General features: G+C 43.7%; 2 protein-coding genes, 3 non-coding genes and 2 pseudogenes across 6 annotated transcripts in view; 3 read left to right on the top strand and 4 right to left on the bottom strand.

The window, feature by feature from the left end:
- LOC126162670 (G-protein coupled receptor Mth2-like) overlaps positions 1-100,478 on the top strand; it is a 138,087-nt gene extending 37,609 nt beyond the window's left edge. Inside the window, exons 2-7 of one of the 2 annotated variants that reach the window (XM_049919330.1) lie at positions 53,481-53,695; positions 61,582-61,767; positions 77,252-77,330; positions 83,426-83,616; positions 92,934-93,069; positions 98,907-100,478. In XM_049919330.1, the coding sequence (XP_049775287.1) occupies positions 53,481-53,695; positions 61,582-61,767; positions 77,252-77,330; positions 83,426-83,616; positions 92,934-93,069; positions 98,907-99,168 (1,069 nt within the window). In that variant the 3' untranslated portion in view covers positions 99,169-100,478. Of the gene's footprint in view, positions 1-53,480; positions 53,708-61,581; positions 61,768-77,251; positions 77,331-83,425; positions 83,617-92,933; positions 93,070-98,906 lie in introns of both variants that reach the window. The other variant, XM_049919323.1, reaches the window with a different exon arrangement.
- Trnas-cga (transfer RNA serine (anticodon CGA)) lies at positions 80,513-80,587 on the top strand. The gene has a single exon. It is a non-coding gene; the product is annotated as a tRNA-Ser (tRNA).
- On the bottom strand, positions 84,107-84,181 carry Trnas-cga (transfer RNA serine (anticodon CGA)). The gene has a single exon. It is a non-coding gene; the product is annotated as a tRNA-Ser (tRNA).
- Positions 100,479-266,715: 166,237 nt separating the features above from the next.
- On the top strand, positions 266,716-266,787 carry Trnap-cgg (transfer RNA proline (anticodon CGG)). Its single transcript has one exon. It is a non-coding gene; the product is annotated as a tRNA-Pro (tRNA).
- Positions 266,788-288,280: 21,493 nt separating this feature from the next.
- Positions 288,281-288,398, bottom strand: LOC126103981 (5S ribosomal RNA; annotated as a pseudogene).
- Positions 288,399-306,958: 18,560 nt separating this feature from the next.
- LOC126115533 (pneumococcal serine-rich repeat protein-like) lies at positions 306,959-850,232 on the bottom strand. Its single transcript, XM_049915031.1, has 11 exons — positions 849,101-850,232; positions 356,269-356,648; positions 352,969-353,153; positions 348,545-348,814; positions 344,074-344,305; positions 328,143-328,462; positions 326,096-326,218; positions 323,210-323,692; positions 320,544-320,618; positions 310,517-310,684; positions 306,959-309,407 (listed from the first exon to the last, which is right to left on the bottom strand). Exons 1-11 carry the CDS (start codon positions 849,679-849,681, stop codon positions 309,366-309,368), a joined length of 2,859 nt encoding a protein of 952 aa, XP_049770988.1. The 5' UTR covers positions 849,682-850,232; the 3' UTR covers positions 306,959-309,365.
- LOC126104932 (5S ribosomal RNA) lies at positions 504,395-504,512 on the bottom strand (annotated as a pseudogene).
- Positions 850,233-1,153,433: the final 303,201 nt, after the last annotated feature.

Raw genomic sequence — 1,153,433 nt, 5'->3', positions numbered from 1 at the left:
TAGTATAGTCAGCAGGGGCACTTCAAATGTAGTGTGTGGACAGATAGGTGTTAATGTAGATCTTACTGGGAGCGTACTAGAGATCAGTCACTGCAGTCACACTACCCTCTGTGTCCTCGGTGGCTCAGACGGACAGTCTGCCATGTAAACAGGAGATCTCAGGTTCTAGTCCCAGTCGGGGCACACATTTTCAATTGTTCCCGTTGCTATTTATCAACGCCTCTAAGCAGCTGAAGGTCTGATTTCATTGTAATTTCACTCTTTGACAGCTGCAAGAAAGAACAGATACCATCTTCATATCATATAAGCTGGCACTTGTTGGCGGAGGAAATCTTGCCTACCCTTCTCAACAACTAAAACAAGAGTCCCCCCAGGGGGTCCACAACTCTTTTGTGCATTAGCACGGGACCCCGATCTAATGTAGCCCTCCTTCCTTTCTGGGCTGCATACTTTCCTTTTCCGCATCCTTCCCTATCCCCCATCTTCGCCCCCCCCCCCACCCCTCACCTCTGGCTCTTTCCTTCCCCACTCCACCTCTGGGAGTATGGTTTGTGCCTACGTCCGGAGACGAACGCTCGTAAATGTGACGCATTCTTCGCCTCCTCTGCTTGTATGTCTTCATCCTTCCTTTGTCCTTCTCTTTTCCTTACCTCTTCTCTTTACCCTTACCTCCTCTGCGGCGTTTGAGACCTCTTCTTTCCTTTCCCTTTCTTTGTTTCTCCCTTTCTCTTTCTTCCTCCCTGTGCGTGTCTGAAGGCCGACCCACGCATTTTCGTGCGTAGCCGGTGACGGGGTAACGCGTAAATCCGGGCCCCGGGTAGACAAGTGGGACACGAACGTATCCCCTGGTAACGGCCAGGCCCAGGGAGGGGTGATTACCCGAGCTGATACCTTCCGAAAGTGCCGACTGGTCCCTCCGTCCGTTTGTAGGGAGGTGTGACCTGAGGTGTGAACAATCACCTAAGGTGGGAGTGCACTCAGAGGGGGCCCCCACAAGGGAGGAGCGCGACATCGGAGACGCCGGTAATCATGGGGATTCTTCCGCAATGGTTTCCTCATCTTACACTGTCTGCTCACAAGCGTAAGTTCACTGAGTCTCAGCCACAGACAGTTCTTCCACCGTTGCCACAGTTCCTTGTTGTTTCTCGGTCTGACGAAGGTCATGACTTCTCCACGGTCAACCCTTTCATTATTCAGAAAGGTGTCGACGCAAATGCAGGTCCTGTAAAGTCTTGTTCCAGATTACGGAATGGCACCTTGTTGTTAGAAACAGTCAATGCCCTCCAGGCACAAAAATTGCTGCGTAATTCACTGCTCCACACCTTCCCTGTCTGGGTTGAAGCACACCGCACTTTAAATTCCTCACGTGAAGTCGTTTATACACGCTCCCTCGACGGATTGTCTGACGAAATTCAGCACTACCTGTCTGACCAGGGCGTAACTGCTGTTCATAGAGTTATGAAAAGGGTTGACACGAACATCGTTCCAACCTGTACTGTCTTCTTGACATTTAACAGAGTTCAACTCCCATCGAAAATAAAAGCGGGCTATGAGATAATTTCCGTTCGCCCCTACGTCCCAAACCCTACGCGTTGCTATCGGTGCCAGCGGTTCAATCACACCAGCGAGTCCTGTTCCAACCCGGTCAAATGTGTTACGTGTGGCAAGGATGCCCATGAGGGTGCTTGTCCACCTCCATCCCCTCGTTGCATCAACTCTATGGGTGACTATGCTGCTTCCTCTCGAGATTGCCCCATTTTTAAAGACGAAAAGCTCATTCAAGAAATCAGAGTGACGGAAAAGGTGTCGACCTTTGCTGCTCGAAAATTATTCGCAAGTCGAAAACCCACTGTGCCTCAGACAGGAAAATACAGCACTGTCCTTGCCGCTCCTCGGCCAACAAAGGAGGCGGCCATGCAGACTTGTGATCTCACCTTTAGTGACATGGTTGTCAGATCGGCCAGCGCAAAGATCGCCCGTTCAACCTCCCCATTTTTGCCTGCTCAATCTATGGCTCACCCTTCATCGGATTCTGTTAAATATTGATCCCAAAAGTCAGACACCCAGACTTCCAAAAAAGAGCATACGCGTGAAGATTTTTTACGTACCCCAACTTCACAACCATCGGTTTCTCCTTCATCTAAACATCTTGTTTCCAAGAAAGCTAATAAGAAACCCAGTTCCTCCCCTTCTCCGCCACGGCGTGTATCATCTACAGCACCACCTGGCGGTAACCGCCCTCGGCCGTCTTCTGCGTCGCCGAGGCGCACTGCTGGCGGCCGATCAACCGGCCGATCGCTGGTGGCAGGAGCTGCTCCTGAACAACCTATGGATCAGGATCTTTTGCCATCGGCTCAGTGCCGTTCCACGCTGTCGGTCGCAAGCTCTGAGCAGTCGTTGAGTTGACGGCAACCTTGGTCACATTCTTCAATTTCCTGTCCACCCTATGTCCATTATCCATTGGAATATCCGCGGCATTCGAGCCAATCGGGATGAATTGACGACCCTCCTACGATCCTACTCGCCGGTCATCTTCTGTCTTCAGGAATCAAAGCTGCGTCCCCACGACCGCTTTGTCTTCCCCCATTTTCAGTCAGTCCGATTTGATCTTCACTCTGTTGAAGGCACTCCAGCACACAGAGGACTCGTGATTCTTCTCCATAATACTTTCCATTATCACCCAATCCCCTTAAACACTTCCTTCCAAGCAGTCGCTGTCCGTCTTTCCCTTTCTGGATACACCTTCTCTCTTTGTACTGTATACATTCCATCGTCCACATCAATGGCACGAGCTGATCTCCTTCATCTTCTTGGTCAGCTTCCACCCCCCTATTTGCTGGTTGGGGACTTCAATGCCCACCACCCGCTTTGGGGATCTCCACATCCATGTCCGTGTGGCTCACTATTTCTAGACGTCTTCCACCAAGCGGATCTTGTTTGCCTCAACACTGGGGACCCTACATTTTTGTCTGCCTCCACGACAAATTTCTCTCATTTGGACCTTTCGGTCGTTACTGTTCAGCTAGCTCGGCGCTTCGAATGGTTCGCCCTTGCTGATACACACTCGAGTGACCACTTTCCATGTGTCCTTCGATTGCAGCCACAACTGCCGTATATGCGCCCGAAACGCTGGAAGTTTGCCCAAGCCGATTGGACACTTTTTTCGTCTCTAGCAACATTCGATGACCGTCACTTTCCTAGCGTCGACGATGAGGTCACTCATATTACAGACGTTATTCTTACAGCTGCGGAACGTTCAATACCGCGCACCTCCGAATTGCCCCGCCGCCCCCCAGTTCCTTGGTGAAACGAGGCTCAAATGGCTCTGAGCACTATGGGACTTAAAATCTATGGTCATCAGTCCCCTAGAACTTAGAACTACTTAAACCTAACTAACCTAAGGACAGCACACAACACCCAGCCATCACGAGGCAGAGAAAATCCCTGACCCCGCCGGGAATCGAACCCGGGAACCCGGGTGGAACGAGGCATGCCGTGACGGAATACGTGAGCGGCGACGTGCTCTTCGCGTTTTCCGCCACCATCCTACTTTGGCCAACTGTATCCGCTATAAGCAGTCCCGTGCGCGATGCCGTCGCGTCATCCGCGATAGCAAGAAGGCAAGCTGGAAATTCTTTATTAGCTCATTTAACAGCTTCACTCCCTCCTCGGAAGTTTGGAGTCGGATTCGACGGTTATCTGGCTCGCCTAGTTTCTCCCCGGTCTCTGGGCTCACTGTCGCGCATGATACGTTAGTGGACCCCGTCGCAATTTCTAACTCATTGGGTCAACACTTTGCTGAGATTTCGAGCTCTTCAAATTACCCGCCAGCGTTTCTCCCGCAGAACCGAGCAGCGGAAGTGCAACCTCTTGCTTTCTCCTCTCAAAATCGCGAAAGCTATAATACTGTTTTCTCCATGCGGGAACTCCAACATGCACTCTCTTCTTCTCGCTCCTCCGCCCCAGGACCGGATGGTATCCACATATAATGTTGCTGCATTTATCAACCCATAGCCTGCGTTGCCTCCTTCGCCTTTATAATCGAATTTGGACCGACAGTACTTTTCCCAGACGATGGCGGGAAGCTATCGTCGTTCCTGTTCCGAAACCTGGAAAGGACCAACATCTCCCCTCTAGCTATCGCCCCATTTCTCTCACGAGTAGTGTATGTAAGGTTTTGGAGCGTATGGTGAATTGCCGTTTAGCTTGGTGGCTGGAGACCCACAGTCTTTTAACACCTGCCCAATGCGGTTTCCGAAAGCATCATTCTGCAGTTGACCATCTTGTTGCTCTCTCCACTTAAATCATGAACAATTTTCTCCGGAAACGCCAAACAGTAACAACATTTTTTGATCTAGAGAGAGCATATGACACCTGTTGGAGGACAGGCATCCTTCGCACACTGTTCTCTTGGGGCTTTAGAGGTCGGCTGCCACTATTTATTCGCGAATTTATGGCAGAGCGCACATTTAGGGTGCGGGTGAACACTACTCTCTCCCGTACTTTCTCCCAAGAAAACGGGGTACCCCAGGGCTCCGTGCTGTTATACTGTTTGCCATTGCCATAAATCCAATTATGGACTGTCTCCTTCCCGATGTCTCAGGCTCCCTCTTTGTGGACGATTTTGCGATCTACTACAACTCTCAACGGACCAGCCTTCTCGAACGACGTCTTCAAGGATGTCTCGATCGCCTCCACTCTTGTAGCATCGAAACCGGCTTCCACTTTTCTCCCAGTAAGAGTGTTAATTTTTGGCGTCGTCAGGAGTTTTTTCCACCCTCCTTACGTCTAGGACCTGTCGACCTTCAGTTTTCGGACGTGGCTAAATTCTTGGGTCTTATGTTTGACAGAAAACTGTGCTGGTCCTCCCACGTTTCCTATCTTTCGGCTCGCTGTCTGCGATCCCTCAACACCCTCCGTGTCCTGAATGGCACCTCCTGGGGAGCGGACCGAGTGGTCCTTCTCCGCCTCTATCGCGCCTTAGTGCGCTCGAAATTGGACTATGGAAGCATAGTTTACTCCTCTGCTCGGCCGTCTATTCTTCGGCGTCTCGACTCTATCCACCACCGTGGATTACGTTTAGTGTCTGGAGCTTTTTACACCAGCCCTGTGGAAAGCCTTTATGCTGAGACTGCTGAACCTCCGCTGTCCAATCGACGAGCAGTCCTTCTGAGTCGTTATGCTAGCCATCTGTCTTGCATGCCTGCTAATCCGGCCCATGACATTTTTTCGACGCCTCCTTGGATGTGGGGTATGCAGGCCGCCCTTCCTCCCTACTACCACCGGGAGTCCGCTTCCGTCAACTGCTCCATTCTCTTTCCTTCCGCTTTTCTAAAACCTTCTTGACAACTTGGGGAACAGCACCGCCTTGGCTCCGTCCCCGGATCTGCCTGCTCCGCGACCTTTGTCAATTTCCCAAGGATGGTACCCCTTCACTTGTTTATCGTTGGGAATTTGCTGCTCTATGTGCACAAATGAAGGAAGCCACATTTATTTACAATGATGGCTCGAAAACATCGTTAGGTGTAGGGAGTGCCTATATTGTTGGCGACACCCCAAATCGATTTCGGCTTCCCGACCAGTGTTTGGTTTATACTGCGGAGCTTTACGCTGTTCTCCAGGCTGTCCAATACATCCGCCGCCATCAGCGGATACAGTATGTCATCTGTTCAGATTCTCTCAGCTCTCTCCTCAGTCTCCACGCTCTCTACCCTGTCCACCCTCTGGTCCACCGGATTCAGGACTGCCTGCGCTTGCTCCACTTGGGGGGCGTCTCGGTGGCGTTCCTCTGGCTCCCAGGACACGTTGGTATCTGTGGAAATGAGGCGGCCGATATAGCGGCCAAAGCTGCAGTCTCTCTTCTTCGGCCAGCTCTTCGATCGATTCCCTTCGCCGAGCTACGGAGTGTTTTATGTCGTCGTGTTGTTCTTTTATGGCACGCACATTGGTCGGCACCATAATAAATTGCGGGACGTGAAAGCTCTTCCTTGTGCTTGGACCTCTTCCTCCCGAACGCGTCGTCGGGAGGACGTAATTTTAACTAGACTCCGGATAGGGCACTGTCTCTTTAGCCATCGACATCTTTTAAGCGGCGATCCTTCCCCACTCTGTCCCCACTGCTCTCAGCTGTGGACGGTAAGACACCTTTTAATTGAGTGCCCCTATCTTACTCAGTTACGCGCCCGTCTACAGCTGCCGCCTGATATATCGTCCATTTTAGCAGATGACACGCGCTCGACCGACCGCGTTCTCGAGTTTATTAGTGCCAGTGAGATGACGTCAGTCATTTGAAGCTCTTTTTGGGGACAACCAACCCCTTTCTGTAGTGAATTTTTAAGCTTTCCTTCTGCTTTTAGTTTCTCCAATTTTTTGAGTTTCGTTCCCATTGCTGCTGGTTTCCATTTTCGTTTTTTACCGTTTCCTAAGTCACAGGCCGGGCGCTAATGACCATAGCAGTTTTGCGCCACAAAAAAACAAAACAAAAAAAACTAAAACAGAGAAACTAGAAGCTCTTTGCAAGTATCAGTGCATGGTATCTCCTACTGCATCTCTCATGCATGTGTACTCCCTTTCCATAACGCATAGTTCGTTATCTTCTGATGTAGAAAACTCACTTTCTGGATATACACAATTTTAATAATTAATCTAAGAGGTTCGTGGCTGTTCATCTACCATGAATGCTAACGAAGCCGACAGTGTTTTCTCCTGGTTTTTTAAACACGCAGATTGTGTGGCACACAGTATAGAATATTTTCATACGTCTACTTCAGAGAATAATACGAAGGTGTGTAGAAACGTGTCTTAGAGACAAGTATCAGATTCGATCAGAGATTCCAATCTGTAGTAGGGCATCCATTAAGCATTGTGTAGCCGAACTGAGAAGCTACTCGCATAAACAAACATGATAAGCCGATGTGGAGGAAGGAAAGTTAGTCAAACATGCCGCCGACGCGCAGACCATGAGAGACAAACCGAAGTGCTGGCGTATTCCTGTAATCCGGGCGACTGTGAAGCCATTGTGTGGAAGAGATCTGTGGCACATCTGCAGATTCGGCGGTTGCGTGAGCTCAGAAGCGCCCGCGAAGCCTCCGTCGAGTTATGGACTCAACCAAGACTGCAGTGCACAGAATTTCGGCAAGACGTCGATTCAGAAGTTAGAGAAGACGAACCTTACAAACTGTAGCAGCCTCAGTGCCTTCATTAGTATTTCGTGACCGCCGTCACTCACAGTGGAAGAAAAAAATCGCAGGAGCGGTCCTCGTTAAGAGCATCTAGGGCACATCGATGATGAAGGCGGCGTCAAACAAATGTTAGGGTTGACTAACAACCAAACAACAGTGACAGTGTGATTCAACGCCTCTTGTTTCACTTTCTCGCCCGAGAAATGAGACATGGACATAAAACAATTTTGGTCATTTGTTTCGAAATACAGTAGCTTAAATTCTTTCAGATCAACTAGTGGACGAACATCAAATTTACTTCCTCTTTCCCAGTAACAGGAAACTTGCAAGTTATCTGGTGAGTTTCCCTCCAGTGAAATGTATCAATGTCCGCAGGTCATTAATAAGAATTCATTTTATTTCAATAAGAGTGATAAAAAGATTTTAAAACTGTCTGTAGACCGTTATCACAAGTTGGCGACTGATGTAACTTATAATTTATCGTGCAGATATTTCGTTCTTGTAAAACATGCCTGTGGCAGATAATTCGGGACTTACCTATGTAACAGCGATGGGTAAAATCACCTAAAAGTTGCTACTTGCTTAGCTAACGTGTAGGCAGAACTTCATTCCAATGCGTGTTGCACACAGAGTAATGCTAAACTTGCAACCAACCCTTGCTCTGTATATTCCACATTTAACACAGACGTGTGAGACCCCAAACACATCTAAAATAATAGAAGATACAGAAGGATTTAGGAAAGAAATTGAGAAAGTTCTCAGAAGTTTGGAGGCTTCGTCGATTTTACATATTTAATCGAGACGGATTGTGCCATGTGCAATCAAAAGTCCTGTGACCATGAGCCATCTAAAATATTTTAAGCAACACTCCCAGAACGACTAACGAATCTGAGATGTGTACACCGTGATTTGCCTTAGTGTTTTGCTGTACTGTGGAATATTGCAGAACGAACAAAAATTTAGAACAATTTGATAAAAGACGTTAGTTACGAAAATAAGAGTGTTAGAAAAAATTGTCACAAACTCAAGTGCACGAGAACAATGGATGGTGGATGCTGCTACTCGTTCCAGGCTTTTCCAAGATTCGTTAAAATCACTGCAAAAGAGATATTTCAGTACTGTATGGTTACAGAAAGGAGAAATGCTTGATTTTGATCAATCAAGCAGTTTTTTTTAAATTTCGTACAATATTAGCGAGGTAGTGTTGAATACAGTAAGCATGTTTAAATGGATGCAGGTTGAAATAGTTACGCAGAGATGAAGAGGCTTGCAATGATAGACCACTATGGAGAGCTGTGATAAAGTGGAATAAACAGCTGCAGCATAGGCTGTGTAGTGGTAGAGGGTGGAAGTCGTGGGTCCGCAAATATGTACACATTCATTTTTCCTGGCCTTTATCCTGTATCTTCATGGGGTCGGCATGTCAATTATTGGATTTGGCAGTGTTAGTGGTATAGCGTGACTCGATGCCTTTTCTGTAGCTTCCTCACGCTCCAAACCTCCTGGACAGAACTTGTGTATCCCGTGATCCTTTGTGAAATTGCGCAAAAGTTTCGTAAATGTTTGTGGACTGCGTAACTGAGGCAGGACATGGGAACAAGCGTGGAATTCGTCCAGTCAGATATGTGGAGACTGCCTGGACACCACATCTAGGCTGGGCAGCACACTGGCCTTTGTTAACTCACTAGGCGGATTCGATCTGGGGTCAACGAGCCTTCACAAATCCTACAAATGGGAGTACTGATGCATGCAGCTACCTGGATAGATGCCAAATATATGTAGATAACAATTTCATTACACAAGACAATAATTACCAGATACCTAGTATTAAGACAGATGAAAGATGCCTAGTATTAAGAAACAATCTGTTACACATACACTACTGGCTATTAAATTTGCTACACCACGAAGATGACGTGCTACAGATGCGAATTTTAACCGACAGGAAGAAGATGCTGTGATATGCAAATTATTAGCTTTTCAGAGCATTCACATAAGGTTGGCGCCGGTGGCGACACCTACAACGTGCTGACATGAGGAAAGTTTCCAACCGATTTCTCATATACAAACAGCAGTTCACCGGCGTTGCCTGGTGAAACGTTGTTGTGATGCCTCGTGTAAGAAGGAGAAATGCGTACCATCACGTTTCCGACTTTGATAAAGGTGGGATTGTAGCCTATCGCGATTGCGGTTTATCGTACCGCGACATTGCTGCTCGCGTTGGTCGAGATCCAATGACTGTTAGCAGAAAATGGAATCGGTGGGTTCAGGAGGGTAATACGGAATGCCGTGCTGGATCCCAACGGCCTCGTATCACTAGCAGTTTAGATGACAGGCATCTTATCCGCATGGCTGTAAAGGATCGTGCAGCCACGTCTCGATCGCTGGGGCAACAGATGGGGACGTTTGCAAGACGACAACCATCTGCACGAACAGTTCGACGACGTTTGCAGCAGCATGGACTATCAGCTCTGAGATCATGGCTGCTGTTACCCTTGACGCTGCATCACAGACAGGAGCGCCTGCGATGGTGTACTCACCGACGAACCCGGGCGCACGAATGGCAAAACGTCATTTTTTCGGATGAATCCATGTTCTGTTTACAGCATCATGATGGTCGCATCCGTGTTTGGCGACATCACGGTGAACGCACATTGGAAGCGTATCACCCGGCGTGATGGTATGGTGTGCCATTGGTTACCCGTCTGTCACCTGTTGTTTGCATTGACAGCACTTCGAACAGTGGGCGTTACATTTCAGATAGGTTACGACCCGTGGCTCTACCCTTCATTCGATCCCTGCGAAACCCTAAATTTCAGCAGGATAATTCACTTTCTGGATACAGAAAATGTTCGACTGTTACCCTGGCCAGCACATTCTCCAGATCTCTCACCAACTGAAAACGACTCGTCAATGGTGGCCGACCAACTGGCTCGTCACAATACGCCAGTCACTACTCTTGCTGAACTGTGCTATCGTGTTGAAGCTGCATGGGCAGCTGTACCTGTACACGCCATCCAAGCTGTGTTTGACTCAATGCCCAGTCGTATCAAGGCCGTTATTACGGCCAGAGATGGTTGTTCTGGGTACTGATTTCTCAGCATCTATGCACCCAAATTGCGTGAAAATGTAATCACATGTCAGTTCCAGTATAATGTATTTGTTCAATGAATCATCTGCATTTCTTCTTAGTGTAACAATTCTAATGGCTACTAGTGTATAAAGGTGTGTGTGGGAGTGGGTGCATGTTCAGCATCTCCTTCGAAATCCTTGGATGGATTTCAACCAAAATTGGAACGTGTGTGCATCAGTACTGTATGGCCGGCCGAAGTGGCCATGCTGTTCTAGGCGCTGCAGTCTGGAACCGCGAGACCGCTACAGTCGCAGGTTCGAATCTTCCCTCGGTCATGGATGTGTGTGATTTCCTTAGGTTAGTTAAGTTTAATTAGTTCTAAGTTCTAGGGGACTAATGACCTCAGAAGTTGAGTCCCATAGTGCTCAGAGCCATTTGAACCAAGTACTGTAGGGTTTATAATCTCCTAACTCCAATAGGAGCAGAGTTATGTGCAAAACTTCCCTCCCCCCTCCCCCCTCTAGCGTTCCTGACAAATAGGCTGCCCTGCATACAAGTATATTGTCTAACAGCATTGGCCTGCACAGTCAAACTGCTTTGCAGGGCAGCCGAATGTGTAGGGGCAAAAACGGTTCTCTGGGTCCCAACATGTAGGATGACCTGCATGACAGGTGTGTTGCTGTAGTACGAGGTGTATTAAAGTTCTAAGGCCGGTTTTTTTCTAATTAACTACTCACCCGAAATCGATGAAACTGGCATTACTTCTCGATGTACACATTTTTCACAACGCTGTCGCCATGATTCCATGGCAGCGGCGAAGGCTTCTTTAGGAGTCTGTTTTGACCACTGGAAAATCACTGAGGCAATAGCAGCATCGCTGGTGAATGTGCGGCCACGGAGAGTGTCTTTCATTGTTGAAAAAAGCCAAAAGTCACTAGGAGCCAGGTCAGGTGAGTAGGGAGCATGAGGAATCACTTCAAAGTTATCACGAAGAAGCTGTTGCGTAACATTAGCTCGATGTGTGGGTGCGTTGTCTTGGTGAAACAGCACACGCGCAGCTCTTCCAGGACGTTTTTGTTGCAGTGCAGAAAGGAATTTGTTCTTCAAAACATTTTCGTAGGATGCACCTGTTACCGTAGTGCCCTTTGGAACGCAATGGGTAAGGATTACGCCCTCGCTGTCCCAGAACATGGACACCCACTCAGCACTGGCGGTTACCCGAAATTTTTTTGGTGGCGGTGAATCTGTGTGCTTCCATTGAGCTGACTGGCGCTTTGTTTCTGGATTGAAAAATGGCATCCACGTCTCATCCATTGTCACAACCGACGAAAAGAAAGTCCCATTCATGCTGTCGTTGCGCGTCAACATTGCTTGTCAACATGCCACACAGGCAGCCATGTGGTCGTCCGTCAGCATTCGTGGTACCCACCTGGATGACACTTTTCGCATTTTCAGGTCGTCATGCAGGATTGTGTGCACAGAACCGACAGAAATGCCAACTCTGGAGGCGATCTGTTCAACAGTCATTCGACGATCCCCCAAAACCATTCTTTCCACTTTCTCGATCATGTCGTCAGACCGGCTTGTGCGAGCCCGAGGTTGTTTCGGTTTGTTGTCACACGATGTTCTGCCTTCATTGAACTGTCGCACCCACGAACACACTTTCGAAACACTCATAACTCCATCACCACATGTCTCCTTCAACTGTCGATGAATTTCAGTTGGTTTCACACCACGCAAATTCAGAAAACGAATGATTGCACACTGTTCAAGTAAGGAAAACGTCGCCATTTTAAGTATTTAAAACAGTTCTCATTCTCGCCGCTGGCGGTAAAATTCCATCTGCCGTACGGTGCTGCCATCTCTGGGACGTATTGACAATGAACGCGGCCTCATTTTAAAACAATGCGCATGTTTCTATCTCTTTCCAGTCTGGAGAAAAAAAATCAGAGGCCTTAGAACTTGAATGCACCTCGTAGTAGTTTTGGGCTGCTTTATTGAACTGTACTGTGGGGGTCACACATGCTGACGAACATGGCTGGGAATAGGTTGAGACAGAGGTGGGGATAGACAAAGAGGGGAGGAGGGGAAATGGAGACTGGTGGGAGATCCAGAGATGTAGAGGAAAGTGAACAGGTGGAAAAGGAAGAGGGGGAAATGGAGTTGGAAAGGTAGCACAGGAGGAGGGTATGGTCAGTAGGAGAGGGGAAGAAGATAAGATTAGAGGGAGGGGTTGGAGGTAATGGACAAAGAGGGGAAGACGAGATGAAGACAGAGAGAGAGAGAGAGAGAGAGAGAGAGAGAGAGAGAGAGAGAGAGAGAGAGAGAGAGAGTGGAAGGAAGAGACAGAGGTGGGATGATGTAAACAGAGGGAGGAATAGATGGACACAGAGAGAGAGGTGAAGAAGGTGTGTTTAATATTTTAGTCACACACACATGTAGGCGAAGGCACAGGATTCCACACGGTCTACACAAGAACGAAACCGTAAGAATAAGGTGTGTGCTCAAGTTAAATTTCAAGCAAAGAAATATTTAAAAAGAAAGACAAATGGAAGTAATGTGTTGAGTAATATCAACAGGAAACCGGCATTACACTGCCTATATACTGCAGTAAGTGCATTAAGGTATATAACATTCCATGTGCACTGTAGGACGACTCAGACAACTAAACTGAACTTCAGTAATGCAGAGCAGTGTTTCACCTGGCGGTTAAAGTAAAAATCCCAGAGTACAGCGCACAGGCACTGACCCAGCACTATCTGGAGGCACCACGAACCAGACCGACCGGCACCCTTCCGCCGGCACAGCTGTGTGCAGTCAGCGCCGCTGCCCCTGTGTTGTGTTCCCAACTGGACAGCCACCGCACTGCACAATTCCTCGGAAGGGAAGACGATGGCAATAATAGAGGTGATCAAATTCTTACGGCTTTCGTGCTTAGACATAAAAGTTCGTACGTGAATCTCAGAAGTACAATCGTTAGTTAACGCCCAAGGTTGTCACTGAAGCGTCGTTGCATAACTCACTATCAGAATCGTCTTATCGTACTGCAAGACATCCCGTCATGACAGATAGATATGGTCCGCTCTTCTATTTACAATACAAACTACGTAACGCCACCATTCCGTTGCTTCTAAAAACTAGTTGCAATAGCTTTGGTAAGTTATTTCTCGCCTATGTCTGAATATTATGGTGAAGTTCGGCAGTTCACTCGTAGTCAAACATGTAAGATGCCTCGAGAATTGGAAATCAACTCAAACTATGGACTGAGCGTGTAATTAGACCCACAGACTACGTAAATTGTGCGCAATGTAGCACCTTATGACTTCCGAAGTATGTGCCTATGCTCTTGAAAAAAGGGTTCATACAGTTCTTCCCGACGTATAGACTCCATTGAAACTTCGGGGCCGGCCGCAGTGGCCGAGCGGTTCTAGGTGCTTCAGTCTGGAACTGCGCGACCGCTACGGTCGCAGGTTCGAATCCTGCCTCGGGGATGGATGTGTGTGATGTCCTTAGGTTAGTTAGGTTTCAGTAGTTCTCAGTTCTATGGGACTGATGACCTAAGATGTTAAGTCCCATAGTGCTCAGAGCCATTTGAACCATTTTTTGAAATTTCGGGAGAACAGCCGGATATCGGTGGCATCGGTCAGATTGCCCGGCATTATCGAATTGCGGTAGATCGACAAGTGATCAGTATTGACGTTCAAACCGACATCATTTTGCGTCGGGAAGAAACTGGATAAATGTGCACGCATAGAGTACTTCAGCAAGCAAAATCGTGGAAGGAACTATAATACAGGATGAAGAGTGGAGGTGTTGGAAGGGTTGGGTGGACTCCAATCACTTAGGAGCAGTGGAAGTGTCGGTTAGTGCCATTGTCGGTCGTAAATATTGCTTGGTCCAACGAGCAACGCGGAGGTATCGTATACCTCCTAGTAACGTTATTGCTGACTGGAAATAGATTCTGTCATGGGTGGAGAAGTTCCATGCGTGGGGCAGTGTTGTGCAAAAGTGAGCAAGAGCACAGAAAATATCGAGCGGTTAAGAAAGACGATTTCGCAGCCTGAGTGTTCTCGTCCCAAAGCATGCGTCCGCCCCAGTGCTTTCTAATCTCAGTGTGTGTCAGATTCTCCACGGATCTTGACTCCTATCCATAAAAGATGGTCACAGTTCAAGAACTGCCACAACGGAACTGGCAAAATCGATTGTAAGCATATGGAACTTTGATTCAAAATTTGCCTCAAGAAGCATGTCTTTTGTTGAGTGACAACGCGTTCTTAAAGATTTCCAGATGTGTTAACAAGCATAATATGCGTTATTTGAGTGGTGAGAAACCTCGTATAATTCACGAGAGGCCTCTACACAATGAAAAATTAACACGCTGGTATGCAATCAGTTGTGTAGGCATCATTGAGAGTTCGAAGCATCAATTCTGAGTAATACGTAAACTTGATGAAACAACTTTTTTGAACCAAAACTTCAACAAATGTATCTGGGACTAGCGTTTCAGCAAGATGGAGCCACGACCCACACTGCTAGAAATTCCAGTATTGTTTGAAGGGAAATCTTTCCCGATTGTTTAATCTCCCGGTACGGTGACACTCCGTAGCCCGCGCGCTCGCCGGGTTTAACTCCGTGCGATTACTTTCTATTGGTCTGCCTAAAGAGTGATGTGTATAAACATTGACCCAGGTCCCTATGAACCTTGGAGCATGCAATACGCGTTGAAGTAGGCCACAATCAGAAACCGATGATCTGCAAAATTACGCAGAAGTCGAGAAACAGATTGCAGTAGTCCTTTAACAATGACAGATATCACTTACAAGACCTGTTCTTCAAAACCTCATGAAACTAGCTCGTAGTTGTGCCCTAGTGAAGAGTTTTTAGCAAACAGAACACAGCATGTTGTTCTCAATGGAGAGACGTCTAGAGACGTTAAAGTAAACTCTGGCGTGCCACAGGGAGTGTTATGGGACCATTGCTTTTCACAATATATAAAAATGACCTAGTAGATAGTGTCCGAAGTTCCATGCGGCTTTTCGCGGATGATGCTGTAGTATACAGAGAAGTTGCAGCATTAGAAAACTGCAGCGAAATGCAGGAAGATCTGCACCGGATAGACAGTTGGTGCAGGGAGTGACAACCGAGCCTTAACATAGACAAATGCATTGTATTGCGAATACCTAGAAAGAACGATCCTTTAATATATGACAGCAGAACAACCACTCGTAGCAGTTAGTTCTGTAAACTATCTAGGAGTGTGCGTACGGAACGATTTGAAGTGGAATGATCACATAAAATTAATTGTTGGTAAGGCGGGTGCCAGGTTCAGATTCATTGGGAGAGTCCTTAGAAAATGTAGTCCATCAAGAAAGGAGGTGGCTTACAAAACACTAGTTCGACCTATGCTTGAGTATTGCTCACCAGTGTGGGATCCGTACCAGGTCGGGTTGACAGAGGAGATAGAGAAGATCCAAGGAAGAGCGGCGCGTTTAGTCACAGGGTTATTTGGTAACCGTGACAGCGTTACGGAGATGTTTAGCAAACTGAAGTGGCAGACTGCAAGAGAGGCGCTCTGCATCGCGGTGTAGCTTGCGCGCCAGGTTTCTAGAGGGTGCGTTTCTGGTGAGAGGCACCCACATGCCTTGCTCATATTGTGCCATCAAGCAGTCAGGCCTGCGAGATGAGCGGTCTGCCAAGCGAGTGGATTTATTCTTATTTATCGCAAAACATAAATGACTCATTATGAGATCTAGTACTCGCAATTAAGTTACAAATTATTCTCATGTTTGAATATTACGCAACGGAAACGGATCACGCACATCTGACTATTAGGAATTTACACAACTCTGATTGATCACTACGCTCTGGCAATACCACATTTTCTTTCTTACCCAACGGCTTTGATCAACACGTGGCCATCGCACTGCATGTGAATGGCGCACACATTATAAACTCTGGATATCGTGACTACACACTATTCGAAGAACATGGCCACCAATCTTTTGTTTTCACTATCTTTTTTTATTCTGATAAATTCTATTATTCTATTATTACATTTTTATACAATAATTACACATGAGAAACTCCTCCCAGTGGGCATGGTTTTACATTGGTGATTCTCTATCTTATGGTCTCGTAATTATCTAACGATACAGTGCACTTTCTGGATAGGATGGTGGATCTTTTGGTATATCTCACCCTTCGACTCTCACACCCATCATCACAAAAATTTACTCCAGACCGAGCGGTACAAAAAGAAACATGCATAACCCACTGCCTCTGAACCTATCTTGCTACTCTCCCATGCAAACCACACATACTTATATTACATGAAATAGATCACACTGGCAACATACAATACATCGCAAAGAATAGTCACAACGTTAGAATCACATAACTTTCAGCTTTCCCACTTCAATCAGCATTCATCCCAGTTTCACACGACACTGTCCCCCGTAACTTTTCTTTCTACTACGAACTCTGGAGGATATATGCACGTCTTCCTGTGCAATGCAAGCTGAGTGGTGTTGCTGGATAGACGGCTGACTCACCTTGCTTCACTCTGAGTATTAGAGTTTGAATCCAGCGTCACACGGAAACATAACACACAAAGTAATATTAAGAACATATTCGTCATACACGCGAGTCCTCAACTGATACCATGGACGAGTACTTCTCTTTATCCTTCGTCTCATACACAGATTGAGACTCACACAGTACTCACCACGTGGAAGTACTCGTCTCTAATTTCAAGTCCTGCACACGCCATTTCTTCAATATTTCCAACTTATAGTACACACCTCAGTAATTCAGCTTAACTTTAGCACTCGCAAGTATTCCAACTTAGTACTAGCACTCGCAAGTATTCCAGCTTACTGATACACGTGGTTTCATTGTGACCGTTGGTCTCTTCTGAAGATTACTACGATCCCCTTAATATTACCTGCCTGTCATTTAATTCTCCCCCCAAAAGTACCTGAAATAGAGAAATAATTATTCCAAACTACTCTTAAGTATTTCACATGCATACCATTTTCTCCACTCTTTTGTCTTTACGGAGCACACCTGAGACAGGTCTTACCAACACAAGAACCAGCGCCAGAGTGCTGAAACATGGCCGTTCTTCAGGTCATCTCGCACCTCTGCCGAAGTGGGGGAGCACCTTGCTACCGTATTGGTCAGCCACATTTCAGGCGCTCAAAGCTCAGGTAAATTTCATCTCTTTGGTTCCACCAAAGGACGGTCTCAAAGATGATCATATATTGCACATTCACTATCTGCAGTTAGCAGACGACCATACATTCATTCATTTCACAGATCTCACTGAACTGGATGTAGGGATTTATTTTGTGGGAGTGCACATGTGATCAATTAAATAAATAGTCATTCTTTCCTGCACTGGTATCCGGCTTTGGTGTATTAAGTAAAACTGAGTTGTTATTACAAAAATATGTTGTTCTGACAAGAATAACGTAGAATGTTGTACCTATTTTCAATATCGGGCGGTACTGTACCCTTTCACTGGATGAGGTATCGAATATATTGCTTCCCCCTACTTATACCTCCCAAGGAGATCACAAATGTAAAATTAGAGAGATTACAGCTCGCATGGAGGCTTTTTGGCAGTCGTTCTTCCCGCGAACCATAGGCGACTGGAACAGGAAAGGGAGGTAATGAGTGGCACGTAAAGTGCCCTCCGTCACACACCGTTGGGTGACTTGCGGAGTATAAATGTAGATGTAGAAGACAAATATAATTTTGTTCTACAATTCTTTTTTTTTTTTTTTTTTTTTTTTTTTTAAGTTTGGGATACCTCCTGCCCGACGCTGCGCAACTGGCGCGCCACCGCTTTGCATTCTAGCAGGTCCTCCCAACGTAGGAGGCAGCCATTTTGTCATATTCACCTCGCAAGAACGTTCTGCAGCTCGCATATCGCGTGATTTAGTCATTGCACGAAATGTTCCGCACATATCCCCACGATAACAGTAAAATAGCTGCTCGGACGTGTGACCACACAGTGCCCTCTAGCTGGGATGGAGGTGAAAGCGACCACCGCGAGAAAACATTCGGGCCCACCACACGCAACCTGGCGTACGGAGAAATGAAACGGAATGGTGCTCGGCGCGCCGTGGCACGACTGTCGGCTGGCCGCCGCGTGAGTGCAGCTACGTCACGCAGACCGGGCAGCGGAGGTCACTACAAGCGGCCTTGACAGCGTGGCAAGGCGCTCGCGCGCACACACATTCGCTCATTCATTCATTACTCAACTCGGATGGCTGGCGCGGCAGCTGTAGCCTGACATTACCGTAACCTGCCTGTCACAGCGCGCCGCATACGTCATCGATCGCTCGTGTGTCGACAGTAGCTGAGAAACAGGGCGAGTACGAGTGTAATGTTGCGGGTTGCATACCTTAGAAATCAAGGCGCCGGTGTTAAGTCAGTGCTGTATTGCCTCCTATCTTCCCTCTGTAGTTCAGGCGATTGAAGAGTCCGAGGAGGGTGGAGCTGCGATCGCTTCCTCCTCGGCGACTCGTTCTCCCTTACCGAAGCGTGCAGTGTCGTAAGGCAAGTCGTGACTTTGTGCGGAAGCTGACTGCACGTTGTTACTGCAAATTAACACTGGCGGGGTAAAGTGACCGATTGTCGGGATGACATTGCTTCTAACGAAGCTGTTTTGTGATGCTAGGAGAGTGTAAGGCAAAAATTAAATGATGCAATGCTTAAAACTGCAAATACGCTCCATTGCAGGAAGCTTGATGTCCAGAAAAGGTTCGATGCTGTAGTCCGCTTTCCAGACGAACATGCAAAATACGTGCAATGCAAACAAAATGGTTGTGGTCTTGTTTATTCCACCTCCATGAGAGAACATATGTGCTCCGTTAGTTGGATAAAGGGTGTAGGGATCGATGTTATTGTTCTGTCCCTTGGGTTTAAGAGCCAATAGTGAGTTGTGCAGCTTATCATTCGTTTTTGTAGCTTTTTCGAAGACTCATGAAAATTATTAAAATTTATTTTAGTAATTAATCACCATTTAGAGAACATATTTCATCCTAATTCCTGCCTATTTGTACTGTCGTCGCACTCGGTAGAGTGTGTGTGTGTGTGTGTGTGTGTGTGTGTGTGTGTGTGTGTGTGTGTGTGTGTGTGTCAGTTAGTCAGTGCAATTGTTAGACTTCAACGAATAGAGAGTAAATATTTCAGTTTACTACAATGTTCGAAAATATCTATGTAGGGTGTCCCAGGCCTGTTGCAGCAAACTTACAGGTGTTGTAGAAGGTGTCTTTAGGGACAAATAGACGATAGGAACCCGTGTCCAAAACCGTCATCCACTAAGGCAACAGAGCATCGCATTCATGGGAGACAGGGCCTGTCGAAGCCGCAGCTATCTGCATCTTCTCCACTGGCGATCTCTGAGTAACAAACAAAATAGTGAGACATTCCGCCTACGGTCCGTCAGAGTACGGAGTCCCGTTTGCTACGGAAGGGAGGCATAGTAGCAGGCGCCGATGCCTACAACTTCGACGCTATGTAGCATTTTGGATGACGGTTCCAAAGACTGCTTCCTATCCTCGATTTGCTCCTCAAGACACCCTCTACAACACGTCGGCCTTTTGTTGCAACATTTCTGGGACACCCTGTATATAATCAGTACGATATTCACCGCTAACCGATCATTGTATTGATACACAATAACTGTCGCGTCCAAAGGTTGCTAATATAATGGCAGTGCCATGAGTTCTTTGTTACACTTGCAAACTCATGTACGCGCTCGCTTTTTTACACTCTGTAGAGTCTACGCGTTCTCGACAAGACTTACACGACGAGTTTATGGTTAAATGGCCGGTGTCGGAGACTGGCGAGTTAAAATTAAGTATAAGGAGCTAATTACTGACCTCTAGTGCGGGCTTGGCCAAAACACAGGAAGAGAGTCGACACTTATATCCTCCGTTGTAAAAGAAATGCGGCGGGCAGACAGTATTGCAGGCACCCGTTGTTAAGAAGAAAGCATTTTTCGGAAGAAAAGGCTTTGAACAGGGCAAATTTCTGCCTGTAACTGATTCACAAGTTCCTTCGTGTGACGCAGAACTCGCGCACGATAGACTGATACTCGGACGAAACACATTTCCGTGCAGAACGCTGGTGATTCCATCCCATTGTTCTGAATGCTCGGCCGCCTAAATTGACTGTCACCTGCTGATCTGTGCGCTTCTGTCTTTCTTCTTGCTATCTTTCCACTTCGTAGCATGGTACAGCAGTCTTCACACACCATAGGTGCAGGGAAAGTTCCTCATAATGAGACATCTGTGATTGTATGCAATCCCATTAAATCTTGCCGGAAAAGGTAAACGGGGCGAAAATCCCCATTCAAAACTATGCTTGAGAGTGTTGCAGGAACCACTAGCTATTCCAGTTGCTCAACAAACAGAATACAGCAGACCTAAAATTATTTAACGAGGCTTCACTCCTTGCAGAGGCTGCGGAAGATGGAGAGAATGTTCTTTACTGTAACTCGGAGATAAACTACTGTGTGAGATCGTTTTCACAAGACACAGAATTTAGCCAGCGAATTACTTTAACTTTTTAAACATATTACGGATATAGACGGAATTACTCTATTCATGGTATGTTTCACTAGTTAAAATTTTTCAGATACTTTTTTGAGACACCGTGCTTTCTGTAGGTTTGAATGTTGTGACATTTTAGTTAATTTAATCCGTAAATGAGCCAGTATTATAAAATAGCTACTTCGTTATAGGGAAAGTTCCCACAAGAAATGAAAGCTGCCACCTGGACAGCCCACACTGGTGACAAGAAATCAAACCACTGGTTTGAGGAAATAGTGTCTGGTTGAAAGGGGTTCTCTCCTATCTTTGTATACAGTCATAAATTTCCAGAGCTGTCATAAATACGATATACGACTTGTGGCTATAAACTAACGGAACTATTGCTGTAAAATATTTTATTTCAAAAACATTTGTATTTAGTTGTCATCGTCAAATACTCCCCTCTATCCCTATAACGTTCCATGCAAATTTTCCGTTCATGGAAAAAGTGCTGGAAATCTTGCTCTGTGAGACCTTTGATGACATGTGCTGCTTTTTATTTCAGTCCTTTTAATGAAGATTTACCCTCGGGGAATAGATCAGTCACGGGGTGATATGTCAGGTGAACATGGTGGCTGGTCGAGCATTAGGACGCTGCACTTAGAGACCTCTTCACAGACAATATGGTATGAGCTAGTGCACTGTCTTCATCCAGAACTCCCCCCCCCCTCACCCCATGACTTGTTCTCCCACACTTTGGGTTGTTCTTAACTTATTTTCTCATGGAGTTGAGCAAGTCTAAAGAGAGTAATGCTGCCTCCAGGGACACAGCCGTGTGGTCTAGGGCGCCTTCTCACGGTCCATGCGGCTTCCCCCGTCGGAGGTTATCCCTCCCTCGGTCCCTCGGGCATGGGTATGCGTGTGTTGTCCATAGCTTAAGTTAAAGCTAGATTAAGTAGTGTGTAGGCTTAGAGATCGATGTCCTCAGCAGTTTGGTCCCATGAGACCTTACGACAAATTTCCAAAATTTCAGGAACACAGCGAAGATAAATTCCATGAATATCGAAAAAAAATTATCATCGCTTTAAATCTTGATTTGTTCGTTCGAGCTTCCTTAGTTCTCAGTGAAGTTGGCACCTTCCAATGCATTGATTGGCTCTTAGTTTCTGGATCGTAAGTGAAAAAAGATTGTCACATGTTATCACTCTTTCCATGAAATTACGATCGTTTTCAGTGGTATTTATAGTGTCAGTACAAACATTTTCAGGAGCTCCTTTTTGTTCGATCATGAGAATTTTCGGCATCAGTTTGGCACACAATCCTCTCGTATAAAATTTGCCATATATTCTTTGTTAATTCTTAATGTTTTAGCAATCGATATAATACTTAACTGACGGTCAGATCGAATCAGTTACCTACTTTTTCCATATTTTCATCCGTTTTTGATGTTGAAAGGCGTCCCGGGCGAGAGTCATAAACATCTTAACCACCCTGGAAACGGTTGAACCAAAACCTCGAGTGCGTGATACAGTCTTCGCCCTACATTATTTTTTTTTTTTTTTTTTTTTTTTGTGAAAGATATATTTCAATGGTAGTTTTTCGAAGTTTTAATGTGAAACTTAACGACCTCCTATTATTACACTTACCATTTTTTTTCAGGCGAAACAAAATAACAGCTCTTACACAAACGAGACACGTCCAGACCGATGTGTCTACAGACACCAGAGATGGCGCATTCAACTGAAAAGGGTTCACGCTTCAGCTGTTGCACGTTCATCTTCGGCGCCTGCGTACTTACTCTGTGATAGCATCAACCCCGTTATTTTATAGTCACACCCCGTACACCATGTTTGCTTTTGTACTAAAGGCTTGTTCTGCTATTCTTGAACAACAAGACGGTCATCTGTGCACGCTCTGAGCCGGCCGCTGTGATTGAGCTGTTCTAGTCGCTTTAGTTCGGAACCGTGCTGCTGCTGCTACCGTCGCAGGTTCGACTCCTGTCTCGGGCATGGATGTGCGTGATGTCCTTAGGTTGGTTAGGTTTTAGTAGTTCCAAGTCTAGGGGACTGATGACCTTAGATGTTAAGTCCCATAGTGCTTAGAGCCATTTGTACGCTCTGTACCATGCCTTTCCTGCATATAGCAGTACGCTGAAGTTGCTTTAGGACTTGAGTTTGCAGGTCATTAGTTACTACTCTACTTCGTTCCAGCATTTAAAAAAATGTCTGCTGTTGTGGATGCGAAAATAATATAGGAAACAAAGCAAAACGCCAGTCGATGTTCCTGGAGAGTGAAAGTGAAACATTATGTGTAAACTGGAAAGTGGGTCACTGTGTGGGCGGGAAAAATCCGCATCGCTCACGCTGTCTGCCAGTTAGGCTGTAAGCAAACTGACAGCCGTGATTACCAGACCGCGGCGTAAGGTCTCTTCGTCTCAGAGCATCTGGGTCATTGATTTAGAATGCTGTTGTTCTCACAATCATTTCACGATGAGTTTTGGAAACGTTGCTTAGCAAATGGAATTCCCAGTACTAATCTCTTGCACGCGTGAAAGTTGTAAAAGGGATGTGGTGGCGTCGTGAGTGATTTCTCAGGAGTGAATGCTAGTTTTAAATGTATGTGGGCAATCAATACAACGCAACCACTAAGATATTAAATAAAATCTTCTCGGCTTCCTGGCGCATCAGTATGGAAATTGTCGGCGACGTCAGGAAGGTACTCTCTTTCCAACTTCTATCGAAGTGCTGGAATCATCTGCGGCGGAGAACATTTTAAACACCGCAACTGCCTCTCTGTAATCATTCAGCCGCAGCCCCGAGTTCACGCGCTTAGTAGCTCACCAAAATATTCTCGCATTCGGAGGAGAAAGTCGGTGACCGAAATTTCGAGAAAGGTCGCGAGGTAACGAAAAAAACTTTGTTTTAATTGTTGCCACCACACTTCACGCATAATATCCGCGGCATTCTCTCCCCTATTTCAGGAGATACAAAACGAGCTGCTGTTCTTTGAACTCCTTCTACACTACTGGCCAATAAAATTGCTACACCACGAAGATGACGTGCTACAGACGTGAAATTTAGCCGACTGGAAGAAGATGCTGTGATATGCAAATGATTAGCTTTTCAGAGCATTCACACAAGGTTGGCGCCGGTGACGACACCTACAACGTGCTGTCGAAAGGAAAGTTTCCAACCGATTTCTCATACACAAGCAGCAGTTGACCGGAGTTGCCTGGTGAAACGTTGTTGTGATGCCTCGTGTAAGAAGGAGAAATGCGTACCATCACGTTTTCGACTTTGATAAAGGTCGGATTGTAGCCTATCGCGAGTGCGGTTTATCGTATCGCGATATTGTTGCTCGCGTTTGTCGAGATCCAATGACGGTTAGCAGAATATGGAATCGGTGGGTTCAGGAGGGTAATACGGAACGCCGTGCTGGATCCCAACGGCCTCGTGTCACTAGCAGTCGAGATGACAGGCATCGTATCCGCACGGCTGTAACGGATCGTGCAGCCACGGCTCGATCCCTGAGGCAACAGACGGGGACGTTTGCGAGACAACCATCTGCACGAACAGTTCGACGGCATTTGCAGCAGCATGGACTATCAGCTCGGAGACGATGGCTGCGGTAACCCTTGACGCTGCATCACAGACAGGAGCGCCTGCGATGGTGTACTCAACGACGAACCTGGGTGCACGAATGGCAAAACGTCATTTTTTCGGATGAATCCAGGTTCTGTTTACAGCATCGTGATGGTCGCATCCGTGTTTGGCTACATCGCGGTGAACACACATTGGAAGCGGGTACTCGTCATCGCCATACTGGCGTATCACCCGGCGTGATGGTATGGGGTGCCATTGGTTACACGTCTCGGTCACCTCTTGTCCGCATTGACAGCACTTTGAACAATGGACGTTACATTTCAGATGTGTTACGACCCGTGGCTCTCCCCTTCATTTCAACCCTGCGAAACCCTACAGTTCAGCAGGATAATGCACGACCGCATGTTACAGGTCCTGTACGGGCCTTTCTGGATACAGAAAATGTTCGACTGCTGCCCTGGCTAGCACATTCTCTAGATCTCTCACCAATTGAAAACGTCTGGTCAATGGTGACCGAGCAACTGGTTCGTGACAATACGCCAGTCACTACTCTTGATGAACTGTGGTATCGTGTTGAAGGTGCATGGGCAGCTGTACCTGTACACGCCATCCAAGCTCTGTTTGACACAATACCCAGGCGTATGAAGGCCGTTATTACGGCCAGAGGCGGTTGTTCTGGATACTGATTTCTTTGCACCCAAATTGCGAGCAAATGTAATCACATGTCAGTTCTAGTATAATATATTTGCCCAATGAATACCCATTTATCATCTGCATTTCTTCTTGGTGTAGCAATTTTAATGGCCAGTAGTGTATATACACCGTCGATCCTACCTAGCAAGGATACCATACCGCCCAGCAATACTCCAGTACAGGATGGACAGGTGTAGTGAAGTCGATCCCTTAAGTGGGTTTGCCTTTTAGTACTTCTCCAGAAACCACTCGCTGTGCAGAGGAGACATCTTTTCAAAATCTCAAGTGGCCGTCAGTTAAGCTGTACTCAGCCACTACATGTTCCTTCGTGGCTGAGACTTGAGTGTATATATTCGGTGCGGCGTATGAAGACGGAACACTCTGTCCTCCCAACGTATGACTTGCCGTATTCGCAAGACGTTAGATAAACTCGAGATGTTAGAAGGTTTGTTTTTGTAAAATGTCAGAAGAGGCGCGATTTCTTTTTTGTTTACAGGTCTGTCTACGGGTCCTGTCAAACCAGTCAGCACCGACATACCACCATATCATCCTCTGCCAATGGCGTCATTCGCACGACTAGGGAGGGGCATGTGGTCTCCCCGTGCTAGTCATCTTCACAGATTTTGGAGCCGCTACTTCTCATTTAAATAGCTGCACATTTGGCATCATGAGGCTGAGTGCACGCCGTTCAGTTAACCCCACCAAGGAAATGTCCCTGCCAGGTGAAGGGAATCTTATCTGGGTCCTCAGCAAAGCAGTAAGATACTCTGGCCACTGAACTATGGAGGTGGGCTTCTTTGTTCAGAGCTCGACCGATTCTTAAGGTGCAAAGTAGATTCTGTGATCTTTGTTTGCTATTGTTTATACGTCTCGGTGCACTCACGTCTTTCTTGATATTTGCCGTACTGTAGCCACAGGAATATTTTTTTTCCCCCAAACGATCCAGCTCTACCGGTAAGTTGTCCTCTTTGCGGGTAACCTTCGGCCTGTGCATCAGCGACGTCAGACAAGAAAATAGCTGTCCTAGGTGATCGCTGTTAGTGTGCACCGTATGAATGGGTTTTCTGTGTACCCTGCGTACCAGACTTCCGTCAGGATTCTTCTGCACGTGGACATCCAAAAACGGGAGTGGGTTGTTCCTTCCCAATTCCACCGTGTATGGGTGTTTCTATGAATGTTATTCAAGCGGCCAAGAAATTTGTCGCGTTTGACTACGATGTAGTCACATCACGAACATAACACCTACACAGCTGTAGTCGTTAGCAGCCGTTTTGCTCTATTCACAGCTGTTTCCCCAAATTCTTCCTGGAAGATGTTACTGGATAGATACGCCGCGAGAACGTTAATTTGTGTAACATTTGGATTAGCTTGTAGGTGCGATTCCGTCAGATTGTCTTAAACATACTTAATTTCTTAACTAAACAGCTTTAAAGCACATTTCTACATTCAGACCAAATGAATTTTCTTTTGTTGGTGATTGGATTTCTGAAATCCCGAAGTGTAGATATTTCCATGAAAAGATATGTCAAAAATGCGCCAAGTACCTTAATCTCTCTCATCCACAAAAAACTAATAAACTCAGAAACATTAAATCTGGAACAAACGGAAACAGTCTAGTGTTTGGTCTCGTAGACAGCGTAATTATTAGACAGTCACAGGCTTATATTGAACAAGGACGGGGAAGCAATTCATCCGCTGAGTGTTAAACGGAACGATTGTGGCATTCAGACGCGTCAAGGATCGCGGAAAACCTTAATTCGGCCGGGAATATGAACAAAGCTTCTCCCAAATATGAGACCAGGATCGCGAACATTCCATCGCTTCGCTCGATATTAGATTTGCAGCTGTCAACCAACGGCTCCCCGAGGTGCTTTGTAGATTCAGCTACTGTTTCCTTTCCTCTGTACTGGCTCCAGCTACAATAGTCGAGAGCTTTTCACAAGCAGACGCGTTTCGTTTCACATCTGTCTACAGGCCTTTATGCTTAGTTTTACATTTACCGTACTGAGTGTCATCGCCTTTTCGTGTACGTTCTCTAACAACAGTTTTTGTAATTGTAGTGCTAAATTTGATGTTCGCTTGTTTCTATAAAAACTGCACGATCCAGACAACTTTCAGGCAGACGTGGTTGGGCAGTTGAATATCATGACATGATCTTTACTCTGATTACTATTTGAAAATTTAAATTAGAGTAAGGTAAATTACGACGTACAAACTTAAAGCTTAATGTTCTTGCTATTTCTTCGTGATTTTACAACGTTTAATTATTCTGAGCCACTTGTATGAATAACAGGAGTTCAGATGGAAACCCAGATCTAAGCAAAGAAGGGAAAACAGAAAGGTGGAAGGAGTATATAAAGGGTCTATACAGGGGCGATGTTCTTGAGGACAATATTATGGAAATGGAAGAGGATGTAGATGAGGATGAAATAGGAGATATGATACTGCGTGAGGAGTTTGACAGAGCACTGAAAGACCTGAGTCGAAACAAGGCCCCGGGAGTAGACAACATTCCATCAGAACTACTGACGGCCTTGGGAGAGCCAGTCCTGACAAAACTCTACCATCTGGCGAGCAAAATGTATGAGACAGGTGAAATACCCTCAGACTTAAAGATGAAAATAATACTTCCAATCCCAAAGAAAGCAGGTGTTGACAGATGTGAAAATTACCCAACTATCAGTTTAATAAGTCACAGCTGCAAAATACTAACACGAATTCTTTACAGACGAATGGAAAAACTGGTAGAAGCCGACCTCGGCGAAGATCAGTTTGGATTCCGCAGAAATGTTGGAACACGTGAGGCAATACTGACCCTACGACTTATCTTAGAAGCTAGATTAAGGAAAGGCAAACCTACGTTTCTAGCATTTGTAGACTTGGAGAAGACTTTTGACAATGTTGACTGGAATACTCTCTTTCAAATTCTGAAGGTGGCAGGGGTAAAATACAGGGAGCGAAAGGCTATTTACAATTTGTATAGAAACCAAATGGCAGTTATAAGAGTCGAGGAACATGAAAGGGAAGCAGTGGTTGGGAAGGGAGTGAGACGGGTTGTAGCCTCTCCCCGATGTTATTCAATCTTCATACTGAGCAAGCAGTAAAGGAAACAAAAGAAAAATTCGGAGTAGGTATTAAAATCCACGGAGAAGAAATAAAAACTTTGAGGTTCGCCGATGACATTGTAATTCTGTCAGAGACTGCAAAGGACTTGGAAGAGCAGTTGAACGGGATGGACAGTGTCTTGAAAGGAGGATGTAAGATGAACATCAACAGAAGCAAAAGCAAAAAGAGGATAATGGAATGTAGTCGAATCACGTCGGGTGATGCTGAGGGTATTAGATTAGGAAATGAGACACTTAAAGTAGTAAAGGAGTTGTGCTTTTTGGGGAGCAAAATAACTGATGATGGTCGAAGTAGAGAGGATATAAAACGTAGACTGGCAGTGGCAAGGAAAGCGTTTCTGAAGAAGAGAAATTTAACATCGAGTATGGATTTAAGTGTCAGGAAGTCGTTTCTGAAAGTATTTGTATGGAGTGTAGCCATGTATGGAAGTGAAACATGGACGATAAATAGTTTGGACAGGAACAGAATAGAAGCTTTCGAAATGTGGTGCTACAGAAGAATGCTGAAGATTAGATGGGTAGATTACATAACTAATGAGGAGGTATTTAATGGAATTGGGGAGATGAGTTTGTCGCACAACTTGACAAGAAGAAGAGACCGGTTGGTAGGACATGTTCTGAGGAATCAAGGGATCGCCAATTTAGTATTGGAGGGCAGCGTGGAGGGTAAAATCGTAGAGGGAGACCAAGAGATGAATACACTAAGCAGATTCAGAAGGATGCAGGTTGCAGTGGGTACTGGGAGTTGAAGAAGCTTCCAGAGGATAGAGTAGTGTGGAGAGCTGCATCAAACCAGTCTCAGGACTGAAGACCACAACAACAACAATTATTCTGGTGGTTACGCAGTGTCAGGATTGCTTGATACGTTTTATTTGAATAACCGGTTTCCACACTATACAGGTCATTCTTAGATCTACACACCTATTACACGGTCCAGTAACATTAATGTGACCAACGTTTATTTTAGGCGTCAACGTGCAATAACCACTCACAGACGGCAGGTGGCAGCACTAGGAGTGGAGGTATACATTTGCGTGCCGTCGTGGTTAAAGTATACTGTACATGGCACAATGGCGCTATCCAAAACAGGAGCTGAAGCAACTGTGGAGACCCACGGACCGTAGGTGATAGTGATGAAGGATGGCTGCGGAGACGTGTTCGGGCGAATAAACGTGAAAGTGCTGAGCGACTTACCACCCACATGAACAAAGGGGCTACCAACAATGTGTCCTCAAACACCGTCCAGCTAACGTTGCTGTGTACAGGCCTCTGCGGCAGGTGCCTGGTCCATGCACGAATGCTGATTGTGGTTCATTGGCTACGAAGGCTGGAATTTGCACGCCAGTGCCGCAAATGGACGTCCGCTGAGTGGCGATAGGTGTCCTTTCCAGATGAATCACGCTTTACGCTCAATCGGAGAGATGGGTGCTGTATACAGCCCTGCAACAATTGTCAGAAGGATCGAGAATGGAGGAGAGAACGTTGTAAGATTGCAAGAACTGCCCCTTACATGAAGTCATTAAAGACCACCTAACGTTGAGCGAACAGTAGGACTGAACAAAAATGACTGACAAGGCACAATACATCTCGTAGAGGGTATAGTATGGACGTATTGAAATAAGTAATGTCGATTGATGGTTTTAAAGTAATTCACACGATATGAAAACTTTGTGGAAATGCATCGATTTACTGGAGGCTAGTTTATCCCAGGGAAGTATTCAGAGTTGACTGTGGCCAGCTGGGGAGGGCGAAGGGAAGTGACAATAGGCAGCTTAGGGCAGCTCAGGCTCTGAGAAAGCGGTAACGGGGCGCGGCCTACAGCTGCCTTAAGATGAGTGACAGTGGGTGGTTGACCCTGACCCCATGCTGGTGTACCGGGAAGCAGACAGAGAACTTGTACGCCTGTTGATAAATGTCCGTCGTCCCGTTTTCAGCGAAACATGCGAGAAAGCCGCGCAAAGCTACGGTGGAGTGATCAACAGAGGCCAAAATATGCGTGTTCGTGACTACAGCAACTTCACGCTGAATTCACAGTCCGCAGGGTCTGAAGTAAATCAGGTGAAGAGCGACAGAATGAACTATGCCGGCCTCCGATGGGAATGTAGGACCAAAGAATTTGAAGTACTCTCCTGGGAGTCAGAATTCCGGAAAAATTGGTGTTTTGAGCAGACGCTAACCTTGATGGGTGGCTTGGGAGGAGCTAAATAGCAGAAGTTGAGAGGAAGGGATATTTTGTGGGAAGTTGTTCACTTCCCAGAGCAGGCATTGGTTGGCGCTGGGAAGTGACGCATAATTAACGCGACTTGCGCTGCAATTGGCGTAAGTGATTTTGCTGGAGGGGAAACACAGGCAAAGAGCGGACTGGGAGAAGTCTTCGTAGTTTCTTCCATTCCCAGCTTCCCTAGAGTGCGGATGTGGCGTTCTTTACTCAGCTTGCCTGAGAGAGAGTGAGCATCTGTGCAGTTTAGGACTTAGCAAATCGAACGATTGAGCTTGGAGATAGAAAGTTTTGGTTCAGCTATGTACAGAGCAAGATAGCTAGGAGTGAATAGACGAGCGCAGCCTTGCAGCACCACGAGGCCGGCCACGCTGAATTCGGTGGTATTGCGCCCGCTCCACCTTGAATTAAGCAACTGATTAATTTGTTGGATCACGTCAGAAAAGTTTCCACGAGGGTTTCATGGGCCGTGTATTGGGAATTCTTCTCGCACTTCACATTACGCCTGGGTCAGTCGATGGGAATCAATTTTGATTTATCACGCTTTACTCCACGTAAACGCAATTTATTACCACTGCCTGTTAGGAGAGTCATGTAATGTGATGATTGAAGGTCGGGAGTTAAAATAAATTTGTGCTAATCGACTGCATCTGTTTTCAATCAAGTAGTTGAAATCCCAAGTCATTTTCTTAATTAATTTTATGTTCAACAGGTGCATCTGGTGTTCAATAGCTGAATATAAAATCAATGTGCACCCCTTTTAATTAAAAGTGATAAATTCCGAATCAGTTAATGTCAACACTGCCACCGCAGTTGAATCAGGAGTCACAGGGCCTTATTACTTTCCTTGCCTTATCTGATATTGCGACAGTTTTGCACTCTGTTGATCTGTTAGTCAATTATCTGGGGTGAACACAGGCCAAAACCAGGTAAGTGAGGGGTGGGGTGTTACAGCGTTATGGTCTGGGGGAATGGTTTCAAGGCATTCCCTGAGTGGTCTCGCCATTCTGGGAGACACAATGGATAATACTAGTACGAATTTATCATTGGGGACCATGCACAATCCTACAAGCAGTTATTTTTCCTCAGCATATTGGCGTCTACCAGCAGGATAATGCAATGTCACGCAGCTCAGTGTACGTCAGTGGCTCGAAGAGTACCAAGATAAGTTTACTGAACTCTTATGGCCACCAGCAGACTTTACTACGTTATAAACTGCTCTGCATATGGGGACAGCCTTCTTCCCCACCCATGAGATTTCCTGCTGATTTTTCGTCAGGGCGCTGATGACCGTGATGTAGAGCGCCCCCTCAACCCAAGTCGTCATCATCATCTTCTGGCCGCCAGACCCTTCCAGATTTAAACCCAGTCGAGAATTTGTGGGACCACATCAGTCGGGCTGTTTGCGCCATGGACTCCCAACTGCGAAACCTAGCGCTGCTGACCACAGCACTGGAGTCTGCACAGATCCACGTCCCTCTCGGTACCTTCCAGAAACTCACTGGCACTCGTCTTACGTGCCGGAGCTGCAAAAGATGTTTGTTCAGGCTTTTTGCACTTGGTCATATTGTAACTGGACCGTGAACTACGAAGCGCAGTTTCTCAGGGGCTAGAGGATTTGCAGAAAACTTCCTAGTTACACTGCTACTTGTTCTGCCTGTTATGCGTACTGCAGTTAGTTGCCCTCTGGTAGGTCTTCTAAATCTTAACGTCCTTAAATCTACTGAAGTCATGGTAATTCCTCTGCCACTCACGTTAACCCAGACATTTCCAGCTGGACACACTGGATGCTGCCGCATTTGGAAAGAGAGAACCGAGAAATCGACCCCAGTCAACGTCGTTTTCTGACGTCGAAAATCTCAAGTATTCTTCTTGACTGCATCTAGTGCTTCCATGCACCACAGCTCATTTGTGTCGAATAACTCAGAGATGAAAAGTGAATAGATGATACGTAATCATAAACGTTTTTGGGTTTTTACAACCCTTTGAAACGATAGTCTACGTCTTTGTTGAATAACTGCACAAAGTTTAACTAAACTAGTCTTACGAGCTGGCACGCTCAAAATAATCATGACGACGGTTATTTATTATCCAGCTTAAACCCGCCGAAATCCGAGCGCGCATGGCATTGAGTGGCGCGCCAGATGAATTAAGCTCTCTGAGCACTATGGGGCTTAACATCTGAGGTCATCAGTCCCCTAGAACTTAGAACTACTTAAACCTAACTAACCTCAGGACATCACACACATCCATGCCCGAGGCAGGATTCGAACCTGCGACCGTAGCGGTCGCGCGGTTCCAGACTGAAGCGCCTAGAACCGCTCGGCCACTCTGGCCGGCTATGAATTAAGCGACTACGGCACCACGGACTAGCTAGGAAACGTTCATCTACGAATCCGAGATAATTCTCGGCACTGCTACATTTATACAGCTTCCCTGATAACGGCTGCCAGTCCTGGAATGACCCGTGTGATCCTGCAATGACCCGTGTGACAGGATCAAATTTATCATTACTCCATTACTAATGATAAATGCTGTATAGCAATATGAGAGCACTCAAAAAAGATAGACCAAATCACTACACTGAACGGACACAGCTACAGTAAATACGCCACGCCGGCCGAAGTGGCCGAGCGGTTCTAGGCGCTACAGTCTGGAACCGCACGACCACTACGGTCGCAGGTTCGAATCCTGCCTCTGGCATGGATGTGTGTGATGTCCTTAGGTTAGTTAGGTTTAAGTAGTTCTAAGTCTAGGGGACTGACAACTTCAGATGTTGAGTCCCATAGTGCTTAGAGCCATCTGAACCATTTTGAATAAAATATATTTGCCCTGCTGACAATGGTTTGTGAGTTACCTAGAGATGCAAAAGTGATTAGGCACTTGTTTCGATATTACCGGAATGAAACTGCACACATTTGGATAATATGTTCAGTTTAATTATTCACGCCGCGGTTGCGGTTTGTGTGGAGAAATTTGTCTTGTACGGGACTTTACTTAATCAATAAAACACTATATTTGGAACCAAAGAACATTTAATAATGTTTTACAATGTTTATAACAATGCTTTTCTGTATGTTTAACAATAAATAAGAAACCTGACTGATGATGGCGATATTGTCCCTAAAAAGAGTTCGGGCAAGGCCAACGGACAATTCCAACAATAAACAATTGCTACATTTTGTGATCTGTCATTAATTCTTGTCACGTAGATCCTTTACAGTGTGATAGGATCGCTATTATTTTCTATGTTCGTAAATTATCTGGCGGACAGAATGGGCCACAATCATTGTCTGCTGCTGATGCGGTGGCGAGGTTGAATGACTGTAGGATACAAGATGACTTACAGAAAATTTCTAGTTGTGAGGAATGGCAGCTAGCTCTAAATGTGGAAAACTGTTAAGTTAATGCAGAAGAGTAGAAAAAACAAACCCGTAATATTCGGATACAGTATTAGTAGTGTCCTGCTCGACGTAGTCACGGCGCTTAAATATCTGGGTGTGACATTGCAAAGAGATTTGAAATGGAGTACGTGAGGACTGTGGTAGGGAAACCGAATTGGAATAATTTTAAGAAAGTATGGTTCATCTGTAAAAGAGACAGCATATAAGACGCTAGTGTAACATTTTCTAAGTACTGCCCGAGTGTTTGGAGTCCGCACCAGATCACATTAAAGGACGACATCGAAGCAGATCACAGGTGGGCTGCTAGATTTGCTATTAACAGGTTCTTACAACGTCCAGTTATTATGGAGGTGCTTCGGGAACTCATATGGTAAGCCATGGAGGGAACACAACTAAGAAACTTTTGAGAACCGACCGCAGAATGATTCTACTGCCACAACGTACATTTCGCGTGAGGACCACAAAGATGACTTAGGAGAAATTAGGGACTCATCCGGAGACAGACAGAATACAGTCGCTTTACCTTCGCTCTTTGGAAGTGGAACTGGAAAGTGAAAAAACTAACAGTGCCACCGGGTACCCTCCACCACGCAGCGTACGGTTTTGCGGAGTATCGATGTAAACGTACAGTCAGCTCGTAACGCCGCAACACTGGGAAGGCTAGTCACGCCTCGGGACGAGCACGTGTGTTAAACGGAGAAATAAAACCCTTACGGTTTTTGTTGTTGTGGTCTTCAGTCCAGAGACTGGTTTGATACAGCTCTCCATGATACTCTATCCTGTACGAGCTTCTTCATCTACCAGTACCTACTGCAACCTACATCCTTCTGAATCTGCTTAGTGTATTCACTTGGTCTCCCTGTACGATTTTTACCCTCCACACTGCCCTCCAGTACTAAATTGATGCTCCCTTGATGCCTCAGAATATGCCCTACCAACTGATTCCTTCTTCTAGTCAAGTTGCGCCACAATTTTATCTTCTCTCCAATTCTATTAAATACCTCCTCATTAGTTATGTGATCTACCCATCTAATCTTCAGCATTCTTCTGTAGCATCACATTTCGAAAGCTTCTATTCTCTTCTTGTCCAAGCTATTTATCGTCCATGTTTCACTTCCATACATGGCTACACTCCATACAAATACTTTCAGAAACAACTTCCTGACACTTAAATCTATACTCGATGTTAACAAATTTCTCTTCTTCAGAAACGCTTTCCTTGCCATTGCAAGTCTTCATTTTATATCCTCTCTACTTCGACCATCGTCATTTATTTTGCTCCCCAAATAGCAAAACTCATTTACTTCTTTAAAGGTCTCATTTCCTAATGTAATTCCCGCAGCATCACTCGATTTAATTCGACTACATTCCATTATCCTCGTTTTGCTTTTCTTGATCATCTTATATCCTCCTTTCAAGACACTGTCCATTCCGTTCAGCTGCTCTTCCAGGTCCTTTGCTGTCTCTGACAGAATTAGAATGTCATCGGCGAACCTCAGTTTTTATTTCTTCTCCATGGATTTTAATTCCTGCTCCAAATTTTTCATTTGTCTCCTTCACTGCTTGCTCAAACCCTTACGGTGTATTGATAATTTTTACTTTTGGACTTCTAATTACAGCCAGATGAAACACAATTTTGGTGCCATGCGCGTTTCACCTTTATTCTTCGCAAGACATCTTCAGCGACAGGTTTCGTGCATGTTAATCTACACATTGTTTTTGTCCCATTCCAGCGCTCTTATTCTTTTTATAACCGATCTCGAACTTTTTTTTTTTTTCAAAGTTCACAGCACTAGGAACTAAACACCTGATTTTCAAAACTGAAGATGTAGAACATCGACGTAACCCGGCGCTGAAGATTGCTTGGAAAGTGTAAAGGCGAAACGTGTATGTCACCAAAATTGTTTCATGTGGTTGTTATCAGAGGATGCAAAAGTAAAAATTATCAACATACCGTAATATTATACGCAACTGCGGACGACAGGACTACAAAAGTTGGAGATGCATATAAAAACCTGAGAATTAAAAACAAACCCGCATTGTACAGTCTGGACCTATTTTCAACGGCTGACTTCTGATGAACTTAAAACGTCATCAGCTTTATTTCGAAGTTCCCGAAACTTGAAGTGCAAATTTACCCCGAATAAAAATTGAGACGAGAGACTAATAGATTTGTCAAACTTAGGAACGATATGCTGGAATCTGAATTCGGGTGCGGTCATTTTGAGAGGATTTGATTATTTGCTGAAGACTGCGGGAACCGTTAAATTCGTACACAAGTTCAAACGGCCCTTATTCCTGGAGGCGGCACAGTGCTACAGGAACAGCTGTATTTAGGGGGTTGGAGCGAAGGCAAGATGGGACAGCTGGGTGGATGAAAGACAGTGTCTGTTGTTAAGTCCCAGCAGGCAGCCTTTGACCACTGCCCGTCCCAGCTCTTGGTACTAGCCTTGTTCTGTGGAGTCGGAAGCACACCCGTGTGCGGACCTTCAGAATCCATGAAACTTCAGAGTGCAGCTTCCCAGTCTGTCCGCCAGTCTGTCTTATCAACGGTTGCAGCAAGACTACTCCAACAAGCACACGATATACTCACAAGGGAACATCCCCATCGCACCCCCCTCAGATTTAGTTATAAGTTGGCACAATGGATAGGCCTTGAAAAACTGAACACAGGTCAATCGAGAAAACAGGAAGAAGTTGTGTGGAACTATGAAAAAATAAGCAAAATATACAAACTGGGTCGTCCATGCGTAATATAGGCAATATTAAGGGCAATGTGAGGCGAGGTGCGCCGTGGTCCCGTGGTTAGCGTGAACAGCTGCGGAACGAGAGGTCTTTGCTTCAAATCTGCCCTCCACTGAAAATTTTGCTTTCTTTATTTTCGCAAAGTTATGATCTGTCCGTTCGTTCATTGACGTCTCTGTTCACTGTAATAAGTTTAGTGTCTGTGTTTTGCGACCGCACCGCAAAACCGTGTGATTAGTTGACGAAAGGACGTGCCTCTCCAATGGGAACCGAAAACATTTGACCGCAAGGTCATAGGTCAACCGATTCCTCCACAGGAAAACACATCTGATATTTTGTATACGACACTGTTTACAGCATGTGCGTCACATGACAGGAATATGTTGTCGACCCGCCTAACTAGTACACTTGGCGAATTGGTGAAAAGTTTCTTCTACCTTGCCCGATTTAGGTTTTCTTGTAGATGTAATAATACTCCAAAAAAAGTGATAAAAACATAAGTTTTTCACATAAACTAAAAATAAAAAGTTAAAATTCTCGGTCGAGGGAAGATTTGAACCAAGGACCTCTCGTTCGGCAGCTGTTCACGCTAACCATGGGACCACGGAGCTCCTCGTATCACATTGCCCTTAATATTGCCTATCTTACGCATGGACGACTCAGTTTGTATATTTTGCTTATTTTTTCATAGTTCCACACAACTTCTTCCTGTTTTCTCGATCGATCTGTGTTAAGTTTTTCAAGGCCTAGCCACTGTGCCAACTTATAACTAAATCTGAGGGGGGTGCGATGGGGATGTTCCCTTGTCAGGGCATTAGTCACGATGAGTCATAAATGTTTGTCTCCCTACTGCTTTGAACAGGAGGTAGGGATGGCGATCGCATAAAGGCGCCACTGTTTATATTCGTCGCGCGTGAATATATCGATCTTTATCTGCGAGACGACATCCTCCATCATGTGGCCAGCTGTTACCGCAACCACCCCCCTTTCGTCACCTCTATCGCTACGTCATGGGTTCAGCCGTATGCGACTTTTTGGGATTATCACGGGAATTTAATTCCCCCGTGCACTCCAGATATCTCTGAAAATTGGAAATTTGTGGCAAGGTTCCAAGGGATCAAACTGCTGAGACACCCATGCCCGAGGGAGGACTCGAATCTCCGACGAGGGGGAGCCGTGCGAACCGTTCCAAGGCACCTCGCACCGCACGGCTACCCCGAGCGGCAGTGATCTCTGGAATTCTTCGATAATTATGTACATTGATTCCTGCATTCGTTGATTATTCTGTGTGTCAATAGTTTGACTGGTCAGTGATGGCTGCTCTTGGCTGTGTATTCGCAAATTCTAAAAGAATTCTGTTCATGAAGGCCTATCTATTTGAGTTGCATACCAGGTGCACTTTGCTCATTCTCCTAATTATTTACGATCCCCTGCAGTTACGAGCGATGTTGATTGCCTTCCACGGTAAGTTACAGCTCCATTAAAATTCCTGGCAGTTCGCCAACGTCCGGCCGAGAGCCAGGTGCTACTGTCTGAGAACTGTGCCGAGTCATTAAGCGCGGAGACGCGGTGCTTAAGAACACAGCAGGGAGTTAAGCGTTTCCTAATACGCTGCTGAAGAAGCACGTATGGTTGGCCGATTGGAGAAATAGATGTGGAGAGGATTAATGTAGCACTCCGGGCAATACTATCGTGTCGGACTAAACAGGCTTTCGCTTACTAATCGCGCACGCACGCGAAATGTATCAGCCCTCATTTTCTTCCTTCCTGCCTGCCATCAACGTCATAGTGCGTACCACTGAGTGACACAGTCAGGTTCTCTAAAAATCTGCTTCGAGGAACACCGTTGCTAAACAGTAGTTGATTTGGAAAACTCCTATATCAACGTTGAACCCTTGCGACGTACACTGTCTAACCAAAAGTATCCGAACACCCATATGTAATGCAGAACTGACCACTAGATGTCAAGAGAGGTGGACCCGCCAGTATAAAAAGGGGCTTATTGTCTCGTCAGTGGAGAAGCAATAAAAACAGAAGGGGTCCGTCAGGAGTGCTCATTGACTTCGAACGTGGACTACACAGTGGATGTCTCCTGGGTAACAAGTCCATCAGGGCCATATCAACATTTCTAAGGCTGCTGTTAATGTTACTGTGAAGTGGAAACGTGAAGAAACAACATATTACGTACTGACTGGTGCAGAATGTCGAGCATTGCGGACATTGGTTGTAAAAAATCACAATAAATCAGCGGGAGGAATCATTTGAGAGTTCCAACAATCTATAGCACAAAGACACTGTCTGGGGCGTCAATGACGTACAATAGTCGACCAGTTTCTCCTAAGCCACATATTCCTGCAATCTACGCTAAGCGACGCTTCAGTTGGTGTGAAGAGCGAAGCCATTGCACAGTGCGCGACTGGAAACGAATGAACTGGAGCGATGAATCACACTGCACCCAATGACAATCCGATGCGTGGTTTGGCAGATGCCTCGAGAACGTTACCTGCCTTCGTGTGTAGCGCCAATAGTGAACTATAATGTTACATTACGGAGGTTCAAATGGCTCTGCGCACTATGGGACTTAACATCTGAGGTCATCAGTCTCCTAGAACTTATAACTACTTAAACCTAACTAACCTAAGGACATCACACACATCCATGCCCGAGGCAGCATTCGAACCTGCGACCGTAGCGGTCGAGCGAATCCACATTGAAGCACCTAGAACTGCTCGGCCACAGCGGCCGGAATTTCGGAAGTGTTTTTCGTGCTCAGGGAGTAGCCATTAATGTGCTTAAAAGATAAATTTTACAGTACTGTTCTAGTACAGTACAGGAAGAGTTAGAAGACGATGACTGTGTCCAGAGAATGCAACGTATCATAATGCAGCAGCTGTGAGGCAGTTATTTCAGGACAATAACTGTCCTGAACGGGCCTGTCCACAGTCCGGACCTGAACCCAAGTGAGCACCTTTAGAATTAGTTAAAACGTAGACACCAGCAGCCAACATAGCTACCTTTTCGGTTTCGGCTCTTGAGGAAGAATGGGCTGTCATTCCTTCAGAGATACAGGACCCTCATCGAAATGCCCCCAGCACTGTTCTAGCCGTCATAAAGGCGAATATTGAGACACTTCATGTTAATACTCATATATAAACTTAGGCGCGGTCTGGACTAAGACGTATGTATGCGGCAGGAGTCAACAGCGCCAGGAGCGCTTCCATGTTCAGATGTTCTGAAGCAACGTGAATACACAGCGTGACCTAAAAGACTTCATTTAGTTGTAACTCATACTAAAAGCTAACGTCATATTGTTTACGAAGGGTAGAAGTAACTTTATTAGCCGTATTTCGTCCATATTGGAGGGTTTACAGTGTAGGGGATGTTACAGAGCTTTTCGAAGATTTGAAAGTGCGGATTATCAAATACGAAGTAGAATGGTTAAATATGAATAGTGATAGCGGGATAAATTTAATGTCCATTCTGTCGGTTGAGGACATTATAGGTACTGTCAACTCTGTTGTCTCAACCGCTGAGAGCCAAGAAAATCCTTCTACATGTTTAACTAATATTGTCTGAAACAAAACGAGCGACTTGTGCAATCTTTTGAGCAACATAGCCTGGCAACTGATTGTCAAATTAATAATATAGTATATCTACTAAAACTGCCAAGACTGCCCTTGTTGAACTACAGCAAATATAAGGACGTTACTGGAAGTATCAGAAGCTCCAAACAAATTACTAACGTATTTATATATCGTGTTGTTTAGGAATCATTAAAGTTTAAATGTTTACGATGCATGTAACCATTCGCAGACATGTAAACACGAACGATACACCATCAAATGTGTCATAACCTCAATTACATGATGAACTAGCTTTCTGTGCAATATGCAGAAAAACAAACCGATAAATCATTTACAATTGTGATCAAACTGTGATAAAATAGAATTCGACGAGCGCGCGCGCGCGCGCACACACACAGTCAGCATGTTGACATTGTAGTAAGGCTTAAGATGTAATAATTATGTGAATATGATTTGTCATGTTCGAAAAAAATTAAGAAATGAGCTTTGAGTGTGCTACTTCCACAGCAACGAGTAGAATATTGATATGTATTTCACTAGCGTCTGGGATTTTCTTTCGAAACAGAAGTAAAATTATAAATTTAAAGGGCAAAGTATAGACATTAGTTTTGGAGTAAGGGGTATCGTTGGGGGAGTGAAGATGGGCTCCTGCTCGAGCGTTGGAACAGCGGAAGTTCTTTTAAACGAGTGTCAGTGGAACTTCGAAAACCTTGCAAAGTGTTGAAAGTTTTACTTGTCGTACAAACTCCGACATTCGTTAGTGTTCGGAAATTTCATTCGATGCTCTGCTTACTTTGCTCTGGACTATGCATTGATTCATTTACCCACTGCAGGTTTACTCACAAATTTTATGAATATAGACAGAAGTGGCGAGTGAAAATGTGTACGAAGGCGTGCCAGGGTAATACGTGCAGCTATGCCAAGGTGGCTTAGTGGCTAACGTACCTGCATAGTAAGCAGGTTCAAAATGGCTCTGAGCACTATGGGACTCAACTGCTGTGGTCATAAGTCCCCTAGAACTTAGAACTACTTAAACCTAACTAACCTAAGGACAGCACACAACACCCAGCCATCACGAGGCAGAGAAAATCCCTGACCCCGCCGGGAATCGAACCCGGGAACCCGGGCGTGGGAAGCGAGAACGCTACCGCACGACCACGAGATGCGGGCATAGTAAGCAGGAGACCCGGATTCGATCCCCGGCCTTGGTACAAATTTACGCTCGCCGCTTCAGTCTATATACATGAAATCATATGTGTATGAGACTAATAAAGTCTCCGAAATTGTCAGTTCCGTACTTAAAAACGTATGGCCACCTTTTTGTACTTGTTTCCTCCGATTCTTTACTTGCAAGTAAAGTTAAAAGTTGGTAGCTTATTATCCTTCGGGATACTACACCTCACTTAATTTGCAACAGTTTTTCTGTAATGTATTTGAAAACTTTTTGCCCACTTCTATCAAATTTCGCTGATCAATATACTGAGCCACATCGACGCATAATTATTTGGGCGAAAAGGCAGCAGCACATAACTGATCCTTCGATGTAATCGAGCCACAATTATTGTAGGTTGTGCACTTCCCCAATCTATACAGGTTGCTACTGATAGAGCCACAGTGAACACGCAGTTGCTTCACTTGTCAGAAAGTAGCCAGTGAGTTCACACGCCTTCCAGGAGGGACATTTTTAACTACGTCCAAGGCGAGGGTGAAGATAGTGTTTTCCCCTCCAATCAGTGGAAAATTTTCAGTGAGTGAAAGGAAATAATTGGCGGGCATAGCCGAGAATGGCGTGAGCGTCGTCCCCGTCGCACAGAGCAAGCGCACCGCGGAGCGAATTCGGCAGCGAAAGGGTTAAACATCACGGTATGCTGTTAAGATGACTGCTGTAGTAAAGAGTGTGGACCAAAGAATTATTAAACATTGCTGAATTAAGTAGGTTTAAGAGAAAACTCTGACAACTGTCGGTGATACCTGTATTCCACTGGTGACTGAACGTCAACGGAAGAAATATAACGGTAAGATTAGAATTTCTGGCCTTTCACGAGGGTGAGTCAAATGAAAACCTTAAATACTTTTTTAAATATTATTGTGCAGAAGTGGTACAAACCTGTATAACTTTTCAACATAATCTCCCCCCGCTCAAGTCTTCCAGCGCTTACAAAGTGCATAAATTCCTTTAGAAAAAAATTATTTTGATAGTCCGCGCAAGCACTCACGCACCGCGTGGCGTACCTCTTCATCAGAACGGAACTTCTTTCCTCCCATAGCGTCTTTGAGTGCTCCAAACATATGGAAATCACTTGGGGCAAGGTCTGGTGAATATGGTGGATGAGGAAGGCACTCAAAATGCAGGTCCGTGATTGTTGCAACTGTTGTACGGGCAGTGTGGGGCCTTGCATTGTCGTGTTGGAAAAGGACACCTGCTGACAGCAATCCACGTCGCTTTGATTTGATTGCAGGCCGCAGATGATTTTTTAGGAGATCTGTGTGTGATGCACTGGTGACAGTGGTCCCTGTAGGCGTGTAATGCTCTAAAATGACACACCTTTTTCGTCCCAAAAGAGTGTCAGCATAACCTTCCCTGCTGATGGTTCTGTTCGAAACTTCTTTGGTTTTGGTGATAAGGAATGGCGCCATTCCTTGCTCGCTCTCTTCGTTCCCGGTTGGTGGAAGTGAACCCAGACTTCGTCCCCAGTAACGATTCTTGCAAGGACGCCATCACTTTCCTGTTCAAAGCGCCGAAAAAGTTCTTCACAAGCATCAACATGTCGTTCTCTCATTTCAGGAGTCAGCTGCCGTGGCACCCATCTTGCAGACACTTTGTGAAACTGGAGCACATCATGCACAATGTGGTGTGCTGACCCATGACTAATCTGTAAATATGCTGCAAGGTCATTCAGTGTAACTTGGTGGTTTTCCTTCACTATGGCTTCAACTGCTGCAATGTTCTGTGGAGTCACAACTCGTTATGCCTGACCTGGACGAGGAGCATCTTCCACTGAAGTCACACCATTTGCGAACTTCCTACTCCATTCGTAGACTTGCTGCTGTGACTAATATGCATCACCGTACTGAAGCTTCATTCGTCGATGAATTCCAATAGGTTTCACACCTTCACTACGCAAAATCCGAATAACAGAACTCTGTTCTTTCCTGGTGCAAGTCGCAAGTGGGGCGGCCATCTTTATAGTGATACTGCGAAGGTACGTGTGCATCTGCACTATGCTGCCACCTACAGGCCATTCTGCACGCTGTTTGTAGCACACTTACCAACTTACAGGATAACGGCGCGAAGTTTCGATTTGTTATTAGAGATTTAGGGTTTTCATTTGACTCACCCTCGTATTTGAGCTATGGTTGAGCACGTTCATATAAATCTAAATTTTAGGGAAAGAATAGTTTTTGTAATTGGTCTTCCGTCTGAAGAAGCTGAAATCATCGCAGTGTACGGTGACGCCCGCATCTCGTGGTCGTGCGGTAGCGTTCTCGCTTCCCACGCCCGGGTTCCCGGGTTCGATTCCCGGCGGGGTCAGGGATTTTCTCTGCCTCGTGATGGCTGGGTGTTGTGTGCTGTCCTTAGGTTAGTTAGGTTTAAGTAGTTCTAAGTTCTAGGGGACTGATGACCATAGATGTTAAGTCCCATAGTGCTCAGAGCCATTTTTTTTTTTGTACGGTGACGCTGTGCCTCTGCTGCAGAAGCGGGCCGCTGGACGAATCGCGGCGCGGCGCGGTGTGGTCCTGGTCCGGCCTTGGCGCGACGCCAGTTCGCCGTTAATTTGAGCCGCCAGGGTCCATACACTTAACAGCTGTTTGTACGCCGGCGCGATAAACACGCCTGCGGCTCCAGGCTAAACGCCGCAGAAGGGCGTGCCGTCTGGTTCCATTCTTATCGCGGCTTTACTACTCTCGCTGCGCAATCGTAGATAAACCTCGCTGCGTCACGCCTCTCAGTTTTGTACTGAGGAAAAAGCACGGAGCCGGAAAACCTGTTTGTGATTCATCTTCACACCTTAAGCTCCAGCGGCATTAATTAGAGCACTCGAATGCTTGTAGGCTAATGTGATAACTGGTCAAAAATACCCTGCTAAACCAGCCAACTGTCTCTCCGATCTTTCCTTGCAAAAGGAATGTCCCTCCCTTCTTTGGAACGGCGTCATTCAGGAGATTTGCTCCTTACATGTCCCTCTGCAGCGTCTGTGAATTCGCAGCTGGAGCTTTTATACAATAGAATGATGATCAACATGGCGTTTGTAACAGTTGGGTGGAGTGAGAATCGTGCGGAGGAGAAATATGTTGACATTAATGTGGAGCCAAGAGGACTCTATGTAGTTAACTGCGTTAATAGTTGTCGGCTTTGCCAACTCTCAAACGAATTGTCTCGTCCCAGCCTAACCCATAACTCTGCCTAAGCTGCAGATCAGTTTGTCACGACAACAAATTATTTTGCTTCCACATTCGTTGGTTTCACAAACTTACACTACGTGCAAAACGCCGCTTATCAGGGCAGGAGCACTGACTCCATAGAAGTGTCACTCCGAGCAAGAACAAATATTCCAGTCTTTCCCCTGCCCCTCCCCGCCCCAACTGATACATGCTCCCATGAGTTCGTTGTACACTACTTCTTTACCTTCATTACTCTTCACGGTATCTGTATCTAATCAGTTCTTGCTCAGAATTCTCTTTTTCCTTTCTAGCGCCACACTATAATGGTACTGTGATGGAAATAATGCTGTACGCGGTATGTGTCTGCCACTTGCGTAAACCTTGTTCCGTGAGTTCATGTATTTGTTGCTAATCTGCTTGGTACTTACATAAACAGTTCCGAGAAACACCTGCCGAAGCTCATTCCGGCTAGTCTACTGGACTAATGGATGTTCATGCGATACGTGGGTTCGTGCGGTACTTGGGTTCGACACCAGTATGACTCAGTTCCTTGCCTCGTAAGCTAAGGCTCTCCACAGAACAACCCCATTAAGTACGAGTGGCTGACGAACTATTACATCACGAAGCATTCCTAGCCGGTAAGAATGTCACTAACGCCTTTTAACACTTTGCCTTGCCGCGCGGTATTAGCCGAGTGGTGTAGGGCGCTGCAGTCTTGGACTGTGCGGCTGGTCCCGGCGGAGGTTCGAGTCCTCCCTCGGGCATGGGTGTGTGTGTGTGTGTGTGTGTGTGTGTGTGTGTGTGTGTGTGTGTGTGTGTGTGTGTGTTTGTCCTTAGGATAATTTAGGTTAAGTAGTGTGTAAGCTTAGGGATTATGAACTTCGCAGTTAAGTTCCATAAGATTTCACACAACACTTTGCCTTACTTTGATGAGACTGACTCGTTACAATTTTGTACCAAAAAAGAGTATCGAGTCAGATCCGTTCGAAAAAATGCAGGTCAAACTTCAGCATCGCGAAATACACCAGCGGGAACGGAAGTCGAGCCAAACGTAAACATCGCGAGTCCAACTCGTGAGGCAGAACTAGTCAGATAAAACCGCAGTTTAGTTCTTTCCATTACACCGTGAGAATTCGTCACAATTCATTAAATCTACGTTGCAAAGCAAGTGTGTTATAGTGGTTTTGTACTTCGGTTTGTGAAGAAAACATAATATTAAGAAAAGGAATATTTACATGGACGTAGTGACGAAGAGTCCTGTGATAGCAACGTGATTGTATAAAATAGCAAGGGTGCAAAACTTTTAATTATACAAGACGACAATGAAGAAGAAAATTAAATACCTAAATCACCAGCATCAAGGATCTGGCAGGAAGCAAAAAAATGTCATTTTGAAGTATTCTGTGACTCGTGGCATAAAAGCAACTCTTTCAAATCATTTGAGTGAACATCTAGGATTATTAGAATTATTTTCTGTTATGTTGACAAAGTTTGGGAAATACTTGTTGGAAACAAATCTATTCACGCGTCAAATAATAGACAACGAATGCAAAAAATCGGAAAGTGTACGACACTTGGTACCTAGTTACTTTAGACAAAATGAAGGCCTACTGCGCGTCTTGATGGTTCAAGTCAGAAAACCAAATATCCAAATGTATTATTCTAAAAGACCAATAGTAAAAACTCCAGTATTAAAAAAGGTAATCCCTTCTAAAAGGTTCAAAGAAATTTGGAGATTTTACATTTTTTGCTATAATGAAACTACTGGCAGTACTGACCGAGACATTCGTGGCGTGTGTATGATATTAACGAAACACTAGTGTAGAGATGGTTGAACACACAGTTCAGAGAAACAATGATCAGTTCCTCAAAAGATACACAAAAATTTTATTATATGTGGAATACGGCTCCGTCCAATACGTACACCATTCATACATCAATACACGGCCGAAGAAAGGGAACATTTTGATTACCGAATAAAACAATGATGATTTTAAGAAATGTCATATTACCGGACTCCAAAAAACGTGGAAGAACTTTACTGAGTGAGACACCTATTACACCCAAAGCGCAATATTGGGCCTATTTCCAAAACATATCGATCCGACGCCTAAGAGAAAGATTTGCAGTGTTTGTGGCTTTACATCTACCATAATACTTGCGAAACTTCCGTGCCAAGCAGTACTACGAACATTAAGGGTTGTCTGCACTCACCTATGACAAGTTCGTTCAAGGAGACCGTTTTTTCTTGCAGTTGAACATTTTTATAATATTTGCTTTCAGGAGTCGATTTATTTGTCGTATGTTGGTTCTAAAGAAGTCACACCTGAAAACACCCAAGATGATTATAATTTCAATTAACGTATTGATTACATTATAAACTTAAATATTTGGTATTGTATGAAATATTCTGTTAAAATATATAGATATATGAAAAGGAACAAGAACTATTGTTGACACTCACAAGAGCAACATCGCGTGAAATAAGTGTGTAGATAGCTACGATACAAGTAACCGCATGTCGGCTTGTATTTAGATTGCCTTGCGCATCACACTGTCCCGTTTAGCATGATTCGTCTCTAGCCCCTTGAGCTCGGATTTCGTCGAACTAAGAGTAAAAGATAAAGCAACGAGTTAAGAGAAGCACTCATCAATGCGAAGGTTGATTTTCGAACACCACATTGCTCTTTTTCGAACACCACATTGCTCTTTTTCGAACACCACATTGCTCTTTTTCGAACACCACATTGCTCTTTTTCGAACACCACATTGCTCTTTTTCGAACACCACATTGCTCTTTTTCGAACACCACATTGCTCTTTTTCGAACACCACATTGCTCTTTTTCGAACACCACATTGCTCTTTTTCGAACACCACATTGCTCTTTTTCGAACACCACATTGCTCTTTTTCGAACACCACATTGCTCTTTTTCGAATGTTCCTATTCTACATTTGCGTGTCTCCGACCTGAGAATAATCTCATGCAGCCAATTATAAGAAACTACAGAACAGTGTTGAATCCAATGCGGTCCACTTCATTTTTTAGACCTAAATTATCAAAAAAGTGAAGCTTAGGCGATGAGGTCAAATGTATTATTGATTCAAAGAGTTTACTTCGTTGTTTACACGAGGAACCATCAAGTTACAGTACTGAAAAAATTATGACTAAAAAAATACTGCAGTTCATTCAACCATTAATGCAGACGCCTATCAAGTAACAAGACACTCTTGGATACTTCTACTGCAGCATCAAATTCAAACTGACTGTTCAAATTCTCACAATATATGTATTCCGTTCCATGAAGCTAAGATAAAAATAGGATTGTCTAAAGAAATAAGAGCAATATGCAATAGTTTTCTAAGAGATGAGATCTCTTTCCAACAAAACATACAATGTAAGGGTTCTGCAATGTGTCACACCATGCCACTCTTCAGCCTCCACGCCTGATCCCCATGTCCCAGTACACCTGGAACAAAACTTCTGTAGATAACGTGCGACACTAATAATAGATATAAGGTGGACGCTGTAAGAACGATCAGACGGTTGACAGCGTTAGGTTGATAGCGTTAGAAGAGCATTTACCAACAAATTCGATAATTAAGGTTAGTGGGTCATATACAAACCAAAATTCGTATCAGTGATGAGGATCATCCATGATAGACCTATACTACATTTCATTGTTACATAAGAAGGCAGTAAATAACTGTAAGGATGAAGCTACAGGATATGAATAGCATGCTGCTGTGTCGCAGGTCGAATTATGGATCTCAAATGTACAGACACAAATGACGTCCGTATCCTCATACGCGAATAATGCACATAATGAAAATTGTTTATACACTGATGTGAAAAGTCGTGGGATAACTATATGCACATACACAGGTGGCGGCAGTAACGCGCACACGAGGTAAAAAAGACAGTGTTGTGGGAGATCTGTCATTTGAATTCAGGGGATTCATGTGAAACGGTTTCCTAAGCGATTATGGCCTCATGACGGGAATAAAGACTCCCAATGCGGAATGGAAGTTGGATCTAGACGCGTAGGACATTTCACTTCGTAAATCGTTAGGAAATTCAATATTGCGAGATCTGCAGCGTGTTCAGTGCGCTGAGAGTACCAAATTTCAGGCATAACCTCTCACCATGGACAACGCAGTGGCTGACAGCCATAACGAAGGAGAACAGCTGCGTTTGCGTAGAGTTGTTACTGCTGAAAGACAAGCAACGTGAAATAACCGCAGAAATCTGTGTGGGACGTATGACGAATGTATCCGTTAGAACACTGCGGCGAAATCTGGCGTTAATGGGCTATAGCACCATACGACCGACGCGAGTGCCTTTGCTAACAGCCTGACATTGCATACCGCTCCTTTCCTGATCTCGTGACCATGTCGGTTGGACCCATAGACGACTGGAAAACAGTGACCTGGTCAGAGGAGTCCAGACTCCAGTTGGCAAGAGCTGATGGTAGAGTTCCTATGTGGCGCAGACCCAACGAAGCCATGGACCCAGGTTGTCGACAAGGCACTGTGCTAGTTTGTGGTGGCTCCATAATGGAATGGGCTGCTTTTACATAGAATGGACTGGCTCCCTGGTCCAACTGAACGTATCATTGACTGGAAATGGTTATTTCCGCCTACTTAGAGACCATTTGCAGCCACCCAATGTTCCGGAACAATGATGCCATTTTACTGGGCCACAGTTGTTCGCGTTTGAAGAACGTTCTGGACGATTAGAGTTCACAATTTGGCCACCCAGATCGCCTGACATGAATCCACTCGAACATTTGTTGAACATAATCTGGAAGTCTGTTCGTGCAAAAAATCGCGCACCGGCAATACTTTCGCAATTATGGACGGCTGCAGCGTCAGCATGGGTCACTATTTCTGCAGAGGACTTCCAACGACCTGAGTCCTTGCCAAGTCGAGTTGTGCTGTACTACGCCGGGCAATCGGATGTCCGTCACGATATTAGGAGGTATCCCATGACTTCTGTCACCTCACTGTATTGTTTATATTTGAAGTGTGTGTGTGTGTGTGTGTGTGTGTGTGTGTGTGTGTGTGTGTGTGTGTGTGTGTGTGTGTGAAGCGCGTCGTATCACTGTGCTATATCGTCCAATTCTGCTCACAATGCCACGTGCACCGGATTGCAATATTTGCAGTTGGTTGTTCAGTTCAGTTCAGGTCGGGGACGCACACTTCAGACTCTCCCTAGAGTGAAGTAAAATAACTGCACCGCTCACGTCATCCATTGTTTGAAACTGTGATACAGCTTTGACCCATTCCTCCGTCTGCAACCACCATAACCTTGTAATTAAATGACTTGACATGCTTCCGATGGTAACTTCAAATCTTTTAATCTGAACTCTCTCTCTCTCTGTTAGTGACTACCTTCAATTAGGCTCATTTAGAGGACTGCCATGCAGCGGACAAACCCGAAATGTTGTCACGTCTTCCTGCATTTCCTTGGGTTGTTCAGGGCGACGTTCCAACTGGGAACCGGCCTATCAGTATTCTGCTAGAATTGGCGGTTATCACTGAAACAACAGGTTTTAGTTTATATCGGTTTTTTCATTTTAACCTGTGTTAAAACTGCTAATAAAAACAGTTTCTGAAATAACGTATTTGCAGTTCTTCCTTCCAATTATTTCCTGTAATAGACGTAGAAATTGAACAAAGATTGAAAAGTTTTGAGTCACTCACGTTCAACGTACATAAAATCTAAATAGTAAATTAAATAGGCAAATCAAAGGCAACTTAGTCCTCCACCGTTCGCTGCTTTTCACGAAAGTAGTAAGTGGTTGAACACTGCAAAAAGTCAGCAGTATTCTGATTTTTGTAATGCCAAACTAAAATTTTTTATCTCCGATATTACGTCTTAACTCATGTAATAAGACATATTCCACGTACGTGCACTTTCTTACAGATCTGAAGATAGCAGCAAAATCAGTCGAAACCCGTTGTCTTAAATGAGCAAGTATTCCATGCTATCTAGGCTGTTGAATGTTTAACTACACTACTGGCCATTAAAATTGCTGCACCACGAAGATGACGTGCTACAGACGCGAAATTTAGCCGACAGGAAGCAGATGCTGAGATTCGCAAATGATTAGCGTTTCAGAGCATTCACACAAGGTTGGCGCCGGTGGCGACACCTACAACGTGCTGACATGAGGAAAGTTTCCAACCGATTTCTGATACACAAACATCAGTTGACCGGTGTTGCCTGGTGAAACGTTGTGATGCCTCATGTAAGCAGGAGAAATGCGTGCCATCACGTTTCCGACTTTGATGAAGGTCGGATTGTTGCCTATCGCGATTGCGGTTTATCGTATCGCGACATTGCTGCTCGCGTTGGTCGAGATCCAATGACTGTTAGCTGAATATGGAATCGGTGGATTCAGGAGGGTAATACGGAACGGCGTGCTGGATCCCAACGGCCTCGTATCACTAGCAGTCGAGATAACGGGCAGCTTATCCGCATGGCTGTAACGGATCGTGTAGCCACGTCTCGATCCCTAAGTCAACAGATGGGGACGTTTGCAAGACAACAACCATCTGCACGAACAGTTCGACGACGTTTGCAGCAGCATGGACTATCAGCTCGAAGACCGTGGCTCCGGCTACCCTTGACGCTGCATCACACACAGGAGCACCTGCGATGGTGTACTCAACGATGAACCTGGGTGCACGAATGGCAAAACGTCATTTTTTCGGATGAATCCAGGTTCTGTTTACAGCATCATGATGGTAGCATCCGTGTTTGGCGACATGCTGGTGAACGCACACTGGAAGCTTGTATTCGTCATCGCCATACTGGCTTGTCACCCGGCGTGATGGTATGGGATACCATTGGTTACACGTCTCGGTCACCTCTTGTTCGCTTGACGTCACTTGTAATAGTGGACGTTACATTTAAAGTGTGTTACGACCCGTGGCTCTACCCTCCATTCGAACCCTGCGAAACCCTACATTTCAGCAGGATAATGCACGACCACATGTTGCTGGTCCTGTACGGGCCTTTCTGGATACAGAAAATGTTCGACTGCTGCCCTGGCCAGCACATTCTCCAGATCTTCCACCAATTGAAAACGTCTCGTCAATGGTGGCCGAGCAATTGGATCGTCACAATACGCCAGCCACTACTCTTGATGAACTGTGGTATCGTGTTGAAACTGCATGGGCAGCTGTACCTGTACACGCCATCCAAGCTCTGTTTGACTCAATGCCCAGGCGTATCAAGGCCGTTATTACGGCCAGAGGTGGCTGTTCTGGGTACTGATTTCTCAGGACCTATGCACCCCAATTGCGTGAAAATGTAATCACATGTCAGTTCTAGTTATAATATACACTCCTGGAAATGGAAAAAAGAACACATTGACACCGGTGTGTCAGACCCACCATACTTGCTCCGGACACTGCGAGAGGGCTGTACAGGCAATGATCACACGCACGGCACAGCGGACACACCAGGAACCGCGGTGTTGGCCGTCGAATGGCGCTAGCTGCGCAGCATTTGTGCACCGCCGCCGTCAGTGTCAGCCAGTTTGCCGTGGCATACGGAGCTCCATCGCAGTCTTTAACACTGGTAGCATGCCGCGACAGCGTGGACGTGAACCGTATGTGCAGTTGACGGACTTTGAGCGAGGGCGTATAGTGGGCATGCGGGAGGCCGGGTGGACGTACCGCCGAATTGCTCAACACGTGGGGCGTGAGGTCTCCACAGTACATCGATGTTGTCGCCAGTGGTCGGCGGAAGGTGCACGTGCCCGTCGACCTGGGACCGGACCGTAGCGACGCACGGATGCACGCCAAGACCGTAGGATCCTACGCAGTGCCGTAGGGGACCGCACCGCCACTTCCCAGCAAATTAGGGACACTGTTGCTCCTGGGGTATCGGCGAGGACCATTCGCAACAGTCTCCATGAAGCTGGGCTACGGTCCCGCACACCGTTAGGCCGTCTTCCGCTCACGCCCCAACATCGTGCAGCCCGCCTCCAGTGGTGTCGCGACAGGCGTGAATGGAGGGACGAATGGAGACGTGTCGTCTTCAGCGATGAGAGTCGCTTCTGCCTTGGTGCCAATGATGGTCGTATGCGTGTTTGGCGCCGTGCAGGTGAGCGCCACAATCAGGACTGCATACGACCGAGGCACACAGGGCCAACACCCGGCATCATGGTGTGGGGAGCGATCTCCTACACTGGCCGTACACCACTGGTGATCGTCGAGGGGACACTGAATAGTGCATGGTACATCCAAACCGTCATCGAACCCATCGTTCTACCATTCCTAGACCGTCAAGGGAACTTGCTGTTCCAACAGGACAATGCACGTCCGCATGTATCCCGTGCCACCCAACATGCTCTAGAAGGTGTAAGTCAACTACCCTGGCCAGCAAGATCTCCGGATCTGTCCCCCATTGAGCATGTTTGGGACTGGATGAAGTGTCGTCTCACGCGGTCTGCACGTCCAGCACGAACGCTGGTCCAACTGAGGCGCCAGGTGGAAATGGCACGGCAAGCCGTTCCACAGGACTACATCCAGCATCTCTACGATCGTCTCCATGGGAGAATAGCAGCCTGCATTGCTGCGAAAGGTGGATATACACTGTACTAGTGCCGACATTGTGCATGCTCTGTTGCCTGTGTCTATGTGCCTGTGGTTCTGTCAGTGTGATCATGTGATGTATCTGACCCCAGGAATGTGTCAATAAAGTTTCCCCTTCCTGGGACAATGAATTCACGGTGTTCTTATTTCAATTTCCAGGAGTGTATTTGTGCAATGAATACCCGTTTATCATCTGCATTTCTTCTTGGTGTAACAATTTTAATGAACAGTAGTGTACTTACAGCTACTCGCTCGGTTCTTAGAGTCGATCTGCTCAGCGACTGAGTGACGTGACGTGACGTGAGGCTGGCGGTTGCAGGTTCGCGCTGGACGTGGACGAGGACTACCGGCTGTTCGCGAACGGCACCCTGCAGCTGTGGGACGGCGAGCGCCTGGGCCCGGACGACTTCTGCGTGGACGCCTACTGGTCGCCGGAGCGCGGGCTCGCCGTGGCGCTGCCGCTCATCTGCTTCAGCCCCGAGGACGACGTGAGCGCGGGCGAGCACACCGTCCGCTACGTGCTGTACCCTATCGGTAAGAGCGCAGGTCGGTCTCAGGTACTGTGGCGCGGCGCCGCCGGCCGCTTCCTAGGGCTGCGTCTCTCCTGCTGCTGACTAGTGCCGGCGCCCTAGTGGCTAGACTAGACTACCTGGTCGGTGAGTAGAGGCGAGACTTCGCCGTCTCTCTAGGGGATTTCGCTGTCTCACTTCTTTCCGAACACTTTCACTTCTGTTCCAACGTCTTCCTTTCCTTTGTCAAAGATCTTAACCACTTCAAAAATTTACATCAGTTTTAAACGTCTTACTTTACAATTTTTCATATTTTCAGCTGCTTGTAACTGTACTTTTTCTCCTTCACTGCTAATATTTACTATGACATAAAACTGAACTCACAATTCACTTATAAACGTTACCTAAATACTTACTATCATCAATAAAAAATGTCTGTAACTTTCTCAGAATATCCTGTTAAATTCATAATCATAAACCAGTTCGACAACTTGGTGATACGGCCTCATTCAGTCTCCGTGCAACATATGGTCCCTGCAAGTTCTACTATTTCTTCGGATCTTGAGCTTCCCGTTGCCAGTTCAGTCCAGCTGTCTTCTTTAAGTCTGTCCAATCTGGCTGGTGGTCTTCTCATTGGTCTTTTTTGGTAAATTGGTCTCCAGTCAAGTAGTTTTTTTGATCACCTATCTCTTCTCAGAGTGCCATGCCATACCATACCATGCTATGCCAGCCGACTGCCACTTCAAGGTATTCACTCTTTCTAATACTGAAATTCACTGACCTTCGTTGTCTGCCTGATATGGACTACTTTCTTTTTGTCCTTTCTTTCTGTTTTTCTTTCTCTGCCTTTCTCTGCCTTTCTCTGCCTTTCTCTGCCTTTCTCTGCCTTTCTCTGCCTTTCTCTGCCTTTCTCTGCCTTTCTCTGCCTTTCTCTGCCTTTCTCTGCCTTTCTCTGCCTTTCTCTGCCTTTCTCTGCCTTTCTCTGCCTTTCTCTGCCTTTCTCTGCCTTTCTCTGCCTTTCTCTGCCTTTCTCTGCCTTTCTCTGCCTTTCTATGCCTTTCTCTGCCTTTCTATGCCTTTCTATGCCTTTCTATGCCTTTCTATGCCTTTCTATGCCTTTCTATGCCTTTCTATGCCTTTCTATGCCTTTCTCTGCCTTTCTCTGCCTTTCTCTGCCTTTCTCTGCCTTTCTATCCTCTTTGGGCTACTACCTTCGACCATACATACTAGCAGACTGGCCTTGCTGTGCAGAAGCTATAGGGCTGGTGTGGCTCCAACATAAACAACGTGACTGTTGGCAAAACGTGGCGGGATTTCAAATCAGCTGTCTGCCATCCTATGTTTGTATCGTATTTTACCCACATTTCTCAGTTGACTGCCAAACGCTTCCAACAAAAATTACTTTTTTATTTGCGAAAAATTGTCAGAACTACATTTGACCTGGATTTGTTCACAATACCATTTATAAAATCTAACAAATACGTCGAACGCCCCTCTGGTGGGCAGCGGAACGAAATTACTATAAACTATCAATTAAAGTAAAATGTCGTTAAAATTCTTTTAAACAGTAAGAGTGGGTTCGTGTCAAAACTTTAAACATTGGATTCGCCGCGTTTTCAGCTCTAGTCACTTATAAAAGAAAATGGGATATGGGAATTATGTCAACTATAGGTGCCAAAATTGTCGACTTTAGGAGCAGGTCCATTTTAGAGTATCAATTGTAGGTGCACTTCAGAGGTTCAGTTCCTACTATTTTTACAAAAGTGTAAACTATCAGTTTAAAAAAAATATTTTAGATGAAAGGTGAGACTTTGAAGTTTCAGAAAATAATTTTGGAGCCTACATTTATTTAATAGTATTAGAAGGTAGAAAAAATTCCCTTCATGTGTTGACTACAGGTGCCCTTACCTTATTGTAATCTCACTTGTATATACAAAAAGGCGCATATGTCCAGATGGCCAAAGGTTTTTCCGTTTCAGGGCCTGTATCCAAAGCTGCCTTCGGTTTTCATCCTTACGGAGCCTATGAGTAGGAACGAGAAACAGTTATACTTACTTCTGTAACCGAATTATCACAGATACTTTCCAAAATGTAATATGAGTCTGACTTTACAGGCATCACTTTCAACACTTTAATTTACGTCATACTCTATTTCAAGTGTAAAAAACGTATGTCACTTCAGCAGATTTCAATAAACGCGCACTATAATAGAAACACTTACACGTGAAATGTAATGCCATTTCCCCCGACAAAACGCTGAGTACAGGCATAAGCGCAACAGGAAACAACCATGTTTTGCCAACATTCACGTGACTTTAGCCCAGAGATGTTGGAGCCTCGAAAATGACGTCAGGGCCAGTCTATTATATTTATGGTCGAAGGCTACTACTAGTTTCCTGAGGATCAACTCATTAAATGTCAATGTCCATAGCCATAAGCTATTACTAGCAGTATACATTGGTCAAAAACTGTTTCCTTCCGTTCGACCGACATCTTGGCCCTCAAACCTGAGGATTGTCTATAAACTTGCGAGCCTAACCTAAAACGTCAAAATATAATAAATATAATTGTTATTTATTTCCCCTAAAGTGCCTAACTATAGTTCGAAAATCACAGGTATCAGGTGGTTACAAAGTGCAGCTACTCATAGAGTTCCAGTGTTAGCAAATAAACTTCGTAGATACTCTAATTCGTTAATGCGAAACATATTTACACGGGAAAAAGTTAGTTCTAATTTTGACCACCAGGTACAAACCTGGCGCTGTGAATGCAAGAAAGACATGTAATTCAAATGGCTCTAAGCACTATGGGACTGAGGTCATCAGTCCCCTAGACTTACAACTACTTAAACCTATGTAAAGGTTTTTTTAAATTACCGCTACCAGTGACAAACTTTGTCAATTATTGTACTACTTATTTATTTAGCGACATGCTTAGACGGAATACCTCATCTTCAGGCTAAATGGCATTACAAAAACAACTTCACAATAAGGTCACACTGATGTTACATAGTCTTTCCGTAAATACTGAGGTCATCTTTGTTCTTCTGAGGATTAAGAACAGGACGTAGGCACAAAAGGTCAAAGTGAGAAAGGCATAATGTTGGTTTTATTATTAACTGCCACTCACAGAGTCTGTCCAATATGAGCACCGAAGACATGGACAAGATGCTGTACAGCGCCATGTTTGCACCTGGTGGCAAAAATTGGAACTATTTTTTCCGGTGTAAATCGTCTCCACATTAAAGCTTTACCATATCTACGAAGGTTTCCTGCCATACAGCCAACACTGGACCTCCGTGAGAAGCTGCACTTTAATTACATCTGGTGTCTTCAAAAGCCAAAATTTTGAAAATGAGTGCAGGGGCTCCGTGTTGCAACCTCTTAATTCCACACTTCTATAATATATGTTACAAAACGGCCGCCGGTATGATGAAAATATAAATCATCTAATTCTATACATATTTTATCTTTGAAATATTCAAAGTTTAAGTAAGTAAATATTGAAACGTGAACACTGTGTAAAACAGCTCTTACCTCCAGTATTTAAAGAGGTTCCAATCTCAGCTTATACTAACATATTTTATTAATTGATTAGTTGTAACAGAAAATAGTAATTTGTCGGGGGTAACAGAAGTTAGTAAATAGTAATCAACAAATTTATGTTATGAATAACTGTTTAACCCACAGTATTTAACACTAATCTTTTCAATTGTGATTTCATTTCATTTGTAAGTACTGTAAACATGTCTACATTCTACATTGAAACTTGTTCTAAATCAATATTTGTCTCTGGTATAATTGGTATATCTTCTACTGCAATAATAGTATATAAATCTTTAATAGACTAAAGATTTTGTCAAGTAGATTCACAAATTGAAGTAAATGATAAATAAGTAAAATAATATGATGCTGATTTAGATTTGTTGCAGTAGTAGATAGAAAACAAAGCTGTTGATTGGCATCTGTCTTCTAAAAGAACAGAAGGTTGAAGATAAACAAAGACAGTGTAAGAACTATTGTTAACGAACGTTCGCACATGTTGAGGATACCCAATAATGCGCGGTCACGATGTAGGTAATAGTGATTATTTCGAAGCCCAGTAAACGTATTTAGTTTGCAACTCTTTTTACTCTTATTTACTGAGACCATTCGCCGAAGTTGTACGTTGTTACACGGTAATTAACACAGAAGGCATTAAGAAAAAACAGTCAATACGAATTTCAAACTGTCCCACTTGACATTTAAAACACTGATCCCAGTACTATACACAACGATATTTTAGAAGAGTTCCTATAGGTTTGGTCTTGGAGAATGTCTGGCTAACGTATGTGTGGAGCAGGTTATTCGCGGTATGGGGGTTCCTTTCATGTTAGAGGGTTCCCCCCTTGTTGTGCTTGAGAATTCACTAAATGTAGGAGGAAATTAACGCACATTACACCATTGTGCACTGCATAAAGCAAAGTAGCAGTTCGGAGATGATGATTTGAATGTATCGCCATGGCAGTACACTGTCATAAAGTATCATCTGTGAAGGAATGGTTTGTGGAGGATCCTGATATAAACTGGCATACCCAGAGTCCCGACATGAACCCAGTTGGAAACCTTTGGGTTGCGTTACAACGTAAACATTTCTCCAAACCCCAGCGTCGAGTATCACTGCTTTCACTGGTTTCGACACTTGAAGTATAGGCTGCTGTTCCTCCAGACATACCTCGTTGAAAATGTCCCTTGCAGGTTTCTCATCATAAAAAAGGGAATGGTGGAAATCCTGACATTAGTGTCTAACAATAGGTGTCAGGACACTCCTGACCACATAGTACAATGCGTCCATAAATTATCTTTATAACTTAAGATTTTATACTTTCGAAATTATACTAGATATTAACGAATGGTTTTTAACATGTGTTAACTCAGTTTTGTTTCCTCATATACGCATCAGTGTATGCACCCACAGTGGTATGGACAACGTCTACTCGGAATTCCATTTTTCTCCACGTACTATTCAAGATCTCCACGGTGACATGTTCAAATAAATTGAGAATGTGTACCTTTCCGAAACCCTGCCTCTAACCTTACTTCTGTATACCAGATTCTTTGCAAAACACCACAGGAAGAAGTCTTAGTGCTGTGAGGTCAGGGATTGTGGCGGCCATCGAATTGGACTGTCTCGTCCAATCCATCTGTTCGGAAACATTTCATCTAGAAACTGACTGACATTTAGGGACCTGTGGGGGTAGTGCCCCATCTTACTGCAATATGATTAGAGATAGGAGTTCCAATTGTGGCACAGCAAACTCTTGTAAGATGTCCAGGTAAACATCACCGTCGACGGTAGTCTCGATGAAAAAGAATGGATCAATGACACAATTGCGCATCAGTGCGCACCAAATATTGACCTTGGGACTCTCTATTTCCATTTCACGCGTAAAGTAAGAATGCTGCGAACACCATATACGAACTTCATGACTATTGTTTGCCGGACACATGAAACGTTGCCTCATCGGTCAAATAAATCTTTTCCGAAAAGTTATTGTTTGCGTCAATCTTGCCTAGCATATACACTGCCAACAGTTCGCGTTGAGGTTTGTCAAAGAGCTTTAACGCCTTAAGCAGATGATCGTTGTAGGGATGTAGCCGTAGCGTCTTACGCAGGGAACTGTGCACTGTTGACGGTCTCATTTCTAACTCTTTAGCCGCCGTGCGCACAGATTTTGTCGGACTCCTTGCAAACGCCTGCCACCCCTTATCCACGTTGGCGTCCGAAACAGATGGGCGACCCGCACCATCTTTATGGAGAAAACTACCTGTTTCCATAAATGAGGTATGCCAAGCCCGAATAGCTGTGGGGACCTGATTTTTCTCCTGTGGCCTCCATATTTTTACCAGATTTAAAACTTAAATTTTGCGTCAAAATTACGTGACCTGGACCGTAAGAAAAACTTTCTCATCAAATGTTGAAAACTAATTGTTAATATATATTATAGTTTCAAAGTTATTCACTCTAAAGATATTTTTTTGAAATCCTCTATATAGGAGAGTAGGGTAAGGAAGGCCATACTTGCTTCCTAACTACTAGCAAGAGGTAAAGCAGTCGAAGCTCAGAGCTCTTTTCTAAACTCTTTGTGCAGTTGTCCGTTAATGACCGTAGTTGTTGGTATCTCAGAAAGCTAAATCTACATGGATACTCTGCAAATCAGAGGGTTCATCGGACCACCTTCAAAAAAATGGCTCTGAGCACTATGGGACTTAACATCTGAGATCATCAGTCCCCCAGAACTTAGAACTACCTAAAACTAACTAACCTAAGGACATCACACACATCCATGCCCGAGGCAGTATTCGAACCTGCGACCGTGGCAGTCGCCCGGTTCCGGACTGAAGCGCCTAGAACCGCTCGGCCACTTCGGCCAGCAGGACCACCTTCGCAATAATTCTCTATTATTCCAATCTCTTACAGCGCGCAGAAAAAACGAATACCTATATCTTTCAGTGCGAGCTCTGATTTCGCTTATTTTGTTACGGCGATCGTTTCTCCCTATGTAGGTCGGCGTCAACAAAATATTTTCGCATTCTGTGGAGAAAGTTGGTGAGAGAAACTTCGTGAGAAGATTCCGCCGCGAAGAAAAACGCCTTTGTTTTAATGATGTCCACCCCAAATCCTGTATAATGTCAGTGACACTCTCCCCACTATTTCGCGATAATACGAAACGTGCTGACCTCCTTTGAACTTTCTCGATGTGCTCCGTCAGTCCTATCTGATGAGGATCCCACACCGCGCAGTTGTATTCTGAAAGAGGACGGACAAACGTAGTGAGGTAGTCTCTCTAGTAGATCTGTTACATTTTCTAAATGTCCTGCCAATACATCGCAGTCTTTGGTTAGCCTTCCCCACAACATTTACTGTGTGTTTCTTTCAACTTAAGTCGTTCGTAACTATAATTCCTAGGTATTTAGTTGAATATGCGGCCTTTAGAGTTGACTTACTTATCGTGTAACCGAAGTTTAATGGATTCCTTTTAGCACTCATGTGGATGACGTCAGACTTTTCGTTATTTATGGTGAATTGCCAATTTTCGCACTATACAGATATCTTTTCTAAATAGTTTCGCAATTTGTTTTGATCTTCTGATGAGTTTTCTAGTCGATAAACGACAGCGCATCTGCAAACAACCTAATACGGCTTGTCTTCTAAATCGTTTATATAGGTGAGGAACAGCGGAGGGCCTATAACACTACCTTGTGGAACACCAGAAATCACTTCAGTCTTACTCGATGAGTTTCCATCAGTTACTATGAACCCCGCTGACAGGAAATCGCGAACCCAGTCGCATAATTGAAGCTATATTCCATAAGCACGCAATTTCACTACAAGCCGCCTGTGTGGTACAGTGTCGAAAGCCTTGTGGAAGTCTAGAAATAAGGAATCAATTTGAAATCCCTTGTCAATAGCACTCAACACTTCGTGTGAGTAAAAAGCTAGTTGCGTTTAACATGTACGACGTTTTCTAAATCCGTGTGGAGTGTGTGTCAATAGACATGTTCGTTCGCGGTAGCTCATAATGTTCTAGCGCAGTATATGATCCAAAATCCTGGTGCATATTGAAGTTAATGATATGAGCTTTTAATATGGATCACTCCTGGTACCTTTCTTGAATATCGGTGTGACGTGTGCAACTTTCATGTATTTGGGTACGCATCTTCCGTCAAGCGAACGGTATAGAGCTATTGTATCAATACTCTGAAAGGAACCTAAGTGGTGTATAGTTTGGACCGGAAGACTTGCTTTTGTCGAGTGATTTAAGTTGCTTCACTACTTCGAGGATATCTACTTCTACGTGACATGTTGGCAGCTGTTCTTGACTCGAATTCTGACTCAGCTCCTGAAGGAACGTGGTCCCTTCTGCCGCAGGCCTGCTGGTGTCGGTGCCGTTCCTGGTGGCGACGGCGTGGGTGTACCTGTGGTTCCCGGAGCTGCGCGACCTGCACGGCAAGTCGCTGGCCAGCCACGCGCTCTGCCTGGCCGTCGCCTACGTCGCACTGTCCATCACGCAGCTGGCCGGAGACCGCATAGTCACCGGCGCCTGCATCGCTTTCGGTGAGTCCTCTGCTCGCCTCAGCGCGTTTGTACCGAGACCAGGCAGCTTCCTTCAAACAGCCGTTAACAACCAGACTGATCTCTGGCCGCCAGAGATGAGAAATGAGCACCGTAAACTCGCTTTAAATTTGCCTGAGGGTCCCGTGAGTTCCTCTCTCCACTCACGACCTCCATAGTCTCGGAGAGACTCGACTCGTCAGTCTCTGCCGCTGCCCATTGAACGGGAAACTCGTCACTTGAGTGTGTTGTCGGATACAAGTGATATACAGGGTGAAAAGTATTTAAACCGACAAACTCTGGGAGGTTGTAGGGGACATCAAAACAAATATTTTTTCCTAATGTCATTTTTTCCTACGAGGAGTATTTAAACCGGTAGAGGAAGATTTCTCTAGCGGCAAATCAGTTAAACCAACAAACACGTTTCCATTTTTTTTATGACCAAGAGACAACACATTAACACAACCCAATTTCAATTACAGTAGATTTTCAAAAATGCCTCCATTGACACGTAAACAAAGGTTACACCGTCGGATCATGTTCTGTCTGACATGGGCAAAAACCCCAGGAGTATCCCGAATTGTTCCTGCTGCTGCTACTATCCGGGCAACCAGATCCTCTTCTGGTGCAACAGGAGTTGCGTAAACAAGGTTCCGCATCTCTCCCCACACAAATTCCAGAGGGGACATATCTGGGGATCGAGCAGGCCATGATACAGGACCAACTCTGCCAATCCACGTTTCTGGGAACCGTCGGTCCAGGAATCGACGCACACGGCGACTGAAATGTGCCGGCGCCCCGTCATGTTGGAACCACATGCTTTATCTTGTAGGGAGCGGGATGTGTTCCAGCAAATCTGGCAATCCTCTGGCGAGAAAATTGTAGTAGTGCCTGCCATTTAATGGCCTAGGTAGCAGATACGGCCCAATTAAACAGTCCCCAACAACACCGACCCATACATTAACGAAGAACCGCACTTGATGAGCGCTAGTAACTGTGGCATATGGGTTATCCTCACTCCAAACATGCGAATTGTGCATGTTGAAGACTCCATCACGCCCGAAAGTTGCTTCATCGGTAAACAATACAGAGGATGGAAATGTAGGATGAATTTCACACTGTTCCAGGTACCACTGCGAAAACTGTGCTCTGGGTGGATAATCAGCTGGTTCCAGGTTGTGGACACACTGTAAGTGAAATGGACGTAACAACTGCTCTCGAAAGACTGTTCTTACATTCCTCTGATTCGTCCCCATGTTACGTGCAATTGCACGAGTGCTGATTGAAGGATCCTGCTCCACAAGCTGCAAGACAGCTTCCTCAAACTGCAGCGTTCTGACCGTGCGACGGCGTCCCTGTCCAGGTAATCTGCTAAATGACCTGGTCTCACGCAGACGTTGGTACACATCAGCAAAGGTCGTATGATGCAGGATACGGTGATTAGGATATTGTTGTTGATAAACCCGCTGTGCAGCTCGTCCGTTGTGGTGCGCTACGTAACACACACCAACCATACCAGTGTACTCACTCCAGGTGTATCGCTCCATTAGTAAACAGACACAAGGCACTACTACACTGGTGGACAGCAGTTGCCTACAACTGAAGAGCGTAATACGGCCTCTGACAACTGAAGAGCGTAATACGGCATCGACCGGTTTAAATAATCCTCGTAGGAAAAAATGACATTAGGGAAAAATATTTGTTTTGATGTCCCCTACAACCTCCCAGAGTTTGTCGGTTTAAATACTTTTCACCCTGTACATGGGATGGGTAATAAGTAGTGGCAACAACGCTATGATTCATACCAGACGTCACTGAGAGACGTTCACTGTATAACATGCCCTCAGCGTAACAGTCATCCTAAATCTCGATTACCTCCCTTCATAGAGATGAAAGATGTCGTACACCGTCAGAGCATCCAACTCGGTATCTTGGGGGGACTGCGCTGTGGCGCTGTACCTGTCTTCTCTTGTGTTGTAGCTAGTGCCACAAAAAGCTGCCTCCATTTTGGCAAACAAGTCGTAATCACACAGACTCATATCGGATGAATCCGGTGGATGTTTCGGGATCTCTAATCCCCGCGTACGCAGGAATTCCTGCACGTGCTTCGTCGTGTGGCATCGTGCTTTGTCATGAAGGATGATGGGATGCAGTGCCAGAAGGAAACATTGTTGTGCGCTCCGACCACATGCCACTTCAAACTTCATCCACGCAAGTTGTGTTTCTTAAACATACCGGTAGTGCCCTGGAACTGGTCTTGCGCACTTTGACAGTACACGCAGAGGCTGACTCAAATACAGCCGTCGCCACTTACTGCACGACTTAAACAGTTCTTCTGTCAGATGCAGACAGCACGAGAGCTGTGCGACGTTTATAAGAAGCCCCTACCGCGTTCCTGTATGTATGTGAAGGCTAATCTCAGGAACTGCTGTACGGATTTTGATAGGGTTTTCACTAATAGACTCCTACACGAGGAAGATTCCGTCAAACAGCATTCCTTGGCGTTTTGACTTAATGGCGAGTCGCAGATACTGCAAAGTGTCTTCATAGCGCTGCGCATTCCACAGTCGAAGAACTCGACGAATAGAGGACCCTGCAGTCGAAGGAGTTTATCATGACTTACCGGAACTTAGGCGAACAGCTCTGGATTTCTTTGGTGGGGGTAATGTGATACGTTTCAACTGTTGGCTTTGCCCTTTGCCCTCTGTCCTTGGGCTGTCGGGGTGCTGTCGGACGGAATCATCCTGCTGCACGATAACCCACGCCCTCATGCTGCCAATCAGACGAAAGCTACGCTTCAGCGACTTGGTGTCCTGAAGATAAACAGACACGGACGTCGGTTTCAGTCGTACGAGGAAGTGTAAAAATGGGAGCGGTTGTGGATCCGTCAGCGGTCGACCGTTTTCTATGGAGCAGGAACTGGTCGTCTCGTCTACCAGTGGCAAAAACGCCTTAATGCGTATGGCGATTGCTTTTCAATGAATCCAATCCATGGTCCCGCTGCCGCCATCATAAAAGCGAAGAGTGGTCAGTCACGCGTTATATTAGCGTCCACTAATAGATGCCTGGATAATTCAGACCACGTAGTGTATCTACGAATTAGGCCGAACTGAAGACCGAAAACAATTTATTCATTATTTGCTTTCCACGACGCCAACACAAAATGTCTCCCAATTAATATGGAACGTAAATACATAAACTGAATTATGTCCGTTACGGACGCTTCCTCATACTGTGTGAAAACTTCGATTTAATAAAATGATGAAACTTAGTAGACTAATATTGAAAATAAATGGTAAAAAGTAAGGTACCACTTAATATCATCAACACAGATCCCAGAAGTAGCAGGAGGGTGTCAGGAAGGCCAACTTTAGTGTCAACACAGTGAGGTGGCGCAGTTGTAAAGACATTATCCTTTTTCCTCCCTTTGCTTTTTCCTCCCTTTGCTTTTTCCTCCCTTTGCTTTTTCCTCCCTTTGCTTTTTCCTGTGTCAATGGAAAACGATTTATGTAGTATCCACAAAATATTTTACAGGGGCAGTTGGAAATAATAAGTCCAGCCCATAACCTCTACCGAAAACGTATCAGGTTTTCCATTTTTCCCCCCTCTTGTATTCCCAGTAGCCTACGCTCGCAGCGTTATTAGGTTCTAAGGAAGACATATGTAGCACTTCAGCTAGCTGGACATTGGTGGTGATCTTAAGTCTGAGTAAACTGAAAGGTTGTTACTGAACCAGTTAAGGATATAACACATACAAATGTAAATTAAAAGTATACCTGACGCGAAATTTCGTCATAATTAAATAACGAACTCTGAACTGCAGTATTAGTTTCCTTTGAAGGGCTTCGATCTATAGATCGCTGTTAAATCGATAAAGTTGCTTTCAATCCCTTAATGCTCTGCACTTAAATTTATCGTGAAGGAATTACTACTCACAGTAGTACGAACTATAGTCGCTCGGTCTACACACTTAAGACGTCGGTGCTTATGAAACACTGTTTATCACTTTCTTCAGAAGGTCACGTCCAAGTTTATTTGCCATTGTTCTCTCAGCGTATGTCATATCTATACTGCTCCCGCTGTCATGCAAGGGGAAAAGAGTACTGTATAAATTCTACCGTGTTACTTTGAAGTCTCTTATAAATTTCCTTTCTTACTCATACTGCCATCTTCTTAAACTGTTGTTTCCCATTAAATCTGAATGATGGGCATCATTCAGACGTGTGCTACCTTTCTGCCAGATTTTTACACCATTCCATGGTTAAAAGCAGCACTGGACAGGGGACATACTTTATACATTATTTGCGGTCGTTTCTATTAGACATTAGCACTCTCTCTTCTGCCCAAATCAGAATAATAGTTTAATGGTCTAACAAAAAGAAAACAATTTGCCTAGGTGAGAAGTGGGCGTCTCAGGGAAGGTTATTTAAGGTCAGGTTGGACAAGTTAACTACCTGTGCCGTTATCTCTGACCCAACTTACTACCATGGTTAATCCTTGTCTATAGCTACGCCTACATTTGGGACCAACGACTCCCAAACACATCTGTGTTCCAATAATTATCTCCCGTTATTTGGATAAAGAAATATAATCATATCGTAGAGAGCTCAGAGGTAAACGTAATGTCACAAAAAAGTAGGCTAAGGTTTAAAACAGCAAAGCAACGGAACGAAATTTTTACAGAATAAGGATATGGAAGCCAAAGATCTAAAACTGTCAATTACCACAGGGTTAAGGAGCCCTGTGATGATTTTATTTTTGTTAAACCTTAGTGGATGGAGAGGGCTTAGAGAACAAACCTGTTCCTGCACTGAATGAAGAAATTTAAAATAAATCTTAATTGCAGCACATGCTTTGAACGACAGTGGACTCGATTAGGTCTAGCAGGAATTTCTATTATATTCAACCAGCATGTGGAAAAGTCATAGCATCTTTCAAGCAATGCGTCGGCTGGGCCTCATGGTAAATGGCTTACGCTTATGCTTATCCTCCCTCTCTCTCTCACCCCTTTCTTCTGAAACGTGGTGGTGTAACAAAATTTATTAGTAATTTTGTCAGCAAATGAAAACAAGAAAGTGGAAGAAGTTTATAGTTATCAGTTTTCGCTAAAGTCCTGAGCTAAATTTAATGCCTCTTCTCAGTGTGTAGAAGAGATACTGCAACTGATACTGGTCGCAATACATTGGGTAGGCGGTTTCAACATCAGCTGTCTCCTCAGTTCTGTTACAGAGAATAAAGTCACATATCTACCCAGAGTTTGTCCTTCCCATCCCATTCTACACTCATCCATAAAAATAGGCTACACTGTTAAAGCCATCATTCATAGGTGTGGAAGCCATGATCGTTGGATCCAATGGACGTAACACTAACAAACATCCACTAACATCTTACTTTTTGGCAAAGTTCATACGTTGCTGGGACTCTGCATTGTCCTTAAAGCCACACGGTAGTGTGTTTGTATGAAAAGTCAATAGCTTTCCATCCTTCGCTGAAATCTCGAGTAATATTTTTCTAAGAAAGCGTAGACCAGTGATTCGGTCTTCCAATGACGTCAGTCCATGTCTTCCCTTTATCCATTTGTTAGTGTTTTGGTTCTAATGACTTGGTTTACCTAAAGAAAAATCAAAAGTTTAAGGAAAATTGTCAACTAAATTTCATCTGTTGCTTTTAGTGTTGCTTCCGTGACGATCAAATCCTGGACTACTTAATAGTTGTTTTTAGTGTTTGTCTTGTTACGTATTGATATTTTCAGGTAAACAGTGTTTGCTGTTACTATGTTCTGAGCGTTCTTTTTAAACCTAATATTCAAGATTGAATGACAGTTCAAAAATGCAGGATCTTCCGATTATTACCGTGCTGTCTTTGCTCATTTTAATCGGAACCCAGAGAGATCTTCAGCTGAAGTAATGCAGTGTTTCCAGAAAGAAGATAGAAGTCTACACTTCCTCTTCTTTGGCGTAGAGACCATTAGACACGATGCGCTGGTTCAATGCTTTCTTTGGGGAATCGTGGCATTTGCCAGTGGGTAATTTACATTAGCTAGTTTTGCTGATATTTCCGTAGAATGGACAGATCTGAACGCCACTCCAGCCGAATACGGGTTGACAGTATTAACTAATGCGTCTCCTTGATTCTCCTGTTGTTCAATTGCAGCTAAAATCGTGACTGGGAGAGCAGGATTCCAGATGTTTTTTTATATCAGTTCCCTTTGAGAATATTTTTTCGTTCCTTGCCGCTTCGAGACCTCACTAACAGATAAAAGCGCGCACTATCTGTCACAAGTAGACTCCTTTGAGTAGCAGGAGAGAAGTGTGTCTTCTGACGGATTGTTGTGTAGCGACCTAGATGTGCGCTACGCAATAGACCCGCTTTTGCTGACAATTCTGTCATGCCTCTCAAATCTAATCTCCATCTTTTTGTTTCGGTTGACCATGGCACCAAAAGATACTGTTTCCGCTTCACATCAGTGGATACTCACTACCAACAACTTTTAGTCTAATGTCAATGAGTCTGCCACCCAAAGACAGTCAATTTTACTGAAGCGTAACCTACCTACCCTGAAACGGAATTCGATGATGTGCTGAAGTTACATAGCATTACGCTAATTTACGTTCACTATACAGTGAGATTGTAAAGCTGAGTAACTTGACTTTTCTGAGATATCAGAGAGACTTCAGTATTAATATAGGTATACATATTAATTATTTAGAAATGAGACTGCGCTATCCAACCTCCTAGCAAATCGGAGCCACCGGCAGCTTATCCTTTGTACTCAGATTTTGTGCATCGTTTAGTTTATTGGTATTCGAGTATAAGTGAATGCATCTGATTATTTAGCAGTTTTTAATAGTGCTATTTATTTTTACTCTAAGAAGATACGCATTTTTCGTTGATTCGTGTTAAGTGAGTTAATTTTCCTGGGGTAGGGTTACATTTCCCGTGGTTCAAACAGTAACTGATTAAAGGTGAAGAGCGACTGCGTCCGTTGTGTGCGGATGCAGGAGAAATTGGCCAACGCCCGTAAACAGCTGGAAGCTGTGTTGGCCAAAGTCGACAGGCTTCAGACTGGCGACCTGGGCTACAGTGGCGTTGGGGCAGCCGTGGCGAATGCATTGGCACCCCAGCAGCTTATACAGCCGCCTTGGTTCCTCGCTGCTGTTGCGTCTTCAGACTGACACATCCGGACCAGCCGACACTTACCCGATGGTGACTGGCGAACTATGGTAGATTGCGAATCTCAAGGAGAAAGTAGGTACCGGCCCACAGCTGTCCCCTTAAGTCTTACAAACAGGACAGAGGTATTCCCCGCCGCTGAAAGTATGTCTGAGCCATTATAGGACGCCTCAGCCGATGGGGCTGCGACCGATCTTCGTGAGAGAGGTTCGGACAACCGCAGAGGGTGGGACAGCTCGTCATTTGGAGCTTCAGTGTTAGGCGAACAATGGAGCTGCTCAGTAAAACACGGGAAGATCGGTAAAGGAACCCAGTATCCACTCTGCTTGCCAGGGGGTCTCGTCCGAGATGTGGACATGACTCTGCCGGCAGCGATTGAGTGCACTAGGTGCACTTGGGTGCAAATCGTGGCTCGCGTAGGCACGAATGACGCCTGCCGCCTGGGTTCAGAGGCCCTTCCCGATCCGTACAGGCGGCTGACGGATTTGGTGAAGGCAGTTACACTCACATGGTGGAAGCAGAGCTATCGTTTTGCAGCCTCGTTCCCAGAACCGACCGTGGTCATCTGGTTTCGAGCAGTGAAAAGTCTAAACTAGACGCTCAGACGATTCTGCGACGGTATCGGACGTAAATTTTAGGGTTCCCATTAATAAGCCAGGTGTGCACTACACGCAGGAAGACCTCCTAGTAGCGTATTGCGTGAGGCGTGCACGTCTGAGTTTTTTCGGATAGAGAAATACCTCCACAGGTCCGAAAAGATGCCCTCCGAGTCCACAGTAGCATTCATCACAGCAGATCGAAGAAAGTAAATATTAACATAGTATTAATTTACTACAGAAGCGTCTGTGTAAAGGTACCGGAGCTAATCTCGCTTACAAACGGTAAGTACTAGAGACGGAAAGCTGGCTGAAAGTACATGTCAGTAGCAGTGAAATTCTAAATTCCCACTGAAAAATATATCGCAAAGACAGGTTGAATGCTGGTGGTGGCGTGTTTATAGGCATAAAAAATAAGATAGCATATTAGTAAGATTGGTACAGCTTCCGAATGTGTGAAAAAAAGTGTTCAAGACGGATCAAATATCTCACCGGAGGCTTTTATAGACACTCTGCCTCCGCAACAGTAGTGGCGGAATAGTTTAGCGGAAACTGGGAGAACATTTCGCGCAAATTTCCTTGTAATGTTAGTTTTAGGTGGAGATGTTATCGTACCAGCTATTGAAGAGTGGTAGGGACAGAGACTCAGGAGATATTGTTCTAAGTGCTTTATCTGAAAATTATCTTCAGCACTTAGTTACGGAATGGATTCGTGAAGACAACTGCTTAAACTTGCTAGTGACAAACTCCAACTTCCGTCTCAGTTCACGTTGGACAGGGAATCAGCGATCACAAGGCCGTTACAGCATCACTGAATACGGTTGTAAACAGTAACACAAAGAAAGGCAGGTAGATGTTTCTGCTTAGCAAGAGCGACAAGAAACAATTACAGATTACATGAGCGGACAGCGCGAAAATTTCATCTCCAGCACTACAAACGTTGAGTATCAATGAACAAAGTTAAAGATCATTGTACAATACCATTTAGATAGGTATGTTCCGACCAAAATTGTGAGGGCTGGAAAGTAGCCGCCGTGGTTAGACAGCCATGTTAGGAAACTGTTTCGAAAACGGCCTCACTGCAAATTCAAATGTAGCTAAAGCCTCATAAACAAACAGAAGTTAAACGAATTCAAAATTGGCGTAGGGAGAGCCATGAGTGAAGCGTTAAATAAATTAAAGGTAAAATTCTGTCTACTGACTTGATAGAAAATGCAAAGAACTTTTCATCTTACGTTAAATCAATAAGCGGATCGAAGCCATCTATCCAGACACGGATCGTAATGGCAGTGAAACGGAGGACGACACAGAAAAGGCCAAAACAGTAAACGTATTTTTCCAGAACTGTTTCCCAGAGGGAGATTGCATTGAAGTACCTCCTTTAAATCGTCGCACCAATGACAAAACAAGTGACATCCAAATAGTTGATCATAGGATAAGAAAGCAGCTGTAATCGCTCAACAAATGGAAGGCGGCTGGACCTCACGAGATACCACTTATGTGCTGCAGAGTATGCGGAAGAACTAGCCTCTCTTCTAGCAGCATTGTACCATAGGTCCTTGGGGGAGCGAAGTGTTCCTGATTGGAAAAAAAGCGAAGTTCACCCCTGTTTCCGAGAAGGGTCGTCGAACAAAACTATAGACCTAAATATCTGATGTCGGTCTAATGTATAATTCTCTAACATATTTTATACTCGTGTACTACGACATCTCTGGAGGTCGAAAATCTCATTAGGAACCAACAGGGGTTCCGAAAACAACGCTCGTGGAAACCCAAACCGCTCTTCTCGTCAAAGTGGTCTGGAAAGCAACACATACTGGCACCCAGATAGATGCTGTGTTCCTTGTCCTCCGGGAGACATTAGATACAGTTCCGCACTGCCGCATAATGAACAAATTGCGAGCGAACGGAATATCAGAACCATTTTGTGATTGAAGAGTTCCTAGCAAGCAGAACATAGAAAATCATTCTGAACAGAGAAAAGTATTCAGACGCAAGAACAACGTCGGGGGTGTCCGTGGGGAATATTACAAGACCATTACTTTTCACAGTGTAAGAGAGTTGTAACTTAAATAGTGGCAACTATTTATTCACAACTAAAAAAAGAGAGTTAAATGTTGCATCTGTTAATGTCCTTCAAAGTAGTCACCAGTGTTGTATACAATCCGTTGCCTGCGATGTGGTAGGCGTAGTATACCGTTAGCAGAGTTTGTTCTGTTGATGGTACGAATGGAGCGGTCTACTGCCTGTCGAATCTCTGGAACAGTTTTGAAGCGAATGGCACGAAGTGGTTCCTTCATCTTAAGAATCAAATCAAAGTCGCAAGGACTTAAGTCCGGGGAGAATGGTGGATGATACAGTACTTCCCAGTCCCATCGACCGAAAGAAAATGGCTCTGAGCATTATGGGACTTAACATCCGAGGTCATCAGTCCCCTAGAACTTAGAACTACTTAAACCTAACTAACCTAAGGACATCACACACATCGACCGAACAGAGCAACCACAGCTTGCGCTGTATGCGCCCGCGCATTGTCGTGCAAAATGATGGGTGGGTTGCGCAGAAAGTGTCGCCACTTCTTTCGCAAAGCTGTTCGCAGGTGATGCTCCAAAAACGAACAGTAATACCGTGCATTGACAGTCTGCCGTGGAGGAATCTAATGCGTTAGGATAACACCATCACAGTCGCGCAGGAGAATCACCATAACTTTAGACCGCTCGATTCGCACCAGCAACAGAACAGGTTCTACTAACGGTTTACTACGCCTTCCACATCGCTGGCATCGGGTTCTACACAACGCTGGTGACTACTTCGAAGGACAGTAATAGATGCAAACATGTAACTCTTTTGTATCGGTGGTGAATAAATAGTTGCCACTATTTAAGTTCCAACCCTCGTCTATAAATGACCTAGGCTCCGCTGCAGATGAAAATTTGATGGTGCGTTTCTTATTATTTAGCGATATTGGCCTCATAATTGTTGGGAAGTTTCTTCTTTTTTTGTAGTCGGAGGGGGGGGGGGGAGAGTGGTTTCAGTTCGAAGTGGTCCGGGTACTGTGTTACACTCACATATAGTGACGTGCTTTTGTAAGGGTAGATAGATGTAGTGTGTTTGCCTAGATGTTTATCCTGATCTTACCAACTTAACTGGATTCATGTTAGGCCTTTCTTTGTTAGTAATAAGTTGCATGAGGGCGCCGGGATGAAAAGCTGTTTCTGTGGTTCCCGAGTACCTTGCTGTGTGCTCCGATGGGACTTTAATTCCTCAGTTAGGATAGAGGTAGGCATTACTTTAGCTGTTTTTCTTGTGTTCTGTGTCTGTTCTGCAAATTGAGCTGAGTATAGGTGGTGGGTGGTAATCGGTCAGACGGGAAAGGGAAGCCTGACTTCTTCTGTAGTCCTATCTTAGGGACATAGACTGTGTACCGGGAGCTATTAAATTCTAGTTTCCGTTCACTTCCATTCCTCGCCCTTATGCTGAGCAAACAACACACTCATGACGCGCTCACAACGGTTACCTACTTGAAGTAGAGGAAGCAGACGGCAAGTGTCTCCAGCTGGACGTTACAGAGGACCACTCGAAGACTCCACACTGCTGCTGACTTCCACTGCATTGCCACTTGTCCAGACGAATCTAAGACAAACTGTGGTTCTAGACAAGACAGTCTTCGTTCGAGGAAAAGACTGTTCAGTCGATAGTGCGCATTAATGTGCTGTTGGTACAGTAATCTCCAGCACTGTAGGCGTCCTTTAAGAAGGAATTTTTCAAAATTCCAACCCTAAGGGGGTGAAATGGGGGATGAGGCATTGTTTCGAAAAACTGTTGCTATTCAGGCAATTTTGAAGCTAGACCTACTATATTGGTATTCTGTTTCTCGGTCAGAAATAAAGAAATAAGTGACTAAGAATTTTTGAAAATTTAGTCCTATGGGGCTAAACAGTGGGTGAAAGCTTTTTTGAAAATAATTACTAAAATCTACTAAATGATTTTTAAGTCTACATCTATGACAACTGGTATTGGACTTCTCGGTTAGAAATTTTAAAAAAGTACGTGTTTCTGGAAATTCAGCCCCTTAGTGAGTGCAATAGGGTATGAAAATTTTTGAGAAAGTATTGTTACATTAAAAAAATTAAAAGCTAAATTTCGGAGGATTAGATTTCTCTCCTCAGTTAGATATAAAGAGATGATTGCTAGGGGATGAAAGTTGCTATGGAAATGACTCCACAAGACCGCAACAGGCATGATTAACAAAAACTTTGGACTCCAGCTACCAGAATCGCTTTTTGGTCAGAAGTACATTCGAAAAAGTCCTTGCTTACATGGGTTAGCGTGAAACACTTAGGTGTTCCAGTTCGTGAACAACATAAAAATTACATTAAATAAAAACAAAAATCACCGCAGCCCATACAGTCTATGAGTGAAACAGCGGGCGCTAATCTAGTTAGTATAAATGTAAGTGGGCAGGAAAGTGTTACTTTAATTCTACTCAGTACAAAGCGTACGGCGCACGCTCGAGAATACTGCGACTACACAAAATGAGTGAATAACATAAACAGAAAAGACCAATTATTAAACAGGACACACCAGTATAAATGTAAAAAATATCCGGCTCTACACCTTCACTCAAAATGAAGTGTAATGTCTTTACGGGTCCTCCAGTCTTCTACCCTACATAAGTCCTTCCTCCCACCCGTAAAATAACTACAGAGAATGCCACTGACACCTCACCTTCCGCTACGTAGAATCCGCTTTCCATTACCCCAGGGAGAGCACCCAGCCTTTCTCCTCGTACTGCTTACTCAGTGTCTCTATAGAGTCTCGCCGCACTCTCCACTCGCCGCCCACACCATCAGATAGAGAGAGAGAGAGAGAGAGAGAGAGAGAGAGAGAGAGAGAGAGAGAGATATGACGATAGTAGCAGTGGGAGCAAGACAGAGAAGAGACAGTGGAAATGAATGAGATGCGAGTGAACATACATTGGCATGAGGAGGGGGGGGGGGTGCTGCTGGGGCCCATAGACTGGCGAACTTTAGCACGAAAATATTTGCCCACTTTCCCCATCCCTATGACAATGTGCTGAAGTTTCCCGGTCTAGAGGTCAAAAACACTAGCAGAGTATCCGCGAAGACATGTGTGGAGAGGCTAAAGAGAGAGGCAGCAGAATGTAAGCGAGATAGACAGTGGAATGGGAGAGAGAAACAATGAGATAAAACAATGCCATTGGGACACACAGTGAAAGTGGCAGAGGAAGAGACTTTGGTAAGGAAGAGCGAGAGAAAGTGATAAAGACAACTGGAGAAACACAGGAGAAAATGCAATGGGAGAAAAAGGAGACACTAGAGACACTTACAGACAATGCAGGGAGAGGGATATGCTGAATATGCAAGCTTCACTAGACTGGGTAAAACTATTTAGAACGTTCTGTGTTAAGAGAGTGAATATGTTCACATGCCAAAAATCTTTGGGGAGGAAGGCGAAATGAGGATTGAGGTGACTGGTTCCCCATTTCTCTGCCAGTGCTACAAAGAGAAACACATTCACCTTTCTGTGCTCAGACAGGAGCGTTTTTCAGCATTTCACAAACACCCTGAGTTTCAGGAGCCGTCAAGGCCCCGTAACTACTCCAGGCATCGCATAGGATCCATCGCTAGCATTACCGTGCATGGCTTACCTTGGCTGTGCGTGGCTTTCCCTGGACTGTTATACTCGTACATTAGCGCGTGGGTAATTCTGCCTTCCCGTTTCACAACACCGTTCCACGATACACACAGGTCACACTCGCTCTATCCTTGGCGACCAATAGCACGGTAGATACTATTGTCCCTGCGGCGGAGGTGCGGCTGCCATCTCCATAGCAGGTTTCCCCCATTGGCCTTCAACCGAAGGCTTATATTTACTGAATTGAAACGCGCCATCCGATTAAGCCCTCGCTAAATGAACTACCACATTTGTTTCTCCTCATTTTATACAGACAGCGTGTAATGGCATTTCAATGATATCGCCGGTATACTCTCGCCGAGAACGGGTTTGGTGACACACAGCCTCTTCCATCCACGTTGGCCCCTCTGTTGGAGGGTGGCCAGGATTACCACTGTGAGAACATGAACATCTGATGACCCTTATCTCTAGAGTCAAAGATAAGCGCATCCACGCCCGCTCTCCCCACTCCCAATCATTTCTGCGAATAGCGTGAGAGAACTGCAAAGGGAATCTATTACAGCAGGTCACACACAAACAAACAAAATAGGACGGTGTCAACAAAATCTGGTTCTTCAACTATTAGAGGCCCCAGCGACAAAAACCGAGAAATGATAGGTTTCTTGCAGATCATTTAACTTCAGTACAGTGATCCCAGTCTTCTAAAGTATCGTGTTGGCCTTTTGTAACTATACCAAGGGTAGCGAAATTTATTTTGGACAAAGCATATTTGTGCCATCAGCTACAAAAGTTCGCGTTTATTCTCTACCGGTTTCGATTTTCAATGACATGTATCAGTTATTAAGTATGGAGTAATCACCAAATGTGCACTTCATTAACTGTGCCAAGGCATAGCTTGTTTATGTGCGCTGTGTTAACTGCATATGTTCTACTTTTGTGTGTCTCATATATGGAGGAAATGTATGGTTGATCCATTGATGTACAATGTTTCCCTCTTTGAAGATGACTGTAGCAAATGCTTTTTCCATATTATTTAACTACGGTAGACAATCACCTACGGAAAGCTCTGTTAAAAAAGTTTGGCTTATAATGTGCCAGATTAGAGTCAGGCCTGTCCAGCAGTTTCTGAATGTGTTTCTGTTCTCGCAATTTCAGAGCAAAGGTAACTTCGGTCAGCAATATTTACTTTCTGGTGCCATCCAACATGAAAATTTAGCCTAAGATGGTAAAATAAAATTGTGTGTTCATTCTCTAAGTACCGTTCTGAGCAGTTCACAGAGTTGGTACGAAGCGTTACACAGTGATAGCAACAATTATCGAACACTTTCAAATATTGGAGATTTGTGTTGCATATATTCCTGTATGAGGTCAGCTGATTGACATTACGTACGAGACGTTCTTCACAGGCAAAAATCAAAGCACGGGGCGCCAGGTGCTGGCGATGCCGACACAGCAGTTTCCTGACCTTTGTTCCCACGAGCTGACGATCGTGTGTGTTGACGCAGTCAGACAAAAATGGGTGTAATAATCTGCGGCAAGATAATCATGTGTGTGTTGGACGTGTCATTTAAAATCTCTTCAATGGATAAATTCAACGAATATATTTCATAAGTGTCCTATTCAGTGCACAACATACTATGTACATCAATACTAGCGAGGACTGATTTCCACATTCCAAAAATACTTGGGAAGCTGCGTTACAAGATACTGAAACGAGCTAATGGACTGAATTTGATGAATCAAAGGCCTACCTGTGACTAAAACAAATTCTATAATACATTAACTACAATTTACCTTTGAAAGTGGTCTAGCGGTTCTAGGCGTGCAGTCCGGAACCGCGCGACTGCTACGGTCGCAGGTTCGAATCTTGCTTCGGGCATGGATGTGTGTGACGTCCTTAGGTTAGTTAGGTTTAAGTAGTTCTAAGTTCTAGGGGACTGATGACCACAGATGTTAAGTCCCATAGTGCTCAGAGCCATTTGAACCATTACCTTTGAAATTAAAAGTACCTCGTTGTTACGACAACCTGACTAATTCTGTTTCCTCTCTGATTTTTGCAGCGTTCCTGATCCAGTTCTCGTTTCTGGCCAGCTTCAGTTGGCTCACCATCCTCGCCTTAGACACCACGTGGCACGTGATGTAAGTATCTGCTCTAAAAAGTACGTAATACACACATGCATCTCGTACATAACCACAATTATTAGAAGTAAACGTTTCACTTATGGCGAAAGCTTGAGCCAGCCTTACGGGCCTGGCTTCAGTTTGTCCACGGCAAGCCCCTTTCTCGTGTCAGTCTGTTTTGCCAGCACTTTTGGGTTTTGGTCTCTGCAAATGAAAGGCTTTCCTTTGACCGCAACCTAGGTAGGTGATTAAAGCACCTTAGTCCATTGGCGTTCAACTCTGAGGCAAACGGCTCGAGTTCTGCAGGTGGAATAAAATAATCACAACCAGCATTTAATCCAAATGAGGAAGAGAGATGATTTGTTTTCCTAATCACCAGACAATGGAGCATTTTGGAAGCCGATGTATCTGTCGAATGTGTGTCGCTGCCGGATTTCCTCTGCTCCCTTCCATTAATTTTCATGATCAATTGAAGCACCGCAAATGTGTAGCTACACCGGCAGTCAGCAGTCCTTCAAAGGTAATACACTAGAGGAATCAATTACAGCTTAGATGAAGCCTGAAAAAATGCAGATCAGTCAGGATTTTGCTAAGAGAAAAAATCTAATACATTTGGCATGCTCAGTAATTATGATATAATATAATTTTAATATAACTTTCGTTTTTCATATCGGAGATTTGTTATGATTCATCAGGCTTATCACTGGTTTGATGCGGCCCGCTACGAATTCCTCTCTTCTCCCAACATTTTCACCTAAAGTGCACATGCAAACTACATCCTGAGTTGTTTGCTGAATGTATTACAATCTGTATTCCTCTACAGATTTTATCCTGTAAAACTCCCTCGAGAACCACAGAAGTTATTCCCATATGTCTTAACAAATGTCCTATCATCCTGTCCCATCCTCCTCCCCGATTATCATTACATCTAATTTTCAACGTGCTTCTGTAGCACATCATCTCTAATGTTTCAGTTCTCTTCTGTTTGTTTTCCAAGAGTCCAGATATTTACAAAAGGATTGTAATGATCTAGAGTATACTGGAATATATCAACTTGAGTTTTGAAATATTTTCATTTCATTTATCACAAAGGATTTTAACGCTTTTAAAATATTCACTAGAGTTGTAGGTGTCGGGTAGGGTGCGACTGATAACGAAGAGTGCACTACGAGAAATTTTGTGTAATTAAAATTGACCAACAGTACAGAGGATAACCCGCTTTTAAGAAGTACATACGGCACCGTGACATTAGTGAATTCATAATAATTATTGCCAAGAGGGTCTTGTACTGGTCAGTCAGCGAGATTGAATGTGCCGTTAAAATGGGTCTTTACGTGCTCAAACAGTACCACGTAGCCACTTGACTGTAAATGAGTTGATTATCAAATACGAAAAAAAGGTTGTGCACGCTGAGTGATTGCGTAGCCGAAACAAATTAAAAATACACGAAAAATGCTGTTGACAAAACTCTCAGATAACGGAGATTAACTTCTTAAAATATATGCTCTATGCTTAAACATAAATCGGGGCGTGTTATTAAAATAGGCAAATGAGATATACAATTATTTGCTACGTGCACAAATGGCTTTTGCTTTCCATCACGTTTTCTTAGAATAACTTTAGCAAGATTTCTCTAATTACTATAATAATTTTTTAAACTTGTGCCTTGAAATTTGTTTTTTAACTATAGGCTTCATCTGTTATCGAACTGACTAAATTACCCACACTCCCTAAAACATTTCTGATTTACGATTGAAATATTGGTGTTATAATTTTGGCTGTATCTAATTCTCTCAAAAGAAATATTCGTTGCAGACGAACGGGGAATTGTTCTACTACGTCAGTCGTAACATAATTAAGAAAGTATGTCTAGAGACAGTTCGATGCAGCATCTTACAGAATAGCAGCTGTAGTGCTGTCTAGCGGGAAAACTGAGCAGTTTGATTCGCATCTAACCTTACATCGCTGGGAGTCTAGTCGCTGACGTTACAAGGCTGTTTGCACGCGGTTATTTTGTAATTCTGAGAGACTAACACGCGTGACAAAGCAACACAGGTAGCAAACAACAAGCTACAAAAAGGTGAGCAGTCAGCGCTTTTTTCTGCTTTCCGGCAGCTGTTTCCACTAGAGCAGCCTGCGACAGATACAGCTGTAAAAGGCTTAAGGTTAAGGTACAGTATAGTGCGCTACATTTATTTATGGAATAAGCAATGAGTAGGACGTAACCAGCATGCTTAATAACTGCAAAAAATATTGAACGCGTGCCCAGGATTTTAGTTTTCGTTGCTGCCGAAACGAACTACAACACGATACTTCACTTCATCCGTGGGCTGCGCCATTTTCTTTTGGTTAGTCTAGCGGCGTGCCAGGGCACTGTAGCACCGGGTTTCACACAGACGTGGACCTGCAACAAAAAATACAAAGGTTTGAGAAGTCTCGATCACAATAAAATATTCACAGTGGTTATCGGCTTCGGTCTGAATGTGACCATCTTCAGACTATTTGCACCACGATGGTAAGCGGTGGCGGTGAACGGAGCGGGTGTTATTACTCCGCATACTCAGCTGCAGTTTACGTTCTTAGAGTAACAACACCTGACCGAAACCGTTAACTTTTGTAAATAAAGGTTTTTCGCGGTCGAAACCGTTTCTTAATTAATTTTTAAAATAATTTTAGCCAACCGCAGTTCTTCGCCTGAAATGTTCTCAAGAACTATAAAGGAGATCAGTTACGTATCTTAATTTTTCTGACGTGACAATTATTAGAACAGGACATTGCCACTGAGGGTTGTCGTACCATCGGGTGATCTGTCTGTCAGGTGATAGCACTGCATCCACTTACTGTTTCTCTATCGTATAGAAGCCATATTTCAATCAGAAGATTAAGTAGCAATTTTGTTTCGGACCTAATCTATTTATAGGTGTGCTGTTATTTATCTCGGCAAAGGTCCCGAGTTCGAGTCTCGGTCCGACACACAGTTTTAATCTGCCAGGAAGTTTCATGTCAGCGCACACTCCGCTGCAGAGTGAAAATCTCATTCTGGAAACATCCCCCAGGCTGTTGCTAAGCCATGTCTCCGCAATATCCTTTCTTTCAGGAGTGCTAGTTCTGCAAGGTTCGCAGGAGAGCTTCTGTAAAGTCTGGAAGGTAGGAGACAAGGTACTGGCAGAAGTAAAGCTGTGAGGACGTGGCGTGAGTCGTGCTTGGGTAGCTCAGTTGGTAGAGCGATTGCCCGCGAAAGGCAAAGGTCCCGAGTTCGAGTCTCGGTCCGGCACACAGCTTTAATCTGCCAGGAAGTTTCATATCAGCGCACACTCCGCTGCAGAGTGAAAATCCTTTCAGACTTATTGGTAAGATGGGCCAGTGGATAGCCCGTTAAAAACTGAACTCAGTTTAAGCATGAAAACAGGCATGTGGTGAGCTGAACTGTGAAAAAATAAGCAAAATGGAAACGGTGAACGGCCCAAGCTCAAGATGTGCAACAGCGACAGAAGTTTAATAGCCTCGGCGACATGGTTATGTGGTCACGGTGTCGGATTGACGGGCGGGAGGGAGATCCGTGTAAAATCTCCTTCGTCCCCCCCCCCCTTCTTTTTTTTTTTTTTTTTTTTTTTTTTGTTTCACGAAATTATGAGCTGTCTACATCTACACTGATACTCTGAGAATCACATTTAAGTTCCTGGCAGAGGGTTCATCAAACCACCTTCACAATTCTCTGTTATTCCAATCTCGTATAGCGCGCGGAAAGAACGAACATCTATATCTTTCCGTACGAGCTCTGATTTCCCTTATTTTATCTTGGTCATCGTTCCTCCCTATGTAGCTCGGTGTCAACAAAATATTTTCGCATTCGGAGGAGAAAAGTCGGTGATTGGAATTTCGTGAGAAGATTCCGTCTTAACGAAAAACGCCTTTCTTTTAACGATATCCAGCCCAAATCCTGTATCATTTCTGTGAGACTCGCTCCCATATTTCGCAATAATAAAAAACGTGCTGCCCTTCTTTGAACTTTTTCGATGTACTCCATCAGTTCTATCTGGTAACGATCCCACACCGCGCAGCAGTATCCTAAAAGAGGACGGACAAGCGTAGTGTAGGCAGTCTCCTTAGTAGGTGTGTTAACATTTTCTAAATCTCCTGCCAATAAAACGCAGTCTTTGGTTAGCCTTCCCCACAACGTTTTGAATGTGCTCCTTCCAATTTAAATTGTTCATAATTGTAATACCTAGGTATTTAGTTGAATTTACGGCTTTTTGATTAAACTGATTTATCGTGTAACCGAAGTTTAACGAATTCCTTCCGCTCATTGATTTGTCTGTTCGCTATATTCAAGTTTGTGTCTATGTCGTGGTGTAACGTCCGTTTGCAACACTGAGGTGTAGGAAAGGGACCTCCAGACGTACGAAACTCCTACTTGTTCTTCACAGGTACCACATTTAATAACTCTTGCGTCCCGTTTTGGAAATTCTCCCTAGAATTCATTTGTTGTAACATAGTTCAGACCCGCTTATTTGTTTTCATTTCTGTGAGAGGACTATGCAGCATGTTACCTGCTCTCACTATCACATTTGCTTGCGACGGTAATATTTTCTTACCGAATGACCCATATTCTGTAAGAAAGTTATAATATGACAACTGCCAATACTACAGAACAACAGGCGCGTCAATGACTGGATGGAAAGTCCATAAGGATGTAGGTTGCAGTAGATACTGGGAGATGAAGAAGCTTGCACAGGATAGAGTAGCATGGAGAGCTGCATCAAACCAGTCTCAAGACTGAAGACCACAACAACAACAATTAATATGTATCGGTACGAGGAAGGTTTGATCATGGATCTATCGCTTTGCACTCCAACATTGTTATAACACAACCGTGACGCCATGGCAGTTCAACTATACTCAGTGTTGCACATTTTGAGCTTCGACCGTTCACTGTTTCTATTCTGCTTCGTTTTTCACAGTTCAGTACACCATCTTCCTGTTTCCTTGCTTGGTCTGTGTTGCTTTATTGATGGGCTATATAATTGGCCATTTTACTACTAAATCTGAGGGGGCTGCGACGGGAATTTCCCCTGTAAGAAGTGAAGTGTTGCATGAACTTCAACTTCAGAGAACTAAATGATTTCATTATGTGAGTACCAGCATTTTGTACCCTAAAGCTGAAGGATTAGTATGGAGAACTGCAGTAGCTCTTGAACGTAACTTCCTGGGTACTCACTCCGCACAATGGCTTTGTTTGTGGCTGTAGCGCTGAAAGAAGGCAATCCCAGTGAAGTACTGAGGAGAGACTTGTTCCTCACTCCAAGAGCGACAACGGAAAGGTGCCTCTCCACGCCAGACGTGAAGGGGTATATCTTTTGGTCTCTTCCATTACTCCTTCAGCTCAAGGCATCAGAAATATCGTCTGCCAATCAGCATTGCTCTTCTAAAACGGGAGAATGACGTTTCGTTTAAGGCGACCAATCCGGAAATCTGTAGTATCGGCATTTGGCGTTTGCTGTCTCCCTGTGAAAATCTCTGAAACTGTGTGCTATGTGTAAAGAATGCGTAGGTTGGACGCTCCCACACAATGTAGCGTAATTTGCTTTTAAGCCGAACATGGGGTCATTCCCCCTTTCACTCGGGCACGCGCTGTCTGCTCCACAGGCGGCCGAGTTTGACTCGTCCTCTGAAGGAACCGGCCTCCCAGTGTGTGGTCTGCCTCTCTCGAACTAAAAGCTCCTGTGACCGTCGTGTCTGGAATGTATGTGTGCACGCCAGCCTCGAGTATTTCAAACCCGGTGCGCACTTTTTATTTGCATATCGTTTACATGAATTCATACAACATTGACTTTATCTTATCGAGTTCGGGTTCGAATGAAGCGTCTTGATGTGCGGAATATGATTGTGAGGGCGGAATATGTAAGCAATGAAGGTCAGGAGACCACGACATCTTTCACTCACTCCACACAATGGCTTTGTCTCAGTCTGTAGCGCTGAAAGAATGCAATCACTGGGATCGAAACTTTGTAAGAAGACTGTAGAAGAAGCAGTGTCATGTTGCGAGTACCCAGAGAAGTTTAACTGCGAGTTGGAGCGATTGTGTGAACCTCCAGCCTTGCCCTCTTGTGCAGGAGCGTGAAGAACAGCCGGCAGTACCCGCGAGAGGACGCGGACCAGCGGCGCGTCTTCATCGGCTACTCGGTGTTCGCGTGGTTCTTCCCGCTGCTGTGCCTCGTCATCACACTGCTCGCAGACATCCGGCCCAGCGTGCCGCCATCTTTCCTGAAGCCCAACCTCGGCACCAGCAGCTGCTGGTTCAGCAGTGAGTACACCACATACGCTAACCTATCTCACCCAGGCAGTAACAATGACAACTCAAAAATGCCATACATGACAAAAATCTACTTAAAGAATTCCACAATACTTACATTGAAGAAGTATAGGCGTCCTTTGAATTTCAAGTAAGCAGTTTCCCTTGTAACCTATAAAACAGTAAAATGGACATGTAGTTCTACTCTCGTCGAATGTCGAGTGTTACCAGGTAATTATTAATTCTTTGAGTTGTTACTGTTGCTGATTTTTCTAAACTATTTTGTTTGTTACGACCTTTAGTGTAACACTTCTGCCACTTTTTCACACTAAATAACTTTTTTTTTACTTACTGTAATATAATACGACATTCGAATCCCCTCCACGTAAAACTAAGTACTTCAGTTACAAACAATGAAAACCAATACGAAATTTCCAGAATGAGATTTTCACTCTGCAGCGGAGTGTGCGCTGATATGAAACTTCCTGGCAGATTAAAACTGTGTCCCGGACCGAGACTCGAACTCGGGACCTTTGCCTTTCGCGGGCAAGTGCTCTACCAACTGAGCTACCCAAGCACGATTCACGCCCCCGTCCGCACAGCTTTACTGGCGGAAGTAAAGCTTTGAGGACAGGGCGTGAGTCGTGTTTGGGTAGCTCAGTTGGTAGAGCACTTGCCCGCGAAAGACAAAGGTCCCGAGTTCGAGTCTCGGTCCGGCACACAGTTTCAATCTGCCAACAAGAAATTGTTATATTAGAAAATACGAAAGGCCAAATTGTAACATATAAAAATTTATACAATTTAATAAGGAATACCAATCAGGTAAAATTTAAGGAACACAGTTTACGAAAACGGAAACATAAATGGGCTTCTATAACGTAGGAATATTATTTTCGTCGATAAAGGGACTCAATGTGAACGTCCTTTGTAACAGAAATTTCCATTTGTTTTCCTGTATGTTGCAGCTTACCAAATTTCGTAATATTTACAGCAGCTGTGCTGTAATCGTCAAAACGGTGCCTGTTCCTTCACACAACTACGCATACATGTCTGAAGAATGTTGCAATGGCCAGCCGGAGTAGCCGAGCGGTTCTAGGCGCTACAGTCCGGAACCGCGCGACCGCTACGGTCGCAGGTTCGAATCCTGCCTCGGGAATGGATGTGTGTGTTGTCCTTACGTTAGTTAGGTTTAAGTAGTTCTGAGTTCTAGGGGACTGATAACCTCAGCAGTTAAGTCCCATAGTGCTCAGAGCCATTGGATGCTACAATATAAGATACACTGTATAAACACTGACGTTGTCATAATCAATTATATTAAAAATTACGTTCGACTTATCCCACACATGAAAGGTTTGACAACTTAGAATGTGTCGCTCTTATTGAGTGTCCCATGCACACCTGCCAAAAATAAGTGACGCTGTTTTACCGCGGCGAAGCGTGATGTACGATGCAACAAACCTGACACAACTGCGCTGAAGTGGACAATTTTGGAGATAGAGATGGGACTTTTTTGTTCACACTGGGGCACCTGAAACGTATTTTTCAGTGACAAAAAGTAAAAATTGCAATTTCCTACTCTTGTCACTTTCTTTGCCGACGTGCGATACGTTATTTTGTACTGTGGGCAAGCACAGCCAAATTTTCACAATTTGAATGAAATGACAGGCAGTGCCAGTAAGGCTTTAATTCAAAGTCACGACCATTTACGTATCAGTTGAAGACACATCCTCAGGTGATCTGTACAAAACTTAAAAATTTTTCGTAATTTTTTTTTCTTTATTGACAGTGGTCTGAAGAATAAAGCGATATTTCGAAATAGTAATGCTCGAAAAGTAGTCCGAGGTTCTATTCCACAGTTCATAGCGGAAAGCTACTGCCTTAGAGCCACTCCAATCATTCACGTGAAGTTACAAAAACATAGCACAATAAGTGATCGTCCATAGTTGAAATTGATCTTGTTTAGGCGTGTTACTAGCCGACAGCTTTTTTGTCTACATGGTCTGTATCCAGGTTTTATTTCTTTAGGCTCTACGCGATCACCTTCATTTTAATTCTGGATTACCGCCTTTAGTGCGCTATGGTTACAACTTGACGTGAATGATGGGGAGTGGCTGTAAGGCAGTTCCCTCTTCGCTATGAGTTGTTAATTAGAATCTCTGTGAATATTTCTCAGGTATTGCTATACGATATTATTTTTCAGTACCCCTTTATTCTTCAGTCCATTGCTTATAATTCTTTGTAAAATACTTTTTTTCCGTTGATTTCTGTACAGATTACTAAAGCGAAACCAGTCGTGACTTTGAATAAAAATATTTTACACCCAGTGCGGATAATTTCATTCAAAATAACCTAATACACTGCTCAATATAACATTACTTGTAAAGGGAATTCAATAGTAAACATCACGTTACACTAGTATTATGCTTTCCTATTATAGAAGAATTACAAAAGAGTGTGTGTGTGTGTGTGTGTCTGTGTCTGTCTGTCTGTCTGTGTGTGTGTGTGTGTGTGTGTGTGTGTGTGTGTGTGTGTGTGTGTGTGTTATATCGTGCTGAATGCAAGGTAAAAAGGCATAGTTTCATCAAGACTTGCAAATGATACACTAACGAGGAGAGATGATGACGACAAAATCCTTTACAGACAAAGTAAACAGCAAAAGATCGTCCAATCCCATTTAAACTAACATGGCCAAATACACTGCCTGGCAAATATCTAAAGCATACACAGGAAGAAACTAAAGAAACCTTCCCGGGTCGAGAGGGTATGTGATATTCCAGTGATTGCAATCTCGAGTCTCATTTACAAACGACTAGGCAGTATAAGCCCACTTGCCCAGTTGGAAGGGGTTTCAAAGCCGTTGCCTCCACTCGTGAGGCAGGCTGGCCCACAACTGTACTAATTGCTCCTTGATATACTGGACACTGGCACTGCGACAGGGTTTACATCCAAGCTGGTCCCATCCACGTTCTATCGGAGGCAGATCTGGCGATCTTTCTGCCCACAGGAAAACCACATGATACAGAAACGTGCCACGTGTAGACCACCATTGTTCTGTTAAAAAGTGGCAAAAACTTTCCAGTCACATGAGGACGCACGATGTCCGTGATGCATCGCCATCGAAGTTTCCCCATTTCCTATCAACCTTGATCTGAGGTCATACCTGATGTTTCCCCACGCCATGACACCAGCAGTAACACAGCTGTGCTTCTCCAAAACATTATCAAGTATGAGACCTCTTACCAGGTCGCCGCCATATTCTCCGATGATGGTCACCCAGTGCAGAACTGCGCTTCATCGCTGAACACAGTATCACGCCATTCGTCAACAGTCCCTGCTTCGCGATAACGGAACCACTTCAAATGTAGTCCTTTCTGTTCTGGCGTTACTGGCGACCCATCTGTGGGACGCTAATTCACTAGTTTCTGTACGTTTATCCTTCTGACTGAAGTTTGAAGGACTTCGGCTGTTCACTTATGTAAGAAAATGGAACAACCTTCATTCACCCATTCTGTGTTACTTATTACAGTGAAGAGCCAAAGAATCTGGTACATCTGCCTAATATCGTGTAGGGCCCCCGCGAGCATGCAGAAGTTCCGAAGCACCACGTCGCATGGACTCGACTAATGTCTGAAGTAGTGCTGGAGGGAAATGACACAAGAATCCTGCAGGGCTGCCCATAAATCCTTAAAGAGTAAGAGGAGTGGAGATCTCTTCCGAACACCACGTTGCAAGGCATCCCAGATATGCTGAATAATGTTCATGTCTGGGGAGTGTTCAAACTCAGAAGTGTGTTCCTGGAGCCACTCTACAATTCTGGACGTAGGGGATGTTGCATTGTCGTGCTGGAATTGCCAAAGTCCGTCGGCATGCACAGTGTACATAAATGGATGCACGTGATCAGACAGGATGTTTACGTACGTGTCACCTGTCAATCTAGATGTATAAAGAATTCCATATCACTCCAACAGCACACTCCACACACCATTACAGAGCCTCCACCATCTTGAACAGTGCCTTGCTGATATTCAGGGTCCATGGATTCATGGGGTTCTCTCTATACCCGTACACTTCCATCCACTCGATACAATTTGAAACTAGATTCGTCCGACCAGGCAACATGTTTCGTCATCAACAGTCCAATGTCGGTGTAGACAGGCCCAGGAGAGGAGTAAGCTTTGTGCCTTGCAATAATCAAGGGTACACGAGTGGGCCTTCGGCTCCGAAAACTCTTATCGATGTTCCGTTGAATGGTTCGCACGCTGACACTTATTGATGGCCCAGCATTGAAATCTGTAGCAGTTTTCGGAAGGGTTGCACTTCTGTCACATTGAAAGATTCTCTTCAGTCGTCGTTGGTTCCGCTCTTGCAGGATCTTTTTCTGGCCGCAGCGATTTCAGAGACTTGATGTTTTACCGGATTCCTGATATTCACTGTACACTCGTGAAATGGTCATACGGGAAATCCCCACTTCATCGCTACTTCGGAGATGGTAACCTGCCATTGTAGCAGCAGTAACCGATCTAACGACTGTGCCAGACTCTTGTTGTCTTATATAGGTGTTACCGACCGCAGCGCCGCATTCTGCCTGTTTTCATATCTGTATTTCAATTCGCAAGTCTATACCAGTTTCTTTGGCGCTTCAGTGTATATAGCTACCAGTTTCGGTGATTCAGTACACCATCTTCAGACTTTAACTAACGCTGAGGGAGTGAACACCAATCATATACATGATGCCATCAGTGGTCAAAATCTATGAACTGGTTTTCAACAGCTATGTTGCATCTGCAACCAACTACCAACTAACACACTAGTCCGGCTGCTGTTAGCCTCAGGAATGACACAGAACACTGGCGGGAGTATTATTTGTTCTCCGATGACAAGCGCAGATGGGAAGGGGTTACAATGTGCTTCTTTTGCACAATACGGAGATCCTCCCTTGAGACGTGGTCGACTGGAAGAACCCTTGACGACGACGACGACGACGACGACGACGACTGGGCCTGCCTTCACGTTCCCATACAGTCAAACCTTGGACCATTGTCACATCCGAATGCTCCACCTATCTGAATACAACACGATTCGACCGGCCAGCCAAATGGAGACCCACGATCAAGTACCCTTCAAACTGTCAGTATTGATACCGGTGTCTCATACCAGTAGGCGGCGTCTGTGTCTCTCAGTGATCACTCGACATCTCATGCTGTTCACGACCCCTTGTCTACTCTAAGGGCCAGGTAACAAACCTAAAACACACTGGTGGCCGTTTTAAGTGTCGCAATGAATTGCAACTTCAATCATTTCCATATCCGCCAATGGTGTGCACGTGTACGGATTTACTTGGGCAGGCAACCATGTCTTTCGCACTCTTCATTTTTTTGTCGGGCAGTGTAGTATCTAGAACACAGCCAGGTTGGATTTCCTACGACCGGTTATCCCCTCTGTACTATGTCATCGGTGATAACACAGCTATGGATGGTCTACCTGCATGTTATCGGTGTTTGAACACTACTTCAGCTGTGTATTCAGCCTTGTAGAGATAACTCGGCTCCAAAAAGGGCTGCTAACTCCCGCGACTTGATAGGCTGAACGAAGAGCTTCCAGTAAATCACGCAAAGAACTCCTCCTGCGTAGTCGCCATCATCCAAGATTGCCGTCCAGCTATCTGAACTGTAACCAATGAAAGAAATTGTGTGACGGATGCAATCTTCTGCTGCTGTAATTACGAGTCTCTTTCACAAATTACTTAATCTATATCCTGCTTCAAAAGAGATCTTTATTCCATAGATCAAGCCTTCGAGTCAGAATTAATGAACAGAAATAGTGTACATAATTGCATTTATATTAAAATACTTTCTAGCGAATTAAGAAATTAAGAAACAAAGATTCACCTACAAGACTATCTGACAGCCGGCCGGTGTGGACGAGCGGTTCTAGGCGCTTCAGTCTGGAACCGCGTGGCCGCTACGGTCGCAGGTTGTAATCCCGCCTCGGACATAGATGTGTGTGATGTCCTTAGGTTAGTTAGATTTAAGTAGTTCTAAGTTCTAGGGGACTGATGACCTCAGATGTTAAGTCGCATAGTGCTCAGAGCCATTTGAACCACTACCTGACAATAAAAGTGACGGCTGGTCCCGGCGGAGGTTAAGCATAGGAACTGATGACCTTAGCAGTCAAGTCGCATAAGATTTTTAAAAAAAAGAAAAGTCAAGCACACAGAGGACGCGGTCGGATGTCAATATAACTTCGTACAAGTACATATCAACGTCGGGTATGTAAATGATTGAACGTTGCAATTGTCCGTGACACGTAAAACGTCCGCCAGATGGCATTAATGGTGCTTGTGTTTTAAGTTGTTACGAATCCTGGTAGATTATAAAAAGGACGTGAACAGCGCTAAGTTTTGAAGGCTACAAAGATACTGCATACTCGTGTGAGACAGCGTTATTGGCACATAACAGTCTGATAAAGGCCTTCTTGTGGGTCTCAATTTGGCCAGCTAGTCGCTTCATGCAATATCGAGATGTGTAGAGCTGTTACTGTGGCCACATGCTGGAGTACATGGTAACGTGAGGGTAGGCATACTCGTCTTAAAGGTTCTGGTCGACCACTTTGAACTACCATCAGAAGGGAGGTTCGTCCCATTGTGCGCCAAGCACGTCGTAACCTTTTTATATCTGAGCTTTCAATCAGTGTCATCCTGTACCACTGATCTGAATTTAAGGGTGTGTGTAAAATGGTGCCGGCCGGAGTGGCCGCGCGGTTAAAGGCGCTACAGTCTGGAACCGCACGACCGCTACGGTCGCAGGTTCGAATCCTGCCTCGGGCATGGATGTGTGTGATGTCCTTAGGTTAGTTAGGTTTAAGTAGTTCTAAGTTCTAGGGGACTTATGACCACAGCAGTTGAGTCCCATAGTGCTCAGAGCCATTTGAACCATTTTTTTGTAAAATGGCGTTAACACAAGACAATCGGCTGCGTTTAGAGTGGTTCTGTGGTCGGGAAGCATGGACTGTTGATTAATGGCGTCGTATTGCATTCGGCGATGAAACGCGGATTTGCATTATCCCCGAAGTCCATCGTCGGCGACCCCATGGGGTGGGGGGTGGGGGGGGGGGGGCAAATAAAAGTGGCCCGGATAAGAGAGTTCCAGGGTACAAAGAAACACAGGAGAGGAAAGGAATACAGTGCTAATCTGACTATAGCAGATGTTAAAAGTGAACCACCCTTCATATCTTGGCACTTTCGTCGCCAGTCAGGAAGTTGCTAAATGCGGATCGAAGCTGGACTGATGGAATTGCTGCAATGTCATTGGAAATGGTCTGCTGCAGTTCTTGAAGACTGAGGGTTGTTGCGATACAACTCAGTCTTGAGGGATCCCCACACAGTGATCGCACACTGACAGGTCTGGTGACCCGGTGGCCAGCTAGCCCGCGAACAGACTGACTTCTGCTAACAATTGTCAGGCGGGAAAATTCTGTGAATGTGCTCAAAGGATTGGCCAGCTGTATGGGCACTTGCCCCATCATATTGGAAGTAACTGTAGGTCGTTTGCTCCTCCGTTAATGCTACCACAAGTCGTATCCACTCATCCAGTACACTTTCATTTGCCCAACCCTGTATGGTCGTAGCTTTTTATAAGATCCCAGTGTTTCATTGTTTTGGACAGCCAGATCTGGGTGGGGGAGTCATCAGGCATGACTTCAGGTCTCGGCTGGTAGCGATTGAAGGAATTTGGACAGCTCACAGTGCATCAAGGACATCCTGCGTCCCCAAGTTACCCTCATGCAACAGTATCATGGTCTAATTTTTCAACAGAACAGTGTTCGTCCACACATACCACGTGTCTCTGTCTGTATGATGTTGAGGCAGTCCTAGCAAGATCCCCAGAACTGTCACCAACTGAACAAGTTTGGAGCCAGCTCTACCGACAACCTCGCCCCAGTGTCAGTATCCACGATGTCAAACACCAGTTACAACATTTGTGGGTCAGCTTGCTTCCGGAGAGGATACGACGACTTAGACATCCTTCCCAGCCAGATCAGTGCCTGCATCCGGGCCACAGGGGGTGCAACGTCATACTGATAAGCGGGCTCATACTGCCAAGTTATTTGTTATTTTGGTACGATTTTGAACTCTCTGAAATAACATCACACGCCCTCTCAACCCGGGAAGTTTCATTTCGTTTCCTCCTCCCGTTCTTGGTGCTTCACTTCTCTTTGTCAAACAGTGCACTAGGAACAAAGTCGGTGCTGCAACGAGCATTTTCGTTGTAGTTGGCTAAACAATCGTGATAACACTCGCCGACGCTTCCATCATAACCACAACGAATAACAGGAATAAAGAGCACTTAGGTCTCTTCCCAAATCAGACCCGAAACAAACCAAACAAGAAAAATTAGTACTGTAACAAACTAACACGAATGCATACATGCTTTATCATCCCTCTCGACAATTCTTTTCGAGTTTCTCTTTTTATCCTTCTCATTCCATAACAATCCTTCACATAGTCTTCTCATCTGTTGAGAATTCTTTGTTTCCTTCTGTTTCAGTATCAATCGTCAATTAGTTCAAATACATAATTAAGTTACGTGCAATACTGTTTCTGAAAGGAGCAGCAATGTCAATGTCTGCGTGTTGACATGTTTAGTAACCTTGTCACGTAAAATGAACATGTCCATTATTTGTAATAAGACATTTCCTAACCAGTACCCAAATCAAAAAATAGGTTGAGTAGGACTTACACCCGCTTTTTAGAAAAGATATTGCATGACTAACATCGCCTTTCTAAAATAATCAGAAGAGAGCAGAACATAATAAACAGGAGAAACGGTGAAGTACAGAGACAGTGGAGGAAAACGTAGGTCACTCCATGTCGTGGATCAGAAGATACACAAGGGACAAGCTGGCCATTCAGTTGTTTCTTACTACTTGGTTCTCAGCTCCGCTATAGTTACTCCAGTTGTGGTAATATGCTGCAATGATAAGAATTTTAAGAAACCGTTCCACCTCGGAGAATTATGCCAAAATCAGTCTGACTACATGATACGTCAACCATATGCCTGAGGATACAACTTCGGTTCAGACAATGCGTGTTAATATTTTCAACGTGAAAGCAAATGCAGACACATACAGCTTGCACGCAAAAGCTCCTTGCAAGATTTCTTTTCTCCTTAATACCTATCAGAGCGTCGACACTACACAGTGCCAACATGATCTGGACCTGCGCTATTACGAAAGTGGCTTACTTTTCTATGCTAGTAAGAGGAAACGAGAGACTTACGTAAAACCCGTATAGGCAACGTTTCAGATGATATTTCTGTGCTATGTTCCAGGTAAGGACGCAGCGCTGAACTATTTCTACGGACCAATCGGCTTCCTGTTCATGATGAACATCGGGATGTTCGCGCTGAGCATATACAGGATATGCACGTACCCACCAGTCTTCAGAAACAGGTCGCCCACAGAGAGGTGAGTATCTTTCAGAGGCATCCGCATTTTAAATATTTGTCGTGACTGCACCTAGTCTGGATAGATAGTTTGAACTCTCTGGTATATATACCTCGTTTCTGGATCTTGCTTTTATGAGTTAATCGTATGGCTTTGGGTTTTTTCTGTTGTAGTATGACACCTATATGAAGCTAACGCGGAAGCATTACAGAATGAGATATCTGTGTCAGTTGTGTGAACGTTGTGTATCGTAATGACTGCTGTCAAATTAACTTTTCAATATGCACAGAATAAGATCCGTAATATTCGCTACTGTCTTGTATGGCCATACGTTATGTACAGCTATTGTTTCCAGTGCCATAACAGCAGTGTCTCTTAGGCATACTACCTCTGCTGAACACAAAAGTGCAAGAACAGAACTTCTAGACTTTGTCGCCAACAGTCGCGACCACTGGGTCAATAACAGGTTTTATTCGTATTTAGCGGTCTGAGTTCGTAAAGTATCCATTTTGGAATACAAACAATATATCCTAAGATCGATCCTCATTACAAAGTAATTCATCAATTTAGGAGCGAAGCATTTAGTTGAATAGAATATATCACTTGGCATGTTCGCACAAGGACTATGGTGCACCAGTTCAGTACCTTAAAAATAGCATCAGTATAGAGTGGGATTTCTATGTAGCTGGACGTCAGAAGTACACACAGCGATATGCTATAGCGACAGAGGTTGTGTAGGTAAGCTCCATAGGAAGTGAATGGCACAGTTGATACTTGCACATTAGGGGGCTAAAGAAAAAGGTGCAGAGGGGGCTACAAACAGAGCCAGCAGAAACATTGCTTCCTACAGCGTTTTATTAGTGGGCTTGCAGGATTAACCATACATTCAGTATCAGCATAAGGATATTGTTACTAGTTGACTCAATTAGACACTGTGGGGGGGGGGGGGGGGGAGAATTGTAGTCGGATCACATGGCCTGTTCGCGCAAATGTCAATAAAAAACAGTGATCTGCAAATAAGGAGACAGGCGCATAATGTATTCTGCACAGAGGGGAGACAAAATATTTCGCTCTCCTCCCCCTCCCGCTAAGAGGGTAAAATAGCGCGTGAAAGTTTTTTGAAGAAAATAAATAATTATTATAGACCTACTACGGCATTTTTAAAGCTACATCTATGGAAATTGGTATTTGACTTCTCGGTCATAAATTAAAAAAAGCGTCTGTCAGTGGTTTTGGAAATTCCTCCCCCTAAGGGATTGAAATAGGGCATGAAAAGTTTTATGGAATTATTCATTGTGAAAGCTTTTTTTAAAACTAAACATTTGAAAATTTGTATTTGGCATCTGTTAGAAATAAAAAACACGTGTTTCACTGTTTTGGAAATTCAGCCCCCAAGGGGATGAAATACGGGAAGAAAATTTTAGGTAAGTATTTTGTAACATTTTAAAAAAATGTTAAATACATAGGAGATGAATCTATGGAAATAGCACCACAGCAACGCAAAAGGTGTGATTAACAAAAACTTTGGACTCCAGATACCACAGTCACTTTTGAGTCAGAAGTACATTCGGTAAAGACCATCCTTTAGAAGCCTTAATTAATTTGAAGATTTTAGAATGTGATGGAATTTGTGAACTAAATGTCACCACGACCAACTGACTTCACCAGAATTCCGTATAAAAAGAAATAGCTCATTAATACATTAATTTTTCAGTAGGTCTAATATATATTAATCGTCTTCTTTTTGCCAGAACTCCCAGAAACTTTCAGAGGGTATTTTGGTATAGCAGTCCCACGGTTTCCGACGAATCGTTGCAGAGTAATAATATAATTAAGATTTATTCGGTTTATCGCAATCACCCTTGTTTCTGTGAAAATATCTTCAGAACAGTGAAAAAGGCTGTAATACGCAATCACCAGAACATAAAACCAGACACACAGTAATGCAAAAGCACTGTGACGTGGTTGTCGTTAAGTGCGGCAACAGCTCATCGTAGTCACCCTGTCTCCTCCATAGCATTCAGTGAACCAACAGAGGCGGTGCATATCGGCCAACGCATAATCAGTAAACCTATCCAAGGTAGTGCTGTGTGTCACCGTCAACGCACAGGTAATACTGCCGGGAAGCAAAACCCTAGACAGAACCGAGCCGTACTGAATGGAAACGTGAGGGCAACGAGTTCTACAGGAAATATTGGTCAAAATTAGAAAGAAAAATTTCTACATTCATATGTCAGGAAACCAATACCTTCGCGATAAAGGCCGCTTTATTCGTTACGAGTTATCTGTAGTATTTCGTTGCTGTAGGCAGGATTCACAAGAGGTAGCATAGTGAATTACCACAATACGCAGTTGTGGTCAGCTGCATATCCTCGAAAACGTGGTCAGGACCGCTTCAATATCAGTATGTAAGGGACAGTCAAATTAAAGAGACAGATGGAAAAAAGTAACTAACCGGTTTATTATTTCAAAAGTGACCTCCATAACTGCTAATACACGTATCCCACTGTAAGACAAGACAAGACAAGACATTGATTATCTTGAATGAAATTTTCAATTTGCAGCGAAGTGTGAGCTCATATGAAACTTCCTGGCAGATTAAAACTGTGTGTCCGACCGAGAGTCGAACTCGAGATCTGTGGCACTAGCAGGCAGGTACAGGTAGAGCACTTGCCCCCGAAAGTCGAAGGTCCCGTACACAGTTTCAAACTGCCAGTAAGTTTCATATGAGCTCACACTCCGCTGCAAATTGAAAATTTCGTTCAGGATAATCAATGTCTTCATGGATTGTACCCTGTCGTGCACCTCTAAGGGCGAAGCGAATCGACAGCCTGCTACTCATTGTCTGTCTGGAAGGCGGCGCAACAATTAACGCACAGCGATACATACTTTCCAAAAATTAAATCACGTCATAAAGTCTAAACGCACAGGAATGTTGAAGGGCAGCATCACTCTGCTGCAGGATAATTCCCGCCCATATGTTGCCAAGGTTGTTTTGACTAAGCTGCACAAGTTTCGCTGAAAAGCCCTTAAACATCCATCATACAATCCCATTCTCTCCCCATGCGATTTCCATATTTTTGGAGCACTGCAGAACTGATTCGTGGCCGTCGATTTGCTTCACACGTAGAGGTGCACGCCCTCGTACAATCATGATTCCGTAGACAACTGCAAACATTTATCCATGAACTTCTGAGGTCATCACTCCCCTAGAACTTAGAACTACTTAAACCTAAGGACATCACACACATCCAAGCCCGAAGCAGGATTCGAACCTGCGACCGTAGCGCAGTTAAATAAATGTCTTAACAATATGGCGATTACTTTTGAAATAATAAATTGTTTACTTTCAACTTGCCTCGTTTTCATTTCACTAGCGCTTACATAGGCAGGAGCCGTCAGTGACACTCGTAGACCCATACACTTTACAAAGCGGGTTAGCAGGTGCTGTGTGTCACTCACTTCCGCGAGACGAATTTACAGCGGTATTGAGGAACGTTTCCTTTGCAGAAAGACGACTGCGATTAATGGGCAACAGGGCACCACCGAGTTTTCAGCGGATGGTGCGGCAACCTCACGCCAATGTTTCATGAGACGATGAGTTCAAGAGGGTCTGGCAGCATGGCCTACTCTTCTCGTTCACCAGACCTAAATCATTTGGATTTTTTGCTTTGGGGGCATTTAAAGGCATTTGTGTCCACCCAACCCCTCGGCATGGTGCAGACGTTGGACGAGCATGTGTCCCGGTCCGTGTGGAGCTTTACTGTGAAGGGCTGAAGGTCATGTCAAGATGTGTCGTAACTACATCCAGCATTGCCTACAATACTTGCCACTACGTAAGACAGAGTGGAATGAGATGGCATATTGACCCGTATCTCAACAGGTATTGATTTCCAGGCATTCTGTTACAGGATTTTTCTTCTAGTTTTGACCAGTACTACCTCCTGTTAGAGGTGGCTCTTTCTAAAGATATGTAATCTAGAAAAACTCAGTGTTGTAGTTAATGTAATACTTCTCATTTTTGCTTCATACCACCCGTAATGAACACTGCAATGACTAAATACCTTCGCCATACTTGAAATAACACGAATTGAGTGTTCTATACGCACACCAAAGGGCACAGACGCGGGAGAAGGATGACACTGTCTGGTACTACATATAGTTCATAGCGCATCGCCCCTCCACCCGCCCCCTTACGTAAACACTAATGTAAATAACTGGCTGATTAACCCAGTCGCTGCCGGCCGGAGTGGCCGCGCGGTTAAAGGCGCTACAGTCTGGAACCGCACGACCGCTATGGTCGCAGGTTCGAATCCTGCCCCGGGCATGGATGTGTGTGATGTCCTTAGGTTAGTTAGGTTTAAGTAGTTCTAAGTTCTAGGGGACTTATGACCACAGCAGTTGAGTCCCATAGTGCTCAGAGCCATTTGAACCATTTTAACCCAGTCGCTATTTCGTGTGGGGGCTACACAGTGACGCATCGCGTAGTTAATGAGGCTGAACGGCAGTGTTCTTTGTAAGCGAGTTTATAGGGGGATTTGTAGCTAAATGAATGGAGGAAATGGTTTTAAACTGCTACATAATATAATTTAGTCATTAATTGCATTTAAGGACATAATTGCATACAATCTTACTATGAAGATAAGCAGATGTGGTTGGAACAAGGGTCGGGACACATAATAGGCAAACTGACCTTAAACTAGAATTAATGACTAGTGCTACCCAATCTAACGTAGAAAGGTTAGTGTGTCTCGAAATGAGATAAAACTTAAAAGTAAATCAGTCTAATGTCCAACTCCTAGATGAATCTGATCAAAATGCATCGAACAAACTGTATTTGAAATAGTCATTAGCAAATGCAAGGCTGAATGTGGGTTCCAAACTGGAATAAGTGAAGCTTATTGAGAGTGCTTGTCCAGCAAAATTCCCTAAATCCTAATTCCTGCTGGTTCGGTCTCACATTGTCTGTTGAGATACGGAAGCGTGAGATGGCTGCAACCTGCAAAGTATTATGCCGCCCAGGGATCACGGCAGTAGACAGCTACAGCAGGTTTCGCGGAGCGGCGCTTCTCGGACGAGGTCAGCAAAACGAGTCATCGTTGATTCTCGACGGATTCGCATCTGGAGGGCACGTGGAACACGGTTTCGGGACCCAAACATTGTGGAAAGAGACCGATATCGAGGAGGATCCCTACTGGTGTGGGGAGAGATAATATTGACCACTCGAGCACGTCTCCATGAAATTGTACGCGTGAATCAGCAAGATTTAACAGTTGTCAGCTACCATGATCTTGCGTGGTTGTTGCGAGGTGCTGTGCGCCCAGACTTCTTATTGATGGAAGTTAATACTCGACCTCATAGAGTATAGGTGGTTATATTTTTGGAAACGGAAGGTATTGCACTCATGTCGTGGCCTGCTCGCTCTCCCGATTTGAATCCCGTAGAGCGTGTCTGGGATGCACTAGGGAGACGGGTTGCATCACGTCAGCCTCCAAGAACCACTTTCCAAGGCTTATGAGCAGCTCTGCACGAAGAATGGACGTTATTGCCTCAACGTGAGATTGATGACATCATTCACGGCAAGTCCCGTCGTTGTCAGACTTGTAATGGTGCCAGAGGTGCTCACACTCCATACTGAGTACATTAACCAGTTGTCAGAATGTGCGTGCAAATCTGTTGTGTTGGAAACACACAACATTTTTGTCTAGTGTTATGCATGTTGCAGTTGATTACGTTCTGTATCCTTTACAATTTTTCCACTTTACTATCGCCTATTTATACTGTTTTGTGGCAAAATAAACGCACCTTCGCAAAATTTCCTTTTGTTGCTTCAATTTTGGAGGACGTATCTGTGGCAGGGTGCGCATGATCCTGACGCTGTTCGTGTCGATGGGCATCAGCTGGACGATGGAGCTGGTGTCGTGGGCGCTGGGCGGCCCCGTGTACGCGTGGGCGCTGCCGGACATCATAAACATCCTGCAGGGTGTCATCCTCTTCGTCATCTTCGTGCTGGAGCCCAGCGTCAAGCAGATCGTCTTCGCTGGCGCCGGCGGCGACGTCTCCAACGGCCGGCCGCTCGTGCCTCGCTCGCTAGACTCGTCGCGGCTGCAGCCCGTCTGAGGGGAATCCCCGTGGGCAGCTGCCTACTCCATTCTCCCCTCTCCACGACGCGACGACCGTCGTGGTTGGCTGGTGGACTACCTGTTCCCAGCTCCAGCTGGAAGAGCTTCGTGTGGTATCACCTGCGCTGCTAGGACAGCTACATCGATAGCTCGATCTACAAACTGTTACCTTACAAAAGTATTCATCTCATGTAGTCACATGTAACTTCAACAGACGGTTTCAAGGTGATCATATTCATACGGACAAACCGGTGTTCCAGTCTGTTTCGTGTTATTTTGAAGTTCCATTTCAAGGCATAGGAAGTTAGACCTACTTTCTAACTATTCTAGAAGTGTACGTATATAAACAGAGCGGCCGCAGAAACAAACCATTTATGTTTCAAATTTTTGACAGGGTTTTGCGCTTCCTTCGTAATAAGTGTTGTGGGCTTTAATTTTGAGAACCTGAAGTGCGTAGAACAGTTCACTGTCTTGAAGACAGTGCTATTCACCTTGGGTTACGTTGCCAAAGAAGTATTTCTCCAATTATTTGGAAGCTGTATTTGCTAGTGACAACAAGAATGCATTTCTGAAATGATATTGTGCTATGAAATACCGATATTTTCAGATTTTGTGTGTGTGTGTGTGTGTGTGTGTGTGTGTGTGTGTGTGTGTGTCTAGGATTTATTAATTTATTTTTCAATAAATGTTCGAATGTCATGCCTCGTGTCTGGTGTAGAACAGTGTCGTGGTTGTTTCTTTGTACCTGTCGTTTCACGTTACTCCAACAGTGTGAATACAAATGCCGGAAGTACGTAGCGTAAAACTGGTTTCGTCTCGGGAAGTCCTTCCCTAAATGCAGCGGTAGTACGAAATCTGATGTGCGCACCAGTTACTGTGTCAACAGCATAAATACAATTATTCCTAGGTTATCTCTTCATTACACATCACACCCACGTGAAGACAGTATTGTACGTCGCTTCGCTAGAGTTAAGTTACTTGTAATGAGCGTGTCTAAAACAGGTTTCCACGATTTGAGAGCCATAACATCTTGACACTGTTCTCACACATGACTGAGTATATACATATGTAATTTATACAAAATAAAGCAGAATGCCAAATCAGACTTCTCATGAAGTTAACATGCATTTGTAAATTATTTGTTTGTATGTGTCTAAAAGTTAGTGGTACGTATCATATTACTTTCTAAAATTTACAAACATTTAATGAAAAAATTCCAAAAGTGAATCATATTTGCTAAGCCACTCTCTACAGATGTTACTGCAGGAGTTAGTTCCTTTTTGTAAATATTTTATACAGTTAACTCAAATTTATTACAATGTACATTTTATAAACAAAATATATTCCAAAACACATCCAAAAGAATCCTCTCTCAACGTTATTCCCCCTACCTCGTTCCTAAGTTCGTGTCCGCTGGAAGAAGAATACAGCTATTACATTATCCACAAGCTGCAGAAGAAATAAATGTGGAAGACGTATCAACAAACTCAGCGCTATGCTGTGACGATAAGATTTAATTAGTCTCAAATATGACATTAGAGGTAAGTAATTAGCGTAGAATAGACTTTTGCAGGGAGAATGAAGCTCAAATTTTATGAGTCGCCTGATAACACTTGTTTAGAAACTCCGTAGCCCATTTCATGCAAATAGCTGAAAATGGTGAAAGAATGTTCAGGTTCCAAAGCGTACGAAATACAAATATGAGGATCCGTCTTCAGATCAAATAAGCAGCATCTACTTTAATATGCATACTCAAAAGCTGACTGAAGTGAAGAAATAAAGTGTTAATTTTCGCAAACAGACGAGATGTTCAGATTCATAAATTGAAATGGATGCGATTTATGTCACCCCCCCACCCCTCCCATGTCCTTAGAGCTATTTTAATTATTGTTCCAGACTGCTGAACGTAATCCAACAATAAGATTTACAGGCTTTGAAACATTACACACAAGAATGTGGGTAAGAGAGAAATACGCCTGTTATTAAGCTACATATGTACCAGTTTCACGTACATGTCTCAGTGCCTGGCCCGAGTCGAATACCAATTATACTCGTACACTTAATTACTGAATGTATGATACATTAAAAGCTATACTCTCTCACCTGTCGCCAGCAAATAGATTTTATTGTTGTGGTCAGCTACTTGGCATCTCGTTGCAGAGGAGTCTGCCAACGAATGACTCAGTGGACGAAGATGCAGGCGGCCATCTCGGATGCCTGTGAAATGAATAAATCACTGGATCAGCGATGATCAACATCACACAGTTCATCTTCACTTATGTGTATAGCCCATTCAATTTTAGTCTTTCCTCTTACGTACTTTTGGGACATCAGTCCTCTCGTTTTGTGCCATTCGCCATCAGGAAAGTCATTCACCATATAACACTACCGTCTGCTACTACTATACCATAACCTCAAAGCTGAAGGCACTTCGTATAATGAAACTATTCTTTTTCAAGTAATTATAGTATGAAGAAGCACAACAGTGTTACCCTCTGAGAGGAATTTTGTTATGTTGACCGTGTTGTACCTAACGGAGGTGGCTTATCGGAAGTGAAAGTCAGAATTACGTAAATATTTAAACAGTAATTAACAATTTTTCACCTTACTTAAGCAGTAATTAACAATATTTTACCTATCTACACAGTTCAAAGAATAAAGAAAACGGTCGCCAGCCTAATTAGGCAAGAGAATGATTGACATTCTTGTTCAAGAAAATAAGTATGAGTAACTTTAACGGACAAACACAACCTATACTGTGCCACACGAGAGTGCAATGAACTCTGGCACGTGAATACAATATGTTCACGTTAAGATTGGAGTTGACAGAGTAGAACTAATTATTTGCATAAATATAACAAATAACAATACACACTATTACTTTCAGGGCTTATTCAAACTGAATGGTCTTTATAACATTACTATTAATATTCACTGTAGACTCATAAATTGGACATAAGTTCAGTATTACTTTTCACACATTTTCCTAGCTGACATAAAATTGTAAATGTAGTTCACTGCAAAATTATGAACTGATCAGATGTTAAGTCTCTCAACTAAATACTATTCTATTTAGAATGAAAGTTAATTGGAATTCACTAACAGGTTACTTCTCACTGTCTTTTGAATAAAGAAATTGTTTTCAAAAATGGTGGTTTTTCTATTGATTGTTATTTATCACGAGCATAAAGGATAACATGTGGATCCTATTACACTATTAATATGCTCTTTCAATACCCAAAAGAAACAGGTGCTTAGCAAGCATGAGTGTATACTTTCCACTTTTACTACAGTGAGACACAAAATTAACATATTTGTAAGATACTGACTCACCTTTTGCGATTTACAACAGGAAGCAATGTGATCATTTACTAAGCAAAACTTTATAAGCCCTAGTTTTAAGAACTTTTAATTTTGAAGTTGGCAACAAAATATTAATAAGCAGTCTTAATAGGAAAATTATTTTCAGCAAGCATAATTTACTTTAACTCACTCTCTCGCCACTTTAACTTTCTTTTTACTATGTTAAAGAGGCATTAATTAGTTAAAACACTGGGCTTTAATGTTCTTTCAGTAAGGACACTCGGTAATCACTTTACTTCAAACGGAGAGGAACCTGAGAGGTGTTATGATAAGGAAAAAAAATCGAGGTAGGTACATAAATTAAGTTATAAATTACCTTGTATTTGAGCACACTAACACATCCAATAAGCTGATTCTTCACTGTACATTACTGTAGTGTTCCATTACAGTGATTGCGTAATGTGGAAGCAATTGCATGTTGCTAGGTAAATTTGCTGGTAGAATTGCTGGACTCGTTCATTTCTTGGTGGCGATGATAGACATCAATTCCAGAATAGCTCCAGTTCTTTATCCATCCATCCGAGGCATTGGAAAGTGGCACGGAAAGCCTCTCTCGGCACCAACACAATATGCAGCTTTTACATGAGCAATTGACAGTTTGGTAGCTCGTCCTTTTCTACCTAGGCCAACCACAATTTGCGCGCGCTACACAGTTCCGTTCCTGAGGGGAACCACAACACCTTTTACATACAAAATAACTAAGAACCCTAAGTGAAGTTCAGCAGTTTATGTAACAGCAAACAAACATTTTAAATAAAACATAACCTTTGCGCATATTAACAACATTCCTATAAAAAATTATTTAAACAATGATTCATCCTCAAAGATAACCGAAGAGATTATGTAAGAAAGACAAAACATATCCTTTGCTCATATTGTACATATTACAGAGATTACACTCCTTACACTCTAAAAGACATCAAAGTTTTTTACAAAAAAAGGAGTATACAATTTTGTGTTACCGATTCAATGAAACATTTACAGAAGCTCAATGATGTAACATTAAATAAAACAAAGGCAAACTTAATCAGGAGAGCATTAGAGCTATGGTGTTACAACCAATCATGGAAGCTGTTTCTAGTCGTCCAAACTTGTCATTTTCTCTCAGTGCAGAGTCTCTTCTACCCCCTTGGTTTGTTAGATTTCATGTGAGTATCAACAAGACTTTCGTGATTTCCCATGCGTCGTGTAGTTTCTCCTACAATGTTTAAATTGGCTATTTTGCAAGTGGAAACGTTAGCTGACTTCTATATTTGGAAATGCACGTATATTTTGGGTCAGAAACAAAGCACTGGCAGGCTGAAGACTTCCAATTTCTACTAGTTCAGAAGCAGAGAGTCCAGCAATCAATTGATTTACCGACAACAAATATATTGTATTCATTTTAACTTCGTCGATTTATAAATGAGGGTGCAGAATGTGGATGAAACAAGTATCGCTAGGAACATCAGAGTGACTATTTTTGACCCTCACTTTGGGTGCTTATAGTTATCTTTCCTTCCTCAGGAGTTGCAGGTAACACTCGCAGTGCACTGGGAATTGCTTTATCATACTATAAAAGAGTTAGAGAAGCAATACTAGTTGTCTTGGACTCTTTAATTCGTGGTTTAAGAAAACAAATACAAAAACTAAATATCATTCATATTTTTTCCATTTTGAAAACAAGTTCTCAAAGGAAATTTTCATTCTAAAGTTTAGTTAGGTGCTATTGTTGAGGGGTGGTGGTGGTGGATGATGGATTGGGGACGTGACGCACTGAATGCACTCAGTGATACTGGTTATAGAATGGTTGGGAGCCACTGCTGTAGCCGCAGCCCGTCTCAAAGAATCTGTAGTACCCCAAGTGTGAAGCATGACAAGGTAACGAGAGAGAGCTGTGAAATAAATGCAGGCGCTACACATGCCTTGCTACCCTATCCTCCATGTATTTTCAGGATGTCTCACACTGACCAAAGAGCTTCCGCAATTCGATGCATGACTTTCGGTACGAGCGCTCACGTCTATAACTCTCCCTCATGCTACTGAGTTAATTGATGCTGTGGCCGGGCGAAGAACGGTCACACTACCACTTTACATTGACAGAAACAGCGCCACACAATTAATACCTGTGAGTTTAACCTCGTTTATGTCCAGCTTCGCTTCAGGCAATAATGCCGGTAGAGGCACACAGCTGACAAAGCAGCCCTCTGACTGGGCTAGCTGGCACCCTACAGCGTTTGCTCTTCTGATATCTGCTCGCACTTACAGCAGTTTGAACGTCACGAAGGATGCCGTAAATGTTGCCGGTGGCCGTGGTTTCAGTAGTTACTGCTAAAAGAACAATGGTAGGTGATTTTTATGGTTACCTGGTCGCTGGATTTATGGAAGCTCTGTTAAAAGGTCCCGCACAAAGAGGAGGGATCAGTTTAATCCACTCCCATTTGTGTCTTTAAGTTGTTCAGTTGCTTTGATAAATCATTTACTATAATTACTGTTAACTCTTAACTTGAAGCAGACGGAATATTCCAGACATGAGGATCAGTCGAAATATCGCTACTGACACATTTTACACTTCATGTCAAGTTTATCATCGTCACGAAATACCTTCTCAGAGCAGCAACATTTTTCATATGCCCCAAGTAGCTGTTGCAAGTTAGAAACATATACTCGTATTTCGTCAAACATCACAGACTCAAATCAATATTAAATTAGTAAAACTGTATTTGGCTGTTGTAACAAATTTCAAGCAGATATTATTTCACTGACACTCCTAACTTTCCATGATTGTTGTCGCAAACATAAAACATAACAAACGCAAATGACTACTTCAAGAGCCGAAAATCAGTTACACCGAGCCCGGCCGGAGTGGTCGAGCGGTTCTAGGCGCTACAGTCTGGAACCGCGCGACCGCTACGGTCGCAGGTCCGAATCCTGCCTCGGGCATGGGTGTGTGTGTGTGTGTGTGTGTGTGTGTGTGTGTGTGTGTGTGTGTGTGTGTGTGTGTGTGTGTGTGTGTAGGTTAGTTAGTTTTAAGTAGTTCTAAGTTCTGGGGGACTGATGACCTCAGCAGTTAAGTCCCATAGCGCTCAGAGCAATTTGAATTTAGTTATACCGAACAGTTCGTAAGGACAATCATAGTCGGCAAAATTAACTGTCAACGTATCAGTAAAAAATCAAACTAGCTAAAAAAAAGTCAGTGTACTGAAAACAAGTAGGTTGTAAGGTGTGGCAAGGGATGTCATATGACGAGAAAATTGTAATTCACTGTTGGAAGTCTGTAATTTCATATACACAGTAACGCACTGATGCGGATGCTCCGTAAGTTCTATTTGTCTGAAGACCTCAGAATAAAATGGTTGAGAATTAGGCAGCATTAATGCGATTATTACCCCATAATGGCGGGTATGGTTCCTGTGTGAGACGGAGTCAGGTCAGATAACCAGTAACTTTCTCTGGACAAGAGCACGTCCTACTCGCGAGATCTGAAGGGTGGGTAAGTAGGCACCAGTTTAACGCCCCCTGTTGACAACTGTCATCAGAGATAGAGCACAGACTGTGATACACTGATTGAGAAGTAAATCCTCTGTGATGTTTCTGAAGGAAGCAATACACTATTTGCTTTAACTGGTAGGAGGAATCCTCGTAACAGTTAAATCTGGATGGCCGAACGAGGGCTCAAACTCAGGTACCTCCAAACTCGATTCCACTGTGCTGGTCCTTGCACCATCTTGTCATAATGTCAATTCTACATTTACATGGATACTCTGAAGATCACACTTCAGTGTGTGGCAGAGAATATATAGAACCACCTTCACAATAATTATCTATTATTCCAATCTCGAACAGTGCGCTAAGGAAACGAACACACATCTTTCCGTGGAGCTCTGATTTTTCCTCATTTTACTATTATGATCGTTTCTACCTATATAGTTCAGCGTCAAAAAAAAAAATATTCGCATTCGGAGAAGAAAGTAGGCGATTGAAATTTCGTGACAAGATTCCGCCGAAACGAAAAACGTCTTTGATTTAATTACGTCCAACTCAATCCAGTCTCATGTCAGTGATACTCTCTCCCCTGTTTTGCGATAGTACAAAACGTACTGCTCTTCCTTGAACTTTCTCAATGTACTCCGTTAATCCTACCTGGTAAGGACCCCACACCGCGCAACGGTACGCTAAAAGAGGACGGACAAGCGTAGCGCACGCCGTCTCTTTGATAGATCTGTTGCATCTTCTAAGTGTTCTGTCAATAAAGCGCAGTCTTTGATTTGCATTTATCACAACATTTTCTATGTATTCTTTCCAATTTCAGTTGTTCGTAACTGTAGTTCCTAGGTGTTTAGTTGAACTTACGGGTTTTTAATGTGACATTTATCGTGTACCCGAAGTCTAACGGATTCCTTTTAGCACACAAGTGGATGACTTCACACTTTTCATTATTTGGAGCCAATTGTCAATTTTTGCACTATGCAAATAACTACTTCAAGAACCGAAAATCAGTTACACCGAACAGTTCGTAAGGACAATCATAGTCGGCAAAATTTACTATCAACGTATCAGTAAAAAATTAAATTAGCTAAAAAAGTCAGTGTACTGTGTTTGACAGATGTTGGAGAAATCTGATGAAAACAAATAGGTTGCAAGGTTTGTAAATCATTTTGCAATTTGTTTTGATCTGATGAGTTTACTGCACTATAAACGACACCATGGTCTGCAAGAGGGCTGCTCAGACTGTCTCCTAAATTGTTAGATAAGAAAAAGCAGAAGGCCTATAACACTACCTTGGGAAACGGCCAAAAACACTCCTGTTTCACTCGACGTTTTTCCGTCAGTTATTACGCAGTGTGACCTCTCTGATAGGAAGTCACCAATCCATTCACATAATCATAACATCAAGCTACTTCCGTGGTACAGTATCAAAAACCTTCCGCAAATCTAGAAATGCCGAATAAAATTGAAATCCCTTCGTGTGGGTAAAGACCTAGGTGTGTTTCACAAGAACGGTGTTTTCTAAATCCCTGTTGACCGTGTGTCAGTACACCGTTATCTTCTCAGATAATTCATAATGTTCTAACACAAAATTTTGCTGCATATCGACGTTATTGATACGGGTCTGTAATTTAGTGAATTACGCCTACTACGTTTCTTGAATATTGGTGTGACCAGCGCATCTTTCGTTCATTTTTGGAGGATTTTGAGGTCACAATACTCAATCTCGTTCACTAATCCCTGCATCCGTTTTGATGCTCGTTATAGTCCTTGGGTACGGATCTTTCGTCGAGCGAGCGAGCATATGATTAAGTATGGACCTATTGCATCAGCATACTCTGTACGGAACCTAACTGGTATACGGTCTGGACCGTAAGACATGATTTTATTAAGTGATTGAAGTTGCTTTTCTACTCTTAGGATATCTACTTCTAACTTACTCATGGTGGTAGCTGTTCTTAATTCGAATTCTGGAATATATACTTCGTCTTCCTTGGTGAAGGAATTCAGGAAGGCTGTGTTTACTAACTGTCCTTTGGCAGCACTGTTGTCGGTAGTATTTACATTGCTATCGCGCAGAGAAGGCATTGTGTCTTGCTGTTAGCGTACTTTACTTACGACAAGAATCTCACTGGATTTTCTGCTACGTTTCGAGACAGCCCGTTTAAATTTGGCATACTTTTTCATTGTTTCTGCGACAGTGTTCTGACCTGTTTTGTGTACCAAGGGTGATCAGCTCCGTCATTTGTTAATTTATTTGGTATAAATCTCTCAATTGCTGTCAATACTACTACTTTGAATTAAAACCACATCTGGTCTACTTTTACACTGTTGATCTGGAATGAGTGGAGATTGTCTCTCAGGAAGGCGTGAAGTAAATTTACATCTGCTTTTTTGAATAGGTACGTTTTTCGTTCGTTTTTGGAGGTTCTGGAAGTTACAGTATACAGTATCGCTACGACAACCCTGTTTTCACCAATCCCTTTAACCGTTTTGATGTTTGTTATTGGTTTGGGATTGTTTGTTTCTAAGAGGTCAAGTGTGTTTCCACAACCTTCTACTTTTCGCGTGGGCTCATGAACTAACTGCTCCAAATAATTTTCAGAGAATCCGTTTAGCAGAATTTCGGATGACGTTTGATGTGTACCTCCATATTTAAACATTATTTTCGCCAAATATCAAGGGTTAGTCAGTCCCACCAACTATAATTTCATGAATCGGGTACGCGTCTGAAATTACACTAAAGTTTTATTTGAACCTTTCAGCAATTGTATCATCTGAGTTGGAAGTCTGTAAAAGGATCCATTTATCATTTTCTTCCGGCTGCCAAGAATGACCTCTGCCCATACTAATTCACAGGAACTATCTACTTCAGTTTCGCTACAAGATAAACTGCTTCTAACAGTAACAAACACGCCACCGCCAACTGTATTTAGAGTATCCTCTCGGAACACCGTTAGGTTCTTTGCAAAAGTTTCGGCTGAACTTATCTCCTGTTTTAGCCAGCTTTCAGTGCCTATAACGATTTGAGCATCAGTGGCTTCTATTAGCGTTTGGAGCTCTGGTACTTTCGCAAGACAGCTACAACTTACTACCGATAGTTTCCGGGCTTACATTCTTACTGTGTTCGACCTGCAGCCTTTGAGACTGAAGCCCTTTTCGTGTTTCCCCGAGACCCTCTAACCGCAAAAACCGCCCAGTCCACGCCACACAGCCCCTGCTACCCGTATAGCCGCCTCCTGCGTGTAATGGACCCCTGACCTACTCAGTGGAACCCGAAACCCAACCACACTATGGCGCAAGCTGCGAAATCTCCAGCCTACACGCTCGCAGAACCGTCTGAACCTCTGATTCAGACCCTCCACTCGGCGCTGTACCAAGGGCCTACAATCGGTCCTGTCGACTATGTTGCAGATGGTGAGTTCTACAGTCATCTCGCAAGCAAGACTGGCAGCCTTTACCACTTCTGTTAGCCACTCGAAACCAGAGAGAATATCTTCCGATCCAAAGCGACACACATCATTGCTACCGACGTGAGTAGCCACCTGCAGTTGGCTGCACCCTGTGCTCTTCATGGCATCCGGAAGGACTCGTTCCACGTCCGGAGTGACTCCACCCGGAACGTAAACGAAGTGTACATTGGCTTTCTTCCCCTCTTTGACAGCTCATGTTCCTAAGAGACCCCACAACGCGCCTAACATTGGAGTTCCCAACTACCAATAATCCCATCGTCTGTGATTGCCCAGATCTTGCAGATTGAGAAGTTTCCTCTGAAACCGGAAAAGCGACCGCATCTGGTTGAGGGACAGTGTCAGGCACAGCATCTGGACCTGATTGTCAGACTAACTCGGGAGGCTTTACGTGCGGGCCCCCTGCGTCCCGAGGCCACCTCTCACTCGATCACGGGTGAGTGGTCAACCTCAGTGCGAGCAGGAACTGACCTGCAGACCGATGCGGACCTATCGGCAGACTCACCTTTGGATCCCCACGGCCGGACCACAACAGTGATGCCCATCCACTGCAGCTTCAAGCTGTATAAGCGAATCCATCACAGCCTGAAGGTGAGAGCGAAGTGTCACCAACTGGGCCCGCATCCGCACACAGCAGTCACAGTCCCTACCCACACTAGAGACGTAGAAAACTAGACTCCGTAGACAAAGAAGGACAATCGACACGCGCTACGGAACACTACAGTAGACACTGAGGAAAACGCAATAACTGTGTCTAATAAATTAGTTTAACAAGAAGAGATTCAAAAACTGAGCTACCGGTGCACTCAGGCAAGATCAAATACTTCGCTGATGATTAGAAACTTGTAAATTCTGCCGAAATTTTTACAAAGGTACAGACGGTGTTTAGAAAGGATAGATTGCATGCAACCGGTGGTGGAGTGTTCGTCGCTCTTAGTAGTAGTTTATCCTGTAGTGAAGTAGAAGTGGATAGTTCCTGTGAATTATTATGGGTGGAGGTTACACTCAACAACCGAGCTAGGTTAATAATTGGCTCCTTTTACCGACCTCCCGATTCAGCAGCATTAGTGGCAGAACAACTGAGAGAAAATTTGGAATACATTTCACATAAATTTTCTCAGCATGTTATAGTCTTAGGTGGAGATCTCAATTTACCAGATATAGACTGGGACACTCAGATGTTTAGGACGGGTGGTAGGGACAGAGCATCGAGTGACATTATACCGAGTGCACTATTCGAAAATTACCTCGAGCAATTAAACAGAGAACCGACTCGTGGAGATAACATCTTGGACCTACTGATAACAAACAGACCCGAACTTTTCGACTCTGTAAGTGCAGAACAGGGAATCAGTGATCATAAGGCCGTTGCAGCATCCCTGAATATGGAAGTAAATAGGAATATAAAAAAAGGGAGGAAGGTTTATCTGTTTATAAAGAGTAATAGAAGGCAGATTTCAGACTACCTAACAGATCAAAACGAAAATTTCTGTTCCGACACTGACAATGTTGAGTGTTTATGGAAAAAGTTCAAGGCAATCGTAAAATGCGTTTTAGACAGGTACGTGCCGAGTAAAACTGTGAGGGACGGGAAAAACCCACCGTGGTACAACAACAAAGTTAGGAAACTACTTCGAAAGCAAAGAGAGCTTCACTCCAAGTTTAAACGCAGCCAAAACCTCTCAGACAAACAGAAGCTAAACGATGTCAAAGTTAGCGTAAGGAGGGCTATGCGTGAAGCGTTCAGTGAAGTCGAAAGTAAAATTCTATGTACCGACTTGACAGAAAATCCTAGGAAGTTCTGGTCTTACGTTGAATCAGTAAGTGGATCGAAACAGCATATCCAGACACTACGGGATGATGAAGGCATTGAAACAGAGGATGACACGCGTAAAGCTGAAATACTAAACACCTTTTTCCAAAGCTGTTTCACAGAGGAAGACCGCACTGCAGCTCCTTCTCTAAATCCTCGCACAAACTAAAAAATGGCTGACATCGAAATAAGTGTCCAAGGAATAGAAAAGCAACTGGAATCACTCAACAGAGGAAAGCCCACTGGACCTGACGGGATATCAATTCGATTCTACACAGAGTACGCGAAAGAACTTACCCCCCTTCTAACAGCCGTGTACCGCAAGTCTCTAGAGGAACGGAAGGTTCCAAATGATTGGAAAAGAGCACAGGTAGTCCCAGTCTTCAAGAAGGGTCGTCGAGCAGATGCGCAAAACTATAGACCTATACCTCTGACGTCGATCTGTTGTAGAATTTTAGAACATGTTTTTTGCTCGAGTATCATGTCGTTTTTGGAAACCCAGAATCTACTATGTAGGAATCAACATGGATTCTGGAAACAGTGATCGTGTGAGACCCAACTCGCTTTATTTGTTCATGAGACCCAGAAAATATTAGATACAGGCTCCCAGGTAGATGCTATTTTCCTTGACTTCGGGAAGGCGTTCGATACAGTTCCGCACTGTCGCCTGATAAACAAAGTAAGAGCCTACGGAATATCAGACCAGCTGTGTGGCTGGATTGAAGAGTTTTTAGCAAAGAGAACACAGCATGTTGTTATCAATGGTGAGACGTCTACAGACGTTAAAGTAACATCTGGCGTGCCACAGGGGAGTGTTATGGGACCATTGCTTTTCACAATATATATAAATGACCTAGTAGATAGTGTCGGAAGTTCCATGCGGCTTTTCGCGGATGATGCTGTAATATACAGAGAAGTTGCAGCATTAGAAAATTGTAGCGAAATGCAGGAAGATCTGCAGCGGATAGGTACTTGGTGCAGGGAGTGGCAACTGACCCTTAACATAGACAAATGTAATGTATTGCGAATACATAGAAAGAAGGATCCTTTATTGTATGATTATATGATAGCAGAACAAACACTGGTAGCAGTTACTTCTGTAAAATATCTGGGAGTTTGCGTGCGGAACGATTTGAAGTGGAATGATCATATAAAATTAATTGTTGGTAAGGCGGGTACCAGGTTGAGATTCATTGGGAGAGTCCTTAGAAAATGTAGTCCATCAACAAAGGAGGTGGCTTACAAAACACTCGTTCGACCTATACTTGAGTATTGTTCATCAGTGTGGGATCCGTACCAGATCGGGTTGACGGAGGAGATAGAGAAGATCCAAAGAAGAGCGGTGCGTTTCGTCACAGGGTTATTTGGTAACCGTGATAGCGTTACGGAGATGTTTAACAAACTCAAGTGGCAGACTCTGCAAGAGAGGCGCTCTGCATCGCGGTGTAGCTTGCTCGCCAGGTTTCGAGAGGGTGCGTTTCTGGATGAGGTATCGAATATATTGCTTCCCCCTACTTATACCTACCGAGGAGATCACGAATGTAAAATTAGAGAGATTGGAGCGCGCACGGGGGCTTTCGGACAGTCGTTCTTCCCGCGAACCATACGCGACTGGAACAGGAAGGGGAGGTAATGACAGTGGCACGTAAAGTGCCCTCCGCCGCACACCGTTTGGTGGCTTGTGGAGTGTAAATGTAGTAATGTGTCACAAAACCGACGCAAACGAGAGCCTGAGAACTGTGTCTATTAAATATTGTATTAACATGCAGAAACTTTAGAAACTAAACCACACTATGTGAACAAAAGTATCCGGACACCTGGCTATTAATGACCTAAAAGTTCGTGGCGCTCTCCATCGGTAATGCTGGAATTCAATATGGTGTTGGCCCACCTTTAGCCTTGATGACAGCTTCCATTCTCGCAGCCATACGTTCAATCAGGTGCTGGAAGGTTTCTTGGGAAATGGCAACCCATTATTAATGGAGTGCTGCTCTGAGGAGAGGTATCGATGTCTGTCGGTGAGGCCTGGCACGAAGTCGGCGTTCGAAAACATCCTAAAGGTGTTCTATAGGATTCAGGTCAGGACTGTGTGCAGGTCAGTCCAATACAGGGATGTCATTGTCGTGTAACCACTCCGCCGCTGGCCGTGCGTTATGAACAGGTGCTCGACCGTGTTGAAAAATGCAGTCGCCAAATTGCTAAACAGTGGGAAGCAAGAAGGTGCTTAAAACATCAGTGTAGGCCTATGCTGAGATAGTGCCATGCAAAACAACAAGGGGTGCAAGCTCCCTTCATGAAAAACACGATCACGTCATAACACCAGCGCCTCCGAATTTTAGTGTTGACACTACACACGCTGGTAGATGACGTTCACCGGGCATTCGCCATACCCACACCCTGCCATCGGATCGCCACATTATGTAGCGTGATTCGTCACTCCACACAACTTTTTTCCACTGTTCAATCATGGCGGTACCATTGATCCTTACGTTTTTTGGAAGTGAGGCACCTTCATATGTGCAGTTACACAGATTACAACACGAGTAAATTGATTGTTTGGAGTTAAGGAGGGAGAAGGTAGGGAGGCATTAAATAAATTACAGGATAGTGCAACTAGGTAGAAGTTCGTAGTAAATTATTGTCTGCATCATCCTTGCAGGGTGACAGGATGGATTTGAATGACGGACCGGAGGAGGAGGCTAAGCAAGTACAAGCAGAGCAGGTAGAGGTGTCGAAACTCTAAGGTAGAATGCGAAAAATCCAATTCACTACGTTACCTCAGCTGTAACAGGAATATTGAGTAATCGTATGTTTTCTGCAGTTTCCGTACCGGATACTGTAAAATGTTCATACTAAGCAGTATCGCTAAGCGCGCAGAGAGTTTTTTGGGTGCGGAATGTGGAGTTTTTTTGTGGTTGTTCTAGCTGGCACGGGCAAGCTGTACTAAGTGTAGCGAATGCTTTAGTTGGGAAGGCTACTGACAGGAGATTTCTTGTGTTGTCGCTGTGTTTGCCTGCTTACTTGTCAGATCCTGTTGTTTATGTTATATGGGCGCGGCAGGGCTGTTTAAACGGTTACAGCCAAGGACGGCAAGGGAAAGCCAGACATAAGACTTATCTTAGGGGAATGTTATTTCCACTCGTTTTTATTAGTGACTCGGTGGCAGGGAAGGTTTTAGTTCTTGTTGAGTTTTTACATTTGTTTTAATTATAATTGCAGTGAATCTTCGACAGTGGTTACGCCCTCTTGTGAAGAGGGAGGAGGGGGAGGCGACCGTTTTCCGTGGGGGAGGGGGGAGTATGTGCCGTGAAAGCGGAAATTCGTGGCACAGCTCTCTTCTCACTAGCCCAACCACCATTCTAGTGCAAAGGTGGTGTCGGGTGCAACTAATAGGTCAGTTAGTTCATACACGTTTTGAGGGGGGACTGTGTGACATGACAAATGCTCGGTTATTTTGAAAGTCGTCCTGAGACATCGAAGAGTAGTTAATTTGTTAATGGAGGAACTAGATGTTTTGAAAGCCCTTACTTACGTCTGCCTACTCCCCAAGTATTAACTGCCGCTGCTCCCCTTCACCTTCGAAGTTGTTGGGACAACTCTGTCACATTGCGACCCAGGACTTACTTTCAAATGGACGCTTCAGACGTCAGCTCTTGCTTGTGCAAACACATGGCTCTTGGCACATCCATAGTGGCCACACCTAAAACACATCAAAACAAAGCAAGTCACAGTTTTAACGAGCTAATGTTAAGACTATGGGCACTACAAAAGCACAACGCACAACTATGGTCTGCTAAAATTTGTAGTGTATGGTTTGGGCAGAGTGGTGTTTCGTCTGGCGGATGTGTGACCGTGGGCTGCTTTTGAAATAACTTTAATCATCAACCACATATTCCAACATACAGGTTCAAATTACATCAATAAATTGTCCTCCACAATTTAATATTAAACTAAATAATTTTCTGCGCAAGAATGCTTAAAATTGGCACAACAAGGAAATAACAATGCATAAACTAATCCTTCATAGATTTAAATATTTTTAAACAATAATCTTACCCTGCCCAAATGACAACCAAGTGGTCACAAACCAAGAAAAAGATATCACAATATCAGCCTGTATTAACTTTAGAAATAACATTGTATAACCAAAATGATAAACTGCCACAGACAAGAAGTACTTTTGCAGTGGGACACCCTTTCCTAACATAACCTTTTTTTATAGAAGTAGCCGATACCAGGATTAATCCCGAATCTGGTATAGGTGAACATTCTCGGCTGTTTCACTGAAAGGATTTCATTTGATTTTGTATATGATATATTAATTTCAGGCTAAAATGTATAAAAAGAAATTAATTTCTTAGTCCTCTGTACGTACAGTTAAAATTACTCTTCTTTTAGAGATATTTGAAATTATTAAATATGTGGCTATTTAAAATATATATTATTAATTGCTCAATCTGGCGCTGGTTGTTAAATTTGTTCAAATGGCTCTGAGCACTATGGGACTTAACATCTTAGGTCATCAGTCCCCTAGAACTTAGAACTACTTAAACCTAACTAACCTAAGGACATCATACACATCCATGCCCGAGGCAGGATTAGAACCTGCGACCGGTTAAATTTGTTTCTGGATTCATTTACAAAATAATGATATAACTTGGTGATGATTCTTCCTTTGTCAAGATTGTTTGTAAACTAATTTCCTTTGTAAACTCTTTGGAATTTTGTGAGTACCGCAGAAAGTAATAGTAGTGAGCATGCCTCTGATGGACACAGACGTATTTATATGATCGACGTATTTATATGATATTAAGTGAAAATTATAAGAACGGTGTGATATTTAGTAATATGACAAAGAATAAAATTCAAGAAATACGAGTATACAGACAAATCTTCATCAGTTATTTAGTCATCAGGAACCACAACGTTAAATGAAAATTTCAGCCGAAAGAACGTACCCCTAGATGGCAGACTTGGAGCCAACGACAAGAAGTAATGAAGATAAGTAAAAAGTTTTTGTTTTGTACATCTTACGCCCCACGAAGCTTTCAAAACTTGTGCAGAGACAGAGAATTTTAATAGTGATGTGTGGGAGGGTAAGATTACACATTCTACTAGCATCGACCTCCACTGACTACCCAACAAATACTACGAAGAGCACAACTACACAACTACATAAAGCAACATCTTACACAGCTCAGTCACCATTTTCGAAACCTGCCACATGATAACTCACTCTGCTAAAACCCATTAACCCACTCCCCCACCCCCAAGAATGTATGTGGACACATTAACACAATACTTAATGGTCTGCATAATTACTCAGTAACTAATCTCACCAACGTTCCTTATCTCTGGTTGTAGGCTGTCGTCTTCTTCTGGACACCGGGAAAAGGCAGCATTTACTCTTCCGCATCGACCATTTCGATTGTGCAAACATGCTGCCTGGTTCAATATTGCTCATATTCTAGTCTATCTCTAGCCCTTGCTCATTTGCTGACTATCAACAAACTCCCTTTCTCCGTTCTACTGTGTGGGGCTGACCAGCACGACCAGGGTCAGCCAAGTGATAGAGAGAACTTCGGTTGTTGCACAAATGCCTCGACTGCAGCAAAGCACCACAGATTGTCAGTCGTTTTAACAGTCGCCGTGGTGCTGGCCTCCAGATGATGCTGGTTTTTTTTTTCATTCTGTAATGCACATCCTTCCATTCTGAAGTGCCGACATAGGAAGCCTTGGAGTGGTGCTGTTGCAGTTTGTGTACCACCAAACACGTCCTCTGGTATGAGAACTGTGCCTCACCCACACATACGCACCCCTCTAGGCTACAGAGAAGAGGGCCGCACCATGAAAACAAAATTGTAACAAATTGTCCCATACAATGTCAATGGGTGTCAGCTATTACATCTCAAATAGTGTCCCAAGCATCAAACGAAGTTGTACCAAATTTCCTCATACATCATCACTGTTACATGGAATTGTAACACGACGTCACGAGCTATGCCCCTTTTACTATGATGTCTTCATAACGTCATGGGTGCTTCACCACATTACATCACAATCAAAGATAGTGGCTGCGTGGCTGTTTCATTTTAATGGCTGATTGAATACGGTGCAGCGATCAGCTGTTTCGTTTTAATGGCTAGTTTAATGCCATTGCGACTGTTGTGACTTGGCAAGACAGCCAAGCCACAATGACTGGTAGCCGAAAGGCACGCGTTAAGCTCACGCAGGCTGGCGTGAGGTCTGGAACAGTTAAAGAAGTTGAGTCTAGTAAAAAGTACGGAGATTTTGGTATACTTAACTTTAATCCATAATTGGTGAACATCGGTCTGACGGTACATGCATCACAAGATAAATAGCAAATGATAATGGCGCCTTGCTAGGTCGTAGCAAATGACGTAGCTGAAGGCTATGCTAACTATCAAAAAAATGGTTCAAATGGCTCTGAGCACTATGGGACTCAACTGATGCGGTCATAAGTCCCCTAGAACTTAGAACTACTTAAACCTAACTAACCTAAGGACATCACACACATCCATGCCCGAGGCAGGATTCGAACCTGCGACCGTAGCGGTCGTGCGGTTCCAGACTGTAGCGCCTTTAACCGCTCGACCACTCCGGCCGGCTGCTAACTATCGTCTCGGCAAATGAGAGCGTATTTTGTCAGTGAACCATCGCTATCAAAGTCGGCTGTAAAACTGGGGCGAGTGCTAGGAAGTGTCTCTAGACCTGCCGTGTGGCGGCGCTCGGTCTGCAATCACTGATAGTGGCGACACGCGGGTCCGTCGTATACTAGCGGACCGCGGCTGATTTAAAGGCTACCACCTAGCAAGTGTGGTGTCTGGCGGTGACACCACAGCGACGTCATGGATTCCACAATCTCGGAGGTCAAAATCATTATTCACGTGTGATAGCAAGATGATGTCGTAGTAAAAGGGGTGTTGAATGTGATGAATGCGTAGGGTTCTGACCTGCGCAAGACATCACAAATCTAATTAAGCATTTTGCTTCTTGTAGCAGAACTTTCCAGAACAAGTCTCAACTCGTTTAGTCGATAACAAATGGGGATATTTGTTACAATTTTGTGTAGCAGTGATGATATATAGGGTTATTTACTGCAGTTTTGTTATATGCTTGGTATACCATTTGAGATCCACCAGCTGACACCCACTGACGATATAAGGTTCAATTCGTTAAAATTTTCTGTAACATGACGATATATGTGCCAGCTTGTTACAGTTTTCTTTGATGCTTTTCTGCAACCAAATATCAAATGAGGGAAGTCCAGTGTCTGACACACACTGCCAAGTTATGGCGTATACATTGTCAGTGCACTACTTCGACCTAGTAGTTGACACTCGCTGTCAGGTTATGGTACATGCACTAGTAGTGGTTCAAAAAATGGTTCAAATGGCTCTGAGCACTATGGGACTCAACATCTTAGGTCATAAGTCCCCTAGAACTTAGAACTACTTAAACCCAACTAACCTAAGGACATCACACACACCCATGCCCGAGGCAGGATTCGAACCTGCGACCGTAGCAGTCCCGCGGTACTAGTAGTGGTAGTCACCATCACTGACACAACGGCAGTCATCATATCACCTTACGATCACTGCCCTGCTGTAATATAATGACATATGGGGTAATCTGCTACAATTCTGCATAACGATGGTGATGTTTGAGATTACGTTACAATTTTTTTCTGTTTTGTAGCAATGTATGGGATAATTAGATACAATTTTGATGTAACTTATCTACGTTTGGGACAATCTGTTATAATTTCGCTGCCTCTTGGCGAAGTATAGTGCAGTTTAACATAATTTTGTTGTTATCTGTCGATGTATGGGGAAATTTGTTACAATTCTGCTGTAAAATGGTACTGTATGGGGCGAAGTGTCATGTAGTCTCCTCTGTGCAGTAGCATAAGCTAGCATTCGCAGTAGAAGAGGACAAACATTTTGTACTCCAAGGTGAAGTTAAAATCCTAGCATGGAATGGCTATAACATATGGGTGACTTGGAAAAGTAGATGAAAGTGGGTAGTTGAAAACACAGCAACCCACTACTGTTCACTATGTCATTTCATCAAAGTGTCATGTAGTTTTCACTGTGTAACAGCATAAGTCAGTCCTTGACAATCGCATATTACGAAAATATGCAGTTTGAGTGATACAATTCATTAACGATCACGTCAAAACGCGTCACTTTTAGTGTAATTTGTTGTGCTAAGCTGTCAGAAAAATGTAATGTCGGAGGATAAACATGCTACCACAGGTATTTCCAAGATCAAAAGTAGCAATGACACTGTATTAGTCACTCAAAAACATCCATTACATTTTTCCAGTGTAGAGCACGTTGCACTAATTTCTTCCCCTATAAAATGGTGCTTTGTGAGGTGAAATGGTTCAAATAGCTTTGAGCACCATGGGACCTAACATCTGAGGTCATCAGTCCCCTAGACTTAGAACTACTTAAACCTGACTATCCTGCCCGAGGCAGGATTCGAACCTGCGACCATATCAGTCGCGCGGTTCCAGACTGAAGCTCCTAGAACCGCTCGGCCACAGCGGCCGGCTTGTCAGGTGAAGCATTACTGATAATCTTCTAAAATCATCAGTTAATGAAATTTGATCTTTGTGCCACTAGTAATATAGGTTTAAGCAGACATAAGATTGAAATGTCATTGTCTTCGCTTCAGTGCGCAACCGCGCTGCTGCTACGGTCGCAGGTTCGAATCCTGCCTCAGGCATGGATGTGTGTGATGTCCTTAGGTTAGTAAGGTTTAAGTATTTCTAAGTCTAGGGGACTGATGATCTCAGATGTTAAGTCCCTTAGTGCTTAGAGCCATTTGAACCATTTTTTGCCATTATCTACACATATTTTGGTAAATATTACCGTTTTAGACATGGAATATAATTGTGGGATTTACTTTGAGAGTCCACAATCGTGTTCTGGGAGTGAGGTCAGATGTGCAAATATCATTATGATACTTGACATAAAAAACTGGATGTTATCTTATTTCCCGTAAAATAGTGCTTGGTTGCGTATGGTTTTTAGCATAGTCTCATTTAGACGTAGGATGAAATGTCAACTGCCTACTGAGCTTGTTGGTTTAGCCGAGCGCGTGTGTTTTGTACAGTTATAGAACAATTTAGTTCTGAGAACACTTTTGTTTACAGATAGATTCTGCCTTGAGCAGATGTATCTTTTTCTTCTTTCTACCCAGAAATGTTTCACTGAAGTCACAGCGTCACCAGTGGTATTTTATTTTCTTTCTACTGAATAACAAGAAAATTGCTCTTCACTATCTGTAACATAAAAATTTCAGTTTTTAGGAATATGTATTTACGACTTTGGTAGCGGACACATTTTGAGCTATAGTTCTTTTTCTTTGAACAGCAACCACAGAGAACTAAATGTAAAAAGTTATTTACATGGGGTAATTCTATGTGAAAGCTAGCATGTGTGTGTGTGTGTGTGTGTGTGTGTGTGTGTGTGTGTGTGTGTGTGTGTGTGTACTTACGTATTTTTGAAAATACGTAATACAGACTATTTGGATGCGGAAATAATTAGGACCATTCTGCCTTCATCAAGAGATAGCACTAAGCTCGTGACAACTACTGCTTAACCTATAAATTAGAGTAGATGCAGATTGAACATGACGCTGGCATTTACTTCCTAATAAACTCATTAGAAGATTAAAACCAATTGCAAAATGTTTTAGACAACAAATCTCAATGGTGCAAAAAGTTACAGCTGGCTGTCAATAATGGAAATGTAAGGTCATCCATTTGAGTACTTACATTTGGTTACACGATAAACCACATGAATCTGAAGGCTGTCAATTAAACTAAATAGGATTACAATTAAAAACAACTTAAATTCGAACTATAACATAGAAAATTTTGTGGGGAAAGCGAACCAAAGACAGTGTTTCATTGGTAAAACACTTAGAAGGAGCAACAGACCCACTAAAGCGACTGCCTACATTACGCTTGTCCATACTCTTCTGGAGTTGGACAGCAAAGCGTCCTAACCAGGTAGGATTTATGGAGGACATCGAAAAAGTTCAAAGGAGGAAAGCTCGTTTTGTACTGTAGTGAAATATGGGAGAGAGTGTGTTGGGTATGATACGCGAGTTGGGGCGAAATCTTTTCACGAAATTTCAATCAACAACTTTCTCCTTCGAATGCGAAAATATTTTGTTCATGACCACCTTCATAGGGAGGAATGATCATAATACTAAAGTAAGAGAATACAGAGGTCGCACGAAAATATTTAAGTGTTCGTTTTTCCCGCACGCTATTCTAGAACAGAATGGTAGATAAATAGTCTAAAGGTGGTTCGATACACTCTTGTCTAGTCACTTAAGTATGAATTGCAGAGTAGTCATGCTGACACAGATGTAGAGTAGCGCCAAGTTACACCAAAACTGTCATCATCTTTAAGTACGAGGGTGAGTCAATAACTAAGTCGCAAACGCCAGAATACCACATATTGTTTTAAATTTCGCGTCTACACATATCCAGAAGATGGCAGCACGCAGAAGGAAGCCGATACACAGTATTCCACGGCCAATAATTAACGATCTACAGTCAGACCAAGGTGACAAGTGTGCTATGATGATGCACCTGACTACAGTAACACGATGTTTGTGAGCAGAGGGACTGTCCAGGACCACATCAGACGCTAAATTCGTCAAATACACTCCTGGAAATTGAAATAAGAACACCGTGAATTCATTGTCCCAGGAAGGGGAAACTTTATTGACACATTCCTGGGGTCAGATACATCACATGATCACACTGACAGAACCACAGGCACATAGACACAGGCAACAGAGCATGCACAATGTCGGCACTAGTACAGTGTATATCCACCTTTCGCAGCAATGCAGGCTGCTATTCTCCCATGGAGACGATCGTAGAGATGCTGGATGTAGTCCTGTGGAACGGCTTGCCATGCCATTTCCACCTGGCGCCTCAGTTGGACCAGCGTTCGTGTTGGACGTGCAGACCGCGTGAGACGACGCTTCATCCAGTCCCAAACATGCTCAATGGGGGACAGATCCGGAGATCTTGCTGGCCAGGGTAGTTGACTTACACCTTCTAGAGCACGTTGGGTGGCACGGGATACATGAGGACGTGCATTGTCCTGTTGGAACAGCAAGTTCCCTTGCCGGTCTAGGAATGGTAGAACGATGGGTTCGATGACGGTTTGGATGTACCGTGCACTATTCAGTGTCCCCTCGACGATCACCAGTGGTGTACGGCCAGTGTAGGAGATCGCTCCCCACACCATGATGCCGGGTGTTGGCCCTGTGTGCCTCGGTCGTATGCAGTCCTGATTGTGGCGCTCACCTGCACGGCGCCAAACACGCATACGACCATCATTGGCACCAAGGCAGAAGCGACTCTCATCGCTGAAGATGACACGTCTCCATTCGTCCCTCCATTCACGCCTGTCGCGACACCACTGGAGGCGGGCTGCACGATGTTGGGGCGTGAGCGGAAGACGGCCTAACGGTGTGCGGGACCGTAGCCCAGCTTCATGGAGACGGTTGCGAATGGTCCTCGCCGATACCCCAGGAGCAACAGTGTCCCTAATTTGCTGGGAAGTGGCGGTGCGGTCCCCTACGGCACTGCGTAGGATCCTACGGTCTTGGCGTGCATCCGTGCGTCGCTGCGGTCCGGTCCCAGGTCGACGGGCACGTGCACCTTCCGCCGACCACTGGCGACAACATCGATGTACTGTGGAGACCTCACGCCCCACGTGTTGAGCAATTCGGCGGTACGTCCACCCGGCCTCCCGCATGCCCACTATACGCCCTCGATCAAAGTCGGTCAACTGCACATACGGTTCACGTCCACGCTGTCGCGGCATGCTACCAGTGTTAAAGACTGCGATGGAGCAACGCATGCCACGGCAAACTGGCTGACACTGACGGCGGCGGTGCACAAATGCTGCGCAGCTAGCGCCATTCGACGGCCAACACCGCGGTTCCTGGTGTGTCCGCTGTGCCGTGCGTGTGATCATTGCTTGTACAGCCCTCTCGCAGTGTCCGGAGCAAGTATGGTGGGTCTGACACACCGGTGTCAATGTGTTCTTTTTTCCATTTCCAGGAGTGTATATGGTTATAACTGTATTTCATGGAAATTTGTATTCGACTGGGTACACTAATTCAGCAAGGGACAAATAAGTCACAAACAAGGTCCGTCCTGGCCTCCCCAGTGATGGTACATTGTTTCCACGTCTAGGGATATTTTGCTACTCACCCTCCTCCCTCAAGAACACATCAGTCCTGTGAATTGCAACAATTCCAGAATCAAACTTTTTACAGCCCAAGAGGTCACTGTCACAAGACTGCTATAGGCTTTTAACGCCTTATCGGACGACGGGTAAGTTAACAAGTGGAGTGAGCTGAAAAGGAAAATAAATTTCAGCCTTGTGCAAGCGGCTCTGACGTGTCTCTCCCGGTTTGCTACTTATTTATTGACTGACCCTAGTATTTTTGATAAATAATCGAATACTTCTGAACATGGCGCACAATTCATATTGTTTGGAGACTTTAGAACGTCACCAAGATGGCGACTATGTACCGACTAGCCCGTTTGATTTTAATGGCTGTAAAAGTATTAGACTGTGATTGGCTATTTCGCTTTAATGGCCGGTATATTACTGCCATGACGTCGTGGCAAGTGGGCGTGGCTTGCGACGTCATGGAGATGGCATCATGGAAAAGGGGCATGGCTTGTGATGTCATGGACTTGTTCGCCTGGCGTCAAAAATGTCAACAAATTCCGCCAAATTCAATATAGCCATTCTACTGTCAATGTTTGCTCCTTAAGTTATCATTTATATCTTATGTTGTTGTTATTTTTGTGGGAGGAGACCAAACAGCGAGGTATCAGTCTGAGCGGATTGCGGAAGGACAGGAAAGGAAGTCGGCCGTGCCCATCCAAAGGAACCATCCCGGCATTAGCCTGGAACGATTTAGGGAAATCACGGAAAACCTAAAACAAGATGGCCGGACGCGGGATTGAACCGTCGTCCTCCCGAATGCGACTCCAGTGTGCTTACCACTGCGCCGCCTCGCGCGGTCATTTGTATCTACCCGCCACCATACTGAGGTGTTCGTTTCATTATAATGATGTTATGCATTGTCTATCTCACCTGTGAGTGAAGGATTGGATTTTATCTTTTACTCTTCTTGCTTTGGGAATAATCCTTCGCAGGCCATGGTTTCCATTACCCAGATCACTAATAAAAGTCCCATGACAACCACTGAAAGCTTGTTTGTGGAGATCACATCAAACATGCGTACATCTCTGGTTGTGCATCTTGACTGTTGGGACAACCTGACAAGATATTTCGACAACAGTTGAACTGCAACATTCGTCTGCGCTCTTGTAACTGTATTAGCAGGTGAATATAGCAAATGCTTCAAATGGCTCTAGCACTATGGTACTTAACATCTGAGGTCATCAGTCCCCTAGAACTTAGAACTACTTAAACCTAACTAACCTAAGGACATCACACACATCCATGCCCGAGGCAGGATTCGAACCTGCGACTGTAGCAGTCGCGCGGTTCCGGACTGAAGCGCCTAGAACCGCTCGGCCACCTGGTCCGGCTATAGAAAATGTGAGAAAATAGAAAGTACAGACTTGAATAAGACATTGATAATAGCTATGTTTGTACACTCCTGGAAATTGAAATAAGAACACCGTGAATTCATTGTCCCAGGAAGGGGAAACTTTATTGACACATTCCTGGAGTCAGATACATCACATGATCACACTGACAGAACCACAGGCACATAGACACAGGCAACAGAGCATGCACAATGTCGGCACTAGTACAGTGTATATCCACCTTTCGCAGCAATGCAGGCTGCTATTCTCCCATGGAGACGATCGTAGAGATGCTGGATGTAGTCCTGTGGAACGGCTTGCCATGCCATTTCCACCTGGCGCCTCAGTTGGACCAGCGTTCGTGCTGGACGTGCAGACCGCGTGAGACGACGCTTCATCCAGTCCCAAACATGCTCAATGGGGGACAGATCCGGAGATCTTGCTGGCCAGGGTAGTTGACTTACACCTTCTAGAGCACGTTGGGTGGCACGGGATACATGCGGACGTGCATTGTCCTGTTGGAACAGCAAGTTCCCTTGCCGGTCTAGGAATGGTAGAACGATGGATTCGATGACGGTTTGGACGTACCGTGCACTATTCAGTGTCCCCTCGACGATCACCAGTGGTGTACGGCCAGTGTAGGAGATCGCTCCCCACACCATGATGCCGGGTGTTGGCCCTGTGTGCCTCGGTCGTATGCAGTCCTGATTGTGGCGCTCACCTGCACGGCGCCAAACACGCATACGACCATCATTGGCACCAAGGCAGAAGCGACTCTCATCGCTGAAGACGACACGTCTCCATTCGTCCCTCCATTCACGCCTGTCGCGACACCACTGGAGGCGGGCTGCACGATGTCGGGGCGTGAGCGGAAGACGGCCTAACGGTGTGCGGGACCGTAGCCCAGCTTCATGGAGACGGTTGCGAATGGTCCTCGCCGATACCCCAGGAGCAACAGTGTCCCTAATTTGCTGGGAAGTGGCGGTGCGGTCCCCTACGGCACTGCGTAGGATCCTACGGTCTTGGCGTGCATCCGTGCGTCGCTGCGGTCCGGTCCCAGGTCGACGGGCACGTGCACCTTCCGCCGACCACTGGCGACAACATCGATGTACTGTGGAGACCTCACGCCCCACGTGTTGAGCTATTCGGCGGTACGTCCACCCGGCCTCCCGCATGCCCACTATACGCCCTCGCTCAAAGTCCGTCAACTGCACATACGGTTCACGTCCACGCTGTCGCGGCATGCTACCAGTGTTAAATACTGCGATGGAGCTCCGTATGCCACGGCAAACTGGCTGACACTGACGGCGGCGGTGCACAAATGCTGCGCAGCTAGCGCCATTCGACGGCCAACACCGCGGTTCCTGGTGTGTCCGCTGTGCCGTGCGTGTGATCATTGCTTGTACAGCCCTCTCGCAGTGTCCGGAGCAAGTATGGTGGGTCTGACACACCGGTGTCAATGTGTTCTTTTTTCCATTTCCAGGAGTGTATTTAAGGGCTTTGATAGCTGATGGGCGAAGTTTCAGAACACACAAGCGAGCATGTAATTTTATCTCTTTTCCAGGGAGAACTAAACACAAAATATGTTTTTCTAAATACTCTCGCAGGAATGTGATTCAATTAATCAATTTAGATGTAAAGCGTGGTTCTGTGAAGACAGTCGCTGGTTTTTGTGATATTACTGTATTGTGGGAAGAAAGCAACATGGATATGATTGAAAGTCAACCTCTCAGCCTCCACCCCGTCACATTCTCCCACCACTTCTGAGTAAAAGGAACTTTCCTTACTTTTCGAATACATTTTTAATATGTTTACATTCACGGAATTATTTATCTTCTAATATATCATGTTCAGTAGACAAGGTCACCAGCTGATTCTGAGAATTCTGTGAACCAGCGAATGGAACAACTGTGGAAAACACTTACTGCAGAAATCTGTCCATAACAGTATACTGTTGCTATAGAGATTTATCTGCTGTCCATCCTGCCTCATTAGCGTCATTGGACGCTCATGACGTCAGAGTAATGGAATTTGATCGTATTTTAAGTTACGTGGAGTGGCGGTCTTCAAAGAAGTTGTGGTTTCGGTGAAAGATACAAGATAAACATAGGTTCAGAGGACCCGGCGTCAGTAACTTACACCTAGAACCAAGAACAGATAAGATTAAATGGTGATCTGCAGACTTATACACTTGCTGCACTGATACCGGGTTCCCTGCGGTATGTTTGTTCTACGTCACACCGCATTCCTTTAGCTACGGTTTTAGATGGCTTCGGCAGTGAAGCACTGATTCGTAACTGCTGGCACACTAGCGGACAGCCCACATCCAATGGTGTAACATAACAAGCTATTCAAGAGAGGAATAGGCGGCAAGTTATGTATAGCTATGAGATCATGTCCTGTGTCTTTATCAGTGGCAATGTTAAAATCGATGAAAGCTGAATCCACCAATAAAGTATCTCAGTTAGCGAGATATAGGGAACGCTCCAGACATTGTCATACGGGGCGCAACAACTGCTATGTGGTATACCTTAGCGTGTGTTGACAAACCACTGAAAGGTACAGAATACATGAGTCAGTTTCAGTAAGATTCTTCTAGCTATGTGGTCGCGTCTTGATTTGATAAAACTTAAGATGTTTCGGCTCTTATTGCAGGTAGCTGTTATCAGAGTAGCTACTTGGTAATTGTTGCTGTTATATATTTACTATTGTTTTCCTATCCCTCCAGTTAAAGTGACTGAGCGTTCTGACGTTGACAGGACAACAGGTCAAGGGGCAGGAGTATCAAGTGTTATTGCTAGGAATATTTGTTTCTTATGGAAACTTTTAAAGAGATGGTGCTGCTCTCCGCTCCGATATACCCTAAATACTGATTCATCTACATCTACATCTACATTTCTACTCCGCAAGCCACCCAACGGTGTGTGGCGGAGGGCACTTTACGTGCCACTGTCATTATCTCCCTTTCCTGTTCCAGTCGCGTATGGTTCGCGGGAAGAACGACTGTCTGAAAGCCTCTGTGCGCGCTCTAATCTCTCTAATTTTACATTCGTGATCTCCTCGGGAGGTATAAGTAGGGGGAAGCAATATATTCGATACCTCATCCAGAAACGCACCCTCTCGAAACCTGGCGAGCAAGCTACACCGCGATGCAGAGCGCCTCTCTTGCAGAGTCTGCCACTTGAGTTTGTTAAACATCTCCGTAACGCTATCACGGTTACCAAATAACCCTGTGACGAAACGCGCCGCTCTTCTTTGGATCTTCTCTATCTCCTCCGTCAACCCGATCTGGTACGGATCCCACACTGATGAGCAATACTCAAGTATAGGTCGAACGAGTGTATGCAGACGACACATTCGTCATTTTATCATATGGAGAAAACGAATTTCACCGTTTTCATCTTCGCCTAAACCAGCACCAGCACAAAAAACTTTTCATGGTGGAAAGCGCAAAAGATTGAGTATTTTTCTGGACATGGAAATTTTTAGGATTGATGGTGGGGAGGTTGTACGTAGTGTATTCGAAAAGCCGACAAATAGGGGCAGTTACCTGAACGCAATGTCTTATCACTACCTAAATCAGAAGAAGTCAGTGATTAATATATTTATCTTGAGATAGCACCAGATCAATGATACTGATAGCGGAGGGGTCGAACTTCGCAAGTTGTGAATCACTTGCAAGGCAAATGGTATGAAGAAAGGTATAGGAACAATAGGCGAGGTCGAGCGGCCATAAAGAAGAGCCACAGAAAATCCCCCCGCCCCCCTGTACCATATTTACGAGGCGTTAGTGATAGCCTAGACAAGTTTCTCCAACGATGAGTATTCAAACCAATTTAATTTATTATAGCAACAAAAAAAATAAAAAGGAGAAACCATCCGGCTTTCTTTAAAGACGTCGTAGATAAGCTTCACATGCCAATAGTATACGAACTAAACTATGATAGTAGACTGGTCTTTACTCCCCCCAGGGGCTCAGCATTCATTTGCTGGGTACGGGCTTGGCGACCCCGGGGTCCTGAGCTGGGGACTGGTCAGCGCCGCCAGTCTCCTGTCACAGTAACCCCCGGACATGCTTCAGCGACCACCGTATGGCGCGGCGGTGGAATGTTGTGTGCTGCGGGGAATGGTAATCTTGGCTTGACCGCCTGGATTGCGAGGAAGGCCAACCTCTATAAAAACCCCTCAATCTTCCGGTGTGCCCCGCGCCTATGAGATGCATGGCTGTTGAGGTGGAACAGTCGCAAGCGGGCAACCTCTGGGGCACCTGCCACACCCCAGTTGTAACAGGCTTACTCAGGCACGCGGGGCTCTGTCTGAGCGGACCTTTAGTTCCCTAGCTGCTCGTGGGACCGCAATGGACCCTTCGACCTCTACATTTCCCCCTACCAGTGGCTTGGGTGGGCCACTGGTAGGAAAACACACCCCATCGAAGAAGCGTCTTCGTGCTGCGAGTCCTCCTGCGCCTAGTGTTGATCGAGATTTATCAGACTGTCGTACAGAGCACATGCTGATAATCAGAATGTGTTTTTGATTATTAAACGGAAGGAGGGTAGCTTTGAGAGGGTTTCTCACTTTTACATCCACAAGGGTCTTGAGGGAATTGCAGGAACACTTAAATCTGTGAAGCGACTGCGCAATGGGACTCTGTTAGTTGAGACATCTAGTTCCCGTCAAGTCACTTCTCTTCGGAAAGCAACCTGTCTCGGTGAGTACGCTATCGAGACCGAGCTCCACTCCACTCTGAACTACAGTAAGGGTGTTGTGACATGTAGGGACTTGGTGGATATCCCCACAGACGAGTTAAAATCTGAATGGGCTAATGAAGGTATTGTTGACGTGCAGCATATTATGAAACGAGTCGATGGGAACCTAGTCAAATCCGACTCGTTTATTCTCACGTTCAGTTGCCCACGACTCCCAGAGCATGTTAAAGCGGGGTTCTTACGTTTGCCAGTAAGGCCATATTTCCCCAACCCAATGCGCTGTTTTAAATGTCAGCGCTTTGGGCATACTACGTTCGGGTGCAATGGGATAGCCACTTGTGGTAAATGTGGTCAGCCTGCCCATGAAGGAGCCGATTGTTCATCGCCTGTGAAGTGCGTGAATTGCTCTGGGAGTCACCCTGTCTGGAGCCGGGTCTGCCGCGTCTATCTCGACGAACGGAAGATCCAGGAGATCAAAACATCTAAGCGCATCCCCTATGGTGAGGCCAGGAAGCTCTTTAAGGCCCTGCAACCTCCTGTGTTTACGACATCTTTCGCTTGCGCTCTGAAAAAACCGGTACAAATGGCCACTGTTGCTACGCAAACGGAGGTTGCTAGTGTTAGCACTAACACCTGCGTTTGCCAGTGCACTTGTGCTGCTGCGGTTGTTTTGAAACCTGCGGCTCTCCCCGCAACGTCGGACAAGGCCGTGGTTGCTGACATTGGGGTACTTCCTGCCTCTTCCCATATGGCGCCTTCTGCCCAGGCGGGTACAGCTCCACCTGCTGCCAAGGCTCTGCCTTCTAAGCCCCCCAAGACAAAGACGCCGAAGGTGAAGGTTTTGCCACCTGAGGAGACTGGTCAGGGTCAGTCCGATGACGAGGCCATCGTACTGTCTGACATCTCCCGTGGGTCGTCATCGGAGCTGATGGACATTGATGTCGACCGGGGGCGATCTTCTCGCCCCAGGAATAAATCTCCGGCCAGTACGGGCTCTCCTCCAAAACACAAAGGCAGGGTGAAAGTTCAGCCACCCTGATCACTGGCTCCCATATTACAGTGGAACCTGAATGGGTTCAGGACGCATGTGACCGAATTACAACTTCTTGTACGAGATTGCCCTTTGTGCTTATGTCACCAAGAGACACATTTTCAGGCCACTGATGCCCCTTCTTTACGGGGCTATACCGTATATCGGAAAGATGATCTGACGGGGGAAAGGGCAAAGGGTGGTGTTGCGGTTTTTGTCCGTGACATGCACCCCTCATGCGAGCTCCCTCTCGTTACAGACTTGCAAGCAGTTGCAGTTGACCTTCTTGTGGGTCGGAGGCTCACAGTCTGTTCACTTTACTTACCACCTCGGGATGCGATAGACTCTGAGGCTCTCACGGACCTTATTAGCCAACTCCCCCGCCCATTTCTTCTTCTGGGGGACTTCAATGCTCATAATGTCTTATGGGGCTCTTCGACTACTTGCCCCAGGGGTCGCATTCTGGAAAACCTCATGATGTCTGAAGAACTGTGCAGCCTCAACTCTGGTGCTCCCACTCATTTCTGTACTGCTTCTGGGTCGTCATCGGCTATTGACCTTTCCTTTTGCTCTCCAGCACTCGTGGATTCTGCTCTGTGGGAGGTTGCTGCAGACCTCCATTCTAGTGACCACTTCCCCCTTTGGATTCGCCTCCTGGCTGAGGCTATGGCATTACCAGTGCCGCCCCGATGGCACCTCTGCAGAGCTGACTGGACACTTTTCAGCCAACTGGTTGTTTTGGAACACTGTGCCAGCGTCCACGAATGGGTAGACCATGTTACAGCCGTGATCTCCCATGCTGCTGAATTGTCAATCCCACGGTCATCCGGTCATCCCAAGAGGCGTCCTGTCCCTTGGTGGACCACTGAGTGCCGCTCAGCCATCCGAGCCCGCCGTGCAGCTCTGCGCCGCTTCAAGTGCCGTCCCTCAGCTGACAATCTTGCGGCCTTTCGGGTGGCAAGGGCCAAAGCGCGGCGAGTGATTAAAGAGAGCAAACGACGGTCATGGCAATCGTTCTTGAACTCCATCTCCCGTTCCACTAATTCTACGAAAGTATGGGAAGCCATCAGGAGGATTTCCGGGAAACTCGGCCAGCTCCCTATCACGGCATTGCTGCATCAGGGAAGTCTCCTCACGGCGCCGAGAGACATCGCCCAGACACTGGCCATGCATTTTGCGGAATCTACCGCTACTGTTTACTGTGATCCAGTTTTCTGCCGCTACCGCACTGCCATCGAGAGGGGTCACTTGGACTTCCGGTCTCCAAATTCTGAACCCTACAACTGCCCCTTCACAATGTGGGAACTGGATTCGGCACTGTCTGTGGCTCATGATACTGCGCCTGGCCATGATCTAATCCGGTACAGCATGTTGCAGCACTTGTTACTGCCTTCCAAGGAAGTTCTCCTGAATTTTTTTTAATATGATATGGTTATCTGGCACGTTCCCTGACTCGTGGAGGGAGGCGATTTTGATTCCCCTCCTCAAACCGGGGAAGGACCGAACGCATCCCAGTAGTTATCGAAGTATTGCTTTGACGAGCTGTGTTGGGAAGACGTTAGAACGCATGGTCAACCGTCGCCTGGTTTGGCTGCTGGAAACCAGGCAGCTCCTTAGCCCCTCGCAGTGTGGCTTTCGGAGATGTCGTTCCACTATAGACAACTTGACCCTGCTTGAGGCGGCCATCCAGCAGGCCTTCCTACGTAACCAGCATTGACTCGGTGTCTTCTTTGACATTCATAAGGCGTATGACACTGCTTGGCGCCGCCATATCCTCAATCAACTCCATGAGTGGGGTTTTCGTGGCCGTCTCCCCATCTTCATTCGGTCCTTTCTTTCTCACCGCCTCTTTCGATATAGGGTTGGTAATGTGCTATCTGATTTGTATGTGCAGGAGAATGGTGTTCCTCAGGGAAGCGTTTTAAGTGTCACCCTCTTTGCCGTCGCCATTAACAGTATCACGTCCACTATCCGGACTCCTGCCCAATGCTCCTTGTTTGTTGACGATTTTGCTGTTTTCTGTTCTTCCTCCAGTCTTGTCACTGCTAGTCGGCAGTTGCAGCTTACGATACAGCGATTAGAGGCATGGACTGCGAAGACGGGTTTTACCTTTTCTGCAGACAAATGTGTGTGCGTTCATTTTAATCGTTCTCGACGTCTTTTTACCTCCCCTGAATTGCGTCTGAGTGACACCATTCTTCCTTTTAGAGACACTGTGAGGTTCCTGGGCCTCACTTTTGATTCCAAGTTGTCGTGGTTGCCTCACCTTAAAGACCTCAAGGTTCGGGCCTGAAGGCACTGAATATTTTGAAGTGTCTGAGCCATCGGTCCTAGGGAGCAGATCGGGCGCGTCTGCTGCAGTTCTATAGGGCTTTCGTCCGATCGCGTCTTGACTATGGTTGCACCGTGTATGGGTCTGCACGGCCTTCGTATCTGAAGATTCTTGATGCAGTACACCATGAGGGTATCACGCTGGCCACTGGTGCCTTCCGTACCAGTCCCATCCCCAGCCTGTGTGCTGAGGCAGGGGAACCGCCGCTCGCCATCCGGCGGAAACTCCTCATGGTGCGACGGGTGTGTCAATTCCTTGCCTGTCCTACCTCACCTGCGTACCCTTCCGTTGCCCGACCGCCTATGGAACGTCTGTTTTCCAGTCGTTCCAGGGCAACGAGACCATTTGGGATTCGTGCCAAGCATTTGCTTGAGTCCCTTGGTGTGGAGCGTGTGGCCCCCCAACGCCAAGGTTTTACTCGCCTGCCTCCCTGGTTGCTCCAGAGGCCCAGCGTCCTTTTAGACTTGTCGTAGTACCGGAGGAGCTGCACTCCTGCGATTGTTTTTATCTCCTTATTTTATGATATTTTAAACCAGCATCCCGACCATGTACCAGTATTTACGGATGGCTCTAAACAGGGGGTCTCTGTTGGTTGTGCTGTTGTTTTCCCTGATCGAGTCGTCAAGTTACGGCTTCCTGCGGCGTTTACCATCTTTGATGCCGAATTGTTTGCGATCTTGCGGGCATTGGAGCAGCTGAGGTGTGTTCCCCGTCTTAAGTTTCTCATCTGTTCTGAATCCCTGAGTGCCCTTCAGACCATGCAACACTTGTACCCAGCAGATACGGTCGTCCAGAACATCCATGATGCCCTCCTCCACCTGCAACGGCAAGGGAAGGAGGTTTCCTTCTGCTGGGTGCCGGGGCACGTGGGTATTAGGGGAAACGAACTGGCGGATGTGGCTGCCAAAGATGCATGTTCCCTCCCTCACGTTGTTGAATGTGCCGTCCCCCTCCATGCTGTTACCTCCCTCCTGCGTTTTCGCGTTGTGCGTCAGTGGGAAGAGGAGTGGCTGGCAGTCGGTGAAAATAAGCTGCGTCTGGTCAAGGCTACCACGCGTCCATGGCGTACGTCCTACCAGTCATGCAGGCGGGATGAGGTTCTCCTCACTCGCCTCCGCATCGGGCACAGGCCCTTAACGCATGGTTTTTTACTCCGGCGGGAGGACCCCCCAATCTGCAGTTCTTGTGGCGTCCAGATTACTGTCCGCCACATTTTACTTGACTGTCTTTTATTCTCTGACCAGAGGGTGGTGGTTTCTTTGCCACCGGATTTGCCCTCTATTTTACAAGATGACGCAACGACTGTAGTTAAGGTCTTACGGTTTTGTGTCCTGTCCAATTTGTTGCCTCGGATTTTAGGGAGAGGGTTTTAATGTGCTGCTGGGTGACTGGCTCACCCAGGTTTTAGGTAAGAGGTCAGCCAGTCACGATGACCTCCTTGTCTCCAATCGGTTTCTGTTCTCTTTTCCTTGTGTTTCCTTTCCTTTTTAGTGTGTCCCTACTCCTCTTGTTTTGCCTCTGTTTGTGAGGATTTGGAACTGCGTCCGGTCTGTGTCTTTTAGTCGTTCTCCTTGTTCGCTGTTTGTCTTAGTCCCTTCACTGCAAGTGTTCTTGTTTTTATGCGTTTGGGCGCTGATGACCCCGCTGTTTAGCGCCCGTAACCCTCAAACACACACCTGGTCTTTACTGACCATTCGCAACGCCGTATCAACAGACTTACTGTGAAGTACAAGCGGTATACTCCGCATGTTCAGCATATGAAATCAGAGCTATTGACAAGTCTAGTGGTTCATACAATTTAAACAAGTGTGTGCAGCAGCTTACCACTAAAAGAAAAGCCAGGGAAGTTCTCGAGATGACAAAGTCAGCATTCAACATAAACCGCAAGGAGGGTTACGGCCGCTTCTCACTAGAATGTGGCATCACAGCATACAGCAACAGCAGTAGAAAGCGTTTTCTGTGGTGACATGGCGGCTCGCAGAATTGTCGTTCACACGTGGAAGTGACAGATGCTAGTGATAGCCAATGACGGATAAACATTAAAGGTATGAGTGGGGACCCAAGAAATATGTGACGCATTTAATTAATTATACCTTGAATGTGTATACAAGAGAGACGAAGTTACGTGAAAACATGCCATCTTCCACATATTTCATTATTCATGTTTCCTTATTTCACCGTAAACAAATTTGATGAATTAGCATTCATGATTGTTCCCTGTTTCATTATGTAGTCAACAATGCTTAGAAAACCGATCGCCCCAAAACAAAAACCTGCTATGCGTCTCATAACAGCTTTCAGTACTGAAATTTGCAGTACCTAACTGCAGTTTTCTATAATGACAGGCATTTATTTATAACTGAAGATGCCCGACAGTAGATGCTCAGTATTTGCTACATTAAGATCACATATTTCAAACACAATCAGTGAATTAGTACCACAATACTCAACTCCATCTTTTAAACTTCCATTACTATTTTCATAGCCAACATAAACATCAAGTCAACAGCCACCACAGTGATACATTTTATATGCCCCCAAACCGAGGATAATCACAAGATTGAAAGACAGTACAATGAGATAAAGGAAATTATTCAGATAGTTAGGGGAAACAATAATTTAAAATGTGATGAGGGACTGGAATACGGCGCTAGCAAAAGGCAGAGGAGAGAAAATAGTATGAGAACATAGGCTCCCTGCAAGGTGTGAAACAGACAGCCACCAGGTAAAATTTTGCACAGAACATAATTTAATCATTGCTTGAAAGAAAGCTGCATATGTGAAATAGACCTGGAGACACTGGTAGGATAGAGATTAATTATTTAATCGTAAGACAGAGTTCCCGAAACTAGATTTTAAATTGTAAGACATTTCCTGGTGGAGATCCAGACTGACGATGATTTATTAAAACTTCCTGGCAGATTCATTCTGATAATTTATTGGTTATGAACAGCAGATTCCAGCTAAAGAGATAGCAATAAGGTAGCAAATTAAGGAGATGAGACCTGGATAAATTAAGACCAAGAGGTTGCTGATCATTATCAGCATAAGAAAGCAGCAAATGAATTAGCTAAAGGAAATACAAATGCCTAAAAAGTGAAATTAACAGAAGGTGCGAAATGTAAACTGAGAACGGCTAGAGGAAAAATTCAAGGCTGTAGAACCATGCATGGAAAAGATGGGTGCCACATACAGGAAACTAAAACTAAAAACTTCTTTAGAGCAAAGAGAAACAGCCGTATGACTATCAAGAGCTCAGACGGCTAGCAAAATCTAAATGAAGAAGAGAAGGATGGAAATTGGACAGAATATGTGGAGGACAAGGGTGTGAGAGCTACGCAAACGAAATTGAACAAAATGTGAAATGTCTGAACACACGAGGCAGTACTGATCCTTTGACTTTTCGTAGAACGTAGAGTGAAGAAAGGCAAATCTAAGTTTATAGTATTTGTAGATTAGATGCGGACTCTGGCCACAATTTATTGGTTAGGAACTGCAAATTAAAACTAAAGAAACTGCAAAAGGCAGGACTTTAAGGAGATGGGACCTGGATAAACTGAAAGAACCAGAGGTTGTAAAGGGTTTCATAGGGAGCATTAGGGAACGATCAACAAGAGCAGGGAAAAGGAAAACAGTAGAAGAAGAACGGGTAGCTTTGAGAGATAAAATAGTGGAGGCAGCAGAGAATCAAGTACGTGAAAAGACGAGGGCTAGTAGAAATCCTTGGGTAACACAAGAGATACTTAATTTAATCGATGGAAAGCGGAAGGAGTATATAGTGGGTCTGTACAAGGGAGATGTACTCGAGGGCAATATTATGGGAAGAGAAGAGGACGTAGAGGAAGATGAGAAGGGAAATAAGATACTGCGTGAAGAATTTGACAACGCACTGAAAGAATAAATCGTAGCAAGCCTTGGGAGAGCCAGCCATGACAAGACTCTTCCATCTGGTGAGTAAGATGTAGGAGACAGGCGAAATACCCACAGACTTCAAGAAGAATATAATAATCCCAATTTCAAAGAAAGGTGCTGACAGATGTTAAATTACCGAACTAACAGTTTAATAATCACTGCTGCAAAATACTAACACGAATGTTTTATAGAAGAATGTAAAACTGGTAGAGTCCGATCTCGAGGAGGACAAGTTTGGATTCTGGAGAAATGTAGTAACACGCGGGCCAATACTGACCCTACGACTTCTCATAGGGGACAGATTAATGAAAGAAAAACCTATGTTTATAGCATTTGTAGACTTAGAGAAACCTTTTGGCAATGTTGACTGGAATACTCTCTTTCAAATTCTGAAGGTGGCATGGGTAAATTACAAGAAGCTATTTACAATTTGTACAGAAACCAGATGGCAGTTATAAGAGGCGTGGGGCACGAACGAGAAGCAGTGGTTGAGAAGGGATTGGGACAGGGTAGTAGCCTATCCCTGATATTATTCAATCTGTATATTGAGCAAGCAGTAAAGGAAACAACAGAAAAATTTGGAATAGGCGTCAAAGTTCACGGAGAAGAAATAAAAACTTTGAGGTTTGCCGGTGACATTGTAATTCTGTCTGAGACAGCAAAGGACTTGGAAGAGCAGTTAAACGGAATGGAGAGTATCTTGAAAGGAGGATATAAGATGAACAGCAATAAAAGCAAATCTTGAAAGGAGGATATAAGATGAACAGCAATAAAAGCAAATCGAGGATAATGGAATGTAGTCAAATTAAATCAGATGATGCAGAGGGAATTAGATTAGGAAATGAGACACTTAAAGTAGTAAATGAGTTTTGCTATTTGGGAAGCAAAATAATGGATGATGGTCGAAGTACAGAGGATATAAAATGTAGATGGCCATGGATAGAAAAGCATTTCTGAAGAAGAGAAATTTGTCAACATCAGTATAGATTTAAGTGTCAGGAAGTCCTCTCGTATTTGTATGGAGTGTGGCCACGTATGGAAGTGAAACATGGACGATAAACAGTTTAGGCAAGAAGAGAATGGAAGCTTTTGAAATGTGGTGCTACAGAAGAATCCTGAAGACTAGATTTGTAGATCTCGTAACTAATGAGGAGATACTGGACAGAATTGGGGGAAACAGATATTTGTGGCACAACCTGAGTAGAAGAAGGGATCGGTTAATAGGACACATTCTGAAGCACTGTCACCAAATTAGTACCGGAGGAAAGCGTGGGAGGGGGGGGAGGAAATTGTCGCGGAAGGAGACCAAGAGATGAATGCAATAATCGGATTCAGAGAGATGCAGGTTGTAGTAGTTACTCGAAGAGGATTGCACAGGATAGATTAGCATGGAGAGATGCATCAAGCCAATCTGTGGACTGAAGAGCACAACTACAATAACAACAGATTTAGGCAACGTTTCCGATGCTCTTGAATGGAATACACCCTTTGAAACTCTGAAAGCAGCCGGGATAAAACACAGGGACATAAGACCAACTACAGTTTGTACAGAAACGAGACTGCACCTAGAAGAGTTGAAGGACTTTAAAGGAAACAGTTACTGAGAAGGCAGAAATAGAGGAGATATAGAATGCAAACTAGCAACAGCAAGAGAAGCATTTCTCCAAAAGGAGAATTTGTTAACATGGAACGTTAATTTAAGTGTTAGGGGGGTTTTTCCGAAGATATTCGAAGTGCCTGAAAGTATTTGTCTCAAGTGTAACCTTGTACAGAAGTGAAATGTGAACAGTAAAACAGTTCAGTGAAGGAGCGAATAGAAGTTTTGCAAATGTGGTGCTACAGAAAAATGCTGAAGATTAGATGGGTAGATCATGCAGTTAATGAAAAAGTACTGAACCAAACTGAGGAGAAAAGGAATTTATTGTAGCACTTGACTAAAAGAAGGGATTCGTTGACAGGAAGTGGGAGGCATAAATTAATAATTGTAGAGGGAGAGACCAAGACTTGACTACAGTAAGCAGATTCAAATTAATATAGGCTGCAGTTATTCTACAGAGACGAAGGGGCTTGCACCGGATGGACTAGTGTAGAGAGATGCATCAAATGAACCTTTGTGCTGAAGAACACAACAAATAAATGGTGAAGTGATTATATGTAGTTATAAAACATTTTAAAGATTTTAAATAAGCAACAGTTATCAATGCAGACTGAAATAATTTTTAAAAATGTGGCTACAGTGCAACTACATCTGGATACGTAGCAGTAGGTCGCACTTAAACTCAGTAGCACATACAGGACATTGCAGATATCAATGTGTGACCACTGGATTCTTCTTTGACGAGATAATCTAAGCTATTAAAAAAGAACATCGTTCAGTCAAAAGAACCGATAGTTACTTCCATATGGCGGTGAATTAAAAAGTTTTGAGTATTAATCACACGACAAAATATGTTCCTCTTTGTGTGCTATCATTTGCAGAAAACTTCGTTTCAGCATCTTGAACCAGTTACGAAATATGACGGTTGTTACGACAAGATTGTTCCCAGCGGATGGGAACCCTTTTTGGCGCACCCCACATAACCGGTCTGTCGGATAAAAAAATCAATTCTCGTAAATTAAAAGAGCTATCATTCTGATCTCAAATTTAAATACAATTTCGATATATTGGCTGCATTTTATACGCTACAATTTATGACTTAAAATGAAGTACACGCAAAGTCTATGCAATTCCTTTTTATCTCTGCAAACACTTTAAAATTTCGTGTAGTGTTTTCATTACTTTCTTGCACTACAATATCTATGACATAAAACGAAAAAGAAATTCAGTCCTTTATCGAGCAAAGAAGTGAAACAATCAAATTTGTCCACGAAGTAGTTTCGTTAAAGTCGTATGATATGCATTTAATAGTGCACGTCGCACCGGGGCCGGTGCTTGGGCGACAGTGGCTGTGGCTGGATCGTCTACACCCAGCGTCATGCTCAGCCCTTTCTGTGATTGGCGCCATGTAAGTGCGGCCTGTCACGCTGCAACAGAAGGGGTCCGACTTGTACAAACCGCAACGTTGAGCCTGCCATGACAACCACTGAAGGCATTTCCGTGGCAACCGTGCCACTGCCGCGTAGCTTGCCACGCGGCAAATCTCAAGTGAGAACCAGGTCTTGATGTTGCTGCTGTCTTGGTTACTGGTTACCACAGGCAGGAGTGCCGTCAGACCGCTTTCGCCGCTCGTGGTAGCCGTGCGGTTTGAGGGGCCTTGTCATGGATCGCGCAGCTCCCCCCCGCCTCACCCCCCACCCCGTCGGAGGTTCGAGTCCTCCCTCGGGCATCGGTGTGTGTGTGTGTTGTCCTTAGTGTAAGGTAGTTTAATTTAGATTAAGTAGCGTGTAAGCCTAGGGACCGATGACAAAAATGATTCAAATGGCTCTGAGCACTATGGGACTCAACTGCTGAGGTCATAAGTCCCCTAGAACTTAGAACTACTTAAACCTAACTAACCTAAGGACATCACACATCCATGCCCGAGGCAGGATTCGAACCTGCGACCGTAGCGGTCACGCGGTTCGAGACTGTAGCGCCTAGAACCGCACGGCCACTCCGGTCGGCTCGGCGGACCGATGACCTCAGCAGTTTGGTCCGATAGGAACTTACCACAAATTTCCAAATTTCCGGACCACGTTAGTGGCGCTCTCAACCTCTCGCTGTGAACCCCACACTGCAGGCAACAGGAGGCGCTGACAGATCTCAGGCGACGCTAGCTAACAAAAAAAAATGGCTCTGAGCACTATGGGACTCAACTGCTGTGGTCATAAGTCCCCTAGAACTTAGAACTACTTAAACCTAACTAACCTAAGGACAGCACACAACACCCAGCCATCACGAGGCAGAGAAAATCCCTGACCCCGCCGGGAATCGAACCCGGGAACCCGAGCGTGGGAAGCGAGAACGCTACCGCACGACCACGAGATGCGGGCGCTAGCTAACATTTGAGCAGCAATGTGTCAAGTAGACAGTTACCATCGGACTCGCGCATGACAACCAATAAAAATTCCCAGCAAATATTCCCTGCAATAATGTACTGATACTCCTCCCCCATGGTCCTATCGTTCAATAAATTTAAAGTATGCTAGGACCCGCAGTCACTCTCAACCAGAGGGACAGGAGCGTAGTGGTATATCATACACACTGCTGACCACTACAATTTCAACACTGGAAAATGTATCAAACATCGTAATTTTACTTATTGTGTGTAGGAAGACTACTTAATTCATGACTGGGGTTATATAGGGAGCAAGTTTGGTACACAGAGCTGCCACATCTGGCAACGACAGTGGCTCTAACACATTCGAGTACCGAGTCAGTATTAGCTTAAATGGCAAATACGGCTACGTCATTCGTCCTAATCTACATACATATTCAGCTGCCCACCATAGAATGCATGGCCGAGGGTACCATTTACTAGTCATTTCCTTTCCTGTTTTACTCGTAAAGCCTTCTTACGATCCCTAATTTCTCCCATCTTTTTGTCGTGGTCATTATGCGAAATGTACGTTGGTGTCAGTAGAATCTTTCTGCAATCGTCCTCAAATGGTTGTGGGCTTTCAAATAAAAACGATGGAATTACGTGGTGTCCCTCAACTACGCACCCACAGACTCAGAGTTGAAATATTAAAAGTTTTGGCTGGTTTCGTTGTCTAGAGGCTGGGATATGCAGTTGCCGCGTTACAAGCCAAATACTGCTGAGTCTACATTATACGGTATGAATACACGCATGAATAGAATGGTCGCAGGTTCCTATCACTCGGTAATTGCAAATTAATATAGAAATTTATAAATGAAAGATTACAATTAAGTAAAATCTGCAGGTACTATTTTAACGACTTTTAAGATGAGCACAATAGTAGAATTACTTTTGAGAATTCAGTAGATTTCTGCAAAACACTTATTGGTGTCGATGGTCCAGCAATTAAATAAAATATAAGTTGAATAACAGGGAAATAATACATTCCTACTGCACGTAATTAGTTATGAACAACAAGATAGCTCGCGAGATATTCACTTCTAAAGGCACACTATGTCTTCACTGTAGAAACCACGGAAATGTCAAGTGCACAAGTAGGCACTCCGAAGTATTTCTATCTGCCGCGACCACACGCAAACCGCTCCGACTGTGCGTCCGTCGCCGTACTGGTCAGTAGCCTAATGTCCCTGTGCTTTCTAAAACACAGTAAATATTTAACCAATTTCTTCGTGAATAGTATATATCGGATATAAACAAAGACATAGATGAATAAATATATTTATAAGCATGCTGCTACCGTTTTTTCGTGTAACTGTGGAGTACTTATCGCCTGAGGCGATCGATAGTAGTCGGCCACTTTGACCTCCATTAACTCATGTACTATTCAAGTTACATGCCTGTAATTCATACCAATTTAGGTTTACACTAATACCTTTCTAAAGACACGGCGATCGACAAAATCGGATGAAGCGTTTATATTTTAGAAATTCGTTGCTGGGTGTCACTTGTATAATTTACCGTCAGATACTAAACTTTAAACTAATAAAGATATTGAGAATCTGATTACACCATCAGAATCGTCATGCAAATAATAGTAATGTACATGTTTCTTTTTGAGGTATCATGATTCATCTGGCTACTATTAATTTGTATACGACCTGTGAGTCCGCCATCTTTGGCCCTCCCGGCGCACAGCGTCATCAAGGAATTCCCAGACACGTGCTCGATGGACCATGCTTTGGGGCTCCCCTCATTGCTGAGCTAACGTTTGGCACCACGTGGTCGCTGCCGGGCCGCGTCTTTGACCAGCGCCCTGTGCGGCCGCCCCAACTCCGAACATATATTTCCTGGTCGCCACAACTCGCCCGTTACCTCACATGCTGGTTTTCTAAATTGCCACAATAGTTCCTCGCGAAAAGAGCGTCATGTCCCCTCCAGGAATTCCCATTCGAGCTTATGAAAGATCTCTGTTATACTCTGTTGTTGAACCTAACGGTAACAAATCTAGCAGCAGGTTTCTAAATTGCTTCAATGCCTTCCTTAATCCGGCCTGTTGGAGATCCCAAACACTCGAGGAGTTCTCAAGAATGGATCGCACTAGCGTTCTGTAAGTCGCCTCCTTTATCGATGAGCTACATTTTCCCAATAATCTCTGAATAAAACAAAATAAAACAAAGTCGAGCATTCGTCTTCTCCACTACTAACCTGACGTGCTCATTCCATTTCCCATCGCTTTGCAACATTACTCAACGTAACAGTGTCAAGCAGCACCTTAGTAACTCTGTAGCCGAAGGGAATAGACAAAAAAACGGGGTGACCATAAAATGGAGATAAAAAACTGTTAAAACTGTTTAAAAGTAGCACACACAAAAGGCCACACACTGCGACAATTAAAAGAACACAAGGCACATAACTGGAGCATAAAAGGTATCGATGGATGGTGTAGCACATAACAAACACTGACGGCGAACCTCAAGGCAGTACACAATTAAAATCACACCTCTTGACGCACAGGAGAAACAGCACTAAACACAACACTGATGTGACACACTGACGATGATCAAAACAGAGGATCTGCCAGGCGCAAGGAGATGAGGGAGACTGGAAGAAGGGAGGGAGGGGAAGAGATGGGGGAGATGAGTGGGGGGCGCGCTGAAGAGGGCCAGGTAGGGAGGGATGTGGGAAGGAAAGAGGCAAGTAAGGGGTGCAGGATCTCAGGGGGGGGGGGGGGGGGGGAAGGAGGAAAATCCGCTCTTGGAGAAGGAGGGAAGAGGAAAAAAGGGGGCCCTGGGGGGGGGGGGGGGGGAACAAGACCAGGTTATAATTGGAAGGAAGGGTAGATGTCATGGCGAAGTTCGTCATCTGGGAGGGGGAGGGGTTGGAAATTGTCCTGATGAAGGAGATGGAGGGTGTGGAGGTGGAGAGAGGGCGAAAACGTCCTCCGTTCCGCACTATATAGCGTACTGTAAGTATTCTGCGCATGCGTCGGAAACTTGATAGTTGAACCACACTGCCCGCCGTCAGCGCCCTCGCTGGTGGAATAGCGGAACTCAGTCGCCCTCTGCGTTGCTGTTTGCCACGGCCGTCGACGCACTCTGTCGTCTTCGATTTGAGCAAATCGTGGAGATGATGGGATTCCATGCACTGTCCAGCTGGTAGCCGCTGTCACGGTTTAACAGATTTTCCGCCAGTCGTATTTCTACGGATTCTTTAATAATAATTCTTTAATAATAATGGAGTCCCAGAAAGACGTTGCTGTGGGACAGCAACGTCTTTCTGGGACTCCATTATTAAAGAATCCGTAGAAATACGGCTGGCGGAAAATCTGTTAAACCGTGACAGCGGCTACCAGCTGGACACAGCAACGTCTTTCTGGGACTCCATTATTAAAGAATCCGTAGAAATACAACTGGCGGAAAATCTGTTAAACCGTGACAGCGGCTACCAGCTGGACAGTGCATGGAATCCCATCATCTCCACGATTTGCTCAAATCGAAGACGACAGAGTGCGTCGACGGCCGTGGCAAACAGCAACGCAGAGAGCGACAAGTTCCGCTATTCCACCAGCGAGGGCGCTGACGGCGGGCAGTGTGGTTCAACTATCAAGTTTCCGACGCATGCGCAGAATACTTACAGTACGCTATATAGTGCGGAACGGAGGACGTTTTCGCACGCCTCGTGTTCTGTGTGTGCCGTCGTTTTGTGCTTCAGTGATTCAGTATTGTTCGTTTTGTGCCCCCACGTTCACGTGTGACAATTCTCTGCGGCTAAAGAGCGGCGTCGTATGCTGCTGCATGGCCTGCCTGTAATACAGGTTTCAAAATAACAATAAAGAAAAAAAAAGACGTTTTCGCCAGTCTGCGACGGCTCACCTGAAGATGACTGGCAGGTGCCCAGTTGAAATATCGTGCGAAGTATTGAACGACGACCGGCTGCAAGCACGAAATTTGTTTGGACATGTTTAAATCAGCTTGTATACTCCTATAGTCAGTCAAAGACAATACATTCGCGTACACCATAGCGACTTCAATAAACAGCCTAAAATTGCTGCTCACCCTGTCAGGATAGGTCATTTATGTATGCAGAGAATGTTGCCGGTCACATCACGCTTCCCTGAGGCACTCCTAGTGATACCCTTGCGTCTGGTGAACGTATTGCGTTCTATTACTTGAAAAGTCTTCGAGCCGCTCACATATCTGGGAACCTTACCGTATGCTCAGACCTTCGTCAAAAATCTGCGATGAGGCAAAGTGCCAAATGCTTTCAGAAAGTCTAAGAATGTATAATCAGCATCTTGCCCTCCATACATGGTTCGTAGGATATCATGCGAGACAAGGTTCAAATGGCTCTGAGCACTATGGGACTCAACATCTTAGGTCATAAGTCCCCTAGAACTTAGAACTACTTAAACTTAACTAACCTAAGGACATCACACACACCCATGCCCGAGGCAGGATTCGAACCTGCGACCGTAGCAGTCCCGCGGTTCCGGACTGCAGCGCCAGAACCGCTAGACCACCGCGCCCGGCTGCGAGATAAGAGCAAGCTGAGTTTCGCACGAGCAATGCTTTCGAAATCCGTACTGATTTGTGCTCAGAAACTTTTTTCTGTCAGGGAAATTTATTATATTCGAACTCAGAAAGTGTTCGAGAGTTCTGCAACAAACCATTGTTACGGATATTGGTCCGTTCTTTTACATTTCTTATGTACAGGTGTCACCTGCGCTTTTTTTCCAGTCAGTTGGCACTTAGCGCTGGGCGAGAGATTCGCTGTAAATGCAAGCTGAATAAGGGGAGTGTGCGGCATAGTACTGTCTTTAAAACAGAACTATGATTCCATGTGCGCCTGGTCGTTTCATTTGCTGTCAACTGTTTCATTTGTTTCTCTGCACCAGCGAACTTATTGCTATATCGTCGATAATGGAGTATGTGCGGCTGTCAAACGACGGCTTGTTTGCACGATTCTCCTGCGTCAAGGCTGCTTCAACTCGATACCAGAATTAATACATCGTAATGGCAAGCGGTGGTTTTCCAGCCTCCCAGTTACTCACGTCCAGGTGATCTCACTGGGTGAGAGATCTTCAGAATGTGGGGTGGTCAGGGCAACAGTGAAACATCCTCTGTTTGGAGAAAGAACATTCTGCACAATTCGAGCGAATGATTTGGCCACCCAGATTTGGGTTAAGGACCTGTCAATCAAGAGGATGGATTATCCCCAGGGATTCATAATCCTCTTAGCAGAACAACAGGTTAAGGACCTGTCAAGCAAAGGAAAGCAATAGGTTTGCCCCTGAATGTAGGAAGCCTGCACTAACAAAATGCCCTCAAACATACTTTGCCCTAGTACTGCCACCTACAGTCTTGTTACAGTTTTGCTGGACAGTGATGCGTAAAGGTGCATGATGTAAAGCGCCATGGCGAGGGCACCTGTTTCGGACAGGAGGGTTGTAGCAGCCTAGTGGATGTTGCAAGACAACTTCAACATCGCCACATTTTAAGAAGAGATTCGCAACCATTCCCCCGTCCCTCCCCATTTGTTATGTCGACCGAACTGTCATGAATGCAGTGATCTCTTAGATCTCTCTGGTTTATCACAATAGCTTTCCCCTAACGATATCTTCAGTGTTGAGCTTAAAATTAGCATCCAGCTAAACGGCATACCATCCGTAACTCTGTAATCAAATCAAATGGCTCTGAGCACTATGGGACTCAACATCTTAGGTCATAAGTCCCCTAGAACTTAGAACTACTTAAACCTAACTAACCTAAGGACAACACACACCCATGCCCGAGGCAGGATTCGAACCTGCGACCGCAGCAGTCCCGCGGTTCGTAACTCTGTAAAATCTTGTCGCTACTCGCTAGTATTTTATGCAGTTCAACACAGTAACGTCAGCTCACAGGTTTGTCCACAGCATCCAATACTATTTTACTCACAATTACAAACACACGCTGTAGACACTGACAGATGGTGCATTAGTCTCATATTCCCCAATACGTCTATTTGTTCAGTAAGATGCTGAAAACGCGTATTATCCTCTATGTGCCAGTCTCATTCTTAGGTTGTCTAAAGAAAAGTATTGGCGGCATCCATCCTTTTGTAACGATTGTTCTTGTGTCAATATTCAAGTTCCTGGTTCTAATACAAGCATATTCTAATGATAACTTACACTATGTGATCCACAGCATCCGGATACCCCTAAAAACATACGTTTTTCATATTAGGTGCATCGTGCTGCCACCTACTCCCATGTACTCTATATCAGCGACCTCAGTAGCCATTAGACATAGTGAAAGATCTGAATGGGGCTCTCTGCGGAACTCACGGATTTCGAACGTGGTCAGGTAATTGGGTGTCACTTGTGTCATACGTCTGTACGCGAGATTACCACACTCCTAAACATCCCTAGGTCCTCTGTTTCCGATGTGACAGTGAAGTGGAAACGTGAAGGGATATTTACAGCACAGGCGCTGGGTCTTGACAATATGCCCTTTTTCAAATACACTTACTTCATTCGGATCCCCATTTGAGGCCCGTATCGCAGCATCAGAGGTTTCACATTTGTATCTACCATAAACATAATGACTCCAGAAGTAGTTTTAGAAGGTGCAAAGTGTGTGATTTGGTGGATAAGTGATAAATTGACAGACTGCAAAACCAGAGGACTTCTTTCGCTTTTGCCTCTGTCAAAGATTGTTGATGTGCAAAAAGGCCAGCTGCACCGTGGTTTTGAATCGACGTTAAAGTATAAGCCCCCTCTAACTGGCTCGTTCAGAGGTCGGAGGAAGGCAACACAGCATACCACCTCCAACAGCGCCACGTCAATACAGCACTGTGGTGCTCAAAACAATCTTCGGATTGATGACTGCTTTACTTAACAAGACTGTAACTTGGTTTTACCTGTAACCTCAGATATAAACAAACGTATCAGTAAGTCACGTGGATGCTGCATCCGTGTATTTGAGAACGTAGGAGTGTTTGTGTTATGGATATTAGGGTGGAAAAACCAGCCTCAGATTACAGAATTAATTTAAGTTCCCCACCTAATAATGATTCGTAAACAGACAACTAGGAAAACGTGATAGCTAAACGAAATTTTATATTGTAAAAGGCAGCTGCAGTTTTCGAAGTGTAGTCAAAAAAACTTTGTACTAATGAAGACCTAAATGTATTACGTAAGTTTAAGGTGGCTGGAAGTCTGAAACGCGTCCTTACATAAAATAAAGCTGCACAGAAGAGTGTCTGGTTGCCGTATTTCTTCAAGTAATTCATTGCACATCCGAAGAGCTTAACTACCATTCATCTTGTGGCAATACCGACACCAGATCCTATTGGCAGTGGCTGATTAGGGAAGAGGATAGACACGCAACCAAGGTCCCAACAATTTATTTAAAAAAACAAAAATTTTCGTTCTTTGAAACACAGTAACCGTTGTAGAATAACAGAACATTATTATATATTTAGCAGAATTAATTACAAAAAACAAGAGACTGCTGAAATTAAACAAATTATATTTTTATGGTGATCATTTACCAGAAATTATATTTTAATAAAAAGGAGCAATGTAAATCAACCATATACAAGTAATAATGTTAAGATATTATTAATCGGGCAGGTCGGTTAGAAAATTTAAAAAGGGAAATGGATAGGTTAAAGTTAGATATAGTGGGAATTAATGAAGTTCGGTGGCAGGAGGAACAAGACTTTTGGTCAGGCGAATACAGGGTTATAAATACAAAGTCAAATAGAGGTAATGCAGGAGTAGGTTTAATAATGAATAAAAAAATAGGAATGCGGGTAAGCTACTACAAACAGCATAGTGAACGCATTATTGTGGCCAAGATAGACACAAAGCCCACGCCTACTACATTAGTACAAGTTTATATGCCAACTAGCTCCGCAGATGGCGAAGAAATTGAAGAAATGTATGACGAAATAAAAGAAATTATTCAGATAGTGAAGGGAGACGAAAATTTAATAGTCATGGGTGACTGGAATACGGTAGTAGGAAAACGGAGAGAAAGAAACGTAGTAGGTGAATATGGATTGGGGCTAAGAAATGAAAGAGGAAGCCGCCTGGTAGAATTTTGCACAGAGCACAACTTAATCATAGCTAACACTTGGTTCAAGAATCATAAAAGAAGATTGTATACATGGAAGAAGCCTGGAGATACTGACAGATTTCAGATAGATTATATAATGCTAAGACAGAGATTTAGGAACCAGGTTTTAAATTGTACGACATTTCCAGGGGAAGATGTGAACTCTGACCACAGTCTATTGGTTTTGAACTGTAGATTAAAACTGAAGAAACTGCAAAAAGGTGGGAATTTAAGGAGATGGGACCTGGATAAACTGACTAAACCAGAGGTTGCGCAGAGTTTCAGGGAGAGCGTAAGGCAACAAATGGCAGAAATGGGGGAAAGAAATACAGTAGAAGAAGAATGGGTAGCTTTGAGGGATGAAGTAGTGAAGGTAGCAGACGATCAAGTAGGTAAAAAGACGAGGGCTAGTAGAAATCCTTGGGTAACAGAAGAAATATTGAATTTAATTGATGAAAGGAGAAAATATAAAAATGCAGTAAATGAAGCAGGCAAAAAGGAATACAAACGTCTCAAAAATGAGATCGACAGGAAGTGCAAAATGGCTAAGCAGGGATGGCTAGAGGATACACGTAAGGATGTAGAGGCTTATCTCACTAGGGGTAAGATAGATACTGCCTACAGGAAAATTAAAGAGACCTTTGGAGAAAAGAGAACGACTTGTATGAATATCAAGAGCTCAGAAGGTGGTGGTGGTGGCGGTTAGTGTTTAACGTCCCGTCGACAACGAGGTCATTAGAGACGGAGCGCAAGCTTGTGTTAGGGAAGGATTGGGAAGGAAATCGGCCGCGCCCTTTCAAAGGAACCATCCCGGCATTTGCCTGAAACGATTTAGGGAAATCACGGAAAACCTAAATCAGGATGGCCGGAGACGGGATTGAACCGTCGTCCTCCCGAATGCGAGTCGAGTGTGCTAACCACTGCGCCACCTCGCTCGGTAGCTCAGAAGGAAACCCAGTTCTAAGCAAAGAAGGGAAAGCAGAAAGTTGGAAGGAGTATATAGAGGGTCTATACAAGAGCGATGTACTTGAGGACAATATAATGGAAATGGAACAGGAGGTAGATGAAGATGAAATGGGAGATATGATACTGCGTGAAGAGTTTGACAGAACACTGAAAGACCTGAGTCGAAACAAGGCCCCGGGAGTAGACAACATTCCAATAGAACTACTGCCGGCCTTGGGAGAGCCAGTCCTGACAAAACTCTACCATCTGGTGAGCAAGATGTATGAGACAGGGGAAATTCCCCCATACTTCAAGAAGAATATAATGATTCCAATCCCAAAGAAATCAGGTGTTGACAGATGTGAAAATTACCGAACTATCAGTTTAATAAGTCACGGCTGCAAAATACTAACGCGAATTCTTTACAGACGAATGGAAAAACTAGTAGATGCCGACCTAGGGGAAGATCAGTTTGGTAGAAATATTGGAACACGTGAGGCAATACTGACCCTACGACTTATCTTAGAAGCTAGATTAAGGAAAGGCAAACCTACGTTTCTATCATTTGTAGACTTAGAGAAAGCTTTTGACAATGTTGACTGGAATACTCTCTTTCAAATTCTGAAGGTGGTAGGGGTAAAATATAGGGAGCGAAAGGCTATTTACAATTTGTACAGAAACCAAATGGCAGTTATAAGAGTTGAGAGGCATGAAAGGGAAGCAGTGGTTGGGAAGGGAGTGAGACGGGGTTGTAGCCTCTCCCCGATGTTATTCAATCTGTATATTGAGAAAGCAGTGAAGGAAACAACAGAAAAACTCGGAGTAGGTATTAAAATCCATGGAGAAAAAATAAAAACTTTGAGGTTCGCCGATGACATTGTAATTCAGTCAGAGACAGCAAAGGACTTGGAAGAGCAGTTGAACGGAATGGATAGCGTCTTGAAAGGAGGATATAAGATGAACATCAACAAAAGCAAAACGAGGATAATGGAATGTAGTCGAATTAAGTCGGGTGATGTTGAGGGTATTAGGTTAGGAAATGAGACACTTAAAGTAGTAAAGGAGTTTTGCTATTGGGGGAGCAAAATAACTGATGATGGTCGAAGTACAGAGGATATAAAATGTAGACTGGCAATGGGAAGGAAAGCGTTTCTGAAGAAGAGAAATTTGTTAACATCGAGTATAGATTTAAGTGTCAGGGAGTCGTTTCTGAAAGTATTTGTATGGAGTGTAGCCATGTATGGAAGTGAAACATGGACAATAAATAGTTTAGACAAGAACAGAATAGAAGCTTTCGAAATGTGGTGCTACAGAAGAATGCTGAAGATTAGATGGGTAGAGCACATAACTAATGCGGAGGTGTTGAATAGGATTGGGGAGAAGAGAAGTTTGTGGCACAACTTGACTAGAAGAAGGGATCGGTTGGTAGGACATGCTCTGAGACATCGAGGGATCACCAATTTAGTATTGGAGGGCAGCGTGGAGGGTAAAAATCGTAGAGGAAGACCAAGAGATGAATATACAAAGCAGATTCAGAAGGATGTAGGTTGCAGTAGGTACTGGGAGATGAAGCAGCTTGCACGGGATAGAGTAACATGGAGAGCTGCATCAGACCAGTCTCAGGACTGAAGACCAATGCTGACCAGAGTCTTATTATCATCTCTTAATTGAAACTCAAACTCTCCAAAGGAATCAAGAACACACTAGTTACATTACAACACATAAGAGGGTTAACTGTATTAATAACAATTCCATAGTATCAGTCCCTCTAACAGAAATTACTCCGAATTCACTTTGGAAGCTTTGCAGGCTGGGATCTATTACTTTCCAACAAGGGATCAAGTTCATGGCCTTGCACTTTAAACATATTAACAAGATTGTTTTCTTAAGTGCTGAAGTTTCCCTAAAATGTAAGTACTGGGATGTTATAATTAAACTGTAGCTGCCCACAGGGGTCCAGTGTGGGCAGAGAAGCTCGGTAGACATTCTAATACGTTAATTACGCTGTAAAAAGAAATAGTTCCAATTTTGGCCACCAGGTGCAAATCTGGCGCTGTCAATGAAAGAAAAACAGATAGAAATGTTTTCATGTGTAATGGATTAGGTAAGGGACGTATCCAGGAAACCATACTTAGCACTCACGCTCTTCCAGGCATCTATCATACTGCTTCCACCCGCAAGAGCCCGCCGGTGTGGCCGTGCGGTTGAAGGCACTTCAGTCTGGAACCGCGTGACCGCTACGGTCGCAGGTTCGAATCCTGCCTCGGGCATGGATGTGTGTGATGTCCTTAGGTTAGTTAGGTTTAATTAGTTCTAAGTTCTATGCGACTGATGACCTCAGAAGTTGAGTCGCATAGTGCTCAGAGCCATTTTTTGAACCACCCGCAAGAACTCACACTCAGTGCCACACACTCACTTCAGAAACGCAGGCCACTCATATACTCGACTACCCAGCCGCCGCAGTCAAGAATGTGAAACGTCCCCTTAGAAAAATTAGTGAATTACTGTGCTGATAAATCTCTTACGTTATTTGATTTTCAAACAGCTGAGCCGAACTGAACGTACTCAGACATTTCTCTCTCTATTTATTCTGATCAACACTAAACTGACACACAATATTTTTAGCGCAACGCAATCTGACTTTCAATAATCCCTACAAAAGAATGGCCCTGACTAACATTAACCTATACCTTTCACGAATCACTTACCTCACAAAAATCTTCGTTACTCGAACTACTGCAATACAGCGAGCGCCACTACTGCCAGCTAAATAAAAGATTCTAACTACTGAAGGCACTAACTACATATATATGCTATCCAATATTACAAATTTACTCTTTCTGATGGACACACGTCCAGATCGTCCGCTCTCAACATTCTGCCATCTCTCTCCCCACATCCACCACTGCTGGCGGTTCACCTCCAACTCCACAACGCTACGCGCTGTTCACATCTAACTGCCCAACACTACAACGGCGAATATTCCAACAATGCCAACCAGCCACAGACTGCACACAGCACAGCCAGTGATTTTCATACAGAGCGCTAGGTAACGTTACCAACATAAAATCATAAACAGCCTACTTACAACTGTCAACTAGAGATGGGCAAACTGAAACACGTAATTGTTTCGAAACAAATGAAACAGTACAATGTAATGTTCCGACACGTTGTTTCGAAACAGTGAAACAGTTTGTGTTTTGTATTCTAATAAAGCTACACATTTTATCATCTTGAATGTCTACTGTGTAAGAATGTCCATATAAACACAAATGAGGTGCGAGTGCGCTAATCATGTCGCAGAAAGTATGAAACTACCACTTAGGCGTCTTGGCAGTTTCGTATTTCCTGCAGCAAATGCGCTGCTTTCGTGTCGCGTGACTTTAAATACTTTTCAGTTGGCTGAGGACAGCCATAGCTGAAGACAGAAGAACAACCACGAACGGAACTGGAGGTGGGAGCAAACTGCAGAAACACACATTCCGTTAGTATGGGTAATATACCCATCCTGCTAATTTCCATCCACACAAAGGGAATCATTGTGGATAATAGGCACAGTGACTATAGACTCACAAATAACGCCAAATAATTCGAATAAATAACAAAATATAACAGAATTTTTTTTGTCTTTCAAGGTGTTTCGAAACGTTACTATAAATTCACCATGCTTCCCAGCCCTTCCCGTACACCATTACACTATCAGTGATTTGTCAAACAGATTGCTTGCAATTATACCTACATAAAATTTATGTATATGTCTAATAACTGTCACTCTACGCCTTTTTTTTATTCAAAATGTTGTAGGCTTACTTGCGTTTCTTAATATGATTACTGTACATGAACGGAGAGGCGTATGTTATAAAAAAAGTGTAATTTAACTGAATGATTTTCACATATTTATTATTTTGAATGTGAATAGTATGCGTTGTTTTATTGTTTGGTTAGTGTTTATAAAGCAGATGTTACGCCATTTCGAAACAGGACAGTCAGCTAGAAACGAAGCTTTATTTCCGGATATCTTAAGCTTCATGTTATTGCTTGTCAAAAAGATTTCGACACTCTTGAAAGAGGTTCATGAAGTGGTATGTTGTGTTTCAGTACCTGTGCCGAGCCCGAATCTCGTCCGACACAGAGTGGAATGAAACATCACTGTTTCGATACAATTAGTCCGTTCCAGGCACAGGTGGACTGAAACAGCCTTATTTTGAAACAACGATACAGTTTCTGTGTCTGGCTTGAGATCGAATCTGGTCCGAGACAGGGGCGGAATGAAACACCACTGTTTCGAAGCAGTGAACCACAACCGTTCCGAAACACTGAAACAATTCCACATATCGATACACTGTATCGAAACATAGAAACAGTGGCCAAGTCTACTGTCAACAGTACAGTAAGACTGCCAGGAAGTAACTCCTTTCCAGCACGAACAATTATCCCTCTGTGCCATGCAGACACTTCCAAAACATATTCGTTTTACAGACAGCTACATCTCGAAAAATAGAATTTGGAAAGAGAGACATAGGTTGTTGTTGTTGTAGTCTTCAGTCCACAGACTGGTTTGATGCAGCTCTCCATACTACTCTATCCTGTGCAAGCTTCTTCATCTCCGAGTAACTACCGCAACCTCCATCCTTTCACTCTGCTTAGTGTATTCATCTCTTGGTCTGCCTCTGCGATTTTTACCCTCCATGATTCTCTCCAATACTAAATTGGTGATCCCTTGGTGCCTCAGAACGTGTCCTATCAACCGGTCTCTTCTTTTAGTCAGGTTGTGCCACAATTTCCTGCCGACCGGGGTGGCCGTGCGGTTCTAAGCACGTCAGTTTGGAGCCGCGTGACCGATACGGTCGCAGGTTCGAATCCTGCCTCGGGCATGGATGTGTGTGATGTCCTTAGGTTAGTTAGGTTTAAGTAGTTCTAAGTTCTAGGGGACTGATGACCTCAGTAGTTAAGTCCCATAGTGCTCAGAGCCATTTGAACCATTTTTAACCACAATTTCCTCTTCTCCAAAAAATGTTCAAAAGTGTGTGAAGTCTTATGGGACTTAACTGCTAAGGTCATCAGTCCCTAAGCACACCCTTGTCCGATGGAGGGCTCGAACCTGCGCCGCGACCAGCCGCACAGTCCATGACTGCAGCGCTTTAGACCGCTTGGCTAATCCTGCGGGGCTCCTCTTCTCCCCAATTCTATTTAGTACCTCCACATCAGTTACGTGATCTACCCATCTAATCTTCAGCATTCTTCTGTAGCACCATATTTCGAAAGCTGATATTCTCTTCTTGTCTAAACTATTTATCGTCCATGTTTCACTTCCACATACGTGGCTACACTCCATACAAATACTTTCAGAAAAGACTAATGACACTTAAATCTATACTCGATGTTAAAAAATTTCTCTCCTTCAGAAACGCTTTCCTTTCCGTAACCAGTCTACATTTTATATCCTCTATCATCAGTTTTTTTTTTTTTTTTTTTTTGCTCCCCAAAGAGTAAACCTCATCTACTACTTTGTCTCATTTTCTTATCTAAATCCCTGAGCATCACCTGACTTTATTCGACTACATCCCATTGTCTTCATTTTGCTTTTGTTGCTGTTCATCTTATATCCTCCTTTCAAGACTGCCCATTCCGTTTAACTGCTGATCCAGGTCCTTTTCTGCCTCTGACAGAGACATAGGTACAAGGAAGGTAGCTTCGAAGAAACCATGGATAACATAAGAAATATTTCAATTGATTGACGAAAGAAGGAGATACAAAAATGTGCAGAGAAATTCAGGAATACAGAAATAAAAGTCACTTAGGAATGAAATAAATAGGAATTAGGGGAAATCTAAGGCGAAATGGCTGCATGAAAAACGTGAAGAAATCGAAAAACAAACGATTGTCAGAAGAACTGACTGAGCACATACAAAAGTCAAAACAACCTTCGTTGAAACTGAAAGCAAGGGAAAAGAACATTTAAGAGTGCTATGGGAATTCCACTGTTAATGCAGAGGAAAGGATGGGTAGGTGGAAAGAGCGTATTGAGGGCCTCTGTGAGAGGGAGGACTTGTCTGATCACGTGACAGAAGAAGAAACAGGAGTCGATATAGAAGAGGTAGGGGATCCAGTTTTAGAATCAGAATCTAAAAGAACTTTGGAACACTTAACCTCGAATAAGGCAGAAGCGACAGATAACATTACATCAGATTTTCTAAAATCACTGGGGGAGATCACAACAAAGCAACTATTCGCGATGGTATGTAGAATGTTTGAGTTTAGCGATATACCATCGGACTTTCGGAAAAACATCATCCAATCAATTCCGCAGACTGCAAGAGCCAACGAGCACGAGAATTATCTCACAATCAGCTTAATAGCTCATGCATCCAAGTTGGTGGCAAGAATAATATATAGGAGGATGCAAGAGAAAAATGAGGCTGTGTTAGATGGCGATCAGTTTGGCTTTAGGAAAGGTGAAGGCACCAGAGATGCAGTTCTGACGTTGCAGTTGATAATGGAAGCAGGACTAAAGAAAAACCAAGGCACGTTCATAGGATCAATGGTGTCAAATGGTGCAAGGTGTACGAAATTCTGAGATATACAGCGGTAAGCTATAGGGAAAGACGGGTATATCTAGAAGAACCAGGAGGAAACAATAACAGCGTAAGACCAAAATCGAAGTGCTCGGATTGAAAAGGGTATGTACAGAATATGGATTGACAGTAAATCGAGGAAAGGTAAAAGTAATGAGAAGTAGCAGAAATGAGAACAGCGAGGAACTTAACATCATAATTACTGATCACGAAGTTGATTAAGTTAAAGGATTCTGCTACCTAGGCAGGAAAATAACCCACGACAGATGGAGCAAGGAGGACATAAAAAGCCGACTAGCTCTGAGAAGAATGACATTCCTTGCCAAGACGAATCTACTAGTGTCAAACATAGGCCTTATTTGAAGAATGAACTTCTGAGAAAGTAGCCTGGAGCACAGCATTGTATGGTAGTGGTGATGATGTTTGGTTTGTGGGGCGCTCAACTGCGTGGTTATCAGCGCCCGTACAATTTCCCAACCTTTGCTCAGCCCAATTTCGCCACTTTCCTGGATGATGATGAAATGATGAGGACAACACAAACACCCAGTCATCTCGAGGCAGGTGAAAATCCCTGACCCCGCCGGGAATCGAACCTGGGACCCCGTGCTCGGGAAGCGAGAACGCTACCACGAGACCACAAGCGGCGGACATTGTATGGTAGTGAAGAGACTAACGAAGTAAACCTTTCTGTTTATTTTTTGTTTCTCTCTCCCGTCTACGAATGGCGTAACCGGTACTGACAAGGAGCCCTTACGGTCCCGGAAATTCAGTTTGGAATGAGACTTCGCAGGTTAGCTGCATAACTCACAGGCGTCCACCTATAAAAATTGTGAAGCACACTAGGCAGAATATTATGAGAAAAAGGGCTCTAAAGTTTTGCGTTCAGCTCATATATCGGTCAATTTACATGCTATGGCAGCACAGCGAAATGGCTGTGCCTGTAGCAGACTCGCTTGCTATGTGGGCGATCTAGGTTCGATTCTACCTTTGGGCACATTTTCATTTTGTTTTTCTAGTTGTTTTAAAAATTATAAAAAATTTTAAATCAAGTTAATGACGTAAAATATTATCAGTTCTATCATAAAGAATTTTATTTATGACACGTCAGTTACAGCTAATTAACATAAAATGTGAATTAGAATTAGCATTTTCTTTTTAAACTGTTTAATAATTCAAATGCATTTTAATGGAGGTAAACTAAATCTTTAATTATTATTTTTATTAAAATTTCATCACAAATTTGACTATATTGCAAGCTGTGGAGAGGTTAAAAATTTTTGTTGTAAATTTGACGAACTGGCTTCTTCATAGAAGAATAGAGTAGAGTATAGCTGTTGCCATGTTATACATACAAATAGGTAGATGGTCGGAAAGTGTCAAGACCGCCACGGAACTAATCGACCAGCGGTTATTACATGCTGTAGTACGATACATACAATTTTACTCACCCTTATTCGCCCAGAAACTCGAAGTAACGTGCCTGTTCGTTCTTGACTTTCGGAGAGATTGGAGCGTTCTCTACTGTGAAATATTATCGGAATTTTTAAAGCACTGTGAATAAAAATGTCTTTTAATGAAGATATCCCGAGAGTATCGGAAGCTGCAGACTAAATCAGTCAAGATTCATTACAAAGCGAAATGACGACGGTGTGATTAAAAGGAGCGGTTTTTCATTACGAAAGTTTGCTTGGTGAAAATAACTTGACTACATCGGAATCTTCTACGTCAATTTCTCATGAAACAATGCAGTGAGTGAAGAAATTTAAGAACCTTCTGTGGACTTGCTGGCTGAAAAAATACTTGTCACTAACGATGAACTTGTTCGTGAAAACGAAAACTGTGACAACTGTGACGAAGTGCCATTAAAGACGTCTAAGACCGGAGGATAAAAAGCAGAGAGGATGACCATCTTTCATTGGAACACAAAATTAAAGTTTTTAATTCTTTCTGAAGAAGAAAAATTTGTTAACATCGAGTATAGATTTAAATGTCAGGAAGTCGTTTCTGAAAGTATTTGTATGGAGTGTAGCCATGTATGGAAGTGAAAAGTGGACGATAGATAGTTTAGACAAGAAGAGAATAGAAGCTTTCGAAATGTGGTGCTACAGAAGAATGCTGAAGATTAGATAGGTAGATCACATAACTAATGAGGAGGTATTGAATAGAATTGGGGAGAAGAGGAGCTTGTGGCACAACTTGACTAGAAGAAGGGATCGGTTGGTAGGGCATGCTCTGAGAAATCGAGGGATCACCAATTTAGTATTGGAGGGCAGCGTGGAGGGTAAAAATCGTAGAGGGAGACCAAGCGATGAATACACTAAGCAGATTCAGAAGGATGTAGGCTGCAGTAGGTACTGGGAGATGAAGAAGCTTGCACAGGATAGAGTAGCGTGGAGAGCTGCATCAAACCACAACAACAACAACATAGTTTAATCCAGGGGCGGGCAAACGTTGCACGCGGCTCATGAGCGCACAGCGCTGCACGTGTGCTGCTCGCGTGCAATCGTCGACTGGGGCAGTGGCGACAGCCGGCTGGTTGCGGCAGTGTAGTGCCAGGCTAAGCTGCGGACGTTGATGCGTAGCGACCACTACGTAGTGAACGTTGTATTTCAAGAACCGGAAAATGCAGAGTGAAACAAGGAAACGGAGAAGTGGAGATTTGCTATCTTTTAAAAAGTAATGGGAGAATCATTTTTTCTTTGTGCAAAAATGTGAAAATTTGAAATGTTTAATATTTGGCAGTATTCTCGCTGGTCAGCGGAAGTTTGGTATTGAAGGCCATTATAACAATTTTCAGAAGGACGAGTACAATTTATTGTCGGATTCTGAGCGGATGGGGAAATTGACTGAGCTTAAGAAGAGCGATCTGACGATACTAGATGAATCTGTCATAGTTGCTGTTGTCACGAGAGATCTGCGACTTCCTTTCCCCATGTGTCTCATTTAACTGATTTAACATTTTATGGACCACTGTTTTCAGTTTTTCAGGACGACAACAATAATAGCCCAGCGGTACGTACAGTTATAAGATTGCGCTTAATATAGCGAGAGCTGGAAAACCATTTGCTGAATTAGTAAGTGTCCGTTAAGAGCAAACATCAGAGATGAAAATTTAAGTAACTGTTTGCATTTGTCTGTATGTAGAAATTTTGTTCCACTCCACCTGTGATAATTAAACAAAACGTATCGTAGGTAATAGGTACTCTTTCAAAACACGACATCTTTCAAGCACTCCTACTAACCTTATTTTGTTCCACTCCACCTGTGATAATTAAATAAAACGTATCGTAGGTAATAGGTACTTTTTAAAACCACGATATCTTTCAAGTACTCCTACTAATCGTATTCCTTCATTCAATAAAGCAAGCTAGGAAACAAAATGCATTGCACAGGAAGGAGCGGACAGAAGGTATGGTGGGGAGGGAAGATAAGCGGGTGGCCAGCTTGCCCCTGTGTGCACGCAGAACACCTGTTAACTGCACGCTTGCAAGTGCACCGCACACGTGCAGGATTCCTGCCCTCCCCTGGTTTAATCGATAATATGTTAGGTAATTAACTGTATTTAAACGTTGTTATCATTTTTAAAACAATTAAAAGAACAAAACAAAAAGTTATCCGAAGGTAGGACCGAATGAGGATCGCCGCGGATCAGGCGATCCCGCTGCAGACACAGTATGTGCTGCGCGTAAAAATGTAGAGTTGGTTTCCTCGGAATCTTCCGCCTAGTGCGCTTGACAATTTCCACTAACCTGCGAAGTCTCATCCCGAACTGAATTTCTAGGACCGTGAGGTCCTCTTACGAGAGAGTGCGAGTCTCTGTGGGCTGCACATCACGCTGTATGAGCGCGGCCAGTGTATCGAGCACCGCGCAGCCACCCGGCTGCCTGGATTTTCCCGGCGGTCGTTCGCCGCTTCCCAGAAACAGCCAACGCGGGCTGGCCCCGTCCCACCTTGGCCCCATTCCTGCAGCGCGCCTGCCGCCACTCGTGCTATCCAGCTATGGTTACGAGGCTCGATCTAGGCCAGTGCGACGTGATTCACCTCTGACCGTAGCAATCAGTCTTGCACACTGGTTAAGTCTTCGCCAGCAGTTAGCAGCAACGCTTGTGCACTGATGATTGCGAAAGAAACATTTCGGGAGCGCCGTCTCCATCGTTACAACACAAACTGTCATAAGACCTTCCACTTCATATGCCTCAGCAAATACTCCTTTTAAGCAATTATATGTGTGCGGGGCGTCTGTTCTGTTTTATATGTGCGAAACAGAAGACAGCAACTGAATCCACGGATGTGATACATTATATGTAAATTAAAGGGGGAGAGGGGAGTTAACCCCCCTGCCTGGTAAGCAGGAGATCCCAGGTTCGAATCCCGGTTCACTACACACCAGTACATATTTTCATTCGTCGTCGCTGATTCCGTGTAATGTACCAATGCAGCTGACACCAGTGATCCCCTCACTTTCCTTCCTTTCTTCCCCTCTGCTCCTTCAATTTACATATAAAATACTCCATTTATTAACTGACAACTGTTTCGGCTCAGCGATTGTAGCTCGTTTGAGTGATGCTTACAAAACACAAGTACTGGACATTGTAACTACATATTCTGTTTCACAGACATCTAAAGGTGGTTATGAGGACACAAGGGCATAACGTCGTGACAGATCGTGCAATAAATTCCCAAGACGAAGCACGTTGGCATGCAAAGCAGACAAATAAGCTGAATGTGGATTGAATCAGTGTGCTGGATCGACGATGGCAGCAGTGGTACCCCTGAGAGCCTGAGAATGGTTCTCAAGTTTTTTCTCACACCACTCTAGCCAGTCCAAACAAATCCCCGTCTTGACGTCAGGAGCCTAACGCACAAAACAGTAAAAAACTTACACCATTAGCAGAATACACTTCAGGCAAATTTTGCACTGTTGCGATAAGAAAAGCGACTCGATACATACACAGCTATAACCGTGTAGTGAAAGGTTTACAAGACAAACTCAGTGGATACTAACAATAAAACTGCAGAACTGGAGTATAAGCAAGTTACAAATAACGACAAAACATGCGTGGAGAAATCCACGCAAGCCGTTGAACATATCAGCTCCTTATTTAGAACTTTTATCTGTCTGCCAATCAGTCTATGCGAGCACAAATCGCATAAAAATTGCAAACTGGGAATCTGTACGTAACGTATTTGAAGATGGGAAATGGCTCTGAGCACTATGGGACTTAACTTCTGAGGTCACCAGTCACCTAGAACTTAGAACTACTTAAACCTAACTAACCTAAGGACATCACACACATCCATGCCCGAGGCAGGATTCGAACCTGCGACTGTAGCGGTCGCACGATTCCAGACTGTAGCGCCTAGAACCGCTCGGCCACCGCTGCCGGCTGAAGATGGGAGGCAGTTACATGTAGCTGGGGAACTGCAACGCTATGTGAAGATAATGTGAATACTTTGTACATACCGGAGAGAATGCTGATGGGCCTGTTTGTTTTGTCTGGTGAGTCTCTTTTATTATGGAGTTAAGCGTTTACAGTATTATTCAGCTTTTCGGGAATTTTTTCCTCCACATATACTCCGTGAATAATTTTTCATATTCCGTTGGTGTTACATTTCCCCAAGCCTCACATCCCAGTTTTTTTCCTTTATTTTTAATCCACTAGAAGCTTCATACACTTCATGTGGCATTAATTCTCGAATTCCATTATTTTCATCCTTAACAATCTTCTTTCAGATTCATATTTTGGATTTTATAAACATCTAAAGAAATCTTCAACTTCTTAGACACATTGTCTGTGTTGTTAGTTATTGTGACATCTACGAACAGATGAAATGTAATGTCCATCCAACACAACCAATCATTTTCTCTTTTCACACTCTTATTGTTTTCATACGTTTCTCTTAACGAAATTACGTTCCCACACCTTCCCGAAAATATTTACGAATATTTCAGTCTAATTCATCATATTTTATTATTCTCTTGTTGTCAGCTGTTTGAAACTCTCGCCTTCTCTTTAACAGTTGTCTCGTATCATCTGAAATTATTTTTGCTTTGCTTACGTCATAGATGCAATAATTTTTGGTACTTCCGTAAGCACGTGATCAGGTGCCCCTTTCGACTATGTCTCTATAGTCATCATTTTCTAAGATACTGAATTGTTTCTTAATTTATCCTCCCATACAAAGCATCTGTTACAGAAATTCTCCTAATTTATGATTCTCACTCCTTCCTGATGTGTTTTTCTTTCTAGCTTTATATCCACCTTTTTTCTCCGTCCTTTGAGTCCATAGACACTTGAACTTCTAAAATGGTGTAGGCTCAACGCATCCTACAAAATTCTTCACTGTTTGATAAAATGCGGTCACTTTCATTGTTAACTTCATTTAGTTTTTGCCAATGTCAAATTCGTTTTACTTCTTCTGGGAGAATGTATCAAGGAAAAATATATTTTTCTTCTGACCTCTGTCTTTTCTGGTGTTGTTGTTGTGGTCTTCAGTCCCAAGACTGGTTTGATGCTGCTCTCCACGCTATTCTATCCTATGGAAGCCTCTTCATCTCCCGATAACTACTGCAACCTCCATCACTTTGAATCTGCTTACTGTATTCATCTCCTGGTCTCTCTCTAAAACTTAACCCCACCCCCCCACCCCCTCATTTCCCTCAAATATTAAATTGATGGTCACTTGAAATCTCCGATTGAGTCCTAGCAAGCGATCCCTTCTTCTAGTCAGCTTGTGCCACGAACTTCTTTTCTCCCCAGTTCTATTCAGCACCTTCTCATTAGTTATGTGATTAACCCCTCTAATCTTGAACATACTTCTCTAGCATCACTTTTTGAAAAAGCTTCTGTTCTCTTCTTGTCTAATGTGTTTATCATTCATGTTTCATATCCATACGCGGTTACACTCCATACATATACTTTTTGAAGAAACTTCCTAACATTTAAATTTATATTTTACGTTACCTGATTTCCTTCTTCAGAAACACTCTTCTTACCATTGCCAGTCTGCATTTTATATCCTCTCCACTTCAGCCGTCATCAGTTACTTTGCTGTCCAAATAACAAAACTAATCTGCTACTTAAAGTGTCTCGTTTCCTAATCTGGTTCCCTCAGCATTACCTGATTTAATTCGACTATGTTCCATTATCTTTGTTTTTCTTTTGTTGATCTTCATCTTTTATCGTCCTTTAAAGACACTGCTCTTCCAAGTCCTTTGCTGTATCTGACAGAATTATAAGGTTTTATTTCTTATTTATTTCTTATAAGGTTTTTATTTCTTCTCCCTGAGCTTTAATCCCTTCTCCAAATTTTTCTTTGGTTTCCTTTTCTGCTTGCTTGATGTACAGACTGAACAGCATCGGGGATAAGCTAAAATCCTGTCTCAACCACTGCTTGCTTTTTATTCCCCTCTCTTCTGATTTCTGTACAAGTTGTATATAGCCTTTCTCTCCCTGTAATTTACATCTGCTATCTCGACAAATATCGAAGAGGGTATACCAGTCAACATTGTCAACAGCTCTCTCTACGTTATAAACGTAGGTTCGTCTCTCCTTAACCTATCTTCTAAGGTAAGTCGTAGGGTCAGTATTGCCTCGCGTGTGCCCAGATTAATAAAACTTAAATTAAATTTTCTGCCCGCACTATTTCTGTACAGTAGAATATATCTTCTGATTTGAACTGTAGTTCTTTTTCCTTATTTCGGATTCTGAAAGTCTGCACAAGTTACAGTTCATAAATCAAAACTAGTGAAAACATTTAGATTTCTAAGATCTTTTTTATTGTTTATTAGTCTCAGGTCGTATATATAGCTGGGCGTGCTATATGGCTTAAAGCTATTTTCTGAGTTCTCCCAGCCCACAAATCGCAATATTCTTTCGCCGAGTCAAAACAATGATGTTTCAGAAATTCACTCGTGTCACTAATTCTTCCGAAAACCCTATCCATCTTATGATATTATAGCTAGCCAGTTTTGCGAGACATGTGAACATTGCTAAAAAGTGGTGGAGGTACAGGGACTGGACAAAAATATGGGAACACTGCGAGAAATGCGTGCTTGAACGTACTGTAGAAGCAGATGCTGGCTAAGCCAGCAGGTTGCACTACGTATTTGACCACGAACGGAAGCTGTCCAATGTCTTCAATAAGTTACAAGTGTCGATTGTGGTCAGAGCAGTGTTGTGTGTAGTTGTGAGCGCATTTTGTTGAAGATAAGTGACTTGGAACGTGGGCCAACAGTTGATGCTCCTATGGTGGATGGCTCCGGAATCGAGGTAGCCGAGATATTTAGTGTTTTAAGAGGCACTGTATCCAAAATTTATACCTCGTACAGGGAAAGCGGAAACACATCATATGCTAAGTCACATTACGGACGAAAGAGTGTGTACAGTAATCGTGACAAACGATCATTGAAGAGGATTGTGACAAAAAAGAAGAGGACGACAGCTGTAAGCGTCACTGCAGGACTAAATGCCGCATTCGTGAACCCTCTCAGCACCAAAATAACACGAAGAGATCTTCGTAAGTAGGTAACTGAAGGGCGTGCTGGAATTGCAAAACCACACATCAGTGATGCAAATGCCCGTAACAGGGATACGTGGTGCCAGAGCCAGAAAACCTGAACTATGGAACAATGGAACAAAATCATTTGATCGAATGAGTCTTGTTTCACACTGTTTCCAACTTCTGGCTGAATTTACACCCCAAGAGTGAAACATGGTGGGGGTTCGGTGATTAATTGGGCAGTCACAAGTGTTATCCGTGGGCCCCATGGTTCCACTGCATGTTTGCGCTACTGCTAAGGATTACGTGTCCACTTTGGCTGAACAGGGTCATCCCATGGCATACTGTTTGTTCTTCAATGGTGATTGTTCCAAGACAGCAATGGCCCTATACACACACTTCGCGCCATTGAGAACAGGTTTTGTAGGTAGGAGGATGTATTGTCGCATCCCCTTGTAACGACTGATGTTGAATGCTACTTAAGTTTCTTCTGCCTGGTCCATTGATGAATGAATGCGAAGTTTTCATGCTTCACAAAATTTATTCACATTAACTGACATCCGAAATGCACACTCGTCATGTAAACAAAACACGGAAAGACTTCACTGATCTATTTGACTTTCAAAAGTTACTTCAAAGCTGACTCCTCGCAGCATCGCTGCATCGCTTCATATAGAATTTTAACAATAACTTCCAAAAAAAGCATTATTAATTTTGTACAATTTTGATCTTACATTTAAAATTTACAAAACGTCCAGAAACTGATGTTACACCCGAATAAGGTACAAAATACAATATTCAGTGACAATCTTTTATAGTAATATCCTTAGTTTTTCATAAGAAAATCATTCTGAACTTAAATTATAATAATGTCTCTCGTATTATTTTAGTTTCGTAATTAATTACTGTTTGGATTTGGTTACTGATATTCAGTGGTAGTACAGAGCTCGTGCTTATCTGATTACATACATAAAATGCACAAATAAGGCCTCAAATTCTGGAAATTGGAAAACTGTGAGATGTAAACAATTGGAGAGTTAATTAGAAATGTAATTACAAAGAATATTAATTGCAGAGGGAGGCATAAAAATAAATAACAAATGAAAATACATCGCTTGCTAATAACTTTCAAGCTGTTTCTTAAGATAGTGAGGTCTTCTGTTACTGGATTTTTAGATTACCATTTTGTTAATTAGAAGCATTGATTTTTCATGCTAACATCTCTGCAGTCTCTAGTTATTTATTGCTAAGGACTTATTACTTCAATTTCTTGATTAGTTAATTAATTTGGTATATGTACATAATTTTATCAATGAAAACAATCCACCGATAATTACGACAACGCACGTCCTTCCAGAACATTCCACACGCCTTCGCAATGAATATCAAGTTTTGTATCAAAAAGGACAGAATGATATATGTAAAGACACACATACAAGGCCTTAGGAAGCACTGAATTGACCGATAACTGTCCGCATGCATATAAAAAAAGGCGGTATCAGATATTTCATATGAATTTTGGGGAAGGGTGTATCGTTATACCATGACCACCAGTTATCAGGTCTCAGTATTACTGAACCTTTCTGAACTACTTTGGAGAGAAGGTGTCGTCGCTACCCACCTCCATCACTGCTACCTAAACTTCAAAATGGTTCAAATGGCTCTGAGCACTATGGGACTCAACATCTTAGGTCATAAGTCCCCTAGAACTTAGAACTACTTAAACCTAACTAACCTAAGAACATCACACACGCATGCCCGAGGCAGGATTCGAACCTGCGACCGTAGCAGTCCCGCGGTTCCGGACTGCAGCGCCAGAACCGCACGGCCACCGCGGCCGGCACCTAAACTTCCAAATATTTTGCAGGAAGAATAGTATAAGATTTTCTTGAAAATCACGCAGGACGTATTATTACCCAATCTGAGATGATTGGAAGCTGATTTGAATGCGAACAGGTTTCCTACTCCCTAGTTGTTCATTTTAACTGAAAACATAAATCCCCGAAAAATACACTTCGGATCAAAAACAGTTATAATTCCAACTTGTTTCTCTCGGAAGGGGACATCCAATGATACCACACTCGGTCCTTCACCCCACCCCACGCGTGGGTGGCGGGGGGCAACTTTGAAATCTTCAATGGAAACCCTCGTTTTTATTGCAGACTACTATCCTTCGGCAAAATCTACATACGTTTCGTGTGAACCATTTTCTTCGTTTCTCCACAGACAGCTCTGTAATCGAACAAATAGAAATGAGTACACAATCGTAATTTACGACATGTCAATCAATGGCCCTTGAATATCCAATGGCACGTGGGGCCCCACCTCCGTGCTGTGATTCCTCGTGATCGTAGCTCGAGGCGAACGCTACTCTACTTTTCCCATTATAATAAATGTTGAAATGCAGTACTGCCAACTTCAATACTTAGTGATCCACTTTTCAAATCACCGTACACAGTAGAGAAGCATATCTGAGGGAATGTCGGTGCCGCACGGGATTAGCCGAGCGGTCTAGGGCGCTGCAGTCATGGACTGTGCGGCTGGTCCCGGCGGAGGTTCGAGTCCTCCCTCGGGCATGGGTGTGTGTGTTTGTCCTTAGGATAATTTAGGTTAAGTAGTGTGTAAGCTTATGGACTGATGACCTTAGCAGTTAAGTCCCATAAGATTTCACACATATTTGAACATTATTGGAATGTCGGTACAGGCGTTCCTGATGCAGTCGACCATGTCTTAATGGTCTGTTGGCACTTGCTGGCACACCTTATCTTTTAAAAAACTCTGCAGAAAGAAATCTAGGGGCGTCAAATCTGGTGACCTGGAGAGTCAATAGGGCCACCGCTGCCGATCCACCGACCAGTATAACAACGGTCTAATATCTACCGCGCTTCAGTTGCATAATGTGCTGGGCAACCATCATACTGTGTAAGTAGGCTGTTTATGTTTTCTTTATGTAAGTAGGCTGTTTATGTTTTCTTTAATGTAAGTAGGCTGTTTATGTTTTCTTTATGCAAGTAGGCTGTTTATGTTTTCTTATTGGCAACGTTACATAGCGCTCTATATGAAAATCACTGGCTGTGCTGTGTGCAGTCTGTGGCTAGTTTGCATTGTTGTCTGTACCAATATTCTTCAAAACTTCGACTGACTCTGTTGTGGGTTTGCTCTGTTGTGACCCATTACCTGTCTGCATGTCAAGAGTCAGCACTGTCTTTCCGTTGGAAGGACAACACTACTTCTTCACGACTGCATGGATATCCACTACTTCCGTGTGCATTGTCTTTTACTGCTCAGACTTTGAGAAAACAAACTGCAGGTTTACTCTTATGATGAATGATCAGGACTGTCTTTATGGACTGTGAGAAAATTTTAGCTTTTGACCAACATTGTATCAATAAGTGTGTGCATTGGATATCTTTGTTAGTGTAATTATAAAAAATTTTATCAAATCATTATTGGCCACTGGCCAAAAAAATTTGTAAAATTTTTTGTGGGGAGCATGGGGGCTATGTAAGTAGGCTGTTTAGATTTTTATATTGGTAACGCCGCCGCCACGTAGCGCTCTCTGTATGAAAATCACTGGCTGTGCTGTGTGCAGTCTGTGGCTAGTTTGCATTGTTGTCTGCCATTGTAGAGGGGCAGCTGGATGTTAACAGCGCGTAGCGTTGCGCAGTTGGAGGTGAACCGCCAGCAGTGGTGGATGTGAGGAGAGAGATGGCGGAGTTTTGAAATTACATATATTATGACTTTTGATGATATTAAGGTAAATACAGTGTTTGTTCTCTATTAAAATCTTTCATTTGCTAACTATCCCTATCAGTAGTTAGTGCCTTCAGTAGTTTGAATCTTTTATTTAGCTGGCAGTAGTGGCGCTCGCCGTATTGCAGTAGTTCGAGTAACGGAGATTTTTGTGAGGTAAGTGATTTGTGAAAGGTATAGGTTAATGTTAGTCAGGGCCATTCTTTTGCAGGGATCTTTGATAGTCAGATTGCGTTGCGCTAAATAATATTGTGTGTCAGGTTAAGCACAGTCGTGTAGAAATTTTCCTAAGGGGACGTTTCAACTGGAACAACATACGTTGTCGTACGTCCAGGTAAACATCCTTTAGTAGTACCGGTACTTTCTGATCCAAAAATGTTCGACGTTTGCGTCCATTCAATGTGCTGTCGATAAAATACGCAATAATGAGTTTGTTCCCCATGATGCCACACCATACGTTAACTGACTAAGCACGTTGATGGTCAGCTTACCGCTACCAGTTGGGTTGTCTACATTCCGGTAACGAGTGTTATGCCGGCTAATGCTATCATGACTTGTGACTCATCGGAAAACAGCACCTCTGCAAAGGACGAGGAGGTCGTTTGCATTTGTTGACGTGCCCAATCACAAAATACTACCCTGTTATGGAAATCGGCGCCATGAAGTTCTTGATGCAGTGATAAGTGGTATGGATGATACTTAGGACGATACAGTACTGTCACAATACTGCCTGCGGGCATATCGGCATCGCAGTGTAATTGCCGGGCGCTTATCCGTGGATGTGGTGCACTGCCGCTCATACAACTATTTCATTAGCTTCTCCCGTAACACATTTGCTTCGTTTCCTTTTGCCGGTCTGTACGCTGCCATCAGATCTAAAGGCGTTCACAACCTTGTAAAAAAACGAACGAGGTGGAGCGTTTTCTGGAAAACGATAGACATACAAGGCAACAGCAGTCTCAGCATTTCTGCTACAGTCTCTGTAAATGAGGATCATTTCAATTTTTTCCTCTGTGGTTGCAACATTCATCGTCCACTTGCACATCTGCTCTCCAAATGATAGGTAGGTGTGAAGGAAATAAACACTGCGCAAGTGTTGTAATGTTTAGAGCCGCTATCTGCTACGCAAGTGTTGTAATGTTTGGAGCCGCTATCTGCTCTACATCTGTACGATACGTGAGCTCCGGCCGCAGTGTTCTCCAATATGGTACGTCGTAGTTCGCTACACTGCCGCTGTGGCGCGTAGAGTAGCCCCTGTTCGATATGTCGGAGGAATACAACGTTGCGAATGGCGTTTCCAATCAGAAGTTACGAAATACTGGCCTGTCCTACCCCTACCCTCGCAGCGTGAATGTGGGGTCCCGTGTGCCACTGGATGCTCAAGGGCCATTGATTAGCATGTCGTAAATTACGATTGTGTACCCATTTCTATACCTCTGATTACTGCGCCATTTGTTGCGAAACGAAGAAAATACTTCAGACTGAAAGTACACAGATTTTGCCGTAGAATCGTAAACTGCAATAAAAAACGGGGGTTCCCACTGAAAACTTCAAAGTTGCCCCCCGCCACCCATGCGCAGGGTGTGGTGGCGTGTCGAGTGTGGTATCATTGGATGTGCCCCTCAGAGACAAACAAATTGGGACTATACTTTCTTTTAATACGATGTGTAATTTTCGAGACATTTCAATGTCTTCAGTTCAAACACCAAACACAACACCAAAAACAACACACTACAATGCCTAACATACAGGGCGTCCTTTTGACATATTAGGCACTGTAGTTGGTTGTTTTCGGTCCACCCGCTGTTTGCACGCATTAGGCCATTGTGCTTCTAAATCTCAGAGCCTCGTATCAATACAAGCGCTTCGTGTGTCAATCACGTGCTAGCAGGAATCTCAGGACAATGTGTGTCGTAAATTGTTTAGTCGAACACACTTCGACTCTATAAGCTGGCTGCGGTGCGAGTTGATGAACAACCCATTCACATTTGAAGGGCTTATTTCAATAGTGGTACAAGTCCATTTTTGTTCATTCTGAGATACAGAGTCCAAAAGTTAAATGAGCCCTGATAAATCTGCAGTTGAGATACCAGAAATATTCAAGTATATGTACGTGAATATTTCTGGTATCTCAACTGCAGTATTTTCAGCGCTCATTTAACTTTAGGAATCTGTATCTCAGAATGAACAAAAATGGACTTGCATCACTACTGAAATAAACCCTTCATTTCTTTTGCATAAACATCTTACTGAACATTGTGATATAGTCAGAGCTGCTTCGTGTAATGATGAAATTAAGAGCTTTCCGTCCAGATCTTAGTAGACCAGTTATTAGTCGTTATCGCTAATGAAGAAACTTACAAAAGTATAACAGCAATAGACTAACTATCAGCAAATTTTATTCCATCGCAGGACCAAGTACGTCACCTTAAGCAACACGGGTAAAACACGGTAAACCGAAATATCGATAGGTAGCTGAAGATTTTAACTTTATTCCTTCGGTATATTATTTGTGTGCTTTAAGTATCAAGGCACCTCGCTCGGGTTTAAATCATACTAAATCATTAGTACGAGACTGAATGTTAGTGCGGTGTCCAACCTAAGAGGACTCGTCTGTTGTTTTGTGACAAGAATATCTTTTCTTTTTTCTAGAGGAAAATGTTCACTCGTTTAATTAACAACTACATTCATGAGCAAAATGGTAGAAGTCTATTAATGTAGATTACCCCTTCCCTGTGTTATGGTTTTTACCCACACTTAGTAAAATATGTGATGCAGTGATCATAGTATGGACTTTAGAACTGACGGCTCAGAGTCACACACACACACACACACACACACACACACACACATCACGTTTGTGGCTTTCGCCAAACGTTATTCTGGAGTTAGCATACCGCGTCCGCTTTCTTTCCGCCGGAACCTCTCCGAACTGCCACAGGGGTACTGCTGCTTTGGACTTGTGACGGTCGGGAAGGGCAATGTGGGTCTGGAGAGTGAGGTGCATGGCAGCGTTGCAGAGGAATCCATGAAGTGGACTCGTACATTACGGCCTGTTTACAGGGAGTTGAATAATGAAATCGCGAGTATTTCTTGTAAAGGATGATTTTTGACTAAGTTTTATGTTCATTATGACATCAGCTATGTAAACAGTTCAAGAGTTTAAAATATCGCCTATTATTACGGAGAGTTCGATTTTTGTTCGTTTTAGTTAAGACTTTCGTCGAGATGACCCTCCGTTTGGGCAGTAAAGTGATTGCTGCGGTACTACTATAAAACTTTGCAACCGCTAGAGATTTACTCAAGATACCGATCCAATGCTAACTAATTAAGGAGATCTAATACTCACGTCTCCGGTAAACGACTCAGCTACATAAAGAGGCAAGATTGTAATTTATAAAGTGAATGTGTGTGACAGACATAATAGGGCTAATTAACTGATGTTTTCAAAATACTGTAGTTTCAGAAGTATTCTGCAGCTTAACTCTGGAATTATTCTTATTTCAAAATTTCCCCTCGAGGTTAGTGTATGATTTTGACCGAAAATTTAACAGTGTCGCTTTTGTTAGGGGCCGGCCGGGGTGGCCGAGCGGTTCTAGGCGCTACAGTCTGGAACCGCGCGACCGCTACGGTCGCAGGTTCGAATCCTGCCACGGGCATGAGTGTGTGTGATGTCCTTAGGTTAGTTAGGTTTAAGTAGTTTTAAGTTCTAGGGGACTGATGACCTCAGCAGTTAAGTCCCATAGTGCTCAGAGCCATTTTTTGCTAGGGTTCACATTGTAGCGTCTCTGTTTTATACCGTCTCCAATGCAGCAACAAATCATATCGATATCTTAATTTTAAACAGATTTTACCTCCGGCGATAAAGTAGCGCAAAGATGCACGTTACTGTCTACGCAGCCGTTCGGTCTAGGCGCCTTCCCACGGTTCGCGCGGCTTCCCCCGTCGGAGGTTCGAGTCCTCCCTCGGCATGGATGTGTCTGTTGTCCTTGGCATAAGTTAAAGTTAGATTGAGTAGTGTGTAAGCCTAGGGACCGATGACCTCAGCGTCTTGGTCCCAAAGGAACTTACCACCAACATTCTCTATGCATTCTTTTGTCTCCCTCTTTTCGAAGACGGAGACAAAGCCACAGAAGTTGCGTCCGTCTTTATCAGATATCTGCCATTAAAGTGCAGCTTAATTATACTTACTATAATACGGCGTATTTAACATCACCATAAGACAAGCAGCGTATTTAAATGCAAGCGTATACTCAGAGTAATCTTATGAACCCAGAAAAATAAAAACATGGAGGTAATTTGAAAACTTCCTCTGCTTGTTATTAATAGACAATAACTTTTTGTTCTCAGAACTGTATTCATGTAGGACAAACGAAATATTTTGTTGTTATACGTTTCCCAGATCCACATAGGAGGCTACACCGTACACAACTATACAATTTATGTGAGACAAATAAGGCACATAAAACATTAAAAGAATCCAAACTAATAACAAACAAACAAGAAGAAAATCTAAGGAGTGCTATAGTCATCATAGTTAGGATAAACTCAGTCTCCGAAGGTGATCTACTAAATGTCTAAATCATGATGACATGTTGTAGTGAATACTGGTGCGAAGCTTCCATTAACTATCTCAATCATTCCATCCAACAGAGGTTAGACCTTCGCCGTTGCTAATAAACAATTACTTGGACAAATTGTAATCTTAGAAAACTATTACCAAGACTTCAGTAACACAAAAAAATGTTTTTGCTGTTACATTCTTCAGTCCCAAGACCGATTTAGTGCTGCTCTCCATGCATCTGAGTCCTGTGCAAGCCTCTTCATCTCCCAATAACTACTGCAGTCCACATCCTTCTGAATCTGCTTGCTATATTCATTTCTTGGTCTCCCTCCACGATTTTTACACCCTACACTTCCCTCCAACGTTAAACTAATGATCCTTTGATGTCTCCGAATGTGTCCTCCTTCTAATCAGGTTGCAGTACAAATTTATTTTCTCCCCAGTACTGTTCATTAATTCCCAATAGTTACATCATCTATCCATCTAATCTTAAGCATTCTTCCGTAGAATCACATTTCAAAAGCTTCTACTTTCCTCGTGACTACACTGTTTATCGTCCATATTTCACTTCCATACGTGGCTACACTCCATGCAAATAGTTTCAGGAGAAACTTCCTAAGATTTAAATCTATATTCGATGTTAACAGATTTCTCTTCTTCACAAACACTTTTCTTGCCATTGCCAGTCTACATTTTATATCCTCTCCACTTCGGCCATCATCAGTTATTTTGATGTCCAAATTAAAAAATTCACCTGCTACTTTAATTGTCTCGTTTTCTATTCTGATTCCCTCAGCATCGTCTGATTTAATTCGACTACGTTCTATTATCCTTGTTTTTCTTTTGTTGACATTCTTCTTATGCCTTCGTTTCAACATACTGCTCTTCCAAGTCCTTTGCTATCTCTGTCAGAATAACAATGCCATCGACAAACCTCAAAGTCTTTATTTCCTCTCCTTCAACTTCAATTCCTACTCTAAATTTTTGTTTGGTTTCCTTTACTGCTTGCTTGATTGCACAGACCAGACTGAACAATATCAGGGATAAGCTACAATCCTGTCTCACTCACTGCTCAATCACTGCTTCCTTTCCATGCCCCTCAACTCTTATAACAACCGTCTGGTTTCTGTACAAGTTGTTAATAGTCTTCTACTCCCTGTAATTTATCCCTGCTACCTTCACAAATTTCGAAGAGGGTATTACAATCAACATTGTCAACAGCTCTCTCTATATCTACAAATGCTATATACGTAGACAGTATTCCAGTCAACATCGTCAAAAGCTTTCTACAAGTTGCAAATGCTTTCCTTAACCTATCTTCTAAGATAAGTCGTAGGGTCGGTAATGCCTCGTGTGTTCTCACAATTCTCCCCAGGTCAGCGTCTACCAGTCTTTCCATTCTTCTGTAAAAAATTCGTGACAGTATTTTGCAACCATGACTTATTAAACTGACAGTTACATAATTTTGACACCTGTTAACAACTGCAATTGGAATTATTACATTCTTCTTGAAATCTGAGAGTACTTCGTCTCTTTCATGCATATGCACACAAGATAGAAAAGTTTTGTCATGACTGGATCTCCCAAGCCTGTCAGTAGTTTTGACGGAATATCATCTACCCCTGGGGCCTTGTTTCGTCTTAGATCTTTCAGAGCTCTGTCAGATTCTTCTCGCAGTATCAAATGTCCCTTCTCATCTTCATCTACGTACACTTCCCTTTCTATATTATTGCCTTAAAGGTCGTCTCCCTTGTATAAACCCTCTATATAAACCATTCAGCATTCCTTTCTTTGTTTAGGTCTGGTTTTCCTCCTGAGCTCTTGATATTCAAACAGCTGTTTCTCTTTTCCCCAAAGGCCTCTTTAATTTTCCTGTAGGCAGCATCTATCATTCCCCTAGTGACTCATTCTTCTAAATCCTTACATTGGTCCTCTAGCCATTCCTGTTTAGCCATTTTGCGCTTCCTATCAATGTCATTTTTTAGACGTTTGTATTCTCTTTCAGTAGTTAAACATAAACTTCCCTGTGCTTTCGATGGCTTTTACTTGGTCTTGTCTTTTTATCTATTTCATCCTCTATTACTTGCATTATTTCATCTCTGAAAGCTGCCCATCCGTCTTCTACTGTGTTCCTTGCCCCAGTTCTAGCCAATCGTTGCCAATGATCCCTCTGAAATTCTCAACATCTTCTGGTTCTTTCAACTCATCCAGGTTCTTTACTTTCAATCTACAGTTCATAACCAATAAATTGTGGTCAGAGCTCCCATGTGCCTCTGGAAATTTCTTACAATTTAAAATCGGGTTCCGACGTCTGTCTTATCATCTGAAACCTTCCGGTTTCTCCATGCCGTTTCGACGTATACTACCGTCTTTCATGATTCTTAAACCAAGTGTTAGCGATGACTAAATTATGCTCTGTACGAAATTCTACCAAATGGCTCCTTCTTTCATTCCTTTCCCTTAGTCCATATTCACCTACTATTTTTCTTTCTGTTCCTTTTCCTGTCACTGAATTTCAGTCCCCCATCACAATTAAATTTCGTGTCCCTTAACCATCTGAATCATTTCTTCTGTCTCATCGCCAGTCTGAGTGGCCGAGCGGTTCTAGGCGCTACAGTCTGGAACCACGCGACCGCTACGGTCGCAGGTTCGAATTCTGCCTCGGGCATGGATGTGTGTGATGTCCTTAGGTTAGTTAGGTTTAAGTAGTTCTAAGTTCTAGAGGATGATGACCTCAGAAGTTAAGTCCCATAGTGCTCAGAGCCATTTGAATCATTTTTCTATCTCATCATACAGTTCTTTAATCTCTTCATTGTCTACAGAGGTAGGCGGCATATTTTTATTTATTCGCGTCAGAAGCATCACCAAATTTCATATTATGGTATGCAGAACATTCACACATAAAATATACACAGAGAACAACATAGAATTGTAGATATTAAACTATATAAAGATTATATTACATTAGATGTAAAAATAGGAAACACATGTGATTTGAAGCTAGAGCTAAACATATCTTGCCCACAAACGGCCGACGTCAATTGCATTTGACTTTGCTGCCACAAGGATGATATATAAATTTGTACTACTGTGATGGACGTGGGCTTCATATCTATCTTGCTTCGATAAAGCGTTCACTCTGCTGTTCATAGTAGCTTATCAACATTCCTATTTTCTTACTCATTATTAAAACCGTTCCTGCATTACTCCTATTTGATTTTGTATTTATAACGCTGTATTTAGCTGGCCAAAACTCCTGTTCATACTGTCATCGAACTTCACTAATTCCCACTGTATCTAACTTCAACCTCTCCATTTTCCATTCTAAATTTTCTAACCTACCTGCCCGATTAAGGGATCTAACCCTCGACACATCGATCTGTAGGATGCCAGTTTTGTTTTCTCTGATGACGACATCCTCCTGAGTAGTCCCCTCCCAGAGCCCCAAAAGAAGGACCATTTCACCCTCGGAATATTTTACCTAATAGGATGCCACCAACATTTCACCATGTAGTAGACCTGCATGTACTCGGATAAAATTATGGCTGTAGTCCCCATGCTTTCAGCCGTTTGATATACGAGCAATGCAAGGCCTTCTGATTATGGTACAAAGTCAGATCGTTGCCCCTGCAACTACCGAAAAGTCCGCTGCCCCTCTTCGGCAACCACACTTTTGTCTGGCGTCTCAACAGCTGGTTTCACGTACGATACTACTATCTGTTTCGCTAAGGCGCGAAAGCCACCCCACTAACTTCAAGGTCCATGGTTCACAGGGTGGTACGCAATATAGTATCACCAAGAAAACAACTGTTTCACTTACTCGAATTCTAAAGAGTCATTTTACCAGTCAGCGTTTGAGGTGGATTTGAATTGTCAGACAATTGGATGGGTATATGCCAGGATGTATTTAAGGATCAGTAAGAATGTTAAAAGCTATGTTGCTATGGGAGACATAATATGTGAATTAGGACGGCTGGACAGATTTCTTAGTGATGTGTGTCTCGTACGTGTGGTGCACTGCAGCTTGCAAACACTGAAGTTTGTCATGTCATATACGAGTACAAGGTGACTTAAACTGTCCAGTAAAGTGCCCTTTATTCTCTTTATTACTGGAATAGTGTCAATCATGTTCCCATTTTCAGCAAAATCTTTTATATACCGCTTTTTTTTAGGACATGCTAAAGACATTTGCTAAAAACATTCAGCTAATTCTTTAACCGTATCAGTCAGCATGTAATTGATGAACTACATGACTATTCAAATACCTTCGTCACGTAGTAAAAAAATAGTACGTAAGATGTCACTGAAGACACAGATGTGCATTTTATTAATCCGGCAATAAAACGCCAAACCAGTTTTAAAAAAGTAAAGGTGGGCAGGGGTCCATTTATGGATTGCATTGGTTGACTATTGAATCCGTGTGTTGAGATTGTCTGGAGCAGATGTAAGGTATAAAGTGTGGTGGAGGAGATAGAGAGCTTTCATAATCCGTTAAGATGTTTGATGGGGAAGGTACCCAGCGAAGCGAAAAGTGTGACACTTTAAGATTTTATTTCATTTGTAGAATTCTGGATGGGAGAAGAAAAAGCTGCATTGGAGAGAGCAGAACAGTATTCAGTTTGAGTTTATAGGTAAGCGGAGTGCGAAGGAGCGTAATTCGCATGTTCGATCTCTTAGTAGTTTCAGTCTACCGCCAGTTTATCGTTGGGCCGTTAGTACGCGAAGTTTGCTGTCATTGGGACAGGGAGCTTATTGTTAGTGTTTGAAACATTATAGAAACTTGCTAGCGTCCAACGTGCTCATTGTCGGCGCTAATGCCGGCCCTGCTAGCAAGGGCAAAGCTGTCTGAACGTGGTATGCGACTTTCTACAGGATGAGCGTCGTTGAACTCTACCTCAGACAGATTAGTGCGACAAGTACTCGAAAGAATTTCAGCGATGTGTCAACAACTTCACTATCGGACAAGGTTATCTTTTCGCCAGAGAGGACAGATTCGCGGTAAGGCTGCTTGATCCGTGCAGCTGCTATGCTTAGTAGGCACTTTGTATCGTAGTCAGTTTTATTCCCCAGTCGCTCACGCAGCCATTCACTGTGTGCTGAGCCCTTTTCTCTATCTTCAAATTTCTTAAGATGTCTCGAGCTCTGAGCATTATTCTTTTCCAAGATGTCTCCAGAACGATTTGAAACATCAGCACATAGAACTAAAGAGCCACCTAGGTAAACAACTGGACTGAACTGAAATAATACAGTATTAAGAAAGTACACTTTTCAAGATACTTCCATTACTATTTCCATGTCGTGTTGCAGTGAATTACTTCAAGATCCTGTAGATGAGTTGACAGTTTGACAGCGAACGGAGTAATCTGTACAGTGCAAGTTTTTGTATCGGCTCATGCAGCTAAAGTGATAACAAATATGAAAGGAAAGCACGGTAGACTAAGTAGTTGACCAAGTTGTGAAGGAAACCAAGGAGAAATATAGAAATGGAATGAATGTCAGAGAGGAAAAATAAAAAGTTTGATGTTTGCCGATGACGTCGCAATTCTGTCGGAGACGAAGAAGACTTAGACGAGCAGTTGAATGAAACACACAGTCTTTTGAATAGAAACAAAAGTAAAACGAAGATAAAACTGAGTCGAATTAAATCAGGCAAGAGAATTAAATTTGGAAATGAGACACTAAAAGTAATAGATAAGTTTTGCTATTTGAGCAGCAAAATAACTGATGATGGTGGAAACAGAGAAGATGTAAAAGGCAGACTGGTTTTTCTGAAAAAAAGGGAAATTTGTTAAAATCGAATACAAATTTAAATGTCAGGACGCTATTCTGAATGTACGAAGGTGAGTCAATAAATAAGTCGTAAACACTAGAATACCGAACCGCTGGCTATGAAGACAACATTCTGGCGCATATAACTAACTAAAGACCAGAGAATTAGCGGAAAGCACAGGCGTCTGCCTTCTATGACGAGGGTATTGGAAAGTTCTACAACGCTGCGACAAATGTCTTAAGTCGCAGCAGCGACAATGTACAGAAGTAGCAGGAACGTGTAACTAACGGTAGCAAATAAAACATTTTTGATTTTCACAGTGGTTTCCACTTCGCGACCGATCAGACCTTACTTTCCGAATAGCCATCGTACATTTTTTCCATTTCTACGACATTTCGCTACACCAGGATACATCGGTCTTGTGGGTTGCAGACTTTTAATACCTTTTCGGACGATATGATAAGTGTTTAAGTTTACAAGGGGAGTATTCTGAAAACGAGAATAAATTTCAGACTGGTTCACGCGGCTCTGAAGTTCTATCCCAGTTTGCGACTTATTTATTGACTCACCCTAGTACTGTATTTGGCTGGAATGCAGCCTTGTAAGGGAGTGAAACTTGACGATAAACACTTCTGACAAGAACAGAATAAAAGCTTTCGAGATGCAGCGTAGCTGGAGAACGCTGAAAATTAGAGAAGTAGATCGATTAACCAATCAGGTTGTACTGAATCGAACTGGGAAAAAGAAAAATTTATGGCACAGCCGGACTAAAAGAAGGGACCGGTTGACAGGACGCTTCAATGAGGCATCAAGGAATTAGTCTGGTAACGGAGGTAGGTGTGTGTGGAGGGGGGATGGGGGAGGGGGTTTAAAACTGTAGAGGGAGACCAAGGATTGTCCACTGTAAGCAAGTTTAACTGGATGTAAGTTACAGAAGTTGTGCAGAGATTATGAGACTTGCTCGGGACATGCTAACATGCATAACTGCAGCCCTCCAGTTTTCGTACTGAAGACTGCAGTTGGGACTACAATAATTAAAATTTCCATCTCTACTTTGCCAATCACATTTTATTCATTCATACATTAATGTGCACAGATGAAGCGTGGGGAGAGTGACTTGTACGTGAGCTGACATTTACGTAATTTTAAATGCATGATCGTTGTGTGGTGGATACGAAGGGAACATTTGTAGTTTCTACGCCGAAACAGAGATCTTGAAATCGTTGAAATACACTTTTCCGAGATGTAAGGCGTTTTGCTTCAAGTTCTGTCATTTAATAGTTTTCAACATTTCTATTACGCTTGCTCGCTAATCAAAGAAGCCTGTGACCACACGCACAATGTCTGATTAAAGAAAAACATCGGAGCACTTCAGAGGCGCGCTGCCAGATTTCTTACGGTAGGTTCGATAAGCACGCGAGTATTACGGAAATGCACCGTGAACTCAACTGGGAATCCTTTTCTTGAAGAACTATTGTAGTCCAGTCAACGAAGGAAAATGATGGAAAAATTGTGTAGGCGCAAATTTTTGTACAGTGGCAGGAATTCATTACCGGTGGAATGTGAGCTTGGGAAGGAATTTAAAGGTGTTTTTTTTTCATATTTTTGTTGAACACCACGAAAAACACGGCTTGTAGCGAATATATTTCCCAGTACAAAATTAAACAATATAGCATTGCTAGAAAGAAAGGTACTGTTTGCTGGTTGCAGAGCACCATATATACGAGATACCTCTCACTAAACAGAGCGAGGTGGCGCAGTGGTTAACACACTGGACTCACTTTCTGGAGGACGACGGTTCAGACCCGTAAGTGGTCATCCTGATTTCGGTTTTCCGTGATTTCTCTCAATCGCTCCAGAAAAATGTGGGGATGTTTTCTTTCAAAGGGCACGGCCGACTTCATTCCTTATCCTTCCCTAATCCAATGGGACCGATCACCTCACTGTTTTGTCTCTTACCCCCAGATCAACCAACCAATCTGTCACTAAGAAATCTTCCCAACTGTCCACATTCACACATTCTGCCTCCCTTAACAACAGGATTTTTAACATTATTACTGATCCTTAATTGCTTCCGGCATATATACATCAAAATTGTCTGACAACACAGATCCGCCACCACTCTGTTCATAGCATACTACGAATAAACTGATGAGCGTACCCATGAGCAGCTTCCAATCACCAGTTGTAGCAAATTTATTCATGGAATACCTCGAGGACAAAGCACTGGACACCACCGAACTGAAACCTGTTTGTTTCTTTCGGTATGTCGACGGCACTTTCATCATCTGGTCACATGCACCCGAAGAACTACGGAAATTCTTAGAAGATCTGATTCCATATATGAGAACGTCCTACCATGGAAACAGAAAAAGATGGCAAACTTCCTTTTCTCGACATCCTAGTTCAGAGCAGCTCCGACGGTTCGCTTAGCCACGGTGTATACCGTAAACCAACACATACGTATTTATAGTTCCTTCCCTCCAGCTGCCACCATCAGAATGATGACCCAGAGGTACGGATAACATCACGGCCCCACACCTTGTGAAGTCCTCTATTAGTAACTAACAAATACGGAGGTGACAGTTGATCTTTTGAGATGGTCACCACGTTGCTGTGGGCGTGGAGAGCCTCCACTCTTTAAAAAAAAAAAAAAAAGAATCTAAGACCATCCCGCACAGAAGAACAGCGACTCAACAGTTTAGGGCATAGGGTATACTCAATTTCACACGAGCGGAGTAATGATAGAGTTGCGGTACGTGAAATCCGTCTTCCACGAAAGTGCGGACGCAACGACAGATTCGGACGGCCCTAAGACGCAAGGATCCCAAAAACGACACAGACGCCTAAAACATGGAAGACGACGATTAGAAGACCGCTTTCATACCGTTTTCTGGCACTGTAACGTCAAAAATTGGCAGGCTACTGTGAAGACACCACATAACGCCAGTTTTCTGCCCACCAGCCAAAATACACTAACGGAAAAAAAATCGCATCACTATGTAGGGGTTGTGCGACACAAACGAAAATTGGTAGGCGTGTTTCAACATCTCAGAAATGATGTCTGTTCAGATTTCGCGCCAGTCGCATAAGAGTGCCGCTAGTACTGCCACTGTGAGGAAGCAAATCAGTTTTGCTTTAAATACAGGCTGTAACGGTGGTGAGCGTTAGTTACCTTTGAGACTGGACGTGGTTGGTTAATGATAGTCAAGAATGCCTTGAAGGCGACAAAAATGTCATTATCAATACCTCACTGAGTTTGAACGAAGTAGTGTAATAGGGCTACAGGAAGCTGGATGTTCCTTCTGCGATACGAACTGCATTCAAGTTCTAAGGCCTCCGATTTTTTTTCTCCGGACTGGAAAGAGATAGAAACATGCGCATTGTTTTAAAATGAGGCCGCGTTCATTGTCAATACGTCCCAGAGATGGCAGCACCGTACGGCAGATGAATTTTACCGCCAGTGGCGAGAATGAGAACTGTTTTAAATACTTAAAATGGCGACGTTTTCCTTACTTGAACAGCGTGCAATCATCCGTTTTCTGAATTTGCGTGGTGTGAAACCAATTGAAATTCATCGACAGTTGAAGGAGACATGTGGTGATGGAGTTATGGATGTGTCGAAAGTGCGTTCGTGGGTGCGACAGTTTAATGACGGCAGAGCATTGTATGACAACAAACCGAAACAACCTCGGGCTCGCACGAGCCGGTCTGACGACATGATCGAGAAAGTGGAGAGAATTGTTTTGGGGGATCGCCGAATGACTGTTGAACAGATCGCCTCCAGAGTTGGCATTTCTGTGGGTTCTGTGCACACAATCCTGCATGACGACCTGAAAATGCGAGAAGTGTCATCCAGTTGGGTGCCACGAATGCTGACGGAGGACCACATGACTGTCCGTGTGGCATGTTGCCAAGCAATGTTGATGCGCAACGACAGCATGAATGGCACTTTCTTTTCGTCGGTTGTGACAATGGATGAGACGTGGATGCCATTTTTCAATCCAGAAACAAAGCGCCAGTCAGCTCAATGGAAGCACACAGATTCACCGCCACCAAAAAAATTTCGGGTAACCGCCAGTGCTGAAAAAATGATGGTGTCCATGTTCTGGGACAGCGAGGGTGTAATCCTTACCCATTGCGTTCAAAAGGGCACTACGGTAACAGGTGCATCCTACGAAAATGTTTTGAAGAACAAATTCCTTCCTGCACTGCAACAAAAACGTCCGGGAAGGGCTGTGCGTGTGCTGTTTCACCAAGACAACGCACCCGCACATCGAGCTAACGTTACGCAACAGTTTCTTCGTGATAACAACTTTGAAGTGATTCCTCATGCTCCCTACTCACCTGACCTAGCTGCTAGTGACTTTTGGCTTTTTCCAACAATGAAAGACACTCTCCGTGGCCGCACATTCACCAGCCGTGCTGCTATTGCCTCAGCGATTTTCCAGTGGTCCAAACAGACTCCTAAAGAAGACTTCGCCGCTGCCATGGAATCATGGCGTCAGCGTTGTGAAAAATGTGTACGTCTGCAGGGCGATTGCGTCGAGAAGTAACGCCAGTTTCATCGATTTCGGGTGAGTAGTTAATTAGAAAAAAAATCGGAGGCCTTAGAACTTGAATGCACCTCGTACTGCAGAATGTAGCCGTGTACTTGACTGTTGGCAGTCAGAGTCACGAGAATGTAAGGTCGCAAGAAGACCGGGCTTCGGACGGCCATATGGTACTACATCTACATTTATACTCCGCAAGCCACCCAACGGTGTGTGGCGGAGGGCACTTTACGTACCACTGTCATTACCTCCCTTTCCCGTTTCAGTCGCGTACGGTTCGCGGGAAGAACGACTGCTGGAAAGCCTCTGTCCGCGCTCGAATCTCTCTAATTTTACATTCGTGATCTCCTCGGGAGTTAGCAGTAGGTGGAAGGAATATATTCAATACCTCATCCAGAAACGCACCCTCTCGAAACCTGGACAGCAAGCTACACCGCGCCTCTCTTGCAGAGTCTGCCACTTGAGTTTGCTAAACATCTCCGTAACGCTATCACGCTTACCAAATAACCCTGTGACAAAACGCGCCGCTCTTCTTTGGATCTTCTCTATCTCCTCCGTCAACCCGACCTGGTACGGATCCCACACTGATGAGTAACACTCGAGTATAGATCGGACGAGTGTTTTGTAAGCCACCTCCTTTGTTGATGGACTACATTTTTTAAGGACTCTCCCAATGAATCTCAACCTGCTACTTCAAATCGTTCCGCACCCATACTCCCAGATATTTTACAGAAGTAACTGCTACCAGTATTTGTTCCACTATCATATGATCATACAATAAAGGATCCTCCTTTCTATGTATTCGCAATACATTACATTTGTCTATGTTAAGGATCAGTTGCCACTCCCTGCACCAAGTGCCTATCCGCTGCAGATCTTCCTGCATTTCGCTACAATTTTCTAATGCTGCAACTTCTCTGTATACTACAGCATCATCCACGAAAAGCTCCATGGAACTTCTGACACTATCTAGTAAGTAATTTATATATATATTGTGATATTGTGAAGAGCAATCGTCCCATAACACTCCCCTGTGGCACGCCAGAGGTTACTTTAACGTCTGTAGACGTCTCACCATTGAGAACAACATGCTGTGTTCTGTTTGCTAAAAACTCTTCGATCCAGCCACACAGCTGGTCTGATATTCCGTAGGCTCTTACTTTGTTTATCAGGCGAAAGTGCAGAACTGTATCGAACGCCTTCCGGAAGTCAAGGAAAGAAGCATCTACCTGGGAGCCTATATCTAATATTTTGTGGGTCTCATGAACAAATAAAGCGAGTTGGGTCTCACACGATCGCTGTTTCCGGAATCCATGTTGATTCCTACAGAGCAGATTCTGGGTTTCCAGAAACGACATGATACGTGATCAAAAAACATGTTTTAAAATTCTACAACAGATCGACGTCAGAGATATAGGTCTATAGTTTTGCGCATCTGCTCGACGACCCTTCTTGAAGACTGGGACTACCTGTGCTCTTTTGCAATCATTTGGAACCTTCCGTTCCTCTAGAGACTTGCGGTACACGGCTGTTAGAAGCGGGGCATGTTCTTTCGCGTACTCTGTGTAGAATCGAATTGGTATCGATGTCAGCCATTTTTTCGTTTGTGCGAGGATTTAGAGAAGTGTAACGCCAGAAATGCATATCCTCCTATTTCCATCTATTGTACCATAAATTTGTTTTCCTTATTTTTGTTACCTGAATATATGACATTTCTGTGTCTTTACATATTGTAATTGTTTTACTATTTGTATATATATATTTATGCATTTATGTCGATGTATAATTGGTTTGTTTCGTAAATATTATTTGTATTTTTACGCTGGGTCTTGCCTAGGGAAAACTGCTATCAAACGATTACATCGATAGGTCGTGTGAAGAATCAAAGTGTATAGGATCTTTGGTAGTGTTAACTGTGTCGCGTGGAGCGCGGGCAGAGAGGGAGTCTGGCTGGGGTGGTTCAGTGGAGCAGGTGTGTTGTGTGAAGCTCCCGCGAGTTGCCGCGCTTTCGGGGTTTGGCAGAATGTAATTGCGCCCGACTTGCGATGATAGTTTCTGACATGGTGTCGCGGACGGGAAGCATTAGCTGGCGCACATCAAGAGCCCGTTTCGTCTGGTGACCGTGTCGAGAAGAAGGCGCGCCAACATCCAGCTTCAGCAAAAGCGACGGCCGACAATGAGTGACTGTTGCCACCTCCTCGATCGACGGCTTCAAACCTTCAATCAGCCAACAAGGAAGACTGGAAGCACGGAAAGTTTTAGAACTGTATGGCAGACCTCAGCTTTTCAAACTTTTAAGATTGTTGCATCACAAAATTACAGCAACTTTGCATGAACGTTTGTTGCTCATTGTCCCAATTGCATTACCAAGCAGGGTCCCTTCCTTTTCCGGAATGAACCCGAGTGTCGTTGAAATTCAAACGCCAGCATCATTCGATTTCACTGCTTTAATTTCAAAGTTCAGTTAAGGTATTCATAGCTGGCTACAATATTCAGATTACACAAGCACAAATTAAGAGTGCGAGTTTTGTTACCGTATTTTAGCTTACCTGTGACTGCAGCTCAGCATGGTACTTACTAAATTTTACTACTGTTAACTGTTCAGAATCATTTAATTCAAGTTCAAAGTTAAATCCCTTATTTCTAAATTGCGTAGATTCAAGTAGCTTTTGAAATGATTGTTGAGGTAGTCCAAGAGTAACTGTATTTTACTGAATTTCGATGTGCTTCAGAAAGAAAGCTCACTATAACTTCAGTCACTAAATTAATTTTCGATTTTCCTGTTTTATTAATTCTTTTGCTAAATTAAGTCAGATTGTAGCAAAATTTATTACTTCTGACAAACTTTCAGTTTTCACACTGCACGTGTCAACCTGCAGTTGCCACGCTTCTAGTGCTAATTATATGTGTAATAACCTTTCTTTTTCAGTTACTATAGTAATTGTCCTTAGGACTGGCGACTGTAATTTCCCCCAAATCTCAAATATCTAATTACCGCTAGTTAATTGTTAACGCAACGGCCGCACATTTACTTTCTTTATTAACTTTACCCCTTTTCAAAATTAATTTCCACCTGTTTCATTAGCATTTTTCCTTTCATTTAGATGTAACCCTTTCCTCCCTCTTTACCGACAGATTAACTTCGGTGACGATTGCTTTTCCCAAATTTCCATTAGGTACACGCGGTTTAATTTTTCACTGTCATTAAGGTCGATAAGTGAGGAGGAGGTTAGAGAAGGAACTGCAATGCGGTCTTCCTCTGTGTAACAGCTTTGGAAAAATGTGTTTAGTATTTCAGCTTTACACGTGTCTTCCTCTGTTTCAATGCCATCATCATCCTGGAGTGCCCGAATATGCTGTTTCGAGCCACTTACTGATTTAAGGTAAGACCAGAACTTCCTAGGATTTTCTGTCAAGTCGGTACATAGAATTTTACTTTCTAATTACCGAACAATCAGTTTAATAAGCCACAGCTGCAAAATACTAACACGAATTCTTTACAGACGAATGGAAAAACTAGTAGAAGCCGATCTCGGGGAAGATCAGTTTGGATTCCGTAGAAATACTGGAACACGTGAGGCAATACTGACCTTACGACTTATCTTAGAAGAAAGATTAAGGAAAGGCAAACCTACGTTCCTAGCATTTGTAGACTTAGAGAAAGCTTTTGACAATGTTGACTGGAATACTCTCTTTCAAATTCTAAAGGTGGCAGGGGTAAAATACAGGGAGCGAAAGGCTATTTACAATTTGTACAGAAACCAGATGGCAGTTATAAGAGTCGAGGGACATGAAAGGGAAGCAGTGGTTGGGAAGGGAGTGAGACAGGGTTGTAGCCTCTCCCCGATGTTATTCAATCTGTATATTGAGCAAGCAGTAAAGGAAACAAAAGAGAAATTTGGAGCAGGTATTAAAATCCATGGAGAAGAAATAAAAACCTTGAGGTTTGCCGATGACATTGTAATTCTGTCAGAGACAGCAAAGGACCTGGAAGAGCAGTTGAACGGAATGGACAGTGTCTTGAAAGGAGGATATAAGATGAACATCAACAAAAGCAAAACGAGGATAATGGAATGTAGTCGAATTAAGTCGGGTGATGCTGAGGGAATTAGATTAGGAAATGAGACACTTAAAGTAGTAAAGGAGTTTTGCTATTTGGGGAGCAAAATAACTGATGATGGTCGAAGTAGAGAGGATATAAAATGTAGACTGGCAATGGCAAGGAAAGCGTTTCTGAAGAAGAGAAATTTGTTAACATCGAGTATAGATTTAAGTGTCAGGAAGTCATTTCTGAAAGTATTTGTATGGAGTGTAGCCATGTATGGAAGTGAAACATGGACGGTAAATAGTTTGGACAAGAAGAGAATAGAAGCCTTCGAAATGTGGTGCTACGGAAGAATGCTGAAGATTAGATGGGTAGATCACATAACTAATGAGGAAGTATTGAATAGGATTGGGGAGAAGAGAAGTTTGTGGCACAACTTGACCAGAAGAAGGGATCGGTTGGTAGGACATGTTCTGAGGCATCAAGGGATCACCAATTTAATATTGGAGGGCAGCGTGGAGGGTAAAAATCGTAGGGGGAGACCAAGAGATGAATACACTAAGCAGATTCAGAAGGATGTAGGTTGCAGTAGGTACTGGGAGATGAAGAAGCTTGCACAGGATAGAGTAGCATGGAGAGCTGCATCAAACCAGTCTCAGGACTGAAGACCACAACAACAACAACAATTCACTGAACGCTTCACGCATAGCCCTCCTTATGCTAACTTTGACATCGTTTAGCTTCTCTTTGTCTGAGAGGTTTTGGCTGCATTTAACTACAGAGAGCGAAGGCCATCATGTTCGGCATATAGCTCTGGCGCATCGTACTGCGTCTGCCGAAGCAATCTGAGCAGCAGTTGTCACCACAGTGACACAATGAACTTTTACAAACAGGTTACTTCAAGGAAAGCTCCGAGCAAGGTGCCTTGTAGCGTGCGTTCCATTGAGCCCAAAGCACCGCATTTGTGATTTCAGTGATGTCAAGCGAGAGCCCAGTGGAGAGCAGGGTGGAGGGCTGTTGTGTTTCCAGATGAAAGATGGTTCTGCCTCGGTGACAGTGATGCCCCTGTGTTGGTTGGGGGACTGCAACCAACCTGTCTGAATGCTAGACACACTGGGCCTACACCTGGTCAAGGTTGCGATTTCGTATGAACGCAGGAGCACCCTGACTGGAAATTTGTACGTCAACCTGATGATTTGACCTGCTGACATTCATGAACAGCTTCCCTCGGGATGCTTTCCAACAGGATAACACTCGCCCACATATCGCTGTTGGAACCCAACATGCTCTACAGAGTGTCGGCATGTTGCCTTGGCCTGCTGGATCTCCAAATTTGTCTCCAATCGAGCTCGTATGGGAAATCATCAGACAACAACTCTGGCGTCATCCACAATCAGCATTAACCGTCCCTGAATTGACCGACCGAGTGCAACAAGCATGGAACTCCATCTCACAAACTGGCATCCGTCACCTGTGCAACACAACGCACATTTGTATAACTGCATTCAATATTCTAGCGGTGTCACCGGTTATTAATGTATCAGCATTTCACATCTGCAACGACTTATCTCGCACTTACATTAACCACTGATCTTGCGATGTTAATCACTTAAGTATGTTACCTAGACAAATGTATTCCCGAAATTTCATTACTCCACGTTAATTATTTTTTAGTGTTGCGATTTTTTCCATCAGGGTACGAGCCTTATTAGGGACAGTGAAAGACGACCTGTGTCTCAAAAAAAACGAAGATGTACCAAGTTCCATGTGAATGTGGAGAAATTTATAATGGACAAACTATCGGCACAATCGAGGATCGATGTACAGAACATGAGCGCCAGACTCGCTTACTGCAGCCGAATAAGTCTGCAATAGCGGAACACTGCACTGAAAATGGGCTTAAAATGAATTACCAGCAAACGAAAGTCCTGGCTGCCACCAATAAATATTGGGATTCTTTTTTTTTCAAAGAAGCACCTGAAATCCGTGTGTCTGGTAATAATTTAATCAACAGGGACACGGGCTTCCAACCGAGCAAGGCATGGGAACTAATACTTAGCTACATCAAAGCAGAACGATACATCCGGTTGCGAGGTACGTCAGGGACGGAGGGCGGCAGGCAACTGAGACTCTCCCCCCCCCCCCCCCTCTCACCACCACCACGGCAACTGCACTTCCCCCTACCGCCGAGTACAGCGCGGTCAACGAAGCCTGAACTCTAGGACGGCAAGCCTAAATACCGCCAGCACGCAGCAGACACATCATTCGAACAGCGCCACCTGATGATGGCGGAAACATCGTGGACCTCTGACGATTGGCTCCGGCAGTACACGCGAGAACCTTGGAACCAGCATATACGCCTGAAAAGCTTCAGATCGTATAATATTTCTATTCTTGCAAACTGTACAGACGTTCTCCTGTATTGCTCGCTTTGTTGGACTAGCATAATTCTAAAGGAAACGATTTAATAAAGAATACAGCTACACTAAGATAGATATTGTTTCCCTGTCAAGTCTTCTATATATGCAACATATAGGATGACCACAAAGTCCCATTACCCCCTATCGTACGCCCACATATTCACAGACGGTCGCATTGTAATAACGTGGATTCATGGCAGAGGACAACTTTTATGTGTGACCATTTTTATAATTTATTCCAGAATCTGTGTGCACATCATCGATTTCATATCAGTATGATTCTCCTCCACGTACAATGTGAAAGTGCAGTTCGAACAGCAGCCGTAAGTTCGTCCACTGTGTCGTAAAGTGTGGCAGCAGCTTTGTGTTTAATAAACTCGCATAACGTATCTTCTCAAAATGAAAAGTCAGGACTTTGGGGTGGCCACTTCAAAGGTGCAGGCAAATTGACAGAATCACCTGCAACCCATTTATCAGGAAATATCTCATTGTAATGTTGTGTTTCACAGGAACGATGTTTTCTAAACCCATGTTGACTGTGTGTCAACAGACCGTTTCCTTCGAGGTAATACATAATGTTCGAACACAATGTATGTTCTAAAATCCTCCCGCATATCGACGTTAACGATATGGGTCTGTAACTTCGTTGATTACTCCTACCACCTTTCTTGAATATTGGTGTGACCTGCGCAACCTTCCAGTCTTTGGGTACGGATCTTTCGTCGAGTGAACGGTTGTATATGATTGTTAAGTATGGAGCTAATGCATCAACATACTCCGAAAGGAACCTCATTTGTATACAGTCTGGACCAGAAGACTTCCTTTTATTAAGTGATTTGAGTTGCAACACTACTCCGACCCTAAATAACGAAAAGTGTGAGGTCATCCACATGAGTGCTAAAAGGAACTCGTTAAGCTTCGGTTACACAAAAATCAGTCTAGTCTAAAAGCCGTAAATTCAACTAAATGCCTAGATATTACAATTACCAACAACTTAAATTGGAAAGAACACATAGAAAATGTTTTGGGGAAGGCTAACCAAAGGCTGCGTTTTATTGGCAGGACACTTAGAAAATGTAACAGATCTACTAAGGAGACTGCCTACACTACGCTTGTCCGTCCTGTTTTAGAATACTGCTGCGCGGTGTGGGATCCTTACCAGATAGTACTGACGGAGTACATCGAAAAAGTTCAAAGAAAGGCACCACGTTTTGTATTATCGCGAAATATGGGAGAGAGTGTCACAGTAATGATACAGGATTTGGGCTGGGAATAATTAAAAGAAAGGCGTATTTCGTTGCGACGGAATCTTCTCACGAAATTCCAATCAACAGCTTTCTCCTCCGAATGTGAAAATATTTTGTTGACACCGACCTACATAGGGAGGAACGATCACCACGATAAAATAAGGGAAATCAGAGCTCGTACGGAAAGATATAAGTGTTTAGTCTTTCCGCGCGCTATACGAGATTCGAATAATAGAGAATTGTGAAGGGGGTTCGATGAACCCTCTGCCAAGGACTTAAATGTGATTTGCAGAGTATCCATGTAGATGTAGATGTAGATGTAGAATATTCTCTAGTGGCAATAGCACCATAGGCTGGTGCTGCATCCTACTGGAACCATACATGGCCGAGCAGTCGCCGGTCTTACAGACGCAAAATAAACCAATCGCGAAACAAGTTGAGAAACGCAATGTGATTCACAGCACCGTCAAAGAAATCTACCACATGGGTTGTAGAATTGCAGCCGAGATGATAGCATGTTGCGGGTTGCACTGCGGTACATTACACACCTCCCACGGCACCCCGTGCGTCGGTTGCGGGAGGACAACTTTGAAATCTTCAATAGGAACTTTGGAGAGAAGGGTGTGTCGGCGCTATCCGCCTTCATCATCGCTATCTGAACTTGCCAGTAATTTTTTTTTTTACATGAAAATGGTATAAGATTCTGTTGAAAACCACATCCATTCTGAGACGACTGGAAGCGCTCTTGAATGCCAACAGATTTGCTACTCTACAGGGTGTTCATTTTAACTAAGGTTATAATACCTCAAAAACTACACGTGGATCAAAAAAAGTAATCATTCCCACTTTTTTTGTCTCGGAGGCGGACATCTAATAATACCACACTCGACCTCGTTTTTTATTACAGATTACTATTCTACGGTAGAATTTACATATGTTTTGTCTGAAGCAATTTCTTCGTTTCGTCACAGATGGCGCTGTAATCGAACAAATAGAAATGGCTACACGATCGTAATTTAAGACACGCTATTCAATGCCCTCGAATATCCACTGACACGTGGGAGCCCACCCCTATACTGCGAGGGTAGAACAGGCCAGTATTTCATAACTTCTAATTGGAAACCACATTCACAACGTTGTCCTCCATGGTGAGTGTTCATCGGAGGTGAGGGTACCGTCTGGAGTGCCCCAGGGAAGTGTGGTAGGTCCGCTGTTGTTTTCTATCTACATAAATTATCTTTTGGATAGGGTGGATAACAATGTGCGGCTATTTGCTGATGATGCTGTGGTGTATGGGAAGCTGTCGTCGTTGAGTGACTGTAGGAGGATACAAGATGACTTGGACAGGATTTGTGATTGGTGTAAAGAATGGCAGCTACCTCTAATATAGATAAATGTAAATTAATGCAGATGAATAGGAAAAAGAATCCTGTAATATTTGAATACTCCATTAGTAGTGTAGCGCTTGACACAGTCACGTTGATTAAATATTTGGGCGTAACATTGCAGAGCGATATGAAGTGGGACAAGCATGTAATGGCAGTTGTGGGGAAGGCGGATGGTCGTCTTCGGTTCATTGGTAGAATTTTGGGAAGATATGGTTCTTCTGAAAAGGAGACCGCTTATAGAACGCTGGTGCGACCTATTCTTGAGTACTGCTCGAGCGTTTGGGATCCCTATCAGGTCAGATTGAGGGAGGACATAGAAGCAATTCAGAGGCGGGCTGCTAGATTTGTTACTGGTAGGTTTGATCATCACGCGAGTGTTACGGAAATGCTTCAGGAACTCGGGTGGGAGTCTCTAGAAGAAAGGAGGCGTTCTTTTCGTGAATCGCTACTGAGGAAATTTAGAGAACCAGCATGTGAGGCTGACTGCAGTACAATTTTACTGCCGCCAACTTACATTTCGCGGAAAGACCACAGAGATAAGATAAGAGAGATTAGGGCTCGTACAGAGGCATATAGGCAGTCATTTTTCCCTCGTTCTGTTTGGGAGTGGAACAGGGAGAGAAGATGCTAGTTGTGGTACGAGGGACCCTCCGCCATGCACCGTATGGTGGTTTGCGGAGTATGGATGTAGATGTAGATGTCGATGTATTCCTCAGCTATAGTGAAGAGACAACTACTCGAGGCGGCACTGTGGGCGTGGCTCAAGGCGAACGCTACTCTACTTTGCCAGAAACACTTCTGCCCTTGAAGGACTTTGTGAAGACGTCGAGTTTTGTGTCCTTCCTTTTATAAGAGGTTGCTGTGTTAATAGATGATTTCAAGTTGCAGTACAAAATACGCTACTGGCCATTACAAATGCTACACCAAGAAGAAATGCAGATGATAAACGGGTATTCATTGGACATATATATTACACTAGAACTGACATGTGATTACATTTTCACGCAATCGTGGTGCATAGGTCCTGAGAAATCAGTACCCAGAACGACCAACTGTGGCCGCAATAACGGCCTTGATACGTCTGGGCATTATGTCAAACAGAGCTTGGATGGCGTGTACAGTTACAGCTGCCCATGCAGCTTCAACACGATACCACAGTTCAAGAGTAGTGACTGGCGTATTGTGACGAGCCAGTTGGCCGGCCACCATTGACCAGACGTTTTCAATTGGTGAGAGATCTGGAGAATGTGCTGGCCAGGGCAGCAGTCGAACATTTTCTGTATCCAGAAAGGCCCATACAGGACCTGCAATATGCGGTCGTGCATTATCCTGCTGAAATGTAGGGTTTAACCGAGCGAGGTGGCGCAGTGGTTAGCACACTGGACTCGCATTCGGGAGGACGACGGTTCAATCCCGCGTCCGGCCATCCTGATATAGGTTTTCCGTGATTTCCCTAAATCGCTCCAGGCAATTGCCGGGATGGTTCCTTTGAAAGGGCACGGCCGACTTCCTTCCCCGTTCTTCCCTAATGCGACGAGACCGATGACCTCGCAGTTTGGTCTCTCCCCCCAGAACAACCCAACCCAACCCAAACAAATGTAGGGTTTCGCAGGGATTGAATGAAGGATAGAGCCACGGGTCGTAACACATAAGAAATGTAACGTCCACTGTTCAAAGTGCCGTCAATGCGAACAAGAGGTGACAGACGTGTAACCAATGGCACCCCATACCATCACGCCGGGTGATATGCCAGTATGAGGATGACGAATATACGCTTCCATTGAGCGTTCACCGCGATGTCGTCAAACACGGATGCGATCATCATGATGCTGTAAACAGAACCTGGATTCATCCGAAAAAAATGACGTTTTGCCATTCGTGCACCCAGGTTCGTCGTTGAGTACACCATCGCACGCGCTCCTGTCCTTGATGTAGCGTCGTGGGTAACCGCAGCCATGGTCTCCGAGCTGATAGTCCATGCTGCTGCAAACGTCGTCGAACTGTCCGTGCAGATGGTTGTTGTCCTGCTAACGTCCCCATCTGTTGACTCAGGGGTCGAGACGTGGCTGCACGATCCGTTACAGCCATGCGGATAAGATGCCTCTCATCTCGAGTGCTAGTGATACGAGGCCCTTGGGATCCAGCACGGCGTTCCGTATTACCCTCGTGAACCCACCGATTCCATATTGTGCTAACAGTCATTGGATCTCGACCACTGCGAGCAGCACTGTCGCGATACGATAAACCGCAATCGCGATAGGCTACAATCCGACGTTTATCAAAGTAGGAAACGTGATGGTACGCATTTCTCCTCCTTACACGAGGCATCACAACAACGTTTCACCAGGCAACGCCGGTCAACTGCTGTTTGTGTATGAGAAATCGGTTGGAAACTTTCCTCATTTCAGCACGTTGTAGGTGTCGCCACCGGTTCCATCCTTGTGTGAATGCTCTGAAAAGCTAATCATTTGCATATCACAACATCTTCTTCCTGTCGGTTAAATTTCGCGTCTGTAGCACGTCATGTTCGTGATGTAGCAATTTTAATGGCCAGTTGTGTACCTTGCTAACTCCACAAATTCACAATGATTTTCGTACCAAAAACAGCTGAAAGATAGTTCGTGATCACCTGAAATTACAAGCACAAAGTTTACTAGCGTGTTACAAGATCCGCAGGAAGCGTCATCCCGTACGGCTGTAGGACGGCGTCGGCGAGGAAGTGGACCGCACGGAGAAGCGTGGGCACGACTACAGTGCGAAGCAGAGCGGGGCGTCGCGGCTTATCTCGGCGAGTTCCGTCAGATGCACTACGAGGGTAGCCGGCTCCTGGCCCGGAACTGCGAGAGCAACTCAACTGCGCTGTACTTACCCTAGAACTGGCCTGCTGGAGGCTGTGTACCCAGCTTACGTACCCAGCAGGCGTGAGCCGTGCTGGCCCCGGCTTATGTGTTGGTTTAAACCTTGACTGTTACTCTGCGTTTGGTTTGCCGCGGTTATTGCAGTTATGCGTGGTTCTTCCTCTTTCTACGTATGGCAGCAGTGGTATGTATCGATATTCGCACCTTGTACTATCTTTGGTCTGGTGCTTATAGTTTCCGGCTAGCCGATGTGCGGCAGTCTGTCGGTTGCTGTGGATCAGCCAGGAAATCTCCTCGCGGTGCAGTGGGCCGGGCCTCCTGGCGATCTCTACGCAGAGTCGGAGTGTGTGGGAGCTGTTCCGATTGCTACGAGGTTCGTGGCTCACCGACCCAGGACACCAAAGTTGAGTGGTGATTTAATTACCGAAGTCAGTCTGTTCACATTGTGCCGTTGGTCTTCATGGTTGGTTGTTGGGGGTATTTCCGTAAGAAAGAGCGAGTGTTCGAGTTGGCGAAACTTTGGCCACCATCCGGTGGAGTTTAACTGTATTTTGGTTATTTGAAGTCCAAGTGCACCAGCGGGATTTTCTGCCTTGTGGCCGTTAGCGTTCCGGTTACCCGCCCTGGCCGCTGACGTAAAATTCAGGCAGTGACCTTTCCTCACCGTGTTGTCGCTGTCCAACACGTGTGTGGAGCTTTGACAGCTTATGCATACTTGGTTGTGGGCGTCTACGCCTTTTACGTTTTGGCTTTGGAGTTCCTTGAGTACTGGTCGGAAGGGAAGCATGTCGTCTTGTCTGTGGGTCCGTTGACTATCTCTTGGTTGGGTTGCCGGCGGATCGGATATAGTTGGGCCGACTACCTGTCTCCCCTAAGCGAACCTTAATATTTCAAGTGCAGACCGACCCCTGGAAACTTCTGAGCGCCGCTGGCTGTACTGCCTTTTCTTATTGGTGTTTTATTTTGCATTTTAATGGCTCATAGCCGATGGTTTGAATTTGTATGCTTTTAGTTGGGTTAAATAATGGGCCTTCGGCCGTTTTGAAATTGAAAGTTCCTGACTTGTCAAGTCTTGCATTGTCTGGGCGTTCAACCTCATTTAAAATATTTTTGGATAAAGCTGTGGGCTTTCTGCCTCTTGAAAATTTATTGCAGTTGTGTTTTTCAACCATGGGCCTTCAGCCGTCTTAAAATTAAAATTCCTTACTTGTTAAATCTGACATTGTTTGGGCCTTCAGCCTCATTTAAAAAAAGTTATTTAAGGATAAAGCCTTGGGTTCTCTGCCTTGTAAAAATTTATTGTAGTTGTGTTTTGAATCATGAGCCTTCAGCCGTTTTAAAAATTAAGGAGGTTGTGCCCTTGAGCCATAAGATTGTGTGACATATTCAGACGATAGTTAAGGTCGGAAATTTGCGCTGTAATGTTTGGGCAACTAAATAAAGATATATGTGTTAGAGTGTAACTGACAGCCGCTCATTTTTGGCCCCTTTTGACAATTCCAAGTACCTGTTCTGTCCTGCGGATTTAACCACGCGTTTCACGGCGGAAGTACATTTGCTACCACTTGATGTGCGGACGGCGTCTGTTCTGTGACAGCAGCGCCACCGGTTTTCCGGCGCGCTCTGCTGGTGCCCCCTGGCGGTGGCTGTAACAAACAGCGTATAAACATACTGTTCGTATATACCACGGCGTCGTGATATGTGATGCCCCATCTTGTAGGAAAGGGATATGCAATCACTGGAAGAAAGGCACTTGTGGATGGCGGTTAGACAAGCACGCATGACAGAGGTGTCGGACTGGCAGCGGACATACGAGGCCCACTGCCAATATTCAGGATGATCAGCTCGTTAACGCTACCGCTTTCGTGGCCTGCGGCCGGCCGACAGAACAGACACCACACATTCATATAACTGATTCACCTCAGTGGTCAATGAAGCCAAAACCTTCAGTGCGGATGCACATTTACGTTCGGTCTCCAGCGGCAATCTAAAATTAGCGAGTATGGAGGACATGGACGGAGACAGTGGATGGCTGGCGTTAGTTGGAAATGTCAGTCGTCCACAGAGCGCACCGATACAGTGCGCGCGTTTGCTATAAACGCTGTGTCTGAGAGGCGCAATGGTTAAGACACCTGCCCAGTAATTAGGAGATCCCGGGTTCGAGTCTTGGTCCGGCACACTGTTTCACTTGTATCCACTGATTCTTAGCAGACCCCGATGCAGCTGATATCATTTCCTTCCCCTTAACTTTCCTTTCTCCCCCCCCCCCCCCCACCCTCCAGTTTATAAAATACAGTACAGTTTGTCGCATCAGTTATTTCTAACATCCATAACATAAACACTTAAAAAGAAAAGGAAATTAATCATATTAAACGACGCGGTGCTGCAACTACTTCCCTCACATTGCTCAAATGTTTCTGACAGACACTTAGGTTGGTTCAAATGGCTCTGAGCACTATGGGACTTAACATCTGATCAGTCCCCTAGACTTAGAACTACTTAAACCTAACTAACCTAAGGACATCACACACACCCATGCCCGAGGCAGGATTCGAACCTGCGCCCGTAGCAGCAGCGTGGTTCCGGACTGAAGCTCCTAGAACCGTCGGCCACAACGGCCGGCCAGACACTTAGGAAATTGTTCATTAACTCCTCAGCTCTCTCTGAGAAATGGCAGCAATTCCTTGACGAATGTTCGCTTTAAGTTCATCTGAAGTGTATGGATTTGATTTGTACACTTCCTCTTTTAATGCCTCTCAAACGTAAAAGTCGCAGGGGGTTAAATAGGAGGAACGAGGAAGCCATATCTTGATCCATATATTGTTAGTGATAATCCTATCTTTAAACACGTCATGAATTTCCTGTAATGAGAAGTTGGCTGTATCCGCCGTCGCAGATTAAATGTGAAACCGCCTCTTAATTTGGCCAGGAAGGGAAACGGTGACGGGCTAGACCAGTGGAGAATTGGCACAGTTCATTCACTGGTACAACATACAAATTTTTTTTGCGTAGACTGAATTACATTAAACAAGATATAATTTAATTGAACAACAATTACTTCTAATACTGAACAATAGTCAGTGATTCATATATAACTCGCACCACACAGTCTCTTTTCGCAAGACCTTAAGATAAAAAGACTAATGATACAAACTCCAAGCCAAATTTAAACAGCCATAAAAATTACCAAAACTTCTTCAGTAGAAGACACTATAAAAAATTTAATAAAATTGAACCGATTACTGCCAAAAAATTCTTATACTAAAATATAAAGTGACCAAAGAAGGAGAACAAATGATTTAAAACCTCAAAACAGACATGGTAGCAAGGTTTACGGGGTTCCATAATAATATTCAAATAATTAAACAATGACCGTTTGGATCTCAACTACTAATAAAATGCATAAATAGCTTAAAGAAGCAATAACGTTGTACAAAAGGAGTCTCTTTTAATTGTTGTTGTTGTGATCTTCAGTCCAGAGACTGGTTTGATGCAGCTCTCCATGTTACTCTATCCTGTGCAAGCTTCTTCATCTCGCAGTACCTATTGCAACCTACATACTTCTGAATCTGTTTAGTGTATTCATCTCTTGGCCCCCTCTACGATTTTACCCTCCACGCTGCCCTCCAATACTAAATTGGTGATCCCTTGATGCCTCAGAATATGCCCTACCAAGAGATCCCTTCTTCTAGTCAAGTTGTACCACAAACTCCTCTTCTCTCCAATTCTATTCAGGACCTCCTCATTAGTTATGTGGATCTACCCATCTAATCTTCAACATTCTTCTGTAGCACCACATTTCAAAAGCTTCTATTCTCTTCTTGTCTAAACTATTTGTCGTCCACGTTTCACTTCCATACATGGCTACACTTTATACAAATACTTTCAGAAATGACTTCCTGACACTTAAGTCTATACTCGATGTTAACAAATTTCTCTTCTTCAGAAATGCTTTCCTTGCCATTGCCAGCCTACATTTTATATCCTCTCTACTTCGACCATCATCAGTTATTTTATTCACCAAATAGCAAAACTCCTTTACTACTTTAAGCGTCTCATTTCCTAATCTAATTTCCACAGCATCACCCGATTTAATTCGACTACATTCCATTATCCTCTTTCAATCAACAAATAGAATGACAGAATTGCTCCAAAATTTCAACTCAACTTTTAACAGCACCATTAAAGGCCACAGCAGCGCTTGGAAGAAATGACACTGCAGAAGAGGGACAGCGCGAGCGAGTTTTCGCTGCCAAAGGTTTGTGCACATAATCTCACAAACAGGCGACTTTATAAGCCGACTGAGCCCAGAATGAGTGGGCCTGAGAAGGAACCGTATCAGCACCGACGCCAGGGCACAAGCAGTCTTAAACAAATTTCCTGCAACAGAAATAAATTCCAATAACTGCAAGCTCAAGTCACAACCAAGATTATGATAATCATTACGCTGCCAATAGTTAACGCACTTTCTTACGGAGCGATACTCGAGATGTAAGACACCAGTTACAGTTGGTTTAAGAAAATTTCAGAATTATTTATACCATATCCTGGTGGAATAAATGATTAAGCCATCCCCAAGCCAATTGCCTTAAATTCTACGACTTATGGGCACGTGCGCAGTCCAGACCAAGCTCAGAACGGACATTGTGTCCTAAAAAAACTAAAATTTTCATATAATCAAAAAAAACACACGGTATACAAGACCTGCAGTAGAAAAAGCGGTATATTAGTCTCAATGAATAAGACACAGTGTACCCAGGTACAGAAAGACGGTTAATGTTTCGCCAAACAACAATTACGAATTGAGCACAGCATTTATCCAGAAAGGTTCAAATAAAACACAAGTCACACGATTCCTAACACTAACCTCAATAACATTCGCACAACATAAAAGTCCACTTTCACACCAGGAAAAGACAATCTGTGATAATATTAAACATCCACCAACACCGTGCGCCAGAACTAATACCAGCTGATAGTTATTCGCCTCAAGGAAGGTGAGAATTAATAACAGGCAGTTAGAAGCACTTAAACACACATAAATACTACACTGTCAAGTAAAACAATTAGCTGGCCGCGGCGGCCGAGCGGTTCTAGGCACTTCAGTCCGGATGCGCGCGACCGCTACGGTCGCATGTTCGAATCCTGCCTCGGGCATGGATGTGTGTGATGTCCTTAGGTTAGTTAGGTTTAAGTAGTTCTAAGTTCTAGAGGACTGATGACCTCATAAGTCCCATAGTGCTCACAGCAATTTGAACCATTATTCAAAATTTATATCCTTTTCACCTTCCAATATACACATCATATTCATCCATGCTGCCCTTTACTATATTCTTCACCTAACAGATACAATCACAAGTCAACGTAGCACTACTGAATACGTCCATTACCAACCACACTTCAACTAGAAATCAGATTGTACAGAGGTAAAGACTGTGCCACGAAAAGACTAAAAATTGTTTAACAGTAACTTAACTTGCTCACTCTCTGATGTGCACATCGATGACATACAAGAACCAAATGACATGACCACCTTACACAGTTGCAAAGAGCGTTTCTTCCCATTGTAAAATTGTTGGTTTTGGTAGGGACGGTTTCTGAAACCTTAGAGTGAAAGGGTGTTGAATATTTCTCATTGGTTTTCCTGAGCCTACGTGCTCATTACCATTTGTTCCTCCATAGTGTAAACGAGCGGTGCCCAAGAAATTGGCTCGCGAGCCGTATCCAGGCACGAGTGCCTCAGAGCTCAGCCTGGCTGACACATTTTCCCCACGGACTCGCCAAGCTGTCCGAGTGTGTCGAGGGTTTAATTCTTTGGCGTGCTGAAGACATGTAATCTTTATCTGGTGCAGACTGTTGGCATACGGGCAGAAGCAGACAATTTCCCAGATTTTCACACTCAGGTTGCCACGTAATCGTAACTTCTTTAGTTTCATAATCGAAATAAGTTTTTTCACACACACACGTATATTGATCGAAATATTTTAGCACTTCCGCAACCTCATTATGGAGACGTGGAAACAATATAGACTTCAAGGATAGATTTAACGTCAAAAGGATTTGTCTTTGAAATGGCAATTACCTTGTAGATCAATCAATTACATCTGCACATGCACAAGTGCGCTTTCAACTGAAACGGCAAACGGTCTCGAAAATAGATGTAAGGTTTTGATGTTGTTCAGCAACAGTCATACAATTATTTTTAAATGAACACGCAATCATTTGATTCTATTGTTGTTTATTTAATTACGACCCAGGTTTCGGCCTTTTATGCCACTTTCTAGTGACTGAGTTTGTCATTGACATATATTGCAGGACATCAAGCTCAAAATAGGCCATAAATTAAGAAAAAGATGATGATTTTACATCTGAAGTTTCATGGGGAGCGAATATTTTTCTTAATTTGCGGCAAATTTTGAGCTTAAAGTCCTGCAATATATGTTCGCGACAAACTCAACAACTTGAAAATGGCATAAAAGGCCGAATCCTGAGACGTAATTAAATAAACAATACAGTCAAATGGCGGCGTGTTCATTTAAAAAAAGATGTAAGATTAGCAGTATCCTCAAAACGTTTAGGAAACTATCCCTATAATTCTGTCAAGGTCACAATGAATTCTTCACACTTCGTGTTTTCTTTAACGCCAGTGAGCTTAGGAAACGGCACCGTGTTTATCAGAACGTGTCCCTTCTACAACGCGATTTTCTTTTTAAACGGTTTCCCCGTCGAATCATAAATTTGTTTTCCACCTTGCAATATCTTAATGTGGACAGTGTCCAGTCTAGTGCACTTAAATACGAGATCTGCAATCCATTCCAGATGTTCTAATTTTCATTCCTGTACTCCTTTTTCCTTAATAAATTCAACAATATCGAATTTTAAATCGAAAAATCGTTCCAGGCATGCCCCTTGACTTAACCAACGAACTTTGCAGTAATATATAAAGCCTCCACACTCTCCGTTGAATTACATCGAAAACTGTTGCAACTGAGAGTGGAATAATGATCGCAACTTCAGAAATATTACCATTCGTACAAACAATTTCTTAACGCGCTCTACGCCTGAAAATTTAGGACCTATTCTTCTTGATGTACAGAATAATGAATCCTGTCTGTTGACAAATGCAATTTTTTGCTCTCTGATTGCCAACTAAATCTTTAAATTATTTTGCATGGTATTATAATGTCATTTCATAGCAAATTTGCAGTACCGATGGCTTAAGCAACTGCATAATATGTACTGAGAATTTTCATCCCTCTATTATGTCATTCCCATTTATTTTTAAAGGCTTGTGATAATAGATCGATAGCCAGACAGGCTCTTTTTAAGTAAACAGAGACTGGACATGTGAATGTCATTCATACCACGAACGAACGTCGACGGGTAAATAGCGCTGACACCAAGATCCTGCCGAACTGAAGAGAGGTGTGCCGACCGAAAAATGCGGCGCTGCAGTGCTCAATGAAATGTCCCACTGTTCCGGGTACTTCAGAGAAAGATCGATTAAAGCCAAGACAGGTCCGCACACTTTGTACGCGTGAAGTCTGGCACGTCGTGGCCGGCTTTAGTGTAAAAGGGCTCATCACCATCGACTTAGATGTATAGCAGCACCTCCAACAATAAGAAACAACCACTCATTAACATCTGTGTAATCCATGGGAGGTAACTGGGCTTTCTCATTACTCTATAAATTATTATTAAATATCTCGGTGGAATTTTAGAGATATGTGCGACAGCTTATCCGCTATTTACTCTAACAGGAGCACTAGTAAAGAACTTCCTGTGAGCCTGAGAGAGAAGAGAAATTGGCGGACTGGAGTATATTCAGATGGCTCAGTGGTAAAATGAGTTGCCTGGGAGAAGCAGGTCAGATTTCTACTCCATGTTTGAACAAAATTTTAATCGGTCAGAAAGTTCCACTACAGAATACACTTGTTGCAAAGGTTCACTATGACAGCTCGAATACAACACAGACTGTGCGATTGTGCGCCTGATAGCTTCGGAAGCAAAACATCAGTTTTGACAATAACATTGATTCATACCGGAAAAGTACACAAAAACTATAATAATGACAAGGTTCTCCTTTTCTTACTCGAAACCATACAAAAGACATTAATTTAGAAATTAAAATGCTAAAAATGTTCATGCCAAATTTAGTATGAAGGAAATATTAATTTCAGATAACATTATGATCAACGGTCCACAACGGTAAATCTTCGTTGGATAAACTCTTAGTTACACTAGCAGCGAGTTAAATAATTTTAAAGAACGTGTAGTATGCGATTCACTCGTGGAACGATCCGTACCCAAAAACTAGAAAGTTGCGTAAGTCACACCAATACCCAAGAAAGGAAATAGAAATAATCGCCGGGTGGAGTGGCCAAGCGGTTCTAGGCGCTAGTGTGGAGCCGCGCGGCCGCTACGGTCGCAGGTTCGAATCCTGCCTCGGGCATGGATGTGTGTGATGTCCTTAGGTTAGTTAGGTTTAAGTAGTTCTAAGTTCTAGGGGACTGATGACCTCAGAAGTTAAGACCCATAGTGCTCAGAGCCATTTGAACCATTTTTTGAGAAATAATGCGCTGAATTACAGACCCATACCACTAACGTCGATGTGCAGTAAGAGTTCGGAACATATACTGTGCTCGAACATTATGAATCACCGCGAAGAAAAGGATTTATTGACAAACAGCCAGGACAGATTCAGGAAATATCGTTCTTACGAAACACAACTAGCTCTTTATTCTCACGAAGTAATGAGTGCTACCGACAGGGGACATCAAATTGATTCCATATTTTTGGATTTCCACAATGCTTTTGACACCTTCCCGATAAGCGACTTCTAATTAAATTGCGTGCCTATATGATACCAATCACATGTGTGACTGGATTCATGATTTTCTCTCAGAAAGGACACATTCGTAATAATTGACAGAAACTCATTTAGTAAAACAGAAGTAATATCTGGCGTTCCCCGTGGAAGTGTTATAGATCCTCCGTTGTTCCTGACCTACATAAACGATTCAGGAGACAATTTGGGCAACCCTCTTAGATTGTTTGCAGATGATGGTGTCATTTGCCGTCATGTAATGTCATCAAGTGATCAAAACGAATTACAGAGTTATTTAAACAAGGTATCTGTATGGTGCAAAAAATGGCAGTTAACTCTAAGCCATGAAAAGTGTGAAGTCATCCACATGATCACTAAAAAGAATCCGCTAAGTTAGTTACACGATAAATCACACAAATCTAAAGGCTGTAAATTCAACTAAATACTTAGGGATTACAACTGCGAATAACTTAAATTGGAACCAACTCGTGGATAATGGTGTGGGGAAAGCAAACCAGAGACTGCGATTTATTGGCAGAACGCTTAGAAAATGTAACAGGTTTGCTAAAGAGACTGCTTACACTAAGATCGTCCGCCCTCTTCTAGAGTATTTTTGTACAGTGCGGGAACGGCATGAGATAGGATTGACGGGTGACATCAAAAAAGTTCAAAGAAGGACAGCTCATTTTGCAGTATGGCGAAGTAAGTGAGAGTGCCATGGATATGCTACGTGGATTGGGGTGGCAGTCATTGAAGCAAAGGCGTCTTGTGCTGCGGCTGGACCTCCACATGAAATTTCAGTCACCAACTTTCTCCTCAGAGGGAGAAAATATTTTGTTAGCATCCACTTGCAGAGGGAAAAATGATCATCATAATAAAATAAGAGAAATCAGTGCTCGCACGGAAAGATTTAAGTGCTCGTTTTTCCTGCGCGCTAGTTGAGAGTGGAAAAATAAAGAAATAGCTTAAAAGTGATCCGATGAACGCCCTGCCAGGCACTTAATTGTGAGTTGCAGAGTAATCACGTACGTGTAGATGTAGTTATCCGTCTGTGCTGAAAATTAAAGTGATGAATGGACCTGCATAGTAACACAAAATACTTGGCTGTAAGAAGGTTTTGAAGTGATTATGGTTCAAATGGCTCTGAGTACTATGGGACTTAACTTCTGAGGTCATCAGTCCCCTAGAAATTAGAACTACTTAAACCTAACTAACCTAAGGACATCACACACATCCATGCCCGAGGCAGGATTCGAACCTGCGACCGTAGCGGTCTCGCGGTTCCAGATTGTAGCGCCTAGAACCGCTCGGCGACCTCGGCCGGCCGAAGTGATTATGAAGTTGTATGAACAGTGACGTATTGTCTTGAATTTTGACTTGACTTTTAGCGAAATATTGTCTTTTGGAAAGTGTGTTCAAGGGAATTCTATATACCAAGTAGCTTACGTCTGAAGCGGTAGAGCATTTTGTGTTAATTAGTGATACAATTACAGATGCGAGTAATATTGTTTGTTTATTGCTTTTCTGTCAAGCAGAACGTAGGATACATAGGCTTTGGGAGGCTCGCGGTAATCGATGAGCATTCGTGTACCGTTTCTGCGAAATAAACACAATCTTTATTTACAAATTAAAAAAGATGTCGTTCATTGTCAGCGGCCCATTTAGGTAAATGTTGTTTTTTTTTGCGTTAGAGAATACGTAACTCAGAGATTTGGCTAATACTGAAGCACCTAAGAAACTGGTATAGGCATGCCTATTCAAATACAGAGGTATGTAAACAGGCAGAATACGGTGCTGCGGTCCACAACGCCTATATAAGACGACAAGTGTCCGGCGCAATTGTTAGATCGGTTACTGTTGCTACAATGGCTACAATATTTAAGTGAGTTTGGACGTGGTGTTACAGTCGGCGCACGAGCGGTGGGACACAGCATGTCCGAGGTGGCGATGAAGTAGGGATTTTCCCGTAGGACCATTTCCCGAGTGTACACTGAATACTAAGAATCCGGTAAAAGATCAAATCTCCGACGCCGACGCCGGCTGAAAAAAGATCCTGCTAGAACAGGACCAACGACTACTGAAGAGAATCCGTTCAAGGTAACAGAAGTGCAACCCTTACGAAAATTTCTGCAGATTTCAATGCTGGGACATCAACAAGTGTCAGCGTGCGAACCATTCAACGAAACATCATCGATATAGGCTTTCGGAGCCAAAGGCACACTCGTGTACCATTGTTGACTGCATGACACAAAGCTTTACGCCTCACCTGGACCCGTCAACACCGACATTGGACTGTTGATGACTGGAAACACGTTGCATGGTCGAACGAGTCTCGTTTCAAATTGTTATTAGGCGGATGGATGCGTACGGGTATGGAGACAGCCTCATGAATCCATGGACCCTGCATGTAAGCAGGGGACTGTTCAAGTTGGTGGAGGCTCTGTAATGGTGTGGGGAGTGTGCAGTTGGAGTGGTATGGGACCCCTGATCCCACGGGGGCCCTACATGATATTAGGGAGCTGTACCAGTTTATTTGGTTGTTCAGTGTATAAAGAATGGAATAAAAAAGGCTTTAAGTCATATGCAGCCAGTCAGACATGAAATTCGAAAAAATGAAATGAAGTCAAAGTTTAGATCGAAAAATAAATCATTATCTGTGAAATAAGTGTCATCTAGAGATAAAGTAAATGACTATCAGTGACATGGCAAAAGAGAAAAAGGAAGAGGTACACTTTAACGAAAGTGTGACGATGTTAAGACATTTACACCCTAAAGGAAATAATTTTATATTTAGTAACGTATTACATTCTAGAGCTAACTGGCCAGTATTTCTTTTTCTCTCTTTTTTTTAATTTTGCCCTTGCATTAAAATTGCCTTTGTAAGTCCCTAAGATATTTTTTCTATTTCAGCTGACTTAAGCGAGCGAAATAGAAGCTAACCTAATAGGCAGAATATGTGTTACTCATGCTAGTTTGATATCTTGACAAATAAAGCTGATGATATTTCAAAGGTTGTTGTCCACAGGAATCTACTGGATAGGAACTAAGTTCGTCTGGTAGAATGTTTTGAACACGAAAGTAGTGTTGAGATTTACGCTCATGTATCGCTTTTCCTGCTGCTTAAGCAATGTGTGACTAATTTGGTTAGGACGTAAATTTGTTATTAAAATAGTGTCTTTTCATACCAAAGTCTTCATATTTTCGTACATTTTCAGCATACTTGCCACACGAATATTATGACGCATGACTATAGCAGTATTTGCGTCACTCGTCTTTCCACCCCAAGACGGATGAGACAGATTGTTAGCGAGCGATGACTCACAATTGCGAAACAGCTGCTGCCTTCGGAGTACCCCTAGTTAACACTTCCAACACCAGCGGCGTCACACCAAGTGAAGACAAATGAGCGAGACGGCTATGTAAAACAAACTATTCTCCATCGCGGACAGCCAGGAATGTAACAGCTTGAGTCAGATGCGGTTCCATGAATACTGGACTCAATCGGTGCCAGAAAAGAGATAACGCCAAACGGCGGGTTTAACGTTTCGTCAGAGACTCGGCGATGAGGTCATCAGAGATCTGCTGAGCTGTGGAATTTGGATGTGTGGGGGTTAGAGGGGCGGCGGGGAAAAGGGGTGGGAGAAAATCCACCACCTCCTTTCAAAGCAACCGTCATCATCTCCGCAAGCAGTGGGTGCCCTATAACATTGTTAGTAATTCCCTTTCCAGTTCCACTCGCAAACGTTGCGAGGGAAATACTACTGCTTCCATGCTAGCCCTAATTTCTCATTCATTGCCCTCACGGTAATTACACGAAATGTACGTTGACAGCAATAGAATCGTTCTGCAGTCAGCCGCAAATGACGGTTCTCTAATTTTTTTCAGTACAGTAGTACCTCGTGAAAAGAACGTCTTCCTTCTAGGAATTCCCATTAGAGGTCGCGGAGCATCTCCGTAATACTCGCTAGATGATCGAACCAATCGATAAAATTAGTAGCATGTCTCTAAATTGCCTCGATGTCTTCCTTCAATACGACCTGATGGGATACCAAAAACTCAAGCAGTACTCAAGAATGTGTCACACGAGTCTCCTTTATAGACGAACTATAATTTCTAGAATTCTCCCAATAAACTGAAGACCATTCCCAGCAATCGAGCTCCTGTGCTCGTTTAATTTCACATCGTTTCACATCGTCACGCACAGATATCAGTTGGTTATAATTAAAGTGCTGGTACTCACGGAGACTCAGTGAGGGTTGTAATTATCGTACGGCAGCGAAATTTGTTTGATATGCTAATGCGCTAATGCGGAACCGACTTACTCTGGAAAAAAAATTAGTTCCAGCTTTCGACACCGCGGCCAAATCTGGCGCTGTACGAAATCTCATCGACATCTCCAGTGCTCATATTGAACAAATTATGTATGCGGCGATTAATAATCAAATCAACATTTTGCCTTTCTCACTTGTTTGACCTTTTCGGCCTGTGACCCGTTCCTGATCCTTTACATATAACGTTCCTAATCCATTGCACATGGAAACATTTCCACTCGTCTTTGTTGCATTCACAGTACCAGATTCGCACCTGGTAGCCAAAATTGGAACTATTTTTTTTCCAGCGTAAATCGGTTCCGCATTAAGCTTCAGAATGTCTACCAAATTTCGCTGCCAAACGTTAATTTCAACGTTCACAGGACCTCTGTGGATAGCCGCACTTTAATTACAATTCCCCATATCTAAAGGCGGTGACTGTCAAACAGAACTCCACTATCGCTATATTCGAACATAACAGCATTATTTTTCGTACTCGTCTGCAGTAACTTACATTTCTCTACATTTAGAGCAAGTTACCATTCATCACACCAAACAGAAATTATAAGTCTTCTCACACAGTCCTAAAGTCACTGGACGACGACACTTTCCTGTATCCTATAGCGTTATCAGCATTCAGACACAGATTGCTGCTGACTCTATCCGTCAGATCTTTTATTATTATTATTCACATATGATCCCAATAGGACCACGCGAGGTATAATCCATCAATGTCACTTTTGATGGTTGGCCTTCCTTTGTGTCCAAATTTGTTTCATCCTTTCAGTATGAAGTCTCTTTCATCAGACCATGGTGTTCCAGTCCGTTTTCTAACTTCCCTCTGACCAACTTTCCAAGCAAATGTCTTTTTCCTGAATGTCTTTCTATCTGTAACGTCTGCCTGAGTCATACCGCCTACTTTAAGATCATTCTTAATCGAAGCGATCTATTTAATTGGCTCAGTTTTGGCCTTACATCTATTTTTGTAGAATTCTACTATTTCCTTTGTCAACCTAGTGGGTGCCATTCTTTTAATGTCCCCATAAAATTTAAGTCTTCAGTTTTCCATGTTACAATGTATGTCTGTGTATTCTGCTATTTCCTTATTACTTTCACCCTGTAAGTTTCTCGATTAGTAATTTTGGGGCCTAATATTTTCCTACTAATCTTTCTTTCTTTTGAATTTCTTCAGTATCCCTCTTTCTATTTAAAATTAAAGTTTCTGCTCCATAAAGACATTCAAGTTTGATTACAGGGCTTTAATGCCTAAGTTTACTGAATTTAGAAGACGACTTTCTATAATAAACATTTTGTGTTAATCTGAATGCAGGCGCCATTTTTTGGCAGCGGTCTTCGTTTGCCGCTTTTTCCAGACCTTTTACTTTCATGATTTCTCCCAAGTATTTAAACTGAGAAACCCATTTTATTTTTACATATTTTGTGTTCAAAAACTTTCGTGCATGTTTGTTGCACACCATATATTCTGTTTTTTCGAATGTTATTTGTAACCCTTCTTTTTCCGCAACTTCATTCAGAATTTCAATTTATTTTGGAGCTGTGATATATCCCTAGTTAAAATTGCCAGATCATCTGCAAAGTCGAGGCATCTACTCTAAAATTACTTCTGTCTGATTGATTGATTGATCTATATTTTGACTCGACTTTTGCTCTCGCCATTCTGTAATTACCTTTTCCAAAACACAGTTAAACACTAATGGAGAGACATCGTCTCCCTGTCTAACACCAGTCTTTATATCAAATGGCTCAGAAATTTCTCTCACGAATTTAACTTTAGAGCTAGTGTCAATTAACGTTTCCTTAATCAGTGTCAGAGTTTTATTATCTAGCCCTTGCTCCTTTAAAATTTGGGAAAGAGATTCGCAGTCAACTGAGTCAAGGCCTTTTTAAAATACATACAATATTGTTACCAGAAATACTTTGGTGCGTGAGGATTAGTTTTAATTGAAGGATTTGTTCCAGACAAGATTTGTCGGGCAAAAGCCTGCTCGGTATTCACCAATTTAGGTTCTAACGGTTCTTGTGTTCAATCAAATAAACAATGCGAGAGAACTCTGTATCTGACCGGGAGAAGATAGATTCCTCGATAATTATTAACAGTGGTTCTACCGCCATTTTTATGTAATGGATGAATTAGGGCAGTTTCCAGGCCTCAGGTATTTTCTCAGATTGCCAGTCCTATTACACTACTGGCCATTAAAATTGCTACATTAAGAAGATGACGTGCTACGGACGCGAAATTTAACCAACAGTAAGAAGATGCTGTCATATGCAAATGATTAGCTTTTCAGAGCACCCACACAAGGTTGGCACCGGTGGCGACACCTACAACGTGCTGACATGAGGAAAGTTTCCAACCGATTTCTCATACACAAACAGCAGTTGACCGGCGTTGCCTGGTGAAACGTTGCTGTGATGCCTCGTGTAAGGAGGAGCAATGCGTACCATCACGTTTCCGACTTTGATAAAGGTCAAATGATAGCCTATCTCGATTGCAGTTTGTCGTATCGTGACATTGCTGCTCGCGTTGGTCGAGATCCAATGGCTATTAGCAGAACATGGAATCGGTGGGTTCAGGAGGATAATACGGAACGCCGTGCTGGATCCCAATGGCCTCGTATCACTAGCAGTCGATAGCAGTCGAGATGACAGGCATCTTATCCGCATGGCTGGAACGGATCGTGCAGCCACATCTCGATCCCTGAATCAACAGATGGGGACGTTTGCAAGACAATAACCATCTGTACGAATAGTTCGACGACGTTTGCAGCAGCATGGACTATCAGCTCGGAGACCATGGCTGCGGTTACTCTTGGCGCTGCATCACGGACATGACCGCCTGCGATGGTGTACTCAACGACGAACCTGGGTGCACGAATGGCAAAACGTCATGAATCCAGGTTCTGTTTACAGCATCATGATGGTCGCATCCGTGTTTGGCGACATCGCGGTGAACGCACATTGGAAGCGTGTATTCGTCATCGCCATACTGGTGTATCATCCGGCGTGATGGTATGGGGTGCCACTGGTTACACGTTTCGGTCACCTCTTGTTCACATTGACGGCACTTTGAACAGTGGACGTTACATTTCAGATGTGGTACGACCCGTGGCTCTACCCTTCATTTACAGTCTGGAACCGCGTGACCGCTACGGTCGCAGGTTCGAATCCTGCCTCGGGCATGGATGTGTGTGATATCCTTAGGTTAGTTAGGTTTAAGTAGTTCTAAGTTCTAGGGGACTGATCAGCTCTTCATTTCAGCAGGATAATGCACGACCACATGTTGCAGGTCCTGTACGGGCCTTACTGGTTACAAAAAATGTTCGACTGCTGCCCTGGCCAGCACTTTCTCCAGATCTCTCACCAAATGAAAACGTCTGGTCAATGGTGGCCGAGCAACTGGCTCGTCGCAATACGCCAGTCACTACTCTTGATGATCTGTGGTATCGTGTTGAAGCTACATGGGCAGCTGTACCTGTACACGCCATCCAAGCTCTGTTTGACTCAATGCCCAGGCGTATCAAGGCCGTTATTACGGCCAGAGGTGGTTGTTCTGGGTACTGATTTCTCAGGATCTATGTACCCAAATTGCGTGAAAATGTAATCACATGTCAGTTCTAGTATAATATATTTGTCCAATGAATACCCGTTTATCATCTGCATTTCTTTTTGATGTAGCAATTCTAATGGCCAGTAGTGTAGTTGAGCGATCTTTTGTATAGTGCTAGGGCCAGATGATTCTGTTCTGCAATTATACCGTCTTCTCTGGAAGTTTTATTGTTTGTAAGTCTCTTAATTTGTTTAATTATTTCGATTTCGTTAGTTTCTTTTGAGTAAGGGCTGTTGTTATTGGTTTGCTGTGGTTGGAATTTATTCGCTGATTCTGGACAGTTTATTAGTTTTTTAAAATAATTAGCGAGTGCCTTACAATTTTCCTGGTTGCTAAGAGCCAAACCCGCATTTTTATTTTAGAAGCAAAGATTTTGAGGTTGGTAACCAGTTAGTTTTGTTTTGAATGTTTTATAAAAGTTTCTTGAATTTTTCTTTTGGAATGCCTTTCCGATGTCTAAAAGTTGGACACTTTTGTAGTTTCTTTTAGTCTGTTGGAAATTTAGATGTTTCTTCTCTTACAGTTAAAAATGTATTGTACGTATTTTCAGTTTTGTTACTATTCCAATTTTGAATGCCTCATGCCTAGACTTAACTGTTGTTTTACAATTCGCTTTCCATCAAGGGTGAAATCGTTTATGTATATAAAGAACAACAGCGGTCCTATCACACTTCCTTGGGCCCTTCTGACCGTACTCCTGTCTTTGGTCATCACTCGCCGTCCAGGACAGCATGCTGGGTTCCATTACTTACGAAGTTTACAAGCCACTCACATAACTGAGAACCTACTCTGTGTGCTCATACCTCCGCTGTGTCAAACAAGCGCCTTCCGGAAATCTAGGAATGTAGAATCTGCCTACTTCCTTTCATCGTGGCTCGCAGGATGATGTGAGAGAAAAGGGCAAGCAGGGTTTCGTGCGATAGATGCTTTCTAAATCTGTGCTAATGTACAGACAGAAGCTTTTGTTTCTCAAGGAAATTTGTTATAATCGAACTTAGAATATGTTAAAGAATTCCGAAGTAACCCGATATTAAGGAAACTGGCCTGTAATTTTGCGCGTCCCTTCTTTTACCTTTCTTATATACAGGAGTCACCAGTACTTTTTTCCGGTCTACGTTTATACCTACCCCTACATCTACATTTGTACTCCTTGTGAAATGAACGACAGAGGGTATTTCCCACTGTCCCAGTTATAAGGGATGTTCCCCCGTTCCATTCACGTGTCGAGCGCGTTCAGGACGATTGTTTAAAAACCTCCGTGCTTGTTGTAATTAATCTAATCTTGTCCTCAAGATTCCTACGTGTGCGATACATACGGGGTTGTAGTACATTCTCAGAGTCATCACTTAAAGCCGGATCTTGAACCTTTGTAAGTAGGCTTTCTCGGGATAGTTTGCGTCTATCTTTAACAGTGTGCCAGTTCAGTTTCTTCAGCGTCTCTGTAACACTCTCCCATTAGTCAAACATACCTCTGATCATTCGAGCTGCCTTCTCTTTAGATGTTCAATATACCCTGTTAGTCCTGTCTGATATGTGTCCAACACACTTGAGCAATATTCTCCGTTGAAACATTACGGTTGGGCGACAGATTCGCGATAAATGCAAGCTAAGTAAGAGGCTACTGCCGAAGAGTATTAGGAACATCACGGGGATAGGATGGGTACCTAACCACTGTCTTGCCGCATACGAGACTAGTGACGTAGCAGTGCGCCACCTCGTCAGTGTGACTGCAAAGAGAAACAGAATGGCATTCGTTACAGGGAAATAAACGAGGGATTTGTTAGTGTGATTTTGTGTACGTTTATTTAATAAACTCTTACAGTCACTCTCTTTCACACTTAGCAGTAACTTCAGTCGTGATCACAAAAAAGGTTTCGAGCCACGTTGCCGCTACAAAATCTTTTCGAATTTCTAGCCGCGCCACTTCGCACAATTTCTGTGATGTTTCGAAAAGAATCTGTCTCTCTGTCTTGTGGCGAAGCTGCTATATTCTGTATCTGTCACCTTAACGTGTCGGTCACAAAAGTGCTGAACACGGGTGTTCAGAAATAAACATGGAATTCTAAGGACAGTGAAATCGGAACTGGGTGACTTTGAGGCCAATTGTGGTGTATGCACTGAAGCACTTCAGTTATGTGGAAAAACCAGTGATGCAATATGCATTTCCTGACACAATAACATTTAGATGCTTGCATTACCGTTTTACACTGTGTCAAAAGATCATCTTCAGATCAAAGTGCAACATGGTAATTTTAGCATCGTTGAGGACCATGCGGCATGATAATGTATACTATGTACATACCTACTATAGCCTCTAATAAATATGGTTGTGTCAGAAAATAAAAATTGCTTTAGCGCAACTGAAATCACTTGATTCCTCACTCAGAACACTTTCTCAGAGTTGTTGGCGGTGTTGGCACAACGTTTTGAACAGTAGACATTAAAATTTTAGCTATTCCACAGTGTTTTCAAGTGACACACAGAGACCGTGAGAGATACACAATGTAAGACAAAAAAACACCGACGTACCATTATCAGAATTACCCGAATGGTGTAGGAATAAAGCTGTACGGTATCTCAAGCTATGGTCAAATTACCTGTGAAAATCCCATAAAAATTCGTCTTGCAAGTTTGGAGAAGCGTGTTCAAACAAGTGGACACGACAATTTTACATATTTACTATTAATATAGATAAAGACGCGTTTCGAAGCGACTCTACCTCATCAGGTTTCCGAATATTTACACGGGGCTTACCGTCATGAGCAGGTGAAGCAGCCGTACTTGAAGGATGTCACGTTGTATAAACATAAAAATGTACAGCAGTTGAAATACCTGCGTATTGCGGTAATCTTCATCTCTGGTGGTGCATCGCGGAACTCTTTGGTTTTCAGTACACATACACTGTCAACAAACGTAAGTATGAAAACAATAAAACATTGAAAATAAACTTTTCATGCTACCAAAGAGATTCCTAAAGTAGATCTACCGAATGGATACGATTCATTGTAGAAACAAAATTACTGTCAAAGGCTACAATTTTCTTCCCGCTACGAGAAATTATTTATATCACAATGAAATGAGGTCAGGTCGCTGTTTTGGGACAAGTTGATCTTTGTGGGAACAAATGAAGACAATATGAGACAAGAAATTATCATGGGTTGGATATTTTAGGCCAAAGGGTCTTGGAAGTATTGAGAACTCTGAGGTCTGTGATTTCGTTAAGTATGTGATTTGGTTGCGCAATTTTGTTCCTAAAAGTTTCTATGACGTCCTGTTTTCGGCTTTCGTTTTGTATATGTAGGATACAGTTAACACTTTATAGCAAATGGTCAGTTACTGCTAATTTATTTATTAAAGGACATGATATTCACCGTTGACTGTAGAAATTATTTATTTCGCTATTGAAATTTCGGCTTTGAGGCCATTTTCAAGTGATACTGCAAAAGATTTCGCTTTAGCACATGTCAGAATTTAAAATACTCCGACATGTATATATGTTATCGTCAAAAATAAGCCTTTTTACTGTAGAAACACAGTAACATCAGACGAGTGCGAAGCTCTGTACATCGGAAAGTAAATTACGTGAAATGGTACCAGTCTTAACATTATTCATGTAAATCGCTATAAATCAGTGTCCTAGCACACAGCTTACATGTGAACTATGGCCGCTGTGTTTTTAGCGATATCTGACGTTCCCCAAGGAAGTGTTGTAGGACCTCTGCTGTCCCTAATCTATATAAATGACTTTGGAGACAATTTGAGCAGCCATCTTATGTCTTTAGCAGATGATGCTTTATTTACCGTCTAGTAAATTCATCAGAAGTTCAAAATCAAATGCAATATGATTTCGATAAAACATTTCTATGATGCGAAAGTGGCAATTGATCCTAAATAACGAAAAGCGTGAGGTCACCCACATGAGTACTCAAAGGAATCCGTAAAGTTCCGGTTACACGATAAATCACACATATCTAAAGCCTGTGATTTCAGCTAAATACTTAGGGATTACAACTACGAATAATTTAAATTGGAATGATCACTAGATAAGGTTGTATGCAAGACAAACCAAAGACTTTTTTATTGCCAGAACAGTTAGAAGATGCAACAGGTTTACCAAAGAGACTGCCTACATTACGCTTGTCCCTCGTGTGATAGAATACTACAATGCAATACGGGATCATTGCCAGGTTGGATTGACGGTGGACATCGAAAAAGTTCAAAGAAGGGCATCTGGTCTTGTGTTATCGCGAAGTATGGGAGAGAGTGTTACGGATGTTATGCTAATTGGAGTGGCAATCATTAAAACTAAGGTCTTTTTCATTGCGGTGAGATCTTTTCACGAAATTTCAATTTCCAGCGGTCTTCCCCGAATGATAATGCGTTTTGTTGACACCCACCTTCACAGGAGTAATGATCATTGTAATAAAATAAGACAAATCATAGCTCGGGCAAATAGATTTAAGTGTTGGTTTTTACCTCGCGCTGTTACAGAGTGGAACAGCAGAGAAATCGTGTGAAAGTGGTTCGATGAACCCTCTGCCAGATACTTAAGTGTTAATTGCAGAGCAAAAAATAAAAAAGTAAGTAATGAATCCATCATAAGCTTAATAGGACAACGAATTCATTAACTCAACAAACGTAAGAGTGAAACGGGAGCACTGCCCCATTCTGCAACAATAAACAAGATCCTCGCGGGCGAAGAGGGAACACCGGCGATAAAGATAACCCGATGTGAAGACATCCACTGTTTACCTACGATAACAATAAAGTAAACAAGCTGTACGTACAGGTTTTAGTCGCAACTGACAGATGTCGCTGTTGCATAGTATCAAGTGCGTGTTGCCGATTCATGAAAATCGCACTTTCGCGAAAGGTACTTTACAACTTCAGAGCATTATAATATCGTAACTGAGCAAGATATGCCAGAAGTTTTTGCTGTTATGATTCACAAAAATTAGAAAAATTGCGTATACGGTTAAAATATGTGCTTCCTTAGCGGCGCACAGTGAAGTATTTGTATCTAAATCCTGGCCAAAATTCTTTAAGTACTTTTTTAAAGTTTAAATCACTGCTATTGACTTTTATCATACTTTTAATAGTAAATCGTCCTGTTTTACTTTAATTATACGTAAATATATTTATTTACTTTATATATATATATATATATATGATTCTTCAGAACTAAAGTCTCTGTCGTATTCTTCAGGTTCTTCTTGTTTATCTCTCTCTCCTTGTTCATCATTAGGGCAGCCATCAGACTTGTCTGGAAGAAGAAGTTGTAAGGTCTCGCTACAATAAGGTTTGCTTCTTTTTACTGACCGTTTTCTAGAGCATCTTATGTAAGGATCGCTGCTAAGAAGTAGCCTGTTTAAAACATTTCTGTTGCAATGTTCTCTACTGCACTTTCTAGAGTAATTTGTGCGGTATAGTCGAAAGTGTTTATTTCTAGCTTCAGCAGCTTCTTCTGAGAGCTGACCAATTGGTACTATCGCCTCTTTAATTACATGGCCCCATGAATCAGAAGTTTATGCGTTGTTGGTGTCATGGGGTCCAACTGTAAAGTTCGACATACTGTTTTGGTGTTTCACATGCATATGCTTGGAATTTGCTCTCATCAATGTGAAACCCACTAGTCACTGCTTCCAATATTACTTTCAACTTTTTAATTAGTTGTGAATCTACTCCAGTAATTTTTGAGACAGTTTCTGGATCTGAAAAGAAGCGGTGTTTCCGTCATTCGTATTCCCAAAGCCTGCCTTTGGAACATCAACTTGTAGTGCTAATTCTTCTTTCAGTTTTCTTTGAATGTTTTTCTTTGTGGTTAATACAATACTTTTATCTTCTTCACTTCTTGCTTGCCACTTTCGAATTGGAAGTCTGTATGATAAGTGAAGTATTGTCTCAAATAATCGTATGCGGGTGTGCAAATTCGACAAACCAAACTTCAAAGTATCACGTTTTCCCGGTAAGCTTTTATCTGCGTTATTTAAATCTTTTGAAGTGAGCCCACAGATATAGCACCTCATTGTTGATGTAGTGCCTGTTGCAGCATTGCAGATTTTTCCGTCGACCATTGTCAGTAACCAGTCATCCATTAATTGCTACTTCTGTTTTGTTCAAAATATTTATTTGTTCCTGTATGTATGTTATTTCTTCGTTTGTAACGTCTGATGTTTAATTCAGAAAGCGGATGCGGAATGGTCTACATAATCTGTTGGAGGAAGTGTTTGGGTTTTGCAACAATGTTCTCTTTTTTTCCATTAACATTGGTAAATAATTTAATGGATGCAAAGGAACTCTGAAATATATTAGCATCACTGTCACTTCAATTTTGAAATTTTTGTTTCAATTGTGACTGCTGAGAGCCATCATAACCCCATTTTGATATTAACTCGAAGCTTTTCTTCTAAATCTATGGCCTGCAACACTTCTTCTAAATACCTGCACAATCTTAATGTGGTGTGATCTAACAATCCATCAAACTTTACTTCTGCTGACGTTTCAGTTACAGTAATTGAGTCTTCTTTAGGATAGAATTGAGTTTTCTCTTTCCTTAGTAATGAAGAGAATATGTATACAGCCGTGTTTGCACTATAGAAGATTTCATATTGCTTCCTTGTCAGCTCTGCATTAATAAAAATTGCCATTGCTTCCTGAGGAGTATGTTTTATTATCTTCTTCTCTTCAGACGTTGAAAACTTTTGCTTTATTTTTGTTGCCCTTGTTGGAGTTTCTGTTCTTTTTTTAATCATATCAGCCACATCAGGGTTTCCAGCAGTTCTGTGACTCATAGATGCAGCAAACGTCAGCTCTTCATGAGTTGAATACTGTCGTAGGACTTCAGTTTTGCTCCTTTCACTTGACGCACTGAAATCGTTTTGAGAGCGGCCTGGGCCTGCAGCAGTGAAAGAACACACAGCTACTCTTTCTTTTATTGCCAACCAATCACGATTCTTCTTCAGGAACCTCTCCTCTTTTCTGTTTGCACGCATCCGTTTCTTTTTAAAATTAGTTTTGAAATACCGGAGTGAACGACTGAGTGGAGTTAGCTTCTGGGCACTTCGTTATATCAGCGACTCTGTTTTCCATAAACTGAAGTTTCTCAGCAATTGATCTGCTGGAAATTCCTTAACGAGGTGAAATAAAGCGAGTCTCGAAAATTGTTTTTCCATTTTCAAAGGTTGAAAAACGAAACAATGCTAACCTGCAAAACATAAGGAAAATATTTTGCACAAAGGGTTCTGTTATAATAAGCACACAACACATAGATAATTTTGAAAATATTAAGAATGTGTTAACTTACCAAAGCTTACACACCAAAAAAAAAAACACAGAAACGCTCGTATTAAATCCGTTTCTCAATGGCAGCCGTCACAGCACACACAACAGTAACGTAATGGCAGTAAAATTAGAAAAGAATCTCTTCTACAGCTCTAAAGATAGTAATATTTAATGCTTTCTACGTTGTCATCAGTTATGCAGATTAAATGTTTAATAGTAAGCTCATTTTTAACATGAACACACGTGTAAGTACGGGGAAAATAAGGAAGTTTCGTGGCATTTAAAAAATTATAAATAAAAATGACGCAAGTTTGCGCAGTTTATTATTTCTGAAATGGGCTCGCAATGCTACACCAATTGCGATGGTAATTTAGAAATGGCTTGACAAGACGTGACACACTTTTAGAAACGCTTGATAAGTGGAAGACGGTCCAAACTCTTGTTTAACTGAAATCTGAAATGTTGTTGTAAGGTTGTTTGTTGTTGTTGTGGTCTTCAGTCCTGAGATTGGTTTGATGCAGCTCTCCATGCTACTCTATCCTGTGCAAGCTTCTTCATCTCCCAGTATCTACTGCAACCTACATCCTTCTGAATCTGCTTAGTGTATTAATCTCTTGGTCTCCCCCTACGATTTTTACCCTCCACACTGCCCTCCAATGCTAAATTTGTGATCCCTTGATGCCTCAAAACATGTCCTACCAACCGATCCCTTCTTCTAGTCAAGTTGTGCCACAAACTTCTCTTCTCCCCAATCCTATTCAATACCTCCTCATTAGTTACGTGATCTACCCACCTTATCTTCAGCATTCTTCTGTAGCACCACATTTCGAAAGCTTCTATTCTCTTCTTGTCCAAACTAGTTATCGTCCATGTTTCACTTCCATACATGGCTACACTCCATACAAATACTTTCAGAAACGACTTCCTGACACCTAAATCTATACTCGATGTTAACAAATTCCTCTTCTTGAGAAACGCTTTCCTTGCCATTGCCAGTCTACATTTTATATCCTCTCTACTTCGACCATCATCGGTTATTTTACTCCCTAAATAGCAAAACTCCTTTACTACTTTAAGTGTCTCATTTCCTAATCTAATTCCCTCAGCATCACCCGACTTAATTTGACTACATTCCATTATCCTCGTTTTGCTTTTGTTGATGTTCATCTTATATCCTCCTTTCAAGACACTGTCCATTCCGTTCAACTGCTCTTCCAAGTCCTTTGCTGTCTGTGACAGAATTACAATGTCATCGGCGAACCTCAAAGTTTTTACTTCTTCTCCATGAATTTTAATACCTACTCCGAATTTTTCTTTTGTTTCCTTTACTGCTTGCTTAATATACAGATTGAATAACATCGGGGAGAGGCTACAACCCTGCCTTACTCCTTTCCCAACCACTGCTTCCCTTTCATGCCCCTCGACTCTTATAACTGCCATCTGGTTTCTGTACAAACTGTAAATAGCCTTTCGCTCCCTGTATTTTACCCCTGCCACCTTCAGAATTTGAAAGAGAGTATTCCAGTTAACATTGTCAAAAGCTTTCTCTAAGTCTACAAATGCTAGAAACGTAGGTTTGCCTTTTCTTAATCTTTCTTCTAAGATAAGTCGTAAGGTCAGTATTGCCTCACGTGTTCCAACATTTCTACGGAATCCAAACTGATCTTCCCCGAGGTCGGCTTCTACCAGTTTTTCCATTCGTCTGTAAAGAATTCGCGTTAGTATTTTGCAGCTGTGACTTATTAAACTGATAGTTCGGTAATTTTCACATCTGTCAACACCTGCTTTCTTTGGGATTGGAATTATTATATTCTTCTTGAAGTCTGAGGGTATTTCGCCTGTCTCATACATCGTGCTCACCAGATGGTAGAGTTTTGTCATGACTGGCTCTCCCGAGGCCATCAGTAGTTCAAATGGAATGTTGTCTACTCCCGGGGCCTTGTTTCGACTCAGGTCTTTCAGTGCTCTGTCAAACTCTTCACGCAGTATCTTATCTCCCATTTCATCTTCATCTACATCCTCTTCCATTTCCATAATATTGTCCTCAAGTACATCGCCCTTGTATAGACCCTCTATATACTCCTTCCACCTTTCTGCCTTCCCTTCTTTGCTTAGAACTGGGTTGCCATCTGAGCTCTTGATATTCATACAAGTGGTTCTCTTCTCTCCAAAGGTCTCTTTAATTTTCCTGTAGGCAGTATCTATCTTACCCCTAGTGAGACAAGCCTCTACATCCTTACATTTGTCCTCTAGCCATCCCTGCTTAGCCATTTTGCACTTCCTGTCGATATCATTTTTGAGACGTCTGTATTCCTTTTTGCCTGCTTCATTTACTGCATTTGTAAGATTATGATAAAAGTATTTAAATTAATACATAAGTTTAAAAAGAAGCTGTTACCTTCCTGCAACACGCAAACCTGTTTCAAATTCGAACCCTCATTTAGTAAAGTCGCAAAAAATTGAGATTCAAACTGATAACTCAAGAAAAAAGAAACGAGTCGTCTGGCAGAAGAAGCCGATATTCAAACAAGGCTAGGAGCTCCTAGATATGTGTCAGGCTCCTGAAAATTTATCCATCGACCCAATAATTACTCAGTTATTACAAAATACATTTCCTATTATTTTTGGGCAACCTTAAATTTTTGCCTTTTTGGCCAGGATTTCGGGGCAAATACTCCACTGTGCGGCGTCCACATTTGTATTCGAGCTTCATGCAAACTCGATCCGATTTACCTGCATCAAAAGCGAAAGTGGTTCAGTTATTCGGGTTTTCAAATCTCTTACGTCATTCACAGGCGTTTGAAACATGCTGGGTTGGTAGCCCTGCACAAGGTCGCACGTACGGATACAGAGCTCTCGTGAAAGATAAGTTATTTAGGTTGTAATTAATTGTAGTTGAACACTTTTAACTAATTAAATACGTTCTTTAGTGTACTCTTCAAGCTCACCATTATAAGTTTTTCTCTTATTTGCGTATTGTTCCAGTAATCGCGAAAAGTTCGTTTTGTTTATATTTCGCGGCTTTGCCTTACTTTCCGAGTGTGCACACTCAGCGTTATACCGCAATCTTAAGTGCATTTTGTAATAGCTTACTTACATATTAGTTTTCAAAACATATTTAATGTCCTTTTGCATCTGTATTTAATATATTATCGTCATCACTTAGTAAATCTCTTTAACTAATTTCCAAACTACCATGGATACTAAGTGTGTGAGCTGCAGTAGGAAAGTTAGTTCAGGGGTTTTGTGCAGCTGTTGTGACAGGTGGTTTCGTTGGGGAAATTGTAGCGGCGAGGGAATTGGGGAAGCAAACGAGACTCTTCCATTCTCTTGCAGGGTTTGGTCAAGAGACAGGATTATAGCTGAACAGGAGGAGAAAATTAGAGCCCTTCAGGCTGATTTGGACAGAGCGAGGGAGGAACTGAAGAGGTTAAGGGAGGAGGAGGGCAAACAGCGGTGGGAAGTGGTAGCTGGGAACAGGGGCCACAGAAAGAGGACAGTGTCTGACAGTTTCCCAATTGGCACAACCAACAGATTTGCCTTGCTACCACAGTTAAGTAAGGAAGAGGCTCCAGTAGAAGTAGATGTAGTTAAGATGCAACAAAATTTCACTAGGAAACCAACTCTTTCAAAAAAAGTAGAAAGTAAGAGGAAAGTTCTGTTGCTAGGTAGCAGCCATGGAACAGGTGTGGGCCAGATTTTGCAGGAAAAATTAGATGACAGGTACCAGGTCACAAATTTTTTCAAGCCAAGTGCAAGTCTTAGCCAAGTGGTAGAGGATATAGGTTCCTTGTGCAAGGGATTCGCAAAGCAGGATCATGTGATGTTAGTGGGTGGAGTGGGAAACAGTATTGATAGGGATCAGGGCTACAGCATTGAGTGTGACCTGGTGAAAATAGCCTCAGCAACGACCCATACCAATGTTGGGCTGTTGCCTGCTTTCGTGCGGCATGATCAGCCCCAGTTGAACCACTCTGTCAGGAGGGTAAATATGGAGTTGGATCAGTTGCGTAGGGCAGCCACTCTGTCAGACATTGGATTGGTTCCTGTCGAGGCTATTGATAGGGGGGATTTCACAAGGCATGGCCTACATCTCAATAGGAAAGGGAAGGGTAAACTGGCAGGGTTATTAGCAAAATCTAAAAGGAGGGGGAGGCACTAGTACTCATGGATGTACCTCTTTTTAGGCTAATATCAGTGTCCAATGAGAAGTTCAGGCAGGCAGGTGCTAAAGAGGTCCAAAACTCACAAAATTCTAACAACAGGAAAGTAAATAATAATGTTATAATGTTACCATATTTAACCAAAATATTGGTGGATTAAAGAAAACAGTAGATTCTCAGAAAAGTAAAGTAAAAAATAATGTTACCATTTTTCACCAAAATATTCCAGGATTGAAGAATAAAGTAGATGAGCTCTTGGTTTGTTTAGATGACATTGAATCTAATAATGTAATAGATATACTATGCCTGTCTGAGCATCACATTGTGTCTGATATGGAAAAGGTAAATATCAGTGGTTATAAACTAGCTGCACATATGAGTAGAGAGAATAAGGTGGGAGGAGGAGTTGCCACATATGTCAAAAGTTATCACTGTGTAGAAAGCTTAGATACAAAAAAGTTTTGTCTAGAGCAACATATAGAAGCATGTGCCTGTCAACCTAAACTGAAGGAGGGCTCTTTTATAATTGTAACAGTGTATAGGTCCCCTTCAGGAAACTCTCATTTATTCCTGGAAAACTTGGATGCCTTGTTTTGCTATCTGTCAGATAGGGAAAAACAAATTATTATTTGTGGGGACTTCAATGTTGACTCATTGAAAGAGTGTAATAGGAAGAATGACCTGGAAGTCTTGCTCGGTTCTTTCAATTTGACATCTGTCATTAATTTTCCTACTTGGGTAGTAAAGAACAGCAGCACATTGATAGATAACACTTTTATAGACCAAGATAGGTTTAAAAACATAAATTCTTGTCCTGTTGAGAATGGGCTTTCTGATCATGATGCTCAGCTAGTTACGGTATATGACATAACTCCATTCAGTAATTCAAAACTACTCTCCAAAGTTGTGCATTCAATTAATGAGTCTACAATTAGAAACTTCAGAGAAAATCTTCAGCAGTTCAGCAGTTTGACTGGGATGCGGTGTACAAGGAACCCGATGCTAATTTAAAATATAACTTATTTCATGATACACTTGTAAGAGAATTTGAAAACTGTTTCCCCAAGAAAGTAGTTAAATCTAATTATAAGAAACTATGCAAAAAACCTTGGCTTACTAAAGGAATAAGAATATCTTGTAACCACAAAAGGGAATTGTATCTAACAACAAGAAAGAGTAATGACCCAGAAAGAGCCAAATATTATAAAAACTACTGTGCTACATTAAGAAAGGTTATTAAAAATTCCAGAAGCATGTGCATCATGACTGAGATTAATACCTCTGATAACAAAATCAAAACAATTTGGAATATTATTACAAGGGAGACAGGGCAACCAAGAGTACAGGATGACAGCATCACCATCAAAGCGAATGGAAACTTGATAAACAACAAGCCGGAAGTCGAAAACATTTTGAATAATCATTTTTTTAAATGTTGTAGAGAAAATAGGATCTAAATGTTCGTTAGAAGAAGCAAGGAAGTTAATGGAAGAGGCCATACCCACACCATTGGATACAATTGAAATTCCACCCACCTCTCCATCTGAAATTAGGAAGATAATAAACTCTCTCAAGAATAAAAGCTCACATGGGATTGATGGCATTTCCAGCAGGATAATAAAAGCTTGTTCCCAAGAAATAAATGGGATTCTTAGCCACATATGTAATAGCTCTCTGAAGCACGGTATTTTCCCAGATAGACTGAAGTATGCCATTGTTATACCACTGCATAAAAAAGGGGATACGTCTGATGTCAACAGCTACTGCCCAATCTCTCTTCTGACTGCCTTATCCAAAATTCTTGAAAAAGTAATGTATTGTAGATTAGCTTCACACCTTTGTAAGTTTTAACAAAATGTCATTTGGTTTCCAGAAGGGTTTTTCAACGGAAAATGCATTATATATTTTCACTAATGAAATATTAAATGCTCTGAGTAACCGGAAGTCACCCATTGGGATTTTTTGTGATCTATCAAAGGCTTTTGATTGTGTAAATCATGGAATACTTCTAGATAAGCTCAAGTATTGTGGTATGAATCGGACAGTGCTCATATAGTTTAAATCATACCTAACTGGAAGAGTGCAGAAAGTCGAAATAAACAGTTCACATAATATGCAAAAAACTGGTGATTTCTCAAACTGGGGAACAATCAAGAATGGGGTGCCACAAGGTTCGGTCTTGGGTCCTCTGCTATTCTTAATATACACTCCTGGAAATTGAAATAAGAACACCGTGAATTCATTGTCCCAGGAAGGGGAAACTTTATTGACACATTCCTGGGGTCAGATACATCACATGATCACACTGACAGAACCACAGGCACATAGACACAGGCAACAGAGCATGCACAATGTCGGCACTAGTACAGTGTATATCCACCTTTCGCAGCAATGCAGGCTGCTATTCTCCCATGGAGACGATCGTAGAGATGCTGGATGTAGTCCTGTGGAACGGCTTGCCATGCCATTTCCACCTGGCGCCTCAGTTGGACCAGCGTTCGTGCTGGACGTGCAGACCGCGTGAGACGACGCTTCATCCAGTCCCAAACATGCTCAATGGGGGACAGATCCGGAGATTTTGCTGGCCAGGGTAGTTGACTTACACCTTCTAGAGCACGTTGGGTGGCACGGGATACATGCGGACGTGCATTGTCCTGTTGGAACAGCAAGTTCCCTTGCCGGTCTAGGAATGGTAGAACGATGGGTTCGATGACGGTTTGGATGTACCGTGCACTATTCAGTGTCCCCTCGACGATCACCAGTGGTGTACGGCCAGTGTAGGAGATCGCTCCCCACACCATGATGCCGGGTGTTGGCCCTGTGTGCCTCGGTCGTATGCAGTCCTGATTGTGGCGCTCACCTGCACGGCGCCAAACACGCATACGACCATCATTGGCACCAAGGCAGAAGCGACTCTCATCGCTGAAGACGACACGTCTCCATTCGTCCCTCCATTCACGCCTGTCGCGACACCACTGGAGGCGGGCTGCACGATGTTGGGGCGTAAGCGGAAGATGGCCTAACGGTGTGCGGGACCGTAGCCCAGCTTCATGGAGACGGTTGCGAATGGTCCTCGCCGATACCCCAGGAGCAACAGTGTCCCTAATTTGCTGGGAAGTGGCGGTGCGGTCCCCTACGACACTGCGTAGGATCCTACGGTCTTGGCGTGCATCCGTGCGTCGCTGCGGTCCGGTCCCAGGTCGACGGGAACGTGCACCTTCCGCCGACCACTGGCGACAATATCGATGTACTGTGGAGACCTCACGCCCCACGTGTTGAGCAATTCGGCGGTACGTCCACCCGGCCTCCCGCATGCCCACTATACGCCCTCGCTCAAAGTCCGTCAACTGCACATATGGTTCACGTCCACGCTGTCGCGGCATGCTACCAGTGTTAAAGACTGCGATGGAGCTCCGTATGCCACGGCAAACTGGCTGACACTGACGGCGGCGGTGCACAAATGCTGCGCAGCTAGCGCCATTCGACGGCCAACACCGCGGTTCCTGGTGTGTCCGCTGTGCCGTGCGTGTGATCATTGCTTGTACAGCCCTCTCGCAGTGTCCGGAGCAAGTATGGTGGGTCTGACACACCGGTGTCAATGTGTTCTTTTTTCCATTTCCAGGGGTGTATATTAATGAGTTGCCATTCTATATTCACGAAGAGGCAAAGCTGGTACGTTTTGCCGATGATACAAGTATAGCTATCACACCCGACTGGTGAAATTGTAAACGATGTTCTTCAAAAAATCATTAAGTGGTTCTCTGCAAATGAGCTCTCATTAAACTTTGACAAAACACAGTATATACAGTTCCACACAGTAAATGGAATGACCCCATTAATAAATATAGACTTCGATCAGAAATCGGTAGCTAAGGTAGAATATTCAAAATTTCTAGGTGTATGCATTGATGAGGGGTTGAACTGGAAAAAACACACTGAGGATCTGCTGAAATGTTTGAGTTCAGCTACTTATGCTATTAGGGTCATTGCAAATTTTGGCGATATACATCTGAGTAAATTAGCTTACCATGCCTATTTTCATTCTCTGCTTTCGTATGGCATCATATTCTAGGGTAACTCATCATTGAGTAAAAGAGTGTTCATTGCACAAAAGCGTGCAATGAGAATAATTGCTGGAGCTCATCCAAGATCATCCTGCAGACACTTATTTAAAGAGCTAGAAATCTTCACTGTAGCCTCACAATATATATATTCACTTATGAAATTTATTATTAACAATCCGAACGAATTCAAAAGTAATAGCAGTGTACATGGCTACAACACTAGGAGAAAGGATGATCTTCACTACTCAAGATTAAATCTAACTTTGGCTCAGAAGGGGGTAAATTATGCTGCCACAAAAGTCTTTGGTCACTTACCTAATAGCATCAAAAGTCTGACAGATAGCCATATAGCATTTAAAAGGAAATTAAAAGAATTTCTTAATGGTAACTCCTTCTACTCATTAGATGAATTTTTGGATATAGTAAGTGGGTATTTTCCCAACCTTCAAAAAAAATTAAATTAAAAATATTGAGTGTCATGTAATATTTTGTCTAATGTAATATCTTGTATAGACACCTTTTATTAACCTGACACGTTCCACATCATTATGAAGTGTCGTATTCATGATCTATGGAACAAGTACTAATCTAATCTAATCATTTGATCCTGGGGAACCAACACATGGAAAAGTCCGAGGACGTAACACCGAGTGACCTAGGGCACCAGGGAATAGTGGTACCTCTGCCAGCTCAACATTCTGCATATACCTAGTGCAGAAAATCTCGTACAGTCTTGGCCCAATGTGAGGGTTCACAGTCACGTTAAAAAAATGGCTTTTATTTGGCGGCCAGATTATTGTGGGAGAACGTGCAGCTGAACTGTAACATGACAATTTATAGAATACATTTTTTTACTGAAAAAAAATTAGATATGCAGAATGAAGCAACGAATGAAAATTTGTACCAAGACTGGGATTAGAATTCAGGTCTTCTGCTCACTAGGCAAACAAATGCGCTACCACTACGCCACTCTGACACAGTGGCTGTGCACAACTGCACGGGCTGCCCTTGCGTGCCTCCCTGCTCAATCCAGATTCCCACTCGTGCCTCAGCCCACTTGCTGTTCTCCCTAAACTCTAACAGCATTGCAGAACCTCTCCAGTCGTACTGCAGAAGCACCTCAGCATCGAGCGAAAAGGGTATCCTGCCTAACATGCAGTCATAGGTTCTTTAATCAAATGAAACTACACTCCTGGAAATGGAAAAAAGAACACCATACTTGCTCCGGACACTGCGAGAGGGCTGTACAAGCAATGATCACACGCACGGCACAGCGGACACACCAGGAACCGCGGTGTTGGCCGTCGAATGGCGCTAGCTGCGCAGCATTTGTGCACCGCCGCCGTCAGTGTCAGCCAGTTTGCCGTGGCATACGGAGCTCCATCGCAGTCTTTAACACTGGTAGCATGCCGCGACAGCGTGGACGTGAACCGTATGTGCAGTTGACGGACTTTGAGCGAGGGCGTATAGTGGACATGCGGGAGGCCGGGTGGACGTACCGCCGAATTGCTCAACACGTGGGGCGTGAGGTCTCCACAGTACATCGATGTTGTCGCCAGTGGTCGGCGGAAGGTGCACGTGCCCGTCGACCTGGGACCGGACCGCAGCGACGCACGGATGCACGCCGAGACCGTAGGATCCTACGCAGTGCCGTAGGGGACCGCACCGCCACTTCCCAGCAAATTAGGGACACTGTTGCTCCTGGGGTATCGGCGAGGACCATTCGCAACCGTCTCCATGAAGCTGGGCTACGGTCCCGCACACCGTTAGGCCGTCTTCCGCTCACGCCCCAACATCGTGCAGCCCGCCTCCAGTGGTGTCGCGACAGCCGTGAATGGAGGGACGAATGGAGACGTGTCGTCTTCAGCGATGAGAGTCGCTTCTGCCTTGGTGCCAATGATATTCGTATGCGTGTTTGGCGCCGTGCAGGTGAGCGCCACAATCAGGACTGCATACGACCGAGGCACACAGGGCCAACACCCGGCATCATGGTGTGGGGAGCGATCTCCTACACTGGCCGTACACGACTGGTGATCGTCGAGGGGACACTGAATAGTGCACGGTACATCCAAACCGTCATCGAACCCATCGTTCTACCATTCCTAGACCGGCAAGGGAACTTGCTGTTCCAATAGGAGAATGCACGTCCGCATGTATCCCGTGCCACCCAACGTGCTCTAGAAGGTGTAAGTCAACTACCCTGGCCAGCAAGATCTCCGGATCTGTCCCCCATTGAGCATGTTTGGGACTGGATGAAGCGTCGTCTCACGCGGCCTGCACGTCCAGCACGAACGCTGGTCCAACTGAGGCGCCAGGTGGAAATGGCATGGCAAGCCGTTCCACAGGACTACATCCAGCATCTCTACGATCGTCTCCATGGGAGAATAGCAGCCTGCATTGCTGCGAAAGGTGGATATACACTGTACTAGTGCCGACATTGTGCATGCTCTGTTGCCTGTGTCTATGTGCCTGTGGTTCTGTCAGTGTGATCATGTGATGTATCTGACCCCAGGAATGTGTCAATAAAGTTTCCCCTTCCTGGGACAATGAATTCACGGTGTTCTTATTTCAATTTCCAGGAGTGTATGTGGTTCCAGAAACCAGAGACCTTTTAGTGGGAATACCAAGGAGACAGAAGAGGCATGAATGGGAATCTGGATTGAAAAGGGAGGCGTGTTAGGGCAGCCTGTGCAGTTGATTAAAAGATAAAGGGCCAGAAATACCATTAACCGACAAAAAACACAATGTGTTAACCTAGGAGCTTTCACTTACCATTTCCAGTACAGTGCGCAGATTGTTTGTGTCTCAGACACGAGCTTTGTGTTTGATTACCAACCCCACACACTAAAATCAAATTCGTCGTATAATACCAAGTTGTGTAGAAAATCTTTGTTCTTCTTTGAAAGCAACCCTTAAGCTTTCTGTGTTAACTTCACTTGTCCTTGGTGGGTCAGAAGGATGCTTCACATTCACAATGCCTGCCTTCGTGACAGTTTCCTTAACAGTATCCCTTGTGCTAAGTTCTTGATATTACCTTGAACATGGCTGTCGTAAGTTGCAATAAATCACCTCTCAAATGGTTGGTAGGGCTAAACCGCTACAGAGACAGTCGCTAAACTGGAATAAAGCCTCATTCCAAACAAAAGGACGTTGTCTAAAACTGTGATATCCGTGTCAACGAAATTCTTCAACCTCTGAGATTCTGTGACACAACTAACATATTATATGTTCAATGAAATTATGGAGATGTAGCCCGTACAACAATTTTCCTCTGCTGATGTCTCGGATGCGAACGGTCCAGCCATCTTCTGAGCCTCAAGTCGTTTTAGTTTGTCGCAAAACCAACGGCACTTTGGGACTTAGAGTCTACTAAAAGTCAACAAAGACGGATCTGTGTCAGCAAGCATATAAGGGTGTTAGAAAGTATTTGTCTACTGTGGTTTAATTGTATGCCGTAAATGATTCTCCTTGTGATGTTCTCGTATTGTAGCTCTCAAAATCTTATAGGTGACTCAGGGATGTCTCAGTTCACATTACAGAATGAAACACAGAAACATTGGAACAGCGTTTATTTATCGTGAAAAAATGTTACGCAAATTCAGGACGTTTTGTTGACATGCGCATTCAACAGCGCATTTGGTCCAAGAACAGCACGATTTATAACGTTCGTTTCTCGGTGATGTTACAGCACAGAATTACTTCCTAGGGGGTTGTCTAAAAGACAAAATTGTCAGTGATGCACCTAAATCACTCCACGATCTTTCTACCGCAATTTTCAAAGAGATTCGTGCAGTCGAAAATGATGTCTTCAGAAAGTCATCTTGGCATTCAGCTCATGGTTCTACATACTCATTGCCCAAAAGGGAAAGCACTTCGAACATCTTCTGTAACAAATTTCAGGTTACCTGCTATAGCTTAAATATAATAACGAGCATCTGTCACCCCATATTATGTAGTAGTAGACGAACTTTCTAACACCTATTTTGCGCCACCCTGTAGCTGTCATTATCTATCGTAGACAAGTGGTTTCCTCAGTACACTTTACCATAGGACGCATACTATTGAGGACGAAACCATCTATATAACGAATCTGAACGTGTTTGAAAATAATAGTTATCCCTTACACACAATACGCAACGGTCTACGTTCCAAACCGAAGATGAGCATCGCGTGTCAAGAGGCAGAAGAGGAAAGGTTAAGTGAGTCTTTCTTCTAAAATAGTTCAGATCAGCTCAAAGCGTAAAGTGAACTTTATCTTTCGTCCAACAGCAAAGAGGATGGCATAATGCTGCGTAATGCATGTGTCTACAAGATCCCCATTCGTGTAAACTTCGTATTCCAAACAAACGACAAGAACACTTAAAGAACGTTATGTGAACGTTGACGTTACACACGTCTGCTACAGACGGACAGATAGCGTGTGGCTGAGCACTTTACTGAGGAAGTACAGTGCATACACTATGAAAACGTCATGATTACAACGTCTACGTCATCATGCTGGACCACAGTATTTGAGGAAGCTGCAGAAAGCCGTCTGACGAAAGATTTACTTAATCGCGATGACGGCTTTAACTTGGACAAAATGTGCAAACTACCACTTGAAATAGTCATCTCCAAACGACAACGAAACAACACGCCTGTTGGTAACGCCTAGTGTTTACAAAATAGAACATGTGACGCGGTGGTCGTTATACAGGAGAGCCGGTAGTTTTATATCTTTGCCACCCAAGTGACACATCTACGGCTGCGATGGTCTGTGTCCACATGCGCAATAGCGCGAGAGATGTGTTTATTAGGACGGAAGGGCTGCACCGACGTTGCAGCAGCTCAGAAAATGGATGGACGGTTCTCAGCCCAAATGTCAGTAGAAGAGACTTATTGGATCGGCGGCATACCCGTAATTTTATTGAACAAGCAGTGCGTCGTGAAAACATAAAATTCACATATTCAATAGCCTTAGCTGCGCCAAGACACGGGAAGACATCTTTTTATGAGCTCTTCAGTGTTCCTGCCCGCCTACCCCGCCGTGAGTTACGCGAACATTCGGCCGAGTATTCGCACACGATTTACAGTAAAAAGGGAGCATCACGCAGACGACTCCTGCAGAATGTCGGTTATACTGTAAACCTGCCTAGCGCGTAGTGCGGGCTGCATAATCACGGCTAGTGCTTGAACTGCCCGAATGTAGGTACAAGTAATCTCGTAGTACGCGATAGTTACGTTCCGCGGAATCCCTCCGGATACCGAATTTGCATTAATCAATAGTCGTTTTATATGTAATACAGTATATGGGGTTTATTCACAGGTTAAGTTGAAAATAGCAAAGTTTCTTAATATTTTTACAAAAGTAATGATTATCATCTTTCCGAAACGCATTTAATGCAAAATTTGTAAGCTTAAAAATTTAACATTGAAACAATTAACAATGCACTAAAATTATTATAACATCTCCAATGAATTGCTAGAGCCTGCTCTACTCACAACCCTTTGTGACCTAGGAGTTTGAGAGCAGTGGATCAGAAGAGGTTTAAACGTGCAATCCTGTGCAGCATTTCCTCTAAAAAGAAGGGTGCAATGGCCCTTGGCAGCCTTAAATCCCGGTGTTGTTTTTTCTTAAATAGAAATGAACGTGCAGCTGGGCATCCATTTGCAAAATAAGTCCGTTTCATCAAGTTGAAAACCTACCTCGCAGTATAGCCTTCTTCCGTCACCATTTCTTTAAAACTCTTTTTAATTTCCTCTGCTCCAACTTTATCTGCTGCAGGTGCCTCTTCTGTCATTTTAATGTTGCGAAAGCCAAAACGATGCCTGAAGCGTTCAAACCAACCTAAGCTGTCGTTACATCTACCTACAAGTTCTTGGCTTTAGCTTGAAATGGAGCTCCAGAGAGAGGCATGTGATCTCTGCTAAGGTGCTCCCACGGCTTACCATTTTTTTCCATTCTTTGCATCGCCTGCCAGTGAGAATTGGTCACTTTAGTCACACTTAAGTCAGCTGAACATTGGGCAGTTTTTTTCTAATTTTTTCAGCATTATCACGAACAGGTCCCACATGGGATTAAGAAGTCGCAAAGGATGCTGAATATCAACAATACGCTCACCTTTCTCACAGCGCTCAAAAACTTCTCTTTGTTTCTAATGAATACAACCTTGTACGCGTTTCTTTCCCTCGACAGGCACACTTTCTTCCCTTGTACCTGACATTTCAAATAAAGACCGTGCCAAGGACAACTTCACAGCTCAACTTGTAACACCTAAAATGCAGGATGCATGGCACCTGCTACCGATATATAACTTTTTTAATTTTATGTAAATATTTGAAATTTAAATGGTTTCGTTTAATAAGCAGAGACATTGCTTCACTGTATGTGTACATTTAGGTAGAAGTTTGTTGGCGTTTCGTTGTATTTATCTGTGTTTTACGGTGAAACTTATAAGCTCTGGGAAAAAGCCAAAGGCATTGTTATTTGCATCGACTAGCAACGATAGTAGCAGCGCTTGTGCGTTGTAAAATCTTTGGGTGGGGAGTTGCTGCGTAGAGCGCGCAGAAAGAGGGGGAGACGGGTTCCAGCAATTGTAGTGTGCGGAAGTGTGGGGTTAACTCTCTCGCAGTAGAGAGTACCATTTTCGGCTGCATCATGTACGCGCGCCGGCAAGATGTCTAGAGCAGGAGTACGGACAGTGGACGGGCGGAAGAGCTGAATTAATCACGATTTCCCGTTCCTATAACTAGCCGTGGCTCCATAATATGCTACCGTCTTCAACAATAGCAGCAGTTCCAACAACACAGTTTCGTCGTCGGCTTCGATTTCGTCGTATGGACAGCACTGAATTAAGACTGTTCATTGGTAGAAAGTATTAACAGCTAATCCAGCAGCTCAGCTGAATATGATTTGATTGATAAGATTTATTTAAATAATAATCAGTCAAACGCAGAGCAATTGTGTCCTCATTGCCCCCAGACATTGTTACCAAGCAGGATCCTTGTTCCTTTTTTCCTGATATGCTAACTGAGTGTCACAAGAAACAAATTGAATAGTTACAGACAGTTTACTAATGAATAATTTCTCTTTTAAGAAGTAAAGAGTGCTTGCTTTTTTCTAGATTTCTTTGATGACGTTATTCTGAGATCACTGTCAGTCATTGTTCACGAAACGAAGTTCAGTACTGGTTCAAATGCCTTTGAGCACTATGGGACTAAACTTCTGAGGTCATCATTCTCCCAGAACTTAGAACTACATAAAACTAACTAACCTAAGAACATCACACACATCCATGCCCGGGGCAGGATTCGAACCTGCGACCGTAGCGGTCGTGCGATTCCAGAGTGTGGCGCCTAGAACCGCTCGGTCACTCCGGCCGGCGAAGTTCAGTACTAACATACAGTTTAACTGCATCTTTTCAAATCATAACGTAAGAGTGACTTCTCAGTTTTCTTTATCATTACATACTGGCGGCTACACGGGTATCGGAGGCTGTGGGGCGTGGACTGGGCGGTTTTTTAGGTTAGAAGGCCTCGGGAAAGTACGGGGTGGGCTGCATTCTCAAAGGGTGCATGGCAAATACAGGACGTGCTTGCATCAAGGAACAGGCGGAATTGTAGTTGTAAATTATTGTAGTTGTGCTGGGAAAGTCCCTGAGCTTCAAGCGCTAATAGAAAGCACAGAAGCTGAAATCGTTATAGGTACAGAAAGCTGGCTAAAGCCTGAAATAAGTTCTGCAGAAATTTTTGCTAAGTCTCAGGCGGTGTTCAGGAAAGATAGATTAGGCAGAATTGGTGGTGGAGTGTTTGTGTCTGTCAGTAGTGGTTTATCTTATAGTGAAGTCGAAGTAGATACTCCGTGCAAATTGGTATGGGTGGAGGTTATACTTAACAGCCGAACAAAGTTAATAATTGGCTCCTTCTACCGACCCCCAGACTCTGATGATATAGTTGCTGAACAGTTCAGAGAAAATTTGAGTCTCGTAACAAATAAATACCCCACTCATACGGTTATAGTTGGTGGGGACTTCAACTTTCCCTCAATATGTTGACAAAAATACTTGTTCAAAACCGGTGGTAGGCAGAAAACATCTTCCGAGATTGTCCTAAATGCTTTCTCCGAAAATTATTTCGAGCAGTTAGTCCACGAACCCACGCGAATTGTAAATGGTTGCCAAAACACACTTGACCTCTTAGCCACAAACAATCCAGTGCTAATAGAGAGCATCATGACTGATACAGGGATTAGTGATCACGAGGTCGTTGTAGCTAGGCTCAATACCGTTTCTTCCAAATCCACCAGAAACAAACGCAAAATAATTTTATTTAGAAAAAGCGGATAAAGTGTCACTCGCAGTGCCGATGGTACAGTTACCGACGACTGTGCCGCTAAAGCGGAGTTATTGAACGCAGTTTTCCGAAATTCCTTCACCAGGGAAGACGAATGGAATATTCCAGAATTTGAAACACGAACAGCTGCTAGCATGAGTTTCTTAGAAGTAGATACCTTAGGGGTTGCGAAGCAACTCAAATCGCTTGATACGGGCAAGTCTTCAGGTCCAGATTGTATACCAATTAGGTTCCTTTCAGATGACGCTGATACAATAGCTCCCTACTAAGCAATCATATACAACCGCTCGCTCACCGATAGATCTGTACCTACAGATTGGAAAATTGCGCAGGTCGCACCAGTGTTTAAGAAGGGTAGTAGGAGTAATCCATCGAACTACAGGCCTATATCATTGACGTCGGTTTGCAGTAGGGTTTTGGAGCATATACTGTATTCAAACATTATGAATCACCTCGAATGGAACGATCTATTGTTACGCAATCAGCATGGTTTCAGAAAACATCGTTCTTGTGCAACGCATCTAGCTCTTTATTCGCACGAAGTAATGGCCGCTATCGACAGGGGATCTCAAGTTGATTCCGTATTTCTTGATTTCCGGAAAGCTTTTGACACCGTTCCTCACAAGCGACTTCTAATCAAGCTGCGGGCCGATGGGGTATCGTCTCAGTTGTGCGACTGGATTCGTGATTTCCTGTCAGGAAGGTCGCAGTTCGTAGTAATAGACGGCAAATCATCGAGTAAAACTCAAGTGATATCAGGTGTTCCCCAGGGAAGCGTCCTGGGACCTCTGCTGTTCCTGATCTATATAAATGACCTGGGTGACAATCTGAGCAGTTCTCTTAGGTTGTTCGCAGATGATGCTGTAATTTACCGTCTAGTAAGGTCATCTGAAGACCAGTATCAGTTGCAAAGAAATTTAGAAAAGATTGCTGTATGGTGTGGCAGGTGGCAGTTGACGTTAAATAACAAAAAATGTGAGGTGATCAACATGAGTTCCAAAAGAAATCCGTTGGAATTCGATTACTCGATAAATAGTACAATTCTCAAGGCTGTCAATTCAACTAAGTACAAGGGTGTTAAAAATACGAACAACTTCAGTTGGAAAGACCACATAGATAATATTGTGGGGAAGGCGAGCCAAAGGTTGCGTTTCATTGGCAGGACACTTAGAAGATGCAACAAGTCCACTAAAGAGACAGCTTACACTACACTCGTTCGTCCTCTGTTAGAATATTGCTGCGCGGTGTGGGATCCTTACCAGGTGGGATTGACGGAGGACATCGAAAGGGTGCAAAAAAGGGCAGCTCGTTTTATATTATCACGTAATAGGGAAGAGAGTGTGGCAGATATGATACGCGAGTTGCGATGGAAGTCATTAAAGCAAAGACGTTTTTCGTCGCGGTGAGATCTATTTACGAAATTACAGTCAGCAACTTTCTCTTCCGAATGCGAAAATATTTTGTTGAGCCCAACCTACATAGGTAGGAATGATCATCAAAATAAAATAAGAGAAATCAGAGCTCGAACAGAAAGGTTTAGGTGTTCGTTTTTCCCGCGCGCTGTTCTGGAGTGGAATGGTAGGGAGATAGTATGATTGTGGTTCGATGAACCCTCTGCCAAGCACTTAAATGTGAATTGCAGAGTAGTCATGTAGATGTAGAAAATTTGTGTCAAAAAGAAACGTGGCAACCTGTAGTTGCCACGTCAGTGTTTAATAATACATGTTTTTCTTTCCCATCATCTTGTACATGATTTTGGATGTAAATTGCCCTAGTGGGCTGGCGACCGTTAATTACTTCCCTTTCGTTCATTAGTGTAACTTTTGGATTCATGACCAGAGGTACCCCTTCCTGTCCAGTGTTGTTCGTGATTGAATGCACAAAATAACTCTCATTTTCCAAATTATAGCCCTGTTCGGTTTAATTACTTATATTTTTAGTAGACTTTCCATCAGAAGAGTCGGTTGTACACTTCCCTCCTGCTTATCGGTATCACTTCTTCGGGAAAGATAGCCTTAGGCATACGCACTATCCACGTTCATATTTTATGTCGCAAGCAGGATAGGCCGATTAGTAAGAGGGAGGTTACAAACTGACCTGAACTGACGATTCACGTCTTGACAAAAATGACACGAGATGCGCGTTGAGATGCACTAACGCATTATTACTTCTACATTCTGTTAACAGATGACAGAGATCCAGATCTAAAATCGCGTATATACGAAAGCGTGGACAACGAATCCGTGTATAACGAGTTCTCCCTGTATGTGCAATGATCATCGATATTTACAAAACATAACTCTGGGTGTTTAAGTCACCTATGTTTTAGTATCGATACGAGAGTATTTGAAACACTCTAACATCGATATTAAAGACAAAATATCGACCAATGAAGTACACAAAAAGGAACTATCAATAATTATTTCGTCGTTTAAATGAATCTTTTCCTGAATACATAACAATGTTAGTGCATGGTTAAAGGAGCAGAAACAGAATATGGAAGAAAGTTATATATCATGTTTTCTCACACGTTCAGTTTGGTTGCAAAACAGATTCTATTAAAAAGACTGGTTTAAATAAAGTACAGTGGCAAGAGATGAGACAAGAAAGGAATAAGACATTAAATTAATTCACGAAGAAGTCACAAGATGGAAGTCGACGTTTTACTTCCTCATTCCAAAAAGTTTCAAGACTGGATTAATAAAAATACGGAAAAGTTAAGAGGGTGCTTTTAATGCTTCAGGTGTCCTACTTACTCTCCTCTACTTGCGTACAATGCACAGAACTTTCTTACAGTTATGTGAAACTCTCAGGAAAGTAGCTTTCTGGCAGATTAAACCTGTGTACGAGACCAGAATTCGAGCCTGGTACCCCTGCCTTTCGCGGGCGAGTGCTCTACCGTCCAAGGTGCCTCAGCACGACTCACGACTCGTCCTCAGAGAGTTTTAGAAAAGTCCTTCTTTGGGGTGTTATTCAACGCGAACTTCACACTGGCTAGAATATCGGCTATCTCGGCAAAGCGTTGACACTTTATGCGGTTTCGTTTTGTGGTAGGTTCGTATTTAAACACCAAGTCTAGTCATCCGTGATGATTTTTTTGAGAAAATAATTGTTCGCGTTTTGCATTTCAGTCAATTCACAGCAAGCACACTCGTTGCTTTTGTGCGAGAATCAAAGTGTTTGGGACAAACTTTTTGTGGACTTTTCTCTTCTTCAAAACATTCTGGAGAATTTCATTTAGAGATGCATTTTCAACTTCTCGCGGCGTAATGAATAATCCATTAAATTTCGGGCATGCAGCCGCGCAAATAAAATTTCCTTTACTGATATTTCGGCCGAGTATCGTCCGGCCATCCTCAGAGTGAGTCACAAGACTGACGACAAGATGCCAAGCGCGGCCTGACGCCGCGAGAAGTTGAAAATGCACATCAAGTACCTCTTCGGGGAGGAGATGGGTTCATGGGTCCATAGTTTGGACAAATTAAGACACCAGAGAGCAAGACTATTGAGCTCCTTGAGTTCCTTACTGAAGTGCCGCGACCATGGAGTTGTTCCAAAATTTGCAAGGTTGGTTCACTTTGTTAAGAACGCTGCAGTGAATAGAATTTTACATAGGGCTGCTATGTAAAATTCTATTCACTGCAGCGTTCTTAACAAAGTGAACCAACCTTGCAAATTTTGGAACAACTCCATGGTCGCGGTACTTCAGTAAGAAACTCAAGGAGCTCAATAGTCTTGCTCTCTGGTGTCTTAATTTGTCCAAACTATGGACCCATGAACCCATCTCCTCCCCGAAGAGGTACTTGATGTGCATTTTCAACTTCTCGCGGCGTCAGGCCGCGCTTGGCATCTTGTCGTCAGTCTTGTGACTCACTCTGAGGATGGCCGGACGATACTCGGCCGAAATATCAGTAGAGGAAATTTTATTTGCACGGCTGCATGTCAGAGAAAGAATTCGTTTTATTCGTCGGAAGTTGGACATTGTTTCTGAACGGCTGTATCATCTGCATCTGAAGGTAGCAGCTGTTTTATCTCCTGACTCCTGGGACTGGATCGATGGCACGACATGGGCTAAGTCTGACTGGGTTCGCGAAGTGGCCACAAAAAGACAGGTTACCAAGTACAGCTGATTGGACCAGCCTTCTCAAGTGGACTCTGTTATTCGACGCCCTGTCGTAAATTTGACGGGTAAGGATTTGGACGAAGCTACGTTCTCTGTCTTAAGTAAAGGGCTAAATTTTGCCCCTACTTCAAAGACTTTGCCGATATCATCTTTCATCAGTGCCATTGAAGAAGCTGTCCGACCACTATCAGAGGAGTCTGCGGAAGCAATCAGACGAGAAACCTGTCAAGCAATCACGAAGCATCGCCCACAAAGAAGCAATGTTTCCAAGAAAGAAAGACGTGCGATACGAAATCTGCGTGAGGATACTGATACAGTCGTCCTACGTGCTGATAAAGGTAATGCCACCGTCCTTTTGCCTCAGGAAGTCTACAAGGAAAAGATATGTGGTCTACTTAGTTCTGGTGTATACCGGAAGATAAACAAAGATCCTACTAACAAGGTGACAATAAGGACTGTTGCCTTGCTGAACGCTTCATCACTAACGAAGGAAGTCATAAGAAGTTTAAAAGTACGAGGTGCAGTACCACCGAGATTTTATGGCCTTCCTAACGTTCACAAGATGGGTAAGGATGAGCGTCTAGAGGACTTGTCTATGAGACCTATAACGAGCACTATTGGTTCACCAACAAATTTTTCTGTCAAATATTTAGCTTCCTTATTAAAACCATTGGTAGGAAAATGTAGTCACCACATTCGTAATTCTATGGATTTTATTCAGAGACTTAGCAATGTCAGGCTAAATAGTACGGATGTGCTTGTTAGTTTTGACGTGGTTATCATTATACACCAAGGTACCTTTAAAGGACTCTTTATCTCTTATCAGCCAAAATATTGATAAGAACATTACGGCCTTATTTGAACATGTGCTTTTATCATCTTATTTTCAGTTTAATGGTGAATTTTATGAGCAAATTGATGGTGTTGCCATGGGAAGCCCCCTCTCCCCTCAGGTAGCTACTTTATTCATGGAAGACTTCGAGGACAAGGCACTGGACTCAGCAAGTTTTAAACCTACGGACTTCTGGAGGTACGTGGACGACACATTCGTGGTATGGCCCCATGGTATGGATTAATTACATCGATTTCTTGAGCATTTGAATTCCATCCATGCTAGCATTAAATTTACTATGGAAATAGAAAAAGACGGCTGCCTCCCCTTTTTGGATGTTGTCGTTCGCCGTAAAAGTGATGGAACATAAGGACATGCCGTATATCGGATATCAACGCACATTAAGGTGATCTTCCGGCCCCCCACGAAGATTGCAGCATTACTCGGCTCTGTGAAGGACGATGTACTGCTTCGTAAAGCGGGTGTGTATCAGATTCCTTGCGGAAATTGTGACCAGTCATACATAGGTCAAACAACACGCACCGTTCATGAGAGGTGTGTGGAGCATCGAATATTGTGTTGTGTTGTGGTCTTCAGTCCTGAGACTGGTTTGATGCAGCTCTCCATGCTACTCTATCCTGTGCAAGCTTCTTCATCTCCCAGTACCTACTGCAACCTACATCCTTCAGAATCTGCTTAGTGTATTCATCTCTTGGTCTCCCCCTACGATTTTTACCCTCGACGCTGCCCTCCAATACTAAATTGGTGATCCCTTGATGCCTCAGAACATGTCCTACCAACCAATCCCTTCTTCTGGTCAAGTTGTGCCACAAACTTCTCTTCTCCCCAATCGAAGATACACACGCTTATTACAACCAGACAAGTCAGCTGTGGCCGAACATTGTATTGATACGGGTCATTCCATGAATTGCAGTGATGTGAAGATTTTAACATCCACCTCTTCCTTTTGGGAATCTGTATTCAAGGAAGCTATAGAAATTCGATCAGTTAACAATTTAATAAACAGAGATAATGGTTTTAATTTGGACAAAGCATGGAATCCGGCTCTTGGAGTAACTAGACTGCAGAGAAGTCGTCATGGTGTCACCGCCGCCGATCATACATCGATAAGCGAATCGAATGTCTATACGCCTTCGCCACAGGCGGCGCATGTGTACGCGTGTGTGTCTGCCGCCGACCACCATCTGCGACCCGCATGCGCAGTACCGCCGCGGTGGAGCATATAAGGCCGCGCTTGGCACCTTGTCGTCAGTCTTGTGACTCGCTCTGAGGATGGCCGGACGGTACGCGGCCGAAATATCAATGAAGGAAATTTTATTTGCGCTGCTGCATTCCCGAAATTTAATGGATTATTCATTTAGAGATGTTGTTCCATTGCAACTTGTGACACAACAACGTTGATGACACATAACGGTCACGCCTCCTCTATCTAACATTGCCCGCTCACAACTGACTGGTCGAAAGCACATCTGTTGCTTACAGTAGTTGGAGCTGCCGCCCTAGTTACTGCACTGACGTCGCTTATACTTTTCGGATGACCAGTGAATATGATTGAAAGTTTTTTGCAGCTGCGTCCAGTGATTAACATTACTACTTACCACGTCAGTGCACCATCCATACTAACAGCTCCAGATATTGTACATGTCACATTTTTATGATATTCTGCTGCCCTTACGTGGCTACGTGCAAAATTTGCATAGAAAAATACGTTTCAAGCAGTAAAGTAATTGCAGTGATTAGCATGCTGAATATCGAAATATCTGGTAAGCAGACTGTTGGAGAGGTTCTGAAGAGTAACAGCAGAATAGAAATCAAAAAGCGATTGCTACTAGCTGAATATGTAACGTATTGGCCACATCAGTCTCTTGGTCACTTCATGCTCTTCCAAGATTCTTTAGCATTTTCGAAAGCAATAAAAACGATCGAGGATTTGTTTGGTGCTTTGAAGTGACTATCAGTTAAAATACATTTGATTTATGTAGTGAAAATTATAAGACAGCACGAGAAAAAAATACTTTGCGAACTCGAACAGGAACGCACCTATCACAACAGTTTCGTTACTGTCTGAAAGATAGCCTTGTAAGACTTAAAAAAGCTCCATTAGAAGTATGGATTCATATCATTGGTACCACCTATTCAAAGCTACAAGAAATTGTACTTAAATGTTTGCGCTGTATAGCAACATCACCAATTTTTGAAAGATTTTTCTCAAAGCCGGTTATGTTCCGTGTCAAAATGCAATAGATTGAAGGGGATATTTCTCTCATAAATGTTATTTTTATAATCTGTAGACAAAAAGTTGCTGCATTGTTGATTAAAAATATTATACTAGACATATTTGTATCTTGCTTTTTATGCCATTCCGTAAATTTATCATTTAACGTCGAAGTTAAAAACATCGATGTTTCAAAGGTCGATTATTAAAGCCATCGCTGTTTGGACGTCGGTGATGAAATCGAAATCAGCATCGGTGATTTGCCAACCATACATGCCTAACTGAACACTAGCTGCCTGTATGCTGTGGAAACTGATAACTGGTTTCTAAGTAACAAAGCGCAGGGTGTGGGCAAAAATATGGAAGCACCACAGACACAATACATTACCATGCTTAATAGGGTGTACCAAACACGTTGGAATTCAAAAGACCTCCTAGCTATCTCGGCATGCATAAATACAGACCCTGTGGGGTTTTCGATGGAATCTTATAACGTTCTTCCTGCAAAGTAGTGGAAAGTTGAGGCAACGGTGACTGAGATGGTTAACGATCACGCATCCTTAGTTCCAAAATAGACCTCAGAGGCTCAGTAATATCGAGATTTGATGACTGTGGTGGCCACAGGAGATGCGAAAATTCATCTTCGTGGTCACAAAGCAGTCCTGGAGAAATGAACTGTTGTCTTCAAACACAGCATGACATTAGGGGGACAAATATTGTACCATGGGATCGCCCTGACCGTCCAAAATGGTCACATGATCCTTGCCAGTAATGAGATCTTGCAGACTAACCATGAGGCTTGTGAAATACCACGACATGGCTACCTAAATCGTCACCGATTGTACACCACGTTTCATTCTTCGGACGTAACCTCGGTCAAAAGTTGGAAAAAGTGTGAAACAAGACTATCGAGTAAATGACTTTCTTCCACTCTTCCATAGTCCAGGATTTATGGCTTCGGCATCACTTTTTCCTATTACAAGCATTTACATCACTGATCTGTGGTTTTGGGATTTCCATTCACCCTGCAGTTCAACGCACATTGAGCTTCCTTCGTAGCGTTTTGGTGCTGACACGGATCGCGGATCCGACGTTCAATTCTGCAGCGACATTTGCAGCTATCGTCCTCTTATTATTTATCACGACCCTCTCCAATGACCGTTTGTCACGATCACTCAAAAGACACTTACGTCCTCGTTGAGGCTTAGCGGATGATGTTTTTCCACTTTCTCCGTATGTGGTTTAAGTCTTCGATATGGTGGCTCTTGAAATACCGAACACTTCGGCTACCTTCGTTACAGAAACTCCGACCATAAGAGCACCAACAATTTTCCCACGAAATTACAATGAAATGAACACCCTTAGCTGCTTACAGGCGTTGACATACGTCAACGGGGACAGATGAAAATGTGTGCCCCGCCCGGGACTCGAACCCGGGATCTCCTGCTTACATGGCAGACGCTCTATCCATCTGAGCCACCGAGAACACAGAGGATAGCGCGACTGCAGGGATTTCTCTCCGGCACGCCTCCCGCGAAACCCACATTCTCAACGTATTGTCCCGCACTACATTCGTAGTGCCCCCGCCCATTATGCTCATTACTCGCGGCGCGTTGCCGATTCCCGTAAGAGTTCGGGCACTGTTTGTGCATTCGCACAGAAGAAGATGGTCAAGTGGCCGGTGAGCCTTAACTATATATATACTAAGATGATATCTGTTCCTTCGGACATGTCCGAAAGAACAGATACCATCGGTGACCATGCAGCTCGTTAGAATGAAATTACAATGAAATGAACACCCTTAGCTGCTTACAGGCGTTGACAATGAAACTGCCCACGTTCTAAGACACTTATCCCAGATGTAATGCACTTACATTTACGCAGGACATTTTTCTGACCAATACTGACACTTGCAAAGTATTGAGGACGTTGGACAGGTGCCGTTCGTGACCAGGTACAACAGTACAACCTGCAGGTTTGGGTAGCACCTACATTTACGTTTAAGCACGAACTTCTCGCTGTGTTTCCATTTTTTGACCATTTCCTGCACCACAGGCCATAACGTACAAAGATATGCGATTATACCACGATACTTCGAGTATAGAAATTGTGTTTAAGGTCTTATGTTTTATGATGAGTACTGTGCGGTGAGACCAGTTTTAAAAACTGCAGAAAAATGTTACCGTTACGGTCGGTAGCCCATACTTGTTGTTATTGGCGGTTCTGTGACAAATGATTTAAGCGGCACAACCGCATAGCTGACAAATTTGGTGACATTATCTGTTCCGTGTCAATAAAATATGCACGACAGTAAGCCGAGTGGGTAGCGAAGAAACTATACGACCAGTCGTCAACTCGCTTCTAACATTCTGCTTGGTGTCTGTTTGTTCTATATCGTGTCTCCCTACCACTTTCGCGCAACGACGTTCTGAGCGTGTTTTTAAGGGAACTGACTAGTTTGAACCTGGGACCTGTTGCTGGTAAGGAAACGCCAGACCACACACGATATGTAAAGTTCAGAAGAGTTCAGTGAGACTAGCGATGATATAACCAAATACTTAATGATTTCAGCGTCAGCTCCACTGCACTCCCTGTAAAAGAATCTTAATACTAACTAAATTTAGTGGAAGGGGTTCAAGGCTTTCCTATTTTTAGTTAGCTGGTAAAATAACGTCGAAAAAGCAGTTAAGTTTACCATTGGAAATTTTAATCTACTCACAAAACATTGTTTATAAATTGCACTATTGATAAAAGGAAATGATTTAATACAGGATGATAAAAACCAACTGCGTTCAACAAAAATGTGAACGAATATTCCCTGAGTGGGTTTCCAAGTTCTACAGTGGATCGAAGGATGACCTATGCCATATCACATCTATAATCTAGGTTTAAATTAAGTTTCACAAGAGAGGAAACTATCAAAATGGTCTACAGTGACCCTCAATTATCTTTAATTACTTATCTAACTTGTCGTAAATTACAGTGGCCGATGTGGCTTCTCAATAATTATATAACAGAAAAATCATCGCGTTTCAAATTTTAACTTATGTAGCAAATGTGAATACCATGAGCTTTAATTGACGATCGACACTAGTATTACGCAAAAAGGGGGTGTAACAGATGAGACTTCTGCAGTTCTGAGTGAAGCTTTATGCGCTGTTATGCGGCATCACGTGCGTTCATTACCTTGTCGGTGTTCGTCAGGGGGCGGCGGTCGGCACAGCTCCGCTCATCTCGCCGTCCTGGAAGCAACTCTCTCCTAACATCTCCTTACTACAATTTACCGAAGTTGGTTTAAAAAACTATCTGGCTGTGTTTTCATCTGACCAATCAGGGTCTCAATGTTACCTTAAGCTCTGCCTACAAAAATTCTGTCTATCCAATGAGAAACGTTATACTTTTCGTAGTGGGGCAATGTTTTTAGTTTGCAACGTAACAGAGACGCGAAAAAGTCTCACGCTAAAACTTGCAGCTGGTGTGGTCCTTTTAGTGTTATCGTAAGATCTATACTGTTCTTCTGGAGGGCTCTATCTTTTAACATGGGCTGGGGGGTGGTCCTGACGTAACAGAGATGCGAAAAAGTCTCACGCTAAAACTTGCGGCTGGGGTGGCCCTTTTAGTGTTATCGTAAGATCTATACTGTTCTTCTGGAGGGCTCTAGCTTTTAACATGGGCTGCGGGTGGTCCTAGCGGTTAGCTGGCGACGTGGGTGTCCGTCCCTTATCGTAGGGCCTTCTAGCTTAACACGGTTCTGCTCTCGGCTACTGTTCTCGTTTCTCCCCTCGGAACTGCGTCTGTCTCACGGTGGGAAGGTATGACATGCATTTAGGCATTCTTGTGTTAGTCTGTGGTATTCCATTTGCTCACTCGTTACTCGTATTACTTTGATTAATTTAATGTCACGATTTATTCGGAGCTATGTGACATACTAATGGATTTGCTTATCATGTCAGGGTTTTCATGGAAGGTGTTATATTTACCTGACACCTTACTCGCTGTTTGGATAAACCTGTAGCTGTAGAGCTGACTATAATGTGAGCGAGCACCCTCCTCAGTATGAGAGAGATGTACTCCAAAAACTGTTCCCGGTGGAATGTCAACAAATATTTGTCTTAACCTTTCTCCTTTTTCCTCTCGTAGAACCTCTACTTCTCGTTTATTTGCGAAAGGAGTAATCTACGAATTCAGAAGCGGAAGTAAGACCATATTCTTTCTCTGTCGTACGCTCCTAAGATACCAAAGATAGCAGTGTGTCAACATATTACGTACGGTAGTGCGATGAAATCACAGATAAAGCGTTCCGAAATGCCTTCACAAAAGAAGACGAAATAAATATTCCAGAATTCGAATCAAGAACAACTGCCAACATGAGTAACGTAGAAGTAAATATCCTCGGAGCAGTGAAGCAACTTAAATCACTTCACAGGTCTAGCGGTTCTAGGCGCTCAGTCCGGAACCGCGCAGCACCCAGACCCGGCAGTAGCTGGAGCGGGATTCGGATATAGATAGATAGATAGTCCGGAACCGCGAGGCTGCTACAGTCGCAGGTTCGAATCCTGCCTCGGGCATGGATGTGTGTGATGTCCTTAGGTTAGTTAGGTTTAAGTAGTTCTAAGTTCTAGGGGACTGATGACCACAGATGTTAAGTCCCATAGTGCTCAGAGCCATTTGAACCATTTTTGAAATCACTTCATGAAAGCAAGTCTTCTGGTCCAGACTGTATACCAGTTCGGTTTCTTTCATAGTATGCTGATGAAATAGTACTATACTTAACAATGATATACAGCCGTTCGCTCGACGACAGATCCGTACCCAAAGACTGAAAAGTTGCACTGGTCACACCAATATTCAAGAAAGATAGTAGGAGTAATCCACTAAATCACAGGCCCATATCATTAACTCGATATGAAGCAGGATTTTGGAACATATATTGTGTTCAAACAATGTGAATTACCTGGAAGAAAACAGTCTATTGACACACAGTCGACATGGATTTAGAAAACATCGTTCTTGTGAAACACAACTAGCTCTTTACTCGCATGAAGTGTTGAGTGCCATTGACAAGGGATGTCAGATTCATTCCGTTTTTCTGGATTTCCCGAAGGCTTTTGACACTGTACCACACAAGCGGCTTGTAATGAAATTGCGTTCTTATGGAATATCGTCTCATTTATGTGACTGGATTCGTGATTTGCTGTCAGAGAGGTCACAGTTCGTAGTAACTGACAGGAAGTCATCGAGTAAAATAGAAGTGATTTCTGGCGTTTCCCAAGGTAGTGTTATAGGCCCTTTTCTTTTCCTTATCTATATAAAAGATTTCGGAGACAATCTGAGCAGCCGTCTTAGGTTGTTTGCAGGTGACGCTGTCGTTTATCGACTAATAAAGTCATCAGAAAATCAAAACAAATTGCAAACCGATTTAGAAAAGATATCTGTATGGCGCGAAAATTGGCAGTTGACCCTAAATAACGAAAAGTGTGAGCTCATCCACATGAGTGCTAAAAGGAATCCGTTAAACTTCGGTTACAAGATAAATCAGTCAAATCTAAAGGCCATAAAATCAACTAAATACCTAGGAATTAGAATTACGAAGAACTTCAATTGGAAGGAACTCATAGAAAATGTTTTGTGGAAGGCTAGCCAAAGACTGCGCTTTATTGGCAGGACACTTAGAAAACGTAACAGATCTACTAAGGAGACTGCCCACACAACGCTTGTCTGTTCTCTTTTAGAATACTGTTGCGCGATGTGGATCCTTACCAGATAGGATTGACACAGTACTTCGAAAAAGTTCAGAGAAGGGCAGCACCTTCTGTATTATCGCGAAATGGGGGAGAGAGTGTCACTGAAATGATACAGGATTTGAGGTGGATATAATTGAAACACATGCGTTTTTCGTTGCGGTGGAAACTTCTCACGAAATTCCAATCACCAACTTTCTTCTCTGAATGCGAAAATATTTTGTTGATTCCGACCTACGTAGGGAGAAACGATCACCATGATAAAATAAGGCAAATCAGAACTCGTGCGGAAAGGTAAATTTTTCGAATTCAGAATAACGAACTGGACCAATTGTACAGCAACGTAGCACTCCGCAATCTACTACGACATCAGGGGCAGGAGAAATTCTGTACTGACCTGTGCACAGAACCCAACGACAGCGTTGATCTGAGTTCCATTCCAGGAGTTGCCTTGCCCACCTTCTAGATCCATGGTGCCGAGAGGTTTCTAGTGTCATTCGTAATGAACGCCCAAAAGTGAAACTAACTGTGTCAAGACGGTTGAGTACTGTATAGATCTACATAGCAACACGCGTTATGTTGCATTCTCTTCGCTGTACCTAAGAGTCGTAACTTGTAGTTACCGTTCATCAGATAGTGTTGCTGATCTTGGGCGACCACAACAAGGCGGACCTTCAATCTTTTGTGTATCAGTATAGCGTCTGAATGTTCGAATGGAGTCTCTGTGGTGTACACCAATTCGGCGGACAGTTTCCCGTGCCGACAACACTTCTTGCCGTATGATGACAGTGATAGCACGGTCTAGGCTTGAAACGACCACCGGGCTATGTTGTTAGACTGATTAGTGCACTCAACCCGTACAATCCGGTTCACGATTGGATTTACATAAATGATCTAGGTGATAATCTGAGCAGCCCCCTTAGATTGCTTGCAGATGACGCTGTAATTTACCGTCTAGTAAAATCATCAGACGATCAATTCCAATTACAAAATGATCTAGAGAGAATTTCTGTATGGTGCGAAAAGTGGCAACTGGCACTAAACAAAGAAAAGTGCGAGGTCATTCACATGTGTACTAAAAGAAATGCGATAAATTTTGGGTTGCGATAAATCGCACAAATCTAAGGGCTGTCGATTCGACTAAATACCTAGGATTACAATTACGAGCAACTTAAACTGGAAAGACCACATAGATAATATTGTGGGGAAGGCGAAACAAAGACTGCGCATTGTTGGCGGACCACTTAGAAGATGCGACAAACCCATTAAAGTGACAGCCTACATTACACTTGTCCGTCCTCTGCTGGAATACTGCTGCGCAGTGTGGGATCCTTACCAGTTAGGTTTTGACGGAGGACATGGAAAAAGTGCAAAGAAGGGCAGCTCGTTTCGTGTTATCGCACAATAGGGGTGAGAGTGTCACTGATATGATACGCGAGTTGGGGTGGCAGTCACTGAAACAATGGTGGTTTTCTTAGCGGCGATATCTATTTACGAAATTTCAATCAACAACTTTCTCTTCCGAATGCGAAAATATTTCGTTGACACCCACCTACGTAGGGAGAAATGATCATCATAATAAAATAAGAGAAATCAGAGCTCGAACGGAAAGATTTAGGTGTTTCTTTTTCCCACGCGCCATTTTAGAGTAGTATGAAAATGGTTCGATGAACCCTCTGCCAGGCATCTGAGTGAGAGTTGCAGAGTAACCATGTAGATGTAGATACAGAGCATTTTATCGAACAGTGTACGCTTTCACAGCCAGCTTTTGCGTCCTTGCTGAATTTCGTTTAATGAGGTTTCGGGCGTGATCCAAGCCCTGTCTCTGTGATTTCGTCTCCTAATGCTGGGGATGTCAGCAGAGTCTATAAAGACTCAGGCAGCAATTTCAAAGTCAAACAATTTCGGTTTTCTGAGCTGATTTAAGTTTTAAACTACTATCTGACTCTTTATACACAGTCCAATTACATTAATAAGAGCACCACCTATGTCTGACATTAAGACTCTGCCGTCCGGCGACACCACAGTGGTGTCTTGCGCGAAATAGCGGTCAACGGCGGGCGACACCACAGTGGTGTCGTGAGCATAGTGTCGCTCAGTGGCCGGCGACGGCACTTGAGTATCTTTTGCATTCTGTTGGTATTTTGTTTAGGTGACAATAAGTTACACACGTCAACAAGTTTTTGTTTTTATAAGTACTTGTGCCCTTTTATCATGGCAGACGAAAGAGACGATACGATTATTTACGATGAATACGCGGAGCAAAACTTGGAGAGTGCCACTACATCACGTACGTCTCATCATGATCCGGCTGACAGACTTTCCGGTCACATGAAACAACACCAACTTATAGGCGTACGTATTTCCGAAATGAATAAACGAAAACGAAGAAACTGCCATGTATGTTCCAAAACCAAAACAAAAAAAGAGTTGTGGAGTTGTGGAGTTGCGTTACATCTTGAAGACTTGTTGCATATCATATGAAAGAGAAATACAGGGCTATTACAAATGATTGAAGCGATTTCATAAATTCACTGTAGCTCCATTCATTGACATATGGTCACGACACACTACAGATACGTAGAAAAACTCATAAAGTTTTGTCCGGCTGAAGCCGCACTTCAGGTTTCTGCTGCCAGAGCGCTCGAGAGCGCAGTGAGACAAAATGGCGACAGGAGCCGAGAAAGCGTATGTCGCGCTTGAAATGCACTCACATCAGTCAGTCATAACAGTGCAACGACACTTCAGGACGAAGTTCAACACTAACTCCATTCGGCGATGGTATGCGCAGTTTAAAGCTTCTGGATGCCTTTGTAAGGGGAAATCAACGGGTCGACCTGCAGTGAGCGAAGAAACGGTTGAACGCGTGCGGGCAAGTTTCACGAGTAGCCCGCGGAAGTCGACGAATGAAGCAAGCAGGGAGCTAAACGTACCACAGCCGACGGTTTGGAAAATCTTACGGAAAAGGCTAAGGCAGAAGCCTTACCGTTTACAATTGCTACAAGCCCTGACACCCGATGACAAAATCAAACGTTTTGAATTTTCGGCGCGGTTGCAACAGCTCATGGAAGAGGATGTGTTCAGTGTGAAACTTGTTTTCAGTGATGAAGCAACATTTTTTCTTAATGGTGAAGTGAACAGACACAATGTGCGAATCTGGGCGGCAGAGAATCCTCACGCATTCGTGCAGCAAATTCGCAATTCACCAAAAGTTAACGTGTTTTGTGCAATCTCACGGTTTAAAGTTTACGGCCCCTTTTTCTTCTGCAAAGAAAACGTTACAGGACACGTGTATCTGGACATGCTGGAAAATTGGCTCATGCCACAACTGGAGACCGACAGCGCCGACTTCATCTTTCAACAGGATGGTGCTCCACCGCACTTCCATCATGATGTTCGGCATTTCTTAAACAGGAGATTGGAAAACCGATGGATCGGTCGTGGTGGAGATCATGATCAGCAATTCATGTCATGGCCTCCACGCTCTCCCGACTTAACTCCATGCGATTTCTTTCTGTGGGGTTATGTGAAAGATTCAGTGTTTAAACCTCCTCTATCAAGAAACGTGCCAGAACTGCGAGCTCGCATCAACGATGCTTTCGAACTCATTGACGGGGACATGCTGCGCCGAGTGTGGGAGGAACTTGATTATCGGCTTGATGTCTGCCGAATCACTAAAGGGGCACATATCGAACATTTGTGAATGCCTAAAAAAACTTTTTGAGTTTTTGTATGTGTGTGCAAAGCATTGTGAAAATATCTCAAATAATAAAGTTATTGTAGAGCTGTGAAATCGCTTCAATCATTTGTAATAACCCTGTATTAAGTACCAAAGGCAATGCAAATAAACAAATCTATGAAAGAAACATATTTTGTATTTATTTACGTATGTATATCTTCGAAATTTCATGAAAGTAGGGGAACAGGGTTGAGAACTTATGAGAACAATGAGATTAGTAAAACGTAATAATTTATAATCTCTAGGTAATGCTGCCGGCGCGAAGCGAATAAATTTGTACGATACGTGCGGACGGCAAAGTGTTAACATGCAAGGACCACTCACAGACGCCAGGTGAGAGGATTAGCAGTGGCGGGTATATAAAGCATGTCGGGAAGAGTTGATGCGAGAAACAGCGCAGCTGTAGTCGTATTGAGGAAACAGAGCGAATTGCCTGACGTCCAACGAGGCATGATTGTTGCTCTCGGATCAAGGGTGGAAGTATTTCCGAAATGGCTAAGTTTGCAAAATGTTCACGGGCCGCCGTGCATGCCAAAACGACGCTACCCAGAACCGGCGCCGGGGCAACCGTGGTGACAGGGGTGACTGACAGCTGCGGAGATGTGTACGGGGGAACAGATGTGCAACTGTTCAGCAACTGACCATCCAGATAAACCAAGTGGCTACCAACAGTGTCTCCTCAACGGCCATCCATCGAACACTGATGCTTCCGGCACTGCTCAGCACGCGCCTGGTACGTGGTACTATGTTGACTGCTGTTTATCGGCGACGAAGGCTGGAATCTGAACATCAGTACCACAACTGAACGTGTGCTGAGTGGGGCCAGGTGGCCTTTTCAGATGAATCACGTTTTATGCTCCATAGGACAGATGGCCGTTGGCGTGTACACCGTGAAACAAACAAGGAAGTTGCGTTATGATCTGATGAACGTTTTCGTGGCATTCCCTGGGTAATCTCGTCATACTGGAAGGTGCAATGGAGCAACACAAGTAGGCATCTACCCTTGGGAACCTTGTGCATCCCTGCATGTAGTTGCTTGTTTCATCGACACGATGGCCCGCTTTGCAGTGAAATCATCTTGAACGACGCACTCGAGGTGGTCCATATCTTTAACATACTGGCAGATGACTGATCTATTTCGTATAATTTGCTTTGCGGAGAGTAGCATTCATAGAGCTTTCAATACACATCCGAGCAGTGGGATTAAAAATGGTGAGAAATAAAATAAAAATTTAGTTACTAAACAACTGTTACAACTCCCCGAGCTCAGGGGTTGTAATATGTCAGAACGACCGAGAGGTACAGTTTGAGAGAGAGGGGTGACTCACATCGCGGCGTGCAGAGAAACACCGCCAAGTGTGTAATTAACTTTATTGCATCGAAGGTACACAGCCAGCGTTTCGCCTGATCCCGGTGTAGACCAGTGGCTTAGCGTGGTTGTAAAGTTTGGGGAGACTCTGTAGTTAGTAGAGGGAGACAAAATAATACAATAAACAATAATTTAAACAAATGAAACAAAATGCAAGAAATAAAACAACAACAACTACTACTACTGCTACTACTACTGCTACTACTACCACCACCACCACCACCACCGCCACTAATAATAGTAATAATAATAATAACTAACATGTTCAAGAAACGATGACAAATTTGTAGAACTCGAGCAGCAAGAGAAGAAGAACTTATATTTTCTTGTACACAAGTGCAATGCGCCTGTCTTTTATTTCCACGAATAAGTCTGTAACTCGGTCTACAAAGATGTGATCACTGGATAGCTCTGCAAGTAGTGTCTTTTCTATTGCTAACATGCTCAAATACGACAGCCGGATGTTGGACATCGAATTCCTTAAATCAGGGCTTCCCAACGTATGGTCCGCGGACCCCTTAAGGGTTCGTCGGCTCTTTCTAGGGGGTCCGCGGCCACCTTTCACCGAATCCTGTAAAATAATGAATAAAATTATTGAATAAAAATGTGAACAAATTCATCACTTCTTTTCGTGTGAAAAACATGTGTACTTTTACTTCAGGTCGTATTCCCAAGCAGCCTTTGCGATTGCTAAATGAGAACGTTTACACAGTTTAGTGCCTGAGAATGCGGCTTTTCTGATCGATTGTTTCGCGACAATACGGGGGTCGATTGTGCGCCGGCTCACGGCGCTAGATGCGCTGAAACCTTTTACGCATGAGCGGAGCGAGCTTTGTCGACCAATCACAGCGCTCGCTGGCACGTATGCGGCCCGAGGCATCATTAAATGTTAAACTTGCTTTGTTAGTGCACTACCTATTTCATAAGTCGATTTTTGACCTTCAAGTTTTATCATTCATCTCTAAACCAAAGACTATTGATACTTCGGGGAGGGGGGGGGGGTCATTGGGAACATGGCACTTACATTAAGAAGCTTTCAGTTCCCATGGCTTTAGCTCTGAAATTTAAAAGTTACTGTGCTCTTGACTGACTAGGGGTCCGCCATGGATTTTCGACTGAAGAAGGGGTCCGCCGGCTGAAAAGGTTGGGAAGCCCTGCCTTAAATATTTCTTCAATCGTTTGAGAATACTCATGCTTCGTTCACTGCTTGCTGTAGTTGCGGGTAGGGTCAAAACCAATCGGAGGAACTTCGTTGTTTCTTCATAAACGGAGTCTAAATCATTGTTGACAATCTACTTTAAGAGGATTCTTGGAGATAAGTGTTTTTTCTCATCAGTGTATATGTTACACAGTTCATTTTCAAGTTGTTCTTGTTTGAAAAAAGGGTACTGTTCTAATAATTGAAGCAGTTTCAACTCTGGGAATTCTTTTTGATAGTTCGGTAAACACTTTTCGTTCAAAAGTTCAACAAACTGAATTTGGCGAAAGTGTTGAAACCTTCTTTCCATTTGAACAATTTGCAAATCCAGCATCTCGTAAGTTAGTGCCCTGAGAGATGTCTTTTGACTGTCACAGAATGATAAGCTGCCATTCAAACACAAGCTGCATTTAATGCATTCATCAACGAATATTTCCGTTCTTAATTGTCGTAAGTTTCTCAAAACAGTTCTTACTTTGTCGTGGCAAGCACTTATACTGACAGATTTTGACTGAAGAACATTAAAGAGATGATCAACATAAACAAAGCACCCTCGGTAGAAGCAAAGCAAGTAGACAAACGTAGGATCATCCACCCGTCGTTTCATTCCCACAGCACAGCTCAAAGATTCTCAGTCCAACTGAGAGTCTATATCATCAAATATATAATTAAAAACACCATATAGCCCTGAGAAATGACTACATGTTGTTGAAACTGCCCTGGAACGAAAGTTCCACCGAGTGTTGCTTGCATGTGGCAGTTTAAATCCTTTCTCAGTTAGCAATACAGTTCGTTTTGATGATTTGCTGAAAAACGAATGGAATGCAGGAAGATCACTTACAAACATGCGTACTTGTCGCATGCTTTTGGAGGCATGTAACAGTACCAAATTCAGTTGGTGTGCGTAACAATAAATAAACAGCGCATAGGAAAAAACTGCTTCACCAGTTGTTGTAGTCCTCTTTCTCTGCCCGCCATTACTGAAGCGCCATCGTATGTTTGACTAACCACTTTTCCTTCCACATTCCATTCTTTCAATACTGCGTGAACATCCGGTGCCTGTGATTGTATCTCCAGCCATTCATCACACTACAGACGCTGCGCGCCGTTCGTGCGTGGGTCAGCGCTAATGCCAATATCTGCTGCGTCAGCGTCCGGTCTCCCAGCCTTGCTACAGCTAAGTGGCGGCCGCGTGTGTTGGCTGCGTCCGTAGCTCGGGACACGGGTGACTGATCCCTCGAGCGCAACTCGTGGACCCTACGTAGAGCGCCGAAGGAAAACAGCCAGCCGCCGTCGCTGTAGTGAGCCTTAGCAGTTCCGACCGTCCATCCAGGGCAGCTCGGTCAGCGGCCGCAGACTGCTCTGCACCACGGAGGCCGCGAGGCCGCGAGTTCGCGTCCCGGTCACGCCAGTCGGCCGGACGATGTCACCCAGACAGCGGAGGCTAGCAGCCCCCCACTCCTCCCGCCGGTGCAGCCCCAAGATGCGGCCCGCCCTCCCACAGCTATGGCGCGTCTGTGCAGCAGAGGTTGGTGGTAATTTCAGTGGTGATATTCATCACCAGAGGTCATTGTTTTTATTAAAAATGAAACTCCTCCAGCTGTACTTAAGATTTCATATTCATTTGGCTACTAGTTTCGACGCTGCGTCAACGCCATCTTCAGAAACTAGTTACTGCCCGCCATCCGTGTGGAGCACGTCTTGGTCTCACCGCGGACTTCTAGTACTCAGCCATACACAACTGATATCATCATAGTGTACGGGCCTGAAGATGGCGTTGACGCAACGTCGAAACTAGTAGCCAAATAAATATGATGAAACATCCCCTTAGAAAAATTAGTGAATTACTGTGCTGATAAACCTCTTACGTTATTTGATTTTCAAACAGCTGAGCAGAACTGAACGTACTCAGACATTTCTCTCTTTACTTATTCTGATCAACACTAAACTGACACACAATATTTTTAGCGCAACGCAATCTGACTTTCATCAATCCCTACAAAAGAATGGCCCTCACTAACAATAACCTATATCTTTCATGAATCACTTACCTCAAAAACATCTTCGTTGCTCGAACTACTGCATTACAGCGAGCGCCAATACTGCCAGCTAAATAACGGATTCTAACTACTGAAGGCACTAACTACTGATAGGGATAGTTAGCAAATGAAAGATTTTGATAGAGAACAAACAATGCATTTACCTCAATAACATTCAAAAGTCATCGTATATATTTAAGGAGATGTGTGGAAGTGGTGCGAGGATCACCCAAAAGTATACAGGGTGTTACAAAAAGGTACGGCCAAACTTTCAGGAAACATTCCTCGCACACAAATAAAGAAAAGATGTTATGTGGACATGTGTCCGGAAACTCTTAATTTCCATGTTAGAGCTCATTTTAGTTTCGTCAGTATGTACTGTACTTCCTCGATTCATGTGTGGGCTGACGAGAATCCGCACGCAATTGTGCAATTACGTCATCAACACAGATTTTCTGTGAACGTTTGGGTAGGCATTGTTGGTGATGTCTTGATTGGGCCCCATGTTCTTCCACCTACGCTCAATGGAGCACGTTATCATGATTTCATACGGGATACTCTACCTGTGCTGCTAGAACATGTGCCTTTACAAGTACGTGGTTCATGCACGACGGAGCTCCTGCACACTTCAGTCGAAGTGTTCGTATGCTTCTCAAAAACAGATTCGGTGACCGATGGATTGGTAGAGGCGGACCAATTCCATGGCCTCCACGCTCTCCTGACCTCAACCCTCTTGACTTTCATTTATTGGGGCATTTGAAAGCTCTTGTCTACGCAACCCCGGTACCAAATGTAGAGACTCTTCGTGCTCGTATTGTGGACGGCTGTGATACAATACGCCATTCTCCAGGGCTGCATCAGCGCATCAGGGATTCCATGCGACGGAGGGTGGATGCATGTATCCTCGCTAACGGAGGACATTTTGAACATTCCCTGTAACAAAGTGTTTGAAGTCACGCTGGTACGTTCTGTTGCTGTGTGTTTCCATTCCATGATTAATGTGATTTGAAGAGAAGTAATAAAATGAGCTCTAACATGGAACGTAAGCGTTTCCGGACACACGTCCACATAACATATTTTCTTTCTTTGTGTGTGAGGAATGTTTCCTGAAAGTTTGGCCGTACCTTTTTGTAACACCCTGCATAGAAGACTTGATTGGGAAACATATATATATATATCAGTTCATGATATACAGTATTACAAATTTACTCTTTCTAATGGACACACCTCCAGGTCGTCCGTTCTCAAAATTCTGCCATCTCTCCCCTCACATCCACCACTGCTGGCGGCTCACCTCCAACTGCGCGCTGTTCACATCCAACTGCCCAACACTACAATAGCAAAAATTCTAACAATGCAAACCAGCCACAGACTGCACACAGCACAGTCAGTGATTTTCATACCGAGCGCTACGTGGCGTTATCAACATAAAAACCTAAACAGCCTACTTACAATGGAAACTTAAGTACAGCTTTCATTTTTAATAAAAATTATACCAGCTGATGTCCCACTATTATCCAATTTAAATATGGATGTACGAAGAGAGGTCACTGTGCTTGGCTTGATACTTAAACAATCGTCATTCTCTTGTAGACATGGACAGAATGACTACACAACTGCCCTATTTGAGCCTCCGGACTTGCTTATTTATACGTCTTTTCCCTACGCCTCTGGTGTAGTTCCTCTGGGAGGGAGGGGGGGGGGGGCGGAGACAAGTGGAGCGTTCTTTAATACTAGGGTGAGTCAAATGAAAACCTTAAATATTTTTTAAATATTATTTATTGTGCAGAAGTGGTACAACGGTGTATCACTTTTCAACATAATGTCCCCACGCTCAATGCAACTCCTCCGGCGCTTACAAAGTGCATAAATTCCTTTAGAAAAAAATTATTTTGATAGTCCGCGCAAGCAGTCATGCACCGCGTGGCGTAGCTCTTCATCAGAACGGAACTTCTTTCCTGCCATTGCGTCTTTGAGTGGTTCAAACATATGGAAATCACTTGGGGCAAGGTCTGGTGAGTACGGTGGATGATGAAGACCTCAAAATGCAGGTCTGTGATGGTTTCAACTGTTGTACGGGCAGTGTGGGGCCTTGTATTGTCATGTTGCAAAAGGACACCTGCTGACAGCAATCCACATCGCTTTGATTTGATTGCAGGCCGCAGATGATATTTTAGGAGATCTGTGCATGATGCACTGGTGACAGTGGTCCCTCTAGGCATGTAATGCTCCAAAATGACGCCTTTTTCGTCCCAAAAGAGGGTCAGCATAACCTTCCCTGCTGATGGTTCTGTTCGAAACTTCTTTGGTTTTGGTGGTGAGGAATGGTGCCATTCCTCGCTCGCTCTCTTCGTTTCCGGTTGGTGGAAGCGAACCCAGATTTCGTCCCCAGTAACGATACTTGAAAGGAAGCCATCACCTTCTCGTTCAAAGCGCCGAAGAAGTTCTTGACAAGCATCAACACGTCGTTCTCTCATTTCAGGAGTCAGCAGCCATGGCACCCATCTTGCAGACACTTTGCGACACTGGAGCACATCATGCACAATGTGGTGTGCTGACCCATGACTAATCTGTAAACATGCTGCAATGTCATTCAGTGTCACTCGGCAGTTTTCCTTTACTATGGCTCCAACTGCTGCAATGTTCTGTGGAGTCACAACTCGTTGTGCCTGACCTGGACGAGGAGCATCTTCCACTGAAGTCACACCATTTGCGAACTTCCTACTCTATTCGTAGACTTGCAGCTGTGACAAACATGCATCAACATACTGAACCTTATTTTATGTTATGTTATGTTATGTTAACCGGGGACCTACAAACGACGGAGAGGCTCCGTCCCCGCCGCAGCCGCAGTGGTCCACAATCCCACGACGACTACCGCAGTCCACTTCACCCCTCCGCTGCCACACACCGAACCCAGGGTTATTGTGCAGTTCGGCCTCCGGAGGACCCCCCAGGGAACGTCTCACACCAGACGAGTGTAACCTCTATGTTTGCGTGGTAGAGTAATGGTGGTGTACGCGTACGTGGAGAACTTGTTTGCGCAGCAATCGCCGACATAGCGTAACTGAGTCGGAATAAGAGGAACCAGCCCGCATTTGCCGAGGCAGATGGAAAACCGCCTAAAAACCATCCACAGACTGGCCGGCTCGCCGGACCTCGCCACAAATCCGCCGGGCGGATTCGTGCCGGGGACCGGCGCTCCTTCCCGCCCGGAAAACCGTGCGTTAGACCGCACGGCCAACCGGGCGGGCACTGAACCTACGTTCGTCGACGAATTTCAATAGGTTTCGCACCTTCACTACGCAAAAATCGAATAACAGAACGCTGTTCTTCCCTGGTGCAAGTCGCAAGTGGGGCGGCCATCTTTATACTGATACTGCAACGGTATTTGTGCATCTGCACTATGCTGCCACCTACAGGCCATTCTGCACGCTGTTTGTAGCACGCTTACCAACTAACAGGATAACGGCGCGAAATTTCGATTTGTTAATACAAATTTAAGGTTTTCACCTGACTCACCCTCGTAATTACAACGTCAGCTTTCCTCAGCCCGCTCCGGCCCCTACACACAGGACACTAGGCACTGTTGTAACTGCAACATATGAGTTCTTCACAGCACATCAGTGCCCTGTGCTGCCCTAATTACTTCACACTTGTATACATCGCCCGCCGGACTGTGCCTTCTCGTCTGAGAGTGGTGTCTGAAACCTGCCTCGCAGAATCGTTTGCAAAATACCAACATTGCCCCCGCCTACCATCCGACGTGTCAATCCGTCCTTTAATTACTACCTTCCAGTCATAGCTGCTCAAAATTTATAAGAATTCCCCAAATCCTCGCCTGAACATATTCGCGGCGCAGCACAATAAGATAGAAATACGATGCGAGCGACATACGCAGTTTCCAACACAACGCAGAAGAAATCACACAGTACATATTCAGAGCGTTCGCTTCACGTTCTCTGTGTTGCAGAAGAACCACAACGCTGGAGGCAGGCCCCGTTCCCCACAAATGTTCCAGCCCGTTCCTTGGACCTAGGCAGGAGACGAATCGGCTTTACCTGAACTAGACGAGATAGAAGAGGTCTCGAAGAGAAATCCGAAAAGTAGTTGCGTCATTCAGAGCTTCAAACAGGTGTGTCACAGAGATGTGCCCAGACTCCCTTTACACAACAGACGTGCGTTAGCGACGAATGTAAAATTTGCTGAAGGTTCTCTACAGCCAGAACAAGTCACAGCAAGCTAAGCCAATGGCCTGTATCGAAATCAAAACGACAAACAGACAGAAAGCCGACATTTCGGAAAGCAGAACAAATCCAGAAGAGATTACCTCACCTCGTACGAGCGAGAATCTTCCATCGTAAAATCAGCAGCATGACCTCAGCGAGGAGAAGACATCACGTCATTGCACAGCAAAGCTTGACATAGTAATAGAGAATAAAACTTCCACAAGAACACCTATCAGCCTGCTGAAATGGTGGAAAAGCAACAAACTGAAGCCGTGAAAGCTGTTCTTACGAAACACGGGGGTTGCGAAGATCGCTGATTACCACAGAAAAATAGGCTACATTCGGTCATCGCCGGCCCGACATAGCGTCACTGCCTCAAACCAGTAATAATAAATACTGAGCTTGCGATATTTTGTCAAAACTTTGAAGTATAGGAAGGTCTTGATAGCTCAATTATTTACGAAGCATTACGCGTTCCAAAATTTCATCATCAGACCGAAGCTGTGGAGTAAAGTTTACAAGAAAATTAACGACAGAAAATACGTACATAATAACATTAAATATGCAAGGTAGTATTCCAAATACAGAAACTTCAGTAAGTATCGTACTTACATTTAAATCAAACTTTAGTTCAAATGGTTCAAATGGCTCTGAGCACTATGGGACTTAACATCTGAGGTCATCAGTCCGCTAGAACTTAGAACTACTTAAACCTAACTAACCTATGGACATAACAGACATCCGTGCCCGAGGCAGGATTCGAACCTGCGACCGTAGCAGTCGCGCGGTTCCGGACTGAAGCGCCTAGAACCGCTCGGCCACCGCGGCCGGCTCAAACTTTAGTAAAAAGCTAACGAAAGTAAGCACGTAGACCGAATATAATACAGGTCTCATCTCATATAGGCATATATGACCGCGCCGTTGTCTGTTCGAAGAAAACCAGGGCCGAACTGACTGTGTAGATTAAGCTGCCAAACGGACGGTGGCGATTAACGTATGAAAGAAGTAACGAAGACCAGTAGATGGCGCTAGCATTTATAATAAAAACAAAGTCAACTGTACATTGCGATTAATTACTTGTCAGAACATCGTAAGCAACTCGACAAAGATAAATCTGTGCTGCTTTTACAGAGGAGAAACTCATGTATTGACAGCATTAAATGTGTGTCTTTAGGTAGCGTCGTGAATAATGTTACAGAGATAGCCGTTAGTCAATAATCAAAACAGAAGACACATTTTCAACCAATAACTGGTGTGGTAAAATATAAACATAAAACTGTTATAGATCATAAATCAAAAATAAAGTTTTGTAACAATAAGTTTACAACCGTCACTAAATAAAATGTTACACAAGTATCATGAAATGTAGTGATATTACAATAGTCGAACATGCAATAAAAGACATACGACAGAATCATTTAGGAGAGCCTAGATTAGTGACGACAAAATAAAAAAAATAGAAGGCATTTTTGCAGTTAAAAAAAACTTAATAGTACAGTAGTGTATCGTATAATAGCGCAATTGTTACCAGTTTACAATCATCACAAAATGAAATGTTACAAGAGTATGACCAACTGCAGTCATATTGCGATGGTTGAACAAATAATGGACGACGTACAATATAACCATTTAGCTAAGTCTAGATGAGCAGCAACAATTTGTAATAATAGGAGCTAATATTATAATTTTCTTTTCTCTCTATGTCTTTTTCTATTTTTCTTTGTTTCATATTAAAAAGCGTAAAGGTATAACATCAGAATGTACGACAGCCTAGCTTGAAGTAGATGCGTGAGGACACCCAAAAAACATCTTGGTATAATGTTGTTAAGGATGTAGAGTCAGGATCATATACTGACAAAAACTGATGCCTACGCAATCGTAAGGCTGAAATATGAAATATTGGTCATACTATTCGGAATTAATGGATTCCGTTTGGACATGTTGTTATACGGAATGTAATGCGAACCTGTGTAACAGTATGTAAATGCAGAACTGTACATAACAAAATAAGCCCTTTGAAATGGTATGGAAACCCAAACGTTCAACTTTCTTAAGGTTAACCACAATTTAATGTACATATAATGTAACTGTATTTAAGGCATGAAGTTAAATTTATTGTGCCCGAAATGTGGAACTCATTGCGAGCTAGCGTGCGCAACGCATGAAGTAATAATGTTCGCGAAATGCAAAGTAACGATGCACATCGCAGCGTCTGTAATTAAAGGAGCTACACAGCGGGGCAGGTACCTTGTGGTGGCGGCCTACGAGTTTTTGTCTGAATACATCAGCTACAACGGGTGATGCCCTGCAACCTTTCGCCAAGATGATGCATTTGTGTACGAATGTGGATTTGTTGGAAATCCTAAGACACCCTTTCAGTAACTGACAAATTGTAGACACCCCCAGCCCGTTATCACTATCAAATCGAATCATCACTTCAATTGTTGAACTAAATCCACAATAGAAACACACAAATTTGCAAGACATCGTCGCATATAGCCTCACCCACAGTACTTGGTCTTCGGAAACCGTAAGCATCTTATGAAACTTCAATGAGTTTTTGGTTGTGAGTGTGTACCACATCAGCCTTTAAGTCTAATATATCTGAGTTCAGTGCTTAGTTAAGCAGTCATCTGATATGGGTACGTCTTCCCTCATTTGCAGGGGCATGCCTTTTCTATCCTTCGTGTGCGAGGACGTGCTGAAAAGTAAAGCCTCCGAATTTTTTTTATGTGAAAACTCTTCAAGATTTTTAAATAAAACAGATATTCTACAGCTCCATTCTTTACGTCTACGCATTTATTTCTCCACATAGTAGGCCTGGCGAATAACACATTTCTCCCGACGAGAGACCAGTTTGTTGATACCGTCACTGTAGAATGTTTGACACTGTTGACGGAGCCACAAACTCACCTCTGCTCGCTCCGCTTCATCATTATCAAAGTGAAGTGCTCGAAGGTGTTCTTCAGGATTTGGAAACGGATGAAAATCGAATGGGGCCAAGTCGGGACTGTACGTAGGAAGACCGATGACAGTCAACCCAAGGCGTCGGCTTGTTGCAGACGCCGCTGCGCTCGTGTGTGGTCTGGCATTCTCATGTTGAACGAGAGGTGCTCCGTGTGTGAACTAACTCGTCGAATTCGAAACTCGATTATAGCACGCACACCGCAATGTTACACTCAACAATTCGGAGCCCTCTAGCGGCAGATGGCTGCAAATACGTAGATATGAAGAATAAAGATGTAGAATGTTAATGACGTTTGTTCCATTTAAAAAGCTTTGAGAATTTTCACATAAAAAATTCGCCGGCCTTGCTTTGCAGCACGCCCTCGTCGTCTTTTTGATATGAAAACTGTTGTCTTTAACTGCCACCTGACCATAGCAAGCACCTTCACCTTATTACTGCCTGCCTTCGTCCACATTAATACCTGAGCTAGGCGCAATCTGTAATGTGCGCGTAGAGATCATGTAGTGGCCTGGAGAAGACCTTAGTCATAGATATCCCGGTCGAAAGAAACAGCCGTGAATCAGTAGGAGGAACTTGAGGTGCGTCTCAGCAGAAGAAACAACTTCTTCTCCTTCTTCACTTCAAGATTTAGGCGATTTGCCCGTTCCGACTTCACAACACATACCGACTTTTTTGTCTGTCTTCCATGGTCTCTTTTTCCTGAGGTCTCGTACTTGCTTACAATGACTGGAATTCTGTCTTATTCAACATGTTTCAGATGTTACCTCCATTTTTTTCACTTCGTCGCTTAAGTTAAATAGTCCTAATTCTTACCGAATATTCTTCGTTTTTTATAAGAGCCCCTCTTGAGCGAAATTTGACAGATCTTAATCTCATTTCGGCCGATGGTATTCTCCAATCCAAGGTTCACTGCCACAAAGCAAGAATGGCACAGCCAAGGTCTGTAAAACTTTAATTTTGTCTCTTTCCTCTTCATGTTCTTTAAGGCTTTGTTTCTGGTTCCACTGAAATTTATCGATTTTAGTTTGTACATCATTATCGTTATTTAAGCTGATATCACACCCTAAATATGTAAAACCAGTGCCTCGTCTTTAATGACAATGTTTGATTGGACTGAGTGTTTTCCATAATGAGGCATAACTTTGGTTTGGTGGATATTTTCAGATTGTAGCTTTGTCTTCCTAGTTCACACAGTCCATACACCGAATGTTGTAAGTTTGCTTCTTTATTCTATGTAAGGCTACATAATCTACGTATAGCATAGTGTTCATATGCTAGCTTCTTTTTTGTTGTATACCTTCAGGTACTTCATCCTTCCACTTTCTTATCAGAACCTCAAGACAGATGTTAAAGAATGTCGCTGACGAACTACATCCTTGCTAGATGCCTTGGTTTATTATTATCTCTTCTGTTTTCGAGTTGCCTGCATTTATGACTATTTTAAAAACTTTGTGTACGTTTTAGAACTGTATTTAAAATATGTATAGCGAATCCTCTTTCTTCCTTAGCCGTAATCCTTTTCAGAAGAATTACATGTGACCAAATAAAAAGGACAAATTTCCTATTCCAAAAGTCCACTGTTGATTAAAGAATATAGTAACGAACTTACCCGTATCTCCCTGTTGTGCCTCCTCAGAGTACGTGTTGTGTCCTTGGACTATTCGGTTTCAAAAAAGCAGTTGGGAAAGAGTCAAGAGTCAAGCACTTTCTGTTTTCAGATTCTACGTGGAGTGAATATTTAGGTAGAATTCAGCACTTGCAAATATTCATTACACTGATCTGCAGTGTGATGCCTAGCAGCTGGAGGATACATCGATAAGCGCAACCAGTATGAAACGAAAGGCAGCAGTGTTGGCAATTGGGGTAACGGGCGCTCTCTCTTCTTGGCCCTGCGTCACGCTCTGTAGCACACGGATACGGCGTATCTCGCAGAGGAGGGTTACTGTAGCGTGGCACAATCCTGTGTATTCAATTAACATGAATTCGTTAGTGTGGCTCGTTGGTCTAGGGGTATGATTCTCGCTTCGGGTGCGAGAGGTCCCGGGTTCAAATCCCGGACGAGCCCAAATAATTTTGTTGCGCTGCAATCAATGACACATTACAGGAGATGGAATATTGTTGACTCGACTGTCAAGTAACTAGTGGACTAATGGTAAAATCAACGAGAATATTGACTGAGCGGGATTCTCGGTGCAACGTTTCGTTTTGTGTGTGATGTATTGTATTCTCTGAAACGATATTATGACCAGATTCGTTTTCCCTTTCATTTGCAAAGCGAACTTGGTGATCACGAAGTCCAGTAACATTCTTGTTTCGTTTTATAAATAGTATCAGTACAATTGTAATTCTCTTAAATGCTATTCATTAAATTAAATTATGGTCTTCGTGCTCTCTGTTGTTGTTCTTATTAGTGCCAAAAAAACCTGGGAAGCATACATGAACTCGACAGTGTACATTCACTTGCGTATTCAATTTTCTATTCTAATACTAGCATTATGTTTATCGCAGTGCATATTCGTTTTTCCTCTTTCATTTAACGCTAGTAGTAACTTAACTTACCACCCTTTTCTCTCGTTGTTCTGTTGTCGTTGTTGTCTTCAATCGGAAGAGGGCTTTGATGCAGCTATCCATGCTAGTATACCCTATGCGAGCCTCATCTTGTATAACTACTGCAACTTATATCCACTTACTTAATCATTCCCTTGTCTCCCTCTACAATTTTTGTCCTCTCCCCTCCCCATACACTGTCCCCCAACGCCACGGGCCTCCCACCGTCATCAGATTAACTATTCCTTGACGCCTCGTGACCTAAAGCTTCTTCTAGTCCAGTTGTATAGTAAATCTCTTTTTTTCTTCCAGCTCTATGCAGTACCTATTCGATCTACCTGTAGTTGTAAAACTACCGTACGCTACCATAGACTACCATCATTAAGCGTAGACTACGGTCTGTTAAGGTCGTGCCCGCGCGACGTAGTCATACGCTCGCTCAAATCAGCAGACAAACTACGTTTCTACACCTGTTAACTCGTAACTAGGCGTGTCCGTACAAACGAAAATAAAATCTTCTACTGGGATCCGCTGTTATGGAATCTTACTGTTATTAGTAATGATGGGAAGTCCATGGGCCTACTTATAACTTGTTACGGCTGTAATGGCGTACAATAAAATAAAGTCATGCTAAAATGATTATCACTTGCATAAGGTCCAACTTCCAGCATGTAATGAGTACTGCTAAGCAGAAGAGACTAAATGCTATCGAGTATTGATCTTAAATTAAATTTTGCTGTAGTACTGTTATTCAGTATGACTTCATAATAGCAGATTCCAGTGGAAGAGGCAGTTCTTGTTAGTAGTTACACGCCCAGTTGCGAGTTAACAGGTTTAGAAACGCATTTTGTCTGCTAAGCTGAGCGAGCGACTTCAGGACTACCTTCATGACGGACGCGCCGCGGCCTGTCTTTCTAGTGGGCCTCGTGCCCGCGTTACCAAGGGATTGGGTGTGTTGCATACTATCGGGCGTTACCTCATAACGATCGCTTTCTGTACGTACGCGATCAGTATATTACTAGGTTTCCCTAGAAATCGGAAACATTGAACTGTCTAGAAACTGAGTAAGGGTATCCGAAGGGCCGGATAATCTACGGAACATTTTTGTTCTACATACTTATCCTCCTGTCTGTTACTTAAGAATAAATGGAATCTATAGCAAAACTGAAATTATCAGTGTTTAAGTCAGGGTTTATTTGAAAAGTGTTCATTTGTGACGAGAAACAGAAGGATGTTGTAGTAAAAATAAAGTAAACACTGCAGATTTATGATATAACGCTAGAAAACGCAGCACAATGGCAAAATTTTAAAAAACGCAAAACAAATATATATCAAACATCGCTTCAGCACTTCGTGAAACTTACATAAAACATGTTTCTGTTATTCATAAACAACTTTCGAATTTACCAATAATAACAGTCAACGCTTACCTGTGGTCACGATGAAGAACGTCCTGTTGAGTACAAAATAACAATAGTTATACAGGGTGTATGATAAACAATGGCGTAAACGTATACAGTTTAAAGTACACGATACTAGAAGCAAAAAAGTCTCAGTAAACATAGGGTCGAAAATGCATACCTTACAGCTATGATCAATTTTTCATCTTTGATACTGTGAAGCAAATCTCTTCTACTGTAAGTTCTTTGCTTTCCATATTTTGGGAACTGGTAGTATGGACCAAAACAAGAACAAAAAATCCAGTAAAGATGTGCTCCATATTGCATTCCTTAAGATCTATGAGCACTCGTTCATCTTTGCTACTTGCACAACTCTTCTAATGATCAAGTGCTCGTAATATTTAAGGTATGCGTTTTAGAGCACATGTTAGCTGGACATATTTTTCTTATTTTTTCCCAAAATATGGAAAGCAAAGAATTTGCAGTAGAAGAGATTTGTTTCACAATATCGAAGATGAAAAATTGCTCGTAGCTCTTAAGGAATGCTGAGACTTTTTTGCTTCTAATATCATGTACTTTCGACTGTACGCTTTTACGCCATTAATTATCATACACCCTGTGACAGTCACGGTCGAAAAAATGTCAAAATGGCTTCAAATCTATTTATATTTCGTTTCCTACCAGTTATACCAATACTACTGGCGATCCTATCATTTACTACGTCAGGTAAGTAGTTGCCAAACTACCGAACCGTAATTTTGGTAGAGCGCAGCTGTAGACCTACCCTTCTAATCTTCGGTAATACTCATTTCTAAAGCTTCCCTTCTCCTCTTATGTGTTTATCGTGCATGTTTCACTTCCATATAAGGCTACACCTCAGACAAATACCTTCAGAAAACGCTTTCTAACACTTAAATATATATGGGTCAGTCAAATGGAATCGAGACGGGTGGGAAAAATTAAGGAAACTCTAATATTTCAAAAGCAATCACCTTGATTGTTACCTTGATTGTTAATACATTTATCTCACTGTGAGACAAGACGGTCAATTTTTTGTTGTGTTGATCACACCTAAGCCAGCCAGATACCAAGAGGGACAAATTCCAACAATCAGGAATACATAAACTTGAATGTCAAAGTTGTGATGCAATATACATAGGCATGACATGCAGGAATTTTGAAACACGATACAAAGAACATATCATATGTTGAAAGTATGAAACAAACCATTCCACATTTGCAGAACATTTAAAACACCATAACCATCATCCTACAAACATGGAACAAAAAATGAAAATAATGACAATAAGCAACCATGACAAACATCTTATACAAACGCAAGAAAACTTCCACATCCAGAAAGATATAGCAGAAAACAAACATGTGATAAATGAACAAACACACATCAGCACAGGCTCCCTACTACACTTAATAAAGGAAATGATAAGATAAAACAAAAAAATCTTCCCCCTTCACCTTCTGGACACACACACACACACACACACACACACACAGCCCACAAAAAAAAAATTGTATCACACCAAAACAAACACACACACACACACACACACACACACACACACACACACACACAAATGCATACACGAAGAGATCACAGATATTTCAATAATTACACTCGAAAGTTTGGCAATAACATTCGATCTTTGGCAAAAACATTTGACAGTCGGCAACAGAAACCAAAACATTACATTGAAACAAGCGTTCAGTTCATAGTGCTGTGGAATGTGGGGAAAAAACCGCAAATTGGCATTCATAAGAAGAAGAACAACACCAAAAATCCAACAGGAGCGTAATATGTAAGAAATTGTCCACGCAATCTGTAAGTACAGTTCGAAACATTACTACTTAATAGGAAATACCAACCACCAGAACTGTTTATAACCTACAGCTACAGTGACAAAAATGTAAATTAATAGCAAACATATGTACATATTCCAGGTCACTGATGATGCCTTGCAGAAAATAAAGGCGAAACGCGTTTGGCACTAAAATTGTGTTTTATTCAGTTGCTGTTAGACGGTCCATAAGTAAAAAGTATCAGTATACCGAATAAGACGGTCAATGCCTTCACGGAAGCGTTTGCGGTTGTTTAGGGGACTATGATTGTTTGTGGCCACCTCTTCGTCCGAAGTAAGCCGACGGCCACAAATGTCTTTCTTCACGGCTCCAGAAATATGTGAATCGCATGGAACTGTATGGAGGATGTGCAAGGGTTTCCCAGCGGAACATCTGCAGCATAGTCGAAACAACCTTCGTAATATGTGAGCAGGCATTATCCTGCAACAGAATGAGGCACTTCTCAACCCGCTGCTCGTTGTCTCACTGGAACACGGCACCGCAATTAACGCACAGCGGTACGCGGACACTGCAAAACTCAAGCACGCCATCAAATCCAAACGCCCAGGAATGTTGACGGACGGCATCTTTCTGATGCAGGCTATTTCCCAAATTTTTGGAAACCTTAAGAGGGACATTCGTGGCCGTCGATTTACTTCAGCCGAAGAGTTGTACGCCTGGGTGCAATCATGTTTCCATATGCAGCTGCGAACATTTTTCCATAGAGGCATTTACCGTCCTTTCTTACAGCAAGGTATTTAATGGATTAACAGTTATGGCGATGACTTTTGAAACAATAAACAGTTTACTCTTTTCGCCTGTCCCGTTTTCATACGACTTCTACACATGACAAGCGACTCGCTCCAGCTTCGCACGGCTCGCAAAAAGTACGTATGGCAAGGCGAGACGCTCGTAGCGGTAGTCCGGCGCTCGTGGTCGTGTGGTAGCGTTCTCGCTCCCCACTCCCGGGTTCGATTCCCGGCGGGGTCAGGGATTTTCTCTGCCTTGTGATGACTGGGTGTTGTGTGATGTCCTTAGGTTACTTAGGTTTAAGTAGTTCTACGTTCTAGGGGACTGATGACCATAATGTTAAGTCCCATAGTGCTCAGAGCCATTTGAACCATTTTTTTTCGTAGTGGTAACATACTATATACACAAAGGTTCCTAGGGGAATGAGTCGGTCTATTAGTGTAAGCTGGACGATTTTAATTTATAATACATATATATGTGAACAAATATCTCTTTTTGCAATGTTGTTCTTGTTATTGCTAGTCTGCATTTATATCCCCGGCAATTGTTAGCTGTTTTACAGATTTCCTGATCTAATTCCCTCAGCATCAGCTGATTTAATTCGACTACATTCCATTATCCTTGTTTTACATCTGGAAATTTTGGAAATTTGTGATAAGGTTCTATGGGACCAAACTGCTGAGATCATCGGTCCCTAGTCTTACACACTAATTAATGTAACTTAAACTAACTTACGCTAAAGACAACAAACACACCAATGCCCGAGGGAGGACTCGAACCTCCGACGGTGGAGGCCATGCGAACCGTTAGAAGACGCCTTAGATCGCGCGGCTACCCCGAGCGGCCAGTTTTACACCTGGTAACCTCATTCCAAGGCATTATCTATTCCGTGTAACTGATCTTCCAAGTCCACTGTCGTCACTGAGAGAAATCTTGTGTCATCGGCAAGCCTTAAAATTCTTATTTCTTCTTCCTGAACTTAATTCCATTTCTAACTTCTCCTCTATTTCCGTATCTGAGTGCTTCTATGTGCAAATCCAATAACATGGCGAACAGGCTACAAGACTGTCTCACGTCCATGTCCTTCCACTCCTATAATTTCAGTCTGGTTTCTGTACAAGTTGGCGGTAAACTTCCGCACTCTGTATTTTATCACTGATAACCTCAAAATATCAGTGTATTCTAGTCAAGTGTGTTCGTACCCTTATGTATTCACAAATTCTATTTCGTTTCTTGCAGTGCGCCAGTCTTCTTCCTTTTCCTGGCCTCGTCCGGTGTCTTCAAGGCGATGACATGTTAATCTGGATCTGGCAGTTGTTAAGAGGATGGCCGCATTTCCTTACTCTCGCCACCCCTTCCTCCCTGGGAAGGAATCTGGGCACCCTATCTGTCAACGACTAGTATTGACCCGTGTGAAAATGTGAGAACGTTTTCGAAATGTTTGCGAATCGTGTAACTGAGGCGGGACGTGGGTAGCAGCCACCTACTCGGATGAGGGAAACCGCCTAAAAATCATATCGAGGCTTGCCAACACACAGACCCCCGTCGCTAATCCGCCAGACGGATTAAATCCGGGACCAACGCGCCTCCCCGAACCCCGGAATCAGCGTGCTAACGTGCTTAGCTACCCGGGCGCGTCCTTGCAGTACGCGAGTACTTTACAATATTATGAGTAAAGTAATAGTAAATATAATTTTCACGTCACATTAACTTTAATGTCAAAAAAAATGAAGAAGAAAGATTAGGATCCAGCCGACGACGAAGTCATTAGACACGGAGCAGAAACATAGACAGGATGAGGAACGAGAACGGAAATCGCCCGTCTCCTTCTCGAAACACCGTAGCACCAGTGTCAATAATCAATTTGGGGAAACCATGAAAAATCTAAATCTGTATCATGAAACGTGTGTTTGAATCCACCGCTCGAATATGTGTGTCCATTTTCTTAACCACTGGTATACCTCGAACGGCTAGTATCTGAAAAGAAAGAAGTACTACCTAAAACGCTTCTATAGTATAGCATGCAATCGCGAAAGCAGAACAGCATGTAAAATGGATAGGTACACGTCTGAAGAATAACAGCGCAGTGCCCTAAACTAAAGCGTCATAGGCAACCCGCTACGCATTTACGAGGGGTAACTAGGACCGTTGATATTTAAAAATACTGGAAATTCGATATATCGATATTTTATAAAAGTGTCATTACCGTCCCTCATACATCGAAAACAAATATTGGTATATCTATACATGGAATGAATAAATGTCGACGTACTAGCCTATAAAAATATCTTCTGCACATTGTAAATATACGGCCTGTTTTAGAGCTGTATACTGAAGAATTGATTTATTATGAGATATTCTGTATATCAACAATCTAGCAGCCCGCTTATCCCCCTTGGAGCAAGAACTGCAAGGAAAACGGTGCACGTTCACGCTTGGCGATAACCACTTTCCTACAATGGTAACTGCATGTAAGTGGCAGAGTAAAAGGAGTCCGATGGACCCGTCGTTCGGTTTCATCAAATATCGGATTTGTCCAGAACACCGACTTCCCTGTTTTTCTAATTTCTACGTACAATGCTCCAAATGCTGTCAATTGGGGGAGACCCGGCTACCTTGCTGGCCAAGGTAGGGTCTGGCAATCACGAAGACGAGCAGTAGAAACTCTCATTTCTTGCTGAAATACAAGCCCAGGATGGTTTTTTATGAACAACAAAGCGGGGTGTAGAATATCGTCGACGTACCACAAAAGGATCCTGCGATGATACATGACTGAAATATACAGTATATAGTTTTATGAATACAGCTGTTGAAAGTATTAAATATAAAACTGAATGAAAAGTCCAATAGTCCGCTGTAGCTGTATTTATTCAAGTCGATTATAGACTTACACAATCGGTTTCGCAACTTTGAAGTTGCATCTTCTGGTGTATACAGGGTCGTCCGTTGATAGCGACCTGGCCAAATACACTCCTGGAAACTGAAATAAGAACACATTGACACCGGTGTGTCAGACCCACCATACTTGCTCCGGACACTGCGAGAGGGCTGTACAAGCAATGATCACACGCACGGCACAGCGGACACACCACGAACCGCGGTGTTGGCCGTCGAATGGCGCTAGCTGCGCAGCATTTGTGCACCGCCGCCGTCAGTGTCAGCCAGTTTGCCGTGGCATACGGAGCTCCATCGCAGTCTTTAACACTGGTAGCATGCCGCGACAGCGTGGACGTGAACCGTATGTGCAGCTGACGGACTTTGAGCGAGGGCGTATAGTGGGCATGCGGGAGGCCGGGTGGACGTACCGCCGAATTGCTCAACACGTGGGGCGTGAGGTCTCCACAGTACATCGATGTTGTCGCCAGTGGTCGGCGGAAGGTGCACGTGCCCGTCGACCTGGGACCGGACCGCAGCGACGCACGGATGCACGCCAAGACCGTAGGATCCTACGCAGTGCCGTAGGGGACCGCACCGCCACTTCCCAGCAAATTAGGGACACTGTTGCTCCTGGGGTATCGGCGAGGACCATTCGCAACCGTCTCCATGAAGCTGGGCTACGGTCCCGCACACCGTTAGGCCGTCTTCCGCTCACGCCCCAACATCGTGCTGCCCGCCTCCAGTGGTGTCGCGACAGGCGTGAATGGAGGGACGAATGGAGACGTGTCGTCTTCAGCGATGAGAGTCGCTTCTGCCTTGGTGCCAATGATGGTCGTATGCGTGTTTGGCGCCGCGCAGGTGAGCGCCACAATCACGACTGCATACGACCGAGGCACACAGGGCCAACACCCGGCATAATGGTGTGGGGAGCGATCTCCTACACTGGCCGTACACCACTGGTGATCGTCGAGGGGACACTGAATAGTGCACGGTACATCCAAACCGTCATCGAACCCATCGTTCTACCATTCCTAGACCGGCAAGGGAACTTGCTGTTCCAACAGGACAATGCACGTCCGCATGTATCCCGTGCCACCCAACGTGCTCTAGAAGGTGTAAGTCAACTACCCTGGCCAGCAAGATCTCCGGATCTGTCCCCCATTGAGCATGTTTGGGACTGGATGAAGCGTCGTCTCACGCGGTCTGCACGTCCAGCACGAACGCTGGTCCAACTGAGGCGCCAGGTGGAAATGGCATGGCAAGCCGTTCCACAGGACTACATCCAGCATCTCTACGATCGTCTCCATGGGAGAATAGCAGCCTGCATTGCTGCAAAAGGTGGATATACACTGTACTAGTGCCGACATTGTGCATGCTCTGTTGCCCGTGTCTATGTGCCTGTGGTTCTGTCAGTGTGATCATGTGATGTATCTGACCCCAGGAATGTGTCAATAAAGTTTCCCCTTCCTGGGACAATGAATTCACGGTGTTCTTATTTCAATTACCAGGAGTGTATCTCACGAAATAAGCGTCAAACGAAAAAACTACAAAGAACGAAACTTGTCTAGCTTGAAGGTGGAAACCAGATGGTGCTATGGTTGGCCTGCTAGATAGCGCTGCCATAGGTCAAACGGATATCAACTGCGTTTTTTTTAAATAGGAAACCCCACTTTTATTACATATTCGTGTAGTACGTAAAGAAATACGAATGTTTTAGTTGGACCACTTTTTTCGCTTTGTGACAGATGGCGCTGTAATAGTCACAAACGTAAAGAACGTGGTATCACGTAACATTCCGCCAGTGCGGACGGTATTTGCTTCGTGATACATTACCCGTGTTAAAATGGATCGTTTACCAATTGCGGAAAAGGTCGATATCGTGTTGATGTATGGCTGTTATGATCAAAATGCCCAACGCGCGTGTGCTATGTATGCTGCTCGATATCCTGGACGACATCATCCAAGTTTCCGGACCGTTCGCCGGATAGTTACGTTATTTAAGGAAACAGGAAGTGTTCGCCGTATGTGAAACGTCAACCACGACCTGCAACAAATGATGATGCCCAAGTAAGTGTTTTAGCTACTGTCGCGGCTAATCCGCACATCAGTAGCAGACAAATTGCGCGAGAATCTGGAATCTCAAAAACGTCGGTGTTGAGAACGCTACATCAACATCGATTGCACCCGCACCATATTTCTATGCACCAGGAAATGCATGGCGACGACTTTGAACGTCGTGTACAGTTCTGCCACTGGGCACAAGAGAAATTACGGGACGATGACAGATTTTTTGCACGCGTGCTATTTAACGACGGAGCGTCATTCACCAACAGCGGTAACGTAAACCGGTATAATATGCACTACTGGGCAACGGAAAATCCACGATGGCTGCGACAAGTGGAACATCAGCGACCTTGGCGGATTAATGTATGGTGCGGCATTATGGGAGGAAGGACAATTGGCCCCCATTTCCGGGACATAGCTCGCGTGCGGTTGAAGCGGTATTGAATAGCATACTTCATGACAGTTGGATTGGTCGTCGAAGCATCATGGCCCGCAAGTTCATCGGATCTGACGTCCCCGGATTTCTTTCTGTGGGGCAAGTTGAAGGATATTTGCTATCGTGATCAACCGACAACGTCTGACAACATGCGCCAGCGCATTGTCAATGCATGTGCGATCATTACGGAAAGCGAGCTACTCGTTGTTGAGAGAAATGTCGTTACACACAAATGCATTGAGGTTGACGGACATCATTTTGAGCATTTATTGCATTCATGTAGTATTTACTGGTAATCACGCTGTAACAGCATGCGTTCTCAGAAATGATAGGTTCACAAAGGTACATGTAGCACATTGGAACAACCGAAATAAAATGTTCAAACGTACCTACGTTCTGTGTTTTAATTTAAAAAACCTACCTGTTACCAACTGTTCGTCTAAAATTGTGAGCCATACGTTTGTGACTATTACAGCGCCATCTATCACAAAACGAAAAAAGCGGCCCAACTAAAACATTCGTATTTCTTTACGTACTACACGAATATGTAATAAAAAATGGGGTTCCTATTTAAAAAAAACGCAGTTGATATTCGTTTGACCTATGGCAACGCCATCTACCGGGCCAAACATAGCGCCATCTGGTTTCCCCTTTCAAGCTAGACAAGTTTCGTTCTTTGTAGTTTTTTCGTTTGACGCTTATTTCGTGAGATATTTGGCCCGGTCACGATCAACGGACCACCCCGTATAACTGCTATGTCATATGCTGTGGGGAGTAGATACAGAATGCAGTAAAGTAACAGTTGACGTGGCTATGCAAAGTTCTCAGCCCTCAAATGATAATAAAATTTTAAAAAAATAAAAATAAAAAAAAAGCCATCGCCAATTATGACTGTCATGTCCGTGTTAAAATCACGAACTGTCTTCACTTTGCCGTTTAAAATATGTTCTTGTCGGCCTATATCAAGCAACAGGGAGAGCCCCTTATAGATGTTATCCAGGGAAGTACTGGGCCCAATAGCCGACACGCTCATGTGTAGCTGACAAAATAAGCTACGAGCGTCCAGTGTCTTGTCGAAGCGTGTGCTGTGGCTGCCATCCGGGTACTGAGACGGTGACAGAGATTGAGCTCAATTTCCGTCACTGTCTCGCCGAGCGAGGTGGCGCAGTGGTTAGCACACTGGACTCGCATTCTGGAGAATAACTGTTCAAACACGCGGCCATCTTGATTTATTTTTAACGTGATTTCCCTAGTTCGCTTCAGGCAAATGCCGGGATGGTTCCTTTCATAGGGCACGGCAGATTTCCTTCGTTATCCTTTCCTAATTCGATGGGACCGATGACATCGCTGTTTGTGTCCCCCCCCCCCCCCCCAAATCAACCAACCAGTCACCGTCTCACTGGTATACGACTGCGTGTTCTGTGTGTTAGAGCGCTATCTACCTGCAATCGTTAACAGCAAACTTCCCTATCCCACAGCCAGCAGAGCACTACCAATGCACGTGTGATGAATCATGTCCACCAAACTGTTGGAAACTGTTGGAAAACCTGTTTCGGCTCCACCGTCCTCTAGGTGAACGAAGATGTATGTGAAGTACTCCATTTCCCTGCCAAATCTTGGTCATAAGTCGAGTCTTCAGCTTCACACCTGTAGTGATTCTAAGTCAGTAATAGGGGTTTGTGAGGTACTGCAATCAGTGTGTATGCGTTTGCTTGACAGGTGATGTATGTGAAAGAGACTGTGTTCTGTTCACGGAGTTAACGCACTATGGCGTGTAAATTCACATGTCAAGCGCCGCTGCTACGCATTTGCCCATTTCCTCATAAGACGTTGTTTCGTGCAACCGTAATCGTATGTGGACAGTGAGTGTTACACACCTCCGAAAAGCTACGTATTTAGCACATGTATAAAAAAGAATCTGTTTCTTTTATTTTCCTCTGCTGTAGAAGGTAGTAGTTCTATCGTCCTAAAATTTCTCGGATGGAATGGAAACCCTTGCATGGTGAATGTATGTCCAGTGTTGGAAATATGTTTCCTGCATTGGAGTATTAACAGCATTGCATTCCACACGAGTAATACGTTAGAGACCATACTGCTTTAACGTTATAGCATATTTGAGTGCAGAACCGTGTAGCCTTAGGTGTGTGTGTTTATGATATACAATCATTTCTCTCTTTCCAGTACCTTCTTGGTATGGAATCCAAACATTATAACAATACTACAGAACTGATAGCACAAGTGATTTACGTAAAATGTTTGAAAACGCCTTCGTTCTGGAGCTCCATAATGTATAAAACGTATGTTTCTTCTTCTTCTCAGCCGTTTGTTATATCATCACAATACTCTCAAATTTATCAGGCTCCTATCTACTATACACCAATAAGGAGTGCTAACCTCCTCGGCATGCGTGTATCTAGAGAGATCGTGTGTAATTTGATGGGTGACATGAGTAAGATTGGTACGGAACAGTCTTCACAGAATGGCAGTTAAGTACTGGAATGAAAATATCGGTTCAGCATCAGTCGGTTGTGCCAGTTTGCTTTCCGAAAGCAAAATATCAAAATGTACTGTTTACGTGGAACTCAGCTTGTTCTTTTCCTTCATGAGATGTCAAATGTAGTATGTGTAGGGCCCTTCTACTTCTGGTCAGTTCCAAATTAGATCGGAGATAACGCTGCAGGGATGGTTGGTTAAAGACAGTTATAAGATGCATACGGAGACATTCTAGAGTTTTGCTCAGGATCCAATAATGGTTTGTGAGTCCTATGCACTTAACGAGAATTGGGTTATTGTAACAAAATCTTACCGAATTTATGAAGTGTTTTGGCTAAGAAATGAAGTTTTTGCACCTCCTCGCTGCTGATGGCTATTTCGTACACTAAAAAAGTAGTATTTGTGCTATGTGATGTAGGCAGTGTAACACAATTCACCATATGTGAATGGAGGACGGTGTGGTTTAGCTATGATACATAAATTGGGAATTATGCTGCAATATCACTGGCTGATAACATCACGTGGTCGACGAGATGGGATGTTTTGTTGACGTGACAAGTCGTCGAGTACGGTGGTTTGGAACTCGAGTACTTGGATGAAATGCGTTTAAATTACGGAAAACCCAGCAAAAATACGATAACTGATGGAAATATGTAAAACTGAGGTTGTTGTTGTTGTGGTCTTCAGTCCTGAGACTGCTTTGATGCAGCTCTCCATGCTACTCTATCCTGTGCAAGCTTCTTCATCTCCCAGTACCTACTGCAACCTACATCCTTCTGAATCTGCTTAGGGTATTCATCTCTTGGTCTCCCCCTACGATTTTTACCCTCCACGCTGCCCTCCAATACTAAATTGGTGATCCCTTGATGCCTCAGAACATGTCCTACCAACCGATCCCTTCTTCTGGTCAAGTTGTGCCACAAACTTCTCTTCTCCCCAATCCTATTCAATACTTCCTCATTAGTTATGTGATCTACCCATCTAATCTTCAGCATTCTTCTGTAGCACCACATTTCGAAAGCTTCTATTCTCTTCTTGTCCAAACTATTTACCGTCCATGTTTCGCTTCCATACATGGCTACACTCCATACAAATACTTTCAGAAATGACTTCCTGACACTTAAATCTATACTCGATGTTAACAAATTCCTCTTCTACAGAAACGCTTTCCTTGCCATTGCCAGTCTACATTTTATATCCTCTATACTTCGACCATCATCAGTTATTTTGCTCCCCAAATAGCAAAACTCCTTTACTACTTTAAGTGTCTCATTTCCTAATCTAATACCCTCAACATCACTCGACTTAATTCGACTACATTCCATTATCCTCGTTTTGCTTTTGTTGATGTTCATCTTATATCCTCCCTTCCAGACACCATCCATTCCGTTCAAATGCTCTTCCAAGTCCTTTGCTGTCTCTGACAGAATTACAATGTCATCGGCGAACCTCAAAGTTTTGATTTCTTCTCCGTGGATTTTAATACCTACTCCGAATTTTTCTTTTGTTTCCTTTACTGCTTGCTCAATATAACGATTGAATAACATCGGGGAGAGGCTACAACCCTGTCTTACTCCCTTCCCAAACACTGCTTCCCTTTCATGTCCCTCGACTCTTATAACTGCCATCTGGTTTCTGTACAAATTGTAAATAGTCTTTCGCTCCCTGTATTTTACCCCTGCCACCTTTAGAATTTGAAAGAGAGTAGTCCAGTCAACATTGTCGAAAGCTTTCTCTGAGTCTACAAATGCTAGGAACGTAGGTTTGCCTTTCCTTAATCTTTCTTCTAAGATAAGTCGTAAGTTCAGTATTGCCTCACGTGCTCCAGTATTTCTACGGAATCCAAACTGATCTTCCCCGAGGTCGGCTTCTACTAGTTTTTCCATTCGTCTGTAAAGAATTCGTGTTAGTATTTTGCAGCTGTGGCTTATTAAACTGATTGTTCGGTAATTTTCACATCTGTCAACACCTGCTTTCTTTGGGATTGGAATTATTATATTTTTCTTGAAGTCTGAGGGAATGTCGCCTGTTTCATACATCTTGCTCACCAGATGGTAGAGTTATGTCAGGACTGGCTCTCCCAAGGCCGTCAGTAGTTCCAATGGAATGTTGTCTACTCCGGGGGCCTTGTTTTGTCTCAGGTCTTTCAGTGCTCTGTCAAACTCTTCACGCAGTATCGTATCTCCCATTTCATCTTCATCTACATCCTCTTCCATTTCCATAATATTGTCCTCAAATACATCGCCCTTGTATAGACCCTCTATATACTCCTTCCACCTTTCTGCTTTCCCTTCTTTGTTTAGAACTGGTTTTCCATCTGAGCTCTTGATGTTCATACAAGTGGTTCTCTTATCTCCAAAGGTCTCTTTAATTTTCCTGTAGGCAGTATCTATCTTACCCCTAGGGAGATAAGCCTCTACATCCTTACATTTGTCCTCTAGCCATCCCTGCTTAGCCATTTTGCACTTCCTGTCGATCTCATTTTTGAGACGTTTGTATTCCTTTTTGCCTGCTTCATTTACTGCATTTTTATATTTTCTCCTTTCATCAATTAAATTCAATATTTCATCTGTTACCCAAGGATTTCTACTAGCCCTCGTCTTTTTACCTACTTGATCCTCTGCTGCCTTCAATACTTCATCCCTCAAAGCTACCCTTTCTTCTTCTACTGTATTTCTTTCCCCCATTCCTGTCAATTGTTCCCTTATGCTCTCCCTGAAACTCTGTACAACCTCTGGTTCTTTCAGTTTATCCAGGTCCCATCTCCTTAAATTCCCATATTTTTGCAGTTTCTTCAGTTTTAATCTACAGGTCATAACCAACAGATTGTGGTCAGAGTCCACATCTGCCCCTGGAAATGTCTTACAATTTAAAACCTGGTTCCTAGATCTCTGTCTTACCATTATATAATCTATCTGATACCTTTTAGTATCTCCAGGGTTCTTCCATGTATACAACCTTCTATCATGATTCTTAAACCAAGTGTTAGCTATGATTAAGTTGTGCTCTGTGCAAAATTCTACCAGGCGGCTCCCTCTTTCATTTCTTAGCCCCAATCCATATTCACCTACTACGTTTCCTTCTCTCCCTTTTCCTACACTCGAATTCCAGTCACCCATGACTATTAAATTTTCATCTCCCTTCACTATCTGAATAATTTCTTTTATTTCATCATACATTTCTTCAATTTCTTCGTCATCTGCAGAGCTAGTTGGCATATAAACTTGTACTACTGTAGTAGGTGTGGGCTTCGTATCTATCTTGGCCACAATAATATGTTCACTATGCTGTTTGTTGTAGCTTACCCGCATTCCTATTTTCCTATTCATTATTAAACCTACTCCTGCATTACCCCTATTTGACTTTGTGTTGTAGTCACCTGACCAGAAGTCTTGTTCCTCCTGCCACCGAACTTCACTAATTCCCACTATATCTAACTTTAACCTATCCATTTCCCTTTTTAAATTTTCTAACCTACCTGCCCGATTAAGGGATCTGACATTCCACGCTCCGATCCGTAGAACGCCAGTTTTCTTTCTCCTGATAACGACATCCTCTTGAGTAGTCCCCGCCCGGAGATCCGAAAGGGGGACTATTTTACCTCCGGAATATTTTACCCAAGAGGACGCCATCATCATTTAATCATACAGTAAAGCTGCATGCCTTCGGGAAAAATTACGGCCGTAGTTTCCCCTTGCTTTCAGCCGTTCGCAGTACCAGCACAGCAAGGCCGTTTTGGTTATTGTTACAAGGCCAGATCAGTCAATCATCCAGACTGTTGCCCTTGCAACTACTGAAAAGGCTGCTGCCCCTCTTCAGGAACCACACGTTTGTCTGGCATCTCAACAGATACCCCTCCTTTGTGGTTGTACATACGGTACGGCTATCTGTATCGCTGAGGCACGCAAGCCTCCCCACCAACGGCAAGGTCCATGGTTCATGGGGGGAAACTGAGGTAAGTACGACAAAAATTTGGATGAATGTTGGTACTTACATGTTCGCCTGAGAGTATGAAAATCATTCCATTCCTCCACCCGTGCGACTGACGCATACAATCTGTGCTCTATGGGCTTAAGTCCTGCAGAATACCCCCTTGTTTCGCATGTGATTATGCATTGTAACGCAGAAAAATCAAACACATTGCACAAAAATTTGGAGACCTTGCTGACCGCCACCTAGGACACCAAAACAGTGATCATATACCTGGGTGCACCAACACGAAAAATCAATGAATGCCCTCACACTCATCGGAAATGGAACACTGCGACATCTGCTACCCCATCATAGAGGAACTTGAGTTCAAATACAAATGTCATCGCCTTCGAAGAGCTGCTTAGATACGCTCCATAATGCTGCCAGCTCTTCCACTTGCGCAGACCGGGGTGGCCGAGTTGTTCTAGGCGCTACAGTCTGGAACCGCGCGACCGCTACGGTCGTAGGTTCGAATCCTGCCTCGGGCATGGATGTGTGTGATGTCCTTCGGTTAGTTAGGTTTAAGTAGTTCTACGTTCTAGGGGACTGATGACCTCAGATGTTAAGTCCCATAGTGCTCAGAGCCATCTGAACTTTCAGAAACGACTTCCTGACACTTAAATCAATATTCGATGTTAACAAATTTCTCTTCTTCCGAAACGCTTTCCTTGCCATTGCCAGTCTACATTTTATTTCCTCTCTACTTCGACCATCATCAGTTATTTTGCTCCCCAAAAAGCAAAATTCCTTTACTACTTTAAGTGTCTCATTTCCTATTCTAATTCCTTCAGCATCATCCGACTTCATTCGACTACATTCCATTATCCTCGTGTTTGCTTTTGTTGATGTTCATCTTGCACCCTCCTTTCAAGACACTGTCCATTCCGTTCAACTGCTCTTGCAAGTAATTTGCTGTCTCTGAAAGAATTACAATGTCATTGGCGAACCTCAAAGTTTTTATTTCTTCTCCGAGGATTTTAATACCTACTCCGAATTTTTCTTTTGTTTCCTTTACTGCTTGCTCAATATACAGATTGAATAACATCGGAGACCCTGTCTCACTCCCTTCCCAACCACTGCTTCCCTTTCATGCCCCTCGAGTCTTATAACTGCCATCTGGCTTCTGTACAAATTGTAAATAGCCTTTCGCTCCCTGTATTTTACTCCTCCCACCTTTAGAATTTGAAAGAGAGTATTCCAGTCAACATTGTCAAAAGCTTTCTCTAAGTCTACAAATGCTAAAAATGTAGTTTTGCCTTTCCTTAATCTTTCTTCTAAGATAAGTCGTAGGGTCAGTATTGCCTCACGCGTTCTAACATTTCTACGGAATCCAAACTGATCTTCCCCGAGGTCGGCGTCTACCAGTTTTTCCATTCGTCTGTAAAGAATTCGCGTTAGTATTTTGCAGCTGTGACTTATTAAACTGATAGTTCGGTAATTTTCACATCTGTCAACACCTGCTTTCTTTGGGATTGGAATTATTATATTTTTCTTGAAGTCTGAGGGAATGTCGCCTGTCTCATACATCTTGCGCACCATATGGTAGAGTTTTGTCAGGACTGGCTCTCCCAAGGCTGGCCATAGTTATAATGGAATGTTGTCTACTCCCGGGGCATTGTTTCGACTTAGGTCTTTCAGTGCTCTGTCAAACTCTTCACGCAGTATCATATCTCCCATTTCATCTTCATCTACCTCCTTTTCCATTTCCATTATATTGTCCTCAAGAACATCGCCCCTGTATAGACCCTCTATATACTCCTTCCACCTTTCTGCTTTCCCTTCTTTGCTTAGAACTTGGTTCCCATCTGAGCTCTTGATATTCATGCAAGTGGTTCTCTTTTCTCCAAAGGTCTCTTTAATTTTCCTGTAGGCAGTATCTATCTTACCACTCGTGAGATAAGTCTCTACATCCTTACATTTGTCCTCTAACCATCCCTGCTTAGCCATTTTGCACTTCCTGTCGATCTCATTTTTGAGACGTTTGTATTCCTTTTTGCCTGCTTCAATTACGGCATTTTTGTATTTTCTCCTTTCATTAATTAAATTCAGTATCTCTTCTGTTACCCAAGGATTTCTACGAGCTCTCGTCTTTTTACCTACTTGATCCTCTGCTGCCTTCACTATTTCATTCCTCAAAACTACCCATTCTTTTTCTACTGTATTTCTTTCCCCCATTCCTGTGAATTGTTCCCTTATGCTCTCCCTGAAACTCTGTACAACCTCTGGTTCTTTCAGTTTATCCAGGTCCCATCTCCTTAAATTCCCACATTTTTGCAGTTTCTTCAGTTTTAATCTACAGTTCATAACCAATAGATTGTGGTCAGAGTCCACATCTGCCCCTGGAAATGTCTTACAATTTAAAATTTGGTTCCTAAATCTCTGTCTTACCATTATACACTCCTGGAAATTGAAATAAGAACACCGTGAATTCATTGTCCCAGGAAGGGGAAACTTTATTGACACATTCCTGGGGTCAGATACATCACATGATCACACTGACAGAACCACAGGCACATAGACACAGGCAACAGAGCATGCACAATGTCGGCACTAGTACAGTGTATATCCACCTTTTGCAGCAATGCAGGCTGCTATTCTCCCATGGAGACGATCGTAGAGATGCTGGATGTAGTCCTGTGGAACGGCTTGCCATGCCATTTCCACCTGGCGCCTCAGTTGGACCAGCGTTCGTGCTGGACGTGCAGACCGCGTGAGACGACGCTTCATCCAGTCCCAAACATGCTCAATGGGGGACAGATCCGGAGATCTTGCTGCCCAGGATAGTTGACTTACACCTTCTAGAGCACGTTGGGTGGCACGGGATACATGCGGACGTGCATTGTCCTGTTGGAACAGCAAGTTCCCTTGCCGGTCTAGGAATGGTAGAACGATGGGTTCGATGACGGTTTGGATGTACCGTGCACTATTCAGTGTCCCCTCGACGATCACCAGTGGTGTACGGCCAGTGTAGGAGATCGCTCCCCACACCATGATGCCGGGTGTTGGCCCTGTGTGCCTCGGTCGTATGCAGTCCTGATTGTGGCGCTCACCTGCACGGCGCCAAACACGCATACGACCATCATTGGCACCAAGGCAGAAGCGACTCTCATCGCTGAAGACGACACGTCTCCATTCGTCCCTCCATTCACGCCTGTCGCGACACCACTGGAGGCGGGCTGCACGATGTTGGGGCGTGAGCGGAAGACGGCCTAACGGTGTGCGGGACCATAGCCCAGCTTCATGGAGACGGTTGCGAATGGTCCTCGCCGATACCCCAGGAGCAACAGTGTCCCTAATTTGCTGGGAAGTGGCGGTGCGGTCCCCTACGGCACTGCGTAGGATCCTACGGTCTTGGCGTGCATCCGTGCGTCGCTGCGGTCCGGTCCCAGGTCGACGGGCACGTGCACCTTCCGCCGACCACTGGCAACAACATCGATGTACTGTGGAGACCTCACGCCCCACGTGTTGAGCAATTCGGCGGTACGTCCACCCGGCCTCCCGCATGCCCACTATACGCCCTCGCTCAAAGTCCGTCAGCTGCACATACGGTTCACGTCCACGCTGTCGCGGCATGCTACCAGTGTTAAAGACTGCGATGGAGCTCCGTATGCCACGGCAAACTGGCTGACACTGACGGCGGCGGTGCACAAATGCTGCGCAGCTAGCGCCATTCGACGGCCAACACCGCGGTTCGTGGTGTGTCCGCTGTGCCGTGCGTGTGATCATTGCTTGTACAGCCCTCTCGCAGTGTCCGGAGCAAGTATGGTGGGTCTGACACACCGGTGTCAATGTGTTCTTTTTTCCATTTCCAGGAGTGTATAATCTATCTGAAACCTTCTAGTATGTCCAGGGTTCTTCCATGTATACAACCATCTTTCATGATTCTTGAACCAAGTGTTAGCTATGATTAAGTTATGCTCTGTGAAAAATTCTACCAGGCGGCTTCCTCTTTCATTTCTTAGCCCCAATCCATATTCACCTACTACGTTTCCTTCTCTCCCTTTTCCTACACTCGAATTCCAGTCACCCATGACTATTAAATTTTCGTCTCCCTTCACTATCTGAATAATTTCTTTTATTTCATCATACATTTCTTCAATTTCTTCGTCATCTGCAGAGCTAGTTGGCATATAAACTTGTACTACTGTAGTAGGTGTGGGCTTCGTATCTATCTTGGCCACAATAATGCGTTCACTATGCTGTTTGTAGTAGCTTACCCGCATTCCTATTTTCCTATTCATTATTAAACCTACTCCTGCATTACCCCTATTTGACTTTGTGTTGTAGTCACCTGACCAGAAGTCTTGTTCCTCCTGCCACCGAACTTCACTAATTCCCACTATATCTAACTTTAACCTATCCATTTCCCTTTTTAAATTTTCTAACCTACCTGCCCGATTAAGGGATCTGACATTCCACGCTCCGATGCGTAGAATGCCAGTTTTCTTTCTCCTGATAACGACGTCCTCTTGAGTTGTCCCCGCCCGGAGATCCGAATGGGAGACTATTTTACTTCCGGAATATTTTACCCAAGAGGACGCCATCAACATTTAATCATACAGTAAAGCTGCATGCCCTCGGGAAAAATTACGGCTGTAGTTTCCCCTTGCTTTCAGCCGTTCGCCACAACAGCAAGGCCGTTTTGGTTAGTGTTACAGGGCCAGATCAGTCAATCATCCAGACTGTTGCCCCTGCAACTACTGAAAAGGCTGCTGCCCCTCTTCAGGAACCACACGTTTGTCTGGCCTCTCAATAGATACCCCTCCGTTGTGGTTGCACCTACGCTACGGCTATCTGTATCGTTGAGGCACGCAAGCCTCCCCACCAACGGCAAGGTCCATGGTTCATCGGGGTGGGGGGGGGGGGGGGGGGGTTGTAGGTCTTATGCTTCTGAATTTCTTTGTGCGGCCCAGGTATATTCTACATGGTTGTGAATTTCCTCCTATATGTTCTCCTCCATCGGAACAGGACTTGGAAGGTCCAATGGTACCGACCAGCCGCCGTGTCATCCTCATCCGACAGGCGTCACTTGATGTGGATATGGAGGGGCAGCGGTCAGCACACCACTCTCCCGACCGTATGTCAGTTTACGAGGCTGGAGCTGCTTCTTCTCAGTCAAGCAGCTCCTCAGTTTGCTTCACAAGGGCTGAGTGCCCCCCACTTGCCAACAGTACTTGGCAGACTGGGTGGTCACCTACCCCAGTGCTATCCCAGCCCGACAGCGCTTAACTTTGGTGATCTGATGGGAACCAGTGTTACCACTGCGGCAAGGCCATTGGCCTCCCATACTATTTTTCTCATTGTGATAGCTCTTCACTTAGTCAGTGACAGGTGGATGATTAGACGGTCTTCTAATTAAAAGAACAGTGCTGTCGGAACGTGTTGGGATTTTGAGAGAATTTGAAGGGGTCTGTGACTTGGTGGGGGACATATCTTATTGTCGAAATCAGGTGGATTCAAATGCTATACATCGAAGACTGGAAGGTTCGTGAAAATATAGCAGATAAGCGATACGCTGACGAAAAGGGACTTCACAGGTCAGCTCTATACCACTTCTTCTAAGTGTCGTGGGCAAACATATTACAACCTCCCGCATATGTCTCATGAAGCGACTGCAATGAGATAATTAGGAGCTAATACGAAGATTTTTACCAGGAGACAATCATCAGCAGAAGTTCCACCTATTGATTTCTAGATAAATAAGAGACAATTTTCTTCCATGAGTTCTGTGTGCCTATAAAGGGATGGAGTAACATCTTAATAGGTGGACAAAATTTACATTTACATCTATATGCATACTTCGTAAGCCATCATATGGTATGTGGCGAAGGGTACCCTCTACCGCTATTAGTCATTTCCTTTCCTGTTCCGCTCACAAATAGAGCGAGAGGAAAAAGACTATCTATATGCCTCCATATGAGCGCTGTTTCTTGCATCCTCTCTTTGTTGTCCTTATGCAAAATGTGTGTTTTTTGGCATTTTATGCAGTCAGCATAAAATGTCGATTCTTAATATCGTTCCTTGAAAAGAACAAAAGAACATTATCTTGCCTCTGGGGATTCACATTTGAGCTACCTGGCAAGTGAAATCCGACTGCAGAAAAAAATTATTGACCATGCAAAGTGACTCTCATGATCAATTTAATTAATTAGTTAATCAATTTGATATCAATAACGGCTGCCAGGCGTGTCTTGCAAAATGACTCGTACAAAAGGGGGAATCAACATTTCGTGTGAGAAATTCGAGGTGTATGAACAATAATATCCCAGCCTCGGATTTGGTAAAGCGTATTTTTTAAACTAGGAAGACTATGTTGGCAGTGGACTTGCAGTTAGAACTATACGTCCAAACCGTACCTGCTTGTCTCGTAGTGTCTGCAGCCAGTGGTCGACCGGAAGCTGCAGCTTAGTAGCCACTAGAGAGAGACTGGAGGGGGTTTCCTAGGTATCTAGGTATCAAATATCAAGGGACATAGACTTCTGCTCTGTAGTCACTGGACTGTCTAGGTGCTGACGATTGAGGCGCCCACTGGTTGGGTGAATAGGCAAATACTGCGCAGTATGCGTCTAGTTGACTTTGTGATCGTGTGGGTTACGGGTAACGCATGGATAGGGTACTTGTGTTCTCAAATGTCCATACATATATGGCGAGTGTTTTGAAATTTAATTACGAGGGTTACCCAGAAAGTAATGCACCGAACTTTTTTCTTCAAGAAATCTTTATTTAACATAATGATAATTACACACATGAAAGAATGGTGTTCTATCTACACACCCTATTTTTCTATGTAATCTCCATCCCATTTTATGGCCTTCCTCCAGTGCGAAACAAGGGCACGTATGCCCTGTCGGTACCAAACCTTGCCGTGATGGGCGGCGCCAGTGCTTCACTGTGTGGATCACCTCCCCATCGTCCTCAAAATGTCTTCCACGAATCCTTTAATGCGCATCCTTTAATGCGTCCGTCCTGGCTGCAACATGTCTGGTATCCCCGACTTCTGCAAATCGTGGAGCTCCGCTGTACCGCCTTCTGATGACCTTACCCTCCGCTCCCAGTGACTAACTGTGCCTCTGTCGACAGCAGATGCTCCATAGACTTTGCACAAGCGTTTGAATATTCACCCCAGTTTCTTTCTCTGCAGTGAGAAATTCAATGATGACACGTTGCTTGTAACATACATCACCTACAGATGCCATTTTGAAACTGTCTTGCAGCTACACTATCTGACAGAAGTGAGCCGGCCGGGGTGGCCGAGCGGTTCTAGGCGCTACAGTCTGGAACCGCACCATCGTGACGGTCGCAGGTTCGAATCCTGCCTCGGGCATGGATGTGTGTGATGTCCTTAGGTTAGTTAGGTTTAAGTAGGTCTAAGTTCTAGGGGACTGATTACCTCAGAAGTTAAGTCTCATAGTGCTCAGAGCCATTTGAACCTTTCGTTTGTTTTGTTTTGTTTGTTTTTTGACAGAAGTAACGGAAACTTGGCGTGCTCACTCAGGAAATTGCAAATAGTACATACGTAACGTTTCACATTCGTAGCATTGTTTCCGAGCGAGTAAAAAATGCGGTGCAACCCTCGTACTCTATTTGCTTTCGCTTGTCTATACATGTGGTGATGGACCACGACACTCTTTGCGATGTGATCAGCAGTCAGTAGTTCCCACTGTAAGAGGTCCATGACTAAGGAATCTATTGCTAGCGCACTCGAGCAGATGTAATTTCGATGGATTGCTCACGCACTGCCTGCGATATGTAAGCTATAAGAGAATCTCAGACCAGACAGCAGTGTTGGCTGCAGTAAGAGCACTGTCTGTAGGAGTAAGTAGTAGCTGGCAGTCGTGTGTATGGAGTTGGCTGGGCCGGTCGTGGAGAGCAATGGCGGGCCTGAGCGATGTAGTATAAGATAAAAACAGCCGCGCGCATATGTAGTTTGTTAAGTTAAATTTGTACTCTTGTTATATCAAGTCCCGTGTAAATGTTTCAAAAAATCTTTTAATAATAATCGTTTTTATATAATTAACTTTTTGACAATCATTCATCTGAATTTAAAGAACCTGCTAATTTCTCCAATCCATTGTCATCCCGATTATCGTCAAGAAAAATCAGTTGTTTCTTTATATACATGACAAATTTAGTGGCCAGCACTGCACTGGGTGTGCCAGAAAAATTTCTTATAGGAGCAGATATATATGCGTTATCCGGCAACTTCATTGACGTAAGAATTTTCAATTTATTCAGTATGATCTTTCAGGGCCACGACGCAGCACTGCTGACGTCCAAATTTACCAGTTTAGATTCACAGATAGTTAATTATTGAAAGGTTACATATGAGTCACATTTTTTATTAGTAGGTTAGTCACGTTATTATTGCGAGGTTACGGAATAATAAACTGTTGCTAGGTTACGCTGAATGTGAATGCTATATACATATTTTTTATCTGCTGGGAGGTTACACTGAATGTCAATGATATACATATATTTTTATCTGTGGGGAGGTTACACCACCAATGTCGCTTGGGGTACTGAGAACGCTCGCTAATTGTCCAGAAGCCTGTGCACAAAGATTAGATTAGATTAGATTAGATTAGATTAGATTAGATTAGTTTTTCGTTCCATAGATCTATGCTGAGGAGATCCTCGTGGATGTGGAACATGTCAACTTTTTTTTTTAGCTGAAATAACAATACTAATAGTATGCATATATACATCATTTGTTTCTATTAAAAAATTCGTCTATGGAGTAGAAGGAGTTGGCCGCTAGTAAGTCTTTCAGGCTCCTTTTAAATTGATCTTTATTTGTAACAAAATTTTTTATGTTTGCTGGCAAATTATTGAAGATGAGTGTTCCTGAGTAGTGGACCCCTTTTTGAACTAAAGTAAGTGCTTTTAAGTCTTTGTGCAGATCATTTTTGTTCCTGGTATTGTATGTATGAACTGAGCTGTTTGTTGGAAACGAGATATATTATTTAGGACAAATTTCATTAAGGAGTAAATATACTGAGAGGCAGTGGTTGGTATACCCAGTTCTTTGAAGACGTTTCTACATGACGTCCGTGAATTTACTCCACAAATAATACGTATTACACGCTTTTGGACTCTGAAAACTTTTGTTTGACTTGAAGAGTTACCCCAAAATATTATACCGTATGACATTATGGAATGAAAGTAGGCAAAGTATGCAAGCTTTTTCATTTTTATGTCGCCTATGTCTGCTAACACTCGAATTGCAAATATAGATTTGTTAAGGCGTTTCTGCAGTTCTGTGGTGTGCTCCTCCCAACTGAATTTATTATCAAGTTGTAATCCCAGGAATTTAAGACTGTCAACCTCTTCTATCTGCTCTTCTTCATACTTTATGCATATGCTGGGTTCTTACAGGTTCTGAATTGCATGTAGTGAGTCTTTTCAAAGTTTAATGTCAATGAGTTGGCTTTAAACCATTTATTAATATCTATGAAAATATCATTAGCAGATCTTTCTAGAACTACACTCGATATACTATTTATTGCAATACTTGTGTCATCTGCAAACAAAACGAACTCTGCTTCTGGCAGTGTAACTGATGAGAGATCATTAATGTACACAAGAAAAAGCAATGGCCCTAGGATGGATCCTTGTGGGACACCACAAGTAATTTCTTCCCATTCTGATGATGACTGATGACCTAATTCACTAGTCCCTTGTACTGACACCCTTTGTTTCCTATTAGCTAGGTATAACTTGAACCATTTTGCAGCACTGCCCGTGACACCATAGAATTCTAATTTATTTAAAAGGATGTTGTGGTTCACATGCTGTGGGAAGCTGATGTGTTGTCACAACTGTCCCAACGAAGTGCAGTAAGGGAGTTATTTCTCTGGCGCCATGCTTCTGCCCAGAGCTGTTAGCAAGTGCTTGTTTCACAAAGTCTGTTTGTGGTACATGTGTTAGGTGCGGGTTTTCATTATCTTTGTAGGATGTTTAGGTCTTTACTACGGAAACTTTTTGTGGATGTTATTCTCTCTGTAATAGAAGCAGAACATCACATCTGATGTTTGTGGCATCGAAAAGCTACTGATTCATACCACCTCTAACCTCTCGGCGCAACGGCCACAAATGGTTGCTGTTACTTAATGCTTTGTTCGAGGATTAGCACAGCTTTTTGTCTGAGTACCACAGGAGCCAGCTCTGTTTGCCGGCCTATCTCCCGACCTGTGAGTCCAGGAATACGCAAGGTGGCCAACGTGGCTGCGGTGCCCTGCACATCTGCCCTGCGGTCAGTCTGAAGTCACAATCGTAAGGTTTTTTTTCGCCAGATATGGGTTGTGGTGGGGAGGAGGGTACTTGTATTCTTAAACATCAATGCATACAAGATGTCAGATATACACTCCTGGAAATTGAAATAAGAACACCGTGAATTCATTGTCCCAGGAAGGGGAAACTTTATTGACACATTCCTGGGGTCAGATACATCACATGATCACACTGACAGAACCACAGGCACATAGACACAGGCAACAGAGCATGCACAATGTCGGCACTAGTACAGTGTATATCCACCTTTCGCAGCAATGCAGGCTGCTATTCTCCCATGGAGACGATCGTAGAGATGCTGGATGTAGTCCTGTGGAACGGCTTGCCATGCCATTTCCACCTGGCGCCTCAGTTGGACCAGCGTTCGTGCTGGACGTGCAGACCGCGTGAGACGACGCTTCATCCAGTCCCAAACATGCTCAATGGGGGACAGATCCGGAGATCTTGCTGGCCAGGGTAGTTGACTTACACCTTCTAGAGCACGTTGGGTGGCACGGGATACATGCGGACGTGCATTGTCCTGTTGGAACAGCAAGTTCCCTTGCCGGTCTAGGAATGGTAGAACGATGGGTTCGATGAAGGTTTGGATGTACCGTGCACTATTCAGTGTCCCCTCGACGATCACCAGTGGTGTACGGCCAGTGTAGGAGATCGCTCCCCACACCATGATGCCGGGTGTTGGCCCTGTGTGCCTCGGTCGTATGCAGTCCTGATTGTGGCGCTCACCTGCACGGCGCCAAACACGCATACGACCATCATTGGCACCAAGGCAGAAGCGACTCTCATCGCTGAAGACGACACGTCTCCAGTCGTCCCTCCATTCACGCCTGTCGCGACACCACTGGAGGCGGGCTGCACGATGTTGGGGCGTGAGCGGAAGACGGCCTAACGGTGTGCGGGACCGTAGCCAAGCTTCATGGAGACGGTTGCGAATGGTCCTCGCCGATACCCCAGGAGCAACAGTGTCCCTAATTTGCTGGGAAGTGGCGGTGCGGTCCCCTACGGCACTGCGTAGGATCCTACGGTCTTGGCGTGCATCCGTGCGTCGCTGCGGTCCGGTCCCAGGTCGACGGGCACGTGCACCTTCCGCCGACCACTGGCGACAACATCGATGTACTGTGGAGACCTCACACCCCACGTGTTGAGCAATTCGGCGGTACGTCCACCCGGCCTCCCGCATGCCCACTATACGCCCTCGCTCAAAGTCCGTCAACTGCACATACGGTTCACGTCCACGCTGTCGCGGCATGCTACCAGTGTTAAAGACTGCGATGGAGCTCCGTATGCCACGGCAAACTGGCTGACACTGACGGCGGCGGTGCACAAATGCTGCGCAGCTAGCGCCATTCGACGGCCAACACCGCGGTTCCTGGTGTGTGCGCTGTGCCGTGCGTGTGCTCATTGCTTGTACAGCCCCCTCGCAGTGTCCGGAGCAAGTGTGGTGGGTCTGACACACCGGTGTCAATGTGTTCTTTTTTCCATTTCCAGGAGTGTATGAAGAGTGATTTTCCCATAGAGTGCAATATTCTACGCAGTCAATCAATTTCACTAGGTATGTCCCATCAAATATGCAAGCGATCGTCACAAGTGTCTCAATATTTGCGACCAGCCAGTGGGTTGTGGGATCGCTACAGTAAGGATTTTGACCTAACTGCACCAGTATCTATCTACAGAATTCTCATATGAGTGGAGGTATTGCAATTGAGTTATTTCCCACCAGGGAGGAGCCTTGGCTCCTGAAAACTGATAAAATAAAGAAATATACACCAATATATTATTGACATTGATTTAAATTTTGTGTTGCGAGACCCTTCCTCTCCAGCACAGAGTGAGTCTTTTCCCCATTAATTTCCAGTTGGGAGAGGAGAGGAGTGAAACTGGGGAGGGGATGGGAGGGAAGAAGTGGGAGATTTCCCAGGTGAGGTAAGAGTGGTTCAGAACTGAATAAGTGTCCCTTTTCCCAGTGGTGTGGGAGAGATGGAGGGGAAGGTGTGTGGGATTGGGGGTTTTACGGAAGGGCAGATTATTCCCAAGGCTCATAAATCAACCCCCAGGAGTGACAGAAGGGGGCATGTCCTGGCTGGGGAAAACACGTGACGTTATCAGTGGAGGTGGTAATTAATTGTTCAACATAATTAATCAGCATTATTAATTTGGTATCAATTTGATATCAAAAGTATGCCACAATGCACTTTACCTTACTACTGCTGGTAAGTCAGTTAAAGTTTTATTAATCCTTCAAATTATAGGTTGTCTCAATTGTAAGGGTTTATTCATTAATATAGTTATTTTATGAATAGGTCCTTGATTAACGTTAGTAATTTTGACCACCCACACTGGCTATGTGAGCTGCTGCATTACCAACCGGTGAGCAGTCCTGGTTGGCACTTGGTTTTCAAATTATAGGCGTCATAGGAAGATTCCAAACGAAAACAGAATTATAGGAAGAAAAGTAAGTGCAAATGAAAAAATCAATACGATGGTGAAAATGAGGTTAAAAATTTAAAATACATTGAAAAGAATTAACTAGATAAAACTAACAATCAAAGATTTTTGATTAGATATAGAAATTAAAAATTCGATGTGTTTCACGAGATTGGAACCTACGATCTTCTGGAGGATTGGTAGTTACACTAACCACTGTGCTAGGCCATTGCACTGTGTTTAGGTGTCATATTCATGCCTGGTGACCCAGTCGCAATGATGAGTTGCAGCAGCCTTCTAAAATTTGGTTCCACTCAATATTGTGAAATGCTTCCTGATATAAGCCAGCCTTTGTGATTATAATAATTATATAAGTGACGCTGAAATACGTTTTGTGTGGAAGGATCCAGTAGAATTTGGTAAGTGTTGCGTATGAAACGTTTGTATTTTGTTAAAATCGTATAGGATTTGGAATCCAAACACATCAAGAAAGAAAGCTGGTCTAGAATTTGGGAGTGAATTTACTAATTGAATTTAGCAATGCCGAACGGCTTTGGCTTGACGTTGAGCGCTCTAATTGGAAGAACTCCAACACGTAAAGTGTCAACTATCAAATAATTTTAATTGGACTATAGTAGCAAGTCCTTTTTTAAATATTCAAAAATGGGTCAAATGGCTCTGAGCACTATGGGACTTAACATCTATGGTCATCAGTCCCCTAGAACTTAGAACTTCTTAAACCTAACTAACCTAAGGACAGCACACAACACCCAGTCATCACGAGGCAGAGAAAATCCCTGACCCCGCCGGGAATCGAACCCGGGAACCCGGGCGTGTTTAAATATTCATCTAAAAATATTTTTGATGGCTGATCGCATGGACACGTGTTGTTTCTGTAACTTTATCTTTCATTTGTCTGTATTATGAGCTGCAAACCTGAGACGCGCTGAGCGTCGGCAAAAATATTCGAAAATGCGTCCTGGGCAGAGTAAAAAGCGAGCGCCTCACTCTCTCTCTCTCTCTCTCTCTCTCTCTCTCTCTCTCCCCTACGAATTTCTTCCGTGGGCCGCACTGAAACAAATTGCGGCGGATTAGGCCGCGCGCCGCCGGTTGCCTACCCCTTCACTAAGCTATGGTGGTCACATACAAAGTCATTAAGTGACACTTGGTTAAAACAAATCGTAACAAGAGTGACATGTTTGAGATAAATCTTTAGTCACAACTGCGTACTGCATGCTATCAAAACACGCAAGTTATAATATCGAAACAAAATCCAACATGCGCGTCTCCAGAGAAGTCTACTGCCATCGCGTTTCGTTCCAGCATCACGTTTTATGGAAGACATGTCATCTTGAGAATACTTCCCAACAACATTCGGTTAAAGGCAGCTTCTCCGCCGCCCCCATAGGACCCACAATTCACCTCCTGCACCTACAAGAGCTGAATTCACGAGCGTTAAAGTACTACACTAAATTCGAATCACATTGACTATTCACGCCAACTTGTTTCGCATGTGCATAAGAGCACAACTTACAAGTCCGCTGCATTTTGCGAAGTGTCATAGTTCTGATAGCCTACGTTATCTGGCTGGCCGCAGCAGAATCTGAGAGAAGTCGTGCATGGTATATCTCGTACAGATCAGGAACAGGGCCTTGCGACAGCCAGTCAGAAACGTTACCTCGAATTTTCAGTTAGCGTGGCTAGGCGGAAGCAACACTTTGGGCTAATATTTTGTACAGTGTGGACGCTGGCTGCAACTCCATCATGCCATTTACACATCTGGCATAAATCATGCTAGATGCTTTTGGCGTAAACCGTGCGACCCACGAACGCTTCACTTACGTTTATTGCAGGACGTATTGTTTTTCAAGTAACGTTCACACGGAGTAAATTATCGCTTGGCGTGTTTCTTCAAGTTGAAATATATCCCAGCATTCCTTTGTGATCGGTTCAGAAACATGGTCCCAACTGGATCACGAAATACAGTTGTGCTTTACACATCCGTGAGTGTTCGTGGCATTCCATTCAGTCTCTCTCTCTCTCTCTCTCTCTCTCTCTCTCTCTCTCTCACACACACACACACACACACACACACACACACACACACACACACACGTTTAGTAAGCAGATTGATTTGGTTGTTAGTTCTTGCTCGTATTGTAAAACTAGGTATTTGATGGCTTTTGTGCAATGCCTGAGACGATTTTTAATCGTTCATTCATGGTTGCCTATCCTATAATTAAAAGTTCTTGAATATTAGATCATCATTGCAAAAGAATCAGTACTCGTCTTTTTATTATTTTGAAAAGTCCCTTTGTTTGAGCATGAAACCATGTGACTTCGCATAGTCACAACTAGTACTGGCTTTCTCATGATATTTAGTCCCATTTAACGGCTCTGTTTCAAGAAGAAAGGCACTCGTTTTGTACCTCCATGCTACCTAACATTTTCAGCTCCACAGTAAGAATAGGTGTTACAGTATGTTGATGCACACAGTTACGCTAGCAGCAACGCCTTCATTTTAGTCGATAAGCATTAGAGTTTGAAGTTCATTTTCTTAGTTCACAACTTGACTTTGAATGGGGATAGGAACAGAAATGCGGTACACTATTTGCTGTGAATTATTTTCAAATCCCTCAGATGAAAAAACAGAGAAAATCCTTTGGTAAATTTACATTCTAGTTGTTCACTATTAAAAATATGGTAGGTTGCAGGATTCAGCCAAAAAAGCAACAGAATTGCCGATTTATTTTTGTCTGAATTGTTTACCATTTCTTATTTGAAAAAGCTTAATTCATTACAAGGAACAGCCACAGTTCCATTGTTGACAGGTTTCATTTTTTTTCCAAACACAACATAAATTGCACAAACTCACCTTTCAATAGGTATTCTGATAGAATCATAAAACAGAGTGTCTTACTGAACAACCAATAAGCGAACAAGGTGGTCAGTACCTTATGGGAAACCTCATTGTATCTGTTTGCTGTAATACAACATAAGAAATTTCATGTTTATTTCAATACTAGCAACTCTCTTTTCAATAATTGTCGAAGAATAATTTCTTTAAGAAAGTACTGAACAGAAAAAAAATAACATAAAAACCATAGCTTCTGACATATCGCTATAGACAGAAAGATCCATGTACGAGGGTTGGAACTTTAATAGTGGCAACTATTTATTTACAGCTCTTACAAAATAAATACGTGTTTCAAAGTTTTACTGACCTACGAAGTAGTCACCAGCATTGTGTAAATCCCATTGCCAGCGAAATGTAGTGTGAGGAGTGCTATGCGAGAGGTGTTCAATGAATTCGAAAGTAAAGTTCTATGTACTGACTTGGCAGAAAATCCTAAGAAATTTTGATCTTATGTCAAAGCGGTAGGTGGATCAAAACAAAATGTCCAGACACTCTGTGACCAAAATAGTACTGAAACAGAGGATGACAGACTAAAGGCTGAAATACTAAATGTCTTTTTCCAATGCTGTTTCACAGAGGAAGACTGCGCTGTAGTTCCTTCTCTAGATTGTCGCACAAATGACAGATATCGAATTAGATGAAGAGGGACAGAAAAACAATTAAAATCGCTCAAAAGAGCAAAGGCTGCTGGACCTGATGGGATACCAGTTCAATTTTACACAGAATATGCGAAGGAACTTGCCCCCCTTCTTGCAGCGGTGTACCGTAGGTCTCTAGAAGAGCATAGCAATCCAAACGATTGGAAAAGGACGCAGGTCATCCACATTTTCAAGAAAGGACGTGGAACAAGTTTGCAGAATTATAGACCTATATCTCTAACGTCGATCAGTTGTAGAATTTTGGAGCATGTGTTATGTTCAAGTATAATGACTTTCCTGGGGACTAGAAATCTACTCTGTAGGAATCAGCATGGGTTTCGAAAAAGACGATCATGTGAAACCCAGCTCGTGCTATTCGTCCAAGAGACCCAGAGGGCCATAGACACAAGTTTCCAGTAGATGCTGTGTTTCTTGACTTCGGAAAGGCGTTTGATACAGTTCCCCACAGTCGTTTAATGAACAAAGTAAGAGCATATGGACTATCATACCAATTGTGTGATTGGAATGAAGAGTTCCTAGATAACAGAACACAGCATGTCATTCTCAATGGAGAGAAGTCTTCCGTAGTAAGAGTAATTTTAGATGTGCCACAGGGGAGTGTCTTAGGACTGTTGCTATTCACAATATACATAAATGACCTTCTGGATAACATCGGAAGCTCACTGAGGCTTTTTGCAGATGATGCTGTAGTATATCGAGAGGTTGTAACAATGGAAAATTGTACTGAAATGCAGGAGGATCTGCAACGAATTGACGCATGGTGCAGGGAATGGCAACTGAATCTCAATGTAGACAAGTGTAATGTGCTGCGAATACATAGAAAGAAAGATCCTTTATCATTTAGCTACAATATAGCAGGTCAGCAACTGGAAGCAGTTAATTCCAGAAATTATCTGGGAGTAGGCATTAGGAGTGATTTAAAATGGAATGACCATATAAAATCAATTGTTGGTAAAGCAGATGCCAGACAGATTCATTGGAAGAATCTTAAGGAAATGCAATCTGAAAACAAAGAAAGTAGGTTACAGTACACTTGTTCACCCACTGCTTGCATACTGCTCACTGGTGTGGGATCCATACCAGATAGGGTTGATAGAAGAGAGAGAGAAGATCCAACGGAGAGCAGCGCGCTTCATTACAGGATCATTTAGTAATTGCGAAAGTGTTACAGAGATGATAGATAAACTCCAGTGGAATACTCTGCAAGAGAGATGCTCAGTAGCTCGGTATGGGCTTTTGTGAAGTTTCGAGAACATACCTTCACTGAGGAGTCAAGTAGTATATTGCTCCCTCCTACATGTATCTTGCGAAGAGACCATGAGGATAAAATCAGAGAGATTAGAACCCACAAAGAGGCATACCAACAATCTTTCTTTCCACGAACAATAAAAGACTGGAATAGAAGGAGAACCGATAGAGGTACTCAAAGTACCCTCTGCCACACACCGTCAGGTGGCTTGCGGAGTATGGACGTAGATGTAGATGTAGATGTGGAAGTCATAGGATACTCTTAGCAGTGCCAGTTGTGTTGACAATTGAGCGGCGCAGTCTAATGCCAGACAAATTTGCAGCAGTTCTGAAGCGAGTGCCGTGAAGTGTTTCCTTCAGTTTAGAAATCGAGTTGAACTCACGAGGACTTAAGTCAGGGGAGTGCAGTAGGTGGTATAGCACTTAGCAGCCCCATCAGTCAAACAAATCAGTAGCAGCTTGCACTGTACGTGCTTGAGCGTTGTCCTCCAAAATGATGGTGAGGTCCTGCAGAAAGTGTCATCACTTCTGCCTCTAAGCTGGTTGTAGGTTGTGTTCCAAAAATGAACAGCATAGAGATAGAAGTGATGACACTTTCTGCAGGACCTGACCATCATTTTGCAGGACAATGCTGAAGCACGTACATTGCAAGCTGTTACTGATTTGTTTGACTGATGGGGCTGCTAAGTGCTATACAACCTACGGCACTCTCCGAACTTAAGCCCTCATGAGTTCAGTGGCATGCAATAATGATAGAGGAGTTACAGCATTGTCCAAGAGGGCAGTCAGGGTATGACTGGCCAGGATAGAACAAATCAGTCTGAGCATATGCACAATACCATTGTTCTTAGCCAGACAAAAGGGACTAGGCTGTCCGATGGGTCTCATGGAATCCAGACTGCATTTCCAGCAAGCAGGTTTTCATTGGATTCACTCCATTTATGACAACTTGGTTGTAGTGACAAGTTGTTACTAGCAGGGGAAGCTCACAGAGGACAGACATTTAACTTTAAGGACGTGGGTCATTAATCGACTGGACTGAATGTGACAGGATCAACATTTCATCTATTAGCCACTGAACTTATCACAAATACAGTTGTATTGGGTAGATCTACCTTTGGAATTATTCCCAGCATGAAACAGAACATTTCTAAATCAAACTATAACCTAACCTCATCCATTCCCTCAATCAATTCACTGTCATGCAGGAAGGATGCATTTCAGCCGAGCAGTTTATGCAACCTGTAGAGCACTTAAAAGGATGACAACATATGGCAGCAATTTTGAGTGGCGCAATATTAACTGCCACAGTGGCTCTAACTCTGCTGTGAGCAGCTTCTATTCTTCTGAGGAAGAGAGCTGACTGTCAGAATAAACAAATAGTCAAGATTCTAGCAGACTGAATCTCTAGAGCATGAGAGCGAGCAAAAGAGAGAGAGAGAGAGGGAGAGAGAGAGAGAGAGAGAGAGAGAGAGAGAGAGAGAGAGAGAGAGAGAGATATGCAGTATCTAACTCCCGTGTGCAAGCTGCCAGTTGTTTTGGTCATAAATTTTCTCTACATTTTGTGCAAACATATATTATAACACAAAACTGGTCTTCATGTCAATCCAAGGGATTAGGTTTTATTCATAGAGAGCATTAATGTAATGTACAGCTGTCAGCACGTGGAATGCTGGATGATTCTACTGCTGTCATAATTTGATAAAGTTGGTGCAATGTTGTAAGGCAGGTTACCTCACTGAAACAGTGGTATTGCACAGACTCGTGCAGCAAGGGGCATGTTAGACTTCCACACTAGCAATGACAATTGTGTTTTAGGATACATTGTAATGGGATACCCTTTTCTAGCACAATCTTTTTTTTTATATAGAAGTACCCAATACCAAAATTAATCTCGAATCTGGTATAGGTGAACACACTCCCCTGTTTTCCTGAAAGAATTTCATTTGATTTCGTATATGATGCATTATATTTCATGCTAAAATGTATAAAAAGCAATAAAGCTGTTACAATCGATACAGCTAAAAGTATTCTTCTTGTAGAAATATTTGAAATTACAAAATATCTGGCATACTTAAAATTCATATTATTAATTGCACAATCTCATGTTAGTTATTAAATTTATTTCTGGATCATTTATAAAATAATGATATAACATGATGATGATTCTTCTTTTGTCAAGGAAGTTTGTAAACACATTTGCTTTGTAAACTCTTTGGAATGTTGTCAGTACTGCAGAATGTTAGTAGTAGTGGGTATGCCTCTGATGGAGACAGACATATGTTTTTTTTTTATGATCAACACTAACAATGTAATTTGGAATATTAAGCGGAAATTGTAAAGATTGTGTGATATTGAAAATTGTGACAAAGAATAAAATTCAAGAAATATACAGGCAAATTTATATCAGTTATTTAGTCATCAGGAACCCAAAACGTCAAATCAAAATTTCAGCCTCAAGAATGTACCCCTAGACGCAAGAAATGGAGCCAACAAGAAGAGTAAATGAAGATAAGTAAAGTTTTTCTTTTTTATATCTTACTCCTCACAAAGCTTTCAAAACCTGTGCAGAGACATAGAATTTTAATAGTGATGTGTGGGAGGGTAAGATTACAACATGACAAGTAATGACATATATGCACAATAAGCATGCCACTGTCGACTATAAGTACCGGACATTTTGTAACAAAATTATTCTCAATCCTTCAGCTCAGTCAGTATGGCAGGACTGTGGCAGGTATGGACCTGCCAGCAGAAATCACCAATTCAGGGCTACAGCAGGGAAACAGCTCTACATACTAATTCCCTCTCGCACTTTGTGGCATGATGCAGCCAGTCATCTCAGGTGAACTTTAGCAATACGACTGACTCCTGCCAAGGGGGCAGTGGATCACACCCTGTGCACATCTTCCACCATTGCTGGACAGGCTCCTCATCACATTGGGCACCCTCTGCTGTGATGCTGCCAAGCGCCCCCTGCAGCAATAGCAGATAAAGCATCATCTCGCATACACACCACTGGCATGGGAGCCGTATGGCCAGCTTATGTAACAAGGCCACCAGTGCACATCATCATGGCTCATTCAAGCAGCATACGACCCCATCAGAACTGTGGCCAATTGGCCAATGACCAGGTGTGTTATGCAATGCAGATGCTCCAATAATGAGCTCATTACCTTTGCAGCAGGCATCTTCTCTGTAGCCTTCCAGGTTCCCAACCTCCCTCCACCATCGGCTCGCACCATCCTGGCTCATAGCCGCCCATCCTTACATTTGGGGTGCTATATTACTAACTGCAAGTCTCACACTGAAGTTCAATTACTTTATAATGAGTAGCCATTATTAATATTAACTCACTTCTCAATGCTGGCCTTGAATAAATTCATCACTATAGATTGAGTGCACCATTCCAGCATCCAGTTTCTAACTGATAGGACATGCCCATGCACACACACACACACACGCAAATGCCACTCCCTCTCACACACACACACACACACACACACACACACACACACACACACACACACGAGTACAGTCTGCTGTGTGTGTGTGTGTGTGTGTGTGTGTGTGTGTGTGTGTGTGTGTGTTTTTTCTATCTCCAACGAAGCCTTGTTGGCCGAAAGCTCATTTTCTGACAGTCTTTTTGTTGTGCCTATGTGTGACTCAGCATCTCCACTACGAACTGTTTGTAATATTGTTACTTTCCATCCTGGATTTTCCATTGTTGAATTTTGACGGGCAAATACACTGTTTGATATGAATAATTTAGAAGATGCAGCAATGTTTCAAAAAAGATTGCCAGTGAGTAAGTCATAGTAACCAATTGAGAGCTGGTAAGACTAATTTGGGGGCCAACAATGACGAAATTATAGGCATCATAAACGCAAAACTACAAAATCATCTATGACTTCAATTTGAAAATTTTATCAGAAAGAACAAAAACTTTTCTGGAGCTCAAACACAATTGTAAGATAGAAAGAAGGGACATAAAGATAAACTTCTGGGGACAGAAGGGACTTACATGCTTTTGGGAAATTGCTGTAGGGCATATCATTCACTTCATGTGAAAAACATTAGGAGAGCACTGTTCCTTTACATACAGTACAGATACTATAACTGTTACCACACTATTCATGGTTAACGGGCACATTGTATCACTCCTACTCATTGCAGATTCTTGTTTGAAATGTGTTTCAATATTTTCAACTAATTTAAACAAGTGTTCTCCCAACACTCATGGAGTGAAACTGTCTTTTCTATTCTGACCAAGATTCATTGCTCTATGCTTAACAATTATAAGAGTAGAAGCTTGAAAGCTGGTGAACTTAGATGAACTTTAACTGTGTCTATGCAACATCCATCCACACATAAAATTCATCACTAATATGAATTCCAGTAAAGATGACTGACACTCTGTTATTTAAGGGAGAGGGCTTGGAAGAAAGGACAGGAAGGTGGTGGTGAAGAGGGAGAGAGCAAGGGAAGAGAGTAAGAGGGAATGATGGAAAGAATGGATAGAAAGAGAGAGAGAGAGAGAGAGAGAGAGAGAGAGAGAGAGAGAGAGATTACTCACATGGTACCTTCCTGTGTATGCCAACATATTTATGGGCCATCTGGAAGAATCCTTCCTTCCCAGTCAACAGATAAAACTCTTGTCTGGTTCACATTCATTGATGACATTTTCTTTATCTGGACTCATGGCAAGGACAACCTTTGCTCCTTCCTCCACAACCATAACACGTATTCCCAAATCTGCTTCATCCAGTCCTTCTCAACTGTGTGACCCACTTTTCTAGATGTTTATCTCCACCTCTCAGATGGACCCACAAATACGTTTGTTTATATCAAGAGCACCAACCACCAATAGCACCTCCACTCTCACAGCTTTTACCCATTCCATGTCGAAAAGTCTCTTCCGTGCAGCCTCACCACCCATGCACGCCACATGTGCACTGGAAAGTAAAATTGTTGACATGTACCCATAACATACAGTAATATCCAGCCTATACATGAACAGATCTCCTGTGCCATCTTCTCCTCTGACACCAGCAACCCTGTTAACCAGCAAAGGACCAGCAATCCTCTGATCTCCCATTATCACCCTGGCACTGAAATGCTCAACCACATCCTTCACCAGGTCTTTTGACTACCTCTTGTTGAGCCTCAAGGCAAGAGAGATGAGGGATATCTACCCAAAATCATATCCAGCCATGCTCTACACTGAAGCGATAAAATTCATAGGATATGTCCTAATATCATGTTGGACTTCCTTTTGCCTGATGTAGTGTAGCAGCTCTACATGGCATGGACTTAAGAAATCGTGCAGAAATACTGAGGCATACTGCCAGTATAGTCATCCATAATTTTGAAAGTGTTGCTCGTGCAGCAGTTTGTGCATGAACTGACCTCTCCATTATGTTCTATAAATGTTTGATGGGTGACCAAATCATTCACTCATGTTGTGCGCAATGTTCTTCAAAATAATCACCAACAATTGTGACCTGGTGACATGTTACATGTCATCCATAAAAATTCCATGGTTGTTTGGGAAAGTGAAGTCCATGAATGCCTGCAAATGGTCTCCAAATAGCTGAATACAACCATTTCCAGTCAATGGTTGGGTAAGTTGGACCATAGCACCCAGTGCATTCCATGTAAAAACAGCCAACACCATTATGGAGCCACCACCACCCTGCACAGTTCTTTGTTGACAACTTGAATCCATGGCTTTGTGGGGTCTGTGACACACTTCCCCGCACGCACACACAAAAACTGCCTCACACTACCCTCCTAACTGCTCCATGCCTCGTATGTCCTTCCCCATCCCAGACAACTGCTTTCAAGAATTAATATTCAATCATCAGTCTCCGGCTTTCCTTCTTAGCTGCACTAAGTAAATCAAGACTTTACTCACACTTTAATTGTATTTCGATAATTGATGATATTTCATAAAATGTTTGCAACAAAATGCTGATCGAATAAATGTTCCTTCACAGGCATACTAATTACTCATCCCATTTTCCTTTGAGAACAATTAATATTTCATTAACACTCAAGAAAAAACTACTGCTTGAAGATATGTTCCAAAAGGAAGAAAAGCAATAAGGGGAGGGATAACTATGATAAAGAATTTATTGTGCAACATACCCTCTGTGATGCTTTCATAAAGCCAAAAACACCACTAAGACAGCATTGAGTGTAAACAGCTGACTACGTTGTTAAGTAATCCCCTCCTCCCTTAAAAAACTACTGCTGTTATTTTGATATCCAGGTAAAATTAAGAAATAAAAAAGAAACCATAAAGTTAAAAAAAACTAATTTAATAACACAGAAAGTTGCAGTACACATTCAAGAGATTAAGTCATTTAATGCTTCCATACCAATACAAGAAAGAGAAACACTTCCATGGCAGTTGTATCATTCAATCTAGTCCAGCAAAAAATCAACCATTCAGTAACAATTCTAATATCACAGCACAGTTTCTTACTTTACACAAAATGACTATGCTTCTTCTGATCATTTGTTGTTTCTTGCTATAACTTACTTACTCTATTACAATGTGTAATGGTAACAAAATAACTCTGCTTCTACACAGATCACACTGTCAGCAAATACTTCAAGCAAAACTTGCAGTGGGCACTTCATGCCTGTGATTCAATACGCCACGCACACTAACTAAAATTACAAACATTTTCATCTTACATCCACGTCTCATAAAATCAGACGCTTTCCTCTGAAAATGTATTATGGTAGTGTGCAAATAGCACATTTTTTTAAAAAGAAAAATTGTACAAGGTACTCTTTAGGTAGTCAACTCAAAAATATTTTGGGTCAATTCTGTATTATAAATGTCACTGCATGATTTTTATGTACTCCACAACCATTCAGCTCTTTGGAATTGAATACTTAAAGTGTTACATGATATTAGAAGTAAATAACTAATGGTGACAGGGTTATGTATATTAGCAAGCCTCTGTCCCTACTCTGTTTTGTTGACAAATGGATAGCTGACTATCACACTTGATCGCATGCAGAGAAAAAAAGTTTTTGCTCTCTGACTAGACGGTTTTTGGAATAGTTAGGATTAATTTGAAAGTAAGATGCAAAGATGATGAACATATGAAGCTAAATTAGTGTTATTTCTCGGAATTTAAATTAAAACTTTAAATACGGCAAGCTGCACTACTGAATTAACTGAGGCAGTCTCACACAAGAAAATGAAATGAAGGTCACATTGTGCATCACACTGTCCTTTGCTGCAAAAATAAACTTTTATTAGTTTATTGCTTTTTGCTCTGTGTAGTAGTGTTAAGAAAGTTTAAGCCTACTGACAATAATCTGGGCAGCATCCCCAGTTATGCCAAAAAACCATTTAGTGGCTTTACACAACAAAAGCATCAAAAGACAAATAGTGAAACTTTTAATGGGAGGGAAAAAAATCACTTATCTTTATCTTGAAGATGAGTACTAGTCAGACAAATTCATGCATTTTAGCACTTGTTCCATTAATAATACAGATATACCAATTGTGATTAAGTAAATAAGAAAAAACAATGAAAACATGAAGAATATCTCACAATTCTTTTTCCCAAGGAAAGGAAATTTGATTCTGGACTTGTGATTTCAAAAACCTCCCTACAAGAATATCACCCATTCTTCAGAACACCCATTCTTCAGAAGCAGTGTCAGTGACAACATAAAATTAACAAACAATGGTATTCACACTTGTTCCCCCAGTAAAGAATACATTACAGACAACACACACAACTCTGCTGCCAGATACAACCGTCTCATCTGCTTGGCTGAACAGCAGCACATTTTGCTTATTTGTAACATTTTTCTTATAAGCTATTACTAACAATTTGCTGTTTACTGTAACATAACATTACTTTCCACAAGTATTTAGCATGAGCAAAATACTAGACACAAAATTTATTAACAGAGAAATATTAATCCATAAAGCCCACAAACCCCTCAAGGAGAATGAAAGATACAAATAAATATGACTACTGAGCACGTGTTCATAACAATTGTCATCTGCAACTCTTGTTTGCAAAACAAGTAGTAGAATAATCGTGTAACACCCTTTTCACAATTAACTTCCAAAATAAAGTGCTCAATGCAAGTTTTGTTAAGATACTGAATGGAGCCACTAAACAATACAATAAAATGATATTTGGTATCTTAAAACTGGGGTAAACTGACAGCATACTGTTTAAAAAATATGGATAACACGAGAATGAAGGAGTAATTCCTATTGAATGTTTATAAATAAATTACTTAGAATAAAACAAGAGAAACAGCACACATTTGAACTTTGGATCAGAAAGGTACAAGGATAACATAGTATCAGTTGGCACTTATGTTTAGAGAAGACTTGCACGCACACTATCTCAGCAGTACTCTTCTCGCAGTTCCATACAACAAACTTGGACAAAAACACCACCAATATCATCATCCTGCAACCAACTGGTAGATACAATAAACACTTCCAGTACAACATGCCTGAATTAGCAGTTCCACATATACGTCAATGTTCAAAGCACAATCTTCACAAACAGACCCTTCAAAATATGGTCTTCAATAAATACACTTTACTTCATTCACCAAATTCATTTATTCAAAGTTGAAAACTGTTCCTGTTTCACAAGAAGCTGTATTACACAAGTCCTGGAATGACGACAGAAAATTATCAGTTATTCTCTTTTAGCCAGAGCAGACTTCAGAATGTTCATCCCATGCTGCAACCTGTAACAAAGACACAAAAAAAAAAAAGTTTTATATATATAACTGCATTTTATTATACAAATACTATCAGTATTACAAATTACATGTACAACTACATTTTTTCTTGAACCCTCAAACTAACAAGAAAACAGGTGAAGAGTGGAGAGGAATGTGGATGAAGAGAGAAGGTGAAGTTTTATGTGCACATAATTTGCTGTACAATGAAAAGTATTCTGAAGAAAGTAGCTTCATACTAAAGGGATTCATTGTATGGAGTGTAGCCATGTATGGAAGTGAAATATGGATGATAAATAGTTTGGACAAGAAGAGAACAGAAGCTTTCGAAATGTAGTGCTACAGAAGAATGCTGAAGATTAGATGGGTAGATCACATAACTAATGAAGTATTGAATACGAGTGGGGAGAAGTTTGTGGCACAACTTGACTAGAAGAAGGGATCGGTTGGTAGGACATGTTCTGAGGCATCAAGGGATCACCAGTTTAGTATTGGAGGGCAGCGTGGAGGGTAAAAATCATAGAGGGAGACCACGAGATGAATACACTAAGCAGATTCAGAAGGATGTTGGTTGCAGTAGGTACTGGGAGATGATGAAGCTTGCACAGGATAGAGTAGCATGGAGAGCTGCATTAAACCAGTCTCATGACTGAAGACCACAACAACAAGAACAATCAAAGCTGCAGTATTTTTATGAAGAAATATATCAGCATAACAGTATATGTTGCTGCATCATAAATGTAACTTTTCATAACAACCAAAACCGAAAGATAAAGAATGACATTATGACTGTTTCTTCTGGTGGGGTGTCATTTGACTGCTCACATAGTGTGTCAGGTGATGATGCAGACACATCATTTCCAAAGTCTTCTGACAATTATCTATTGAAGACTAGGGAGTTTAAGGATCAAGAAAAGGTCTACAGACCATACATTTCGTATAATCAACATCACAGTATAAGTTGAGAAGGATAATAAAGAGAATTAGTTTCACGTTACAGACATGCAAGTCATGTTTTTGGAGGAAATCTACCAGACTACAAGGCAAACTTAAACAAATCGGCAAGAAATCCCATTTGTAAATATAAGTTATTTGCTGAAAAAGACTTAACATACCTGGCAGTCACGACTGCAATACCACTGATTACCACAGCCAGCACACACAAACTGAGCTGCCATCTGGTGGCAGCCTTGACATTCTGGTACATCATCTACACTTTCTGCTTCTCCTTCGCCTTCATCTATGACAAGGCGGTCCCTGTCTGTGCTGTCATCTAACTCCTCCTGCAAAAAGAAAAGAAAATTTATTTTAATAATCTCTGTGGTTATACTAGTTTTGAGCAATGCTTCCAACTACTTACATACTTTTTCCTCATACTTTTCTTACAAACACACAATACTCAATTACAACATGCTTCATAAAACCAATTAGCCGCTTTGTTTTTGATTCAAGAGCAGTTCTCCCCCCGCCCCCCAAACAAACATGGCCCTGGAAGGCTATTGCTTTTTTGATACAACCTCTCTTCCTTGAAATTCTCTACACTGTCTACAACTGTAACTTCAATATAAACTTTCTAGACTTTCCTTTAAGCATTTTCTTCTTTTTTCAGCATTTATGAATCACATTTCAATGCAATATCAGGCTTTTCCACATGTTCCCTTCTCCCAAGTTTATGGAAAAACAAATATGCCTCATGCCTGTCAAAAGCTGTTCACCCCTTACATTTTCCAAATCACTTAAGGTACAGTAATTCTGTTTTTCCCCAGTTAATGAGGAAATCCTCTTTTTCCATTTTTCCATATTTGCAGCCATTTTCCTCAGTTGCTTCTCTTATTATGTTTACTTGGTTGACCACAGCAACTATTCTCTTCAGTAAATGAATTTCTACTCATTGTTTGCAACCAAACCTGTTTCACCTAACTATGTTGAATATCTTTAGTCATCTCGAAAGGAATTCAAGAGATAATCACAGCTGATGTAACATTTGTCTCTTGAATTTCATTATAGACCATTGCAGATGTATAACATAATTAGGCAAAATGTTTCTTTAAATGTGTTAACAACAATTCGCTTCCAAAATAAATTCAATAGTCACTCTTATAAATTGAAATATATTCATTTCTACTGCTTGTCTCTAAGAAACTAATTCAACCACATTTCTCTGCCAAAAAATTTGTCACAAACACCCGCATAATATCATTTACACTGCCTGACAAAAGTAGTGAAGCACCCAGAAGAAACAGGTGGATGGCAATGTAACTTCATACGCTTCTCTCTGACAGGCAGAACAGCTTCCAGAGTGCATTGGTGTTGTTCATGTTTAGTGTTGTCATCTAGCTTCATACTGTATTTAGTGACACGAACAGTATCAGATGTTGACTGACCACTGAAGGACATAGTGATGCCGTGTAGTTGTGTGATGCAGTGGTATCAGCAATGATGTTTGAAATGAGCCTCACAGTTTGAAATAGGCCTCATGGTGGGTCTTTATTTGGCAGGCTGGTCGAATCCTGCAATATCCAGATTTGTGGTGCATTTGGATGTGACAGTAGCCCGATGTTGGGCTGCATGTACGGGCAGCCAACTCTTAGCCAAGGTTCCTGTTGACCATGTCTGACCACCACAAGGGAGGATCACTACATTGTGCATCAAGCATATCGTAACTCTTTCACATCTGCATTCGCCATCCAAGAACAAGTAATGTACTCAACTCACCATTGATCAGAGACTGTCAGCAGCCAGACTATGGAATTACTGTCCCATGTGTAGGCTGCCATTAAGACAACACAAATGGCTGCATTTGGAGTGGTGCCGTACGTGGAAAGCATGGACTGCTGATGAATGGTGTCACATTGTGTTCAACAATGAATCACTGTTCTGCACTACTCTGCATGACCAATGTTGGAAAGTATGGTGATGACCTGGGGAGAGATCTCATTCTTCCAGTGTTTTGGAGATGCACAACACTGTTACTCCTCGTGTCATGATGTGTGGAGCCATTAGGTGAAACAGGTATTAATTCAGGGAATTCTGACACACAGCAGTGCCACACGAAGATCCTGCATTGTCAGGTATTACCCTGTATGTGACTATACTGTGGTGCCATTTTTCAATATAACAATGCTCGTCCATAGGCAGCACATGTATCTATGAAGTGTATGCTTGATATTGAGGTTGTTCCTTGTCAGCAATATGTACAGATCTGTCACCGACAGAATGTGTGAAACCAGCTCCGCCCCAGTGTCAGTGTCAGGATACTGAGCGCCAGTTACAACAGATATGGACCAGCTTCCCTCAGGATATGATACAACAGCTTTATGAAACACTTCCCAACTGCCTCAATGAATACAAACAGGCCAGTGATGAAGCACCATCATACTGATAAGCATGTTCATACTGTGAAGTTCTGTGCAAATTAGACTCAATTTTGTAGTCACTGAAATAACATCATATACCCTCTCAAAACTGTGAGGCCTCATTTCTTCCTCCTCTTCTGGGTGCCTTACTTTTTGTCAGGCAATGTATGTACTCAGGTCTTCAAAATACCCATTGTGTACTGCAACACATATAGGACTTTTGGATAGAAAGAAAGCTTCCTTTGATAACAATGAACAACAACATAATATTTTAATCCATCTTGGGTCATTGGGTCTAGGCCATTAACTTCTACCTTGAGAGATTATGCCAGGTAAAAAAAGGTCCAGCTGTGAACATGTAGGCAAACTTACAATGGCAACATGTCCAACCAAGTAAGCAGGAAACAGCTGAATCTGTACTTTTCAAGTCCGTGAGTGAGGTGTCAACTGTGCTACCACCACATACCTCTACATATTTCAAGTGGTACTTCCTCTAGGAGAACTAGTAGCACTTTGGTAAGAACCTGACCAAATTTGTTACTCATTAATTTTTCTTTAATTAAATAAGTATTAGTTAATAATCTCCAGTAATTCTACACCAAAGGATCACACACTGCTGCCTCAGCCCGATACTGCACACATCTTATATTCTGCTTTCCTTTTTTTAATGTCGCTTGACTGTTAATATAGGAGACTCAGAATAAAGAACCTATTATCATGATATTGCATCAGAACCCAGTGACAGAATTTCTTGTGTCTTCTTTCACTCCATGATACAGATGGAAGCCACTGCACACCCTATGTAAACACTAATGGATTTGTTCATTTCAGACACACACAATTTCCATAGAGCTTAACTGTGGGTTATAAGTAACATCTCTTTCCCCATCTCTGTTTATTGCAGGTTTGTCTCTTATCCTCTTCACAGCATGCCTGTGCCTCTCCAGTGAATGTTTTGCACACTCACTGAATCCTCTTTGTTGTTGGGCACCATCTTTCAGGAGACCTTTGTGTTTACAACTCAACTGTTTTCTTTGTATTCCCTGTGCATTCTTTGTGAACAAGTGTAATATTTAATAACCCTGGTTAATAAAACATGATTTCCATTGTAAACATCATTTCACACACATGAAATAAACATTTTTTGTGGTATGAAATCATGAACTTCTGCACAAGAGACACTGATGTTCCAATCTTAAGTTCTGAATATAGTGAATTCTGCTAAACTACTTATTAGATTTCAGAGAATGGAACACCACTGAAATCATCTCCAAATCTACAATACCAGCAGAAGAAATTACTACAGATGTGAGTGAAATAGTGAAGTTGGTGTCAGTACCTATACTGATGAGACAGGAGACCGTATGCTATTTAGTGCAGACATTCTTATAGATCTGGGTAAAAAGATAATTAGGATATCTTAAATGGTTCTTGAAATATATGAGGTTAACAACTTAGCTGAACACCCTTTATGTGAAGTATATTTCAGAAGAAGGCCTTTTGACCAAAAGGACAAATGTATAGCAGTCTTTTTTGTTGTGCCTGCCTGTGACTCTGTCTCCTCTATATGGCGAGTGGCAATCTATCCTTTTCATAATATTGTCATTATCCCATGCTAGATTTTCTATCACCGATTTAGAAATAGAATCAAGAATCAGATGTGGCAACCTTAACCAAAAAATATTGTTAGGAAACAAAAATATGGTGAACAAGTAGAAAGGAGTAAAATAATAAAACAGAATTTCAACTTCTGCAAAGGTATACATGTAGAGGAAGTACAGTCAATAAATTGCAGAAATTGCGGTGATTACTTGTGCAAATAAAGATGTGTCATTACTATGAATGTACTATATAAGGAATACTAACTGTATTTCCTTGCCATGTCTCTGGTATATAAAGTCAAAAATTATGTGATTTTCAGTAGGCCACTTGGGGGCTCTATTACAGCTGCCGCCATTGCTTTTTCAACATTGCTGGATTGTGCAGTTCCAGTTGCCCATCTCCTCATCCTGTAGACAGATGCCAGATGCTACTGCTGTTGGTCACTCTGTTACCCTGAAGCAATAGCATGACTCAATGGGATTCCACATACGGCTGCAGATTGCCGTTGGTAGCTTAGCTGATGCTGGAGCCATCTCACTATCTCAGTAACCTTGTTCCACCCATGCCCTCACAGCAGTGTCCATGAGGGCTGCACTCTCTGTAGTGCATTCCAGACAGGGCATGCTCACTGTGCATGCCCTGCTGCAGGCAGCCTGTGGTGCCATTCTGTCATCCTATAAACAGCCGAGATCAAAATGTTAATAACAACTTTAACTGGGACAGCACTACAACCTTAGTGGTGCAAGTAAATGTGCTCTTGATGCCAAAAAGTAACAGAGAGAAATAGGCTGAGTCATCCACCATCTAACAAAATCAGCATCACTACTGATGTCCTTCAGTCATCAACATCAATATACTCTCTGGTAGCATACATTATTCTGTGACAAAGATATCGCCATGACATAATTCGGCCAACTAAATAAAGTACCTAATGAAATCTCCCAACAGTGACAACAGAGCTTGAGACTGAATACAAATATGTGTTGTCACAGCCTAAATTCAAATCTCACATGGCAAGAACTCTGAAATATTTATTCAAGAATGTTAATGTAAAAAAACTAGCATGTTATTGCACTTTAAACCAAGTTTTGAACTTTTTGAATTATTCACTGAAAGATGAAGAAAACCTTAAGAAATAGAACAATGTAAGGGTATCTTCCAGTGTACAGCAGAGGGTACATTATGTAACACTGTCACTTCCCCTCTTTCCTGTTCCAGTCATGAAAGGTTTGTGGGAAGAACAATTTTGTTAAGTCTCCATGTAAGCTTAAATCTCTCTAATTTTATCTGCATGGTCTTTTCATGAAATACACATAGCAGGAAGAAATACAGTGGTTAACTCTTCTAGGGATCTATGCACTCCGTTTCAACAATAACCAACACCGTGATGTAGAAGCCTCTCCACAGCACTTGCCAATGGAGTTAGTTGGGGATCTCTGTGGTACTTTCACACATACTAAATGAATCTAAGTAAAAGCACTGCTCTTCTTTGGATCTTCTCTATTTGCTATATCAATCCTATATGGCACAAATACCAGACTGAAGAGCAATATTCTAGTACTGGTCCAAAGAAGATTTTATAAGCAATTTCCTTTGTTGGTGCACTATAGTTTCAGAGTATTCTTCAAATGAATAGCAGTCTGGCATTTGCCTTACCTGTGATTAGTTTTATGTAGTCATTCCACTTTAAATCACTCCATGGGCATACTCCTAGACATTTTATGTACACAACTGCTTCCACCGATTGTTGAGCACCCATTTAATCATACCATAATGATTGCTTCTGCCTATTTATGTGCAGTAGGTAACCCCCCACAAAGAATCAACGGCCAATCCCTGCACCAAGCGCAATGATCTACAAGTCTACCTGCATTTCACAACACTATTGTAGAGTTGCGACTTCTCTGTTTACAACAGCATTACACACAAAAAGCCTCATGAAACATTAACCTTGGGGTCATTCATATATATATTGTGAAAAGTAATGGTACTAGAACGCTCCTTTGGGTTGATATTTCCTGTGTGTGGAGGATGACATGCTGCATTCTGTTTGCTAGAAACTCTTCAAGCCAATCACACAGGTGGACTGATATTCTGTACACACTTATTTTGTTCATTAGGTAGCAGTGCAGAAGCGTTTTGAATATCTTGCAGAAGTCAAGAAATGTGGCACCAACCTGGGCACAAGTAACCACTGCTTTCTGGGTCTCTTGGATGAAAAGAGTGAGCTGGGTTTCACAGGCTTGTTTTTGGAATCCATTTTGATTGCTACAGAAGAGATTTTCAGTCTTCAGAAATGTCATAATACACTGGTATGAACCATGTTCCAAATTCTATAACAGACCTATGTCAGAGATGAAGGCCTACATTTTTGTGCTGCTTTTCAAATACCCTTCTTGAAAACTGAAACGACCTGGACTTTTTTCCGATCACTAGGAATGCTTCCCTTCTCCACTGACCTATGGTATACTGCTGCTAGACGAAGAGTAAGTTATTTTGCATACTGTGTGTACAACTGTACTGGCGTCCTGTTAGGTCCAGTAATGGGTAGAGCATGTAGATGGTTTTGTCAATCTCTTTCTTCTCTAGCATATAGTCTTTTTAAGAGAGTTTCCCATCTAAAATCACTCCACAATATTTTTTTGTTTTGAGCCCATTCAATTTCATGATTGAGTAATGTCAGTTTGGTGTACAGTATAGGTCTCGGTAGTATGAAGAGGTTGGCTTTTGTTTTGGTGGCATTTACTTTTATTTTGTTTTCTGCTAACCATGGTTCTGTGATGTCAACTTCCCCCTGTAGATGTTTTAAAGTTTTATCAAGGCACACATTAGATGTGAGTAAAATGGTATCATCGGCAAACTGTGCTAGTCAGGTGTGGGGCAATAATGGAACATTGTTTAGAAAGAGAATAGAATGTAAGATAATGAGGAACCATTCCTTATAGGCGGTATATGGTTTCTGACTGGTTTCTGACAATTTGCACGAAGAATCTTCTGTCTGGCAGGTAGCTGTCCAGTGGTTTGATGTAACAGTTTGGATAGTCCGTCGAGGCATGCAGTTTGACACTGACTTTATCCTGCAATACTTTGTCAAATGCTCTTGCTACATCAAGAAAGATGGTGTGGCCACATAGTGAATACATAACACATGATACGATTGCACTAAGTCATAAAAGTTGTAATTCAACTGATAATATTTCTTTAAATGCAAATTCTTCTGTTCATATGACATTGTTATCTATTAATGGTGGTCAAATCCTTGGCAACAGTTCTGTATCTCATACTTTAAATGATATGGAAGGTAGGCTCATGAGGCAATGATTACTTGGATCTCTGCTCAATTCTGGAATTTCATGATTTTTCACGTTCTTCATACAATCAAGAAGTAGGTGTTCAGGAAGCAGCTATTAAACATTCTTGTGCAATAGGACCATCCGTTTTTGTTGCAGATGTTTCAACTATTCATTTGTTATAGAATCAGATCCCTGTGCTGAGTCTGTGCTCGACTTCCCATGGAGTTCCTATTCTGGATAAGGTATGTGCAAACATTTTAGATGAGGAGAAATAAAAGCCATAAGAAATGGTAATTATTAACTTTGGATTAACAACCTTCGTTCAACCGTTTCCTAACAAGCTGTTAGTGAAGTACAGCAGCAACCACACAGAAGTTGGTCATTAGCCATTTCCTGTCCCTCCTTTTACATCTTTATCTTGGAAAACTTGTGGAAGCTAGGATTAAGCTGTACTTTTAAAATTTTGTAAACCAGCCATGTTCAAGTTGTTTTTGTTGTTCACTGAGTTGGGTAGTTGATTCTCTTCTATCACAACTCACATAATTGCCTGGATGATGAAAGGGAGAAGACTGCCACCTAATGAATAAAGGATAATTTCAGTCTAATTAAAGTTTAAAGTCATTTTTAAGTAACATCATGAACTGCTAATAAACACACCTTTATTAAACACTTCTAACGAATCTTTTCAGTCACCATCAGGACAGTTCTATGTCATCTGCAGCACTGGTTAGTAAGCCTTTTTAAGAGGGTGATTAATATTTTGTCCACTGAGATCACCACCACCACCACCACCATCATCATGTAGTCTGTTCTCCAAAATGAAAACCATAAATGAATGATTCATTTTTCACAATGATCTCATAGAAATTCTACAAAAATACATAAGGGTGAGACGAAGTTTAGCAGTGGAGTATGAACAGTTATTTCAGTACTTTTACTCAACACTATATCTGTAACTTTAACAAGTACATTTCTCTGTTGCCTGAATGGCATTTTTTGGCACAGTTTCGAAGCACTTCACAAAGTCCTTCACATAAGTAAAACTGGAACCAACACAACTTTATGTTGAGAATCTGTATGAGAAGAAAGTTGTCAAGTCAGTAACAGGTCTTGGGATTGTGCCATGTTTAACAGCTGGAGTCTTTTCATTCAGACTCCTTTCAGGATTTGGTTAAACTGTGTTTTGTGACAAGCCTTTGTACTTGTCTCCAATTAATTACTGTTACATTTATGCTACCAATATGCAGAACAGTGCTGGCATGAGTACATTTTTCAGTGTCTGTTACACCAACAGCCAGTACAGTGAAATCAAAGATCTGTTTGGGTGTCTTACAGGGACAAAAAGTAGTAAACTCTGAAATAATGAGTTAAATTCAGTAAACAGCAAGAGCCAGGCATGTATGTGTGAACCTCTGACATCTTTTGAATACAGTATTAACAGGAGTCCAGATTCCTGTTGCTGTTATGTTTCACACCATGTTCTGCAAGAAGATACTGCACACTGCCACAGTAAACTGCTGACAATGAGAGTAGTAGATTTATCACTACTGACAGGCTAGCGTTGGTCCATATAGAACACTGAATGAATAAAACATGTGATTGAACATATAAACACCAGGCTCATAAAATTTACAGGTTATATGTCATCCAAAACTCATCAATTCTGTTGAAAGTATGGGCTACAAGCTAAGAGGGTAGGTTATGAGTCTGTCTTCAATAACTAAGATAGTAAGAGCTGTGTCCATGATGTTCAAAGTTCAGCATTCAAAACCCCATCCAACACACAGTTTTAGTGTCACGAAGTTTCAGAGCAACAAAAATCCTCTTATGGAGTGAAAGATATGCTCTAGTTATAATACTAGGGTTCCCACACATTTTTGGCAGCCCTGGACATCGACAGCAGCTTCCTGTAATATTAGTTGAAGTTTATAGATCGTTTAAGAAGAATACTTGACAAATAAAACTGTTTTGCTTTTCAAGTGCTATTGTTAAGAAAGACTCAAAGATAAATGCGCATTTTTATTGGAAAATAACTGAATTATTGTCATCATTTTTCATGTCTAGCCAGGCTCCCTCTTACAATGTTTTGACTGGAAACCTTCCAGCGATTATAAAATGGTGTAAATAATAGTCTTTTATGTTTGAAAGCATGGCTATTTATTCCTCGAGATGCCAAAAACAACTGACTCTCAGATACGTTGCGAAGTTGGCATATGCATCACACACAATATAAATGGCATAACAGCACTAGTCTGAACCTTTCTTCAGTACCATTTACCCTGAAGCCAGCCATGCTTCCTGAAACTTTTTCATATGTGTTACAAGAAAGTTATTAATTGTGGATTCCTGCAACATTAATCCAATGCCCAGTACCAAGTAGTAATTTTAGCCTGTACAAAATAGTTTGTCTATAGTTTATACAGTTACTTCCCTGCTTGCATATTGTCGATAATTCCAGTCTATGTGTATATATCCTCAATTCGAGACCTACCACACGAAGAAATGATTTGAATCCATGGATGGACTGTTACAAAATACTTCAAGACTTTTAGAAATTTCGTATCAAACAGCTCATGGTTTACTACTTTTGCTCTGTCAACCACTCTTCCTCATATTTAGCATTCTCTGCAAATTCTTCCAATAAAAAAATTACCTAATTTAAAAAAAAAATAGTTAGCAGTTATCTGAAAATTGCCAAAATTGTCCAGTTTCTACTGCATGGAACACAAAGTAGATCCGGTACTATGAGTTTTGATAGTATATAAACTGCAGTTACTAGCTTGGTATCACATACTGGTAATCATTGTCAGGCTGCACATGCAGTTTCTCTTTATGATACAGAAAGACAAGCAGATTTTTCTCAAAAAAGGAAAGAAAAAGTAAATACTTACATAGACAACAACTTCTTCTTTAGCTTTGGTTGCTGAGTTGGCAGAGACAGGGGTTATAGTAATCTCGTTGCGTGTCTGTAAATGCAAATTGTTTGCTATAGCTGTCAATGAAATTTATTTCTAAATGATATTAAAGGTAATCAATGACAAATTAAATGTTATGAATTCCACGTGTCATGTTACTTCATACAAGTAGCGTGCAGCATGTAACAGGCATGCAGAAGAATTTAAATGTCAATAATATATCTTACGGTTCTAAATGAAAATAGGATGGGATACTACCATTTGCATTACATACAGTAGTGAAAGATTATTAAAAAATTGAGAGCAACTACAAGATTTCCATTATCTGCATTCCAATAGCTTACCAACTTTGTCTACAATTACAGCAATTTTCCACACTACAAGCTGCATACAGCTAGACAGGGTTAGAAGATGAAAAGAAAAAAAAGGGACAGAACCATACATACAATGCATCTTCTCAAATGCAAATGTTCATAGACACCACTTTTTATATTTTCATCAGAAATAACTATTCACAATACAGGTTATCCTGAAGCTGAAAAGGACAGCAATTTTTTTCAAAAAGTGCCTCTGCAAAAAATGCAGTACTGGTGCTATCATTGGAGAAACTGCTATCAAAGAAACCTTGTACACGAATCTCTCTCTCTTCCGTATGGACAATAAACATATTAGAAGAGCTTATAAGAAGAATATCACCGATTACTCTGATATGCGAGGCTTTGTTCCTTTTTAAACTGTTATTCATACATATGATAGCTAAGCTCTCCGCATAGAGTTTTTAGAGAAATCTGAAAATATTGAACAGAAAAGATTTTTCCACGGTATGCCACACAGTACTGACTTTAGTGTATTGGATGCCATAAACTGATCACCTTACTCTCACAAATAAAAGCTCGCTAACACACGTTGCATGAAATAAGCATTTTCAGTAATACTGATACTTATTTACTCAGCATACGCAACTTCATTCACGTGTGTGCTGTTCAGTTGAGAATGTCATACCTGTCACATGTGCCAAGACTCAACTATTGCTCCGTAATTAATGATCAAACTATACACAACTTTTTGTGGAAAGTGGGGAGCAAAATTTCCTATTTCCACTACATTATTTTATACTACATTTTTAAAAATAAAATCTGAACTCAAAATCAAAATCTTACTACAGCAGACTACTAACTTGTTGCAGAGAAGTGCCACTTTTTTACTGCTGCAGGTCTTTATTTAATTTAACTTCAAATTATCATTCCACTCTGAATTCACACATCATGAATGAATGAATGTATTCACTAATCTTCTAGTGAATACAGATACGTTCACTTGCCAACTAAGCATGTTATTCAACAACTATTTTAAATCTACATTTCTGATAGGATGGTACTGTAACATTAACTTCAACTTTTCTCAGATTAAAAAAAGAATTATGTATTGAAACTTCACTTTCATTTTATATTAATTTCTCATTAGTTTAATAACTGCTTTTGAACCTTAACAATGGTGTATGGCATTTACTTTAGCAATATTTTTGTTATAACAAGTTGTGTGTGTTCAGTTTATTTGAAAATTGTGTTAGTGCAAAGAAAAAGAACTGTTAAAAGCTATAAATATACATTAGCATCCAATAGTACGCTCAGACACTAGCTACATGGCATTTGGTGTGAGACGATGTTAATGCTCTGATAACAATCAGCTGAATCAATAAAAATCAGCCTCATCATTGCTATCACCCATGTACTTGTTTTTAATTTTCAATGGCTTGACTTGTCATTACTTGTACAAAAATTGTTGCCACGTTCACACATCATTTTTTATTGGTTCATTTCAGAATGTATGGTAGGTAGTAAGTTTCCCTACTAACAAGTTACAACATGCACTGAGAAGATTAATTATGCCCACATACCTATGTTGAAACTGGCTACTTTGCCTTGGAAACCAATTACAAGAATTATCGCAATTTTTCTTAAAAAATAAATAAAAAGAAGAAAGTGGAAAGGAAACAATGTTGTCATTACACAATGTATGGCAGCAAGATGTTGTTTGAACACCATAGCAACTAATACTATAACAATTAAAGTATGTTTCTTATCCTAGTGTTATTTCATTTGCAAAAAAACTCAGTATAGTTTACTTCAATCTCTGTCTCCCAACAATTTCAAACACTTTTTTTTTATGGAGAAGAAAATAGTCCCATTATTTTAGCCCATTCTGTAGCCGTTTTCTTTCTATCGCTCAGGTTTTCTCAGTGTGGTTAATTAATGGCATACTTCTGGATACCCAGCAGAGTAGTTTCCAAATCGGCTGAACACACAGAAGTATAACATTGACATAGGTTTTTTGTTACTTTTTTTTCTTTTTACAGTGGGCATTTCTCATTCATACACATTTATCAAAGCAAATGATGTGTGACTTGAGTGACAATAAGGAATCCTATGGATATCATCACACAACTCCACATTTGAGGGTACCAAACTGAGAGAACAGCAATAAAGAATATCACTGATCCTGTCACACCACTTTACTACAATTTGGTCCACATACGTCTGAACCAAATGCCATCTGCTCGTTTTTGTTTCAGTCAGTAGCGTTCACAACCAACACTGCTTTTGGACGTAAGGACAGACAGTAAGAAACAATTTTCCAAGCACCTTGTTGGTGGAAAGCAAGTCTGCAATGGAGACAGAACTTGCTCCAGCAGTGACAGGGGCAGTGGAAGGCAGACGAGGCCCTGGATGTCTCTCAGGAGCTGTCAGAAGACGCGCCAGTGTGGGCGAGAAGGCGGTGGGTGTTCCCGTAGAGGACGAGGCGCGTGCCTGTCCGCTGAGGATGCCGTGCAGCAGGGACGCTGCCTGGCGCGACTGTCCTCGGCCGGGAGACGGAGGTGCCTGAGCGGGTGCGGGGGCAGCAGGAGGTGGGGAAGCCGATGGTGGCGGTGCACTGGGAGCCACTGGATGCAGTGTCACTTCAGGGAAGGGAGCACCTGCACTACTACCCGCTCCCCCACGTGCTGCTGCCCCCACACTTTCAGAATGCTCTTGGCTCAGCCGGGCAAACTGCATCAGCACGTCCTTGAAGCTGATGCCCGGCTGGTCACTGCGACCGGAGTCGGCACTTGAAGGCCTCGATACCTCCTGTGGATGGTGCACAGCTAATTACATTAAGGTGCAGCAGTGCTAGGAAATGTACTGTGCTTTAAGTAAATTTCTGAGGACTTATTCCTTCAAGATTAAATCATCAATCAGAAACTAGTGAATCTGTTTCCTAACTTTAAGAATCTTATTCTACTGTGTCAAGACAAAATGTCTTAGATCAAAACAAGATCTCATGCCCCCGAAAAAATTTTAAAGAAAAATCTCTAATCCCTAGAGAGATAGATGAAGGTATTTTGATCTCTGGCCCTCTTTGCACTTCTTTCAGGGAGTTAAATTTTTGATAAAAAGCTATTTCAGTGGAACTGAGAAGTTCTTGTCTTCTCAGAGTAGAATCTGATAGTCCCTCAAGAGGAAATGTTTCTACTGGAGATTTAATCAGGTGAACCAAATACATCAAAAACATTTTAACTGCCCTCATTCCTACCAATTTTACTGTGAACTGTGACCTCAAAATGAAGCAGAATTTGTATGACTGGAGAGGTACGAAAATAGCTACCAGAAATCTGCACCTCATCAAGGTCTATAATGATATTTTTCTCTTTCCTTCCTTTCCTTATATAAAAATTCCAACAACAAAATGAGTTTCTTACTGTAACTGCAGCAAACTGTGAAACAGAATGCTCAAAATCTGTTGACACATAATTGCAATATTTGATTTCAAGTACCTAAGCTCTAAGTAACTCAGGAGAAAATATTACTTTATTGTTTCTAAACAAATCACGTTTCTTGACCCCTCTTTGGATTGTGGGCCTTTTCAAAGACCTACATTCGTTCCTGACTATCTGTCCACTACAAATATTACTTTATCTGGTCTGTAGTACAAAGTTCTTGCATATCCACTTGCAATTGTTCTTAATTCAAGTTCATCTGATTATTTTTATACTCACCTTTACAAAAGAAATAACTTAGTAGTTTTATCGCAACCCTGTACCAGTATATTCACATTAAATTATGTAATATTTGAATTACACATTGTGATTCAAAAATCAATGCTGATAATCATCAGAGGAATGTTGAACATTGTTTTCATGTATTTAGTAGCCTATCACCTATAACCACCATTTGTGTCTGCTGCTTCCAAGTCTCATCTCTTGACTGTCACCTCTCTCTCCCAGAAACACAGTCATGGAGCAATGTAAAATATCTGATTACTTGTATTTATCACTTATTTTGATTCCCAAATGTAAATTTGGTGACAAATTTGTCCTTATCCACCTATGATCTAAGAGAAAGCATAGATTTTTTAATCTTATTTCATGTTGAGAACTACACTAATGCTTGTCACACGCTTAAAATGGGTAACATCAAGTGACATACAAGGTACAATTTGATTTGTGTGTGTAATTTAGAAATTAAATTAAATGATGTGAAACACATTTGTCAGCCGTCACTGCAAATCAAAGTTGATCTGCTGTATATAAACTGAAAATAAAAATAACGAATACTGTGTGATAAACATAAAAATATATCTGCAAAATTGAAGCACCAGTTATAAAACAGGTATGGTAAAGGATAATAAATTGTACTGCATAATATCTTCTTAGCTGGACAGATCATAACATTCTACATATAAAAGACACACAACCATGTTATGCCTGTCTGAAGCTTAAAAAATCTGATAACTAGTCATTACAACTAAAAGACTTACACAATTCTGAGACTTTCCTTCAAAAACAGGCTTTTCCCTGTATTTAGTATGCAATTAAAAACTGTGTATTAAAAATGCAGGGACCAACACCTCCTTCTACAATGATAGCCAAATTATTAGTAAAATTAACTTCACTCAAGAAACTAGTCAATTTATGCTACTGCTACCACCACCAACTCTACAGCAAAATCCACATGCCAAACCCAGCAACTCTGAAAGACTGAGGAAGTATATTAAGTTCTATGATGACCACTGAAAGGTTCAATAACATCACTGAATTATGTAAGTGAAAGAACAGAATTCCCATGCACATTCAATAAGTAATTTTCTGTTGGCCCCACGATTCTTTGACAAGCACTTTCCCTCAAACACTCTTACATTTACTCACTCAATGACTTGTTCACTTTCAAACTTTGCAACACTCAAGATAATCAAATGCACGTATTACCTGCAATGTAGTAACACTTAACTGGTCTCTAGCCCAAATGTTCTTGCAGCAGACATTACATTGCAATACTGCCAGACTCTTATGGAGTAAATGTGGTCTGTCTGCCATATACAATTAATGCACAACTTTGTATTACACTCATGAAATTATTTTACAATTAAAAAAAAAAGTGTGCCGATATGGGAGTACTGTTAATTAAGTAATCTTTGTCCTTACTTCCTATATTAAAATTAAGTACATAAGAAAAAGCTGATAGCTGGTTTTATTTAATTAGCTCCAAGCATACCTGAGGAGGGAAGGCAATATCTCCAACTTCGGCAGGCCCTGGCCGCATTTGAGAACCGGAACCCAAAGCAATAGAGGCCATGCTAAGAACACCACCTGAACCACTCACACGAGTTGACTGCAGCTGCAAATGTGTTCCATTTCTTTTTAATGGCTAATGTTAGCTTTAAACTATGGTTAATTTATTGGATATTATGTGACACACTGAATCATGGTGGAATCTTTTAATTAGTTGATAAAATGGAAATTATAAAGAAAAGGAAAATAAGATGGGGAAAATATGAAATATTTACAAGTGATTTTACTCATGCGGAATCAAACTATGGCTAGCCTATCAGAAATGTAAAAACATCAACTGTTTCGAATAACCCAATCCATTAGAACAAATTGTTAATGCCACAGGAAATTAACTGTGAACACACAGGATGAGAAAGAAATGATCAACTCTGGATTCTTAATTCTTGACCCATCTTAAATAGATAATCTGAGTGCCACAACATTCCTAAATCATCATTCTTATCAGCCATCTGTAGGAAAAGTAATTAGTGTGATTGACATACTGCGAACAAAGAGACAATGCTTTAAACTATTCTTTGTCAGACCTAATAAAATACTGTAATATGTATTGTGAATATTAAAACAACAATGGACCACGGATGTCATAGAACTGTTATGGAAGCAATGAAATCCATTAACTCTTTAACTGCTCTGGACGTGTTAACGTGCGTGCCTTTGCACCTGTCCCTGTGTGCTCTGAACGTGTTTACGTGTGCCACCAGTCCTTCTACCTGGTACTCTGAACGTGTCTACGTGTAGACACTGGTGGCGCATGTAAAGACATTCAGAGCACACAGGGACAGGTACAAAGGCATGCACGTTAACACGTCCAGAGCAGTTAAAGGGTTAAATCTCAAATGTTCAACACAAAATTTAATTGTTTTGCATGGTGGAACCGTGATACAAGTGATTCCGATACACAATGGAGCTCCATTTCTACTACCTATCAGCTGACACTTTTTTCATGCAATGCTTTTCAAATAATATAGTCAACATAAGTTCCTTTAAATCCTGGACAAATTCAGTCAGCAATCATCACAGACTGAATACAGACTTTTGTCTTGAATGTTAAGATTGAAAAGGACTGTTGGGAACAAAGCACACTGATCTGCAAAGCCACAACTCAGAAACCACTGACCATGTTACCAAATTCTAAGTAACTGAAGCACACTTTCCTAAAGCAGGAACTGTTATGAACTACCTCAAGTTAAACAAAGTTACATAAAGTCACTGGATCAGCTCCCTCTACAACGTGCATATTCATTTCAAGTAAGTTATATAGAAGCAAAATTCTACCAAACATATCAACACGAAAATTTTGGTGCTCTACGTCTTTGATCTTGCACTCATAAATCAAAGTCAGAGAAATTATGAAATGCCTGCACAACAAAATAATTTTTTTATTCAAAAATACTAAACATAATGAGTGAAATATTCTCATGCATTAATCTTCATGCTTGAGATATACTTTGAAGGTGAAGTCACAAAAACAATTATTTCTCATTTAGTCAGTACTGACAGAGCTGGGAGGAAAAAAAACCACACACACACCAGTTCCACTAAATTTCAGCTAAACAGCCATAAAATGAATGTGAAAAGTAGAGTAAAATAGTATGACAGAAAAAAAGAGTAATTAAACAAAGAACTTCTTTCTATAAGAGCTTGAAAAATTTGTTTGGACATTACAAAACAAATACTGAGGAACGCAGAATTAGTGGCAACTAATACAAAATTACCTTGCCATGACTAGAGGCGAAGCAGGGTATTTGTCATATTTTGGTAAGGTTACAAGACATTTCTACACCATCAGAACTTATTTTCTCACTCATGCCAAGCACACACACCAGTGGATGCTGCGAAAAAAATGTCTTACAAATACTGAGTCTGTACCTTTAGTTTTCAAAAGCCTTTACACCATCAGTGTGGCCTACTTTAGCCATGATGTTACCTTACTGTTTTGTTATAATCAAGCTGATTCAGAAGCTACCAACCTGCATTCCAGCAGCTTCCTGCATACGTGTTGGTGATGCTGCACCACGGAGGCGTCTGCCTCGGCGTGGTACATCACCTGGATTCTTTGAGCGATAGTCTGCAATAATTGAACGTACATCCAGAATTGGTCCCTTACGGCCTTCACCGATAACAGTGTTCTGCTGCTGCTGTTGCTGTTGGCCATGTGGAGGTGATGAATTGCAACCTGTTGGCTTTGGAAGCAGTGGCCGACTACTGCTTGTTGCATTTCTACGTTCACGGGGACTTTGCCCATTTACTGGGCTTGATGAAACAACTGGTACCATCATTAATGGATTTCCTGCAACACAAGAGAGAAAGATCACATAATAAATCTCTTCCATAAAATGAATCTTACTGATATTCTTTCGAGTGAAGAGTTAGTGTTGTACACTCCTGGAAATGGAAAAAAGAACACATTGACACTGGTGTGTCAGACCCACCATACTTGCTCCGGACACTGCGAGAGGGCTGTACAAGCAATGCTCACACGCACAGCACAGCGGACACACCAGGAACCGCGGTGTTGGCCGTCGAATGGCGCTAGCTGCGCAGCATTTGTGCACCGCCGCCGTCAGTGTCAGCCAGTTTGCCGTGGCATACGGAGCTCCATCGCAGTCTTTAACACTGGTAGCATGCCGCGACAGCGTGGACGTGAACCGTATGTGCAGTTGACGGACTTTGAGCGAGGGCATATAGTGGGCATGCGGGAGGCCGGGTGGACGTACCGCCGAATTGCTCAACACGTGGGGCGTGAGGTCTCCACAGTACATCGATGTTGTCGCCAGTGGTCGGCGGAAGGTGCACGTGCCCGTCGACCTGGGACCGGACCGCAGCGACGCACGGATGCACGCCAAGACCGTAGGATCCTACGCAGTGCCGTAGGGGACCGCACCGCCACTTCCCAGCAAATTAGGGACACTGTTGCTCCTGGGGTATCGGCAAGGACCATTCGCAACCGTCTCCATGAAGCTGGGCTACGGTCCCGCACCCCGTTAGGCCGTCTTCCGCTCACGCCCCAACATCGTGCAGCCCGCCTCCAGTGGTGTCGCGACAGGCGTGAATGGAGGGACGAATGGAGACGTGTCGTCTTCAGCGATGAGAGTCGCTTCTGCCTTGGTGCCAATGATGGTCGTATGCGTGTTTGGCGCCGTGCAGGTGAGCGCCACAATCAGGACTGCACACGACCGAGGCACACAGGGCCAACACCCGGCATCATGGTGTGGGGAGCGATCTCCTACACTGGCCGTACACCACTGGTGATCGTCGAGGGGACACTGAATAGTGCACGGTACATCCAAACCGTCATCGAACCCATTGTTCTACCATTCCTAGACCGGCAAGGGAACTTGCTGTTCCAACAGGACAATGCAAGTCCGCATGTATCCCGTGCCACCCAACGTGCTCTAGAAGGTGTAAGTCAACTACCCTGGCCAGCAAGATCTCCGGATCTGTCCCCCATTGAGCATGTTTGGGACTGGATGAAGCGTCGTCTCACGCGGTCTGCACGTCCAGCACGAACGCTGGTCCATCTGAGGCGCCAGGTGGAAATGGCATGGCAAGCCGCTCCACAGGACTACATCCAGCATCTCTACGATCGTCTCCATGGGAGAATAGCAGCCTGCATTGCTGCGAAAGGTGGATATACACTGTACTAATGCCGACATTGTGCATGCTCTGTTGCCTGTGTCTATGTGCCTGTGGTTCTGTCAGTGTGATCATGTGATGTATCTGATCCCAGGAATGTGTCAATAAAGTTTCCCCTTCCTGGGACAATGAATTCACGGTGTTCTTATTTCAATTTCCAGGAGTGTATTAAATTTATCAAAGCAGACAGGAAGTCTCATGTACTATGCTTGAATCATCTCTTACAGAAATGTGTGGGGTACAGTTCTTGGGCAAGATAAACAGAGTGCAAAGGGGATTACAAAGAAAGGGCTTGTGGTGGCATCACGGAATGTCTCCACAAGAATGAGAGCAAAGATATTGCTGACTATACAATCAAATCGTTGCTTCAGCTGGAATGGTTACATTGTTGTTTATTCTCTTGCTTATTTTTTTCATGCAGGAGTGAATAAATGTTATCATTTATTAATTAATTTAACGGTGAGGAAGCTAATCTATCAACACGTTTCCTATATTGGTGACCCCCTCTCCCCCCAAAAACAAAACAAAAATTGCAAACGTATACTATCACACGCAATGGATGACAGAGATAAGCACTGGAAACTGGGATCAAGCCGGAGCAGAACTCACCTATCAACACTGGATGACCAGCTACAACTATCAATTCACTGACAAAAGAAACAAAAGATGAGAACTCACAAGATGTGAATATGTTATGCTGTACACACAAATGTTAGCTTCCCACATACTGCCCAATCCAACCATAGCTCTGGTTCTAACAAGCTGACTGTATATTTCAAAAGCATAGGGCATCCAATAACATTGATAAATTTAATATAGTGGTTTTACATATGGTCTTAGAAGTGGCAGAAGAAATAAAAGAAACTTTGTCACAGCCAAGTTACGCTGCACAGAGGGAAACTCTCATACAGTGTTAGTGTCACCAGAGCTGCAATTACAAACAGTTTTCGCAGATGATAATCTGGGCGACAAGTACCCTTCCAGCCAACATCTGCAGCTTCACTGTGGTACAGACAGACTTACCATTGCAAATCTCAGCAAAAAGGTAGACACTGTTGCAAACAATGTAGGTGAAATTTCCACACATACAAAAATCCACCACAAGGGTAAAGTGGAATTCAGAGGACATAGCCCATGAGCTTTAGTGCAAAAACATATGCTTATCCGCAAAAGTGAAAAATGCCTTTGCTGGGCAGGGCAATACTTCAGAAATGGACAAAGGAATTTACATGCAGACCATATATTCTCGAAGATGTCTCATAAAGCGAGCCTGGAGGAATTCCGACAGAGTCGTTATAAAGTGGAAGGAAGAGGGATGTAGGAAAAGGACTGACAACATTTAGGAAATGGGAAGAGTTCCTTTTCATTAATGTTTGTGTGTGTTTTCTCCCTCTGCTGTTTGATGCAGGGAAATACATTGCATGCTGTATTACATTTAAGTGCCAAAACACTGCTAAATCATTAGGTTGTCCAGCAACAGAAAGTGAAGTAGGAGAGAGTGAGGCAGACTGGATATGAACTACATCTTGTGGTGATTTTTACTCTCAAATGCCAGCATGGACTAAAAGTCTTGCAGTCTGAAGAAGAATTTGCTGCTTTTCATGGAAAGAGTATGCAAACAAAATACAATCAAAAAGTCTCAGTGCTCTATTTTGAAACAAAAGTAGCCTGAGACTCATGACACAGTTTTTACTCTTTATGAAAGAATGAGAACATTTATAAGGATTCAGTATCTGAATCAAGATGCAAACAATGAAGGAAAGTCCCACAAGGAGGAAGCAGCTGTGGACTACATCTTCATCCAGTAAATGACTATAGAAATCTGAAACGTGCTTCATTAACATCTACAGAAATCTGAAAGTGCTTCATTAACATCTGTTTCATCATAAAATGAGCAAGATATTTTTCATCTTAATTAACATTTATTTAATCCTAATGCATAATACATCTATCATGCCACTTTATTTGATTTGTCCAACCGTGTACTGAACAAAACCGAAAATAAAATGAATGAGTAAAATGCCACAGCACCTGTGGTGTGGCACATTTGCCATATAATCACACTGCTGCATTGCATTACACAGCGTCACCTTAATATCAAGGGGCTCCAGTGATTAGCAAGATTTTTGTCAGAATGCCTCCCCAATTTTAGTGTTCTCCATTTCAGTAGAGCAGCATGTCCAACACCTGCAGCAGCTTTTTCACTGCCTACAAGAGTATGTCATGATTATTAATAAAAATAAATATGAATTGGGAAAGCACGAGGTTAAATTCCAAGGATACTTCGTCTCGCAGTAGAACCTGTCACCACCACCCAAGCAAGTTGAAGCAGTATAACAGATGCCCCTTCCAACAACTGACAAGGGGCTCTGCAGATTCCTCGGAGTGTAGAATTATTATTGACATCACCTGCTTGACTTACTTGCCACCCAAAACACCCAATGGCATTATTCAAAATACTACAAGAAATCATAATATACTCTAGAGTCCAGAGGCTGTAGCAGCTTTCCATGACCTAAGGAAACATCTGTAATAAGCAATGCCAAACTGTAGTGAGCACAGCTCTTGAACAAAAAGTGAATGGCACGTGGCAGCCACTCACATTCTTTTGTAATAACTTAAAACATCAGCAGCAAAAGTGGACTGCTATTGATCAAGAATTGCTTGCTACCCACTTAACTGGGAAATATTTCCAGCACTCTGTCAAGTAGTGATACTTCATAATTTCTATGGGCCAGAAGCCACTACCAGATATCTTTCAGCAAGAGAGTCCAATCAGACCAACTATATCGCACAGTCTACAGCTGATATGGGTCCCACAACAGGAGAAAACAATCTTGTCACATATTTCCTATCCCAGAACTGTGCCAGTTTAATCACCAAATTAAGCGGGCATACTCTTGCACTGTCTTATATAGGAGCAGCAAACAGCATTGTGGCTCATATTTGTCAGTTTGGAGTGTGCAGGACAGATGTGCAATGTAGCAAAGGGGAGGCAGTGGCCCTACATACCAGAACAATATCGCTGTGAGGTTTTCAACAACCTGCGCAACCTAACCAAACCAGCAAAACCAGCAAAACCAGCAATCCCAGCCACAGCCACAGCCAAGATCGTATCTGACAAATTCATATGACCCAGGGTGAAACCTTATTGCACATGGATACTTACATGCCTGTTATATCAGTGTAGTAAGATCAGTAGGCATGTGTTTGCACTGATCACTCACTTTCCATAACAATCAGCAAGATTTTCACATATACATGTGGTCATAATGGGCCTGCTTCCATGCTGTTCAGGACAACTGTATTTACTCACAATCAGTCGTCATTTTACCAGGTGGCTGTAAGTCATCCAAACCCACGACATATCTGCCAAGACAGTCAAGACAGCGTTAGTGCACTCATGGTTCTGATGGTTTGGCATTACACTAAACAAAACCACAGGATGTGAAAGGAAATCTGAAAGCCAGCTTTTCCATGAACTTTAACTACTGTTTGGCTGCAGCCACCTCCACACTACAAGCTACTGTCCTGCTAGCAACTGGGTGGCAGAAAGGTTCCACCACATGCTCAAAAATGCCCTAATGTGTGGCCCCTCATTGTGGTCCAAAGTACTGCCTCCGATCATGCTAGGATTGAGACTGACAGGGAAGGAGGAAATACCATACTCTCCTGCACAATTATTCTATGACTAGCAACTGTGAGTTTCAGGAGAGTTAATCACTCCAGCTTCCCCATAGCTGGTTGCTCCTGAGCTATGTACACAGTTTGTGCAACAACTCAAAGCTAGAATGAAGAATGTTCAGCCTATCAACCCTGTCAGACATGGAGACTGGATGGTGTTTGAGCATAAAGATGCATAGAAGACAACCCTCGTGTGGCTCAGGGATGGTGCACTGTACCCCCTACTCATTTTCCAATACTATAGACCCTAGAGGGTAGTCTCAAGAGAAAGCCACAATTTCAGAATTAAGAACAGCGAACAGGAGACAGATTCAATAGAGTGGCTCAAACCACAGTCTATGAGTGAGTGCCCATGCCTTACTTAGCCTATGACATCACACTCCAACATGGAGGCTGACACTTCTGCAGACAATCTCACTAGCCCTGCACCAGTAGAGGACACCAAAGTGATACCCACAGAACAAGAGTAGCCCATAATTGTGTCAGCCATCTCCATGAGAACTGGCGGCCAAGTCAAGTTCAAGTTTAAGTTCCTCAATACAGCAGGCAATCGTTTTCAAAACCAGGGGGGCTGATGTGGCACCATCACAGACCAACTTCGGCACGAATGAGCACACTTCACTGATTATAAAACAGAACCATTGCATTCAGAACCATTGACATAGTTACACTGTTTGTTCTCTTTCCTACTGCTTCTCATGCAAAAGTGAATGTATGTTATCAGTTATTAACTCTGCTTATTTATGAGAAAATTATCTACCATACCAACTTTTCCACAGACTCAACAAAATGATCATAACAACATGATAAATTAAAGACATGAAAATATAAATATAAATGGCCAGTCAATTAATTAAACATCAAGGAACGTCAATACCACTAAAACTTCTAGAAGTGAGTAAGATCAAGGATATTCTAAAAATTAAGATTTTTACATATGTGCAGTATTTATGGGTTAACTCAGTAACCCAGTAGCACTGTTAACAGTTCCAAGCCCTGACACAGAAAGTGGGTTGGCAAGTCAAGACACTCCAGAAATATTTATTTATTTATTTCCAATTCTAATGATTCTGGTTGTATCAAGGGTGAACAATTACTACAAACCAGAAATCTAGCTTTATAAGCAGTATGGCACAATGAAAACAAATTATTACCAAAAGCGCCACATAATGAGGAATCCAATATCACGAAAATCCAAGCATTTTGAATTCCTAAAGAATCTCAAAAGCTTCTTAAAAACTTTTAACTCATCAGTACAAGGCAGTAAGATTAAATAAATGAAGCTCTTCAAGAAAATAAAGCTCTAGTACTAGCACTGCTATGTACTGTACTCCCTTTAAATGCAATGATTCTCCCCTCCCCCACCTCCCAAAAAATCGGTCTTCTGAGTGGTTCAGTGCAGTGTGCCAACCTTTTCATCCCTAAGTAGCATTTGCACCCAATTATATGTTGGACATATTCCAATCTCTGTCTTTTAGTACAGGTTTTACACTCTACAGCTCCCTCTAGCATCATCAAAATCATTTCCTGGTGTCTTAACACATGACCTATCATCCCTTCTTCTGGTTTGTCCTTTGCATGTGTTCCTTTCTTTGCCGATTCTGAAGAGAATTGGCAAATTCTCTATCAGTTCACCTACACTGCCTGAAAAAAAAAGTGTGAAGCGTCCAGAAGACATGGTCAATATAACTTTATACACACATACACCATCAGCAGGTGTGAAAACTATTAGAGATGCAATTCCCTGCAACAGGTATAACAGCCATCCGAGTGCATTAGTACTATACCAGACCTCATAGGATATATAAGACGCATGAACAGTATCAGCTGTTGAGTAACACTCGTGTGACTAGTGTCATCGACACCTGGTAGAGTTTGAAAGAGGCGTAACTGAGGGTCTCCATTGGCCAGCTGGTCAAATCACGCAATATTCAGATTTGTGAGGCACCCAGATGTGACAGTGGCCCAATACTGGACTGCTTGGTAATGTGAGGGCAGGGATAAATGTCATTGCAACAGTTACCCACCTTCTGTTCAACAGTAAAGATAAGATTTTAGAACAGAGCGGAATTTATAGAATTTCCTGTAATCTGTGTGCAAATTATATGAAGGTCAATCAGGTAGGGCTATAACTACTAGACTGACTGACAGTATGAACAGGGTTGCCACAAGTTTCCCCATGTGAAATTCCCTGATGTTTCCCCGATTTCCACACAAGTTTTAGGATTTCTTCCAGACAAATTTTGACATCTCAATGGTAAGTTACGACGTACGCTGACAATCTGTCTTTGCAGTTATGGTACAAGAAACAATAGTGCAAATGAGGAAATATCTAAAAAAAAACCTTGCAAGCAAATAGTATTCCCTGATGTGAGCAAAAATCTTAAGTACTAACATCAACATCTTTTGATATGAACAGTTTTTAGACGGAGAAAGCAAGCCAAATGGTAGATGTCTTTCATTAATACCACTGATATTATTTTATTTCAATAAAACCAAACACATCTAGGGAAAAAAACACACATTTTTCTTGGAGTTGCAAGACAGATTTAAAATACCTTCACTGATTTCAGAAATAACCTCAGAAAAAGTAAGCCTGTTGAAAGAAGAGTATGAGGCAGGGAATAATTGTATAAACCAACACTGCACCTGACCACCAATAAAATGCTGGTCTACTCTGTTCTTTATTGTCAGTTATTACCCACTGTATTATATCTATTATTTTACAGGTATTGCGTGATTTTCCTTTCGAGAAATATATGGGCACATAATGTACAAACTGCCAGTGACTGACACAATTTTCTTCTTCTTATCATCCATACTTTCTAACATATAAAGTGCTTTTGAAGTGCCAAATGTGCTAGAACAAATAACATGTCTATAAAATGCCACACTGTACTACATATGTATGGTGGGACAGTTGCAATTCCTGAAATCCATCACTCATGGCCTCTGGCCTGCCGAGGAGCACCGCAGTCCTGGATCCATGGAATTACTATGAAAATCTGCTGCATTACACCATACACAGACAGACCTGGCCTGTGGCACGTCGGTGAGACTAGATCTGACGGGCATGGTCTGTTCCTTAATAGGAACCGAATGGCTTCAGATCGGCAGGCCAGATTCATTACGGATACCTGCAAAAACGGTCTGTTGTTTTAGAATGTTGCGGAAATTCACTTGTGTGGCCAGCTACTCACGAGCCACAGACAGCGTCTCGATGAAATGAGACCATGGGCATCAATCCATGCAACAGATAACCTGTTCAAATACTCTGAGAATCAATAATAATGAGGATAGGTAGCAACTCACCATAAAGGTGATTGCTGAGCAGACAGGCATGTATATAAGACAATCATTCTCTCTCCACTAAATTTTCGGCCATAGCTTTTGTCAGAAAAAGAGAGTGCACACACATTCCCACAATCACTCAGACAGAACTCTTTCACACATGACTACAGTCCAAGGCCACTGCATCTACAGTGTCCAAGAATCAGATCCAAACAAGTTGCTCCTCATGCCTCCCGTCGGCAGCTGCTATGCTAGCGACAAGAAGTGGTGACAGCACTGACTGCAAGCTGAGGGGAGTGCTAGGAAGGGGAGAAGCAGTAGTAATGAGGGAGTAGGGAAGCGGTGCACATACTCGGCTGCACCCAGCCAGCAACGATGCAAGACACCTCAGTAAACAAACCATTTCATCTACTGAGACAAAAATGAGATTTTTCCAGTTTTTTCTCATATTTCCCTGATGTGTTTGAAATTCCCTAATATTCCATGATTTCCCTTATTTCCCGAACCTGTAGCAACCCTGATGAAATGAGTTGGAGACAGAGAAAGAAAGATTCCACATTTGCTGAACATGCTCTGAAAGAAAGTAATTCTTATGCTGTGAAATGTGATGTCCTCCATAAAGGAAATAAAGGGAGAAAACTAGCATTACTTGGAATTCTGGCTATTAATACATCCTGATCTGGTTCTTAATGAACAAACACAGTTCCATAATTCACCTTTAATAAAGTAGCCACCATTAGTTAATAAGCTTGTTATAACTGCTCCATACCCACATTCCATATATATCTTTCGTCCACTCTCTTTATTCAGTCTATTCATCACATTCACGAGTTTGTCCTTGCCAGTACTCACTTGCACAACATTTCTATATTATACACTCACATAGTTTTAATACTTGAATATATTGTAATATAAGATTCATTTGTTCTGTGTCTCTCTAGGTATTACACCATGTCGTGTTTTGTATCTCTAATATGTATAGAATGCCACATACCGTTGCAAAGTGTTCTTTTATACAGCTATGAACTCTCGCTGAAGTTGTGTGGAATACCTATTTAGCATTAAGTTATCCGATAAAGGCCTAAAAAGCCAAACGCCAGTTCACGACAAACTAATAAATACTATTGTGGCATGTTAATATGTTGCATTCATGTTATTAAGAGTCTCAGAAACTACTACGTCAGATTAAGGCCAATGTTGTAGACTAACAGACTTCTCTTGGCCAGGAATGCTCTCTTTTCCAGTGCTGTTTACATCCGCTTTGTTTTACTTGTCATCTGTTATTTTGTTTCCAATGTAAAATTTTAGTATAAAATGTATATTGCTTTTGAAGAGCAAAGCCCAAAAATGAGTCAGTTTCACACTACACAGCCATGAATGACAGACTGTTCACCAACCATGCATTGCATAAAACTAAACACACCTTAATTAATGCCTACACTCCAACAAATGATGAAAATCAGAAGGACCTGGAAAACACTGACAAATGCTGACCTTAAAACATCATGCGAAGATTCAACTGTTTGATTGTAATATAAGAGTTGTATTGGAAGAGAAGAACAGATACAAAGTTAAGCTCCAACGAAGATGTGCAATAGCACTTTGAGTTATGTGATAGTCATAACCTTCTATCACTCAAGCACTTTAATCATCTGGCCACAAGTCAAACAACATGGCAGTCACCAAACTCAATAACAGGAGTTCTCCAAATAGATTGTCTTGTTATATCTCAAGGGCAACAAAATCTGCAAGTAAATGTCAGAATCAAAAATGGTATATGGACTGACTGACCAAAATGTTTCAGTTCAGGTCTATCTCTCTTTACCAGAATTATGGAAGCTTACTTGTAAAGAAGCAATAAATTTTTATATAACACCATAATAAATATATGGTAGAAAAAAAATGCCAGAGGACTGAAAATTAACCTTGCTCAACAAAATGGTCAAGAGTACATCAAATAATAATTCTGAAAATATGTTGATTTACATGCCTGTATCTATGTATATTTTATAAAGATACACAGTTCCATCATGTGTCCTGTGTTACGTAACATGCCTACAGAAATGGGGATAACAATTAACAGTAACAATTTGTGAGGGTAACTTTGACCAACACCATGTCCAAAATAAAATTCTAAACATGTTACTCTAAACTGACTAGAATCAAAACAGGGCTCTGACAGCAGGATGGACCTTCATCTATCTTACTCCATTACACATTTGGAAGAATAATATATACAAAAACCGTGCAAAACACCTATAACTTCAGTACCAGCTTAAACCACCATGGACATCCCCAGTGGTTTAAATAAAAAAAGCAAGCACACATTAACTCTAGCATCTTGTGCTATGAAACACAGCCATAATGTTATAAGATTTTGAAATAGTAAGAGAACAATTAATGTGCTGAAAGTTCCCACACAAACAGGATTTCACAGATAGATTCGATAAAAGAAAGAGGAGGAGAAGAAAAAGAAAGCAAACCAAAGATCGCGGCCAATATAACCAAGTCAAATGTCAGACAGAACAAGAAAATGTGTTAGCATCTGGGCAAATGGACTGAAGCCAAAAAGGAGAGGCAGAAAAATGGCAATTGCTTTACAAACCATGTGAAATATTTAAAAACTGGCTTTCTGATAAATACCAGTATTCATCAGTACAACTGTGTCTTCAAACCAGTGCATCTAAGTGTCTCATTCCCTCTGCAAAATGTTTGATTAATCATAATGAAGAACGAAAAAAATCTTGCACAATATACTGGGCCCACATTACTAATGAAAATGGGATCCACACAAAAATTTAACAATAAGCATACAATCTGCAATAGGCAAAATTACAGTATAGTGCATAAACGCTAAGTTAATCTTTATGGCCACATACAAAGAAATGAACAATTTCACATGGGAGAAGGATGGATGCAGTATCTCCGACTCAATTGTTTCAAGTTTTTTAAGTTGTTACTTTCAATGTGTGAAAACACAATCTCTCTTGGTTCTCTTTTCCCTATTATTTCCTAATTATTATTATTATTATTATTATCTTTGACTTTTTTTTTCTCAGACTTAAATCTGGTTAAAAATGGAACGTGACGCGGACCTCGGTCAAGCGTGACTTCCTTGTAACTGTATGGTATATGTTATATTGCATTTAGGAACTTTCGGGTAATTGAACATGTATCAATAATTACAGATTTTTGTAGTTGTATATATATGTTTGGATGTAGCTGTATTGCATTGATGTACTGGTGGATATTGTGAGGTATGACTCCTGTAGTTGATAGTATAATTGGGATAATGTCGACTTTATCCTGATGCCACATGTCCTTGACTTCCTCAGCCAGTTGGATGTATTTTTCAATTTTTTCTCCTGTTTTCTTCTGTATATTTGTTGTGTTGGGTATGGATATTTCAATTAGTTGTGTTAATTTCTTCTTTTTATTGGTGAGTATGATGTCAGGCTTGTTATGTGGTGTTGTTTTATCTGTTATAATGGTTCTGTTCCAGTATAGTTTGTATTCATCATTCTCCAGTACATTTTGTGGTGCATACTTGTATGTGGGAACGTGTTGTTTTATTAGTTTATGTTTTATGGCAAGTTGTTGATGTATTATTTTTGCTACATTGTCATGTCTTCTGGGGTATTCTGTATTTGCTAGTATTGTACATCCGCTTGTGATGTGATCTACTGTTTCTATTTGTTGTTTGCAAAGTCTGCATTTATCTGTTGTGGTATTGGGATCTTTAATAATATGCTTGCTGTAATATCTGGTGTTTATTGTTTGATCCTGTATTGCGATCATGAATCCTTCCGTCTCACTGTATATATTGCCGTTTCTTAGCCATGTGTTGGATGCGTCTTGATCTATGTGTGGCTGTGTTAGATGATACGGGTGCTTGCCGTGTAGTGTTTTCTTTTTCCAATTTACTTTCTTTGTATCTGTTGATGTTATGTGATCTAAAGGGTTGTAGAAGTGGTTATGAAATTGCAATGGTGTAGCTGATGTATTTATATGAGTGATTGCTTTGTGTATTTTGCTAGTTTCTGCTCGTTCTAGAAAGAATTTTCTTAAATTGTCTACCTGTCCATAATGTAGGTTTTTTATATCTATAAATCCCCTTCCACCTTCCTTTCTGCTTAATGTGAATCTTTCTGTTGCTGAATGTATGTGATGTATTCTATATTTGTGGCATTGTGATCGTGTAAGTGTATTGAGTGCTTCTAGGTCTGTGTCACTCCATTTCACTACTCCAAATGAGTAGGTCAATACTGGTATAGCATAAGTATTTATAGCTTTTGTCTTGTTTATTGCTGTCAATTCTGTTTTCAGTATTTTTGTTAGTTTTTGTCTATATTTTTCTTTTAGTTCTTCTTTAATATTTGTATGATCTATTCCTATTTTTTGTCTGTATCCTAGGTATTTATAGGCATCTGTTTTTTCCATCGCTTCTATGCAGTCGCTGTGGTTATCCAATATGTAGTCTTCTTGTTTAGTGTGTTTGCCCTTGACTATGCTATTTTTCTTACATTTGTCTGTTCCAAAAGCCATATTTATATCATTGCTGAATACTTCTGTTATCTTTAGTAATTGGTTGAGTTGTTGATTTGTTGCTGCCAGTAGTTTTAGATCATCCATGTATAGCAAATGTGTGATTTTGTGTGGGTATGTTCCAGTAATATTGTATCCATAATTTGTATTATTTAGCATGTTGGATAGTGGGTTCAGAGCAAGACAGAACCAGAAAGGACTTAATGAGTCTCCTTGGTATATTCCACGCTTAATCTGTATTGGCTGTGATGTGATGTTATCTGAATTTGTTTGGATATTAAGTGTGGTTTTCCAGTTTTTCATTACTGTGTTTAGAAACTGTATCAATTTAGGATCTACTTTGTATATTTCCAATATCTGTAGTAACCATGAGTGGGGTACACTATCAAAGGCTTTTTGGTAATCAATGTATGCGTAGTGTAGGGACCTTTGTTTAGTTTTCGCTTGATATGTCACCTCTGTATCTATTATCAGTTGCTCTTTACATCCTCGTGCTCCTTTGCAGCAGCCTTTTTGTTCTTCATTTATAATTTTGTTCTGTGTTGTATGTGTCATTAATTTCTGTGTGATGACTGAAGTTAATATTTTGTATATTGTTGGTAGGCATGTTATGGGGCGATATTTAGCTGGGTTTGCTGTGTCTGCTTGATCTTTAGGTTTCAGATAGGTTATTCCATGTGCAAGTGTATCAGGGAATGTGTATGGGTCTGCAATGTAACTGTTAAATAATTTAGTTAGATGTGAATGTGTTGAGGTGAACTTCTTTAGCCAGTAATTTGCTATTTTATCATTTCCAGGGGCTTTCCAATTGTGTGTAGAATTAATTGCTCGGGTGACTTCATGTTGCAAAATTATCACTTCAGGCATTTGTGGTATCATCTTGTATGTGTCTGTTTCTGCTTGTATCCACCGTGCATGCCTGTTATGTTGTACCGGGTTTGACCATATGCTGCTCCAGAAGAGTTCCATGTCTGTTATGTTCGGTGGATTGTCTATTTTAATGTGTGTGTTATCCATTGTTTGGTAAAATCTCTTTTGGTTTGTGTTGAATGTTTGGTTTTGTTTCCTTCTATTTTCACTTTTTTTGTATCTTCTAAGTCGTTTGGCCAATGCTTGCAATTTCTGCTTTTTTTCATCTAATTGCTCTGTTGCTTCTTGTTGTGAGATTTTACCTAACCTTTTTCGTTTTTTGTCTGATATTTCATTTCTTATAAATTGTGTTAGCTGTCCGATGTCTTTTCTCAGTTTTTCTATTCTGATCTGTAGCCTGTGTTGCCATGCTGGTTTTGTGGGTTTCTTCTGTGTGTTGGTTTGTTCTGATCTCTGCCTAGTGTGTATATTTAGTGTAGTGAGTGCTCCTATATAAACCAGTAGTTGTAACTCTTCCATAGTTGTGTTTTCATTTATTTTGTTGTGTATGATTGTGTTGATAGTTTTTATTGTTGTTTCGACTTGTGTGTTATTTGGCGGTCTATGCAGGAATGGTCTAATGTCTGTATTTGTGTCTTTGTATTCTATATATGTCAGCTGAAATTTCTCTTCTATGTCTAACACATGTGTCTCTTCGTGTTCTATTTGTGCTTGTTCTGGTGGCTGTCTTAAGATTTCGTTTTCCTCTGATTGTTTAATTGATGCGTGTTGGTCTTTGTTTGTTTGCTCTGGGATGTTTGAGTCCATTACTGTGTTTTCTTCGTCTTCTGATTGCACATTATTTTGTTCCAGTATTTGTTGTACTTGTTGTTTGATGTTTTCTAATTCTGACTGGGGTATCCTGTTATTTTTTATTATTACACGGATCTGATCAGCTAGCCGTTGTTCTGTTAAAAATTTTAATTCCGGGTATCTGGTAATAAATGTTGTGTATACTTGTGATCTGTATCCAGTTGTGTTGGTTCCTAGGTTTGTTGCTTGGTAATAACAGAACATGAGGTGTCGATTGACTTCATCTGACCATCTCATCCTCTGTCTTTGTTTTCCTTCTAGGGTGGTTGCAGGAAGCATATCCTGCAAAACACCTCTATTTGGATTTAAATCATTTTCCAGTTGGCTAGCAGTGTCGTTACCATTGTGGGCGGGCATAGGGTTCAAGCGTCGTCCCCGACCATGACGGCGCTTGTCCGAGGCTTCTTTAGTTCTGTCCTGAACCAAGTAATCACACTAAAAGGGGGGTTAGCCCTATTAGTGGTTTGTTCTTTTCGTCGCCTTTTACGACTGGCAGAACATACCGGAGGCCTATTCTTCTCCCGGGCCTCCACGGGGTTTATTATTATTATTATTATTATTATTATTATTATTATTATTATTATTATTATTATTATTATTATGTTATCATCCTTCCTTTGATAATTTTCTCTCTTCACATTTTCTAACCCATCTTGATCTCCTTTCCACTTTCACTGGATTACAGGAAATTTTATCTGCTTCCTCTCCAAAGCTGTTCCATTTTGTTTTCCTTTTTGGGCTAAATATCCATTTCTATTACCAACAAAAATTAATATGATAGTGAGAAGGAAAACATAACTGGTCGAAACTATGATTCTTATTAGTTACAAAACCAATACTTTTGAATACTTTAAGTAAACTGTATAAATGTCTTTCCAGACAACAGATTACACTTTAAAGAAAGCCATAATGTAGAAATGAAAGTCCTACTCTCTATAATGTGGCACTATTATTGCTGCAAGCTGAAACTTCACAACCTGTGTACTCCATCTTCTAGCCTTCTAAATGTTTTATTCAATATACCTTTGGAAACAGAGCCAGTAGCTGCTGACTGTTGATTCTGTGCTCGTCTTGAGCCTCGTCCACTATTGCCCCTGCCAGCAGTTCTTGGTGGGCTACCCGATGAGCTGCAGCGACTGGGTGGTGAAGACGTGCCACGCATCATGTTTTCGTCCACTGGCAGATTGGACATGTCAGTATCCACTGCTGCTGGACCGCAGTTCTCAGGACTAACTCCAGCTTCAATCATCAGCACCTTTGGAGAGAAAAAAAGTAAACCTCAGAATGAGACAATCTGATTAGCATGTGTTCTATAAAAATCATATATGCAATTAAACATATGAAAACCGAGCTGTGGAAGGTGGATCCTGTGTTTTTCCCCTAAATTCGAAAGTAAAAGACAGAAAAGTGCCCTCAAAATACTAAAGTATTTTGAAAGTGAACAAAACTAACTCCTATATGTAAATTTTCCAACATTACATGCAACAATATACTGCTTAATGATAGCAAATGTCAAAATCTGAATATATAGATGACTGTGGCAAACAATACTATTGAAAAATCAGTAGTAATTATTCTCATGATATTTCGAGGCAACAGAAACAGTTAAGTATTACTTCACTCACATTGAATGGGTGTCAAATGCATGTAATATTCCAAATGACTGAATCAGCTGACGTGAAATGGAACAGTTAGTTTTCTTAATTTTCATCACTAAAACAACTACTTTTATGAACCTCCAGCACAATGCAGGAAGAATGGCCAGCAACTTACTTTTATTAATACTATCTGTAATTCTGTCACAGTTACAATGAGAAATCTCCTTTATTTGCTGTAACTAGTTTCAGACATGACATCCATTATCGATCACCTTCATAGAAAGTATTGAAACCTACTACAACCTGTACATTCACAAACAGCCACAATCATGAGCGCCATATATAAAATCATCTACAACAAATTACCAGTGCTACTTGCCACAGCAAATGTGTAACTTCATGTGTCAGTTTTCCTGATGCTGTGTGGCAAGAAGCACTAATATGTTTAGATGATTTTGTACATGTTGCTCAAAACTGCCAATTGCAGTTATCTGCAAATATACTGGTTGTAGTATGTTTCAACACTTGCAATGAAAGTGATGGTTTGCTAATGGGACATTGTGTCCAAAACTAGTCCCTGCAAATTTTGTTTAAAGGAAATCAAGTGACATATACAGCTTTTCCATGAACCAAGATAAATAACTGAGGTGAAAATAATGAACAAAAATAGAAATCTGTTCTCAGCAGAGAAATGATTGAGGCCAAATTTTTAATAATCTATAAACAAAGCTAAAATACAGTTAAATCCCTTACTTCAAAACATGATTTTCAACACCATATATTACCCAATCGTAATCACAAGAGATCATCCACTGCAAAAGACTTGAGGTTTCCTGCACAGGAATACTCAGCAGGGTCAAACTTGCATGAAATTAAAACCTAATTTGATAACATTGTCAGAAGCCCTAGCAATATTTTTACTTTCTTAAGGGGTCAGCAAAATTTACTGCTGTGTGTTTCATGAATATCCAATTCAGTTTGGATCTTTCTCTTTCTAGAATCACAGATACATGCACTTGTGAGTTCATCCTCCAAGTTTCTCACATGTGCCACCTTTCATCTGATGACCAAATGAAAAACTGAAGTGCTCCCAAAAATTCTTTCTATGGAGTTACAGGGTATATATGCGGACGGGGGAGGGGGCAGGGGGGGGGGGGGGGGGGGGCGAGACAATGCGTTCTGGAAAGATCACTGATGTGCAGCACAGCAACATACAGAATTTATATAAACATAAATTCCCCAAATACAGTACAGCATGGTAGCTTCCAAAGCACTGAAATCAAGACTGCGAGACACTTACATCAGCCTACCACAGCTCATGCCACATGATCTTGTCAGCCAATGACAGCAGCTGTTAAGGACATAGGAACACATGGTGTATTCAGCCAATAGCAACCTAACAGTTAAGTAGTATGAACACACAAATACGTAATGTTAAAGGTTTAAATTAATATAAACACAGTATAGCTATAAGGGAAGCAAGCTTTCACAATTTTTCAAAAATTTTTTGCTGCTTTTTTTTCTGAGGGTGCACTTAGTCAGGATCCTACGAGCATGGTTTAAACTGCAGCAGCTGAATATTTCTGACAAGCAGTGCATCTAACGCTTCATTGGTTACCTGGCTGAATACATGTTCTGTCAAGCACTTTGTCTCCTTCATAGGAAAAACAAATTATGTCTGAAACTACTGAAGAATTCACTTCACACTTTTTGTTTTAGGACAATTATAGTTTTTGCCATTGACACTACGTAATATGTAATCTATGAAAGAACTTAAACTAATAAGAAAATCTAATCTTGAAACTTCATCTCTTTTTTTAACAAGTGTTACCCTTTAAGATATATCAATGGTTGGTCTCCTGGCCTCAAATTTTTCTACGTGGCTGGTCCTTAGTTTTAAGTTTTGACTTAAGGAATTCATCATACATTCTCCCACATAGCATAACTCATCTCATGTAAAAGGAAATTTACTTTGAAAGCAATGTTTCTCAAACCACCATCCACAGTATTTTCCCAAGACCTGCTAGAAATGTAAAGAGCTGTGATGTCACGCTCACTGAAATGAGGCACACGAGAAAGATGCCTCAGAAGTAGTTTGTTGTTTACGAAGTATTACATAGCCTTTGACACATTTTGCTCTCGGCAGATGCTTGTATGTGTACTGTGTTTTGCTGTTTTAAATGGTGCATTTTCTTTGCAACTAAAATTTTATTCTAGTGTTACTTTCTCGTTTATGTTTTACTGCTAATTTTAAAAATGTACCTGAGAAGTCAGCCAATGAAAAATTCCTGAAATTCTAAAAGATTCCCATGTTTTTCCCAGAATTCTCCCAGATGAAAAAATTCCCAGGTTTTTCCCAGATTTGTCAGTTGCCCCGGGGTGTACACATCCTGAAGTCATGCTCAAGTATACCTTTTGGAGCACCATTAAAATGCTTTATTACCTTAGCCTGTAATGTGTGTCTGTGGCAAAGACTTGCTATGCAGCTCTATCAAATAAGTAACACTCAGAAATTTTAGAAGGCCACATATTTTTTCCACACATGTCCTGTAGAATTTAGTCTTTAGAGTAGTAACTGGCAGACGCAGGTGACCCATTTTTGTGAAACACTGTGGGGACCTATGAATGCACTTTTATATACTCCAATACAGTTATCATTTGGAATCACAACATATTCAAAAACACACATTTTTTTCCAAAATTCCTGATCTCAAAACCTGTTCTTTTAAGAAGTCTCTGTTTACAATCTGTAGCAACAATGAGTCCTTGCAGACAATTTGAAATTTCATCCTCAGTTTTCACAAATTTGAAAAAATTCCATTTTGTTCTGATTCCTGTATGCAGTCACAAGACAATTTCAAAATTCTTTGATCTTTTCACACGCTTGCATGATCACGAGTGCAAGATTTTTAAGATATTTCACTGAAAACAAGATTTAAAAACCTGTCAATCACCACAATTACTAAGACCTCATGATTTTTAAAAATAAAATTTTCAATAAAGTCACTTTCTACAATTGGAGACCAAGACAAATCATAGAGAAAATAACCGAAAACATCAAACAATTGTTTCTCTCACCGCCATATAAGAAGTTGGTAAATTTGAGTAACTTTTTGGCAATGTGGGCAGGAAACATAGAAATAATTAATGGCCAAAATTATCACAGTAACTTTCAAGTATTGCATGCCCACAATCTCCTGAAGGACCTCTACAGAACAATAGAAACGTGTTTCTCAAGACTGTGATTCATGTTGGTCCTACTGATCAGTAACAAAATTATCTTTTTCTGTCGTCATTCAGCAAGATTCAATAAAATACTCAACAAATGAATAACTGAGAGATAGTTTCATAAGTTTCACAGGTATCTCTAAAGATAAAGAAAAAAAAGCATTCACTGCTGTCATCATATTACACATTAATTCTTAAAAACAGCCTTTCAAACCAAAACACGTGTATCAAAAGTAGTGTGCTCTGCAACTGGTAAATGCAGTTCTATCAAAATATCCCTTAATAAAACAGGTGATAATAAATAGATGGGAATGTAAGGAGGGATGAGATTGAAATGATATCCAAAACATTAGAAAAACTGATACCCTGTTGAACTGAACTGAGTTTACTTCAAACTATGGCAACACTGCCCCTGAATACTTTCTCAGTTTAGACAGACTAGTACACCAAGGTAACTGCATGAAGCCGCTCATTTAGTAACCAAGTAATGCCAATACTTTGATCTCTAACAACTCACCTACCAAAGGATATTGTCAACAGTCTGTAATCACTTCACTGGTATTTCAGAACTGTTCTCAACATACAGAGAAAAATCAATCCCAACATATAGATAAAAATATTAATCATCGAAAGATAACCACACAACCAAAAAAATGTGACAACATTACCTGCCTACGGCGCTGTAGCCTCACAAGTGATTCCTCTTTAAGTTTCTTCAAACGTAAAATGCTGTTCCACTCATGTTCCTTGGCACGTGCCAATGCCGCCAGAGCACCAATCTCACGTCTCAACCGCTCTGCAAGCTGTCTCAGTTCTATGTCCTCATTGCTGCCACCATGGCCTCCACCACCACTGCCCCCAGCAACTGCGCTCACAGCCTCTCTTAGTGACCGCTCTCGTTCCCACTCTTCCTCCTCTTCAAGCTCCTCCACCTCAACCTAAAGAATAAAAGAACAGTAGTGCATGTTGGAATATCAACAATATTATGGAAAGGCTAAGTTGCTACTCAATTTAAAGATGAAACATTGAGCCGCATACAGATAAAAAAAAGTAAATAAATAAATAAACAACTTATGTGTGAGCTTTCAGTGAAAGCATTCTTCAGAGAAGACACACACAAACACACACACACACACACACACACACACACACACACACACACACACACACACACAAACACACAAACACACACACAGCACTCTTTCTGGCTGCCATGGCAACCTCATTCTGGTGGCTAGGGCAATTCATACTGCATTCTGGCCATAGTGGCTGAAGATCACATTCATGTGTGGGTGAAGTGTGCCTACTTGTGCGAATGTGTGTATATGTATTCATTTCTGAAGAAGGCTTTCACCAAAAGCTCGTATGCAACAATCTTTTCATTGCGCCTGTATGCAACGCAATGTGTCATCTTTACAGTGAGTAGCAGTCCTTTCCACAATTTAAAAAATAAATAAAAGATGCAAAGAAGAATCATACAGTACATTTTCTATGTGAAACACACATCGATAATATGAAAAAACTTAAGAGAAAAAGCTATATTTCACAGCTTCCAGTTATCACAATCATCATCATCATTATTATTATTACCAAATAGAGGCAGAAAAAACAATGCAGTGGATAAAATAGGATAGACAACTTAATTTTAGCTCAAGTTTTCAATATTCAGGATGAATAAGCTGCCACTACCACTGTTGCTTTATACAGCCTGCAATGTTATATATGGCCTCCAAACACAATGCGTGAGATTTTCATATTCTCTTGCAAACACCATGCAAACCATTAGTCCTACAGAAAAAAATGAACAGAAACTCTTTTGTAGGAAATTTAATATAGTTCAATTTTGTATTGGGTTACGTTTTTGATAGAGGCTGTAGTTTTTGAGTTATTAAAGCAAAACTTACAAAAGTGACCATCCCATCAAAAGCACCCCGACTCTGACACTCGGCACTGACCAGTCAGAATTTCTGGTATGCTGTTCATGGTACTCCCTCCTACCACTGTACAAAATTTTGCGACTGCATAAATAATTTCCCTCATTCAACCTTTTTTGGTCATCACTGACTAGCCATATTGTGCCACCAGCTTAGTCAAGCACTTACGAACTGTAAGACTGAAGAAAATGAAAATTTACCTAACAATTTTCGTACAATGGTAGAGGAGAGAGCCCAAATCGTCATACTAGAGATTCTGACGTGAGGAATAAGTGTGTTTGAAAGCCACCTTTGTATGTGTTTCTTGAATGACTCTAGAACAATGACCTCCTGCAAAAACGTATTCCAGTACAATATTTAACTACATTCAATTTCCAGAAGGTCTGTTCATTTTTTCTGTAGGACTAATAATCTGCAATTGTGGGTTGCATAAAGCAACAATGGTAGGGACAGTTGAATCACCTGTGCATCTGGTAATATGAATGGATTTTTCTAAATTCCTTGCCATTAAATAAATTTAATACACATTTGGTAGAAAGTTGGAATACACACACCAAATAAAGTTTTGCATTGCCCCAGTTCCCAGAACTCGGGAAGACAGACATTGACTGGATATTGTATCACTGACACAGCCCCTTTGACTGTTCAGAGATGTCACTAAAACCACTCAAAGATGTAAGATGTACACAACCAAGCATGAGCAGCGCCTATTAGATGGAGTGGGTCCGACAGCGTATCAGTTCCAGTCATTCTACCTAGGAGGAGGTACCCGGCTTGTGTTGTCTGTAGTTCAACCAAGCCTAGACGCTCAACACCGCAGTTTGACCACATCCACATAGTTATTTTGTGCCAGGAAGTGCTCTCAACAAGGTAAGTGTCCAGGCATCTCTGGGTGAACCAAAGCGGTGTTGTTTGGACATGGAGGAGATACAGAAAGACAGGAACTGTCTATGACATGCCTCGCTCAGGCCGCTCAAGGGCTACTACTGCAGTGGATGACCGCTACCTATGGGTTATGGCTCAGAGGAGCACTGACGGCAACGCCACATGTTCAATAATGCTTTTTGTGCAGCCACAAGATGTCATGTTACGTCTCAAACAGTGTGCAATAGGCTGATTGATGTGCAACTTCACTCCTGACGTTCATGGCGAGGTCCCCCTTTGCAATGATGACACCACTCAGCGCAGTACAGATGGGCCAAACAACATGCCAAATGGACTGCTCAGGATTGGCATCACTTTCTCTTCACCAATGAGTATCGCATATGCCTTCAACCAGACAACCACTGGAGACATGTTTGGAGGCAACCTGGTCAGGCTGAATGCCTTAGACACACTGTCCAGCGAGTGCAACAAGGTGGAGGTTCAAATGTCTTTAAGCACTATGGGACTTAACATCTGAGGTCATCAGTCGCCTAGACTTAGATCCACTTAAACCTAACTAACCTAAGGACAGCACACACATCCTCGCCCGAGGCAGGATTCGAACCTGCGACCGTAGCAGCAGTGTGGTTCTGGACTGAAGCACATAGAACCAATCGGTCACAGCGGCCGGCCAAGATGGAGGTTCCCTGCTGTTTTGGGGTGGCATTATGTGGGGCTGACATACACCGCTGGTGGTCACGGATGGCGCGGTAATGACTGTATGATACATGAATGTCATCCTCCGACTGATAGTGCAAACACATCGGCAGTATATTGGCAAGACATTCGTCTTCATGGACGACAATTCGTCCCCCCATCGTGCACATCTTGTGAATGACTTCCTTCAGGATAAAGACATTGCTCAACTAGAGTGGCCAGCAGGTTCTCCAGATATGAACCCTATAGAACATGCCTGGGATAGATTGAAAAGGGCTGTTTATGGACGACGTGTCCCACTAACCACTCTGAGGGATCTACGCCGGATCGCCGTTGAGGAGTGGGACAATCTGGACAAACAGAGCCTTGATGAACTTGTGGATAGTATGCCAAGATGAATACAGGCATGCATCAGTGGAAGAGGACATGCTACTGGGTATTAGAGGTACCAGTGTGTACAGCAATCTGGACCACAATCTCGGCAGGTCTTGCTGTATGGTGATACAACATGCAATGTGTGGTTTTCATGAGCAATAAAAAGGGCGGAAATAATGTTTAAGTTGATCTCTATTCCAATTTCCTGTAGAGGTTCCAGAACTCTCGCAACTGAGGTGATGCAAACCCCCCCCCCCCTTTTTTTAATGTGTGTGTACATTATCTTGAAGCTATTACCTCCTCCTGTTAATGATTTTAACTTTCGTTTAATGACTGTTACAAATCTTATTGAACACTCAAGACAACTGATCTCTTACTTCTAACAGCCTAAGAAGTTCAAATTAATATTGTAACAATATTTCTCAAGGGTTAAGCAGGACTGCTATAAATGATTCATCCACTTTCCCCAATATTACATGCATAAATATGACTGATCCATAAATGGCACTGTAAACTCATCAAGTTTGCAATTTGCCGTTAGCAAATCTTTTACAAGATTCTCTCTGGTCACACAACACGCATCCAAACAGTAATAAAGTTCATACCATACCTTACATAGCAGCATCCTGTTAATGGTCCTCTCAGAAGCACTGATGCATACTCTTAGCTGTTCCAATGATGTTGGCAGTGGGGGTTATGTAACAATGGTCTATAACGTACTCATAAGGGAGAAAGTGACGAAGACTTAGGTAAGGTGACCTGAGCGGCCAAGTGAACAGTTCCACATCATCTTCACAATTATATCCAAACCAGTCAAGCACAAGATCAATCAATCATCATTTACGTAGCAACGATCATCAGTGCACCTATGTCGTGGTGCCCCTTGTTGGAAGATGTAATTTTTGGAATTAGCAGTCAGTTGTGGAAACAACCACAGCCGCAACCTATCAAGCTAAGAGGAACCCGTCACAGTTTTCTCACATAAGAGAAACAGCCCATATAGCTTTGTCGTCATTTTGTCAAGGCACTGCACTCTTAATGTTGACTGGTGGCCACAGTGCAAACTTCACGCATTTGCGGTTCTATTCTTGCAGAAATTATATTTGTACTTTTAATACTTCAGGAAAGATATAACTCTGAAGATGAATGAACCATTTATAGTAGCCCTGCATTATTAGCTGAATACCAGTGCAGAGACTCACCTCTGGCATCCGCGGTTTCTTACGATCACTGCTGTCACTATCACTACTAGGTCTCTTGCGAGATGCTGCTGGACTTTCAGGCTGCTTGACAGATACTGTCTCAACAATTTTCTCCATGCCTGCATTTTCATCATCTAGTTCCTCCTTAAGCTCTTGCTTTAATTCCACCGGTTTTGCAGTGTTTTCTGAAACAAGAAAATAATTATGACATTTTGTAGAAAAGATAAACAAACTGATTTTGGGTTTCTAGAACCCATACAGATTACAAATAATCATTTACTTTAAGATCTTTCTCTTACAACCAGGGAAGCTAATGACACAAGTAACTACTGAAGCAAGATCAGTCCTTACAAAATCTGAAGTGAAGGGTTAATCCCCCCCCTAGACGGGAAAATTGTTCTGTCTCCAATATTAAGTCAGTCTCCTTAACAACTCTCATCAGCTATTACAATATGATGGAATGATTAATGACAATAAGGTGTTGAGGCACAGCATGCAGAATTCCAAACTTTGTCACAAATCAGGAAGAGGTAGTGGGAACCCCCCCCCCCTTTTTTTTATTTGTGGACAGAAACCCCAAATTTCCCTCTTACTAATTGTTCTACGATAACAAAATGATGAATCCTGTCTGCTGGTACTGGTGACACCAATGAAATATTCTACTACTGCCTGAACAGTGTCTAATCACTGATGCAGTAACAGGATACATACCTCCTATTTCCACCTAAAATGTTCCTAGTGGTCTCTTATTTAGCACAAGATTTTATGAAAAAAAATCTAAAATAAAAGTTTTTATACCATATGAAGTCCCTGAATTAAAAAGTATTATTGAATTTAAGAAGTTCTGTTTTATAATGAATATAGAAATAATAATTATGCAAAACTAAAAACATATGTCATTATAAATCAAAATGAAACTAATTGTCAATTGCTGCATATGAAATTAATTTTAAGCTGTTAATTTGCCTATATTTGGAATCATAAATCTTACACAATGAAAATTGTTTCCGGATTAATAAGTAAATAAATAAAATATTCCTTAAAGGAGAACTAAATGATGAAGTTTTATAGAAGGAGAGATCATCTTGGTCAAGTTCTTCAATGAAAGGACAGGTACTAGGAACACACAAAATTGTTAGTGGGTAATGTACTAAGCAACTGGAGGGAAGTCATATGTTCACCCTCAGAACTAAGAAAATACTAATATAATGTGAGAGTCAAAATACAGCAAGTGTTATAAGGACAGTGCATAAGTTTGTAGTGTTTTTGTTTTGCATGTTGGTAGTCTGGGTGCTACGGGTTTAGTTATCGATTGTCATTGTTTATTCATAGTTCACCTTTGATATTTGATTCTACATAATGTCATCTAGTCATTTGGAGATAGTGTGTGGAGTTGTGGACGCTAGAAAATGGAGTGTCAAGTCGAGAAATCTGAACATTTCCAACATATTCTTCCGTTTGAATTCAGTATAGGGGTGACAGCAGGCGAGGCATCCAGAAACATTCACGCCACGTATGGGTATCATGCCATTTAACAAAGCATGGCAAGGAAATGGTTTTCTTCTTTCAAGAAGAGTTACTTGGAAATTCGTGACTCTCCACATTGAGAAAGACCTCCAAGGTTTGATGAAGATGATTTAAATGCATTAATCCACATCACGGTGGAACAGCGATGGTGTGTTGTACTACAGACTGTTTCCCCCAAGATGTAACCACCACTACTGACATTTATTGTCAAAGTCTGCAACGTCTCGGAGATGCAATCCAAGGACAATGACCAGGAAGACTGCATGAAGTGGATCTGTGCCACAGTAACACCTGCCCACATTCTGCTACACTGACAAGAAGTTTGGTTGGGAAGTCATTTGGGACATCCACCTTATTGACCTGATATTGTGCACTCAGATTTTCACCTCTTCCACACAGTATCCAACAACCTTCAATGAACTTCCACATGAAAATATGCTTCCAACATGGTGCGATGTGTTCTTCGTCTCAAAATCACTTGATTTCTACTGTCGCGGGAACGAAAAGTTATCCCAGCATTGGCAGACTGTTGTACGTCGTGAAGGAGACTATATTAGTGATGACTACAGTCTGTTATGTGTATCTGCTTTGTTTATTAAAACTTGCGGAAAAAATGCTAAAAAGTTCAAGAGATTTATTTAGAATAGAACAATACATATCCCAAAATCTAAAAATAAATTTATGTGAAATACTTATTATTTATTTTATAGGGGACACAGTAATCACCAAATGGCTACAAATTTACCTTGAACATCATTTGCACACTAGTTTTGGAAATTTATATTTCCATTATTGATGCTGTATGAGCAAGTGGTATGACTTCATGATACATGTAAGTACCACTGCTATAAATTCTTGACAAAACTCACTCCATCCTGTGGTCAGTGCTCATCTCAGTCATAGCATGGGGTGGGTTTTATCAAGTATTTATAGTATTGGCTCTTATACGTGATGTGAAGTCATTCTGACAAATCGAGCATGCTTTGATAACGAGAATATAAATTTCTAAAATTGGTCTGAGACTAAAGTTGAAAGACAAACTGTATCTAATGAATGGAGCTTCTTACCTTACAAAATGTGTTATATGGATTATACAGCTATGGAGCAAAGGCAAGCATCTACAATCAGGTACAGGATAAAAGAACTGCTATAATTTTCTACAGCATAGTTCCCAACTATTCTGTCAGGTAAAGCTGTAGCCATTATTGGATTATTATCTTATCTGTCGAAATGTCTCCATTGTATTGATCATAAAATAAATGCCAAACAATTTTTGTGGTCTTCTGGGCAGTGGCAACTACTCACTTGTTTTAAGAGTGGATAGTGGGAATGAAGATTAGGGAGTTAACATCCTGTCGCTGACAATGTCTTTAGACGTGGAGTAAAAATCTAGCTGGTAAGAGAATTGGTCACACATTTTTCAAAGGAATCATCCTGGTGTCCACTACGAGAAATCTTCAGAAAGTGTAAATCTGTACGACCATTTGAAAATTGGCAACCCACTGCCCCAAATCCCCAGTCCACTACTCTAACTATACTGTCATCTGACTGGCTGTGCAGAAGGGCTAATTTAAGTGAAAGGGGGCTGAGAAAGTGAAGAGGAGGAAGGTAGAGTTATGAATGAGTAAACTGGAAATATATGACAATTATAATGCATAAAATTTTGTGTCATACTACAAAATGTTATTGCTGTAAAGGCAAAGTGGCAAAAACATAATACTACTGAACTTGTTACATGACTCGGGAAAAAAAGAATAAGTTACTGTCCCATACCTGAACTGCTGTTGCTGCTGCAGTTATTGATGGCGGCCGAGATGGAGGCAGCAATGCCACCGCTGGCAGTGGTGGCGGCAGCAGCGGTGGCAGTGCTGGTGCTGGTGGTAGTGGTGTTGGTGATAGAGTTGGTAAGAGCTGTGGTGTTTCTGGCAGTGGTGGGCACACTGTTGCTGTTTTTAGCAGTCTTGGTGTCAATAGTTATCCTTGCAGTAGGAGAGGCAACAGTGCTATTGACAATCGAAGCCTTTCTGTCTGCTCCAATTACAAGGTCAATAGCTTCATCAGATGCAGCTGAGGCTGCTGCGTTCTCTGAGATGACTGCTCCTGCAGCTGTCTCCAGCTTGCACTCCTCATCCATGACGTGCATCTTGTTGAGGCTGCAACAAAAAAAAACAAAAAAAACTTCTTGTTATATTTGTTTCATTGCTGCAAACTGCACTAACAAACACAAAGTGAGAGAGAGGGGAGAGTTGGAAAAGAAGAGAAAGATCATCACTTTTTCTAAATTCACTATCTCTTCTTGAAAGTAATTCAAATAGAAAGTAAGTCTGATATCATTGAATGATAACTATGGATATTATTCTTATAAAGAACTTATGAAAAACTGAAAGCTGAACAATCAGCTGGGATTTAAAAACAGCCCCTCTCGTATCAGTGTCCCATCAATGTCTTTACTCCTGCAGCATGTTGTATCTGTTTTGTGTGGTTATCTAACGAGTATGTGTGATGTGTAATATTACTTTGGGTATGGAAGTGAAATTAAACTACAAAGTGAAATTAAACTACAAAGTGAAATTAAACTACAAAGTGAAACCCAGTTTGTCAGCAAATAGGGAAAACCACACTAATAGCACCAAAACTGAGCTGTCAGTTGATTCAATCACCATCAACAGTGTCACTTGTGATTCTTAATATTTGTCTGGTGACACACACAAGGTATGCCTTCAGGTGAGCATCCAGGTTTACTATTCCACTCTTGTGAGCAATGTTTCAATGTCAGAAGTACTTTTCCGAACCAGCTGCTGTGAATGAAGGTCTACAATGTGTTCTTTGCCAAACTTTCACTCCATGAGAGACTATGGAGTATCCTCCTCTGATCAGACTGTTTTTTTGAGATGTAGAGTTCATTTTAAAGCATGATTAAAACATTATTTTTCCATGTATCATTATCTGTATTTCCATTTATTTGCTTTCAAGGTTCTGTGAAATCATGAGCCAGAGGTACTTCATTATTCAGTGAGTTAGCACATAGTTTACAGGATGTCAGTTATAAAATTTATAAACAAAATAAATTGAAGAATCAATAAAATACCAAAAATACACAGAAAGTATGCAAAAAATTACACATTACAGAGAAAAATTCTCAACAACCATGAGGAGCTCCTGTACAGAGTAGGAGTGAGCCACAAGGAAACATTTCAACTTAGATTTGAAGGCTTGGGGTTTACCACTTTCTCTCTCTCTCTCTCTCTCTCTCTCTCTCTCTCTCTCTCTCTCTCTTTTTTTTTTTTTTTTTGCAATTATTCTGGATGCCTATTGAAAATGTAACCTTCTGAATAGAACACATCTTTCCGTACAATGCTTAAGGAAGTGTAATCCAAGTGGAAATTTTTTTCTAACAACTGCTTGCTGAATGAATGTTGTAGTTTCTTCTGAATAAGTCAATATTGTCAACAACAAATCCTACGTACACGAATGGCAGGGTTAGAAGTCCGAGACACCTGAACAATGACCTACATGAAGTTCATGAACTGGCATGGCATATCTACCTGACTGTCATTTCCTAGCCTAAGAATATACTTTGCAAGTGCACAGAGTTGTCCCAGAATACAATACTGTAGGATAGGGGTTTCCAACCGTGCACTGTGGTTCCCAGGAGTATCACAGACTTGCACTAGGCACACTGTGGTTGTTTCATAAGAATAATAGCTATTTGTTATCTGAATAAAGGAGCAATGTGTGTATCAGGAGTGATATCTAGCATTTCGGTGCAGAACTGTTGTTGCTATGACAGTGAGGTAGATTGCAGTATAGTACTATGGAAGAAAATGTTGGATGGTTAACATGTACATTACATTTCTCTCGCTCTTCACATGGGTTTAGAAGAAAATAAATTTCAACTGAGCAAATAACTGAAGTCTGTGTATGTGGATCTAACTGAACTCTGATTATCTTCTGAATTTCCAGAAGCGGCGATCAAAATGAAGATGCAAGTTCATTCTTCCCAATAGTTTTGTTGCACGAAGAAGACGTAGAAACATTAAATGTTGATTAAAATATGTTATGTAAATGGTTGATAAAGAAATAGCTACAATCATTCATTTTTTCCAAAAGTCAAGTTTATTTACCCCACACTAAGTCAAATGTCATGTGCATTTACATTGCATTCCACATTTTTCACAATAATGTTTGTTTCATCTGCAAGGAGAATTTTTTAAAATCATCATTCATGTTTAGTGACATAACTGATAACCACTGCCTGACAATAAGAAGTGAAGCACCAAGAAACAGAGGAGGAAACAAAATGTAACTTCACAGGTTGAGAAGGTTTGCAACGTTATTGCAGTGATTACAAAATCGAGCCAAACTGCCAAAGAACTTGACAGTACGGTATTCCTCCTCCTTTGGCCTGTATTCATACATTGATTTGGTTGGGACCTGTGCCAAAGTCATTGCATGCTCTATTGTAATTCACCTTTGATATCTCAGATATTGGCACCGAGACGGAATTGATGTCCAAGCTAGACCTACACTTGCACTATTGGGGACAGATCTGGTGTACTGCTGGCCACAGGAGCACCACAATAACTGTTCACAGAGGCACATTCCATGTGTGCATGAGCAATGAACTATTAAAAAATGCACCACGATAAATGAGAACACAGGTTATCAGTAAGGTACTGACATGCCACTTTCCACAATTACTACCAGCCGTAACCTGCAGTCATACCTGATGCCATGCCATGCCCCCCTACCACCCCCCCCCCACCATACTGCCAGGAGTTAACACCACTGCTCCTCACTAAGGTGAGACATTGGGGAAGAGTCATCCCTCTCCTGAGGGCACCACCATGCGCTCTGATGACAGTCATACGGAGTAGTGCCAAAATGTGATGCTATTCATCACCAGCCCATGCTTCCTAAACACAGCCATTTGTATTGTAGTGTGGTGTTACTGGCTGCCTGTGCAACAATATGGTAAGTCCGTCTTCTGGCTACTGTTACTCTCCGACCAATGGTGCAGGATGATACATAATGTTGTAGGGAATATGTTACTTGCTCTCAGACAACAATCAAAAACGTGAAAGTTCTACGATCTGTTCAGCGCACAGTACAGCGAACCTCCCTCGTTACGTTCTGGCTTGGTCAATTGGAATCTTGGCAACAGTATCACAGCTCCTTCGTTCCCGTGCAATCCGGCCAAATAGAGACCCACAATGCGGCCCCTTTCAAACACTGTCGGAAGCTGATAATGCTGCTTTCTGTGAGTATGCAGCAACTCCGTGCCTTTCGCAGTAACCACTCACGCTCTGGCACAGTCTGTGCCGCCTCATTTACCCTACCACAACGGATAACAACACTAAAAATGAACAATACTAATGCCCTCTTGCAGGTATTCTACCTGTCACGGAGCATTGCAATTCTAGTTGTTCACATACCTGCTGACGGTGTGAACACATGCTAAATTACGTTGACATCTGGGTGCTTCACTTCTTTTGTCAGGCAGTGAAGAAAATTTGTGAATCCAGAACAAATCCCTGTTGAACTCCCACTTTAAAAGACCCCATTAGATTCTACCTCTACAGCTACATCTACACCTATATGGATACTCTGCAAATCACACTTAAGAGCCTGGCAGACAGATCACGGAACCACCTTCAGAATAATTCTCTATTATTCCACTCTCAGACAGTGCACAGAAAAAAACTAACACCTGTATCTTTCCCTGCGAGCTCCGATTTCCCTATTTTATTATAATGATTGTTTCTCCCTATGTAGGTCAGCATCAACAAAATATTTTCACATTCGGAGGAGAAAGCTGGCTACTGAATTTTTGAGACAAGATCCCGCTGCAAAGAGAAATGCCTTTATTTTAATGATGTCCACCCCCAATCCTGTATCAGCGACATTCTCACCCCTTTTCCTCGATAATACAAAACTTGCTGCCCTTCTTTGAGCTTTCTCGGTGTAATCTTCCCAATCTGATGACACTGGATAGCTACCTTCTGCTTCATTTTTTCCAGGTTTGAAGGGAACCATTTCTGAGCTTCTTCCCTAATCCCACGATGTTCCAACTTATGCAAAAGTACCACATGGTGCACACAATCACATGCTTTCGTTAAATATACATGTACCTACAGTCTTCAAACTTTTTCTGTGGCTAATCGTTTCCTGGAGCCAAATTGTGAGTCTAACAGTAAGTTATATGTACTGAGATGGGCCACTACTCCATTTCTCATAAAAAATCCCAACACTTAAATAAAATGGCGGGTAATTGCCTACATTATCTCTTCTATTAGTTCACTCTGTTTAGTCGACTCTAATTCAAGACATATAAGAAACTAGAGAAGTGACTCCCGGGTCTGGCAGAGCCGCCCACAGTGAAAGTGGAGGGGTCTGCGGCAGCTCTGCTCGCCAAGGTCGGGCACGCTGCGGACTCGCGACCCACTTTCGCGGCGTGTGAGCGGCCAGGCGCGCGCCACGTGGGACCGGCCTTGACCCGCTCTGGCCACGAGCCGTGCTCGCGTCGCTGAGGAACCCGGTTCGAGCTCCGCGCGGGCCGCTGCCCGGCCTATGTTTACAATACCGATCTCTTACTCTGAATAAGCGGGGTCCAAATACCCGTGCGACTATCGTTCCTTAGTTTTCCTAGATATTTTAAGACCCGCGCCGCAATTGTTTCTTAAACAAGGATATTTTTATTAGTAATACGCATTCTTCGCTCACAATATTTTATTTTTCTGTGAATTCCAAGATGTTTTGGATCTTTAACTCCGTTCCCAAGTACTACATTGACGTTTTTGGGCGCTGTATGTACCGGGTGATCAAAAAGTCAGTATAAATTTGAAATCTTAGTAAACCACGGAATAATGTAGATAGAGAGGTAAAAATTGATACACATGCTTCGAATGGCATGGGGTTTTATTAGAAACAAAAAAAAAAAAGAAGTTCACAAAATGTCCGACAGATGGCGCGCGAAAGATCTCTTGCGCGTCGTTTGTTGATGATCGTGTGCTCAGCCGCCACTTTCGTCATGCTTGGGCTCCCACGTCTCCAGACCTCAGTCCGTGCGATTATTGGCTTTGGGGTTACCTGAAGTCGCAAGTGTATCGCGATCGACCGACATCTCTAGGGATGCTGAAAGACAAAATCCGACGCCAATGCCTCACAATAACTCCGGACATGCTTTTCAGTGCTGTTCACAACATTATTCCTCGACTACAGCTATTGTTGAGGAATGATGGTGGACATATTGAGCATTTCCTATAAAGATCATCATCTTTGCTTTGTCTTACTTTGTTATGCTAATTATTGCTATTCTGATCAGATGAAGCGCCATCTGTCGGACATTTTTTGAACTTTTGTATTTTTTTGGTTCTAATAAAACCCCATGTCTCTATCTTCATTATTCCGTGATTTATTCAGTTTTCAAATTTGTACTGACTTTTTGATCACCCGGTATTTCCATTTAACACCAATTCTGAAAACGAAGTAAATGTACCGCCCAAATCTCCAATGTAGTCCTCGGGAAAAGGTGTTTTTCTCCGAAATGTGTTACACGTATCCAGAACAATAAAATCTTAAGATCGAATATAGCGTATTACTAGTTAAAAATACACCTAATCTAGAAGCTACAGTCACTGACAGCTCATGGCGAAGAGTCTGTTAATAACTTATTTTAACAGGAGGGAAAGTCAAGCTGAAAATGTATCGAAGTACACGCCTGCGCATAGACTTTTTATACGTTATCATCCCTCATTCTTTTATTTCTTCGCTACGATCTAGCTGCAGAGCAGTATTTCCATTTCCTGAAAGCTACTGCAGAAAACACGCAGCAAAAATGTTTCATGTTTTATGCGCACTCATAAAAATACACTATACCATCGAAAGTATGCATGGCTTCGTACGTCGACTAGTTATTAGATGTTAAATAACAAATGCATCAGGGACATTTCAACCCTTCTAAAGCTGCCCAAGTTGACTGCTGGTGATGGGATTGTGAAGCGCAAACAACTGCTAAACCAAGACCAAACAGACTTCCTTTATTGGGGGAGCACCGCTAACGTTGGTTGTAAAAAATCGCTTAAAATAAGCGAAGGAATCACTCGTGGGTTCCACAGTGGTACCAGCAGTCCAGTTAACACCTAGACTGTGCGCAGGGAGTTAAGAGTCGGGTACAGTAGTCCAGCAGCTCGTCGTAAGCCACACATTTCTGTAGTGAGTGCTAAGTGATGCCTGAGGTGGCGTAAACAGCGACGCCACTGGGCAGTGGATGGTTGGAAACGAGTTATTTGGAGTGATGGCTCACACTATACTCTGTGGCAATCCGATGGAAGGGTTTGGGTTTGGCGAATGCCTGGAGCCTGGAGAACACTACCTGCCATGATGTGTTGTGCCAACAGCCAAGCGGTAAGAGGTGGAGTTACGAGGGGCGTTTGAAAAGTCCGTGCAAAGTCCGAGAGATGGCACCACCAGCGCGATATCGAGGTCATGTTTAGTTAGTAGCATCTTTGGAAAGAACGCACACCAAGTTTCAGACATATTGGTCTATTTCTTTGTGGTTGGCATTCGTGTGAATCAAGGAAGTCGAGTGATTGTCAAAAAATGGACGAAGAAGACTTTCGTCTGGTGATCAAACATTACTTAATGAAAGGCAAAACGCCGAAGGCAATTACAGAGAAGCTTGATAATCATTACGGTGAATCTGCATCTTCGATAGAAGAGTTTATAAGTGGTTCCAAAATTGTCGGAGTGGCGCCATATGGGCACAAGTGACGCTGAACGTTCTGCACGCCCTGTGGAGGTTACGACTCCAGAAATCATTGATAAAATCCATGATATGATGATGGATGACAGAAGAGTTAAGGTGCGTGAGATTGCTAGTGCTGTGGGCATCTCGAATGAACGGTTACATAATATTTTGCATAAACGTTTGGACATGAGAAAGGTATCCGCAAGATGGGTTCCGCGATTGCTCGCGCTTGACCAAAAACGGAATCGTGTGAAGTGTTGCAAGGATGGATTGCAGCGTCGTTTCGGCACGTCACTGTCGATGAAACATGGATACATTACTATACTCCTGAGACCAAACAACAATCTGAACGATGGGTTACCAAGGGAGAATCTGCACCAAGAAAGGCTAAACCATTCCTTCGACCGAAAAGGTTATGGCGACTGTCTTTTGGGATTCGCAAGGGATAATCCTCATCGACTATCTGGAAAAGTGTCAAGTGGTTCAAATGGCTCTGAGCACTATGGGACTTAACATCTATGGTCATCAGTCCCCTAGAACTTAGAACTACTTAAACCTAACTAACCTAAGGACAGCACACAACACCCAGTCATCACGAGGCAAAGAAAATCCCTGACCCCGCCGGGAATCGAACCCGGGAACCCGGGCTTGGGAAGCGAGAACGCTACCGCACGACCAAGAGCTGCGGACGAAAAGTGTCAAACTGTTACAGGTGCATATTATTCATCGTTACTGGACCGTTTGAAAACAGAGCTGCAGAGAAAAACGCCGGCGAATGGACCGCAGAAAAGTCCTTTTCCATCATGACAATGCACCAGCACACACCTCAGCAGTTGTTGTCGCAAAATTAGAGGAAATAGGATTCCAACTCGTTTCACATCCTCCCTATTCTCCAGACTTGCTCCCTTGGACTACTATTTGTTCCCCAATTTGAAGAAATGGCTGGCGGGACAAAGATTTTATTCAAACGAGGAGCTGATTGCAGCAACTAATAGCTATTTTTCAGACTTTGACGATTCCTATTATTCGGAAGGGATCAACAAATTAGAACAGCGTTGGACGAAGTGCATAAGTCTGGAAAGGAGAGTATGTCGAAAAATAAAGAAGGTTTAAACCACACACGTTAGTTATTTTTATTTTTGCGCGGACTTTCAAACGCTCCTCGTACAATATGGGCGTGCTTTTCGCGGTTGCCTTACTGCAATTAAGAAAACGCTAATTGTGGAAGGATATGAATACATTTAATGCATTGCGTTCTGCGAATAGTATAGGAAAAGCTCGGAGATGACCACAGTATCAGCTTGAGAATACACGCTATCATAAAGCAGCATCTGTGAGACAGTGGTTTGCGACAATAACATCCCTTAATTTTTGTTAGCCCGCCCAGAATCCCGATTTATTGTAACGCCTCTGGGTGAGTTAGAGCGTACGTCGACTTCGCTCCAGACTCAAGCGTCCAATATCACGACCTTCCTCCCTGGTTTCGGCTTTTGAGGAAAAGTGGACCGCCGTTCCCCCACAGACATTCAGACACCTCGCAGGAAGTGTCCCCAGCAGAGTTCAAGCCGACATAATGGCGAAGGTTGTAGAGATCCATATAGATTCGATCAGGTAGTGTACTGAGTTCCATAGGCGGTTGTCGGTACCGTGTCTTACACATGTAGACTGCGTCCTCAGTCACTGCCAATAGACTACAGTCATGTTGGCTGACATCGGGACTGCTGGGGAGTGAGCTCGTTTTACAAATCCAATGTAAGAGCTCTTTGGCAAATTTCGCCTTATTGACCAATCTGGAAAAAAATTACAGTCTATGTCCCATCTACATTGCGGTCACCACAGACGGAACAGTATCTCAATTCGATAAAGCTGTACGGATTTCTGGACTAACCTTACAGTCTTCCTGAACTGACCTAGGAAACATAAGGAGATTTTGACGCAGAATGGTCGGGCGGGGAGTTGAAACCCGCTCCTCTCGCGTGAACAGGAGTGCACTGCACATTGAAACGATTCATTTTTGCTGAAAACTTGATTGCTGGTTACGTAGTTGCCAAACCGCCTGAAAGGATACGTTCGTCAAAATTCCCTTACTTAAATATCAATAGTTATTTCCGTTATGAAATGCTATCGGCGAGGAATGAAGAAGAGTAGTGACTTATATTCAGTCGTTTCTCTCTCTTTTTACACTGTTCCTCCTTACGTCTCCTGGTGTCCTAGCAGCGACAGCTCACAACTGACAGGCTAAAGCACAGAGAATTTATCAATCATTTTCAACATTTGTTTCATTCGATTAGTTTCCTAATTAAATAGGGTACTACAGGCTCTCTCACCTCATCTTACTTACTGCATTATCCATTGTTTCTGTAAATAACGGAAAATGGAAAGTGGGATTTAACCAAATGCTTCATGTGTAATGACTAGTATCCTTCGAATGCGTTCCCATATAGATGGTTACGGTGGAAATCCGTGCTTCTCAGAGAGCAGTATGAAGTACAGCACTAAACGCACAGAGCTGTACTTGTACTGTTCTCTGAGAAGCACGAATTTCCACCGTAACCATCTATAGGTCCATGCAAAACCAAAAACATTTATCACGGTCTAACGTTGAGATCGTCGGAGACTCATCACTTGCTCCGACGAACGTAACTGTGAAAAACACTTCCTAGCCGTACTGAACGAAGCATCTCAATATTTACCTGGAGCAATTCTGGAGAGCCACAGAAGATCTAAATTCCAATGGACGGGCAGGAACTTCGGTCCCGTTCCCCTCCAGATACAATGCTAGTATTGAGTAGCGCAGGCATTCACCAGCTGTTATCAGTATGAACGATCAATCAAGTCTCCGACGGATCACTTGTGCCCTTGGCCGAATTCTGCCCGAGCAAGGGTAAGGCTGTTACGCAACTGGCTCGATGGGAACGCATTCGAAGGATACTAGTCATTACACATGAAGCATTTGGTTAAGTCCTACCCTCCATTTTCAGTTATTTACAGAAACACTGAATAATTCAGTAAGTAAGATACTCGGCATATCCATAAGATCCGTTCTATTCCAGTCTTAAAAGTTCCTACAACAGCAAAATAATTGGTTAAAGCAGTACTTCAGGTAATCTTAGTGGTGGAAAGAGCACCTCACGTTAATTAAGGACAATCTTCAAAGAATTCCATATTACAGTGCAGTAATGCTCCAAAAGTGATATGTGGCCGAGGTCTCAAGCTGAGGTGAGATGAGGCTCTGACGCTCGATTATGAGAGATCCAGTTCGGGTCAAGGGAGAAAATAAATTTTCGTTTCTAGACCTTGGGCAGATAAAAGGAGGAGGGAGAGGAGATTAGTGTTTAACGTCCCGTCGACAACGAGGTCATTAGAGACGGAGCACAAGCTCAGGGAAGGGAAGGATGGGGAAGGAAATCGGCCGTGCCCTTTCAAAGGAACCATCCCGGCATTTGCCTGAAGCGATTTAGGGAAATCACGGAAAACCTAAATCAGGATGGCCGGAGACGGGATTGAACCGTCGTCCTCCCGAATGCGAGTCCAGTGTGCTAACCACTGCGCCACCTCGCTCGGTAGGCAGATAAAAGAGACTACCAGAAGGTGCAACATTGTGGTGGCTTATGCATAGCCTCTCCACCATCCTACAGAACGGTGATGATGGTCCGTATGTTGGATGAAGAAGTCATCACGGGACGCTCTTCGGGAAGGAGGGGCATGGTACGTGGCAGAACATAGTTTCACCCTGCCCCTTCATCCCAATACAAACTCATCTACAATACAAACACCACGTGGCTCTGAGATGATGATGGAGACGCATTCCATTGAAACGTTGCTACGAGACGACGATGCTACTCGGCTGACAACCCGTGAAGAATTCATATATGAAATTCGCCGAGAAAGCCTGCACTCGCATGTAAGTCGTTTCTACATTACCAAAAAAATTCTCTATACACCGTGCGCATTGCCGACTCGTATGACGCCTTCACAAGAGCAAACGAAGGTTAGGATTTAACATCCGCCGTCGAAGAGTCCACTGGAGACTGAGCACAATCGCAAATTGGAGAAGGAAATCGACGAATTCCTTTCTAAAGAACCATTCCGCATTCGTCGAAGCGATTTCCCTAAATCACGGGATACTTAAATCAGGATCATTTGAAGATAATCTTAAGCGTTGTCATCCCAAACATAACTCCGCTCGGTGTACAAAAATCAGTCACAATCCAGATTTGCCATAATTTCTTGGAGCGCAAACGTATCCGTGAACTCTTAGTAGTACAGCAACGAAACAACTCGAACAGCAAATCGTCTGCGACAAGAGTCCCCGTGCAACGAATAGCTGTTCCGGATAGTTCGCAGCGCTGCGTATCGAGTTGCATAACCGTTTGTGTTGAGTGAAGGACGACCTGATGGCACGCATTCGCCGTGCTCTCACGGAAAGACGTAAGAAGCGGCGCTGTCTGGGTCATCGAGAGCAGGGTTTGAGGACGAGAGCAGATGCGTCGCGCTTCAGATACTCGGCGAGTGGCGGCGCAAGGACGGCGTGTCCTCGTCCCGAGGTCCCAGCCCGAAGCGCCAGCCAATGGGAACGCAGCGCCCGCCGAGTTGGGGCTCGCCGGACTACGCTGCGAACGCTTTAACCCCAAAAATATCAACGCATTTTCACTCGGCGGACGTCCGGTTGAGGTACTGGCGTGAAAATTGCAGTCTTCGTCGCCGAAAAACAGGAGCCAGCACGGTTGCACGAACGAGGCGCCTGCTGCGGAGCCCCATACGCAGCAACATTCGCTGAACGGTCGTTGAGGAAAGGTAGCCCCTTGGTTCATCTGGACGATCAGTTGCTCAACATTTGCACGTCTATTCAACCATAGACGCCTCCGCAACCGTCGTTCATACCTGTCACCTATGGTCAGTGATGCATAACATTTGCCGGCCGGTGTGAGCGAGCGGTTCTAGGCGCTTCAGTCTGAAACCGCGCGACCGCTACGGTCGCAGGTTCGAATCCTGCCTCCGACGTGGGCGTGTGTGATGTCCTTAGCTTAGTCAGGTTAAGTAGTATTAAGTTCTAGGGGACTGATTACCTCAGATGTTAAGTCGCATAGTGCTCAGTCTTTTGAAGCACTTCTGAAGAATTATTGGGAAAACATTAATCAGAATAGCCGCGGAGGAACATGGATCCTGCTTCCGTTTTCTGTACTCGGCGAAACTCCCACGGCATCTTCGCAGGCAACGCATCGCTGGTAACACACAAACACAAACAAACACACACTTTTAAGTTTCAACTAATAAGACAGTTGTCTCGGCGCCTGTCATTTTGCCACGCGCGTATACTTTAATCACGGTGGCACGCGAACAGTTTACAAACTTCGCCGTTTCCGAAATGCTTCCAACCCCGGCCCGAAAGCCAATGGTAAATCCGTTTTGGACGTCAAAGTGAAAACGACTGTATTGTCCGCCCCCCCCCCCCCCCCCCATCTCCCACCGGGCACGCTTTGTATTGTATGCCTTCCACTGCTAGTCTGTGAGTGGTTATTGCACACTACGACGAACATAGGCGGTGGTCACATTACTGTGACTGCACCGTGTATTATCTTCTCGGTCTGTATGGAACCAATATGCAAGGACATGAAGGTTACTCCCACATTCTGCCTTCGAAACTACTTATTGGAATTCTCTAAATAGGGTGTCAAGTCCTAATTGCAGAGATTTAAGGCACTCTTTTTTTCCTCTCTCTCTTTCGGGAAGCAAACAATTTTGTAAATCATTATTGCTACCTTGTTGCCGTGTACTTGTTGCTCTGGCGGTATTCCTCTACTATCTTCCTATTTCAGGCAAGTTGCAGTAATGTTTGAGGCTTTGTCACATTGCCTACAAACAGAGACCTCCATGTAAGAATCCTTTACTGAAAGCATTGGCCATTCCATTCTACAACGATGTCCACTGGACCACCTTAAGTTTCCAATACAAATAACGAAAATTAATCATCAAAGTTCGAAGGTGCCCTTGGACCATGCCATACCAAAGCTGGCATGATTCTAGAATTTCAAGACGGCTGAAGCTCACCGACGACATTTTGAATCTACGAGTATCCTGACTGACAAAATTTTTGCATGGACAAAAGAAGGTCTAAGTGTGTAAAAATAAAAACAAAACTATTACTACTACACGTCGACATTTCCTACACCGGAAATAGTTCCATGAAGAGGATGATGAGACTCAGAACGAGATATCACTTCTCCGGAACTGGATGGGAGGCTGACGTAGTGATTCCACGAAAAATGGCTACATTTACTTCAGCGAGTTCCACGAAGATACTGCTGACTGATATAGTGAACGTTCATCTCCCCCCTCCCAAACACACTTGCTCATAAATTACAATGCAGAAAGACTACGATGTTTTACTATCAACTGATAGCTGCACACTAATTCTGTCGCGTAAATTGTGGAAGATGGGAAGATCTGGGAAGATGTAAAGTCATTAACCTCCAGCGCTATTGAGGTCAGCGTGACTTTGGCTAACAGAGCACACAACTGGGTTCTCAAGTTTCATTGTATAGGTACAAATCTTTTGCTTTTGCCCCTACGTTGAGCTTAATTTTATTAGAATTATCTTCAGCAGCTGTCAAATGACATGACTGCGGCAGAATTCGGTTTTTACCGTGTCTATCAAACAAATTGTATTCTAGTCCCTCGTAACACATTCATTTACGAACAAGTAGCATACTAGTGTTAACGTTTATTTTATGCTCTACAATCAGTTTTTACTCCTTTGCGAAAGTTTTTTATTGCCTTCAATTGCAAAAATCTTCTGTCTAAACTGCCAAGAATTTCAAATAACTCACGAAAAACTAAATTTATTTCGTGGTACTCTGAATGGTTACTCTCCACCCATATTAATTCCCTTGTAAAGTTGCACAATAGTGTTTGGTAAAAAAAGATGGCAGATGTTAGCACAATTTCGTGGCACATAAATTTAGAAAATCTTCTGTAAAGAGCATTTTCTCCTGATCAGTGCTTGTTGCGTGTCAAATTTGCAAAAAATTGCTCTTTTCCCCCTCTTCATACTGTTTTATTTATCCACCTTGCGGAACAATAACGACTATTTCGTTTTTAACATTTATATAAAAACAGGTGAGCGGGACTGTTAGGCAATAACACGTTAATTTAGTTATTACAGTCGGCTTCGTCAATCACGCATATACAGTATCTCATTAGCACTATATTCGTAGTCATTTGATTTCAGCCTTTCGATCTGTTTGTAGTACGCAAAGAACGACTGGTCATCGACAGTGTGATCGGTTTCAACGCATTGGGTGACACTTGAAAGTGAGGAATGAATGAACGTCTCTTAACTGACTTCATAGGCATTTTAGGCGGTAATTCGTTTGTTATACGCTGCACGTATGTCAGCATGGGCCTGGATAAGTCAGTATTTTTAGAACTATTTCGATGGTAGGCAACGTAAACCTCGTAACCCCATTTTATTAAATTTTACAGGAGAAGCAAATCCGGTTTCTTCAGAAATAATATAAAGTGATACAGATAAAGTTGCTACAAGTGTAACTACATAGGAGAAGCCTAGTTACTAACTAATTAGTGAAATCCATGCACTTTCAGATTCATCTTTGATAATGGAATTACTGTAATTAAGAGTTATGAGGTTTTTATTGCCTACCATCGATTTATGTTTCCCAAACAGATTTCGCTATAAATGTCTGTCTGCGAGTGATTCCAAAAGTTTTGCGTGGGTACAACCTTCAATTCGTTGCCCCGTATAAAAATCAAGTAACTAGTTATGTAATTGCTCCTAAGGGAGTTTGGAGACCTTCCTTCGTCGGCTACATTGTAAAACACGAAATTTCACATTACTCTCGGGGAACGTCTATTCACCTCTGTCGGTCTTTCTGGTTACTCAGCACCAACCTGAAGCAAATTCCAGTTTAATCACGCGACTATCTGACAGTAGTTTTCCACTGTTTACTGCACTTACCACTGTCGGCGTCACGAGTGAAGTAACACCACTGACATTGGGTTGGTACGTTCTGATAGTGCGTCTTCTCTGGCCAACAGAAAATTCCGTCGCTGCCGTGTTAGCGGATTATTCCTCTGTTGCCCTCCTGTACGCGTCACCAGCTGTAGTCCCGCTACGTGTAGCGCAGTCTCCACGCTTCGCCTTCAATGAGGTTCCCCATCAAATGCGATGACGTAATCGGGCCTTCATTCTTTTTCCAAACTTGAACTCACGGCCATAATAAACGCATAAAGATTGACACGAACGACCGTTTTATCAACCAAGGGTCGATGGTCCTCATCACTTTTTCAAGGTTTCTTAAAGAATGCCAAGAGTAGCTAGTTCTACAAAGACAGGGCTACTTGTAATCGGAAAGTGCGAAAATATGCTATTTCTACGACCAAGTCATCGCCTTGGAATCAGTAAAGTATCACACAACCAAATATTGTCAGAGCGTGGACTTCTATGTCCCCTATCATATTCCAAGAATCCCATTAGTAACATCCTGTTGAAAGAGTTCTGGGTGAGTTTGCCCTATGATGGGGTGGAACTCCAGGTAAATTTGTTACCCGCGACTTTAACACGGCTATCTGCATTAGAAAGCGCCCCCCCCCCCCCCCCCCCCACACACACACACACCTTTTTCACGTTCAACGCAATCATGCAAGCCAGTCACACACACACAAACGGCCAATGGTTATACGCAAAGCCGACAGAAGCGAAACTGACTTTTACACTGCTTAATAATGTAAACAATCGCTTACTTTCCTACCAATACAAATATACTTTGGTTCTTGAGTGTGCGATGGCAAGCTTTTCTAGTGTGCTAATTTTCGTGGAGTGTGATGCAACACTTACTACAGAATGGAATTTCCTTTCTCGAGAACTACTAGTTATTGCAGCAAAATGAAACGAGACATAAAATGTGAAACGCAGTTCTGAGTACGCAAGATCTGTGACGATATACTGTCTCCTGAAATATGTATGAAGACCGAAACGGAAATTTAAAAAACAGCAACAACAACAACAGCCACGCCCAACATCCGTTAATAGAAAGTTTTGTACAAATGAGATGAACAGAAAGAGTCAATGCCCCACACTTTATATCGTGGTATTAATTTGGATGGTGGGAACAGCTTTTAAGATTAACGCTACAACGCAATCGGAACACAAGACAGACAGAGCCAAGGTTGGTTTGGGGAAGGAGACCAAACAGCGAGGTCATCGGTCTCATCGGATTAGGGAAGGATTGGGAAGGAAGTCGGCCGTGCCCTTTGAAAGGAACCATCCCGGCATTTGCCTGGAGCGATTTAGGGAAATCACGGAAAACCTAAATCAGAATGGCCGGACGCGGGAGACAGAGCCAAACTGAAGACAATAGCAACAAAACTAAGAGTTGCAGATAATTATGTAAACTACAGTAATTTCTCCTTGGCCTGTTATGCGTGCCAGGGAGGTGAATTAGAATTTGTCTTATCTCTTTCTACGAACGAACTGAGGATGCTTCCATCGAACTGTCTGCTGAGCACGCATTCCAAGGCTTTCGGTCCGCAATCACCACATTTTAGGCTAGAGTGTTTCTCTCACGAGCGGTTTATCAACGGAAATGCTAAGGACGCATACGCTGATCTCTCCTTCAGTCATATAGCAGCTTCAATCATGGACAATGCAATCTAGTATCCAGTGTGTCCTTGCTCAATTGCTGCATCGTCTGAACCAAGTGGGCAATTCCTTTTAAACGAATTCTTGTCTTCCTTAGCCCGGGCAATTCATATACAGTGGCCAAAACCACTTAACATTGATGCTGTGAGAATCGCTCAAGCGATTTGCAGAAAATATCTTTTGTGTACCATATATCAGGGCTTCTTCCTTACCCACTGACGGTTAAGCTGTTATATACATCTGCGAGTGCTGTTATTAATCTAATTTTATTTTTATTGGCTCTAAGGGACTGACAGGTAGGAGGAAAAAGAATATTCGCAGGTTTCGCGCTGAATATAGCTCCGTAGAGCGTTATACAGTAAGTAGGTTCCGAAAGATACAAGTGTACTTCCTTCGAATATCTCCCAGCCGAATTTTTCACCTTCTGCGTTACACTGGCTCCGAAAGTAAACAATTATTAGCCCTTCTTTGGATGCACTCGATGGCTTCCTTAGTCCCATTTTGCACGACTTCCACAAACTTTAACGGCAAAGGCCATAATTCCAGTATAGGTCGTACAAATATTTTTCAAGCAATTTCTTTGGTATAACAACCACAGTTTCCCAATTCCCTTCCACATAACCGCATACTTAACAGGGAGCTTCCAAAATTCGCTCTCATATCCCGTGCATGACAATATATTTTCAGTTACAGTATGACGTACTACGAGATCCTTACGTATGAGAGTTAGGGCACAGAAGTGGAGGGATGAGGAGAACGGGGCAACGTTCGTGCAAGTGGTGGCGAACAAACCGGCACAGCTCTGTAATTGCACAACAGAATACGAACGTGCAGTCTGCCAGTGGGGACACTGCTCCACAGCTTCTTATGAAACAGGAAAACTTAAAAAATATACTGTAGTTGGAGTGACTAACGATGGCAGTCGAGTTTTGTATCGTTATGGGCACCTACGTCACGCATTCTCCGACAGTCAATGAGTGTTCAGCAACGTTCTGAGCGCTGTTCTGGGAATGTGCGAGTATTAAACAGGAGAACTATTTTACTGAATTTTTATTCCATTTGTTGCGAGTCATCGTGGCTGATGGAACTGGTAAGCGACGAATTCTAAGCAAGCAAGTGAGACACACAATTTGCATCAATCGCAAAGCACGTGTATGTGTGTACCGTAACTGTCGCCTGGAACAGACGGCAATGCAATCTCCGTCCGTTTCTCGACCAGCGTGATCCGCCATCGTTCGTGGAGCCGACTATAGGCAAGAAAAACTGACAGGCTCCACAGGATAATATATTGCCGTTTGCTTATTAGAAAGACAAGTGTCTCACGGTTCATAATGTGCTAAGACTACAGTATCGGCAGCAAATCGAATGTTATGTATCTGCTTAGCATTAATTTTTATCCTTTTGGTGCTGCTTTTCATTATTTGCATTTCTGTAAGTAAATTAAATAAATAAGGGGAGGGACGACAGGCTTGTCGAACGCCTCTTCTTATAACAACCTCTTTCTTAGGGGCACTGATACGTTATTTCTGCCCTCTGATTTTTGTACAGATCGAAAATCAATCTTTCACCTCTCGAGTTTATTCCCATTTTATTCAGTTTATTAAACATTATCTTCCAGTCCACTCTATCAAGAGCCTAATTCCAACTTCGACGTGAGTGTTAAAACTTGGTGTGAAAAATGTCTTCGTTTTGTACAGAAGAAAGTCCATCGGTCCCACATTTGTCGATAAGCGTTAAAATCAATTAAGGTAACGTTGTCCCCCGCAGATGGTTTTTGTCGCCTTCCACGATCTTCCGACCTGTTATAAAATGTGTATTTCTGTAGTGTTGATGGCAGTGGCGCTGCGTTGTGTTGATGTATGTGTTATGAATTACTGCCAACGAAGGGAAGGGAGGGAGGGCGGGGGTGAAAACCTGCACCGGCACATATCTCAGTCCAAACCAACAACTTTTTGACTTTTTCGTCCTACGAATAAATTACCGCCGACGACACCAGAAGGACTTGGAACGTACAACAAGGAACTGGCGCAGTCCGAAGACTGGTTTGATGCCGCTCACCGCGTTAGTTTGTCCTATGTAAGCCCATTCATCTCCGCATTACTAGTGGAACCTACATTCATTTCAATCTGCTTACATTATTCAAGCCTTGGTCTCCCTTACAACTTTCACCCTCACACTTACTTCCATTACTGGATTGATGAATCCCGGATGCCTCAGGATGTGTCCTGTTAACAATCACCTTCTCTCATCAAGTTCTTTCATTTTTTTCCTCCGATTCGATTCAGTAACTTCTCATTAGTTAGTCTACCTATTTAGTTTTCCAACAATCTTTTCAGGCCCATATTTCGAGAGCTATTTTCTTCTTGCATGAACTGCTCATGTCCACGTTTCGCTTATACGTATAAGACTACACTCCAAACAAATACCTTGAAAACAGATTTCATGTCCTCTTTACTTTGGCCATGATAAGTAATTTTGTTGGCCAAACGGTACAACTCCTCTACAGCTTTTAGTGCCCCATTTCCTAATCTAATGCTAGCAACATCAGTTGATTTAATTCGACCACATTCCATTACCCTTGGTTTACTTTTGTTGATATTCATCTTATATTCTCTTTTCAAGACATTGTGCATTCCTTTCAGTTACTGTTCCAAGTCCTTTATTGTCTCTGATAGAATTATGTCATGGGCAAATCGCAAAGTTTTTATTTCTGCTCCCAAAACTTTAGTTCCCCTTCCAGATCGTATAGTATAATATCAGCGAGAGCCTACAACATGGCTCGTTCCCTTCTGAACCACTGTTTCCTTTTCATGCCCATCGACTTCTGTGACTGTGCCCTGTTTACTGCACACGTTGTAGATAACTTTCCGTCCCCTGTAAAAACCGAAATTTGTGCTGAGTTCCTATTAGACTAAACTGCTGAGGTCATAGGTCCCTTGGCTTACACACTACTTAAATTATCTTACGCTGAGGACAACACACACAAACCCGTGCCCGGGGGAGGACTCTAACCTCCGACAAGGGGTGCCGCGCGGTTTTTGCTCCCTGTGTTTTACCCCTGCTGCCTCCAGAGTTTCAATGAATGTATTCCACACAACACAGTTACAAGCTTTCTCTGAATACATAAATGCTACATACTTTCTTCAGTGTATCTTCTCTAGTGAGATCAGTATGACCTCAAATGTTTCTACATGTCTTCGGAACCCAAACCGATCTACCCAGAGGTCGGCTTCAACTATCTTTTGTCCTCCTTCGGTAAATATTCACGACGAATTATTTTTGCAACATCAAGTTGTCAACCGCCCAACTGACATGAGTGTAGGGAGAACAGCGTTTAATATTCCATCGACGACGACGACGTCAAGAGTACAAGCTCAGACAAGGGAAATAAACTGGCCGTTTCCTATTTGCGAGAACCATCCCCAACATTTGCATTAAATGCTTTAGGGAACTACGAAAAAACCTAAATCAGGATGGTAAGATGGGGCTTTGAACCGACGTACTAACCAGCGTTACCAGCCTCAGGTACAAACACCGGTCTGCAGTTTGCTGGAAACCCAATTCTGACATCTCTACTCTCATACTGCGGAACCAGAGGAACTACAAAATAACTACACGGGGAAAAAATCTTACTTGGGTGGAAATCTAAGAACACATGCAGACGACAGAAACCCTGATATGAATTACGGCTGCCATAACAGACGACTTGGTTCTGCATACGCATTGGATAAGAGCGACTTACGACAGCTGTCATACATTGTTTCAGTATTCCGATTTGTTTCCTTCGCGATAACGTCAGAATGGCCAATGAATTCTGATCTACGTGTGTAATCCTATTTCAGTCGTGGCAAAAACGTATTACGGTAGATCGGCCTCTGTACCACGTCTTGTTCCTCAGTGAGATAACAACCCCTTCCCGTCAGTATGTGTAATTTTCCATGGTGCGCGAGCCTATCACCCACAGAGATTGACAAAAAGCGCTGTTTGGCGGATACACTTTTTGTGTTTCTGGCGGATGCGAGGGGTGAACGTGCACATGGCCGCGTCATGACCCGCTTGAGCAGGCTGACCGTGAACCCTGTTCAGAGGCAACGTCGTCCGTCTTTTGCATGCCTCAGCGAGTAGCTAGTTAACCGCAGCTCCGCCTGTCTTAAGCGATACATCTTAATAACGCCAAACGTGTCCGTTTTCAAAACCCATTACTTGCGTACGACTTCCAAGCACGTTTAACCACGTACATGGGGCATTTCCAGTGTAAATTTGTCTAGAAACATTCAATTAAATATGTTCTGGGTGTTCAAAAAATCGGCGTATGTACGATGGCGAATCAGAAAGTCTTTGCCCCCTGTTTTTTTTTTTTTTTTAGCCAAATTGCACCTGCAAATGCGATGTCAACATATCCAGTCCCAGCAGTGGACCTTACTTGGACCCGCGCAGCCTTATTTCCTGGTAGCTCCGCTGCACGGCGCTGCTTTCAATTATAAGACTGCTGTTGTGCTTCACATGTGCACAGCATACGAGCAACGAAGATTCGTTTCATTAGATTGTGCATCAGTTCGTGGCGTTTTTTCGTAAGTTTAATAAATAAGACAGATACACATAGCAGGGAATTTAGTCATCAGTAATATATTCTCCTTCACTCATTACAACACCAGCCAGCGCTAGGGTAACTTTTCTATTTCGCGACTGTAGAAATTACGTAGTTTAGAGGCGAAGCTATTTTCGGAGCGGTTTTTCATGGGAAATCAAGTTCCTTGAAGGTTTTTGGGTAAATCTGGTGCAAAGGGTGGAAGATCGGGTGAGTAAGGTACGTGCGGAAAGACTTCCTAACCCCCTCCTGTATAGTGTTTTAGTTAGTTTAGCAGAATGCGAGCTGGAGTAGCGTTACTTCACGCAGTCTTCCTGGTCGTCGTTCTTGGACAGCGTCTGCAAGACGTCTCAGATGGCTCTGAGCACTATGGGACTTAACAGCTATGGTCATCAGTCCCCTAGAACTTAGAACTACTTAAACCTAACTAACCTAAGGACAGCACACAGTCATCACGAGGCAGAGAAAATCCCTGACCCCGCCGGGAATCGAACCCGGGAACCCGGGCGTGGGAAGCGAGAACGCTACCGCACGACCACGAGCTGCGGACTACGTCTCAGATGTTATCAATAAACGTCATCGGTGGTGGTTACACATCGGGGAAGCAATTTGTAGTACACCATATCGTCACTCCACTAGATGCATAGTATTATATTTTGTGAATGCGCGCAGGTCTTTGTATTGGGAGTTGACGCTTTGTTTGGGCGCAACCATTCCTTCCTCTTCCAAATGTTAGCACAAAGACAACATTTCATGTCACCAGTAAGGATATACTATAAATTGTCGGTTTTCTTCAAGATCAAATTGATGACATCAAGCAGACGCACATATTGCCACCGGCTGATTTTTGTGATTTTGGCTTCGAGCATGCGGTACCCACTTACCCGATTTTTGAACTTTCCCCACTGCAAGCAATCGTCGCACGACGGGGGAATGATAACAGCTCACCATATTTCCCAGTTCTCGAGTACACTGACGTAGATCATTGTGTATTAATGTGCTTAAACGATCCTCATCAAACTCCAAACGTCTTCCTGAATGTCAAAACAATCCTCCTTAAAACGAGAAAACCATTTTCTTGCCATGCTCTGTCCAATGGGATTATCCCCCTACACGGCGCAAATTTTCTGGCTGCCTGAGATGCTGTAACCCCTCCAGTGAATTCAGAAGAGTATGACGTACATGTTCCGATTTCTCCACTCGGCACTTCATTTCTGGCGTCCACTCACTATCTCCAAATGACAATATGTAAACTCCAACAGCAACAGTGAACTACAAATAAAAAATGACAAATAGATAAATCCACAGCAACTGGAGTACCAACATGCAAAACAAAGCGCTACGAACTTATGCACCAACCAAGTACCAAGGAGCAAGGGTGAACGCCCATCGAAACCCATAGGGCAATGCAGCCCACGTACAGGGAAAACTGTCTCGCTTTGAGAACTGAGAGATGGTAGCGTTTTTGAGTCCGTAGAAGGCCTTGAATCGATGGGCGTTCGCCCTTGCTCCGTAGTATTAGGTTGGTGCGTAACTTCGTGGTTCAAATGGCTCTGAGCACTATGGGACTTAACTTCTAAGGTCATCAGTCCCCTAGAACATAGAACTACTTAAACCTAACTAACCTAAGGACATCACACACATCCATGCCGAAGGCAGGATTCGAACCTGCGACCGTAGCGGTCGCGCGGTTCCAGACTGTAGCGCCTAGAACCGCTCGGCCACTTCGGCCGGCCGTAACTTCGTAGCGATTTGTTTTGCACGTTGGTACTCCGGCTGCTATGGGTTTATTTATCGATTGTCATTTTCTATTTGTAGTTTAGGGTTGCTCTTTGATTTTACATATTTTTTTCATTTGGAGATAGTGAGTGGAACTGTGGACGATAGAAATGGAGTGCCAAGTGGAGAAATTTGAACATTTCCGACATACTGTTCTGTTTGAGTTCAATACACGGATGACAGCAGCGGCGGTAGCCAGAAACATTTGCGCCATGTATGGGGATATTGCCACTGGATAGGGCACGGCAAGAAAATAAATGGTTTTCTCGTTTCGCGTGACAATGTGCGTTTGGGGACGCCGCGTTCGCCGCTGACTGACGACAACCATCAATGCCAACAGTTATTGTTCCACACAGTCACACACTCTGCGGGCTACCATTTGGAGGAGGCGCCGAGTGATTCTCTATGTTGACATTGAGATTATCCTCCACGACAATGCGAGGTCACATATGGCAATCAAAACTACCGACAAGCTCTGGTCATTTCACTTGGAGAATCTGAACCACCACCACATAGTCCAGACTTCGCCCCTAGCGATCTCCACTGCTGCGCTCAAATCCCCCATGGCGGAGAGGTCGGTCCTGAGGGCAGAACTGGACGAGATGCGTCGCCAAGTGGCACAATTGAGGGACGCATCTCGCACGACACCTGAAGAGGCGCCGACCCCGAACAGTACTGGGGTAGACGCGGGAACACAGGCTGCTGGGGAGGAGGTCATGGAGTCGGGGGACACCCGCCGAATGCAAGAAGACGACCGTATCAGCCTCTGCACATACGCAGACCGCGGAGGAGACGGCCCTCCCCAACATGAACTGCGTGACGAGGGAGGTACTCAGCAATATCGCAGACTCCCTACGAGATTGCAGCTATGCACACCGTGGAAATCCACACCCTTTCACAAAAACCGATATTCCTCCTTTCCTACACAAACCCTATACATTCCACTGGTGATGGGAAACGCTAAACCAGGAGATTAAAGGGAGGGCAATCGTCCGGCGTGCGGATCTGGAGCTAATCAATCGCTAACCGATCTTCACCGACGCGGACTGGAGGTACGTAACGGAGGAAACCGTCCTGTACATCAAACAGAACTCGCCGCCTGTGGACTACCCGCGTCTGACCAAAACAGAGTTCGGACAGCCAGGAAACAAGAACAAGAAGAAGCCGTCAGACACATCTGGCAGTTTCTTTTGTTCCAGACAACCCAGAGGCCCATCCCGACCCAGAGATACGAACAATTCGGTCAGTCAGGAATAGAGGAGGAACAGCTTAAACTCCTATGATTCCGGCCAAGGTTAAGGCCCGTCCATTTAGCGTCAGTCCTAGCGATCTCCACATTTTCGGTGCGCTGAAGAAGCTCGTGGCAGGAAGGATGCACGTGCAATGATGAAGCAAAGATTGCATGGACCCGCTCTCAGTCCGACGACTTCTAGCACAGGGCATCCCAAAATACAGTGCTGCAATAGGAAAAACGTCTGAACCGGTGTGGTGATTCCTTGGAAAAATAGTGTAAGGTATGCAGAACATTTGCAATAACCTGTACGTCCCTTATTTTGGCTAATGAAGAATAGGGACAAAGACTTTTTGATTCGTCCCGTATTATTTTAAATCAAATCAAAATCGAATTATTCACTTCAAATACTTTACCTAAGTTAGTAGACGCTGCATCTAAGTTTACAATGGAGGTACGTAAATTAAAGACTACAGCAAGCGGTCAGTTCGAATAACATTTATTTATTTAAGTCGCTTGTGAATTATGAAATGTATTTGACAATTACGAATACGATATTGTCTTTTGTGTCAAATCCTTAACATATTATAGCTCTTAATTAGCAGATTATGATAGCATCTTAATTTTTTAATCTGGTCAGTAACTCTATGTAATATTGAAAATCAAATTTTTGTTGCCCCTGGAAGGCGTTAGATAGCGAACTGCAGCAGTGACCAGGTTCAAATGGCTCTGAGCACTATGGGACTTAACTTCCAAGGTCATCAGTCCCCTACAACTTAGAACTACTTAAACCTAACTAACCTAAGGACATCACACACATCCATGCCCGAGGCAGGATTCGAACCTGCGACCGTAGCGGTCGCGCGGTTCCAGACTGTAGCGCCTTTAACCGCTTGGCCACCCCGGCCGGCGCAGTGACCAGGTGTCCATTCATCGAGTTAGCCGTTTACTAAGTGATATAGATATTACCTCCAATTTTTACAGGTGATGCTCGCTTCGACCCGAGAATCCTGGCAAAATATTTGAAGTTGTTTCCCTTAAAAAGATCCTGAATGGTATTTGAAGAAATGAGTGTATGCTACAGAAGTACTAATTGAAACTGTCTGTTAAAGTACTCGCTGTTAACGACAAATGAAGTTGTATTCACAAATACAAATAATGCAAAGTGCCCTTGGGCCATTCGTTGCTTTTCAAAGGTAGTCGAGGGTACTGATAGATCTGTCAACATAAAACTATTTTAATTTGCTGTTAAAATTGCTTTACATACATACCAGAGATCTTATATTAGCTGGTGACGGATCGAACTGTTTTAAAGCACAGTTTCTTGAACCACATAATTTTGTCTTCTGTTTCGATCATTTGATTTTAGTGTCCATACGCAAAGGCGTGATTATTTGTTTTTCGACCAATAGAAAACAGTTCCACTGACTTTCGGTGATTTTTTCTTTTGTAGTCATGTTCACACGCCTTTCCTGTTAGAAAAATGCGTCATGTTCGTCGGCTAGAAAAATCTTTAGCGGAAACTAGCAGCACTACACATCTCTACAGGTCGCATCAGAATGTTCTTCGGTACCGCGTTAGCTGAGCCACTGACACGTAGTTTGCGAATAAAAACTTCAAAATACTGCCAAGCCCCTGCTAATCTTAAGTTACGGTTTCGTCATTCGCACACAATCACACTCGCACGTAAGAGCCAGGTTCGTGTCCACTTTGCTGTATTTCACGTCACATTTTAACCATTATTCCGTAAATTTTTCACATCTATTCAGAGCTCCTTACATCCATATCCTAAGACGACCACGGCTGTGATCCGAACTGACATTTTATAGACTTCACAAAGTAATTCTTTAGCAGACAAAATATGCCGATCGTAGTGACTTCTTATTGGCTGATACACAAACAGCCACTACGATATTGTATTGTATTGTATGTTAACCGGGTACCCAGAAACGACGGAGATGCTCCGTCCCCGCAGCAGCCGCAGTGATCCACAACCCCCAGGACGACTACCGCAGTCCACTTCACCCCTCCGCCGCCCCACACCGAACCCAGGGTAATTGTGCGGTTCGGGCCCCGGTGGACCCCCCCCCCCCCCCAGAGAACGTCTCACCCCACACGAGTGTAACCTCTACGTTTGCGTGGTAGAGTAATGGTGGTGTACGCGTACGCGGAGAACTTGTTTGCGCAGCAATCGCCGACATAGTGTAACTAAGGCGGAATAAGGGGAACCAGCCCGCATTCGCCGAGGCAGATGGAAAACCGCCTAAAAACCATCCACAGACTGGCCGGTTCACCGGACCTCGACACAAATCCGCCGGGGACCAGGTGCTTCTTCCCGCCCGGAAAGCCGTGCGCTAGACCGCACGGCCAACTGGGCGGACCAGTAGGATATTAGTATTAAACCGCGCAATCCTGCGTCTTTATCACTGACCAATCACAGCTTAAAACCTTTTATGAACAATTTACTAAACGGACAAATTTAGAAAACCGCAACTATAAAAATAATTCCCTCTTTAAATAACAGAATTACCATAAAAAGTTTCTCGTTTCCCCAATCCTATAAACTGGTTAGTAGCAGTTTACAATTTCCCCCGAATATGATTCATTCTCTCTGTACACAGTTCTCCGTTAATAGACATAACATTCATTTAATATATTTTTTCCATTCAAATCAACATACACATTAATAAACAAATTGCCAATAATTAATGACAGTCGCAATAATCACAATATATCAGCTTTATTTCCAAAATGTTTCAACTACGTATTATTTCATAGTCTGTAGCCGGCCGGAGTGGCCGAGCGGTTCTAGGCACAACAGTCTGGTTCGAATCCTGCCTCGGGCAAGGATGTGTGTGATGTCCTTAGGTTAGTTAGGTTTAAGTAGTTCTAAGTTCTAGGGGACTGATGACCTCAGAAGTTAAGTCCCATAGTGCTCAGAGCCGTTTGAATCATTTTGAACCATAGTCTGTAAGATGCTGACAGATTTCCGCCACAGTCGTAACTAATTGCAACTACCTACTTGATCAGAGAGCATCTATCATGGGATAACCATGACTCATTGTATCTACCTGCTCGCTCCTCTCTCTATGTTACATAGGCGCGACGCAAGGCGCTTCGTCTCACAGAGAAGAGTGTATAAAAGAAATCTGGACAATCACAAACCGGGAACGAAGGAAAGCACAAACTAGAAAAATTTGATGAATCTAAAAAGGAGTGAGCCAATGCGCGAGGTAACGCTGGAAGCACGCGCTAGGCTTTGCTCGAAGCTCGCTTAGCGGCCACCCTAGGCGAGGCTATCAGGCGTCGCCGAGTAGCAGTAGGGCTTCGCGAGAACTGGCCTTGGGCGTCCCTTCCACAGATAACGGTATTTACATAGTCCCCCCGTGGACGCCGTTCCTTTACTCAGGGTGTGCGCCGAACGTAAAACAAAGTCGCTTGCGCCAATGGTTCGCGGAACAGTGCTGAAACTCAAGTAGGCATTGTGCGCATTTCCACGAGTGGAAGTATTGGCTAACTGTGAAATGTGTAGAGTAACTCCAGGACAACATACAGATAGATAGCACTGTCCTCTTAACCGCTTAGAAATTTCGGTACCTGCCACAATTAAGAATCACGTTCTTCACCAAGCTCTGGATGTATCACACGCCCAATTCAAGGATAACGTAAACCGGATGCTCATAAAGCCACCACATCGCGTCACGGTTTCGGCGAGTGACAAATATCCGCGAACGTGTGCGAGCTGTCAAATGAACTTTACCTGTCGTGTAATACTACTGAGATAATGGTAACGTAAGACAAATACACTAACATTTTCTTTACTATATCTTCTGACCGCGTAGCAGACACAGCAATGGTGAACATCAGTAGATGATCCGGATTCGGTTCAGAAAATTAATGAAACGCGTAGTGACAGATCGAAAAATTAGAGAAGCGGAAACGAACAAACATCTGAGGTCATCAGTCCCCTAGACTTAGAACTACTTAAACCTAACTAACCTAAGGACATCACACACATCCAGGCCCAAGGCACGATTCGAACCTGCGAGCGTAGCAGCCGCGTGGTTCCGGACTGAAGCGCCTAGAACCGCTCTACACGGCGGCCGGCTGTTCATACACATTTTTGTTTACTAGAGAGTGCTGATAAGTAATGCCGCCATATTTTTTATTCTGTTCTCAATAGCGGTTAAGGTATATTATATGTCATGGATATTACACGGTCGACTTTCCGCTTCGCTGAACTTCTGCCGTTATATAGCTCCAAACTGTAGCGTGCAACATGGCAGTGCGTAACGGTATCTGAAGTATGTGAGCGAGGAACAGCGAGCTGAAATCGAGTTTATAACCGCAAACTACGTGTCACACATGGAGTACCCTCTTTCAGCATGACAATGCAGCACCACACACGAGCGCTGCGGACTTCTGCAACAGTCCGACGCCCTGCGCTCACTGTTACCGATCATCCCCAACACAGTCCCAACATGGTCCCATCCGATTTTCACCTGCTTCCAAAAATTAAAGAACACCTTCGAGAACTTCGTTACGGTGATAATGCAGTGGTACAAGCAGAGGTTAGGTTATGCGGCTACTTCCACAAAGCCAAACATTCTTGTAGCGACGGTATCAACAAACTGGTCTCTTGTTGGAAGAAATACGTTCCTCGCCAGGACGATTAGGTTGAGAACTAAATATGTAAACATGAAAATAGAGAAGTACAATGTCAATCAAGTTTGTTTTATTTCTAAGGCTTTGAGAGTTTTGACGTAAAAAAAAAATTCGGAGGCATTGCGTTTCAGCACGCCCCCTACAAGTGTCTTCGCTCGTAGACATTCCTGATTACTCTGAATATTCAGGAGGTCTGACGCTCGTCGAACTGCAGCAGGTAACAATCCATGTACACAAAGGTACTTGTAAAGTTTTACCACTTCTATTATATTCCCCCCCCCCCCCACAATCATTGCTTTCCGCAACCAATTATAAAGCCATTTTTCTTAATAGAGTTCTCTGTTAGATGGGCAGCTTCTCAGCCCACGCCTCAAGGTTACAGGATTTTTGTATCCTATAGGAAATTGTAGTCCTTTTAGAGAACGCGCCAAAGTCACATGGGTTCAGAGCTGGGACACAGCGAAGTGGATCATGAACTTCACTACGTATCGCAGTTTATACCAATATATTAGAATAAAATCATGCTGTAAGGACCAATAGTCGGGAATCCATCTAGGACGGAAAATTTGAAGATTCCTCTTTCATTTGGGGCTCTCTTCTGTGACTTTTGCAGAAAACGCTTAAATACTTCATTTACGGTGAAATAAACTGTCAACATTTTCTTCGTAGGTTATCGGAAAGTCTAAACTGAGGCAGAAACACTAGCTACAAAAACCCACGCTTGGTTCTTTTATTTTTTATATTTTATACCACACGACGACATGAGCATTTCACGAAGTTCATAGTTTTGAGACTTGGCTGAAACCTAATAGGAACAACGCTATTCAAGCAGCGAATACACTGCTTTCGAATGTGTGTTAGCATTTCTTTATGCTACGATATACAAGTCATCTGCTCCTCTGTCAAGGAACGTGGTTTTTCGGGGGCGATCAAAACGTTCCCGCCTAAGAGCGTTGCTACGGCGCATATGCAACGCAGCGAGACTCCGATGCTGTATGCATCGACATGTAGTGTAGCGTTCAGTGTGGCATTCGTATCTTTCCGGCGTGCGTGCACTACACTATGTGATCAAAAGTATCCAGACACCTGGCTGAAAATGACTTACAAGTTCGTGGCCCCCTCCGTCGGTAATGCTGGAATTCAATACGGTGTTGGCCCACCCTTAGCCTTGATGACAGCTTCCACTCTTGCAGGGATACGTTCAATCAGGTGCTGGAAGGTTTCTTGGGGAATGGCAGCCCATTCTTCACGGAGGGCTGCACTGAGGAGAGGTATCTATGTCGGTCGGTGAGGCCTGGCTCAAAGTTGACGTTCCAAGACATCCCAAAGGTGTTCTATAGGATTCAGGTCAGGACTCTGTGCAGGCCAGTCCATTACAGGGATGTTATTGTCGTGTAACCACTCCGCCACAGGCCGTGCACTATGAACAGGTGCTCGATCGTGTTGAAAGATGCCATCACCATCCCCGAATTGCTCTTCAACAGTGGGAAGCAAGCTGCTGCTTAAAACGTCAATGTAGGCCTGTGCTGTGATAGTGCCACGCAAAACAACAACGGGTGCAAGCCCCCTCCATGAAAATCACGACCACACCGTAACGCCACCGCCTCCGAATTTTACTGTTGGCACTACACACGCTGGCAGATGACGTTCACTGGGCATTCGTCATACCCTCAGCCCGTCATCGGATCGCCACATTGTGCACCGCGACTCGTCACTCCACACAACATTTTTCCACTGTTCAATCGTCCAATGTTTACGCTCCTTGCACCAAGCGAGGTGTCGTTTGGCATTTACCGGCGTGATGTGTTGCTTGTGAGCAGCCGCTCGACCATGAAATCCAACTTTTCCCACCTCCCGCCTGTCATAGTACTTGCAGTGAATCCTGCCTTGACTTAGCTCCAGGAGCCATTTTGTGGATCCTGATGCGGTTTGGAATTCCTGTGTGATGGTCTGGATAGATGTTTGCCTATTAGACATGACGAATCTCTTCAACCGTCGGCGGTCTCTGTCAGTCAACAGACCAAGTCGGCCTGTATGCTTTCGTGCTGCACGTGTTCCTTCGCGCTTCCACTTCACTATCACATCGGAAACAGTGGACCCAGGGATGTTTACGAGCGTGGAAATCACGCGAACAGACGTATGACAAATGACACCCAATCACCTGACTACGTTCGTAGTCCGTGAGTTCCGCGGAGCGCCCCAATCTGCTCTCACACGATCTCTAATGACTACTGAGTACGCTAATATGGAGTACCTGGCAGTAGGTGGCACAAAATGCACTAATATGAAAAAAAACTTAGGTTTTTGGGGGTGTCCGGATACTTTTGATCACATAGTATAAAATGCGGAGACGGGAACTATGGCGGCGTTATCATCAACTGCGTCCAAACAGGACCAATTTGTTTTTTATTCTTTTTTGGCTGACGAAGGATAAACACGGGTAGACATCCACCGGAGAACGGCCAATGTGAATGGGGCAGCACGTCCTTCGGAAACCACCGTTGTGGAATGGTGCGCTGAGGGGTGCTACTGTTTCATGATAACACACGTCCCCATATCGCATACTTCGTAAAGCGGAAGTGACGCCAACGTAAGTGGAAGACATTCAAGCACCCATCTCTTCCCATGCGATTATGATGCCTTCGGCCACTTAAAGGAGTACCTGAAGGGTCGACGATGCCTGTCTGACAAGGATGTACGGCAGGCAGTTACGGACTTATCCCGCAGCAGGGTATAGGGTTTCACCAAACGGGCATTTTCAACCTGGTGCGTCGGTGGGATGATTACCTCAATGCTCTCGGAGATTTGGCCTGATTGGCACACCGATTCTGGACTGTATGGGCTTCGAACGGAAACTTTCTGATCGCTCCTTGTATCTGCCATCTTGCAGAATTGTGTGGACGGTGCGTCCAAAGACCATGTGATTCTATCACTGACATTTACGGACGAAGACTTACTTTCCGTACTGAACATCTCTATATTGTGCAGCCTAAAATACTGTTAAGACATACACTGAACTTGGTAGATGTGGTAGATTTATGCTGGTTTTCTCGAATTACTGATCCCCTGCATCCATCAAGAGAATCACAGAATTGGTCGCTGATCTTTTTCAATACTTCGTACTAAAAAAAGCGTTCACCAACGAAATAATGAGATAACAATACCAATTCGTATGGCACGTTATACACCTGTTCGTCTCGTGGTTCCGACACACTGTAAGGCTGTGAAGATGTTACCCCAATAGTCAAATTCTGGAGTACAGGAGAGAACTACCGACTTTATGTCCCCTTCAATTGCCTCGAATTTTTTTTTTTTTTTTTTTTTTTTGTATTCTCTCTAAAGTTCAGATTGCGAAAACAGTCAAAATGCAGCCCAAGAAACAAGAAGTTCCCAAAAAATGGTTCAAATGGCTCTGAGCACTATGGGACTTGACATCTGAGGTCATCAGTCCCCTAGAACTTGGAACTACTTAAACCTAACTAATCTAAGGACATCACACACATCCATGCACGAGGCAGGATTCGAACCTGCGACCGTAGCGGTCGCGCGGTTCCAGACTGAAGCGCCTAGAACCGCTCGGCCACACCGGCCGGCCAAGTAGTTTCCAAATGACCCACTTAATCAAGCAAACTACGTTAGGGCAACTGTAAGAGTAATGAACAAATGTTTCACGTCCTTATTTCCTCTAATCGTTCATGAAACAGTCGCTAGGCTATGACAGGCTGTTATACTGAACTGTAACGAGTGCAAACTTAGCATGCCTTTCCTAAAGTGAATAGCCAGAAACTAGAAAAAGTTTTAATATTTTCAAAACATCTAAGCGATTATCCAGGAACCCAGAACCAATTGCAGGTTTCCTATCTATTTTTCGTTATTTCCCGTAATTATTGATCGATTTTAAAATTTTAAAAAAAACGTCCTAATCTGCTCAGTATGATGCATAATTTTATGTTAAAAGTTTAACACAATGAGGCAAATACTTTAGTCAGAATCTGTTTATACGTCTTGAGGCACCGTAATTTGCGGCGCGCAAATATCTGAACTTTATACATACAACATGTACTTGAGAATGGAGCGCTTAGCTACTTGTAACAAACTTTATGCGTTATTTCAAACCTGTTTCTCGCTTACAAGCTTGAAGTCAAGCATTAAACACATTCACTCCTTTATAAAGTAATCAAAAGTTCTGTGTGCTACAGCTTTCTTTCTGGGTATCTTCCAGTGCAGTTTTGGCCACAGGTTTTTTAGAACAGGACTGTTTCTGGCAGATTTTTATCTGGAGGAATTGTGACCTACATTATTTTAACACTCCAAAATTCACTCAGTACACCAGTTTTAGAGACAGTTTCTGTGATATTGGGCATGCTATTTGGAGCAGTGTGGCTGTTGTGGAGTTGCTGTTAAGATCTTTGACATCAACTAGAAGTAGTTTGAAACTGTTAAATATGGAGGTTCGATTCTTTAATCAGTCGGGTGCTTATTGGTTGGTACTAAATTACTAAACGCATCAAAGTGTGAGAGATATGTACAAAATCAAGGATTCGAGAGTGAAATTTCAGCCACTCCGTTTATTCCCCTTCGTTGTAGTGGCGAAACGTGAAAATCATGTCGCCGTTGGAAAGACTTCCTGAAGCACAACTTGTTGAGCTTTCTCGAAGTCCAAAAGGATTCTACACTATAGAAGCCAAGCGCCCAAACTTCTGCACACGGAGCTAACGTCATTTGAAGGCGTAACCTTAAGAACGCATAAACTATTTAAAAGAATGCGTAGCCTTGAGAATTTAAAAAAAAAAACGTCACTCGATATCACCAGTTCTAAAAACGTTGACTTCTTATTTAAATCCCGTGGTGAAGATTCGAAATGCTTCCCGATAGTTCGAAACTGAAAAATGTATGGTAATCTATATTTTGGGGTGGCTTCGCCTCGGAGACTTTAACCACAATCAGGGCTTGGCCTGTCTGTCTTTCCTACCACGTTAGTTAGATGGTAATAAATTTAAAAGTTAATGAAGTAACAGTTAATTCCCGTCCCTAGATAACGGGGGAGGGGGAGGGAGGGAGGGATCGAACGAATTATTTTATTTCTGTTTTCAAACGGTGACAGTTCGTTTCCGCGCCTTAGTCCTATTCAAACTGACACCTACTCGGCCGCCACTGTAAGACCTAGAAACTCTTCCTTAACACGAACAACGTTGAAAATTGTGAAAATCTCACTTATTTGAGCAACTTTATTCTCTACTTTCTCAGGCACGTAATGTTGTTTATCACTTATTACGCGATACTGCAATAAATTGACGTTTCAATAGGAAATGCCTTACAACGGTCTTCTGATTAGCACTACCCCTATCGGTGTTTCATCATCTCTCCCGTTCCATACACCGTAATTTCATTCAGTCAACATTTCTAGAAAGAGGACATCTGTAACGAAACCCAAGGAGACATTTCATTAGAACAATTTCTCTGACGTCTAACACCAGAAAGAAAAGTATCTGGCATATTGTGTTCCGAGAAACTAAAATGGAAATTCTAACAATTACCCAGACCATGAATTCTAGCTAAAATAACGTCTCCGTCGGATTTAAATGTTTATCGAACAATGTCTTTTTTTTTGTGTTATTGTTTTAGGGCGCAAAACTGCTAAGGTCATTAGCGCCCGGTCTATGACTTAGGAAACAGTAAAAAAACAAAAACGGAAACTAGCAGCAATGGGAACGAAAGTCATAAAATTGGAGAAACTAAAATCAGAAGGAAGGCTTAAAAATTCACTACAGAAGGGGGTTGGTTGTCCCAAAAAAAACTTCAAATGACTGACGACATTTCACTGGCACGAATGAACTCTAGAACGCGATCGGCCGATCGCGTGTCATCTGCTAAAATTGACGATATATCAGGCGACAGCTGTAGACGGGCGCGTAACGGAGTAAAATAGGGGCACTCAATTAAAAGGTGTCTTACCGTCCACAACTGAGAGCAGTGGGGACAGAGTGGGGGAGGATCGCCGCTTAAAAGATGTCTATGGCTAAAAAGACAGTGTCCTATCCGGAGTCTAGTTAAAATTACCTCCTCCCGACGACGCGTTCGGGAGGAAGAGGTCCAAGTACAAGGAAGAGTTTTCACGTCCCGCAATTTATTTTGGGGAAGTGTCGACCAGTGCGCGTGCCATAAATGAACAACACGACGACATAAAACGCGCCGTAGATAGGCGACGGGAATCGATGGAATAGCTGGCCGAAGAAGAGAGACTGCAGCCTTGGCTGCAATATCGGCCGCCTCATTTCCGCAGATACCAACGTGTCCCGGGAGCCAGAGGAACGCCACCGAGACGCCCCCCAGGTGGAGCAAGCGCAGACAGTCCTGAATCCGGTGGACCAGAGGGTGCACAGGGTAAAGAGCTTGGAGACTGAGGAGAGAGCTGAGAGAGTCGGAGCAGATAACGTACTGTATCCGCTGATGGCGGCGGATGTAGTGGACAGCCCGGAGAACAGCGTAAAGCTCCGCAGTATAGACCGAACACTGGTCGGGAAGCCGAAAGTGATTTGGGGTGTCGCCAACAACATAGGCACTCCCTACACCTAACGATGTTTTCGAGCAATCGGTGTAAATAAATGTGGCTTCCGTCATTTGTGCACATAGAGCAGCAAATGCCCGACGATAAACAAGTGAAGGGGTACCATCCTTGGGAAATCGACAAAGGTCACGGAGCAGGCAGATCCGGGGAAGGAGCCAAGGCGGTGCTGTACCCCAAGTTGTCAAGAAGGTTGTAGGAAAGCGGAAGGAAAGAGAATGGAGCAGTTGACGGAAGCGGACTCCCGGTGGTAGTAGGGAGGAGGGGCGGCCTGCATACCCTACATCAAAGGAGGCGTCGAAAAATATGTCATGGGCTGGATTAGCATGCATGGAAGACAGATGGCTGATCGAACAATGTCTGCTGAGCAATTAACGGTAACAATCAATGCTGTATCGAGGATAATCCGTGAAGACTCGTCACTGTCGGTTACTTCTACTGTTCCGTTTCAGCGGTGCTCGCCGGCTGCAATTAATCTATTCCATGCGGTCGCAGGTTCGAATCCTGCCTCGGGCATGGATGTCTGATGTCCTTAGGTTAGTTAGGTTTAGCTAGTTCTAAGTTCTAGGGGACTGATGACCTCAGAAGTTAAGTCCCATCGCGCTCAGAGCCACTTTAACCATTTTTAATCTATTCTAGGTCACACTACAGTACAAGACGTACCGTTTGTACGAAACACATCTATCTTGTGATTTATTTTGTCACATGGCTCGAGATGTCTCCTGCAATTCTCTGCTAAGAAAAACGTCCCTATTTGACTAAAGCTCGAAAATTCAGAAGGACAGCACGTATATATGGAGAGAAAGCCACACTAAACCCAGACGCATTTTCCATAATGCGAATTACTAGAGGGAGGTGTACTTTGTGCCCACCCCAGAAAAGGACATAATCCGTTAATTGTTGTTGACTTGTATTAATAATATAGTTTTAATGAGTACTGATGTGTAAGTATGGTCGGGAACCTGAAAATATCTTAAAACACACTATTAGCAATAACGTGTAATAAAAAGCTGGAGGTGCTTTGTGAACACCACCAAAAAATTTTAAAAAGGCGAATTTCATTTATTGCTGCTGACTTATACGCACAATTCTCTTTACAAAAAGATACTTATGCGTAACTCATGTCCAGAACCTGAAAATATTCACTACGGCATACATTGTGGAAACCGACGTGTTAACGCTTCACTTTTTCAGTTAAACTTAACCGAAAAATTTAAGAAAATTTATAGAATCTGGTAGAAGAATAAAAAAAAGGTGGGCATAAAGTAACCCCCCCCCCCCCCCCCCTGTTATTGCGAGGGTCAAACACACGTGACTTAAAGAAGCAAACGATCCTGGCGGAACATCCATTGTACGCTGCACAGAAAAGTGTAACATTTTAAGACGACTGCGTGATTACCGTCAAGAAAGAAATCGACGTAAGATAAAAATGTAGCATTGCTACCGTGACTACAACCGAAACAATATTACACAAAGCAAGCATGCACACAAAGACAATCATCGCGATAAGCTAGTGGTAACGCACAAGAAATTACAGCGTGACAAAAATTTCTCGCTTCAAAGGAAAAATGATAAATGCGCTCCCCTCATGCCGACGAGTGGTTTGGACTCCCATGTGCTTTACTGTAGGCATGGTTCTATTGGAGGTGATATGCCTCAGTCATTCTCCGATCTTTAAACTAACTTAAACAGCCATTTTTAAGGGAGGAAGGGAGGGGGGCAGTGAAACAACACACATTAAGGCTCTATGTAATTACTGCAAGGAAACGAAATGACATAAAATATGTCCATTCATTACTACTGTTATTACTAGAATAGTGTTCCAATGTTCTCACATTGATCTCACTAGATAACTTGCGAGCAAGTTCATTTTTAATGTGTATCAGAAAATCACAGGGCCAGGCAACAAAAGTAACAACGCTTACAAGAAGTAAGAAAAGGTAAGAGACCCGTAGTTCATCTTTGATAGTACAAATTACCAGTAATTTGCTATGGCTCAGACAACAGGGGGAAAAAACGAACTATGTCTGGCAGTGTAACCTTTCAAGAGGAAACGAAGACGAGTCGGAAATTCAAGTTTCTTCGCGGTGTCTCTTTGTCCACTTTCTTCTTACTGTTTAGCGTTGCTTCCCTGTGTCCCCTTGTTATACGATGAGAGGACGTTTACCTGCTGTGTTTACACCGTTGAGGATGCATATGGAAATAAGGTGCACGGAGGGGGAAGCTAACGTTTTACAGCAGAGCATCCGACGCTGAGGATTCATTCTGGCGTCTACGCTTTGTTCTTATTTGAACGCCAGTTTCAGTAGGGTTGAAGATGGCAACGGCACAATCTTATCCAAGACAGCACTGTGGTGCTAGCGTAATGCGTCTTACAGCCTAAAGTAAAGTAGGAGGCGACAGGAAGAAGTAGTAAACTTAAATAAAAGGAGTAGAGGCATGACAACTGTAAGAACACTTACAACATTTTGCATTCATTTTCGCAACAGTCGGTAGTCGTTCTCTTTGCGAAGCCCAGAACTACTCTAACAATTATGAAAGTTTTATAGAAAATCAGCAATGTCAGTACCTACCAGTTTAATCAATGCTATCAGCTTATATGCTTTCTTTCCTTGTTTGTCTGTCCTGGTAAGCCACTGCTATCAGCAAAAGAAGGTTAGTGGTCCAACGCTACTATCACGACCAAATTTCGTTGACCCTCCTCCACTTAAAACCCACGTTTACAGAACAAAATCAGTTTCATAGTCGACAACGGTTAAGATACAATTGTGAAGAACAGTTTTAAAGACAGCTTATGATGAGTCGCAGATGAGCTGGAAACATTCTACGAAAGGTTAGTGAGCGTGTTCAAGGGAGTTACAGATTCTTTAACACTATTCCAGAATTTAGGACCTCCGGGATCGAACGATCATAATGAGAGATTTCTGAGGAGTGTCGTTAGATTTGACCAGAGAGTTACAGATGCTCTGTTAACTGTGGAAGAGAAGCAAATCCTTTTTCAACATACGGCGCTATAAATGCTTACAGATAAGGCAGGTGTCCTAATAGGCTACCAGTTTTTAAAGAAAAACTGGTCCATGGAATATGAGTTGTCCAGGAGAAATGATTTTAGGTTATATTTGAAACTTAGTGTTCTGTATGCCAGTTATTTTATGCGATTGGGAAAATTTTGAACTCCTTCCTGAGCCACTGACAGCTTTAATAATGGGAATAAACAGCCATTTTTTCCTTTAATTTTTTAGGTCTCGACATCACTATTCCTCTCAAATTGTGATGAGTTATTTAGAATGAATTTTATAATCGAATGTGTGTGTTGTGACGGTGCAGTTAAAATGCGTAACTCCTTGAAGTTCTTACACAACGACCGGAGGTGAACACATCATTCTTACAGCTCTCTTTTTTTGCAATCAACAGTTCCTTTGTAAGCGATGAGTTACCCGAGAAAATTATTCCACGAGGTATTATTGAATGGAAATATGACAAATATGCCAGGAGGTTGATTCGTTTTCATATGCAGTTATAACTAGCTGAACCTAACTGTTTGAGATACTGAATAACATGTTTCTTCAAATTTAAGTCAGTGTGTACACTCAAAAATTTGGGGTATCCTACTGCTTACCAACTTTTGTTCACGTGCTATATCAATTGTTGGTATGATTGTTGTACAGAACTGAACGTGGCGCGTTTCATTTAGGGAAAATCCATTTTCATAGAATCACTCAATAATTCTTTGATAAGCATCATTAACACACTATTCTGTAGATTTCTCTTTAAAGGTATTATTATAACACGAGTATCATATGCAAAAAGCATCACTTCTGTCTGTTTAATGTTACGTGAAAGGTTGTTCACGTACTCGTACATACGAAACAGGATTGGACCCAGAACTGAACCCAGTGACTAAAATTTTCTGTCTCTCCAACAATGTTTGAATTATTCAGAACACCTTTTAGCATTCTGATTGTTAAGATGTGCGCAACGCCGTGGTCCATAAAACTTGGTTTGCTCTGAGCGTAACGTAATCTATACAATAAACCGCACTGGAAAGTTCGCAAAAAATAACTTCAGTATTTATACGTATGTAAATAATATCGCGAATAGCAGCTGTTGATGAAAGTTTTCCTTTACAACGCTTACGACAGATACATCTTTGACTGCTGAGTTACCATCCCCAAAAAATACTTTGTATATACAGGATTGCATGGTCCAAAACACTGCTGTTTCATAGTAACTGACGCATTCGCAGAGACCGTGCGCTTTATGCTACAGTCCTTTCATGGTCGAAGGAGCGAAAACACTAAGATATAAATACCCGGCCACTGCTCGTCCTTGACTAAAAAGTCCGTCTATTCTACAATTAGAAACGGAGAACGATTAGCTGGAACGTACAGGCAGAATGCAAATTAATCCTACATTCACAAGCGAAGCCTTGTGAATTCGCTATAGAAGTCCACATTTTCAAAGAAGTAACACGAAAGTAGATTACGGCTTAGAATAAAACACAAAGGAGTCGAGAAGCTGAAAAAAGCAGCCATGCACACGGATGAACACCTCTCCTGCAAATTATATGGCTCATTTAAGATCCAGTAAAATAAAGAAGCAAACGTGTCCCGTCTTCGCTTTTGCCTTTTTCGGAAGTGGATACTGGGGCTTTTGACAAAGAAGCCCCAACTTTTGCGAGCTCCAGCTTAAAAAAAAACAACAACCTTTATTGTTTTCATTTTTCTCTCTTTCTCTACAGGATGACGTTACTACAAGAGCGCGAAATTTAGTCTGCATCCTTGCCGCAAAAAGCTTGTTTCGCGAAGTACTGTGCTCTTTAGGATCAGTATCTGACTGTAATAGACTGAATTATTACGCAGGGAAAACTACAAATTTCTTCCCTTGTTTATTGTCATTGTGCTTACACTTCGTACTTGGATCAACAGTGCGATGTTTGTTACTAATGAATTCCTTAACTGTAAAGGAATTGGCAACGTAATTTTCAATATGATAATGGTAATTTGGAGGCCCTTCTAACGAGTAACAGAAAACTACTTATTCTTCAATACGTTACACGTTTCAATTATTCTGAAGCATTTACAGTATCGACTTTTTGTTCCGGTACTCCAAAACTGCTAACATTTTTTAGTTAACACTATTCGTCCTATTATACTGTAAAACAGGTTGTTATTCCACCACTGATTACTTCAGAATGAAGTACGGCAAAATTTTAAAGTTCATGTTCAGACAAGTGTTTGAATAAGAAAATCCCTAGCCCTTGATACTGTGAGAAAACAATATAAGTGCCGATAAGTGGCTGGATTTTTGTACAATTATTTTCGACAACTGTATCCAGTATTGAAACAGTAAACTACTATAGATAGAGTTTAGCAAAATTAGCCAGGTGCGTTCTACATTTCTAAACACCTACATATCAAACTAAACTGAAACCCTTAACGACAATCCACCGAAACAGTTCTTCGCAACTCAACTAGATCACATTTGTTTACGAGGAGCTTTCGGAAACAATAACGGGAATTTGGTGTATTTGTCAGAGCCCCGTCCACAATAGTATGATGTGACATTTCTCCTTGGTAATGATATAACACGATTGGGTTCTTGATAACATTCTACTGTCTGTCAGTTTTGTTTATAATTTCTAATCTGCTGAAGGACCAGTCAACCTACAGTACGCTTAGGCTTCCTCTATAGCCTATTTTACAAAGCATAAGTTTTACTACATACTGCTGGGATTAACTTCTGCGGTAACCACGGAAAGATGGTCATAAAACATTTTTAGATTTTTAAACAGACCTAAAACACAATGTAGTACGTATTAGTATGACACGATAAAATTATTACCAACCACTCGAAGGTTCTGCTTCAAAACTGCCATGTCCTGTTGTTGAAGTGCATTCGATCATGGTGGAAATTCTTACCAAGATGTCCCACGTTGACTGACGTACGCTGATGCGTTGCTGCTTTTAACAAAATACGGCGGTTACGTAATTTTCAGGAGGGGGAGGCGAAGTATCGATAGTAGCGAAAGTAAAGCCTTTAGCAGAACTCCTATTTTATTTTTTCTCAGATATGTTTCATAGCTGCCATGGCACCCCTGACAATTCGTTTCCACCATGCGTATGCTAACACGCAAATTTTATTATACTGCCTGTTTCTGCATTTGTCTCGTTTCAATGTGAAGCTCTTGATCTCATACAGATAGCATGCAGTGTTCAAAGATTTTTTGGTAGAATTTTAATATACAGTTGCAAGTTATTTTCAAAGTAGCATCCTTCGTAGCAAACACGGTTGCAATTTCAATAGCTCTCAATGTTATGGAAGGTAACAACTGATTTTCTTTACACTGTCCTATGTTTCTTGGCTGCTAGTTCAGAGAGATGAGTCAAATGCTTGTAATTATTGGAGATAAGGACAAGTGAAGTGGAAGAAACAAAATATTTAACAGTTTGTACGCAGTGAGCTGACGTTAAAACAAATAATGTATTTCCCTCACATTACTATCTGAAGTTTTATTAGCTATCTGATATGCAATTACGCCCTTGTGTAAATCAACGTTATTAATTCAGATTACTGCCTACAATCTAGCGTCAAACAATGATTGAGCGCGTTTATTTTTGAAGCTCTGCACACTTCAGCACACTGCAGCTATCCGGAAATCGCCAAAGCAGACAAACCAAACTTTGGGGCGTGTTCCATACTTTCAAAACGTTAACATTTCCCAATAGGGGGTGAGATTAAAAGAGATTCTAGGTAAAAGTAACGAACGAAGAAGTCTGTAAAAAAATAAAATTTTGGAGTGCTGAAGCATTCATTTTTTCTTCCAAAAGCACGAGCGTAAGACTTAACCAGAACGACAAGATTGCCATAAATGACGTTTTTAAAAGGATGGATGAATTCAATTTCTACAAGTTGCTTTCCCTTGAATAGACTTCCTCGCCACGTATTATCCAAATAATGAACACAATTTGATATTTTATATTTGATAACGACCTTGATTGCTACGAAGACTGCCTGTTTGAAAATAACTTCTTGCGACTGTAACATCATTTACATTCAGTCTTCTACGTACGAAATACAGTTATCATAACTTTAAGAAATTTGTCCATGTTATTAGAAAAATTACTCCGTTTACTCAACAGGCTAATTTGCAATGAAAACATAAATGCTGGGAAGGTTATTTTGAAAGTTTAATCATGTTGTTAGACCATAAAAACACATGCTACCGTTTAAATAAATCTATAAGTTTCAGAGGTGACGTGACGCGGAAGTGGACAGCTGAAGAGAAAGTCGAGTGCAAATGAGGTCATTCGATCGTATAACCATTCTTTTAACTATGAACGTAGCAAGTTTTTCGTGGACGCACTATGTAAGAAAGTGATGGTAGTTAATTATTTTGTTGTATCTCTCTACGCTTTCGCACTGATCGCTTAGTGTGTTATCCGTGTTTGTCATGCAACAAAGAGTTCACTTATACTGAATGAGAAACTGGAAAAGAAGGCAGTGATTTTTTCAGTTGATTCCTTAGTATACTTAAACAAGCAAATAAAATGGTGGCACATAGAAATAAGTACCACAGTAACAAATATATGAAGAAATAATGATACGAATTATGTACGAAAAATGCCCTCTGCACTGAAGAGTAATTTCGATGGTCTGTGGGTTATTAGTAGCAGTATTTCTCTGTTTACAATGCGTAAAATGTCTTTGCGATTGCTATTGTGCAAGTCTCCGTTTTGATCGTGTACTGTGCACTATAAGCAGTGTAAATAACGTATAACGTGTGTGTTTCTGCATAAGAAGACTGCAATAACCGTAAGTAGTTCTTTTCCGAATTCGCCACATAAAGCTCCACATTAATTCAGGAAGTGTGCGTGTTTATACAATACAGTAAAGGCATCAGAACAATACAACACCTCACACATCGCAAACATCACATAAAAATCGCAAACATCACACAAAAATACCACAAATATCTAATAACGCAGCAGACAATGGTAATTATTTCCCGACACGTGGCGTACAAGAACTAAAAGAAAATCGTGACTAGCAGCAGCAAAACTTACAAACAGAACCAAAGATTTAAAGCATTTGGAAGGTTACGAACTGGGCCTACAGTCGGGTGCTCTATCTGTCGCAGTTCAAATATGATAAACATGACAGCTGTCAACTACTAAGAAATGATTATGTGCTACTTGCATACATAACAAAACAAACTTTAACCGTGCGTCAGTGAGATGGTAGACGCATATACGAGTACAACAACAATACAGACTTCGTCATCGGTAAACACGGTATGAGAATGAGGTAGTGAGCAACGCAACGGGCGTGAGTGATGACGTCACCACTTTGCGAGACGCTTGTTGGCTACCCCGCGATCTCTAACGGCAAATGAGTTAACCCTCCACAGAGATTCGCGGCACGCCCACTTCATTTTATCTCTGCCAGCGTATCGCGATGACCTACATGGCACATGCGAAGCAGCAATCTTTGCTTACAGAACTCAAGCGGCGTCAGGAATAATGACAGGCGACATATCCTCTGCGTCACGCATACTCGATGCCCTACGCTCCGCGACAGTTAATATTCATTAGTGGAAAATGCCGTCACTAGAAGCTGACAACAATGAAATAGCTACGTTAACTCAGCAAGCCAGAATTCGAAGAGGCTGTCACCTCTGGTACCATTACAAAGTACGTTCGTAGACCGACAGTATTTGTTGCAATTGTGCAGCTCTTTAACCGTTTCATATTTATCACTGCAAGCTGGTTCTGGAAGGCCAAATACTTCTCATTCGCGGAATGAAATGTGTCTCTTCATCAATTTCAGCTAATGTGATCGACATACGACGCACTTATTCTAAGATTAGATGTGTGTCTTTGCGTTCATAAAACGTATCAGTGTCAGAGTTTGTAAATAAAATGATTCACGGAAATGAAGACAATTGTAAAATTGTGCATCTTATCCTCCTGCAAATACAGTTAAGAACAGGAAACAACGGTTCTCTGCAAAATTATCGAAACGTTCGCAACTTTTGGATCGTTACTGTAATTCGAATGAAAGCATATTAGTGAAAGCGAAGTACGTTATAAATGAAACTAAGACCATTAGGAGCGTGAGAAATGGTTGCCTTCAACACGTTGGCAAGTGAAAGCCATAATTTTAACAGTAATTTAGATGAGGTATCGTGTGACACTTTCGCATTTCTGCTTGTTGTAATGAACAAATGACGGAACACGACTGATACGAGCGTCACTGCTGTTGTCACTTACCTCGTCAGTGCGCCTGCTACACAGAACGAAGGCTGCTGACACGCCAGCATAAGACATCACAGAACTCGACGACGGTGGTGAAAAAGTCAACTGAAAGAACCGCCTGTCCAAGAGAAGGACTCCACAATTTGGCAGAAGTTTTCGGCGACCACTTGAGTGTTCACTGTACTGGCGCCACTGGCTGACACGTGCTCTTCGCGCGCCCTCGCCCTTCGCCACCTAAGATCAATGTACACGCTTGACGCGCTGCGCTGCTGTCTACAGCCGTGGCGCGAGCTTCACTAGGAATTTCGCAACTGGCCTGACGAGCGCAGTCGTCGGAAGGCTGCGAGAGAGTGCGCGCCGAGCCACGCGCGCCCCTCCACACACACACACACACACACACACACACACACACACACACACAGCGCCGCCTCGTGCGCGCTACTACGAAAAAGAGAAGAGGATTGCATAAACAAAAGAAAGGCGCTATGGAGCGTGCGCCAAGCTAGCGCCCGCCTGCTCCTCTCGGTTCCTCGTTTTTTCCTTCCTCCGTTCTTCGTCGACGTCTCCCCACCGCTCTCCTACTCTCCTCGCCGGCTGACGACGCCGCCGCCGCCGCCGCCGCTCCCCCCTCTCTCGCGCCACGCGCGGGGTCCCTGCGCCGCCGCCTGGCGAGGTCATGGAACCGGCCAATGGTGGGGCGCCGCACGCGAAATTCCGCGAGTGTGTGAGTGCGCGCAGCCGCGTGTGTGTGACCTCGATGTGTCCTCTGCCGGTATTAGAGCTGGCGCGCGCTCGGGGTTTCACCTGGCCTGTACAGCTGCGGGTCGATGAACTGCTCGCTAGAGGCGGCGGCGGCGGCTTCGGGCAACCCGCGGGCCTGTGAGGCAGTCGGCCCTCGCTGGCTCCCTCCCCTCCTCCGCCCCCACTCCCGCCTGTAGACGAACGCCAAGTGGGGCGAGAGGCCCCTGCTAGGCAGCACGCGCTAGTCTGCCGAAATCGTACCCACACCGAGGCCTACCAGAAGGGAGGATGCCTGCAATCTTCCGGTTTCTACGGCGATTTAGTAATTACTACAACACCGTTAAGGAAACCCCGTTCTGCACAGGATGTCCCTGGAAGAGTGGTCAGTATTCAGGGATGCGACAGGAAACATCAGTTAATCCAAAAAAAAAAAAAAAAAAAAAAAAAAAAAAAAAAAAAAAAAAAAAAAAAATCGTATTGACAAACGCACTATTCCGAATGGTTTCCCAGATAGAACACAATGTACATTGTCGGAAGTTCCATGCGGCTTTTCGCGGACGATGCTGTAGTATACAGAGAAGTTGCAGCATTAGAAAATTGCAGCGAAATGCAGGAAAATCTGCAGCGGATAGGCACTTGGTGCAGGGAGTGGCAACTGACCCTTAACGGAGACAAATGTAATGTATTGAGAATACATAGAAAGAAGGAGCCTTCATTGTATGATTATATGATAGCGGAACAAACACTGGTATCAGTTACTTCTGTAAAATATCTGGGAGTATGCGTGCGGAACGATCTGAAGTGGAATGATCATATAAAATTAATTGTTGGTAAGGCAGGTACCAGGTTGAGATTCATTGGGAGAGTCCTCAAAAAATGTAGTCCATCAACAAAGGAGGTGGCTTACAAAACACTCGTTCGACCTATACTTGAGTATTGCTCATCAGTGTGGGATCCGTACCAGGTCGGGTTGACAGAGGAGATAGAGAAGATCCTAAGAAGAGCAGCGCGTTTCGTCGCAGGGTTATTTGGAAAGCGTGATAGCGTTACGGAGAAGTTAAGCAAACTCAAGTGGCAGACTCTGCAAGAGAGGCGCTCTGCATCGCGGTGTAGCTTGCTGTCCAGGTTTCGAGAGGGTGCGTTTCTGGATGAGGTATCGAATATATTGCTTGCTCCTACTTATACCTCCCGAGGAGATCACGAATGTAAAATTAGAGAGATTCGAGCGCGCACGGAGGCTTTCCGGCAGTCGTTCTTCCCGCGAACAATACGCGACTGGAACAGGAAAGGGAGGCAATGACAGTGGCACGTAAAGTGTCCTCCGCCACACACCGTTGGGTCGCTTGCGGAGTATAAATGTAGATGTAGATGTAATTTATTTTGTGTATTATTCAATTCATTGCCAGGTTTACAAAATAAATTGCCAGGTTTACAAACGTACATATGTACAAATCAGTAAACATTGCAACATGCGTTTTACAAAGTATCTATGACAAAATGTGTTAAAATACATATTCACCTCTAAGCATTAGTAGGGCTGCGGTGAACCATTTCAACCATGTGTTTCTGTTCCTGCACATGTTTAACGACATATTCACTTTCAGAAGAAAAATTGGAACTTGGAAGAATACCTGTTTCACGTTATGTGCTGAGAACTCTGGCAAACCATCTACGTTCAGCAATTCAATATGTCGGAGAGCACCGACGGTGGTACTCTTTGACAACAGAAGGCGTACCAACACTGCAGTAGCCATAAACATACACAATCTCTGTATCGTCTTCATTAGTGTAGATGCGCAGCATTTTATCCAGCGCTTGTAGCAAAACCAGTTAACCGATGCTTCCCTCAAATACACTCCCAATCCCCTCGCACATTCTGAACGTGTAATTCAACAGTCTGCACACGAACTGCAAATCCTTGTTGAAATGGTTGTGCCGCACTACTACCAGCATAAGGCGACTTCCTGCATGTGAATCACGAATGTGTTAAAAAAAACGTACTTAACAATTTATACTAGGTAAAGCGCATGTTGCAATGTTTATTATTGTACATGCGTAAACTTGACAATGAATTGAATAATGTTGTAAGGTCTGATGCAGCGCTCCCTGCGACTCTGTCCTGTCAAAGACTCATCTCCGAGTAACTACTGCAACCTGCATCCTTCTGGATGTACTGAATAACACAGAACATAAACAACAACGCACGTTAGATGTGTTCTATCTTTGATATCACTGCGAGCAGTGCATATGTCCATTTGATGTTTTATGCTTCAGATGAGCATTCCTGTCATATCCATAAATATTGGTCATTCTTCCTGGAACATCCTATATAGTATTTTAGTAGCTGCCCACTGATAAAAGGTTAGAAATACAGTCAGTAAACACATGCAATGAATTCTCTAAACATCGATGTGACCGTATTAAATAAATGAAAGGCAAAAGAGATGAGAACAAACAAGAAGGAAGCACCAGTTGAAATATTCTTAGACGGAATAAAGAACAAGTAAATCCTTTCTGCAACTGGAAACCTTAAAGAGCTGAAACCGAAGCTGTGCAGAAGAAATAATGAGTAGTACATCAATGGGAAAGAGAGGTTTCGAAAAGGCGAAGCAGTTAATAAGGGCTAGAAGAATTCTTATGGAGCTGAGGAAAAGATTAGTTTAAATTTGCGTTTGGAGTATAGTGTAAATCAGGTACAACCGAAAAGAAAAAAAAGGAAGATATTTAGAAAGTTCTGAAATGTGGCTATGGAGAATTATGCTTATGGTGAATTGGACTGACGGACTTAAATCTGGAGAATAGGGGAAGACAGAAGATTATTGAACGTGATCGGAAAGAAGAAAACATCTTGGCTGGGACATAATACTGCATAGGAATTGTCTGCAGGAAACAACTATAGAGAAAAAAAGAGGAAGAAAAAAGAGGGAGAGGTAGAAGAGAACCTGGTTGGTTGGTTTGTTTGGGGGAGGGGACCAAACAGCGAGGTCATCGGTCTCTGAATATGACGAACGAACATATCAAGAGATGAAGGGATATTATCAGGACAGGACATGGTGGAGTGCCTCTCGAGGAAACCTATTATAAGGGAGACACACTAAAGGAAAAGAAAGAAATCTAGGAAGGAGCAGCTTTTCTTCTAATTTATTTGATTAAATTTAGGCGGCACAAACAATAACACTAAGCAATATAGTGACAGTTTAGTTAATACATAACATAAATTAAGTTCTCACGATTTTATAGTCTTATGTTAATAATGTATTCCATGACTCGTTGCACTCCCTTGAACGATCTCTTTCTTGACGGAAGTAAGAACACAATGAATGAATGTTTGAATAAAATGTAAATTACGCATCGAATTAATTAACGACTGACTAGACTTTACACATGGATGCTATTACATCTACATCCATACCGGGAAGTGCATGGCAGAGGATTCCTCCTAATATACCAGTTACAAGGGCTTATCGCCCTTCAGTTCACGTATGGAGCGCGGGAAGAATGACTTTAAATGCATGTGAGCGCGCTATAATTCACCCAATCTTGTCTTCACGATGCCTACAGGAGTGACACGTAGGTAAACGCCTGGAATGCCTTCTGAGGACCAGTAAATACTCCATCTAAGAACTGTCACGGAACCAAACACTCGGCGAAACGATACGTCGGAAAAAGAAATACTAATATCGGGGATATACAGCATACAGTGTACACGTGAAAAGTCTATTTTGAGTGATTGGATGGTCCGTCAGCACCGTGATCACAGAACACAAACGGTACTGAAGGTTGGGACAGGTGGAAAAACCAGCCGTGCAAGAAACCGTGCTGTGAGAGACCGGCAGCGAAGAACCACGGTGGTAATGATCAGGGAAAGGTCCTCGGACGTTGGCGTGTCAGGTACACATAATCTCCGTGTCAGGTGCATATAATGCTCGGTCACAGCATTGGCTCCAGTCCTCCACTAGCAATGGAGAGTGAACCTTTTACGGTTCTAGCCACTCGTGATGGTGAAACGTCAGGAAAGTCAAATATACGTCGGACGAACAGCTCGAGACAGGCGATAACAGACAATACGGTTTCAAATGGCCACGAAAGCCGCCTCAACAGTTCTATGCCATGGATCTTGTTCAAAGACGTATACCAATAATTAACAAATTCCCAAAACGTTCCTGGGAGCAAACTTGAAAAGAGGGTAGCGGTCTCGCCACGATGCGCGCTGCACTCTTAACATTCCTTCCTCAAAGTAGTATATTGTTCGAATTGCAGAACAGAAGTCGCTAAATAAACATAAATAAGCTAAACAGCATCATTTGAAAACAGCGACATCTAGGTCATTACAGCAAGAGTTATAGGCAATCTGCGGTTTGGGAGAAAATATCCCACAACCTGCCTGAAGTTAATCAGGAATTCAGAGGAAATCGAAATGGCAATGGCTAAACCCCGTCCCTACCGCATTTGAGTCCTCTGTGACCACCTCGTTGGCCTGGAAAAGAAACGCAGTCGTACGTCTTATTTTCCGCACAACCCAAAGAATCGGCCATACACTTAATTCAAAAATTCGTTACTTGGGAGATGGGTAAAGCTAGCGATACATAACTTACAAATAATGCTTGTAGAACCCACACGCAGGTGAATAAATAAATGCAAAACTCTGACTACATGGTTGACTCTTACAGAAAGGCTGTTTTGGAACATTCAGAACTGAAATGATCATCCGAATCTAAAATTTAAGAAATTTTAGATAACGTCTTTTTCCACAACTGACACTCCATCTTCGATCGCCCTGCCTTAGTGGGAGCAACCAAGTCTGAAAACTTTTGTGGTTCTTCGAATTTTAGAATGACGCACGGGAATTTTTCTGCTTTTTTTCTGTGGGTCATTGCGTTGACCTTCGTGTTTTTGCGACTGTCCATTATACTTTTATAATGTGATCTGGTACAGATTTTCTATTCATTATACTGCAAACAGAAGTTGACATTTATAGAGTTCCATATCTACGGCTAATTCTATGAACACATTGGGACCACAGAAATGAAATACTTCCAGAGAGATGCAGCCTGTACAAGCGTTCAGGTGTATGTCGCCATTTCTTCGGATACACGGGACAATAATTTCTAATCGGTTAGCAAAAAGTGTTTCGTCAAATTTCTCGTAGGAAGTATGACGGCAGCTCACTCGTTCTCGCTTCGTGGAAACACCTCGCGTCCTCACCAGCAAATGACTGAGCACAGGAGAAACGCGTCACACCGCCCACGCGTATCTCACTTCGTAAGGCGGCTAAAGTGAATTGCTTACGCCAAATCTTCCCTAATTAATAACTGCACTATTCTCGTAGCATCAAAAATGAGATCGAATTGCACTTCAGCAGGAATCCAATGCATTATCCGTTTCCCTATATACCTTTTTAGTGATTTTGATCTGCTTGTGTATTTTGAGAGCATACGTTATGAAAACGGTGGCCGTCAAGCATTTCCCTGCAGACCATAACACTTAGGGGCAAAAGAGCAACAGGTTAATTCCGCCGGTCATGCTGTCGGCATAAAAATGTTTGCACACGGACCTGTACCAGCTGCCTGTTTACATCCGCTGCAGGCAGAGTAGGCTATTTACCAAATGAAGGAGAACGCCGCAGGTGAATGGTATGTCACAGCGATATATGTTGTGGTGCTACATATGTAACAGTCATATAATTGGCCCACAGTGCAATACAACGGCACAGTTCACGCATGATGGCGCCTCATCCCTCCATGCCCGACCAGTACAGGATACAATCTTAACGAACATTAGGTTGGACGCAGATGAGCGGTCCACGTCTCAGTAAGTATACACTCTAACGAGATTTATTTTTGGCAGCATAGACCTGTTGCATTCTTTCAGTGGATATCGGCCAGGAAAACGGTTTACAGGTGAGACCAGTTCCATTCCTACAAATCAGAAAAATAACCGCCAGTGTGTAGTTACACACTTTCACCGTCTTCAAGAATGGTTGAAGTCTACGTAACTGTGATTGTAAATCAAATGACTGTAACTTAGAATGTTTTGCTACTGCAATACTCCAGTTATCCTGACTGCTGTGGGCCCCTGTTTTCCCAGATAATTCCAGGCGGAAACCTCAACGAAACTGAGATTTACATCTTAGGAGTCGTGGAATTTGCGGCTTCTATATGTAAAAAAATAAAATAAAGTAAAAAACTGGAACTGGGCTACAATCTCTGAGAACTTTAATTCTGTAGGGTGTATAATAATTATGTATAATTACGCAGAAAAATACGTGAAGACTTGTTATAGGTTAACTGGACATTAGAGACTTTGACACGTTAAGCTACAATATTCGGAAGCAACAGCAGTCGAATAAGGAGACCGATTACGAGCGCAGTTTGCGCAACAGTAGTCAGCACTTGCACAGATCAACGACCGAACAGATGGGCAATGCTTCCAAAGAGAACAACGACAGCGCAGTTCGCACATCAGCGGCCAATGCTCCACGAACTGTCATCATACTGAACGCACGTGCGTGACGTATCTGGTGACGCGGAGGACGACGACAGGACAATGCCCTATCACGCCAGCACAGAGGTAAAACAAGGAAAGCCGGCACGTGTGTCGACATTGGTCACGTTTCTGCCCAACGTGAGAAGCAAACAACAACCGAAGAGCCAGTCGCCGCCCTAGAAACTTCGCGACGTTGGCGAAAACACCGAATAAATACCTACGACAAACGGGCATGAGGGGAGAAAGAAGAGACGAAGAAACGTCGCCTGGACGGACGGACCGATTGTCAGTCAACTGTGTCGACTCAGCCGCTACGCCGCTCGACAGAAGATGTTGGTACCGCTACAATAGGTCAACGCAGAAAATGCCATCCCGGATGTCACCAGAAAGAAGTTCGTGTGGTACTTACCCAGATGGCTGATGAGGAAGGGACTGCGGCCTCACCAAATGGGTCACCTGTGAACCTAGAGATTGGTGATCTCCGCCAGAAGACGCCGAACCTGAGGGTCGCTGGTTGGATTCCGAGAAGGAGCACTCCGCGCCACGCCGTATCCGCATGTTAATAACGCAATGAGCGAACTCACAAGAAGAAGACCGCGCCGCCACCGCAGTGGGTGGCGGGTACGGTACTGAATGGAAGAATACACCTGCTGGAGCTCCGCTGCAACACGAGCCGTCGCCGCATCAGCGCTCACTGGAATCTGCACTCGACTCCGCGCTACACCTACCACGAGGAATTGAGCAAGTTAAAACACAATGTATTAATTTGTTTGTTTAAAGGGCCTCATGTTGCAATAAATGACTGACATTGGTAGCATCAATGTGTCACACACACCTCACCCACTGAGCCAAGGAAAGAGCCCATTCTAAGGCGCTGCAGTCATGGACTGTGCGGCTGGTTCCGGCGGAGGTTCGAGTCCTCCCTCGGGCATGGGTGTGTGTGTGTCTGTCCTTAGGATAATTTAGGTTAGGTAGTGTGTAAGCTTAGGGACTTATGACCTTAGCAGTTGAGTCCCATAAGATTTCACACACATTTGAACATTTTTTGAAAGAGCCCATTCCAACACCCACAAAGTGCCGCTTTCCCTTCCACCATCCCTAGCAAAATAATGACCTTTTGCTCTCCTCTGTCAGTGACGCGTGTCACAAAACCTCGACCCGCTAAACTTCTGGTATGTAGCAGACTTTTATGGGGTACGGTAAATATTTTTGTACTGTATAGAGAATAGCGATTTTCATCATATTCCCAGAAAAATCAAGGAGATATGCGAGTGGAACTGGTCAACTTTATATAACCTGCGTTTTGAATAATTTACAACCAAGTACGAAACTCAACTGACGACACACTGAATACGGTGGTTTCACGGAAGGTTAGGATCGTTTCGGACTTCAAGTCTTAGTATCACACTTAAAAAAATAAAAAATCCCGTTCTGTAGCACAAGCTCTTCGAGATCTGATCTGTCGTAGAGCCTCGGTTTTTTTATCAGCCAAACAGCTGGCAAGCTATTCGCGGGGCAGAGGGGGAATATTTGGGATGGGTAACTGACAAAGTGCCGTATTTCACGTCTGCTTCTGCGTGTTATTTTATTTTTGCTTTCTGTATTTTACATTGCGAGGGCTGTGAGGAGGGTCAGGCTTGGTTTCTGTAGGTATCTCATGGCGAGATTTGAAATCTATTATATTAGGTCTACAACTTTAATTCCGACACCTTGCAATAGATGGCAGCAGCAGCACGTGTTGGTGCAGTTGGTATTGTGTAAGTCTCATGCAACAAGCTTAGGCATTTGTAAACATAACGCCATCAAAATATTTGTCGATCTGCGATTGCATCGTTAAGTTATTCTCGATTGAATATGTCTGCGTACGAGCCCAGTTCTCGTCATATGCGGGAAATTTTGATTTTCTGTTTTAACATGAATAAATCTGTGGCTGGGGCTCATAAAATGTTGGGTAACGTCTATGAGATGGCACCTAGTAGTGAAAGGACGTGCATAAAATGGTCTCAGCGCTTCAAGAACTCATACTTGGAAACATACTTGGAAACATACTTGGAAACATACTTGGAAACATACTTGGAAACATACTTGGAAACATACTTGGAAACATACTTGGAAACATACTTGGAAACATACTTGGAAACATACTTGGAAACATACTTGGAAACATACTTGGAAACATACTTGGAAACATACTTGGAAACATACTTGGAAACATACTTGGAAACATACTTGGAAACGTTGAAATGGGAGATCCTACCCTATCCCCTGTATTCTTGGAGATTGCTTCCTCTGGAGTCCACTTTTCTCGATCAGTGGGCACACACCCTGGCTGACCAGAATCTCCAATCATATGAACACGTGCAAAATTGGATTGATGCAAGGTTCTTCTGAAAACACGCCCAGTTCTTCTGTCGGACGATTCGTATGCTGCCCCAAAGATGGAGTGAAAGTTGAAGGTAAGGTAATCTTCCATGAAAGAATTGGAAGTTTTCGTTATGTCTTCTTGGTTAGCAAGCTAGATTATTCCAAGAATCATAGAAAGAATTTCAACAATATACAGTTCACTGTTGTTGCCATCTGAAATGGTCAGTGTTTAGACTGAGACTGAACATGTAGAAACCATAGCGAAAGTGCACAACCTGGGCTTCGGATTGGTTCTTCATCCACCCTATTCACCAGACTTAGCTCCAGTGACTTCTTCCTGTCCCCTAACTTGAAACTATGACTTGCTGGAAAGAACTTTCCATCAAATGAGGAAGTGACAGTTGCATTCAACAAATATTTCACATAGTTTGACCAAACCTATTTTTCAGATGGGATGAAAGAGTGAAGGATCACTAGCCCAGGCGTATGTCCCTCAAAGAAAACTACGTCGAGAAGTAAGCTTTTTTACCAGACTCGTCAAACCATCCTCGTACCTTGGATGCTTACGTGGAGGTGTGACAGCGGACGGTGCGCCGAGCGCTGCTGAGGGAGCGAAAGCAGAAAGGCTTTGGTGCTTTTATCGGCCGCCAGCTCCGCTGTACAGGCCGATAGAACACGTGCTCGCTTCCACGCGCCCAGGACGCTGCACAAATCCGCTCTGACCCGTGGGTTCATCGTCCACGTCCGCGTCGCCAGCTGCGCCAAGACGTCCGCCCGCGAACTGCGACACTTGCAAACACTGGCTGGGTCGCTGCACTCTTGCCTCGCTTTCGTTTGAAGTATGCGTCGAGGCGATAAGCAGAATCCGGCTCGCAGCCAAAATCTGTGTCTGCTAGAAACGCGAGTGCATTGCGAAGCTTGGAGTGGGAAGATCACGCGAATATGGATTACTTTTTACACTTTCAATAATCGTGAGACAAGCTATCAAACGAATGGATTTGCTACCGTCTCAGATTGAAAACACTATGACGAATGTTACGCTTACTACTATGGGCGTCCGCACAAACTTACAGATGACGAAGTTTCTAAAACTGACATTTTCAGGGTTCCGTGCGTCAGTCGATAGAAACGAAAGTCTTAGAGGATCACTTTGTTTGTCCGTCCTTCCCTCCGTCAATATCCCTTTTTCTCCAGTACGTGTAGAGTTATCAAGTTGAAATGTATGTCACACTGAGGCCCAGTGTACATTGGCGGCGTGAAAATTTTAAACTGTTAAGTCAATGCCGGCCGAAGTGGCCGTGCGGTTAAAGGCGCTGCAGTCTGGAACCGCAAGACCGCTACGGTCGCAGGTTCGAATCCTGCCTCGGGCATGGATGTTTGCGATGTCCTTAGGTTAGTTAGGTTTAACTAGTTCTAAGTTCTAGGGGACTAATGACCTCAGCAGTTGAGTCCCATAGTGCTCAGAGCCATTTGAACCATTTTTGTTAAGTCAATGCAATCGAAAGATACCGCCGTCTGTAAACATTCCTACTTCTCAGGAACGGGTGAAAGTATCATGTTAAGGTTAATGTGAATTGCTATTTTCTACGGTCCTTTGCCGGTGTAAACAATTTAATATATCAGTCACTGCAATTAAGCCGGTCGGTGTGGCCGAGCGGTTCTAGGCGCTCAGTCTGGAACCGCGCGACCGCTACAGTCGCAGGTTCGACTCCTGCCTCGGGAACTGATGTGTGTGATTTCCTTAGGTTAGTTAGGTTTAAGTAGTTCTAAGTTCTAGGGGACTGACGACCTCAGATGGTAAGTCCCGTAGTGCTCAGAGCCATCTGAATTGCAGTTAAACGAGACGGTCATGTAACTCACTTCTGATACTCCCAAACTCACTAACCAAAACTTATACATAAACTATCTGTGTGTAGGGTGCCCCAGAAGGTCCCTAACCATTTCTGCGACAACGCTAATTTTTGTTTCATTGTTGCAGGTAATCTGATAGATGTTAACCATAGAACAAACAATCAGCGTCGTAAGTTGGAGACTCTATGAACTGTCCTTTGCTGAGGTTCAAGAATGGTTTCGTCCAATTTAATGCACAGAAGCCTCGTGGCGAACGATCATTAGAGATTTGCTCAACAAGTTCCAATCAACTGGGAATGTGTGACAAACGTTCTGTGCGGCCGTCGAAGTAGTAGGAAACAGTGGAGACCATACAACAGGCTATCGAGCTGAGTCCAGAGATGTCGCCACATCATCTCAGCCGGTAACAAGGCATCCCCAAAGTCCACTGTGAGGCATACCTTGCGCTTCGTGCTGAAGATAAAGGCTCTTCGCACTCAGGTGCTCCATCATCTTGAACCTGAGGAGTACGCGGCACACATGGCCATGCGACACGACTTAAATGAGGCAGTAAACTGAACATTTGTTGCCACACGGTCCCATTCAGTGATTAGGCAACCTCCCATACCTGTGGCTCCGTCAATCGCCACGGAAGGATGTGTGTTGATGAACCACACGTCACCGAGGAATTTGTAACTTAACACTCCAAAGGAATGTGCGGCTGGGCCTCAACCACCGGCGCATTTACGGTCCATTCTTTTTCGCTGAAGCAACCATCACGTCAGTATCGTAAGGGCATGTTTGAGCAATGCCTGCAACCCCAGTTGTTTGGCGACAGCATTCTGAATTCGGTGTGTTTCAGTAGGACGAGGCCCTACCGCTCTTTGTGTACGTCATGCGCAATTACCTCAACGAGACTTTCCCAGAGTGCTGCTGGACGAGACTCACCACGGTTCTGGGCAGCGCGCAGCACCTTTGGACTCCTTTGCATGAGTTCACATCACAAGTCAGGTGTAAAAGGTGAAGATACAGGATCTGCAGCATCTGCGTTAACGCATTTCGGTAGCGCCGCGTACAATAATCTCAGTAATGGCGCAGCATGTGTTCAAGTGCACCGAAGAGAGATGGCAACTCTGTTTGGATATGGAGATCGGTCATGTCCAACAGCAGTGATTTCATTGCATTATGGTGTCGTCTTCATTTTATATTCATATTTCATGCTGTAAACATTTCATTCGAATGAAAGTGTTCCGTCCCAGAAATGCTTATGGATTTCTCGGGTACGCTATACGTATTGGGCCTTGTGGTCTAGCAGGAATGTGCGTGCCTGGAAACCGAGAGGTCGTGGGATTGAATCTCGACCGGACCAAGGATTTTCCAGTATTCGTTTTGACCTAGCCTTCATCTCTCAAAGATATGAAGAGTCGTCAGGAACACCACGTGGTTCGGATTCCACGTTGGATAACTGGAGTGGGTTGGGGACACGCAAATCGTCGAAATGGCGTCCAATAGAAAGAACTGCACCAGGCCATTGAGCCATACGAAACCACCACCACCACCACCACCACCACCACCACCGTCCATATACATGATGGAGTTTGTACGGTCCGGTTTTTTAAACGCTAGTGACAACAGATCACCAGACTATAAAACGGTTCAAATGGCTCTGAGCACTATGGGACTTAACATCTTAGGTCATCAGTCCCCTAGAACTTACAACTACTTAAACCTAACTAACCTAAGGACATGACACATCCATGCCCGAGGCAGGATTCGAACCTGCGACCGTAGCGGTCGTGCGGTTCCTAGAACCGCTCGCCCACCAGACTACAGGATTTTTTTTTTTTTTGACCTGTTTCGAGACATTTCACTCCGCAAGAACTAAATTTCATAGGCGATACGACGAACTTATTGTATCTGGGAAAACTGATAGTTATCCACTCACTTCTAGACGTGTATGAGTGTAGGTGAAGTCTGTAATGAACAGAAATTTTCTACCCGAAATTCTAGACGGGGGAGAGGGGGGGGGGGCGGCGGCGGTGGCAACTACACCCTCTTCATCCCCTTGCGGGTACCATAACTATTACTGAAGTGGAGTACTTCCGAACTGCTTATAGCACCGAATACTCTCAACAGAACAAAATACGAAGGTTGTTCAAAAAGTCTAGAGCAACCTTTCGTTACAGCCGTAAGTGGGCCTAAATCATAAAGTACACCGTATGTTTACACACTGTGACGTCATCAACTATCGTGTGACTACTAGTTTAAGATGAAAAGTTTCCAATTCTGTATAGGAGTTTTTCTCAGTAGTTGGCAACATTTCTCTGTGAAGTGTTATTTAGTCGTATATTCTCACATTTTTTCGAGTTTTATCAATTTTTACTTGTTTGGTTTATAAATTTTCTAATGTGTGTACTTAATAGTTTCATGGCCAAGTAGCCTGGGCTCGCGTGGTCCCACAAGACATCACAAATAAATAAATAAATAAATAAATAACGCTACGAGATACTGGAAGGCGTTCAAAAAGCGCTGCGTCAGTGTCTCAGGTAGCCGGGATGGACTTCAACCAGAAAGGAGATTCAAACTTACAGAACGCTTGGAAAAACGTGTGGAAAGGAAGGTAGGATATGTTCAAAAGTGACAGAAAAGTCAGGATATTAATGTGATGTACACGATCTGTCTAGAAGATAAAAACTGATTCTTGACGGTGGGTTTACTCGTGACTTTCTCAAGTGCAGGGTGGAAGAAGTAACCTGCTCGGTCACAGCTATTGCGTTATCGATTTAGATTAAGTTGGCCTCAGTGTAAGGTCACGGGGTCGGCAAATAGTCGCTCCCTATCATGCCTCGCCAGACATTTTCTTAGTGCCGCAAACTGTCTTCACTGAGTCGAGGTAGCACGCAGCAAAATTCAGGAGTGTCGCATTCGTTTCATCATCAGATTTTTCACCTCTTTCGAGCTTTCATTATGTGGGAGGGCGCCGCGCGGAGTGGCTGCGTGATTAGAGGCGACATGTCACGGATTGTGCGGTCCCTCCCGCCGAAGGTACGAGTCCTCCCTGTGTGCGTGTGTGTGTGTGTGTGTGTGGGGGGGGGGGGGGGGGGTTATTGTTGTTCATAGCGTAAGTTAGGTTAATTTAGTTTGAGTAGTGTGTAATTCTGGGGACCGATGACCAAAGCAGTTTGGTCCCTTAGGAACTGACACACATTTGAACATGTGGGAAAGCAGGGTGACTGACGATCTTCAGACAGACAGTATGAGCTCGGGTGGAAGGATAGAGCGTAATAGCTCATCGACACTGGGATCGTTAGGGATTGAGCAGATGTTCACTAGGACAAGGAAATGGGGAATAAAGCGGCAGCAGCCTTTTTAAGGAACTGCCGTGGAAGTCTCAACGATTTACAGAAAACACAAAGGCTAATGTGGACAACTGAACGGTGATTTGAACGCCCTTCTTCTGGAATATAAGTCTAATGTCTTAAGCATTGAGTCATCATGCTCAATAATCGACTGAAGAGCGTACGTAATTCAGATCTTCCTTTTCTACGACGTATAGCAGTTAGAGGCTTCCATTACGCCGCAACTTGCAGAGCCGCGCGTGATCAGCCGAGCGGTCTAAAGCGCTCCAATCATGAACTGTGCGGCTGGTCCCGGCGGAGGTTAGAGTCCTCCCTCGGGCATGGGTGTGTGTTTGTCCTTAGGATAATTTTAGGTTAATTAGTGTGAAAGCTTAGGGACTGATGACCTTAGCAGTTAAGTCCCATAAGATTTCACACACATCTGAACAACTTTTAGAAAGGGTGTAATTTCACTAACTTTGACCAGAAGTAGTTCTGGATGACGTGGAGCTCCGTATGTGCGTCAGACGTTGATTAAAACACAGAAAACCTACATAACGATGATATGTAGAATCACATTTTGAGGAATCGGGATTCAGATGTCCACCAGTCACTCAAACATAGTTTTCTCCGTGGGTTGCTTAAATCGCTACGGGAAAATGCAGAATAGGTGCTTTGAAAAGCACAAGGCCTGATAGCTTCCGCTTGTGATCCATCTCCAATGACGTCCTCGATGTCAGGACGTTCTACCCTAATCATCTTTCCTCCATGTTATCAGGTTGAGGAAGACTCGATGGCAGTATCAGATACAAGGTTTCACTTCGCCGTTGCTCCACTCGATGACTGTTTTTCCTAGAAGCTGATAACCTCACGCTTACGTTAATAGCGCACTCCGATAAGGCGATTGGAAAGTCAGTTTGGTAACACTCCATGTGTTTTAGCCAACCTGTGCAATTTGCCTCCATGAATAAATGAAACTTGCAGCGAATTTATTTTTCGAACAAAAAATGGCTCTGAGCGCTATGGGACTCAACTGCTGAGGTCATTAGTCCCCTAGAACTTAGAACTAGTTAAACCTAACGAACCTAAGGACATCACAAACATCCATGCCCGAGGCAGGATTCGAACCTGCGACCGTAGCGGTCTTGCGGTTCCAGACTGCAGCGCCTTTAACCGCACGGCCACTTCGGCCGGCTTCGAACAAAAACGAAGTCTAAGTGAGGCTCGTTTCTTGAAGTCCACAACAGCTGAAATTAATGGATGGGGCAGGCAGATATGCTACCTACACAACGCATATACTTTATATACATTTTACATTTTACTACCACAACTGCTTATAAGGCGTAAATTATTTCGACAGAAACTCTATCGAAATTGCTCCCATCTGAACATGTTGGGTCTCAGACTGGGTCTCCTATTTATGTTTCCTTCATCTACGCTGACACCATGCTCCCGACATAATAAATCAGGTTGAACTACGTTGTCGTATTCCGAATGCCTTGAACGATGGGAGAAAATAGTCAACGCTGTATTCGCAAACGCGTCGTAGAAAATCGTTGCAACTTCCGATACACCTCAACTTGGCTTATTTTCCCGGTTACAAAAAAATAAGTTTATACTGATATCTAAGCCATTAGAAAATTGGAAATTTGTGGTAAGGTCTTATAGGACCAAACTGCTGAGGTCATCGGTCCCTAAGCTTACACACTACTTAATCTAATTTAAAGTAACTTACGCTAAGGAAAAAAAGAAACACGCACACGCACACGCCCACACACGCACGCACGCCCAGACGCCCGAGGGAGGAGTCGAACCTCCGACGGCGGAGTCGCGCGTACCGTGAAAGGCGCCCTAGACCGATCGGCGACCCCGCGCGGCTAAGCCACTAGTGACCCGAAGTCCTTGCTTGATGTACTTCGCTGCTGTAACTATAAAGGCAAGCGTTACTGTAACGTATGTGGTTTGAAATCTACAAATTTTGAGATCTCAGAGAACTCCCAGCAATACAAGACTCTCCCCAAGTAGTTAATAAGGAGAAGCATGAGAAAGGCGTTGAAACCAGTTCGTCTGCAGCACCTCCTTGACAAGATTTTCACCTGACAGTGCATATCGCTCTCTCCTAAGGAATTATTTTAGCTGTGCAATGCAAAATGCAAAAATTTATTAGTAGAAAATCTGGCACATTTGCCTACTTATACAGTTACGCACTTCACTAAACATATGAAGCTAGTCGCAAGCATGACTCAACGACGCCACATTAATACAAGAGGCTAACAGTATACGGAATATGAAGCTGTAAGACCTCAATACGACTATTCCAAGACATCCCTGGTAGAAAGTTTTAGTTCACTTATGATATGAGGAAATCGCAGTCGGTCTACAAAAACGATTTCACGACTACATGGGCTTAGTTCTCCAGTACGTACAAAATTACTGTTTAACGTTCTTCGTCGACTACGACATCATTAGGAAAGGAGCTTATACTCAGTTTGGAAAAGGGATAACCTTTAAACAAAAAAGAGAGAGAGATTAATCTCAGTAGCACTAACCGAGTTAAAATATTTAGAGTGGAAACAATGCTGTCATAAAACATTAGATAAAAACGTAAAACAGGTGAGAAGGACGAAACACACAATTTTAAAAGTCAGATCTTATGATGCTTCGTCAAAGCAATTCTGTGGTTCTCTGTCTAGCGTTTTCTACTAACAACGGAACCTCCCCATCGCACCCCCCTCAGATTTAGTTATAAGTTGGCACAGTGGATACGTCTTGAAAAACTAAACAGATCAATCGAGAAAACAGGAAGAAGTTGTGTGGAACTATGAAAAAAATAAGCAAAATATACAAACTGAGTAGTCCATGCGCAAGACAAGCAATGTCAAGGATAATGTGAGTTCAGGAGCTCTTTGGTCTCGTGGTTAGCGTGAGCAGCTGCTGATCGAGAGGTCCTTGGTTCAAGTCTTCTCTCGAGTGAAAAGTTTTATTTTTTTATTTTCAGACAATTATCAAAGTTCAGGCACACACACATAATCAACGTCGCTCTCTAAAATTCCAGGACATGTTCAGATTTGCTTGGACATATGCAGGATTTGACGGTCTACACACAGAAAAATTTGAAAACTTTAAAAAAATATGTTATGACAGAGCACAGGGAAAACTGTGCGACTGTGGAACTGTTGCATTCATTTGTTGCAGTTTATGTGACAAACTCTTATGTTTTCATCACTTTTTTGGGGGTGATTATCACATCCACAAGAAAACCTAAATCGGGCAAGGTAGAAGACTCTTTTTACCCATTCTCCAAGTGTACAGGTTAGGTGGGTCGAAAACATATTCCTGTCATGTGACGAACATGCCGTCACCTGTGTCGTATAGAATATATCAGACGTGTTTTCCTGTGGAAGAATCGGTTGACCTATGACCTTGCGATCAAATGTTTTCGGTTCCCATTGCAGTGCGGTCGCAAAACACACACACTAAACTTCTTACAGTGAACAGAGACGTCAATGAACGAACGGACAGATCATAGCTTTGCGAAAATAAAGGACGTAAACTTTTCAGTCGAAGGGTGACTTGAACCAAGAACTTGTCGTTCAGCAGTTGTTCACGCTAACCACGAGACCACGGCGCTACTACGCTCACATTATCCTTTATGTTGTGTATCTTGCGCATAGACTACTCACTTTGTATATTTTGCTTATTTTTTTTCATAGGCCACACAACTTGTTCCTGTTTTCTCGATTGATCTGTGTTCAATTTTTCAAGGCCCATCCACTGAGCCAACTTATAACTAAATCTGAGAGGGCTGCGAGGTTACACCAGGATATCCGGACGGCGCTCTGAACAGCTTCTCCTTTCAAATACGAGTTAATGACGTAATCGCAGCTTCGTCTACTTTAGTTTAGTAGAAGCGATGGTAGAGTGTTTCTAGGCAGTTTCGCGATTTCTTGTGCGCGCGTGTAGTCACTCGAGAATGTCACAGATATATTTAAACTAGTGCACTTCGCATGTCGAGAACGATAGTGATTTTAGATAAAAACTGGTTCCTACTCGAGCTTGAAGGTAGTCTTTCTCTCCTGTGGAGTAAGATGGAAGACTACCGACAATTGCACACTATGTTCGTTCCGCTAGGACAATGAGAATTTTTATGTAGTAGTTTTGGTCATCGCCGTGAGGTTGGTTAGACTCAGCGCTCCATTCTTCTCGCCTGTCTATTACCCTCTTCGTTTCAGCGTAACTGCTGCATACCACGTCATCGACCATCTCCCTTACACACGCATACCTAAGTCTCCTCGTGAGGTTCCTTTCCTCTACCACCACTTCATCTACAGTTTTCAGCAGCGACTCATGTCGCAATTCAGGGTGTCCATAAACTCTCGCTATCATTTCAAAAACTCTTAACTTCAGAAGCATTAGAGCAATGTGGTATGTCGTTAAACCTTCAGCAGCTCTCAGAAGTGTTTTAAGTCCTTTTTTTCCTTGTTGCATCAAAATAGCTACAGGTCAGAAGACACAACGTGTCTTTTATGCACAATGCGGTACGCAATCGCGTGTTCCATCTGGCCTCCAGATATACGAGGTGCATTCAAGTTCTAAGGCCTCCGATTTTTTTTCTCATTAACTACTCACCCGAAATCGATGAAACTGGCGTTACTTCTCGACGTAATCTCCCTGCAGACGTACACGTTTTTCACAACGCTGACGCCATGATTCCGTGGCAGCGGCGAAGGCTCCTTTAGGAGTCTGTTTTGACCACTGGAAAATCGCTGAGGCAATAGCAGCACGGCTGGTGAATATGCGGCCACGGAGAGTGTCTTTCATTGTTGGAAAAAGCCAAAAGTCACTAGGAGCCAGGTCAGGCGAGTAAGGAGCATGAGGAATCACTTCAAAGTTGTTATCACGAAGAAACTGTTGCGCAACGTTAGCTCGATGTGCGGGTGCGTTGTCTTGGTGAAACAGCACACGCGCAGCCCTTCCCGGACGTTTTTGTTGCAGTGCAGGAAGGAATTTGTTCTTCAAAACATTTTCGTAGGATGCACCTGTTACTGTAGTGCCCTTTGGAACGCAATGGGTAAGGATTACGCCCTCGCTGTCCCAGAACATGGACGCCATCATTTTTTCAGCACTGTCGGTTACCCGAAATTTTTTTGGTGGCGGTGAATCTGTGTGCTTCCATTGAGCTGACTGGCGCTTTGTTTCTGGATTGAAAAAAGGCATCCACATCTCATCCATTGTCACAACCGAGGAAAAGAAAGTCCCATTCATGCTGTCGTTGCGCGTCAACATTGCTTGGCAACATGCCACTCGGGCAGCCATGTGGTCGTCCGTCAGCATTCGCGGCACCCACCTGGATGACACTTTTCGCATTTTCAGCTCGTCATGCACGATTGTGTGCACAGAACCCACAGAAATGCCAACTCTGGAGGCGATCTGTTCAACAGTCATTCGGCGATCCCCCAAAACAATTCTCTCCACTTTCTCGATCATGTCGTCAGACCGGCTTGTGCGAGCCCGAGGTGGTTTCGGTTTGTTGTCACAGGATGTTCTGCCTTCATTAAACTGTCGCACCCACGAACGCACTTTCGACACATCCATAACTCCATCACCACATGTCTCCTTCAACTGTCTATGAATTTCAATTGGTTTCACACCACGCAAATTCAGAAAACGAATGATTGCACGCTGTTCAAGTAAGGAAAACGTCGCCATTTTAAGTATTTAAAACAGTTCTCATTCTCGCCGCTGGTGGTAAAATTCCATCTGCCGTACGGTGCTGCCATCTCTGGGACATATTGACGTATTGACAATGAACGCGGCCTCATTTTAAAACAATACCCATGTTTCTATCTCTTTCCAGTCCGGAGAAAAAAAAATCGGAGGCCTTAGAACTTGAATGCACCTTGTACTGACAACGATTACCTGAGAAAGCTCCAACTTTCAAGTGGAACGACGTTCCATATTTCTGGACATGTGAATCGCCACAGCATTAGGAATTGGGGCTCCGAAAACCCACACAGCACACGAGAACACTTTCGCGATAGCCCGATGCCGTGATGGTGCAACTTCCACATCTGAATATCAAGGTGCAGGGCGTGCTGAATGACATGTCCTGGAAGGTGGATGTGTAGTGTGATGCTCCCATCGCATAGGCGTCGTGCTCTCCCACTGCCACGCAATTAGACTTCTTTTTGTGACGTTACGTCAAGGACCGCGTGTACACAACAGCAGTCAGTGACACTACTACCCTTCGTGCACGACTCAATGTAGAAATAAGAAATGTAGATGCTGCAACGCCGACCCCCACATGTGCGAATTCCATTAACTCCCCCACTGTCGGTATTTCACATCCATCCAGAGCAATGCTACAAACTGCTATAAAATATTAATATTTTCTGGTGTCATGGTTTACATCTTCAGATGTTAGCAGCTGCTTATTTTTATAGAAACTGATTTTGCGATGTGCAATATTTTCCACCATTTCTTTCTTTTGCGTTCCTTCTCTATTCTACTTCCGAGTCAGAAAAATTCGTCCACGTCTTCAAGCGACTCTTGTTCAAATGTAATATTTAGCCATCCGGTATTCCCACTTAATACGTACACCATTACCTAAGTTTTCTTGCGGTTTATGCAATGTTATATCTAATAATTAACACGCGTTCCGTTCATTAAGCATCCGACTGAGTTCTCATTCACTTTCGACAGCCACTGCTCTACCACCAGCGAACAGTACCATGCTTGTTTTTATGTCCACGACAAACACATTCTCACCTGGACACATTTCTCTCACTGCATCTTACATATACAAATTAAATATCGGTAGTGACAGCGAGCGACCAAATCTTGCACCTGTTCAGATTTTGTCCTTTGCTTCATTAAGTCAATGCTGATACTGCAGATTGAACAGGTTACCAGACTTTCGACGTGTAGACGCGGATTGTCAACGGCAGAAACTAGTTCACTCTAAGCTAAAGGAAGGAAAACATGGAATTCCAGGAGTAAAAGGCGATTCACACATTCCAGGATGAGCGCCAACGGGGGCGGTCCTCAGCACCCAGACAGAGGCAGATGGATCCACGTTCCGGCCGCCACTTTCGCCACACGTGGGACAGGAAGCATTACCGATACGGCACTCCACTTTCAGCCATGCGCCTCGCTGACCCGCCTATCTGCAGCCGCATCTCGACCGTCTGCCGAATGAGGCCACGAGTCAAATGAGACGCCCGACTGCATAACCACTGGCAGCGCTGCGCTCTCAGACCTGCACATTCTCGATACCACAGAAATGGGCTTAACGATTTGTTGTCACCAGCTTCAGTTTACATCTACATGGATACTCTGCAAATCACATTCAAGTGCCTGGCAGAGGGTTCATCGAACCACCTTCACAATTCTCTATTATTCCGATCTCGTATAGCGCGCGGAAAGAACGAACTCCTATATCTTTCCGTACGAGCTCTGATTTCCCTTATTTTATCGTGGTGATCGTTCCGCTCTATGTAGGTCGGTGTCAACAAAATATTTTCGCATTCGGAGGAGAAAGTTGGTGATTGGAATTTCGTGAGAAGATTCCGTCGCAAGGAAAACGCCTTTCTTTTAATGGTTTCCAGCCCAAATCCTGTATCATTTCTGTGACACACTCTCCCATATTTCGCGATAATACAAAACGTGCTGTTTTCCTTTGAACTTTTTCGATGTACCCGGTCAGTCCTATCTGGTAAGGATCCGACACCGCGCAGCAGTTTTCTAAAAGAGGACGCACAAGCGTAGTGTAGGCAGTCTCCTTAGTACATCTACATCCATACTCCGCAAGCCACCTGACGGTCTGTGGCGGAAGGTACCTTGAGTACCTCTATCGGTTCTCCCTTCTATTCCAGTCTCTTATTGTTCGTGGAAAGAAGGATTGTCGGTACGCTTCTGTGTGGGTTCTAATCTCTCTGATTTTATCCTCATGGTCTCTTCGCGAGATATACGTAGGAGGTAGCAATATACTGCTTGACTCTTCGGTGAAGGTATGTTCTCGAAACTTTGACAAAAGCCCGTACCGAGCTACTGAGCGTCTCTCCTGCAGAGTCTTCCACTGGAGTTTATCTATCATCTCTGTAACGCTTTCGCGATTACTAAATGATCCTGTAACGAAGCGCGCTGCTCTCCGTTGGATCTTCTCTATATCTTCTATCAACCCTATCTGGTACGGATCCCGCACTGCAGTGGGCGAACAAGCGTACTGTAACTTACTTCCTTTGTTTTCAGATTGCATTTCCTTAGGATTCTTCTAATGAATCTCAGTCTGGCATTTGCTTTACCGACGATCAACATTATATGATCATTCCATTTTAAATCACTCCTAATGCGTACTCCCAGATAATGTATGGTATTAACTGCTTCCAGTTGCTGACCTGCTATTTTGTAGCTAAATGATAAAGGATCTATCTTTCTGTGTATTCGCAGCACATTACACTTGTCTACATTGAGATTAAATTGCCATTCCCTGCACCATGCGTCAATTCGCTGCACATCTTCCTGCATTTCAGTACAATTTTCCATTGTTACAACCTCTCGGTACACCACAGCATCATCTGCAAAAAGCCTCAGTGAACTTCCTATGTCATCCACCAGGTCATTTATGTATATTGTGAATAGCAACGGTCCTATGACACTCACCTGCGGCACACCTGAAATCACTCTTACTTCGGAAGACTTCTCTCCATTGAGAATGACATGCTGCGTCCTGTTATCTAGGATCTCCTCAACCCAATCACACAATTGGTCTGATAGTCCATATGCTCTTACTTTGTTCATTAAACGACTGTGGGGAACTGTATCGAACGCCTTGCGGAAGTACGTAGCTAAAGGGGTCTTGAACTTGAGAATTGATTTCAGCAACACAGTATCACCCATCTGAAAATTTACGTGGACGATTACGTACGAGTACACCATCAGCTGTGTGTTTTACGGTATTAGAGGTGTTAGAACGGCTGTTTCGAGTAAAACGTAGCAAAAAATAGGAAGTGGAGCTGAATAAGTCAAACAATGTTAAAAAAACTGTTCTGCCTTACGGCAGGTCTTGTCATGGGGGAAGCCACGTCAGAGAGGTCCACCGCATGAGCATCTAGGGAAGTGATTCCAGCGGAGGTTTCCAGTTGCCTTCCACTGATGATGAAATGATAATGAGGACAACATAACATCCAGTCCCTGAGCGGAGAAACTCGCTGACTCAGCCGGGAATCGAACCCTGGCCCCTTGGCGTGACAGACCGCCGCGCTGACCACTCAGCTATCGGGGCGGACAAAACAATGCTCAAAGGAGAGAAAATTTTAATCATTTTGGATATATCACGAAGTGAATTACACAAGATTTAATTATACACGTATTCTTCTACTTAAAATACATCAAGGGGTATTGGTACTCTTCCAGATGACAGCCATTAATCAGGTTACAGAAAGACATCATTGGCAAAAATTGTTAACAATGTTCTTTAAAGAATTAATAAGTGGTTCATTGCAAACCGGCTCTCCCACAATTACGGAGAAAAACAGTATATGCAGTTTTGTACAATAAATGGAATGGCATCAAAGAAATATGTAGTGATGAAACTCTTGAAACCTTCCCAAGCAGCGAAGTTCAGCAACATTTTGTCTTAACATAATCGTGTAAGTTTCGTAGACTGTCATCTTAATATGATCTGCATATTTCCACTTATTAATGTCTTAAGGTACGCCTTTTTACGCAACTGATCACTTATGAAGAACGTATAGAACCCACAAAAGCGTGTAGTTAGCATAATATGTCGTTGAACACGCAGTTATCTTGTAAGCGTCTCTTCAAGGACTAGGCATTACAACTACACTTCTGCCATATAATAAAAATCGTCTGAAATAGTCTATCACAAAATGAGTAATAACGTCCACAGTTACAACATTAGAGTCCCAGTAATGCACAGTCGCATGTTTCATTAGTCATAGGTAGATACGTAGTAAAGTAGCTACGTGTGTTTTCTTTGTTTTTAAATTTGTGTTGCACTTCTTTATTAGATTTAAGCCTCTGGGCTATTTAGTAATCTGTAAATAAGCATTTTCGATTAATCATGCAATGATTTTGGGATGCATGCAATCTCATTACAATAAATCGTCACACGTAGTACATATAAGTTACATTTACCGTCTTATTAAAAACACAGTATGTGTGAAAAAAGAGTGCAGATTGAAAATTTCAGTCTGGAAACATCCCCCAGGCTGTGGCAAAGCCACGTCTCCGCAGGAGAGCTTCTGTGAAGTTTGGAAGGTAGGAGACGAGGTACTGGCGCGGAATTAAAGTTGTGAGGACGGATCGTGAGTCGTGCTTGGGTAGCTCAGTTAGTAGAGCACTTGCCCGCGAAAGGCAAAGGTCCCGAGTTCGAGTCTCGGTCCGGCACACAGTTTTAATCTGCCAGGAAGTTCCATATCAGCGCACACTCCGCTGCAGAGTGGAAATTTCATTCTGGAGTCAGTATGTGTAGCCTATACTACAATTGACAAGATAATGTAAAGAGGTTTTAATGATCTGAAGATCATGCATGATCAATCTATCATCCTTGTGCAGTTTTGCAGTCAAGGCAAATTTTATATTTTTCACCTTTAAATTAACAACGTGCAGCTGTACACACAAAAATACCAGTTACACACAAAAATACCAGTTACACACAAAAATACCAGTTACACACAAAAATACCAGTTACACACAAAAATACCAGTTACACACAAAAATACCAGTTACACACAAAAATACCAGTTACACACAAAAATACCAGTTACACACAAAAATACCAGTTACACACATCCTGTAAACCGATGTTATTAACCAAAAAGCCTGGCATGGCGGAACCGGTATTTTTCACGTACACAGAGCATTATCAGCGTTCAAGGTCGTATTAAGAACAACTTTTAGTCTGTCACACGGCCGTGCAGATATCTGCTTCTTAGACTCAACGAATTAAGCAAAGGTTATGAAATAAAATAATATGCAAGATGTATCGCTAACATAACTGTGGTTGCGCATTTAATCAAATTACCGAACGGCAACATATAATAGGCAATATCTAGTTCAAGCCATGCCTTGTACAAGTTAGAAAATGCTACCTAGGGGCACAATGATCACTGTATATTTGAAAGGAACAAAAAGCAGATGTCTTTTACTATGGTAATTGCAGAATTTTATCACACGCCCCACGGGCTCGGCGACCATGTGCTGTACTCTAACAGCATCGTTGCTGTTGACAGGACGCAGTCTCCAGATGACAATCACCCCAGTTCAGACCACGACAGGTAGCTGCCATTCTATCCAGGAAGCATAGTGACAGGGGCACACGAGGGAGTAAACACACGGGATAGGGGCGCTGCGAGTTCGCAATTACAAAGCGACAGTGCGTACCTTAAGTGTTTACTTGTCCTAGTACCCCCCTCTGAATAGACTTTCCATTTAATGTGCTTCCTCGATAGTGTTGTAATGTTCACAAGAAGGAGTGTGGTTGTACATAATCACATCGAATCATCTGCGCACGCTTCTAAACCAGTAAATTTTGAGTAAAAAGGGAGACGATATTTGTATCATGTAATCGTACACATGTAGTCTGTGTGGTGCATAAGAAAGCAAGAAGAACGGAACACACACACACACACACACACACACAATATATATATATATATATATATATATATATATATATATATAAAGCTGGCTCAGGGAGTATGAATGTAGAAAAGAACATCTCCTCCCACTCTTTCACGAAACTGGTACCACAATGGGGTTCAGCGGGCGTTAGCTGCTCAAGGAAATTCCGTTAAGGGCCCTCAATGGCTTTCTGGGAACGTTTACATTGCAGTCCAAGATACTGCTTCTGGGAACGCAGAATGAACCCGTTACCCCTATTCTCAGAATTATCCTCCGCCCCCTCTAATCGGAAACAGCGCGGATTTCACGTTCGACGAAGCGTCTATTGTTGCCCTATCTTGGCGAAATGTCAATGCACATACAGTGTCCCGTTGCTTCCTCTCGGAATAGTACTGCAAGACCCCACGTTCCAATATCTCTTCACCTTTATCAGTAGGATGATTCGTGCTATAATTTAAACTCTCATACTTCATCCATCCAAAAGCCGGCGCTTTCCGCATCAGGGCGATTTGAACAGCTCTGAGTAACTGGTAGCGCTCCGGGTTACGTATGCTAAACACATTCGTCTAGTTCAGTCTCGTCGGTAAGCAAATTGACACACACACACACACACACACACACACACACACACACAGGTTTTCTAACATTACACAAAAGGTCTGCGTCAGAACTACGTCGCTTTTCTCACAAGGCTCTACCGTCCAGTTTTGTAAGATCCTAGCAGCACATTACTGAATTCATTCCATGTTCTTACTTGACAGAGTCTCCAAACTGTAGGGTTAATAGCACAGAGTTGGAAGTCAAGGGAGCGAAATTAAGGTTCCTGTCTAGAGACCCTGTCTTTAACGACAAAAGAGTTATCAGTCGCGTCTCCTTCCTGAGCTGGGGAAGAATACAATGAATCTGCAACTCTGAGCAGCTGTCTTTCTCTTGGGGGTGGGGGGGTGGAAAAAAAAAAAGAGAGAGAGAGAGAGAGAGAGAGAGAGAGAGAGAGAGAGAGAGAGAGAGAAGGGGGGGGGGGGGGAGGCGATATTGTGAGTCAAGAGAGGTGATCGTATCTGGTAAGAGCTGTAGTCACAACACTGTCAGCCCCTACACCACAAACGTCTATTAGTCATCTGCTGAAGCTCACGGAAGACTTCAGTCATAGGTATAATGGCGCACATCCGTTATTTATTCGTCACCGTTCGTTCGTTGTATCCCACCTGCAAGAACTCTTATGCTAATTTATTTTTCCTTCTGATTCTCCTTCCAACAGGCCACATTTCCAAAATTTTCTCAAATCATATTTGCAGTCAGAGGAAACAAGGATGCAGTTTATCATCCCTCCTACATATTACTGGTTAGTGTGCACACATTAACTCAGCTGTGTGGCCGGGAGCAGGCTATGATATCTGTACTGATTTTGTTAAAGCTATTATCCCACTATTTGATTGAAGCTGGTCATAGGGCGTCGAACATCGTTCCTGCGACATTTCCCTGGTGCGCATAGGGGCAACGAACATAGTAATCACCCTCTATGTAACCTGTAAAACCTGGGGCAACCCAACTAACAGGCAACATCTCGAACAAGCTCATCTGTGCAAATGCTCTGACATTCTGTAACATCAATGTTTTCGAAAGTTCCACCAGCGGTTGGTATAACTTGTACTTCCGAAGAATGAATAGTTTCATGCCGCTGAGACAACGTAAACACAAAACAGTCTCGGTGTTTGAGGATGCATTCTCTTTAAAATCACAAGGCTTTCACGGTTGAAACCTTCCCGTCTCCTCTATACCTCTTTTTTATAACGCAATAACCGTCTCCTCTATACCTCTTGTTAATGATAACCTTCCCTTTTACAATAAACTATGTAACCTTTTAGGATTTCTTTCTCTTGCGTAATAATAACAAATGAAATCTTCCCTTTGAAATTTATTCTCTTTATCTTCGCATACAAATTTAATTGCGGCTTATTAAAAGTGATTTTCTGATTACTTCGACGAAACATAGAATGTGTCGTCGTCGTGGCCCTCAGTCGTTATCTGCAATAACCCAAAACTGTTCCTTACGTTTTTTACTGTTACTGGATCGCCATCTGACTGCTACATCGAACTGCGACATGAATATACTTACTCTGTTTTACTATACTCTATTAGCTGCTGGTGGGCTTTCATAATAAGTGGCTGTATTTATTACCAAAGCTGACGTTATTCTTTAATAGTAAAGCTGACGTTATTCTATAATTAATTTGGTTGAAATTACGTAATTCATAGTTAAACTTTTTCTTGACAACAATAAAATTTTGCAAAGTTTTACGTTGATGGTTTTTGGGATGGATTATAATTAGAAATGCAATATTGGTAGCAAATGTTAATTATATTCTGAATGAAATGATTTTACAAACGTTCAAATGGGACTTACCTTTTACAATAATCTTACAACTAGCAATGCGCAAACATACCTTCAGTAGTCTTGAGTTTCTCAAAAAATCAATTCAATAATATTAGTTCCTCTTATTATAATAGTTAGCTGATGTCTCTGTACATCCGTTTATAATCTCTTGTAAATCATAGCTAGTGGCTGGCAGGCACACCGCTCCTCTCAACCTTCTCGCTTCACACCTGCTACCAACTCGCTTCACTTCTAGCTTACTACTGACATCCTACGAACGCTAAAATGCGGTCTCTCCTGCCAACAATGCTTTCTGGTGCAGACAATCCCTGCTACCATTACAAAATGTATCAATGCGCAGTCTTTCCCGCTCTTTTCTTAAAATGTATTCGTACGCGGTTTCTCCCGCCCTTTTTAAAATTATATCAACAATACTTTGGTGCAGATATTCCCTGCTACCACAATTATTCCCAACATGACAAATATTAATTATTCCAACTTAATCCTATTAATAAAATATAAAAATCTTTCATAAATTGTGATTTGACAATAGACAATAGAAATATACACGTCTTACACGGTCACTAGAGAATGAACAGTTAGGTCACTAAAGCTACCGATATTTCAGGAAGTGAACGGGCTTCCAAGTGACCTACGGATCCGAAACAACTGGCACACAGAATGTTGCACGGGAAGTCCGACAAGTACCAAACGCCTAGCTCACAGTGTACCTTGAACCGGCGCCAACCAGCTGTGTGAACGAGGTGGGCACATCAGCCACGCGCCCCTGGTTCACGAAACGTGGCGGAAGCCAACCGCGCCAGGTGTTTGGTTCGCTCACAAAGACACGGTGCCGCCGGAAGGGTCCTCAGCATTCGGTGGAACACGTCCAGCAGGTTTCGGGACGGAATAATTCATAGTGGCTCACACGGCTACAGCAAGTGACTGCCGATTCCGGTTACGTAACGTCTAGGTGGGCACTGGCCCACTGAAGAACTGCGATGTGGAAAACATGTTGCTGGTTTTACGACTGTGTGGGACATGTTTCTGTACAACACTCCGGTACTTCAGTGCACCATCTTCAGGTTTCAGCTGCAGAGAAAGCTAACACCGTCCGTAAACGCGATTTATCAGTGGCCAGCATCTGTAACTGGTTTCCTTAGACTTTCTGTAACCGCAGTGCTGTCACTCCAACAGGAAGTCCGAGGAAACCAATTACAGATGTTGTCCACTGATGCATCGTGTATACGGATGGTGTTAGCCCCCTCTGCGTCAGCTAAGGCCTGAAGATTGGCATGAGCCCCCTCTCATATTTCTATCTTACCCTGAGTAATTCTATTTTCCTCTCTAATTGCATGCGGTGAAAAGTTGCTATTCCTTCACACGCGGACTTCCCACGCAGCGTCTCTCGTCACCCGGGTGGTGCAGTGACAGGCGAGTACTGCTGATCTTGAAGGGGTTAAGCCGACGGGTGAGAGGGAGTCGAGTGGATGCTTTCCAGACGCCGACATTGTCATAAGAGCGGTAGCGACACGCCCAGATGCGCCGGAAGGGGTGGCTGGGCTAGAGATTCCGTTACTTCGCAGAAACTTAGTGAAAACCGTTTCTGGCGGGCTACCAGCGAGGCGCGGGAATGACATGTGTTCCCAGGCAGTCTTGGCGGGCAAATTCCCGCGTTTTCTGCAAAATCTTAACGGCGATTGGCTTGCTCAGGGCATAGTTCCGTGACGTAGCAAAATCGGCGCATAAATTGGCGCCAAGGATCTCCATTGGTGGAATTGTAGTGCTTCGGCAATAGAGTGGAATTTTCCGCCGGTTTTCGAGTTGCTGATTGGAACGTTTAACCACGGCCACTGTCGTGGGGGCAGGAATGTTCTGTGTTCGGTTTTTACGGGTGCTCTTGAGAGAGTCGGCTCTCGCCTTTCGGTCGGAGTAGGTTACAAGACTGAGCTCTCGCTGCTCTGGACAGCCTGCCTTCCGTTGGCTATCTAATATACTCTCATTTAATTGTAACTGTTTGACGAAGTTGCTGAAGTTTCGACTTCAACATAACTTTCCGAGTACTGGTGGCAATTGAGCGTTCTGTGTACAAGCGGCCTATGTTGTCCGTCTTGTGGAGTTTTGGCTAAAGTTGACTGTACCGGAGTTACTGTGCGACTTCTCTGGTTAAAATCACTCACTGTACCGTCAGTAATTGTGTAGCGAGCCTTCTTCGTCTCCCTCAGAGGCGTATTTGTGTTGCTAGGAAGTCTTTAGTCTGGAACAACCAGACCAGGTGAATTTGTTTCGGGCTATACTCGCGACATTATCACCACCACAACGGGACGTCGAAGCAACCAGCCATTGCCTCCGGTATGCCAGATCGTGTCCTTGCAGTTAAGAAGACAGCTTGCTAATGTACGTCCGCAGCACCGGCAAATCAGGGAATTCTGCTGTGTGATAATCAGAGCTCAGCAGAGCGCGCCTGTTCGTCTTTTCTCACTTTGTTCGGTCTTGGGTGTTCATTGTCTGAGTTACCACTACTGCAGCAGCAATTAATGTTGGGTTGGCTTGGTGTTTCTCTTAAGATATGAGTTGCAAGGAATTGGCTCCACATACCACTTGGTCATAAATGTCACAATCTAGTTTATGGACAACTTCAAATTGGATACTCAAATAAATGCTGTGAAGGTGATGTATTGTAAATGTTTCATGTGTTATGTTTATTATTTTTAGTTTAGTTATAATAAATCAAATTGTTATTTTGGCCAGAACTTTCATTCTGTAGATCGGTAGAGCAACCATTTCATTTCTCACTGCGTTAATGAAACTTTACTTTACCTAAGTAATTTCTATCCAATTAAGTTATTGCAGGTGCCAAACTCTTTTCTACTCCACTTGCAGGGTCGATTAGTCAGATGGCGTTTCTTCTTAATCCATGTGCAACAGCAAAAGTCGGAGTTAGAAAAGGGCGGTGGGGGGTGCTAGCCTCGGCGCCTCGCACACTAAAGCACCGAAACTGGTAGCCGTACAATGAATGATACGGGGAGACAATTATTGAACTAAATGAAATAAAATCGACAGAACTCCTCAATGGTTTGCGTTAGGACGTCGCTAAACCAAACCATGCGTATACTAATTCCCGTCATGCCTCGCGGTCATGATCAGAGTTCTAGAAAGGGATGATGTTCATGCGTTGTAAAGAGCGATACACAAGGAATTTCATTTCACAATGACATTAAGATCTCAAAAACATGTATCAGTTATGTCAATCTACACTTTACGGCTAATATTGTGTTCATACAGACGGAATTTAAATAGTCAAGAAAGCGGGCAGTTTTGAAACAGAATTATTTGTTACAATACAACTTTATCATCAAACAAAATTTCGCGTACGAGAGCTAAAATACATACGTAACGTAAGTCTTGCCAGTGGAGTCCAAAATTGTGACCTATTTTATATCGTATACGAAAGCTATTATCCTCCCGCCAAAAGCGTGTATTTCATTGTATTGTAATAAGGACAAAGCTGACGTTACAAGCACCTGAAGGTGAAATAACTAGCAATTTTTTTATTGACTCAGGAAAGATTAAAGTTATACTGTTGAAAAGCCTACAAATCTGTGAGACATCTACGCGATCTACTGCACTGAGAACGTCCCTTTATGCGGTTCCCACATTAGAACAGTTTTTCGTTTTCAGTTCTAAAAAACTACACCGCAACGATGCGTTATACCTGTCCCCACAGACTGCAGGAATGTGCACAAGCTCGTAAATGGTTTCGCGAACAAGAGTAGTTCTCCGAAGCAGGCGAGGCGTCCAGACATGAAACGTTGTAGCAAACTGAGTCCAGGAAGCTCGTATCTACCCGTGCTACACAGAAATGCTACAAAAATTGCGGACGTACGGCCTGCAACGAGAAAATGACGGCATTCACTTGGCTTTCAAGCTGTGGCACCCCTACAGGTAACAGCAGGCTAACTCTACAAGAAAGTCCGTAGTTTGTCCCCACTGGTTGTCACAGCTGACCGTCCAATGCTGACATGAACCGACGAAGGAATATCGTGACATAAGATAAGGAGTTGTGCCACACCAAAGGTATCTTACACGGGCTTGTGGAGATCGTGTCGATAAGCGTGTGAAATAAAGAAAAATGAACAAAAATATTGAGACAAGTGTGGTGGTTTTAGTTCTCTTTAGTCCTATGACTGGTTTGATGCTGCTAGTCTAACCCATTCAAGCTTAATCATCTCAAAACAACTACTGTATTCCAATCGATTTGAACATGCTTACTGTACCGGTCTCCTTATCTCCCTTGACATCCCCCCCCTCCCAAACTTCCCTGCAACACTGAACTGTCGATTCCTTGATGTCTAGGAATGTGTCCTGTCAACCAGCCCCTTCTTTTAGTCAAGCTATGTCACAAATTTCTTTACTCACCAATTCTACTTAGTACCTCCTCAGTAGTTATGCTATCTGTCCATATACTCTTCACACTCACTTTATTTTATATTCGAGGTTAACAAATGTCCTTTCTCCAGAACTGATTTTTTGCCACTGCGAGTCTATATTTCATATCCACTCTACTTTGACTATCATTAGTTATTTTGCTGCTCAAACAGCGAAACTCATTTGCTGCTTTTAGCGTCTCATTTCTGTACGTCTACAAAAGATATAAACATAGGTTTGCCTTTCTTTAATCTATCTTAAGTTATAGGGCCAGTATTGCCTCGCATGTTCCTACTAATCTTCCGCGAGGTTGCCTTCTACCGTGTTTTTCACGAGTATATTAGGTTGAAAGAAGTGGTACTTGTTTCACTCAAAACAACAGTTGATCTTTTTGTATTATTCGAAGAATATCGGTGAATGCCACGTATGATCCGTATTGTGGATAAACAGAAGGCACTAGTTCCCAGCGGCAACCTACTTGCAGCCACAAAAAAGCCTCACTCACCCATTACGGGAGCGCAGAGCGTAGTTCTGGATACTCACCTGAAAATGGAAAAAGCTGTATTTTAGAGAAAGGAAACACACAAAGCAGAAATAATATATACAACACATATTTCAACAACTGACAGTAGAAAATCGAATCCAGTACCATGAGGTTACAGAAGGGAGAGTTGACTTTTTGAAGACGTTGAGACACACACACACACACACACACACACACACACACACACACACACACACACACACAGAGAGAGAGAGAGAGAGAGAGAGAGAGAGAGAGAGAGAGAGAGAGAGAGAGATCATGACAGAACAATGACCACAGCGTCACAAAATGAAATACTTTACATGGAGTCCGTGTCTTTGTATTACCGACACTGGGATGTAGCCGTGGCAACTGTGAAACCAAAGTTCCGAGAAGTAGGTTCCACCCAAAGAGGATGGACTGCGAGGGAGGAAAAGGAGGTGGGGAAGTGATGAAGCAGTGTTTCTTCCTTGTCACAGAATGCGTCTCCTGCATGACTGTGTGTCTAATAGTCTCCGTGATAATACAGTCAAAAATCGGCCAAACCACAGCAGGGCTAACGCATATCTCTGAGAGAATCACACATCAATGGCGATAATCAATTTCACTACTGTCTAAGGAAACGAGGTAATCCTCTAAACTGAATTTTTGTTTACAGCTAACGCGACTGGTGCACGGCGATTCTTATTTTTTCATGTATTTGTGTGTAAAATTAAATAAAATATACGACTTGCTGAAAGAAAACAGATGGCCAGGTCTATGCAATGGTTTGTTTATGAAAGTAACTACTAACTACGAAATGTGTGAGAGCTGTTACAAGCTTACGATGGAAGTGCACTCCCACTCTTTTCCAAACTGGCACATATCTTTTTATTTATTAAGTACTGATCGAAGCAATCGCGTGCCTTTATTATTACAGTATTGTCAACTAAGATGATCAGGGAAGTTCAAAGCTACTGTTCATAACTAGCTAAATTTTTTTCTGAAGGCAAGGTGTTCTTTTACGAATCTCCTAAGTATTTGAACATAATGTTCTCGAAGGTGTTGGATAAAACAGGTCACTTACCTTTTTCTTAGCTTGTGAATGAATCTGGTTAGACACGATTACTATTTGCTCTCCAAAACCAGGAAAAAAAATCATGAAACTGGCTTCGCTGCAGAAACTTGCTGTGTGATGAAAATTATGACTTTTTCGAATTTTAAACATCTTTTCTCCTCAATTCTCAGATTTGTCCACTCTAAACTTTATAAGCAGACTAGTTACTAGAACTCTGAATAATCTTTAATGGATAAAATTTGAAACATGAATAAATGTGAGAATAATTTAAAGTAGTTGTATTGAATGGAAACACGGAGGCACTAATGGAGGCCATCAGGCATCTGCAGGACAGCAGTATAGCGAATATGTTTGGGAAAATGAGCGTTCTGTACGTACAGCTGTATCTCTAGGAATTCTTACAACAAAACGAGCGTGACGCCACAGACGTGATTTTTAAGAAACCTCTAGATCGTTGCTGTATGGACTATTTTCACTGCTCGTATATGAGAAGTCAACCGCTAATAACAGCAGAAATGGCTGCTGTATTCAACCGCCGATTGAAGAGATTGGTTGAACATTATTTCAGTTAAAAGTGCTGAATTTCTCCTGATTCATCCTCAGAATGCGCAGGAAAAATCATCAGCATGTGATGATGGTTCCAAAAACCAGGTCCCGTCATCACGACCGGAACACATGGTCGGGATGGCGTAGGGTGGGGAAGGAAGTGCATTTTTTTCTTTTTTTGTAAGTAAATCGTGTTAAGCGTGGGACAGTATAGTCAGGCGGGAATCGTAAGAGGATGGTTCCTAGTAATGGGAGTTCGAAATATTAGATTTCTTTTACAGAGCGGGATCCGTTACGTAGATCAAAGTGAACTAGGCGAAACAACTTGCGTCATAACATGCAACATTTATAAAAAAAGACTTGAATAAGAATGGTTTAAATCTTAACCCAAACATAAAATGCTGATACAAACAATCGAAAATGGTTCAAATGGCTCTGAGCACTATGGGACTTAACATCTTAGGTCATCAGTCCCCTAGAACTTAGAACTTCTTAAACCTAACTAACCTAAGGACATCACACACATCCATGCCCGAGGCAGAATTCGAACCTGCGACCGTAGCAGTCGCGCAGTTTTTAGACTGTAGCGCCTAGAACCGCTCGTCCACCCCGGCCGGCTAAAAACAATCAAGTGCCTTTATTATTTGAACTAAGATGATTTGGAAAGTTTCAAACTATTGTTCATGATCATCAAAACATCCTTCTTCTAAACACAAGATGTTCTTTTACGAATCTTCTACGTAATTAAACACGTTTACGAATAGCTGACTGGACTATGCGCCTGCTAATCTCCTGCTAATAGTGGCTTGACAGGTTGGTGTCTTTTCGATAAGTGTAAATTATCTGGTCTAATTCCAGACAGGAAAATCGGGCAAATTTGACGAGGTACATACCGCAGCACAAGTCATCTGCGAAGAGTCAAAGACTGGTACGCGCCTACCCGGACCCAGATGGAAAATTTCCAGAGCCGGTCTCTTGTGCGTAAAAGGCTGGCACGCATCGACTACGGCGTACGCACGTCGCGGTCGAAAACCGTGTTTACCTTCAGCTACGCTCTTCGTCTGGAAGCGAAGGGGGGAGACAGATTTACATGTAAAGCAGCGCCTGCTAACATCACGTCCTTGCAGCCACCTGACGGTTCGCTCCAAAATACGCAGACTCCGCTGTCTTCAAGGTTTCACTCTGCTCTCGCACCAAGTTTTCCTTCCAATGGGATAACACTGAGTTTTTTTTATGCTGATAGTAATAACGGCTACACGCGGACGCAGTTCCCGCCTCAGTAAAATTATTCCACGCATGCGGCTAGAGGCAGCAAATACTAATTTCTACTCGAACCATGAGTACAACATTCTTCTCCAGTATAACTGTTCTGAGGTAGGACGTACTAGTATGTTGCGTGATTTAAGGCTCCAACACGATCGCGGATCTATTAAATACGGCACTCTACAACTTACTTTTCTTCGTCTGTTGCCTATCAATAAATGCTGGCAACCAAACGACGCGTCTTTACTGTATGGACCGCAGTAAGTTGCTGTTGGTCTGCATTTTGTAATCCTGTCCACTGTTTTAGTTACATAACCAAGACATTCTTCTTCGTCCTTTTCTTCTTTTAGCCTCGAACTCCCCTTCTTTTATCAACTATATATGTACGAGTCGTGTTTTTTAAGTAAGGTCCGTCTGAACATACGTACACAACGAAAGGTTATTTCAATAAAGTAAATTTATTTCAGAAAGTATATACTCCACTATTTTTCGAAATAGTTGCCAAGTTTGTTGAAACACGTATCATACCTCTCAACCAATTTTAAAATACCCTCTTCATAAAAACTTGCGGTCTGCTCCGATAACCACGAGTTCACTGCCGTTTCACGTCGTCGTCGTCGTCGTCATCATCATTGTAACGGTTGCCACTGAGGTATTCTTTGAGGTGGAGGAACAGATGGAAATCGCTCGGCGCAAGATCAGGACTGTAGAGTGGGTGGTCTGAAACATCCCAACCAAAAGTGTCCAATAAATCGCGGGTCTGACCTACAGTGTGAGGTCTTGTATTCTCATGGAGAAGGACAATTCCCTTTGTCAGCATGCCGCGTCTTTTGTTTTGAATCGCTCTGCGTAGCTTTCTCAGGGTTTGGCAGTATGCTTCTGCACTGATAGTGGTTTCTCGTTGCATGAAGTCGGCCAACAAAACACCATGCCTATCCCAAAACACCATGATTTTGCGCTGGGACAGAGTCTGTTTGGCCTTCACCTTTACAGGCGATTATGTATGTCTAAATTCCATGCTCTGTTGCTTCGATTCGGGCGTGATATGCGAAACCCATGTTTCGTCTCCAGTTACTATCTGACTCAAGAAGACGTCACCTTCTTCAAGAACTTCATCGCACACTCAAATCTCTGGTTTTTGTGGTCCTCTGTTAGGAGCTTCGAGACCCAACGGGAGCAGTTTTCTAAACTTTACGTGTTCAGAAACAATGTTGTAAAGCACTGATCTCGACACGTCAGGAAATTCGTTTGAGAGAACTGTTATGGTGAAGCGCCTGTACTCACTAATCCTCGATTCAACTGAAGACACCAAACCGTCTATAATCAAAGAAGTGCGACCGGAGCGGTCCTCATCATGGACGTTGTCACGGCCATCTTTGAATTCTCGTACCCAATCACCCATTTTGCTTTCACTCTTAACAGTATCACCGTACACTTCGCAAATCTGTTGATGAATTTCTGCAGCAGACAGGTTCCTTTCTGACAAAAACCTTATCACCGCAAATCTGTTGATGAATTTCTGCAGCAGACAGGTTCCTTTCTGACAAAAACCGTATCACTGAGCGATCCTCACACGCGGCAGGCGAGTTGATAGTCTTAAATATTTTGAAAACACAGAACAGAACCGCACAGTTTAGCTACAGAGATGAAACTGAGCACAGTTGCTCCTCCCATCTGGCGCCACTCCTGTGACCTGTGCCTCAGTTACATGCGCCACCGTCGGTGCGTCTCTGTATTCCGACTCGTCATGTACGGTTGCGAGGAAATGCTGTAATAGTTTATCTATCTGAGCATGTAGAACAATACATATCAGTTTAATTAATTAATTAATTTATTTATTTATTTAACCTGGTAAGATTAGGGCCATCAGGCCCTCTCTTACATCTAACCAGGCATTCTACTTATTTTACATTCATACGTTTTAGTAGGCATGTTAAACTACATCTAGTACAAAAAGTGAAATAAACAATTAGAAAGGTACACCTGGAAAAATACATACATATAGAGTTTATATTCGTAGATCATAAGTACTGTTATAATTAGACATTATTGAAGAGACAAATTTTAGACAGGAGTCCTGGCAGCAGGGAGTATGAGGGAGACTCATGGTGAAGAGAGGAGAAGAATAGAGAGACATGATGAAACATAATTAAGGAAATATAAAGGAAAAGAAGATTGCCTGGCTAATAGAGATAGATGAAGAGGAAGGCATCTCAGGAGCAAGACAGGAGACGCTAGCTTTGCTATTTGACAGATGAGAGGATTGGCCTGGTACATTAATTTTGTGGAGAACTTTATGAGGATGATAGTAGGAAATGCTTCAACTTCTTCTTAAAAGCAGCAGGAGATTGAATTTTGCGCAAGGTAAGGGGCAGTTTGTTCCAGAGGCGGACAGCGGCAACTGAGGAGGAGTTTGCAAAAGTTTTTGTTTTGTGAGTGGGCACAGTTAGGATACCAAATAAGAGTGACCTCGTGTTTCGATTATGATGGCATGACAGGTTTTTAATCTCTGAAGCAAGGTACTGGGGTGCTTGCGCGACGAGGAGTCTGAAGTAGACAGAGTGTGATAGTCACGCAATTTGTCCGGCCGCAGCCACCCTAGCTCGGAGTATGAAGCACTAACATGATCATATCGGCGAATGTTGCAGGTGCAACGCACACAGGCATTCATGGTTAGCTCTAGCCGTCTTTTGTTTTCACTACTCGTGCCTTGTTGAATCACATCACAATAGTGGAGGTTCGGTAGAACGAGTGCTTGCACGAGCTGGCGTTTCAAGTCCTGTGGAAATATGTTCCGAAACTTTGAGAGCATAGAGACAAGCAGACGTCTTTCGGCACACTGCGACTGTATTCTCTCCGCCCAGTTGAGATGCTCATCCAAAGTTACACCCAAGTTCTTCACTGTTTTCTGATATGGTATTGGCGTACCGTCGAGCAGAATAGGAGGTAGCCGTTCGCGGAAATCTGAACTTATTAATTTCTGATGGGCTATTAAGATTACTTGCGTCTTTTTTGCATTTAGTTTAAGCACCAGGTTTTTCGCCGATGTCACTACTGAAGACAGATCATCATTCATCTGAGCGATTGCAGTGTTTACGTCTTCAGGTCTGCCGCTTAGGTAGAGCTGGAGGTCGTCGGCATAGAAATGATATTTACAGGAGGACAGAACCGACGAAATATCGTTGACATATAAAGAAAACAAAAGTGGTCCTAAGACTGATCTTTGTGGCACTCCCGAGGAAACATGTTTCCAGGAAGATTTTTCATTTACGCAGACAACACATCGCTGTCTGTCTTAAGTAGCTTTCAAACCATCTCATTGCACTATCAGAGAAATTAAGCTGTTGCATTTTTCTGAGCAATATGTCAAAGTTAACAGTGTCAAAAGCTTTGCTGAAGTCCAGTAGCGTCAATATTGTTGCCTTTCGATTGTCGATGGCACATTTCAGGTCATCAGTTACTTTAATTAGTGCAGTGTTTGTGCTGTGATGTTTACGGAAACCGGGTTGAAATTTGTCATATAGGCTGAATTCATGTAAGTGTTCAGTGATTTGGTCATGAACAATATATTCAAGTGCTTTGGAAACAGCAGGCAGTATGCTAATTGGTCGGTAATCACTAGGCAGTTGCGGGTTTTCGATCTTAGGGATGGGTCGAATTATGCTTCTTTTCCATGCAGTGGGGTATATTCCGTTCACGAGGGAAAAATTAAATATGTCAGTTAAGACAGGTACTAAGATATCGGCAACATTCTTAATCATGGTTATACCGATACTGTCGTTGCCATTGCTTTTCTTGCCGTATTTGTTGTTACATGTTTTAGATGGAAGGTATCGTTGTTAGTTATCCTGTTTGGGGATTCTTGTGGACGGTAATTATCAGCCGTGCTGGTATTCAGAGGTGCAGAGAAGAATTCATTTAATTCGTTTGCTGACACATGAAAAGTAGTTTCCGATTTTGCCTTTCCGATCCCCAAGCTACGGAGATTCTTCCATAGAGTCGTGGGCGTCAGATCGCTGCATACAAGGGAGCGAGCGTGCCTGATTTTAGCATTGCGAATGCATTGTTTCACTCTGTTCCGTAGCTTTCTGTATTCTTCGAAACGCTCGGGTTTCGGATCTGCCTTGAAACGCCTGTGGGCAGCATCCCTATTAGTCATCATTTGACGTAACTCAGCTGTCGGCCATGGAGCAGGAGATTTTCTTACACGGATTGTGCGCACAGGTGCATGTTTGTCATAGAGGGCAGTGAGTTTATCACCAAGTTCATTAATTTTGCCGTCGATTGTAGGTTCTCTGATTATCTGATGCCATGAGATTTCTGAGCAATCGGCTGTTAGAGCGTCAAGGTCAATACGTTTCATGTTCCTACAAGTTTAAAGTATGCCGCATGTCACCATGTTCTTACAATTTTAATGTATCGGGTCGTTCGGTGATGATATTACCAAATTTGAGGGATGATGAAGGTTAGATGTTATTAATTTGAGGTTAGCGACCCTCGTCCGGAAACGACTTCGTCGAAATTTATAAGCAAATATCATTGTTGATACCTCCGACAGTGGAATACAGGTACCAGTGCTGGTTTTGCTAAGACTGAAAGGTATGCAATCCCGAGGAGCACTTGTTATTCGTCAACTGATGTGGTTTCAACACGATTGAACTGACTATTCATGAACACCTGGATCAGACATTACCAAGTGGGTAGCCATAAGAGGTCCTGGTCTCACCCCACTTTTTCTTGTGGGACGATGTGAGAAGTCTTGTGTAAGACGGCTGTACAGACTGAAGAGGAACTCCGGACAAGAATTGTCGCTGCTGCGACCTTTGACTGTTCACGCGACACTGGGTATATCAGCACGGGTACGACAGAACTTTGAGCGACGATGCCATGCCTCCACTGACGCTGCGGAACGTCAGTTTCAGCAACTGCTGTAGATGCAGCAGCTTTTGAAATTGTTGCAGGTACATGGAATTCGTTATTACTCTGCCCCAGGCTTAGGATCTTCGGTCTCTCTGACTTCAAGTTACGTGAGCCGTTACTGGTCCAACATCTGAGGGTACCGGGGAGTATTCAGCGGGAATTCTAGACATCATGATAAGGTTTCGGGCGCTCCGCGAGGCTAAGGCGAAACTTGACCCAGATTTTCGTTTATACCTTTCGACTTGGTCGTTTCCGGACTAGGGTCCCTTACCTGGAACTGATACGTTTACCCTTCTCTATCATCTCTGAAAGATGATGGAAACATCACGGAATCACCCTGTATACAAATTAAATACCAATGGCGACAATGAGCAACCGTTTCGTAAATCTCCCCTAATTTTGGCCCCTTTTACCATTCCATCAGTCTCAACCAACTACTCCAGTGTGGTTTAAATACAGGGTGATCAAAAAAATAAAATAAAATAAAAACATTTACTAATTTGTATATATTTATTAAACTGAAACTTGGGACACACATTTACAAGTCGCTCAAGTTTAGATTACAAATGTTCAATATGTCCTCCACCGGCGGCAGAACAAATATCACATCGATACTCTAACTCCTAACATACAGGGGTAAGCATGTTCATGATCAATGATGTTAAGGCTATACGGATCCGGTACTTCAAGTCTTCTTGGTTCTATGATAGTGATGGTACATTAACGTTGCCGTTAATGAAACCCAACAATAGGAAGAATTCACAGGGCGTCAAACCGGTGACAGTGGAGGCCAGCTGAGAAGTGCCAAGTCGCGGCTGTTTGACGAACAATCCAGTGGCTCATTAACCCTGTTTCCACCACATAAGAATGGACCGTAACAGAAGAGTCGGATATCGCACAAAACACACTGACATTGGGTGAATTTCGTACGTGTTCAGTGTGGACATGTGGGGTTTGTAGGCCCCGAATTCGAACACTATGTTGGTTTTCCCTCTACGGTGGAAAGTCGCTTCGACACTGAAAACGATGCGCTGCGCGAAAGTGTTACCAGCTGAAACTTGTATGGACTCTCCTTCACATAAACATCGTGTTCCACCCATTCGGAGGAGCAGTGTGGCACCTAAATCTGAATAAAACTTCTCTGCACTGTAATCACGGAATTACATTTTGAAAACTCGAGAAAGAAAAAAAAAATTCTGGTGCGGAGTAGCCACTTTGCAACATGTGACAGTAACCAAGGTAACAGCAGACAACCGGTATCTAGCGGAAATGAAGGTAAACTAGACAGTGTATTCCTTCCTCCAATAACCGAGCCGTGGCACAGCAATCTATAATATTGACAACATAATATTTTGTAATATGTACATTATTTTTTAAACACACTGTGTTTTCCTTTAATTGACGCCGCCCCGTATAAGAATAGGGAATATTTTGCTCGGATCATCATCGTTTCCTTTTTGCCCTCAGGGTCGGAATTTTATATGGGTTGAGGCAATGTTAGTGGCGTGTGGTGGCTGGTTGCCCTTCCTGACGCCACCGCAGTCCCTGGGACGGAATCTCATGTACCGCATATGTCTGTGTCTAAGGGTAGATGAGAACGTTCCCCAAATGTTTGAGCAGCCTGTATCTGAGGTCCGGTACTCACCTAGTTGGGTGTGGGCATCCGCCTCAAAACTACCCAGCCCTCGTCGTTAATCCGCGAAGTAGATTCGATTTAGGATAGGTTCATCTCTCCGTATCCCGAAAGCGGCGCGTTTACGCGCTCTCCGCTAAAAGGGCGGGCGCACATTTAGCGCCTTTGACAGCAAGGAATCTCGTGCGCGCTGGGGCCTGGCAGGCGGTCCGCCGCCAGCTGTGGGAGACGGGAGCGCGCGACAGCCAGAAGTGTGCCGGCGCTATGTTTAGCGCTGCACCGGCCAGTAAGCTTCCCGGGGCGACTGACCCTGCGGCGAGCGCGCGACAGGCCGCTGGATAACCCTTCCGTGTGGGTGGGCGTCTGGCAAGCTGCACACGCTCCCAACAAGGTGCGGCCACACGTACGAGCGCCTAGTAATTACACGTTATTTGCTCTGTTTCTGTAGTCCCATCCTGTAAGCCAAATTCGAAAGGCTGTGATTGGCGGTGATTCAAGTAACTGTAGTTCCGGAGCAGGTTTATGTCGGTGCTCGTACTGAATCACGAAGAGAGGGCGAGAGGGCGAGAGAGAGAGAGAGAGAGAGAGATGGGGGGCGGGCGAGAGAGAGAGAGAGAGAGAGAGAGAGAGAGAGATGGGGGGGGCGAGAGAGAGAGAGAGAGAGAGAGAGATGGGGGGGGCGAGAGAGAGAGAGAGAGAGAGAGAGAGATGGGGGGGCGAGAGAGAGAGAGAGAGAGAGAGAGAGAGAGAGAGATGGGGGGGCGAGAGAGAGAGAGAGAGAGAGAGAGAGAGATGGGGGGGCGAGAGAGAGAGAGAGAGAGAGAGAGAGAGATGGGGGGGCGAGAGAGAGAGAGAGAGAGAGAGAGAGAGAGATGGGGGGGCGAGAGAGAGAGAGAGAGAGAGAGAGAGAGAGAGAGAGAGAGAGAGAGAGACAGACACAGAAGGGAGAGGGAGAGGGACAGAAGGGTGAGGGAGAGGGACAGAAGGGTGAGGGAGAGGGACAGAAGGGTGAGGGAGAGGGACAGAAGGGTGAGGGAGAGGGACAGAAGGGTGAGGGAGAGGGACAGAAGGGTGAGGGAGAGGGACAGAAGGGTGAGGGAGAGGGACAGAAGGGTGAGGGAGAGGGACAGAAGGGTGAGGGAGAGGGACAGAAGGGTGAGGGAGAGGGACAGAAGGGAGAGGGAGACGGACAGAAGGGTGAGGGAGAGGGACAGAAGGGTGAGGGAGAGGGACAGAAGGGTGAGGGAGAGGGACAGAAGGGTGAGGGAGAGGGACAAAAGGGTGAGGGAGAGGGACAGAAGGGTGAGGGAGAGGGAGAGAAGGGTGAGGGAGAGGGACAGAAGGGTGAGGGAGAGGGACAGAAGGGTGAGGGAGAGGGACAGAAGGGAGAGGGAGAGGGACAGAAGGGAGAGGGAGAGAGGCAAGAGGACGACGTGGAAGAGGAATTTACAATACTACGGAAAATCTTAATGTGGATCATCATACAATGGCGGCTTTCACTGCCGGTTGTCTTAGTTGCTGATGAATCTTCTGGGTTGTACGGTCCTGGCTCATGGAGTCTTTGTTCCTGATGTTTCGTCCAGGGCTACGTCAAATATCATCAGAGGCGCTCCAGTTTCCGCTGAGTCTTGCCGAGTGACGAGTCGGACGTCTAAGGGCGGCATAAATTCTGGGAAAAGGGGGCGTGATAAAAGTTGACTGAGTGTAGATACTGGCGGACTGAGGTATTGCGTCGTGTGATGAGACGTTCCCGCGTAGCTCGTTTCTGAAAGCAGTGATCCTGTTTCGAGTTGCGGAACAGTACAGTCACCGTCTCTCACGAACTTTCTTGTTTTGAACCTCTGCGCTCATATAAAGGCGTGAACTTTTCCTGGCAGTAAGTGCTCCTAGTATGTCGTAGACAGAACGCAGCTGCTAATATCATCATCATTATCATCATAATCTTGCTCCTCTGACTGCAGCCCTTTGTCAGCGGCAGGACTAGCTCCGTGCGCCTCAGACCACGGCTCGCAGGTTCTGAGGACCTCCTTCCGCGACTTTCCCGATCGCAGTCCTGAGTGACCTCCGGGCCTGCAGTGGGCGCAGTGACTCACGGGGGCGCCTCGCCAGCACTTCCGCTGGTCGCGTGCTTGCAGTCAGAAGCGCCTGGCCCGTCGAGAATTCCTACAGGCAGGTATCGCATCCTGTCCCATGCCGGAGAACGCCAAGGCGCTACAGTTCGCTCATCGCCACTGCCGTTTCAGAATAGCCTCCAGCATCATTACGGTACGCACAGAGTACACGTACTCTTAGGACGCAATATCCAAACTTTAACATGGAAATGTTAAATACGAGGGGCTTTCATTTTTTTCTGAAACCAGGTTGGTTTTTTTTCCTTCAGGATTATTCCCCACTCTTTTGGCTACAAAACCGTATTTTTCTACATAATTTCTCTTCATTACGACAGCCTTACACCACCTTACTCGGAGGGCCTGTACACCCGCTTGGCAGCCGGCCACTGTGGCCGAGCGGTTCTAGGCGCTTCAGTCCCGAACCGCGCTGCTGCTATGGTCGCAGGTTCGAATCCTGTCTCGGGCATGGATGTGTGCGCCGTCCTTTGGTTGGTTGGGTTTAAGTAGTTCTAAGTCTAGGGGATTGATGACCTCATATGTTGAGTCCCGTAGTGCTTAGAGCCATTTGAACAATACCCGCATGGCATCACCCTACTGGTCGACGTCGGAGCCAATGTCTTGGTGCATCAATAACCTCCCCGCTATCCACGCACTGCTTCCCGTGGAGTGCATCCATCGTTTGGCCAAACAGATGGAAGGTGAGAGATCCGGGCTGTAGGGTAGATGAGGAGCAACAGTCCAATAAAATTCTGTGAGGTATACTCGGGTGCGCGGACTTGTTGAGGCTTTGCATTGTGATGAAGAAGTTCGTTTGCAATTTTGTGGCGACGAACACGCTGAAGTCCTGTCTTTAATTTCCTGAGGCTACCACACTTCCGAGTTGATCGTTGCACGATGAGGGAGGGCATCAAATAGAATAATCCCTCCACAGTACCAGCAGACCGCCGCATGATTTTACCGGCTGAAGATACGGTTTTGAATTCTTCTTCGGAGGAGGGGTGGTGTGGCGTCGCTTCCGGTTCCAAGTGATGAACCCCTGTTTCATCGCCTGTGACGATGTTCGACACAAAAGTGTCACGATCAGTTTAGTAACGCGTAAGAAATTCCTCAAAGATGTTTCTTCGTTGCTCTTTATGGTCTTCTGTTAGGCCGTGCAGAACCCAGCGGGCACACAGTTTGAGTACCACATGTGGTAGATGAGTGTGTCAGCATGACCAGCAGAGACGTCCAGTTGAGCAACAGTGTGTTCGAAACTTCCTGGCAGATTAAAACTGTGTGCCGGACCGATTTTAATTTGCCAGGAAGTTTCATATCAGCGCACACTCCACTGCAGAGTGAAAATCTCATTCTGGAAACTGTGTTTTATTGCGATCCTTCGATTACCTCGAGTAAGTGTGCTGTCGGCCGGCACGTGGGACACCGGACATGTTTGCACGACCTCACTGCGATGATGACAGAAACCTCGCCCAACGACTCACCGTGCTTTTGTTCACTACCATGTGTGTGTTGACATTCTGCACGCGCCTATGAATGTCTGCGATGCTCTGATTTCCGCTAAAAGAAACTCAATGACAGCTCTCCGCTTCGAAGGCACCTCCGTTAAAGAAGCCACTTTGAATGCGGCTGAAGTGGGAATATTCCACCACCCACATCGAATACCGCATCTTTCTCACCAAAACTGGCCGAGCAAAAAATGTGTTTCATTACTTATTGAAAGCCCCTCGTACAATTGACAAATATCTCATTCTTCATCTCTAAATCCGTAGAAACGCCAAAGTATGCTACTGAAAGGCACTTTTCAACCATATATTGGAAGTAAGTGCGTAGACGGTCGAAACGTTGGTTTAGTCTACGTAGTTGTTTTGCTCTAACAAAATTTTATGGCTTAATATCCGAAAAGGGTATTTCTTTATATATTGGAACTTTTTGAATTATGTGACTGCGTCGCAATATTGTGATATTTGTCCTCTTACTGCAAGTGGTCTTAACCAGGCTAAAATATTAGATGATCTCACTCTCTGTACCACAATTCTGCTTTGGCAGTGTCGGTCTCCCCGTACTTCCGAAAATTTCCCACGTGTAGTTCTTATCCTGTTCTGTTGGGACCACACATTGCATAGTAAAATAAACACCACGAGAATCACAGTTACACTTCCCAGAGTGTAAATATATTTCATATTTCCTTAGACAGCGCATTTTGGCAGGAAATAGTTGGAACAAATAAATTCATTACGAGAATTCTTCAATATCGTTCAGCTCCTGCCTTCAGTCGCTGACTCCCAGAGACCAAATAAATCTCTTTATATCAAGATCGTTACACCTGAATTACTCACTAATATACGTGAACTTCTTTAATAATCCATTTGAGTATCTACTGAGACGAGAGTGAGAAAAACGGTAAAGAAAAAAAGAGGACACCGCACATGTGCATATTACAAGTATTTGTTCATATATTCGGGAATATTACGTATATCTTACAGTAAATCTGCACACTGAAGGAATTTGTTATTGAGAATCCAGCAGAATTTGAGGTTAACAGTGATATTCGCAAATTCCATTACAAAAGTCAAAACGATAACTGCTTCCTTCCGTAGTCTAACATCGACACAGAACGAAGTGCTCTGTACATCTGTAAGCATTTTTAACAAACTACCCACATAAATAAGAACAGGCTGGAGTAGAGTTTTTTTACTGCATATTCAAGTTATTCCTCCATCACAAGTCCTATAGGAAAGAAGAATTCTTGGACAGAAATAAGCAATTGGTTAAAAACCTGTAAATGACTCGCAAGCAGCAAGGAGTACATTTCTTAAAAGGAAACGTATGCAACTGACGTTGGAAAATAGTAAAGCGGTAATTGAAAAAGAAGTATTAATGTGTTCCGAATGACCTGAATTTTTTTTATAAATTATTATCTTTGTTTTGCTTTGATGTCCGTCTATTGAGGATTGTTTAGAGATGGAGCAACTTCACGCACATTTAGCAGAGAAAGCTTGAAAGAATACAGGAAAGTACTCTTCTGCTCAGATAGATTAAGGACCGTAAAAGACAGCAATACATCAATGACGCATGGATGCCGCATTTAAAGAGTCCACACCAGACATTAAGTCAGTGAAATGGGAGTGTTTAAACTCAGCAGTACTGGGACGATTAGGGATAGTACTGCTGAAAATGAAGAAAAGTGACATTTACGCTCTAAACCTATAACGTCAGACGACTGAAAAGGAGCAAAACTGTGACTAACGGAGCACAAAGAAATTATGACACTTCAAAGATAAGGTAGTCTGAGAAATGCTTAAAAGTATAAGAAAGGAGAAGATGAAAAGATGATGAGTGTACAGACTAGGCGTTTAACGGTTACGCTAAGACGCAGAGCATCCGCCTCAGCTTCCCACAGTTTAGCGGTATTCTGCGTGGTACGGCGGACTGCATTCCGACCACTCAGTTTCATGAGTCACCTGAGGAACCGCTTGAATAAAATAGCGGTATCATGAACCGCTACTAATACACAAGCTGCGGCAACGCGATGCCTGTATTTCAATTCACCAATCAACGGTCTTTGGCAGAACGGTCAAGTGGGCTCGTAACGACATTCCACAGAGTGTTGCACGAAAAACCGCCCCGAACACAGACTGTGCGGCACGAGCAGATACAACAAGTAGATAAACATGCAATAATTAGATAAAGGCCTACATTTAATGAACTGATCTTTTCTTTCACAATACATTACATTAGGCGCTGAAAATTTCCTCCTTTTGCTTCAATGTAATTTTGCGCAACATGCTAACATACGGTTTGCACAACTGTGTCGCATCAGTTCTCAAAATTTCATTACAAATATAGTCTTTTATGTCTACTAAAGTTATTGCGTTATTCGCGTGCACTCTTCCTTTTATACTGCCCCACAGATAAAAGTGAGGAGTGATTAGGTACGGCGAACGCAGAGGACACAACCCTTTGCTGACAGAGCTTTCATCTGTGAATCCAGACCGCCCATACTGTAGAAAGACAGCATACGTACGTTCCTGGGGAAGTTAATTCTGCGTAAAATTCCTGAAAGATTCGCACAGCATAGCAATGTTTACAGCATCAAAAAATGTTGGCTCCACAACGCAACCTGCTGACACGTGTAATGGTCGCCTAGTCGTAGATATTGTTAATTGCTATAATCGCACTATTTCACTCCCATTTACGGAGCTTGTTAGCACTTTATGTTGGCGCCATTAAAATGCATTGTGGTAATCGCTGCTGCTTGCTGGATCGCTGCTGTGTCTCGACGCTGATGCTTGCTCTAAATCTGGTTGTCTAGGGTTAAAAACATGAGGTCCCGTGTTTTTTATGTGCTTTTGATGATAAAGAACGAGCGAAACCAACAAATACGTAAACTTCAAATATTTATTACTTTGGTGGCCATCTTAATTCCACTGTCCACCAAAGACCATGACACAACAAAGTAGTACTTCCTTTACATGCCCGCATCTCGTGGTCGTGCGGTAGCGTTCTCGCTTCCCACGCCCGGGTTCCCGGGTTCGATTCCCGGCGGGGTCAGGGATTTTCTCTGCCTCTCTGCCTCGTGATGGCTGGGTGTTGTGTGCTGTCCTTAGGTTAGTTAGGTTTAAGTAGTTCTAAGTTCTAGGGGACTGATGACCATAGCTGTTAAGTCCCATAGTGCTCCTAGCCATTTGAACCATTTGAACCTTTACATGTTCTTTGCATTGTTTATCCACCTCAAACAATAACACACAAACACTCTTTACCAAAGTGACATTCCGACTGCGCCCCCGACCCTTCTTGCTGCTTGTATTTATAACATTGTCAAAGAACTACTAAAAAGAGATATAGTTTATAAGTCACATGTACATCTGTTACCATAATTTGTGCAGATAAGTTATTAATTTGCATCGAGTGACATAATTTAAGATGTTACTAAAATGACCGACAGATTTGTTGACTTGACAGAATAATTCTTTGTAACAAAAAGGCCGTTTTTTAGAAGTTTGTCAATTGACTTCTCTAATTTGCATAAATAAGTAAATAACATGAATTATTAAGAATTACATTGGTTTTCGTCTAAAATAGGATTGATTACATGAATACTGAGTGAAAACGCTCCTAGTGAACAAATAGGTTTCACTGGGTGATTTTTATTTAAGGAGATCCAAAATACCTAAGTTGGCCACTATTTTTCGTACTTCATATTAATTATTTTAGATGAACTTAGTGTTTTTACATGATGACATTTGCTGTATCAGTGATCAAGTGATATTAACTTTTGTGTGGGTCAGTTATTCAGTATAATTTAATGGGTTGACTGTTTATGGAGACATGTTATGCAATCATTCTTAACATACACAATAACTTTTCTATAATCATAAATACTCGTTAAACTGGTTGAATTTGGAGGGTATCGCATACTTCGGTACAGTAAAGCCTTTAATATGTTCCGTTACACACGGCAAACCACCCTCCAATTTTTTCACCGTGAAGACGTTCCTCATTAATTGTATAAGATTTATTTGTTGACCGGTGCCTGGTGTTTTGGGAGTCTACATGTCCAGCCAGATGGAACCAGACCTCATCAGTCATGAAATACAGCAGAGGATCCAACACTCCACTCTCAATTGTTTACACAGCCACGTGCAATAATACACACATTTTGCCTTATCTTCCTTCTTCAGTTATTGGACACATGTCATTTTGCAGGGCTACACCTCTACACGATGTAAAACACGTTGACAGAACCATCGCGAAACGTTCACATGTTGCAAAAATTCACGTGTCGACTTCTTTGGATTCAGGACCATTCGAGCTCGAACATCCGCGATCACAGTACGTATACGAACGAACGGGGTTCGATTCTTTTTTGCGCTTGCAACTGACCTTGTAGTACGCCACCAGATACTGTATACTGTGCTTTGCTGGTATGGAAACGTCGGGAAACGACTCTGAAAAAATATCCCACGTATCCGTAAATGAGCCTATACACTACCGCGATTCTTTCTTGAAGAGGATACATCTCACTGAGATATTTACTGCACACATCTTAACCAATTCGCAACGGCTTTCGTACTGACAATACAAAACGCAGTCTCAACAACTTCGAAACAACAGATGACAATTGGCAGGAGACATTGAGCAGTCTCGTACTTGAGGCCGGCTTTTCGTGCGCCACCCGTTAATATGTAATATCTGTACATTAGTTGTTACTGCTGCTGTTCTTGTTTGATTTTAAAGGATGTTTGCATCTTACACAAAACAATAACGGTGATAAGAACGGAACACAGGTCAGAGATAAAGGCCCTCTACACATCGAGAGAGAAAGGAAAATCAGGGTGTAACGATTCGTCAACGAGGTCGTTACAGACACACTTGGTCGGACTGGGAAAGGGTAGGGAAGGAAACCCGCCTTTCAAACGATGAATCCCAACAATGGTCTTAAGCGATTTGGCGAAATCTGGATAGCCGCACTGGAATATGCACCTCCGTCCTCCTACATACGAGTTGAATACGTATCACCACGTCGTGGCCTCACAGTTTGAGGCGCCATGTCACAGATTGCGAAGCACATCCCGCCGGAGGTTCGAGTCCTCCCTCCGGCATGGGTGTGTGTGGTTCTTAGCGGAAGTTAGTTGAAGTAGTGTGTAAGTCTAGGGACCGATGACCTCAGCAGTTTGGTCCCTTAGGAATGCACACACATTTGAACATTTGAACTACATCGTCTGAGGTAGTCGAGGTCGGACAACCCGTTCCGATTGAACTAGAATAGGAAAAGAGATAGGTTGTCACATTGTTGAAGAAAATATTAAAGAATTAACCACAGGTGGTGTCAGGAGACCCACAAAACTTTGTTAGATCGGATGGAATGGTTGGAAATTTGAATCCTACCATTCGCGAAAACACTGCACAGTTCGACATCACAAATTTCCACAGTCAAGATTTAACTGTCACATAAGGAAAGAAACCTGCAAAAATCTGCTGTTACAAAAAAGCCCTGACTAAAGGTCACAATACTGATTGTACTACGAATGGCGGTAACTTCAATAAATAAAACAGCCAGTTGTGGAGCTCCGCTTTGAAACAGTCAATGGACGTGGAACGGTAAGCAAGAATAGCTGATCTATACTTTATGGGAACGTTAAACATGGCTGAGGTACCGACCCTGCCATCATCAACAATGAAACTGACATGGAGGGAGGGAATCGATGCCTTTATGTGCCACGTGCACATGATATTCCCGTCGTGTCCGTGGCTTCATGTTCGTCAGTCAGTGGTAACAGAGTTGGCGCATAATTAAAGAGGGCACAGAAAGGCAGCGTCACTAGTTTTGATCCAGACCAAGAGAAACGAGGAACGTGTGGAACACTGGCAAGTAAGGAGAGAGGGCCTTAAGGAAGGGCGCCGCCACAACAAACTTAATTTCCACTTGAGGCCGGACTCTGAATAATTCAAACCACGAATCTAACTTCGAAAGCTTTTTCTTCTTATCTGTCAGATGAACTGAGAGCCGAGAGCAAAAGCAAATTATCGCAGGAATTCGGACGATGGTAAACAAAAGCGAGAAACATACCGAAGAACAGCAGGGACTGAACGAACAATTGCAGCAGAAGAAATGGCTAATTATGAAGCAAAATTATACAAGTAATCCTTTGGCAAAGGAGGTATGCCAATCAAACAATTACGAAGCATTCCTTCAGCAAAATAAATCTGCTAGTATTATATAATTTAAATGACATGACAACAGAGTAACGTGAAATTGTGAATTTAAAGCTCATCTCTCATCTATGTGATAATGAGACAGATGAGAAAAGTTGACGAAACAGACTCCAAGCATTTCGTTCTACGACAAATTTATGAACTGACTGCACTCCAAATTATGAGGGAAATGTGATGTACAGAGGGTTATGGAAAAACAAACTGGTGACCTGAGAGAGAGAAACCGACTGGCTGATAGAATACGTACGAAGCCATCAAATAATGACAATTTTTGTAGTATAATTAGTAGTGATAGCAAGATGTGTGGAGAAAGAGAAGTTAACAACAGGGACACTTTCTGTAACATTCTGTAATTATACGGCTTTGGTCTTCATTAGCAGGTAACAGGTGATTGTCTTAACAGCGGACAAAAAACGTAGGGCAGAGATACTAGAAACCAAAGAAAGTTACAGTTCCACAATAGATTTTATACATGCACATATTGATACGTTATGTATTTCCATATATATTCATAAACGCAAGTCAATAGAGGCAAAACTAAAATTTATCAATAAGCTGGGCAAGTGTTTCATTTTTATTAATATCTATGTCATACAGTAACATCATGAATTAAATTGCTGTACGCAGATCGCAGTGTAAATAATAATTATGCACTGATTGACTGCTCCGTCGGTTACCGGAAAATACTTTGTACATCACGAATGAAAACACACACAACACTGGTGTAATATTCTACAATATTTATTGTTTATTTCACAAACAAGGTAAGTACTTATCTCTGCACCTGACGATGGCGTAACAGCCGAAAACCGATATATGAAATAATTAATAAATAATGTAGAATATTACACCAGTGCTGTGTGTGTTTCAGTTCATAATGTATAGTATAATATAGAGAAGTCCAGCACAAAAGCATAATTACTTTTGTATAGTTCCTCTTATGTTCAGCCTACGTAACTTGCAAAGCTTTGAACGACTGACGTACACGTATTTTCCTACACAGTTTTATAGTGGGTTTTCAAGCGTTATTTTGTTCCGAAAGTTTAATGTTGGCTGAACAGCATATTTGTTGTCACCCCTATTGAATGCAGGTTTACAGTTAAGTATTTGAGATTTTTGGCAAGAATATCTGAAATTTTATTCACATGTAGAGCAGTGTATTTTTTATTATTATTTTATTGTTATTATTTTAAAAGAACTGATAATTTCGTGTTGATCTACCTCGAGAAAGGGTGTAATTTTATGTATTTTTCTTGCGTAAATGTAATCGACGAAGTCAGAGTTGTACTCACTGAAGAGGGCGGTGCGTTTGATTCACTGCCTGTAATGTTTCTGCTAGAACTTCCGGGCTGTTTCTGCTGGAACTTCCGGGCAGAGGAGCCGTGGTCAACGCACAGAGTTATTCACTAAATTTTCGTTCCTGTCTGTAAGGGCATCTTCAGAAATGGAACACTAGCAACTGCGTAGAAATACCAAGAGGCTCCTAGTTTTTGGTGGTACTATGAGGTGTACAGATGGCAACACAATTCGTCAAGTGATACAGATGTACGTGATTCTCTCTAATGTGTGTCACCGTTCTCGATTACACATAATCTATCGTTACAATACCTCCCCCAACCTACTTGGACTACAGTTTTATTCCTCGACCACCGCCTCTCACAGCCAGGGAAAGGTAACGGGCGCAAACGCCAGCAGAGAAGGTCTCCGTTGCATTGCCTGTAATTATGTTTGAAAGTGAAGTTTAGATTATGCAGGAGGTAAGAAGCGATGCACCGTAGAGGAGAAAGTGGTACGTTTGTGGGTTAACGAAGTGAAGGCCGATGACGCAAACGAGAGTAAACAAAGGAATAATGTGCCACCAGGCCATCTCAACTCTGAGCACAGGTTCGGGCCCCGAGACCTGGAGTGCATGTAAGCTTGCTGCGGTCAGCACTTCGCATGCACTCGCGAGGCCGTGCGGTCACTGCGCAGTTTATCGCCGTTACGGCGCTTTCACTGATGTGCGCTCCTCGGCTAGCTGTACGTTGCCCGCGGGTGCACAAGAACTGAACTGAGGTCTCTTGGAGACGGACCCACTCGCAAGATGTGACGCACAAGTCGATTCGTCCTTTTTCTGGAGCATCTCCGGTCGGGCTTGGAGCCTGCACAGCGGTATGACAGGTCGAGCCTTGATGTCCCTGCGACCTTGCATCATTTATATAATTTCCCGCGTTGGTCTTCGAGAAGGCTGGTCTGCCGCCGTGGCCACCTGCTTGTCAGTTACGTTTACACGCACTGGTACCAAGGTAACGCCGCAGCAGGTGTTCCGCAGTAACAGAAAACACGGTTCCACTCGCCTCTATCCGACAGTCTACATTGGAAGCGGGTGTTCTGTACTGCACCGACCAGCGTGTTACGCGCAAACAAGTGAGAGTACTGCTCAATGTAAGACCCGTGCCGCCTAATTTTTACTGCCGCTACGTCTGCCCACCGAACTTTGAGGGCCAAAGCTGGCCGCCATTAATCCCTGCGTTCAAAGGCACTGTTGTGCCTGTGTCCACCACGCGGAGGCTTGTCAGTTCTTTTACCCTTGTTTCTTTTTTGCAGCTTTTTACTTACTTGTTAAAACAAAATACGTTACCTGAAACAGAAATATAAACAAGGTGTTTGATGATTTAGAAGGAAAAAAAGGAAGATAGGGCAGATAATGGAGCCACCACCACACTGAGATCTGAGGGTGAATACCACGGTGTTTGTCATCGTGCTGCTGATCCCCAGACGTGGGCAGTATCGAAGAGGATCCAGTCATGAACATTTGCGGCAATACATGCGATAAATACTCTCCTTAAATTTACAAGTTTGACATACACAAAAGTGTGCAGCTAGTTCCCGGAAAAAAGACCTCTGTAAGAGACTTAGCGGTACCAAAATCCACGAACTTTAACATACAGGACGAGCTCTGCACAATGCGCATGCTTTGAAGTATGCAGCGTTATGAGCCGTGATTTCGTCGGTTTTAAAAAAGGGACACGGTTCACGTAATTCGAGATATTACGTCCTTTGACGTAACACCGGAAAAGATGAGAAAGGAAATGTTTCACGCACCGCCGCCAACTCGTTCCTGACAATTCACGCCCATAAACTGCAACACAAGAAAACAGGAATACCAAAAGCGCACAGGGCAAAAGTCACAAAAATCTGCACACTCAAATTTGCACGGAAACAAAGGAAATCTATTGGTGTCTATCAATTAGACAAGTCCGTTTCTTTTATGAAACATAGCTTTTTACCAACCAAGTCCATTCTCACTATTCCTCAAAGGAAAGAAAAAAAAGGGGATGTGGTTAAGCAGAATTAGACGCCCCTGCTCGGTAGTACACCCTGCCCTGTCGGTGAACCATCCCGGCACTTGCTTGCAGCGATTTAGGAAAATCACGGGGAGCCCAAATAGGGATGGTCGGACAACGATCTGCACCGCCGTCCCGTCCTCCAGAATGTAGTCCAGTGTGCTGACCACTGCGGCACCTCGCTCTCAACGATGGCTGCCGGCAGACTCCGATTTCGCGAGCTTCAGGCCGCTCCACGAAATTATTTAACATTGACTATAAATCCGCGCTTCGAAACGGAAGTTAAAGAATATCCTGTGCACACAGTTGCTTTTTAGTGTTGCGTATTTCAGTCGATAAAAACGCAACACTTATAGGATCAATTCGTTTTCTTTCTAGCTAAGACGTCAAGTAGAAATGAAACCTGTAGAACGAAGTAAAGCAATTTCGTTAAGTTTTTAATACACAAAGGGAAATCATCAAATCCGTACATTTTAGCCAGGTAAATTTAATGTTTGCTTGTGTACGTGCAAGTAAGACTGCGGCCCTTTTCACTGGTCAAACTTCCGGAAATGCTGCTGTCACTGCGTGTACATACAGGGTGGTCCATTGATCGTGACCGGGCCAAATATCTCACGAAATAAGCGTCAAACGGAAAAACTACAAAGAACGAATCTTGTCTAGCTTGAAGGGGGAAACCAGATGGCGCTATGGTTGTCCCGCTAGATGGCGCTGCCATAGGTCAAACGGATATCAGCTGCGTTTTTTTGAAAATAGGAACCCCATTTTTATTACATATTCGTGTAGTATGTAAAGAAATATGAATTTTTTAAGTGGACCACTTATTTCGTGAGATATATGGCCCGGTCACGATCAATGGACCACCCTGTACAGCCAGCGCCATTTATTGCTTATTTGGTTCAAAAATGGCTCTGAGCACTATGGGAGTTAACTGCTGTGGTCATCAGTCCCCTAGAACTTAGATCTACTTAAACCTAACTAGCCTAAGGACATCACACACATCCATGCCCGAGGCAGGATTCGAACCTGCGACCGTAGCGGTCGCGCGGCCCCAGACTGTAGCGCCTAGAACCGCTCTGCCACATCGGCCGGCGCTTATTTGGTGTACTGTGAAATTAACAGCTCCATCGGTTCGTTCTTTGATGTAGTACACCGTCATTAGGATTAACACCTACGCATAAAGCTGAGCAGGCTCCTAAAAATCAAAATCATTTTTTCGTGATCCGACTCCGATGAAATAAAGCCTATCGTTGCCTCAACCCACGCTCAAATTACCTCCGAAAATCCCATGAAAATTCGTCAAGTACTTTTGGAGATTAGCGTGTTTTATTATTGGTACAGATTCCGGCCTTCCAGCCAATCAAAATCACGAGCACAATGCAGGCTCTCTCGTTGGCCATTCCCTGTCCCTGCTTCAGCTCTTCAATAACGTGCTGCCTTCTGACAGGACTTTAAAAACTTTTTCTGCAACGGATGTTGACGACGCGGGCTGCCATGGAGAAATTATTCTACTTATAAGCCAACCATGTAGGCTCCGGCCACAATCCATTTAAGACGATTAGGGTTGAAGAAAGCCTTCCTCCTCCAGAACCCGACCTTCTCGTAGGTAACAGCCACAGGAAGAGAGCGCAGCCACGGTCAGGGAATGAGATGTTACTTCGTATATCTACATTTTTTCACACAATCTGATTTATATTCTTGCACTGTCGATTTCAACTGCATGGAATGGTTATCTGCAACTAATCTGCAGTAATGTGTCCTGGAGGCTGTGTGGCCCACAACGAGGCTAAGACCGTAACGCTGCACATTGTTCTACAAAACCTTGTGTCATCGTACGTACGGGGTATTAATTTTATTTTTATTTGGACTCTGGAGCCCGATATCCTTCCTGAACCCACATTCATCTGTTTACTTAAGCAAGGTAAGTCATGTGTGACCTCTGAATGGCGATCGTGAGAGATTTGCCCTGAGTGCTACCTGTACGTATATCCTGTTTTCTGAGGCGGACCAGCCCAGCATTTACCTGAACGATCGTGGAAAATCTTTACCCCCATCCTGTCTGGTCGGCTTAAGTAATTAAGAGCACACCTCATGATTAAGGATGGGAAAGTCTATTACTACATCTAGTTCCATCTTTCCAGTTACTGCCTACAGTTTTATGTTTTTTGACTTTCCGAGTGGAGTTCATCGTCAAGACGACAAGTTAGGTACAGTGAAGTGCAATTTCGCCATATCTGTGCTGCAGCAAAAGCGAGTTTTGTGCCAAGGTCGAGACACTTATAATTCGAGACTGCGTTACGCACGTGGTACTCATTAACATGTGGAGGATAGCTGTCTCGGACTCTTGCGTTTACCTTTATGTCCGGCAGTGAGCCTTGAAGTCTGGGATTAGGTCTAATTTCCCATTCTTGCATTTAGGGCAGTGAAAGCGCGTAAAATATGGGACAGGTTCGTGGTATAATTTTCGATTGGAGGAATCTAGACATTACTGTAAAATGTCGCTTGATGGCCATCAGTAAGTTTATTTCTGGGAGGACACGCAATAGGGAAAAATAGGTCATCACCGTTATAACGATAGAAGCGCAGTCAGAAAAATTGTTTTAAATGGCAAAAATGGGAAAGGCATTTTAGCAGAAACTTCTTGCTCATGCTTTCTAAACGTAAAATCAACAAACTCTTCAGACTGAAGAGATGATGAAACAGCTCAAGAAAAAGATGTCCTGAGATGGAGCAAATAATGGGAGCACGAGCGTTCCACATACACTTCTTAATCTGTAGGGTATGAGACAAGTTCATGGTTTTTATTAGAGTTTCAACTTACTCCTTGAGAGATTCGTGTAGGCCAGCAGTCTTCTTCATTAATGAATACGTCGTCATTAAGGAAAACTTTTGCCAAGTTGGAAGTCGAGCTCGAATTTTCTGCTTTTGCGCGAGCGGTCACAACCATTACGGCATCTGATGACGGCACCAAATCAGTCACTGCTGTTTCCACTTGTCAGTTTCTGAACATTACCAACCAAGGTTCTTCCACGGAATATTTGGGAATAGTACTACTGGATTGGTGGTGTTAGGGAGGAGAGGGGGGGATGTATTCGGTCTAAGTCCGTAGATTATCCTGTTACAAGGGATATACGCATGTGAAGTGAATTTAATGTACTGTAATGAAGTGAATGGACTGACGAAAACGATATAAATGAAGATTCAGTAACACGAAACATCATCGAAAGCCGCCAGAAATCTTCAACCCACAAAATAGTTACCCGATGCTAATAAAAAAAAACCTCATTTCAATAAGTCCGGCGTCATGTTCGGTCTCCTTGCTGCAGTTCAGACAGAGGCCTGTAGTCACCCACATGATGCAGCAACGCTTCACCCAGATAAATCAACGAGAGAACAGTGTGGGTTCCACACATTGTACTCGGTACTGAACGTACTGGCGAAAGATTCAGCCCATTTACTATTGCCCATTTGCAGCATCGTTTTCACACCCACGACGATTGCGAAGAAAAAATGTCACTTGCCACATTATCAAAATATCTAAGGTAGAAGGAAGGGCATCATCGGTCGTAAATTTTTTATCGTTTTATTGCAAATCGGTTTCAGCTACTGTGTACCTTACTTCAGTGCAATTATGTCCGACTCATGAAAAAGGGTACATCTAGATGAAATCGGCAATAGCTAGATTAATAATTCACGAGCGATGCTGCCTTCCTCCTGTCTTTGTTCTCATTAATATGGCCGTGGAGCACGCTCTTCTTGATGAAAACTATTAAAATATTCCCGGCTATTGAGATAACACACTATATTCAGTTCTATATAACAAATAGAGGCGTATCAATAACTGACGTAGTATACGAGCACAAGTCACTAAACAGGGTACTATGCTCCCAATTATGGGTGTGCGTACCGATGAGAACTTTAACCAGAAGAAACTATAAGGGGCGTTCAAAAACAAATGAGCCGGACGCTAAATTACAGATACCAGTACCTGTATGTTAGAAGTATTGAAGTCCGCCCCCGGTAGCTGAGTGGTCAGCGCGACAGACTGTCAATCCGAAGGGCCCGGGTTCGATTCCCGGCTGGGTCGGAGATGATCTCCGCTCAGGGACTGGGTGTTGTGTTGTTCTAATCATCATCATTTCATCCCCATCGACGCGCAAGTCGCCGAAGTGGCGTCAAATCGAAAGACTTGCACCATGCGAATGGTCTACCCGACGGGAGGCCCTCGTCACACGACATTTCATTTCATTTCAGAAGTATTGACCCTGACACTTGTCCCACTGTGACACTAGGCGGTGAATGGCTGTCTCATAAAATCCCCGAGGCTGCAAGATGTTAACCAGTTCCGCACGTACAGCTGGACGTCGTCGTCTTAGGTGATTCATTTGCCCCTATGCTGATGTTCTTCTTCTTCCAAGACGGCCCCCTTATGATTCACTTCCTCCATCAAGGGGCAACAGCAGCCTTCACCAAACGATCAAATCAAAACGACCAGGCAATCTCACCTGTGGCGGCATTCTGCTCCACGACAATGCAAAGCCTCATACGGCCAACACAGTCGCGGCACTCTTGCAGAAATTGAAATGGGAGGTTCTCGGCCACCCTCCATACAGTCCGGACCTCTCTCACTGTGATTACACCATTTCTGGTCATCTTAAAAAGGCTCTGGGGGGGGGGGGGGCAAACAATTCAACTCGGACGCCATCCAGCTGTACGTGCGGAAGTGGTTAACATCGCAGCCCCGGAAAATTTTATGAGACAGCCGTTCACCGCCTTGTGTCACAGTGGGACAAGGGACTCAGCAACCAGGGTCAATACTTGTAACATATAGGTACTGCGCCGGCCGTTGTGACCGAGCTGTTCTAGGTGCTTTAGTCTGGAACCGCGCTGCTGCTTCCGTCACAGGTGAAAACTAGTTCAACGTCAGTTTTTACCCTTAGACACTAAGTAGTCGTAATAATCATATGATCTCAGATTGCATCATGATTATTAAACAGAGTTTCAAAAAATTGGAATTAATAGGAGAGCACTGGTGATTTTCTGCAGTATTCAACCGCTTATCTCTTTTCGAGGAAAGCAGCGAAGGTGGACGATTTAGTTTTATTTGTCTGTCCTCTTTTTTTCCCGTGCCTTTGTCCTGCTTTCTGGCAGGATCGGCATGGTTACGGTCGGATTTGGCATTGTTAATATTAGGGGTGGCCGGATGACCTTCCTGTCACCACCCCGTTGGATGAGATGATGATGAAGAGAACAACACCCAGTCCTTGAGCGGTGAAAATCTCCGACCCAGCCGGGAATCGAACCCGGGCCACTTAGCATGGCCGTCCGTCCCACTGACCTCTCAGCTACCGAGGCGGACTCTATATTAGTCAAGTAATAGGAACAAAAAAACCGAAAATAGCCTATTTGAGAAACCTGTTATTTTGAGCAGGTTTAACAGTCGGGTCAAACTGACGTGGCAAAATATACGGATATAACCGAAAACCGGTTGCTTCAGCGATAACAGCCACCCCTGCGTCACGCCACCCGTCGGCACGTGAGCGGGCGACGTCGGGCGCAGAGCAGTGGCGCAGTGGGGCGGGCGGAGGCCTAGCGCCAGGCGGCTCAGGTTGCGGCGGCGCTGCACGCCTGCCGCGGGTCAAGGGCGGCCCAGCAACGACACGTGCCGACCCGCCGCGCCCCGCCCAGGCCCTGGAGACGGAGACGCCGACGCCGCACGTGCACTCTGCGTGTGGCGCACGTGCCACCAAACGGCCCGCCAAACACCCACGCCCTTCCCAGTCGACCAGTTTCCCGTTACAGCGCGTCTATCGGAAAACTCCCTCGGCTCTTACAGAGCGATGTAGAGCGGTTGTAAGCTACTGGACTTGTCGTGGTCTTTTCGCGAGACACATGTGGGATGGAGTAATGCGTTGCCAGACTCTCCCGCGACGGTAACCCTCTCCGTGATACACTACTTTGTATGAAGCACAATCCTGAATTAAGGAAAAAGATAGTGGGAATCTTCCTCTGAAGCACACAACTCATGAATCAGTGATTGTAAGAAAACTGAAAAGAACAGTCACGGTGTCTTAAGTATGGTGTTAGGATGCTGAAAATTAAGTCGGCTTCCAAGATACGATGTTCTCCGCAATAACGGCGAGCGAAGGAACACGTGTGACTACGAGAAGGGACAGAATGTTAGGCCATGTGTAAGAAATCAGGGAATAACTGTCGTGTTAACAGGGAGGCGTAGAGGACAAAAGCTGTAGGCCACGGATGTCCAACCCACGGCCCGCATACGGTCCAAAACCATTATCAGTGCGGCCCAACAAGAAAAATCCACATAATTCCGTTTGTGTAAAGTAGTGATAAATTCAAAATATTCAATTTCAAACTCCGTTACACGATGCTTCTCTCTCTCTCTCTCTCTCTCTCTCTCTCTCTCTCTCTCTCACTCACTCACTCACTCACTGGTCCACCCTGCCCCCCCCCCCCTCACCCCTAGCGCTTATTGTTAGTGTTAAGTATATTATGTGCGTCCAAAAATACTCGTCTTCTGCTGGGATCCTTACCTTGTAGGACTGATAGAAAGGTGTGTGTGTGTGTGTGTGTGTGTGTGTGTGTGTGTGTGTGTGTGTGTGAGAGAGAGAGAGAGAGAGAGAGAGAGAGAGATCCAACTAAGAGCAGCGTGTTTCGTCGCGGGATCGTTTAATTGGCGCGAGTGTTACAGAGATGCTCAACGAACTCGAGTGGCAGACGTTACAAGAGAGGTGGTGTGCATCACCGAGAGGTTTGTAACTGAAATTTACAGAGTGCACTCTCAGAGAAGACTAGGACAACATATTACTTTCATTTACAGAGCGACCCAAAACTCCATTAGAATTTGAAAATTCAACACTTCACGCAACAATAAAGTTACAGGTAAAAATACACAAGCTTCAAATGATATGGCGTTTTACTAAAACAAATTACGTGCATCAAATGACCAACAGATGGAGCTTCATGAGATACAAAATCTATAATGAACATAACAATAGATTTGTATTAAAGGCGATATTCGTTGAAACAACTGCTCAGCCGTCAATAATACTTGTAGTCGAGGAATGTTGTGAACAGCACTATACAGCATATCAGTAGGTATGGTGAGAAATTTCCGTCCGATGTTGTCTTTTAGTGTCCGTAGTAAGGTCGGACGATAGCGGTGGACTTGCGACTCAATGATCACACTGTTTAGGCCTGGGGACCTGGGAAGCCAAGCATAACTAACTTGACAGATCAGCACGCAACCCTCACCAAACGATGTGCGCATGTGATATTTTACACGTACAGCTTTATGGGATGGGGCACCATCCTGCGTAAGAGTCGTGCCTTATACCAGGTGATTATCACCCAGGCTAGGGATGATCTGACCCCATTTCTCACTACTGCTCATTTCGTACACGATTCTCATGTGACGTCACTGACGTGTTGCTGTCCAGCGCCACTGTTGGCCAAATTTTGCACTCGCTTTTGGTTTCAATAAAAACCACACATTATTTCAGGCACGTTTATCAATTTCTACATCTTTACCTACATTATTCGGTGAATCAGTGCATTGTCAAATGTTAACGGACTTTGGGGTAACCCATTATATCATCTTGAAATGATCACAACGAGAAAATTAGGTAAGTCAGACCTAATACAGGTGCTCTGTACGTCCATCTTTCATAGACGGTTACGGGACTCGGCTGTTCGATGCAGGATTTCAAATGAAACACCTTTCAGACGTCTAGTTTGCAAACGTATTGCATTTGGCTACCAGTTTCGGCGATTTTCTACTCCATCTTCAGGCCCCTGATCGACGTGTAGAAAGATTCCACCACGGTTCTGGTCAAAATAGTGGCCAGCAATAATGGTATTAGTAGATTTCTGCTTGCTATAGCGGTCACTTCAACGAACATCTGCCGGTTATTATACAAACATTTTTACCTTCCTTTGACATCCTAATACAGATGCTTTCCGACAATCGTTCATCCCATGCGCCGTTCGCCAGTCGAAGAGGGAAGGGGGGATGAGACCAGTTCCTGGTACCAGTGGTACACACTGCCGTACACCGTTACGTGACTTGTAGAGTATGATACAGATGAAGTACTAGCATCAGATGCAGAGTTTGGCACAGGAGAGGAACTTGTTATGGATAGCATCAAATTAGTCTGAAGATCGAGGACTCGAAAAACACCCTTTCCCAATCCGAGTTTGTGTTAGGTTTCTAATTACTTCGTCGTAGACGGGACTTAGGCCCATATCTTCCTTTCTTTCTCATTTGGCAGTTGCGGTGAGCTGTATAGTCTGCCGCAACATGGTAGCCGTCCTGTCACATTGCTCCGGTACAAGACTCATTACGACGGTATAACAGCGTCAACGATGCTGTCTGCGGTTCCTCTGGCGCCACACAACACAGTGAAGGACCAAGGCAAAGTTATTCCCGGTTCACACGAGCGTCAAAGAAACGCGTGCCCTATTTCACACGCACGGTGCATTCCGCAGCGTCACCGTGGGTTTTGCGGCACAACAGCGTGCTGTTGTCTGCGGTCAGTTCACATGCTCATTTGTTGTCCACAAAATGGACTGCGACACTCGTGTTGAGCTGTTTGTTAATAACAGTAAGAAAAGTACATTGCACCGAGAGGTTAGTTGGCGCAGGTGACAGAAGATGCTTCGTAACCCCCCCCCCCTCTCTCTCTCTCTCTCTCTCTCTCTCTCTCTCTCTCTCTCTCTCTCCCCCTCACCGACACATACGAAGAAAAAAAACTATTATTTTCACTATCCGAACTTTCCCCACCACGCGTACAGACTTCGCTTTTCTAAGCCACTCGGCGTAGCAGCACACAGTTTATGATCACTAGCATTGGCAGTGATGCAGAGACTGCCGAAACAAACAGGCGGTTCGCGTGGTCGATTACGGCGAGTTCACGAAGTGAATAGCTAGTCAGAAACAAACCCCAGAGAGCAGCGAAAGTCATCGTAAGCGCTCGCCAACTGAAGATGAAGTAGACCGAATCGAAATAAGAAAACATAGGTGAAATCAATCTGGCGCATATCGAAGGGTTCACAGAACAGTGAGAACTGCCGAGTAAGTGCACGGACTCGGTATTTGCTAATCGACCACGGTGAGCTAGGGCGATTCGGTCGGCTTTCGCGAGTCAGCGCGTAATCGGGTTTGATAGTATATGTACATCTGACATGAAAGCGCAGACATTGAGGTGAGTTTTCCTTAGTCACCTCTGTACTTGTTTACTCTATCTTCAGCACGTGTTTCCGATAACCGCCAACTGCAACAGTATCGTGGTTGAGGAGTACAAACACAGTCGTGGCAGTGGATGTGGCCTTTCCTCCATGTCGATTCTCGGTGGCGGGGAATCCAAATCACTGTCTGATACTAAAGTAGGAACTCAGGATCAGTATGAATAAATCCGAAACATGCCGCTGACACTCACTCCCAGCAATTGTACCCGGAGCCATTTCTCATGAAACCTCGAAATTATTTTGCCTTTCACCACTTTTCCCTTTGCAGCTTCCAGTATTAATGTATATTCAGTACGCTAACAGTTGTCTCGCGTTACCATCCGATAGGAGAAAATCTATTAAAATGAGAATATTGAAAGTATTTGCATGTAACTGACGATAGCCGTCTGCCACAAAAATATGAACAAATCTCATATGAACCTCCAAACTCTCCCAATTACGAATACTGTAGGTAGTAGGTATTTTAAAGCAGAAGCATTAGCATGTTTGGTGACAAATACAGTGAAGGCATCGCCAGTCCAGTGGTGGCCAACTTCTTCATGGGACATTTCGAAACACAGGCGCTGGACTTGGCATCTTGTAAACTTAAGGTAGGGTACAGATATATCGGTGATACCTTCGTTGTGTGGAGCCATGGTGAGGAACAGCTCTGTGACCTCCTGACACATCTGAAGTCTCCAGGCCAACGTAAAATTTGCGACAGAGGTTAGCTAGGGTTCAAATGGCTCTGAGCACTTAACATCTGAGGTCATCAGTCCCCTAAAACTTAGAACCACTTAAACCTAACTAACCTAAGGACATCACACACATCCATGCCCGAGGCAGGATTCGAACCTGCGACCGTAGCGGTCGTGCGGTTCCAGACTGTAGCGCCTAGGACCGCTCGGCCACTCCGCCCGGCAGTTAGCTAGGGGCCAACAGCACCTCCCTAGACGTGCTAGTCACGAGGGATGGTGAAAACCTAGGATAGAGTGTGTATAGAAAACGGACACACACGGATCGGTATCTGCACAAACTGTCAAATCACCAACCGACCCAGAAAAGTGGGATGATTAATACACTTGTAAAGCGCGCCAGGCGAATTGCGAGCCACAGCACCTCAGACGGATGCAACACGTGGAAGTCGTTCTGAGGAGCAATGGATGCTCCACCATTTATGTAAGAAGTGTCATGGAGTGAAACACTCGGCGAAGTGACATCGAAAAAAGAAATGTCTGGTATGGCCTTCCTGCCATACATTCCCAAAGTGGTGGACAGAATCGGCATTTATTGCGCCCAGCATAGTGTCAAGGATATTTATAGACCGATAAAGAACATCAAAGAGTGTCTCAGGTCGGCGATGGATGAAAGGGACCCCCTTGCTACGTGCAAAATCTATGTTGGAATGAACGAACGATCAATCAACACCAGGATCAACGAAAATAACCGACATTGCTGGTTGAGAGGGATGGAGAAATCGACCGTCTGCTGTGGCGGCGCATGCGCTGTGCGAGACCGATCGCGTAATGAAATTCGCCGACACGGTTCTTGTTGTGCAGAAGAGCTACCACATCCGCTTGTTCAGGGTCGCTATAGAAATCCACCATCATGACAATAGCTTCAACAAGAAAGCGAAAAGCCTCGAGGTTAACGCATTCTGGACTCCCGTGCTGCAGCGAACGACCGTTGCAGGTAGAAAGGTGAGAACCACAGCGGCAATGACCAGGGAAAAGCCCTCGGACGTTGGCGCGACACGTACATATTATATTCTCCGGTCGCGGGCAAATTGACTGCAGTCCACCGCTAGCATATCGATCGCACTTTAGTCTGAGTCTGCTTTTTTAAATCACGCAGTCTCTCAAAGAATGTCAAAGTCCAGCTGTAGAAAACTACGAGGGCAGTTCAATAAGTAATGCAACACATTTTTTTCTCGGCCAATTTTGGTTGAAAAAGCCGGAAATTTCTTGTGGAATATTTTCAAACTTTCCCGCTTCGTCTCGTATAGTTTCATTGACTTCCGACAGGTGGCAGCGCTGTACGGAGCTGTTAAAATGACGTCTGTAACGGATGTGCGTTGCAAACAACGGGCAGTGATCGAGTTTCTTTTGGCGGAAAACCAGGGCATCTCAGATATTCATAGGCGCTTGCAGAATGTCTACGGTGATCTGGCAGTGGACAAAAGCACGGTGAGTCGTTGGGCAAAGCGTGTGTCATCATCGCCGCAAGGTCAAGCAAGACTGTCTGATCTCCCGCGTGCGGGCCGGCCGTGCACAGCTGTGACTCCTGCAATGGCGGAGCGTGCGAACACACTCGTGCTACTCTTCAGAAATTGAAGAAACGACTTCAGCGTGTTCGTAGGCACAAAAATCTGAACGAATTTCTCCTTCTTCATGACAACGCAAGACCTCACACAAGTCTTCGCACCCTAGAGGAGCTCACAAAACTTCAGTGGACTGTTCTTCCTCATGCACCCTACAGCCCCGATCTCGCACCGTCGGATTTCCATATGTTTGGTCCAATGAAGGACGCAATCAGTGGGAGGCACTACGCGGATGATGAAGTTGATGCAGTACGACGTTGGCTCCGACATCGACCAGTGGAATGGTACCGTGCAGGCATACAGGCCCTCATTTCAAGGTGGCGTAAGGCCGTAGCATTGAATGGAGATTACGTTGAAAAATAGTGTTGTGTAGCTAAAAGAGTGGGGAATAACCTGGTGTATTTCAATGCTGAATAAAACAACCCCTGTTTCAGAAAAAAAATGTGTTGCATTACTTACTGAACTGCCCTCGTACAACGCCAGCCCGTGGCTATACGGATGCTAAACTTTTAAGTGTCTGGAATAAAGGCTTCTCGTTTTCCGAGCAATGTCCACAAGCTTCAAAGAAGTGCTGACAGCAGTTACATTATTACAGAGAACTCTTGCAACGCGCCGGCAACTTCAAGGACGGCACCAAAAGGCAGGTTTTCTTTTCCTTCAAATTAATACAACACGTTCACTCTCTTCGTCTAATGTTGCTGGTAATCAGTGCAAGTTAACATCTGTTTGATCAACATACTTTCGCCCGTCAACTACATCAGAAAGAATCCTTTTACAGTAGTTTAAGGTAAATATTGTAAGGGGGCAATAAAATGAAAACCAAACTCCCGTCACAACGGGGCCATGGAATAGCACCATTCATTTGTAATCGCCATACGCTTTAGGACATTTGTCTGTTTTTCGCGAATGGAGTCTTATTTCGCTCTGTGATGCAGGCAGTGTTTTCATTATTTGTTCTAGAAATCTAACATTTTAAACAGAAGATGGCCTCCGTGTTAATTTTATCCACGAGAGGAGAACATAAAAATTTGGATTATTTACTTAGACCTTTTTCGGCAGTGTCCAAACAAATAATTCTAAAATACGTCAACTACTACCTGAACTCCCAATACCACCACAGATGAAAACTGACATTTTTGTAATGCCAGAAATGTCTGTCGATTCACACGAGTTGCACTTTGATGTAACTCACGTCTTTACAGAACCAAAGACACTGTTACATTGCTAATTTCTTCATGCTGTATATGTGACATTAGATGGCATCCAATAGCTCGAGGGAACACCATTAAAGGAAACTGACAATGAAAACTTACTAAACTCCATGGAATTGTACGTTGAGGAAATGTGGAACGAACACAGTAAAATTTGTTGACCGGTACCACGAACCTGACAACAATTAACGCAGCTTTGTCAGACTCTAAGAGCTCGAAATCACAATCATCAGACAGCCTTTGCATGCGGGGATACAGCGTATTCGCAAACGCTAAGAGCAAACACTGCTGCAAGGTCGCAGCGAGGGGCTCGTGGCGGGGCCGAAAACAGCCACTGTTTATCCCACACTCACAGAGGCTGCCGGCTGGATAATACGGCACTGCCTATCTCGATCGCTAGCAGAAGCCGCCCACGCAAACAGTTTGGTGCACGTGGATCACGACACGTGTCCCCCTCCCCCTCCTTCCCCACCCCCAATCAATCTCTCTCTCTCTCTCTCTCTCTCTGTCTGTCTGTCTGTCTCTCTCCCACACACACACACACACACACACACACACACACACACACACACACACACACACTCACTAGGCATGAGAATCTAGTCGTCATCTAGCGCTCGTCACAGTCACTTAAAATCGACTGATGTCAACTCATTATAGTCGAAACCACTATCAGAAATCCACCAGATAGATTTCTGTAAAAATCACGCGAATCACTTAATTACACAAGTTGTTTTGCCGTCTAATTAGAAAAGAAAGGCTCTAACGTGCAGTCTACGACGAAGTTCAAGATGACGGAGTACAAGCTCTGATGGTACAAACATGGTGAACAAGATAAGCCGTGGACTTTACAAAGAAACCGGGTCACCATTCGCGTTAATTGATGTATATAAATTACGGAGCAACGTAAATCTGGATGGTTGGTCGAGGATTTGACGCTTGCACCTCCCGAATATGCTAACCACTGCCTCATCTCGTTCGGTCCTCTATTTTAAAGCAGGGGTGTCCAGCCCTTTGGCTTACTTGGAGGAAGAAGATTTTTGGGCCGCACACAACGTACTTAACACCAAAAATAACCGCATAACGAGAGAGAGAGAGAGAGAGAGAGAGAGAGAGAGAGAGAGAGAGAGAGAGAGACCAATGAGGGTATAGCATGGTGTGGCGGGAGGAAAATTTTGTTTATCGTAACTTTACATAAACGATTTTTTTTTTTAACCGATCGAGTGGAAGATGCTCACTTCTTAGACAGGACCGATACTTGCTTTGGGTCGCTTTGGTCCGAGAGCCACGGGTTGGACACCCCAGTTTTAAACAGATGCGTAAGCTTCAATAAAATTTGAATCGTGAGTTGGAGGAAGGCCATACGTAACAATGACCTAAGTGTGGACTCTTTCAGCAAACTCTGATGTTGTTATGGGCAATTTCTCCTCCTCTCCCCCCCCCCCCCCGATCCCCACCCCCCTCCGGAGGGGCAGCACCGATGAATGTTGACCATAGCTTGTCTTTTTCTTCTAGTCCCTGACGCCGCAATTTCACTTAATCTGAATCGAAAAATGCCGCTTTGTATCTGTGTCTGCACTACGTGCACAGTTCAGAGGCAGCTGGTATTAGTCTACGAAGTGCTCCCGGCTGAAAATTCCGGAATGCTCCAAACACGACGCAATGTTATTTACAGCGACAGGAGGTATGCTACACTACTAAAAAATACTTTACAAGGAAACCTCTAGGAGGGAACAGACTAAACAGTGGCTTCTATACGGTTGGGAAACTGGCGATGATACCTTCCTGGCACTGCAGTTGTAAGGCGGCATCACTTTCCAGGGTGGATTTTGCCGAAAGGCCCCGAAGAGCTGTTGCTGATCTGTGTGGTGTGCGACGAGAGAGCGAGACAGAGTTCTCTTGTCGCATTGTCGAGGATTATACGCTTTGACTGCAAGCCAGCCACCAGCCAGTCACAGCAACAGGTTGCCCGTGCTTAGCCAGTCTTCGCGGCGCAACACAACTGCGCACAGCGTTCATCGAACGCGGCTTTTGAGTTCGTCCGCTCTGAAGCTCTTGACCCGAGAGCAAAATTCATGTTTAAGTGAACCGCAGCGTAACTCTTATTGCTTCTTTTTTTCTTTTTCCCAAGGGAGGGCGCTTTTGTACCCAGATGGGTAGAAAGCACGTAATCTGAACACGCGAAATAGTAAAACGGCACTATTAAAGCTAGACCGAGCCATGAGGCTCGGTTGTTACCTCGTGTCTGTGGGAACCGCGTTCAACTTCCGTCCGGTCGTCGAAATTCGGCCTTCTGGCCCTTCCGTAAAATGCTGAAAGAAAATGCAAGCATGGTCCATTTGGGAAGGACACTACGAACTTCCCTTCGCATCCTTCCCAGTCCGAGCTTGTGCTCTGCCTGTGTTAGCCTCCTCGTCGATTTCTTTCTTCCTTCTTTCCCTAGTGTTAACTATAGTAATGGCATCAAAATTAGCAGCACAGCGAATTAAAAAATCAATCACATCTGTTTCCACCAAACCCATTAGCGCCGTGCGTTGCCATATGGCAACGTTTGTAACACTTTTTTAAAATCGTTGATCCCACGATACCAAAGAAGCGAGAGTGTTGGCAGCACTGAATTCCGTTCCGCAAGACTGTAAAGATCACTACAATGCAACAGTTTTAACAACACATTTAAATTCTGCGGCGTAAGCAGTGTTAGAAGTCGTCGTTTGCTGAATGGCGAAGAAAAATGGGGTATAAGTTCGAGTAAGTATGTTTTACACAGTAACTTACGATACATAATTTGGTTTTTTAGTATGGTTGTGCTTTAAATACTCAAATATATACTGTTTGGAGGTTACAGATTGCTGTGAAATAAATTACGTTCATTTAGGCCGTTGAAACGTCGGTGTTGCCATGTGGCAACGCTAGGCGCTTGTACTCAGTAAAAGGATGAATTTTTTCTTTTTTGTTTTAGAAGAGGTTTCTCTCTTGCTGAGGCGCTGGATATTCTTTATAATGACGATATTGAAGGTGATGTGTTTGTTGAGCCCCCACACCCGAATGTAGACACAGATGAAGATTCGGGAAATGAACATGTTGGCGGGTAAGTATGCCTATCATTGATGCCGAGTTTATTATGATTTGCTATTTCATTTCTTATTTTTACAGATTATTAGACAACCTGTCCTCTCGTGAAGTACGAGCTAATGTTGAAATAAGGATGCCAAATAACGAAAGGATCGGTGTTGATTATGAGCACTGTAATCCGCCAGCACCATCAATGCGTACTGCACAAGATCCAATTGTACCTGAAACAGCTACACAACGTCCAAATATACCAGAGCCATCTGTATCAGAGGTAAGAAACCAAACTATTTGTCAGCTTGATTTCAAGGGAGAAGTAGCAACAGTGTACTTGCAAGGACACCAAGCTTTGCCAAAAGGAGCTGGGAGACCATCTGCATCAAGGGCATGGTCCGACAGCCGCATATCAGATTCAGTTAGGTTTGATAAGACTGACCACTTCGCCCAGCACACAGAAAGAAAGAAAGAGGAAAAGAAAGAAGAAAAGAAGGTGTGCACACATGGACTGTAAATATATTGTGAGAACAATGTGTTCAAAGTGTAATGTGGGCTTGTGTATTGACCGTTTTATTCCATTTCATGTAAATTAATGCTGAGTTCAAGGTTTGATTTTTGATTATTAATTGTACTGTGTTCTAAAGTATCAGTGGTATGATGAAGACTGAATAATAAATTAGCACAAAAACTTGTGTATGTAATAATAAATTTCAATAACCTACTTATTTTAGTTGAAGTTTTAATCGATATAAATTTAGGTAGTGAAAGCGCCTAGCGTTGCCATATGGCAACATCAAATATATCGCTAATGGCTGTAATGACTTTCGTCGAAACAACTCTTGTATAATTTATGACTTTTACAGACATAACTCATTTAAAAAGAAATCACAAAAAATTAATTCCGGCGCTAATGGGTTTTTGACAAAAGCAAAACAGGACACATACGAGGGAGTGCTCGAAAATAATTCCGCCGAATTTTTATGTGAAATCTCAGACACCTTTTAAATAAAACAAACGTCATTAACATTCTACAGCTTTATTCTTCATGTCTACATAGTCATTCTTCATGTCTCAACATAGTCACCCTGGTGACGAACACTTTTTTTTCCCAACGAGAGACCAGTTTGTTGCTATCGTCACTGCAGAACGTTTGACTTTGTTGACGGAGCCGCAAGCTCACTTCCGCTTGCACCGCTTCATCGCTATCGAAGTCAAGTCCTCGAAGGTCTTCTTTAAGTTTTGGAAAGAGATGGAAACCGGATGGGGCCAAGTCGGGGCTCCACTGGAGGATGATCGATGGCAGTGGATTGTTGGAGATGTCGCAGCACACGTGTGTGATGTGACTGTCATGCTGACGGACGAGTGTTCCACGTGTGGAGGATCTCTTCGAATTCGTAACTCCGTTACAGCGCGTTTCTCGGGCACCGACATACATTACTCATCGCCACGTTATACGCTACGGTTCGAAGCCCTCTGGCTGTAGAGATTGCAACTTCCGTCTGTGATGCGGCAAAGTCGACTTAGTAATATCTAAGTCATGTAATATCTCAACCGATATTAGAAACAGAAAAAAAATTGAGGTATTTTTCAGTGCGCCCTTGTATATCTGATCAAGTAAAGCACTGTCGTTACCGCATTAGCCCCATCTAGCGAATTTTCTTCATCTTTCTTTTCTTCATCACCAATGTGTTAGGTCTTCAGAATGTTACGATAAATCCTACCATATCCATGTGTTTCACGGGCTCGACACATTCTTATTGACTTACTGACACGTATTTGTAAATTAGGAGTTTTTTCGGCGTTAAGTCGCTTTCCATTCTTATCTCTTGTCTTCTACTGTCATAGAGCATCGTTTGTCTTTTCAATTGTGCTAAATACTTAAACTTTACTGTCTATTTTGCTTGGTACCTTTACAATCCTTTGCATGATTGCAGAGATTTCAGATTGACAGATATTTTCGTTCACACGTGTCACTTTGTTCTTATTTCAACAATATCAGATGCGGTACCGTTTCGCGCGTATCTTAAGCTGGTGCTAATACTGCAAGTTTTCCCCTATTAATACAGAGTATTGGCTCTTTCGACATCCGCATGCTTTAAGGACTACCTTAAAATCTGGTGTCCTGTTGTCATGTAGTGCCTTACTGCCTGCTGTTAACCAGGCGGTAATTTTTTTAAATACAAGCAGAAGGATGCCAGTAAGAAAACCGGAACAATGCTCTTTCTAAATACGGAACTATGCCACTTCTTTCACTGGTTGACATACAGGGCGAGTATTTTAGCAGGGTTCCTTATGTCCTGTGGTTCGTTAGAGAGTAACTGCATTTGTTTTGATTTCTTACCTCCATTTATCATTGTTTCTGTATTGTACTTATAATATTGGTGCGACAGTGTAAATGTTGACGGTATGCTCTGTGTGCTTCGTTTGAGGCGAACTTGTTCCATTTCCCCACTGTACTTACTGCTGACGCTAATGCCCACTCAGCTCTTTGCCCTCAATCTTGCTTTCCGCACTTTTTGGACCTGTCTCCGGTTTGGTATTTTTGTGCAGTGTTTGTTGCACGTTAAGAGTGACAGACAGTAGTAAGGATAAAGCTGCTGATAAAGGGTTGGTCTATATGCAACTCGTGTATGGGTCCACTGAATACAACACAAAAGTTGCGCATCGACAATATGCTGAACTGTTCCCATATCGCAGCCTTTTTCAGTGTTATGATGGATTTTTCACAGAAGTATACCGAATATATCATTACCTTGCAGTGTGACACTCGAAATTACGGGTTCCTGAGACCAAAATACTCAGAAAATTTCCCTGAACGACGTCCTAATCGATGTCTGTGGGGGTTGGATTCGCACGGCATTCTTTTGATAGCGTGTTTTACTGTTGGGCACGTTCCCGTGTACTACGACCGCCGACCTTGAAACTGGATTTTCCAAATTTCATTGCTGTATGCAAGGCATGGGAGAAGAACACATGAGCTGTAGCGTCTCGGAGATACGGTTAACTTGAAATGAGCTTCCAAGGAACTGTCGGGATTCGTAGCAACATTCAAAATAGGATATAACACCAAGCCCCGTACTAGTTAATGAGCTCTGGTGGCAGTAAGTGGTTCAAGGCATGTTGCAGTACTGGTGGAGAGGATTTCTTATAGTCTTCCTTGCAGTACCCTTACTGTTGGTCGGCTGCCACTAGGGTCGACCTCAGCAGGCGCTCTAGGTGCGCGCAGGCTGGTTCCTCCATGGCGTGCTGTCTGTCCAGCACATGTCTACCTCAAATCAGTCATTCATTCATTCACGCAACTAGGGAACAACCCTCGCCGCCAGTGTCCAACTACCACAGCCGCGATAGCCATTTTTTCACATTTCCGTTTCTTGCAGAATCCATCTCGTTTTCTCTTACCTCTACGGAGTCATTTCCGGCCTTCCCTAAACACTGCATGTATTACGAGTGTCACTCCAAAAGAAATAGCCACTATTTTTTTAAATCCATCTTTTATTCTACATGTTTGAAAGTTTTACAGTGTGTAGATACATTCTTTAGGAACAATATTTTCATTTCTCCCCATAATTTCCATCCCTCTCAACTGCCTTACGCCATCTTGGAACCAGCGACTGTATACCCGCACAGTAAAATTCTGGACCAACCTGTTGAAGCCACTGTTTGGCAGCGTGCACAAGGGAGTCATCATCATCAAACCTTGTTTCACGAAGAGGGTCTTTCAGTTTCCCAAAGAGATGATAGTCACATGGAGCCAGGTCAGGTGTGTAAGGCGAGTGTTCCAGTGTTGTGCACTCGAGTTTTGTGATGGCTTCCATGGTTTTTTGACTGAAATGTGGCCGTGCATTATCGTGCAACAGCAAAACATCCTGCTTTTTGCCGATGTGGTCGAACACGACTCAGTCGAGCTTGAAGTTTCTTCAGTGTCGTCACATATGCATAAGAATTTATGGTGGTTCCACTTGGCGTGATGTCCACAAGCAAGAGTCCTTCGGAATCGAAAAACACCGTAGCCACAACTTTTCCAGCAGAAGGTGTGGTTTTGAATTTTTTTTTCTTGGGTGAATTTGCAGGGTGCCACTCCACTGACTGCCTCTTCGTCTCTGGTGAAAAATGATGGAGCCATGTTTCACCGCCTGTCACAATTCTTCCAAGAAATTTATCTCCACCATTCTCATACTATTCCAAAAGTTCGCTGCATACCGTTTTCTTGTTTCTTTGTGAGCCACTGTCAACATACTGGGAACCCACCTGGCACAAACCTTTTTTAACGCCAACACCTTCAGTATTCTGCAAACACTTCCTTCCCCTATCCCAATGTAGCGTGACAATTCGTTCACTGTGTTGAGTCTGTCAGCAGTCACCAATTCATTAACTCTCTGCACATTGTCTGGAGTGTGTACAGTACGAGGCCTGCCGCTTCGAGGACAATCCTCAACACTGCCGTGTCCGCTTTCATCACGTAACCTGCTTGCCCACCGAGTAACTGTACTGCGATCAACAGCAGCATCTCTATACACTGTTTTCAACCTCTTGTGGATGTTTCCCACTGTCTCGTTTTTCACAGCACAGGAATTCTATGACAGCACGTTGCTTCTGATGAACGTCAAGTGTAGCAGCCATTTTGAAGACATGCTGTGACGGCGCCACTCACGAGAACAGGTTGAACTAACTTTGAAAACAAGCGGGAAGGATGTATCTAAACACAGTAAAACTTTCACACATGCAGAACGAAAACTGTATTTTTACAAAAATAGTGTTCATTTCTTTTGGAGTGACCCTCGTATTATCTCCGATTTCATCTGATCGGAATATCAGTTCATTAATCCTGTCGTACTCGTTACCTTCCCCTAACATTTAATTCCAGAGAACAACAACGAAGTCTTGGAGTCTTTGGAGAGCTGAATAAAATTGTCCACTCCAAAACTGTCGGTTTCTGACGGGATACAGCAGTCCTTCCAGCCTACAGATAAGTAAACGGTGTAACCGCATCGTGCAAATGATTGTGCTGTGTTCTTCTAAAGAGAATTTTTCACGCTGATACGTGCACCTGGTGCATATCCTACGGTAAGATGAGATACGCTATTTGCGAAATAAGCGACCGGTGTTCGTTTTGCTGATGTCTGACACTTTTTTTGCCTTATCGGAGTGCTGTCTGTTGTAAGTACCTGTCCATTCTGACGGGGTGACGTGGCCAAGAGCCGTGCCACAGATGGACGGGCGGCTGGCAATTTGCGCTGCGGGGTGTCGAGTGCAGCGTACGGCGAACGTAATAACCCCTGCTTAGCCTGCCCCTGCTATTACCTCGTTCTCAACGATTATATTCACAGCGAGGCGATGTGAGTCGTGTTACGGCTCCATTACAAATACTCCTAGCAATAATAGCGATAACACGTTGTAAATAACCGGACTGCGAAGTCTTGCTATCCAGGATAAAATAAGGACACCAATGTAACCGTCATGATCAGTTCAGTAACAACTTCATCCACCGTGAGTGCGATGTTTTGCTGTGCGGTTTCGCTCGTCATCTTGAGATGAATTACGACCGCGAAATTCTTATGAAGCACGAACTTCACCTCGCTGAGTTTACGAGCCAGTCGGTGTGGCCGAGCGGTTCTAGGCGCTTCAGTGCGGCACCGAGCGACCGCTACGGTCGCAGGTTCGAATCATGCCTAGGGAATGGATGTGTGTGATGTCCTTAGGTTGGTTAGGTTTAAGTAGTTCTAAGTTATAGGGGACTGATGATCTCAGATGTTAAGTCCCATAGTGCTCAGAGCCCGTTGAACCTTTTTTTTTAAGTTTACGAGTATTCTACATCCGATGAAGCGATTCACTTACGATACAGTGAAATGGATGCTAATACATTTTTAAACCAAACTCTGCGAGGTATTTCTCCTGAGCCCTAACTTCGTGATTGTAAACAAATAAATAAGCATACGGGTGTAACTATTCAGTACAATTTATTGTGTTCGGATATTTCAGTCACAAACTTCTAGGACTTGTAGAGGGGAGCGAGGACACAATATTTTGAATAGGAGCCCATGTCCGCAAACCTAACGTTTCCTTCTACGACAGTTTCAATTCAGATGTTTAACTCGTCCACTTCTGCCTGAGGAATTGAATTAGGCGTGACGTAGTACAACTATTAGGTAACAATTCGGAAGGAAACGTAATGGAACATCCCTTTATCTCTTAAGCACATCTGTATTAACACTTAAAACATTACGGGTTTACACTGTTCCAAAACAAAGAAGAACCCAGCACACTGTATGTACAGAACAGTACTGACTAAAGGCAGAGTTTAAGTTACATCAGGTGACCGTCTGAAGAAGTGCACGTCGTCCTGCCTACCCTATTGCATAACCAGGACAGGCACCTCTCACACTTTTCTCTTTCTGTCAGCAGACGTAGACACAGATTTGAACTGAAACGGTCGTAGAACGAAAACGGTACGATTCCGACATGGATTCCTATTTAAAATGCTTAAGTGCTAGAAGTTTGTAACGGGAATTTGCGAATGCCCTGTATGCATTACCTTTCTGATTTTACAGACTTACAATTACTATTAATAATTATACGCTTAACTGCAGAAATGGTTGCCTACCAGCAATGAACTTTGGCAGAAACCGGGAAATTCCTCTCTGCATTGTTAAGAAGTTCACAGCGAAAGTAATGTGCTGTTGTCTTCCTCCAGATAACTCCAATCAACTGTGTTCACATAGACGATAGAGTTGATTGTTTATGATCGCAACTAGCAATATTCTATTACTAATTCATGTTGTCATTAGCTGCACTAGGCGCTTCGGGTTTTCCCATGTCCACGACACATTTCAGGAGACACTGTTTTATGTTTCGCTTAAAGACACATGTAAGTCAAAGCAAAAATATTCACTATGCGTGATCTATGCAAACTACCTTTACGGAAACTGTGAACTGATTGTAAAGATGTCCGAGTTCTACTACCGCATGACGCCACAATACGTTTACCCCATGGAAGGTGCTGCTTGCTTTTTAACTGCGCATGACATGAAATTTACATATAAGAGACAAGCAACAGGAAGGTACAAAGTGTTAAGAAGTATTTCATTTTATTTTATAGTGTATCCAAGTGTTGTGTGTCAGTCAAGAGTCAATTCAGTGCAATTTATAGTGCGAATTTAGACCCGTTAGCTGGAACTCTAAACAGATCGTACACATTCAACAATCATGGTAACATACAACATTTTAAATTATGTATACAGCAAAGAGGTATGTTAACAGCAACTGATGGTAACATTGTTGTAAAAATAGAATACTGAAAACAAGAATCAACTAAAAAAACATAAAATAAAAGTAATTAGCTCAAGTTCCGAATGAATAGCTTCCGTTTATATTACTAGATATGTTACTGGCAGCCTCGGTCAGGTATAGCAAGTGACGTGTAGTAAATGGCTGTAAAACAATAAAAACGCGTGAATTGATAACGTTATGTAACTAATTGTAGCCATAAGGATACAGCTACGTTTTCGTAACAGTGAAAGACAATCTACAGTCAGTACGACATAAAGATTAGTTTGCTTTCTAAAGGAAATTAGTGTTCTCGCGTGATGTGCGAAAAGGGAACAGAGGAGTAGATGGGACGTGCTACTGTCACGCACCGTTTTACTCTCCAACAGCAGTACGAGTTTCGACGAGTACACCAATGCATCCCTATACTCTCATACGACCCCTTACACTGCGGTGTAACACGCAGAACTCACTAAAGTTAAACATAGAATACCAGCGCACTGTCCGGCGACAAAAACTGCGCACAGCCAACTCTGTTACTGCTGGCCAATTTCTGTAAGAGGAAATACTCCTTCCATTACCAGGATTCGAACCACCTGCTTCAGGGACCAACTTCAATGTGTAACTAACGATTCAGCGACATCGAACATGGAGACGACTCGTTTAAATAATAACTTCCCGCTTAAGGGCAGGCGTCTCCCGCTGTGTTCCTGTCCCTTTCAGTCCGCAGTGGGCTACTAGTGAATCTCGGAGCCTATAGTTCACAAGACGAATCGTGATGCTAACAGTGTAGTACTAACGTGCTACACACGCGTGCTGCTGAAACAATGTCAATGCACTTGCCGTGCTCTCCGCCAGCCACCACTACACGCTGTAGCTCATAACCCCGCCTGAGCGAGAAACAGGAGGTTCCCGTGGCCCACACCGCCAATACTATCGTAAAACCTTTAGATCTCTAAGTTTCGCCTCAATAATAGTGAAATCCTTGCGGGGACGTCTCCTCTATGCTCTCTTTCCTTTTCCTCCCATTCGTTCGTGCTGCGTCCGTTATCCCTGGCTGACTTTTATATTTATCTCTCTAATTTGTTCATTCATCAGTTGCTGGCTATCGTGTCCGCAGATCTGACAGTTTTGTATTGGCAGCACAATAGGACCGTGCTGTCTCCCGAAACTCTCCGTGAAGGAGGAAACGCCTTTGTTTTGCTGTAGTTGCGCTGAGAGAATCCCGTGGAAGACGCCTTCCTTATTACGCCTCTTGCCGCTCACTTCAACCATTTCCGTACAATAGGCAAACAGAAGCCCGCTTTGCCAAAAAAATCGTGGAACTGCTGACGATGCATGATGCCTATTGAATCCTAAAATCTCTTTTTCAACCAACTTACATCAATTTCACATGCAATTCCCCCTGCACTAACATGGGGTAATGAAGCTATAATTATTCCGCTATTTGTGATAATGTGGAGTTTTTCTCGTATGCATGTAGTACAATTACGATTCTAGTTCCAACTGCAATGGTATTTAAGCCACCTTTGAACTGCTGCTCCACGTGAATATCACCAACACTGGTTGCAAGTTATACAGTCTTCGATATGTGAACGACAACAACAAAATTTCCGATTTTTATTTATCGTTCAACCTTGTCGAGGTATGAGACTATTCGTCTCAGTGCAGCTCTAAATGGTTTCCACATTTGTGCTACTACTAAACACCGATTACAAATGACAGTATATAGTCAGCTCAAAAATGCTTAAAGCTTTTGTATACGTAATGCTTTCCTTCATCCAGCGAAACATTCTTTTTCGTGTGTACGAACAATATTGTACTACCTACTTAGGCAAATATATTTACAAAAATGGTTCAAATTGCTCTGAGCATTATGGGACTTAACTTCTGAGGTCATCACTCCCCTAGACTTAGAACTACTTAAACCTAACTAACTTAAGAACATCACACACATCCATGCCCGAGGCGTGATTCGAACCTGCGACCGTAGAAGGGCGGTTCCGGACTGAAGCGGCTACAACCGCTCGACCACCGCGGCTGGAAATATTTTTACAGCATGATATACAACAAGAACGGCGTCAAAGGTGATCTTGCATTGAATTATGGGATGCCTAACTATGAATGCTAAAGAAACCAGTGCTTTGTGGTTACCAGCCTGGTACAATGCTTTTCAACTCAACACTGCTTCCATATATCACGAGCCAGTGCACCTGCTTATGCCATCAACGAGCTTCTCATTTAGGCTGAGCAGACAGAGCTTTCCGCCCCAAAAATGGATGCGGTTTTGACCCTAGTATCAAACCTTGGACGTCTGAGTCACTGACCCAGCGAAGACATGGAGATGGTTTCTCAATATCTGAAATGCAAAACTTAGAAAAGCTCGAGTTATCATCTTAACACAGAGCTGTATCGTATCAAGTACCTAATATAAACTCCCATCCAGGCTGCAAACGGAATTTTTAAAGTACAAAAAAGATTGCCAGAAAAAATCGTAAGGTAGGTCGGGTATCAAAGTCACCAAGTTTGTAACCGTGGTCTGGCATTTTCTCAGCAACAAAGGTACATTATGAATTCTTGCAAACTGTAGCAGGCGGCGCTGCCCTCGTGTCCGCATGGAGGTCGTGGTTAACCATAAACAACTGATGGTTTAAGGCGGCACTTCGCATGATAAAATGGTATTTCGTCCTCTTCAGAAGCCACAGCTACTAAGCAGCTGACACCTCTTTATCAGTAAAGCGAGCGTGTAGAGTTGGTGATGAGGGCGGCTTTGCACGCGGACGTAATGGTGTGGAGTGCGGGAAGCCGTGCGGCGTCCGTTTGTGGGCGCAGGTGGCGCGGCGTGGCGTGACCGGTGACCTTTGCACCGCGCCAGTCGCCCGACTCTCGCCAGGGCACCGCGGCGTCTCAAGGGCAGCCCTGTCTGCACACCCTCTGTTCAGGTTTCGCTCTCTGCCTGTCGTCTGGCGGCTCATTATCGGTCAGTTTTTTCCTTCACGTTCTTTGTGCATGCTCCGACTTGAGTCGGAGAGTAGGCGCAGTGGTACAACACTGGACTCGAATTCGGGAGGTTGGTGGTCCGAATCACCATTCACTCATCCAGGCTCAGGGTTTTCTCTGTTTCCCTAAATTCTGGGATGGTTCCTTTTTTTCTTCATCTCTCTCCCTCACTTCGAGCTTGCGTAAGTCCTAATTTTACTTATTTGCTTCGACATGGCTATTAATCTTAATAAGAGGTAGCCTTGTTATACAAGGTGGAATCCAAAATTTTCGGGACTGGTGCTGTAGAGATGGGTAGTTCGCGAACGAACGGGTGCAAAGGAACGGTTCACCAAGATGAACGAAAGGACCGAGGAACGAATTCCCAGGAACGATCGGTTCATAGTTCACTTCTGTCGCGGCGGTCTACTTGTAGTTCCCGGGAACGAGGAACGATCGGTTCATAGCTCACTTCGGTGGCGGCGGTCACTTCGGCAGTTCTCGTTCCAGCCTCGGTCGCGTGCTCGTCTCAGTCTAGGTCTCCCTTGGCCGCACTCGTCGTTCTTCGCATGACCACCTGGGTCAGTTCCATTGCCGACTGCTCCTAGTTAGTTCAGTATCCAGTTGTTCGTTTCGTTCACTGCGCTCGCCTATTTTACATGTGTTGCAAACTGTTCTTGCACTTGATTCTGGCTATTCAGCGTCCACGACCGGTAATCAAAAAGTATTTTATAGTTACGTAAATTACATAAAAATTACGTTGTATGTAATAGGTACGTCTTTTCAGGTAACAAAAGGGCATATCAGCTCACTTCATTATATCGATGAACAACAGAAGACATATTTATAACAAGGCAAGGTTTTCTTTGTTATTCATATATTTTTTGGTTTGATCGACTTGATTTAGCAGCTAACTTTCAATAATTTGCTTAATTTTTAGTGTAAGAAAATTCATATAAAACGATTTTCGTGTATCTTTCATATACAAAACATTACATTTAGGAAGGCTTTAATTATTTTTAAGTTTGGTTGTTTCCAATTTGCATTACCTGCTAGTTTGGCTTCTCTGAGAAAAAAAAGTGGGTTGTGGGTCTTTTGGATCAGTAGGAAAAGCGGTGCCTCTCCATTTGAAAAGACAGATTGCCACAAAATCGTATTTACTTATTATCTGAAAAACATTTGTTCAGAAGGAGCTTTCAAACCAAAAATTTTATTTCTGCGAAATTAATTATTATTATTATTGCTGCATTAACTTTAATAATGCAACATAAAAACGTAATTTTTACTAAGCGTGTGACGCAAGTATGAGAAAACCACATTTTATGCTTCCATAAAGTCTCTACTTCGCCTATGAACTCAGAGACAACGTGAAGTATATATAGGGTGTAAACGATTATTGTTTACAACATAGCATAGCTATGTAGTGGAAGTCGAAACGAAGAATTTTATACTAGACACTTGTGTTCTATTAAGTTGGGAAACAGCCACCAACAGGTTTTCATGACTACATGAGCTATAGCCCATGCGCGTCGCGTGAGATTTTCATGTTCTCTTCTCCAGCTCTCTACACATCCTCCTGGATTGTTTCGCAATTGTTGCTTGCATTAGCTTGTTATTTCTTCACTGCCTAATTATTACATGTTTGTCTGTTTGTTGTATCTGCTCGTAACGGGCAACACATCGTCCGTAATTTGCGAGCAGTCTGTACACGGGGCCGGTTTTCCGTGCGCCACCCTATATTATTTCCCTGCGATGAGCCACATAAGGCTACGGTTGGCTAAACGAGAGGCTCTGCAGGATCACAGAAATTACTTCTGAAAGTATGTAAGAATTCAGTAATGAATAAAAACGCTATACTCCATGGGGGCAAGTGCCCCTCTTGGTGCCCTACATCCTTCAGTCACCTACGCTACTAGTTTTCAGTTTTTCATAAGAACCATATACCAAGCACAAATGAACGGTGAACGAGTAAAAATGAACGGTTCCCAAAAAAGAACGATCAGCAGTGAACTAGTTCCCAAGGATGAACGAGTTTGCCCATCTCTATGGTGCTGCCATCTGGGAAGTAGAAGTAATAGATCTTTGCACTGCTAGGTGGCGAGAGCTGTATATCTGATGAGCCAGTGTGGGAGTGCCATTCAGCTGGGAGGGCGTGTCGCGCGTCCACAATGATTTCCGTAATACTACGTGTTTGGTGTGTGGCGATTTTACGATGGATCCGCGAACACAACAGCGTGTGTGTATCAAATTATATGTGAATCTCGGTAATAGTGCTACAGAGACCCTTGCAATGATTCATTGCGTGTTTGGGGGACAGAGCATAAGCCGTACGCGCGTGTCTGAGTTGCATGCTCGGTTCAGGGCCGGCCGTACAGACGTCGAAGATAATGCTCACACTGCAAGGCCCATTAGCTGCACAACACATTGTTGCCAAACTTCAACAATTGTTTCGTGCAGATCGACGTCGAACCATTCAGGACCTTGCGGATGAAGTGGGTATTTGTCATGGGACATGCCAACGAATGTTGACTGATGAATTGGGCATGCATCGTGTCGCCGCAAAGTTTGTGCCAAGGATCTTGACTGCCGATCAGAAGGCACAGCTTGTTGAAGTGTGCACGGACCTTCGTCAAAGCGCATCTGATGATCCAAACTTCTTGTCACGGGTTATCACCGGCGACGAGAGCTGGATTTACGGTTATGACCCAGAGACAAAGCAACAATCGTCCCAGTGGAAGAGCCCAGGCTCTCCAAGACCCAAAAAAGCGAGACAGGTGACGAGCAAAATGAAGAACATGATCATGGTTTTCTTTGATACCAAGGGAATTGTGCACAAAGAATTCGTTCCACCCAACCAAACAGTTAATTCCACGTACTAGTGTGACATTTTGTGACGGCTCCGTGAAAACGTGCGGCGACGACGTCCCAAACTTTGGCGTCAAGGGAACTGGCTGCTGCGTCACGACAACGCGCCCTGTCACACGTCCTTGCTCACCAGTACCTTTTTGGCAAAAAACAACATGGCGGTTGTACCCCACCCACCGTACTCGCCAGATTTGGCACCTTGCCACTTCGCGCCATTCCCAAACCCGAAACTCAAGTTGAAAGGCCGTCGGGTCGACACTCTAGAGAGGATTCAAGAAGTATCGCTGGCGGTGATAAACACCCTCAAAGAACAGGACTTCCAGAAAACGTTTGACCAGTGGCAGAAGCGCTGGGACCGGTGTTTACGTGCGAATGGGAACTACTTCGAGGGTGATGGTGACCATTAGCCCAAAGGTAAGGTTTTCAACAGATGTCAGCACCAGTCCCGAAAATTTTGCATAGTATCTCGTATATGATCTTCCAGATTTTCGCAGCGCAGTTGAGTATCGGTGTGCTTCCGGATGTTCCACACAAAATGGAGAAAACAATTCGGCAGTATACATGAACGCAGACTATTAGCCTAGCTGTAAGTCTCGGAATGTTTTGAGTATCTCTTAGCACATTATATAATGCTTTCTGTAGAGTGTGGTACACGTTCTCAGTCGGTTGAAGAACGACATCGTTGGACCATCAAAAACTGTTGTAATGATTAAATGACCACCTTCACGTTGAAAATGGCCACTTAACTGTAACTAGTTACCTGCCAATATCAGTTACAACAGTTTTTGATGGTCCCTTGATGCCGTTCTTTAGCCAACTAAATCCGTGTACCACTCTTTCTACGGGGAACATTATACAGGGCCAACATTAATCAAACGGACGAACTGCAGGGACGGATTCCTGATTGTAAACGGAGGAAAACAAGGCCTATGAACATGTGTCCGGAAACAGTGTGCTTACAACGACAACAAACAATCCCGGGAAGCACTACAGACCTGCATCGCATCAACGTCATAACAGATGATTATGCAGATTGATGATGCCAATCCTGGTAAAGGTTGCGTCGTCGCTAAAGAGGACTGATGACAAATCACATAATTGTGATGGACTGGTGCAAAAACCATCGGCAAAATCCTTTCCGTAGATAATCCTCAGACTCGTTGCAGACGATAGTGATAGTAGCGGCTGTCACACAGGAGACATACAATCTTCCTTTGGCTTACACCAGCTTGCCGGGACACTTGCCTGGAGCTTGTACTAGGGTTCGTCTCGATATCCTGTAGAATCCGGTCAGCCAGATGATGTGTACGCGCAGTCTTCGCCTCCCTGTACTTCCGTTATCTGAAAGGACCCATGATCTCACAAACGCTCACAAAGGGTTTGAAATGTGTGATGGGGTGGGTGTCTGTGAGGATACTTGTTCTGGTATATCCGCGCTCCTTCTCGACCGCTTCCTTCTGTTTGGCCGCACACGAACACCAGTTCGGCGTGTTCCCGACACGAGTACCGAACCATTCTGCTGCTTACAGTACGCTGCGTCAACCCACAGCGTGCAACACACGAGGCACACACGGCACGTGGTTAGAGGAACACTCATTTGTCAGCGCCATTTTTCCGGACGCATGTTCATAGGACCTTTTCTTCCTTCTCTCCCAGTAGGAAACAGTCCATGCAGTTCATCGGTTTTATTTATATTCGCCCTGTATAAACGTGGTTTGTCCGTGCGTGCGACTATCTCAGCAGCGCACCTCCACTGCCCCATGGCCGTTATATGCGATTGGCAGCCCTCTATCCCTCAGCCATGAAGGTTGTTTCGGTTTGGATCTGCAGGGGTCGGATTTGAAGCTATTTGTGTCAAACGAAGGCAGTGCACCAGTTGATTTTTCATGGGAAGTCGGTGAAGCAGCTGGGAATAACGTGCCGAATGGGCCGAAGTTGACCAAAATGTTCCTTCTAAAATGTTGGACAAGATTCCTGAATTTTGGAGAATGTTGCACAGTCCTCCAGACATCGTAAATCTTCCAGAATATTCCCTTATCCAGCTGTGGTTGGGATATGTTACAGTTCAGAGGAGTATATTATAGGCGATGGCGAGATGGAAGTGTTTTTATACATCTTTGGAAATCTGTGTGAGTGGATCAAGGAAAAGTAAAAAGTTATAGTGAAGAAAATTTAAGCGAAAGTCAATTGATTAAGGCACTGAGCAGCGTATTAGGTCGAATATTACTGTGTAAGGTAATATTAAGATTTAACAGGATGGAGAAACGTAGCAGAGAATATCTTGCCAGTGATGAATTAGGAAGTACGAGAGTCATTCAATAATTAAACAAATTGGCCTGGAGAGAAAGGCGTTTATTTTTACAGAACAATACTTTATGCTTTTCAGCATAATCCCCTTGAACATTTATGCACTTGTTCCGACGGGCTACAAGGTTTTTTTTTATTCCGGCTGCAAAGAACTCTTTATCTCGATGTTTGAATCAATTTCCCACAAACGTTTTCACATCCTCATCCTGGAACCTCTTCCAACGTAATGCCTCATTCAGTGCACCAAACAAATGGAACTCACTAGGTGTTAAATCAGGATTTTAAGGGGGATGAGGCAGTATTTTCCAGCCTATTTTGTCGATGGTCTCAAGGGTTAGTTGAGCAATATGAGGACGTGCGTTGTCTTGCTGGAGAATTACACCTCTCCTCCGAGATCCACGACGTCTCTCTCTCTCACGGCTGGCTTCACCTTGTTTAAAAACGAATCCGAGTAGTATTGTCTGTTCATTGTACGCTGCCCTTCGAGATAATCACAAAAAAATGGACCTCCAGCATCCCAAAACACCGTCAACTTGACTTTTCCTGCTAATGCTGGGGTTTCGAGTTTTTTCTCGACGGGTGAGTTGGTGTGCTTCCACTCCATGCTTTGTCTTTTTAATTTAGGCTCATAATAGTGAACCCTAGTTTCATCAAAAGTTAAAATTTTGCTGAGGAAGTGCTCTCCTCCTCTTACATAACCTTCTTTAGCTCTGTGCACACTCTCAATCCTGTTTCCTTGTGTAGCCGTGTCAGCTCCTTTGGCACCCAACTTGCACATGTTCTGCGGTACTTCAGCTTGCTACAGATAATGTTACGAACTGTACCAGTACTAACACGAACCTTATCAACTATCAATTCCACAGTCACACGGCGGACGGCACGAATAATGTCATCAATTCGACTTTCAAGCGAGGGAGTTGAAACTGCAGCTGGTCGGCCAGAACGGTGTTCGTCATTCACTGAGTCGCGACCATTTTTGAACAGCTCTACCCACTTGTAAAAATTTGCAAGATTCATACAACCTTCACCATAAACTTTAGGCATTCTACACTATATATTCACTGCTTTCTAGCCTTCAGCAAGTAAAAAACGAATAACAGAACGTTGCTCAACTAATGTAGACATTTCACACGGATTCGCCATCTTGAAATGTATTTTTGAGGTTATAAACAAAACAGTGTTGATACATCAGTTGATTAGGGATTATCCCAGTGATGCCTACTTAAAGCCATGAAAGTACCAATCTTGCCATAGTAACAGTTTTTTCCCGAGAGCGATCTGTCTAATTATTGAATGACCCTCGTACAAAACAAAGAACAGCGAAGAAACTCTACTGACGAGGCGCGACTAACCAACACCGACTCAAAGGAAGGCCTCGGCGCTTGTTCGTGACGTCACGTCGGCTAGGCACGGCCAACGCCAGGTCTGTTGCAGGCATACTCATAATGGTGGTGTCTCCCTCTCTGACACAGAAAAAAGTGAAACTATTGGCGGTAGTTGTCCAACACACATTGTTCTGAGAGATTTCTCCAATCAATTAATTGTGCAATTCATTACACTTCGTAATAAATAGTGTACTTAAATTTCCACCTGTTTCAAGGATTGACATACAAAAACAACTTCGTGGTCCAGCAGCAACAGAATCGTGCTTCTTTACCTTATTTCTAAATCTGAGGAAGTTATGTTTGTACTGGGTTGCTTTTACAAGAAACTGTGAACATATTGGTGCTCTTCTTTAGGTATCTCGGTTGACTATGGGGTGATGAAATATCTTGCGACTGTACACGTTGGGGGAGGGGGTGGGGACAGAAGAAGAGGCAAAAGAGAGATACTTGTTATCAAATAAAATTTTTTTATCTTATTAAGTTGTTCCTTTCAGTTGCAAGAGGGGAATATTTATCTTTCCTAATGTGCATGTTTAAAAACGTTTAAGCTCAGCGGTATTTTCGATGTATGAAGCTATTTTGTTTCCTGTTTGAAATTCCTTTTGTTGAAAACGACTGTAATCTAATGACTGACAACAGTTGGACATTTACACACGTAAATCAGTTCACATTTCCAGTGACCATGTCAAACGAAAATAAATAAATAAGTAAAAGCAACGAGTAAATTGTAAGGGGGTTGGGGTAAGTTTCGATAGCAAAATGGATCAAGTAAATATAGTTACTTGAATGTAAAATTTCCGAAGCTTGCAATGGGGCAAAGCATCTTCTCATATTGATCTACGTTTGTTTCGACAGGATTCAGTAATACAGAACTATGATCTTCATTTGTAGCTTTACGATAGTAAGAAAATCTTTCGTCTAAATAAAACTGCAGAATCCAAAACAACACCAAACATTTTGTCCAAAAATAAGAGATTTATAGTGATAAGCACGCCCAGGCGTTTCTGCCTTCAACATACCTGGCGTTCGCCGTGCCTAGCTGACGTGACGTCACCAACAAGCGCCGAGGCCTTCCTTTGAGTCTGTGTTGGGCTAACACGTTTCGTTTCACAACGGAAGAGAATGTGTAGATTCAGTGAAAACTTAGCAAATTGACGACGAGTCGAAATCAGACAAGAGGATCAATTGAGGCACTCATCAAACAGACAGAGAAGATACTGAAGTAACAATATTATGAAATAAACAAAGCAGAGTTACAGTGAGTGAAGGTCGTGAAGAGAACGATCGCAAGTTCATGAACAAAGATTAGTGTTCGGAGCATTTCGTAGGCGAAGCATTTCATCATGATCCCACCAGACACGAACACGTTGTCATTTAGGTCAATTATATAAGTTTTGCGGTGCCCAGACATTCTGCAGAGGAACACCAGGAATTTGTTGCATGAGCGGAAAAATTAGATTAGTACCTTTGGAAGTGCCTGCTGCAGAATTATTTCAATACACGATTCGAGGAACTCCGGAATTAATAGTTTTCTTTTTTTTTCCTTCAAAATATGAGAGCGCGTAATGCTTGCTTTAAGATGACGTCATGGAGTTGTAGTTTGTGTCCGTCGACGACGGGGTCATGAATTTGTAGATCCAGCTCGGATGAAGCCACGATGGCAGAAGATTGGATCGTGGCATCATTGAAGGAAGCATGCCGGCATTTGCATCTAATGATTTAGGTATGATGCCATTTCTCTCGTTGCAACAATTTTCGACTCTCGACTTTTACCCACGCTTTTCATACACTGAATATTCTGGGAAAAGCGAAGTTGGTATAGCAGTTTGACCAACCTCCATTTAGAAACTATAACGGATCGTTAACTTTGCAGCAGAGTTCTGAAACTACTTAGCAGATTCAAGCTGTTTGCCTATCTCCAAGTAACTTACGGCGAAGGTCGACATGTTTCCTTTCTCATGGCCATGGCTCATCGTTCCCCTTTCCTTCACCAATTGGATGATTGCTCCGTCTTTAATGACCTCAACGTGGACGGAGCGTTGAACTGTACCTTTCCTGACTTCTTCCTTTGGTTGCTAACAAACTGCCTTCACGGAGCCTTCCAGCATTTTCAGAAGAGAACATTGTTTCTTGTTGTCTAATTATTCCAAGTGGAATTAGAGCTGTGTACAGCGTGTCCCAGGAGTAACGGTCAGTGTTCAGCGAATGACACGAACGATAATTTGAATTAAAAAAAGTGTAGTAAACATAGGCTCTAAAATTCATGCCTTAAGAGCTATGAGCACTTTTTCATCTTTGCTGCTGTGAAATAGTTCTCTAGTACTGAACACGTGCTCATAGATGTTAAGGGTTGCATTTTTATGTTTAGTTTTCCGTAATACTAGCCATTACTCTTGGGAAACACTGTATACAATGTGCAATACTGGAAGGAAGATTACAATTTGCGTACCATTGATGATGATACCATTAGAGACGGAGCACGAGCTCGGATAGACACTGATGGAGGAAGGATATAGTTTTTTTTTTTTTTTTTTTTTTTCAAAGGAATCATCCTGGCATCCTCTTCAAGCGATTTATGGAAAGCCTACAAATCAAAGTAGAGGACTGTGCGGGATTTGAACACATATCTTCCTGAGTGTGAAGTCATTTTACTAGTCGACATAGCGCGGACGATGTAGCTAGTCATGCAATGAATGACTTTTCTCGAGTCGCAGGGGAGCCGCCAATTTAACGTGAGCAGATAGTGTCCGAAGTTCCATGCGGCTTTTCGCGGATGATGCTGTAATATACAGAGAAGTTGCAGCATTAGAAAATTGTAGCGAAATGCAGGAAGATCTGCAGCGGATAGGCACTTGGTGCATGGAGTGGCAACTGACCCTTAACGGAGACAAATGTAATGTATTGCGAATACATAGAAAGAAGGATCCTTTATTGTATGATTATATGATAGCGGAACAAACACTGGTAGCAGTTACTTCTCAAAAATATCCGGCAGTATGCGTGCGAAACGGAAGTGGAATGATCATATAAAATTAATTGTTGGTAAGGCGGGTGCCAGGTTGAGATTCACTGGGAGAGTCCTTAGAAAACGTAGTCCATCAACAAAGGAGGATGGCTTACAAAACACTCGTTCGACCTATACTTGAGTATTGCTCATCAGTGTGGGATCCGTACCAGGTTGGGTTGACAGAGGAGATAGAGAAGATCCAAAGAAGAGCGGCGCTTTTCGTCGCAGGGTTATTTGGTAAGCGTTACAGAGATGTTTAGCAAACTCAAGTGGCAGACTCTGCAAGACAGGCGCTCTGCATCGCGGTGTAGCTTGCTGTCCAGGTTTCTAGAGGGTGCGTTTCTGGATGAGGTATCTAATATATTGCTTCCCCCTACTTATACCTCCAGAGGAGATCACGAATGTAAATTTGGAGAGATTCGAGCGCGCACAGAGGCTTTCCGGCAATCGTTCTTCCCGCGAACCATACGCGACTGGAACAGGAAAGGGAGATAATGACAGTGGCACGTAAAGTGCCTTCGCCTCACACGGTTGGGTAGCTTGCGGAGTATAAATGTAGATGTAGACTCGAAAGTTTGGCTAAAGCTTTCATGTCCATTGAAGCGAATAGGTGCAAAACGCTGCTACTATCTTCCGTTGTAACGCTTATCAGTCTCGCATGCGTACAGAAATAATGTGGCCACCTAGTCGATTAGGGCACACTCCCCTTTCCCATAAACATGCCTGGAGCGATTTCGGGAAATCGGGGAAAACCTGAATCAGGCTGAAAGGACGCGGATTTGAACCGCCGTCCTCCCGAGTGCGAGTCCAGTATGTTAACCACTACGCCACGTCGCTCGGTCGTTAAGAGACGCGAAGGCGATTGAGGGCAGTCGTGTGATACACAGTATCACTTTCGCAAATTTCTCGATAGCTGTGACAGGTTGAGACAGCTCTCTGATTTGTAGGTCTGGTGGTGTCACCAGGTGACGAGAACAGGCATCAGTCTTTGGCGCAAGTGAAATATGGCACAAGATAATGCCAGCGTTTATTGTGTCAGTTTGCCTCTATAAGGGTGACGTGTTCGAGAATAATGACGGTGGAGATAAAGACAAAAGTGCTCTTATTAAGACGATAAAACTGAAAGCATGAAGCCTTTATGGGTTCTTTCAACCGTATTAGATATCTCCATTCTGGCCTTCTTTTTGGTGTTGTAGAGACAGCACTCAAATTTATTTGTAGTTCAGTTTATTCCAAAATCTCCGAAATAGCGTTTTAGCACGTTCTAAGTGATAGTGTTGGCCACACCGTTGATACAGGAATTTTATTTTTCAATGAATTTAACTTAATTCCAGAAAAAGAAAATAATTATACAGTAGATGTTCGTGACTGCTAAAACTAGATGAGCTTTCTCGTGAGTGTGGGTGATTCGAACACGCGCCACCAATCGACACAGAATTCCAGACGTCTGTTGCCATTGCTGAACTTAACGAATTTGACAGAAGGTTCCGTGACACACATTACAGATTATCCGAGGTAAAATACCTGTTCTGGAGGATGTAAGCTCAACTGTGTACCTTCTCGTACAACAGACGGACAGCATTAGTTCTCCTCAAAAGTCAAGAGTTGTATGGGTCTTGGGAAAATACTGCAATTGGAGTTGGTTCAAATGGCTCTGAGCACTATGGGACTTAACTTCTTTGGTCATCAGTCCCCTAGAACTTAGAACTACTTAAACCTAACTAACCTAAGGACATTACAAACATCCATGTCCGGGGCACGATTCGAACCTGCGATCGTAGCGGTCGCGTGGTTCCAGACTGTAGCGCCTAGAACCGCATGGCCACTGCGGCCGGCGCAATTGGAGTTTTGCGTTAATATGCAGAGCAGAGCCGCTACTGCCAGCCATTTAGGTGATCGCTTAATGATACAACCCGGCTTACGTAATTAGTTGTACGCAGCAGGATGCGTGGGCAGGATACAGCGAACGTTGGCTTGGCATTGGTGGCCCTTTGACCTTCTCCATTTTGACATTTAGAGTGATATGTCGTACCGGTATAGCTGCATGAGCTGTGTTACTGTGTACCATTTAATGACGATCCAAATTTGAATGTATCTTGTAGTGAATGCCCTTCTTATGTGACATCGCGTGACCGTTTGTATGGCCCATAATGCTACTGTCTAAGTCTAGTGGAGCCGGGAAAGTAATTTTCTGAGATACGACACTGCATCTCTATATATGACGCTTTTTATGGAGGCGGGAGAGCGAGCATGTATACAAGTCGAGTCTAAAAGGGCTTTACAACTTTGGAATGATACAGAAACTTATTGACGTAAGTTACAGAATGGGTAAATGTGTCACTTTGTAGCAGGCAACCTCAAGTTTGATTCTTGTCACCAGGAGCGCCAGCTTAGTGTACAATTAAATCTCTCCTTTCACTGGAGCGGAGCGTGCTCGCTGCGTGTTTTGGTTTTATGAAACTAATTCTGTTTGGCGTAAATTTCGCACCGAATTCACTAAAGAACCTTCACGCAGGCCTACGATTTACTTTTGGTACAAGAACTATGTTGAGACGGATTGTTTACTGCAACATGATAAATCACCAGGTCGTCCGCGTGTTAATGATTACGTCTAACAGGTTAGGGAGGGCTTTGCCCGCAGTCCACAGAAATCAACGCGACGTGCGTCTCGCGAGACTGGCATTCCACAAGACGGTGCACCGCCTCATTTCCTCACTGAAAATTCAGTATTTCTTCGATAATCGTTTCCCAGGTCGATGGACTGGCCGTGGAGGAAAAATCGCATGGCCACGTAGCTCCCCAGACTTGACACCGATGAATTTCTCTCTCTCGGGTTTCATTACGCCCGATTTACTCCGACGAATTTGGGAAGAAATTTATTACCGGTAGGGTGTTTGCCGCAACACGAATAACATCGAACCGGAACGATACTTAACACTTATGTGAAACTTTATGTTTTTCCACTACAAAAAGACTTCTACCGATCCTGTATGTTATCTCAAATTTCTATATCATCTCAAAGTTGTAAAGTCTTTTTCGATTCATCTTGTATGCGTATTGTCCACAACTATTCCGCAATATAGCGGCAGTAGAATGATTGCCGGAATAAGTTTCTTTGTTTTATGTTACATATAGGCTAACCACAGAATTTAATTTTGCTTACGAGGAGAACATGGTAAGTTTCTTAAATCGATTTCCCAGAAACTTCGCTTAATGGAAGAGGAGTCCAAATACGCGACTAGGGTCTCTAGATACTCTACCGTTTCTGAGAAAACGACAGGCAAAGTTCTCTCGGTAATTTAGATGCCTCTCAAGATGCGATAATCTCTGCCGAAATGGTGGCATAGCGGCTACCGTCGTGGCCTCTCACTTTTTCGCGCTGTGATCGAAACGCGATTTTTTTTTTTTTTGTATTTATGTACCTATGTCCGTAGAAGGTTGTCGCACACGACTGTTGCTGATCGAGTTAGGAAATACAAGGGTTCTGACATTAATTGTAAAATTATAACTGGGTTTCACACTGTTATATGTTTATTATGTAATACATGTCTGAATGGTATGTTCAAGGGTTACTATCTCTTTATTCTCATATTCTTGTATTTCATTCTTATATCAATTCTTATACTATTTCTTGTGCTTTATTTTCATGTTTATTTTACAGTAGGATTTGGTGCATTCCCTTGGATGATACCGACCTTATAAACATTCGAAACATAGAAATCCCGAACACCAGGAGCTTCGCGCGAAGGCAGCTTTGCCACAGTGACGTTGCTTCGTATGAATCTCACTCGGGAAAGAAACGTCGCTAACACTGCTGAAGATTTCTCACGTTACCAATAATTTCGCAGCAAACCACGCACAAAGCATCACTTTACAGAAATCTGGCGCTTGTAACAGATTATAAATCAATATGCACTACAGGAATTTCACCGAACACAATTTCAAATAATTACCTCATTAACTCATTTTCTAATTCATTGACTAGAAATACAATTAGTAGACGAATAAGGACAACGTTGTTTCAATATACATTGGAAAACATCTACGTAGTAATCTTCTACGGACATGGGAAGAAAAATGACAAAAAAATCTTCTTTCGAAAACGGGGCGCAAAAGTATAATGCCGCTACTCTAGCCAACCGCGCCGCCGCTAAAGCTGAACTACTGTATTTTTTTCGCTACAGCGCACCTGAAGTACCTATAAAACTTTGGCCGTCGTTTTCTCAGAAACGGTAGAGTTCCACGTGTAAGCCGAAATACGTGTTCCCTTATTTTGACCCCCCTCTTCCACTGGGCAAAGTTTCTGGGAAATCTAGTTATAGCACTTGCCGTGTTCTCCTCGTTAGTGCGAAAGTTTGTCCTGAATACCAGCATCAGACAATCCGATATCGATTGTACCTCTATGCGAACTCCATTAAGACCTGACATCTTACACCCGGGTACAGCTGTTTCCGGGAACAATGTTTGCAATGGCAAAGCTGCAGGAATACGTCAATCGCCTTTCACTTTAACAGCAGGAGTGTGATGCTTTGACGTTTCTGTTGTTACGAAATCAGTCACATACAGATTATTCCCGTTAGCGTTTACCCTGCTTAGAAGAAGAGTATGTGTGCGGAGAATGAAACACTGGATTGGAACATAGGCGTCTTATCGCAGCACCAACTCGCCCCAAACTTCTCTTTTTAGCGAAATTCTCTGTAGAGAATGTGACGACTGTGCACTTGTCTGCATTACTTAGCTTTTTGAAGTTTCTCTCTAGGGAGGGGAAAACCGATCGGTTAACACCGATAGTACTATATTAGTTCTGAATAACCGGTATTTTTCAGCATTTGTTTGGTTTTGGTTATAAAATATGTGCTATTTTTACAAATAACCGAAAAAAGGCCGAAGTATCAATCAGTCATAGAAGCAGTGTTAAAATTTTTCGTTTTTAAAAAATGAGTAATTTATATTTGTACTTCCGCCAGTAAAGCTGTGAGGACAGGGCGTGAGTCGTGCTTGGGTAGCTCAGTTGGTAGAGCACTTGCCCGCGAAAGGCAAAGTTCCCGAGTTCGAGTCTCGATCCTCCACACAGCTCTAATCTGACAGTAAGTTTGTATGGTCTCTGATTACACCATGATTTTTGAGCGGAGTTACAAGATATTAGAAACAATAAGAGAATTCTTATGATTTTGTACTATTCAACCACTTTTCATTTTTCCAGAAAACCAGCGAACGGTAGACAGTTTACGTTTTCTTTTATTTGCCTATTTAGCTTAATATTTTAGAGCATGAAATGTTTTCAATCCTTGTTGGACATCTTCGTTTATTACGGGAAGTAATACGAATAATAAAAAGAATCTCTTCCTTCGGAAGCCGGTAATTTTGAGCCGTCTTAACGGTCACGTTAAACTGGCGTGGAAATATTGCGTATAAACGAGAATCAGTTGTTTCAGCGATAACCGCCATCCCTGTTTCTCTCTAGCAACCCCCGTGGCCGCTCTATCGGTTTCTGATGGTATTAAATACGAGTCGATAACGTCGATCGATCAATGGAGAAACGTTCTTCGGAACAATTTATACATGAAGATGAAGTCCCATACTCCGAGAGCGTAGGGGACGATGCGTACCGCTGACTGCATCTACATCCATACTCCGCAAGCCACCTGACGATGTGTAGTGGAGGGTACCTTGAGTACCTCTATCGGTTCTCCCTTCTATTCCAGTCTCGTATTGTTCGTGGAAAGAAGGATTGTCGGTATGCCTCTGTGTGGGCTCTAATCTCTCTGATTTTATCCTCATGGTCTCTTAGCGAGATATACGTAGGAGGGAGCAATATACTGCTTGACTCTTCGGTGAAGGTATGTTCTCGAAACTTTGACAAAAGCCCGTACCGAGCTACTGAGCGTCTCTCCTGCAGAGTCTTCCACTGGAGTTTATCGATCATCTACGTAACGCTTTCGCGATTAGTAAATGATCCTGTAACAAAGCGCGCTGCTCTCCGTTGGATCTTCTCTATGTCTTGTATCAACCCTACCTGGTACGGATCCCACACAGCTGAGCAGTATTCAAGCAGTGGGCGAACAAGCGTACTGTAACCTACTTCCTTTGTTTTCGGATTGCATTTCCTTAGGATTCTTCCAATGAATCTCAGCCTGGCATCTGCTTTACCGCCGATCACCTTTATATGATCACCCCATTTTAAATCACTCCTAATGCTTACTCCCAGATAATTTATGGAATTAACTACTTCCAATTGCTGACCTGCTATATTGTAGCTAAATGATAAGGGATCTTTCTTTCTATGTATTCGCAGCACATTACACTTGTCTACACTAGGCAAGGTCCTAGCGGAGGTGGTTTGCCATTGCCTTACTCCGACCGTAATGGGGATGGATGATGATGATGAAGCCGACACAATAACACCTAGTCATCTCGAGGCAGGGAAAATCCCTGACCAGGCAGGGAAAATCCCTGACCTCGCCGGGAATCGAACCCGGGATTCCGTGCGCGGGAAGCGAGAAAGCTACCGCAAGACGACGAGCTGCGGACAGTTTATACTTATGGAAGAGCACTGATAGGGGTCTGTAATACTTTGGATCAGCCTAACTTCGTAATTTGCATAGTTTCGCGCAGTAGTTCAAGAACACCAGCCGTTTTCTTGTTGCAAAGGTCACGGACGAGGCGAAGATAGAATTGTGTCGAATTACGACCCGGAAGGTATTATGCTGCAACGTGTTGTGAGCAGGGATTCACTGCGAGCGACTCGTGAGAAACGAGGTCGCGCAAGTCAGAGGCACAGCCGTTGGCGTGAGGCAGGGCAGACGGCGGCGTATAGAGTACGCCGTATAGGAAGGCTGGGGAAGCGGGTGGGATGGCCGACAGGCGGCCACGGCGACTGCCGAATTGAGGCCGAATGACGCAAACCCGGCTCCCGACACGCTGCGCCTGCGACGGCGGCAGCCCGCCAAACATCCGCGAAGCGGCGCACAGCGCAACGCGTCGCGGGTTCCCCTAGACCAGTCTGTAGCACACTGTGACACCCACTCTGCCAGCACGGTCTACTCTGCGGTCGAGGATGCCCGGGAAGCAGCGAGTACTTCAGTCCCACTTAAGGAGGCGATGTACGTAAAATACTAATAATACTGTACCAACAGCCGTTATATTTGGCAAACTGTTTCGACGTTCAAATCACATAATCTTCAGGACTGTCGCATGTATGACACAAAGTACCGCTTGTGCTTGTAACTAATGGCCATTAAAATTGCTACACCTACAACGTGCACACATGAGGAAAGTTTCCAACCGATTTCTCATACACAAACAGCAGTTGACCGGCGTTGCCTGGTGAAACGTTGTTGTGGTGCCTCGTGTAAGGAGAAGAAATGCGTACCATCAAGTTTCAGACTTTGATAAAGGTCGGATTGCAGCCTGTCGCGGTTGCGGTTTATCGTATCGCGACATTGCTGCTCGCGTTGGTCGAGATCCAATGACTGTTAGCAGAATATGGAATCGGTGGGTTCAGGAACGCCGTGCTGGATCCCAACAGCCTCGTATCACTAGCAGTCGAGATGACAGGCATATTATCCGCATGACTGGAACGGATCGTGCAGCCACGTCTCGATCCCTGAGTCAACAGACTGGGACGTTTCCAAAACAACAATCATCTGCACGAACAGTACGACGACGTTTGCAGCAGCATGGACCATCAGCACGGAGACCATGGCAGTGGTTATCCTTGACGCTGCATCACAGACAGGAGCGCCTGCGATGGTGTACTCAACGACGAACCTGGGTGCACTAATGGAAAAACGTCATTTTTCGGATGAATCCAGGTTCTGTTTACAGAATCATGATGGTCGCATCCGTGTTTGGCGACATCGTGGTGAACGCACATTGGAAGCGTGTATTCGTCATCGCCATACTGGCGTATCACCCGGCGTGATGGTATGGGGTGCCACTGGTTACACGTCTCTGTCACCTCTTGTTCGCATTGACGGCACTTTGAACAGTGGACGTTACATTTCAGATGTGTTACGACCCGTGGCTCTACCGTTCATTCGATCCCTGCGAAACCCTACATCTCAGCAGGATAATGCGCGACCGCATGTTGCAGGTCCTGAATGGGCCTTTCTGGATACAGAAAATGTTCGACTGCTGCCCTGGCCAGGACATTCTCCAGATCTCTCTCCAACTGAAAAAGTCTGGTCACTGGTGGCCGAGCAACTGGCTCGTCACAATACGCCAGTCACTACTCTTGATTAACTGTGGTATCGTGTTGAAGCTGCATGGGCAGCTGTAGCCATCCAAGCTCTGTTTGACTCAATGCCCAGGCGTATCAAGGCCGTTATTACGGCCAGAGGTGGTTGTCCTGGGTACTGATTTCTCAGAATCTATGCACCCAAATAGCGTGAAAATGTAATCACGTGTCAGTTCTAGTATAATATATTTGTCCAATGAATTCCCGTTTATCATCTGCATTTCTTCTTAGTGTAGCAATTTTAATGGCAAGTAGTGTATAAGAGAAGGCTCCAATAATCTTATCTGGTTCCGTAGATACCCAAACTTCGTCAGCACATCTGCTCTTTACATACGTGACATCAACTGTCAAACCAAATGGGACTTCGTTTGACAGTTGCTGTCACATGTGCTAAGAGTGTACATGCTTATGAATTCGGATATCTACGGAATCACATAGGATTATTGGTACCTTCTTTTATACAAGCACGAATGGTACTTTGTATCGCTCATGCAACAGGCCCGAAGATGACGTGACTGGAACGCCGAAACTGGCCGCAAAATAGAACATAGAAATAACGGCTGTTGCGACAGTACTACTACATTTCATCGACCGGACGCTGTCCCATGCTCCTGAACCCGAGATGGAGTTACATCTACTGTACGTAAAACTAGTCAAAAATCTTGAAAATGTTTTGCTGCCATTGAGTTATGTAGCATGTTAAAAACTATGTCTCCGATTTTGAGAGTTTAATTCGTACTGCAAATGACGTAAAATCCACTTTGGTTCAACCAGTCCGTAGTATCACGCCCCCTTGTCTACACGACAGTCTTGTTTGCGATGCTTTATATTTCCTGCCATCAGCGAAGCACCTGAAGACTATAGAAGTTTACGATGCGTTATCTTTGCCTGCTGTTACTGTCTGTGGTGTACGAATCCAACGTTCACTGTTCTGCTGTTACAACAAGAAGCACCAATGTCTAAAACGCCTTGCAGTAAGGTTTTTAAGGAAATGACGAAGTCGTTTCTTACGTTTAAATAAAGTTTGAGAAGCTATTGAAGAAGGTTGATAATATGCGTATTGCTAGTTCTGAAATGTCAATGAGCGTAACTGCCAAAAGGGCACGCCTGAAGAATGAGACTAGAAGACGAGAGCTACATGTGAATCAAGAAGCTCGAACGTATGGTTATAGCCAACATTAAGTTACTTGGCTATCGCTTGAATCCTAACAAAATCTTCTTTTTGCATTTCCCGTAACTTACATTTTTTAGTGTATAAGGAACATTTTCTGCTTAACCATTGCATATAGAAAGGTGAAATTTCCTACAGACTTTGTAACATTTTCTGCTTAACCATTGCATATAGAAAGGTGAAATTTCCTACAGACTTTGTAAGTACTGTTACACAATTTTTTTAGCGAAAGTTTTCCAAAGCGTATTACTGCCAAATTTATTTAAAACATTGTGAAATACAAAGTGGCTTGTATCATACACACAAATTTTAAAAAATGATTGTGAGAGTTCTAAGAAAGATATTAAGAGCTGGTCCACAGATCTGCTTATCTAATCAGTAAGAATAACCTATCACATGGTGAGAATGGTAAGTAAAGTAATCTTTGAGAAAATGCTCCTCATGCATATGTTCTAAAAACACCCAGCATAGTAATGATCAAATTATCCGATAAAATAATTTTAGATTATAGCGAATACCCTAATAACAACATGTGCAATATTTGGTTCCAGTATCTATCAAACAGCAAAAGTTACATTACTTTATGCCTACCCGTGGATTTCCTCATACGCCCCCATCCTCAAGCTAGTTGGTATTTGGTAGCTGCTGTACTTCTGCCACGAGTACATCAATGGCATTCCACAGCTGCTGAAGGCGATTCTAAAATATTTTGCTGAACTAAGAGGCAAAAAAAGAACACTTGACCTCGAGGTCACTCGAGGTTAACGACTTTACCTATCCATAAATTACGCGGAAGAATTAGTGTGTAGCTGGCAGCTGATAGTGAAACATCCAGTTCTGGTGATAATTTGATATCTCATTCTTCAGTCTCACGATCCTCTTTATGCAATTACTTCTGGTGCAGGAAATGCAGACATGTAGTAATAATAATAATTTTATTTTATGCGCCTTTTGTATCCTAGGTTTCACATGAAAAGTCGATTTTGAAAGGTCTTCAGCGACCTCCAGCTGTCTTAAAATTCTAGAATCATGCCGTCACTGTTATAGTATGGACATCTGTGAACTATCTTGATAATTATTTTTTAATATTTACATTAGAAGCTTAAAAAAGTCGGCTGCACATCGGTGGTTATTCTGAGGACTGCGGGAAGGATTGCAGGATTGTTTCATCCCGAGAAAGATCACCAAAAACGCTGAAAACCTCGGCTGTTAGACCAAGAAATCGATAACTAGTTTCCAAGCAGAATCTGCTGACAATCTTCATATCCATAAGTACTGCTCACGTAGAGACCGTGAAACTAATATTAATGTAACACGTCCAGCAATCATTGTTTTCACGTTCCATTCGTGAGCATGAAGAAAGTCTAACACAGAAAGTACCCCTCAGCCAGTCAGTTTGCAGAGGTTCACGGAGTGTATGTAGATTTGTAAAGTTACCTCTATGTATTATTTTATGTGTTTATAACTACTGATACAGGTAGCTGATACATTTATGTATGTAGTGCAGTGTAGTCAATGTAAAGTAGTCTGTTTTTGATAGCGAGCGAGGTGGTCTGCTCCCTTCCAGCGTGCAAGAATTATTTGACTACACTTGACCTCCCAATTTGCCTCACACGTAAAAATATCAGAAAGAGAGAGATTAGGCGATGGATGTGACCCGGAGTTGCGTTCCGTCTGCTGATAAACCTTTCCTCATAGAACACCTCGTTTTGCATGTCTGAAGGACACTGCAGAGTACGTCGAACTAGCACGGGCACTGCAGTATTACGAGAATTGTTTGTTTCTTCGTTTAAGCCGGAAAGACGTTTCGGTTGTGTGTGTCCCTTTCTGGTATCTTGTACAAGCACTCCGTCATCAGGCCACATGTGGCCCACCAGAACCATCCGACCGCCGTGTCATCCTCAGCTGAGGATGCGGGTAGGAGGGGCGTGTGGTCAGCACACCGCACTCCAGGTCGTTATGATGGTTTTCTTTGACCCGGAGCCTATACTAATCGGTCGAGGAGCTCCTCAATTGGCATCACGAGGCTGAGTGCACCCCGAGAAATGGCAACAGTGCATGGCGGCCCGGATGGTCACCCATCTAAGTGCCGGTCACGCCCGACAGCGCTTAACTTCGGTGATCTGACGGGAACCGGCGTGTCCACTGTGGCAAGGCCGTTGCCTATCTTGTACAAGGGTATTATTATATTCGGTTCAGAGTCAAGGATGTAAGTGGGATTTCGTCTATTCTGAGTCATTCTTTTTTGGTATGTTGTCTGTCATAAATACAAACTCTTCGTTTGCGCATTGCGTTGTTAAACTTTTCGAATTTATTGCACAGTTTACTGATTCCAACTGGTCAACCAGGAAAGCCTGAAGAGACGCAGTATATGCCGTGTTTCCATTTTTTGTTTTGCTGAGACCTGTCTATGCACATCTTTATATTTTTCCACATAATCGTCATCCCGTTCAATGCATTTGGTAAGTCGTGGCACAAGTTTCTTTATGCTCCACCTGCTTATCAGTCGAAAATTTCATTCCACTCATGTATGCCTCTAGGGAGGTGGAATGATGATAATCTGAAGGCGCCAAATAAAAAGGATTACATGGAAGGGGAGGGGGGTCAAAACGTGCCAAACAAATGAGACCAAGAGCACCTAGGCTGTGTGAGCACGGGCGTTGTCGTACAACAAGTACACTCCTCTAGTCAGCATTCCACTGCTTTTGTTTTGAATGCTCATTTTGACTTTTTTCAGGATCTCGCAATTCCATTGTGAGTTGATGGTCTCCCGCTGAGACAGGATGTAGACAAAAGGCCTTCTTTTCGGCTCCAAAACACTGACAGCATGAGTTTTTTTCCCGAAATTGTAGATTTGAATTTTTTGACAGATGGGGAATTAATGTGACGCTGCTGTGTCGACGGTCTTGTCTCAGGCGTGTAATGAACCACCTGCGTTTCATCTCTATTCACAGCAGACCTGATTGAAGTAGCTCAAGGAACTCGCGGGCGCTAGCGATCAGATTTTTTCTTTGCTGTTCTGTCAGCTGTTTTGGGAGCCATCTTGCGCACCGTTTCCGATATACCAATTTTTCGAGAGCGTCTCGTATAAGAAGTACTGCAAACATAGAAGAAGTTTCATACATCGTCAATCGGCAGTCTTCACGATTTTTTGGACCAACTCCTCAGTCAAAGCCGGCCTCTGTGACCGAGCGGTTCTAGGCGCTACAGTCTGGAATCGCGCGACCGCTACGGTCGCAGGTTCGAATCCTGCCTCGGGCATGGATGTGTGTGATGTCCTTAGGTTAGTTAGCTTTAATTAGTTCTAAGTTCTAGGCGACTGATGACCTCAGAAGTTCAGCCCCATAGTGCTCAGAGCCATTTGAACCCTCATCAGTCAAAATTGAAGGTCTTCCACTCCTATGTTCGTCATGAACATTTGTTTTGCCTCCACTAAACACCCTTACACCACATAAACAAACTCGTTCTGTTCTAACACCGTCGCCGTGAACCGTTTTAATTCGTGAAAAAAATATTCGTTCCGCGAGTAGGAAGTGGATCACGGCACTGAGCTCGCACTTGGCGGGATTTCTTACCGACATATTTCGCGCAACTGGACACTACAACCTGAGTTTACGTACTGCCGTGTTCCGGCGATGCTCGCTCCGGTGTGGCTATCCCCTTCTGCAACTGATTGTTGCCAACAATCAAAAAACAAAAAAACACAGCCCCTTGTAGTCACACTACAATTATTATTATTATTATTATTATTATTTAGAAAACTATTCGAAGCCCTTCGGCGTCGTATTTGTTGCCGGTCGATGTTGTCTCTGAGAGGCTTTGACTACGGTCAGTTCTTTTTATTACACTATTGGCCATTAAAATTGCTACACCACGAAGATGACATGCTACAAAGGCGAAATTTAACCGACAGGAAGAAGATGCTGTGATATGCAAATGATTAGCTTTTCAGAGCATTCACACAAGGTTGGCGCCGGTGGCAACACCTACAACGTGCTCACATGAGGAAAGTTTCCAACCGATTTCTCATACACAAACAGCAGTTGACCGGCGTTGCCTGTTCAAACGTTGTTGTGATGCCTCGTGTAAGGAGGAGAATTGCGTACCATCACGTTCCGACTTTGATAAAGGTCGGAATATAGCCTATCGCGATTGCGGTTTATCGTATCGCGACATTGCTGCTCGCGTTGGTCGAGGTACAATGACTGTTAGCAGAATATGGAATCGGTGGGTTCAGGAGGGTAATACGGAACGCCTCGTACCACTAGCAGTCGAGATGACAGGCATCTTATCCGCATGGCTGGAACGGATCGTGCAGCCATGTCTCGATCCCTGAGTCAACACATGGGGACGTTTGTAGGACAACAACCATCTGCACGAACATTTCGACGACGTTTGCAGCAGCATGGACCATCAGCACGGAGACCATGGTTGCGGTTACGCTTGACGCTGAATCACAGACAGGAGCGCCTGCGATGGTGTACTAAACGACGAACCTGGCTGCACGAATGGCAAAACGTCATTTTTTCGGATGAATCCGGGTTCTGTTTACAGCATCATGATGGTCACATCCGTGTTTGGCGATATCGCGGTGAATGCACATTGGAAGCGTGTATTTGTCATTGCCATCACCCGGCACGATGGTATTGGCTGCCATTGGTTACACGTCTCTGTTACCTCTTGTTCGCATTGACGGCACTTTGAACAGTGGACGTTACATTTCCGATGTGTTACAACCTGTGGCTCTACCCTGCATTCGATCCCTGCCAAACAACATTTGAGCAGGATAATGCACGACCGCACGCCCCTTGGCCCTACCGTTCATTCGATCCCTGCGAAACCCTACATTTCAGCAAGATAATGCACGACAGCATGTTGCAGGTCCTGTATGGGCCTTTCTGGATACAGAAAATTTTCCACTGCTGCCCTGGCCAGCACATTCTCTCAGCAATTGAAAACGTCTGGTCAAGATGTAGCAATTTTAATGGTCAGTAGTGTATTTCAATAATATTTTTGAATTCGATCAATAATTTTGTCGCTCCCTAGGCAACCTTTATCTGGCAACATGAACACGGGCTGGGCTGGCCGCCTGGTACTGCAGATGAGCAGCGAGCGGTACGTGTTGGTGGCGGAACGCCGGCCGGGTTCGGCAGCGCCAGACCCCGCCGCGAGGCTGTTGACCCGCGCGCTCGGGCCGCCGCTGGCCCTGTTTCCTGCGCAGACACTGTGTGTCAACGACCCGCGCGCCGCGCCAAGCGCCGCCTCCCACAACCCGCGGGGCCAACGACCTCCTCGCTCGTCGCTCACACAATGCGCCCCAAACGGATAATTGCGTTACGTCAACGGTCCGGCCTCAACAACGTTTCGCACGACCCTTCCTCGTCCCGGCACAGTGCCCCCCACACAAAATCGGACGAGCATCTAAAATGGGTTTTAGACAGCTGAAAAAATCCGTATCCTGCTCATCGTGCACTACCCCAGTGTGGCACAGTGGGTTAGATCCCCGTGACATCCACACAGCATGCTGCCAGCTACTTAGAACCTTCAATTCGTGCTATCCCCATGCTATCCCATTTTGCTACCCTCATGTGTCATTTAAAGGAGCCAATTACAATCTGATTATAATTACGTTACAGCTGACGTTTCTCACTTGCCGCTACAGTGTTGCCACATCGGTTCTCCCGCACTTTTATGCGTGACACTCAAACACTTGACGATGCTGTTCATGAGTAACGCGACGCAATATGGGAAACGGCCGCCGGGAAGTATGAGGGGGAAACGCGAGATTCTCTGTTGACAGCTGATGTTAGGTTCAAATGGCTCTCAGCACTATGGGACTTGACTTCTGAGATTATCAGTCGCCTAGAACTTAGAAATACTTCAAACCTAATTAACATAAGGAAACACACACATCCATGCCCAAGGCAGGATTCGAACCTGCGACCGTAGCAGTCGCGCTGTTCCGGACTGAGCGCCTAGAACCGCTCGGTAACCACGGCCGGCGACACACCCGACAATATCCGCCTACAGCATTAATGGTCAACTACTGAAGTTGTGACAGGGTATAAATAAATGGGAGTAATGCCAAAAAGCGATACAAAGTGGAACGAGTACGTAAAATCAGTTGTTGTAAAGCAAAATCGAAGAAATAGATTTGATGGGAGGGTTATAACTACGCGCAGTGCACCTGTACTGGAAACGGCAAGCAAGCAGCTAGCTTAAATAGTTCTAAAAGTACCGCTGAACTAAACTATCAAGTTGAGCACCACAGCTGACGCTAATGTTAATGAAAACTACCTCAGCTGTATTATTACACACTTGTTGTGTTAAACCGGTTTGGCTTATTCAAAATCTTCAGGTCGACGAGTTGTGTGTCACGAGGTTTGCACAACTCGGCGACCTGAAGATGTTCAAGGAACCAAACCGGTCGTAACGCAGTAACACATACAGAGTGATATTACTGAACTATACAAAAAGATGTAAATTAGTGCACACACTTCATTAAATAATTGAACGTCACTACAGATATTCAGATTTAGGTTATGACATATTCGATATGCCTGCCATCATTGGCGATGATGTGCCGCAAACAAATAGCGAAATTCTGCATGACCCGCTGATGTGTCGGAACATCGAGGCTGTCTATGACCTCCTGAATGGCTGCTTTCAGCTGAGTAATGGTCTTGGGATTATTGCTGTACACCTTGTCTTTAACATAGCCCCACAAAAAGGAGTCGCATGCGTTCAGATCCGGAGAATATGGCGGCCAATCGAGGAAAATGTAAGTGGCCTCTGGGTACCCCAGAGCGAGAGGGCAGTCCCCAAAGTGCTCCTCCACGACATCAAACACTCTCCTGCTTCGATGGAGTCGAGCTGTGTCTTGCTGGAACCACAATTTGTCGAAATCAGGGTCACTATGGATAATGGAGAGAAAATCATCTTCCAAATCTTCACGTAACTTTCGGTAGACACCGTCCCAACAAGGAATATCGCATCGATTATTACATGACTGGACATTGCACACCACGCAGACAGCTATTGAGGGTTAAAAGACGTCTCGATCGCGAAATGCGGATTCTCAGTCCTCCAAATGCGCCAGTTTTGCTTGTTGACGAACCCATCCCCTGAGTGTGGGCTTCGTTGATAAATCAAACCATACAGTGTATACTAATTCCCATCATGCACTGCGGCCAACCGCGAAGTTTGAACGTCCTAACGCAAACCGTTCAGAAGTTATGACGATTTTATTTCATACAGTTCAATAATTGCCACCCTGTATATGTAATAACACTTCATTAATAATCAAGAATACTGCTGATGTGCTTGGAGTAGTTATCGAGTAGGCATGAATGCAGACATCGAACAAATTTAAAAACACGCTTCGAGGATAGTGAAAGGTTGGAATGGTCCAAACGAAAGTGTAGCAGATACGCCCAGGGAATGCATCGCTCTTCCGAAGAAAGGCTACTGTTTTTCGGGAAAACCTATTTTGGAGATTTCGAGAACCGTTGTCCGAGGAAGAACGATAATGGACACTCGGAGCATGCAAACTTCTGTTTTACCTTAACTAAAGATCTTGCTGAGAGTCAGAAATTCTGGTCCTACGTAAAATCGGCAACTGAATCGAAGGCTTCTATTCAATTACTCGTCGCAGGTGACTCGTATTTACCGGGTGTCCCGGAATAGTTGCGACAAACTTCGAGGGATTATACAGGATGTCTGGGGGAAAAAAAAATCAAACATAGGAACCCTCTTCAGGAAATGTCATCCAAACACATTACAGAGCGACGAAGATATAGGTGCCAGCGCCTGCCATTAGGCTACCCGTTCGGCAGGAAACGTGACTTTGTACGCTGACGGACCGTAGGCGGAACGTCTCGCAATGTTGTTTGTTGTTCAGTGATGGCGACTGATTGCCACGATCGCCAGTGGAGAAGATGGGACTAGCTGCAGCGAAAGAAGACCTTGTCTCGTATGAGTGCGATTCTCGGTTGCCTTGGAGGGCAATGGTTTTGGACACTGATTTCCATCTGCAGTTTATTTTTGTCGTGAAACCCTCTGAAACAGTGGTTGTCAAACTGCTGCCCGCAGGCCACACGCAGACCGAATCAAGCGTTATGCGCTACTGCGACTCTCAGCTGTATTTGGTAATGGCAAGCTTCTACCAACTACCTGTAATAGGTAACGTTAAGAATGTATCTTTCATGTTCACAACAAACCAAAATACTTACAGGGAGAGTGATATTTTAAGATAAAAATAAATTTTAACTGACATCGGCGAATTCGGCCATGACCTTACGTCAGTGGCAGATTTGTATGGTAGCGCCGTCACTGCAGGGTTAGGGTTAACAGAAATGACAGGGAGAAAATTTAGTTGTCTTCTAATGCTGACAACTCACGTGTGCAAATAGCACCAATCACTACTAACGTATAAATTGAAATGTTTGTAGCAAATAATGTCAAATCAAATTAAATTAAATTAAGGAAGTTGTAATAAAATGCTATCTGTAAAAAGAAAAATGACGTTCAACGTATTGAGTAAACATCTGTGATCGTGTCATATTGCTATTTATGTTATTAATTAACACAACGTACTAATTTATGTATGTTACCAATTAATATTAAAATCGGTACGGGAAGGTGTGATAAAGCAGTCACGACGGGAAAAGTGGCCGTTGGGTATCTTTTGATCTGAACAGCGCCGATGCTTGCCGAGAAGTTGTCAGCCGAATTTTAATACACCTCGCTATTGCTGTCAGTGAGACTGACAGAGCAAGCTTGTTGCTTATTTTTTTAGTGAAATCATCTTTGTTTTTGAGTAAGGTAAGCCATTTATATTATTCTTGGTGTAGCAGTTGTACGAGGAGTAAGAATTTGTTGAAGATCAATGTTAAAACAACATCTTATGGCCTACCGTTGTTATATATTTCAGTTTGATAGTTTTTTCTGTGGGTTACTAATGCCTATATGATGTCCAATCCGCAACAACGGCCACACTATTCGTCGTAAAAAGTGACAAAGGTGTTCACTCCAATAACAGTTACTTTCATATATCACGTAAAACATTACAGATCAGACTGACTTTTACATCGTTTTATTTACGCAAAGATATCATCCGGCGTTCCATCCCTTTGTGATTATATGAAATTAATAGAGTTATTTTACTTAAATAGTCTGTATTCTGTTATACTTGGCCTAACACAAAAGTCCGATTCAAAATGGCGTGCTGCAGTCGCTAGATATCTTTCAGATAGTAGGGCGTGAAGATGCCTAGAAAATGTGCCCGGAAGTCACAATCACTAACATGGGGTCCTGTTGCGATGGCACTGGCCACAGTACCCACTTAGTATGGAAAACTGGTCACTATGTAAGCCTGCAGAAAGTAGTAAGCTATCAGCAACGATCGTTTAGTGAAAACTGAATTTCTGAAGAGTTGCCACTTTACCAACCCCCCCCCCCCTCTTTCCGATGCGGCGCGTGGATTCGCCCTAAAACGCCAGTACTGGCTCTTAAAGAAAAACGTTTGACGACCACTACTCTAAAATCTCCAAAACATAAACTCCGGATGGAGACTGGTGTCCAAAACAGTCATCCACATTCACAGGATACAAGATAGAGGGCAATTAGCCGCGATCACTGAACAACAAACGACGGCTAGTATAAAATGCACGATACACTAATGCTGACTTTATTTACATTTTATTCCTGGCGGTTTCAGTCGTAAACCATGTTCTGTACGAAATACAAAACAAAATCATGTCAAATGCAGAAAGGAAATCTCCGAGAAGGTCACAAGATTGTTTGGATGGTAATAGAAAAATTACTTACGTCGAAAAACTGATCTGCAGCCAACACTATAGGTCAAAAATAAAAACGACGTTCATTTCGTATTTCGTACAGCTGATGACTTCCTCAACAAGACGTTTAACATAACGAGACGGTCTGCCAGCGTATCGAGTCAAGTTGGTGCCAATGGGGTGGCGTAGGACCAGGCGCCGGCACAGAACCCACAGAAATGCCAACTCTGGAGGCGATCTGTTCAACAGTCATTCGGCGATCCCCCAAAACAATTCTCTCCACTTTCTCGATCATGTCGTCAGACCGGCTTGTGCGAGCCCGAGGTTGCTTCGGTTTGTTGTCACACGATGTTCTGCCTTCATTAAACTGTCGCACCCACGAACGCACTTTCGGCACATCCATAACTCCATCACCACATGTCTCCTTCAACTGTCATGAATTTCAGTTGGTTTCACACCACGCAAATTCAGAAAACGAATGATTGCACGCTGTTCAAGTAAGGAAAACGTCGCCATTTTAAGTATTTAAAACAGTTCTCATTCTCGCGGCTGGCGGTAAAATTCCATCTGCCGTACGATGCTGCCATCTCTGGGACGTATTGACAATGAACGCGGCCTCATTTTAAAACAATGTGCATGTTTCTATCTCTTTACAGTCCGCAGAGAAAAAAAATCGGAGGCCTTAGAACTTGAATGCACCTCGTAAGAAGAGTAAAAGAACGGATCCACAAAATTATAACAAATGTCATTAACATCTTTTTGCTGCAGAATACTTTGGACTTATTCTCAACTCGAATATAATAAAATTCCTTAAGTCAGGAAAGCTTCTGTTCACAAACAAGTGCGGCTTAAGAAAGCAAAGCTCGTGCGTAACTCAGCTTGCCCTTTTCTCACATGTTATCCTGTGAACCATGGATAAAGGGCAACAGGCAAGTTCCATATTCCTAGATTTCCGAGAAGAGTTGCACGGTGCCGCACCGCAGGCTTAATGGAGGTAAGAGTAGTCGGACTAGGTTCCCAGGTAAGAGAACCCAGTACGTTGTCCTCGACGGCGAGCGTTCTTCAGGGACAACAGTATCGTCAAGAGTGCCGAAAGGAAGTATCATACGACTGCTCTTTATCCTCCATAAACAGAAATGATTTGACGGACACGTGAGTAACAATTTCCGGTTTTTTGCTGATGATGATGTCTGTATTGGACGGGAAGGTGTCATCGAAGAATGACTCTAGAAGGAGAAAAAGCCTCGACAGACATAACTTCTAGGGAATGTCATGGCTGGTAGCTTGCTCTAAATATAGAGTCCGCAGCTCTTGGTCTAGCTGCTAGCGTTGTTGTCTCAGGATCAGGGGGTCCCGGGTTCGATTCCCGGCCGGGTCTGGGATTTTCTCCGGCCGGGGACTGGGTGTTTGTGTTATCATCCCATCATCATTCGGGAAGCGTCGTGACTGGAAATTGAAAGATTTGGAACTTGTACGGGCGCTGATGACCACGATGTTCAGCGCCCCGTAAATAATAATAATATAATATAATAATAATAATAATAATAATCTAAATGTATAAAAACGTAAGCGAACGCAAATGAGTTGGAAAAACATTCCCTTAATGTTCGAATACAGCATTGGTAGTGTGCTGCTTGGCATACTAACGTCGATTAAAAATCTAGGCGTAAAGATGCACAGCAATACGAAATGAAACTAGCACGTAAGGATGGCAGTAGTGACTGACTTCGATTTACTGGAAAAGTTCTAGGATAGTGTGGATCATCTGTAAAGAAGACCGTGTGCATAACTGTGCGACACATTCTTTAGCACCACTCGAATGTTTGGGATCCCTACCAGGTCGGAAGTAATTTAGTGTAATTGCGTCTAAGATGACAGCATTTCTCTTTCCGGTTATTCAACACGGTTTCATCTTTTATTTTAATTTCGGCACAATGAATAGTAGAATGCACCAGCAACAGAATGCACGCAAAGTTGCACCGAGTGTCTTCCTCAGAACACAACAGCAAACAAGCTCATACAAAACACAGCTATTAAATGTGGCAGCTCTGATACACACGACACCCCACTGTGAAAGCTGTATAACATACGTCCACTTCCAAGTGATGCCCTGTCACACCATACTGTCAGGCTGTGACTCGTACTTACTGTACTTGACACATTGCGATAAGACAGTAAAATACCTGAAACGAGCGAAATGAATGCCGTCTGGAGGTGAATGCCTGAACTTATCGGTTGTGAACAACCAGCGCTGCCTCACACCCGACTCGCTGCTCGCATTATTTACTGCTGGTCGACAAGTAGCAACGATGGCGTGGAATGTCACTGCAAAGGCGAAAGGAAAGTCCACTCCCATATAGTGATCATCCCACCATTTCACGCACTCCATATTGACTAGGATTTGAAGCGAAGTTGTCGAGTGATGCTCTAACTTACGTTGCGCAGACGTAAGGGGTGAACAGATTTACTACGAACTTCTAGGAACTATTAATTGTACCTGCTGCTCTTGACAAATTCAAAGCAAAAGCAATACTGCATACACAAGGTTAATTCTCAATGACGCGAAACTACTTAAACAATACAGGGTGAATCATCCAAAACTTGCACCGTAAATATTGCGGAAATGGAAAGTGGTGGTGATGGGCGATTTTTACAAAAAGGACTGGTAATTAAGGGCTCGTATTGCTAGCCAGCTAACAGACTGTAATAATACTTAGAGAGTGTATTTTTCGTGCAAACATACACCTTTTTAAACCAAAAAATGCCTATTGACATTAACAAACTAAAAGTAGGGTAAATTAGAATGTCAGCAGTGTTCGTTACCGAATTATAGTGCGAGTCTTTTACGAGGGATCATATTTTGAAGAGTTCCTGCACTGACACTTGCACAATGCCCGTGATAGCACACACTAAAGAAGAACGTAAGTGCATACACTAGTTATGTGGATTCCGACCAGTAACGAGACAACTGACCATCACAGACTGTTTTCAAAATGACAACCTGAAGCGGCAATACACGCTTCTAGTCTGATATGGAACGACTGCTACACACGTGCTAGCATTGCAGCGGAGGTGTCGAGACAAGCTGCAGTAATACTCAGTTGCATATCATCGGTTGAAGTTTGTACGTCTCTGAAGACAGCGTCTTTCAGCCTTCCCCACAGAAAATAGTCTACGGGCGTCAAATCCGGGGAATGGGCCGGCCAATCCAATGATTTGGGAACAATTCGTGGAGAACGCCGGAATACTTCGTGCACTATGGACTGGACAGCCATCGTGTTGGTAACAGGAGTTTCTCCTCATCTACAGAGGAACGTCTTGTAGAAGCCGTGGAAGATGGCCTGTTAGGAGGCTGCGATACTTATGCGCTTCCAGTACTGAGTTTATGAAAAACGGGCCTAAGAGCTACCCCCATATCACGCCACGCCACACGTTAACATTCCATGGACGCTGATGTTACACGTGACGGAGCCAATGGGAATTGTCAATAGACCAATAGTGCACATTTAAGCGGTTTACATGGCAGTGATCTGTACATATGGCTTCATCACTAGGCAAGATATATGATACTTCTGAAGACTCCCGTCTTACAACCCATGTACAGAAGTTAACACGATTCATAATTTTTTATATGTAGTTCTTGCTGGAGAGAGATGTGATAGGGATGGAACCTATGTCGGCGGAGAATGCGTCAGTTGGGATACGTTGCCGCATACACCGTACAAGAACGAACTGCATTCTGCCTTCATACTCCACACGCAACGAGCATGCCGGCTTTTTCTGACCTAGTAAATCCCATCGTCCAGTCATGATCTACCTGTTGGACTGTCACACACTAACTGATTAGGAAGTCGTAATGCACTCAAGCAACACATATGTACACTGTAAGCAAACAGAAGAATATCGTTCCCAGTAACTACGCGGATTGAATGGCACAAACGAGTTTCGGTGTGGAAGCTTTTCAGAATACGGTATCTCGTAAACGACTTGCACTATAATCCTGCAACAAACAGCACTGACATTCCAATTTATCCTACTTTTAGTTTGTGAATGTCAATAAGCATTTTTCAGTTTAAAAAAGTGGATATTTACACATAAAAATACACTTTCTAAGTATTATTGCAATTTGTTTATTGGCTTACAATATGAGCCCCTGTATACCAATCCACCCTGAAAACCGCGCATCAATAGCACTTTCAATTTCTGCAGTATCTGTAGTGCAAGTTTTAGGTCATTCACCCTGTATAAGTAACTCAATCCTGTGACACCTGACATGTGGAAAGAGCGAGAAAATTGCCAACAGTCATTACACTGTATGTTTTACTGAAGTGAGAAAATTAATTCCAGACGAAGCTTCTGGAGATGTGGTGATAAACCACTTTCAAGTTAGGGCACTTTTCACCATTTACTACGTTGCATGTAGAAACATTATTTTCATATTAAAAAGATTTTTGTAAGTAACACTCAACACTAATGCCAATACTGTGTAACAATAAACAAAAAAATGTCACGTACTTACAACCTGGCAGTTTCTTTCACAGGACCACTTTGGATGAGATTGTATATGAATGAAATCACAATTACTCACCTGAAAAAGAAGAAAAAACTGTTTTATATTCAGTTTATTTTAAAACAAATTACAATACAAAGAAATACTGAATTTCGTGGGGGTAACATTAAAGAATGAAGATAGCTCGCACTAATGGCTTCTGGGACAGTATAATTATTGAAGCTACCGAAATCAAAAATCACTGTTAACACCCATAATACAGACGGCGGTTTACAGGCCATCGCGGTATGGAACCCAGTGATCGCGAAGCTGAAGAGAGTGCATCGAACACGGAGACAACGTATGCCGATGTATGACGATAACATGAGCACCAGTGACGTCACACCCAGCAGGTGGGGTATGTGTGGGCGTATCAGCAGACCATCGGCAGTCATTCCACTTGACAATGGCCAAGGAGTCCTTGGTTGGAAGTTAGTGGCATTTTAACAACTTTACGAAATGGAAGCCCGAGAACATTTTATTCAACTTACAATTTAAAAAAAAATATTATATCGAAGCATTTAAGTTCATTTAATGAGAGAGTACGTAACCACTGGCTGACTTGGCAAAACAAGTGCGTCAAATCGCAAATATTTTGCATACAAAAATAATTAGTTTTCTCACACTCTGTGAGAATATAAACAGATCCGCTTACAGCAGGTACCCTCAATTACAAACATTGTGTGATACCACCTCCAGGATCATTTGTATGCACCAGGCCTTCTAGTTCCGGGGTGCACAGTGTGCTAGTGTCTTTGTCCTCCCATCCTACTCAGTCATCGGCACGTGCGCGAGAGACCAAGGGCTATCAGCCCTCTTTTGTAATTTTTCGGGAATGGGAGGAAATAATTTTGGTACTTGTACATCACAACTACCACCGTGCTGGACTGACTCTACCCATGTAGTCAGCACTGAAATTTTTCAAGGTGTTCGGGGACCTGTGGTTATACTGCTTGGGTCTCGCTTTAGTTGTAAAAGTTTTTCTGCTTTCGCCTGCCTCCGTTCGCAAAAATTTATTTTGAATCCACAGAAAAGCAGTATAATCGTAAAAAACGATCGTAACGTGTTTTTCTTCTGGAGGTGGAGGAGAAGGAGATTAGTCTTAAACGTCTTGTCGACAACAAGGTCATTAGAGACTGAGCACCAGCTCTGATTAGGGAAGCATGGATGAAGAAAGTGGCCGTGCCCTTTCGAAGGAATCATACCGGCATTTGCCTCAAGCTATTTAGGGAAATCGCGGAAAACCAAAATCAAGATGGCCGGATGCGGGTTTGAACAGTCATCCTCCAGAACACAAATCCACTGTGCTGACCGCCGCGCCACCCCTCTCTGTCTTCTGGCGCCAGGACGAGAGACACAGGAAGTGACTCACAAGTAGGTACGTGGAACATAGTGTTCATGACGCAGACCGCTGCAGCTAATCGCCAGTTGTTTTGTCTAAGTTACTAGCCTGATTACGATGTAACGGGTGTGCTGTAACCACCCGCCTTTCTGAACTAGCCGCTGTTGATGTGAGCGAAGCTGGGAAGATATACCAGCGAAAATGGCAAAGTGCAGTCTTACTTCAGTTCTGCTCCAACTAGGTGCTATAACACAACGAGTACAGAATTAGTTGCGAATATTAGTGGCAAACTGGCAAAATCATATGGGAAGGACCATTACGCGAAGAAAATTACGGATAACACTGATCTTTTCTGGAACGATATTTACAGCACGATGACTTGCCGAATTTCACAAAGATTTTTAAAAAAATGTCTTATTAGCTAAAACAAGTGTATCTGACCAGCCACTCGTTGCCTGCGAAGATGCAGCGCAAGTTTCCGCCGAGTAGGGAAAACGGAAGCAGGATCCATGTTTCTCCCCGGCTATCCTGATTAATATTTTCCCGATAATTCTTCACTTCAGAGGAATAATGTGTTGATTATACCAACAGTGCTGGCAACTGCTACGTTTATAAGGACCTCTATGTCAATAGGAGTTTAATCCTTACATTCCGTCGTCACTTTCGCCAAACAGGAGACAGACAACAAACGAAATGCATTATTTTTTTTTTTTAATGAAGTGGAACACACCTAGCTCACTTTCTGTTCCACTGCATTAACGACAAAAATTTACAGCTAATCAGCCTGAAAACCTAGTATTTCTTGCAGAAAAACCACAAAGTTTTAAAAGCTATATTTATGAATGCTATAGTCAATATACTCTTATGTGCGCAAGAATGCCAGGATATGATAAATAAGAGGAGACAAGCGTCTAATTCCTTTCACGAACGATGTTGCCGGCCGGTGCGGCCGAGCGGTTCTAGGCGCTTCAGTCTGGAACCGCGCTGCTGCTACGGTCGCAGGTTCGAATCCTGCCTCGGGCATGGATGTGTGTGATGTCCTTAGGTTAGTTAGGTTTAAGTAGTTCTAAGTTGTAGGGGACTGATGACCTCAGATGTCAAGTCCCATAGTGCTCAGAACCATTTGAGCCGTATCTGTGCACGACTCAAGGCCAAACCCAAACTTCCATTCGTCTTCGTTTCTGCGTGACAACCTGTACTCTTACAGAGATTGATTCCCGTATATGGGAGGACTTTTTTAGTCTCTACCTGGTATCGGCGGGTACATACAATATTGCAGTGCCTGTGTTGTTAAGAAGAACGAGGCAATGTTCTTTCGGACATGCATGCAGAGAGAGAGAGAGAGAGAGAGAGAGAGAGAGAGAGAGAGAGAGATAATGTTGGGTGATAGGGGTGGGGGGAAGGGAGACTAAAATTGTTGAGGAAAGCCAGGACTTGAGTACAGGCTCTGAAGTGGAGAGCATTGCATTACTTGGGCACAGATTAAGAGGCTGCACTGGACATCTAGAGCCGTGTGAAACCAGTGTTCGGGTTGAAGAACAGCACTGCGTCCGTTTCTGCTACTACCGGTATTTCCACTAATTACAATAGCACAACCGGATGCATATGACTTACAATGAGACTCTGGCCACGGAGTAAGCTTTCGGTCACAGTGGAAGCGAGCCAGAGGTACCGCGCTACACGTGTCGCGGGCACTTGGGTAGGGAGCGACAGGCAGGAAGCGGCGGTCCACGTGGAGACCACGTGCAGGCGGCCGCTGCGGATGTGGTGAAGCCTTGCGCACAGCTACAAAGCTCCACCTTTCCCACAACACCAGCAAGGCCGGACACCGGATGAGTATGAGCAGGAGGAATACGACTTTTACGTATATTATGCACGGCTGCATTTATTCCTTAGTTTACACTGTGATTTAACGCTGAGCTACTACTTGTTGAAGTTTAGAAAGAAAGGCAAGCCTCAAGTTAAAAGATATTATTGTGCTGCTGTCAACAGTTACGCGTCGTCAACTGATGAAAAAAATTTCGAGTTCTTGCGCATTTCTTTTTTGCCTGACTTGGGGCAAAAAAGCCTGGCACTCCGTCTTCTACACAGAAACGTTAACGCCTTGGGGCGTGATACGGACACTCGACATTTTAAGAGTATCTGGAGTAAGAGAATCACCACCTACCTACGAACGAACTAATCTGAACACAATGAAATTAAATATAAAACTGCACACCGTAACACCTCCTGTGAACCAACAAACCACCAATGTCAGAAAAATACATAATGCTTAACGATCAAACAATTATTTTATTGTTTTATTGTTTTTACGCTTATAAAACATTTAAGTCACATGAAGGGCCCTCCCTGTTCGGGTATTACAGGAACACGTTCACCTGATACACCAATCAGCCATTTTCATCCTAACAAGGTGGCAAATCCACCCCCTCTTGCCAAATCCTCTCGAAAGATTGTTTTCGAACTCATTGTAATAAGAGTACGGGAACACACGTACTGTGAAGTTCATTACCACCATCACTCATTAGTAACATGCACATTATTACAAACGTACGCCGACACACAAAAGCACGGAGGCGATGACAATCATTTTTTTACGGAAAGTTAGGCTCTCCCTGAAGTGGCGGTCGTTAACGCACGCCTGTACGGCAGCAATCAACTCTGAGGTACGAGGTTCTAATCCTGCCGGTATAACAAATTTTTCCAGTTAGCATTTGGTCGGCATGGGGAGCAGAGGAGCAGGTGTTAAGTTCCTGATCGCTACACTTTGCGCCAGTGACGTGAATTCAATTCTGAATATCTCCGCAGTACCTCATGAAGTGAGTGCATTTGACATTTGTGATCAGTCTCTCACATGCTATGGCGCTGGCATCGGGTATCATCCTCTCCCTTCTTTCATTATCATAAAACAAACGTGGCACCACATTATATACACACGCCCAATAACAGTTGCCTACCCTCAACATGTACACGTAAGATGTAACTCTCACAGATAGGAAAGACGTCTGTGTTCGCGAGGAAAGCAAATACTTTACGATTAGGCGGCTGAAGAATCCTTCGGGTCACCCAGGAAACCACGTCGTACGATATTTGTTTTCTTTACGTACTTTATATCAAATCCTGTATCGTGCATAGCTGCAGATGGAAAACTGAAGCCTGCGTTGGAACAATACACCTAAGTGATGCGACAAAGCAATTGTGCTTACTGAAAGTAAAAGTTAAGTTAAATAACAATACTGGTATTATAAAGCGAAACTGTAAGATGAACGATACGCGTGTCAGAGGTTTTAAATAAAGTGCTTCGCATGTGATGAAGACGAATCGTCCACAAAACACGTCTACTGGTGCACCAGATCCTGCATGCATTCGATTGGATCCGACCCGCATCCGTATTTCGCACGCTGGTGTTCTACGAGTTATGTAATAGGGATCAGTCAGTGCAGTCAAACTTTTATTCTTTACAAGAATGGTTCGACAGTAAATGCAGGTCGCTTCGCACAGTCGCCCCGACACATAAGCTGTCACGCGCTTGTTAAGAGGCAAGATACCTCCAAGAGCGAGAGCAGTACGCTCGATCTTCTTCGTACCACAGTGACTCGTTAGGTAAACAGACACATTAGTTAATATTGTGCAAAATACACGATCAGTGTTTCCATTTCATCATTGTACTCCCCAACTGTTAAGACGTAGTCTCATACGAGGGTCACTCCGAAAGAAATGCACACTATTTTTTTAAGAAAATCCATCTTCTATTCTACATGTTTGAAAGTTTTGCAGTGTGTAGATACATCTTTTAGGAACAATATTTTCATTTCTCCACGTAATTTCTGGACCAACCTGTTGGAGCCACTGTTTGGCAGCGTGCACAAGGGAGTCGTCATCTTCAAACCTTGTTCCACGAAGAGAGTCTTTCAGTTTCCCAAAGAGATGGTAGTCACATGGAGCCAGGTCAGGACTGTAAGGCGGGTGTTTCAGTGTTGTCCATCCGAGTTTTGTGATCGCTTCTATGGTTTTTTGACTGAAATGTGGCCGTGCATTGTCGTGCAACAGCAAAACATCCTGCTTTTGCCGATGTGGTCTAACACGAGTCAGTCGAGCTTGAAGTTTCTTCAGTGTCGTCACATATGCATCAGAATTTATGGTGGTTCCACTTGGCATGATGTCCACAAGCAAGAGTCCTTCGGAATCGAAAAACACCGTAGCCACAACTTTTCCAGCAGAAGGTGTGGTTTTGAATTTTTTTTTCTTGGGTGAATTTGCATGATGCCACTCCATTTATTGCCTCTTCGTCTCTGGTGTAAAATGATGGAGCCATGTTTCATCGCCTGTCACAATTCTTCCAAGAAATTCATCTCCACCATTCTCGTACTGTTCCAAAAGTTCGCTGCATACCGTTTTCTTGTTTCTTTGTGAGCCACTGTGAACATCCTGGGAACCCACCTGGCACAAACCTTTTTTTAACGCCAACGGTTTCAGTATTCTGCAAAACCACTTCCTTCCCCTATCCCAACGTAGCGTGACAATTCGTTCACTGTGATTCGTCTGTCAGCAGTCACCAATTCATTAACTCTCTGCACATTGTCTGGAGTGTGTGCACTACGAGGACTGCCGCTGCGAGGACATTCCTCAATATTGCCGTACCCGCTTTCATCACGTAACCTGCTTGCCCACCGATTAACTGTACTGCGATCGACTACAGCGTCTCCATACACCTTTTTCAACCTCTTGTGGATGTTTCCCACTGTCTCGTTTTCATAGCACAGGAATTCCACGACAGCACGTTGCTTCTGACGAACGTCAAGTGTAGCAGCCATCTTGAAGACATACTGTGACGGCGCCACTCACGGGAACAGGTTGAACTAAGTTTGAAAACAAGCGGGAAGGATGTATCTACGCACTGTAAAACTTTCACACATGCAGAATGAAAACAGTATTTTTACAAAAATAGTGTTCATTTCTTTTGGAGTGACCCTCGTAAAATTCACGAATAGCAAAATATTTTCTTTCTTTGCAATCTTTGGACACTTTTTCATTGCAAAATATTGGAATTAGGTCGTCGTTATAACTTTTTCACGAAGATGGCTGATGTGGGCGTGTAAACTGTAGCATCGTTTTTGAGCTGTTCATGAGATCGATAACCGACGGGGTCACACATGACACTGGATACAGTCGGTTCCTTTCAAATACCACAAAATGCCAGATAATGAATCAAGTTCTGTGCACGCTGCCAGAGGACGGTGCCCACACCCGCCCACTCTCAGGCACATGCCATGTCATACACGTGTTTAACCGTTATCCTAGACACCGCAACGGCAGCAGCTGCTTCTGTATGTCTGCTGCAAGTAATATTTATGCACCGTTGCTATTGTTCATTGCGTATTCCTGATGACATTTAACCTGTAGGTTTGGAGGAGGCGAATGGAAGGAGTGACACGAAAACACAACTATGGGACGCCTGGAGCAATCTGAAATAACTCTGCAACGCACGAAGCCGTTCTAACCAAACTAGGTAAGAACATGACTTACTATCTGCGAAAAAAAAAAAAATACCACGAGAGGGCAGGGGTGAGGGTGGGGGTGGGGTGGGGTGGAAGGGGAAGGTAGAGGGCGCTAAGGTACCCTTAGGTTGACTGGTGGTGATAGTTATACAGTAAAATAATCGGGAACGACCGATACTAGTTTCGAATAAACAGCTTTCGCTGTAACTGTGCTGCCTGGTGAGAGTTTGGATGACGTTTCATCCCTGCAGCTTGGTGGGGTGGAGAGTGAGGAGGTAGATGACGTAACAGGAGTCGAGAATTCGGACTAAGTAGGCTGAATGGTGATAGTCCTGACGACAATTAACCGTTGGTTGTGGAAGTAGACGTGGAGGTGAAAAGCGTGACGTTGGAATTACCAAAATTTCGGATGTTAGTATCACGTCCATAAGCCTTCGGCGTCGTTGGTCGATGGGCAACATTCCCGAAAGCATTTCGCCAATATCGAAGGGGTAATGGTGGGAGTGGGTGACATAGAAACGCGTACCGATCCTAAAGATACAGATTCGATACAAATATAGTTCCTTTTCAGTTTTTTGTACTTCCCCACCATCTTCACGCACTCGTCTCGTCCGTAATAGCGCTAAAAATACTTAATCGAAAAGTATAGTTTTCCAGATAGTGAGTCATATGTATCAAGTTACGTTGGAATCACACTACGAAGCTAGAATCGATTTTCTGTGCGAAATACTAATGCAGTCACAGGAAGCCAATTCAAATCAGTCTGAAGAAACATTACATTTGCATGTCCTGCAGACGACAAAATCAAAAAAGCTCGGGCTTGGCAGGAAAGAACACCTTGCCCTTCGAAGGTAACATGCATGTGTTTGCATTGAGTGATTCAGGAAAATTCACGATAAAATTTAATGCTCGATAACAAGAGTCGAGGGGCATGGAAGGGAAGCAGTGGTTGGGAAGGGAGTGAGACAGGGTTGTAGCCTCTCCCCGATGTTATTCAATCTGTATATTGAGCAAGCAGTAAAGGAAACAAAAGAAAAATTCGGAGTAGGCATAAAAATCCATGGAGAAGAAATAAAAACTTTGAGGTTCGCCGATGACATTGTAATTCTGTCAGAGACAGCAAAGGACTTGGCAGAGCAGTTGAACGGAATGGACAATGTCCTTAAAGGAGGGCATAAGATGAACATCAACAAAAGCAAAACGAGGATAATGGAATGTAGTCGAATTAAGTCGGGTGACGCTGAGGGAATTAGATTAGAAAATGAGACACTTAAAGTAGTAAAGGAGTTTTGCTATTTGGGGAGCAAAATAACTGATGATGGTCGAAGTAGAGAGGATATAAAATGTAGACTGGCAATGGCAAGGAAAGCGTTTCTGTAGAAGAGGAATTTGTTAACATCGAGTATAGATTTAATTGTCAGGAAGTCGTTTTTGAAAGTATTTGTATGGAGTGTAGCCATGTATGGAAGCGAAACATGGACGATAAATAGTTTGGATAAGAAGAGAATAGAAGCTTTCGATGTGTGGTGCTACAGAAGAATGCTGAAGATTAGATGGGTAGATCACATAACTAACGAGGAGTTGAATAGAATTTGGGAGAAGAGGAGTTTGTGGCACAACTTGACAAGAAGAAGGGACCGGTTGGTAGGACATGTTGTGAGGCATCAAGGGATGACAAACTTAGCACTGGAGGGCAGCGTGGAGGGCAAAAATCGTAGAGGGAGATCAAGAGATGAATACACTAAGCAGATTCAGAAGGATCTAGGTTGCAGTAAGTATTGGGAGATGATGAAGCTTGCACAGGATAGGGTAGCAAGGAAAGCTGCATCAAACCAATTTCAGGACTGAAGACCACAACAACAACAACAACAACAACAACGTGAAAGAGATTTGAAAGTCACTTCTCCCAATGCTTTACGCACACCGTCAGGAGACTGTAGAATTTTTGGGGGCAGAACTTACTTCTGCACGTCTGCCGGGACACTGTGGAGATTCTCTTTGACCCTTACACAGGCGTTCCCGTCTACGCTGGTGCGTTGGTCGCTTTACGCAGTTCACTGATGCTGACACGCTGGTTGGAACGTAGAGCGGCGGAATGATCCAGCGCCACAGTATAGGACGGGAGTGGAGCTGAGGCGGGCACGCTAGCGTAGTGTCCACGCTTGCGCCGTAAACGCGCAGTTGTAAGCACAGCTAAGTGCACATTAGAGCAACAGGTAGCACAGCCCCGGAACAACTACAGCTGCGCATTCCACTTGCTTATTCCACGTGACCACGCTTAAATACCAGTCCCCACGTTTCTCGATAACGTTGATACACAATGCAATGAACGGGTTACTAGACGAAAACCTGCAAATGTTATTTCTTATGTTTCTCGTCTGCAGGAACAGACTAGTGCTTATATCTTACCTTCTGGCCTTCGTTGGCTGTTATTTGTCCTCCAGTACACCTGCTTTTCGTGCATGGCCGACCAGTTTTGGTGTAAACGTGCGAGAACTCTGCAGTCATGGACTGTGCGGCTGGTCCCAGCGGAGGTTCGAGTCCTCCCTCGGGCCTGTGTGTGTGTGTGTGTGTGTGTGTGTGTGTGTGTGTGTGTGTGTGTGTGTTTTTGTCCTTAGGATAATTTAGGTTAAGTAGTGTGTAAGCTTAGGGACTGATGACCTTGGCAGTTAAGTGCCATAAGATTTCACACACATTTGAACATTTTCGTGCGAGAACTATTTGTGCGCTACAGGGTGTACACGATAACTGTTTACAGCGTACCACAATAGTGTAGTGGAAGTCGAGACGAAAAATTTGAATACTGGACACTTTGGTGTGGTACAGTAGCCCAAATTGCTCTCAAAAGCAGCTACAGTGCATGTCCGTTACGCAACATTCCTATTATTCTCTCGCTCCTGAAAACAAATGGATTGGACTTTTTTTTTTTAGAAAATTTAACGTAGTTTTGTACTGTGGTATGTCCTCGCTAGAGGTCGCGGATTTAGATTTATTCGAGAAAAATGTGCAAAAGGAAGAAGTGGTTCAAATGGCTCTGAGCACTATGGGAATCAACTTCTGAGGTCATTAGTCCCCTAGAACTTAGAACTAGTTAAACCTAACTAACCTAAGGACATCACACACGTCCATGCCCGAGGCAGGATACGAACTTGCGACCGTAGCGGTCTTTCGGTTCCAGACTGCAGCGCCGAGAACCGCACGGCCTCTTCGGCCGGCTGTGCAAAAGAGTTACTTCGAACATACTCACTCCCCTTCCTCCACCCGCTCTCTCCCCGCCACCGATCAGGATTTTCAGTATGTCACTCCATGCCACTCCCTTCTACCCTTGTACAAAAATTTCAGACTACAAGAATTATTTCACATATTGGACATTTTTCTTCTTCATTGCACAGTCTATTACACCACCGACCTAGGTCCGGTATTTCGTTAACATTACAAATTTAAACTTTCCCTTCAGAGTAATGAAAGAAGATCGGATTTTTGTAAGCAAAACGCAGAAATGTTTAAGATTCCATCTAAACTTAATTCTTACATGCACAGTAGTTTCGCACTCTAAAGGCCAGGGGAACAAAGATTTAACTGTTAATTTTGTGCTGTTAAAAATTCACACTACTGTGAGCTAAAATATAAAAAAACGTCGATTTTAAAACATGTAAGTGCGCGAAATAGCCGGTGTCGTGGCAGCCCAGTCACAAAAGACTAAAAGAGATTGACTATACAAAATAATTCGTGGACTCTGAAGAGGTAGAGAGTGTGCCGTACCGAAAATCAAGATCTGTGGGTGGGAGCGGGACAGTCTCTCTCTCTCTCTCTCTCTCTCTCTCTCTCTCTCTCTCTCTGTGTGTTTGTGTGAGTGTGTGTGAGTGAGTGTGTGTGTGTGTGTGTGTGTGTGTGTGTGTGTGTGTGTGTGTGTGTGTAGATCAGTTACTTTCCTACGCTTTAGTACCTCGCAAACCGTGGTCTCTAGCGGAAAGTACCACAGTGCAAAAGTACATTAAATTTCCTACAAAAAGAGTCAATCCATTTTTTCTATAAGACAAACAGTTTACGAGAAGAGAGCGAGAGACTCTGCAAATGTCGCCTGATGCGTAAGCGCTGTGAATTAGGTGCTTTTTGTATCCCGATCTGAGGCTGTTTCCCGACTTGATGCACCGCAAGTGTCCTGCATCAAACTGTTCGCCTCAGCTTCCACCTCACTACTGTGGTACGCTGTAAACAATTATCGTTTACACCGTGTATATGCGATATAGACGCTTTTTTTCTTTGCCCCTTTAATTAGCAACGCTAGGTTAATGCACTGAAAACATCTGCTGAGTAATGGAAGTAGTGCGCCAAGTAGGGAAAAATCGTTTTGCATGCTGCACGAAGTTCCTTTCTTTATTTGTGCACCGACAGGCGTTTCGCCTTAGTCACAAGGCATCTTCCGTGGGTTCCTGAAATATTAGAAGACTTTTTCTTTCGCACATATAGGTTATCGTTTGGACATATGAGGTTATAGATTTAGAACAGTTCTTTGAAGTTCTTATAATAAAATTGAAAGGTGCTTACAGACCAGCGTCTAAATCATTATTTGTAAGCCTAACGGGTTTCTCTCATGCGGAGAACTGGTTGAAAGCTTTGCAAGCAAGCGAGAAGACTACACAGAATAGACAACCTGAACACTTTATTCCTTTTCAAACAGCGCTTTTTGACCACATTGCAGTAATTCGCCTCGTCTTGGTGTTTTGTCGTAGCCAAATTACACCAGAGCACCACGCTGGTGTCCGCTGACGAACTGAAATAATTGAATTTAACGAGTAAAATAAAAAATAAATAAAAAAAGGAAAGAAAAAAAACCTTTAAGAGGTTGCTGTCCACCACGGAAGAATCCTATCCGAAGATTACGTGGGTCTTTCAGATGACTGAGTCCATGATACAACACACAACAGGACCACTTTGTAAGATGGCAGTGCCTAAACTCCTGCGGTTAAATTTAGTCAAAATTCATATGGCAAACTTGCAGCTGAACGTCGAAAAAGTTTACTTGCTGGAAGAAAAAACAAGAAAAAAGAAAAAAAAAACAAAAAAACGTGACGTCTTGCATCCATTCCGCGCTGAACTGCAGCCGTGTATGGAGTCATCAATTAATTACGTGACGGAAGTCCTGTCATTACGATGACCACTCGTGGGCGGTTTGAACGTGTCAACGCTAGTGAAGGAGAGCGGCGGTCGGCAGCTCTTCTGGCTACTGCGACAGCCGTACAGGAAGCGAGGCCGGAGGACGTGCCGGCCGCGAAGGCCAGACCCGGGCCATCGTCCTTGTGTGTCCCGCAGCGGCGGAGGCGGCTCACACGCCAGACCAGGGACACAGCCACAGGCAGCCGCGTCGGACAAGCAGGACCCTCTGCCCCAACACCCGTGCCAACTGTCTGTGCTGCCGAGACGATGACAGGCAGAGGAGAGTGTTGTGGGAGACATTCTGTTGTAAACACCTACGCACATTTCGCGTAAGGACCACGAAGATAAGAGAAATTAGGACTCGTTCGGAAGCACACAGACATTCGTTTTTTTTCTACCTCTATCTGCAAGTAGAACAGGAAACGAACTAGCGGAGTGTGTATGCACGAAGGGGGGAGAGGGGTTCGAAAAGTTGCAGCCCAACAAAGAATGACAGAATTTTCTCATAATACCAATTTACTTTTCTATGTAATACCCGTGTAAACTATTACACTTGCGGGTGCTCTCAGTTGACTTCTGTAAACCATTCAAATGAAAGATCTTCCATTTCGAGTCCAACCGAGCGTTCACACTATCGATCACTGCATAGTCATCGTCAAATCGTCGTCCTTTGAGGTATTTTTTAGGTCTGGGAAAACAACGTCCGATGGCGTCAAATCTGGCTTTGAGCACTATGGGACTTAACTTCTGAGGTCATCAGTCCCCTAGACCTGAGAATTACTTAAACCTAACGAACCTAAGGACTTCACACACACACACACACACACACACACACACACACACACACACACACACACACACACACACACACACACGCGCGCGCGCGCGCGCGCGCGCCCGAGGCAGGATTCGAACCTGCGACCGTGGCAGTCGCGCGGTTCCGGACTGAAGCGCCTAGAACCGCTCGGCCACCGCTGCCGGCGTCAAATCTGGAGAACATGGCGAATGATGTAACAAATCGAATTCGCAGTCACAACAGTTTCAAGTATTGCGAGGGCTTTGTGCGCCGGCGCGTTGTCCTGATGCGAAAGAACTCCGCGTGCCAATTTTTGGCGCCTTTTTTTCCTCTCTCTCTCTCTCTCTCCTCTCAAACGGCGCAGTATGGTGCAATAGTATTATGCATTGATAGTTACGTCCTTTTGAAAGTAATTCACCATAATTACCTCTTCTGCATCCCAGAAGACCGATGCCATCACTTTACCGGCTGATTTATGCACCCGGAATCTTTTTGGTTAGGGGATGAAGGAAGTTTCCGTTATTGTGACTGTTTTGTCTCAGGATCAAAGTGGTAAACCCACGTTTCGTCTATTGTCACATATCTTACAAGAAAGCCGTCCGCATCCGGTTCAAACTGGCGAGCGATTTCTTCACAACAATGCACACGTTCCCATCTCTGATCTGCATTCAAGTCTTTCGAGACACACCGAGATGAAACTTCCGCATTCCCAAATTATCCACAACAATGTCATGAGCATGGCTCTAAGCACTATGGGACTTAACATCTGACGTCTTCAGTCCCCTAGACTTAGAACAAGGTAAACCTAACTAACCTACGGACATGACACACACCCATGCCCGAGGCAACATTCGAACCTGTGACCGGAGCAGCAGTGCGGTTCCGGACTGAAGCGCCTAGAACCGCTCTGTCACAACGGCCGGCTGTAATGACCACTTCCATGGGACATTCCAAAAATGGTTTAAATGTGCTGCAACGTTGTTCGACGATCCTGAAAAAGCGTACCGTCGCAACAGTGGCAGGCCTTCCGCTCCTCGGCGTATCTTCCACTTTTGAAGTCGGACACCCAGTTTTTCACTGTTGCATAAGACGTAGTATCGTCCGTAAGTGCATTCCGCACGTCCTCCGCAATTTCCTTGGGCGTCATTCTCTTCAAATGAAGATATTCCATCACACCACGGTTCTTGATTCTCTCAATATTTTGCTTCCACTACGGTATGCAACGCATCCTAGCGGAGAAACTAACGAAGCTGGAGCCGCGATATCTGACCTGCATAAGAAAGGGTGGGGGGGGGGGGGGGGGCATCGGGATCATCCGACCGCCATGTCATCCTCAGCTGAGGATGGGGATAGGAGGGGCGTGGGGTACCGCTCTCCCACTCACCACGATGGTTTTCTGTGACCGGAGCCGCTACTATTCGATCGAGTAGCTCCCCAATTGGTATTACGAGACTGAGTGCACCCTGAAAAATGCCAACAGCGATGACGGCCCAGATGGACACCCATCCAAGTGCCGGCCACGCCCGACAGCGCTTAACTTCGGTGATCTAACGGGAACCGGTGTATCCACCGCGGCAAGGCCACATACCCACAAAGGGCCACCACGAAAGTAGGTGGTGGTGGTGTTTGTGCGAGACATTACGGAAACTAAATAGAGTTAGAAACTTTTCGATCGCCCCTGTACATGCAGATATTCTCCCAGGTCGTAAGACCGTTTCATATAGACGCCCCATTGTTATCTTGCGAATTAAGATCTCTCGAAAACTGTAGCGCACTTGAAAAGGACGAGTACTGAAACAAAAATTCAAGTGTTAAAACAGTGTAGTGCAGCTAAGTGTCTCCATATAGCGAAAAAATTGTAGAAGACGATAAAAATGGCATCCAATACTACTTGTGGCCGGAAGGTCCGCTCCAAATTCAAGGGAAAGAACTAGAGTATAAGTTAGGATTATTTCTACGTGGTATACGTTACCTAAGTACATCTACATACTCCCAAGCCTCTGTACAAACCCTAATTTCTCTTATCTTTGTCGTCCTTATACGAAATCTACGTTAACGGCAGTGGACTCGGTCTGCAGTCACCTTCCTTCAAATGCCGGTTCTCCATATTTTCTCAATACTGTTTCGCGAAAAGGACGTCGCCTTCCTTCCGGGGATTCCCATTTGAGTTCACGAAGCATCTCCGTAGACTCTTGTCGATCGAACCAACGTAACAGATGTAGCAGAACGCCTCAGCATTTCTTCGACGTCTTCCGTTAACCCGAAGAGAGAGGAATCCCAAACACTGTAACAGTACTCCAGAACGGGTTGCACTAGAGTGCTAAACGCGGTCTCCTTTACATATGAGCTATACTTTCCTACAATTCTCCCCATCAACCGAAGTCGATCATTCGCTTCACCCACCACAATCCTTACATAATCGTTCCACTCCGCATCACTTTGCGACGTTACGCACTGGTATCTTAACGACTTGGTTGTGTCAAGCAGCGCACTGCTAATACTGTATGCGACCAATACAGTATTACTTTTTCTACTCATCTGAATTAATTCAAATTTTTATACTTTTAGAGCAAACTGCCATTCATCACACTAACTAGAAAAATTTTCTACGTTATCATCTATCCTCTTACAGTCACTCAACTTCGACGCCTTATCGCAGACCACAGCATCAACAGCAAAAAACTGAAGGTCGCTGGTCACCCTGAGTGTCGGATTATATATATATAATAAAAGAGAGAGAGAGAGAGAGAGAGAGAGAGAGAGAGAGAGAGAGAGAGAGAGAGAGCGCGAGCGGTCTTGTCAATTCCCTGGGGCACTCCTGACAATACCCTTATCTCTGACAAACTTCCGCCATGAAGGACAACATACTTGTTTCTATTACTTAAGTAGTCAGAGTTTGAGAACCTATTCCCTATGTTCGTATCTTCGTTAACAGTATCTAGGTCGCAGGATATTGTCCGAGAAGAAGAGCTGAGCTTCGCACTAGTTTTTAAATCTGTGCTGATTTGTGGACGGAAACTTTTCCATCTCGAGGAAAGAGAGGCTATGTTCCATACTAATCACAATCCTGCAAAAGACTTCGAAGAGACATACCTTAGTTCCGTACATGTACGAATATAAAAGCTTTGAATCCAGCCACGCTCTCGCATCTTGTTATACGATAGCCTTTATTGTAATTTAGCTGGCTATTTACTACCCACAGACATAATAAAGAAGTTGTTCTCTCCAAATCCATATTTTGAAGCCCTATAACAATGAATTCGCTCCAACCAGTTTCCATCTGCTCTTGTATCTGAACAAATTCCCATCCAGTCAGGATTTTCTCAATATTGTAAAAGGTACAAGCGACTTTACGCACTGGTTTCGGTGCCAGATGGCAAACTTAAGATATAAGAGTACAAAATTCGATTAGCCCTACGTAGTGCAACAAGTGAGAGATCTCAGGGTTTATGCAATGAGAAGTAGCTCAGAGACTGTTGTAGAAGTTCCAATAAAGTTCTCTTTTTATTCCATTATACTTGTATGAGAATTATATGGAAGGTCACGTGTAACTTTCAGAGTGTCAGACTGCTGAGAAGAAAAAATCCTCCTTCGCTTCCTTATGTAGCATGTGACCTGTGGAGCGCTGGAAGAAGTATATTTGCGAGCCGAAAGAACTCGATAAACCACTTACCATGTCTCGCGATGGCTTTATGGCACATTACATGACAAAACACTCAAGCCCGCTGGCCGTGACCGCCATAATCTGTCTCCTCAAACCCCACCACACACACACACACACACACACACACACACACACACACACACACGTTGCTGAGTTCTGCGGCTCCTACGGTGGAGCCAGAGTGCAGCATTAATCTTGAGGTTAAAATGCTCTTCCCGCCCTACTGCAGGATACGTTTACACTTGTTTCAAAACCGCCATTAGCTGTACGTACTGTAGTTATTAAAAAAAAGCAGGATAACAAAAAGGTCTAAAAAATAAATATTTAAGGAATTTACAGATTCAGCTCAAGACTGGTGCCTCCAGCGAAAGCTATTGAGTCTCAAAACGATTGCGTGATACTCAGTGATACAAATGTGCCGATATAACGATGTGCATCGTGCTTTTTTGCCGGAACATCGAAATAAAGTGTAAGGCAGAGAACTGGCTACATCCAGGAAAATAAATCCTCACTTAAACCTCTGGCACATCTGGAGATGAGGTTGTGTCACTGAAACGCGTCGTGGAAGAACGTAACTGAAATCCTTCCAGCAGCAGCAAGACTCATCAGTCATCTTTCCTGTCCTGAACCAAGGTGTTTTCGCTCTGCAATAGCCTAAGCAGGACTGTACTTTACATAAGGTGAAACAAAGCCTTTGAATACGCCTTTTATGTTATGAAAAGTCGACGAATTTAAACACAGCCCTATAAGCACTAAATAAGTTCATTTATATACAGGGTTGCTCGAAAGGAAGGCACAACTTCCATGAATTATAGTATCCAAACTAATTAAGATATTCGCACCACATTTGGCTTATGTGGCACACTGTCCCACCATCATCTTATGCCGTTCAATTAATTTCAAAATGTGTGCCTTTGGTGGCCCGCACAATATCCAGTCTATATGCAATGTATGCAAGCTCTGTCCACACTCGACGCAACATATTCGCATTAATTGTAGCTATGGCAGCAACGATTCGGTTCTTTAAGTCATTGATGTGGTTGACAGGCATTTGACAGACTGTTTTCGACATACCACCATGGAAGTAAGTCCGTCTGTTTAACGTCAGGCGACTTAGAAGGCTAGGGAATCGAACCAACCACGCCAATATAGCGATCTGTAAACACCTAGTCTAGAACTCGCACAGTCTGAGCCCATTGTGGTGATGCACCTTTTTCCTGGAACACGATTATATTTGGCGATCAGCCAGTTATGGTAACGCAAAAAGCTTCAGCTTATCAGGGAATCTGTTAGCATTAACAGTTTTTTTTTCTGATAAATGCAATCAACCATCAAACACCACCACATTCACTTTCGTCTGTCACGTATCTCTTCCGTCGCAGTATGCGGACTAGTTGTGCCCCAGAAGAGAACACTGTGTTTGTTGATGTTACCACCACCGGCGAATGTTGCTTCGTCAGAAAACGAATGCTGCTTCGTGAGGAAATGCTAAGTTGTTTAGAACACTTCCGTCCTCATCTAAACGGCGAAGAACGTACACAAGGAATAGTATACGTTGTGGACTGTCTGGTTTCAATGCGCGCAGAAGTTGCAACAGGTGTGGATGAATCTGTGAGCGTTTCTGAAGGCCCAGGTGCACGGTCACCGTAGTAATTTGAAGTCGTGCGACGCCCTCCGAACGTATTTCTGCGGTGAACGTTGAAAAGCCAACCGTGTACGTTCTGTGCCGGCCTCACCTCTTCCATGTCGCCTAGTATGAGCTTGATGTCGACGCTCCCTGACTGCATAAAATTTCTTTACCACCGTCGTATCGACCTCTGCAAGGGTGAATGCTTTCTATACCGTGTCTGAAGGTTCCTATGAACATGTGCGTCCTATTTGGTCTAATACACCATCCCACACACACAGCAGTTTCTTGAACAGTCGTCATTATGCTTCACTCTCAACAATCTAGAACACTCACCGAAACTTTGTCAGTTTGTCTGTCAACATAATCCGAACACGGTGTGAATGTTTCAATTAGATTGGGTGCTACAACAAGCTGAACTTGTGGCGTACCTTTGCGACACACCCATACTGTAAACAAGTAAAGGGTTACAACACTGCCTTGGATACACTTTAATTAGCTTTACATCTGCCTCTTTCATCCCGTTAAGAATGATGTGCAGCGTTCTACTTGCAAGGAAATCCAGAATCCGATCATAAATCTGATTCAATGCTCTGAAAGCTCGTCCACAAAAAGACAGCACGGACGGAAAGATAGTACGGCACTGTTAGGGCACACGCTACCTACCGTTTAATTACATGGATCCCACTGACGGATAGAGCCAACTGCGTTTCGCAAGATTTGTGTTTCTGTAACTCATGTTAATTAGCAGTCCGCACCTCAATCGGTGAAAGCCGTTTGTCTCCTGAGAAAAAGTGGTCTAAGTCCCTAAGCGTGTAAAAAATTTAAGCTTCCGCATCAGTACAGTCAAAAGATACGGCCGTGCGTCACATTTTAATAGCTTGGAAGTATCGATATCGATAACAGGCAAAAATTCTCGATTGCCCGGATGGATGAACTATCTATATACATAATTAACTTTGTGCGGAACGTCGGTGTGCGAATTTTACTCGCACTTATGCGATTTTTTTAATTATTATTACAGAGTCTCTAGGCGCGTACGATACGCATATGGACCAGGAAAGTAGGCACATCATTGTGGTGAACACAGCGAAACGCGGCATTTTGCGTATATAGGTGTCAAACAGTCCTTGAAAAGCACTCATTTTTTTAAGAAGACAACCGTGTTAAAACAAAAAGTAACGTTTTTTCAGGAATGTCGGCATATAGAGCTTATAAACTCGTAGGTTGACGGCAACAAAAGAAACGTTCGAGATATGCCAGCAGAGAGCGCTGAAGACACTGACCGGAACGAGAAAGAAGCTGCCCACTTGAAAGAGTTGCCGCTGGAACAACGGCCTACTCAACTATTTATTACCCCATCCCAGGCAGTTTATATCCTGACTGATAGAATGATGGATGGAAAAGGGGGGAAGGTGCAGGAAAACAAGACCACGAGAGGAGAACATGGACAGCATCTACAGGGCAGAGCACGATAACTCACGCGGCTGAATTTTGAAAAATGGTTCGAACGGCTCTGAGCACTATGGGACTTAACTGCTGAGGTCATCAGTTCCATAGAACTTAGAACTACTTAAACCTAACTAACCTAAGGACATCACACACATCCATGCCCGAGGCAGGATTCGAACCTGCGACCATAGCGGTCGCGCAGTTCCAGACTGAAGCTCCTAGAACCGCACGGTCACAGCGCCGGCTATTGAATTTTGATCCTACAAGTATACTATTGGGGCAATAGCTTTCAAATTGTACGCTCAACTTCGTGCAGTTCACGGAAATTACGCCAGATGCCGTTGCGAGTTCATCACTTCCGTTGCGAGTCCGGCATTTCAGTTTGCCGCAAGGGCGGACAAAGGACGGCTAACCGTCGCACAAAAGACGAAAATTGTGTTACTGTTCACGGCGACGAACAGCGTTACATTGACACATTTCGGCACACGGTGGGCTCCCTGCCCACATACAATATGCAGATTACATCAGAAATTCGAAGGTACTGGATCTGTTTCGGAGTGTCAGCTGCCACATGCACGTACCGTACGTTCGCCGCAAAACAATGATGCAGTTCGAGTGGCTTTGACTCTTAGTCCGAGTAAATCAACAAGAAGAGCCAGTGCCGAGTTGGGAATTTCACGCCGGTCTGCACAAAGAATTATTCAATCCGACCTTCGCCTGTATCCATACAAGATGACTGTGGCGCATAAGCTTACTGCGAGAGACAAGGAGCGGAGACTGCAGTTTGCAAGGTGGGCAATCGAACAAGACCAAGAGACAGTTCTGCACAACAAATGGTTTTCTGACGAAGCTTATTTTTACGTGAACGGTGTTGTGAACAAACAGAACGTTCGATTCTGGGCACGTGAACGTCCGCGAATAATCCACACGAAAGACGCCTACTGGGAGAATGCGTGTGGGTCGCGATGTCAAGCCATGGAAACATCGGTCCGTTCTTCGATGCTACAGCAACCGGTGAACGCTATTTATACGTCCTGCGAAACCATTTCCTTCCTCAACTCATGGGCTCATGTGTTCTTCGTAGACACAATAGTTCATGCAGGGTGGAGCACAACCCCACAATGCCAATGTTGTGCTTTATTTCCTAAACAAAAGACTTGGCCTTAGGATATTGTCTAACAAATTTCCAGAACGTTATGCAGGAGGAGAAATGTGGCCGCCTCACAGCCCGGACATTAACCCATGTAACTTCTTCCTTTGGAGGTTCCTTAAAGAGAAGGTGTACCACAGAAAACCCAAAAATGCAGTGCAACTTAGGGCCATCATTGTGGAGTTATACCGCGGCATTCAAAAAGATTTGTGTCGAAGAGTCGTCACAAATGCACGTGTGCGACTTGAAGCTGTGAACTAAAACGACAGTCATATTGAACATGTGATTCATTAGGTTGTATTTCCAAGCTGTATTCCTTATTTCTACATCAATAAATTACAACTCTTGGCAACAAGAAATGTAAATGATAATTAATTGAAACCCTCAGCTGCCGACAGGTGTTTTTGATATCACTCGATGGGGACAGCTGAAAATGTGTGCCCCGACCGGGACTCGAACCCGGGATCTCCTGCTTACATGGCAGACGCTGCATCCATCTGAGCCACCGAAGACACAGATGAGTAGCGCGACTGAAGGAACTCATCCCTTGCACGCTCCCCGTGAGACCCACATTCATTTGTGTTCTCGGTGGTTCAGATGGATGGATCGTCTGCCATGTAAGCAGGAGATCCCGGGTTCGAGTCCCAGTCGGCGCACACATTTTCAGCTGTCCCCATCGAGGTATATCAACAATACCTGTCGGCAGCTGAGGTTTTCAATTAATTATCATTTATTCTAGAGAAGCTGCACAGTCGTCAATGGTATCTGTTCTTTCGAGAACAGTTACAATCTTCATATATATATATATAACAACAAATGTGTTATTCATGAAACAAACCAGGTGTCCCTTTCGTGCGCCATCCTGTATGGTGCGGTAAGGGACGTGGAGAGGCAATCACCTTTCGAGTTGAGCAGCAGGAGGAGAATGAGGAGTACAAAGTGGAGAGGATGGAATCTTACAGCGGGGAAATGTGTCGTCATAGGAACTGGTTGACCACGCTTACGTCTTCCCCCACTCTTCTCTCCTCTACCCCTCCCCCCCCCCCCCCTGGGGAAGATGCACAGCGCCGTGCTACTGCTCCGCGACCTTGGCCGAGTGCAGCGGGTGGCGCGTGGCGTGTGTCCCGTTAAAAATAAACGTCTTGTTGGACTTGCGGGCCGCAACCTCTGCCGCCCCCAGACGGGGTGCTCGACTTGCCTACTCAGTAATACTGCCGCTGCAGCACCAGGCGACACCACGGCAGTAACGCGTCAGCCCTCATCCACCGTCGAGTGTTGGAACATTACTATACGGGAGTCATCGAAGGCCGGAGACAGCGAGCGTATATACAGAACGGGAGCGAGAATGGTCGCGATCTTTCCTAGAGGTCTCTGTGCATCCATCTTCCGACTGATCACGGAACGAAAGCTGTTACTACCATATATGCAGTATTACAGACCATTCTTTCAGCTGTATTTACAGGGTGTTACAAAAAGGTACGGCCAAACTTTCAGGAAACATTCCTCATACACAAATAAAGAAAAGATGTTATGTGGACATGTGCCCGGAAACGCTTAATTTCCATGTTAGAGCTCATTTTAGTTTCGTCAGTATGTACTGTACTTCCTCGATTCACCGCCAGTTGGCCCAATTGAAGGAAGGTAATGTTGACTTCGGTGCTTGTGTTGACATGCGACTCATTGCTCTACAGTACTAGCATCAAGCACATCAGTACGTAGCATCAACAGGTTAGTGTTCATCACGAACGTGGTTTTGCAGTCAGTGCAATGTTTACAAATGCGGAGTTGGCAGATGCCCATTTGATGTATGGATTAGCACGGGGCAATAGCCGTGGCGCGGTACGTTTGTATCGAGACGGATTTCCAGAACGAAGGCGTCCCGACAGGAAGACGTTCGAAGCAATTGATCGGCATCTTAGGGAGCACGGAACAGTCCAGCCTATGACTCGTGACTGGGGAAGACCTAGAACGACGAGGACACCTGCAATGAACGACGCAATTCTTCGTGCAGTTGACGATAACCCTAATGTCAACGTCAGAGAAGTGACGTTGACCACGTCACTGTATGGAGAATGCTACGGGAGAACCAGTTGTTTCCGTACCATGTACAGCGTGTGCAGCCACTATCAGCAGCTGATTGGCCTCCACGGGTACACTTCTGCGAATGGTTCATCCAACAATGTGTCAATCCTCATTTCAGTGCAAATGTCCTCTTTACGGATGAGGCTTCATTCCAATGTGATCAAATTGTTAATTTTCACAATCAACATGTGTGGGCTGACGAGAATCAGCACGCAATTGTGCAATCACGTCATCAACACAGATTTTCTGTGAACGTTTGGGCAGGCATTGTTGGTGATGTCTTGATTGGGCCCCATGTTCTTCCACCTACGCTCAATGGAGCACGTTATCATGATTTCATACGGGTTACTCTACCTGTGCTGCTAGAACATGTGCCTTTACAAGTACGACACAACATGTGGTTCACGCACGATGGAGCTCCTGCACATTTCAGTCGAAGTGTTCGTACGCTTCTCAACAACAGATTCGGTGACCAATGGATTGGTAGAGGCGGACCAATTCCATGGCCTCCACGCTCTCCTGACCTCAACCCTCTTGACTTTCATTTATGGGGCATTTGAAAGCTCTTGTCTACGCAACCCCGGTACCAAATGTCGAGCCTCTTCGTGCTTGTATTGTGGACGGCTGTGATACAATACGCCATTCTCCAGGGCTGCATCAGCGCATCAGGGATTCCATGCGACGGAGGGTGGATGCACGTATCCTCGCTAACGGAGAATATTTTCAGCATTTCCTGTAACAAAGTGAAGTCACGCTGGTATGTTCTGTGGCTGTGTGTTTCCATTCCATGATTAATGTGATTTGAAGAGAAGTAATAAAATGAGCTCTAACATGGAAAGTAAGCGTTTCCGGACACATATCAACATAAAATATTTTCTTTATGTGTGAGGAATGTTTCCTGAAAGTTTGGCCGTACCTTTTTGTAACACCCTGTATAGGTCTTATTTTATTTCGATTTCGGTGTTAAATTATGATACGTCACTACAAGTGCCTAAGTGATACCAGGTGATCGTGTGGATATCGAGTAATGAGCATTGTAAGAGGGTCTTTCAGTACATAACGTGCCACAATTTTTTCCTCTGGACATATTTATTCTTCAGTGTTAGAATTTTGTGAAAATATTGAACATTTTTTTAGATGCACGGGATAGTCAGAAACAATCTGACAATCTCGTAACGATGTTGTAGGGTACGCAGTGTCGAAAAATAATAATTACAAAAAAAATTCGAGTGTTTGCGAGTTAATTCGGATTGAAGTTAGCCAATCAGGCAGCTGCGCGCTCCAAGTCAAGAAGCCCGCCAGGTACAATTAGTGACAGTTGTTCTCATAGCGTAGGTGACAGGGCACGAGACCGCGAGCCATTGGATCGGGTTCGATCCTTATTGCTGTCCCATATCCAATTTTTGCATCGCTTTCTTGTTCGGGTTTAGGAAATCAAACCAGGAACACGTTTGGAGCCACGGTGTCTGGAGGCCGCTTGAACTGGCACGCTTAACGGCCTGACTGGCTAACTTCAATACTGACTTACTCGAAGACGGCGCAACGAATCGACCAACATCCTTAAAAGATTTTCAGACAGTTTGTGACAGTCCTGCATAACGGGCGTTCAAAAAGTTTCCGTTAGGAAACCGTCGAGTCCAGAATCGGTATGACAATTAGGCAAAATCTCCACGAGCACTGATGCTGACATCCCACCGATGTATTCTGTTGACACCAGTTTGGTAAACCATCTTATCCTGCTGCGTAAAGAAGTCCCTAACAGCATCCTCGTCGGACAGGAATCATCGGCCTTTCAAGTCGTCCTTTTAAGGGACCGAAGGCGTGGGAAGAGATTACGATTACAAGGAGGGGGAGGTGTGCTCACGCGTGTCCCGTTTGAGTTGGAGCAACTTCTGCATTACGACTTTTGCGACATGGGGACGTGAACTATCATCAAGCAGCGGCACCCCTCGGCGTGCCATTCCACAGACACGCTGCTGCATACACATTCTTCACTAACCGATAGATGTCTACCGGTGTTTGTCCTTTGGCGGCCAAGGAAAAGTATAACAGCACAATGATTCTGTTTGGATGCATTTGGTAATAACGTCGCGAAGTTCACCTTTCCTCATTTACCGCACGCACGTAGGAAAGACACGAATTACACACTACGAGGTGCATTCAAGTTCTAAGGCCTACGATTTTTTTTTCTCCGGACTGGAAAGAGATAGAAACATGCGCATTGTTTTAAAATGAGGCCGCGTTCATTGTCAAAACGTCCTCAGAGATGGCGGCACCGTACGGCAGATGGAATTTTACCGCCAGCGGCGAGAATGAGAACTGTTTTAAATACTTAAAATGGCGACGTTTTCCTTACTTGATCAGCGTGCAATCATTCGTTTTCTGAATTTGCGTGGTGTGAAACCAATTGAAATTCACCGACAGTTGAAGGAGACATGTGGTGATGGAGTTATGGATGTGTCGAAAGTGCGTTCGTGGGTGCGACAGTTTAATGAAGGCAGAACATCGTGTGACAACAAACCGAAACAACCTCGGGCTCGCACAAGCCGGTCTGACGACATGATCGAGAAAGTGGAGAGAATTGTTTTGGAGGATCGCCGAATCACTGTTGAACAGATCGCCTCCAGAGTTGGCATTTCTGTGGGTTCTGTGCACACAATCCTGCATAACGAGCTGTAAATGCGGAAAGTGTCATCCAGGTGGGTGCCACGAATGCTGACGGACGACCACATGGCTGCCCGTGTGGCATGTTGCCAAGCAATGTTGACGCGCAACGACAGCATGAATGGGACTTTCTTTTCGTCGGTTGTGACAATGGATGAGACGTGGATGCCATTTTTCAATCCAGAAACAAAGCGCCAGTCAGCTCAATGGAAGCACACAGATTCACCGCCACCAAAAAAATTTCGGGTAACCGCCAGTGCTGAAAAAATGATGGTGTACATGTTCTGGGACAGCGAGGGCGTAATCCTTACCCATTGCGTTCCAAAGTGCACTACGTAACAGGTGCATCCTACGAAAATGTTTTGAAGAGCAAATTCCTTCCTGCACTGCAACAAAAACGTCCGGGAAGGGCTGCGCGTGTACTGTTTCGCCAGGACAACGCACCCGCACATCGAGTTAACGTTACGCAACAGTTTCTTCGTGATAACTTTGAAGTGATTCCTCATGCTCCCTACTCACCTGACCTGGCTCCTAGTGACTTTTGGCTTTTTCCAACAATGAAAGACACTCTCCGTGGCCGCACATTCACCAGCCGTGCTGCTATTGCCTCAGCGATTTTCCAGTGGTCAAAAGACTCCTAAAGAAGCCTTCGCCGCTGCCATGGAATCATGGCGTCAGCGTTGTGAAAAATGTGTACGTCTGCAGGGCGATTACGTCTAGAAGGAACGCCAGTTTCATCGATTTCGGGTGGGTAGTTAACTAGAAAAAAAATCGGAGGTCTTAGAACTTGAATGCACCTCGCAATGCGTTACCTACACATCGTTGCTTAAATATACGCATCGTAGTCGCGTTACGTCGCTTACAAGCTGCAGCAACGCCCTCAATCGAGCTTTTTGATCGTCCTTTATACCACAGTCTCAATCACGTTCTATGGTCTTATGTCAGCGCTGAGTGAGAGCATGTATTCTCTGTTGGTAAAAGCTTTAGTCTTGTGCTAGTAAGACATTTCCACACAGCGTGAATTATTTTCAAATGGTGTACCACAGTGAGAATCCTTGGATGGCCTAAATAGACGATAGTTCGAGGGCGCCAGTTCTGGGCTACAGTGAGGATGAGACAATTATATCTAACACACTTTGGAGAGCTGTTCCTGGGTTTTGCAGCTGTATAGGGGCCAGCATTGTCCTATTAGAGCAAGGTTTCCTTTGGATTCTTGTCAGATCGAAAAAGTCTGAAACGGTTCTTCAGTTTGTTCAGTCTTCACATATCCCGCAACACTAATGGTTGACCATTTTATCAACGCGGTCCCTGACACGAAGAATTCTCCGTTGCTTACTTTCATGTTGAAATTCAAAAGTAGTTGAACGACAACCATTAGAAATACAATTGCTGACCGCGAATTTCTTAGCTTCAGCTGACGTTAAGTATACGCTTACTAACGATTAGTGACGTTTCAATGTATGCCAGACCAAAACTCCAACCAGGATTTGCCGCTTATCGCGTGCGCTCGCCTTAACCACTTCGGCTATCCGTCCATGTTACTTGCAAACATTACGTGATGATTATAGTGAACTATTACATAATATAGACCAGTGGTTCCCAACCTGCGGTTAATTACCCCCCCCCCCCCCCCGAGGGGTAGAATGAAATTTTTTCAGGTTAAAAAAAATATTCACTAGTGTTTGGATCTCGAAACTAAACTATTTTCAAAAGATTATTATCAGCTCCACTATTTCGTAAAACTGTAACACTGATTGCGTAAGTTAATAATTACATTTTTTATTTCAAATACGGGCATTAAGACGCGAGACAATGTGGTAGAGGTTACAGCTTGCGAAACGAATGTGTGATCATCATCTTCCTTGTTCCTCATATAGTCCACCTCCTGCACATATACTTTATGTCATCCATCTCTAACAGTAAAACCGATACATATTTGCTTAAACATCCCCATTAAAATGCCTTCTCCGAGTTATATGTAGTTCCCACAATGGACCAGAAACTGGTCCATTGTTCACTTCACTACAATAACCGATATAGTTGAGATCCCAACACAGCAGTAATTACGTAACGGTTATTACATTGCTGTGCGGCAGTTGTCAGACACAAATCATTGGCAGCCAAAAGTCTTCCTATTTCTACCATTTTAGGGGCAAGGAGTCCAGGAATGTAGTGGTACACATGCAGAAGGTATAGTGTACGCTCTTTGACTTCGTTGGTTTTAAAATGGAGTTGTAGGGAGTGAGTGAAGCAAGTGTCACTGGCGAAAGAAGTGGTGCAGAGGAAGCACATTTTGTAATGTATCTATCATCAATGTAGATGATTAGCTTTCTTTTCTGAGGACGAATTGTAGGTAAACTCGCGATACACTGAGAATTATTTCATCTTTCTAAAAATGTAAATAAAATGCTCTTAGAATTGAGCGGTACCAGTTGTCTCATTATTTCGGGGTTTAGTAAAACACCTACGAAAATTAAATATTTATCTTCCATCACTTAAAAAACAAAAGCGTTCAAAGAATTTTTTTTACATTCTGAAGTTTAGTTAGGCGCTAATGTTGTTGCTGATGGGGGGCGAGGAAGTGTGGCTACTACACTGTATCTGATTGCACGCAAGGGTAACAGTCTCAGAAAGGTTGGCAACCACTGATGTCAACCGTGTGACATATGGAAGTTCGGGGCGATCCGGGGAGCGTGCACGGATAGACGAAATTGTAAGGCGACCATTCGCAGTAAGCGGGAAATACGGTTTCGAGTACCGGTCCGGCATACGTTTTAACATTTCACTAATGGGTAGAATATCTGAGCATAAAACAAATGCTGCCACGGAAGCCGCAGTTAGCGGATATATTTCGAACTACTTCATTGGCCTCATCTTGTGGTGCGTTGTGAGCATTCGTGGAAGCCATCTTGTGCAGACCTTTGAATATCTAAGAGAGTCTATCACTACACACCGATCGCTGTAGAGCCAAATGTCGAATATGACGCACCGGTCTGTACGAACAATGGCATCCTTGCTATTCTCTATCTAGGTAGCTGTGGCTGTGGCAAGACGTCCCGAACGTGGCGATTCACACAGCTCAGTTTCTGAACTTCCTGGAGCTTTAAGCCTATTTACCCACCGCCCAGCCGTACTCCTATCAAGTTATTCATTACTATAAATTATACACAAACGTTTTTGATTTCTTTTTCCGCAGCAAAGAATTCAGATCCAGAACGGCGGTTGTAACGAGCGACTGGCGCGACGCCATTCTGATGGTTCACTATGGCTCTGCTGTCTGCCGAAATTGTACGAAATTTTGCATAAGCGCAGAAGCAGCAACGATTCTGAAGTACCTATAAGGACTTTTCTATGTAGATTAATGGCTGCAATTAATTTCGAGCGTCATTTAATTTAACGACCGTCTTATATTTCATTGAGGGTGAAAAAAAAATGTCGGCTATGCTGAACAGTGTTTCCTGCTTATTTTGTGAACGAAAAAATGGTTCAAATGGTTCTGAGCACTATGCGACTTAGCTTCTGAGGTCATCAGTCGCCTAGAACTTAGAACTAATTAAACCTAACTAACCTAAGGAAATCACACACATCCATGCCCGAGGCAGGATTTGAACCTGCGACCGTAGCGGTCACGCGGTTCCGGACTGAAGCGCCTAGAACAGCACGGCCACACTGGCCGGCTTTGTGAACGAAAGACAGGAAGGATGGCTCAGCACACTCTGAAGTAAACAACTGTTGTTCAGTACGCAATGTTCCAATTATTGTTATTATTGCGCTCTGTGAGACGTATCACGATAACTACCCGGTAGCCACATCAGCTGGTATCATAAAGAAGTCTAAAGACGATGTAATGTAACACCGACATCGACTGCAAATAGAACCTATAAATACAGCTGAAGGTGTCATTCCTACTACATAGTGTGTCTCCGAGGCGCAGTTACCACTGATGCGACACGACGATATGCAGTGCGACTCGTGATACGACGCAGAAGCAACCCGCATAGATGGAGTGCGTGGGAACATCAGGTGGCATGACTTAAAGGGTCACACTGGGAAGACAATAATACGACTCTCCGTCGTGTCAACAGGCGCAACACGCGGTACTGGTTGGTCCACACAGCTGTATCGTACGGTGCACGGTCAGGGAAGTTTGAAGTCATATAATACGCCTAAAGAAAAAAGAATTGTTTCTTGTAGGTGAAGCAATGCTACATCCGCCTCAGCAGTTAGTTTCTCACTGAAGCTTTTACTTTTCGCGCAAAAAACCAAAAACTCCTGTTCTGGGATTCGCCCAAGTTCTCCGCTATATAATCTCCCTCATTCGATTTTGAGGAGACTATTCTGTAATATAAATTGTATTTTCCACATCTTATAGTCTGATGCAGTTCGATAGTGATTTTCTTCCCCTTTTCGCTGTTTTCCAATACTTACTTCGATACTTCTAAATTAAATAAAAAGACAGTGCGTGTTAAGTTTGCAGCAAAGAATGTGGTCTCTGGCCAGTTGACGTGTGGTGCATTCTAGATCATACAATGCAGTGTCCCAACTGTAGGTAACATATAGAAATCGTTTTCAACGTTGGAAGACAAGCCATATTTCTTTCAAGTCTTGAGTAAATATGTGACAGTTTGGAAGTTGTTCGCTATGACGCTGGCAGCGACGCGCCACACACATGGTTACTGCCGCCTGCTGTGTTTGGTTGCTCGTCGTGGCGTTCCTGACGAAAGACGAATGTCGCACGGTAACAGTCGTTTCGTGCGATCTTTATTGCAACGTGTCGTATCGCCACAGCGATAACCGCATCTGAGAGTGATCCTCGCTTGTCGAAAAATGTCAACTGGCCAACAGTCAAAAATTTGTGTAATACATCCTAAAACCCGTTTAAAATTTCCAGTGACCAGTTTTCTAGGCGAAAATCATCATCCTACTTTCAAGACACCGCTCTGCGGGTTGGGAGAGGATTAATTTTAGAGTAACGAAAGGTTGCATAGAAGCCTAACTGTAAGAAATAGCTGTAAGTAAAATACACCGAAGCGCCGAAGAAACTGGTATAGGCACGCGTATTCGAATACAGAGATAAGTAAACAGGCAGAATATCGTGCTGCGGTCGGCAACGCCTATATACGAGTGACTGGTGAGATGTTAGATCGGTAACTGCTGCTACAATGGCAGGTTAGCAAGATTTAAGTGAGTTTGTACGTGGTGCTACAGTCGGCGCTCGAGCGAGGGGAGACAGCATTTCCGAGGTAGCGATGAAGTGGGGATTTTCCCGTACGACTATTTCACGAGTGTATAGTGAATATCAGGAATACGGTAAAACATCGAATCTCCGACATCGCTGCACCTGGAAAAAGATCCTGCTAGAACGGGACCAACGACGACTGACGAGAATACATTACGTGTATTCCAGTACATGCACGCATGTCGAAAGGAACTTCGTATCGTAATTCGGAGTAACGCAGGCACTGCAATAGCCATGCTATCCGCAGTACTGTCAATGGTTCCCCGCACACAATCCCTCTGTTTCTAAGTGTGCTGCCAATATTCTGAAATAGCAATATTAAACTGAATATCAAGATGTCGAACACTTGCTTATAATTCTGTTGCTATTAATGTGATACACACGCGAGTTCAAGTGAAAGCTGCAGTACCGAGACAAAGTGCAGTGGATTTGAGTAAGGAGCCATCTCTATAGTCTTCTGTTGTGATTGAGACCATAATGAACCTAAATGGGGTTAGCTGAAACGATGTTTCAAATCATTTCTTACAGAAAATAAGTCCACTGTAGCCCTTTAATTACACTCTTTAGGTGAAATTAAAGTGAATGAAGAAATTGCATTGTATGTTTATGCAGCTGAACTTTTTCTCTATTAAACCACTGATTTCGGTCAGCATATACAAGCGTAATTAGCTAACTGTCAGAGATAAAATTCTTTTAGGAAGAGTGTGTCGGATTTTGTACTTTTAATGCCATGGTATGACTGAGTAATGCAAATGGTTCAAATGGCTCTGAGCACTATGGGACCCAACTTCTCTGAGGTCATCAGTCCCCTAGAACTTAGAACCACTTAAACCTAATTAACCTAAGGACATCACACACATCCATGCCCGAGGCAGGATTCGAACCTGCGACCGTAGCGGTGTCGCGGCTCCAGACTGTAACGCCTAGAACCGCTCGACCACTCCGGCCGGCTGAGTAATGGAAATGTCGCGTCATCTCCTACTACAGACTCCTCTTTTGTGAATGCAGTCATTTAAAATTCGCTATAACAGCTGAAATATAAAAATGGCAACACTTTGTGATATTGTATTAATTTCAGTTATACCTGATACCTGATGTATGCATTCTACTGAAAGCTTTCCGAAATGTTCTGCTAATCAGTGCCTGATACTCGTTGAAGCTACACAGGCACACCGATAATCTAATAGCGTGGAGCCTAATGGCAATTGCCTTTAACGGCATGATCATTATCACGCAATCATTTACCGTTATCCCACGCCCATGCGTCAATTTTCCAAGCAATACACTGGCGAATAAAATTCTGTAAATCTTTTTATCATTTAGCTACCGGTGTCACGTAGCACTTCTTGTTCTTGCTGTTGTTGTTGTTTGAGTGAAAATCGCGGCGTCCAAGACGGAAGAAACAGAAACAAAAAGTGTTACATTTCTCTGTGCTACGTAACATGATTATATTGATGTTAGTGTCAGCTGTCTGTTCTGTACATATAACGTGATCTTTACTGCTGCTGATACTACAGCCTGAACATTCTTAGAGTTCGAAAGTGCTGCCACACCGCGATTAAGGATTAATTATTCTCAGTGCGCCTAAAAATTAAGAGATTTTTACGTTTTTTTAAAACTAATTAAGCAATCAACGTAAATCTTTTTGCACTTAATCACTGATTCTTGGAAAACATTTTCTGATTTTTTAGAGAAATTCAGTCATTATTAAACCCTTTATCCGAGGATTTAAAATTGCTCTGTCCAAAATGTGATGGGTCTGTGATAGAAGTCCTGCAGTCACCAAATGTTATGTGAAATCGAAACCAAAAACAATTTTCTTAATCTACATGATACTGCGCACCGAGTAATAGCACAGTTTTTTTAATTTGACAAAATAATTAAGTGGCGGACGTTTGAAACAAAATAATAGTTCTGTCGTTTGTTTTTTGTCTAGTTTTTTTCAATAACTAATGAATTAATTAAAATAAAAAATATTCTATTACTCCTTGCGGAGATGTCCGAGGCGTAGTTCAGCCTAGTTTCAGAAAGAATTACCAGTGTGATTACACTGTGTCAGAGTTGACGGAATGGATTGTGGGCAGACTAAGAAAGAGTTTTTTGACAAATTTCAGAAAGATATGTGTCATTACTCCGTGGGCAATAATCAATTGCTTAAGAAAACTGTTGGTTTTTTTTATTTCATTTAAGACTTGCAGGACTTCCGTCAGGGACACGTCTCATTTTGGATAGATCAACTTTAACGCTTCGGATGGGGGCTTAGTGATGACAGAATTTAAGAAATCAGAAAATGTTGTCCAAGAATCAAAAACAATGTGGAAAAATATTTTCCAAAAAAATCGTAAAAATCACTTGTTTTATAAAAGACATCTTTACGCCAGTGACCGTTATAAGTTTTTATTACATTATTGCAATTTCGGCTTTAGGCCAGTATCAAGTGCTGCTATTACGGCTAAGCCATGTCAACATAATATAAGTGTGTCGTTGTCAGTCCTGTTAAATACATTCGGGTCGTTGTAACACAGTGCGAGCACACGTATACAAACATCATAAAACAACGTAATCTGTAAATGCACATGTTCATTAACCCATCACTAGTCACACATGCATTAGACCACAGTTGTGGTGCATTTACAGATTACGTTGTTTGTATACGTGTGCTCGCGCTGTGTAACAACGACACGAATGTATTTAACAGGACTGACAACGACACACTTGTGTGTCAGATTACATTACGTTGACATGGGTTAAAGCCATATCAGCACTTGATGCTGGCCTAAAGCTGAAATTGCAATAGTGTAATAAAAACTTTTAAGAGTCACTGGCGTAAAGATGATGTCCTTGAAGTTTTTATGACTGTGCATCCCAGGCACAACAAGTGTATTCACTTGTTTTATAGGTTGACAGAGGAGACTGGGCCCTTAACCACAACGACAGCGACACAGAATAACAGTTCGTACATTTCCCTTACTGTCTTTGCCAGTATTGTTCAATTTATCAAAGACATAAAAGTGTTGCGCGGGTGCATCACCTATAACCCGCCACTGCAGAGAAATGGAGAAGAGATTCTAAGAGCGACCCTGATACCAGTTGTACGTAGCACCACTCCGTCTTCGACAGCGCGACTACACGGGTCACGGCCAATACATCAGACGGAGATGGCCGTCAGGAAACAAGTGTCAGCTTCAGCCGGAGGATTGCCAGTTTTGTTTTTCGTCACTGAAGCCTTCGTCATACCGATTCTCGAGTACATCTCGCTTTTATACACCTGGACTTCGATTTGGAATTAGATGTGTGAAGGCGATTCTGACTTTTGTCCATCGTACTGATTTGGACTGACGTTACTCTTAACCGACGCGCTCTATAGCAGTTGTTGGCAGCAGCCAAGCGTAGACTCTGGTTTCCACATTTTACGCGGTTCATGTCAGTGCCTGCTTAGCTAGGATCAGGCAACGGCGTACATTGTCTTATTGGTTTTATCTACAGCCAACGAATTTGATATGGACTCGGGATCTATCTGGAGACTGCAGGTTAGAATACTGAAAGTACAGGAAATTTCATCATCATTTGGCCGAGAGGCAGAAGGGAGGTTATGACGTACAGCTTTTCAACGCCGTACTCTTCGGAATCTTCCTCTGCTGGATTTTAAACCTTGGTTGCAACCTAGACTGTTCTTGCTACTGACAATGCTAAATTATAACTTATTTATCGTCTGTAACAACTACTGGCTTTTGTCTGCACTGTGAGCTAACATTACTTCGCGCCTTTCTTTCTACAGTTACTTAAATACGCTCGGGTTAAATCATAATGTAAAAACATGTACACGTACGCATCAAACTGTGAACCAGTTCACATACAGAGACGATCCAACAAACAATTATTGCATGCCAGTATTTTCGTTCTAATATTTTTTCTGAACAATTACAATCTACCATATTAGGGCCTCATAGCCGATACAATTAGTTTCTTGTTGTTTATATCCATTCCCTGACCAAGTGGGCAACTCAAAACGTTCTCAAATTTGATGCCTTGTTTTCTCAGACAAATCTCTTTGGACGGAAGTGGGGTAAAGGGATTTCCAACTGAAATTATTTGAGAGAGGATTAATAGCTCCGGAATAGACGACCAAGAGATGCGTCCCGAAAAAGTTGGTGGAAGCCGGAATAACGCAGCTATTTTAAATTTGCTGCCGGGACGAAAATTGTTGTTGCCGTGGTCTTCGGTCCTGAGACTGGTTTGATGCAGCTCTCCATGCTACTCTATCCTGTGCAAGCTTCTTCATCTCCCAGTACCTACTACAGCCTACATCCTTCTGAATCTGCTTAGTGTATTCATCTCTTTGTCTCCCTCTACGACTTTTAACCCTCCACGCTACCCTCCAGTACTAAATTGGTGATCCCTTGATGCCTCAGAACATGTCCTACCAACCGATCGCTTCTTCTAGTCAAGTTGTGCCACAAACTCCTCTTCTCCCCAATTCTATTCAATACCTCCTCATTAGTTACGTGATCTACCCATCTAATCTTCAGCATCCTTCTGTAGCACCACATTTCATTTCAAAAGCTTCTATTCTCTTCCTGTCCAAACTATTTATCGTCCACGTTTCACTTACATACATGGCTACACTCCATACAAATACTTTCAGAAACGACTTCCTAACACTTAAATCAATACTCGATGTTAACAAATTTCTCTTTTACAGAAACGCTTTCCTTGCCATTGCCGGTCTACATTTTATATCCTCTCTACTTCGACCATCATCAATTATTTTTCTCCCCAAATAGCAAAACTCCTTTAACACTTTAAGTGTCTCATTTTCTAATCTAATACCCTCAGCATCACCCGATTTAATTCGACTACATTCCATTATCCTCGTTTTGCTTCTGTTGATGTTGATCTTTTATCCTCCTTTCAAGACACTGTCCATTCCGTTCAACTGCTCTTGCAAGTAATTTGCCGTCTGACAGAATTACAATGTCATCGGCGAACCTCAAAGTTTTTATTTCTTCTTCATGAATTTTAATGCCTACTCCGAACTTTTCTTTTGTTGCAAATATGTGTCTTTTGTGTGTGTTTACACCAACTTGTTCGAAACATGAATGCCTTTTGTACAGCAAGGCAACTGAGTCCAAAAGACTTCCTTGTGAGCTTTTCCAGTGAAAACCGGCTGCAGGTGATGACAGATAAAATTACGTCACAACTGTGACGTAGAAAGGTGACCGCTGCAGGGAAACACTACCCTGTCTAAAGCGTTCAAAGAAGCGCAGGGCAATAAAAGGCGTTACCGCGAACCACGGCACGTCGCAGATATGTCCGACTGCTTTCTGGTAACCAACTCAGTACTTGGAATCACTGTGCCGCATGACGTGGTGATCTCGCCTACACACGCCGCGCCTCACCGTACGAGGATACAACCGACCATGGGTGCTCAACCGATAGATCGCGATATCGCGATCAACTGGTCGATCGCCATGACTTCACTGGTCGATCTGTCAACACCCTTGTACGAAATCTGTTTAAGCGAGATGTTTTGGCAAAATATCGGTTTTCCGATAATGAGTGTTTTTCACGGTATTTGTTGGCGGTAAATCTGACAATGTCTCCGTTTCTTTCGTGTCCATCTGCATTTCACTGCCTTTTGCGCTCGTGCCAAAGGAGCAGTCTTTCTTCCTGCATGGTGAGGTTACTGGTTGCGTTGTGAGCTTCCTAGCATGTAAGCATCATTGCTCGCTTCCCCCCCCCCCCCCCCTCCCCCTTTACAGAGTGGTGCGCAGAGTTTACGACGGAGGATGCGTGCTTCTCTGTGGGTCTGAATGTCTATTCATTTCGTTATGTTTATATGTTGTTGTCTTCAGTCCGAAGACTGTTTTTGATACAGCTCTCCATGCTACTCTATCTTGTGCGAAGCTCTCGATCTCCGAATAAGTACTACAAGCTACAACTTTCTGAATCTGCTTACTGTATTCATCTCTGTCGCCCTCTACGATTTTCACCTGTCTCTTCGTCTCCCTCTACAATTTTTACCACCCACATTTCCCTCCAATAGTGAACTGGTGATCCTTTGATGCCTCAGAACGTGTCCAATCAACCGATCCCATCCTTCGGGCAAATTGTGCCACAAATTTCTTGTCTTACCAATTCGGTTCAGTACCACCTCATCAGTTCTACATCTACATTTATACTCCGCAAGCCACCCAACGGTGTGTGGCGGAGGGCACTTAACGTGCCACTGTCATTACCTCCCTTTCCTGTTCCAGTCGCGTATGGTTCGCGGGAAGAATGACTGCCGGAAAGCCTCCGTGCACGCTCGAATATCTCTAATTTTACATTCGCGATCTCCTCGGGAGGTATAAGTATGGGGAAGCAATATATTCGATACCTCATCCAGAAACGCACCCTCTTGAAACCTGGACGGCAAGCTATACCGCGATGCAAAGCGCCTCTCTTGCAGAGTCTGCCACTTGAGTTTGCCAAAACATCTCCGTAACGCTATCACGCTTACCAAATAACCCTGTGACGAAACGCGCCGCTCTTCTTTGGATCTTCTCTATCTCCTCTGTCAACCAGATCTGGTACGGATCCCACACTGATGAGCAATACTCAAGTATAAGTCGAACGAGTGTTTTGCAAGCCACCTCCATTGCTGATAGACTATATTTTTCTAAGGACGCTCCCAATGAATCTCAACCTGGCACCCGCCTTACCACCAATTAATTTTATATGATCATTCCACTTCAAATCGTTCCGTACGCACACTACCACATATTTTACAGAAGTAACTGCTACCAGTGTTTGTTCCGTTATCATATAATCATACAATAAAGGATCCTTCTTTCTATGTATTCGCAATACATACGTGATTTTACTCATCCTATCTTCCACATTCTTCAGTAGCACCACATTTCAAAAGCTTCTGCTTTCTTCTTGTCTAAACAGCTTATCCACAATGTTACACTTCCATACATAGCTACACTCCATACATAGCTACACTCCATACATATACTTTCAGACAATGCCTCCTGGCACTTAAATCTATATTGGATGTTAACAAATTTCTCTTCTTAAGATCCATTGCCAGTCGACATTTTATATCCTCTCCACTTCGACCTTCATCAGTTATTTTGCTGCCCAAATAGCAGTACTCATCTGTTACTTCAAGTCTTGTTTTCTAATCTAATTTCTTTAGCATCACCTGATTTAATTCGACTACATTCCATCATCCTAGTTTTGCTTTTGTTGATTTGAGTCACTGTCCATTCCGTTCAATTGCCCTTCCCAGTTCTTTGCTGTCTGAAATTGAAATGCCATCGGCAAACTTCAAAGTTTTTATTTCTTTTCCCTAAGCTTTAATTCCTACTACAATCTTTTTTGGTTTCCTTTACTGCTTGTTCAGTGTACATACTGAGTAACATCGAGGATAGGCTACAACCCTGTCTCACTCCATTTTTAAACCACTGCCTCCTCCTCATGTCCATCGACTCAACTGCCGCCTGATTTCTGAACAAGTTGTACATTGCCTTTCGCTCCCTGTATTTTACCCCTGCCACCTTTAAATTTGAGGCTATCCCAGTCAACATTGTCGAACGTTTCTCTAAGGCTACAAATGCTATAAATATAGACTTTGCCTTTTCTTAACCTCTCTCCTAAGAGAAGTCATAGGGTCAATATTGCCTCGCGTTTTCTTACATTTCTTCGGAATTCTAACTGATCTTCCCCGAGGTCTGCTTCTACCTGTTTTTCGATTCTTCTTCAAAGAATTCGTGTTAGTATTTTTCAACAATGATTTATTAAATTGATTGATTTCACAACTGTCAACAACTACTTATTTTGGAATTTGTGTGTTAGGTAATAATAAATTCTTCGACGCCTTTTTATGGATGGCAGCTCGTTTACCGTCACGATGCACAGGAATTCATTAAGCATACCCGTGACATATGCTCTGATTCAGATAAGCCTTTGATCTTTTCTACATCTTCAGTTAAATCTGTTTAAGAGGAATATAAACAGAGTAACAATATTATGAAATGCTTAAGACAAGAGTTTTATAGGTATCCTCCATCGCAAAGATCATTTTCGACAAATTCCTTCAATGAATCTTAGACCGCCACCAGCTTTTCCCCACAACTACATTACGTAGTCCTTCCACAATGCCGACATCAAGATCTATGTAGTTTTCCATTGCGTTCTAACTATTTATTGCATGTGAGGCAGGTAAGAAATTTAAGTTTTTTGCGGCATACTCACGCTCTTCAAATTACTTTTTCAAATTATGATCATTTCCACCAAGCGCTGATAACCTGCAATTATTCCTGCATTTTGCAACTCCATTCTGCTGATGCAGTCTCATCTTTCATGGAATAACGTTACAGCGGTACACCATTCTTGCGACGAGTAATCGCTTATCCATTGCCGCATTCTCAGAAAACATTGTACTGGAAAAATCGTTCGTTGCTTCCTGTAGGTTACGGGAAGTGGTTGGCACAGTGTAGGGGAACGCTGCAAACAATCTTTACAAGAACTCGAGGTGGCTCATACACGCTAGTGCGAAGAGGCGAGATCCGAAGGCAGGCGATTCGAGTACAGAATGTGAAACAAATGTTTCTTTTTAGTATTTTGTTGATAAGAGGAAAAAGGCCAGGAATAAATAAGAATTGAACTTAACATCTCGATACTCTTAAGTCATTACGAACGGGAAATTAGCTTAGTTGGAGAAGGATGCGGGAAGAATCCTACCGTGGTGTCTTTAAAGGAACGAACCCAGCATTTGCCTTTCATGATTAAGGGACCATTAGGAACACGACGAAACATGACGATCAGAATTCGAAATACGCTCCTGCTGAATGGGACGACGGTGAGTAAAGGCAAGAGGAGTAGAGATGACCATCCTTTTGACGCAACAGTGCTAGAATTGTAAGTAGGCTGTTTATGTTTTCTTATTGGCAATGTTACGTAGCGCTCTGTATGAAAATCACTGGCTGTGCAGTGTGCAGTCTGTGGTTAGTTTGCATTGTTGTCTGCCATTGTAGAGGGGCAGCTGGATGTTAACAGCGCGTAGCGTTGCGCAGTTGGAGGTGAGCCGCCAGCAGTGGTGGATGTGGGGAGAGAGATGGCGGAGTTTTGTAATTTGTCATGAACTGCTATATATATATATATATTATGACTATTAAGGTAAATACATTGTTTGTTCTCTATTAAAATCTTTCATTTGCTAACTATGCCTATCAGTAGTTAGTGCCTTCCGTAGTTTGAATCTTTTATTTTGCTGGCAGTAGTGGCGCTCGCTGTATTGCAGTAGTTCGAGTAACGAAGATTTTTGTGAGGTAAGTGATTTGTGGAAGGTATAGGTTAATGTTAGTCAGGGCCATTCTTTTGTAGGGATTTTTGAAAGTCAGATTGCGTTGCGCTAAAATTATTGTGTATCAGTTTAAGCACAGTCGTGTATAAATTGTTCTAAGGGGACGTTTCAGAATATCCTGTAAATCACTACCCAGAATGGTCTCACGATCTCTCATTGAACGTGTGTGGTACGTTCGTCTTAAGGGAACATTCGGCTAGGCGGTACGATGGTTCGTCGATGAGACTAATCCTGCTACAGATCGCTTGCTCAATTCTTCAGCCTTATTTTATTTCTTGTGTATATGCAGGCATTACGAGCTGTAGAATGATAAAATGTATTTGGTGGCCAGGAGGACACACATTTACACCTACTCTCCACAATTCGCTTGGTGTACCTCTGTTACTTCGCGCTTTTTCTCTTTCATTTAATTCCACTCCTACGAATCTCTACAATTTTACCTTCACGGCCTTTTCGAGAGATACACGTGCGAGGAAAGCAATACACAGGTCGACTCTTCCGTCAACTCAAGCTCTCGGAACTTCAACAGCAAATCACACCATAAGACAACGACGCCTCTCTTGCAACGTCTGCCATTGGAGCTGGCTGACCATTTGTCAAGTTTTCGCGCGTACTAAATAAACATTTAACGAAACACACTGCTCTTCGTTGGATCTTCTCTATTTCTTAGCTATCAGCGCTAACTCGCGCTAACTCGTATGGAACCCATACTGACGAGCAAAATTCAAATATTGATCGAACGAGGGTTTTGCAAGCTATCTCGTTTGCGGGCGGACTACATTTCCTAAGGATTCTGTAATTTCCTAAGGAATCTCAGTCTGGCATCCGCCTTTCCGCCGATTAGTTTCATGTGGTCGTTCCACTTTAAATCACTCCGTACGCATACCGCTAGATATTCTACGGACGTAATTGCTTCCAGTTATTGCTCTGAAATCGTATAATCATACAATAAAGGCACTTTCTCCATATTTGTTCGCCACGCTTTACATTTATTTTCAGATGAGTGTCGACTGCCAGTCCCTGCACTGATCGCAGATCTTCTGCTGGTCTTCCTGCATTTCGTTACATTTTCCTAGCGTTGCGACTTCGGTGTATACGCCATCATCATATGCGAAGAAACTCAGATAGCTTCCTACGTTATCTACTAGGTCATTTATACACATCGTGAAAAGTAACGGTCGTGTACCGTACCTTGGGGCACACTTTAAGTTACTTTTATGTCTGAAGACTTCTCTCCTTTCAGAACGACAAGCTTTGCTCTGTTTGTTAGAGAATCTTCAGTCCAGTCAAATAGTTGGTCTGGTATTCCGAACGGTAGTATTTTGTGCACTAGGCAGCCGTGCTCGACAGCATCTACCCGGGGAGGCCTGTATCTACTGCTTCCTGGGTCTCGTGGACGGAGAGCGGGAGATGGGTTTCGCACGATCCTTTTTTTCGGAAACAATGTTTCTACGAACAAGATTTTCGGTTTTCACTAACGTTATAATACGCGAGCATACATGTTCCAAATTCTACAGCAGATCGACATCACAGACGTAGAACTACACTTCCGTGCGTCTGCTCGACGGTCTTCCTTGAACACGGGAATGGACGGCACTTTTTTTTCCAACCATTAGGAACGCTTTGCTCGTCCAGCAACGTGGAAAATGCAGACTGGCAACAGCGAAACCAAAGTGTTTCTGTATAGTAGAAGTGAGATGTAAATCAAACTGTCTATTGGCTTCTGTCTCGGGTTGCTGGTGGTGAAGCTTTGACAATGCCAGCCACTCGTGCTGGCGAAACGTCAGTAAAATCATCAAGCGAGCGTCGGCCAATATGCAATTTGTCAACAAGTGGCCACGAAAGACTGAACAGTTTTGTGATGTGTTAGGAAGTCTTTTTCTGGCAGTGTTTGGACTGTAGCCTCTTATGGAAGAGAAACAGACGGCGAACAGTGTAGGTAAGAGGAGAACTGGAACTTTTGTGATATGGTCCTACAGGAGAATATTGAAGACTGGGTGGGTAGATGGAACAATCAATGACGACGCGCTGGTCTCTACAGTTTCGTGGCACATGCAGTTTAAGTGAAAGAAAATGCTAGGCGGTGGGGTGGGGGGGTTTAAAGTGTGGACAAGCACTAAATGTTGAATACAGGGAGCTGTTTCAATTGGATGCAGGTTGCAGCACTTAGAGAGATGAATAAGGTTGCACAGGGCAGACTACATCTACATATATACTCCGCTAGCCACCAAGCGGTGTGTGGCGGAGGGCACAATTCGCGCCAAAGTCATATTTCCCCCCCCCCCCCCCCCCCCCCCCCCGCCTGTTCCACTGGCGGATCGCGCGAGTGAAAAACGACTGTCTGAACGCCTCAGTACGAGCTCTAATTTCTCTTATCTTTGAATGGCGATCATTGCGCAATCTGAAAGTTGGTGGTAATAATATATGCTCTACATCCTCGGCGAAGATGGGATTTCGGAATTTAGTGAGCAGCCCCTTCCGCTTATCGCACCGTCTATCTGCAATTGTGTCCCACTTCAAACTTTCTATGAGATCTGTAACGCTCTCGCGATGGCGAAATGTACGAGTCACGAATCTTGCCGCTCTTCTTTGGACCTTCTCAATCTCTTGAATCAGACCCAACTGGTAAGGGTCCCATACAGACGACCAATACTGTAAGACTGGACGAACTAACGTATTGCACGCTATTTCCTTTGTTAAAGGACTGCACCGCTTCAGGATTTTGCCAAAAAACCGCAATCTAGAGTTCGCCTTGCCCGTTACTTTTGTAATCTGTAGTGCGGAGAGCTTCATCAAACAAGCCTTAGGGCTTATGATTATAATATCAACAATGACAACGGCATCATCAGGGATTGAAAAACTTCATGTCAGTTATGAACTTACCGTTTACTAAGTTTAACTTACGAAATGACAATATCTAGCGCATTTACCTATCTAGCAGACCCGATGCCTCACTGTCTCTCCACTGCACTCTCAGTTGCAGTCGAGTGTAACGCGATAACGATCGGACTCAAAACGATTGTTTAAAAATAGTTGCTAAATAACCATCTCTTGGTGATCAGACTAAGGATACAGACGTGTATAAAACAGTTCCGGAAGCAGGGAAATGTGAACGCTTGATCCGAGTCCACCAGTAAAATGTTTCCTTCGTGAACCGTGAAAGTGGTTACAGCGCGCAGCGAAAACGCATGCGCTGCACACCACCACTTAGCGAGAAGAAGACCATCAACCTTGCTGTAGTAACAAGGGAACCTCCCCATCGCACCCCTCTCAGATTTAGTTATAAGTTGGCACAGTGAATAGGCCTTGAAAAACTGAACACAGATCAATCGAGAAAACAGGAAGAAGTTGTGTGGAACTATGAAAAAATAAATGGTTCAAATGGCTCTGAGCACTATGGGACTTAACATCTATGGTCATCAGTCCCCTAGAACTTAGAACTAGTTAAACCTAACTAACCTAAGGACATCACACAACACCCAGCCATCACGAGGCAGAGAAAATCCCTGATCCCGCCGGGAATCGAACCCGGGAACCCGGGCGCGGGAAGCGAGAACGCTACCGCACGACCACGAGCTGCGAGCTATGAAAAAATAAGCAAAATATACAAACTGAGTAGTCCATGGGCAAGATGGGCAACATCAAGGATAGTGTAAGCTCAGAAGCGCCGTGGTCCAGTGGTTAGCGTGAGCAGCTGCGCAACGAGAGGTACTTTGTTTAAGTCCTACCTCGAGTGAAAAGTTTAATTTTTTATTTTCAGCTTATGTGACAAACTCTTACGTTTTTATCACTTTTTTGGGAGTGATTATCACATCCACAAGAAAACCTAAATCGGCCAAGGTAGAAGAATCTTTTTACCCATTCGCCAAGTGTCCAAGTTAGGTGGGTCGACAACATATTCCTGTCATGTGGCGCACATGCCGTCACCAGTGTCGTATAGAATATATCAGACGTGTTTTCCTGTGGAGGAATCGGTTGACCTATGACCTTGCGATCAAATGTTTTCGGTTTCCATTGGAGAGGCACGTCTACTAATCGCACGGTTTTGCGGTGCGGTCGCAAAACACAGACACTAAACTTATTACAGTGAACAGAGACGTCAATGAACGAACGGACAGATCATAACTTTGCGAAAATAAAGAAAGTAAACTTTTCACTCGAGGGAAGACATGAACGAAGGACCTCTCGTTCCACAGTTGCTCACGCTAACCACGGGACCACGGCGCTCTTGAGCTCACACTATCCTTGATGTTGCCTATCTTGCGCATGGACTACTCAGTTTGTATATTTTGTTTATTTTTTTCATAGTTCCACACAACTTCTTCCTGTTTTCTCGATTTATCTGTGTTCAGTTTTTCAAGGCCTATCCACAGTGCCAACTTATAACTAAATCTGAGGGGAGTGCGATGGGGAGGTTCCCTTGTAAGACGCAATTACAGATTCTGAGAACTACTGTAAATGCCTCACACCGACATGCCTCCAGTTTCGATTCGATCGCAGAAGGTCTTTGAAGGGACTAAAGACCACTGCGGCTGCGGGGCTCGGCCTGTGGACAGATTAGGAGTGGCGGCCGGACGGCAGAGGGCAGCAGCAGGCAGCCATGGCAGCTGCCGGCTCGGCTCGGCTCGGTTCGGCTGGCCTTGGCTGGTGCAGCGCGGTGATAAGGCGCTGCAACCGTGTCAAGGCGCCGCCGGGGCCCGGCTTTCTGGGCCGCGCCTCCCTCCCCCCGCTCCCCTCCCCCACTGCCCGTCAAGCTGCTGCACGTCCATCACTGCAAGTACCAGGAGGCGTCAGCTCGTTGCGCCACAAACAGCGACGAGAACAAAGTGTAAAAGAAACACGACACACTGATACTGTTGTAAGTTCCATTCTCAAGCATATAACAGGGCTGTTTCGGTTTCTCTCGAGAATATTTCACGAATCATGTACTGATGTTCACCAGGTCTTAATGATCAAAAAACGTGATCACCTAAAAGGCAGCTTCGTTCAAGGGCACTTCCCTCAGGTAGTAGGCAAAGTTCAAATTACCACCCCGAAAAAAAAAAAAGAACGTATCCAAGTATGTTTTGTTTTGTTTGCTTGCTTGTAGGGATATGCATTGTGTCGTGGTAACCACTGGAATCTCCGCACCACACCACCGTAGGTGGTCGCAGTAGGAGAAAAAATTACGCAGCTCATTATACAACTTTGTTTTTATCAACTCTAGCGACGTCCTACGGCACTGTAGCCAGGATATTCCAGTGGTTACCAGGGCACCATCCACGTACCGGGAAGCAAGCATACAAAAAATTATTAGGATACTTTCGTTTTTCGAGGTGGTAATTTAAACTTTGTGACTACCCCTCGTAGCTGTTACATGCTCGCAGCTAGACCCTAGTCGCGCGTAGTGTGTGCTACACCCACAGCCGAGAAAATCTTCATCCCTTCAATTACAAACAAATTAACACGCATTGCATTTGATAAAAGGTTAAAAATTTCGCACAAAATAGCAGATCACATGAAGTTTATGGAACACTGTGCACTGTTTATGGAACACTGCACTCAGAAACTCAGGTGGACAATAATTGAGAGAGAGAGAGAGAGAGAGAGAGAGAGAGAGAGAGAGAGAGAGAGAGGGGGGGGGGGGTCGTTCTAGCACCGCAATCACTGCGTTCAGGTGGATGGATTTCGGAAAACCAAGGGAAATCGGAAAGTAAAAATGAGGATGGCAGGGTGGGGTTTCGAACACTACTACTCCATTATACTAGTCCAGCGTGCTAACCATAGCTCTCTTGTCTCCTCATGTAAAGTTTAAGCATTTGTAATAGCGCCGTGGCAGATGCTGTAAAAACAAAGATAGAACGTTTATGATAGATATGATACCGTCATCACGAATCAGTGAGTCAGTCGTGTTCTGCTCTGATAAAATAGACATTAAATAGGTTGGATTACAACTTGAAAATGGAGGATAGAAGAACAAAAATTTGTGCTCGCCTGACACTATAACGTCAGGAAAAAATGAAAGAATCTTCGTATCGCATACTCTGATTGCGTGAAGGTGTGATGTGCCTTGGACGTATCCGACAATCTCACACGAAATACGAACTGCCAGTGTTGCCTACGACTGGGCCGCGTGAATAGGCACGGTGGCTGTTGCGTCGCCTGACGACACAGCCACGAATCATACAGTCGGTACCGCGATAGCTTCACTTTGTAGCTTGTTGTTCCCCTCGGACATGGACACTAAAGTGGCAACACACTTAACTTCGGTTGGGCCATCCAGATTTCAATTTTCCATGGTCTACCTGCATCGTTTGAAGTAAATGCCGAGATGGTTCCCTTGAAGCGGTACGGCCGATTTCCTCCCCCATCCTGCCCCCGATCGAAGTTTGTATTCCATCTCCGGTGACTGTCATCTGTGAGACGCTGAATCCCAATTTCCCTAGCACCCTTCCCTGCGACCGGACAGTTTCATACTCCTCGGACTGTCTTTCAACACGACAATGTCGGATCACTACTTTCGCACAATGCCAAACTCTCGCTCGCTGCAGAGTATACACTGTTTACTCCCTAACTCGTCTACGGACTGGAAACACAGGTGAGGCAACCTAAAGTCTATGACTTTGCCCAAGCCGTAACTGGTATTGAGGTTCTATGGTATTGTGTCGGATGGTATAGCTGCAACTTCACAGTACTACACTGACACCATACCAACGGTACTGCTTGCATCGAAGTTTGTTGTGGCTTGTTAGTGATTGACTATCCGATTTTGAACTGTGTCCTTATGGTGAGACAAGTTTCGTCAAAATCGACCACGACAGCGGCGGTGGACGAGCAAAACGACTTCTGGAGTTTTCTTCGGCTGCGTCTGAATATGTCGTGAACAAAGTCTGTCACAAAACACTCTAGACCGATGCTGCACATTTTTGTGTACACACCAAATTTCCTCTCGCAGTAGTGGTGGCCTTCAAAGTAGGTCCCATTCGAGTCCACACACGTCATTAGTTCCTTCCACCGCGCAAAACATTTCTAAAGTGACAACATTAATCGGTCAATGTTAATGATGGTAGAATCTGTCGATTAAATTACATTTAGCAACCAACCACTTTTTGTACTAATTTATTCATGCCGTTCTGGGTTTTCGCCCATCTTCAACTGTCAACATACATTACTATCTTCGCCAATACTAAGTTTTTGTCGCCTACACTCTGACGTAAGTCGGCCACAAGGCGACTGCTGCACTGCATCAGTACACCAGTGAATCGAAATGTTTGTTACAAGTACACGACAATTGACTACTGTAGACAGAAACAAAAGGGGCGAGCTGAGTACAATGAAATAAGCGAACAATAGATCCTGAAACCAATGGTTTTACCGATACGACGTATTACGACCCAGTAAATGACCACCACCAAGTGCCCGAGGACCCTAACTGCAATATGGACATTACAACAAGTGTTTCACATTGCCACGTTTCATGTGTTCGTCCTCTCATCGATGTCCGTACACGTTCAGAAATCCTAGAAGTGTTGTGAATACACTGACAACCATCCATAATCCATTCCAGGAGTTCACAGAAGCTGGATTCCAACGTCGCCTGAAAACATCAGTGGCTTTTATTGACCTTACAGCTGTCTACGATACAGTATGGTGACAAGGACTCTTGTACAAACTCGCCAGTGTTATACGCTGCCAAACCACAATCAGGTTCATAAACAACATGCTATCTCAGAGATACTACCAAGTAGTCCTTGGCAGCCAAATAAGCAGACAGAAGAAACTTGATAATGGTCTTCCTCAAGGCTCAGTTGTGGCACCAATCCTGTTCAACGTGTATACAACTGATCTCCCTGAAACAGAGTCAAGCAAGTTCATCTATGCAGACGATCTGGCCTTAGCCACCAACCAGAGAACTCTTGAACCTGGTGAGGAGATCCTATCCGCAGATCTAAGCACAAAGCGGAGACTGATACCGAATTCAACGATGGCTGAAGTCAACTGCTTTCACCTTAACAACAGAATGGTCAATGCGAAGTTGAATGTCATCTTAAATGTCAGGTCCTCCACCACCAAGACTCTCCAAAATATCTAGGAGTGACTCTTGATAGAACCCTCTCTTACAGGAAGCACATAGAAAACGCCGCAGCAAAGCTGAGATCACGCAATAACATCTCACAGAAGCTGAGTGGTACCTCATGGGCCGCAAGAGCTACGACACTGCGATGCGCTGCGTTAGGGCTGGTCTATGCTGCTGCCGAATACTGTGCCCTAGTGTGGCTTAATAGCACACACGTGAGAAAAATTGACGTGGAGCTAAATGCAGCAATGAGGACAATAACAAGCTGCATCAAATCTACTTCTCTATACTGGTTACCACCTCTAAGCAACATTGCGCCACCAGGCCTCCGAAGACAGATCGCCCTCCTCAAGGAATTCCAAAAATTACTTAAAATGCCCGAGCTTCCAATGCACTCTGACGTTGCTGCACTCATAATGAACCGATTAAAATCTAGGCAACCATGTCTTACTCGCAGAATCGCTGCAGGCAGCTACTTTGAGTAGCAACTAAAAGTGGACAGAAATGTGGCACACTATTCCCCATGAGGAACATCAGACCCTCCAAAGATCTGACACAAAACCAGCCCATATGGAATTAACGCGACGTGCCTGGAAAACAATTAATCGGATCCGTACAGGCCCATCTACCGATGGGGAAAGGCATCATCTACTCAGTGTGACTGTGGAAATGAACACCAGACGATCCATCACATTGTAACAAGCTGTAGCAGAAGAGCCTACAATGGGAACATGGAAGATTTCTTTGAAGTGACAGGAGCAGCTCTTGAGTGGACCTACAAATTAAACATTAATTTATAGACTTATTTCTTAAATTATAAAATTATTATATTTTTGTAAATTTTGTAAAACTATGTAATCCACAATAGTTAGTCGCTGTTCATATGTAATGCCATACGCTAAATAAAATAAATAATCCATTCCAGGAGTTCATCGAAATTACCAACAGTGCTGGGTATCATCAAAGCTTTCAAATATCCCATACAAAAAAATCGAACGAGTTCAAATCAGGGGGATCTGGGAGACCACGGTATGGGCGAGTCATGACAGAGATACTTATTCACGAAATGTGTTTACCAGTACTTAGGTATCTGGAATGACGATAAAATTAAACATTAGAAATGTTTTAACACTGGTATGACTCACTTGTGCGTAAGTCGTATAGGGGGAAATGATTCGTTTCCGGACTTATGTTTATAGAATTGTTTGCTTATTTCATTGCCTTCTATTAACTCTTTCGTTCGTTCCAGTACCAGTCCAATTCCCTGTTTAAATGCGAAACCAGGAACTCAGGCGTCTTAGCATAAATGTTACGTAAAAAGTGTCTTTCTTCAAGTAATTTAACAACGCCTTCTCGTTACGCTACACAAGGACTGCCCTTTATTTCCTTTCAGCCAGAGCCGAAGAACTGCTCGCCAACTGTAATGAGCAGATCGGTGTCGATGAAACTTGCCACAGCGCAAGAATACAGTCCCAGATTAAAAAAAAAGAAAACAGTCGTGCAAAAACACGGCACGACACACAGGTCATTAGTAATGCGGACAGTCTCGCTTCTTTGAGTTCAGGCAGCATATTGTCCATCTTCTGGCGATGACGTTAAATGGCGGTAGAAGATTCCAGTGAGCGTCAATTTTTGTATTTCGCAACGCCAATTAGAGCACTCCTGTGCTTCAACCCACAAAGAAATATTTTTTTTTTCCGGAACAATACGCCCAAGACGGGCATTATCCAGCATACTGTTCACCTGACCCATATGCACCTTGATTGCTATTTTTTCCTACGCCCAAAGAACAGATCAGAGGCCAGCCAGAGACAATAATTCTACATCGTTGTGCTGGATGGCACGAGAAAGGCTCGAAATGGAAAGATGTTTTACATCACGTCTAGTCTTTCCGCACACCACAGTTTTGCCAGAATGTAATAGTTAAGTCAGTTACAATGACGCAACAGTTATAGTAGCAACCACCTTTAACATCATCATCATCATCGATTCTGTTGTTATACTTCGGCGTACGTATTGCACTGTAGGTATGACCTGATGTACCACATCTTTCCGCTTGAGGCCTTTCTGGTGTACAGTAGTTATGTCACACGCGTCCTCGACATACTTTCCTCTTTTGCAGTTTCTTGCTAGCACGTGCTGCATCAGACGTGCTAATGGCAAGAACAAACTACAGGATAGTGCACCATCTTCGCTTACGGCTGCAATCGCGAGTGGTCCCGCGGTCGTAAGCGGACGCTAATGGAAATACAACAGCCTTTCTTAATAGTGCAGCCGCGTTACCTACTGCAAAGCTACCAACTTACCCGCTCTCTCTCTTATCAACACGCTTAACAGCCGTTTGTTTCACAAGACCTAAAACACACACAAAACGAGGCACGTGCGAAACGGCGCTCAGTGCAGTGTGATGGCTGCTCATTAAGCCTCCCACCGGCTCTTAAGCACTGAGGCGGTCTTCTTTGTCAACACGGACTGCGCTACGAAGCCTACGGACGACATCCTACAGTTCCCGTTACAGCTTCATCTGCAGTCGGTAAACTCCGATCAGCCCACCGACTATGTGGCGGCACCGAGTTCCACTCTCCCTCCCTTCGCTCATTCTACAACACAAACACGACCTATTAACAGTCCCCTACACTCAAAAGGCACAGTTCAGAGGACAGGGTGCCACTGTGCGTAGACCACGAAAACCTCTCGCGGTTTACTGTTTCACAGATCGTTCCTGCTTCGGAACGACTTCACTCGCTTCGTAGACCGGAATGTTTATCTATATGACAGCCATCTGGCATACTAACAGAGAAGGAAGTGAATGACCACAGGTAGCATCTTACAGAGGATAAAATGCACTGACAGCACTCAGGTGTAGCTATTAAAAAAAAATAATGTATGCACATACGTAAGAACATTCCCATTTCCTCCTAAACCGCTGCATCGATTTTAACCAAAATTGGTAATTGTGTCACTGTCGAGCAAAAAATATTTTGGGGTTTAGAACCACTTACCTCCCATAAGGATGAGGAGAGGAAATACAGAAAAAACTCAGTAATGCCTGGTGTAGTTTTATCCAAACTGTGTACATATGTGCCTCGTTATTTGTATTACTTGTATAACGGTATTGTGGGGGGACAATATACCCCCATCACACCTAGAGATGAAGATGGGGGTGAAAAGCCGCGACATGTAAAAATATTGGATAACGACGGATATTTATACAGAATCCAAATTTTCGGGGTCGCTATACTCAATGGTTGCAGGGCCGGTAGCTTCTCATTCCAAGGGGTGTTTAAAAAAAAAAGGTTCAAAGGGCTCTGAGCACTATGTGACTTAACTTCTGAGGTCATCAGTCCCCTAGAACTTAGAACTACTTAACCCTAACTAACCTAAGAACATCACACACATCCATGCCCGAGGCAGGATTCGAACCTGCGGCCGTAGCGGTCGCGCGGTTCAAGACTGAAGCGCCTACAACCGCTCTGTCACCCCGGCCAGGGCGGGGTGTTGCGAATGAGAAGAAGCGACGTGTAAAACTATTAGAAAATTCGAAAACGACTCGCTTATATTTTTCCTGTATTGACTCACTTGAAATAAGAATTTCAGAAAGAATGCATTGGAGTGAATGAAGATCTCTGACGCAATACTTACCCTAACGCAAATGTAAGAAAATGTTTGTTCTTTTCTCACGTCTAAAAGGTGACTCACTGTTCATGACTTATTGCGCACTTTTCATCCAGATACAATATATATATATATATATATATATATAGCAAATTTTGCCGTACACCCTGAGGGAAGTTTTAGTTCTATCTGGATGAGAACGGCGCGAAATAAATAAATGATATACAACGACGCAACAATTATAGTAGCAACCACCTGTTACTACATCTTCATCATCATCAATTCTGTTATACTTCCGCGTGCATACCGTATGAAGAAAGGTTTGTATTGTAAGCATGACCTGATGTACCACATCTTTCCGCTTGCAGTTGGTTTCCGAGATACAACAACTTTAATATCACTTTTGTACTTTTTTAATAACTCGAAAACCGCACACTTCAACGAAAACGTATTTCGGTACACAAAGAAAATTAAATTTGCAACGAAAATGTCCTATTTATTTTTTGTCTAGGACTAACAGTTTGCGCGAAGACATCGCGAAAATATCGGAAACCTCGCGCGACGCGCGTGCGCTGTAGCTTAAGTACTTTTTGTAGGCCAGTTTGAGGTAGTTTTCCGACTTGATAGACCACAAGCGTCCTGTATCAAAATGTTCGTCTAAACTTCCTCTGCACTACCGTGGTACGTTGTAAACAATGACAATGAATAATACAGAAAATAAATTGAAATGTACATTGAAAGTGTTTTATCTCGGAAACCATTGAGAATAGGTCATATGCCCACATCAACTTTTTTTGTTCAGAATCACTAATGTTATTACCTGTCACAACACACACCTTTCCTACTGACTCACCCTGTATATGGTGATTCCGTGATGATGATATAAACTTTCAAGGACGATGGAGAAGGGTACACGCAACTGCTATTTTTTAATTGTGCTATAGTCATTTTCTACATAAATTATATCGGCAAGGTTTCTGTACATGTTCGTGAATGCAAGCACCACGACGATCCTATTAAGTCGAAGGCACCACGATGGTACCAGGTGCTGTACCAGCTCATAGCAGACAATCCCACAGTTGCCGCTGGAAGATGTAATTACGCGTCAAGTGTTGGAAATGCAGGTTATTAGCACAGATCTGTGGTCTGTGTAAATATCGGCATTACGTCATTTGACCAAAATAGCATCGTGGCATGTTGCTACAACGTAATGCTTCAGTTTGTGACTACGTGGAAGTCATGTGATGAAAAAACATTAGTTTTGATAAACCAACCTGTCTTGAGCGCGCATTTCTGACGGTTTCTTACACTCTTAAGTGAATTCTGAACTCTTTTCTTCCTTAGTAAAAAAAAAAAAACTGATACAAGTTTATGCCATTCGCAGAAATGCGGTGTTCAAGAGATTCCTCCCTTGGCACCGTCAATCATACTCTGACACTGCGTGTTACTTGTTTTACGTGAAACTGCGCGTGTACAAGAGTCTTGGCATTTCCAGTCTTGAACATACAACGTGAAAGTTGAGTGCTGTTCCTAGATAATAGAACCACGTCGACTTCGGCACCTCAATTCTCCTGTCCCCGCAGAACACTGCAATATAAATGACGTCCGGCATGATACGATCGGCAGAAGGCTACGCGTAGGAAATATCGTGTAAGCCTTTCTCCTTGACGTCATTTCAGTGGCTTGTGTGTCACATTCCTTGATGGAATAACAAGAAAGTTACTGAAACTAGCTCCACAGGAACTATTTAAGTCAGTACAAAATTTACTTAACGTGGTTCTTAAGCAACAAAAGATACCTCAATAATGGAAGATAGCCAAGGTGACAGTGATTCCAAAACCACAGAACTTCCAAATGACCCCTTTTCGTGTAGAGCGATTATGCTGCTACCTTATCGGCAAGATTTTTGATGCAATATTACGTAACAGGATAAAAAAGATTATGGACCAATAACAATCAATTCCATCTATAGAAGCAGGTTTTAGAAAAGCACATTTAGCTTTTTTTTTTGTTAGAAAATAGCGTGAGATCAGCACTTAATGTTGGAGACTGTGCTTTAGCCCTAATGTTGGATATTGGAAGTTCGTTTGATGTAGTCCGGCTTTCGGTATTTTATCATAAATTAATAAAATTAACAGCAAGTTCATTTGATAACAGACCAACATCGGTATTCACAAGAGAGAAAATCAAACCTATTTTACCCACTCTGTAGAGTACCTCTAGGGGCAATATTATCGCCAATTCTTTATTCGTTATATACGTCACATATTCCGTCTCCAATAAAGTGGAATGAAGGCTTAGGTATTTATGCCGCTAATACGGCTAACTTGTGGCTGCTAATACGGCTTACTTGTGCCATCCATCCAAAACTGAAAGCCTACACAGATTAGCAACACAGTATACCACTGTATGATTTAACCGTTGCTTGTCAAATGGAAAATATCACAGAAATATGACAAATTACAATCCACAAGAGACAGAAGATATTACGTTAACATTATGGGGAAATCAATCACTCTCAGTACAGTAGACTGAATTAACTAAAATTAACAAAATAAAAATTCAATCTACGCTTATGTGTGCATATTGTACTTTTATAAGACCGATATTAGAATATGCAGCTTCAGCACACAAGACTGAAATTTTCAGCACTCAGGGAAGCATTCAAGAATAGGAAAATGTTCAAATGTGGGTGAAATCTTATGGGACTTAACTGCTAAGGTCATGAGTCGCTAAGTTTACACACTACTTAAGCTAAATTATCCTAAGAACAAACGCAGTTATACCAGTGTACATGCTCCCGAACAACCTCGCGCGCACACACACACACACACACACACACACACACACACACACGTGCGCGCGCGCGCGCGCGCACGCACGCACGAGGGAAGACTCGAACCTCCGCCGGGACCAGCCGCACAGTCCATGACTGCAGCGCCTTAAACTGCTCGGCTAATCCCGCGCGGGTCAAGAATAGCATCAAGACTGAATCGAAGCCCCAGCAGGAGAGAACTTTATAATTATACCAGTGTACATGCTCCCGAACAACGTTTAATTAAATTAAACAATCTGTCATTAGGAAAATACACTGAAGAGCCGAGGAAACTGGCACACCTGCCTAATATAGTGTTGGGTCCCCGCGGATACGCAGAAGTGCCAGCACGACGTTGCACGGAATCGACTAATGTCTGAAGTAGTGCTGGAGGAAACTAAATCATGAAGGGCTGTCCATAAATCCGTAAAAACACGAGGGGTTGGGGATCTGAACAGCACGTTGTAAGGCATCCCATATATGCTCAATAATGTTCATGTCCCGGGAATTTGGTGGAAAGCGGAAATGTTTAAGACACTAGAGATTGTTGCTGGAGCCACTCTGTAGCAATTCTGGACGTGTGGGGTGTCGCACTGCCTGCTAAAATTGCCCAAGTCCGTCGGAATGCAGGTGATCAGACAGGATGCTTAGTTACGTGTCACCCTGTCAGATTCGTATCTAGACGTATCAGGGGTCCGTCACTGCAATTGCAAACGTCCCACACCATTACACAGCATCCACCAACTCGAACAGTCCCCTGCTGACGTGCAGGGTCCATGGATTCACAAGATTGTCTCCATACCCGTACACGTCCATCCGCTCGATACAATTTGAAACGAGACTCGTCCGACCAGGCAATACGTTTCCAGTCATCAACAGTCCAATGTCGGTGTTGACGGGCCCAGGCGACGCGTAAACCTCTGTGTCGTGCAGTCATCAAGCGTACACGACGGGGCCCCCGGCTCCGAAACCCATATCGATGATGTTTCGTTGAATGGTTCGCACGCTGACACTAACGATGGCCCAACTTCGAAATCTGCTGCAATTTGCGGAAGGGTTGCACTTCTGTCACGTTGAACGATTCTCTTCAACCGTGGTTGGCCCCGTTCTTACAGGATCTTTTTCCGAGCGCAGCGATGTGGAAGGTTTGATGTTTTATCAGATTCCTGATATTCACAGTGCACTCGTGAAATGGTCGTACGGGAAAATCCTCACTTCATCGCTACCTCGGAGATGATGTGTTCCATCGCTTGTGCGCCGGCTGTAACGTCACGTTCAAACTCACTTAAATCTTGATAACCTGCCACTGTATCAGCAGTAACCGATGTAACAGCTGCGCCGGACACTTTTCGTGTAATATAGGCGTTGCCGTCCGCAGCATCGTATTCCCCCTGTTTACATATTTGAACACGCCTGCCTATACCAGTTTCTTTGGAGCTTTAGTATTCAGGCAAATCTACAAGAAAATGATATTTTAAAACAATTTAAAAAACACAATCAAGAACAAGAGTTGTCTAACGTATATAACCCCTCAATGTCCTTTTTTTTAGGGATTTTTTCTTTAGCACTAAGGACGAAAGTCGTATGAGTTTTAATTTTCTCCCTGGTACAGCCAAGGAGATAACATGTATTAATAATGTAATAATAGCCCAAATCCCAATCCTTAATAAACAGTGCCACCACAGTATCAAGGCGTGACTTCGACCTAAACGAGCCCAACAGTCTGTTCGAAAACGGGCCCGCCATCTCCATCAGGGATGGAATGAAACAATTAGAACATTCGCTGCTTATTTGATCAAGTATTTTTTTTTTAGCCTCGCTTGATTGAGTGGAGCCAGTACCAGACCGTTCCACAACAGAAAAATCTACGGTGGTCACCGGGAATCTTACCAGGAGTGCTGGGTTAGTAACCTGTAACGCTGACCACTTTGCGGAGGCAGTGAGTCTCCTGCAACGTCTCAGTCACTTCGGGAGTGTCCGGCCACAATCGGATGCTGTCGGTAGCAGCCCAGCGTGCGCTTCTACGAATGGGCGCGCGGTCCCTGCCGGCGGGCTGCAACGCTTTTCGCGGTGCGTCAGCGGAAGTTCGCCACTCTGTGGCTCATTTAAAGCGCTGGAGCCCGCAGTTCCGCGAACGGCGAAACAATGTGTGACACCTCCTTCCGTTGCAACCGTTCCTGAGCTGCGAACGCTGCACGCTAAAGATGTTTGACACGTCAGTGGCTTTGCCACGAACTCCAACTTGAATCGCACCTCAAACAGTGGAACGTTGCACATCTTTTGCACGTACTCGCAGAAATTCACTCTAATCATCACTGTACGTTCTTGAATCTATAGGGGACTGAAATATGGCTCGTTTAAGTGAACAATCCCTAAAAGGGTTTTCTGAATTTGATTGTCTTTCAAGGGCACGAGCTTGATGGTCTACTAAATACTCGCTATAACGCTAGATGGCCCTCGAGAGAAAATCTGACAGACAGTTAAGACAACTCATTTCCAGCTAATGGGCACTTAGTACCTTGTAGCAACAATGTGGCATGACGTACTTGTCAGGTAGCAGGGCGCCAGCATTAATTTCGACTGATCGAGACAGATTAAGTGGACAAATTTGATTTTGAATAAGTTCTGCTTTGGCCAAACAATTTTGTTTCTTTTTTACCCGGATATATTTCGATGAATTCAAAGCACCATTAGTGTTTTTCTTCCTGTTCAAAATGGTTCAAATGGCTCTGAGCACTATGTGACTTAACATCTGAGGCCATCAGTCCCCTAGAACTTAGAACGACTTAAACCTAACTAACCTAAGGACATCACACACATTCATGCCCGAGGCAGGATTGGAACCTGCGACCGTAGCAGTCGCGCGGTTCCGGACTGAAGCGCCTAGAACCGCTAGGCCACCGCGGCCGGCTTTGTTTCTGTATTCTCTTTCAATTAAGTTACAGGAAAATTGCTCTTTATCTGTACAAATACAATTTTAGTTTTTAAGAAAGCTGTATACAAATAGAAAGAACTTGTTGAACATATGATACGTGGTTTTTGGACACTATTTTGCGTTATAACGGTTTTTCTTTCCCAGATTACTGTTTGCGATCATAGAAAAGTTACCGCAGAAAAATGTTTCACAAACTGCAGCGCGCGCGCGCGCGCTTGTGAGAGAGAGAGAGAGAGAGAGAGAGAGAGAGAGAGAGAGAGAGATAGATATGGAAACACCTTGCACAATTGCGCACGCACGCACAACAAAGTAATGTTAACCACAACAGTTAACATTCCGAGTGAGAGATTTTCAATGTATGTAATTTTCCTATCTTAAGTTCGCTACGATTGCAGATCACAAACTGTGAAAGAGGAAGAAGTATAACGCAAAATAGAGAGAAAATTTTGTGTTTTGTCAAATTTGTGAATACCTTTCTTAAAAACTGGAATTCTATATGTACAGATAGCAAAGAGCAGTTTTCTTGTTATTTAATAGAAAGAAAATAAAACTGATGATGCTGTAGCTTCAGGTAAACATGTCTGGGCAAATTAGAAGGAAAGATTTTGTGTGCTCAAGGTGGAACCCAACCAAGGAACAGATTTATTTACAAACAAACGCAGACGAAAAAGCGAGCTTCAGCCTCGTGATGAGTTTTAAGTGACAATTCGTAGCAGTCGAACTGCCCCATGTTAAACTTTACATCCTATGTCACTGCGGATGGTCTATGGATGGGTATCATATAACATGGGAGCACGGAACAATCACAGCAGCACATTCTCAGTCACAGTAAAAGCACAAGTTTTATCAGTGATTGGAAACGCTGTGGTCAATTTATTTAGCATTAGCATTGTGTAACACTCACTGAGAAAATGGACATGACGAGTACAATACGACGATAATGTTATGCCCTTTTATTGGATAAACACAGTAGGTAACATTTCAGTTAGATCACATTTACTAAATATTGTAACTGTTTTTATTTCATCACTAGCATAGTCAATCTGACGAAACTTCCGTAACTTCCATGGCCAAACCTGTAGATCTGTGCTACGAAATGCTGCATAGCCGTTTCAGGAAATTCTAATCCTGTCGTCTGCAGACCGAAGGCTCGTCTCGTGTAACTCTCTTCGCTATTTTTCACCTGAAGTCTCTTGATACCTGCGTAATTACTGCAACGTGCACTGACTTGAACCTGTTTACTGAAATCATGAATAATAAATAATCGTAACTAATCAGTATTTTCCCGGCCTCAGGGTTCCTTTTTTTATCTTATAAGCTGAAGCAACATGACGTATACCATTCCGGCAGCATCCAGTATGGAGCGAAGACCACATTACTTTGAGACACAAGTGAAGTTCCCTTAAGCAAAGTTTCTTATGTAGTAATTTTCAAATCTGTGCACCTTGTTTGCCTCTCGGCTATTAAGACTTAACAGATAACATAACGTGAGGCCAACGAACAAAACAATGTCAAGAGCTGTTGCTGACGATTTCTTGGCTTGCCGTTTCCTACCGCCTCAACACTATTTCAGCATCTGGTGTCTGTCATTAAGCAGATATCTAGCCATGATACTCTTGAGTCTTCCATACTTCCTACTGATTTGCTGTCCACATTTCTAGTTGCATCGAATGCGTGAGCGTTTCTGAAGTTCGTTGCATTATTGGTACTCTTCAATAGTTCTTCAGCCACAACTAATTTTATCTCGTGATATATCGTTTAGATATCATACGTCGCGTGTCACTGGAATTTTCTATTTGCCATGAGCTTGCCCTGCCCACAAATTTAATCTTGGAGTTGTGAGGACGACCCACTGTAAATTTCGCGATAAGTACAGACCAGTGCGCGGAATCTTTGTAGAGTCTACAAATTAACTTTGAAGAAAAAGAAAGCGGCCTCACGTTCCTCAAATGGTTCAAATGGCTCAAATGGCTGAGCGCTACGGGACTTAACATCTGAGGTCATCAGTCCCCTAGAACTTAGAACTACTTGAACCTAACTAACCTAAGGACATCACGCACATCCATGCCCGCGGCAGGATTCGAACCTGCGACCGTAGCGGTCGCGCGGTTCCAGACTGAAGCGCTAGAACCGCTCGGCTCACTTTCCTCAGAACTTGTTCTGATGTCTTGGCGGTAACAAATGATTAATATTTTCATTTTAGTCGACATTGCAGTCGCATTTTTTAAATGGAAAGGCAACTTTTTTCCTTCAGAAAACCGAGAGATTTGTTAATTTACTCCATTTTAAGTGTTTCTGCAACATCGCGACAAACTAATATATAATTTTTTAAGAAAGAATTTAAAGAAAAGAAGTATAATTTACATACTAAGAACACATGCCTTAGTACGTGTCAGTTGAAATGAAACAATCGACGAGCCAGGTGGTTGCCATTCCTGTTTTATATAATTCCTGTGTACAGCCATGATTATGACAAACATCTGACACATCTATTGTTATTTTAATTATAACGTAATTTACGGGACTTGATATTTGTATATTTGTTTAAATACATTTTTATTTTTTATTACTTCGTTATAGCATAGGTAACCTCTTCAAACTGGTCGCCAGACCGAAATGGATAACAGGAGAAATGATCGTACATCAGACAGGCGCCTTGCAAAAATGATGTATTCTCATAATCGGCTGGTTTCTTTGATCAATGAGATAAAGATGGTATTTGTACACACTGGCAGGAAGCTCGCGTAATAATAGGCACAACCACAGAAACTGTAGACAGCTACGGCCTGTTAAGTTCGCTCCAAGTCCATCACTTGCAATAAAAGTACAACGAATTACAGTGTGAACGATGTCTCGCACTTTAGCCACACCCTTAATAAAAGGACAAAGCCTTGCTGATGCGGACACTGTGTGAATGATTGAAGAGACACGAGGCGCAGTAAAGGGCCGGGCCGTAAAAGACGTCGGCAGCCGCGCTCTTTATGACGTCACGTTGCTGGTAACCACAGGCCAGGACAGAGAAACCTCGCCGTTTAGCAACCCCCGCCCCCCTTCCCCCCGCGGCTGCTATGGGCTGGGCGCGACATAAAGCTCCGCGTCAACTGCCCGCTGTCACTGGAAATGAGACGCAGCGAAAGTCTTATCCTTACACGAACTACACAAAGCTTCCACCTGGGATACAACTGTTTACACTGACGTGAAGAAAAAATTGCGACACCAAGAAGGAGTTCTGCGACAAACGAATATTTGTAGGCGTGTTTCTACATCTGAAAGATGACATTTACTCCAAGTTTGCGCCAGTCGCAAAACAGTGGTGCTAAGGAGCGCCACTACTTGGATGCAAATCAGGTTTTTCTTTAAATACACGCTGTAACCTTTGAGACTGGACATGGTGAGTTGATGCTAGTCAAGAGTGCCTTTAGCAGAATTGTATTAATACCTTCAGCTGCTAACGGGCGTTAATATAAATCAACGGGGACAGGTGAAACTGTGTGCCCCGACTGGGACTCGAACCCGGGATCTGCTGCTTACGTGGCAGACACACTATCCATCTGAGCCACCGACGGCACAGAGGACAGTGCGACTGCAGGGACCATCTGGCGCACGCCTCCCACGAGACCCACATTCTCACTTGGTATGTCCACACACTACATTCGCAGTGTCGCACCCCAACACACTCATTACTTGTGGAAGAGATTCTTACCAAGTCCCGTAAGAGTTCGGGGAATGTGTGTGCATCCGCTCAGAAGGAGGAGGTCATGGCCGCTGTTGCCGTAACTACACTCCTGGAAATGGAAAAAAGAACACATTGACACCGGTGTGTCAGACCCACCATACTTGCTCCGGACACTGCGAGAGGGCTGTACAAGCAATGATCACACGCACGGCACAGCGGACACACCAGGAACCGCGGTGTTGGCCGTCGAATGGCGCTAGCTGCGCAGCATTTGTGCACCGCCGCCGTCAGTGTCGGCCAGTTTGCCGTGGCATACGGAGCTCCATCGCAGTCTTTAACACTGGTAGCATGCCGCGACAGCGTGGACGTGAATCGTATGTGCAGTTGACGGACTTTGAGCGAGGGCGTATAGTGGGCATGCGGGAGGCCGGGTGGACGTACCGCCGAATTGCTCAACACGTGGGGCGTGAGGTCTCCACAGTACATCGATGTTGTCGCCAGTGGTCGGCGGAAGGTGCACGTGCCCGTCGACCTGGGACCGGACCGCAGCGACGCACGGATGCACGCCAAGACCGTAGGATCCTACGCAGTGCCGTAGGGGACCGCACCGCCACTTCCCAGCAAATTAGGGACACTGTTGCTCCTGGGGTATGGGCGAGGACCGTTCGCAACCGTCTCCATGAAGCTGGGCTACGGTCCCGCACACCGTTAGGCCGTCTTCCGCTCACGCCCCAACATCGTGCAGCCCGCCTCCAGTGGTGTCGCGACAGGCGTGAATGGAGGGACGAATGGAGACGTGTCGTCTTCAGCGATGAGAGTCGCTTCTGCCTTGGTGCCAATGATGGTCGTATGCGTGTTTGGCGCCGTGCAGGTCAGCGCCACAATCAGGACTGCATACGACCGAGGCACACAGGGCCAACACCCGGCATCATGGTGTGGGGAGCGATCTCCTACACTGGCCGTACACCACTGGTGATCGTCGAGGGGACACTGAATAGTGCACGGTACATCCAAACCGTCATCGAACCCATCGTTCTACCATTCCTAGACCGGCAAGGGAACTTGCTGTTCCAACAGGACAATGCACGTCCGCATGTATCCCGTGCCACCCAACGTGCTCTAGAAGGTGTAAGTCAACTACCCAGGCCAGCAAGATCTCCGGATCTGTCCCCCATTGAGCATGTTTGGGACTGGATGAAGCGTCGTCTCACGCGGTCTGCACGTCCAGCACGAACGCTGGTCCAACTGAGGCGCCAGGTGGAAATGGCATGGCAAGCCGTTCCACAGGACTACATCCAGCATCTCTACGATCGTCTCCATGGGAGAATAGCAGCCTGCATTGCTGCGAAAGGTGGATATACACTGTACTAGTGCCGACATTGTGCATGCTCTGTTGCCTGTGTCTATGTGCCTGTGGTTCTGTCAGTGTGATCATGTGATGTATCTGACCCCAGGAATGTGTCAATAAAGTTTCCCCTTCCTGGGACAATGAATTCACGGTGTTCTTATTTCAATTTCCAGGAGTGTATATAGAATGCCTTTATGTCGGCGGGGATGTCATTATCAACACCTCGGTGTTTCAACGAGGTTGTATAATAGGGCAAAGAGAAGCTGGATGTTTCTTCTGCGATACTGCAGAAAGATCTGACAGGAATGGAGCCACTACACATGATTGCTGGCAGCGGTGGTCAGGAGAAGGTGAGGTCGCTCTTAAACCGGGCTCGGGACGGCAACGTGGCACCGCCGAGAGGAAAGGTTATAGTGTTCGGCGTATAGCTCTGGCTTATTGTACTGCATCTGCAGTAGCAATTTGAGCACCAGTTGGCGGCACAGTGACACAATGAACTGTTACAAATCGGTTAGTCCAAGAACAGCTCCGAACCAGACGCCCTGTAGCGTGCGTTTCACTGACCCCAAACCACCGTCATTTGCGAATTCAGAGGTGTCAAGCGCGATCTCCCTAGAGGGCAGAGTGGAGGTCTGTTGTGTTTTCTGGTGAAAGCTGGTTCTGCCTCTGCGCCAGCGATGGCCGGGCGTTGTTAGGAAGCGGCCCGAGGGCCTGCAACCAACTTGTCTGCATGCTACACACGCTAGACCGACACCTGGGGTTATGGTCTGAGGTGCGAATTTGTACGATAGCAGGAGCACACTCATGGTTATCCTACGCACCCTCGCTGCAAAACTGTACGTCAATCCAGTGATTCGACCTGCCGTGCTGTCATTCATGAACAGTACTCCAGGGAGATTTTTCCAACAGGATAAAGCTCACTCGATACACTGCTGTTGTAACCTAACGTGCTCTACAGAGTGGCTACATGCTGCCAATGCCTGCTCGATCAGCAGATCTGTCTCGAGTCGAGCGGACTTCATAGCACGACGACTCCAGTGTCATCCGCAACCACCAATAACGGTCCATGTATTAACGAAGGGAAGTGTGGTAGGTCCGCTGTTGTTTTCTATCTACATAAATGATCTTTTGGATAGGGTGGAGAGCAATGCGCGGCTGTTTGCTGATGCTGTGGCGTACGGGAAGGTGTCGTCGTTGAGTGACTGTAGCAGGATACAAGATGACTTGGACAGGATTTGTGATTGTTGTAAAGAATGGCAGCTAACTCTAAATACAGATAAATGTAAATTAATGCACATGAATAGGAAAAAGAATCCTGTAATGTTTGAATACCCCATTAGTAGTGTACCGCTTGACACAGTCACGTCGATTAAATATTTGGGCGTAACATTGCAGAGCGATATGAAGTGGGACAAGTATGTAATGGCAGTTGTGGGGAAGGCGGATAGTCGTCTTCGATTCACTGGTAGAATTTTCGGAAGATGTGGTTCATCTGTAAAGGAGACCGCTTATAAAACACTAATACGACCTATTCTTGAGTGCTGCTCGAGCGTTTGGGGTCCCTATCAGGTCGGATTGAGGGAGGACATAGAAGCAATTCAGAGGCGGGCTGCTACATTTGTTACTGGTAGCTTTGATCATCACGCGAGTGTTACGGAAATGCTTCAGGGACTCGGGTGGGAGTCTCTGGAGGAAAGGAGGCGTTCTTTTCGTGAATCGCGACTGAGGAAATTTAGAGAACCAGCATTTGAGGCTGACTGCAGTACAATTTTACTGCCGCCAACTTATATTTCGCGGTAAGACCACAAAGATAAGATAAGAAGAGAGATTAGGGCTCGTACAGAGGCATATAGGCAGTCATTTTTCCCCCGTTCTGTTTGGGAGTGGAACAGGCAGAGAAGATGCTAGTTGTGGTACGAGGTACCCTCCGCCACGCACCGTATGGTGGATTGCGGAGTATGTATGTAGATGTAGATGTGCAACAGGCATGGGACTCCATTCCAGGAACTGATACCAGTACAACACAGTGCATGCACGTTTTCATGGATGCATTGAACTTTCTAGCGGGTACATCGGTTATTAGTGTACCAGTATTTCACATTCGCAATGGCGTATCTCGCGCTTGCATTAACCTGTGATCTTGCGATGTTAGCTAGACAAATTGACTCCCAAAATTTCATTACTCCACATTTTTGTGTTTTGTTGTGTTGTGTTTTCTCCGTCAGTACATTTAGAAAATGCTTGTAAGATTCTTTTCTGGTGCTAAATGGGCTGTACCGCAATTATTTTGGTACATTTATTTATTAGCTTAATTATTTGTACAAGAAGTAAACGGAACGGAAGGACAGTCCAGAGGAAAGTAACGGCAAAGTCCTGTATTCTGCTGACATACCTCTAGTTCGGCCGCAGTTGCAAACAACCTACTTTCGTATTCTTTTTTTACCGGTTAACGATTTTTCATGGTACATCGGACTAATATTTTTTTTAAATTAAGGATCATGAGTGCAGCATTTTTTAAGGGACAGGGTAGCTTTCAAAAATTGCGTACTAGCATATGAAAGAAAATTATTATGCATGGTAAACGTTCCCACTTCAGCCGAGACCACAAGGATGGCCGGCCTGAGTGGCCGAGCGGTTCTAGGCACTTCAGTCTGGAACCGTGCGACCGCTACGGTCGCAGCTTCGAATCCTGCCTCGGGCATGGATGTATGTGATGTCCTTAGAAGTAATTAACCCTAACTAACCTAAGTTCTAGGGGACTGATGACCTCAGATGTTAAGTCCCGTAGTGCTCAGAGCCATTTGAACCACAACGATGGCTTGCATACGAGGTGTGGCAGGTGCTACTTTTCTTAGCGGAGATTATGAGAGAGAGAGAGAGGGTGGGAGGGAGGGGGAGGAGGAGGCAGAAAGTATTCCTGGCGAATACCATTAAGGAGCGCACCGAGCTTAACGTACCCACACAACGGATGGTTAACCATTTAAGTTTGGTGTTTTAATGCAGGTCACTGACGCAGAGACTGGCAAAATTTTGGTAATTTAAGTGTAGAAACTGTACGCCAATTTACTGATGCAGCACTAATGATGATGATAATAATAATAATAATAATAATAATAATAATAATAATAATAATAATAGTCGCGTGTGGCTGAACTGCCGAAAGCAAGTCTTTAGATTCGGCGCCATTTTCGCTACTCTTAGCTTTCATGCTGCTTCAGTTTCCGAATGATAGGTGAAAATTTTGGAAATTATTATACTTAACCGCCTCCTCCTGCGGCTCAGTACCCGTTCGACAGCGATGTGTCCGACACCAAGCACGATGCTGAGATTGTTATTGTCATTGTCATTTGGCGCACGATGGAGTCTCTAACTGAGCTGGCAGACAAGGGCCAACAGGAGACTTGTCCTCCCGGACCTGCGCCGGCGATCAGACAGTGGGGCGCTCCTATTGGCAGGCGGCCCGCAACCTGTATAGCAAGTACCTGTGACGTCACAGCGGCTGCTTGACACAGACGCCGCCAGAGGCGCCCCTGTCCAGCCACACACGTGCGGTATTATACTCATTTGCTCGCTCGGCGCGGAGGCGGAAAGAGTAATCGCCGCAGGAACATTAGCACCACGCCTCAATTGGACAGGGCTGTTGTTTACGGTCGACTGACTCAATACGTCTCCCCCACCCCGAGCGAAGTGCTCATTAGGAAGCCGAGGAGGTGTCGAGGCGGCATGCTCTCACTGCAGTGCGTGGTGAGCAGTGTCGGGTCTCCATTCATCACCTATTTGAGAGTGATAGCACTTAGGGACTTCCAATCAACTTCAACCATAATTTCAAACCTTTTCTAAACCGTTTCTCGCTTACATGCTTATTAAACAAGTTAGCCCACTTATGAAGTAATCAGAGGTTTGTATCTGTTTTATGCATGGCAGTTCGTTTCTTTGAAGAATGGGGGGTTTACTGGTAAATAATAACCTATCACGAAATCGACACTGTGGGCGAACAACCAGTTACAATTAAATGACTACAGACCGTTTCTTCTTCGGTATCTGTTGCGCCTTTACACCTGTGGAGTCCCCAAGTACCGGGTGATCAAAAGGTCAGTATAAATTTGAAAACTCAATAAATCTCGGAATAATGTAGATACATAAGTACAAATTGACACACATGCTAGGAATGACATGGGGTTTTATTAGAACCAAAAAAATACAAAAGTTCAAAAATTGTTAGACAGATGGCGCGCTTTATCATCTGATCAGAATAGCAATAATTAGCATAACAAGGTAAGACAAAGCAAAGATGATGTTCTTTACAGGAAATGCTCAATATTTCCACCATCACTTCTTAACAATAGCTGTAGTCGAGGAATAATGTTGTGAACAGCACTGTAAAGCATGTCCGGAGTTATGGTGATGCATTGGCGTCGGATGTTGTCTTTCAGCACCCCTAGAGATGTCGGTCGATCACGATACACTTGCGACTTCAGGTAACCCCAAAGCCAATAATCGCACGGACTGAGGTCTGGGGACCTGGGAGGCCAAGCATGACGAAAGTGGCGGCTGAGCACACTATCACCACCAAACGATGCGCACAGGAGATCTTTCACGCGTCTAGCAATATGGTTTTTTTTTGTTCTAATAAAACCCCATGTCATTCCAAGCATGTGTGTCAATTTTTACCTCTGTATCTACATTATTCCGTGGTTTATTAAGTTTTCAAATTTATACTGACTTTTTGATCACCCGGTATATATCGAGATTGCTGTGGCTCGGTGTCTTCACATCTTCAAACTGAATTATACATTTGAGTCTCTTGAAAGTATCTTGTGATGATGAAACTCGAACAATTGTAGATTACTAACACTCGATAAAGGATAGCAATCTATACAAACAATACCTTGTAACAATAAGCCTCATTGCGAACGCCTCAATTGTTCGTTGGGCTTCTAATCTTAAAATCGCCAAGTAAATGCTGTTACAATGAAAAATGAAATAAAGAAACACAAATGTAGCAGCGGCGGCGATTACTCTAAATGCATAAGCATTCATTCCAATCATCATCATCATCATCACTACTCAGCAGTATTTAATAAGCTTCCTTTCCCTAATGAAATTGTTCATCAACTTCTGCCAGGCAGTTATTTGCAGAGTATCCATGTAGTAGATGATACAGTCTTCCTTTCTTAATGGTCGATATTGGAGTCCCTTTCTTCCGCCTTCCTCACATGCTGGCACCATTAAGACTGGTGGGTTTAGATGTAATGTGCCACTTACTATACGCTGTTGTTTCCCTGAACTAGCGCGCTTTATTGTGAACATCGTTGTCTACGAAACATTAAACTACAGTAATGGTCCATCTTATCAAGCTTTTTTCTACCTAACTCGTTCCTACGTTGGAACGCTGCACGTAGGCATCCGCTCACGTTCTAATTCGTAAACTCTAATTACACAAGGCGCTCCAGACGTCACACTTCCGCCATGCTCAGTTCACTGTGTAACTCGCACTCCAAACACAGCAAGACCATGTCTATATCAAATCACTCCTCAAATATAAATGTATTATTCAAGTCGATCGTTTCACAGATCAGAACAGGCTTCTTTATTGCTTCTTCTGGCAAACAAGAGAGCTATTGAGTTGCGCGTAAGAAAGGTGAAGATGGCGAAGAGGGAATTCATCTTGTACCAACAGGGATCGGATTGATTAGATTTTTGAAAAAGTACAGGAGCGATTACTCTACCAGGGAACCCTGAAATAAGAGTAGATTCATTACAAAATAAAACAAACTAAATACAGATAATTCATCCACAAAATCCTTTAGGTTTTTCTTACTTATCCGGCTTCTAGCTGTCCAGCTTTTTGGCCAGTTACATACAGATTTATCATGTTTATAGTGAATTTTCGATCTCTCATTCCTTAAGATAAAATATATAAATCTGTAAACGTATCTCAAAATATTTCCCATCTTTAACTCCAGAAAAAATACATTTCATATTTGCAAGAGTTCCCCCACACTCTTTCTCAGTCTCTGGTACGCAACACTTTCATCATCATCGTCTCAGATTCTCTGAATCTTTAATGGAGCTCAGTAACCGCTCATGGAGTGTTGGGTAAGACAATATGGTCCTAATTTTTATTTCTTTTCGCTGTAATGTTGACTAGTCTCAATTTCCCCACAGTAATGACTTGCTTGTAAGTGTTACGTCCCAGGACGACTCATACTGTAGGAGTGGGTGTTGTCCTCTGGTATCTGCGGTCTTGTAACATGAAACTTTTACAGTAACTGAAATGAAATGAGCGTAAGGCATGGTTGGCCGGGAGGCCCTATTCGGGGAAGTTCGGCCGCCAAGTGCAAGCCTTATTTCAGTCGACGCCACATTGGTCGACCTGCGTGCCGGTGACGAGGATGAAATGAAGATGAGGACAACACGAGAGAAAAATCTCCAACCCGGCCGAGAGTCAAATGCGGGCCCGCTGCATGGGAGACGAGCACATTACCCCTCAGATAAGCAGGCGCACACAGTAACGGAAACCACATGCAAGTAGTAACTAGGATGTCAAAAAGCATCTTTGTTTCTGATCAGCTGAAAATCGCGTTTGTGGCAGAGGGAGGAGCCTGGAATGCAAGTACTAGTTCAAACGCTGTTCAGTTCTACCAAAACCGACAGTGAGCGACGTACATTTAAATCTTTTAACTTCTCGCTCACTTACGGGAGTACCTGCATATTCCTATAGCTTTCCGTACTACAATAATAAGTTTTGTCAATCGCTACGGGTCAGGTAATTCCTACAGAAAGCATGAGGCAATTTTAAACTAGACTAATGGTCCAGAGTAACCAATATTTGTCTCGTGTACCGACGAGGGATATCGGAAGGACACAGCTTTTTCGGGTTTACAACAACTCAGAAAACTGTCCTTTTTAGGCAACCAACCCTCAGATGCAGACTCAAATGTGAGTAATCTGACTGGTCAGGCGGATAATGTCATGCGGCAAGACCTGACACTTGCAACGTTCTCGCTGCTGCCGAAAACGAATTACCGCACATTAGTTTACTTGTCAATCGGCTGCACCATATTGCTCAGCTCCCCTAGCAAAGTGACAAAGCACTGTACCGTGGTCTTAAATGTGTACCGGCATTACAGGCATGATACTGTTAATAAACAAGACTGATAAAGGCGAAACCTCTACCTCGCGGATGTCGCTGTCAATAGGAAATTAAATCGCTGCCTCAGCCGAAATTCGAATCTGGCAATTGTTTCGCTGAACAAATGAGCATGGGAGTAAGGGAATATCAGAATACGGAACTGGGTCTGACGCGGAAACTTAACACGATGCAGAAGCGGACGTAATTAGCGCTTCACGTTGCAAGTTGAAAACTACTGGCAACATCGCTGCTATAGCTATTTCACAACGCTTTCGCGTTATTTTATTTAAATATGCCATTTTATATCCATTTGTAGTCACAGTATTACAAACAGTTTAACGGGATTTTTTTTTTAATATGTCAAAAAAGCGCCGCCTAGCGGTTTACTCCACTTGGCTTCCAGTAGCAGTTTGCACTTGTCTCGTGATCGAGAATGTTGGCGCGATAGAAAGTATCTAATGAACAATTTTATGTGACTGACTTAACACTTAAGTCTTATTCTAGTCTTTGTACTTTGTCTCTTATCAATTGTGAAATGCACCATATTTTTATATCTTCTGATAGCAGTTTCGTGATGTATTTGTGGCCTTCGAAAGGCGGATACTCGAAAAGCGTTAGGTTGTTGAAAAAAGGTGATTAAGACAGGCGATAAGTTTTTAGAAGAGTAACCAAAACATGTGACAGCCCGGAGGCGAGAAGGCTTGTAACGAGGTACTACCCAACCACGATATTATTGCACGTTATCGGAAACACGCGGTGATTGTGATTGTAAACATGTACGATGAAAACTAAGAAAAGCGCATTGTGCTATGAATGATTGTAAGAAGCGCGCTCACTCCCAGGCGCAACAATATTGCGGTCGACTAATTGTAAGACGCGCAGAATTTGTGGAGGTTAGTCGACCGCGTGTGACTGACTGACAAAATGGTGTGAGGTAGTGGCGCGGAGCAGCGACTGTCTGCGTGGGGGACCGCCAGAGGCGCCACCGGCGCGACGCAAATAAGCTGGCCCGGCCTCACACGTGGGCAGCGCGGCCTGGCACGCAAAAACTGTAGCGAGCGGGAGGTCTGGCGTATTGGTCTTCCCAGGTGCGAGCCCAGAGTTCGGTTTTCGGGGAGAGGGGATCGCAGTTTGTTACTGTCTCTCCCAATTCCTCCTCCCCCTTCCCTCACCCTCAATGTATTTGCTTCCGCCTCCGCTTTCAATGTGCTACACATGCCTAAGCTTCTAATCATAATGATGGAGTGTACATGAAGTGTTAATACAGTCAATTATTTTATTACAAGAAAACACGTATAAAATTTTGTTTACATCGGTACCCATTAGATCGCTTTTAACATATCGTCCAAGAAACTGGAACTACGAAAAATATAGCATTGGCAAAGCATTCATCCGAGAATTTGAGAAGTCCGCGTGTCAGGTCAATTGAAAATGTCGCAATTTACACAATGTTAGATTGAAGTGTACAGTCACTACTACTAGCGCTGCGATTATCAGCAGAGCCGCGCGGGATTAGCCGAAAAAAAAATAAAAAAAATAAAAAAGCGGTTTAAGGCGCTGCAGTCATGGACCGTGCGGCTTGTCCCGGCGGAGGTTCGAGTCCTCCCTCGGGCATGGGTGTGTGTGTGTGTGTGTGTGTGTGTGTGTGTGTGTTTGCCCTTAGGCTAATTTAGACTAAGTGGTGTGTAAGCTTAGGGACTGATGACCTTAGCAGTTAAGTCCCATAAGATTTCACACACATTTGAACATTTTTTTTTATGAGCAGAGGTGTGCGAGTGGGTAAATGCGAAGAATGCTGTTTCAGTCGTTTCTGCCTACGTTTGGAAAGTAAATTTACTGCTTTTTTGTATGTTTTGTTAGTGAAAGGTCCTTTCGTTTTCCATCTTCCCTCAACCAACTTCCTGTTGTTTATCGGTTCCAGTCATGGGCTCACGAACGGCGTCAGTTTTGTTGTTGGCATCAAGCACGGTGAGCCTACGAAATGTGCCTTTGCGTGTATGGAAAGTGGGCAGACCAACACGCAAGGAACTGCGAAGTACCCTACGTTAAATGCAGCTTGTTATTTCTGTCACTTACTTGAAATTTCCGACACTCTTAGTTTTCACGATACCGTATTTTCTGAAAGTTCTTTGAAATTTGGAAACTGGTGTACGTAAAAATAAAACTCTTCTAGCTACTTTTTTTTTGGGGGGGGGGAGGGGGGGGATGGGTCATGATCCCCTGCCCCCTTGCAGTTGCGCCAGCTCCTTCTCCGCCACTGTCCGTCTTCGTAATGGAGCACTGCTACTTAGCCTGTATCTACAGCCTATACAACTGGACCAATTGGTATACGTCCGCTGAAAAAGGTACGTCCGTACGAGACTTTTACACATGTTTGGGACTCTACTGAAAACTGCTGGCAGGACGTCCACATAGTCCCAAGAAAGTCATACAAACAGAGCTACTACTGTAGAATCCAAATCAGTTAGAATACAGGCATTACTTGTATTTGGTTGGTGGGATTCTGTGCTTCCCTCTTTTTACTCCGCCGGGCAGCCGACTTCCTTGTGTCCCTGATGCAAGAGTTTACTAGAGGCACTAGCGCTCGTTGTAAGGCACCAAAGCATACAACTGACACGACCACGAGAGTATGCTGCATCCATCTTACTGCTGACACTCGCAAATAATGCGATAGCTACAGTATATTCTGAAGAAGGGCAGAAAGTGCTTAAAACTGTTTAAAGAAGTAAAATTTCCTTTATGCAACTGGTTGCTGATTATTTCTATATATGCATACAACCATTTAAGTATTATTTACGCGACCAAACCTGTTAATTAGATTATCGCTACTTTGTTGATTCGCAGTGCCTTCCTTAGGTCCAGAACATATGCACCCAGTGGACCTTCATGCAAGAGGTATATGCTAAGAACCTGTGAAGACCTTGATAAATCAACACATTAGCGATACTTTATTTAATAATGTTTGTAAATAACAGTCACTGAACACTAATCTGCTAATATGGCTAATAATCATTGTACTTTTACTGCCTCCGGTTTGGGAAATGTTATAGTCCTAATACGACATTTCCAGTCATAATAAAACTCCACATCTCTTGTCTGATAATCTTATTTATTTGTACATTTCGCAGATGGCGTGCGTATCAGTAATGGTCAACGGAAAATATCCACTCAGCTCCCGGTAAAGTAAGAGCTGTTTTTGCTACCATTGCTCAGTTCTGGCTAACACGAAATCGTTATTTTTATTGCTAGAATATTGAAAACAGGAATTGAAAGGTCAGAGGAAACGGGTGTGCGTTCAAGTTATTCAGTGTTGCGTTTGATTTAATTCAAAGACAAAAATTACAATTATGTAGCACATAATATCTTCCAGTGGTACATAATGAACTACGTACTTGTTTCCAGCATACCGTTCTTCGAAAACTAAGTGATTACGTGCTTGACTAATCCTTACTCAACTGAAGATCAGGACTGTCTTCCGCCGACGCCTGTAATGCTAAGCACAGCTAATATTTTTTAGGAAATTCACAATTTAGTTGCGCTAATAAACGACCCGGGGGGGATTAGCAATCTGGCTTTCGGAGGAACAGATCAACTATAGGTCAAATATTCACCCTGCGTCAAATTTTGGAAAAGAAATGGGAATACAATAAACCAGTTCATAATCTTTTCATAGATTTTACAAAAGCATACGATTCAGTATTGCAATCAAAATTGTACAGAATTCTTTTGGAACTTGGAATACCAACGAAGTATGTTAGACTTATAGAAGCGAATTTGAAAAACACAAAAGGTAGAGTACGCGTGGGGACATTGTAGTCAGAAGAATTTGTAATAAAGAACTGACTTAAGCAGGGAGATGCCCTGTCTCCGCTACTTTTTAATTTAGTCCTAGAATATATGTACGAACGGCAGCAGATAATTCATGGGGTGTGGAGTTAAATGGAAATATTAAGATATTAGGGTATGGCTCCGAGCACTATGGGACTTAACATCTATGGTCATCAGTCCCCTAGAACTTAGAACTACTTAAACCTAACTAACCTAAGGACATCACACAACACCCAGTCATCACGAGGCAGAGAAAATCCCTGACCCCGCCGGGAATCGAACATATTAGGGTATGCAGATGATCTAAACATGATTAGCGATAGGAAAGTGTGCTCCCTGCCGCCGTTGGATAAGCAGCTGCAGCAGCAAGTCGTATACTCCTAGCTCACTCATTTGTTACATAGTTTAATTCTTAATTTCTTTGCGTGTTTTTGGTACTTGCATTGTTTAATTCATAAATTTCGGGCGTATTATAGTATTTGAGAGTTGTAGCATCGCGTTTTAGTACTCGAATAGTGTTAAATCGCGTAGTCTCCTTCCGCCGCTGAGCAGTGTGTCAGCAGTGCACAAGTGGCAGCATTACTGCATTTACTAGGCAATCTTTTATTTTAATAACCGTTTCAATTTTGTGTCGTTTTGTTTGCGCTCTCTGTAGATTAGTTCAGACTTTCTTTGCACAACAGTCTTTAGCATGGATAGGGACTGCAACTGCTGTGTTCGGATGCAGGCTGAGTTGGCATCCCTTCGCTCCCAGCTTCAGGCAGTGTTGGCTTCGGTCACACAGCTTGAGGCTGTTGCCAATGGGCATCACTGTGGGGGTCCGGATGGGGGTTTGTCGGGGACGGCCAGCTCGTCCCACGCATCCCCCGATCGGACTACGACTGTGGTTGCCCGGGATACTGCCCGCATTGAGGCTGATCCCTCACCTGTGGTAGAGTGGGAGGTCGTCTCAAGGTGTGGCAGGGGGCGAAAGACATTCCGGAGGGCCGAACGGAAGGCCTCTCCAGTTTGTCTGACGAACCGGTTTCAGGCTCTGTCTCAGGCTGATACTGATCTTCGGCCTGACATGGCTGCTTGTCCTGTTCCAGAGGTTGCCCCTCAGTCAGCAAGATCCGGGCAGTCGCAGAGGGTGGGCTTACTGGTAGTTGGGAGCTCCAACGTCAGGCGCGTAATGGGGCCCCTTAGGGATATGGCAGCAAGGGAGGGGAAGAAAACCAAAGTGCACTCCGTGTGCATACCGGGGGGAGTCATTCCAGATGTGGAAAGGGTCCTTCGGGATGCCATGAAGGGTACTGGGTGCACCCATCTGCAGGTGGTCGCTCATGTCGGCACCAATGATGTGTGTCGCTATGGATCGGAGGAAATCCTCTCTGGCTTCCGGCGGCTATCTGATTTGGTGAAGACTGCCAGTCTCGCTAGCGGGATGAAAGCAGAGCTCACCATCTGCAGCATCGTCGACAGGACTGACTGCGGACCTTTGGTACACAGCCGAGTGGAGGGTCTGAATCAGAGGCTGAGACGGTTCTGCGACCATGTGGGCTGCAGATTCCTCGACTTGCGCCATAGGGTGGTGGGGTTTCGGGTTCCGCTGGATAGGTCAGGAGTCCACTACACGCAACAAGCGGCTACACGGGTAGCAGGGGTTGTGTGGCGTGGGCTGGGCGGTTTTTTAGGTTAGATGGCCTCGGGCAAGTGCAGAAAGGGCAACAGCCTCAACGGGTGTGGGGCAAAGTCAGGAAATGTGGGGACCAAGCAGCAATCGGTATTGTAATTGTAAACTGTCGAAGCTGCGTTGGTAAAGTACCGGAACTTCAAGCGCTGATAGAAAGCACCGAAGCTGAAATCGTTATAGGTACAGAAAGCTGGCTGAAGCCAGAGATAAATTCTGCCGAAATTTTTACAAAGGCACAGACGGTGTTTAGAAAGGATAGATTGCATGCAACCGGTGGTGGAGTGTTCGTCGCTGTTAGTAGTAGTTTATCCTGTAGTGAAGTAGAAGTGGATAGTTCCTGTGAATTATTATGGGTGGAGGTTACACTCAACAACCGAGCTAGGTTAATAATTGGCTCCTTTTACCGACCCCCCGACTCAGCAGCATTAGTGGCAGAACAACTGAGAGAAAATTTGGAATACATTTCACATAAATTTTCTCAGCATGTTATGGTCTTAGGTGGAGATTTCAATTTACCAGATATATACTGGGACACTCAGATGTTTAGGACGGGTGGTAGGGACAGAGCATCGAGTGACATTATACTGAGTGCACTATCCGAAAATTACCTCGAGCAATTAAACAGAGAACCGACTCGTGGAGATAACATCTTGGACCTACTGATAACAAACAGACCCGAACTTTTCGACTCTGTATGTGCAGAACAGGGAATCAGTGATCATAAGGCCGTTGCAGCATCCCTGAATATGGAAGTTAATAGGAATATAAAAAAAAGGGAGGAAGGTTTATCTGTTTAGCAAGAGTAATAGAAGGCAGATTTCAGACTACCTAACAGATCAAAACGAACATTTCTGTTCCGACACTGAAAATGTTGAGTGTTTATGGAAAAAGTTCAAGGCAATCGTAAAATGCGTTTTAGACAGGTACGTGCCGAGTAAAACTGTGAGGGACGGTAAAAACCCACCGTGGTACAACAACAAAGTTAGGAAACTACTGCGAAAGCAAAGAGAGCTTCACTCCAAGTTTAAACGCAGCCAAAACCTCTCAGACAAACAGAAGCTAAACGATGTCAAAGTTAGCGTAAGGAGGGCTATGCGTGAAGCGTTCAGTGAATTCGAAAGTAAAATACTAGGTACCGACTTGACAGAAAATCCTAGGAAGTTCTGGTCTTACGTTAAATCAGTAAGTGGCTCGAAACATCATGTCCAGACACTCCGGGATGATGATGGCATTGAAACAGAGGATGACAAGCGTAAAGCTGAAATACTAAACACCTTTTTCCAAAGCTGTTTCACAGAGGAAGACCGCACTGCAGTTCCTTCTCTAAATCCTCGCACCAACGAAATAATGGCAGACATCGAAATAAGTGTCCAAGGAATAGAAAAGCAACTGAAATCACTCAACAGAGGAAAGTCCACTGGACCTGACGGGATACCAATTCGATTCTACACAGAGTACGCGAAACAACTTGCCCCCCTTCTAACAGCCGTGTACCGCAAGTCTCTAGGGGAACAGAAGGTTCCAAATGATTGGAAAAGAGCACAGGTAGTCCCAGTCTTCAAGAAGGGTCGTCGAGCAGATGCGCAAAACTATAGGCCTATATCTCTGACGTCGATCTGTTGTAGAATTTTAGAACATGTGTTTTGCTCGAGTATCATGTCGTTTTTGGAAACTCAGAATCTACTATGTAGGAATCAACATGGATTCCGGAAACAGCGATCGTGTGAAACCCAACTCGCTCTATTTGTTCATGAGACCCAGAAAATATTAGATACAGGCTCCCAGGTAGATGCTATTTTTCTTGACTTCCGGAAGGCGTTCGATACAGTTCCGCACTGTCGCCTGATAAACAAAGTAAGAGCCTACGGAATATGAGACCAGCTGTGTGGCTGGATTGAAGAGTTTTTAGCAAACAGAACACAGCATGTTGTTATCAACGGAGAAACGTCTACAGACGTTAAAGTAACCTCTGGCGTGCCACAGGGGAGTGTTACGGGACCATTGCTTTTCACAATATATATAAATGACCTAGTAGATAGTGTCGGAAGTTCCATGCGGCTTTTTGCGGATGATGCTGTAGTATACAGAGAAGTTGCAGCATTAGAAAATTGTAGCGAAATGCAGGAAGATCTGCAGCGGATAGGCACTTGGTGCAGGGAGTGGCAACTGACCCTTAACATAGACAAATGTAATGTATTGCGAATACATAGAAAGAAGGATCCTTTATTGTATGATTATATGATAGCGGAACAAACACTGGTAGCAGTTACTTCTGTAAAATATCTGGGAGTATGCGTGCGGAACGATTTGAAGTGGAATGATCATATAAAATTAATTGTTGGTAAGGCGGGTACCAGGTTGAGATTCATTGGGAGAATCCTTAGAAAATGTAGTCCATCAACAAAGGAGGTGGCTTACAAAACACTCGTTCGACCTATACTTGAGTATTGCTCATCAGTGTGGGATCCGTACCAGATCGGGTTGACGGAGGAGATAGAGAAGATCCAAAGAAGAGCGGCGCGTTTCGTCACGGGGTTGTTTGGTAACCGTGATAGCGTTACGGTGATGTTTAACAAACTCAAGTGGCAGACTATGCAAGAGAGGCGCTCTGCATCGCGGTGTAGCTTGCTCGCCAGGTTTCGAGAGGGTGCGTTTCTGGATGAGGTATCGAATATATTGCTTTCCTCTACTTATACCTCCCGAGGAGATCACGAATCTAAAATTAGAGAGATTAGAGCGCGCACAGAGGCTTTCAGACAGTCGTTCTTCCCGCGAACCATACGCGACTGGAACAGGAAAGGGAGGTAATGACAGTGGCACGTAAAGTGCCCTCCGCCAAACACCGTTGGGTGGCTTGCGGAGTATAAATGTAGAAAGAATCTGTAACAGCAAATGCTAATGCGTTAATCGAGACTAGTGAAGATGTAGGTCTAAGGATAAGTGAAGACAAAGCTAAATATCTGGTTACTACTAGAATGCCAACAGCAGGAGATCAGAAAATGTTAAGAGTTGGAGACATGCAGTCTGAAAAAGTGAACACATTTAAGTATCTAGGCGTGGACATCACTTCGATAAATTAGATTGAATCCGAACTGAAGAAGAGATTACGGGCGGGAAATGCGTGCTACTTCTCACTGAATAGATTACTTTCATCACGGATATTGTCTAGGAATTTAAATATTAGAATATACAAAACTATTATTCTACCAGTTATGCTGTATGGGTGTGAGATTTGATCTCTCACTGTGCAAAAGGAAAAGCCGTTTCGAGTACTTGAAAACAAAATTTTGAGGAAAATTTCCGGAACAAAAAGGGATGACATTAGCGGAGAGTGACGAAAACTGCATAACAAAGAGGTTCACGAACTCTATTCAAGCCCTGACGTAATCAGTATTATTAAATCACGTAGGCTGCGATGGGCGGGTCACGTAGCTCGAATGGATGAGGGGAGGGCAGGGCAGCGCGCAGAGTACTGGTAGGGCACTTAGAGGGAAAACGTCCTGTGGGGAGACCGAGGCGTAGATGGGAGAACGATGTGAAGGCTGATTTGAGGAGCCTACGTATTGAAGGTGAATGGAAGGAAATAGCCCAAGACAGGGACAGACGGCGAAAATACGTTGATGCGGTAGTGGACTCTCGAGTCCGGTATGGTGAGTGAGTGAATGAGTGAATAAACGACCCGTACAAGGGAACCGATTTCCAGAGAGGAAAAAAAACATCGTTCTATACCCTCGAATTAGTAGAATTTTTCAGCGCTAGCCGCCTGTAACAAAAAAGATTGGTTAGATTTTAAATTCTGAAGTACACCGACGTATCTGAAAACCTAGGCTGGTATTAAATGTGGATGGGGAAATTGTTCGTTTCTGGTGAAGGAAACCACGGACAGGATTTCGAGTCCGGTTCTTTCTGAAAGGAGCTGCAGTGTCTTAGTAGCTGCGAAAGCGGGTTCGGCAATTTTATGCGGGAAGGATTAGACCCTAGCTGCTGTTTAAGGTATTGCAATAAGTTTAGATATTTTGCAGCGGCAGATGTTGGCACTTCTGCTGCAGGCAGACACGGAACAGAGCCCGGCGCGTGACCCCGCCCTAAGGTCACGGCGGCGCCCGGCTGACACGCTCCATTTCGGGCCGGCCACTGCCCCGGTGTGCCCCTACAGCATAACAGGACGCCAGCTAGCAAGCAGAGGTCCACAGCACTGGGATCGACTTTTTGAAACACTTTATGCGGCGATGTAGGTCAAAGACACCCTACAGCCATTCACCCTGGTGGGCCCTAGTTTGCGACTAATCGAGAAAAAAAGTATTTCGCAATTTCGCGTGACGCGCTATAGGTTTAAAAATATCAACAGTTAAGACTGCTTGAATAGCCTGATGGTTAAGGTACTAACTTAATAAGCAAAAGGTTGTCGTTTCGAATCTAGCCTAGTAAAAAAATCTTTATCGAAATGACTTCTCATTTTTATTCAGTTACTTGGTTTAATATTTTTTTTTCCCTTTGGCACGTCAAATTACCTATCATATGAAATACATTATTTGCTCTTATTTTTCTTCCGATTAGTCTTTTTTCCACCTGGAATCTTCGTTCATGAGATTTTGATTGTTGTTATTTTAACTTCGATTTAATTTCTTCCGCTTTATCGTATTACATTTTCGTCCCTGTTATTGCATTCATTATTTCTACTTCTCGCTTCGCTCGAATTTCGTGTTACTTATAATATCTTCTTTCGTTTAAATCATCATCCGCGTTATTTTGTCCATACTGCGATAAGAATTTATGTTTTAAATTCAAAAATGGTTCAAATGGCTCTGAGCACTATGGGACTCAACATCTTAGGTCATAAGTCCCCTAGAACTTAGAACTACTTAAACCTAACTAACCTAAGGACATCACACACACCCATGCCCGAGGCAGGATTCGAACCTGCGACCGTAGCAGTCCCGCGGTTCCGGACTGCAGCGCCAGAACCGGACGGCCACCGCGGCCGGCTATGTTTCAAATGTTTGCATGACTGTTCCCATCCAAAATGGGCTCCTCATAAGCCACACATTTCTTTAGTTAGTCCTAAGCAACAATGGATTACTGGAAACGAGTGATTTGGAGTGATGAATCGCGCTATACACTGAGGTAATTCGATGGAAGATCCGAGTTTGACGTATGTCTAGAGAACGTTGTTATGTCATGTGTAAGGAGAACAGTGACGTATGGACCAGGGTGGTGTTGCGATATGGGGGAGGTTTTCGTGGGCAGCGTGCGTCCCTTCACTGTGCTTAAGAAAATGCTAAATCCCGAAGGTTATGAACACATTTTATAGCACTGCGTAGTGCGTAGAGCAGAGGAACAGTTCGGTGACCGTGATTGATTGCGTGTAGCAATGTAACCCGTCGTGAAACAGTTGTGTGGGGCAATAGTTTGTGGACAATAACATTCCTGAAAAGGACTGGCCTGTCCAGCAGAGTCCCGACCTGGACCAGATGGAACACTTTTGGGGTGAGTTACAACTCTGCTCTGCTCTAGCCCCAGCTTTCATCGTACTATCTTCCCAGAGTTCTGGTCTTGAGGATGAATACGTTGCCATTCCTCCGCAGACTTTTCGACACCTCACTGGAAGCTTTCCCAGCACAGTTCAAGCTGTCATGTAGGGGAAAGGTGGACAAACTCCATATTTATGTCTACTTTTTATCCGATAGTTTACTGCTCCATTCTTACGATTCTTGCTGATGACCGATTGTGTAGTCTAAAGACTACTTCGCCTGCGAATGGACGAGGGTAAACTATGATCTCATTCTTTTTCGATATGGAGACACCAGAGCCGAGTAATCAGCCGAAGCGCAGAGAATATGTGTAAGAGATTACCTGCTTAAGTTAGGAGAAGCCTCGTTCGGTGGGCTGTACTCCGGTGTTCGGCCACAACTCCTCCGGAAGCCACCTTGTCTACACGCGAGAGAAACGCGAGCTCCCGCCTACAGCCTCCAACTACTCGTGTTATATTACACGCTGCTGGGCGCACCATGCTGCAGGTCCAGCCGGTAGCCTCTATGGGTAGAGAAAGTTTTCTCGGTCAAGTTGATCGATTGCTAGCGCCACAACGAACTGCAACGTGATATGTTCGCGCATCCCCGTCGCAGCGAAACGAAGGACAGATTAGATTAGATTAGATTTACTTTCATTCCAATTGATCCGTAGTGAGGAGGTCCTCCAGGATGTGGAACATGTCAGACAGTGGTATGAAAGGTAAGTACTAGCGAGTGCATCTACTTCAGACATTATCTGCATCCCATTTACTTGCCAAATGTAAGGTGGTTTTATCGGACCAAAACAGGAATAGGACATGCATAAGTATGTAATTATTTTTGAATAATAACTATACTGTGTAAAATTGTCAGCACATTCTAATGTAAATTACTTACGTAATTAAAGATTACAGAATTTAATGGAAATATGTCTATTGAGAATAAAACACTAGCGTTCCTGAGATGCCACCCACTGCAGGTTGAGAAGCTATATTGACACCAGCCACAGGCTGTCCGTGGTATTAATTTTTGCACATAATTTGTTTACTGATTCTGTGTGTGTTGCCTGGACGAACGCGAGATTCCAAATGGCCAGTAATGATGCGCTGGTTCAAATGGCTCTAAGCACTATGGGACTTAACATCTGAGGTCAACAGTCCCCTAGACTTACAACTACTTAAACCTAACTAACCTAAGGACATCACATACATCCACGCCCGAGGCAGGATTCGAACCTCCGACCGTAGCGGTCACGCGGTTCCAGACTGAGGCGCCTAGAACCGCTCGGCCACCAATGGCCGGCAAAGCGATCCTTTAAGGATTCCATTTTTACCGATTGAGGCTGGCAGCGTAAATAAGAATAACAAGAAGACATTAATGATGATGTAGGAAAAAGTACTACAATGAGAAGGTGGAGAGCTTTATGAAAGAAAATCAGGGGCAATTAGGGCTTGAATGTGTATAAGAGCGCAGATAGATGAAACCAACCTCTCCCGGTTACTAGCACGGTTGTATGTTGTTTTCGTCTACGAAATGAGGCCAGTTCCGTTGTGATTAATGAACCAATCCAACGAAACTTTACTGAATAAACCGAGTTTGTTGTCTTCATTCACCTTGTAAGTTCTTTCTGTCACAGCTTTTAATTAATTGTAAAATCGCGCTGATCTCTATAACCGAATAAAAATACCAAGAAGCAACGGCGAACATTAAAAAAAAAAAAAAAAAATTGGGATGGCAGCAGAGTGTTCGGGGGTGGCAAAGTTACGCCACTCATTAAGTTCCGACCGAAACGGACTGAGATGTTTCACCTGTAGTTACACGTTGCTAGTTTTCGCCAACAGAGTGAAAAACAGCTGGTAGGAATAGAACAGATCCGTGCTATATGCACTGGCAGGAAGGCACAACTCGGCGCAACGTGGCCGAGGTAGGACGAGTTTGTGCAGCGGCGCGCGGCTCTTGTCTCCGCTGTGAGTACGGTCTGCCGTTAAAACATCGCCGCCTGAATGCGAGGATCCGCGACCGCGGAACAATGGCGGCGTGAGTGGCGGGCTGGCGGCTGCAGCGAGGAGGCGCCAAAGGCAGAGGGAAGGGGCACGGCTAGCAGCAGGCGCGGGGAGGTGGCGGCCAACCTGTTGCTCGCGGCCAGGGAGTAGTGTGCAGTGTGGCCTTGAGCCGCCGGCCGCCGCCACCAGATAGCAGCAGCTGCGCGACGCACCGCACCACAGATAACGGCGCCATCAAAACTCGACCGGAGACGACCATTCCCGTTCTCGACACACGTGGGTGGGACGTTGTTTACGGCAAGGGAAGGAAGCATTCCTTACAGTTCTGCACAGTCGTTTACTGAACATACGAGCGTACCGAGTATAGCAGCATTTGGCGACTGCATTCAGGACTTCGTAGACCCACTCAACATCGTGTTCTTAACGGAAGAACATAACCAAACGTAAGGCTATATATACACTATCTAATAGATAAGGTCGGAAGCTCTGTAGAAAAATACAGAAAGATCCGCGGAGGATCGACGTTTGATGCAAGGAAAGGCACTCGACCATAAAGGTAAAGAAATTGGTAATAATTGCTCGTTGGCAGGAGACCACATCCATTACTGTTCTATTACAGTACCGGCGACAAATGACAGGAAACAACAAGAAAATGTCTAGTGGCAACCATCCACAGCGGCCACGTAAAGCTGTAGGAAAAACTGATATCAGACTAACATAACTAAGGCAGAGGGAGGGGGCACGGCGAGCAGCATGAAAATAAGTGGCTTACAAAACGCTTGCAGCAGCGATTGTTGTCTATTAATTATCAGCTGGGTCTCTAACCGGGAGGGGCGGGAGAGAGGGGGGAAGGGGAGTGAGAGGGCGGGGAGAGAGAGAGAGAGAGAGAGAGAGAGAGAGAGAGAGAGAGAGAGAGAGAGAGAGGGGGGGGGAGAGAGAGAGAGAAGGAGGAAGGGAGGAAGAAGGTATCGGATGAAGAGTAGCCATTTCAAACCTTCCATAGAAAGGAATAGGTCAAACGACAGATATTGACTTGCCTCCACGTTCGCCAGGTATCACGCCCATGGATTTTTTTTCCAACGGGCTATCGTCAAATATTCTGTTTATTCTTAAAAGCCTCAGACCATAGCTGCAGTGAAAGACTACATACACGACCCGTTTCATGGTTTGGGCAGTGATACCACACTATCCTATGTAGTGTGTAATAGTGTTCTAGAAAGATTTCAAATATGTATTAACGAACAGGAAAACAGTTTGAACATGAACATAATAGTACTGGTTGTGTTTGTAATGAAACGTATGTTCAATCTTTTGTTTAAATCAGTGTCCAATGACTTTTGTGCGACCCTGTAGATTTTGTCGCTGTTAATCCCTCAATTCCGCTACTACAGCCCGACTGTGTGTGTGTGTGTGTGTGTGTGTGTGTGTGTGTGTGTGGTTTTCGCCAACAGACTGAAAAACAGCTGGTAGGAATAGAACAGATCCGTGCTATATGCACTGGTAGGAAGGCACAACTCGGCGCAACGTGGCCGAGGTAGGACGAGTTTGTGCAGCGGGGCGCGGCTCTTGTCTCCTCTGTGTGTGTGTGTGTGTGTGTGTGTGTGTGTGTGTGTGTGTGTGTGTGCGCCCGTGTGTGCCCGTGTGTGCCCGTGTGTCTCACAAATGGCAACTCATAACCCTCACTTTTAATGTTCGGTATTGAGCTAAGCTAACTGACAGACGTGACGGACAGTGTGAATTGGCCTTTACTATCGAAATTCCGAAAACTTGTGTTCCAAGAAGGGCCATCCAACATATTACTTCCTCCCACATACGTCTCTCGAAACGACAACGACAGCAAAAATGGAAAAATTAAAGCCCACACGGGTAGGGGTGGGGGGCTCCGGAATACAGACGTAGATGTATCGCAGCTTGATGACTCAACTAGAATCACCACTTGGTGGACTGAGTGGCAGCTCTTTGAGAAATACGAAATAATGCTCACAAACAAGAGAGACACACTGATATTACTGGATTACTTTGTTTATTCGGCGACGTGTCTCAAACTTTATACACCTCGTGGTAAAACTAAGAAATCTTATAATATGGAGCAAAATCATGAAATCAGTAGTGGGAGTCAGATCAAATGAGCGAGCTCCGGAAATTTGCTATTCACATTTTTAGGGAACCACATAGAAGACCTATTCCAGAGTATCATTGCAACATTTGAAGCTTTTATACAGCACGCACGACAGCCCACACTGAAGGAATTCAACACAGGTATTTTTTCGCCTTCTCTCCATGGTACACGGAATAGGGCAAGAAATGGCTACAGTTGGTGCAAAGAATCCACCTCCATGCACTGCACAGTGGCTTGCAGAGTACAAACACATGTAATTCTGTGTCTGTCACTACGTGTTTCAAGGGTTAAATCATAAACCATGATCAAGTGGAAGGCAAATCTTACAGCGTTTTCAGTGGCGAGTTTAGGCGATTTCTTGCAGCAGCACGCGAAGCGTCCTAGATGTTAACGCTGCGCCTTGCAAGTGCCAGAAAAACAGTATGTAAGTTGCATTCGGACGAGAAAATGCATTACGCTTCTTCCCGTGCAGTAACTAACACAAGGATGGTTTAATAGTCGAAACGTGTAGTTAAAGAAATAAATAAACTTGTGAATGACAAAAAATAGTTTTCGTTTTGATTAGTAGTTGCAGTCCTCACAAGACAATCCATCTTGTTATTTGTTCAGTGAAAAAAAAAAATGTCGTGTGGCTAGGGCCTCCCGTCGGGTAGACCATTCGCCTGGTGCAAGTCTTTTGAGTTGACGCCACTTTGGCGACTTGCGCGTCGATAGGGACGAGATGGTGACAACATAACACTCAGTCCCTTAGGGGAGAAAATAGCCGACCCAGCCGAGAATCGAACCCGGGCCCCTTTGCACGGCATTCCGTCGTGCTGACCACTTCCTTCCTTTCTTTCTTTCTTTTTGTTCGATATAGTTCGTTGCGTTGGGTCTCGGCGGACGTCACAAGACATCCGTTCAAGTCGATCGTTGATTCCTTGACTCAGTTTTCTAATTATACAGAGCACGCATCCCTCTGACCGAACACGCTGAGCTACCGTACCGGCACCACCCAGCTATCGGGCCGGACTATTTGTTCAGTGTGCATATGGTTGCAGACGGCGTTAGAAACTGGACCCACTGCTTACTGACCGCTTGTGGATAGAAGGTACTGCTCGACATCACCATTATGGATGAACAACCAGCAGCAGTATCACTATTAGAATAAAATGCCAGAAATGCTATTCTCTCTGCATTTATCGATCTGGTTTAGATTCTGCCTCAGCTTTTCGACGTGTTTCCACAGAGTAGCGAGAATGGCTACAATCTGGAGATTCCCAGAACATATTTTGCTTTGGTCTATCATTCAATTTATGAAACCTCCATCAGTCGGTAGAAAAGCCATGTTTTGTCGCTATATCTCGCATGCCTCACTGGCTATGGCTCTGAACACTATAGGTAGGTCTGCGCGGATGCGGATATCCGCGTATTTGTTTCTTGGCGGATAAAATCGCGACCGGCGCGGATATCCGCGGGTCATCTGCGGATAATGAGCAAGGCATCTGTCCAGTACGTATGTTGCAATGTTAGTTGAAAACTTCAAGTCTGTTGACATTCTTGGAATCTTGCAGGGCCCGGGTAGAGCGGACGTGTGTTGTCCTCAGCCCCTGGCTACGACCGACGTAGCTGTACCCAAGAGACCTGCGCCTAATCCGTGTCTTTTGTGTGGCCTGTGAAGTGCTCTCTGGGTGGCAAACCTGCCCACTGTCTACCATCAGATGGATAGAGCGTCTGCCATGTAAGCAGGAGATCCCGGGTTCGAGTCCCGGTCGGGGCACACATTTTAATCTGTCCCCGTTGGCATATGTCAACGCCTGTAAGCAGCTAAGGGTGTTCATTTCATTCTAACGAGCTGCATGGTCACCGATGGTATCTGTTCTTTCAGACATGTCCGAAAGAACAGATACCATCTTAGTATATATAAAAAGTAGTTAAGTTGTCGCAGAAATGCCACCCTAACAAAAACTATGTCATTACATACCATAATTCTAAGTACTACTATATATTACTATTAATTACTCATTCGAAACTTAAATATATGCGGTTGCGGATTTGGACCTTGCGGATGCGGTGCGGATTGCACTTTTCTTATCCGCGCAGACCTCTAACTATAAAACTTAGAAGTACTTAAACCTAACTAACCTAAGGACAGCACACACATCCATGCCCGAGGCAGGATTGGAACCTGGCTATGGTTGCTGTACCTTTTATTTGTCACTACCGATCGCCAACCTTATTTATTTACCACGCGGATAGTTTCGAGCGAAGCCTCCATCAACAGGGTGTCCAGGTACGCATGCGCCTGAATTATGGTTCATTAATGACGGCGTTATTAGCTGTTTGTTTACTTGCAATATATGGCTGAAAATGATACGGACACAGTTGTATTTTACAAGCCACCACATAAACACGTAAATTACCACATACTAAGAGTTTATTTGTAACAGTTGTAGGCTTAACGTGAAATCCACCACGGATCTTACTCCGATGAAACTTTGGCCTACCGATGCAGTCACTTGCTAATCACCTGCTAGCGTAATACAGGCACATTGGCATCTTGATATCGCATACCAGTGTCCATAAAGAACAACATCCCTAGAACTCAGAAGATTAGTTGTCCTGAAGAAGACGCTACGAAGACGGTCGAAACGTCGGCTTCATAATTGTTTTAGTGTTTCATAATGATGCGGCCTAACACTCAAAAGGTTACTTAAATTCACCGAGCGCCCTCTATCGCTTCTATACTCATAGTTTATCCAAACCTGTCTGCAACTATTAAAAAGCATTTGGTAACGGCTGGTAGGAAAAGTGGTTGAAACGACACTAACTATACGAGGCGAATGGAGAACGGCGGTAGGAGGAAAAACATGAGAAAGCAGCGGAAGAATTATACGTTGACATCTGAAATACGCAGGTCATCCATGAGGATATCGCAGGTGGAATACAGTCGCGAGGTATCAATGGCTACAAGACACGGAAGGGCAGTTGTACCTCCTGCATGGGAAAAACTTTCATTGTTGGTGGTTAGTAGCACCTTTCCTTCTTGGAGCACGAGTTTAATGTGCGTGACTCATGAATGCGCGTAGTCAACGTTGGTGTTTGTTTATCGTGGAGTCAACGCTGAGAGAGAAGGAAGAAAGAAAGAGAATCCCTGTGTTGAGACACAGAGCAATGGGGTGTTAAAATTCTGGTCCAAAAATAGAACAAATGAGTCGCTGCCGAGTTTGGAAGGAATGAAGAAAGCTGAAGATTGAGTCTACGTGTCATGTGCGCTAGTAGAGAGCATTTAACAATACGGTGTCCGTATAAAAGAGTTTACGAGCTCTAGTCCGGCACACGGTTTTGTCGCAAATAATAAGGTAGAACATTGGCGTCTCGTAAAATCTGTCTGTACGGCATTTTCACAGCTGCTACTTGTGACGAAGTACGATGATTGGAACTTAAAATAGTGGCAACTATTTATTCACAACCGATACAAAAGAGTTACATGTTTGCACCTGTTATTGTCCTTCAAAGTAGTCACCAGCGTTGTGTTGAACCCTTTGCCAGTGATGAGGAAGGCGTAGTATACCGTTAGCTGAGACTGTTCTGTTGATGGTGCGAATGGAGCGGTCTGAAGTTATGGTGGTTCTGGTGTGCGACTGTGAACGCATTACGTTCCTCCACGGCAGGCCGTCAATGCACAGTATTACTGTCCGTTTTTGGAGCATCACCTGCGGCCAGCTTAGCGAAAGAAGCGGCGACTCCTGCGCAATCCATCTATCACTTCGCACGACAATGCTCAGCCGCATACAGCGCAAGCTGTGGCTGCTCTGTTCTGTTTACGGGACTGGGAAGTACTGTACCATCCACCATACTCCCCGGACTTAGTCCTTGTGACTTTGATTTGATGTGTGACGAGGGCCTCCCGTCGGGTAGACCGCTCGCCTGGTGCAAGTCTTTCGATTTGACGCCACTTTGGCGACTTGCGCGTCGATGGGGATGAAATGATGATGATTAGGACAACACAACACCCAGTCCCTGGGCGGAGAAAAACCTCCGACCCAGCCGGGAATCGAACCCGGGCCCTTTGGATTGACAGCCTATCGCACTGACCACTCAGCTACCGGGGGCGGACTGATGAAGGAACCACTTCGTGGCATTCGCTTCAGAACTGTTCCAGAGATTCGACAGGCAGTAGACCGCTCCATTCGCACCAACAGAACGGGGTCTGCGAACGGTATACTACGCCTTCCACATCTCTGGCAAAGGATTCTACACAACGCTGGTGACGACTCTGAAGGACAGTAACAGGTGCAAACATAAAACTCTTTGTATCGGTTGTGAATAAATAGTTGCCACTATTTAAGTTCCAATCCTAGTAGCAGTTACGCTTTTTGAGGAAGTTGTATTAGACTAAGTGCTCAACCGATTTTCAGAAATTTTGACATTCCTTTCTCTTGCACTTTTCGTAACCCTTGTTTCGATAGTGTTGACATTAACGGTATGGATAAGTTAAACAGCAGCACTTTCCTGAAGAAAGAAGGTCACAGCCTCCAAACGTAAATTACAATATAGACGCAAAAGTCGCGTTCTAGGAGGGCTTATCACGAAATCTTAAACCAAATTACGGCTTTAAGTGCCAAGACAACATATCCATTCCCAGCTGAGGATCTTTTATCTGCTGGTAGCTCCGCGGTACGGCGCTGCTGTCAGTTACTGAAGGTGGCGATTGCGCTTTAACACGTCCACGACGTACGTGCAACGAAGTGTGATTCGTTTTCTGTGGAGCAAGGGCGAACGCCCATCGAAAACCGCAGGGAAATGCAGCCCGCGTATGGGGGAAAAGTGTCTCGTTTCTGAGAAGTGGTGGTGGTGGTGGTGGTGGTGGTGGTGGTGGTGGTGGAGGAGGTGATGGTGGCGTTGTTCTGAGTTCAAGGAAGGCGTTGAAAGGCTTGCGTGGCAGTGAGCGTTCGGGGAGACAGCGTTCGTCGCTGACTGACGACAACGCTTCCCGGGTGGATCCAGTGATGAAAGCGAATTGGGGCGTGTACCTCAAGGGCATTTCCCGGGAGCTTGGAATATCGCACGGGAGTGTTTACAACATCATTCATGGGTCCTAAGGTGCCGGAAGGTTTCATGTCGGTGCGAGCCTTGCCTGAGCAGTTGGATGACACGAGGAAAGATAAGCAGATGATTGCTTAACTGAATCATCTGCAACGATATGTTAAGTGGGTGACAGTTCCTTGGACTGCGTTGTTAGTGGCGATGAAACGTGGGCACTGCGTTTTACGCCGGAGTCATAGCATCAGAGCATGGTGTGAAAACATCCGGGTTCGCCTGTGACAAAAAATTTAGTTCGGTGGCATCCATCGGAAAAGTGATGTTAACTGTTTTCTGGGATCGCCATGAACCGCTCCTGCTGGATTTCATGGCACTAGGTGCCACCATCAATATCGGCAGTAGTTGTTATCCCCCACAACACTGAGTCCACATATGGGGATCAGAACAGCCAACAAGCTCCGGTCATTCCACCGTGAGAGACTGGACCACCTCCACACAATCCAGACCTCGTCCCCTAGTGATTTCCACGTTTTCGGTGCGCTGAAGAAGTTACTGCCAGCACAGCGTTCCACGTGTAACGATATAGCCAGGACAGCAGTAAGTCAGTCAGTCGGACGAACTCCATCACAGGGCCATCTCAAATTTATTGCTGCGACGGGAAAAATGTCTGAACCAGTTTGGTGGCTAAGTGGAAAAATAGTGTAAGGTACGTAGAACAGAGCATACATTTGTAAGTGGCTGTATGTACATTATATCGGGTAATAAAGAATAGAGGCAAATGCTTTCTGAGTCGCCCTGGTAATACAAGAGAAACTGAATCCAGAAGAGACACGAAAGCGTTAGAAAGGAGCAGCCAGGGTTTTATTGCTCAGGACTCGCTTATTTGGATCGATATAGGTCGCCTGTCGGTTTAATTACACTCTTATGTTGCGACTGCTCACTGGTGCTACAAACCTTCAGGCCGTCCACCCCTCGACTATCGTACACACATCACTAGTCAGTTTGCCGTCCCCACCAGAAACGGCTCTGCCGTGACACCGGTAGAGAGAGAGAGAGAGAGAGAGAGAGAGAGAGAGAGAGATAGAGAGAGAGAGATGGCGGGGTGGAGAGGCGCAGGGGCCAATGAGCACAAGACGCTATTGATTGCCGGAGTGCTTGGCACCGCTGGACGCCTCCCTCCCACCCTGTCCCGTCGCAATCCCATCCCTTCCGGCCGTGCCATCGCCGCCTTCCGCTCGCGATTTGCCCCCACCTCATCGGCAATGTACCTTAGTGCACAGGAAGCCGGAAATACAGAAAAACGGAAAATTTTGAAACATCACTATACACAGTGAATTACACCCTATTGTTGTGGTCTTCAGTCCGAAGAAAGGTTTCATGTTGCTTTCCACGCTAATACAATGAAGAGCCAAAGAAACCGGCACATCTGCCTAATATGGTGTAGAGCCCCCGCGAGCACGCAGCACTGCCACAACACGTCGTGGCATGGACTCGACTAATGTCTGAAGAGTGCTGGAGGGAACTGACACCATGAATCCTGCAGGGCTCTTCACAAATGTTCATGTCCTGAGAGTCTGGTACCCAGCGGAAGTGTTTAAGCTCAGAAGAGTGTTCCTGGAGCCACTCTGTAGCAATTCTGGGCGTGTGGCGTGACGCATTGTCCTGCTGGAACTACCCAAGACATTCCTGGCCAAGAGAAGTCTGCTAGTATGAAACATAGGCCTTAATTTGAGACAGAAATTTCTGAGAATAAATGCGTGGAGCACAGCTCTGTATGGTAGTTTAAATACTTGACTGTGGGAGAAACCGGAACGGACGAGAATAGAAGTATTTGAGATTTGGTGTTACAGAAGAAAATCGAAAATTTGGTGGACTGATAAGAATTGGCGAGAACAGAAAGTATGGAAAACACAGACAGCAAGAAGAGTCAGGATGATAAGACATCACGGAATAACTTCCTTGGTACTAGAGAGAGGTGTAGTGGGTAAAAACTGTAGAGGAAGACGGAGACTGGGATACTTCTAGCAAATAGTTGAGGACGTAGGTTGCAAGTGCTACTCTGACATGAAGAGCTTGGCACACGAGGAATTCGTGCCTATTTGGTCTTCTACTGCTGCGTCTCAGTACAACAAAAACAGGATTCTGCCGAAGAACAGTAATTCTGTCGCTTGAAAAACGGAAATAAACTGTCAGTAAAGTGTTTCAAAATGTTTCATTTTCACCTGGTCGAATATACAAAACGACAAACCTTCGCATTAATATTGAGGATTTCGGAGAAATTGGGTTAACTAGTCTACTACGAATAAATCACTAAACAAGTCGTTCAGTTGTTAACAACAACAATGCCAGATTTCAGCTACAAATGAAAAAAACAAAACTACACTGCTGGTCATTAAAATTGCTACACCACGAAGATGACGTGCTACAGACTCGAAACTTAACCGACAGGAAGAAGATTCTGTGATATGCAAATGATTAGCTTTTCAGAGCATTCACACAAGGTTGGCGCCGGTGGCGACAACTACATCATGCTGACATGAGGAACGTTTCCAACCGATTTCTCATATACAAACAGCAGTTGATCGGCGTTGCCTGGTGAAACGTTGTTGTGATGCCTAGTGTAAGGAGGAGAAATGAGTACCATCACGTTTCCGACTTTGATAAAGGTCGGATTGTAGCCTAACGCGATTGAGGTTTATCGTATCGCGATATTGCTGCTCGTGTTCGTCGAGATCCAATGACTGATAGCAGAATATGAAATCGGTGGGTTCAGGAGGGTAAAACGGAACGCCGTGCCGGATCCCAACGGCCTCGTATCACTAGCAGTCGAGATGACAGGCATCTTATCCGCATGGCTGTGAAGGATCGTGCAGCCACGTCTCGATCCCTGAGTCAACAGATGGGGGCGTTTGTAAGACAACAACCACCTGCACTAACAGTTCGACGACGTTTGCAGCAGCATGGACTATCAGCTCGGAGACGATGGCTGCGGTTACCACTGACGCTGACAGGAGCGCCTGCGATGGTGTACTTAACGACGAACCTGGGTGCACGAATGGGAAAAAGTCATTTTTTCGGATAAATCCAGGTTGTGTTTACAGCATCATGATGGTCGCATCCGTGTTTGGTGACATTGCGGTGAACGGACATTGGAAGCGTGTATTCGTCCTCGCCATACTGGTGTTATCACCCGGCGTGATGGTATGGGGTGCCATTGGTTACACGTCTCGGTCACGTCTTGTTCGCATTGACGGCACTTTGAACAGTGGACGTTACATTTCAGATGTGTTACGACCCGTGGCTCTACCCTTCATTCGATCCCTGCGAAACCCTACTTTCAGTAGGATAATGCACGACCGCATGTTGCAGGTCCTGTACGGGCCTTTCTGGATACAGAAAATGTTCGACTGCTGCCCTGGCCAGCACATTCTCCAGATCTCTCACCAATTGAAAACGTCTGGTCAATGGTGGCCGAGCAACTGGCTCGTCACAATACACCAGTCACTACTTTTGATGAACTGTGGTATCGTGTTAAAGCTGCATGGGCAACTGTACCTGTACACGCCATCCAAGCTCTGTTTGACTCAATGCCCAGGCGTATCAGGGCCGTTATTACGACCAGAGGCGATTGTTCTGGGTACTGATTTCTCAGGATCTATGCACCCAAAATGCGTGAAAATGTAATCACATGTCAATTCTAGTATAATGTATTTGTCCCATGAAACCCGTTTATCATCTGCATTTCCTCTTGGTGTAGCAATTTTAATGGCCAGTAGTGTATAAATGTCGGCTCTACCTAGCATAGCACGTAACGACAGAGATTATGCTTTTTGCCCTCTCCCCCTTTAAAAAGATGTTTAAAAGAAAGTATTGTGCTCAGTGTTCATAATTTTATTTTGTACGAAGCTACGCTTGGTTTCGTCCACCTTCGCCCCAGAAAACGGATATGGGTTGCCCCGGCCTAATCAGAGCAAAGTGGTGTGACTATAGCGTGGAGAAGCACGTCGGCGGGCCGCCTGGCCGAGGTGATGACGGGAAAGAAGGGGCGGGGAGGGGAGGGGAGGCGAGCAGACGGCTGTGTGACGGACAGGAGAGCAGGGGCCGTGGAGTGGCGCTCCTCGTGCTGGCGGAGCCCGTTAATAGCCGCGGGGAGAGGAGCGCCCGCAGCCAACACACTGCCTGGCCTCGACTCGACTCGCCTGGGCCGCTATCGGCAGGAAATCCGCCGCTAGCCTCACCACACGCCAACACTAGCCTGCAGGCTCCAGCCGCCGCGCGCACTCTCCGGTCTGCACTACTCGTGCCACCTGAGCTGAGCAACGAGGCCACTCAACAGGTGCTACTAATATTGATGGATGATAACATCGCACACAGGTTTTACGTTATTTGGTTTCATCACTCTGATACAGAGCAAGCGACGTGTCGGGAGAATAACCGTCCAGCAACATTGATCTCGTTCGAAACGATGAGGTTACGATTAACAAAACGTTGCGAGCTATTATTCCGTGATCGAATGGAATTCACATGTAAAGCCAACGTTTCATTCCCATCTGCAGAGGATATTTCCGAGGGGGATCGCAGCTTCTTTGAGTGTCCCGCGGCTCGCTATTGACTTCAGCAAAATTTCGTTTTACGCGCCATCACGCGCAGCGGCGTGACGTCATATGCTTTGAACCCGAGGCCTACGAGAAAGACAGGCCGCAGCGCATAGGTCACGAAGGTAGTCCTGCGCTCGCTCGCTCAAATCAGCAGACAAACTACGTTTCTACACCTGTTAACTCGTAACTAGGCGTGTCCGTACAGACGAAAACTGAATCTTCTACTGGAATCCGCTATTATGGAATCTTACTGTTATTAGTCCTATAATGATGGGAAGTCCATGGTCCTACTTATAATTTGTTACGTCTGCACTGGCGTGCAATAAAATAAAGTCATGCTAAAATGATTATCAGTTGGATAACGCACCACTTCCAGCATGTAATGAGTACTGTTAAGCAGAAGAGACTTAATGCTATAAACAAGCCGTTATGTCATTTATATCGAGTATTGATCTTAAATTAAATTTTGCTGTAGTACTGTTAATCAGTAAGACTCCCTAATAGCATATTACAGTGGAAGATGCAATTCTCGTTAGTACTTACACGCCCAGCCGCGAGTTAACAGGTTTAGAAACGCATTTTGTCTTCTGAGCTGAGCGAGCGAGCGAGTTCACGACTATCTTCGTGACGTACGCGCCGCGGCCTGTCTTTCTCGTAGGCCTCATTTTGAACACCCGAGTACAATTGGCCGCAATCGGTTACCGCCTTCCGCTGTTGCTGTCATCCCATGGTGAAAGACTAATATGTACCTTCTTCAGCTCCGGGATGCAGATGTGATTCGGATTTAAGCCTTCCTCCTTCCTATTGAAATTCGTGTGGTGTTTAACTATCTCCATGGCCTCTCTGTACAGCCTTTCATGATGTCCGCTTGCAGCTGCCACTACATGAGTCCTATCTAAATGGACATGGTTTCCTGGCAGCAGACGATACTCCGCAACAGATGATCCGTGAGTCGCCCCCCTTCCATAATTGTCCCTGTGCTCTTCTAGTCGTTTTTGACCGTTCTTTTTGTAATATCCACGTACACATCACCGCAACTGCACGGATTCCTATAAATTCCTGCTTTTTTCAGCGGTTTGCGAGCATCCTTCGCCAATCTTAGGGTATCCAGTATCTTCAGGGTAGCTCTGTAGATCACCGCGATAATCCGTTTTCTTTTTTCTTTTTCCCCCCTCTCTATGCGGTCAGTAACGTCTTTAATGAAAGATAGCAAAACTTGCGATTTCACAAAAATGCTAATAAGTCTGACAAGCAAGCAAAGGGTGGGACGAGAGCATCAAAGAGTGGGAATTCTTGCGGGGAGTTAAAAATCAAGCATAATGGAGTAGTGCTTTCCAGAAAATTTTTCAAAGTTGTATCTGAAAGATAGCGGCGTTTTCGTTTACACTCTTAATAGTATTCTTTGTAGTATCTACAAGAATTGTGTCCAGCTTTGGAAGCCTAAGCGCGCAGCACTTTCAGTGTTAAATAATCTCCAGTGTTTTAACACTAAATGCACTTCTAACAATTCTACATCGTCATATTATTTTTCAAACTATGACTGCCTCAACAGCAGTAGCCATGTATCAGTCTTCACAGGATATGGGTTTTCTATTTTTTTTTTCCGAATCTACATCTACAAGGCTACTCTGCAGTTCATACATAAATGCTGGCAGAGGGTTCATCGAACAACTTTCTCATTATTCCTCAGAGTGCGAAAAAAAGGGAAATTTAAGTATTTCCCGGTGAGCTCTGATTCATTACGACGATAATTTTTCCCTGTGTAGGTGGGAGGAGAAAGTTGGAGACTGAATTTTAGTGAAATGATCCTGCTGCCACGAAAAACTCCTTTGTTTTAATGATTGCCACCCCCACCATCTATCATATTTGTGACACTTTCCCCATGTTTCGGAACAGTAGTACATAAAGAGCTGCCATTCTTTGAACTTTTTCGAAGTCCTTTGTCAATCCCATCTAGTAAGGATCGCATACAGCCTAGTAATACTCTAGAAGAGGACGGACAAAAATATTATATGGAGTTTCTTTTGTTGATTTGTTATATCCTCTGTAGGAGTCTTTTTGATTGATTTGTCGCATCTACTGTAAGTATTCTGCCAAGAAAATGCAGTCTTTGGTTCGCCTTCCGCGCAACATTACCTACCTGATCCTTCCAATTTCAGTACATCGCAATGTTATCCCTTATAGAAATGCGCTGTCATTATTAAACCCAGACTCATTGAATGGAGTTATCTTGTGCCACAGAGCTTTTTTTCATTCTGAGTGCAAGTCAACTGAAACAGGTAATAAAATGGTGACAAAAGTCATGGGAAAGTCCTAATATCGTGTCGACCTCTTTTTGCCCAACGTTCTGCAACAACTGGACGTGGCATGGACTCAAAAAGTCCTGGAAGTCCTTCATGCTGCCTTTATAGCCATCTACAATTGCGAAAGTATTGATGGTGCAGGATTTTGAACACGAACTGACCTCTCGATTATGTTCCACAAATGTTTGATGGGATTCATGTCGGACGATCTAGATGGCCAAATCATTCATTCGAATTGTCCAGAATGTTTCATCAAACTAATTACAAACATTGATTGGCGACTCCATGGAGTGCTGTGTGCACAACGACCATATATATTAAATTAAAAGGAAGGTCAGCGTTGGCCGTAATATTGATGTTTTATCGATAGCAGAATCGATTTTCGATCACATAGAGATGATCTTCAATGCTGTGGTGTACAAATTAAACTCAGATACTGGTATCAAGTTATCAAAAACTTCAGTTTTGGTTATTGATAACTGGATACCAGTGTCTGAGTTTAATTTGTACACCACAGCACTGAAGATTATCACTATGTGATTGCAAATCGATTCTGCTATCAATAGAACATCAATATTACGGCCAACGATGACCTTCCTTTTAACTTGTTTACAAACAGCTGTGGCCCGGTGATATGGCGCACTGACAGCCATAAAAATTCCATTGTTGTTTGGAAAGTTAATGAATGGCAACAAATGTTACCCAAATGTTAACCATTTTCAGTTCTTTCCCAGTAAACTCAGTCCTCACCATTATTGAGCCACCACCAGCTTCCACAGTGCCCTGTTGACAACTTGGGTCCATGGCTTCGTGGGGTCTGCACCACACTTTAGTCCTACCATTAGTTCTGAGGACTCATCTGACCACGCCACGCTTTTTCAGTCGTCTAGGATCCAGCCGATATGCTATGGTCACGAGCCCAGGAGAGGATTGGTGTTAGTAAAGACACTTACATCGGTCGTCTGGTGCCGTAGCCCATCAACGGCAGAATTCACCGCACTGCCCTAACGGACATGTTCGTCGAAAGTCCCACATTGGTTTCTGCGGTTATTTCACGCAGAGTTGCTTCCCTCGGATTACACAAGAGCCGCTGCTCTCGGTCGTTAAGTGAAAGCCGTCGGCCACTGCGCTATCCGTGGTGAGAGCTGATGCCTGGAGTTCGATACTCTCGCCACGCTTCTGATACTCTCGATCTCGGAATATTGCATTTCTTAACGATTTCCAAAACGTAATGTCCCATGCGTCTACATCCAACTACCATTCCGCGTTCAAAGTCTAGCAGTTCCCAACGTACGGCCATAATTACGTCTGAATCCATTTCACACGAATCACCTGAGTGCAAATGACAGCTTCGGCAATTCATGGCTTTTTTTTTTTACCTTGTGCACGCGGTCTTAAATGGCTACACAGGATAATTGAAATGGCCTGGGAGTCGGGACAGGTTCCATCAGACTGGACAAAAGCAGTAACCACACCAATCTTTAAACATGGAAACAGAAAAGATTGTAAAACTACAGAGGTATCTCTTTAATTAGCGTTGTGGGTAAAATCTTCTCAGGTATTGTTGAAAGGAAAGTGCGAGTATTAGTTGAGGACCAATTGGATGAAAATCAGTGTGGGTTTAGGCCTCTTAGAGGCTGTCAGGACCAGATCTTTAGCTTACGGCAAATAATGGAGAAGTGTTATGAGTGGAACAGGGAATTGTATCTATGCTTTATAGATCTAGAAAAGGCATATGACCGGGTTCCTAGGAGGAAGTTATTGTCCGTTCTACGAGATTATGGAATAGGAGGCAAACTTTTGCAAGCAATTAAAGGTCTTTACATGGATAGTCAGGCAGCAGTTGGAGTTGACGGTAATTTGAGTTCATGGTTCAGAGTAGTTTCAGGGGTAAGACAAGGCTGCAACCTGTCTCCACTGTTGTTCATATTATTTATGGATCATATGTTGAAAACAATAGACTGGCTGGGTGAGATTAAGATATGTGAACACAAAATAAGCAGTCTTGCATATGCGGATGACTTAGTTGTGATGGCAGATTCGATTGAAAGTTTGCAAAGTAATATTTCAGAGCTAGATCAGAAATGTAAGGACTATGGTATGAAGATTAGCATCTCCAAAACGAAAGTAATGTCAGTGGGAAAGAAATATAAACGGATTGAGTGCCAAATAGGAGGAACAAAGTTAGAACAGGTGGACGGTTTCAAGTACTTAGGATGCATATTCTCACAGGATGGCAACATAGTGAAAGAACTGGAAGCGAGGTGTAGCAAAGCTAATGCAGTGAGCGCTCAGCTACGACCCTACTCTCTTCTGCAAGAAGGAAGTCAGTACCAAGACTAAGTTATCTGTGCACCGTTCAATCTTTCGACCAACTTTGTTGTATGGGAGCGAAAGCTGGGTGGATTCAGGTTACCTTATCAACAAGGTGGAGGTTACGGATATGAAAGTAGCTATGATGATTGCAGGTACTAGTAGATGGGAACAATGGCAGGACGGTGTCCACAATGAGGAAATCAAAGAAAAACTGGGAATGAACTCTATAGATGTAGCAGTCAGGGCGAACAGGCTTCGACGGTGGGGTCATGTTACACGCATGGGAGAAGCAAGGTTACCCAAGAGACTCATGGATTCAGCAGTAGAGGGTAGGAGGAGTCGGGGCAGACCGAGGAGAAGGTACCTGGATTCGGTTAAGAATGATTTTGAAGTAATAGGTTTAACATGAGAAGAGGCACCAATGTTAGCACTGAATAGGGGATCATGGACGAACTGTATAAGGGGGGCTATGCTCCAGACTGAACGCTGAAAGGCATAATCAGTCTTAAATGATGATGATTTGTGCACGCGAAACTACCGCCATCTGTATATGCGTATATCGCTAGCCCATGGGTTTCGGCACCTCAGAGTAAACTTTGCAGAGGAGAATGTGCGTCCTGGTTAGACGGTGCGTTTAGGGACGGTATGGAGCGCCAGCAGGCCGACAGTGGCCACGGGCGGCCGCATTAATTGGCGCATCAGCATTCAGGGGCGGCGGGCGGCAGAATGACTCTCACACGGCCGACGCCCGCGCCCGACGCCGCGACGAGAATGCTGAGCGGGGCTTCCCAGGGCGACGCGCGACGCTGCCTCTCCAACAGCCCACCACTCCGCCACTCCCCACCCCCTAGCTCGCAGCACACCACCGCGACATCGTGACATCGTGACATCGCATCTCCGCCACTCACCACCAATCCCCAGCACGTCTTGGGGGCAGGCGTATTTCTCCAGGGTTCGGTTCCTGGCGTCAGTTTTTTTTGTGTGTCACTCTCCTCAATACCACTCTGTCTGTAGTAACATACCGCAAAGTTATGTACGAAATAATATGACTAGTGTTGAGAAAATATGAATAAAAAAAATGACCTGAATTCGATGTAGCGATACACTGATTACGGAACTTTAAGACCACCGCCATCTCGTGCTCAGCGTCGCAACGCACCGGTACGTCACTACTTTCTCATCGTGTTGTCCTAATGGAGTAATGAAAGTGTACAAAGTTCGAAGTACACTATTGGCCATTAAAATTTCTACACTAAGAAGAAATGCAGACGATAAACGGGTATTCATCGGACAAATATATTATACTAGAACTGACATGTAATTACATTTTCACGCACTTTGGGTGCAAAGATCCTGAGAAATCAGTACCCGGAACAAACACCTCTGGCCGTTAACAACTGCCTTTATACGCCTGGGCATTGAGTCAAACAGAGCTTGGATGGCGTGTACATGTACAGCTGCCCATGCAGCTTTAACACGATACCACAGTTCATCAAGAGTAGTGACTGGCGTATTGTGACGAGCCAGTTGCTCGACCACAATTGACCAGACGTTTTCAATTGGTGAGAGATCTGGAGAATGTGCTGGCCAGGGCAGCAGTCGAACATTTTCTGTATCCAGAAAGGCCCATACAGGACCTGAAACATACGGTCGTGCATTATCCTACTGAAATTTAGCGTTTCGCAGCGATCGAATGAAGGGTAGAGCCACGGGTCGTAACACATTTGAAATTTAACGTCCACTGTTCAAAGTGCCGTCAATGCGAACAAGAGGTGACCGAGACGTGTAACAAATGGCACCCCATACCATCACGCCGGGTGATACACCAGTATGGCGATGACGAATACACGCTTCCAATTTGCGTTCACCGCGATGTCGCCAAACACGGATGCGACCATCATGATGCTGTAAACACAACCTGGATTTATCCGAAAAAAATGACGTTTTGCCATTCGTGCACCCAGTTTCGTCGTTGAGTACACCATCGCAGGCGCTCCTGTCTGTGATGCAGCCTCAACGGTAACCGCAGCCATGGTCTCCGAGCTGATAGTCCATGTTGCTGCAAACGTCGTCGAACTGTTCGTGCAGATGGTCGTTGTCTCGCGAACGTCCCCGTCTGTTGACTTAGGGATCGAGACGTGGCTGCACGATCCGTTACAGCCATGCGGATAAGATGCCTGTCATCTCGACTGCTAGTGATACGAGGCCGTTGGAATCCAGCACGGCGTTCCGTATTACCCTCCTGAACCCACCGATTCCATATTCTGGTAACAGTCATTGGATCTCGACCAACGCGAGCAGCAATGTCGCGATACGATAAACCGAAATCGCAATAGGCTACAATCCGACCTTTATCAAAGTCGGAAACGTGATGGTACGCATTTCTCCTCCTTACACGAGACATCACAACAACGTTTCACCAGGCAACGCCGGTCAACTGCTTTTTGTGCATGAGAAATCGGTAGGGAACTTTCCTCATGTCAGCACGTTGTAGGTGTCTCCATGGCGCCAACCTTGTGTGAATGCTCTGAAAAGCTAATCATTTGCGTATCACAGCATCTTCTTCCTGTCGGTTAAATTTCGCGTCTGTAGCACGTCATCTTCGTCGTGTAGCAATTGTGATGGCCAGTAGCGTAAATCCGTGATCCGAACGTCGTTGGCTCCACTTGTGAGTATGAGAAATACCTTTGCCGCAGGACAGCGGCTAGCAAGTAAACACATGCGCCGACGGTGTGGTCGGGAAAACCCGGATACCCGGCCGAGGGCAAGAAACATGGACGGGGGGGGGGGGGGGGGTCGCCATGGCTAAACAGAGTGAAATGTATGAATACTAAATGTCCAATAAAAACAGAACCCGTCTAATTCCAGAGAAGCTAGTAACTTAAGGCAACTGACACGAGTGCGTAGGTAAGCACGCGCCTTCGATCGGACAGTTGTGCGTAAGCTATTTAATTTTAAATTTTTTGTCACTAAAATGAGCTATGAAAGCTAATAACTCGACAAGCCTTAAACGATTTTCACAAACGAAGTGCCTGCGGGTACGTCTCATTAACCACTATAAGGAAATCATAGTACATTTTTTATTAACATTTTAAATTACGCGCCATATGTGCATTCCAGGAAAAAACCACCAATTTTCACCCTGAATAATACATTAAACATTGAAAGTAGTTGTAGCGTTAACTAACAAAGACAGATAGGAGTGTATGGTTGTACCTAGTTTTATATGTTTATTTTTATTAGCAACAGAACAGCATAAAGTACTGTTTATACCATCACAAAATCGTTATTTCTGAACAAATTATTTAACTTTGAGAAAAACAAAGAACAGCTGAGGAATTTTACATACAAACTGATGTATGGTACATGTGTACAACATTCCATTCACAGTTTTTAAGTATGTTGCGGAAGTCTGACGTGCGTGCAGTTGACTCACGTCAAAGTGGGGGCTTGAAGAGGTAGGATGCATCTTGTGCGGCGCATTCGGCATATTGTTCGGATTCGTGGTGCTGTCGGCTGTCTACAAGAGGCAGTAGGTCGCATTTCGAGTCCGTCAAAATTTTTCTAAGTGTTGGTCGCGGACTTGCAATAAGCGCGTTCGTCGTTAGTAAATAATCTGAAATATTTTTAATTTTTAAACACTGAATTAGGTGAACTAGTCTGCGCACGGAAATAGGTAGTATGCAATTATGAAACTTTAAACTTGATCTAAACAAATTTTTCCGAGACGTTTTCGAAAGTTTATACGACACACAAAGTGAGACACTGCTCCGGTCTGGTTTAAACTCTCGCCCAGACATTCATTATTTCAGACGCAAACATTTATCAAGTTGTGTTATATGTATATGACCCCCACAACCTGCCACCTGTTCAAGCCCTCACTCTGACGTGAGTGAAGTGCACAAACGTCAGACTTCCGCACCATATTTAAAAACTATAAACAATGTTGTACACATGTGTCCTACATCCGCTTGAACGTAAATTGCCTCGGCTTCCCATTGCTGTTTGTTTTTTCTCAAAGTTTAACAGTTTTTTCAGAAATAACGATTTTGTGAAAGTAGACACTACGATGTTATATGTTAAAAAGTGAATAAAAAGGGTTTTGTTAAATCTTAAAAGCAATGAGCAGTGAACATTATTTTTCACCAATAATTCTTGCCTGCATATATTTTAACTTTGTGGCCAGGTTTTTGTGTTAATGCGACAAATGCATTGGTTGGTCCCTAGACTTAAACTCAGCCAGCTCACGGAAATCCGACCAATCCTGTGGAGATATTACGAACAGTGACCACTACTAACTTCCCCTTTCATTTTTCACGCAGGTGCCCGTGGGGGGCTCAAGAGCCCCAATTATTTTGTGGGATGATCTACTTGGAAAGCAATTGGTGAATCATGACCATTTTTCCTTTAATTAGATAATCAGCTAAAGTGAGACTGATATCGTCGTCATTCCACCAATAGCAATTCGCCAATTCCTTCGTCAGATTTTGTAATATCCTATCACATTAATGGAAATCTCAGGATAATGCAAGGTGTTAGAAGCTGACATTCGTAAACGGCACTTCGGTAACAAACAGATGGATCAAGAAGAAACAGAGCAGAAGATATGACTACATTCATTCTCTGACTGGTTGTTGCTGTAGTACAGTGCGATCTATATAAACCTGAACTACTTTAGTGAGGCATAACATTTGAATCATTAATGGGAAATATTTCCAATTTTTGGAACTGATAATGCAGATTTGGGAGATTGCATACATACAAAGTCCTAACAGCAAATGTTTGAAGTGCGCTCGACCAGCATCGATTCCCTACTGTACTCGTTTCATCACATTGCGCGACGTTCTGAGGAGTATCTTCGCCAATGCCGCTTATTTCGTGTGTAATGTCCTCACGGAGTTTTGCAGTTGTGTGTGGTGTATTTTTGTACATTCAGTTTTTAAGACAGGTCCACAGGAAGAAATTCGGAAGTGGGGAATGGAAGGGGGGAGGAAGGAGGCTAGGTCACGTGATTGGGAGGAGAGGGACACATTTTTTTTATATTATTAGGTCATGAATGAAACTTGTCACAAGTTGCATGGAAGTGTTATACGTTTGACACGTTTCTCCATATTGTTGAAGATAACCTTCTGTAACCAGAATGAGATTTTCACTCTGCAGCGGAGTGTGCGCTGATATGAAACTTCCTGGCAGGTTAACACTGTGTGCCGGACCGAGACTCTAACTCGGGAGCTTTCCTTTTCGCGAGTTCGAGTCTCGGTCTGGCACACAGTTTTAATCTCCCAGGAAGTCTCAACCTTCTCTAAGTTCGACGTCGTACAGCTACTCCACAAATGTGTTGAAGATGTCTGTATAAACTGTAGTGTCTACGGGCATATCAAAGAAAACGGAGCCAACTATCACGGAAGCTGACACAGCGTACAGCAATCCAACCTTTTCATTATCCAGTTGTTTTTCGTGAATGATATGGAGGTTTACCCAAGTCCAGTGTCAGCTGTTTTGCGAGTTGATGTTACCCGACATATGGAACCATGCCTCTTCTGTAAACCATCAAGTTGTGCGGATCATGTCTGGACGTTGAATGAGAAACCGCTAACACCATGTAAAGTAACGCATTCTTTTCTCGTTATGTGTTTTTTGAAGTGCTTGACATTGAATTCTCACCCGACTGCCCGTTGTGTTGCAGCGAAATGAATGTCACCCATATGTTTGCACATATTGGAATCCACTCTCTAAATGTGTACTGAATGTTTCTTCTAGATAAATACTACGAACGAATCACTGATTTGTCGTTATTGTCACGTGGCCCGAACTACGCACTCTCGACTTCACAAACCACGACCAACGAGGATGCGAACGAACTAACACGAGCCGAGTAAACGCAACGTTATATACCGGACAAAGGGCCTCATGCGCAGAAACAACCAACCAACTTGCCAACAGCAGGTGGTACGAGGCGTGTTTTTTTTTAAAGTAAGTACCGTTCTGAAATTAAAAAAGACGTGCTAAGATATGCTCAATAATTTTATTTTTACATGAAAGCCTGTACCTTAACCTACTTTTCTACATAATTTCCGTCAATATTTACGCTCTTGTCATAATGTTGTACCAGTTTTTGACTACCCTCCTCATAGAAGTCTGCCGCCTGACTTGTTAACCACTGCATCACCACTGTTTTGACTTCGTCATCGTCTTGAAGACGCTGACCGCCCAGGTGTTTCTTCAAGTGCAGGAACAAATGGTAGCCAGTGGGCGCAAGATAGGAGCTGTACGGAGGGTGATCTAGAGTTTCCCATTGAAAAGATGTGATGAGGTCTTTCGTCTAATTTGCCAAATGCGGACGGGCACTGTCTTGCAGCAAAACGATGCCGTTGCTCAACTTCCATGGACTGTTGCTTTGATTCTGGTGTGACGTAAGCCACCTATGTTTCGTCGTCCGTAACAATTTGGCTTAAGAAATCATCACCGTCGTTGCGGTACGGCTCATGGAAAGTCAATGCACTGTCTAAACGTTTGGTTTTGTGCACATCAGTCAACATTTTTCGTACCCAGCGTGCGCACAATTTTCGGTAATTCAAGTGCTCGGTCACAATGCCATACAAAACACTACGAGAAACATTAAGAAAATCATCCCGCAAGGAGGAAATCGTAAATCGTGTTTTCTCTCACCTTATTGTCCACTTACTGCACCAAACTTTCATTAACGACCGAAGGACGGCCACTCCGTTGTTCATCATGCACATTAGTGCGGCCATCATTAAATGCTCTCACCCACTTTCTTACCATTTCATCACTCGTAATCTTTTCTCCGTAAACTGCACAGATATCACGATGAATATCGATCGCTTTTATTTATTTATTTATTTATTTATTTAACCTGATCAGATTAGGGCCATCAGGCCCTCTCTTACATCGGACCAGTGTTTCACACATGCAGCATTTCACACGTCAGAGCTACATCATGACAATAGTTTAAATAAGAAAATTAGATTACTCTAGTGACAATATGAATAAAGAGTAATGGCTAAGACCTAATAAAGTAAGTGCTGGCAGTATTTTTACAACAGGTGCTACACATACAAATTATGATAAAAGCAATAATGTAACACTAAAAAAATCAAATAATAATGATAAACATAAGAAAAATTGCCAATAGTACTGAAGATTTGTGCAGATGTACATTAATATCTTGGTGTGTAAAGTAGATGTTTACTAGTATAGCGAGTTTTGGAGAAGGGAGATTTAAGGAGGGGGAAAGAGGGAAGTAATGAGGTGAAGTGCATTCATGTACAGAGGAAGGCATTACTGTTGCTTAAGTGGATACGTCATTAACTGTTTTTTGAAGCCGGACATGTTTTTAAGTTCTCTAATATAACGAGGGGGGTTATTCCAGAGTCGGGTTCGCGCTACTGTAAAGGACTTGGAGAAGGTGACTGAGCGATGCAGTGGAACAGAGAGGATTTTATTATGATTGGAACGTGTGTTTCTGTCATGTTGTTCCGACATAAGCGTTAAGGACGAGGAGAGATGTGAGGGACAGTGTATATTTATAAGGCAGTAGGTGAGACAGAGTGTATGAAAATCTCTGCGTTTGTCTACACGCAGCCAGGACAATTTTGCATATGTCGGTGAAATGTGATCAAAAAGTCGAACGTCACAGATATATCGGACGCAGGCATTCATGACCAGTTCCAGACGTCGCGAATTTTCCTGAGAGAGATTCAAATGGTTCAAATGGCTCTGAGCACTATGAGACTTAACATCTGTGGTCGTCATTCCCCTAGCACTTAGAACTACTTAAACCTAACTAACCTAAAGACATCACACACATCCATGCCCGAAGCAGGATTCGAACCTGCGACCGTAGCGGTCACGCGGTTCCAGACTGAAGCGCCTAGAACCGCACGGCCACAACGGCCGGCTCCTCCTGAGAGAGGCCTTGTAGGATAATATCGCTTTAGTCAATAATTGGGAGTATAAGCGTTTGTACTAATTTCTTTTTCAGATCGAAAGGGAAGAGTTTTTATATTTTTGTAGGACATGAAGGGATGCTGATGCTTTTTTGCACACTGCAGTTACGTGCTCTGTCCAATTTAGATTTTCATCTATTATTACTCCCAAACTCTTTGTTGAGGGAGAGAAGTTAATATTTGTTCCATTTAGGATAAGAGATGGTACGGATTCCCGATGTTTTGGGCTAATGAGTTTAGAGTGACCAACAAGTACCGCTTGGGTTTTAGATGGGTTTAGTTTTAGTTCTATGTCCTGTGCCCACTTCGATAGCGGATCGAGATCAGTACGGAAATTTTCAATGGCTTTCTTAAGATTGCTTGGTTTCGCACTTAGATACAACTGAAGGTCATCAGCATACACATGATATTTGCAATAGGTCAGAACCGATGAGACATCACTTACATACAGAGAGAAGAGTATGGGACCTAGTACTGAGCCTTGGGGGGAAACGCCTGACACTACCTGCCGCCATTGTGATTTTATATTGCCTTTAGCACTAAGAAATCTTATAACAGCCCGTACTTCACAGTCGGCAGGACTCAAGATTATCAGAGGCATCTTAAACACCCAGTACACAATGTAAACAAGGAAGAATCCGACTGTAATGGCGTCAGTGCGTAGATTAAGGTACGGGCTTCCATGTAATTTTTTTTTTAAATTTCAAAACAGTACTTACTTAAAAAAACACGCCTCGTACTTCCGATTCTTCCAGAGTTGCTGAGATCATTAAAACAACTTATCCGTTTCTGCGAGCTTTCGGAGGGAAATGATGACCCATTGATGTGGTTTAGGTTTATATGGATAACCGTGTAGTGTCCTGTAAACAGATACATGTTATTCTAATGTAGGGTAAGCTTTGGTGTAACTTGAGTGACGGGCGCCATTCGCAAAATTCGGCTTTTCGGTCCCCTGCCGACGTGGCGCAGCGGCCTTATTAATCGGAGCACCTGTCTCCCGGCCAGAGCTACGTAACGCCAGCCCGCCGGCATGAATGAGCAGAGCGCTGGCTGCGTCCCAGCGGAGGGCCTGCGCAAGGCGGCCCGCGGTGCGGCAGAGCTGGCAGCTGCGTCGTGGGCTGCGCCACGGGCGCCGGCAGGCAGAACCGGTCGCGGGCGCCGCCCGGGCCACCTCCCGGCACTGCGCTCAAGGACCCGCTCCGGAAATACTGGCCGTTCGCGAATACTGCCCGTCTCACATGGGGGCAGTCTGGCCAAAATCTAATACTCGCTGCAGGTCTACCCAGGTCGCGTGAAGGGTTGAGATGTTTACTGTGACGAGTCTGGAACTCTACGTAAAATTTTGAGTATTTTGCACACTATATACAGGGTTATTACAAATGATTGAAGCGATTTCACAGCTCTACAATAACTTTATTATTTGAGATATTTTCACAATGCTTTGCACACGCATACAAAAACTCAAAAAGTTTTTTTAGGCATTCACAAATGTTCGATATGTGCCCCTTTAGTGATTCGGCAGACATCAAGCCGATAATCAAGTTCCTCCCACACTCGGCGCAGCCTGTACCCATCAATGAGTTCGAAAGCATCGTTGATGCGAGCTCGCAGTTCTGGCACGTTTCTTGGTAGAGGAGGTTTAAACACTGAATCTTTCACATAACCCCACAGAAAGAAATCGCATGGGGTTAAGTCGGGAGAGCGTGGAGGCCATGACATGAATTGCTGATCGTGATCTCCACCACGACCGATCCATCGGTTTTCCAATCTCCTGTTTAAGAAATGCCGAACATCATGATGGAAGTGCAGTGGAGCACCATCCTGTTGAAAGATGAAGTCGGCGCTGTCGGTCTCCAGTTGTGGCATGAGCCAATTTTCCGCGGGCTACGCGTGAAACTTGCCCGCACGCGTTCAACCGTTTCTTCGCTCACTGCAGGCCGACCTGTTGATTTCCCCTTACAGAGGCATCCAGAACCTTTAAAGTGCGCATACCATCGCCGAATGGAGTTAGCAGTTGGTGGATCTTTGTTGAACTTCGTCCTGAAGTGTCGTTGCACTGTTATGACTGACTGATGTGAGTGCATTTCAAGCACGACATACGCTTTCTCGGCTCCTGTCGCCATTTTGTCTCACTGCGCTCTCGAGCGCTCTGGCGGCAGAAACCTGAAGTGCGGCTTCAGCCGAACAAAACTTTACGAGTTTTTCTACGTATCTGTAGTGTGTCGTGACCATATGTCAATGAATGGAGCTACAGTGAATTTATGAAATCGCTTCAATCATTTGTAATAGCCCTGTATATGCCAAAGAGCCAAAGAGACTGGTACACCCGCCTAATACCGTGTAGGGCCCCCGCGAGCAGGATCTTTTTCCGGCCGCAGCTGTGTTGGAGATGTCGGAGACTGAATGTTTTACCAGATTCCTTATATTCACGGTACACTCGTGAAATGATCGTACGGGAAAATCCCCACTGCATCGCTACCTCGGAGACGCTGTGTCCCATCGCTACAACATTACGTTCAAACTCAAATCTAGATAACCTACTATTGTAGCGGACAACGGCCTTGCCGCAGTGGATACACCGGTTCCAGTGAGATCACCACAGTTCAGCGCTGTCGGGCGTGGTCGGCACTTGGCTGGGTGACCATCCAGGCCGCCATGCGCTGTTGCCATTTTTTCGGGGTGCACTCAGCCTCGTGATGCCAATTGAGGAGCTACTCGACCGAATAGTAGCGCCTTCGGTCAAGAATACCATCATAACGAGCGGGAGAGCGGTGTGCTGACCCCACGCCCCTCCCAGCCGCATCCTCGACTGAGGATGACACGGTGGTCGGATGGTACCAGTAGGCCACTAGTGGCCTGAAGACGGAGTGCTTTTTTTATTATTGTAGCAGCAGGAATCGTTGTTGTCTTACATAGGCGTTGCCTACCTCAGCGCTGTATTCTGACTGTTTACATATCTCTATATTTGAATATGCATGCTTATAAGGCACCTTGGAGTGACAGCGGACGTTAGCGAAAGGTTACAACGGAGTAATGTCTGCTTATGTGGGTGCGTAATCAATGTTGATAGTACAGGCCTTTGGGCAACTAATTTGAAATCATCAACAGTGCAATGTGGTTCCCTGAGTCACCACTGCACTCTTTACTGCAATGTCACCCGTGTTTCCGATCACGGCCAATTCCAGTAATATCGTGGTTGAGTAGTACGGAAGGAAGACTACGACGACGACGACGACGACGACGACGACGACAACAACAAACAAACAACCCCGCCCTCAAACTTAGCCCCCCGAACTCCCAAATCTACCGTGCACAGAAATGTGTAAGGATAAAGCTCCTAACATAATCTTTTAAGCTTGTGACATCGTGTCGAAATTACGACGTCAATACAGTCACACCAAAAGCTGGACATCTAACTTTTAACACCCGACATCGAAGGCAAGGGACAAATTAATATTAAAGGATTGTTGTTGTTGTTGTTGTTGTCTTCTGTCCTGAGACTGGTTTGATGCAGCTCTCCATGCTACTCTATCCTGTGCAAGCTTCTTCATCTCCCAGTACCTACTGCAACCTACATCCTTCTGAATCAGCTTAGTGTATTGATCTCTTTGTCTCCTCCTACGATTTTTACCCTACACGCTGCCCTCCAATGCTAAATTGGTGATCCCTTGATGCCTCAGAACATGTCCTACCAACCGGTCCCTCCTCCTTGTCAAGTTGTGCCACAAACTCCTCTTCTCCCCAATTCTATTCAATACTTCATCATTAGTTATGTGATCTACCCATCTAATCTACAGCATTCTTCTGTAGCATCACTCTTCGAAAGCTTCTATTCTTTTCTCGTCCAAACTATTTATCGTCCATGTTTCACTTCCATACATGGCTACACTCCATACAAATACTTTCAGAAACGACTTCCTCACACTTAAATCTATACCCGATGTTAACAAATTTCTCTTCTTCAGAAACGCTTTCCTTGCCATTGCCAGTCTACATTTTATATTCTCTCTACTTCAACCATCAGTTTTTTGCTCCCCAAACAGCAAACTGCTTTACTACTTTAAGTGTCTCATTTCCTAATCTAATTCCCTCAGCATCACCCGACTTAATTCGACTACATTCCATTATTCTCGTTTTGCTTTTGTTGATGTTCATCTTATATCCTTCTTTCAAGACGTCAATACAGTCACACAAAAAGGATAGGATATTTAAATTGTGGATAACTTCAGAAATCGAGGAAGTGTGGTGATGCAGAGTGCAAGATTGGGGCAGCAGTTGGCGAAAGGTTACAACGGAATAGTGTATTTCACCTGTGTGTGGGGAGCATAAGCCAGGGGAAGAGACGTGCCAATGAACTGTAAGAAAGCGCTGTACAAGACATACTTTACACTCATGTTGACAAACGCAGCGGAGACCTGGACAATGAAAAAAAGACAGAAGAGTAGAATTCAAGCCAATGAAACGAAATTTTCAACTATTTTAGGGAAAACGACGAGGGACGGATTGAGAAATGAAGATGCTAAGAACGAAACTGGAGTAGAAAAGCTGAGTGAGAAACTTGGGAAGTGCAGGTTAAGTGATTTGGACGTATAAAGAGAACGGAAGGTGGAAAAATACTAAAGCGGAGAAGGCAAGATAGGTTGATCCAATGAAGTTTAGTTTAAAAAGAAGGAATCTGGACTAGAACAACACAGTTTTAGAAGAAGAATGGCGGTAAGAGAATGGAAAGTGGAGAAAGACCATGAACGTCCCAATCTGGCCGCATGCTAGATAAATGGGAAACAAAGACGTTGACCCGACAGTTTCGATGGCCTTTGCCTTTGCATGAGCTTAGTAACTTCACAAAATTACCACCAGGATTAGCATGTAAGCAAGTCGGCGTGCTCCCTGCTGGAAGCCGTAACTGGATGCCTTTTTAACGTGCGCCCATGGCCGTGGACGCAGTTGTCCTTGCAGATGAAGGTACTAACAGCGACTGTGAGATCGCGTGCGGCGATAAGCAGTTTCGTATCTTCGTTCTCTTCATTTACGTCGGGAAGTGAGAATACCGAAAGAATAGCTACACAGCGCCTCGCACATTATGGGGACTGCAAAAAACAAAATTAAGCATAATGGCGGTAGCGCCTGAAATAGAAGAATCTAGTTGCACTAAGTGGATGCGATTTGTTCCTGCTCCTACAATTTCGTGTTTCGTTTAAAAGAAACCACGAAACATTCTTCTTGTTTCAAAAAAGAATGAGTTTCGATATCCTTCATCTGACAGTAGTTAACAATCATGGCAGAGCTACACGAATGTGGATCAGTTAAACAACGAACGCGTAGAAAATAGAACAGAAGAAACTACGTGTTATTTGCAAACACCCAGAAGGTTCGTCCTTTGTGTAGGCTTAGAAATGTAATCTCTGTCTTGTTTACTACGTGTATTCGACGGAAAAGAGAAAAAACGGCTGTTCTGCCAATTCATACCGCTAGAAAGTAGTTGGTGTCTGGGTAGTTCAGTTTTCATTCGTCTGTACTCACGCGTAATTACATTGTTGCCGGCGATGTTACTAGCTTTTTAAACGACGCTACGAACAAAGTGTAAAATATGAAACATCATCTGTAAGTCGGAATGATGCCTAACACGGAACTTCCTATACTTAGTACACTCAATATTCTGTAGGCGAATTAAAGTACTAGGATGAATTAAAATGCTAGGATGGATTGCCGCTTCTGCCAACGGGAACTTTAACACTTCAATACGTTAGTCAGCAAGCTCTGAGGCAATTTCATGTATTAACCGGAGCTGAAGTGTCTGAAAATCAATAGTCTAAGTAAAGCTCCAGTAATTGGTAAAGTCACAAGAGCTACTCACCTCAGGGATAATAGCAGGATAGCACTGTTAGCTGGTGGAGTTTTTGGCTGCGTGAGTGTTTACGATTTTCTAGCGTTTAAGCTGTATCACAAGTGACTTGCCTTAAAATTTTAACTGTCTCTGTAATTATATTAATCTGAAATGATGCAATAATTTGAGATTTTAAGCTATGTTGAATGATGCTGTACAGTCAGTGAGTTATGAACAGGCGTAGAACTTAACGTCGTAACCGGTATGAGCTTAAAGACCAGCATTATAATGTTGCCCGCTGACTTAATAGTGAGAGCTTTATCGACACCAATATGTTCAGTCGGAAGATGATGTCTAAGGGAACCGATAAAGGACGTTGCTTGAATGCAAGGTTAGATTCTCACAGCAGATAGTCGACGACTTACAACTTGAAATCTTGCAGCGTTTCCATTTGTCTTTGAGGAGTATGAGGAGAGGCGTTTTCACGCAAGAGCAATGCGCCTTCTGTGAGCACTAAGGATCTCTTCCGTACGATGCTCTCCAACAGGATCTTACAGAGGCAGTGGATAAAGCTTATACGTGTTTGGCGGCAGCGAAATACGGGCGATCTACGATTAACATGTGATTTGTGCGGTTCATGCTTTAATGTGTGTTGCAAGATGCAAGAAAACCTGCTGAAATCCATGCATATTTATCACGCCGCACGCAGAAACCAGTTCAGTGTGGATCTCTTCCAAACATGCAAATTTATTTGCATAATGAAATACGCAAGCGCCATCTGAAGACGGGGTTTGTTGTTCAGAACAGGTACTGGCGTAAGTGTTATTTACTACGATCGTAAGGTTTCGGGTAAAAACTGGTATGGATCCAATACAGTAATTGCTTGGAACAGTAAGTTCCCCTCAGAGAAGATTTTCCTTGAACAAAGAAATTTTTAACTGACAGATACAGATGTTAGTGTCTTGCCGTTTGTTTCCTTTTTTTCATTTTAAATTTATCGTACTTATTTGTTAGCCGTTGGGTTATGCTTGGAAATCCAGGATACACTCATTAGTTAACTATTTTTTAGTTAACTATTTTTAGTTAACTATTTTTTTGAAAATTGGTATGCATGCGACAGCATGCGTACATAGTATGTTTCGAAGCGCCGCGCATGAAAACGGTATTTTTCGGTGCTCATAACCCAGGTTCTATTGGCGGTAAAGAGGTAGGGTCACGTGTTTTGGATAGCCCTTGACTAGGGACCATTTGCATATCCAAAAGAACGATCGTCTTAGGTCACTATCCTACACTACAGGATCAAAGTATGAATATTATACAATTCCTGCTGCTTAGGCAGATGGAGCAAATCGGTTAATTCTTTTTGTATTTGATGTGGGCTACGATGGGCTTTACGGGACTTATGGGACTTACGGAGGCACCGTTCTCTCTCGGGTGGTTCCTCGAAAAACCCTACGAAGGTTTTCTGCTGTATCTTCGCCGCCATCAGCGAGACCAAAACCCAGCCGAGGATTCGAAGACAGTTATGCGCAGCAAATGGCTGTAATTTTTCCGATGTGTTCCTAAGATCCTGATCTCTAACGACCTTGAAAATTTTCTTCGTATCTTTATCCGTTTCCGAGATAGAGGTTCAAAGTTAGCCTACTTGTACACGTAGAAAATCTGGTGTGAGGCGAAAATAGTTTCTAAAGTGGCATAGCACTGAGAAATAGGCTGTGAAGTGTCTTCGTTATCTGGGAACCCCATGTTGTAAAGCTGAAGCACATTTATTTATTTATTTATTTATTACCATAAAATCCCGACTGATGTGTAGAATTAGTTTTCCGTTATTTCAATTTTTCTTCAGACAACTATGTAAATTTCTTTTCATGTGAGTTACATGCCCTGCTATACCAGTTCAACCCAACTCTCTCTCTCTCTCTCTCTCTCTCTCTCTCTCTCTCTCTCTCTCTCTCTCCGTTCGTCTTCACTGGTTCTTGCCCACTCTCTCTTTATTTCTCCCTCATCCCTAGGCACTGTCTCCATCAGTGCTTTCCTGCACTATTCCGTCACTGCCGTCATATTGCACTGCCACTGTGCCACTTTCTTTCTACAACATACGCACTCCAGAATGAGATTTTCACTCTGCAGCGGAGTGTGCGCTGATATGAACCTTCCTGGCAGATTGAAACTGTGCCGGACCGAGACCCGAACTCAGGACCTTTGCCTTTCGCGGGCAAGTGCTGTACCATCTGAGCTACCCAAGCACGACTCACGCCCCGTCCTCACAGCTTTACTCCTGCCAGTACCGGGTCTCCTACCTTGCAAACTTTGCAGAAGCTCTCCTGCGAACCTTGCAGAACTAGCACTCCTGAAAGAAAGTCAGTTCTGCAAGGTTCGCAGGAGAGCTTCTGTAAAATTTGGACGGTAGGAGACGAGGTACTGGCAGAAGTAAACCTGTGAGGACGCGGACTGAATCGTGCTCGGGTAGCTCAGATGGTAGAGCACTTGCCCGCGAAAGGCAAAGGTCCCGAGATCGAGTCTCGGTCCGGCAGACAGTTTTAATCTGCCAGGAAGTTTTTAACATACGCACTGTCCACCATCTCCCAATATTTATTACTTTTCCGTCTCTTTGTCACTGGCACTGTCTTGTTCCCTCTCAACTTAAAAAGGCGAGCATGTTCGCATCCCAAAATTTGAAAAGATGCTGAGGAAGATAGAATGAGGCAGCTGGTGTCCCACTTTTCAGTCAGCGTTTTCTAAATAATGAGGAACACATTCGCATGTTTTGTGCTCCGATAGCAGCATTTGTATGCTGGTTGCTTAAATATTGAATCTCCAAGTGTCACTTCATTTGCTTATAAGAACTTAACGAGGAAGAATGTGGAATACTGTCAACCAAGGATCATTTTCTCATGTTATGATAAATGTAGAGGCTAGGACGCTGCGTGAAACTATCTGTACTATTTACTATGCTACCTTGTGATACACGTGGCACGTAACGCCCGTAACGCATTTTCAGCTTTAGAGCAGTATTAAAGTCTGTGCGTAACAGAGTAATCGCCTCGAACGTTCGATGGTGTTTGCCGCAGTACTGATCGCCTCGCAAAAGACAAGCTTTATAACGTGTAGGCCCACTTTGCGAAGAAGAACTAATTTAACCGTAATATACGATATTTTTCTACTTCAGCTCACATTTTACTTGGAGTAATTTTGCCAACTACTGAGTAACGGACGCCGATCGGCGACAGCGCTTGTCAGTTTTGCAGCAGGGGAGCCGCCGCAATACGGGAACGGCCCGCTACGCCGGGGCGACAATGCTCTGCCTGCCATCGGAGGAGCAGCGGGTCGATAACCCCGAGCAGGAGCAGCGGCTGGCCCACACAGCACGCTCGTAATGTCGGCGGTGCCGGTCTTACCAGCTGCCGACGCAAACACCCAGTACGCGTGAACAACAACAACACACCACTATAGCCATAATGTGTATCTATTTTATAAACCTGTTTTTTAATGGTCTGGCCTAGTGAGGACCACACGAAAATTTATGAGCTCTTTCTTTTCTCCTCCTTTCTTCTTTCCATATTGCTCTTTTCTTTGTTTTCTCCAGGAAGTCCTTAAAATTTTTTACTTTTTTCTGAACTTCACTCTTTGTCGTATCAATTTCATCTCAGGCATGCTTTAATTTCTTTGAGCCACGTTAGTGTTTTTGGATCTCTGTCAAGAAAATAAAAAATTCGTTTTAATATTCTTTTCTCATTCAGCGTCTGTAGGTGTTCATAGAATACATTTCTTCTCTTCCTCCATCTCTTTAATACTAGTTCTATTCTTTCATAACCTCCTTCATTGCTCCCTAATTTCCAGTTGCCGTTGTCATATTTTGGTTCCAAGATTTTCCTGTCTGTTATCATTTCCTTCTTTCCTATTTCATCTGTTTGCCTGTATTTAACAAAAAGCACTATGAAGCATAAAAGCAATTTGGTCTTATTTATTTACCCTAATACGATTGGGGCCACTAGGCCCTCTCTTACATTGGACCAGGGTTTTAAACATGCTGTATCTTTACATCATACCTATCAAAGGACGACAATAAACGATCGCCCCCCCCCCCCCACACACACACACACACACACACACACACACACACACGAGGGAGGACCTCCGGCGGGAGGGGCCGCGCTATCCGTGACATGGCGCCTCAAACCGCGCGTCCATGAGAACTTCTGTTATGTTTTCTTTCTGATGTGCCTGCAGCTAACGTCACGTCGAAGAACGACGTATATTATATATTCTTCCATGTTTTTGCTGCAACTGACACTTTATTAAGCCGTTACATTTACACCACGACGAGCTCGTTTCGGCAGTTTTTGCAAATTAAATGAGCCCAATGGTGCTCCAACTATTTCTATTATTATACGATAAAAGTATACTGGTTACCAGTACGTCTATGATGGTAGTTGTTTGTTCTACAACCTATGTTTCAATATATTATCCTAGAAAATACGTGGCTTAACGTCTATATTAATATTCGTTCAGTTTGTTTCAATATAGTACTCGTATAATACAAAATATATGGCTTAACTATATGTTGGTAGCTCTTTGCTATACGTCTCAAATATTACAACGTGTATACAATATTGCGTCAAAGAGGGTCGTTTTGATTGCCTCTCAGGTATTGTGCTACTCGTAATTTTTGTGTGCGATCATGTTTACAACACTAGAAAAAAGCGATCAATTAATTGTAACTGATAGATTTCTCTGGTCATGCTTGTATGTTTACAATGATTATTATTCACGCTTATACATTTACAATGAATAATATTCGCGTAAATTCAGCGGTACTAAGTACATTACAACGATTGTGTAACTATAATTTTTTCTTGCATACCTGTATGAATAAACATTAATGGCGATCGACAGCCGCCCAAAATTAATTCGAAATAAATTCGCTGTCTGCGAAAATCCTTGTTTGAACTGTGTTAGGTTCAGATATACTACCTATTAGTGACGTACGAAAATTTGTGCCGGACCGGGACTCGAACCTAGAGCTGCCGCTTATCGCGCGCTGTCGTTACAGCCACTTCGGCTGTCTGTGCACGCTTCACGGACCGACCCTAATTTCCACGTGTCACACTGTATATATAACTACATCACAGTCGCCTACATTCATATAGTGATGTGTAACATGTGGCGTACGGAAGTTTGGGTCGGTCAGATAGGCATGCATGAGTAGCCAAAGTTAAGGCGATTGCCCGCGATATGCGGGAAATCCGGGTTCGACTCTCGGTCCGGCATAAATTTTAACACGTAACAGGTGGTATACCTGTATGTATACCTAAAACACCTGATCGCAGTCGGTGAATTTATTTCGATTTTTTTTTTTTTTTTTACAAAGATATTTGATTTGAGTATTCTTATGGTTTTGTGTGTCGTGATGAAAATTTTACTTTTCGGATTCAAATGTTTCCCAGGTATTTTTTGTGTTTCAGTTCTGTTTGTTCATTACGAATTTGCGTATGCGTCTTTGGGGTTGTAGATTTCAAGGTCTTCCAAAATATTCACTGTCTATTCTTTGAGACTGTAGAATTTTTACCGTGTTTTGCATTTTTTTTCTGTTGTGTGTTTTTGGTTTCATAGGTGCAAGTAAAATGTAGACTGATTACTCTTACAGTCCCAGGTGTGTTCCTTGAACCTCATTCTGAATTGTCTACCAATTTGTGTGATGTAAAATTTACTGCAATCAAGAGATTTTGAAACTTCTTGGATTTGAGGGAACAGGGACTTGCTTTTTCCTGGTCGTATTTATGTATTCAAATTATTAATCGTGCGAAAGGCTAGTTTTACCTTCAATTTTTCAAACAGACTGTTCAGTTTTCTTGAAATATGGCAAATGTATGATGCTGTGACGTAGGCAGGTTTATTCGTGATTCGTTTTACTCCCTTTTTAGGATTATTTCCCTTCGTACGCCGTGCGTTTTTGGCTGTATCTTCAGTTCGGGTAGCCTGAGCACCATCATGGCGTTGAAAACATTCTAATGTGCAATGTATTTTTTTTTTCTTTTTGTATAGCGTTACTGTGCTGTGGTAAATTTGTGGTTCTTCAAATCAGTGACTGACAGAATCAATCCGATCATGTGAACGCTCCCATAACGTTACGAGGGTATTTTATCGTTTTCTAAGTAGCGATTACATCCAGAATGTCCCAAATAAATCAAACAAGGCAGCAAAACTCGTTCGGATTAAGGCTTCCTCGGGCGTTAAGTTTGGAATTAACAAGCGCGACGTTTAGATTCTTCATATTAAGTTAATTTCGGATAACATTATCATCTCAACCATCAGACCTATGATAAAGCGACGATCTTCTAATAGAGTAGCGTCAATTTCATGGACAATTTCTTCAGAAGAAACGTGGATCGGGTATACGGGTGCGTAGTGTCGCGGTGATATGTACTGATAAAATTCTCAGAAGTTTCGTGTCACGTCAAGTGGTTTAAAACCCACGAGCATTCAGCCGAGTACTCCTCGGCCGCTGTATTGGTGACTTAGTTTCTTGGTTGCTGCTGACGTCGTTCCATAGTCGCGCTATCTTCTGTGACTTCACTGGTGCCCGCTCCAGCGCCTTCCATTGACCGGATTCCAAGCCCTGCTTAGCTGCAGGCCACCATCTTTATTGAGGGTGTTAAAATTTTTTATACTGATTGCCTCTTTTCTTACGCTATTCCGGAAACTATTAGTCAATGCAGTGACAGACACCTCTTATAGTGCAATGAGATGCCCGTTGCTCCGCTGATTTCTTAGCGTACCGCAGGCGAAAACATATCTCGTGTTCTACATAGCGCTGTTCTCCATAGTGATTCAAAAGTAGCTGTACACACTTCGTAGATTTTACATATGCATCAAAATAAGAGAAACGTCAAATAATGTTCTACCTGAAACCGATTTATTTCAGAGTTATGTGGTAGAGTGGGGATCACAAGTGCAACACAAACCACGCAAAATTAAATCTCATAAAGCAAAGACACGAAGGGATCTGAAATTCAACTCGACTACATACTGCACGTTTACCCCAGGAAATGTTTAAACTATGTCCATGTAGATGAAGACTGTGACGTGCTTTACGTGTTACCGCTGTCTGGATGTTGCAGACTTAGTTCATCTCGTTCCGCACAGTCGCACAGCTATTTTCAGTTCGCTGTTTTTGTTGTCCTGCATTCTCAGTGGCAACAGCAAACACGAGCTCCTTGAGACGGCCCCAAAGATAGAAGTAATCCAGGGGTTAAGTTCCGGAGATCTTGCGGACCAACCGACTGCTGCTACACGACGTGACCACTTGTCGGGATAAGCAACTCTGAGATACACTCTTGCCTCCCGACCGATATGCTAAGGGGCACTACCGACGAAGTAATTTCTGTCTATGTGCAGACTAACACGACACGCCAAAAGCCTGCGCTGCATATGATTTAATACCTACCACAAATGACATTATGCATCATAACTTGGAAGTAAGCAGTTAGAGACGAAACTTTAACATTTTACTCTCATTAAGATTCATACGTTACACCCACGAAGTATGTACAGTTACTTTTGAATCAGCCTATATAGTACGCACAGTCTGTCCGACATAAAGCTGTCAGCATGCACAGGATATTTTATATGCTGCTGGTGTTCTGAGACCTACATCATCTTTCACAGGCCTCATGAGCTGTCGACTTTTTCCTGCAGCGCTGAAGACCGAATCGATTTTATGCTTCTTTAGGAGCCGGCTAATCTTTCCTGTTACTGAGCCACATAGCGGCAAACACGCAAATTTCTTCGTGTCCTCCTCGGGATCCTTGCGCTTGCGTGTTTTCGGAAAGACTGCTTGCGAAATCTTGCGGCTTGTGGAGCCGTTTTCCTTGAATACTTTCCATAAGTGGCTCAGTTCCTTCAGCAGATTTTCAGCGTCTGAGACGTTCTTTCGCTCGTTGCGCCAAAATCCGCAGCACAGAAAGTTTCTGCGACAGATGGTGATAGCCGATAGCGTGCAGATCGGTCCGTGTGGGTTGGTTTCCGGTAAACTCTGGGACTGAGACACCTATTTGCTTTACGGCGGACGAGGGATAACTAACGACAATGCACCAGCTGTTTCTACCTCCATTGTGCACTTTATGGTGTCATAGGTACTACTGATGTAGTCCAAGAATTCTTCCAGCTGTTCACGTCCATGAGACCAGAAAACGAGAGTTTGTCAATGTGACGATAAAAGCAACTAGGCTTTAGAGAACCCCTGTCCAGGGCGTGTGGGTGTGGGCAGTTTTATGTCGGACACACTGTGCGTATTAATGAACGGAGAGAAGTTTCCCCTTCGATACCCTGAGAAATCAGCGGCAGCACAACAACGGACCCTATACTGCATTCCACGAGACATCTGTTATTACACGGACTAATAATTCCTGGGATAGCGTAATAAAAAGAGGTGATCAAGATAAAAATCTGACCACCAGAGACGTCCCACAATACAGCACGGCTATATAGGAATGGCAGAATACAGAACAGCAGCAGCAGCAGCAAACAAAAGATATTGAACACCACGGGGGTTAAACTCATATAGCGACTTTTGGTAACAGATTAGGTTAGTGGTGTTTAACGTCCCGTCGACAACGAGGTCATTAGAGACGGAGCGCAAGCTCGGGTTAGGGAAGGAAATCGGCCGTGCCCTTTCAAAGGAACCATCCCGGCATCTGCCTGAAACGATTTAGGGAAATCACGGAAAACCTAAATCAGGATGGCTGGAGACGGGATTGAACCGTCGTCCTCCCGAATGCGAGTCCAGTGTACTAAGCACTGCGCCACCTCGCTCGGTTTTTGGTAACACGCCCTTGGTTTGTTGAAAGGTTATCAGTCCATCTCGCTTTCTTACTGGTCGATTTTTAGTCTTCCATGTTTGTGTTTCATAGTTAAGAGAAGTTTGTGTCATCACAGTGCGCTTCCGATTACGACTTCTTGTGTGAATTGCGTTGTAAATATGTTACTCGTGTTCTGATTGCATTCTTCTCGTACCCGTAATATTGTTTGGAGTGAATGATCCTGATTTTTTTTGCTTCATATAAAACAGGAGCTGCTGTTGTTGCTTCTTCTTTGCAGAGCATTGTGTATCTGTTACTACTTAAGAATCAGGGTAAACTTCTTAATTTTAATGCTTTGTAAGCAGGGCAGGTTCGAGAATATTTTTGCACGGAAGTAACTTTCATTTGGCGCTACCTCTCTACCACCTTCCCCATCTTTTAACTCTTACATTCTCATTTGCGTCAGTTTTCGCTAGTAACTGTGATCCGCGTATATGAATCTTGCCCACTTCAGTGCAACTGGCGCCTTTCTCAGCTCTAACCCCACCCCCCCCCCCCCTCCCCTCAACCGCGACACGTGTCGCTTGCGCCTTAAACCAGCCCCGATTTTAAGTATATTACTCGTGTTCTATGTTATTTTTGTTTGCATTCTTTTTCGGTACTTTCTCGCATATAATAGATAACACCATGTTAGCACGTTTTTTATAGTATTCGTATCCAGCTTTATTGTATCTTGGCACGAAATGAATATGTAATTATACTTTGAATGGTGTTGCTTCTTGGCAATGAGTGCGACGCATTTCACAGTGTCTCGCGGAGCATGGATGTAGATATAGATGAGTAGGACCTACGCTTTGTGGTCTTGGTGACCAGAGCATTCTTCCTTGCAAATACTAAAAATGTCACAATAGTTACGCAAAAGTTTTCACGCGCTACTAACACGTTCTACAAACTGTACATTTCAGCACAAGTCAATGACAATTTCGAGAACTCACATTAAGTGCGAGACTACGAAAAACGGACGGAAACGAAAATGACGTACAATACGAGCAATATACTTACAGTGCATTTAAATGAAACAGTTTACACACGGATTCGTAAGCAGTAACACATAGACCTGAGTCTACAGAATACAATCTGACGAAACCAGTTTATATTTCATACGATACGAAAACGAAATTTGGAATCTTTTACCCCACCCAGTATTACGGATGAGAGAAAACATTATGCAGAATACGAGCAACATACTTACGATGCAATTCAAAGAGTGCGGTATGCACACAAGATGGTCGTAATCAGGAACATAGTTTCCACTTCGTAGCAGCAACACGGTCGAAACTGCAATACCGGGTTTTACAAATACATTCATTTTACCACCAGGCCCACCCATAAACTGTAAGTCAAAAATATTAGCATCTAGTACTAATATTTTTGGAAAACATTATTAAGGATTTCTCGTATTCAAAGTTCACTGCCACGCCACTAGGAGCGGCGCTGTCGTTCCACGTTTTCCTGTCGTAATACGGGCTTTGAACTTCCGATATTTTCGTGTTCTTCGGTCGCCACCTGACAATGTGCGAGGAGTAGTAGTCCGAGAGCTCGAGAGAATCTTAACACTCGAATCGGGTTTTCGAAATGTGCCAAACCAGCCTCGTGAAGCCATCTCTGCAGCGTTGTCACCTCAGCAGACTGCAGCCGTGTCGCTGTGAGAGCGCGTGTACCGAGCGCAGGGTCGCCGTGAAGATGGGAGGCGGCAGGCGGCAGGTACGGCCCGGCCCGGCCCGGCCCGGCCCCACGGCGCTGCCTGCTCTCTTAACACGCGTGACCCCGATCCTGCGCCGGCGCTGTTTATTTCTGGAGCGGCCGACGTACGGCGTCTGCGCGCTCACACACACACACACACACACACACACACACACACACACACACACACACACAAGCCGCAAGCCGACTCTCCGTGGCCGGGGCCGGATTCACGGCGCTCCAGTACGACACCGTAATTACGTCAAATATCTAATCATGATCGCAGCTTTTACTACATCTCAAGTATAAATCGGCCTTACTGCTTAAATGGCTGCTGGAGTCGTATGAGAGAAACGGGGCAAACCTCGTCCGGCCATCCTTCATTTTCATTGTTTTCTAGACCTTATCGGGCGAAACCAGGAATAGTGCTTTCAACAGGCCAAGAACAATATTACGTTCCCCCTCATTCTGCAGTTGACAGTGTTCCGTTTCTCACGATTTCGATGGAACGTTGAGTATCGTGCAATATCACTTAGTGGAAAAAAAAAAGTATGGGAGTGCAGGGGGTAGGGACGCACAGGAAGAGAGAGGACGCCAAGTATTTCCAAAAAATTCCTTAACTGATTTTGCTTCTCTCTGTAGCTAGCAGTATTGTAAACAATGCGCGCTTAAATTTACGTTCCGGCACATTTAATCAGCCAACTTCTATCATACATGCACAGAGACAAATACAGTAAGGAAGTGTGTCAAAGCTTACGGAATTAAAAACAAAAAATCCAGAAGGATGCTACGTTTATGTTCTGCATTTAATGTGTCATAAGAGCAAATGTACAGCTTTGAATAAAGCTTGGCTCGTAGAAGTTCTAGGGACGAGCCGTATACTGTCTGCTTTACTCCCTGTTGCTGTATTAGCAAAATAATCAAAGGTCTACCTGAGCTCGAATAAATGAGGTTAGACAAGTTATGCGAATTATAAATTAATGAACATAAACACGGAAACATTTGTAATGAACATATACAACACTGCAGATTTAACTTAAGAACAGGTGGTTTTTATTAACTTATGGCCATCAAGGTGGTCCTATGAGCAGTTTTTACGTAAATAAACTTAATTATTGAAACATATACACAGCCTCGTATTATCTCGTGCACACGAAAGATGACAATCTCCTCAAAGATCAATGAAGTATGACGACTCAGTTGTAATACATCTGCGATTTAGGTTGGTAGTAAATTTAGTGCTTCTGCCCTTTTGAAATTTCGTTCTAAGAGAGAGCATTCAGCTTCAGACCGCTTTAAATTTCCAATCCAGTGTTTCTACAACATTTTCAAAGACAGAAAACTTTCAAGTGGATTATCTAATGTTAAGTACTAGCTTCTGCCTTAGCTTGTGTCTACTGCACTGCCACAAAACTGTGATGATGTTGAAGGTTGCTAAGCACATAGGCAGTGATATTAACGGCAGTAGTTGGGTGTGTCATTTTGTCTTCCGATATCGATTGTGCATTAATTTACGAGTGCTGAATAAAGTGTGGATAGTGTGTGTGGTGAAGTGCGAAAAGTGTGGACTGATTGCAAGTAAACCATTTTATAGCAAATGTGAATGCCACCTACTACGAACTTCACAGGTCAGCTTGACAAAGAGAGCCTTGTATACAGAGAGACTGGCCATAGGTGAAGTTGCCCGTTATTGGTGGATTAGGTTTGGCGCCATGTTTCTGCCAAACGTCTCTCGCCCTTCTTATGTTCGCCGTGCTTTTGAGTTGAATTGAAGTTCAGAGGACTTTTGGAAACGATTAAAACGTATTTGAATTATCTGGAAACTTGTTATGTGTTGTGCATGCATGTTCGATTAAGTTGTATATCGTTTTTAGTATGTAATTAGCGTTTGCGATCTTAAATACGAGTTGAAACAATCTAACTTCTTGTTGCAGTCTGAAATGCCCAGTCAGGAAGGAATCCCAATCAGGAAGGAATGAGTAACTATTGTTATAAAGTCCAGGCACAACTTTCTTAATGGTATATATTATCCGAAATATTTATTTAGTTACGCCTATAAAAATGTTGGGTTCTTCACTTTGCTCAGAGAACTCCGATTCTAAGGTGTCAATTTATTTAAAATATTTTTCGTTACGCAAAACAGGTAGGCCTGTTACAATTTACTGCATTTTTAAGCTGTTATTTCCTTAACAGTTCGTGCATACTGGTAGCATCACAAGCTTTTCTGAAGCCAATATCTGACAGTCCTTGCTGGAAACGGAAAGTTCCTGTAATTGTTGTGCCATGCTCATTCGACTTTATAGCATCAAACTTTATTTCGTTCCAAATCAGAACACTAGGCACTATTTTGGTTTCAGTATTATTGCCTGACTGTTAGCGCAGGCAAGTTGTAAGCACGTTTTCCGCAGATGTCGTGGTTGCTGAAACATTATTCGTAGTAAACAATTGTAGGCGCTCTTGAAGACAGTTTTTAATAGGCCTACTTACTGTGGGGTAGCAGGGATACGGTAGTTTTTTGTTATATTTGGTCGACATTTAACATTACCTGAGATTATATATATATGAAAGAAAGTCGTAAGCAGTTGTTTACTTGTGACATGGAAAAAGTTTGAAGACGTGACAAGAAGTACTAATACGTCTCACACTTTTTGCATGTAACAAGTAAACAACTGCTTACGACTTTCATTCATCTGACGTAATATAGGTACGTTAAATCTTTAGCGTTTTGCACTTCCGATACAAAACAAATGCTATACACTATTTTTTTATTTACGTTAGTTTCATTGCAATATGTCTAGTAAACGAACTTTAAAGGAGATAAATGCAAGTAACGAATAATTTTTACAGCCACTGTATCAAATTTTCCTGTGCTGTACGTAGTAGGCTACTATGAGTATATTATAGCTGTAAAGAAAGGCATTTAACGAATGATTCCGCCATATTGTGTTGTGCTTTTGAATCGGTGAGAGTGTACTCCACTACTGGCCATTCAAGAGTTGGTTCAAATGGCTCTGAGCACTATGGGACTTAACATCTGAGGTCATCAATTCCCCAGACTTAGAACTACTTAAACCTAACTAACCTAAGGACAGCCCCTCCCCCCCCCCCCCCCCACACACACACACCCATGCCCGAGGCAGGATTCGAACCTGCGACCGTAGCAGTAACGGGGTTCCGGACGAAGCGCCTATAACAGCTCGGCCACAACGGCCGGCGAGGACGAGGTGGTGAAACAACAAGTGGAAACAATAGTGACAACCGAAGTTTGAGTCAGGCATGGAGGTGGGCTCTGACAGATGGTGGTGAGGTTCACAGAGGAATCAAGAGCATCACTTGACTGCGTGGGGAAACTTCTCAACTACCCCGAGGCTGAATCAAACAGGTCAGTTTGAGGAGAGCATGGAGGGTGTATCAGGACAGGAAGAAGGCTTCTCCCCGCACCTAAAAAGTAAATAAAAAAATAAAAGAAGAGAGAGAGAGAAGATAGAATATTAAGGTGGCTGCTAGCGAAAAGTAAGAAAAAAACTGTTTTGGAGTCCCTGTCTGGCACCAAGTTCCACTAGTTGCGACATATTAGAATTGTTACTTTTATTGGTAAATATGCAACTGCTGTTTAGAACAGTCAGTGGTAAGGTCTGTGTACGAAGTGTATGGAATTCCGCGAAATGCTCGAACTTACAGCCCAAGTCAAATTATGCTGCTAATAAAGGTGTGAAGAGCTATTTCATAGAAAGTAACTTTTTAAGGAGACCATTTGGAACAGCCTCGTAGCCACCATTTCAACAAAGCAGCCTCTTGTAGTTGGCAGAGAAGTAATTTCGCTAACTCTCCCCGGCGCCCAACGCAGCGTCGGCGGTAACACCGCGCCGCCCTTCTAGCCCTCTTTCTTCCGTATGGCTTCTCTATTCTCAGAGTTTTCCGGCGCCGACGCGAACGTCGCCCACTTAGCGCCCAACAAAGATCCACGAGTGCACGAGGTATACAACTTTAGTACCGTGATTCTGCTGTTAGCATGTCGCCACTACGTGCAGCGCATTCCGCACGTTGCCTAGTAGTCGTGTCCTGCCAGAAGAATGCCGCTCTCAAAGCTAAGAAGCTATGAAGACGCAGCGGAAGTTTCAGATACCAACTAAGTTCTGTAGACCGCTACGAAATTTCATTTACTAAAACATATCAAGCAATTTTACGCCTGTACAGGCATGGGAAAGACGGGACACGTTTGAAATGGTCCTTCCCAACCGAAACAAAACCCACTAAACGCTTTTCAACAAACGTCGATTTAAAAGTTGTCACCCACATGATGAGTGAAGACGACAAAACCAGCAGACGCTAATCCGTATGTTTGTTCGATTTTTCGGATGAACATACCTATTTCTGACTTTCTTTCGCCAATAAGAAAGCATAGTAAGAATACAACAAAACAGTACGACAGATATGCCACAACCGTAATACAAGAAATCTGTTAGAAAACGTAAGACTTTTAGGAGAGCAGGATGAAAGAAAAGCAAAGAGCTGGGTTTTTATCAGTGACAATTTTTTGTTATGGTGGTTTATGTGGGGCGTAGTGTTTTAGTTCCAGTGTCAACGTGATACTAGGAACACTTTTCTTTATGCAAATTTCAGAGTAGACGAAGTGTTTTAGTTTCGTTCAAATGGATTAACTGGAATATCGTCACCCGTAAAATTGTTTTTCACGGCCTACGAAAAACGGAAATACCAGCAATGTGGGTCTCTTGAACAAAGCTACTGGCAATCTTCTCTCTTTGCCACGCCTAACTGACGTTAAATCCAAATTTAATAAAAATCTTGTTGTATCGAAGATAAATCTACCTTATGGATGGAAAGGACTCTTCAAAAATGGCACTGTCGTAAATACTAATATAATTCTGGTTAATACAGTACCTAATAATCACACACCTAACGCCGGCCGGGCGGTTCTAGGCGCTTCAGTCGAACTGCGCGACTGCTACGGTCGCAGGTTCGAATCCTGCCTCGGGCATGGATGTGTGTGCTGTCCTTAGAACTACTTAAACCTAACTAACCTAAGTTCTAGGGGAGTGATGACCTCCGATGTTTAGTCCCATAGTGCTCAGAACCATTTGAACACACCTAACGAAACACTAATGAAGACAGCGAGAAACAGACCAATAACAAAACAAATCAGACAAACGATGACTTAAGGATTTCCTGAAATTGCCTACCGCTGCACCCATATTGTCACGTTACGCGCTGTAGGTAACTGAATGTGATTGTTTCTCGCCAATATTCACCAAAGCGTGTCGTTTGTTCGGACGAAATGGATGGCTCATTGCCTTCAGAATATACATGGTTTACTTACAAACTGAAGTGCAGTTAGACTGACAGCGAAGATGCTCCCCCTCCGGTACTTACCTGAAATGGAAGGAAAAAAATACATAAGTTATGAGTAAAAACAAAAGGTATTCGTACATATCTGCAATGACTACGAACTATGGAAGCACAGCACCCTCTAAGGGCCGTGGACTAATCCAACAGCCACTGAATATACTTCTGACGAATTTTATTTTAGTTAAGAGTACATCAGTTCTTACACTTTGGCTGTATTAGCTGTTGGAGGATTATCATTTTTAACCAGTGTTCACGGTCCATGGAATGCGAAACAAATTAGTGAGCCTCTTAGGTCGATGGGCAGGCACGTGTACAAACACAGACTAACAGAAACGTATCACAGTACCATGATTCGGTTAGGATCACTGTTGGCTGTGTGATTGTCGTGACGTCGTAGTACCTGTTCAGCGTAATATGAGTTCAGAGCAGCGTCTGCTACCACCAGTGATATACGCAGCTGTTGATTAAAGGTTTGAAAGGCTGAACGCCTAAAATTATCACAGTATCTATTCCCAGCCCCCACACCCATTACCTCAGGACGGAATCTGTCTTGCGCAAGTGTGAGAAGATTTCGTAAATGTTCTTAATGTGTATCTGAGATGGGATGTGGACACCAGCCCAGCAGTCACCAAGTGAAGTGCTTCGCAACGTAGGGATAATTGCACCCGAAAGAGCAAAATTAAATTTTCGGGGGGGGGGGGGGGGGGCTTAAAAACTAAAGTGTTCAATTGTGTTTCGCACATGAATCTAATTTATTTTTAAAATTTAATTACTATTATCAGTACTTTGTAAGACTGAGTTACTGATTACGTAAGGCACTAATATATACGTTTTGTTCAAATACTAGCGCATTAATGTGAGACTCTTTGAGGTGGAAGTTACGACTTAGAAACTAATGTGTGATCATCATCTTCACATAGTTCACCCAATACACACGACATACATTTTACCACGTGTCTAGGACGGTTAAATTGAGACATACCACATATGATTAAATATTTTATGAATATGCCCATTCCGAGTTGAGATAGTCCCTGCAATTGACCAGAAATTGCTTCATTATTGACATTGCAACAATAAACGCACCAATTGACCCAGCACAACACAGTAGTAACTAAGTAATGGATTTTTCACTACTATAGGGTCTACATGTAATAATAATGTGGCAGTGGTCAGACCACTGGCAAAACGAAATCTTCTAATTTCTGACATTTCAGAAGCAAGGAGACCATCAATCAAGTGATTTTTTTCAGTGTTAAGTACAGTGCACACATTTTAACTTAGTTGATTTTGAATGGGGGTACAGGACGTGGATGAAGCAAGTGTTGCTAGGGAGAAGATTGATGCAGAGGAAGCTTATTTTGTAATATGTCTCCACCCCGGTGTGAATAGTTACCTTCCTTTTCTGGGAAGAAACTGTAGGTAGCACTCGCAATGCACTGACATACTCTTATATACTGTGAATCTCGAAACATTGAATTCTCTAACGATTTCCGAAATGAAATGTGCCATGTGTCTAGGTCCAACCAACATTCCGCGTTCAGATTCTGTTAGTCCCCGTCGTGCGGCCGTATCACGTCGGAAACTTTTTCACCTACATCAGCTGAGCACAAATGACAGCTACGTCAAGGCACTGCCCTTTTATACTTCGTGTACGCAATACTACCGCCACCTGTGTATTTGCATATCGCTATCCAATGGCTTGTCACCTCGGCCTACAACTTTCAGAGTAAGCAAACGCGTTAACTAGGACGTTCAGATGATGCTACTCATAAGTCTGATTTAGAAGTCCATTAAGTTCCGTAGCATGGAAGTGCTTCATTCGTGGAGGTTCAGAGAAACGCCATGCACACACCTCGTCAGCAAATACGTTCGCCATGATGCAACACGGACGAGGGGACCTTCTGGGAAGTGCATCGAGTTGTGAGCTCCCACTTCGCCTGCTTATAGAGTGAATAGGTACCTATCACACCCTAAAATTGTACGTGCGAATGCGGCCTCGTTTTTGAAATATTGCCTGTTCAAGTTTGGGCAGCTGTTTATATACAGAAAAGTTTCACTGTTGTGGCAAGTGAGACTCCCGTCCAGGTGGCCCTAGTTCGAGACCCGTCTATGCTACTTTTGCTTTTTTTCCAAATGCCTGTTTTAATTTATAATTAATCATGAAAATTACGCAAGGAATTTATTAAAAAGAATTACAAGCCTCTATTAATCAAAATTACACACAATGTCAAATTTTCTTTAAATCTTTTGCGTTTTTTAACAGTATTCCTTAACGTCAATGCAGTGGCGTTTCCTGCGGACTTGAGAAAATACAGATGCGATTGCGACGAAGATGAATGTGCATTCGTACAATGTTCGTGGTGTCGAAAGTACAAATGTTTTGATTGTTTTTATAACAAGTATCAACCGTCGGAATGTACTCGTCAAAATATAGGAAATATCGATTAACTTTCCATTAAATGAAACATGTTTTTAATCCCTCATTCGTTGGTATTTTTTTAATATTCCCTACCTCAACGGAACAAAATAAAAAATACAACGGAAAAATTGAAAAATAATAAAATATTTCAAGAAATTACATTACAGTTAATTTCCTGTTAAAATAAAAAACGCAAAAGATTGAAACAAAATTTGACAGTCAATGTGTAATTTTGATTTATAGAGGCTAGTAATTCTTTTTAATCAATTCCTTGCGGAATTTTCATGGTTAATTATAAATTAAAACAGGCATTTCAAAAAAAAAAAAAGGAAACAAAAGTAGTATAGACGGGTCTCGAACCATGGTCGCCTGGACGGGAGTCTCGCTCGCTTGCCACTCGGCTACTCGCTCACTTGCCACAACAGTGAAACTTTTTTGTATATAAAGAACTGCTCAAACTTGAACAGGCAATATTTCAAAAACGAGGCCGCATTGGCACGTACAATTTTAGGGTGTGATAGGTGCCTATTCACTCTATAGGCAGGCGAAGTGGGAGCTCATAACTCGATGCACCTCCCAGAAGGTCCCCTGGTAAGCTGGTATAACTAGCTGGCAAGAGTAGGCTGAGAATTGTCCTTCGGTATTTAATAAGGGGAGCTCCAGTAGTAACGGGTCTCGAGAAGGTACAGGCGGCGCATTTAGATGTGGAGTGCGGCCGTTGTGGTAGGCGGGCGTGGCAGCGACGGCGTGGGTGTCCCTGGTGTGGGCAGGCGGTGGTGGTGGCGGCGGCGGCTCCAGAGGCGGCTGAGGCGGAGGCGGCCCTCTGCAGACGGCGCCACCCCCACCCACCCCCACGCCGCTCGATACGCCGGCAGCGGCGGCTGCCCAGGGGCGGCCTGCAGCCTCCAGGCGCCTCCGCCAGGGCTCGTTTCCAAGGACGCCAAGATACCCAGCAGCTGCGGGAGCAGCAAATACTAAATTTCCCGTTGGTATGAATACCAATATCGAGTTAGCAATTGTTCGCCTTGAAGCGCCTTGCACGCAATTGTCTCAGGATTCGAATGAAGAAGTTTTCGAAAAGTAGGGTATCTTAAACAAGGCTATTCACACAGAAACACTGTCAAAGTATGAAGCTGGACATATATGAGGCTCCATCAGCTAAGACGAACACCGCAAATATTGTAGATATGGAAAGCGCTATTGACGTCCAGTTTTCACGGAATGAATTGGTAGTCAGGAGCTCGTTTTGTTAGCCAATCAGACTGTAATAAACTTAGAAAGTGTACTTTTTGTGCAAATTTACACTTTTTTAAATGGAACAATGCGTGTTGACAATAGCCAACTTAGATTAAATTAGAATGTCAGTGGTGTTTGTTGCAGGACTCTAGACCGACAATTTTACAATACCTTTCGTAGCATACACACTAAAGAACAACCCAAGTGCATACACTAGCTATGTGGATTCTGACCAGTAACGAGACAATTGACCATCACAGGTTGTGTTCAAAATGACCACTAGCAGCGGCAATGCACGCTTCCAGTCTGATACGGAACGACTGCTGCACACGTGCTAGCATTTCAGTGGAGACGTCCGAACGGGATGAAGTAATGGCTCGTTGGCTCTCATCGGGTGCACTTGTTATGTCCTTGTAGACATTATGTCTATGTAGACATTATGTCCCCCACATAAAAAAAGTCTACATGTGTCGAATCCGGGTAATGGTCCGGCCAAGGTACAAATCCTCTGCGTCCATTCCGGCGCTTTGAAAACCATTCGGAAAGACACGCTGCAGTACTTCGTGCACTGCCAGCTGTACAACCACCATGTTGGTACCACAGTTTGCCCCGGTCTGCAGAACAACGTTTCCTAGCATCCGTGGAATATGGTCTGTTACGAGGATGCGATACTTGTGCGCATTCAGTGTTCCGTCTATGAAAAACCGACCTATGAGCTGATGGTTCACTATCCCATTCCAGACGTTTACACTCCACGGACGTTTACGTTCCACCTGACGAAGCCAACGGGTACTGTCAACAGACCAATAGCGCATGTTCCGGCTATTTACATGGCCATGACTGGTAAATGTGGCTTCATTACTAAACAAGATACATGTTACGTATTAAGTATACTGTCGCAATGACCTGTTCAGAAGTTAACAAGAAGCTCATAATCGTTTCCATGCACTTCTTGAGGGAGAGGGAGAGGGAGATATATCTGATAAGAATGAAACCTACGTCGATGGAGAAGGCATAGGACGCTTGCCCGATTCATGCTACTTCCTTACAAGACTGCACTGGAGCTAAGAGGGGGAGCAACTGCAACATCAACAAGTACATTAATAATTTCCCCCTTTTCTGTGTGTCTCCCCCCCCCCCCTCCCTCCAGAAGAGAAACGACAAAGTTTAGCATGTTGTGTGGGAAGGCACATGGATGAGATTTGAAGTATGAACCTATACCAGGAAATGAACGGCTTGGGCGCTAAAGAGCGCCGAAGTCTCGAGATGGGTGCGAGTTTCACATTACGTCAATAAACCCAACGTGAGTAGCACGTCGTGCTGTATACGTTACAAACAGGCTTCGAACTACGTATCTCTAACGCCAATGAAGAACCTACATCGGGGGGTGCTGAGCCTCATACACGTGAGTCAATACGTGCGGTTGTCTGAAGTATTTCAATCGCTCCGTGGACTCTAGCGATGAAGTTCTCTGCTGATGCTACAGGTGTGCCGTATACTGTACCCTTTATACTACCCCACAGAAAATCCTCGAGACATGTCAGATCTGGCGACCATGCTAGTTCATCTCTACAAGTCGATCGATTGGGATACGCGATGATGGGATCATTCCGCACATCGACATCAACGTGTGCTGAAGCTTCGTTGTTTTGCAGCCCTATGTCCATCAGAACATTTAGTGACACTACATATCTCTTAAATGTGACGTAGATCGACCCAGCTAGTCTATTTGGCAGTAGATATGGCCCAATGATAAGGTCACCAATTATCCCGGCCCAGATATTAATACTGACCATGTGTCGGTGATTTTGAATCACCTGCGCACGCTGATTTTCGTCTGCCAAAACCACGCGCGTTGCGCCATTTTAATATGCCATCATTCGTGAACAGTACCAAGCTCGGGAATCGTGGCTGGAGAACGCATTGCCGCAAATACCACTGTGCAAACTGTATCCGTCGCACTTTGGCCTCCTCCCATAATGCCTGAACTTTCTGCAGATGGTATCGATGGAGCCGTTGTTCATGGGCAACACGCCACAGCGCACGTTTACCTGTGTGTGCAGCACCTGTACCACGTGCCCAGTGCCGGAGGCTGCATTCTCCTTTAACACAGTCAGCACATCCTCCTCCAACAGAGTCCAAGCCGACCTACCAGAGGTCAAACAGTAGAATGGGTATACTATTCGCTAGTACCAAGCAGAATGTGCTGTTACTTTACTTTATAATGGACATATTTCAGACAGGAAATACCTACATGCCCCGGCTTCTCTGAGGCGTCTATGTCCACGAAGACGGAATGATGTGGGGTAGATTATTTTTTTTTTTTTTTTAAACGTTCCGCATACAATCTTGCAGCTGCTCTCCCCTTGCAACTCGCTTTGCGAATGCAAGCACCTTGTCGGTCATTTCCGCAGCTGAGTTCTAGTAAATGTCGCACTGCTGTCAACAATGTTAACTACTCTGGCAGACCACACAACATCCGCAGTATGATGCGTACAACAGCTATGTCGAGCAATGCGCAGCAATGTCATTAGGCTAAGGCCGTCCATTCGAAGTGTTACATACCTTACGTATTCAGACGTCAGTACAAATCCCAAGAAATCGTCACAACCCTTTGTTCTCAGACATCGACGATCTCCAGCAACCAAGCTGTGCGTTTCCGGATACTTGGAAACTGATCAGTTTGCCTACCTGCATAACATTCTAAGCACTGTCGGTGTTTTACTTGGGACAATAGACAATACAGTGTGTCCCCCTTTTCATTAATTACTCCATGTTTTTTCTTAACTTTTTAATGTGTCCCTCTTCTAATAAAAATAAAAAGATCATTCTACACTTCAATATCTCAAGCCAAAGCACCAGCTAAATAGTTCGGTTCACTGGCTAATACGGCGAAGTTCAATCATTATTCTCATGAATTTACAGTTCTCGAAACGTGGAGACCTAATATCGGCACACACGCTGTTTGAAATGGTTCAAATGGCTCTAAGCACTATGGGACTTCACATCTGAGGTCATCAGTCCCCTATACTTAGACCTACTTAAACCTAACTAACCTAAGGACATCACACACATCCGTGCCCGAGACAGGATTCGAACCTGCGACCGTAGCAGCACCGCGTTCCGAACCACAGGCTGTTTCACCGGTGACCCACCGATTTCTGTCCATTGCACACTCTAAATTTTAGTTCATAGACGTACAAAAGCAGTGTGCACCGTTCACACGATAACGTGCACATACTGATTAAAGTGTTTTGTCCATGTCTGTCCAATGGTTTATTCGTGTCTGTCCGGCACGTTAACCGCCACACCGACGGCGCCACACGTCATCGACCCCGTGTTCCCTTCGCCCACAGAGCTGGATTGTTCCCTTGCGATAACAGGCGCTCTTACAGCAAAGAACCATACAGATACATTGAAACTCATATGTTCTTTTAATATCTAAACTTACATGTACTGCTAAATATAATGATCAGAGAAAATAATAGAGTGACAAAATTATTTACGCAGGCTTCCTGGAGCTATAACTTAAAGTGAAACTACAAACCCTGTATCTTTATATTTGAATTTTCACCGCCATATTTTCGAACGCACCCCCTCGCTCGGTTAAAATATTAGTTTCTTCGGCCAGGAATGTCGTTATTCTGTCGTAGGCACTATTAATGAAGTGTATAAGCGTTGCAGAGCATCGACCACTTCGTTCTAAGCGATAAGTGTAACAGAAAAAAGCCATCCCTCACTCACAGAGAAGGGACTCCTCCGCGGGTTACCAGGTTGCCTGGTAAGAAAAGGACATCGCGAGATCAAACCATGGTTACTCAGTGCCTCACTTGTGGTGGCTTCCGCACTCTGCGAAGTTCGGGTGTCCTCGGACTGTGGAGTCTCCCCCCTACCCCCCCCCCCCACCCCCAGCCCGTCGCCATTGACACCTGAGGGCCAAGCAGCCACCCCTGCGGGAAACCCTCGTTCGGCACAATACAAGGCTGGACGAACAATGCGAGCCACCAACTCACAAAAGCCTGCGCTCAGAGAAAACATCTTTCTGACTGGATGCACTGTCCCCACACAGACAAGAACATGGAGAGCCACTTCCCTCTAACTGCGTTCTGTAAAGCCAGTTTCAAAAGATCACAACGTCTCTCACAGAAATGAAGAACGCTGAGCAATCCATACTGAGAAACCAGAGTTGCTGACAAACATACTATTTCTACGGTGTGGAAAGTACACAATTATCAGAAATGGCCTAACGAGATGAAAGAAAACTGCCCAGCTCCAGTCGTATACTCTGAGAAAAGGGAAGGAACAGACTCGGACACTGCAGCCAGCAACGACAACAAACTACCGGTCCGAATATTCGGAACATCCGTCTATGAAAATATTCCACTTAGTGCCATAAAACCTGTAGCGCCTTACATAATGGCTCTGAGCACTATGGTACTCCTGAGGTCATCAGTCCCCTAGAACTTAGAACTACTTAAACCTAATTAACCTAAGGACATTACACACATCCATGCCCGAGGCAGGATTCGAACCTGCGACCGTAGTGGTCGCGCGGTTCCAGACTGAAGCGCCTAGAACCGCTCGGCACACCGGCCGGCGCGGAAACTCATAAACGAGAAGTATCAGAAATTACGAGCGATATGCATGGATGGCCGAGAGCATGATTTTCTTTGAAAATGTGCAGACGTGGTGATGCTATTTCAAGCTGCTTCTGCCATTTGCATATACAAGTAAGTATAATATTCAGAAACGTGAGTCAGTATTAATTTGAAGTTACCTTATGTGTAGGACACGAACATACTAAACCTTTAAAAATTAATATACGTACTTTTGTTATGAACACTGTGTTTCAATACTAAGCTTTCCGGAACAATTATAAAGAACCAAGCGGATAACAAGTCAGACGTGGTGTATCTCTGCTCAAATGCAGGTGCGATCCCACACGCTTGACATTTTACGCCTGGTTCATGATGTGCCCCGATGTAAACAACAAGGAAGTTAACACTTCACTGAAACTAATTGCCTTACTTAAGGTGTATGATGTAATGTCCAGGTGCCCCTATGGTTAAGGCCTTTGAGTCGTCCGCGCGGGACAGACGGTGACACATTTAAACTCTCGTCTCCTCTTCAGGCTCTATAACCGAGCGAAAGCCGGTTGCACCACCACGCCAAGGCCACGAACGTTTTTCCTCTGACCAAGTTCGTCATCCATCTACTAAGACCAAGATGTAGACGAAGCGTTAAATTTGAGCTTCCTTGCTTCATCACTTCTGTTATTGATGATCATGAGTGAAGACAGAGACTGCTGCAGACACAGTTGAAAAGGGAGTTGAACGCATCTACCAACATAGAGATCACTTCGCAAGAATGTGAAACCGCAGGGCCACGAATGGATCAACGAACTATTCCAGTGAGTGACGCGTCATTACAAGAAGCACAAGGTTAAGAAGGGCAATAAATTGGAACGTAAAATTACGTAATATTATGAGTTTCATAACGTGCCATTCAGAGAACAGTCAAGTACAACACAGATCAATGACGAGCATGTAAAAACTCGAGGTAGAGTTCTGGTCCAGTGGAGACATTGATGGATGGACACAAAATGTATGTAGGACCAATCGAAAGCTGCGACGGCGAGGGAATGTGATGATGACTAAACGCTATCAAGACGAGGCTGGTTTAAAATCTTCATTTGTGTGGCCATTTGTCCGTAGTTGCTTTACAGCTCTTCAGGCTATTTTCGTTCTGTCGTTGTAACTACAAAAAATGTGTTTTTTTCACGAGGTGCGTTTCGTTTTATTGAGGTAAGGCATCATCAGTGGTCTGTGATTAAGTTACTTACATTTTCATTTGTTTTTAAGATCGAAAATTAGTTCGTTAGCAATGTGTTGCTTTTTACTTACGGTGATTTCCGCTTGATTTCTCGTCTACATCGGGAAATGCCGTCTGCTATCACATCGCTGATGTTTAGAGTTGTAGTCTAATTTTTAGTTGCTCTGCAGAACTATACATTTTTTATGTTTCACACAGAACACTTCTTCGCACACTAGTGTTTTGCGTTTCTTTTTATACTTATAAGTACGTGTTGCGGTTGTCTTTTGTAGTGTCTCCAGCGTAACATTGCCACTAGTTTGTCTTTGATCTATGCTCTTTTCTTTTTAGTTTACTGGATGTGTGTAATTCTATTTAATTATGTTGCTGTGTATTTATAAATTGTGTAAGGGTAGTGAAGTAATAGTGACGGAGGGTTTTTCTTTTTGGGTGGGGAAGGGAGAAGCCATGATGAGTGAACGAAAGTGTGTAGTAGGGTTGACTTGGAGGAGAATGTGAGGAGCAAGAAGTGAAATAAAACTGGGGAAACGGGGGGGGGGGGGGGGGGGGAGGGAGTGGAAGAGGATGAAGGACGGAAAAGGCTCTTTCCTTTTTCATGTAATTTCTTCAATTCTAAAGTGTCTGGATTCCAATATTTATTTGCTCATTGACCAACTGTTTATTCTGTATTAAGGCTTTGTGTACGTGGAAACTTTCTTGGCAAGGGAGAAGATAACAGTCTTTACTGATTTTTATGATGTTCGTATCTTTTTCAGTACTACTTGGCATATTGTGTTCTTGTTTTAGATGATCCGAAAATTTTGAATGGTTTGTACCCTATTTAAATTCTGTGACGTGCTCTTTATATCTGTGGCCAGTAGGCAGGGCCAGGGAGCGATGGAGGGTTTAGGCGACTCGAAGCAACTTAGGACCAATGGGAACAGGGATGATGCATTTATCGTAATTGAACTGAGTTTCACGGAATAAGGGAAGAAAAGTTATACACTTGGCAATAGTCGATATTCGGGAGCCGGGAATGATAGTATGGAGACATTTGACAAATTTAAATAATAACAAAAAAAAAGAGCAGAACAAAGCTTTCTAGAGCACTGACTTTCCGCTACGCTGTAATAATACGCCCCAGCCTTCTAAGCGGCACGGCAGATAAAAGGACCAGCCACGGTTAAGGGCGCGCGGTGTGAGCGAGCACACAGTGTTGCAACCGTGGCCAGGGGGATCCCCCATTATTACTGTTCTGGTGCGCTGCGCGCGCCGCTAAAGCCGGACAAAGGCTGATGGCGAGCTGCAGCGAGAACGGGGTAGAGGCCTTTGATCCTAAACCGGATCAGACGACCTCTTCTATCAGAAGACACAATCGTACACATATAGATCGGGTAGTAAGCAAATATGAGATGTGACTGGTTCAATCGTAGCAACGCACAGAGATGTAGTTTCTCGGTCACAGAACAAAACACTAGTGCAGTCCGCCCTTTCTTAGTATGGGGGGGTGATGCAGGGGTTAAGGCACTAGTCGTATTCAGGAGGAACAGTTCAGATCCCAGAACGGTATTTCGAATTTAGGTTTTCCTAAACCGCTTACGGTAAATTCCCTCGAAAAATAGACGGCCAATTTCATTCGTCGTAGTTGTCCAGTTCGAAATTGTGCAACGTCTCTAGTGACTGTCCCAATGGGCGTCACAGCCTGATCTTCTTTCGCCCTTTGGAATTAGGCCCCTGTGAGTCGTCTTTATCTAGTCGAGTTGGCCCACGGCTGGGCAAAGTGGAACGCTCCGTCGATGTCAGTCAATTGGAGATGGTACTCTCGTTTATTTACAAGGAAGAAAGTGGCGCGTGAGGCCTGCAAGGAGCCATTCAGGTATTCGCCTGAAGAAATGTAGGGGAATCTTGGCAAATCTACTCAAGGGTTCTGTTACAGGATGCAAAGGCTGTTCTCTTACTTTCTTCCTATCAGGTCTGTTTAGAGTTTTAATTTATTTGCCCCACTTCAGGTATTTCAGCACTCTGCGTGACGTGACCCCACAATCTTACAGTTAACACGGTTGAGGATATTGGGGTAGTGAGATTCATGACCAGCGTATGCTTCCGGTGATGTCACACTAAACGCAGTACTGAAATGTCTTAGCATCAAGCAGTATCTGCTTCGAAATCCACCACAAATAAATAAAAACAACAAACACAGCTCAGTAGAAAGAAAGTAGACACGCACACACACACACACACACACACACACACACACACACACACACACACACACACGTGTCCTAGGACTGAAACGCTATCGTAGAGCTCGGTGCCAGTTGCAGCATAGAGGTAGCAAAAATTAGATTTTCAATAGCGCACGTACTTACGATTTTCAATTTTTTTTACGAGGCGAAATCTTGTGTTACAAATTTAACAAAATAACACAGGTCTTACGGTTAGAAACTGTGAGAATATCCTTAGGCAGCGTAATGGACTGCACGCAAATATCAGGATTTCATTCACGCAGTATGTAAGAATTAGACCACGTAGTCACTTCCAACGAATTTTACACATGATTTCAAACCTTTACGGAACTTAGTCTAGCCCACCCCCACAAAAATGGTGAAATGAAGAAAGTTTATTGGTTACTACATCAGGCATGACGCTTTCATTGATCACTTCTTTGATATTACCTCCATGCGGAACACACTTTCCATATAGTATCCGCATATACACTGAATGTACTTGCAAAATTATATCATTGCACGACACACAGCTCAGGATATGTGAATTCGTAAACACTGAGATGCGTACAAGACTAGCTTTTGCTCAAAACGGACCGCCAGTTACCCATTCTATACTCATCCGGTGTTCGAAAATGTGAGCACTCAGCGACTTCCAAACAAACTTCGAGCGCAGTTTCAAACATTTCCTAAACTTTTCCTGGCTTTCGTACTTGGAGGCAAATATGTAACATCGTAACTCATTTGTAAAAGTACTCAAACGTTTGAAGCTGTTTTATACATGGGAGTTCGATTCTTGAAAGAATCAATGGGTTTACTGATAACCGATGAGGCACCTATATCCAATCATCGTCACTCATCCAATCACAAATAAACGTAACGGAGAGACAGGACGAAACACTGTGGGGAGAGGTGTGGGGAGGGGAGGGGAGGGGAGGGAAGGTGTGGGGAGGGGAGGGAAGGTGTGGGGAGGGGATGGGATGGGAGGGGAGGTGTGTGGAGGGGAGCGGGGGGCGGCAAGTACCTGTGCTCGCGGAAAAGATCACCTCGTTGGTTGTAGCTCTTCGACAGCAAGAATGATGTATAATAAAAATGCCGAAAGAACTACAGGGTACGGGACGTCCCGCAGCTGGGCACAATGCACTCACGGCTCTATCTTCCTCCGCCTTTGGCACTTGCCTCCCCCGCCTTTTCCCGTGCTCTGCGCCCCCGTTAGGACAGACTACACAACAAGGACGGCTCGTAGCAGAGATCTGGGAAACTACGTGCGCGGCACGGGGCGCACAATGCCCCTCACACCATTCTGCACTGTGGGAACGGGAAGAGGGGGGGGGGGGGGGAAGGGGGAAGATGGCTGCGCTAAGGCGGCCACACGCTCTGCTCTGCCCCATTTAAATGTAAATTGTGGCGCAGCGAGACGCAGGTCGGCACCGCCGGCGGTGCACTGTTGTAAGGCGGGTCCGCGTCTTAACATTGCGCCGCTGCCTCTGCCAGTACTGGTCCACCTCATTTGTTCCTCTTATTCGTCAGTACCTAGGAGGCCAGGTGGCTCACCTGCTTCACTGCCTCATCACTTGCTCCCAGTGCTTTCGCGGCGGAGTGCATCCACGCATTCCGAAACGACTCACACAGAGTAAGATACTCCTCGAATTCAAGGTGACTTGACTCACTCGCTAATTTAACAACCGTGTGGCGATTCGCAGTACTCCTATATGCCACTATCTAATCAAAAATATAAGTACACCTATTGCTGGACATTAAAATGGTGCAGTAGATTGTGTTCAGGGCGTCTGCATCCCCGGATATATCACTTTGAAAATAAAACCGCTTCAGCTTTAAGTAATTTACTGATAAGTACGACCGGTTTCGCAGCATTATAGCTGTATCATCAAGTGCAGTGAAGTCATGTTCTGATCATGAAAGAGAATGGGACGACCGAGCGTTCATAGCCAACAATTTTTCGCTAGGTAGCGGACACCAATTATAACATGGCACAGAACAGTATACAGGGTGGTCCATTGATAGTGACCGGGCCAAATATCTCAAGAAATAAGCATCAAACGAAAAAACTACAAAGAACGAAACTCGAATAGCTTGAAGGGGGAAACCAGATGGCGCTATGGTTGGCCCGCTAGATGGCGCTGCCATTGGTCAAACGGATATAAACTGCGTTTTTTTTTAAATAGGAACCCCCATTTTTATTACATATTCGTGTAGTACGTAAAGAAATATGAATGTTTTAGTTGGACCAGTTCTTTCGCTTTGGGACAGATGGCGCTGTAATAGTCACAACCGTAGAAGTACGTGGTATCACGTAACATTCCGCCAGTGCGGACGGTATTTCCTTCGTGATACATTTCCCGTGTTAAAATGGACCGTTTACCAATTGCGGAAAATGTCGATATCGTGTTGATGTATGGCTATTGTGATCAAAATGCCCAACGGGCGTGTGCTATGTATGCTGCTCGGTATCCTGGACGACGACATCCAAGTGTCCGGACCGTTCACCGGGTAGTTACGTTATTTAAGGAAACAGGAAGAGTTCAACCACATGTGAAACGTCAACCACGACCTGCAACAAATGATGATGCCCAAGCAGGTGTTTTAGCTGCTTTCGCGGCTAATCCGCACATCAGTAGCAGACAAACTGCGCGAGAAACGGCAATCTCAAACATGTCGGTGTTTTGAATGCTACATCAACATCGATTGCAGCCGTACCAAATTTCTATGCACCACGAATTGCATGGCAACGACTTTGAACATCGTGTACAGTTCTGCCCCTGGACACAAGACAAATTACGGGACGATGACATGTTTATCACGCGTTCTTTTTCGCGAAGAAGCGTCATTCACCAACAGTGGTAACGTAAACCGGCATAATATGCACTACTGGGCAACGGAAAATCCACGACGGCTGCGGAAAGTGGAACATCAGCGACCTTGGCGGGTTAATGTATGGTGCGGCATTATGAGAGGAAGGATAATTGGCCCCCATTTTATCGATGGCAATCTAAATGGTGCAATGTATGCTGATTTCCTACGTAATGTTCTACCGATGTTACTACAAGATAGCTCGCGTGCGGTTGAAGCGGTATTGAATAACATATTTCATGACAGGTGGAGTGGTCGTCGAAGCAGCATACCATGGCCAGCTCGTTCACCGGATCTGACGTCCCCGGATTTCTTTGTGTGGGGAAAGTTGAAGGATATTTGCTATCGTGTTCCACCGACATCGTCTGACATGCGTCAGACTACTCTATAGTTTCACTTCATAGCTCCGAGCACTGTTACTCCCAGAAATTTGGGTGACACAACTGACTCATTCCTTAATAGTATAGTGAAACGCTATTTCATGTTCATACTATTCGGTGCGTTAATTACATTTCCTCACTTTTATCTGGTTGGAGCTTTGGGTCTGTGTTAACGTTCAGTCACCTAAACTTTTAAACGCCTCTGTATAGACAACGTTAAATTTAATGGCTTAGCTGGCAAGCGACGCGGCTGGAGGTCTGAATGAATGCAAGCTCAGGATAGACTATTGGAGCAACAACCGGGAAAGTCAGCATGTCAGAATTCTCAGTGTGTCCAAAAATTCTGGAGAATAAAACGTAATGATACCTCTGCATATCAGTTATGTTATCTTATTTACAGATGGGTGTGGTTTTTGCCCTATTTAATAGTTGGGAACAGTTTCCTGTCCGAGACGTATGTGGTAAATCATAGCGGAGGTTGATTTCGCTCTGCTCCTGGAGGTGGTATTCTAAAAGGATCCCATACTCTTAACTAAGGAAGGGAAGAAGGTCCAACTTTGAAGCAACGTCGACTTTTGTAGGAGAATAACTTGCCATCCATTTATTCAGGTTCGATGTATAAATTCAAATGGAACGTCCTCTACCTCGGGTAGTCATAATGTTAATTATCGCACCGAAAAAGTAAGGTTACCTAATCAATTAATTGTTGTTTGAAGGTACGTGTCTGTAGTCCGGGTACGCTAGAAATGACCTTTTTAGCCCTTTCGAATCGCCTTACGCAGCTGCAACATTTCCACTGTAGTGGAAATCGATAATATTCCACGACTACCGAGACGTACCTGCAAATACAAAAATCTTAATTATGGAACTTTATTTTTTTTCGAGGTGGTAGTTAAAACTTTGTGGTTAACCTTTCTTTCGTCTGGTTCCAGCACACTTGTCTATTGTCATTTGTATTATTTGATTCTTCATATACACTGAGCTGACAAAAGTCATGGGATACCTCCCAATATAGTGTGGGACTCCTTTTGTCCGGCCTAGTTCAACAACCTAACCTGGCACGGACTCAAGTCGTTGGAAGCCCCTGCACAAATAATGAACCGCGCTGCCTCTACAGCCGTCCATGACTGCGAAAGAGTCGCCGCTGTGGCCCGGCGGTTTAGGCGCTTCAGTCCGGAACCGCGCTGCTGCTACGGTCGCAGGTTCGAATCCTGCCTCGGGCATGACTGTGTGTGATGTCCTTAGGTTAGTTAGGTTTAAGTAGCTTTAAGTTCTAGGGGACTGATGACCTCAGAAGTTAAGTCTCATAGTGCTCAGAGCCATTTGAACCATTTTGAACAGGAAGAAAAACACTAATGGTGCTTTGAATTCATCGATAATGCTTAGAGCCATCTGACTGCGAAAGTGTTGACAATGTAGGACTTTATGCACGAACTGACCTTTCGATTATGTCCCATAAACGTTTGGTGAGCTTAATGTCGGGGGATCTGGTGGCCAAAGCAATGGATGGGACTGTCCAGAATGTTGTTCAAACCAATCGGGAGCAACTGTGGTCCAGTGACATGCCGTATTGCCATCCATAAAAATTCTGTTGTTGTTTGGGAACATGAAGACCATTAATGGCTGCAAATGGTCGACTCGAATCAATGATCGGTTCAAATGGAACGAAGGAAACAGTGCATTCCATGTGAACATAGGACACACCATTATGGAGCCGCTATCAGCTTCGACAGTGCCTTGTTGATAACTTGGATCCATGGCTCCCTGGGGTCCAAACTTGAACCATCATCAGTTCATACCAAGTGATATCAGGATCCATCTGAACAGGCCATGTTTTTCAGTCGTCTAGAGTCCAACCTAAACGGTCACGAAACCAGGACAGGCGCTGCAGGCGATTAACGCCAAATTTCGCCGCACTGTCATAACGGATACGTTACTCTTAAGTCCCATATTGATTTCTGCGGTTGTTTCACGCAGTGTTGTTTGTCTGTTAATGCTGACAACTCCATTCAAACGCCGCTGCTCTCGGTCGTTACGTGAACGTCGTCGGCCACTGCGTTGTCCGTGGTGACAGGTTCAAATGGCTCTGAACACTTTGCGACTTAACTTCTGAGCTCATCAGTCGCCTAGAACTTAGAACTAATTAAACGTAACTAACCTAAGGACATCACACACATCCATGCCCGAGGCAGGATTCGAACCTGTGACCGTAGCGGTCCCTCGGTTCCAGACTGTAGCGCCTAGAACCGCCCGGCCACTCCGGCCGGCGGTGACAGGTAATGGCTGAAATTTGGTTCTCTCTGCACACTCTTGACACTTTGGATCTCGGAATATTGAATTCCCATGTGATTTCCGAAATGGGATGTCATATGCGTCTTGTTCCAATTACTGTTACTCGTTCGAAGTCTATTAATTTCCGTCGTCCGACCATAATCACGTCGGAAACCTTTTCACATGAGTCACCTGGGTACAAATGACACCTCCGCTAATGCACTGCCCTTTTATACTTTGTATAATTGTACTATCGCCATTAGTATATATGCATATCGCTATCCCATGACTTGCCACATTTATATGTACGCACGTCACACGAAGTGACACCACATTTAAGAATCACATTCACGCACAAGGCGGGACTGTAATCCAAAATGTCCACTTGACATAATGCTCAGTTACAATGTGGAAGTACGTAGCTGTTTCCTTGTTGAAGAAAACACTCAGGAGTTCGCTGAAAGAGGTGTAGGAATGGGCTGCTGCTTTTGATTTGCTTTTGCAAGGTCGCATTTAAACAACTAGGGCCCGCCAATTGATTGCTTCACGCAGTCCACTTGGCATCCGCGACCCCACCGCGCAACGCAATTTAACCAAGCAGCTGAGGCTGCAGGTGCTGTTGCCCATGCAATACCAGGTCGCTAGTATGTATGGGAAAAGCTTGATAGTCAAAAATCAGTATGGCCTGGCGGAGATTTGAACCGCGCTCTCAAGAAGTACTATTGCAGGGGCGCGCGAGCGGCCAGCTAGCTCGAGTTGCTTCTCGGAGGCTGTATCTTATCGTGGCTGGGCGTCCGGGCAGGCGCGAGTCCGCAGCTGCCACCAGCAGCTGTGGCTGTCTGCGCGACGCAGCTGCGCACCAGCCTGCCAGCTAAGCTCCCATCCCAGGCAGATCCGTGGCTCCGTCTCCAATGGCGCGCGCTCAAGTGCTGCCACACACCTCTTAGCGATGACTCTTCCAGAAATTTTCAACAACACCGTCCGTTTCAAAACAGCGGAAGATTCTCTCCAACAGCAGAACTCTAATAATTTTTGTCCTCGCACCAACAGTGTTTGGCAAGGTAGCTGAAGTCAGATAGTCATAAAAAGAACTGACAACATTCGGGGGTTGATGCCTGCCTCACTGCCGATGAATTGACAGTCTACGTCTACTTAACGTGGGTGTTCTGGCAGTGGCTATAGGCAATGGTGACTCGACTAGCATGGCGTTCCAAGTGAGAGGCACCCACATGCCTTGCTCATACTGTGGCATCAAGCAGTCAGGCCTGCAAGATGAGTGGTCTGCCAAGCGAGTGGATTCATTCTTATCTGTCGAGTAACATGAACTCTAGTACTCACAATAAAGTTACAAATTATCCTCCTGTATGAATAATGCGCAACGGAAACGCTCATCTGACTATCAGCAATTTACAGAACTCTGTTCACTACGCACTGGCAATACCACTTTTTCTTTTTTATTTAACGGTTTTTATCAACACGTGGCCATCGCACTGAATATGAGTGGCGCACACCATTATAAATTCTGGATATCATGACAACATAAAATTCGAAGGAAAAGGCCACCAATCTTTTTCTTTTCACTATCTTATTTATTCCGATAAATTCTATAACCTAAACACACAAATTCTATAACCTACAACAATGACACACGAGAAATTCCGCCCAGTGGACATGGTTTTACATTGGTGATTCTCTATCTTATGGTCTCGTAATTATTCAACGCTACAGTGCACTTTCTGGATAGGATGGTGGATCTTTTTGCTATATCTCACACTTCGACTCTCCCAACCATCATCACGAAACTTTCCTCCAGACCGAGCAGTACAAAAGGAACACGCATAACCCACTACCTCTGCAACTACCTAGCTACTCTCCCATGCAAACCACACATACCCAAATTACATGACATACGCCACACTACAACATGGAATACAACACAATAAATAGTCACAACACTATCACTTTCAGCTTTCCCACTTCAATTAGTATTTATCCCAGTTTCACACGACACTGCCCCACTTCGTAATTCTTCTTTCCTACTATGAACTCTGGAGATATATGCACGTCTTCCTGTGCAATGCAAGCCAAGTGGCGTTGCTGGATAGACAGCTGACTCACCTTGCTTCTCTCTCAGAGTATTATAGTTTGAATCAAGCGTCACACGGAAACATAACATGCAAAGTAATATTAAGAGCATATTCATCACACACACGAGTCCTCAACTGATACCATGGACGAGTACTTCTCTTTATCCTTTGTCTCATACACAGATTAAGACTCACACAGTACTCACCACGTGGAAGTACTCGTCTCTAATTTCAAGTCCTGCACACGCCATTCCTTAAATATTTCAACTTATAGTACACACGCTAGTGATTCAGCTTAACTTAAGCACACGAAAGTATTTCAACTTATTGCTACACGTGGTTTCATTGTGACCGTTGGTCACTTCCGAAGATTACTACGATCCCATTAATATTACCTGCCTGACATTTAATTCTCCCCACAAAAGTTCCTGAAATAGAGAAATTATTTCAAACTACTCTTAAATATTCCACAAGCATACCATGTCTCCACTCTTTTGCCTTTACGGAGCACACCTAAGACAGGTCTTAACAGCACAAGATCCAGCGGCAGAGAGCTGAAACATGGCCGTTCTTCAGGTTCTCTCACACCTCTGCCGAAGTGGGGGAGCACCTTGTTACCGTATTTGTCAGCCACATTTCAGGTGCTCAAAGCTCAAATAAATTTCATCTCTTTAGTCCCACCAAAGGATCGTCTCAAAGATGATCATATATTCACATTCACTATCTGCGGTTAGCAGACGACCGTACATTCATTCATTTCACAGATCTCACCAAACTGGATGCAGGGATTTATTTTGTGGGAGTGCACATGTGATCAATTAAATAAATAAATTGTCATACTTTCCCCCACTGGTATCCGGCTTCGTTGTATTAATTGAAATTGAGTTATTTTACAAAAAAAATTGTTCTGACAAAAATAATGAAGTATGTTGTACCTATTTTCAATGTCGGGCGGTGCGGTACTGTACCATTTCACAAGATTCGGTCAGCGTCCAGGCGGATCCTGGGAGGGGGGAGGGTTGGAGCATAGGGGGTCATAACGCCTCAAAAGATTTCACTGAAAGCATTTTTTTTTCATATAAATCAGTCCTACAGTTCCTAATTTTCGATAAAACAGTGGCAGGAAAACAATTAAAAATTTTAACGGGGTGAAGAATATTACGAGCTATGTTTCATTCAGGATACACACAGGGGTGCGTTTGCAGCCTGACCGTGCCAAGAGAGCATGCCACGCAGGAGTAAAGCTGACCACAACTACAGTCAACGACAGACCGGACAGCTTTCGGAGTCCACAGGCAGGACCGGCAAACCATAACGTGTTAAGAGAGAATTGGGAACAAAAATGAATTACTTTCCCGGAAGGTAGTGAAAACGACAAAGAAACACCATTCGCCCCATTGGTGAGTGCCCATTTCGTTTTGTTTTGCGTGAATTATGGCATTCTCAAAGTTGAGAGAGTTTGTTGCTATCACAGCTCTTAAGTCAATCTCCTGACACATGAACTTCTAAAGTATTCGGACGAATGTGGTTACAATAACGTATTTTTCAAACTGCCATTCCCTGAAAGTTATGCTAAAGGAATGTACAAAACCGTAATGGAAAGAAATAGTAATAATTTTATTAAAACATTTTATTATTATTACTAAAATCTTCGACAACTTCGGTGCATTAATTCGTACATTATATACGTAAGCGAGGAGGACAGCAAATTGTAAGGTGGGAGGGAGGAGAAAGACGGAGGGTGAGGTAGAAGAAAAGAGACGGAGTGGAGAGAGAGAGAGAGAGAGAGAGAGAGAGAGAGAGAGAGAGAGAGAGAGAGATAGATATTGTAATCCCCCAGAACCCAACCGTAAGTATGTGACTCGTCTAAATAGACATTTTTTAAGTTCTTGTTTTTTTAGTTTTGTAAGATCTCAATCACTTACTATTCAGCTCTTATGTTTTAATCTCCGCATCCCTATTATGTGCAAAATTTGCCCTAATCTGTTTATACAGAATTTAGTCTTCTGTGCGAAAGCTTTTCTCTGTGTCCTATATTTGTTCCTAGGTCCTTTAGCACTTGTCCCTTTAACTTTTTCATTCTTCTTACAAGTTTACAATACAAGCCACCTTTCATCTCTTCACATCGCACATCATCTGCCCATTTAAAATTTCATTTCATTCCACAACATCAAATGCCGTTCTCCCAACTTCCTCTTTCCCGGTTCTTCCACAGTCCAATTTTCCTTCCTTGCACTCATGTGCGCCTAACGTAGAGTTCCAGAAACTACTTCCGCATTTTTACGCACAAATTTCTTTTTAAAAGAAACTTGCTTTCCCTAATGAAATTGAATTCTGGGAGCCCTTTTCCTCGAACGACCTCATATTTACAACCTTACTTCTTAGATAAGGAGAATTCCTTTGCTACTGTGTCTTGCACGATCTACATGTTTTGGGCTTTACCATTCTCTTTTATCGTATTGTTCATTTCTTTCATCTCCGCTATGCTCACACTTAACCTGACGATCGTACTATGCAGCCCCTTCCCATCATTCAACGCGTCTCCGAATCCTATTTACTTCCAGCCACAAAGGTTATATCATCTATTAACCTTAACCACTGTCATTTGCTCCCTCCATTTTTATTCTTTCACTGATTATTGCTATATATGAGAGCATATATGTCAGACAGCAAATCTTAACGTTCGGTGTTCCATCTACGATCAGTTATAATACAGTTATAATACTTTTCTTTGGCATCAAACGTGACTCCTCTGAAAACGTATTATGCGTAAGCAACGTAACAAGTAATTCTCAGTGAACGGTATACAGCAGTAGCCGCCATAAGCTCCCGTTACATTTTTTTCGCCAAAGCTGGTGCTCCGTGTCTGAAGCTTTCATTCGACTATAAGTTAAAATTCACACTACTTCTCTTAGCATGCCTGGACTGCGTTTTCTTGCCAGAAAGCTCTGATCTCTCAACCTCAACACCTCGATGAAATGAAATATCACCGTCCGCTACTTACAGGGCCGCCTTGTACTCGCTTCACACACTGATGTTATTCCCACGGTCGTGTTGCGCAAGGTTAAGTGGGTTACCGACAATGAACTGTGTAAATGAACGCGAAAGACTTCCTAACAGCTATTAGGAGGACCCAAGAAGTGAAGATAAGCGTCTTCAACTGCTCTTATGGAAAACACGCATGTTAGAGAAAGACTACTGGAGCCGACAACATTGCTAGAGGAGACAAGATCACTCAAGAGATATAATTTTCCTCACATTCTTCAGGACTTCAGAACTTTTCCCCGTAGAAGCCATAGCTTCAATTGAATTATGTTCTATTCTGAAATGTTTACTTTCAACATATATGCAAATTATGAACTATTATTAGTTTTACTAAATGATCAAATTAAACGGGATGAAAAAATACGAGGTGTGAATAATTATCAGTGAAATTATTACCTAAAATGCCATTCTGGAGACTTACTTGTTCTACTGATTAGCCACTGTCCTGTTTACACTTCAGTACACCGTCAACAGGCTGATAGGCAGACAGTCATTAGGCGTAATATTACGGTCGCTCATATCGCTGACAGAATCCGTCTGTAAGTATTGCTGTCCATTCTTGCCCCACGGGTCCTGTCAACGGGTTTTCCGAAAACTGGAGTGTCTGGTTTCACGTTACCTCCATCAGGCAGTGATCCGGTGCTTACGAAGCTCAGATTCTAATAAAAAAAAGAAAAAAAAAGCACTTCAAATACGTGCTGATGCTGAATTATTATATCGTGATGCCATCGCTATGGCCAGTAAGAAGTCCGTGGATAATGTGAATGTTTCGTTTTGTGTGTTTTCGTCTGTACAATTTCGGGGATGTATCGGCCTAGTATTTAACTGGACGGGCGTAGGAGACAAACGCAAAAACCACACTCGAATTGGTCGGTGCAACGAGACATCAACATTACGTCTATGCGCTTCTCTAGACTACCCCAAATGTATCGCCGTTACGGCTTACGCTATGCGACAGAGTATTCGTGTTTCCGATGTGTGACAATCTTTTGTTTCGCACTTTTGTTGCTCCACACGAAGTAGGAGAACGTCAAAACGCTTCAGAACACCATACATGACACATCGCAGATACATACGTAATAACGAAGTGAGAGTCGATGGACTGGTGAGAAACGTTCTGCGGCATATTTAGTACCAGTTTCGCAGAGATTTTTTGTTTTTCTTTGTTCGAATTTTTACGTTGTTAAACTGAATAATCATCTTAACTTTTCGCCCTAATTAAGGCCATAGAAGCATAATCTTTTCCGAATGTCCTTCTGACCAAAAAGTAATTCTGGTAGCCGAAAAAGTAATTCTGGTAGCCGGACTACTACTTCAGCAGCGCTACCGCCCTTTGTGATCCTTGCCTTCTTCAAAGATCTTCCTCCAAAGTTCTCGGTTATTTGCTGCTCTTTTCCACCCCCGGACTCCCATACTGGTGAGATCCATTATTACGTCGTCAATCCATCTTCTTCTAGGTCTCCCTTTTCTCCTTTAGTTGAATGGCTCGCACCTTTCATCATTTTCTTTGGAGTTTATGGTTTTTGTTAATCATGCCTCTTGCGTTCTTGTAGCGATATTTCCACAGACCTAACTACCAATTTTCCTACATTTAGCTTTAAATTTTTTAATATAACAAAATAGTCTCTTAAAAATACAGTTTGAGAAAATACAAGTAATTCATAAAAAAGGACTGACATGAAGTTGGAAACTTTACGAAAATTTGAGAGAAATTCTGGAACACGGCCTGTTGCGAGCTCAGAGAAAGTAAAATGTGTGTGAATTCCTAAGGGACCAAGCTGCTGAGGTCATCGGTCCCTAGACTTAGACACTGCTTAAGGGGCTCCGGAAAGGCTCAAAATCATGAAAAGTTCAATTTTTACTTTTTTGCGTTTTCTGAATCTGCAGACTATTACCTTTTAATAGATATATAATTTATTCAATTCCGAAGACTACAACTATTTTTAAATTTTTTTTGAAATGTGTTCTACATGGGCGTGACCCACTGTGGCGCTGTTAAACTGCTGTCAAATGGTGTTATTATTAACCAATTATTAATAATTATTATTAATAATTATTAATAATAATAATAATAATAATCATAATAATAATAACTGAACTGTTAAAGTGTATTCACGGAAAAACTCAAAACCCCAATGAAAGTGTAAATAGTGTTATATGGTCGAGAATCCCCAAGACTGTATTTGTTGGAATAGAAACACTTCACTTTGGTGTGTATGATGCTGTTGCGACTTTCAATGATGGCAACATTGAAAGGTGCAAGGTATTTAGAATTATGGGAATGAAGATAGGTTCTAACATGGTACGAGCGATGCATGCTTTAGACAAGGAACGCCTTCGGGCTGCAGACAGGGCTGTAAAGAGTCTAGAAATACAAGCAAGAGTAAACAGGAGGAGGAAAAAGAGGAAGCTGGAGGAAGAGTTTGCAGAGGATGAAGATAATCCATCCTATGGACCTGGAATGCACTAAAAAGTTAATCCAATCTTTGTCGCTCGATTCCCAAAACTTTTATTTTCTCATACTTTACATGTTTTCTAAGGATCTTCCAAACATATTTGTTTCAAACTTTCAGTAAATGTTACACAGTACCTTCTGCATAATTTAACAGCCTTTTTCCAAAAAACTGTATATTTTTGAATATATAAATAAAAAATTGCAAAAAAATGTTGTGAATTTTCATTACAATTGAAAAAATCATCTTTAATAACTGAAGTAAAATTTTGTAAAATCCCTGTGTTAAGTTGTAGCCCATATTCCAATAAATAATCTGTAAAAAGTTCAACTTCCTACCTCAAATACTTTGTGAGGAAAGATGTAATTTATAAGCGTTATTTTAACATTGCAAGTATAGGGCGTTCCGGAGCCCCTTAAACTAACTTATGCTAAGAACACACACACACACACACACACACACACACACACACACACACACACACACACACACACATGCCCGAGGGAGGACTCTAACCTCCGCCGGGACCAGCCGCACAGTCCATGACTGCAGCGCCTTAGAACGCTCGGCTAATCCCGCGCGGCCATCTTACGACCTCTAAATCGCTGGCAACAGGTTACATAAAATGCTGGTGACTACTTCGAACGACGGTAAAACTTTGAAGAACGTACTGTATTTGTTTTGTGTAAGTTGAAAAAAAAATTAGCTGCCAGTGTTAAGATTCTAAACTTTGCATTTTAGTAAATTCACACAGCCAAAAGCCTCACTTAAGTCTCAGAGTAGTCCCGAAGTTGTATGCGTGACCAATGTCACGTGATATGAGTCAGTTCTTGCACCATTCACATGCCAGTTCTCCTCCGTTTTAGAGCTTCTGATAGTTGGGATGCTCTTCCTATCAGTGTCCGAAGACAGAGAGAAGCAAGACGTACAGGATGATTCCACGATGATGATACAAACTTTCATGGATGATGGAGAGTGGTAGATGTATCGTTTTGAGGTTAGGGACTGGTCCGGGAACGACCGACTCTGAAAGTTACAAGCGAAGACCTGTGAAAGTGGACCTGTTGTACTGTAAGCTCTTTGCTTTCCATGCTTTGGGACGTAGTATGGACTAACACAAACAAAAGATTTTCAGTAAAAATGGACTACGAGCACTTTTTCATGTTTGCTACTGTAAAACACCCATGCATTTTAGAACCCATGTTTACTACACTCTTTTTTTCTTGGTTTGGTCCATATTACCTCCTCCAAAATTATGGGAAGCAACGAGGTTGCAGCAGAAGGGATCCAGTTCCAGATGTATCAGAACGTTTTTCAGCCGGCCGCGGTGGCCGAGCGGTTCTAGGCGCTACAGTCTGGAACTGCGCGACCGCTACGGTCGCAGGTTCGAATCCTGCCTCGGGCATGGATGTGTGTGATGTCCTTAGGTTAGTTAGGTTTAAGTAGTTCTAAGTTCTAGGGGACTGATGACCTCAGATGTTAAATCCCATAGTGCTCAGAGCAATTTGATCCAGAACGTTTATCGCCGTAACTTACGTTCCGGTCGTTTCCGGACCAGGGTCTCTTAACCTCAAATTGATAGATTTACTGTACTGCATCGTCCCAGAATCATCCTGTATGTTGTAAGCAGACCGATCCAACCACACTTCACTGAATTTCTCTTTTTCCTCTGACTAGAACTACCGATTGCGTATAATGTGACCACGCTTAACACTACATTCAGGAAGCATTGAAAGGTTTTGCGTCACTGGAAGTAACTAGATGGATTTCGATCAGGCTGCTGTGACCCTCGCTGTAGTGGTAGCACGCTGACGACGGCCTGCTTGAGGAAGAGCAGCGTCTGTGGTGGTGGTGGTGGTGGTGGTCGTGGTGGTGGGCCACGGCCAGTAAGATGGCGACGTGGATCCGCCAAGAGGTGACGGCACAATCGATTCCGCGTCCTCGCCACGCCGGCCAGGCCCGCGTCTGCACGACCCTCTGGGTCCGCCACTGCCTCGCGCTCTTCACTGGCACAGCACTCCAGCGTTTTGCTGTTCTGAATTTCGTGTACACCTCACGTTAGAAATTTAACATACACTACTGGCCATGAAAACTGCTTCACCAAGAAGAAATGCAGATGATAAACGCGTATTTATTGGACAAATATATTATACTAGAAATGACATGTGATTACATTTTCACGCAATCTGGGTGCATAGATCCTGAGAAATCAGTACCAAGAACGACCACCTGTGGTACGCCTGGGCATTGAGTCAAACAGAGCTTGGATGGCGTGTACAGGTACTGCTGCCGATGCAGCTTCAACACGATACCACAGTTCATCAAGAGTAGTGACTGGTATATTGTGACAATCGAGTTGCTCGACCACCATTGACCAGACGTTTTCAATTGGTGAGAGATCTGGCCAGGGCAGCAGTCTAACGTCTTCTGTATCCAGAAAGGCCCGTACAGGACCTGCAACATGCGGTCGCGCATTATCCTGCTGAAATGTAGGGTTTCGCAGGGATCGAATGAAGGGTAGAGCCACGGGTCGTAACACATTTGAAATGTAACGTCCACTGTTCAAAGTGCCGTCAATGCGAACAAGAGGTGACCGAGACGTGTAACCAGTGGCGCTCCATACCATCACGTCGCGTGATACGCCAGTATGGCGATGACGAATACACGCTTCCAATGTGCGTTCACCGCGGTGTCGCCAAACACGGATGCGACCATCATGATGCTGTAAACAGAACCTGGATTCATCCGAAAAATGAAGTTTTGCCGTTCGTGCACCCAGGTTCGTCGTTGAGTACACCATCGCAGGCGCTCCTGTCTATGATGCAGCGTCAAGGGTAACCGCAGCCATGGTCTCCGAGGTGATAGTCCATGCTGCTGCAAACGTCGCCGAACTGTTCGTGCAGATGGTTGTTGTCTTGCAACCGTTTCCATGTGTTGACTCAGGGATCGAGACGTGGCTGCACGATCCGTTACTGCCATGCGGATAAGATGCCTGTCATCTCGACTGCTAGTGACACGAGGCCGTTGGGATCCTGCACGGTGTTCCATATTACCCTCCTGAACCCACCGATTCCATAGTGTGCTAACAGTCATTGAATCTCGACCAACGCGAGCAACAATGTCGCGATACGATAAACCGCAATCGCGATAGGCTACAATCCGACCTTTATCAAAGTCGGAAACGTGATGGTACGCATTTCTCCTCCTTAAACGAGGCATCACAACTACATTTCACCAGGCAACGCCGGTAAACTGCTGTTTGTGTATGAGAAATCGGTTGGAAACTTTCCTCATGTGTAGGTGTCGCCACCGGCGCCAACCTTGCGTGAATGCTCTGAAAAGCTAATCATTTGCATATCACAGCATCTTCTTCCTGTCGGTTAAATTTCGCGTCTGTAGCACGTCATCTTCGTGTTGTGGCAATTTTAATGGCCAGTAGTGTATGTTTTCGTTCTGTACCCTGTCCCGACGTGAACAACTCCTGTATCAAACACGTGGTACGTCATGACGCTCATCTCATTCGTGGTGCTTAAAAAAAAAAAAAAAGACACTACGTATTCACTCCTTTTATTTTTTACTCATAATAGGGATACGACCTAAGAGTATTGCATCGAGATGGAATTCACCTGTTGGAGTTAATTTTATCGTTCGATGGACGATTCTTCATTCTATAAAACGTAGACTGGCAATGATAACTAAGCCGTTTCTGTAGAAGTCTGTTAACATCGAATATAGATTTACATGTTAGGAAGTCTTTCTGGAGGTATTCGTCAGAAGCACAGCCTTGTACGGAAGTGAAAAGTCGACAGTAAATAACGCCAGTTGAAAGTTTTGAAATGTGGTGTTACAGAAGAATGCTGAAGAATAGATTGGGAGTTAACATTACTAGTCAGTAAGTACCGAAACGAACGGGGGCTGGGGGAATTTGCCGTGTAGGCTAACGTGACCTAAAGAAGGTAATAGGACACATTCTGAGACACGGAAGACTACTTGGCACGGAAGGAAGTGTGGGCGGGTAAAGGGAGACCAAGAGTTGAGTACAGTAAGCAGGTTCAAATGGAAGAATGTTACGGTAGTTACGGAGAGATGAAGACGCTTGCAGAAGATAGAGGAATGTGAAGTGCTGCGTCAAATGAATCTTTGGACCGAAAGCAACGACAACAACAATAATATTAATAGTTTCCAGTTCACAGGAAAGATTTGTGACATACAAAAAATGAAGCCTCGTCACGAGAGTCAGACAATAAGAACAATAATAATAACAATAATACTAAAAGGAAAAGTTGATGAGGGAAAGCAGAGATCGTGAAGTTCGTAGCATCTTCAATTTGCTTACGTGAAAAGTCTTCAAATCGAGGAGAGGGGATACAGACAACCCGTTGTGCGGCCTGTGTACGTGTGCATGGAGATCATATCCCATATTAATGTCTGGGTACATGCGCAGAATACCGTGGACTTACAGATCTGCGTCGTGTGTGTTCCCTATGTGCCTACGCTATTAGCGCCAGATTTGTTTAGTGCCACGTTGTGTGGCACCACATTCTACAATTAACCCTAATTTATGAGCGTGAGTGTAGAAATCTTGTGTAAGTCATCTTGTATCCTCCTACAGTCGCTCAACGACGATATCTTCCGTTTCACCACAGTAGCATCACAGGAACCGCGTACTGCTACCCATCCTATTCACCGTCTTTTACGGGGTTCGTTTTTTTCAGTATTTGGCAAGTTTTACATATAACAACTTTGTGGCTGGATGCCCTTCCTGACGCAGCAGCCGTTAATATAACTTAACGAAGTTAAGCCATGCCCTCTGTCTGCCGTGGAAACTTTGTTCTGTGCGTTATCGTACTGCATTTTAACTGTTTCTGAGATGGAATCTGGGAACCAGCCCAGTATTTGCTAAGGAGCGTGGGAAACCGCCTAAAATCCACGCTCAGGCTGACTGCTGTAGCAGCTTACGGTCTTCACTCTGCTGCGCAGAATCGATCCGCGTGCGTCTGACTCACTCTCGCAGCTAGCCCGCTGCGCGTTACGCTATAAGCTAAAGACTACAACCCCTTCCAAGTTTCGCATTATACCGAGACGTTTGTACAAAAATAGCCGCACCAGCCCTCGGCACTGCCTGTGTATAGTTTTTGTTTCTTTTAAATAACCCAAAGAGCAGTATGCACCTCTTCGACGGGACCCCACTGTGTGGGGTGGTGAGCGACGGCTGCCCTCGGTCCTCGCCCGGAGCGTTCCCGGAAATGTGTCGTTATTTGCCTTGCGAGCACAGCGCGCCTGTTGAACAAACTGCGATAGCGCTGACCGCTGCGATAAGAGCCTCGGCGCGCTGCCTCCGCCGTGCATTTCAGCCGTAGCAGCCTTTCCGCTGTATCCAGAGGCGCCCAAGTGAATTCAGGGCACGGGTCACTAGCGGCTGGTTATCGTAGCCTGTAATAGCGTAGGGTCACAACTCTTCTCTCAGCTTACCATTCAAGCAATTCATTCATTGAATCATATTAAATCCGACAGTGTATCTCCATGCATTTTCTCAAGATATTGTTTCCCGTCGCTGTTGCAGCCTTCAGACCGAGCGGTTGATTCAGCTCCCCACACCAGTCCACCCTTTGCAAGGCCTCACTGCAACCTAAACCCATTTGGACCTTCTTACTCTGAGTCTCCGTCTGCCTCAAGAAGCCTACATGCCAAGAACATGTGTTTCGGAATGACTTCGTAACACTTACGTTTCACGCTATTGCAAGTCTACATTTCGTACCCTCTGGACTTCTGTCACTATCCGTTAATTCCTCTCTAAATGGCTGTGCCCAGTACCGTTAGCACCTGTTAATTCTACTATACTCCTTTTTCCTTCTGTTGACGTTGATCTTGTAACCTTCCAAAACATCCATTCCGTTGAGCCTGTCCTCCTTTGCTTTCTATGACGGAATTATTATGTCACTGCCAAATCTTACTTTTCATCTCGTGTTCTATAAGTTTAATTTTCGTTTCCTTTACTTCGTAACCTGGGTCATAGCCTACAATCCTGTCTTACTCCCGTTGCGACGTTGCTGGTCCGCATTTAATGTGGCCGGGGAGTGAGAGGAAGTACGGCTCTGAAAAAGAGACGAACCGAACACCGTTAGCCTCTCGTCCTGTTGTTATATTAGCAAGGTAATTTCCCAAAGTTGATTATGCTGTCGAGTAATTGAGGGTAGACAAATTATGTGAATTATAAATTAACGAACATAAACAGTGAAACATTTGTAATTGGTCACCCATCCAAATGCCGGCCACGCCCGACACCGCGTAACTTCGGTGATCTGACCCGTCAGATGTATCCACGGCGGCAAGGCTGTTGCCCACATATCTTAATAAATCGACTCACTAGTGACTATATACTGCTACATTTTATTAGTAAGTGTGGAGAACGGTCTGGTTCGACACCCTTGCATATACAGATTTAATATTACAGAATATTTAACATTATAATATTTGTTGTTTGTCGCGATGGTGGCTACTTTGCAACGCTGTTACCAGACATATCCTAAAACTATGAATCACGTTTGTGGTGGAATCAATGGCATGGTTGTAAGTATATTTATGACTGCAGTTAGTAATTTATACTATATATTGCATTCCGTTTATCGACTTAATACTCCTACATTTGCTTTACCAGCCTTCCTGGTCCCATTTCAGATTATGAAACGATGTGCTATGTCTGTCGCTGACCTGCCGTATACGCTACTACCTGTGGGGCAGCGCGCCTGACCTGCGGCCTCCTGTAAGCGCTATGCCGGCAAAACCCAGACGGTCGCTCCCGCTAATCCTCTCTTTGTCCGTCGACCCTCTCCGTAGCTACTCAACAGAAACCATTTCCTACCTACTGGCTTCTGTCCATATTTCCTCAAACTCAGAACCCACTTAACTGTTTGTTAAGTCCCACTGCTGCATTCTCCCAAAGTTTGTTAAGTTCCAGTCTCCTATCGTAACCGCGTCCTAGTCGCTAACGACGAACGGAAACTTTACCTGGACTGCTCAAGACATAGCTAACCGTTACGTCCAGTTCCTGCCAAGGTTTCTCCCTAGATTCGACACGTTATACCATCTCAAGTCCTGCTTCCTTTTCACGTTCTTCGACCATTGTTACCTGCAATTTGGTTTCTGCCTAACACTTCACTCCCTGAATTTTATCTCGCACAACTTCAGAACTCTATCTTGTTTCACATAATTTCGTAAAAATGAGTCAAATTATCAACACAACTGGCGCTGCTACGTGTATCCTACGATTTCCACATCGCTGGCAACGGGTTATACGCAATGCTGGTGATTACTTTGGAGGGCAGTGAAAGTTAGAAAATTCATCTTTTGTATAAGCTGTGAATGAACAGTTACCACTATTAAAGTTTCAACAGTCGTACTAAGGAGTAAATGTCCAGAGCGATGGAATTACCACATTAAACAAGTAATAAGGAAAGTATATGCCTGAGAGATTCATAATAAGAATGTCAAGGAAATGTAATATGTCCACGAAAGTAGTGACATATGAAACATCTACATAGATACTCCGCAAGCTACCGTACGGTGCGTGGCGGATGGTTGTACCACTACTAGCCATTGCCTTTCCTGTTCCACTCGCAAATAGAGCGAGGGAGAAACGACTGTCTGTATGCCTCCGTGTTGTTATGATGATGATGTTTGGTTGGTGGGGCGCTCAACTGCGTGGTTATCAGCGCCCGTACAATTTCCCAATCTTTGCTCAGTCCAATTTCGCCACTTTCCTGGATGATGATGAAATGATGAGGACAACACAAACACCCAGTCATCTCGAGGCAGGTGAAAATCCCTGACCCCGCCGGGAATCGAACCCGGGACCCCGTGCTCGGGAAGCGAGAACGCTACCGCGAGACCACGAGCGGCGGACGCCTCCGTGTTGTTGTTGTTGTTGTCGTTGTCGTTGTCTTCAGTCCAGAGACTGGTTTGATGCAGATCTCCATGCTACTCTATCCTGTGCAAGCTGCTTCATCTCCCAGTACCTACTGCAACCTACATCCTTCTGAATCTGCTTAGTGTATTCATCTCTTGGTCTCCCTCCACGATTTATACTCTCCACGCTGCCCTCCAATACTAAACTGGTGATCCCCTGATGCCTCAGAACATGTCCTACCAACCGATCCCTTCTTCTAGTCAAATTGCGCCACAAACTTTTCTTCTCCCCAATCCTATTCAATACTTTCTCATTAGTTATGTGATCTACCCATCTAATCTTCAGCATTCTTCTGTACCACCACATTTCGAAAGCTATTCTCTTCTTGTCTAAACTATTTATCGTCCACGTTTCACTTCCATACATGGCTACACTCCATACAAATACTTTCAGAAACGACTTCCTGACACTTAAACCTATACTCGATGTTAACAAATTTCTCTTCTTCTGAAATGCTTTCCTTGCCATTGCCAGTCTACATTTTATATCCTCTGTGCCTCCGTATGAAACCGTGTTTCTCGTATCTTCGTGGTCCTTACGCGCAATGTACGTTACCGGCAGAAGAATCGTTCGGCAATCAGTTTCAAATGAAAACACTCTAAATTTTCTCAATAGTGTATCTCGATGGTTGGTTGGTTGAGGTTTAAGGCACCAAACAGCAAGGTCATCAGACCCTTGTTTCAAATATACTCCATTCCGCTAATGGGACATCTCAGTAAAGGCAGAACAATAAAACGGAAAAAGGTAAAAACGTAAAAGGGCAGTCATGTTGTCATTAGTAAAAAACAAAATGAGGGAAGTCGGCAAGACAACGAACCCAACACTATGCTGAAGCAGCATAGGCAAGACTACCTGTGACGTAAAAGGTACAACTGCTAGAATGTAGAAAGTACGTATGGGAATAGAAAGACTAACCAAGCCTTAAAAAAAGGGTAAAAACAGAGTAAAAGGGGATGAAATGAGGATTTCGGTCAGGGAGGGGAATCGGAAATCCCCGAACACGGCTTACAGTGGGAGACACCCAAACACTCACCGCCCTGCTCCAACACCAGAGAGAGATTAAAAATCTTAAAACTGAGAATAAAAACCGCTTTCCCGGAGAAAACCGAGAACCAGAGAGACCATCCGGGAATCGTCAGCCAACATCAAAGGTAAAGTGTGGGGGAGTCTGTACTTAGCACGCAGAGCCAAAAGAAGGGGGCATTCAACCAAAATGTGGGCTACTGACTGGAAGGCTCCACAACCACATAGTGGGGGGTGGCTCATCACGCAAAAGAAACCCATGGGTCAGCCCGGTATGGCCAATGCGGAGACGACACAGTGTGGTCGAGTCCTTTCGGGAGAGGCGAAAGGAAGAACGCCACGGGGCTGGTGTCGCCTTAATTGCACGAAGTTTATTAGAAAGGGGAGTAGCTTCCCAAGAAGTGGCCATGACTGTGCGAAGTGGGATTTGATGTGAAGCCGTAAATCCGCTGCAGGAGGGGTTACAGAAAACGGGGGGTAAATAGTGTTTCTCGAAAAGAACGTCGCCTTCCCTCCGGGGATGCCCGTTGTTCGAACCTACCAGAAAAAAATGTAGCAGCTCGCCTCTGAACTGCTTCGATGTCTTCCTGCAATCCGACCTGGTGTGGATTCCAAACACTAACAGTACTCAAGAACAGGTCGCACCAGCGTACTAACTGTAGTCTCCTTACACTTGTTCGATCGATTGTTGAGCACTGCTCATCAGCCTGGGACCCGTCACAGGTTGGCGTAATTAATGGAACAAAGGTACCACATCCAACGAAAAGCGGCATAATTCGATACTAGATTGTTTAGTCGGCGCGAGAGTGGTACAGAGATGCTCAACAAATTCCAAAAAGTGGTTCAAATGGCTCTGAGCACTAAGGGGCTCAGCATCTGAGGTCATCAGTCCCCTAGACTTAGAGCTACTTAAACCTAACTAACCTGAGGACATCACACACATCCATGCCCGAGGCAGGATTCGAACCTGCGACCGTAGCAGCAGTGCGGTTACGGACTGAAGCGCCTAGAACCGTTCGGCCACAACGGCCAGCGACTGGAGTAAACGTGATGAAAATTCCGACCACAGCGTTTGCATCACTCGCAGAGTTTGTCCGTATTAACGCGCGTTTAAAGCACGGTTGACGTGTCACGTGGCACTCTTTGGAGTGTTTTCATTTGAACACACCTCTATCACAGACATAAGAAAACGTTTCGTTTTCTGCTGACCCACACTATTAGAAAAAGAAGGTAAGTAGCAATTACACCAACAAGGGATCCGGGTAAACTTCAAATTTGTCACACACATGATTAATTGCTATACGAACAGAGGACTGAAGTTTCACACAGCAAAATTACCGAAAAAAAGAAAAAACTAATAATGTGATAACTCGGAATTACACAAAACCTTCACTAGATACAATGTCAAAAAGGCCCTTATTTGCTTCTTACATACTACCTGCAGCTTTCTTTCGAGCCGAGCTTAAGAGGTACACTTACGGAAGTTACTGTTTATGATATACTAGCCTCACAGAGGAGAAACTGCGCAAGCAGGATGGCGAACAGTATGGGCGAAAGGTGGTCTGGCATAACAGTGCACTGAAACAGGGATCTACACGCAAAATTTACTATTGCAAACTAGTTGCATTCCAATTTCCCGATATCATATCCTACGTCCAAGATGCATAATCCAGGTCGGTGTGCGCGCGTGGACGATGCAGCCACAGACGACACACACGTTAGTTAGGAGGAGAGACTTTTTCGTCAATGCGACGTATCACCAACTTAAATGTCGATGGCTATAACGATAGGCGAGAAGCGTTACCACTTAGTTGTCACCTTGCAGCACTTATTTTGGAACCCATACGGCAGGAACTGCGGCTTTGCTGTTGCCATTCATGGAACGACTGCTGCGAAACCAAGGTATGTTAGAAAAGTTTTTAAGCTCAAATTCGTGCCATACTTTATCATATCCATGACGTTAAATTTCACCAAAGAAAGGCGCACTAAAATGTTGGTTGAAAGATCCACATTCTCTTCGCAGCAAAGCATATCGTTAATTAGATACGAAGATTTGCGGCTGATTTGTGTCTCACGGCAGTAAGCTGCCGAAATTGGCTCAAAATACCCCAGAAACAGGCAAAACGCCTCTCACTCAGTATCACCGTATCTATAACCTTTTTTCAAGTCAGCTTAAGAAAATACGGTTCTGAGTCATTGATTACGCATTTGCCTGAAAGAATAGTAGTTTGTTAGCGGTCTAACTGGCAAGTAAAAGTCTACGATAACATCATTAGTAACGCAGCAGAAGCTCTGATTTGGGAAGAAAGAACACAAGCACAACACTAGAGTGCACAATCACTCGTCGGGTAATTAATTCATCACAGAAAACACACATGGCACCGCACTGACATGTCGAAACTTAGGCCACAACTATGATTTTTGGCAAACATTGGATACATTCAGCCTTGCCTGGAATCTCAGCACTGACTATGGAGCTTCTACCTATTAAATGGTTATCTCACAAGTAGCCTTATTTCTCTATCTCGATGTAATATTCTGGCTCGTCTGCCATTACTCTGAATTCCTTTCTTCAGTACGTAACCTGTACTTTTTATCTCTGTCATTGCAAGCGCGAAAACGGTACTTTATTTAATCGACTGATCTCTATTTTTGAAATATGCAATATTAACATAAAACACACCATCCAAGGTTGGTGCATACCTTATGAGGAAAAGTGACCGGATACCACGCTCACTGATGTCTAAGCACGCGGTCGAATGGAATGCATCCACTCACCAGAAAGACGAAAGATCCGTCACTATACGGAATGAATTGAGTAATTAGTGCAGAATCCGTCCATCATGAGGAACCACAGTCTTTTAGAACGTTTAGAAAGAAATTTTCACCATCTGACTGTAAATTACTATTCTTTTAATTCACAGAGTCATTATCTTCGCATATAGCCGTTCTGAAATACCGGATATTTTCTGGTATTTCAACTTGCTTTTGATAATGACTATAAAACCAAAATCATGATTGTGTAAAAAAAATGAATAGTAAGTGATGTACTTTCTTGTAGAGTACGGCTTTTCCTTTGTTTTCACTGACTGAAATGTCAGGTGTAAATTGCAGCACTAAAATAGAAGAATTGGGACGAGTTTTCACAAACGATGGCGAACAGATTAGGAGAGAAAAATAAAATAACCTGATGATGGCAGAGAATTGCTGGGTAACAAGCGTCTCTTTACTGCGACCTTCGGAGAACACGCTGTGTCTGCCTTCCGCTGTTCTGTGAACTGGAGGGGCCAACGTGCTCCCTAACATTCCGTGGATCCGACGGAAGTGAAACTCCTCCACGGCGAAAAACGTACTTTTCCTTTTTTTTGTCGTAGTCCACTGAAAAGCGGTTCCTCGACTATCACTAGATTTTGCGCAATCGTCTGGATCAGGAACTGTGCTCTTCTTTGCACGTAGGCGACGCGGAGAATGAGAGTGGAAAAAAAGGGTTGAGGATCGCGACGGCAGCAGGTAGCACATAGTGGAATATAGTTATGATACGAAAATTGAGAGATACAAACTGGTTACAGATTAGAGACTTTTCTTAACTCTCGTATCATATTTTCTCTGTCATCAGGATGGAATAATTCTTTTTCGAGAACAGGAGAAGATCATGGAGATGAGACTAAGAAAGCTGGTATCATATTCTGTGATCGATATCATTGCTGATAACTGTATAAGACCTACGTGAATGACTTCTGTACACACATATTGAACCAATTCTAGACACGGAAAGCAAACTCGTATTGATGTACCCGCCGTTTCTTCTTCACTCTCGTTTTCTTTACCATTTCACACGATGATATTTGTGTCACCCTCTCACATGCCAGCATTTCATCTTAGGTAACAACGAACTAAACGTTATTTCGCATTTCATATGTTCAAGCACGGCTGTTTTCTCCCCTGAGTCCTCGTTATTGTTTAGTTTGTCGTTCATTTCCCTCTTTATTTAACTGCCTTATTTAATACGGTGCTAGTTCCCCTCTTTCTGTATTAAAAATTACGTATTGGAAAGTTTCCTTTATGAAGTAGTAACAAGTGATTTCTACCCCATGGTGGTTTTCATAGTACATACTGTTTGGTAATTTGACAAACGGGCGCCGACTGATGCCATTTCGTGCTAGGATCTTTTTTAAGATTGTCTGACCTGATGACTGCAGTGAACTTGCACGCCAGTCATGGAAGATGAACATTTAGCACATACTCGCATTGTCAACGATGTACGGTACGGGCATGCTAAGAACGCCAACCCTCAGAATACGCGTCATGGGCAATGGTAATCGAATAAATATCAATGATGTAGGCAAAAACAGGCTGTTATTTACCAGAAAGAAGACGGGTTAAGTTGCAGACAGGCACAATTAAAAGACACTTGGTTCAAATGGCTCTGAGGTCATCTGTCCCCTAGAACTTAGAACTACTTAAACCTAACTAACCGAAGGACATCACACACACCCATGCCCGAGGCAGGATTCGAACCTACGACAGTAGCGATCGCGCGATTCCTGACTGGAGCTCCTAGGACCGCTCGGCCGGCTAAAATACACTTGAATAAAGTTTTCAGCCACAGCCTTCGTCAGTGACAGACAGACAGACAGACAGAGAGAGAGAGAGAGAGAGAGAGAGAGAGAGAGAGAGAGAGACAGTCGTTCTCGAGATGGATTTTTCATTTATTATTTGTTGTGTGTGTAAGTGCAAGGACGCGGACATTCCTTCAAATGCCAATGTCATTCTGAATTCAGTGGGAGGAATGGCATTCCTTTTTTACAGACCATCTTTAATTGTTATCACAAACTTTGCCGGCGGATGAAGTTCCTCACCAAAGCCGATGTCACTGCTGGGGGCCATTTGTATCTGTTAACTACGAGGTGCTTCACGAGCAAAACCTGAAGCAAAATCACAGAGTCCCGTCCACAGCAGTGAAAGCGAGTCTTGTCGCACAAAAACGCAACGAGAAACTATCGGGGGGAGAGCAGCTTTTCCTTCTAACATATTTTTTAAGTCCTGCCAGAACAAACGTGTGCTCATGAACGTTGTGAGTTTTGCACATTCCACCAACCTGGTATAAAACATTTCCCAGGTGTTCTAAGTCGGCTTTTCCTAATCATATGATGTATCAGATTTCCACGGAATACTCCCGCAGGCAAACGAAATTTATTACATTACATGCGTTCAGGTTGTTATTTCCTACCTTATTAATCGGTGGATTACGAATTACGCTGTAGAGGAAAGGCAATGGACCAGAATAAATAGTTAAGTACTGATCGTCTTCCTGCGCGAGTGTCTGGTTTTTTTCTTGAATTCCCGCTAGGGGCTCTTAGGATGTGTGAAGCACAGTGCTCTCTGTACCATCTATGTGTCTACCTGTAGCCGTCTGAGCGTGCCGCCCAAAGATACTTGTGTTTCGTTTCTTGCCTCAATACGACACGGTTGCCACAATATGTCACTAGAACGCAAAATGAAACCACTTTTCGACTCTGCTCCCATATCAGCTATATCGCATACTGACACAAAGCTCAAAGTCAGAAAACAAGGCAAAAAAAAATTTCCACCTGTCTGTACTTGATAAAGAATTCCTTACTTAACTACAACATGACGGACTATGCAAGTAACAAGAACCTGGCAAGCAAGCCGAATTTCCACGCTCTGAGATCAGAAATCTACACCAAGGTAGCACATATCACTGGTGAGGCACGCCAGGTTAGGTCATGAGTTGAGTGAGAATAGTTTCTGTGCTACATGGGAAAATGAGTAAAACATTCTGTAGCGCTCCCCGTATCCAGCGCGTGCCAGTGATAGCAGTCCCATTATTTACAAAGTCTGTACCTCACTAAGTAATGTTGGTGATAATGACTTGGACAACGATAAATATAGGACCGCGTTTTCACCTCGCATATTAAACAACCTAAGTCTCGACTATCACACACAGTCCTTACAACATTACACGACAGTATTGGGTATCGCTCACTGACTAGTTAGTTACAAACGTAGCAACTTCAAGAGTTTCAGTAATTTACATCGGACACAGTAGTGTGAAATACAGTGTTTTTCTATCACTGTTATTGCAGTACAGGTATTAGCCAACCATCGAAGTGCTAACACAATTCTCCCTTTTTTAACTACATTTATCTGGTTCAAAATGGTTCAAATGGCTCTGAGCACTATGGGACTTCTGAGGTCATCAGTCCCCTAGAACTTAGAACTACTTAAACCTAACTAACCTAAGGACATCACACACATCCACGCCCGAGGCAGGATTCGAACCTGCGACCGTAGCGGTCGCGCGGTTTCAGACTGTAGCGCCTAGAACCGCTCGGCCACTCTGGCCGGCCCATTTCTCTGGAACGTAGGGTTTATTCCAGTAAGTAAGTCATGGTCTAACGAAGATAATATAAACGATATTACAAGGCCTTAACATAAATAACATACTATGCGATCAAAAATACCCGGACACCCCCAAAAACATACGTTTTTCGTATTAGGTGCATTGTGCTATCACCTACTGCCAGGTACTCCACATCAGTAACCACAGTAGTCATTAAGACATCGTGAGAGCAGAATGGGGCGCTCCGCAGAACTCGTGGATTTCTAACGTGGACAGGTGATTGGGTGTCATTTGCGTCTTATGCCTGTACGCGGGATTTCCACACTCCGAAACATCCTTAGGTCCACTGTTTCCGTTGTGATCGCGAAGTGGAAATTTCAGGGGACACATACAGCACAAAAGCGTACAGGACGACCTCGTCAGTTGACAGGTACAGAGACCGCCGACAGTTGAAGAGGGTCGTGATGTGTAATAGGCAGTCATCTATCCAGACCATCACACAGCAATTCCAAACTGCATCAGGATCGAGGTGTGTAAACTTGCATTTCATGGTGGAGCGGCTGCTGATAAGCCTCACATGACGCCGGTAAATGCCAAACGACGCCTCGCTTGGTGTAACGATCGTAAACATTGGAAGATTGACCACTGTAAAAACGTTGTGTGGAGTGACGAATCACGGTACACAATGTGGCGATCCGATGGCAGGGTGTGAGTATGGCGAATATCGGGTAAACGTCATCTGCCAACGTGTGTAGTGCCGACAGTAAAATTCGGAGGCGGTAGTGTTATGATGTGGTCGTGTTTTTCGTGGAGGGGTCTTGCACCCCTTCTTTTGCGTGGCACTACCACAGCACAGCCCTACATTGATGTTTAAGCACTTTCTTACTTCCCAGCAATTAGTGGATGGCGACTGCATCTTTCACCACGATCGAGCACCTGTTCATAATTCACGGCCTGTGGCGGAGTGGTTACACGACAATAACATCCCTGTAATGAACTGGCCTGCACTTCTGCGTGCTCGCGGAGGCCCTACACAACATTAGGCAGGCGTACCAGTTTCTTTGGCCCTTCAGTGTGGATATCACGTACGATCGCATAGGGTCAGACGGAGTTAAGCGCACTTTAGGCACGCATCAGCTACTCCGGGGCTCTCTGGTTTGCTTGGAGTGCGCCCTCGCCCCCCACGCATTTACGGCGGCCGGCGCGGTGCCGCGCTGTCCATGCACGGGCAGCCGACAGGCCTCTGGCTGCGCACGGCAGACTAAGCGCGACCGCCCGCGCCCGCGCCCTCGCTTGCGAAACTCGCAGCTTTCCCCGGGCTGCGCTGCGCCTCCCGGAACACCTGCTGCATTCCGAGTCGCTACGAGCGTTTCGCGCGCCGTTACCTCGCTGCTGAACACCGACACTCGCGTGTTCCCAGGACCAATACTACACGCGAGTGTCTCGGCAGTTTCAGCTGTTCCCTGCAACACTCCACAGAACAATGTTGGGATAGAGGGCCGGTTTCGTACTACAGCACACTGGTCGGAGTGCAGTCGTAAGCGGTCCGGCTGGGAAAATATAGCGGAAGGTACGCGACAGAAAGTCTGCTTGAGAACGACGGCTTAAACCACGCACCTGATACGTCAGCGCAGGCTGTTGTGTCATCCTTATCACTGCTGCTCGTAGAAATGCTGAAATGTTCCTATACCAATTACATTAAGTGCCCCGGTAACACCCTCTCTATTCTGAAAATAGTTCTCACACAACGCTGCACTGTCCACGCACTATTCTTTACATTATCATAATCACTTTCTGAGCCAAACCTGACGTGCCCATCGATCACTTTATCGTGAACATTATTAACCTCTACCTACTGTGATGATGACCGACTTCGTTTCTAAATACTGCAACGGCAGCACGGGATTTTACAGTTGATGCTGGTGATAACGACTGACTGTTTAGACGCATGTCTCCAGCAGCGCGGTGCGGCAGGTGTATGGGGATATCAGTTACACGTAGGGGCTTCAGAAATTAAGCTACACATGTCGTCGAGCGCTGAGACCGCTGTGTAACAAGATCGGCTCACTGTCGCAAGACAGTACACGTTCCCGCTCTCCTGCAGACTCAGTTATGCAGCGGTACTGATAACTGGTGCATCACAGAGTGCGATTGAAGTGGTGCGGCAGAACTGAAGTAAGCGTCACGGTACGGTTGTATCGAGCGAGGTGGCGCAGTGGTTAGCACACTCGACTCGCATTCTGCAGCACGACGGTACAGACTCGCGTCTGCCCATCCGCATTTAAGTTTTCTGTCATTTCTCTCAATCGCTCCGGGCAAATGCCGGGAGGTTCCTTTAAAAGGGCTTGCCCGATTTCCTTCCCCACCCTAGACACAATCCGAGTCTGTGCTCCACCTCCAACGACCTCGATATCGACTGGACGTTAAACCCAATCTTCCTTTCCTTCAGCACAATTCTTGTGGGCGAAACAGTCTACATTGCTCAAAGATCCACACAAACTGGCGGTGTATGGACGAAATGCAATTTCGCGTCCAGTCGCAGAGAAACGGTGCCAACAATTTAACCAGGGCAAAACAGGCGTGGGTGGTGCTGGCTGGGAAGAGAGGCCAACGACAACCACAGACGACGATGTCAACGCTGTCGGGAAAGAGCATCTGAGGGAAAGAAGTTTTCCAACGATGAGGACGTTCACGCAGCTGTTCCCGTAGGCTCCGTGATCAAAGTTCGTCGAGGCATTGAACGACTGGTGGATTCCAGAATGAGATCTTCACTCTGCAGCGGAGTGTGCGCTGATATGAAACTTCCTGGCAGATTAAAACTGTGTGCCGGACCGAGACTCGAACTCGAGACCTTTGCATCTAGACTTAAATCTAGATGAGGCGGTTTTGAACCACAATCCTTCCGAATGCGAGTCCAGAGTGCTAACCACTGCGCCACCTCGCTCGGTCCCCAGTAACGGGTGCTTTGGGAATGACTTTTACCGTTGCTCCTGAAATGGCTTTTTTTTATGTGCATAGCGCGACGAGGTGGTCACAAGCCCGAAATGTATCGCTTATACACAAACAAACGTAATGATGGTAATTAGTAGCATGTATTGGGATGAAAAGGTACTCTAATTTATTGTTGTCAGGGAAAGGATTCGGGAAGTATGACGCTTCAATTGAAACGGTTAACGTAGGTGGAAAATTAATACAAAATAACTTCCGAAGTTATTGACTAAACGCCACCGAAGCAGGCAAAGGTCCCGAGTTCGAGTCTCGGTCCAGCACACAGTTTTAATCTGACTGGTGGATTGTTCCAACCGTTGTTTACAGAGGCGGCGACTGTTGAAAAACAGTCGCATGTGTGTTTCTCGTATCTGGCGTGTCATTACGATACGTAACTTACTTCTTGAAGTTCCTTTGTGGTACACGCCAGTTTCGCTGGAACCACCAAAGAATTGCCCTTCTACCGCTTAATCAACCTTTGAACAGTAGATAGATAATGCCCCGTGTTCCGAGGAGCGAGCCAAGCTTCTCCATCTTTCTATACCTGGGATCCCAACGCACTGGATTTGCGCAGCAGATCCCACAGATTGCGCCAAAAGAAAAACGCGACGCTAAGAGTGAACTGTCGATAGCTGCATGCAACGATATGCATCTTCCAGTCTCTCGGGTCCCTTTAAAAGGTGATTCGTGGGAAAAATCGTAATCTCCCTCCTCCTTCCTTCTTCCATCTATTGTCCACATTAAACAATGCCCAGTCCAAGCAATTAATAAGCAAAGTCTTATGAAGATTTGAGAGGAGCGAACATTACAATGAAGTTTAAAGTTTACTTAGCTTGTCATTTTGAGATGGCTCCAGTTCTTTTAGTCTACGGGTCTGATTCTTTAAGCTGAAAATCTAACCTCAGGTCTTCACGATTGGTCAGAACTAAAATTGGAAGAGCGTTGTTGCAGAATTTTTACCTAAATATATTTTCCACCCATTTTCTCACATTTTAGTATATCATATAGTATTTTGATTTTTCACATTAACAAAGCCGAAAACACATTGTTCGCACCTATTATACAAAAATACGTCCGATCACATCAGAGGTAAGTTTACGACTCTCACAACCTGCGAAACTGACAATATTTCAAAGGGTTTACAATTTTTCTTAACAAATGAATTCCTACTAGTTTTCGTTACATTATTAATTTACATTATTGTCTCATAAATGAATCCACGAATAAACATAGTAAACAGTACAGAACTGTGTAATTAATAAGAGAAATTTTAAATGTACAAATAATTCGTAATTTAAATGGTGTTTAAAAATAATTTTAACTCTACATTCAGAATTAATACCTATCGATTATAACACTGAAAGCAAATTACTTTATAAAGCAATTTCTTTTCATAAATTTTAGCTTAAAATATAACATACTGTGTATAAAATTATTTGGAAGTTTCCATAAAAGCAACTGAGATAATACTGACCTGTCCAAAATTCAAAAAATAATACTGGTATCGGCAACTACTGTCTGAGGAAAGTAATGCTAGAGGAGGATGTCTCGTTACTTACTACCGTTACAGAAATGACTAATAAAAGGAAAATTTGTATTTATCGTTGCCTCCACGACGAGTTCATTAGATGAAGGTAAAGTTCGGCGAATATGCGAGGGATTTTGGTGTATTTTTTAAAATTTTATCTGCTCTCATTTACGAATGACCTTCCACCTAGCTACTAACATAGGTAGTGTTTTCACAATAGTAAATTTTACATGTACAGGGTATGTAGTGTACTTAATTACTTACTACTTTAACGAAGTTTAACGATCTTTCAGCTTTAAATATGTCATCTTAAGAGTAATTATCAAGTGTAAATACTTAACATTGGCAGTTTATGTATTAGGAAGATAAAAAATTAGAAATATAGGAAAAAGTTCTGATTTATATAACGCCACCATCGTTCCCGTCCACGAGAGAATGCCTCGAGCAGATATTGGGTCGTGTGAATAAAACGGGAAATATATTTTATACTCGAAATTTTCGACAACATTCTCAGGTTCCCATAAATAAAGCGAGTCGGAGGGTACAATTCAACCGAGAATGTTCTTGTCGTGAGTCAAAGGGTGGGGAAAGTTGCTCAAAACAAAGAACATTCTCCGATTTCGTGTAAATAAAACTACAGCTGCTCACAAGCGGAGAATATTCTCCGTTTTTTGAAGTGAGCATACTGCGAGCTAAGTAAGTTCTGCTGAGGTTAAGTCTTACCGACGTTTTTGTAGTAATGGCAGAATTTATGCTGGCTGGAAGACAAAAAAGAGATACGTAGTACCAAGAAATACTGAAGAGAGAAACTGTAGAAGTCCATATGGGTTTAACAATAAAAACCTTATCTGCCTGGCGAACTTATTTCCAGAAAATCTTGAAAGAAGAGGGAGCGACCTTCCAAACGATGTGAAAGCAAACATTTTTATTGCTATTCAGCAGACCCAAGTATTCAGACTGATACACGAGAAGACTTTGGTATTCGGCAGACAACTGTATCACTGATATTTCTACTTATTCATCGTCGTGACTCCTCACAGTATATATCTTACACTTTGTTATGTTGGGAATAAGTAGGCGGATCAGAAAAATTAGTAACTATTTTATTAGGAAAGTAGCGACATGTTTCTCGTAACGAACCGCGTGGGCGACCGCTCACGTAGGCTACTTGACACGCGAGCAGACCATTAAGCGTCGTATTTAACCAAAATTATCTGGTGTTAGGAAACTCTGACAGAGTTTCGGTTTGGAGACATGGAAATGTCATGTAATCTTAAGATTTCGTTCGCATAATACGTTTACCTAACTTCCCGGTAACACTGGAAGAAAATGCATTTTTGTGAACGGTCCGTAATCGTCTTAATAATTGTTACCTCACATAAAAATAAAATAGAAACGTAGTGCAACTCTTTGAGGAAACACTGGTGCCAGTTCCGTATTTGTACACGGAGTAGTTCGCCTGTCTGAGCGAGTTGAATGAAATGTAGCATTACGAGTGCGTCCTGTGCGGGAAACGGCAGACTACACACACAGTGAACCTTGACAAGGAGGAGAGGAGGTAGTGAGAACTCTCACTTCAGAGAATATGCACCGAATTTTGTTATTCATACGAAATTGAGAATTTTCTCAGATTATCTCCTCTAGAGAATGTGTAACTGAGGCGGGACATGGGGACCAGTCCGGTATTCATCGAGGGGGATGTGGAAAACCACCTAAAAACCACAACCAGGCTGGCCGGCACACCGGCTCCCGTTGAAACTCTCGCTACTAGGCAGCCTCCACCTGATGATCTACAACTGCTGCTATTACTATTACTCGCTGTCCGAGGGCAAGTGCCTCAGCAATACTTCGAGCCTCTCGCCCTCAGACGGCGTGATTCTTTACATCCGTTGGGTCACTTTATTACATGCAGCGTGTGCTACACTATCTTTTTACATTTCTCTGAAACTCCGTCCGAACAGACGTCGGAACGACCAACGGTAGGTATGTATGTATCGATCGCAGGTTCATCCTCAGCCATTGGCGTACTGGACACGGATGTGGAGGGGTACGTGACCGCTGTACCGTCCTTTGTCAGCTTCCGTGACCAAAGCCGCTACTTCTGTCAAGCTCTTCCTCAACTGGCCTCACAAGGGCTGAATTTCTTTTACAATGTAATATTAATGTTTCCAGAATGAGATTTTCACTCTGCAGCGGAGTGTGCGCTGATATGAAACTTCCTGGCAGATTAAAACTGTGTGCCGGGCCGAGACTCGAACTCGGGACCTTTGCCTTTCGCGGGCAAGTGCGCTACCAACTGAGCTATCCAAGCACGACTCACGCCCCGTCCTCACAGCTTTACTTTTGCCAGTACCTCGTCTGCTACCTTCCAAACTTTACAGAAGCTCTCCTGCGAACCTTCCAGAACTAGCACTCCTGAAAGAAAGGATATTGCGCACACTCCGCTGCAGAGTGAAAATCTCACTCTGGAAACTTCCCCAAGGCTGTGGCTAAGCCATGTCTCCGCTATATCCTTTCTTTCCGGAGTGCTAGTTCTGCAAGGTTCGCAGGAGAGCTTCTGTAAAGTTTGGAAGGTAGCAGACGAGGTACTGGCAGAAGTAAAGCTGTGAGGACAGGGCGTGAGTCGTGCTTGGATAGCTCAGTTGGTAGAGCACTAGCCCGCGAAAGGCAAAGGTCCCGACTTCGAGTCTTGGCCAGGCACACAGTTTTAATCTGCCAGGAAGTTTAATATTAATGTGTTACGAACACCTGCCTCCGAGACACTTCGGTGACTAATATATTAGACCTCATTCTATGTATCTGCTTATGCCTCTGTTGTGTCTGCTACCGCAACAAATGTCACCTGCATCGCTAGTATTGTCTGTGGAATCATTTGTCGCCTGTGCTAGTTGCCATCTGTACTCTCGTCACTGCAAGTACTATTTATACAGCTCTCTAAATATTCTCTCTGCAGAATCGCCGAGATCGGTGTACAAAGTAATCATGCAATGTTGTCATAAAAGTAAGTTTTCCTGTGACCAGTTGTCAAAGTACAAAAGGATGTGTTCTGGGATCACTCTTCACACGCATTATCAGTCTCCTGACCAAGATTCACACGCAGCAAATCAGTGAGGTATGGCCCACGCCCGGTTGAGATTGACCTGTTTCATCGTCAGTCGCTCCCTCGTGTTGGGGAAGTATGCATATACCCTACGGGTCTTCATAGTTCCCACTCCCTTTGCCATGAATTCACTCTACAGATTTTGAGCTCTTTCAAGGTATGTATTTCCTCCTCAAAGAGGTCTCAGACTGTTTTATCTGCCCATGTTCAGCCACGGTATTGCCGCACGGTACTTAATAGTTACATTTATTGGGCATATTCGAGCACGGTAGCCGGCCGAAGTGGCCGAGCGGTTAAAGGCGCTTCAGTCTGGAACCGCACGACCGCTACGGTCGCAGGTTCGAATCCTGCCTCGGGCATGGATGTGTGTGATGTCCTTAGGTTAGTTAGGTTTAAGTAGTTCTAAGTTGTAGGGGACTTATGACCACAGCAGTTGAGTCCCATAGTGCTCAGAGCCATTCGAGCACGGTATTGCAGGCAGTCACTGATGGATCTGGAAAATTGAGAAACAGGGACTTTGTGAGACTTGCTAGGATGTTGAAGGAAATTGGCTGTGATGTTTTCAGTGGAGTCATCCCGGCATCCGTTTTGCGTGATTTAGGGAAAACAGGGAAAACTCATCCCTGGCTGGCCATTTTCCAGGATACTACTCGAGTGTCCTACCATTAAGCGGCCGTGCTCGGTAAATGTTCGCAGAATTCTCTGTAACATGTGTGTCGGATTATGAATACCAGCTTCCGGGACAGCATTATAAAGGAGCAAATTACGAGGGGCGTTTGAGAAGTCCGTGAGATGGAACTACCGGCGCGTATCAAGGTCATGTTTAGTAAGAAGCATCTTTCGAAAGAACACACACCAAGTTTCAGCCATATTGGTCTATTTCTTTGTGTTTGGGATTCGTGTGAATCAAGAAAGTCGAGTGGTTGTCAAAAAATGGACGAAAAAGAATTTCGTGTGGTAATTAAACATTACTTTATGAAAGGTAAAACGCCTCAGGAGAGTAAAGAGAAGCTTGATAAACATTACAGTGAATCTGCACCTTCGATTAGTACATTTTATAAGTGGTTACAACATTTTCGGAGAGGCCATATGGCCACAAGTGTTGCTGAACGCTCTGGACGCCCTGTGGAGGTTACGACTCCAGAAATCATTGGGTGACAGAAGAGTTAAGGAGTGTGAAATTTCTAGGGTTGTGGGCATCTCGAATGAACGGGTACATAATATTTCGCATAAACATTTGGACATGAGAAAGCTATCCGCAAGATGGGTCCCGCGACTGCTCACGCTTGACTAAAAACGGAATCGTGTGAAGTGTTGCAAGGATGGTTTGCCCCTGTTCAGGAAGAACCCGCAGGACTTTAAGCGTAGTTTCATCATTGTGGATGAAACACGGATACATTACTATACCCCTAAGACCAAACAACTATCTAAACAATGGGTTACCAAGGGAGAATATGCACCAAAAAAGGCGAAGACCAGTCCTTAGGCCAGAAAGATTATGGCGACTGTCTTTTGGGATTCGCAAGGGATAATCCTCATCGACTATCTGGAAAAGGGTAAAACTATTGCAGGTGAATATTAATCATCATTTGTTTGAAAACCAAGCTGCAAGAAAAACGCCGGAGATTGGGCCGCAAAAAGTCCTTTTCCATCACGACAATGCACCAGCACACACCTCAGCAGTTGTGCTCGCAAAATTAATGGAAATAGGATTCCAACTCGTTCACATCCCTCCTATTCTCCAGACTTGGCTTCCTTGGACTACTATTTGTTCCCCAATTTGAAGAAATGGCTAGTGGGACGAAGATTTCATTCAAACGAGGAGGTGATTGCAGCAACTAATAGCTATTTTGCAGACATGGACAATTCCTGTTATTCGGAAGGAATCAACAAATTAGAACAGCGTTGGACGAAGTGTATAAGTGTAAAAGGAGACTATGTAGAAAAATAAAGTTTTACCCCAAACACTTAAGTAGTTTTTATTTTTGCACCGACTTTTCAAACGCCCCTCGTAATTAACATGGCGATCTCCATTTGAGTGTGGAGTGCGACCGACGCTTCACAAAACAGTGAGGGAGCGGAAGAACACTGAGGAGGAAACTTGGCCCTGTTGACACTGAGGCCGTTACAAGAAAAGGAAAGAAAAGGGTGACAGGAACTGAACAGGCACTACACGTAGTTCGATTTAAATTACTTGACAGGTAACGTCCGTCACTTCCCGCTGCAGTTTTGCCACATCCGCTGCCAGCTACCGCTCTGTTATATGCGACACACAAACAATGCGGGTCCCTTCACAAATGCTGTTAACGTGTAACGCGGAGCAATGCTGGAAGGGGCGGCCACGGGGTGTGACAAAAATGAGACATGCTCTGCCGGCAGCTGATTTTAATTGACCAAATGCGGCAGACGGCGTGTTTTGTAGCCACGAATTTAAACTCGTGTCCTAACGTAATTACAACCCGTGATGGGCAATGTATACGAGAAAACGGGCGTCAACAATCCGTGGCAGCACCGAAATACGATCGCTTCGTTCACGGCGATTAAAACTAACGCCGACGAGCACACTCAAGACAGAAAAACTTCAGTTTCAGCACTCAGAGCTAAGAGTAATTTTTCGCTATCATTTGTTAGTTGAAACTACCGCACATAGGCTGCTGTCGCCTTACCAGCTGTTGAGTAGTCCTGGCTGGCACTTGGTTGCAGATTACAGACGACTCACGCAGATTCCATACGAAAAAAACGACAATAAGAAGAAAAATAAGACGAATTGAAGTAAATACAACATTGAAAATGATGCGGAAAAGTACTGTAAACAAAAATGCATTTAAACCAGGTAACACGTCAGGATTGTACTTTAACCACAACGCTACGCCACTACACTCCTTACGTTGTTATATTTATGGCTACGCTCAGCTGCAACGATGGACTGCAGCCTTCAAAAATTCGACTTCACGCAACGTCGTGCGAAGATTATCTGAAGTATCCCATATGAAACGGACATTTCATTAGCTTTGTGTGTGTGTGTGTGTGTGTGTGTGTGTGTGTGTGTGTGTGTGTGTGTGTGTGTTGTAACACAAAACAGAAGGGCCACACCCAGGATTCGACATCCAAACACTACAAGAACGAAAGTCACAAAAGAATTTAATGTCAAGTGACCATTGTTGTGGCAGTTTGGCACGGTTCGGGTAAAGCACTGGGTTCGGGCGTGACGTTGAGCGCTCTGGTTGGAGGAAACCGGCTCCAACGCGGAAGGTGACAAGTATCTAGTAATTTTAATCGGGCTATAGTGACGACAAAGGCGGTGGCGAGAACATAAATGACAAACAAGCAATGTTGCTATAATATCATATGAACGCATGGTTTCACGGCGATATGACCGAATAAATTCCTCTCGAGTTGCCAGTCGCGTCAAGTGGTTATACTTCTACGAGCTTTAGGCTAAGTGCTCCTCAACCGTTGTCAAATGGTAACAGGCTGTCTGCTGCCCTTTTATTTTTATAGTCTCACTACTGGCTGTGGCGTCACCGATGCTCAGCCCACCACCGTATTAGGCGATGTTTCTGTCCCACGGCTGTCGTGCCCGCTTTAATCTCACGTTAAAAAGGCTCCATGCTGTGCTTAGCTGCAAACGTCCGTCTTTAGTGATGGTATTTTTCAGTATTTCGCGAGCAACGACTATACAGTTACCTGGCTGAGTGCTGTGACGTCACAAAGCAGTCTGTCAATTTCAGTTTGTTATTGCGTCATTTCATGTACTATTCTTGTGTTTTCTGTTGTATTTCTCTATGGCGAACATTTAAAATTAATTCTGATATGACCGATGAATATGCCGATTGGCCTGAATTTACAGGAAAGCCATGGAAAAGTGAAAGACTTGAGTACGTGGAAGCGGAGTGTTTTGAAACACCAAAAACACAATGTTCCTGCAAGTGCAAAACCTCAAATCACGAGTAAGCATAATGGTATCTTTTGCAAAGCATTTGCACATCATCAGAAGATGAGATGATTCGTGAAAATAACAAAACACTGCAGATGGTGTGAGTCAGAGAAACGTTTTAATGGGATATATTGATGAGAACTACCATAAAAGAAGACTGCCTGATCAAGGTAAGAAAGAATGTTCAAGCGGGAAGAAAACTGTAAGGTATATGATACAAACTGCTCTTCTGGGGAAGGTCCCTGTCAACAGATCTGCATTCCTAAGTATTTTTAATGCTGAGAGAAGTAAGGTTGAGCATAAGGCTGACGAGAAAGCGAATAGTGGGTCAGCAGTTTCTGGAACGAGAGGTGGTGCAAGGATTGGTGGTGATATGAAGGAACTACAGGCTGAAATTACAGCTCACAAAACAAGTGTTAAATGCAGCGAACAGCACTGAGGGAGAAAAAAAGACACCATTAAGAAAATACTTGCCTCCAAAATTAACAGTACGCAAGATTTGGAATTTATTTTGCGAGGAGAGTTGTTTGTTCATTAAGTATACTTTGTACACCTCTAAAATACTTTATGAAGTATAATTTGTATATTTTTAAAAATTTTTATGTCAAAAAGTACGAAATCCAAAATTAAATTCCTAATAATTGTACAATAATAAAGATTTATCAGCGAGTCCCAGACAAACTGTACATCTACTATGGTTTGCTTAAGTTACTAGAATAGTAGTGGCTACAAGAATTTTTCTGCTCTACTCAAGAATCTGTCCAGTTGGATTTGGTACCTTGTGGAAACAAGTTCCACTCACGTCGAATGACAAACTGCCTATTCGCTCCCGTCTCAGGTTCTTCGGCCGACGTTTGTGTGAGGATTTTTCTTCCGTTTCGCCAGTACGAGCGGCTGGCATCGTCAAAGCTTCAGCCTACATTGCTGTTGGCGGACTGGAGTCCCGCTCGCTGTACCTGGCGCGCCAACGTCAGAGGGATTTTCCGTAGTCATTAGCGCAGTGGTTCTCCCCTTGCTACCTGCTGCGGACGACCGATGCACTGTTGGTGCTCTGATTATGAAGAGGAAACACAAAGGAACGACCAAAGCTAAACCGAGAACAGGCAGGCAGACATGTCCTGACGAACGGGTACCATCGAGCACTGCAGTAGGTTGTAAAAAAAAAATTGCACGAAATCGACGGAAGGATTCACTCGTGAGTTCCAAAGCGCTACCAGCAAACTGTCTAGCACAGTGGCTGCACGTGATGTTGAGGTCCCATACTCAGAGGAGTGTAGGGTACGATGCGGGAGCCGGCCGCGGTGGCCGTGCGGTTCTGGCGCTGCAGTCCGGAACCGCGGGGCTGCTACGGTCTCAGGTTCGAATCCTGCCTCGGGCATGGGTGTGTGTGATGTCCTTAGGTTAGTTAGGTTTAAGTAGTTCTAAGTTCTAGGGGACTTATGACCTAAGCTGTTGAGTCCCATAGTGCTCAGAGCCATTTGAACCATTTTTTACGATGCGGGAGGCCCGCACCGCTGACTAGGCAAGGCAAGACTACGAGCTGCAGACGTAGGAAGTTAAAAAGCACGAGGTACAACAGCCGAGCAGCGCCTCACAAGAAGCGTTTAGGTTTGGTGAATGGCTGGAGAACGTTACCTGCCGTTATGTTTAGTCCCAACAGTGAAGTAAGAAGAACGTGACGTTACGGTATGGGTATGTTTTTCGTGGTTAAGTCGTGATCCGTTCGTTGCGCCTAAAAAACCGTAAATATGGGAAGATACGAAGACATTTTATAGCATTTTGTACTGGATACTGATGAACAGTTCGGAGACGATGACTGTATCAGCATGATAATGCACCTTGTCAAAGCAGCATCTGTGAAGCAATGGTTTGCGCATAACATTGCTAAAACGGACTGGCCTGCCTAGATTCCCGGCTTCAACCTAATAGAACATCTTTGGAACTAGGTATGTCGACTTCGCTCCGCACTCGAGCGTCCAACACCACTGTCTTCTCTTGCGGTACACCGAGTTGTCACGTCTCCACAAGGATTCATACATTGCACTGAAAGTGGTGCCACAAGAACGGAAGGAGGGCACAAACCATATTAATGCCCACCAACAGGTGTAGGGATACTGGTTTGTGGTACATTGGTGAAGAGAACTGAGTTTAGCACAACAATGTAGGTGTCAGGATTCTGCACCCTAAACCACCCGCCATGCCCTTCAACGCAATACATGAAAAAAGTATGGAAATGCCGTTATATAATAAAATGAAGTGTTGGTCACCACAATGTGACTCCCGGGACTACCTTTAAGATTTATGATCTCTCACTACATGGTGCTGGGCGGACAGATGTGTATATGAGTACAGGTTCTGACGCACGAACGACGACGTACGGAAGTTTTAAGCTCTTTTGGTCCATCGTGGACAGCGGCTGGTTAAGTAACTGTCAATATCAAAGAAATTCTCGAACAGCTGTGTAACTGATGTTCAAATATGGGTGAAATCTTGTGGGACTTAACTGCTCAGGTCATCAGTCCCTAAGCTTACACACTACTTAACCTAAATTATATTAAGATATTAAGGACACACACACCTCTACAAATAAACGATGTCATATAGTGCCAAAGATATACGGCACTATATGACATCGTTTATTTGGAGAAATGCATACCAGGCCTAAAGATGGCATACTGGAAAGCGGAAACTAGTAGCCTTCAAAATAATAAAATCACCTCTCAGTTACAAGGCTGTTGTAGAATTTCTTTGATATTGACGATTACGAAAGTTTTGGTTTGGCCATGAGTCGTGCACGCATAGGCAAACTGGTTAAGGTGACGACTCACGTAAAGCGGGAAATCCAGGGTAGAGTCCCCATCCGACACGAATTTTCATTGTAGTCATTCCCTTGTGCAGTTGCGAATACGTTTCACGTATTTCGTAACAGCTGTAATCTCAGTACATCCATGCATGTTCGAAGGAACATTGCATCTTTCTTCCTAACATCAGATGCACTGCAGTATCGCAGCTTGGTGTCTTCTCGTGCAGGTCGACTGGCGCTTGAAAATGACACGCCCACAGTGGAAAACAAGGAATTACAGTTACTGCGAAAATGTTGTCACTTCTGACATGTTTTACAATTTTTGTACCTACACGAAAGTCTGTAAAACCAAAACACGCATTCTTGCCCCACTAACACCGTGGAGCCTTTGCAAGTGGTGGAAGAGCGTCTCTCTCTAACAGCGTCACATCCGTGACAACTTGGTATCAGTGGCTGACGGATCGCGATGGCCTCAGAGTCGGCCAGTGCGTAATGTAGCTGCCTGCAGGGGGCAGAGGAGGGCCGCGGCGAGGCGAGCTGTGGTTCATTTGCGAGCGAAGCGCAGCGCAGGTCCCCGCCGGGCGCGCCTTTGTACGCGGAGAGCAGCCGGCACAGAGCCTCTGCCTGTGACAAGGCGCTACGACACGACGGAGCCCCTTCTGGGGGTCAGCGACCCCGGCCGCCGCAAGTGGGCCGCCCCTCACCCCAAACCCTGTGCACTGTTCCGCCGCAACCTTCCCCCGTCTCGGAAATGCTCTGCAAAGCTTCGTAAGATTCTCCGTACCATAAACACAAGAACAACACACGACATTCGGTCACAATTCCGCCGCAACTACAGAGAATTAAGGAGACCTTTGAGAAAAGATAAGCAATTCTATGAATGTCAAGAGCTCGGATGGTGAGCCAGTACTAAGCAAAGACGGGAAAGACGGGAAAGCTGAAATGTGGTAAGTAGGACAACACCAGAGAAATAAACTTTAAAGCGATATTTTATAAAGGGAGGAAGAAGTAGGTGAGCTGACCGAAAATGGTAAACAGCAAGCGTTCCCCGAAGCTGAGGCTTTTAACTCCATTTAACATCTTCCATTCTCGAAGAAGTCCTACAAAAACGGTCATTAATCAGACGCACGGTTGCCATCAGTGGCAAATCAAAACACGTACGTAAACGATTTTTGTAAGTCAAGTACAAAAAGAGTGACAACTTGGGTAAGGTAGGCTTTCTGCGTACCCTGAACGCAGTTTCCGGAGGGGTTTAACTTTGTGACGGCCGAAGCGTGAGGAAGCTTAAGAGAAAAGTAGAAAATGCACGGAAAAAATAAGAGCTGACAGGAGATTTAAAGAAAATACAGAATTACCGACAACCATTCTTCTCATGCGCCATTCGCGAATGGAACGGAGATGGGGAGGACGACAGTGGCATCACAATGACCCTGACTCAAACCGCAGGGTGGTTTATCAGCTACACACGTAGAATGAGGAGAGAAAAAAGAAGGGAATCAGTGGAAGGGCACCCTAATGGGGAAGCGCAGATATGTAGAAAAGGTAATCATGAGACGATTCGGATTGAACTGAGTTAACCAATAGTTCCTATGGTTCTGTCTCGAACGGGAACTCTTGGTTGTACACTGTGTCATCAAAAGTATCCGGACACCTGGCTGCAAATGCCAAGTTCGTGGCGCCTTCCATCGGTAATGCTGGAATGCAGTATGGTGTTGGCCCATCCTTAGCATTGATGACAGCTTCCACTCTTACAGGCATACGTTCAATCAGGTACTGGACTGTTTCTTGGGGAATGACAGCCCATTCTTCGTAGAGTGCTGCAGCGAGGAGAGGTATCGATGTGGGTCGGTGAGGCCTGGCACGAAGTCGGCGTTTCAAAACATCCCAAAGGTGTTGTATAGGATTGACGTCAGGACACTGTGCAGGCCAGTCCGTCTATTCGCCGAATGCCTTCTCGTCTCAGGAGCTTCTCCACCGGCGATGTTCCAAGCGGTCGCGCTTTATTATCCATAAAAATGAGACCAGGGTCGAATGCATCCCAGAAAAGATGCACATGGGGAAGGAGCACATGCTGACCGGTGAGTGTACAGTCTCGAAACATTCTGATGTCAGCAAGTCCCTGCAGCTTTATGCCTCTCCAACACCTTAACACCTCGACCACCAAAACGAACATGTTCCTCAACGCTCCTGAATACATTACGCGTGCACACCTGTCGCAATCTGAGGGTACGTCTAGCATTGTCGAACATGATCCTTTTGTTGGTCCAGGTGTTACGGTGTGGAGAGAAATAATACTGCATGTACATACCGACTCCAAGTCTTTGCTTTGAATACTGTACTCTATCATGTGCGTCTTTTAAGGGTTGCATCTGGGACAGACATGATTTCAATGGATGACAATGCGCGCCCACACCGAACACCGCAGCCGGAGGTATGGACTCGCCTGCCCGCTTCTCCCGAATGATGTCCCATCGAACACGGGTGGGATGCGTTGGGGGAGGGGGGTGGGAGACCTGTTGCAGCACAGCCACACACACACACACACACACACACACACACACACACACCCCAAATCCGAAGCAACCTTGTGCCCAGCACGGTAACACGTTGCAGAGCACGCACTGCAGTCTGGTCATCACGCACCCCATTAACAACAATACCTCGTTTTTAATGTTCAGGGGATCATGATAAATCGCGGTGACTTCAGTGTAATTATTATTTTTCAACAGAAGTATCATTTCCGTTCGTTTAACTCTTTTTTTCTTCGAGTTACCTTCTGTACTACACTGTAGCAGTTCGTTCTTTGTATGGTCACGTTTCATTCGTATGTGTCGCTGCCAAGTAACAAATATTGCGAAAATTTGCACATTGAGCCACTCTTCCTTATTCCAACTGGGGTAAGTTTAAAGAATATACATTGAAGCGGCAAAGAAACTGGTATAGCCATGCTTATTCAAATACAGAGAGATGTAAACAGCCGGAATATGGCGCTGCGGTCGGCAACGCCTATATAAGACAACAAGTGTCTGGCGCAGTTGTTAGATCGGTTACTGCTGCTACAATGGCAGTTTATCAAGATTTGAGTGAGTTTTAACGTGGCATTATAGTCGGCACACGAGCGATGGGACACAGCATCCCGAGGTCGCGATGAAAGAGATTTTTCCGTACGACCATTTCATGAGTGTACCGTACGTATCAGGAATCCGGTGAAACACTAAATTTCAGACACCGCTGCGGCCGGAAATAGATCCTGCAAGAACGGGACCTAGGACGACTGAAGAGAAATCGTTCAACGTGATAGAAGTGCAGCCCTGCCGCAGATTGGTGCCGATTTCAATGCTGGGCCATTAACAAGGGTCAACGTGCAAACCATTCAACGAAACATCATTGATAGGGGCTTTCGGAGCCGAAGGCCTATTCGTTTGCCCTTGATGACCGCACGACAGATAGCTTTACGCCTCGCCTCGCCCCTCCTAGTCGACACCGACGTTGGACTGTTGATGACCGAAAAGATGTTTAGACAACATGGTTGTGGAGAAACAGCGATTGCTATAAATTAAGTCAGTGTTAAGGAAGGTGTGACACCTGGGTAGACGTGAAGCCACCAGCAGTCGACCATATGTTCGCCCTGAAGATGGCCCCTGCGATGGGCTGAAACCGGTCGGCACTAAATAAAAAAATCGCGATTAAGACTGTTTTCTTAATACTGTGAAAACATGTTGCCTGGTCGGGCGAGTCTCGTTTCTATTGTACAGAGCGGATGGACGTGTAAGGCTGTGGAAACAACCTTATGAATCCATGGACCATGTTTGTCAGTAGGAGACTGTTAAATCTGGTGGAGGCTCTGTAGTAGTGTGGGGCGTATGCAGTTGGAGTGAGATGGGACTCCCGATACGTCTAGATACGGCTGACAGGTGACACGTAACTAAACATCCTGTCTGGTCACCTGCATCCATTCATGTCCATTGTGCATTCCGACGGACTTAGGCAACTTCAGTAGGACAATGCGACACCCCACACGTCCAGAATTGCTACAGAGTGGCTCCAGGAACACTCTTCCGAGTTTAAACACTTCCGCTGGCCACCCAACTCCCCAGACATGAGGATTATTGAGCATATCTCTGATGACTTAGCAACGTGCCGGTCAGAAGAAATCTCCACCCCCTGGTACTCTTACTGATTTGTGGACAGCCGTGTAGGATTCATGGTGTCAGTTCCTTCCAGCACTACTTCAGACATTAGTAGAGTCTATGCCACATCGTGTTGCGGCACTTCTGCGTGCTCGCGGGGACCCTACATGATCAGAGGCAAGTGTACCAGTTTCTTTGGGTCTTCTGAGTATTTTATATTTGTTGCTTCTGTTTTTAACTGCTTTCCATTGGCCAGCAATGAAACACTGAAAAAGAAATAGTATACTGTTATTTTAATTTATGCTACTTTTGACAGAGTATTTTGCCACGTTTTGAACTGAAGTCGTGTTGATCTCCATAAACGAATAAGCAATCTAAGCAAGGATGCCCAACTTGATGTTGATAACGGCAATATTTTAAAACAAGGATCGTATAGCGACGGGAATTAGGGCCCTGAGACTGACAAGAGCAAATCTGGTTATTCTTTGACGTGCACCGAAGCCCGGGTGCGGAATGTTACGCACTCCGCTGGCGCAGGACGAAATGAATAAAAGAGCGCAGATTCCACACGAGCTTCCGCTCCTTCCTGAAATATTAACGAAGAAAAAACGACGCTGAAGTCTGGCGGCGCGACAACAGGAGGCCATCGCCATTAAGGGCGTGAATAAACCAGGGGGCGTTCTCGCGTTCGCCGGAATGCGAGCATGAAGGACTGGGGACGTACTGCCATCGGGAGCAGCGAATCGAGCTGTTAGAGTGTGTGTGTGTGTGTGTGGGGGGGGGGGGGGGGTGGTTGTGAGAGCGAACTTTTCATTATCACTGCTGAGATTCTAGTTAAAGATGAATGACGACAAATACAACCACTTCCAAGATACACCGGCACCAATAAGAGAGAAACAGAAATACTCCTAAATCCTTTTTCACAGTGGTTAGTTGCTTTCTCCTAAAAAATAAATGCAAGGGCATCTCAACTGGAATCAGGAGGTTTATGGCTCTTCCTGGTAGACTGTGTGCCGGACCGGGATTCGAACCCGCGACCTTTGCCTTTCTCGGCCAAGTGCTCTACCGACAGAGCTATCTCACGACCTGCCATTGCAATTTCTACTTCCGCCGTTACCTTATCTCCTACCTGCCAAACGTCAGAAGTTTTCCAACATACCTTGCTGGACTAGCAGTCCTGGAAGAAAGGATACTGCGAAGACATGGCTTAGCCACAGCCTGGGGGATTAGTTCCAGAATGAATTTCCACTCTGACGAGTGACAATTTACTCGAGTTCACGGATATTTTTCCTATTTGATACATGGAACTAGAAAAAAAGTAGGAAAAATACCCGTGAACTTGAGTAAACTTTCACTCCTCAGAGGGAAAATTCATTCTGTAACTAATCCCCCAGGCTGTGGCTAAGCCAGGTCTCCGCAGTATCCTTTCTTCCAGAACTGCTAGTCCAGCAAGGTATGCAGGGAAACTTCTGTGACGTTTGGAAGGTAGTTATCATAGTTTCCACTCTAGAAGCTAAGGCATGTCTCTTGCTTCATAATGAGGCCTACCTATTTGATGCAGTGTAAATACATCATTTCCTATCCCATGATTTACAGTAAAATCAAACTATTAACAGGGATGAGCGTACAAACAATACACCTCTGAAGTAAATAACATTATGAACGGAACATGGAGTACATAAAAAACTAGTGCAGGCCGAGGGTGTTCCTCGCTAAAAGAAGGGTAACTGTCAAACATGGGTTTTGACCTCAAGAATAAATTTCAGACAATGGCACTCACGATAAACACAACGTCAATAAATCGTGTATCCTTGTTCAAAAAATGGAGTTAATACACAAAATAATTTTTACGCCAGAGGATTTGCGATTATCACTTCTGTACCTGCATCCGTGCAACAACTCCCTCTGGAGTTTAGAAATACTAGTAAACAAGAGGTGAAGCAGAACCATAATTATCACAGACACAATATTAGCTTACCTCTAAATGAATAACCTGTTACCTTTTTCCCATTTGTTTAATTAATATTACTTTATGCATAAGCTACACGAAATAAGTAAATCTGGTAAAATTACGTGTTAGAATATAAATTTCCTTTCGTATGAACACTGTATTTGACACGAACTTAATTTTTTTAGTGTCAACAGAAAAAAATGGTTCAAATGGCTCTGAGCACTATGGGACTCAACTGCTGTGGTCATAAGTCCCCTAGAACTTATAACTACTTAAACCTAACTAACCTAAGGGCAGCACACAACACCCAGCCATCACGAGGCAGAGAAAATCCCTGACCCCGCCGGGAATCGAACCCGGGAACCCGGGCGTGGGAAGCGAGAACGCTACCGCACGACCACGAGATGCGGGCTTAGTGTCAACAGATTTTTTGCCCGAGGTTTGAAGATTTTTACAGTGACTGAAAAGCGTCAACGTACCGCATATGGGAATGATATTTTATTTCCAATGAGGAAAGGTAATTTACAGGCTACCCCCACCCCTTAAAAATTGATTCCTAATATAACGTCATTCTACATTTCTTGAAAGCTACCTCATTAAAAACAATTTATTGGCTTCTATATACTGTTCCAATTTTGTTGGCTCGACAGGGAAACAATGTGCCATCCTACTGTCTTCTGTTAATTCCCACAGCAAACTATGGCAATGTGGAAAAATAATTAGCACTCTCCTATCACCCTATTCGAGAATACGGTAACAATCAGCTGCAAGCCCATAACTAGCGGGGTGACTTTTCTGTAACGTATCACGAGGTGGGGACTCTGGGACCCCTATTTTTGTACCGAGATTTAAGGCAAACATTTGAAATTTTTAATTATGCTACGTAACATTTATTTTTACAATTATTTAAGTGTCGTTTAAACGTTTCTAGTTATTTTATTGCAATAAACAAAGCCTGCAGCATTTTGCTGTTTATCACACAAAAGTACATAAATTTGTGTGGTTCTTTTAAATAGTACACATATATAGACTGTTAAGAGTAGTGAATTTTTCATTTTGAAAAACTATACAATTTGTGGCAAAAGAATTTCCAAATAAAACTAAATTCCAGGGTTTAAATTTGCGCAGAAATATTCCACACGATAGGTACAAAAAGAAAGTGTGTCAAATTCCCACTCCTTGCTGGGAACTACATTTTTCTTACCACCACTCGCAACACTTCTATTTAAACAGACACTAAGTATTTCATTGAAGAAACAAACAGATCCCCATCACAACTTCCCTGTGGTTCTTCCTCTGAATCATAGCAGTACTGTGATCACTGACTAACGTTTTTCGTTTATTTCTTGATCACTGACACCTTCTTCCACAGACCGACTAACAATTTCATCATACTCGGGAGAGTTAAAAGTGACACATTCGTGCCAAGACATTGAGCTATATGGTACCGTACTGGAAAAAAAAAAAAAAAAAAGTACGTAGTTCATGAAGCGCGGTGTAGGAAACTAACACCTATCAATAACACGCGGCAACACTAAACACAGACGGCGATAACGCAACCGACAACAAAATATCCTAGGCTTGGCAGAAGTGTAGGGGGAGTATAGAAACATTCCACCACAACTGGCTTTGGAGAGCGAGTTCGAAAACCTATGCGCGGTCTGCCAGTGTGCGAGACCATACATCGTGAGTTAAGGGATAGTGTTCTCAATTGTTAACTCGCTAAGCATTTGAAGAAACATTGCGCGCATAAGTGAATACAATGAGAAGAGATATCTGTCAAACAGAAATTCATCTGAGATTCGTTTTATGTTGACGTGCTTACATCAATATCATGGAAAGCACTGAAAATGTATTTCGGAGGTCAATTGCGGAAATGGTGAGAGATTAGCTGTGTACGGTATTTACTTGTGCTAGAGAATGAGTGTGCTTCATTCTTATCACTTCCACATTTTATAGTCGAAATAGAGAAACATCTTTTCGCTACGCTCAGAACAGTAATACAAAACGTACTTACATATGTCCGCAACGATAGCGCTTGTATTTCACCCGTGGCAATCCCATCTTGCCCCAATGTACAACAGCGCGAACTCGTTCCATACAAAATGAACCGTGATTTTCTAGCATAGTTTATGCTAAGTCCAGATTTGACGTTTACTAATCCATTCGGCAGTAGTCAAAAGCTCTCACACGAGCTCTGGATCATACTTGTTGGGCACATACTACAGCACTGCGCTGCAGCCCTCACGACAGACACTGAGCGTGGGTATGCGGCGTACGTTTGCGTGGTCACTGTTGTTGTTGATAGCCTTTATTGCTGTCGCCCAGCAACGTCTCCCATTTGCTGCCATTGAGACACGTACACACCTAGCGACGAATTCGCGAGACACTGTATATGGACAGTCGCGATACAAAGTCACACGTCCACATCTACGGAATCCGTTGCACTACAAGAAGTCAGAATGCGACGCCCCAACAATCTTATCCCTGCGCATTTAATTTGTGCACAATTAATTTAATACTATTAAAAGAAAAATAGTAATCGGAAAGTTACTGAAGGCAATCTCTATTTTCGGGAATTATATCTGTTGCTACGTATATTCTTTAACAAAAGTAGAAGTTGTACAGATTTCAGTTTATTTTTTTAATAATTTGCCCTACCGATATCGAAACGGAAACGATTCCAGCCTCGTCCGACTAGCTATCACACTCCGGCTGATGATGATGATGATGATGATGATGTTTGGTTTGTGGGGTGCTCAACAGCGTGATTATCAGCGCCCGTACAATTACCCAATCTTTGCTCAGTCCAATTGCGCCACTTTCATGGATGATGATGAAATGATGAGGACAACACAAACACCCAGTCATCTCGAGGCAGGTGAAAATCCCTGACCCCGCCGGGAATCGAACCCGGGACCCCGTGCTCGGGAAGCGAGAACGCTACCGCGAGACCACGAGCGGCGGACACCACACTCCGGTTCCTTGCCATTTTCAACAGCCTGATTTATACATTTAGAATTTCAAAACACGCGATCTCCAATATAATCACTTCACTGAACGGCTCTGTAACGGTAATAAATGATACTATTTTTATTAGGAATATCAGAGTTCAACGCCTTCATTGCTGCCTGTATGCCTACTTGCCCTAGATTCCGTGTAGTAAGAACTGTAATGAGTTGAAACCAAACCAACTGGAATTTATCGGAGAAGACCATACGTTTTGTGTTCTCTTCTGAATTGTGATTCTAAGTTGTGCATTTTATCCCCTTGTCGTTTTGTGACATTTGATATTTTTTGGCCAGCCACAGGCTCCGTAGCATCCCACCTTTTCCTTCTGTTTTTGTCGTCTTTGGATGCCACACCCCAAAGGCATGGAACGACATGAAAATCCTCTGTTATTTTGTATGTTTTCTACAAGACGGGCAAGTAGAAGCTGACTCTGAAAACATACTGACTGCAATAAGTCACGCAACACTGTTGCAGGTCCCCCGTTTCGACAGGAAACGGGAGATTTGCCGGCTTTTACATCACGACAGTCGCGGAACAGTCCTGAAACTTTTCCCGCAATTTGCGTTCGATGGCTTTATCGCTAGGTGTACACGCGGTTTTGGTGTTCGGCTCGAACTTTTGTAGGCAAGGATTGCGTTACAAACTTCTCCAGCTCATCTCGACATATTTTGTCCCCTCTTCATACTTTTTCTGTCTGAACACCTGTTCTGATCCCCTCGTGACATGTTCTGACCACTGAAAGTTTAGTGTTTGTGGTTGGGAGAATGCGCCTTATGCTCAAGATATATTTTCTGTGCCTTTACTTAAAAACTCCGTCCATTTGCCATTCAGCACACGTCTTTCCGGTGTCGCATGTGCATTATTTTGGTTTATACGTATGTCTTATCGGTAAACATCCGATTCATTAAAGAATAGAATTGGCATGTATAAAATAACCATAAATGTCTTATTACTTTATAAATAGTTAATGTGTTACATATTTGGCATTAAGCATTACGTTTAAAGTTTGTTGAAAGTGACCAAGCGCTCCCACTACGAAACACTGGATGAATATGCTGTAGTGTGACTATTTTGCACGTCGTGAGATGCGCTGCCTCGAGACATATAGGGTGTTCCCAACTATTCGTTCAAATTAGTACAGCTGATAGAAATGAATATTTCATCTATAGGTCATGGCATCATGAGGGGCTGCAAATGTATATCAGTAAAAATAAAAGTTTTTGCGTCAGTCACTTGTTTATTTTGCCGCTACGCGGTTCGATGATTCACACCATCATCTTCAGGTGGATAACTGTTTATTTACATGGCCGGTGTTGCTGTACAGTACAGATGTCTTTTCACAGTCGCAAAATAACCTAATTGCCCTTGGTCTCCGTCTGTGAAAAGATCTCTCATTAACACCAGCCATGAAAATAAATAATTCGCCACCTGCAGATGATTGTGTGAGCCATCGAAACTCGTTGTGGCGAAATAAACAAGTGACTGAGGCAGAAACTTTTATTTGTAGGAGGTGGAGAACATCGAAATAAACATATTTCGATTAGAAACGTGTTGACTGTGAAGTCATCTTGTACTCTTAGGGAAAATTCTAGTAGTGGGGGTGCAGTAAGCTGTTAGGTCTGTATCGCTGACTGGGAAAAGGTATTGACATACCTACAGGGTGTTTCAAAAATGACCGGTATATTTGAAACGGCAATAAAAACTAAACGAGCAGCGATAGAAATACACCGTTTGTTGCAATATGCTTGGGACAACAGTACATTTTCAGGCAGACAAACTTTCGAAATTACAGTAGTTATAATTTTCAACAACAGATGGCGCTGCGGTCTGGGAAACTCTCTAGTACAATATTTTCCACATATCCACCATGCGTAGCAATAATATGGCGTAGAGTCTGAATGAAATTACCCGAAACCTTTGACAACGTGTCTGGCGGAATGGCTTCACATGCAGATGAGATGTACTGCTTCAGCTGTTCAATTGTTTCTGGGTTCTGGCGGTACACCTGGTCTTTCAAGTGTCCCCACAGAAAGAAATCACAGGGGTTCATGTCTGGCGAATAGGGAGGCCAATCCACGCCGCCTCATGTATGTTTCGGACAGCCCAAAGCAATCACACGATCATCGAAATATTCATTCGGGAAATTAAAGACGCCGGCCGTGCGATGTGGCCGGGCACCATCTTGCATAAACCACGAGGTGTTCGCAGTGTCGTCTAAGGTACTTTGTACCGCCACAAATTCACGAAGAACGTCCAGATAGCGTGATGCAGTAATCGTTTCGGATCTGAAAAATGGGCCAATGATTCCTTTGGAAGAAATGGCGGCCCAGACCAGTACTTTTTGAGGATGCAGGGGCGATGGGACTGCAACATGGGGCTTTTCGGTTCCCCATATGCGCCAGTTCTGTTTATTGACGAAGCCGTCCAGGTAAAAATAAGCTTCGTCAGTAAACCAAATGCTGCCCACATGCCTATCGCCGTCATCAATCCTGTGCACTATATCCGCATGAGACGATACGTGGACGTTGGCGTCATTTGGACCGCAGCTGCAACACAGCGAACGGAAACCCGAGGCCGCTGTTTGATCACCTGCTGCACTAGCTGCGCGTTGCCCTCTGTGGTTGCCGTACGCGGTCGCCCTACCTTTCCAGCACGTTCATCCGTCACGTTCCCAGTCCGTTGAAATTTTTCAAACAGATCCTTTATTGTATCGCTTTTCGGTCCTTTGGTTACATTAAACCTCCGTTGAAAACTTCGTCTTGTTGCAACAACACTGTGTTCTAGGCGGTGGAATTCCAACACCAGAAAAATCCTCTGTTCTAAGGAATAAACCATGTTGTCCACAGCACACTTGCACGTTGTGAACAGCACACGCTTACAGCAGAAAGACGACGTACAGAATGGCGCACCCACAGACTGCGTTGTCTTCTATATCTTTCACATCACTTGCAGCGCCATCTGTTGTTGAAAATTGTAACTACTGTAATTTCGAAAGTTTGTCCGCCTGAAAATGTACTGTTGTCCCAAGCATATTGCAACAAACGGTGTATTTCTATCGCTGCTCGTTTAGTTTTTATTGCCGTTTCAAATATACCGGTCATTTTTGAAACACCCTGTACCATCGCATGTCTGGGCACATGTGAATCCACGACGTACTTGACCTCGTACTGATCAAGAAAAAAATGGAAATGGGCGTACGGCATTGTGGGCCGGGAGTCCCCCATTCGGGGAAGTTAGGCCGCCGAGGGCAACTACTTACTTGATTCGACGCCACATTGTGCGAGTTGCGCGTCGCAGATGGGGATGAAATGATGATGACAACACAACACCCCGTCCCTGAGCGGAGAAAATCTCCTGCCCCAGCCGGTAATCGAACCTTCGCCCCCTTGGTATGGCATTCTGCAGCGCTGACTGCTCAGCTAACGGGGGCGACCACTGATTAAGATCGATTCGGAGTTAATTTGTGGGCGAATTCTCGGCAATAGGTTCACTGGATCATACACTCTTCCATTCGCCTCAATGGCGGAGATATCGCATCTTCGTGGAACATGTGTTGCCAGGACTGCTGGAGTACTTACCTCTAAATATTGGACAAGGGTTGTACATCCAGCACAATGGGATGCCAGCCCATTTCATTTCAGCACTGTTGTGAGGAATCATCTGAGTGTCACCAAGTATCGTTGGATCGGTCGGGGTGGCACTGTGACCTGGGCACCCACTGTCACCTGACTTCACGTGTCTGGATATCTTCCCACGGGGCATATGAAACAGCCGGTGTATAAAACCGATGTGGAAACAGAAGGCCGTCCGTCGCTACCATTGCGGACGTGTCATTAATATTCGAACGCACACGACACTCAATGGTCAGCCAATGCAGTGCGTTCATACAGGCCAATGGTCGCGCATTCGAGCAGTTCCTGTATTTAGCATGCTAAACTACCTTTCGCGTAAATCGTCCCTAGCATCAGAAATTGCGTCACGGATCATATGTACTGTAAGTAAGTATATTTCTTTTGATGTTCCTTATCTCCTACATTAATTTGAACGAATAGTTTCGGAACATCCTGTACACACAGTTTCTAACCGTGATACTTGTCTACCGTATTAAACCTTTAACATAACATTATACCACTTAATACGTAGATTAACACATTTTCAATTTTTAAAGTCTGTCAATAATTATATATTTTGTTTCCACTGGCAGTCGTTATATATTGTGCCCCTGGAAGTAGTTAGATTGTCAATTATTATTAAGCAGTTAAGAGGTGCTGCACTCTAGTGAAAAGAAAAGAAACCACGCATATTGTTAGGCAGCCATATTAAGTGCGAAAACCACGCACTTTTCTGAGATACGAGGTTAAGCCGACGGCAGATAGTCATGGTGATTTGCAAGCGAAATGTGCTGCTGGGGATTGGTGCGCCAATGACGAGACCTTTCTCAAACAGAATGCTGGGTCTGTAAATCTGCTTCAAAGGCCATTGAGAAAGCTTTATTTTGCGTTCAGTATTCCAGCGACAAAACACGAAAAAGGTCATGGTGAGGGCGGGAGTGGCAGTGTAAAGGGTTTTACTAGTGCTCCGTCTTGATCCATGCCATTATAAAGTGAGCAGCACTTCAGATTGGACAGAAATGGGGGATGCGGCAGAAACAGAAAACCGCTTGTGTGCTCACGAGATCCGCTTTTCGAAAACCAAGAAAACTTAAACCTGGGGAGTGAAGGTATCGTAAATCGGCGGCCGTTAGTTCGACTTTTAACGTGTTAAACACATTAACATAATTACAGACAGAACATCATATCAGTTGATGCGCAACAGTTACAAAGCATCTATCGTATCTTTGTATAATGACAGTTAGGTCTAAAGAAGGCATTTCAGCTCCTCCAAGAGTCATACGGGCGGTAATTATCGCCTCACTCCATTCGTAAATGGAATTAGAGTCGCACTACAAAAGCTTTCACAATGCACTGGAATGCACTTGGTGAATATATTAGTTTCTTAAATTTTTTTACTGAGCAATTTTTAAATATGACTGCTGCTGTGGTGCTGTTGGCGGACAACGTGTATCTATTGGCAACCCCTAGACTCATCGGCATTTCAGTTAACTTTACAGATGAATCACTATGAACGATAGAATTGTGAGAAAATTTGTGAACCGTTTAAAGACAGCCATACTAACGTTCACGATAAAACATGAGCAGGCAACCATCTGACATTACCGGAAGTTTCGGGGGCAGAAAGTTGATGCAACCATTCATCAAAACCGATGCCTTTAGATTTCACGATTGTCTATTGAGTTTACTTCTGTTTCAACAATTGGGCTTCAAGATAATGCCCGTTCACAATCGGCTGGGAACAGCTTTCACACTCCGTATATAAACCGCTTCTAGGGCTCGATGGTTATCCTTTGTTCCTGCACTTACGTGGTAAGTACAGTGACAATTGTGATTTTCAAATTCGTTGCCGTCTTCGTCTACATCGATGCGAACTTTTGAGCTCTGAACCGTCTCTAACTACACTGCCACACGCACACGCACGCACCACAACCGCAACCACAACCACCTTGTGCATTTGCATCCGGCGATAATGGACAGCAGTCTAACGATATGAAAACTTCCTCTGCCGTTACGTGTGGAAAAATAAATTTACAATATCTCTATTTACAAACGAAAAATACCAAACGATTTTTCCACAAAATGTACTGATTAGGACTCACAATTCGCCGACTTTGGTACACCCATCATCGAATTCGAAAACTAATGAAGTCCTAAATAATCATCATCAGAGAACCCAGCAAACATGCTGATATTTAAAAAAGAAACGTATCTTTCATTCTTCTGTCTCAGTTGCATGTTTTTACAGTATGAATAATTTCGACCACACTGAATCATTTTCAGATTTTCCTCCTATCTTCAGATGGAGTAATATTTTCATGTTTTTATCAATGTAACTTCACTGGTCGATTCGGAGGAGGGGACCAATATAACTTTGTCGGCTGCATTTATATCTACATACAAGGCAGTTGCAGTGTTCTAAACGTCGTACTTCAGGAAGGCGTTCGATACAGTTCCGCGCAGTCGCCTGATAAAAGTAAGAGCCTACGGAATATCAGACCAGCTGTGGGGCTGGATTGAAGAGTTTTTAGCAAACAGAACACAGCATGTTGTTCTCAATGGAGAGACGTCTACAGACGTTAAAGTAACCTCTGGCGTGCCACAGGGGATTGTTATGGGACCATTGCTTTTCACAATATATATAAATGACCTAGTAGATAGTGTCGGAAGTTCCATGCGGCTTTTCGCGGATGATGCTGTAGTATACAGAGAAGTTGCAGCGTTAGAAAATTGCAGCGAAATGCAGGAAGATCTGCAGCGGATTGGCAACTGACCCTTAACATAGACAAATGTAATGTATTGCGGATACATAGAAAGAAGGATCATTTATTGTATGATTATATGATAGCGGAACAAATACTGGTAGCAGTTACTTCTGTAAAATATCTGGGAGTATGCGTGCGGAACGATTTGAAGTGGAATGATCATATAAAATTAATTGTTGGTAAGGCGGGTACCAGGTTGAGATTCATTGGGAGAGTCTTCAGAAAATGTAGTCCGTCAACAAAGGAGGTGGCTTACAAAACACTCGTTCGACCTATACTTGAGTATTGCTCATCAGTATGGGATCCGTACCGGGTCGGGTTGACAGACGAGACAGAGAAGATCCAAAGAAGAGCGGCGCCTTTCGTCACAGGGTTATTTGGTAAGCGTGATAGCGTTACGGAGACGTTTAGCAAACTCAAGTGGCGGACTCTGCAAGAGAGGCGCTCTGCATCGCGGTGTAGCTTGCTGTCCAGGTTTCGAGAGGGTGCGTTTCTGGGTGAGGTATCGAATATATTGCTTCCCCCTACTTATACCTCCCGAGGAGATCACGAATGTAAAATTAGAGAGATTCGAGCGCGCGCGGAGGCTTTCCGGCAGTCGTTCTTCCTTCTTCCCGCGAACCATACGCGACTGGAACAGGAAAGGGAGGTAATAACAGTGGTACGTAAAGTGCCCTCCGCCACATACCGTTGGGTGGCTTGCGAGTATAAATGTGGATGTAGATGCACATATGATATTATGGCAACTGTAGGTTGGTACAGCCCGAAATGCCTCTCGGCTAAATAAAGCTGTGGCTTGAAGCTGTAATTCGTCAAGAAAGAGAAAAGAAAGGCGATAATGCTGAAAGCCGAAATTGGTTTCGGCTGACGAACTAAATGTTTACGTATTTAACGATTTTTGTTCCGCGTCAAAATAGCAGTTTGTCGGAGCGGCAGTATTGCTTTGTGGTAACCGATTTTTCGTCTTAAGCGTTTTAGTGCGAGACGTTTTTCACTGGGTAGTAGAGCAGTGCGAAGTCGGTATCGAGACCGGTGACGCTCTAGTTTAGACGAGTAATTAGAGAGGCGGCGGCCACAGCTGAGGCGGGTGTGCCCGCGCTGCATCAGCAGCAGCGCCCGCAGTTGGGGTCGCGCTGGCAACACGGAGCTGGCAGCGGTGGGCCAGGGTGTGCGTGGCCTCCCCTCTCCCTCACCCCAGCAGCCGCCGTTGCTGCTGCCGCCGGGGTCGCCGCGCGCCGCGCAACGACCCGCTCTGCCATCACACGTCGCATCTCTTCACTTAACCATTGTTCCTCGCTCTCAAACCAATCACCGGCATCTTTAAGCCGCAGGGAGGCGACAAACGTCGAATCAGCCAAGTCCTTTCGTGGAACAAACTTTCGCCGCAGAAATCTGAAGGAAGGAAGATTGGTATTTCAAATCCCGTCGACGACGAGGTCATTAGCACATGCTCGGACTGTGGACGAATGGCGAATGAAATTCGATATGCCATTTCGAAGGAGCCACCACGGCACTTAGGCGATAAAGGGAAATTAGGGAAACCCTACGCCACGCTGACGGGAGGGGGATTTGAACCACAGAAACGTCGCCAATGCGAGTCTCCCGTTCACCACCGAAACTCGACCCAGAAAAAGAATTAGTCTCCGTGTTCTACATCAGTAATTACATCTATACTCAGCAAACAACTTCGATTATGAAACTTCATGGCAGATTAAAACTGTATGCCGAACCAAGACTCGAACTCGGGACCTTTGCCTTTTGCGGGCAAGTGCTCTACCAACTGAGCTATCCTCAAAGGGTGTACCATTCACCCTCTCTACAACAGCATCGGCCGTGAACAGCATCATTGATATTCCAACGTTATTCACTAGTTCATTAAATATGGTCCTAGAACACTCTCCTGGAGGACGCGCGAAGTTAGTTTTAGTTTTGAAGATTTCTTTCCGACAAGAATTATATCCTCTGTTCTATTTACTACACTCACTCCAGTCCGTTTCTAAACCTCTGATTATGTAGCAGTATCTTTTATTGAAATCCAAACGACATCACTTATTAGAAATTCTGTCGCCGTTTCTTCCCCTCGGCAACACTGACTCTCTTCTAAAGTTTACTTTTTGTGATTGCTGTCACTTTGAAATCAGTTTCATTTGGAAATATCGGATAACAAAAATCGTTCAAATGGCTGTGAGCACTGTGGGACTTAACTTCTGAGGTCATCAATCCCCTAGAACTTAGAACTACTTAAACCTAACTAACGTAAGGACATCACACACATCCATGCCCGAGGCAGGATTCGAACCTGCGACGGTAGCGGTCGCTCGGTTCCAGACTGTAGCGCCTAGAACCGCACGGCCACTCCGGCCGGCCATTAACAAGTACTACATATTGTCTATAGCTTCTAGTTTGCTGCGACTGAGCTGATTCAACAAGGTTGGAGTACAGCCTTTCACACACAGGCGAAGGTACTGTACGTGTGTGCACAGTTGTATCACCCTACTACACACCGCCTAAGAGTGAATGTCTCTAAACTTAACAATGAATATGTACGGAATGCCTTCTGACCCGCACAATCTCTTGGCTCACACTGTTGAGCGATACGGTAGCCACTGTAACAGTGTTCTAAGAACGAGTTTCTCGTTCCGCCAAGTAAGGAGCAGGTGTTGGCGCAACGGTGAGGATAGCGCGAGAGCCTCTGCCTCTACCTGAGGCAAGGCGAGCAGAGAAAACCATCCCGGCTGGACACTGCGGGGTAATGGACTTCGCTCCTACCTGACTGCCAACACCGTGCCGTTCACATTTTGCGCCGAACGTTGATGAGAAGAGAAGAGAAGGCCAATTCTGTGCATATACTCCATTTGTAACAGCCTGGCGGGACGACGTACGCACACCTTCAAGCGACTGTATACTACGAACTCTACTGTCGGTACAGTGGAAAGCGCAGATCACTAAGCGTTCTTCAAAAAACTCAGATCGTCGTATGACACTGTTTACGTGCAATTGACCGCAAAGAAGGGTCTTCGGTAATTACTCAAGCCATCATTTGGCCATTTTATTGAACTTTAAGTACAACCGCAACGCCGACCAGGGTGGCCGAGCGGTTCTAGGTGCTACAGTCTGGAACCGCGCGACCGCTACGGTCGCAGATTCGAATCCTACCTCGGGCATGGATGTGTGTGATGTCCTTAGGTTAGTTAGGTTTAAGTAGTTCTAAGTTCTAGGGGACTGATGACCTCAGAAGTTAAGTCCCATAGTGCTCAGAGCCATTTGAACAATTTTTGAACAACCGCAACTTTGGCAACTTTCATCGATAGTGTTATAAGAATGATAAAAGTGATTACTTTAGAGGCTTTCAGTGGATAAGAGATATCGATAGTAATAAAAACGTTAAAGGTAACTATCGATAATATCAACTCCTGATGCATAAATTATAACGAATTTCGATTTTACTTCAGAATTTCGGAGGAGGAAATTAGACAAACGGGCATTAAACAGGGATTAAATTCAGCACCGCAGTATTTTCTTAGTGCTATTTTCTGATCAATATACCCAGTTAAGAAGTGTAGTGATGGGAGGACGGGGGGATGGGGGTGGGGACGTGGGAAATAAGAAGTATTCTACTGTTTCAAGAGGAATCTTAATCTGGTGCAAGTAGTTTAACTTTTTTAGAACACAAAGTACCGTCACCTTCAGCGTAAGGAAAGCAGAGGAGAGGAAGCGGGTTAGAACTTTGTAAAGTTAAACGAGTGGAGAGAGCGTGAAATCCAGCCGCCAAATGGTGATCGTCTAGATCTTGGATTTATAGTGTGAGACATTCCCGGAGGCTTCGCGAATCTACACTTACTAATAACGTTTAGTCTGCGACATGAAAGTCACGTGAATGGTTTTCCAAAACAGTAAACTAAAATTTCTCTGTTTTGTCACCACAACTTCTCCTTTCACCTTCCTGAAAGTAACATTATGTGCTTTATCTGTTTTCCCTTCTCTTTTCTAAGATGATGTCAGAATAATCTTAACATTTCACACTTTCACAAATAATTTTTATTGAATACAAACTTAAAATTGGAGTCGATTAAAAAAGGTAAAGTCGTCATCAATCCCAAATAGGTCTGAACAAGGCAGCGCTGAAGTAGGAATGGTCCTGCTGGAGATCGTGCGCCGTTGCATTCCTACGACCTCTGAACTTAACAAATGCCGTCTCTAAACAGCGCTCCTTCAATAAACTGAATTACCGTTCATCTGTACCAGAACTACAAATGTTAGAGGGCGGAAAATATACAAAGCGTTCGCAGTTCTTCTTATCTGAAGTACGTCAAACCGTAGTAACTGCACTTCATAGAAAACACTTTCAGTGACCGCGGTGGTCGTAAGGTGGACTGAGGTGAAAACGTGCCATCTGCATTGAGAAAAAGTCCGAAATCCAGAAAGATATTTCTGAGGTGACATCTGATTTACGTACTGAACTTAAGCGCTTGCAAGTTGACGTAAGTGTAGTAATCAAGCCAGATTCTCGAGACTTTGTATGCATTGGATCACTTCAAAACTGAGCGATAAAATTGTTACGAGAAGCTCATCATTCACAAGAAGAAATTATCGGAATAGGAAAAAAACAATAGTAATTATTAAATTTTCCATGTTAAGCGGATAAACGGCAGAAGAGAGAATGTGATCACCGTATAAATTCTCGAGTCATCACCGGCGAACATTAAGTAGAATCTAACGAAGCCTTCGAGAGAAATAAAAAGTCTCTTCGGGTGTGCCACAGTGGCGTATGTTGGTTCCCTTGCCGTTTATTGTATATTAATGACTCCGAGGACAATAGTAATTTAAGACTTAGTACATGATGCAGTTGTCTGTAATGAAGTACATCGCTGTCTGAAAAAATAGCTGCAGTTAGATCTTGACAAGGTGGTGCAAAGACCGATCACTTGCCTTAAATTTTCACACAGCGCAGAAGAATAATACCTAATGAATATATTATCAGCGAGTCACATTTGGAAGCAGCTATACTCATAATTATATCTGGGGGTATGAAAATATGCGGGGACGCGAAATGGTATTAAATAGAGGCTTAATCGTAGACAAATCAAGTAGCCAACTTCGCTGACTGGTAGAAAAATACAGTTGGTTTACAAAGGTGAATGTCTGAACACCCGACGTGTGTCCAGTCTTAGAATATTGCTCAAGTGTGAAGGACCCATACGGAATAGGACTAAGAGAAATATGGGACGGATACAAAGAAGCGCGTCTCGAATGGTCCAAGTACTGCTTGACTCTCGGGAAGGCGTTATAGACACGCTGAAAAACTTTGAATTAGCAGACGCCTGAGCAAAAACTAATTCTTCGTGAAAAGCCTACTTACAGAGTTTCCGTTATTAGGTGTAGTATCTAGGAATATACAGCAGTCCCATACGTAGAATTCCCGCAGTGACCTCAAAGACAAGATTACACTAGACTAGCTACAGCAGGCACAGAAACACGCAGTCTGTCTTCCCGCGCTCCATACGCAAGTTGAGCGGGAACAAAACATGTGGTACCGTGCTATGCTATGTACTCTTTGCCATGCACTTTAGAATGGTTTGCAGAGTATGTACTAAATGTAGAATGCACGAAAGGTAATTCAGTTCCCCCGCAGTAGAGGTACTTTCTATCTTTCGTACTTTAGCCTTTGAAGCCGGAGGAGTCAATTTATTTGTTGTTCATAATTATATAAATCAGTACGGTATTACGTATTAATAAACATTTATGAGCTCCAGTCACTCCTTTGAAGTTCGTTCCAGCTCCGAGTTACGTGCAATTAACGGTGACGAGCACAGAAACGACATTACCGTTAACTGTGGAACGTGGATCAAATACGGTCCTACCTATGGAAAATTAGATGAGGGATGCAACTGGTAATTATGCATATATTGCAGAGTCACAAAGTTACAAGTACTTCCTAAACCAGCGGAAAAATGCTTCTACCGGAGCACAAAAAAGGCTAATATACTCCCGTTTATGAAGAGACTCGACTTCAGAGTTGGGTAGCGGCTGCCTCATTCTACGTTCCTCAACACCTTATGAAATTTTCCCACCAATTTTGGCACGCGAACGTATTCGCGATCTTTTTCACATGCAGCTGACCTCAAATTCCCACAAGCTGCCCAAAGTGTACCTTGCTCATACCCACTAATCGATCGCTGTAAGCCGCTCATACCTATCCACTCTAACATGCCTATTCTCACTCACTAATGTGGCACAATTCATTGTTATCTCCTCGTGTCTATCTGTCACAGTCTTCTGTCCCACAGCCACATTCTCCTTAGTTCTAGCCTACTAATACTGCTTCCTCTCCTGACACAGTCTCGCCCTAACTCTCTTATCGCTACTATCTCATTCCTTCCTTCCTACTGCTGCTGCTCTCTCTTCTCACTAGCACTATCACTCTCTTCCTCGTCGCCACTGTCACATTCTCTGGATCTCATTCTCACCCACATTCACTCTCTCCTTCACTTTATTCCTCTCCCACTGAACTGTATCCTTTACTCTTTTCCTACCACTGTTCTGTCACTGTTAACCGTGTTCCACCGCCGCTGTGTACGTCTCTTTCCCTCAGACTGAAACTGCCCTCTTGGAACTTACTGTAACACAATCACTGTCTACTAACTTCTAGTATTTATTATTTTTCCATCTCTTTTCGGCTGACATTGTCTTCTCGTCTCTCAGCATAAGGAAGCTCTAATATATCCGCATGGCAAAATTTTTGGAAAAATTTTTGATGGTGCTAAGGGAGATAGAATAAGGCAGCTGATACCCCACCTTTCAGTCTGAGTCTTAATAGACAGGAGCATGTTCGCCTTCTTTGTGCTCCGCTAGGAACAGTTTTCTGCTGGTTCCCTTCTTTTCCCTGTTATATGAAAAGAAATGTATTGGTCAGTAAAACTTTGATAGTTTACTTATGTGAAACTGAAATACACTAGTGGCCATTAAAATTGCTACACCACGAATATGACTTGCTACAGACGCGAAATTTAACTGACAGGAAGAAGATGCTGTGATATGCAAATAATTAGCTTTACATTCACACAAGGTTGGCGCCGGTGGCGACACCTACAACGTGCTGACATGAGGAAAGTTTCCAACCGATTTCTCATACAAAAACAGCAGTTGACCGGCGTTGCCTGGTGAAACGTTGTTGCGATGCCTCGTGTAAGGAGGAGAAATGCGTAACATCATGTTTCCGACTTTGATAAAGGTCGGATTCTAGCCTATCGCGACTGCGGTTTATCGTATCGCGACATTGCTGCTCGCGTTTGTCGAGATCCAATGACTGTTAGCAGAATATGGACTGGGTACTGATTTCTGCGGATCTAAGCACCCAAATTGCGTGAAAATGTAATCACATGTCAGTTCTAGTACAATATATTTGTCCAATGAATACCCGTTTATCATCTACATTTCTTCTTGGTGTAGCAATTTTAATGGCCTGTAGTATAACTCAAAACTATAATATTACACCTCATACCGGAGACACTTTACACCATATTTCCCGTGCTACGTCACTTTATAAACTGCGTTTTCGCCTCACGTCAGATTTAAGATGTAACGTGTGCATATTACATGTAGAAGTAGGGTAAGTTTTGAACATCTGTATCATAGAAATGGATAAAGATATCAGTTAAATTTAGAAGCATATTGGAGATAGGGATCTTAGGAATATATCGTATAACTTCCCACCATATGCAGTGCATAGCCGTCTTTGAATTCGCTCCTTGGATTTGGTACCCAAAACCATGTTTTTCGGTCGTTCTCAGGAACAGCCCGTGAACAAAATGGTGCCTCCATAACCACTTAAGACGCACAGCAGACCCACATCAAATGCAAAAAGAACCAATACATTTGCTATATTTGCGTAAGCAGTAGGGGTGTGTAACTTGCATACTTTGGCCCTGTAGAGCAGGATAGTGACAGTAAGACGATTCTTCTGTTGGGTATACAAATAGTCTCTAGACCAAGGGCTACCGAAAACACTTGACCCTACCTTTCTCACTTGACAACCAATAAAACCTGACAAATGGGCTCACGAAAAATCCTGTTTTTAGACGCAGTTTTTGGAACATATTAGGTAGCGCATGCTGTTGCATGCGTACTGATATGCCGCCTTCTGCGCGTTGTTTAAGATCTTCAGTGTTTACCAAACCAGTTTCACATTAGTAACGACTGAGATGAACGTTATAGAGCGTACACATATTACAGGAAAATCATCATCATCTATCTGCCCTAATAAGTCAACATATTATGGCCGCATGTGTAATAGGGTGTTAATTCGAATACTGCGACGCATCAGCGATTTTGCGTAGAATGGATTCGACAAGTCTTTGGCAGGTTTCCGAAGGCATGTGTCACCAGATGCCTACGTACGTTAGGGAATTCCAGTAAATTACGGACCGGTGGTTTGGGGGGCACGAAACAGGCGCCCGATAGAGTCCCAGATGTGTTCCCTCGAGTTGATTTCAGGCGAATTTTGTGACCAAGACATCAACCCGAGTTTATTACCAGGCTCCTCAAAGTATTATAGCACGATTCTCTTCTTTGACACGGGTGCTTATCCTGCTGGAACATGTCAGTGTTGTCGGAGAAGAAAAGCATGACGGGATGCAGGTGGTCCGCAATAACGGTCATATAGTCCACGATGTCGTGGTACCCACGATTACTACCACGGTATCACGGAGGCCCACGTGAATGTCCTCCATAGCATATGTTACCCATACCCACACCAGTTGCCGTCCGTGGCACGGCGCATGTTTCGAGCAGCTGCAGACGTGGATGATTGAGTACCCCATCGATCTGGTGTAACAAGAAGCGTGACTCATCTGACCAGACGACACGTTTTCACTGACCCGCGTTCCAGTCTCTATGATCCCGTGACCACGGCAACAGTAACTGATGATATCGCTGGGTCGACATACACGAAAGTGATTGCACCACCGTTTGCACTCTGTTGCCAGGTCCCCCTCAGATCGGCGCCTTCCAGCTGCAGTTGCGGTGACAAGGCGTGAACGTCCAATACCTTGTGGCCTACTCGTGGCTTTATCGTCCTTCAACCGCTTTAAACAGATGCTCACGACAGTAGCACGTGAACAGCCGACTAGTTTCGCCGTTTCTAGGATGGTCGCTCCGAGGCCCCAGTTGACAACAACCTGGCCTTGGTCAAAATAGCGCGCGTCAGTGGATTTCCTCATCTGCGCGCAGTATCGTCGCTAGAATGATTCCATGTATCCGCCTTTGCTCTGCTTATGTTCTTTTTTTTATCGCGTCACGTGCCGGGAGCGCCACCAGGCGAAAGTCAGTCTCGCGGTGTGCAGCGGTCAATGTTTCGGTCATCAGAACTACAAAGGTATGTCAGACACAAGACCCGCATTCGGGAAGACTGCATCCCCGTTTGGACATTCAGATTTAGGTTTTCCGTCATTTCTCCAAGCGACGATTCCTTTGTAAAACAGATAATTTTAAATTAAGGGCAATCACAGCTAAAACAGTTATACACAGTTTGCGAAACTTTCAAGCAGTAAAATAAGTAAACACGAAGCTCTATAGGCATCTGACACACTAAACCTTTAACACAGAACACTAAAAGGGGAATTAGAAGTGAAAGACGTAAAATAATGAGGAAAGTCCTAGGATCAAGAACTAAAGATCGTGTGCATTATCCAAAACCCAATGCAGAAATATATAAAAATATCTCCAAAATAACAGAAACAATACGCATGAGAAGAATCCAATTCATGGGGCATTTAGAAAGAATGGACGCAAACAGGTTAACGCACAAAATCCATGCATTTTTGAAGAACAAAACTACAAGACCGAACTGGTACAGACGGAAAAAGGCCCGAGAGACTTAGGGTCTCCAAATCTACATGACAGTAATAAAATCAGAAAAATCACAAACACACGGGGTTTTGAGGAAGAAGATAGAAAAACTAACCGACATACGTGGTCTACGCAACGAAAGCTAGCCCATTCGTTGCTTATGAAGGAATACTGGGCGAAAAGGAAGGCCAACAAATGTTGATTACGCGTGGTCCTAAGTGATCCATCCGCGAAGAAGAAGAAGAAGAAGAAGAAGAAGAAGAAGAAGAAGAAGCAGCAGCAGCAGCAGGGGAAAGATATTAAAATGAACATATAGCTCAGTGAAAGCTTGTTAATCCACTATAGCTGTAATTCGCTAAAGCAAAATTTATAAATTACAGCTGTAGTCGACTAACACACCTCCAGACGAGTATACGTTCATCAGTTTTATTCGTTTTAGTACCCATGTTTTACTGCATGGAAGTTCAGTAAACCTTTTTAAAGGGCACTGCTGCATATACAGCTATATAAATACTCCGGAAGCCACCTGAAGGTGTGTGGCGAAGGGTGTTTCTGGTAACGATTCACATTTGTGAATGGCGTGCGGGAAGAATGACTGTCGCAAAGTCCCTGCATTAGCGCTAATTTCTCGAATTTTCTCACGGTAAGGTCCTATGGGGCCAAACAACTGAGGTCATCGGTTCCTAAGCACACTACTTTACCTAAATACACAAACTTACGCGTAGGACAAAACACACAAACACACCTACCCCACGAATTTTCCCGTCGTGTTCATTTCGCGAGGTGTGTGTAGGAGGAAGTAATAAGTTGTTCGATTCTTCCCGGAAAGTGCTCTCTCGAAATTTGAATAGTATACACCTCTGTGATGCGGAACGCCTTTCTTGTTGCTTTTGCTGACCAACTCTGTAACGCTCAAGCGGTTACTAAACGATCCCGCGACGAAACGTGCCGCTCTTCGCTGGATCTTCTGTATCTCTTCTGTCCCACATTGATCCCACATTGATCAATAATACTCAAGAACTGGTCAAACAAGTGCCTTATAAGTCACTTCTTTAGCTGATAAACTACTTACATTTCTTTAAGATTCTTACATTGAACCAAAGTCTGGCAACTGCTCTTCCTACTATTCGTTTTACGTGGCCACTCCACTTAAAGGTCGCTCCAAATAGATACTCCTAGATATTTTACGGTGGTTAATGTTGTCATCAACAGTGTAGTTGTACAGCGGAGTTCTTTTACTATATATGTGCAATACTCTACATTTATTTACGTTCAGGGTCAACTGTCGATCCCGGCACCATTTAGCAATCCTCTATCAATCATTCTGCAAATCGCTAGTGTTTTCTGGCTTTGCTGCCTTCTGATAGACAACCATATCGTCTATGAACAGTCAAACAGTTTTCGGCGCATTCTATTGAATCATTTATACACACTGCTCACAGAGTCCTATAACACTTCCCTGGAGTACCCACGAAATTATTTTTAAATATGTCGACTTCCTGCGTTAACAGCGACGTGTTGAGTTCTGTCTGCAAGTAAATCTTGAATCAGTAAGAAACTGACCATTATTTCCTAATCCGAGCTTGTGCTCCGTCTCTATTGCCCACATTTTGAGACATTAATCCTAATCTTGACTGGAATACTCTCTTTCACATTCTGAAGGTGGCAGGGGTAAAACACAGGGAGCGAAAGGCTATTTACAATTTGTACAGAAACCAGATGGCAGTTACAAGAGTCGAGGGGTATGAAAGAGAAGCAGTGGTTGGGAAGGGAGTGAGACAGGGTTGAAGCCTATCCCCGATGTTTTTCAATCTGTATATTGTGCAAGCAGTAAAGGAAACAAAAGAAAAATTCGGAGTAGGAATTAAAATCCATGGAGAAGAAATAAAAACTTTGAGGTTCGCAGACGACATTGTAATTCTGTCAGAGACAGCAAAGGACCTGGAAGAGCAGTTGAACGGAATGGACAGTATCTTGAAAGGAGGATGTAAGATGAACATCAACAAAATCAAGACGAGGATAATGGGATGTAGTCGGATGAAGTCAGGTGACGCCCAGGGAATTAGATTAGGAAATGAGACACTTAAAGTAGTAAAGGAGTTTTGCTATTTGGGGAGCAAAATAACTGATGATGGTCGAAGTAGAGGGGATATAAAATGTAGACTGGCAATGGCAAGGAAAGCGTTTCTGAAGAAGAGAAATTTGCTAACATCGAGTATAGATTTAAGTGTCAGGAAGTCATTTCTGAAAGTATTTGTATGGAGTGTAGCCATGTATGGAAGAGAAACATTGACGATAAATAGTTTAGACAAGGAGAGAATAGAAGCTATCGAAATGTCGTGCTACAGAAGAATGCTGAAGATTAGATGGGTAGATCACATAACTAATGGGCAGGTATTGAATAGGATTGGGGAGAAAAGAATTTTGTGGCACTAGTTGACTAGAAGAAGGGATCGGTTGCTAGGGCATATTCTGAGGCATCGAGGGATTGGAGGGTAGCGTGGAGGGTAAAAATCGCAGAAGGAAACCAAGAGATGAATACGCTACACAGATTCAGAAGGATTAGGTTGCAGTAGGTACTGGGAGATGAAGAAGCCTGCACAGAATAGAGTAGCATGGAGAGCTCCTACAAATCAGTCTCTGAACTGAAGACAACAACAACAACAACAACAACAACAACAACAATCCTAATCTTGCTTCTTCTCGTGTGCAAGGTCACAAAATTCATCTCGTATACGGCCGTGGCAGGTTTTACTACACGAAATTATTTAGACCGACCTAAAAATAACGATTTGTTAATAGAAGCACGAAAGCTTGTTTAGATCAGTGAAATCGAAGAATATTTTTAGAACCTTGTCAGCGATTCTAAGATGACGGATAGGTGCGCGCTCTGCAGCAACACACGGGCGCCACGGGCTGTCTCGTCGGTATGGCGCTACGTGGAATGAGACGGCGTCGCGCAATGCCGTGAACCACAGCGTCACGGTGAGGCCGCGGAAACACCGCCTGTCGCAACTTAAAGTCCGGTTACTTCCGCGTTTTCCGCCGCCAGTACAGGCCGTTCTGTCTTCCAGCGCCTCTGTCTCTCTCCGTTACACTCCCCCCCCCCCCCCCCCCGCCCCCCACTGTCTCTTTCTCCTCTTTCCGTTTCACTGCAACAATTAGAGTTCCGAACGTCTCAGGTCCTGCAATATCTGGGCCCTGTTCGCGTGGTGTGACAGTTATGTGCTCCGAACTTTTATGTCTAGACACTCTCCAATTAATGACTTTCCCGCCTATCAACTTTTCCTTAAAGAACGTTTAAATTTACAGTCACTAAATAGGGTTATCTTATTAAATTTCCTGACAGTGCTCCTACTCTGTATGTTGCTATACTTCTGTTGCTGGTTTCTTTCCCTCATCCCTATGCGGTTTTCACGGATAGAAGGTTGTTGTTGTTGTGGTCTTCAGTCCTGCGACTGGTTTGATGCAGCTCTCCATGCTACTCTATCCTGTGCAAGCTTCATCTCCCAGTACCTACTGCAAATGGTTCAAATGGCTCTGAGCACTATGGGACTTAACATCTATGGTCATCAGTCCCCTAGAACTTAGAACTACTTAAACCTAACTAACCTAAGGACAGCACACAACACCCAGCCATCACGAGGCAGAGAAAATCCCTGACCCCGCCGGGAATCGAACCCGGGAACCCGTGCGTGGGAAGCGAGAACGCTACCGCACGACCACGTGATGCGGGCTACCTACTGCAACCTACATCCTTCTGAATCTGCTTAGTGTATTATCTCTTGGTCTCCTACGATTTTTACCCTCCACGCTGCCCTCCAATGCTAAATTTGTGATCCCTTGATGCCTCAGAACATGTCCTACCAACCGGTCCCTTCTTCTTGTCAAGTTGTGCCACAAACTCCTCTTCTCCCCAATTCTATTCAATACCTCCTCATTAGTTATGTGATCTACCCATCTAATTTTCAGCATTCTTCTGTAGCACCACATTTCGAAAGCTTCTATTCTCTTCTTGTCCAAACTATTTATCGTCCATGTTTCACTTCCATACATGGCTACACTCCATACAAATACTTTCAGAAACGACTTCCTGACACATCTATACTCGATGTTAACAAATTTCTCTTCTTCAGAAAGGCTTTCCTTGCCATTGCCAGTCTACATTTTATAAAAGGTACCTTTACAATATTTGTAACTCATTTTAGCGTCGAAGCGACCCGCCCGGATAGCCATGAGTAGTAATGCGCACGCTTCCGGAACACGGGGCAGCGGAGCCAGTCCCAGATCGAAACAACTTCGCGGACTTTAACGACGAGAGCCGTGGAGCCAGCCTGCCTGTATGAAGTTTTTAGGCGGTTTTCCACATCTGACTAGGTAAATATCGGTTTGGTACCCACGCCCCGCCTGGGATGCATACACTACGCAAACACTTAGAAAACGTTATCACATCTGAGCTCGAGTTCTACACTAGGCAATAAACAGACTGTATACACTGATTCCTTCCCGGAGCGACTGGTGACGTCAAGAAGCATATCCGGCCACCAAATGCTACTGACACTGCCAAAATTAATTTATAACTATGCCGCTCCCGTAGAGAACGGGAAAAGGCAGAAAGGAAAAGAACAGAAGATTCTAGTGTCGAGGTCAGGAAGAAGAAACAGTTGAGTTGCATAGGAAAATCACAGAATTTTCCACGCCGTAGTCTCTGTTGTATTCTATCCTCTCGAAACAATCACTAAATATCAAGGGAGTGAGACAAGATTGCAGCCTATCCCCACTGTTATTCCATCTGTACAATGAGCAAGCGGTACAGGAAATCAAGGAGAGATATAGAAAGCAAATTACAGTTCATGAAGAAGATATTAAAAGTCTGGGAATTGCCGACGACACTAATTCTACGAGGGACGGCAAAGGACTTGGAAGAGCAGTACGTAAATTCTGCTATTTGTGCGACAAAATAGCTGATGGCGGCTGAAACGAAGAAAATATTAAACGCAAAATGGCGGTATCAAAGACGTACTTCTGAAAAAGAGTAATCTGTTAACATTTAGTTTAAATTTAAGTGTCAAGAAGCATTGTCTGAAGATAGTTGTCTCGATTGTAGCCTTGCACGGGAGTGAAACGTGGGCGGTAAGCTGTTCTGACAAGAAGAGAAAAGAAGCTTTAGAAATGTGGTATTACAGAAGAATGCTCAAGATTAGATGGGAAGATCGCGTAACTGGTGTGGAGGTAGCGAATTGGATTCGGGGGAAAAGAAATTTTTGGCAGAACCTGACAAAGAAGGAATCGATTGACAGGACACATTCTGAGAAATCACGGCGTGATCAATTGAGAATTGGACGGAAGTGTTGGGGGGTAAAAATTGCAGAGGAGACCTAGACATGAAGAGAGTAACCAGATTCAGATGGATGTACCAGGTTGCAGAAGTTATGTAGAAATGACAGACTAATGTGGAGAGCTGCGTCACACCAGTCTTCAGGATGAAGTCCACAGCAAAAACATAAAAAACTGTGGTGCCCGACTATCGCTGCGTTGCATGCTTTATCTTTGGCTATCATTACTTTACTAGTCAACACTGCTTCTGACCTCGTTTTATAGCACCTAAGGGGAATCTAATCTCCGTCCTGTGTAAGCTTTTGCGGGAGTTTCTCCAAATCTTTAAACAAATACACGGATAATTCTGACAAGTTCATGATCTGCCGCCATTCTTCCAAATATTCCTGAGCACCTCTGTTGCACTTAAACACCCGGTGTAATAATATATTACAATCTTTACAGCACATGTCTGAATTTTTTTAACGTCATGCATCTGGCCGAACTGATGAGACCCTCAAATAATGGAACAGTATTCTTCAAGAGGCAGTCAAATGGAAGAGAGACAGATAAAAATGTAAGAAAAGTATTTATTATCTCAAAAGTAAATGCGATAACTGTTAATACATTTATTCCGCTGTGAGGCAAGACCGTCGATGCTTTTACGGAAAAATATTTGCGGTTACCTACGGAACCATTGTCATATCCAGGTGTGCATCTCTCCGACCGAAGCAAATCGATGGTCACCAAGCTCTCTCTTTGGGGCTTCAAAAATATGGAACTCTACTGGGGAGAGATCGAGGCTGTATGGAGGATGTTTTAACACTCCAAGAAACCCGAAAACCCAAACAAGAATGTCATGATAATTTAAAGCAGGGAACAGTGTTATCCTGACAGGTACGACAGCTTTGACAATAATATAACACCTTAAGGTTTTGATGAACACCAATTTCAATCATTACTGAGTACGTCATGATATAAAGCTAGAGAAAAAGAAATGTTATTTTTAATTAGCTGTCAAACATCTTAGCAAAAACTGCAAATCAGTACGACGAAAGTTAAGTCCAAAGTAATATGTCGGTCAGAGATAACATTTATTGCGAAAGAGAGTTGTAAACGCGGCGAAAAGGAAATTCAATGCGTCTACAATGCTCGATCTTGGAAAAGTTAGTAGCTTGCTTGCTTGCTATCATGTCGAGAGAGAGAGAGAGAGAGAGAGAGAGAGAGAGAGAGAGAGAGAGAGAGAGAGCACCGTTTGTTATAGTACTACAAACTGAACGCAACTTTTTTTAAAAAAAACTAATATTGTGTGATAGAGATGCGCGGACTTCATTCTCAGTTATTCTGACTTGAGAACTTGAACTGAAGTGATATTCTGATGGTGTATGACGAGTTAATGAACTTTAATTATTGGAGATATTATTGTTCGACTCAACCTTCATCAAAGTGAACAGTTACAACGAAGAACGGACATAGTATCGAAGACTGCAATACCTGATTAGCCTGGTGTAGGAAACATTAATAAGACCACACGAAGATAAGACAACTTTTATAATCGGCGTAATTGTATTAATTGCCACGATCACCGAACTTAAAAGAATCTTAATTGATCTGATCCATCGGTGTGCGTCTGGTGTGATGATTGTAAGCTAACTGCTAAGAAGGAACAATAAAACTGTTCGTCAGTAATGGAAATTTCACGTGTTGGCTCCATCATTAATTGAACTGAGAGATAGTTGATGATCAAAATTAATTAACTGTGAACATGAACATTGAGCATTGAAAGGAGTGTTTTGCCGAAATAATATCACGACGCACGAAAGCAAGATAGCATTATAGATTATCTCTGGATTTGCGTCGAGCCGTAGTGAACAATTCTGCCTAGCAACGTAACAACTACTGATACTGAACCGCCAATGAATTTTTCCTTGCTTCAGTGCTGTGAAACGATTCTGGTGATGAATGATTCACTCAACACTGCAGTAACTAACTAACCGGGCATAGCAAATCATCATAAAACCATAACAGACAATTAAAATCAGCAGTTCGCATCGCTGAGAAGACTGTGCGGAAACGGATTTTCATGTATTAGACGAGGAACAATTTTCTTTAGAGATTTTTTGGGTTCTGTTCTACCTTATCCGACGGGGACAACCATCACTGCGCGTCGCGTCTCCATTCCACCGACCGAGCTGTAGCAGTAGCGGCTCAACATCAACAGCGACAACAAAAGGGGAGAGGGGACATCACAATGTGTAAGGGCTTCCCAGCGAAACTTGTGGAATGTAGACGAAACAACAGCTACAGCAGTCCGGGAAAATCATGATGACCTATTTTCTTTGATTGTAAGGGTCTGCTGTTCATTGAATTTCTGGAACACGGCGCCAAAATTACGGTAAGTGAACACTTTGCACGGAATGAAGCGCGCCAGGAATGTTGACGGTCGCCATCATTCTGTTGCAGGATAATTCCCGTCCTCATTACGTCAAGGCTTACCACGATGCAGAAGATTCGCTGGGAAGTCATTACACATCCTCCGTACAATCCCAATCACTTTCCATGCGAGTTCCATAGTTTTGGAACGCTGCAGAAGGATATTCAAGGCCGTTGGTTTGCTTCAGGCGAAGATGTTCACGCTTGGGTACTATCATGATTCCGTAGGCAATCGTAAACACTTTTCGATGAAGGCACTGACCGTCTGGTCTCAGATGGGGGTAAATGTATTAATAGTTACGGCGATTACTTTTGAAATAATAAACAGTTTACTTGCTTTTCTCCCATCTGCCTCTTTTTCATGTTATTGCCCCTCACAGTATAGGTTACACAAACAGCATAAACGCTGCCTCCTTTAGAGATGCACTGCACTTGCCCCACTATCTTCCTAACAAATCTGTAATCCTTTCGTTTTCCCACAACTGAATTCACGTCTTCTACTTCACGTAAGTTCGTGGTAGTAAACTAACGTTTTCAAAAATGGTTCAAATGGCTCTGAGCACTATGGGACTTAACTTCTGAGGTCATCAGTCCCCTAGAACTTAGAACTAACTAACCTAAGGACATCACACATCCATGCCCGAGACAGCATTCGAACCTGCGACAGTAGCGGTCGCGCGGTTCCGGACTGTAGCGCCTAGAACCGCTCAAACTAACGTTTTTAAACGATGTGGTACCCTAGGAAAGCTTACTGTCGATGTCACCGCGTTTAATTTCTACTGGCGTTATTTTACTACATTTATCCATTTAAAAAAAGCTACCGTTCAGTATATGAAATGAAAATCGTGCCCAAAATAAATTTTTCGCTTCTTTTTCCCTTTTTACGTTTGTCTTTCTCACAGCCCAATCGACAAGCAACACGGCATGCCTCGAAGACGACTTAATAACAGCGGTAACAAGTTCTTAACAGACAGAGTAGGTAGCAGCCTGGGGAACCAGTGGCTACTCGCTCTAATAGAGGTAACACAGTAGGACGTGACTTCTCAAACAGACTGCGCACAGGTTTTAACTCGCTCCGGCTGCCATGACCAGTGCAAAGGCCGACTGTGGATACTAATTGCAGCGCGCTGCCCGCAGAGGTGGTGTAATTAGCGAACACGACTGTTTAATGACAGCCGGATGACGTCACTGGACGCTGGGATTACTGCGGCGCGGACATCTGTGCCACACAGCAGACCCTCCGGTGCGACCGCGGCTGCAGCGCAAGAAATTAGCGAGAACACAACCACGTACATCTGTACGCTAAGACGCAAGTTAGCTATAGAAGGAAGGAAGATTAGTCTAACGTCGAACAGGTGTCTGGAGCGGAGTACAAGCTGGAATGGGTGGGAGGAGGGGTGGGGGCGCGAGTGAGAGGGACAGGGGAGACATGGAGAGGGGGAGAGGGAAGCAGTCGGTCTTGGCCTTCTCAAAGCACCAATTCTCGACTGAAGCAATTTTAGGAAATGTAAATTTGTAAGGCAGAGGCACGACACCCGACCTGCTCGTATTGCGTAACGCGCAGCGCGCTAGCTAGCGAGACAGGGTGATGAGCCAGCCTTGCAGCGGATTAACGACCATATCTGGTGCACCGGCCAACTGGAGTGTGGTTTTTAGCCAGTTTCCCTCGCTCGTTTAGACAAATGCTGGGCTGGTCACACAATCTGCGTCTCTGAAAATACGACACACAAACCGTTAAAGTAGGATCACTAACAAATAGCCAATACAGATTCAGAAAATATCCTTATGGGACGGAAATGGCAACGGCCTTGCCACAGCGGATACACCGGTTCCCGTGAGCTCACGTAAGTTAAGCGCTGTCGGGCGTGGCCGGCACTTGGATGGGTGACCATCCAGCCACCATGCGCTGTTGCCATTTTTCGGGGTGCACTCAGCCTCGTGATGCCAATTGAGGAGCTACTCGACCGAATAGTAGCGGCTCCGGTTGGAGAAAACCATCATAACGACCGGGAGAGCGGTGTGCTGACCACACGCCCTCCTATGCGCATCCTCATTGAGGAGGACACGGCGGTCGGATGATCCCGATGGGCCACTTGTGGCCTGAAGACTGAGTGCTATGGAACGCAACTAGCTCTTTATTCACAAGAAGAAAAGAGTGCTACCGACAGGGTATTTCAAATTTATTCCGTATTTTTAGATTTCCAGAGGGCTTTTAACACCGTTGCTCACAATCAACCTTTAATCAAACTGCATACCTACGGCGTATCGTCGCAGTTGTGCGAATGGTTTCGTGATTTTCTGTTAGAGGTGTCAGAGTTCTTAGTGACTAACAAAGTCATCGAGAAAAACGCAACTTGTATGTTCAAATGTATGTGAATTCCTAAGGGACCAAGCACACTGGACTCGCATTCGGGAGGACGACGGTTCATCCCGTCTCCGGCCATCGCGATTTAGGTTTTCTGTGATTTCGCAAAATCTTTTCAGGCAAATGTCGGGATGGTTCCTTTGAAAGCGCACGGCCAATTTCCTACCCCATCCTTCCCTAACCCGAGCCTGCGCTCCGTCTCTAATGACCTCGTTGTCGACGGGACGTTAAACACCACTAACCTAACCTAAGGGACCAAACTGCTGAGGTTATCGGTCCCTAGACTTGCACACTACTTAAACTAACTTACGCTAAGAACAACAACAACAACACACACACACACACACACACACACACACACACACACACACACGAGGTAGGACTGTAACCTCCGACGGGAGGGCCCGCGCAGTCCGTGATAGGGCGCCTCAAACCGCACGACGCAACTTATACCTGGCGTTCCCCAATGAAGTGTTATAAGCCCTCTTCTGTTCATGGTCTATACAGGGTGTTTATTTTAACTCAATCTCGAAAGCTACACATCGGATAAAAAAAGTTATTATTCCAGTTTGTTTGCCTCAGAGAGCAACATCCAATAATAGTATACTTGACCCCATAACCCGGCCCGCATCTCGTGGTCGTGCGGTAGCGTTCTCGCTTCCCACGCCCGGGTTCCCGGGTTCGATTCCCGGCGGGGTCAGGGATTTTCTCTGCCTCGTGAAGGCTGGGTGTTGTGTGCTGTCCTTAGGTTAGTTAGGTTTAAGTAGTTCTAAGTTCTAGGGGACTGATCACCATAGATGTTAAGTCCCATAGTGCTCAGAGCCATTTGAACCCATAACCCGCTTCATGTGTGTATTGCAGGAGACAACTTTGAAATCTTCAATGGGAATCCCCCTTTCTTATTGTAGTTTACGATACTGCAGTAAAATCTATATATGTTTTGCTACGCATCTCCTTCGTTTGGATACAGATGGCGCTGTAATCGGAGGAATAGAAATGAGTACACAGTAGTAATTTACGACATGCTGCTCAATGGCCTTTGAATATCTAATGGCCGGCCGCGGTGGTCTTGCAGTTCTAGGCGCTGCAGTCCGGAACGGCGGGACTGCTACGGTCGCAGGTTCGAATCCTGCCTCGGGCATGGATGTGTGTGATGTCCTTAGGTTAGTTAGGTTTAAGTAGTTGTAAGTTCTAGGGGACTAATGACCTCAGATGTTAAGTCCCATGGTGCTTAGAGCCATTTGAACCATTTTTGAATATCTAATGGCACATGAGACCCCACCTCCAAGCTGCGAGGATAGGACAGGCCAGTATTTCGTAACTTCTAATTGGAAACCCCATTCGCAACGTTGTATTCCTCCGACTTATCAAACAGGAGACTACTCGACGCACCAGCTTAGCTGGGGCGCTAGGTCAACGCTACTCTACTTTTTCAATTAGAGTAAGTGGTCGCACGTAGTAGAGCCAACTTCAATACACAGTGTGATCAGCTTTTCAAACGACAGTACACAGGACAGAAGCATATCTGCGGGAATGTCGGTGAGCCATGTTGCGGCTCGCGTTTGTGCCATTGATAGGTTGGCATCGTGTAATAGGGATAGTAACGTCTCGTGTTCTGCTTGTGTCGACTGGCGCCACTGCTTTTGCTAGTGTTGTCTGCGAGTCGCAGCAGCAGTGGTTATCGATATCTAGTACAGTGGTACTATCTTTGGGGGGACGTCAAGTGTTTTCCTGGACGGAGTGCGTCAGAGTTCGGTCGGGATGGAGGAGCAGTGAGGTCCGGCAGTGCGGAGACATGCCGGGACCGCTGCCAGCGCGCAGGCAGTGCCGGATCGAGGGGCTGTAGTTGCGACGGCCACAACCTCATTGTCCACTGGACGTAATTTGAATCGCGCGCCAAAACCACGTCAGCCAATCAGAGACTGTGCTCGACATCTATTGAGCCTTCACCCACAAATGAACACTACAAGCTGAATTTATCTTACATCGTCTACGACAAGACAAGGACAAATTCCCGTGCGGAAAAAGGTAGGAACCCTCACTAGCAATGATAATCTCAGAAACAGGAATAGTCCGGTAAGCTAAGATTTCCCTAGTTTCAAAGGATTCCAAACCTGGTCTACCTGCATTGTTACAAGCAACGAAAGCTACTGTCAGCCATCCGTTGCCCAAACTAGAGGAAGAAGTAGATTTCATTAAAGAAAAATTTAACCTCGCACCACAAAATAAAGTAGGTCCATTAAGAAGAACGAACTGAGTAGTTTTGCCAACTCCTCTAATTTCATTCTTTTTACCCTTCGCAGAAGATGTCGAAGCACCTAGAGTGCCATCCACATTGACAAGTGATTTGTAAACCAGACCAGGTTTGGAATCCTTTGAAACTAGGGAAATCTTAGCTTACCGGACTATTCCTGTTTCTGAGATTATCATTGCTAGTGAGGGTTCCTACCTTTTTCCGCACGGGAATTTGTCCTTGTCTTGTCGTAGACAATGTAAGATAAATTCCGATTGTAGTGTTCATTTGTGGGTGAAGGCCCATGGCCCTTCTTCTTTGGAAGATTGTCGCATTGTGGGTGATTGTACTCTATATAATCATTGAAAGTGGTAGTTCTCAACAAACGGCCCTTTTAAGGGCCACAGATACTACAAACTTTGATCTTGCCAAAAGCCGAGAAGCGATTCTTCTTGGTGTTGTAGCTCCCTGGGGCACTCTGGGATGCTCTCTGGGTTTCCCTGGGAAGCTCAATAGATGTCGAGCACAGTCTCTGATTGGCTGACGTGGTTTTGGCGCGCGATTCAAATTACGTGAGTTGAGTGAACATTAACCCAGTAGTGAAACCTCCACTACTCTGGGATAATGCCATTTGCTCGAGCGTTGCCGCTCGCAGGGTCACTGAGACAAAGAGCAACGAGTGGAGTGTTTGGAGTTTGCGAAATTAATTAGCCATCCACTTCTTATTATGAATCATTGAATTCCTTGCGCTACTGTTGGTGAAGTTCAACCAGCGGTATTTTTCTGCCTAGTGGCCGCTATTGCCCCAGTTACCTGCCCTGGAGGTTAGCGTATTTTCGCAGCAGTGTACCTTCCTCACCTTGCCGCTGCTGTCTGATAAGGCGTGTAGTTCTACAGCCTCCTCAATTGTGGTACAGATATTTTGTTTCTTTTGGACTACTTTGATCGTAGTGGTTCCTTCTGCTTCTGGATGTTCTAAACACCGGATTCTGAAGACGCAGTGCTGCCCGCCAGTTCCGCCTTACCTGCGTTATTCCATCGTTGTATTGGTTTTCAGACGTTAGGTAGATTTTGCAAGGGTGTTGGTCTGCGTTTAAACCATCACTAGTTTGAGTTGCCATCCGGTTAAGTGAATACAACTCTTGGCTGCCTGTTTCATCGTTTATGAAGTGGAGGGACTTTCCCAGGTCGATCCTTTGAGTACTGTCTGAGGCCCACTGCTCTCTTGATTTGGTCAGATTGTGATGATATTTAAAAAATAATAAAAAAAAAACAATTTTAATTTTGAATTATTACTGTTTGCGCCTTCAGCCTACAAAGAGTTTGAATTTCTTGGTAATAAGGCCTTCAGCCGTGAGTGTAACTTTTCTAAATTTTAATTAGACAAAATATCTTAACAATGAAATGTTGATGATTGTTCTTTGACTATCTCTCGAAGAAGTTAAATTGCCTCTCAAAAATTTGCTATCCAGCCTTCAACTGTCAAATTGGTTTTTGAGTTATTACTATTGGGGCCTTCAGTCGACAAATAATTTGAATTTCTGGTCATTAAGGCCATCAGCCGTAAGCGCAACTTGCTTAAGAATTTTTTAGTGTCCGCAGCTCGTGGTCGTGCGGTAGCGTTCTCGCTTCCCACGCCCGGGTTCCCGGGTTTGATTCCCGGCGGGGTCAGGGATTTTCTCTGCCTCGTGATGACTGGGTGTTGTGTGATGTCCTTAGGTTAGTTAGGTTTAAGTAGTTCTAAGTTCTAGGGGACTGATGACCATAGGTGTTAAGTCCTATAGTGCTCAGAACCATTTGAATTTTTAAATTAGACATTGTGTCTTAACAGTCAAATTTGATAATTGTTCCTTATTGTCAACGTTATTTGCAATTGTTTCCAAATAAAGTGTACGTGATTTTAAAAAAAACTGAGCAACCAACGGTAGCTGATTACGGTCCCGTCCACACAGAATCCTGCCTTTCCCTAAGTACCAGGTCTCAGTCGGCACATGCGTTTGTGTCGCGGCCGATCACGCCTTCACACCCTGTTGACACTTGCTGATACACCTTGTCTTTTAAATATTCCAACAGAAAGATCGGCGGCGTCAAATCCTGCGACCTTCCGGGCCAATTAATAAAGCCACCTTTGCCACTCCACCGACCAATGTACACAAAGGTTTCAGTTGCGCAATGCACTGGGCAACTGTCATACTGAAACCAAAGACATTGTCGAATGTCCACAGCAACTTCTGCAGAAGTACCGATAGTTCCTATTCCAAAAGCGTTCAATATTTGTGTCAACGTGCCGTCAATAAAATCTGGACCAATGAGTTGGTTCCCCATGACGGCACACCACATGTTAACCGACTAAGCACGTTGACGGTCAGCTTGTCGTAAATAGTGGTGATTGTCTATACTCAAGTAATTCATGTTATGACGATTAACGATACCATGATTTGTGAATCTGGACTCATCGGAAAATAGTATACATAGGCAAAGAATGTCGGGAAAGTTTGCATATTTTGTTGACGTGCCTATCCACAAAACACTACCCGGTTACGAAAATCGGCGCCATTAAGTTCTTGACAATACTGCTTACGAATATACCGGAATCACGGTGTAATTCGCGGGCGCTTACCCGTGAGCTGTGCACTGCCGGTAGTACAGCATTTCATTAGCTTCTCCTGTAACACGTTTACTGCGTTTCCTTTTGCCGGTCTGTACGCTACCATCATCCAAAGTGGTTCCCCACCTTGTAAAGGAATGAACGAGAGCGAGCTTTCACTGGTTAACGCTCGTCATACAAGGCAACGGCAGCTTCAACATTTCTCCTACAGTCTCCGTAAATCAGGATCATTTCAGTTTTTTCTTCTGTGGTTGCAACAGTCAACGTTCACTTGCACGTCTCTTACCCAAACAACAGTACGTGTGCAGGCAATAAACACTGCGTAGAGCCGCTATCTGTTCTACGTCCGCACGATACGTGAGCTCCGGTACAGTGTACGACCTGTTATAATACGTGTAAGTTCGCTACACGGCCAAGATGGCGCGATATTTCGGAGCAACAAAGCAATGCGAATGGGATTTCCAATTAGAAGTTATGAAATACTGGCCTGTCCTACCCTGGCAGCATGGAGCTGGGGTCTCACGTGCCACTGGATGTTCAAGGGCCGTTTAATAGCATGTCGTAAATTACGACTAGATAGCCATTTCTATTTGTCCGATGACAGCGCCATCTGTGGCGAGACGAAGAAAATGCTTCAGCCAAAACCAATATAGATTTTGCCACAGAATTGTGATCTGCAATAAAAATGGGAGGTTTCCTTTGAAGATTTCAAAGTTGCCCCCGCCACCCACGCAAGGTGAGGGATGTGGGTTCGAGTGTGATATTCGATGTCCCCTCCGAGACAAACAAATTGCAATTTTAACTCTTTTTTTAATTCGATGTGCAGTTGTAGAGATATTTCAGTGGCTTCAGTTAAAATGAACACCCTGTATAAACGAGTTAGCAGACAATCTGAGCAGCCTTCTTAGACTGTTTGCAGATTATGCTGTCATTTACCGCCTCATGAAGTCACCAAAAGGTCAAAACCAACTGCAAAATGATCTAGACGAAATAGCTGTATAGTGAGAAAGGTGGCAATTGACTCTAAATAATGAAAAGTGTGAAGCCATCCAGATAAGTAATAAAAGGAATCAGCTAAATTTCGGTGACTCCATAAATTATACAAATCTAATGGTTGTGAATTCAACTAATTACTTGGGGATTACTATGTGGCCTACTATAGAGACTACTTACACCACGCGTGTCCCCCGGCCGCGGTGGCCGTGCGGTTCTGGCGCTGCAGTCCGGAACCGCGAGGCTGCTACGGTCGCAGGTTCGAATCCTGCCTCGGGCATGGGTGTGTGTGATGTCCTTAAGTTAGTTAGGTTTAAGTAGTTCTAAGTTCTAGAGGACTTCTGACCTAAGATGTTGAGTCCCATAGTGCTCAGAGCCATTTGAACCATTTTTGAACCACGCGTGTCCGCACTCTTCTGGAGTATTACTGTGTGCTGTGCAATCTGCATCGGACAGTATTGACGAAGGACATAAAAAGTGTCAACGTGGGGCCACTCGTTGTGTATTATCGCGAAATTAGGGGGAGGGGCCACGGATGTGATAAGCGGGCTTCGGGTGACCATCATTGAAACAAAGGATCTTCTCGTGAGATTTTAATCACTAAATTTCTCCTCCAAATGCGAAAATATTCTGTTGTCGGCTACCTATACAGGCAGAAATGATCACTGTAATAAATTAAGAGAAACCTTCGCACGGAAAGATTTAAGTGTTCGTCTTTTTGCATACGCTGTTCGAGAGTGGAAGAGTAGAGAAGTAACTCGAAGGTAATTCGATGAACACTCTGCCTGGCACTTGACTGTGAACTGTAGAGTAGTCATGTACATTTATTCATGTTGATGTAGATTACACACATAACAAATTTCACACAATACACAGACAGGTAGTACACCCAAATTCAAAAATCCTAGTCTTGAGTGTTGCAGACCCCATACTAGAAGAAAAAAGACTAGCTTGAGATCTACGATTCTGCGGCAAATGCGAATAGTGCCATAATCACTGTACCAATTGACTCTGGCTGAAGGCACATAGTAAATTAATAGTGGATGATTTCATTACACATCAATCAGTTGCTCAGAGGAGAGACAAGCTGATACCAGAGCCTGATCCCAAACTCGCAGACAGTCTGGAACTTTTAAGAAGTATATTAATTTGACAAGCTGTCTGATCTGGTGTAACTTGAGAGGATTTGAACAAAAAGAACTACAGCGCTGTGATAGAGACACAGTGTTGAAAAATAAAACAGTCACGAATTACATGAACCTACACAAGGGAAATATATAATTACATCCATGAAATAATCGAATACGTCTATTACGACATTTGTAGATGATGGCTTATGAGACAATGAAACGAAAATTGTTCTACAAGAAGGAAGAGGCTACCAAGGGCAAGAAAAATTGACAATTTGTTGCCTGACCAAGGTGCACAAAACGAGACAAAAGGTATGGAGACAACGATTTATCAAAGTTTGAATTCCGCAAGAAGACGAGAGAGAGAGAGAGAGAGAGAGAGAGAGAGAGAGAGAGAGAGAGAGAGGTCTAGGATGAGAATCCAAGAACAATAAGTATTCTTAATCAGACATGCGAAATGCGTCCGTTCCTTATAGTAGCTAGTCCGGTTAACATGGTCTGCTATCTATGCCTGTTTATATTAATAGCATTCCATAAGTCGGCTGACAGATAAGCACTAAACTTGACTGGGCGAGAATGACAAATGCACATTCCAGGCAGCCACCAAGCACTGATTAGTCACTGCACTATCTGAACAATTGAGAATAATTTAAACAGAAGGCTCCCATGTTCAAATGAATCAGTACATAACTGGACAGGTTAATATTATCTCCTTCTATATGAAGGTGTACACATTTCTTTGGCTCTTCAGTGTAGCATTAAATTTGCAGACGCGATTCGCCTTTTTATATTAATACGTGTTATATTTCATCTCTTCAGTGAATATTTTTGTGTATTGAAACACAGTTCTGTTTGCACGTATGATGCATACAGATTAAGTAGACCTCACCAAAATGTTTTATTTAAACATTCCTTATAGTTACTTCTCTGTCCTACAGAAGTCTACGTTCCTTCTCATTGTGTCACAGATTACTAGACGCACCTCCATTTCATTTACGAAAATTCTGCATATATTTGCCCCGATTTTTTTTAATTTCGTTTTTAATTCATCCACAAGGGGAACACAAGTAGAAATTGATTAAGTAAAAGTTCCGCGTTCCGGCCCTAGGCGGGCCAGTCGCCCCCAACCGACTGTTGTGTGGTCCTCTGTCAATGGCTTCATCGGATGCTGAACGGAGAGTCAGCACACCCTCCTGCCGGTCGCTGTCGCGTTTCTTGACCTTGGAAACACTGCTAATCTGTGGAGCAGCTCCTCAGCTGACCCCACGCGGCAGTCTTCCCACCCAGGGAAAAATTCTTTGAGTATCAAGAATAGAATCCGCGTCCCCAGCATGGCAATCAGCTGCGATGACCACTCAACTACGGAGGAGGAGGAGGATGGGAAAAAAAGTTGGTACATCAGACCAACTTCACTTTTTTCTCCCGAAGTTCATTACATGTCGAGTTATATGAAACACAGCACCTTTCAGGACAACGCAACCTGTATGAGTAACATCATGGCCGGAGTTGAAATTACGGCTCGTATCGAGCACGGTGCTTAGCGAGGTTGCGCGGCGGTCAGTCAGTACACTGGGCTCGCATTCTGGGGGACGATGGTTCAAAGCTGCGTCCCGCCATTCAGATTTAAGTCGTTGCCCTAAATTCGTTACAGGGTAGTGCCGGGATGGTTCCTTCGAAAGAGCACGGCCGATTTCCTTCTTCGTCCTTCAATCGCTCCGAGCTTGTGGTCCGTCTCTAATGATCTAGTTGTCTAAGCGGAAGTTCTTTTCTTCGAACACGATGGCAGCTGGGTCTGAGGGACGGCTCTCCGGCAACGCGGAGGTTGGCACGTCACCCACGCGCCGAGAAAGTGGGCCACACTGCGCATCGGTTGTGCGCATGCGTGGCTGCGGGCGTCGCCGCTTCCAGAACACCGGCGGGCAAAAGGGGGGCGAGCGCGAGCACGCACCTCTGACCACCACTTACCGTATCACTGCTTATTCCCGCCCATCTAATTACAGTTCTTACTTCAAATTACTGGGCTACGGGGGTACTTGATAAATAGGCCGCTAGGAGAAGCTGCAACTTCTCGCCACTGCCGTTACATATTAACTTCGAAGGGGCAGTGAAAGGAGCGAAGTGAAGACAGGAATGAAATAAGTACACAGTGAAGAAATGTCTCATCTACATCTACACTCCTGGAAATTGAAATAAGAACACCGTGAATTCATTGTCCCAGGAAGGGGAAACTTTATTGACACATTCCTGGGGTCAGATACATCACATGATCACACTGACAGAACCACAGGCACATAGACACAGGCAACAGAGCATGCACAATGTCGGCACTAGTACAGTGTATATCCACCTTTCGCAGCAATGCAGGCTGCTATTCTCCCATGGAGACGATTGTAGAGATGCTGGATGTAGTCCTGTGGAACGGCTTGCCATGCCATTTCCACCTGGCGCCTCAGTTGGACCAGCGTTCGTGCTGGACGTGCAGACCGCGTGAGACGACGCTTCATCCAGTCCCAAACATGCTCAATGGGGGACAGATCCGGAGATCTTGCTGGCCAGGGTAGTTGACTTACACCTTCTAGAGCACGTTGGGTGGCACGGGATACATGCGGACGTGCATTGTCCTGTTGGAACAGCAAGTTCCCTTGCCGGTCTACGAATGGTAGAACGATGGGTTCGATGACGGTTTGGATGTACCGTGCACTATTCAGCGTCCCCTCGACGATCACCAGTGGTGTACGGCCAGTGTAGGAGATCGCTCCCCACACCATGATGCCGGGTGTTTGCCCTGTGTGTCTCGGTCGTATGCAGTCCTGATTGTGGCGCTCACCTGCACGGCGCCAAACACGCATACGACCATCATTGGCACCAAGGCAGAAGCGACTCTCATCGCTGAAGACGACACGTCTCCATTCGTCCCTCCATTCACGCCTGTCGCGACACCACTGGAGGCGGGCTGCACGATGTTGGGGCGTGAGCGGAAGACGGCCTAACGGTGTGCGGGACCGTAGCCCAGCTTCATGGAGACGGTTGCGAAAGGTCCTCGCCGATACCCCAGGAGCAACAGTGTCCCTAATTTGCTGGGAAGTGGCGGTGCGGTCCCCTACGGCACTGCGTAGGATCCTACGGTCTTGGCGTGCATCCGTGCGTCGCTGCGGTCCGGTCCCAGGTCGACGGGCACGTGCACCTTCCGCCGACCACTGGCGACAACATCGATGTACTGTGGAGACCTCACGCCCCACGTGTTGAGCAATTCGGCGGTACGTCCACCCGGCCTCCCGCATGCCCACTATACGCCCTCGCTCAAAGTCCGTCAACTGCACATACGGTTCACGTCCACGCTGTCGCGGCATGCTACCAGTGTTAAAGACTGCGATGGAGCTCCGTATGCCACGGCAAACTGGCTGACACTGACGGCGGCGGTGCACAAATGCTGCGCAGCTAGCGCCATTCGACGGCCAACACCGCGGTTCCTGGTGTGTCCGCTGTGCCGTGCGTGTGATCATTGCTTGTACAGCCCTCTCGCAGTGTCCGGAGCAAGTATGGTGGGTCTGACACACCGGTGTCAACGTGTTCTTTTTTCCATTTCCAGGAGTGTATATCTACATTTATACTCTGCAAGCCACCCAACGGTGTGTGGCGGAGGGCACTTTACGTGCCACTGTCATTACCTCCCTTTCCTGTTCCAGTCGCGTACGGTTCGCGGGAAGAACGACTGCCGGAAAACCTCCGAGCGCGCTCGAATTTCTCTAATTTTACATTCGTGATCTCCTCGGGAGGTATAAGTAGGGGGAAGAAATATATTCAATACCTCATCCAGAAACGCACCCTCTCGAAACCTGGACAGCAAGCTACACCGCGATGCAGAGCGCCTCTTTTGCAGAGTCTGCCACTTGAGTTTGCTAAACATCTCCGTAACGCTATCACGCTTACCAAATAACCCTGTGACGAAACGCGCCGCTCTTCTTTGGATCTTCTCTATCTCCTCTGTCAACCCAACCTGGTACGGATCCCACACTGATGACCAATACTCAGGTAGAATGAGTGTTTTATAAGCCACCTCCTTTGTTGATTGACTGCATTTTCTAAGGACTCTCCCAATGAATCTCAACCTGGTACCCGCCTTACCAACAATTAATTTTGTATAATCATTCCACTTCAAATATTTCCGTACGCATACTCCCAGATAATTTACGGAAGTAACTGCTACCAGTGTTTGTTCCGCTACCATATAATCATACAATAAAGGATCCTTCTTTCTATGTATTCGCAATACATTACATTTGTCTATGTTAAGGGTCAGTTGCCACTCCCTGCACCAAGTGCCCATCCGATGCAGATCTTCCTGCACTTCGCTGCAATTTTCTAATGCTGCGACTTCTCTGTATACTACAGCATCATCCGCGAAAAGCCGTATGGGACTTCCGACACTATCGACTAGGTCATTTGTGTGTATATATATATATATATATATATATATATATATATATATATATATATATATATATATATATTTTGTGAAAAGCAATGATCCCATTTTGTGAAAAGCAATGATCCCATAATACTCCCCTGTGGCACGCCAGAGGTTACTTTAACGTCTGTCCATTGAGAACAACATGCAGTGTTCTGTTTGCTAAAAACTCTTCAATCCAGCCACACAGCTGATCTGATATTCCGTAGGCTCTTACTTTGTTTATCAGGCGACAGTGCGGAACTGTCTTGAACGATGCAGGCATCGTGATTACCAGAATCCGGAAGACGCCATGGTATTAAATTCTTGGTGCTAACATAAACACAGTGATATGATCTGCTGCCTGCAATGTGTGCAAAAGGCTATGTACCATCACAGTTCCCGAAAAACATTTTCTTCCCACTACCGGAGAATACAAGAGCGGATGATATGAACTATGCGATGCTTAATTTAACATCTCACGCTTGAAAATATTACTTAGATTAATTTAGAGCAAAAAGGAGGAATAAATGTATTTGGCCGAAGATCAGCATAACGAATACAATAAACGTAAATGTACTGCACAAGAAATATTGACGCTGCAGTTTGTAAGGTAAGGAAAAATAATCATTGCTATACTCTCACGGTATTTGCAGGGTCAGAGCGAGCATTCAGTACTGAAAAATGGAACAGATATGCTTTGTATTATCATAAATGTTATAAGGAAGATGTAATATTAAGCACAGTGATAGGATGGAGATTTAAATCTTTGCCAAATCAACAGAAATATAAAAAGCAAACAATGGGCATTATGCCTGATTAAAGGAGACCTTTCTTCAACAAGAATTGGTATCACTATTTTATACAAAACAAAATAAACTGTTCCTAAAGCTACACTTCTCCAGGACAGCTTTGTATGACAAACAAATAAGGAAAACCAGAGAAGCTGTATCTGTAAGGATCTGAAATATGCGAAACCACGCCATTAAAATTATGTGCACAAGTAGCGTAATAAATGAAGAGGTACTAGAAGGAATAGATGAGAGAAGTTTCTCACGCAAAAGCTGTACCAAAAAGAGGGGGCAGGTTAGTGGAAACATGTGCTACTACTGCATTCACGATTAATGCAAGTAGCAGGAGAGGGAAAATCATAGGATCATATGGGGATCAGAGTATGTCACAGGTTATGGTTCGGTCTGCTGTATAACCAACAGTAGAAACACTTGTTTAGGGCGGACAAGTGGATGGACAGCTTGCCGCGCAGTGAAGTGAAGGTACTGTGGACATTTTCCAAGACGTGGTCCGAAACTTACGAGACCTGCTGCAAAATGTGAGAGATGACAACACCGTCTTGTTGTACATATGACTGGCAGCCAAACATATTAACGCTCTTTAACGTAAGTCTTAAACGCCTATTAAGTTTTCTAGATGTGCGTTGCCACAGTATCTCGCGTCAATAAAGCATTACCTTTCCCCATGAAGTTGTGAATTATGAAACATGACTATTCTACACACGAAGACATGGTACTATGAAAAATGAGCAAAACTCCTATAATATTGGAAATCGATTAACTGAATCTTAACCTCCCTATTTTGTGGCGTAACTTTCTGCGGCATTCACACCGAGATAAGACGAATGCTTGCATTTTTAATATCGTGAATATTATTACTATTATTTTAGCTTTATGGTCCTTACGAGAGTAATCTCTATGGTTCAAAAGTATTCTACGCTAAAAACCAGTTTTGCGCGATATGTGGGATGTCGTCGCTGAATGCCCGCCAGTTCAGATTTTGAGAATTTCTACGACACTTTAGGCCAAGAAACTGCGACGCTTCGTGTTTTTTCCTTTGTAGGTACCTTGTAGACGTTTAGTCCAACCGTGTGTGGAATTCATACACTGTAACAACAATTCCGGTGGCGCTAGTAAAGCATTTTATGAGCGATGTCTCTTGCAGAGATTGTGCAGCTTCCTAATGCCCTACGCATAAATGGGGCAATCCTGTTTGCTTTAACCACTACCGAATCTTAGGTGAATAGTTCCATTTGATATCCCTAGCCTTGTTACTCCCATATTTGTGGATGGTATGAGGGACAGCGCCTGTGATGCGTCAATCGTGTAATCAAAGGCTAAGGCGTCACAGAATATTTGCGAAATTTTTCCTCATAGATAACAGCGTTATCTGGCTGAACGAAGTATAGCTAGAGATAATAGATACCCTCTTGTGCATCTGGTGAACGCTTGATGAACAGAAACCGTAGTTACCGAATACAAAGAAACATCCTCTACCTATGTAGCAGAAGACCAGGTCTGAGTCTAGAAGATGCACTTTGCACAACGGCTATAACTAACTTTCGCTACTTGAGCTAGTGAAGAGGGAGAACCATTTAGCGTACGGGTAACAAACTTTACTGGAATGATGTTCAAACGGTGCGCTGCAGGATTTGCATTACTAAACTGTAGACTTTCACGGCCGGAAATGTCATCTCCTTTATAATTATCTGGATTGTTATGCCGTGGTCGGTTGATGAATTCTGTGTCAATTCCCAAGGTTCGTCCCCGTCTACGGAGGAGATCTTCAAGGGGGTCTGTAGCTCGATTGAATGTGCAACGCACCCACTGGCTACTGAAAAATCTGAGATTTTCCTGCCGTTTCTTAAAAATGTAACGGAAAGAATAGGGAGGATCTTGACGAAGAGGAATATTACCGTAATTTACAAGCCCACCAGGAAGATACAGGAATACCTTAAGCCTGCCAAGGACGCTCGCAAACCATTGGAAAAAGCTGGAGTGTATAGGATCCCATGCAGCTGTGGAGATGTTTATTTGGGTACCACTAAAAGAACTATTTCAAAACGTTTGGAAGAGCACAAGGGTAATTGTAGAAGAGGAGAAACGGAACGATCAGCTGTTGCGGAGCATGCTTTCCTGCCAGGTAACCACCCTATTCGTTTCGAGGAGACGCAAGTACTAGCGGCCACAAGCAGAAATTACGGAGGGCTCTACAGGGAGGCAATCGAAATCGCAAACACCCTAATAATTTCAATCGAAAGGAGGAGGGCGTGAAATTAAACGGAATATGGATGCCGGTGTTGAAGAAGATGTGTACCACCCGTCCACCTCTGGGTGACGGCAACGGCGATCGACGGCAGCGGACAATTGCACTGACGTTTTCAAAACACGTGACGTCACGCCTCGGCGCGGGAGCGCTTGGACACGGAATTTAGCGGCAGTCAGTAGCGAGTAAATAACCTTGGTAGCGAGCCAGTGGGTGCGTTGGACATTCCATCGAGCTACAGACCCCCTTGAAGATCATCTTCGCAGACGGGGACGAAACGCTGGGAATTGATACAGAATTAATCAACCGACCACGGTATAACAGCCCGGATAATTACAATGGACAGGATTTGCGATGTCGCTGGGCGTTCGTACATTAGTAGACCACAATTTAGCTGCACCTGGAAGAGAGGACGCTTCGGTTGGTTTATTCTGAGTTTTCATCGTGATATTTCACAAGGGCACGCTGACTTTATAGTAGGCCTATACGCACAACTGCCTTGGTATCAATCACATTGCGATGGGTTTTCCTTAGTCGCTAACGTACTTCTTTACTGTAACGTCACCGCGTGTTTCCGGTAACGGCCACGCGAAGCTAAGTGCAACGATATCGTGGTTAAGCAGTACAGGTTTCAGACAGGCAACATCGGTCTGGGCAAGTGAGCAGAACAGCTGTTTTACCAAAGCAACACCAATGGTGCTGCTGCTATTTTCGATATCGACGCATTAACGGAATACGGAGAGGTCGTCTTTCGAGACAGGGGTTCAAGATCCGAAGTCCGAATTAACTGGCGATTTGGGAATTGCTCCTGAGAGAGGCCGACAGCCAATAGCCCTACTAATTGTTGAAAAAACCACTGTTCCCGTGGCTGAGAATGCTGGACGCATTGTGCGATCTTCAGGCAGCCCACATGATTTATCACTACAGCTGAGCATTGCGTAGTCCACCGTTTCAACAAGCTATGCTAACAATGGTATCTCTACTGCAGTTCCAGGCTGCCCTTTATGCAAATGGTCGTGACATCGAGCAACTTTTGTAACCTGTATCGTAAACACGGTGCAAAATTAACAAAAGACAATTAATGTTAATAAAACAATCACTCATTTTTATGGCAACCCTCCCAAGTAGCGAATGTTGAATTACAACCATTCTGTTCAAAAAATGGCTCTAAGCACTATTGGACTTAACATCGGAGGTCATTAGTCCCCTTGAACTTAGAACTACTTAAACCTAACTAACCTAAGGTCAGCACACACATCCAAGCCCGAGGCAGGATTCGAACCTGCGACCGTAGCAGCAGCGCGGTTCCGGACTGTATCGCCTAAAATCGCTAGGTCACAGCGGCCAGCACCATTCTGTACATTAACTAAGTTGTGATATTCAAATCCTGTGTTTTCTTAAAGGCCACACCTAGCTTGGTTCCTCTGGCGTACTGAACACTTCAGCATACTTAGCATACTGTCTGCCCCAGTACTCTTTACATTTGTCTTTAATTCGTACGATTTCAGTAATATGTACCGCTTCCTCTTATTAGAGCCTATAATACCATTACTGGAATAAGTTTATTGTTGGTTCCCCGGTGTTTTACTGTTTATCAATTGTTTCACACGCCTTCTCCCTTCCGCCAAAACACACACACACACACACACACACACACACACACACACACACACACACACACACACACATTTTAGTTATTTATGCTGCAAGTCCGTTATGAACATAGAGGAAAAGAGCCCTGAGTTCACACTGGCGAGTTCTGTCTCTCTTACTACAATCGCGGACATCAAAAGCTTGATACCTCATGGGTGGCTAATGCGAACAGGAAAACGGATGTGAATGAAGTCACTTTCCTGCGGCGGAGTATGCGTTGATTTGAAACTTTCTGGCAGATTAAAACAGAGTGCCGGATCGGGATTCGAAACCGGGATCTTTGCCTCTCGCGGGCGAGAGTTCTACCGACTGAGCTATGCGAGCAAGACTCACGACCTGCCCTCACAGCTTTTGTGAAGTGTGGAGAGCTGGAGATAAGAAACTGGTAGTGGTAGTAGTAGTAGTAGTAGTAGTAGTAGTATAGCTGTGTGATGGTGTGGGGAGTGGGTCGTACAAATTTGCTGTCGATGTGCGTGGGGTAACCACGAAAGTGCTCCTGCTGTCATACGAAATCACACCCTAGAACGTAACTCCGTATGTAGGTCCAGTGTACCTAGCGGGTAGATAGGTTGGTTGCAGGCCCTCAACTGGCCACCGCCTAACCAACACATGGCCATCAAGCGCCGAATCAGAACCAGATTTCATTAGAAAACACAACAGACTGCTCTTCAATGAGCTCTCGCTTCACACCACTGAAGTCGCAAACGGCGGTCGTTTGGGGCTCGTGGAATGCACGCGACAGGGCGTCTGGCTCGGAGCTGTCCTTGTAGTACATCTACTACATCTACATGCATACTCCGCAATCCACCATACGGTGCGTGGCGGAGGGTACCTCGTATCACAACTAGCATCTTCTCTCCCTGATCCACTCCCAAACAGAACGAGGGAATAATGACTGGCTGTTGCCTCTGTACGAGCCCTAATCTCTCTTATCTTCGTGGTCTTTCCGCGAAATATAAGTTGGTAGCAGTAAAATTGTACTGCAGTCGGCCTCAAATGCTGGTTCTCTAAATTTCCTCAGTGGCGATTCACGAAAAGAACGCCTCCTTTCCTCTAGAGACCCCCACCCGAGTTCCTGAAGCATTTCCTTAACACTCGCGTGATGATCAAACCTACCAGTAACAAATCTAGCAGCCCGCCTCTGAATTTCTGCTATGTCCTCCCTCAATCGGACCTGATACGGATCCCAAACGCTCGAGCAGTACTCAAGATTAGGTCATATTAGTGTTTTATAAGCGGTTTTTAACAGTTCGTTGTATCGTTGTGGTGCCAACTGTGCTCAAACTGCTGCTGCAGATGCAGTACGAAGCACCAGATCCATACGCCTAACACGATGGTCTTCCCCTAGTAGTACCAAAAAAAATGGCTCTGAGCACTATGGGACTGAACATTTATGGTCATCAGTACCCTAGACTTATAACTATTTAAACGTAACTAACCTAAGGACATCACACACATCCATGTCCGCGGCAGGATTCGAACCTGCGACCGTAGCCTAGAACCGCTCGGCCACAACGGCCGGCTCCATAGTATCACGTGGCCGCACGCAGCCCGTTCTTTTTGCGACCGCACTTTCTCGTGACCACTGCTGCCAGCAATCATATTCAGTGGTTACGTCACTGCCAAGGCATCTGCGATATCGCAGACGGAACTCTATTACACGACCTCGTCAAAGCTCAGTGAGTTGTTGGCAATGGCGTATTTATTGCCTTTAAAGGCGTTCTTGACTACCATCGGCTCAAAGTTTTCCCGTCAGTGTGGGAAGTAGCTTGTTGGATCAGCAATGTTACTGCCACGTGGTGTGAAACTCTGTGACGAATAATATTAATAAAAATAGCAAGTGTAGTTGTATCACAGTACTTTTGTTCTTAATAGATGAGTCCTCAAAATTCAACGATATATACTATGGTAAAATCATCTTGCTGTGGCACTCTCTGAAATGCTCTACGTATTTGGAAGGTGATGAGTGGACAAAGAGATGACAGGAATGGAATAAATGTATTTATTTCCTTCCGTGAAGTACTTAATGACCATGGCCCTTATTAGCCCCTTTTTCTCCTCCCCTTGTTGTCTTTATCTATACCAGAGTGTGGCGACAACTCCTGCGCTCTGCGCCTCGCAGATGTGGCCCTTAGCAGCAAGCAGCTGGAGTATCTCACAAAGAGACCTACTTACTCTTTCTCAGCAGGTCGCGACGGCTGCGTACGCCAAGCGGCGCAAGTGATCAGCTGATATACTCACCTGCAACATAAAAAAGCCAAGTTACAAAACCTCACCTAGTTCTGAGAGTGTCTGCGACAGATTTTAATCTTGCGCAGCCATCTCATACAGACAAGGAATAAGTCAAAACAACACTTGCTGGGGCAGCAAAAACAATGTAATAAATAAGGGAAAGGAACATATGCTGCAATTTGTTACGTACAAGAAATGAGTCGTCGTAGGTACGATGGAAAACAGAGGTATCTGTTTAGACCCTCATTTCCTAGTACTCGTACAGCAACAAAGGAGCTGATCCCTTCCCAACATCGTCTTCACTACCCACGGAGACGGCAGTGCGAGCAACAGGTGCCACTGAGTGACTATGAAGAATCCGATACAAAAACTGTTCAACAGCCGGTCCGGCGCAATAGCGATGGGCAGTTTTGTAATTATCGATTAATAATAGTAATCGCAATAACAACGGCCAAGGAGGGGACGGTAGTTTTGTGGATTACCCTGCACCGATGGAAGTAATTTGTAGATACGGCTCTTAGTCGACATTCGATTTTACGAATCTGTGCACGTACCGCTGTTATCTGAGGCGCGGAAATGTCACGTTATCAGCGAGGCCGAGGATTATCGACCGCTCTTCTATAGATCGACTGTTTCGCTGCAGTCAAGTCAACTCGCCTCCACTCTCAAATAGCGCCCAAGGGCTCACAGAGCTTAACGTCCCCAGCCGGCGCGGGACGCGTGTCCTCACTCCATAAGACACTACCAAGAGGTTTGGACTTTGATACAGGGCATTGGCGCAAAGATTGGTGATAGGGAACTTTACGCCACCTCCTCTCCTCCCCTTGCCAGCCATATGACGACGGTCACGATTTTTCCACCAGCAGGATTCGAACCGATTTACTTCCGAGTCAAACACACAAGCGCGCGTTAGCGAACTCGCCTGCAGAGGCGTGTCAAAAATGTCATGAGTGAAATTCCTTAAATTATGGGTGAATTGCACATTCACTGTTTCACTCGTAATTACAGTCATGTCGAACGATGAATGAGGACGGTGCAGTTCGATGTGAACTTATATAGCCGGCCGGGGGTGGCCGAGCGGAAAGGCGCTACAGTCTGGAACCGCGCGACCGCTACGGTCGCAGGTTCGAATCCTGCCTCGGGCATGGATGTGTGTGATGTCCTTAGGTTAGGTTTAAGTAGTTCTAAGTTCTAGGGGACTGATGATCTCAGAAGTCAAGTCCCATAGTGCTCAGAGCCATTTGAACCGCTTGGCCATCCGGCCGCCTGCGATTTAATCTTCGACTGACTAGTCGAGCATGAAGCAACTACTGACTGCACGGAAAGGATACTGTAATAAGGAAATCTAGTGCTAACTTGAGCAAACAGTTTTTCTTCTTTTGCTACCCATACATGTTTCGGACACTTTCCTCAATCTTCAGCGGGTTTTATTTAACATCTTATTACATATTGCATATTTGCAAAACAGCTACCATTCTTGCCTTCGAATCATGAACGGTTACGATCGCGATTTGGGAAGAGTGATGCAGGATCGCTACAGGGGGGCAGCGTGGTGGGTTTTACGTTCGGGTTGGGCTTCCCCCGGCAGGCCGCTAGCTCTGGTGTGGTGTCCCAGATATAGCAGGCAGCAGCCGGCCCGCGGGTTGCGAAATGGCGGCGCGTCCGTGCGCCCAAGGACACTCGTTTCGGCCGGGGCTACGGCAACACCAGCTGCAGGGTCCTCCTTTGTCGTGGCCCGTGTAGCTCTCCCGCTGCGGCGCCAAGACAAACAACACGTGGGAAAATGATCTGTAACGGCTACTGCTACGAAACGAGAGGCAGCAAGTGGCTGGAATATCACATATCGGCTCCTACATGCTGGACGAACTTACCCAATTGATCTTTTGCTTCTTCTTGCTTTCTTCCTAGGCTAAAGCCTGTTTCCTTCGGTACCCTCCGCCTACCCTGAGGTTCTCGCGCCATATTTTCCTTCGACGGTCAATATTTATTTACCACCTGGTAATTCATTTCTTACGATTTCTCACAATCTTTCGTTCATCCATCCTGTCGACGTGTTTGCCCCGTTTATTCTTTCTGTTATGTACGCACTCATTAACGGAGTACGCTTTACATCCTTTTCAAATGCTCTCTCTCTCTCTCTCTCTCGCGTGCGCGCAATGTCTTTCCTCTAATCATTCGCAGAATTTTCATTTCCGTGGGTTCCAGAAGTTTTTTTGTTTTGTTTTGTTTTTGATGTTACCGGTCTTGTCTCAGCTGTGTATGTCATAACTGGTCTCACCATTGTTTTGTACATTCCTACCTTTGCATCTTTTCCTGTATACTTGTTTTTCCAAATAGTATCAAATAGTATCTTGTCACTGTTTGATTTTGCTGCTTGTTCCCAAATTTCCTTTTCGATATTTCCACTGCTGGACATTCCAGTATCAAGATATTTAAATGTCATTAACCGTCGAATAATTTTTTTATTCACACCCAGTTTGCATTGCATCTTAGTGGCTCCACAGATGTGTTGATACATCTGACTGAGTAGATATGACGCATTTATGGTTTTGGCTGCCGCGTTAGATATTTGTAGAAGTTCCTGCAGGTTATCTTCACTATTTGCCAGCAGTATTGCATCGTCAGCAGAACAAATGATTTTTATTTCTTCGTCCGCCGTTCTATAACCTAGTCAGTCAGTACCGCCTTTATCAGTTCGCCCATGACTATATTAAAAAGTAGCGGGCTCAAAGAGTCACATTGTCTAATACCATTGTTAACTGCTATACAGCTAGTTAACCTGGAACCAATTTTCGCCTGAATGCAGTTGTTGGAAAAAATTGTCTTCGATTATTTCTATTAAGTTCAAAGGTTTACCGCATCTGTTAATAGAATTCTATCGAAAGCTTTCTGTGAATTAATAAAACAGATGTAAGCTGGTCTGTTGCATTCAGTGTACTTCTTTACAACCTGTCTAAGAACGAACAGCGCATCTGTGCATGACTTACAGATCTAATACCAAACAACTGCTCTGCAACGGTTGTAATTTTTTTAAAATTTTATTTCTATTAGTTATGAATTCAAGAATTAAACTCTCGAGATTTATCCCTCTGCAGTTGGAAGGGTCTTACATGTCTCCCTTTTTGTATATGAGAATTTTAATATTATTTCTTCGTTGGTTGGTATTTTATTACCACTTATAACATCGTTAACCTTATTTGTTAATTGTTCAGTTGGTGGGTATCCTCTATACTTCAGTAATGCATTGGGGATCCTACATTTCCCTGGTGACTTCCTATTTTTTTAACATACAGTTTCTTCTCCGACTGCCGACTACTGTAAATACATTACGTATCCTAAATTCCCTTGCCTCCACTACATCCGAGGTACATCAGTTCTCGCCTGACGTTCGAGCACATACGAATGCGGATGCGGATGTCGGGCAGATGTGGCTTTCGTGACTGTTGTCACAGAAGGTAAAATCTTTTAGAGTCTTAGGCCATGTCACGTTTCACTTCAGTCTCTTGTGATCGATTGAAGCTTCGACCCCTCTGCTGAGACCTCCTTCCGGACCTTTTGGTGTTCACAGTTTGGGGGGGGGGGGGCGGGCTTGCCAAAGGCTAGTGTCCGTACACTTATAAAAGGGATTTATTCCCGCGATTTGTCTGAAGAAGTGGGGTTACTGGGAAAAAATTTTCTAGCTGCTATTGGTGAGCCCTTCTCATTGATGGAGGAGATTAAACGTCTCGTCGACAACGAGGTCACTGGAGACGAAGCAGACGCCCGGATTAGGGAAGGGTGGAGAAGGGAATTGGCCGTGACCTCTCAAAGGAACCTCGCCGACATTTGCCTTAAGGGATTTAGAAAATGCAAAGCCGGACGCGGGTTTGGATCCTCGTCCTCTCGGATGCGAGTCCAGTGATCTAACCATTGCGCTAACTGGGTCGCTCTGATCATTGGATAAAAGAGAGAGAGAGAGAGAGAGAGAGAGAGAGAGAGAGAGAGAGAAGGGGGATTATTTATCGAAGTCACATGTGGCTTCCTGGTTGTTGTTTGTATTCCTAGCGCGGTCGCACATTTACTTCCTTGATAGCGGGAAGCCACGAAGCCCGAAGCCTACAGACGCCTTCTCAAGTTAAATTCGATCCTGGGACTTTTCTGCAAATGCTGGTTTCTTAGGCCAGCACACACATGTTGTTGAAGTCAGTGTCTTGGCAGCAGTACTGATGTTCCGCTAGGCACATTTCCTCCTTTCTTGCTCTGCTTCTGTCGCTTTCTATCCAATGACGACGGTCCAGTAATAACAGGCGAAAGAATTTTTCCCACTTCTTCGGAGTAACCACATGAAAAATTCATTTTGTAAGTGAACACGACACTTGTCTTTGACAGTATCCAGCTAACCGTGAACACCAAAAGGCACTGGAGGAAGGTTCTTAGCAGAGGGGTCGGAACATAGATGGTGTAGAGGAAATTGGCCAGGAACATGACGCAGCCTAACATTCTAGAAGATTTCACCTTCAGGAAGTGTATTATTCGCACACACTTTTAGAAGATTCACGGGTGTAGTGGGAGTAGTTCGATCGCTAGAAATCAGATGACATCGGCCCGCATTGGCTGCTTCCTGGTCGCTGTCAACGCTAGTTGGTGGACAGCACTACGGTGTTCGTGCCAGCGAAACTAGAAATGACCCGCAGAGTTAACGATGGCTGAAACATTATGCGTAATTAACCACGAAATCATCTTGTTTATTGACATGTTAGATACATTAAATACTGTGTCATCTGATAGCTAAAGCTGGTAGCGCTCTGAAAGCACTGAGTACCGGCCAACGAGTTTCGATTTCAATCAACTCAACGACTTCCATCAGCCACATCACGGAGTCTTCTTATAAGGTGGGTTGTAAATTTATGCGACGCCGCAGCAAATGGCCTTATTTTGCCATATGTGTATGTTGCGAAAGCATCGTTGTACACATTGAAGATTTTGCTCTGATTTTCATGTTGGTGTACCTCGTGTGGCCGCTCTTCAGTCAGCGTGAAGTTTATTGTGAGTAGGAAATAAGCTAAGTCTTACATGGATAAGTGAGAGGTATCGTGTTCAGAGTATGTCTGGTTTTGAGAATGTCAGGTTTTGAGAATGTCAGAACCTTAAATTAAGTCCCGATACGGAGCGGGTCGTTAGCTTCAAATGGTTCAAATGGCTCTGAGCACTATGGGACTTAACATCTATGGTCATCAGTCCCCTGGAACTTAGAACTACTTAAACCTAACTAACCTAAGGACAGCACACAACACCCAGCCATCACGAGGCAGAGGAAAATCCCTGACCCCGCCGGGAATCGAACCCGGGAACCCGGGTCGTTAGCGTTGCCAATTTCCCGAAGAAAGCAGCTTGGGACCCAGGAGCGAGCAGGCTGTCTGTCTCTCTCTCTCTCTCTCTCTCTCTCTCTCTCTCTCTCTCTCTCCCCCCCCCCCCCCCCTATCTCCACAGCGTACACCACCAACCGCCTTGTTCGTAGGCTCTACTGGTAAAATCATTTATCTTATAACGCGCTCAAGAGATGGTACAGCGTTTCAATGTAAGCGATGTGATGCCTTGGTATAGAAAACAAAATAAGATACAGTCCGGAAGTCAATCCCAGCAAATGACCGTGTCCTCTCTAAGGTTGATATACCTAGCCCACGATCCAATCAACGTCTGTGTTGCCGTTGGTCCTCACTTTATATATCAACGTGCAAACCCCTCGAATTTATTTCTGTGGTCCTCCACGTAGCGTAATAGATTACGCTGTGCACGCATTTCGTTCGAAACTATCGCAAATGACAATGACATGTAATGGCAGCATTTCGGATTCCAAAAGAGTTGCTGGACGGAGAATGCCATGTATACTTTCACTCATTAAATAGTACAAGCTTTAAATAATAAATTGTGGATAATTGGTATTTTTTGTGATCTTTTCAAAGCGTTCGACTGTGTAGACGATGTTACTCTTGAGAAGAAATTCACCTTTTATGGAGCTGATGACTTCAAACACGGCTGCTTTCAATGATATTTAACAAACAAATGCAGAAAGTTATGCTGAATACTGAATAATTTAAACAATATTAGAAGCGGAGAAAATTTTTGTGGCGTGAAAAGGGGGAGCGGCAAAAGCACAAAGTGAGACCAACAGGGTTTCAATTTTGGGTCCACTCCTATTTCTTATACATGTGAATGAGCTTCCACTTAACATTCAACAAGCAGAATTGGCACTCTTTGCAGACTATCCTGTTAAAGAGAAAGCAACAAAGGAGACTGTTGAAAAATTTTTTCAAGGAATTATTGATTCTCAGAAAATGGATTCCTCCATAATTTCGAGAAAAAGAACAGTATGTTCAATTCCGTAAAACAAACAGTCATACCAACGATTGAAACAGGATAGAACGCTCAAAATTTTTGGGTGAACATATTGATGAAAATTATTACTGAGCTTCTGAAACAATTAAGGTCAGCTACTTTTGCTCTTCATGTAATTGCTAATCTTAGAAACAAACGAATTAACTTCTCAACGTATTTCGCACATTTCCACTGAATAGCGTCTTATGGAATAATTTTCTGGGGTAGCTCACAACTCAGGAAGTAATGAATGCACAAAAGCGAACAGTAAAATCAATATGTGGTGTTCACCAACGGACGTCATGTAGGTACCTCTTCAAGAAGTGAGGCATTTTAAAACTGCGCCGTCGCAATACATACATTTGTTTAAAAAATACATCATAAATAACCCATCACAATTTGGGAAAAACAGTGAGCTCCATCTATCAGGTTTGTGCGTAAGTTCGTTGCGTTTTCGTTTTGCACGTTGGTGCTCCTATTACTATGGGTCTATTTATCGGTTGTCATTTCTTATTTGTAGTTTGCTGTTGCTATTCGAGTTTACATATAGTCGTTTAAGGATAGTGAGTGGAGCTGTGGATGCTAGACACAGGAACGCCAAGTACACAAATTGGAACCATTTCGACATATTATTACGATTCGTGCGGCAGAGGGGTGATAGCAGCAGAGGCAGCCAGAAAAATTTGCGTCGTGTATGGGTATAATGCCACTGGACAGAGGGCGGCGAGGAAATGGCTTTCTCGTTTTAAGGAGGTTTTGACATTAGTTCCACGTTCAGGAAGACCTTCCGGGTTTGATGAAGTTCGTTGAAACGCATTAATCCACAATGACGTACGTCAGTGTACTCGAGAACTGGTGAATGTGATTAACAGCAATCATTCCACCGCCGTGCGACATTTTCATGCAATAGAGAAGATTCAAAAATCGTGTGTACGGGTACAGCATGCTCTAGGCCAAAATCTCAATCAGCGGGTGGCCTTATATCCATCTCTGCTTCCATGTCATAAATTGGCTCGTGAACAACAACGTCGATTCCTATGGTCTATCGTTACGGGTGACGAAAAATGATGTCTTTATGGTAACAAAGGAAAGTAAGGAATAGTCGAGCCCAAACACAGACGCAACCCCCCGTCCCGTAGGTTAGTTACGTATAAGTAGTTCTAAATTCTAGGGGACTGATGACCTCAGAAGTTAAGTCCCATAGTACTCAGAGCCATCCACAAAAGATAATGCTATGCACGAGTTCTTCGCCTCGAAACCATGAAAATTTCTTCAGTTGCTGAATCGAAGTTCCCCAAACTGTTGAAAATAGTGGAGCAGAATATATTACTCATGACTAAAATTTCTTATGCGTATCTGATATGGAAAAACGCTACGAACTTGTGTACCAAGTTAAGACAAGGTTAGACGGGAGAATGATCTTTATGACCCATTATCAAAGCTGTCAGTGGCTCAGAAAGGAGTTCAACATCCAGCAATAAAAATCTTTGATCATTTTCCCATCAATATAAACGTCTTCCAAGCAACATATCAAATTATAAATGTAACCTAAAATCATTTCTCCTTGCCAATTCATTCTATCCCCCGGACGAATTTCTATCTCGAAACTGGTAGCCTGTAACAAAATTTAGATTGTTCACATAATCTATGGAATATGTAAGTAACTAGATAACAAACATCGGCGACAAATTAAAGAAGCTGACCGGCCCTTCATTGAGTTTGCGCTGTGAGCCTGACCGATCGAAGGCCAGAGAGAGGGGGGGGGGGGGGGGGGAGCTCCGTCTTATCTGTGGCATCCCGGAAGCTGCCCACGCGCCCCCTCTTATCTCAGCACACATCTTCGGCTTGCTAAGCGTCGACTCCATTGCACAGCTAGGCAAAAGCCGACACACTATCAACCTCACTTGTCACTCTATCCCTCTCCGGGTCCCCGATCAGTACAGTCAAGTCTCCTCCCACGAACATTCCTATTCCACTGTGTTGGCTACTCTCGTTGGAGTGTTCAATAATGCCCCAGCGGCGACATTTACTACGGCGCAGTTGACAATGCTAACAAAGCAGTAAAAATGGGGAAAAGGCATTTACAAATGTATAACCTCACCAAGTCACAACATAAAATGAAAAAAATACACGGTGTTTCAAAATTACACCGACAAACTTCGAGGGGATGTACACGGTGTCTTGCGGAGCAAAATGAGGATAGGGACCCGTGTTCGGACACTTCATCCAACGACGGTACAGAACGTCGAAGTTAGAGGCGCCCCACCCGGCATCAAAAAGAATCATTCGATTTGGCACGTCTATATTTCTGAAACTAATAAACATGTACAATGAACTTTGTTTTTTGATGAATGGGAAACGCAAGAAGTTTTTTCATACCTTTTCATAGGTGTTCAATATGCCCCCTGGAGATGCATGGTATATGTCTATGAAGTATTCATATTGTTCCCACCATGCAGCTATCATGTCTTGAGTTACAGCTTCCACAGCTGCTGTTATGCGATGTCTCGGTTCATTCACTGTTGTTGGTAACGTAGCACATAAACGGATTCATTCATAAGTCCCATAATAATCACATACGGTCAGGTCCAGTGACCTTTGAGGCCAGTAATGTAAGGCTGGATGATTTGGTTCAGTGCGACGGAGCCATTGTTCAGCAATCCTTTGATTTAAAAATTCCCACGCTTCCAGATGCCAGAGTGGCAGCGCCTCACCCTGTTGGTAAATGAAGTCTTTCGAATCAGTCTCCAACCGTGGGAAGAGAAAGTTCTCAAGCGTATCGAGATATGTGCTTCCTGTAACAGTGTTACCGGCAAAGAAAAATGGACCATACACCTTCTCCCGTGAAACTGCACGAAACATTAAATTTTGGAGAGACCCTCTCATGTTGTACAACTTCATGTGGTTGTTCCATACCCCATATTCTCACATTATGACAGTTCACCTATCCATTTTAATGGAATGTTGCCTCGTCACTAAACACTAAGCGTGGAAGGAAACTGTCATCCTCCATCTTGCCAACAACAAAATTACGTCGTTGCTCGTTACCTTCACGAAGAGCTTGCAGTCGCTAAATTTTGTGTGGTTTTATGTGTAAACGTCGACGCAACAGAGATGCACGGCGAACAGCTTCCGCGGTCTCCTTGTGAAACTATGGTGGATGCGTTCGACTTGTATGTCAGACACTCGGGGACGGCCCGGCGATTTGCCTTTACACAGACAACCTGTTTCTCGGAATTGTTCATGCCATCGTCTAATGCTCTGTGTTGTAGGAGGATCCATACCAAACCTAGTACAAAACTCACACTGAACAGTTATTACTGAACCGCACTGCGCAAAATGTAGAAAAAAAAATATTATGTTGGTTCAAATGGCTCTGAGCACTATGGGACTTAACATCTGAGGTCATCAGTTCCCTAGAACTTAGAACTACTTAAACGTAACTAACCTAAGGACACCACACACATCCATGCCCGAGGCAGGATTCGAAACTGCGACCGTAGCGGTCGCGCGGTTCCACATTGTAGCGCCTAGAACCACTCTGCCACTCCGGCCAGTCATTTTCTGTGGTCCCGACACCATTTTCACCAGAATGGAAGCGGGTGCACATTGCTGCTACCCAACGGGAACCATGTAAAACTCGAACGCATCAATATTTAGTAGCTAATTAAACATTACATAAAATAAACACTCTTAATACCAAATTGACAAATGATTTATGAAAGTTAGCGGTCGAGAATTTCCTCTTTCCAGCAGTACAATGTTCACGCACATGTCTCAAATAACTATAACGTTATTTTTTATATCGGATGATTTTTTCATACACCCTGTATAATAACAACAATAAGAACGTTACCCTATTTTAATCAGTTTGAAAACAAGAGAGCAACATTCAGATGAAACAATCAAAACAATTACTCAAATATTAAAAGCCGAACAAACGAAATGTTCCGTAATAAAGTGATTAATTTTCATCGCGAGAATAAATTACAGCGGCAAGACCCATCTTGGAGATTGTCCCATCAGACGTCACTAGATCGCAGGCCGATCAAAAGATCGAACAGAACCAGAGATTCCTCTAACTGTGAGAAACTGTTCGAAGAGTCCTACGTATTAGTACAGAGCCACGGCCCACGAAGTCAGTTTCGGAAATCATACCTTACAGCGCTCTACTGTCGCTTGATCAGCATAAAATATAGGAGGGGATGGGGGATGATGTCATTTGTATACGCCAGGAATTGGATGCAATATCGAACGCTTTGTTCTCTGTCGGAAAATTTTCCCTTATTAAGTCTGATGGAGCTCTGCTTGGTACTACCTGCGTGTGAGGTAAATCAGTTACGTATTGCCCTTTATTGCAGTACCACGTGTACGAGTTCTGCACCATATCCAGATACGCACTTTGGCTATAGACGACAGTATAGGAGAACGTAGCCCCCTTGAACACGTAGTCGCTATCTCGGCGACGCGAAATGAGCCTTGCAGAGGCCAAAGACGTGGAGGAAGCGGTGGAGGAGGAGGAGGAGGAGGAGGAGGAGGAGGAGCTGCAATGCGGGCGCCAGGCGCTGCCGCAGGACTCGGGGCCACGCCCGCAGCTGCGTGCCGCACACGCGTGCCCTCCGCTTAGGCCGTCGCCGCACGGACCGTGCATTCGAACTTCGAGCGTGCCGACTTTCTCGCGGCATAGCGTGGAATAGCGGGCCGGGGAGTCTTCCCGAAAGTCCAGAGCGTCATCCAGCATTAGAGAGCCTGTATAGGGAGAGAGTGGCCAACAGGAGGATACGGCGGACATTTTTCTGCCAAACTGCGGGCGGGGCTTTTGAATGGCCAGTAGTGGAGTACACACTCACCGAATCAAAAGCACAAGACAATATGGCGAAATTATTCGTTAAATGCCTTTCTTTACAGCTATAATATACTCACAGTAGCCTATTACGTACAGCACAGGAAAATTTGATACAGTGGCTGTAAAAATTATTCGTTACTTGCATTTATCTCCTTTAAAATTCGTTTACTAGACATATTGCAAAGAAAGTAACGTAAGTAAAAAAAAAACAGTGTATAGCATTTGTTTTGCATCGGAAGTGCATAACGCTAAAGATTTAACGTACCTGTATTACGCCAGATGAATGAAAGTCGTAAGCAGTTGTTTACTTATGACATGCAAAAAGTGTGAGACGTATTAGTACTTCTTGTCATGTCTTCAAACTTTTTGCATGTCACAAGTAAACAACTGGAATACCTCTCTTAGATAAACGAAAAAGATTACAAAAATCAGGTAATGTTAAATGTAGGCTACTCTAATAACGACCAAATATAACAAATAAACTACCGTATCCTTTCTACCCCACAGTAAGTAGGCCTATTAAAAACTGTCTTCAAGAGTACCCACAATTATTTACTACGAATAATGTTTCAGCAACCACGACAACTACGGAAAACGTGCTTACAACCTGCCTGCGACAACAGTCAGGCAATAAAACTGAAACCAGACTAATGCCTAGTGTTCTGATTCGGAACGAAATAAAGTTTGACGCTATAAAGTCGAGTGAGCATCGCACAACAATTACAGGAACTTTCAGTTTCCAGCAAGGACTGTCAGATATTGGCTTCAGAAAAGCTTGTGATACTACCAGTATGCACGCAAACGCTAATTACGTACTAAAAACGATATACAACTAAATCGAACATGCATGCACAACGCATAACAAGTCTCTCAATAATTCAAATACGTTTTAATCGTTTCCAAAAGTCCTCTGAACTTCAATTCAACTCAAAAGCACGGCGAACGTAGGAAGCGCGAGAGACGTATGGCAGAAAAATGGCGCCAAAGCTAATCAACCAATCACGGGCAACTTCACCTATGGCCACTCTCTCCCTATACAGGCTCTCTATCCAGCTTGTCAGATATTCAGAACGAGCGGTTTAATGCAGACCAATGAGATGGCAGAACGCCATCTAAGTCACAAGCACGTCATCTCTCTTCACTACAGAGCCGCGAGCCGCCATATTGGCTTTCAGTTGAAGCCCAAATGTAAAGTGAGACGACAAGTAATGAGATTCCACCTAATATCGTGTAGGAAACTCTTTTAGCCCGGCGCAGTGCAGCAATTCGACGTGGAATGTCTTCAAGACCCTGGAATCCCTTGCAGCAATACTGACCCAAGTTGCCACTGTCGCCATCCATAACTGCAAGTGTTGCCGATGCACGATTTTATGCACGAATTGACATCTCTATTATCTCCCATAAGCGTTCGATGGGATTCACGTCGGGCGATCTGGATGGCCAAATAATTCGCTCGCAATGTTCAGAATGTTCTTCAAACCAATCGCGTACTACTGTGGCCAGGTGACATGACACAATGTCACCCATAAAAATTCCTTCGTTGTTTGGGAACATGCAGTCCATCAATAGTTTATGTTCTCCAAGTAGTCGAACATAACTATTTACCATCACCGGCCGTTGTGGCCAAGCGGTTCTAGGCGCTACAGTCTGGAACCGCGCGACCACTACGGTCGCAGGTTCGAATCCTGCCTCGGGAATGGATGTGTGTGATGTCCTTAGGTTAGCTAGGTTTAATTAGTTCTAAGTTCTAGGGGACTGATGACCTCAGATGTGAAGTCCCATAATGCTCAGAACCATTTACCATCATTTATCAGTTCAGTTGGACCAGAGGGCTCACTAAATTCCATGTAAACACAGGTCACACCATTATGGGGCCGCCACCACCTCGCAGAGTACCTTGCTGACAACTTGGTTCCATGGCTTCGTATGGTCGTGCCACACTAACCCTACCATCAGTTCTTACCAACTCAAATCTTGACTCATCTCACGTGGCCACTGTTTTCCAGTCGTCTAGATATCATCATGAGCCTAGGAAAGGCGCTGCAGGAGATGCCGCGCTACCAGCAAAGGCACTCGCACCGGTCGTCCGCAGTTACAGCCCATTAACGACAGATTTCGTCACACTAACCTAACACATACGTTCGTTGTACGTCCCACCTAGATTTTTGTGGTTATTTCACGCCCTGTTTGTTTGGTAGCACTGGCAACTGCACGCGAACGCCGCTGCTCTGTCGTTAAGTGACCGCCATCGGCTACTGCGTTGTCCTTGGGGAGAGGTAATGCCTGAAATTTCGTATTCTGCACACACTCTTGACACTGTGGATCTTGGAATATTGAATTCCTTAATGATTTCCGAAATGGAATGTCCCATGCGTCTAGCTTTAACAACCATTCGGCGTTCAATGTCTGGTAATTCCCATTGTGTGGCCATAATCACTCGGACGCGTTTTCACATGAATCACCTGAGTACAAATGACACTTCCGCCAACCCACTGCTCTTTCATATCTGCATATGTGCATGTTGTGGCCGTTCCATCTGCTTTTTTCCCTTCATTTGTTGTCCTCGGTGTCGTCGTACTGCGTTGCTCCACTGGCTGAAAAATGGGTTGCGGATTCAGACACTGAATACTGTAAATAATGTAGCTTACAGATCCACAGTTGCGTTTCACCGCCCTTTAATTTCACTTTGCACAACCACCCAATAATACAGTTTTATATATATGGCCAGTGCACTATTTTTTAACTTTCGATATGCGTCATTAGTAGTTTGCAGGCGAAACTCCACATACTGCTACAATAGTTTACTGTTTAACATCTACGAGCAGTAAAAACGTAACCACAAAGTTCACAGTTCTTAAAGAATAATCAGTTCCCTATGGAAACAGTCACTGTCAATGTTTTTACACACGGCCTATTGGTGTAACACTTATTTCAATGTTAAGTCGATCACTGTTATAACCCAAACAGATTCCTCGTCTGAAACTCGGCCGTGGACTGACTGACTCGTGACTAAAAATCGGGCTCTTATATATATCGTCAAAATAACAGGTGCAGAAACTACACATTGTTCGAAGTTTAATTTACAAAATTTACAATTAAAACTTAACTCATTAAATTAACTGAATACATCGAAAAATTGCGTCGTTTTAATAGTTTCTTCTACTGCAAGAGTTAGGCTAAATTATCTGTTTAAATTATGAAATTAACGAATATCAATACGCAAACAATACTTTTGACAAGACTTAATTACTTTGGAATTAATTCAGGGCTGGTTGTGCTAACACGTTTTCGAATGGAGGCAAATAGATACTTTGAGAGTACTAGTATTTCGTCTTCCAAATGTCTATAATTAGTACAGAATTTATATTTTTTTATACGTCAACAATAGAATTTAAGTTACGAAACAACTCCTGATTTCACCCTATAATGAAAGATACTAACTAGGAGGTCCAAATAAATTAGAAAATCAATTACATACATAAAACTAGGCGCAAAATTTGATCTGGTGTTATATTCTTTAAAATTGAGGGACATTGTTTCTCTTTTATGAACGTGCAAATTATACTCGGTATGTTAATGGTAAATTGTAAAAATTGAAAAGACGAATTTAAGGAGGAAGATGGGAAAACAAGAGGGGAGTTAAAAATATACCAGCTTGTTTCGTCACAATGTGGCTATCACATGACTTGTCATTTCAGCGTGTGTGTGTATGTCTTTTCTGAGCACAACGAACTGTGCGTCTCTTGAAAACTCGTAGCTCTTGTATAATTCGTTGTAATAAAATGACTAGAAATATCACATTCGTGGTTAAAAAATTATTGTAAACTGCGTATTATAAAAGTGTGGCGTTTGAAGGTAACAGAACACTGATGTTACATCACAAGCACATTATTATTGGTAGTATTCGTTACAATTAAATTTTAGTAACATAGCGAGGGTGATGGTATAATTTTTACCTCATAAGGGGAACTATTGTAAACTTGTATTTCACCATTTAACGCATTTTTTGTAAACCCATGTCCTTATTGGCTCGATACACAACTTTCCTTTTTGCCCTACAACACGTTCAAACATATTAAAGTTTTTATTTATGTACGGCACAGACAGAACAACCTGACTATCATATGAACAAGCGAGGAAAGGTGCGTTTTAATAGAGCTAATATAGGAATTTTACATCCGTCCATTTCGTAAACAGTGTGATTTGCGAGCCACATATAGCAGACAACTGCTGCAGGAGTACTTACATCCAAAGTCTGCTTCAGATATACAGATTAATGAATTGCTTCATATCAATATCCAAAATTTATTGAAGAAAGCTTTCAGAGTCTGCGGCAATTTACTTCTGATATCTTCCTTGCTTCGGCCATCTTGTGTAACCTCACTAGACATGAGAAATCTTTCACTTCTGCCACTAATACTGAAACGTTCATTTCGTCCTTGACTCGGACGACGACGACGACGACGACATGTTGGTGTGGATACACGACAGCTGGGTGCCTCTGAGCTTGCACGGCGTCGCGCGGAATCGGGCTCGCGACCGCGTCGTCAACCCAAGCGCTCTCGGAGATGTGTGGCGCGCCAGACAAATTACCCGACGTACCGCTCCAGGGATTTAATTGGAAACGTTTGCTGGCGTACCCGGATTAATTGTCTGCACTGCAACATTACCACATCAAAATAGTGTCGCTGTAACCCTCGAGACAGGGTTAAACTTCACAACTCTAAAGTCAATAATGAAAGTGCCCTATAGTCACCTGCTTTCACAAGAGATCGTAGGTCCGACCGCTGGATTGGAGTATGTTAATCGTTAACAGTTCAGTGCATGTGCGGCACCGTAACGTCACAATGGAGGCAGGTAATATCAGGCGTCCCCAGGGTTCAGCATTAGGTCCTACACTCTTTTCATTGTAGGTAAATGATGAGTCATCAGTTTTGTCCTACTGCAAATACCACTCGTACGCTGATAGCCTCCAGTTTTATCAAAATACAAAACCAATAACTCTGAAGACAGCTATTGAAAATCTAAATACCGACTTGTGTGCACTATCATAATGGGCGCAGGGTAGAGGGTTAAAGGTCAATCCGTCCGGAAGCCAAGCGAAGCTGGTTAGTCATTCTGGGCGCATTTGCCCGAAATATCGGGAACCCTGCCGTCTAACCATAAAAGGGGCAAATATCAACTTCTCAACGAAGAGTCTACGAGCAACAAAAGATGAAAAACTAAATTGGACTTAGCACATAACTGCAATGTCCAAGGAAGCATCAACCTATTTCCACTCCTTTCCTCTTGACCTAAAAATAAACTTGTACAATTACTTATACTTCCAATTACTGAATACGATGTTATACTGCAAGGCCTTTCTCGGGAAAGCTTTCGGCGCCGGGAACTGGTTATGAATGCTTGCGTTCGTAATAGTTGAGATATTCGACTCTTTGATCATATTTCACGATCAAAACTCATAGTTATAATGGCTGCTTGCAGACAAGCGCAGAGACTTCCGTACCCTCTGTCTAATCAACGAAAACTGTCCCTCACCTCTTTCCTCAGCCTTAACGCTCTTGTCTGAACAACATGGCAGAAACACCCCATCAGAGCAAAATCCTTTGTGTCCCACTCCATCGGTCAGCCAGTTTCTCGAAATTATGAGCAGCAGGACCCGAATCAGTATTTCTCGCAGTATATTAGAGGAATGAGAAACACCTCCCCACCTTCAGAAGACTGTTAATCAAGTAACTACTAAAGCAACAATAAGAATTACCATTGCCGTGTACACACTCGCTACCCTTGTACTTTCTTATTTCCAAACAGATTTCCCTCACTTACCGGTATTCTTAGCTCATGGCATCTTTTTAATTGACCGTCCCTCATAACTCGCTGTAACGCAAAAACATCTATTTTGTACACATATAAATTATTTTTTGTATTGGTCAGTATCTATATTGTTAGTGACAGCAGATGCAGCAATACAAGCAGTGCCAGTATTAACATTGTTAGTTCATTGTCAGTATTATTTGCTCACCGTCACTTCAGGTGCTCAAACCATTTTAATGTTATTTGCCAAATTAAAATTGTTATGTCTTAGGTTGCTACAATCTAAATAAGGTACTGTATGTCTGAAACCTCGGTCCGATGTAAGAAACAGCGTGATGTCTGTATCTGATCAAATGGCTCTAAGCACTATGGGACTTAACATCTGACTTAACGTTTTGTCGTCAATCTTGCGTGATCATGCCAGATTTGTCAAATAGAGAGAGACAAAAGTTTGAGGTCTTGCGTGAACTGCATAAAGTTTGACGAAGACGCATACGACTGACGCACTGGAGCTTTGCGTACACGCAAGACTGCCGACAAGTATGTGCATGTAGGCGCACGTCAGTCTTATCAGTCAAACTTGGCTCCCCCTGCCAGTCTAGTCTCGGTGACGCTAGAGGTCCCCACTTGTGTGCGTAGTGCCACTTAGTGTGCGTAGTGCCGAAATATAATGGCAGACGTACTACACCAGTCACACGAATTTTTCACAGAGTTATAGAGCTGTACCACAGTTTTCCTTGCGTCTGGCAAGTAAAATCTGATCAGTTACAGCAATCGCGGCAAGAAAAATAGGGCCTACGCCACTTCAGTTAATAAGTACGAAGGGATGGAGCCTAAAGCAACAAAAATGTTGGTAACCGAAAAGATCAACTCGTTTGGAACAGTTTACCGCAAAGGGAGTGCGAAAATAAAAGCGTCCATGTGAACTGGAGATGGAACGGAAGAAGTTTATAAACTCTCTTTGTAGTACTTTTCTTTACGTTCCTTCTTGAATGTCAAAAATGGTTCAAATGGCTCCAAGCACTATGGGACTTAACATCTAAGGGCATCAGTCCCCTACACTTAGAACTACTTAAACCTAACCAACCTAAGAACATCACACACATCCATGCCCGAGGCAGGATTCGAACCTGCGACCGTAGCAGTCGCGCGGTTCCGGACTGAGCGCCTAGAACCGCGAGACAACATCTGAGGTCATCAGTCCCTTAGAACTACTTAAACGTAGTTAACCTAAGGTCATCACACATATCCATGCCCGAGGCAGGATTCGAACCTGCGACCGTAGCAGTCGCGTGGTTCCGGACTGGAGCGCCTAGAACCGCTCGGCCACCGCGGCCAGCACTAGCAGTGGAGGATACATAAAGCGTGCTGGGGGACGCGGAACACGGTGCAGTTGTAATGAGGAAACTAAGCGATCTGCCTGACGTCGAGAAGGGCATGATCATTGGCTTTCGGGCCCAACGTTGAAGCCTTTCCGAAACGGCTAAGTTCCTAAACTGTTCGCGTGCCATCTTGGTTACAGTGCACTGTGGATGGCAAAATTGAGCTATCGAAAACCGGCGCCGAGGCAATTATGGTGCACTGCAAATCCATAGATGACAGGGATGAATGATGGTTACGGAGGTGCGTACGGGTGAATAGACGTGCTACTCTTGAACTACCACCCAGATGAACAAAGGGGCTACAAACACTGTCCTCAACAACCGTTCAGTGAACGTTGCTGCGTATGAGCCCCCCCCCCCCCCAACAGGGGCCTGGTTCAAGCAACAGTGCTGACTGCTGTTCATCAGTAACGTAGGCTGGGATTCGCAAGCCAGTAACGCCACTGAACGTCCACCTACTGGCGACAGGTGGTCTTTCAGGTCAATCGCGTTTTATGCTCCATCGGACAGATGGCCGTTGCCTTGTATGGTCTTGCAACTATCATCGGAAATTTCCAGTTCAGAGGAGGGAGCCTTATGGTCTGGGGAAAGCTTTCATGGCATTCCCCTGAGTGATCTTGTCATGCGTCCATTCTTGGGGACCAAGTCCACCCCGTCATACAATTTGTATTTCCTCGGCACGATGGGAGGAGGAGGAGATTAGTGTTTAACGTCCCGTCGACAACGAGGTCATTAGAGACGGAGCGCAAGCTCGGGTGAGGGAAGGAAATCGGCCGTGCCCTTTCAAAGGAACCATCCCAGCATTTGCCTGAAGCGATTTAGGGAAATCATCTGCACGATGGGATCTACCAGCAGGACAACGCAGTGTTTTACACAGCTCGCAGTGTATGTGCGTGGTTCGAAGAGCACCATGGTTAGTTTGCCATACTTTCCTGGTCCCCAAACGCCACTGATTTAAATCCAATCGAGAATCTGCGGGAGCGCCTCGACTTTGTTTACCCTTATGCCACATTCTCTATGCTAAGATCTTAAGTTTTACGTATATTCGACTATTGCACCATTCCCCCGATAGGTGTGGTAGGTCCGCTGTTGTTTTCTATCTACATAAATGATGTTTTGGATAGGGTGGATAGCAATGTGCGGCTGTTTGCTGATGATGCTGTGGTGTACGGGAAGGTGTCGTCATTCAGTGGCTGTAGGAGGATACAAGATCACTTCGATAGCATTTGTGATTCGTGTAAACAACGACAGCTAACTCTAAATATAGATAAATGTAAATTAATGCAGATGAATAGGAAAAAGAATCCTGTAATGTTTCAATACTCCATTAGTAGTGTAGCGCTTGACACAGTCACGTCGATTAAATATTTGGGCGTAACATTGCAGAGCGATATGAAATGGGACAAGTATGTAATGGCAGTTGTGGGGAAGGCGGATAGTCGTCTTCGATTCACTGGTAGAATTTTCGGAAGATGTGGTTCATCTGTAAAGGTGACCGCTTATAAAACACTAATACGACCTATTCTTGAGTGCTGCTCGAGCGTTTGGGATCCCTATCAGGTCGGATTGAGGGAGGACATAGAAGCAATTCAGAGGCGGGCTGCTAGATTTGTTACTGGTAGGTTTGATCATCACGCGAGTGTTACGGAAATGCTTCAGGAACTCTGGTGGGAGTCTCTGGAGGAAAGGTGGCGTTCTTTTCGTGAATCGCTACTGAGGAAATTTAGAGAACCAGCATTTGAGGCTGACTGCAGTACAATTTTACTGCCGCCAACTTATATTTTGCGGAAAGACCACAAAGATAAGAGAGATTAGGGCTCGTACAGAGGCATATAGGCAGTCATTTTTCCCTCGTTCTGTTTGGGAGTGGAACAGGGAGAGAAGCTGTTAGTTGTGGTACGAGGTACCCTCCGCCACGCACCGTATGGTGGATTGCGGAGTATGGATGTAGATGTAGGAGATACTGGACGGTGACAATGGAGGAGAACAAGTTGAAAAGAAGTATGGAAGCTTGAAGTTTAACAATCCGTCGACAATGAGATCATCAAAAACCGAGCATAATCTCTGATTGTTTCAAGGTTGGGGAAGGAAATCAGCCGTGCCCTTTCAAAGGATCCATCCCAGCACTTGCCTTTGCCAATTTAGGAAAATCGTGAAAAACGTAAATCTCGATGACCGGACGCGGAACTGAACCGCCGTCCTGCTACGTGAGAGTCCATTTGACGCCGCGAGGTTTTAAGAGGAAATTACAAGCTGTTCAAATTGATGACAGAGTGGTGGCTGGGTGAGGGAACGTCTACGGTGCAGAATCCAGGGGAGAGGTTGGGGAAAGAAATGTCAGGGAAATATTAGGCGGCTGAGACAGACAGGTCCGGGCTCTGGTTGCCAAGTCACCAGCGGTCACCGCCTCCGCCGTTTGACAAAAATATCGCCGTTGAAGTCAGGGAAGAACACATCGGCAATTCAGCTGCACTGGCGCTCGGAAGCCACTCAGCAGCTATTCCAGAATGTTCAGCCCGCCTCACTCTGATCACCACGTACTGCTGGATTTGATCCGACCACCAACACTCTGGAGAGTATACTTCGGCAGCACGTTGACCATAAGGGGAAACATTTCTCTCCTAACAAAGGCTGTTTTCTTTGTGCTGCAGTTCATCTCTTGCGTGTATCTGTGAGACTTATGCGATTACATACGATAGTAAAAGCTATAAGCCAGGGGCGGGCAGGAATCCTGCACGTGTGCGGTGCACTTGCACGCGTGCAGTTAACAGGTGTTCTGCGTGCACACAGGGGCAAGCTGGCCACCCGCTTATCTCCCCTCCCCAACATACCCCCTGTTCGCTCCTTCCTCTGCAATGCGTTGTTTCCTAGCTTGCTTTATTGAATGTAGGAATAAGATTAGTAGTAGTAGTAGTAGTAGTGCTTGAAAGATATCGTGGTTTGAAAGAGTATCTACTACCTAAGATACGTTTTATTTAATGATCACAGGTGGAGTGGAACAAAATTTCTACATACAGACAAACGCAAGCAGTTACTTAATTTTTCATCACTGATGTTTGCTCTTAACCGACACTTACTAATTCAGCAAATGGTTTTCCAGCTCTCGCTATATTAACCTCGTACCGCTGGGCTATTATTGTTGTCGTCCTGAAAAATTGAAAACGGTGCTCCATAAAATGTTAAATCAGTTACATGAGAGACATGACGAAAGGAAGTCGCAGATCTCTCGTAACCACAGCAACTACGACAGATTTATCTAGCATCGTCAGATCGCTCTTCTTAAGCTCAGTCAATTTCCCCATCCGCTCAGAATCCGACAATAAATTGTACTCGTCCTTGTGAAATTTGTTATAATGGCCTTCAATACTAAACTTCTGCTGACCAGCGAGAATACTGCCACATGTTAAAAATTTTGAATTTTCACGTTTTTGCACAAAGAAAAAATGATTCTCCCATTACTTTTTAAAAGGTAGCAAATCTCCACTTCTCCGTTTCCTTGTTTCACTCTGCATTTTCCGGTTCTTGAAATACAACGTTGACTACGTAGTGGTCGCTACGCATCAAAGTCCGCAGCTTAGCCTGGTACTACACTGCCGCAACCTGCCGGCTGTCGCCACTGCCCCAGTCGACGATTGCACGCGAGCAGCACACGTGCAGCGCTGTGCGCTCATGAGCCGCGTGCAAAGTTTGCCCGCCCCTGCTATAAGCGGAACAGCAGGATACTCAACGCGAGATATCTTTGTCAAGAAGATGAAAGTCAAACAATATAAATTTTCTGCAAAACATCAGAAAACAGTTTCCTTTATTACAACGACATGCTGAGAAGTAATACCTCCAAATTTTCTTATTATGTTATCAATATCGGTTGAGGTATTACATGGCATGCATATTACTCGTTCACTCTACAGCTTCAGTAATGCAAGTCGCAGCCCTCTGTCGCTAGATGGCCGCGGATTTTAGCGTACGACATGGCGGTGTGTAACATAACTACACTCCTGGAAATGGAAAAAAGAACACATTGACACCGGTGTGTCAGACCCACCATACTTGCTCCGGACACTGCGAGAGGGCTGTACAAGCAATGATCACACGCACGGCACAGCGGACACACCAGGAAACGCGGTGTTGGCCGTCGAATGGCGCTAGCTGCGCAGCATTTGTGCACCGCCGCCGTCAGTGTCAGCCAGTTTGCCGTGGCATACGGAGCTCCATCGCAGTCTTTAACACTGGTAGCATGCCGCGACAGCGTGGACGTGAACCGTATGTGCAGTGACGGACTTTGAGCGAGGGCGTATAGTGGGCATGCGGGAGGCCGGGTGGACGTACCGCCGAATTGCTCAACACGTGAGGCGTGAGGTCTCCACAGTACATCGATGTTGTCGCCAGTGGTCGGCGGAAGGTGCACGTGCCCGTCGACCTGGGACCGGACCGCAGCGACGCACGGATGCACGCCAAGACCGTAGGATCCTACGCAGTGCCGTAGGGCACCGCACCGCCACTTCCCAGCGAATTAGGGACACTGTTGCTCCTGGGGTATCGGCGAGGACCATTCGCAACCGTCTCCATGAAGCTGGGCTACGGTCCCGCACACCTTTAGGCCGTCTTCCGCTCACGCCCCAACATCGTGCAGCCCGCCTCCAGTGGTGTCGCGACAGGCGTGAATGGAGGGACGAATGGAGACGTGTCGTCTTCAGCGATGAGAGTCGCTTCTGCCTTGGTGCCAATGATGGTCGTATGCGTGTTTGGTGCCGTGCAGGTGAGCGCCACAATCAGGACTGCATACGACCGAGGCACACAGGGCCAACACCCGGCATCATGGTGTGGGGAGCGATCTCCTACACTGGCCGTACACCACTGGTGATCGTCGAGGGGACACTGAATAGTGCACGGTACATCCAAACCGTCATCGAACCCATCGTTCTACCATTCCTAGACCGGCAAGGGAACTTGCTGTTCCAACAGGACAATGCACGTCCGCATGTATCCCGTGCCACCCAACGTGCTCTAGAAGGTGTAAGTCAACTACCCTGGCGAGCAAGATCTCCGGATCTGTCCCCCATTGAGCATGTTTGGGACTGGATGAAGCGTCGTCTCACGCGGTCTGCACGTCCAGCACGAACGCTGGTCCAACTGAGGCGCCGGGTGGAAATGGCATGGCAAGCCGTTCCACAGGACTACATCCAGCATCTCTACGATCGTCTCCATGGGAGAATAGCAGCCTGCATTGCTGCGAAAGGTGGATATACACTGTACTAGTGGCGACATTGTGCATGCTCTGTTGCCTGTGTCTATGTGCCTGTGGTTCTGTCAGTGTGATCATGTGATGTATCTGACCCCAGGAATGTGTCAATAGTTTCCCCTTCCTGGGACAATGAATTCACGGTGTTCTTATTTCAATTTCCAGGAGTGTACGTCGGCACGTGAGAAACAGACTACGGTAATCAAGTTTCGAAATCGCGGAGTTCGTCCACACATGGAGCACTCTCTCCAGCATGCCAGACCATACACGTGCGCAGCGACATCTGCAACAATCGGACGCCACTGTTATCAATTATCCTCCATACAGTCCCGACCTGGCCCCATTCGACTTTCTTCTGTTTCCCAAACAAAGACCACCTTCGAGAGCTTCACTTTGATAGCGACGAAGCGGTGCAAGCAAAGGTGAGGTTGTGGCTTCGCCAACGAAGTGGAACATTCTACAGTGATGGTATCAACAAACTGGTCTTTCGTTGGGGGGAAATGTGTTCGTCGCCAGGGTTACTATGTTACGAAATAAATATGTAAACACGAAGAATAAAGATGTAGAATGGTATCTCACATAAAAAATCCGGAGGCATTACTTTTCAGCATGTGCTGCTGTTTGCCCATGGGGCACGAATCTCACTGCGTTACATGGAAACAATACATCATCTCATAGTTACTAAAATGTCGATTCCAGATGTACTGGCATCGTTTATTTAAACTATGTGCTGCGAATATCGCTTAAGAGTAAAATTTATGTATGTGAGTAAGGTCACATAATACGGATAAGGCGTCAAAATGTGTTATCCGTAACCGGCCAAATGCGAAAGTTCTCTGCTCGAAGTGAGGTAACAGCAAGAAAATTTAAACTGGACAAAGCGTACGTGTGCACTGTGACGATAGACCAAAATCAGAGCCAAGGAGTGCTTTAGGCAAAATATTCAGAAAACCCTATTTTCTTGTTTCTTTTTCAGGTCACTAGGTTTGTCCACTGGCAAAGTTTCTTACGGTCGTGACTAATGCTGTTTACCTTCCAATATTAGAAGAAATCAAGGAATGGCGATCAGTTTAGAAGATACGAAGCTCAAGTTTAGATAGCGCAATAACAGGGAAGATAACAGATGCTGTCTTTTGAAAGGACATGTCCCAGCATTTTTCTTAATTGATGTAAGGAACTGCGGAAAAGCTGAATCAAGAAACACAGATGATCACTTCGTTCGGTCTCTGGTGTTTGAGCAAATATGCTCCATATTTCAAGTACCAAATTGAGAGGTCGCCGGACACAGAAATTGCTTACATGTCTATGGTGGACCAAAGAAAGGGAATCACACGATATAAATCTTAATAACAGTAACTGCCCAGCCTTAAAGTAACCGTTCTCTGCATCGAACATAAGCGATGCAACCTAAAGCGATATCGGCAGTTTTCAGCAGCCATCTAATGGGACCCTGGATTAGAAAACTAACGCAGTTGCTTTGTAATATTTGTCATTGATTTATTTCATTGTATAGGGAGCATACACTGAATTCACAGGACATCAGAAACAAAATTAACAAGAATACTACAGAGAGACTGGTATTCTATAAGCACTATAATTTTTACTAACAGTTAAATGGCATCGACTAATTACATACACCACAAACACGTATTAAATAATGTGTGACCAGTAAAATACGTATTAAATAATGTGTGACCAGTATGCAGCTAATTCCATGTAGCATCAAGAAGAGTTAGAGGCAAGCAGATGATTCACTGCCCTTTCTTCACCACATTCACATAACGTATAGTTGCAGGCAAATCCCCACTTTCTCGCCGCGCGGGATTAGACCGACTGATGACCTTAGCAGTTCAGTCCCATAGGATTAAAACAAAATAAATAAAAAAATCCCCACTTTCTCATTACGATCACTAACAAAAAGGTAATGCTGTAACATAAGGTTTTAACTCTTGTTTTCTTTTCATGCAGATGCGGTAGATCTCTCTTTCCGTTTCCTCGGCATGTAAGCCAGCTGTTTCCCGGTTAGAGACGTTTTTTAAGCGGAGTGGTTCTCTTCGAACATCCGCGCTGGAATATCGCTACACATACAGGATAGAAAAAACCAAGCGGATAATAACACCAGGACAGGATAGCTAAGGTCGGATCGAGCAAAATTTTTCGAACTGACCACAAGTCGGAAATGTCCGTTGTGGAACAACTGCCATAACACGACGACAGCCAACTGTCTAGCAATGCGGTTGAGTCAGACTATTACAACAAAAAATTGATAGCACGTTGTCTTTTTGTTTTTGAGGTCTATATTCAGCATTCGCAGTTTTACACGGATATGAGAGTTATGCCCTCTTTTGCGACTATAATAACGCATTATTTAGACTAGAAGCCTTTCAATTTATTTAAGCATCTTCGGTAGGCAGTTTTTTCGATTCTACATTGTTTTGATGCGTTCTTCTACAAACAAGTGTTGGATTCCTCGCACACTTCACTGCACTGACATACAATTTTTTTTTTCATTTGTGTATTTTTATAGGTCTACATTCACTTCGTGTGCCTCATATACAAAGTGCATAAGGTGAATAAGGATATATTCAAACACGCAAACAAAAGAAAAAAAAGGGTTCGTGCAGTACACTGTACTAAAACTCTAACACCCGTGTGTAAAAGACCGCAACGAAATAAAGCAGGAGACGATGATCATGCATTAAATAAAACGAAACGCATCTGCTCCAAGTAAAACTATTACTGTCGTAAAAGATGGAACAACGCCCATATTACTTTTAATTAATGGCTCTGTGCTACCTTTGGCGTACTTTAAAATTATTTAACAATTAAGCTTCATGCGGTAAATTTTACAAAGAATTCGCCTCTGACGTAATCGACCTTAGCAATAGCGGCTGTTTGTTGATGATGCTGTGGTGTACGGATAGCTGTCGTCCACTGAGTACAGGAGGATACAAAATGACTGATGTTTAGATGTGTGTGAATTCCTAAGGGACCAAACTGCTAAGGTCATCGGTCCCTAGACTTACGCACTATTTAAACCAAGAAACTATCTTATGCTAAGACCAACACCCCCCCCCCCCCCACACACACACACATGTCCGAGGGAGGACTCTAACCTCCGGCGGTAAGGTCCGCGCAATCCGTGCATGGCGCCTCAAACCACGCGGAAATGACTTAAGACAAAATTTCTAGTTGGTGTGATGAACGGCAGCTACCTCTAAATACAGAAAATATTACTTCCTGCAGATGATTATGAAAAACAACCCTGTAATCTTCGAATATAAAATTAATAGTGTGCTTGCTACTTGAGGCAGTCTGGTCGATTAAACATGGAGTGTAACGTTGGAAAGCGATATGGAACTGAACGAGCATGTAAAGATTGTATTGAAAAAGCGAGTGGTCGACTTCGGTTTATTGGGGTAGTTTGACGAAAGCGTCGTTCACCTGTAAAGAAGACGGCATGCAGAACACTAGTGCAACCCATTCTTCAGTGCCGCTCGAGTGTTTCATCTGACCAGAATAGCAATAATTAGCATAACAAAGTAAGACAAAGCAAAGATGATGTTCTTTACAGGAAATGCTCAATATGTCCACCATCATTCCTCAACAATAGCTGTAGTGGAGGAATAATGTTGCGAACAGCAGTGTTAAGCATGTCCGGAGTTATGGTGAGGCATTGGTGTCGGATGTTGTCTTTCAGCATCCCTAGAGATGTCGGTCGATCATATTACACCTGCGACTTCAGGTAACCCCAAAGCCAATAATCGCACGGACTGAGGTCTGGAGACCTGGGAGGCCAAGCATGACTATTTACACTGACTTTTTGATCACCCAGTATATCACGTGGTAGTAGGAGGGCTAAAGCGAGGAAAACATTGGTGGTCGATACGGTAAGCTGCACGTGGACAGGGCACTTGTGTAGGCTTTTTTTTTTGGTAGCTGTTCATGCGTCCCTCATCAGGTAACTAAGTCTGCTGGGACTAATTTAAGGAGCAGAAAATTTGTAAGGGAAAGGAGACAGGTGTCCCGTAGGCAGTGAGCCGCAAATTCTCGGAGTGGCTTGCAGAAGGCTCAGGCAGTAGCGCCTGATGACGTCAGCAGTGAGTCAGGCTGCCGCTGCGTCCGGCAACTCAACGGGCAGCACAGCCTCTCGTCACTCCCCCCCCCCCCCCCCCCCCGCGCATGAGCACCACGTGTCCAGGCTGAGGTTAGGGCGCTGCCTCCCTGCCTCCGTCCCTCCCTGGTACAGCGCTGTCCGTGTTCGGGGATACTTCACCTCTCACTGGTCCAGCTACTGGAAACTGCCGGGAAGGCCGGGTTTCGGGATGACACACACGTCGCTGCCTACGTATTTTTTCCGGAGTGTGACACAGGTGGGGAAAATCACCGGGGTCCTCTGCGATAAAAATACGTCCCCCAAGATTAGGAGGCGAAAATTTGCAAGGCTATGGTACGCCCAACAGCTGCTTAAGGCGCAGAACGGCGTCCAATGACAAAAGAGCATTAACAGACAATGCTGATGAATACTCTACTTTGAAACTCACCCCTGTGACGTATTCACTTACAAATAAATTTGCTTTTGAATAGGTTCCGCCTTGATGGAACATTTTTTCCTTCTTTCCTAACCGCGGATAAAAAAGAAGAACGAAGTGTCAAGGCGGAAAGTATCCAGAAACAAATGAAGGTGAAGATTCCTCAATAGAATCTAACTGCCGCGATATGACCACGGAAGAGACGCAGTTGTGCGTAAGAGAGGACTAGCTCGCCTCCACATGGCGCGGTCTTGAGAAGGCAACGGAACTCAGTCGCGATAAAAGCGCTCCCTCCAATCTGACCGGCGCTCAGTGTGCCAATTTGCTTCAAAATCTGAACATAACAGACATAAGAAAAGAAGCAAAATCTTGTGTAGACTGTACTGCTGCAATCAACAACCCCAGAACACGCAATTATATTGGTTAATTATTCCGTTAAGTTCAATAGACTCTTCATCCAACCAATGAGTTACGTCTTGGAAACTTTTATCTTTTTCACATATGCCGATGAACGACCCACAAAATTCAGTTCGCTTATCGTGGTCTTCCCCTTTTAGAGAGTATGGGGAAGTGACTTAATGTAAGTGTTCCACCTCTGCCGGCCGGGGTGGCCGAGTGGTTCTAGGCGCTAGGGTCTGGAGCCGCGCGACCGCTACCGTCGCAAGTTCGAATCCTGCCTCGGGCATGGATGTGTCTGATGTCCTTAGGTTAGTTAGGTTTAAGTAGTTCTAAATTCTAGGGGACTCAACCTCAGAAGTTAAGTTCCATAGTGCTCAGAGCCATTTGAACCATTTGTTCCATCTCTGATACCGCAAAATTCCGTCAATGACTAACGCGGGGGATGAAAATGTAGAGCAAAGCAACAGAAGAAAGACTGGGTAAAATGTCAAGGCCAAATAGAAGTCACTGGATAATGTTAGAGATATTAAATTTCACTGGTGAAAGGAGAAAATATAAAAGCGCAGCCAATGAGGCAGGAAGAATGGAATTTAGACTAAAAAGTGAGACTGACACGAAGCGGCAAAGCAAAAATATTTACGGGGAAAAGCAAAGCTGCTAAAGCTTATTTCACGGAATACAAAAAATGGCTCTGAGCACTATGGGACTCAACTTCTGTGGCCATTAGTCCCCTAGAACTTAGAACTAGTTAAACCTAACTAACCTAAGGACATCACACACATCCACGCCCGAGGCAGGATTCGAACCTGCGACCGTAGCGGTCTCGCGGTTCCAGACTGCAGCGCCTAGAACCGCACGACCACTACGGCCGGCTCACGGAATACAATTAAGATTTTTAACAACTACAGTATTGCTTTACCCAGGTAATAAAACACTGTCCACATTGCAAATAATGTAGTACAGTTGTCTGACGAACTGTTGGAAAAAATTTAATACTTTATTTTTTCGTCATTATAGTGGTCATACAAGATGGTCCTCACTTTATTTGGGCACTGTTTATTACTCCCGTTGTGCTGGTAAGCGGGGCTCGGAAGTACCACATATTTTAACGTGCTCCACGATATTTGTACTGTAGCACTGTCCACTAAGTAGCATTGTGTTGGGAAAACGAAAGGCAGAACTCAAATCTAAATTATACACCTCAAATTACACACTTCCTTACCGTTAACCAAGCGACTGATTTACGTGTTACGATTAAAAAATGCAATATATGGCTCTCGCGTCTGCCGGTGGATCACACTGTGCAAATTTGTGTAGGATTTACAAAACGTGATCTGGTGGCAGAACAGAGACATACTGAATAGATCCGCAGGAAAGGCTTGAAGGATGAGAATAATGAAGAAATTTCGAGGTTTTAATTTGCACACAGTTACTCATATTTTTGTATTGTTTTTCAGCTCAGAAAAGGTTCGTTCAAATGATATCTTATGTCTGACCTTTTTTTTCATATGAACATTCCCTGTTGCGCGATTTTTAGTTTAATGGAGAAATAACATTTAAAACGGAACTATATTCACTACGGTAAATAATGTACTAGCTCATTTTTGCCCCTTTTATGTTTTAGAACATTCTGAACCAGAATTTATATCTTCTACCTCATTTTGTGGCAATCACAGTCTAAAGTAAATTCCATTGTTACTGGAACTATTGACAACAGCAACTTGTCTAAATCCCCACCAGAAAAATGCTGCAGAAGAAAGGAAGATTAGGATTCAACATCCCATCGACGACGAGGTCATTAGAACGGAGCATACGCTCCAAAGGGGGAAGCAAGTTCCATGCGGCTTTTCGCGGATGATGCTGTAGTATACAGAGAAGTTGCAGCATTAGAAAATTGCAGCGAAATGCAGGGAGATCTGTAGCAGATAGGCACTTGGTGCAGGGAGTGGCAACTGACTCTTAACATAGACAAATGTAATGTATTGCGAATACATAGAAAGAAGGATCGTTCATTGTATGATTATATGATAGCAGAAGGAACACTGGTAGCAGTTACTTCTGTAAAATATCTGGGAGTATGCGTACGGAACGATTTGAAGTGGAATGATCATATAAAATTAATTGTTGGTAAGGCGGGTGCCATTCTGAGATTCATTGCGAGAGTCCTTAGAAAATGTAGTCCATCAACAAAGGAGGTGGCTTACAAAACACTCGTTCGGCCTGTACTTGAGTAATGCTGATCACTGTGGGATCCGTACCAGGTCGGGTTGACGGAGGATATAGAGAAGATCCAAAGAAGAGCGGCGCGTTTCGTCACAGGGTTATTTGGTAACCGTGATAGAGTTACGGAGATGTTTAGCAAACGCAAGTGGCAGACATGCAAGAGTGGCGCTCTGCATCGCGGTGTAGCTTGCTGTCCAGGTTTCGAGAGGGTGCGTTTCCGGATGAGGTATCGAATATATTGCTTCCCCCTACTTATACCTCCGGAGGAGATCACGAATGTAAAATTCGAGTGCGCACGGAGGCTTTCAAACAGTCTCTTCCCGCGAACCATACGCGACTGGAACAGAAAAGGGAGGTAATGACAGTGGAACGTAAAGTGCCCTCCGCCACACACCTTCAGGTGGCTTGGGCAGTATAAATGTAGATGAAAGAGACCGTGTCTTTCTCAAAGGAATCATCACCACATTTGCCTAAAGATATTTTAGAGAAATTATTGAAAACCTACATCAGGATGGTCGTCTGAGGATTTGAACTAACGTCCTCCCAAGTGCGAGTCCAGTGACCCCCAACTACAACACTTCGCTCGGTTGTGTATCTGGTATACGAGAGGCCATATCAAGGATACATACACTCAGCTTCGTAACAGCGACGACCCTGTACAGCTAAGGACGGTAATTTGGTGCATCAGGTGCTGCACTGACCTCGCATCATAACCTGCTCTGTGGGTAAGCAGACGATGGGAAAGGCAAAATGAAGGACCGAGTGCCTCCGGGCAGGCGCCCGCGTACGCCCACGGTGTTCCTGCAACGGTGAAGCGACCTCTATTATATTACCGGTTTATCCACGCGCCGAACGCTCTGCGCCCGTTCGTGCGCAAAAGGTACTTCGCGACGTCCACTAAGGCTCGTGGAACCGCTCAACAGAAATTAAACCAGCCGTGGCCCCAAATATTTGTTGCAACTCAGCAACGTTACCACATGTGGCACCCCAACGCTTTCTTCAGAGTGAGATACAGCTGATGCTAACTAGTTAATGGGAGACCTTCATTCTAACGTGAAATTTTAGGATCTAGCTAACAAAGCGATGTAATAGCACATTTTAATAACGGAAATTATAAGATACTGTGCTGTGTGTAGGGACCAAAGGCGCTGCTCCTTTCATAAGAAAAGGAAACATTGCCATTGCATTATCTCTGTTCTCACGGTCGCCAGATTATACTGTTATTTTTATTGTATCTTTTGGTTTTTACAGACAATGTGACTAGGGCCTGCCGTCGGGTAGACCGTTCGCTGGGTGTAAGACTTTCGATTTGACGCCACTTTGGCGACTTGAGCGTCGATGGGGATGAAATGATGATGATTAGGACAACACAACACCCAGTCCCTGAGCGGAAAAAATCTCCGACCCAGCCGGGAATCGAATCCGGGATTGACATTCTGTCGCGCTGACCACTCAGCTACCGGGGCGGACACAGACAAGGTTAGCATGTGTTATTGGTTTTCAAATGGTGTACTGAAATGTCCATTGAAACATTGGTAAAGAGCTGTGGCAGATTTGTCGCGTGTTCTTTAGTCCGTTGAATGTCGCTGTGTTTATTTGCCGATCTGCCCAACATCTCTAAAACTCCACGTCGACGTATTTAGCTGAAACTTTCTATAGTATTCTATTAGAATGACTAGAATGATTAATATTTACGTCCGAGTTTAATTATTTATCAGAGATGAGTAGACTGATTTCATCCTTGAATACAACTTTTACAATCAAGCTATAATACGTATATTCAAAATTATAAGTTCTCTAAGTATTTATCAGAGTAAGAACACAATCATACTCGCTAACATTACAGTCAACACCAGAGATAATAAAAACCACAGATAATGCAACGACAATGTTCGCTTTTATTATGCAAGTAGTAACGTCTTTGGTTCCTCCACACAGCACAGTTATTTCCACATAAAATTTGCTATTACAGTGAGCCATCAGTGTGTTCTTTGGAATGTCACGTCATATGTTACGTAGATGGCTTTCTTTTTATGTTTTTGGTCACAATACGTGCTTCGGCTCTTGTAGGTGGTTGCTTGGAACGTGTTGCTTATTAGGCCTATTTAGGTTTTTTTGAGTTGGCAACCGATTCAGCTGTGGCTTGAATCGTGTTGTACACTAGATGCATAAAGGATTAATGGAGATAGCAGGAGTACTGAAAATCCTGATATTGCCGTATTACATTGACCAGTGACGTTATAGTTCGTACTTTTTTGTGTTTAAAGATTGTGGCAACAGACTTACCTACGGCGTAATCTGACGTCTGGGTTAGGCTGAAAATCGAAGTTTGGCTGAAAGGTTCATGACAGTATCTTTGCAAAAATATAGGGCGATTCCGTGATGATGTTACAAACTTAAACATCAGTTTGGGGTAAGGTCGAAAGTTGTTAGCGAAAATCATTGTGACACATGTAACAGAAGAATACACGTAACGGTACTGTTTTCGCTAAGGTTGTATGGTAGACAACTTTCTGAGGTGGTACTATGATCCAAAACAAGAAAGGAATTGTCCAGCAAACATGGGCTGAAAAGTGCATTTGTTGATCCTCGCTACTGCGAAACACACCTCTTTTACTGAACAAGTGCCCATGGCTCTGAAGTTACGCATTTTTTTTTCTCAGTTTGGTTCATACTAGCACCTCTTAAAGTTGCAACAATAGTCCCGGTACATGTACTCCACCGTCATCGGTATCAGAAAGATTTTCACTTCCAGCTTTCGACTATGTCGTTCCAGACCTGGGTAACTTACTTCCAACTGATACGTTTACCTTCTCCATCATCTCTGAAACTCTGTAACATCATGATGGAATCGCCTTATGTATTCTCCCTTCCGTAGTTACATTTATTTCCTCAATGAAAACCCATGTTTTCTACTATTACCTGATATTTTAAAGTTTTTAGTATATTTGAAGGCGTTAACAAAATAAACGTTGGTGCACAAAACCCCCTCTCTTTGTACAGGTACCGTTGCTTTGCCTCTCTTTTCGTAAATATATGTTTTTTTTGTCATGCACTGGTCGTTTCTCAACGCCGTGTTTTTGACTTGACACGTTTTAATAAAAAAAATGTTGCACACATCTGAGGAAAATATCTCCGAGCAAGAATCAAATTGCTTTAGTTCTAGATACGGTTATACACCGCAAGCACATAAATTTCCTACATCAGCAGACATTCTCCTGTTTACAGTACGTTTCTCCTGCACGCACAAACACGGTAATATTTCACACGCACAGCCCCTTATAAGAGTTGTGGCCTTTGGACAAATCTAAAATAGTTGGTAATACAACTTATAACAAGGGATTTACCTCCTCAAACATTCGCTTCGCTAGCTACCTCACATTGCAAGAGCAAAGAAGTCGTTACATATTTTAATTTTTTTCTCGGGTAATAAGAACGTTATGAAGTGAGCAAGAAGCCTATCTGTACAGAACAGAAGTACCTTTGTTATTCATCACTACAAGTTCCCGGTCGCAATCTATCAGAACCCAATCCGGCGTTCAGCCGAGATCCACGAGGGAACTGCCCTCCTGCACTCGTCACTGGCTTAACCAGCAGACGCAGTGTCTACTCCAGCTTGCTGCGACTCAATGACGCGCCATATTTTTAGAGCGCCCGAAATAAACAACTTCTGCCGTCGCGACACGTGAGGCAAGAGTCAAGTCGGGCCATTTCGCCAAGCACAAGTGTCGCGAGTCGTCTCGTAATTTACGTCGAGCCACGCGGTGGAACAGAAAACTCTGAACTTTTAATTGCAACGGGCTCACTTTACAGAGCGACCACGCCTTTCTAATTCAGACTTCCCTGCTTTCTGTAAATATTTGCATTACCTAAGTGCCATTGGTTCTCTGTAGGTCTCCAAGCTTTCGTGGGTGTCACTGAAGACGAAACCATCTGGTCTGCAATGCCGCGTCAGGTTTCTTCTACACGACTGAAATTTTGACGCCTCTGCTGGAATCTTCTTAAGAATCTTGTGGTGTTAGCTTCGTGCAGAAAATACACGACGCGGCCTAACGACGTCCAAGGGTTTATCTTCACTGTTGGTGCAGATAAAAAACGTACGATCGTCTCCCGTATTTGAACACATACGGCAGCTCAGTAATTATGATATTCGACTCGCATTTCAATAGAGACGTCCAAATGACTGCGTAGCGTTTCCCGTAACCCACTGGTGGCAGATACTCGGGTAGTTACCGGAAGTAATTCACGACGTATTTCCCGAATACTGCTCTCTTGACCTAGGTCACGTCTCTAGTGACATCCACATTTTCGTAAATACTCGATTACTTATAACGCGCTGTAGTCCACAAGAGTAGTAAATTAGGCCACAAGAAAAGAAGTATGTTATGTGAATCGAAAGTGATTCCATGAATGTACAATTAAATATTCGGTGTGGGCTTCACCCTCACAGTTCACTAAAAATTCCGCCACGTGCATTTCTTTCTAACTGTTTGTGTTCGTTTCCTACGTATAATATAACACGACATTATCCCCCTATTCTCTTTAATCATCATAGTGTTCGGAAATCTTATTAGTATAAGTATCACATTTACGACCAGAATGCTGGTTTTGCAATTTAGACGCACCTATTAAGGTCACAATGTAATGAGAAGTAATCAGAGGTCTAAAACGACGACACAGTAAATCGGGGGGGGGGGGGGGGGGAGGAACTGGCCGAGAAAGCTCCTGCAAGACGCATGCATGAGATGAGACAACGTGTGAGGTCCCAACGAAGCCTTATGGAGTACGTGGCTCGTGCAGTGCAACGGAACGCTGCACGCGTAATATACGAGAATTACAATTCATCGCAAGTGCTTCTCATTTAAACTGATTGGGGTTCAGAGATTTTCAACGTGCTGTATTACCCTCATATTGCGTACTGTTCAGGCAAGTGCCATATGCTGCTCTGTTTTACTTTCAAATATCCAATAAGAAAATAGTAAAACTACAAGAAAGTGTAAAAAGATTAATGTCACGTACGACCAGATAGCGTAACAATATTACCCTACAGCTTACCTACGATTATGATGTACTACATGAGGGACAACTGCACATATGAAAACAATGGGCGGATCTTCTTCACTGATGCTAAACTCAGATGTACGAAAAATAATGCAAGGAAAAGAAATATAATGCAAGTTCAGAACAGAAACAGAAGTGGATGTACTAAGCTCCCAAACGACATGACTTTATAGACAAAACTGAGGACAAAAAAATGACTAAATGACAGGCCACTTACAGTTTCTGTTAAGGATAAACAAAACGAAGAGATACGTTTGCTAAGTGTCACGATTTACTCACTCAGGTGTATACCAACATATTCTTTATTAACAAACAGTTTCATCTAAAAGCCGTAAATTCAACTAAATACCTAGGTATTACAATTACGAACAACTTAAATTGGAAGGAACACATACAAAATGTTGTGGGGGAGGCTAACCAAAGACTGCGTTTTATTGGCAGGACACTTAGAAAATGTAACAGACCTAAGGAGACTGCCTACACTACGCTTGTCCGTCCTCTTTTAGTACTGCTGCGCGGTGTGGGATCCTTACCAGACAGGACTGACGGAGTACATCGAAAAAGTTCAAATAAAGGCAGCACGTTTTGTATTATCGCGAAATATGGGAGAGAGTGTCACAGAAATGATACGGGATTTGGGATGGAAATCATTAAAAGAAAGGTGTTTTTCGTTGCGATGGAATCTTCTCACGTAATGCCGATCATCAAATTTCTCCTCCGAATGCGAAAATATTTTGTTGACACCGACCTACATAGGGAGGAACGATCACCAAGATAAAATAAGGGGAAATCAGAGCTCGTACGGAAAGATATAGGCAAGGTGTTGGTTCTTTCCGCGCGCTATAAGAGATTGGAATAATAGAGAATTGTAAAGGTGGTTCGATGAACCCTCTGTCAGGCACTTAAATTTGATTTGCAGAGTATCGATGTAGATACTGATGAAAACTGAAAGAGTGTAAAGAAGAGTTTGCTCAGTAAACGAATTGGTGGAACACATAGTAAAATACAGAAAGTAGTTTCATGTAGGAAGCAAATACGGACTTGGAATGTATGGGTCCCAGTATTGTGTTCAGGTGAATGTTGACGGAGAGGGAAGAGGAGAACAAGTACTGACTGCAAACATCTGGAAGATAAGACCTACAGAAGATTGTTACAAAGTGAACGGACATATAAAGCTCGAAATTAAAAGGATCTATAAGCGAAGAAAGTAGTCTGTGGAAAACCATTGAAGACGAGACAGCTTATTTGGGCATGTAACAAGTAATGCTGGAGTAAGAAGCTCACCAATGTAAGCAACACTACGAAAGCATAATTTTACGGGCAGGCAGTACGCAAAATAAATTACAGAGCAAGATGTGTTTGAGAGGTTCTCAGAAATAAGATTGTTCGGTCTCTGTTTCCGAGCAAGCCACTGAAAGAGGCTGCCTTCTTTGGAGGTATTTGTACCCGAGGGGTCATTCCTGCAAGACGGTAAACTCGCCGCGGCGAGGGTTGGGGCGGCTGTGGGCCGGTTCTCGGTCGATCGGCTGTCACCTTGTGAACGTGCGCGATGTTAAACGGCAAATATGATAATTTTGACTTCTAAATATTAAGCTAATTGTGAATAATAAGTGATTATCTCAAATGTTGTCATTCATTACAATCAGACTGGATTCGAACCATTGTGCGGTCTTACAAATTCATGATCCGCCAGTACATTTACGCTTTACATTTGCGTCTGTGGACGCTAATAAGATAAACTGCTCTAGACAAAGAGATGGATGACAACCGTAACATTCGTCATTTTGTTTCATTCCTTCAGCAATTTTCTCTTGCAAAAACAAAATAGAAAACACAGAACACTACTCATTAAGACACAAAACTAGGCAGAATCTTGAGATGATCCAACACTGCATAGGTTCGCCTGTGTAACCATTCTAGTGTCTGCAACACATTTTAGATATAACGCAACTAAAAGAAATAAAAAAAAAGCAGAAGGTAAGTACGGGTTGTGTAGTCGACAGACTGAAAGGAGATCTTACAAAGAATACCACATTAAATGCACATTCCTCGGTTACAGACAGCGTACTGTCTGCATGACGATTTCAGAAACAGATCGTGGCTAGCTTGACACGCAGCAACCCAAACACGAATTAAGGAAAGTTAAGTTAGACAAGTAAACATAAATGGAGGATACTATACAATTAGGCGTAGTGAACCGTATAAAATAAAAGGATAGTTTAATCCCAACAATAACAACCTGCGCGCAAATTAAGGATAGCGAGAACCAATGCACACGCGAGCGTGCTGAGCTTCAAACGAAGATGTGCATCGCGCCGAACATAAAAGGAAACTTGAAAGAGAACTTTCACGCTGCTTCATTAGTAAAGGCACACACCCTCCCCCCCTCCCTCCCTCCATCCTATTCCAACTGTTTTCAGAGAGACGCCACAGACGAACGGGTCGAAATCGAACGCAACGGTTCGCCAATCCAGCGCCAACTTCGTAGACGGCAAGAAAACGAATTTGCCTTCTACTTCTACTCACAGACTTTATCTTCGTTAAGAAGCAGAAGAAAGATGCAACAGATCCACAAACTGTAAGAAATATTTGTACACGTCGATGTTAAAACGTAAATGTTGAACCTACTATGTTGTTTCGAAAATGAAGGTAACAGTCTTATGCTTTAACTAATAAAAAATTGTACTTTTCATACATAGCACGTCGCATTTCAGCATTTATTCCCATTTTCAAGTGCTATGAGAGCTCAAATTAGTACTGTAGGTTATATTCGCACGTGTGGTGTTGGTCCCATTCTCTCTGCCCGCTAACGTCTTTTCACGGCATTGTTTCTGCATCACGCAAGCAGATTACTTAAAAACATGAAAACGATTTCACGGTAAGTATTTCATTATTAAAACAGCTGCAGGTTTTCAAAGAACATTGTTTACGATGTATGAAATTAAAAAAGTACCTTCCACTGTAGCAAGACAGTTTCAAAACACATGTTAAAAATTCGTTGCATGAATTCCTGCACACCTGCAAAATAGGAAAAAAAAATATAGGCTCACTGGTGCATCCATCTGCGTAGCGACAGTTCTTCCCGAACTAACCGTGGTTATCGGGACTTTTGATTGTTTTCCACTCTTTGAGACTACTGTACGAAGTATCAGCTATCACAGTAGTTTCGTGTGAGGTGGCAACCGACAAAAACTTCTTTGCATCTATGTACAGTATGAAGGAATACAGAATGGAGGTTGATTCATTTGAATTCAGCATGTTAAACTTTTGAACGAGTGTAACGTATTTCACAGAAGTAAGTCCATATCCTATCATCGCTAAATTAAACTTAAAGCATTTACATGCTATAAACATAAATTATTTACAATATGCAGAGAATATGTTCAGTTTTGTCAGCGAGGAAAATCTGAGTAGCAGTAGAATCCATGCAGGTGTAAAATAACCGATTCAAACGGGTACAGAAGACAACCAGAGGAGATATGTAAAATTAAACGATGCTTACGTCGTAGAAATCAGATGTTCTTCGCAGCTGTAAGCAGTTTCACTTGTATCTACGCGACAAACAACTGATGATCCCGACATAGTCAGAGAACCGCTTTCAACTGTGTGCTTGTGTAAGTTTAAAGAAGTGTAATAGTACACATCCCGAGTACAGTGTAGTAAAACAGTTGTTTTCAACCGTCGACCCACGGATAATTTTGCGGCAAATCATGTATTTCTTTGATACGAAAGGGAAGCTAAACCTACAAGCTAGCTCCGTACATTATTTCATCATTGAATGTACTGAGCTTAATTCGTAACAGAATTTTCTTGAGTAAAACAACTCTTCGAAGAAGTTATTAAACAAGTATTCTGGCGTTTTCTCGCTATTGCTAAGAAAAAAATTGCGTTTGCTACTTTATAATTAAGTATCTTCTTACGACGCTGAATGAAAACTTGGATTATTATGCTGAAACTTGATGAAACTAGAAACTTCAGAACAGTATCGTAATTACCGATAATTTGAGACTACCAACTATCAAAGATTTGCAGTTCAGAAGAATTCAAGTCAATGCTTTTCTGGTATTTCGTTTCAGATACTGGCTCTGTCTTGACAATGGGTGATCCCAACCACAGCTGAAGAGTTACATCGTTATTAGTGTCAAGAACTACACCAGCGAAACACTTATATTCGTAGTTTTAGTAGCTAACAGTAAACGTAAATGCTGGGGTAAAACGTAGTAAATATTAAAACCATGGCTTTTCTGCTTATGTCGCGGATTCCGCATCGTTAAGAAGTTAGGTGAATATCAAATAAACTATTGGGGGTGCTTATTATACACACATAAAAAAAAGTTTTATCACCTCGGTTCCGAGAGTTCCGGAACCTGCACAGAACACTGGAATAGAGATCAATATAAACATCATTTCCGCCCTTTTTATTGCTCATGAAAACCACAAATTGCATGTTGTACCACCATACAGCGAGACCTTCAGAGGTGGTGGTCCAGATTGCTGTACAACTTGTACCTCTAACGTCCAGTAGCACGTCCTCTTACACTGATGCATGCCTCTATTCGTCGTGGCATACTATCCACAAGTTCATGAAGGGGCTGTTGGTCCAGATTGTCCAACTCCTCAACAGCGATTCGGCGTAGATCCCTCAAAGTGGTTGGTGAGTCACGTCGTCCATAAACAGCCCCTTTCAATCTACCCCAGGCATGTTCGATAGGGTTCATGTCTGGAGAACATGCTGGCCACTCTAGCAGAGCGATGTCGTTATCCTGAAGGTAGTCATTCACAAGATGTGCACGATGGGGGCGTGAATTGTCATCCATGAAGACGAATGCCCCGCCAATATGCTGCCGATATGGTTCCACATATCGGTCGGAGGATGGCATTCACGTATCGTATAGCTGTTACAGCGCCTTCCATGACCACCAGCGGCGTACATCGGCCCCACATAATGCCACCCCAAAACATCAGGGAACCTCAACCTTGCTGCACTCGCTGGACCGTGTGTCTAAGGCGTTCAGGCGCCCAGGTTGCCTCCGAACACGTCTCCGACGATTGTCTGGTTGAAGGCATATGCGACACTCATCGGTGAAGAAAACGTGATGCCAATCCTGTGCGGTCCATTCGGCATGTTGATGGGCCCATCTGTACCGCGCTGCATGGTGTTGTGCTTGCAAAGATGGAGCTCGCCAGGGACGTCGGGAGTGAAGTTGCGCATCATGCAACCTATTGCGCACAGTTTGAGTCGTAACACGACGTTTTTTGGCTGCACGAAAAGCACTATTCAACATGGTGGCTTTGCTGTCAGGGTTCTTCCGAGCCATAATCTGTCGGTAGCGGTCATCCACTGCGGTAGTAGCCCTTGGGCGGCCTGAGCGAGGCATGACATCGACAGTTCCTGTCTCTCCGTATCTCCCCCATGTCCGAACAACATAGCTTTGGTTCGCTCCGAGACGCCTGGACATTTCCCTTGTTGAGAGCCCTTCCTGGCACAAAGTAGCATTACGGACGCGATCGAACCGCGGTATTGACCGTCTAGGCATGGTTGAACTACAGACATCACGAGCCGTGTACCTCCTTTCTCGTGGAAAGACAAACTGATCGGCTGTCGGACCCCCTCCGTTTAAAAGGCGCTGCTCATGCATAGTTATTTACATCTTTGAGCGGGTTTAATGACGTCTCTGAACAGTCAAAGGGACTGTGTCTGTGATACAATATTCACAGTCAACGTCTATCTTCAGGAGTTCTGTAAAACCGGGATGATGCAAAACGTTTTTGATGTGAGTATACAGGTCCTACAAACTACGAGGAAGGGCTTTTGTTGGAATCGATATCAATATAGAAGCCAGAAATTTCAGGTTCGTGGCACTGCAGTCTACAAGATACCCAAATAACTAGTAGCGCTGTTATAGTAAAGCAGGGCTCTTCGAACTGTGGCCGAACACGTCTTACACGTTGGACCACTGCTTCAACATCGCATCGTAAAATACAGTGTCGGCAGCCTGACTTTCGTATCCCAATTCTCTGTGGATCTTGCCGGTGCGATAGAGAGCTGAACGTCGCCTCTCTTTTTGGGAGACGGGGATCTATTGAACACATCCTAGAGTGCCATGTTGAAATACTGCTAGCAGCAGCTCCGGAATGCTGGGTTGATGATTTGTAGGACAAAATGGATCTAGGCCAAGTTTATGTGGTACAAACTGGGAATGTATCTTCCACTTATTCAAATAATTGTAAATGATGGCGTTATCATATTCCTTACTGACGCCACAATTCCTTAGATATCGATGTAAGAGACAGCCGCTGCCGCCGGCGCTGTGGCTGCTTTGGTCTCACTCCATTTTTGCTGTTGTCGTGCATAGTGATGTTCGATCCCAAGGTGGTGCATCATTAACAGTTTACATCCCGACCCGATAATATTTGAACCAGACAAACACATTTTCTGCTCACCACATCTGTACCGTACACTCGCATCAACATCGTCTTTCGCAGTTTGTACCAAATATTGATGTTTATGCGTTGCTGACACACACCGCAATTCGATTGGTCGCAACAGGAAAATTTGCTTCAGCTCTGCGATCCGATGTCGCGTGCACTTTGCCTCATCACTCTCCGTCTGTACGTACGTGTACGCATATTTGACACACACACGAGATCGCCAATCTTATTAGAAGCACCTTGCACAACGCTATATGCTAAAGACAACCAACCGTTAGACTATTGTAAATTACAATGTGACCAAAAACCCGTAAGCATTTCTGTTGTACCACAATACCTTAGTAGGAGATAAACTCCTGCAATTCTCATAATAAACCGCGATGCGAAGAAGGCTTTAGCACTGTCTTTTTTCGTGTGTTGCTAGATTTATTACAAGCGATGAAAAGGAATGTTTGGTTTTTATTATGTTCAAAACTTAACAGTGTCTGGGGAACAGTTTGCTCACTGTGGAATTTTAATGTAATACTCAGCCTCATTTTTGTATAATTCTCTCTCTCTCTCTCTCTCTCTCTGTCTGTCTCTCTCTGTGTGTGTGTGTGTGTGTGTGTGTGTGTGTGTCCACAAGCAGGAACATTCAGGTCACCGCTGCTCGTTTCACTTGCGGCAATTTGATCTTTTGATTTTTAATCAGACTAAAAATAGAAAATAAAAAAATACTTCAATCATGCCTAAGTAGTGCGTTCGTATCCAGTCCTTGACGCCTGGATAAAATGCGAAGGGAGGTTCTTTTTACAAAATAGCTGGAAAAGCAGCGGCTAATACGAACCAGTTTTTCAGCATGCTATTTCAGACCAGAGCCGCCTTCACTCTTCCTTCCACGGTTGCAAAATCTGCGGCTGAAATATTTGTAGCCGGAAACACCACGCTCAAGTCACGGGTCGCGAAGTTCATGGTCGGAAAGTCACAACACCCTTAAGATTAAAGGTAAAGACAATCTCGTAAAGCAGTGGCAGACAATCTCATCCCTGCCGGCCGATAGTGGCCGTTCCAGCTTCTACGGAGGGTGGTAGGCGGAAGAGCTTATCAAAACATTTTCATTACGTTTTCATTAAATTTTGGCAAAGCATTTCATAAGTAATTTTTATTAAATTCTTTAAGTTGCTGTAACTCTGCTTTGTGAATTTTATGAAGTAAAGTTACTGCCCCACTTTAGAAATCACCATTACTGTGGAACCGGTGATCGGTTAGAAAATTTTACTACTAACCAATAAAAAGTGGGCGGTGGTTAAAAGAAGTTGAGTATTCCTGATGTAAATGGTCAGCAAGCAGCCGTAATATTTCCATTGAGAAAGTGTATTATGGTAAACTTATTCGTAAATCACCATAGCGAGAAAAAATGAAGATTACTGTTTAACATTCCGTCGTCATCGAGACGGAGGAGAATCTTTGATTGTTTCATTGGCAGGGAAAGAAATTGACCACCACGGCATTTGCCTGGAGTGATTCAGGGAAACCGTATCTTAGCGAGAGATCGCAGTTACAATCCGTGAGACATGCAAATAACATAGTAACTAACAAAGATACAACATCCGCCTTCCGCTCAAACACAATAACGCAGTTAGTATTTTGTCGCATGACAACCTGGAAGCCTTTGATCAAGGCAATCAGTAATTTAAAACTTCCGAAAAACATTTGGCTCGATACCTTACCAACGTTTATTAATGAAAATATGATCGTATGTGGGTGTGTTGTGGTCTTCAGTCCAGATTCTGGTTTGCCGCAGCTCTCCATGCTATTCTATACTGTGCAAGTTTCTTCATCTCCCAGTACCTACTGCAACCTACATCGTACTGAATCTGTTTAGTGTACTCATCTCTTGGTCTCCCTTTACGATTTTTACCCTCCACGCTGCCCTCCAATACTAAATAGGCGAACCCTTGATGACTCAGTATGTCCTACCAATCGATCCCTTCTTCTAGTCAAGTTGTGCCACAAATTCCTGTTCTCCTCAATTCTGTTCAGTACCCAATCATTAGTTACGTGAGCTACCCGTCTAATCTTCAGCATTCTTCTGTAGCACCACATTTCGAAAGCCTCTATTCTCTTCTTGTGTAGACTATTTATCGTCCATGTTTCACTTCCATACACGGCTACGCTCCATACAAATACTTTCAGAAACGACTTCCTGACACTTAAATCTACACTCGATGTTAACAAATTTCTCTTCTTCAGAAAGGCTTTCCCTGCCATTGCCAGTCTACATTTTATATCGTCTCTACTTCGACCATCATCAGTTATTTTGCTCTCGAAATAGCAAAACTCATTTACTACTTTAAGCGTCTCATTTCTTAATCTAATTCCCTCAGCATAGCCCGATTTAATTCGACTACATTACACGATAGAGTAGCATGGAGAGCTGCATCAAACGAGTCTCTGAACTGAAGAACACAACAACACACCCATATATGATCATATTCTCATTAATAAACGTTGGTATGGTATAGAGCCAAATGTTTTGGGGAACTTTTAAATACCTGATTGCCTTGATCTAAGGCTTTCAGGTTGTCATGCGACAAAATACTAACGGCGTTATTGTGCTAAAGTGTTTGAGCAGAAGGCGGTTGTTGTACCTTTGTTAGTTACTATGTGATCATTGTTGTTGTTGTCGTCTTCAGTCCTGAGACTGGTTTGATGCAGCTCTCCATGCTACTCTATCCTGTGCAAGCTTCTTCATCTCCCAGTACTTACTGCAACCTACATCCTTCTGAATCTGCTTGGTGTATTGATCTCTTGGTCTCCCTCTACGATTTTTACCCTCCACGCTGCCCTCCAATGCTAAATTTGTGATCCCTTGATGCCTCAAAACATGTCCTACCAACCGATCTCTTCTTCTAGTCAAGTTGTGCCACAAACTTCTCTTCTCCCAATCCTATTCAATACCTCCTCATTAGTACGTAATCTACCCACCTCATCTTCAGCATTCTTCTGTAGCACCACATTTCGAAAGCCTCTATTCTCTTCTTGTGTAGACTATTTATCGTCCATGTTTCACTTCCATACACGGCTACGCTCCATACAAATACTTTCAGAAACGACTTCCTGACACTTAAATCTACACTCGATGTTAACAAATTTCTCTTCTTCAGAAAGGCTTTCCCTGCCATTGCCAGTCTACATTTTATATCCTCCCTACTTCGACCATCGTCAGTTATTTTACTCCCTAAATAGCAAAACTCCTTTACTACTTTAAGTGTCTCATTTCCTAATCTAATCCCCTCAGCATCACCCGATCTAATTTGACTACATTCCATTATCCTCGTTTTGCTTTTGTTGATGTTCATCTTATATCCTCCTTTCAAGACACTGTCCATTCCGTTCAACTGCTCTTCCAAGTCCTTTGCTGTCTCTGACATTATTACAATGCTAGAAACGTAGGTTTGCCTTTTCTTAATCTTTCTTCTAAGATGTGATCATATGTAGTAATAAATGAAATTTGTGGCCGGTGATGATTTCTTAGAAAGGAGGACGCAGCTTACTATCTTGGATGAAGAATCATCGACAGAAATACATGTAACTTCAGGCATGGCCCTGAGGAGTGTATTAGGACCCTTGCTACTCATACTGTACATTAATCACCCGGCAGACAATATTAATTAGAGTCATCAGTCTTCTGACTGGTTTGATGGGCCCGCCACGAATTCCTCTCCTGTGCCAACCTCGCCATCTCGGGGAAACACTTGCAATCTACATCCTTAGTTATTTGCTGGATGTATTCCAATCTCTGTCTTCCCCTACAATTTTCACCCTCTGCAGCTCCCTCGAGTACCATGGAAGTACTTCTCTGATGTAACTCGTGTCCTATCATCCTGTCCCTTCTTCTTGTCAGTGTTTTTCATATGTTTTTTCCTTCGTAGTTTCTGCGGAGAAACTTCTCATTCCTCATTTCATCAACCCACATAATTTTCAACAGTCTTCTGTAGCACCACACCTCAAACTATTCGATACTCTTCCGTTCCTGTCTTCCCACTGTTCATGATTCACTACCAGACAACACATCGCTTCGAACATTCGTTCTTAGAAATTTATTCCTCACACTACTACGGCTTATGTTTGATACTAGCAGACTTCTCTTCGCCAGGAATGCCCACTTTGCATGTGCTAGTTTGCTCCTTATGTCTTCCTTGCTTCGTCTGTCATGGATTAGTTTGCTTCCAAGGTAGCAGAATTCCTTAATTTCGTTATCACCAATTCAGACGTCAAGTTCCTTTCTGTTCTTATTTCTGGCACTTGTAATTACTTCTGTCTTTGTTCGGTTTACTATCAAGTCATTCATTTACTCATTAGACTGTTCATTCCAATCAGTAGATCGTGTAACTCTTCTTCACCTTCCCAGAAGATAGCAACTCATGAATGAATCTTACCATTAATATCCTTTTGCTCTGAATTTCAATACCAATCGTCAACCTCTATCTTATTTCCGTCATTGTTTCCACGACGTACAAACTGAACAGTAGGGGCCACAGACAGTGTCACTGTCTTACACCCTTTATAACCCGATAACTATTCCTGGTCGTCCACTCTTGTTTCTTCTTGGTTCTTCTATATAATGTGTTTACACTGTCGCTTTTCCCAGGTCGCCAAATCCTATGGAAGTGTCTTGATTTTTTTTCTTCATTATCAAGCCCATCGTCAGGACTGCCTCTCCAGTGCTTTTACCTTTCCCAAATTATCTTTTCCATTCTTCGGTGTATTATAGTCAGAAACCTGGACCCATGAATTGTTAGGCTGACTGTCAAATAGTTCTTGTACTTTTAGCTTTTGCTATTTTCGGAATTGTGTTTGCATATGTCACACTGTTCGCATTTTGATCTCTCAGCCTGTAATCTTAAAAAAAAAAAAAAATTGCTCCCTTATGGACCAAAAACAAATACCTAGCACTCTTGCACTTGCGTTCGACTCAACTTTCATCATACCGCACTGCCTTCCGACGGTGAATTTCGACTGATTTTAAACCTTCAGCTAACAAAAATCTTATTATACTCCGATGCTCCATTCAGGTGCAAACCTGCAAGCGTGGCGCCATCTTGTTTCCCCCCTCAATCCCTTTCACAAGGCAGGTATGCCAACCCCACCTGATCATAGTACATGTGCTGTTCCACAAGGATCCATCTTAAGGCCATTGCTTTTTCTTGTGTACATTAATCTCTCATCAGTTACACTGCCAGAAGCAGAGTTCGTTTTGTCTGTAGATGACGCAAGTATTGCAATAAATAGTATGTCGAATGTAGTTCTAGAAAGATCTGCTAATGATATTTTCATGGATATTGGTAAATGGTTTAAAGCCAACTCACTGACATTAAACTTCGAAAAGACTCACTATATGCAATTCAGAACCTGTAAGAGGTTTCCACCCAGCATATGCATAAAGTATGAAGAGCAGATAGAAGAGGTTGACAGTCTTAAATTCCTGGGATTACAACTTGATAATAAATTCAGGTGGGAGGAGCACACCACAGAACTGCAGAAACTCCTTAACAAATCTGTATTTGCAAATCGAGTGTTAGCGGACATAGGCGACATAAAAATGAAAAAGCTTGCACACTTTGCCTACTTTCATTCCATAATGTCATATGGTGTAATATTTTGGGGTAACTCTTCAAGTCATACAAAAGTTTTCAGAGTCCAAAAGCGTGTAATACGTATTATTTGTGGAGTAAATTCACGGAAGTCTTGTATAAACCTCTTCAAAGAACTATGTATACTAACTACTGCCTCTCAGTATATTTACTCCTTAATTAAATTTGTCCTAAATAATATATCTCTTTTTCCAGCAAACAGCTCAGTTCATACATAGAAGACCAGGAACAAAAATGATCTGCACAAGGACTTAAAAGCACTTTAGTTCAAAAAGGGGTCCACTACTCAGGAACACTCATCTTCAATAATTTGCAGCAAACATAAAAAATTTAGTTTAAAAGGAGCCTGAAAGACTTACTAGTGGCCAACTCCTCCTACTCCATTGACGAATTTTTTAATAGAAACAAATTATGTATTGTATATACTCATATTATTAGTATTGTTATTTCAGCTTAAAAAATGACATGTTCCACATCCACGAGGATCTCAGCACGGATCTATGGAACGAAAAACTAATCTAATCCAATCTATGACACCACCAAAAAATAACGCAGAAGTACGAACTCTGTCGATGTTTCTTTTTCTTTGCAGAACTGCTCCAGTAATTTATTGAATTGACCTTTACATTCCTAGATTCTTCTCTTGATATTGTTTCTTGAAGCTTTTTAAGTAGTTGGGGAGGGAAAATTAGCGCTTATCTTCAAGCGTCTGAGTTCTGTATGTGCATTGTTCACGGCTATCTTCCGACTGGGCAACGTTTCATCTTCTATCTGCCACAACTAGTAAGAACTAACACATTTGCCCTTCAACTTGGACAACCAGTCAGACGGTGTCAGTGTCCCCATTCTGGACCTGGTAAGGACCGACCAGTGGCTACATATGTGCGAGGCCAAAGCGGACATCTTAGTCACGACTAATATCTTCGCCGGCGGCCAGACACACACTCCATTCCTCGCCCGTGGCCACCAAACAGCGGACGTGCTCCATTCCCAGCTCTTGTGACGCAACCGCCGCCTTCTGCGGCAAACATTCCACCACAATAACTCCGTAAGCGTTTCGACAGCCTTCGCCATCTACGGCAACATCCACTAAATGCCCCTTATGACCTTCAGTGGACTGCGAAGTGCCTACTCAAGCGGCGCTGTAGTGGATATATCACAAGGAGTGATAAGTGTTTCACGAGGCACTAGCAAGGAAAAATTCGAGTAAAAAAATGATTTACAAACACGTGTGTAAGTATAGCGTGTTTGTCGTTACAGGCAGAAGATTAATATAATTTGGTTTAGATATGACGCAGGCAAGTCTTAGGTAAGAGGCACTTCACTTCAGCGAATGTAGAATTTTATGGAGGGTGCGCGTGTACGGACGAAGACGATGTGGTATGTTTCTGCAATGACGCCTACACTCCGTAACCCATCTTATGGTTTGTGTGCGGTGGCGGAACGTATTTTGTCTGTCACTGTCATTCTGTCCCAGTTGCAAATGCTGCGCGGGATAACGATTGTTGATAGGCCTATGTGAGAGCTCTAATATTTCTAATTTGACGTTCGTGATCTCTTCGCAGGATGTGCGCAGGAGAAAGTAATATACATTGGCTGACTCTTCCAGTAACGTACAGTCTCCAGTGTTAGCAGGAAACCATACCGTGATGCACAGTGACTCTCTTTTAGCCTCTACCAGGGAACTCGCTCGAGCATCTCCGTGACACTTTCGTGATTACTGAACGAGCCTGCGACGAAACGCGCCTTTATTCTTTGTATATTCTGTTTCCTCTATCAGTTCTATTTGGCGAGGGTCGCACACTGGCAAGTGATATTTAAGTATAGATAGAATTAGAGTTCTGGAAGCGAGTGTCGTGGACGACTGCATTTTCTTTTTGGCAGTCGGAATACGTGGCATATTCCCTTTGACTAGCTCGCGAGAGGAGTTTATTGGCAGCTCAAAACGGCGTTCTAATAAATTATGAGCTTTAATATTGACGAGACTTTTTACTTTGTAAGACTTTTTTCACAGCCGTTATTTCACAACGTGTCCTTTTCATAAAAAACACTAGTTTCATACGATATGTACATCAGTTATACAGACGTCCGGGAGCAGGTTTTCAGATACTTCTGCTGTGGAAAAAGGATTGTATGTTAATGAAACATAGCCAAAACGTAGTCGCTTAACCGACAAGACTATATGGTCTTCTACCAGGACTTGCTGAAAAATTAAGACCTCTCAACATTTTACGTAAAAACTCTCAAGGCTTTTAAAATAAAACAGACGTTATTAACGTTCTATATCTTTTTCTCCACATATTAGTAATCCTCTACTTCTAAAAGGATCCGAATTGCAGCGTGTAGCATGGCGGTGTCTAACGTAATATTGTCGGTAGGTGAGAAACAACGTTGTGTAATCGAGTTTCAACTTCTAAGAATTTGTCAGAGTGGAGAGCCCCACCCTTGAGCAAGACAATGCCAGACTGTGTAGAGTGCTGCGACGTCTCCAACCACCCGACGCCTCGGGTTCACTGTCAACGATCACACTCAGTCCCGACTTGGCCCCATCCGATTTTTGTCTGTTTTCAGAACTTAAAGTACACCTTCGAGGACTCCACTCTGACAGAGATAAAACGGTGCAACAGAGGTGAAGCCATGGTTGTATTAACCAAATCAAACATTCCACAGTGACGGTATCAATAAACTAGTCTTGCGTCGGGAGAAATATGTTCGTCGCAAGGGTGGCCATGCTGAGAAATAAATATATAGGCAACGAAGAATAAAGTTGTAGAAAATAAAGTTTGTTTCGTTTAAAAAGTTTTTAGTATTTTCACATAAATAATTCGGAGGGATTACTTTTTAGAACTAAAACAACAAATAAATGAAAAACGATTACAATAAGTTTGAAACTAGATTCGAAAATTAATAGTAGTAAGACTAACAACTGCATGACCAACACAACGAAGAGAAAGTTTTATTAGTTCAGAATTAAATTGTAACTAGTTAGTGAGTTTTTCTTCTTTCAGCGTAACTTAAGGAAGTTACTGCAGGGCGGGGAAAGAGACGAAATAATGCAAGAGTAGAACTTACGAGGACTATATTTTGTAAACTAAAAGTTCCCAAAACGGAGCTTCCGATGTGTCCCGAGAGAAAAATTTACAGTCTGTGTATTACGAATTTTGAATTCGACTTATTTATTGTTTGCATGTTTCTTTAATTTTCCTAGATGAGAAGCCAACTTACGTAACACACAAAACTCAACCGATGCACCTAAGAAGACTCGCAGTTTGTACCCCAAGTCAGCCTGATATTACGTAGATCCGCTTACATTATTATGAGTACATCTGAATATACTTAATTCTTTGTGTGTGTGTGTTACTTCAACAGTAGCTTTAAGTTATGTAACAGCTGTAAGCCTAACAAACTGAAAGCTCTGACATAACCGATACTTGGCTCTCCTTCTGGTACTCCTTTCACCCTATCTCTGAATCCCAGCCTAATTTGTTATTTAGGTATAATTTTACCACTGTTTACAATACAGTCATTTCACTTCACAATGTCACTTGATTACACAAACGAGTACGAAATTTAGGCTACATAAAAACGACAGAAATAGTAATGTACCACTTGAAATATTTAATCTAACGTATCTATTTGTCCATTCAACCAATGATCTCCACAATGCTTGATGACTTTCTCCGAAATTGCTTTTGTTTTGCTATATGTACTATATGTGTCTGTTTTTTCTTTCCACACATCAGTTTCTAGAGACCATATTCGTTTACAAAGTGTGACTCTGTGTGTCATGCATTACGATAGAGAAGGGTGGGGGGTAGTTTATTGTACTTTCGTCGTTTTATTTGCAGAATTACATTTACGTTTAGGTTTTAGTCAAACATCTCCTCAGAGTCATGTTCTGAAATAATGTTTTGTTTCTCTACTAGACACTGGCACAGTTCATCCTGAATCGTTAACACAAAGCACTCATGTCATTAACACAAATAAACCCACCTGATAGGACGTTAAACCTTTGAAACGCGTTATGGAAATAAATTAGTGGGGAACTAAATGCTGTTATAAAAAACCACTGTTAAATCGTAGGTGGCGATTGCATATCATTAACGGATCCAGACAGGCAGGTTCACCACTTTTAAAGACGGCGAAAAGAAGATACACAAACACTGCGACAAGCGAATTCGTTTAGTAACGGATTGACTATCCGATAAACAAGACTAACTACGATGATCTCTGCAGCCCTTTATCGACAACTGTTTCGCAGACTGTTGAAGCGCTCTGTGTCTAACGGTTGAGGCGACCATTTCCCCGGAAAGCTAACTGTGAATAGACGTTCCGGATTACGCAACAGTCGAACTCTGGAATGTCGGCCACCCTGACTCTGCGGAAGTATTGTTCACCCACGCATGCAAGACACCTCTCACAGAGCCAACGTCACAAACACGATGTGGCGTATGATACTTTTCACAGTCGTTCCCTAACAAAAGCGCGGTGCCACTACGCCGGTAGACTACGAACCAGCATGTCTGAATTTCGTCCATCACATTCCAGCAGGAACTAAATCGGATACCTTCACGGTCGATGACATACGTCCGTAAAACGCCTGGTAGGTACTGAGGCCCGAGATAAGTAACTTTCGCATGACGCGTCACTGTCAGGTAACATAGCCCTATGAAACTTCGACCATCCACTGAAAAGAACTGCTACACTATAGTAGTACAGAAGGTAACCGAAAGAAACACGTAATGAGACGAAAAAATGGTTCAAATGACTCTGAGCACCATGGGACTTAACATCTGAAGCCATCAGTCCCCTACAACTTAGAACTACTTAAACCTAACTAACCTAAGTATATCACACACATCCATGCCCGAGGCAGGATTCGAACCTGCGATCGTAGCGGTCGTGCGGTTCCAGACTGAAGTGCCTAGAACTACTCGGTCACACCGGCCGGCCAGAGAGAGAGAGAGAGAGAGAGAGAGAGAGAGAGAGAGAGAGAAACTGTTACCACGCCGCAACAGTGATGTTAGGAAATACACACTGATAAGCGACCGAATTAGCGGGAAATTCCCCTTTAGCGTACAGCCTCTATCGCAATGAATAGTCCGAGCATGCACTGCATCATAACGTTCAGCAAGCGATGGTGAGTCATGCTCAACAGACCAACAAAACTCTCAAGAGGATTCAAGTCAAGCGATCTTTGAAGCCATCAAATAAATACCTTGACTTCAAAGCAATGTTTTTTCCCGCCGATCTTTCAGGTCGCCGATGACAATAAGGCGAAGAAAGTGGACCATACGATCTGTCTGTATGATTCGCAAAGGATGCCGGTAGCAGACGTTTAACGTAGTCCAGTTTCTTCGTTCATGAACACCACCATTACGAATATGAACTATGAGCCCCACCGCTTCATGTGCTTTACTAGGCCCTCACTTCTCACCAATGTAAATGTGGTTACTTCTAATTATGTGTAATAAATATTAACGAGTCATCTACGCAAACAATAAGGCGTACAAAGTACATGATACATTATGTAACTCACCCAAGCAGCTAATTTGCTATGGAACTGGAGCAAGTACTGGCTACCCTAATTTCGGGAAGACATAAATTAAGAGGACTAATCCATTGACTCATCAACACAACAGCTGTGTTTCAGTTGACACACTAACTGCTCTACTCCAAGTACTCAGTTGATGACGCGATATACAAAAACAGAAAGCTTCAAATGTTTTTCAAAATATGTTGCCTTATTCAGTGAGATAGGCACTTTGTGACTGCATGTATTCTTCCTTATTATACACTGATCGCTCAAAATCTACATCTACATCCATACTTCGCAAGCCACCTAACTCTGTGTGGCAGAGGGTACTTTGAGTACCTCTATCGGTTCTCCCTTCTATTCCAGTCTCGTATTGTTCGTGGAAAGAAAGATTGTCGGTATGCCTCTGTGTGGGCTCTAATCTCTGATTTTATCCTCATGGTCTCTTCGCGAGATATACGTCGGAGGGAGCAATATACTGCTTGACTCCTCGGTGAAGGTATGTTCTCGAAACTTCAACAAAAGCCCGTACCGAGCTACTGAGCGTCTCTCTTGCAGAGTCTTCCACTGGAGTTTATCTATCATTTCCGTAACGCTTTTGCGATTATAAATGATCCTGTAACGCAGCGCGCTGCTCTCCGTTGGATCTTCTCTATCTCTTCTACCAACCCTATCTGGTACGGATCCCACACTGGTGAGCAATATTCAAGCAGTGGGCGAACAAGTGTACTGTAACCTACTTCCTTTGTTTTCGGATTGCATTTCCTTAGGATTCTTCTAATGAATCTCAGTCTGGCATCTGCTTTACCGACGATCAAATTTATATTATCATTCCATTTTAAATCACTCAAATGCCTACTCCCAGATAATTTATGGAATTAACTGCTTCCAGTTGCTGGCCTGCTATATTGTAGCTAAATGATAAAGGATCTTTCTTTCTATGTATTCGCAGCACATTACACTTGTCTACATTCAGATTCAATTGCCATTCCCAGCACCATGCGTCAATTCGTTGAAGATCCTCCTGCATTTCAGCACAATTTTCCATTGTTACAACCTCTCGATATACCACAGCATCATCCGCAAAAAGCCTCAGTGAACTTCCGATGTTATCCACAAGGTCATTTATGTGTATCGTGAATAGCAACGGTCCTACGACACTCCCCTGCGGCACACCTGAAATCACTCTTACTTTGGAAGACTTCTCTCCATTGAGAATGACATGCTGCGTTCTGTTATCTAGGAGCTCTTCAATCCAATCACACAATTGGTCTGATAGTCCATACGCTCTTACTTTGTTCATTAAACGACTGTGGGGAACTGTATCGAACGCCTTGCGGAAGTCAAGAAACACTGCATCTACCTGAGAACCCGTGTCTATGGCCCTCTGGGTGTCGTGGACGAATAGCGCGTGCTGGGTTTCACACGATCGCCTTTTTCGAAACCCATGCTGATTCCTACAGAGTAGATTTCTAGTTCCCAGAAAAGCAAGCTTAGTTCGTTCACCCCGTGCATTGTGATACTAAAATATGGGTATACTTCAGACATATGAAACAGATACTTTGCTGCTGTAGGCGGGAGTCGCATTTTTCCATTTTTTCTTTTTTTTAATCTAATGTACTTACATCATCTAAATGTAATACCACACGACGGTGACAATGTAAACAACGCTTATGATCGGCACCAACATGCAATAACCGCTCAGAGACGACAGGAGGCAGCACTAGCAGTGGAGGGTATATAAGCTTATCAGGGGGACGCCAAACAATAGTGTCGTTTCCAGAATGAGATTTTCACTCTGCAGCGGAGTGTGCGCTGATATGAAACTTCCTGGCAGATTAAAACTGTGTGCCGGACCGAGACTCGAACTCGGGACCTTAATCTGCCAGGAAATTTCATATCAGCGCACACTCCGCTGCAGAGCGAAAATCTCATTTTGGAAACATCCCCCAGGCTGTGGCTAAGGCATGTCTCCGCAATATCCTTTCTCTGAGGAGTGCTAGTTCTGCATGGTTCGCAGAAGAGCTTCTGTAAAGTTTGGAAGATAGGAGACGCGGTACTGGCAGAAGTAAATCTGTGAGGACGGGCTGTGAGTCGTGCTTGGGTAGCTCAGTTGGTAGAGCACTTGCCCACGAAAGGCAAAGGTCCCGAGTTCGAGTCTCGGTCCGGCACACAGTTTTAATCTGCCAGGAAGTTTCAATGGTGTCGTTGTTGTATTGCAATTTATCTGACGTTCAGAAGAGGACGATCATTGGCTTTCGGCCAATGGATGGCAGCATTCCCGAAACAGCTAAGGTTGTACACTATTTGCTTGCCGCTGTGGTTAAAATATATCGTGCATGGCAAAACGGCGTTATCTGAAATTTGTGCCTAGTCAACTGTGGTTCACCACGGACCATAATGAACGACGACTCTGGAGATGTGTACGAGCGAATAGACGTGCAACTGCGGAGCAGTTGATCGCCCAGATTAACAAAGGGACTACCAACAGTGACTCCTCAACGACTTTTGAGCGAACGTTGGTGCATATGGGCCTCCGCAGCAGGCGCCTGGTTCATGCAACCATGCTGACCAAGCCTGGAATTTGCTCGCCAAATCCGCAACTGGACGCGCACTAAGCGGCCTTTTCAGAAGAATTTCGTTTTATGTTCTATCGGCCTGAAAGCAAACATCACATCTATTCTTAGGGACCATGTCCACCGCTACATGCAGTTGGTTTTTCCTCAGAACGTCCACGTTTGACATGTGGTCACATTAATGTGACTGGGCGGTCTAATAAGCGTGTAGCCTGTTCTCTCAGAGACGCAAACCGAAAGTTTCGAAAATACATTTTCTACAATGTAAAAGATATAGCGCAATTGGTGGAGAGATGCCATGAAGTACAGAAATCTGGCGAATATGACCAATATTTATTTTAATTATTAAGGTATTAGCAAACAAATCTGAACCCTTTATACATGGTCATTATGTAATATAAGGGGTGTTCAAAAGGTCTCTCCGCAGTGCCGTACCGAGCGAGGTAATGGGAAAGTCGTGTGGCTAGGGCCTCCCATGGGGTAGACCGTTCGCCTGGTGCAGGTCTTTGACGCCACTTCGGCGACCTGCGCGTCGATGGGGATGAAATGATGATGATTAGCACACTGGACTCGCATTCGGGAGGACGACGGTTCAATCCCGCGTCCGGCCATCCTGATTTAGGTTTTCCGTGATTTCCCTAAATCGCTCCAGGCAAATGCCGGGATGGTTCCTTTAAAACGGCACGGCCGACTTCCTTCCCCGTCCAACCCTGATCCAATGAGACCGATGACCTCGCAGTTTGGTCTCCCCTCCCTAACAATTCAACCCGCAGTGCCGTATGATTGTTAGCCGCGCGTGCCGCATGCCGCAATGAATATACCGAAATGAAACTCAGTGAAATACAAGTTATTGATTTATTGAATATTCATTTTTACTTACAAATTTTCACATTAAATGCTGAATGTGTCCCTCCTGTTGTTGAATACACAATTCAATTCGTCTAATCATGTTTCCAAACACAAGATGTAACATTTCTTTTGTAACAGAAGCAGTGAAAGTGGATATTGAAGTTTTCAATTCATCGATGGATTTTGCACGATTTTTATACGACATGGACAAATGAAATGTATATGTATGATACGATACTCTATGGTATTCTGCGGTTGCTTTCGGAGCACCCGAGAAGAAAGAGTCAGGTGTTCTTAGGTCAGGCGATCGTGGTGGCCCTGTGAAATTATGCGATCACCAAAAACATCAGCAAGCAGTGACATTGAAACGCGAGCTGTATACGCTGTTGCACCATCTTGTTGAAAATAACCGTTCAGTACTTCAATTAATACCAGTTCTCCTATGAATGGGTACAGAATATCACTCCAGTGTCGTTGTGCAGGTGAACAATCATACGGCACGCTCGGCTAACAATCATACGGCAGTGGGGAGAGACTTTTTGAACACCTCGTATTAGGCTACTTTTGGACTTAATACTGAACAATTTCAAAATGAGCTACTCATTCAGGATTGAAACTGTCGCAATAAAATACCTTTTTCTTTGAACTTACTTTCGCATACCGAATCTGGAATTATAGACAACACTACCAGCTTAATCATTTCTTCCTCCTGGTATAATCCTCAGATCTTGCAGAAACAACATGAAGACGTCTTCCCACTTTAGGTTTTGGCGGTTTTAGTTTTAATAGGCCTACTTTTGTTTTTCTCAGACTCTTTGTCAAGGAGAAGCCTGTCGTAAGGACTGCCGGTGATCTCAACAGCAGATGCTGTTGCTCCGCTTCTTATTGTTTTTTGTAGAGTTGGGTTAGGGGAGGTATTTTGTGGGCCTACCGACACACTGACTACACGTTCGTTTTGTGGGAGTTGAGTGGACAGTTTCCAATAGTTTGTGTTAATTTTCCTGGGAGTTCTTGATTTGTCTGTTCACTCAGTTTTTCCTTCTCAATTTCTAGCTTCTGATTATGGATTTGATTTAGTCGCCAAGAAATCCGAATCCCGCAAAGTGGACAAGTTACAGTTTTTGGAGAACTCACCGACAGCATTTTGCGCGGTAGCAACCGTGGCGTACGACTCTCCTAATAGCTGAACTGTCATTGTCTGACTAATACTGCTGTCAGGGTCTGTGCGAAGCCATTTGGCAGCCGCTTGGTTGTAAAACGCTGCAAATGGCTTAAACATGCAATGTCTAGCGGCTGCAGACTGCGAATGGTGTGTGTAGACTGGCAAATCGTGATCCCACCACTATCTCTAGCTAAAGTTACAGCAGGCAGTACACATAACAGTACAACTGTTACATCAGTTGTTAAATCGAATCAGATATTGAAACGTGTATAGCGAATATTTTAAAATATACCGGAATAGTATTTAACAAAAGAGGTGGTACGTTTTCTATGACTCCATATTTTTTTTAACATAATTTTTTCTGCACATAGGCTAGGGTGATTTTAAATATTTCTACGCTATAATATCATTGAATAACTGCAGTTGTAAGTTATTATAAATTACAAATAGACTTTACATAGCTGCAAGAGCGCAGCTGTTTAGCTTATTTTCTCAGGGCATAAGTTAAACTTTAACCACTAAACGCCAAAATTCTCAGAGTTCCGTCCACCTGGTCACGTACAACAGGTAGATTACTAATACATATTCTGTCCAACATGCCGCGTCACCTTGCAGGTAGTTTGCTAGACATGCTAGTGCTACAGTCAAAAGGCCATACAGTTTACAAGACTTTGACTTACACGTTCTGTCAATCAACATGGGCTCTTATGACACTGAGGCTTAAGGGAATCTTCTCGTGAACAATGACCGAAAATTTGAAAAAAAAACTCTTCTATAGAAAAGAGCATTTCAGGACGATTAGAAAAATGTATAGTTTATGGACATTTTCAAATTCGGTTTGTTCGTAAATTTACGTTCAAACTACTATTACAGATGCCACGACCCTATGTAATTTTACAGCGCGTGAAAGTACGTGGTGTATTCTGGTTGCCCTTAATTTTTCCATTTCTATATATGGATGGTACACCCACGCGTATTCTATAAGCCTCTGACTACCGGAATCTATGTAAGTAACAGCGCATCTAGAAGGTGTAGCTTCGCTAGAACCAAAGATCTTATGATTTATTTGTTTACTTCTTCCTTTCGGAATTTGAAACAAGTATGCTTCGTAGTTACCGCTGTGTTGTTCTATTTCAGTGCAAGTGTTTTCTGTGAAAGCGTAAAGGAATGTAGCACTAAACGGATGTTTCGAGGCAACCACTTCAAAGCAACATCGAACAAACATATAATTTGGTTCAACAGTCATCTACAGAAATTGGGTGTACAGGCATAGAATACATTCAAAAGCATTCTTTGTGTTACGGAAGCAATTAAGCCTACATAAAGGGATCTGGCAAAGAATACCAAGTAAAGCTTCAATAGCTCCGTAGGGGAGCAAATCCGAAACGCTTTCGTTCATCTGACAGTGTTGCAGATTGGCGTAACGGATACAGTAATAGCTTTCAATGATGGTGCAATTTCTAAGATTCACGTTCTGAAAAAAATCATATCTCCCGACTGAATCGAATATGGTTCTAAGTCAACTGATTGGCTGTGAGTATCCATAGTGGAGAGAGCTGCTGAAGCTTTTATAAAGGAAGTTAGAATAAATAAAAGAATGAATGGAGTGTATGGAGTATAAAGAAACAAGTGACCCACAGGAATAGGCAGTTGAATCTCCTGAAACTGCATAGTGCTACGCTCATAAGTTTTTAAATCATCTTCCGCGACTTACTGGAGACGTGAATTTTTTATCATCTAGATACACTTTTCTCCTAAATGACTGATCTCAAATTCACCAAAACTGGCGCCTATAATTAGAATAACCCTGCCGACTATTTTCAAAAAATTCTAAAATATGATAGTGTGTGCAATTATTTACCTAAATTTTAAAAAATATTTCTAGTAGTAATATAAATTTTCTATATTTTCACAGATTTGTATCAGGAAAGAAAATTGGTGGTATAACATATTTCCCTCAAACGTTGTCTCTAGCCTGAATCACAATGTAATGGATATCTCACTGATTTTCTCACAAGTACTTTGACTAGTAATCGTAACTGCTGATACAAATTTTGAGCTACTTCAGCTTTGTAGACCATTAATAATGCGAAGGGGAAGAGAACGATGAAGACACAACCCGTCCACGGCCGGGTTCCCGTAAGTCTTTTCGAGCAGGCGTTATGAAGAGATAATCGTTAGGTATGTTAGCCGGATGTGAGTACCAAAGTGACAATATTTAGATGTCAAACAGAGATGCAATAATCAAGTTATGTGTGCCATACACCGAATCATCGGTTGGTGGGGTCTCTGTGCCACTTACATATTTACAGCAGGAACTGATACTCGCCAATAATTGTTTGTTATGATACTGCTGACTACGAGATCTCAAGCGGTACCGTCAGTCTCCTTATCGGAAAGGTTTCATTTCTTCTAACAGCCGACCAGAGTGGCCGAGCGGTTCTAGGCGCTACAGTCTGGAAGCACGCGACCGCTACGGTTGCAGGTTCGAATCCTGCCTTGGGCGTGGATGTGTGTGATGTCCTTAGGTTAGTTAGGTTTATGTAGTTCTAAGTTCTAGGGGACTGGTGACCACAGATGTTAAGTCCCATAGTGCTCAGAGCCATTTGAACCATTGATTCTTCTAACAGATTGATAGTTTTCCTTCCTGAAATGTTAGTGCCGCGACTGGGTGTAATTTCTTAGTATGTACAAGCTGTTTAATTTGTGTATGGTGCAGAATCGCGTTTATGCTGTGCAGACGATAGTAAAGAGGAGAGGAAACGGTGGCAACGTCCGGATAGATATATCACCATCACCAGTGTAACATGCAATCACACTACGAAACACTGCTGAGAAGTTTGTGATCTAATCAAGGGCAATGGCGCACAGTCAACATGTTACAAACTGTACACCGCCAACTGTCCTCGCCTTGTCGCTCGGACATGAGTGGTGAAACTTGGATCAACGCCACGACCTGAATCGGCTCCTGACAAGGGAACCTCCCCATCGCACCCCTCTCAGATTTAGTTATAAGTTGGCGCAGGGGACAGGCCTTGAAAAACTGAACACAGATCAATCGAGAAAACAGGAAGAAGTTGTGTGGAACTATGAACAATTAAGCAACTGAGTAATCCATGCGCATGATAGGCAACATATAGGATAGACTGAACTCGGGAGCGCCGTGGTCCCCGTGGTTAGCGTGAGCAGCTGCGGAACGAGAGGTCTTCGGTTCAAGTCTTCCTTCGAGCGAAAAGTATAATTTTTTATTTTCAGACAATTATCAAAGTTCTGGCACTCACACATAATCAACTTCGCTCTCCAAAATTCCAGGACATGTTCAGATTTGCTTGGACACGCGGAAAAATTTGAAAACGTTAAAAACATATGTTTTGACAGAGCACAGGGAAAAGTGAGCGACTGTGAAACTGTTGGATTCATTTGTTGCAGTTTATGTGACAAACTCTTATGTTTTTGTCACTTTTTGGGAGTGATTATCACATCCACAAGAAAACCTAAATCGGGTAACGTAGAAGAATCTTTTTACCCATTCGTCAAGTGTACAAGTTAGGTGGGTCGACAACATATTCCTGTCATGTGACGCACATGCAGTCACCAGTGTCGTATAGAATATATCATACGTGTTTTCCTGTGGAGGAATCGGTTGACCTATGACCTTCCGATCAAATGTTTTCGGTTCCCATTGGAGAGGCACGTCCTTTCGTCTACTAATCGCACGGTTTTGCGGTGCGTTCGCAAAACACAGACACTAAACTTATTACAGTGAGCAGAGACGTCAATGAACGAATGGACAGATCATAACTTTGCGAAAATAAAGAAAAACTTTTCGCTCGAGGGAGACTTGAACCAAGGACTTCTCGTTCCGCAGCTGCTCACGCTAACCACGGGACCACGGCGCTCCTGCGTTCAGATTATCCTTGATGTTGGCTATCTTCGCATGTACTACTCAGTTTGTATATTTTGCTTATTTTTTCATAGTTCCACACAACTTCTTCCTGTTTTCTCGATTGACGTGTGTTCAGTTTTTCAAGGCCTATCCACTGTGCCAACTTATAACTAAATCTGAGGGGGGTGCGATGGGGAGGTTCCTTTGTGCGTCGAGCGCAAATGGTCTAGCATGAGTCACCGACCTCCGGTTTAGGTGGGGAGGTACAGGAGGTAGATTTCACTACGGAGACCCACCTCTGTAGAAACAGCGTAGCAGGTAACACTGTTCTCCCAAATACGGGACCATGCGCGGGATCCGTTACAGAGGGAGGCATTGATATGCTGAATGTGGTGAGGGGCCGGGGGGAGGGGGGAAGGCCCGCTGCGACCGCTTCTGGTTAATTTTCGTGCAAACGTGTAAACCGCGTGTTGCGCAATTCACGCACATTACATTACGCTGTAGAGTGTAGAGAAACTAAGAACTCTAAAGCAGAAGTACTGCGATTATTTGTTTCAATTTCTAGCGTCTGTGAAAGGTTAACTCTAAGTTAGAGTGAGTTTCATAAAAACGGCTCTTAAATTGCGTGGTACAGAAAAACATAGGATAGGAAAGACCCATCACTACATAGAGATTTCCGTTTAGTTTAAAAATGAGAACTTCCGTCTACCGCTGTTTATGAGAGTATTTCCAAAAATGTGTCCTTTTTTGAAGTGATTTCTTTCACGTCTTTGCCACCAGAACGCGTCACAGAAAAGCGAATGAAGTGTCACCCCCAGAAGCTGTTTAAACATAAGTCAATGATTCGCGGTGCTTATGAGCGAACATTCAATCACCCGTTAGTTTTGTCTGAAAAAACTGGTATCTTTCAACGACAATTTGAAATATTAAACTGATTTATGGCGCCTCTACACAGACTGAGAAAAAATGGGTCAACGGCATTGTTCGTCGCGCTAGCAGTGAACTCACAGCCACCGGCACGAAGCATTTTACATCCATGGCACCTATAAACGAATTTTAATGAAGACTGGCACATGTAACCTTCTTTAGAGAACTGTGCACTTGAGTTACTATAAGAAGTTTCTATTTTATTTGCACACGTTCGTGAACGTGCTGAAAATAGCTAATAGACACTTGTCCAGGAGGCATTTCTACAGAAGTCAATCTCAGGTCTCATACACTAAGTGTTCAAACAACACAGATCTCATTTCTAATAGACATGTTTGAAGTTTCTTTTCAGAGTCAAAGACCTTCGAAAGAGATACAATGTAGCCTTACATGCATCAAATCTACTACCTCGACATAGAGCATCTGTCTTAAACTTATACAGTAATAAATATATACGGCCTACAAAAGTGCTGGAAACAGAGTTAAATATGCATCTATCGCGGTTGTGCGTTACAAAGAAAAAAAAAGGTACCAAATGTCAGTTTTCCAGTATATTTGTAGCAAAGTACAATTAGCAGCACTTGACAAAAGTAGTGAATACTGGTACCACCAACACTGCATAGTGGTTCTTGTAACGAATCTCTGAAGCGGCAACTGGTCTTAAGGAGAAAGAACATTCAACATATCGACTGTAGCCTACGGTATTTCCAAGACTGCAGAGGAATTGCACGAAAAACTCCGGGGGGCCACCTACATGGTGTGACCAAAGATGAATTAATTCGTAGCGTCAGAGACCTAACTATTTAACAGTTGACATATGCAGGGAGTGACCTTAGGCTAGATCTTTAAATTTCTAAAATAACTGTGGCTTGCAAAATCTGTCTATTCATTTAAACCAGAATCTATTTCTAATCAACAGACAGATTTCGACATTCACAGTTAGTTTAGTAATTTTAAAGACCTGATCTTAAGTTATTCCCTGCGTATGTCAACTGTTTAATAATTAGACCTCTGGCACAATGAATAAATTCATCTTTGATCACACCATGTACAACAACATTTGTTAACTGTTTACAAAAATGTGTATGCAAGTATGCCTCGTGACATGCATGAACAGGGTGGAGAAACCAATGTCTGATGTGTTAAAAGGTAAAGACGCCTTTATCGAATTATGTGGCAAGTTTATACTGCTCATTTTTCCCACTGTTTCGCACATATTTTCCGCATTTGACTTAAGAAATTCATAACCTAACATCAAACCTTTTCGTGACAGCAACATGCATTTCACCTTATTCAAGAGCAAAAATAAATCGTGTATTAAGACTATTTACACTTTATCGGCCCACAGGGTGCAAAGTGTACTATTTATTTAATAAAACACGAAAATCTGTGACTGAAGGTGTTTTTTAATTCATACTTCCAAAAAGTTCCTATTCGAAGGCCGTACAGTCCAGAATCGCTGTGCCAATCACGCAAAATCGCCATGGGCTGAATTAGTCACCCCATCGACGCACCCAGGTTGAAGATACCCGATTTGTAGGACACCGTGTCCCGCTGCTTGAAGCAGTCCATTACTGCATGCTGCACAACCTCTCCGACGGGAACGGTCGACCCTTCATGGCTTTTTCCAAGGGACCGAAGGAGTGATAATTGCATGGGGAGAGATCAGGGCTATAGTGAAGCCTCCCAGTTGAGTCGGCGTAACTTATGATCCCTCCCAGATAGACCCGCGTCCTGCGTCGTAACGCGACCAGCACGGAACTTGCCGCACCATTCCACAAAGGGAGGTTTTTGGACAGACCTGCTGCCCTGCGCACATCCTTCATTCTCCGTTGGATGTCTGCCGGTGCTTGTCTTGTGCAGTTAAGAAATGAACTGCACGATGGTCTTGCCTGTACGCATTTGATAAAAACGTCGCCAGAGTTCAAGTTTCCGCATTTACCGCACGAACGTCGGAAAGACGAAAATCCCTTGCCCACATGTCGGTGCTTATATACCCGCATCGGAGTCGCACTACGTTGCTGCAGCAACTCCCTCAAACGGAAACTTTTTGATCGCCCCCTTATACTGTATCGAAATTTATTTTCGAGAGATAGGCGTCACTCACTTAATCATCTTGTATTCCCGCTATTTCAGTAAGTGCAGTTTTTCCTGTCAGTCTTCCGTACTTGGAGGCAGTACGCAATGCAAGTCCGGGGAGCTCTGCAGCGAAGACGAGCAGCGGGGGAAGTGGAGGAGGCAGAGATTAGCGCAGAATGCAATTAGTGGCGCCATTAACAGCCCCGAGCCAAGGCGTCGTTACACACTTTGCAGGGCTGGATGCACGACCGCTAGGGACACCGGAAACTGCTCCCTGACTTCATTACCGTTGCTACACTGACTCTCGAACCTAGTAAGCCCAAACCAATCCTTAATGCAGCACCTTGTATTACGCTAGTCGCAGAAAGCTCCTTGCTGAGAAGTTATTATCACACGCATTTTTGCTCAATAAAACGGCCATGCTTCAAGTGAGAATAAAGTGTCAGCCAGCTTGCATAAAGGCATTAACGTACATTCTTCCACGTCCAGATTAAGCTGTCGTTCATCACAACTAGAAACCTTGTCTAAGTCAAGCTGTATCCTCCTACAGTCACCCAACTACGACGCCTGCCCGAACACTCTGTCCGGCAGATCATTTGCGCATACGGGAAATAACGGTAGTCGTATCACGCTTCCCTGGGGTACTTGTGACGATACCCTCGTTTCTGATGAACACTCGCCGTCGAGGATCGCAGGCAACATACTGGGTTTTATTACTTAAGAAGTCTTCGATCCACACCCATATCTCGAAACGTAGAATGTATTCTCATACCTTAGTTAAGAGTCCGCAGAGCAGCACTGTGTCTAACACTTTTCGGAAATCTAGAAATCTGGAATTTACCTGTTATTCTTCATTCACAGATCGCATGTTATCAAGTGAGAAATAGGCAAGCTTAGTTTCGCATGAGCGATGCTTTCTACAACCGACCTGATCTGATGATGTTTGGTTTGTGGGGCGCTCAACTGCGTGGTTACCAGCGCCTGTACAATTACCCAATCTTTTGCTCAGTCCAATTACGCCACTTTCCTGGATGATGATGAAATGATGAGGACAACACAAACACCCAGTCATCTCGAGGCAGGTGAAGAAACCGACCTGATCTGTGTACAACAGCTTTTCCGTATCAAGGAACTTTATTATATTCGAAGTGAAAACATATTCATGAATTCTGCAGCAAACCCATGTTAACGATGTTGGTCTGCAATTTTATGGGTCAGTTCTTTTACGCTTGTTATATACAGGAGTCACCAACGGTTTTTTAAGTCGTTTGGGGTTTTGTGCTGGGCGAGAGATAAGCGATGAATGTGAGCAAAGTAAGGAGCCAATGACGTACAAACAACGCACTGTGCCGTATGTTGCACCGTCGACATCGTACTGCAATGTGAGTTCAAGTACCCCCAATGTGAGTCCAAGTGGCGGCACACCAGTGCGTAACTTTTTTTCTCATGTCACGGTTAACGTTTGGCTCCATTCGACACGGTAAACAAAGTTTACGGTAGTTATGATATCTTCAACTGAACAGTTTTTCAGTGGCGCTTGTCCAAAGTTCCGACATTCTTTTTATTGAACGTCCGGTGCACAAATAATTCAGGGTCGTCAGAAACTGCCCGGAAAACTTTTAAGCGCGTTGTACGGCAGGTAGCGCTGAGAAATAACTTACGAAAAAAATTCGATACGTTGCACAGTTTCCCAGTTAATAAGGATTGATATTCAATCGGCCGTAGCGCACTGCAAAATCAAACGACCTGCCACGCCAGAGACGGTGTCGCCAAAGGCGTTCCTCGTTTAGTTTCCTAAAACCGAACAAGAGACCTACGTTAAAACAGGAAATTGGATGGTAGTGAGGATCGAACACGAGCGAAAGTCTGAGCAGTCTCGTGCGCTATAGTCTCACCTAAGACAACTGACACTAACTGTATCTGGCGGGCCACTTTAACATGCGCGCGCAACTGCCTGATTGGCTGAGTTCACTGCTAATTAACTCGAAAACTGCGGAACTTCTCCCATTTTTTTTCTTAACACTTTGCCGCCCGGCGACACCACAGTGGTGTCGTGAGCGTAGTATGGCGCAGTGGCCGGCGACAGCACTTTAGTATCTTTTTCATTCTGTGGGTGTTTTGTTTAGGAAACAATAAGTTACACACATCAACAAGTTGCTTTGTTTTTATAAGTACTTGTGCACTTTCATCATGGCAGACGAAAGAGACGATACGATTATTTACGGTGAATGCGCGGACATCTTGGCCGATTGGGAAGAAGACATTGGATATAAAAAAAAAAAATGAAAGTGAAGCAGAATCGTCGGAAGGTAGTGAAATACGACCAAGAAGAATTCGGCGAACGCTACAGTTGCCAACTGATTCGGATGAATCTGTCAAAGAGGACACACTATGATTTAATGAGGACCAATAATTAATTTGAAGGATCTCCGGGTCCACACACATTTCCCAAAGATACACAGAGCGTCCTGGATATCGTAGAATTATACATTGGGAACGATCTATTTGAATATATTAGCAACGAAACCAACAAGTGTTACATTCAGAATTGCAGTAGAAGAAAACTAGATTTAAAAAATGCAAAATTTGTCGACGTTACGGGACCCGACCTTAGAAAATGGTATGGGCTTGCTATCCTTATGGAAATAGTAAAAAAAAAGCAAGGATCTATTATTACTGGTCAACGAATCCGTTGGTAGACACATCGATACTTCGCAAAACTATGTCCCTCAACCGATTCAGACAAAAATTATCGTTTTTACATTTTTCCGACAAGAACATTAAACCGGATAATGCCAACCGACTTTTCAAACTGCAATTCGCAATTGATTATTATTCCAAAAACTTTAAAGAAACATTTAAAGTCAAAACCTCCCAACTGATGAAGGAATGATACCGTGGCATGGACAGTTAAATTTTAAAAGTTTACAATCCGTCTAAAATTACGAAATATGGCATACTCATTCGCATGCTGTGTGATTCGAGTACGGGACACATTTGCTCATTCAAGATATATTCCGGCGCTGAACAACCTTTAGCAAAAACAGTGATGGAACTATTGACACCTTCTTACGAAAAGTGGCATCACTACATGGATAATTATTATAACAGTGTAGAACTTGCAGATAAGTTACTTGAAAAGAAAATTCGAGTTTGTGGAACGATACGGCAAAATAAAGGATTTCCGGAAAAATTAAAGCGCGCGAAAGTCAATGTGTTTGAAGCTTGTGATCAACGGAAAGGTGACAAGTGGCCAGCGACAAGCTAAGTAATCCGAATTGGCGCTGCCGGCGACAAGCGAATAAATTTGTACGAGACGTGCGGACGGCAAAGTGTTAATTATTTCTCAGCACAATTTACACTGCAACAGGCTTACCAGCTTTTCTGACTGTTTCCGACCATCCTGCATACATTGGAAACAACGACAGGTCGGAAATGCACCGTTGTGGGGCCAGAGCCATAAAACGATTGACATAATAATGCGTAACTTACTTTCTCAAGCCCCCTCGTATAAACAAACTCAGTACGAAAACCCGCAGAAATGGTGCAAGAAGCACTTCTGCAGAAGGGTCGTGGAGCAGGTAATATCGGAGCGCCGTTCGTAGCCGAGACGGAGACGGAACGGCAGCTGAGGTCAGCACGATTTTAATACCAGACGCGACTGGGCCACGGCCTCCCCAATAAAGCCGCAGCGCTCTCTTTTGTCCGGCAGGGAAGAGCCGTGGAATGCCAGCAATCACACACCTGCCCGCCGCTGCCCGCCGTTCACGACTGAACGGGCTGGCGCCAGGTATAAAACGACGCTTCTGGCACTTCGCGGTTTATAACGGCCCAGATCTGCTATCGGTTCCCATATACATATACCTTATGAGGTTTATGTACCAGTAATTTAATCAGAGGTACCACAGCTGCGATGAAAATGAAATGATCGTATGGCATTTATTGGACGAGATATCCCCTTCGGGGTTCGGCCGCCGTATTGCAAGTCTTTTTAGCTGACGCCACTTCGGCGACTTGCGTGTCAATGATGATGAAGGACACAACGCCCAGTTCCCTGCTGGGAATCGAACACGGGCCCCCTTGCGTGATTGGCGGTAACGCTACCGCTACGCTACGGAGGCGGACGGGCAGCTGCGATGTTGGGCACCGACCGACCGATCGATAAGAATTTGAAATTACAGGTCTCGTTCCAAGTGTGTCACCTGCGGGGCTAAATTCACATAATACGAGGCGCTGAGAACCATAAGAGCATACTGTTCTCTGGCACATATGTAAGTGAATATCAGAGCAACGGGTGAGACAGCTTTTCGTGAATGTTCATGCATACAACGTAGGCCTGCCTACAGCTCAGATAAACCAGATTCATCATAGGATCTGCACTTGGCAGGGGCATGCATACATGTTACAATCCAACAGTCGACAAAAAAAATGGCTCTGAGCACTATGGTACTTCTGAGGTCATCAGTCCCCTAGAACTTAGAGCTACTGAAACCCAACTAACCTAAGGACACCACACACATCCATGCCCGAGGCAGGATTCGAACCTGCGACCTCAGTGGTCGCGCGGTTCCAGACTGAAACGCCTAGAACCGCCCGGTCACACCGGCCGGCCAACAGTTGACAGTGGTGTGCTTTATGCCCTTATGGTTCTCAGTGCCTCATATACACCGAGCTTACGAAAGTAACGGGATACCTCCCAGTATCGTCTCGAACCTCGTTCTGCCCTGCATATTGTAGCAACTCCGCGTACCATGGACCCAATAAGTCGTTGGAAGTCACGCTGCCTCTATAGTCATCCACAGTTGCGAAAGTGATGGTGCAAGATTTCGCTCACGAAGTGACCTCTTGATAATGTCCCATGAATGCTCGATGGGAGTTATGTCGTGTGATCTGGGTGGCTAAGTCATTCGCTCGAATTGTCCAGAATATTCTTCAAAAACAATTGCAAAAATATGTGGCCTGATAACATGCCGCATTGTCATGAAGTCCATGAATGGTTTCAAATGGTCACCAAGCACCCGAACACAACCATTTACAGCCAATCATCGGTTCATTTGCACCGGAGGACTCTGTCAACTCAATGTAAACACAGTCCACACCATTATGGAGCCCCCACCCGCTTCCACAGTACCTTGTTGACAACTTAGGTCCACGGTTTTGTGGGGTCTGCGCCACACTGATCGTATAATCAACTCTTACGAACTGAAATCTGAACTCATCTGACCAGACCACGGTTTTCCAGTCGCCTATGGTCCAACCGTCAGCAAAGGCACTCGCGAAGTTCTTCTGTTGCCATAGACCATTAACGCTACATTTCACCGCAACGTCCTAACGGATACGTTCTTCGTATACCCGACATTGATTTCTGCGGTTATTTCACCAAAGACAACTCCACGCAAACGCAGTTGCTCTCTGTCATGAAGTGAAGGACGTCGGCCACTGCATTGTCCGTGATGAGAGATGCTGCCTGAAATGTCTTACTCTCGGCACTCTCTTGACACGTTGGGTCTCGAAATATTGACTTCCTTAGCGATTTCCGCAATGAAATATCCCACCCGTCTAGCACCAGATACCATTCGGCGTTCAAAGTCTCTTTAATTCCCGTCGCGCGACCTAATCACGGCGGAAATCTCTTCATGTGAATCATCTGACTACAAATGACAACTTCGCCAATGCACTGCCCTTTTATACCTCGTGCACGCTACACTATCGCCATCAGTATACGTGCATATCGCTATCCCACGACTTCTGTCACCTCAGTCCATGTTGTTCTCAAACCACTGCACTGCTTTGCCACAAACAAAGGATATTTCACGATTCCTGTTACAGGCTTCTAGGAATTTGTAGAGGGGACTTATATGATAAAATTATGATAAGGAACCTTTGTCTGGAAATGTACCGTGTGTCTGTGAAGTAAGTTTGAAGATCGGCTCACTTTCAAAGCTGTGCTCCCGATACGACATCAAGCAATTGTCAGTTTGGACTGCAGGGAAGTGTGTGTGTGTGTGTGTGTGTGTGTGTGTGTGTGTGTGTGTGTGTGTGTGAGTATGTGAGTGGGCGGGGGGGGGGGGAGAAACTGCAGTGTGTGGCCAAGAAATAATTACAATAAGCACGTTCAAATGTGGTTAACCTTGGCGTGCAGCAGTTTTTCGGAAATGGAAAGTGCCACATAATAAACTAGCATGGAGAATTACATCAAACTAGTCTTCGGGACTTGGAACTAAAACAACAACCAGCAAGACTTCAGACGGGCAATATAAATAGTTACCGATGGCACACTACGCAGAGTTATTCTGACCTGTGGGTCATACACGCCTCTAAATTGGGATGGCAGTGACTGCGTTGTCTTAGGCCGTACGAAATATTATTTGCGTTTGGCTAGCACATTCTAACTGCAACGCTTGAAAATGGCTGCTTGCGATTATACAGAATAATTTAAGAGTTTATCAACCAAGATGGTTCCCTTTAGCTGGATATCCTGCATAAATGTAGGAAGATAACGCCAAAAACGAAACTGGCTAATGTTCTAAAAGAAACAAATTATACAAAGTTCTCCAGTTTCCATCCGCATGACTTCGACGAAAGTCTTTCGACGGGTGTCTCTTCCATCATTTACTGAGAACTTAATATTATGTGATTCCTGATATGGCTGTGTGGTGTCAGCCGAAATATCGTGGCAAGAAGTCGACATCATCCGCCTGCAATTCCGAAACTTCATGGCAAATTTCATATTTGTTCAGCTTCCTGGAAAAAAATAATTTACTGATGGTTTAGATGAAATGGTATCTTTCACCAGATGAGGTGTGTGCGCTTCAGAGAGAGAGAGAGAGAGAGAGAGAGACGGGAAGAACAGGTCTGCAGTCTGCGCTGCCTCAACAGGATTCGGCACGACGCTGGCCGTAACAGCAGCACAGACCAGTTAGCTGTTAGCGGTTGCGCCAGCTGCCCTGTCAGGCAGGTCTGCGCATGCGCGCCCTAGTCACCGCCAGGCGCCAGACAATGCGCTCTCTCTCTCTCTCTCTCTCTCTCTCTCTCGAAGCACCACGGACCAGCCCCGGCCACGCGCCGTTTCCTGGTCAAACTCAGACTCTCAGTCGCTTAGGCCGGTATTACACTATCATATTTCTTATTTCTTTGTCAAAGGTGATACGTCAAATATTTTTGTCAAAGAAATTTGATAGTGTAATAGGCAACTTTGTCAAATTCTTCTTCGTCTTCCACGTATATGTGTTGAGTATTCGCATTTCCATATAGCAGTTTCACTGCACTCAGCACATTTACACTTCTGCGTTGGGAATTATCACTGTCCTCTCGTAATTTTGCGTGTTCTGTTTTGCTGTTATCGGATGCGTTCGTGTTTTTGATTGTCTTGATAGTGGTGGAGGCTCTGCTATTGCTCTGCAGAGATTTTATACTTTCGATTAGGAAAGACAAAGCAAGAGAGAAAGAGGTGTTTCCTGTGAAGCACTCCCGCCTCTTTCTGCAAACCACCACCCTAGCACTATACGAAAGGACATGAAAGTAGTCAGATTCAGCAACAAGAAACATCTCTTACATTACAAGGAAACTCCACATTCCAAAAGCAATAGCAGGGAAGAAACACATAATAAATACCAAGACAAACATTAGCAACCAGGCGCTAAACTAATGAAACAGTGTTGAGAAAGAACAACCATCGCAGACACTACAAAATAATATCACAAACTAGGCACCACCCTGTATCATCCACCACTGTGCCATACTAATGCAACAACTTACACACACTGTAGCCAGGGCATCTCTCCCTCCCTCTCTCTCTCTCTCTCTCTCTCTCTCTCTCTCTCTCTCTTTCCAGTCGGAAAATATAAGCACTCTTAGAGCGACAGCGGACGCCTCCACTACTATCAAGAATAACAAAACAGGAATGTATCCAACAACACCAAAACTAAACACGCAAAATGACGAAAGTACAGTGATATTTCCCAACACAGAAGTGTAAATGGGTTACGTGCAGTGAAAGTGCAGTGTGCAAATGCAAATACTCAACACATACACATGGAACACGAAGAAGAATGGAATAAATACAGAAAAACCGTGAGTAACGAAAAGAATAAAAACTATAGTAGTAACCAAAGCATGCGAACTGTTAATGATCGAAACAAAATTCTGAGAGAAAAAAGAACATTGTTACAGAGACCACTGAGGATGCATCAAAATAAAGCCAAAGGCATCTGGTCTGAATAAGACTTATTACAGTTGCTAAAGACGGCAATTAATCTATACAATTTGTGTATGTGCAACTGCGCAAAAGATAGGCCAAGAAACAAAGAAGACATCAACATGTCTTATTATCTGAAGCGGTTGACTCTTCTCATGTCAAGCACCAGCAGATCCTCCTCTTGCTTCAGAAACGAAGTAGGCACAAGGATTGCGGCACACATTCCGTTAAGTGGAACACAGAAAAACATCTCAGAAGTTCCGTATTCTCCAGAATGCGCCCCAGGACATTTTCGGCCGGCGAACAGAACCATTGTCAAGAAGAAAACTGGCAACCGAGGGTCCAGCGAAGTACACAGCCAGGCGGCGCGGACCGACTGAACGCAGTCTAGGGCTTAGTAACAACAGATAAAATGGATCCGTCCCAAAGGCCGGCGCCGGCTACCGCTAACACTCTCATGGGCCATCCAGCACCCTTTGTACTCAGAAATACCTTTGGTTGCAGAAGCTATCTAGCCAATCTACCGCGATCCCCTTAGAGAAGTATCCGACACCTGCAGAGTTTGTCGAGGACCGGAACTGCACTTCCCTTTGGTACGAGAAAATTCAGTAATTTTGAATCAGATGGAGACGTACTTCGGTTAGGCGTGTGAGGCGACGAAGAGAAGTGGCGGATGGCCATTACTGAAAAAATAATGGCCAGCTGCGAGTGGGACTCGGTCTCTGAGGGTTTCGCACAAACTTAATTACACAGTGTATGCAACCAGTTCGTTCATCCCGCGAATCGAGAATCTGATTCTTTCCTGTTATCGGCATTGGTACTGGCAAGATATCGGTCCCTGAAATTCAAGAATTTCGAGAATGTTATCCGACTTCGCGCTAAAAATTAAAACCAACGACAAAATATTTTGATCGTGTTTTGTTACAAAGTAACACTTTCCGGTTTTTTCCCCCTTTACTTTTGCTTTTAAAATCCTGCTTCTTGCCGAATTTCATGATTCCAGGTCAAAGTTAAGTAACCTACAGGTTTAGACGAGTGAGTTTGCAAGTATCAAAATATTTTGTTGTGATCTTCACTCCGAAGACTGGTTTTATGCAGCTTTCCATGCAACTCCATCCTATGCAAGCGTCGTCATCTCCGAATAACTACAGCGACCTACATCCTCCTGAATCTGCTTACTGCATTCATCTCTTGCTCACTCTCTGCGATTTTTACCCCCCACACTTGCCTCCGGCACTAAATTCGTGATCCCTTGACGCCTCAAAATGCGTCGTTGTCAGTCGGATCCCTTCTTCTAGTCAGGTTGCGCCACGAATTTCTTTCCTCCCCAATTGTATTCTGTACCTCCTCAGTATTTACGTGATCTACCCATCTAATCTTCAGCATTTTTCCGTGGCATTGTATTCCAAAACTTCAGCCCTCTTCTTGTTTCGACTGTTTATCGTCCACGTTTCTCAGAGGTTGCAGTAAGTATCCGAGGGAACATTAGGCAACGACTGACAAGAACAGGAATACAGTAGCAGACGAATGGATAGCTTTCAGAGATGAAATAGTGAAGGGAGCAGATGATCAAATGGGTAAAAAGACAAGTCCTAGTAGAAATCCTTAGTATGAAAATAAGTAACATAAATAGCCGTATCTTTTGACTGCACTGACATAGAATTAGAAGGTTAGATATATCACACCGTTAGTCAGTCGATCAGTTGGGCAACAAATAACAAAAAATATTTTTTGTTTTATATAACTACAAATTAACACTTTTCGGATTTTTCCCCCTTTACTTGTACTGAAAAATTTGCTTCTTGCCAAATTTCATGATTACCAGCCAACGGAAAGTACCCTATAAGTTTTGCCGAATGAGTTCGCGAACTATGTGACATAAATGCCTGTATTTTTTGAATGCATTGACTTGGGAGCTACACTTTTTATGCACCGAAAAGGGACTGTGACATAAATTTCAACTTGATAAGTGTTCACGTTCCGGAGGAAAACGTTTTCAACCGTCTAACACCCAGACAGTGATCCTATAAGAGTTCCGTTTTTACCTGCTGAGGTACAGTAGCCCAAAATGACAGGGGGGGGGGGGGCAGGCTACTGTAGAAGCTCAGTAACTGGTATGAATTGTTTCTTAGTTTTTTTGAAACGTGAAGCACCATGGAACATTACGGTTTCTTCGTCTTCTTTATGCCTGTCTCCCGTTCCTTCTGTTTCAGGTTACGCACGATACCATCTAGTTGCTGGCGACAATTAACTATACAGTTAGGCTGGTCGGTTGTTACATGGCAACGGAAGTTTTTCCGTTGCGATTTACCCACGGCTGGTGCATATGTTCTTATACAACTGTATATACAAAAGTTACTGCATTCCTTGACCTTTCTGCAAATGATTAAAGCAGCCCAACACGATACGTGCCGGATCAAGTTTCTAAATAATAAAACACGAAAAATTTTATAAGACCATCACTGTGCGGATGAATCATTAAATAAGCGGCAACATCCATAAAATAGTCTGTCCTATTCATCCTTCACTAGCTGCTAAAATTTTCCCCAATGCTCTGAATAAGTCTAAATAGTTTCACATTGTAAACGCAAGCCTAGTTTCTTTACAGCAATGGCGGAGCAGTGGTGGTACTGTCACATCGCAACGAAAATGAAGCCCAAATCCGAAAGCAGAGTAATAAATGAATTACAACGCTTAGCACTGAAAACACTTATAACGAACACCAATGAACACACATTCAACATTTCGATGATGCTAATTATTTTAAAACGTGTTATGATTTCTATGTAATTAGTGAATTGAAGTAATCACTGAAGAAAACAAGTTTTTGTTGTTTTTTTTTTTAATTTTTAACCAGCAAAATAAACAAGGTATTCCATCAAAGAACCGGGTTTCTCAAAGTGTGCTGTCAGAGGAAGAGTTTGGGAATCCGTGTTCTACATGTACACTACGGCAGGTTCAAACTGGTGGGGGATGTTTTAGTTCTGTAGAGATGAAAACGTTTGCACATAACAGGCTACTGTGGAAAGCTGCACCAAACCCGTCTTCGGGCGGAAGTCCAGCAATACAAGGTATGTGAAAATACATTTTTGTAAGCACTATGCAAGGAAACAGGAGAAGGAATGAACACGGACGCGATCGAAAATAACGAACACTCTTCCGTTCGCCTGACGCGACTTAAAGCTAAAGCTGGGTTTTCAGGCAGGTGTTAGACCTAAGCTTCTCGTAAGCATGGAGTGCAATGTCTTAGCCGCTGTACCACTTCGCTCAATCATACGGATCATGTCTCCGGCCTCGTAGGCCGCGGAGAAAATCCATGAACGAAAATGTCTACCGCTTAAATAAATTAATGCCACATCTCTTACCACAAAAGCATGGGATACAATAGGATTTCTACGTCGTTAATACTGTCACAATGTCCATTACATCCCGTTCTTTGCTCGGTAGCATCTGACATTTAACATGCAAAGTAATATGTATCATTAACCTATCCGATCTTCTTCCTCGTTTTCAAATGTATTTCTGCATACATATGCTCAGCTAGACCGAGATCTTGCAAGCGCATCATGACCAACTAATTAGCGACATGATGCCACGTGAAAACACGTTGCGTCGCCGGTTATTCTTGTCGGCCATTGTTCCTAAACCACAAGGTCATTCTTCAGTTTTCGGTCAGACAGCGAAACAAGGCAGCGGAAGTCTATTTCGTACGTCCTCTCATTCTTTAGAGAACCCCCCCCCCCCCACTCCTCGTCCCCGATAATGACTCACTTCAACTTACAGGAAGATGAGGCCAATGACATTTCCTGCTAAGGTAGCGAGCGACTCGAGTTAAACTACTACACAAGCTGCTTCGTCTCACAGACCACAGAGTTATTCGTGACGGGTGTAACTGCACACTGGACCCATCATTTCGAGTCCATATCTTGACGACGATTTAGCGCAAGACGACAGACGCGAACATCCATTTTTTATCGATTCACCCTTACAAGGTGTCCTAATGAGTTCTTTGTAACATGAGAAAGTGCCGTGTAAACACCATGCACCGGTCAAACATTTCTAAATCTCCCAGCGGCAGGTATGATATTCAAAGTTACTACCTAGACATAATTCATCCCTTTACATAACATGTACCGCCGATTAAAGCTGTCATGAACTCTTGAGCTTAGTTTGATCACCACTGCGCTTTACTATGCGGCAGCGTTACATGTGGTACGCCCTTGCTTTTCTGTGACGTCTGAAGTGACGTACCCCGCCAGTTTTAGCGGGACACACAGGTTAACGTGCACTCCAATCGCCGGTACAATCTCACATTAATAAAAACTGACATACAACACACAGCTGCTTTTTCTTTAAGGAAACTGACAGCAGTACACCGCAGGAGCAGTGGAATATTTGTACCATCACTCGTATAATCGATCGCAAATAATGTCCGTTCGAACTATAACAACAAGCCCGTTGGTTAAGTATTACTTCAGTGCTACGATTCTGCGAGTGTACGGCTATACTCTGCAAACAACCTTATTGTGCGTGGCGGTCTTTTCGCAAGACACGTGTAAGAGGGAAGAAGATACTGGCTAATTCTTCCAGGTAACTACGCTCTTTGAACCTAAACAATAAACCACCTCGTGACGCAGAACGCCTCTCTTGCAGAGTCTGTCGCTAGAGTGGGTTGAGCATCTTTGTGACGCTATCGCGTTAAATAACTAAGGAGGAGATTACTGTTTAACTTACCATCGACAACGAGGTCATTAGAAATGGAGCACAAGTTCGGATTTGGGAAGGAAACCGGCCACGCCCTTTCAAAGGAACCATCCTGGCATCTTACTGGGGAGATTTTGGGAAATCACGGAGCACCTAAATCTGGAAGCCCGAATGTGCGTTTGAACCTTCGTCTCTCGCATACGAGCCCAGTTTGCTAACCACTGCGCCCCCTCGCTTGGTGCTAACTAACAAACTGTAACGAAGCGCGTTGCTCTTATTTACATCTTCTCTAATTCCTTAAAAAACCCCAAAACGGGAAACAAAGCAGACGGTTACGACTGAAAGCATCTGCAGTACTCATTTTATGGAACAACACATCACAGCTTACAGGAAACTCTTGCAATACTGTCTCTGTGAAACAATTCGACAGGCACAGGATGTACTTCAATCTGAGGATGACTTCTAAATTGGCCAAGCAAACAAAAAAATGAAACGTGCACTTGAATTTTAGATGAGATAGTGTGAAGATGCGACGAGTGATCGTATGACGACTGACAAACACCAACTTAGAAAGTATTAACCTTCAGCTGCCGACATTGGATCCTCACCCGCGTGAGGTTAAATAATATTCGAATCACGCTTCTCGAAGCTGCTCCTCGCAATTATGAAATAACATTTATTAATATCAACGGAAGTTTAAAGATTACGACGTTCATCCACGCTCTGACGGGATCGCTATTAATGAATGTATACAAAGAAGGCCAACACGAAAGACGACTGGAGCGAGACAAAGATATGCTGAAAATCCAAAGATTGCAGAACTTGACGCCAGCTATTCCGCGAAAGCCTGCTTAGAAAGTTTCAAGAGCCAGTCTCAAATGCGGAATCTAGGAATGTACTACAGCCTGGTATGTATGGCTCCGGTAGGACCGCGAAGACAAGATTATACTAACAGCACAGTGCACAGAGCCATGGCCAGAAGCCTTAATTAGTGGTACAATGGGAAGTAACCTCTGCCATGCACTGTGTTTGCCGAGTATGGATGTAGATGTAGAGAAAAGCTCCACTGGTTATGGGAGAGTGAGAAACTATGCTCGTTCCATATTATTTCGTACAACGCTGGCACAGATTCGGAATGTGCTCCTCCGTGTACGATTAAGGAAAAAAAGATAAAATAAAATATTGCCAACCCAGTGTGAGAGCCAGATAGAGCGTCCCTGACTGTAATCCCAGGCTGCCGGGCCGGCCTTGGCGAGACTGGCTCCGGTGACGCACGTTCACACAGTTCGCAGTCGCAGCTCAAGAGTTCGCGAGAACTGCCTTCCAGGAACTGGGAATGATACGAGTCTGCTCACAGACCTGGCATTCGCTTTCCTCCCCGCAACATATTTCTGATAATTTATTGATTTATTCAAACAGTCTCTTGGTTCCTGGTGTGTGTGTGTGTGTGTGTGTGTGTGTGTCACAGGAAATAGGGGATTATCTGCGTCAGTATTTTTAAGGTGTTTACTGGCGCACTACAGAATGACGTGGAGATTCGTCAGGCAAGGCCGCGTTTTTCCCTTTCCTTCATTGACGCCTATTAGATGCACATTCGCGGTGAATACTATATTCGCAACCATTACTGTGAAACTAATCGTAGCACTGAAGCGCTTCTCTGTTTTGTAAAATACGAACACGATTCTAAATAACCTAAGTTCAAATCTTATTCTAGTAGCCTCTTCAAACAAATTATCAACACAGTAGAATTAGAATGAAGTACAGTTCCTTGGTAGATGGTCCATCAAGCGCATTGTTTCCTCTTGTGCTGTTTTAAAAATATAATCTGTGCTGTGTCCTCCATACGAGGGTCAAGCTTACACAGAGGACACCAAGCTGAAAGGCCATCCCCGAAAGAAGCGCACACAGCACGAACAACGTTATGCTTCCGCCTTACGTCACACAATAGTTCTCCGGTGCGTATCCATGCGCCAAGCGTGGATATAGCGGCCGCACGGCTCCACTCAGCGCATGCTTTGTTTATTTGTTGTTATATCTTTGCAATTTTCAAGCTGCTAGGTTAGTTTCGTTATCGCTGCCGTGCTGTTAATCATGGCTGCCCCGCTGTCTATTTGCACCAAAAAAGAGCAACGTTCAGTTATCCGTATTTTGTGGTCGGAAGGCGTATCAGGGGCCGAAACTCATCGAAGACTTTCGGTACAGTACGGCAACAGTGTTTTGCCACAACGGAGTGTCTACTAATGGATTGAAAAATTCCGAAATGGTCGCACAAGTGTTACGTACGATGAAGGAGCCGGACGATCGTTTATCGTTTTCTATTAAGGAGACTGCCTACACCACGCTTGTCCGTCCTCTTTTAGAATACTGCTGCGCGGCGTGGGATCCTTACCAGGTAGGACTGACGGAGCACATCGAAAAAGTTCAAAGAAAGGCAGCACATTTTGTATTATCGCGAAATGTGGAAGAGAGTGTCACAGAAATGGTACAGGATTTGGGCTGCAAATCATTAAAAGAAAGGCGACGGAATCTTCTCACGAAATTCCAATCACCAACTTTCTACTCCGATTGCGAAAATATTTTGTTGACACCGACCTACATAGGGAGAAACGATCACCACGATAAAATAACGGAAATCAGAGCTCGTACGGAAAGATATAGCTGTTTGTTCCGCGCGCTATACGAGATTGGAATAATAGAGAATTGTGAAGGTGGTTCGATGAACCCTCTGCCAGACACTTTAATGTGATTTGCAGAGAATCCGTGTAGATGTAGATGTACCGCCACAAATGAACTAACCATTGAGCGTTTACGTGAAATGATTCTCTTAGAGAGACGATCAACTATTTAAGTGGCACATCGCCTGAAAATTAGTCACGGTTCTGCCTACGAAGTCATCCACAACAGACTCGGGTTTCATGAAGTTTGTGCAAGTTGGGTCCCAAAACAACTCACACAGTTGCATAAACAAATGCGCTGGGACGTCTGCAAAAAACATTTGGATCGCTACGGTAACGAAGAGAACAACTTCTTAGACAGGATCATTACTGGTGACGAAACATGGATCCATCATTACAAGGCGGAGAGTAAACCGTAGAGTATGGAACGGAAACATCCAAATTCGCCGTGCGAGAGAAAGTTCACGACCCAACCATCCGCAGGAAAACTGAAGCTTACGGTTTTTTGGGACGCAAAAGGTCCAATACTGGAACATTATGGGGAAAGGGGCACAACAATATACAGTGAGGTGCTTACTGCCAGGCTAACGCCTGCAATTCGAAGCAAACGCAGAGGATTCCTGTCAAGAAGTGTTGTGTTGTTGCACGACAACGCCCGTCCACATACTGCTGCCCACACTGCTGAAACGCTCCAGAATAATTTCAAGTACTGGATCATCCTCCATATAGTCCCGATCTCTCTCCTTCCGAATACCACTTGTTTGGTCCACTCAAACCGGCATTAAGGGGCCGTCGGTTTGCCTCGGACGAAGCAGTTAAAGAAGAGGTGCGCACCTGGCTCGCAGCTCAACCGAGAACCTTCTTTCATGAGGGCATTAGGAAGCTTGTACAACGATGAACCAAGTGCGTTGAAACGCAGGGGGACTATGTAGAAAAACGATGTTCTTGTAGGTTTCCGATTTGATTACAATAAAATTTTATAACTACTTTGCGGATAATAATTGACTTACCCTCTTAGTTCGACAGTATCAACGCCGCGCCTCAAGTCTGCATCAGGACTTCTCCACCGCCGCCGCCCACAACAGCCCAACTGCAGATGCTACTAGTGAAGTTGTCTACGTTCACTGAATTCAGAACTAGACCAGTGGTCACAGATGGACCAGTGCAAGTTCATCTTGTACTACACAGTCCAATCACAGGAACATCACCACCTGCCAAATGCCTGAAGCTGGTTAGCTTTTGCAGCGCGAGACGTGTAGGATGGGAGTGACGTTCTGGAAGGTACACACAGGGATGTGGAGTCATGTCTACTCCAGAGCCCTGGCCAGCTGAGCTTTGTTTCACGTTTGAGGATCCATGGCACGAACGGCACGATCGAGATGGTCCCACAGATTCTCGAATGAGTTTAAAACCAGAGGATTAGGTGGCCAGGGGAGGACGGTAAACTCGTCCTGGTGCTGCCAGCTGTCTCGTGCGGTGCTCAGGCGTCGTCACTAAGCTAAATACCGACAAAGGCGCAGCATCAGGGAACTGCTGATGAGTCTTACACGAGTCATCTGCCCCTAAAGAATGAACTTTCGTACCCAATCACCCTCTTCTGAGAAAGATATACAGGTTGTTGTTATTAAAATACAATTATCAAACATGAGCGTATGTGTCCCTTCGGAGTGACTAGTGATAACCCAAGGTTCCCACAGAAAATGGATCTCCAAGCGAATCACATGAGCTAATGCAGAATGCGTGGAGGATACTGAGAGGGGTTACATTTAGCCGTGCTTGGCCCAGCACTACCTCTTACTTCACGCGAAAAATATTCATGAAGGCTTCTTTCACCTAATTGTTTGCTGGGAACTCTTTCAGGAGCATTCTACTTACGACTGAAAATGTAGAAATTTAAATGAAACGTCTAAATGAAATGAGAAGTTATACTGTTTTCTCTTTAACATAGTACCTTTTTTTTTTACTCTACGCCAAAGCTTACTACAGAAAAAATGATAGCTAACGCGAACTCTGAATTAGCGGTATGCTGTGCCAAAAAAACAGGTAAAACTTTCACAAATACGCGTACGTGTCATCTGTCGCTCCTGAAGAACACCATAGCAGAAACAGAGGCGTTGAGGCGATCTGAACAATAACACCCGTAAAAATTTAATTTTGTGCATTCTGAAACGTACAAATCCGGTCAGCCACTTGCCCAATTGCCTTCACCCCTTCATCCCAAGCTTCCTATGAAATTCAGGATTTTTTAATCTGAGAAGATGAACAAAATTATATCGAAGAAAAAACTAAATAATCGATCAGTGAAATGAAAGTGTTAATGTGAACACCATTCCTGATTTGAATTTCTCGTTTACTTTGTGATAGTTCCTGATAAAACCTTAAGTTAGGTATTAATCACGCTCTGAAATAAAAACGATTTAATTCATCTGTTCTTCCCATGTGTTAATTCTTTTTTTTATCCTTTCCTGCCTCTACAGTTTCCTTCAAACTAGAGAGATTATAGATTTAGATCTCACACCGCAAGCCACCTAACGGAGCGTGGTGGAGGGTACATCTGGTACTACTAGCTGATTCCCCCCATCCCCCTTTTCCACATGCGAACAGGTAAGCGTCTGTATTAGCTGTAATTTCTCGAATTTTCTCGTCGTGGTCATTTGGCGAGCTATATGTGGGGAGGAAGTGGTATGTTCAAAAAAATGGTTCAAATGGCTCTGAGCACTATGGGACTTAACTTCTACGGTCATCAGTCCCCTGGAACTTAGAACTACTTAAACCTAACTAACCTAAGGACATCACACACATCCATGCCCGAGGCAGGATTCGAACCTGCGACCGTAGCGGTCGCGCGGTTCCAGACTGTGGCGCCTACAACCGCTCGGCCACCGCGGCCGGCGAAGTAGTACGTTGTCCGACTCTTCGCGGAAAGTGCTCACTCAACAATTCCAACAGCAAACCTCTGCGTGATTGCACAACCCTTGTCTTGTTGCGCCTCTCACTAGTGTTTGTGGAGCATCTCTTTAACGCTCTCGCACCAACTAAACGAACCCGTGATGACACGCGCCGCTGTTCGTTGAGTCTTCTTTATTTTTTTCTGACACTCCTACTTGGTAAAAAAAAAATGGAAATGTCGTGTGGCTAGGGCCTCCCGTCGGGTAGACCGTTCGCCTGGTGCAGGTCTTTCGATTTGACTCCACTTCGGCGACCTGCGCGTCTGTGGGGATGAAATGATGATGATTAGGACAACACAACACCCAGTCCCTGAGCGGAGAAAATCTCCGACCCAGCCGGGAATCGCACCTTTTTTTGTAACCATATATATTTATTTAAGTATATTAACAACGATACATTTAAAAAAAGACATTTTATTCTATTAATCTATTATATTCCTAGTGTTGGTTAATATTACTGTCATTTTATATGTTTTCGTTTTTATATTTTTTTCGTTTTTGTCTTATTGTTGTTCCTTAACCCTTTTACATGGCCATTTGTCGTCTTTTTTTTTTAAGGGGTAGACACTGCAGGACAGGCATAACAGTTTATATTTGGCATCGATGCATTGATTTTGAGTTTATGTTTCTGTATGTGATGCACTTGTGATGCCACGGGCACATTGTGTATTCTGGTTTGATCTCTTCCTCTAGTTACACTGTTAAATGGGACAGTATGAGGGAAACGTCACCATGATAGGTGGATCAGAAGTGGAAGAAACTATTTTTACATATACTACAGAATATACCTAAATTGAAGAAGAGAGAAAATTTTGTCATATTACATAAGAGAAGCAGAAAGGATAGTGTGAGTAATCAATAGAATTTTATAGGCAAAGAGTAAAGGAAATCATTAAAAAAATATCTAATAATAATAATAATGAGTAGTTGGCCGGGTCCTTAGGATTGACGGTCTGTCACGCTGACCACTCAGCTACTGGGGCGGACTTCCTACTTGGTAAGGATTACACATTGATGAACAATATTCAAGAACAGATAGAAGAGCTGCCTTGTGAGCTGCAAACGTTAATAAGAAGATAATATATCGTTGCTACAGTGTGTGTTTTGACTAGATAAAATACGACGGACGGTTTGTTTCAACTCGCTTCACTGGCATGGCAGCGTTTGCCTGTATTATACTCTGCCTCTGGCGGAGACCGCCTGCAGGTCGGAGGCAGCTGAACGACGCACAATAGCAGAACCGGGAAACCCGCAGCTACCTGCCTGCAGGAAGGGCTGGTACCTGCCCCCATCTAGCCGTGTGTGCCTGACCCTCAACCTGCCTGCAGTACCATGCGAACGCAGGGTGAGTCTTTACGTCATTCAGCTTCATAAAATCCCGCGGATTCAAGGGGAAAAAAAAGTGTCCGAGATATCACGGGAACACGTGCTCTCTCAAGTCCATCCTCTTACTGGAATATTACTATGCGGTATGATGTTTTGACCAGAGGGTCATTCCACGTCAAATCATCCAGAAATTTTAGGTAATGACACCCATCGTCACGCAAATCCTTTGAAATTTTGGTTAGTGTAAGTTTACCTAGATATATTCACATTTCCAAAATGTAAAAGTTGCAGGACGATTACTTTTTCCACTTATAATAAAAAGAAGTTGCATAGACTCAGGAATTCAGGCTTTCATAGACGAGATCCTTTATAATTTAAAAATGCAATAGTTCCTACAGTTTTTGCAGTGGAAGCTTGAATTTTTTAAATTCAATAGGAAGGCTTATATTTTTATATTTGTGCTTCTTGCAGTCAATATCCATCACCTACATCTCAGAAAAATTGTAAACAATTTCTTTAAAAAAAATCCATGCATGGACATTATAATTTTAAAGTATTGCCCCCGTACAGAAACCTTTGAAAAATTTACATTATTATGATAAACATTCCATTGTGACACACAAAAAGAATCAGTTTGTAGAAATAATGGGAAGTGTGAAAACAACGTTATTGTAAAAGAAATACTGGAGTTGCTAATTCATGACGGCCATGTCACCACTAAATTGCTAGAAGTTGGCTACACTGGATTTCCCTAGCAAACAAATCAAATCTGAGAACACTATTTTAAGTCCTGCGTTCATTGAGTATGGAGTTCTGAGCTCTTCTACTGTGTTGTACCCGGAGTCAATTATTGGTTAAAAATTCAATTGTTGCAGTTTTTAACTATTCATTCCAAAACAAAAGTAGTTCTCCTAATGTTAGAATAATAATGTGAAATACTTTTCTAATGAAACAATGGGATAGAATGATTTTTCATTATGTGATTACTTTTTAGGTTACACCAATCATATTTTCAAGCAGTTGCGACACATATTGGTTTTATGACTGAAGCAGTATGGAAAGTACAAGTAGGCAATGTTTTCTTGGGCAGTATCTGCAAGATTTATGTGATAATGCCCTATCTGGATATGACTGACGGAGCACCCCGGAAACGTTCGAAGAAGGGCAGCTACTTTTCTATGATCGCAAAATATTGGAAAGAGTATCACGGATATGATAAGCAAGTTGGGGTGGCAATCATTCAAACAAAAGCGAAATCTTTTCAAAAAATGGTTCAAATGGCTCTGAGCACTATCGGACTTAACTTCTGTGGTCATCAGTCCCCTAGAACTTAGAACTGCTTAAGACTAACCAACCTAAGGACATCACACACATCCACGCCCGAGGCAGGATTCGAACCTGCGACCGTAGCGGTCACGCGGTTCCAGACTGAAGCGCCTAGAACCGCACGGCCACAACGGCCGGCGAAATCTTTTCATGGAATTTCAATCACAAGCTTCTGCGCTGAAATATTTTGTTGCCTCCCACCTACATAGGCAGTAATCGCAATAAAATAAAAAAATTCGAGCTCGCACGGGAAGATTTCTTCGTTTTTAACACATGCTCGTCGAGAGTGGAACGGTCGAAGTAGTCCGAATGTGGTTCTACAAATCCTGTGTCAAACAGACTTGCAGAGTAATCGCGTAAATGCGGATGGTGTAGAATTCGTATCCCTCCCGCTTGCTCTACTTGTACAGCGGAATGAAATGCTTTCACAAGGTGCATTCCCGCTGGATGCTTGTAGAGTAGGCTACACTCCAGGCACCTGTTTAAAAACAGCGCGAAGTTGAAGGCCAAATAACAGATTGCGCAGTCACCGGCACAAGGACAGCCCCATCTGCGGCGGGCGTTTCGCGGCCGATACGCGTGAGACAATAAAACGGGGACATGCGTGCTCGAGAGCAGTACGTGTTGCGCATACTGTGCGGACGTCTTTCACGCCTCACGGGGTACACCGCTGGAAGCAAAACGTAGTGATCGGAGCGTGCGCCGACTCTTCAAAGCCAGGCGAATGGTACATTTACTGTCCGCTAGAACCAAAGTCCGCCGCGAACAGATTTACGGCGCAGTTTGGTTCAGTACAAGGTCCGCTCTGTCTCGATCATCTTCAAGCGCTAGCCCTACTGGTGGTTTCTTCAACAAATCCCCAGGCATTACTTGCACAGTGCGCCAGTCCTCTGCCTTTAATAATACCGTTTCCGACAGAACATTTTCTGCTCATCATCATCTCCCTTCCCCTACCTTACAGTACCGGTTAGAGCAGCAAACTAATTTATATGCACGTATGCGCTGAGCCAGGACTCGCCCTATACGGAGCTGCAGTCCCGCACATGTGCACACAATACAGTTCCTTCATTCAGTAAGTAGCAGAACCAAAAACGATGCGAAAGAAATAAAACACGACATTCTCCCACGCTGATTATCCAAGCAACGGTTCTCTTGATCCCAGTATCATTTCGCCTCCCTCTTTCTCATACTCAAATCAAACGGAAGTGATCCGTGCCAGACAATTTCGTCTTCACTCATATTCCACCTGCCAGCTCTCGCCGAAGTTAGATGAAAATGTCGTATGGAACAACGGCCTGGCGCAAGTCTTTCAGTCGGACGCAACATCGGCGACTTGCGTATTCCTGAGCCAAAGGCACCCGGTGTTCTCTGGCGGTTATCTATCCAGGTACTAACCGGGCCCGACGTTGTTCAATTTCCGTGATTGGGCGAGAACTCGTGTATGTCTTTCTTTCTACGAAGCATGTTCAGAAAGTAAGTCTACTGTGATCATAACGGGCTGTGGTTTTTTGACAGTTGGTAACACTTAGCAGTGGAGGGGGATCCTCTGACCAGAGCGAACATCGCAGGAATACGGTAGCAGGTCAATTCACGTTACACCTACCGAAACTATTTTGCGAATCTAAACGGTTTATGGTGAAGGTATCCTGAACAGAACGAGTGTGTGCAAGTGGTGTACGGAATTTAGTGGAGAAAGGAAAAAAATGTCCTTGGCGAACAGGAGAGTGGAAGACCTTCCGTTGCGACCGATGATGTTGTGCAAAATCATCGAGGAAATTTTGTGCAGACCGCCGATTAACAGTGGATTAAATTTCTACGATATTACCAAAACTCTCCTATAACAGACACTCACAGAAACGTTGGGATACCTGAAACTGTGCGCGAGATGGGTCACAGAACAGGTGATAGAGCAACACAAGAAAAATCTGATGAATAGCGCTCGTGAGATTCTTGACGACTTGATTTGGAAGGTGAGGATTTTCTGAGTTCTGTTGTGTGTGGAGTGAAAGAGGTGGCTCACTGCACGCCTGACACAAAAAGACAATTATGTCACACCAATCCCCCATATGATTAAAATTAAAAATCACAATTTCGGACAAAAAAATAATTGCCTCAGTGTGTTTGGGCCGAAAACGCATATTTTTGGTCGTATTTCAATCTCCAGGAGCGACACCAATGCACAACGATATTGTGAAATCCTAAAAAATTCAAAAGAAGCATTCAAAACAAAAATCTGGAGGTATGCTGACGAGAGGAGTACGCTTTTTGTTGCACGATAACGCCCTTTTTTTCGCAGCCTTACCCACCAAGGTGCTCTTTGACTCATTTGGTTGGGATGTTCAGACACCCCTCCCCCCCTCCTCCACCGACTTGGTGCTCTCTGGTTATGATCTTTTCCCCTCCCTGAAGACACACGAGTGAAATGGAATTTCCATCCGGCGAGAAGATGCAGAAAGACATTCTGAAGTGGGGGAAGGAACTCGCTGGAGAGTTCGACGACGACCGCCAATTACATGCAGTGGATGGGCTCATCAGTTTGTGGAAAAGTAGTGAACAAGGGTATCAACAATATCCTCTAATCTTTTTCGAATACACTATCCAAAAACAAATATCTAGTACACTTAACCTTCTGAACATGCCTCGTATGTGTTTTTTCGTCGTTTTTCCTTAGCCGTTGTGTGTCGCTTTCACAAGACATCTCTCGAATGCCAAGAACTTACCTCCGTTTCTTTTTTACAGAGAATGGGCAGTCACCTGAGTGTACACGCTGATCTATCTAGCCGGCATGTATTCAACATCGCAAGGCCGTTGCGTCTCCATCAGATAAGGCCGCCTTTTAATGTGTGGTACGATATGTAATGAAACCCCAACCACTTTCGTTAGGCCACGAAATGAATTTTCAATGCGCACAGCAGGTTTTGCACATTGAAAATTTGTTCTGTGACCGAACGAAAATGGTTTACTATGCAGCGCAACGTTTGTAACTATGAAAATACAAGCATCCTTGAGAATGTATTTCATTGCAAGAAAACTGCTAATACAGATGGACATTTCACAGCAACTCCCAGGACACCAATGTATAATCGATACTAAGTGTGAAAAAAAAACCATCTGATGATGAACTGTAAAAATTTCTAATGCGGTAACGGTACTTTTTTAATAAAGTAACCCGAAACCACTTTGTGGTTCGTCACTGTACACCATCAACGATTTATTTTATGTAACAACTACGATCTCCAACCATGTCTATATACCGAGAGCTCAAAAATTCAGTATAAATTTGAAAACTTAATAAACTACGGAATAATGTAGATAGAGAGGTAAAAATTGACACACATGCTTGGAATGACATGGGGTTTTATTAGAACAAAAAAAAGTTCACACAATGTCCGACCGATCTCTTGCGCGCGTCGTTTGGTGATGATCGTATGCTCAGCCGCCACTTTCGTCATGCTTGGCCTCCCAGGTCCCCAGACCTCAGTCCGTGCGGTTATTGGCTTTGGGGATACCTGAAGTCGCAAGTGTATCGTGATCGACCGACATCTCTAGGGATGCTGAAAGACAATATCCGACGCCAATGCATCACCATAACTCCGGACATGCTTTACAGTGCTATTCACAACATTATTCCTCGACTACAGCTATTGTTAAGGAGTGATGGTGGAAATATTGAGCAGCCTGTAAGGAACATCATCTTTGCTTTGTCTTACTTTGTTATGCTAATTATTGCTATTCTGATCAGATGAAGCGCCATCTGTCAGACATTTTTTTAACTTTTGTATTTTTTTTGGTTCTAACAAAACCCCATGTCATTCCAAGCATGTGTGTCAATTTGTAGCTCTCCGTCTCCATTATTCCGTGATTTATTCAGTTTTCAAATTTATACTGACTTTTTGATCACCCGGTATGACAAAATTGTAAAAAAAATTGCCATATCCGCGAAAAAGAGGACACTGAACTAGATGAGAAATTTTAGAGAAACAAGGGACTAGTTTCAAGTGTTTGCTCATTCGTATATGCGCAATAGACGTGAACCCATCATTTTCGTAAGTAGTATGAAATAGAAATGCTATTCCAAACTCTGTATGGTTTGTGATTTCTGTTTTATACTACTTACGAGAATGTTTCCACTTCAAGGGCAGACGTTTGAAATGAGCTGGTAACGCGGTTTGTTGTATTAATTTAAAATATCTGCGTGGTATAAATGATACCGTTCTTTAAATAATAAAGGTGAGACTGTTGGGCAACTAATTCAGTGAGTTAGTGGATAAACCTTCAATATCCAAAGAAATAAGACCACAGTGCACAGCGCTCTCTATTCAAATAAGTGGTTATTTCTTGCTTTCCAACGGATACCTTTCTGGATTCGTGCACTTCTGACGGGGAAGCTCTGAGCAAGAATAGCAAGATGCAGATCGAGGTGGGACATTATCGAGAAAGCCTTCAGCAGCAATTGTTGCTTACTGCAGATAACTGATGGTATTTAGCGGGCCCTGTGTTTCAAGCAACGCTACTAGGAACACACCGCTCTCGAGGAATAGCAACCACTGTGTTTCCATTAAAATAACTTCAACGCGTCGAGTGGTACGGGCCGTCAACCAGCCAATCTTAGTTCTTTCTCGGGCTCCACATGCTGGCTGTATTGCATTTGTGTAGGTACGAGCAGAACCTTGTGAAGCGTGGCTGGCTGCAAACTGGCAACACTGCCCCCCCTCTCCCCCCGTAACTGCAGTCTATCATAATTCAATTTATGAAAGTAATGTTTAAATCGTGGGCCGGCCTTTCTGGTTTCAAACGTCACGTCACATCTCATCCAGCCCCTGCGACCATGACAATGTCAATGCTAACGCAAAATACTTCCGATTAGGCATCGCACGACTCGGGCTGGCAACAATTCAAACTACACTCGCGCTCGTGATGTCAGCTGTCAGAAGGGGACCTGCGAGCATGCGTAGCATTTTTAGCAAAATCAAAGCAGGGAACATCAGCCGTCTGTTGATGTGGTAAGCGCTAGAATGTTGGCAATTCCGGGTATAGCGATGGCGCCAACTGTGATGCGTACAAGATGCCGCGAAGCTGCAGGCGGGGGTCCATAGTAACGCATGGGAAACACCACAAGAAATGGAAGGGTCTGTTATCGCCTGCCTTCTATTGCGGAAGCTATGCGCTTGTAGTTGTGCTATGTTCTGTTTTGGACTCTACTCAGCTCATAGTCATGTTCCCACGACACAGTTCTTATCCGACGACGGCCGGTGTGGCCGAGCGGTTCTAGGTGCTTAGTCTGGAGCCGCGCGACCGCTACGGTCGCAGGTTCGAATCCTGCCTCGGGCATGGATGTGTGTGATGTCCTAAGATTAGTTAGGTTTAAGTAGTTCTAAGTTCTAGGGGACTGATGACCACAGACGTTAAGTTCCATAGTGCTCAGAGCCATTTGAACCATTTCTTATTCGACGAGTCAAATGAATGTTTCATGTTTTTACTTGAGCTTAGCAGGACCCAATTCCGCATCTCTGTTGAGTCCAATGACATTTGCACCGGCTGTAACAGGCGCAGGTATGCTCTTGCTTCGTCTACAACTGCCTGTTTGGCAGTTTTTATTATTTTCTGAGCATCAAACTGTTTGAGAATGTCACAGATTCCTTTGCAACCTGTGGTTATAGCTATTATCGGCAACTGTCTTGTGCATGCTGACGAGCATTTTAACAGTGAGAATGATCTCTGTATAAGCTGTTACGTTTCAATCGGCCTCATACGAAAACACCTTTGTAAGACTTTCTGAACGACGTGATCGTCGCCCTCGATTGTTAAAACTACTCCGCTTGTATGACATGGTTGACTGTTTGACAAAATGAGAACCAATGACTTAGTGCTTGCATTGAAGCCACAGATGACCATTCCGATGATACTGTGTTAAGGGCAAGGACTTCCACCATTTGCAGCTAAGCAAAATGGAAGTTACAGCCACAGAGCCTTCTCTGTTTATTTTCGCGAGTCTCAGCTACCGTTGGCGAAAGTTCTACGTTCTACGCATTATCAATCAACCCGAATATTATAAGAGACAGAACCGCATCGACAACAGTTACTCCTGTCTTGTGGCAGCACACCGCTCTCCAGGCCGTTGTCAGTTTTCCTGACCGTATTGTTCAGTATTAGTAAAATCAAGAAGTTCATTACTATCCGCACCGTGTAGAACTTGCAATCACTGTGTGCCTTCCGGTAGGTCCACGAAATGGGCTTCCTTTTGTCCTCAAACGTTTTCAAACTAAATCTTTTCACGTCGTTAGAAACTGTAGGATAAGAAATCAGTTTGCATCAAATAGTGGCGACTAATCACTTCCACTGTCCAGTTTCTCCAAACACCGTCACCTCTTCCTGTGCCAAGAGGAAGACTAAAATCAGTACCTCGCAGCTCTCTGAAACGGAATGAGTCATCAGCTATTGCATAGCTTCCTAGAACAAAGTGACCAATAAATCATTGGAAACCATTCTTCTTATACGCATCTTCCTTAGCAACTACGTCCACTGAACTATTGGGCGGCATTAAAAATTATGAGAAAACTTTCCGGAAAAGCGTGTTGTGTTGTGTGTGTGTTGCATCTAAACACTTGCAATCTCTACGAAGTAGCTGCCAATAGTGTTATGCGTTTAGGCTTGTTCCCATTTCCACTGGCACAGACGACTGCTTGTATGCTTCTGCATGAAGGAAACTACAGCAGTTTACCGTCACGTTTCTTATGGATGGAGGCAAGAAGGGCGCTAACGGGAGTTCTCCGATTCAACTGGATCTTAAAACTGTCAAAGTACATTTTTGTGATGTATGAGACGCCTTACTCTAAGGTTTGGCGGTTCAATTTTTTTAAGCATTTCGTTGCTCTGTTGAGAGGTGACTACGCCTATTTCCATTCACATTGCCTGTCTTACATACTTTACGTCTATTGGCCACCATTAAAACAATCTCGACTAAATCCCGCTCTTCGCGGTTTTGTATAGACAACACAAGTGTCCCAACAAGCATTTCTTTCTCAAGCCTCAGCTTCCCAACATCATACCAATGAACACACGCAGACTCGACGCGCGACAGCCTGCATGATATTTTCACTTCACTTCAATCATCTTGGGTAGGTAGCCTCAACGTAAACGAAAGATACGGATGACGATAGTTGTGATGAATTTTTCAAGCAACCAAAGGCTTACAATTTTATGCTTCGTGAAGTCCATAATTTTAAAAGATCTGATCGCTAATTCCTGACTAAACGTAGTCTGCAAACGTGGATATCCACGGGTCAAACCCTTGGGCGAAAATGCCTGTAGGAAGCGAAATGTCGCGGTATAAAGACACATACAAAGATATCTTTGGTTGAGTAAAATACGTCAACGTTTGCTCTAGGGATAAGTTTTATTACTACGCGACCAGAACGTCTGCAACAATGCAGGCATTTAAATACAACTGGCAACAATGACATTGTCGCCAACAGTTCAACCCCAGAATTCAATTGCCTTCACTCTTCATTTTGTTGCTACAATGAAATAGTTAACTAGCTTTGAATTCAGTGTCTGGAGGCCGATGTTCGAGTGACACGGCGGCAGTTACAGAAAGACTGCACTACCGCGAACAAACAAAACTTGCCGTGTCTTTGCACATCTTACCCTACTAAAGCGTCTAATCATGTATCCAGTAGCCAAAATGATATTGCTAATGCCGCCTTAAGCATTCGGTACAAACGTACATAGCTAAACGAATTCGGCAATGCACTTAAACAATGGAATTCCTGTTGGCACTCACGTGTTTAAATTAATAACATTTATAGCTGACAGTGTAAACCAGTAAACAAATAATTGCTGAATAAAATCCTGGCAGGATATTTGAAATTTGTGGTTTCTATGTGTACGGAAGAGTGTATTTACTGACATGCGAATCAATTCTACAGCTATTACACATCCGGAAATATGAAAACGGCTGTAAAAATAATTCCTTAAAACTGCATCCCTGTAACGAAACTATTTAAGATTGTTACAGAGACACGGAATGATGATTAACGAGAGAGACTGGCAGGAATTTCGAATCGATATGATCTTTCGAGCTGTTTTTGCTGTCTTCCACTTGCGTTACGAATTTTACTTTTTACACCACTGAACAACTGGGCGGGAATTTCTTTGAACTTACATAACTAGCAGCTTATATAATTGTGGAAGGTTCTTAACCTCCATGATTATATCCATAAATGTGTGTTCAATGTTGACTGCACTACATTTACAGGAAATATACGCAGACACATGCACATAGCCTACGCGAATTTTGTTACACTTCACGACACGTCTCGAGACCCCGTTGTTCCGTCTTCGGACGTTGCGGATTATTTGTATATACGAGTATTATCTTTCCGTACTTGGACACTCGCATCTAGCAAATTCGGTGCACTATAATTTTATTACAAGAAGGCATACCTCCACCAGACCAACTCAACCACCTGAAATAAGGATTTACGTTGCCCGAAACGTTTCGTGAAGTGGAATGAAACACGCAAGAAATGCGAAGAAATTGAGTTTTACGCTTTTTTATCCTCATCAGCACATTTGCTTTATTGTTTTACTATTATTGTTTTTAAAGTTAGATATGTTGGAAATTCACTCTTACAGCAATCTCTGAAGTACCTAAGGCTTTGGTATCTTAATTCTGCGCACTCACGTAATGTACATTCATTACGCAGTGCCCACATTTGTTTTCCTCGTCATACATTTTAAATGAAATTTCACTTGGGGCCAGCGTACAATTATGCCCATACTTTAATGTACAGACAGGAGGGAACCAGTACAGACATATTTAAAAACCACACGCATGCCGTACGTGAAGCAGGAACCCGTGACCTCTCGACTGTTAAGGTGTAGCACGAAACCACGCAGGCCGCCGCTTGATCGTAGGTGCATAGCCACATACTTAAAGTAACCGCGAACAAAACTACATATTGTGCCAGACATGCTGTTTTGGGCCACGTGTATTATTCATAAATATAGTGGAACCGGCGCAACGCACTGCTGAGAAAAGAGTTTAAATTTTACATGGCACTGTTTAGCTCAAGGTGGTCTAAGGAACCAGAGTGTTGCATCAACGCCGGCTGGGTTGCAACAGCGGAGGCTATATCGTAAATGCAACGGCAACAACTACGTTATGCGAGCGTCGTCGGGCCCCTTCCGACGGTCGAACCAATGAGGAGGAGCCGGGCGTTTCGCAACAGGCGATGCGCCGTCTCTACAGCTAGGCGGCAGGGGTCGCTCACACGGGCAGTGCGCGCGCACGCTAGCACACAGTCGAACACACTTACTGTCGGTCTGTGGCGGCGTCGCCCCCGGCCTCGGGCTCGGCAGCTGCGTCATCGGCGGCGGACTGCGCGGCCGCCTCCAGGCGGCGGCGTCTCTCGCGCTCGGCGCGCGGCGTCGGCGTCAGCCCCAGAGCCAGCAGCACGTCGATACCGTCGCCGCCTCCGCCGGAGGAGCTGACGTCAGCGGCGAGGTCTTCCTCGGCGGCGGCGGCGTCGTCCGGCGCGTGCGGCACGGCGCGGTCGGGGACGGCGCCGCGGCGCAGGCGGGAGCGCGGCGGCAGGCCCAGCAGCTCGTGCTGCACGTCGCGCTCGTAGCTGCGCGCGGAGAAGTGCAGCGAGCAGACGCGCGCCGTGCTGGCGTTGAAGGTGCCGTCGCGGCCGCGGCCGCACGCAGCCACCCAGCGGCCGCGCGCCTCCGCCTCCGCGGGGAACCGGTGGTAGCGCACGCGCCGGCCGCGCGTCTTCCGGTGCGAGTTGCGGCACGTGGCCACTGCGCACTGCGGCATGGCTGCGCGCGCGCTGCTGCTACTCGCCGAGCTACTGCGACACGCAGCGGCCGCCCTCGCGCCGGCAGCCGCCGCCATGCACTACTGCCCGGCTCGCGAACAGCGCTCTCCTCTGCTGCCCCCTGGCGGCCGGCGCCCTAACTGGCCCGCCTATGTGTGTGTGCGCGTGCGAGTCCCTTATCGCGAAACGCTCGCCGAACGCGACACTCCGTGACGTCACGCGCGCGGACCCTCCACGCTACGCGCCGCAGTCGCAGCGGGAACTGACTGAGCGGCTACGGCAGCGTGCAGTCCTACCCGCGCTGAGCACCGCGTGACGTCACGCACACGACCTGCCTCCTGGCGGCAGCTGCGCCAACTGGCGCCGCTCGCTGGCGGCTGTGCCGACGCACTGCTGAGCACCGCGTGACGTCACGCGACTCTGTTGCCCCCTGGCGGGTCTTCCAACAACCGGCGGGCGCGGTCACGTAGGCGTTCACGCAAGAATGAGTCACGCTAACGCCTACATAGCGTCGAGAAGGAAATATCAAACTCAGTTTACAGCGTAACTTGGCAAGTTCTGTTTCCGTGTGCTGTCCGGCATTCTTGGTGTCAGTTACGTTCATGATTATGTCGTCGTGAAAATGAAAGATGCAATACGAATTATATATGTTGTCTTCCTTGTTTCTCGCCCGTTACGTTCATGATTATGTCGTCGAGAAAATGACAGATGTAATACGTCTTCTTAGTTTCTCGCCCCGTTTTTTACGCAGCTGCACATATACAAGTTGTACAGGTTATTTGCCGTCTTTTGCAACTGCAATAAAATTCTTGTTAAGACCAGACGCGTTTCGCTTTATTTTAAAGTATCTTCAGTGGTCACAGTAACAATATGGTTTCTGGGATGAGAAGTTCCCATTTTCCTAGCAATCAGGGAGACAACAAGAAGAACTGCACCACAAGATGATTAATATGGTTTCTTCTCTCACAATTTTTCTTGTTATGATTATAAACAGTTCGCAAGCTTTAGTTATTACAATAAACAGTTTTTATGCTTTTCGTTACTTACGGTTTTTTGTTGTTTATTCAACTCTTGTTCGTCTTCCACTGTATGTGTTGTGTTTCTCCATACATCTCATTCACATAATAAACATAGAAATGTGAATTTATCAAGCACATTAACTGCACATAATAAACACTGAAATGGGAATTTATCAAGCGCAGTGAAAGTGCTGTATCCAAAAACGCAACACACACACACGTGGAAAACGAAGAAGAATGCTATAAACAACAACAAAACTGCGAGTAACAAAAAGAATAAAAACTGTTTACAGTAAGAAATAAAGCTTGCGTACTGTTAATAATCATAACAAACAAAATTGTAAGGGAAAAAGACGATATTGATACAGTGGCCACTGAAGATACTTTAAAATAAAACGAAATGCGTCTGGTCTTAATAAAAATTTTATTACGCTTGCAAAGACGGCGATTAACTTATACAACTTGCAAGATGAATTCAGTCACCAAAGCGTCAACAGTGAACTGAAATTTAATTATACATGCAAACTATTGCACAAATATTCGTTAGATTTCTGCTTTGGAAATAGTGGCTGTCATTCTCGTAAACAATGATGGGTTTGCATTTACCAATTTTCTATAATTTCTGCGTTCAATACCTTTCCGTTGGGTGTCATTGCTAAAACCAGTTAAATTCTAGGAAAATCATTGAATACACAAATACATTAATATTTTGCTTGTGGGTTCTCAGCCCTGTGAATTTTCTAAATGACAGCATAGTTACACAAATAGCAGAATTTATAACCTCTATTTGCGTTACTGCAGTCTTGGCTGTAGGCCATTTTCAAATAGCTGGAATTACGTAGCAGAATAACATTCCGTAGCCGAAACTGCAGTTGCACAAATAAACGTTACAAATTCGTCTAGTTGTGGAATCATATTTCAGGCAGAAAGAGAGAGAGAGAGAGAGAGAGAGAGAGAGAGAGAGAGATGGTAGGTCAACATTTGTTTTTCCACCGCCCACCCACGTCCCTTTCCTTCTCTTTGTCATTCAACCTTACCACCTTGCCTCTACTGCCCATTGTCAGAGCATATGTCTACTATAGCACGAGCAGTACGCCGTGCTGCAACCTAAAGCCTAGTTTACACGACGACATTGGGTTGCGCCACTCGTTGCGTGGAATGAGTTGCACGCAAGTGGTTTCATATATGACTGTAGACACGGCATCAGTATACACTTCAGTTTCTCGTTTTGTGGGTTCCAGAGTTGTGTCTGAAAAAAACGTTTTGGCAGAGGCACGTCGCACGAGTAGTGATGGAATTAAAGCTTGCCGGCAGCGGTGGTCTAGTGGTTCTAGGCGCGCTGTCTGGAACCGCGGGACTGCTACGGTCGCAGGTTCGAATCCTGCCTCGGGCATGGATGTGTGTGCTGTCCTTAGGTTAGTTAGGTTTAAGTAGTTCTAAGTTCTAGGGGACTGATGACCACAGAAGTTAAGTCCCATAGTGCTCAGAGCCATTTGAACCATTTTGAATTAAAGCTTGTTGCGTGGAATCACTGCATAAGAAAAAAATAAGAGACGTGTTTCGATTAGTGACTGGATGAAGTAAAGGCGTCAGCTCGGTTGCTCAGCATCCTTGCTGAAATAATTTATAACGGAAGATCCAAGAAGTTCTTTTAATTATCTTAGAATGCCACAAGAACTGTTCACGTTTCTTCTAAATAGAGCTAATTATGCAATGAGGTGTAAAGGTACAGTAATGCGCGTGCACATTACAATCGAGAACACTCGGCATGCTATAAGATACGGTTTTAGTTGATAATGACGCTATTTCATTAACACCAATAATTATTAACATTAACAGTAATAATTATAACATTAGCAACAATAATTATTCGAAGCAGGCCTCATTAAGAAGAGAATGGTTTGCAAACTACTCTCTTGAAGATAGATCTGTACAGTGGCAATATTTCAAAATTCTAACATATGTGAATGGGGAGCAGTGCAGCGACGTTTTAAATAGATGAATACTGACTAAAGAATGCAGCTTCTTGACTCGGTATAGCCTTCCTTCCTGTCAACAATATTCCTTAACAAAGAGTTGGCCAACTCGGAACGATGGGATTTTGGTCCTGTAGACGAGAGCATTGCCACAGCTAGAATTACACTTGCTTGTATTTTTTTTAATTCAGTTGTATACCAGCTCCTAACGCAATCAATTTTGCCCTGCAGCTCATATATTGTCAAACCATCTATGTTATTATCTCAGCGGCAGCAATATGTTGCTTATTTTTGTAATCAGCATCACTGAAATCCCACAAACACGTATGCAAAGTATAGATATCCAAAAGCGAACATTATTCTCCGTTTCCCACTTCATATTTCAGTTTGTTTACACTCTACGAACACACATAACCTCAAAACTCACGCAGCTATTGTCGGCAAAGTTGGAACACGCCGAAAGTGTTTAGTTTCACCAACGAGACGCTGCGCGCATGCGCAGTGGCCGGTAGCGCAGTTGCCTGCAGCCTAGTGTCGTCGTGTAAACTGGGCTTAACACGTACAACAGTTGATGAGCATAAAAAAACAATAATTTCACCGTACAAGGTAATGTATGACGAATTTTACGTTGGAATGTTTATTAAATTTGCGCCTCGGTGCAAACATATCGATAATTTGCGCTAGTCAAACAGTGAATGTTTTTTGAAGCAGAAAACAGCGAAATTTCCTGAGTAATTGCGGGATATACGGGAATTTCAGGTCAATTCCAGGTTTTATCACAAATTATTAAGTCACACGAACCGCTTTCAAGAAAAAGATCCAACGAATCTACATTGCGTACCGGTATTATGTGAACTAACCAATGAATGTGTATAAACGTAATTTCAGGCTGGTGATAACACTCCATTGGAAAAAAAAGAGCCGGCCGCAGTGGCCGAGCGGTTCTAGACGCTTCAGTCCGGAATCGTTCGACTGCTACGGTCGCAGGTTCGAATCCTGCGTCGGGCATGGATGTGTGTGATGTCCTTAGGTTAGTTAGATTTAAGTAGTTCTAAGTTCTAGGGGACTGATGACCTCAGATGTTAAGTCGCATAGTGCTCAGAGCCATTTGAACCATTTTTTGAAAAGAAGAGAAAAGAATTGAGTATATATAAGACTCAGTTGCACGTTTGGAGATAGCATAAACTACAGTAAACGAGCTTGGCAACTACAGAAAAACATACGATTCTCACATATACGATTCACTATTCTACAAGAAGACATACCTGTCCAAATAACACTATTCAGCGATCAAATAATAACATTCAAAAATCATACATTTTCCAACGAAGTTTTGTCTTATTCTATATCAGACGAGCATAATTTGATTTTACCCATCGGAATTGGTTGATGGAAGCCTGTGACTGTAAATACAATAGGGTTGTTTATAAAATAATTTTTACTGCTAAAAGTCACGATTTTATTTCTATTTCTATTTTGCGCGATGGGTTCCGGGAAATGATTCCTATTTTCAAGTGCGTTTTTCGTGTGCTGTGCCATTTATTCGTGATGCCTTCCATATGTGACGGGGGTATTGTTCTATTGTCTTTACCGTACTATACAAGAAACAAGAGCAATGTTTAATCAATGATCGACCCATATATAGCTTGTAAAAATAAATTTGGAACTAACTTCTAATCTACTTATGCTTTTCTTCTGGTGTGCTTGTGCAGAACCTCGCATGTGTTAAACGTTAAACCCAATTTTTGTGCAAATTACAGAATGAAAGTAGCACTCGTACAAAAACGAAGTAGTTACAAAAACATTTTTACATGAAGTCAACAGAAAAAACACTACAGGTCGTCCACAGAGTACGATTTTATCATACACATGGTATTTAGCTTAATATTCTGGATGATTATTTGCTTGTATATAGGCTGATTATAACTACAGTTAACTTTCAAGACGCTGTAATAACAACACTGGTCAGAATGACGTCAAATTTCAACGGAATATTATCGGAGAAGGGGGAAAATGTATGGCAGAAGAAAAAAAAATGGTGTGAAAATCGATCAATAGATGGCGCTGTATGTGTCAGAATACGTAAATGAAAACGCCTGTCATGTGCACAACCCACTGAAGTTGGTATAAACAAGCAGGGTACACGGCTCTTACTTCTTTCGCGTCTGCGACGTTCGGTTCAAAATGGTTCAAATGGCTCTGAGCACTATGGGACTTAACATCTGTGCTCATCAGTCCCCTAGAACGTAGAAGTACTTAAACCTAACTAACCTAAGGACATCACACACATACATGCCCGAGGCATGATTCGAACCTACGACTGTAGCGGTCACGCGGTTCCAGACTGAAGCGCCTAGAACCGCACGGCCACACCGGCCGGCGCGACGTTCGCTATGACTGTCTCAATGCAGGATCGCGCTTTGCTCGTAAAGGTGTATTACAAGAATGATGACTGAGCACACGTCGCTCTGCAGAAGTTCCGGAAACTGAAGGGTTTGAAAAAAGGCGTTGGTCCGATGACTGCCGTGGGTCTGGAGAAGATGATTCAGAAATTCGAAAAGACGGGTTCTTTTGTTGCGCAATCTGGTAGAAGGAGGAAACTAATTGCGTAAAAATTTTAAAAAACTATTGGGCAACTCTATTTTTAGTCTAGAATATGATGGAGTTCTTTCCAAAAGAAAATTCTCACTAACTCCTAGGGGAAAAATATGAAAACTAACGTTACAAGAAATTTTGGAGGAAAATAATTTTTTACTTCAACCTGTGGTAGTAACAGAATCACTAATGTAACTGGACTGAAAAAAAATGAACATCCTCAAAGTTTACAGATGCATATGCTGCGTCTTTTATATCCGAAACATAAAAGTATTCTGATATAAAAAATAAAATATTACAAGAGGTGGAAACTGTGCCGACTGCTGGACGAAATATGTAGCCGCTGATGAATTTTCGTTCTATAGGACTGCGAAGAAACTTCCCGCGAGAAAGTTTTTAAGGAAAATACTAAATTATTTTTGGTACCATTTCACACGCCATTATTGTATCGTATCACGTACAAAGGTAAATTACTTCCGCACATGAGTCCTTGTAGGGCGTCGCCAAGAGATTTGTTTGGACGGCTCGCTTTAATATGACCGAGATTATTCCCTACTTCCCGAAAATATTTTACTGGTTGTTAATACAAATCCTTCGTCATTGCATCCATCAATCAAAACGCCAATATACGCTACGCAAAAGTGATTGCAGTTATTTTGAAGCCAATATTTTCACTAAAGTCGAGCAAAATATTTGTTCGCAAGATTTTGTGAAACCCAAGTTTTATCTAAATTTGTTGTAAGCCTATTATTCTCAGCACGCAAAACGTGCTTGGTACACAAAAACCTCGTTTTTACTACTGCAATGTCCCTGTCTTGTGTTACAAATTTCGTCTATCATTACAGTTTCTGAATTAAAAACCAAGTGGGCGGAGAAGACAGTGCATTGAAGTGACTGGCAAGAATAATCAATTTTATCACGGTCATTACCCTGTATTTCTCTAGCCATCGGATACTATCCTCTGTCATACAAAAGTAATACAATTCTACGTTCTAGCTTTTCGTAAAAGTCGTCAAATATCATAGATTTCTATGCTCTTCTCGGAGAATCAGAATAGGTGCCGGGACTGTTCTGATGTTACTGCACTGTTTATATATACAGTCGATACAGAAGCACCACAACGTTTTGTCATTGTATGAACTGCATTACCATTACTACGAAACAGCCAGTAACTCATTCTATGAAAAAAAGGAGTTAAATTTCGAACGTACAAGTAAACCGAATACAGTAAGATTACATCCGAATGTAAAGACATTCGATACAGGTTTTTAGGAAAAACTGTTGTTAATTAATGCAGAATTGGCAATTTTATTTTAATTGACAGCTACTGTCGAGTAAACTAATCGCCACCGCTTGTGATAAATTTATCAGACGTCTACTTAAGCGAAAAACATTCCAAGTATGTCCTCTATAACTGAAATGAATAGACAAACATTTAAATCAAGTCAGCATTTTACATAGATGGCACTTACCTAAACTGAAGGATTTTCTGGCTCCGTGTCTTCAGATTCACTGTCGCTTGTTTAAACCAGTTGTATCATCATAGATTCCACTATGGTGTCTCTTAAACCCTGGTTCAAGAAATCAGTTTCTTGCAATGCTTCTGTGTGCTTTACGCACCTTCCCAGTCCTGCTGAGTAACACTGTCAAGAGCTTCGTGTGTTAGCTTCTCGACATCAACAAGTTTGAAAGTAGTATTTCTTTTCGCTACTTCTCGCTTTACTTGGGCCCATATCAGTTCAATGGGATTATATTGGCAGTGATACGGTGGTAGACGTACCACTTGGTGTCCCATTTCGTTTGCCACTTGGTCTAATTCGTAAGTCTTTTTGGCACCTACAATTTCTTTCTTAGACAGGAGTTCAGCCTTCGTTTCATCGACTGAAAATGAAATATTCTTCCTCTTTAACCCCTCCATAATATCTGCCTCGCCCCAGTTTGAACGTGGCTGCTTTTCTATCTGAATGGAGTGGTAGCTGGCATTATCTATCACGATAATTGACCCTTCTTCCAGCGCAGACAACAGTCGAATAAACCAATTCTTAAAAACTTCTCCATTCATTTCTGAATGGTAATCGGATTAGCAAGAACTTTTCCCACCACGAAAAACAAGTTTGGCCTCTGGGATCATGCCTGTGGTTAATGAACTAGCGTGGGCGATGATTAATCGGCCACCTCTACCAGTAAGCACTTTCAAACCGCCGTTTCCATTGGAGTCGTGCCATATATACTTACTGGTGTGGTTCTGTGAAACCCAAGTGCACTACAGGCCTGGTGTCTTCAGCACGCAAGAAGAGCATTGTACGCTAAAACTTCGCTCTTGCTACTGCAATGTCTCTGCGTTCTATTAAGAATTTCCGTCCGTCATTACACTTCCTTGAATCGGAAACCAAGGGAGCGAATAAGACGAAGAACGGTGGCCTCTGAGCCGGAATAATTAATTTTTTCACGGAGGTCAGCCTGTATTATTTTAGCCCTTGGATACTCTCCTCTGTCGTAATATCCAAGTACAGTTCTACGTATGAGCTCTCTGTTAAAATCGTCAAAGTCGGTTGATTTCCGTTCACGTTCGTATCCCTTTCTTGGAGAATCAAAACACTCATTCATGTCTGGAGATTCTGCCAAGGACACAGACACAGACACCACACGCTTTAGCAGTAAGTTTATGAATTTGCGCAAAATTTAAGTTATTCCTCGCTTCTTCATTGTCAATCAGATCAGTGAAAAACCGGAGTGCATTCGATATGATAATTTTCGATTGTTTAAGAATGTCTTTCTGTCCTTTATGCACACCGACCAGAGGAGTACTACAACTAGGCCGTTGCTCCTGCGTTGTTGTTCACCACCGAACACACGTCAGAGCACCTTTCTAAGGACAGTAATACACTCAGTATAACAGGGTAACGCTGAGATTTCAGCTGCTCTGAGCTACCGCACCGTTAACGGTACCTGCATGGCAACAAAGCCGAGAGGCGGGCTATTCACAGCCCACAGCCACTGTTAGCTTGAGGACTCTACTTTCGTGCCGGCCACTATAACATGGAGAGGTTCGGCAAACCTATCTTCGCACTGAAGATCACAATTAGTGCAGGTTAGGTCGCACGAGAATGAAATAGCGGAAGGACGTGTTGGAATTGTCTGTGGAGCAATGAGCCTGAATTCCGTTCTATGTACGACAGTTCTTGTGCTTTAGATTATCATTCTCAGCTACTGCATAATGACACCATTGCATAAATCTGCTAATCTGTCGCACCTCGATCACATAAACAGCACGTGTAGTTCTCGTCGAGAGAATCGTTGAACAGAGAATAAACCCATCTCGGACTTCAAGCGGCAAGCAAGCACAGAAGTAAAAATGGATCATACGCCGAAGTATTTTTTTTTAAATTCTTTGTTACAATACAAACTTAACATATCTAAAATTGGTATCTGTTTCCCACGATAACTCATTTTCCGTACATTATTGCAGAATACAATACTGCATGCCTGTGTTATTCTGATTACGATGCAAAGTTCCTCTGGACATGCATGCATCCATGGTTGACGATATATGGAAGTTTGGGTGGGGCTGCGAGTCGTGCACGAATAGCCAAATGGAGCCGGCACGGCAGCTCAGCGTGTTCGGTGAGAGAGCTGGTTGGTCTCTGTAATAAATAAAAACTGAGTGGAAGGATCAACAAACGAACTTCACCGATGTCATGCGACTTCCGCTAAGATCAAATACAACGAATAATAACGAACAAAATGCAAAAAAAAAAAAAAATAAAATGGTAAGATGACTGCTCAGGGTAAGCGGGAAATCCGGGTTCGTGTCCGGACCAGGCACAAATTTTCGTAGTCGTCATTCCGTTCTACAGCTGATTGTATCCTTATTCGCAATTGCGAATTATTTGATAAATGCAGAAGATGCCAAAAACTGGACAACTCCGTTCAAAATTGCAACTCGTTTACTCGATTCGATTTTAGATGTACGCAACAGTGCTTCAGTCCAAGGAAGGCAACAATAGTCAATCTTCAGAGCGATCTTGACATGGAAGGAATACGAAGCTTTCTGTTTAAACTCCACGAACCAATGGGACATTTCTTCGTTTATTCGCAAGGACTGTCCTTGGAAACCTAATTAATCCATTGAATAACTCAACTGAATGTTGGTTGCCGAGATCAACGTTGGGCTGTTTATCTGATTTGTTTCGTCTTAGAGTTGGAAAGAGCATTAATTTCTCGCAAGACTAAAACACTTTGCGTTAAATTTGCAGTGTTTTCTGCAATATCTGTCATTCTCTATAAACGGTGAGGGGACCGGGAATGACACAATTAGACGAATAACAATTACCTTCTCATACCAATAGCTCATACTCCACACAATCTGCTATGGGTCAGAGATATGCTTCACAATTGTACATCAACTCTGGGACATTTACAAACATTAAAGTGGTACATGATTTTCCAGCACAGATGCAGACGGCGTACACTAATTCTTACTTAACATAAACGTGACATGTAAGTTCTCTGATCAAATCCAGATTTACTTGTAGTCATACACGTTTTACGTGCCTTTTCTGTGTCAGTTTACGCAAATGTAACGCAATATCCGTGAGGCTGATATCTTCTATGGGAAGTAGCCATTGTTGTATTTATTCCGCCGTTATGCTGTAAAAAAAAAGAAAAGAAAAGGGTGGGTGTACCTAGAGCTCACGTTTCCCCTGTATTAACTGTGTTCGTCGCTGTTTGTCTACAACTTGAAATAGGCAAATTTCATTCACCCTTTCAAAAGTTCCTTCGTGGACTATCCCATTACATTTCTTCCCTTCATCAGAATTAAAGACGTAAGTTTCGATTTATAACAAAAGGAAAAAAATTATACATTCTTCTTTCATAAATATTATCCCGTGATCATAGGGTAGCCAGGATTTGATTTCCTGGATGTTTTTAAAAAATGGTCCAAATGGCTCTAAGCAGTATGGGACTTAAGTGTTTTCAACAAATGGATATTTAATAAAGTGAACTTCTAATAGAACAAAATGACATATATAATGTGTTTATTTATACACAAAATGTAAATTATTGTGGGTCATATTTTATAACATACATTATCAAGCAGAAATCAGTCAGTAAAATTACTTTCTCGATGGTATCGCCATGGAGTTGTGTTTGTGCGCGGCAGTAAACGTTGTTTAGAGATGGTAGTGAACATCTGCGCATACCTGTCGGCAATCCACGTCTTTCCTAGGAGTGGTATGGTTTCGAATTACAAAGAATTGGTGAGTGGGAGAAGCAGCACAATGAGCGACATGAACAGAGGAGAAGTACGTGGGTAATAATTTCTATGTTGCTCAGTGCTGACAACATACACATGGTTTCCACTTGTTAGGTCCATAGATCGTCTGATATGGTTAGAAGATTAGTGTTTTATGTCTCGTCGACAGTTAAGCTCATTAGAGACAGAGTATTACTTGGATTTTTTAAATTTTGGAAGGGATGGAAGCGTTGCGGCCTTTTTAAAGAACCATTAGGCACTACACCACTCCGCTCAATGCTACGGTGGAAATGGCAGATGAAAATTTTAACGTTTTGTGAAAGCGGATAATAGGAAAGTTTAATTCTGCTGACATGATTATTGTTAGTAATGAATAGGAATTTAAATTAAGCATCTTGTAACAATGTTATATCGCAGAAGTTGGAAACAGCCGGCTACTCTTGAAGTTTACCAACCTTTTCTGACGGATAGGCCTACTGATTTCAGTTACAGATTGTAGAAGTTTTCTTGGCAATTTCACCCCTTTTTTCTGCTCGTTACTTGTCGGTAGAAATCGGAAATCGTCGTGCCATTCGTATTCTGTTTCACGTCCCCACCAACCTTTGCAATCAACTGAATAATTATAAGTGTTAGAACTCATCCCCATTACTACAAATAAGGTCCACCTCGATAGCTGAGGAAAAAAAAAGTGGTAATTGCGTCGGAATGCCATGCTAAGGGGCCCGGGTTCGATTCCCGGCTGGGTCGGAGATTTTCTCCGCTCAGGGACTGGGTGTTGTGTTGTCTTCATCATCATCTCATCCCCATCGACAAGCAAGTCGCTGAAGTGGCGTCAACTAAAAAGAATTGCACCAGGCGACCGGTCTGCCCGAACGGGAGGCCCTAGCCACACGACATTTCATTTCATTTCACTACAAATAAACACCACATTTGAATGTGAACGTATCTATAATACGCTTTCTCGAAACACTGTTACTTCCATGATTTCCACGTCACGTCAGAAAATGATAGTTTTTCAGCTTTCGAAAAACACCTGTTTCGTCGCTATGAAACGTGCACTGTCCGACAACTGGCCAATACGACGAAAAAGTTTCTAGGGGAAAAGCTGTAGAGCATTTCAAAAATTCAAAGAAAGTGTCGATAAGCCTAGTTGGCTAGTAAATGTCACCGTTTGTCAGTTTTATGTAAATCGCGTGATTAATGAACGTCATTCAGTGGTTTATTCTAGTATTAATTCTTGTTGTTTTATTCATATATCAGTACAGCCATTCTCTGTATTTTTTTCTCAGCTGTCGAAAAGTAAGCTTTCTGTCGGGTGCTTCATCGACCATTGTTAAATCTGACAGTGGAGAACATCAGTCGTCAAATGATCATTGTTTAGTTAACGTTCGTCAATGGAAGTCAGCGCAATATCTGAATGTTTTATTTGTTGTGAAAGTGTTATGGATGGGTTAGATTTGACACAATGAAAGAAAAAGGCATACAAATGTTTACTGAGAGCATTAAGACGAGAAAGGTAGGTAAACACGTTGTTTTCGTTAACTGTGCCGCTGTTGTTCATGAAAAGTGCAGGAGAGGGTTATTACTCCAGTTCACATGTATGTAAGCACGAAAGTTCTCCAATCATACTGAAGACATTGGTGAAGACCTTAATCATCCAACAATTAATTGAGAAAATTACTGTTTTGTTAGTTGTAATCGGGATGTGGGTCTGAGCACTATGGGACTCAAGATCTTAGATCATCAGTCCCCTAGAACTTAGAACTACTTAAACCCAAATAACCTAAGGACATCACACACATCCATGCCCGAGGCAGGATTCGAACCTGCGACCGTAGCAGTCCCGCGGTTCCGGACTGCAGCGCCAGAACCGCACGGCCACCGCGGCCGGCTGTAATCGGGATAAAACATCCTGTGAAACATTACTAAGTGCCTTCTCTGAAAACTACCTAGAACAGGTAGTTAGGAATGCCACTCATGGTGGAAATCTGTTGGATCTAATGGCAACAAATAGACCTGACCTCTTTGAGGTTGTCCACATCGATACTGGTATCAGTGACCACGACGCTTTCATGGTAACAATGATTACCAAAGTGCAAAGGACAAGTAAAACAAGCAGAAAGAGATATATGTTCAGTAAACTAGATAAAAACTCAGTAGTGTATATCTCAACAGGGAACTTAAACTTCCCGCACAGGGTAGGGACATGTAGAACAACTCTGGCTCAAGTTTAAAAGAATAGTTGACCATGCACTGGATAGATATGTACCGAGTAGAACAATCCATAAGGGTATGGAACCTCCTGGTATACAGTCACTTTAAAGAAAATTCTAAAGAAGCAGATAGGTGTAAAACAAAGCGTAGGGCTGTAGATAGAGAATGGCGAATAAAACGTGTTTGGCTGTCTAGAGAGCAATGCACGATGCCTTCAATGACTGCTGTAGCGGAATATTGTCAAGTGGTCTTCCACTGAACGCAAAGAAATTCTGGTTGCATGTAAAGGCTGTCAGTGGCACCAAAGTTAGTGACCATTTCCTAGCGAATGAGATAGGAACTGAAATCGAGGGTAGCAAAACAAAAGTTGAAATGCTTAACTCCGTTTTCAAATGTTCCTTTACAAAGGAAAAACCAGGATAACTGCCCCAATTTAACCTTCGTACCTCCGAAAAATGAATGAAATAATTATCAGTGTCAGTGGTGTTGAGAAACAACTGAAATCATTAAAACAGAACAAAGCTCCAAGCCCCGATGGAATCCCTGTCAGATTCTATACTGAATCTGCCGCTGGGTTAGCGCCTCTTCTAACTGTAATCGATCGTAAATCTCTCGAAGAGAAATCACTCCCATCTACAAGATGACTAGAAGAAGTGATCCGCGAAACTACCGTCCAATATTCTTCACATTGATTTATTGTAGAATCTTAGAACATATTCTGAACTGAAGTATAATAAGGTATCTTGAACAGAATGTTCTCCTCAGTGCCAACAAGCATGGGGTCCGAAAACATCCCGCACTTTTCTCACGTGACATACTGAAAGCTTTGGATCAAGGCAGTCAGGTAGATGCAGTATTTCCTGATTTCCGAAAAGCATTAAACTCAGTACTACACCTACGCCTATTGTCAAAAGTACCTTCACATGGGGTATCAAGTGAAATTTGTGACTGACTTGAGGACTTTTTGGTAGGGAGGACACAGCTTGTTATCTTGGAATGAGAGTCATAATCAGATGTGGAAGTAACTTCGGTGTACTCCAGGGAAGTGTGTTGGGACCCTTGCTGTTTGTGCTGTACATTAATGACCTTGCAGACGATATTAATTTACGGAGCGTGTCACACAACTACTGAAGGAACTAAACTGGAAGACTATCCCGAGAAAGTCTGTTAACAAAAGTTTCAAGAATCGGCTTTAAATTATGACTCTAGGAATGTACTACAATCCCCTACGTATCGCACACAGAGGGATCGTGAGTATAAGATCAGAATAATCACTGCTCGCACAGAGGCATTCAATCAGTCATTCTACACGCCCTCCATACGTGAGAGGAACGAGAAGACACCCTAATAGCAGGTACAATGAGACGTACCCTCTGCCATGCACCTTACGGTGATTTGCACAGTATAGATGTAGATGTAGAATGGTACAACGGAAACGAGTCACCCATTTATCGATCATCAGTACAAAAATTTTACCTACAAAGAAACTGTTTATTTTGTGAAATTCATCCAGGCAGATACCTCATCTTTTTTTTGTCGTTCAACGCTACTGTGAACTGCAACGTCAGATTTGAAAAACCTTCTCGTTCATTTACTGTGGTATCTACTTTCAACAAAAAGGTGTTCTCTGTGCCGTGCTCGATATTTTACTTGAACGCCCCACTCATTATTCCGTATTGTCTCCATTTCCGTTACAGATTCTGAAACGTCAGGCGACAGCCATTTTTTAAAAAAAGTCTGTTTCATCACTTCGTTCTTGTTCACATGGACCAGCAACCACTCTGGTTAGAGGCATGGAACACCCCACCGCGATAACTCGTTACCAAATCGTGGCCAGCATGGGAGCACATTGCAGCGCAGGCATTGCTGGTTCAAAATGGCTCTGAGCACTATGCGACTTAACTGCTGAGGTCATCAGTCACCTAGAACTTAGAACTAAGTAAACCTAACTAACCTAAGGACATCACACACATCCATGCCCGAGGCAGGATTCGAACCTTCGACCGTAGCGGTCGCACGGTTCCAGACTGTAGCGCCTAGAACCGCACGGCCACTCCGGCCGGCGCCTGCATTGTTGTCCGTGGCTATTACACACCATATTAAGAACCATGTCTCGCCTTTTATAATGTCGGGGAGACGATCATGGATCGCAGCGACTTCAGCAGCGAAAGTTTCGTTTCTGTTCGTCTTTTATTTTCCTTCTGTGCTATACCGTAGCAGTTCTTTCTATGTATGGTTCAAGTTTCAGCGAGGTATTTCTCTCGGCAGTGCAAGAAGCGAAAGATACTTCCGCTCTTAAATGTTGCACACCAGTGCATTATCTTGATGCACGTGATTTCAATTACATTAATGAATGGTAAGTTTTTAGCCACTTTCTTAGGCTTTTTGGAAACCCACTTGGATGCTAGCCAATTTTTATAGTATTTCAAACTGATCGGTTCTCAGATATTGCACTTATCATGCAAATGTAGAAAAATAACCGTAAAAAATACAGAGAGATTATCATATTGCGAACACTAGCCGTTCCTCTTTCCTACACAACAATACTTAAATATTTAAAAAATACCACGATAGTAACAAACATTTTACAAGCCTGCAGGACATTCGACTACGACAGTAGGTTCTTAGCACACAGCATAGAATGCTCTGTGGCTCTTAGTCGCTGCCGTGTTTACGAGTCTTCTCATTGTATCCAGCCGCAGCAACTGAGACAATTGGGGTAGCCCTCGCGGAGGGACAGCGCTACCTGGGCTCTCCAGGATTCCAGACAAACCACATTCCATTGAGGTCCTGTCCACACACCGGTGCCAATATTGTCGCCAACGCCGGCTCATCGCTGCCGCATCTCCATGGCGCACTACGGCACTCAGCAACAGCCGCGTTTTGAAACTGCACAGTTTTAAAACAACCGATTTTAAGATCATTGCTTTCTTTCTTTCATAGCTTTGTGATTTCGGGAGGGGTATAAATCCTCCTCTTCCTTCGCCCCCCTCCGCCCCCCACGCTTCTATCTACATCCATGCCTGTGACCTCGTACTCTTTCGTAGATTAAATATCTATTTGTTAATTTTCATTAGATTAAATATCTATTTGTTAATTTTCAATTTACTTGCTAGGATACAGTCTGGTCTAGAAGTAATGTTTTGTTATCCGTCTTGCATAACCATGCAGGAAGAACTGTTAGTGATGGCGGTTGTAGTGTGTATCCTTGAACTGAAGAAGAAAACGAAGTCTACACTCCTTCGCAGATGATGATGATGATGATGTTTGGTTTGTGTGGCCCTCATCTGCGCGGTCATCAGCTCCCTTACAAAGTCCGATTTTTTCTCAATCCAATCTAGCCACTGTCAAGAATTATGATACCGAAATAAAGGGGATAACACAAACACCCAGTTCCCAGGCAGAGAAAATCCACATCGCGCCCGGGAATCGGGCCCGAGACCCCGTGATCCACAGGCAGCAGCGCTAGCCACTAGACCCCGAGCTGCATACGTCAGTGGCAGCGTTACGGAAGCGAGGGACATTCTCCCACGTGAATCTTCTCCGAGAGCTACAGCGGACTGGCGCAATTAGTTAACGTACCGACACAGAAAGTCGCTGTAAACTGTTAAAGCTGGAACCTGACGCTAAAGAAGAAGGTAGCGCTATGAGAGCGGCTATCAGCCTTCGCGAGAGACTCACCGCAACGGTAAGTTTTTAGCGACTAGCAGGAACTACAAGGATCTTGAACTTCCGTAAAATATTTTATTGAGAGATTAGCATCTACATTATTTTAGGTGTCATTACCGAAATTAGCATTTAGAAATTCCTGCTAAGCTTGAGAAATTACCTGTATTTATTATATCACTATTTAAGCTATGGTCCGTTTAAAATGATTTGATAGTTGATGTCTGTCATTTGCCACATCGGCCGCCGGCAACTTCTGCTATAGGTAACACAAAAACACGGCAAGTCACTTCACAAACGCTGTTAATGTGTAACGCGGGGCAATGTTAGAAGCGGTCGCCGCGAGGTATGTCGGAAAAAGCGAGATGCTCCGTCGCCAGCTGATTTTAAGTGATCAGTGACTGGTTTTATGGTCTTGTATTTAAACTCATGTCCTAAGCTAGCCGCCAACTCGTGATGTGCAATGCATCCGAGAAAGAAGTGGTCAATCATTTGCGGCAGCTAACCGCTACGAACAAACGCAAGGCAGAAAAAGTTCAGTTTCAGCGCATAAAGCAAACTGTAATTTCTCACTATCATTGGTTACCTGAAACTATCCTCTCACTGGCTGCACGAGCTGACACGTTACCAACCGATGAGCAGTCCTCATTGACACTTGGCTGCAGATTATGGGCGACACCGGTAGATTCCAGACGAAAACTGAATGATAAGTAGAAAAGTAAGAGCAAATAAAAAAGTCAATAAGATACTGAAAATGACGTGGGAAAGAATTAGAAACATAACATTACATTTAGAGCACTTAAGTGAATAAAAATGACAATCAAACTCTTTTGATTAGATTTAGAAAAAAAGTTTGGCCTTATTTGTCGATATTCGATCCAACGTTCTTCAATAGAGCGGTTTAATACGCTAACCAATGCGGTATAATACAATACTGAGTCAAATTGTTATATATTTGATTGTGATCACCCAGGCGCAACAATGAATTGCAGCCTTCAAAAACTCCGTTTCACGCATTGTCATCCGAAGCGTATCTAATGTAAGCCAGTCGCAGTGATTATGATGACGGTATGTGACGCTGAATGGCATATTGTGTGGAAGTATCCAGTACTATTAATTAGTGCCGTGCATGGAATGTATGTATTTCACTAGCACTTTTGTGTGTGTATGTGTGTTGTTTTTGGTGTGGTTATTACGTATGATGAAGTACGAAATAAAAGTGCTTGACCCGTGATTCGAAATTCAAACACATTAAGAAAGAATCCAGGACAAGAAACTCGAAGTGAACTGACCAATTTTAGTGGCACTTGGCAACAGCGAACGGTTCGGGAGTGACGTTGAGAGCTCTGACTGGAGGAAACCAGCTCCAACGCTTGAAGTATCAAGTAATTTTAAATAATTTTAGTCAGACTGTAGTAATAGACTGAACTGGATCACTAGGCTGTGGATAACCCATTGTGCTATTGGAGAGCTTTTCTCTGACAATGATAAGGAAAACTTGCATTATACTCTGTCCTCAGGAAGAACGAGCGCTGTTAACAACTGTAAAGTCTTTTGTTAATGCTTCCAGTTCCACTTACAAAGTAACATCATTAGTGAGCTTTCGCGCAAGTATATGTTGGTACCCTATAAGATGACGTAATTTATGCGCTATACATTTTCCGTAAGTGTCAAATTCGTCTTTAGAACGAATGGCCTTCTATGTTTGACAGTGATCTTCTCGGGTTTGGTCTTCGCCATTCAAGCAGGCCGCTGTGACCGAGCGGTTCTAGGCGCTTCAGTCGGGAACCACGCTGCTGCTACGGTCGCAGGTTCGAATCCTGCCTCGGGCATAGATGTGTGTGATGTCCTTAGGTTTAAGTAGTTCTAAGTCTAGGGGACTGATGCCCTTAGATGTTAAGTCCCATAGTGCTTGGAGCCATTTGAACCATTTTTGACATTCAAGAAGGAACGTAAAGAGAAGTACTACAAAGGGAGTTTATAAACTTCTTCCGTTCCATCTCCAGATCACATGGACGCTTTTATTTTCGCACTCCCTTTGCGGTAAACTGTTCCAAACGAGTTGATCTTTTCGGTTACCAACACTTTTGTTGCTTTAGGCTCCATCCCTTCGTACTTATTAACTGAAGTGGCGTAGGCCCTATTTTTCTTGCCGCGATTGCTGTAACTGATCAGATTTTACTTGCCAGACGCAAGGAAAACTGTGGTACAGCTCTATAACTCTGTGAAAAATTCGTGTGACTGGTGTAGTGCGTCTGCCATTATATTTCGGCACTACGCACACAAGTGGGGACCTCTAGCGTCACCGAGACTAGATTGGCAGGGGGAGCCAAGTTTGACTGATAAGACTGACGTGCGCCTACATGCACATACTTGTCGGCAGTCTTGCGTGTACGCAAAGCTCCAGTGCATCAGTCGTATGCGTCTTCGTCAAACTTTATGCAGCTCACGCAAGACCTCAAACTTCTGTTCTCTCTCTATTTGACAAATCTGGCACGATCACGCAAGATTGACGACAAAACGTGTAGTGTAGACCAAGCTTTAGGCATCCGCTAGGCCGGCCGGTGTGGCCGTGCGGTTCTGGCGCTTCAGTCTGGAACCGTGTGACCGCTATTGTCGCAGGTTCGAATCCTGCCTCGGGCATGGATGTATGTGATGTCCTTAGGTTAGTTAGGTTTAAGTAGTTATAAGTTCTAGGGGACTGCTGACCACAGATGTTAAGTCCCATAGTGCTCAGAGCTATTTAAACCATTTTTGAGCATCCGCTAGTATCAGATTTCTGTTGACGAATCTGTTCGTAGGCTCCTTACCTACTGCTGGATTTCATTAATTGTTAAATAAATAACATTTTGCTTAATACTTTTTTGTTACTGTAAGTATTCTCCCACTTTTCAATTAACTAAAGGACTCCGCTTCAGCCGTAATTCAATTTTAGACTTCATAGCGCTTGTTTTTTATCAAGAGGATATGAATAAATTTGATGCGAGCACTTTCTGGCGACTTGCGTTTCGGGAATCATCCGAGAGTTTCGAGAGAGGTACAAGCCGTGCAAGCGGAATACGAAAATTATACTGTCTTGCGCAAAGAATTGTAGAAAGAAATAAAAATTCCTGTTGGTGTATCTTAGTAGAAGAAGCACACAGGACCCTATCTTAATAGAAGGTGCACACAGGACCCCGTGACGACATAAGTTGTAGCTCAGCGTAGTCAGAAATCCCTACTCATCCCTGTTATACCGTAGCAATGTTCAAAGCTTCCTTGTTACAGATCGTGTACTGTATACTGTTTGCATCACCATTTACCTTCTACGATGTACAACTAGACGTCTGCAGGATACGTAGCTCGAAAAATAACAGCTAATTCTCTTTATAATACTAGCTCTATAGCGTGTTAAGACGTATTATTTACAGCCATTTAATCATATACGGAGTATTTTTTTTGCTCGTAATACAAGCAACTAGTGTTAATGGCGGTTGTTAACGAAGTATTCTAAAACAGTTGGTAGTGGTTGAGTCTCTTAGCTGTTTCGATTTTTGACTTAATTCAAACCCCTAACGGTTTTGTTTCGTGACAAGAGGTGTTAAAAATCTGACACAGAGTGAGTGATGGCAAGAAAGCCATCTCGGTTAATGAGGATTGTTAGAGTCGAACTCAACCGTGACAAGTGTTTCGAAAAGAGTCAGTTGAATACTGAACGTTATTACAAAAGACGATAATGTAAATTTGGTAATATGTGACGGAAGACGAGAAGAAGGAGTTGTGTTAGATCTCGACAAAATATGAGCCTCGTGGAAAGGCTGATTGACAGCCAATGCTGAATTTAGAGAAATGGAAATGTGGGCACTTGACAGAGAGTATTACGTATGCTATCCTGAAACTCTCATCACTAACTTCACGATTCGTTGATCACTCAGAATGTGTGCAATGAACTGATCTCTTCTTTCGATTAAGATGTGCTAAAAATTTCTTTTCTTCCCTGTTTTATTCATTACCTCTCATTAGTTATTCGAGATACCTATCTAATCTTACGCATTCTCTTATACGACCACATGTCAAAAGCTTCTCTTCTCTTCGTGTCCAAACTGTTTATCGTTCAAGTTTCATTTCCGTACGAGAGTATACTCCAGACAAATATCTCCCATTCCTCTTGTTCTGTTGTACGACCACTTTATCAATATGTCCGTGTGTGGTATTCCAGATTTTAGCTTCACATTTATCTTTGTACTTGTATTACATACCTCAGATAATTTCCATCACATGTAGTGGTGTTCCCGTTCTTTCCATGTATCTCATACGTTTCCTCTGAGCATTATCAGAAGTTTTACTATAGTCTGTAGCTTTTTAAATTGTGTTCTTCTCTTTTTATATTATTTGTTTTATTTTTGTAGTCCGTACTTTGGCCTATTTTATGAACTGGTATTACTATTGCTTTCTTCCATTCAATTGGTATTTTCCTTTGCTGCCAGCATCGATTTTTTAAAGTCTAAACCTCTTGAAATTCCTTGAAGTCTGTTTATCAATTTTCGAAGGAAATTCCTTAACCTTTCCTACTTCCACATTGAAGTGTTTCCTCTCTCCGCTTTCTCTGAAGCAGTGAAATATTTCAGAGAGGCAATTCAATTTCATTATTTAATTTAAATGAGCTGTGTGTAATAGATGCAGACAACAATCGCCACGACAGGACAAAACTTCACTTGATGGTGGCATGCGATTTTGTTATCGCACGGGGTTTATGCTTCGTAAAGAAAAGACATGTGTTCAGCGCAGAGTGTTGTACAAGGATACTTGACCTTTTTTCTACCACCTTCAATTAAATTAATACAGCGGGGCCTGTGTCTGAACAGTGGTATTGAAGCTTGACAACGTCATTGTATGGAGACCAATGACGGAATCATTCTCAGCTTAACTAGTGCAAAAATTACCACAACACATTTTAAATTAACGGTAATCTATCTCAGGAGCGTTTGTATCTTGTTTAAAGACTAATTAATGACTGAACACAGTACGTGTTCGTTCATTATGTCACCCAACAATTCGTTGTCGATTTCGCTGTTCCAACTGCTGAATATTCTGAAAACTAGTGAATAAATATATGTACATGTCAAAATACGAGGAAAGGAAAGTATTCTGTAAATGATAACAGTAGCATATGCCATATACACAAATTAAATCTTATTTAAAACCAGCAAAAGATACATACACGGGCAGACACTTACAGAATAACTGAACTCAGCAGGCAGAAGACGGAAGATAAGATAGAAGTGAGTTAGCGCTCATAAGACATTAGAAGTATATTTACATTTTCTTGTTTTAGCAAACGAATACCGCGTGCCTCATAGTGTCTGGAAAGTTCTGATTTGAAATACAGATCTCTGGTATCTTTCATAGGATACTTGCGTATTACAGTATCGACTTAAACGAAATTTATGTATGCTAATTTAGGGAAGGAAATATGCACATACGCACTAAGAGCTAAGCTGTACCCTTAATATCAACAAGAAAATTATCTATAGTTTTATAAAGAAACATCTCAACATTCTGGTCTAATGCCTCTTCTTCCTACTACAGATTTTTTTCAGAACTTCATCCAGTCTCCAAATAGGGAAGACGTAAGTTTGTCACATCCTTTTCTTCTTTGTTTACATGTTTCACTATTTTAAATGTTGTAGATTGACGGCCGTGTGCATCTATTTCTATATTATTAAATCTGTATCTATTTCTTTACTAATTTCTAATTCTTACTAATTTCTAATTTCTTAGAGTACTAATTTCTTTATTATTTTCTTTGTATTTTATAGTCCTCCAATGTCTGAAGAGTTTTTGTCATGGAACTGCCTTTTTCCATTGAATAGCATATTTTACCTCTCAACAGTTGAATGTGCATTCAACGTTAGCAAATTTCTCGTTTTCCGAAAGCTTTTCTCACTATCCTACATTGTATTTTCTCTCTACTTCGGACATCGTCACTTATCTCGCTTACAAATATTGGTAACATAACCCTGCTATTACGTGTAGTGTCTCATTTCCTAATATATTCCCGTCAGCATCCATCGCCTGCTTTAAACTGATCACGTTCCATTATCATTGTTTCACTTCTGTTGATGTTCATCGACTCTTTATAGCATCTGTCTGGTTTCTATATAAGTTGTAGGTAACCTTTCGCTTCCTGTATTTTATGCCTGCTACCTTTAGGATTTCAAAAGGTATGTTCCGATCAGCAGTGTCAAAAGCTATTTCTGAATCTTCAAATGTCATAAATGTAGATAGCCTTTGTTCGATTTATCTTCTAAGATAAATCATAGGGTCAGTACGCCTATTGCCTTGCGAATTCCTACATTTCTCTGGCACCAAAAATGATCTTCCCTAGGTGCGCATCTTCCAGTTTTCTCTTTCTGCTGTAAATAACCCGTATCAATATTTTGCAACCACGGCATTCGAATGATGTTTCGGTTTATTTACACTTGTCAGTACCTGCCTGTAAAAAAATAAGCCTTCAGATAAATTTCACAGTGTGGTGCAACAGACTGTGAAATATAAGTAGTATCGACGATGAATTAAAAATCAATATGTGTAGCATGAACTAGTCGACGAACATTGATACTCATAATTTTATGTACTTTTCATTTCTACCCCTCAGGGTCGAGCGTGCTGTTCAAAGTTCTAACCTGTGTAGTCATAGTATTTTCAGCCATATCTCAGTGAAGCCGGTGGTGGGCCAAAGGGAGTGCAAGTGGGGGAAATACTTGGGAGGCGACCATCAGTTCGGGCATTTGCATTACGACCAAGCGAAACCTCCCGAAAACCCTGTTCAGAGGTGGCGCGGGGACTATTTTCAATTTAATTCTGGGACAATATGTACGAGACAAAAAATACGAACATCTAGAATACATGCAAGTGTATCTGCTTCTGTGTATCCAATTTATAGCAAATAATCTGCTCGACATTTGCAGTGTGGGAGCGTTTACACAAGTTGTGGTTACAAGTTTATACAGGTGGAAATGAGAGGGGCTGGTCGTTTGTAGTACAATACGATTTCGAATTCTACAATCGCTGACACTTTATAAGTGACTTTCCAGTTTTTATTATATCTATCTTTGCTGTTGATCGTACTTCTTCAGAATCAGAATAATTCCCTTTCTACAAATAGTCCTGTTACTAATGTCAACTAAAATTTAACACTTCAAATACACTCCTGGAAATGGAAAAAAGAACACATTGACACCGGTGTGTCAGACCCACCATACTTGCTCCGGACACTGCGAGAGGGCTGTACAAGCAATGATCACACGCACGGCACAGCGGACACACCAGGAACCGCGGTGTTGGCCGTCGAATGGCGCTAGCTGCGCTGCATTTGTGCACCGCCGCCGTCAGTGTCAGCCAGTTTGCCGTGGCATACGGAGCTCCATCGCAGTCTTTAACACTGGTAGCATGCCGCGACAGCGTGGACGTGAACCGTATGTGCAGTTGACGGACTTTGAGCGAGGGCGTATAGTGGGCATGCGGGAGGCCGGGTGGACGTACCGCCGAATTGCTCAACACGTGGGGCGTGAGGTCTCCACAGTACATCGATGTTGTCGCCAGTGGTCGGCGGAAGGTGCACGTGCCCGTCGACCTGGGACCGGACCGCAGCGACGCACGGATGCACGCCAAGACCGTAGGATCCTACGCAGTGCCGTAGGGGACCGCACCGCCACTTCCCAGCAAATTAGGGACACTGTTGCTCCTGGGGTATCGGCGAGGACCATTCGCAACCGTCTCCATGAAGCTGGGCTACTGTCCCGCACACCGTTAGGCCGTCTTCCGCTCACGCCCCAACATCGTGCAGCCCGCCTCCAGTGGTGTCGCGACAGGCGTGAATGGAGGGACGAATGGAGACGTGTCGTCTTCAGCGATGAGAGTCGCTTCTGCCTTGGTGCCAATGATGGTCGTATGCGTGTTTGGCGCCGTGCAGGTGAGCACCACAATCAGGACTGCATACGACCGAGGCACACAGGACCAACACCCGGCATCATGGTGTGGGGAGCGATCTCCTACACTGGCCGTACACCACTGGTGATCGTCGAGGGGACACTGAATAGTGCACGGTACATCCAAACCGTCATCGAACCCATCGTTCTACCATTCCTAGACCGGCAAGGGAACTTGCTGTTCCAACAGGACAATGCACGTCCGCATGTATCCCGTGCCACCCAACGTGCTCTAGAAGGTGTAAGTCAACTACCCTGGCCAGCAAGATCTCCGGATCTGTCCCCCATTGAGCATGTTTGGGACTGGATGAAGCGTCGTCTCACGCGGTCTGCACGTCCAGCACGAACGCTGGTCCAACTGAGGCGCCAGGTGGAAATGGCATGGCAAGCCGTTCCACAGGACTACATCCAGCATCTCTACGATCGTCTCCATGGGAGAATAGCAGCCTGCATTGCTGCGAAAGGTGGATATACACTGTACTAGTGCCGACATTGTGCATGCTCTGTTGCCTGTGTCTATGTGCCTGTGGTTCTGTCAGTGTGATCATGTGATGTATCTGACCCCAGGAATGTGTCAATAAAGTTTCCCCTTCCTGGGACAATGAATTCACGGTGTTCTTATTTCAATTTCCAGGAGTGTATATCATAATAATTAAATTATAACAGTATTGTTATATACCATAAGAAACAAAGGGAGGGAGGAAGTCCAATCAGGTTCTCCGTTCTGGTCTCAGACGGGCTCATTGGGACCGACCGACTGCCGTGCCATCCTGAACCAATGGCACCGTCATTTGGATGCAGCACGGATGGCTCGGGGTCAGCACAGCGCTCGCACGGACGTTGTCAGATTTGCAGACCTTGGAGCCGCTACTTCTCAGTCGGAATCATGAGGCTGAGTGGACATCTTCTTAGTCCTCCCACGAAGGAAAAATCCCTGGCTTCACCGGGAACTGAACCCGACAGTCAGCCACTCTGAAGACTCAGCAACGGAGGCGGACAAGGAAGCAGGAAATGTCCCTTGGCCGACGAGCTCGTTAGGACGGAACACAACATCGACTCTGGGAGGAACGAGGAAAAAATTAGCCTGATCCTGTTTAAACAGATAATCAAGACATTATTTCCATTAAGTGAATTAGAGAACTACGACAAACCATAATCTGGACGGATAAAAGAGAATTTGAACGACGAGTCTCTGAGCCCATAGTCTTAACCAGAGTGCTAGGTGTTTGTAGACAATGACGGACTATCCTTAAAGCTGCAGTAAAATGGGACTAAGATTTATTCTGGTTATAAAGTAAGGCTTTTGTCAATCCGAAGGTTGAATTACGCATGGTCTTATTGGCGATGATATGCCCGTGCCGCCCTCTTACCCGACTTACCAAGCTATTTCCATTGGTAATAAATGATACATGAGATTGCTGGCCGACGTGGCCCCGCGGTTCTGGCGCTGCAGTCTGGAACCGCGAGACCGCTACGGTCACAGGTTCGAATCCTGCCTCGGGCATGGATGTGTGCGATGTCCTTAGGTTAGTTAGGTTTAAGTAGTTCTGAGGTCTAGGGAACTGATGACCGCAGAAGTTAAGTCCCATAGTGCTCAGAGCCATTTGAGCTACTCATCTTGTTCTGTTTGTGATGTATTTAAATCAAAACTTCAATATCCGTGAACGTGTAATAAACCAAAAATGAATGTCAGTGAGCATATCAGCTTATAAAAGTTCACCAAATAGAACAAACTCACTCCAGAGAGCGCACTTTCATTTACATGGCATTAAGTACCACAGAAATTACGTCCATTAATTTCGTAGGAAAGTCGGACAGCCGGCCGCAGTGGACGTGCGGTTCTAGGCGCTTCAGTCTGGAATCGCGCGACCGCTACGGTCGCAGGTTCGAATCCTGCCTCGGGCATGGCTGTGTGTGATGTCCTTAGGTTAGTTAGGTTTAACTAGTTCTAAGTTTTAGGTGACTAGTGACCTCAGCAGTTGACTCCCATAGTGCTCAGAGCCATTTGAACCATTTTTTTGATACATCAGATTAGGTAATTTGTAATTTCTTTTGTAGATGTTTCAGTTTCAGGGTATACGTTTCCTCGAGTTGAATAACGGATATCTTGCGATACATTTGTTACATCATTGGTACTTAACAACATTCTAAAATAATAGTGCCAGAAAAGACATTACAAAAGCTGCATGATTATAGCGCCGTGTGCATAAAGATAGGGAGGCCGTTTATCGAAGACCAAGATAAAATAAAGGCATCTGATCTATTTTCAGCAATTTGCAGTTAGCACTAGAAAAAAATCAACCAGATTTTGGGAGAGGTTTCTTAGGTACGAGGTGACTTCTAAGAGTAAATTACAGTACTGGCCATTAAATTGCTACACCAAGAAGAAATGCAGATGATAAACGGGTATTCATTGGACAAATATATTATACTAGAACTGAAATGTGATTACATTTTCACGCAATTTGGGTGCATAGATCCTGAGAAATCAGTACCCAGAACAATCACCTCTAGCCGAAATAAGGGGCTTGATACGCATGGACATTGAGTAAAACAGAGCTTGGATGGAGTGTACATGTACAGCTGCCCATTCAGCTTCAACACGATACCACAGTTCATCAAGAGTAGTGACTGACGTATTGTGACGAGCCAGTTGTTTGGCCACCATAGACCAGACGTTTTCAAGTGGTGAGAGATCTCGAGAATGTGCTGGCCAGGGCAGTAGTCGAACATTTCCTGTGTCCAGAAAGGCCCATACAGGAACGCAACATGCGGTCGTGCATTAGCCTGCTGAAAATTAGGGTTTCGCAGGGATCGAATGAAGGGTAGAGCCATCGGAAATGTAACGTCCACTGTTCAAATTGCCGTCAATGCGAACAAGAGGTGACCGAGACGTGTAACCAATGGTACCCCATACCATCACGCCGTGTGATACGCCAATATGGCGGTGACGAATACATGCTTCCAATGTGCGTTCACCGTGATGTCGCCAAACACGGATGCGACCATCATGATGTTGTAAACAGAACCTGGATTCATGCGAAAAAAGGACGTTTTTCCATTCGAGCACACAGGTTCGTCGCTGAGTACACCTTCGCAGGCGCGGTCTGTGATGCAGCGTCAAGGGTAGCCACAGCCATGGTCTCCGAGCTGATAGTCCATGCTGCTGCAAACGTCGTCGAACTGTTCGTGCAGATGGTTGTTGTCTTGCAAACGTCCCCATCTGTTGACTCAGGGATCGAGACGTGGCTGCACGCTCCGTTACATCCATCGGATAAGATGCCTGTCATCTCGACTGCTAGTGATACGAGGCCGTTGGGATCCAGCATGGCTTTCCGTATTACCCTCCTGAACCCACCGATTCCATATTCTGCTAAAAATCATTGCATCTCGACCAACGCGAGCAGCAGTGTCGCGATACGATAAACCGCAATCGCGATAGGCTATAATCCGACCTTTATCAAGGTCGGAAACGTGATAGTACCCATTTGTTCTCCTTACACGAGGCATCGCAACAACGCTTCACCAGGCAACGACGGTCAACTGCTGCTTATGTCTGAGAAGTCAGTTGGAAACTTTCCTCATGTCAGCACGTTGTAGGTTGCGCCACTGGCGCCAACCTTGTGTGAATGCTCTGAAAAGTTAGTCATTTGCATATCACAGCATGTTCTTCCTGTCGGTAAAATTTCGCGTCTGTAGCACGTCATCTTCGTGGTGTAGCAATTTTAATGGCCAGTAGTGTACACGTTATCTGGCAGTAACTTATGTTGAATCCTGCACAACACTTAAAAATGACGCAAATAATTGACACTTTTTTTTCAGCATAGTCACCAAATTTTTCTAAACAACGGTCGAAAGATTCTACCAATCGTTCAGTTCCTCGACGATAGAAATCCGCTTCTTGGTGACGGAACCATTCGAGAGCCGCTGTATGAAATTCTCATCGTTGTGAAGTATGCGACTGTTGTGAATCAGGTCGTCGATTCTCTGGATATTGTCGTCCGTGGTCGATGTCAACGTCGATGTCGATGGCCTTCCTTCCCAATTAGTATCACCCACATTAGCAGATCTGCATTGATTGCTGCCTTACATAGCGGGTAAACCTCCGACCTCCACATTTTGTGGTGAGGTGTGGACATACAACACCGTGTCGCCTACTTGTAGTTTCGCCGTGCTATAAGCATTTTCCTTAGATGTTCACTACAGTGGTACGTGGGCAGCTGAACGGGTTCACCGTTTCGAAGATGCTCGTTGCCAGCCAGTGGGCCATTAAAACTGCCCTTTATCAAAATACCTATTCCAGTCGGTTTCCTGAACTTTATATTCCCTAGAATAATTCCCAGTTCGTCTGTGGCTCAAATGGCTCTGAGCTCTATGGGACTTAACATCTGAGGTCATCAGTCCTCTAGACTTGGAACTACTTAAACCTAACTAACCTAAGGACATCACACACATCCACGCCGAAGGCAGGATTCGAACCTGCGACCGTAGCGGTCGCGCGGCTCCGGACTGAAGCGCCGGCAGTTCGTCTTTACTCGACCTGTATATTTTCCTTACCGTACCACGTGCTCACAACCCCGTCAGGCTGCATTCGGTTTTGCAGTGGGCAGTGATCGTAATGATTTTGTTCATCAGTACATGTCGTTGTAAAATAAGGGTAGAACAATAAGTAGAAAAGAAGAATCACAAAGTAAAATGTGAGAAAGACAATCTTAATTTTCCACAATAAAGAAGTAAATATGGGCTTATGTATGTGGTGTTCGTTCTTTCGGATATGTCCGTAAGGACGGACACTAGATCATTCCAGTGCGGATGCAGTCTCTCCCCTGAACTCTTGTGGGAATCCATCGTGATGCGGTGAGCAGAGTGTATGGGGGACAGGGGGTGTTACGTAAGCAGTGGGCGACGAGATGAGAATTTGGGTTAGACGGGAAGCGTGCTCGGATAGTCGAAGCGGCTAAGGCGACTGCTCGCATAAAGCGGGAAATCTGGGTTCGAGTCCCGGTCCGGCACAAATTATGAATTGTCGCCACCGAATTCGTTTCATTGCTCACTTGCGGCCGATGTCAGAATTTATTTCGTCATAAATATGAATATTAATGGCGGCGGTAAAGTATAAGGGACATGCAAATGACCGAGCGAGGTGACGCAGTGGATAGCACACTGGACTCGCACACGGGAGGACGACGGTTCAATTCCACGTCCGGCCATCCTGATTTAGGTTTTCCGAGATTTTCCTAAATCGCTGCAGACAAATGCCGCGGTGGTTCCTTTGAAGGGGTACGGCTGACTTCCTTCGCCGTCCTTCCCTAATCTGATGAGACCGATGATTGCGCAGTTTGGTCTCTTCCCCCAACCCAACCCAACAGGCAAATGAAAACGAGACAGATGAAAAATGGGAAAAAACTGTTTATTATTTCAGAAGTAATGTATCCCACTGTGAGACGGTCAATGCACTCATGGAAAATGTTTGCGGCTGCTTACGGAACCATGATTGTACCCAGGCGTGCACCTCTTCGTCCAAAGCAAATCGACGGCCAAGCATGTGTTTCTTCAGGGCTCCGATACTGTGGAAATCGCTTGGGGAGAGATCGTGGCTGTGTGATGGATGCGTAAGAGATTCCCAGCAAAACTTCTGCAGCAAGGTCGGAACAACCTTGCTAACACGTGGGCGGGCAGTATTCCACAACAGAATGATGCTGCCCGTCAACATTCCTCGGTGGTTGGACTTCATGGCGCGCTTCAAGCTTTGCAAAGGGTCCACATACCGCTGTGCGTTAACTGTGGCGTCGAGGTCCACAAACTCAATGAGCAGCGGATCTTTTCAGTCAAGGAAAAAGGTCTTAGTGACTTTCCCGGAGCTGGCGTGTACGGCCTTGGATTTTTTTTAAATCTTTATCCTTCAATATATATGATACATAAACAACCCACCTCCTTAAACAATTAGTGGGTCCTAATTGATACAATTCAAGTGTTAATACTACAGCTTACTCTAGGTTTCTAGGTTAGTTCTTCTGCTCACACTATGGGCACTACTGTTATGTCTGGACTATGTTATCCTATTTCTGCTTATGCTAATCTACTTCCACCTGCAGCGATACAGGTGTGCCAGCGTTGTATAAACCTACGTTGTTGGCCGTGTTCTCCGAGATAATCCCGGTGAACATGCCCCTGGCTCCGGGCTGGCTGGAGTTGTTGATCGCTGCAGTATTATACTAGTGTTGTTATCCTAGCTTATCCTACATCTAACCTAATGTCAAAATCGGTGAGTGTCTGAATCGGTACGAAAGGCGCACCCTCCCCGTAATCCCAGACGTGGCGGATTCCAGCCGTGAGGCGGCTGGCCAAATCCACGCCTCAGCGGAACGGGACAAGTGCACGGAGTCAGATCGGTAGCAATGTGAAGTCCTAATCGTTGTTCCTTAGGAGTTCCTTTATGGCTTTATGTGAGATCTCGTTTGCCAATTTGTTCAAGATTGAGAAATGGTCTTCATGCCTGAGCAGGTGGTACGTGTCATGGTTGGATAACTGATGACGTAATTGCGCCGCTACGTCGTCGAAGAGGTGGCACTCATACACCACATGTTCTGGGGTGCCTGGTGTGGCCCCACAGTCACACGCTGGCATAGGTATTAGAGTGCTGCAGCGCTCAGTGTTTGACCGGTCACGGCTCGCCTGTTGACGTGGGGACCGAGCCGCTCGTGTCCGGCCCCATACGACTCGGCTCGGTCACGTACTCGCCCCATGTCTGATGTCCGGATTCCGGACACGCGGATAACCGAGCATGACCGGTCACCGATGACGTCTCACCTCGCCTCACCTCGCCCCGGCTCGCTGCTCTGTACTGTACAAATCCAACGCCTCTCTCTCTCTCTCTCTCTCTCTCTCTCTCACACACACACACACACACACACAATGCATTTGTCTCTCTCTCTCTCTCTCTCTTTTACTACAAAAGTAACGTTTCCAAGACCGTGTACTTGACACAGCTAAATTCATAAAGCACTTGGAAAGTAAAATGATATTTCAATACAACTGCGGATACAAGACGAGTCTCATTTCCAAACAGAAGATATATTTTTCCTTTCATTAATGGAAACATTAAATAAGTGCTGTTCCCGTAATGTAGAAGACAACCATCATCATAAAGAAAGCATGCAAAGAACATTAAACATTTACAGACGTAACTTGTCATACTTTTCATTTGTTTGTAACAGAAACAAAATTATAGTTATTGTTGATCACCAGTAAATCACTAACGCGTTCCGGATTTAATTGGCGTGGCCATATTTTAGTAACATGCCGGCTTTACTAAAGCATCTTTCACTAGGTGCGCTTGTTGCTAGGATACATAAAATACGTCTTGCAAGTGCAGCCAGGCTTGGCAGATCTGTTTCATGTCTGCTCCACCACTTTAAGATGTAATCATCATCATCTCCGGGGTGCATCAAAACGCAGAGATCTACTTCATCTGCTGCGGATGATCTGTTGTTCCTCCATTCCTTGAAGCGATATCTCTATCTGGCTCGTGATGACAAAGTACTTGAAGGATCTATGATAATAAACAAAAGAAACAAGTAATACAGAACTTATGTGGAAATCATCGAAACGTTCCCGTAAAAACGAGGTGTTTTACGTACATTGGCACCCTGGTCGGAGACAAAAACAAAACTGTGCGACATGTCAGGCGAAATGTCCCAATCAGCCATTATATCTTCAATTTCTTTCATAATATTTACTCCCGTCCTTTTAACGTCCGGGAATTTTGTTGTAAATGAAACATTGTTCACAAGAGACCAGTCGGTGTTAATGTAATGTGTTGTAAGCGTCAAATAGTGCACCTGATTACGCGAATCAGTCTACATATGAAGTGTCGTAGCACATGTTTTATTAATAACTTCCGCAATAACAAAAGGGATTATGCTGTTTATTATTGCATCAGCTTGTTCTTTGACATGTCTGCTTATAGTAGAGGGATGTGGCATGACATCTGCCACGTTAACTTTTCCATAATGCTCACCTAGATGTATTAATTCTTGGCCTAGTTCTCTGAAACCTTCACCGGAAACAGCATTAAAAGGACTGATATCTTTAGCACATATTGCAAGACACTTTGTTGTAGTATTATTTTTTATTATTGCCGGTATCCCTCAAGGAGCTGTATCTTTGTGAGGTTTCTTGCAACTATGTTTCTTTAGATGAGTGGTTCCCTACTCGAAACACAATAATGTTGAGCAGTTTATGCTTGATACGTACCCAGTAGATGCACTGTTTTCGTCCACAACCAACAGAAATGTACTCCATACTTGACTTTTTAGACCTTCCCGTTTCTTCAATGTGTAAGCATTGGTTTCAATCTTACGTCTTAACTGCACTGGCTTCCTCGCGCAGCATGATTACAGAGAGAGACACACCACAAATGAGAAGCTTGTACTGGCTGCAGTCTCACACGGATAGTGACACTATAATGTGTTTGCAGTTGCGTGCTACGTATCCGGTCACGGCTTCTATGCTCGGTCACTAGAACTAGTGCGGGCAGCCTATCCAGTTAGGGTGTGCTCGCCCCATGTCTTATTTTGTGCTCGCCTACTCGGTCATGCAGGACTCTAATAGGTATGCCAGGTAGGGTCCATGACCTGTAAGAAAGTGCAGCAGTCCTCTTGAAGGTGTGAAATATTTTAGTTGCAGTCCCTCCCTGATGTTGGGCAGTAGTTCGTGTGTTCTGCGACCGGTTCCTTCATTGTCCCACTGTTGTTGCCAGAGTTCTTCACCCCTGCGTTTGATTTCCATTTTGTTTCCCACGTGAATCCCCATTAGTTCAATTATCTTATCCCTGTTTCCCTTTTTAACCCAGTACCACGTCACTTGTTCTCTGATTTTTATATCGAGCGGACAGAGCCCCATTAGTACTGTTAGCGCTCCCCCTGGGGTTGTTCTGTATGCCCCTACTGATCTCAGGAGCATATTTCGCTGCACTCTTCTTACAGCCATGGCAGGCATGACCCTCGTGAGTCTGTGGGCCCAGACTCCTGACCCATAGCCTACGATTGATGTCAAAATGCTGTTATGGTATAATTTGATTAGTTCTGGTGGCAGGTGGAATCGTTTATGTCCAATCGCTATTAGATTGTTGAGTGTCTGTAATGATCTATCTACAGCCTCCATTACCGAGAAGGTGTCGTCTCTGCCGTATTCATGACCAACACGCACCACATGCCTCAGGGCTGTGGTGAGGACCGCCGGCTCCTCCAAGCGCGCTAGTTGTAATGCGTGTTCTAGGTTGGGGTATACCCTGCTGGGATCTACGCCTGAACCTTTTTGTGTTAAAGGGTTTGTAGAGGACGATGTACTACTTATCGTGTTGACCTGTACTTTTTGTTTCTCTCGTGTTTCGGTTTGTTCTACCACAGGATGCCCTTTTGGTCGTTCTAGCTCTTCAGGCGACCTTGGTCCCCGGTTTGGGGGCTGCCTTGGATTTTGTCGTGTGGTAGCGTATCCATGTGCGTCCGCTGTTGGTTGTGGCGCTTGCTCTCCGGCTCAATATGACACATGTTTCATCTATCGCGACGGTACGGAAGAGGGAACGATATTCTTCGTCATCATACCGTTCCAGGTGCTGCAGTGATGTCAACATTCTGTTGAACTTCTGCTCCTGTCTCAGGCTGTGGGGAACGCGTTACGCACAGATTTTTCGGACGACAGCAAAATGAAATGGCTCTGAGCACTATGGGCCGTAACTTCTGAGGTCATAAGTCCCCTATAACTTAGAACTACTTAAACCTAACTAACCTAAGGACATCACACACATCCATGCCCGAGGCAGGATTCGAACCTGCGACTGTAGCGGTCGCGCGATTCCAGACTGAAGCGCCTAGAACCGCACGGCCACTGCGGCCGGCTGTGCGACTTTCCTACGAAATTAATGGACGTAATTTCTGTGGTACTTAATGCCATGTAAATGAAAGTGCGCTCTCTGGAGTGAGTTTGTTCTATTTGGTGAACTTTTATAAGCTGATATGCTCACTGACATTCATTTTTGGTTTATTACACGTTCACGGATATTGAAGTTTTGATTTAAATACGTCACAAACAGAACAAGATGAGTAGCTCGAATGGCTCTGAGCACAATGGGACTTAACTCCTGCGGTCATCAGTCCCCTAGACCTCAGAACTACTTAAACCTAACTAACCTAAGGACATCACACACATCCATGCCCGAGGCAGGATTCGAACCTGCGACCGTAGCGGTCACGCGGTTCCAGACTGAAGCGCCTAGAACCGCACGGCCACACCGGCCGGCCAAGATGAGTAGCATATGTTCAAGAAAGGAAATACATTTTTATGGAGTCAACGAAGGAATTCCATACGTGTCCATTTTTGTGGACCAACTGCGTGGTATGCAAGCCAAATAAAGCCGACAGTTACCGCTGGAGAGCGCTGAGAGTGCAAAACCACGTTAAGCAGCTAGTGTCGTGCGTGAGCCGGCCGGAGTGGCCGTGCAGTTCTAGGCGCTATAGTCTGGAGCCGAGCGACCGCTATGGTCGCAGGTTCGAATCCTGCCTCGGGCATGGATGTTTGTGATGTCCTTAGATTAGTTAGGTTTAATTAGTTCTAAGTTCTAGGCAACTGATGATCTCAGAAGTTAAGTCGCATGGTGCTCAGAGCCATTTGAACCATTTTTGTCGTGCGTGCCGACGGCATGTTGTCTCGTGAGGTTGGATATCCCATCTGCGGGCACGTCAGCGTTAGCTGCGTCGTCCCGTGTACCGACGGCTGCACGTTTGTCCGCTACCGTCGACACGAGCTGTCAGTTAAAGAGTAGCCTCAGAAAACTAAAACCTGTCGGCTGAGTCTGCGGCGGCACGGTGTACGCCGTTCCGATCCATCCATCAGACCGCCGCTCGTCCGCGGAGCAACAGGTCGTATTCACATTCTGCGCACGATGAGGCCGGCTCACCATGGCAGAGAATACACGTGAATGACACATGGCTCCAACGTTCACTGTGTAAAGACTGTCCGCTACATTAAAACTCTGCACTGGACCAGTCGCCGAACCTGGAACCTAAGCCTTTTGGGGCAGATCCTCTAACGTTTTAGTTGTGTATAGAGGTCTCACAGCCCGCCTTCACAGGTCGACTCACGTAGGCCTCCTTGTTCGACCTACACGGATTTCGATGAAATTTTATGTGAACATTTGCCAATGTCCCCAAAGAACTTCGGTGAAGCTTAACACCGTCGAAGCAATACTGGCCGATATGTAGTCACTCGTTTGACTCCAAGCTCGACTTCTCGCAGAGCGAACGTGTACTTCTGGTGCATTTAAGCTGTTATATCTCGGACAATATTCTGTTGAAAGAAATCAAATTTGGACATCTCGTTCTCATAAGATTAACAATGAAAAGAATTTTACGAGGTATTTCAGCCAGTAACATTTAGACAAATCCGTCCGAAAAATACCGGCGCTCGAAAAAATTTCAAAGTCTGACTTCTTGTATCTCGGGGACTAAATGCATGACAAAAGTGGAAGTTGACATGTGGTAACCTAACGATAGTTCTCACACACAAAGTACCACTTTCCTGAATAAATGAAGTTCAGTTTTGAAGATTTTGCAAAAAGATAAAAAATGCGGTATTTTTGACCTGATTTTGAAAAAAACTTTGTTCTATAAATCTTTCCAAACAGGTCTCACTAGAAATACCATGGCTCTAACCGCTAAAAAAGTGTATTTGATTATCCAACGCGAGCTGACAATGGTACATAATTTGAATCAAAGTTGGGCGCTAAAATCGCGACATGAAAAATATGTAAACATCGGATTCTTGTGTTTCGTAGAGTAAACGCTTGCTGTACGTGAAACTTAATACCCAATTTTTGCCGCGCTGGATTAGCCGAGCGGTCACAGGCGCTGCAGTCATGGACTGTGCGACTGGTCCCGGCGGAGGTTCGATTCCTCCCTCGGGCATGGGTGTGTGTGTTTGTCCTTAGGAAAATTTAGGTTAAGTAGTGTGTAAGCTTAAGGACTGATGAGCTTAGCAGTTGCGTCCCATAAGATTTCACACACATTTGAACATTTTACACAATCTTTCGGTAGCACAAGGATGTGGAATACAAAGTTTCATTCAGATACTATTTTCCATTAATCTACAAATTCGTCGAAAAGGTGACGATTTTTGTGTAAAGGAAAAAATACGGCATATTTGTGACATATTTTACAGATACAGTTTTCTGTTAAAGCTTCAAAACCAGTCTCATTAGAAACAACGTGTCTTAAGCCTCCCCTCTCTCCCCGGAACATTTCCAACATGGGCTATCACTGATACGTAAATTGAAACAAAGTATCCGGGAAAATCGCACAGCGAATAAAGTTTTAACTTTGGCTTCTTATATGTCGTTGATTAAAGGCGTGACAAACATGAAACGTTGGACACAACAACTTAGCAACATAAGATTTTCCAATATAAAATATCATTCACATACTGTTTTCTAAATGTCTACAAAATCGGTTCAAATTTTACTTTTTTCTTAAAAATTACAAAAATCAGTTACATTAAATTTGCTTTTAGGAAACCACTTTTCCATTATTGATCTAAAACTAATCACAGTTGGAAAGAGCATATTTTCAAGCACGTTCGATTTTCCAGTGTATGCTAACAAAACCCGACAATGGCGGAGAGATTTGAGGGAATGAATGTACCATGGCAACAGGTTGTATTGCAACAACCTGTTGTCCGTCTTTCGTTGTATGTGGTGTTTATTTTTTAAAACTCACATGTAATATCTCACTAAATTGCGTTGGTCCTTGGTGATATAGGCACTGTCGGTTCAAGAAGATGAACCGGCACCGAGTGAGGTGGCGCAGTTGTTAGCAGACTGGACTCGAATTCGGGGAGGACGACGGTTCAAACCCGCGTCCAGCCATCCTGATTTAGGTTTTCCGTGATTTCCCTAATTCGCTCCAGTCGAATGCCGGGGTGATTCCTTTTAAAGGGAACGGCCGACTTTCTTCCCCAGCATTCCCTAATCCGATGGGACCGGTGACGTCGCTATTTGGTCCCCTTCCCCAAAACAACTAACGAACGATGAAACGGCAACCCCATCGCCATAGCGGTCAAACCCGATATCTGTGCAATACCAGCCACGGGTGGGTTTCTTCATCCAGGGTCGCAAGCTTGTAATTTGGTTTCTTAATTTAGGCTCCTAAACCTTGTGGTGATCCTGTTGCGTGTTAGAAAGCCCTTGTTCCGTTGACATCTCAATAATGTTGCGATGTTGAGATGTTGAAAATCAAAATTGATGTCTCTTTTTGCATGGTGCCTATGCGAGATACTCTTATAGGTATGAGCATCGGAGTAAGATACTTAGCAAATGGCTTTGTAAGCAGACGGCTTTGGGACCTAAATTAAGGAATCCAATTACAGGCGTGCGAAACTGGATGAAGGAATCCACACTAGGCTGGTATTGAACAGCTATCGGACGTGATCCCTATGGTGATGGGGTTGCTAATTCATGTTCTTGAACCGGTAATGCCAATGTCACCACGGACCAACGCTACTTAGTGAGACATTACATGTCAATTAAAAAAAAAAAATAAAAACAACATGTAGCGAAATACGGGCCACAGGTTGGTCAATGTAGCCCATTGCAATGGTACATTGCTTTTAGTCAAAGAGGTATGAGAAACCAAGGTAAAAACTTCACTCTCAGCACTATTTTTCCGGCTACTTTGCATCAATTTAAGTAACATTGATAACCCATTAGCTCATGTTGGAAATTAAACCCACTGCTCTGGGCTGGTTGGCGTCGAGCGGAGGGGGGGGGGGGGGGGGGGGTTGGCGGCTTAAGGCACTGGCTTTGAAGCTTTAATAGAAAACAGCATTTGCAAAAGGAGTGTCAAATATATTTTCTCTGAGAATGACCTGGTTACCACGTAATATTTACTACAAAGAAACTTTCTTCTCCGATACAGTTAGCAAAGTGGAATTGATTTTAATCTCTCAAATAAATTCGCGGAGCATGACTGCACAAAACTGAATTTTATATTTTTCTTGAATTTCGGGGACTTGATAGTTGGTGGCTTTGCTCAGCTAGGACTCCACATGACCAGTGGTAGAAACCAAGATCATTTTTCCATTATTTATCAGTAAACGCTTGCACCTTTACCGTTTTTGTGCAAGATTGCAAATTTATCTTGGATCATGTGCTACTCAGAGTGCATTGAAATTCAGTTCTTTACTAATCATTGAATATACATGAATTTGCAGCATACAACGAACACCTCCACCATGAAGTCGCACAAAGAATGATTGCGATGCACGAACAAGTCAAGTTTATAGTGGCACTGTAGGTAGAGGGAACTGTAAGGTTTTGCGATCTCAAGATGGAAGACACAAAATTAACGTATTTAGCAAGCCGACAGCTGCTGACATGATTATAAATGCGCAATTCTGTCACCTGAAATCGTATAAATGGGCATATTTTCTGCCATGTTTAAAAGCATAATAAAACTGCTGCTCGACCGAAATGATGACGCGGAAGAGCTGTACGTTATTAAACAAGTAGCCAGGGCGACAATGTATAGGGACCGTTATGTAACAAATCAGTATAACAAACTGAAGTGAAAAATACATGACAAGGAGAAGACAGTAGCTCCAGACGACAAGAGGTTTGTTGCCACGTCATACAGTGATGTACGTCGCAATAGAGTTGCGCAAAGCCTCAGAAAAATTAAAGTTAAAATTTGACTTCAGGCAAAAGACATAATTCGCTCAACTGTGCCACAGTAATAAATATTTGGAATACGGGGGCTACAATATAAACAGCTAAGAATGTGAAGGGTTTCATTTTGGTTTTAAGACTCGCTTCAGAGGGTAAACTTATAGCCAAACTGAGAGCGCATTTGATACATCATTGGATTGGGAAAAACAAGTAGCATGGAATATGCAAGATAATTTGGAAGTCTTGCATAGGACCTAAAGGACAATTATTATTGAACTTACCGGAGGAAATGGAGATCGTCGTACATAGTAAATGGCAACAAGAGTTATTGCTTAATAAACAAAATGAGTTTAAGTTGAATGCCTGTGTCAGGAAGTTGTTAGAGAGACGAGCGTCTCCTGCGACAGCGGCTCGGCAGGGGGCGTCGTACAACTGACTGCTCCCCGGCGCCACGGGCAGTGGGCTTCCTCCCCTCCCACAAGCACCACCACAGGAAGACAGAGGCTGCGACACGGCGCCGGCTGGACAGTCCTCTGAACGCTCTATCGACTGTCGAGACTTAATTAAGTAATGACTGTTTCGCTTATTCACCCTTCACACAATATCGTGTTTAATTTACTTTGTCATGCTAAAAGGTTTTCTATTAGCAGATTGCATGCCATATTTTACTCTGATGGCTTTTATTTCTACGTGTTGTATTTTAGTTTGATACACGCTTTAGCCCTGTGAAGCCATTTTAATTAGTTATTATGAATATTCTAACCTACTGAATCTGTGATGCTGATTACTTATGTACCCCAGCACTAACGCTCTCTACTATCTATGGCTTGTGCTTGGATAAGCATGGGACACCCCTGAGGCCTTCACTAGCAATGTTTCATGTACCTGTGTGTATGGTAATGGTATGTTGCAGGTGTCAGCCATGTTGTCTTTCTATGTATTCTGAGATTTTTTGCATATTTGTGTCCTTCAGACACTTGAACTTATTATTGTTTACTCTATTTTGCAACTGCTGTGATCACAAAAATAATACAAACCTATCACCTATCACTTTGGAATATACAGTTGTGTGTGATGGAGGGAGACCTGTAACACTTGCAACTCATATCGATGGTCCGACGAATACCGACATTCTTTTGCGAAGACACGTGTCAAGAACGCCTGCGAGTAAATGTGTGTGTGCGTGTGTGTGTGTGTGTGTGTGTGTGTGTGTGTGTGTGTGTGTGTGTGTGTGTTTGTATGTGTATGGGGGGGGGGGAGATTGTTAATTGCGCTACGTTATCTAGACTTTCTTGAAACGGAGCTTCCAGTATTACTGGAAGGGGTTACTTTGTCTACAGTGATGGGTATGTTCTTCCAGCACGACGAGGCCTCTGCACATTCTAACCTTCAGGTGACACACCATTTAAACCTAACGATCCACAGAACATGAAACGGCAGAAACGGTAACGTTTCTTGGCCACCAAAGTCCCAAGACTTCACCTGTTTGTTTTTGCTTGACTGGATGGGGGTGAAAGGCGAAATCAACAGAAAAAGTAAAAACGACAACGAGCTGGTGGTTTGGATTATGAATAGTGCTGCCCTCATAAAAGAACCCCAAGACGACCTCAGATAAGCCTCACTTGGTGGTGTCAAGAGAATTCCAAAGTGCATTCACTGCAGAGATAGAATTTATTATAATCATCTGCCTAATATTAACATTTCTGTGAGAATTACTTTAAGTTACCTTTTAATACTGTATCTCTTGAACCAATAAGAATTGGACGTTTGTTATATAGAATGATTTATTCGAATTAGTGCATACTACCACCATTTAAATATTAACCCCCTCCTAGAACAACCTGTATGTGCAGACCAAGTATTGCGTTCACCAATAACAGTGGTAAATATCTATGTCCACAGAACTCCATTGATTTAATAGTTTGTTTGAGTATCCGTACATCTGTAAACTAGCCTTTCTTTGTGAAAGTGAGCCTCTATTTAAGAGATGAATTTCCTTTTGACAGACACTTGGTATTATGGAAAAAAGTTACTGTAAAATAATACTGACAATGTAGAAAGCTTACTAAGTAAGAATGCTGAATGACTTTGCCCCCAGAAGCAAAGTTAGGTGCAAGTAGGTTAAATTACTTGTCTTTGAAGGACTGCAAACCAGGTCTCATATCTTGTCATATTTGTGTATTTATTCAATGAGTAAGTTACATTTTTGCCAGATATTTATTTAATTGTTGATTACGACTTCTAATACGAAATCATGGTAATTTAAGAAGTGGTCAATCGGATGAGTTAGCTGACACCACGTTTGAAAACAGGGTCAAACAACGCGTATGTGAAGCAGATCCAAATAATGGTTTAAACAATACTTAACGACAATCTGTTGTTATTTAATGTGAGCGCACTTGCGTAAGAATACTTGCTTATTTATTCGTAAACAAACCTTTGTTTACATTGATCGTGCGTGATCTGAGTGAGACCGAATGTTTGTAGCAATACTTTATCTAAATATCGTTGTAATGTATTAGTTTAGCCCGGAAAGTGATCAAGTTGAGTCAAATTATGTCTCTAGAACATAAGAACGATGTATTTTTGGTAGGAGAGCAAGCAATGGCGGATCATCACTGGAGTCAAGGGGAGTCAGACTCCTTTTGGAGTGATGTGCTCAAGGGAGCGATTCTGAACTCTTTTCGATTGGATCCTGAAGAAAACACTCTCGAAGAACACGCTTTTACGTTTGTGCTTGAAGAAGGCAGACCTGCTTGTGGGAACGAATGGTATTTGAACATATAGATGACTGATTCCGGGCGGTGAACGGTCCGCTGTGATGCTTTAACTGTTGAAAGCACGTTATGTCGAGTTCTTGATGGGAGGTTTATTCGGTCGTTTAGATGACTGGTCCTGGGCGATGAATGGTCGCTACAGTACTCTTAACTTTTTCCATTTGCATTACGGAATTAAGAACCGACAGAGTATGACATGGAGAAACAAACAGTCTTGCTTGCAGTGTTAAAATTCTTTTGTTGCTTCCCAATGACGCATTGCACTTTTACTTAAGCATCTTCGATTTGGCTGATTTTTGGAAGCGATGGGTACATGGGATACCGAACATAAAAATATCCCAACAGGTAACTGTTCCTTATCAAAACTTTAAAAATTCTGGGCGGTGTTTTTATTACAGCACTGATGCAGTTCAGTGCAAACCAGTCGGGATCAGGCCTACAGTAAGTTTTCACATCAGTAACATGCCGGAGGTGTAGTACATATTCTGGTTGCACACACCGCAGTGGGTCAAATGTCAATTTTTTAAGTGCTAAAATTATATCACTGTACGACACATAGTCCAGGAGAATTGACGTCGTAAACATAAAACACAAGGCGAGACGCTGCGTGGTACAGAGACGAACTCTCAGCTATAAATAAATACAGGGGCAACGTCAGATTTCTGCCCTAATTTAAATATAAAATTCATTGAATATATAATAATTAATGCATATACAATTGTCATTCTTTGTGAGAACTGCATGTGAGTTGAGTGGAAACGCGATACTAGAGAGTGCACCTTATGGAAAGAGTTAACAGTACTTTTGTGTTTACAAACCTTACAGTAGGTGCGTCATTGTTGGTTTAGTATGTTAACAACGGTTGCAAAAATCGAAATCCCATGCCACTGGCCTGACACACGAGGAGAATTACCTGCGGAGTGAGCCACAGCTCCTTAGATATCAGACAGAAACATTTGTCCATTCAATCAAGTATATAAACATTTGACAAATGGACAAGAGACTATAGGTAGGAGCCAGAGCGCTGGCACAAGTGGGTGGATTCATAAAACTGTAATATGAAACTACGTTGCGAGTACGGCGAATGATTGTGAAAAGAGGTTAGTGATTTAAAGAAATTTTCGTGGAAAAGCAAGAATGAACACCAATACTTGGGTTCTAGGCGCTACAGTCTGGAACCGAGCGACCGCTACGGTCGCAGGTTCGAATCCTGCCTCGGACATAGATGTGTGTGATGTCCTTAGGTTAGTTAGGTTTAAGTAGTTCTAATTTCTAGGGGACTGATGACCCCCAGCAGTTAAGTATCATAGTGCTCATAGCCATTTGAACCATTTTGAACCAATACTTGCACCAAAACATATGACGGGTGCAGCTAGCTAGCTGAGAATATTAGGTCTGCGAAATGAAATTCTGATACAAAATAACTAGCCTCACGTCCCCCTCGACGTATGGTTACCACTTTTACGCTGTTCGAGAGTGAAGGTCAAGTCGGTTGCAGTATCAGTTGGTAATTCTGGGACCAGCTCCGCTGCTGTACTTTACTCAAAGTCAAAGCCATATATCTCTGTGAATATGAGCAAAGCGCATTCTTGAGGACGTTCCTAAAGCAACTGTGTTCCTCAGTCTCTGGGCCGCAAGTGTTCCCTGCTAGGGTCAGAATCTCACCGCTCAACTGCACAAGATCTTGCAAGCTCCTATCAACAATAATTTTATAAACAAGTTTAACAACTTCCTACTCTCGAGTATTTTGTCATGATTAAGCAATAAGGTATGGTGCGGGGAAGAAGGCAGAAAATCTCTCCCATTACGCGACAGATTTCCATCTACGGCCAACTAAAAGCCTTGCACGTATGCACGCGCGGGAACTTGCCCCTGTGACCGAAATTATTACTGTGACCCAATCACAGAACCCCTTACTAGGATCTGAACAAACATTCTTGCACGACACGTCATCGCTGAACGGCTGGTCCCAGCTCTGAAGCTCTGTTTTTTTCTTATTTCTTTTTTTTCAGCATCAAAGAACTTCCCTGTCACGGGTTAACTAAAAAGCCAGCAGGGCTACAGAAATAACGTGTTAAGAAAAAAAAGGCGAAGAAGTAATTAGCAGTGCAGTCATTGGCAGTAGTGAAGACTGTCTGCAGTTTTCATGCCCCGTTTTTAAGGACTGACTTTACTGACTATTGGGATCTGCATATTACATTACAAAGATAGGTTACGTGAGAGTTTGAGAGTAAACTGCATCGTAACTGTGCGACGTCTTTTCCAAGGGATGGCTACAGCTGCAGCATCGGCTTTGTGCGTCAAAATCTTCTAATATGGCAAAAAGAAGAAAGTCGGAAGCGGACGACGGCAGTCTGTTGTGAAATTTCAAGATTATGCATGATAAATGCCCTTATGTATTGCGAGAAAATCCTCATAGAAAATAATCTCGGCGAACAAACAACTTCGGCAGCAATTCCAGAAAGCGCAATGCTGCTATAAATGACTTCATCCATTATGCTTTACAAATTCTACAGGAACGTTTGAAGAGTTAATTATGTCCAATAAACAGGACGAAGAAAATGTTTTCGACTATGTGTAATTAACATTAGACTTGAATTTTTTGATAAAAAAAAATCAGAGAAAAGTGTTAATTATCATATGTCTGAAGAATTTTATATTTAAATGACGCAGGTATTCCAACTGAAAGAAAAAAAAAAAAAGAAAAACATAATGACCGAAGCGAGAGTCGAATCAGGGATCCAGCGATTACCAGCCTCGAGCTGTAACAGATGGAGTCACACGGCCCGTCAAAAACTGTGAATTAAAATTGCTCGGAGAACTTCAAAGTCGATTTTCTCGAGAACTTCTGAGACTTGCATCTGATATTTGAGTTCTGAACTTCACGTAGCATAAATGTAAAAAATTACAGCAGTCCTATTGCCATGTTTTCATCTTGTGAGATTCGAACCAGGTCACTAACTCACAGTCATGAAATCAGGTACTGACGGTCAACTCATGGTGATAAAGATTTCTACCCGTGACAGAATTCTAAATGGCGATGTTCGCATCTAATGTTACCGTATTAAGAAGCGTAGCAGCTACCGCTACGGAGACGGATGTTTCCGGCGTGCAAGTTCTGAATACTTTCAGTACTAAGGAGGGATAGCACCCGTTTGTTTACGTATTTAACAGACAGCAGCCATTGCTGCATGAGCGAGACTGCGAGGCACTGTCAACAGTCGGGTCGGCAACGGTCTCAAGAACTGTACCATCCGCTAAGAATTTAATAAATAGAAATTCGCTTTGCTCAGACATCTGCCACAAACAGATTTTTAAATTAATTTCTGTTTGAAACTTTTATAACCTTTCATCTCAGACGCTAAGAAAGAGAATTAGTCTTTGTTTTTTTGTTATGTGGAAAAATGCAGACGTCGCGCTGCTGAAGAAGGAATTGTTGCCTAAGAATTCTCAAGAACAACTAGAAACGCGAACGAGAAAATCTGCATAACAAGAACCCCAAAAACACTAGTAAACGTAGATGCCTTTTTATTCTCACTATTGCAGAATGCAAAGAGGAAGAGAGATGCTCGTGTTACAGTGGCAGACTTGTAGTTTATGGCCGAGTGTGTTACTGGAGTGTGAGTCTGGCGAACATCTTTAACTTGTCACGTACAGCCTACACAGGTTCTGCTCCACAAGGCGTCAAAGAATTCTACCTCAAGTGAGACAGAAATCAAGAAAAAAAGTAGAAGTGCAGAGGAACAAATACTGATGAGGAAATGCTAGTACAGAAGAAAATCTACATCTACATCTACATGGATACTCTGCAAATCACATTTAAGTGCCTGGCTGAGGGTTCATCGAACCACCTTCACAATTCTCTATTATTCCAATCTCGTATAGCGCGCGGAAAGCGCTATGTCTTTCCGTACGAGCTCTGATTTCCCTTATTTTATCGTGGTGATCGTTTCTCGCTATGTAGGTCGGTGTCAATAAAATATTTTCGCATTCGGAGGAGAAAGTTGGTGATTGGAATTTCGTGAGAAGATTCCGACGCAACGATAAACGCCTTTCTTTTAATGATGTCCAGCCCAAATCCCGTATCATTTCTGTGACACTCCATCCCATATTTCGCGATAATACAAAACGTGCTGCCCATCGTTGAACTTTTTCGATGTACTCCGTCAGTCCTATCTGGTAAGGATCCCACACCGTGCAGCAGTATTCTAAAAGAGGACGCACAAGCGTAGTGTAGGCAATCTCCTTAGTAGGTCTGTTACATTTTCTAAGTGTCCTGCCAATAAAACGCACTCTTTCGTTAGCCTTCCCCACAACATTTTCTATGCGTTCCTTCCAATTTAATGTAATACCTAGGTATTTAGATGAATTTACGGCTTTTAGATTAGACTGATTTATCGTGTAACCCAAGTTTAACTGATTCCTTTTAGCACTCAAGTGGATGACCTCACACTTTTCGTTGTTTAGGGTCAACTACCAATTTCCCCACCATTCAGATATCTTTTCTAAATCGTTTTGCAGTTTGTTTTGATCTTCTGATGACTTTATTAGTCTATAAACGACAGCGTCATCTGCAAACAACCTAAGACGTCTCCTCAGATCGTCTCCCAAATCGTTTATATAGATAGGCAACAGCAAAGGGCCTATAACATTAACTTGGGGAACGCCAAAAATCAATTCTGTTTTACTCGATGACTTTCCGTCAATTACTACGAACTGTGGCCTCTCTGACAGGAAATCACAAATCTAGTCACATAACTGAGGCGATATTCCATAAGCACGCAATTTTACTACGAGCCGCTTGTGTGGTACAGTGTCAAAAGCCTTCCGGAAATGCACAAATACGGAATTGATCTGAAATCCCTTGTCAATAGCACACAACACTGCATACGAATAAAGAGGTAGTTGTGTTTCACAGGAACGATGTTTTCTAAACCCATGTTCACTGTGTGTCAATAGACTGTTTTCTTTGAGATAATTCATAATGTTCGAACACAATATATGTTCCAAAAACCTGGTGCATATCGACGTTAACGATATGGGCCTGTAGTTTAGTGGATTACTCCTACTACCTTTCGTGAATATTGGTGTGACCTGTGCAACTTTCCAGTCTTTGGGTACAGATCTTTCGTCGAGCGAACGGTTGTATATGATTGTTAAGTATGGAGCTAATGCATCAGCATACTCCGAAAGGAACCTAATTGGTATACAGTCTGGACCAGAAGACTTACTTCTATTAAGTGATTTAAGTTGCTTCACTACTCCGAGGATATTTACTTCTACGTCACTCATGTTGGCAGCTGTTCTCGTTTCGAATTCTGGAATATTTACTTCTTTTTCTTTTGTGAAGGTATTTCGGAAGGCTATGTTTAGTAACTCTGCTTTGCCAGCATTGTCTTCGATACTATCTCCATTGCTATCGTGCAGAGAAGGCATTGATTGTTTCTTGCCGCTAACATGCTTCACATACGACCACAATCTCTTTGGATTTTCTACCAGGTATCGAGACAAAGTTTCTTTGTGGAAACTATTATAAGCATCTCGCATTGAAGTCCGCTCTAAATTTCGAGCTTCTGTAAAAGATCGCCAATCTTGGGGATTTTGCGTCTGTTTAAATTTGGCATGTTTGTTTCGTTGTTTCTGCAACAGTGTTCTAACCCGTTTTGTGTACCAAGGAGGATCAGCTCCGTCATTTGTTAATTTATTTGGTATAAATCTGTCAATTGCTGCCGATTCTATTTTTTTGAATTCAGGCCACACCTGGTATGGAATGAGTGGAGATTGTCTCTCAGGAAGGCTTTAAGTGAATTTTTATCTGCTTCTTTGAATAGGTATATTTTTCGCTTATTTTTGGAGGATTTGGGGATTACAATATTCAATCTCGCTATAACAACCCTGTGTTCACTAATCCCTGTATCGGTTTTGATGCTCGTTATTAACTCAGGATTATTTGTTGCTAAGAGGTCAAGTGTGTTTTCAAAACCCATTTAATATTCGCGTGGGCTCATGAACTAACTGCTCGAAATAATATTCAGAGAATGCGTTTAGCACAATTTCGGATGATATTTTATGCGTAACTCCGGAATTAAACATGTATTTCCGCCAACATATCGAGGGTAAATTAATGTCACCACCAACTATTATCGTATGAGTCGGGTACGTGTTTGAAATCAAACTCAAGTTTTCTTTGAACCTTTCAGCAACTGTATCATCTGAACTGGGAGGTCGGTAAAAGGATCCTATTATTATTTTATTCCGGTTGCCAAAAATAACCTCTGCCCATACTAACTCACAGGCAGTATGTACTTCAATTTCGCGACAAATTAAACTACTTCTAACAGCAAAAAAAAAAAAAAAAAAAAAAAATGCCACCGCCAACCGTGTTTAGCCTATCCTTTCGGAACATCGTTAGGTTCTTCGCAAAAATTTCGGCTGAGCTTATCTCCGGCTTTAGCCAGCTTTCAGTGCTTATAACGATTTGAGTATCAGTGCTTTGTATTAGCGCTTGGAGCTCTGGTATTTTCCCAACACAGCTACGACAATTTACAACTGTTATACCAATGGTTCCTGTATCTACGTTCTTCCTGTGGTCAGCCTGCACTCTTTGTGACTGTGGCGTTTCTTCTGTTTTCCCGAGACCCTCTAACCTAAAAAACCGCCCAGTCCACGCCACACGGCCCCTGCTACCCGTGAAGCCTCCTGCTGCGTGTAGAGGACACCTGACCTATTCAGCGGAACCCGAAACCCAACCACCCTTTGGCGCAAGTCGACGAATCAGCGAAATCGAGCTAATGGAATGCTTAACGAAGAACTCAGCTTAAGTGCGAAGAAAGACGAAAATTATGAAGGCTTGGAGATAATGTCAGCCTTATGTAAGAAACTATATCCAAAAGATGAGGATTACGAAGACTACCAGAAATAACCTTGCCCAATACCGAAACTGACGAAGACATCGTGAAAGAAGTAATAAACAATGTAAAATAACATAAGGTGACCGAAAAAAATCTATAAAGTCAGGTACTGGAACTCCAGTTGTCGGTTATACAGGGAGTCCATAACTAAAGTTCCATTTTCTGTAGAAAAAAGAGGGAGAGAATACTAAGGAACATTTTACCAATAGATGGCGCTGAAAGGGCCATAACTTAAATGTAGATGGCTACAAATGACAACTGAATAGCAGCAATAAGATGTCTGTGGTCGAAGTTGCACATTGAACCATCCGTACAGTTCAATGTGCACGACTTCACAAGTTCGGCAGTCAACAACTCTGACGCTGTTAGTTCGGTGAACCCATCCACCACAAGAAGATCGGATGGGGAAAACCGATTTTTAATTGCGCTGGGGCCAAAAACCGATTAAAAAGCAAAATGACATGGGTTTATAATTATCATGAGAATGGCGCAAGACACTTCAATATGCTGTCCACAGTTTTTCGCCACAAGTTGAAATAGAGAAGTAGCATCTTCCATTACAGATCGGAGTGTGCCGAGGGTCACGTTCAGAATGCGGGTCACGTTCAGAATGAGTTGCGTAATGGGTGCCTTCAGTTCAGGTATTTTCGTAATTGGAGCAGACAACCCAACAGCCAGAAGTCACGCAGATTAAGATTAGGTGATCTGGACGGCCAGGCTGTAGGGAAATGACGACTGATAATTCTAGCATTTCCGAAATACCTCTGCAGCAGCCGCTTCATTGCCACCCTTGGTGGCCGAGCGGTTCTAGGCGCTACAGTCTGGAACCGCGCGACAGCTACGGTCGCAGGTTCGAATCCTGCCTCGGGCATAGATGTGTGTGATGTCCTTAGGTTAGTTCGGTTTACGTAGTTCTAAGTCTAGGGGACTGATGACCTCAGATGTTAAGTCTCATAGTGCTCAGAGCCATTTGAACCATTTGAGCCAGCCGCTTCACTGGCTGTGCAGAGTGCGGAGGACTGCCATCTTGCATTAAGTGATCCTAGCCACACATCCATGCTATTCAAAGGTCGGAATGACGTTGGCGCGCGAAGGACTGTCACTGCGTTTACCAGTGACGGTATAGGTAACATGACCCGCAGGTCTCATCTCCTAGAGGAAATATGGGCCCACGATAAACGATCTTGTCAGTATGCACCACACAATCATCTTTGTAGAATGGAAAATGGAAATGAGCGTTTGGCGTCATTGGCCGGGAGGCCCCTTACGGGGCAGGTCCGGCCGCATTGGTGAGGTCTTATTACATTCAGCGCCACATTGGGCGACCTGCGCGCCGAATGGGGATAAAATGATGATGAAGACAACACAACACCCAGTCCCTGAGCGGAGAAAATCCACGACCCAGCCGGGAATCGAACTCAGGCCCCTGACAATTCAGCTATCGAGGCGGAGAGTGGAATAAAGTGGTACCGGTTGCGGGGGGACTTTCCATTGCCATATTCAGCAGTTCTGAGCACTGTCTTGTGCTTGGAGATAGACATGGGCCTCGTCCGTCCTTATAATGTTCCATGGCCATTCATTGTCCATTTCGATGCGAGCAAGAAATTCCAGAGCGAACGTTTGTCTTGCTGGCAGGTCAGCGAAAAGTAACTCCTGAACATGGGTCATTTTGCATAGACAGTAATGCGGGATCTTTCGTAAAATTTTCTGCATCGTTCTCTCCGGCATGTCCAACGTTCGGTCAATTCTCCACGTTGCAGTTGTGCACACCACTGCTCGACCTTTACTGTAGTGCTGTCGCCACATCTTCGACAGATGTCGGATGGACTGCTTTCCTCCCTCAGCCACAGTGCACCTCAAAGGAACCCGTATTTTCGAATTTTGCAATCATTTCCTCCACGGCCTTAGCAGATCTCGGGCCAGCGCCGTTTTTCATGTTCTTGAGTGTCCGGAACTTCTATGGGGCTACTGGCGCACAGTGACCGTTCTTGTGAAAGACCTTTACAGCAGCGTGCAATCCGCCACGGAGACAATGATGTTGGACGTCTTGGACGCTTTTCGCGGATGATGCTGTAGTATACAGAGAAGTTGCAGCATTAGAAAATTGCAGCGAAATGCAGGAAGATCTGCAGCCGATAGGCACTTGGTGCAGGGAGTGGCAACTGACCCTTAACATAGACAAATGTAATGTATTGCGAATACATAGAAAGAAGGTTCCTTTATTGTATAATTATATGATAGCGGAACAAACACTGGTAGCAGTTACTTCTGCAAAATATCTGGGTGTATGCGTACGAAACGATTTGAAGTGGAATGATCATATAAAATTAATTGTTGGTAAGGCGGATGCCAGGTTGAGATTTATTGGGGGAGTCCTTAGAAAATGTAGTCCATCAACAAAGGAGGTTGCTTACAAAACACTCGTTCGACCTACACTTGAGTATTTCTCATCAGTGTGGGATCCGTACCAGGTCGGGTTGACGGAGGAGATAGAGAAGATCCAAAGAAGAGCGGCGCGTTTCGTCACAGGGTTATTTGGTAAGCGTGATGGCGTTACGGAGATGTTTAGCAAACTCAAGTGGCAGACTCTGCAAGAGAGGCGCTCTGCATCGCGGTGTACCTTGCTGTCCAGGTTTCGAGAGGTTGCGTTTCTGGATGAGGTATCGAATATATTGCTTCTCCCCTACTTATACCTCCCGAGGACATCACGAATGTAAAATTAGAGAGATTCAAGCGTGCACGGAGGCTTTCCGGCAGTCGTTCTTCCCGCGAACCATACGCGACCGGAACAGGAAAGGGAGGTAATGACACTGGCACGTAAAGTGCCCTCCGCCACACACCGTTGGGTGGCTTGCGGAGTATAAATATAGAAGTAGATGTAGATACTGAGGAGCAGCCGCGTGCCGCCAGTCTGTTGATGTGCGTATTTTGATGCTTACAGCGGCATCTATTAGTGAAATTTTCGTTATTTTTTTGTTTCTTGACATTTTCCCCTGCCTCAATAATATGCAGTTCAAATTTAACGTCGTTCTTAGCAGTGGTTCTCTTTCTACAGCGATTTGAAACTGGGGTTTAATTATGGATACCCTGTATTCTGTACTATTGTCCACTCGAAATGGTGAAAGATCGTGTGATGCCTCTGTAACATGACTTACCAAAAATGCGGCAATATGAAGCACTGTTAGGACAGAAGTTGATCAGTCACAGCATGAGGTAGTAAATGCCTTCGAAGTGCTACGAATTTCAATCTCACGACTGTGCACCCATTTTAATGCAATGGGGGGTATTCGCAGAACATCATATCGAGGTCATGATAAGAAACTTCAACCAGAGTTCAGTGTTAGTTCCACTTCTATCTATCTGGAAGCTAGTTCAAGTGTAAGAGTTGCATCCAAACAGCAACAAGAACAGGTAACAGAATATCAACACAGAGTGTGTACCATCTGATGCATCAGAGTTGGTTTTCTGAGGGCCCAAAGATGTAGGGATGAGACCTCTCCAACCTTTCATCTTGCCAAATGCTTGTACCATTGGCCAGGGTTCTGCCTGAACTGGAGTCCCACTGATTCACTTGACGTATTACAGACAGAGCACCCCTTATTGCGACTGTTCCTCAACTGGAGATTTTTCTCCTCAGGAACCCTCAGGACCTTTCAGTGATATCACTCAGCGAATGGAAAGGTGTCGCGAAACAATAGTGACTATTAGTAGTGACAAGACATGTTATTACGGGGAAATAATTATTACTACTTCGACATTGTCCGAGCTACGACAACAGCACTAAATTTGTCCTCGATTTTATTTGTAAGATGGCAAGAACTATGCCCCTTACATGAAGTCATTAAAGATCATCGAACTCACGTTGAGCGAGCAGTAGGGCTGAACAAAAATGACTGACAAGGCATAGTGCACCTTGTAGAGGGCATAGTATGGACGTATTGGAATAATTAATGTTGGGTGACGGCTTTAAAGTAATTCACATGACGTGAAAACTTTGTGGAAACGCGTCGATTTACTTGAGGTTAGTTTATCCCAGGGAAGAATTCAGAGTTGACCTCAGCCGGGTGGCGGCTGGGGATTGGCGATGGGAAGCGACAATAGGCAGCTTAGGGCGGCTCAAACTCTGAGAAAGCGGTAAAGGGGCACAGCCTCCAGGTGCCTTAAGATGAGTGACAGTGAGGGGGTGGTTGACCCCATGCTGGTGTACCGGGAAGCAGACGGAGAACTTGTATGCCTGTTGATGAATGTCCATCGACCCGTTTTCAGTGTAACATGCGAGAAAGCCACACAAAGCTACGGTGGAGCGGTCAACAGAGGCCGAAACATGCGTGTTCGTGACTATAGCAACTTCAGGCTGAATTTACGGTCTGCAGAGTCTGCAGTAAATCAGGTGAAGAGGGACAGAATGACATATGCTGGCCTCTGATGGTAATGTAGGGCCAAGGAATTTGAAGTACTCTTCTGGGAGTCAGAATTTCGGAAAAATTGGTGTTTTATGCTGATGCTAACCTTGATAGGTGGCCTGGGAGGAGATAAGTAGCAGAAGTTGAGAGGAAGGGAAATTTTGTTGGAATTTGTTCACTTCCCAGAACAGGCATTGGTTGACACTGGAAAGCGACGCATAATTAACGCGACTTGCGCTGCAATTGGCGTAAGTGATTTTGCTGGAGGGGAAACCGAGGCAAAGAGCGGACTGGCAGAAGTCTCTGTAGAAGGTTTCCGTTCCCAGATTGCCTAGAGTGCGGACGTGGCGTTCTTTACTGAGTTTGCGTGAGAGAGAGTGAAAATCTCTGCAGTTTAGGACGTTTTGCTGTCCAGCGCCATCTGTCAGATATTTTGTGAACTTTTTTTGGTTCTAATAAACCCCATGTCATTCCAAGCATGTGTGTCAATTTTTACCTCTCTATCTACATTATTCCGTGGTTTATTAAGTTTTCAAATTTATACTGACTTTTTGATCACCCGGAATTCATGGAAATATTAGCAGGAAAGAGGGGGGGGGGGGGGAGGAGGAGAAGAGCGTATGTAAATTGTGCGTGTGAGGTAACGGGCGAATTGTGGCGCCCAGAAAATATTCTAAGTTGGGGCGGCCGCACAGGACGCTCGTCAAAGCCGGGGCCCGGCAGCAAACACGTGGTGGCAAACGTTAGCCGGACGAGAGCGGTAGCCCCAGCTTTTGGTCCAGCCGCGTGGCTGGGAATTCCGCTGTGACGAGGACGGTGCTTTGTGTCGATGAAGGAGACACGCCGGGAGTGCCAAAGATGGCGGACTTTGTGAAGCCTTAATGGCAGATATTTCACAGTTCGTATAGAAATTAATAGTAGCCAGATGAATAATGATACCTCAAAAACAAACATGTACATTACTATTATTTGCACGAAGATTCTGATGGTGTTCAAATGGTTCAAATGGCTCTGAGCACTATGGGACTCAACTGCTGTGGTCATAAGTCCCCTAGAACTTAGAACTACTTAAACCTAACTAACCTAAGGACAGCACACAACACCCAGCCATCACGAGGCAGAGAAAATCCCTGACCCCGCCGGGAATCGAACCCGGGAACCCGGGTCTGATGGTGTAATCAGATTTTCAATATATTTATTAGTTTAAAGTTTAGTATCCGATGATAAATTATACAAGTAACACCCAGCAACGAATTTCCAAAATATAAACGGTTCATCCGATTTCGTCATTCTACATGTCTTTAGAAAGCTATTAGTGTAAACCTAAATTGATATGAATTACAGGCACGTAACTTAAATGGTACATCAGTTATTGGAGGTCAAAGTGGCCGATTACTTTCGATGGCGTCTGGCCGTAAGTACTCCACAGTGACACGAAAAAACGGTAGCAGCATGCTTATAAAAATATTGATTCATCTATGTCTTTGTTAATAACGGATATATGCTATTTCTGGTCAATTATTTATTGTGTTTTAGAAAGAACAGAGAGATTAGGCTCCTGTCCTACCTTTTGTTTCTTTTCTTTTGATATATGTTTATTTAATTGTTTACGCATTTAATAATGTGTGTTAGAGCGTGTTTATGGTCCAGCCTTACGAATATTTATTTACACTACGGGCCATTAAAATTGCTACACCAAGAATAAATGCAGATGATAAACGGGTATTCATTGGACAAATATATTATACTAGAACTGACATGTGACTACATTTTCACGCAATTTGGGTGCATAGATCCTGAGAAATCAGTACCCAGAACAACCACCTGTGGCTGTAATAACGGCCTTGATACGCCTGGGCATTGAGTCAAACAGAGCTTGGATGGCGTGTACAGGTACAGCTGCCTATGCAGCTTCAACACGGTACCACAGTTCATCAAGAGTAGTGACTGGCGCATTGTGCTGAGCCAGTTGCTCGGCTACCATTGACCAGACGCTTTCAATTGGTGAGAGATTTGGAGAATGTGCTGGCCAGGGCAGCAGTCGAAAATTTTCTGTTCCAGAAAGGCCCGTACAGGACCTGCAACACACAGTCGTGCATTATCCTGCTGAATGTAGGGTTTTGAAGGGATCGAATGAAGGGTAGAGCCATGGGTCGTAACACATCTGAAATGTAACGTCCACTGTTCAAAGTGCCGTCAGTGTGAACAAGAGGTGACCCAGACGTGTAACCAATGGCACCCCATACCATCACGCCAGGTCATACGCCAGTATGGCAATGATGAATACACGCTTCCAATGTGCATTCACCGCGATGTCGCCAAAGACGGATGCGACCATCATGATGCTGTAAACAGAACCTGGATTCATGCGACAAAATGACGTTTTGCCATTCTTGCACCCAGGTTCGTCGTTGAGTGCACCATGGCAGGCGCTCCTGTCTGTGATGCAGCGTCAAGGGTAACCGCAGCCATGGTCTCCGAGCTCATATTGCTGCAAACGTCGTCGAACTGTTCGTGCAGATGGTTGTTGTCTTGCAAACGTCCCCATATGTTGACTCAGGGGATCGAGACGTGGCTGCACGATCCGTTACAGCCATGCGGATAAGATGCCTGTCATCTCGACTGCTAGTGATACGAGGCCGTTGGGGTCCAGCACGGCGTTCCGTATTACCCTCCTGAACCTACCGATTCCATATTCTGCTAATAGTCGTTGGATTTCGACCAAAACGAGCAGCAATGTCGCGATACGATAAACCGCAATCGCGCTAGGCTATAATCCGACCTTTATCAAAGTTGGAAACGTGATGGTACGCATTTCTCCTTCTTACACGAGGCATCACAACAACGTTTCACCAGGCAACGCCGGTCAACTGCTGTTTGTGTATGAGAAATCGGATGGAAACTTTCCTCATGTCAGCACGTTGTAGGTGTCGCCACCGGCGGCAACCTTGTGTGAATGCTCTGAAAAGCTAATCATTTGCATATCACAGCATCTTCTTCCTGACGGTTAAGTTTCGCGTCTGTAGCACGTCATCTTCGTGGTGAAGCATTTTTAATGGCCAGTAGTGTAATTTCTAGCATTTAAATGGAAATCCAGTATTTCGAATATGTTTCATTATGTGACTGTGCGTTGGAATGAAGACATGGCGCGAGCGCTCTAGCCAGTCACAGCGCCCGTGAATGGGGAGACTGGATGGAAGCGAGTTTCCGGAGAGGCCACGGGGGAGTTCTGAGAGGAGGCAGTTCGGGACGGTACGGGGCAGAACATACGGGAGGTGCTGAACGGCGCGACGGACGCACAGTGGCTGGAAAGACTTGGAGTGGAGCAGTTTGCGCGTGGTCGCGAGGGATAGACATACACTCCTGGAAATGGAAAAAAGAACACATTGACACCGGTGTGTCAGACCCACCATACTTGCTCCGGACACTGCGAGAGGGCTGTACAAGCAATGATCACACGCACGGCACAGCGGACACACCAGGAACCGCGGTGTTGGCCGTCGAATGGCGCTAGCTGCGCAGCATTTGTGCACCGCCGCCGTCAGTGTCAGCCAGTTTGCCGTGGCATACGGAGCTCCATCGCAGTCTTTAACACTGGTAGCATGCCGCGACAGCGTGGACGTGAACCGTATGTGCAGTTGACGGACTTTGAGCGAGGGCGTATAGTGGGCATGCGGGAGGCCGGGTGGACGTACCGCCGAATTGCTCAACACGTGGGGCGTGAGGTCTCCACAGTACATCGATGTTGTCGCCAGTGGTCGGCGGAAGGTGCACGTGCCCGTCGACCTGGGACCGCACCGCAGCAACGCACGGATGCACGCCAAGACCGTAGGATCCTACGCAGTGCCGTAGGGGACCGCACCGCCACTTCCCAGCAAATTAGGGACACTGTTGCTCCTGGGGTATCGGCGAGGACCATTCGCAACCGTCTCCATGAAGCTGGGCTACGGTCCCGCACACCGTTAGGCCGTCTTCCGCTCACGCCCCAACATCGTGCAGCCCGCCTCCAGTGGTGTCGCGACAGGCGTGAATGGAGGGACGAATGGAGACGTGTCGTCTTCAGCGATGAGAGTCGCGTCTGCCTTGGTGCCAATGATGGTCGTATGCGTGTTTGGCGCCGTGCAGGTGAGCGCCACAATCAGGACTGCATACGACCGAGGCACACAGGGCCAACACCCGGCATCATGGTGTGGGGAGCGATCTCCTACACTGGCCGTACACCACTGGTGATCGTCGAGGGGACACTGAATAGTGCACGGTACATCCAAACCGTCATCGAACCCATCGTTCTACCATTCCTAGACCGGCAAGGGAACTTGCTGTTCCAACAGGACAATGCACGTCCGCATGTATCCCGTGCCACCCAACGTGCTCTAGAAGGTGTAGGTCAACTACCCTGGCCAGCAAGATCTCCGGATCTGTCCCCCATTGAGCATGTTTGGAACTGGATGAAGCGTCGTCTCACGCGGTCTGCACGTCCAGCACGAACGCTGGTCCAACTGAGGCGCCAGGTGGAAATGGCATGGCAAGCCGTTCCACAGGACTATATCCAGCATCTCTACGATCGTCTCCATGGGAGAATAGCAGCCTGCATTGCTGCGAAAGGTGGATATACACTGTACTAGTGCCGACATTGTGCATGCTCTGTTGCCTGTGTCTATGTGCCTGTGGTTCTGTCAGTGTGATCATGTGATGTATCTGACCCCAGGAATGTGTCAATAAAGTTTCCCCTTCCTGGGACAATGAATTCACGGTGTTCTTATTTCAATTTCCAGGAGTGTATTTCGGAGAGCCGACTTGTGCACTTGTGAGATTACCGTGGATTCTACAATGAAGACGTACTGTGCGTTTAGAAGTGAATATCTCGCGAGCTGTGTTGTTGTTCATAACTAATTACGTGCTGTAGGAATCTATTGTTTCCCTGTTATTCAACTTATATTTTATTTAATTGCTGGACCATCGACACCAATAGGTGTTTTGCAGAAATATACCGTAGTCTCAAAAGTACTTCTACTATCGCACTCATCATTCAAAGTCGTTACCTGCAGATTTTATTTAATTGCAGTCTTTCATTTATAAATTTCTATATTAATTCGCAATTGCCGTGTGATGGGAACCTTCGACCATTCGATTCATGTGTGTATTCATATTGTATAGTGTAGACTCGGCAGTATTTGGCCTGTAATGCGGCAACTACGTATCCCATCCCCTAGACAATGAAACCAACCAACATTGTTAATATTTCACCGCTGAGTCGGAGGGTGCGTAGTTTTTTTGAAAGCCCACATGCGCACTTGCTTTTTGTAGATTTCACGTTTTCATGCTCCTACAGACTGGTTAAGCTGTGCTTCCAAACGCACGTTGTTTCACTGTTTGCGAGATGTTCTCTGGTTACGCCATGTTATTTTGTGTGGACGTCACACAATCAGCGAAACAGCGTGCGTTTGTAAGCACACCTTAACCAACCTGTAGAAACCTGAGAATGCTTAATCTGCAAAAAAGTAAGCAGGCACAATTTACATACATCCCCCCCCCCCCTTCAACTCAGCATTTCACAAAGCCTATTCACAATCAGCATATTCTCCAACACATTTTCGAAAACTAGTACTGTAACCTAAAAACAACTATAGGCAAAAGGTAAAGTACCGAACCTATGTCTACAATGGAACGTTAAATAATGACAGTAAAGCGATAACTTCATATTAGGCCTAAGAATTTGGCAAATTACATGACATTATTAATTGTAGATGATATACTAGAGGACAATAACTTCTGCACTACGAATCTCAGACAGCCACATGAACACCGACGGAACTATGTAATACTAAGGTATATATTTCCCTGCTAGTATTTCTGTTAATACTTTTATTAAAGTAATACTATAATCTCCAAAACCGTTATGTGTTACACTGGACTCGCATTCGGGAGGACGACGGTTCAATCCCGCGTCCGACCATCCTGATTTAGGTTTTCCGTGGTTTCCCTAAACCGCTCCAGGCAAATGCCGGGATGGTTCCTTTGAAAGGCAACGGCCGGCTTCCTTCCCCGTCCTTCCCTAATCCGATAAGACCGATGAAATCGCTGTCTGGTCTCCTCCCCCAAACAATCCAATCCGTTACGTATTATGATGAAAAATTCTGTGTATGTTATTTAATGAATGAACCCAATGAAGATGGAGAAACGTCTTCGAAATACGTTTGGTTACAAAAAGAAGAACTGTGTTTGCTCAAGCCAGAATCACATTTCTATACTGTATATTAACGTAAATATCACGTGTTCACTTTTTTGTACTTTAGGATAACATATTATATGGCATTTGTCGAAGTTGTGCTCTTTGATTTCTCTGATATAGATCTAAGCCATTTCAAACAATATATTAACATAGCAGAGAGAACATGTTCTACCACATAAGTTGAAATCAATTTAGGTAGTTTAAAAAGAATTATATTCTTGTGGATACAAAATGTTCATTGGCACCGCCATCTTTTCCTTTTTCTATTTTTAATTCCGTGCTTATTTGAAGGAAGTGTTGATGAAGGTTAAGTTTTGTATCAACATTTGTAGTTCACTGTATTTCAGCACCATGAAAGTTTTTGAATTTGGAAAATGTAGCTGAGTGGTTAAGAGCCACACTGCAGATCCAAAAGTCTCGGTGTCGGTCGTTGATCAGTTGCATAATTGTTATCTGTCAGTTATCAGTTCTTTGACCTGTTAAACATCTAGTTTCGCTGTGTTTCGGAGTTAACATTTAACTGTAGATTCCCCCATAGCTGGCTGAGTAGGTCAGTACAAAGATTGGATTTTTTTTCTTTTATTGGATTTCGATTCCCCCCAAAGGGGGCGAGCTGGCAGCAGCTTAGTACGCCGCTCTTCAGCCTACAGAATTTTTAAAACATAAGCAGATAAGAAACAATAAAAGCAGGCGATAAAACGGTGATGGAAATTGTAAAGCGACGGAAAATTGTGGAAGGTTAAAACATAAAAAAATGGTTCAAATGACTCTGAGCACTATGGGACTTAACATCTGCGGTCCTCAGTCCCCTAGAACTTAGAACTACTTAAACCTAACTAACCTAAGGACATCACACACATCCATGCCCGAGGCAGGATTCGAACCTGCGATCGCAGCAGTTGCGCGGTTCCGGACTGAGCGCCTAGAACCGCTAGACCACCGCGGCCGGCAAAACATAAAACAAATGGTGGGTGATGATAATAAAATACACCGGAAGCAGACAGGTAAAGTAGTAGACAGAAAATTAAAAAAAACATGGCGACAGTCTGGATGCTGTTCGCAAGAGATATAAAAATCACACCCTGCGACAGTATGATGTCCGTTCGCAACACTTCGTAAAAGACGCACAACACCTAACAATCATTGGAAACACTGCTCTAAAAAGTCGGCAAGAAGATGACACACCACAGTCAAGGGCAGGGGGGACCTGGACAGATGAGGGGGGAAAAAGGGGGGAGGAGAGGGAAAACGAAAGGTGGGGGGGGGGGGACCAAGGAAGGGAGAGGACTCAGAAGGGGGGTGGAGGACAGATGCGAGAGGGAATGGGGAAATGCAGAGTAAGGAAACGCAAAAGGACTTAGGGGAGAGAAGGGGGCAGAGGGAGGGTAGGGGGGGACAGGATGGAAGGGGGGGGAGCCCAGGAAAAGGACAAAGGAAAGGAGGGGGAGGTGAGGGTCAGAGCTGATAGAAGGGATAAATGGAGGGAGAGAGGGCATCATCCGGGAGGGAGAGTTGACGGAAGCCACCTTGGGAAAGGAGATGAAGGGTGTAGAGATGGAGGGTAGGGGGGACACAACAGTGAAGACTTGGCAGGGGGCGGGGATGGGAGAGTAGAGGAGCAACCAGGGGATGAGGAGGATCAAGGCGGCGGGAGGTGTAGAGTATGCGGATATGTTCGAGGAATAAGAGCAGATGGGGGAATGGAATCAGGTCGTAGAGAATCGGCGTGGGGGACGGGAGGCGGATACGAAAGGCGAGGCGGAATGCATGGCGCTCGAGGATCTGGAGGGACTTATAGAATTTGGGCGGGGCGAAAGATTGGAGGAAGACATCGACATATCATCTCTAATAGGGCAATACCAGGTAAAGCACAATAGTACTCAAACCAACCTTGAGGCTGATGTCAGCTTTATTGTTTATCTAATTTGCATATTCAAGAACGCGTGCATGTCAATGTCTGTATGTCATGTGAGGCTGAGATTGTTCGTGCTGATGTAGTGCTGTCTGGCTGTGAATCGAACAGTCGTCATACAGCGGAGACGCGATGAACGTGTAGCTGACGCGGCTGGTTGCGCCGCAGCAGGGGCAACCGTGACCTCCGCTGGCACACTGACCGGCCGCCAGATGGCTGTACTGCCGACCAGGGACGCTTACGTAACGGCTTCCTGCACACCAAGTTCCCCAACCTCGCCAACAATTCACTGCGGTGTACTTTGCCACCAACATTCAATGTAAAAATGTTAACAGCGTGAAGCAAGTATGCAGATCATATCAAACTTCCTGAGCGCTCAAACCAAGAACTACATAACGACAGTGTGCCCTTGAGCTGACCAGCGCCCTCGGAACGTGGGTGACGGATGTGTGCTACAAAGGAAAGGTCAATGTCGATTGTGGCTTTCTGCCGGCAAATAGAGGTTGCACGAGACTTCGTCGTGTCTTAAAGCTACGTTCACACTGAGGCATTAGTCGCGTAGACTTGCGTCCAGCACAAGAGAAGTGGCACAAGCTGCAAGTTTTTGCTACATGTGCCTGCAACATTGACGCTAGAATTTACAGAAATGCTCAGTTATGACACATGTTCCTGTCACAGAACGTCAAAACACCAGCAATGCAAGGCCCGTGTTATGACACGGAAACAGAGAACGGCAGCATCGCTCCAAGTGGCATGACAGTGAACTTGGAATACGAGAAATACGACCCGGAAATCCGTATTATTGCTTTTCGAAATACTGGTACTAAATTATAACGTTTTTCATTTGTGCTTTATGGGTAGGTCTGGTAGTCTGGTGGTAAAGTATATTTATTTGTAAAACACGCTATTGCAATTTCGACTGTGTGACTGTTATCAAATTGAAGATTGCGAACTTCTTGTCCATGTTGCACGCTTTGAATTGCAACGTAAATATGTCGCTCGTATTCTCCTTAACGTTTGTTCTCATCCGTAATATGGGATGGGGTAAATGATCCCATATTTGTTCTTGTTTCACATGAAATAACACAGTCTGCCTTCGGCAGTGCTACGGCACGGACGTCTGTTTACGTCCCTGCCGGAGACGTTTCGCGCTCGCGCAGTTGTTTACCTCTTCGGCGTACTCGCGCGTTTAGACGACTCGATATAGAATGGCACATGTATACCGAAAGTCGACTCTCAAGATTAATTTTTCGAATGAATATGCGAGACCGAAAGCCTACGAAATAGGAAGGTTCCTACGAGACGAAGTTAAACTTGACTACAACGAACTTATCGGAATACACCTCTCCATTGTGAGCAGTGTCGTTTACGTCAAGCTGATTAACGATGCAGTATGTGACAGAATCATCCGAGATACTAAACATGGACTCAAATTTCGTCACTCTGATGGACATGTTGGAGAAGTAACTATTGATCACGCAGGGCTGGGCTTACGAAACATACGTATTTTCGAACTTCCCTTCGAGGTTCCGTCTGACTTGGTCATTGACGCCTTACGCCCATGTGGAAGAGTGCTTAGCCACGTCGAGGAAAAATGGTCCAACTTCACGACTTACCCCGTTCTCAATGGGGTGCATCAAATCAGAATAGAACTGACACAACATGTACCCTCCTACTTGTTCATCGGCGGGTGTAGAGCTATAGTCATCTACGATGGACAACCCAAAACGTGCTCAGGCTGCGTGAAAGAGGGCCACGCCCATTCCGAATGTATGCAGCGGAGGATAGTGCAAGTTCCAAACGGCGAACCCGTGCCTCCGTCCACGTTGACGCCGCTGACACTAACGTATGCGGACGCATTTCGAACAGATCCCATCCCGAAGAATGACCAGCTACAGAATCCTGACAGCTTACGGCAACCGACTGCAGCAGAGACCACCTCCAGTGACGAAACGACGCACACTGCTGCCGCTCCGGCGCCGACGACGCCCTTAACCTAGCGGAAAGGATCGGTAGGAGGTATGGAAATTGATCCTGCGGTTGTGCCGACAGCTGCTTTCGTCCCTGAGCACCGGGAGTCACTTCCGCACTCGGATACAGAGGAGCACACGCGCAAACAACGATCGTCGAAGCGCCACAAGAAACGACGGCTAGCGCCGTCGGATACCTGCTTACCGCAGTCCACGTCAGACGGACTTGAGTGTAACGTCGATGCAGTGCATCCGGATGCGCAACGGGAGGTTCTACCTCCCACACAGCAGTACGACGCGAATCATGCTATTCAGGGGTTGAATACAGACCCACCGGACGGAAAGCCGACGGAAGGAGTCCCTCCACCCATCGGAGCAACGCCACCGCCTTCGGTCAGCCAGGCCGGAGAAACACGACGGGAGCTGGACCTCCAGCACAGGAACTGGGCCGACGAATCCGATACTGACCCACAGACCGACGACGTACCCGCAATGGCGAGTGCTGCGTCCACCGGATGTTAACCACGCAGAAGATGCAGACTGCCGCAGAGACAGCAGCACGCAAATTAACATAAGCGTTCATGTGCGCTTTACGCACTGAGGAACAGCGGCAGGCATATCGAACAGCCTCTATTAATATTAATACGATCAGAATGCCTGTCAGATTGAAATTATTACGAGACATGCTGCATGCGTCAGACGTCGACATCGTTCTTCTGCAGGAAGTATGTGTTGAGAGCTTCCCCGACCTCTATGAGTACGATACGTACATTACACCTACTACCGACGGCGGCAGCGGAACAGCGATACTTCTACGTAGCGGCATAGTAGCCGAGGACGTGGTGTACCTGCCGTCAGCGCGAGGACTGGCGCTCACAGTGCTGGGAGTACGGGTCGTTAACATCTACGCACCGTCGGGGTCCGACAGACGGCGCGACCGATCCCAATTTTACGCAGAGGAGATTGTAACACTGTTCTTAGGTCGGTATGTACATGTCTTATTTGTAGGCGACTTCAACTGCGTGCTAGCACCAAGAGATCAACACCCACGTTATAATTCAAGCCTGGAGCTGTGGCAACTCGTACAGGACATGAATCTCATTGATACATGGGAGACGATACATGGCGACAGACGTGGATACACCTACGTCACGAGTCACTCTGCAAGTCGTCTCGATCGCATTTACGTAACACGTCGTCTCGAACCTGCGATCCTCGATGCGGAATTGTGGCCTGTCGCCTTTTCAGATCACATAGCATATATATGCACGGTCTCCCTGAGTCGTCAACAAGTGTGGAGGAGTCGCAGTGTTTATAAACTGAATATAGCACACCTCAGGGAACCTGAGTGCAGACGCTTAATCGAAGACACTTGGCACGTGTGTGAACGACGCCTCCCGACATATCCGACGACGTTGCAGTGGTGGCTGGAATGCGTTAAGCCTGCATTGCGCCGAGCTTTAATTGCATACGGAAGAGAGCAGATGATGTGGAGGCGACACACGACGGAATTTTATTTCACGATGCTCCGCGAACTTTCTGTAAAAGCACCTTCACAGGAGCGTCGTGCCGGTATAAAACGAGCACAGGCCCAAATAATTTCCATAACGCGCCGCCGTCTGGAGGGTGTCGCAATCCGTGCAAGGGCCTTCGAACGAGTCCGTGGAGAATCACCGTCGATGTATCACGTTATCAGAGAAAAACAACGTAGCCGCAGAACCTTAATACAGACGGTCGTACTGCCAGATGGTCACCGCATGACAACGCAAAAAGACATTGCCAACGCTTTTGTGGAACACTACGGTCATCTCTATGAAGAAGCGGAACACGATCAGGCTGCCTTTCATGAGGTCCGACGAACGCTCTCCGCGTGTCTCGACGAGACGGCCAACCTGGAGTTAACAGGGGAAGTCACAGTTGACGTAATGGAAGCGATTGATAAGGGAGCGTCACACAAATCGCCAGGGCCCGACGGGTTTCCGTTAGAGTTTTATCGTACGTTTAAAGATCTCATCACTCTGCGATGGACTGCCATGTACTGCAAATTGATGTCTCCCAACGTGCCCCTTCCACCCTCCTTCGTGGAAGGAATGATCATCCCCATCCACAAACCATCTGGCGGCACAGGGATACAGGCCTACCGGCCACTGACCCTTCTTAATTGCGACTACAAGATATACACCAGGATACTTGCAGCACGCTTTAAACACGTACTACGGCAAGTGATATCAGTCGACCAAACCCAGCTAGGAGGAGATAGCAATATACAAACGGCACTCAGCGACTACCGCGATGTTATCCCACTGGCATCAACATGTCATCTCCGGGGTGCATTGGTATCGACAGACTTAGATCGCGCATTTGACAGGCTGAGCCATGCTTATCTCACGGACGTGATGATGCAAATGAAGTTTCCGGAAAGTTTTGTCACCGTCGTCATGGGACTACTCCACGGAGCCGCATCCAAAGTGCTCATCAATGGACGCTTGGTGGGGCCCATCACCATCTCACGATCGGTCAGACAAGAGTGCCCGCTGTCAACGATATTGTATGCCATCGCTGTCGAGCCGCTGCTCTGCGGGCTCCGGAATCGACTCCAAGGAATGACCATAAGGCACAACAAGTTTATATGGAGAACATACGCGGATGACCTAGTGTTTTTAGGACGGTCAGGCGACGAGGCAAGAGCGGCCTTGCATTGGATTAATTTGTATTGTATGGCTACGGGAAGTCGCCTAAACATGGCAAAGTCGGGAGCGATGAACATCGGGAGAGGACTCCAGACAGGAAGTGTAGCACCATTACAGCCGATCACCAAGATGAAATGCCTAGGAATTATCTTCACTACAGACATTCGACGCACTGTGGCACTGAGTTACAGACATCTTCTGCAAAGAATTCGTGCGAGTGTCCAAAGTCACAGGTTAAGGGCACTGGATATGATACAACGGGTCACCTTTGCCAACACTTATCTAGCTTCTCGCATTCCCCACCTGGCACAAGTTCTTCCTATGCCGGTGGTGTTGGCCCGCCGAATCCTGGCGGCACTAGGATATTTTGTGAGCATAGGTCTGCTTTTTAAGGTAGGATACGAAACCCTCACCCTTCCTCGTAGTCGTGGAGGTCTTGGACTAGTCGACGTACGCGACCGAGCAGTGGCTATTTATGTAACCACAATGATAAAGATGTGGACACGCCACCAGACAAGTCTGACGGGCACCTTGATAGACGAACTCGCCCCACCTTCTCGTTCGCTCCGGTAGCGGTGTCTCACATCTCACCATCGCTTGCCCATCTGCGAACCTTTTTTATGGATACAGTTATGTACATATGGAACTACCGACTACCAGGACGGCAACGTCACGTGATATATATCACATCTTGACTCGACGACGGCCGAATAATGCCGTAGAGCACCGCCAATCAACAGTTACGTGGTCAGTGGTATGGCGCACAGTGCACCACCCACACCTTGATACGGGAAAGCGCGCACTGTGGTATCAGGTGGTAAATGGGAAATACGTGACTCGTTCGAGGTTGCATATAATTCATATGGCAGACGAGCCAATGTGTCCGCAGTGCAATGTTATAGACACAGAGGAGCATCGCCTGATATGCGGACCTTCGGCGGACGTATGGTGTTTGGTCAAAAAAATGATCGCCTTCCTCCTTCGGGTGGGGCCGCAAACAATAGCACCACGCATACTACTTCTCCCAGATAGGACATATTATCCCCGAACAAAGACAAACGCAGTGACCTGGATTCGAGGTTTGACTGTGCGTTATCTTTTCCGAGACGGCAATACGAATGTGCTAGACTTTTGGGCCTTACTACAAGAACATCACTCACAGCTTATGAGACATCCGAGATATCGAACATATTACGCAAATTTTTTAGGGAGTGCCTTGCTTGATCCCCCACCCAGTTGGGGTGTCCCGGGTAGGAGAATGTAATTATTGCCTATAAGTATCAGAACAAGAAAGGACCAGGACAGTGGAGAGGATCCACAACCACACGTGAAGACATACCCGACACCAACGCGAGGTATAACGGGATTAGCGAGGTACGCGCCCAAAAGAGGAACGTAGACCGTTATTGTTTTGTACTGACAGAAGCAGGATTTTTTTTCACTATTATGTAAAAAAAGTCCACTTATTTACGTTTCCTAGAAAAATTTTATTTTATAAAAGTCATCGTCTTATATATTTAAAAAAAATGCTAGAAGCAGTTTATGTTTGTTAAAAAAAATGTTGGTAGAACGCGTGCTCGCGAAAGGCTAAAAAAAACCGTTTGTTCTCATCCGTAATATTGGACGCGGTAAATGATTCCATATTGTTTTTGTTTCACATGAAATAGAAACTTGTTTCGTCACATGGTGTTCTGTGGAACGTCAATTTGTTACTGTTTACGGATCCGTGTGTGAACTGATCGATTTAACTGCACTGTAAGTATACTACTCGTATTCTATGTTATTTCTGTTACTATCCGTCTTTGGTACTCTCGCATTTGATGGAGGCCTCAGGAATTTTCATTGATTTCTGCTAAAATGTACTATTTAACAAATGTTTTTTATTCCAGTCTTTGATCACAAATCAATTCTGTAGACGATGACCGGTTTCAGTCCGTAAACACCATCCTCAGATCTTTTTTACACAATGTCCTAAAGTGACAAGTCCATCACGGCAGCGTCAAAACATATAGGCCTAAATATGATCAGCACAGCATCGTCACATAGATCTAAAATAAGGTGTAGAATAGACAACATCGTCCACACAGTCACCATTGCAACACGTTATTGCAATAGATCTGAAGATAGTTATTACGGACTGAAACTGGTCATCGTCTAAAGAATTGATATTGTGATCAAAGACTGGAATAAAAAACATTTGACAGTATTGGATCACTGTTTGTATACGTGACTAGTCGCAGTTGGTGAAAATGTACTATTTGTAGTACCTGTTAATAACGTGTGGCCGGCCACTGTGTCCGAGCGGTTCTAGGCGCTTCAGTCCGGAACCGTGCTGCTGCAACGGTCGCACGTTCGAATCCTCCCTCGGACATGGATGTGTGTGATGTCCTTAGGTTAGTTAGGTTCAAGTAGTTCTAAGTTCTAGGGGGTTGATGATCTCAGAAGTTAAGTCCCATAGTGCTCAGAGCCATTTGAACCATTTTATCACAAATGTTTATCTACACAACAATGAAGAATGCAGTTGTCTTGGTTACAATTGTGAATGAAAAGGAAAGCATTTTCGTTTATCTTTATAATTATCATTGAACTATCTTCGACACTAAAGCCAACAAATATTGCCACTCCACTTATTCTTCGGTGGTGAGAAAACATGCTGCAAACCCATTTCTCAGTTACCTAGCGTCTTCGGTAATATATCTACAGATTCTTGATAGCGATGTAAATGGCGGGTATTCTCTTCATCTCCCTGGTTCTACTGTCCCTCTTTCTAAGTTTTCAGAATCAAAACTGCCTGGTGATGACTAAATTAGTCGCACTTCTCGATTTCTTCTGAAAATAAACGCAACACAAAATCACGCTAGTCACTTTATGTGGATCAAGATGAACAAGTTCTCGTATAACACGAAAAATAGACGATAGTATTCCAAATGTATTTTCGACGACTCTTCGGCCTCTATTGAACCTCAATTGAATATTCTTTCTTTGCAGCCTTTGCCATGATTACCTGGATAGGGTTTCATGACATGTTCTTGAAGTGCAATGGCATCGTCAGGAACAATTACATAGGGTGAAATGATAATTAAATCAAGACCCTAAGCTGTCGACAGGCGTTGAGATACATCAACGGGGACAGTTGAAATGTGTGTCCCGACCGGGACTCGAACCCAGGATCTCCTACTTACATGGCAGACGCTCTATCCATCTTTTTTCTGTTCTTTGTTTTTTTCCATTTTGTTCTGTATCGTTCGTTGCGTTTGGTGTGGGCGGACGTCACAGGACATCCGTTTAAGTTGATCGTTTCCTTAACTCAGTTTTTTTATTACAGAGGGCTAACGCCTCTCTGACCGGACATGCTGAGCTACAGTGCCGGCAAAATGTGTGCCCAGACCGGAACTCGAACCCAGGATCTCCTGCTTACATGGCAGACGCTCTAACCATCTGAGCCACCGAGGGCACAGAGAACAGTGCGACTGCAGGGATTTATCCCTTGCACGCTCCCCGTGAGTCCCACATTCCCAGCTTAACGCCCACACACTACATTCGTAGTGCCCCTGCCCATTACACTCATTACTCGCGGCAGACAATGTTAGCGAGTCCCGTAAGAGTTCGCGCAATGCATGTGCATCCAGCACAGTAGAAGAAGGTCAATGGCCGGTCAGCCTTAACTATATGAAGATGGTATCTGGTCTTTCGGACATGTCCGAAAGAACAGATACCATACTCATATAATTACGTAGGGGATGGACACTTCTCTTCCAGATGAAGGTTGCGGTCCTGGTATGTGGAGCTCACGCGCTTGAAGGGCTTTATTAAAGGCCATATGTTTAAATATCCGAAAATGGTGATCGGCATCCTTAAAGCCATTAACACAATACTCAAAGTGTCTTTATAGTTGTAATAAGTGCTTCCAACACGGGCGGGATTAACAAGTAGCACGTGTTTTCCTTCTAATGCCCCTACACAGTGATAAAAGTTCCAGAAAATCTGAAATTCTCGTGAAATTTCCTTACATTTTGCTGCTGAATTTGGTAACTGAAAGAAAGAAACAAGAAATCCTGAGAACTTTTTTCCGTTTTTTTTCGGATGCATCCTAACAGAGACGTGGCGAAGAGATTATCCTCAGTACATCAGCACCACTGGAAGGCGAGACAAGTGCTTCAGAGCCTTCTATGTATCCATCTTACAAATTGCCAAAGTAATGAAATAAAATTCCACTGATGACGCGTGCAAATGACCACATCCAGAGGAAACAGGAAAACAAAATTTACTTTCGTTTACGAAGTACCTCGAATGTGAACCTAGAGTTTCGCAACAACAAACGTCTCGATCTTCTTCAGAAGCGGATACAAAACTTGATTTTCGAAGCAAGAGTGGAGGAGCTTGAAGAATTTAGCAGGAGTCTTTTGCAGATGCAAGTGTAATAGCTGAATTAGACTTTTCGCCTGTAATTAATATAAATGAGGGGCAGCCGGAAAATATTTACATTTTAACCCAAAAGAGTTGAATTTTACTAGCCAAAACGCCGAATGGAGATGCTGGATGGTGAACTGCATCGCATTTGTTTTTTATAATCGGGGAACGTAGGATCGCTTTTCTCGAAATTCTTCTGTTTGTTTAACGGCGTTGTAATGTACGGTATTCAATTTGAAGCAAAAGATCAATAAAGATAACAAGATTCTACCTCAATTTCACCTTAACGTGTCTTTATTATAGGCTGACACGCTTTTGGTATTATTTCACTGATTTTGGCTCTCTGGTTCTGAGCACTATGCGACTCAACTTCTGAGGTCATCAGTCGCCTAGAAGTTAGAACTAATTAAACCTAACTAACCTAAGGACATCACACACATCCATGCCCGAGGCAGGATTCGAACCTGCGACCGTAGCGGTCACGCGGTTCCAGACTGAAGCGCCTTTAACCGCACGGCCACACAGGCCGGCCACTGATTTTGGATTTGGAAATCCTATGCATATACATTAAGGAGCTATACGAATCTAAAGTAGTTAAAAGTGTAATGTAACGGAAAGTTGATCAGCAGGGGTTAGAGCTTCTCTAAAATTTATATCCTTTAATGTGTAGTATTTAGCTGTCATATTTAGTAATACATCAGAGTCCGTCACAGACATACGAACAATATTTTTGAAACCCTATATGTGTTGGGCTTTTAGGTTACTCAACACTGAACTGTAAGCACCATGACAACACTGTTTACCGAGAAAGCTACGCACCCACCATCTATGTTCCTCTCTTCTATTATTCTCCCTTATTACGATTATATTTACAGAGCTAGCGCAAAGGAGCCGAAGTTCTGCGACGGACACCATGTTCCGAGAAACTGGCTACATGTCGCCAGTGACAACATTTGCGTTGGCTACTTCTGCCGGGTACTTGTCACTGAACTAAGTCGCGGCATACATGTGCCGGGATACTTTTCTCCGCAACTCGTGTCGGGTAAAAATCTCTGCGACAAATCCTTCATTCGGAACATTGCTTATAGATGACAAAGGGAGCCTGTGATCAAGTTACAGAGTATACATTTGTCGTGTCTATACTGTTCCAGCCAGTATATGATGTGAGATTTAAATAAGAGTTCTGCCGATCCAAAGTGCTTCCGGAAAGGGGGGGGGGCCGACAACCACCGCTCGACGGTGGGTTAGACGATAAAAACATAAAAAATAATGGTACCTGTATGTTCGGGATGCATTAGTGAAATACACCGGATTTTTTTGATATGTGTTGTTAGCAGTCGCAGCTGAAGAATTATGTTTGTAATGGTCAATGTGGACTCGTCATCGATATATGGGCTTTTCGTGGCAGTAATTTTTGACGAGCTTTGTAACAATAACATCTTCATTTACTATAATCAAATTGCATTACCAGAAGTAACGTGTAAAGTTTCTTTCTGTTCCGTGACATATGGGGCGTTTCCCCTTCGCAGAAATACAATGGAGTCAATGTGATAGGATCTGTCAACAAACGAGAGAAGAATACTCAATAGTATTTTTTTAAGAGGACGGAAATCAACACAATGCGCATTTGGCACCTCAACATAAAAAATATGAACTATTAATGCACAGTTGCGTTGCAGCCCTTCGAAAGTTGACGTTATCATTCAAGGTTTTTAAATGTTACACGACGTTAGTCCGACTGGTGATGTGATATTCCCTAGAACTCAGTGCAGCAGTATCATAAAAGGAAATCGACCAAAATAATTAATTACAACAACAACTTTCTCCAAGATTTATTGAAGATTGTCTTTGTACTCTCTATATTATTTCAGAATAGCTACTGCATTCACTAAACACTTGTATGTATAGAATTTTATTTGCGACCATGTTCCAGATAATGGTTTCGGTGATACGCTTACGAAAAGCGCTGAAGTAAAATGTTTCTGACAAGAACTGATTTTATCACACAAACCACTTCCATGATTTTAGCTATGTCTAAAACTTAGAAACTCTTTCAAGTGTTAGCTGCCACTGAATTCAGCCTCATTACATCTCAAATAGTCGCGAACCGCATTTTCCTCGAGAATGCGTCGCTTCGGAGCGCCACTCGTAGCTGCAAACGAATGTGACGCGGACCATGAAGGGGCGTGTCGCCGCCACGCCGCCTGTGTGTGCCTCGGTGCATTTGCCAGCACGAGGGAGACTCGAAACAGCGCCGCGTCCCAGCCACGACTCCGCACATGTACGCGCCATGCCACAACAGTGTCCACTGCGCGTAACATTGCAGCCAGGTAAAGGCGCACATTACACTGAGGAGACAAGTGTCATGGGATGTCTCCTAATATCGTGTCGGACCTCAACTTGCCCGGCCTAGTGCAGTAACTCGACGTGGCATGGACTGAACAACTCCTTAGAAGTGCCCTACAGAAATCTTGAGCCGCCCCCCCCCCCTCCCACTGTATTTCGGCGTTCCCTCCTGCCTTGTCTTCTCTCTTCATCTCCCGCCCAGCCCGTCTCCTGGCTCTTGGTGTGCTTTCTGTCCCCCTTTCCTCTTCCTCCCCCCCCATCCCCCCACCCCTCTTTTTTCCTCCTCTCTGACCTCCAGTCCTTCTGCAGGTCCCCACCAGCAGTTTTTATTCTTTGTAAGTGTTTCATTGTTTCCAGTTGTTTTGTTTTTAAGTGTCTCGCTCTGTGTGACTTATACTGTGGCCGACTTTTAACTTGTCTTTGACTCCAGTGATTTTAAGTGCACAACAAATCGCCAACTGTGTTCTCTTAACTTTATGTCGACTTTTTAATTGTCCCCCAGTGTCCCCATATTAGTGTATATTTTAACTCCCATCATTTCCATTTACTGTATTTTTCCATCCCCCCTTTTACCCCATTTTTTATGTAAGAGTTCATCTTTTGTTTTTGTTAAAGCCATTTGGCTGAAGAGCGGTGGACTGTGCCACTGCCAGTCCTCCACTGCCCATATGGAGCGGGGGAATGAAATTACAATAAAGGAAAAAAAATCTTGAGCCATGATGCTTCTAAAGCCGTTCATTATAACGAAAGGGTTGCCAGTGCAGGACGTTGTGTTGCACGAAGTCACCTTTCGATTATGTCTCATAAATGTTCAATGGGATTCATGTCGGGCGATCTGGGTGGCCAAATCATTCGCTCTAATTTTCCAGAATGTTCTTCTAACTAACTGCGAACAAGTGTGTCCTGGTGACATGGAGCATTGTCACCCATAAAAATACTATCGTTTTGTGGGAATCTGTAGTCCATGAAAGGTTGCAAGTGGTCTCCATATAGACGAACGTAACCATTTCCAGTCAGCGATCGGTTCAGTTGGATGAGGGGACATAGCTCATTCCATGTAAACGCACCTCATACTATTATTGAGCCACGACCAATTGAACAGTGCTCTGTTGGCAACTTGCGTCCATAGTTTCGTGCAGTCTGTGCCACACTCAAACCCTCCCATCAGCTCTTACCAACTGAAATCAGGACTCATCCAGCCAGACCACGGTTTTCCAGCTATCAACAGGGTCCAAGCGATATGGTAACGGACAGTCGATCTCATGGCGTCAGCAAAGGCAGTCAAGTTGGTCGGCTGCTGCCACAGCCCATAACGCCAAATTTCATCGCATGTCCTAACGGATACAATAGTCGTACGACCCACATTGATTTCTGCGGCTATTTCACGCCGTGATACTTGTCTTTTAGCACCGACAACTCTACGCAAACGCCACTGCTCTCGGTCGTTACGTGAAGGCCGTCGGCCATTGCGTTGACCGTCGTGAGAGGTAATGCCTGAAATGTGGCATACTTGGCACATTCTTGATGCTGTGGATTTTGGTATATTGAATTCCCGGACGATTTCCGAATGGAATGTCCCATACGTCTAGGTCCACCCACCATTCCGCGTTCAAGTCTGTTAATTCCCGTCGTGCGGTTATAATCACTTTGGAAACCTTTCCACTTGAATCACCTCAGTACAAATGATAGCTCCACCAACGCACTGGCCTTTTATATCTTGTCTACGGGAAACTACCGCCATCTGTGAATGTACATACCGCTATCCCCTGACTTTCGTCACGTCGATGTACACTACTGGCCATTAAAATTACTACACCAAGAAGAAATGCAGATGATAAACGGGTATTCATTGGACAAATATATTATACTAGAACTGACATGTGATTTCATTTTCACGCAATTTGGTTGCATAGATCCTGAGAAATCAGTCCCTAGAACAACCACCTCTGGCCGTAATAACAACCTTGATACGCCTGGGCATTGAGTCAAACAGAGCTTGGATGGCGTGTACAGGTACAGCTGCCCATGCAGCTTCAACACGATACCACAGTTCATCAAGAGTAGTGACTGGCGTATTGTGATGAGCCAGTTGCCCGGCCACCATTGACTGGACGTTTTCAATTGGTGAGAGATCTGGAGAATGTGCTGGCCAGGGCAGCAGTCGAACATTTCTGTATCCAGAAAGGCCCGTACAGGACGTGCAACATACGGTCGTGCATTATTCTGCTGAAATGTAGGGTTTCGAAGGTATCGAATGGAGGGTAGAGCCACGGGTCGTAACACATCGGAAATGTAACGTCCACTGTTCAAAGTGCCGTCAGTGTGAACAGGAGGTGACCGAGACGTGTAACCAATGGCACCCCATACCATCACGCCCGGTGATACGCCAGTATGGCGATGACGAATACACGCTTCCAATGTGCTTTCACCGCGATGTCGCCAAACACGGATGCGACCACCATGATGCTGTAAACAGAACCTGGATTCATTCGAAAAAAAAAATGACGTTTTGTCATTCGCGCACCCAGGTTCGTCGTTGAGTACACCATCGCAGGCGCTCCTGTCTGTGATGCAGCGTCAAGGGTAACCCCAGCCATGGTCTCCTAGCTGATAGTCCATGCTGCTGCAAACGTCGTCGAACTGTTCGTGAAGATGGTTGTTGTCTTGCAAACGTCCCAGTCTGTTGACTCAGGATCGAGACGTGGTTACACGATCCGTTACAGCCATGCGGATAAGATGCCTGTCATCTCGACTGATAGTGATACGAGGTCTTTGGGATCCAGCAAGGCGTTTCGTATTACCCTCCAGAACGCACCGATTCCATATTCTGCTAACAGTCATTGGACCTCGATCAACGCGAGCAGCAATGTCGCGATACGATAAACCGCAATTGCGATTGGCTACCATCCGACCTTTATCAATGTCGGAAACGTGATGGTACGCTTTTATCCTCCTTGTACGAGGCATCACAACAACGTTTCACCAGGCAACGCCGGTCAACTGCTGTTTGTGTATGAGAAACCGGTTGGAAACTTTCCTCATGTCAGCACGTTGTAGGTGTCGCCACCGGCGCCAACGTTGTGTGAATGCTCTGGAGAGCTAATCATTTGCACATCACAGCGTCTTCTTCCTGTCGATTAGGTTTCCCGTCTGTAGCACGTCATGTTCGTGGTGTAGCAATTTTAATGGGCAGTAATGTATATTCACAGGCTGACAGTACCTGTTGCCAACAACAATTCTGAGACGATGAGTGAGGACACAGGTAGAACCAGCAAATCACAGGAAGCTGGTTACAGGAACACAGTTGGGGGATGACACTTCAGAAAGACAAAAAATAACAGGAAAACTCAGTTCCTAGGACTAGTTGGAAAAGACTGAAAGGAACTGCGTTCTCATTTACACGTTGACACACACGTAGTCTTCAAACCTGTGTTCGCAGTTGCAGTATTAAGAGACAGTCTGATAGCAGTGAATGCACGCTCAAATTTTATTGTGTGAATAATAACTTCCTCAAAGTTATATGACTTTGTTAGTTCAGTGCGTCCGGAAAATCGCTATACAGTGGATTACGTACTACGGATGTGGATTGATTTGGAAGTTCGAGATAATGTTGTCAGAAAACAAGTTGGGAGAACTGATTTTTATTTGTTTTTTAATTTGTGGTTGGCTCTGAGCACTATGGGACTTAACATCTGAGGTCATCAGTCCCCTATAACATAGAACTAATTAAACCTAACTAACCTAAGGACATCACACACATCCATGCCCGAGGCAGGATTCGTACCTGCGACCGTAGCGGTCGCGCGGTTCCAGACTGAAGTGCCTATTACCGCTAGGCCACAACGGCCGGCTTTTAATTTGTTCTGCTGTTGCGTAGCATATAACTGTTTGGTCCAGTTGGTGAAAGTTGTCGAATGGAGTGTGTTGTGTTTAAATTTATTTTTGAATTCTGGTTCGTTCCACTAAGTAACAAATTTTTCTTAGTGAACATGTGTTTCGACAAGTCCATAAATACGTAGATTTAGTGCATATTATGTGAAATAGCTGTACCTCATCATACTGTGGTTCATCGACTTACTGAAAAATTTCGAGACAAGTTCAGTGTTAGATGCCGAACGAACAGGAAGTTCATCTGAACTAGCATATACATGAAACGTATTCTCAGTTGCGAATACGGAGAACCGTCAGCTGTATAAGAGAATGAGGAAAATGAAAATTTGTGCCGCAAAGGGATTCGAACTCGGATATCCCGTTTTACGTAAGTGGTCGTCTTAATCTCTTTGACTATCCATGCACGACTCATGATCACACCCAAACTTCCATATATCGTCGTTTCTGCCTCACAACTCGTACACACATTATGCAGTTCCCGTGTAGGGGAGGGCATTTTAATTCAAAGTCGCTGCCTGGTATCGGCGCATAAATGCGACATTGTAGTAGTGCCTGTGTGTCCGAAGGAACATTGCATCCTTCTCCTTGAAAACACAGGCACTGCAATGTTGTAAAGGAACCGATGTTGTTGGATATCTTTGACTCTATGCAGCAAAATCGACAGAAAACCAACACCGATGGCAATAGTTCATACATGCCGACGTGGCAAGCTGACGATGAAGAGGTAGAGAATGTATATGAGGATATTAAACGCGTAAATCAGTACGTAAAAGGACATGATAACCTAATAGTCATGGGGGATTGGAATGCGGTTGTAGCAGTATGAATAGAAGAAAGAGTTACATGAGAATATAGGCTTGGTTGCAGGAACGAGAGAGGAGAAAGATTAATTGAGTTCTGCAAAAAGTATCGGTTAGCAACAGCGAATACTCTGTTCAAGAATCACAAGAGGAGGAGGTATAAAATGGTTCAAATGGCTCTAAGCACTATGAGACTTAACATCTGAGGTCATCAGTCCCCTAGACTTAGAACTACTTATACCTAACTAACCTAAGGACATCACACACATCCATGCCCGAGGCAGGATTTGAACCTGCGACCGTAGCAGCAACGCGATTCCGGACTGAAGCGCCTAGAACCGCTCGGTCACAAGGGTGGTGGAGGAGGTATACTTAGAAAAGACGGGGAGGTACGGGAATATGAGAGTTAGATTACATCATGGTCAGGCAGAGACACCGAAACCAGATATTGGATAGTAAGGCGTGCCCAACAGCAGATATAGACGCAGCTCACAATTTGGTAATGATGAAGAGTAGGCTGATAGGCTGAAGTTTAAGTTACCTGTCAGAGAGAATTAATGCACAGAGAAGTGGGATACGGAAGTACTAAGGAATGAAGAGATACGCTTGAAGTTCTCTCACACTTTAAATACTGCGAGAATTAACACCTCAGTAGGCAGTTCAGTTAAAGAGGAATGGACATTTGTGTGTGTGTGTGTGTGTGTGTGTGTGTGTGTGTGTGTGTGTGTGTGAGTGTGAGTGTTGGGGCTTGAGGGCGCTCAACGTCGAGGTCATCAGCGCCCTGACACACATTAAAAGAAAAGAATGTGGACAAATTTAGTAAAATAGGTGCATACACGCAAAGAAAGCGGGAAAAGATGCAAAATGCTGTATAAGAAAATAAAATGTAAGGAAAACGAGAAAGGAGCGGCAAGGGTGCCACAGGAAATTGTCACTGGCTGGCCATTTACGTAAAATATGGGGGAGCCAGTCATACTGTGAACAAATTAAATCTCCCTCCCTAAAATCTTGGTGAAAAATTGGACAAGTTACAGAACTTTAAAACTTTAACAACATTCGTTTGAGTATTTCTTAAAACAGATGGTATATCCGCCGGTAAGTCAGCCGCGGCCCGCTGGTCAGAAAATAAAACGCAGTCCAATAAAAGGTGGCACACAGTGACCTGGAGGCCACAAGTACCACACATTGGAGGGTCCTCTAATTGAAGCAGGAAGCCATGCGTCATAGGACTGTGGCCTATCCGAAGCCGAGTGAGGAGAAACTCGTCCCGTCTACGGGGCTGGAAAGAAGTACACCACACACGTGTTGTGGGCTTAACTAAACGGAGCTTATTGTGTCATTTCCAGCCACTCGTCTTCCCATCGACGCATGACACGTGAGCTCAATAGCGAGGTGAGTGCGTGCAGAGGGATGGCACACTGAAATACTTGCGGATCATGCCTCCTTGGCTGCGAGATCTGCCCTTTCGTTCCCGTTCCCAGCAATCCCGACATGCCCTGGAACCCAGCCGAAAACCACCACCTTCCCCGTCGTTGTAGTTGGAGGAGGGCATCCTGGATGTTCTGGACTATTTTATCTGTTGGATACAAACATTGCAATGAGTGAAGGGCACTTAGTGAATCGGAACAAACAAGAATTTAGGACGGGAAGAGCATGTCATCTGCTCCAGTGCCCGCAAGATCACAGATTATTCTGCATCAAAGACAGTAAATGCTTGAGGCAGTCGGACCTTGAGGACATGATCTGGAAAAACAACAGAGCAACCAACAGAATCCTTCTGTTTCAACCCATCCGTAAAAACAACAACATAGTCTTGGTGCTCGGATAAAATGGCAGAAAAAGCTGCAGTAAAAACGGTGGCAGGAGTGCAATCTCTCTTGTAACGCACCAAATTTAAAGTCACCCTGGGCTTCTCCAGTAACCAGGGTGGCAGATGGTTAAAACCCTGGATTTGGGGTTGTACGGGCTCCACACCAAGGGACTCCAGCACACGTTGCACATGGATTCCTAATACATCGTGGCTTATGAATGTTTGGAGAAAAGGCACTCCAGAGGCGGACGAGCAACAATATGAACAATATGATGAGCGGGTGAGGTTGGAGCTGCAAGAAACTTACAAGCCTGGTGCACCAACGTGAGCTGCCGCCGGATGGCAAGTGGCGGTTATCCCGCCTCAGCACAGAGGCTCGGTATGGGACCATTGCCGGCCGGGGTGGCCGAGCGGTTCTAGGCGCTACAATCTGGAACCATGCGACCGCTACGGCCCCAGGTTCGAATCCTGCTTCGGGCATGGATGTGTGTGATGTCCTTAGGTTAGTTAGGTTTAAGTAGTTCTAAGTTCTAGGGGACTGATGACCTCAGAAGTTAAGTCCCTTAGTGCTGAGAGCCATTTGAACCATTTTTTGGGACTAGTACGATAAGCGCCCGCGGTCAGTCGAATCCCCGCATGGTGGACAGCGTCAGGGATCCGCAAATAAGAGGACCTCGCTGACCCATACACCGTGCACCCGTAGTCCAACCGCGAACGCACAAAAGCCCGATAAAACTGGAGAATACGCACCCTGTCCGCTCCCCAAGACTTGTCGCTAAGGCAGTTGAGGATGTTCAGCGTCTTCAGGGTTCTGGCTTTCAAGTCTCGCAGGTGTGGCCACCATGACAATCTGGAGTCAAAAAAATGGCTCTGAGCACTATGGGACTTAACTGCTGTGGTCATTAGTCCCCTAGAACTTAGAACTACTTAAACCTAACTAACCTAAGGACATCACACACATCCATGCCCGAGGCAGGATTCGAACCTGCGACCGTAGCAGTCCCGCGGTTCCGGACTGAGCGCCTTAACCGCGAGACCAATCTGGAGTCAAAAATGAGGAGCAGAAACGATACTGTGTCTCTAAAATGTAGGATAGTGTCCCCTATATGCAAGGCAGGCAAATTAAAAGGACGACGAGAACGATTAAAGTGAACACACACACACTTAACGGTGGAAAACTGAAAACCCGTCTTTGCAGCCCACTCCTCTAACCGCCGCACTGTGAGTTGCAACTGACTGCTCACCGTTGCAACACTGGAGGAAGAACAGAAAACAGCGAAGTCGTCCACAAATAAGGAGCACTGTACTGGACTCCTTACCGTAGATGTTATACTTGTAAGAGGTATGCGATGTATACGCTTCGTGCAACAGGCAAGACTTACGAGAGTCTCTGACCAGAGAGCAGTATGTAGTTAGTTGTTGCTTGTCGCTAGTCGGCAGTAGTTTTCAGTAGTCAAATTCAAATGGTTCAATTGGCTCTGAGCACTATGCAACTCAACTTCTAAGGTCATTAGTCGCCTAGAACTTAGAACTAATTAAACCTAACTAACCTAAGGACAACACACACATCCATGCCCGAGGCAGGATTCGAACCTGCGACCCGCGGTTCCGGACTGCGCGCCTAGAACCGCGAGACCACCGCGGCCGGCCTTCAGTAGTCGACAGTAGTCTGCGTGAGTCGGCAGTAGTCGGCGGTAGTCGGCGCGTGTCGGCAGTTTGCTCTGGTCGGGACTCTGGAGGATGAGTATTATTCGCCCGGGTTCCCGGGTTCGATTCCCGGCGGGGTCAGGGATTTTCTCTGCCTTGTGATGGCTGGGTGTTGTGTGATGTCCTTAGGTTAGTTAGGTTTAAGTAGGGGACTGATGACCATAGATGTTAAGTCCCATAGTGCTCAGAGCCATTTTTGAGTATTATTGTAGAAGGTAAAGAAGCAGCCTTGCGCATATCTAGTAATGTATGTTAACTGTCATCCAATTCTTAAAAAAAAAATGCCCCAATAATAATTTTTATAATATAAAGTACTTTCCTTTCATGAATCACAAAGCATAGGCCAGCATTGCACGGAGCTGTGCCGAAATTTTTTTATATAAGAGCAGATATATTTGCAGTTTTTATTGAGGTAAGAATTTTTTGCCTTTTTTATTCTGAATACAGGGCCGAGGCGCAGCGCTGCTGTCGTCCTAAAATTTACCAGGATACTGAAATTCTTTTATTATTTCGGGGTTTAGGAAAAGAATTTTGTGGGTATATCAAATGTGAATGCATTTCTGCACGGAGATTTTAAATGGGAATCAATTTTGTTCAGAGGTTGCACTAACTAAAATTCTAACTAAAATTTTTTTAAAAATTACTTCATATTATAAAAATTATTATTGGGGCATTTTTTTTAAAGAAATTGGATGACAGTTAACATACATTACTAGATATGCGCTAGGCTGCTTCTTTACCTTCTACAATAATACTCATCCTCCAGAGTCCCGACCAGAGCAGACTGCCGACACGCGCCGACTACCGCCGACTACTGCCGACTCACGCAGGCTACTGTCGACTACTGAAGACTACTGCCGACTAGCGACAAGCAACAACTAACTACATACTGCTCTCTGGTCAGAGACTCTCCGAAGTCTTGCCTGTTGCAGGCAGCGCATACATCGCATACCTCTTACATACTGTTGATGGCTATGACAAAGAGGGTAACACTTAGAACACTGCCCTGGGGGACACCATTCTCCTGCCCAAATCGATCTGACAGTGTGTGACCAACTCGGGTCCGAAAAACCCGCTGAGACAGGAAAGACCGAATGAAAAGGGGGAGGTGGCCACGAAAGCCCCGTTGATGCAGTTGTGCGAGAATACTGTGTCTCCAAGTAGTATCGTACACCTTACTGATATCAAAGAATCTGCCGATACAGTGATGCTGACGGAGGAAAGCCTGCTGAATAGCCGCTTCTAGGAGGGTCAGGTTGTCGACCGTGGACCGAAACTTTCGGAATCCACACTGAGAGCGGCTGAGTTGCCTGGTCTCTAAAAGCCAGACCAGACGACGGTTAACCATCCGTTCCAGGATCTTTCCTACACAGCTCGTCAAGGCGATACTCCGATAACTACTGGGACATGTGCGGTCCTTGCCTGGTTTGAGGTGAGGGATTAGAATTGCCTCCCTCCACGAGTTGGGGAAGACATATGTCTATCATATTAGATTAAAACATTCGAGGAGGACTTCCTTTGACGCCGCTGGCAGATGTCGAAGCATGCAGTACCGGATGTGGTCGTGACCGGGTGCAGTGTCAGAAGTCTCAGGCAGTGCCGATTCGAGCTCCCACCTCGAGAAAGAGGAGTTGTAGGCCTCAGAACTGTTCGACCTAAAGTCCAACTTTTCCCTTTCGACAGTCTCACGGTAGTGACGAAACGCTGGATCCTGGCTTGCATTGGTAGTAGTTTGTGCAAAATGCTCGGCCAGCGTCTGAGCAATGTTTCTATGTGTTGTTTGGAGGCACCCCTGGTTCAACATTGCAGCTATCGGTAAATGGCTGTGTTTACCGGAAATCCTCCGGATGGCTTCCCATACTTTTGAGGAACAAGTGGAACGATTGATGGAGTTCAGGAACTCATGTCATCACCGCTTTTTGCTCTCTTTAATGACACATTGGCTCTCGCGAATCGAAAGGTTGAGATTGTCCGTTGTCGGGCGGCGTTTAAACCGTCGAAGAGCCTCACGCCTGTCCCGGATGGCTAAATGGCACTCTTCTGTCCACCAAGGGACAGGTCGCCTCGGAAGAGGGCCGAAAGACGTCGGTATGGATAGATCAGCAGCGTGATGGATCACATGCGTGATGTGATCCATCCATTCCTAGAGGCTGTCACGGTGTTCAAACACAGCCAACTGGCCGAACAGCATCCAGTTAGCCCTGCCAGTCATCCACGTTGGTGGCTTCTGTTCCAGCAACACACCATCGAGTAGATGAAGGTGGATCGGGAAGTGGTCGCTGGAGTGAAAGTCGTCAGTGACCTCCCAGCGAACAGAGTCGGCGAGGGCTGGAGAGCAGAGAGATAGGTCGATGGCTGAGAATGATCCAGTAGCACCACAGAAAGGAGTCGGAGTACCAGCGTTTAGGAGGCACAGCTCTCGAGATGTCAGGAGGCTCTTTAAAACTCGACCTCGATGGCAAGTAGACGTTGAGCTCAACAAGACATGGTGAGCATTGAAGTCTCCCAGGAGGAGAAATGGTTGGGGGAGTTGCGCGATAAGATCTGTGAGAGCCTCAGAGTCTACTGCACCCATTGGAGGTAAGTAAAGAGAAAAAATTGTAAGCCGCTGACGTGCAGAAATTCGAACTGCAACTGCTTGCAGCTCGGTATCCAGGGGAAGAGCAGTGGAGTGGTGCACATTATTGACAAACACAGCAACCCCTCCTTTGTGTCTTTCCCCAGTCAGGTCATCCTTGCGTTATAGGATATAGCCCTATAGGGGCATCAGATGCTTTGAAATGTGTTTCCTGCAAACACAAGCACAGAGGGCGTTTTGCGCTAGCAGTTCAGTTCCTCTATGTGCTTACTGAATCCATTCATGTTCCACTGTATAATGGGAATGGACATATCTAAATAGGGCGTCACAGAATTTGGAAAGAAAAACATAGGTACGAAGAAACCATACTTCATTTGATCGACGAAAGAAGGAAGTAGAAAAATGTCCAGGGAAATTCAAGAATACAGAAATGCAAGTCACTTAGGAACGAAAGAAACAGGGAGTCCACGGAAGCTAAGGCGAATTGGTGCATGAAACATGTGAAGAAATCGGAAAAGGAATGATTTTTGGAAGGACTGACTTAGCACATAGAAAAATGAAAACAACCTTCGGCGAAACTAAAAGAAAGGACGGTAAGATTAAGGGTGAAGTGGGAATTCCACTGTTAAATGTAGAGAAGAGAGCAGATAGTTGGAAAGAGTATATCGGAGGCCTCTATGAGGGGAAGACTTGTCTGATGACGTGATAGAAGAAAAAACAGCTGTCAGTATAGAAGAGATAGGGGATCCAGTATTTGAATCAGAATATGAAAGAGCTTTGGACGGCAAGATCAAATGAGGTGGAAGGGATGGATAACTGTTCATCGAAATTTCTAAAATAATTGGGGAAATTGGCAACAAAACTACAATTTGCATCAGTCTGTAGAATGTATGAAACTGGTGATACAACAGACTTTCGGAAAAATATCTTCCACACAATTTCGAATATAGCAAGAGCAGACAACTACGAGCTCAAAAATGGTTCAAATGGCTCTGAGCACTATGGGACTTAACATCTGTGGTCATCAGTCACCTAGAACTTAGAACTACTTAAACCTAACTAACCTAAGGACATGACACACATCTATGCCCGAGGCAGGATTCGAACCTACGACCGTAGCGGTCGCGCGGTTCCTGACTGAAGCGCCTAGAACCGCTCGGCCAACTGCGAGCATCGTCGCGCAACAGCTCATGCATGCAAGTTGCCAACAAGAAAAACACACAGAAGAATGTAAAGAAAATTGAGGATCTGTCAGATGACGATCAGTTTAGCTATATGGAAAGAAAAGGCAAGAGAGAGGCAGTCATGACGTTGTGGTTGACACTGGAAGCAAGACCGGTGAAAAATCAAGACACGTTCATAGGATTTGTCGACCTGCAAAAAGCGTTCGAAATTGTACAATGATTCAAGATGTTTGAAATTCTGAGAAAATAGTGATAATACAGGGGAAGACGGGTAATAAGTGTACGCCACAATGTTAAATGTAGCGTCCGCAGCGACATCTCTGGTAGTGATGTCGAATCTGTATTCAATGCGCTTTTGTAGATATATAGGTAAACAGTGTGAGAGTTGAATGTTTTGTTTTGTCGGTTGCTGTTTTGGCTATTTGCACTTGTTTACAGCCAGTTTAAACGCTGAAAAAATATGGAGTATTTATCAAAGATACCTTCTAAGGTCCGTTAAGAAGCTACTTGGTTCGAACGAGGCGAACTGGATGCTTCGAGAGGATAATGATCCGAAACATCGCAGATGTCTCTGTACAGCGTGGAAACAAGACAATGGGGTGCCCACGATCGACTGGCCTGCAATGTCTCCGGATGCAAATCCGATCGAATATGTTTGGTCGTATATTAAGATAAAGCTTAAAGGAAGGCCAGTATATATTCTGAAGCAGGTGTCATATAAAATCAGGGCGATATGGAGATCGTTACCGAGAGAATACGCAGAAAATCTCGTGAAAAGCATGCCAAAAATATGCCAAGCTATAATCGACAATGGTGCCAATTGAATTAACTGTTAGGTAATTGTGCAATTAGTAATAAAATGTATTTTTATGTTAACATATATTTATAATAGCGTCTTTTATTTTCTACAGATAACTGCTTATAATCTTGTGGAACTGACTGTACAAGAACCAGGAAGGAACAGTAAGACCGGAAGACCAATCACGAAGGACTCGGATTAATAAAGGTGCAAGACAGGGATGTAGTCCTTCGCTCCTACTGTTCAGTCGGTACCTCTCGAAAGCAATGACTGAAATAAAAGAAAGGTTCAAGAATGGGATTTAAATTCAGAGCGAGAGGATGTCAGTGATAAGATTCGCTGATGACGTTGGTATCATCAGTGAAAGTGAAGAAGCATTACAGAATGTACTGAATAGAATGAACAGTCTAATGAACACATAATATGGATTGAGAGTAAGTCGAAGAGACGAAACTAATGAGAAGTAGCAGAAACGAGAACAGCGAGAAACTTAAAATAGGGGTTGGTGATCACAAAGTAGATGAAGTGAAGGAATTCTGCTGCCTAGGCAGCAAAATAACCCATGATGGACTAAGGAAAGAAGACATAGAAAGTAGGCTAGCACTGACAAAAAGGGCATTCGTGCTCAAGAGGAGTCTACCAGTATTAAACATAGAACTTAATTTGAGGAAGAAATTCCTGAGAATGTTTGGAGCAGAGCATTGTATGGTAGTGAAACATAGACTGCGGGAAAACAGGAACAAAAGAGAAACGAAGCGTTTGAGATGTGGTACCACAGAAGACTGTTGAAAATTAGGTGGATTTATTAGATAAGGGATGAGGAGGTTCTGTGGAGAATCGGCGAGGAAAGGAATGTACGGAAACCGCTGACAAGAAGAAGGAGCAGAGAAAGGTAGGACACCTGTTAAGACGTGAGGGAATAACTTCCACGGCACTATAAACAGTTGAGGATGGTAACAGCTGTAGAGGAAGACAGAGATTGGAATACATCCAGCAAATAGTCGAGGAAATAGGTTGCAACTGATATTCTGAGATGAAAGGATTGGCACCGGAGAGGAATCGGTGGCTGCCCGCATCAAAGCAGTCATGAGACAGATGATAAAAAAAAGTGTCACAGCAATGCAAGAATTGAAAGTTGCGGATTGTGTAAAGCGAATTCGTTACTGCAAATGGTTAACAGATTTTACTGAGCGGAACACCAATGATATTCCTAATGTCATCTTCTATACAGACAAGGCTTGTTCCGCTTCTCATGTTAACACAGAAAGCTCATGATTATGGTCAGCGGAGAATCATCGTGCTGTGCTGGAAATGCCATTGCATTCTCAGAAAATTGGAGTGTGGGGAGCAATATCCAGATGGCCCATTATTGGGCCTTGATTTTGTGAAGAAAGCGTGATCAATGAACGTTATTGTTTGATGATACACCATACCACTGACCAGCTGAAGGAAGACGAAATGAACTACTCGCGATTTCAAAAAGATGGCACCGAACGTAACTAAAATGTTACGCAATGTTAAACAGAACCTGGATTCATCCGAAAAAACGACGTTTCGCCATTCGTGCACCCAGCTTCGTCGTTGAGTACACCATCGCAGGCGCTCCTGTCTGTGTTGCAGCGTCAAGGGTAACCGCAGCCATGGTCTCCTAGTTGATAGTCCATGCTGCTGCAAACATCGTCGAACTGTTCGTGCAGATGGTTGTTGTCTTGCAAACGTCCCCATCTGTTGACTCAGGATCGAGACGTGGTTGCACGATCCGTTACAACCATTCGGATAAGATGCCTGTCATCTCGACTGCTAGTGATACGAGGCCGTTGGGATCCAGCAAGGCGTTTCGTATTACCCTCCAGAACGCACTGATTCCATATTCTGCTAACAGTCATTGGATCTCGACCAACTCGAGCAGCAATGTCGCGATACGATAAACCGCAATTGCGATAGGCTACAATCCGACCTTTATCAATGTCGGAAACGTGATGGTACGCATTTCTCCTCCTTACACAAGGCATCACAACAACGTTTCACCAGGCAACGCCGGTCAACTGCTGTTTGTGTATGAGAAACCGGTTGGAAACTTTCCTCATGTCAGCACGTTGTAGGTGTCGCCACCGGCGCCAACGTTGTGTGAATGCTCTGAAAAGCTAATCATTTGCCTATCACAGCGTCTTCTTCCTGTCGGTTAAATTTCGCGTCTTTAGCACGTCATGTTCGTGGTGTAGCAATTTTAATGTCCAGTAGTGTAACAATCAGATCTGCAGAAAGTGTTCGCCGATAAAATTAAGCGGGTTCAGATTTATATAGCCGCACGTGGAGGTTATTTCCGATGTGTGTTGTAACTGCACAGCAACCCTCAGAACACTCTGTATTATACGAGTACACTGAAGCGCCAAAGGAACCAGTATGGGCATGCATATTCAAATACAGAGATATGTAAATGGGCAGAATAGGGCGCTGCGGTCTGCAACGCCTATATAAGACAAGTGTCTGGCGCAGGTGTTAGATCGCTTACTGCTGCTACAATGGCATGCTATCAAGATTTAAGTGAGTTTGAACGTGGTGTTATAGTCGGCGCACGAGCGATGGGACACAGCATCTCCGAGGTAGCGATGAAGCGAGGATTTTCCCTACGACCATTTCACAAGTGTGCCGTGAATATCAGGAATCCGGTAAAACATCAAATCTATTGATGAACGGAAAAATGTTGCCTGGTCGGACGAGTCGCTTTTCAAATTGTTTCGAGCAGATGCACGTGTACGGTTACGGAGACAGCCTCATGAATCGATGGACCCTGCATGTCAGCAGGGGAATATTCGAGCTGATGGAGGCTCTGTAATGGTGTGAGGCGTGTGCAGTTGGACTGATACGGGACCTCTGACACGTCTAGATACGACTCTGACAGGTGACACGTACGAGTATGTAAGCATCCTGTCTGATCGCTTGCATTCATTCGTGTCCATTATTCATTCCGACGGACATGGGCAATTACATTTGGGCAATGCGACACTCCACACGTCCGGAATTGCTACAGAGTGGCTCCAGGAAAACTCTTCTGATTTTAAATACTTCCGCTGACCACCAAACTCTCCAGACATTAACATTATTGAGCATTTCTGGGATGTGTTGCAACGTGCTGTTGAGAAGAGATTCCACCACTCGTATTCTTACGGATTTATGGACAGCACTGCAGGAATCATGGTGCCAATTCCCTCCAACACTACTTCAGACATTAGTCGAATACATGCCACGTCGTGTTGCGACACTTCTGCGTGCTCGCGGGGCACTGGTTGTCTCTGTAAACAGTGAAGCACTGGTCGACCAAGTGTGCCAAGTGAGGGGGTGTTTTGTGCGCAGTCCAGAAAAATCAACGTTTCTCGCAGGCCACGAACTTGGAATATTGCAGTTAAATGTGCGGAAGATTTTGCAACGACGGTTACATTTCAAACTGTACCGTGTGCAGCATGTGCAACAACTGACACCGGCGACTACAATTTCACATCACAATGCGTCAAGCACTTAAAGCTGAGCATTTCTCCTCCAAGCTGATATTCAGCCACGAAAAGTCCTTCAGTTTATCTGGAAAGATTAAGGGCCACAATGTGAGGGTATGGGACACTAAAGATCAACAAGAATGTTGCACATGAACGAGATTCGCCGAAGGTTAATGTTTTCTGTGTAATGTCACAGACGAAGCTGTATGGGTCGTTTTTCTTCCGTGACGAAAATCTCATACCGTCATATGTTTCAGTTGTTGTTGTCTCCAAAACTGACTGCTGATTCCGAGAATTTCATTTTCAGCAAGACGTGTAACCCTTTACTGGAGCATAGAGATTCGTCCCTACATAAACGACGAACATCCACACCACTGGATTAGGCGTAGTAGGCGGCCTGACCTATCGCCTTGTGACTTTGGGGGTACGTTGAGGACCATGTTTACGCACCTCCGATGCCAACACGCTGAACAGCTCAGAGAACGTATCAGTCTTGCTGACACGATGTTGCTCCATAAGGTATGGACCGAACTTGACTGTCGCTCGCTTGGTCGTATGACGTGTGACAAGAGGAGCAGTTATGGAACATCTGTAGAGTGCAAAATGAAAACTTGGTTCTAATTATGCATCAGTCATATTTGTTCATGTAATACTTTGGAAAATACAGAGCTTTGAAAACGAATGAATCATTTATAGCATCCCTGTAGGTTATTTTATCCTTACTGTAGTTGATATCCAAGACAACTTTCAAACCTAGTGCAGTTACTCCATTCGTTGTCGATTTGCAGTAGATCCAAATATAACAGTGTCACCAGCATATCGCCTCTACCATACAAACAGACCTACCTTACCTGCAACAACGTTGGAGGGTTATCTGTGATGATGCGAGAGAAGTCTATGATTCCTGAAGAGGGGCAGCCATCTTTTCAGTAGCTACAAGGACAACAGTCTGGACGATTGATTTATCTAAGAACATTAGCCAAGATATCCTAGCTATGTTAGAGCTGCGAAGGGCTGAAAGCAAGAGAAAACAACGGCCGTTACATTTCCCGAGGACATGCAGCTCTGCTGTGCGGCATAATAATGACGCCATCCTCTTGGATAAAATATACCGGAGGTAAATTAGTCCCCCAATCGGACATCCACGGAGGCACTACTCAGGGGGATGTTGTCATCAGCAGAAACAAAACTGGCATTCTACGGAAAGGAGCGTGGAATGTTAGCTTCCTTAATTGGGTAGTAGGTCAGAATATTTAATAACAGCAATGGATAGGTTGAAGTTGTTATTAATGAACATTAGTGAAGTGAAGTAGCAGGTGAATACAAGAAAAAGAAGAGAGAGAAAAATAAAAGACAACATGGTCTGGAGGAAAGGGTTGAACCAGGAAGCAGCCTTGTAGAGTTTTTCGCCGACAAGGAGACAGTCTGAATTTGGGGTCACGGATATTAATGCCCTTTTGGGATAAGAAAGTACTTGTAAGTAAACTAAAGACCCCATCTTTTGCCCGCAGAAAATCGTTCTTAGAAACATGACGCAATTCAGCCACCCTTATTGTTGTATAATCTATCGCAAACGCTGCGTGGCTCAGTGGATGGGCGCCCGATTACTAATCGGGCAGTCCATGTTCGATTCAGGCCCAGATGTTCCTCTTCTTTCTTTTTTCTTTCTAATTACTAGCTGATGACGTATTATTCATTCTTCCACGATTTTGTCGACTAATCTGTGGATTGGTACGCTATTAATTTTCATTTACTTTTGACTGATTTTGCCTCGAAAATAATTTTACTCTCGATTCCTGTACAGCCGGCCGGGGTGGCCGAGCGGTTCTAGGCGCTACAGTCTGGAACCGCACGACCGCTACGATCGCAGGTTCGAATCCTGTCTCGGGCATGGATGTGTGTGATGTCCTTAGGTTAGTTAGGTTTAAGTAGTTCTAAGTTCTAGGGGACTGATGACCTCAGAAATTAAGTCCCATATTGCTCAGAGCCATTTGATTCCTGTACATTTCACAATTAGGATCCGCAGAACTTTTTTTTCTGCTTTCGGCTCCCTTGTACATGTTGCGTTGTTCCCTTCATTGCTCATTGCTGCTCCTCCCCCCCCCCCCCCCACCTCGTACAAATGCTCCTCCGCCCCTTGCAGACAGTTCGGTATTCCCTTTTTAGCTACTGCCATCCTCGAGATTGTGAAAGATGAGGACAAAAGCAAGAAAGCAGTGGAGTCAGTGTGACAAGATCGTGTATGCTGTACGGACCAAACTTATTTCAAAAATCTATAAACAGAAATGTTTGTAGATGTGTGACTGGGATGAATATTTTGCTATGTGATAAGAAAAGAACATAATTGGAAGAAGAAGCCGGTCCTTGAACCAGCACGAAAGCAGAAGCAAGAAGTTCTTTCGAACAGATAAGAATACTGGAAATAATTTTTCCGCGAGGAATGTAATACGAAATTCTGTCAGGTTCAGTTCACGATATGATATAGATATACGAGTTACAAATTTACAGTTGACTACGAGAACAGTTTAGTAATGGATGACCGTGACATCTTTTCCCCTTCTTTCCCGTAATTTCCGTTTGCAAGGGAGTCCTTCCCTGGTTGCAACGTTTCAAACGACCACACACGATACGACAACGAAAAGTAACGAAATTCGTGCCCAGAAGAGATGTTGCTACTCTGAGAGAAACCGCGCCGCTCTCGCTCAATTTAAAACACAAACAAGACGCCTAATTGTTCATTTGGATACGGATTTTGTTATAAAGACAGACCAGACGAGGTGCCAGTATCAAACAACGCACCAGAGGTCGTCGGATTATCAGGGAGCAAAGACTACGTTCGTCAAAAAAGCAGAGTCTGAATAAACTGAAACAGAGTTTGAATATACTATCACATTCGTACACCGCACAGCACAGTATTAATTCATCTGGCAAGGTCCTACCCAATGTTTTCATCTGTCTACAAGAAAAAAACAAAAGCATTTTGCTCAGTTGTTTCGAAAACAGTAGATAAACTGACCGCAGAGTTTAAAAACGTTGTCGTGACTTCTTCAAAGTTTGAGAAGCTCACCAAAGGTCTTTATCGGAACTATCTCGAAACTGCCCTCCGTGAAGAATGAAAAATTGTTACTCCTTCTGGATACCTGGGACGCACAAACCGATTGGAGTAAGCACGATGTGATTTTTTACGACGAGGCTGGAGAAGCGACATGGAAGCTCATATTCATACTGCCGAAATGTACGCCAGTCTGTCTATCGACGGGTGGCACTTTCGATGAAACACTTGCAAAACGCCTCTATTTTAATAAAACAGCAAAGGAAATAGCATCGTGCGATTACGAATCAGTTAAACACACCAGTATTTCAAAATATGTTGCAATATTCTAGGTTTGCCGCTAATTTGACAGAACAGGCGCCTGCATTTTTAAATGTCTACGAAATAGCTTCTCTGCAAATGTCATTGCATTTATACGATGTGGATGGTGTAAACACAATTTATGTTTCGCGTGGTTCTACAAGTGCCCTCCGCCTGAATGTAGGGGCTGTGCTCTAGACCACGGGAGCGACTGGTATACATGCCTAACATCAGGTAGGGCCTCCTCGAGTACGCAGAAGTGCTGCAACACGAAGTGGTGCTGGAGGGAACTGACTCCATGAATCCTGCAGGGCTGTCCATAAATCAGTAAGAGTACGAGAGGGTGGAGAGCTCTTCTGAACAGCACGTTGCAAGGCAACCCAAATATGCTGAATAACGTTCATATCTGGGACGTTTGGTGGCCAGCGGGAGTTTTTAAACTCAGAAGTGTGTTCCTGGAACCATTCTGTAGCAATTATGGACGTGTAGAGTGCCGCCTTTTCCTACTGGAATTTCCCGAGTCCGTCGGAATGCACAATAGACGTGAATGGATGCAGGTGATCAGACAGGATGCTTACGCACGTGTCACCTATCAGAGTCGTATCTAGACGTACGAGAGGTCCCATATCACTCCCACTGCACACGCCTCACACTGTTAGAGAGCCTCCACCAGCTTCAACAGTTCCATGTTGACAGGCACAGTCTGTGGATTCATGAGGTGGTCTCCATAACCGTACACGTCCATCCGCTCGATACAATTTGAAACGAGACTCGTCTGAGCAGGCAACATGTTTCCAGTTATCAGAAGTCCAACGTCGGTATTTGACGGGCCCAGGCGAGGCGTAAAGCTTTATGTCGTGCAGTCATCAAGGGTACACGAGTGGGCCTTCGGCTCCGAAAGCCCTAATCGATGATGTTTCGTTGAATAGTTCGCACGCCGTCTTTTGTTGATGGCCCAACGTTGAAATCTGGAGAAATTTGCGGAAGGGTTGCACTTCTGTCACGCTGAACGATTCTCTTCTGTCGTCGTTGGTCCCGTTCTTGCTGGATCTTTTTCCCGGCCGCAGCGATGTCGGAGATCTGGTGTTTTACCGGATTCCCGATATTCACGGTATATTCGTGAAATAGCCGTACGGAAAAATCCCCTCTTCATCGCTACCTTGGAGATGCTGTGTCCCACCGCTCGTCCTCACCGACTATAACACCACGTTCAAACTCACTTAAATCTTGATTACCTGCCTTTGTAGCAACAGTAACCGATCTAACAACTGCTCCAGACACTTGTCATATATATGCGTTGCCGACGGTAGCGCTGTATTCTGCCTGTTTGCATATCTCTGTATTTGAATACGCATGCGTATGCTAGTTTCTTCGGCACTATAGTGTGTATTGTGCATTTTTGTAAAATTTTATAATAAACAGTAAATAATGAAGGTTAATGTGATTTAGACCCACAGATTGGGCTACAAAATCGTGGAAGAATGAATAATACGACGTCTGCTAGTAATCGAAAATAAAACAAAGAACATTTGGAACTGAAGTGAACACGGACCGCATGTTTGGTAAATACTGTGAGCAACGCCACCTTGACGATAGCTCGTGCGACGGTATGGGTATATGCACCACGTGACGTTATTCGAACCGATTTTCCTCGGAAACGGCTGGGCGTTGTCTGTCAAAACAGGGGCCTTTAGTTTACTTACAACGAGTACTTTCCTATCCTAAATGGACTTTAAAATCCGTGACCCCAAGATAAGAATGTCTCTTTGTGAGCATAATTTCATCATCCTAATATGTGGTTCAAGATCATGAAATAAGGTCGTATACGTGGAAGAGACCAGAGGATACCGGAGGTTTCATGTAAATTATGTTATGGTAAGACAGAGATTTTAACACAAGATTTTAAACTGAAAAACGTTTGCAGGGGCATATGTGGACTCTGAAAATTATTTGTCGGTTATTAACTCCAGATTAGAACTGAAGAAATTGCAGAAAGGAAGGAAATTAAGGAGATGAGACCTGGGAAAACTGAAAGAACCAGAGGTTATTGAGAGTTTCAGATTGAGCATTAGGCAACGACTGACTAAAACAGGGGAAAGAGATACAAAAGAGACAGTGGGTAGCTTTGAGGGATGAAGCAATGAAGGAACCAGAGGATCAAATATATAAAAAGGAAGCCTTTATGTAATCCTTGAATGATTCAAGTGATATTCAGCTTAATTGACTGCTGGAGAAAATGTATAAAAGAAACATTAACTGAAGCAGACGAAAGGTGATACGGACGTATGACAAATGAGATTAGCATAAGATGCAAAATGGGTAAGCAGGAAAGGTGAAAGTAAATTAAAGAGAGTCTTTCTTTACAGGTGAAACAAAGTCGAAAACAATATTATAGAAAGAGAAGAGGAAGTGGATCAAGGTAAGATGGAGTATAGGATATTGCGAGAAGAATTTGACAGAGCAATAAAGACCAAAGCCGAAACAAAGCCCCCGGAGTAGCCGACATTCGTTCAGAAATGTTGAGATCCTTAGTAGATCCGACTATGACAACACAGTTCCGCCTGTTGTGCAAGATATATGAGGCAGGCGAAATGCCACCAGACTTCAAGAAGAACGTAATAACAGGTATGCCAAAGAAGGCAGGTGCTGAGAAGTTTGAATATCACCGAACCAACAGTTTAGTAAGACATGATAGCAAAGTACTGACACAAATTATATGCACAAGGATGGAAAAATCTAGCTGAAGGCGACCTCGGGGAAGACCAGATTTGGTGACGGAGAAATGTAAGAACACGAGAGGCAGTGCACACACTACAACTTTTTTTTAGAATGTCGAGTAAAGAAAGACAAATGTACAGTTATAACAGCTGTAGAGTTAGTGCAAGCTTTTTACATTGTCAACTGGAATACACTCTTTGAAATGCTGCAGGAAGCAGAGAAAAGTCAAGTATAGCTGGTTCAGAAACTAGACGGCATTTACGAGAATCGAAGGACACGGAATGGCTACAGTGGTTGGGAAGGGAGTAAGACAGGGCTGTGAGGTATCCCCGATGTTATTCAGTGTGTATCATTCCACAATCAGTGAAGGAAACCAAAGAGCCATTGGAAATGGGAATAAAAATTCTTAGAGGAGAAATAAAAATTTTGAGGTTTGACAAAGACATGGTAATTCTGTCTGAGACGACAAAATACTTGGAAGACGAATTGAATAATATGGATAATGTTAAATGGCTTCTGCTTCTGCCCTGCATGAGACGTGATATGAAGCGCATTAAGTTTACCGTCTCGTCATAAAACCATTTGTTACCTGATACTTCTACTTTCACTAATTCCTTATTTCACTTAATGGACGTGGTATGGTCTGCATCTAAAAACGCCTTCTTTACAAAAATGCAACTGATAACATCATTTAAATCGTTCAAAAATACGGTCAGAGTACCACATCTACATTTACTTATGATGAATATTTCCTGTTACTTCGTAAATGCATGAACGATCTGGATGGGGTGGTCATACATAAGTCTTGGGCTTCTTTTAAATGTTTAATATGAGTGATTAATTTGTCAAGTATATTTGACTTGATTCGAATATACGCAAAGAAACTACGTTTATCGACATAAGGGATACGCATGGTCTCTCCTTTACACACAATTTAATTTATCAACATAACTATACTAAATAGCGATCGGGGAAGGCTGGGATATGTTTACGAAAAAACACGTGGTTGACGATAGGAATTTCCTAATCACATGCTCGTTCACCGGGAAACAGAAATTAAAGCTATCCTTTATACCGATAGCCACTACGTCACCCTCTACTTACTCGTCAGAGAAGTCTTAGCTCAAAGTAGAACAAGTTTCAAACTGGAAAAAACTATTAACTTACACAACTTTAAAAGGAAGAAAAGTATTTCACCCATGTAGGTATTCATTGTATTTTGTGATTTTACGAGGAGCATTCAATAAATAATGCAACACTTTTTTTTTTCTCGGCCAATCCCGGTTGAAAAGATCCGTACTGGTTGTGGGACGTCCTGGAATATTCCCGCTTTAGCACCTATAGTTCCACGAAGTTCCTATAGGTGGTGGCGCCATACGTAGCTTTCAAAGTGGTCTCTGTAACTGAGGTGCGTTACAAGCCGAGAGCTGTCACTGGGTTTCTCTTGGTGGAAAACCGGAGGACTGATAGGCGCTTGCAGAATGTCCACGGAGACCTGGCAGTGAACAAAAGCACGATGAGTCGTTGGACAAAGGCGTCTGTTATCTTCGCAACAAGCTCACTCAAACACGTCCACTTTCCCGTGTTCCGGCCGGCCACGCACAGCTGCGATTCCTGAAATGTTGGAAAGTGCGGACACTCGCATTCGAGGTGATCGAAGTCTCATAGTCAAACACCTCATTGCTCATCTGGACGTCCCTGCTTGTAGTACTGACATACTCGTCCACCACTTTTGGTACTCAAAAGTGTGTGCCTGCCTCCTAACACAAGACCATAAAGAGCGACGAAGGACCATCTGTGCGGAATTGCTTGCGCGTTACGGGGCTGATAATGACGAGTATTTGTCGAACGTCATCACATGCGATGAAACATGGGTTCATCACTTCAAACCGGAAACAAAATGACAAACCTCTCCTCCGAATAAGAAGCTCAAAGCCTCACCCTCAGCCTGTAAACTCATGGCGACGGTCTTCTGGGTCTCTGAAGAGATAATCTGTTTCATGTCCTTCCTCATACGACAGCGGTCTTACCGCAGTAGATACACCGAAGTTAAGCGCTGTCGGGCGTGGCCGGCACTTGGATGGGTGACCATCCAGGCCGCCATGCTCTGTTGCCATTTTTCGGGGTGCACTCAGCCTCGTGATGCCAATTGAGGAGCTACTCGACTGAATAGTGGCGGCTCCGGTCACAGAAAACCATTATAACGACCGGGAGAGCGGTGTGCTGACCACGCGTCCCTCCGATCCGCATCTTCAACTGAGGACGACACGGCGGTCGGATGGTCCCGATGGGCCACTTGTGGCCTGAAGACGGAGTGCTTTCCTTCCTCATGGTGCCATGATGAACTATGAAGTGTACTGTGGTTACCTCAGGAAATTGAAATTCAGCTTTTTCGTCGCCACAAAAATTCAACCTAACTTCTCCTTCTCCATTACAAAGCAAGACCGATCTCGTACCTTCCGACTTCCATCTGTTTCACCCAATGAGGGATGCTCTCCGCTGATGACTGGCAGGTTATGGACGCAGCAAGACGTTGGCTCCGACGTCGACCAATAGAGTGATACCATGCGGGAATACGGACACGAGCTGGTTAACGTGACTTTGCGCTCTCAGCGCTCTCCAGAGGCAGCTGTCTGTTTTCTTTGCGTCGCAGGCCATGCAGTTTGTTCTCGAAAATTGATGTGAGTAGAATTCCTACATTAGATGTACTAGAACGTATATTTCCTCTCTTGACCGTACACTAGGTATGTCGTTTTCTCTATGGTATATAAAAATCAGTATTTGTGAATGTGTAATAAGACAAAAAAGAAAGATTCATGCCCACTCAGTAAGGACGCCAGCTTATAAGAGTTCACCATATCAAACAAACTCGCTCCTGACAAAGAGTACACTGAGTTCGCATAACATCAGATATTACAGAAATTATTTCTATTAATTTCATATGACGGTCCCACAACCTTTTAGAAAACGCAAAGGTAAAAAAAGCCTTGTATACAGGAGGACACGAGTCGTCTGCTGATTTACCCTCCGTTCTTGTAACGTGCCACCAAATCCAACTGCACTATGTAAGAGGTCTAATACTATCACCTACGTATTTTATCTTATGTTCTTCTAAAGGTTTTCTTCGCAGAAATGATACTGATATACAAACAAGAACGACACGTTTTCATGAATCTCGACTGGGTCGTTGCCTTAAAACGGCTTACTCTCAAAACACTCGAGTTTTAACGCGAAAATAACTAAGTACGAAAATTCTTTAACCACCAGTACGATGTTTCCCGTCCTTTTATTGCAAAAAATTGTACTAATAACTATTGGTGCTCGAGACATTCAATACGCTGGTGTGCTCAGGTACAGCATTTATTCAAAAAGTGTAACGTAACATAAAAACAGCCGAATTTGGGCTTCTCCTGAACAGGAAAAATACAGTAATGCGTCTTGCTTTCTGTTTGTGACATAGGGAGAGTTCTTGTTTCTTATTAGTTCTATTTTACGTGGCATATCGCTGAAATATCGCAGAACTATTTTGTGTTTCACGTGATGATAGGCTCCTCAACGTGAAATAGCAGTAAGTGACGTCACAAAGTTCGTAGAGCGCCACGTCGACATTTGTTCACACGTCCTGTGTGCCGAAGGCTTTACTCAGGATAGCCTAGCGAGGGAAACTCCAGTGTTGTGAAGACAACCTGTGCGAGAATTAACTGTGAGACAGATCCACCCCAAAGAATGGTTCTGGATTAAATGTGCCCAACAGTTTGAAATGCTTTAGAAGTTTTCAGCCCTAGCAGTGAAACTTAAGCTGGGGTAGTCGCAATTCTTTATTCAAAAGCCGGCCGCGGTGGCCGAGCGGTTCTAGGCGTAGCGAGATTGCTACGGTCGCAGGTTCATATCCTGCCTAGGGCATGGATGTGTGTGATGTCCTTAGGTTAGTTAGGTTTAAGTAGTTCTAAGTTTTAGGGGACTGATGACCTCAGATGTTAAGTCCCATAGTACTCAGAGCCATTTGAACCAGTTTATTCAAAAACATAGCTCTAGATAGAGGGTTTGCTAACAACTTTAATCGAAAGAATTATATGCACGGCTCTAAATTTATTACGAAAGTGTATATTCAAAAAGAAAAAAAAATTGGTGCACAATTAAACACTGATTAAGATGGAACTGAGATAATTCAAATAATGTTTGGCCACGTTTATTGGTGAGAATTGAAATTAGTTAAACATTTCGTTTCCTTAGTGAATTTACTGTAATTGTGATTCTGTTGCTCAGAAGAGAGGCTGAAGTTATCCAAGTAACTGTGACAGTACAGTCGAACATGGGAAGGCTAAACGGAAGATGCTGTTTTGTGCCTAAGTTCTGTTAATACTAACTTCATAACGTGGTGGTGCTGTTAGTTACTCTCACTGTACTCGTTGATGTAACGTGTGCAGATCGCCTCTGGCATGGCTGGCTGCCACCAAATGCGCGCCAAGAAGTGCTTTGCTGTGAACTTGAACATGGGACTCAGTCAGTCTCCACTGTAGAGGAGACCTGCCTTCTATGTCCGCCGTCACTTCTACTTCCGCATCTGAGCCCAAGTCTCACCTTGTTCAATGTCTGAAACGCAGGTGTCAAGTGTCTGTTCGTGCCACCTGTGAGTAGTTATTGCACGTAGATGTCGAACATAGGGGTTGTTCACATTAATGTGATTGGACCAGGTAGCTTTGTGGGGTCATTTTGTAGCTGTGGGAAGGCAGAAAAATTGAAACAATTAAGCACTGAATGTGGCGAGATAGCTGGAATTATTTACGTCGTAAGCCATTACTTACAGTTATTTAAAACCATAGCATTAATCTTGATGCATAAGTCATTCTGGAAAGCTTTCTTTACGTTACAATTTTTATTTATACACACGCAAATTGAGCGGTTGCAGTTATTTAGCAGTGTTCCACATCTGTGGTGGATGAATGTTTTATGGTTTTTATGTCTTGTCGATCTCCTTTCTTGCGAACCATAAGAAGTACACCACTTTGTAGTTGCAGAGAAGTGATTTACATTGCAAATATTAGTAAACAGTATTGTAAGTTTCCTTTGTATACCTTTTCTCGCAGTTTTCCGTGATTTCGCAAAATCGCTTAAGGAAAATGTACATCACTACATTTCTGTATCCAAGGATAATGACTGGACAGTGGATGACCGAAAACGAGTGTTTGGGAGTGAAGAATCACACTACACCCTGTGGCAGTTCGATGGTTAGGTTTGGGTATATCGAATGGCTGGAGAATGTTACCTGCCATCACGTGTAGTGGCAACAGCGAATGACAGAGGAGGTGGGGTTACTGTGTGATATTCTTATTGTGCACGGGTAGACTCTAAATGTGGAAGAACACGAACTTATTTTACAGCATTGTGTCCTGCGGACAGTAGAGGAACAGTTTGGAGACTACGACTGCTTGTATCACCATGACAGCGCAGCTTGTCATGAAGGAGCATTGTAACACAATGGTTTGTAGACAATAACATTGCTAAAATGGGCTGGCTTGGCCTGAGGTCTGACCAGAATCCAACGGAACACTGTTGGGATGAATCAGAACGTCGACTTTGCTCCAGGTTCCAGCGCTCAAAATCAGCATCTCCTCTGGCCTTGGCTCTTGGAGAATAATGGCCTTTCATTCGTCCACAGACGTTCAGACACAGCACTGAAAATGTGCCCAGCAGAGTTAAGGCTGTCATAAATCCGAAGGTTGGACTCACCCCACTTAATGTCCACTAACAAGTATCTGAGTATATTTGATTGGATGGTGCATTTAACAGGAGGTGACCTTCAGATGTTGCTGTGTTCACCAATCTATTTGGACACAGCTTGTGAGAAATACTGCATGTTGTAAATGAAAATATTAAATTTTCTGGGTCAATAATAAATTTTTTGTCCGTCGTTAAAAGTGCCGAGATGACAAATAAAAGTCTTGTGAGTGACGCAATAAAATAAGAGAAATCTGTCCCACACGCTGTTCGAGGGTGGAACGGCAGAGAAATAGCTTGAAGGTGATCCGATGAGCCCCTTGGCAGGTACTTAAGTGTGAATTGCAGAGTAATAATGTAGATATACAGGGTGGTCCATTGATCGTGACCGGGCCAAATATCTCACGAAATAAGCGTCAAACGAAAAAACTACGAAGAACGAAACTTGTCTAGCTTGAAGGGGGAAACCAGATGGCGCTATGGTTGGCCCGCTAGATGGCGCTGCCATAGGTTAAACGGATATCAATTGCGTTTCTTTAAATAGGAACCCCCATTTTTTATTACATATTCGTGTAGTACGTAAAGAAATATGAATGTTTTAGTTGGACCACTTTTTTCGCTTGGTGATAGATGGCGCTGTAATAGTCACAAACATATGGCTCATAATTTTAGACGAACTGTTGGTAAAAGGTAGGTTTTTTAAATTAAAATACAGAACGTAGGTACTTTTGAACATTTTATTTCGGTTGTTCCAATGTGATACATGTACCTTTGTGAACTTATCATTTCTGAGAACGCATGCTGTTACAGCGTGATTGCCTGTAAATACCACATTAATGCTCAAAAAGATGTCCGTCAACCTCAATGCACTTAGCAATACGTGTAACGACATTCCTCTGAACAGCGAGTAGTTCGCCTTCCGTAATGTTCGCACATGCATTGACAACGCGCTGACGCATGTTGTCACGTGTTGTCGGTGGATCACGATGGCAAATATCCTTCAACTTTCGACACAGAAAGAAATCCGGGGACATCAGATCCGGTGAACGTGCGGGCCATGGTATGGTGCTTCGAAGACCAATCCACCTGTCATGAAATATTCTATTCAATACCGCTTCAACCGCTCGCGAGCTATGTGCGGGACATCCATCATGTTGGATGTACATCGCCATTCTGTCATGCAGTGAAACATCTTGTAGTAACATCGGTAGAACATTACGTAGGAAATCAGCACACATTGCACCATTTAGATTGCCATCGATAAAATGGGGGCCAATTATCCTTTCTCCCATAATGCCGCACCATACATTAACCCGCGAAAGGTCGCTGACGTTCCACTTGTCGCAGCCATCGTGGATTTTCCGTTGCCCAATAGTGCATATTATGCCGATTTTGTTACCGCTGTGTGTGAATGACGCTTCGTTGCTAAGAACGCGTGCTAAAAATCTGTCATCGTCCCTTAATTTCTCTTGTGCCCAGTGGCAGAACTGTACACGACGTTCAAAGTCGTCGCCATGCAATTCCTGGTGTATAGAAATATGGTATGGGTGTAATCGGCGTTGATGTAGCATTCTCAACACCGACCTTTTTGAGATTCCCGATTCTCGCGCAATTTGTCTGCTACTGATGTGCGGATTAGCCGCGACAGCAGCTAAAACACCTACTTGGGCATCATCATTTGTTGCAGGTCGTGGTTGACGTTTCACATTTGGCTGAACACTTGCTGTTTCCTTAAATAACGTAACTATCCGGCCGGTCCGGACACTTGGATGATGTCGTCCAGGATACCGAGCAGCATACATAGCACACGCCCGTTTGGCATTTTGATCACAATAGCCATTCATCAACACGATATCGACCTTTTCCGCAGTTGGTAAACGGTCCATTTTAACACGGGTAATGTATCACGAAGCAAATACCATCCGCACTGGCGGAATGTTACGTGATACCACATACTTACATGTTTGTGACTATTAACAGCAGCATCTATCAGAAAGCGAAAAAAGTGGTCCAACTAAAACATTCATATTTATTTATGTACTACGAGGTGCGTTCAAGTTCTAAGGCCTCCGATTTTTTTTCTCCGGAGTGGAAAGAGATAGAAACATGCGCATTGTTTTAAAATGACGCCGCGTTTATTGTCAATACGTCCCAGAGATGGCAGCACCGTACCGCAGGTGGAATTTTACCACCAGCGGCGAGAATGAGAACTGTTTTAAATACTTAAAATGGCGACGTTTTCCTTACTTGAACAGCGTGCAATCATTCGTTTTCTGAATTTGCGTGGTGTGAAACCAATTGAAATTCATCGACAGTTGAAGGAGACATGTGGTGATGGAGTTATGGATGTGTCGAAAGTGCGTTCGTGGGTGCGACAGTTTAATGAAGGCAGAACATCGTGTGACAACAAACCGAAACAACCTCGTCTCGCACAAGCCGGTCTGACGACATGATCGAGAAAGTGGAGAGAATTGTTTTGGGGGATCGCCAAATGACTGTTGAACAGATCACCTCCAGAGTTGGCATTTCTGTGGGTTCTGTGCACACAATCCTCCATGACGACCTGAAAATGCGAAAAGTGTCATCCAGGTGGGTGCCACGAATGCTGACGGACGACCACATGGCTGCCCGTGTGGCATGTTGCCAAGCAATGTTGACGTGCAATGACAGCATGAATGGGACTTTCTTTTCGTCGGTTGTGACAATGGATGAGACGTGGATGCCATTTTTCAATCCAGAAACAAAGCGCCAGTCAGCTCAATGGAAGCACACAGATTCACCGCCACCAAAAAAATTTTGGGTAACCGCCAGTGCTGAAAAAATGATGGTGTCCATGTTCTGGGACAGCGAGGGCGTAATCCTTACCGATTGCGTTCCAAAGGGCACTACGGTAACAGGTGCATCCTACGAAAATGTTTTGAAGAACAAATTCCTTCCTGCACTGCAACAAAAACGTCCGGGAAGGGCTGTGCGTGTGCTGTTTCACCAAGACAACGCACCCGCACATCGAGCTAACGTTACGCAACAGTTTCTTCGTGATAACAACTTTGAAGTGACTCCTCATGCTCCCTACTCACCTGACCTGGCTCCTAGTGACTTTTGGCTTTTTCCAACAATGGAAGACACTCTCCGCGGCCCCACATTCATCACCCGTGCTGCTATTGCCTCAGCGATTTTCCAGTGGTCAAAACAGACTCCTAAAGAAGCCTTCGCCGCTGCTATGGAATCATGGCGTCAGCGTTGTGAGAAATGTGTACGTCTGCAGGGCGATTACGTCGAGAAGTAACGCCAGTTTCATCGATTTCGGGTGAGTAGTTAATTAGAAAAAAGATCGGAGGCCTTAGAACTTGAATGCACCTCGTACACGAATATGTAATAAAAATGGGGGTTCGTATTTAAAAAAACGTAGTTGATATCCGTTTGACCTATGGCAGCGCTATCTAGGGGGCCAACCATAGCGGCATCTGGTTTCCTCCTTCAAGCTAGACGTGTTTCGTTGTTTGTAGTTTTTTCGTTTGATGCTTATTTCGTGAGATATTTGGCCCGGTCACTATCAATCGACCACCCTGTATACAAGAAAATGGTTGACATCAAGCGGGTAAGGCTGCAGGGCAGAGTTATGCGCTGTGCTGGCCTTCGGCGGCGCTCCAGAGGCCTCGTGGGCAGGTGAGAGAGGGCCCTGGCTGCACTGTGCACACACACAGCGAGCACGGTGCGGCGCGCCTTGGCCGTGGCCAGCGGAAGGCGCCCGGCCTTGCCTCGGCCCAACACGCCTGCCCTTGAGCCGCCAACTGCGCAGTTGGGGACGCTGAACCTCGCGACTCTGCAGGCACCAGCCGCGTCTGATAGTGCCGCGCAGCGCAGCGCACCGCATCGCACCGTACCACACCGCACTGTAGATCTGGTGCCACGTGTCGGCCTGCCGGTGAGCTTGCTTCATACAGTAATTCGAGTCTTCGTCTGTGGTGTTCGGATTATTGCCCCGGCTTGTAATTGCTCGTCCGGTTCTGCAAAAATGAACCATTGGCACGAGAGGAGACCTTCCAGACTGCTCTGCCCTCTTCGATTTTCTTGTTATTGGGTTTGTGCGGGAGTTCGTAGCGTTTTTCCGTAATTTAATCAACACAACAGATACACGCAACAGAGGCCTTAGCCTTCAATGATATATTCACCTTAATTATTTACAACGATCTGCCAACGTTGGGGAACTTTCCGATTCCGTGACTGTAAAAATAGCGTGGTTTTGAGGCGAAGAATTCGTCGAGCCATTTTCGGAGCGCATATTCGTCCGGAAAGGAAGTCCCTTGAAGGTTGTTCGATAGAGAGAGAAGAAGGAGAAAATCTGAGTGCCGTAGATCAGGTGAATAAGCTGGGTGCAGAATGGCTTCGCAACACGACACCTGCAGGGCCTATAGTGTTTTTTGTCAGTCTAGCAGTATGCGGGCAGGCGTTATTGTAGATTAGCATCACTTCAGGCAGTCTCCCTGGTTGTTTCTCTTGGATTACGTCTCCAAGACGTCTCAGTTGTTGACAGTAAATTTCAACAGCGATGGTTACACCTCGGGGAACCAATTCGTAGTACACCACATCGTCGCTGTTCCACCAGCTCTATAACATTATTTTTTGTGGATGTGCGCAGGTCTTTGTACGCTGATTTGCTGCTTTGCTTGGGCTCAAGAATTCCTTTCTTTTCCTCGTGTTAGCATAAAGGCACAATTTCTCGTCACCAGTAACGATACAGCACAAGAATTTGCTGTGTTGTTCACGGGCCAATTGATGACGAGCAAACAGAGATGCACATACAGCCGACCGCGAATTTTTGTGATTTTGACTTACAGCATGAGATACCCATACGACCGATCTTTATACGTTCGTCATTGCATGCAAATGTCGCATGGTGGTGGAATGGTCACAGTTCATTACATTTCCCAGTTCTTGAGTGCAGTGGCATGCATCATTGTGAATCAATGCGTTTAAGCGACCTTTATCCAACACAGAGGGTCTTGTTGAACATGGAAGGTCATTAATGTCAAAGCGATTTTCCTTAAAAGGAGAAAACCATTTTGTACATCTACATCTACATCTACACCCATACTCCGCAAGCCACCTGACGGTGTGTGGCGGAGGGTACCTTGGGTACCTCTGTAGGTTCTCAAAAATGGTTCAAATGGCTCTGAGCACTATGGGACTTAACTTCTGAGGTCATCAGTCCCATAGAACTTACAACTACTTAAACCTAACTAACCTACGGACATCACACACATCCACGCCCGAGGCAGGATTCGAACCTGCGACTGTAGCGCCTAGAACCGCACGGCCACTCCGGCCGGCGTCGGTTCTCCCTTCTATTCCAGTCTCGTATTGTTCGTGGAAAGAAAGATTGTCGGTATGCCTCTGTGTGGGCTCTAATCTATTTGATTTTATCCTCATGATCTCTTCGCGAGATATACGTAGGAGGGAGCAATATACTGCTTTACTCCTCGGTGATGGTATGTTCTCGAAACTTTAACAAAAGCCCGTACCGAGCTACTGAGCGTCTCTCTTGCAGAGTCTTCCACTGGAGTTTATCTATCATCTCCGTAACGCTTCGCGATTACTAAATGATCCTGTAGCGAAGCACGCTGCTCGCCGTTGGATCTTCTCTATTCTATCAACCCTATCTTGCCCTGCTCTGTCCAATGGCATTATGCCCATACATGGCGCAGATATTTTTGGCTGCCTTCACTGCTGTCACCCATCTACTGTATTCAAACAGAAGAATATGTCGGAAATGTTCCGATTTCTCCACTCGGCACTCCATTTTCTAGCGTCCACAGCTCCACTCACAATCTACAAACGACAAAAAGTCAACTCAAATAGCAACAGTGAACTACAAATAAAGAATGGCAATTGATAAATAAATCGATAACAGTCAGAACACCAACATGCAAAACAAAAACGCCACGAACTTGTGGACCAACCTAATACTCTACTTCAGGAGTTGGATCTCATTGCCCAGACTACACGTCTCTGACACAGAACGGCGAATTTCTCGAAGAAACTCGAAAACATCGCTTTTGAAGATTAGAAGATTTTTAGAGCGCTGTTAACTACAAAAAATTCATAAATTGTTATCGTGGGCGCCAGCAGCTGTGCACGTATCTTAAAGGGCTGGTAATCGTAACGTTACTAGTTCGAATCTCGCTTGTAACAACATTTTTTACTGTTATTTAATACTTATTAACAAACATAAATTTCAACTAACAAATTCTGCATCATATTTTTTGATGAAAATAACGTGATGATCATCACCATGGCACGAAATGGCCAGTGTTCACAGTAAATTAAAATTTGGTGCAACGATGCAAAATGTCAAAATAATAGAAAATAAAAGACTGTTTCTGGAGGCTGAACAGTATTATCGATGTATGTAATGTATTTTTTTCACTAAACAGTGAGGCATTGCGCATGTCTGTATAAAATGTTAATTTATTTTCGTACAACCAGTAATTAAAAAAACGAAATCTTATTAAAATGCGATTTAACATTTATTTGTTAAATTCTTGGGATTACAGCTTGACAACATATTCAACTGGGAGGAGCATATCACAGAACCGCGGAAGCGCTTTAATAAATATCTATTAGTAGCGCCAGTTTTGTCAGACCTAGATGGTATAACAGAGCTGGCGTACTATGATTACTTTTGAAAGGTTTGCATATCACTGGAGATTGTAGTTTGTGTATCATGAGAGATGGCAGATTTGCTTTGGAAACTCTACTATTCTGAGTGATATGTTACTCTTTGGCTATCACAGGTTGTAGTAGTAGAAGTAGTAGTAGCAGAAGTAGATACAGAGAGTGAGAGTGAGTCGACTGCGAGAGAGAGTAGGGTAGCAAAGGCTATTCTAAATCAGAATACACGGGCAACACTGAAGTTAGAATTCAAAAGTCACGGAGGTTTGTATTTTTTTAGAATAATGCTATGAATTTATCATGAAATATATTAAATTTTATGTCGGCATTTGATTCATTATAAATTACATCCCAGATCATCTCTTGTAAACTATTATTATAAACATATGGAGGTACCTACCTTCATTTGTATCGGTTCTAGTAGAACAATAAGGCCCAACTTTTTTTTAACTATCTCTTTTATTGTACTGAAACTCAAGAATTTGAAGTTAACTAATGCAGATGCGTAATTTAATCATTATTAGTAGTACCTTCAAATTATTTACATAATACAAAGAATTAGTAATAATAACATGGCAGAAGGGCCGATTATAACAACAAACGTTTTGTATCTACAGAAGATTTTTTTCACACAATGTAAATTGTTTTTAGTTCTTATTGCAGAACATTTAGTTGCTGTGTTAAACATTGTCTGAACTGTTACTAGATGTAAGAAGGTGAAATTAAACAGCAGAATTGCAACAGTGGCTACATAATTTATGTTCTTTCTTAAAATAAGAATTTCCCGTGTATTACAAGAAAATGAACACGCTTATTTGTGATAATGATCTGAATGATTTGTTACCAGCCACTGTGGCCGAGCGGTTCTAGGCGCTTCAGTCCGGAACCGCGCTGTTGATACGGTTGCAGGTTCGAATCCTACCTCAGGCATGGATGTATGTGATGTCCTTAGGTTAGTTAGGTTTAAGTAGTTCTAAGTCTCGGGGACTGATGACCTCAGATGTTAAGTCCCAAAGTGCTTACAGCCATTTGAACCATTTGAATGATTTGTTCAAATTTTTTTGTTGATTATGTGGTCTATCTAATTTCTGTTAATTGAATGTATACATGTGAAACTAGAAGTGAAATGTAGAACACATAATTTCCCTTCCATATACTTAAAATAATAATAATAATAATGTTCTGCAGGTATCTTACGAGAAGACACAATATATGGAACGACAGACCAACAATGTACACACAATGCATACTGTATATGGATCCGTAGAAAGAGTCGAAAAATTTAAGTATTTAGGGGAGTACATACAAATGGGAGGATCAAACAAGGCGGCTAACATGGAACGAACGAAGAAACTCCAGAAGGCATACAAACTCACATGGTCACATTATAATAAGAAAAGCATATCGAGGCAGGCCAAACTTAGGCACTACAAAACAGTTGTATTACCAGAAGCATTGTACGCGTCAGAAACAACCACAATTGGAGCATCAGGCATCATAGACACAGAAAAAATAGAACGCAAAATTCTCAGAAAAATATTTGGACCAATTCACAGAGATGGCATATGGATGAAGCGACCTACCAAAGAGCTGTACCAGCACACTGACAGACTAACAGACGCGATCAGAAAACGCAGATTAACTTTCTATGGGCACATACAGAGAATGGACAACAACCGACTTACAAAGAAAATTTTTGATGTAGTAAACAGCTCAAGCAAGAAAACAAATTGGTATCATGAAATAGACGAAGACTTAAGGCAGATAGGGATCAACAGGCAAATGATAGGAGACAGGAAATACTTCAGAAACAAAGTTAGGAGTGCAAAATTTATTGTAAAGGAGAGAAAGAAGACAGGAACATTATGGACAGAGCAAAGGAAACAGGAGCACAGCCAAAGGATGAAGAGATTTTGGGAAGAGAAGAGGAAGAAAGGAAAGAAGTGAAAATTGTGTCATCATGTGATTTTCGAGTTCAAACACTGTCCATAAGGGCAACAATGAAATGAATGAATGAATGAATGAATAATAACAATAATAATAAATCCCATGGAGGCTCGGGAAAAGTATAGGCCTCCGGTATGTTCTGCCAGTCGTAAAAGGCGACGAAAAGAACAAACCATTAATAGGGCTAACCCCCCTTTTAGTGTGATTAATTGGTTCAGGACAGAACTAATGAAGCCTCGGACAAGCGTTGTCATGGTCGGGGACGACGCTTGAACCCTACGCCCGTCCACCATGGTAACGACACTGCTAACCACACGGAAAATGATTTAAATCCAAATAGAGGTGTTTTGCAGGATATGCTTCCTGCAACCACTCTAGAAGGAAAACAAAGACAGAGGATGAGATGTTCAGATGAAGTTAACCGACACCTCATGTTCTGTTATTACCAAGCAACAAACTTAGGAACCAACACAACTGGATACAGATCACAAGTATACACAACATTTATTACCAGATACCCAGAATTAAAATTTTTAACCGAACAACGACTAGCTGATCAGATCCATGTAATAATCAAAAATAACAGGATACCCCAGTCAGAATTAGAAAACTTCAAACAAAAAGTGCAACAAATACTGGAATAAAATAATGTGCAATCAGAAGAAGAAGAAAATACAGTAATGGACTCAAACATCCCAGAGCAAACAAACAAAGAACAACACGCATCAATTAAACAATCAGAGGAAAACGAAATCTTAAGACAGCCACCAGAACACGCACAAATAGAACACGAAGTGACACACATGTTAGATATAGAAGAAAAATTTCAGCTGACATATATAGAATACAAAGACCCAAATACAGACATTAGACCATTCTTCCATAGACCACCAAATAACCCACAAGTCGAAACAATAATAACACTATCAACACAATCATACACAACAAAATAAATGAAAATATAACTATGGAAGAGTTACAACTACTGGTTTATATAGGAGCACTCACTACACTAAATATACACACTAGGCAGAGGTCAGAACCAGCCAACACACAGAAGAAACCCACAAAACCAGCATGGCAACACAGGCTACAGATAAGAATAGAAAAACTGAGAAAAGACATCGGACAGCTAACACAATTTATAAGAAATGAAATATCAGACAAAATACGAAAAAGGTTAGGTAAAATCTCACAACAAGAAGCGACAGAGCAATTAGATGAAAAGAAGCAGAAATTACAAGCATTGGCCAAACGACTTAGAAGATACAAAAAAAAAGTGAAAATAGAAGGAAACAAAACCAAACATTCAACACAAACCAAAAGAAATTTTACCAGATAATAGATAACACACACATTAACATAGACAATCCACCAAACATAACAGACATGGAACACTTCTGGAGCAACATATGGTCAAACCCGGTACAACATAACAGGCATGCAGGTGGATACAAGCAAAAACAGACACATACAAGATGATACCACAAATGCCTAAAGTGATAATTTTGCAACATGAAGTCACCCGAGCAATTAATTCTACACACAATTGGAAAAGATAAAATAGCAAATGTCTGGCTAAAGAAGTTCACCTCAACACATTCACATCTAACTAAATTATTTAACAGTTACATTGCAGACCCATACACATTCCCTGATACACTTACACGTGGAATATCTTATCTGAAACCTAAAGATCAAGCAGACACAGCAAACCCAGCTAAATATCGCCCCATAACATGCATACCAACAATATACAAAATATTAACTTCAGTCATTACACAGAAATTAATGACACATACAACACAGAACAAAATTATGAATGAAGAACAAAAAGGCTGTTGCAAAGGAGCATGAGGATGTAAAGAGCAACTGATAATAGATGCTGAAGTGACATATCAAGCTAAAACTAAACAAAGGTCGCTACACTATGGATACATTGATTACCAAAAAGCTTTTGATAGTGTACCCCACTCATGGTTACTACAAATATTGGAAATATACAAAGTAGATCCTAAATTGATACAGTTCCTAAACATAGTAATGAAAAATTGGAAAACCACACTTAATATCCAAACAAATTCAAATAATATCACATCACAGCCAATACAGCTTAAGAGTGGAATATGCCAAGGAGACTCATTAAGTCCTTTCTGGTTCTGCCTTGCTCTGAACCCACTATCCAACATGCTAAATAATACAAATTATGGATACAATATTACTGGAACATACCAACACAAAATCACACATTTGCTATACATGGATGATCTAAAACTACTGGCAGCAACAAATCAACAACTCAACCAATTACTAAAGATAACAGAAGTATTCAGCAATGATATAAATATGGCTCTTGGAACAGACAAATGTAAGAAAAATAGCATAGTCAAGGGAAAACACACTAAACAAGAAGATTACATATTGGATAACCGCAGCGACTGCATAGAAGCGATGGAAAAAACAGATGCCTATAAATATCTAGGATACAGACAAAAAATAGGAATAGATAATACAAATATTAAAGAAGAACTAAAAGAAAAATATAGACAAAGACTAACAAAAATACTGAAAACAGAATTGACTGCAAGAAACAAGACAAAAGCTATAAATACTTATGCTATACCAATATTGACCTACTCATTTTGAGTAATGGAATGGAGTAACACAGACCTAGAAGCACTCAATACACTTACACGATCACAATGCCACAAATATAGAATACATCACATACATTCAGCAACAGAAAGATTCACATTAAACAGAAAGGAAGGAGGAAGGGGATTTATCGACATAAAAAACCTACATCATGGACAAGTAGACAATTTAAGAAAATTCTTTCTAGAACGAGCAGAAACTAGCAAAATACACAAAGCAATCACTCATATAAATACATCGGCTACACCACTGCAATTTCATAACCGCTTCTACAACCCTTTAGATCACATAACATCAACAGATACGAAGAAAGTAAATTGGAAAAAGAAAACACTACATGGCAAGCACCCGTATCATCTAACACAGGCACACATCGATCAAGACGCATCCAACACATGGCTAAGAAAAGGCAATATATACAGTGAGACGGAAGGATTCATGATTGCAATACAGTATCAAACAATAAACACCAGATATTACAGCAAGCATATTATTAAAGATCCCAATACCACAACAGATAAATGCAGACTTTGCAAACAACAAATAGAGACACATCACAAGCGGATGTACAATACTAGCAAAAACAGAATACCCCAGGAGACATGACAATGTAGCAAAACTAATACATCAACAACTTGCCATACAACATCAACTAATAAAACAACACGTTCCCACAAACAAGTATGCACCACAAAATGTACTGGAGAATGATGAATACAAATTATACTGGAACAGAACCATTATAACAGATAAAACAACACCACATAACAAACCTGACATCATACTCACCAATAAAAAGAAGAAATTAACACAACTAATCGAAATATCCATACCCAATACAACAAATATACAGAAGAAAACAGGAGAAAAAATTGAAAAATACATCCAACTGGCTGAGGAAGTCAAGGACATGTGGCATCAGGATAAAGTTGACATCATACCAATTATACTATCAACTACAGGAGTCATACCACACAATATCCACCAGTACATCAAGGCAATACAGCTACATCCAAACGTATATATACAACTACAGAAATCTGTAATTATTGATACACGTTCGATTACCCGAAAGTTCCTAAATGCAATGTAACATATACCGTACAGTTAAAAGGAAGTCACGCTTTATCAAGGTCCGCGTCACTTTCCATTTTTAACCAGACATAACGTCTGAGAAAGGAAAGAAATATAGTAATAATAATAAAAGAAAAGGAAGGTACACCGAACCATGATTTTTCTCTCTTGCATTCTCATAAGTGGTCTCAAAATGCTCCGCATTTTAAATCTTGTTCCATCAGCTGATTATGATACAGACTGCTGCGTTCTCTTCATTGTCACTTTTCTTTCTTAACATGTCTCTAGGACGACACGCAGGTAATTGTGCACTGACGGTCCTTCTCTGTTTTCTGGATGAGATTTAAGGCTCAAACAGTGCGATAAATTCCTATATATCGCAGTACTAATAAGTTTGGCAAGAAGAAAACTGAAATATCCAGCAAGCCAGGTAAGCGCCCTGGAAAAATTTCCAAGCTGGCCGTAAAACGGTCCCTAGACTTTCACACTACTTAAACTAACTTATGGTAAGAACGACACACACACACCCATGCCCGAGGGACTCGAACCTCTGGCGGGAGTGGCTACGCAATCCGTGACATGGCGCCTCTAACCGCGCGGCCACTCCGCGCGGCTCACTGAGAGGTTTACTACTGAAATTTCGGGAGAGCACTTGGGGAAGAGTCGGACAACGTATTACTTCCTCCCACGTACTTCTCACGTAACGATCACAACGAGAAAATCCGAGAAATTAGAGCCAATACAAAGGCTTATCGACAATAATTCTTTCCGCGCGCTATTCGTGAGTTTCAAGGTAAGGGGGATCAGTTAGTGATACCAGAAGTTCCCTCCGTCACAGACCAATAGATGGCCTATTGGGTATGATGTAGATGTAGAAGAAATGGTCACATAATCCTTGCAGTAATGCGACCTCGCAGAATAACCACGGGGCCCATGGATTACTACCACCCCTGCCATGTTTCAATCTTGGGACATAAACTCCACCAGAAGTTGGAAATGTGCAACAAGACTAAAACAATCAAATGATTTTCTTCCATGCTCTACAGTCCAGGTTTTATCGCTTGGGAACCACGTTTCCCTGTAACGGGAATTTGCATCACCGATGAGTGATTTTGGATTTCCAGCTTGGCCTGGAATTCCCTGCTTCTGGAGCTCCCCCCGTGTTGTTTTGGTGCTGACAGGGTTCGCGAATGCGACATTCAGTTCTGCAGTGACTTCTGCAGCTGTCGTCCTCTTTCTCGTTTTTCGTCACAATTCAATTGAATGGCTGTGTGTTATTGTCCCTCAACACACATTTACGGCCGCGTTGTGACTTAGCGGATGATGTTTTGTTCGGTTTCTCTGTATGCGGTGTTAATCTTCGATACGGTGCCTCTTTATTAAACAGCAAACACTTCTGCTCCTTTCGTTACGGAAACAGCCGCCATAGAAGCACCAATGATTTGCCCATGTTCGAATCCAGTTACAAGGGGACCACCAGACCTGTTAATCACGGATTTCGATGAATCTGCCGGCCTTTGGGGCCGAGCGGTTCTAGGCGCTACAGTCTGGAACCGCGCGACCGCTACGGTCGCAGGTTCGAATCCTGCCTCGGACATGGATATGTGCGGTGTCCTTAGATTAGTTAGATTAAAGTAGTTCTAAGTTCTAGGGGACTGATGACCCCAGAAGTTAAGTCCCATAGTGCTCAGAGCCATTTGAACCATTTTTTCACTGAGTCTTTTAACGTCAGTCTTGAGTACTTGTCTAGCGGCTTTTCTCGCGACGGCCCCTGTTTTCCGAGAAAATCGGTGTTAAAGTTTCGTACTTATCTGCTATGCACGTAACACTGGTCGTGTTTCTAACAAGCGTGCATAGCGCAGTTGCTAAGGTTGGCGCCTACCATGGTGGTGGTACTGGCTAAAATCCCACCCTTGTACTTTTGTTTACATTATTGATTCTTGGGGAGGACAGACTGATCGCAAACTTTACGATCGAATTTTTGTAGATGAAAGAACAACACCTGCGCCGAAAAAATTATCCCACACAAATGTACTCCACTTCTCCGTACCTGTTTTTATTTTTACAGGCGGATTAAAATTTTCATTACAAAAGTCCATGTTGCTCCAGACTTGCTAAAAACTAATAGAGAAATCGCACCGATGGAAGATTCCATAACAATGAATTCCTTAATTCTGCATCATTTTAGTGCACCTGGTTTCACAGGATTAATAAAATATGCGTGGTTCGGATCGAAGTTAATAGAAGGAAGAACTATCTCTTTGAATTTGAACGAACTGTGTTTTCTGGTAATCCGTGTGTATGCAAGACAGCAGGCTTCATTATATGTGTGTAGTGTTCTACGAATATGTGTTTTGGTTGCTTCTATGGCAGATGCCAACCGGAAGTCTGTCCTAGCACAGAAAGCGATAGCGAATAAGTCGATTCTGTAACCTGTTATGTAACAAACAGAAAACACATTTGACGAATGTTTGTTGCAAGTATTGATTTATAAATTTAATTACTACGGCGAAAATAATTATTTTAGATTAATTTTCCATGGCATATACAATTAAATGACATTCGGTGCGACGGAATTGGAAAGAAAGGTGTAGGTTCAGATCCTGCTCGTACACCACTAGCTATTAAAATTGCTACATCAAGAAGATATGCAGATGATAAACGGGTATTCATTGGACAAATATATTATACTAGAACTAACATGTGATTACATTTTCACGCAATTTGGGTGCATAGATCCCGAGAAATCAGTACCTAGAACAACCACCTCTGCCCGTAATAACGGCCTCCTGGGCATTGAGTCAAACAGAGCTTGGATGGCGTGTACAGGTACAGCTGCCCATGCAGCTTCAACACGATACCACATTTCAGCAAGAGTAGTGACTGGTGTATTGTGACGAGCCAGTTGCTCGGCCACCATTGACTAGACATTTTCAATTCGTGAGAGATTTGGAGAATGTCAGCACATTCTCGAACATTTTTTGTATCCAGAAAGGCCCGTAAAGGGCCTGCAACATGCGGTCGTACATTATCCTACTGAAATGTAGGGTTTCGCAGGGATCAAATGAAGGGTAGAGCCACGGGTGGTAACACATCTGAAATGTAACGTCCACTGTTCAGAGTGCCGTCAATGCGAACAACAGGTGAGCGAGATGTGTAACCAATGGCACCCATACCATCACGCCGGGTGATACGCCAGTATGGCGATGACGAATACTCGCTTCCAATGTGCGTTCACCGCGATGTCGCCAAACACGGATGCGACCATCGTGATGCTGTAAACAGAACCTGGATTCATCCGAAAAAATGACGTTTTTCCATTCGTGCACCCAGGTTCGTCGTTGAGTACACAATCACAGGCGCTCCTGTCCATGATGCAGCGTCAAGGGTTACCGCAGCCATGGTCTCCGAGCTGATAGTCCATGCTGCTGCAAACGTCGTCGAAGTGTTCGTGCAGATGGTTGTTGTCTTGCAAACGTCCCCATCTGTTGACTCAGGTATAGAGACGTGGCTGCACGATCCGTTACAGCCATGCGTATAAGATGCCTGTCATCTCGACTCCTAGTGATAGGAGGCCGTTGGAATCCAGCACGGCATTACGTATTGCCCTCCTGAACCCACCTATTCCATATTCTGCTAACAGTCATTGGCTCTCGACCAACGCGACCAGCAATGTCGCGATACGATAAAACCGCAATCGCGATAGGCTAGAATCCGACCTTTATCACAGTCGGAAACGTGATGGTACGCATTTCTCATCCTAACACGAGACATCACAACAACGTTTCACCAGGCAACGCCGGTCAACTGCTGTTTGTGTATGAGATATCGGTTGGAAACTTTCATCATGTCAGCACGTTGTAGGTGTCGCCACCGGCGCTAACGTTGTGTGAATGCTCTGAAAAGCCAATCATTTGCATATCACAGCATCTTCTTCCTGTCGGTTAAATTTCGCGTCTGTAGCACGTCATGTTCATGGTGTAGCATTTTTAATGGCCAGTAGTGTATACCGCCAACGCGGTAGCTGGGAATCTTAGCTGCTTCGCTACGCTCACATAGCCGATATACTCGTATATCTAACATTATATTTATAGTAGGTGCGCATAGAAGTTCAACGTCCGTTTTCTCGGAACCTAGGGGTCATCGCAGAAAAGTCGCTAGCTAGGTTGTCAGAACACGTCTGTCTACGACACACCTAATCGTCATCGTAATCGTAATGCATGATTAACAGCTCTGATGGTCCACTTGTTAGCTCCGGCATACTGCACTCACATCTATAGACAATACTGATTTGACCACGACTGACACATGCAACGTATTGAGGTCATTCCACAGGTGCCGTTAGTGGTCAAATACTGCACCGCAACCCGCAAGATTTTCTGGCACCTGTATTTTTGTTCAAAAATGCATTCCTCTCAGTGTTCCCATGTTTTTGTCCAACCCTTGTACTTGTCCCACCTACGCTTCAGCACTCCACACTTGGCATACGGTTGAGACCGTCAGTTGAGGATTTGCGGCTGGAGGCGGCGTCCGTATCGACTGAGGCGAGGCGCGGCGTTGTGAAGGACAGCGGGGCAGGCTGCCTCCGAGTGCCGAGCACGGGACCCCCGCAGAGCCTGGGCCATCCCCGCTATCGCGGCCGCCATCCGACACACCCAGCGTAGCCTCCTCAGTCTCCGCCCACGTGCCCGGTGCATTACTCTCTGTCACTCACGGCCGTACCTAATCCCCTTTCCCAGGTCCCAGATGACGTTTCATATCCCATTGTTCCTTTGTATCAGGGGTGGCCACAGCGGCTGTTCGCTGTTGGCCTCGCTTCACTGTTACGATACAACTGTTCCGCACATGCGTTTACTGGCGTGTGGCACTTTCAAAGATGCGCTGGGTAGTCGATTCTAGACCGCTGTTTACTAGAGGTGGAAAAAAATAGTTTAATAAGAGACGGGAGATGATCCACCATGGTACACAATCACGTCAGAAAACTGTTGCAGAAGCAATGGAAAAAGCATCCAAAATTCAGAGGAACGCAAAATCCCCAAGACTGGCTTAGTTTCACGGAAGCTCGAAATCTAGTACGGACGTCAATGCGAGATACTTTTAATAGTTTCCACAATGAAACATTGTCTTAAAATAGGGTAGAAAACCCAAAGTGATTCTGGTCGTATGTAAAGTACACCAGTGGCAAAAAAACAGTCAATACCGTCACTGCGCGATAAATGGTTCAAATGGGCACTATGCGACTTAACTTCTGAGGTCATCAGTCGCCTAGAACTTAGAACTAATTAAACCTAACTAACCTAAGGACATCACACACATCCATGCCCGAGGCCGGATTCGAACCTGCGACCGCAGCGGTCGCTCGGGTCCAGACTGTAGCGCCTAGAACCGCACGGCCACTCCGGCCGCCACTACGCGATAGCGATGGAAATGTTACCGATGATGGTGCCACTAAAGCGGGGTTACTAAATACAGTTTTCCGTAATTTCTTCACGAAAGAAGACGAAGTAAATATTTCAGAATTCAAAACCAGAACAGCTGTTAGCATGAGTGACATAAAAGTACATATTTTAGGTGTTGCGAAACAACTTAAATCACTTAAGAAAGGCAAGTCTTCCGGTCCAGATAGCATAACAACCAGGTTCCTTTCAAAGTATGCAGACGCAACAGCGTCTTTATTAGCAATCATATACAACTTGACGAAAGGTCTGTTCCTAAAGACTGGAAAGTGGAAAGTAGCACAGGTAACACCAGTATTCAAGAAAGGAAATACGACTAACCCATTGAATTACAGACCCATATCACTTACCTCAATTTGCAGTAGGATTTTGGAGCATATACTGTACTCGAATATTATGAATCACCTTGAAGTAAATGACTTATTGCTGCATAACCAACACGGATTCAGAAAATATCGTTCATGTGCAACACATCTATCTCTTTATTCCCATGAAGTAATGAGTACTGTAGACAAGGGATCGATTGCATATTCCTCGATTTCCAGAAGGCTTTTGATACCGTTCCTCACAAGCGACTGTTAATCAAATTGCGTGCATATAGAGTATCGTCTGAGTTGTGTGACTGAATTCGTGATTTCCTCTCAGAGAGGCCATAGTTCGTAGTGATAGACGGTAAATCATCGAGTAGAATAGAAGTGATATATGGCGTACTGTAAGGTAGTGACACAGGCCCTTTGCTGTTCCTGATTTACATAAATGATCTAGGTGATAATCTGAGCAGCTCCCTTAGATTGTTTGCAGATGACGCTGTAATTTACCGTCTAGTAAAATCATCAGACGATCAGTTCCTATTACAAAATATCTAGAGATAATTTCTGTATGGCACGAAAAGTGGCAATTGGTACTAAACAAAGAAAAGTGCGAGGTCATCCACAGGGGTACTAAAAGAAAACCTAAAATTTTTGGTATACGATAAATCGCACAAATCTAAGGGCTGTCGATTCGACTAAATACCTAGGAATTACAGTTGCGAGCAATTTAAATTGGGAAGATTGCATAGATAATATTGTGGGGAAGGCGAAACAAAGACTGCGTTTTGTTAGCAGAACACTTAGAAGATGCGACAGACCCACTAAAGAGACAGCCTACATTACACATGTCCGTCCTCTGCTGTATATTGCTGCGCGGTGTGGGAACCTTACCGGGTAGTATTGACGGAGGACATCGAAAATTGCAAAGAAGGGCAGCTCGTTTCGTGTTATCGCCCAATAGGGGTGAGAGTGTCACTGATATGATACGCGAGTTAGGATGGCAGTCACTGAAACAAAGGCGGTTTTCTTTGCGGCGAGAACTATTTACGAAATTTCAATCACCAACTTTCTCTTCCGAATGCCAAAATATTTTGTTGACATCCACCTACGTAGGGAGAAATGATTATAGTAATAAAATAAGAGTGATCAGAGCTGGAACGGAAAGATTTAGGTGTTCCTTTATCCCACGCGCCATTCGAGAGTGGAATGGTAGAGAAGTAGTATGAAAATAGTTCGATGATCCCTCTGCCAGGGACTTAAGTGTGAAATGCAGAGTAACCATGTAGATGTAGATGTAGATGTAGATGTAGCAGTATTCGGTTACTGAGAAATAGCACTTACTGTGATAACCGCTCATCTGTTACTGGCAGTTACGGTAATAACTGCCAAAGTGTGTAACGCCATCTGTTTACCGAAGTGCATACTACGCTTTCGTATCATGTGAGATCTGACCACGGATAAATGAACAGAGCAGAAGGACCGACCATCAATTAGATATTATACTCCTGGAAATGGAAAAAAGAACACATTGACACCGGTGTGTCAGACCCACCATACTTGCTCCGGACACTGCGAGAGGGCTGTACAAGCAATGATCACACGCACGGCACAGCGGACACACCAGGAACCACGGTGTTGGCCGTCGAATGGCGCTAGCTGCGCAGCATTTGTGCACCGCCGCCGTCAGTGTCAGCCAGTTTACCGTGGCATACGGAGCTCCATCGCAGTCTTTAACACTGGTAGCATGCCGCGACAGCGTGGACGTGAACCGTATGTGCAGTTGACGGACTTTGAGCGAGGGCGTATAGTGGGCATGCGGGAGGCCGGGTGGACGTACCGCCGAAGTGCTCAACACGTGGGGCGTGAGGTCTCCACAGTACATCGATGTTGTCGCCAGTGGTCGGCGGAAGGTGCACGTGCCCGTCGACCTGGGACCGGACCGCAGCGACGCACGGATGCACGCCAAGACCGTAGGATCCTACGCAGTGCCGTAGGGGACCGCACCGCCACTTCCCAGCAAATTAGGGACACTGTTGCTCCTGGGGTATCGGCGAGGACCATTCGCAACCGTCTCCATGAAGCTGGGCTACGGTCCCGCACACCGTTAGGCCGTCTTCCGCTCACGCCCCAACATCGTGCAGCCCGCCTCCAGTGGTGTCGCGACAGGCGTGAATGGAGGGACGAATGGAGACGTGTCGTCTTCAGCGATGAGAGTCGCTTCTGCCTTGGTGCCAATGATGGTCGTATGCGTGTTTGGCGCCGTGCAGGTGAGCGCCACAGTCAGGACTGCATACGACCGAGGCACACAGGGCCAACACCCGGCATCGTGGTGTGGGGAGCGATCTCCTACACTGGCCGTACACCACTGGTGATCGTCGAGGGGACACTGAATAGTGCACGGTACATCCAAACCGTCATCGAACCCATCGTTCTACCATTCCTAGACCGGCAAGGGAACTTGCTGTTCCAACAGGACAATGCACGTCCGCATGTATCCCGTGCCACCCAACGTGCTCTAGAAGGTGTAAGTCAACTACCCTGGCCAGCAAGATCTCCGGATCTGTCCCCCATTGAGCATGTTTGGGACTGGATGAAGCGTCGTCTCACGCGGTCTGCACGTCCAGCACGAACGCTGGCCCAACTGAGGCGCCAGGTGGAAATGGCATGGCAAGCCGTTCCACAGGACTACATCCAGCATCTCTACGATCGTCTCCATGGGAGAATAGCAGCCTGCATTGCTGCGAAAGGTGGATATACACTGTACTAGTGCCGACATTGTGCATGCTCTGTTGCCTGTGTCTATGTGCCTGTGGTTCTGTCAGTGTGATCATGTGATGTATCTGACCCCAGGAATGTGTCAATAAAGTTTCCCCTTCCTGGGACAATGAATTCACGGTGTTCTTATTTCAATTTCCAGGAGTGTATATAGCTCCTGGAAATAACTGTCAGACTGTTTATCGAAGTGTGGACTTCGGTTTTGTGCTACCTAATTATATGATATGACCATAAGGAATTCGTGCGACTGCGGAAACAGCAGACAGTGGATGTGAATACACAGGACAGAGATTAGCGGGAGTCCGTGTTAGCGCCGGCCGCGGTGGCCGTGCGGTTCTGGCGCTGCAGTCCGGAACCGCTGGACTGCTACGGTCGCAGGTTCGAATCCTGCCTCGGGCATGGGTGTGTGTGGTGTCCTTAGGTTAGTTAGGTTTAAGTAGTTCTAAGTTCTAGGGGACATGACCTAAGATGTTGAGTCCCATAGTGCTCAGAGCCATTTGAACCATTTCGAACCGTGTTAGCGTGTACGCCAGACGAGGGAAATCTAGCTGCTCACGGGCGCTTATGGGCGCTCAGAGTTTGTCGTACCCCGTCTGGAGAATTCGGTACTAAAAATAATTGACAATTAAAACATCTGTTAAAAGTAACTCGTATAAAAAATAAACGTAACGGCGCTAATTGATACTCCGAAATTACCATTTGGTCAGCCTCTGCTTGGTACTACGCGCAACTGTCGGACAACTTGCTCCGCTTTTGGCCGCTCTGGACGTGATTGCAATCCACGATGCTTGATTACGACCCGTATCATCAACTCGTTGTTGACACTAGCGGCACAGCATTCTCTAATTGTGGTACTCACGGTTCACCCTTGACACCCCAAGTTATCTATTTATCGGGTAAAAGAGAAATATAGACAATATTTACAACAAATATAACATTTCTATACAAGATATACACACTTTCAAATTCTTAATCGTTTCATTGCTCTAAGTCCAGGTTGGAAAACCGGTCCACTAGCCCTTTGAATGTTCTCGGGGAATATTCAAATGTTATGTGATGTATTGTTTGCTGCTTCATTGGTGCAGCAGTGCTCCGCATCTGCCGATTCAGTATGCACCATTGTAGTCGCGGTAGATGAAAATCTGCTGTCGCTCCCAGAGAGTTTTGATTAGTTGGCGATGCTTCACGGAAGATTGCTCCAGCCACTGATCATTCCAAGCTTCTTGCATATTGTTTTTCACGGTGATTGCTATGAACCACGGTGGTTTTCTAAACCTCAGTCGCTGGGGTTCCGATGACGAAATTTCTGAATGAATTAGTAATTCTTATTTTTTTCACTCGTTCGGCAATGATTGTGATTTTGATTGTGTATCAGTAGCGAGTGCGTGTTTGTGGGACAAATAAACCCTGTAAGGAGGTGCATTGCTCGATTGAGCCGTGTCTGTTACTTTAGTATGAGCACTGTTTAGCCAGGTGGAGCAGCAATACTCAGTGACTTCTGACAGTGAGTATGAGAGAGCTAAAGCCGATGATCTGAGGACTGTTGCAGTGGCACTCCAGGCGGTTCCTCTAACTTCCGGAGTATATTCTTTTTATTTTAGATGTCACATTCCGGAGATAGATTTTGTACGTCAGAGACCTGTCTAGCACCACCCCTAGGGACATTGGAGTGTTGCAATACTGGAGAGTCTGATCTCTAAGTGACAACATGTCGTATCGAGCATAACAGTGGAATACATTTAATATGTACTCCTTTGGAATAGTAATCAATAAAGCTGCTCGATTTATTAGGTATTTCTAAGTTCACCACGACTTATGAGGTAGTAAATATTCATACGAACGAATCAGGAGCACAAAATCTCTGCTGCGAAAGTTTGGTTCAAATGGTTCAAATGGCTCTGAGCACTATGGGATTTAACATCTATGGTCATCAGTCCCTTAGAACTTAGAACTATTTAAACCTAACTAACCTAAGGACATCACACAACACCCAGTCATCACGAGGCAGAGAAAATCCCTGACCCCGCCGGGAATCGAACCCGGGAACCCGGGAGCGGGAAGCGAGAACGCTACCGCACGTTGAAAAAGTCTGAAGGAAAGTAGCATTGTTAACTTCTGTTAGTAAACAGATGCCCTCAGAACGGAGACATTTTCCGAAGGACTAGGGTTCACGTCCAACTGTACACTACGCATGTAAAACGCATTTGCAACCACTCCAGTGTCAGATTCAGTTTCACGACTTCCATCGAATGTTTTCTCACGCGCAGGCGAACAGTCTATCCTGCCTACTGCATCTGCACTAGACGTTACACCCACTGATCCACTTGAAACAGTGTTAGCCTGGTTCCAGCAGTTATGGTAATGATGTTTGTAACAAAATACAGCTAGATCATTTGCATCAGAGCCTCCTCTAAATTCTGCATCTTCTAGATGTTCTTCTGTAATATCTTCCCAGGAGCTCATTACACGATCAACCAGAACTTCATATGCCATAGAGCCAATAGTATGCCTGTTACATTGTTTGAGGGTGATAGGACAGTTACTATTTTCTATGGTCCCGGCGGAGGTTCGAGTCCGCCCTCTGGCATGGGTGTGTGTGTTTGTCCTGAGGGTAATTTAGGTTAAATAGTGTATAAGCTTAGGGACTGATGACCTTAGCAGTTAAGTCCCATAAGATTTCACACACATTTGAACATTTGAACTTGAAACACGTATGTAACATAGCAGCGATGGTGAGGCACGTTAAAATCTTTGACCAGAGAGCCTATTTTCGTGGTTAGTCTGCGCTTGACCGCGCGAGTGTTGCAAGCAGTTCGGCAGTACTCGTCGAGTTGAGCAGTACTCTGTCAGTAGTCGTTGAGAGCAGTTCAGTAGTGGTCTGGTCCTGTCACGGTCGCGAGCGGGACGCAGTCGGGGAGCGTCGACATGGCATTCTGGTCAAGAGGCTAAATGAGGTATATTGTTAATTAAGGTAATCATCAGATAATGTAAAGTTCATTTATTGTAATTAATTTCCAACAAGTACCCCAATAATAATTTTGGTTTCAAAAGCAATTTTACAAAAAAATTTATTTAATTGAATTAACGATTTCATTCCACTTCCCTTAAAGACAAATTTCAGTTAAATTAAAAAAAAAGGAATATTATTATTTGCAATGCAGTTCCTCCAAGCTGTGCGCAACAATAAGAGCAGAAATTTGACTAGCAGTTACAATGAGGTAAGAATTTAATTGTGATTTTTGCACAGGGCCAAAGACCGATATTTCGGTTTAATTGAATTTTCATTATCACTGAGGTTTTCTTATCACTGAATTGACTTTCATTTTTTTGTGAGGAGTTTATAGTTGGGTCAGATTGCGATTCTCACATTTGTATTGTCATTATATTTAATTGCTAGGGAGGTTACGCTTGGCTCCCATTTTATTAAATATTGTCTTTTCTTTTAAAATTTTTGTGGGGAGGTTACAACTGTAATCGTACATAAAAGAGTGGAAAATGTGCATGGTCTGATGTGTAACGACAAGAAAAGCGACCTGCTAACCTTACCTTGCCGGGCACTTGCCAAGAAAAAATACGATAATCATCAGTAATTAGTCAGGTGAAATAATTGCATTAGTAAATGGCATCATAGCATGTTACATCATAAAGTGATTTCATTCAATAAACGGTTTAATGTTTGAGACATGGTGATTGCCTTTCGATTTTCTGGTTCTCAAAGTTTCGACGTGTACAACATTGGGGTGAGGGATGCTGCGAATCCGATATGGACCTGCGTATAGAAGTTCAAATTTACTGCACTTACCTTTTAATTTGCTGGATAAATAGTGTGTACGTACTAATATTTTCTGTCCAACGTGAAAGTCGCGGCGTGTACAAACCTGTTTTTGCTGTCTTCTCCGGCGCTCTGCGGCACGTTTGATGTTGTTCAGCGCAATGTCAATTATTTCGTGGTGTCGTAAGCGACGAGATGTAGGAAAATTTATTAATTCTTTAATTTTGTTTGGTGGTTCAACGTTTTTCAGTATAACAGACGGAGATAGCATAGTGGATTCATTTGGAATGGAATTAATTACATCTTGGAATGAGAGTATGTGTGTATCCCAATCAATATGTCTTTTGTGGCAGTATATTCGGCACAGCTTACCAATTTCTTTCATTAACCGTTCACAGGGGTTCGAAGAAGCGTGGTACTTGGATATATAGATCGGAGAAATGTTTCTGGCTCGTAACATGCGTGTCCATATGCTACTACGAAATTGAGATCCATTGTCAGAAATTACTTTCATCACATGCCCTACATGAAATATAAAATGTTTTACAAATGCTTTCGAAACAGTTTTAGCAGTAGCTTTGCGTAACGGAGTGAAAGTAACAAATTTTGAAGTGAGTTCAACAGCGACAAAGATGTAGCAAAAACCTCTGTTAGTTCTCGGAATCGGACCAAAAATATCTACTGCGGCCATATGTCTTAATTTAACAGGTACAATGGGATATAAAGGAGGAATATGTGAAGTGGTGTCTGATTTAGCTTTCTGGCAAATTTTACAAGACGCTAAAACTCGTCGTATACGTTTCTCCATGTTGTTAAAATAACAGTTCTGTCTCAGTATAAGAAAACATTTTCGTGCTCCGTAATGTGCGTAACTTAAATGAGTGTACCAGATTAATTTGTTAACAAGTTCGTCAGGGATGCATAATAACCAATTGTTGCTGTCAGGATGAGAGCGGCGAAACAGAATGTCATTGCGTACAGTGTAGTGGTTCCTAATCGTAACATTTTACATGACACTGAAATTTGTTTTGCAGAAGTTGGTTGCTACGTCTTGCTGATTGTTGCCGAGAGAACGCGATAGTGCGTCTGCTATAACATTTTGCGTACCGGGAATGTGAACTATTGTAAAATTAAATTCCTGTAAATAAAGTTTCCATCTGCTTAATCTGTCGTGTGTGAATTTAGCTGAAAGTAAAAATTGTATCGCTCTGTGGTCTGTGTAAACGGTGGTATGTCTGCCATAAAGAAAGTGCCTAAATCTCGTGAAAGCCCATACAACACATAATGTTTCCAATTCTGTAACGGAATAATTTCGTTCAGCGGGTGACAAAATGCGGCTTGCAAATGCGATGTTTTTGATTACTGTAGAGCCATCTTCTTCAATTTCCTGAAAAATATGTACGCCTAAAGCTGTGTTGGAACTGTCGGTGGCAATGGAAAAATTTCTGGTAAGATCTGGGTGCGATAAAAGTGGAGCATTCAACAAAGCATGTTTCAGGTTCATAAATTCAGAGTGTGCTTGCTTATCCCAAGACCAAATACTGTTTTTACCTGTCAGTTGACATAATCTAGGTGTGTCTAAAGCAGAGTGATGAATAAATTTTCGAAAAAAGTTAATTAAGCCCAAAAAACTGCGTAGTTCCTTTTTTGTCGTAGGAACAGTAATGTCACGTAGAGCTTGAAGTTTTTCCGGATCAGGTGCAATGCCTTCCGCTGAAATTACGTGTCCAAGAAATTTTATAGAAGTTTTCCCAAAGTGCGATTTACTAAGATTAACTGTGAGTCCTTGTGCATGGAAAGTTTGTAACAGTTGTTCAAGAATCAGATTGTGATCAGACCAGTTAGCTTCTGCGATAAGAATGTCATCTACGTACGTCGTAATTCTGTCTTTAAGTTCTGTCGGAAGTATTGTGTTCAAACCGCGAATAAAAGCTGCAGAAGAAATAGTTAAGCCGAATGGTAATTTGCAAAATTGATAACAGTCGCCGAAACAGAGAAAAGCTGTATATTTTCTGCAATTTGGATGAAGCTGAATTTGCCAAAATCCGGATTTCAAATCTAATGTAGAATAAATAGCTGTACCATGAAATTTCTGTAAAAGTTCCTCTAATGTCTGTGGTCGATCTGTTTCATTAATAATTATGTCATTAATGTGACGTGAATCAAGTACGAGGCGAAGTGAGCCATCTTTTTTCTTAACAATATGTAGCGGGTTTATGTACGGACTAACTGCTGGTTCTATAATTCCTTGATCAAGCATATCCTGCAATTCTTTTTTAACTTGTTCTCTGTGAATATATGGAATGGGATAATGCTTTGCTTTAAATGTGTCGTGCTGTTTCACTTGAAATTCATACATAAAACCGGACATAGTACCAGGAATATTGTCAAAAACTGGAGCTTGCTGTAAAAGAATTTTGTGTAGTTGCATTCGTTCGTCGTCTGTAGTTGCACTGCTTTGTCTAACTTTATCGGAAATCATTTGCATTACGTCGTAGTCAGCTTCGTCTGGAGTATTATCGTTGTGTACGTACGTATTCGTGAACAATGTGGGATTACAGTCTATGCTACGTGACACGGAAATGACCTCTGTGCGGTTAATTGTTTGTTCTTCCGCAGATAAAGAGTGCTGAAATTCTAAAGCCAATTGTACATTTTCATCCTTTAACATTAAATAAGAATTCTGAAAATCAATAACTGCGTCGTGTTGTACCAGAAAATTCGTACCTAAAATTACGTCTGTTGTCAATAAAGGAACAATCCAAAAATTAGAGTGGAAAGTATGACCTCCAATACAAAATGATAAATGCGTCTGTAATTTAACGTCTACTCCTTTACTCAATACTGCTCCTTTCACTTTTGTTTTGCCTAAAGGTAATGTCGGATAAGTATTCTCTTTGTTGCACTCGTTAAAAGTCTCCTCATTTATTACTGATATAGGTGATCCGGAATCAATTACTGCTGAGAATTTCGATGAACCAATTTTAATTTCGATGACAGGATGTGAAATAGTTTTCTGAACAAATGGTCTTTCCTGCAAGAGAGTGTCTCTGATATCGTCAAAAGTAATTACATTTTCGTGAACAACATTTTGCGTGTCAAACGTAGTGCTTGTGTTATTGGAAGATGCGTCCTGTACAGTATCTAGTCAGATTCTATCTGACGTGTTATTATTATTAGGAGGATTCTGTGGCATTTCGACTATTTGAACTGTCCTATTACTTCTTCCAGACGTATTACGCTTTGGATGGTACCTACTGTCGGGTTCATTCATGAGAATATGTTCTTGTTGATTACTTTGTTGCTGGTAAGACCGACTGTTATTATATGTACGCTGATAATTGCGCTCATCGTTTTTACGTCTGTCATGATAGTCATTCCTATACGGTGCATTGCGATAGGAATTGAAATATTGTCTTCTTTGTACGTAGTTGTTTCCTTGCTGTCGTGCGTTACTATTTGTTGGATCTGTGACTATATGTGCACGCGGCGGAACATTAAAGCCTGGTTGACCTTGTGCATTACATTGTTGGTTACGTATGCTAACCGGTTGACTTTCATGCTGTTGCGGTGGAAAACTTCTATTGTTACCAAAATGTGCTTCCTGTTGCTGAAAATTTTGATGATATTGATAATCTGAATTTTGTCTGCGATTTAAGTTCTGGTAGTTGTCGTTCCTAAAGCGTCTGTTACTTTTCCTATTGAAATTACGTCCCTGATCATAATTACTGTACTTTTGTTGACCTTGGTTATTATATGAAAAGTTTTTGTTTACAAAAGAATAATCAGATTGCTGTACTTCTAAAAGCTGCAACAGATCCCTGAATGCTGAAATGTTTTCTTTTTGCTGGCCCGTTAGCAGTGACACTCGTAATGACCGTGGTAATTTGGAAATGCATAATTGTATAAGTGCGCATCCACTGTACGGTTCACTTAGGTACTGGTTTTGTTGTACCATGTGCTCAAAAAATTGCGTGACACTGGGAAAATTGGAGTTCTCGTAATTTGGCAAACTAATTAACTGATCTTTAATTCCGCGCTGTGTCGTCTTCGACCAGTACGCTGATAGAAAAGCATTCTGAAATTCCTCTACCGAGTAACACTGTCTCGCGATCGGTCTCATACGAGTTGCCGGTTCGCCTTCCAAAAAGCTGCAAATAAATTCAAGTTTATGCGTAACAGGCCAACTCGGTGGAAGAGCAAAGCTAAATTGTTGAATCCAATCCAGTGGGTGAATCTGCGTTCTATCGTTTTTAAAAACTTTAAACTTTCTCACTGACAGAAAATGTTTGTAATCGAAATTATCATCTCTGTGTGATGGAACAGGTTCGGGATCGTAAGAGTATCTATTGAACTGTGGTTGTTCGGAATCTAAGTCCCGTACTCTCTGTAGATTACTCAAATTATACGCGTTGCGCGAGTCTGACAAATGTTCATAAAGTGGCGACTGTTGTGGTATGTTATTATTAACTGAAATGTTTTTCATCTCTGTTACTTCTTGCTGTAAATTTGACAACTTCCTACGTAACGTGTTGTTAGATGAATCGATCTCATTAATTGTCTGCTGCAAATTTTGAAATTCAGGTGTTTGATTAAATGAAACCGGTGAAGTATCGTCTGATTTATTGTCATTAGCACTTTCGATAGCATCAATACGACTGGCCAATTCATCATATTTTTCAGTCATTATTTTTGCCTGATCATCGGTTTTAGAATCGGACGCATTAATCTGTTTTTGCAACTTACGCGTAGTTTCGCTCAGTTTTTTAACATCAGCTTTGATGACATCGCAATCCTGTGTTAGTTCTAATTGTTCGAATCTGTCTGTCACTGTTTGAATATTTACTGTGTGTGTATCTATTTTTGAATTAAGATCAGAAATTTCGTCACGTAATTCTGTGTTCGACTGTTTGATGGAATTAATTTCGTCGGACACTGAGGCAATATTGTTGTCTACGTATGTCTTCGCTTTCGCGAACATTTTACGTTTGTCTTCTTGTCTCTGAGCCGTGATTGTTTCCATGACTTGACGTTTGACTTTATTTTGATCCTGAATAAATTTACGGAAACGCGTATCACTGTTCTGTATGTGCTGATTAAAGCGCTCGTTAATCTGAGTGTTCTGCTGTTCGAATTTCGCGTCTATCTTTGAATCCATTGTGCGCGAAAGTTCTGCTGTCATTGCTTTAAACTCGTCGCGTAATTGTGTAGCTTTTTCAGAGCATTGTTTAGCGACTCCGCTAATTTCGTCTCTGAGTGTTTCTGTTGCGGCTGTTTGCATTTCCCTTAATTCTTGCGCAACAGACTTAATTTCTTCGCTATTTTTTCGTGAACAAGCCTCAATTTCCACGCGCAATTGTTCCTTAGTGTCATGACACTGCGCGGCAACAGCTCTAATTTGTTCACTAAGCTGTCTGGAATTGTCGTCTAATTTTTCATTTAGCTGTTTGTTCTGTTGTTTGACCTGTTCACTAAGTTTGTCTTGTTTTTCGTTCTGTTGTTTGACCCGTTCACTAAGTTCTTTGAAATTTTCATTCTGTTGTTTGACCTGTTCACTAAGTTGTCTGAAATTGTTGTCTGTTTTCTCACTTTGTTTTTCATTGTGTTCTATCAATATTGCCATAAATTGCTCCAAGGTGACATTACCTACTCTATTCTCAGTACTGTTTGATGGTGTATCTGGAATTGTTTCACTTTCTGTAACCATTTGGTCATTTTGAGAATTACAAAAAGGTTTGTCAGTCGAATGTACACTGTCGGTCATTATTTCTGAATTAAATGGACCCGTCGTACTTTCACTACACTGACCATTTTCATTAGACAAATTTGTCTGTACGTTACTTGAATTTTCCAAATCGGGTGTGTTAAGCTGGGCAGCGTTCATTACAATAGGGCGCTCCGCATCATCGATTGTCGTCAAATTAACAGACGAGACAATTGAGTTCGTTTGTTCATTATCATGGTAAAAGTCATCACTAGTGGTTGGAAAGCACTGATTATTAGTGAACGCAGGATTGTCATCATTACACTGCGTGTCACAATTACTATCGGTCACGTTGTTTAAGTCGGTAATTTCATTCAAAATACCTCGCGATACACTATTCACAGTCTTTCGCGGCATTTTTACAATAGTCAAAATTATTCACAAAACAAATAAGCACAAATGCAAAAACAACACACAAATACAACAGAGCAACGAATTGCCGTTGACCTGTAGAAAGAAAGTCACAAGATTAGTAAAAGCGTAGCGCCAAATCCTAATTATATCTAAGTAAATAAGAGCAGATTTCTGACTACTTTTCGGAAGACTCTCAACGAAATACGATCCTGGACTGGGTGTCGCCAAGTGTAACCTCCCCACAAAAATTTTAAAAGAAAAGACAATATTTAATAAAAATGGGAGCCAAGCGTAACCTCCCTAGCAATTAAATATAATGACAATACAAATGTGAGAATCGCAATCTGACCCAACTATAAACTCCTCACAAAAAAATGAAAGTCAATTCAGTGATAAGAAAACCTCAGTGATAATGAAAATTCAATTAAACCGAAATATCGGTCTTTGGCCCTGTGCAAAAATCACAATTAAATTCTTACCTCATTGTAACTGCTAGTCAAATTTCTGCTCTTATTGTTGCGCACAGCTTGGAGGAACTGCATTGCAAATAATAATATTCCTTTTTTTTTAATTTAACTGAAATTTGTCTTTAAGGGAAGTGGAATGAAATCGTTAATTCAATTAAATAAATTTTTTTGTAAAATTGCTTTTGAAACCAAAATTATTATTGGGGTACTTGTTGGAAATTAATTACAATAAATGAACTTTACATTATCTGATGATTACCTTAATTAACAATATACCTCATTTAGCCTCTTGACCAGAATGCCATGTCGACGCTCCCCGACTGCGTCCCGCTCGCGACCGTGACAGGACCAGACCACTACTGAACTGCTCTCAACGACTACTGACAGAGTACTGCTCAACTCGACGAGTACTGCCGAACTGCTTGCAACACTCGCGCGGTCAAGCGCAGACTAACCACGAAAATAGGCTCTCTGGTCAAAGATTTTAACGTGCCTCACCATCGCTGCTATGTTACATACGTGTTTCAAACTATTTTGTATAAACATGGATAATCTGGCGGACAGCAGTCTGGAGTTGTTTGCTGATGATACTGTGGACTGTGGGAAGGTGTCCAGTTTCTACATCTACATGAATACTCTGCAAATCACACTTCAGTGCCTGGCAGAGGGTTATCGAACCACTTTCACAATAATTCTCTGTTGTTCCAGTCTGTAAGAGCGCGCGGAAGAAACAAACGGCTATATCTTTCCGTGCGAGCTCTGATTTCCCTTATTTTATTACGATGATCGTTTTGCCCTACGTATGTCGGTGTCAGCAAAATATTTTCGCATTCGAAGGAGAAAGTTGGTGACTGAAGTTCCGTGAGTAGGTCCCGCCGCAATGAAAAATGCCTTTGTTTTAATGATATCCAGCCCAAATCCCGTATCATGTCAGTGACACTCTTTCCCCAATTCCTCGATAATACAAAATATGCTGCTCTTCTTTGAACTTTCTCGACGAAATCCGATAATCTCTATAGCAGATCTGTTGCGTCTTCCAAGTGTTCTGCCAATAAAACGCAGTCTTTGGTTCGCCTTCGATTTAACATTTTCTGTGTGTTCTTTCCAACTTAAGTCGTTCGTAATCGTAATTTCTAGGCATTTAGTTGAATTTACGGCCTTTAAATTTGACCGATTTGTCAAGTAATCAAAGTTTAACGGCTTCCTTTTATTACTCTTGTGGATGACCTCACACTTTTAATTATTTAAGCTCAAATGCCAATTTTCACACCATACAGATATCTTTTCTAAATAGTTTTGCAATGTATTTTGATCGTCTGATGACTTTTCTAGGCAGTAAATTACAGCATCATTTGCAAATAACTCACTTCCAATCAGCCTAAGGCGGCAGCTCAGATTTCTCCGAAATACACTCCAGGAAATGGAAAAAAGAACACATTGACACCGGTGTGTCAGACCCACCATACTTGCTCCGGACACTGCGAGAGGGCTGTACAAGCAATGATCACACGCACGGCACAGCGGACACACCAGGAACCGCGGTGTTGGCCGTCGAATGGCGCTAGCTGCGCAGCATTTGTGCGCCGCCGCCGTCAGTGTCAGCCAGTTTGCCGTGGCATACGGAGCTCCATCACAGTCTTTAACACTGGTAGCATGCCGCGACAGCGTGGACGTGAACCGTATGTGCAGTTGACGGACTTTGAGCGAGGGCGTATAGTGGGCATGCGGGAGGCCGGGTGGACGTACCGCCGAATTGCTCAACACGTGGGGCGTGAGGTCTCCACAGTACATCGATGTTGTCGCCAGTGGTCGGCGGAAGGTGCACGTGCCCGTCGACCTGGGACCGGACCGCAGCGACGCACGGATGCACGCCAAGACCGTAGGATCCTACGCAGTGCCGTAGGGGACCGCACCGCCACTTCCCAGCAAATTAGGGACACTGTTGCTCCTGGGGTATCGGCGAGGACCATTCGCAACCGTCTCCATGAAGCTGGGCTACGGTCCCGCACACCGTTAGGCCGTCTTCCGCTCACGCCCCAACATCGTGCAGCCCGCCTCCAGTGGTGTCGCGACAGGCGTGAATGGAGGGACGAATGGAGACGTGTCGTCTTCAGCGATGAGAGTCGCTTCTGCCTTGGTGCCAATGATGGTCGTATGCGTGTTTGGCGCCGTGCAGGTGAGCGCCACAATCAGGACTGCATACGACCGAGGCACACACGGCCAACACCCGGCATCATGGTGTGGGGAGCGATCTCCTACACTGGCCGTACACCACTGGTGACACTGAATAGTGCACGGTACATCCAAACCGTCATCGAACCCATCGTTCTACCATTCCTAGACCGGCAAGGGAACTTGCTGTTCCAACAGGACAATGCACGTCCGCCACCCAACGTGCTCTAGAAGGTGTAAGTCAACTACCCTGGCCAGCAAGATCTCCGGATCTGTCCCCCATTGAGCATGTTTGGGACTGGATGAAGCGTCGTCTCACGCGGTCTGCACGTCCAGCACGACCGCTGGTCCAACTGAGGCGCCAGGTGGAAATGGCATGGCAAGCCGTTTCACAGGACTACATCCAGCATCTCTACGATCGTCTCCATGGGAGAATAGCAGCCTGCATTGCTGCGAAAAGTGGATATACACTGTACTAGTGCCGACATTGTGCATGCTCTGTTGCCTGTGTCTATGTGCCTGTGATTCTGTCAGTGTGATCATGTGATGTATCTGACCCCAGGAATGTGTCAATAAAGTTTCCCCTTCCTGGGACAATGAATTCACGCTGTTCTTATTTCAATTTCCAGGAGTGTAGTTTATATAGAAAAGGAACAGTAGAGAGCCTATAAGACTTACTAGGGAAACGCCAGAAATCACTTCTGTTTTACTCCGTGACTTTCCATCAGTTACTATGAATTGTGGCCTCTCTGAGAGGAAATCACGATTCCAGTAACATGACTGAGACGATATTCCATAAGCGCCCACTTTGACTACAGGCTGCTTGTGACTTACAATGTCAGAAGTCTTCTGGAAATCCAGAAATACGGAATGATTTTGAAATCCCTTGTCAATAGCACTCAGCACTTTGTGTGAGTTAAGAGCTAGTTGTGTTTCACGAGAACGATATTTCCTAAACCCATGTTGACTATGTTAATAGACCATTTTCTTCGAGGTAATTCACAATGTTCGAACACAATATATGTTCCAAAATATTGGTGTATATATACCTTAATGATATGGGCCTGTAATTTAGTGAATTACTACTACTGCCTTTCTTGACCATTGATGTGACACGTGCAACTTTCCAGTCTTTGGCTACGAATCTTTCGCCCAGCGAGCGGATGTATATGATTATTAAGCATACTCTGAAAGGAACCTAACTGGTATATAGTCTGGACGGGAAGACTTTCTTTTATTAACTTATTTAGGTTGCTTCACTGCTCCGACGATATCTACTTCAAAATTACTCGTGTCGGCAGCTGTTCTTGATTCGAATTCTGTAATAGTTACTTCGTCTTCTATGGTCAAGGAATTTTGGAAGGCTGTGTTTAATAACTCTGCTTTATCAGCACTGTCGTTTATAGTATTTCCATCGCTATCGCACACAGAAGGCACTGATTGTTTCTTGCCGCTAGCATACATCTCTTTGGATTTTCTACCAGGTTTCGAGAAAACGTCGCCGCGCGGGGTAGCCGCGGTCTGCGGCACCTTGCCACGATTCGCGCGGCTGCCTCCTTCGGAGGTTCGAGTCCTCCCTCGGGCATGGGTGTGTGTGTTGTCCCTAGCGTAAGTTAGTTTAAGTTAGACTAAGTAGTGTGTAAGCCTAGAAACTGATGATCTCAGCAGGTTGGTTCCATAGGAACTTACAACCCCCGAAAGAAAGTTTCGTTGTGGAAACTGTTATAAGCATCTCGCATTGAAGTCTGCGCTAAATTTCGAGCTTCTGTAAAAGATCGCCAGTCTTGGGGGATTTTGCGTCTATTTAAATTTGGCATGTTTTTTTCGTTGTTTCTGCAACAGTGTTCTAACCCGTTTTGTGTACCAAGGAGAATCAGCTCCGTCGTTTGTTAATTTATTTGGTATAAATCTTTCCATTGCTGCCGATACTATTTTTTGGAATTCAAGCCACATCTGGTCTATATTTATATTATTACTTTGTAAGGAGTGGAGATTGTCTCTCAGGAAGGCGTCAAGTGAATTTTTATCTGATTTTTTTGAATAGCTATATTTTTCGCTTATTTTTGGAGGATTTTGGGACTATAATACTCAATCTCACTACGACAACCCTGTACTCACTAATCCCTGTACCGGTTTTAATGCTAGTTATTAACTGAGGATTATTGGTTGCTAAGAGGTCAAATTTGCTTTCACAACCGTTTACTATTCGAACTGACTCACGAACTAACTGCTCGAAATAGTTTTGAGTGACTGTAGGAGGATACAAGATAACTTTAACAAAATTTCTTGTTCGTGTGATGAATGACAGATACCTCTAAATGTAGAGACATGCAAGTTAATGCATATGAGTAGGAAAAACCAACCATAATGCCCAGTAATATCTAGGCGTAACGTAACAAAGCTGTATGAAATTGAACGAGTATTTGACGATTGTGTTAGGAAAGGCGAATGGACGACTTCGGTTTATTGGGAGAATTTTGGGAAAATGTGGTTCATCTGTAGAGGAGACCGCATGCAGGACGATAGTGCGACGTATTTTTGAGTACTGGTGGAGTGTTTGAGATCCGAACCAGGTCGGATTGAAGAAGAACATCGTAGCAAATTTGAGATGGCCCGCTGAATTTGTTAACGGTAGGTTCGAACAACACGTAAATGTTACGGAGATGCTTCGGGAACTCAAATTAGAACTGGTGGATTTAAGGCGACGTTCTTTTCGAGGCACACTATTGAGAAAAAGTAGAGAACTGGCATTTGAAATTCACTGCAGAACGATTTTACTGCCACCAAAATAGACTTCGTGTAAGGACCACGAAGATAAGATACGAGAAATTAGGGCTCATATTGTAATCTTACTCTACAACACATCGCCCATTAAATTTCTCTGTCCCTAAAAGTTTCGAAAGCTCAAAGATGCGTAAGATATACAAAAGAAAAACTTTTTACTTGCCTTAATTTTCTCTTCTTGTTGTTGGCTGCAGTTATTGCGTCTAGGCGTACATTCTTGCGGCTGAAATTTTGATTTTGTAGGTTCTTGTTGAACTGAATAACTGATGCAATTCTTTCTGTTGCTATGAATATCTTTTTACTTTATCCTAGTCTTCTATACCACACTGACTTCACAATGTTCATTTTCATAAAACCATCAATTACATTGTTGTAGACAAAATGAAAAAAAAGGTGCGCTTCCATCAGAGTCATGCCCACTACTACTGACAACTACTCACAATATTCCAAAGAGTTTACAAAGCGAAAGAGTTTACATAATTTCTTCACAAAAGAAGAATCATCACCAACTTATAACATTATTTTATAAACTAATCCAGAAAAAATTTAAAATTAGCGTTAGATTGTGCAACTAATAATATAAGTTTTAAGTACGCCAGATATTTCATAATTTCAAATATTTCTACAAGAAGAATAATTTCAGCTGTATCGATTGCAACAACTTAATTTCTTTATATACATTTTAGCCTGGAATATAATACATCGTATACAAAATCAAATGAAATTCTTTCAGGGAAACAGCCGAGAATGTTCACTTATACCAGATACGCGATTAATCCTGGTGTCGGCTACTTCTATAAAAGAAAAGGTTGTGTTAGAAAAGGATGTCCCATTACAATATGGAGGCACATAGAGAGTCGTTTTTCCTTCGCTCTATTTGCGAGTGGAATAGGAAAGGAAATAACTATTAGTAGTACAGGGTACTCTCCGCCAAGCACCGTACGGTGGTTTGCAGAATACATATGGAAGCACACACAAGTGTGTGCATAAACTGTTTTCACCATGTTGAATATTTTCAGTAATCATCCTACCTGTGCACTATAAGCGGAAAATAGTTGACATTGCAAAGCGAGTAACATTTTCGAAATAGTTTGTGAAAGAATGCTATTTGCAGTGATAATTTTTAGGGTTCCGTTACTTGATCAGTAAAACGGAACCGTTATAGGATGGCTTTGCCATCCGTCTGTCTGTCTATCCTTCTGTTAAGACCCCTTCAGGAAAGGATGGAGGTATCAAGTTGAAATCGCTGTCAGATACTAACGCCTATGATCCCTTTGCAGTGTAAAAAAATTAAGCTTCTAAGTCAATTCAGTCAAGCGATACGGCCAGCTACGTCACACATTTTGATATACGCAAACTCACTCATCAAAACCTATAGATGAACTTTATATACCCTACTGGTCATTAAAATTGCTACACAACGAAGATGACGTGCTACAGAAGCGAAATTTAACCGTCAGGAAGAAGATGCTGTGATATGCAAACGATTAGCTTTTCAGAGCATTCACACAAGTTAGGCGCCGGTGACGACACCTACAACGTGCTGGCGAGAGGAAAGTTTCCACCGATTTCTCATACACAAACAGCAGTTGACCGGCGTTGCCTGGTGAAACGTTGTTGTGATGCCTCGTGTTAGGATAAGAAATGCGTACCATCACGTTTCCGACTGTGATAAAGGTCGGATTCTAGCCTATCGCGATTGCGCTTTATCGTATCGCGACATTGCTGCTCGCGTTGGTCGAGATTCAATGACTGTTAGCAGAATATGGAATCGGTGGGTTCAGGAGAGTAATACGGAAAGCCGTGCTGGATCCCAACGGCCTCGTATCACTAGCAGTCGAGATGACAGGCATCTTATCCGCATGGCTGTAACGGATCGTGCAGCCACGTCTCGGTCCCTGAGTCAACAGATGGGGACGTTTGCAAGATAACAACCATCTGCACGAACAGTTCGACAACGTTTGTAGCAACATGGACTATCAGCTCGGAGACCATGGCTGCGGTTACCCTTGACGCTGCATCAAAGACAGGAGCGCCTGCGATGGTGTACTCAACGACGAACCTGGGTGCACAAATGGCAAAACGTCATTTTTTCGGATGAATCCAGGTTCTGTTTACAGCATCATGATGGTCGCATCCGTGTTTGGCGACATCGCGGTGAACGCACATTGGCAGCGTGTATTCGTCATCGCCATATTGGCGTATCACCCGGCGTGATGGAATGGGGTGCCATTGGTAACACGTCTCAGTCACCTCTTGTTCGCACTGACGGCACTTTGAACAGTGGACGTTACATTTCAGATGTGTTTCGACCCGTGGCTCTACCCTTCATTCGATCCCTGCGAAACCCTACATTTCAGCAGGTTAATGCACGATCGCATGTTGCAGGTCATGTACGGGTCTTTCTGGATACAGAAAATGTTCGACTGGTGCCCTGGCCAGCACATTCTCCAGATCTCTCACCTATTGAAAACGTCCGGTCAATGGTGGCCGAGCAACTGGCTCGTCACAATACACCAGTCATTACTCTTGATGAGCTGTGGATCGTGTTGAAGCTGAATGGGCAGCTGTACCTGTACACGCCATCCAAGCTCTGTTTGACTCAGTGGCCAGGCGTATCAAGGCCGTTATTACGGCCAGAGGTGGTTGTTCTGGGTACTGATTTCTCAGGATCTATGCACCTAAATTGCGTGAAAATGTAATCACATGTCAGTTCTAGTATAATATATTTGTCCAATGAATACCCGTTTATCATCTGCATTTCTTCTTGATGTAGCAATTTTAATGGCCAGTAGTTCAAAAATGTTCAAATGTGTGTGAAATCTTATGGGACTTAACTGCTATGCTCATCAGTCCCTAAGCTTACACACTACTTGTATAAGTATAACTAGGAACTGAACTCACAATATAATTGATCACACTTTCAGCGTGGAAGAAAACTAGCTGTGAATATACTTACAAACGACTCCCGCATCGATTTTGCACTTTATAATGTAGGAAATATTGCTGTGAATTGAACTTACCGGTGTTTATTTCAAAAGAGTGAATCGACACGTGACAATCGCTAGCCGAACACAAAACCAGCTCTGAAGACGGGTGCCTCAAACGGCATCAGTAAATATTCAAACCGTTATTCACTTGTTCACTGATGTCTCAAGCCTACCGCCTTAAAAACATAAAAATGGTATTCATACTTATCTGAGAAACTACTGTTAACGTATCACTATCAATAGAATAGATTGTTTGTAGTAAATAAGGTAATAAACAGTATTTAAGACCAAGGGTATATATATTTACCAATCTCACTCTCAATGAAGGGTTAATCTGTTGGTGCGTGAGATACTCACTCAATGCCTGCACTGCCTCAGAGATGGTGTCTCCCACGTTCTGAACACCCACAATCTGGCCGTAACGAGATGCACTGATATTGCGCAGCTTGTCCGTCCCGCTGTCGATTGTCATGCTAATATCCAGTCCAAACTTGACTGCATTCAACTCCTGTGACACATCGACATGGTGGTCAATTTACAGAGACAACTGGGAGCGCTCCGGTACAGCAACTATACCTAATTCAGTTTCTCATATGTCTGTATTTAGCAGGTGTGTGTGTGAGGGGGGGGGGGAGGGGCGAGAGAGAAAGAGAGGGACAGAGAGAGAGAACTTATTACACTCTCTTAAATGATTTCTTTTCAGTCTCAATATCATACCTGTAGTGATGTATCTAGCAACAAGTTTCCAACGCAAAAAACTTTTAAAAAATATACGAAACTTCGAGTAATAATTAGAATTTTTATGTTTTTTGTCGTTCCTTGGTTACTTCTCCACTATTATTATTAGTTAGCCTACTAAGTACCATATGAAATAGCTTACGTCTTTTTTCTTATCTCCTTTCTTTCCAGTAGTTTTTATTTCTTTCCTTATGTTTGTCTCTTCTTTCTTCTGTCCATATTGCTCCTATTTTTTTCTTGGTTTTCTCCTGCTGGAAGCCCTTGCAACTCTTCATTTTTGTTCTGAACGTTTGCCTTTCCCGCATTTTTTCCTCGGTTATGTCCATTTCTCTGTGGTCTGCTTTAAATTCGTTGATATATGCCACTGATGTTTTTGGGTTTCTGTCAAAAAGTTAAAAATTCTCTTTTTATCTTCTTTTCATCTTAGCCTTTTTAGACGTCCGTAGAATACAACTGTTGTCTTCCTCATTGCGTCTGATATTCTATTTTTTCATAAAGGTCTTTATTACTTCCTAATTTCCATTTCCGATTCTTATATTTAGGTACCACGACTTTCCTGATTATTTGTCTTTCCTTCTTTTCTATTTCATCTAATTGTTTACATGTATTAAGCGACAGGAATTCAGATACATAAAGGCATTCTGATTTTATGACAGTGTTGCAGTGCCGGAGTTTTGCATTTGTGAAATCAGATTTCTTGTTGTACATTATCTTTGTTAGTTGAAAAGCTTCCATTTTCCTTATCCTAGCTAAATTAGCTTCTTTATCCAAAGCATTTGGTTGTATTATTCCAGAGAGAAATTTATTCTTCCATAATAAGTTTCCAAGTATTTTGGTGTCACCTTGGCATCTGTCATATACTCTGTGTTTTCAAAAGATGTACGTATCTCTTCTTTTGAAGCTGTGTCTTGTAGGACAAGGATCTGCATTGTTGCATCTTCTACAGATTCAGCTAAGATGACAAGATCGTCTGAAAAGGTAAACAGTCAGAACTCGTATTATCCCCTATTCTCCCAATTGTAATCTTATACATTCCTTCTTCTTTCGTTCTTCTCCTCAATTTACAGATTACCTCTCATAGTACACAACTGACCAGCAGTGGGGACGATCCTCTCCTTGTGTTACCCAAGTTTGGATCTAAAAAAGCCTTGAAGGTTTCACCTTTTTGAATTTTGTATTTGTTAGTTGCTGTTGCGTAATCACTGAAGGGGCTGAAATATGCCTATCACACTACCACCTTTCTTCTTGGTCGCTTTCCATCGGACTTTGTTTAAAGTCTTAAGCTAGAATCCTCTGTTACGCATTTCTAAATATAGGATGTTACAATACACAGATTTTGAATACTATGCTTTATTTCATCCACTCCCACTTACATGTCTTCAGCGTTACCAATACATAAAATGTCACAAAAACTGTTTTCTCACTCTGGTCGCGGCAGTTGTTGGTAATCTAACTTAGTTTTGGTCCTGGTATTGTGCCAGGTTCGGTAACATAACACGTTCACAGTTAAAACTAAACAGTTCATTCGCAATAGGAATTTGCATCTTGGTTCATAGTTAGATGGTGCTTTCGATTTCCTATTAGAACTAGGGGTTGTAAACCTGTATCCCACAAAAACTGTCCATCCCTTGTGATGGACAGGCCATTTTTGCCATGACGCCCTAGACATAACAGTTGTTAAGCACCGCACACAACTTACTCATTGTGCAAGCTGAAGGAAGCTCAGTGCAAACGACATGGAACTTCCTTCGCAACCCCGGAACTCTGAGGCTAGATCAGCAGAGGGCGTCAACAGCACTCTGGCCACGTCATCAGGTGGCATACACGGCGACGCTATGTGTCGTTGGCAAACTGCACCTCTTCATGCATCCACCATGTCACATGCCAAACGTAGATCCGCACATATCCGTCCACGAAATGACTACTTAGGCCAGTGCACGATCTCCGGAGAGGAGTTGTGTCCCGGGCAGCAACCTGAAGATCTCGATTACACTGCATCAAGAAGTGGGCCAACGACTTCTGGACAGCACGCCGCCTCCTCAGCTGAGGCTCTTCAGTGATCAGCGAGGTGCTCGTTGAGACTTGGTACAATTGTAGTGTTGCTTCTTCTAGCTGACAAGACAACGTCAGACTGGATGTTTCTATCCGATGTGTGCACATCGACCTAGCGGTTATCGATCCCGTCTGGCGTAAAGTTTGCCTATATAGCGCGCGCCTGAGGCGAGGCACAAAAAGAGAGAGTGGACACGGAGCCGCTAGGAGGCGTGAGTCGCGCATACACTGTGTTTGGAAGCACACTGGGCGGCAGTATAAGCTGGCAACGGGTAGAACTGAGGCTGTTGGTACTGGTGTTGGTGATTCTGACGTTCATTGGTTGACGGGACTCTGTGTGGACAGCCTGTTTCTGCTCACGACGGTATTGGAACCATGGTTAGGTGCTTTTTTCTTTTTTTTGAGCAAAATTTCAGCCTATGAACTGTGATCACAACGTGATTTAATGTATTGCTGCCTCTTGTTGCCTCATTCGAAATACTCGTCAGCTACTTCAATCTGTGCTATGGGTATTGCCAACTGCCACTCCTGAACGATTTCCTTACAAGGGAAACTCCCCATCTCACCCCCCTCAGAGTTAGTTATAAGTTGGCACAATGGATAGGCCTTGAAAAACTGGACACAGATCAATCGAGAAAACAGGAAGAAGTTGTGTGGAACTATGAAAAAAAATAAGCAAAATATACAAATTGAGTAGTCCACGCGCAAGATAGGCAACATCAAGGATAGTGTGAGCTCAAAGTCTCCCTCGAGTGAAAAGTTTACTTTCTTTATTTTCGCAAAGTTATGACCTGTCCTGTCGTTCATTGACGTCTCTGTTCACTGTAATAAGTTTAGTGTCTGTGTTTTGCGACCGCACCGCAAAACCGTGTGATTAGTAGACGAAAGGACGTGCCTCTCCAATGGGAACCGAAAACATTTGATCGCAAGGTCATAGGTCAACCAATTCCTGTCTGATATATTCTATACAACACTGGTGCCGGCATGTGCGTCACATGACAGGAATATGTTGTCGGCCCACCTAACTTGTACACTTGGCGAATGGGTGAAAAGGTTCTTCTACCTTCTCGCAAAAAAGTGATGAAAACATAAGAGTTTGTCACATAAACTCCAACAAATGAATGCAACAGTTTCACAGTCGCACAGTTTTCCCTGTGCTCTGACAGAACATATGTTTTTAACGTTTTCAAATTTTTCCGTATGTAGACCGTCAAATCCTGCATATGTCCAAGCAAATCTGAACATGTCCTGGAATTTCGGAGAGCGAAGTTGATTATGTGAGAGTGCCTGAACTTTGATAATTGTCTGAAAATAAAAAATTAAACTTTTCACTCGAGGGAAGACTTGAACCAAGGACCTCTCGTTGCGCAGCTGCTTACGCTAACCACGGGACCACGGCGCTCCTTGGTTCATATGATCGTTAATGTTACCTATTTTGCGCATGGACTACTCAGTTTGTATATTTTGCTTATTTTTTTCATAGTTCCACACAACTTCTTCCTGTTTTCTCGATTTATCTGTGTTCAGTTTTTCAAAGCCTATGTAACTAAATCTGAGGGGGGTGCGATGGGGAGGTTCCCTTGTTAGTAGTGAAATGCCCTTGTTTTGATGGTTTATGAAGTATGGTTAAATTTTTTAAAATTTTATTTACTGGACCAATTGGTTGCTTGAAGTTCTCCAGGCTATAGTTTAAATTTTCATTATAGTCTGGCCTATATCCCTTGAAGCACGTATGAACTGTTTTTGAGGTTTGTTGAATTAACACCATCTGTTTGTGTGTTTTAGAAGTTCGTCTTGTTACTTTGTGTTCTCTTCCGTGTGTACAACGATCTGCATGAGGAGACGGGGGGAGCTGGGCCTGTTGTTTGCTGGAGAGTAAAAGGGCTCATACCAGAGTGGCAGTTCATGTGTAATGAAACGAAAGCTGTGTAATCCTGCTTTAAGTATACGCCTCCAATTTTAGCCATTATCTCTCGATGCATTTGTAGTTGCGTGAGGAGTGGCTTATTTTTAAAACCACGAGTTTGTTTAATGTTGTGTTGAACTATTGCAGAAGTTAACTCTAAAGTCATTTACTTGTCAGCTTGAATTTGTTTTAGAGATTTCTATATTTAATTAGAGTAATGTTTTTATGACAAACTTAGTCTTAAAATGTTATGCTCTGTGTTTTTTTATTTATTTTTTATTTTTATTAATCATGAGCTCATTGGTAGATGCCGGCTTAGAGCAAGACCAGAGGTTATATTCTGGTTCAAAATGGTTCAAATGACTCTGAGCACTATGCGACTTAACTTCTAAGGTCATCAGTCACCTAGAACTTAGAACTACTTAAACCTAACTAACCTAAGGACATCACCCACATCAATACCCGAGGCAGGATTCGAACCTGCGACCGTAGCGGTCGCACGGTTCCAGACTGTAGCCTCTAGAACCGCTCGGCCACCTCGGCCGGCTTATATTCTGGCCTAGTTATTTTTCTAGCTGAAGTACCAGGATTATTGGATGCTGATTGCATTGGTAGTGATTGTTTAAATATTACTGCTTGGTTAAATATATTTTTGTCTTTTATTATGTTAATAGCTTGCCTAAGAGTTTAATGCTAAATGAGCCGATGTTTGTCTACCCTTGCTTAAGATCAAATCTGGGAGCGCACTGATTCTGTATGTATATTTTTTTTGAATAAGTACCAAGGAATGAAACTTGCTCAGAGAGTTATATTGTAATAAAGTCAATCATGTTTGAGAATTGTGACCTAGTCCTTTCATTAACTGAACATCTCCTGTGCTAGCGTAAAGTTCCGCTACACTATCCTTGTCAGACTTACACATTTCATTGCAGTTGGCTCTCAATACTTCTGCAGCATGGTACACCATAAGAGTTGTTAAGCATTTAATCGTCTTGACTGAAACTTCGATTTGGACTCTGGTTTCAAATCTGAAGCGAGAAACTTATTTCTCAATGCTTACTTATTTCTCAATGCTTACCTAAAGTTATTACCGCCCGGTGTGGCCGTGCGGTTCTGAGCGCTTCAGTCTGGAACTGCGTGACCGCTACGGTCGCAGGTTCGAATCCTGCCTCGGGCATGGATATGTGTGATGTCCTTACGTTAGTTAGGTTTAAGTAGTTCTAAGTTCTAGGGGACTGATCACCACAGATATTAAGTCCTATAGTGCTCAGAGCCATTTGAACCATTTTTGAACCTAAAGTTATTACAATTTCGAGACACTGCTCATTAAAGGATGTGTAACTACAGAAACTTAATTCACTATTTTTAATGAAAACCTCTTAAGACTTTAAGTTTGTGTTCACTGAAGCGTGTGTAACACTTTGAAGTATCGCGGAACTTATTTGTTTTCTTTGAGATTCAGGAAATCTAAATGACTCCGTCGTTGTTGTTGTGGTCTTCAGTCCTGAGACTGGTTTGATGCAGCTCTCCATGGTACTCTATCCTGTCCAAGCTTCTTCATCTCCCAGTACCTACTGCAACCTACATCCTTCTGAATCTGTTTAGCGTATTCATCTCTTGGTCTCCCTCTACGATTTTTACCCTCCACGCTGCCCTCCAATACTAAATTGGTGATCCCTTGATACCTCAGAACATGTGCTACCAACCGATCCCTTCTTCTGGTCAAGTTGTGCCACAAACTTCTCTTCTCCCCAATTCTATTCAATACTTCCTCATTAGTTATGTGATCTACCCATCTAATCTTCAGCATTCTTCCGTAGCACCACATTTCGAATGATTCTATTCTCTTCTTGTCCAAACTATTTATCGTCCACGTTTCACTTCCATACATGGCTACACTCCATACAAATACTTTCAGAAACGACTTCCTGACACTTAAATCAATACTCGATGTTAACAAATTTCTCTTCTTCACGCTTTCCTTGCCATTGCCAGTCTACATTTTATATCCTCTCTACTTCGACCATCATCAGGTATTTTTCTCCCCAAATAGCAAAACTCCTTTACTACTTTAAGTGTCTCATTCCCTAATCTATTTCCCCCAGCATCACCCGACCTAATTCGACTACATTCCATGATCCTCGTTTTGCTTTTGTTGATGTTCATCGTATATCCTCATTTCAAGACACTGTCCATTCCGTTCAACTGCTCTTCCAAGTCTTTTGCTGTCTCTGACAGAATTACAATGTCATCGGCAAACCTCAACGTTTTTATTTCTTCTCCATGGACTTTAATACCTACTCCGAATTTTTCTTTTGTTTCTTTTACTGCTTGCTCAATATACAGATTGAATAACATTGGGAAGAGGCTACAACCCTGTCTCACTCCCTTCCCAACCACTGCTTGCCTTTCATGCCCCTCGACTCTTATAACTGCCATCTGCTGTCTGTACAAATTGTAAATAGCCTGTAGTTCCCTTTGTTTTACCCCTGCCACTTTCAGAATTTGAAAGAGAGTATTCCAGTCAACATTGTCAAAAGCTTTCTCTAAGTCTACAAATGCTAGGAACGTAGGTTTGCCTTTCCTTAATCTTTCTTTTAAGATAAGTCGTAGGGTCAGTATTTCCTCGCGTGTTCCAATATTTCTACGGAATCCAAACTGATCTTCCCCGAGATCGGCTTCTATGGCTCCGTTATATACGAAATATTTATTTTGTTTCACTTACTGAAGGACTAGCATCCATTTTGTTTCACTTGGTGAAGAATCAGCCTTTCTGTTGTTTCATTGTGGAGAATGTCTTTGTGGAAATCGCGTTCAATAAACTTTAGTTTGTTCGCTATACCTGGCCTGCCTGCCGGCGGCGGACACGTCAAATTTTGTACCTGTGTCGGCGGTGTCGCGCTGTGATCGTGGTAGCGGGGTTTGGTTAGCTACTGGTTTGGCGGAGCTCGCCCCCGGTCGGCTGTGGCAGCAGTGGGTCCACGGCTCTGTGGCCGCGACCACGGGTGCAGCGGCTAAATGTGTCGCAGGTTTTATATTGATTTTCCGCGTCCTCGGCCAGGCGGCTGGCGTTGCGTAACGCTATCCGGCCGCGCTAGTCGGCTGGAAGGCGCCGCGCGCGCGCTTCTTTGTCACGGGCGCGCCGGCAAAGCCGGGCTAATGCTCATGCGCGGCTGGGTCCCCGCGGCGCCGCAGTCTGGCGTTGTCGTCAGCTCTGCCAACGACGGTGCACTCACCTCCTCTAACGCGCACTTGCTGTTACTGTGTTGCACCATTGGGTGTTAAAAAAAAAAGTATTCCATTTTTTGAGGGGTGGTAGTATGGACCAAAACAAGAAAGACATATCCAGTATACATGGGTTCTAAAACGCTTATACACACATTAAAAAACGTTTTGCACCACCTTGGTTCCGAGAGTTCCGGAACCTGTACAGAAAATTCGAATAGAGATCAACATACACTTCATTTCCACCCTTTTTATTGCTCATGAAAACCACACATTGCATGCTGTACCACCATACAGCGAGACCTTCAGAGGTGGTGGTCCAGATTGCTGTACACCCCGGTACGTCTAACTCTCAGTAGCACGTCCTCTTGCATTGATGCATGGCTGTCTTCGTCGTGGCATACCATCCACAAGTTCATCAAAGCACTGTTAGTAAAAAAAAAAAAAAAAAAAAAAAAAATAGTTCAAATGGCTCTGAGCACTATGCGACTTAACTTCTGAGGTCATCAGTCGCCTAGAACTTACAACTAATTAAACCTAACTAACCTAAGGACATCACACACATCCATGCCCGAGGCAGGATTCGAACCTGCGACCGTAGCGTCGCTCGGTTCCAGACTGTAGCCCCTAGAACCGCACTGCCACTCCGGCCGGCACTGTTGGTCCAGATTGTCCTACTCCTCAACAGCGATTCGGCGTCGATCCCTCAGTATACTTATACGGATATGGTGTCTGTTCTTAGGGGACTTTGTAAGAATGTCTTCCACGAGTAATGAGTGTGTTGGGGTGGGACACTACGAATGTAGTTTGTGGACGTACAAAGTGAGAATGTGGGTCTCGCGGGAGGCGAGCGCGAGATAGTCCCTGCAGTCGCGCTATCCTCTGTGCCCTCGGTGGCTCAGATGGAAAGAGCGTCTGCCATGTAAGCAGCAGATACCGGGTTCGAGTCCCGGTCGGGGGACACATTTTCACGTGTCCCCGTTGATATAGATCAACGCCATTTAGCAGCTGAAGGTATTAATATAATTCTAATTTCGTTTAAATCCCTCAGAGTGGCTGGTGCATCACGACGTTCATAAACAGCCCTTTTCGGTCTACAGGTTTGTTCGATAGGGTTCATGTCTGGAGAACATCTTGGCCACTCTAGTCGAGCGATGTCATTATCCTGAAGGAAGTCATTCACAAGATGTGCACGATGGGGGCGCGAATTGTCTTCCATGCCCCGCCAATATGCTGCCGATATGGTTGCACTATCGGGCGGAGGATGGCATTTACGTATCGCACAGACCATACGGCGACTTCCATGACCACCAGCGGCGTACGTCGGTCCCACATAATGCCACTCCAAAACATCAGGGAACCTCCACCTTGCTGCACTCGCTCGACAGTGTGTCTAAGGCGTTCAGCCTGACTGGATTGCCTCCGAGCACGTCTCCGACGATTGTCTGGTTGAAGCCATATGTGACACCCACTGGTGACGAGAACGTGCAAATCTTGAGTGGTCCATTCGGCATGTCGTTGGGCCCATCTGTGCTGCGCTGCAGGGTGTCGTGGTTGCAAAGATGGACCACCCCAGGGACTTTGAGAGTGAAGTTGCGCATCACGCAGCCTATTGCGCACAGTTTCAGTCGTAACACGACGTTTTGTGGCTGCACGAAAAGCGTTAGTCAACGTGGTGGCGTTGCTGTCAGGGTTCCTCCGAACCATAATCTGTAGGTAGCGGTCATCCACTGCAGTAGTAGCCCTTGGGCGGCCTGAGCGAGGCATGTCATCGACAGTTCCTGTCTCTCTGTATCTTCCCCATGTCCGAACATAGCTGTGGTTCGCTTCGAGACGCCTTGTTGAGATCCCTTCCTGGCACAAAGTAACAATGCGGACTCGATCGAAACGCGGTATTGACCGCCCGAGCATGGTTGAACTACACACAACACAAGCAGTGTGTCTCCTTCCTTGTGGAATGACTGTATTTGATCGTATGTCGGACCCCCTCCGTCTATTAGGCGCTGCTCATGAACGGTTGTTTGAGCGGGTTTAGTGACGTCTGTGAGCAGTCAAAGGGACTGCGTCTGCGATACAATAACCACAGTCAGTGTATACGTTCAGGAGTTCTGGGAACGGGGTGATACAAAACTGTTTTCGATGTGTGTATTAAGAGCCTCGAGTCATGTTCAGAAAGTGAGTGTACTGTGACCATAACGGACTTCAGTTTTCTTCTTTTGAAGGTCGGCAACACTGAGTGGTAGGAGAGAGAGAGAGAGAGAGAGAGAGAGAGAGAGAGAGAGAGTGAGAGTGGTGGGTGGGTGGGGGGAATCCCCTGACCTCAGCGAGCAACGCAGGAACATGGTAGTACGTAATCTTGCGTTGTAATGTTCCAGTTGCGTGGAAGGTGTCGGTAAGAAACCACGCGAGCTTCGTGCTGTGATCCGCTTTCTACTGGCGGGAAGTAATTTTTTCGTGAATCAAAACGGTTTACAGAGAAGGTATTAAGAACGGAACGAGTGTGTTTAAGTGCTGTAGGGATTTTGGTGGGGGCAGAACAAATGTTCGTGACAAACAGAGGAGTGGGTGACCTTCCATTTTGACTGATAAGTTCGTGCAAAAGATTGAGGAAACTGTTCGTGAAGACCGCCGATTGGCAGTGAATAAAATTTCTGCGATGTTTCCACAACTCTCCAGAACTCTCTTATAGGAAAAGCGGAAACTGTGCGCAAGATGGGCCCCAAAATAGTTCACAGAACAGCACAAGGAAAATCGGGTCAAAAGCATCCGCGAATTTCTTGAGAGGCTTGAAATGGAAAGTGGGGATTTTCTGAGCTCTATTGTGACTGGAGATGAAACCTCGGCGGCTCATTACACGCCTGAGACAAAAAGGCAGTCGTTACAGTGGAGTCACACTAATTCCCCATCTGTCAAAAACTTCGGAACCACAATTTCTGGAAAAACACCATGCCCTCATTTTTTGAGACCGAAGAAGCGTCATTTCAGTCGAATGTCTGGCTAAGAGGGAGACCATCAATGCACAACGATATTATGAGGCCCCAAAAAGCTCAAAAGATGCATTCAGAAGGAAGAGAGGGTTGGTTCAAATGGCTCTGAGCACTATGGGACTTAACTTCTGAGGTCACCAGTCCCCTAGAATTTAGAACTACTTAAACCTAACTAACCTAAGGACATCACACACATCCATGCCCGAGGCAGGATTCGAACCTGCGACCGTAGCGATCGCGCGATTCCAGGCTGTAGCGCCTAGAACCGCTCGGCCACCCTGGCCGGCAAGGAAGAGAGGGGAATGCTGACGAGAGGTGTGTGTTTGTTGCGCGACAGTACCCCTCCTCACACAGCTTTATCCACTAAGACGATCGTGGACTGATTTGTTTGGGATATTTTGAACCGCCCCCCGTATTCCGCTGACTTGGCGCCTTCAGATTATCATCTTTTCGCCCCCTCCCCCCGCCCCCCGCCCCCACTGCACCCTAAAGGCTCACATGGGTAGAATTAAATTTTCATCGAACGAGAAGATGCAGAAAGCGGTGAATACAGCCGAAATCATCCATAAGATATGTGTACCCTGGGCGGTTCCTCTGAAAAGGGCACTGCATCCTTTCGTAATCCTAGGCTGTGCTCCATCTCTAATGACCACGCTGTCGACAGCACGTTAAAATCTTAATCTTCCTTCCTCCCTTCTTCAAAGGCGCTGCCTCGGCATCTGCCTTAATTGATTTAGGAAAAACACCGAAAACCTAAATTTGGAAGTTCGGACGGGGATTTGAACTGCAGTTCTGCCGAACCCGACTCAAGTGTACGTCAACATATTCTGCAGCACTTGCCTTATGTTGTTAGAGTGTTCTACATCAGCATACATGCCGTAATACGGAAGGTACTAACTGTCCGCATTAGTCGCTTGCTGTGCTTTCACTGTCTTTAATTGGCAGAACACTTAGAAGGTGCAACAGGTCTACTAAAGAGACTGCTTACACCACGCTTGTCCGCCCTATTCTGGAATATTGCTGTGCGGTGTGGGATCCGCATCAGGTGGGACTGACGGATGACATCGAAAAAGTACAAAGAAGGCCAGCTCGTTTTGTATTATCGCGAAATAGGGGAGATAGTGTCACAGACATGATACGTAAATGGAGTGGCAATCATTAAAACAAAGGCGTTTTTTGTTGCGACGGGATCTTCTCATGAAATTTCAGTCACCAGTTTTCTCCTCCTATTGCGAAAACATTCTGTTGGCACCCACCTAAACAGGGAGAAATGATCATCGCGATATATTAAGAGAAATCAGGGCTCGCACAGAAAAATTTAAGTGATCCCGCGTGCGGTTCGAGAGTGGAACGGTAGAGAGACAGCTTGAAGGTGGTTCATTGAACCCTCTGCCAGGCACTTTATTGTGAATAGCAGAGTAATCACTTAGATGTAGATATATGCCCTTCCTTCCACGTATCGAGAGAGAGAAAATTACTCTCTGTATGTCTCAATGTCCCAGTCTCTCATATCCTATACTCATGGTCCATAAACGGTGTATACGACATTGCTAAGCCTTTCCCTAATATCAAATAGGGTTTCGGAGAATTATGTCGTCTTTTTTCCAAGGATTCCCATTTAAATTCCTCGACCATTTCAATTACACTTTCCAGTGGTCTACTCTGCCCTCTTACGATTCTAGCAACACGTCTCAGTGTGTTCGACGTATGGCGTCATGTTTATTTGATCAGGGCTCAAAACGCTGGGAATTCACCCAGAATATCGAGGCGTTCCATTCGCTTTCCTCGCGACTGTTTTCCCGTGTTCGTCCAATTTCACATAGCTTCATACACTACTGTTGTAAAAAGTGGAACACTCACAAGCGATGGTCTGGAACACGCCACGACAAGAGGAAGTGTGGAACGGTGGAACCGTAATAAGTGATTTAAATGGCAGATACGTAGCGTCCACGTAGGCCCAACAGCGCCCTCTCTGTATTACGCAACGCTCAGTGGGAACGGAGCCGCCACACAAAGTGGAAATGTAACCAAGGGCCACCATGCCTCGCCGGTATCACAGGTTGGAATATCGGTATGTTAGTGTGTTCGAACGGGACAGAACCACTGGTCTCCAGGAGGCGGGTATGTCATTCGGTGACATTGCGGCTCATACAGGGCATGCTGCTTCAACAGTGAGGCGTACGTGTAGCCAGTGTAGAGAAGAGGGCCGTTCGCAGCACCGATAGGGTACTGAGCGACACAATGCGACCACAGCGCGAGGTGACCGCCATCTTGTCCGCATGGACGTTGCGGACAGAACAGCTTCGTCCGCAGTGTAGCGTGACGTTGGAGCACTGCAACGGGTGTGAATATGTCTTCGTCTTCTCTGGGCCGGACTCGTGACACGCATGTCATTGCGTCGGTTTCCACTGACCAGAAGCCACCAACAATACAGACTGCAATGGGCACGTGAACACCGACACTGGTACGCTGAGTGACAAAATGTAATATTCTCAGACCAGTCCCACTTCAACTTGTGCAGTGATGGCAGCATATGCGTTCGACGCCGTCCTGGTGAACGCAGTCGGGTAGACTACACTACTGGCCATTAAAATTGCTACATCACAAAGATAACGTGCTACAGACGCGAAATTTAACCGACAGGAAGAATATGCTGTGATATGCAAATGATTAGCTTTTCAGAGCATTCACGCAAGGTTGGCCCCGGGTCGCGACACCTACGAAGTTGCCTGGTGAAACGTTGTTGTGATGCCTCGTGTAAGGAGGAGAAATGCGTACCATCACGTTTCTGACTTTGATAAAGGTCGGATTGTAGCCTATCGCGAATGCGGTTTATTGTATCGCGACATTGTTGCTCGCGTTGGTCGCGATACAATGACTGTTAGCAGAATATGGAATCGGTGGGTTCAGGAGGGTAATACGGAACGCCGTACTGGATCCCAACGGCCTCGTATCACTAGCAGTCGAGATGACAGGCATCTTATCCGCATGGCTGTAACGGATCGTGCAGCCACGTCTCGATCCCGGAGTCAACAGGTGGGGACGTTTGCAAGACAACAACCATCTGCACGAACACTTCGACGACGTTTGCAGCAGCATGGACTATCAGCTCGGAGACCATGGCTGCGGTTACCCGTGACGCTGCATCATAGACAGGAGCGCCTGCGATGGTGTACTCAACGACGAACGTGGGTGCACGAATGCCAAAACGCCATTTTTTCCGGATGAATCCAGGTTCAGTTTACAACATCACGATGGTGAACGCACATTGGAAGCGTGTATTCGTCATCGCCATACTGGCGTATCACCCAGCGTATTGGTATGGGGTGCCATTGGTTACATGTCTCTGTCACCTCTTGTTCGCATTGACGGCACTTTGAACAGTGGACGTTACATTTCAGATGTGTTACGACCCGTGGCTTTACCCTTCATTCGATCCCTGCGAATCCCTACATTTCCGCAAGATAAATGCAAGACCGCATGTTGCAGGTCCTGTAAGGGCCTTTCTGGATACAGAAAATGTTCGACTGCTGCCCTGGCCAGCACATTCTCCAGATTCATCCAAGCTCTGTTTGACTGAATGCCCAGGCGTATCAAGGCCGTTATTATGGCCAGAGGTGGTTGTTCTGGGTACTGATTTCTCAGGATCTATGCACCCAAATTGCGTGATAATGTAATCACATGTCAGTTGTAGTATAATATATTTGTCCCATGAATACCCGTTTATCATCTGCAATTCTCCTTGGTGTAGCAATTTTAATGGCCAGTAGTGTATATTGTTGAGCGCATAGCGGACAAAGGCCAAGTGTGATGGTTTGATGCTCAATGGACGCGATCCCGCCTCCTACGCCTTTAGGGTAATCTAATAGCTACTGCTACATCAGGAAAGTTTCACAGCCTGGGGCACTGCCCCTACTGCAGGCCGCTACACATATTATATTTCGGCAGGACAACGCCTTACCGCATGTGGCGAGGAGTTTACGAGTTCTTCTTCGATGAAGGACGGGGACAACTGCTTTTCAGGCCTGCCTACCCGCCTGACATGTCACCCACCGAACACGTCTGTGATATGCTCGGTTGGCAATTTGTTCGTTCAGGTATTCCTGCAGCCACAACTGATGCTTTGTGGATGTGCCTATAAACCGCGTGGCTGAGTAGTCGCAGTGCATGTACAAGTCTATAAGGCTAATCATTTGTGTAGTGTCATGTCCTTAATGTGTGGAATAAATTTCATTGTGATCACATGTCTCGGTTTTGGTGTTCGACTTTTTCCAAACAGTAGTGCAGCAAGACTGCTAATTAGAGTGATGTGACGTACTCACCACTGAGCTTGTAATCAGATACTACTGGGTTCTCTCTTATCGGTAACGACATGTCTTGCATTCATCCACATTTTAAGCACACCAAGTGAAAACACTGTTTAACTCGTGTTCTATTTTCTTACAACCATTCAGTGACAATACTTTCCTTGGACCATAGGATCAATAGCAAACCATCCATGATGAACATCGCTCACGCGAAACCAAACTCCCGTTTTTTCAAGGCGATCAGGTGGACATATGTTTTTTGAGATCCGAACAGTATTTGGTTCAGCATAAAAAACCAACGCATATTAATGAAAGTACGACTATATGGAATATCATATTAAATTTGTGACATGTCGCAAAACTTCTTTCTAGGGAGGACGCAGCGTGTTATCTTGGATTGATAGATGTATAAATAATTTTAGACGTGCCCTAGGAAAGTGTAATGGTGCTTTGTAGTTGCTTTCGTTTATTAATGAGCTGGCAGACAATATTAGTAGCAGCATCAAAGTTCCTTCAAATGAGGTACAATTATAAAAAAACTACGTACATATCTAGGCAGATCTTGATGATACTTCAAAGTGATCAAAGATTGTCAATATACATTAAACTTGAAAATTTTCACTTCGCAAGTTTTTCGTACTTTTTATTTTCTAACAATTTCCTGTATGTCGCTCAGAAATTTCCACTGATAGTCCTCTAATGTCGGTTAGTAGCTCCCAACATAGAAAAGCTACCTTAACTTCCTTTCGTATTGATGAATACAGCTAAATTAAATTAAAAATTCTGCTGACTTTTTCTTGTTTGTAACTGCACTAACCGTCCCAGTACATTCATGAAACAAGTTTCGGCAAAAACGCTGCCATGGTCATGGTGACAGGAGAAATTCTCTGGAGGGTACGAGAAGAGAAAGAAGCGATAGTTACGGAAAGGCAACCAGCCAAGATATAAATGGTTCAAATGGCTCTGAGCACTATGGGACTTAACATCTGAGGTCATCAGTCCCCTAGAACTTAGAACTACTTAAACCTAACTAACCTAAGGACATCACACACATCCATGCCCGAGGCAGGATTCGAACCTGCGACCGTAGCGGTCGCGCGGTTCCATACTGAAGCGCCCAGAACCGCTCGGTCATACTGGCCGGCAAGATTTACACATTGGTAAGTTTTCACAGCCAGAGTCACTTTCTATAAAATTATTCTGTGTGTAGACCGTGTCGAATTGCAAAATGAGGAACCATCGTTTCGGCCATTACTGAAAGCGACCTTCATCATGGTACGTAAGAGTACTGGAGGAATGCAACTTAATCTCTGACACACTGTAAATCATCTAATTTTTATAGATATCTTGGAGTCGTTGTTTATGGTTATCTACTGCAGAGGAATGCCGTTAGGAAAAGGGAGGTGTTTCTGATGTGATCCATTAGTGAACATCCCCTTTTTACATTTTCCAGTAATTTAAGGATCCAAAAACCTCCTTCAGGACTGCTGAGAATTATTTTGAGGAAGTGAAATATTTCTTCTGATTTGCGTACTAAGTTAGCTATTTTTTGTACCTCTAATCGTCAACTAGTACATTGTACACTTTCAAGGCTTTTTATCGTTGGATTTTGTTTTGGGAGATGTTTTACGTGAATCATCTACAAGCAAAGGATGACTACGTTTGAATTCAGTTATGAATTACTCTTAAGTGCCCATATATATGGTACAGACCCTTCAAAACCTTTACCCGCTTTGGGTCAGTTTTCGTTATCAATATACCATCGAGACACGTTAGTGCGGTGTCTGTGTTTGACAGTGTTGTAATGTTTGATGCGATATTCCTGCAGATATGCATGCATGTCAGAGGGAATACTGCATCGAACTTTACAGACACTGTCAAATACAGACACTGTACTAATAACGTATTTCCTGCCAAAGCCAAGGGCACTTGACGAGAAAACTAAATAAGTCTCTGCCTGTGCGAGAATAACATAACTGTTCGAGACTTTGCAAAGCAGACATTGGGACATATGAGAGTTTGGGTCGGTCTGCGGAGCGTGCTCAGAGAGCAGAAGAGACCATTTCACTTAACAGCAGCGGAGAAGCGAGGACGTCTGCTGCGTCTCGCCAGCGGGACCGCGCGCGACTACCTCGCTTGCGGGTTAGTTCCGTATTTACTTTCACCGGGCAATAGCACATTCCTATAGGCAGGACACGATAAAGATCACTTTTCAACCAGAGCATACCCGCCCATGTGCTTACGAATTTGAGCAGTACCTTCGAGGCCAACTTGGACTAGATCCCTCGCTCATTGTGGACATAAATTTTTTCATCAGCGCCAATATCGATTATTTAAGATGACATCTGCGGCCACGTGCACTGACATGGTCAATAAGTACGCTGACGCCCCTAAGTTAAAACACTTCGACGGTCATACCAAGGCCCTCGCCGGCCGCAGTGGCCGAGCAGTTCTAGGTGCTTCAGACTGGAACCCCGGGACCGCTACGGTCGCAGGTTCGAATCCTGCCTCGGGCATGGATGTGTGTGAGGTCCTTAGGTTCGTTAGGTTTAAGTAGTTCTAAGTTCTAGGGGACTGCTGACCTGAGATGTTAAGTCTCATAGTGCTCACAGCCATTTGAACCATTTGAACCAAGGCCCTCACGATGGACCACGGGGGACTTGGCCCGTGGACACTGTGACTGTTTGAGTTTCATTTTGAGGTGCCGGAAGTTGTTGTCAAGGCAGCTTTTCGACCAATTGGCAATGTGATATGTCTTATGGTAGAAAAAATGGCAAACCTTCGAAAGTACCAAGCCTGCAGTGCAGTACGTCAGGTGAAAATCGATCTCTCGAGACATGTGCTGTCCTACTTGAACATTGATGGATGTCATGCCTTCATCGTGTATGATGGCCAACCTCGAACCTGTTCCGGCTGCAGACAAAAAGGCCATGTTCAGTCAGCATACCTTCAGCGTCGTCTTACGAGCTCTTCAACACATAATGTCGTCGTACCCTTGGAGATCATTAGTCTCCCCCTCCATATTGCCAAGTCTCCCACACCGCATTCTGTGGCGGTGAAAGAAGCGGTGTGCTGAAGGAAACAATTGCTACAGGAGGGCAGGGCGCCACATGTCGGAGCTTTCGACGACTCTGACGACGTCTACTGCGACCACAGATTAGCAGTTGTATCTCAGGAGAAGATGGACGAGGATACTAGGGTCGTGCCAACGTTGGCCTCCTTTATGGATGATGAGGTACGAACAATACGGACGTCCATGTCCGTAAACAACAATCACATTGGCGCCACAAGAACGGCGGCGGTCTCCTGACGAACGCCGCCCTTCGCGGATCTGGCCTGGAAGAGGACGACGGTGATGATGGTGATTTGGAATATACGCGGAACGATTACAGTAGATAACCGGTTCCCCACTTTGGTCATGATACTGGTATCATGTCACTCCCCAGCCAGACGGAGTCGGATGGACAGGACGGCGATATCACAGTGCCCACCAATAACACAGCAGCCCGCAGTGAAGGGAATCGCGAGTTTCCCCTCAGACCAACACCAGCTTTTGTCTCGTGGGCTGCTGGCGTTATGGTTTCCAGCAATGTGGCGATGGGGTAGGTGGAGGGCCATGGCATTTCGTCTGCCACCTCTGACCACCAGCTGCATTAACCGGGATTGCGGGCCGTGAAATTCAGGGATTTTTCTCTCTCCCACTTGTCTGCTATGACGACACCTCCAGCTGGCGGACGTAGACAACAGACCTTCCGTCTATCCACTATTAACGTCAGTACAGTCCGGACGCGGCATGAGCTGATCTTGCACCGCCAAAAGCTGATTGTAGCAGATGTCGACGTTGCCTTCTTATAAGAAATCCATGTAGCAAGTTTTCCTGACTTCTTAGGATATATGGCTTGTGTCTTACATGCGTCCCTCACAGGCAGTGTGTTTCCATCCTTCTCTGTGAGGGTATGACGGCCACTAACGTGCGATACTTCCCGAATGCGAGGGGAATGGCTATTATGGTCAACTCAGTGCAGCTCGTTAACATCTGCACTCCTTCTGGCTCGGAACGGCGGAGAGAACTCTTACGTTCCTTTACGGAGGATGTAGCACCACTCTCCCGGGTTCGACTGGGTGACGGGGTGATACGTAGGGACTTCAATTGTATATAGGTGCCCACGGATCTGCTGCACCATTCAGCTTACCCGAACTCGAGACCCTTATACGGGGCCTTCATTTGGTTGATGCTTGGCGACATATGCATAATGACGTCCCTGGATTTACTAACATTACCAGTAGCCCGTGGAGCACTACAAGGGCGCGAGCTCATGACCAGGTACCCCAGGAACGACATTCGAAGCATCAAGTTAACTTGGAGCATAAAAGACTCACGAGAGCACTGGTGCATAACTTCGCTCCTGACCACGGCCAACTTGTAGAGGTGCAATGGGACATTTTAGAAGCTTCCTCGGACATTACTCGCTGCCCTACAAGGCAGAGCGTACTGATCCTGTGACGGTAGTTACTATTTCCAGATTACTCCATGATACAGTTCCACTGGACGTGGTAACGGACTTATTGCAGCACGTGATGGAAGATGAGGGTCGCGACATTATCTGTAAAGGGACTGCTGACAAATCGCCAGGATCCCACGGACTCCCATTGGAGTTTTACAGGACTTTCCAACGGCTATTGATAACCTGTTGAACTGAGATTTGTAGAGAATTACTGTCCCCCAACACATGGCCTCCTGAGGCTTCCCTCGAAGATCTCATAGTGCCAATACACAATGGAATCAAATACGAGACTACGGACCCCTGACGATGCTTAACAGTGACTCGAAAATTTTCACATGGCTGATGGAAAACCGTATACGATGTTCAATCCTCTCCATGTCATCTCCACGGACCAAACGTCCCTAGGAGGCCCATACAATATCAAGTTTGCTTTGTGCTAATAGAGGAATTAGTCTCACTAACATGAATCCAGCGCCTCCCATGAGCGCTGGCCTCACTGGATTTTAGTGAGGCGTTCGATCGTGACGACCACAACTATTTCACTGCAGTGCAACGCAATATGCGATATACAGATACCTTTGTTGATGTGATCATGTGCCTCCTACGTGGGGCGCCATCACAGGTACTTCCAATGGCTACCTGACAGGCACCCCCCACATCAACGTTCGGTGTGTCACTGCTGGCCTTGATCTGCAGTGCATTATGCTTTGGCCTTGGAACCTTTGCTGTGTCGCCTGCGCCAGCAATTATCAGGGCTTCAATATGGCAGTCGAGCTTCCCTATTCACAGCATACGCTGATGATGTGATGCTAGTCGTGCGTGGAGCCGATGGCATTACAGAGGCAATGTCCAGGATTGCAGCATACAGAGCGGCATCAGGCAGTAAACTCAACATCGATAAGTCACACACGCTGCCTATGGTGTTGGGTTTTTACAGGAGTGAATTGCCCCTTTAGACTTATCGACACACTACGATGCCTAGGACTTGCCTTCATAGGCTACATCTGGCGCACAATAACATCAAACTATAAACGCCTATTGCAACAGATGCGGGCCAGCATAATGGATCAACACTAAGGGACCCTCAATATTGGACAGCAAGTACATTATGATAAATGTGTACTTAGCATCAAGACTTCCACACATCGCACAAACTCTACCCATCACGCACCAATCGGCTCTTAGCATTATGGTCGCTTACGGCTCCTTTATCAGCACAGTAAAAGGATGTTGTCACAAATTAGATACGACTCCCTTACCCGACCCAAGGACAAACGGAAGCTGGGGATCGGCAATGTCTGTGACACTGCTACCTACCTACAGCTGCTGCATAGATGCCCGCCCGTTGATCCTCACGAGCTCGTTATTAATCGGGAGGGATCGGCCTCTCTCGACCCACCAGTTATGTTAGGAGACCTCCCGGCTCCCTGCAGTCACCTCAGGCGATTCTGTTTGCACCACAGTTATCTACGCCAACTGACCCCGACCCAGTTTTGGCGACGGCGAAACTACTCTACGATGAACTACAGTGGTACCGCTGGCCTAACATGATCAAGTCTAAATACTTGGTGGAGAGTGATGTGGAAAACGGTTCACCATACATCACTTGACTCTGACGTACAATCTGCATAATATATGGCTGCCAACAGAAAGTATGTGACACACGAAAACCTTTATAAGACACACCTGGCGGATTCACCCACCTGCCCGACATACCACAAGGTAGGTACCGACGAACACCGATCAGCTATGGTATGGCGATGCCGGGCTGGTGTGGTACTTGTGCGCCAGATTTTACCGTATATCCTATGTGCAGCGCCTCACCATATCGCGCACATATGTTTCTTCTACCGGATGAAACGTTCTACACCAGGCTCGGGACCGGCCGGTGTGGCCGAGCGATTTCTGGGCGCTACACTCTGGAACCGCGCGACCGCTATGGTCTCAGGTTCGAATCCTGCCTCGGGCATGGATGTGTGTGATGTCCTTAGGTTAGTTAGGTTAAAGTACACTCCTGGAAATTGAAATAAGAACACCATGAATTCATTGTCCCAGGAAGGGGAAACTTTATTGACACATTCCTGGGGTCAGATACATCACATGATCACACTGACAGAACCACAGGCACATAGACACAGGCAACAGAGCATGCACAATGTCGGCACTAGTACAGTGTATATCCACCTTTCGCAGCAATGCAGGCTGCTATTCTCCCATGGATACGATCGTAGAGATGCTGGATGTAGTCCTGTGGAAAGGCTTGCCATGCCATTTCCACCTGGCGCCTCAGTTGGACCAGCGTTCATGCTGGACGTGCAGACCGCGTGAGACGACGCTTCATCCAGTCCCAAACATGCTCAATGAGGGACAGATCCGGAGATCTTGCTGGCCAGGGTAGTTGACTTAAACCTTCTAGAGCACGTTGGGTGGCACGGGATACATGCGGACGTGCATTGTCCTGTTGGAACAGGAAGTTCCCTTTCCGGTCTAGGATTGGTAGAACGATGGGTTCGATGACGGTTTGGATGTACCGTGCACTATTCAGTGTCCCCTCGACGATCACCAGTGGTGTACGGCCAGTGTAGGAGATCGCTCCCCACACCATGATGCCGGGTGTTGGCCCTGTGTGCCTCGGTCGTATGCAGTGCTGATTGTGGCGCTCACCTGCACGGCGCCAAACACCATCATTGGCACCAAGGCAGAAGCAACTCTCATCGCTGAAGACGACACGTCTCCATTCGTCCCTCCATTCACGCCTGTCGCGACACCACTGGAAGCGGGCTGCACGATGTTGGGGCGTGAGCGGAAGACGGCCTAACGGTGTGCGGGACCGTAGCCCAGCTTCATGGAGACGGTTGCGAATGGTCCTCGCCGATACCCCAGGAGCAACAGTGTCCCTAATTTGCTGGGAAGTGGCGGTGCGGTCCCCTACGGCACTGCGTAGGATCCTACGGTCTTGGCGTGCATCCGTGCGTCGCTGCAGTCCGGTCCCAGGTCGACGGGCACGTGCACCTTCCGCCGACCACTGGCGACAACATCGATGTACTGTGGAGACCTCACGCCCCACGTGTTGAGCAATTCGGCGGTACGTCCACCCGGCCTCCCGCATGCCCACTATATGCCCTCGCTCAAAGTCCGTCAACTGCACATATGGTTCACGTCCACGCTGTCGCGTCATGCTACCAGTGTTAAAGACTGCGATGGAGCTCCGTATGCCATGGCAAACTGGCTGCCACTGACGGCGGCGGTGCACAAATGCTGCGCAGCTAGCGCCATTCGACGGCCAACACCGCGGTTCCTGGTGTGTCCGCTGTGCCGTGCGTGTGATCATTGCTTGTACAGCCCTCTCGCAGTGTCCGGAGCAAGTATGGTGGGTCTGACACACCGGTGTCAATGTGTTCTTTTTTCCATTTCCAGGAGTGTAGTTCTAAGTCTAGGGGATTGATGACCTCAGAAGTTAAGTCCCATAGTGCTCAGAGCCATATGAACCATCTGAACCATCCACCGAGTAGCTGGAACTTGCCGGCGGGAGAATTTGATGTGACTGACCATGTACTTTAACGAACAAACACAGCACATCAAACGTATCACACCTTACCATAAGTCTCCCATTTTGGGTCGTCACACACACACACACACACACACAAACTTAAAAAACACAAAATAAAATAAAATAAAAAAATAAAGTTGTTGTTCTGTGGTTATAAACTACTATATTTGTCTTTGTTTTTGGGTTGCCACATAATTCCCCTTCTCTTCCTTTTCCTCAAGGCTTAACGGGGACACCGTGGGCTGGCCTCGGGTTGCGACCCTGCCACTCTGCCCCTTGACCCCCTCTTGTGTACCCCAGATAGGGGAAACGAAGGTGAAACTGCGAAAAAAAGCGGTTAAGGCGACCATTCGAGTAAAGGGGGAAAGCCAGGTTCAAGTCCGGATAGGGAACAAATTTTTATTTGTTTACAATAAATTGTATAGCTGTTGTGGTGCCATATTTGAATTCGCGAATATATTTCATCAAAGAATTTTATGACGCCATGGTATTCCTGATTATCCGTTTGAATGAAATACGCAGAACTTAACCGCTTTTAAAAGCCGCATAAACAAACCTATTCACGTCGACACATGAATTAAGTTATTACACAACATGTACCAACACGACAAAAAGGAAATTAATTGATATCAATTCCATCTCTGTGCAAAGTCGATCCGGCCGTTGTGGCCGAGCGATTCTAGGCGCTTCAGTCCGGAAACGCGCTGCTGCTACGGTCGTCGCAGGTTCGAATAGTGCCTTGGGCATGGATGAGTGATGTTCTTAGGTTAGTTAGCTTTAAGTAGTTCTAAGTCTAGGGGACTGGTGATGGTTCAAATGGCTCTGAGCACTATGGGACTTAACATCTGAGGTCATCAGTCCCCTAGAACTTAGAACTACTGAAACCTAACCTAAGTGCATGACACACATCCATGCCCGAGGCAGGATTCGAACCTGCGACCGTAGCGGTCGCGTGGTTCCAGACTGAAGCGCCTAGAACCGCTCAGCCACACCGGCTGGCTGGGACTGATGACCTCAGATGTTAAGTCCCATAGTGCTCAGAGGCATTTGAACCATTTGCAAAGTCGAGAATATTCGGCTATGGCTTTTTACCGCTTAAACTGAGGATCGATGTACATTTTTAACTGTATTCGCGAGTTTTTGATATGAACTTGAGTGTTAATACTGTGTAACGTTTCTCTGCAAAGAAACTTTTCACAAATGATGTTGGGAAATATATAAAACATTATTTTGTCACAAACAGTTGTAGCTCCACTGGGCGTTTCACATAAGACTTTTTTCTCTATAACTTACAAAATAATGAGTGACAGAATTTTTTAGTTATGCCGTGAGATAGTCTGGTCCATACGTCATTTAGAAACTGCACTGAGTTGTGCATTCATAAAAATTGGCGCTCGTTTCAAAAGCTCACTTATATGAACATTCCGCTACAACCAATTACTCGTAAATATTTCAGTTATATGGAAGAAAAAATAATGTCTCATTTAAAAAAAATCGTTACTTGTTGCTGTAACTCTCTGGAAAATAACTAAATGGATCATGTTCATAACTCTCGAAAAATCAATACGATTTATTACGTTTATCTATCTGAACAACTATTCCTTCCAGATGTTATTTTGTAAGTTACAGAGAAAAACACTTTATTCCAGTGCGTTTACTGATGTATTTAAAACAGATTTCTTCTAGACGAGGTGATGAAAACTGCGTGTGCTGAGGTATAAATCAGTGCGCGTCGGCTTGAGGTGTCCAGAGTGGCTGAGTAGCTCCACCAATTTTCGTTCAACCAAAGATTTGGCAGCTTCCTTTGGCTCAGTACCTCGACAGTGAATCAGATGTTCGGATGCATGCTATTCATGTCATCGATGGACCTCTCGCTCTCTGGCCAGACGAAAATGTGTCACCAAATCGATAAAATGGAGATGGTGAAACGGAGCCACATATAAAGCGCATTTTTCAAAATGCTTCATAAAGAAATTGGCCACTGCTGGAGGCAATGGAGAATTAGGAAGAGCAAGCTCGTCTTCAACTGGGACAGCGGCTGAAATCCGAATGGCACATGGAAGCGCTGAGAAGTCGCATAGAAATGCGCTCAACTATTTACGTTCCTACGAGAACATTGGTACCGCCACTGCAGATATGGACCAAATCTCTGGAGTGTGACGTAATTATGCTATACGCCGACCAATCACAAGCCATCTATGGGCCCTAAATGATCTATATAACAGCAGCCACGACAGTCAGTTGTTACGGACGTCGGTCGAGGATTTCGTTGAACGCTGGAGATTTTACCCAGATGTGAAGCGACAAGTAACCAAGAAATATTTATTCAAAGACCTCGTTGTGAGAAACTTCGATCTCATAAGGTTAGAAAGTATGGTCATTGTGCAGAGTAAGAATATAAGCAGAATACTTTTCTCGCCTTATTTCGCGATTAGTTCCATCGTATATTTTTTCAAGCGTCTTATTGCTACACCTTTCACTCCAAGAGTTATCGGTTGCCGTTAAAAAGAAGCTAGTTGCTACGTTACTTCGGTATGCACTACCCGTTGCCCCCGAGTTCAGAAAGTAAGGAAGTACAAGCCGAGCACGTAGAAGAGTGTTTATTTATGTAACTATAGCAACAAGATAGTCAAACATAGGTACAAAGATAAAGTGCTCAGGACAACGATGTACAACGTCCCTGATCTTCCACATCCTCCCCATCGTGATCGATTTCTAGGTGGACGACCAACTGGGCTGACCTTGTAACAGTTCTTCCATCCGGGTTAACGAAGACAACAATTCAAGTTAGTGCGTCTCGACCTGTTCGTAGTTCTTTCACTCTTGCTCCCTTCTACATGTGGTGGGAAACTACATCCTTCTGAAGAAGTAAAATATCTCCAGTTTGGTCCTTCAGTCGTTTGCCAGTGTGCTTCACTAAATAGAAGGTTCGAAGGAGCAATAAATACTCTTTCATCCACCATATCCAAAATTCGTCGGATATCTTCTGCAGTAGCTTAAATTGTCTTACCTAATCTGATCTTTTTGGAGCCTCAGGTCCCGTTGGTGTGGTGGTAAGTCTTCCTCCTATGAGAAAATCAGCTGGTGCAAGCACGTCGCCCTCAGTTTGTGTGATGACTCTTGAATTGAGGGCAGCTTCTATGCTCACAGGTATAGTCTGCAGGCCTTCCACGTCTATGCTTCAACGGCTCAGTACCTTACGCAGGCATCGTTTAACTGAGCCAACCATCTGCTCCCACAATCTTCGCCACCAAACCGCTCGTGGCGCTTTGAGCTTCCATGTGATACCCTGTTGTGCGACGAAGTTATGCTCTCAGCAGAGATAGCGGTACATATTTCTGTTATCTCGTTTAGCTGCACGGAAAGTTTGGCCGTTATCACTGTATATAGTATGTGGAATACCACGCCGACCTATAAAACTTTGGAAGGCTAATAAGAAGCGGTCCGTTGTCGAGCTGGTTGTTAGTTCCATATACAGGGTGAGTCACCTAACATTACCACTGGATATACTGTATTTCGTAAACCACATCAAATACTGACGAATCGATTCCACAGACCGAACGTGAGGAGAGGGGCTAGTGTAATTGGTTAATACAAACCATAAAAAAATGCTCGGAAGTATGTTTTTTAACACAAACCTACGTTTTTTTAAAATGGAACCCCGTTAGTTTTGTTAGCACATCTGAACATATAAACAAATCCGTAATCAGTGCCGTTTGTTGCATTGTAAAATGTTAATTACATCAGCAGATATTGTAACCTAAAGTTGACGCTTGAGTACCACTCCTCCGCTGTTCGATCGTGCGTATCTGAGAGCACCGAATTACGTAGGGATCCAAAGGGAACGGTGATGGAACTTAGGTACAGAAAAGACTGGAACAGCATATTACGTCCACATGCTAACACCTTTTTATTGGTCTTTTTCACTGACGCACATGTACATTACCATGAGGGGTGAGGTACACGTATACACGTGGTTTCCGTTTTCAATTACGGAGTGGAATAGAGTGTGTCCCGACATGTCAGGCCAATAGATGTTCAATGTGGTGGCCATCATTTGCTGCACACAATTGCAATCTCTGGCGTAATGAATGTCGTACACGCCGCAGTACATCTGGTGTAATGTCGCCGCAGGCTGCCACAATACGTTGTTTCATATCCTCTGGGGTTGTAGGCACATCACGGTACACATTCTCCTTTAACGTACCCCACAGAAAGAAGTCCAGAGGTGTAACATCGGGAGAACGGGCTGGCCAATTTATGCGTCCTCCACGTCCTATGAAACGCCCGTCGAACATCCTGTCAAGGGTCAGCCTAGTGTTAATTGCGGAATGTGCAGGTGAACCATCATGCTGATACCACATACCTCGACGCGTTTCCAGTGGGACATTTTCGAGCAACGTTGGCAGATCATTTTGTAGAAACGCGATGTATGTTGCAGTGCTCTCCGATACACACGATCGAACAGCGGAGGAGTGGTACTCAAGCGTCAACTTTAGGTTACAATGTCTCCGGATGTAATTAACATTTTACAATGCAACAAACGGCACTGATTACGTATTTGTTTATATGTTCAGATGTGCTAACAAAAGTAACGTGGTTCCATTTAAAAAAACGTAGGTTTGTGTTAAAAAACATACTTCCGTGCATTTTTGTACGGTTTGCATTAGACAATTACACTAGCCCCTCTCCTCACGTTCGGTCTGTGGAATCGGTTCGTCAGTATTTGATGTGGTTTACGAAATATATCCAGCGGTAACGTTAGGTGACTCACCCTGTATATCACCTTAGTTACAGCATAACTGATTAATAGGATATAACACTTGTTTATAGTGATGTATGATTTTGAGTATAGGGGCCCCGCGAAATCAATTCCAGAAACTTCAAACGCGTTGCTACATTTCACTCTATCGGCTGGTAGTGGCACTTGTGACTGTTGGCCAGCGATGTTGCGTGCAATTTTGCAGGGAAGACAGAAACGTAGGACCGCTTTGATGACGCGACGGGCGAGTGGTATCCAGAAGGGTTTCTTAGTTGTAGAAGAAGCAAGCGTACTCTGAGGCGGTGTACTTCTGGACTGGTATGCGTGTACATGGTCAAACGTTTGCAGAAGTGATGGTTTCCTTCTAGAATAATGGGCTGACGTTCTTCGACATACGCTTCAGAGTGTTGCATGCGACATACTAAATGTAGTGAATCACCATCTAAATATGGGTTGAATCATTTTATTTTGCATGTGCTAGACCGGTAATTTTCGAGGAGAAATATTTTTGCTAATCAGTTTTAACACAATAATGACGAGCTTCTAATATCTTTTGTGCAGTGAATTTTCGCACGTATCCATTTTCTGAAGTAGTTTTCTTTTGAAGCAAAGGACGTAAGCAATGGTTCGTACCAGCTTCCGGGACGAACTGAATCTATTTACATCTGAGTCATTATAGAGCCTGAATGAGTAAAATTTTAACTGCAATAGATGCGTGATGATTGCTCGGCCATGAATTAGGATGTTGTGATAGCTATGGCAGTCCTTTTCGGCAGATGTTCAGTATTCGAAACGTCTGAGTTGTGGATCCTCTTGAAACTAAATCCGCTGGCTTATCTTTGCATTGGTAGTGTCTCCACTAAGACGATGTGGTGAGTGTTCGTATTTCTGTCACTCTGTTGCAGACAAACGTTTTCCAAGTGGCGAGATCACCCTCTATCCATCCAAGGGTTGCAAAGGAATCAGTCCAAAGCGTCGCACTGCTGAAGTCAGAGATTATGACTCTGCAATAGTAGTGTCATCGTCTGGCTTCAGTTAGTGCTGCTAGCAGCTGATGCCGAGGAAGCGTTATTTTCTTCACGGGTGCTAATCTGCTTTTGGTACACATTAGTTTGGAGATGTTATCGCTAGAAGTGATACATAATATGGCGCCGTATGCTCTCTCAGATGCATCAGAGAAAACGTGAATGTGGGAATTACCGCTTTCTGGCAATTGGATCCACTTTGGAATAGTAATACGAGGGTTGGAACTTACATAGTGGCAACTATTTATTCACAACTGATACAAAAGAGTTACAAGTTTGCACCTGTTACTGTCCTTCAAGTGGTCACCAACGTTGTGTAGAACCCGTTGCCAACGATGTGGAATACGTAGTATACCGTTAGAAGAGCCTGTTCTGTTGACGGTGCGAATGGAGCGGTCTACTGCCTGTCGAATCTCTGGAATAGCACTGAAGCGAATGCTACGTAGTGGTTCCTTCATCTTCGGAATCAAATCAGTCACAAGGACTTAAGTCTGGGGAGTATGGTGGATGGTGCAGTACTTCCCAGTCCCATCGACCGAACAGAGCAGCCACAACTTGCGCTGTATGCGCCCGCGCATTGTCGTGCAAATTGATGGGTGAGTTGCGTAGAAAGTGTCTCCGCTCCTTTCGCAAAGCTGATCGCAGGTGATGCTCCAAAAACGAACAGTAATACGGTGCATTGACGATCTGCCGTGGAGAAACGCAATGCGTTAGGATAACACCATCACAGTCAAACACGAGAATCAGCATGACTTTAGACCGCTCCATTCGCACCATCAACAGAACAGGCACTGCTAACGGTATACTACGCCTTCCACATTGCTGGCAATGGGTTCTACACAATGCTGGTGACTACTCTGAAGGAAAGTAACGGGTGCAAACATGTAACTCTTTTGTATCGGTTGTGAATAAATAGTTGCCACTCTTTAAGTTCCAACCGTCGTGTTAGATAGCCCAAGAAGGTTTGACATCCAGGTGCACCATTTAACGTTAACCGATAGGTTGTGAGGCAGGGACTCGTCCTAAACTTAATCTGAGCAGCCAGGTGTCATGGAAAAGAATTTTTTCTACTATGGATACCGGAGTTATTAATCCTAGAGGGCCATAAAGACCTTCTGCTGCTCTCGGTAAATTTCTTTTCATTGCAATTGTTTCTGAACTCACTGAGAATGTGTCTTCTTTCGAGTTCCATGTCATCCCTAGAAACGTGACTTTCATTTGGACATCTCTTCCTTCCACCTTCCAAATTGCAGATAACTGTTGCGAATTAGTCGCTCACTTCGACAGTGTCCATTTTATTTTCTGCATTAGGGAAGATAACGCGTAATATACCGAGAATAAGCTGCTGTTCGATTTAGTACCTGCCGCAAAGTCATTCATGTACATGTTCTGATGCAGTAAGGCAGCTACTGTCGGGAACTGGAACTGATAAGTGTCTGCTAGACCACGAATGGTTATTGAAAGCAGAAAGTGGCTGCACGTGACGCCGAAAGAAGACGTGAAAATCGATAAATTGTCCTTTGTCTTGCATTAATGTTATCTTCAACCTTGTTATTATTGGTCTTGTGCCAGAAGAATGTAGTGAGATCTCTATCGCCAGGGTGTAGAGAGTGCTCCCTGTATGCCTGAACAATGTCGGCAGTGACTAAAAGGCGTCGCAAGAGGAATCTCATAAGGACTTCAACAATTCAGCCAGCAAGTTAGGACCGATTTCTGAAGCGTCATTAAGAGAGCATGCACCTAGTTCGTGTGAGAAACCATCAAAGACTATTCGCCTTTTAGTACTCCGTTGCCTTTTTCGCTTGATGAACTAATGAGGCAAATAAAAATAACTTGCAGATTTTTCTGTAGGTGGCAACTCTACGTGGCCGTTCTGAAGTTAAGCTGTTGTAAGCGCCTTTATGTCATCATTTCTGCATAATATTTTCTGGAAGGCAGCAAAACGTCTCTCGTGGTTGTGAAAGTTATTGGATAGACCGACAGAACTACTCGCCGCTGGTCTGTGAGCATGTTATGTTGCGCGAAATCCTTTCAACGTCGTTCTTGATCGATGCTGGTTCCGACTGATTTTAAATCCCGGAAGCTAGGTACAGTGTCATCATTCGGTTCTTCAGCACATAAAGTAATGAGATTAACTGTTTGCATGTTAGCTAGAACACCTGGGCGATTTCCATTGAGGATCCACCCAGAGTTTACAGGGCAGCAGTGCTAGAGACGGAGAAATTCGTACTGGCACTGCGTCATCCACAACCTCCCAGTAGTGATCGACTCGACTAAGTAATGCTACTGGAATATCACCTTCCCCTTCACTGGGGTCCACCAACTGTGTATTATGATTTATCTTGACATCTTTGAGCGCAGTCGGGTGTTTCCTGAAGCTATGTAAACTCTCGAAAGCATTGAGCCTAACGTGAGCGTTATTGGATGCGCAGCTTAGCTCGAAACGCACGAATGTGTGAGACGTCGACGCCAAAGAACATCCGAATACATCACCTGACAGAGGCCGAATATCGATAGCCTGCAGGTTTAGGTTATCTATCACATTTCGGAAAATGAACGTGTGCACGCTACCTGCATCCAGAATACGAATTGTGAGTCGGCTTTCGTCTGTGGGCCCTTTTACAAATACACGTACCATCTGAAGGTGCGTGAAACTTGAGCGTCCCGTGACGACATTGCCCACTGAACTATTAACGAGGACACTGCGAGAATTAGATCGTTTGTGGAATGTTTTATGTTGGGTCGAATCATTACAAATAGATTACTCACTTTGCAATACCAGCAGGCGTCTCTTCCTTTCTTCGCACAATCTTTGACAGTGGTGGCCTTGACTGAGACTCAGAAACCACCGATTTTTCTGTCTTAGTGTCGTGAGGCGCTCTGGAATATCCTTTATCGTCTCTCAGTCTATTGCCAAATGATCGCTACTTTTGTAAAAAAAAAAAAAAAAAAAAAAAAAAAAAAAAAAAAAAAAAAAAAAAAAAGCAATAAGACTTTAAGGTACGAGCTGTCTTGTGTTTGGGACCACCCTGCTAACAGTTATTGTTTAGAGTGGCTGCGACAGGAGAAGATGTGCCGAAAAGACCAGGGGAGATCGTTAATGGTGTTTCGTAGGACATTTAGTTCTTTCGCTAAAAATTCTTCTTCAGATAGCTTAGCCCTCTAGTAACACCCGAGAATGATTGTTTAATGAACACACATGCCTCTAATGATATACATCGAACGTGCGGCACTATGACGACCTCACGATTTTAGTGGCGCGAGTTATTGATACTGTTTACGACGAAGGACGAACGTTTACTACGTTACCATTAATTACAAATGAAAGCAATAATGTTACTTACTTTACTCGTCAGCGACATCTACTTCGTGCACTATTCCTCGTGTTTTATAAGCCGCGGGCAGCAGTCATTTCTTCCTATAACCCAGATACCCTCTTGCTATGTCAGTCAGAAATAATTGTGAGTACTAGAGCTCATAATCAGTCATTGATGTTACTCGATAAATAAGAATAAATCCATTCGCTTGGCAGACCACTCATCTTGCAGGCCTGACTGCTTGATGCCACAGTATAAGCAAGGCATGTGGGTGCCTCTCAAAACGAAGCTTGCATCCTTTTTGTTTTTTTAATTCTTGGCCGTTTTCGAGACTCTCAGTTTTCGAGCTACTTTAATCTCCGAAAATACGATAACAGCTATGCCTAGGGCGCTGCACGACAGTGGTAGTCTGCAACTTGGCGCCACACAGTTATGGTTAGTCGCCACACACGGCACATCTAACAGGGACCATATGCTATGCTTCCGCCACAGCTATTTAATTGGCTTCGTGTTCTATGGATCATTTTCCACAATAGCCTCTGATATCAAATTTTAGGATTCACATAAGGAATGGGTCATTTTACATTAACATAGCAAATTAATTTGTAAATATGGGTACAGGAAAATTTGTAAGATTTTTAAAGATATACAGACGTGAGTTAGTAATTCCTACCTACCACCTTTTACACATTACAATAATAGAAATTTTTCTGTGGAAAACAAAGAGTCGCTAAGGAGAATTTTTTTCAGTTTGTTTTCAAATTGTATTCTGCTGCCATTAATTATTGTAACTGATTTCCAGTGAGGGGTGTCCAAACTGTAAGGCACTAAGTTATATACCCTAATTAACTGTACATCATAATCAGAGACAGAATTTGTGACTGGATAAACGTTATTTTGTTGCTTTGAACTTCACCAAAGAAAACATTATCTATTTGGGTCCTGCTGTGTTTATCCACTTGTGTTGGAAATTTAGTCTCTGATATGATATCAAATTGTAGGATCCAAATAAGGTTTACAAATCATTTTTCCTATTAGAATCCTTTAGAAAATCTACACTGAAGTCACTACAGACTATTATCTGCTTTCTGCTATCTGACTCATAGCATAGTAAGGAATTCCTCATAAACCATTCCCAGTGGGGATCTTTATAGAGTTACAGTTAAAAGTGAACTCTTTTTCAGTATTAATCCACAAGCACACGCATTTCTGTGTACTGATCACTACAAAATCTACTTTTCTCATTGTCTTTGAATTTATGTTCTGTTTTAATATATGTAAAATATCCCATATGCATCTGCCAAAGTTGTAATCTGACACCAAAGAGGGCGCTCTGAATAGGGACTACAACCTCCTTCGTCCTGATATCACACCGAAAGTGTGTACACAAAGGTTCATTCGCCAACAACAGATTTAAGTGGGCACATAGCTTCATTCTACATCTACATCTACATTTATACTCCGCAAGCCACCCAACGGTGTGTGACGGAGGGCACTTTACGTGCCACTGTCATTATCTCCCTTTCCTGTTCCAGTCGCGTATGGTTCGCGGGAAGAACGACTGTCTGAAAGCCTCTGTGCGCGCTCTAATCTCTCTAATTTTACATTCGTGATCTCCTCGGGAGGTATAAGTAGGGGGAAGCAATATATTCGATACCTCATCCAGAAACGCACCCTCTCGAAACCTGGCGAGCAAGCTACACCGCGATGCAGAGCGCCTCTCTTGCAGAGTCTGCCACTTGAGTTTGTTAAACATCTCCGTAACGCTATCACGGTTACCAAATAACCCTGTGACGAAACGCGCCGCTCTTCTTTGGATCTTCTCTATCTCCTCCGTCAACCCGATCTGGTACGGATCCCACACTGATGAGCAATACTCAAGTATAGGTCGAACGAGTGTTTTGTAAGCCACCTCCTTTGTTGATGGACTACATTTTCTAAGGACTCTCCCAATGAATCTCAACCTGGTACCCGCCTTACCAACAATTAATTTTATATGATCATTCCACTTTAAATCGTTCCGCACGCATACTCCCAGATATTTTACAGAAATAACTGCTACCAGTGTTTGTTCCGCTATCATATAATCATACAATAAAGGATCCTTCTTTCTATGTATTCGCAATACATTACATTTGTCTATGTTAAGGGTCAGTTGCCACTCCCTGCACCAAGTGCCTATTCGCTGCAGATCTTCCTGCATTTCGCTACAATTTTCTAATGCTGCAACTTTTCTGTATACTACAGCACCATCCACGAAAAGCCGCATGGAACTTCCGACACTATCTACTAGGTCATTTATATATATTGTGAAATGCAATGGTCCCATAACACTCAAATGTGGCACGCCAGAGGTTACTTTAACGTCTGTAGACGTCTCTCCATTGGTAACAACATGCTGTGTTCTGTTTGCTAAAAACTCTTCAATCCAGCCACACAGCTGGTCTGATATTCCATAGGCTCTTACTTTGTTTATCAGGCGACAGTGCGGAACTGTATCGAACGCCTTCCGGAAGTCAAGGAAAATAGCATCTACCTGGGAGCCTGTATCTAATATTTTCTGGGTCTCATGAACAAATAAAGCGAGTTGGGTTTCACACGATCGCTATTTCCGGAATCCATGTTGATTCCTACATAGTAGATTATGAGTTTCCAAAAACGACATGATACTCGAGCAAAACACATGTTCTAAAATTCTACAACAGATCGACGTCAGAAATATAGGTCTATAGTTTTGCGCATCTGCTCGACGACCCTTCTTGAAGACTGGGACTACCTGTGCTCTTTTCCAATCATTTGGAACCTTCTGTTCCTCTAGAGACTTGCGGTACACGGCTGTTAGAAGGGGGGAAAGTTCTTTCGCGTACTCTGTGTAGAATCGAATTGGTATCCCGTCAGGTCCAGTGGACTTTCCTATGTTGAGTGATTCCAGTTGCTTTTCTATTCCTTGGACACATTTCGATGTCAGCCATTTTTTCGTTGGTGCGAGGATTTAGAGAAGGAACTGCAGTGCGGTCTTCCTCTGTGAAACAGCTTTGGAAAAAGGTGTTTAGTATTTCAGCTTTACGCTTGTCATCCTCTGTTTCAATGCCATCATCATCCCGGAGTGTCTGGACATGATGTTTCGAGCCACTTACTGATTTAACGTAAGACCAGAACTTCCTAGGATTTTCTGTCAAGTCGGTACCTAGTATTTTACTTTCGAATTCACTGAACGCTTCACGCATAGCCCTCCTTACGCTAACTTTGACATCGTTTAGCTTCTGTTTGTCTGAGAGGTTTTGGCTGCGTTTAAACTTGGAGTGAAGCTCTCTTTGCTTTCGCAGTAGTTTCCTAACTTTGTTGTTGTACCACGGTGGGTTTTTCCCGTCCCTCACAGTTTTACTCGGCACGTACCTGTCTAAAACGCATTTTACGATTGCCTTGAACTTTTTCCATAAACACTCAACATTGTCAGTGTAGGAACAGAAATTTTCCTTTTGAACTGTTAGGTAGTCTGAAATCTGCCTTCTATTACTCTTGCTAAACAGATAAACCTTCCTCCCTTTTTTTATATTCCTATTAACTTCCATATTCAGGGATGCTGCAACGGCCTTATGATCACTGATTCCCTGTTCTGCACTTACAGAGTCGAAATGTTCGGGTCTGTTTGTTATCAGTAGGTCCAAGATGTTATCTCCACGAGTCGGTTCTCTGTTTAATTGCTCGAGGTAATTTTCGGATAGTGCACTCAGTATAATGTCACTCGATGCTCTGTCCCTACCACTCGTCCTAAACATCTGAATGTCCCAGTCTATATCTGGTAAATTGAAATCTCCACCTAAGACCATAACATGCTGAGAAAATTTATGTGAAATGTATTCCAAATTTTCTCTCAGTTGTTCTGCCACTAATGCTGCTGAGTCGGGGGGTCGGTAAAAGGAGCCAATTATTAACCTAGCTCGGTTGTTGAGTGTAACCTCCACCCATAATAATTCACAGGAACTATCCACTTCTACTTCACTACAGGATAAACTACTACTAACAGCAACGAACACTCCACCACCGGTTGCATGCAATCTATCCTTTCTAAACACCGTCTGTGCCTTTGTAAAAATTTCGGCAGAATTTATCTCTGGCTTCAGCCAGCTTTCTGTACCTATAACGATTTCAGCTTCGGTGCTTTCTATCAGCGCTTTAAGTTCCGGTACTTTACCAACGCAGCTTCGACAGTTTACAATTACAATACCGATTGCTGCTTGGTCCCCGCATGTCCTGACTTTGCCTCGCACCCGTTGAGGCTGTTGCCCTTTCTGCACTTGCCCGAGGCCATCTAACCTAAAAAATTCCAGTTAGATATCGCAGTTACCACTTACCATCAGTTGCCAGCAGTTATCATTGAACAGTATCATCACACATGCGTCGCATAATGTCAAAGCCCCTGCCGAGTGTCGCCTTGTGCATTATAAACAGAATGAAACTTCGGTACTGTCACTGATTGTAGAAGCAGAATAGATCTGTGATTAGATTAGTTAGTCATCGTTCACTGAGTTTAGACCACTCTTCAGAACTTTCACCTCAGGGGCACGCCTTAGTAGTGGGGCAACAAGGACAACGCCCCACATTGCACTGTTGTCAAATTTATTCAAGATGGCGGCGATAGATATGGTAACGTTGCAGTGACGTCATGGTGGGAAGCTCAAATTCTGGTGGGAAAATAGGTCAACTGGGCCACCTCCACTAATCTAACCCCCTGTCCTACAGAAGAGAAAAATGGCTGAAACTTTTGGTGTCTTGCAGCTGTTGGTCTGGAGATGTCCTAATGCCACAATGGCAGATGAGGGACAGCATCCCCCCAGAGATGGATGGTCTGCTTCAACTTGTCTTTGAACACTGGAACACAGAAGACATCATATTACTCTCAGAACTTTCCGTGCCTTGCCCCCATCTTGTTTGAATCAGTCTGTGGAGGTTCCTATACCCCAGCACAAAGGATATCTTGTGAATGAATGGAGCATTCTGGCATGGCTCTTACTGAATGTACCTGTCAAATTGCTGCTACTACTGGTGTGGGAGCACTGTCCACCATTTTTTTTTCTGGAGACGAGACTTTCAGCAGTAAAACTATTTTATACAGATCTTCATATTGCACTGACAGTTAAACCCAGCAAAAGTGGTCTACAGATTATCGAATATGGAAAGACACTTCGTCATTTACACTGCTCTGCTACTGTCGAGGAAAGCTTGAATACTGCAGTGTGAAGCTGATCTCCAATGCGGCTATATCACCACATACCATATCTGTCTAGTAAACACACAATTCATATCCTGCGCCATACAAAATCACAATGTCTGCATCCTGCAGGTGCTCATACGTATACCGCAAAGACAAACAGCATAAGCACATAGACCATATATACCCCTCGCACCACTAGATATTTCCCACGAAGTTGGGCAACCATCCACTGTAGCTGATAGTCACAAGTCATCTGCTGCAGACAGAGGTCACTCTCTGAACTGTTGTACAGAGGCCAGGTCGGTTTCCATCGACACAAAGGCGTTACTGTTTCTGATCCTGACCTGCTTGCTTTCTGCACCCATCCCTAGACTCTGGGAATACAAGAACATAAGTATTTTCATATGGTTTACCAGAATATCATACCATTTACGCCATACTTCTCTATATCAAGTACATATCAATATCGCTTGCACAATATACTGGGTGATCAGAAAGTCAGTATAAATTTGAAAACTGAATAAATCACGGAATAATGTAGATAGAGAGGTACAAATTGACACACAAGCATGGAATGACATGGCGTTTTATTAGAACCAAAAAATACAAAAGTTCAAAAAATGTCCGACAGATGGCCCTTCATCTGATCAGAATAGCAATAATTAACATAACAAAGTAAGACAAAGCAAAGATGATGTTCTTTACAGGAAATGCTCAATACGTCCACTATCATTCCTCAACAATAGCTGTAGTCGAGGAATAATATTGTGAACAGCACTGTAAAGCATGTCCGGAGTTATGGGGAGTCATTGGCGGCGGATGTTGTCTTTCAGCATCCCTAGAGATGTCGGTCGATCACGATACACTTGCGACTTCAGGTAACCCCAAAGCCAATAATTGCACGGACTGAGGTCTGGGGACCTGGGAGGGCAAGCATGACGAAAGTGGCGGCTGAGCACACGATGATCACCAAACGACGCGCGCAAGAGATCTTTCACGCGCCATAAGTCGGAAATTTTGTGAACTTTGTTTTTTTTTGTTCTAATAAAACCCCATGTCATTCCAAGCATGTGTGTCAATTTTTACCTCTCTGTCTACATTATTCCGTGATTTATTAAGTTTTCATATTTATACTGACTTTTTGATCACCCTGTATTTCTGAAGATATAGGCTGGAAATTATTCCTTCAGAAATCCAAAACTTTAGCGAGGTGCAGCGAGGTGTAACATGCTGTAAAACACAGAGAATGAGAAACTTGTCTCATCTGCGAAGACCTTTACATGAAAATTCGAAAAAAATAGAGAAAACTGATAATTCCACTCGTGAATACCAATGTCGGTGATATAACAGATTTCGAGTCATCCTTATAATTTACAAAGTCAACTAAGGTGTTTCTTCATGTCTAGAGAACCAGCAAACGTGTCTTCCACCCGCCTGTCACGTTTTAGATGCACACAACACACACCACAATCGATGTTCTCTCAACCAAATAAAGATGGAAAATGTGAAGAAGCAGTCAACCGTGCAATTTACGTGGACGGGAATAATGCTGTAGTGCAAACACACGCCCATATTGAATCTTCTCAAATTTCCACAGAGAACACATGTGATCACAAAGGCTGTCCAACACATACTGAGTATTAGTTCGCCATTCAGCCGTGTAGAGGGCGACATGGTTAGGTCAGCTATATTCCTGTAGCCCAACCAGACTTTCCATTCAGACAGCTCCTTCCGTAAGCAAGAAATGTGATTCGTTTCCGCCACAGCCCACCGCCACTGTGCGCCATGCATCCCCATACAGAATCGTCCTACGAAACCGGCCACATATATTTGATCATTGTACTTACAAATAAATATTACGATTGCAGCCTCAATCAGATGTCATTTGACAATGAGCAAAGTATCAGAAATACCCCCTCCTGACGACTGTGGCTCTGCAAATGACATAATTTTCCAAGTAAAAATAATATCTTTTGATTCCTTTGCGGCTATTTGCAGTATTCCATGTCGAATCCATATCTTCCCTTATGACGGGACATAATCATTTTCTTTGCACATGTCGGAACACACACACACACACACACACACACACACACACACACACACACATACACACACACTTTATAAGCCTGATGCTCAAGGCGGACCTATCACGCATCCCCTACTACTAAGTATAATACTTCGTGAATAACTGAATGCTGGCGATACGAAACAATACTCAGCGATGGGTGGACATGTCTCATAAGTTTTTCTTGGGAGTGGTACCACTGCATCTTAGAAAGAGGGGCATAATCATCTTACAAGCCACCAGATGTTAAAAACACGATCGCAACGACCATGCTACTGTCACAATCGGTCTTCGTTCTATAGGTGCTTACAAGTATCACTAACGATATCCATGTTAAAAACTATACAAGCCTTATGAATCACGGTATGGCATTATCTCCGAATGAAGTGGTTTTTCCACACAAATACCGCAAACTGAATATAGACACTGATCGCCGGAGTGGATATTAACAGACTAACAGTGCGATTACACATCGCCGACGGTGTAAGCTCGTAACAAAACCAACGAATTTAGAAAGTAATTCAACTAAGGAACGTAGTATGAAGCCAATATTTGCAACACCCTCATGCTGCCACTAGATCTTTCTCCAGTATCTGTAATGTATTGTTTCTCGATGCCACGTCAGAGGTTCTGCGATATACTCACAGGGTTATAGACCATGGTTGATTGAGAATGATCACATACAGTAGATGGTGTGCTGATTGAGGTCATAAGAAATCTACACAAACTTTACAGATCACTAGTGTTACGTTTTCCAGTAGAAATGCTGTTTGCGATTTGGAATCAAGTATTTCCATTCAACCACATTTCTCCATTGGATCCTATGGAGAAGTCTTTTGGTGATTACAGCCACTAGAGAATCGTATTCTTGGCACCCTCAAATCTCGAAACGAATCACCTTTTTCGAACTTGTCTGTTACAATAAAATTCCAATGTGGTTTTAGATAGTTCCTACGCATCTTGTAACTGCTTCTCAGACTCTGCCCTGCCATCTCTGCAGCTTTGCACATGTGACCGTTACAATTTAAGTCGGAACTGAGCAGACATTGAAGAGAGATATATCTACCACCTTCTGCAACCCTTGCAGAAACAGGGTAAGCTGACTTAGTGTGACGGGACAGTGTTTTGGTGTAAATGGGAACATGTTATAGCTCCACCAACCGTGTACGATGTGTAAGGTCAGCACCAAATGAAGCCTGCTCCTGCAACATGAAGTAGTATAAAAGACGGTAGTGCTGTTTCTTATCAGGAAAATTAGGAAGACTCAACATCATACTGGTACTGGAGCCTGAAGGAGATCTGCATCCCTCAGGGTCCATTCATGTCTATCATCCCAACATTCTATCATCGTTATTCTGTACCATCCAACAGAGAAAAATTACGAACTATAAAAGCTCCGCTAACTTCATCTGATAGAGAACTTGATAAGATTTTTATTGCATTGAAAACAAATACTTTATGTGTGCTGGCATCGAGCATATGCAGCGAGCCTATTAAATATACAGGTTTTGATCCGTTGCATAGATCATTGTAAAGTATCAATGCCCATATACTAGGAGGAGGAGGAGGACCATATCCCACAGACCATCAGTGTCAAGAGAGGGTCACTGTGATCCTGTGTCATTGTCTGAAACATTATTTTTTTCTGCTGTAACACACTTTGTACACTGCCATATATTTTGTTTCTTCCGCCATGACTTCGAGGTCTGTGTCAGGTTCTAAACTGACGTTAACACATTTCACACAGAAAACTAGATGTCACATGGTGTAAATCGTGTTGCTGCTGCTGCTCCCACAACACACACACACACACACACACACACACTGCATGATTGAAATAAAAGATAGTCACAACATAAGGAAACTGGAAGAGTTTTGTGGCCTTGTGGAGCATTTCCAAACTTCTGTCCGAAGGTGACTGACAGCCTCTGCAAAATTGGATAACAGAGTGCAAAGCTGCAGTCATACACTGCTTGGAAGTGTTACAGCAGAAAAAAAAACAATCTGTCAAACTGCTTATGAAAGAACAGCACAGGGACCCTCTCTTGTTCAAATGGTTCAAATGGCTCTGAGCACTATGGGACTTAACATCTATGGTCATCAGTCCCCTAGAACTTAGAACTACTTAAACCTAACTAACCTAAGGACATCACACACATCCATGCCCGAGGCAGGATTCGAACCTGCGACCGTAGCAGTCGCGCGGCTCCGGACTGAGCGCCTAGAACCGCTAGACCACCGCGGCCGGCCCCTCTCTTGTGATTGATACTCTGTGGGATATGATCCTCATAGAGTATGGGTGACAAAACTTCACACTGGTCTGCACATGTGACTTTGATCACTGACCACTTGCCCCAATGGAGCTATACCTGTATATTTAGTAGGATCGCCACATATGCTCGATGTCAGCATGCAAATGCTACTTGTTCTCGATAAACTGGAAGAGGGGGATATGGTAAAACCTTACCGAGTTCTCTACTGACTGCCGTTAGTGGAGACATGATTCCAAATTGCAGACAGCATTTCCCCCATAAAATGTAACGCTATAGATCTGAAAACCTAGTGTATTGGTCAAAGGATTTTGTACATTTGATAGTCGTTATGGCCTTTCTCTAATACAGGCAACAAAACTTTATACAGGTTCATGGAAGCAACTTCAATTACTGGTCGCCTGCTCCAGTGGACCAATACATGTACATGTAATGGGATCACCACATAATGGTTGATACCAACATCCAGATACATGCAATAAAATTTTATCAAGTTATCTATCAGGTGATATTAGCGAAGTTTTTATAATTTGTGGTTTCATTGAGTCGTGTGTTACAAAAATAACGAGGAAAGACACTGTGCTGTCAGCGAAGACTAGGAGACCATTACACTGTCATATCTCTAATGTGGTGACCAAAGGAATATGATAAAGGAGATTATATCGTGTATAGTAGGGATATTTATAGTCATTAATCAATGAATTGTAGGTGTTATACTTCGGTTTTTTTTTTTGTACAGCCCTTGTATACTCTGCATAGTCATGAATTTTCTCCTGTACATTAGTGTGCTATTTTTCTCTTGTGATTGCTGTCTACCTTTCAGCGTTCTAAATAATGGAACTGTGCTGCAGGAATGTGATGGGTTATTGTCAGAATTACTGGGGGTCTGTAACTTGGCTGGGGGGGGGGGGGGGGTTAATATCTCCTACTCATCATAATCTGTTGGATTCAAATGCTGTGTATCAGAGACTGGAAGATTCATGAGAATATGGCAGGTAAGCAATACTGTGATGACTATGGGAGTTGAGAGGTGTGCTCTATACCGGTTCTTCTAAATATTGTGAGTAAACATATTACAGCCTCTCACATGCATTATGTGAACTGACTGCTATGGGAGAATTATGAGCTATTACGATGGTTTCTACAGAGAGACTATCAGCTGCAGAAGATCTGTCTTTTTCGATAAATAAGGGGCAACTTTATTCTGTGAGTTTTGTGTGCCTATAAAAGGATGGACTGACATCTTAATAGGTAGACTAAATTTACATCTACATGCTTCCTTCGCAAGCTGTCATACAGTGTGTGGTGGGAAATATCCTGTAGCACTACCAATCATCACCTTTCCTGTTTCACTTGCAAATACAGTGAGGGAGAAAGAATACCTATATATATCCCCATGAGTGCTACTTTCACATATCTTATCTTCATGATCCTCATGCGAAATGTGCGTTTGTGGCAATAGAATTCTTCTGTAGACACCTTCAAAAGTCAGTTCTGAATAGTGTTCCTCGAAAAGAATATTCTGAGATTCCCATATGAGTTCTAGAATCATTCGTCCACTAATTTGTCAATAGGCAATAATAACACTTCTATGGGGCAGTATTCAGAAGGAAACCTAGGTCTACAGACTCGTAAACGTTTGGGATGTGGCGGTCGATATACTTATGTTTTGTTATTGCTCACTGTATCAGCCTTTCCCAGAAATTTCGAAAACACATCTCAAAACGTTTTGATTTGCAGGAGGGATGAGAGAAAGCATATTGTTCCGCATGCCAGTATTTGCCCCACAACACCGAAGCACCCAGTCCTTCTGGGAAGGATAGGACAACTTTTGTGAGTCTGGAATCATTAACACCTGTCTTACATGGTGAGCGGTACAGTAGTGACGCGTGGGCAGATGTACGTGCCCTGGTGGCAGCTGTTCACATGCAGTCTGGGGGTGAAGAAGAGAGTGAAACATTCTATTGTCCACACAGACCGACAGGTCTCAGGAGGATTAATTTGGGAGCAGTATACCAGAATTTCAAGTGCCTTAATTCCACGAGCATGACTAGATAACTGAGAGACAGAATGCAAATAGAGTTGGATATCTTCAGCTATATGACGACGGTTATAACCCATTTTCGTATCAGAGGAAGTGTTTACCTATCCTGTGGGAAGAATGCAGAGTCTGTAACAGTTATCTGGTGATTGTAATCCGACTGCAGGAAAAAAATTACTTCCCAATGCAAAGGGGCTCTCACAATCAGATTAATTAATTAGCCTGTTTCTTGGATATCAATGACATGCCATGAGTGGGTGGATGCATGGGGGAGAGTACCACAGATATGATTCGAGACTTGGGCGTTAATCAGGCGTTTTCTCAGCGTGGTGACATCGTTTAATGGAACCTACTTAGGGAAAGATGATTATTGTAATAAAATCAGCTAATTTATCGAATTTATAAAGTGATAGTATATATCTGATTTTTACAACTTCTCTGTGTTGTTACTTTGGAGAGACTTCATATGAGGTGAAGCATTTGGTTACTTTAAGAGAGAGTTCGAAAGTACAAAATAATAAAGACTTACATTCATCAAATCTGGCAGTCCAGTACAGGCTGAGTCCTTTCCCTGGGAATTTCCAGGTGGTGGAGGGGTGTGGGGGAGGGTGAACAGTGCGCTCAGTTGTTGTTGTTGTTGTTGTTGTAATGAAGAGATCACTTTATCTGTACCTCAAGGTAAATATATAAAATTTGATATTTTCACCAATAAATTTGAATTTCCTACAGTTTTTTCCTGGACTGCCATCACGGACTACATCATGGAATGGGAGTGAAGTGGGCTGGGAGTTCTCCAAGGGGGCCCATGTGCTGCCTGGGAAAAACCCATAGCATCGTCAGGGATGTGGGTAATTAATTGGTCAATTAAGTAATTAAGTAATTTGCATAATTAATTTGATATCAGAATTGTCTCAGAACCTGCTTTGACCCACTACTCCCACTCCTGATGATAACGTTTTTTAAATTGGTTTGGAAGATTAAAATTAAAGTACTCGGTAAAACTGGATGCTACTTTGGACTAATAAAATAGACACTTGCAATTTTGAGGTGAACCTAAAAAAAATAAGACATTTGTTATGATGTTTGTTACCTGTTTACATTTAAGGGCAACAAAATAGATTTAGTTTCAGGATCTACGTTTTCAACTGGCCATCATTTTGAAACACACTTCAGGAAATTTTATTTCCAAGGTTCTCGCCATAGAGTATTTAATTCTATCAGTGTAAATACAGCTGTGTAGCAGGAATTATTTATTTTCGCGGGCTCTATACATCCGAGTTTCAATATTTATTTTATCTTTTTGATGCACATGTTCCTGATGTATGGTTGCAGTTTGACCGGTTTTGAAATATTAATTAATATTTGACAGTCGAAAAGCTTATACGCGTTTTCGAGTGTTTTGCAGATTTTTACTTTCGGAAAATATTGATCAAAAAATTGCATCAAATTTTGCTTGAAAGAGCAATGGATTGCAGCACAGCATTCGAAATGTTGGTGTGGCTTTTAGTGGGTTTGCTATGAGTAAGACAAGGGTTCACAAGGGTTTACAATTCAAAGAGGGTCGAGAAGCCATTGAAGACGACGATCGTCCTGGACGCCCTAGCATCAATTACTGACGAAAATGTCGGTAAGTATCGAAAATGGTTCTGGAAACTAACCGAATCTACATCAGAGAGGTTGGTGATGATGTCAGCATATTCTTTGGCTCATGCCAAGCAATTTTGTTGTTGTTTCTGGCATGAAACGTATAACAGTAAAGTTTGTTCCGAAACTGTTGAATCTGGACCAAAAACGACGTCGCGTAGACATCGCTCAGGAATTGCTGAATGAAGTCAGTAGAACTTCTAAAGAACTTTATAACAGGTGACGAAACATGGAGACAAGTGTATATCTCGAAAGCAAGGACAAGTAGTCGCAATGGAAACGGCCTGATGAGCCACGAACGAAAAAAATTCGACAAGCTCGATTACATATTAAGGTTCTTCCCTCTGTTTTCTTCGATTACAACGGGATAGTGCATCACGATTTCCCGCCTTATGGTCGTAGGTCAAATCATACGCCGTTTCCGTGAAGCGGTCCGAAGAAAACGACCAGAATTGTGGCAAAACCACTCGTGGAAATTTCGTCACGATAATGCTCCCATTTAGACCTCAATGCCTGTTTGTGATTTTTTGCAAAAAACAAAACCGTTATGTTGCCTCAGCCATAGTATTCGCCGGACGTGGCCCCCCTGCGACTCCTTTCTATTCCCGAGGCTGAAGAGAACCATGAAAGGACGTCGTTTTGTCACCTGAGATAAAAACAGAAGCACTTAAGGAGCTGAACACCATAATGAAAAATCAGTTCGAGAAGTGCTTCCAAGAGTGGAAAAAGCGCTGGCGCAAGTGTATTACATCTAAAGGAGGTTACTTCGTAGGGGACAAAGTTGATGTTGATGAATAAATAGAGATTCTATAAGAAAAACAAAAAATGCCCGCATCTCGTGGTCGTGCGGTAGCGTTCTCGCTGCCCACGCCCGGGTTCCCGGGTTCGATTCCCGGCGGGGTCAGGGATTTTCTCTGCCTCGTGATGGCTGGGTGTTGTGTGCTGTCCTTAGGTTAGTTAGGTTTAAGTAATTCTAAGTTCTAGGGGACTGATGACCTAAGATGTTAAGTCCCATAGTGCTCAGAGCCTTTTGAACCATTTGGAAGAAAAACAAAAGTTCCCGTTACTCTTTGATCGCACCTCGTATGTTTACTTTTAATTGCATACCTGTACCCTACCCTCAATCGTGTGAACCGCTTAGCTGCGCAGTTTGCGCAGAGATATTCCGGTTGCCATTTTGTGTTCAGTAGACTAATCATTTTACTACCCAAACGTTATGTAGACAGTATTTAAGATATGTACTTTTGTTTGTTGATAAAGATTTGTATGAAAAAATAATTTTTCGCAGAAACAGAGCATAAAAACAAAGCTCCAACACTGAAAAATCTCCGTATGAAGTTCTTAACGTTAGCTGACGTTTTTGGATTCGGCTGTTAGTTGCTAGATGCATATTATTAACCGTAGACGGCATGAATATTTGATTCGGGCCTTTTGCGGCCCTCGAACCGCAGTTTGACGACCAACCAGGTCACAGAAAATGACGATGGCCAATAGGACGGTTTGCTGATCCCATGCCTCTCCGCGCCGCATCCTGTGTCGCCATTGGCAGAGGATGACACGGCGGTCGGTTGTTAATAGAGTTGCGCTCTATCAAAACTACGAATGATGTAGTAAATGGTAGGATTACCGGTAGAATTGGTAGCATTGACAGAGAAAAAACATAACTGAATGTGTGACAGAGAAAATTGGAGTGGACGACTTCTCTTTGTTTGTTTGTTTTGCACATAATTAGAATGCACATCGTTCAGCGTTATAGTAGTCAACTGTGTATTTTGTATCCTTACAACACATAAATTCTGATTTAATGGCAACTAAAATTAGTTGATCATGTAACATCTGCGATCTTATGTAACCAAATGAATTAGTTTTGACGCAAGTAGAGTTTACATGCACAGACATAAAATAACCAGTACAATTATTGTTGTCATTTTGTACTCAAAAGAACGTTCTTCATCGTGATCAAAGGCAAGAATTTCCTGTTATTATTGAGAATTGCAGAAGTTGTTTATGAATAGCAGAAATGTGTGTTATATAAGCTCGACAAAGTATTTATATGCTGTTTGACATGTTATTGCTTTGCATTTTTTAAATTTTACCTTTTTTTAAGGAAATTGTGTTTAACAGCTCTGCATCATAAATCCGTGTGGTTTTGTCTATTTTTACTACAACGTCACGCTCTGTTTCACATTACAAATCAACAATTTTCAAATAAAACATGAATTAAACACGGGCAGTTTCGAGTTTTCTATTAAATAACAGTCAAGAGGATAACTATGTAGAACAACAATGTTTTGTACTCGTATGTTTCACAGCCGTTTATATATCCTCATTTAGTTTCTGCACAGTTCACCAATTCCGGTTTCTAGGAGAGTGTATTAAGACACCGATCGTTTACGTAAATAATGCGATCGAAATGAGGTAGCGCTCGTCAGGTATGCAGCAGGCCTGACGTACAGGTAGCGCAGTTACGATCTTAAGTGATCAAAAGCTACTAGAGGGTGTCCACATAAAATGGCTCTGAGCACTATGGGACTTAACAGCTATGGTCATCAGTCCCCTAGAACTTAGAACTACTTAAACCTAACTAACCTAAGGACAGCACACAACACCCAGCCATCACGAGGCAGAGAAAATCCCTGACCCCGCCGGGAATCGAACCCGGGAACCCAGGCGTGGGAAGCGAGAACGCTACCGCACGACCACGAGATGCGGGCTCCACATAAAACCCTGCAGCCTTACGTACCGGTTAATCATCTCTTGTAAAATTGCTTGTGAAGTGGCAATACTGTCTCCAGCTGCGTTTTATCAGAAAGTTGAGTGCAGGTGTGTGTTTGCGCTTCAGTTGTCGAGAAGCTCGCGTTATTCACTTCTTACAGAAATGGACTAGTTTCCAAATGGTCAAGTGTCTCTGAGCACTATGGGACTTAACATCTGAGGTTATCAGTCCCCTAGTACTTAGAACTACTTAAACCTAACTAACCTAAGGACATCACACACATCCATGCCCGAGGCAGGATTCGAACCTGCTACCGTAGCAGTCGCGCAGTTCCGGACTGAAGCACCTAGAACTGCTCGGCCACTGCGGCCGGCAGGACCAGTTTGCATTACAACAGCGAATTGATATCGTGGAGCATTACATAAAGATAGGCTCCGTCAAGAGCTGTAAAGCAACGTTTCAGTTGAAGTACCCTGGTAGGAAACTCCCCACGACCAGCACTGTTCAAGATCTGTACATGATTGGTGGGTTGTAGGATCCGTAGAGAATGTGGAAAGGAATAGGCGGCTGACAATGAGCTCCTCTGAAGCTTTACACAGAATTCGCATGGACATCATGAGAAATCCCCGCAGTTCTGTAAGGAGGTTATCGCAGCAGGTTGGTGTATCTCGTTCACTGTGTCATTTTCTACTAAAACATATGAAATTAAACGCCTGTCATATGAGTGCCATGCATGAGTTGGAATCTGAGGACCGTGAAAAACGAGTTCGTTATTGTAACTGACTGTTAACATCAGTTGCTAACGATTAATTTGACCCCTTGCTTAACTTCATGTCAGATGAGTCCTGATTTCATTTGTCAGGTTATGTTGACTTCCAGAATTGAAGATACTGGTCGCAGAACATGCCGCTTATTCTGCATAAAGAACCTCTCCACTTAGAGGAGATAGGTGTTTGGTGTGCGGTTGTCTGGCATACGCATTACAGGCCCTATATTTTTCTCTTAAACCTTAAACAGTCCCCAATATGTAAAGATCTTTGACTCTTTCTATGCAAAATTAACTGATGCAGGGAAACTGTATGCAGTATTTCAACAACATGGAGCAACCGCTCGGACAGCCAACGAAAGTATGGCCCACGTCACCAACGTGTTTCCTGAAGACAGATTTGTCATTAGAACCCTCTGGCCCCCAAGATCCCTGGACTTAACATCGTGTGATTTTTATTTATTGGGCACATCAAACAGTAAAGTGTATGCTGATAATCCTCGCAATAATCCACGATCTTAAACGGAACATTATTAGAGAAATTGTAAAATTCTCATATGTTTTCTGCTATTTAAATAATTCACTTTTACTGTACTTTGACAAAGATAATCTAGCGCATTGCATGAGAAGTAAATAAGGTATTTGACTCTGTTTAGTTTTATGAGTGGTTGACTTGCTAGTCAGCCAGATGTGCAGAGCTGGGATATTCTTATTTGAGGCTTAGTAGCGAACAATTGAGTTTTTCAGAGAATGAGATCTGTTTTTTGTGAATCTGCGAGAAGCTGTCTGGAATACTTTATTATGGAGATGAAAACTCATTTGTAGTACTTTCCTATTCTTTATAATGATGTAGAAGATTTTGGAGGGATTTTAAAGGTAACAAGGCATGCGCAAGAATGAAATGTTTGTTTGACAGAACTATTAATTGAAGGAAACTTTTGCCCCATATACGTAGTAACTCTCACAATTAGTGTTAATTTGATCTCTTTTCGACTATGTCACAAATAACTCAACTGTTTGAAATGTTTGTCTTTTTTTTTTAATGAGAGAATTTAGCAGTTGTTAGAGTCTTCTTATGTTCTACAGTCCCTTTTGTCAGTAATCAGAGTTTAATTTCTCGCCGGCCGGGGTGGCCGAGCGGTTCTAGGCGCTACAGTCTGGAACAGGGTGACCACTACGGTCGCAGGTTCGAATCCTGCCTCGGGCATGGATGTGTGTGATGTCCTTAGGTTAGTTAGGTTTAAGTAGTTCTAAGTTCTAGGGGACTGATGACCTCAGAAGTTAAGTCCCATAGTGCTCAGAGCCATTTGAACCATTTTTTTTTAATTTCTCAAGAACTATTTTCTTTGAAGTATGACCTACTTCCATGATCTATAACAAAGTTTTGAATATTTTGTCGTTCGTGCATCGCACCTGACGCCTCACGAAGACATAGATTGTGTGTGAGAAGCAAAGGAAAAAAAAAATAGTAATGGGTAGCTTATTTTATTTTAGCTGCTGCATCTCCTGATTTGTATTTGCTTTCGAGTATTATTTCGGGGCAAATCTCACACATCTCAACTTGCATTCATGAGCAAGCAGTGTATAGTAGGGATGTCGTGCTAGCTAGCAGATTAATTTTCAGTGAACAGTACTGATAATTTCAAACAGTTAATTTCTTCCGCGTAGAGCCGTAATTTACTTTTGTGGATATTCCAAGTCAAACATTGCGCCTCATACCACGCAACGTTCATAAGGTACTTCGCTAGTGCGTTTTGGTTATATAGGGTGAACATCAATAAAGCCTACAAACTGCAGGGGCAGATTCCTGACTGGAAATGGAGGAAAAAAAGGTCCTATGCACATGCGTCTGGAAATGCATCGTTGCCACGGTAGATGGCGCTGCCGAATGACAGTTCGTCTGACCACGTGCCGTGTGATCCTTGGGCGTTGTTGGCTGTGTGATTGACACAGCGTACTGTAAGCAGTTCGGTATTCATGTCGGGAGCAAGCCGAGATGGTGTTTGTGTACGGCCAAGCAGATGGAAACGATCGAGGACAGTTACACGAAAATAAGCACTCTCACAGATGCCAACCACATCACATAACATTTCAAGCCCTTTTTGGGCGTTTGTGCGATCACAGGTTCTTTGAGACACAGGAATGTGAAGGGAGGCGGTAGACTGTACGCACACCAGATTTACAAGAACGGGTTCTACAGGATATTGAGACGAATCTTAGTTCTAGCTCCAGGCAAGTGACCGCCAACGTGTCGTAATTCGAAGTATGATTATGCGTGACAACCGCTACTATCCCTATCACCTGCAAATCCCATGTAGACCGCTTTGAACATCTGTTGTGACGTTATGCGATGCAACTCTAGCCGGCCGCTGTGGCCGAGCGGTTCTGGGCGCTTCAGTTCGGAAGCGCGCTGCTGCTACGGTCGCAGGTTTGAATCCTGCCTCGGGCATGGATGTGTGTGATATCCTTAGGTTAGTTGGGTTTAAGTAGTTCTAATTCTAAGGGATTGATGACCTTAGATGTAAAGTCCTATAGTGCTTGGAGCCATTTGAATTTCAATTTGATGCAACTCTGTACTGTGTTCCAGGACGTCAGTTTCCGGGCATATGTCCATAGAACCTTTTTTCCTCCAAATCCCTGCAGATTGTCGGTTCTATTGATGTTCAACCAGTATAGTTTTCATTAATCACACAATTAATTTCTACCGAGCGAGGCGGCGCAGGGGTTATCACACTGGACTCGCATTCGGGAGGACGACGGTTCAAACCCGCGTCTGGTCGTCCTGATTTAGGTTTTCCGTGATTTTCCCATATCGCTTCAGGCAAATGCCGGGATGGTTCTTTTGAAAGGAATCGCTAATCCGGTGGCACCAACGACCTCGCTGTTTGATCCCATGCCTCAAATCAACCAACCAATTAAATTCTTTTGGCATTTAATTAGATTCATTTTCTTTATTTCAGATTTTGTATTTCGTGAACTTTAAAGTTTTATTACACGACGCTGTTCACATACGCATCACAGGACCAACCAATAGTCAGTTGTGCTCAGTAATTGAATACTGTACCTAAGGTTCACGTACACGAGGAGAACGTTTTTGAAATCAATGTATTTGGCTTTCTATTGGTTCAAATGGCTCTAAGCACTATGGGACTTAACATCCGAGGTCATCAGTCTCCTAGAACGTAGAACTACTTAAACCTAACTAACCTAAGGACATCACACACATCCATGCCCGAGGTAGGATTCGAACCTGCGACCGTAGCAGCCGCGTGGTTTCCGACTGCAGCGCCTCGAACCGCTCGGCCGCAGCGGCCGGCTACGGCTTTCTCACATACAGACTTTTTTTTTTTATAGAAAGCTTACAAAACTGACAAACATTGTACCTGCAGAGGTCTGGTGTGTTGTTGGTAGCGTCATCACACGAACTCAGCGATGCCTGGATGCTCGTGGCCACCTCTTCCAGCATCTCTTATAAACAGGTAGACACATGTTTTTTTAACGTTACTGTTAACTATGCTCTTTTAGTTCATTGTTACTTGAATCTCTGGTGTGAGGAGTACCGGTTTTTTTGTCGGACGCCCTGTAATAAAACTGTCGTCTACGCTTACTTACGGTAGTCTACGGTAGCCTACGGTAGTTTCGCAACTCTAGATGTTGTTGACGCGTCTGGCAGGGCCTGTGGACGCTGAGCAGACTCCGCGGGTCCGCGAAGTGGAGCGGCCGCGGCCTTGGCTGGTGCGGCGCGACCGCATGAGCGCGCTCTGCCGGAGCGTGGCACAGCTATCGATTGTAGCCAGGCGGCGCGGCGCGCGGGGACGCCGGCCCAGCGGCGGCGGCGGCGGCGGCGGCGGCGGCGGCAGAGGCGGCACGCGTGGTGTCCAGCCAGCAACACTACCGAAGGGGCGGTCTGACACGTGGGTCACCGATTTTGATCAAGTTTTGCTAGGGCATTCCATATTGAAATAAAAAGACAAGTGTTTCGACTTTCTAGACGAACCTAAGTTTTGAAAAAAAAAAAAAAAATCAGGGTCAGAGTAGATGGCGGGAAATCGTATTTTCAGACCTATTACATCGAAAGAGCGCCAAAAACAAACATTTTCTATTAACGTAATATACACAGTGAAGTAAAACTCCTGGCTTATGCAGATGATATAGTATTGCTGAGTGAAACAGAATAAGAACTGAAAGACATGTACAGATCTCTCAGGCATAGCGCCAGCAAAATCAGGCTTTCGATTAACCAAGAGAAAACCGAATATATGAAAATAGGTCGAGTCATAAACCCAAATCCTTACTTTGAGCCTGCCAGGGTGGCCGAGCGGTTCTAGGCGCTACAGTCTGGAACCGCGCGACTGCTACGGTCGCAGGTTCGAATCCTGCCTCGGGCATGGATGTGTGTGATGTCCTTAGGTTAGTTAGGTTTAAGTAGTTCTAAGTTCTAGGGGACTGATGACCTTAGAAGTTGAGTCCCACAGTGCTCAGAGCCATTTGAACCATTGAACCTTACTTTGAAATTGATCAACATTCTAAATTCAGAAAAGTTCTCCAGTTTAAATACCTTGGATCACGTTTCAACAGTAAAAATATCATAACAATGGATATAAATGAAAGAATAGCCTCAGGGTCCAGATGTATGTACTCACTAAGCAACCCACTCAAAAGTAAAGCTTTGTCAATCACCACAAAGATGAAGATATAAAACACTATTCTCTGCCTCATAGTACTATACGGTTCAGAAAGCTGGACGCTTACAAAGAATGAAAGAGAAAAATTGAATGTTTTCGAAAGAAAAGTAATGAGAAAAATCTGGGGACCTGTGTTGAAGAATGGCGCATGGAGAATTCGAAAGAACAATAAAATTTATCAGTTAATGAAGCAACCCACTATCATCCAGAAATTTAAAAGTAGGAGACTGCAGTGGGCTGGACATGTGGCCAGAATGTAAAACAACAGGATCACCAAGAAAGCATTTGAAGGAACTCTCCAGGCAACAAGACCATTGGGCCGAACCGAGCGAGGTGGCGCAGTGGTTAGCACACTGGACTCGCATTCGGGAGGACGACGGTTCAAGCCCGTTTCCAGCCATCCTGATTTAGGTTTTCCGTGATTTCCCTGAATCGTTTCAGGCAAATGCCGGGATGGTTCCTTTGAAAGGGCACGGCCGATTTCCTTCCTAATCCTTCCATAACCCGAGCTTGCGCTCTAATGACCTCGTTGTCGACGGGACGTTAAACACTAACCATCACCACCACCGCATCTACCATTGGGCCGACCTCGTACATGGTGGAAAGATGACATAGAGAAGGGCATCGCAGCATTAGGAATTTCCGCAGGGTGGAGAGAGGCTGCGAGAGAGAGAAGGCGGTGGAAGCAGATCGTTGCTGCAGCGCGTGGTCTACAGGGCCTGCGATCGCTGAGAAGATACAGGGTGTTTCAAAAATGACCGGTATATTTGAAACTGCAATAAAAACTAAACGAGCAGCGATAGAAATACACCGTTTGTTGCAATATGCTTGGGACAACAGTACATTTTCAGGCAGACAAACTTTCGAAATTACAGTAGTTACAATTTTCAACAACAGATGGCGCTGCGGTCTGGGAAACTCTATAGTACGATATTTTCCACATATCCACCATGCGTAGCAATAATATGGCGTAGTCTCTGAATGAAATTACCCGAAACCTTTGACAACGTGTCTGGCGGAATGGCTTCACATGCAGATGAGATGTACTGCTTCAGCTGTTCAATTGTTTCTGGATTCTGGCGGTACACCTGGTCTTTCAAGTGTCCCACAGAAAGAAGTCACAGGGGTTCATGTCTGGCGAATAGGGAGGCCAATCCACGCCGCCTCCTGTATGTTTCGGATAGCCCAAAGCAATCACACGATCATCGATATATTCATTCAGGAAATTAAAGACGTCGGCCGTGCGATGTGGCCGGGCAGCATCTTGCATAAACCACGAGGTGTTCGCAGTGTCGTCTAAGGCAGTTTGTACCGCCACAAATTCACGAAGAATGTCCAGATAGCGTGATACAGTAATCGTTTCGGATCTGAAAAATGGGCCAATGATTCCTTTGGAAGAAATGGCGGCCCAGACAAGTACTTTTTGAGGATGCAGGGACGATGGGACTGCAACATGGGGCTTTTCGGTTCCCCATATGCGGCAGTTCTGTTTATTGACGAAGCCGTCCAGGTAAAAATAAGCTTCGTCAGTAAACCAAATGCTGCCCACATGCATATCGCCGTCATCAATCCTGTGCACTATATTGTTAGCGAATGTCTCTCGTGCAGCAATGGTAGCGGCGCTGAGGGGTTGCCGCGTTTGAATTTTGTATGGATAGAGGTGTAAACTCTGGCGCATGAGACGATACGTTGACGTTGGCGTCATTTGGACCGCAGCTGCAACACGGCGAACGGAAACCCGAGGCCGCTGTCGGATCACCTGCTGCACTAGCTGCGCGTTGTCCTCTGTGGTTGCCGTACGCGGTCGCCCTACCTTTCCAGCACGTTCATCCGTTACGTTCCCAGTCCATTGAAATTTTTCAAACAGATCCTTTATTCTATCGCTTTTCGGTCCTTTGGTTACATTAAACCTCCGTTGAAAACTTTGTCTTGTTGCAACAACACTGTGTTCTAGGCAGTGGAAATCCAACACCAGAAAAATCCTCTGTTCTAAGGAATAAACCATGTTGTCTACAGCACACTTGCACGTTGTGAACAGCACACGCTTACAGCAGAAAGACGTACAAAATGGCGCACCCACAGACTGTGTTGTCTTCTATATCTTTCACATCACTTGCAGCGCCATCTGTTGTTGAAAATTGTAACTACTGTAATTTCGAAAGTTTGTCCGCCTGAAAACGTACTATTGTCCCAAGCATATTGCAACAAACGGTGTATTTCTATCGCTGCTCGTTTAGTTTTTATTGCCGTTTCAAATATACCGGTCATTTTTGAAAGACCCTGTAGATAGAATATGAAAATAAAAGTCCGCCTGAACAGGCCATGAAGGCCCAACGGTAACGACCGACCGCCGTGTCATCGTCAGGTCATAGGCGTCATTGGTTGCGGATATGGAGGGGCATGAGGTCAGCACACCGCTCTCCCGGCCGTCTGTCAGTTTACGGGACCGGAGCCACTACGTTTCAATCAAGTACCCCCTCAGCTCGCTCCACAAGGGCTGTGCAACCCGCTTGCCAACAGCGCTCGGCAGACGGCATGGGCACCCATCCAGATGCCAGCCCGCCCCGAGAGCGCTGAACGTCGGTGATCTGACGGGAACCTGCGCTATCCTCGCCCCGCTGATGAGTTTTATTATTTGCGTAGTTCGGCTCTGTCTTAATGTTGACTAAATTCGGCGAGTGAAAGAGGGGACGGCGCAGCTGATGAAGAAAATGTCGCCTATGGCGATCATTCACCAGTAACTGACGCTGTCTGTCTGCTTCTCGTAATAACTCTTATTCAGAACTCCTTTTTTACAGTAGTTACAGCGATTTATTTCTGATACCTGTGTACAGTCGGCTCTTGAGGTACCGCCTACTGCGTTACCGGCCGTTAAATTGCTTCTTCCTACTTTCGCTGTTATACACAAAGTTCCTCATTATACATTCTTCGTTTGTTTTTTCCTCCGAAGTCCAACAACCGCCTCGGAGTGTCCCGCCGCCGCGGCTCTGGACCTCCATGGAGCGACGTCATCAGCCTCACTGTGTTTGCTCCATGGCGGCCCGCTACTTCCCGCGTCAACGAAAGTCCACGCCGGTTGCTGGCTCGGTGTTTGAATTATGTGCACATATAAAAACCAAATACTTCCGCAGTATGTATGCACATAACTGACAAATCCTAACCCGCAACTCAATTTTATCATTTAATTAGAATTTGTGCTAGGCCAGGGGCGCATGCAACAGACCGCTTGTCGTCTGTTACACCACAAACCGGCGTTACCACTGCGGCAAGCCCGTTGGCATTAATGTAATATGGGCTCCAAAATTAATAACATTCGCATTGTTATCGTTTTTGTGTTATCAACGTTTTTCTGTTTTCACGCTGTAGTGTGGGTAATCGACATTATCCGTCGCTCGATGGTGGAGCGGTCCCTAGGTGACCGTTTACGAGACCTCGATCTCCTACAATGGACACGATATGTTAATGTACTGGGTGATTCAAAAAGAATACCACAACTTTAAAAATGTGTATTTAATGAAAGTAACATAATATAACCTTCTGTTATACATCATTACAAAGAGTATTTAAAAAGGTGATTTTTTTCACTCAAAAACAAGTTCAGAGATGTTCAATATGGCCCCCTCCAGACACTCGAGCAATATCAACCCGATACTCCAACTCGTTCCACACTCTCTGTAGCATATCAGGCGTAACAGTTTGGATAGCTGCTGTTATTTCTCGTTTCAAATCATCAATGGTGGCTGGGAGAGGTGGCTGAAACACCATATCCTTAACATACCCCCATAAGAAAAAATCGCAGGGGGTAAGATCAGGGCTTCTTGGAGGCCAGTGATGAAGTGCTCTGTCACGGGCTGCCTGGCGGCCGATCCATCGCCTCGGGTAGTTGACGTTCAGGTAGTTACGGACAGATAAGTGCCAATGTGGTGGCGCTCCATCCTGCTGAAATATGAATTGTTATGCTTCTTGTTCGAGCTAAGGGAACAGCCAATTCTCTAACATCTCCAGATACTGTAGTCCAGTTCAGTAGCACCTTCGAAGAAAAAGGGACCAAAAACTTTATTGGCTGAAATGGCACAGAAAACGTTCACCTTAGGCGAGTCACGTTCATACTGAGTTGTTTCCCGCGGATTCTCAGTGCCCCATATACAGACATTGTGACGGTTGACTTTCCCGTTAGTGTGGAAAGTTGCTTCATCACTAAACACAATCTTTGAAACGAAAGATTCATCTGTTTCCATTTGAGCAAGGATAAAATCACAGAAATCGATTCTTTTAATCTTATCAGCTGCAGACAGTGCTTGAACCAATTTCAGACGATAAGGTTTCATAACTAACCTTTTTCGTAGGACTCTCCATACAGTTGATTGTGGAATTTGCAGCTCTCTGCTAGCTCTGCGAGTCGATTTTCCTGGGCTGCGAACAAATGCTTGCTGAATGCGTGCTACATTTTCATCACTCGTTCTCGGCCGTCCAGAACTTTTCCCTTTGCACAAACACCCATTGTCTGTAAACTGTTTATACCAACGTTTAATACACCACCTATCAGGAGGTTTAACACCATACTTCGTTCGAAATGCACGCTGAACAACTGTCGTCGATTCACTTCTGCCGTACTCAATAACACAAAAAGCTTTCTGTTGAGCGGTCGCCATCTTAGCATCAACTGACGCTGACGCTTAGTCAACAGCGCCTCAAGCGAACAAATGTACAACTAAATGACACTTTATAGCTCCCTTAATTCGCCGACAGATAGTGCTTAGCTCTGCCTTTTGTCGTTGCAGAGTTTTAAATTCCTAAAGTTGTGGTATTCTTTTTGAATCACCCTGTATATTCGGCGTCACTTATCGTCCAGGCGGCACAGACACTCTCTAGCGGCGTTGCGTTCGTACGTTTGCCACGGCTTGCTGTTCAGTATACTGTACAAGTCCCTCGCCCTCCCGCGATGCAGGGGCAGTTTACACCTGTATCATGTCCCGGCAGAGAGACAGCCCCTTTCGTCAGCTCTCAAATGGTGCTGTGGTGCCATCGTCCCACGTGCCTCACCAGCCTGTTGGTGGAGGTCATTGCACCATTATGTCTCTCAGCCCTTATCCTACCTTCAGACATTCGACCGCCCTTCTTTTGCTTCTTCTATTTTTTTCTCGACCTGAGCTATGTCCGTATTGTGCTACAGCCAATGCGCTTGACGTTCACAGAAGCGACTAAAAAATTGTTCAAATGGCTCTGAGCACTATGGGACTTAACATCTGTGGTAATCAGTCCCCTAGAACTTAGAACTACTTAAACCTAACTAACCTAAGGACATCACACACATCCATGCCCGAGGCAGGATTCGAACCTGCGACCGTAGCGGTCACTCGGTTCCAGACTGAAGCGCCTAGAACCACACGGCCACAACGGCGGCCAGAAGCGACTTATGGCTTTCTCCAACACAACAGGACACCGAACATCGTTGAGGGGAAGCATCACAACGTCGATTCGCGTGCCCTATAGAGATTGGCGTGTTCTCCTTGTCTTGCCACTGACGTCCAGCCCTCATGGTACCTTACCGTCAATGGGAAGCAGTCCGCAGCTCGTGGTCGTGCGGTAGCGTTCTCGCTTCCCACGCACGGGTTCCCGGGTTCGATTCCCGGCGGGGTCAGGGATTTTCTCTGCCTCGTGATGACTGGGTGTTGTGTGATGTCGTTAGGTTTAAGTAGTTCTAAGTTCTAGGGGACTGATGACCATAGAAGTTAAGTCCCATAGTGCTCAGAGCCAGAGCCAATGGGAAGCAAGTACGCCGGTCATGCCTTCACAGGATTCATCCTGCAGAGACGCCAATGTGTATCGCCTGTGATGTTCTGGACATGGACGGGCATCACCTGATGTGCGGATGGGCGGTAGGTGTCTGCCTTTTGGTGCTTCAGATGCTGACCTTAATTACCCGTATGACTCCTCATCAGATCCCTCCTCATCTACTCCTCTTTCCGCACAGACGAAGACGAACTGCATGAAGTGGATTTGTGTACACACAGTTCACTACTTGTTCGCTGACAGCGAGAAAAATGTCCTTGATTTTTGTCACTTCCTAAAGGAACGACATTGTGCATTTGTCTACAGTCCCAAATACAGAAATTTTTTCTCTAATTTTCTTTGTAGTGTTTTTCTTAATCCACGGCGGAATTGGGGTGTTGCTGCAGTAAGAAGTTGATCCGCGCATTCTTCACTCGTAGTACGGATTATTCTGTGTCGACTGGAACGTTCTTCTCCGAGAAACTATGGACCGGATAGTACCACGGAATGAGGCGAATTGACGCTCCCGCCTTCTCCCGATGTCCTTTTACTCCTACCGTTGGTACTTTAACACACACACACACACGAAACCTTGTTTAATTGGTGTGCTTCATATCTGTATTCCTCGTTCCCTATGCATTCCTTGGTACCTGGGAGAGGAAACGGGACGTGGTTAAAAAAAGTTGAGGCATTATCACGATGAAAAGAACTGTCAGTACATTAGATAAACTTATTTGATTCTTAGTCATACCTCCTGATGTTTTACTTGAAAAAACGAAAGAAAGATATTCCTTTTACCGGAATTTTATCGGATACCCCGAAAAAAAAGTCATCAATTTGACCTCGAATTTTTTCAAAATTGGGAAGTATCTGGCAAAACGTCGAAGCATGTGTCAATTTATTTTCAACTAGCTTAGCGCCCGCTGCTTGACTCGCATAAACTGTATGGCCTGCAGACAATTTTATCGTTTTTATGTAATCGAATTTTTATGTTGCACACAAATTGCAACACCTTCTAAGCTTTTCACACTATTTAAGACTATATAAGCATGGTCGTTTCCGAATGTACTTCTGACCAAAAACCGATTTTCGTAGTTGGAGTCCAAAGTTTTTGTTAATCATGCGTTTTGCGTTCTTGTGGAGACTCTTTCATAGCAACTTTCATCCGCTAACCAATATATCTTCATATCTAACCGAGAAGCGAATTACCAGTTTTTTATAAATTTAGCTTTAATTTAATGTAACGAAATATTTTCTTAAAATTTTTCATCCCCTATTACACTTCATTAGGGACTGAATTTCCGGAAACATTGAAACACGTATATTTTTTATTTCTGACCGAGAAGTCAACTACTCGTTGTCTCAGATGTAGCCTTAAAAATCTTTTAGCAGTTCCTTGGTAATTATTTATTTTCAAAGAATCTTTTACCCACCATTTTACCTCCTTAGTGGTTGAATTTTCAAAAATTCTGAGACACGTATTTTTTATTTTCTGACTGAGGAACCAGATACCAGTTCTCGTAGTTCTAACTTCAAAAAATGGTTTCAAATGGCTTAACTTCTTTGGTCATCAGTCCCCTAGAACTTTGAACTACTTAAACCTAACTAACCTAAGGACATCACACATATCCATGCCCGAGGCAGGATTCGAACCTGCGACCGTAGCGGTCGCGCGGTTCCAGACTGTAGCGCCTAGAACCGCTTGGCCACACCGGCCGGCTTCTAACTTCAAAATTACCTTAATAGCGACATACTTTCTAAAAGCCTTTCATCCCCTATTCCACCCCCTTCGGACAATCCCTTCTTAAACGATGCCTACGGTATAAGATCCACGCTTATCCAAACTTCAAGTTTCTATCCTTAGCGGTTTGCGCTGGGCGATGAGGAGTCAATCTACATCTACATCTACATCTATACTCCGCGAGCCACCTTACGGTGTGTGGCGGAGGGTACTTATTGTACCACTATCTGATCCCCCCTTCCCTGTTCCATTCACGAATTGTGCGTGGGAAGAACGACTGCTTGTAAGTCTCCGTATTTGCTCTAATTTCTCGGATCTTTTTGTTGTGATCATTACGCGAGATATATGTGGGCGGTAGTAATATGTTGCCCATCTCTTCCCGGAATGTGCTCTCTCGTAATTTCGATAATAAACCTCTCCGTATTGCGTAACGCCTTTCTTGAAGTGTCCGCCACTGGAGCTTGTTCAGCATCTCCGTAACGCTCTCGCGCTGACTAAATGTCCCCATGACGAATCGCGCTGCTTTTCGCTGGATCATGTCTATCTCTTCTATTAATCCAACCTGGTAAGGGTCCCATACTGATGAGCAATACTCAAGAATCGGACGAACAAGCGTTTTGTAAGCTACTTCTTTCGTCGATGAGTCACATTTTCTTACAATTCTTCCTATGAATCTCAACCTGGCGCCTGCTTTTCCCACTATTTGTTTTATGTGATCATTCCACTTCAGATCGCTCCGGATAGTAACTCCTAAGTATTTTACGGTCGTTACCGCTTCCAATGATTTACCACCTATGGCATAATCGTACTGGAATGGATTTCTGCCCCTATGTATGCGCATTATATTACATTTATCTACGTTTAGGGAAAGCTGCCAGCTGTCGCACCATGCATTAATCCTCTGCAGGTCTTCCTGGAGTACGTACGAGTCTTCTGATGTTGCTACTTTCTTGTAGACAACCGTGTCATCTGCAAATAGCCTCACGGAGCTACCGATGTTGTCAACTAAGTCATTTATGTATATTGTAAACAATGAAGGTCCTATCACGCTTCCTTGCGGTACTCCCGAAATTACCTCTACATCTGCAGATTTTGAACCGTTAAGAATGACATGTTGAGTTCTTTCTTCTAGGAAATCCTGAATCCAATCACAAACGTGGTCCGATATTCCGTAAGCTCGTATTTTTTTCATTAAACGTAAGTGCGGAACCGTATCAAATGCCTTCCTGAAGTCCAGGAATACGGCATCAATCTGCTCGCCAGTGTCTACGGCACTGTGAATTTCTTGGGCAAATAGGGCGAGCTGAGTTTCACATGATCTCTGTTTGCGGAATCCATGTTGGTTATGATGAAGGAGATTTGTATTATCTAAGAACGTCATAATACGAGAACACAAAACATGTTCCATTATTCTACAACAGATTGACGTAAGCGAAATAGGCCTATAATTATTCGCATCTGATTTATGACCCTTCTTGAAAATGGGAACGACCTGCGCTTTCTTCCAGTCGCTAGGTACTTTACGTTCTTCCAGCGATCTACGATAAATTGCTGATAGAAAGGGGGCAAGTTCTTTAGCATAATCACTGTAGAATCTTAAGGGTATCTCGTCTGGTCCGGATGCTTTTCCGCTACTAAGTGATAGCAGTTGTTTTTCAATTCCGATATCGTTTATTTCAATATTTTCCATTTTGGCGTCCGTGCGACGGCTGAAGTCAGGGACCGTGTTACGATTTTCCGCAGTGAAACAGTTTCGGAACACTGAATTCAGTATTTCTGCCTTTCTTCGGTCGTCCTCTGTTTCGGTGCCATCGTGGTCAACGAGTGACTGAATAGGGGATTTAGATCCGCTTACCGATTTTACATATGACCAAAACTTTTTAGGGTTCTTGTTTAGATTGTTTGCCAATGTTTTATGTTCGAATTCGTTGAATGCTTCTCTCATTGCTCTCTTTACGCTCTTTTTCGCTTCGTTCAGCTTTTCCTTATCAGCTATGATTCGACTACTCTTAAACCTATGATGAAGCTTTCTTTGTTTCCGTAGTACCTTTCGTACATGATTGTTATACCACGGTGGATCTTTCCCCTCGCTTTGGACCTTAGTCGGTACGAACTTATCTAAGGCGTACTGGACGATGTTTCTGAATTTTTTCCATTTTTGTTCCACATCCTCTTCCTCAGAAATGAACGTTTGATGGTGGTCACTCAGATATTCTGCGATTTGTGCCCTATCACTCTTGTTAAGCAAATATATTTTCCTTCCTTTCTTGGCATTTCTTATTACACTTGTAGTCATTGATGCAACCACTGACTTATGATCACTGATACCCTCTTCTACATTCACGGAGTCGAAAAGTTCCGGTCTATTTGTTGCTATGAGGTCTAAAACGTTAGCTTCACGAGTTGGTTCTCTAACTATCTGCTCGAAGTAATTCTCGGACAAGGCAGTCAGGATAATGTCACAAGAGTCTCTGTCCCTGGCTCCAGTTCTGATTGTGTGACTATCCCATTCTATACCTGGTAGATTGAAGTCTCCCCCTATTACAATAGTATGATCACGAAACTTCTTCACGACGTTCTGCAGGTTCTCTCTGAGGCACTCAACTACTACGGTTGCTGATGCAGGTGGTCTATAGAAGCATCCGACTATCATATCTGACCCACCTTTGATACTTAGCTTAACCCAGATTATTTCACATTCGCATTCGCTAATAACTTCACTGGATATTATTGAATTCTTTACTGCTATAAATACTCCTCCACCATTGGCGTTTATCCTATCCTTGCGGTATATATTCCATTCTGTGTCTAGGATTTCGTTACTGTTCACTTCCGGTTTTAACCAACTTTCCGTTCCTAATACTATATGCGCACTATTTCCTTCAATAAGAGATACTAATTCAGGAACCTTGCCCTGGATACTCCTGCAGTTTACCAATATTACGTTAACTTTTCCTGTTTTTGGTCTCTGAGGACGGACGTTCTTTATCAACGATGATAATGTCCTCTCTGGTAAGCCGTCAGGTATTTTATCGTTTCGCCCAAGGGGGGGTCCCTCTAACCTAAAAAACCCCCGTGTGCACGCCACACGTACTCTGCTACCCTAGTAGCTGCTTCCGGTGTGTAGTGCACGCCTGACCTGTCTAGGGGGGCCCTACAGTTCTCCACCCAATAACGGAGGTCGATGAATTTGCAACCATTATAGTCGCAGAGTCGTCTGAGCCTCTGGTTTAGACCCTCCACACGGCTCCAAACCAGAGGACCGCGATCGACTCTGGGCACTATGCTGCAGATATTAAGCTCAGCTTGCACTCCGCGTGCGATGCTGGTTGTCTTCACCAAATCAGCCAGCCGCCGGAAGGAACCAAGGATGGCCTCAGAACCCAAGCGGCAGGCGTCATTCGTTCCGACATGTGCTACTATCTGCAGCCGGTCACACCCAGTGCGTTCAATAGCTGCCGGAAGGGCCTCCTCCACATTACGGACGAGACCCCCCAGCAAGCACACCGAGTGCACACTGGCATTCTTCCCCGACCTACCCGCTATTTTCCTGAGGGGCTCCATAACCCGCCTAACGTTGGAGCTCCCTATAACTAATAGGCCCGCCCTCTGTGACTGTCGGGACCTTGCCGGAGAATCGGCCACTGGCCCAACAGGCGAGGCATCCTGTGGTGGCTCGGAAACGATGTCATCACCATTAGGAAGCACCCCGTACCTGTTGGAAAGGGGTAAGGCAGCTGCCACGCGGCCAGATCCCACCTTCGCCTTTCGGCCAGGCACGCGCGAGCCCACCACTGTCCGCCATTCACCCTGGAGTGATGGCTGACCGGTAAGATGCTCACTGCCGGAAGACGCAGCGACATCAGGGGTTCCATGTGATTCCAAGGCCACCGAAGTAGGCATAGGTCTCACCACAGTTGCCCCAACGCCACTACGAGCCGACGCCTGCGCCTCGAGCTCGATGAGCCTAACAGACAAAGCCTCCACCTGCCCCCGAAGAGTGGCCAATTCTCCTTGCGTCCGCTCACAACAACCACAGTCCCTACACATGACTATGTTTACCCTACCCTATACGGTGACAAATTCCCAAGATAATCTTCTGATGAGCTACTCTGATAATCAAGAAACACTCACTGAAATACGAGACGCGAAAACTACGCTAGGTTTTCCCAGAAAAACTATTTAAAAGCTAAGCGCAGCAAATAAGTACAAAAACGCTTTATACAAACAGTACTCGCTGCTGCTGGTGCTCTCGCTCTCGCTGTCACAAGACAACTGCTGATTCAAGTGACTAGTGGCTAACGGCCGCGAAACAAACAAAGACGGTTTTAGGGCGCTTTCTGTTCTAAACGATCAAGAAAACACTAAGAATTCTAACACGAAAACTACGTAAAGTTTTATCAAGAACTGTTAGTTACTATGCAGAGCAGATAAACACAAATAGAATCCCTTCCTTAGTGGAAGGTCGTAAACAAAATGCAAAATAAACGCTTTATACAAACAGTACTGTGCTACTGCTGGTGCTCTCGCTCTCGCTGTCACAAGATCAGTCTGACCCTATTTCATCCCTTAGGAGCCGAATTTCCAGAAACAGCGAAACAGGTATTTTTTTATCTCCAACCGGAAATGTAAACACCAATTTTAAAAGACTTAGCTTTAAAAATACTTTCGCAATGAAATATTTTCATAAAACGTTTCACCCCCTGTTTCACCACATTAGGAGTTGCATTTCCAAAAACAATGACATGCTTATGTTTTATTTCTAATAGAGAAGCTAAATACAAATTTTCATAGATTTAGCTTCAAAAGTGCTTGGACAGTGAAATATTTCCATAGAAATTTTCATCCCCCATTTCACCCCATAGGGGTTCAGTTTCCAAAAACAGTGAGACACGTATTTTTTATTTCTAACTGAGAAGCCAAATTTAAATTTTCATAGATTTAGTCTGAAAAATGCTTTCACAATAAAATATTTTCACAAAATATCTCATCTCCTATTTCGCCTCCTTAGGGGCTCAATTTCCAAAAACACTGAAACACGTATTTTTTTATTTGTAACCGAGAAGTCAAATACCAGTGTACAGAGATGAAGCTTTAAAAATAACGATATATTTAAAAAAAAAAAACTTTAACCTACTATTTCACCCCCACGGGGTTAAATTTCCTAAAATGCTGAAACATGTATTTCTTTATTTCTGGCCGAGAAACCAAATATCAATTTTTGTAGATCTAGCTTCAAAATTCCCTTAATAGCGACATTTGTCAAAAAAAACCTCCATCCCCTATTTCACCCCCATAGGGTTGGAATTTTGAAAAATCCCTTCATAAACGACACCTACAGTATAAGATCCAGAGCTTCTCCAAATTCCAAGTGTCTATCCTTACCGGTTTGGGCTGGGCGATGATGAGTCAGTAAGTCAGTGAAACGTCCCCTTTCAACAATTATACAGGGTTATTACAAATGATTGAAGCGATTTCACAGCTCTACCATAACTTTATTATTTGAGATATTTTCAAAATGCTTTGCACACACATACAAAAACTCGAAAAGTTTTTTTAGGCATTCACAAATGTTCGATACGTGCCCCTTTGGTGATTCGGCAGACATCAAGCCGATAATCAAGTTCGTCCCACACTCGGCGCAGCATGTCCCCATCAATGAGTTCGAAAGCATCGTTGATGCGAGCTCGCAGTTCTGGCACGTTTCTTGGTAGAGGAGGTTTAAACACTGAATCTTTCACGTAACCCCACAGAAAGAAATCGCATAGGGTTAAGTCGGGAGAGCGTGGAGGCCATGACATGAATTGCTGATCATGATCTCCACCACGAGCGATCCATCGGTTTTCCAATCTCCTGTTTAAGAAATGCCGAACATCATGATGGAAGTGCGGTGGAGCACCATCCTGTTGAAGGATGAAGTCGGCGCTGTCGGTCTCCAATTGTGGCATGAGCCAATTTTCCGCGGGCTTCGCGTGAAACTTGCCCGCACGCGTTCAACCGTTTCTTCGCTCACTGCAGGCCGACCCGTTGATTTCCCCTTACAGAGGCATCCAGAAGCTTTAAACTGCGCATACCATCGCCGAATGGAGTTAGCAGTTGGTAGATCTTTGTTGAACTTTGTCCTGAAGTGTCGTTGCACTGTTATGACTGACTGATGTGACTGCATTTCAAGCACGACATACGCTTTCTCGGCTCCTGTCGCCATTTTGTCTCTCTGCGCTCACGAGCGCTCTGACGACAGAAACCTGAAGTGCGACTTCAGCAGAACAAAACTTTATGAGTTTTTCTACGTATCTGTAGTGTGTCGTGACCATATGTCAATGAATGGAGCTACAGTGAATTTATGAAATCGCTTCAATCATTTGTAATAGCCCTGTACATGACTGTGCTTAAACTGACACACAATATTTTTAGCGCAACGCAATATGACTTTCAAAAATCCCTACAAAGGAATGGCCCTGACTAACATTAACTTATACCTTTCACAAATCACTTACCTCACAAAAATCTTCGTTACTCAAGCTACAGCAATACAGGGAGCGCCACTACTGCCAGCTAAATAACAGATTCAAACTACGGAAGGCACTAACTACTAGTAGGCACAGTTAGCAAATGAAAGATTTTAGTAGAGAACAACAATTTATTTACCTTAATAGTCATCAAATGTCATAATATATACAGCAGTTCATGACATCCATTTTTACAAATTTCAAAACTCCGCCATTTCTCTCCCCACATCCACCACTGCTGGCGGCTCACCTCCAACTGCGCAACGCTACGCGCTGTTCACATCCAGCTGCCCAACACTACAATGGCAGACAACAATGCAAACTAGCCACAGACTACACACAGCACAGCCAGTGATTTTCATACAGAGCGCTACGTAACGTTGCCAATAAGAAAACATTAACAGCCTACTTACATCAGGACAATGCTTTCTATATGTAGAGATGAACAAAATCGGTGACCCACATGGAAGAACCTTCCCCCCCCTCCCCCCCCCTCATTGTAAGTCAGGTACCTGCAGATTTGTAGTGGTAGCTATTATATAGTTGTGGCCCAGTACTGGCCTTAGAGCTGATAAGAAAGTTATTGTATTTCAGGTATAGTTATTATTTTTTTTATATAAACATAAACATGTTGCAGCAACTATGTGCTATGGTCAGGGAGTACTGTTTTTTCAAGTCTGTAAAATGTAAACACAAAATACCTGAAGGACAGACAATGAACGTTTTGGAAAAACGCAAATTTACAGGCCTACTCATACAGGAAAGTACATAGACGACGTTCTTAATGAACAAACAATTTTAAACATAAAACATATTTGTAAAATTTTATTGATATTATAAAACTAAAAGGGGTATTACCACAATCAAATAACAATGGAACATTTATTATATACGTAAAATCATAAACTGCTACTTCTGATAGTTAAATGTAATCACTGACTTTCAACGGATTGTAATTTCCTTCGTAAACATAAATAATTGCTGGAACGTAAGCTGTCAAAAATAATTTTAACGAGATTATATAAATAAAAATTCGTAGATATAAAGTGATGATAACAGAAAAACAACTGATACTTACTGATCGCCTCATACCAGCTGAGACATAAGTATAATGTGCCCTACGTAAACGTAGGAACTAATATAGACGTAACAAACAATGTTATATCTATTATACCACCTGCACAGGTAAGCTTGATAACAGGAAAAACTTTTAATAACTTTTGTTATGTCTTGATCACACCTTTATTTTTCCAACAACCTTACAATATTAGACACGTTAGTTGAGTGTTAGAGCGTAATGGGTTAGAAAGTGGCGTATCGTCAATGGTTCGTTACAGTGAGAGCATAGTGGTGCCGAGTAGAAGATGGCTGAAGCCGTAGGGAGGGGTGTAATCTGTCTGTCTGCTTTCAGCTTGTTCCCGCGGAGACACAGCCAGTCTTCGTGCCAGAGTGATAGAATGTTCCTACGTACAGCACCGCTTGGACTGTCCGATGGGACATAAGTGCCGCAAGGCCAGGACAGTACCGGCAGACTCATTTCCCAACATGTCGACATGTCCAGGTTCCGTGCCTGAGGTTCGTGCCTTGCTATACCTGATTAATTTGATATCGAATATTGCGCCGACATTTTTAGCGCCTTTTGACTGGGCAAGTAGCGCGCCCTATGAGTATCGACGGAGTCTTCACGGGAGCAGCAATCAGCGATTACCCTTTTCATCATTTGGTTTTGAAACTCTCGTAGTAAGCGTGTTTACAGACATAATTACTCTAGCTTCGCCTGTTATTCAGTTAGCTTTTTTTTTATTAAACCCAAAATTGTATGGAGGGTCCAAATTACGCAAAAATGCAGAAAAAATTAAGGTAATGACAATAACAGACAAAAGCAGTTTTAGATCTAACTGTAATTTCGTTAGAATACTTTTTACATATAACATGTTTTGTTTTTGGTACAGGTTTCTGTTGCACTCTTGATTTATTTACTCGTAGTGATTACAAAATGACTGTTAACATAGGGGGGTTATGTAGGGATTTTACTAAAGAGGATCAGGTAGTGATTGTGGGTGGGGCTGATAATAGTATTGATAGGGATAGGGAGTATAACATAGATGGTGACCTGGTAAAGATAGCCACTCAGACTGGCAAGACGAATGTGCATTTCGTGGAACTGTTTCAGCGTCACGATCGACCTCATCTTAATACAGCCGTCAGGCGTAATAACATGAGACTTGGGGGTGCGCTGATGACAGAAAGCATGGGTCACATTTCAGTGGTGTCGGTGGAGTCTATCAGCAGGACGGGTTTCACTAGACACGGCCTGCACCTCAACAGGTATGGGAAGGGGAGGTTGGCAAAGCTTATAGGTGACAGCATAGGTGGGGTTGGTGGGATCACTCATGGGAAAATTCCTGCAGTAGTGGGTGTTAGAGCTGCACCTTTTTTAGATTGAAGTCAGCTGATAGGTATTCCTTCTTAAGGGAAGTCTCTCTAACAAGGGAATCACTTTTGACAAAGCTTAGGTATCCGAGTAATGAGGGAATTAGTATATTTCATCAAAATATACAAGATATTAGAGATAAAGTTAGTGAACTGCTTATAGATGTTGACTCTGAAATTATTGGTATATCTGAACACTTCTTAAATAAGGAGATAATTCAGAGGCTTCCTTTATCAGGATACAGGTTGGCTGGCTGCTTTTCGAGGAGCTCTTCGCGGTGTGGGGGAGTAGCCATGTATGTGAAAAACGGCATCCCATTAGAGTCAATTGATGTTTCAAAGTACTGCACTGAAAAGGTGTTTGAATGTTGTGCAGGTGTGGTTAAATTTAACGGAGCTAAACTTGTAACTGTTGTTATTTATAGATCCCCAGACTCCGATTTCACAACATTTTTGCTACAGCTAGAGGAGGTTCTTGGTTCACTTTATAGGAAATACAAAAAGTTAGTTATATGTGGTGACTTCAATATTAATTGTATAAGTGATTGTGCAGGGAAGAGGATGCTGGTAGACCTCTTTAATTCATATAATCTTATGCAAACCGTATTCTTTCCAACGAGAGTGCAAAGGAACAGTAGAACAACCATAGACAACATTTTTGTTCATTCCTCATTACTAGAAGGGCATTCTGTTAGCAAAAAGGTGAATGGCATTTCAGATCATGATGCGCAAATTTTAACTTTAAAAGATTTTTATGCTGCAACACGTGTTAAATATAGTCATCAGCTGTTCAGGAAAGCTGATCCAGTTGCTGTAGAGACCTTTGTAAACCTTATAAAGGAACAAGAGTGGCAAGATGTTTATAGCGCTGATACAGTAGACGATAAATATAATGCATTTCTCAAGACTTTTCTCATGCTCTTTGAAAGTTGCTTTCTGTTAGAACGTTTAAAACAGGGTACTAGCACAAACAGGCAGCCTGGGTGGCTGACTAGAGGGATAAGAATATCTTGTAGAACAAAGTGGCAATCATATCAAAACGTTAGAAACAGTCAAAATCTAAATGCAGCAGTCCATTACAAACAGTATTGTAAGGTGCTTAAAAATGTTATTAGGAAGGCAAAAAGTATGTGGTATGCAGATAGAATAGCTAAGTCTCAGGATAAAATTAAAACCATATGGTCAGTCGTAAAGGAAGTGGCTGGTCTGCAGAGACAGGTCGAGGATATAGAATCAGTGCGTAGTGGGAATGTCCGTGTTACTGATAAGTCGCATATATGTACAGTATTTAATAATCACTTTCTGAATATAGCAGGTGAACTAAATAGAAACCTAGTCCCAACAGGGAATCATATAGCGCTCTTAGAAGAAAGTGTTCCGAGACTGTTACCTGAAATGCTCCTCCATGATACTGACAAGAGGGAGATTGAGTTAATAATTAAATCACTAAAGACCAAGAACTCTCATGGATATGACGGGGTATCTAGCAGAATACTGAAGTATTGTTATATGTATGTTAGCCCAGTTCTCAGCCATATCTGTAACTTTTCCTTTAGGAGTGGTCGGTTTCCTGACCGATTAGAGTACTCGGTAGTGAAGCCACTTTATAAAAAGGGAGACATTGGTAATATTGACACTTATAGACCTATTTCTATGCCATCGGTGTTTGCTAAAGTTATCGAGAAGGTTGTATAGACAAGGTTACTGGAGCATTTAAATTCACATAATTTTCTGTCAAATGTTGTTTGGTTTTAGAAATGGTTTAACAACTGAAAATGCTATTTTCTCTTTTCTCTGTGAGGTTTTGGACGGATTAAATAAAAGGTTGCGAACGCTAGGTGTTTTCTTTGATTGAACGAAGACTTTTGACTGTGTTGACCACAAAATATTACTGCAGAAGTTGGACCATTATGGAGTAAGGAGAATAGCTTACAATTGGTTCGCCTCTTACTTTAAGAACAGAAAGCAGAGGGTAATTCTCCGCAATATTGAGAGTGGTAGTGATGTTCAGTCCCAATGGGGCACTGTTAAGTGGGGCGTTCCCCAAGGGTTGGTGCTGGGGCCACTGCTGTTTCTTATTTATATAAATGATATGCCTTCTAGTATTACAGGTGATTCAAAAATATTTCTGTTTGCTGATGACACCAGCTTGATAGTGAAGGATCTTGTGTGTAATATTGAAACAGTAACAAATAATGTAGTTCATGAAATAAGTTCGTGGCTTGTGGAAAATAATTTGATGCTAAATCACAGTAAGACTCAGTTTTTACAGTTTCTAACTCACAATTCAACAAGAACCGATATTTTGATCAGACAGAATGGGCATATTATAAGCGAGACGGAACAGTTTAAATTCCTAGGCGTTCGGATACATAGTAAGCTGTTGTGGAAAGCCCATGTGCAGGATCTTGTTCAGAAGCTAAATGCTGCTTTATTTACCATTAGAACAGTATCTGAAATAAGTGACACTTCAACACGAAAAGTAGTCTACTTCGCATATTTTCATACGCTTATGTCGTATGGTATTATTTTTTGGGGTAATTCTTCTGATTCAAAAAGGGTATTTTTGGTTGAAAAACGGGCTGTTCGAGCTATATGTGGTGTGAGTTCGAGAACCTCTTGTCGACCCCTATTCAAAAATCTGGGAATTCTGACATTGCCCTCACAGTATATATTTTCTTTAATGTCGTTTGTTGTTAGCAATATTAGCCTATTCCCAAGAGTTAGCAGCTTTCACTCAGTTAATACTAGGCAGAAATCAAATCTGCATGTAGAATGCACTTCCTTGACTCTTGTGCAGAAAGGAGTGCAGTATTCTGCTGCATCCATTTTCGATAAGCTACCACAAGAACTCAAAAATCTTAGCAGTAGCCCAAACTCTTTTAAGTCTAAACTGAAGAGTTTCCTCATGGCTCACTCCTTCTATTCTGTCGAGGAGCTCCTGGAAGAGCTAAAAAAGTAAACAAATTCCAGTGTTATATTGTTGATTGTCTTCATTTAAACTTACGACTTGTCACCTGAATATGTTTTTTTATATTTCATTTTATCTGTTTCTAATATCGTGTTATAATTTCATGTATTGACTCGTTCCATGACCATGGAGACTTCTCCTTAATTTGGTCCCACGGAACAATAAATAAATAAATAAATAAAAATAAAAAAATAAACATGACGAGATCGTTTCGGCGATTTTGCTGTTCGCTGCAATTTGCATGAAAATGCTGTGAAACGACGAGGCCATTTAGATGCACTTTTAATAACTTTTTCTTATATCTGATCACACTTTTATTTTCCCATTTTTCCATTTGGTGCAAATTTTCACTCTCCGCTTCAGTCTATGCACATAAAAGAAAGGGACATGTTAGTGCCATTGCTGATGATTTTATCAAGTCAGTCTTCTTGAAAGATTGGTATAGGCAATGGGCGTTTACTCCACAGGCGGTCTCTACCAGTGAGGAAAAAATAGTAGCCACAGATAATCTTCTAGTCCTTCGGTTTACAGTATAAAATGTACATTTTTTTATCCAGAAAATCAACACCGCGTTCTGTTACATTATACAAAGAGATAATTTCTGGTTTATTACTCATTGGATCGAGGCTGTCAGAGTGTTGCATACTGGAGACCAGGATTATAGCTTTCCACTTTTCGGAACACGAAAGAGAAGTGACTCTTCTCCCGTGAAGCCGTAAACATCAGCCTTCTCCAGTCTTCCCCTTTGAGGGAGGCAGTTATTAGCGTTTTCAGGTTTAATTTTCTTTACGGTGTCCACGAATGTCATTACCTTCTTAAGAAGTTGTTGAACGAGTTTTATTGATTCAAACCAATTATCTGCCGATGGGTTTCTATGAGTTCGTTCTATTGGTTTCACCACTCCCATAACAGCTTGTGTTTTCAGCCTTTTTTCCTCGTTTAATAAAGTCAGACTCTCATTCCCTCTTCCACAGTAGATGTATGTGTTATAAACATAACGAATTCTTGCATCACTCAATCACATTACTTATATGCCGTATTTAGCCTGTCTCTTCTGGATGTACGCAGTGAAGCTGCAACGCCCTCCGAAGGATACCATCGCCTCATCCACAGTCACTGCAGCTCTCAAGGTAATACACTGTTGACTGTTTTCAATAAAAAGGCTAAAAATCTTTGAAACTGCTGCAGCAGTAACTTCCTTGTTTCTTTCCTCCCTATCATCTGGGTTGTCAAACCTAGGATTAACAACATCCTCTTTTTTGTCACGGTACATTGAAAAAATCACGTCCTGTGTCATCATTTGCAAAAAGACAGTCCATGGATTCCTTTCCTGATTTGAAAATCGCTGTGTATACAAGAAGACCGGCGAACGCTTTTAGTTCGGTCCTGTCAAAGTCATGAAAATAAAACTTCCTGGCAGATTAAAACTGTGTGCCGGACCGAGACTCGAACTCGGGACATTTGCCTTTCGCGGGCAAGTGCTCTAGCAAGGTAGGAGACGAGGTACTGGCAAAAGTGAAACTGTGGGGCAGGGTGTGAATCGTGCTTGGGTAGCTCAGTTGGTAGAGCACTTGCCCCCGAAGGGCATAGGTTTCGAGTTCGAGTCTCCGTCCGGCACACAGTTTTAATCTGCCAGGAAGTTTCATATCAGCGCACACTCCGATGCAGAGTGAAAATATCATTCTGGTCATGAATATAGTTCAACCTCGCATGATTCTCATGACTTGTTCTCATTTTTTGTATTTTCCCGTTTGTCGATGTGGTTATTCCTAACAAAATATTTTCAGAAGACTGAAGTTTCCATACGGATTCTATTTCTGGTTTTACTCCCGACTTCTAGCCAGTGGTCGAAGTGCAGGGACTTGAACAATTATTTTATGGTGTCTTGCCCATTACATTCAATTAAGGTTGTTCCTCCCTCAGCTTGCTACACTTATTCTTTCCATAAAAATATGTGTAGGAATCATCATTCGTACTAAATACATTGCTGCCATTACCGCTACCATCAGTACACCCGTATTCTACCTCTGGCGCCGGCCGGTGTGGCCGTGCGGTTCTAGGCGCTTCAGTCTGGAGCCGCGTGACCTCTACGGTCGCAGGTTCGAATCCTGCCTCGGGCATGGATGTGTGTGATGTCCTTACGTTAGTTAGGTTTACGTAGTTCTAAGTTCTAGGGGACTGATGACCACAGATGTTATGTCCCATAGTGCTCAGATACATTTGAACCATTTCTCTACCACTGGCAATTCATCTAACTCTTGCTCAGAATCTGAGCTATGGCTGCTTTCAGTTTTATACTTTTTTCCACGTCACTATTACTGTCTAGAAAGTCAGAAAGCAAAGCCAAAGACAGACAAAATTAATATCATCTCCCCTTGCTGACGCCATTTCCGTAAAGAATAAACCTGGAGCTAAGTTTCCATATTACTCGCACATTATGTTTGAAGCTAAAAGGAAGGAAACAGATGTAAAAGCATAGAAATCAATATACCAGAAAATAATTACTTGTTATGGCGCGGTCTCACCGTCTGTTAGTGGAAGTAGCACTCAACAAGAAAAAAACTAACACAGGTAGAAACACTGCACGAACTTTACACTCAAAATGGAAGGTAGCTCTAGGATAGAAGTTTTAGCTTGAATACTTAAAAAAAAAAAAGGAAGCTATAAGAAAACGCTGCTAGTCCAAGAGACCTTTGCGTGGTAGTCAGGGGTTAATGAGTGTTTGTCCTCTGAGCCAACAGATGCTCCAGAACGCGCTCTACTCTTTACTCGCCGTAGCAACATGACGAAGGTTTCCGATCGCCGACGGCCATTCGGTTTTAGGTAGTTGCTGGTTCAACCAAATCGGTTAAGAAACGCAGAGACGGCTCCTATGAAAAAACAACACAACTTAAATCCTGCCCCATCATAGTATAAGGGCCAACAAATGAAGACGAAACAGATGGAAAAAAGTAAGTAATCTGTTTATTATTTCCAGAGTAATCGTCGAAAGTGTTAATGCCGTTATGCGACCGTTTAAACCAAACTGTTCCGTATTGCGTGTAAAACCTACAAAAGATAATCAAATTAAGTGGGAATAAATTAGTCCCCACCAGATTATGAAATATGAATTAGTACTAGTCGTTACCAACAAGTCATTATTTGCATTTCGATTTACTATGTTAAATTAAATGCATAATGGAGATAATAATTTGACCGCCAGTAAAGGCGAGGCAAGCGGCGGAGCTTGTAAAACCCCATGGAATCTGGTCCCAGAGCAATTCGCAGAACCGTCTGCTCGCTTCGCCGTGTGAAAGGAAATGCAAGGCCAATCTGGAAACTGCCAGAGTAGTGTTTTGTTTAGTGGAAGTGACAGGAAAAAAAAAACTGCGCTGACACAGTTGACGTCTACTGTCAGACAACACAGAATACGTACATCTCAGGAATGCGCAGGGCAACAGGGTTTCTTCTTAACAGGCCATGTCCACGGGATGTATGCCGCTTAATGGCCAGAGAACCGGAAGAACTGCTTTTGCAGGAGAACTCAGCAGTAAGTCAAACTTTGCAAAAAAACGCGGGCTGTTGAGTTAGCATCTTAGAAAGTGGATCGGGAACAGAAAGTTGGACGTCTTTTTAATGCGTTAAATGCCGACGTCCGACAGGTGACGCCAAATTAAATGAATGTTTAAAGAAATATAAGAATACTCATCTTGCTTTATGTAAACAATCTAGGAGTGGCAAAAGAGAGTGCGACTGTGCTTACAGAGAATTAACCGTGTGGGCTAGCTCACGAAGGAAAGCAGAGAGAGGGAGTAGAACATATATGCTCTTGGAGCCCCAAGAAGGACAATATTTTTAACTGGTTAACAACTGAAACCCAATTAAGAAAGGGGGGGCAGCATCTTTTAGAGACAATATCTTACTGGTCGGCATTCACAAGAATTAGTAGTCCGTCAAACACAATTACGCGACGCTGTAAACCATGGAGCAGAAAGTATTCGTCGTCGAAATCACTCTGCAGATAGTCACCTCTCTCCTACTCCTGAGCTGCACTCTAGATCACACTCGTGCTTTGACACCGCGGGTCCGAGATGCGAGGCTCTCATCCGGCTCAGACTGAATTTAGACTTTGGCAGAGACAAGCTATTGGTATGGAGCCAATGACTGATTTTGCAGCAACCGCAGCCGCCAGTTGCAGATCTAAATATGGTGAGACACAGGCACAACAGCGAAGAGAACTGTAGGGAAAGGCGCAGCTTACGTAACGATGTTCAGTAATTCCAATTTCAATTTAAAATCCTTATTTGCAATCAGAAGTCCAATATGCTTTCAACTCTAGCAAATCCTTCCGTAGTGTGGTATTTTCTTTCTCTATGTATTAACAAACGACAGTCACCACACAACCCTTTCGAAACTAAATATTGTGTTCAGACATGCATTAACTCTGAATCACCATTCCATATTAAACTTCCTGGCAGATTAAAACTATGCCAGACCGAGACTCGAACTCGGGACCTTTGACTTTGCAATGGTAGATCACTTGCCCGCGAAAGGCAAAGGTCCCGAGTTTGAGTCTCGGTCCAGCACACAGTTTTAATCTGCCAGGAAGTTTCATATCAGCGCACACTCCGCTGCAGAGTGAAAATCTCATTCTGGACCATTCCATATTGGTTGTCCAAGATTGCCAAGGTGTTGGTTTACTGATTTTAGCAATCATTAAATACGTTCCTTGTGAGATGTCATTACTTAAATGCAACGAGATAAAGATTGTGATAAACTGAGTTTATAGTGATCATTGTTTACTATCATAGTCCGATGCATCATTAATATGATGATTGTTACTTTACGTGTCTCAGACGTTGCAGAGGCCAATTCATATATTTAAAATATTTATTTAAAATTTTCAAATGGCTCTAAGCGCTATGGGACTTGACAGCTGAGGTCATCAGTCCCCTAGACTTAGAACTACTTAAACCTAACTAACCTAAGGACATCACACACATCCATGCCCGAGGCAGGATTCAAACTTGCGACCATAGCGGCCGCGCGGTTCCGGACTGAAGCGCCTAGAACCGCTCGGCTACAGCAGGCGGCTCATTTATTTAATTAAATGCCCCTTGCACTTTGTAGACAACAAATCAAACGACATACACTTACAATACATTTACCTCACAGCGAGACAAGACGGTCAGTGTCGTCATGGAAATATATTTGCAGTTGCCTATGGAGTATGTTTGTAACTAGGTGTGCATCTCTTCTTCCGAAGCAAGAAACAGCCTCGAACGTCATTCCTCAGGGCTCCAAAAATATGGAAAACGCATGAGAAGGGACCAGGAGTGTACTGAGGACGTGTAAGGGCTTCCCAGCAAAACTTCTGTAATGTGTTCAAAACAACCCTGGAAACATGTGGGTGAGCATTATCTTGTAACATAATGGTACTGTCCATCAACATTCCTGGGCGTTTTGACTTGATAACACTCTTCACTTCTTGCAAAATATCCACGTACCACCGCGCGTGTCGAGGTTCTTCCGACTACGCTGCAGAAGATTCGCTGGGAAGCTCACCACATGCTCACCACTTCCGATCCCTGCCCTTCGAGATTTCCATACTTCTGGGACACTAAAGAAAGACATTCGTGGTCGTCGATTTGCTTTGGACGAAGGGCGCACGCTTGGGTACAAGCATTGTTCTGTAGGCGACCCCACACATTTTTCCATGATGGAATTAACTGTCTTGTCTCTCAGTGGAGTAAATGTATTAACAGTTACGGGGTTACTTTTGAAATAATAAACACTTAGCTTAGTTTTTTGCAAGTGTTTCGTTGTAATTTGACTACCCGTTATACGTTCCGAGCTTTTGCCTTTCTCTGATTACGAGACACATAACCATAATCATTTATCTTAGTATCCCTACCAGCTAATCAAAATCTCCTCAACGCCCCCGGTCCCCCGAAAAATGCCTTCCGTGCCCTGTCCTGACAACTTCTTCGAATATATCCATGAGTCTAATGTCTCATGTAAGCTCTAAGAATGTAACTTCTTTCTAACTCTCTGTGGCTGCCACGGATATACCACCGTCTATCCCCTTCCATCCCTCTCTTTTCACTTCCATAGTCCTCAATTCCTGTTCTAAAGTCACTCATCACCAACCTGTATTGAAGTCTTACGCCTTCCCGTTTCCTCTATGACTCATGTCTAGTGTTCTTTCAATATTTGGATCCCGCTCCAGCCACTGCTGGGTCTGGGTGCTGACGAGTCCTCTCCATTTGCCTCGGTCCTATCACCAATTTTCTTCCTCCACTTCCTGCCAGGTCACACCTCTCATTTCCACAGATATTCTCACTCCAATTTTCCAACGTGTTCTTGGGCGCCCTCTAGGTCTTTTCCCATCCATCTTTACTTCTTCCATAATTTTGGGGAGTCTCTGCCCATGCATCCTCTTAACATGCCCATACCATATTAATCTCTTTTTTTCAATTTCTTCTCTCATACTTTCTTGTTGAAGGTCCTTTCTAATCTCTACATTCCTTACTCTATCCATTCTTGTTTTTCCCTTAACTGCTCTGAGAAATTTCATTTCCCCTGCTTGCAGTCTGCTCCAGTCCCTTTCTGTCATTGTCCATGTTTCTCCACCGTAGGTGACAATAGGGAAGTAATAATTATTATACATAAGGAGTTTTGCTTTTTCTGAAACTTCCTTATTCCAAATCATGTGTTTTATTGTTTGGTAGAAATTACCTCCCTTCTGTAACCTCCTATTAATTCCATTAGTTATTCTTCCATCCCTAGATATTTCACTCCCTAAACAAGTGAAACTTTCTACCACTTTGAGGGGTTTTCCATTCAAGGTAATATTTCCGTTGATCCCTTTGTCTCTTCCAAATACCATTACTTCACTCTTATCTTTATTTTTAACCCATACCTTTTCATTATTTCCTTCCACGCATCAAGTTGTAACTGTACATCTACCTCTTTATCATATCATCTGCAAAAATCATCTTTTTGTCTTTTTCTTTTACTATATCTTTAACTGCCCCATTCATTCTCTCCATCACAACATTAAAAAGTTCAGGAGATAGAATACTTCCTTACTTAAGTCCTTGTCTTATTTCGAAGTATTCAGAGTTGTCCAATGGTGTTCTAATTCTTCAATCGTGTCCTCTTTACATTGTGTTTATTACATTAATGTATTCATCTTCTATATCTATCTTCTTCATTTCTTCCCAGAGCCTTTCCCTGTTAACTGACTCATATGCCTTTTCTATGTCTATAAAAACCATTATCACTCTTTTGTTATACTCCCAACTTTTTTCCATCAGTTGACGGATAGAAAATATCAGGTCGATCGTGCTTCTTCCTTTCCTAAACCCATGCTGTTCTTCACTCAGCTCCTTTTCTGTCTTGTCACTTATTTGATTCAGTAAAATTCTTTCAATATCTAGTGTTACCAGACATAAGTTGCAGAAAATTGGGACTTAGGGACTGGTGGTTTAAAAAATCGACGGGACAAGGACCTAAAACTGGGAATCTCAAAAAATATGTAAATTTTGAGTTGTTAGATGAGCATTTCCTTGTAATGTGCTGTAAAAAGAGTTGGTACATTAGTAAAAGCATAGTCAGAGGTACTGTTGTCTTCATAAGAGTAACAACGTTAGGCTTGTAATAAAAATAATTCGACACGCTTCAGCACAAGTCAGCAAAATTTTAATTGCCGCAGCAAGAAAGTCGTGGGCAGTTACTGGGTGACGGAGGGGGAGGGGGGAGGGAGGCGGTAATAGTATGTCTACTGAAGCCATGTTGCTGCGTTTCTTCTAAACATACGTTTCGGGCATGCGCTCAACTGTCCCTTCAGTTCATCGCGTGATCGTTACCTCCTGGCGCGCCGTATTCTGTAACTAATTTCTTAACTTTCGTGAACTAGACCGTTTTTGAAACGAATACACTTTGTACTTCGAACTGCTAGCATCGAAAAAAATGGCTCTGAGCACTATGCGACTTAACTTCTGAGGTCATCAGTTGCCTAGAACTTAGAACTAATTAAACCTAACTAACCTAAGGACATCACACACATCCATGCCCGAGGCAGGATTCGAACCTGCGACCTTAGCGGTCGCTCGGCTCCAGACTGTAGCGCCTAGAACCGCACGGCCACTCCGGCCGGCTGCTAGCATCGCCCAAAAGTTGGGAAACTTGACGTCCCGCGTAATGCTTCAGTAGGACGAGTCATGTCATCTCTAAAAAATCAGTAATTTTATCTTGAAACTCTTCCATTTGGTCCGTGTTTGCACAGAAAAACAGTAATATCAGAAATTGAGTCCACCTTGATGCAAAACACCTTGTTATTGGTTTATTTCTTTATTCTGCCAAACTAGTTTCGGCGACAAGTATCATCATCATCAGTGGTTTTTTAAATCTTATTTATTGTTACAGCATGTTTTAAGAATTATTGTCGCTGTTTGCGGCATATTTTCTATGCGCTTTTTTTCTGTTGCCGTTTTCTACGCTGCGAACGTCATGTCACGTTCGTTGGATGGTATGTAGCTGCTTTTATACACAGAAAAACATGCTGTAACATCCCGCGAAAATCGGCACGTCTGTTTACACTAGCCACGGCTCGTATAATCCATCTTAGCTCCCGTTCCTAAGATAACTGTCGCACCATGCAAGCACAGAGCCCGCTTGCTGTCCACATACTACTACTCGTACAACACACGACAGTCGCTCCTCTGACGGACTCACAGATCAGTTCACGGAGCGAGATGGCGCAATGGTAAGACAATGGACATTCGGTAGGTCCATGGTTCAAACCCCCTCCAGCTTGATCCACCAAACTGACAAAGGCAAATCGCATGACATCTACATCTACATCTACATCCATACTCCGCAAGCTTCGTTTGGAAACAATACCACTAATTTCCTTTCCCATTCCAAGCTTGTGCAACGTCTCTGATGACTTCGTTGTCGATGGGACGTTAAACCCTAACATTTCTTCTCTTTACCTTTGCCTCGTTTATCTCTTTGGAAACGATCGCTCCTATTTTTACTGGAACCTGGCCATCAAAAGCATTATTGGTGGCCAACTCCTTCTACTCTACCTGATGATTCAAAAAGAAAGAACAGATTCCAACTGTTTTTTGCAGACAAACTATAGAAGATAGAAACACATTGCCCATGTCACTCGATAGAGGAAGTTTCAAAGTTTTGGCACCGCAGCACTGTTGTTTGTTTGTTGTAGCATGGCGATTACACCACAAGAGAAATCATGTTGTGTGTTGTAATTTGCGCGGAATCAATCCGTTGCTGAAGTGCTTTTGGCCTCCCAGGTTACCATATCTCGTACCTTGTGATTTTCTTTCTGTGGGGATACATAAAAGATACAGTCCTTGTCCCATATGTAACAGCTACTCTTCAACAGCTGAGAAATCGAATTCTTGAAGCTGTCGATTCAATAAACAGGAAGCTGTTGATTCGTGTGGGGGATGAAATAGACTATCGTTTCGATAGTCCTCGAGCAAGCCATGATGCCAACATAAAATGTTGAACCTTACTCTATCCAGCGGTGTGCACGTTGTGTTTATATCTTTCATTGGTTGTCTGTAATAAACAACTGAAATCGTTTTCTTTCTTTTTGAATCACCCTGTACTGACGAATGGCTTAGTAGAACCAACTGAAGTATGAATCATTAATAACTTCAAATAACTTGTGTGTGTTACGTAAAATCTGTCTTCTGTACATCTCCACTGCAGTACTGTGATGAGTGTAAATAAGTGTTTTAAACAGTCCATCTCCTTAGCTGAGTAGTCGGCGCGTCTGAGTAAAAAATGGCTCTGAGCACTATGCAACTTAGCTTCTGAGGTCATCAGTCCCCTAGAACTTAGAACTACTTAAACCTAACTAACCTAAGGACATCACACACATCCATGCCCGTGGCAGGATTCGAACGTGCGGCCGTAGCGGTCGCGCGGTTCCAGACTGTAGCGCCTAAAACCGCTCGGCCACCGCGTCTGACTGGCATGCAGCGGACCTGGGTTTGATTACCGGCCGGGTCAGATATTTTCTTCGCTCGGGGACTGGGTGTTGTGTTGTTCTCATCGTCATTTCATCATCGACACGCAAGTCGCCAGATGTGGCGTCACCTGAAAGGACTTGCAACTCGGCGGCCGAACTTCCCCAGGCGGGGACTCTTGGCCACCTCACAGTCTTCTAAACTGATTTTCTGTTTGATGATGCCTGGATACAGTAGCCTAAGAAATGTTATATGCACCTCAGTGAATTGTAGGGCCCTGGTGATAGGACGCTACGGTGGTTGGTGGTTCGAGGTCAGGTTGTTGTCAAGAAGTCGACGGTTGACTACCCAAGCAACGTGGGTATGCGGACTCGGATGACAGATGTCCGTCTCACTCCCGAAAGCGTTATTAAAACAGTATGACAACATTAAATATTCATTGTCCACCAAATACGAGGATTGGAAATTAAATAGTGGCAACTATTTATTCACAACCGATGCAAAAGCGTTTGCACCTGTTACTGTCCTTCAAAGTAGTCACCATCGTTGTGTAGAACCCGTTGCAAGTAACAGGCGTAGTATACCGTTAGCAGAGCCTGTTCTGTTGATGGTGCGAATGGAGCGGTCCACTGCCTGTTGAATCTCTGGATCAGTTCTGAAGCGATTGCCACGAAGTGGTTCCTTCATCTTCGGAATCAAATCAAAGTCACAAGGATTTAAGTCTGGGGAGTATGGTGGATGGTACAGTACTTCCCAGTCCCATCGACGGAACAGAGCAGTCACAGCTTGCGCTGTACGCGCCCGCGCATTGTCGTGCAAAATGATGGATGGGTGTGCAGAAAGTGTCACCGCTTATTTCGCGAGACTTGTCGCAGGTGATGCTCCAAAAACGAACAGTAATACTGTGCATTGACGGTCTGCCGTGGAGAAACATAATGCGTTAGGATAACACCATCACAGACGTACACGAGAATTACCATAACTTTCACCATACTAGGGCTCCGATGCACTTTACACTTTCGCGGCGACCTATAATGATGCCATTCGTTAGATTGGCGCTTCAGTTTTGGCTCGTACGATGTTTCCCATGTCTCATCCAGTGTCACGATACGGAGTGAGAAAGCCTCTCCTTCGTGTCCATAGCGCTCCAGGTGCGTCTGAGCAGCGTCGTAACGCATCCATTTCTGCATGTCCGTCAAGTCAAGCGGAACACATCGTGATGCAATTTTTCGCATGCCCAGGCGTCCCTTCAGGATGCGAAGCACAGTGGTATGCGCTAATCCGGTTTCGTGGGCGAGCTCACGATTGGTATCGCGTGGATCACTGTCCACTAACGCGGCAACAGCAAGCACTTCTAGTTCAGGGACGCTAGGACGCCCTGTCCGATGCATGTCTGCCACAGTTTCCCGACCTTCGTTGAAGGCTTTTACCCAATGTGCGACTGTTCTGTACGGCAATGCCGATTCCCCGCATGCGTCTTGAAGACCTTGATGACACTGTTGTGCTGCCGACCTCTGGCACATTCGATCTTGATCCAACTCCGTTGTTCCTGTTTCGAAAACATAGTGACACCGTTACGTTAGACAGCTCGCTCACAAGTGACTGTGATTCCCTCGATTGTGCGCATGCCGGTGATGTGGGACGGGCGAGTCCACATGGTTCAAATGGCTCTGAGCACTATGGGACTTAACAGCTATGGTCATCAGTCCCCTAGAACTTAGAACTACTTAAACCTAACTAACCTAAGGACATCACACAACACCCAGTCATCACGAGGCAGAGAAAATCCCTGACCCCGCCGGGAATCGAACCCGGGAACCCGGGCGCGGGAAGCGAGAACGCTACCGCACGACCACGAGCTGCGGACGGGCGAGTCCATTTGCTCGGAAGTAAGGTAGGTGTGTCAACAACGTGTGCTATCAGCGACAGTAGTAGATTCCATTGCGTAGTGTCTCCGCAGCAGTGTTGTCACTATTTAAGTTCCAACCCACGTACAACAGCTGATGTATCCACGTTCAGGTAGCCAGCGCTGGCGGGAATGCAAGCCGTAAGCACCCGCTGAGTGTGTGCTGACCGGGATGCGTCCCACAATCGGCGTCAGCGCCTGTACCGTTGTAAGTTTGTTACTTTAATTTGCTATGATGAAAGCGGTACTGATGGACAATAAAAGCGGGTTAAAAGCTGTGAGCTGTCTCGGGAAGTTAACGTTACAGAACACATCAAATATGGAGCCAAGATTGGGAAACTGCATACAACACTGCATTCATAAAATAACACACGAAGAACGTTGAAACATATGCAAGGGGAAATTAACCACAACCAACCGATTCAATTTTCACCCAAAGAAGTTTCATTCGTAGCGCAATCCTGTCCGTCATGTAATTACCACACACTGGTATACTAAATTCATACTAACTCTCTGTAAAATCTTTCCGAAAAGAATGGCTGAGGGCTACTTTGATGATTACACCACATGCTTCACGTGGTCAACTTGGTTTACACAAAGAGTGTAACTCCACAATAATTTTGATAATTAAAATAAATTAGATCGAAAAGCAATTTACAAAAGAAAAACCTCGAACTGGTTACAACGTCTTACTATTAACCTGATGGGTCAAACAATTGTATAAGCACGTGGTACTGGTCTCGCAAAGTACACCCCACGTGGGTTGAACATAAAGAAAAGTTGCTATATTGAAAAATATTGTCAAGATGAGACGTTATAATCACACAAGCATTCGCATTTAAGATTGATCTTAGTTAGAGTTACTGATCAACACGTGGTTCCACTTTACTCACAAAGTAGTGACAAAGCAACTACCGGAAAATAATCTGAACTTCACACGAGAATTACACTGCGCTGCAATTTAAGATAACATTAGATATTTTAGAGCTAAACCTGAAATAAAGGTGATTAAATTTTCAGTTAGGCTGAACTTAAGAATCCATTGTCCTGCGGACTTAGCAGACACGCGCTTAGCCGGAGATCTTACCACTTCAGACGCTCGCCCCGGACCGACTGCTTGGTCCCTTCCTGAGGGGTGGCTCACAAATACAAACGGAAGTGGCCAGAGGGGCAGCTTCCTATACCAACATGACAACGGACGGACAGGACCATACTAAGGATAGAAACCTCTTTGCTTTTAGAAAGCGTAGCTACCTGTTCCGACGTTGGTCCTACTGTCCTCTAGCAGACAGGCTTGTCTGCTACCCTCAAGCATGCAACTAGAAATACATTTGCTCATTCATCCTCTCACACAGAAGGGAAGGGGGATGACAGTATCTTATCATATACAGTATATAAAAGAAAGCAGATGTAGGTTCCGTATGAGACTGTGTGACATGAATTACATATAAACTGTGTTTTAAAGTGTAGTAGTGTGACAGATCGTTCTTGTTTATGTGTAAAAGTAACACGTTCCACTACTCAGTCTCCTCCCAGATAGTCAGAAACGCCACAGTAAATTTAGAAGAGGAATTTATGCCGTAAATGACAACAGATTTAAGAAATTAACATGAAAGGAATCCAACAGAGACCTTTCACTGTCACTAGGCCACTGGAAACGAGCGTTTGGCGTCATTGGCCAGGAGGCCCCCTGCCGGGCAGGTCCGGCTGCCTTGGTGCAGGTCTTATTACATTAGACGCCACATTGGGCGACCTGCGCGCCGGATGGAGATGAAATGATGATGAAGACAACACAACACCCAGTCCCTGAGCGGAGAAAATCTCCGACCCAGCTGGGAATCGAACCCGGGCCCGTAGGACGGCAATCCATCATGGTGACCACTCAGCTATATGGGCGGACACTAGGCCAGTGACCTGCGGAGTTAACACGCGTCGTAGTCTGCACTTCGCATGGCGACCCTCAGCTCTCCAGAGAACAAGACCGTGGCACCAATGACCCTGTCATAGACGGTACACGGGGAACGCCTCTACCAGCTCTGCTCATAGTACTTGAAATCTTGCAGAGTACTGTGGCGTCCCGATAAGAGAGACGTAGGCACCGTCGAAGCCTGCCACAGGAACGGAAGGGAGCAGCATCAGTGGCACTCATACACAATGACAGGTGACGATCTGCTCCTCTGGTACTTACTTAGGTCTCCATAAGGTTTGCTATATGTGGGCAGCCACAGCGCCACCTCAGTCCTGACTCGGCAGTCGACACTGCAGCTGACAGGGACCAATTCCCTCGGGAGAGGATTTGCTGCTCCGTAGAAGATCGAAGGCGACTAGACCAGCAGAGGGTGGATCGACATAGGTGTCCACTCTTGACAAGATGGCTGCAAAATGAACTGAACCCCACCAGAACAGAAGTAGCACTTAAGTGTGATGGACTCTAGTGCTCTGCTTCAGTGATAGGCAATGACATCATTAGTTCTGCTTTTCTCGTCTGGTCAGCTCTCTTGGCCGTTATACATATTCTGATATGTAAGTTCGCTGTTAGATTATTGATAGGGATGCTGTTGCATAATAGAGGAATGTTTTAGGCATATTCCAGGTTCAAATTATTGCTAAATTATTTCAGTAAAATTGGTTAGTGATTCATAGTAGGGTCACACATGTTGTAATAAAAGGAATTATTACGGTTTCTGTATGATACCATTAGAAGCAATTTTAGTCTTGGTGTCTCATTCGGTTACACTACGTGTATCCTCAAATTTCTGATAAGGACTTGATATTGGAACTGTTTTGTCTTTAAGGGCATTGTCTCTTATAATGTTTCAACATTACATATCTGTGTATATTTTACTTATGTTGTAGTTCCCACCAAGTTGTCGGCTTTTTGTTATTATGTAACATGGTAATATGACTGGATATTTCAGTAATATCATGTGACTATTATACCGGGTGCGTCAAAAAATGTATACACACTTTGAAGCGTCACAGAAAATTTATTTCCCTTTCTACAATGTTAAATTTCTGGAAATGGAAAGGTTAAAGTCCAATTGGAAAAATAAATGTACTTTGCAAATGTGATTAATGTTCAAACTGGTGGCCTTCAGCATCGATACATTTCTGTGTACGAGTCACCACTGATTCCGTACATCGTACCAGAGTGTCCAATAAGATTTCTGCGCACACCGCCTGAAATTCATTCCAAAATTGTGTCCAGGTTACGTGGTTTACGTTTGTACACCTCATCTTTTACTGTGGCCCATAAGAAGAGATACAGTTGCGTGAGGTCTGGAGAGCGTGCAGGAAACTCGATTGGTCCCCTGCGTCCTATCCACTGGCCTGGCACATTGTGATCCAGGTATGCTCGTACGTCCCTATGATAGTGCGGCGGGGCGCCATCTTGTTGGAAATAAAACTCATCATTGCCGTATAATGCACGAATGGCAGGGAATATGGAGTCAGCAAGCATTGTTATGTACGTTTCTCCAGTAACAGTACCTTCAAAGCGGAAAGGCCCAATGAGTCCCCTTGCAGACAAACCACACCACACATTTACACCAGACAAATTCACAGCCTTTTCAACTGTAATGTGAGGATTATCTTCAGCCCAGTACACACAATTGTGCCTATTGACAGTTCCATTGAGTTTGAATTGGGCTTCATCCGACCAAATTATGCTACCCATAAATCCCGGTTCACGTCTCACCATCTCCTGAACCCATTCACAAAATTCTAACCTTCGATCTGGATCGTCGTCACTTAGCTATTGCACCAGCCTTGGAATGTATACACGAAACTTGCTTTCTTGAGAATGCGTAGTACACTACTAGCACTTACATTACTCTCACATGCCGCTTGCCTTGAAGATTTTTGAGGCGGACGCTGAAACAGTTCCAAGACCGCAGTTGTGGAATCATCACTTGTAGCTGTACGAGGTCGCCCTGATCGACCTTTATGCACATTACACACTGTTCCATGAATTTCGAATTTCTCTCGTAGACGTGTAATTGTTAACTTTGAAGGTGGTTCTGTACCATACTCACTTCTCCACTGTCTTCGAACCGTAACTACATTCTCAAACTTCCAGTACTACTTAATTATCTGCTTCCGCGCTTCAAAGCTCAAACGCACGTCCGCCATGTTCCAGTTACTTCCTTGCCACTGCTGCCACCAGTCGAAGAAACATAACATTACTTTCTCACAGATATTTAACCTTGTAGAAAGGGAAATAAATTGTCTGTGACAGTTCAAAGTGTGTATACATTTTTTTGACGCACCCTGTATTACAAATACTACTTGCAGTATGCAGTTCCTCATTTGGATATTGGAACCTCTGATATGGGTTTCACATTCGAATTATTTTGCTGCAGCTGATCTGAATGATTCATAGTAATTTATTACCTCATATAATTGCTCAACATTACAGGTCTATGTATATTTTCATATGTACTGGTTCTTACCAAATGATCGGTTTGTTTTTATCTTGTGACGTTATAACGTCATGTGATATTATAATAGCATCATGTAACTGTTGTATTACATAATATTGTACATGTCTGTGTACCTATATTTTCGTAAGCAGTAGTAGTTGCAGCAAATGATTTGTTCGTTTTTATCATGCGACATTATAATATAGCATGACATTATAATAGTATAATGTGATTGTTATATTACATAATAACGAGCAGAAAAAAATCATACATAACTGTTTTATTGTATTTATTTCAATGTAATTTGAGTGCATGTGTATCTCTTTGTGCCTGTGCTATAGTGTACACATACTTTCTGACTTGTGTTTTGACCTGTGATCTATGATTTTGGCTTGTAGCTTCCTTAATCAACTCTAATATGTTAGCCTACTAGGTCTTGTTGTGCTTGAGCAATGGTGCTGAGCACTTACTGCTCGACAGATTGTCATGTGTTCAACGTTGTTTGCTGCTTGGTTAAGCCTGTACGATGGCGATAACTGTTAATTTTCCTACTTTTCAAGTCAACAATCGCGTGTTCCTTCCTAGTTCAATGTATATCTTGTGAAGCTGTTACAACGCATATTTCTCGTAAGTACACTTTATTTTTCCGACGAGTAACTCTCATGAAAATCTAATCTGTTTTGAGTTTCATAGTTTTCACTTTGTTTCAATTTTTGCGCCAGCACTATGAGGATGGTCCCTGATCGAAAACGGTAGTGAATAAATGTGTTGTAAGACAGCGCAGTTATATCATGCATTTCTCCATGTATATTGGTGCTGTTAAGAGCTGCCTGAGAAGAAAACTTTTGGTCATTTCAGAATTTCGGGGGCTTAGCTCATTCAAGGTGTTGCAACAGATCTCATTTCCCCTTCTGCACCATCGACTGTTCTGTTTTGCTGGAATTCCGCCTGCCTGTTGGGTTGTTCTGCTCTGTCACTTGGGTTGTCGAGGAAGATCTTTGAAAATTTTCTGGCAGCACCAAGTATACTAGTCTGCTCTTGACAGTATATGTATTTACGTGTTTTGTGACAAGTTTGTTATTACCATATAAATGAAAATGTGTTTCAGATTGTTTTGACTCATTCAGCATCCATGAAGTATTAAGCTTAGGATATTTGGAAGGAACATTAGTACATCTCTTTTATTGTAAAAATGTACTACCCATTCTTGTTTATGACATATTCTCCATCGCTGAGAACCTCCTCACTATGGATTTATGGAACAGAAATTTCTTTAATCTAATCGAATCTTATCTCAACGACGATGACGATGCCAATCGCCTTAGATCTGCCAGCACTATCGTCACCACTTTCAAACAGTGTCCACATTTACACCAAGCGATGACACACGAGTCGAAATCGTCGTCACCATCGTGGAAGACCCTACAGGGTTGGAATTATGGAAGGAAGCAAAGAGTACAATATGTAAGACATGTTAACAAATATCGTGACGCTAGTAGATTTTGTGTAACTCTGAAAGATCAGCACGTGACAGACAAACGTAAAGGCCAGCGTCAAAACAACTGACACATAAGATTTTAAAACTAAGTTTCCAGTTCAAAAATAATTTTCGGTACAGACATAGACCCCTTTTCCACACGACAAATTTTATTAACCGCATTTGCACAAATGTATATTAAATACGAAGAAATGGAAGACGTGTTCTGTTGACGGCTCTTTCCTGGTATTTATCGTCACGTTTCAGAATGCCTAGCCTCATTTCTAATCTTCACGCAGTTTCATTTTAATTATTAGTTTTTCAGGTTATACTCACTACTAGCAGTTTGTTTCTTCAGAAATAAAAAAGTACAGTTGACTGTCGTAAATAACACATGACCTCTATTACTTGACTAGCAAAATGTGTCCAACACATTGTATCACAAAACAACGGTCAAGGTTAGAAACAATCTGAGAAGTAATTAACAGCAGCTAGTTGCGAAAAGTCATTACAGTTCTTGCAGCTGATTCGTTTTGATGCTGAGATGAAATCTCAGATAACGGAAACTTCAAGTGTCGCGAAGTGTCCTAGGTTCTGTTTGACAACTACATTACAAACAGGCTGTGTCCATCGGATGTGTATTTATTTCCGTTGAGCAAAACAAGGCTAAAGTTGTTGGTTCTCTGCTTTGCATTCGTTTCAGTTTTGGGCTTGCTGTTCCTTAGTAGAACAAACCGGACAACGACTGTGTTTTGTTTATTTATATTTCCAACACCAACCACATACAATTAGGCTGCTAAACGTTTAATTGGCTTTCAAAATCTGTTATGAAAATGCAACAGGGTAATATATTTTGAAAACAGTGAAGTTTTTTAAGGGCTAATGAGGTGGAAAGCAAGAGCTGTCTATGTGGACACCTCGAAAATACGGCTAAATTCCGCTGGAGAATGTCACGATAGTTGGGTTGCTGTCTGCCTAGTTGTCGTAGTTCGGCAGGCTAATTGGCATCTGTGGTGTCCGGATAATGTCAGCGACTATTATGTGGATGTAATGGATTAGAGTCTCGCGTGGGTATAGAATTTAGTAGCCGTTGCTGAGAGACATTCTCCATACGAACGAAAATGGTAGTGCCAACCAACATCATATTTCAGTACGATGTGTTGTTCATACCTGAAAACAAGTTATGATGGAAACAGGACGTAGTATGTGATGCGTCATTTCGATTTTTGATGATCATATTCAAATGAATGTTGTGTATTTCTGGAAGCCCTGGAAGAGTGTCAAGCACGTTTATTACACGTGCTCGTTATCATCGGGACAAAAAATACCTGAGGCACGCGTGGGCGACGGTGGCAGTAAGAGGAGGGTTACAAGTTACGAGAAACCCCGACGTTTGTCTCAGGATCACAGTTTTTGAGACTTCCAGGACGATTACAGTGCGCATGATGATTTCAAAGTTTATCGGAAAAAAATCTATAGAACAATCTAGAAATGCTTAGAAAGGAAGAGAATTCTGCAGCCCTGGAAGATACACATTCACTTTTCACTCTATTTAGGTACGCAAGTGAAGTGCTGAGAAAGAAAAACATAGTTCTCGAATGTTTATGAGAGATTCCATTTGCAAGGTACTCGATTCGTCGAAGATCTTGTATTTGTCCATCTCCACTACGAACTTTGGTTGCTCTAGCACTGCTTTTCTGTAGCACATTGTGGTGTTCAGCGACATGCTTTTCTTCTTATTTCAGCAGCTGCATATTATTTAATCCGCTGTCTCTTACCTACCATCGACAGCCAGAATCGATGTGAAAGAATAAAAAAATGAAAACACAAAAAATTAAAAATACTACGCAGAAATTTTACCAGTAAGGTACAAGGCCTTTGCAATTTTGAAACCTAATGTTCCTCACCGATGCCACACGATTTACTCTCTTTACAAGCTGCCACATCACATCGATCATAATTTGCCATTCAGTCGTTAACAAAGGTTGATAGTTAAGGCGGACCGCACTCCTAGCTACCAAGACCCCCGGCTCCCCGGGTTAAGATGGTTTAGACTTCTTCTTGCGAGATTCCATAAGGAGTCTCTGTTATAAAACATCTGTAAAGTCTAAGGAAGAAATTCCTCTCCATAATTTCAATGGAGTCTCTTATAAGAGCAGCTTTTTGTCTGGATTCAGAGCTTCTCAGGAGACAGAAAACAAAACATGTGTTTTAATGGGGTAGCTTCTGGCACAACCTATGGGAGTGTTATGGGGCCGTTACCGTTCACCATATACGTAAAAGAACTTCTGCCTGCTCCGTCTTCACTTTTCTCTGCCACCTCGTTCTGAGTCTTGCTCGGCTCCTACAGCTTGGCCTGATGTGGGATTCTCTCTACACTTATACTTTGTATGTGATGTGTCCATGGGGGCTTAATAAAATGAAATGCAAATATTTTTAGTAGCTGTAAGTCCGATTACGCAAGTCTCGTAAACGGCTGGCCCTGATTAGTATTATTACGCAATCTGACTGCTTAGAATGACAACAAAGAATGTAAGAAAATTTTCGTTAACACAGTTAATTAATTAAGTCCCCAGCAACTATAAAACCTACGAAACAACAAACACAAGTGTAGCTGTTCTGTATGTGGTAGTATGACTCAACGCACATCTGGCACGGTTCTTCTTCAACAAGACAAGAATTTTTAAATACCAATTATACTGACGTGATAAAAGAAAATTAGCAATACTATAGTTGTGCAAGAAAACCAAAATTACACTCTAATACAAGAACACAAGCCAGATGCTTTGTTGACTGAACCTGTTATGATGCATTATTTAGGTCACTGAAATAATGAGAGAGAAAAATAAAAGTAGTTTGTTACCTTAATTTATATTGACGAAATGCACTCTAATCATTACAATGTCTCCATTAGAATAACATCTGCTATCTCTCCCATCACATAGCTGCATAAAACATGGAACAAACACTCACTACTACCCCATCTCACTCCAACTTCAGCTACAAACAGTGTCCACCACAACTTCTCGGCAAGAACTGCCTGTCGCTGCGTCTCAATAATCACTGCCAGTGGAGGCGGCGGAACAATACTCTCTGGCGCGATTTTTTGGCGCTGTGGCTCAGTGTAGCCACCTTTCATATGCCCTTCCTCCACGGGCTAGAATTTGATGGTATTTTTGCCAGCATTGGTGGTGAAAATACCACCAAATTCGTCAAAAAAAATACAGACAAAAATAAAAAATAATATTAATACGTAAGTATCATATAACTAGATAAAATTTTGGCTTTGCACTGACCTTACAATAGCCTAATATATAAAATACAGTAAGGAATACAAATTCTTTCATACATATGACTTTACATAATAGTTTACAGAAATATCATGTGGTTAAACAATTCAATCGATAGCGTCAGCAATGACGAATATGAGCAGGTAAGAGTCTTATAACTTTTCACAAACAGTAATACACAAAAAATCAGTTTATACAAATATTCACATAAAATGTTTTCATAACAAGTGGTTGACAGTTCCAGCAGTAGCACCCAGCAATGTTGAGTAGGTGCAGACTCCAACAGGTGATATCATTTCAGTAGAAGCAGTCCATCAGTGGCACCCAGCATTGTGGAACAGGTGCAGACTCCAACAGGTGACATCATTTCAGTAGAAGCAGTCCATCAGTGGCACCCAGCATTGTGGAACAGGTGCAGACTCCAACAGGTGACATCATTTTAGTAGAAGCAGTCCATCAGTGGCACCCAGCAATGTTGAGTAGGTGCAGACAGCAAGAAGTAACATCATTTCAGTAGAAGCAGTTCCATTTGTGGTACCCAGCAATGTTAAAGAGGTACACACAGCAACAAGTCACATTTCTCAGTAGAAGCAGTTCATCAATGGCACCCAGCAATGTTGAGTAGGTGCAAACAGCAACAGGTGACATCATCTCAGTAGAATCAGTCCATCAGTGGCACCCAGCAATGTTGAGTAGGTGCAGACAGCAAGAAGTAACATCATTTCAGTAGAAGCAGTTCCATCTGTGGTACCCAGCAATGTTGAAGAGGTACAGACAGCAAGAAGTAACATCATTTCAGTAGAAGCAGTTCCATTTGTGGTACCCAGCAATGTTGAAGAGGTACAGACAGCAAGAAGTAACATCATTTCAGTAGAAGCAGTTCCATTTGTGGTACCCAGCAATGTTGAAGAGGTACAGACAGCAAGAAGTAACATCATTTCAGTAGAAGCAGTTCCATTTGTGGTACCCAGCAATGTTGAAGAGGTACGCACAGCAACAAGTCACATTTCTCAGTAGAAGCAGTTCATCAATGGCACCCAGCATTGTTGAGTAGGTGCAGACACCGACAGATGACATCATTTCCATAGAAGTAGCTCCATCTGTGGCACCCAGCATTGTGGAGTAGGTGCAGACTCCAACAGGTGACATCATTTCAGTAGAAGCAGTCCACCAGTGGCACCCAGCATTGTGGAACAGGTGCAGACTCCAACAGGTGACATCATTTCAGTAGAAGCAGTCCATCAGTGGCACCCAGCAATGTGGAGTAGGTTCAGACTCCAACAGGTGACATCATTTTAGTAGAAGCAGTCCATCAATGGCACCCAGCAATGTTGAGTAGGTGCAGAAAGCAGTCCATAATATTCACTATCACTAATCAGACAGTTCAAGCATGAACAATAGTTTGAATGCACATACAAATGATTTTACAATGCTCTTACACTAAACATACAAATCATAACAAACACACAAATGATATCAGATAATTGTCATATTACTATTACAAATACACAAACATCAGTAAACCTATAATATTTATGGGTGTCAGTGCAAGCCACTACAAACAAATAAAATAATATTTAGGAGATAGGTGGGTAGGATTAGGAAAGGAAAACACACAAAACACACTCACTCATCTTTCATCCACATTAAGTACTACTGTGTAATTGAATAGTGTTAACTGTGTGAATCCACTTCTGTCAAAATTTCATGTTCATCATGTGTATCAAGTAGTAGTGACAGCAATGTATAACAGTCAATAATAGTTAAGTCAACATCATAGTCATCATGTCAAGACCAATGTTTGCCAAGCCAGATCAAAATGTACGGTTGCTGAACAACTGTCAGTGTGCCAAGATATGCAACTTCCTCTCTCCAAAAAAAAAAAAAAGTACATACTGCTTAGTGATTTAACAAAGTGTGTGTAGACAATCTTCCTTCCATTTTAGTGTTCTAGTCTGCTATCTTCATCCTCCTTATTCCATATAGCCCAACAAAAAAAAAAAAAAAAAAAAAAAAAAAAAAATGCACCTCACTTATTTGACCTCTTATACACCATAACTCCAATCAACTTCATATAATCTCAATACCTCCATAATACCTCTTCAATACGTCGATACATATAAACCTTATTGCCAGTATCATTTCACTTCCATAACAACTCTTTCCTCTAGTCAGTCTCCTCGATCGAGTACAGATAAAATCCTAATGCAAACCTCCTCATCCCATACAATCCGAAGACACACTGTCAACACACAACCTCTGTGTAATCCATCTGACCAAAATCTTCTACTCATTATGAATTATAAACAAAGAATGCATACATGACCTCTAACAGACTTAGTTCGAATAACTCTCAGTAATTAAGTACGATTACGGAGTGTGAATGATCCTAATATTTCACAGTGTGTACACCACTTCAAGAATTATGGCAAACAGAAGCAAACATGTGGAGTATTTCTTGTGTCAAGTGTCACTTCCTATTTCAGTTGCTCACGAAAAATGCAGTGTAATAACTGTGTTGGTATGTCATGTCGTTAGCTTCCTTCCTATTGGCATACATTTATACAGCTTTCATAAAACCTCCAGCTCATGTGACTTCTATGAAGTTTCTTGTACTAATGTCGTTCGTCGAATTATAGCAGTTCTTATCTTAAAAATATAAGGCACTGAGCGTAAGCAAGCCAAGCAATAGCGAGTAAATATACCAGTAGTGAACAGAATGTCAACAAGTGGATGCAGCACAATTCTTACAACGAGGCTTTGCCAAGCGAACAATCTGTAACTAGTACCATAGTGTAACCTAAACTCTATGTTTGTACACTGTACATCAGCATTGCTATATACCAAATTAAAGTATAGTTATGACAACAAGCAGAAATGTGTAAATGTGCAATCCATACGCATAGCAGTAAACATATATCTTACGTACTAAACAGGTCATTAGCATCGTATCTTAATAAGTAAACATGAAGGCGCAAGCAGATAAATCACAAAGTATAACTTACATACCTAACCACATCAGCACAATTAATCAGGTGACAATTATAATTTAAATAAATGGGCACAGCAGGCACATAATTAAAAATATGACATCAGTGAAAAAGCAGTGCAGCCAAGCGATGCATAATATACACAAGTAACAATCCAGTTCATTAATAATCATTGTCAAAATCAGTTAACGTACGCAAGCACGTCGCTTCACAAGTAATTTCATTGAACATGTAATTAGCACAAAGTATGAATCACGTAATCGCGAGCAGCAAATTACGTCTAAAGTACGTACCTAAGTGGAAATATGTTACCTGAAAAATAAACTCAATTAATAGTTACCTTTTTTAGTTTACTACTTTCTTCTTCGAAATGACATTTTTCCTGAAATTTTCTCGATAGCAAGTCGTCTTAACGTCGGACACGCACAGAATTTACCTGAAGTTCTTAAATATTTTATAGAACCGTATCCTGAAAAATACTGAATGTTAATAACAGAATTCATCAAGTCACTATAGCTTTATACTGAATTTAGTCGGAGAAATTAGACTGTGTATTTATTTACGGCTGTCAGTGCATTCGCACTGAGCGCTCGATCAGCTGTAGGCGCGTGACGTAGGAAGTGATTGTTTGCGGTTAACGACTGCCATGTGCGGCGCGCAGACTTGACTGTTGCTTTGAGTATATGCCGCCGCCAAAACACAGCGCGGTATCCTTGTACTCTCCGTGTGTTTACATACAACTGTTAGTTTCTCAAAAGTATGTCATTCTACAAAAATTTTTCAAAAGTATATCATTCCACAAAAATTTTAACGTTAGATATATGATGTATTCCATTAGAGCGTCGTGATTTAAGAGTTTCTACTTCGACAGTGTTATCATGAATAATTTTGCGAATTCTATATGGGCCGTTATAAAGCAGAAAAAACTTGCGACACAAGCCTTTTCCTTTGTGAGACAAACGATGAGACTTAATTAACACCTTCTGACCAACTGACAAGATTTTTAAACGACCAGGACGCTTAGCTGATTTCTCTCTTCTAGCAGCGACAGATGCAATATTTTGTAGAGCCAGGTTGACAACTTCAGAATGCCGCAGTTTCCGTGAAGGCGGAAAAGGAACGATTTCAGAAATGCGATTTGTCGGTGCTTTATTTTTTAATATCAGTATAGGTGGTAAAGAAGTTGAGTCATTAGGAAGTTCATTCAGAATGTTTTGAAAAATATGAAGATACTGATCCCAAGTTCTGTGATTCTGATGACAATAAAGACGACACAATTTATTGATTTCCTTCATACATCTCTCTGAAGCGTTAGATTGAGGGTGAAAAAGTGAAATGAAAATTGGTTTACTTTTACGACGCCGTAGAGTACGAAGCCAAATTTTAGAACGAAACTGTGATCCATTATCTGATATAACCTTATCAACATGACCAACTTCTTTAAGAAAATGTTTGATGAAAGCATTAGATACTGAACGACCTTTTGCTTTGCGTAACGGTGTAAAACACACATATTTTGATGTCAACTTCACTGCTACGAAAATGTACGCAAAACCATTAGTAGATCGAACCACTGGACCGAACAAATCAACTGCAGCCATGTCCTTTAATTTCGCTGGAATGATGGGAAACAATGGTGCTCTGTGAGATACTGTTGGCGGCTTAGCCTTTTGACATAATTGCATTTGGCAAGAACAAATCGAATACGTTTTTCCATATTATTGAAGTAGCAATTTTCTCGTAATTTATGAAAGCATTTTCTGGGACCAAAGTGTGCATAACTGAAATGCGTATACCAAATCAGCTTATTAACCCACTCATCAGGAATACAAACTAACCAAACAGAGTTGTCGACCGATTTTCGTTTAAAAAGAACTTTCCAGATAGATCGCAAAAACGAGGTGTGGCCAAATTGTCCAATCTAACAAAGCGTCTAAGAAAATTACAGACACCAAGAAAACTACGAACATCACGTTTTGTGGTAGGAACAGCATAATTACGAATAGCGTCTAATTTTTCTGGATCAGGAAGGATACCTTCTGTAGAAATAATGTGACCGAGAAATCTCACCTGAGAACGACCAAATTCAGATTTTTCTAAGTTCACCAAAATGCCAACTCTTGCAAAAATACGTAATAATGAATCCAAAATTTTGTTGTGCTCACTCCAAGAATGTTTAGCAATAAGAATGTCGTCAACATATGAAGTAATATTGTCACGAAGATAAACAGGTAAAATTTCATTTAAGCTACGAATGAATGCTGCTGAAGATACAGTAAGTCCAAACGGTAAATTCCAAAGTCACTTTTGGGTAAAAAAGTCATATCCGGTTATTGTTTGCTTACTCTCTAGATAGATTGATAGTGGAAGAGTTGTTTTGATAGATGCAAAGAATAGTAAAAGAGTAGGCAGCGGTACAGAAAACTAAAAGGGAAATAGCACCACTACAGCTCGGGGCCCTATGCTCGCTACGGCACATATTCACTTAGAGTAGTGAATCCCCTGAGGACTTTAATAGCTGCACATAAATTTCAGTTTGTGACTTAGTGGCAAATTTGGCGGAAGTGCGTACGTAAATTGATCTAACCATGAACATGGATGTACGTCATTGTTAGAATTGCGGAAGATCTTAAATTTCCGAACAGTCAAAAAGTGTTTATAGTCAAAGTTTTCGCCTCGTGGCGACAAAGACCTACCGCGTCTGTCCCAGTCCCAATGACGATTATTGTCAAGTTCGCGCGCCTGGCGCTCTCTTGTCGCATTCCGTAAATGAAACAAATTATTTTCTTCAAACCCCTCTGCTATTGGTGATTCCAAATTTCTTCTGTTGTCTTTTCCTACAATTTCGCCTTCGGTCTGTTTGACTTGCTTTTTTAAAGCCTCAAATTCCCTTTTCACGCGTTCATTAAATTTTCCCTGATTTTCAACATGCTTATTTATATTCTGGTACTCTTCGGTTTCTGCAAATGGTAACGGAGCTGTATCATCCGAATCTCTGTCCCCATTTAAACTAAGATTTGTCAATTTGTCTGAAATCTCCTCAACTCTTTCCGATAAATCACCTATTTGTTCTTTCTGTTTATTTACGTCTTCCGTAAGTGTCGCGACTCGGGTTTCAGTATTAACACATTTAGTAGTTAACTGTTCATACTGTTGTGTTAGGTTATTTAATCTGTCATTTGGTACGGATTCCTCGATTCTCTCAAATATTTCTTCCTTATCTTTTGCACGCTGTAAATTTAACTCTGAAAATTTCTGTACTATCACGCGATCTCTTTCTTCCTGTTCTCTATCCTGTTCCCTTTGTCTAATCTCTACTGCAATTAATCTATTATTGTGAGAATTCAAAATCGGTTGTACTTCTTCTCTGATTTCTTTCTTTAATTCATCTTTCATGTTTTTGAAACATGTCCCTATTCGTGAGTCTAACTGTGTTTCCATTGTTTCCATATCAGTTTTTAATTCAGATCGTAAAGTTCCCATCTCAGTTTTAATTGTTCCTATTTGTGATCCCTGTGAGTCTAACCGTGTTTCCATACGTGCTCCCAAATTTAATATAGCACTCATCAACTGCTCCATATTAAATGGTTCAGAATTCTTTTCGCCCCTAACATTTCCCGCAAAACTAACTTCCTTCTGCATAGCCATAAGGCTATCTGTGTTCGATACTATTCCAGAATCTTCTGTCGTTAATCTCGGATTCTGTGAATTTTCTGATTGAGAAAAAGTTTGAAATGGTTCCGGACTGTCTTCCCGACTTATTAAATTGTTTTCAACTCCATTATTCATCATACTGTTCTCCTCTGTTGGCGAGTTCGCCATGTTAACAATTTCGTCATTCTCACTATCCATCATTTTTGCCTTCTTCATCGATCGCGTAATCATTTACAAAACATACAAAACTCGTCACTGTACGAAACTTACACACAATGACTCTTTATCTCCAACAATACCATTTACATGAAAAGTTTCCCTCAAACACGATTAATCGAACAATTGAAATAATTGCACTAAATTGTCAAACCCGTAGACAAGACAACAAAAAAAAAACAAAAAAAATTTGAAAAATACCAGTAGAAGAATGCCAATTACCAAATCTACACATGCAATATAGACTACAATTACTAAACTACAAATTACTACAACAATACTACGGTCTACTAATTTTACAATCAGAAGATTCCAAGGGACGATCCGAAGCAGCGGTCGCCACTTGCATGGGGGCTTTATTAAATATTAATGAAATTATTTTTTTTTCAGTAGCTGTAAGTCCGATTACGCAAGTCTCGTAAACGGCTGGCCCTGATTAGTATTATTACGCAATCTGACTGCTTAGAATGACAACAAAGAATGTAAGAAAATTTTCGTTAACACAGTTAATTAATTAAGTCCCCAGCAACTATAAAACCTACGAAACAACAAACACAAGTGTAGCTGTTCTGTATGTGGTAGTATGACTCAACGCACATCTGGCACGGTTCTTCTTCAACAAGACAAGAATTTTTAAATACCAATTATACTGACGTGATAAAAGAAAATTAGCAATACTATAGTTGTGCAAGAAAACCAAAATTACACTCTAATACAGGAACACAAGCCAGATGCTTTGCTGACTGAACCTGTAATGATGCATTATTTAGGTCACTGAAATAATGAGAGAGAAAAATAAAAGTAGTTTGTTACCTTAATTTATATTGACGAAATGCACTCTGATCATTACAATGTCTCCATTAGAATAACATCTGCTATCTCTCCCATCACATAGCTGCATAAAACATGGAACAAACACTCACTACTACCCCATCTCACTCCAACTTCAGCTACAAACAGTGTCCACCACAACTTCTCGGCAAGAACTGCCTGTCGCTGCGTCTCAATAATCACTGCCAGTGGAGGCGGCGGAACAATACTCTCTGGCGCGATTTTTTGGCGCTGTGGCTCAGTGTAGCCACCTTTCATGTGTCCATAATGTTTTATTTGCTTCAATCTTTTCGTTAATATTTTTTAATATCTAGTTGTTCCTAATATCCTCTTTTGTTATACGGGCTTTCCTGCTAACACCCGTGACTTTTCTGGAGAACTCATTTATGCTGCTTGCATTTTACTTTTATAACATTTATTTAAGGATCGATTATTCAAATTCTTATAGCAATAAATGTGTGACCATGGTTTTATAAAATTTTAATGTTGTTTCCTATCGTATTTTGATTTGGAATGTTTTGTTTATCGTTTCTCATGCTGGTATTTGTTAAATCTTGTTTTCTATATCCTTGTCCGTAACATAGCTTATATCGCATCCTAAAAAGTTAAAGCTGGAAACCTGCTCAAGTGGAGTATTATCTACGATTATTTCTGAGCGAGTGGAGTATTTCTCGTGATGAGCCACGATCTACGAGGGAAGCTCGGAAAGTAACACAGAATAATTTTATTACCAAAAAGTTTCAAAGCTAACAAAACAAATGAATAAAAAATAAACTTACGTCTTTTGCCTATTTTTCTACATAGCCACCAACGTTCACAACACATTTCTACCGTCGTGGTACCAATTTCAGTACGCTCTGTTTGTAGAAGGCCGTTTGGTTGGTGTATACGCGTCTGCGGGCTGCCGATTTCCCTTCCGCATCTGTGCAAAGCATTGGCCGGCCAGGATTTTCCTCATGGGACCATACAGATGAAAGTATGACGTTGCAAGTCCGGGTTGTATGGTTGATGCTGGACACATTCAACAAAATTTGACGATTTTACGCGAACGGATGCAGCAGCATGGGGACTAGCATTCATGAAGAAGTTAGACACCGTCAGCATTAATGCTGTGGCGTTTCTCACGAAGGGACGACGCTACTTAACCAAAGTTTTAGTGTGAGCCGCAGCATCCACACGGGTCCCGTGTTCAGCAAAGTCCACCAATAACACACCATGCATATCCCAGAACACTGTCACAAGCACTTCCCTCGCAGACTGAGTCCCTTTGAATTTTGTTTGTGCTGGGGAACTAGCATGTTTCCATTCCATATATTTGATTGATTTCGGGCGTGTTTTGGTACATATGCGACGCATCACCAGTGACTACGCCTTTCAAAAAGTCATACCCCTCCGCCGCGTAACGCGTTAAGTGAGCCAAGCTTGTCATCATTCCCTGGCCCTTGTGGCTATCTGTCAGGTTCTGAGACACACAGCGAGCACTAAACTTCATGAAATTTCAACGTGTCATAAGCAATGTCGTACGCGCACTGTAGGAAATGTTGAATTGCTGCGATAAGGTTTGCAGCTGCATATGCCGGTCGTTCAGAATTGCTGTGGGGTTACAGCTGTTACCGGCCGTCCGCAGCGTGGCGAGTCACTAAGCTTCACACGGTCCTCTTGGAAGGATACACACCATCTGGAGACACTGCTACGATCCATACAGTCGTCCCCATTCCCTGTGAATTTCACTCGGTTCATCCCCTTTCACCTACAAACATCGAACAAAACTTCGCTGCCCTTCACAAGATGACGAAAGTAACATGCGTGCCATTTTTGTTTCGTAGTTCACGCTTCTCTCGCTAGAGCTGCACATAAAAATAAAATATCCTCTGAAGCGCAAACGTCAAACTATGTCGTCGTGAAATATCAGCATTCCAGCTGCAATACCAGGGGAGAAAAAAATTATTCTGTCTTACTTCCTGATCCTCTCTCAAAATTTTTTTTACACTTTTGCCTTAAAATAACTGGAAACAATAACAAACGTAAAATATCTAGGGTAACGTGGAGTGGCCACGTAAAATTAGTGGTAGAATAGCAGCTTGTAAGCTGAGATTCGCTAGAATAATCCTAAATAATGTGGTTCATTCATGAAAGAAATAACTTACGAAAAGTGTCTTACGACAGTTTCTTGAGTGCTGGTCGTCTTAGTCTAGGATTCTTATCAGATGGATTGATAGAAACCAGTAGATCTAAAGAAAAGAGGCGATTTTCGTCATGGATTCGTTTAGTAACCGCGGGACCGTTACGAAGTCGCTCAGAAAATTCCATTCGCAATCGTTTCAAGAGATATTCTGTTACGGCTAAAATTCATAGAAGAGTCAATCAACATTATTTTCTCGCATGCATATCACACGAAATGGCCATGGCGGAAAAATCAGACAAATGTAAGCTGGTACAGAGGCTCATCGATTGTAGTTCTCCCGGCGAACCATTCGCGAATGGAGCAGAAAGGGGCGGACATTATACTAGTGCCCAATTTACTCCCCGCCACATATTGTAAGGGGAAGTGCTAAAAATTATAAGTGGATGTATACTGCTAATTTTGCTGGTGATTGCAGTAGTAAAGACTCAAGTTGAGACACAATGTCGAGAATTACACTGAAGAGCCAAAGAAACTGATACACCTGCGTAATATCGTGTAGGGGCTCAGGGGCTCTGGGAGCAAGCAGAACTGCCGCAACACGACGTGGCATGGACTCGACTAATGTGTGAAATATTTTTGGAGGGTATTGACGCCACGAATCTTGCAGGGCTGTCCATAAATCCGTAAGAATACGAGGGGGTGGAGATCTCTTCTGAATAGCACGTTGCAAGGCATCCCAGATATGCTCAATGATGTTCAAGTCTAGGGAGTTTGGCGGTCAGCGGAAGTGTTTACACTCAGAAGAGTGTTCCTGGAGCCACTCTGTAGCAATTCTGGGCGTGTGGGGTGTTTGCAATTGCCCAAGTCCGTCGGAATGCACAATGGCATGAATGGATGTAGGTGATCAGACAGGATGCTTACGAACGTGTCACCTGTCAGAGTCGTGTCTAGACGTACCCACCTGCTGACATGCAGGATCCATGGATTCATGAGGTTGTCTCCATACCCGAACACGTCCATCCACTCGGTACAGTTTGAAACGAGACTCGTCCAACTGGGCAACACTTTTCCAGCTATCAACAGTCCAATGTCGGTGTTGACGGGCCCAGGCGAGGTGTAAAGCTTTGTGTTGAGCAGTCATAAAGGGCACACGAGTGGGCCTTCGGCTCCGAAATCCGATATCGATGATATTTCGTTGAATGGTTTGGACGCTGACACTCGTTGATGGCCCAGCATTGAAATCAGCAGCAATTTGCGGAATGGTTGCACTCCTGTCACGTTGAACGATTTTCTTCAGTCGTCGTTGGTCCCGTTCTCCGTTCTCCGACCGCAGCGATGTCGGAGATTTGATTTTTTACCGGATTCCTGATATTCACGCTGCACTCGTGAAATGGTCGTACGGGAAAATCCCGACTTCATTGTTACGTCGGAGATTCTGTGTCCCATCGCTCCTGCCCCGACTATAACACCACGTTCAAACTCACTTAAATCTTGATAACCTGCCATTGTAGCAGCAGTAACTGATCTAACAGCTGCGCCAGACACTTGTTGTCTTATATAGGAGTTGCCGACAACAGCACCGTAGACGCCTTGTCACGGTCCGTGCGGCTCCCCCCGTCGGAGGTTCGAGTCCTCCCTCGGGTATGGGTGTCTGTGTCATCCTTAGCGTAAGTTAGTTTAAGTTAGATTAAGTAGTGTGTAAGCTTAGGGACCGATGACCTCAGCAGTTTCGTCCCATAATACCTTACAACAAATTTCCAGCAGCGCCGTATCCTGCCTGTTTACAGATTTCTGTACTGTACGTATTTGAATATGCATGCCTACACCAGTTTCCTTGGCGCCTCGGTGTATATCCTATTATTTGACAAGTACATATGGATACACATCAGTTTTCAGTCATCAAGCCATCAGTCACTGGCACACTATTGACAAACGAAGGTTCCAGATCAGCGCCCCAGCAGGGAAATCCGTTCCTAACATCAAATTCTCATGTAGAACTACTTCAGTTTCAGAAACTCGTATGTTATTTCTTGCCATTGCGAGGATGACGTATTAGTGTCCTTAAAAAGAATGTAGGGTTTGAATTAACGAGAAACTTCTGCTACCAGCAAAAGGCACAGACGAAGAAGGTACGAAATGAAAACCCAGTTTGTGCAAGTCGACAGTAGCAGTGCGACAAAAGGGATTCTGCGCGCTGGTAGCGGAAGAACGGCCGTTGCCTTTGTGTGCGTAGATCTGTTGGAAAATATTTCTTGTGTAATTTGATATCGTGGTGTACAGATCGATTCTGTGATGACTCATTGCGTGTGTAATTCGATAACGTGGTGTGCACATTAACTGCGTCACCTTTTAACACCATATCGTCCCGTGAGGCAGTTTTAAAACGCGAGAAACAAGAATAATTCTTTGTGGTCTTCACTGTTTATTGTGTAAACAACATCGTGCCACGCAAGTCTTCCCTCTCTTTCTCCATTTAGTCTGTTTAGCACGTATACGCAATGTTTAACATTTGTAGCGTTTGCGTGAAAAGCTCATGTTTGAACAACTCTGATGGATGTTAATGGCTATCAAATACTGATAGTTTGCTAATGCTTGATGAATTTACAAAACTCTTTGCATGTCACTGCAGTGCGCGACATGCGTACACCACTGTGCATGGGAAATATCTTATGCTTTGATGCTCTTCGTTGTTGCAAAAACATTCATTTCCTAGTCTACATTTATATTTACAGGGTGGTCAGAAACAATCTCAAAAGCTTGTAAGGGTGTTGCAGGGTAGGTTGTGCTGAGAAATAATATTGTAGAGAAAAATATTCGATACTTTGTCGAATTTAAGTATTGGAGTTAGCCAATTAGGCGACTGTGCGCGCAAATTCAAGAGGTCCGCCAAAGACGAAGTCGCCAAACTTGTCCTTCGTTTGATTTCCTAAAACCGAACGACAGAGCGATACAAAAATTGGCCATGGGACGGTTGTAAGCATTGAATCCAGGGCAAGGGCTGATTGGTCTCGCGCTCTAACACGTACACTATGAGAACAATTGTCACTAATTGTACCTGGCGGATTCCTTGAATTAGCGAGCGCAACGGCATCAATGGCTAACTTCTACATCTAGATCTACATCTACATTTATACTCCGCAAGCCACCCAACGGTGTGTGGCGGAGGGCACTTTACGTGCCACTGTCATTACCTCCCTTTCCGGTTCCAGTCGCGTATGCTTCGCGGGAAAAACCACTGTCTGAAAACCTCCGTGCGCGCTCTAATCTCTCTAATTTTACATTCGTGATCTCCTCGGGAGGTATAAGTAGGGGGAAGCAATATATTCGACACCTCATCCAGAGACGCACCCTCTCGAAACCTGGCGAGCAAGCTACACCGCGATGCAGAGCGCCTCTCTTGCAGAGTCAGCCACTTGAGTTTGTTAAACATCTCCGTAACGCTATCACGATTACCAAATAACCCTGTGACGAAACGCGCCGCTCTTCTTTGGATCTTCTCTATCTCCTCCTCAACCCGATCTAGTACGGATCCCACACTGATGCAATGCAACGATTTAATTTTTTTCTTAACAATTATTACTCAGCACGACCTACCCTGCAACACGCCTACAAGCTTTTCAAATTATTTCTGACCACCCTATATGTTCTGCAATCCACATGACGGTGTGTGGCGGAGGGTACTTCTAGTTCTAATGGCATTTCTTCCCTAACCTTTTCCGGTGGCGAGTTGTGCGTGGGAAGAATGACTGTCGGTAAACCTGCTCATGATGACGTCTAATTTCTCAGCAAATGGCTCTGAGCACCATGGGACTTAACATCTGAGGCCATCAGTCCCCTAGAACTTAGAACTACTTAAACCTAACTAACCTAAGGACATCACACACATCCATGCCCGAGGCAGGATTTTAACCTGCGACCGTAGCGGTCGCGTGGTTCCATACTGGAGCGCCTAGAACCGCTCGGCCGCATCGGCCGGCAAATTTCTCTGCGTTTCTCGTTCTCGCTATTTCGCGAGACGTTACGTGCGACAATGAGCTTTGTATTTGTCGTGTTTTTTACACGTTTTCTTATAAAATGGTGAATGATGTCCTCTCATCAAATCGAATGCTGTTAAATATTGCCTGCATGTGGCCTTGAACATTACTAAAATGTAAATAAAGAAATAAAAAAATGTTGTACAACCACATTATCCGACGGCGCGAATGTCAGGGTGCTTTGTGGATTTCCGTAAATGCATACCTGATATTGAAGACTACTCTTTCCGCAACCATATAATGCAAGAATGTCACAATAGTGCAAAGTGCTGGCATTCTTAAATCTTGATGTATTCACCAAATCGAGATAGAAGTCGATTTAACTGAATCGCCTGTGGAGTGCTGTAACATTGATTTCGACATTCTTCTGCTTTTATCATTGAGGTCTTACGTTTTGTGGACGAACGACTTTCAGTTAACAATTTTTTTATCTGTTGTCTTTAATCATAAGCAGAAAAAATGAACATTTTCTATAATACAGAATGTCTCCAATGTTTACTACAGAGAAAAAGCAGTTACATCTACTTTAGCGAAGTTCAAGTATTAGAAGACACTTCCATCTGGCTGTAAGTGTAGCCAAACTGGAGTACAGCAGTAGTCTTGTTAGGTTATGTGTTACACGAAACACTAAACGAATATCAGGGAACATACACGTGGGTGCGCACTTTCTTGGATAATTTTATGGGTGAGGGTGGTGGGTGAGGAAGGCAAGTAGACAGGGCAGGTTCACAATAAGCCTGCAATTAAATGGCAGCTGAGTCAATAACTAAACGTATGTAGGTACAAATTATTTACCCGAGTAATTTACAAAAATAACTGAATGGACTCGATCCTGTAACGTGGATAATAGACGGTCGAGTATCTTCCTCCACACATCACTTTTCTGTTGCGCTCCGGTGGATGGACCTAAATACCATCTGATCGGTAGTGTTGTTTAATTGCGCGTCTTGCATTCAACACTGTTGTGTCCGAAAATGCAGGAGTGAAGGAATCAAGTCTGCAGCACTAGCAATAAGGTGTTTAAGACCCTGCACTCTCTAGCGTTAAAAGGTTTTTTTTTCACATTTAACAAAATATAACATTGATGATGATAATTTATGGCAATGTTTGTCGACAAGATAAAGAATGCAACCTTTAACACTAGATTGCGTACTCACGGCAGTTCTCCTTGGCCGTTTTTTGGTACGACTTGAAAAAAAAGAAAAATTAATGAATAATCGCCGATGCGTCGGTTTTCGATTGTGTTCAGGGACGTACGGATTGATTGCGCGAAAATAGTTTCTCAAATGACCTCTTAACCCGGATTGCTTTCACGCAATCAGACTCTTCAGTGGAATTACCTAAGGGACCTATTTGAATAATAATAATAAAAAAAATGGAAATGAATGCAAAACAGTGAAATTTTGTAAAAAAGTTGTCAGATCGGAAATTGAACACATTAATGGTCTCCCAAATACAATCGAGACACCGCGATAAAGAGCAAACCTGCAACAAAGTTCATTTAAATATAAACATTATTTGTGATTAATTTAAAGAAAAGAATAAGCATAGATTTTCTGTACAGTGAAGCATCAATATATTCTCAAAGAACAAAGGCGTTAAACTATAAACATTAACAAATTTACAATGAATACAAAAATTACATTTTTATGTTTTTCTCATACATGGAGCAGTCCAACAATCGCTGCTTTTGTATGTGTGATATTTTGTAAAAATTAAATGTCCTGGCGTGCGCGTAAGTATTTTTTTTATCGTCTCAAGGTTTACAAAAGCGTTTTTTTTTGTCTTGATGATAACGTGGTTTTTCACACTAAATGAAATATAACTTGTAGCTGTACTACACAACACATCTTAACAAGTCGGCGACCAAACATCAAAGGTAATGAAGTACATGTTAACATATCGGCGACCAGAAGAACAACTAACTATAAAGACTCTAGAATTTTCCTAACAAATGATAAATTGTTCTTTCTTCTGTTTCGCAGCTTCTTTCTATCAAGCGCTGCGGCAATGATTTTAAATATCTGCGCCCAGCGAGTCATAGTGTTTAAAAGTACCTTTTAAACGCTGGCCGCGCGTCTTGGTATAGGCGCACGCTATAAACAGATATCGTTTCTTAACTCTCGCGTTGTCATGCTTAGTATCATTACAAACTACAGCTCGATGGCTGTCCTTTTCTCATATGCAAAATGTCTGAAATCCAATAATATCACAACTCACACGCCCATACGTCAAACACACCTCAATGACGCAACACAAACATTCTGTTGTGTATTATTGGCCATGTTCGATTTCCTTCATTGTTAAAGGATATCGTTATGTTGGCGCTTTTTATGTTTGTTGGTTGTGGTAATGCGTGATCCGTGTGAGTCGACCGGGGTTTCGCTGCAATCAGTGCAAGCTGCCCGCCACACTTGCGAACTCAACACACGATTAATTCAACAAGCAATTCTACACCTTATAGGTCCACAGCACAACAAAATGATAGTGGCATTGATATTCTTTTACGCTGCTCAGAACATATGCAGGTGAGGTTAAATGTCCCAAGTGTCCAAAAATTTAAAAAATCATAAAAAAGGGAAACTGAAACAATTAACTTTTCCGATTAGCCAAAAATGTTGCTTGTAATGGCACCTGTTTTTCTTCGGAAACACAGTCACAGAGAGACCACAGTTCAGTCATATAGACCCAACAGACGACATGTACTAATTAAAAATCAAATCACTGTAAGCACTATGTGACTTAACATCTGAGGTCATCAGTCCCCGAGACTTAGAACTGTTTAAATCTAACTAACCTAAGGACATCACACACATCCATGCCCGAGGCAGGATTCAAACCTGCGACCGTAGCAGCTGCGCGGTTCCGAACTGAAGCGCCTACAACCACTCGGTCACAGCGGCCGGCTATTTACTAATTAGAGGATCGCCTCATCTTAAGACAAAATATTGCAACTGAAAAATTTTAATTACAATATTAATTCATTTACTTCAAAATTACTTCTCAGATTAAGGTGCTCCCAATTTTCAATCCTTTTGCCAAGGATTGAGATCAATGGCCGTACAATAAAACTTTTTGCATTAATAAATAGTGTGAATTTTTCATATAACTTCCGAAACACTGTGTAAATGCAAAAGGTGCCTGAATGCTATATGGTAGACTGCTACTCAAGAAGCAAATGACTTTTCAAAGCCAGAGCAGCTCGAAAATGCAGAAATACTGGAGAAGATCGACTCAGTATCCTAATACTAAAACTTTCCAACAAAGACCAAATTCACGTATCGTAATGAACTTCCAAATTACGAGCCGCGCAGGCCAAAAGCAACGCAAAAGCTAAACGCGACACCTACACAGTAGCAGCGAAAAGAAGAGCTGTGGCTGAACACCTCTGGATATCGTTACGACATAACGTCGCTCCGCGGTCCCGAACAGCAGCCGTACTGCAGCTCTCCCGAACGACGGCTAGTAACTGTCCTGTGACCATAACGGGCTGTAGTTTTTTTTCTTTTTGATGATTGGCAACAGCGAGTGGTAGAGGGGAATCCCCTGACCAGAGCGAGCATCGCAAGAACACGGTAGCACGTAAACTTACGTTGTAGTGTCTAGTTGCGTGACACAATGAAGAGCCAAAGAAACTGGTACACCTGCCTAATATCGTGTAGGGATCCCGCGAGGATGCAGAAGTGCGGCAACACGACGAGGCATGTACTCAATTAATGTCTGAAGTAGTGCTGGAGGGAACTGACACCAAGAATCCTGAAGGGCTGACCATAAATCCATGAGAGTACGAGGGGGTGGAGTATGGCCGGCGGAAGTGTTTAAACTCAAAAGACTGTTCCCGGAGTCACTCTGCAGCAATTCTCGACGTGTGGGGTGTCGCATTGTCGTGCTGGAATTGCCCAAGTCCGTCGGAATACACAATGGACGTGAATGGATACAGGTGATCAGACAGGGTGCTTACGTACTTGTCACATGTCACAGGTGTATCTAGACGTATCAAGGGTCCCATATCACTCCAATTCTACACGCCTCACACCGTTACGGAGCCTCCACCAGCTTGAACAGTTCTCTGCCGGCATGGAGGGTCCATGGATTCATGGGGTTGTCTCCATATCCATACACGTCCATCCGCTCGATACAATTTGAAACGAGACATGTCCGACCGGGCAATATTATTCCAGTCATCAACAGTCCAATGTCGATGTTGACAGGCCCAGACGAGGCGTAAAACTTTGTGTGGTGCAGTCATCAAGGATACACAACTAGACCTTCGGCTCTGAAAGCCCATATTGGTGATGCTTCATTGAATGGTTGCCGACACTTGCTGACGGCCCAGCACTGAAATCTGCAGCAATTTTCGGAAGGGTTGCATTTGTGTCACGTTGAACGATTCTCTTCAGTTGTCGTTGGTCTCGTTCTTGTTTTCGGCCGCAGCGATGTCGCAGGTTTAATGTTTTACCGGATTCCTGATATTGACGGTACACTTTTGAAATGGTCGTACGGGAAAATCCCAACTTCATCGCTACCTCGGAGATGCTGTGTCACATAGCTCGTGCGCCGATTATAACAGCACGTTCCAACTCACTTAAATCTTGATAACCTGCCATTTTACCAGCGATACACTTGTCTTTCACAGATGTTGCCGACCGTAACCTCCCTTTTTACATATCTCTGCCTATAGCAGTTTCTTTTGCGCTTCAGTGTCGATGTCTGGAAGAAATTCGGCCAAGTGCGAGCCACGTGCTTTAATTCGCTTCCTTCTTGCGGAAGGTGTAACATCTACCAAAACTTTTCGCGAATCAAAACGGTTTACGGCGAGAGTGACGTGAACAGAACGAGTGTATTTAAGTGATGTAGAGAGTTTGTTGGAGGCAGAACAGATCTTCGTGAAGATTATAAATGTGGAACCCCTTTCATTTTGATTGGCGAGATAGAAAAAAATGGAGGAAACTGTTGGTTAAGACCGCCGATTGAGAGTGGATGAAATTTCTGCGATGTTTCCACAACTCTCCAGAACGCTCTTCTACGAGACACTCACAGAAGCGCTGGCATACCGGAAACTGTGCCCAAGATACATCCCAAAACAAGTTACAGAGCAGCACAAGAAAAATCGGATCAGTAGCGCCCGCTAGTTTCTTGAGCGACTTGATGAGGATTTTATGAGATCTATTGTGACTGGAGATAAAACGTGGGCGGCTCATTATACGCCTGAGATATGTGGAAAAATAACAAGTGTATCAACAACATCCTGTAATTTTTTCAAATGTACTTTTTCTAAGAAAATATAAAAATCTAGTTCACTTATTTTCTGAACATGCCTCACCTGTGGTCGAGTAGGAGGTCGGCTCTGTGCGTGGCAGGCGGCGAAAGACTTCCCAGGGGGCCGCACGTAATGTCTCCCCGGTTAGTCTACAAACAGGTTCCGGGTGCTCTCTGTGGCTGACACTGCCGCTCAGACATATGCAGGTGCCTGTCCTGCTTCAGAGGAAACCTCTCAGCCTCCGAGATTCGGGCAATTACAAAGGGTAGGATTATTGTTAATTGGGACTCCCATGTTAGGCGCGTTATGGGGCCCCTTAGGGGCATGGCTGTCAGAAAGGAGAAGAAAGCCAATGTGCACGCCCTGTGCATACTGGATGGACTCATTCCAGGCGCGGAACGGGTCCTTCCGGATGCCATGATGAGCACAGGGTGCTCACGTCGGTACCAATGATGTGTGTCGCTTTGGACCGGAAGAGATTCTCACTGGTGTCAATTGGCTAATAGATGTGGTAAAGGCTGCCAGTCTTGCTTGTGAGATGAAAGCAGAGCTCACCATTGGCATCATAGTCGACAGGACCGATTGCAGACGTCTGGTACAGAGCCGAATGGAAGGTCTGAATCAGAGGCTCAGACGGTTCTGCAAAGGTGTAGGCTGCAGATTCCTCGACTTGCTACATAGGGTGCTTAGGTTTCGGGTTTCGTTGAATAGGTCAGAAGTCCACTAGACGAATGAGGCAGCTACACCGATAGCAAGGGGCTGTGTGGCGTGGATTGGGCGGTTTTCAAAGTTAGAGGGTCTCGGGAAAACACTAAAAGAGCTTCAGTCACTTAGGGTGTAGGCCGAACACAGGAAGAACGTACATACAGGAACCATCGGTACAACGGTTGTAAATTGTCGAAGCTGTGTTGGGAAAGTACCGGAGCTCCAAGCGCTAATAGAAAGCACTGACGCCCAAATCGTTATAGGCACTGAAAGCTGGCTAGATCCGGAGGTAAGTTCTGCCGAAATTTTGCGAATAAGCTAACGGTGTTCCGAAAGGATAGGCTAAACACAGTTGGCGGTGGTATGTTTGTTGCTGTTAGAAGTGGTTTATCTGGTACCGACATTGAAGTAGATAGTTCATGTGAGTTAGTAAGGGCAGAGGTCATACTTGACAACCGGAATGAAATAATAATTGGATCGTTTTACCGACCTCTCAATTCAGATGATACAATTCCTGAAAGATTCAAAGAAAAGTTGAGTTTAATTTCAAACATGTTGCAGAACAGCGAAAAAAAAAAGAATTGCCAAATTTAAACAGACGCAAAATCCCCAAGGTTGGCGATCTTCTACAGAAGCTCGAAACTTAGCGCTAACTTCAATGCGAGATGCTTATAATAGTTTCCACAACTAAACTTTGTCTCGAAACCTGGCAGAAAATACAAAGACATTCTCGTCTTATGTGAAGTATGCTAGCGGCAAGACACAATCAATGCCTTCTCTGCGTGATAGCAATGGAAATACTATCGACGACAGTGCTGCCAAAGCAGAGTTACTAAGCACAGCCTTCCGAAATTTCTAGAATTCGAATCAGGGACAGCTGCCAACATGAGTAACGTAGAAGTATATATCCTCGAAGTAGTGAAGCAACTTAAATCACTTAATAAAAGTAAGTCCTCCGGTCCAGATTGTATATCTATTAGGTTTCTTTCAGAGTATGCTAATGCAATAGCTCTATACTAAACAACCAACGGAAGATCAGTTCCCAAAGACTGGAAAGTTGCACAGATCACACAAATATTCAAGAAAGTTAGTAGGAGTAATCCACTAAATTATAGGCCCACATCATTAACGTCGATAGGTAGCAGGATTTTGGAATATATACTTTATTCGAACATTATGGGTTACCTCGAAGAGAACGGTCTGTTGACACACACTCAAAATGGACATCGTTCTTGTGAAACACAACAAGCTCTTTACTCACACGAAGTGTTGAGTGCTATTGACAAGAGATTTCAATTTGATTCCGCATTTCTCGATTTCCAGAAGGTTTTTGACACTGTAACACACAAGCGGCTTGTGCTTATGAAATATCGTCTCAGTTATGTGACTGGATTCGTACTTTCCTGTCAGTTCGTAGTAATTGACGGGAAGTCATCGAGCAAAACAGAAGGATTTCTGGCGTTCCCCAAGGTAGTGTTATAGGCCATTTGCTGTTCTTCATCTGTATAAACGATTTAGGAGGCAATCTGAGCAGCCGTATTAGGTAGTTTGGAGATATCGCTGTCGTTTATCGACTAGTAATGTCATCAGAATATCAAAACCAATTGCAAAACAATTTAGAAAAGACATTTGTATGGTGCGAAAGTTGGCAGTTGACCCCAAATAACAAAAAGTGTGAAATCATCCACGTAAGTGCTGAAAGGAATCCATTAAATTTCGGTTACACGATACATCCGTCAAACCTAAAGGTCTTAAATTCAACTAAATACTTAGGAATTACAATTACGAACAACTTAAATTGGAAGGAACACATAGAAAATGTAACAGATCTACTAAATAGACTGCCTACACTACGCTCGTCCGTCCTCTTCTAGAATACTGCTGCACGGTGTCGGATCCTTATTGGACAGGACTGACGGAGTACATCGAGAAAGTTCATAGAAGGGCACCACATTTTGTATTAGGACGAAATAGGGAAGAAAGTGTCACTGAAGTGATCTGGATTTGGGGTGGATATCATTAAAACAAAGGCGTTTTTCGTTGCGGCGCAGCCTTCTCGCGAAATTTCAGTCACCGACTTTCTCCTCCGAATGCGAAAATTTTGTTGACGCCGACCTACATACGGAGAAACGATCACCATAATAAAATAAGCGTAATCAGAGCTCGCACCGAAAGATATAGATGTTCGTTTTTTCCGCAATCGGAATACTAGAGAATTATTGTGAAGGTGGTTCGATGAAGCCTCTGCCAGACACTAAAATGTGATTTGCAGAGTATCCATGTAGATGTAGATGTAGATATGTATCACACCGCTGCCCTACGCTACCGGTAGAGCAGAGGGATTGCAAGTTTTGTCGCAGTGGCAACCGAGAATTTCTCAGTATCTTCCAAAATGCAAGAGAAACCTGAGGTATTCTTTCCACAAGCGCTCGTTATGTTTTCGTAAATTGACTAGAAGTTGGCACTGGACGTGCTCTCTGGGCGTGATGGCAATGACTCATTATTTACGTATATTTCTAGGAAAGTCCGCAGATCTTCCTGGTGGCTACCCCGGCCCCCCTTCTCGGGACCACTCGTAGCTCGCACACTTCTGAAAAGGTACTTGTCTCTGGTAACCCGACCCCGTCCCTGGAGAGATCCTGGCTACCCAACTACTCAGAGCCTAGTGCCTGCATCTGGCCTCACTTGCCATGTTTCAGTAATGGGGAATTCCACAAGAACAAACTCCAGATTTCGAAAGCCCTGTTCCTCCATTCAGAAAATTTAGAACACAAGAGCAATGTATTTATTTATCGTCGCCGGCCACTGTGGACGAGCGGTTCTAGGCGCTTCAGTCCGGAACCGCGCTGCTGCTAGGGTCACAGGTTCGAATCCTGCCTCGGGCGTGGATGTTTGTGGTGTCCTTAGGTTAGTTAGGTTTAAGTAGTTCTATGTCTAGGGGACTGATGACCTCAGATGTTAAGTCCCATCGTGCTTAGAGCGATTTTCGATATTTATCGTCGCTTAGCAAGATGTGACTGACTATACTACGCAACAGAACTAAGGGATCACATATTCGAAATCGCGTAATTGTCTTCAATTTCGCGTAATTGTTTTCCATTTCGACGCATGAGTTTAAAATTTAGCTAAAAGTTGCCTACAACCTTCCCCTGCAATTATGCAAAAGCGAGGCCTCTGCAACGTCGCCATCGGGCACAGGGACGCTTCAAACCGAAAAGTGTCGACCCACGCCCCACGCGAAAGAAAGACCACAGCTCAGAAGTTCATGTGAGCTTTAAGGTGGGCTTAGAATCTCATATTGGCACCAAATTTCACCAAAATTCTGACCAACGCCATCCTAGACGTGTCACCCAATTGGAAGATCGTCACACCCCCTGTTATCCACATTTCATCCCCTCTTGTGCTACGTTAAGCTACGCAGATTCACGGAGCTTCGTACTCCGGTGTGTTGTAGGGTGAGCGGATCACGCCTTGCCTACTTCTGCCTGGGTGTGTTGGAAGTTGTCCTCTCGTCGGAATCCGGAATCTTCCTCACGGTTGCGTTTCTTCTTTTACTTCATCTGGCTCATGTTGCGGCGTGCCTGCACTCCGGCAACAGGTCTGGCCACCTTGTGGTAGGGCGCCAGTGCACTTGGTTTCCAAAGTTGCGTATAAAGTCGTTCTCCGTCATCCGGGCGGCCGCGTAAAAACGACGCGCTGCCTGCCGGAATCGGTGTTTGAGCAGCGGGACTCCCGCTACTCTGTGGAGTTCTCCGGTGCTGAAGTTTCGTAGCAGGTGAAGCGCTAACCTAAGCGCCTTGTTCTGGACCGTCTGCAGCTTTGCGATGGACGAGTCGGCCGCGTTCAAAAAATGGTTCAAATGACTCTGAGCACTATGGGACTTATCATCTATGGTCATCAGTCCCCTAGAACTTAGAACTACTTAAACCTAACTAACCTAAGGACATCACACAACAGCCAGTCATCACGAGGCAGAGAAAATCCCTGACCCCGCCGGGAATCGAACCCGGGACCCCGGGCGTGGGAAGCGAGAACGCTGCCGCACGACCACGAGCTGCGGACCAGTCGGCCGCGTTGCCCCACAACACAGCAGCTTACTCTAACACAGGCCTGATTGGTGTCAGGTACAGAGTTATGCCACAGTGTGGGGGCAGGGTCGTCGCTGGGTTCAGTAAGGGGTACAACAAGCGCAATCTGCCAAACGCTTTACCCCTTACCTCCCTGATGTGCGCCTTCCACGTCAGGCGCCGGTCCAGAGTGACGCCTAGGTAGCGTCCGGTGTCCGACCACGGGATGGGGCCTCCCATGATGCTGAGTGGCTGGAGGCAACACCGACTCAAAGGAAGGCCTCGGCGCTTGTTCGTGACGTCACTTCAGCTAGGCACGGCGAACGCCAGGTCTGTTGCAGGCATACTCATAATGGTGATGTCTCCCTCTCTGACACAGGAAAGTGTGAAACTATTGGCGGTAGTTGCCCAACACACATTGTTGTGAGAGATTTCTGCAATCAATTAATTGTGTAATTCATCACACTTCTCAACAAATAGTGTACTTCTGACTAAATTTCCACCTGTTTTAAGGACAACTTCATTGTCCAGCAGCAACAGAATTCGTGCTTCTTTACCTTATTTGTAAATCTGAGCAAGTTACGTTTGTACTGGGTTGCTTTTACAAGAAACTGTGAACATATTGGTGCTCTTCTTTAGGTATCTCGGTTGACTGCGGGGTGAGGAGCACTGATTGTTAATGAAATATCTTGCGATTGTACACGTTGGGGGAGGGTGTGGGGTACAGAACAAGAGGCAAAAGAGAGATACGTGTTTTATCAAATAAATTTTTTTTATTCTATAAAGTTTCTCCTTTCAGTTGCAAGAGGGGAATATATATCTTTTCTAATGTTGAAACGTCCCCTTAGAAAAATTATACATGACTGTGCTTAAACTGACACACAATATTTTTTAGCGCAACGCAATGTCACTTCCAATAATCCCTACAAAAGAATGGCCCTGACTAAATTAACCTATACGTTTCACAAATCACTTACCTCACAAAAATCTTCGTTACTCCAACTACTGCAATACAGCGAGCGCCACTACTGCAATCAATTAATTGTGCAATTCATCACACTTCTTAACAAATAGTGTACTCCTGACTAAATTTCCACCTGTTTAAGATTCTAACTACTGAAGGCACTAACTACTGATAGGCATAGTTAGCAAAAGAAAGATGTTGGTAGAGAACAAGCAATGTATTTACCTTAATAGTGTTCAAAAGTCATAATATATATATATATCAGTCCTTGATATCCAATATTACATATTTACTCTTTCTGATGCACACACGTCCAGATCGTCCGCTCTCAAAATTCCGCCATCTCTCTCCCCACATCCACCACTGCTGGCGACTCACCTCCAACTGCGCAATGCTAAGCGCTGTTAACAGCCAACTGCCCAACACTACAATGGCGACTATTCCAACAATGCAAACCAGCCACAGACGGCACACAGCACAGTCAGTGATTTTCATGCAGAACGCTAGGTGACGTTACCAACATAAAAATCTAAACAGCCTACTTACAATGTGCATGTTTAAAAAAGTTTAAGCTCAGCAGTATTTTCGATGTATGAAGCTATTTTGTTTCCTGTTTCGAATTCCTTTCGCTGAAAACGACCGTAATCTAATGACTGGCAACAGATGGACATTTACACATGTAAATTAGTTCACATTTCCAGTGACGATGTCAAACGAAAATAAATAAATAAATAAAAGAAACGAGTTAATTATAAGGGGGTTGTGGTAAGTTTCGATAGCAAAATGGATCAAGTAAATATAGTTACTTGAATGTAAAATTTCCGAATCTTGCAATGGGGCAAAGCATCTTCTCATATTGATCTACGTTTGCTTCGACAGGATTCAGTAATGCAGAACTATGATCTTCATTTGTAGCTTTACGATAGTAATAAAATCTTTCATCTAAATAAAACTGCAGAATCCAAAACAATACCAAACATTTTGTCCAAAAATAAGAGATTTATAGTGATAAGCACGCCCAGGCGTTTCTGCCTGCAACAGACCTGGCGTTCGCCGTGCCTAGCTGACGTTACGTCACCAACAAGCGCCGAGGCCTTCCTTTGAGTCGGTGTTGCTGGAGGTCGGCAGGAATCTTCTTTCTGGTGAAGACCACCGCCTGACTTTCGGTTGCGTTAAACTTGAGCCGCCATTTGGTGGCCCAAGCTCCGAGGACGTCGCAAGCCGATTGCAGGCGGTGACGCATCAGCCTGGCGTTGATGCTTCTGCCGTAGAGCGCCGTATCGTCCGCGTAGAGCGCGACGTGCACACCCTGCCTCCCCGGAACTAGAGATGGGTAGTTCGCGAACGAACGGGTGCAAAGGAACGGTTCACCTAGATGAACGAAAGGACCGAGCAACGAATTCCAAGGAACGATCGGTTTATAATTCACTTCGGTCGCGGCGGTCTACTTACAGTTCCCGGGAACGAGGAACGATCGGTTCATAGTTCACTTCGATCGCGGCGGTCTACTTATAGTTACCGGGAACGAGGAACGATCGGTTCAGTTCACTAGTTCACTTCGGTCGCGGCGGTCACTTCGGCAGTTCTCGTTCCAGCCTCGGTCGCGTGCTCGTCTCAGTCTCGGTCTCCCTCGGCCGCACTCGTGGTTCTTCGCATGACCACCTGTCTCATTTCCACTGCCGAATGCTAGTAGTTACTTCAGTATCCAGGTGTTCGTTTCGTTCACTGCGCTCGCCCGTTTTACATGTGTTCCAAACTGTTTTTGCACTTGGGTCTGGCTATTCAGCGTCCACGACCGGTAATCAAAATGTATTTTATAGTCACGTAAATTACATAAAAATTACGTTGTATGTAATAGGTACGTCTTTTCAGGTATCAAAAGGGCATATCAGCTCACTTCATTATATCGATGAACAGCAGAAGACATACTTATAACAAGGCAAGTTTTTTTTTGTTATTCATATATTTTTTGGTTTCATCGACTTGATTTAGCAACTAACTTTCAATCATTTGCTTAATTTTTAGTGTAAGAAAATTCATATAAAACAATTTTCGTGTCTCTTTCATGTACAAAACATTACATTTAGGAAGGCTCTAATTATTTTTAAGTTTGGTTGTTTCCAAATTGCATTACCTGCTAGTTTGATTTCTTTGAAAAAAAAAAAAAAAGTGGGTTGTGGGTCATTTTGGCTCAGTAGGAAATGCGGTGCCTCTCCATTTGAAAAGACAGATTGCCATAATATCGTATTTACTTATTATCTCAAAAACATTTGTTCAGAAGGAGCTTTCAAACCAAAAACTTTACTACCGCGAACTTAATTATTATTATTATTATTGCTGCATTAACTTTAATAATGCAACATAAAAACCTAATTTTTACTAAGCGCGTGAGGCAAGTATGATGAGAAAACCTCATTTTATTTTATGCTTCCATAAAGTCTACTTCGCCTAGGAACTCAGAGAGAACGTGAAGTATATATAGGCTGTAAACGATTATTGTTTACAACGTAGCATAGCTATGTAGTGGAAGTCGAAACGAAGAATTTTATACAAGACATTTGTGGTCTATTAAGTTGGGAAACAGCCACCAACAGGTTTACAAGATTACATGTGCTGTAGCCCATGCGCGTCGCGTGAGATTTTAATGTTATCTTCTCCAGCTCTCCACACATCGTCATCGATTGTTTCGCCATTGTTGCTTGCATTAGCTTGTTATTTCTTTACTGCCTAATTATTTCATGTTTGTCTGTTTGTTGTATCTGCTCGTAACGGGCAACACATCGTCCGTAATTGGCGAGCAGTCTGTACTCGGGGCCGGTTTTCCGTGCGCCACCCTATATTATATCCCTGCGATCAGCCACCCAACGCTACAGTTGGCTAAACGAGAGGTTCTGCAGAATCACAGAAATTACTTTTAAAAGTGTGCAAGAACTCTGCAATGAATAAAAACTCTATACTCCATGGGGGAGGAAAGTGCCCCCTCTTGGGACCCTCCATCCTTCAGTCACCTACACTACTAGTTTTCAGCTTTTCATAAGAACCATATACCAAGCACAAATGAACGGTGAACGAGTAAAAATGAACGGTTCCCAAAAAAGAACGATCAGCAGTGAACTAGTTCCCAAGGATGAACGAGTTTGCCCATCTCTACTCGGAAAGTCTGCGGTGTAGAGTGAGTAGAGCAAGGGGCCGATGACGGACCCTTGCGGTACTCCAGCTGCTATGGGGCGTGCTGTCGACGTCCTGTTGTCGGCTCGCACGTGGAAGGTGCGCCCAGTCAAGTAGGATTTGAGTAGGCGGGCGTGCGACAACGGTAGGCCTTGTGTAAGTAGTTTATACACAAGGCCGTCGTGCCACACACTGTCGAAGGCTCTGGAAACGTCCAGGAGTACCGCCCCAAGATACTCGCGACGTTCCAACGCCCCCGTCGCCTGCTCTACCAGTCGAAGCAGTTGCTGCTGCGTGGAGTGGCCCCTCCTGAAGCCAAACTGTTCGTCACGGAGCAGGCCTTCCTCCCCGACGTGTCGCCACAGCCTCCTGACATACAGCCTCTCGAAGACCTTCGAAACCGCGGTCAACAGGCTGATAGGCCTGTGATTTGCGGCAGCTGCAGGTCTTTTCCGGCCTTGGGGACAGCCCCTCTTGTGCACTCCTGAGATGGAGGTCAGAACCGCGACGTCCAGCGTTGAAATCACTCGGTTTTATTATGGGCGGCCAAGGGAAATTGGCCAAGGAAAACATTTCCGATACAACACCGCTGAGAATCGACAGGAAAGCCTCAGGAGGTGGTACAAAGGGTGTCAATGAAAACACCCCTCCTCCTGGGGCGTTGATTCTCACACATTTCGCCGTTGAAAACGACAGTTTTTCAGTGCGATAAGCGACAGGACATTTTTGACAACTTTCGACACTGCTGCTACCTCCGGGTTCGTTTCAACCCTACTCTGAGTCGGCCGGAGTGGCTGAGCGGTTCTAGGAGCTACAGTCTGGAACCGCGCGACCGCTACGGTCGCAGGTTCGAATCCTGCCTCGGGCATGGATGTGTGTGATGTCCTTAGGTTAGTTAGGTTTAAGTAGTTCTAAGTTCTAGGGGACTGATGACCTCAGAAGTTAAGTCCCATAGTGCTCAGAGCCATTTTTGAAGCCTACTCTGAGGACATCGTGGAGCTGCAACCACATTATAGTGCGACCGCAATTTTTGCTCTGGTATACAGGGTTGAACCACTAAGGACCGTTCAAAACCATTCTGCGAAATTTAAACGTTATCCGAAACAGCAAAGGGGTTTTATGCGGTTGTGTTTGGCGTCCTCCTGTGCCTTGACGACAAGGGGCGGGTTAGGGTGCTGCGTTACCATGTACGTGAATAAAATGACTAAGGTCCCTCTAACACACCCACAGTTCGGCAACAACCTCGGTGGCAGCCTCGCCCCTTTGTTGAGCACTTTAAAGAGGTGCCTGTCGGAAACATCGACGCCAATTTACTCTCGTGGCTGCTTTAACGCCTGAAGATAGGCAAACCCCACATAAGGTGTGTCGAAATCGTAGCTTAAACTTCAGTGCAGTTCTGTCACAATATGAAGCTCGTCCCCAGAGTTCAATTTCCCAAAATGGTAGAGCGCAATTCTATCAAAGTGTTGCTTTTTACCGTTGGTTTTTCAAACAGGACACAGAAAACACCTGCCGTTACGCGAAAGTCACCAGTTCTCTCTTTTTTATTTTTAATCGTATGGTGATTTTATACATTATACAGTTGATTTAAGACATTTAAGTCATTTTATACAATACACGTATGATATAAGACAAGATTAAATCTTAAAGTCCGTGTTTTTCGACCAATTAATTAAGCTGGGTGTGAGGCTGAACAAGTCGTCGGGAATTCCAAGGTATGAATGAAGTGGACAGTGTAGGACTAGATGTTCAATTGTGTGCTCTTCTTGATTACATTTACACATTGGTGAACTGATCCACCCCCACTTGTACCTGAAGTAGTTGCAACAACCATGTCCAGTCCTTAACCTGATGGCCGGCCAGATTGGCCGGGCGGTTCTAGGCGCTACAGTCTGGAGCCGAGCGACCGCTACGGTCGCAGGTTCGAATCCTGCCTCGGGCATGGATGTGTGTGATGTTCTTAGGTTAGTTAGGTTTACTTAGTTCTAAGTTCTAGGTGACTGATGACCTCAGAAGTTAAGTCGCATAGTCCTCAGAGCCATTTGAACCTTAACCTGTTGAGGCGGCACCAGAGGTAGGTCGAAACCTTATGGCTTCTTTGTGGGATCAAGGTGATAGGCTCTTGATCCCAATGTTTTTCTTGACCATTCATGCTTCCAGCTTTCATTTAGATCGAAACCATCCGCGATGAGTTGTCCTGTAGTAACACTTGCTGGTCTTCTTGATCGCAATCGTTGCTGTGGCGGATGACAGAATTCCTGTTGCAGTGGTAGAGAGGGTAATGCAGAGATTTTCTTGGCCTCCCTCAGTAGAGATTGTTTCCGCCTTAAGTGAGGTGGAGGGATGTGACTCAGTACAGGTAACCAGTGGCATGGGGTTGATTTGATGCAACCAGTAATGCAGCGCATTGTGTCGTTCAGTATTGCTTTTACCTTCTTCACATGTACACTCTCCAACCAGCCAGTGCACACTACTCGGCAGCAGAGTACACAAGACTGATGCCAGTTAAACGCAGACAGTCAGCAGAGGTTCCCCAGGTGGTACCACAGAGCTTATGTAGTATGTTGTTCCTTCCAGCAGCTTTATGAGAAAGCTTGGTGATGTGCCCTTTGTAGCTCAGGGTTCTATCTAGAGTGATTTCGAGACATTTTGGGAAAGCATTGTACCTCAACGTTTGTCCATTGAGCAGAACTCTTGGTTTGTAGTTCGCAGCACGATTCGCTGGGTGGAAACAAGAGACTTCAGTTTTTGATGTGCTTGGCATCAATCTCCAGGTCCTAAAGAAAGTTGACATCTTCTCCAGATCCTCCGTAAGAATTCGTTCACCATCTTCGAAGCTACTGCTCTGTGCAACCAGTGCGATGTCATCAGCATAGATGAATTTAGTTGATGTTGTGGTTGGTAAATCATTAATGTATAAATTGAATAGTGATGGCCGGCCGTGGTGGCCGAGCGGTTCTAGGCGCTACAGTCCGGAACCGCGCGACCGCTACGGTCGCAGGTTCGAATCCTGCCTCGTGCATGGATGTGTGTGATGTCCTTAGGTTAGTTAGGTTTAAGTAGTTCTAAGTTCTAGGGGACTGGTGACCTCAGAAGTTGAGTCCCATAGTGCTCAGAGCCATTTGAACCATTTTTGAATAGTGATGGGGCTAAAATATAGTAAGACCGACACAACCCATTTAGTAGGACTACAGACAGTTCAGCCACATCATCTCCAGTCTGAACAAAGCCCCCATACCCTGAATGCTGCGTAGTGGCTCTGGCATCCACAATAAATAAAGACTCGTCCAGGAATCAAATGTTACGATTTGACCAGGGGAATCCAGGAAAAATTATTTAAGAAACTAGAAAATGTAAAAAGAATCGCGTAAAGGATATTTAAACTCCGGTTCTTGTCTAATATCTGAATTATTATGCCTCGTCGCACAACGATGCATGTAGTGTGGGTGGAAGTGTGGAGGAATTTCCCTGAGGCCCAAAGGATTAGTGTCAGGGAACTGCGGTTGAATGAGTGGGACAGTGAGTGAGGTGATGGACGCCGAATGAGGTGAGAGAAAGTGGGTGACGTGGCAGGTGTAGAGGCAGAGGCGCCGGCAGTGGCGGTCGTGTCGCATATCGATTGCAGTACTGGGCGCGCTGCCCGCTGTCTGCTGTGGCTGCGACCGACCGACCACCTGTGTAGGCAGCGGCGGCTGCACCAGCGGCAGGGGCACGGGTGCTTCGGCTACTTGTAGCTCCCAGCAGGACAGCAGCGGCGGCGCACCTTTGCTCTGTCCTGACTCCACTTACGACTCTCTGTCTATCTCTCGCTCAACTTTGCCCGTTGATCGTGTTACTAGTGGTTTGCTTAGGCAGTTGGACTAAAGGTTATTTACTCGTCACTGAAACGCACCATGATCTGTATAGAGGGAAAAAATGTGGATATAAAAACGTAGTGACGGCAGGCAAAGCATTTGTTATTAGTTGTTGCAAGTTAATAGGGCAGTCGCCAGTCCATATCGGCCACATACCTAGATTGAGGGGTGTCCAGTAACGAATGCTACATTTTTTTTTTCTCAGTCACTTTGAAATAATTTACTCGTCTCTGAGACACTCTGTAACCCGTATAGAGAAAAAAATGCAGATTGTAAACTTCATAGTGACGCCACACAAAGCAACTGTCATCAGTTGTTGCAAGGTGACAGGACGGCCACCAATCCATATCGGACCTCTATCTACATCTACGAGGGGCGTTCAGTAAATGATGCAACAGTTTCTAGAATGATATTTTCACTCTGCAGCTGAGTGTACGCTGATATGAAACTTCGTGGCAGATTAAAACTGTGTGCTGGACCGAGCCTCAAACTCGGGACCTTTGCCTTTCGCGGACAAGTGTCTACCAACTGAGCTACCCAAGTACGACTCACGCCCCGTCCTCACAGCTTTACTTCCACCAGCGCCCCGTCTCCTACCTTTCAGACTTTACAGAAGCTCTCCTGCGAACCTTGCAGAACTAGCATTCCTGAAAAAAAAGGATATTGCGGAGACATGGCTTAGCCACAGCCTGGGGGATGTTTCCAGAATTATACTTTCACTCTGCAGCGGAGTGTGCGCTGATATGAAACTTCCTGGCAGATTAAAACTGTGTGCTGGACCGAGACTCAAACTCGGGACCTTTGCCTTTCGCGGGCAAGTGATCTACCATTGCAAAGTCAAAGGTCCCGAGTTCGAGTCTCGGTCCGGCACAGTTTTAATCTGCCAGGAAGTTTCAATGCAACAGGTTATTTCTCGGCCAGTTTCGCTTGAGAAAAACGCGGAATTTTTGTGGGACTTCCTGGACTTCAGCCCCTATAGTTTCATAAAATTCTGACAGATGGCGGCGCTATACGTAGCCTTCAAAATGGCGTCTGTAAGGGAGGTGCGTTCCAAGCAAAGAGCTGCCATCGAGTTTCTTTCGGCAGAAAACCAGACCATCGCAGATATTTATAGGCTTTTGCAGAATGTCTACGGAGACCTGGCCGTGAACAAAAGGACGGTGAGTAGTTGGACGATGCGTCTGTCACCATCGCAACCAGGTCGCGCAAACCAGTCCGATTTTTCCCGGCTGCACACAACTCTTGTAATGTTGGAACGTATAGACAGTCTCATTCGAGGTGATCGACGGATCACAACAAAGACCTCGCTGCACAATTGGGCGTCTCTGTTGGTAGTGCTAACACACTTGTCCACCAGTCGGTGTACTCAAAGGTGTGTGCCCCTTGGACATCTCGCCGCTAACAGAGGATTAAGAGCATAGACGGACCATCTGTGCGGAACTGATAGTGACAATTTTTTTGTCACGTCGTCACAGGCAATGAAACATGGCTCCATCACTCTGAGCTGGGAAGGGAATGGTAATCCATTGAGTGGTGACACCATGTCTCCTCTGAAGAAAAGTTCAAAGCCGCAGCCTCTGCCGGTAAAGTCATTGCGATGGACTTCTGGTACTCTGAAGGGGTTATTCTGGTTGATGTCCTCCGTCACGGTGCAACGATGAACTCTACCCTGAGGAAATCCAAGAAACGACTTCGGCGTGTTCGTCCCCAGAAAAATGCAAACGAACTGCTCCTTCTCCATGACGACGCATGACCTCACACAAGTCAGCGCACTCGAGAGGAGCTCACAAAACTTCATTTGACTGTTGTTCCTCATCCACCACTACAGCCTGAATCTCGAATCTTCCGACTTCCATCTGTTTGGTCCAATGAAGGATGCACTCCGCGGGAAGCAGTTCGTGGATGATAGGCAGCTTACTCATGCAGCAGGACTTTGGCTCTGATGTCGAACAAATAGAGTGGTACCATGGGGGCATACAGGCCCTCCCATTAAGGTGGCGTAAGGCCGTCGCATTCAACGCAGACTGTGTTGAAAAACAGGGTTTTGTAGCCAAAAGAGTGGAGAATAATATGCTGTATTGGAATCCTGAATAAAGCCAACCTGTTTCCAGAAAAAATGTGTTGCATTACTTACTGAACGCCCCTCGTACATCTACGTCCATATTCTGCAAACAACTGTGAAGTGCGTGGCAGGGAGTACGTCCTATTGTATCACTTTTACTGCTTGTCCCGTTCCATTCACATACGGAGCGAGGGAAGAATGGTCGCGTAAATAGCTCTGGGAGCGCTGTAATTACTCTGAGCTTGCCTTCACGATCCATATTGCACCTATACGTAGGGGGTTGTAACATGTTCCTAGATTTCTCACTTACATTGCTCCTACAAAATTTCTAATTAGGTTTCCTCGTTATAGTTTACCTCTACCTTCAAACTTCTCCCGATTCAGTTCTTCGAGCATATTCATGACACTCTCCCACAGTTCCAACAAACCTGTGACCATTCGTGCTGCCCTTGTTTCTATCCAATATCCCTGTCAGGCCTTATAGTACAGGTCGCACATATTTGACCACTATATTCTACGCCGGCCGCTGTGGCAGAGCGGTTCTAGGCGCTTCAGTCCGGAACCGTGATACTGCTACGGTCGCAGGTTCGAATCCTGCCTCGGCATTGGATATGTGTGATGTCCTTAGGTCAGTTAGGTTTAAGTAGTTCTAAGTCTAGGGGACTGATGACCTCAGGTGTTAAGTCCCATAGTGCTTAGAGCCATTTGAACCATTTGAACTATATTATACGACGCGTTACATGAGTGTTTTGTAAACAGTCCCTTTTGTAGACTACCTGCATTTCATTAAATTAGTAGACAAGGTAACTGTTATGTTCCATTAGGGAAAATCTTGTACCATCAACTCTTCGCTACAGTATTAATTTTCCTCTTTACTGTGGGATAATTAACAATAATATCACTTTCTCACACTAACGATTACGAAAATAATCTTGAAGCTTCTGAGTAACTCAACATCTCAAGTTATCATGGAAGTTAACTTACAGACCAGCGTTTTTTCATGTAGGTGCTCTTAATAGTATAACTACACTTGAATCAGTAATACTCTTGTCACACATGAAACAATGAAGTGTTAACAAAATTCAAGCATTTATCTTAAATTTGTTGAATAGCAATGTCAGATTCAAGTTTTTCAAAAAACGAATGTTCACTGCAAAAGGTCATTATTTTACTTTGCTTAATCTTTACATTTTTTTCGAAACAAAGGCAGGAAATTAAAAACTACAAGAGGGTGTGAAACAGAAAAAATTAAAAATAAAAGAAATCGTAGATGGCAGGTGCTTCGTAATTTCTACCCTTCCTCTTATCCTCCCCTTCCTTCTCGTCAATGAAGGCCAAGTACTTTAACGACCATTAAAACGAAACGCCAACGACAATTTAGCACAGAGCAGCCAACTTGGTTTCCGTGAAATATATATGAACGATCTGAATTTTTCATGCCATGTTCAAAAGTATTTATAAAAAAAAAAATAATGAAAAAAATGTTGCTTGCAGGTTTTTTCACATCTAAAATATGCCAGAAACACGCACGCACGCACACGCACACCCACCCACCCACCCACCCACCCCCACACACACACACACACACACACACACACACACACACACACACACACACACACACACACAATGTTTATACTGTGGCTTACAGCTTAAGAAATACTAGTGAACCTGCAAAGTTTGATCTCTGTACCACACATGATGTCATGCACAATGGATTCTCAAATCAGTGATTTACCGCATCTAAATTGTTTTGTTATGCTTGTCAAGTGTCACAATGTTTTTTCTACATCTAAAATGTCGGCAAAAATACGCTAGAAACATAAAAAAGTCAATGTCTATGTCAAGTGTCAAAATGTTATTTTCCATTACAACCTTATGACTGCAGAAAACATGTTACCTGAAGTACTATACTAAGCAGTCAAGCACACAAATAGTCATTGTAGATTACTACCAGCTACTAGAAGAATATTATTATTTCAAATTTTAGGACTACACTTCGTGAAAGTCACAATGCTCCGTCAAATTAAATATTTCCACATCCAAATTGTCCTACGCTGCCAAATTATTGCAATGGTACCTCCACGTCTGAAATACGTAAAGGCTGTTGGTCTTTCTCTCTGAAGATATATTATTGGTGGTTCATAGAATGAACTGTCATCACTTAATATTTGCCGCAATGTTTCAGCTTAGCAATCACCATTTTATGGCAGAAGAAGATAATGTATCATATTCTACACTAGAAAAATATAATCCGTTATATAGATGGCAATTATGGCTTTTACTACAAATGATTCAAACCTACTCGAGGTTACGTATAGCAAGAACCTTTGAGGCAGGCTGTAGGATTTACCAATAGAACTATGGTGCCAAGACTCTCTAAAATTTTTGCAGATTTTATTTTGTATAATCAACTATGAAGTTACACGAAAATTTAATCAAAATTAGTAATGTACGAACAAATACTCACAACATGGTGAGATTTTTATCGAGCTGTAACACTTAATTTGCTTATTTTCGTAATATACTAGGAGAACTTGATGTTTACGTTCTACACAGCACAACCAAAGATGGTGCTGGAAAAAGAGCGAGCTGACACATGTCCTAAGATAAATGTGGAAAAGTACAGAGACAAAAAGTGCTTATCTCGAAACTACTATCTATAGCACTGAAATAAATTACTTATTGTACTATGCAACGATTTCAAGTACACACACACACACACACACACACACACACACACACAGGTTACATGACGTAATATGCAAGTATAATTAATATCCTTGATCTTGAACAAAAATTTAAACTTTGCACAAAAATAAAATTCATTGTTTCTCAAAATATGTAAGGTTCTGAGCGCGAAATACACACACCACTATAGTTGTAATTTATTTGTGCTATAATATTAAAACATATATACACTTGGCTTGCATATTAGTACTACTGAAAAAACTTTTAGTTTAAGCAAAATTTGGTGACGACCAAAGTCTGATTTTGATACAATGCTTTACAAGTGCAATGGACCCTCAAATTCAATATTTCCACATCTAAATTGTCTGCATTGCTTATTAAAATAAATGCCACTCTCTTTTTGACACTATTGAAATAAGTTATAGCTTACGAGATAACCATAGTTCCATTTTTGTAGCACTTACTGAATCCAACAAAATACATAGTAATTTGTTCTATAACATCGCAAAACACACGAGAATGACTAACATAAAGCTTAAAGTGCATTTGTAGCCGAGAACTGCCAGAGTAAACAATGTTACTTCTGCCTCTGAATTCGTCAAAAACTCGTCATAAGTCCGATATTAAAGTCAGCGAGGCATTATTGTGGCCCCGAGTTAGGCTATTAACTCCATGTTGCAATTAACATGACCAAAACACGATAGTGGTCCCATGCTACGGTATTAACTTTATCTTGTAATTAAGGTCAACAAAACATTATAATGGCCCCATGCTATGGTATTAACTTCATCTTGCAGTTCAAAACTTTGTCATCTTTGTCATGCAGTGGAAGCGACGTGACACTTCGATGAAATAGCATGCTGAACAGTAGTATTACACATGCATACCAGGTGAGAAGTAAGAGATGCTATACTTCCAGCTTCACGCAAAACATTGCAATGACGACTCATGCTAGGGTATTAACTTTATGTTGCAGTACAAAACGTTTGACATCTTCTGCTGACAATGTTAATATGTGCTTAACAGTATTGGAACGCCAGTAGTTGACACTGAGTAATGCATTGATGGAAAGTTTACAGTTTTGGGGGCAATGATAGTCAGTTTACGGAATAGGGTAATGATGGACGATTTACAGAGCGGGGAAATGATAGTCGGTTTACATGGTGGAGCAATGATGGTCAATTTACAGGGTGGAGCAATTATGGTCAGTTTACAGTGAGCGGAAGTGATGGTCAGTCTACAGGTTGGGACAATGATGATCAATTTACAAGGTGGGGAAATGATGGTCAATTTAAAGTGTCACTGTCATTGCCTCCCCCCTCCAGATACTACTAGGTGAGCCAATGACAGTCAGTTTAAAGAGTGACTACCATGACTCCACAATTGCCCTGAATGGAGAGGAACAGTTCTATTCTGCTCCAATCTGTTCTGTTCAATTCTGCTCTGGGTAATGACAGTTACCACAATTGAGATAATGGCAGTTACTCTGTAAACTGAGCATCACTGGCTCATATTGTGAATGGACCATAACGCCCAGCCTGTCACTGACCGTCTTTAACCCACCCTCTAAGCTGACCATCATTGCTCCTAGAGTGAACTGATCATCAGCGCCCCGCCCTGTAAACGGTTCATCATTACCCCACTCACTGTCAGCTAGCGATGTTACAATACAATTTAGCACATATTAGCATTAGCAGCAGATGATGACAAATAGGTTGTACCACAAGATAAAGTTAGTATCTTAGCATGGGGTGTCACTGTAATGTTTGGATGACTTAAAAGCATAGCAAGCCTAATTTCTCACCTATATGAATGTGTTGTACTAATGTTCAGTATGCAATTTCATCGGAGTAGTCTTCAACGAGTGACAAATATAACAAAGTTTTGAACTGCGAGGTGAAATTAATACCCTAGTATTGAGCCGCTATGATGTTTCTGACTTTGATACGTGTTTTTTGCGATGTTATGGCACCAATTTCAATATATTTTGATGAGTTTAATAAGTGCTTCAAAGATTAAACCATCGTCGTTTACTAATCTATAATATGTTTCAGTAGTGCCTGCTTAGCTGTGTGGTACCGTGCTTGCCTCCCAAGCAAGCGGGCCCGGGTTCGATTCCCGGCCGTGTTGGAGACTTTCTCTGCTCGTGGACTGGGTGTTGTGTTGTCTTCATCATCATTTCATCCTCATTCCGGCGGCGAGTCGCCCAATGTGGCGTCGAATGAAATAAGTCTAGCTCTTGGTGGTCATACTTCCCCAAATAGGGGATGCCATACGCTCATTTCATTTACATGTTACAGTAGTACTAATAAACGAGCCACATTTATTGTAATTAGAAATACAGACAATTTAGATGTGATAACATTTAATTTGAGGGTTCGTTGTCCTTACAAAGTGTGGAACAACAATTGAACTTTGTTTGTCAACAAGTGCTGCATTAGTGCCAACATGCAGAACATTTGCACTTTTTGAAATCTCATAGAACAATTAAATTGGGACAGTAGTACTATGTGTGTTTTCTTTTAGAAATCTTACATAAACTGCTCTTCTAGACTTAATGATGAGCTGTATAAAGTAACAGAACATATTAATTACTCTGCGGAAATGAATGAAAGTGTGGGACGGGGAGGAAGTTTAGGAAAACTGGAAGGAGGACGAGTGTAGCGGAGGAGTTTGGTATTGCTCACAACATTGTTTCACACGAACGAGGAGCGTGCCGACTCACAGGGACTGCTACCCCAAGGTCAACTACAGTAGCAGATGTCTGCTACATTGAGCAAGAGCCATGAATGGTAGAATCGGTGGTTGCAATTGCAACCACATTTAACAGGACTGCCAGGAACGCAATCTGACGTTTCACAGTGGTACGACGTCAGCATAGGAGTGGTCGCTTTGCCTGACGTACAGCACATTGTGTGTCCATTGATACCTGAACATTCGCAGCATTGTTAGCGATGGTGTCATGAACGTAGAGACTAAACCAACAAGGAGTGGGGTCGCGCGGTCTTCTAGGAACTCGAATATTATGAATCACCTTGAATAAAATGACTTATTGATACACGGATTCAGAAAATATCGTTCTTGTGCAACACAGCTAGCTCTTTATTCCCATGAAGTAATGAGTACTGTCGACATGGGATCTCAAAAAAATGGTTCAAATGGCTCTGAGCACTATGGGACTTAACATCTATGGTCATCAGTCCCATAGAACTTAAAACTACTTAAACCTAACTAACCTAAGGACATCACACAACACCCAGTCATCACGAGGCAGAGAAAATCCCTGACTCCGCAGGGAATCGAACACGGGAACCCGGGCGTGGGAAGCGAGAACGCTACCGCACGACCACGAGCTGCGGACCATGGGATCTCAGATCGATTCCATATTCCTAGATTTCCAGAAGGCTTTTGATACCGTTCCTCAAAAGCGACTATTAATCAAATTGCGTGCACATGGATTTTCGTCTCAGTTGTGTGACTGGATTCGTGACTTCCTCTTACAGAGGTCACAGTACGTAGTGATACTAGGTAAATCATCGAGTAGAACAGAAGTGATAGCTGGCGTTCCTCAACGTAGTGTCATAGGCCCTCTGCTGTTCCTCATTTATATAAATGATCTAGGTGATAATCTGAGCAGTTCCCTTAGATTGCAATTTACCGTCTAGTAAAATCATCAGACGATCAATTCCAATTACAAAATGATCTAGAGAGAATTTCTGTAAGGTGCAAAAAGTGGCAATTAGCACTAAACAAAGAAAAGTGCGAGATCATCCACATGGGTACTAAAAGAAATCCGATAAATTTTGGGTATACGATAAATCGCTCAAATTTAATGGCTGTCAATTCGACTAAATACCTAGGAATTACAATTACTAGAAACTGAAATTGGAAAGACGACGTAGATAATATTCTGGGGAAGGCGAAACAAAGACTGCGCTTTGTTGGCAGAACTCTTAGAAGATGCGACAAACCCACTAAAGAGACAGCCTACATTACACTTGTCCGTCCTCTGCTGGAATATTGCTGCGCGATATGGGATCCTTACCAGGTAGGATTGACGGAGGACATCGAAAAAGTGCAAAGAAGGGCGGCTCATTTCGTGTTATAGCGCAAAAGGGGTGAGAGTGTCACTGATACGACACGCGAGTTGGGGTGGCAGTCACTGAAACAAAGGCGGTTTTCTTTGCGGCGAGGTCTATTTATGAAATTTCAGTCACCAACTTTCTCATCCGAATGCGTAAATATTTTGTTGACACCCACCTACGTAGGGAGAAATGATCATCACAATAAAATAAGAGAAATCAGAGCTCGAATGGAAATATTTAGGTGTTCCTTTTTCCTTCGAGAGTGGCATGGTAGAGAAGTAGTATGAAAATGGTTCGATGAACCCTCTGCCAGGCACTTAAGTGTGAATTACAGAGTAACCATGTAGATATAGATGTAGATGTACGATGAGAGCAGATTCAGTGTAAGTGACGATTCTGGACTTACCCTCAATTGCCTAATGGTGTTATGTCCTGGAGAGGCATTGGCGTACTGACCTTCAAATCTTTGAACATGGTTCACTCACCAGTCAGTGTTATTGTGGCACCGTACTGCTTTCCGATCTGCGCCTTTCCAGCGATGCATTCGGTCGCGACTTTATTTTTACGAATAACAATGCGCGACGCATTGAACAGTGCATGGGGAGGAGCAGACAAGACTCGGAGTTCGTGGCCTGTGCTTCATTTTCTGAAAGAGAGGAGTGGGGAAGAAAGGAAAATGGGTAGGTGAGAATTCGTGACTCCCAGCCGCACAGGGCATTGTGGTATTGCAATGGCGAAAGTTGGAAATTTGTGTTGGGCCGGGAATTGGACGCTGATGTTCCACTTCTGTAGAACCATTGCCTTAGCCGTATCTGTCACCCGGATAAGCCTCCAATCCGACCCAAATTCTCAACGTATCGCACTCTGCATTGCAGTTTCCCTGGTCCGTTACACGCCCTATTTGCAAATTCTTGATTGCCGTAGTGGTTCGAACGATATTTGTGCATCCGCACCGAAATATATGTCATAGAGCCATCGTGCTCGTTTTCATTAATATAACTGAATGTTTTCTGTTCTGTCGGACATGTCTAACAGAACAGACGACACTCAGTCACATTAATGCATCAGTTTCTATTTGTCTAATTGCGTATTTCTTTGAGTTACGTTCTGTACTATACTGTACCAGTTCTCTATGTATGGCCCAAGTTTTGTCGAGCTGTGTTACATGGCAGTAACAGTCATGCGAAAGTTACTTTGACCCTCAAGTTTTGTTCACCAGTATATTTTAGAAATAATACAGTTTTATTTCAGTGCAAAGTTTGAGATTTTCTTCATGGTCAGGACACTGCAATTATACTTAAGTATGATGATAAGCAATCTTTGTGTGTGTATGTTGTAATGATACATCCCGTTCCTTGAATGAAAGGTATACGTCCTTAAATACATGCGTCAGAGAAAATATGTTCGTGAGTGAGAGTAGTCGATAAGTTGTGAGCACCCCACTGTTGGGAGGTGTTTTATATCGGAGATGCTGATACCAGAGCTAAGAATCCAGCGACTCCGCGAAAGTGAGTAGTCTACCCTGTCTGCTGAGGTGGAGATAGAAGTTCCATGGAGCGGGCGGTGTGGAAGGAAGAGCCTCATGAAATCTAAAAACGCAAAATTTCAAAGACAATAAATGTATTGTAACTGTTAATTATCAAGTTTTATATCAGATTTGTTATGTAGGTAGTACAGAGAGGCAGTATACGAGTTGGTAGCTGTCCTCATTTATCATGTTCTAAGGTGGCTATAATTTCGCACGTTACAGGCACTCATCTACATACTTTGCCGTTATTTACAACCGCAATTAGGTATTATTTGATAGGCTGTATATCTTATATATGAATATTTAAAAAAGACTGACATTGTGACGTACACCTTGCAAATAGTTGTTAACGTTTACTGCATAAAAGGTGATGGAATGTCTTTATTATCAAAACGGCGTAATGAATTATTGCCTATACTAGTAGAGGTAGGAACGCCAGTGGAAATGAAACGGCAGGCGTAACTCAGTCCCTGGGTGGAAAAGCCCGCACAGGTGTGTTGGTCCTGCGTCACACAGGAAGTACCAGGGCGGCCGGTATTGTAGTAGGGCTGGAAGCATAACCGGATAATAATTCGGAAACTCTGAAAATCTTGGACGCAGCAGGGAGGAACGAGGAAGCGTTGCCTCGGAAATTGCAGGCTGGGTTATTTCCGAGGATCTGTACTCTGAGAAGTGTACCATTGTATGAGTACATGTATTTCCTTGCAAACTTTCCGCGTTGGACGACAAAAGGCTAAAATATAGTTGGTGGGCGTTCGGAAGAATCTGTAGAGAGGGAGAATATTCCGTGTTTTCAAGAATATGATTCGCTTTCTGAGGTACGAGGAAGGGGAGCCGAGCTTTACTGGGAAGCCAGCAGTGGAGAGAAGAGGTCTTCCGTTTGGAGCACCCGGGTTTGGCAGTCGCTCAGTATCAGTTTTTGTTGGTGCAGACCGACTTGCTGTCTTTGTTCTCAGGAGATTTTGTAGTTGGAACGGTTAGGCACTGTACTGTTGCGAACTTAAACGATTCCGGACTTCGCCTCCGGGTAGGGAGTCCTCGTTGTGTGCGCAGCGTTCAGTGATTGTGAGCTCTTCTTCTGCCTATACTCACGTTGAGACGTTATCTGAACTTCGTCCTTGTGGCTGGGAGTTCGCCTTTCTCGTCTGTAGAACAAAGAGAGGAGAAGGCAGTATTAGAGTATACTAGTCAGAGGACCGCCTTCTGCCGTCCTAGTGTTTGAAAGAGTTTATTTTGTGGCTCCAGTTCTTCCATCGTCGCAGACGTGTACGAGAACCATCACTCCGACGCACCGGATGCAGTATATACGGTGATATAGCTAATTGGTTCAACTTATTAGGGCTATAAAGCTAAACAGCTGTGATCACGTAAATTTTATTTCCACTGAGGCTGCACACCACTGTAGATCATCTTTGAAAGTAGTGTCTTCTAGTGTTTGGTACGTAGATGATGTCAGGCGTCTCACGTTATTTATATTAGATCGCGTAGTCATAAAAAAGGGGCAGATTTGGGCAATTGATCAATCGTATTAGTTCGGAAATTAATTTGTATCTCTTTATGTCCATTGGAAATTGATATATAAATATTTGTAATGATGGTGATGATGATGAGGTCCCATACTCCGAGGAGCAAATGGGACAATGCGGGAGACCCGCACCACCAACTAGGCAAGGCCAAACATTTGTAATAAAGGAGTTTTAATCTACAATAAATGTATAAGCGGAAACAGCATTTGTCATTTGGTAGTTACTAGGTCCCTTAATCATTCATTTATGTTATGTTGTAATTTATACGTTAAAGAGCAAGAAGGAGATAATCACCATTAAGAGATCCTAAGATCTGCTTCAGGGGGTAGTCAAAGAGGGCCAACTCTTCATTTTTGCTTTCAGTATTTCCGTTGCGCACATTCATTTTACACCCACCTGGAGTAGCATCTTGGAATGTATTGAGTTGTAATTTTGAAGATAATATTAGAAGGTGAATTGTATCTCACTCCTTAACTGTGCGGTGGCTTTGAATGAGAATGAGAAGTTAATTTTCAGAACCTTTATCAGCAGACTGTAAGGAGGCGGAGTCTAGCCAAGTTGGAGGAAGAAGGTACACGAACTCAGGGCACAGACTAGCTGGACACTGATTAATAATACTTAACGGCGACCGAATATTCACTAAACAATGTTCACTGTATATACAAGGAGTATTCAGGTGGCAACTTATATAAGAGTTTGGTGCATGAGGTGAAGTATAACAAAACACCACGCAGCCCAAAACAACCTGGAACACTTCACGTGGCGACCTTAGCAGCTAAAAGACAGAAAAAGTGCAAAGAAAAAGCCAAATCTCCAGAAGGTTTCTTAAGAAAGCGCCAAGGAGAACACGCGTTGCCGAGGGCAAGACGTTCTACACAGTACGGACGTCGAACTGAATCAGAAACGAATAATAAAATTAAGTGAAAAAGAAAGGGGAACTCTGTTGGTTTCAAACAGACCAGCATTCGCCGGACGAAAGTACGCAATCAACAAGCAATCATCGAAAGATTGCACCGCACACGCAATAGACGCTACATTGCAGCCTACATGCAATTCCTCGACAACACGCAGTCGACCGCAGATTGAAGACCACACCCAGCACGTCAGCAGCACGCAACTGTGAGCAATTAGCAGTCGACGCACAGTCCGTCGGCAGCAGGCAATATAAAGTTAACGGTGAGGTGTGCTTTCGACCAATTTAAAAAGTTGTATGTGTTGTGAGTGTTATTACAATTTTATAAACTAAAAACATTAATGAAGACAATAAATGAGATGAGAAATAAAGTAGTTGTTTATGTATGTCATCACAAGAAAGATGACCACGTCTGGAGAAAAGATTTTAGAAGTAGTTTTAGAAAAATTCCATGAATTTATCAGCAGATACAATATCAGGATAAAGACACTAATAATAAAATACACACGTCAACAAAAGTTTTGCATCACCTCGGTTCCCAGAGTTCCGGAACCTGTACAGAAAATTGGAATAGAGATCGACATAAACATCATTTCCGCCCTTTTTAGTGTCCATTCGACATGTTGTTGAGCCCGTCTGTATCGCGCTGCACGGTGTCGTGATTGCAAAGATGGACCTCGCCATTGACGTCGGGAGTGAAGTTGCGCACAGTTTGAGTTGTAATACAACGTCCTGTGGCTGCACGAAAAGCATTATTGAACATGGTGACGTTGCTGTCAGGGTTCCTCCGAGCCATAATCCGCAGGTAGAGGTCATCTACTGCGGTAGTAGATCTTAGGCGGCCTGAGCGGGGCATTCCTGTTTCTCTTTATCTCCTCCCAGTATGAACAACATCACTGTGGTTCACTCCGAGACACCTGGACACGTCCCTTGTTGAGAGCCCTTCCTGGCAGAAAGTAACGATGTGGACGCGATCGAACCACGCTATTGACCGTCTAGACATGGTTGAACTACAGACAACACGAGCCGTTTACCTCCTTTCTGGTGGAATGACTGGAACTGATCGGCTGTCGGACCTCCTCCATCTGTGTCTGTGATACAATAACCACAGTCAACTTCTATCTTCAGGAGTTCTGGGAACGGGGGTGATGCAAAAAGTTTTTCGAATATATATATATATATATATATATATATTTCTGTTAATTTTTCAATTGGAGGTAACGAGAAAAACCAGTCTTCTTCGAATATCTAATAATATTTTGAACTAATAATAATTGTAAAACATAAATGAAAACAATGTACTGTGCCACTCACTTTTTATGTCCTCCCATAACGTGTTTAGAGGGCTTACATCTTCATATTTGCCGGCCGCGGTGGCCGTGCGGTTCTGGCGCTGCAGTCCGTAACCGCGGGACTGCTACGGTCGCAGGTTCGAATCCTGCCTCGGGCATGGGTGTGTGTGATGTCCTTAGGTTGGTTAGGTTTAAGTAGTTCTAAGTTCTAGGGGACTTATGACCTAAGATGTTGAGTCCCGTAGTGCTCAGAGCCATTTGAACCATCTTCATATTTCGGTAGATCAGTGGATTACATTACATATTTGTTTGCTGGATGTAGCCAGTTGTCTGTTTTGAGGGTCACATGCGCCACAGAAAGATATACTGGGTGAATGTAAACATGCTTAGAGTGTTCCCCAGCCTGTGCTGGTCCACAGCAAGGCAGGCTTGAGCGCAATGTCACAACAGGAATGCCAAACAGGCAGGAGAGCCAACACTGCAATGTTCTGGTACACAACAGAAGCCACTGCCTCGCATCTCTTGAGTGAGAGGTGTGAATTTCCAATTTGTCAAGATAATCTCACTGCGGAAGGTACGTAACGTCATTTTGAAAGCACTGGAAGGTGCCTTAACGAGACGTAAATCTTTCGCAGGAACGCCTTTCAACCTGTTGATACTGCAACAAAGCACGAAGCTTAAGAGCTGAAAGCTGCTGTTGGGACACTGAGGTGTGGTGGACGCCACTGACAAACCAAGAAAATCCATGCCAAGACATAACGTCATTGCCTACTACAGACAATGTCCGCCCCCGGTAGCTGAGTGGTCAGCACTACACGATGTCAATACTAAGGGCCCGGGTTCGATTCCCGGCTGGGTCGGAGATTTTCTCCGCTCAGGGACTGGGTGTTGCGTTGTCCTAATCATCACCATTTCATCCCCATCGACGCGCAAGTCGCCGAAGTGGCGTCATATCGAAAGACTTGCACTCGGCGAACGGTCTACCCGACGAGAGCCCCTAGTCACACGACTACAGACAATTATAAATATTTAGGTTTCTCAGCCCCTCTATCTTGCAGCAACACTGAGTCAGCATCTGGACAAAAACTGCGACGTGCTGCCTACCGCTCGCCGGATGATTACTACCTTCGAGACCGTGGCGCGTCTGTTGGACTTAGCTACTGTGAGATGCCAGCCTCTCATCCGCTGATGGGAAGGCTTGGAGTCTACTACTACCAGCTCATTGGCGCCTAACTGAGACTGCCTGATCCACCGACTCCTTGTCGCAGTGCTTAGGAGCTGTGCTAGCTGCTGCTGCCCCTGATTCACATTTGTGTGTGGACGCTGGTGGAGATGCCACGCTGTAACTCTTCACCACCATTGCCGTGGCATGCAGAGCTACTGGAAGCTGCCTACGGTATCCTCGAGTGTGCCCTAGTCAAAAGCGTCATGAAGCTGTTGGGGTAACTGCCACACTAGCAACGCCTGCAGCCACCTGGGAAGACTACACTGCACGGCGCTGTTCAGCTGTGTGAGCTACCGTGACCTCACCGACTGTCTTGAGAAATGCTGAGTGCACACGTAAAGGCATTTCACTCTGCATGCTGCAATCACACTCCTCCTGATTGCTGCTGCGGAGAGGATAATTCATTTGTAAACGAAAGCTAATAATAATTCATTAGCGCTGTTTCATTAGTACAAAGGGCGCCTGACAAGCCACATCACCGTGCTCTATGCTTCATCATGTTGCATCTTCAAGGGCCACAGCCCACCCATTCTTATAGTTACAAATAAGGTATTTTCATCCTTAGATGGCGCACTAACATGAAACAACAACGTAAAAGTCAAGATATTGTACAGATGTATAAAAAGTCAAGAGATTGTACAGGTGTGGAATTGATGCACCTTGTAAGACAAAGAGCGTTTCATAACCAGATTACATTTCGAAACAAAGATACAGATAATAACTATATCAAGTGTTTAAATATTTATTTATCTTTGCTTAAGAATATTATTGTTGCAAAAATGTTTAAATATAAGTAACAAAAGACCTATATTTCAGCATACTTATTTGTTTTGTAACTGTTTAGTGGCTTCGGAGCAGTTTTAATTTATCTTTTATGTCATATAAACAGCCGCTGTTTTCAGATCACAGTCCAAAAAATGGTTCAAATGGCTCTGAGCACTATGGGACTTAACATCTATGGTCATCAGTCCCCTAGAGCTTAGAACTACTTAAACCTAACTAACCTAAGGACAGCGCACAACACCCAGTCAGAGAAAATCCCTGACCCCGCCGGGAATCGAACCCGGGAACCCGAGCGTGGGAAGCGAGAACGCTACCGCACGACCACGAGCTGCGGACACGCAGTCCAAGATGAAAGCCATAATGTTGTTAATAGTCTGCTGAGACTAACACATCTTCCCTCTATATGTGATGAACTATCTTTGAAAGTCTTCAAAAATTGTATGTTATCTCATTTTTTGTAGATCCATAGTCTTCACACTGATTCAGTGCTATTATCCGACTGCCTTCTTCATAAATGTCATCTCATACGTAAACTGTTGAGGAGAACTCCTTACTTTTTCAACAGAATCCTCTCATCAGCTCAGTACGAAATATTTGCATATTTTCGAAGAGTTGTTGACACTGTAGAGCCAAAGAAACTGATACACCTGCCTAATATCGTGTAGGGCCCCCGCGAGCGCTCAGAAGTGCCGCAACACGACGTGGCATGGATTCGACTAATGTCTGAAGTACTGCTGGAGGGAACTGACACCATGAATCCTGCAGGGCTGTCCATAAATCCGTAAGAGTACGAGGAGGTGGAGATGTCTTCTGAACAGTACGTTGCAAGGCATTCCAGACATGCTGAATAATGTTCATGTCTGGTGGCCAGCGAAAGTATTTAAACTCAGAAGAGTGTTCCTGGAGCCACTCTGCAACAATTGTGGACGTGAGGAGGCTCCGTCGGATTGCACAATGGTCATGAATGGATGCAGGTGATCAGACAGGATGCTTACGTACGTGTCAGAGTTCGTACCTAGACGTATCAGGGGTCCCATACCCCTCCAACTGCACACACTGCACACCATTACAGAGCCTCCACCAGCTTGAACAGTCCCCTGCTGACATGCAGCGTCAATGGATTCATGAGGTTGTCTCCATACTCGTAAACGTCCATCCGCTCGATACACCTTGAAACTAGACTCGTTCGACCGGGCAACAATGTCCAGTCATCAACAGTCCAATGACGGTGTTGACGGGCCCAGGCGAGGCCTACAGCTTTGTGTCGTTCATTCATCAAGGATACACAAATGGGCCTTCGGCTCCGCAAGCCCATATCGATGATATTTCCATGAATGGTTCACACGCTGACACTTGTTGATGGCCCAGCATTGAAATCTGCAGCAACTTGAGGAAGAGTTGCACATCTGTCATGTTGAACGATTGTCTTCAGTGGTCGTTGGTCCCGTTCTTGCAGAATCTTTCTCCGACCGCAGCGAAGTCGGAGATTTGATGTCTTGTCGGATTTCTGACATTCACGTTACGCCCATGAAATGGCCGTACCGGAAAATCCCCACTTCATCGCTACCTCGGAGATGCTGTATCCCACCGCTCTTGTACCGACTATAAAAAAATGGTTCAAATGGCTCTGAGCACTATGGGACGTAACTGCTGTGGTCATGAGTCCCCTAGAACTTAGAACTACTTAAACATAACTAACCTAAGGACATCACACACATCCATGCCCGAGGCAGGATTCGAACCTGCGACCGTAGCGCACCGACTATAACACCACTTTCAGACTCACTTAAATCTTGATAACCTGCCATTGTAATAGCAGTAAGCAATCTAACAACTGTGCCAGACACTTGTTGTCTTACATAGACGCTGCCGATTGCAGCGCCGTATTCTGTCTGTTTGCATATCTCTTTGCTGTATTTGAATACGCATGCCTATACCAATTTGTTTGGTGCTTCAGTGTATTTTGTCTTTTTACTTGCAGCATTTTAAATCATGGGAACTATTATTCGTCTGTTTTACTACAATTATTGTGTCAGTCCATGTTTGAGGGGCCTCGAAAGTGAAGAAAATGTCTTTTCTGTAGGCAGAATGGCGTTAGTGACGGCTTCTGCTGCTCGACCCCTTCACTACGTTGAATCAGTTGGTCAACGTCATCTGTGAGGAATCAGTTATGTCGATATCCTTATTTTAGTTAAATCAGCTTCACGTGGCTGTCAGTTTTATAACAGGATGTACCCAGACGAGGGACAGAACATCAGATTCTATTTGTGGTTGGCGAAATCATCAAAGGAAACCCACTGAGTGTAACCCAGAAGCTAGCTCTGAACCAACATGAAAACAACATTGGTTTGTTTATTGACTTAAGGGGATAGTCCGCTGTTAACTATTCCACAGTTAGCCTGCATTAATACCTCCAGGGGATAAAATTGTGCGAGACACTACGCAAAAACGGCTCGCATTGTGGAAGGGTTAAACCTTTATGGGACGATCGCCGATGCGGGTTTCTTGATCTCCGTTATCGGGTAGAGGAATGTAGGGCTCCCCTTAATGTGCCAAGAAGCGGCTACTTAGATCGCAGAGTACGTGTGGCGAACACATGGGTATTTTTTAAGTTATGGGAACCCTTCCATACAACTGAAGATGAGCTACGTACCGTAATCGGAGAAAGGAGGAATCTGCGACGTAAATCACAGAAGGGAACATTCATCCTTGCAAATCAAAAAGAGAGAATGTTAACCTAGTATTAGCTAATTGCAGGAGCGTCTATGGTAGAGATCCAGAACTAAACTCTCTAAAAGTAATAATTCCCGCATAGTGCTAGGAACTGAAAGCCAGCTGAAACGATAATTGAAAAGCAGCGAAACCTTGCAGTGTTGATTTATTTAAGAGAAAGAGCTTTGCAAATTGAGAAAGTGAGTAGCGCGTTGGTGCACTTCTGCCCATTATGGAACCAGCTATTTAGCTTGGCACTGACTGACAAGAGTTGTTGGATCTCCTCCTGAGGGATTTCGTGCCAAACTCTGTCCAATTGGCGCGTTAGATCGTTAAAATCCCGAGATGGTTGAAGGGCACTGCCCATAATGCTCCAAACGTCCTCAATTAGTGACAGATCCTGCTAACGTGTTGGCCAAGATTGAGTTTGGCAAGTACGAAGACAGGCAGCAGAAACTCTCGTCGTGTGCGGGTGGGCACGAAAGCCCAGGATAACTTGCTACGAAGACGCAACAAAATGTTGTGTAGAATATTGTGTAGCTACCGCTGCGCTGTAAGGGTGTTGCAGACCCAAAGGGATCGTGATACGAAAAGAAATGGCATCCCACACCGTCAATCCTGTTTGTCGGGTCGTATGGCGGACGACATTCAGATTCGTATCCGAGTGCTGACCGCGGTGCGTCCAGAAACGTCTTCATTGTCATAGGGGCTCAGTTCGAAGCGAGACGCATCACTGAAGACAATTCTACTCCAGTCAATGACATTTCAGGCTGAATGTTGGTGTAGAGAGATTAACGGTAGACGGCGCAGGGGTTGCCGTAAGCTCAACCCCCTTTCTGTGAGCCGCCTGTTAATGGTCCTTGAGTTGACTGAAGCACCAGTTGCACGTCGGATCTATGATAATGATGAATCCGGGGCTCTGAGAAATTCTCTGACGATTGCGTGGTCCTCTCGTTCTGTTGACTCGCTAAGTAGACTGCTTCCTTCCCACGCTGTGATCGGCCATGGTTCACGTATTTCTGCCAACATCGTAGAACTGTGCCATAGCTTCTATTCAAATGTCTTGCGATTCGCCGATTACTCCAACCGGCTTCTTTGACCCCAACGACACTTGCTCCCTCAAACGCTAACGTCTGTGTATACTGCTCATGCACCTATCTACGAGACACAGTTACTGTGCAACTGAGTACACGGAAAGAAACTCCCATCGATTTTGTGCTGTGGTATCGACATGTCCCCTGTTTACCATTGCCGGCCGGAGTGGCTGAGCGGTTCTAGGCGCTACAGTCTGGAACCGCTCGACCGCTACGGTCGCAGGTTCGAATCCTGCCTCGGGCATGGATGTGTGTGATGTCCTTAGGTTAGTTAGGTTTAAGTAGTTCTAAGTTCTAGGCGACTGATGACCACAGCAGTTAAGTCCCATAGTGCTCAGAGCCATTTTGTTTACCATTCTTGCCAGCTGCGCAGCGAAATTGCGTTGCAGCGTCACACGTTCATCAATCGACCGTGACAGTTTACAGCACTGCATTTTCCGTTGACATCTATATGAATATCAGTTTATAGCCTATTTGCATAACTCCTTCGTGGTGCGTCTTTTTTCTTGTAGTTCAAATGGTTCAAATGGCTCTGAGCACTATGGGACTTAACATCTGTGGTCATCAGTCCCCTAGAACTTAGAACTACTTAAACCTAACTAACCTAAGGACATCACACACATCCATGCCCGAGGCAGGATTCGAAGCTGCGACCGTAGCGGTCACGCGGTTCCAGACTGAAGCGCCTAGAACCGCACGGCCACACCGGCCGGCTTTTCTTGTAGTTATATACGGAAATTTTTACGATACGGTAATTATGATTTCATCAGGTGAATTGAAAGAAAGTCTCCACTAAAGGGTATATAGTGTTTATCACAACTACCACGGCCCGGTCGATCCTGCACGGTTGTCATCCCTCGCAATGAAGAGGGACTTGATCAACTCATCCATGCTGATCGGCGGATAGCGACCAGAGAATTGTGTGCAAAGTTGAATGTCGGCTGTAATGCCTTGGAAACAGTGTTGGAACATCTTGTTATCGTAAAGTCTGTGCGAGATGGATCCCGCGAATGCTTACAGAAGAACAAAAAACCCATTGGACGGAAATTTGGCATGACCAGCTGGACCAATATGAAGCTGAAGATGACAATTTTCTGAATAGCACCGTCACCAGAGATCAGACGTGGTGTCATCACTACGAACCGGATTGCAAAAGACAGTCCATGGAATGGCGACATGCGAATTCTCCGCCACAGAAGCAATTCAAGATACAGCCGTCTGCAGGCAAAGTGATGTGCACAGTTTTCTGGGATAGCCAGTGTGTGGAAGCTGAAACCCGGAATTTCCAGGGTAAAGCCAGAAAAGAAGACCAATTTCCACCTGCAACGTGATAGCGCCAGGCCCCACACAGTTTTGCGACCACACACCTCACTGCAAAATTCGGCTGGACTGTCCTAACACATCCACCGTACAGTTCCAATTTAGCGCCTTCAGACTTCCATATCTTTGGGCCTCTGAAAGATGGGCTACGTGTCGAACATTTTCAACGTTCGGATGCTGTTCTCAAAGCCGTAAAGAAGTGGATAACCTCAGCTGGCTCTGATTTTTACAAGCCCGGCATATAGGCTCTACTTCATAGTTGGCAAAAGTGCATAACGAATGTTGGTGACTGTGTGGAAAAATGACAGCCTGTAACTGAAATATTGCTCTGCTTAGCTGTGCTGTTGTGATTTACGTGCCTCCTGTAGTTTCCATGAATAGAAATATGAGGCATAGCTTTCGGAAATCCCCTCGTTGTTATAAACTTCGTTTTCCAAATGAAGCCATAGTATTAAGCTTATCCATTACCGATATTATATAACCCCGTGACTGTACATTAAATGAAATGTAACTATAAATGTATTCGACCACTCATCTGTGACTATATCTTTGTTTTCATGAACTAGTTTTCCAGCCTTTTCAGGCTTATCATCAGGTGTGGAATGTAGAAGTTTACATATTAATAGTTACAGCACAATGTTGGGCAGCTCTCGCCGGAGTTCGAGTCCTCCATTGGGAATGGGTGTGTGTGTTGTTCTTAGCGTAAGTTAGTGTAAGTAGTGTTCCAAGATGCTACTCCAGGCGGGTGTAAAATGAATGTGCGGAACGTAGAGTAATAAAAGCTAAAATGAAGATTTGGCCCTGTCTGACTGCTCCCTGAAGCAGATCTTAGGAACTGCTTCATTCTATTAATTACAATCTAAATATAAATGAATGATGAAGGCAACTAATCCTACCAAATGATAAACGTTGTTCCTGCTTGTATATTTATTGTAGATTAAAAAGAACCTTTATATTACAAAGTTTACATTTCCTACGTAAAATTACTAATCAATTGCCCAACTCTGCCCCTTATTATGACTGCGCTGTCTAATATCAATAACGCGAATTGATTGACATCATCTACGTATGAAACATTAGAAGACACTACTTACAAAGATGATCTACGGTGGTGTTGGCACCTCAGCGGAAATAAACTAACGTGATCACAGCTGTTTACCTTTTATAGCCCTAATAAGCCGAAGCAATTTGCTATATCACCATATGTACTACGTCCGGTGCGTCGAAGTGATGGTTTTCGTACGCGTCTGCGACGATGGAAGAACTCCAGCCGCAAATAAACTCTTTCAAACACTAGTATGGCAGAAGGCGGTCCTCTGACTAATATGCTCAAATACTATCTTCTCCTCTGTGTGTTCTACAGACGAGAAACGCGAACTCCCAACCACAAAGACGGAGTTCAGATAATGTCTCAACGTAAGTATAGTCAGAGGAAGTGCACTCAATTACTGAACGCTGCGCACTCAACGACGACTTCCAACGCGGAGGTGAAGTCCAGAATCGTATAGGTTCGCAACAGTACAGTGTCTAACTGTTCTAACTATAAACTCTCCTGAGGGCAAAGACAGCAAGTCCGTCTGTACCAACAAAAGCTGATATCGAGCGACCGTCACACACGGGAGTTCACAACGGAAGACCTCGCGTCTCCACCGCTGCCCTCCCAGCAAGGCTCGGCTCCCCACCATCGTAATTCCGAAAACGAATCATATTATCGAAACCACGGAATATTCTCCCTCTCTACAGATTCTTCCGAACGCCGACCAACCATATTTTGTCGTCCAGCAAGGGAAGTTTGCGAGAAAAAACCGATAGTCGTACAATGGTAGGCTGCTGAGTAAAAATTCTTGAAAATAACCCAGCCTGCGTGGTTTACGAGGTGCCGCTTCTTCGTTCCTCTCACCTACGTCCAAGATTTGCAGAATTCGGAAGTATTATCCGGTTATCCTTCCGGCCCCTACGACAATAGTGGCCGGCCGTTACCCTATTGTGCTCCACAGCTCAGGTGCGACGACGTCTGTCTAGCTACTTCCTGTGTTTAAGCAGGACCAACACCTGTGCGGGCCTTCCACCCAGAGCTTGAGTTCTGCCTGCCGTTTCATCTCCACTGGCGTTCCAACATCTACTAGTACAGGCAAACATTCATTACGCCGTTGTTATAATAAAGACACTACGTCACCTTTCATGCAATAAGCGTTAACAATTATTTACAAGATGTACGTGGCAATGTCAGTCTCCTTTATACACTCCTGGCAATTGAAATAAGAACACCGTGAATTCATTGTCCCAGGAAGGGGAAACTTTATTGACACATTCCTGGGGTCAGATACATCACATGATCACACTGACAGAACCACAGGCACATAGACACAGGCAACAGAGCATGCACAATGTCGGCACTAGTACAGTGTATATCCACCTTTCGCAGCAATGCAGGCTGCTATTCTCCCATGGAGACGATCGTAGAGATGCTGGATGTAGTCCTGTGGATCGGCTTGCCATGCCACTTCCACCTGGCGCCTCAGTTGGACCAGCGTTCGTGCTGGACGTGCAGACCGCGTGAGACGACGCTTCATCCAGTCCCAAACATGCTCAATGGGGGACAGATCCGGAGATCTTGCTGGCCAGGGTAGTTGACTTACACCTTCTAGAGCACGTTGGGTGGCACGGGATACATGCTGACGTGCATTGTCCTGTTGGAACAGCAAGTTCCCTTGCTGGTCTAGGAATGGTAGAACGATGGGTTCGATGACGGTTTGGATGTACCGTGCACTATTCAGTGTCCCCTCGAAGATCACCAGTGGTGTACGGCCGGTGTAGGAGATCGCTCCCCACACCATGATGCCGGGTGTTGGCCCTGTGTGCCTCGGTCGTATGCAGTCCTGATTGTGGCGCTCACCTGCACGGCGCCAAACACGCATACGACCATCATTGGCACCAAGGCAGAAGCGACTCTCATCGCTGAAGACGACACGTCTCCATTCGTCCCTCCATTCACGCCTGTCGCGACACCACTGGAGGCGGGCTGCACGATGTTGGGGCGTGAGCGGAAGACAGCCTAACGGTGTGCGGGACCGTTGCCCAGCTTCATGGAGACGGTTGCGAATGGTCCTCGCCGATACCCCAGGAGCAACAGTGTCCCTAATTTGCTGGGAAGTGGCGGTGCGGTCCCCTACGGCACTGCGTAGGATCCTACGGTCTTGGCGTGCATCCGTGCGTCGCTGCGGTCCGGTCCCAGGTCGACGGGCACCTGCACCTTCCGCCGACCACTGGCGACAACATCGATGTACTGTGGAGACCTCACGCCCCACGTGTTGAGCAATTCGGCGGTACGTCCACCCGGCCTCCCGCATGCCCACTATACGCCCTCGCTCAAAGTCCGTCAACTGCACATACGGTTCACGTCCACGCTGTCGCGGCATGCTACCAGTGTTAAAGACTGCGATGGAGCTCCGTATGCCACGGCAAACTGGCTGACACTGACGGCGGCGGTGCACAAATGCTGCGCAGCTAGCGCCATTCGACAGCCAACACCGCGGTTCCTGGTGTGTCCGCTGTGCCGTGCGTGTGATCATTGCTTGTACAGCCCTCTCGCAGTGTCCGGAGCAAGTATGGTGGGTCTGACACACCGGTGTCAATGTGTTCTTTTTTCCATTTCCAGGAGTGTATATTCATATATACGATGTACATCCTGTTACATGATACCTAATTGTGTTTGTAGATCATGGCAAAGTATGTGGATGAGTTCTTGTAAGGTGCGAAATTGTAACCACCTTGCAGTGTGTCAGTCTAGGGACCGATGACCTCAGGAGTTTGGTCCCTTAGGAATTCACACACATTTGAACATTTGAATGGTGGGCACTGGAGGTTGCTTCATGCAACAACATGATAGTTGTTGGTGTTTACATCCAATAAGCAAGTCATTGCCATTTCGTCTGAGTGGCAGACGTAAACACCGTTCATTACCATTCAACATACTTACTGAGTGAAAGAAGAAACTGGCCAGCTAGACACGAGCTCCAATACCGCTCACACTGTCACAAAATGGGGCCTCAAGTGCCAAGCGTCATGCTATAAGTATAAATCTTTAAACTTCGTGCAGCTCATCTAAAGGCCAGTCTGAAACTGCTCGAGAACTAGTTCATAAAAATTAAGGACTATTTCACAAATAACTGGTCTCAACTTTCTATAGTTACGTTTATGGAAATGTCGTAATCGTTGTATTTTATAGCGATGCGTGGGTACTAAGGGCAGAAAGCAGAGAACGAGAGAGATACAACAGTTATATAAAATGAGATTACTTAACTAAACGGCCTGTCGAATAGAATGCAGTCAGATCGAAAGTGCAGCCCAGAGTGCCGTTTTTCGCAGTCGAGTATCGGATACTAAAGTCACTGTGAGAGACGTGTACTTGCAGCCGACGTTCACGATGCAGAGGGGACTGATGGTGGCCTCTTTACGCACTACGAGAGCAGCGTTGCCTGCGGTGTAGTGGCTGCTGGTTGCCGGCCGCCCTTTGCTGCGTGGCTGCCTCTAGCATCGTCTGGTGCCAATCTCGGAACGATGAACAGAAACGCCTGGCTTGGTGTCTGTGATTAACGACACCGCAGTAATTTATGATACTGGTATTACATAATGCAAAGAAAAGAACTCAATCCCATTTCGCTCTCCAAAATCCGATTACTTTCGGAGGAATAATATTTAGAAATTAGGATTTATGTCTTTTGAACATCAAAGCGATTACAGTTTTGTGTGGAATTTCACGTTATTATACAGTACTGTTGTATCCACCTAATGAGGGGCTCCAGCTGTATACAGCTGAAAGAATGTAATCACCAATTCTAAATAGTTGAGAGAAGTTTAATTTAAAACAGATATGATGCGTTCCTGTCGATACTTCTCGAGGATCGACGCGCATCCGGAGACGTTAGCGCGTGCCGACTATGAATAAATGAGGCGTGCGTGACCAGCGTGCGAGAAGAGCGGTGTTAGCGGGAGACCGACGAGTGGATGTTAGCAACGAGCGAGGCGTGAAGACGGACCTCCGACTGCCGGTCGAGACTCACGCCCCGTCCTCACAGCCTTTCTGGAAACATCCCCCAGGCTGTGGCTAAGCCGTGTCTCCGCAATATCCTTCCTTCAGGAGGGCTACTCCTGCAAGGTTCGCAGGAGAGCTTCTGTAAAGTTTGGAAGGTAGGAGACGAGGTACTGGCAGAAGTAAAGCTGTGAGGAGAGTGCGTGAGTCGTGCTTGGGAAGCTCAGTTGGTAGAGCACTTGCTCGCGAAATGCAAAGGTCCCGAGTTCGAGTCTCGATCTGTCACACAGTTTTAATCTTCCAGGAAGTTTCATATCAGCGCACACTCCGCTGCAGAGTGAAAATCTCATTCTGGAAACATCCCCCAGGCTGTGCCTAAGCCATGTCTCCGCAATATCCTTTCTTTCGGGAGTGCTAGTCCTGCAAGGTTCGCAGGAGAGCATCTGTAAAGTTTGGAAGGTAGGAGACGAGGTACTGGCGAAAGTAAGGGTGTGAGGAGTGGGTGTGAGTCATGCTTGGGTAGCTCAGATGGTAGAGCACTTGCCCGCGAAAGGCAAAGGTCCCGAGTTCGAGTCTCGGTACGGTACAGAGTTTTACTCTGCCAGGTAGTTTCATATCAGCGCACACTCTGCTGCAAGGTGAAAATCTCATTCCAGCTATTTACTTGTTGCTAATCTAATTTTCAAGAGATGGCTGCCGCCTTAGATTCTGAGTAACTCTTGTTTATACTGTGTTCTTTAAAACGAGCGAGTGCTCGTAGGAATTAACTGACTGCAAATGCAGCACAGCCCGATATTTGAATAAAACATTTAACTGTGTCACAGTGAGCTATTTACTTGCTGCTAATCTAATTTTGAAGAACGGCGTACCGCCAGACATTTTTCGGAAATTTCATTTACTCTATGTCCCTCTAAATGAGACAGTGCTCTTAGGAATTAACTGTTTGCAAATGGACAACAGCTCATTATTCGAATAATAAAGTTAAAACCAATTATATGTGGGCTAGGGTCCGTAAGCCATTTGAAATCTACTAATTCAAGTTTTATACGCAAACCCCTTGCCGATATTTTGAGTTGCTGGCATTTATCCTGTATTGTTTGCTAAAATGAACTAGTGGTTGCATATGTTAAATTTTGTCATTGCTATTTCATTGATTCATAAATCCATTTACTATTTTGAAGTGGGCGAGTGCCCATTAGATAATTTGTATCATGAAGATTATTGCGTAGTTTCAGATGGATTAATGCCCGTAAGTCATCTATCTGACAAGATTCTTTAGAGATTATACTGCTTGGCAACAAGTAATGTACACATCGATTGTTAAATAAATCTTTTAACTACCAAGTGTCCAGTGGATTTCCACTAGCAAGTGTCCAGTGGATTTCCACTCCTAGATCCGTGTGTCCAGGCCTACCAGCTCAAAGGTACAATTCCACCCATTTCCTTCCTGGTCTCAAAGAGGGACGGGTTTCAGGATACTAATCACACTTGGCTGTGTGGCTGGAAGGCAAAGAAAGTGGCATATGAAGATAATTTTTCAGTTAACTATCCTAATAGTTTGCTCTTGCTTCTCAGCACTGAAATTTGTAAAACAGACAACTGAAGTATAGGTACTGCTAAACAATAACTTCACAAGAACAAAAGACTGATATGTTTATCTTCCACGTACAAATTTATATTGTAAAATCGCATCAGCAACAACTACAGACACGAAATCATAAAATGAAGTATCATAAACACTTCCAAAAAATTCCAATTATGTTATCAAGTGCTTCATGCTTCCACCATCTACTGTAGTACTCGTTTGTAGTCGCTGGTACAAGGATTTCTGGATAGAGCGAAGAAATTCTATCCCTTTAGGTCATCAGAACTTGTGGGTAGACTTCATCTTTGAGCTCATCCCAGGGAAAAAAGTGCGGTGACATCAGCTGGACATACACACGTTGACATGCTATCCGTCTTCCAGGAAGAGGAGCCTGGTGTGCCCTTTCACAATCACAATCAAGTAATGAACTGGGCACACAGCGGTGTGGTACCACGTGCGTTCACGTACTTCAAGTGTTGCATCGTCTAGGAGAGCGAGTAGCACTCCATTACGAAACTACACGTATCTTCTACTTGCTATGTTTTCTGCAACGGAGTGAGGAGCAATCACATAATCTCCAGTAATCCCGCGTCAAACGTACACACTCTAATGCCAGTGACGTTCAACGTGCTTCGGCCACTGCTGATTCTCAGCGGCCCAATAATCCATGTTACTTAAATTAGGCTCTCCATTATTTGAAAATGTTCCTTCATTATCAAAGAAAAATTCTTAGAAGACAGAAACTGCCTGAGGTAGCACCAGAAACGAGCGATAAGATTCCATGCTGCTTCTCCAGTGCTGCTGGTTAATTTACTGAGGAAATTACAAATAAGGATGGAAGCTGTTGCCACACAAAATGCCAACAGAGCTGGATTGAATTACTCCAAGGGCACTCGCAGTTTCTCTAAAACGGCGGTGGCCAAGTATTCTGCTCGCAAGCTGTGCCCTAGCACGGGTGCCATTACACTCAGCCTGGCTATACATTTCCTCCATCGCCTTGGCACGCTGACTGAACATGAGGAGGGGAAAGATGGGGAAACTGGGAGTGCACTGCTCGAGAATTTGTCTTTAAAAGGGGAATTTCACTTGTAATGGTTCTTTATTTACGTGACCATTACGGCACTCCAACCCCAGTTCTCTATACCAGTAATATCGTACTACTTTTCTGCGAAGTAACAGACATATTTTTGTGACAATATTCACATTTGGTTTTATTAATGTATAGGTACTCCGATGTATCGATATATTACAGTGATATGGTTCTTGTGTGTATTCATTTCTGTGAGACTGTCATAATCTTTGACTTACTTGTAACCGTTTTGGCGCGAATGCGCACAGGGCAGACTTTGTTTCACTTTACAGAAGTTAAGTTGTTGTTTCGCTTTTTAAAAGAACAGTCAAGTTGTGTTTGGTTAAAGTTGAAATTAAATATATGAAGATTGATACAAAACCGTTTTCTTGATGATGTGACAATTACGAAGAAGTATATGTGAATTTACAAGAAGTTTAATAAAAATGTGGATCGTGAACACCAAGTCAAAAATTATTTCTACCATACCATTGTTCTGACCTGGGATTGTTTGATCATTATGAATTTCCTGGAAAACGCATTTGTTAGGTCTTCAAATATTGCTAAAATACAGATCTGGATCTTCTAGCAGTCAAAGTGGACACACCCTAGAATACAACTTCGACGAAATCTACGTGGGAATCCATTCAATATAAGTGCCAAAATTAATGACTTTTTTACAGTGACTTCATTATTTCCGTTATGACGATACCATCCACAGACAATAACTTTGTTGTTGCACGATAAAGCGAACATATGCTGCGTGAGCAACATTATTAATCTGATTTCTAACCTACTTTGCAAGTGGTGGTATTGTTGTACACTGCAGATGAGACAGTTACATCTGCACATGCACAAGGGCGCTTTCAACTGAAAAAGCAAACGGTCTCGGAAAGAGATGTGAGATTGACAGTGTCTTCAAAACGTTTAGGAAACTATGAATTCTTCAAACATCGCATCAGCTATACCTCTAACAGTTAACCTAGCTATGGTAGCTCTTTACATTTTGCAGTTACGTTAAAGCAGCAAACAAAAAAGAAATCTCTCACACCCGGAAATCTACATAACGCAAATAACTACTAAATTCGCTTCCTAGAAATGTTAATGTAAACATTTCAATACGTCATCTTCTAGTTTTGGCCATTTTGAATTCAGTCCTCTATTTGCACAATTAGTCTTCCTCATTTTTTTCTTCTTTACTAGCCCGCCAATCGCGAATAGTTTTTTTTTTCTTTTGGTGGTGGGCTGAACAGTCGCGCAACTACTCTGTTTTCATATTCTTCTACATATGCTACTACATTCAATTTGCAGCCCACATGATAAGAATAGCTCCTATTTTTTCCATTACGAAACTAGCAACTAACAAAAATATTGTACTATTACCGAAAACACAAATCATTTTCAATTCAAATTCACTGGCACCGTAGACTGCCATGACGCACATCAGACTAGACAGTGTTTTGGGTTTGTGATGGCTGGTCGGGAGGGAGACTGTTAAGCTTGCGAATCCCCGCATCTAATGTTCGTCGCATCGGTGCACTGTTCCTGCCAGTTGAATCCAATGTTGCCAGATTGAGAGAGCTTTCCCGCGGCATAGAATATATGATCATTTTTAAGTCTGGCAGGAATTTTAAATCAAACACTTCGCATATTTATATTAATTTCGAGTATAAGGTGCACCTGGATTGTAGATGCAATTTTTCAAAGAAAAAAGTGGGTCTTATATACACTTCTGGAAATGGAAAAAAGAACACATTGACACCGATGTGTCAGACCCACCATACTTGCTCCGGACACTGCGAGAGTGCTGTACAAGCAATGATCACACGCACGGCACAGCGGACACACCAGGAACCGCGGTGTTGGCCGTCGAATGGTGCTAGCTGCGCAGCATTTATGCACCGCCGCCGTCAGTGTCAGCCAGTTTGTCGTGGCATACGGAGCTCCATCGCAGTCTTTAACACTGGTAGCATGCCGCGACAGCGTGGACGTCAACCGTATGTGCAGTTGACGGACTTTGAGCGAGGGCGTGTAGTGGGCATGCGGGAGGCCGGGTGGACGTACCGCCGAATTGCTCAACACGTGGGGCGTGAGGTCTCCACAGTACATCGATGTTGTCGCCAGTGGTCGGCGGAAGGTGCACGTGCCCGTCGACCTGGGACCGGACCGCAGCGACGCACGCATGCACGCCAAGACCGTAGGATCCTACGCAGTGCCGTAGGGGACCGCACCACCACTTCCCAGCAAATTAGGGACACTGTTGCTCCTGGGGTATCGGCGAGGACCATTCGCAACCGTCTCCATGAAGCTGGGCTACGGTCCCGCACACCGTTAGGCCGTCTTCCGCTCACGCCCCAACATCGAGTAGCCCGCCTCCAGTGGTGTCGCGACAGGCGTGAATGGAGGGACGAATGGAGACGTGTCGTCTTCAGCGATGAGAGTCGCTTCTGCCTTGGTGCCAATGATGGTCGTATGCGAGTTTGGCGCCGTGCAGGTGAGCGCCACAATCAGGACTGCATACGACCGAGGCACACAGGGCCAACACCCGGCATCATGGTGTGGGGTGCGATCTCCTACACTGGCCGTACACCACTGGTGATCGTCGAGGGGACACTGAATAGTGCACGGTACATCCAAACCGTCATCGAACCCATCGTTCTACCATTCCTAGACCGGCAAGGGAACTTGCTGTTCCAACAGGACAATGCACGTCCGCATGTATCCCGTGCCACCCAACGTGCTCTAGAAGGTGTAAGTCAACTACCCTGGCCAGCAAGATCTCCGGATCTGTCCCCCATTGAGCATGTTTGGGACTGGATGAAGCGTCGTCTCACGCGGTCTGCACGTCCAGCACGAACGCTGGTCCAACTGAGGCGCCAGGTGGAAATGGCATGGCAAGCCGTTCCTCAGGACTACATCCAGCATCTCTACGATCGTCTCCATGGGAGAATAGCAGCCTGCATTGCTGCGGAAGGTGGATATACACTGTACTAGTGCCGACATTGTGCATGCTCTGTTGCCTGTGTCTATGTGCCTGTGGTTCTGTCAGTGTGATCATGTGATGTATCTGACCCCAGGAATGTGTCAATAAAGTTTCCCCTTCCTGGGACAATGAATTCACGGTGTTCTTCTTTCAATTTCCAGGAGTGTATATATATATATATATATATATATATATATATACACAGAGAATTCACAATCGTTCTATCCCAGTACAAGCAAACTTTAACTGTTCTCCAGAAAATTTGTCTCTATTGTTCATCATATTAGATCTATAAATCAAATTAACACTGAAGCGCCAAAGAAACTGGTAGAGGCATGCGTATTCAAATACAGTACAGAGGTATGTCAACAGGCAGATTATGGCGCTGTAGTCGACAATGCCTGTATAAGGCAAGTGTCTGGCGCACTTACTGTTGCTACAATGACAGGTTACCATGATGGGAGTTTGAATGGGGTGTTATAGTCGGCGCTCGAGCGATGGAACACAGTATCTCCGAGGTAGCGACGAAGCGCGCATTTTCCCGTACGACAATTTCACGAGTGTACCGTGAAATATCAGGAATCCGGTAAAACATCAAATCTCCGAAATCGCTGCTGCCGGAAAAAGATCCTGCAAGAACGGGACCAACGACGACTGAAGGGAATCGTTCAACGTGACAGGGGTGCAACCCTTCTGGAGACTGCTGCAGATTTCAGTGTTGGGCCATCAACAAGTATCAGCGTGCGAACCACTCAACGAAACATCATCGATATGGGCTTTCGGAGCCGAAGGTCCACTCGTTTACCCTTGACGACTGCACGACAGAAAATTTAAGCCTCATGTGGGTCCGTCATCACCGACATTGGACTGTTGATGACTGGAAACATGTTGCCTGGTCCAACGCGTCTCAAACTGTATCGAGCGGGTGGACGTGTACTGGTACGGAGACAACCTTATGAATCCGTGGACTCTGCATGTCAGCAGGGGACTGTTCAAGCTGATGCAGGCTCTGTAATGGTGTGGGGCGCGTGCAGTTCTAGTGATATGAGACCCCTGATATGCCTAGATACAACAGGTGATACGTACGTAAGCATCTTGTCTGATCACCTACATAAGGGCGGGCAAACGTTGCACGCAGCTCATGAGCGCACAGCGCTGCACGTGTGCTGCTCGCGTGAAATCGTCGACTGGGGCAGTGGCGACAGCCGGCAGGTTGCTGCAGTGTAGTACCAGGCTAAGCTGCAGACGTTGATGCATAGCGACCACTACGTAGTCAACGTTGTATTTCAAGAACCGGAAAATGCAGAGTGAAACAAGGAAACGGAGAAGTGGAGATTTGCTCTCTTTTAAAAAGTAATGGGAGAATCATTTTTTCTTTGTGCAAAAACGTGAAAATTCAAAATGTTTAATATGTGGCAGTATTCTCGCTGGTCAGCGGAAGTTTAGTATTGAAGGCCATTATAACAAATTTCACAAGGACGAGTACAATTTATTGTCGGATTCTGAGCGGATGCGGAAATTGACTGAGCTTAAGAAGAGCGATCTGACGATACTAGGTGAATCTGTCGTAGTTGCTGCGGTAACGAGAGATCTGCGACTTCCTTTCGTCATGTCTCTCATGTAACTGATTTAACATTTTATGGAGCACCGTTTTCAATTTTTCAGGACGACAACAATAATAGCCCAGCGGTACGAGCTTAATATAGCGAGAGCTGGAAAACCATTTGCTGAATTAGTAAGTGTCGGTTAAGAGCAAACATCAGTGATGAAAATTTAAGTAACTGCTTGCGTTTATCTGTATGTAGAAATTTTGTTCCACTCCACCTGTGATAATTAAATAAAACGTATCGTAGGTAATAGGTACTCTTTCAAAACACGATATCTTTCAAACACTACTACTACTAATCTTATTCCTACATTCAATAAAGCAAGCTAGGAAACAAAACGCAATGCAGAGGAAGGAGCGGACAGAAGGTATGGTGGGGAGGGGAGATAAGCGGGTGACCAGCTTGCCCCTGTGTGCACGCAGAACACCTGTTAACTGCACGCATGCAAGTGCACCGCACACGTGCAGGATTCCTGCCCGCCCCTGACCTACATCAACAGATGTCCATTGTGCATTCCGACGGACTTGGGCAATTCCAGCAGGACAATGCGACACATCACACGTCTAGAATTGCTATAGAGTGGCTCCAGGAACTCTCTTCTGAGTTTAGACACTTACGGTGGCGCCGGCTGTGGTGGCCGAGCGGTTCTAGGCGCTACAGTATGGAACAGCGCGACCGCTACGGTCGCAGGTTCGAATCTGCGTCGGGCATGGATGTGTGTGATGTCCTTAGGTTAGTTAGGTTTAAGTTGTTCTAAGTTCTAGGGGACTGATGACCTTAGGCGTTAAGTCCCATAGTGCTCAGAGCCACTTCCGCTGGCCACCAAACTCCCCAGACATGAATGTTATTGAGCATATCTGGGATGCCTTGCAACGTGCTGTTCAGAAGAGATCTCCACCCTTTCGTACTCTTACGGATTTATGGACAGCCCTGCAGGATTCATGGTGTCATTTCCCTGCAGCGCTACTTCAGACATTAGTCGATTCCTTCTCACGTCGTGTTGTGGTTCTTCTGCATGCTCGCGGGGCCCTATACGATATTAATCGAGTGTACCATTTCTTTGGCTCTTCAGTGTATGTTGATGTAGTGGCAAGCAGTGTATAATTTCTCTATTGTTACGTCTCAAATTCTGAAAGCAACTGGTGGATCAAAGCATGTGAATGTATGTGGTCGCAGAACAAATCTTTATCTGACTGCAGAAATCAGTCGGCTACCATATAAATTCGCATCGAGACAGGAAAATCGACAGGTGAAATTATCCTTTTAAATGCTTAAATATTCGTATAATTGTCAGGTCAGACAGTAAAATATGCAATGCGGAGTAACTGAGAAATGGTGACTGAAAATACCTGATGCTTATTTAAGATGGAAATATGTGAAGTTCACGCTACGCAATGTGAAATCCAGAGTAACCTATCGGTCGAACAGTACGCCTGCGAGAAAGAAATCTGTTCTCAATAAAATTTACGTGTGTTATCTGACTCTGTGACAAAATGGCTTTGTATTAAATGGCTCTGAATATTGTGAATCATTGTTAGTTTAGAAAACCATTTCTATACCAGAACTATTATTGTAATTACACAACAAATGATCACTGAATAGAGCGCTGACTGTATCTGTTAAGACTGTTTGAAATCACAATGTAGCACTTTCATAAAATACTTCACTCGCATTTAAACCTCTAAAAAAACACTGATATTACTCTCGCAAATGCACTCTGCCGTCAGTGTGCCTGACTCTGAAAATGAACTACAACGGTAACGAAATTTATGGCTTACCTGTCCGCTCTGCAACATTTCTTTTAAAATAATGTTCTGACTGTCAAAATTAAGTTTCACTCAACGTACTCGCGATGCAATAGGAGACGGGATTTCATCTATACTCAAAACTGTTACTCGCCACACCACTCGTGATGTGTAATGCGAGTGTGCAGTCAAATAAAACCATGAATGTAAATGTACTCGTAAAATCGGATACTAATCTCACCGACAAAGAAATAACTGAATTGACACTTTTCTTAAGTTTTAACTGAGCTTCAGTAAGTCATAGCAACAACACAACTTTCCACATTTCTCACACACAAACAGATCTGCAAAATGTCTATCTAGCATTTAACAGTGAGGTGCAAGACAGATCCATACAACTCCAGTACAAAAACTTTGCAGAAAATCTAAAACAAAAGCACTGTTATAGCAATCACCAGACCAAATAATTACAAATATAAAAAACCACGTTACCTCTAAATATAATTTTTCCTCGTTCATACAATGTTATAATCCTTCTGCTTACTATCTCTCTTTAAACATCGTATTACAAATATTGCTCCAAATAATGCTGCCTTCACTCAAGGGCAGGCCAGCTTCCGTCCATTTCGAACCAAGTACAGTACCACACTGTTACTACTATCACACTCTCATTTCACACTGACAACGTAAAGCTATCCACTCTGACCAGCATCTCTATTCTCGAACATTGTTTTGAAATGTATAATTAATTATAAAGGCAATGTTAAAGCGATATTACAAGGTTCGAGAGCATTTATCAAATTTACAAATTAACTCTTATTTGTGGCCCGTGACATACTCAGAATTATCAAAACAAATAGGACAACCACCTTTCAAGGTGTTGAAAGGAATATTAAGAAGTCAGCAAAATTTTTTTGGCTTAGCAAGTGTGACAGGGGACAGGTTGCAGACCGAAAGTTGCGGGTTCATGAAAAAATCCTTTATTAGTCAAGATGGCAAATATAATTTTTTATTGACAAGTGGTTTCCGCTATATTAATTATCTTCCGATCTGTAACACACGGTATTGTATATAATTCTGTATGCCATCCAGTCATTCAAAATTTTATTTATATTACTACACTTCGTCAAACAATGACATGTAGTTTACACGTTACTGCCATTTCCAATGTACTTATAGACCACTGTAAGGCATTTAAGATATTATTTTAATTACATATAGCTTTTTATGTTATCCATTCATTCCATTTATTCTTGCTTATGGTCTGTTGATACAGTTTGTTAATCGTTCTGTGGTTTCTGCTATGATCAACATTGATCACTAGCGTCTTCTGGCGGAACGTTCTTCCTTGTAAGCGCTGACGCATGACATGGCCTAGTCTTCTGCCTCTTACAATATGGGCACTTCCTTGTGTCATTAGTAACCTATGACGTTTGCGTTTCGCAATTGGCACTCGCTCAGTAATAAACTTGCACAGTGAATACTGAAGTTGCATGGGGGCTTATTTTAAATACTACTGCAGATATTTTTTAGTAGCAGTAGCGATTACGCAAGTCTCGTAAACGGCTGGCCCTGACTGGTTTTTGTACGCAATCTGACTGCATGGAACAACAACAAACAATGAAAGAAAATTTTCGTTAACACAGTTAATTAATTAAGTCCCCAGCAACTATAAAATCTACGAAACCAACAAAGCACAAGTGTAGCTGTTCTGTATGTGGTAGTATGACTCAACGCACATCTGGCACGGTTCTTCTTCAACAAGACAAGAATTTTTAAATATCAATTATACTGACGTGATAAAAGAAAATTAGAAATACTATAATTGTGCAAGAAAACCAAAATTACACTCTAATACAAGAACACAAGCCAGATGCTTTGTTGACTGAACCTGTAATGACACATTATTCAGGACCCTGAAAGAATAAAAGAACATAGTGTTGTATTACCTTCATATATATTGACGAAAAGCACTCAGATCATTACAATATCTCCATTGGAATAGCATCTGCTATCTCTCCCATCAAATAACTGCATAAACATGGAACAACACTCTCCACTACCACATATCCACTCCGACTTCACGACAAGCAGTGTCCACCACAACTTCTCGGCAAGA

Source organism: Schistocerca cancellata, chromosome 1, assembly GCF_023864275.1.
Source record: "Schistocerca cancellata isolate TAMUIC-IGC-003103 chromosome 1, iqSchCanc2.1, whole genome shotgun sequence".
In the NCBI taxonomy this organism is placed as follows: domain Eukaryota; kingdom Metazoa; phylum Arthropoda; class Insecta; order Orthoptera; family Acrididae; genus Schistocerca; species Schistocerca cancellata.
This window is presented reverse-complemented; position numbering and strand designations above follow the sequence as displayed.

What these genes read in the sequence shown, in the direction of transcription:
- LOC126115533 (XM_049915031.1), bottom strand. Translation starts at nt 849,681, where the DNA reads ATGGCGGCGGCTGCCGGCGCGAGGGCGGCCGCTGCGTGTCGCAGTAGC. An exon ending in ATATTGCCTTCCCTCCTCAG is followed by an intron (nt 323,693 to 326,095) that starts GTATGCTTGGAG and finishes CACCATCCACAG; the next exon opens with GAGGTATCGAGGCCTTCAAG. An exon ending in ACTTGCTTTCCACCAACAAG is followed by an intron (nt 320,619 to 323,209) that starts GTGCTTGGAAAA and finishes TTGCATTTACAG; the next exon opens with ACACGCAACGAGATTACTAT.